Source organism: Choloepus didactylus, chromosome 18 (genome assembly GCF_015220235.1).
Source record: "Choloepus didactylus isolate mChoDid1 chromosome 18, mChoDid1.pri, whole genome shotgun sequence".
In the NCBI taxonomy this organism is placed as follows: domain Eukaryota; kingdom Metazoa; phylum Chordata; class Mammalia; order Pilosa; family Megalonychidae; genus Choloepus; species Choloepus didactylus.
This window is the reverse complement of record NC_051324.1, coordinates 26938445-28088906: the sequence shown is the minus strand read 5'-3', so window position 1 is coordinate 28088906 and position 1150462 is coordinate 26938445. Positions and strand designations below refer to the sequence as shown.

At 40.7% G+C, this 1150462-nt stretch overlaps 20 protein-coding genes, 3 long non-coding RNA genes, 3 other non-coding genes and 7 pseudogenes across 39 annotated transcripts; 14 read left to right on the top strand and 19 right to left on the bottom strand.

The window, feature by feature from the left end:
• Positions 1-12022: 12022 nt before the first annotated feature.
• LOC119513059 lies at positions 12023-14257 on the bottom strand (annotated as a pseudogene).
• On the top strand, positions 14022-36286 carry TEFM (transcription elongation factor, mitochondrial). Its single transcript, XM_037807902.1, has 4 exons — positions 14022-15432; positions 29645-30108; positions 34338-34487; positions 35010-36286. The coding sequence occupies exons 1-4, from the start codon at positions 15402-15404 to the stop codon at positions 35445-35447; spliced, it is 1083 nt and encodes a 360-aa protein (XP_037663830.1). The 5' UTR covers positions 14022-15401; the 3' UTR covers positions 35448-36286.
• A 17073-nt stretch (positions 36287-53359) lies between these two features.
• Positions 53360-108625, bottom strand: ATAD5 (ATPase family AAA domain containing 5). Of its 5 annotated transcripts, none has more exons than XM_037807891.1 (23): positions 108118-108625; positions 103870-105794; positions 103119-103227; positions 96848-97012; positions 95652-95778; positions 94114-94195; positions 82340-82524; positions 80554-80711; positions 79928-80087; positions 79145-79474; positions 78131-78227; positions 76128-76207; positions 73123-73262; positions 72879-73029; positions 71296-71472; positions 70906-71039; positions 70351-70444; positions 68069-68133; positions 62792-62972; positions 56836-56990; positions 55531-56390; positions 54940-55098; positions 53360-54834 (listed from the first exon to the last, which is right to left on the bottom strand). In XM_037807891.1, the coding sequence occupies exons 1-23, from the start codon at positions 108181-108183 to the stop codon at positions 54756-54758; spliced, it is 5679 nt and encodes a 1892-aa protein (XP_037663819.1). In that variant the 5' UTR covers positions 108184-108625; the 3' UTR covers positions 53360-54755. The 5 variants fall into 5 exon arrangements, with proteins under 5 accessions (XP_037663819.1, XP_037663823.1, XP_037663820.1 ...); XM_037807895.1 differs by having other exon boundaries at positions 71296-71352; XM_037807892.1 differs by having other exon boundaries at positions 79145-79471.
• Positions 73583-75948, bottom strand: LOC119513057 (cyclin-G2). Its single transcript, XM_037807905.1, has one exon. The coding sequence runs from the start codon at positions 75724-75726 to the stop codon at positions 74692-74694; it is 1035 nt and encodes a 344-aa protein (XP_037663833.1). The 5' UTR covers positions 75727-75948; the 3' UTR covers positions 73583-74691.
• On the bottom strand, positions 77412-78023 carry LOC119513058 (rRNA-processing protein FCF1 homolog). Its single transcript, XM_037807906.1, has one exon. The coding sequence runs from the start codon at positions 78021-78023 to the stop codon at positions 77427-77429; it is 597 nt and encodes a 198-aa protein (XP_037663834.1). The 3' UTR covers positions 77412-77426.
• Positions 108626-117304: 8679 nt separating the features above from the next.
• CRLF3 (cytokine receptor like factor 3) lies at positions 117305-158237 on the top strand. 3 transcript variants are annotated; one of them, XM_037809155.1, is made up of 8 exons: positions 117305-117503; positions 128136-128343; positions 129898-129985; positions 130492-130669; positions 132174-132396; positions 133053-133185; positions 155889-156001; positions 156845-158237. In XM_037809155.1, exons 1-8 carry the CDS (start codon positions 117387-117389, stop codon positions 157093-157095), a joined length of 1311 nt encoding a protein of 436 aa, XP_037665083.1. In that variant the 5' UTR covers positions 117305-117386; the 3' UTR covers positions 157096-158237. The 3 variants fall into 3 exon arrangements, with proteins under 3 accessions (XP_037665083.1, XP_037665085.1, XP_037665084.1); XM_037809157.1 differs by lacking the exon at positions 155889-156001 and having other exon boundaries at positions 156845-157020; XM_037809156.1 differs by lacking the exons at positions 155889-156001; positions 156845-158237 and adding an exon at positions 138002-139854.
• A 33673-nt stretch (positions 158238-191910) lies between these two features.
• On the bottom strand, positions 191911-238443 carry SUZ12 (SUZ12 polycomb repressive complex 2 subunit). 2 transcript variants are annotated; one of them, XM_037809368.1, is made up of 16 exons: positions 237952-238443; positions 235653-235699; positions 235504-235568; positions 229482-229550; positions 221408-221457; positions 218265-218350; positions 216375-216606; positions 214593-214686; positions 210151-210256; positions 207076-207253; positions 198293-198384; positions 197947-198090; positions 197296-197453; positions 196075-196273; positions 195563-195642; positions 191911-193861 (listed from the first exon to the last, which is right to left on the bottom strand). In XM_037809368.1, the coding sequence occupies exons 1-16, from the start codon at positions 238226-238228 to the stop codon at positions 193519-193521; spliced, it is 2220 nt and encodes a 739-aa protein (XP_037665296.1). In that variant the 5' UTR covers positions 238229-238443; the 3' UTR covers positions 191911-193518. The 2 variants fall into 2 exon arrangements, with proteins under 2 accessions (XP_037665296.1, XP_037665297.1); XM_037809369.1 differs by lacking the exon at positions 229482-229550.
• A 20263-nt stretch (positions 238444-258706) lies between these two features.
• On the bottom strand, positions 258707-263550 carry LOC119514218. The gene is made up of 3 exons (XR_005212766.1): positions 263497-263550; positions 261510-261632; positions 258707-260514 (listed from the first exon to the last, which is right to left on the bottom strand). It is a non-coding gene; the product is annotated as an uncharacterized LOC119514218 (long non-coding RNA).
• A 1333-nt stretch (positions 263551-264883) lies between these two features.
• Positions 264884-311171, top strand: UTP6 (UTP6 small subunit processome component). The gene is made up of 19 exons (XM_037809309.1): positions 264884-265049; positions 267421-267505; positions 270518-270559; positions 271463-271555; positions 272270-272317; positions 274607-274670; positions 275999-276117; positions 277095-277172; positions 277943-278024; positions 278512-278593; positions 292664-292848; positions 293466-293545; positions 293938-294015; positions 296987-297166; positions 298946-299026; positions 299227-299336; positions 300112-300178; positions 308727-308799; positions 309751-311171. Exons 1-19 carry the CDS (start codon positions 264958-264960, stop codon positions 309906-309908), a joined length of 1797 nt encoding a protein of 598 aa, XP_037665237.1. The 5' UTR covers positions 264884-264957; the 3' UTR covers positions 309909-311171.
• LOC119513753 (frataxin, mitochondrial-like) lies at positions 285467-286427 on the bottom strand. The gene is made up of 2 exons (XM_037809189.1): positions 286275-286427; positions 285467-286009 (listed from the first exon to the last, which is right to left on the bottom strand). The coding sequence occupies exons 1-2, from the start codon at positions 286425-286427 to the stop codon at positions 285527-285529; spliced, it is 636 nt and encodes a 211-aa protein (XP_037665117.1). The 3' UTR covers positions 285467-285526.
• LOC119513859 (calmodulin-1) lies at positions 289215-290315 on the bottom strand. The gene has a single exon (XM_037809310.1). The coding sequence runs from the start codon at positions 290253-290255 to the stop codon at positions 289806-289808; it is 450 nt and encodes a 149-aa protein (XP_037665238.1). The 5' UTR covers positions 290256-290315; the 3' UTR covers positions 289215-289805.
• A 1155-nt stretch (positions 311172-312326) lies between the features above and the next one.
• Positions 312327-317968, top strand: COPRS (coordinator of PRMT5 and differentiation stimulator). The gene is made up of 4 exons (XM_037810179.1): positions 312327-312520; positions 314872-314941; positions 316584-316805; positions 317317-317968. Exons 1-4 carry the CDS (start codon positions 312422-312424, stop codon positions 317484-317486), a joined length of 561 nt encoding a protein of 186 aa, XP_037666107.1. The 5' UTR covers positions 312327-312421; the 3' UTR covers positions 317487-317968.
• A 4683-nt stretch (positions 317969-322651) lies between these two features.
• LOC119514433 lies at positions 322652-323294 on the bottom strand (annotated as a pseudogene).
• Positions 323295-357976: 34682 nt separating this feature from the next.
• On the top strand, positions 357977-360212 carry LOC119514148 (heat shock cognate 71 kDa protein-like). Its single transcript, XM_037809758.1, has one exon. It carries the CDS (start codon positions 358029-358031, stop codon positions 359979-359981), a length of 1953 nt encoding a protein of 650 aa, XP_037665686.1. The 5' UTR covers positions 357977-358028; the 3' UTR covers positions 359982-360212.
• A 100990-nt stretch (positions 360213-461202) lies between these two features.
• LOC119513926 (arylamine N-acetyltransferase 1-like) lies at positions 461203-462417 on the bottom strand. The gene has a single exon (XM_037809394.1). The coding sequence runs from the start codon at positions 462242-462244 to the stop codon at positions 461372-461374; it is 873 nt and encodes a 290-aa protein (XP_037665322.1). The 5' UTR covers positions 462245-462417; the 3' UTR covers positions 461203-461371.
• Positions 462418-465884: 3467 nt separating this feature from the next.
• LOC119514710 lies at positions 465885-485568 on the bottom strand (annotated as a pseudogene).
• Positions 485569-513932: 28364 nt separating this feature from the next.
• Positions 513933-514038, bottom strand: LOC119515062. The gene has a single exon (XR_005212958.1). It is a non-coding gene; the product is annotated as a U6 spliceosomal RNA (small nuclear RNA).
• A 22059-nt stretch (positions 514039-536097) lies between these two features.
• Positions 536098-538182, bottom strand: LOC119513828. The gene is made up of 3 exons (XR_005212696.1): positions 537937-538182; positions 537506-537733; positions 536098-536677 (listed from the first exon to the last, which is right to left on the bottom strand). It is a non-coding gene; the product is annotated as an uncharacterized LOC119513828 (long non-coding RNA).
• A 127-nt stretch (positions 538183-538309) lies between these two features.
• LOC119514709 (translation initiation factor IF-2-like) lies at positions 538310-557485 on the bottom strand. The gene is made up of 4 exons (XM_037810483.1): positions 557478-557485; positions 556803-556993; positions 555383-556675; positions 538310-538395 (listed from the first exon to the last, which is right to left on the bottom strand). The coding sequence occupies exons 1-4, from the start codon at positions 557483-557485 to the stop codon at positions 538310-538312; spliced, it is 1578 nt and encodes a 525-aa protein (XP_037666411.1).
• A 51-nt stretch (positions 557486-557536) lies between these two features.
• On the top strand, positions 557537-571019 carry LOC119514708 (collagen alpha-1(I) chain-like). The gene is made up of 5 exons (XM_037810481.1): positions 557537-557578; positions 559248-559300; positions 564960-565075; positions 565181-566052; positions 570902-571019. The coding sequence occupies exons 1-5, from the start codon at positions 557537-557539 to the stop codon at positions 570941-570943; spliced, it is 1125 nt and encodes a 374-aa protein (XP_037666409.1). The 3' UTR covers positions 570944-571019.
• TRNAT-CGU lies at positions 565275-565346 on the bottom strand. Its single transcript has one exon. It is a non-coding gene; the product is annotated as a tRNA-Thr (tRNA).
• A 7311-nt stretch (positions 571020-578330) lies between the features above and the next one.
• RAB11FIP4 (RAB11 family interacting protein 4) lies at positions 578331-703401 on the bottom strand. Of its 3 annotated transcripts, XM_037808866.1 has the most exons (15): positions 703238-703401; positions 666979-667066; positions 665396-665484; positions 595788-596020; positions 593570-593764; positions 592875-593009; positions 592525-592560; positions 591205-591304; positions 590843-590946; positions 589527-589667; positions 587514-587595; positions 586910-587047; positions 586664-586822; positions 585363-585506; positions 578331-584150 (listed from the first exon to the last, which is right to left on the bottom strand). In XM_037808866.1, the coding sequence occupies exons 1-15, from the start codon at positions 703394-703396 to the stop codon at positions 584034-584036; spliced, it is 1920 nt and encodes a 639-aa protein (XP_037664794.1). In that variant the 5' UTR covers positions 703397-703401; the 3' UTR covers positions 578331-584033. The 3 variants fall into 3 exon arrangements, with proteins under 3 accessions (XP_037664794.1, XP_037664796.1, XP_037664795.1); XM_037808868.1 differs by lacking the exons at positions 665396-665484; positions 666979-667066; positions 703238-703401 and adding exons at positions 615955-616129; positions 616688-616938; XM_037808867.1 differs by lacking the exons at positions 665396-665484; positions 666979-667066; positions 703238-703401 and adding an exon at positions 616688-616938.
• Positions 703402-717247: 13846 nt separating this feature from the next.
• Positions 717248-1074768, bottom strand: NF1 (neurofibromin 1). Of its 5 annotated transcripts, none has more exons than XM_037809846.1 (58): positions 1074354-1074413; positions 997597-997740; positions 996622-996705; positions 993111-993301; positions 985871-985977; positions 975739-975806; positions 975413-975488; positions 974524-974681; positions 928631-928804; positions 928079-928201; positions 927765-927839; positions 921743-921874; positions 912756-912890; positions 909512-909625; positions 895224-895303; positions 893115-893238; positions 891600-891758; positions 890211-890460; positions 889610-889683; positions 889295-889378; positions 887932-888372; positions 887395-887534; positions 886982-887104; positions 878907-878990; positions 878070-878186; positions 877292-877473; positions 876960-877171; positions 874057-874218; positions 873800-873903; positions 860047-860182; positions 856230-856292; positions 851491-851649; positions 850828-850925; positions 845574-845720; positions 843432-843578; positions 839540-839650; positions 777725-778157; positions 776367-776707; positions 773932-774134; positions 765171-765364; positions 764185-764325; positions 763740-764019; positions 763067-763281; positions 762807-762868; positions 762549-762663; positions 761933-762034; positions 757900-758040; positions 756155-756281; positions 753868-753999; positions 752783-752918; positions 751534-751691; positions 747628-747750; positions 747124-747254; positions 746840-746940; positions 745599-745741; positions 745153-745199; positions 743775-743991; positions 717248-720931 (listed from the first exon to the last, which is right to left on the bottom strand). In XM_037809846.1, exons 1-58 carry the CDS (start codon positions 1074411-1074413, stop codon positions 720789-720791), a joined length of 8523 nt encoding a protein of 2840 aa, XP_037665774.1. In that variant the 3' UTR covers positions 717248-720788. The 5 variants fall into 5 exon arrangements, with proteins under 5 accessions (XP_037665774.1, XP_037665776.1, XP_037665772.1 ...); XM_037809844.1 differs by lacking the exon at positions 717248-720931 and adding an exon at positions 740380-742521 and having other exon boundaries at positions 1074354-1074768; XM_037809845.1 differs by lacking the exon at positions 717248-720931 and adding an exon at positions 740380-742521 and having other exon boundaries at positions 891600-891755; positions 1074354-1074768.
• LOC119515071 lies at positions 770688-770792 on the bottom strand. Its single transcript, XR_005212966.1, has one exon. It is a non-coding gene; the product is annotated as a U6 spliceosomal RNA (small nuclear RNA).
• EVI2A (ecotropic viral integration site 2A) lies at positions 791323-795557 on the top strand. Its single transcript, XM_037809851.1, has 2 exons — positions 791323-791478; positions 793933-795557. The coding sequence occupies exon 2, from the start codon at positions 793954-793956 to the stop codon at positions 794695-794697; it is 744 nt and encodes a 247-aa protein (XP_037665779.1). The 5' UTR covers positions 791323-791478; positions 793933-793953; the 3' UTR covers positions 794698-795557.
• Positions 797370-806952, top strand: EVI2B (ecotropic viral integration site 2B). Its single transcript, XM_037809850.1, has 2 exons — positions 797370-797975; positions 804372-806952. Exon 2 carries the CDS (start codon positions 804387-804389, stop codon positions 805650-805652), a length of 1266 nt encoding a protein of 421 aa, XP_037665778.1. The 5' UTR covers positions 797370-797975; positions 804372-804386; the 3' UTR covers positions 805653-806952.
• Positions 815153-817808, top strand: OMG (oligodendrocyte myelin glycoprotein). Its single transcript, XM_037809849.1, has 2 exons — positions 815153-815446; positions 816305-817808. The coding sequence occupies exons 1-2, from the start codon at positions 815444-815446 to the stop codon at positions 817631-817633; spliced, it is 1332 nt and encodes a 443-aa protein (XP_037665777.1). The 5' UTR covers positions 815153-815443; the 3' UTR covers positions 817634-817808.
• On the top strand, positions 832580-834387 carry LOC119514201 (anti-sigma-I factor RsgI2-like). Its single transcript, XM_037809852.1, has 2 exons — positions 832580-832679; positions 833640-834387. Exon 2 carries the CDS (start codon positions 833647-833649, stop codon positions 834148-834150), a length of 504 nt encoding a protein of 167 aa, XP_037665780.1. The 5' UTR covers positions 832580-832679; positions 833640-833646; the 3' UTR covers positions 834151-834387.
• LOC119514199 lies at positions 846446-849329 on the top strand (annotated as a pseudogene).
• Positions 949353-949895, top strand: LOC119514200 (annotated as a pseudogene).
• Positions 1052825-1053200, top strand: LOC119514202 (annotated as a pseudogene).
• A 25305-nt stretch (positions 1074769-1100073) lies between the features above and the next one.
• On the top strand, positions 1100074-1108580 carry LOC119513474. The gene is made up of 4 exons (XR_005212639.1): positions 1100074-1100170; positions 1105159-1105293; positions 1107663-1107716; positions 1108441-1108580. It is a non-coding gene; the product is annotated as an uncharacterized LOC119513474 (long non-coding RNA).
• A 14487-nt stretch (positions 1108581-1123067) lies between these two features.
• On the bottom strand, positions 1123068-1124075 carry LOC119514067 (annotated as a pseudogene).
• Positions 1124076-1150462: the final 26387 nt, after the last annotated feature.

Sequence of the window (1150462 nt, the reverse complement as noted above, 5' to 3'; positions counted from 1 at the left end):
AACTGTTAAAGGATCTGTCCATCACGTTGGGCCCTGGACACTTTTTAACTACATTGCATCACAGTTATTTATATATTTGTGTGAATCCTCCTCAAAACACACACATGCCCACAACACTGGAGAGTTTGATGTCAGTGGTTTCAGTTTTGCATCCTCCACAGCTCCTAGAAACAGCACCTGCACAGTTTTAGAAGTTCAGTAAATAGTTGCATGGCTGTGTGCACCATGAAGTGTGCCTTCTCCCACGTGGACGTCGCTGGGCAGTTTTATCTGTAAATTTCCATCACTGTGAGGTGTGGGCAGGCAGGACCTAGGTGGTCTGGAATCTGGGCATTTCATCAATCCCGCTCTCCTCTGCCCCTCTCCCATCCCTATCACTCCTTAACACCTATCTTAGTTACTTGAAGGGCTCCTGGTAAAGTAGGCACTATACCCTCTTGCCAGACCCTCTGTGGGTAAACTCCCATCTATTTGTATGCATGTGGCTTAATGTATAAGGACATGTTTACATTTGGATGGATTTCAGCTGATGTTCTAAGTGGCCGGCCAGTATCCACAATTCAAAACATATACACACACACACACACACACACACACACACACACAGAGAGACACACACACACACACACACACAGAGCAGCAGCAGCAACATAGTGTAATCGAATGAATCCAGGTACTGGCTTTGAATCTTGGCTCCATCACTTCCTAGCTGTGTGGCCTTGGGCAAGTTCCTTCACTTCCCTGAGCTTTGGCATTCTCATCTGTAAAATGGGCAGGCAAGACCCACCTAAAAGGGTCATGAGATGTGCCAGTCACAGCACATGGCACATAAAGCCCTCAACAACCAGAGGCTTCCTTGCTTCCCCTGCTCTGAACATTTCATTGGACTGTCATTTGGAATGCTGTGTGTCATTTTCCATTTCCCCCAGGATGGAGGAGGTCAGGCCTCCAGGCTGGGGGTGGGGGTGGGGGGCATTACCAAGAATAACCAGGCATGGGGGGTCTGGACTGTGGGGGTTGAGGCCGAGCCAGGAGCAGCCACAGAGGAACAGTGAGAGTGCAGCTGGGATCAGAGGACAGGGGCTGTTTACCAAACAGGCCGAAAGATGATTCATTTCTACTGCTTTAGATGAAAAAAGGGACAGAAATAAATCTCCCAGGAGAAAGATGGGAAAGGCAACCTAAGGCATGAAGGGGGCAGGGTAGGGGAAAGAGGAGAGGACAGGCTAAAGATGTAATTTCTTCTCTGCCCAATGCAAGGGGGAATTGTGCTGTCAGGGGTGGTTCCTGGGCACCCTAACCTGCCCCATTCTGGGCTCCTTGGTTCTTCTGAGCTGTTGTCCTCTAGCTCTGTAACTCTCTGTCCCCTCCCTGGAGGTCCCACAAAAACTGACACAAGGGAAAACAGTATCTCAGTCACGCTAAGGAGCCAGAGATTAAGATTTTCTCTTACTTTCCCCTCTTCTCTCACTTTCTCCTGGAAGTTTTCTACTTCAACAGGAAATCAAGCCTTAAGGGGCAATTTCAGGCAACGTCAGAGCGGGGGAAAAAAAAAAAAAAGGGAATTTTGTTTGTCATGAGTTCCTTTTTTTGGTCTTGGTCTTGGGGAGTAATACTAATTAACAATTATTGAGTGTTTTATAGCGGGCTTTCACACATTTCATCACATTTTGAGTTTCTTGACAGTCCTCGGAAGGCAGCCACTTACCATGCCATCTGCAGAAGAGAAAGCTAAGCCTCAGGACAGGTGAGTTACCCAAGGTCATGGAGGCAAATAAGCAGCACAACAGGGACCTAAATCCTACCGTCATGTTGGGCCATCTCAGCTGATTTGATGAGAACCCACATGGCAGTGTCCCCCTCCAGCCACATCACGCCTGCTCTCCTTTCGGCCTCCCTTTCCTGAGTACGTGAAGTGATGATGTTACGGGTCAAAAGTGAGTCCTCACCAGGTGCACACAAAATTAATCAGTGGACACTGGGATTTTGAAAAAAGAAAGTTTTTTTAGCAAAGGCTAGCCTTGTGGAGACTGGAAGATAAATAATTCCCCAGATCAGTCTCCCCGAGCTGGTAAGGTGAGGGATATTTATTGGATTAAACAAAGGGAAGTGCGGCTAGAGATGTTAGGGCTATTGGCATATTGGGATTGGCTAGTAAACATTCAAATTTAGGATTGCAAGTTGGCTATTATCATTGGCTGTGTCTACATTTAAATTAGGGATTGCAAGCTGGTTATTATCATTGGCTGATGGATTCTGTTATTTTGAGGAGTGGGCTTGTGATGTTGCTAGAATTTGTTATGGTTGGATCTCTTGCTTTCTTTCAGGTCTGTTATTCCTTTTTCCTGTTGTCTCTGCTCATTTTGATTTCAGGGCTGGATATTTTATGTCCTGGGGTCATTTTAAGTTCAGGTCACCATTAAAGCTAATTAAGTCTGGTCTGGCTAGAGCTGTTAAAACAAGAACTTATCTATGGGGCGTGTAGGCAGGAATTTTGGAAAAAATCTTGCTACCTAGTTAGGAAGGAAGCTGCTTCGGCAGGGGGGACAGTTATGAAAAACGGGTCAGGGTCTGCTACAGTTCCCTCCTCTTGAAGTTCTTTTTTCTCAGTCTTGAGGAAATGGGGCGATGACTGCTCATGCAATTTCCTGCAGGATGTAGTAGGGGATGGAAGAGGCATGGAACATTTTGGCTTGCTGTCGAAGGAACGTCTCAGTTCTGGGAGTTGCTGGCTTTAGTGGTGACAACATTAGGTCCGGTATACGTTGGTATTTGCATTCTGAGGAATAAAAGAATAGCTCTGCAGCTTTAAGCTTTTGAGAAACTTATATGGTTTGGGCTGAGGAGTTGCTAATGTTCTGTAGCTAGGGGTCTTGTTTATAGGGTTTGGATGTCCCCTGAATCCTCAGGAGCACTTTTACTTGAGGTTTTGCATTTGCAAATATTTGGTTGAGACCTGCATAAGAAAACCTTTAGAATGACCTCTCAACTCTGCTTGAAATCTCTCAGCTATAGAAACTTTATTTGGTTTTATTTCTTCCCCCCTTTTTTATCAAGGTATTTTTCTGAAAGCATTGCTGATTAACATTTGGTATTAGTCCCATGGTACCACATGTCTCACGTAGTGGGGGTGACGGTGAGTTTATTTGTAGAGTTTGGCTTAGAGAGAGGCCACATTGAGTAACAAGGAGGTTTCCTGGGGGTGACTCTTAGGCATTAATGCTAATCAGGTTTAGTTTTTTTATTACAGAAATAAAGTCTATAAGTGTCAGCTTTAAGATCAAGGGCTTGGTTCATTAGCATATTTCTTTTCATTAGGCAAGACTCATATAGATCTTAAAAAGTTCTTTGAGTACAGTTTCAGTAAATCAGGAGTCTTTATTGCTCAAGAAAATAGCAGGATGGGGAAGGTTTTAATTCTGTTTTTCTTCCCTAGTCTCTCAAGGGACTTCATAGGTTTTTATTTTATTTTTTTTCCATTTCATGTTTAAAACATTCTGAAAGTATTAGTATATTCCATTAACTTGTATAGAATACTAAGATCTCATTTCTTATTTTAGTTTTTTGTTAAATAAAACTGTTAGGTATTATAAATAAACTAACCAGACAGGTTAAATCAGAGAACATGACACAGAAAAGTCAGATTTTGGATAAAATAAATCTCTTTGGTTTCACATAGAAATTAAAGTTCTAAAATACAGATAATATTACCTTTTATCTTGTATTCTGATTGCTTTAGTCTTAATCAGATTAATATCATTCATATTTTTAATTGAAGTTTGATTCTTTCTCCCCTTCTTTAATAGTGGCTGCAGGGAGTCATTTTTTTTTTTTTTTTTTTTTTTTTTTAGAATTAATGCTGCTTTTTCAGCACTTCCAGAGCTGGAGAACTCCAACTCTGAGTTTCAGGTGTCACACAGACACCCAAAGTTCCAGGGACTACCAGGTTACACACAAAGAGCAAAACATCTCAGAATTTAGAAATAACAACTAAAGCCCAAGAAAAAAAAATGTATTTAGGTCCCAGTTCTTTTTTTTGCCCCCGTTTTTCTACTGATCCACTGGACAAAGGGGAGTGTGATCCACATGGCTTTCTCAATCACATTGTCACCCCTCATAAGCTATATTTTTTACAATCAACTTAAAGATTCAAGGGTTCTGGGTTGTAGTTTGATAGTTCTAGGTATTTACTGCTAGCTATTCCAATTCATTAGAACCTAAAGAGGGTTGTCTATATTGTGTGTAAGAGTGCCCACCAGAGTGACCTCTTGGCTCCTTTTGGAATCTCTCAGCCACTGAAACTTATTTCATTTCACATCCCCCAGGTCCCAATTCTTTTATGAGTATTTTTTAAATGAAGCAATTTCTAGAAATAAAAATATTTGACAATTAACTTATATTGAGGTTACTAACCATATACCATAGCAGAAGTTTTGTTCTGTTTTACCTTTTCATTTTTACTAGGGTTGCATTAATTAACAGATAGAACATAATTTATAGACTTGCATTGCTTTTTTTTTCTAATAGTCCTTTTTTGTTGAAGATGAAGCTTTGACCTGTAGCTGACTGGAAGCACTTTCAGAGAAGCCTCAGAGTAAAACAATGTAACTGACAAGGAAATTTGGTTGTTTTTGTTTTTTTTTGTTTTGTTTTGTGACATATAAAATCTTTAAAATAACTAAAACTATCACTAACAATACTATACTGTTGTCTAACTTCATGTATATCAGTATCAAGACATAACATGAACAGTAAGAACATTGTTAAGCTTCTAGGAATTTTATATAACCTTTAAATATTTATATGAACAATATTTCATCAATACAAATCCAACTATCAGAAGTTTAGAAAATCCTTTTTAATTTGACAACATTTCTTATACAATTCATAATATATTAAATGAACTTAACTATTTTTAGCACTTCTTTTTTACAAGGTAAAAGAATAAATCCTTTGTGATCTTTTTAGGGGCTCCCTGGAAAATCTCAAAGACAGTTTGAAATAAAAAGATCTTCTTTAGGGTTTGACTTAACCAGGAAAGGGTCACTATGAAACAATTTTTTTTCTTTATTTAACTAAAGTTAAGAAAAGACTTAGTTCTTTTAAAAGTGAGAATACTTGTGCCAGTTTGGATGTATTATGTCCCCCAAAACTCCATGTTCTTTGATACAATCTTGTAGGGGCAGAAGTATTAGTGTTGATTAGGCTGGAACTTATTGATTGAGTGTTTCCATGGAAATGTGACTCAATCAACTGTGGACAAGACCTTGATTGGATAATTTCCATGGAGGTGTTACCCCACCCATTCAGAGTGGGTCTGAATTAAATCACTGGAGCCATATAAAAAGCTCAGACAGAAGGCGCTCACTGCTTGGTGGACGTAATAGATTGTAACTGATGTTTTGTCATTATATATAAAGCTATAATGAGTGTCTTTAGTCCAAAGCTTTTCCCTTCTTTAACACTGTATTTTTAAGTGTCACACTCTACCATAATTGCTTACTGGCTTGTCATTTTCCCTAAGCTTCATGAGGACTGTGGTCAAGTAAGTCACATGCTTTACTGTATCCCAGCACCTTGCCACATAAGCCATGTAAGCAGGGAGTCAATAAATAGTTGCTAAATAAAGAAGAAATGAGTACTGGTTAAAAGGAATAGATGATGAAGTGAGAAAACTTGGATTATAAACATGGTTTCCTTTTTGGAGGAAAGAAATAACAGGGAGGCAAGTGAAATAGCTGAAAATCAAGCCCACACAGATCAGACACCCAGGGTAGTGAATCTCCCTGGCAACGTGGTATATGACTCCCGGGGAGGAATGTAGACCTGGCATCGTGGGACGGAGAACATCTTCTTGACCAAAAGGGGGATGTGAAAGGAAATGAAATAAGCTTCAGTGGCAGAGGGATTCCAAAAGGAGCCGAGAGGTCACTCTGGTGGGCACTCTTACGCACAATTTAGACAACCCTTTTTAGGTTCTAAAGAATTGGGGTAGCTGGTGGTGGATACCTGAAACTATCAAACTACAACCCAGAACCCATGAATCTCGAAGACAATTGTATAAAAATGTAGCTTATGAGGGGTGACAATGGGATTGGGAAAGCCATAAGGACCACACTCCACTTTGTCTAGTTTATGGATGGATGAGTAGAAAAATAGGGGAAGGAAACAAACAGACAAAGGTACCCAGTGTTCTTTTTTACTTCAATTGCTCTTTTTCACTCTAATTATTATTCTTGTTATTTTTGTGTGTGTGCTAAGGAAGGTGTCAGGGATTGATTTAGGTGATGAATGTACAACTATGTAATGGTACTGTGAACAATCGAAAGTGCGATTTGTTTTGTATGACTGCGTGGTATGTGAATATATCTCAATAAAATGATTAAAAAAAAAATCAAGCCCACACAGAAGAAACTGATGAAGTTTACCATATATTTTATGTTGAATATCACTTTGTGTTCAACAACAGGAAGCAGCTCAGAACCCAAAGGGACTACCTACCACAATACTGCCAAAGTGTTCATTCTTCATTCATTCAATAAATATTTATGGGGCACCTACTGGGTGCCAGGCTCTGCTATGGGTGCTAGAGACACAGCTATAAATAAAGTTCCTGCCATCATGGAGTTTACCTCCAAGTGGGGGAGACAGAAAATAACAGAGAAACAAATATATATAGTATATACATACTCTATGGTACTAGATAGTGAGCAGTACTCTAAAGAAAACTAAACAGAGAGGATAGAAGATGCTATTTTAGATAGGGAGGTCCTCTCTGAGGAAGTGACATTTAGGCAAAGATCTGACTAAAGGGGTTGAGCCAACCCGGCACCCACCCGAGAGGAGTGTCCAGGTCAAGGGAACAGCACGTGCAAAGGCCCTGGGATGGTACCATGTTTGGTGTGTGCTCTGTTCACCGCCTTTGAGCACAGAGCCACCCAGCTCCAGGCCATTGCACCTTGCTCACTCCCGCTGCTCCCTCTCCTACTCCACCTTCCCTCCTCCTCCTGCCCAGGCCCCACCAGTCTAGCAAACTCCTGCCTCTGCACCTAAACTCAAATCTCCTTTCTTAAGGCTTGCCCTTACCTCCCTCATCTATGTTCCCACAATGCTCCTATTTCTATTACAATAATGATCGCATTGTTTAATAGCTGTCTATTTATCTCTGTTTCGCCCCAGTTGGCAACAGGCAGTGAGCACATTGAGAGCAGATTGTCACATTCATCTTTGTACCTTTGGTGCCTGGCAAGTGCTGGGCCTGACATATAGCAGTTGCTTAAAAAAATGTTGGTTGAATTGAATGGAGTTGAGAGTCCAGACACAGGCCATCTGGTTTCTGGGAGTTTGCATTCTGAAAAAAAAAAAAAAACAAAAAAAAAAAACAGAACAACTCAACAGAGGGTCAGAGACTTGAAAACCCCAGTCATGAAATCTGAAGAGCTGCAAAATATAGACACAAGATAGTTGAGAGTATTTATATTTTCTACCATTACCTGAAGCTGTGAAGGAGAAGTTGGTCATGGAGGTTTAGACACAACCACAAGTGAAGGGATTAGGGTGACATCTGTTGGAAATTCGATTTCAACATCTGTTGAAATTCCAATAGAACTACAATTTTAAAATTCGGTTCAGAAATCCAAAACTGACCAAGAATAGTAGAATCAATTATCTTTCCTTCTATCACTGAGGGTGGTGGGTGGGGCAGTCAAAGAGCTATGTAAATAGGCTCCCTGTCTTGAATGATTTATCCAAGGGTCAGTGGCCCCTCCTTGGAAGTTCTGACTACATTTGAAGAGGTGAATGATTGGGAACTAAATAAAGGAGATTATATCACTGAATAAATATTCAAACCTTATAGGATACACATCTAATTCAAAACAATTTGGAGAATTAAACTTTTCAGTAAACTTTTGTTGAAGTATAACATACCTACAGAAAAGTGCACGTAAGTGTACCACCTGATGAATTTTTACAAAGTACATACATGTGCTTACCCAGCACCCAGATTAGAAAAAAAAAAGACTCTAAATAGCATCCCAGAAGACTCCTCATTCCCCTTTAGTTACTGCCCCCAAAGATAACACTATCCTTATTGATTTTGCACTTTATATAAGTGCTGACTTCTTTCACTCAACATTATGTTTGTGATATTCAGCCACAAACTTGTATATTTCATATATCCACAGTCCTTTCAAGGGGCATTTGAGATATTCCAGGTTTGGCTAATACAAATAGTCCTGCTACAAACATTCTTATATTAGTTTGAACCATATGAAATTGCCATTTTTGAAAATTAGCCACAGTCAAATTTTGGCAATTTCATACATATAGTTTAACCTATGATATGGTTTTTAGTAAGCATTTGCTTGCATTTCTGTTGGATAGAAACCAGGAGTGGGATTGCTGGGTCATAAGATGTACATAGTGTTCAGTGTTCGTAGATACTGCAAAACAGTTTTCCAAAGTGATTCTACCAATTCACACTTCCATTAGCATCTGTGAAAACTCCAGTTGTTCCCATCCTTGCCAATACTCCAATTTACTGATCTATCAGTGTCTGACTCTTCCATTTTCGCTATTCTTATGGGTGTGTAGCGTTATCACAATGTGATTTTAATTTGCATTTCCCTGATGACTAATAAAGGTGAGTATCTATTAATATATTCATTGGCTATTTGTATATCCTCTTTCTGTTAAGTACTTATTCAAGTCTAACCATATTTCAGTTGGGTTGCCTGCCTTTTTCTGATTGATTTATAGGAGGTTTTCTTTTTTTTTTTTTTAACATATTTTGGATCCAAGATCCTTGACTCTTACATGTATTGCAAATATCTTCTTTCACTCTGTAGCTGGCTTTCACTTTCTCAGTGGTGTCTTTCAATGAACAGATGTTCTTAATTTTAATGAGTTCCAGCTTATTTATTTTTTCCTTTATGGTTAGATCTCTTTATGCCCTATTTAAGAAATGTATGCCTACCCCAAGGTCATGAAGTTATGGAGAATTAATTTTAATGTTTCTCCAAACAAAATTAACTTTTTGGGTTTATTATGTGCTCATTCATTTTTTTTCAATAAACACCTAATGAATCTCTGTATGTGCCAGGCAATGTGCTGGGTATTGTAGGGGATACAATTATGGCCCACTTCCCTCTTCCACTCCAGAGGGATCTGAGAGGCTTGGGAAGGTAACACAACATGCCCAGAAACACTGTTACTAAGATTGGATTGGAACAAAGGGTTGAAACACAGGATTGACTATTTCCAGAGTTTGAGCTTCGCCACTCAGCTCTTCTCTTTCCAAGGGGAACACTGAGACACCAGGAATTGTTTTTGTTTTTGTTTTTTTCCATGTTGGATTTTAGTTTTCATTTTTGTTTGTTTTTATAGTAAAAATTTTTATTAGAGTACTTGTAGGTTTACAGAAAAATGATGCAGAAAGTAGTGTTCCGATATACTGGCCCCCACCCCAGTTTTCCCTATTATTAACATTTTGCATTAGTGTAGTACCTTTGTTACAGTTGGGGAAACACTATTTTTATAATTATACTATTAACTATAGTCCATAGTTTACATTAGGGTTCACTCTTTGCATTGTAAAGTTCTATTCTGGTCACATATATACAACCTAAAATTAATCATTTTTAGCCACTTTCAAGTATATGATTCAGTTGTTAAATACACACGAATGGATTTTTTTTAATTCACTTATATTGAGATATATTCACATACCATGCAGTCATACAAAGTATACATTCAATTGTTCACAGTACCATTATATAGTTGTGCATTCATCACCAAAATTAATTTTTGGACATTTTCATGACCACACACACAAAAATAATAAGAAAAAAAATTAAAGTGAAAAAGAACAATTAAAGTAAAAAAGAACACTGGGTGCCTTTTTTTTCTTTTTTTTTTTGGCCCCCGTTTATCTACTCATCTGTCCATACACTGGACAAAGGGGAGTCTGGTCCATATGGTTTTTCCAATCACATTTTCACCCCTCATAAGCTACATTTTTATACAATCATCTCCAAGATTCAAGGGTTCTGGGTTATAGTTTGATAGTTTCAGGTATTTACTGCTAGCTATTCCAATTCAGTAGAACCTAAAAAGGGTTGTCTATATTGTGCATTAGAGTGCCCACCAGAGTAACCTCTCAGCTCCTTTTGGAATCTCTCAGCCACTGAAACTTATTTCATTTCCTTTCACATCCCCCTTTTGGTCAAGAAGAAGTTCTCCATCCCACGATGTCAGGTCTAGATTCCTCCCTGGGAGTCATATTCCACGTTGCCAGGGAGATTTACTCCCCTGAGTGTCAGATCCCATGTAGTGGGGAGGGCAGTGAGTTCACCTGCCAAGTTGGCTTAGCTAGAGAGAGAGGACCACATCTAAGCAACAAAGAGGCATTCAGGAGGAGGCTCTCAGGCACAATTATAGGCAGGCCTAGCCTCTTCTTTGCAGCAACAACACAGGAATGGATTTTGATATATTTTGGTAGTTAACTTCCAGATCACCATGGAAAAATGGGGAGAGTCAAATAAAAGGGAAAACACATGGTAATTGTGGTGGTTTGAAGCTGTATATAGCCCAGAAAAACATGTTCTTAAGTGTAATCCATTCCTGTGGGTAGGGACCTTTTGTAGGCAGGACCTTTTGATAAGGCAGCTTCAGTTAAGGTGTGACCCACCTCAATCACGATTAATCTTGATCCTTTTACTGGAGTCCTTTACAAGAGAAAGAAATTCAGACAAAGATAGAGAAAGCAAGAAGCTGAAAGCAACAAAACCCGGAAGAGAAGGGAGAGACCAGCAGATGCCACCTTGTGTCTTGCCATGTGGCAGAGGAGCCAAGGATCACCAGCAATCAGTCTTCAGGAAGAAAGCGTCACCTTGGTGATGCCTTGATTTGGACATTTTCTTGGCCTCAAAACTGTACGCTAATAAATTCCTGTTATTCAAGCTGAACCACTTCATGGTATTTGCCTTATGCAGCCTAGGAAACTAAAATAGTAATCAAAAGCAAAATAAGATGGTACATATTACAAGGAAGATACAAGTTGAGTGTTGAGAGGAGGGAAAGTTGCTTCTGGCTTGGGAGACAGGGAGACTTCTAGAGCCAGGGGGCACCTTGTCAGTCCTTACAAGGTGAACAGAATCTGGACCTTTTGGAGAGAGAGCATTCCAGGGAAATGGACTGGCAGGCAAAGGTGCAGAGGTAAGACAGCATGGAATGTGTGTGGGGAAGTTCAAGTTGCCTGGCTCCTCTCCTGAGGGGGTGTATTAATTAGGAAGTTAACAACTCCAAGGAAAGGAATACTGACAGTTATTTTCTCACTGAACCAAAAGTTGAAGGTGGGTGGACCCAGGGTCAGTCTAGCAGCTTGACAATGTCTTCAAGGCCCAGGCACTGTCCCTCTTTAAGCTCTTCATCCCTGTGTTAGCATTGTCTGTCAGTTGACAGATGGCTCCTTCTCTCAGCTCATCCTCACACAGACAGAGTCACAAGCAGAATCAGTTTCTCTTCCTACATCTCTCTCTCACTTTGTATCAGGTTTTTTTTTTTTTTTCCCCTGTGTCTGTCACTACTAATAACTTCTTTATTCTGGAAAAGCAAATGAAAGTTGTATTCATATAAACACTGACATTACAGAGTAAAAGGAAAAGGGTAAGAGAGAAGGAAACAAAACCTCTACAAATCCTGCTAATACTGTTTCACCAAACAAGACTGTAATGTTTTGTCCCATATTCAACCACTTATGTAATATACCACAAATAAAGTCTTCTCTGGAAGATACTTTTCTCCTCTTTGAGACGGCAGGGAAAGGGACTGGAAGTTGGGGTAGGTGGCTTTTATTCTTTTGACAGATCTTTTCAGTCATTATAGATATTGCTGCAGTGTTAATAAAAAATATATGCTTCTCTGTAAAGCATTAAAAAAAAATTCCATGGATGAGATGGCTGAGGCCTCAGCTCAAGTATCTTCAAATGCATTGTTGTCCATTCCCTAACCTTTCTGTGTGTTACTTCTTGGTTGTTTACCGGATCAATGCCATTCTCTGTTTGTGAGCTTCTGTGATGTAAGCTTTTTTTGTAGGGTCGGATTTCTTCAGAGCCAAATCCTGGGATTCACATGTTCCACTGGCGCTCTAGATGCAGTTGGACATCTTTCACCTCCAGGGTGCTGGACTTGTGACGCCAAGCAAACTGGCAGGCTGCGGTCACCACCCTTTAGATACAATCATCAGCAATCTGCAGCAGCATTTCCTCCACATCTTCATCCAACTGCTCATTAGGATCCACTTCTCTTACTAAATCCTGCAATTTCTTCTTGGTCAATACCTGATTGTTTTCAGGGCTGAGATGACCTCCTGTTGCAGGAGTGCCTTGTATCTGTACTACTGTCATGCTATTGGCCATGGAGCCTTGTGGAGGAGTGCTGGCTGGTTCTGGTTTTATGGATGAGAAATTGGAAAGGTTGATTAGGGCTAAGGGGCCAAACTGGTTCATAGTCTACCGAGCTTTGGATTTCAGCTCATAGAGCTTATCAAGATCCTGTTTCCTTTGAGAGCTGTGAAGACCAAGGCCAATCAAAGGCAGCAGTGTCTATCTCCCCATGATATGCAGAGACTGCCCCAGTGAAGCGTTGGTCTCAGCAGCCAGTGAGACCATGGAAAAGTTTTTTCCTGACATGCCCCTAAAAGAATCACATCCACTCTTATTTCAATTGTTAGCAAAGGGAAATGGGACCACCGCAATTGATCCACCTTTCCTGAGGACATTGTCCCTTCTTACAACCAGGGATTTAGCAGGAGGAAGGAAAGCCAGCACTGTGTCCACTGGGAGCCACTCGGGCTGGTGGTGAGCTGGAAAGAGAGCTCAGAGGTTAATCTGAGGCTGTACCGCTGGAGGAGTTGGAGATTTAGTCAGCACTGGGACTAGAGTTTATGTGAAGGACAGACAGAGGCTGGGAAACCAGTAGAGTATGGAGGTTTATTGCAAGTGCCCAGGTAAGAGACAATAAGCCCCAATTAGACTGGCCATGGTGAAGATGTGAAGAAGACATTTACAAGTAAGACTGATAGAACGTCATGTTTTTTAAACTGCAAGAAGCCACCCAATAGTGAGTCATAAAAATCAGTATAAATTTTGTGGTTCAGACCAACCCAGCTTTTTGGTTTTTTGTTTTATCTCTTCCCTTCTCAAAACCCTTTATGTCCTTAGTTTCTTTGACTTCACTTTGTTATTTCCTTTTAACTCTCTCTGAACATTGCTTCTCTTTTTGGTAACCTGAATCCTCTGCTCACCCCCAATACTGATGCTCTGAGTTCTCTCCCTGACTTGCTGTGTTTTTCTCATACCTCCTCCTCACCTTGGCTCATCCCATCTATGCTCATGGGATAAACTGCCATCACTCTATGCTGATGGCCTCCAATCTATACCATAGCACAGTCCTCTCCCTTGAGCTTCAGATGCTAGATACGTAGACAGACATCTCCATTTGATGTCCTGTAGGTTTAAAAGCAGACCAGCATTAAAAAAGAGAATTCGTTTTTTAAAAAAGAAAATACAAGGATGCATCACACGTACAAATACAGATACTGTTTTATGACACTTATGCTCATACATATATATCTATGTCCTGGGTCACAGTCAAAAAAAGTTTTAAAAACCCAGAAACTAGATGACAGGCTTGTCACAGAGATGAAAAGAGTAAGAGGAGCCAGGGACAACTCCATCTGGGCAATAAAAACAGGGAAGTCAGAAGCAGCTGGTTTCTGGAGGAAGATGAAGACTTTCATTTTGAATGCACTGATTCTGGTTTATAGTAAATCACGCAGAGTGGTTGCTCCTTTCCCTACCTCATCCAGCTTCTGGGCAAAGTATATTTCTGAATGAATGTTCTGAGGAATGAGGGAGTCTCCCTTCAAGGTCATTTATAACTAGCTCCCAAGAAGAGGTGAAGCATTAATGAGGGGCTAATGTTCACTGAACCCTTATTATGTGCTGGGTTCTGTTCATCCAGTGTCTTGCCTTCCAGTAGCTCTTTGAGGCAGGTACCACTATCTCCATTTTACAAACAAGGAAGCTGAGGTTCAGAGAGGATGAGAAACCTGGCACTTAGTGATACCTTGAGTTGTGCTTGCAAACCATACCACCTCTGAGGCTCTTATAAGGCTCCTGTGACCTCATAAGTTGAATAAGCACTGGCTTTCAGGAAATTATTTCCTTCTGATTTGGAAGGTTCTGTGCAAAAAGTTGACTTTATTTCTTGTTAAATTCCTAAATTCCCCAGGAGCTGCCCAGATTCCTAGAATCTGTAGTTGATTCCCTACATCCATCATTGCCTCCTGGACAATATGCATACAAATCAATCCATTGCTGCCTCATCAAAACACAAGCTCATCGTCTCTCCCTTCAGAAACCTTCTGTTCAAACTTCTCCGTTCCTCACAAAACTAGTCTTCCCATCTTCCAGAAAGAATTATTTTTACTCTCCTTACATCTTCTAGTTTCAATTCCTTACCATTGTTTCTCCCTTGGAAAGCTTCCTGAATCCTCTCCTTGCTTCCAGGCTCTTCACCTCCAACGCAGCCTCACATTGCTTTTTGGCTAAATTTTCTAGAAGTGGCATCTCCAGCCCGACTCCACAACTTAAGTTACTTGGTGGCTTCCGGCGACCTAGTGAAACTATACAACGGCTCCATCCTGTATTCAAGGTCCAACCTAAATTTGGCTTCAGCCTCATCTTCCTCCACCCCTTCCAAAGAAATGCTGCTCTGACAGTCCAAGCCCAGAGCCAATGCCACCTCCTTCTACGCTACCCTTCCCTGATCCACTACCTGCACGCGGTTTCCCTGCTAATCTCCTGAAACACTTCGCAACGCTTTTATTCCTTTCTACCCAGATATGGCTATTTGTGTGCTTTCCTACGCCCCCCCAAACTTCGCTCCTTTTTCCCAAGCCTGGGACCCAAGTGGCGCGCGTCAATCTATGTGCATGGAATAAACTCAGGGAGTATGCGGACGTCTTGAACTAAGGACTAAAACTGGCCTATACGTTTCCTTTCCGGAGACTCGGACCAGCGGCCTCCAACCCCTCCCGCCCAGCCGCTATCAGGGGCCAGTCGGGACGAAGGCATTTCCCCAATGGAATGAGTCTGCGGGCCATCCAGGGGCTCGGGATTCGGGCTCAAGAGCTCGACAAGCGCCCATCAGGAAGCCCGCAAACAGACAGCGACTCACACCACTGCTCATCTGGCTGCACCACGGGCAGGATCCGGAACACCGCTTGGGACGGAACCTTTCCTTCGAAACCAGCCCGGGCACTTTTGAGCGAAGCACGCAGGAACCGGAAGTCGGCGATGACGAGAGGCCATCAGAGCCACTTGACTTAATGGGAGATGAACGTTCCTAGTTTTCTCGTGGCGGGAGGTAGGATTGCTGGACTACTCGGTTAATTTCCCGTCTGCCTTGAGACCCGGGTTCTGTAGTATTTCTCCGCTCTAGTCTGAATCCTGAAGATGCCCACTTGGAGGCCCTGCCGAGCTGCCCCGAGGGTTGGAGCATTTGTGCTTGCTGGGGCAAGGAGTCCACGGACGGCTCCCTCCCGGCCTGGGCCGCGCGAGAGGCTTCAGATTCTAACAGTGGCCTCTCTAACTTCTGACTGTATCATTGTCCCATAGTTGGGGTGTCAGTGATTGGTTGGCTTTACAAAATTATTTCTTGTGTAGTTCTTCTGCTTGCAAAAACATTCATGGTAGAAACTTTGAGAAGTATACAGATGAAAATGAAAACCGCCTTAAGTCTACCACAAAAAAATTGCTAATAAATGTATAAAATTTTCCTTTATTTGATTCCCCCATGTAAGAAAGAAATGTGAAAATGGAACTGAATGTATATATTCTAAACGAGATATTAATTACAAAAAGATCTCTGAAGTTTAAAATACTATCAAAAACATTGAGCAGTTGAAATCGTTTTAACTATGTGTTTCTTGATGGGCATAAAATAAACTTTCTAGTCAACAAAACTTAGGTCTCATCTATAAGAATCAGAAGACAATTCTAGTGACTAAATAAACAAAAACTCTATTTAAAATATATATAGCTTAGTTACTCTATTTTAAAGGTGGTTCTCCAGGAGAATTTAATATGGTACATACTAAATTTGTTCTTAAATTAAATTAGTTCTCAGAATATATGCTATGTGAAATTAGGAACCTCCTACTTCTAATAAGTCAGGCCCTGAATCTTGAGGCTTGCTGTAGTGAAACTTATGCCTGTAAAGGGGGCATAATTACATCCAGGAGTCACCTCCAGAGAATCTTTTGTTGCTCAGATGTGGCCTTTAAGCCCAACTCTGCAAATAAATTCATTAACCTCCCCCCTACGTGGGACACGACACTCCTAGGGGAGTCAGTCTTCCTCACAATGTGGGACACAGCTCCCGGGAATGAGCCTGGCTGTCTGGCAAAGAAGGATTGAGAATGCCTTTTTGACCAAAAGGGATTTAAAAAAGGTAATAAAATAAGGTTTCAGTGGCTAGGAGATTTCAAATCCGGTCGGGAGGCTATCCTGGAGGGTACTCTTATGCAGATATTCCAAATGCCCACAGTATGCCAAGCCCTAACCAATAGTAGTCGCAAATATACTAAAGAATACCTAGGTCCCTATCACAGCCTATAAAAGTTTCAGTCAATAAGTTTACTTTTCAGAAACTTAAATCCCTGGAGTGTTCCCATGCCAGATAAGTTCCCAAACCCAGAGGCAATAGCCTCTCCAAAAATATCAACCAGGTGCATCCCCCTTCCCCATAATGTCATCACCCCTTTCCAATATGAACAAGTTAGGGTGGTCACTGCCCAGATATCCCTAAAGGTTGAGACAGTGATCAAATGAAAGAGAAGGATAGGAACTGACAAGATTTAACAAAGGATAATGAATATTGAATCTACCTATCTATATATCTATATGTATATGTATATCTATATCTATATATTAGTTTCCAGGGTATGAGAATAGCTAGAAGAAAATAACTGAGATGGTGGAACTGTAACATATAACATGCTTTGAGATTTGCTCTAGAGCTACTTGTTAAATTATGCTTTGAAAGTTATCACATCTCTGTATATACGTTATATTTCACAATAAGGAAACAACTGAAATTGTGGAACTGTAACCCATAACATTCTTTGAAATTTGCTAACTAGTTAAATCATACTTTGAAAGTTATCATCTTTCTGTATGTATGTTATACTTCACGAAAAGGAAATGACTGAAATGGTGGAACTGTAACCCACAACATTCTTTGAAATTTGCTCGCTACTTGTTAAATCATATTTTTTTTTGTTTTTTTTTTTAATCATCATTTTATTGAGATATATTCACATACCATGCAGTCATACAAAACAAATTGTACTTTCGATTGTTTACAGTACCATTACATAGTTGTACATTAATCACCTAAATCAATCCCTGACACCTTCATTAGCACACACACAAAAATAACAAGAATAATAATTAGAGTTAAAAAGAGCAATTGAAGTAAAAAAGAACACTAGGTACCTTTGTCTGTTTGTTTGCTTCCCCTACTTTTCTACACATCCATCCATAAACTAGACAAAGTGGAGTTTGGTCCTTATGGCATTCCCAATCCCACTGTCACCCCTCATAAGCTACATTTTTATACAACTGTCTTCGAGATTCATGGGTTCTGGGTTGTAGTTTAATAGTTTCAGGTATCCACCACCAGCTACCCCAATTCTTTAGAACCTAAAAAAGGTTGTCTAAAGTGTGCGTAAGAGTGCCCACCAGAGTGATCTCTCGGCTCGTTTTGGAATCTCTCTGCCACTGAAGCTTATTTCATTTCCTTTCACATCCCCCTTTTGGTCAAGAAGATGTTCTCCATCCCACGATGCCGGGTCTACATTCCTCCCCGGGAGTCATATTCCACGTTGCCAGGGAGATTCACTTCCCTGGGTGTCTGATCCCACATAGGGGGGAGGGCAGTGATTTCACCTTTCAAGTTGGCTTAGCCAGAGAGAGAGGGCCACATCTGAGCAACAAAGAGGCATTCAGGAGGAGACTCTTAGGCACAAATACAGGGAGGCCTAGCCTCTCCTTTGCAGCAACCGTCTTCCCAAGGGTAAAACTTATGGTAGAGGGCTCAACCCATCAAACCACCAGTCCCCTATGTCTGTGGTCATGTTAGCAACCATGGAGGTGGGGTAGGCGAATACCCCTGCATTCTCCACAGGCTCCTCAAGGGAGCACTACATCTTTTTTTTTTTTTTTTTACTTGTTTGTCTTTTTTTTTTTTTTTTTTTTTTTTTAACTTTCCCTTCTTTTTTCAAATCAACTGTATGAAAAAAAAAGTTAAAAAGAAAACAAACATACAATAAAAGAACATTTCAAAGAGACCATAACAAGGGAGTAAGAAAAAGACAACTAACCTAAGATAACTGCTTAACTTCCAACATGTTCCTACTTTACCCCAAGAAAGTTACATAATATAGCAACATTTCTGTGAACTTGTTCCTACTATATCCATCAGAATTTAACAGACCATAGTCATTTCTGGGCATCCCCAGAACGTTCAATAGCTTATCTGTTCTTCTTGGATTATTGTTTCCCCTTCCTTAATTGCTCTCTACTGCTAGTTCCCCTACATTCTACATTATAAACCATTTGTTTTACATTTTTCAAAGTTCACATTAGTGGTAGCATATAATATTTCTCTTTTGTGCCTGGCTTATTTCACTCAGCATTATGTCTTCAAGGTTCATCCATGTTGTCATATGTTTCACCAGATCGTTCCTTCTTACTGCCGCGTAGTATTCCATCGTGTGTATATACCACATTTTATTTATCCACTCATCTGTTGAAGGACATTTGGGTTGTTTCCATCTCTTGGCAATTGTGAATAATGCTGCTATGAACATTGGCGTGCAGATATCTGTTCGTGTCACTGCTTTCCGATCTTCCGGGTATATACCGAGAAGTGCAATCGCTGGATCGAATGGTAGCTCTATATCTAGTTTTCTAAGGAACTGCCAGACTGACTTCCAGAGTGGCTGAACCATTATACAGTCCCACCAACAATGAATAAGAGTTCCAATTTCTCCACATCCCCTCCAGCATTTGTAGTTTCCTGTTTGTTTAATGGCAGCCATTCTAACCGGTGTTAGATGGTATCTCATTGTGGTCTTAATTTGCATCTCTCTAATAGCTAGTGAAGCTGAACATTTTTTCATGTGTTTCTTGGCCATTTGCGGTCGCGGTTACTGCTTCTAGGGGGAGGGGCGGCCGGTAGCCGAGCCCTCAGCTCTCGGGGCTGCTCAAGGGGTACCGGCGGCGGGGGCTCTTTCCCGGAGGCGAGGGCGAGGCGGAGGACGTGGCCAGGGTCCTCGGCGAGAGGCGTGCAAGGAGGGCGGCGATAGGGACAAGACACTCTTCATCCAGTAGGAGTATGCGCCAAAGAGAGTTATTCAGGGGTGATTACAGGTTATATAGGCTGGTAAGAAGGGCAGGGCTGGAAAGGAGGTGAAGTAGCCTTAAATGGCAATATTGAAGGGATAGGGGCTAGGATTGGTTCTGAGAGAACGCCGGAACCGTTGCAGCGGGGCGGGGGTAGTTCTGGCCACGGGCATGCGCGCTGGCGGTGGCAGGAGTGGCCTTGGCACCAGGGAGTGAGTGGGTAAGGTAAGGAAGTGGGGAAAGGGCAGTTGGGAGAAAGGCGGTTTCCTCCGGCAAGCCTCCCCTGCCAGTGACATTTTGGGTGAGGAAAAGGGAGCTGCCCTGACCTCGCTCCCCAGGCTCGGGGGGGCTGCAGAGGGCACTCACGCCCGTACCTACTACCCTCCCCAGGGGGTGATATCAGGTCCCCTGGCCCAGGCCTGGCAAGCCGAGGTACAAGCTCAGACACCCGCAATTCCCCTTTCTTTTCTAATTAGAGGAAGAGGCTTTACCGGAGAGGCCCGCTAAGGGTGAGGGAAGGGGGAGGTTAGGGAAGGGAAAAAGGGGTTGATGGTGGCTCAGCGAGGCTGGAGCTCAGTGTTGGTGTGGTGCCCGGGCGCTTGACAATGGCTTCGCTGCAGCGGGCTGGGTGAAGGTGAGGGGTTTAAAGTTCAGGGGTTCAGAGAAGCTGGAACTCGAGGTGAGAGCGATGTTCAGGTGATTGAGAAGGGCCTCGCGGTTGGCGAGTCGACCGGTGGCGTTGAGGTCGCGGAGGGTTGGTTGTCATCTTGGAGTGGGGGGCGTCAGAGGTGGCGAGTCGCTGATACTTTTGAGCGCAGGTTTCTTCGACTCTGGAGACAAAGGTGGCGAAAGGCTTACTCGGCTCCTGGAAGAGCTTGGTGAATTTATTAGGCCGACAGGCAGAGCAATTGGCAAACGCGCGCAAGGCGATGCCTCTGAGGATAGTCCAGAAGGTGGCAGGGACATTAATATAAGCAGACGCATTTAGAAATGCTCCAGTGCCCAAATAGGCTTTAGGGGGATGATAGACTCCAAGGGCTGCGTCTTGCTCACTTTGCTGAGCTGCTTCTGCCTGGAAGTGAGCACGCCAGTCAACAAACTGACCGGGGTTAAGAATGGAACGGGCAAGCGAGGCCCAGTCTTGGGGGATGCAATAGTCCATGCCGAGATCCTGCAGTATTTGGGAAGCGTATGGGCTACCTAACCCGTCCTCCCTGACGGCCCTGCGAAGCTGCTTGATAGTATCTGAGTCAATGGGATACCAGTCATACGGTTTCTGTGGGGTGGGCGCAAGGTTAAGAGGAAAGCAACGAAAAGCATGAGAGAAAGGAGGACGCGCTTGCAAAGGGCTTGGCGCGGAAGTGAGGGTAGGGGGAGCGTTGCCCCAAGGGTTGCCTTGAGGTGTAGAAGGCAGCCAGGGGTTGTTAGTCGGTGGGGTGGAAGGAGCGGCGGCAGCTGCCGGTAGCGGCTCCGAGGGGGAGCTCGCCAAAGGGGGAGGTGGGAGTGGGAGGCCCCAAGCGTCGCAAGATGGCGGCGCGGTGGGCGTGGCTAAGACACAAGATGGTGGATCAGCCCCGCCCTGTGAAAGGGTGGGGCCCAAGGCATAAGATGGCAGACTAGCTCCGCCCTGTGGAAGGGCGGGGTAAAGCATCTGTGGTTTCCGGCCCAGCTTAGGGCTGATGTCATCGCCGGATCATTTCCTCCCCTCGATGGAAGAAGAAGGAGGAAGTTCGCCATCTTGGCGTGGCGCAGTGTTATTTTGCTTTTTGGGAGTCACCTCGAGCGCGTTGTTAATCTGCTCGACTAAGGACTCCGTGTCTGAGTCATGATTTGAATTAGTATCGCTATCTGAATCTGTTGGCTGGGTTGATAGGGCCTCCTTGGATTTAACGGGGCCTCGATCAGGGGGGAGGGAGCCTTGAAGGCAGGAGCGGATGGTTATTAAGGTGGGGAGCAAGCCGGGAGGGAAGCGCTTGCTCTCATGTTCCATGGCATTAGTGACTCGATCAATAAGACGGTCATAAGTAACAGGGTCCCAAAGATGGCAAGTGGTGAGCCATGGGTTAAAAGGCAGCAGGAGGTCCCAGTACACCTGCAGCTGCCGGACAGACACTTTACAGCGATGCGTGTCTAGGAGACCCGCTAGAGCACGAACTTGAGGTGCCTGACATGTAGATATACGATTACCCATAGCTGAGGGGGGAGGAGGGGGGGTTGCTCCCGAGCCGGGCCGGCCGGCTGGCGGGGAGGAGGAGGAGGAGTTGATTACCGAGCAGAGAGAATGAGATAAGCTGTGGCCGCAAGGCCGAAGGAGACGGCGAGAGCAGAAAGCAGTGTCCTTTGGCAACAAGAGCAGTCAGGGGGGGCGGTTGCAAAGAGGCACACGGCACCAAATGAGGAAATAAAAATACAAAGAACTACAGCAAAGTAATGGAGGGGAAGAGGGAGAGTGTTAGGAGGAACAGGGGTCATAGAAGTGCGCATACAAAAGGACGAAGAGAGCGTGGGGGAAGGGAGGAGTTCCTACTGGATGAAGAGAGCGTGGGGGAAGGGATGAGCGGCTTCGGAGCAGGGAACCTCCCACGGCTCCAGAAGCGGCGAAGGAGAGGCGGCCCTACCTTGCAGGCGAGGAAACGGGAAGCTGGAGAGGCGTCCGGGCGAGCGATTGACCCGCTGAACTGTTGTGTGGAGACGTTCCTCACACGGGGCACCAGTTGCGGTCGCGGTTACTACTTCTAGGGGGAGAGGCGGCCGGTAGCCGAGCCCTCAGCTCTCGGGGCTGCTCAAGGGGTACCGGCGGCGGGGGCTCTTTCCCGGAGGCGAGGGCGAGGCGGAGGACGTGGCCGGGGTCCTCGGCGAGAGGCGTGCAAGGAGGGCGGCGATAGGGACAAGACACTCTTCATCCAGTAGGAGTATGCGCCAAAGAGATTTATTCAGGGGTGATTACAGGTTATATAGGCTGGTAAGAAGGGCAGGGCTGGAAAGGAGGTGAAGTAGCCTTAAATGGCAATATTGAAGGGATAGGGGCTAGGATTGGTTCTGAGAGAACGCCGGAACCGTTGCAGCGGGGCGGGGGTAGTTCTGGCCACGGGCATGCGCGCTGGCGGTGGCAGGAGTGGCCTTGGCACCAGGGAGTGAGTGGGTAAGGTAAGGAAGTGGGGAAAGGGCAGTTGGGAGAAAGGCGGTTTCCTCCGGCAAGCCTCCCCTGCCAGTGACATTTTGGGTGAGGAAAAGGGAGCTGCCCTGACCTCGCTCCCCAGGCTCGGGGGGGCTGCAGAGGGCACTCACGCCCGTACCTACTACCCTCCCCAGGGGGTGATATCAGGTCCCCTGGCCCAGGCCTGGCAAGCCGAGGTACAAGCTCAGACACCCGCAGCCATTTGTATTTCCTCTTCAGAGAACTGTCTTTTCATATCTTTTGCCCATTTTATAATTGGGCTGTCTGTACTATTGTCATTGAGTTGTAGGATTTCTTTGTATATGCAAGATATCAGTCTTTTGTCAGATACATGGTTTCCAAAAATTTTTTCCCATTGAGTTGGCTGCCTCTTTACCTTTTTGAGAAATTCCTTTGAGGTGCAGAAACTTCTAAGCTTGAGGAGTTCCCATTTATCTATTTTCTCTTTTGTTGCTTGTGCTTTGGGTGTAAAGTCTAGGAAGTGGCCTCCTAATACAAGGTCTTGAAGATGTTTTCCTACATTATCTTCTAGGAGTTTTATGGTACTTTCTTTTATATTGAGATCTTTGGTCCATTTTGAGTTAATTTTTGTGTAGGGGGTGAGGTAGGGGTCCTCTTTCATTCTTTTGGATATGGATATCCAACTCTTCCAGCCCCATTTGTTGAAAAGACCATTATGGCTCAGTTCGGTGACTTTGGGGGCCTTATCAAAGATCAGTCGGCCATAGATCTGAGGGTCTATCTCTGAATTCTCAATTCGATTCCATTGATCTATATGTCTATCTTTGTGCCAGTACCATGCTGTTTTGGCTACTGTGGCTTTATAATAAGCTTCAAAGTCAGGGAGTGTAAGTCCTCCCACTTCGTTTTTCTTTTTTAGAGTGTCTTTAGCAATTCGAGGCATCTTTCCTTTCCAAATAAATTTGATAACTAGCTTTTCCAATTCTGCAAAGTAGGTTGTTGGAATTTTGATTGGGATTGCATTGAATCTGTAGATGAGTTTGGGTAGAATTGACATCTTAATGACATTTAGCCTTCCTATCCATGAACATGGAATATTTTTCCATCTTTTAAGGTCCCCTTCTATTTCTTTTAGTAGAGTTATGTAGTTTTCTTTGTATAGGTCTTTTACATCTTTGGTTAAGTTTATTCCTAGGTACTTGATTTTTTTAGTTGCTATTGAAAATGGTATCTTTTTCTTGAGTGTCTCTTCAGTTTGTTCATTTCTAGCATATAGAAACATTACTGACTTATGTGCATTAATCTTGTATCCCGCTACTTTGCTAAATTTGTTTATTAGCTCTAGTAGCTGTATCGTTGATTTCCCAGGGTTTTCTAGATATAAGATCATATCATCTGCAAACAATGACAGCTTTACTTCTTCTTTTCCAATTTGGATGCCTTTTATTTCTTTGTCTTGCCGGATTGCCCTGGCTAGCACTTCCAGCACAATGTTGAATAACAGTGGTGACAGCGGGCATCCTTGTCTTGTTCCTGATCTTAGAGGGAAGGCTTTCAGTCTCTCACCATTGAGTACTATGCTGGCTGTGGGTTTTTTCATATATGCTCTTTATCATGTTGAGGAAGTTTCCTTCAATTCCTACCTTTTGAAGTGTTTTTATCAAAAACGGATGTTGGATTTTGTCAAATGCTTTTTCAGCATCTATTGAGATGATCAATTGATTTTTCCCTTTCGAGTTTTTAATGTGTTGTAATACATTGATTGTTTTTCTTATGTTGAACCATCCTTGCATGCCTGGAATGAACCCCACTTGGTCATGGTGTATGATTTTTTTAATGTGTCTTTGGATTCGATTTGCAAGTATTTTGTTGAGGATTTTTGCATCTATATTCATTAGGGAGATTGGCCGGTAGTTTTCCTTTTTTGTAGCATCTTTGCCTGGTTTTGGTATTAGATTGATGTTAGCTTCATAAAATGAGTTAGGTAGTGTTCCATTTTCTTCAATGTTTTGAAAGAGTTTGAGTAAGATTGGTGTCAGTTCTTTCTGGAAAGTTTGGTAGAATTCCCCTGTGAAGCCATCTGGCCCTGGGCATTTATTTGTGGGAAGATTTTTGATGACTGATTGGATCTCTTTACTTGTGTTGGGTTGGTTGAGGTCTTCTATTTCTTCTCTGGTTAGTCTAGGTTGTTCATATGTTTCCAGGAAATTGTCCATTTCTTCTACATTACCCAGTTTGTTGCCATACAGTTGTTCATAATATCCTCTTATAATTTTTTTAATTTCTTCAGGATCTGCAGTTATGTCACCTTTTTCATTCATTATTTTGTTTATATGGGTCTTCTCTCTTTTTGATTTTGTCAGTCTAGCTAGGGGCTTGTCAGTCTTGTTGATCTTCTCAAAGAACCAACTTTTGGTGATATTTATCCTCTCTATTGTTTTTTTTGTTCTCTATGTCATTTATTTCTGCTTTAATCCTTGTTATTTCTTTTCTTGTACTTGGTTTAGGATTGGTTTGCTGTTCATTTTCTAGCTTCTTCAGTTGATCCATTAGTTCTTTGATTTTGGCTCTTTCTTCCTTTTTAATATATGCGTTTAGTGCTATAAATTTCCCCCTTAGCACTGCTTTTGCTGCATCCCATAGGTTTTGGTATGTTGTGTTCTCATTGTCATTCGTCTCTATATATTTAGCAATTTCTCTTGCTATTTCTTCTTTAACCCACTGATTGTTTAGGAGTGTGTTGTTTAACCTCCAGGTATTTGTGAATTTTCTAAGTCTCTGATGGTTATTGACTTCTAATTGTATTCCATTGTGGTCAGAGAATGTGCTTTGAATAATTTCAATCTTTTTAAATTTATTGAGGCTTGTTTTATGTCCCAGCATATGATCTATTCTGGAGAAAGTTCCGTGAGCACTAGAAAAGTATGTGTATCCTGGTGATTTGGGATGTAATGTCCTGTAGATGTCTGTTAAATCTAATTCATTTATCAGATTGTTTAGGTTTTCAATTTCCTTATTGGTCTTCTGTCTAGTTGATCTATCTATAGGAGAGAGTGATGTGTTGAAGTCTCCCACAATTATTGTGGAAACATCAATTGCTTCCTTTAGTTTTGCCAGTGTTTCTCTCATGTATTTTGTGGCACCTTGATTGGGTGCATAGACATTTACGATTGTTATTTCTTCTTGCTGAATTGCCCCTTTTATTAGTATGTAGTGGCCTTCTTTGTCTCTCAAAACATCCCTGCATTTGAAGTCTATTTTATCTGAGATTAATATTGCTACACCTGCTTTCTTTTGGCTGTAGCTTGCATGAAATATTTTTTTCCATCCTTTCACTTTCAGTTTCTTTGTGTCCCTGTGTCTAAGATGAGTCTCTTGTATGCAACATATTGATGGTTCATTTTTTCTGATCCATTCTGCGAATCTATATCTTTTAATTGGGGAGTTTAATCCATTTACATTCAACGTTAAAACCGTGAAGGCATTTCTTGCATCGGCCATCTTATCCTTTGGTTTATGTTTGCCATATTTTTCCCTCTCTCTATTAATATCCTTTATTGTACCCATACCGAATCTCTTTAGTACTGAACCTTTCTCCAAGTCTCTCTGTCCTGTCTTTGTTTCTCTGTCTGTAGGGCTCCCTTTAGTATCTCCAGTAGGGCAGGTCTCTTGTTAGCAAATTCTCTCAGCATTTCTTTGTCTGTGAAAAATTTAAGCTCTCCCTCAAATTTGAAGGAGAGCTTTGCTGGATAAAGTATTCTTGGCTGGAAATTCCTCTCACTCAGAATTTTAAATATATCGTGCCACTGCCTTCTCCCCTCCATGGTGGCTGCTGAGTAGTCACTACTTAGTCTTATGCTGTTTCCTTTGTATGTGGTGAATTGCTTTTCTCTTGCTGCTTTCAGAACTTGCTCCTTCTCTTCTATGTTTGACAGTGTGATTAGTATATGTCTCGGAGTGGGTTTTTTTGGATTTATTCTATTTGGAGTTCGCTGAGCATTTATGATTTGTGTATTTATGTTGTTTAGAAGATTTGGGAAGTTTTCCCCAACAATTTCTTTGAATACTCTTCCTAGACCTTTACCCTTTTCTTCCCCTTCTGGGACACCAATGAGTCTTATATTTGGACGTTTCATATTATCTATCATATCCCTGAGGTCCATTTCGAGTTTTTCAATTTTTTTCCCCATTCTTTCTTTTATGCTTTCATTTTCCATTCTGTCATCTTCCAGGTCACTGATTCGTTGTTCAACTTCCTCTAGTCTTGTACTATGAGTGTCCAGAATCTTTTTAATTTGGTCAACAGTTTCTTTAATTTCCATAAGATCATCCATTTTTTTATTTAGTCTTGCAATGTCTTCTTTATGCTCTTCTAGGGTCTTCTTGATTTCCTTTGTCTCCCGTACTATGGTCTCATTGTTCATCTTTAGTTCTTTGAGTAGCTGCTCTAGGTGCTGTGTCTCTTCTGGTCTTTTGATTTGGGTGCTTGGGCTTGGGTTATCCATATCGTCTGGTTTTTTCATATGCTTTATAATTTTCTGTTGTTTTTGGCCTCGTGGCATTTGCTGAACTTGATAGGGTTCTTTTAGGGTTTGTAGACCTATTGAAGTCCTTATCTCTAATTTACCAGATCTACAGCTTTGTGGAGTACACTTTCTCTAACTAACCAGCAGGTGGCGTCCACAAGCCACCTGTTCTCCACAAGCCAGTTCTCCCCTGCTTAGCCTTTTTGGTGAGTGGGGGAGTGAGTCTTGTGGGGTCCAATTGGTGTACCAAGCTTGCGTGTGTAGTTGGTGTTGCCTGCCCTGTATGTGGGGCGTGTTTCTGGGCAGTCGGGGAGGGGGGGTGGCCCTAACAATCAAATCTCCCTGATGATCCTAGAGTTTTAAAGCTGCTGCAATAGTCTAATCCTTCAGTTCAGTCCTGCCACAGTTTGTCTCTGCCACTGACCCACAAGTCTTTGGTATTGGCGTATGGCTCCTGAGACTTGCAAGTGGGCCCCTCTTCCAGGCTGTGCACCCCGGGTCCTCTGTTGAGGGATGACTGTGCTATGTCACAGGTGAGTGCCGTCCCCCCAGGGCAGTTCTGGGCTGCTGGGCTGTGTAGGGAGGCTCCCAGTCTGCTCAAATGATGGCTGAATGGGGCTTTGTTAATTCACACTGCTCCACCTTCCCAGCTCTGGGACATTCAGCTGAGGTTGCAGGGAAGGCTAATGTCCACGCCCAGTTTTGTGGTGTGTGCCTGTTATTTGAAGCACTTCCGTCACACTGGGTTGTCTGGGGCAGCTCTGGGCTATGGGGCTGGTGATGGGCAGGAGTGTTTCCTGTCCACCAGGATGGTGGCTGTGAGCGGACACCCCCCTTTTCTTGGGAAGTTGTGTTGTTTAGTGAATTTTCTCAGCCACTGGATTATTGCCTTTTGTCTCAGAGCTCTCTTAGTTCTGCTCTTGACTTGACGTGCCCAAATTGCAATTCTTTGAAGCTTTCTGTATTGGGCTTCTTAGAGTAATTGTTTTAGAAAAAGAAAAAAGGATTTAAAAAAAAAAAAACAAAAACCAAAAAACAAAAAAAAAAAACGGCCCTCCTCAGAGATCTAATGGGTTATTGAAATGCTAATAGACGAAGCAACCAGGGCCATTAAGGAAAGGTCCACAGGGCAGAGAGATCAGCTTTGCTTCGGGATTTGCATATGCGCCTCAAGGCCTAAGCTCCGCCCTTCCCCTTTCTGTGATCACCAGAACTCCAAAAATCCTCTGCTTTTATTTTGGAGTTTTTCGTGTTGTTTTTTTTCTATGCCTGTCTCCTCTCTGCTGGGCTGGCTGTTCTCAGAGTCTCTGGTGTCTGGTCTCAGTCTATCTATGGTTGGAGTTTGAATCAGTAGAATGAGTTTCCGATAAGAGCAGCCACTGCAGTTCTCCCTTCTCCTTCCCGGAGCTGACAGCCCCTCCTCCCCCGGGACTGAGCCTGGCAGGGAGGGGCGCGGGTCCCCTGGCCGCAAAAACTTACAGATTTCGCTGATCTCAGCAGTTCCACGTTTTCATGAGTGTTGTATGAGGTATGCCCAAAGACAGATTGCTCTGTGGTGTCCAGTGCACGCAGTTCCTGGCTTTTTACCTACTTTCCTGGAGGAGTAACTAAAACTTACAGCTCACCAGTCTGCCATCTTGCCCCGCCTCCCACAAGCTGGTTTTTCTAAATCATATTTTGAAAATTATTACTTTCCTATATTTGTTACATTTTACAATAAATGTTTTAAAAAACTAGGTTTTTTTAAAAATACACTTTAACAGGTAGTTATAGAGTAAATTTCAAAGTATAGTATGGGTTACAATTCCACAATTTCAGGTATTTCCTTCTGGCTGTTCTAATACACTACAAACTAAAAAGAAATATCTGTATAATGATTCAGTAGATTCAGTAGGATTTAATAATTTGTTAAATCCTAACTTCTCTGTTACAGGCCCTCCCTCTAGTTTGATCATTTTCTTAGTCTTAAGGTATATTTGGGCAATGACCATTCTAACTTCTTCATATTGAAAAGGGGTGTTGACATTATGGGGTAATGGAATGCAACTGGTTGATGTTCTGGGAGAGACTGGTACTTCTAAGTTTTAGGGCTTACCTGGCATAGGAACAATCTGGAGGTTTTAAGTTTCTGGAAAATAGACTTAATAAGTAAAACTTTTATAGAGTCTTAGAGCCCTGAGTTTTCTCTAGGGTTTTCAGAAATACTGTTGGTTTGTGCTTAACATGTTGTGGCAATTTGTAATATCTGGCTGAAGCTTGCATAAGGGTAACCTCCAGAATGAACTCTTGACTATATTTGAAATGTCTTAGCCACTGAAACCTTATTTTATTACCTTTCTTTTCCCCCTTTTGGTCAAGAAGGCACTAAATTAGTTCTTAAACATGTTAGTTCTTAAGCTGTGGGAAAGTCTGTATCCCTTTGCAAAAGTTGCTGATCAAGCCTGCAATAAATGCTGAAAGGAAGTAAGACACCCCAATACTTGTGTTTTGCTATTTTCTTTTAGGGAGATGGAGATGCTTTCCAATTCCACTGAGGTCACTGCTGTTTCAGACACTACATAATTCCTGCTGTCGGGAAAAATCCACTGCAACTAAGAAAATTACTCCCAACATTGCTTTTTGTGATGGAAATACAAAGGAGTGTGGAAATGCATTTGACAAACTCTTCTCTTTGGAACAGCAGGCTTCCATCTTGCATGTGTTGAATACAGCATCTAATAAAGAACTTGAAGCCTTCAAATTGCTACGTGGAAGAAAGTCCATCAATATTGTACAGTACAGAGAAAAGTTTGGGCCATTTCAGAATTTGGAGAGTTTAATGAATGTGCCCTTTTTTCAGTATAAGACTACCATTCAAGTTTGTAACTCCATTCTCTGTCCAGATACAAGGGGGAAAAAAAGAAAATCACAGGAAAATCGGCTCTTGGGAAAGCTCCTCAAACCAGATATAGGAAGAGAGAGACTAAAGGTATCATTTTTCTTAGTGTCTCTTACCCTGGCTGAATATTTGAAGACCTGCTCTGCAAAGTAGTATTCTGGGCTTTGGGCTGGGGAGTTACTGAGACAGGGTCCTCAAAGCAGCTTTTAGTTTGGTTGGTGGGTCAGACATATCCATATAAAGAGGTAACTTGTAAAGTATCATGTGATCACTACCAAATAATGAGATGTATAGATAGTAAATTGGCAATTTAGAGAAGAGAACTGTGGGCTGTGCTGGTAAGGGAAAGTTCACTAGAAGAACTCAACTTGAATCTCAAAAGAGAATTGAGCTGGATGGAAGAGGAGGGCATTCTGGGTAGAAAAAACAGTTGCCAGAAGTAGTTATGTACGTGGTTCATTTAAGAGGAATATTGGAGAGATACCTAGCTGTGTCTGAGGATTATATTGGGGGGTAATGAGAGATTAAGATGCAAAGATAGGTTATTGACAAGGAGTTTGGGTTTTATCTATATTTAGATAATATATCATGATTGTGAATAATTTATGACAAACGATTTTTTAAAGATACTTAAACTTTAGAACATTATAATGAGCCTTTCCAGCAGGATTTAAAATTTGCTGATCCTGTCTCTAGAAATCATTTTAAAAGCAATTCTTTTTCAGTGTTGTCTTAAAAAATTAAATGTAAGAATTATTTGACTCATCAACCATGAAATCTTGGTGGCCCTTTGGTTCCATGAGCATTATTTGATAAAAGGTTCTCTTATACTGTAACAACAATAAGCACCATTTTTTGTGGACCAGTGGTTATTTGGGGTGGGGGTGGGGGGCAGGTATGGTTACTTTTTTTAAAAAAATATTTTTAATTGTGGTAAAATACATAGACCATAAAAATCATCTTAACCATTTTAAGTGAACAATTCTTTGACTTGAAGCATGTTAACCATCCTGTGTAACTTTTACCACTATTTATTTCCAGACTATTTTCACCACCCAAAACCAAAATTCATACTCATTTAGCAATAACTACCCATTCCTCCCTCCCTCCACTTCTAGTAACCACTGTTCTGCTTTCTGTCTCTATGAATTTGCTTATTCTAAGTATTTCCTATAAGAGAAGTCATGTAACATTTACCCTTTTGTGCCTGGCTTATTTCACTCAACATGTCTTCAGGATGCATCTATGTTGTAGCATCTACTAGCACTTCATTTATTTTCATGGCTGGATAATATTCCATTGCATGAATATACCACACTTTGTTTAGCCATTCATCTGAAAATGGACAGTTGGGTTGCTTCCACCTTTTGGCTGTTGTGAATAATGCTGCAGTGAACATTGGTGTACAAATATCTGCCTGAGTCCTTGCTTTCAAATTCTTTGGATATACACCTAGAAGTCAAATTGCTGGGTCATATAATTTTATATTTAGTTGTCTGAGGAACCACCAAACATCAACATTTTACATTCCTACCAACAATATTAGGGTTCCTATGTCTCTGCATCCTCACTAACCCTTGTTATTTTCAGTATTTTCAAAATAATAGCCACCCTAGTGGGTGTTAAATGTTATCTTATAGTTTTAATTTGTATTTCTCTTTGTCTAATGTTGAGGATATTTTCTTGTGCTTATTGTCCATTTGTATATCTTCTTTGGAGAAATGTCTGTTCAAATCTGTGACCCATTTTTCAATTGGGTTCTTTTTGTTTTGTTTTGTTTTCAATTGGGTTCTGTTGTTGAGTTCTAAGGGTCCCTTATATATTCTGGATGTTAATCCCATACATGGTTTCCAAATTTTTTTTCCCATTTTGTAGGTTGTCTTTTCACTTTCTTCATAATGTCCTTTGATGCTTAAAAAGTTTTAATTTTGATGAAGTCTATTTTATCTATTTTTTCTTTTGCTGCTGGTGCTTTTGGTGTAAAATCTAAAAATCCATTGCATATTACAAGGTACTGAAGATATTTCCCTATATTTTCTTATAAGTTTTATAGTATTAGCTCTTATATTTAAGTCCTTGATCCATTTTGAATTAATTTTTGTATACAGTGAGAGGTAGGGGTTCATGTTCATTCTTTTGCATGTTGATTTTCAGTTGTCCCAACAACATTTGTTGAAGAGACTATTCTTTCCCCATTGAATGGACTTGGCAACCTTGTAAAAAATCAAGTGGCCATAGATGTGTGGATTTATCCCTGGACTCTCAATTCTGTTCCGTTGGTCTATGTCTATTCTATGCGAGTACCACCATTTTAATCACTGTAGCATTGAAGTACGTTTTGAAGACAGGAAGTGTGAGTCCTCTGTCTTTGTTCTTCTTCAAGATCGTTTGGCTATTCAGGCCCCTTGCAGTTCCATATGAATTTGAGGATCAGCTTTTCCATTTCTGCGAAAAGGCTGCTGGAATTTGGGATTGCATTGGATTTGTAGATGGCTTTAGGTGGTATTGACATCTTAACAATATTAAAGTCTTCCAATCCATGAACATGGGATGTCTTTTCATTTATTTAGGTCTTTGATTTCTTTCAGCAATGTTTTGTAGTTTTCAGTGTACAAGTCTTTCATCTCCTTCGTTAAATTTATTCCTAAGTATTTTATTCTTTTAGATGTTACTGTAATGGAACTGTTTTTTAATTTCCTTTTCAGATTGTCCATTACTGGTATATGGAAAATCCAATTGACTTCTGTGTATTTATCTTGTATCTTGCAACTTTGCGGAATGAATATGGGTACTTTTTAAAAACCTGATGAAAGCTATGGACCCTCTTCCCAGGAGGGAGGAAAAGATATGTGTGTGTATAGCACATACACACAGAATTTTGCATACACTTTTAGAGAGGACTTGCAGATTCCACTAAGTCCATCCATGAGCTTGCAGTAGAACTCCTGCTATAGTTGATCTGGAACATATTTGAACAAAATTTTTTGGAAATGAATTTCATCCAAAGTCATGGCTAACTACTTATACTCAGATTATAGTGGAGCTGCATCTTTTTTAGTGAGCTAGATTCTAAAGTCAGTTTGTGAAGAAAATTAGGCAGTCAAAATCCTTGAAAACAATTTCCTGTTGCCTATGAAGTACTGTGTACAACCAAGTGCAGTAATTACTATGCACACTAAAGCTTGAGAATCATTGAGCTAAAGAAAAGATCCAAAAAAAGTTATGTATTTTTTAGATTCCTGAGCATCTAAATTATTCTGCCTTTAAAATATATTTCTAATCTTTTGCAGTGAAAGAGAGATGGTTATATAATTTTTAAATGTTCCTGCTTATATATTTATAGAACATATTAGTAATTTATTTCTCGATATAACTAAATGAGACGTGTGGGAGTGAGGTGATGCCATTGTACCTGGACTTCACACCAAGCTAAATCCACATATCCAATTATCTGTAATACATCTCCCCTTAGAAGCCCTATAGGCAACCCAAACTCATTAAAAATATATATATATCCTCCCACCTCCCAACTTGATCTGCCTTCTAGCATGATAATCTTGATTAGTGATGCCATTCAATCACTGAAGTCAGAGTGCAGTTACCTAGGTGACTCCCTCATCCTGCGTATCAATCTACCCTTTATTAGACTCTAATCTGTTATTTTTCTTTCCTTCTCACTGTCACTGTCTTAAATTAGATTCTTATTACTTTGTCATATGTTACAACAGGTACCTAACACAGATCCCCACCTCTAGTCTGGCCCTCTCCAATCCATCTTCCTGAAATGTAAATCTTATGTTGCTCCCTAACTCGATATGCTTTGTTGTCTCCCTGTAGCTCTCAGAATAAAGCAAGTTACTTAAGTTTTCAGAAATCTGTCTACCTTTCTGCCCTTGTTTCCACTTGCAGTCTTTACTCCACATCATATCTTTGCGGACATCTGAATGAAATAACTTCCTGTTTTCTGTTTTACTCCTCCCAAGTCCTCTAGTAAGTCTTTCCTGACCACTTCTCTAAAGTAATTGTTGAATGATAGCATTTCTTATAGTTTACTGCTCTGTTTCTTGTTTCCTGGTATCTGGCACCATCCATGGCAACAAATATTTGAATGACTACTTTGGACTGGGTGCTGAGAATGAGTAAAGGTTCTTTGCCCATAAACTGACTGCTACCTTTATTCCTAAATTCTTTAGTAATTCTGAGTTTATGAACTGCAAATATATTTATATTATAGAAACTGATTAGGCATTGAGTTTGTAGCTTAAACTTTGTATGTTAAAATGTTTACTGTTGTAATTAAACCAGCCTTTTTGTTTTAGGCAGTTAATAGTATCGTATCAATTGTTTTTGGTACTCGAAGAATTGCCTGGGCTCACCTTGATCGCAAATTGACAGTACTGGACTGGCAACAAGATGAATGTTGTAGATTATTGAAAGGAACATACCCATCATCTGTCTATTTAGAAGAGGTAAGGCAGTTGCACCTCCAAATTCCTATGTCCCGGAGCAACCTGTGTAGTTTAATATTCTGATCCCAAAAGGAATGTAATAAATCAGTAAGGTTGGATTTTCTTTTGGTACTTTACAAGATCAGCAGGAATTATCATTTTGATTATACATTAGAAATTGGCTCAATCAAGTATCTGCTATAAAGCTAATTGATTCTAGGCTAGTTATTCTAACCCTGTGCTCTACCCTAGACATTTTTAAAAGGTCAATAAAACAGTTTTAAGTTGTCTAATCTTAAAGCACACTTGAAGTTTAAGAAACTGGTGCTGAACAACTTACCTTAGCTCAGCTTGTTCCTCACAGACTGGAACTTGACTCTCCTAACTCCCCCATCCAGTGCTTTTCCAATTATTCCAAAATTGTTATGAGCAGTATGTTACATAATTATAATATTTTAAATTAGATGGGATAGAAAGGGGACTCAAACAGTAAAACTTCATTAATTATTTCTGTGCATTTATTTTCTTTTGTTTTGTTTAAAGATTTCTTCAGTCATTTCAAAGATGCCTAAAGCTGATTTCTATATTCTGGAAAAAACAGGACTTTCAACTCAGAACTCGTCTCTGTTTCCTATACTGTTGCATTTTCATATCATAGAAGCCATGCTGTACGCTTTATTAAATAAAACATTTGCCCAGGATGGCCAGCATCAGGTGCTGAGCATGAACAGAAATGCAGTAGGGAAGCACTTTGAACTGATGATCAGTGACACGCGGACTAGTGGAAAAGAACTAGTGAAGCAGTTTCTCTCAGAGTCTGTACTGAAGGCAGAGCCTAGGGTATTCTTCCCATTGGATAAAGTAGTCCGCTACAGACAGATGTTTTCATCTACTGAACAAAACAGAGTAGAAGAGTTATATGATTCATTATTACAAGCTATTGCATTCTATGAGTTAGCAGTTTTTGACGCTGAGCCTTAAAATTCTGAGGTTAATGCATCACCAGTTCTAATGTTATATTAATTTTATATTTATTAGCCCTAAAATTGTAAAATCAACTGTTTTTGAACTTCCATGTTGATGCAGGAGAAAACACATTTGAGTGTTGTGATTTGAAGCTATATATGCCCCAGAATAACATGTTCTTAAACCTAATCCATTTCTGTGGGTATGAACCCATTTTAGGTAGAATCTTTTTGATGAGGTTACTTCAGGAAAGGTGTGGCCTGGCCCACCTCAATCTGATGGGTCTTAATCCTATTACTCGAGTTCCTTATAAGCAGAATGAAATTCAGACAGACAGAAAGCCACAGGAAGCATGAAGCTGAACATCATAACCGGGAAGTGAAGGGAGACCAGGAGATGCTGTTCCTTGCCATCTGACAAACTAAGGACCAAAGATCATCAGCGGCAAGCCCCAGAACACCACGGTCTTCAGGAAGAATGCATCACCTTGATGATGCCTTGATTTGGACTTTTACCTAGCCCAAACCATAAGTGAATAAGTTCCCATTGATTAACCCAACACATTTCATGGTATTTGCTTGAGCAGCCCAGGAAACTAATGCAAGTGTATTTTAGATGTTCTTAAGTCAGACTTCAGATGGTTGAATAGCCAAAGCTGTTGTGAGACGCTGTGCCTTTTAGGTTTAAGTGTATACAATAAATGCCCCCCAAACAAAAAAATTATATCCCCTTAAAAGCAAATACCATATATACTAAGGATTTGCATCGTTATCATATTGTGTAAATAGGGAGTAATGATTTTTCTGGATGGCACTCCTTGTAGGAATAAAAGCTAAAGATAATTGTTAACACAACTTGTGGAATCATCTCTTATTCCATAGGTAGAATGTGGTTTGATGCCCTGCTCCCAAAATGTGATTTTCATCAGCTCAATCTTATCAAACCCAGAACAAACAAGCTCTGTCTAATAGGTTCATTTTTTTTTTTTTACTTTGAAATATCTCACTTGAAAGACTATCTTTTGATAAAAGAGCACTTATTTTTTTTCCCCATACCTCTCCATTTTTCATTCTGTCTACCTTAGTTCAGAACCTCATTGTATCTCACCCGTACTATTGGAATAGACTTCTAAGTGGTCTCTCAGCCTCTGCATTCACACTTCCAATCAATATTTTACACTGCTGTGAGAATACACTTCAAGTGACTCCATTGTTCAAAACCCTTCTAAGGCTTTGAACATTACGTTTTGTTGTTGTTTTGTGTACTTTTATTTTAATAAAGCATAATGATTTGCAGTTTTCATAAATAAGGTTCCATTATTTACTTTTATTTTTTCCTAAATATATTTTTGTTGTATGCAGAGATAGCATCACAGTTTAAGCAGAAATGGGATAAAATGAGGTGCTTAAAAATTGAGGAAAAAAATAAATTATAAATATCTTACCAAATAAAACCTCATATCATATATTTTCTTTAATTAGAAGAATTAATAAAAAGAGATATGCAGTCTTTCCTGATAATTATTAACTGAACTTGAAATCTATCAGCTATCTTAAATGTTCAGAAGGAAGCAGATATCTTAGGCAGACTACCCTGTTTGCACTGTCTCTAAATGGTTGTTACATTTTAGTAATAGTATTTTAAAATGTCACTAGCCTTGGGGAAATGATCCCTGGGACATTAGAAGGTACTAGTGGTAATTAAAAAACTGTTTTTATCTCATAGGGATAATAAAGAACTTTCACGGAATTGTCTATATTTTCTATAAATCAAAATGACTGCAATTCAATATATATTTCTCAATAGTAGATATATGGGAGGCAAGATTCTTGGGTTCACTGCTCATATCCCTTGGGATTACAAATATTAACGTATCAAGAGTATGTCAGGCATCCTCACCTGGACTGGTGTTGATGTTGTCATAAACATTGGGACTGGCGGTTTGATGTGCTGAGCCCTCGAGCAAGGGACTTGCCCTTATGAAGCTCATTACCACAAAGGAGAGTCTAAAGTTGTATGTAATGGTGCCTAAGAGTCTCCCCCTGAGTACCTCTTTGTTGCTCAGATGTGGCCCTCTCTCTCTCTAACTGAGCCATCTCGACAGGTGAACTCGCTGCCCTCCCCACTACGTGGGACCCGACTCCCAGGGGTGTAAATCTCCCTGGCAACGCAGAGTATGACTCCTGGGATGAATGTGGACCCGGCATCGTGGGACTGAGAGTATCTTCTTGACCAAAAGGGGGATGCAAAATGAGACGAAATAGTTTCAGTGGCTGAGAGATTCCAAATGGAGTCGAGAGGTCACTCTGGTGGACATTCTTATGCACTATATAGATAACACCTCTTAGGCTTTAATGTATTGGAATAGCTAGAAGTAAATACCTGAAACTACCAAACTCCAACCCAGCAGTCTGGACTCCTGAAGACAATTATATAATAATGTAGATTACAAGGGGTGACTGTAATTGTGAAGACCTTGTGGATCACACCCCCTTTATCTAGTGTATGGATGAGTGGAGGAATTGGGGATAAAAACGAAAGGACAAATGGGGTGGGGTGGGGGGATGATTTGGGTGTTCTTTTTTCACTTTTATTTTTTATTTTTGTTCTGGTTCTTTCTGATGTAAGGAAAATGTTCAGAAATAGATTGTGGTGATGAACGCGTAACTATGTTATACTGTGACAGTGGATTGTATATCATGGATGATTGTATGGTGTGTGAATGTATTTCAATAAAACTGAATTTAAAAAAAAAAAAAAAAAGAATATGTCAGGAACATAGATTTTAATTAATTTGCCCTGTAGATTTTTGTATTTTCTGTGGGGTAGATTTTGGTCCAATTATTGCAAGAGAAATTTGTACCATGCCCTTTAAACCTTACAGGATATATATATATATATATATTTTTTTTTTTAATTGAGATTTTTCACATACCATGCAACTGTCCAAAGATCCAAAGTGTACAATCAATTGCCCATGGTACCATCATACAGCTGTGCATCCATCACCACAATTTTTTTTTCAATTTTTAGAACATTTTCATTACTCCAGAAAAGAAATAAAGACAAAAAAAGGAAAGTCAGATCCTCCCATACCCCTAACCATGCCCCCCCTCCATTATTGATTCATAGTTTTGGTATAGTAAATTTGTTACTGTTCATGAAAGAATTTAAAATACCACTAACTGTAGTATATAGTTTGCAATAGGTATATATTTTTTCCCTCTATGCCTTTCTATTATTAACTTCTAGTTATAGTGTCATACATTTGTTCTAGTTCATGAGGGAGATTTCTAATATTTGTATAGTTAATCATGGGCATTGTCCACCACAAGATTCACTGTTTTATACATTCCCAACTTTTAACCTCCAGCTTTCCTTCTGGTGACATGTGTGACTCTAAGCTTACCCTTTCCACCACCTTCATACACCTTTCAGCATTGTTAGTTATTCTCACAACATGCTACCATCATGCCTGTCCATTTCCAAACATTTAAGTTCACCCTAGTTGAACATTCTGCTCATAATAAGCAACTGCTTCCCATTCTTTAGCCCTGTTCTATATCCTGGTAACTTATATTTCCTGTCTATGAGTTTACATATTGTATTTAGTTCATGTCAGTGAGACCCTGCAATATTTGCCTTTGTGTGTCTGTCGTATTTCACTCAATATAGTGCTCTCAGGGCTTCTTCATCAACCCATTCTTTTAAGATGGTTTTGTTCACACACCATACATTTTGTCCTAAGTAATCATTGGTTCCTTGTATAGTCATGTATTTATGTATTCAGCACCATCACCACACTCTATATAAAGACATCTCCATTTCTTCCACAAAGACCGAGGAAGAGTCAAAGAAGGCAGAGAGGCAAAAGAAAAAGAAAAAGAGAGAAAAACAAACAAACAAAAAAACCACAAAACTTGATAGCTAGGAAGCGACAAAAGGAAAGACAGCATTAACCTAAACTAGAATAAAGAGTCAGACATCACCAATGCCAGGAGTCCCATACCCTTCCCCTATTCTGCCACCCCCCATATGCATTTAGCTTTGGTATATTGCCTTTGTTATATTGAAGCATAATACAATGTTTCCATTAATTATAGTCTCTAGTTTGCATTGATTGTATTTTCCCCCCAATCCCACCCTATTTTTTTTATTTTGAAAAAGAAAATTTTATTCTATTTTATATGAATCAAATATACAGTTTCTCATCCTGCTAGTCTTCCTGCTGATTTTTTTCTTTATAAGAAAAGATGAACTTGCTTTATCTATCTATCTGTCTACATGCAATTTTATTGAGATCTATTCACACAGCATGGAATCCATCGAAATATACAATCAATGGCTCACAGTGTCATCACATGGCCATGCATTCACCACCATGATCAATTTAGAACATTTTCAGTACTCCAAGAAAATAAAAACAAAAAAACAAAAAAAGAGAAAACCCAACATTCCATACCCCCTACCCGCCCCCCCATCATTGATCCCTAGCATTGGTGAGATACATGGGTTACTGTTGATGAAGGAAAAATAAGATATTACTGTTAACTATGGTCCGTGGTTTACAACAGGTGCCTTTTTCCCCAAATACCACTTGATTACTAATTCCCTGTAATGATTTCTTACATTTACTCTAGCTCATCAAGAAATTTTTTTATATTTGTACTGTTAATCACCGTCATCATCCACCACAAGATTTACTGAGTTATACAGTCCTCCCATGTTTGAACCTCTGGCTTTCCTTCTGGTGACATATGGTTCTAAACTTCCCCTATCAACCACATTCACAAACCATTCAGCACTGTTGATTATACTCACAATAATGTGTTACCATCACCTCTATCCATTTCCACTCATTTAAATTCAACCTAGTTATAAATTCTGCACATCTTAAGCCACTGCTTCCCATTCTCTAGCCTCATTTTATCTCCTGTTAACCTCTATTCTAGGTTTCTACATCTATGAGTTTGCATAGGATAATTAGTCCCTATCAGTAATATGATACACTATCTGTCCATTGTCTCACAAATTTCACTCAACCTAATGTCCTCAAGGTTCATCCATGTTGTCACATGCTTCAGAACTTCATTTCTTCTTCCTGTTGAATAACATTCCATCACATGTATTTACCACATTTTGTTTACCGATTCTTCGGTTGATGGACACTTAGACAGTTTCCATCTTCGGCAATTGTCAATAATGCTGCTGTGAACATCAGTGTGAAAATGTCTGTTTGCATCCCTCCTTTCAGTTGTTCTGGGTATATACCAAGTAGCAGGATTGCCAGATCACAGGGTAAATCTAGACTTAGCTTTCTGAGGAACTGCCAAAGTATCTTCCACAGCAGCTGTACCATTTTATATTCCCACCAGCAGTGAATAAGTATTACTATTTCTGATGGTCTCCAGCACTTGCAGTTTCCTGTTTGTTTAATAGTGGCCATTGTAGTGGGTGTGAAATGATATCTCATTGTGGTTTTGATTTGCATTTCCCTAATATTAGTGAAGATGAGGATCTTTTCATATGTTTTTTACCCATTTGTGTTTCCTCTTTGGAAAAATATCTATTCATGGCTTTGTACATTTTTTAATTGGGTTGTTTGTCTTTTTATTGTTGAGTTGTAGGATTTCTTTTACTACTCTGAATCTCAAACCCTTATCAGATATGTGGTTTCCAAATACTTTCTCACATGAAGCGAGGAGCCTTTTCAACCTTTTTGCAAAGTCCTCTGAAGCACACAGATATTCAAATTTGAGGAGGTCCCATATACCTACTTTTTCTTTCATTGCTTGTGTTTTGGGTGTAAGGTCTATGAAACTACCGTCTATCACTAGATCTTTAAGATGTTTCCCTAAATTTTCTTCTATGAGTTTAATTGGCAGTATCTCTCATATTTAGGTCTTTGATCCATTTTGATCAGTTCTGTATAGGAACTGAGTTAGGGTTCTTTTTTCATTTCTTTGACTGTGGATATCCATTCCTCCCAGCACCCTTAATGAAAAAGACTGTTCTGTCCCAGTTGAGTGGACGTGGCCACCTTGTCAAAAATCAGTTGGCTACAGATTTTAGGGTCCAAGATCTGAACTCTCAATTCAATTCTTTGATCAACATGTCAATCTTTTTTAGTTAGGAAGCATGATACGTCCCACTTTATTCTTCTAATTCAAGATATTTTTAGCTATTTGAGGACCCTTTCCCTTGCACAGAAATTTGATAATTACCTTTTCCATTTCAGCAAATTAGGCCGTTGGAATTGCATTGAATCTGTATTACCTTCTCACATAGATCATTACTACTGTATAAAAATACTACTTATTTTGCATGTTGATCTTGTATTATGCCACTTTGCTGACTTTGTTTCTTAGTTCTAGTAGTTTTGTCATAGTCTTTTCAGGGCTTTCTAAATAAATGGTCTTGTTGTCTGCAAATAGTGAAAGTTTTACTTCTTCCTTTCTGATTTGGATGCCTTTTATTTCTTTTTCTTGCCAGTTACTGTGGCTAGAATTTCTAGCACGATATTGAATAACAGTGGTGATGGTGGGCATCCCTGTCTTGTTCCTGATATTAGATGGAATGCTGTCCTTGGTTAAGTTTATTCCTAGATATTTGATTCTTTTAGTTGTTATTGTGAATGGAATTTTCTTCTTGATTACCTACTCAGGTAGCTCAATACTAGTATATAAAAATACTACTGATTTTTCCATGTTGATCTTGTATCCTGCCACTTTGCTGACCTTATTTATTATCTCTAGTTGCTTTGTTGTAGATTTTTCAGGACCTTTTAAACATATGGTCACATCATCTGCAAACAGTGAAGTGTTTTACTTCTTTCTTTCTGATTTGGATGCCTTTTATTTCTTTTTTCACCAACATAAGTCATTTTAATTTAATCAGATACAACAGAAGAAAAAAAATTCATTTTTACATTCATAGATTTCTGTAGTTAAGAAAAATTTGATTTACAGCTCATATTCCAATGTTATTTGCCTCTGTTTTCGAATTTTGAGAAACAGTATTATAAAGGACTGTTTTGCCAAGTGTCTATCACAAATATATTACCAAGGTGAATTTTCAGGCACTTAACATAACAATATATGAGGCATAACAAACCTGCTGGTCACAGTACTACAGAACTCCCAAAAGAGTGAAGGAAATGGCATTTCCAACCTCCCTGCATATTAATAAAATTTCCAGAGTCTCAAATACATCATTTACTTTCCTGTGCCTCAAGACAGTATTAGCCAAAGACAATCCTACACCCAGCTCCTGCTGTAAAATGTTTATAAAAATCATTAAATGTGACATGTTTGTATAATCATAGCAAGCATTTTTTTAAGGAGAGTAAGGGTAAATCTGTATACCAAACTATTTACCTGAGGAAAATTCAGATTTTTAAACTCAGCTATTACCTTGAAAATAATAAGCTTTCCTCTACATTAAGAAACAAAGAAACCCTCCACAATTTCCAGGTTCTAAAAAAAAATGGGAATTTGTGTTTTAACACCACTTTAAAACATGCCCCTCTTTCAAGGCTTTATCAAGTACACTTCTTGTTCTATTAAAAATATATATATATATATTTACTTATATACTATGTTGTCCAACAATGTGTTCCACCACTAGGCATGTTCAGATATTCCAAAGAAATGTTAAATAGAACAGTCACTTAAATGAAACAACACAAAAATGCACAATGAACACTTTGAAGACAGCGTGTTTTGTTTTTGTTTTTGTTTTAATATGAGGGGAAACCACAGTGTAACTGGAGGTTTTTTGTTTTGTTTTTAACAACAACAAGAAATACACAAACACACACTTTTACCCAAGATAGATATTTGTACTGCCTGCTTGATAAGAGCCATACTGCTAGACACATTACTTGTATACCTGATACAGAGGATCAAAGACAATTAGCAAGTCTATAGACAACTTCAATCTGTATGAGAGAGAGACGGAGAGAGAGAGAGAGAGAAATAATTCCACAGTCATGTTTTCAAACTAACCATAAATTACTCCTGTGGGGGGAAATACACACTTTCTTACAGATGTAACATCAATCGCAATAAGTATCTCATTTTGTAAAACCAAAATCCTGGGTATAATAGAAAAGAGACACTTCCAGTATTTTATATACAGTTTGAACTCTACGGTGAGCAAGTTAATGCTTTCCAAACAAAATTAAGAGCAACAAGTTACTAAAATTTATCCACACTTTATAGCATTCTTTTATTAACCTGTAAACAAAAAAGGAGAACACATTTTTAGGAGAAAATAAAGATTAATATTTTAAAGTTCAGGAGAAATAAAAGTAAAATCTCAGAACAAGAGCCACCATTACCTCTGCAATGTGTACACTAGAAGCTATGATTCCCTAGGCAAAGTGAATATGCTTTTTAAAACTGAATATAGAGGCGGGGCAAGATGGCGGACTGGTGAGCTGTATGTTTTAGTTACTCCTCCAGGAAAGTAGGTAGAAAGCCAGGAAATGCGTGGACTGGACACCACAGAGCAATCTGACTTTGGGCATACTTCATACAACACTCATGAAAACGTGGAACTGCTGAGATCAGCGATATCTGTAAATTTTTGTGGCCAGGGGACCCGCACCCCTCCCTGCCAGGCTCAGTCCTGTGGGAGGAGGGGCTGTCAGCTCCAGGAAGGAGAAGGGAGAACTGCAGTGGCAGCCCTTATGGGAAACTCATTCTACTGATCCAAACTCCAACCACAGGTAGACTGAGACCAGACACCAGAGAATCTGAGAGCAGCCAGCCCAGCAGAGAGGAGACAGGCATAGAAAAAAACAACACGAAAAACTCCAAAATAAAAGCGGAGGATTTTTGGCGTTCTGGTGAACATAGAAAGGGGAAGGGCAGAGCTCAGGCCCTGAGGCTCATATGCAAATCCCGAAGAAAAGCTGATCTCTCTGCCCTGTGGACCTTAACTTAATGGCCCTAATTGCTTTGTCTCTTAGCATTTCAATAACCCATTAGATCTCTGAGGAGGGCCTTTTTTTTAAATCCTTTTTTCTTTTTCTAAAACAATTACTCTAAGAAGCCCAATACAGAAAGCTTCAAAGACTTGCAATTTGGGCAGGTCAAGACAAGAGCAGAACTAAGAGAGCTCTGAAACAAAAGGCAATAATCCAGTGGCTGAGAAAATTCACTAAACACCACAACTTCCCAAGAAAAGGGGGGTATCTGCTCACAGCCATCATCCTGGTGGACAGGAAACACTCCTGCCCGTCGCCAGCCCCATAGCCCAGAGCTGCCCCAGACAACCCAGTGTGACGGAAGTGCTTCAAATAACAGGCACACACCACAAAACCGGGTGTGGACAATAGCCTTCCCAGCAAGCTCAGCTGATTGTCCCAGAGTTGGGAAGGTGGAGCAGTGTGAATTAACAAAGCCCCATTCAGCCATCATTTCAGCAGACTGGGAGCCTCCCTACACAGCCCAGCAGCCCAGAACTGCCCTGGGGGGACGGCACTCACCTGTGACATAGCACAGTCATCCCTCAACAGAGGACCCGGGGTACACAGCCTGGAAGAGGGGCCCACTTGCAAGTCTCAGGAGCCATACGCCAATACCAAGGACTTGTGGGTCAGTGGCAGAGACAAACTGTGGCAGGACTGAACTGAAGGATTAGACTATTGCAGCAGCTTTAAAACTCTAGGATCACCAGGGAGATTTGATTGTTAGAGCCACCCCCCCTCCCTGACTGCCCAGAAACATGCCCCATATACAGGGCAGGCAACACCAACTACACACGCAAGCTTGGTACACCAATTGAGCCCCACAAGACTCACTCCCCCACTCACCAAAAAGGCTAAGCAGGGGAGAACTGGCTTGTGGAGAACAGGTGGCTCGTGGACGCCACCTGCTGGTTAGTTAGAGAAAGTGTACTCTATGGAGCTTTAGATCTGATAAATTAGAGATAAGGACTTCAATTGGTCTACAAATCCTAAAAGAACCCTATCAAGTTCAGCAAATGCCAAGAGGCCAAAAGCAACAGAAAATTATAAAGCATATGAAAAAACCAGACGATATGGATAACCCAAGCCCAAGCACCCAAATCAAAATATCAGAAGAGACACAGCACCTAGAGCAGCTACTCAAAGAACTAAAGATGAACAATGAGACCATAGTACGGGAGACAAAGGAAATCAAGAAGACCCTAGAAGAGCATAAAGAAGACATTGCAAGACTAAATAAAAAAATGGATGATCTTATGGAAATTAAAGAAACTGTTGACCAAATTAAAAAGATTCTGGACACTCATAGTACAAGACTAGAGGAAGTTGAACAACGAATCAGTGACCTGGAAGATGACAGAATGGAAAATGAAAGCATAAAAGAAAGAATGGGGAAAAAAAATTGAAAAAATCGAAATGGACCTCAGGGATATGATAGATAATATGAAACGTCCAAATATAAGACTCATTGGTGTCCCAGAAGGGGAAGAAAAGGGTAAAGGTCTAGGAAGAGTATTCAAAGAAATTGTTGGGGAAAACTTCCCAAATCTTCTAAACAACATAAATACACAAATCATAAATGCTCAGCGAATCCCAAATACAATAAATCCAAATAAACCCACTCCGAGACATATACTGATCACACTGTCAAACACAGAAGAGAAGGAGCAAGTTCTGAAAGCAGCAAGAGAAAAGCAATTCACCACATACAAAGGAAACAGCATAAGACTAAGTAGTGACTACTCAGCAGCCACCATGGAGGCGAGAAGGCAGTGGCACAATATATTTAAAATTCTGAGTGAGAAAAATTTCCAGCCAAGAATACTTTATCCAGCAAAGCTCTCCTTCAAATTTGAGGGAGAGCTTAAATTTTTCACAGACAAACAAATGCTGAGAGAATTTGCTAACAAGAGACCTGCCCTACTGGAGATACTAAAGGGAGCCCTACAGACAGAGAAACAAAGACAGGACAGAGAGACTTGGAGAAAGGTTCAGTACTAAAGAGATTCGGTATGGGTACAATAAAGGATATTAATAGACAGAGGGGAAAAATATGACAAACATAAACCAAAGGATAAGATGGCTGATTCAAGAAATGCCTTCACGGTTATAACGTTGAATGTAAATGGATTAAACTCCCCAATTAAAAGATATAGATTCGCAGAATGGATCAAAAAAAATGAACCATCAATATGTTGCATACAAGAGACTCATCTTAGACACAGGGACACAAAGAAACTGAAAGTGAAAGGATGGAAAAAAATATTTCATGCAAGCTACAGCCAAAAGAAAGCAGGTGTAGCAATATTAATCTCAGATAAAATAGACTTCAAATGCAGGGATGTTTTGAGAGACAAAGAAGGCCACTACATACTAATAAAAGGGGCAATTCAGCAAGAAGAAATAACAATCGTAAATGTCTATGCACCCAATCAAGGTGCCACAAAATACATGAGAGAAACACTGGCAAAACTAAAGGAAGCAATTGATGTTTCCACAATAATTGTGGGAGACTTCAACACATCACTCTCTCCTATAGATAGATCAACCAGACAGAAGACCAATAAGGAAATTGAAAACCTAAACAATCTGATAAATGAATTAGATTTAACAGACATATACAGGATATTACATCCCAAATCACCAGGATACACATACTTTTCTAGTGCTCATGGAACTTTCTCCAGAATAGATCATATGCTGGGACATAAAACAAGCCTCAATAAATTTAAAAAGATTGAAATTATTCAAAGCACATTCTCTGACCACAATGGAATACAATTAGAAGTCAATAACCATCAGAGACTTAGAAAATTCACAAATACCTGGAGGTTAAAAAACACACTCCTAAACAATCAGTGGGTTAAAGAAGAAATAGCAAGAGAAATTGCTAAATATATAGAGACGAATGAAAATGAGAACACAACATACCAAAACCTATGGGATGCAGCAAAAGCAGTGCTAAGGGGGAAATTTATAGCACTGAACGCATATATTAAAAAGGAAGAAAGAGCCAAAATCAAAGAACTAATGGATCAACTGAAGAAGCTAGAAAATGAACAGCAAACCAATCCTAAACCAAGTAGAAGAAAAGAAATAACAAGGATTAAAGCAGAAATAAATGACATAGAGAACAAAAAAACAATAGAGAGGATAAATATCACCAAAAGTTGGTTCTTTGAGAAGATCAACAGGATTGACAACCCCCTGGCTAGACTGACAAAATCAAAAAGAGAGAAGACCCATATAAACAAAATAATGAATGAAAAAGGTGACATAACTGCAGATCCTGAAGAAATTAAAAAAATTATAAGAGGATACTATGAACAACTGTATGGCAACAAACTGGATAATGTAGAGGAAATGGACAATTTCCTGGAAACATATGAACAACTTAGACTGACCAGGGAAGAAATAGAAGACCTCAACCAACCCATCACAAGCAAAGAGATCCAATCAGTCATCAAAAATCTTCCCACAAATAAATGCCCAGGGCCAGATGGCTTCACAGGGGAATTCTACCAAACTTTCCAGAAAGAACTGACACCAATCTTACTCAAACTCTTTCAAAACATTGAAGAAAATGGAACACTACCTAACTCATTTTATGAAGCTAACATCAATCTAATACCAAAACCAGGCAAAGATGCTACAAAAAAGGAAAACTACCGGCCAATCTCCCTAATGAATATAGATGCAAAAATCCTCAACAAAATACTTGCAAATCGAATCCAAAGACACATTAAAAAAAATCATACACCATGACCAAGTGGGGTTTATTCCAGGCATGCAAGGATGGTTCAACATAAGAAAATCAATCAATGTATTACAACACATTAACAAGTCAAAAGGGAAAAATCAATTGATCATCTCAATAGATGCTGAAAAAGCATTTGACAAAATCCAACATCCCTTTTTGATAAAAACACTTCAAAAGGTAGGAATTGAAGGAAACTTCCTCAACATGATAAAGAGCATATATGAAAAACCCACAGCCAGCATAGTACTCAATGGTGAGAGACTGAAAGCCTTCCCTCTAAGATCAGGAACAAGACAAGGATGCCCGCTGTCACCACTGTTATTCAACATTGTGCTGGAAGTGCTAGCCAGGGCAATCCGGCAAGACAAAGAAATAAAAGGCATCCAAATTGGAAAAGAAGAAGTAAAACTGTCATTGTTTGCAGATGATATGATCTTATATCTAGAAAACCCTGAGAAATCGACGATACAGCTACTAGAGCTAATAAACAAATTTAGCAAAGTAGCGGGATACAAGGTTAATGCACATAAGTCGGTAATGTTTCTATATGCTAGAAATGAACAAACTGAAGAGACACTCAAGAAAAAGATACCATTTTCAATAGCAACTAAAAAAATCAAGTACCTAGGAATAAACTTAACCAAAGATGTAAAAGACCTATACAAAGAAAACTACATAACTCTACTAAAAGAAATAGAAGGGGACCTTAAAAGATGGAAAAATATTCCATGTTCATGGATAGGAAGACTAAATGTCATTAAGATGTCAATTCTACCCAAACTCATCTACAGATTCAATGCAATCCCAATCAAAATTCCAACAACCTACTTTGCAGACTTGGAAAAGCTAGTTATCAAATTTATTTGGAAAGGGAAGATGCCTCGAATTGCTAAAGACACTCTAAAAAAGAAAAACGAAGTGGGAGGACTTACACTCCCTGACTTTGAAGCTTATTATAAAGCCACAGTTGCCAAAACAGCATGGTACTGGCACAAAGATTGACATATAGATCAATGGAATCGAATTGAGAATTCAGAGATAGACCCTCAGATCTATGGCCGACTGATCTTTGATAAGGCCCCTAAAGTCACTGAACTGAGTCATAATGGTCTTTTCAACAAATGGGGCTGGGAGAGTTGGATATCCAAAAAAAAAAAAAAAGAAAAAAAAAAAAAAAGAAAAAAAGTGCTACTGGGACAAATATTAGTGAGAAGTGGTCCAGTTTGAAGCTCAGAGTGAGTTTTATAGTTTGCATTGTTATTCAATGTCAGTTTTAAATGGTTGCTTCTTGCCCCGATCAGATGAATATGGTAGTTGGGACTATGCTGGTCAGTGGGGCATATACAATAGATGTTTTTACATAGTTTGGGTATTGGTAGGTGTAAATTTTTGAGGTGGATAGGATGGCAGGCATAATGAGGATAAAAAAGGTGATTAGGATGAAGGCAGAGAATAAGTTAATTACTTTTATCTGGAGTTGCACCAGTTTTTTGGTTCCTATGACCAATGGATTGCTTCTATCCTACAAAAGTAAGAAAGCCATATTTTTTTTATGTGTGGGAACAAGTTAGCAGTTCTTGTGTAGCTATCTTGGTTGGCAAGGATCTTTAGGGTCCTGTCTCTACGTTCACAATCTAGTGTTTTTAGTAAACTATGCCTACAATAGGGTAGCCCTAAGATGAGTTTGGTATTGATTGATAGAAGGGCTAGTGGTAATAAGTGTATAAGTATTAGTGTGTTTTCTCGTGTGAAGGTTGGTTTAATTGTATGGATGTGGTTGGTTGGGTTGCCGTACTAATTCACACTGCTCCACCTTCCCAACTCTGGGACAACCAGCTGAGGATGCCGGGAAGGCTAATGTCCACGCCCAATTTTATGGTGTGTGCGTGTGTTGTTGGAAACACTTCCTGTCACACTGGGTTGTCTGGGGCAGCGCTGGGCTGTGGGGCTGGCTACTGGCAGGAGTGTTCCCTGCCCACCAGGAAGATTGCTGAGGGGATGCCCCGCCTTTTTTGGGAAGTTGTGGTGTTAAGTGAATTTTCTCAGTCACTGGACTTATTGCCTTGTCTCAGAGCTCTCTTAATTCTGCTCTTGTCTTAACTTGCCCAAATTGTAAGTCTTTGAGGCTTTCTGTATTTGGCTTCTTAGAGTGTTTTAGAAAAAAAGATTTTAAAAAAAAAAAGGGAAGGGAAGGGCCCTCCTTGCATATCTAATAGGTTATTGAAATGCTAAGAGACAAGGCAATTAGGGCCATTAAGTAATGATCCAGGGAGCAGAGAAACTGGTTTTTCAGACAAAGAAACTCGTCTTCTGGATTTGCATATGAGCCTGACACTGCCTGGGCTCTGCCCTTCCCTGTTCTATGTTCACCAGAACTCCAAAAAGTCTCCGCTTTTTTGGGGGGAGGTTTCCTTGCTATTTTTGCTATCCCTATCTCCTCTCCACCGGGCTGGCTGCTCCCAGATTCTCTGGTGTCTGGTCTCAGTCTGTCTGTGCTTGGAGTTTGGATCAGTAGAATGAGTTTCTGGTAAGGGCCACAACTGCACTTCTCCCTTCTCGTTCCCAGTGCTGATGGCCCCTCTTCCCACAGGACTGAGCCTGGCAGGGAGGGGCAGTTCCCCAGGCCACAAAAACTTACAGATTTCACTGAACTCAGCAGTTCCATGTATTCATGAGTGTTGTATGAAGTATGCCCAAAGTCAAATTGCTCAGTGGTGTCCGGTCCACGCAGTTCCTGGCTTTCTACCTACTGCCCTGGAGGAGTAACTAAAACGTACACCTCACCACTCCGCCATCTTGCCCTCTGTCCCCCTAAACTTTTCGAATTGACTTATTAGTTGTTTCAATTCCTGTGTCTCAGTTGAAGTGTAAGTTTGTTCCTTTGACTGGGCCATAACTTAATTTTTTAGTGTAGGTTCTAGTTTTCTGTTGTCTAGGCATGGTTTCCTTAGTTATCCCAATCAGGTTTTCCCAGACCAGAACAGGCTTAGGTCCCAGAAGGAAGAAATGGTCAGTATCGTTTCCCTGGGAGTGTGTTTTAGAAAATTGGTACACCCTGTGAGGCCTCAGGTCACTGTGCTTTTCTGCCCAGCAGGTGGTGCCTGTCAGCCTGTAATTCCAGATTGGCGTAAGGAGTGTGGCCCGTGGCTATTTTCCCCCAGGCTCTGGGGCCTGGTTCTGAATGGAAGGCAGGTAGTAGAGCTGGGCCCCACCCCTTTCCCCTTAGAGAAGTCAGACCCCCTAGGGAGAGGTCATTAGCATTTGACTGGTCTCTCTCTGCCTGTGCTATCTCCACCCTTGTCTGGGTCAGAGCACTGGGAAATGAAAATGGCTGAGGCTTTTTCCACTGAGCAGAAATAGGGACAGAAAGTTCCCTTCAGGGCTAGTCCGTAGCAACCCTCCGACTCTGCAAGGTCGTCAACCAAAGCCTCTGTCTGCTTGTTGGAGATTCGTACTTGTAGGAGCAGTTCACACTTGCTAATTAAAACCCCAGTTGGAGCTCAGCTGAGCAATATTCGCTTGCTGGGAGAGAGCCTCTCTCTAGCACCACAAGGCTTTGCAGCTCGGGCTGTGGGGGGAGGGGTCTCCCGGCTTGGATCCGCAGTTTTTACTTACAGATTTCATGCTGTGATCTTGGGCATTCCTCTCAATTCAGGTTGGTGTATGATGAGTGGATGGTCACGTTTGTCCCCCTGCTGTTGTCCTGGATTATTTACTAGTTGTACCTGGTTTTTTTTTTAAGTTGTTCCAGGGGGTCTAACTAGCTTCCACTCCTCTCTATGCCACCATCTTAGATCCTCTCCCCTGAACATTATGTTTTACAGCATAAAGCTGGGGCCAGGTTATTTCCTTCTGGTAATAATAAAAATTCTAATAGTTAATATAGTTAATTATGGCCCGGTACTTCCATATATTATATAAACTCTTTTTTAACATCCGAGATTTTATAGCAGCTTAGAAATTATAGTTGATAATCAGCACAGCAGGGCTAGGAATTGAACTCATGTCTCTTTGATGCCAAAGCACAAAATCTTTTTTTTTTTTAATACCAAAGTGAAATATGCTTGTAGAGAAAATCTAAATAATCATAAATATATAAAGTAAGAAGTGGAAATCCTCCCTTCGCTATCACCTCCACCTCTGTGGAGTTTGGTATATAACTTAGACTTATTGCCATGCACATGTAAATCTCTGGATACACATATGTACATAAATATACATAAATATCTCCACCTTAGATATGTTGTAGTTATCTCAAACTTTGCATGTCTAAAAGAAATCATTCTCTTTCCTTCCAAAACTATCCCCTTTGCCAATGTTTTCTATTTTAGTAAATAACTTCACCAACCATCCAGTTGTTTCTGCCAGAAATTTGGCATTCTACCTCCCATATCCCTCTGGAAATAGCTGTAAGTGAAAAAGTATTGGTTTTAGACATTTATAGAGTAAGGTGTGAAGTACTGAAAAGTCATCAAAATTTGGTTATTTTTATCACAAAAATCTCTTACAGGAATTTGTTGCCTTTAAGAATGATAAATTTTCCCCCAAAATTATACTAAAAGTACTTCTGTACTTTTAGAAAGCCAGAGTAGAGTTCTATTCAGACTCATATCTACAATTTGCTTCACATTATACTTTGTATCTTTAGTCACCTAAGAGATAGATACCTGAAATGAAAAACAAAACAAAACAAAAAAATCTTAATTGAGTTTGGGAATTTGGGGGCGGGGGGGCTGGTTAGTGTTGGAGGAGGAAATAAAGTTGTCACTCAATTATTTCTGTTCAAGAAGGTCAGATCAATTCTGTATTAGATCCATGATAGCCTGTTTTTCTGGAACGGTCAAAGACAGGATTCCATAAAACTAACAGCAAAACAAATGCCTATCTGCTTTATATCCCCAAATACTGTATTTATAGCAGGATACTTTTGACCTTCTAAATAAGGTCTTTCATAATAAAACTCTCTGCCTTCATGACCTAAGTGAAACACATTTTAGAAATTTGGCCAGAAGGAGGGTTGTGTTGAACCAAGACTGATGACTACAAGGGTATTTGTGGATTAACTAGAGACAAAACTACCCCCAGAACTAAAGAAAAAGAAGATATTAAACGTTTCTCCTGTTAGAGGAAAATACCTCCATTATTTCTCGATTTTTGATAGTTTAAATACCATTCTGTGGAATTATTTTATTTTGGTTCTTCAGTTATTGAGGATTATCAGAACTATTAGACCAAATTTACAAGTCGTCTATATAGGTGGAGGAACCCTAGTATTCATTAGAAAAAAGTAAATCAGTATATTTTAAAAGTATGCTTCAAAAGATCTTAGTCTCTCTTCTGTACAGGGATGAAACCTATATCCAAAGCCATATAATATACATAATTTGCCAAGATGATTAGATCAGAACTTTGATTTAAATATCATATAAAGCCTTTTGGCTTTAACCTTTAATTAAATCAATGTACTAATCAATACACGAAAAGGTAGGTTGAACAAATAAGAAGTAAAAACAAGTATCTTTATACAATTTGTACACAGGTATGCATTTATATTTTTCAAAACTGTACAAAATTAGGATCCTTACTTTAGAGTTAAAAATATAATTCACCAGATAATGTATCTGAATATTAAGCTACTATATAATATAAACACTTGAAAAAGGAAAGTATTTTAGGATACACCTGATTATCTGATTGCAAAATAATTTTAAGTGAAATGTGATACTTTAAAATACAGTTAAAAAATATATTTTTTCCAAAAACATTCTTAAGGTAGAAATGGCTATTATGTAGGAATCATATAGTAGAGACATCTTTTGTTACAGTTTTAATGGAGAGCAGTTTGTCCAAAATAGATATATTAACATCATTAATAACTTTATGAAATAAAACATAAATGAAATTAAAATACAAGAAAAATGTACAAGGCAAATGATTTGAGTTGGCAGTATATACAAGATATCACATATGTATGATTGCTAAAAAATATTTATAATCAAGATTCATAATCTTGTTTTCACTTTGTTGACATTCAATGATTCAATGGTAAAATATGCTGGAGGAGTATAGTATCACCAAGATCTTACTTTTTTAAAAAATGAAGCACGATTTCCTTCAGTTAGTATACTTAAGTTTTACATATCTAATTTTGTATTTTGCATTATGTAAACTTATTTTTAAAAAGATTACCATCTAGGTGATTTGTATTTACAATTCAACAGAGCACTGATAGTTTGGAGAAGGGTGAATTAAGGGAATAGGAAATGGAAAAATTACAGATTAGTCTAGTAGTAAAACAGTTAAAAAAACATTAGTGAACTCTACCTTCTAAATACAGCTTTCTCACATACAAAAATACTCCAACAAAGCTACATCAGACAATTTAAAAAATTAAAAAAAACCACAATCATATTTACAATTTGTAACTCAATATTTTTCATTTTAAATATTTGCACACTAATAAAAAATATACCAAGTCTATTTTAAATATACATTAAAGAGAAATAGATTCTTTCATGAAAATCAACATAATATAAAAATGTATATTAAGGACCACATAATCTGTACAAATAATTGTTAATGTGGCATATTAAGGGAAGTCAGCTGCCAGTGTATTCACGGTCTCTTTGGGAATATCAAGGTGAATTCCTTCAAAATAGTGCAGGAACCTAGCAAAATAACAAGGAAAAATATAACTTAATGTTTTCATCTGGTGAAAATATTTACTAATCTTGAAATATGTATCTAAAATATTATTTTTATGGAAACCTTACCTTCTTTTACTTTTTCCTTGTTCTTTTAGCTTCTCAGTCCTACAAATGTTTCGAAGAGTTGGCAAGTATTCAATTATGCTAGCTTGTCTATTATTCAGGTTCAGAAGAGATCGACTAGAAAATACACTTTTAACAAATGATATCCTCTTCCGTGCATTACTGTAATTTAAAAGAAATGTGTTACTTTTTATTTTTAATGCTCAATAAAAAGGCAACAATCCAAAATATAACCAGTCTCCCTGCCTCTTTTCAACTGCACAGAACTTCTGGATTAATCTCCTTTATCATTCCAACACATTATTCAGTCCCATGGTCAAAAATCTTCAATGGCTACCCACTATCTGCCTCAGCAAGTCCAAACCCCTCTCCCTCCAAAATCTAACCCACCCTGATCTTTCATTTTCTCTCTTCTGAGCAATCAGGCTGGTCTCCTTACCGTCTCATTAGAAATTGTATTACTCACATTCATATTAAGGGCATATCAAGATCAATAACGCCCAGTTTCCAAAATTAGCAAGGAATGAAAAAACTGTAACCATTTCCCTTTTACCATATATTATTAAAAATAAAGTAAAAAGAAATAAGACTTACTCTAAATTAGCTGCTGATTGACTAAAGTATACATTGTTGCATTGTGAAACATGAAAAGTGAGATCTTTGGTTGGATCTCTTCCTAATTTCTTGCAGGAATTCAAGGTTTCCAATGCTTTTGAAATAGTAGAAGAACATTTAGTAAAGCTGAGAGCTTCTACAACTGCCTTTAATTCTCCAGAGCTCTGATAATGCCATCTGTCACTACTCTCAAGACTAAATTCATCACAAAGTCCATTTTTAACCTTTCCATTTGCCCAGTTAAAGTCATTTTTACCAAATTCCTTTTGTTCGCTTACATCAGGTATAAGAGCATCTAAGAAGGACATGTTGTCCATGAACTCAGTGAGGGAATTTAAACAATGAGAAACAAGGGCAGAACATTTTTTTTCTGCTAGCGTTTTAGGAGGAGGAGGAGCAACAGAATCAATGTTAGCCTCTAAACATTTGTTTGGTTTCTTCGTCTCTGGTTTGCTTTCTTTGTCTTTGACTTTGCTTTCTTCTGAACTTGAAGAGGTTGGGGTTAGACTAATAAATTCATCCGCGAAGTCCAATCTGGTGTCAAATAAGTCACTATCATCTAGTATTACCATCTTTTTCTTGCGTTTCTTTTTTGATGACTTTTTCAATGGCTGCTTTCCTTCAGAATGGTTCCTAGGAAGATATTTCATACTTTTCATTGTTGGACGGGCACTCACAGTTACTGATAAGCTACAAAGGTCATTTGTTTCTTGAATGATATCAACTGGTAATGGCAGAATGAACTCAAGATTACTATATAAGAAATCTACATTCCGTGTTTGGAATTGTGTAAGAAGCTGGATGAGTTTATGCCATTCTTCCTTTGTTGTGATTTTATGCTGAAAAACAATTTTGAATAAAGAGATGTTATAACAGTACATAGTTTGAACATTTTTCAACCAATTGGAATGTAATAGTATCCCTTATTCTATCTTCAAAATACTGAATCACCACAACTCATAATTTTACTAACATACATCAAAATAGCACTACGATTCTAAAAATTCCGTTAGACTATTTGGAAAATTAAATTCTCTAATATTCAGTATATACCATAATTCAATTTAGAAGCTCACTTATTTCTAAATTCTATTCTAAATCTGATAATGCGCATTTAGAGCAATGCCTATGTCCCATTTTCCAAGGGTTGGAACCAGAAATCTAAAGCCTATAAAAATTATAGGTAAATTTAAGTAAACTTTAAACTCCTAAAGACAAGAGTGACTGTTGGGAAGATTAAAAAGAACATAAATTTAACATTCCAAACTAGACACTGCAAATTACCTTTAAGAATGAAAATAAGTCTTCAGATGGGAAAAATATGTTCTTAAGTCCAAAGAAGGTCTCAACACAGCCAGTGTCACATTTGGGAAGGACTGCAGAATTCTTTTTAATATTTTTTGTATTAGGGCAATCTTGATCATTCCTGCTATTTCCTCCTACGAAATTAATTCAGGAAAATCTTAGCTATACATATTTTTAAACAAATTATAGCAAACAGTAATTTAAAATCTGAAATCCTTTGACATCTTGCTGACCTATACCCCCATTTTGTTCTTCTCCACATATGTATATAATTCATGAAGAATATAATACAAACATTATTTCTAAAGTACATAAAAAATTCTTTAAGTAGGCTAAGTGGAGTGGGCTTTCAAAACAATTCAACAGAAAAAAGTCCAAGGATTATGAACTGGCAAGTGACAAAAGAAATACAAATATCTAATAAATTCATGAAAAGATGTGCAATTTCACTGGTTGATTATGGAAACAAATAAGATACTGTTCATTTTTCACCTATTAAATTGGCAAAATTAAAAAGACTGATAATCCAATTCCATCAAAGAAAAGAACCATCATATACTATTTGTGGAAGTATAAATTGGCACAATTATCTTTGGAGGGCAATCTTGCAATATCTATTGAAATGTAAAATGTACACAGGCTTTGACCCAGCAACACTACACTTGTAGAATTTTCTCTGACACAGCTACTCACAGACACATTCAAGGATATATGTGTAAAGATATTCATTGTATTTTTCTTTATTATGATGAAAAATTGAAGATAATTTAATGAATAAGTAATGGTTAATTAAATTGTGGTATATCCATTCTATACTATGAAACAACATGCAATTATGAAAAAGAATGGGGAAGATCTTTATGTGCTGACAATAAACTGCCAAGTTAAAAAAAAAAAGGAAACAGTCAAATAATATATATATTATAGGTTAATTTTTATAAATAACTTTGTAGCAATAGTTTTATGTGCATAGGAAAAAATCTAGTAGTGGCTACTCTTAAAAAGTGGGGAAGATCTTTCAGTTTTTCCTTTATATACATCTATATTGTTTAAATTTTTAGTGAGTGTGTACTCTGAGTTTTAAAAAAATGTGGGAAAGAAATGTATATAAAATTATAAGATCTTCAAGAAGTGAAACTATATGCTATATTTAGTTTGTGTCTTCTAAAGTTCCTGGTATAGTATTTAATATCCAACAGTATGGCAATCAATAGCTATTAACTAATTTCTTTGCATTTTATACTAAGATACACACATATTATTATCACATTTATTTCTAAAAAATAGTTGAGGCTGCCACCAGCCTACAAGGAATTAAATATATACACGTGCCTACTTCAAAAAATAACATTAAAAATTTGAAGTAATCAAGGAAAAAAACTGATAGGAGGTTCACATTACAGAACTTCACCTTGGGGGGTTATTTAAATATTTGTGTATTTCCCAGAGGAGGATCTATAACTACACAACTGTGCCTATGGAGCATGAAAACCACAAACTATGGACTTTTTCAGGGAAGGAACCACATCTTACTCATGTAAACACAGGACCTGGCATGGAGAAAGTGCTCAATAAATGTCTGTGACTTGAATTTGGTAACAATGATGACCGAAGATCAATAAGAAATAAAGCATCTCTGATATAAAGTTCTGAGAAAAATAGTTACAGACTATTGAAGAAGCTAAAAGGGACCTTAATTACAGCACTGTCAAAGAAAAAGAATGAGAAATATCTAATATTACTGACAGGGAAAAATCACCAATAATTTTTTTTTTTAATTTTATTTTGAAATAAATTCAACAGTTGCAAAAAACAATACAAACCCCATACACAGAACTCCAGCATAACCCGACCCCCCTCCCCGGATACCCCAGTCCACCAACTTTAACATCCTGTCACACCACCATTTCTTTCTTTCCCTCCCTCCCTCCCTATCATCCATCATCTATTGCTCTGTCTTCTGAACATACGAGAGCAGGCTGCACACATCCTTGAACAAACTATATAATTCACATATACATTTCCCATAAACAAGAACATTCTTTTATGCATTCCCATTAAGCGCAGCTAAGAAGTTCAAGAAATTCAACATTGATACAAAGCTTAATTCTATATCTCCTTTTTTTTTCTCTTATGTCCCAACTGTGTCCCTGTGAGCCTCCTCTCCTCCATCCTCAGATCCCATCCAGGATCATCCTTGGCATTTAATTGTCATTGTCTATTTAGGCTGTCTTTTTTTTTTTTTTTCCACTTGTGGAAACATCTATACAGCCTAAATCTTCCCATTCCAACCCCTCCCTAGCATTCCATTAGTGGGATTCATCACATTTAGAGTATTGCAATGCTATCACCTTCCCACCATCCATTACTAGAAATTTCCCTTCATGCCAAACAGACACCCTACACTCCTTTCTTAACTCCCCATTGCCCCTTCCCCCACTTCTCGTAACCCATATTCCACTTTTCATCTCTATGGTCATATTCTCTGATACGTTCTTTGTGTTTACTGTGGAGCTTAAATTTAACCTCTTAAGTCTATAACAACCTTGTTTTTCTTTGATACCAACTTAACTTCAATAGGACACATAAACTATGCTCCTTGACTCCTCCATTCCCCCACTTTTATGTAGTTCTTGTCAAAAATTACATATTTTACACTGAGTCCAAAACCACTGATTTGTCATTACAGTTTATGTATTTTAGATCATGTAGGAAGTAAACAGTGGAGTAACAAATCAAAAATACAGTAGTATTGGTATTTATATTTACCATGTGATCGTTACTGGAAATCTTTATTTCTTCATGTAGTTTCAGTCAATTGTTTAGTGTTCCTTCCTTTCAGCCTGCTCGATTCCCTTTAGCATTTCTTATAGGACTGATCTACTGCTGATGAAGTCCCTCAGCTTTTGATTATCTGGGAATGTTTTCATCTCCCCCCCATTTTTACCCTCCAGGTGTTTGTGAATTTTCTAAGTCTCTGATGGTTATTGACTTCTATTTGTATTCCACTATGGTCAGAGAATGTGCTTTGAATAAATTCAATTTTTTAAAAAATGTATTGAGGCTTGTTTTATGTCCCAGCATATGGTCTATTCTGGAGAAAGATCCATGATCACTAGAGACGAATGTGTGTCCTGGTGATTCGGGATGTAATGTTCTATATATATCTGTTAAATTTCTCTGCATCTCTCTCTCCTTTCTTTGTTTCTCTGTTGGTAGGGATCCCTTTAGTATCTGAAGTAGGGCAGGTCTCTTATTAGCAAAATCTCTCAGCATTTGTTTGTGAAAAATTGAAGCTCTTCCTCAAATTTGAAGGAGAGTTTTGCTGGATAAAGTATTCTTGGTTGGAAATTTTTCTCTCTCAGAATTTTAAATACGTCATGCCACTGCCTTCTCGCCTCCATGGTGGCCGCTGAGTAGTCACTATTTAGTCTTATGTTGTTTCCTTTGTATGTGGTGAATTGCTTTTCTTTTGCTGCTTTCAGAACTTGCTCCTTCTCTTCAGTATTTGAGAGTCTGATCAGAATATGTCTTGGAGTGTTTATTTGGATTTATTGTATTTGGAGTTCGCTGGGCACTTACGCTTTGTGTATTTATATTGTGTAGAAGGTTTGGGAAGTTTTCCCCAACAATTTCTTTGACTACTCTTTCTAGACCTTTACCCCTCTCTTCCCCTTCTGGGACACCACTAAGTCTTAAATTTGGACGTTTTATTTTATCTATCGTATCCCTGAGATCCATTTCAATTTTTTCCCCCATTCTTTCTTTTGTTCTTTCCTTTTCTATTCTGGTCCTTGAGGGTGCTGAGTCACTGCTCAGCTTCCTCTAATCTTGTATTATGAATATCCATTGTCTTTTTAATTTGGGCAACAGTTTCTTTTATTTCCATAAGACCTTCTATTTTTTAATTTACTCTTGCAATTTCTTCTTTATGCTCCTCTAGGGTCTTCTTTATGTCTTTTATATCCTGTGCCATGCTCTTCTTCATGTCCTTTATATCCTGTGCCATGCTCTCATTGTTTGATTTTAGTTCTTTGATTAATTGCACCAAGTACTGTGTCTCTTCTGATCTTTTGATCTGGGTGTTTAGGTTTGGGTTCTCTATATCATCTGGTTTTATCGTATGCTTTAACATTTTCTGTTGTTTTTGGCCTCTTGGCATTTGCTTTACTTGATAGGGTTCTTTCAGGGTCTATAAAATACCAATCTCTAATTTGTCAGATCTACAGCTTGGTGGCATACACTTTCTCTAACTAACCAGCAGATGGCGTCCGCGAGTCACCTATTCCCCTCAAGTCAGTTCTCCCCAACTTTGTCTTTGTGGTGTGTGGGCTTCTGATTCTTGTGGGGTTCAATTGGTGCACCAAGTTTGGGTGTGTTGTTGGTGCTGTCCGCCCTGAATGTGGGGCATGTGTCTGAGTGGTTAGGGAGGCAGGGCAGCCTTAATAATCAAACCTCCTAGGTGTTCCCAGAGATTTAAGGATGTTGCAAGATTCCAAGCCTTCACCTCAGTCCCGCCACAGATCGTCTCTGCCGCTGACCCACAAGTCCCTGGCACTGGCGTAGGGGCCCTAAGATTTCCAAGCGGGTTCCCCTTGTCAGCCATGCTCTTCCAGAACCCCTACCAAGGGAAGGCTGCACCACATCACAAGTGCCTCCAGGGAAGCCTGGGCTGTAGGGCCGTGCAGGGGCATTCCCAGCCTGCTGTAAAGATGGTTGAATGGGGCTTGTTAATTTCCCCCTCTTTGCATAGCTCCACCTTCCCAGCTCTGGGACAATTAGCTGTGGGTGCCCTAAAGGCCACTGTCCACGGCCGATATTGTGGCGTGTGCGCGGTGCTGCGGGAAAACACTCCCCGTCACACTGGAACCCTTGGCGCGGCTCTGGGCTATGGGTCCAGCTGCACGCAGGAGTGTCCCCAGCCAGCTGGGGAGATGGTTGCAAGGGGTGCGGTTTGTTTCTCCTTTTGACTCCCCTCTGCTCCCCTGGCCCCGAGACAATCAGCAGTGGGTGTGGGAAGGGCTGTCCTCCACGCCAGACACCGACGTGCTGGGACAGCCTGCTCCTCCGTGCTTCACTGCGCAGTTCTCACTGTTGAATCCGCAGTTGGTCCCAGGTTTTCTTTTTTTTAAAAAACAACTAGTCTGTCTCCAAATGCCAACTCACGGTTTCCCCACACCGCAGCGTGGCCGCCGGACTGTCAGCTGGCTCACTCATTTCAGAATGCAGTCTCCCGGTTTCACCAAATGCACAGTCCCTGTGGATTTAGCAGACCTTGTCTGGCTGGTGCATCACTGGAACTGGTGTTCTGGGTCACTTTCTGGCTTTTATCTAGTATTTTTCACGGAGGTATTTTTTTGCCCTGTCTTACCTAGCCACCATCTTGGGTTCTCACCAAGATGTTTTTAACAAATGAAAAACTGAAGATGAATAATATATATAATATTATTCTATTGGTTTTATAAGAAACTATATGTTTATAAATGTATAAGTTTTAACAGTTTAGAAAATTTTAACAGCCATACCTTTGGAGAGGTAAGGGAATGGGGTAGGAGGTTAATTTTTTTACAAGGCCATACTACCTTATAATCCTAAAAGAACAACTATAAAATAAAGGGTAACTTATACATTATTTAGTTCAGCCCTATCTCTTTTGAAGTAAAGAAACAGACTCAAAGAGGTAAACTGAATGTTAGAGGCTGCAAGGTATTCAGTAGCATAGCCATACTTCCAGGCTCAATTTGACTAGTTCTATTTACCCACATTTAAGATTTATAAAATTTTTCATGAACATATCTCTACCCAAAGTTGGCAAACGTACATTTATTTTGAAGATTAATGTGACAACTGGATGTTCAAAATTTGTATAATCTCTCAAATATTTTGGTACAGGATATATTTTAGAATAGGGTCCTATTATAGAAAATCAGCTTACCACAAAGGGATAATGGCCTTTCTTCTAAAAAGCCACCTCCACTTCTAATCCAGAATTGTAAATAAAGGATGCTTCTTCTGATATCACAAGTATTTGCAGTTAACAAGGTGACAAAGTCTTTTAGATCAGTTCTAAAATTTTCTGTCAAGCAGATCATCTGTAGGTAGCTGGCAACATTTAGCTTAGAGAGAATACAAACATGGTCAGTTGTAAAGTTAACAGAAACACATCAATAAAAGATATGGACAATATCCTACAAGTGAAACAGATTTTGATAAATTTCACAATATTTTAAAGGGCTTCTCGAAAATGAAACTGCTCTAAAAATATATAGGAATATGCTACCAAATTAAAAGCATTTATATATATTTCTTTTGTTAACTGTATATATTCTAAGACAGCAAAGGAACTTTTATAGGAGATTCTCCAACTTGAATAATGGAGACAAATGTATAAACCTTGGGGAAAACCCCTTATGATTAAATTGTGGTATAGCTTGATGGAATATTTTACAGCCATTAAAATTATGAATATGTATATTATATCAATACTGAAAATATTTACCATATGATTGTTTTTAAAGTAAAGTTAAAAATTGTATCATTATATGCATAAGATCTCATATGTATGTAAACAAGAAATAGTGGGGGGAAATTTGATTTGTTGAAGGTAATGGAGTAAGTGAATTCTTTGATTTTATTTAGAAGTCCATTAACACTGTTGTAATTTTTATGAATAAAGACTAAACATTAAATCCCTACATAAATTGTAAATATGCTTAAGTGTACAATTTTCTTCCCATTGTTGTTCTTAGAGAAAGATTATCTCAAAAAGCTAAAACATAAATAAAATTGTATTACATTCCACAGATTTTACAAGACCACTATCATTTTCACTTTATAGTAAAAAGGCAATTTAAAAAAATTTTCCCATGAAATATTTTATTTATCCCATAGATACACATTAGTCCTGCATACTCAAACTGAAAATTCTGCTTCTGATAATGAATGAGTTGCTCCTATCAGAAAAATCCTCCTGCCAATAATAACTATAAACTCTATAATCAATGACAAATAAAGAAAAACAACTTGATAGCACTAGAGAATGACCTAAAGCAGACAAAAACTGGTGGGAAAACACCACTTGGACAAAGGGAATAGTACTAAGTAAATGTCCTTTCTGGCTGCGGGCAGGCTGCAGCAAGGGTGGGTAAAACTCAGACAGTGTTACTGGCTTAAAGAACCAGAGGACAGAGTTTGAGATGAGTACAGCAGATGCAAAGTGACAGGAGAGGCTGCAGAAAGCAGAGACAGAAATTCAGCCTATAAAGGAAGATCAAAATCTCTGGCTGACCCCAGAACGTTGCAGACATGGGCCTGCCTCAAAGCAGCCCAGCTACAGCTAAAACTACAGAGATTTTAGCTGCTAACCATTGCAGGTGAATACTGTTTGAGAGAAACATAAAATCCAGAGTCTACAAAGTATCATTTACAATGCCCATGATAAAAATCTAAAATTACTACACATACAAAGAAATAGCAAAAGTAACCTATACTTCAGAGATAAGAGAATCAATGGAGACGGATCACAAGATAACCAAGATGTTGGAACTAGCAAACAAGGAATTTTAAAGCAGCTAGTAAAATTATGCTTAATAAGGAAAATATGTTCATCATGAAAGAACAGGAAATCTTAGCAGAGAAATATAAATTATAAATAAGAAGGAATGGAAATTGTGAAACTAGAAACCATAATATCAGAAATAAAAATTTACTGGATGGGCTTAACAGAAGATTGGAGATGGCAGAAAAAAATGTGTCAGTAACTTGAAGATTGATAAAAATGATCGACTCAGAAGCACAGACAGAAAAAAGGTTGAAAAGAAAAAAACCAGTACCTCAGTGACCTGGGAAACAACATAAAATGTCTAACCTAGTTGTATTTAAATCCTGGGAGGAAAAATGAGAATAGGCATAAAATAAATCAAAAGAAATAATGTCAAGGAGCTTGGGCAAGATGGCAGCATAGAGAGGAGTGGAAGCTAAGTAGTCCCCCTGGAACAAGTAAAAACAACCAGAAACAACTAGTAAATAATCCAAAATAGCTGCGGGGGGACAAACGAGACCATTCACTCATCATACACCAACCTGAATTGGGAGGAATGCCCAAGATCACAGCATAAAATCTGTAAGTAAAACCTGCGGATCCAAGTCGCGAGACCCCCTCCCCCATAGCCAGAGCTGCAAAGCCTCGTGGTGCCAGAGAGAAGCTCTCTCCCAGCAAGTGAATATAGCTCAGCTGAGATCCAACTGGGGTTTTAAGTAGAGAGTGTGAACTGCTCACTACAGGTACAAATCCCCAAAAAACAGACAGAGGCTTTCGGTGACGAATGACCTTGGAGAGCCGGAGGGTTGCCTTGGACTAGGTCTGAAGGGGACTATCTGTTTCTTTTTCGGCTCAGTGGAGAAAGCCCCAGTTATTTTCAGTTTCCAGGGCTGTGACTCAGAAAAGGGTGGAGACAGCACAAGCAGAGAGAGAGAGAGAGAGAGAGAGAGAGAGAGAGACCATTGAAATACTAATGACCTCCCCCCAGGGGGTCTATCTTCTCTAAGAGCAAAGGGGTGGGGCCCTTTCCATTCAGAACCAGACCCCAGAGCCTGGGGGAATACGGCCATACCTCCTCACACCAGTCACCTGCTGCCTCACCCGCTGGGCAGAAAAGCACAGTGACCTGAGGCATCACAGGGTGGAGCAATTTTCTAAGACATACCCTCAGGGAAACCAGATACTGACTATTTCTTCTCTCTGGGACCTGAGCCTGTTCTGGTCTGGGAAATCTGATTTGGATAACCAAGGAAACCATGCCTAGACAACAGAAAATTACAACCTACACTAAGAAAAACAAAGTTATGGCCCAGTCAAAGGAACAAACGTACACTTCAACTGAGATACAGGAATTTAAACAATTAATGCTAAATCAATTCAAAAAGTTTAGAGAAGATACTGCAAAAGAGATAAGAGGCTGTAAAGAAAACACTGGGCATACATAAGGCAGAAATTGAAGGTTCAAAAAAACAACTAGTAGAATCTATGGAAATGAAAGGCACAACACAAGAGATGAAAGACACAATGGAAACATACAACAGCAGATCTCAAGAGGCAGAAGAAAACACTCAGGAACTGGAAAACAAAACACCTGAAAGCCTACATGCAAAGGAGCAGATGGAGAAAAGAATGAAAAAATATGAGCAACGTCTCCAGGAACTTAAGGATGAAACAAAGTACAATAATGTACGTATCATTGGTGTCCCAGAAGGAGAAGAGAAGGGAAAAGGGGCAGAAGCAATAATAGAGGAAATAATTAATGAAAACTTTCCATCTCTTATGAAAGACATAAAATTACAGATCCAAGAAGCGCAGCATACTCCAAACAGAAGAGATCTGAATAGGCCTATGCCAAGACACTTAATAATCAGATTATCAAATGTCAAAAACAAAGAGAGAATCCTGAAAGCAGCAAGAGAAAGCGATTCATTACATACAAAGGAAGCTTCATAAGACAATGTGCGGATATCTCAGCAGAAACCATGGAGGCAAGAAGGAAGTGGTGTGATATATTTAAGATACTGAAAAACTGTCAACCAACCAAGAATCCTATATCCAGCAAAGCTGTCCTTCAAATATGAGGGAGAGCTCAAAATATTTTCTGACAAACAGAAACGAGAGACTTTGTGAACAAGACACCCACCCTACAGGAAATACTAAAGGGAGCAGTACAGAGTGATAGAAGACAGGAGTGCGTGGTTTGGAACACAATTTTGGGAGACGGTAGCACAACAATGGCAGTACACTGAACAAAGATAACTATGAATACGGTTGAGAGAGGAAGGTTGGGAGCATATGAGACACCAGAAGAAAGGAGGAAAGATAAAGACTGGGACTGTGTAACTTGGTGAAATCTAGAGTGTTCAACAATTGTGATAAAATGTACAAATATGTTCTTTTACGAGGGAGAACAAGCAAATGTCAACCTTGCATAGTGTTAAAAATGGGGAGGCACTGGGGGAGGGATGCAATCAACATAAACTAGAGACTGTAACTAATAAAAAAAAAAATTAATAATGTCAGAAAATTTCCCTAATTGGAGAAATGACATTATCTTAAGGCTTGCACACGCCCAAGGAACCTCAAGTAGGAAACGGAGAAACAGGAACTCTTGTGCATTGGTGGTGAGAATGTAAAATGGTGTAGCCACTTTGGAAAACAATTTGGCAGTTCCTCAAAAAGTAATTCCACTCTTAGGCATATACCCCAAATAACTGAAAGCAGGGACTCAAACAGATACATGTACATCAATCAATGTTCATCACTGCATTATTCACAATAGCCAAAAGGTGGAAACAAACCAAGTGTATATGAAGATATAAATAGATAAATTATCGTATATGCCTACAATGGAATACCATTTAGCCATAAATAAGAGCTATTAAAAAAAAGGAACAAAATTCTATTACATGCTACAACCTGAACCTTGAAGACATTATGCTTAATACTTCCATATACATTTCCTAAGAACACAAATATTCACTAATGTAACTTCATTAAGTATAGTTACCAAGTTCAAGAAGTTTAACAATAATAAGGAGCATATACTCTATATTCCATTTTTTTCAATTGTCCCAATAATGTCCCTTTGGGCATTTTCTTCCCCGTTGTTAGATCATGTTTTGCACTTAACTGTCATTGATCCTTTAGTGTCTCTCTTTTTTTAAGATTGTGGAAACATATATAACATTAAATTTCCCTTCTATTAAAAGATAAAACAAATATTTAATGCATATGACCCAACAATTCCACTGATAGAGCAGTGTGGACAAAATTTAAAAAAGCATTATGCTGTACAACAGAAGCCGGACACAAAATGGCACACATTGGCTTCCTATTACTTGAAATTTCAGAACAGACAAAACCAATTTATGTTGATGTTCATCAGAATAGTGATTACCTGGGAGTGGAGGGTGGGGTGGGGGAAGTTGCTGACTAAAAAAGGATCCAAGGCAACTTGGAAATATTCTATATTTTGATCTGGATGATAGTTACATGGCTATTTACATATGTTAAATATTTGCTGAGTTGTATGCTTAAGATTAAAACTCAAAACTTTTAACATATCACTTCACAAAAACAGTTTTAAATTATGATAGCTAAATATCATAATAAACCAACTTTTATATAATTGTGATATGTAATTTATAACCATAAAAATTCAAAACTTACCAGGGAAGGAGTATTAAATTTGATTTCTTCAAAGCAGCCATCAAACATTAAACTAAATGTTGGGTCTTTAGAAATAAAACATTTTTATTACATTAAGATCACTAAATCACTTTTTTCAGTTATACTTTTCTCTGGATATTCTATATTTCATCATTAATGAAAATAACAATATCATGAAAATTATAACACCTTTAAAAATTGAGTTTCTATCTTAACCTAAAGTAACTATGATCTTTTAATTAAGCTACCAACTAACTCGTGATTAATAAGGTTTTTATCAATATTTTTAGAGTACAATCACCATCAAATGGGCTAATAATTTGTAAACAGAGACTAACACAAAACATATTCAGAAAAATACAAATCCATTGCAGAGATATCCTACTGAATATTTGTAATGAAAAATATTAGACAAGGATACAATATAATATTTGTAATGAAAAAATTACATTGTATGAGTTTTTTTTTTTTAATTCAGTTTTATTGAAATCTATTCACATACCATACAATCATCCATGGTATAGAATCAACTGTTCACAGTACGATCATATACTTATGCATTCATCACCACAATCTATTTCTGAACATTTTCCGTACATCAGAAAGAATCAGAATAAGAGTAAAAAAATAAGAGTAAAAAAAGAATACCCAAACCATCCCCCCCATCCCACCCTATTTGTCATTCAGTTTTTATCCCCATTTTTCTATCATCCATCCATATACTAGATAAAGGGAATGTGATCCACAAGGTTTTCACAATCACACTGTCACCCCTTGTAATCTACATTATTATATAATCATCCTCAGGAGTCCAGACTACTGGGTTGGAGTTTGGTCGTTTCAGGTATTTACTTCTAGCTATTCCGATACATTAAAACCTAAGAGGTGTTATCTATATAGTGCATAAGAATGTCCATCAGAGTGACCTCTCGACTCCATTTGAAATCTCTCAGCCACTGAAAACTATTTCGTCTCATTTTGCATCCCCCTTTTGGGCAAGAAGATATTCTCAATCCCACGATGCCGGGTCCAGATTCATCCCCAGGAGTCATATCCTGCGTTGCCAGGGAGCTTTACACCCCTGGGACTCGGGTCCCATGTAGAGGGGAGGGCAGTGAGTTCACCTGCTGAGGTGGCTCAGTTAGAGAGAGAGAGGGCCACATTTGAGCAACAAAGAGGTACTCAGGGGGAGACTCTTAGGCACAATTATATGCAAGTTTAGCGTCTCCTTTGCAGTAAGGAGCTTCATAAGGGTAAGTCCCACGATCAAGGGCTTGGCACATCAAACCGCCAGTCCCAATGTTTGTGACAACATCGACACCAGTCCAGGTGAGGAAGTCCAACACTTCTGCACCTTCCCCCAGCTCCTTGGGGCGGGGGGAGTAGGCAGTAAATATATTTTTTATTCTCTGCCCAAATTACTTTGGGATGTATCACTATTTCACTCTAACCTATACCAACCTACCATATCTCACTTCCTATTCAAAGTTCTATGTAATTGTGGTGTTTGAACAAACCAACTGTAGAGTTATGCTGTTTAGAAAATATAGATCCTGCACCAAATAGACATCTCTTCCTTTGGTCTCACATGGAAGTTGAAGTTTTAAAACACAGTCAGTTTCGACCTTTACCCTTTGGCCCAGTTTGCCCTAGTCTTAACTAGATCTTACATTGTATGAGTTTTTAAAATTAAACATTGAATGCTAATTTGGGTGAAGGGATCAATTCTGTTAAGGCTCTTGATGGTTTATATTGGCTAATATATGCAATAATCCATATGGAAATGCTATCAGGGGCAAAGGAATGGCTAAGAAGAAAGTTCAATATTAAGGAACTGCAGAAAGGTTGAGCTCCGTAAGAAAATTTTGAACAAGCTTGATATGGTGGCGTGGTAGTAAATGAGGCTTGGTGATCTAATTTTAGGTATAAGAAAAAGTAAAGGAAGGATCTGGTATGTTCCTCACCAAAATCCCTTTAATGAATAGTCCATAAGTTTCTCTATGTGCTATTCTCAGCTTCCTAAATGTCTAACACCCAACATAATGATCCACTATAATACTAATTTTTAATTTGTTAATTTAATTTTATAAGTACTCAAGCTGCAAGTCAATGGCAAATTAAATAATTCTTAGTTTAAAAAATGATCTAGGAGCCTCCTCATTTTAGGAAAAAAAGAAAAAAAAGATTTTGTTTCCTGACTTCTAAAGGAACATTTCTAACTAAAAAACTTTCACAAAATATTTTAAACAAATGTAATTAATTTTATAAAAATTGTTACCTACCACTTGTAGTAAGGATTACAGGTCTTTTAGTTGTTGCCATGAACGTTTTGATTGCATTTAAAAACCCAGCATCTTCATCGAAAATTACATCAACCTACAATCCATTTATAAGAATATAAATGTACTGTGTAATAATATACTTCCTAGATATCAATTAGGTTTACATATTAGATAGCCTATATGTCTGTTAGAGACAAAATTTATGAACAGTATGAATTCAGCCCATGCTGAAATCTTGGAATGTCTTAACACTATAAAAAAAGTATATAAATTATCAAACATTTAAACCAAGGAAATGCAGTCACCTGTAACTGGGTAGGTATAGATCAGACTAATTTCTACAATTCCTGAACAATAGTTAGTAACCTCAAATTGCATTTGTCTTCCTGAAGAAATTTTTCTATGGCTGACAGTTTTGTTTGCATTAATCTCAAATAGATACAAATATTCTTGACTTTCTTAGCTATTTTACAATCCTTTATGGAAAAACATTACTGGTAACTCTTAAAAGAAGTTTTTATCATGAGATACCATGATATACCTCTATAAGCCTACCTCCTCAAAAAGAATGAGAGATGTTGCATTTTTCCTGGTGGATTCCTCTGCTCCAAAGTCTCTGATGTTTGAATTAGCTGTCTTTGTCGGTTTAGCCTGAGTAATCTGTTTCTGTTCTAAAGAATTTTTTATTCCTACGTAAACAGAATATTAATATTTTAGGTTAAATCAACTGTTTATTAGAACACTGGATATTTTGGCAGAATAAGCTCAAACTGAAATCACTAATCTAAACTGAAACAAAATACCAAAATTCCTATACAGAAGACCTTCTGTGTAGCTGAGGTTCAATAAATAGCAATAGGAACTAATGAAATATGTTCACATTTTTATGTATTAATCATTAATATTTAAAAATATCAAATTTATTTTGTCAATGTAATATCTTACCTTTATTCTTTTCATGAAGTGCTCCTATTTCTTCATTATTTTTTAATCTGGAAGACACTTTAAAATAATTTGCCAAAGTCTTAGGGGGGAGTGCTCGCTTTGGTCCACTACTTTTTGGTGAAGGTGGAGGGAGCTTCCTTGGCGATGTAACAACTTTCTTAGGGGAGCTTAATTTTTCTGCCAAAAACGAATTACATTTGAAGACAAACATTCTAAAAATTAAACAGAAGTAATATATGCCTTGTTTCCAAGTTCAAGTGTCTAAAATATGTATAATTAGCATCACCAGAGGAGGTAGAGAGAACAGAAAAGACATTTAAAGAAGTAAGAGCTGAAAAATTTTCAAATCTGATGAAAACTATAAACCCACATATCCAAGAGGCTCAGCAAACCCCAAGTGCAAGAAACATGCAGAAAACTACAAGGGAAATCATAATCAAATTGCTGTAAAACCAGCAATAAAAAAGAAAATCTTAAAAGCAGTAAAGAATAATAATCACAAAAGATTGAAACACATTAACTATATAAAAATCCACGAGTCCCTAATGATACCAAAAACCAAAACAAAGAAACAAAAAAATTCATTGGTCAGCTTTGGAGGTTGGGAGGGCACCACTAAGAACTGATAAATAAAAGGACAGAATAAAGCATATTTAGTGACTTTTCTGTACAAACTGTATTTCAAAGTATCCAAATAGCTGATGAATCATAATGCTTATTCTTAGAATTCCAGTTAGTAAATGCAAAATGGCTGAGAGAACTTTTTTTAAATTGCCAGTTTTAATTTCTAATGAAACGAGTCTAGACAAAGATCATTAATGCTGTCAAGAAACTATTAGATAAGAGATTGATAGGGAACTTTATAATGGAAGGATCAGACTGAAAGTACTTGAACCCATCAGTCAATTTTAATATCACTAAAAGTGGGATAATTATGTGTCCCCTGCTACGATGCCATAGGAATGCCTTGGTCCTACCTATGCACATATACTAGCCTTCCAAAACTGAACCTGAATCTAATCAAGCCCACAGATCTAACTACCACTTTACTGGAAATACAGGGAAGAAAATATTAACCAAAACCATGAGGATACAACCAGCCAAGTTCAGAATGTGAGAAATTCTATGATATATGACCCAGGTCCTTCAACAAATAAATGACACGAAAAGAAAGGCTGAAGGAATTGTTACAGTGAAGAAAAGAAACTTAAGAGAAATTAATCAAATGTAAGATGTGACCTTCTTTGGATACTGATTTGAACCATTTGAAACACAAAAAAAAAACTGAAATCAACTGTGTATTAGATGATATTAAGGAAATTTTCTTAGGTCTGATAATATTGTATTTGTTATTATTATTTTTTAATGTCCTTATTAGTTAGAGATACCTATTGAAGTATTTATGGGTAAAATGATATAATGGTCTTCAGATTTGCTTTAAAATAGTCCAGAAAACACACACACAGAGCATGTGTATGTGTGTTGGAAAAGAAAAAAATATGAATGGCAACATGCTAAGATTTTTTCCTTAGATTTCTTTTTCTCCTCAAAAACATATGGCTTAAGTAGAATAATGTACTTACTTGGTGACTTGCCTATGTTGTAGCTATTAAAAAAACAAGGTTTTTGTGAGTTTACACCTTGCTTATCTACTTGATGGGACTGAGTAGCTTCCTTTAGTTGAGACAGAATTTGTCTACCACTGCGTTGGGAAGAGGCATTCACTTCAAATATCTAAAAGAACAAATATGAAAAAAGGTAGAATGTCTTATGGTTTATTTTAATTCATGGGTGATTATACATTAGCATTCTTTCACTATTACTAACCTTAAATCCAAGCTCCTGAGCACAGGCATAAACTGCAGCAGTTTTTCCCACTCCTGTTGGCCCTGTTATAAGAACAGTATTGCAAAGACGACTCTCTTCATCATCTGAACTTCCTTTAAAATCTATGCTGTCCAACAGATCTGAAAAATTATTCAAATGCACATAAAAGGATAATTGCTTAAGCTGCAACTCTATCTCACAAACCCAATTATCAAATCACACAAACTTCTTGCCAATAAAAGCTAGAAGTCTTATTTTTTTTTTTTTTTTTTTTTTTTTGTATAATTCATTAATATGTTTATTCTGAGTTGTAATCCATTATCACTTCAAAATGATCCACTTCAGAAAAAGTGTCCAGTGGATGCTGACCTACCAGTAAAAAAAGTCAGTCATTGATGTATAATACAAAATACACAATAAATTATACTTACATGCAATGACTAGACTATCACACACAAGGTAAAAAAATACAGAATTTTATGTACATCTTAAGATTTACATTTTCATATACATTTTATAAAGTTAAAAAAACAAATTCTCTGTGCAAAATCTTGTGTACAGAGTTTATATAATCCCATTCTTATGGCTATCCCACCACAAAGATATGCTTAAAACTATTAATACTATACTATAAACACTTTTATACTTCATATTCAATCTTGGCACCCATATACTAATACCATTATTTTTGAAATGATACTACAAAGGAATTAAAACACAATCATGCAGATGTTTCTTTTAATATAAGAAACATTTTAATATGTAAAATGTACTACTAATCGACATTTATCAATTCCATAGTTACCTAGTTCTGTTTAACTTCCTGTACCGCTTTCATACAGGTGCATGCAAAACTAGCAGATCATGGATTGTTTTAATAACACATTAAAAGAATACTATGAACTGACAATACTTAGGCATTAGGAATGCAACAGCCCTAACCTGTCTATTATTTCTGCTTTAGCAGAAACCTCAATTTAGACATTAGTTACTAAAATCCACAGATACGCTGATACTATAATTCCTAAGTGTATAGGATCTGCATCAGATAGTACATCAATCACTTAAAAAAACAAAACTAAGATGGTGTTTGACATTTACGAGTATATTCTCTGTTCTGAGACTGGAGGAGAAAGATCTAAGATAAGCCATTATCTTATCCCTGTTAAAAAGCACTTCACACTCCCAATCTGTTTAAATAAAGACACCCGAAGGCTTTATAAAAAGTTTAGGATATGCTACACTATTCCTCTTTAAAAATCTTAGACAGTAATAAATTGAAGGTAACAGCCGCTTCCCTCCTCTCCCAAGTAGCTAAAGATCCAGAAGGAAAATAAAGTGCCAATGTCTAAAGTATTTTCAATTGTTTAAGAAGCACTAACTCATTTGATGGCTTAAGATGAAAAATGAAAAATAGGCCAGTTCTGATCTGAATAAATAGAAGGTAGGTAATTCCAGTCTATGCAATTCCTGCCTATACGGGGGCTGGACCAGAAAACTACCTACTCCCCCATTTATTGCTTTGAAACCTGTGCACACACTGAATTCTGACACAGAACAATTCTATTTCTAAGATGGAAAGCACAGGGTCTTTGCCACTTTGAAGTTGAAAAAGAAGGTGCTCTCTTGATCACTGGATGGAGAAATGCTGAGACCCTCTTCTCCACAACTCATATCTTCACAAGAGTCTTCACTTTCGCTTTCATCAAAACAACCCCCCTCTGGTATTGTGGGCAATTCTGGAACACTATAGTAGCTGTTGTGGAGGTTCTGGGCTGTGCGCCTTGAAACAATCCAAACTAACTTTTTGTGATCAGGTTTGCAACATTCAGGAGAAGAATACTCGGCTAGGCATTTAGAAACTAACTCCCTCCAGTAAAAGAACTCGGTGTCATTAATCTTGGAATGTTTCTTAACAAGCAGGAGAATTTCCAATAATTCCATGGATTTCAATGTTTCTACTTCCAGATTGAGAAGGCACAAAGCTAATACTGATGGTTTTGCTTTTGAAAAGACAAGTCGGCAGTTGCAAGCTTTCAGCTGAGCTTCTAGTTTATCAAGGCTCAATATTTCTTTCCTTTCTGAAGTATGACAAAGTACAATAGTGTGGTATAAGTGCAAAAAGTTTAAGGCAGTAGTAGCTTCCAATTCATAGTGCAATTTTTCTGAAATTATTTTTTCCATCCGTTTTATGTCAGAAGAAGTACATTTACACTGACTAATCCGGATTACATCATGAGTAGATGGAATGTTGCATTCTTCTTCAACTATTCTAGCAGCCAGCAAAAAACAACAGACTCCAATGCAAGACAAATGTTTAGGCTTCACCTTCATAAAAGCCAAGAATCTATCCAAAATATTGACAGCCAGGACAAAAGTTTCAGTGCAAGATCCAAAAAAGTTGGTTAAACTCCTCAAATCTTCTACTTTGGCATTTCTCAATCGTGGACACAAAGTGTTATCATTCTCCGGAGTAGCCTCGATCAAGCTCAGTCCTTTTTCTCGAGGTTGGAATCTCTGTTCCTGTTCTAGGTAGAGGTTCAACAATCCGAAGAGCTGGACCCCTTCACGACCTGCCAGCTTCTCTGAACCCAAATCCTTCATCGTGCCGAATGCGCGCCTCCGCCAGCGGACCGGAGGGGGCTGGGCGCGGCGGGGGTGTCCGGACCAGTCTCCGAGGTCGGGGACCCGCCGCCTCAGCGGTACCCCAAGACCGGCATCCGACCCTTTCCCCCAGCCACCGCCGCCTCGGCCTTACAGCCCCGGCTCCATCCTGCTGACCGCGCGCCCACCCTCCCGCTGCAACGCAGCGCGGGCCCCTCCAGACCCGCCGCTCCAGGAGCAACTCCCACACCGTCGCCACTGCTGCGGCCGCCGCGAAGAAGCTAGAAGTCTTATTTACAAAAACTAGAAAACCAAATATCAAATACTAATTTTATAAAAATTCTTAGCTATTCTAACTCTAGAAATGTTCAGCAAAACAAAAAAAAAATGACTCAAAATACCTTCTTGTTTTTCATCTCTTTTTCCCTTCAAATTTTGTCCTTCTTCCAATTCAGCTCTTCTTTTCCAGTCTTTCAACCAACTGCCATAAGAAAATGTAGGTTAACAAAAATAATTCAAAAAATATAGACATCTCTTAGACCATATATTAAAAGGATTGTAGGGGGAAGTTATATTGTTTATTTTTAAGCACTCCACCCTGCTTCTGAATCAACTAAACAGTAAAATATTCTTATACAGGCACAAATATTGTTAAATGAAGTAATTTTTGCCTAAATACATATGACTATAAGTACATGGATATTCATCACACCACTGTTTATATTAGCCCTTAAAAGGAAAACCCTAAAAGAAATCTGGTGGGGGAAAAGATACATTATGATACATTCATGTAAGAAAACAGCTAACAGCAATCAAAAAGAATTGAGGTACATTGTATGATGACATGAAAGATATCTAAAGTATAATGCTAAGTATAATTGAAAGGGTTAAGTTCTAGTCTGGAGCTAGACTGCCTGTGTTTAACTCCCAGTTCCAGCACTTTCTAGCTGTGTGACACTGGACAAATAACCTCTCTGGGCCTCAGTTATGAGATAAGATGAGGACAACAGTATTCATCTTTATGGGATTATTCTAAGGATTAAATGAGCTAAGAACAGTTCAAACACTTAAAATAGTGCCAAGTTTATGACATTAGCTATCATTTCAGGTCTACTACAATTTCTTATCTGAAATCCTTTAGTTCATGTGAGTTTTAGAGTACAGAATTGTTCAGATATTAGAAAGGTAATTTGAGATGAACACCACATATTACATAATACCCCTAATGGGGTCTGGGGCAGGACATCTATAATCACTTAAATGATACCTTTTTAAAAAAAGTATGAATTCCTACTGAGAGAGACAGATAAAGACCATAATAAGCTTTATGTAATAAAATTTAAAAACTCAATTTTCAGAACTTTTTGGATTTGGGAATTGTAAACAGGGAATTATGGGCCTTATTAGAAGTAATACAAACCCATTTGTTAGGAAGAAAGAACTAATATATATATTAACTTATTTCTAGACGGTTTTATAAGAAATCTTTTAGTAGGAATTATCTCTGGAGAATAGATATCGGAGAAAAGAAAGACACTCCCTTTTCACTTAAAATTCTGCATTTTCATAAAAGATTTTGCCATGTAATGTATTACTTATAATTTTTTTTTTTTTTTTTGGCTCATAATAGAAAATGTTTAATGAACTAGTAACAGAAAAAGTCAGTTGAAGGAAGGCAGAGAAACTTTGTCTTGTAAGGACTAGAACCGAGGGACTCCATAATCATCTGGCATCCGTTCAATGTTGTACCTATGGTTAGAAATGTACATGATAGGAACTCCAGGGATCTTTCGAATTCTTCTCTTAAGGTCCCGGTCAACCATGGCCACAATATAACACTTATGCTGAGTTACTCTCTGTACCAAACAGTCATCTGCATAGGTTCCTTTGTGTGTGCATGGTAATCGTTCAAATCTTGGATCCTTGGCGATCCTTAGAGCCACTCGATACTTCTGTCCCAATTTCTCAATTTCAGCCATCACACAGTCAGTTATACAAGGGATACACTTGGCATACAAACAGTCCATCATTGACTGCACTAAATCCAGTTTGGCTTTAATGGAAAAGTTGATAAAGTTGGTATCTACCAGGATGTGGTAAGGTGGGCCCAGCTGTGTATTATATTGGAAAAATAAGCAGGAAGGATGTTGAGGCAACTCTCTTTCCTTGAGTGTGCTGGGATCTTTCTTTTCTTTCTTTTTAGGCTTTAATCTATCCTTTTCTTTAAGCCTCTGGTCTCTGAGACTAAGCATTCGCTTCATGGTCGCATACTTCCTTGTTTTCTTTTGTTTCCCCATGTTCACGCCACACTCTCTACTTATAATTTTAAAATTTCAATATAAATAAAATAAAATCAATAATAAATCATTAACTATTTCTCAATTTCTTTACAAATTTTACCAACCTATGTAACTTTTTTATGGCCACCTCATTGCCTATGAGTTCACTGGAGTTCTGAGGTTGATACTTCTCTGTCCAAAGCGTGTCTTCAATTCCAGAATCTAAAGCGAGAAACATATATGAAGGTATTCATTCCTGATATAAACACATATTATTAACTTACATTTGCATTACTGTTACAATGTAAGAATAATTGTGCAATTATTTATATTTACAAAATGCCAAAAAGGCAAATTTAGAACTTAACAACAAAACCCTTCTCCCTTAAAAAACTAACCATCATAAAGTCTCAAGAAAGTGAAGTTTAAAAGTGAACATTTAAATTTTTAATAACCTCTCAAGAAACATGAAACGTGAAATAATTTGTAGGATTGAAAAAGCAATAGTCTAAAGAAAACAAAAGCAGCATAAACTTTACTGGAGCCTACTTCTGACTACTGGAAAGAACCTAGTTAACGTGGAAAAATATGTTACGCTCCTAATTGAAAAGACTGAATATATAAAGGTGCCAATTCACTCCAAATCAATCTATAAACCATTGCAAAATCAAAATGCAATGGGATTTAAGCAGGTAGGGGAGCCTGAGAGTTCATTTAGTATAGTAAATGCAGAAGATAATAAAAAAATAATGATTGGAGACTTGTCTTACCAAGTATCAAAACATATTATAAAGCTACATAAATGGATGAATAAATCAAATCAATGGAAATACTTCGGAAAAACTATATAAACTAAATGGAAACATGTCAGAGATATGTGAAACAGGTTACAAGATAATGTGTATAGCATGATCCCAGTTTTTTAAAAAGCATATATGTACTCATAGAAGCATAAAAGAATCAAAGACTGTTAAGTATGGTTATTAGAGATAACCATAATTAGTGAGGCTTCTACTTATTTTATACACATATAAATAGTTTGAATGTTTCAATGAGCATATATTAAAAGAGAGAGGAAAAAAAAAGAGAGGTTAAAAAATGAAAGAGTTTCAGGACTCAAAGGAGAAAATCTTATTTACCAGGAATAGAAGATATTTTTGATGTAGATTCTTTGTCATCATCAATTATCACAATATCAAAATCTTCTGTTTCTGTTTTCACTTTACATGTTACATTCAAAGCAGTTTGTTTCTTCCTGGATGTTTTAGAAAATATACTTTTGCAAGAATCTAGCTTTATCCCAGAGGAGTTATTTCTTCTGTCAAGTTCTTCTGGCTTCTCACTTATATTTTTTGAACTTACTGAACATTCATTTGGTTTCTTTCTTTTTGACTTATGATTTTCAGTTTCCACTCGTTTCCTTTTGATTTCTTTTTGATTGACATCGGGTTCTAGTTGTGGACTTCCTACTTTGGGAATTATAGATATGTACGTGCTCACTAATCAGCAAAAACATTTTTTTTAATTCCTAATAATCTTAATATTTCAAAATATCCAATAGTCTTATTACTAAAAAATGAAAAGATAAAATTTAATGTGGCATATGAAATCAAGCTGGAAATCTTGTTACTTAGACTACCTTTAGTAAAAATTACATAAGTTAAAATGATCTCATCTAGGGCTTTCCTTAAATGAATAATTAATATTTTAACAGAATTAAAGCTGTCTGTGGGTTGGCATCTCTGGAAGCTGGCAGGAGCTAACACTGTATTGTACAAGAAGCTTTTACTTCAGCTGCACAATTCTCCCCGCCAGCTGTAAATAACATTCTGTCTACAGTGACCACTTCCAAGAATTAATGGTTAGCTCATCTTAGTGTTTTGGAAACTGAAATTTTAACATAAATAATAATTATCACTAACCTTGCTTACCATGACATTCAGAAAGTACCTGGTGCTCAGTTCGTTTTTTTAGAAGCAAAGGGAAATACTTTCTTAAGGGAAATTCAGGATTTGACCACCTGATCTCCTCCAGCAAAAGATTCCTTACTTCGTCAGTAAACTCCTTCCTTGTTCTCATAAGCTGCAATTAAGAATAAAATGCTTTTTAAAATGCCTTAATATTAATTATAACATACGTGGTTTCTGTCTAATGTCAACATCAATGTAGAATGAACTTTAATCACTAAATATAACTTTGCCAGCAAAGCTGTTATCTGCATAGCTTTTGAAGGATGAGCTCGTATTTTTCTTACTCTCCCTTTCAACCAATTTACTTTATACATTTATTTATTGTACACTGCTGACTTATAAATTATCTAAATGTGCTAAATAACCTAATATTTTGAAACTGGCTATCATTAATTTTTAAAATGTTTTTAAAGCTCTATGAGTATTTAAAAGATGTGTGCTACAATTAGTATTTATTTCTTAAAATTAGACTCTGGGAAAAATGAGCTCTAGACTACGACAGTAGATATCCAATTCTTTTTCCCTCTGAATGATGTGAAAGAAATACCACTACAATAACTGAGCCCTCTAACACTTACCACAACAGGAGAATTAATGCTTTTCAAATTTAAACTCAATGTTGAAAATTCACCAAGCGCAATACTGCATTTTGAGACATCTATTACTTTAGTATTCAGTTCTTTTAATTTAGTTAACAGAGCACAAGTGGGTGGTGTCAAGTGCCACAAATGGCACCCTAAAGAAAAGAGAAAAAATTATCTTAATAAATTTCCTTTATATACTGTCTATTTATTGAATGCTTAGTATATAAACATGGAAAGACTTGACAACTACATAATTACACAAAAGTACCAAAAACCCAAATGAGTACTCAGGGAACAAAATCCTTAATTCTAACAAATACAATTGGCAAAAAATTACATTACCTTCTTTCCCAACTATTAAAAGTGACCAAATATTAGCAAACTTTCTTTTCATTTTAACTCAACCTTAATAATCAAGGTAAAAAATTTAAGGTCAGTTAGCATCCTTTCAAAGTTTGAACTTTGAGTCAGACCTGGACTCAAATCTCTACTCTTCTATTTACTAATTACATGACCATGGGCAAGATCCTAAACCTTACTTTTCTCATCTGTAAAGTGGAGGTGACAATTATAATTCTCAACCTCCTAAAGTTTTTATGGTGATTAAACTAGACATGTACATGAAGTGCTTAGCAAATGCCAGACAATAACAAGTGTTCAATAACTCTTTTGGTACTAAGGACCTCTGTGCTTACCTCATCTGCTAAATTTTACAGTGGCACTCCCATGAAAACAGGTTTAACAAATTCATGTAAGAAAAGCATAACTAATTTTTGTAGTTGAACATACTATTAGAAAATGCTATATAAAACTGGACTAATAAATATAACAAAAAAGCGTCTGTCAATCAAGTGCCCAATGGCAGAGATGGAGGAAAAATGAAAAGGGATTACGAGAAAAACTCGATGGGAAATTCCCCATCCCAAAGAGAGGCTGAACAAAACTGATCAAGTATCAAGGTCAGAAATTCAAAAGGAAAAGAAAGGAGAACAGAGCACATTGTGGAATTTCATCGGCAAAAGGAGCACACTAAAACATACTGCAAAGCCAGCTGAGGAGAATGTAACTATTTTTGTGCTGAAAAAAAAGGGCTCTAGGTAAGAGCAATGACCAACTATAGATATAATATTTTGTACATGATCAGTAATTATAAGCTATAAGTAAAGTAAGATTGTGATTGCTATAGGTTTGTAACCAAAGGACTTAGATTATGTCTAGGCTAATATCACTGTAAAAGAGACTTGTACAAACAGTTCACTCTTGCATGCGGTTGTATATGAGAAAGAGGAAACTGGAGCAATGAAGCACTAGTACCCGTTACCCATACACTGGAGAAAATATTCATGGTACTAAACTGCAAAAGCTGTTCCGGAAGGGAGACAAACAGACTTCCCCTGGCCACCTAGTAGTAGACAGGAGAAGGACAGGGCTGGGGCTCCTCTGTGATAACACAGGCTATGATTTCAGAAGGGAACTGTCTTCATTCTAGAACACATGCCTCTCTAGGGAACAACATTCACTCAAGATCTCTCACATTTGCCTGTTCTCATGGAATAAGGGGTAAAGATGCCTTTGGCTTCCTTGGACCGCCCCCCCTCACATACATACCCATCCTCAGTAAACTGAGTCATAGGCTGAGGAAGAGATGATGAAACATACACTTAAAATTCCCACTAAAATCACCATAATTATACTTAAAACTCAGCCTCATCTTTAACCAACTTACATACATTTATATTACTTCTAACATTTAAGGAGTATTCTATAATAATAAACTTACCATCATCTTTTTGTTGTACATGAACAACTCTCTGAAAACTGGTACTCATAGCATTGTGCATATCCAATGCAACTGCTTTCTTTGCAATCTGTCGTTTCAACAAATCTGGCAAACCGCTCATTAGAAATTCACGCTTTGCTTTAAATTGCACATCACAATTCTGAGGTTTTTCAGATGTATCTTGACTTTTAAGAAAATGATTTGAAAAAGTTTAAGTTTATAAAACACTTAAAATATTACATTATCTAGAAAAAAATACATTTTAATTTAATTTGAAAAACTTTTATTCAGCATCCTAAAATGTTAAATCCTATTGGTAATCACAAAAATAAAAGTCTTTCAGTGTTAAGAAATTAAATAAAAATAAATATATATTTTAAAAAGACTGGAAGAACATCCACCAAAATGTTAACTGTGGCTATCTTTGAGTGGTAGGTAGGTGAGTTTTTATACTCTTCCTTTTCAGTTTTTAACATTTTTAAAATATATATTTAAATTATCATCAGAAATAAAATAAGTGCCATATTTTAAAAATTTTAATACAAGAGTGTCTAAAGTAATATTGCTTCTAATATAATAGCAGAGAAATCAGAACCCTTATTATCGGTGTCCTATTTTCACCTGACTTTAGTTTTACCTGGCTTACCTTCAGTTGCTAGTCATAGGAATCTCGACTGTAGGGGCAGGGGGTGGGAGAGAAGTAGAGGGAGGTGGAAGTGGGGTGGAAGGGAATGGAAGGGCGGGCAAAGACAGGGAATTGGAGTGTGTTTGTGGGGGAAGATATGTGATGATGTTATGTGAATACTGTGAATACTGAAATATTTTCTACAGATGGAAATTTGGGTTGGTGATTAAACAAGAGGCTACAAAAACTTTTATTTCTGTTTTCCTTTCCTATATGGGAGAAATGCGAGGAAATGAGGAGAAATGAGATCCAAAGCCAGATTGGAGGGACTGGTCTTAGAAAAGGGGAGGTACAGCTACTTTACTGTTAATAGGAGGGAAGGAAGAGACAATGGGTAAAGGGCTAAATTATCATGTATCTATAGCAGATGGTAATCTTAAAGGAGAGGAGTACAAGATATTAAAGCAGGTGGAGAGATACAATAGTTAAAAAAAACTTGGGAAACTGGATACATTGAGCAAATAAATAAACTGATTGAACAAATAAAATATATTGAGGATAAATGAGAGCCAAGTTTCTCACTGATGGAGAAGGTACTTATAAACATGAAAAGGGAGTGGGTGGGTGAAATAATCCTGAGTTGCTGGATGGAAACTAGAGATATAGGAATGAACTCAGGGCTTTATATCACACAGTAAGATATAGAAATAGTTTTGAATGTGTATGTGTATGCATTCGATACATGTATTTCCTAGCTTTATCTGCTGAGAAGGTATAGAAGAAATGACACTTCAAGAGCAATGAGCACCTAGATCCTGATTTCTAAATACCATCCTCCACTAAAAAGAACCAGGAAAAATGGCTGATTCCAACACTAGGGCAGGCGAAGTATAAAATGAGCCTGAAACATCTTACTTACCAAAAAGTAATGTTAAATGAATCATGGGGACAACCACAGGGATATAGAAGCCATCCTAAAGAGCTCCTATTGGCCAAGTTGATAACAATTTGAATGTCAAAATAAATGTTGATGATAATGGCTTACAACCCACTGAATAAAAGAGGAATCTATGAGTCCATATTGAGATAAGAAAATGAATAAATAGATAAATAAGAGAAGTGAAAGTTCTAATAGAAGCCAATTAACAAATATGGAAGGAATGATTGCAATAGAGAATCACCTTTAGGCAACCATATTGTGGTGGGTGACTGAGGTAGACACATCAGTCAATGTTAAGGTTAATAACTGGAGCAGGATATTGGTGTTATCTCAGAATATCTTCCCACAAAAAACTAATCAATTTCAAAGGGAAAAGGGTGGATTTAAAGTACAGAAACCAGGTAGATAGAAACACGTCTGGCTGATCAAGTTAAACATCCCAGTTGGTGGGACTGGTCACCATCGTATGTCTCCTTATGTGATGCACTGCGAAGAGCAGACCATTTCTATGATAATCCTGACAAGAATGTATGACCTGTAGGTTTGTACAGGTTAGTGAGAAATCCCAATACATCCCAAAGTAATTTGGGCAGAGAATAAAAATAAATTTGCAGGGCCACCCTGAGGAATTGGGGGAAAATGAGGACATGTTGGACTTCCCCATCTGAATATATTCAGAAAATATTACTGATATTCTCACAAACATTGAGGACTGCCAAATTAGTGGGCCTAGCCCTCGATCTTGGGCTTGCCCTTATGAAGCTTGTTACTGCAAAGGAGAGGCTAAGCCTACTTATAATTGTGCCTAAGAGTCTACCCCAGAGAACCTCTTTATTGCTCAGATGTGGCCTCACTCTCTGTAACCCCACTTGGTAGGTACACTCACTGCCCTCCTCACTACGTGGGACATGACTCCCAGGAGTGTAAATCTCCCTGGCAATGCAGAACATGACTCTTGGGGATAAGCCTGGACCCAGCATCATGGGACTGAGAAAATCTTCTTGACCAAAGGGGAAAGAGAGATGAAACAAAATAAACTTTCAGTGACTGAGAGATTTTAAATGAAGCTAAGAGATCACTCTAGAAGGCATTCTTATGCGCTATATAGATACCCTTTTTTAGATTTTAGTGTATTGGAATAGCTAGAAGGAAATACCTGAAACTGTAGAAATGCAACCCAGGAGTCTTGATTCTTGAAGACGACTGCATAACTATGTAGCTTACATGGTGCAACTGTGTGATTGCAAAAACCTTTTGGCTCACACTCCCTTTCTCCAGTGTATGGACAGATGAATAGAAAAATTGGGACAAAAACTAAATGAAAAATAGTGTGGGATGGGGGATGGAATGCTGTGGGTGTTCCTGTTTACTTTTATTTTTATTCTTTTTAGAGTAAGGAAAATGTTCAAAAATTAATTGGGATGATGAATGCATAATGATATGATGGTACTATGAACAGTTGGACTGTGGATGATTGTATGGTATGTGATTATATCTTAACAAAACTGAATTAAAAAAAAAAGTCATGATGCAATTAAAAAAAAAAAAAAAAGAATGTATGACCTGAGTGTGGTCATGAGGAAATATCAACAGACACATACAGCACATAATAACCCTTGACAATCTACTCAGCTACCTTAGATTCACTTTTTGTGGCACCTGCCTGTCAAAATCACCAGCATTCTACTTTATCTGCTCATGCATGTGAGCACCTAAAGTCACAAAACTGAGTACACTGATTCTACCATAAATTCACAATATCAGTTCAAATGGACCCTCGACACTGCAATCTTGCATTTTTCTGTTCAACTCGTTTTCTCTCCCACTCTTCATGAAGACGATCTCAAACATCTTTCATTCTTTTTAAACTCAGACCCTGTCCATTCCTACCTCCTCACCTTCAACAGATGTTCCCATGTCCCACATTACTGAGATAAGAGATATCAGATAGGAATTTCCTCATCTTCCTTACAAGGAACATGCAAATCTATCTATAACTCTACCCATTCTATCCTCCTTTCTCTCCTCTTAAAATAAAGAAGGTCCAATACAAGACTAACTCCTTCAAAACGGTTTGGAACTAATTCCATGCAACCTTCCCATAAACCTTAATGCCATCAATCATTCTTTCTCTCACATATTCAGTTTCTCAACTTTTCTGTGACTTGTAAACATGATCCAGTCTCTCTCATTAAATATATCAAAAAAAAAAAAAAAATCCTGATTCAATGTTTATGCCTCTCTAACTGACACCTTCTCTTCACAGCTAAAATTCTCAAAGTTGTCTATACTGGCTGTGATGGTAAGGTTCATGTCAACTTGGCCAGGTGATGGTGCCCAGTTGTCTGGTCAAGCAAACACTGGCCTAATCATTACTGCAAGGACATTTCATGGCTGGTTAATAAACCAGAAGGCTGTTTTATTAAATCATCAGTTGATTGACTGCATCTGTGGCAGATTACATCTACCATCAACTAAGGGAGTGTCTTCCGCAACGAGAATACAATCAGTTAGATTTAATCCAATCAGCTGAAGAATTTTAAGGGAGAAGAGAGAATTCCCACTTCTTCGGCCAGCCAGCCTCTCCTGGGGAGTTCATCAAAAACCTTCATCGGAGTCGCCAGCTCGCGGTCTGCCGTATGGAATTTGGACTCATACATCTCCACGGCTGTGTGAGACACTTTTATAAATCTCACATTTACAGTATCTCCTGTTGGTTCTGTTCCCCAAGAGAACCCTGACTAATACATTGGCTCTCTGCCATATGGAATTTGGACTCATACATCTCCATGGCTGCGTGAGACACTTTTATAAATCTCACATTTACAGATATCTCCTGTTGGTTCTGTTTCCCTAGAGAACCCTGACTAATACATTGGCTCTCTATTTCCTCACATCTCACTCACCCTTGAACTCGTTTCATCATGGCTTCCAGGCACACACTTGAATTATATCAAACATTTCAGAAAAAAGTAAGGCTAATTCTACACAAAGTATTTCAGAAAAGAGAAGAAAACACGTACCAATTCACAAAGACCAGCATAAAAATGATATCAAAACAAGACAAAGACATTGCAAGAAAACTACACACTAAAATCTCTCATAACTAGAGACATAAAAATCCTTTAAAAAGATTAGCAAATTGAATTCAGCAATATACAGAAAGACTAATAAATCACTATCCAATAAAGTTTATCCTAGAAATGCATGGTTGGTTTAACAATGGAAAAATCAATCAACTATAATTCACCACACTAACAAAGTAAAGGAGAAAAACTATATGACCATCTTGACAGATGCAAAAAAGCATCTGACAAAATTCAACAATCACTCATGATAAAAATTTGCAGGTATAAAAGGAGCTATGAAAATACTATAGGTGACATCATACTTAATGCTACAACGGTGAATGATTACCCCCTAAGGGCAGGAACAAGGCAAAGATGCTCAAATTTAACACTTCTATTCAGTCAACATTGTGCTGAAGTCCTAGTCAGTACAATTAGTTAAGAAAAATAAATAAAAAGAAAAAGATTGGAAAGGAAGAAGTAAAACTGTCCTTATTTGCAGACCATATAATTGTGTACATTTAAAAATCCTAGGGAATCTTTAAAAAGAGAGAGATTAAGTAAACTGGCACAACGTCAGACCCATAGGCAAAGAAAAAAAAAAAATCAACCGTGTTTCTGTATACTAGAAACAAACAGATGGAAAATAAAAATTTTTAAATACCATAAAGTAGCATAAAAAACAAAATACTTAGAGGTAAACTTAACAAAAATTTACAAAACCTCTACAACAAAAACTACAAAACACTGCTAAAAGAAATTAAAGACTTAAACAGACATACCATGTTCTTGAATCAGACTCATTATTAAGACGTCAATTTTCTCCAAATCAATTTATAAACTCAACACAATCACCTTCAAAATCCCAGGAGGATTTTGTGGAAATTGACATGCTAATTCTAACATTTATAAAAAATGCAAAGAACCTAGGATAGATAAAACAATCTTGAAAAAGAATATACCTGAAGGCCTATACACTACCTGATTTTAAGACTTAGTACAAAACTATAGTAATTAAAACTGTGTGGTAATGGTGTAAAAACAGAGAAATAAACCAATGAAATAAACTTCCCTTTATACAACTGTTTTACGAATCGAAACTATAAATTTTAAAAACTGATAAACTGGACTTCAATAAACGTCTGCTCTTTAAAAACCACCATTAAAAAATGAAAAGGCAAGCCAAGAGAGTGAGATACTACATTTGCAAAACATACATCTGACCAAGGCCTTGTATCCAGAATATATAAAGAATTCTCACAGCTCAATAAGAACAGAGACCACCCAAACAAAATTGGGTAAAAGATTTTTTAAGGAGGATGGACAAATAGCCAATAAGCATATGAAAAAAATGCTCATATCATTAGCTATCAGAGAAATTAAAATTAAAAATACTATGAGATATCACTATCTGCCTATTAGAACAGATAAAATTACAAACACTAACAATACCAACTGCTGACAAAGATGTGAAGCAACTAAAAATCTCATATAGTGCTGGTGGAAATGTAACATGGTGTAACTACTTTGGATAAGTATTTTTAAAAACTGCAAAAAATAAGTGTACACTTACCATACAACCCAGCCATTCCACTTCTGGGTATTTAACCCAAGAAAAAATGAAAATGTTATATCCGCACATCATTATGAACATCATATACGAATATTCATAACAGTTTCACTCACAAATGGCTTAATATTGGAAACAACCCAAATGCCCATCACCAAATGATAGACAAAATGTGGCACATCATACAGTGGAATACTACTCAGCAAAAATAAAGAATGAACATGAATAAATCTCAAAAATTATCATGCTGAGTGAAAGAAGCCAGACATAAAATAATAATACTGTATTGATTTCATTAATACAAAATTCTAGAAAATGCAAATCAATATACTAAAAAGAGATCCGTGTTTGTTTAGGGCTGGGGGCAGAGGGAGAAATCGGCTGCAAAAGAGCATGAGGTTCTTTTTTGGGGTGATGGAAACAATTCAGTATCATGATTGTGGTGGTGGTTTCACAGGTGTATACAATTGTCAAAGCTCACTAATGTACACTTTAAATGGATTCAGTTAATTGTACATAAATTATACCTCATAAAGGTTAAAATTAATTTAAACATTAAATTAAATGATTAAAAACAACAAAAAATCCACAATGAAAGACCACTATAAACCCAATAGAATGGCTAAAATTAAAAAGCCTGACAATGTCAAGCGTTGATGAGGATGTGGTGTAACTGGAGCTCTCATATATTGCTGGTGGGAGTATAAAATGGAAAAACTGCTTTGGAAGTTTGGTAATTTCTAAAAATGGTATACATGCACCTACTTAATAGAGCAAGACCCAAGAGAAATGAGAACACTTGTCTACACATGTGCACAAGAATGTTCATAGCAGCCTAATTCAAAAGAAACAATCAAAATGTCCACCAAAAAAGAATGGATAGATAAATTGTGGCATATTCATACAAGGAACACTATTCAGCAATGACATAGATCAAACTACGATACATTCAACACTATGGATAAATCTCAAAAATATTACCTTGACTGAAAGAAGCCAAATACAAAACTGTACTACCATATGATTTCATTTATATAAAATTCCAGAAAAGATTAATTAATCTATAGTGACAAGAAGCAGATCTGTGGTTGCATGGGACTAGGAATGGGGGACAAAGATTAACTGCAAAGAAGCACAAGGGAACATTTTTGGGGTGATAGAAATGTTCTATATCTTTATTGTGGTGGTGATTACACAAGTGTGTACATTTATTAAAATTCAAATTTTAATTCAAAATTTACTTAAAACAGATGCATATAATTATATGTATATTATACCTGAAAGAAACATTAAAAATATATATATATACATATATATGCTGACCAAGAAGCTAGATACAAAAGAGTATATACTGTATATTTCATTTATGTGAAGTTATAGAATAGACAAGCAAATCTTTGATAATAGAAATCAGAATAGTGGTAACCTCTTGGTGTGGTGGTGGTGGAGGTAATAATAGAAAAGGAGTAAGAGTAAACTTTACGGGGAAAAATATATTTTATATCTTGATATGGGTGTACTTGTCAAAATTGTACACTTAAGATCTATGCAGTTATCAATATGCAATTATACCTCAATAAAATGAAAACAGGGTAAAAACCTGAACTCAAGATGTCCCTACCTGGCCTTCTTCTACTGTACCATCCACTTGCAAATGCCAGAAACTTAGGTTTCATCCTTACATGTCCCTATCCCTCAGCTTCCCACACCCACGGATTTAATCATCAAGAGTTTTAAAATTTATCTCCTAAATACCTTTTCACACATCATCTCCAATACCGTTGCCCACAGCTCCATCATCTCATGACTGCATTCCTGCATCCACTCTAATCCCTACTCCAATCTACTCTTTAGACAATAACCAGATTAATTCAGCAGCTACATAAAACTTTAAACTCCAAATCTGTTTATATTCACACCCATGCTTAAAATTCTTTGACAGCTTCTCATTGCTCTTAGAGTAATGACAAAATTCTTTAACATGGCTTACAAGGTCCCTCATCGACTAACATCTACCTCACCAGCTTAATCTCACATTCTATTCACTTTTGCTCTCTCTACTCATGTTCACAGGCATCCTTTCAATCTCTTGTGTTTACCATGCTCCTTCCAATTATATACAGTCTTTGCATAGACCATTGGGAAGGAACAATTTTCCTCCCCCTGGTTAACTTGTCCCTATCACTTCAGATTTCAGTTCAAGTTTCAGGAAAGCCTTCCTTGATCAATTCTCTTAAAAACTGATACAGAACTTTGTACCTTTCCTTAGCATGACAATAATTTTTCTTCTGTTGGTTTGATCAAGTTTCCTCTCTAGAAGATAAGCCCTATGAAGTCAGGGAATGAATCTTGTTTTATTCCCCATAATATTCCTATACCAAGACAGTGCCTGGCATATAGTAGTTAATTAAATGTGTACTGCATGAATACAATTCATAGTAGGCACTTTGTTTTTTTGTTGGTTTATTATTTTGCTATTTTGCCAAGAGATGGGCACAAAGCTTTTACAGAAAAACAAGATCTTCAAACAGAGTTGTAGTAGTTTGTCCCAAAAAAGATGGCAGAGCAAGAAGCTTCGGGGCTCCATCCCTGAACAGAAGTTTTAAACAACTAGTAAGAACTGGCAGAAACATCTTTCACAAAGCTCCAGGAAACAGCTAAAAGATTGCCATTAACAGGATAACTGCCAAATCAAGACAAAGGCTACTTACAAGCAGAAGGATCTCGTGGTGCCCTGGCTGGCCCCTATCCCACTCCTTACTAGCTCAACATGGAACCAGCCCACACTCCCAGTGCAGATTCCTGGTCCAAGTTCAGAAGGAACAGAGTAATCCTTGTGCACATACTGGGAGCACATATGTCTGGCCCAATTTATCTGGTGGTGGCCTGAGGGACTCGCTGTTGCAGAACTTGCCCCTAGAAAGCAGCTCACATAGCTATCCTACAGAATGCTATCAGAAAGCAGTCAAGTGGCTGCCTGGGGCAAGGGATTGTTGGTTATAGGATATACAGTGCAGTGCCCAGACCATGAGGTAACTGTTTTCTAGGGAAGAAGAGACATCCAGAATCTTGTAAACAGGGGAATTCCTCAGGCCAAACATGCATACCCTAGACAAGACACATAAGGACAAAGGACCAGTAAAGCCCCTGCACTTTGGCCTGGAGCTGTTCTCTAAACTCATTGCATTGGGATAAGCTCTGAAGGAGAGCACTTACACAGGTCAATCTATAAAAACTGGGAATGGTGTTTTCTTTTTTTCCTTCTCTCTCTTCTCTTTCTCTCTCTCTCTCTTTGTTAAAAGGTCCTGGGATTCAAGGCAAGTTCTGTCATACACTAACTGGATACAAGCTTAAGGAACAGATGACTCAGAATCTAAATTCCAGAGACAATACATTAAAACATCAAAATGTCCACGTTTCAACAAAAGATTACAAAAACATACGGAGAAACAGGATGTGATAGCCCAGGCAAAGGAGAAGATTAAAGCTTTAGAAACTATCAATGAGGGGGATCAGACTTGGGACAGTTCAGAAAAACGTTAAGAAATGGTCCTAAATATGCTCAAAAAGCTAAAGGAAAACATGGACAAAGTACTAAAGGAAATCAGGGAAAACAATACAGGAACACAAAGAGATTATGAAGAGAGAGATAAAAATTATGAAAAGGAACCAAATAGAGCTAAAGAACCACAGTAACAGAAATTTTGAATTCCCTAGTGGGGTTCAATAACAGATTGGAGCTGACAAAAGAAAGTATCAATGAGTTTGAAGACAGACAATTGAAATCATCCAGTCTCAGGAGCAGAAAGAAGAATGAAGAAAAGTGAGAGCCTGAGGAACCTGGGGACATCATCAAGTATACCAATATACACATTGTGGCAATTCTAGAAGAGATGAAAGAGAGAAAGGAGCAGAGAGAATATTCAAAGAAATAATGGTTGAAAACTTGACAAATTTAACAAAAGTCATGTATATAGACAAGACTCTCAAACCCCAAACAAGATAAACCCAAATAGACCCACACTAATCAAACTGCTGAATGTCAAAGATAAAGGGAGAATTCTGAAAGCCGCCAGAGAAGCTAGGTGTTGCATACATGGTAACCCCAATAAAATTGTGTCTACAGCTCATTAGAAACCATGAAGGCAAGAAGGCAGTGGGAAGAAATATTTAAAGTGCTGAAAGCAAAAAAAAATCCAACCAAGAATTCTATATCTGGCAAAACTGTCTTTCAAAAATGAAGGAGGGATTATGACACTCCCAGATAAACATAAGATGAGGGACTTCGTTACTATTAGACCAGCCCTACAAGAAATGCTAAAGGGAGTTCTACAGGTTGAAAGGAAAGGACAATAGATAATTGACTGAAGCCAGAAAAATAATGACATGGGTAAATATAAATATCAGTACTATTGTATTTTTTATTTGTAACTTGACTTTTTACTTCCTACAGGATCTAAAAGGTAAATGCATAAAATGTAACAATAAATCAATGGTATTGAACTCATATAAATATGTAACTTGTGACAAGAACTGAAGTTGGGGGCCAGAGGGGTATAGGAACATGGTTTATGTATGCTATTGAAGTTGGTATCAAAGGAAATGAGATTGTTTGGGATTTAGGATGTTAAATTTAAAACCCATGGTAACCACACACACACACACACACACACACACACACACACACACACACACACACACACAAAACAGAGAATATACAAACTCACAAAGACAGAAAGTAGAGTACACGTTATCAGGGATGGAGGGCAGGGGCAAAGGGGAGTTAATGCAAAATGAGTGGAGAGTTCATGTTTGGGGTAAAGAAAAAGTTCTAGTAATGGATGCTGTTGAGGATACAACATTCAACGTGATTAATCCCACTGAACGGTATACTTAGGAAGGGTTGGGATGGGAAGATTTATGTTGTATATATGTTTCCACAATTAAAAAAGGAAGAAAGAAAGAAACTAAAGAGATTATGACAATTACATGCAATACATGATACTGGATGGGATCTAAAAATGGAGGAGAAAAGGCTCAAAAGGACATTATTGGGACATAAGAAAAAAATTGGTACATAGAAAGTAAGGTTTATATCAATGTTAAATTTCTTGACCTTGATAACTCCACTTAAGATTATTACATAAGGGAATATCCTTGTTCTTGGAAAGATACATGGAAGTATTAAGTATTCAAGGAGTATGACGTGCAACCTGTTCTTAAATATTCAGAAGACAGACAGGTAGGTAGTTAGGTAAAGAGACAGATGGACAGACAGAGAAATAATAGAATATTATGGCAAAGTGGCAAAATGCTAAAATTGGACACAGGTTTCTTGAGGATGGAGATATGTGGATTAATATTATTTTTGCAACCATCTTGTTAAATATGAAATTATTTCAAAATAAAAAGTTTAAAAAAATAGTAGTAGCATTGTCAATATTGTCATCTTTTAAAATGGACTTAAGGTTTCAAATGATAATTTACTTGCTTTCTCATCAAAGTAAAGAAATAAATACAAAATATATCCCATAAAATATTCTGATATTATAAAATATGTATTAGACTGACCTGCTTTCATCAAAACCAAGGACAGGAGCAGCTGTCTTTTGAGCTTTTCTGGCAAGAAATAAAGGAGCAACTTTCATTTTTCCTTAGAAAAATGAAAACTTGATTAGTATAAATGTTTACCACCACGCTATCTAAGTTTAACACTACAAATATAAATAAGTTCTTTCATGAACTAGTACAAATGTATGACACTTCAACAAAGAGTTAATAATAGAGTGGTATATAGGGAAAAAGAACCTATTGTAAGCTATGGTCTATGGTTAACAGTAATATTTTAATATTTCTTTCATCAACAGTAACAAGTATTTCTTTCATGCCACTACTAGGGGTCAATAATAGGGGGGAAAGGGGTATGGGTTGTTTTGGATTTTTTTTATGTGTTATTTTTCTTTTTGGAGCAATGAAAATTGTCTAAAATTGAGTGTGATGATGTTGGCACAACTAGGTGATGATACTATGAAACACTGCATACTTTGGATGGATTATGTGGTATGTGAATATACGTCAATAAAATTTGCAGCTAAAAAAATATTTACCACCTCCAGTTACTTTCAAAATTATATCTCTTGGACAACAATTTTATGATCTCACTGAGATGAAATAGATAGAATATGCAAATTTATAGTCAGAAACTACAATACAGGTTACCAGGGGCTGCGATGGGGTGGGAAATGAGAAGTTAATGCTTAACTGGTATAATTTCTGTTTGGGGTAAAGGAGATTTTGGTAATGGATACTGGCTAGGTAGCACAACATTATAAATGTAATTAACACCACTGAACTGTATATTTGAAAGTGGTTAAAATGAGAAATTTTAGCTTGTATGTATGTTACCAGAATAAAAACAAACAAACAAACAAACAAAACACACAAAGAACTGTACAAGACAAAGAGTGAACCCTAATGTAAATTATGGCCTATAGTTAATAGCATAATTATAATAACATTGTTTCATCATGTAATAAAGCTAAAACACACTAAAACAAAATATTAATAATAGGCAAACTGTATGTGTATGTGTAGGGTTTATACGGGATCTGTACTTTCTGCATGATTTTTCTGTAAACCTACAACAGCTATGATAGAAAAAATTTACAATAATAGCTCTCCTTTTTTAGTTTTTTAAATTAACTTTTTTTTTTAATTAAAAAAATTTCTATATAATGGTCTGGTCCTTCAACCTGGCAACCCACCTTTGGAGATTCTTACTCAATATGTCTATGGAAGGACCTAAAGATATAAAATATACAAAATTGACCCAGATGATTTTGATAATCAGACAGATTTGGGAGTCATCAATTTAAATGATGATAAATAGATACAAAGAATTGCAATAAATTAAAATACAGTGTTTTCCCTTTCTAAACTCTTCACCATACCATAACTTTACTTATTAAAATAGAAATAATATATAATACAACTAAAATTTTTGGTTTATAAAATGAGAGACTAAATTTGTGTCATGAGAGCATTCAGAACAATAAACCCCGCCCCCCCCAACACATTCACATTTCATCATAAATGTTAAGTCTATTTACCAGGTACATTTTTGGGAGACTTGTTCAGGCTTTTTCTTAGTACATTATTCAAACACTGAAGTTTCTTTTGATTTTTATCAGGATGCTTTAAAGAAGTAGGACTTGAATCTATTATTATTACAGAGTCCTAAATAAAATAAAAGTTTAAAAAGTATAAAATAATTTAAAGCCATAAAAAAATTTCAAAAGTATTACAGCGATAGAAGCCACAGACAATACAATTAGTAACTCCATACCACTTCACTGAGACACGATCTTATAGAAATAGAAAACACATGATGTGAATGGTAGTCTATGCTTGCATCATACAAATTGACATCATATCAAAAAGTGAGTTTATTATAAACATGAGCTGTTTTAAAGGTGAAACTAGTAGACTGCATTCCAGATAAAATAATCAATATAACCAAGATACAGAAATTCTGGCTATCTTCCTTTTAGAACTATACATCCTTGAAAATGTATTAGATGAAGTATACCATTTTCATATGGTTAGAATACATTTATTGAGCATCTACCATTAATCAGGCATTAGAGCAACCATAAATCAGGCAATATAGCAGGTGCTGGGACAAAACTCAGGATTGACTTCCAGATGACTCCAGGTTTTAGGGACAGAGAAAGGGCTAGCGCACGGGTAGACAGGTTAACTAGTTATAATATAGTATGGTGAGGGTAATATTGACTAAAGTACAAAAAAACCATGCAAGTACATTTAGGGAAAGAAACTATTTGACCTGAAGGCATTAGAACAGCTTCTAAGAGGAGGTGGTGACACTTGGTAGGAATTTAAAGGTTGAGTAACAATTCCTCATTAAAGAAGAGTACACAGAATAGTTATTTCAAGTGGAGACTACAAAATGAAAAGGTGAAAACTACACCACTTGTGTGGGGAGAAATGAATAATTCAGTGTTACTAGAGCAAAGAGTATGTGTATGGGGTATGGGGTTGTTCAGAGGAGAGGAAAAGCTAATTTGGCCTATGAAGGATTCTAAATAACTTGACAAGGATTCAGACTGTCTTCTGAAGGCAAAAAGGCACCAAAGGCTTTCAAAGCAAAACTGTAAATGATATTCCTTTCTACCATCTCAAGGCTATCTTACAATGCTAGCTTGTATAATTTTACAATGGTTTCCTTCTCTCTGAGCAGCAGAATAGGACAGAATTTATATCAATAAATATTTGTAATACTTACTTCTGTTTCTGACAATTTCTTCCTTTCAGGAAGCGTCTGATGTCTAGAGGAACGCCTTAAAGGTACTGATATTTCCTCAGTAGCCTTAGACCTACTAATGTGTAAAGCTTTTGCTTTTTCAATTAATTGTTTTGCTTTTGATATATTTTTTGAAGCATTATTTGCCTAGACAAAGATTAAAAATATTAAATTAGATCACTAATAAACATTTTATATGTAACAACAGAAAAAAACATATAATCACAAATCATATTACATAAAAGACAAACGGTTAGTCAAATCTTACCAGGGAACTTTAATTGAATTGTATCGTTGTATTTGTTTTGCCTTTACTTCTTACTTGAAATTTAGCAAGACAAATATAATTACATGCATTAAAAACACCCAGAAGGATGTCTATAGAGGCAGTATACATTAGAATTGATGGCTTCTTTCCCACTATCTTCATGGCATCTATCCTCTGATTTTATTCACCAAACTTAAGCAAAGTACTTTACATATAGGAACGTGTACAATTTTTTTTAACTTTGTCTTTTATTTAGTTGCAGTTTTTAAATTTCAGAAGGCAGTAAAACAACGATTCTAAGCATGTCTTTATGATACAAAGTTTAAAAACTGCATTATTGGAACAAATATATTTTTCCTCTTTTTATGTTTACCTACAAGCTCATAGAAAGGATAAATACCCAAAGATGGCAAACCAGGTAGGTCTGTCTCGTTACTTTTCACAAAAAAGTAGAAATACTTTGAGAAAATTATTTATTATAGCACAATGAAATATACTACTAAGGATGATGGACTCTACTAAGAAACTCATGGTGAAGTTTTAAAAATTGATAATAGTCAGTACTATCTACCAGTCTAAAATCAATGCTTGAAATTTTACATGTATTAAACCAAAATGTGTGGAGTCTTTGCTTGTTAGGGGTAGAAGGGCTGAAATAGCAGGCAATGGCTCTTCAGAGACCATGATGTCAAAGGCTGAAGGTGTTAAAATCTTTTGAATTATTCTTGCCAAATAGCATAAGATAGAAAATTAAGCAGTATATGATTTTTTACAATACCCCCCTCCCTAACATACATCAGAGCATAAGGCAGCATGAGGTAATAGTGTAAATGTATAACCTCTGCTCTCCTGAAGTTTACAGTCCAATAAAAAAGGAACTACTGGTAACCAGTCTGGCTAGAGGTAATTAGGGAAGGTTTCATGGAGACAGTGAAGATGAAGCTTAGTAACTAATGAATAGATTTTGGTAGTAGTAATGAGGACATTCTAAAAACTAAAGGTACAGTTGTGTAGCAGTCCAAACATTATGAAGAAAGGGTACATCATTATGAAGAAAGATTGTGATGGGATATATCAGCAATTCTTAACCTACAGATTGGTGATAGGCTTTAAGGGAACTGATGAACCAATGGAATCTGCTGGTAAATTTTGTGCATAAAATTTTCTAGGGAGAGGGTCAACAGCATTCACATATTCAAAGAAGTCTATGTTGTAGGAGATATCTTAAAAGTTTATGTTGGGAACTGGAGCAAAGGTGCATTATTGTCCACTTAGCATGAGATGCTGTGGGCCCCCTTCTCCCTTAATTCTTAACTTTGTGTCTGTGTCTCATTCCTGTGCCACCCTGTGCAACAAGTGGTGCCCAAACAGGGGCTCAAAGAACCAGATCTGCTTCCTGACAGAAGAATCGCTTGAACAACTGAGCTACAGTGGCGCTGGAACTTGGGTGGAGTTTACAAAGGTTGAATGCTATGGGAAGTAGAAATAACACAAATGTTCCTGACTTCATCCTTATGGGATTGACAGACTCTGAAGAGAGCCGGGAAAAGAAAGGCAACAAAAGAAGGTTTCAGTGGCTAACAGAATTCAGAGTAAAGAGGCTGTCCTGGAGGTTACTCTTATGAAATCTTCACCCAGATATTCCAAATGACCACAGTATTACAAGCCCAAGTCAACAGCAGTCCCCCAAATCCTAAAGAATACCCAGATCCTATCAGAGAATTTATAAAAGTTTCACTCACTAAGTTTGTTCTAAAGAACTTAAATCCTTCAGAGAACTCCTATGACAGCTTAGTACCAAAACCTGGAGGCAATAGCCTCTTCAACAACATCAACCAGATATGTCCACTTTTCTCATAAAGTTGGCACCTCTTTTCAACATGAACAAGTTAAGGTGGTCACTGCCTAGACATTCCCAAAGTTCAGGAAGGTTATTAAACTAGAGGAAGGTGTAGGGACAGAAAAGATGGTATTTAACAAAGGATGATGAATACTGAATCTCTAGATAAATGTTTGTATTTTTAAAGGCAACTAATGTGAAAAAAAATGGTGTTATCTTTCAAATTGTACCATATAAATCACGATGCATATTCCAATTTCAGAGAATTTTCTTATGGAAAGCACAATCAGATGTTACTTATTCTATAGAGAGGAAGTATAGCATTGCTTTAAGGTGTGATGACTTGGAGTTAAAAATTCAGAGTTTGGATTCTAGATCTGCCAGCTCTTTAGCTGTATATTGCTTAGTAAGTCACTGAAAGTATAAAAATAACAAGAATTTAATGCAATATGAAAAAATTTTGACAGTGATCATCAGAATGCTTACAGTCTTGCAAAATTTAACATAAACAATACTTTGGCTATGAAAATATTCGCTCATGTTCTATAAATATTTTGCTAATCTTTTTTGTGAACAAGCAGCTAAAAAGGATAAACAGAACTTCAAATTTTGGTATTAGAACAAAGTAAAATGTGTTAGAATTAAGTTATAGCAAAAAGTATATGTAAACATTGAAGAAAATTTTGAAAATATTTTAAATTGTAAAAAAGTAGAAATATCCCACCGATTTTTGAGGGTTTTGTTCATGGTCTTCTAGACTAATCTTATGGATATGGGTATGGATATATTACATATATATACATGTATATACTTTTTGTTATTATCAGTTTCTATTTTGCAGCTTTTGTTTTCCTCATCAGTCATCACTATAAATTTTGGTAATTCCTTTGTCATTTCAACTTGGGAGATGAATGTTTTCTTGGTACCTGAATGAAATCAAGAACCTCATCTTGCAATGCTTTAAGCCCTGAAGTTTTGTAAATTCATGCAGTTAAATATGTGCGTGCAGTTACTGTGTATCTGTTTTGGGTCTATCTGCTAACTATTTGAAAACACTACTATTCTGTGATGCAGCAACAAGCTTCATTGATTAATATTTCTTTAATTTTGATGTGATTCATCACTTATTTAATTTTTCCTGATTTCTATAAGTTCATGTTTTTTAAAAAGATATAATTTTTTGAGTTAAATTCTTGGTCCATTTGTCTCAAGAATTTTAATGGAGAAAAGTTACAAAGCTAAGAATTTATAATGAATCCAAATTTTGTGACACACCATAAATTTTGTTCAGATAGATTGCTAATATTTCCTTTTAAAAATGTCTGTATGCAATCCAGGAATGCAGTTTTAATTTTCTCTACCATTCAATGTATAATTAAGAAAGTATGCTTTCTTCATTTTCCTATATTTGATTATTTGCATTCAAGTCTAAGCAATGGTTACTAGATATATTTGTTCCTTCAAGTGATTTCTATTATTTTAATATATATGTAGGTTTCCTTGGTAGAATTATATTTCTTCATATTCTTAAATGATTTTTGAAAGGTTAAAATAAGTTTTAACCTCTGTTTTATGATTAAAATATTTATGAATTATCAAAAGTTCATCACTGTTCATTACTTTATTCAAATAATTAAAATTTGCTTTATTTGCTTCTACATTCTGAATTTAAATAAACATTAACTTAAATATAATATCCATAAAAAAAAAAAAAAAAAAAAAAAAAAAAAAGTTTATGTTGGAAGTCCTTGGACAATCAACTTGAAAAATTAGGGTAGGCTGGGAATGAGGACCTTCTAGATGAATGTGACCATTTAATTAAATTTGACTCTCACTTGAAACTTTATACAGAGAGGATGGAATTGTATCCCCCAAAAAGACATGTTCAAGTCCTAACCTCTGGTTCTCTGAATGTGAAGTTATTTGTAACCAGAATCTTTGAAGATATTATTAATTAAGATGAGGTCAAACTGAGAGAAAGAGAGGAAGATTATGTGATGGAGGCAGAAACAGAGTTACAAGCCAAGCCAAGGGACATCATGGACTGCCAGGCATTGCCAGAACTCTAGAGACTTCGAAAGAAGCATGACCCTGCTGACACCTTGATTTCAGACTTCTAGACTCCAGAACTCTAAGACAAATAAATTTGCTTTTTGAGTCAAATAATCTGTGGTACTTTGCTACAAAAGCTCTGGCAAACTAAGACAATGCATAAAAGAATGAACCCAAAGTCATTTTGAAAGTTGTTCTGTAAGTATCTCTGTTGCAAGAACTGTTATGAATATGAAGTACTTAGGATAACCAGCTTATTTCCTCATTCTTAAGGAACCTTGAAAAATGCCTCCCAGAAAATTACTACTCTAAGAGCTAGTAAACAAGCCTGGATAAGGCTTCAAATAACAATGTCCTGTGGAAAGAGGTTCATGGACTAATAGTATAAGACAAAATGACTGATCTAAGTAAATTTGGATAAGGGGCCCAATTTGGACACATTTAATTTTGACATTTGTCTCGCTGGAAAACTTATTATTGAATCACAATTCTAAGCAGTACATGCAGCAAACCAAGGCCCAGTATACCTGATACTGAAGTCAAAGTTATCCTCTGGAATGAAATTAGGAAGAATAAAATGTATGGGATACAGCTCATCTCAGAGACCTTAACCTTTAGTTTTTGTATGAGCCTCTGGATCCCAGAGTGCTTTCCAACAGGCTAAGAACCATCTAACAACTTATAGTTGTGTGACTATGGGAAAGTCACTTCCAACAATCTCACATAATCTGCATGCTTTCTCAACCCATGAACTGCAGTTTTTTCATCTATAAAACAGGACTAAATAATATCTACTTTATGAGATTAATGATTTAAGTACTAAGCACAGTGCCTGGAACATATACACAGTTAAAAAAAAATAATAGCTGTTAAACAAAAATGAAAGATAACTTTCTGTAGCAGTAGTTTTTGCCCAAGGATTATATCAGAATAACCTTGATAGCTTTTTAAAAACATATGTATGTGTACCTATACACCCCGGAAAGCATCTGATTCTGTCATGGTGGGGACAAGCAGCTATTTTGTAAAAGCAACTAAATTCTTTTTATATATCCCACCTTTACCTTTAGAGCAGTGGTTTTCAACCAGGGGTAATTTTGCCCCCCAAGGAGATATTTGACAATGTCTGGAGACATTTTTGGTCTAGGGAGTGTGGGTACTCCTGGTATCTCATTGGTAGAGGCCAAGGATATGGCTAAACATCCTAATATGCACAGGGCAGCCCCCCACAACAAAGAATTTTCCAGCCCAATATGTTAACAGTTTTGAGGTTGAGAAGTCCTGCTTCTGAGCCTCTGATCTTTAAAAATGAACCAATATCTCTAAAAAAAAAAAAAAAATTAGTATTGTTGATATTCTACCTTTGCATCATGCTCTTAAATGGCTTGGCATGGCACCATTACCAATGTTATCTGTATTTGAAATTTTGATATTTTGTTCACCATGGACTTTTTGCATTACTTTTGATTTTTTAAAACCTTGCATTCAAATACTATTTCCTGAGTTTTTTGGTGCCCCTTAAATTTGGGGCCCAAGGTAAATGCCCCACTATCCTTCCCTGCTTTAAAACCTGAAGCACACTTTTTCACTTTAATTATTATTCTGGTTATTTTTGTGCGTGTGGTAATGACGATGTTGGGGATTGATTTTGGTGATGAATGTACAACTATGTAACAGTACTGTGAACAATCGAATGTATGATTTGTTTTATATGACTGTGTGGTATGTGAATATATCTCAATAAAATGAATATTAAAAAAAAAAAAAAAAAATGAACCAAAATCTAATGATAACCTATAGGCAGTCTTAGGGAAAAATTACCAGAATGTAACTCTCACTAAGAAAGCTGTTTCCAAGTAAATTCTACTATGTCCTTGTCAACTGTTTTCATTTCACAATAACATATCTTGATAATCTTAATAAACTAACCAAAGGAATGGAATAATAGTGAAAAATAACTTAGGATTGTGGTTAACATAATCAAACTATGAAATATATACAACTTTTAGCTTATTATTTCTAATAGGTTTTTTGTTCTGTTTTATTTTTAACGATAGAGAATACTACTTCTAGGAGTCAAATATTTCAATTACCTTTCTCGTCTGAGAAGTAAAATCTCCATCAGGCACTTCAGATTTCTCAGGTCTTTTCTTAGATTTTTTCTTACATTTTTTGGGAGTACTAATTCTGGTGAATTTCATTCTGAAAAAAGAAAAGGTGTTAAGGAACATTTCATGATTATAATGTGCAAGAATCTCAATTAAATATGGAAAAGAACCAACTAGGGATCCAATTTTAAGACTACTCTAAAACAGAAAAAGGAAAAAAAAAACCTCCCATCAGTTTCAAACTACTGATTCAAAAGTAAGCCAAATTCAATGTTAAACTCTTTGAAAATATAAATTTTTTATTTAAAACTAATAAGCTTTACATATATTTAACTCCTAAGGTCACTCTTCTATTAGCCAGAACCAGCATGTAAGTATATAACTCATAGTGTCATGGCTTATTTAACCCATGAAATAAAGTGCTATAATTTATTTTTAATCTCATGCTCATTAAATATATATTCAAATTCACATTCAAAGGATATTTCTCCAGAGATTAGCAACAGTGATGAATAAGGATATAGACTTCATCTAAAACACATGTAGAAATCTTCTGAAATTATGTCTGACTAAATTAAATGGGGAAAATAAGGAGCATTTTTGAAGTCCCATTCTCTATTTCTTACTAAATAAATCAGTGATGTTCTAGAAAAAATAATACGCTCTGATGTTCAAAGTATTTTCCTTCGCCACTACCATTACATGCAGAATACTAGAGAACAAAACAAAACTTTACCTAATAGGGCTTTCTGAATCAGAGGGTACTGTTATTAATTCTGCTGTATATAAGCTATGCTCTCCTGATAAATTGGCTGCGTTGGGAGTGGAAGCCTTTACTGGAGTATTATCCTGTACATCTTCAGAATCAGAATCTCTAATGATCACTGTAGTAGGTGTGCTGCTACTCCTTACAGATCTTCTTGTTGTTTTGGGTGTGGAAACATTTACCAAGCTGTCTTCAGGTTCAGCTTTAAAATGTATAACTTTGACATCCTTAACTGGTGTGCTGGTTTTTCTTGATGATTTACTATTGTTACAGTGAGAGGATATCTTTAAAGGGTCAGCATTTGCTATCTCTTCACAAACAAGACTTTCACTCTTAAATAAAGTGCTGCTTTTAAAAACTCCTGTTTTCTTTTGTCTTAAACTCCTTCTAACCCTATTTTGATTTTGCTTAGCTTTTAAGGAAAAGATTGTTTCTTTCTTTTGAGTTTTTCCCTTCCTATTTTCAACTGAAGTAGCCTCAGCATCTAATGTTTCCTTACCCTTTTTCTTTAGCTTTTTACTTTTCTCCTTAGGAAAACTTCTTTTAGCAGGGTGTGGCTGTGAACTGCCATTATTTGAAACAATTTGAATGTTAGAATTTTCCATGACTTTTTTAGAAATACTGTCTCTTCCTTCCTCATTTAAAGATTTTTCATTAAGATCTTTCTGCTTATCCGAAGATTTTTTAGTTGCATTTTTAGGTGCATCAGATGCTGGCTGCCTAAACGCTTTCATAAATTGCTGTCTTTCTTCTAGAGTGCATTTTGGCTTTACAGCGTCAAAATTTCCAGCTTCCAACACTGCCAATTCTAATTCTTCCTCCTGTATAACAACATTTGATTTTCTTTTCTGAATTGTCTGTTCACTCTCAGGATCAGATAGACTGTTTTCCATTTCAATTTGCTTTTGTTTCAAGAAAATTGGATGTATTTTCACTTTCTTTTTGGGGGGTACAGGATGAACTTGTGCAAGAACAGTTACTGTCTTAAAGAGTACTTGCTGGGAACTTTCACAGGTTTCTGTATCACAAATATTATCACTTTTGACTATTTCTTCAACAGTTTCAGACGGAACACAAATTGACATTGTAGAGGCCGGTATCTGTTCCACTTTGTTTTCCTTGTGACTTTTTAAAAATTCTTCATATGAGACAGTTATTATACTATCATTTAGCTGGGCTGCTTCAGTTACATTATCTCCAGGATCTCCATCATTTGCCATACTCTCAATTTCATTAGTTAGGGAAGACATCTGTTTATCATCTTTACCATCATTTTTAAGGAGATTTGGTTCCTTTGCCAAGGAATAACTTTCAGATATTTCTATTACATCTCTGCGCTTCCTTTTTCTCAATTTTTTGCAATCATTTTTTGTGGTGCCTTGTTTAGGATTTATTTTCTCAGAATTTTTTTTTGAGGTCATAGTGTTTGACTGGCTTTTGGTATCTTGAATACTTTCTTCAAGTATAGCTACATGTTTCTGGTAGAGGAAAACAGAAGTACTGCTTTCCACAAAATCATTATTTAAACTAGAGTCTTCTTTGCTATCATCATTATTAATTTCAACTGGAGATTCATTTTCAGGTTTAATATTATTTAGTTTATGAGATAAATTAACTCTCTTTCCTCTCTTCTTAAACTCTGCATTTGGGAAAATTTCTAAAGGTGTTTTACAGTCTTTGCCACTGTCAGCAGGCAACAGTTCAGATGACATTATCTTACACTGTTTCACTGATTCTGTCTTCTCATTTGTTGGTGAGGTCTTTCTAAAATAATCCAGAATATTACTGGATTTTGGTGGAGAGAAAACCCTATCTCCAGTCTTCCCTATTGGTGGCAAATATTTTGTAATTGTTTTGCAAGAAGATCTGCCATCTTTCCTTCGTTTTTTACATGGCTGTAGATATAAAAGAAGAAAAAAAGACACTTATTTCAAGCAAAATAATACAAAATATAAATTTTAAACATCAATCTATATTTTAAGTAATTGAATAAAGAAATAAAGGATCCTTAGATGACAAACCTGATAAATAGGAAAGAACACAAGATTTGAAGTTAAACTTATATTCAAATCCCAGTGTCACAATGAGCTGTACCCTTATAATTATAACTGTGTATTTTTCATTGTATATAATGTTCACATTTTAAAAAACAATCCCCCAAACCACTATATTTATGAGTAAATTTATTAATCTCTCTTAGCTTCTTTTTACTATATGAACTGTGAATAGCACCACCAATTTTACAGAACTTGAAATGAAGGCATTGGATAAAATACGTCAAGTCTGACACATGGTAGGAACAATACAAATGTTTTATATACATATATAACATAATGAGCAAGCCTAGGATTCCAATATTTACAAATCAAATAGAAAACATGGTGAAAGATCGCCAGAAGAACACTTATCACAAAGTCTGTTTTAATTTGCTATTAAAACAACTACTATCTTCCTCTTACATTAGGTGATTACACTCAGTATTAAGACGACTAAAATGTTAGGCATGACTACCTTTTTATTGGTCATAAATTAGTAATTTATTTAATAGAAAACAGATATCACCTTATTGGTTACAAAAAGCACAATAGGTTTTCTCTTTAATTTTCTCTTCTCTGTTTTTAGAATAAACCTGCCAGAATAACAAGGAAATTTCTAAGATAAATAATAAATAGGGGAATTATACTTCTAGAAAACTGAATTGTATTATAAAGCTATCAAGATTAAAAGTAGTACTGATACAGGCAGGCAGCTTAATGGAATGGGTTAGAAAACTCATTAACAGACACAAGTAAATATTTAAGAACTTAGTATCAGGACAAATTTCTAACCTGAAGAAAAATAAATTCAGACAGATTAAAACTGTACTTGTTACAAAGAAGTCATAAATGCACTTAGAAAATGCTGATGAGTACTGATATAATCCTGAGATGGTATTAGAGGCACTATACCATAAGCTTTGGAGTCAAAGCTACATTCAAGTGTTACCTCTGACATCTACTGGGTGTGACCTTAATCAAATTAAACTCTTTTTTTCAAGATTTTCTTTTTTTTTCCCTTAAACTTTTAAAATTTGAAATAATTTCAAACTTATAGGACAGTTGCAAAAATAATACAAAACCCATAAAAGAACTCCAACATATTCCCCACCCCAAGATACCCATATCAATCAATTTTAACACTGTACCAAATTAAACTTTTTAACCTTTTCTTGTTTGTGGACTTCACAGGGTTGATACTAAAGAATTTTAAGCAATAGTGTTTATAAAGCCCTTACCCTTACCTTACAAAAGAGTGTCATAATGAAACAGGTTCTCTAAGTAGGCCAACAAAGGAAACTACAGGAAAAGATTGATAAAACTGACCACACAAATCAAGAACTGTAATTCAAATATCAAAAGTCTTTCTTCACACCTACAAGTTGAGAACTGCCTTCAATTAGCAAATAAGTATCATAACAACTACTATCAAGCATACAAAAGCCACTCAACTCCAAAAAATAAGAAAGGGTCACGGTTAAAGGAACATACATCTTGGCTCACTTCGAGGACCCCAGGATACATACTTCAGTTAGAATGCTAGCCTGAGGTGAAAACGGGTAAAAATACAGCAACTATCTATCTTAAGATGCTAGTCCACTACTTCATGGCATGAGAATCTCCTTATAATAATTGCTTAGTGCATTTCACTGAAACTTGACAGACACATGAAAACATCAGTATGCCACACTGGATTTCTAAATGCAGTATATTAAGATCTAGGGCCAGGAGAAACTGATTTCTTCATTAAGTATCTTGTTTAATTCCAGTAGTGACATTTAAGAGGCATTCATAGCACAGGGAAAAGGATAGGCTAGTTGAACTTTAAAGATCCTTTTCAATGCTCAAGTTCGATGATTCCGTATCACGAAACCAGAACTTGACCCTCGGATCCTCCATGACATGTCAAAAGTCCAAAACATCGTGTTCCACTAACATTTCAGGATCTGGTAACTGGCCATACCATTCTAAATCCTGATGTACCCTACCGTAAACATCTCACAATCCCAGTGTTTGTCAGGACTACTCTAAAAAGAGGGTCCAGCAATTTTTCACACAATGTCGTAACTTTGGGGTCTCACCATGTCCTTCCCTTCCCCTCAGAGATACGAAGTCGGGATCACCTTCCACCCATTCACCCCCATCAGCCGGAGAAAGGAACTCGACAGACACTCGACCGCACCTCAATCTCGTAGTCCTTCACTGGAGGGGGAGCAGCCGCCGCCGCCATGGCGAGGACCCCTACCATGCTCCCTGTTTCCCGGAATCCCAGCTCCTAGGACTTTTCGTAGACCGGACCGGCCCGCCTGGAGGCCATGGAGGCGGCCCGCTCCAGAAGGAGAGCGGAGCTGGCTGCCGGGTCCGTCTCGGATTCCCCCGCGCCCACCGGCCCGGAGAGGGCGCGGAGCCCGGGCCGAGATCAGCCGAGTCGAACGAGGGAAGAGGCAATGAGAAAGCGCGGGCGGCAAGACTCCTGGGGCGCGGCGAGCACCAGGTGTTCCCGAAGCGGGCGGTCGAGGCTGAGCCTTCAGGACTACTCGGTTCCGGGCGGGGAAAGCAGGCCGAACTCAGATCAGTCCAAAGGGCTTCAGAACGAATTCTTGTCAATTGGGTTTTCGCGCCGTCCGGAGCGCGGGGGGCGGAGCTTACTGTTGCTTCCTGAGGCTTGAGCGGACGGTGAGCGGAAGGGGCCAAAACTTCTCTTGGCGAACTTGCCCCAAACGGGATCATATTATTGTGGAATTTAACGCCGGCCGGGACTTTAGAGATTCGAATTTCTCGTATCTTGTAGCCCAGTTTCACATATGAGGACCTGATTTGACTTGGATCACCTAGTCAGTGATAAAATTAAAACCCTAGACTCTTGACGCCCCAGATTGGCCCCTTTTTTAAAGTGGAAATTTGAAAAAAGAAGTAACAGTTGCTATATTCCTGTCATCCCGAATAAAATGTTAATTTTTTGGTGTGAGTCCTACCTCGAGATAGGCCCATTTGGGGTCCCGGCGTTACATTTATACCCCTAATTTGGCTAAGAAGACTTTTTTTTTCCCTTCGCGAGCAGCTGAGGGGCCCAAGGTCGTCGCCTCATCTGATTGGCTCGTGTTGGGTCCTAGCAGGATCCCGATAATTTACTGGCTTGTAGTAATGATAGCCTCGGGCATTATTTCCATTGTTTTCATGGATTTGTTTAGTCTTGTTTTCTTTTACGTGAAAGTTGCAATTACATAAACATAATGAATGTTAGTTTGAAAGCATAGTTTTTAACTGAAGGGTATGTAAGAAGTGAATCAAGTGTGTAAGAGCTGAAACAGATAAAAAGACAAGCAAGTAAAGTTGGAAAGCTACCTTGTTAGGTGTTATGCAAACTGCTTTTAACTACTGAAGAATTTGTGTATCTTGTCATAAGGGGGGTTAATTTGGATGCTAAGAGCACACAGAAATTTTTTCCTAATGAAATCAGTGGTAATTACTTTTTCTTTGAAAATGAGTCCTGAATAAGATTTTTCAGGAGGGGGAACACTGTAACTGCTTTTAGTCTTCTTCTAAATATATACTTTTTTGTTGCTTTGTTATATATGTTATAAATTCAGGCAGTATATGAACATTGTTCCAAAAAAAGGAAGAAGAAACATAAATGAGAAAATTAGAGAAAGATAAAAAATTTCCTTTGACTTCCACTCCTAAACCTCTTCTCCGAGAGGTGGCCACTATTATTTATTTGGTGTGTACCACTGCAGTCTTTTTTATACCTTTACATACATATATGTATCAATTGGAAATCATTAGTTTTGTATTTATTTACAAAAAAAATTATAAATAAATCATATCACTGTAAATATCATTCAATAACTTGCTTTTTTTGCTTAACATCATTTTCCAGAGCTATTCATGACGCATGTAGATCTCATTCCTGAGTTTTCTGTCCAACCGTGCACCACATTTTAATTATCCATTTCCTCAGAGATGGACACTTTCTATTATTCAGTGAGTCAGTGAATATTTTTGCCCAGGTCCCCTTACACATGTGTAACGTTTCTCTAATAGAGACATCTAAAAGTGAGTTATAGGGTATGTCTCCAGTGCTTTTTATCCTTCTTGATTATTAGGCATTTGCACTACATTGAGTTGTTAAGCATATGCACTAAGTTTATTTCTAGATATGTAGCCAGTATTTTACACAACTCTTATTTAGGAGCTGATGGTATTTATCAATTTTAAATTAAATGGCTCTAATGTTTATATAGCAGCTTAGAGTTTATAGTGTGCCAGTAACATTTTAGAATATCTTCCCCATTTTTTTTCATTACCCCTACTTATTTTATTATTTTTTAAAATTTTTATCAGAGTAATGCCTACACTTTGTTAAAAACATCAAAGAGCATTGCAAAAAAAAGCATAAAAAAAAAAAGCTGATCCCTGTTTCACAACCCAGGTCTCTTTCCCATAGACAACCCCTTTCAACTCTTAGCAGTATAAATATCTCCTCATTTTAAAATATACAATATGTTTGTATAGCTATTTCTTGATTTAACTATATTAAACAGTATTCATTAATTTCCTAATTTCCTGTTATGGTGATTGAGGATTTAATTCTCTTATAGTACCACTCTTCACCCTTTCTCTCCTTCCAACCTCCCAATACAGTTATATGGCAATTTTTATTAAATCAGTCATCAATGTTTGCATTTTTATGACTATGTAAATATTGTTGAGCCAAATGGTTTTCTTTCTCTTCCATGTATTTGCTTTTCCTGGGATTAATAATTACCTCTCTTTTTTTTTTCCTATTATGCTTTGTTTCTATGTTTCTATTATCAAATGCCGAGGATGATAGTAAAAATAATCAACAAAAGGTAGGCCAAAGTACCAGAGAATCCAGAACAGATTCTGGCTCTCAGGGCTAGAGGAGGGGCCAGAGGCTCCCTGCTGTGCCAGACCTTCACTTGTTAGTTTCTAGGTCCTGGGGAGGTTGTGGGTCTGGGGAGTCTGCTGTCTCTTCACAGGGGGCTCCCAACGATCCGTATGAGGTGGTCTTTTCTCTGGGACATTCAGTTTATATTCCAGTTTGGAAGAGTTGTATATCTTGAAGTTGGGTAGGGACTGTTGGGAAAGGTCACCTAACTGCATGTAATAGAACCCTGGACCTGGAACATCTAACTCTGATTTTAACTAATACCCCTCCCCCCCATTTCAATCACATATCTGACTGTCACCTTCTGTGGTATTCATTCCATAAATACCATGGAGTCCTACTATGTGCCAGGCACTGTTTTAGGCACTAGGAAGCAGCATGAACAAAACAGACAAAAATCCCTAGCCTCCTGGAATTTACATTCTAGTTGGAAGGGACATATAGTAAAATCCATAAGTAAGTAAAATATATGGCATGATAATGATAAATGCTGAGGAGAAAATAGAGCAGGAAGTGGGATAAGGAAAGGAATGTCAGGCGAAGGGTTGCAATTTTAGAAAGTAGTCAGGAAAGTATAGGGGGCCTCCTAATGAGCTTCTCAAGTGTCTGTAGGGGAGTTGGGCCAATTCTGAATAGTTCTTTCTCTGAAGTTTGGGATGTAACTTCTTTCAGTCATCTGGGCAATTACTACGCCCCCATACAATTTCTATTTTCCAAAAATTTGTGAAACTCTCTTGTGCTCCTTTGTGACCGATCTTGTTCTGGTTGTCCTTAATCAGGTTTTAATTCCTTTACTGTTATTTTGATGAAGTTTGGAAGGGAACAGAGAGAATCCCATGTGGCCAACCCAAGAAAAATCTTAACACTCAACTTTCTTAAGAGTCCTAAGGCTCACCCTATGCACGGAAACTTCCCTGACTCCTTCTACCACTAACTTTGTCCCAGGCTGGATTAGGTGGCAGGTCTGTGTACTTCTATAATACTCTCACTGTACACAGTGCATTATATTATACATTCCTGTTTATTTGTGTTTTCCCCTACTGGACTAGGAAGATGAGTTCTAGAGCTCATTCCTGTTTTTATTCTCAGCACCTAGCCCAGGGTCAGACACATACCTTGTACTCTTTAAACATTTTGTAAATGAATGTGTGCTTTCATATGACCCTATTATTCAGACTTTACACCAGACCTACAAAGACAGTTTTATTATTGACAGTTTATAAAAGTAGAAACTACAGCACAGAGATATTTCCAAGATATTTCCAAAGTTAAAGTGTATAGGTGCATCACCTAACTTCAACTTCAGTGCTTTTTTGCAATAACACATTGTAGTCAGCACATGGAGAAAAGGTGGAAGATGTCATTTTTTCCCCAATATCACATCCCCTTCTCTTAATAACCATCCCTGTTGTCATTCTGGTATCCATACTTCCTCCACGTGACCCTGTACTTAGGAGAAGCTAACTCCACCCCTGGCTCTGGATCTACTTACACTAATCAGCATAATCCAATCCCTGGTCTCACTTATTGGTTAAAGGTAAGCTTGTGACCACGACTGTGCCAATGAGACATGCAAGGAGATCTTCAGGGTGCCTCTGGGAGATAAGTGTGTGTGTACTACTGAGATAGGTGGAGGAAGGAGTCTTCCCACTCCTTCCAGATGGTGTGTAAGAACAAATAGCCTAAAAATAAGGTGTCACAAATGACAGAGAAGAGATTGGGAAACCTGACCTTTGAATCAAACAAGCCTGAAGCCCTTTCAGTTGTATTAGTCAATGAATCCCCTTTACTGTATAAGACAGTTGGAGTTAGGTTTTCTGTAACTTGCAACTAAAAGTATCCAAACTGATACAAAATGAAAAGTAGGCACAGATGGGAAAGACAAGAAGAACCAAAGTTTAATTCACCTATGAAAAAGATGTAAATATATACTGAAGACATTTAGGAACATTCTGAATCAATCAAGAGGTCATTGAGGTAGACTCAAGAAACACGGACACAAAATATATTAACATAGATGTGTTATCATCCAACCTATCAATCAAGGGGAATTTTGTCTTTACCTTCTCACCCTCGGGTTGTCTTACCAACCTGGCTGTCAAGCTGTTGTACTGAACTGAGAGATAGGAATGGAGGCAGGTAGGGGGAAGCTGAGCATCAGAGGTTTGTATTGAGCAGAGTAAGGGGTTGAGGAAAAGAGAAACTTCAGCACTAATCAGGAATGAGAGAACAGGATTGGAGAAGAGGATATTAAAAAAGAGTTTCTATGGGTTATGAATTGAGACCATTTAAAATTCTGTAAAGAGAGATATGACATAAATGCAACATGTGATTCTGGACCAGATCCATTTGCTATAAAAGATGTCATTGGCAGTTGTATAAAAATGTAGCTTATGAGGGGTGACAATGGGATTGGGAAAGCCATAAGGACCACACTCCACTTTGTCTAGTTTATGGATGGATGAGTAGAAAAATAGGGGAAGGAAACAAACAGACAAAGGTACCCAGTGTTCTTTTTTACTTCAATTGCTCTTTTTCACTCTAATTATTATTCTTGTTATTTTTGTGTGTGTGCTAATGAAGGTGTCAGGGATTGATTTGGGTGATGAATGTACCACTATGTAATGGTACTGTAAACAATCGAAAGTACGATTTGTTTTGTATGACTGCATGATATGTGAATATATCTCAATAAAATGAAGATTAAAAAAAAAAAAAGATGTCATTGGGACAAGTGATTAAACTTGAAAAGAGTCTGAGGATTAGATGGCAGTAAAGTGTCAGTGTTAATTTCCTGTTTCTGATGGTTCCATTGTAGGTGGTAGGAGAATGTCCTTGTTTGTAAGAGAATGTCCTTGTTTGTAGGATGTTGGGAATTTACTCTCAAATGGCTCAGGAAAAAAAAATTCACTCTACTTGCAACTTTTCTGTAAGTTTGAGGTTTTAAAATTTAAAATATATAGCACAAATAAAAGTTTTCAAGTGACATAAATTGAGATCTGAATTACCTCAATTATTTTTGGCTGCTTGACTGTGTTTCTTTGTATGAGTTGCTATTCAAAAACTGGGCCCAAGATTTACTTAATTATAGCCAGTTGATTCTAAAGAATATGTTAATAGTATTAAGTGTGCAAACAGGAGTCAGAGTGCAAAAATATGTCAGTATGCCTAGTACAATTAGAAGCTTCCTGGGAGGAGGTTGAAAAGAAAAGACGGGAAAACTTTGTTGACCAGATGACCAAAATATTCTGGCCTGAATCTACATTTATCAATCAACTCTCTAGTTAAAACTTGATTTTCCAGTTGTTATGATTTGTGCAGCAATTATATTCTCATTGTAAATAAATGAATTGGCAAGTTTCTTATATCTTTGTTTCTTGTAAGTCTTACTAGCATGAGTCTGTCTGCCTGAATCTGCTCACCTCTGGGTATACTTGAAAAGCCAACTACAGAGCAATGCGATGCCACAGAGATTATAACTCTGTAAAACCTTGCCTGATGACCAGCTGGTTTTTGTCATTGCCACCTCTAGATCATCTTTCTCTCATTACCAACAAGGGCATTTATTCTTTAGGAATTTATGCTCTTAAGTTAAAAACAAGGTCTCCAACAATTTCAAATGTGGGGATTTTTCACAAGATTTCCTTTAGTTTTCTTTGGTTTGGTTTGGTATAATGTAGATATGTTAGATACACATTTCCTGACTCCCATCAATTAGTAGGTTAAGGATATAAAGCTGAATGAAACTAAGGATTGTATTTTGGCTTTATGGAAGTTTTAATTTTTAAAATTTCCATAGTGAAGCTCTCAAGGCTAGGGTCCACTTCTGTTCAACTGCTTTATAAAGTACACAGTACATAGTATGTACATATTATGACATTTAATCATATCTTGCACTGATTCAATCTGCGCCTAAGCCCTCCAATAAACCTGAGCCATTTGACTATCTTTTCCCCTCCTTTCATTGTCAAACCTCTGTAAAGAAGGCCGTGATCCTAATTCAAGCCTCTTTCATATACCACCTGGACTAATGCCACATTATTTTTCCTTGTTTTCAGCCCCCCCCCATATCTATCCTAGGAATATTTATTTCACTGAACAAACATTTATTGAGAATTTACTAGGCATAATCCCTACCTTATCTTAAGACAGACCCAAGTCCCACCTTTACATCATTTCTCTCTAAAACATTGTTTCGTAATGTCACTGCACAAGCAGAAACTTCTACTGCCTAAAGTCAAAATGTCTTAACCTGAACTCCATGGCCCTTACGCTTCTCTTAACTTCATCTCCCAATGTATTGTTCAGTTCTGCCTCTCCAGCCAACTGGCCTGCTCCTTTCTCAAACAATCCACTTATATTCCCATCTTCAAGACCTTATTGCCCACGTGGAATATGACTCCCGGGTAGGAATGTAGACCTGGCATCGTGGGACGGAGAACATCTTCTTGACCAAAAGGGGGATGTGAAAGGAAATGAAATAAGCTTCAGTGGCAGAGAGATTCCAAAAGGAGCTGAGAGGTCACTCTGGTGGGCACTCTTACGCACAATTTAGACAACCCTTTTTAGGTTCTAAAGAATTGGGGTAGCTGGTGGTGGATACCTGAAACTATCAAACTACAACCCAGAACCCATGAATCTCGAAGACAGTTGTATAAAAATGTAGCTTATGAGGGGTGACAATGGGATTGGGAAAGCCATAAGGACCACACTCCACTTTGTCTAGTTTATGGATGGATGAGTAGAAAAATAGAGGAAGGAAACAAACAAACAGACAAAGGTACCCAGTGTTCTTTTTTACTTTAATTGTTTTCATTTTAATTATTACTATTGTTATTTTTGTGTGTGTGCTAATGAAGGTGTCAGGGATTGATTTAGGTGATGAATGTACAACTATGTAATGGTACTGTGAACAATTGAATGTACAATTTGTTTTGTATGACTGCATGGTATGTGAATATATCTCAATAAAATGAAGATTTAAAAAAAAAAAAAAAGACCTTATTGCCCTCCCACTTCATTATGCCCTACCTGAGTTACCTTTCCCCAGTCCTTTTTTTTTTTTTTTTTTTTTTTTTTTAAATATGTAATTTTCTCAACATAGCTTTATCATTACACTACAAAAATATTAAAACTATAGGCAGGATGGTGTAGCAGATGCTGTCAGAGCCCTGCTCTGTCTCCTGGGCCTTTACCATGTCTGAGTATACTTACCAACTTCAGCTCTTAGCCTGTCCACTTTCCCTGCCTCCAGACTCTCTCTGCCCACTCACAAGGCACTGGAAGTACAAGGAAATCACCACTGCCTCCCCAGTCCTTTTTGTTTAGTTAAGACCTTCATTCATTCAACCAATATTTGTTTTTGTTACCTATATTTTACCTAAGCGCCAGGTTACCTTTACCTTCAGGATAAAGCTGATTTCCTGTTTTCTCCAGAGGGACTTCGCTTTTCGCTTTTCTAAACTTCTCTGGTTCCGTGCATCGGGGTCATTTACTAAGCATAAAACAATGTGATAGAAAGAGACTTAGTGGGCCCAGGAAAACTGAGATCTAGCCTCTAGTTCCTTGCATAAGCTTGAGCAAATGGCATCCTGCCTCCAGCTCTGGCTGAAGCAACTTTCAGCTTTGATTTCCTAGGCCACAGGAACAAGCCGACTTACCAGTTGTTTTTGTATGACTCGTGACCTAAGAGTGGTTTTTACCTTTTTAAATGGTTGGGAAAAAATGAAAAGATTATTTCCTGACATGTGAATATTCTATTAAATTCACATATCAGCGTCCATAAAGTCTTATTTGCACAGGCCATTTGTTTGCTATGGCTGCTTTCCTGCTAAACAGAATTGAGTAGCAGTGACAGAGACCATTTGGCCCTTTACAAAAAAATTTTGCTTAGTTTCTGCCAGGATTTCTATCTCGTTGGTCACAGCTTAGACCTTTGTCTTGGCTCCCTCATTGGACTATAAGTTTCTGAGTACTGGGACCGTTGTTTGATCCCTCCGAGCATGGTGTCTGGTGCATGGTACCCTCCAAAAATGCTTGCCGCTGGTGGGATGCTCATTTACCAGAGAGGCAGTAAAATGACGATTTAAGAACCAGGGCACTGGAGTCAGATCTGGGTTGAAATATCCAACGTCTTGAAACATCCAACAGTTGATTCACCTCTCCGTCCCTCATCTTCCTCCTCTCAGAACTGGTGATGCAAGTAGGATTGATAGTGAGGCAAGATGTGGAGATCACTTAGCGAAGCGTCAGTTATTAATCTTTTCATGCCTCCAAGTCTTTCCTGAGGAAGCACCGCGGACGCTGTGCAGGCGCCGGCCGAGCCGGGTCGCCTGCAGGACCCGTGGCGCTGCGACGAGGATGCCGGCACGCGGAGCGCCGCCGCGCGGACGTCAATCAAGGCCGTCGCGGGGCGTGTCGGGGCGTGTCGTGGCGGCGCTTCCGCCTGAGCGAGGCCGCACCGGGTGGCTCCGCTGTGCAGTGAGTTGTGTAGCGCTCGCTGCCGCAGCTGGCGGCCGCGGGGCCGCACGGGGGTTGAGATGGAGCTGGAGCCCGAGCTGCTGCTGCAGGAGGCCCGCGAGAACGTAGTGGCGGCGCAGAGCTACCGGCGGGAGCTGGGCCAGAGGCTGCAGGGCTTGCGGGAGGCGCGGAGGCAGGTCGGAGGGCCGCGCCCGAAGGGGCGCTGTGGGTCCCGGGGAGGGCGCCGGGTGCGGGGAGGTGGGAGTGTCCGAAGACACTGAAGGGAGAAGGGAGGGAGTTCTGAAGTTGAAGCCTAGTAGGGTCTGGGAGTGTGGGGGTCGGAGGAGAGGAGCGAATGTGGGTACTGGGACGTCTTAAGAGGAAGGAATAAGTTTGGGGATTGAAGTGGAGTGAGGGGCGTTCCCTAAACTGATTGGGGCGGTGATGGGGCTAGGAGTGGGGTCCGAGGTTGGGCAGAGTGAGGGGTGAGGGACTTGAGCGAACTCCGAAGGGATCAAAGTGAGTAGTGATGGCTGAAGAGAATTGGGGAGGGCGGGGATTATTGGGGAAAACCTGCCTTGGGGATGGGGATTGATTTGGGGGAGCTAAGGAAAATGTGGGGCCAGTGACTCGGGGCGAGTTGAAGGTAGAGACTGGATATTGGCAGCGGAAGGCCAGGAGAGGGAGAAATAGAGATTGAGAAAAGAGTTAACACTAAGTGAATGGCCGAAAGTAGTACTTAGTAATATCTCTTATCATCTTGAATGCATTAAAAAATTTTTTTTAGTAATCCCGTTCTAGATGGCTTGGAATTCAAGGTGAAGGTGAAGCTGTGTTGGAAGGGCAGAAGAAGGAAAATGAAATGCTTGGTGTAGGGATATGGTAAAACGGATTTAAAGAGCCTAGTCCTGAACTGAGAAGCTAAATATACTTTCAAGTGGCACAGTTTATCTGTTCCAGTAGGAAGAGGGTTATCAAAGATATAGGAACGCCACATGGTTCCTCTACACCCTTTAACATTTACAGAAAAAGATTATAACCCACTGCAAATGTGTAATAGGACAGATAACCCTCAGTCTACTATTAACCTAGGTGCTTAATAGATTATTTTTGAGTGAGTGGGATTCCATCTGTATTTCTGTAGATCACACTTGATGTTAATCTATATTATCATGTCAGTAACTCACATGCTGCTTAGAATCTGAAAATGTACACCTTGTAGAATATGCTGTAGTAACAGTGGCTTTGGATACTCTCATTATTAGAGATATTTAACATGCTTTGAGTCTTAGATATTTCAAAATTCTTCCTTCCAGCATCCTTGAAAAGTTTTTGTAGGACAAACATCATTCATATTTTACTAACAAAACTGGGAACAGTATCTAGGTATGGCTATCCTGATTTGGTGAATGCTTTTCACAGCCTTACAATGGACTCATCCCAACTTCTGTTTGAAAACATCTGCATTATTCCATCTGCTCTTTTGGAAGAAATCTAAATCTAGGGCATTGTTTAAAAAGAGAGAAATTAAAATGCCTCTTACTATATGACTAATGTTTAAACCAGTTAAGATATACCTGAGTGTGACTATTGTTTAACTTTGTGTCAGCAATTAAGAAGCAGTAGAGTTGACAATAAATGGATGAGGCTAATACCTGGGAGTAGTACTTATTAATTTCTCACATAATAGTGAATGAATTTTTAAAAATTTAGTGTGATCCCATCCTAGATGGTTTAGTATTCAATTTTCAAAACTATATCCTTTTGAATTTTATGTTCATAATTTAAATACAGAACATGCTTTTCTGTAATTTAGCATAGATTTTGTTTTGTTTTGTTTTGTTTTGTTTTGTTTTAGGCCCTTTGTCTTTTGAGCTTGAGATAGAAAATGCTAAGAGAACATCCATCACAGTTAGGTTCATGATGACAGTGCCTTCTGACTGACTAATAATGTAGTTCTCTTTTGTGTCCTGGCATGTGTTTTACGCCAGTGCCAGTTACAACAGCATCTCTCCTCAAAGCTGATTCTAGTGGATTGTACATGTTTTGGTTTGTAGAGTAAGTCCTTTGTTAATTTGCATTTCAAAGAAGATCTGTGTTACAAAAATGTTATCAAGATAAGCAGCTGCTTTTGTGTAGTGGTTACGATATTTTTATGGTTCCAGTCACTTGCAGAATAACTATATAAAATTTATGGCCTTTTGGTCAAAGATTTTTTCTGGGAGAAGGATGAGAAGAGCAGAGAGGAAAAGATGCTCCCTATTTGTGTATATGTTTTACTAGCTGATTTTATTTCCTTTTAGCATATTTTTTAAAAATTGAGATATAATTTACATACCATAAAATTCATGCTTTAAGGTGTACAATTCAGTGGTGTTTAGTATATTCACAAAGCTGTACAACCATCAACTATGATCGAATTCCAGAACATATTCATCACCCCAAAAAGAAGCCTCTTACCCATTAGCGGTCACTCCTCCCAGCCCCTGACAATTACCAGTCTACTTTCTGTCTCTATGGATTTGCCTATTTTGGACATTTCGAAAAAGGGAATTATACAATATGTGATCTTTTGCATCTGGCTTCTTTCACTTAGCATAATATTTTCAAGGTTCATCCTCGTTATAGTGCATATCAGTACTTCATTCCTTTTATCCCTGAATATTTTTCTAGTATATGTATATATATCACTTATTTCATTCATCCGTTGATGGACATTTGGGTTGTTTTCACTTTTTGACCATTATGAATAAAGCTGTTATGAACGTTCATATAGAAGTGTTTGTGTAGACAGATGTTTTCAGTTCTCTTGGGTATATGCCTAGGAGTGGACTTTGCTGGGGCATATGATAACTATAACCTTTTGCAGAATGCTCAGGATACTTTTTTTGGGGGGGTGAGTACTTTTTATCTTTGCTTTTGTTTCTCACTCTTTAAAAATCTCTCATAAATTTGTCTTGTGTTAAGAAATCATGTCTGTGAAAGTTTAGAAGGAAGAATAAAATCTTTTAAGTTATTCTGTCAAAACAACTGCCTATATGTAGCAGTTTCATCTCTTGTGGTTAAGCTTAGGCCCTACCCTCTGTTCTCAGAGAAAAGGAAGTTCTGTGTAGGAATGTAAGGGTTGTCTGTAACACTTACTGTTTAAATGAGTTAAAAGGCTAGAGAGATGTTCCTTGTCTTCAGGAAATCAGATAATGTTTACAGCGAGCCTGGCCTAACTGATGTTGAAATCCTTAAGAGCAGTTTTCTATAGCTCCCTGGAATCCTTGGGATAAAGATGTAAATACCCAAAGAAATTAACTGTCTCTCTCTCCTCAAATACTCATTTGTTCTTTCACTCAATGAATCTTTATTGGGTGCCTATTTTGGGTCGGGTACTTCTGGGTCTTAAGGATACTATGGTAAGGAAAATAGATGCCTACTCCAATGGATTTACCCTTTATTTTTGTGGCTGATCATTAGATTATTGTCTGCAAAAACAAAACAAATAAGAAAGGCCTCTTAGTTCTTGTGTATTCATTTTTAGATTTCACTTCCATTGTTTTTCAACACTTGCTTTACTTCTACAAGGTTGGCTTTTGCTTGCTGCAGTAGAGAGCTGATCAAAATGCCTTGTAATGAATGATGTTAGCTGGCCACGCATACCTCACAGTGTGGTATTCAGTACGGTAATGGCCCTGCCACAGTCTAGGGCCTGGCCCTTAAGCTTTGCAAGTTGAGAAACTCCATCTTTGTATGTTATTAATGGAAGATTAGCTTGAGGTCCTGGGGGACGCCTTCAGGGAAAAAGGCCTTCATGTGCCCTTTAATGTGATTTAGTGTCTCTCAGAGCATTGGGAAGAGCACTTACTTTCAGAGTAAGTGGCCAGATCCTAATCCCTAATTGTTACTATTTGATGAGGCCCTGCCCAGCTCTGGTCAGTGGTGTCCCTTAGACCCTTGCCTACTACAAGTTTCTGTAACCAGCAGCATCACCTAGGAGCTTGTCAGAAATGCAGAATCTTGGGCCCCACCCCAGACTACTGAATCAGAATCTGCACTTTAATAAGATCCTCAGGTGTTAAGGTGCATGTTAAAGGTTGAGACACACTGTCTTAGACTACACCATTATCACTTCATCTCTCTACTGCTTTTTATGGTTAAATCTCAACAAAAGGCCTGTCTTCTTAAAATGCCATGGTTTATCCTCAAGATTAAAAAGTTGTTTGAAATGTCACATACTTGTTTGTTAGATAGTTACACAAAGATATACAAATGAATAATCAGCAATCTTAAGCTGAACGTTTAATTACAGCTTGTCCTTGCATGTCTTAGCATCTATAAGGTGGCCATTTGATGAATAAATCTTTTGTAGTATTTTGTTTTCATTTTTTAACAGCTGATTTCAAACAACTTTTTGAAGATTTAACTAGTAATCTTGCTATTCCTAATGTGCAATGTCAGGTTTTCTTTAGGTCATTATTTCCACAGAATTTGAAAACACAGAGCATACTAGTTAAAGACTAGGACAGATATAGAACTCAGTGAAAAAAAAAAAGTAAGTTATTTCAGTAAAACAGGACAGGAAGTCTTAGTAGCTTAGCAAAGAAAAGAAAGCTATTATTGCTCCTTTTATCTCCCACTTCCCCTTCTGTTACCAGTTTTCAAAACAGTACAAAAATCTGTTTGAATGTTATTTGTTACTACAGGAGTGCTTAAAATGTCCCTATTATAGTATCCTAAGAAAAGATTAAATCTAGAGCTAGGGAAAATCACAAACATACGAAGTAATTTAAAAATAAACCCCATAATTCTGCCACTTAGAGACAATTACTGTTAGCATTGTGGTGTATCCTTCCACACATATTGTTTTACAGAGTTGAAAGTCTGGTATAAATGCAACTTTGTATCCATTTTTTTCTTTTGGTAAGCATTATATCATAAGCATTTATTGTGAGCATTTTTCCATGAGCACCCTAATTTTTCATGCGGAGGTGAATGGAGTCTATTACATAGATACCTATGGAACATTTATTGGTGTTGATTGGGTCAAGTCCCCCAAAATATTGGGAGCAAGGCTCCGGAAGTGGAACTTATTAGTTGGCAACCATAAAAATAAGTCACATATTATTTGTGTCCAAAAGACCACATGTTTACATTGGTTTTCCAATCATATTTTTATTTTATTTTTTGTTTTTTTTCCCAATCATATTTTTACAAATAAGTTATCTAATTTTCTTTAAACATGATCCTCAAAGCTGCTTGTTAAGTCCATAATTCACTTGAAATCTAAGAGGAGATAGAGGATGCATTCTGCATCAGTGATATTGAAATCTATGATGTTAGCTAAAAAATGTGAGTGTATGTCACAGAGTCACCTAGTTTTCCTCTATGTAGATATATTTTTTAAAATGTACATTGTAATGTATATGCAATTTTGGTAGAGAAGAACTATTCTTACTACTATAAATCTGGTAAATAATGTGACTAATTTGTGATCTGTAAAGCCAAGCAAATATAGGACTGCCTATTATTGAGGTATATGAAATAATTATTTATATTTGCTGTTATTTTACTTCGTTAGCATTTAACCCTACTCTGAAACATTCCTTGGCCCTCAGGCCTTGAGGAATTTAACTTCCATCAACCTGTTTCCATATCTGTAAAATGGGGATGATAGTACCTACTTCACTTGGCCAAGGTGAGACTTAAAACGAGAAAAATACTTAAAATACTCAGCACAATTCCTGGGACATAGAATTGCTTAATAAATATTAGCTATAATAATAATACCAGTAAATGTTAGTTTTTCAAGGTGATATCCCTACTTCTGCAACTGGCTACTTATTCTTTAAATGTCTCATGCTCTCTCTCCCAGCAGAATATCCCCTTTGTTCTCTGATGGCAGTTTGTGACTGTTTCACTTGTATAAGAACTAATTACCTTTATTATAGTTACATGTGCATGCAAATGTCTGTCTCCGTTACCAGAAGGTGAGTTTTTTGAGGTCAGGACTATGTCTTATTCATCTTTATGATCCCAGTTTCTGGCACATACTAGACTTCAAAAACTTGAATTAGTGCTTTTATGGATGTTGTAGGTGTAATTTTACAGACATTGTTTTTAGAATGTCTGGTCTTGATTGTATGCAACCTATTCATTAATGCAGGTAATCAAGAATTAAACCTTTGTTTTATCATATGGTTTGGTTATCTGTTACTATGTAGTAAACTACACCAAAGTTTAGCAGCTTAAAAAGCAACCATTATATTTGCTTAAAATTCTGGGGGTTGATTGAAGCTCAGTTGGGCAGTTCTTCTGCTGGTTTTGTTTGACAACTCAAGTGGTTGCAGTCAGATGGCAGCTGAGGCTGGAAAGTCCAAGATGGTAGAACATTCCCTCACATGTCTGGAGCCTTGGTGGTAGCAGGACTCACTGGAATGCGGGCATGGCTGGGCCAGTCCCTCCTCTCCCTCTCTCCCTCTCTCCCTCTCTCTCTCTCTCTCTCTCTCTCTCTCTCTCTCTCTCTCTCTCTTTCTTTCTCTCTCACTTTCTCTCTCTTTCCATTTGACCTCTCCAGCAGGATAGCCATGTTTTTTACATGGAGGCTTTGGTCCACAAGACTACAAAAGCAGAAGTTGCTGGGCATTTTGATGGCTGAAGCCTGGAACTGGCACAGAATCAATTCCACTGTGTCGCTATGGGTTATAGCTAGTCACAGGGCCAGCCCAGATTCAAAGGGAGAGGACTGCACAAGGACAATAAATACTGGGAGATGTGAATCGTGGTTCACTGGGGTCCACTAATGGAAGAGACTACCAAATCATATACCGTAATACAAATTTTCATTTTGAAAGTTTTCACAAAGCCTACCTATAAGAGAGACAAGAGGAACAATGTAGCAGTACTTACAAGTACATACTTGAGTCAGACTAAATTTGAATTCCAGCACTGCTGCTTTACTAGCTTTGTGACATGGGTATGTTTTACACATCAACAGATGTTTCCTTCCCAAGGTGGTGTTAGGGTTTAAGTAAGATCATGGTTGTAAGTACCTCGCACACAGTAGTTGCTCAATGGATGATACCACTGCTGTATTGTCATTACTATTACCTTTATTATTAATCACTGACATCTTGGTGTCAATGCAAAGACAAATAGCTAATGTAATACCTTTCAGATGAACCAAAAAAATATTTTGGTTAGGTTCTTCAATTTCAGTTGACTATTTTATATCTTTACTTTGCCTTTTATCTTTGATTAGTATGTTCTTGTTAGCTGATAAGTTTTTAAAACTAGTCTCTAATTTTAAATTAGTTTTAATTTCCTATTAGCAAAACAATTGGGAAAATAAATTCTTCAATTAAACTTGGAGGATGAAAATTCTTTTCTGCTTCTATAAAGTCATGAAAATGCATGTTTTAGTGGAAATACTGGTATATTCCAGTTACTTAATTTCCTTAAATACACACAGTACTATATTATACATATTATACTATATTATATATTGCCTTTTAGAGCAGAGATGTCTTAAATCAGGTTCTACATTGGTTTTATGACTTCTTAGTGGCTAAACTCAGGAGGAAAATTTGTCAGTTGCTGCTGTCTTAGAGGGTTGTTAAATATATATTCCTCAGGCTTTTGGGTAAATTAGTATTGAAGTATAAACTTGATGATTTTTGGCCTTTTGTGAGCTCCTCCTCATGATAAAATTTTTAAAATATTTGCACTGGGATTAGATTCAGCTACAGTGGAAACTTTGTAAATGAGTTTTAATGTTCTGTTACAGTAGAGGTTTTTGTGGAAAATTGGTTCAGGATATTATCAACATAAACAGTATCTATTACAGTTTACTTTTTGAGACCTTGAGTTGCCTGTGGTTTGTATGCTTCTTAAATCTTTGTTACAAACCACTGCTTTTTTTGTTTTTTTTTTTCCTCTTGGATAGATAGCATTTGGGGTTGATTCAGTCCTCTACCACACATCTCTTTATGGAAGGGCAAGAAATACGTATTATACAGGAAGTGCTTTCAGCCAATATATAATTTACAGGTTTACCTGGTAACTCTTTAAAACGAGATCTGTAAGTACTAACTAGGTTGGTGTAGTGGAAAGAACACGGTCTTTTGAGTCAGACTGTTAGGGCCAAATAACTTGGGTAAGTTATTTGACTTCTTTGAGCCTCACTTTCTTCAGCTGTAAACAATATAGACCCACCTCTCAGAGTTGTTGCAAATATGTAATGAGTTCATTGAACACATTGGAACATGGTACCCCATGAAATATGAAGAAATTCACTCAGCAGTGAAGTCCACATTTTTAAATGAGTTTCATAAAGCCAAATAAATGCATTTGCTTTGTAACATGATTTGAATTAAAGGTGACTGAGTCCTCATGAAGTATTTCATGGAGGAGAAAACAATTTCAAGGTAGTATCAAATTTGAAACAGCATTGGTTGACATTCTGTGAACAAAAGGAGCAATTTACAGTGAGAGCACAGGAGGTGAGTTTGGAAATGGATGCCCCCTTCCCTAGTCCTCTTGATGCTTTGTGTTCATATACTTCCTTTTTTCTGAATATCTGGAACAGAAACAAATCATAGGCTGTGCAACTGCTAAAGGAGCTTTTGAATTCTTTCTAAAGAGGAAACTGGCTTTACCTAACCAGTGCACTTCCTGCGTGTGCCGCATCCGTTAAAAAGTGAAACATGGGTGGTGGGATAGTGCTCAACTGCAGAATTTCCCCTTAGTGGTAGGGTACTAAATGCATTTCAGTCTCTGACAGGATGTCCTCATCTGTGCTGAGCTCTTAAGGCAGTGCTACTCATGGATTCAAATCACCTGAGGATCTTGTTAAAATGCAGATTCTGATTCAGTGGTTCTGGGTGGGGCCTAAGAGCCTTCATTTTGAACAACATCCCTGGTGATATATCAAAATTATAAGGAATTCTTTCCCTGATTCCTTTAAAATAAGTTCTTAAAAACATGAAAAAAACACATGATTAATTTCATTTTTGTATAGCAAACATTTATTTGTTGGGTGCTATGTTAGGTTTGGGGCCATTTCTCAAGAATTTCACAGTTGGATGATGAACTAAATTAAGTACATTTTCAGTTGGTGGCCATTTTTTTAACTTTTATTTGGATTCATGTCATGAAATTTTCTAATAACTTTACAGAGATTACTTAATAAATTTAAATTAGGAATTTAATGATTTCTTTATTATTTAAGGAATTCTTTTATTTATTGCATAAATACCATTAATGCCAAGTGGAGAAAAAGATGTTTCCTTAATCTGCCCACAGCAAATCACACACTCTTCTTTTTTTTTTTTTTCCTATGTTTCTTTTTAATCCTTGCCCATGGACATCTTTGGTTTTCACATGTGAAGATTATTGGAAAACAATTTTGTATTCTGCTTTTTAATGTAATGTTAGAAAATAAATAGAAAGCTTTTTCAATTTCTCTATTAACTGATGAAATATTGTCCTTCATCCATATTTTGATATGTTGTTTCTTGGTGGATTTTTCTTGGTCTTCAGACTCTTGCTAAGATAAAGTTAGTAAAAGGTTTAGGGTGATAAACATAATATGTTATATGATGCTTATATGATAATATCTGCAAAGACAAGTATATGTTTGCTTTAATTCAATTGAGTGTTTGGCTTATAGTTAGGATTTCCCTATTAAGTGAGAGAAAGAGAATTGTATGTTGACTGTACTCTTAAAAAAAAAACAAAAAACAAAAAACCTGGTGTCTGTATAAACAACCAATTTATTTTCAAAATGTGTATGAGAGGTAAAGATTCTCCTGTCGTACCACCTAGAATGGGAATTCTTAATTGGGGTCTGTGGACCTACAGCAGTATTTCTCATGGGGTGGACCGTTGATTCACAGGTGCACTTGTGAAAAATGAGAACCCCATTCATACACTCTTCTAGTCCCACCTCTTAAGATTCTTCTTCATTGGGTCTGGGATGGAGTCCTACAATCTGCATTTTATTCTTCTGCAAATCAAGTTTCAAAACTACTGCTCTAAGTTAGTCATATTTGGGATCTGAGGAAATTTGTAAACCCTCTAAAACTGAACAAATTTCTTTAGGGCACGGATTATTCATTTTTCTTGGAAGAGGTCAGTAAACCTCTCATCAATATTCTCAAAGAGGACCTTGAATCAAAAAGTATTAAGTCATTGTTCCAGAGGTTTTTTTTTCACAAACATTCTCTGCCTCCTATGAGTGCCATTGGATTTTAAATAAATTCTTAATTTTTCTTTAGCACAATAAGGGCATTTTATCCATGAAGTGATTTTTTTTTTTAGTATCATGTCTTTCTAATCTACTATTTCTTGACTTCTCTTTCAGTAAAGTGAATTTTAATCCCCTCCTAATTAAAAAAAAAAAATTTGTACTGAAACATACTATTGCCAAGAACTACTTTGTGCAGATAACAATACTTTCTGACATTTATTAACTGAGAACAATGTGCCAGGCATTGTACCAAGTGTAGTACATAGATTGTTTAATGTAATCCTCACAGTGACTCTGTAAGGTAAACATTGTTATGCCCATTTTACAAATAAAGAAACTGAGCCATGGAGTGCTTAATTAACTTGACTCAAGTGTCATGATTCGTGGATGATGATAGAACTGGATATGAGCCCATTGTCTGACCTAAAGGCCAATCCTATGCAATTCTGCCAGTTTGTACAAATGATCATATTTGGTTTACCAGTGAATGGAAGATGATGGTTGTATATTAGCCTTGAGATAGTTATGGGTGATGCCTGTGGATTAGCCTTTTCTGGAGATTCTGATTCTGAATTTTTATGCTATTTCTTCTCAGATTAAAGAGAGTGCATCACAGACAAGAGATGTCCTCAAACAGCATTTTAATGATTTAAAGGGAACCCTTGGGAAGCTCCTGGATGAGCGATTGGTGACCCTTTTGCAAGAAGTGGACACCATTGAGCAGGAGACCATTAAGCCTCTGGATGACTGCCAGAAGCTCATAGAGCATGGAGTTAACACTGCAGAGGACTTAGTCCGAGAAGGTGGGAGTCCAAGGAGTTTATTAAGTTCTTTCAGATCAACACTTTGCTGATTTCTCAGGATACCAGTAGGCTTTTTTTTTTTTTTTTTTTCCTGTTTTTCTTTCCATCTGAGGGTTTCTTGGGGTGTTGCTACCTTGGGACAGTTTGTAATATATGATAGCAGATAAACACTGAGGTATCCCAGAGTAAGTGAAATTAAAGTGTTACTCATAAGCATTTACAAAACAAGGTGGAGTAAATTATTTTTCTCAAATGGTTCTTTGATAATAGTATCTCATTCACTGTTAACAGTTAGTTTAAAGATCATTTTGAGTCATTAAATATTTTTCAAAGTGCTCGTGGTTAATAGAATTTAATTCATTTATTCTTTCAGAAGGTTAGAACAAGTGATTGGTGTTTACTCCTGAAATTGTAGTTGTTTTGAATTATAGTTGTTATGTTCCTATCTTTAGCCAATTATTTTGTTTGTCGTATCCAGACCTTGCCTTGATGCCTACCTCCCTCCATGTGGAAGGGTCACAAGTGTATCACTCCAACTGAAAATTAATCCTTTTTTTTTTTTTTTCATCTCACTTAGAGTATGGTACTATTTATCTTTACATGATAATTACAGTTTTGTCTTCTCTTCAGTGAGAAGTGTTTATTTGCCACTGACTGTAACATTGCCTCTGAGAATACTTTTTTTTCAGCAGGGCCACAGAATATGTCCCCCTGGAGGCTTTGCATTTAGAAACAAACACAAACAGATCAGTACAGGTCAGCAGTGTCCACCCATCTCCCTGAGGACTGAGAAATATTTTCATTTTAGAAAATAAACCTTTTAGGCACATATATGTTTGTCATAGCATTTGATACTTGAATTACTTTATACTTAAGAAATATTTTTAATTTCAAATTCTTTTAGTGCCTGAGGGACAAAACTTATTTTTGGAATTTTGAGAATTTTGAGGCAGTGTATGTCTCTGTTTTCCTTTTGGTGAGGGAGAAAGTCATATGATCTCAAAAAATTTGTAACTCCAGGGTATTTTCAGATGGAAAAGAGTTCTGGCAGTATTCTTCAGAGCTGGGGAAGGGCATAGAAGTTGGTTGTTTCCCTGTAGCATTTCCTTTTATTGTCTGTTTTGAGTCATTTCTAATCTGATGTATGAGACTTTCAGGAAAACAAAACTGCATCATTTGGCTTAGTATGACCCTCTGCCCTATTGTTCCTGCCTATTTGAGTTGATAAAGATTCTGCGGAAGGAATGAGAAAAACTCCCTGAGGCTTCTGTTTTGCATAAAATTGGTTGATCAACCAGATTTCACCTGTCTAGAACAGAATCTTTCATCTCTAGCAAAGTGTTTCCTTTGTATGCATACGTCTTTTCTTCTTGGGTTTAACCTTAGACTCACTTTCTAAAGTAGTTTCTACTTTTCCTTTTTGGGAATTTGATTGTGGCATCATTTAAGAACTATTTGCAAGAAAATTAGAGCCCCACCTAGACTTGGGGTGTGTTGATTACATTATAATCTGACCATTTCTCACCATGCTAGCTCTCTTAATCCTGATTATAGGTGAGGTTGCCATTCTTGGTGGTGTAGGAGAACAGAATGACAAATTGTGGAGTTTTACCAAAAAGGCCTCTCACATTCAGTTGGACAGGTAAGTGTTAGTGCTCTTGGGCTTACTTTTAAGCATTAACAGTATCTGCCCCACCAAGCCCCTGTCCCCTTAAAGGTTCTGAGTAAGAGAGATAATGAATATGATTTTCAGGTTTCACAACCCATCACCAATATAACTAGTATGAAATAGTTGTGATTATAATCTTTCATATAGTATTAATGCAGATTTTCTTCAATGCCAGTGTGTAAGAAAATTTTGAAATCTTAAAAAATTTGGAACATGATTATTGAAACGAGTCATATCTCAGTAAACCTGAGCCTTTGGTATAAACCCGACAATTGTGATCCTACCAGTTTTCTTTCTGTTCATTTATACTTGTTTGGCAAGAGAATCTTTATGTAACATTTTGCAAAGACCCCACTGCCATGAGCATTATTTACTGGAGGCTTCAACATCCTTATAGCATGTGACTTTCTATAATATTCCTTGTATTTTTAATTCTCAGTTAAAAGACTCACAAACACATGAGCTTTTTGTTTCCTTAGCTTACCAGAAGTGCCTTTATTGGTTGATGTGCCTTGTTTATCTGCTCAGTTGGATGACTCAGTTCTTAACATAGTTAAAGATCACATTTTTAACCATGGAACGGTAGCATCTCGCCCACCCGTTCAGATAGAAGAACTAATAGAAAAACCTGGAGGCATCATAGTACGATGGTGTAAGGTATGTAACTCAGAATTTTAGAAGTAGCTTTGACGTTATGGATTTGAGAACATTAGGGCCTTTAAAATTTTTGTTATTAACTACCTTTAAATATTTTATTCTTTTCCTAAAGCAAAAATCGCTTTGCTCTACAATTAAAATAAAGTCACAGGGAAATTGAACTGAGGTAGTGTTTCCAGTTTGAGATAAACAGTTTTGAAGGTACTTTTAAAAAATCTCTGTAAAATAACATTGATTCACATCTCATATTTCCCAGACTTAACTCTAGTGAGTTGAGGATCTCTATTTCTGTTTATTAGAAAAGTCAAAAGGTTAACAGTGAATATTGACTGTGTAACACTTTGTGTTCAACATTGAACTAATACCTCTGAAATGAGATTCCTAAAGTATGGTTTCTTTACACTCTTAGCCCTGCCAAGAATTTTGAGTATTAAATCATTTTAATATATATATTTATAATATATATATTTATAATATATATTATGTATGTTTAAATATTTATAAATGAGTTACCATATTTTAGATAGAAGCCATATCCAAATGAGTCATGTTTCAGATGTTGACAAATACATCATTCTGAAGTGGGTGCTTAGCTTCTGGAAACTATAATGTTGTGTGATTTTTTTAAAAAAATGAAGCCTTGGTATAGAAGAAAAAAGTAGAGATGCTTTTTTTTTGATTCAAAATAAGGACTCATTTTTATTCTTTTGTCTGCTAGTGGACTTTGGGGAGTTTCCAGTATTTTCCTGTAAGCTTTCTTAGTCATGTTTCATTGTACAAGTATGTAAAGTTTTTTCCTGAAGTATATACCAAGCCATAGAATTATGAAGTCGTCTTCGAGTATTGGGTCTATATTCTACTACATAATAACCTCTTTTTCAAAAGTGATTGTACCAGTTTAGCCATCCACCAGCAGTATATGAGTTCCTATTACTCCACATCCTGGCCAATATTTGGCCTTGTCAGACTTTATATTTTTGCCACTGTAGTATTTCATTCTGGTTTGAGAACTGCATTTCTCAATTTAGGTTGAGTATTTTTACATGTAGTTTTGGCTGTTTATATTTCTTATTCTATAGAATGCTTATTCCCAAAATGTTTTTGCTCATTTTTCTGCTGAGTGGTTTATCTTTTATTAATTTTTAGGAAACCTTTATAGAGTCTGGATAGTAATTCTTTCTTAGTTGTATGAGTGATGTAGTTGTGTGCAATACTTATCCTTGAATTTTGAATATTTTGTCTTCAGCATTATTATGTAGAAAGGTTGTTTATTCAAAGGAAGCAGAATTTTTCATTTTAAACTGGGAAATATAAAATACATGGTTCAATAAAGAAAAGAAGGGAAATAATGGTAGCGTATTTCCTAGCTCTCTTAATAATGACTCATATTCAACACGTGGGTCTGAATGCTGGGCCCAAAGTGCCCCCCATTCAAAGTTCTTAAGTAGTATATTGAAAGATGTTATCCTTGGTTGATTAGCTAACATAAAGCCTTTCTCCTTAGGTTGATGACGACTTTGCAGCCCAAGATTACAGGCTCCAGTTCCGTAAATGTACTTCAAATCATTTTGAGGATGTATATGTAGGCTCTGAAACTGAATTTATAGTATTACACATAGACCCCAATGTTGATTATCAGTTCAGAGTCTGTGCCCGAGGAGATGGCCGACAGGAGTGGAGTCCTTGGAGTGTCCCCCAGATAGGTCACTCCACGTTGGTACCTCATGGTATGCTCTTGTCTTCTCACTCCTGAAGCTTAACTATAGAAAAGAACACTTGTATTCTTTGCTAAGGGCAGCACACTGACAACCCTTCTTTCTAAGAACAAATTCTGAATTGTTGAGAACAACATGAAAATGTTTTCTTACTTCCTGCTCAAATTCATGCAAATTTTGAGAAATTTTCGTGAGTTCTCTTGTCCAGAGTTAAAAAATAATGCTCAACCAGGAGTATTAACATCACCTTAAGTCAAAGTTTTAAACATTGCATAGGACACTGATTTTCCACACCCTCAATCAATATTTTGACAGTCTTTTTCTTAAAAGTCTTATGATTTGAAATTGGTCTCTCTCCTGCATTATAATTTTAAAAGACTTAGACTCATTGTTAATTAGTTCTTAATTAGGTTGGAATAAGTACAAACAATTTTGCTTTAACCATGATTTTATTAGATAGGAGATAATACTTATGTGATTTTCCATGTCAAAATTGTGCAGTAATGGACTAAAATCTCTTATAATGACAACCTATCACTGAATCTTTTATTTTGTTGAACTTGTTCATGATTTCTAAGAATAGTCTTCTACTTCCAAGCTTTATTTTTTGTGTCTGTATTGAAGATATTCCTCAAGATTCTAATTCTTAATATCTCTGCATTAAAAAGAATGGACAGCTGGCTTTGAGGGATACAGTCTCAGCAGTCGAAGAAATATAGCACTCCGGAATGATTCTGAATCGTCAGGTGTTCTCTACTCCAGCGCTCCAACTTATTTTTGTGGACAGACATTAACATTCAGGCAAGTAGATATTAAAATATCCATCTTTCATGCATTAGGCAGTAGAGTGAAGTGCTTACAGCATACCTGAGCTTAGGACTTAAAATAGTCCTGAGTTTCTAGGTTTATACCTTCATTTGAAGGCAGTGTTAGTTTGGGGACGTTTCTTTATTTCTCTGCACTTCAGTTTTCTCATCTGTATTCATGGGATTATTATGAAGATTAACTGAACTAATGTATATAAAATGCTTTGCTTTTCCTTGATACATAGAAGACACTCAATATGTTTCTCTTTTTCTCTAGTAAATAGAATATGTCTCCTACAAAAGTCAATTTTAAAAATTCAGAGGCCAAGAGACTTTTTTTCTCCTTTTGTGAATCAATAAAAGCAGTTCTCTGTGAGAGATAACGTATCAATGCAAACACACTATGTATATAATTCTGTGTGAAATCAAACTGAAAGCAAGTCTGTCTTACCACCAATTAATTTTCTATTTCTTTACCCATTTTTCTTGTATTAGAAAATTTTCCTTTCTCTTGTTTTCATGTTTTCTGAGATGTACACTCTATGGTCATGTTTCTAAATAGCTCCCCCTAGAAACCAAAGCCCAGTTTTGATATGTACAAGTAAGGCTTGCTTGATTTTCACCGTCCTCAGCTGGTAAAGTAGCAAACTTTCCTCTAACATTTAAGTCTTGAGGTGATGGGATTTTATTCTGAATGCTTGCCTCACATTCCTCTCATTCTCTGTCCTTGTTATATAAGGCATGGAGAGTATTTGAAAGTTTTATCTAAGCCAGTGTTGCCCTGTTCCTTTCCAGCCAAGTCATTTGAATGTCAGCCCTGTTACCATAATGCACTGGTTTATGCTTTGTCTCATTTTGACACCTCCTCTCACCCCTTATGTTATGATGAAAGAATGACTTAATAACCAGAAAAATACTTACAATGAGAGAGAAATAAGAAATCTACTATCTAAGGTTTATTTAATTATTCCCTAAGTAATCATGAGTTTTTCTATACTAACATACCTCTTCTCTGTCTACATCCCTTATTGGTGGAAATTCTTTCGTTAGTGAATCTCTTAGGAGCTAGGTCTTTTGTGCAACCTGAGTTGGTGGATTCAAAACATATCTCAGAATATCAACATTATCATCATAGTAATAATAATTGTAGTTGATATTTAAATAGCATTTACTATGTGCCAGATATCTTTCTAAGCACATTACTTGCATTAACTCATTTGATTGTCACAATAGCCCAATGATACAGGTGTAGTTACCCATTTTAGGGATAAGGGAAATGAGGCAAAGAGAAGTCGCTAACCCAGTGTCACAGAACTAGTAAATGATGGAGCTAGAATTTAAACCAGGCAGTCTGGCTTCAGAGTCGGTGTTCCTAACCACTCATCTAAATTACTTCTTGTTTGTCTTTTTCATGTGAGAGGAACATGATTCTAGTTAGTGTGAAAATCTAGAGTTTTTCCACTACTGTACCCTCAGCCCTTCTCCTTTTCTCTCTTTATGTGACTTTTTTATCCTCTGGTGATGGTGATGCTTGTCAGTTGATCCTGGCACTCTTGCTTTTTAAATTCTTCCTCTTATGAACACAGAGAAAGGTCTAACAGGCTACATGCTTTGATTTATTTCTTAAATAATTCAATAAATATTTATTAAATAAGACATTGGAATTTATACTAATTGATTTGAATCCACTTTTTACCATCTGTGGACTGACCCTTAGTAAGCCTCACTAAGCTGTTAGCACACACCCCTCCACACACACACAACTCACCTAGGTTTTAAGAATTCAACAAAGATGCATGACTGGGTCCCACTTGGCAGAGTGATTAACTGAAACTCAGGTAAATGCAGTATTATCTTAGCCAGACCTTTGCATTTTTGTCATTTTTTTTCTTTGTGGAATGAAAATATTTTCTCCCCTTGTTTAAAGGAATTTCAGGCGTCAGCAATTAAGTCAGAATAAAGGGAGTGGGGGGACACACCCATGCATGAGAGCGGGGCAGATGGGCCTCTTAAATAAAGGTAAACTTTATTACCTTTTTTGAGGGTACCTGAGGGTCTAGTAATTAAAAGGGGGACTATACTCCTTAGGCACTACCTGGTTGTTCAGCCCACTCTGCCTCTGCTGAAGTTTCTGGAAAGCTTAGAGCTACTGAGACCAGAGAAACTACTGGCTGGCTCTTAGGCTCTTAACAGTCTCTAGAGCCTATGCTCATTTAGTACTAGCATATCCGTCCTCTCAGGGAGAGCCCTGATTTCCTGTCTGAGCATTCCTGCTTTCCCTTTCCTGCTTTTAAGATTTCTTAATCTTATTATTACTTTTTAAACCATATTATTACTTTCTCTTTGCCACCACCTCCTTTCTTTAAAGCAGCCTCCTGTCCTCTTGGTGCTAGCAGCCTCCCTTATCCTAGGAGATAGGCTGTTATTGTCTTTCTTTTACAGGTGAAGAAACAGAAGCACAGAGAGACTAATTAACTAGCTAGAGACTAATTAACCAGCCTAATTAATTAATTAGTCTAGCTTTAAAGTCTGTGCTCATAACCTCCCTCTCACAAATTAACACAAGATGGTGAATCATGGGGAGCATAGGCTAGCTATTCTTTTATAACTAATGTGTTTCCTTCAGAGAACATTTAAAAAAAATGATGTTGCAGTTACTATTGCTGTGTAACAAACCACTCCAAAACTTAGAGGTTTAAAACAACAATAATAATTTATTTTGCTAATGAAACTGCAATTTGAGCAGTAGGTGAGGTCAGTTTCTGTTCCATGTGTTGTCAGCTGGGGTGATTATATACCCCAAAATGTTCACTCATATGTCTAGAAAATTGATTCTAGTTCTTGGTTCCTTTCCATGTGGGCTCCTCCATGGGCTGTTTGGACTTCCTCACAGTATGGTGGCTGGATTCCAAGAATGAACAAACTGAGAGATAGGAGAAGCAGTCTGTTTCTGAAGGTCTTGGTCTATAGTATTACTTCTTCTACCTTATGTTGGTCAACAGTCACAGAACCCAGATCCAAGGGTAGGAACAAAGACCCTACTTCTTTTTTTTTTTTTTTTTTTTTTTTTTTTAAATAACAAGCATGTATTGTCTCACAATTTCAGATGTTAGAAGTCCAAAATCAAGGCATTGGCAAGGACATTCTTTCTCTCCAAAATCTGTAGCATTTTGGTGCTGGCTTGCCAAAATCCTTGGGGATCCTTGGATTGCATTTTTGTTCCCATCACATGGTGAAAAGACCCTACTTCTTTATGGGAGGAGTCAAAGAATTTGAGGGTTATATCTTAGAACCACCATTTTTGCTATCTTTTAGAAAGGAATCCCTTGGAATATGTGAATTTGGTTTAATGCTTGTCTTTGTTTTAAACATTAGCGTTACCTTTCTAAATGAATTTAAGCTTGAGGAGGTCTTTCTTTCTCGGTACAAGGCTGATGTCTACCATTACCAGCTGTATCTTTAATACTAATTGTTAGCACCTCACATTAAAAGAACTCCAGTCTAATTTATCTATTCCTGGAAAATCCCAAAGGGCCGTGGTCAGACTCTCCTTGGAGTCTATCAGGATTAAGAAGTTAATTTGTTTTTAACTGGGGTCTTTGAAATCTTGCTGTGCCTCTGTATATTAAGATAGAATGTACAGTCCCCAGGAGAATACAGCTTTGCTGGGGTTTTATATTTTGCCATAGTGATCCCCTATAGAGATATGGTGTGTAGTCCTTTCAGGTTGAAGCTTGGCTCTTATTACAGACATGGGGAATGTAGGACAGAAGAGTTTTCCCCACAGACCCTTTAATAAAGACTTTCATGTGATAAGTCAGCTGGTTTCTAAGTAAATCTCCTTTAGGTTTTTATACGGTGGCTTTTAGTTTGTTTGTGAAAGGGGATTACGTGAAATCTTGAAGGCACCTCAGCTTTGGGGAGTTTATATGTAAGAACTATTCTTCCCAGATAGTCTGTAAGGAATATTTCTTAGACTTTTTCCTGTTTGTATTCTCCCTAACTTAAACTATTTTTCTAAAATGTAAGGGCAGTTCTCCTGATTAGTTCATGAAACTGCACTATACAAACAGATGTTCCACACCAATACAAGGTGTTGGTGGCAGGGTGGTGTATAGTAATCCTGTATTTTATGCATGATTGCTCTATAAACCTACAACTTCTCTAATAAAGGAAAAAAGGAAAGGTCCAGACTCCATGTGGAACATAGAGGAAGGAGAGATGACTTCTAGATGAGGGGTTGGCGAAGGCTTTATCTCAAGTAGAACTGGAAAAGGGCGGTTCAGGTGGAGCAAACAAAGCAAGAACCAAAGGTATGAAGATAAAAAAAAAAAGTACAAAGAATAGCAAGTGATGAATCTGGGGGAATATGGTCAGAAAAATTCCAGAAAGGGAGCATGTTGTTTTGGATAGGATGTGTATATTTCTTCTTTAATTCTTAAAAGAAATGCCCCTTTTAGAGCTCACTTATACCCATGTACAAGGAAGATACTTGATACTGCATACAGAGATCATTTTTCCCTGACAAGAAGCTCAATAGCCTCACTAAGTAAAACCACACTGAGTTTAGGTTTCATAATCTTTGCATTTGACTCATGAATCCACAAATTGAACTCGACTATACAAAATAATAGCCAGGTAGCATTTGTTGAGCCCTACTGTGTGTTAGTTCCAAGCGCTTGAATGAGTTAACGTTTGTAAATCCTCATTACATCCTTATGAGGTAGACATGCTTTAGAGATGAGGAAACTGAGACATAAAAAGATTAAGCAACACCGTTTAATAATGGAGCTGACTACTTTCTGTTTTAGGGCCTTGGCTCTTCCGCTTGGTATCACCCCAGATCTTTTCCCTCTGCTCACCTTTCACATCTCAGGTAAAGTGTCATTCCCTCAGAGAGGTCTTACGTATTAGGAAAGGCAACCTCCTATCTCTACTTATGCTCTACCACGTTATCCTATTTTATCTGCTTCATATCACTCAAGACATTATCTTATATATTTATGTATGCTTATTGTTCATCTCCACTTTTAGAATGTGAGCTCTCTCAAGTTTATTTTTTTACTGCTCATATGCCTGGAAACCCAGAACTTTGCCAGGCATAATGTTAATAAGGCATTAAAAAATGTTGACTATTATCAATTCAATGTTCTGTAACCATAATTAAGGCTTCTGTGCTTTGGCTAAGATTATTTTTAAAATTTGGAAATTAAGCAGTGTCATATTACTGTGACCATGTAATTATTATTCTCTACTTAAATAAAATCCCAAAATATGTTCCAAAAAAATAAATAAATAAATAATGGAGCTGAGATTCAAATCCTGACAGACTAGCTGCCGAGTCGATACCCTTTCCCATCATGCTATACTTAATTGATCATGTTGAACCTTGTAGGACTCTGCTTTTGCTCTGAGTGAGAGGGGAGGCCTTTGAAAGAACTGAGTAAATGAATTACATGATCTGGCTTATGTTTTAAAGGCCACTTTGGCTGTTGTTTGGAAAATAGCCTTTAAAGAAGTAAGAGTACAGGCAGGGAGACCATTTAAGAGGCCATTATAATAATCTTGGTGACGGCTGATGGTGGCTTAGAACAGGATAGGGCAGTGGAGGTAATCATAAGTGGTCAGAATCTAGATATATTCTGAGCATGAATTGACAGGATTTCTGACTGATTGGTTGTGGAATGTGAAAAAGGAGTTAAAGATGACCCCAGGATTTTTGGACTAAGAAACTGGAAGAATAGAACTGCCGTTTAACAGAGGTACAGTAGGCTGTAGGAGGAGCAGATTTCTGGGGGAATATCAGTTTGTTCTTTGACAAACTAAATACAAGTTCCTTACTAGACATATAAGTGAAGATGGGGAGTATGCAGTTGGATATGTAAGTCTGGAGTTCACTGGGGAGGACAAAGCTGGAGATAATAATTTGGGAGTTATCAGAGTATGGATAGTGTTCAAAGTAATAAGCCTGGATGAGATCAGCCAGGGAGTAAATGTAGATAGAGGGTGTTGGAGGACTCCAATGTTCAGAGTTTGTGGAGAAAAGAAAGAACCAGCAAAGGATTCTGATGGGGAGTAGCAACTGAGGTAAGAGAAAAAGCAGGAGAACATGTTCTTGAAGCCAAGTGAAGGAAGTATTTCAAAGAGGAGGTAGTGATTGATTGGGTCAAATGCTGTTGATAGATCAGGTAAGAAAAGGACTGAGAATTTGAGTTTGCAATGTGGAATTTCAGTGGAGAAATGGGGGAGGGGTGAAAGCTTGATTGGAGCGGGTTCAAATAAGAAAATGGGAACTTCTGAAACCAGTAGGTACATGGTAGCATTTTAGGTCTGAATTTTTCCACTTCTATAAGTCTTATGGAGTAGTAAGGAGAATAAGGTTGGGGAGGACCCATCAGCACTTTTTCAACAAAACTAAGGGGCAGAAAAATCTCTCAAATTCCAGATTAAATGCTTCCTAAACCACAGCTAGGCAGTAAACCTATCAAGGAAATTCTGATGGTTTTCTGCGGGAAAAATGATGAATGTAGAAGAGCCAATCTAAGTGTGCTGGTTTGAATGTATTATGTCCCCCAGAAAAAGCCATATTCGTTGATGCAGTCTTGTGGGACAGACGTTTTGGTGCTGATTAGATTTGCATGGAAATGCGCCTCCTCCAACTGTAGGTGATAACTCTGATGAGATATTTCCATGGAGGTCTGGCCCCACCCATTCAGGGTGGGCCTTGATCAGTGGAGCCATATAAATGGGCTGACAAACAGAAGGAACTTGGTGAAGCTGAGAGTGACGTTTTGAAGAGGAGCTACAGCCAAGAGGGACACTTTGAAGAAAGCACAGGAGCTGCAGATGAGAGACAGTTTGAAAACGGCCATTGAAAGCAGACTCTTGCTCCGGAGAAGCTGAGAGAGGACAGATATCCCAAGTGCAACTAAGAGTGACATTTTTGAGGAACTGCAGCCTATAGAGGACCGTCCTGGGAGAAAGCCACTTTGAAACCAGAAATTTGGAGCAGACGCCAGCCGCGTGCCTTCCCAGCTAAGAGAGGTTTTCCAGACACCATTGGCCATCCTCCAGTGAAGGTACCCAATTGCTGATGTGTTACCTTGGACACTTTATGGCCTTAAGACTATAACTGTGTAACCAAGTAAACCCCCTTTTATAAAAGTCAATCCATTTCTGGTGTTTTGCATTCCGGCAGCATTAGCAAACTAAAACACTAAGATATCTCCAAATATTCAGTCCCAGAAGGAGAAGACTCCACTCTAAAAGGTGAATACAATAAAGGCTAGGACTGTACAGTCCTTGAGCATTGGGAAGCAGAGAGAAGAGGTATAGAAATTGTCCAGGGTAATCCAGAGTGTATCACTTTAGAAAGCAAGGACTATGTCCCTTGGCTAGAGTGGTGTGTGAAGCAGTCATTAAAGAAACTTGAGAAGCTCAGGTCTGGCAATAGAAGCTATCTTGAACCAGAATAGGTTTTGGATATCAGAGAAGGCTTGCGCTTCACAGAGTGCCATATCATAAGACAGTACATTCCTATAGCAACAGGGGACAGGTCTTAACAGCTGTAAAGCCTGAAAGTTACCTGGGTGGCCCATTCACCCCTTGAAACCCTCCTATTAGTATTTGAAAACCCAGTCTATTGATATGAATAACACAATATGAATGTTTGTAGTATCTAGACAAAGATAGGATAAGAGAAAAAAAATGAAAAAGGATAGCAAAGCTTTTCTACAGATGATGAAAACTACCAGAAAAATGGTTGCCACAAATGAGGACAAAATTGTATTCAGCATTCCAATATGATTTTTTTCTTACAAAAAAAAAAGCTTAATTGCACTTACGGAGGATTAAAAAAAAAAACAAAAAAACCCCACAAGAATTTAGGGAAGAGATGACCAGACAGTGGAGGTGGTAAACAGAAACAGAAACACATGAAAGAGCAATTGCCAGAATTTAGGAAAGAAGTAGAAGAGAAAGAAACTGTTTCAAAGATCAGTACCAAATTACAAAGAGCACGAAGGAGACTGATACCATGGGAAGTAGGAATACAAAGAAAAGTGAATAAAATATAACAAAAATAGAGATAAAAGGGATTCAAGAGAAAATGATAGAAAAAGATAGGCAAAAGAGAACCAACACAGGTATAGAGGCCCTAAAGTAGAAAACCAGAACAGGGAGACATAACATCTGTCAAAATACAATTTGAGAAACATTTCTGAAATAAAAGCTTCTATCTCTAAGTCTATCATGATTTTTAAAAAATCATTAATGGCTGTTGAATTTTGTGATATATCTTTTCTGCATCTCCATGCCCCCCCCCCCAGTCTCTTAATGCAGTGATTTAGATGTATAGATATTCTAATGTTAAGTCTTTGCGTTCATGAGATAAATTCTACTTGGTTGTATTGCTTTATGTTATATCTACATTGCTGGTTTGAATTTGCTAATTTATTTATTTCTTTATGGTTTTGTGTTTGTTTATATGTATCTATATTGATGAATGAAATTGCCCCATAATTTTCTTTTTTCAGACTATCCTTTTCTGGTTTGTGTGTCAAGGTTACGATAGCCTCATAAGATAATTGGGTGATCTTTTCCTGTTTTATATTTAAAAAAAAAATAAATAAATTACGGCAGAGATTGTCTCTTCCTTGAAGATTTTTATAAAATAGTCTGGGTTAAGTGGCTTTTTTTTTTTTTTTTTTTTTAATTTACATAAGTAAAATTCAGTCTTTTTTGTTGTACAGCTCTGTGAATTTTGACAAATACATTCAATCATGTAACTACTGATACAATCACGATGCAGAACATCTCCATGACTCCATCACACTAAAATATTTTCTCACGCTGCCTGTCTGTATTAACCCTTCTCTGGCAGCTACTGATATGCTGGGTTTTTAAATTGAGATTGCATTGAATTTATAGATCAATTTGGGAGTAATGGACATCTTCATAATCTTGAATGTTCCAGTGTATGATATGGTATATTTCTCCATTTATTTAGTTTTTTTTAAAAAAAGTCTTTGATCAGTGTTTTGTAGTTTTTGGCATGCAGATCTCAAACATATTTTGTTAGATTTATATCCTGCAGTATTGCTAAATTTATTTATTACTCTAGTAGCTCTTACCTTTCAGGTTGTCTGTAGACAATCTTTTCATCTGTGAAAAGAGACTGTTTTGTTTATTTTTTTTCTCTCATTACTCTGCCTTGGACCACTACTATGATTCCAAATAGGTATATTGAAAACAGACATTCTTGCCTTGTTCCATATCTTAGTAGGAAGGCATTCAGTCTCTCACCATTAAGTGTTATGCTAGCTGTAGGTTTTTCGTAGATTCCCTATATCAGATTAAGGAAGTCCACTTCTTGTCCTAGTTTGCTGATAGTTTTTATCATAAGTTGATGTTTAATTTTGTCAAATTCTTTTTCTGCCTCTGTGAAGATAATCATATGGTTTTTAATCTATGGATATGATGAAGTACAGTGATAGGTTTTCAAATGGTAGACCAGCTTGGTATTCCCTCGAGCAACCACAATTGGTCATATACTATTTTTAATATATATTTCTAAATGTGATTTTTAATATTTTGTTGAGGATTTTTATATCTCTTCACAAGAGGGATATTTGTTTTCTTACAATGTCTTTATCTGGTTTTGGTATCCGGGTAATGCTGATCTCATAAAATGAATTTGGAAGTGTTTCTCCCTCTTTTATTTTCCAGAAGAATTTGTGTAAAATTGGTATTATTTCTTCCTTAAGTGTTTGGAAGTATTCACCAATGAATTTGCCATTCTAGAGAGTTCTTTGTTGGAAAAATTTTAGCTTCTGTATTATATACAGGACTATTCAAGTTGTCTATCTTGTTATGAGAGAGGATAAATTCTATTTTAGGATCAACGTATAAGTAAAGGGACATATTCCTATATCAAAAATCCTTTGCCAGGACTTGTAAGGTATTCCTTCTCTTTCATCATTATTCTCGACAAGTTAAGCTGTGCCATGTCCCTGTTTGTTGATATAAGGCTTATTCCTTCTTCCTTAGGATAGTTTCCTGTTAGTGACACATAGACTGTCTGCATTCCCGGAAGCATTTACAATCTTTCCAGCAGTGTATGAGGATACTGATGTCACCGCATCCTTGTCAGCATTAAGTATTGCTGCTGCTTCTCAATCTGTAACTGATAGATTAAAATAAAATTCTCATTTTAATTTTTATTTCTTATACTGATTACATTTTTCATATGTTTATTAGCAATGCAGCTGAACTTTTTGGATCTTTGCTCCAGATGTTCACTGTGAGAAGAAGGAAGTTTGAGATTGTATGATAGTGAGGCCATGTCACTTAAATCTAATAAAAGTTAACCAGGGCGGGGCAAGATGGCAGACTGGTGAGCTGTATGTTTTAGTTACTCCTCCAGGAAAGTAGGTAAAAAGCCAGGAACTGCGTGGACTGGACACCACAGAGCAATCTGTCTTTGGGCATACTTCATACAACACTCATGAAAACGTGGAACTGCTGAGATCAGCGAAATCTGTAAGTTTTTGCGGCCAGGGGACCCGCGCCCCTCCCTGCCAGGCTCAGTCCCGGGGGAGGAGGGGCTGTCAGCTCCAGGAAGGAGAAGGGAGAATTGCAGTGGCTGCTCTCATCGGAAACTCATTCTACTGATTCAAACTCCAACCATAGATAGACTGAGGCCAGACACCAGAGACTCTGAGAGCAGCCAGCCCAGCAGAGAGGAGACGGGCATAGAAGGAAAACAACACAAGAAGCTCCAAAGTAAAAGCAGAGGATTTTTGGAGTTCTGGTGAACACAGAAAGGGGAAGGGCGGAGATCAGGCCTTGAGGCGCATATGCAAATCCCGAAGCAAGGCTGATCTCTCTGCCCAGGGCACCTTTCCTTAATGGCCCTGGTTGCTTTGTCTATTAGCATTTCAATAACCCATTAGATCTCTGAGGAGGGCCGTTTTTTTTTTTTGTTTTTTTTTTTGTTTTTTTTTTTTTTTAAATCCTTTTTGCTTTTTCTAAAACAATTACTCTAAGAAGCTCAATACAGAAAGCTTCAAAGAATTGAAATTTGGGCACGTCAAGTCAAGAGCAGAAATAAGAGAGCTCTGAGACAAAAGGCAATAATCCAGTGGCTGAGAAAATTCACTAAACAACACAACTTCCCAAGAAAAGGGGGGTGTCCGCTCACAGCCACCATCCTGGTGGACAGGAAACACTCCTGCCCATCGCCAGCCCCATAGCCCAGAGCTGCCCCAGACAACCCAGTGTGACGGAAGTGCTTCAAATAACAGGCACACACCACAAAACTGGGCGTGGACATTAGCCTTCCCTGCAACCTCAGCTGAATGTCCCAGAGCTGGGAAGGGGGAGCAGTGTGAATTAACAGAGCCCCATTCAGCCATCATTTGAGCAGACTGGGAGCCTCCCAACACAGCCCAGCAGCCCAGAACTGCCCTGGGGGGACGGCACTCACCTGTGACATAGCACAGTCATCCCTCAACAGAGGACCCGGGGTGCACAGCCTGGAAGAGGGGCCCACTTGCAAGTCTCAGGAGCCATACGCCAATACCAAAGACTTGTGGGTCAGTGGCAGAGACAAACTGTGGCAGGACTGAACTGAAGGATTAGACTATTGCAGTAGCTTTAAAACTCTAGGATCATCAGGGAGATTTGATTGTTAGGGCCACCCCCCCTCCCCGACTGCCCAGAAACACGCCCCACATACAGGGCAGGCAACACCAACTACACACGCAAGCTTGGGACACCAATTGGGCCCCACAAGACTCACTCCCCCACTCACCAAAAAGGCTAAGCAGGGGAGATCTGGCTTGTGGAGAACAGGTGGCTCGTGGACGCCACCTGCTGGTTAGTTAGAGAAAGTGTACTCCACGAAGCTGTAGATCTGATAAATTAGAGATAAGGACTTCAACTGGTCTACAAACCCTAAAAGAACCCTATCAAGGACAGCAAATGCCACGAGGCCAAAAACAACAGAAAATTATAAAGCATATGAAAAAACCAGACGATATGGATAACCCAAGCCCAAGCACCCAAATCAAAAGACCAGAAGAGACACACCTAGAGCAGCTACTCAAAGAACTAAAGATGAACAATGAGACCCTAGTACGGGATATGAAGGAAATCAAGAAGACCCTAGAAGAGCATAAAGAAGACATTGCAAGACTAAATAAAAAAATGGATGATCTTATGGAAATTAAAGAAACTGTTGACCAAATTAAAAAGATTCTGGACACTCATAGTACAAGACTAGAGGAAGTTGAACAACGAATCAGTGACCTGGAAGATGACAGAATGGAAAATGAAAGCATAAAAGAAAGAATGGGGAAAAAAATTGAAAAACTCGAAATGGACCTCAGGGATATGATAGATAATATGAAGCGTCCGAATATAAGACTCATTGGTGTCCCAGAAGGGGAAGAAAAGGGTAAAGGTCTAGGAAGAGTATTCAAAGAAATTGTTGGGGAAAACTTCCCAAATCTTCTAAACAACATAAATACACAAATCATAAATGCTCAGCGAACTCCAAATAGAATAAATCCAAAAAAACCCACTCCGAGACATATACTGATCACACTGTCAAACATAGAAGAGAAGGAGCAAGTTCTGAAAGCAGCAAGAGAAAAGCAATTCACCACATACAAAGGAAACAGCATAAGAGTAAGTAGTGACTACTCAGCAGCCACCATGGAGGCGAGAAGGCAATGGCACGATATATTTAAAATTCTGAGAGAGAGGAATTTCCAGCCAAGAATACTTTATCCAGCAAAGCTCTCCTTCAAATTTGAGGGAGAGCTTAAATTTTTCACAGACAAAGAAATGCTGAGAGAATTTGCTAACAAGAGACCTGCCCTACTGGAGATACTAAAGGGAGCCCTACAGACAGAGAAACAAAGACAGGACAGAGAGACTTGGAGAAAGGTTCAGTACTAAAGAGATTCGGTATGGGTACAATAAAGGATACTAATAGAGAGAGGGAAAAATATGGCAAACATAATCCAAAGGATAAGATGGCCGATTCAAGAAATGCCTTCACGGTTTTAACGTTGAATGTAAATGGATTAAACTCCCCAATTAAAAGATATAGATTCGCAGAATGGATCAAAAAAAATGAACCATCAATATGTTGCATACAAGAGACTCATCTTAGACACAGGGACACAAAGAAATTGAAAGTGAAAGGATGGAAAAAAATATTTCATGCAAGCTACAGCCAAAAGAAAGCAGGTGTAGCAATATTAATCTCAGATAAAATAGACTTCAAATGCAGGGATGTTTTGAGAGACAAAGAAGGCCACTACATACTAATAAAAGGGGCAATTCAGCAAGAAGAAATAACAATCGTAAATGTCTATGCACCCAATCAAGGTGCCACAAAATACATGAGAGAAACATTGGCAAAACTAAAGGAAGCAATTGATGTTTCCACAATAATTGTGAGAGACTTCAACACATCACTCTCTCCTATAGATAGATCAACCAGACAGAAGACCAATAAGGAAATTGAAAACCTAAACAATCTGATAAATGAATTAGATTTAACAGACATCTACAGGACATTACATCCCAAATCACCAGGATACACATACTTTTCTAGTGCTCACGGAACTTTCTCCAGAATAGATCATATGCTGGGACATAAAACAAGCCTCAATAAATTTAAAAAGATTGAAATTATTCAAAGCACATTCTCTGACCGCAATGGAATACAATTAGAAGTCAATAACCATCAGAGACTTAGAAAATTCACAAATACCTGGAGGTTAAACAACACACTCCTAAACAATCAGTGGGTTAAAGAAGAAATAGCAAGAGAAATTGCTAAATATATAGAGACGAATGAAAATGAGAACACAACATACCAAAACCTATGGGATGCAGCAAAAGCAGTGCTAAGGGGGAAATTTATAGCACTAAACGCATATATTAAAAAGGAAGAAAGAGCCAAAATCAAAGAACTAATGGATCAACTGAAGAAGCTAGAAAATGAACAGCAAACCAATCCTAAACCAAGTAGAAGAAAAGAAATAACAAGGATTAAAGCAGAAATAAATGACATAGAGAACAAAAAAACAATAGAAAGGATAAATATCACCAAAAGTTGGTTCTTTGAGAAGATCAACAAGATTGACAAGCCCCTAGCTAGACTGACAAAATCAAAAAGAGAGAAGACCCATATAAACAAAATAATGAATGAAAAAGGTGACATAACTGCAGATCCTGAAGAAATTAAAAAAATTATAAGAGGATATTATGAACAACTGTATGGCAACAAACTGGATAATGTAGAAGAAATGGACAATTTCCTGGAAACATATGAACAACCTAGACTGACCAGAGAAGAAATAGAAGACCTCAACCAACCCATCACAAGCAAAGAGATCCAATCAGTCATCAAAAATCTTCCCACAAATAAATGCCCAGGGCCAGATGGCTTCACAGGGGAATTCTACCAAACTTTCCAGAAAGAACTGACACCAATCTTACTCAAACTCTTTCAAAACATTGAAAAAAATGGAACACTACCTAACTCATTTTATGAAGCTAACATCAATCTAATACCAAAACCAGGCAAAGATGCTACAAAAAGGAAAACTACCGGCCAATCTCCCTAATGAATATAGATGCAAAAATCCTCAACAAAATACTTGCAAATCGAATCCAAAGACACATTAAAAAAATCATACACCATGACCAAGTGGGGTTCATTCCAGGCATGCAAGGATGGTTCAACATCAGAAAAACAATCAATGTATTACAACACATTAAAAACTCGAAAGGGAAAAATCAATTGATCATCTCAATAGATGCTGAAAAAGCATTTGACAAAATCCAACATCCCTTTTGATAAAAACACTTCAAAAGGTAGGAATTGAAGGAAACTTCCTCAACATGATAAAGAGCATATATGAAAACCCACAGCCAGCATAGTACTCAATGGTGAGAGACTGAAAGCCTTCCCTCTAAGATCAGGAACAAGACAAGGATGCCCGCTGTCACCACTGTTATTCAACATTGTGCTGGAAGTGCTAGCCAGGGCAATCCGGCAAGACAAAGAAATAAAAGGCATCCAAATTGGAAAAGAAGAAGTAAAACTGTCATTGTTTGCAGATGATATGATCTTATATCTAGAAAACCCTGAGAAATCAACGATACACCTACTAGAGCTAATAAACAAATTTAGCAAAGTAGCGGGATACAAGATTAATGCACATAAGTCAGTAATGTTTCTATATGCTAGAAATGAACAAACTGAAGAGACACTCAAGAAAAAGATAACATTTTCAATAGCAACTAAAAAAATCAAGTACCTAGGAATCAACTTAACCAAAGATGTAAAAGACCTATACAAAGAAAACTACATAACTCTACTAAAAGAAATAGAAGGGGACCTTAAAAGATGGAAAAATATTCCATGTTCATGGATAGGAAGGCTAAATGTCATTAAGATGTCAATTCTACCCAAACTCATCTACAGATTCAATGCAATCCCAATCAAAATTCCAACAACCTACTTTGCAGACTTGGAAAAGCTAGTTATCAAATTTATTTGGAAAGGGAAGATGCCTCGAATTGCTAAAGACACTCTAAAAAAGAAAAACGAAGTGGGAGGACTTACACTCCCTGACTTTGAAGCTTATTATAAAGCCACAGTTGCCAAGACAGCATGGTACTGGCACAAAGATAGACATATAGATCAATGGAATCGAATTGAGAATTCAGAGATAGACCCTCAGATCTATGGCCGACTGATCTTTGATAAGGCCCCCAAAGTCACCGAACTGAGCCATAATGGTCTTTTCAACAAATGGGGCTGGGAGAGTTGGATATCCATATCCAAAAGAATGAAAGAGGACCCCTACCTCACCCCCTACACAAAAATTAACTCAAAATGGACCAAAGATCTCAATATAAAAGAAAGTACCATAAAACTCCTAGAAGATAATGTAGGAAAACATCTTCAAGACCTTGTATTAGGAGGCCACTTCCTAGACTTTACACCCAAAGCACAAGCAACAAAAGAGAAAATAGATAAATGGGAACTCCTCAAGCTTAGAAGTTTCTGCACCTCAAAGGAATTTCTCAAAAAGGTAAAGAGGCAGCCAACTCAATGGGAAAAAATTTTTGGAAACCATGTATCTGACAAAAGACTGATATCTTGCATATACAAAGAAATCCTACAACTCAATGACAATAGTACAGACAGCCCAATTATAAAATGGGCAAAAGATATGAAAAGACAGTTCTCTGAAGAGGAAATACAAATGACCAAGAAACACATGAAAAAATGTTCAGCTTCACTAGCTATTAGAGAGATGCAAATTAAGACCACAATGAGATACCATCTAACACCGGTTAGAATGGCTGCCATTAAACAAACAGGAAACTACAAATGCTGGAGGGGATGTGGAGAAATTGGAACTCTTATTCATTGTTGGTGGGACTGTATAATGGTTCAGCCACTCTGGAAGTCAGTCTGGCAGTTCCTTAGAAAACTAGATATAGAGCTACCATTCGATCCAGCGATTGCACTCCTCGGTATATACCCGGAAGATCGGAAAGCAGTGACACGAACAGATATCTGCACGCCAATGTTCATAGCAGCATTATTCACAATTGCCAAGAGATGGAAACAACCCAAATGTCCTTCAACAGAGGAGTGGATAAATAAAATGTGGTATATACACACGATGGAATACTACGCGGCAGTAAGAAGGAACGATCTGGTGAAACATATGACAACATGGATGAACCTTGAAGACATAATGCTGAGCGAAATAAGCCAGGCACAAAAAGAGAAATATTATATGCTACCACTAATGTGAACTTTGAAAAATGTAAAACAAATGGTTTATAATGTAGAATGTAGGGGAACTAGCAGTAGAGAGCAATTAAGGAAGGGGGAACAATAATCCAGGAAGAACAGATAAGCTATTTAACGTTCTGGGGATGCCCAGAAATGACTATGGTCTGTTAATTTCCGATGGTTGTAGTAGGAACAAGTTCACTGAAATGTTGCTATATTATGTAACTTTCTTGGGGTAAAGTAGGAACATGTTGGAAGTTAAGCAGTTATCTTAGGTTAGTTGTCTTTTTCTTACTCCCTTGCTATGGTCTCTTTGAAATGCTCTTTTATTGTATGTTTGTTTTCTTTTTAACTTTTTTTTTCATACAGGTGATTTGAAAAAAGAAGGGAAAGTTAAAAAAAAAAAAAAAAAAAAAAAAAAAAAGACAAACAAGGGGAAAAAAAAAAAAAAAAAAGATGTAGTGCCCCCTTGAGGAGCCTGTGGAGAATGCAGGGGTATTCGCCTACCCCACCTCCATGGTTGCTAACATGACCACAGACATAGGGGACTGGTGGTTTGATGGGTTGAGCCCTCTACCATAAGTTTTACCCTTGGGAAGACGGTTGCTGCAAAGGAGAGGCTAGGCCTCCCTGTATTTGTGCCTAAGAGTCTCCTCCTGAATGCCTCTTTGTTGCTCAGATGTGGCCCTCTCTCTCTGGCTAAGCCAACTTGAAAGGTGAAATCACTGCCCTCCCCCCTACGTGGGATCAGACACCCAGGGAAGTGAATCTCCCTGGCAACGTGGAATATGACTCCCAGGGAGGAATGTAGACCTGGCACCGTGGGACGGAGAACATCTTCTTGACCAAAAGGGGGATGTGAAAGGAAATGAAATAAGCTTCAGTGGCAGAGAGATTCCAAAAGGAGCCGAGAGGTCACTCTGGTGGGCACTCTTATGCACACTTTAGACAACCCTTTTTAGGTTCTAAAGAATTGGGGTAGCTGGTGGTGGATACCTGAAACTATCAAACTACAACCCAGAACCCATGAATCTCGAAGACAGTTGTATAAAAATGTAGCTTATGAGGGGTGACAATGGGATTGGGAAAGCCATAAGGACCAAACACCACTTTGTCTAGTTTATGGATGGATGTGTAGAAAAGTAGGGGAAGGAAACAAACAGACAAAGGTACCCAGTGTTCTTTTTTACTTCAATTGCTCTTTTTCACTCTAATTATTATTCTTGTTATTTTTGTGTGTGTGCTAATGAAGGTGTCAGGGATTGATTTAGGTGATGAATGTACAACTATGTAATGGTACTGTAAACAATCGAAAGTACAATTTGTTTTGTATGACTGCGTGGTATGTGAATATATCTCAATAAAATGATGATTTAAAAAAAAAAAAAAAGTTAACCAACTTGCAGAGTAATAGGAGTAAAGTAGTTTTCTTATTGCCATCAAACTCTCTCTTTTAATTCACCAATGTTCTTTCTCAGAATATTTTTACCTCTAAGAAAATTATCAGTCAGAGCTTTCAACTTTGATATATGCAATAGATGCATTCCTACCAATTTATATATAAATTGACTTATTAATTGTATCTCGTTTAGATACATTAGGGAAGGTCACAGTATTCTAGCATTAATTATTCTGTGTTTTTAATACAGTTCTTGTATTTGTAAGATTTATACCAGGTGTCTTATAGGACTTGACTTGTTTGTATGAGAGAAAAACTACAGTTGGTTTTTAGGAATTTCCTGACAACTTGTCTTGCAATGTTAAAAATTCAGAGATTTTATGCTTTGATTCTATTTCTTAGAAGTTCTTATTAGTGAACTAGGAAAACAATTCTGTGTTTCAGACATATTAGCTATTTATTTTCCTGGTTCATTCTGTGTTCAGAGCAATTTTTGTAACCTTTTTATGCCATGCTTGTCTTGTTTTTCAAATGCTATTTTGGTGACAGGACGTTTTTATGTACTATTTTGTGATTTATTCCAATAAGGACTTTTTCCCCCTTCCTCCCCTATTTTTTTCTCACTGTTTTGAAGGACCTTTTTAATTTCAAGCAGTTTTATTTGAATTAATTATTCAATTAAAAAGTTGAATTACTGAAAAAATGTATTCTGTAACATATCTGCTATCCTCTAACCAGAAGTAATAAATATTAATGTTTTTACTTTTTAGAGAAACAAAATACTGGGGATATTAGAGATGAAATTCAAGTCCCTTGTGTTCTTTACATTCCTCTATACATCTATATTAATCCATATAGTATTTTTAGTGTTTTTTTTTTAACTTTTTAAACATCATTTCAGACTTACAGTAAAATTGCAAGAATAGTACAAAGAATTCCCAAATATCCTTCACCGAGATTCCCCAATACTATATTTGCTTTATCATTTTCTCTTTTGCAGAATCGTTTTCAGTGTTTCCTAAAAACAAAGAGATTACCAAAGTTAGAAAATTAACATTAATAGAATACTATTATCTAACCTACATACCTCATCAGATTCAATTGTTCCAAATAATGTTCTTTCTCGAAAACAAATCTTGGGTCATTCATTATATTTAGTTGTCATGTCTCTTTGGTCTCTTTTAATGTATACTAGTTCCTCTGTCTTTTGACTTTCATGACATTGACATTTTTTGAAGAATACAGTTCAGTTATTTTATAGACTGTCCCTCAATTTGGATTTGTCTCAAGTTTCCTTATGATTGGATTCAAGTTATATATCTTTGGTAGGAATATTATAGAAGTGATATTGTTTTATTTTCTGTGCATCATATCAGAAGCCGCTTGATGTCAGTTTGTCATGTGGCTGATGCTAGGATCAATGTATAAGTAAAGGAATCACTTGGTTAAGGTGGTATCTGCAAGGTTTCTCCATTTTACATTTATAGTAATTAATAAGTATCTTGTGAAGAAATAGTTTGAGTCCATATAAATGTCGTCTTACTCATCAGTTAGCCACTAGTTTACCATCTATTGATGATTCTTGCTTGAATTGATTATTAGGAATGGCAATTTATCTTATTCCATTATTCCTTCTACATTTACTAGTTTGTATTCTACTCTAAGAAAGAGTTGTTTCTTCACCAGCATATATGTATGTATTTATAGAGCAGTATGGATTCATGGATTCTTATTTTATTCAAAGGGTTGTAATCTGTAACTGTCATTTGCTTGATTCTCAAATTAGCCCAGGTTTTTTGTTATGTTTTAAAATTTACATTAATTTAATTACTGAACTTATTGTTTTTATAGCTTACTTTTTTTCACACAAAGTTATGTTTTTGAAATTTGTCCACAGTAATCTAGTTAATTTACTTATTTATAATTGCTAGATAAATATTTTTTTCATTTCTCTACTGATGGATGTTTGGACAATTTTGAGTGTCTGCAATTATAAACAGTATTGTAGTGCTGCAGTGAATACCTTGTACATATTTCCTTGTGTACAGATGTTAGAATTTTTCTAGGTAGCATGTGCAGAAGAGAAATTGCTGGGTCATTGTCTATGAACATTTTCAGCTTCTCCAGATATTGTCAAATTAATTGCTTTCTTCAGAAACCATACCAAATGATACTCCCAACGGTAGTATATGAGAATTCCTATCTATTTATGTCCCCTCCAGAAGTTAGTGTGGCCCTGTTTTTAAAGTTTTGTGGGAAAATGGCATCTCATTTTATTTTGTATTTTCCCTAATTTCTAATCAGGTCAGATATCTTTTCATGGATTTATTGGCCATTCTGGTTTTTATGTGTGTGGATTGCCTAACTGGATACTTTGCCTATTTTTCTTTTGGATTATTTTTCTTTTTCTGATTGATTTTTGTGAGTTTAAGGGGTTTTAAAAATTCTTCACTTACTGATAATTGCTATATTCTTCTATAATCTGTATTCATTTTTTCCCCTGGTGAAATATCTTTTAATTGGGAAGAGTGGATAAGATATAATACTGAAGTGAGAGTTCATTTTTGATAGAACTATAATAACAAGAGAGAAGCCAGAGCATAAAAGTACAAATACAGTAATTATATTAGATGTAATGGACAAAACATCACAATTCAAAGGTAGAAAATGTCAGATAGGATGAAAAACCAAGACCCAACTATATGCTGTTAGCAAAAATATTATTTTCAATAAAGGTATGCAAGTAAGTTAAATTAAATGATGGAAAAAGATATACTATGCTAACAATAATTAAAAAAAACTGGAGTTGCCATATCAATATTAAACAAAGTATATTTTAGAGTAAATAATATGACCATGGATTAAATTTGGTCATTTCACAATGATAATGAGGTTATAAAAATCCTAATCTTTATAGACCAATGAAAGAGCTTGAAAATAAACAGAAATTATAGAACTTCAAGGAGAAACAGATTAATCCAAAATTATAGTAAGGTGTTCAATACTTGATAGAACAAGTAGACAGAAATTCAATAAGAACACAAAAGACTTAAACAGCACTAACAATCAAATTGACCTATTTGACATTTGTAGAACCCTATACCCAATAACAGTAGATACAGTTCTTTTCAAATACATATTCTGGGCCATGAAAGACAGACCATATTCCAGGCTACAAAGCAGATTTCAATAAATTTAAAAGAATTCAAGTCATACACATGATGTTTTATGGTGAAAATGGAATTAAGATAGAAATCAAAAACTGAAAGATACCTGGAAAATCCTCAAATATTTGGAAAACAAATAACACACTTCTAAATAGTCTGTGATTCAATTATGAAATTAAAAAAAAATATTTTAACTAAGTAAAAATGAAGATAACATGTAAAATTATTTGGGATGCAACTGAAACAGTTTTTAGAAATTTATGTCCCAAAATGTTCTATATTCATTTTTGCTCCAGATTTCTTCTCAGAATAATTGTTCAGAAATATAAAGTAAAAATATAATTCCTCTCATATTTCTTTGGCCTGCTGGCTCAGATGTTAATTTACTTCAGAAACCTGCCCACATATTAATTATGATCTGCATGTTTGCCACTTGACAATGAAAGACATTTTGAGGCCACATTGAATATAAGTAATCAAATCTACCCTTGGAAAGTCACATTCCACGCCACACTAATTTTTCTTTCTCTTTGCCAAGACTGGCTTTCTGGAATGGAAGGAAGGATGTAGCAATAGAGATATATGTTTACCTTTGTACTTAAGTTTCTCATTTCTAGAGTACATGATGAATGATGTGTTGGCAGATTTTGAAACTAAAACGTAAAAAAAAGCCTTAAACTTTCCAAATATGAAATTCTCGAAGCAAAATAGTGTGCTCATAACTATAACATCTTTTTTTGAGATTATAATATCTGGTATTAAAGGCTTTAAATACTTTGATAAACTGTATATATAAACAGTAATCAGCTCATTGCATAGTCTTTCATGTTGAAGGTTTAGGTGACAGCAGTATTCTAATGGTAAACATGAGAAATTTTCTACCTGTTTGGAGCCAGAATATATAATGCAGATGTGCCATTACAGTTACTGGTGGTGACTTTGCGGTCAAAATTCCTAGATTCAGATACTGGATCTACCTTCAGCTAGGTGATCATGGTCAAGTTATTTAAACTTTAAGAATTTTTTTTTTCCTTTTCTGCCTATTTCCTCATCTTTAAAATGGGTATGATAATAACAATACCTACCTCATAGGTTGTTATGAGATTATTTTGATACATAGAGAGAGGACAGAAAAAACTTTTAGAATGGTGCTGTTATATAGTAGGTGCTCAATCATTGCTACTCTTATTTAGAAAAGAACAATTGTAATAAGATTGCCTTTTGTATGCTTAGTAGCTATTAGATACCATGTTTAAAAAAATAAAGATCAAGTGACTTGTCCACCTTATTTACAGAGTTGAAACTGTAGGACAGCCAGACAGAAGAGACAGTATAGGAGTGTGTGCAGAAAAACAGAACGGATATGACTCTTTGCAGCGGGATCAAGCAGTGTGCGTTAGTACAAATGGTAAGAGTTAAATAACTGTCATTCTTCTTGAAATATATGAATTACTATAGTAAAATATGCATCTATCCCAAAATTATACATTTATTGTAGGACATAAGAAGTTTTAGGTCTTGGTGACATATGGCTACTACATACAAAGTATTGTTTGAAACCCTTTACAAATAAATCATCTAATCATTCTAACAACTCTTTGAGGTGGGTGGTAGTGTTATACCCATTTTATAGATGATGAAAACTGAGGTACAGAGAATTTAAGTAACTGGCTTAAATTCGCAGAGCTAGGAAGTGACTACTGGGATTTGAATCAGGCAGGCTGTCTCTGAATTCTGTGTATAGGTCAACATACTCATTTTATAGATTAGGATACTGGGGAGGGTTTACTTAATTTGTGCTCTAATATCTCTAGTGCTCTTTCGTATCTTATTCCACAGTTATCATTTTTAAAAATCACTGCCCAGACATGTTAATGAGGTCAGGTATTAGGTAGAACAAGATTATCATTTATTTCATACAAAATAGTCTTGCTGTTTTACAGGATGTACATTTGTGATGGAATTAAGTTTCTTTTGATGCTCTCCATGTGGGAAACCCAGTTTCTGTTGGATAAGAGTAGAGCTCTGGACCAGAACTCTAAAGTGTGATTGATGTTTTAACTTTTTCTCCTGTAAAGAGGATGAGAGGTTAATTTTGACATATTTAAATGCATTATCTATGATCTGTTGACATTCCAAAATGTTTTCTTTATCTGAATTAGGAAATTAGCAGTGTTACCAATAATCTAGAACCTGTTTCAGTTCTCTTAGAATTATTGCTCATTATGTAAATGATTCTTTACCTTTTTAGGTGCAGTTTTTGTAAACGGAAAAGAAATGACTAATCAGTTGCCTGCAGTTACTTCTGGGTCCACTGTCACATTTGACATTGAAGCTGTGACTCTAGGAACCACCAATGAAGGGGGAAACTTCAAGCTTCGAGTAACTATTAGCTCAAATAACAGAGAAGTGGTTTTTGATTGGTTACTTGATCAATCATGTGGTTCTCTTTACTTTGGATGCTCATTTTTCTATCCTGGATGGAAAGTGTTAGTCTTTTAGATTTTTGGATGAGTGGCTTTGGTTTGCAGGGTTTTAACATAGCTCTTCTTGGCTCAGTTTAGTTGTAATTGATAAAAATAGTTGGATTCATCTCTCAGTCAATTGGAAATGAAAAATGTTTACGGAATTCATTTCGGAATATTTTAGCAATAAGATACTTGAATTTTGTGGACAAAATCATATTGCAGCTAATTTAATTTTTAGCATAGTAGCAGTTGAAATAATACATCATAAAAATCTAATTGTTTTAAAAGTTGGCTACTAAAATAGAAAAAAGTCAATATAATATTATTTTATTAAATCTTTATGTTTTAAGAATCCAAGACCATGTAAAACTAGAATAAAACAACAGAAATAGACCAGATAGAAGCCAGAGTTCTGTAATATACATTCACTCATGTGCTCTCCACATGAGTATGTTGAATATTCTCTTCATGTCAGGTGTTTAATAAGCAGTGTTGACTTTAATCTTATGCTCAATAATCTTTAAGTCCCAAAAGCTTTATAATGTTTGCATTTTTAAAAATTCTGAGCAGATGTCTATAATAGTCAAAGTATTTTCTTTTGTTCTCTTTGCAGTTTGATTCAAGGTAGGCTAGTGGATTTTTGCAGGGTAAAACTATTTATGGAAGTAGCATATGCAACAGTGTTAGCCATTTCACAGGTGTGTAATATGCACATGTGCATATCCAGCCTCGGTGATATGCATGCATCCTTTATAGCATATGATCTGCTGTTTAATGTCAGTTTGATAAATGGTCTTTGAGTGGACCAAACATAGCTTAAATACTTGACCTATTTTTTGAAAACTTAAATTTGTGTAAAATATTTATTTGACAAACTTAGTATGTAAAAACGATGGTCTTAACTTGCTATACCAGCCTACGGAATTTTTATTAATGTGAATTTTTTTTGTACTTTTTACCAGTAGAAAAACATTTAGAAAAGCAAGTTTGATATTTTTGTAAGATAATTTATTTGCAGATTCAAATTCCCTGTTAGGCAATCATGACCTTTTTCCCCTGCCTTTTATATATAAGTAAGTAGCCTTTCACTTTGGTTAGTGATTACTAAGAAAATTGTGCTAGAATGTAGATTCCTTGTCCAGATGCCTGAAACAAAATAAAAAAAACTAAAAGTTACATATGTGTATTTTTTTCTATGAGATTTGATTAATTCACTTTTAATCTGTTTTCTGTATTAACCACGTAGTGTTCAGTAGAAGGGAGAGGGGGCTTCTTGTGCTCCAGTCATTTTAATTCAGGCTTCACTATAACTTATGAATGGATAACTTGTTCTTTTTTATATTCTGCATATTTGATACCAGGCATCATGCCTGATACATAACATGTGCACAATAAATGTTGGTTGGAATGAAAGTAGATGAGTTATTTTCTCTAGAACTTCATGTGATTCCCTTCCTTCAGCAAACATTGACTGAGTATCTTTGTTTCTAATCCTCTGTAAGAGAATGGTGTCTTAAATTTATGCCTGTAGAAACCAATCTGTCTTTTCACAAAAGTGACTTAAACCTAACTTAATTCTAGACAGAAGTGGATTGTAATATTTTTAATTCTGAAAATAATTTAAATATTGATTTTCCTTTTTTTTTTTTTGAACTGTGAACTGAAGATTTTTCTAAAGCTAATTCATTTCTGCTCAGAGAGATAAGCCTAGTATTCCAAAACTATTTGTGTGCAAATAGTAAAATGCCTACTCTCTAGTAGACCTTACGCTTGGAGAGAAGAGAGAGTTTGGGTGATGATAAGAAGAGTTGACATTTATTGAGCCTTACTATGTGTGAGACACAGTGCTGAATTTTTTAAATACATTGACTATCATATTGACTCTATATGCATATTTATGATATTGGTATTACTATTATTTTTACTTTGCAGAGGAGGAAACAGGCTCAAGAGATGTGAACGTACTTGTTTAAAGTCATGGCTAGTAGCTAGTCTAGCCACACTTCTCGCCCCAAACTGTTTTACTACGGAGTCCCAGCTCTGAACCATTACGGTCTTGGCAGGAGTGGACATGAAGGGGAAAGCCCCAGTTGTAGATAAGAACGATAAAATTAAAGAATTGGTATCTAATTAATCCTGTAGGTAAAAAGGTTTATTTTCAAAAAAATGAGTTGGAATGAGAAAGACCAGTCAATAGGCTGTCATCCTTGAGAGAAACATAACTGTAAAATGAGCCAGTCAGTGCTGGTAGGGATATATATCCAATGGATATTTGAATTAGGACCTAAAGCACTTGATTGATATGAGGGTAGAAAAACGAGTTAAATTGGATTTGTAGCCTGATTGGTTGGGGATATCCATAATTAGAGAAGTAATTTTCATTGAATTAGAACTTTATGTTTAGTTAGGAGTTGTGCTCTTTAAGGAGTACATTATCAAAACGCAGTTTGTTTAAAGAAGAGCCCAGAAGGTCTGATAAATTCTCTTTGTGCCATAGTAGGCTTGCTACTGTAATGAACAGAATTCTACTGTGCTCCATGTTTTTCTCTCTGTTCCTTAAACATTCTGGATAAACTGCAAAAAGTTTATTATAATTGATTATGCTAAGAGTTGGCCATGGTAGGATAGTCTGAAGGGACAGGAGTGGTCTGGCCCTGATGAACTCTTAAAATGACCTGCTGAACTCTGTTTCAGTATAGGACCACACTGAGGGAGAACTTCTGGAACTAGAATTAAAACTGAGCAGGATAGATTCAAAGAGATTAAAGGAAATCTTGGTTTATTCTAAACCAAAGTGGGGAAAGGGAATATCCCAGATAGAAAATCCAAGAAAGCAAGCTACTGTATTTCTGAACCCTACAGAACTGAAAAGGAAGCTCTGTGAAGTTAGCAAAGCTTTCCAGAATCTCATGACATTCAAGTTTTGAAAAATTTATGTCACATGAAAACAATCTACGGAAAAATATCAAGGAAAAATCCCATAGAGTCATTATAAGAAAAAAGATTAAGTAGCAGAATAACATCTTTACAGACAATGAAGACATGCTGGAAAGATACCCACACAACAAATTGTTTACTATCTATTTCAAAGTGAATTCAGGGAACAATGTTACTTTGATCCCTTACTGAGGAATTTACTAGAAAATGAGTTTCAGATATCGATATGACTAGAGAGACATCAACGTAAGGACTGGTGGTGAACATTAAATATATAGTTACGTGTAGAATTAAGACTAAATGATAGCTATGAGAGAATAGCATGTAATGGTTATGTCTCTGATAATGTAGATTTAGTACAACTCAAAAAATGGGGAAAGCAGATGCAAAACACATCTTTTATGTTTTCAGTAATCACATTGATAGTATTGTTGACTGTTGTATGTGTAATGAGATAAAACAACTGAAGAGTTATGGGATATTCTAATTTTTCCCTTCCTTGTGTCCTAGAATCAGGATTCTCTGTATGGACTAAAGGATATAAATGAAAATTATATTAATATTCATTCATACATATTCTAGCTTTGTCCACTGAAAAACTAGAAACAGTGACAACTCAGTAGCAGAAAGCATTCGTAGTGACCAGTTTGTATTCCTGACTTACCATTTCTCACTAAAAGAAACCAGGGCTTCTTGGAGGAATAGCTGATTCCACATGTGGGACAAGAAATACACAAGATGAACCTGGAACAGAAATACCAGATTCAAGGAATACCAGGTCTCACAGGGGTAGGTGAAAAGGTCTCAAGCCAACTTGAAGTGATTCCTACTAGCCAAAGATGGGCCAATTTGATCTTCAGTAATGACAATAATTGTAATGAATTGAAACCCATCATATATGTTTACATTCATGGGCTTAATGAAAAAATTTGGTCACCTTCAGAGGATGACAGGGAACCAACGCATGGTCTTGTAAACTAAAAATAAAGAGAAAGGATCAACCATTTATCCTGACTTTCTTATAAGAACTGTACCACTAGATAACCAAAGAATAGATGAGTGAAGTGTCTCTTTATAAAAGTATTCTATCTAATAAATGTCATTTTCAAATCCCAAAGAGTAGATATAGACATTAAGTATTAACAGCTGCTAAGATCACAAAGTGACAGCCAGATATTGTGTATCTCCTGTAGTCTTGCCAAACTCTTACAGTACTACCAAAGAAATCACACCTGATTCTAATCCAATCCCTAGACCCAGCTGCTAATTTGCAGGAAATAGCAAGGACAGAGGAGAAACTCTACAGGTCAAATGGCCTGCGTTTGTCAACAGATAAATTTTAAGGATATAGAAGGGAAGCCTTAAATGAAAAGAGATGTAAAAGACATTAAATTTTTAGCAAAACTAAACTATTGTGACTAAGGATACTCATTTAGGTGATAAAACCATAAAAAGAAAAATGCAAGGAAGAAATTACTGTAAAAGTCACATAATGCTTCCTTTTGACAGGAAGGAGGGGTTTGTGATTGGGAAGGGACACACTGAAGAAGTTTCTGAATGGTCAGGCAAAGTTTTATTTCTTGATCTGGATAGTGGTCTTGTGATAATTCATTAAGCTATACATTTGAACTGTGGTTTTCTGAGTCTGTTTTATTTTACGATAAAAAGAATGTTTTTTAAAATGTACTAGAGAGGCGGGGCAAGATGGCAGACTGGTGAGCTGTATGTTTTAGTTACTCCTCCAGGAAAGGAGGTAGAAAGCCAGGAACTGCGTGGACTGGGCACCACAGAGCAATCTGACTTTGGGCATACTTCATACAACACTCGTGAAAACGTGGAACTCCTGAGATCAGCGAAATCTGTAAGTTTTTGCGGCCAGGGGACTCGCGCCCCTCCCTGCCAGGCTCAGTCCCGTGGGAGGAGGGGCTGTCAGCTCCGGGAAGGAGAAGGGAGAACTGCAGTGGCAGCCCTTATGGGAAACTCATTCTACTGATCCAAACTCCAACCATAGATAGACTGAGACCAGACACCAGAGAATCTGAGAGCAGCCAGCCCAGCAGAGAGGAGACAGGCATAGAAAAAAAACAACACGAAAAACTCCAAAATAAAAGCGGAGGATTTTTGGAGTTCTGGTGAACATAGAAGGGGGAAGGGCAGAGCTCAGGCTGGAGCTCAGGCCCTGAGGCGCATATGCAAATCCCAAAGAAAAGCTGACCTCTCTGCCCTGTGGACCTTTCCTTAATGGCCCTGGTTGCTTTGTCTCTTAGCATTTCAATAACCCATTAGATCTCTGAGGAGGGCCCTTTTTTTTTTTTTTTTTTTAAATCCTTTTTTCTTTTTCTAAAACAATTACTCTAAGAAGCCCAATACAGAAAGCTTGAAAGACCTGCAATTTGGGCAGGTCAAGTCAAGAGCAGAACTAGGAGAGCTCTGAGACAAAAGGCAATAATCCAGTGGCTGAGAAAATTCACTAAACACCACAACTTCCCAAGAAAAGGGGGGTGTCCGCTCACAGCCATCATCCTGGTGGACAGGAAACACTCCTGCCCATCGCCAGCCCCATAGCCCAGAACTGCCCCAGACAACCCAGTGTGACGGAAGTGCTTCAAATAACAGGCACACACCACAAAACTGGGCATGGACATTAGCCTTCCCTGCAACCTCAGCTGATTGTCCCAGAGTTGGGAAGGTAGAGCAGTGTGAATTAACAAAGCCCCAATCAGCCATCATTTCAGCAGACTGGGAGCCTCCCTACACAGCCCAGCAGCCCAGAACTGCTCTGGGGGAACGGCACTCACCTGTGACATAGCACAGTCATCCCTCAACAGAGGACCAGGGGGTGCACGGCCTGGAAGAGGGGCCCACTTGCAAGTCTCAGGAGCCATACGCCAATACCAAGGACTTGTGGGTCAGTGGCAGAGACAAACTGTGGCAAGACTGAACTGAAGGATTAGACTATTGCAGCAGCCTTAAAACTATAGGATCACCAGGGAGATTTGATTGTTAGAGCCACCCCCCCCACTCCCTGGCTGCCCAGAAACACGCCCCATATACAGGGCAGGCAACACCAACTACACACGCAAGCTTGGTACACCAATTGGACCCCACAAGACTCACTCCCCCACTCACCAAAAAGGCTAAGCAGGGGAGAACTGGCTTGTGGAGAACAGGTGGCTCGTGGACGCCACCTGCTGGTTAGTTAGAGAAAGTGTACTCCACGAAGCTGTAGATCTGATAAATTAGAGATAAGGACTTCAATTGGTCTACAAATCCTAAAAGAACCCTATCAAGTTCAGCAAATGCCACGAGGCCAAAAACAACAGAAAATTATAAAGCATTTGAAAAAAACAGACGATATGGATAACCCAAGCCCAAGCACCCAAATCAAAAGATCAGAAGAGACACAGCACCTAGAGCAGCTACTCAAAGAACTAAAGATGAACAATGAGACCATAGTACAGGAGACAAAGGAAATCAAGAAGACCCTAGAAGAGCATAAAGAAGACATTGCAAGACTAAATAAAAAAATGGATGATCTTATGGAAATTAAAGAAACTGTTGACCAAATTAAAAAGATTCTGGACACTCATAGTACAAGACTAGAGGAAGTTGAACAACGAATCAGTGACCTGGAAGATGACAGAATGGAAAATGAAAGCATAAAAGAAAGAATGGGGAAAAAAATTGAAAAACTCGAAATGGACCTCAGGGATATGATAGATAATATGAAACGTCCAAATATAAGACTCATTGGTGTCCCAGAAGGGGAAGCAAAGGGTAAAGGTCTAGGAAGAGTATTCAAAGAAATTGTTGGGGAAAACTTCCCAAATCTTCTAAACAACATAAATACACAAATCATAAATGCTCAGTGAACCCCAAATAGAATAAATCCAAATAAACCCACTCCGAGACATATACTGATCACACTGTCAAACACAGAAGAGAAGGAGCAAGTTCTGAAAGCAGCAAGAGAAAAGCAATTCACCACATACAAAGGAAACAGCATAAGACTAAGTAGTGACTACTCAGTAGCCACCATGGAGGCGAGAAGGCAGTGGCACGATATATTTAAAATTCTGAGTGAGAAAAATTTCCAGCCAAGAATACTTTATCCAGGAAAGCTCTCCTTCAAATTTGAGGGAGAGCTTAAATTTTTCACAGACAAACAAATGCTGAGAGAATTTGCTAACAAGAGACCTGGCCTACTGGAGATACTAAAGGGAGTCCTACAGACAGAGAAACAAAGAAAGGACAGAGAGACTTGGAGAAAGGTTCAGTACTAAAGAGATTCGGTATGGGTACAATAAAGGATATTAATAGAGAGAGGGGAAAAATATGACAAACATAAACCAAAGGATAAGATGGCTGATTCAAGAAATGACTTCACGGTTATAACGTTGAATGTAAATGGATTAAACTCCCCAATTAAAAGATACAGATTTGCAGAATGGATAAAAAAAAAAATGAACCATCAATATGTTGCATACAAGAGACTCATCTTAGACACAGGGACACAAAGAAACTGAAAGTGAAAAGATGGAAAAAAATATTTCATGCAAGCTACAGCCAAAAGAAAGCAGGTGTAGCAATATTAATCTCAAATAAAATAGACTTCAAATGCAGGGATGTTTTGAGAGACAAAGAAGGCCACTACATACTAATAAAAGGGGCAATTCAGCAAGAAGAAATAACAATCGTAAATGTCTATGCACCCAATCAAGGTGCCACAAAATACATGAGAGAAACACTGGCAAAACTAAAGGAAGCAATTGATGTTTCCACAATAATTGTGGGAGACTTCAACACATCACTCTCTCCTATAGATACATCAACCAGACAGAAGACCAATAAGGAAATTGAAAACCTAAACAATCTGATAAATGAATTAGATTTAACAGACATTTACAGGACATTACATCCCAAATCACCAGGATACACATACTTTTCTAGTGCTCACGGAACTTTCTCCAGAATAGATCATATGCTGGGACATAAAACAAGCCTCAATAAATTTAAAAAGATTGAAATTATTCAAAGCATATTCTCTGACCACAATGGAATACAATTAGAAGTCAATAACCATCAGAGACTTAGAAAATTCACAAATACCTGGAGGTTAAACAACACACTCCTAAACAATCAGTGGGTTAAAGAAGAAATAGCAAGAGAAATTGCTAAATATATAGAGACGAATGAAAATGAGAACACAACATACCAAAACCTATGGGATGCAGCAAAAGCAGTGCTAAGGGGGAAATTTATAGCACTAAACGCATATATTAAAAAGGAAGAAAGAGCCAAAATCAAAGAACTAATGGATCAACTGAAGAAGCTAGGAAATGAACAGCAAACCAATCCTAAACCAAGTAGAAGAAAAGAAATAACAAGGATTAAAGCAGAAATAAATGACATAGAGAACAAAAAAACAATAGAGAGGATAAATATCACCAAAAGTTGGTTCTTTGAGAAGATCAACAAGATTGACAAGCCCCTAGCTAGACTGACAAAATCAAAAAGAGAGAAGACCCATATAAACAAAATAATGAATGAAAAAGGTGACATAACTGCAGATCCTGAAGAAATTAAAAAAATTATAAGAGGATACTATGAACAACTGTATGGCAACAAACTGGATAATCTAGAGGAAATGGACAATTTCCTGGAAACATATGAACAACCTAGACTGACCAGGGAAGAAATAGAAGACCTCAACCAACCCATCACAAGCAAAGAGATCCAATCAGTCATCAAAAATCTTCCCACAAATAAATGCCCAGGGCCAGATGGCTTCACAGGGGAATTCTACCAAACTTTCCAGAAAGAACTGACACCAATCTTACTCAAACTCTTTCAAAACATTGAAGAAAATGGAACACTAACTAACTCATTCTATGAAGCTAACATCATTCTAATACCAAAACCAGGCAAAGATGCTACAAAAAAGGAAAACTACCGGCCAATCTCCCTAATGAATATAGATGCAAAAATCCTCAACAAAATACTTGCAAATCGAATCCAAAGACACATTAAAAAAATCATACACCATGACCAAGTGGGGTTCATTCCAGGCATGCAAGGATGGTTCAACATAAGAAAATCAATCAATGTATTACAACACATTAACAAGTCAAAAGGGAAAAATCAATTGATCATCTCAGTAGATGCTGAAAAAGCATTTGACAAAATCCAACATCCGTTTTTGATAAAAACACTTCAAAAGGTAGGAATTGAAGCTAACTTCCTCAACTTGATAAAGAGCATATATGAAAAACCCACAGCCAGCATAGTACTCAATGGTGAGAGACTGAAAGCCTTCCCTCTAAGATCAGGAACAAGACAAGGATGCCCGCTGTCACCACTGTTATTCAACATTGTGCTGGAAGTGCTAGCCAGGGCAATCCGGCAAGACAAAGAAATAAAAGGCATCCAAATTGGAAAAGAAGAAGTAAAACTGTCATTGTTTGCAGATGATATGATCTTATATCTAGAAAACCCTGAGAAATCGACGATACAGCTACTAGAGCTAATAAACAAATTTAGCAAAGTAGCGGGATACAAGGTTAATGCACATAAGTCAGTAATGTTTCTATATGCTAGAAATGAACAAACTGAAGAGACACTCAAGAAGAAGATACCATTTTCAATAGCAACTAAAAAAATCAAGTACCTAGGAATAAACTTAACCAAAGATGTAAAAGACCCATACAAAGAAAACTACATAACTCTACTAAAAGAAATAGAAGGGGACCTTAAAAGATGGAAAAATATTCCATGTTCATGGATAGGAAGGCTAAATGTCATTAAGATGTCAATTCTACCCAAACTCATCTACAGATTCAATGCAATCCCAATCAAAACTCCAACAACCTACTTTGCAGACTTGGAAAAGCTAGTTATCAAATTTAATTGGAAAGGGAAGATGCCTCGAATTGCTAAAGACACTCTAAAAAAGAAAAACGAAGTGGGAGGACTTACACTCCCTGACTTTGAAGCTTATTATAAAGCCACAGTTGCCAAAACAGCATGGTACTGGCACAAAGATAGATATATAGATCAATGGAATCGAACTGAGAATTCGGAGATAGACCCTCAGATCTATGGCCGACTGATCTTTGATAAGGCCCCCAAAGTCACTGAACTGAGTCATAATGGTCTTTTCAACAAATGGGGCTGGGAGAGTTGGATATCCATATCCAAAAGAATGAAAGAGGACCCCTACCTCACCCCCTACACAAAAATTAACTCAAAATGGATGAAAGATCTCAATATAAAAGAAAGTACCATAAAACTCCTAGAAGATAATGTAGGAAAACACCTTCAAGACCTTGTATTAGGCGGCCACTTCCTAGACTTTACACCCAAAGCACAAGCAACAAAAGAAAAAATAGATAAATGGGAACTCCTCAAGCTTAGAAGTTTCTGCACCTCAAAGGAATTTCTCAAAAAGGTAAAGAGGCAGCCAACTTAATGGGAAAAAATTTTTGGAAACCATGTATCTGACAAAAGACTGATATCTTGCATATATAAAGAAATCCTACAACTCAATGACAATAGTACAGTCGGCCCAATTATAAAATGGGCAAAAGATATGAAAAGACAGTTCTCTGAAGAGGAAATACAAATGGCCAAGAAACACATGAAAAAATGTTCAGCTTCACTAGCTATTAGAGAGATGCAAATCAAGACCACAATGAGATACCATCTAACACCGGTTAGAATGGCTGCCATTAAACAAACAGGAAACTACAAATGCTGGAGGGGATGTGGAGAAATTGGAACTCTTATTCATTGTTGGTGGGACTGTATAATGGTTCAGCCACTCTGGAAGTCAGTCTGGCAGTTCCTTAGAAAACTAGATATAGAGGTACCATTCGATCCAGCGATTGCACTTCTCGGTATATACCCGGAAGATCGGAAAGCAGTGACACGAACAGATATCTGCACGCCAATGTTCATAGCAGCATTATTCACAATTGCCAAGAGATGGAAACAACCCAAATGTCCTTCAACAGATGAGTAGATAAATAAAATGTGGTATATACACACGATGGAATACTACGCGGCAGTAAGAAGGAACGATCTCGTGAAACATATGACAACATGGATGAACCTTGAAGACATAATGCTGAGCGAAATAAGCCAGGCACAAAAAGAGAAATATTATATGCTACCACTAATGTGAACTTTGAAAAATGTAAAACAAATGGTTTATAATATAAAATGTAGGGGAACTAGCAATAGAGAGCAATTAAGGAAGGGGGAACAATAATCCAAGAAGAACAGATAAGCTATTTAACGTTCTGGGGATGCCCAGGAATGACTATGGTCTGTTAATTTCTGATGGTTATAGTAGGAACAAGTTCACAGAAATGTTGCTATATTAGGTAACTTTCTTGGGGTAAAGTAGGAACATGTTGGAAGTTAAGCAGTTATCTTAGGTTAGTTGTCTTTTTCTTACTCCCTTGTTATGGTCTCTTTGAAATGTTCTTTTATTGTATGTTTGTTTTCTTTTTACCTTTTTTTTTCATACAGTTGATTTAAAAAAGAAGGGAAAGTTAAAAAAAAAAAGAAAAAAAAAAAAAGAAAAACAAGGAAAAAAAAAAAAAAAGATGTAGTGCTCCCTTGAGGAGCCTGTGGAGAATGCAGGGGTATTCACCTACCCCACCTCCATGGTTGCTAACATGACCACAGACATAGGGGACTGGTGGTTTGATGGGTTGAGCCCTCTACCACAGGTTTTACCCTTGGGAAGACGGTTGCTGCAAAGTAGAGGCTAGGCCTCCCTATGGTTCTGCCTAAGAACCTCCTCCCGAATGCCTCTTTGTTGCTCAGATGTGGCCCTGTCTCTCTAGCTAAGCCAACTTGAAAGGTGAAATCACTGCCCTCCCCCCTACGTGGGATCAGACACCTAGGGGATTGAATCCCCCTGGCAACTTGGAATACGACTCCCGGGGAGGAATGTAGACCTGGCATCGTGGGACGGAGAACATCTTCTTGACCAAAAGGGGGATGTGAAAGGAAATGAAATAAGCTTCAGTGGCAGAGAGATTCCAAAAGGAGCCGAGAGGTCACTCTGGTGGGCACTCTTATGCACACTTTAGACAACCCTTTTTAGGTTCTAAAGAATTGGGGTAGCTGGTGGTGGATACCTGAAACTATCAAACTACAACCCAGAACCCATGAATCTCGAAGACAGTTGTATAAAAATGTAGTTTATGAGGGGTGACAATGGGATTGGGAAAGCCATAAGGACCACACTCCACTTTGTCTAGTTTATGGATGGATGAGTAGAAAAATAGGGGAAGGAAACAAACAGACAAAGGTACCCAGTGTTCTTTTTTACTTCAGTTGCTCTTTTTCACTCTAATTATTGTTCTTGTTATTTTTGTGTGTGTGCTAATGAAGGTGCCAGGGATTAATTTGGGTGATGAATGTACCACTATGTAATGGTACTGTAAACAATCGAAAAATGGGGATAAAAACTAAATGACAAATAGGGTGGGATGGGGGGAATGGTTTGGGTGTTCTTTTTTTACTTTTATTTTTTATTCTTATTCTGATTCTTTCTGGCGTAAGGAAAATGTTCAGAAACAGATTGTGGTGATGAATGCATAACTATATGATCGTACTGTGAACAGCTGATTGTACACCACCATGGATGATTGTATGGTATGTGAATATATTTCAATAAAACTGAATTTAAAAAAAAAAAATGTACTAGAAGCCTACATGTACCAGACTATCTTTGACCCTGAATATTTAAAAATAAAGAAGACTTATGTCCCTTGCCTATGTCTCAATAGCTACTAGATTTTTGGAAGAGGAGAAACTGAAGTCTCTTCATGTTCTAGAGTTCCTGGATATCCACATTAGGAAGTAAAAAGAGGAGGCAGGGCAAGATGGCAGCATAGAGAAGTGTGGAATTTAGTTACTCCTCTAAAACAACTAGTAAATAGCCAGGAACAACTAGTAAATAGTCTGGAACAACTGTTGGGGTTATTCGTGACTGGAACGGCTGAGATCTCAGCATAGAACTGTAAATAAAGCTCCCCAAACTATGGAGCTAGCACCCCTCCCCCACTGGCATGGCAGGCTGAGTTGGAAAACTTCACCATGGGAAAAAAGAATGCTACCTGCAGCGAGGGAAAGTATCTCAACCAACTTCCAATGCAGTTTTTTTTTTTTTTTTTACATTTACAAAGTTTCATTTAATATAAAATGAGTAAACATAGTTTTATTTATTGGCTAAACAAGGCTGTTAAAGGGACTGTGTTAGTGTTACAGGTTTGTTTATTACACTTTTTTTTTTCATTTTTATTGAGATTGTTCAGATACCATACAATTATCTAAAGATCCAAAGTGTAAAATCACTTGCCCCTGGGTACCCTCATACAGCTGTGCATCCATCACACTTAATTTTTGTTCAATTTTTAGAAACTTTTCATTACTCCAGACAAGAAATAAAGTGAAAGATGAAAAGAGAAAAAAAGACAAGGAAACTCTAAACCTCCCCTATCCCTAACCAACCCCCTGAATTGTTGACTCGTAGTATTGATATAGTACGTTTGTTACTGTTTATGAAAAAATGTTGAAATACTACCAACTGTAGTATATAGTTTGTAATAGGTATATAGTTCTTCCCTATATGCCCCTCTATTATTAACTTCTAATTGTATTGTCATACATTTGTTCTGGTTCATGAAGTGATTTCTAGTATTTGTACAGTTGATCATGGACATTGCCCACCATAGGATTCAGTTTTATACATTCCCATCTTTTGACCTCCAGCTTTCTTTCTGGTGACATATATGACACTGAGCTTCCCCTTTCCACCTCATTCACACACCATTCGGCACTGTTAGTTATTCTCACATCTTGCTACCAACACCCCTGTTCATTTCCAAACATTTAAGTTCATCCTAATTGAACATTCTGCTCATACTAAGCAAGAGCATCTACATTTCTTCCACAAGGCAGGAGGGAGAGTCATAGAAGGTAGAGAGGCAAAAGAAAGAGGAAACAAAAAAATGACAGCTAGGAAGCAGCAAAAGGAAAAATAACCTTAAATCAAAGTAGAATAAAGAATCAGACAATACCACCAATGTCAAGTGTCTAACATGCCTCCCCTATCCCCTCCTCTTATCTGCATTCACCTTGGTATGTCACCTTTGTTACATTAAAGGAAGCATAATACAATGATTCTATTAGTTACAGTCTCTAGTTTATGCTGATTGCATCCCTCCCCCAATGGCTCCCCATTTTTAACACCTTGCAAGATTGACATTTGCTTGCTCTCCCTCGTAAAAGAACATATTTGTACATTTTATCACAATTGTTGAATACTCTAGATTTCACCAAGTTACACAGTCCGTCGTTATCTTTCCTCCTTTCTTGTAGTGTCTCACATGCTCCCCATCTTCCTCTCTCAACCGTATTCATAGTTACCTTTGTTCAGTGTACTTACATTGTTGTGCTACCATCTCCCAAAATTGTGTTCCAAACCACACACTCCTGTCTTCTATCACCCTGTAGTGCTCCCTTTAGTATTTCCTGTAGGGCAGGTGTCTTGTTCACAAAGTCTCTCATTGTCTGTTTGTCAGAAAATATTTTGAGCTCTCCCTCATATTTGAAGGACAGCTTTGCTGGCTACAGGATTCTTGGTTGGTGGGTTTTCTCTTTCAGTATCTTAAATATATCACACCACTTCCTTCTTGCCTCCATGGTTTCTGCTGAGAGATCTGCACATAGTCTTATTAAGCTTCCTTTGTATGTAATGGATTGCTTTTCTCTTGCTGCTTTCAGGATTCTCTCTTTGTCTTTGACATTTCATAATCTGATTATTAAGTGTCTTGGCGTAGGTCTATTCATATCTCTTCTGTTTGGAGTATGCTGCGCTTCTTGGATCTGTAATTTTATGTCTTTCATGAGAGATGGGAAATTTTCATTAATTATTTCCTCTATTATTGCTTCTGCCCCCTTTTCCTTCTCTTCTCCTTCTGGGACACCAATGATACATACATTATTGTACTTTGTTTCATCCTTGAGTTCCCGGAGACGTTGCTCATATTTTTTCATTCTTTTCTCCATCTGCTCCTTTGCGTGTAGGCTTTCAGGTGTTTTGTTTTCCAGTTCCTGGGTGTTTTCTTCTGCCTCTTGAGATCTGCTGTTGTATGTTTTCATTGTGTCTTTCATCTCTTGTGTTGTGCCTTTCATTTCCATAGATTCTACTGGTAGGTTTTTTGAACTTTTGATTTCTGCCGTATACATGTCCAGTGCTTCCTTTACAGCCTCTATCTCTTTTGCAATATCTTCTCTAAACTTTTTGAATTGATTTAGCATTAGTTGTTTAAATTGCTGTAACTCAGTTGAAGTGTACTTTTGTTCCTTTGACTGGGCCATAACTTTGTTTTTCTTAGTGTAGGTTGTAATTTTCTGTTGTCTAGGCATGGTTTCCTTGGTTATCCAAATCAGGTTTTCCCAGACCAGAACAGGCTCAGGTCCCAGAGAGAAGAAATATTCAGTATCTGGTTTCCCTGAGGGTGTGTCTTAGAAAATTGCTCCACCCTTTGATGCCTTGGGTCACTGTGCTTTTCTGCCCAGCAGGTGACACCTGTTAGCCTATAATTCTTGACTGGTGTGAGGAGGTATGGCCATGTTCCCCCAGGCTCTGGGGTCTGGTTCTGAATGGAAAGGGCCCCACCCCTTTCCTCCTAGAGAAGACAGACCCCTCAGGTGGAGGTCATTAGCATTTCAATGGTCTCGCTCTCTGCTTGTGGTGTCTCCACCCTTCTCAGAGTCACAACCCTGGAAACTGAAAATGACTGGGGCTTTCTCCACTGAGCCAAAAAAGAAACAGATAGTCCCCTTCAGACCCAGTCCAAGGCAACCCTCCAGCTCTCCCAGGTCAGTCGTCACCCAAAGCCTCTGTCTGTTTTTTTGGGGCTGCGTACCTGTAGTGAGCAGTTCACACTCGCTACTTAAAACCCCAGTTGGAGCTCAGCTGAGCTGTATTTGCTTGCTGGGAGAGAGCTTCTCTGTGACACCACGCGGCTCTGCAGCTCGGGCTGTGGGGGAGGTGGTCTCCCGACCTGGTTCCGCAGGTTTTACTTACAGATTTTATGCTGTGTTCTCGGGCATTCCTCCCAATTCAGGTTGGTGTATGATGAATGGATGGTCTCGTTTGTCCCCCCGCAGTTATTCTGGATTATTTACTAGTTGTTTCTGGTTTTTTGTAGTTGTTCCAGGGGGACTACTTAGTTTCCACTCCTCTCTATGCCGCCATCTTGCCCGAGTCCTCCCAATGCAGTTTTAATTAACAAATTTGGGCTACTGAATACAAGCTTTAAGCACAGATAAACCCGGAACAAGCAGTAAGGAACCTGAGGTTCCTTCTGGCAGAGAGAAGGCAGGGCTGACAGAAAAATAAATAAATAAATAAATAAATAAATAAATAAATAAATAAAAACAGGCTTTTGGAGCCTCTTTTTGGCTGAGCTCAGAATACTGGAAAACAGCTGTGTCCCAAGAAAAGGGGCACAGAGAACTGGGAACCAACATCAGTCAACTGGCAAAACAGGAGCTGTGGACTGTCTCTGAAAAGGACTTTCTCTCTTTTTCCTTTTTTTTTTTTTTCTCTCTCATTCTAAGTAACTCATTAGAGAAAGCCTTGGGCATTTTCAATTATCAGCCCTGACCCAGGCAGGGGTGGAGTTAACAGAGCCAGAGAGACACAGGAGGAACTCAAGTGTAGAAGATTAACTTCCTAAAGGGTGTGTCTTCCCTAAGGGAAGTGGGACTGAGCTCAAGTGGCTGCTCTCCCTCAGAGAATGCAGACCCCAGGGTCTGGGGGGAAAAAAACAACAGAAACAACTTAAGCTTGATTTCTGACAACCTCGGCCCCTGGCCAGGACAGAGTCCTCTGAGAATTAAAGGCATCATACCTCTTTACACTACTGGAGTGCTGCAAGCTGACAAGTGCCACCTGCTGGGCAGGATAGGAAAAGCACCTTCTAGAGGCCTCACAGGTAAGTCTGACAACTTTCTGGGTCTCACACTCAGGGAAACCTGATACTGAATACAGTCTCCTCCTGAGACCTGAGCCCATCTGGTCTGGGAAAATCTGATTGGGATCGTTAAGGAAACAAGATACCTGGACAACAAAAAATTACACATCACACTAGGAAAAACAAAGATATGGCCCAGTCAAAGGAACAAACTTGCATTTCAACTGACACACAGGAACTGAAACAACTAATTATTAATCAAACAAATCTAAATCAATTCAAAAATCAAATCAATGAGTTGAGGGTAGATACGGGAAAAGAGATGAAGGATATAAAGAATACATTAGGTGAACATAAGTTAAGAACTTGAAAGTTTGAAAGAACATTTGGCAGAATTTATGGGAATGAAAGGCACCATACAAGAGAGAAAAAACACAGTGGAGACATACAACAACAGATTTGAAGAGGCAGGAGAAAAGATTCATGAACTGGAGGACAGGATATCTGAGATCCTACACACAAAAGAACAAATAGGGAAAAGAATGGAAAAATATGAACAGCATCTCAGGGAATTGAATGACAACATGAAGCACAATATGAACGACATGAATGTACATGTCATGGGTGTCCCAGAAGGAGAAGAGAAGGGTAAAGTGTCAGGAACAATACTGGAGGAAATAATCACTGAAAATTTCCCATTTCTTATGAAAGACATAAAATTACAGATCCAAGAAGCACAGCATATCCCAAAACAGAATAGATCTGAATAGGCCTATGCCAAGACACATAACAATCAGATTATAAAATGTCGAAGGCAAAGAGAATTCTGAAACTAGCAAGAGAAAGCGTTCCATCACGTACAAGGGAAGCTCGATAATAAGACTGTGCAATATTCTCAGTAGAAACCATGGAAGTGAGAAGTCAGTGGTATGATAAATTTAAGACACTGAAGGAGAAAAACTGCCAACCAAGAATTCTATATCCATTAAAACTGTCCTTCAAAAATGAGAGAGAGTTTAAAATATTCTCAGACAAACAAACACAGAGAATTTGTGAACAAGATACCTCCTCTACAGTAAATACTAAAGGGAGCACTACAGACAGATAGGAAAAGACAGGAGAGGGAGTTTGGAGCACAATACTGGATGATGGTATCATAATAATGTAGGTACAGTGACCAAAGATGACTGTGAGTACAGTTGAAAGAGGAAGATGAGGGGTACGTAGAATACCAGAAGGAAAGACAGAAGGTAAAAACTGGGTGGTATAACTTAATGAAAACTGGAGTGGTCAAAGAATGTGATTAAATGTACAAATATGTTTTTACATGAGGGAGAACAAATGAATGTCAGCTTTGCAAGGTGTTAAAAATGGGGTGGTACTGGGGAAAAAATACAATCAATGCAAACTAGAGTCTATATCTAACAGTAACATTGTAATACACTTCCATTATTTGTAACAAGGGCAATATACCAAAGCTAAATGTCTCTAAGGGGGATATAAGGGAGGGGTATAGGATTCTTGGCATTGGTGTTGTCTTTTTTATTGTATTTTAATTTTATTTTTTCTTTTGTTGCTTTTAGTTTTAATTTTTTTCTTTCTTTTTTCTTTTTACTTCATCTCTTCTTTTGTGTGTGTGTGTGGAAGAAATGGAAATGTCCTTATATAGATATTGGTGGTGAATGCATGACTATGTGATTATACTGGGAATCATTGATTGTTTACTTAGGATGGAATGGATGGTGTGTGAATAAAACCTAAAAACCAACAGAGGGATACAAGTGCTGAGAGAATGTGGAGAAAGAGATATACTAATCACCGTTGGTGGGTAAGTAGAATGGTGCAGCCCATCTGGTGGGCAGTGTGGTGGTTCCACAGGATGCTAAGCTTGGGGTTACCATATGATCCTGCAACTCGGTTATTGGGTATATACTTGGAAGAACTGAAAAGAGGGCATGAATGGAGATTTGCACAGAGGAGTTTATGGTGTCAGTATTCACGATTTGCAGTGGACGGAGGTGGCCTAAGGTTACATTGACTGATGAATGGAATGGCAAACTGTGGTGTATACATACAATGAAATATTCAGCTGCTACAACGAGGAGTAAAGTTGTGAGGTGAATGGACATTGAGAACAGTAAGTTGAGTGAAATAAACCCAAAATGAAAACCATTATAATGCCTCACTAATGTGGACTAACTGTATTGTGCAAACTCTGAGAATTGAGTCTGAGAGCATAGGTTATCAGGGAAAGGCTTATTGTAAAGTTTCCTAGATTGTAAGCTCTTACAGCAGTTACATCTATTCCTGACTTATAATGGCTATTCTTTTTTATGTAAATAAAATATCAGTATATATTTTTATTAATTATGTATTTTCCAATATACCAAATTAATTCTGTTTACTACTTGACCAGTTTTCTTCAGAAGATTTTCTATGATGAGGTTTATACATATTTATTTCAGAGGAATAAATCCTTGATCAGGTACTATTTCTTTTCTCAGGTAAAAATTTCCTTCAATAGTTGTGCCAGTTTGAATGTATTGTGTCCCCCAGATGCCATTATCTTTGTGGTCTTGTGGGACAGACGTTTTGGTGCTGGTTAGATTTGCTTGGAATGTGCCCCACCCAGCTGTGAGTGAGTGGTGACTTTGGTGCGATACTCCCATGGAGGTGTGACCCCACCCATTCAGGGTGGGCCTAGATCAGTGGAGCCATATAAATATGCTGACTCAGAGATGGAACTCAGTGCAGCTGTGAGTGACGTTTTGAAGAGGAGCAAGCTTGCTAGAGAGGAACGTCCTGGGAGAAAGCCATTTTGAAACCAGAACTTTGGAGCAGACGCCAGCCACGTGCCTTCCCAGCTAACAGAGGTTTTCCAGACGCCATTTGCCATCCTCCAGTGAAGGTACCTGATTACTGATGTGTTACCTTGGACACTTTATGGCCTTAAGACTGTAACTGTATAGCCAAATAAACCCCCTTTTTATAAAAGCCAATCCATCTCTGGTGTTTTGCATTCTGCAGCATTAGCAAACTAGAACAGTAGTTGAAGCTAATTTTTTTTTAATAAGAAATTTTGTTTTGAGATAAATTCAAACTTACAGGAACAGTTGCAAAAACAGTACAAACCCCATACATAGAACTCCAGCATACCCCGACCCCCCTCCCCTGATACCCCGATCCACCACCTTTAACACCCTGTCACACCACCATTTCTTTCTTTCTTTCCCTCCCTCCCTCCCTCCTTCTCTCCCTCCCTATCATCCATCATCTATTGCTCTGTCTTCTGAACATATGAGAGCAAGCTGCACACATCCTTGAAAAAACAATATAATTCACATTTACATTTCCCATGAACAAGAACATTCTTTTATGCAATCCCATTAAACACAGCTAAGAAGTTGAAGAAATTCAACCTTGATACAAAGCTTACATTCTATATTTCCTTTTTTTTTTTTCCCTTATGTCCCATCTGTGTCCCTTTGAGCCTCCTCTCCTCCATCCTCAGATCCCATCCAGGATCATCTTTGGTATTTAATTGTTATCTATTTAGACTGTCTTTTTTTTTTTTCCAATTGTGGAAACATATATACAGCCTAAATTTTCCCATTCCACCCCTTCCCTAGCATTCCATTAGTGGGATTAATCACATTTAGAATGTTGCAATGCTATCACCTTCCCACCATCCCTTTCTAGAAGTTTCCCTCACCCCAAACAAACCGTACACTCATTTCTTAACTCCCCATTGCCCCTTCCCCCACTTCTCAGAACCCCTACTCTACTTTTCATCTCTATGGTCATATTCTCTGATACTTTCTTTGTGTTTACCATAGGGCTTAAATTTAACCTCTTAAATCTATAACACTCTTGTTTTTCTTTGATACCAATTTAACTTCAATACGACACATAAACTATGTTCCTATATTCCCTCATTCCCCCACTTGTATGTAGTTCTTGTCAAAAATTACATATTTTACATTGAGTCCAAAACCACAGATTTATCATTACAGTTCATGTATTTTAGATCCTGTAGGAAGTAAATAGTGGAGTTACAAATCAAAAATACAGTAGTATTGGTATTTATATTTACCATGTGATCTTTAGTGGTACCCTTTATTTCTTCCTGTGGTTTCAGTCAATTGTTTAGTGTCCCTTCCTTTCAGCCTGCTCAACTCCCTTTTGCATTTCTTATAGGACTGATCCACTGGTGGTGAAGTCCCTCAGCTTTTTTCTCTGTCAGTAGGGCTCCCTTTAGTATCTGAACTAGGGCAGGTCTTTTATTAGCAAAATCTCTCAGCATTTGTTTGTCTGTGAAAAATTTAAGCTCTCCCTCAAATTTGAAGGAGAGTTGTGCTGGATAAAGTATTCTTAGTTGGAAATTTTTCTCTTTCAGAGTTTTAAATCTGTCATGCCACTGCCTTCTCGCCTCCATGGTGGCCGCTGAGTAGTCACAACTTATTCTTATGTTGTTTCCTTTGTATGTGGTGAATTGCTTTTCTCTTGCTGCTTTCAGAACTTGCTCCTTTTCTTCAGTATTTGACAGTCTGATCAGAATATGTCTTGGAGTGGGTTTATTTGGATTTATTCTATTTGGAGTTCGCTGAGAATTTATGCTTTGTGTATTTATATTGTGTTAGAAGGTTGGGGAAGTTTTCCCCAACAATTTCTTTGAATACTCTTTCTAGACCATTACCCTTCTCTTCCCCTTCTGGGACAAACCAATGATCTTAAATTTGGATGTTTTATTTTATCTATCGTATCCCTGAGATCCGTTTCAATTTTTTTATGTTTTTCCCCATTCTTTCTTTTGTTCTTTCATTTTCTGTTCTGTGTCCTCAAGGAGGCTGAGTTGTTGTTCATCTTCCTCTAATCTTGTATTATGAGTATCCAGAGTCTTTTAATATGGCCAACAGTTCTTTAATTTCCATAAGATCTTCTATTTTTTTATTTACTCTTGCAATTTCTTCTTTATGCTCTTCTAGGGTCTTCTTTATGTCCTTTATATCCTGTGCATGCTCTTCTTCATGTCCTTTATATCCTGTGCCATGCTCTCTTTGTTTGTCTTTAGTTCTTTGATTAATTGCTCCAAGTACTGTGTGTCTTCTGATCTTTTGATTTGGGTGTTTTGGTTTGGGTTCTCCGTATTGTCTGTTTTTTATCATATGCTTTAAGATTTTCTGTTGTTTTTGGCCTCTTGGCATTTGCTTTACTTGATCCCTAATTTGACGAACTGCAGCTTGGTATCGTACTACTTTCTCTAACTAACCAGCAGATGGTGTCCGTGAGTCACCTATTCCCCTCAAGTCAGTTCTCCCCCACTTTGTCTTTGTGGTGTGTGTGGGTCTGATTCTTGTGGGGTCCAATTGGTGCACTAAGTTAGCTGTGTTGCTGGGTGCTGTCTGCCCTGAATGTGGGGCGTGTGTCTGGGTGGTTAGGCAGGCAGGGGAGCTTTAAAAATCAAACCTCCCAGGTGTTCTCAGAGATTGAAGGCTATTGCAGCAGCCTAAGCCTTCATTTCAGTCTTTCCACTGATTGTCTCTGCTGCTGACCCACAAGTCCTTGGTATTTGCGTAGGGTCCCTGGGATTTCCGAGCAGTTCCCCCTTACCAGTTGTGCCCTTCCAGGGCCTCTGATGAGGGAGGGCCACGCCATGTCAACTAGTGCACGCCAGCCCGCTAGGGAAAGCCCTGGGTTGCTGGGCCATGCAGGGGCGCTCCCAGCCCGCTTCAAAGTTGGTTGAATGGGACACGTTAACTGCCCCCTTTTCACACAGTTCCACTCTCCCCAGCTCCGGGACAATCAGCCATGGGTGTATTAAAGGCCACTGTCCACGGCCGATATTGTGGCTTGTGTGTAGTGCTGTGGGAAAGATTCCCCATCACACTGGGTTTCTTGGCACGGCTCTGGGCTGTGGGTCTGGCCCCGGGCAGGAGCGTCCCCCGCCCACTGGGGAGATGGCTGCAAGGAATGCGGTTTTTTTTCTCCTTTTGGCTCCCCTCTGCTCCTCTGGTCTCAAGACAATCAGCAGTGGGTGTGGGTAGGGGTATCCTCCACGCTAGACACCGAGGCATTAGCCCAGCCCACTCCCACCATGCTTCACTGCGTGGCTCTTCCCATTATATCTGCAGGCTACTACTCCTCCTGGGTTGTTTTTTTTTTTAAAGAACTAGTCCATCTCCAAACACCAGCCCACCGTTTCCCCACACCGCAGCATGGCTGTGGGACTTTCAGCTGGCTCACTCACTCGTTTCAGAATACAGGCTCCTGGTTTCACCAAATGCATGTTCCCTGTGGATTTAACAGACCTTCTCTGGCTGCTGTATCGCTGGAAGTCATAATGGCTATTTTAAAATTCTGAGATGCTGAGCTCTTTGCATGTAACCTGGTCGGTCTCTGGAACTTTGGGTATCTGTGTGACACCTGAGACTCAGAGCCAGAGTCCAGCAGTTATGAATGTCAGCATTACCCCATGCAACAAATATTAAGGAGTCTGAAAAAAAGAGATCAGACTTCAATTAGAGATATTAACAAAATGGATTGGTTAGGACTAAGGTAAATCAGACTAAAGGGTAAAGGATGATATTGACAGTGTTTTTGAAATTTCAACTTCTGTGTGAGACCAAAGGAGATGTTTACTAGGTACAAAATCTATATTTTTTGTAACACACTATACAATTCAACTTGTATGGTTAGTGTGCTGGTTTGGATGTATTATGTCCCCCAAAATGCCATGTTCTTTGATGCAATCTTGTAGGGGCAGATGTATTAGTGTTGATTATGTTGGAATCCTTTTATTGAGTGTTTCCATGGAGATGTGAGTCAATCATCCGTAGGCAAGACCTTTGATTGGATAATTTCCATGGAGGTGTTACCCACCCATTTAGGGTGGGTCTTAATTGAATCACTGGAGTCCTATAAAAAGGTCCACAGAGGAGGTGCTACAGCCAAAAGATACACTTTGAAGAATGCACAGGAGCTGAGAGTGGAGCTAGAATACAACCTGGGATCAGCAGATGCCAGCCACGTGCCTTCACAGCTAGCAGAGGTTTTCCAGATGCCATTAGCCTTCCTTCGGTGAAGGTAACTTGTGTTGATGCCTTCATTTGGATATTTTCATGGCCCTCAGACTAGCTTTGTAACCAAATAAACCTCCTTTATAAAAGCCAATCCATTCCTGGTATTTTGTATAACAAACAGCAGCATTAGCAAACTGGAACAGTCTGTTTATTCAAACAACATAATTACATGGAAAGTTGTATAGAGAGGGAAATCTTGTTGGTTTGTACAGTTTAGTGTGAAGCCCCAATACATCCCAGAGTAACGTGGGCAGAGAATAAAAATGTATTTGTGTTTCCCCCATGAGAAACTGGGGGAAAATGTGGAAATACTTAATTTCCCCACTTGGGGAATTAGTGACATCCTCACAAGTATTGGAGACTACCAGTTTAGTAGGCCGAGCCCTCAATCTTGGGGCTTGCCCTTATGAAGTTTGTTACTGCAAAGGAGAGGCTAAGCCTACTTATATTTGTGCCTAAGAGTCAGCCCCAGAAAACCTCATTTTTTTGCTCAGATGTGGCCTCTCTCTATAAGCAAAACTCTGCAGGTAAACTCACTGCCTTCTTCCCCTATTTGGAACATGACACCCAGTGGTGTAAATCTCCCTGGCAACATGGGACATGACCTGTGGGGATGACTTGGCCCTGGCATCATGGGATTGAGAAAACCTTCTTGGACCACAAGGGGAAGAGAAATGAAACAAAATAAAATTTCAGTGGCTGAGAGATCTCAAATAGTGTTGAGTGGTGATTCTGGAGGTTATTCTTATACATTATATAGATATCCTTTTTTAGTTTTTAGTGTATTGGAATAGTTAGAAGGAAATACCTGAAACTGTTGAACTGCAACCCAGTAGCCTTTATTCTTAAAGACAATTGTATAACTATGTAGCTTACATTGTGTGACCATGTGATTGCAAAAACTTTATGGTTCCCAGTCCTTTTATCCAGTGTATGGACAGATGAATAGAAACATGAGGATAAAAAGTAAATGAACAATAGGAAGGGAAGGGATGTATGGGATGTTCTGTGTGTTCTTTCTAACTTTGACTTGTATTCTTACTGTTTTTTGTGTGTTGTAATGAAAATTTTCAAAAATTGAGTGTGGTGATGAGTGTACATTTATATAATGGTACTGTGAACAATGGATTGTACACTGTGGATGATTTTATGGTTTGTGAATATATCTCATTAAAATTGAATAATAAAAAAAAAAGAACTAAAAAGAGAGTGAAAAGACAGTAAAACAATTCACAGCCCTAAAGCAGTCTTTAAAAAAAATCACAACCTTGGAAATAAAAATTAACAGTTACTGTCATCTGAAGTAGCAGCCCTTTATTTGTACATTAGCAAATAAAAAAGATGCTTCACACTAAAGTAGTTGTGAAGATCTCTGAAAAATTGATACTTCTCTTAGGCATTTTTACTGCACTGTTTTATTTAAAGGACTTCTTCTAGCAGTAACTTGAAAGAATAAACCATTTGCTAGATATTTTTTTCATGTTATTATTATGATAAAGTGATACTTTGTTTTGCTGACTTAGATGTAACTATCTGTTTACTAATTAAAGATTTTATGATACATGTTGAAAATACAGTAACTGGAGACCACCTATAAGGGAAGTATGTAGCAGAAAGTGGGGAAGAAATGAAGAAGACAAGCAAGCCTTCAAGCAAAGAGTGTGTAACCTTTAGGATCAACTTTTTCATTCGGCATAGTTTTCTATGGATTCATACAGGTTGTTGTATATTATTAATAGTTTGTTCCTTTTTATTGCTGAGTAGTATTCCATGATACGGATGTATCACAGAAGGTTTAACAATTCACCCACTGATGAACATCTGGGTTGTTTCCAGTTTGGGGCTATTATGAATAAAGCTGCTATGAACATTTCTGCATAGATTTGGCATGAACATAACTCTTGTATCTCTGGGATACATGTCAAGGAAGGCAATTGCTGGGGCTCATAATAGTTGCATGTTTTTTTGTTGTTGTTGTTTTTTCTTTTTAAATTGCCAGTACTGTTTTCCAGAGTGGCTGCACCATTTTACATTTCCACCAGGAAGGTATGAGTGATTCAGTTTCTCTGAATTCTTGTCAGCATTTGGTATTAGCATTACTTTCAATCTTCACCATTCTGATAGATGAATAGTGATATCTCATTTTTATTTTCATTTCCTTAATGGCTAACGATGCTGAACATCGTTTCATGTGCATATTTGCTATCTATAAATCCTCTTCCATGAAATGTCTTTTACCCATTATCTAATTGGATTGTTTATTTACTGTTGAGTTTTTTTTTTTAATCATCATTTTATTGAGATATATTCACATACCACGCAGTCATACAAAACAAATTGTACTTTCGATTGTTTACAGTACCATTACATAGTTGTACATTCATCACCTAAATCAATCCCTGACACCTTCATTAGCACACACACAAAAATAACAAGAATAATAATTAGAGTGAAAAAGAGCAATTGAAGTAAAAAAGAACACTGGGTACCTTTGTCTGTTTTTTTGCTTCCCCTGCTTTTCTACACATCCATCCATAAACTAGACAAAGTGGAGTGTGGTCCTTATGGCATTCCCAATCCCACTGTCACCCCTCATAAGCTACATTTTTATACAACTGTCTTCGAGATTCATGGGTTCTGGGTTGTAGTTTAATAGTTTCAGGTATCCACCACCAGCTACCCCAGTTCTTTAGAACCTAAAAAAGGTTGTCTAAAGTGTGCGTAAGAGTGCCCACCAGAGTGATCTCTCGGCTCGTTTTGGAATCTCTCTGCCACTGAAGCTTATTTCATTTCCTTTCACATCCCCCCTTTTGGTCAAGAAGATGTTCTCCATCCCACGATGCCGGGTCTACATTCCTCCCCGGGAGTCATATTCCACGTTGCCAGGGAGATTCACTTCCCTGGGTGTCTGATCCCACGTAGTGGGGAGGGCAGTGATTTCACCTTTCAAGTTGGCTTAGCCAGAGAGAGAGGGCCACATCTGAGCAACAAAGAGGCATTCATACTGTTGAGTTTTGAGAGTGCTTTATTTATTCTAGGTACTAGTCCTTTGTTGGATATAGGGTACACAAAAATCTTGTCTGTAGCTTGTCTTCTCATCCTTTAAACGGAACCTTTCACAGAGCAAAAAAAAATTAATTTTAATGACGTCTCATTTATCAATTTTTTTTCTTTTATGGATTATGTTTTGGTGTCAAGTCTAAGAACTATGCCTAGACCTAGATATTAAAGATATTTTCATATTTTTTTCCTAAAAGTTTTATGCTTCTACCTTTTACATGTAAGTTCATGATAAATTTTGAGTCATTTTTTGTATAAGGTAAAGGCTTGGTTTAAGGTTCGTTTGGACAACATATAAATGCTCCAACACCATTTGTTGGTAAGTCTGTATATTTCCTCCATTGAATTGCTTTTGCACCTTCGTCAGGAATCTGTTTGGCATATCGTGTGGGTCTATTTTGGGGTTACTTATTCTGTTACCTGTTGGTATTGATTTCATTTCATTCCATTGTGATTGGAGAACACTGTATGATTTCAATTCTTTTAAAATTAAGGTTCATTTTATGGCCCAGCATTTGTTCTCTTGCTATTGTACCATGGGCACTTGTAAAGAATGTGTGTTCCACTATCCTATAAATACTGATTAGATCCTGTTGCTTCATAATGTTGATTTCTTCTGTATCCTTGCTAATTTCCTCTCTAGTTGTTCTTTCAACAAGAAGGATGTTTACATCTCCAACTATAATTGTGGAATTGTCTATTTCTCCTTTTAGTTCTATCAGTTTTGCGTCACATGTTTTGCGGCTTTGAAGTTTGGCACATACACATTTAGGATTGCTCTATCTTCCTGTTGGATTGACTCTTTTATCATTATAATTTCTGTCTCTGGTAATTTCTTTGCTCCAAAATCTACTTTACCTAATATTAATATAGCCTCTCCTGCTTTTTTTTGTTTGCATTATATATATACATATATATATATATACACACACACATACACACACACACACACATATATATATACACACACACACATACTTTTCATACTTTTTCTTTCAACCTGTATGTTGTGAAGTTAGTTTCTTATAGACAGCATATAGTTGGGTCATTTTTATTTTAAATCCATTTTTTCTATCACCATCTTTTAACTGGCATATTTAGATCCTTTACATTTAATGTAGTTATTGATATGTTAGGGCTTAAATCTGCCATTTTATTTTCTGCTTTTCATTTGTTATCTCTGTTTTTCATTGTTTGTTTACTTTTTTCTCCTTCCTTTGGGTTACTTGAACATTTTTTAGAATTCCATTTTGATTTAGCTACAGTATTTTTTAGTGTAACTTGGTATCGCTTTTTAGCATTTTCTCTGGTTATTATATTATATATACATAACTTTTCAGTGTATTGGTGTCATCATTTTACTAGTTCAAGTGAGATATGGAATCCCTACCTCCATTTCCCCTTCCCCATTTATAACTGTCTTAAATATTTTTTCTACTTATTTAGAACCACGTGAGCGACTGTTATAATTTTTGCTTCGACTGTCAAACATAATTTAGAAAACTCAAGAGAAAGAAAGCCAATTGTGTTTACCCATATTTTTGTTTCCTCTATTCTTTGTGACATTACGAATTTCCTTCTTTTATCGTTTCCTTTCTGAAGTTTAGAGAACTTCCTTTAGTCATTCTTTTAGGTTAGGTCTTTGGCAATGCATTCTCTTAGTTTTCCTTCATCTGAGAATGCCTTGATTTTCTCTTCATTCTTGAAGGATATTTTCACTGGATATGGGATTCTGGGTTAACAGTTTTCTTCTTTCAGTACTTGAAAAATATTTGATACTTCCTTCTCGCTTCCATGGTTTCTGATGAGAAATCTGCTGTCAGTTTTTGAAAATGTATATGCCACTTCCTTGTAGCTTCCACGGTTTCTGATGAGAAATCTGTTTGTATTTTTTTCCCCTCTGGAGTTATTTTTTCCCAGTTGCTTTCCAAATGTCTTTAGTTTTCAGAAGTTTAATTATAAGGTGTCTTGGCATGGATTTCTTGAGTTTTTCCTGTTTGGAGTTTTCAGCATCTTAAATCTGTAGATTTATGTCTCTTGCAAAATTTGGGAAGTTTTTAGCCATATTTCATTAAGTATATTTCCCACACTTAGTTCTATTTCTTTGCTGAGGCTGTCTGTATTTTCACTTGTTTTAAATGTATGTGTAATTGCTTATTGAAATGTTTTTATCATGGCTGCTTTAGCATTTAGAATTATCTTTTCAGATAATTCTAACATCTCTATCATCTCGGTGTTGGCATCCATTAATTGTCTTTTTTCATTCATTTTGAGGTCTTCCTCATTCTTGGTATAAATGATTTTTCTATTCAAACCTGAACATTTTCATGTTATGTTATGAGACTCTGGATCTCTTATATTTTACTTGGCTTTTTTTGACAACACTTTAGCAGGGGAGGTTGGGTTAAGGGTGCAGCCTTATTACTGCCAGCTGGAGGTAGAATTATAGGCGCCCAACTCAGCTCCCATGGACAGCTAAGGGGACCACTCATTAATGTTGGATGGGGATGGGGAGTTCTCTGGCTCACCACATGGTCTCCACTGATAACTGTAGTGGTGGTAGTGGTAAGAACTTATTACTGCTAGGCAATAGTGAAAGTCTTGACTCTCCACTAGACCATCTGCTGAACCACCGCAGCTGGGATGGGAACAGGGATCATCTTTATTGTTGGGAGGGGGATGTGTGGGAAATCCAGGGTCCCCACGGTCCTTTACTGACACTTTGGGGCTGGGAGGACTTTGTTACTACCTGGTAGGGATGAAAGTCCCACTCTCTCTACCTGACATTCTGACATCACTCTGGCAAAGGGGTAACCCCCCAGGCTCATGAGTTTGGAAGTTTAGGCTCCCCATTTGGCCTTTGCTGGTATGGGTGGGAGTGAGGATAGGTTTTTTTGTAGCCGTCTGGGTTTCCCAAGGTTTCTGTTACAAATTACCACAAACTTGATTGATTAAAGCAATAGAAATTTATCATCTCACCGTTGTGAGTGCCATAAGTCCAAAGTCAAGGTGTTGTCAGGTCCGTGCTCCCTCCAAAGGCTCTGGGAGAGAATTCTTCTTTACCTTTTCCAGCTTCTGGTGGCTCCAGTCATTCCTTGGCTTGTGATGCCTAACTCCAATCTCTGCCTCCATCTTCACATGGCTTTTTTCCTCTCACAAAGACATTTATCATTGGATTTGGGGCCCATCCAGATAATCCAGGATGATCTTATCTCAAGATCCTCAGCATGATCACAACTGGGGAGACCTTTTATCCAAATAAGGTTACATTCACAGGATGAGAGTGGACATGTCTTTTTGGGGTCTATCATTCAACTCACTAAAGTAGTACTTGGCTGGAATACAGTAGTTGTTGGCTAAAGTTCTGTCTTGCTGGGCTGCTCCTTTCCTGGCCCTGTGGCTAGAGAGAACAGGCTTTTGATAGGCATTATTTTGTCTGTGCCTGTTGGCATTTCTAGGTTGCCAGGTTTTTCAGCCCCATGTCTGGGATATACAAGGCAAAAAGAAAACATACAGAGCGCACTGTCCTGTCATTCGTTGGGATCCAAGATCTGTAGCTGGTCAGGCATCTTCTCTACACCTTTCAGAGTTTTTTCATGTCTCTTTCATATATTATATCCAAGGATTTCAGATATACTTAGCAGGAGGAATAGGGAAAAGTACTTCTGAAGCTATGTAATATATTAAAAAAGAAAAAAAAAAGCAGTAAATGGAGAAAAAATTAATATAACACTTATGAGGGGTTTCCCTTTAGAGTGAGTAGAATAAAGATTTAGTAGAATAAGGTCTTCTATAAAATATGAAGGATATAGTCCAAGATCAAGAAGTGAGATTTAGTCAGTTATTGTTTCTTGAGGTGAAATTTACATAACACAAACCATTTTAAAATGAACAGTTTAGTGACATTTAGTAAATTCAGAATGTTGGGCAACCACCATCTCTATCTAGTTCAAAAACATTTTCATCATCCCTAAATGAAACCCTATACTGATTAAGCAATTACGCCCAATTTCCTCACCCTTCTGCCCTAGCAACTACCAAACTGCTCTATCTATGGATTTACCTATTTTGGATATTTCATATAAATGGAATTATACAGTATGACATTTCGAGTCTGGCTTTCACTTGTCATGTTTTCAAGTTTCATCCATGTTGTAGCATTTTTTTTTTGGTTTTTGATGTTTATTGTGGTAACATATACAACCACAAAATTTCCCATTTTAACCTTCAAATGTAAACTTAAGTGATAGTAATTTCATTTGCATTACATTTATCACCAACCATTACCAAAACTTTTACATCATCCCAAACTCTGTACCCATTAAGCAATAATTATCCATTCTTCCTTCAGACCCACTCCCCTCTAGCCACTTCATTCCTTTTTAGAACTGAATAACATTCCATTGTATGTATATACAATTTGTTTATTCATTCATTTGTTGATGAACATTTGGGGTGTTCTCATTTTTGGCCATTGTAAATAGAGATGCTGTATGCGTGTATTCACAAGTGTTTGAGTACCTGTTTTTAATACTTTTGGATGTATATTGTGCTGGTTTGTGTATATTATGTCCCCCAGAAAAAGCCATGTTCTTTGATGCAATCTTGTGAGGGCAGACATATTAGTGTTGATTAGGTTGGAACCTATTGATTGTTTCCATGGAGCTGTGACTCAATTAACTGTGGGCAAAATCTTTGGATCATTTCCATAAAGCTGACAAACAAGGAACTCAGTAGTGCTGCAGCTTAGAGAGTCATTTTGAAGATGGCCGTTGAAAGCTGATGCTGACATTTTGGGGAACGCCATTTTGAAACACAACCTGAGAACAAGCAGACACCAGCCACGTGCCTTCCCAACTAACAGAGGTTTTCCAGATGCCAATGGCCTTTCTCCAGTGAAGGTACCCTATTGTTGATGCCTTACCTTGGACACTTTATGGTCTTGACTGTAACTTTGTAACCAAATAAACCCCCTTTATAGAAGTCAATCCATTAATCTATTTCTGGTATTTTGAGTAATGGCAGCATTAGCAAACTGGAAAATGTATCTAGGAATGTAATTGTCAAATCATATGCTAAGTCTATATTTAACTTTTTGAGAAAATGCTAAACTGTTTTCCAGTGGTGGAACCGTTTTACATTCCCATTAAGATGGTACAAGTATTTCCATTTCTACATGTTCTTGCTAACACTTGTTTTCTGCTTTGTTGTCGATGAGATTTAAAATCATATACCCATTCTAGGGGGTATAAGTGGTATCTCATGGTTTTGATTTGCATTTCCCTTAGGGCTAATGATGTGTATCTTTCCAGGTGCTTATTTGCCATCTGTCTAACTTCTTTGTAGAAATGTCTGTCCTAGTCCCTTGTTACTTTTTGACTGGGTTCACTCTGTTGTTGAGCTTTTGGAGTTCTTTATATATTCTGGATTCTAGACCCTTATCAGATGTACTATTTTCAAATATTTGAGGTTGCCTTTCCACTTTCTTGACGCAGAAGTTATAAATTTTGATGAAGTACAATTTATCTGTTTTTTCTTTTGTTGCTTGTGTTTTTGGTGTTATTTCTAAGAATCCACTGCCAAATCAGATGTTATAAAGATTTAGCCCTATATTTTCTAAGATTTTTATTGTTTTAGCTCTTATAGTCATTCATCATCTTTGAGTTAATTATGGTAGTTGAGTGATATATGGTAGGAGTCCAACTTCATTGTTTCCATGTGACTATCCAGTTGTCCCAACACCCTTTATTGAAGAGACTATCCCCCCCTCCCCTTGTGAACAGTCTTTTGTTCCCCATTAGAAAAAAAAAGAGAGAAAAAGCTTCCTGGTCCTTTTTTCTTACGATTACATAGTATTTCACTATATTTAAGTACCATAATTTATTCAACAATCAGTCCCCTACCAAACTTTAACCATTTGCTATTTTCAACAGTTGGTAACAGTCTGTCATTTTACACATTCCAGTTTATCTATAAATTCCTAAAAGTGGAATTGCTAGGGCAGAAGTTATATGCATTGGTGACTTTTAACAGAAAACTATCAGACTGCCCTCTCTAGAGGGTGTACACCAATTTGTTTTCCCACCAAAAGTGTCTGAGTGCCTGTTTCCTTATTTCTTGTCAATGTTATTTTAGCGAACTTGGTTCTTTACCAGAGTCCATCCTTGCTTTTGACCCCATCCCTTCTTGCTTTTTTCTGGTACATTGTATCTTTAGTCTTCTCCTTTCTCTTCTTCCCCTCTATCAGCCCATAATCATGTTCAAGCTTTCCACCCAACCTCCCTAAAATTCTTCCTTTGGCCCTATCTTTCACATACTATTCATGATAAACTCCAACTCCTCAGTTTCCCTTTACTAAACTCATTAAAACGGTTTTCTATCACTTAACTTCCTTGGTCACCTTATCCTCTATGCTTTATAGAACTTTCTGAAACTCTCCTCTCTTGGGTCCATCACACTGGTTAATAGTTCATTCTTTCCTTTATACTCCAATTTTACAATTAGGTCTTGAGCACTTACTTCATGAAAGGCAGTATTCTAGGTACTTAGGATACTTCACCTGGGACTACTGCCATACCATTTTAGGGATTCTTAATGATGTGTCTCCCCTGTCCAATTCTGATAGCCAGGGGCTCACCTGAAACAAATCAGATGCGCCATATCTCTGCAGTAAACCTCCAAATACTTCTTACTGCCTAAAATCCAAACCCTTAGCAGTTTGTGTCACCAAATATCTGAGCACCTACTAAGAACGGGCAGTACTAAGGTCAGTACTTGGCTTTTAAGAAAAACGTGTGTAGTGTGCTTTGGAAGCAGAGGGGCACTCAGTTCAAAGAAGAAATGACATGTCCAGAAAACACTCCATTACTGGAATATAAAGCAAGAAGCACTTAATTGCCACTTCTTCTGTAAAGTTTTCCCAAACTCTTCTACAGTTACTTTCAACTCCCACGGACCTCTTATAGTATGTAGTATATATTTTATTATACAAGATATCAGTTTTACTTTATCATTGTTCATTTGTATTCCAATCTAGTCCATGAACTTTTTGAAGGCCAAGATAAATTCTTTTTCATTAAAAATTAAAAGAAAACAATCCAAAACCAAAGATGGATAGTGTTTTGCATGATACTGTTTGGCTATTATTGACATTACTTTCATCTATAAATTTTTAAATCTTTTTAAAAACTTATTTGCAGAATCACATAAAATACTAGTTGCAACTGATATTACTAGAACTGAACCTAAGATTTCAGATTAAGTTTTTTTCTTAATTTCTAATTAGTTATGAGCCATTGTTTGGCATACTTTTTTTGGATCTTAATTCTGCTAGCCAAGACAAAATTTTAACGCACACAGTAACAATGCATAATAAAAACCCAAAACAAAACAATACAGATTTTATATTATTGAACTTTATGTACAAAATCATTTGATTTCAAATAAACATTTAATGTAAAAACAAACATTCTTTTAAACTGATTTTTTTTTTTTACATCTACTGTACCATTCAAATGCTTTATCATCTTACATGATTTCTTCAAAATCTCTTATCAAGGGTACATATAGAAAAGCATTTTTTTATAAATAGAAACAAAGGGATTTTTTTCAGCTTTTATTATAAGATGACATAAAAAGTTTACTCAACAGAAGTAATTTCATTACTATTTGGGGGAGGGAATCACCAACTTTTTGTGCAAACAATGCTAGCCTTCTTTTAAGCATTAAGAGCATAACTGCTTAAGAAATGACATAAGCAAGAACTCTACACCTACAACTCCCCTAAAATAATCTATTTTTTTTTTTTTTTTACATATGTGCACAGCTTTAGCAAATTAAAGCCCGAGAGAAATGCTTGAGATCCACTATCCAGAGGCATAACCAGAGTTTACTGTAACTCATCATTTGGAGAGCTTACCAATCAAGAAGTCTGTAATGAAAGCTGCAGTTTCCCTCTCTGCTAATTTTTAACACAAAAATCAATGACTAAGAACTTAATACTGGATGACAAATCACATCCACATTATTAGTTAAATAGTCTCACAGTTAAACACATTTTAAAGACCAATCAAATCAGTATTTACATTTTATAAATTTCTGAAGACACCATTAGAAAGCTTATATATCCCTTCTTAAACAAAACAGGGAACTGCATCTGATGGTGGTGGAATGAAATAAAAAACTAAAAATACCTGTATTTACAGCAGCATTGATCCTTTATAAATAAAGAATATGAAAATGCAATCTTTAAGGATAATAAAAAATTGAGGTGATGTTACTCAACCACAGTGCTTGGAGTTGGAATAAAAAAACCTATTGGTGCTCATTAATGTGCCAGTAGTGAAACCACTTTCTGTTGGAAAAAATCCAACTGCAAATATGTGCATAAAGCACATATAACATAACACAGGGCAAAATTGCTCAAAATGATTCAAGTCAGCTTATCTGTATTGGATATTCTAATAATGAAATACATTACAAAGACAACCTTACAAAAAACAACAACAAAAAAGTTATAACATTTTCTGGTTCATTTTTATAGAACATTTCCCTTGAAAGGGCATCTTAAAAATCTCAAACTCATTCTTTCCTTGGTTTACAATCGTAATGAAAAAATGTGGACAGCTGAATTTTCCACGTGATTAACTGAAAAAGAACCAGAAACTGCAAAATTTTCAAGTTTAAAATATACTGGGTGAGCAATGCACTAAAATTATCCATATAAAAACAAATGGTCAGTAACGTTATAAACCAACATGACATTTCACTGTCAATAATGTGAAAATTAACATCTTCTCAAACAGGCATAAGACAAAGAAGTGCTATTTTAAAATTGTAAAATGATCTTAACGAAAAATGTCTTATGTTGTAATGTTTCATTCTGAACTGATAAATGATTTCAAAGGATGAAGGTTTGCTTGCAAATAATGCAACATAATCTCACAAAAATCTTCAATTTTTAAAAAAGGGGATCACATTCCAATTTTCCCTCCCCAAGAAAATATCTCACAATTACAAGTAGAAAAAGAGCTAGTCACAAATGCAAAAAACCTTATAATTTAAATATATGGGATAATTATCAATTCAATATATTTCATAAGACAATTGTTGGAGTTAAAAAAACTTTCTTTGAAGTATTGCTTTTCATGCTCAAACTAAGAGAATGTTTTAATGACATTAATAAAATTGGTACATATGTAATGCTTGCAAAATGAAGAACCCTGATACAAATATCCTTGTTGAAATCATTTACTTCATCTAACAGTGCCTGTTTGAAACCTATGAGTAAAATAAAAAACAAAAATGTAACTCTTCTTAGAGGCTGAATTCCCTAGAATATAATTTCAGTGTTTGTCCATAACATGGGGTCAGGTCTTTTCAGAGTTTTTGTTTTTTGCTCTGTTTTGAAACCCCTGAGACACCATCTGTTTCCAAAGCTTTCTCTTTTGAATTAATTTCACTATATCCATTTGCTGTCCCATTTTGTTCAGTGATTTCTTCATTTGCAGGGGAAGCAGATTCTCCTTTTTCTAATTTTTGCTGCATTTCACGGAGCTTGGTAACAGCTTTATCTATTGACATTATGCTAATAAGATTAAAGTCATGCATGCTGACTAGATGAAGCATGAAGTTTCGACATAAATTCTTCTTAATTATTTTCTGTCCATAATTTTCTACAAACAGCATACAGGCATGATTCATTTGATTGTCAGCAATAAACCTATTTAATAAAAACAACACAAAACATCAACAGTGATACAAAGTATGTTTGTCAAATGCAATAGTGATATATCTTTATAGAATAGTAAGATTGTATTCAAACCCAATAAATGGTGATTTAACAAGTAGTAAAACTATAGTGAAACTGAGATTCAACACCTAAATAAGCTTAGCATTTTAGAAATTTAAAGAGATTTAATCTAACCAGAGCTTACAGGACGCCATTAGGAGAGTAGACAGTATTTTTGTTTTTTTCTGATGAATTTACAAAGCATTGTTAAAAGTATAAAATATTTTCTCCTGCTAACACAACTTCTGTTAATTTTGTAAATACGCTCTAACAATTCCCCTTTATTCTCTCCTTTGATCTTGCCATCCTATTAAAGGAGCTGTACTTCTTTACATTTTCAATTCATAGCAAATCTTTGAAAAAATGAGGTGTCACACCAAGCGATAGTACAGTGTGGAAAATGAATGAGGAGTGCGGTACATGCACAATGAATAAACTTTGAGAAAACCAAATGAAACCAAGTAAGAGAATGATTGCTAAGATAGCAATGAAACCGAGAGTTCAACATAGACTACATAAGGATTGCCTGCAGATTCTTAAAAATCTAATTAGTTTACCCAACTAACACCGTTCTTATAAAATCAATGTCAATAGTTGTTATGCTGACAGATCTGGATCAAGGAATTGAAGTGGAACCAAATATAGTGATGTGACTAAAATTACATCTTGAAACTGGCCTATCAGGATAAGGAGAAAAAGAGATATAACCCAAGGCTCCATATATATACTTTACTTACAACTCAGTTTTAATGACCTGAACAGAGTCCAGACAAACTTTTAGTGTAAAGAGCCAGACAGAATATTTTAGGCAAGACATATATAATTATTGTTTTTTTCTTCAAAACTCTTTAAAACTGTAAATGCTCTTCTTAGCTCAAGGGCAATAAAAAATAAAAGAGGTTAGGCGCTAGGTTTCTAGATACTTGAACTAGAACTGAGGCATCAAGTTCCTTTTCACTCTACAAGAATAAAGAAATAAAAGCAACCCCTCCCATTTACTACAATAATCTATAAATGTAAAAGCCTTGGATGCTTGTGCTATAGAAAAAAGTATTAAGTGAGGTTCTAAACAAAAAGATAGAGAAGAAAAATGTGTATTGACAGATAAACAGTTCACACAGGAAAGGGGGTGGATCTGAAGGAAAAACAGTGCTTGGAAACATAATTTTAGCCAGTAAGAAGAGGTAAGAACTGTTTCTATCTTGACCTCTATATATGAAATGACAACAAACAAGAAATCAGAAAGAACATTTATGTTTTCAGGATTCCTAGGCCTATACCACATGGCAAATTATTTTTGTATTCCCTGATAATAAAAGAACTAAAAATTGGGTAATTAAAAAAAAAAAAGGATATACTAATCTAATAAGCTTTCAGCTGTTATTCTCCCTGTAAATACTGAAAGAAAGGAAGAAACCTGAGGCCTGATTTAGAAAAACTAAAAACAAAAATCTCTGAGCAGCTCCATTTCTCAAAAGTTATATTTTAGACTAGGGTATGATTTGGGAATTACTATATCTAAATTAATGAAACTTTTGGTATGATTCTAACATAGTTAGATTTACAGAAGTTGAAGCAGCAAATAGAACATAAGGCAAGTGGAAGAGTTTAATTAATTTGGAAATACCCTACCCATGCTTCATGACATGGAGATTCCATAATTTCATCACTTCTTTCTCTCCTTCATTAACATCAGAAAATTCTTCAATTTGCTTAAAACAAAAAAACAAAGAAAACAAAAAAACAAAAATAAACCCCTATTAAATGCAGAATATAACTGGTTTTTCTAAGAAAATATTGTGATGTTAAAAATAGTGTTTTGCAATTAAAAATACCATTTGTTTAGGCAGCAAAATGTCAACATTTCTCAAAATCAATTTGTACGTAAGTAGTAATTTTAAAAGGGGGAACCATAAGTTATGAAAAATTACCTATAAATATAGAAACAAAAATACACATAAATTCACACTAAGAAAATCTGTATTCCCTTTAGTTGGTAACCTTCTAAATGGCACAATAAAACTGAATTCTTCAATTTCTTAATTTACATAAAGCTTTAAGTCAAACTTCTAGCCAACTATTTTTTCAAGCAAAATCATTTAATAATAAAATTATAAGATCATTGATATGATAATAGTAATTACTGTAATCGTTTTTTCTCTTAGCCATTCGGGATCTTTTTCATCTTCGCTATCTACTTCCATTTCTTGTGGACGGAGAGGTAAGCAGGTATCACTATGAAAATACAGACGATTGTGTCCACTACTGTATGTTCGTTGCTGTTCCACTTCTCCATCTTCAGATTCAAGAAATTCAGACATGCTTGCTTTTGTTCGTTTTGGCCTAATGAAAATAAATGTTGATATAATATGGCACCTACCTAGCTAATTATATGACTACGAGTAGATTGCAATAATTTTACAATATTACCACATTATAAAACTGGCCCACAAAAATTAATTACAAAATCGTCCTTATATAATTTTACAAAATTTTATAAAATAAATATAAAATTTCATAAAATTGTTTTACAAAATTATAAAGTTAAAGATTATATGTGAAATGGAGCTCTTACATATCAATTTAAATGCAAAGTATTAAAGGTAAAATTATCTTTCTGGGTTTGAAAAATAAACATTAATAAAAAAAGAGCAACTGGGTAAAAGGAAAAATGGGAATAAGAGCTAGACAGGTTACAGAAAAATATGATGGGAATATGCATATAGTCCTATATCAAAATTAATGTATCCTAACACATTTGTATGTATTCACAACGCAAAAACTGTAACATTGACTACACATACACATAACTATGCAGGAATTTTTTTTTCCTACAGTTTTATAAAAGTAAAAAATTTCATTTTATAATTTTTATCTCAGCAGTCATCCTACTAGTATAAACACACTATTGTGACTATTAAGCCTGATGGAAGGAAAACCAGTCCCAGGACTTATCCAGCTGGATACTATCATGTGGAATATTAAGTGACAGGGATAGGGTTCTTTCTATTTCCTACTACCCAAGTAGTGAGTTCATCCCTTTCTGGCAGGTCCCTAACCTACGTATGCACACAGGAACTTCTATCAGCACAATTCTTTAATCCCACTTACCACAGCAGCAGCAGTGACATTAAAAGCTGAAACATAAAAAAAACTAACAGGAAGTGAGAACGACCCCATGGAAATAAGAGCTGGAGAGAGTTACAAAACATTACACCACCAGACAGATTTAGCAAATACTGAAATAATGCCACACTGATGATTTCTACTTCAACAGTAGTACTGTCTAGCTCCCCTTTGGTTCCTCTACCATCATCAGTAAGGAGTAAGAGAATGAACTTCTGTGGTATGACTTTTTTACCCACCTGCACACAAGAATGTGCGTAATAGGTGTTCTCTTTACTGGTCCATTGCGACTAAAGGCAAATCCAGGTTGGCGATGAATATCCTGAGGATTTCCTGCATAGGAGCCATCATAACACTCATTGATAGAAACATCTATCCTAGCACCTTTTGGATGATACTGTAACAAAAAAAAGGCAAATTGTTTAGGAAAAGAAAATATTAATTTATCCTACCCTAAATGACTATCCAACAACTTAATTAAAAAGTATCTGTTGGTTCTTATGTTTTGATACCTAAAACAGGCCCTGCACAGCAGCATGGTGAACAGTGTCAAAAGACCTAAAGCCAAAAGACAAACGATGGCTATGCCATTTATTAGCTAATTAGGCATCTTTTCACAAATTATTTCTTGCCTGAACAAGAATGAGGAAAATATCACTTAATTCAAAGGGTTGGTGTGATGATTACAGAAGTGAATATATGTGCTTACACAAATTATTTTGAATATATGTAAATTCTGAATCATTCACTGTAATCCATAAATAAACCAATCTTCTGAACGCAAAATTTTTTTTATTTTTATACAAAGGACAATTTAAATTTAAAGTCAAGTGTCTTATAGTTAATATATAATATTTTACTGGTAAGAAAAAATATGAAAAATTACTTACAACATAATTGAAGATAAATCTGCTATGGCAGAGTTTAAGATGCTTCAGTAAACTATAAAGTTTGCGGCAGTTCAGAGTGCACCAAGGACAATGCAGATCATCTCTTGCTTCAGTTTGTTGTCTTGTATTGTTGTTATAAAGGAACTAAAAAAACAAAAACCCAGCAAATTCCCAACTTACACATTTCAAAATATTTTGTTCAGTTTCACCTCTAAAAATACATTAAAAGCAAAGACAATTTAAAAGGAAAATTAAAAGTCTTTTCACTTAAATATGCTGAAATATTTCAGAATGAACATATAGAACACATGCATTTTTATGATTACTTAAAAAGAAGGGTCCTTACCTGATAAAATATTCTTAATTTTTGCCGGTTTTCATTTGAAGTATCTTTTTCTTTTCTTGTTTGTAGATCTGGAGCCAATGATTCTTTAACAGCTAAAAACAAGTAATTTTAAATTTAATAAAAACATTTGCTTCTATAAAGCTAAGTATCTCAAAAAAAAATGATTAAACCATTAAAGTTTCCACATAACTCTCAGAGTATTTACCCAATTTCTGTTCTCACATTCAGTGGATGATCAGAGGAACAATTTCAGCAGTACTCCTAATTAGGTTTTAAGGTCTTTATGGGCAGGAACCATATATTCCTTTAAAAACCACCTCCTTTGTCCTAAACCATGATGAATGTAACTTCATGTAATCTGTGGTCACTATACTAAGTTTTAACCACCCTGAAGGTCAGAGTGTGGTTTTGATTGGTCTTTGTACTCCCAATGTCCGGCAGTGAGTAGGTACCCACTAAGTACTGATTTAACAGAAATTAAATAGCAAGTGATTGTATTAAATTACTCTAAAACCTAAAAATAATCACTGTTAACAATTTTGGTATATTTCTTTTCAGACTTGAAAAAATTATTTTTCATAACATAACGAACTATTCCATTTATACAGTTTTGTATAACTTTATATTGTACCAATTATTTGCAACTCTTTTATCTGAGTGGCTACAGAGTATTTTGAAGTGCTCCTACCATAATTAACTTGGGAACTCTTTCCCCAGCTATGTTCCATTTTTTATATCTCTTTAATCTCACCATTACAGTGACCTGTACACATTGAGTGGACATGAGTGGTTAATGTCAAAGACAGCTGTCTTAAACCTTCTCCCTTCCTGAAACAGACTTTGATAAAAACCGTTTAAATGCTCTCAGGTAAAGGGCAGTGTCCCTATCAGACAGATAAAAAGTGACAGAATACTGCAAGTTTGACCTCAATTCAGCAGAGAGCATCCACTTGTCTCTTTCCTCTTAAACATATCCCTTGTACATTGTTGGTGGGCATGTAAAACAGTGCATCCTCTGTGGAAAACAGTGATTCTTTAGAAAACTGAATTAAAAATTACCAAATGACCCAGAAATTCCACTTCTAGGTATATATCCAAAATAATTGAAAGCAGGAACTCAACAGTATTTGTATGATGTTCATATGAACACTTTCACAATAGCCAAAAGGTGGAAGCAACCGAAATGTCTATCAACAGACTAATGGATAAACAAAATGTGGTATACAAACACAATGGAATACTGTTCGGCTGTAAAAAGAAATTAAGTTCTGATGTATGCTACAACATGGATGAACCTTGGAAACATCATGCTGAGTGAAATAAGCCAGAAACAAAGGACAAATATGTATGAATTCTCCTATATGAAATAGCTAGAATAATCAAATTCACAACAGAAAGTAGATTTACAGGGTACCAGGAGCTGAGAAGGTAGGGAAAATGAGGAATTATTGCTTAATGGGTTCAGAAATTCTGCCTGGGACTCAGGAAGTTTTGGCAATGCGTTATGGTGATGGAGACACAACTTTGTAATGTGTGAACACCACTGAATTGTATATTTGTAAGTGGATAAAATGGGAAATTTTAGGTTGTACGTAAGTTACCCAGAAAAAAAAATGAACAGAACTCTACAACACAAACATGAACCCTAATGTTAACTATAGGCTGCAGTTAAAGAGTATAATTATATTAATATTGTTACATGAATTGTAATAAAGATATCACACTAATGCAAATGTTAATAATATGGAAACTGTACATGAGATGGCAGTATATGGAAACTATCTTTTCTACATGGTTTTTCTGTAAACTTACAACTGCTCTAATAAAAGAGTGAGAGAGAACTAAATAATTTGAAAAGCTTGCATGAATTTCTCTATTATCTGGAAGTGGGGAAAATTCTTCCTTGTTAACATAAAAAATGCAGAAGCATAAGGAAAAAGTCTGATAAATTTAAATACATAAAAATAAAAAATATTACCATGACAGAAAAAAAATAACCTAAGCAAATAAATAGCCAAATGACAAAGTAGAATAAAATATTTGTGACTTATGTCCCACACGATGGGTTACTATATCTAAAATTAAACAGTTTTCTAAAATGGTGGTTGGTGGTGGAAGGGATTGGGAGCCAAATACCCTATAATAGGCTGGAAATATGAACACATAGTTCAGAGAAAAATAATTGCAAACAACTTTCAAAATATAAAGAGATTCAATCTAACTCATAATTTTTAAAAGGCAAATTAAAAGTATACTCCAAGACTATAGTTAATAATATAATAATAATATTCTTTCATTAATTGTTAACAAATATACCACAAACATGGCACGGTGTTAATAATAGGGAGGTATACGGGAACTCTATTTTCTTTATCATTTTTCTGTAAACCTACAACTTCTCTAATTAAAAACAAAACAACAACAAAAAAAAAAAACAAAAAGGGTCTCCACATTGTACTTATTTTCAAGCTCCAGGGTTAAAAATGTACTCTTGTCCCTCTAAAAATTCCAATCCAGGAGATTCAAGATAGGACCAAAGAATCTGTATTTTAAAAATAAGCACCACAGGAAGAAGCTTCAAAAACCTCTCCCATAATTCTGTAGTCATGGAGAATACACCTGTCCCTGATCCTGAGGGGAGAAGCTGTCAACCAGAGCACAGTGCTGAAGCAGTACCCAAGCACTTCCAGAGCAATGGCTAAGAATTTCCTGTGACAGTTAATAAGATCCCAAGAGCAAGAACATTCCTGCATCAACAAGACCAAGTGAAACGAAGTATGGTCTTCCCCAAGGAGTAATCCTGACTGGCTCAAAAAAGTCTACGTAGAAACAGTAGATCCTCCTCAGTGTGGACTTCTATCTCATTAATAGGTTGTTGTGTGCAAGTATAGGAGGAAATGTGTACTTCAATGGCCAACTATGCACAGTCTATATAGCACACCCATTCACATTATCTGATTCTGAATCTATAGGAGCTATTTTACAACAGTAATGCAAAATATTCTTGTCAGTAGATGAACAAATGCTGTCCTATTCAATAGATTCAACTAACTTCCCTCCTCCACTGTGGAAGAAGTCAGTTTTGTATCCATGAGTACATTCATTTCAATATTCCTGCTGTATAATTAATGTGTCTGTTCTTTGAATTTTCCTTTGCACCAGTTTTAACATCTGCCTGATTACCTAATCTTGAGTAAAACAAATTCTTTATCATGTTCAAAAAGAAACAAAGTGCACTGACTTTTCTTACTTGACAGATAATAAATCTAGAATTTGATGACATACTCCACTAGTGATTCCGTGGGAAGTAGGCACAACTGACAGTGCCAAGTGCAATATAGCACAACCCAATGGAGGAAAATTTGGCAATATATAGCAAAAACATTTATGCATTTATCCTTTGACTCTCAGAAATCCCACTTCCAGAGATCTAACCCAACAATGTACTGGCAAAGGCACTATAAGCCATATTAAAAGGCTACTCAAAAGGTGGTATCATCAAAGTCATGGTGTAGGATATCCCCAGCAATGTTTCCTGTTAGGCACAGCTAAATAAAGGAGCAAATTTAACTTGCTTGGAACTCTGAAAGATGATAGAGACTGGAGAAAAACTCCAAAAACACTGAACTGAAGACCCCACCTCCTACCCCAACACACATACCCACAAAAAGGTAGGAGAGCAGAGGTAGGACTGCAGTATGGACCTGCCAGTCTGAACCCCATTCCCACGCTTGAACCCAAGTGGTTCAAAAGATACACTGCAGCAGTGCTCTGGCCCAGGCACCTGCTGCCATGGTCACTGAGCAGAGCCAACCATGGCAGCACCTGTCAAGTCCCACACACATTCAGGCATCCCCAAGCCACACAGTCCCACAGCAGGGCCCTAGCAGTCAGCATACATAAGCATACAAAGCAGTGCCCTGGAAATCAGTGACCTGCAGGGGAACTACTGGCAAGCTGTGTACACTCCCAGTCCCATGTGCTGGTGTGCATAAATGAAAAAAATTGGGTGTTTTTGAACACTGACCCCATCTGCCTCACTGGGTCAAGATCCCCTAACGGGAACTTCCTAAAGGTAGAAAAGCTACATGAAAAGGGGAGACTCAAACGCTGTAAGGCAGGGCGGACCAGGCACTGAAAAGCTGGAGTGAAAAGGCAGCCGAAAGAGAGTAGCTGAGGAAATCATAGGCACTAGGGAGAAAATTTTGTATAAAAACAAAGAGGACAGCCCAGAACTCCCAGAGAAAGACCAGAGGAAAGGAAATCCTTTTCTGGAAGAGAAACAGTCACATATAATAAGGTAATCTTAATAGTTACTACACATGCCAAAGACAAGAGGCAGGTGCATAAAGACTTGATAAAACCCAAACTGTTAAACACAGGCTGCTCTAAAAGTTCAGTATAATTTGGACATAGCACTGAAAGAAAGCCCTAACACACAGCCAATCTACAATAAAACCATAGGCAAGAGAGAGAAACTGACTTCCAGAGTTAGTGAATCAAAACAATCAAATGCCCAGATTTCAACAAAAGATCACAAGACATACAAGGAACAGGAAAAGATGGCTTAGTCAAGAGAACAAATTAAAACTTCAGAGGAAACACAAACAGTAGAACAACTAATCAAAGATGTTCAGTAAAATCTCCTAAATCAACTCAAGGAACTAAAGGAAAATATGGACATAAGTAAACTAAATTTGGATATAAACTAAAGGATATAAGAAAGATGATGTGTGTGAACAAAAGGAAGAATTGGAGAATTTAAAAGGAATATAACAGAAATTAAGGAGGAAAAAAACACAATAATGGAGATAAAAAATACACTAGAGGTATTCAATAATAGATACAGCAGGTAAAAATAAGAACCAACAAATTAGATTACAGGACAACTGAAATCATAGTTATAAGAACACATAAAGAAAAGGAACGAAAAAAGTGAGCAGAGCCTAAGGGATCTGTCGGACAACGTGAAGTACACAAACATATACGTAATAGGAATTCCAGAAGGAAAGGAGAAAGATGGGGGCAGAAAGAATATTTGAGGAAATAATGGATTTTAAAACTTATTACAAAAGCTGTAATAATTAAAACAACATGGTACTGACAATTTGCCAGAACCAAATTGAGAGTTCAGAAATAAACTCTCATACTTTTGGCCATTTGTTCTCTGACAAGGGTGCTAAGTCCACTCAGTGGGAAAAGAATAGTGTTTTCAACAAATGGTGCTAAGAGAAATGGATAGCCATATGCAAAAGAATGAATGTGGATCCAACCTCACACCTTATATAAAATTAAACTCAAAATGGATCAAACAAGTAAGTATATAAAGAATTAAACTACAAAACTCCTAGAAGAAAACGTAAGAAAACATTTTCAGGATCCTGCGTTACGCAGGGTTTCTTAAGACTTTACACCAGAAGCATGCACAATAAAAGAAAAAAAATAGATAAATGGGACTTAAAATTAAAAACTTTTGTACACCAAAGGACTTTATCAAGGAGGTAAAAAGATAACCTATGGAGGACAGTGTGGTGGTTCCACAAGAATCTAAATATGTGGGTGCCCTAAGGTACTGTAACCTCATTATAGGGTATATACTTGGGAAGATCTGAGAGCAAGGACACGAATGGACATTTGCACACTGGTGTTTATGGTGACAGTATTCACGATTGGCAATGGATGAAGGTGGCCTAAGGGTACATCGACTGATAAACAAAATGGTGAACTGTGGTGTATACCTAAAATGGAATATTGAGCAGCTGCAAGAAGGAATGAAGCTGTGAGACATGCAACTAGGTGAATGGATCTTGAGGACAGCATTTTGAGTAAAGTATGCCAGAAATGAAAAGACAAACATTATAATGCTTCATTAATATGGACTAACTATAATGTTTAAACTCTGAGAATTGCTGGAGCACAGCTTATCAAAAGAATGCTTAGTGCAATTGTAAGCTCTTACAGCAGTCACATCCATTCCTGAGTTGTAATGGTTGTCTCCAAATTCTGAGATGCTGAACTCTTTGTGTATAACCTGGTCGGTCTCTGGAACTTTGGGTATCTGTGTGACATATGAAACTCAGAGCTAGAGCTCGGCAGCTCTGAATGTCAGTATTAGCTCATAGAGCAACTGTTAAAAAAGCTGAAAAAGAGTTCAGACTTCAATCAGAGATATGAATGAAGCATATCTGGTTAGGACTAAGGCAAATCAAGCCAAAGTGTAAAGGACGATATTGACTGCGTTGTAAAACTTCAACTTCTGTGTAAGCCAAGGGAAGAGATGTTTATTTGGTGCAGGATCTATACTTTCTGCAGCACATTAAATAATTTAACTTGTACAGTTTATTCAAACACCATCATTACATGGAACTTTGAATAGCAAGTGGGATCTGGTAGGTTTCTACAGATTAGTGTGAAATCCTGATACAACCCAAAGTAATTCGGGCAGAGAATAAAAATATATTTGCAGGGCCACCCTGAGGAACTGGGGAAAAACACAGAAATGTTGGACTTCCCCACCGGGTTATGACTGTGTGACTGTGAAAACTTTGTGGCTCTCACTCCCTTTATCCAGTGTATGGACAGAAGAGTAAAAAAATTGGGACAAAACTTAATGAAAAATAGGGTGGGATTGGGGGGATGATTTGGGTGTTCTTTTTACTTTTTATTTTTTATTCTTATCCTGATTCTTTCTGGTATAAGGAAAATATTCAAAAATAGATTGGGATGATGAATGCACAACTATATGATGGTACTGTGAACAGTTGATTGTACACCATGGATGATTGTATGGTATGTGAATACATCCAATAAAACTGAATTAGAAAAAAAAGATAACCCACAGAATGGGAAAAAATATCTGGAATCTATTATATGGGTTTAATAACCAGCATATAAACAACTCCTACAATTCAACAACAAAGAGACAAAGAACCCAATTAAAAAGTGAGTTGCATCTCCAAACAGGATATACAAATGGCAATAAATACATGAAAAAATGTTCAATGTCATTAGACATCAGGAAAATGCAAATCAAAATCACAATGAGATACCATCTCACATACACCAGAATGGGTACTACTAAACATAGAATTACCATAACTTGGCAATCCCACTTCTAGCTATATACTCAAAAGAAATGAAAGCAGGGACTTGAACAGGTATTTGTACACTGATGTTCACAGTGCTATTTCACAACTGTCAATGTTGGAAGCAACCAAATGTCTATCAGCAGATGAATGGATAAACAAAACATGGCATATCCATACATTCACCCATTAAAAAGAAGTGAAATGCTGGTACATGCCACAATATGGATGAACCTTGAAGACACCATGTTGAGTGAAATAGGCCAGACAAAAAAGGAAAAATAGAGTATGAACTCACTTTATGAAATAAGCAAAATATTAAAGTCAGAAACTAGAATACAGGTTACCAGGGGATGGTGGGCAAGGGGAATGAGGAGATAATGTTTAATTGGTACTGAATTTCTATTTGGAGATGGGAAAGTTTTGGCACTGGATGGTGTTGACAGAGGCACAACTTTCTGAATGTATTTAATCCCAATGAACTGTATATTTGAAAAGAAAAAGGAATAAAAATGGAAATTTTAGGTTGTATATAAGTTAAAAGATACAAACACAAAGAGTGAAACCTAATGTAAACAATGGGCTAAAGTTAACAGCATAATTATAATATTGTTTCTTCATTGTAACAAAAATACCTCACTAAAGCAAAATGTTAATAATACCTCATTGTGGGACCCGGGCTGGAGGACAGGACTACCAGAAGCATGTTCTTCCTCATGGAAGAGGAAGCACCTAGAGAGGTTACAAAAAGCATGCAACACTTCCTAAAGGCTAGGCTTAGACCACACACACAGTCAGTCCATTATGCCCACATTCCATTCTTCTAAGTAAGCTTAAAATAATTACTATCTGACTCTTTACAGAAAAAAGTTGATGAGTCCAGGTAAAACCAAACACAGAGAAATTATTCTAAGTACCATTAAAACATAGCCATGTAGTTAAAAAAAATAAAATTAAATTAAACGGCTTTTAGTAATCTTATTTCTGCTGTTAGCAATGGTATTATTATTCTGAGACTACTATATACGTAATGCGGATACACCAAATGATCAGTCATGTTGGTGTTGTTGGGAAGGGCATTTTTATAATGGGAGAAAAAATATAGATAAGAACAATGAGGTAAAATAAAACAATATAATATAATCTTATACTTAAAAAAAACCCACATATCTATTATTTACTACCAAATTTAACCTGGTACAACCCAGGTTATGATTCTCTTCCATTTCCAAAATTCAAAAGACTCTAATATTGCATTTAGCTCTAAAACGTAAAACTACACTTGCAATTTCAAAATCGAAAAACTCTGAAAAACAATAGATTTTTAGTGAGTTTGTGGCAAATTTTCTTAGCGGACAAACTTCTCTGAAATTGACATGAGTCTGTCGACTTGGAGGTTTTATATAATGTATAGTATATATACCATAAACCATATTATGTTAAAATACTTAAAAAAATAGAAATTCCCAAACACATCTGATACAAGGGTCTATGATAAGGAACTGTTAAACAGCACTTAAACACAAAACTTTACTTTTAATACAGGATAATGTATTATATTAATATATTATCGTGGCTCATAATTTTTCAAATAATATTTCCCAAAGAATAATTATATGGAGCAAAAGACAGATGAATTGATTCAAAATGTAAGTCAGAACTCTGCAAACCTTTACTTTGATAGAGATGCTTTCTTACCAATAGTTTGAGTAGGCTTAACTGAACCAGGCTTGTTTTCTTGATGGAGACTCTCTGAATTTCTAGTGGCAAGAGGCTTGGCAATAGGAGCTGTAGATTTATCATTGGCCTCTCCTGTCCAACGAAGAGTGAACTGTAACGTAGGTCCCTGAGAAAATGTTTCAAATGGAGGCAGCCTCTAAAAAAGAAAAAACAGGAAGAGTGAAGATTCATATAATAATTGAAAGAAATTTAGGAACAAAACCCAATGTTCATTGTAAGTCAGTGTGGACTTGATTTAAATTAACAGACTTCTGCTGAAAACCCAAATGCCTAAAGAGATGACCAGGAAACTAAAGTAAATTTACGGAGCAGTACAGACTGCAGAACTGGAGTGCTCAAGACTGTCTAAAAGAGTATCCTCTTGTCAGGAATCATGGACTGGTGCCATGTACAAATGTTGGCCCAGCACAGCTAGATTCTCAGATTTTTCAAAAGAAGTCAGAAATCCAAGCTTTCATGGGAAATCCTTCCATTTTTAAATATTGGTAATCAATTCAAAATGTCTTGAGAAAAAAAAAACAAAACTGTGGTACCCAAAGCCTGCCAACTTACAACTCCACTCTTAGGTGACTAATTACTTTCTTAGTGCAAAATAACTTTGGCAATTAGTAATTTTCCTTGACTTCTCTCAACTGCATTGACAACAATTGCCCTTGCTTCTCTTCTTTCATTCTGGGATACTGAACTCTCTTGACTTTCCTCTTCCATTTCTAATCATTTGTAAGATGATTCTTCTCTTGGTCTCCTTAATTCCTAGCTAATCTTTAACTATACTTCATTCTCCTCAATCTCTCATCGAGGTTTTACTTATCAGGGTGGGGACTCCAAATTGGTTCTCTAACAACTTTATACTTGAGCCCCAAACCCATAATTCCAATTGTCTACTGGACCCTGCCACCTGGATTATCTCAATGTCACCTTGAACTCAAATATGTTTATAAAGTGTTTACTGCTTAGAAGTGTTTAGACAGTTACTGCCATACAAACTTAAACTGCTTCATCTTTATTAGAAAGACTTCTCTTAAAACTGTAATTATAGACTGAAACAAGGTAAAGATGTGATCATATAAACTGATTTTGACACAGCAAGTCCATATCCAGGAACTCATTATATAATCCTTATTTTTTCATGGAAAAACTTTACTTAAACATACTTTAAGAAATCTCAAAGATTGAGGTTAACTAGTATCTTCAGAAAACCCAAATGCTGTACATAATAAAGAAATAAAATTAAAAAAAAGAAAAAATTATGTGAAATTACATTGACTAGAGGCAACAATTATTGTAATATTAATTTTATAAAATGAGATTATATAACTATTGTGTAAAAAATAAACATCTTAGATATGTTCTTGTCAAAATATCATCCTTTCGATGGCTATCTACTTAGATTTAGGTTAACTATCTTTCACTATTTTCACAACTCTAATTAAAAAAAAAAGCTGAGAACTGTTACTTACACTTTTTCACTCTAAAACAGCAACTACCTTGTGACAAAATTCTAGAAGTGGAATTATTAAAGACTACATGTACAATTTTAATTTTAATACATATTTTCAGTTTACCTGGCCAATATGATTATACTAACTTATTCTTACATATCAAAGCATTATTTTAGAGTATATGTCCTCACATCCCCACTATCACTAGAAACTATGAAACTTTCCAATTTTTGTCAAACCAATAGTCAAAAACAGTACCTCTGATTTTATTTGCAGGTCTTTGAATGCTAATAAGGTTGAGCATCTTTTTTTAAAAGTTTACTGGCCATATATATTTTCTCTTGTGAGAACTGCCTGAATGTTTATCAATTTTTCCTATTACACTGCTTCTGTTTTTCTTTACAATTTATAAAATTCTATGTATTTGTGATATTAGCCTTCTGCATGTTGCAAATATTCCTCCCCCCAGTCCATCATTTGTTTTTAACTTTAGGTTTTCACAGTATAGAAATGATCTATTTTAAGTAGTCTATTTTTTTTACTTGATGCTTTCTGGCTTTTGTTATCATATTCAGAAAGGCCTTCCTCACTGTAAGAGTATATTAATTTTCACATAGTATTTTCCTGAAGTTATACTATGTTAATTTTTACATTTATGCTTCTTGGCCTTCTGGAATTTTTTAGGTCTAAGTTTATTTCCAGATGGCTATACACCACTTATGTCAAAACCACAAATGAATTCTACAGTAGTCTACCTTTCCCACACAGATCTATACCGTTACCTTTTTGCCAAACTAAACTCCAATTATGCACAAAACTATTTCAGGACTATGCATCAGTGATCTGCTTGTCTAGCCTATGCTCATACCATTCAGCTCTTAAGTTCTTTTAGTTTATATATAGTATGTTCTACTATCTGGTAAGTCAAGGTTTTCCTCAGTATACTTTTCTAAAATTTCCCTTAGTATTATTACATACTTATTCTTCTAGATTAACTTGAGAAAGCATACAAATCCTTTTGAAATTCTGCTTATGAGTTCATTGACCTGATATATTTAGAAATAAGTGACATCTTTCTTCTGTTGAGTCTTCCTAGCCAAGAAAAGGTATGTATGTATGTCTCTAGAAGAGTTATTTTAAGTATGCTTCAGTTAAATCCTGTAAATTTCTTAATAAATTTATTACTAGACATCACATGTTACCTCCTACTGTGGATGGGATTTAAATAGCAGTTAACATTTATTGAGCACTTATTTTATGCCAGGAATAATGCTAAGCATATTTTATTAATTAGCTCATGTAATCCATCAACCCAATGCCTCATTTTATAGATGACAAAAATGAGACAAGTAATTTGCCAAATGCCATATAGCCAGTAAGTGAACGAGCCAAAATTTGAACTCAGGCAGTCTGGCTCCAAGGACAATGCCTTCCATTACATGTTATGAAGATCATTTTTACTTCTGTTTTTCAAAGTGTAAAAATGAAGGACTCTTTACTTCCAACATGAATTTGCATTTGAGGAAGAAAACATCAATAAAAAATGGGAGTTCATAACTATAACGTGCTCAACCTTCTAAGTAGTCCATACCTTCCCATCAAGAATAGTTTCCCATGTTGCTCTTTTCTTGCTTATTGGACATTCTTCCATTTCCTGCATGGCTACTTCATATTCCCCATCTAAAAGCTGTAAGCGCCTGTTAGACAAACACACACACTTTAAAGTAACCTGTGTATTATTATAAGTACACAAATTCTACATCTTTAGATTTATACTAAAAAGCATTTATTATATCGATAAACTGGCTTACATACCCAGAAGATTTAAAAATATACCTACACTTCAGTCCTAATAAAATAATTTTAATGATTTGCACTAGTAACTATATAACTAGGGAATTATTTCAGATATAACTGTAAACATTTTAATATAATATGCCTAAGGTTTCAAAACCTGGTAAGTTTTAAACATTAAGTATAAAGCATGTATGCAGGCTTTACACTTAAAAAAATTAGGTAAGTGCTACAATACTTTCCTTAGGAAACCACTAAGAATTAGGCTTGTTATTTTGACTACTGTAAATGTTTGAACTAAACTTTTTACTAGTAACACTTTACACTTGACCAGTAAACTGATTGATGATTATAAAGACTCTGATAACCATAAGACCCTAGGGGCACCTGGCACATATAGGTGCTCAATAAATATTTTAGAAACGAATGAATAAATGAAATACTAAAAGAATCTATTAAATCATACCCATACTCACAGTATAGTTTCAATGTGTGTGATTTGTGTGTGTGTATGTCATTTATATATTTTTTTATATGCCTTTAAACACTGGTAACCATTATAACCCAAAACACCATTCTCCAACCACAATCAATAATTGTATATAGCAAGAATCTGGCTTATTTTCATCAGTCTTAGAGAAATTCTGTTAGGTGATAATCTAATAGCTAACATTTATTGAGTGCTTACTATGTGCCAGGCACTATTCTAAAGACTTTACATGGTTCATTTAACCTTCCCAACAATTCCATGAAGTAGGTGCTATATTTTAGAGCTGAGAAAACTGATACACACAGAGATGTTACAAATGGTTATGATAGTTAAGAATTTTTATATTTTTTTCTGTGCTGCACTACTTGAACTTGGTCTATTTCAGTAGCATATAAGCAAAGCTATTCAACTTTCCATTTTAAAAAGTGAATTTTTATTTTATTTTATTGAATGGGTAAAACATGCATATGCATCAAAACTGAGGCGAGTCCCTCCATCTTTTACATGAGTACATAATATTCCATCTCATGTCTGTACATTTGATAGCTACAATCCAATTTACTCTCCTACCTGTAATGTATGAGGAGGCCTTTTTCCCCACAGCCTCATCAACAGTGCTTTATCAAGCTTTTTGATCTCTGCCAATCTGATAAGTGAAAAAATGGTATCTCAGTGTACTTTTAATTCAGATGTCTTGATTACTTTTTAATTGTTTAAAAACCATATATATTTTCTTTTCTTGTTAACTTTCTATTTATACCCTTTGCCATCCTTCTTCATGTGGTCTTTTTCTTTTTAATCAGTATGATCTCTCCATTTATGAGAAATGAGACATCTATGAGTTGAAAATAATTTTCCCCTGACTTATCATTTAAAATTTTTACTTTGCTAAATATTTCCTAATTTTTCCTATAGGGTTTTTGAATTTTAGTCATTCTTTAGGGAGTCTATAACCTCTCTGGGAAATTGTTTAAAAAAATTTTCACACATCTAGCCCTGAGAGCTTGGCTTATAAATACCATTCCCCTACCAAAAGGAACTGGGATTCCTCAAAGAAATAGCTAATTCCAAAGCTGAGGTAGGAAAAAGAAAAGGCAAGTCTGGAATATCTCACTATTCCAGGAAATAAAGAAATATGTTTTTTAAGAAGATAAAGTCAAAAGGACACAGAAACCTGCTTGGAGGGGCTCTTCCTGGTCAAATTTGAGACAATGTGATTATTAAAATGAGTAACACAAATGCATTTTAACAGATATAATAAAAACAATTAATTAATCCACAGTGATACTAAAAATAAAAATCAAAGTTGAGAGAGGGAAAGCTCTTCTTTATATAAAAATGAGAATAATTGTGGAAGAAATGATAGGAAGTCACCAGTTAGCAATTGCCATAGTAACAGTTTACTCAAGTAAGACTCATCAATGGATGCTAAAACCAACAGGGTGAAAGACTATTGAGGAAAAAAGAACATTTACCCAGTTTTAGTTATTACCACAGATTACATATTAATTGCAAAGGGGAAAAGAAGAAATACCACCCTAACGAAACTTAATATTAACTTGTGTCTGTAAAATGGTGCAGAAAGAACACATTACCAATTAGTATTCCTAATTAGTTTCAAGAAGAAACAATCAGAGAAGCCCAAATTGAGACGTATTCTGCAAAACTACGGGCCTATGCTTAAAAAAAATCAATCAGCATAATGAAAGGCAAAAAAGGTAGGATACTCCAAATTGAATGAGACTTTACAGATATGACAACTAGCTACAGTTCACAATCCTTAATTTACAAGGAGGGTCAGTTTTATAAAAGACATAATTGGGGTCAGATGGGAAGACAGTATTGTATTTTTTGTATTATGTTAAGTTTTCTGAACATGAAGAATGTACTGGGGTTATGCAAAGCAATCTCCTTGTGCATAGAAAATGCATGCTGAAGTGTTTAGGAGGAGTGAAGTATTACAATCTCTTTTATTTTCAAATGGTTCCACAAAAAAAAAAAGCAAATGTGGCAAAGTGTTAACAACTGATTAATCTAGGTGAAGGTTCTAAGGGTGTTCACAGTATTCTTCTTTCAACTTCCTATTAGATTGGAAATTTTTAAAATAAAAAAAGGCAATCTCCCATGATTTCTTAATAGTGTTCATTAAACAAAAAGCGGAATTTCATATGTACAAGGAAAATGTTTATACGTAAAACAGGAAGAATTTTAAAAAGTAAGAACACAGTGTATCCCAACCTGCCTAAAAAAAGCAGACTATTTTCCAGTATCATTGAAGCCCAATGTGCCACATCCTAATCGTTCCCCTCTACATCACTCACAGACAATCACTATCTTCTAGTACATTTATGATTCTGTTGCTTTACGTTAAAATCTTTGATCCACATTCAAATTTCTGGCTTTGAAAGACAAATATATTGATTTCTTCCAGTAACATTAAGTGATATATTCCAAGACAATGTGGTAGCTGAATTCTATTTCTAATTATCTTTGCTTTCCTGTTAAAAGCCTTGCACTTGCAAAAAGGAATGAAGTTCTGAAACATGCTACAATATGGATGAACTGTGAAACATCATATTGAGTGAAATAAGCCAGATACTAAGGACAAACACTGTATGATCTAACTTCAATGAAATAACTAAAATATGCAAATGCACAGTCAGAGAGTAGATTACAAAGTACTGGGGGTGGGGAGTAGGGAGTAAATGCTTAATTCGTACAGAATTTGTTTGGGGTGATGGGAAAGTTTTGGTAATGGATGGTGGTGTTAGTAGCATAACACTGTGAATGCAATTATTATCAATGAATTGCATACTTTAAAGAGGCTAAAATGGGAAATATGGCACATATATATGTTACAAGATAATATTTCATTTAAAAAAGGAACCCTGCACATTTCTTCACCTGGTGGCTAACAAGTGATTTACATTAAAGCAACAATCTAATAGTTTTTAAAGAATAAGGATGAACAATCTAGGTTGCTTTTCTTGGCACTTTCTCCTATACCTGGCTGACAGTGAACTAAGTTAACAGTCAGTGAGCAACCTATAACAAGAAACCATTCATGCTGTACTTTTTAATCCTTCAATTCTGCCAAAAAATAATGGTGCAGTTGTTACCCAGATCTTCTTTCACTGGCCTTTCATTAGCAAAGAAAACTGCAGAGTGATTCTAAACACAAATGTTCTCTGCCACCCTGTGCAAAATGCACATTTAATAGCCACACAATGACAATACACAGTATCCTTCCTCAAATTTCAAAAAATAACAAGATGTGCACAGGACACACTCCATTCAGGTCTCTGCTCAAAAAGTGCCTTCTTGGAGGTTTTCTCTACATAAACAGCAACCATTTGACTGTTTTTCTTTATATACACTCCCCAAGTGAAATTAGTTGATATAATTTGTGTGTTTCTGTGTGTGCGGCAGGGAGTTGGGTTACCATCTCTTTCCTCTACAATTTAGGTGCCTCAAAGCAGAGACTGTCTCCTTCTCCCGGCCTAGAACACTGTCTAGCAAAGAAAAATACTTACCATCTTAACTGAGCCACTTAAATATTTCCTTGTCTCTGTTTACCGCTCTTTACGTGATAAAAAGAAACATTCAAGATTTACAAATTAGTTTTTTTAATCCGTAAGAATAAAGAGAAACAAAGGCAAAGAAATATTCAATATCACCACTACATTCTGCTTCAGAATTAAAATATTTCTAAAACATTATGGGGATCCTTGCATATCTATCAACATTACCTGTTTTTATCAAATACCGTCATTTGTGCAACAAAAGTCTTTTCTCCATCTTCACGACTTCGTTTTCTTCTAGCTGGAAGTTCTTCATTGACATCTGAATTTGACAAACATGTCTCATAAATCATATATTCAAGCAAAAATTTGGTATTTACAATATACGGTCCTTTAATGTAAAACACATTATTTATTCCAAATGAGAAACAGATTACACTAGTGTTGTAATGTAATATTCAGACTACACTCAATTTTGCATTTTTACCATGTTTATGTCCTTACTTTTTGATATTCAATGATATTAATGCTGCATTTGTGCAAATACAATTTTTTATATGGAATGATCTTCCTTGCTAGGCGAACCCTTCTTCACTTACAGTTCTTTTTCAAGAACTTCAAAGGATACTCCAAGGCTCAAAAGATTATTTCTTCCATGATAGCTTTCAGGCAATTAAGTGCTTCTCCACTGAACTTCAAATACATCTTTATTATAACACTTATTATTCTGTGGCAATTACTAATTCCACATCTATCTCCCTAACCTAGGTTGTAAATTTTTGAAGGCCAGGTCCCTATGTGGGACCTGACTCCCAGGGGTGTAACTCTCCCTGGCAATGCAGGATATGACTCCCAGGGATAATCTGGACCCAGCATCGTGGGATTGCAAACATCTTCTTGACCAAAGGGAGATGTGAAATGAAACGAAATAAAGCTTCACTGGCTGAGAGATTTCAAATGGAGCCGAGAGGTCACTCTGATGGACATTCTTATGCACTATATAGATAACCCTTTTTAGGTTTTCATGTATTGGAATAGCTAGAAGTAAATACCTGAAACTATCAAACTGCAACCTAATAGCCTTGACTCTTGAAGATGACTGTATAACAATGGAGCTTACAAGAGGTGACAGTGTGATTGTGAAAACCTTGTGGATTGCACTCCCTTTATCCAGTGTATGGATGGATGAGTAGAAAAATGAGGACAAAAACTAAAATTAGGGTGGGATGGGGGGGATGATTTGGGTGTTCTTTTTTTCGTTTATTTCTTATTCTTATTCTTTCTGGTGTAAGGAAAATGTTCAAAAATAGATTGGGGTGATGAATGCACAAATATATGATGGTACTATGAACAGCTGATTGTACACCACAGATGACTGGTATGTGAATATATCTCAATAAAGCTGAATTTAATTTAAAGAAAAAAAAGATGAATTGAATAGAGGGATAGAGAGATAGATATGTGATAAACAAGTATAATGTTAATTGTAGAATCTAAGTAGTGAGTATATAGGTGCTCACTAAAAAAATTTTTCAACTTTCCTGTATGTTTTGAAATATTTGACAATAAGATGTTGGCATAGGGGGAAAATTCATTACCTAGTGAGATAATACCTTGAAATACCAGTCTTTTTCATTCAAGTATTAGAAAACAATTTCACTACACGAAAACATGAGTTTCCTGATGCAATAAAGAGAACCTTTTAGATGACATACCCAGCCCAACATAATATCCAATTTTAAGGACAAGGGCAATCTACTATAAAATTAATATCTCACTAGACTACAAGAGATTTGAAAAATGAAGGCCATGCTACTAGAATATAGGCAGTGTTATTTCTAGTACTTCATTTTCTTCCTTGGAAAGGCAAGATTTAAAATAACTTGCAAAATGAAATACATGATACATGATTATGAACACTATTGAAGGAATACTGGTTCAACACATTTTCACTGACCACCTTAATCTCCAGTGACAAAATCTGGTAAGAATTATTAAAATAAAAATTACCAATATTTTCATTGGTTTCTCCATTAATCATTCCATTAAACTCTCTTCTTCCCGGACGAGTCACTCTAAATAGCAATGAGTAAGACTTCACCATATGGCTGTTACTAGGTTCAAATTCATTACTGGAAACTGCAAGGGACGGGAAATTTCCAGGTTTTGTTTGATTGAGGTCAGGATTCAAAGGCACCTGCTTTTTACCTGTGGGAACTTGCCTTATTGGACAACTTACATCCTGCAAAGGCAAAGATTAATTAAGTTTTATTTAAATTATTTATGTATATGCAATTATAAGAATTATAATAAAACTTGCAATCATAGCTACAGAAAACATGGCATAGATCAGGATTACCAAGTGACATGCTAAAATTCTAACCGCAGTTCTGAAAACTGTGATACTATATTAAAATAACTGAGGATTTCCCTATATAATGAAATGACATCAAATCATATAATAAAAATGATGACACAGTATACCCAACATTTACCTTTTGGTGATCTGAAATAGTTTTATAGAAATATGGAATCAAAACCATGCTTAAAATGTTAAACTCAGGTAAATTTATCTTTTCCCTTAAGTTTTCTATTTTAACATACAGTAACTCTTACGACAATTAAAAATGAAAAAAAATGGTTATAACAACTTCACTGTCAACATCATTAAACAGTAAATCCATATTCATAAATATTACTTAATAGAAGGGATATGGATCATCTTATGAGTAATGTTCTGTTACCAAAAACTAGAGTCATGCTGAAAGAACATAGTAGAAAAATTGGAAGATGCAGAAGATCTTTATATCAAAAGAATATAGTGCATTATCTTATGGTGGCTTCTTTTAAAAAATAAACAGAAAAGAATATATGCTTATGGCTTAAAAAAAATTCTTCCTTCTATAAAAGAATATAAAATGAGAAGTGTGAGTCTCACTCATCCCACTAAAGAGATGACTACTAATGTTTGTGTATATATTTCCAAGAAAATGTTTACACCTATATATTATTTCTTTTAACACAGAAAGAATCATGCTTTTTGGTAAAACGTCTTACTTCACTTTTTAACCTAAATTTTTAATATCACTGCTTGCCATAACATGTAGGGATTGGAGTGGGAGTGGGAGTGAAGAGTGCTGTTTCTTAACTTTACATCAACTTTTTTTTAAGTGTGTAGCTAAACTGCTGATACCTACCACCTTAGCCCACTCCCTATCAATGCTCTAGAGCAGTTTTCAAGCTCCATATCACCTTACCATTATCTTGGAAGAACATAAGCAGTAAGATCCTCCATAAAGGTCAGTTCTTACTCCTCTGAAAAGACCCAAGGACTTGGGGTTACTGAACATTTTACTACTGTTAGCTTTGGTGAGTAGCCTGGGAAATTTAACAACCATAACACTTGTTCCTTTGGTTAAATGATTTCATCTTATAAATAAAATTTTGAAGCAGTGTGTTAATAAGTTAACGGCTGATAATGCTGACAACAGAATTTCTTTGCCTAAGAGTAGTTATAAAAGATAATCCTTTTGGGAAAAACTCTCTTAGCCTTATCTAAAAATCTAATGGGTACAAATAGCTAAGCAATAAGCTAAGAGACTGAAGTGGTAGGGAAGCAAATTAATTCATGGCATTAAGATGCTAAAAGACAGTTTCTTGTCTTCATTGTCATACTGCTGTAAGGAAAAAGTTTTATGCAAAGATTAGCCAGACTAGAAAAAACATGAAGAAAGATCTGGGAGGTTGACAACAGAGGTCTATCAGTTTTACAACTGAACCATCAACATACTATTTAAGCTTTTAAAGTTTTAAACATTGGCTTTGAAATATACTAAATACATGTGCACTGACATTAAGAAAATTATTCTACTTAGTAACCACGATTATTTTATACATTACCTTTCTTTTTTTGTGGCAAACTTTAACAAGCAGAACTTCCAGGGTAACAGAATTTTGTTCATTTTCTGAGTTATGTGGTGGCTTATCTAAATAGAAATTCAATACTTTAAAATACAAATTTTCTAAACTATAAATGCAGTACTCACTTCCCCCAAGAAGACTGAGGATTTCAATCAATAACGGCTTCCTAGATTGAAGCTTTCTCAAAAATTTACCGATTCTTTTTTCCCCAAAACAGTTCCAATCTTTCAGCAAACTTTTTAAAATAAAAGTCTTTATAATAAAGTCATTTAAATAAAGCTTTTACAAGCCAAATACAATTATCTTCCTATTTACTGTGATTTTTTTACTCAAATAAGATGTTTCAATTTTATTTATAGCCCCAAAATATTTACTGATTACTTCTGATTTGAAGATTCAACATTTATGATAAAAATAACATTATAAACTGCTAGTCAAGAGTAATTCTGACAAATACAGTTAAAGCTTTTTGGTGGAAAGCACCAATAAAACAGTTTGGGAGAGACAACCAAACACACAAAGTAAGCACTTTTATTTTTTCCTTCTCTTGAAATCAATTAGAAAAATTATTCAGTTTAAGATATACTTAAATATAAATACTTATTATTATATATGCTTCATTTTGAATGCATAAAGACATTAAACTAAAAAAAAGAAAATTTTATTTGACTAGCACTTGTGACCATAGGGATAAAAAACAGGTTTCAAAGAACATTAAATACTATAAAGGGGAGAAAGACAGTAGGTTTTATCTCTTCTCCAGAATTTCTCTAAAATCTTAATAGGATAGCAAAAATCAAGATCTTATTTACTACCTAAAGGAAGTTTATGACTTTTAAGTTTAAGGATTTAAATTTTGAATACTAGATTCTACATACTTGATATCAATTAACTAACAAAGGCTTTATAAATTAAGGTTCCAGAGTACTCCTCTATAATTTACTTGTTGTTAAAATCCAAAGGTGTAAGCTTCATTAGAAAACTTGATTAGTGCATAAACATCTACATTCCCCAAAAAATAATTTTTGTTTTGTGAGATTTTGGACACTTTTTTTCCTACTTAAAAAATTCTTCTTAGCAGTGTATACACACAAAACACGTTTCAGTTTCTTTTTAAGTTGAATCCAGAATAAAAATACTTTTATATAGCAAAAAATAATCCAATGTCTAAAATGCGACAACAAAAATGCTCTCGGAATAATAGTGACCATGAAAATAGTACCTTTCTAATCTCTGTCTAATCTTTATCTAATCTTTGTCATTCTAAGTGGTTTCAAGTAGAAATTGTTAAAAGTCTTCATTTAAAAACAAAAGAAAGAATAATTTTAGGGATCTTGATATTGATTTTCTATCCTGGTTTCTTAAAAATATTATTTCTTTTAAAAAAAAACAAAAGAAAACTAAAAATAGTATCTTGAATGGCCTCTTCTCACAGAAGAAACAGGAGTGGCAACAAAGTTTACCTTCTTATTTACTTAAAAATCATCAAGGAAAAAACAAAAATAGTTAATTTGAGCAAATTCTGAAATTTACATATTTTGACATGTAGACAGGAAAAAAGTTTAATCAGATTACTTTCCATGGTATTGCAGAAAACATAAAGATTAACCATCAGTGAAACAAGTCCCTAGGGAACAAAAGACAAACCCACAGAATTCAATGTAAGCTTCTAAGGTGGTCGAGTCCATGTACTATATTAAGTACAATAAATAACATCAAACAAACATGATGAACTGATTAGAAATAAGGATTCTATAAGATAATTTTAAATAATTTTTGTAAAAAACCATAAAACTGTTACTCAGGTTACTTCTATATAAGAAGTGTACCAGGTCTAAAGAAAAACTAGAAATAAAGTAGTACTAGCTGCTAATATAGACATGATCAGATTTCAATTTTCTTATTTAAAACCTGACCAATGAGTGATTAAACTGTGCTAATATAATCATTTTGTTTATTGAACTGTGTTTCTCACTAAACAATAACAAAAATGACCAACATGACATGTTCCTTTTAAAAAGGTTTTCTTCCACTGCATGATAATTAAAGGATACATGCACAAATTTAAGATGGACAAGCTGAAAGGGATTTTATTCATTTTGAAACCAATTAAAATTTTCACCAGCAAGCTTTAAACTTTGATATAAAACATATAAAACACTGTAATTTTCTTTGTAGAATACCTAACATGTTGATAGTAGTAGTGATTGATTCAGCTGATTTACTACTCTTTTAAAAAGTATGATACAATAACATAACTCACAACGCTTATGCAGAAAGGGTTCTATTTAGGAGACTCTTCATCTATTCTAGATTCCAACACAATTAATTAAAATTTTCATCATTAGTCTTTGTAACTTAAAGTTGAAAAAATAATAGGAAACCAAAAATGCTAAAGTCTGAGAAATTTAATTTTATGAAAAGATTGTCCATTATTTTCTACTTATTTATGATCTCTGGAGATAACAGCTATGAGCCAGGTAAGGTAATGTTTGTTACAGAGCTTTTTCTCTACTAATACAGCACTAGAAAAAGTATGGTTTAGGGATAAGAACTAGAATCTGATCCTTAGATATGAGCCAGATAAAGCTAACATTTATTTTCAAGAATGACCACAGATAACACTGATAACTATCCTTGATATAACAGTTTCTAAATCTACTTAAAATAGATAGCAGAGAAGCAATAAGGAAGCCTGGCTACAAACAAGATCATTTTACAAACAAGATATATAAGGACTACCTACAATTTTTACAAGCTTTTAAAGCAGAATTTCTTAAAAGTTGTCCCTTTGTGGACTTCAAAGTTCTATCAAAAACCTACTAAATCTGTGTCTTTGTAGAGATCAAGAATAAGTATTTTAAACAACTTGTCAAAATGTTTCTATACACACTAAAATTTAACACGTACTTTTAAAGTTTATAGAGTTGCAAGTTATATCCCCTCATTAACCACATAAAGTAGTAACTGAAATTTTTGAAATCAACTAAAGAGAAATAAAGTTATCAGAACAAACATCTTTTCCAATGAATATAATTTTATAAATTTACACACAAAATTTTTACATTCACAAAGGCATTTTGCAGTGAGCATGCCAACTTATTTACTTTTAAAGTACATACCATTTTTATGGAAGAAACCAGTAAATGTAAGCTGCAGATGAGCTGACAAGCTAAACAAAGCAAACAAAAAATTTTATCATTTTCATGTTTCATAATAAAACCTTGACTTTAAAATATAACCCTGGAATAAAGCTACTTCAGTTAGTTAATAAATGTTTGATTTTCTCATTCTTAACTACAATTCAGGCCCCTGCTTTCCCTGTTAATTTTGACATCCAAAACAGACTGTCTGCTAAAAAAAAAAAAGACAAAAAAATTCAATCCACAAAATTAAAACAAAACCACAATAACACCTAAGGAATAAGGTAGAAAAAGACAGACCACCAAAAAATGAGGAAACAGATACAGGTTTCCTTTCCCACCTCTCAAAAGACAACCTTTAGAAGGGTGGCTGAATCCATTCAAGTATTTGAATGTCCTAACAAATGATGCAGAACCATCACATTCTACTTCAATTAGAGGTGAAATACACAATTAAATACGTAATTTAAAAAGAGCTGTAGATTCCTAAATTATCTACTCTGTTCAACACGTCGTTTTCACTTTCAATGTTAGAAGCAATGGGAAAGGAAAAGGTAAGCACGAACTATATGATCCTTTTGTTTTGAAATATAGCTACAGACACCAGAAAAGCTATTAAGATGGAATAAACTAAACAGAAACATCAATATCAACAGGCTTTTTTAGTACCTTTAAGCTTCAAAAGAGAACAATATATTTGATCTGGAGTCTTTCTTAACTTTCTAGAGCATAGTTTCTGTGGTATGAGACAGTCAGATACCAGATTACAGAGAGCTCTACAGAGAACAGATTGTGGGGAAATGGAAGCATTACTCAATGAACCGCTTACTCAAGAAATTTACTAGTGAGAAGAAGGAAATAGAGGTTAAAGGGCAATAAGGATAATAAAGGGTGAATATTTGTGTTTCTTTTCAAATGAAAGTGACAATTTAGGCATTTTTATAATCAGAGAGGGGAAGAGTCATAGAAAGATATTTAGGCAAGAGCGTTAAGGAGCAAGAAATGCCTAGAAATGAGGGTATATTATAAACAGTTTGGTCTTGTAACTTTGCCCAGGACTCCTCTTTTTCTAACATAAGAGAACTAAGAGGTAGCGAGTGAGATATTTCAAAGGAAGATACAGGGATGTCTCTATCTTCTTAGTGAAGTAAGCCATGGAACTGTCTGCTAAAAGCCTACAGGTTGGGAGTAGTGAAGGGCATTTCTAGAACAGTACTTAGTATACTAGGATATCAGTCAAGGACAAAAATAGAGCAGTAAAAGGGTTGAAGCAAAATTAGAAAGCATAAATATGAGGGGAAAACTAAGAATAACAACCATAACTTAAAAATCAACAAAAATAAGAATATTAAACAATGGGATTACTGAAAACAGGAAATTTATATATAATAATAATTTTACATTACTCACTTTCCAGTATGTGCTTTAAAAGCACATCCCAAGTAGGAGTTGGGGGAGAGGGGGAAGAGCTGACTATAAAAGGGACATGATGGAAATTTGGAATTCTTTATCTTGATTGTTGTGGTGGTTACCTGACTGTATGAGTTTCTTAAAACTCAGAACTCTATGCCAAAATACGTGAATTTAACTACATAAATCATGCCCCAATTTATAGTACATTAGGGGGACTGAATACAAAGGAATTTTTCAAGTTGATGGAAATGTTATATATCTTGATGCTAATAGTTACCCAAGTACATACATTTATCAAAACTCAAACTATATACTTAAGACAGGTATATTATTTATTAATTAATAATTATTAATTAATTTTACTCAGAGTTGATTTTTAAAAAGCATATCAGCTATCTGAAAAATCTACATGCCATTTTAATAAAAAGATAGCATTTTCCTATGAAAACACTTCTGAAACTGTCACTTTACTTATGTTTAGCAGAATTAGCTAAAATCCAAAGCATAACTGAAAGTCAAAGAGGAATATTCTACAATTCCCACAGGTTAGAAGATAACCTTTTAGTCACCATCAATCTATCCTATTCACAGTTGCTTCAATTAAACCTACATACTAAGGTCACATTTTCTTAAAACAAGTCCCCACTGCCAAATGTTTTGGCTAGCTTATATGCTTTCCATGGTATGGCGCCCACTTCTTTTCTCCACTAAAGGCTTCCACAGAGAAAAAGCATGGTAAAATACCGACAGAAAACCTGGGTTTGAATTCTGGCTTTGGTCATTAGCTGTGACCTTGTATCTATAATATGAGGATACAACCGCTCTCAAGATTGTGACGCTTGCATAAAATAATAAAGTATGCAGCAAAGTACTCTCTCCCTCTTCTACAAAGACCCCACCCCCAACCATCCCAGAGATTAATGATCACTTCTTTATAAGCCCTTGTTATTTACCACTTGTCACAATTTTTTCATACACATAGTCTGTTGACAACTGAGATATAAACCCACACTGAACTGAGACTATCTATTATATTGGTGTCCCTAGCACCTAATCACGTCTTACCAAAAAAGGCACAACAAATGTTTTTCTTATCCACCCAGAGTAATAAGCTTTTTAAGGTCAGGGATCATGGCCCATTAAACTGTAGTTGTAATATTATTTACAGTGTTTTTATGGGAAACTTGATTCTAAATTCCAACTTTGAAATGCCAGAAACATTATCTATCCCAGAAAACATTAAATCAGTTACTCAAAATGCGGTCTGTAGATCAACGTCATTAGGCAAACTGTTTACATTCACAAGATAGGAAATTAAGAATAAGACTTCAGAAACTTTTATAACGATTTAAGTGTCACACATCCAATAGTGCAATCAGTATATTTTTCAAAAATATCAATCTACAAAAGAATGGAAATTAAAAACAAACACAACATGGTCCTTCACCACAGATGGTTTGAGACAGACTGGTTTAAATGGCACATTGTGGGATATCCTACATACCCAGTTGTCACTGTTTCTTTGAGAAAAGGAATTCCAAATTTCAATTAATCAACTAAAAAATTAACTTCGGAAAAAAAAAAAAAGGTAACTTTGGGAACGTGGTTTGCTATGCACAAATCACCACTCCCACCTAAAAGTAAACATTCTGATATGTACTTAGAATAAAGGGTAATAATGAGGCCTAACTGATCCCTTCTATAGGTGGCTTCAACCAAAGAAAATGGGTAACATTTTCTTTCCCTTCCTGATTCACCTTCTTCCTTCTTTTTTGACTACTGTGTCCACATCTTAATTGGTTAACTGCATCAGACAAAGGAAGGAAAAAAAAAAAACCCAGTAAGACTGGTCAGGCCCAGTTGAGGCTGCCAGAATCCACCTCAGATGACCAGGTTATCAGATAAAGATTTGGTTCATCTACCTGATGTGTTCCCTGTTCCTGTGTTCTTAGGAAGCAAGTAATAATGGCAATAGGAAACTAGATGAGGAATTTGAAATTTTGAGATTCCAAGCACAAACATCAATTTAGAAGCAGAGTGAGGTTGAGTAAATTTGTGGCTAACATTTTAGAACAAGATTCATGTAGGAACCTCAAATTTTAAGAATAAACAGATTCCAAAGAGGTACCATAGTTTTCCTGATGGAAAGAGACTAAGAGCACTGCCTCTAATTTGTACACATTATTTTCATTTATAGCAGGTATAAGGTTTTATTTCTAGGGTCATGACTTTATTATCTCAAAACAGGACAAGTTTAATGATAAGCTATTTGGCATCTACAATAGTAGATGTTAACTACCCAACTTTTCTTATATGTTTTATCTTCTGATATATAAAGCTGAAGAATCAGTGACTACATGAAGCCCATTATTGTAGAATCCAGGGACTCCACATGGAACTCAGACACAGGGATGCGGACACTTTGTAGTGAGAAGATAAAGATGAAGGGGGAGGGGTGTCCATTACATATAAATGAATCACCTTCCAGAAGTATGGTAGAGGAAACAAAGGAATTATTACAAATCCAAATTACCTAAAAAGGAAATTTCCAAAAAAAATTGTTCTTGAACACCCTGATCTTAAAGATCAGATATATTAAGTGGCAACTGATGAGGCAGCTTCAGGAACAGGTTTTTAAAAAGAAGTTTATGGCCCAGGTTCTGAGAAAAGAACTAAACACAAGATACCAGTTGGAAAATAACTTCAAAACTTACATTCAAAACTGGATAGATGAAAAAGAGAAAAGAGGGGACGACAATCAGATCTTACTAATGGTAGAAAAGACATATGACCAACTTAACAAGCAGCCTATAGTTTAAAAGAATGCAGCTGAGTCTACAAAAGTAGGAGGACAGGGAAACACCATTAATGTAATACTTCTACTTAAAATAATTTAATGGCTTTCTTAGGATAAAGACTAATATCCTTTAACAGTCTACAAGGCCCTGCATAATCCAGCCGTGTCTTCTGCTCCAGCCTCATCCCATGACACTCTTCCCAGAATCTCTCTTTAGCTACGCTGGCCTCTTTTGAGTCCCTCAAATGACAATATCTTTTCTTTACCTAGAACTATCAGCCTGCTCACACCATTTTATTCCTATATTCATTTTTCAGATCTCAGCTTTCCCTGACCTATCCCTATTCCCAAATACAATGCCTCAAATAAGAGCTAGCTCTGCTTTATAAACACTCATAGTTTCCCTATACTTTTCTTTCACAGCACTTATTTTATAATTATATGATCATGTCTTTCTCAACCTAAAACTAAGCTTTATGAAGGCAGAGTCTTCATCTGGTTTGCCCACTATTATATATCCTAGGGCTTGGTATAGTGCCTGGGACATGGTAAACCAGAAAAATGGGAATATCACCCCCCAACCCCCACCACCCCACCCACCCACCCCCAGCCCCCCCCCCAAAAAAAAAACAGATCCAGATCTTGTATTGCACAAAAGATATTTATAATGTAGGGGGGATATCACGCAAGGTACTTTGCCCCGTCAACCAGCTAAGAACACAGGCTTGAAATATCCCTAACAAGAGTTCTGGTTTAGGTATTGAGAGGCAACTCCCAATTTGGAAAGCTTTTCATGATGCATTTCAACCAGTGGAGATACACTAAGAAGTCAGGAGTTATGACTAGAGAATTCTAAAATTGGTAGAATTGATAGCACAAGAAACCCTTGGGATACTGTTAGGTTGAAAAGCTACAGAAAGGCAAGAGATTTATTTTATAAGTCATAGTCCTCGGACAGAATGCACAATAAATTCAAAACGGAATACCGGGAACAAGAATTTGAAAGGATTTAAGGCATTATATCAGACATTCTAGAAAGAAAATAAAGATGTTTTAAATACATATAATCACACCAAAAAGGCAAGGACAGATATCAGGAAAAATCTGGGACAAGTGGTGCTATCACTATACATTTCCAAAATTTGCTAACTGCTTTGGAACTTTCAGAAGCCACTCTTCAAGAAAAGAAACAATGTGCATAGATGATAGGTTTTATTCTTGACTTTAAAGTTACAAATGACAATTATGGTCATAAATCATCTTATCTTAGGGAAATAAAAACTCATGAACTGTCTCATTTTTCCTATCAGTTCCTTCCCCTAATTTCCTACAATTATTTGTGACTAGTAAAACAACTGCAGACCTAGATTATAAAATACATAAAAGATCCTAGAATACCAACTTCTTTTGCACAGGATAATATTATGAATTTGGCTTAGTTTGTAGTCACTAAAAATGTTGTAATTATTTCTGACATTCAGTTGTTCTAATTTTTAGGGTGTAACACTGTGCTATTTCTGTCTATCTAGGTATTCCCCAGAACTCTGAGGAAAGAAATACATTGGGCTCGGGAGCTGCGATACTACAACTTTGGAAGTGCTGAAAGAACATGAATTATAGTAGAAGACTCTCAGAATACAGCTGTTGAACAGATCCAGGTTCCAATGAAACTGAGTGAGATCCCTATGTCTGAGATGACACAGAATAAGAATGTAGGAAAAGTGATACCTTTGTATATGACTTAAGATTTTAATTGTCTACTGGTTAATTTGTTGGAACAACAAAGATTTACTTTTTACTCTCTTAAGAAAGAACTTAATAGATTTTACATGCAAAGTTTTATACCACTGGCAATATATATATTGTGTCTAGGGTACTTACAACCCTGTGTGATATGTTTAGTAGAATATGATTATGCCTAATTTGGGATGAGAAATATACTGAAGTATCTTAATAATATAGAGTCTTGGGGTAAACCTAAAATGAACCAATTTCTCAACTCATTTTAGTGCCTCTGGGAGCAACACTGAGATATCCACAAAAGATCTTGCAGGCTTGAAATGGCCAACTCACTAGTTCCAGGTGGACCCTAAGGATTGAAAAAGTTGCCTTCTAAAATTACCAGAAGGAATTTTGCATAGCCCTCTGATGTTTCTGTGAGTTGTTTAACAACACTAGTACTAGCCTGGCTGATGGCACTGGATTAAAGGAACAAAATATACCGGGGGAGTAATTATCCAGAAGGAATTGACTATTTCTACAGCCAATTGGTATAGAAATTGGTATAACCTATTTCTCTCACAACATATACTATACGAAAAAAGCTCTATAAAATTATCAAAGCCAATGTCACAATGAGATAGTAGTAGGGTTTAGTAGAACCGTGTTAAGGAAGATGAAAAACAGAGTGAAACGTTTCTTTTTCTTTTTGCTTCATTCATTGTTCTCATTTGGACCTGGAATGTCCTGGAGGGCAAACTGGTAAGATGGTCAGTAGAAAAGAAGCAGGATAGTCAGATCTGGCTCTCTTTATAGTCTATACCTTTAGTAAAAAGTTCTGAGGGTCCCATGAGCTCTGTTTAGGATAGGTGACCAGACAAGAATCTGAAATAGAAATTCAACCAAAGAATAGAGTGTATATCCACTGAGGGTATTCTCAGTCATATCTTGTAAGGTTCTTCTTGGGCAGTAATAGATAAGACTAGATAAAGATTTGGGATCTCAGCTTCTAAAATGAAGTAACACAGCTTACTTATAAGGTGGGAACCACCTAGACATAGAAATACAAATTACACTTTGGTCTTACAAGATTGCAAGATAGAAAATAAGAAGTGAGATCTTCCAATTCAAATGACAAAATCCCCTAATGCAAAAGCCAAACTTAAATTATAAGGACTGCAAAAGTGATGTTTCACTAAAAGTCACAAAGTCACTAAAACAATCAGAAACCATAAACGAGACAGTATTAGACCAGTATATATCCTAATCAAAACTGGGAACCTGTTTAAAAGCTTCAAGAGAAAGAAAAATACATTTTGGCAAATTTTCCAACTCCATTTTAAAAAATCTAGTATTTTGGGTTCTGTATTTTTCATAAAAGTAGTCAATGAATGAACAAATACCACCCAAGCTCCTGTTTTTCCTTTAGAATACCATTCAACTTTCTTTAGTATACATATCAAAAAATAAATGGAAACATAGTGTCTAGAGTAGGCAGACATTTGGCTAGTCAGAAAACTTAGGAATTAGTTTTGGGTATCACATTTGAAAACAGGTATTAAGGAGATTCTGTCCAAAAGGGTCAAGTTTCTAAGATTAACATGTAAGGAAACATTCTTCAAATATAAAAGTTGGGAACACCTTGCTTCAAAGATTCAAATGAGGGAAGGGACAAGACTGATAAAAGAGAGCTTCTTTCACATTTAAGGATGACTACTTAGAAGAGATGTGATGCAGTGAAGCACCTATGACAACACCTAGCACATAGCTGAGTCTCCTTTCCTCCTTAGATGAGGTTGTAGGATTAAGACTGACTGCAGAAGTTATAAAGAGTGACTATGAGTCAAAATGCAAAAAACTGGTAATAGAGATAAACAATAATGAAAACCGCCTTACAAAACAGCGAGTTACCCAACATTGGAGGCTTCAAGCTGAGGCTTCAAGACTCTCTGCCAGTGATGCTGTAGAAGGAATTCCTGATTTGTGTATGAATTTGGACCAACTGACCTCTAAGTTTCCTTCTAACTCCTTATGACATCAAGGTGATCACTAGGGAAATGATCACTACCATTTTTCCTCTTTCCTCAAGTTTATCACTTAATGTAAACTGATAGGTTATCTTACCTATGAGATTCTTGCTCTCCTTTCATTTTCTCTACTTTTGATAACATATCATCAACTTTAAATGTTTTCCTGGAAGAAACAGATAAACAAAATAATCACTTCTCAACTGGGAAAAACAAACAAATTATACTTTATTTAAACTATAATAAAGCAAGATGGAAATCTGATTTTGATTTTTAGTGAGATATATTACGGATTGTTAGCCACAGCAATGAGTACTTTTAAGAAAGTGTATGTTATACTACAGCAGCTAAACTTTCAAGGCCCATCTGAAATGCTAACTTTTCCATAAAACCTTTTGTAATTATTTCCAACCCAGATGACTTCTCCTTACCCATACCACTTGGTTTACATTTTGACATTCAGTTCCCTGCATAAGAAACATGTTTAAATATTTTATTTTTCTTACTGGATTATAAGCTCCTGAAGGCCAGATACTGCTTTTCTTAATCAAACAAACAAACAAACAACAACAACAAAAAAAAACAAGGAGTGTTTGGCATAGAACATTATGCTTGGTAGGTATTCAAAGCATCTGTTGAACAAAGCCAAACAAATGCAAATTTGTCCTGAAACATTCATATTTCTATAAGCAACCTGACAAACATGTATTAGAACCATCACATAAGAATGGATATTCTACAAAACATATCAGAAGCTCACAAGACAACCTCAAAAAAATTATTAACAAAGCCTAATGTCATATTAAAGAAATGGCTGTCACCATCATGAAAAGACTTGGAAGTTTAGGGGACATGGTCATAAAATAATAATAAAATTATTAGCATTTAACGTGACAAGTTTAAGAAAAAAAAGTAAAATTTTCCACAAAATAGAAACTGAAATTAAAAGTAGCCTCCCAAAATAATTAAAAAATGAATGGATTCTAAAGCAAGCCTCATTTTGCTTCTAAAAGTGGTCTACTGTATGTCCTAGAGATAGAGGGCAAAAATCTAGACCCTGATATAATTTGTTATCAGAAATAAATGTTTCTCTTTATACTAACATGTTCTCTTCAAATTTAGGAATTTAAAAACTTAATTTATTCCACATGAATTTATTACTTTACAAAGCTTAAATGCAGATACCAGAAATTACCATTATGCTCATTCCTCAAAAACAATTACTCAACTACTACAGTAAAAAATTGTCAGCAGAGAAATGTTAATGTAAATAAACCACAGTAAAATACCAATAGGAAGAGCAGAATCGATATAATCTATGTTTTAGATGAATAGTCTTACAAAAAAAACAGGCTTCTCTCTGTACCTTTAGAGTTACTGAAAACTTCAATATTAAAATTTCATCCAATAGAGCAAAGTAAGAACTACTTTAGGAAGGATGGCAATACATTTTCAATCTCCACAGATAAGAGAGAAGAAAGAAGAAAAATGCAGGACTCTTCTAGGCTAATTACGATGAACTTTACAGTATAAATATGAAAGGTCCTTTTAAGGGGGTCTGTGAAGTTACTAGAATCTTTTAAGAATAACATGTTTATCTTTAAGTAATGATTAAGAAGGAAGAAAGGCAAGACTATAAATCCCTATTATTAAAAAGTTGTGCATAGAAGTGCATAGGAGAACTGAATAATTAACAACCATTAAAAACAGATAAGATCATAAAGGCAACCCAGCCTTCCTTAGGAAGAAACAAAACAAACCAACCACATAAGCAACTACACAAAAATAGCCTCTCCTCAACACCAAGTTATTTCTTTTCTCTAGAAATGTACTGCTACTCTGAGATTTAACAAGGGAAATAGTTATCATCAGCAGTATTCACCAGAAAGGAGAAATAGTATTCACCAGAAAGGAGACTATTTTTAAAATTCAAGCGATTTCAGGAAATCTTCTGCAGAAGGTTCAAAAACAGCTCACAAAAATATAGTAAAATGGATTCAATAAAAGTTGCCCTTCTCTTCACCTATATTTCTATTGTCAATATAGTATGAGCCTACAGAATTTGAATGAAGTGAGACTGAAGTACAAAGCCAGTTTAACAAATATACCAGAGTATGTACAACTGAGTGTATGATTTCAAAGGGACATGCTTATTCCAACAATGAATATTATACTGTTCTAAAACTGAAAAAAGAATTCCAAAAACATTTTGGGCATGGTACAGTACTGAAGGCAATTTTATAAAAGGAGTTCCAAAAACATTTTAAACAAAGACCACAATCACTGGGTAAATGCCACCTTCCAAAGTCACCAAATACTTTGAAAAGGCAGCACCTAATTTGAAAATACTTGTTGTGGAATAATTTGTTAAAAATTAGTCTTATCTTGTATAGGCCAGGCATATAACAGGACAATTAAGTGATTACTATGCACTTTTGTATGGAAATAAACTAAGCAGTATTTATATATTTCTTGGCTGGCAAACTGCTTCAAAACTCCACAAAGTCATTTTTTCAACCAAAGGATAATAAGTAAGAAAATCAGCTTCTACTACTAAGCTTTTTAAATTGCCACTACCCATTGGCAGACAACAGAAATATACCCCACAATGAAATATTCAAATAGTCTAATAAATATGACAGAAAAATGAATTTAAGATTTAAATGTGTATTTTTTATCCAGTTATGGATTAATTAAAACTTATTTTTAAATAACTTAATCACTTTTAAGATTGAAATCAGACAGCATCCTATATACAGATCAACTGATCTTCCATATTAAAAACTGTTAAATCAAAGAAACAAGTTTACTACTACTTAATCAAATTCTTCTAGTTCTATAGAATAGGAGTCAGCAAACTATGGCCTGTGGGACAAATCTGGCTTACCAACTGTTTTTGTATAACCCATAGGTAAGAATGATTTTTACAGATAAACATTTGCAATCAATTTGATGACAGGGAACACAATCTCTGAACCCAATTAAATAAAACATTATCTCTGTCCCACACTTACCAAAAAAAAAAGAAAAAAAACTTCCACCCTTACCAGTGGCCTTTATTATATATAGTTGTACCCAATTATAATCCTTCTAATTTCATCAATAAAAATTTGTGAATTTTTGTTTGCTCACTTTTTATAGAAGCAGCTGCATAATATCTCCAATATTCCCTTCTGGCCCACAAAGTCTAAAATATTTATTATCTGGTCCTTTACAGAAAAAAATTGCTGTGCCCCAACATAGACAAAATAATGGAGTACACAGGTAGAGCTGACAAATCTAATTCCGTTGCCTAATTCATTACTTCTTTCCTACTTATTCAGGTACTTGGCAAGTTTCACCTATTAAATGCAATACCTTTTTCAGATTCAGAAAGAATGCCGAATACACATAGTTTTAAAATACCAATCCTTGAAAATATACCTAGATACAACCACAAAGCTCATCTATGTCTAGCTACAGAAAAAGTGGTACTTACTTAGCAATAAGAGTCTTCAAAGGAGTTTAGTTTCAAAGTCTATTCAGATAGCTTAATGGTTTTTCTAACTCAAGACTATAATATCAAAACTGACTGCTTAAAAGAAAGTGTCCTCCATTATGTTGAGTGAAGTTAGCCAGAAACAAAAGGACAGATTCTGTATGGTCTCACTAATATGAACAGACATTAATGAACAAACTTTGGGAGTTAAAAGCTGACAACACAGGCGACCAGGAGATAGAAAGAGGGCAGAGATCAGCCATTTGACGCTGAAGGACTACAGAAAGTTTAGGATTGATTGCATAGATCCAGAAATAGATAGGATAATACTGTGTGATGGTAGCACGGTATTGTAAGTACACTGAACAAAGATGTCTGTGAGTAAAGCTGAAAGAGGTGGGATAGGAGAATGTATGACACCAGAGGTAAAGATAGATGATAAAGACTGGGACTGTATAATGTGGCAAAAACTGGAGTGGCCAATGACTGTTACTAAATACACAAATATAAAAATGTTTTTGCATGTGGGAAAGCAAATGAATGTCAACCATGTAGAAATTTGAAAAAGGGATGGTATTCAGGAAAAAACATAATCAAAGCAAACTCGAGTCTATGGTCAACAGTAACATTGTAATATACCTCCATTAAATGTAACAAAGGCAATACCCCAATGCTAAATGTATATGAGAAGGGGATATAGGGGAGTAATATGGGATTCTTGGTAGTGGTGTTATTTGCTGTCCTTAGTAGTATATTGTATTGTATGACATGTTATTTTTCTTTTTATCATTTTTTCTTATTGCAAAAAAAAAGAAAAAACAATTTTTCTTGTAGTAATCAGTATGTTCAAATGCTGATTGTGGTGATAAACGTACAACTTTATGATGATACCATGAACAACTGATTGTACACTGTGGATAAATGTATGGTATGTGAATATAACTCTATAAAATTGTAGGAAAATATATATATATAGGAGTAAAAGTGTTGGAGAAAACATGGTGAGAGGGATGATGCCTCACCAATATGGACTAACTACAATGTGTAAACTCAGAACTGAATCTTAGAACATAGCCTAACGTGGACACAATAATTGTAATAGTCCCTAGATTGTAAGCTCTTACAGCAGTTAACTCTATCCCTGAATTGTAAGGCCTATCTCCAAACTTTGAGATGCTGATCCCCTAGCGTATGTTGTCACAAACATTGGGACTGGCGGTTTGATGTGCTGAGCCCTCAAGCATGGGACTTGCCCTTATGAGGCTCATTACCACAAAGAAGAGTCTAGGGTTGTATGTAATGGTGCCTAAGAGTCTCCCCCTGAGTACCTCTTTGTTGCTCAAATGTGGCCCTCTCTCTCTCTAACTGAGCCATCTCGACAGGTGAACTCGCTGCCCTCCCCACTACGTGGGACCCGACTCCCAGGGGTGTAAATCTCCCTGGCAACGCAGAGTATGACTCCCGGGGATGAATGTGGACCCGGCATCGTGGGACTGAGAGTATCTTCTTGACCAAAAGGGGGATGCAAAATGAGACGAAATAGTTTCAGTGGCTGAGAGATTCCAAATGGAGTCAAGAGGTCACTCTGGTGGACATTCTTATGCACTATATAGATAACACCTCTTAGGCTTTAATGTATTGGAATAGCTAGAAGTAAATACCTGAAACTACCAAACTCCAACCCAGCAGTCTGGACTCCTGAAGACAATTATAGAATAATGTAGATTACAAGGGGTGACAGTGTGATTGTGAAGACCTTGTGGATCACACCCCCTTTATCTAGTGTATGGATGAGTGGAGGAATGGGGATAAAAACTAAAGGACAAATGGGGTGGGATGGGGGGATGATTTGGGTGTTTTTTTTTCACTTTTATTTTTTATTCTTGTTCTGGTTCTTTCTGATGTAAGGAAAACGTTCAGAAATAGATTGTGGTGATGAACGCATAACTATGTTATCATACTGTGGACAATGGATTGTATATCATGGATGATTGTATGGTGTATGAATGTATTTCAATAAAACTGAATTAAATTAAAAAAAAAAAAGAAAGTGTCCTCCAATATTTAAATGTCATCACTTGATATCCTCAATAAACATTATCTCCAATCTATTACAAGAATTTGGCGCTCCACTTTATTACATGTGGTTAAGTGGTAAATGTCACAAAGCAAAAATAAGCTCTGTCCCAAACCCCTAGACTCTACTCTAAGACCAGATGATTAAGACCTCTTGTTTTTACAAGAATACTCATTCTACTGACTTCAAAAGTATTTACCCTTCAGTAAAACCATCACCTAAGATATAAAATAAGACTTTGTGAACCTATCATTACAGGAGCTTATTATTGTCCGACATTCAATAAATATTCAAAAATTAACTGTTAAATAATCGGTGGCATAGAGTAAAAACGTGAGTAATTTTTTTTATATCATTTACTTCATTACTAAAGCATTTCTATTAGGAAAAAACTTTGCTAATAAACTGGAATTTACAAAACTGGTACTATTAAAAATCACTTTCTGACTAATTCTACCACTCTTTCACCTCAGCTTTCATATTTAATCCTTTATTAGAAATAGTACTTTAAAACAAAACTTTAACATGCATTGATTAGCTTGAAATAAGATTCAAAAAATGTACCTTTTGATGTTTGTTCGGGAGTTTCGATGAGACATATAAGTAAGAGTTCTGTGCAAAAATATTGGCTATAAAAAAAGTTGAAAATATTAAAATTAAATATAGATGAAAACTAACAAAAAATATATTGATTAATTTGCTTGATTACTTACTGCTATGAGATTCCGAGTTCGAAGAAATCTATAGATCTGCGTTGGTTCTAGAAACATGAAACAAAATCCAAACATTACAGAAATTTACTTATCATTTGTAAGAAATACACCAACCCAGACCATGTTATAACCAATATAACTCGATCATCTGTTATGGAAATTATGTACTAAATATTTACATCCAAAAAATTAGAATGCACATTAAGATCAACATACATCCACAATCCATGGCATACAATCACAAAATTTATCTATGTTGATTGTAAATTTACAATTCTCTACTATCTTGTTTCTAAACCTGACATTTCTAAGGTGGTAGTTGTTTAAACTAGTCTGTGTGCAGAATGTAAGAGTGACAATTAAATTAAACTAATTTATTTATAACCCATCTCCTTCCATAAATGTACATGAAATGAGGCAGCTGAATTCAGCAAAAGAACTACATTTTTAATGCTGAACACAAGATGAAATTTTAACTTTTTAACTGGTTATTTAAAAAATGTATATAGCAGTCAACCAAAATGGAATGAAATGGTTTCCTAGATATGCTAATACAGGTATGTTGAAAGTTAGTCAATATTAAAGAGATTTCTTAGACATTAGATTGTAGCTACAATTCCCAATGAATATTTCTAATTAAAGTCATATCTATTTGCTCAATGTAAATATTACCCCAATATGCAAATGTTACCACATATCTTTTTAGCAATCAATAGATCCCAAGTTTTTTTAATGCTGAGTTTAGTTAAAATTTAATTTGCTATGAAGGACTTAGGGTATAGATGAAAATATTTTAATATACCATAGTATACAAATGAACTACTAGTATCATGTTCTTTAAACAAAGCAGTATCAAAAGGAACTAAATAGGAATAGCTGTTATTAGTAATTACATTAAAGCATTTAAACTTTCCAGAAACTAAGACTCAGATTAGAGAAGAATCAAGTTGTTTGTGACCAGAAATGACAGTTGACTTCTAGCTGAACTCATCAGAAAGCAAACAGTTCAAACTTTATCAGAGGACTTGTCTTCTCATAATATTTAGAAATAATTCTTTAAATTTCCACTTAGTCTTCAATTAGTTTAATCTCAAATGTGTGAAATTTTAGAAAGGGGTACAAACAGGTTTACTGTCATCACTGCCCTTTAGTTCACCATATTTTCATTTAATCTCTCTAGATTTTTGAAAATAAATTAAATAAAAACAAAAATAATGTCAATCTCTCAAGCAGGTTCAATATTCGTTTCAATAAAAACTGAAATTCCTTGTATTAAATTCCAATTAGAATTCATGAAACACTAATGAGAGAGAATGAAGGAACAATGTAATACCTCTTTCCAAGCACAGCTGATACCATGCCCTTAACATATGCCACGGTAAAACTGTAAATAAAGCCATTCGGCTATAGAACCGAGTTTATTCAAGTTTCTGTAAGATACTTATATTAAAGATCACCCCAATTATAACATCTACCCAAAGGTAAGAAGGAAAACAATCAGGATATGATATTAAAGACCAGTTAAGATTATTCAGTCATGATTTTTTGCAAATAAATTCTATTGTTTGTTTCACAGGCACCAGGCTCCCCTTTTCCAAGTCAGTCACAGTTTCGCCCTGGAAAAAAACCTTAAAAACCGAAATTGCCCACATAAATGTTCCGGAATTAAAACAAGCACAAGGAGAATCCCGGGGTTGTCTTCAGAGACATAAAATGTTTAAACACTACCTGTCTCAGTCTACGTATCCATAAAATGGGTTGATAGATTTGAAAGGATTAAAGACTCAGAAAGGTGCCATGTTAATATGCAGCACCAAGTTAGTGCGAAGGCATTTCAGACTAATGACAATTTGGTCGGTTTTACTGCACTGATCTCTTCACAGGCTTAATTTTGCTCCTCAAAACCTGCAACCGAAACCCCTGTACTTCTAGAGTACGAAAGACATGAAAGAAAACAAGAACTAGTCCTGGGATCTGACTGCATCCTTAATTCAACCGTAATCTCATTTAAAAGAAATCTGCTCGTAACGCGGGGCCCCACTGCCTAACCTCTTGTGGAAACCTTCGCAGAGTCCAGAACCTACCCCGGACCCCCTCTTCCCCCTTCCCAAAAGGCCCCAGACTTCGGGTCACCTTAAGCCGTAATTTCTGAAGGCAGAATATTCCCCCCTGAATTTCTCCCTCCACTCCCAAATCAAGTCGACTCCCGGAGAGGAAAGGGGGCTCAGAAAGAGTGTCCCATCTCCCTAATGCTGAAATAGGTACATATCCCTACCCTCAAAGCCTCATACACACTCACTCTCAAAGGCCTGGAGGAAAAGCTCGTGGTCAGCCTGGACGTGCTCCATTTTCGGCTTCTTCACCGGTAACACCGCGGCCCCCGCCGCTGCAGCCGCGGATGAGGAGGAGGAGGAGGCCGAGTAACTGCCGCCGCCTCCACAGCCCCCGCCGCTGGATTTGCCGCCCGAAGCCGTCGCCGCCGCCACCGCCGCGGAACCCCCGAAGCTGCCTCCCCCGGACCCCGCGCTGGGCCCCGAACCGCCCCCTCCCCCACCGCCGTGCTTCTGAGGCGCCATCGCGGTTCCTGCCTCCTCCCCCCGCCAGCTACCCGCCGGGCGGCCCCGGAGAGTAAGCGCCTGCAATACCAACCGCTCGCCCCAGCAGGCTCCGGCGGACCGAGGGGGGAAGGAGGAGTGAGGGGAGGAGAGGGGAAGGGAAGGGAGGAGGAGAGGAGGGAAGGAGGGAGGAAAAAAAAAGTGTCTCCTCCTCAGAGCCCCGCTCCACTCGGGAGGCCGCTCACCCTACCCTGGCCTGGCTCCGCCCACTTCCCCGCCCGGAGCTCTGATTGGCCGACGGGAGCGCGCGCCGCCCGGCCGCCCAGCCTGTTGGCCCAAGCATTCCCCCGTCAGTCACGCGGAGGCGCTTCTCGCAGAGGCCTGGCTTGGTTGGCCCGTGCGCGCTGCCGATCGCGGGCCCTGCCGCTTCTTTGAACTGAATTCGCGGGAAAATTAGGGGTCGGAGCGGCCTTCCTGCTGGCCCCGGTGCATTGTGGGGAGAGAGGGACCCAGCGAGCTGTTTAGGGAGCCGTTTCTCGCCCTCCTAGCTTCGTCAGTCGCCGCCCCCAGGGGGGTACAAGACTCCTGAAGAGAGGCAGGCCTCTGAGGGACTGGGAGCGAGGCGCCTGTTAAATGAACTGAGATCTATTACGGCTCCTCGAGTCTCTAACTTCACAGGAAGGGGCCTGCCGGGGGGCTGGTGTGCCTACCGTCGGGGTCGCTTGTCATCCGAGGGGCCCCCAGGGCGGGGGTCGCGTTCCCTGCCCCCTCGCCACGACGTGCCTAAAACCACCCATGGCCGAATCCTACCCAGCAAAACCCTTGAGAGGATTAGGGGCAGCCAGAGGGTTGAGGCTGTTGCTCCTGCACGAGACTGGGCTCCATCAAACGGAGCGATTTATGTTGTAGTAGGAATTTCCTATAAAAATGAGGAAAACGATTTTCTGTAGGTGCTGTGAAGCTTCTGGATAGTTATTGAGAAAAGTTGTGACTTCTCCACGTGATGGAAGCAAAGTCTAGATAATTTGACACCCCCCACCCCAACCCAAGACACCCTAGGAGTGGTCAGAGGGAAAGACTGGGTGATTTCTTAGATAAAAGTTACTCATTTTGCTCTGAATCCAGAAGTTGAAGCTTTAAAACAGTCAATAGCATCCTTTCCCTTTAGTCTGGTTTACCTTAGTCCTAACCAAGTCCATTTTGTTCATGTCTCTAATTGAAGTCTGAACCCTTTTTCAGCTTTTTTATCTGTTGCGTATGAGGTAATACTGACATTCATAGCTGCCAAGCTCTAGCTCTTGAGTTTCAGGTGTCCCGAAGTTCCAGGGGCTGACCAGGTTATACATAAAGAGCTCAGCATCTCAGAATTTAGAGATCACCATTACAACTCAGAAACAGATGTGACTGCTGTAAGAGCATACAATCTAGGGACCATTACAGGGAGCCTTCCCCTGATAGGCTGTGCTCTAGGATTCGATTCTGAGTTTACATGTTCTAGTTAGTCCGTATTAGTGAAGCATTATAATGTTTCTCTTTTCATTTCTGGCGTACTTCACTCAAAATGCTGTCCTCAAGATCCATTCACCTAGTTGCGGGTCTCACAGCATCATTCCTTCTTGCAGCTGCTTAATATTCTATTGTATGCATACACCACAGTTCACCATTCTGTTCCTCAGTCGATGTACCCTCAGGCCACCTCCATACATTGCAAATCATGAATACTGCCGCCATAAACACCAGTGTGCAAATGTCCATTTGTGTCCCTGCTCTCAGATCTTCCAAGAACACACCCCATAATAAGGTTGGAGGACCTTATGGGATTGAGAAAATCTTCTTGGCCAAAAGGGGGAAGAGAAATGAAACAAAATAAAGTTTCAGTGGCTGAGGGATTTCAAATGCAGTTGAAAGGTAATTCTGGAGGGCATTCTTATGTGCTATATAGATATCCCTGTTTAGTTTTTAGTGTATTGGAATAGCTAGAAGGAAATACCTGAAACTGTCGAACTGCAACCCAGTAACCTTGATTCTTAAAGACGATTGCATAACTATGTAGCTTACATGGTGTGACTGTGTGATTGTGAAAACTTTGTGGCTCATGCTCCCTTTGTCCAGTGTATGGACAGATGAGTAGAGAAATGAGGACAAAAACTAAATGAAAAATAGGGTGGGATGGGGGTGGTAGAATGTTTTAGGTGTTCTTTTTTACTTTTATTATTATTATTATTATTATTTGGAGTAAGGAAAATGTTCAAAAATTGATTCTGGTGGTGAATGCACAACTCTGTAATGGTGCTGTGAATAATTGATTGTACACCATAGATGATTTTGTGGTACAGATGGTTTTGGAGTTGTGCTAATACTCTTAAAAGATTTAAATTTCAGGTTAGACAAGATGATTTCTAAGGGTGTCCTTCCAATACAAATCCTGTGATCTTATATTACTTTAAAATGAAACACTGTCTTCAAAAATCCCAATCTATAAACACAGAAGCATTTCAAACTTTCAGTCACACCTTTCATATGTTTACTCTGAGTCCTTTATAAGTTAACTGAAAAGCACTGTTTACAAAACAAATAGCTGTGGGAAGGTTATTCAAATAACTAAAGTACTGACTTTATCAAAGCATTTGCTGCCTAAGATAGTGAGATCTGCAAATGTTGCATTTAATATAAAATTTGGCAATTCAGGAACACATCTTTTATTTGAAATTAGATATGCCTGTTGCTGATTTTTAAGTACAGTCTATATTTTATATTCAGATAAATTATTAGACAGACAAAAAGTTCAAAGTGCTTTCTTGTCTACTATTCTCTGTACTGTGTATTTTTAAAAAACTTCCCTCCACAAAATGAAATTTTGTTTTCTTTTTTAGATTACTGAAATAAGCCTGCTCGGATTAATGCCACCCCACCCCAGGCTTGCAGTGTTTAGATCTTGGTAAACTGGTCTTCTGCTTTACAGGGTTAGAAAATGAGGCTTTATCAAGTCAGTCAGGTCTGGAGAATTAAATGGTACTAAGCAAATCACAAAATATCAGCTTATAAATCAGAATGCTAATTCATTAATTAACAATATATATAAATGGCAAAATAACCAATTTTTAGCATTTGTACAGGGTTTTTCCTTTTTGGGGATGGAAGGGTAGGGACAGGTAGACTCAAAGAAAAAGATCAAGTCGTCTATTAGATCATTGATGAACAGAGAAATGAGCTAAGGGAGTTGTGACGTATTTCCTTTAAGAGTGCCATGATAATGTTCTTAGCTCGGGCACGGGCGTACGGACAGTAACTAACTAGTACTGATCGTAAGAATCAGAACTGTAGGAAAGGCATAGTTACAAATTCTCAGTTTTTTTATTCTCTTTTCTCAAGAATGTATGTAAACCATTAAAAAATCTTATTACCTTAGATAAGTTGGAATTAGTTAGATGAGAGGCTATTAAATTCTTAATCAGATTTTGTTCTGAAAACATTTACGGATTATCACAGAGTTAGCCACTTCTGTGACTAGCTTATTTATTTTGTGTTGTTATTTCTAAATTTGGGAGTGGCAACTGTTTTTGTGACTTGTGGTACCAATTCACTGACACTGACCGTTGTATATTTGTTCCCCTACATTGCATGAATTTGAATTGCTTTCTAGGGGTTTTGTTTGCTTTTGCCTTCATGCTATATCTGAAATTAAGCTGTAAACTCCTAGAAAGCAAAGGCCATAATCCATTTCTTTTGTATTTCCTAGCCCAGGGCTAGATATGTGTACAAGGAACAAGAATAGCGTTGTTTTAAAACTTCACTGTTATCAGTATGCTTTTATGTATATTATTACCCTTTTTCAGAATGACTCTATCAAGCTGATATTCCCATTTCACAGCTGAGAAAATAGACTCACAGGGGTTAAGTGACTTGTTCATTTTAGTGGCAGAGCTGAAACTTGAACCCAGGTTTTTTCTAACTCCAATTTCTATGCTCTTTTGCAATCTGAATAAAGTTATATTTAGTAGAGTACCTCAAGCTGATTGTTCTTAAGTTTGTTTATTTTTTAAAATGGGGGCTACTTAACTTCCTTCACCTGCCCCCCAAAAATCATTTTTTACTCTTCCATCTTTCCCACTATTATCCACTCTGATTAGTATTCTTACTTCGCCTTACACAGACTTCTGTGCTTTTTTTTTTTTTTTTTAACCTTTTTTGGCAGTCTGGTGAAGACTTTGGACCCTTTCTTTTAAAAGCAGAAATACAAAATATATCGGATTATAAAGGAGATCAATTATAATAAAATATCATTATCAAAATAATAAAAATATACTTGTGATATAGTAATATAGGTGCTTCTTCATAAAGGTACATTCACAGTTTCAGGTCAGTGTAATAACCATCATAATTTCAAAGTAGTGATGAGGTCAAATGATATTTTGAGATACCTGCTAGAACTGTAATGTGATATGAAAATATCTGTGATTTCTCTTGGTAACAAAGCCACAGGCACTACTACTTTGGTTTATTGCCAAAATTAGTAGTTGAAAAAATGCTAAATTTCAGTTAGTTAGAAGTTAGTGAAAATAAAGATGGAATTTTTTTTTTCTCATTCAAGTTCGTGGACCAACCTCATGAATCCTATTCAAGTTAAGAACTCCTGTGTTACAGCAGCAAGTCTTTTTCGTTTTACTCCTCTGTAAGCGCTTGGGGAACAGGGATGATGGATGATTTGTCTTAGTAACTGTGGTGTCTATCACTGTGCTTGGCAAATAATATGATTCCTGCAGTAAGTCTGGATGAATGAGGATGGACACCAGGGCACCAATATAAATTATTGTGATAATGATTGGGTGCTTACTATGTGTCAGGCAATAGTATAATATTTCAACATTTTTAACTCATCCAGTCTTCAGACAAACCCTTCGAGGTATGTTTATCCCCATTTCATAGATGAGGAAACAACAGCAAGACTTGTTAGGTAACTAGCACAAGGTATGTGGTGGAGCCAGGATTCCAACCCAAACAGTCTATCTCCAAAGCCCTTTTACTCTTAACCATCATGCCACAAAGTTAGATAGTTTTCCAGTTAGAAGATATTGCACATGTCATTTCTAGGTCAGGAAAGATAAGTATTTGTAAATACTGCCTCTTATTTGCTGGAATTAATAATCATTAGCATTGAATGCAAAAAATAACCCATGTATCAATTCTTTTATTTATTTGTACTGAGTCTTTCTATTTTCTCTCCACTCCCATCATTTTAAGATTGAGGGCTAACTATCTCTAAACTTTGAGATGCTGATCCCTTAGTGTATGACCTGATTGGTCTCTGGAACAATGCTTATCTCTGAGACACCTGAAACTCTGAGCTAGAGCTTGGCAGAAATAAATGTCAGTATTAGTGCATGCAGCAACTGTTAAAAAAAGGCTGAAAAAGAGCCCAGACTTCGATTAGTGATATGAATGAAGCAGATCTGGTTAAGACTAGGGCAAACTGGGCCAAAGGGTAAAGGTCGAAACCGTGTTTTAAAACTTCAACTTCCATGTGAGACCAAGGGAAGAGATGTCTATTTGGTGCAGGAACTACATTTTGTAAACAGTATAACTCTACAGTCGGTTTGTTCAAACACCATGATTGCATGGAGCTTTGAATAGGAATTGAGATACAGTGGGTTGGTATAGGGTAGAGTGAAGTAGTGACACATTCCAGAGTAATTTGGGCAGAGAATAAAAAATATATTTACAGCCCCCCCACCCCAAGTTGCTGGGGGAAGGTGCAGAAGTTTTGGACTTCCTCACTTGGACTGGTGTTGATGTTGTCACAAACATTAGGACTGGCGGTTTCATGTGGCGAGCCCTGTATCATGGGACTTGCCCTTGTGGGGCTTGTTACTGCAAAGGAGAGGCTAAACTTGCATATAATTGTGCCTAAGAGTCTCCCCCTGGGTACATCTTTGTTGCTCAGATGTGGCCCTCTCTCTCTCTAACTGAACCACCTTGGCAGGTGAACTCACAGCCCTCCCCCCTATGTGGGACCCACTCCCAGGGGTGTAGATCTGCTTGGCAATGCAGAATGTGACTCCTGGGGATGAATCTGGACCCGGCATCGTGGGATTGAGAATATCGTCCTGACCAAAAGGGGGATGCAAAATGAGATGAAATACTTTCAGTGGCATAGAGATTTCAAGTGGAGTCAAGAGGTCACTCTGGTGGACATTCTTATGCACTACATAGATAACACCTCGTAGGTTTTAATGTATTGGAATAGCTAGAAGTAAATACCTGAAACTACCAAACTCCAACCCAGTAGTCTGGACTCCTGAAGATGACTGTATAATAATGTAGATTACAAGGGGTGACAGTGTGATTGTGAAGGCCTTGTGGATCACACTCCCTTTGTCTAGTATGTGGATGGATGGGTAGAAAAGTGGGGACAAAAACTAAATGACAAATAGGGTGGGATGGGGGGGGTACGGTTTGGGTGTCCTTTTTTTACTTTTATTTTTTATTCTTACTCTGATTCTTTCTGATGTAAGGAAAATGTTCAGAAATAGATTGTGGTGATGAATGCATAACTATATGATCATAGTCTTAATAGTTGATTGTATACCATGGATGATTGTATGGTATGTGAATATATTTCAATTAAACTGAATTTAAAAGGAAAAAAAAAGATTGAAGGCTAAGACTATTCAAAAAAAACCAATGACTGATACATCAGAAAAAAAATGTGTTTATTGGAAATTAATTATAATTTCATCAGGACATAGGCTTTTTCTATAGTATTTTTTTTAAAGTCTTGCTGTGAAGAAATTAGTAAGTTCCACTGGCTGACAAGATCTGGAAGAAATATATTTGATTTTTAAAAACAGAAAGGCCTCCAAATTAAAAATAGCAATGATCTTCCTAATGAAAGATAGTGTGAAGGAAGGGTTTCAACAGTCTTATTTGAAACTTAAAACCAAAAGTTTACGCATTTTCATTTCCTTTGTCTAGGAAAGAAAAACATGAGAACCGTGCGACCATTCACTATCTATTATTGCGTTTTCATAATAAACCACAGATTTGTATGTGTGTTTATCTAGAGTTAACTAGATATAATAAGGATGGTAGTAAGCCATTGTTAGAACCCCTGGGACAAGAAGAAACTTGACACTAATAACCTAAGGGAGGAAAAAAAACACCTGAGCCAAGTTGGAAATACCTAAATCTGAACCTTGGGAGGCCTACATCTGGAGATAGCTATTATGCCCATTTTTAAACTACTGGACAGGTTGTTTTATGTTTAATTTTAAATAAAAGGGTAAGTGAACGTATATTTATATAAATATGTATAATATATATTTATTGAGCATCCTATCCATACAGCAATCATTAACCCCTCTTACACACGTGTAAACTGAAGCACAAAAGAAATTAAGTAAAAAAAAAAAAAAAAAAAAAGCACAGAAAAACCCAAGCTTATCTTACATTGATGTGATAATGATTACTGTCCAAATATTAGTCTCTGATGTATACCAGTCTGCTCTACTGGGCCTTAGAAGGCTTAAGCCTGGTCTCAAAAACTCCCCACTTAATAAATTGTATTATAAAACAAAAAATAAAAAAAATTTAAAAAAAGAGAGATTAAGTAACTCTCCCACCATCCCAGTTTATAAGGGTGGGATTTGAACCTAGTTACAGGGAACACAAAACCCCATGTGTTTTCCAACACAACAGAGATATTCAAGCTATCATCTGAAAGTCCCAGAGTCCCAGGAAGCTTACTTCAGGGAGAAGCTGAGGCTGGGATATGGTGGGCTCTGTCTCCCCCATTCTTCTTCAGTTTGACCTGTTCTGCCCTTATCTGTTTTGTAATTCGTTTGGAAATAATGGTTCTACTTGCTAAAAAAATTTTTTTTGAAGATCACCACACATATTATGCAACCTTCACAAATCTGGTAATGAGAAGCAATAAACTAAAAATGGCAATAAAAATGTATTCTGAGCTATACTCACTTCAAAATTTGGCAGCATTAAAAACAAACCTATAATAGGAGTAATTAAGATCACTTTGTTTCATAGTAATGAAATAAAGATGAAAAAAATCGGTGTGTGTATATCTCATGAATGCCCTTCTCGGAAAAAAATATTGTCTTGCTATTTGAAGTAATTAGCCATGATCACATAGGAGGTTAAGTATGTGTTGAAGGAGAATCTGTAGGGATGAAAGTTTATGGAAGGGTTATCACTTAGCTTGCAAATTCAGTGTTCTTTAGGATATTTCATGTATTTCATACAAAAAAAAATCCTCACTTACCTTACTCAACTCAAGATTTTATTTCTGCTCGTACACTATTCGGTAGAATTAGTTCATGAGGACACACTGATATTAACTTACTCCATACAGAATTTTTTTCCTTCATTCATCTTTCTGTCTCTTAATCTGTAATATGTTCCCTCTGACTATATAGTGGCTTGAAGACTTGATATTTGTATGGATCCATTGAACGCTATTTTCATTTTATTTTCTCCGCAAATATTAATACTCCAACTAAATTTTTGACATGGAAAATTGTAACAATAACCTATTCATGTGACTATTTTGAGAAAGTTGGCACCTTCATAGTTGAGCTGAATAAGAGAGGTGTCCTGAAGAGACCACAGAATGATTTAGCAGCTGTTTTTGATTGAACTACACAGGATTTATATGTTGCCATTGGGATGTCTTGTACTCTATGAGCCTGGAAAAAATTCTTTGAGATTATAAAAACATACAACAACAGACTTTCAGAATTCTGTAACCATTTTCTGTCACAGAAGCACTACAAAAAGATGGAAGGATTGGAGGAGTAGGACTTCTATATTTTATAGCAAGATAAATTAAGTTTCTGTACTTTTAGTAGATCAGAATCAAATTAACACACAGAGGCCAAGAAATATTAATTTGGTTGGGCTTTCTTCAGAGGGCATTTTTTGAAGAGACTACTCTTAATAGGAGAGAAATGCTTCTGACTCTATTTCTGTTTTAAAAATCTATTTTTTTTCTCTCAAGTTCCACTTTGTAACAAACTCAGGGGAAAGAAATTGGACTATGAATCAGGAATTGACTTGGACATTAATTCAGAGTGATTTTGAGAAAGTTACTTGACTTCTCTGTCTCAGTTTTTTCACATATAAAATGAAGGACTGATTTTATTCAATGCTTTTTTTGAAAAAAAATCCTGTAATTTTTACATTACAATCACTGAAAAGAAAGTTCTTCATTGATAGAAGATTGCTCCTCCTGACAGTGTTCTTAAGGCACATCTCCCTAGAGAGACAGACATGGAGTAGTAAGAGTAAGAAATTTTAAAATCAAAATAAGAAATGGAGGAAAATAAAGATCAAGAGACACTGATCTAGGCTATTGTTAAAATTATCACAGTTGTTTAATTCTAAGAAAAATCACAAAAATCACCTTCTAGGGTCCTAAAGTTAAATTTATACCAATGTTATTTTTTAAATAAAATTATATAAAACTTGGATTCCATTTTTGGTTCCTGAGTGATCAAGAAAATGAAAGGCAAATGGTATTATCTTTCTTGCTACGGGGCCAAAAGGGGTTTTTACAAATTCATTTAAAAAGGAAAGTTTATAGTGCATCTACAAAGGACCCAAAAATTCTCTTTCACTCTGACAAAAATATCTTTAAAAATGTTTAGAGTAAAAAAAGATCTGAGCACTCCAAGTTATCCACAGACAGGCTCTTCAAAAAATAAAGTTGTTGGGCCCTTTTAAAATGTTACATCATTTTCAATCAGTATCCTATTAATTCTGTATTGCACTACGGTAAAGGGGAAAAAGGGCCTGTACAATTTCTGGTATTGAGTTGTGTTTTTTTTTTTTTCAGGACCTAAAACTGGTCAATTAATTTTAATTCTCCATGGGTGTTTAAATAATATCTGTATTTCCTGATGAGTACTATGTTAACTGTCTGTATCTGTCTACCTATCAATCCATTTATCATCCACAGGATAATAAACACCATATTACATTTAGTCCTTATGTCTCCTTAGCCTTCTCTGGTCTGTGACAATTTCTCTTACTTTCCTTGTTTTTTATATCCTTGACAGTTTTAAGGAGTACTGGTCAGATATTTTGTAGAATGTTCCTCAATTTGGGTTTGTCTGATGTTTCTCTCAGGGCTAGGGTGGGGTTATGGGTAGATCACAGAGGTGAAGGGCCACTCTCATTGCATCAAATCTCATCCTTGGTGAGGGAAATAGGTGATTGTGCTAGCAAATAAAGATCTACTTATCAGTTATGCCTCTTGACAATTGGCAGTGCTCATTCTCCAGACTGGGAACTCCCTCTTTACTGTACTTAAGTGTGAATCCCCAAAGGGCATATTTCAAGTTTCTCACTTTAAGGGTTCCTGGAAATTTGTAATATAATTTTTTTTTTAATCATCATTTTATTGAGATATATTCACATACCACGCAGTCATACAAAACAAATTGTACTTTCGATTGTTTACAGTACCATTACATAGTTGTACATTCATCACCTAAATCAATCCCTGACACCTTCATTAGCACACACACAAAAATAACAAGAATAATAATTAGAGTGAAAAAGAGCAATTGAAGTAAAAAAGAACACTGGGTACCTTTGTCTGTTTGTTTCCTTCCCCTACTTTTCTACACATCCATCCATAAACTAGACAAAGGGGAGTGTGGTCCTTATGGCTTTCCCAATCCCATTGTCACCCCTCATAAGCTACATTTTTATACAACTGTCTTCGAGATTCATGGGTTCTGGGTTGTAGTTTAATAGTTTCAGGTATCCACCACCAGCTACCCCAATTCTTTAGAACCTAAAAAAGGTTGTCTAAAGTGTGCGTAAGAGTGCCCACCAGAGTGATCTCTCGGCTCGTTTTGGAATCTCTCTGCCACTGAAGCTTATTTCATGTAATATAATTTTTTTAGGGTAAAATATTTTCCTTTAATTTATCTTTGTATTTTAAGATACCAGAACTGACATTGTCACAAAATAGGTGTTCAATAGTTGTCTAAATATAACCCATATATTGGCATGGATTTTTTTCTTTTTTGCTACATGGGACTTACTCTTTTTTTTTTTTTTTTTTTGTGGATGTTAACATATATACATAACAGTGATAACTTTCAATGTACAATGTCACAAGTAGTTAGCAAATCTCAAAGAATGTCATGGGTCACAGTTCCACAACTTCAGCCATTTCCATTATTGTAAAATATAACATATATACAGAAAGGTGTCATCTCTTGATGTACAGCTGAACAAGCAGTCATGTACGTAATTTCAAAAATTGTTATGGGTTACAGTTCCACAATTTCAGTTCTTTCTTTATTATGCAATACAAGGTACATACAGAAAGGTGAAGACCTTCAGGGCACAATTCAATGAGCAGCTATTGAGCAAATCCCAAGGGATACTAGAGGCTACAGTTCCATCATGTCATTTACCTCCTTCCAGTCATTCCAACATGCCAGCTTCCAAAATATATATATAATTATATAAAATTTCTGTATTCATAGACCTTTGTTCAACCTTATCTTGTTTGTTGCCACTCCTTCCTCTCACTTACTCTCTTTCTCCATCTTCAGGGGTGTCTAGGCAGTGAGCACCCTAACTTGTTCCCATTAAAAGGGGGGTGTTGACAGCATGGGGAAGGGGGCCGCATCTGAAGTTGATCTTAAAGAGGATGTTGCCTCTGGATTTTAGGTTGTCTGGTCTAGGAACACTCTGGTGGATTTAAGTTTCTGAAAGATAAAACTTAGTGAGTGCATCTTTTAGAGAATATCATGTAGGGACCTAGGTATTTGGGGACTACTTTGGTAGAACGCATGTCATGCTGTGGCCAATCGGGATGTTTAACTGGAGCTTGCAAAATTACATTTTTATAGTTTCCAATTATGTTGTTTATATACTCAAAGCAAGTTCTTTTTTTTTTAAATTAGAAGCTACTTTTCATTTCTTAAAAATTTTGAAATTTTATTAAAGTGTCAGGCAAGAGAAGGGAGAACAGAATGTATCAAAAACAGAGAGAGTTTACCATAAAACCCCCAAACAGAATTGGGGAACAGGTCTCAATTTGGCTAAACATTTCCTGACACTGTGAATTCAGGAGAATTTCAGAGAGAGAAATATGGCATATAATAAGTAGTTCAGAGAGCCATGAGTTTTGCAGACTTTCTCAAAAGCCCAAGCTCCTGACTCCTGCTTTAAAGAATACTGTGATAGGGCCTTTTACAAAATTAATAAATATCCCCAGTTTCTCTTCTGCCAACAAGGTAAATGCCTTACAAAATCAGAGGGCTTCCTACCTTCTTATCTCATTTCTTTCTATTCCTGACCATATTTCCTGTTCTCCAGTCACAGAAATTTCAGCATTATTCTATAAATATTTTCTACACTTGCTTAATATGCCTGGAATGCTCAGCTTCCATTCACTCATCAAAGTTATACGCAGTCAACACTTTAACTCAGATGTCATCTTTGACATGAAAATATCCCCAATCTTCCCAGATAGAATGAACGACAATGCACAGTACTACAGTTCACAGTATATGTGCTTGTCTCTCCTATGAGGTATTGAAGGGTGGAAATGTGTCTAATTCATCTACAGCCTATTATAGAATAGGTTTTCAATAAATGTTTATTGAACTAATTGGTAAAGGAATAAGCATATCAACATAAAGATGCTTCAAATGCTGCTTGGTGGACATCAGAGCTTGTTCCTAGGTAAGTATTTAAAAGTATTTAGAGTAGAAGGCACTCTGAAGTGGGAGCCAGACACCCAGGTTCTCTAATGCAACTCATCCACCATCTACATGGCCTTAGAAAAGTCACTTCAACTTTCTGAGCCTGTTTTGTTGCACAATTAAAAGGTTGTATGTATCAATTATTCTCAGTTTGGAATGGGATCATAGCCTCAAATATGATGGGTCAAAAAAAAAAAAAATCTTTGTGATCCCCTGATAAAATGTTTGCTACTCCTATGAAGTCCTATATGTTTGTTTTCTGGGAAGCTTATGGCTCAGATTAAAATTTCAAATATATTCACTGTCATATACCTCATTACTTCCATTTATGTTTCACATTATTTCTATGACATTCCTTCTATTTGTGCTTGCAAATGCACTCCAGGAACGTAGCAGCACACTTTAATATACCTACCTTTCCCATGCATTCATAGCTTTAAAAAATCCTATTAGTTCAGTCTAAAATTTTTGCTATTGACTGAATAAATCAGTAATTTATTCTGAAGACATCTCTTGTGGATAAAAAGATAAAAAAAAAGAGTAGCTGTATTCAAAACGAACGTTTCACTTCACCTTTAGGGCTTGTGATGAGAAAGTATATAATGCTTAATAAAAGAAAAAACCCAACCCATTAGTAAAAGACAAGGAAGGACATGCCGAGTTTTTCTTTGGCAGATCCCCCAGGCTGAATTAGTCATTTACTAGGCATTCCCATAGAACCTTGTATATATCTTTTTGGGGGTACTTATTATATCTCATATCCAATAGTAACTATTTAAGTTTCTGTTTCTCCTACTACACTGTGAGTGCCTCAAAAAAAGGGAAGTGTATTTTTTTCATCCTTGTATCCTCAGAACCTTGCATAAGATCTTGCCCTTAGCAGATATTTAATCAATATTTGTTTGATAAATAAATAAGAAAGGTGGAATGTTAATTGAGCTTTGACTGCTGAGTAGGGTTTCAGTAGACAGAGAAGCAATAAAAAGTTTCATTCAGGGGCAGGACATGATCACACTGCAATGGAAGGTAACTCTGATATATTTTTATTATGCTAGAGATCATGATTATTTGTTTTAAAGCAATAGTTTGCAGGAGTTGGCTCATACCAGTTTGCAGGAGCCAACTGTTGAATGTTGAAAAATTTTTGCAAGCCAGTTTTTAAATACCACCATTATTAAAAATTAGATTATATAAAATAAAGTTGAATAAATTATATTTAAAAAAAAGGTAATGGACACTTGAAACTCATCAATTCTCAATTATTTTCATACATTTTATTATTATCCAGGCTTTTAAGGTTATTTTGGTTTATTGTATCCATATGGTAGAAATACTACATAATGATGTGCTATCTCTTCCCAACTCTGACCTTGTGTTGGTAGCCTGAAGTTGGCATGGTGAAAATATGTACAATATGGAAGTGGGTAACCGCTAAAATTTAGGGCTTTCTTTTTTCTTCATGGATTGGCTGTAATACATTTACTAGCATAACACTGTTTACAGGGCCAGATTGACAAAAGGGCAATGAAAGAGTTGGAAAACAGAATTGAGGAAATTCTTGGACTGTAGAAAAATTTTTAAAAAGAATATGAAAAGTGGGAGGAAAAATATGACAGGATTAGAGAATAATTTGGAGGTTCCAATGTATGAATAAAAGGAATTTGAGAAAGAAAGAACAGAGAAATGGATGGGGTGGGGTAGGATGGGGTGATGTACTTGTGTGTGTGTGTAGAGGGGAATATCTAAAAAATAATGCAAGAAATTTTTCAGAACTGAAGGGCAACAGTATCTAAATTGAAAGGGCCCTCTGAGGAACTAACACAATGAATGAAAAAGATGTACTTCAAGACATATCACTGTGCATTTTCAAAACATCAAAGATAGAAGGATCTTCAAAGATTCCAGAAATAGTAATAAAAATAGGGTTATATACAAAGGTATATGACCATTATACAAAAGTCAGAATGTCTTTAGAACTTTCAGCAATAACACTGGAAGCCAGAAGAGAATTCACAATCCAAAGGAAAAATGAATTCCAATCTAGAATTTTATATCCAGACAAATTATCACATCAATCAATGAGGAGCTCAAAAAAGTTATTTTCAGATATACAAGATCTCAAAAATTTTCATCTCCTTTACACCCTTTCTCAGGAAGTAACTGGCAGATGTGCTCTACCGAAATCAAGGAGAAAACCAAGAAAGACATGGAATTCAGGACACAAGGGTCTTATGCAAAGAAAAAATAAAATTCCCAGGATGATGATGAAGGGAAATCCCAGAACAATAGCTGCATATTGGCCTAGTGAACAAGCTTGAATTGGGAGGTATATTTCCAAGAAAAATATAAAATATGTATTACCTGATGAATTTGAAGGAATCTAGAGAGTTATAATTCTGGCAGAGCATTTGGGAAAATAATTCATGATGGGTACATAGAAACTTTAAAAAAATTGAAATACTGATTACCAATAAACCCCAAGGAAAAGAAAAATTGTCTGATAAGAAAGGAAATATAATCATAGATAATTAACTGAGTTATAATAATGAAAATTTAAAAACTGATTTAATCCACACTTGGGGTAACAGTATTGAGAGGATGGGGGAGGATGAGTGTGCTTGTGGAAAGGGTGACAGAGTAGGGGACAGTGTTGGTGAAAGGCCAATAAGATACCACAGTTAGTGGGAAACACACCCCCCGCCCCCCATATGATGATATGCAAAGCAAATTTCTCTCAGAAGCTGCTCAACACATCTTGGACCCCTCAGCTGGATAAAAGATATAAAAAGGGGGTCAGAAGGCAGTGCAGTGGTTTCTTTGGAGCACGGTTGCCATGTTGAGTTCCTCCAACCCCCGCATTGGAGAAGAGGTCGGGCGTGCTACCCTCAACCCCAAGCCTCGGTGGGGGTGGGGGGCGCTTTGAATCTTGTTGCTTGAACTGGGGAACCTGAAACTCTGGCCCCGGCCCCGCGCTGCAGCCTAGGGAAAGCTAGAGGCCGCCTGTGACCTGGGCCTGCCTCCCACGGAATCCGAGGCCAGCGAGAGGCCGACTTCTTGCTTGCGGGAGGAAGAAGGCTGTAGAATTCGGCTGCAGCCAGGGTGCCTAGTTGCTGCAGAAAGGGCGGCCAGCTTGGGTGGCCCAGCGGGCCGGGCAGGGGCGCGGAGACCAGACCGGAGGGGAGGTCGGCTCCTTTTTGCACCGAGCTGCTGTTTCCCCGTACAGAGGCCCGCAGAAATCTCCAAAGGGCCCCGGCTGGCCCCGAAAGGGGAGCATCCTCTTCTACCCTCTGCCGCCCCAGAGCCCCGGCCCGTCAGCCACGGAGGACGGGCCGGACATCGTCACAGCCGCTCTGTCTCCTTGCTCGCCGCCCTGGCGCTGGCACCGACCTCCAGCGGGCAAGGGTCCCGGGTTCTGACCGTACTCAGCCCTGACCACGCTGTTACTCCAACTCTACTGTGCTGAGCAAAGGCCTGTTCTATACCTAAAGAAAGGGGTTGCGACAGAGTTTTCAACCTGGGCAGGGAAGTCGAGTCCTGTGAGTGAAATATAAAGTAACAAGGGGAATTAACAGTAAAGTAGTGTTTTGGTTACATCGTATGTTAAGACTGTGCAACACAATTGCTATATGTGTTATTTAGAAATATGACGTTAAACTAATAGAAACAGCTTAAAAATTACACGTGGTTGATTTGAATAGGAGAGTTATTATTCCAAAGAGGGGATGGGATAGGTGGGGTAAGGAATGATATTTTTCTTTACAAGTCTTCCAGTTCTATTTGCCTTTTAAAACTAGTTAATTAAAATTAAAGAAAGAAAATCCAGCACCCCTTTGTGATCAAAACACTCAGAAAAGTAGGAATACAAGGAAATTCCTCATATGAAAATGGGTATATATGAAAAACCCACAGCTGACATTATACCCAGCCTTGTAAGACAAGGGTGCCCACTTTCACTATCTCTATTCGACATTGTACTAGGAGCTGCAATTAGGCAAGAAAAATATATAAAAAGCATCCAATTTGGAAATGAAGAAGCAAAACTTTTCCTATTTGTAGATAGAATAATCTTATACATAGAAAATCCTGAGGAACCTACAAGAAAGCTACTAGAGTTAATAAATGAATTCAGTGAAGAGGCAGGATATAAGAGCAACACAAAATCAGTGGTGTTTCTATACACCAGCAATGAACAATCTGAAAAGGAAATTAAGAAAACAATTTCATTTACAATAGCAACCAAAAGAATCAAATATCTAGGCATAAATTTAACTGAGGATATAAAGGATTTGTAACCATAAAACTATAAAACGTCGCTGAAAGAAGTTAAAGAAGACCTAAATAAATGGAAAGACATTCTGTGTTCATGGATTGGAAGACTAGATATCCTCAGAAAATTAAGTAGAGAATTATCATGTGATCCAGCAACCCTACTTCCAGGTATGTTCCCTAAAGAATTGAAAGCAGGGACTGGGACAGATATCTGTACACCAAGGTTTATGGCAGCATTATTCACAATAGGCATGTGAAGCAACCCATGTGTCCATCATTGGGTGAATGGATAAACAAATATGGTATAACCATACAATGGAATATTATTCAGCTGCAAAGAGGAACAAAGTTCTAACACATGCTACAATATGAATGAATCTTGAAGATACCATGGTGAATGAAATAAGCCAGACACAAAGAACAAATATTATACGACCTCATTTACATGAACTAACTAGATATGCAAACTCATACAGAGAGAGAAAGTAGATTACAGGGTACACGGGGCGAGGGTAGGGGTGGGCAATGGATCATTAATGCTTAATGGGTACAGGCTTTCTGTTTGGGGTGATGGGGAAAAGTTTTGATAATGGATGGTGGTGATGGTAGCACAACATTGTGAATGTAATTAACCCCACATGGCTGAAATGTATACTTGAAAATGGTTAAAATGGGAAATATTATGTTGTATATATGTTATCATGATAAAAATTTTAAAGAAAAAAAAAAAAGAAAAACAACAACAACAACAACAAAAACATTAGTGATCTCTAGTAACCCCAATGCCTAAATTTCCCAGCAGGCGCCACCACTTACCAGCTGTGTGATCTTGGGCAAGCCACTTCACCCTCTGGAGCTTTGATTTGCTCAACGACTAAATAGAGCTAGTAACACCCACCCACGGGGTTGCTGTGAGGATTAATGAAAAGGTAGGCAAAAGTGCTTTGTCAGAGCTTGTGATGGGCACAGACTATTTGTCCAATGAACCTTATGAATGGAGTTATTTTTAATTAATAAAGGAGTTTGTAGCCTCTAGCCCACAATACCTGTGTGCTGAAGGACGGGAGTGGATGAAGTCCAATTTGAATGTGGGTTTTTGAGCAGACCAAGGCTGTAAAGGAGAGAGCAATATAATAGAGCTGCTTGTGTGAACAACTTGAGGTCTTTTTAAATGTTAATTTGTACCTGGACAGCTCCCAGGTTGGGGAGGGTTGGGGTGAGATGGGGAAAAAGGGGGCAGGATTTGTGAGAGAACAGAATATGCTGTGTTTATTATGGGTATTTTATTAGCAAACAAATAAGTTAGGGAGTGAAATTATTCATTTTACAAAAAGTGTTCCTCACATGAAAAACAGATTACAAGTCCCTTAAGGGAGAATCTTTTCTGGTGTTGTTTACTAACAATACTGTAGAAAATAAAAGAAGAGGTATTTCAAGCAATTGCTGTGAAGTTATCAATCAGAAGTTAAGGTAGAGCAAATTTTCATCTTAATATTGGATATCTACTAATCCTTAAAAGATGTTGGAGATGAGATTTGAACCAGAATTTGATTCTGAAGTCTCTTCTGTTTTTCTTTTCTATTAAAATGTCTTATATAAATAAAAATTACAACAGTAATATGCCTTCGTTGCATTACTCAATAATATAGCAAGTTCCCATTCCAATTCCCAGAGGTAGCCAATGTGAATGGTTTGGTGGGCAATCCTCCAAGCTTTTTCTTTACTCATACATACACCACATTACAATAACTACTGTTCTGCAATTGCCTTTTTTGTTTTTTTCATTTAACAATGTATAATAGACCTATTCTCATTTCATTATATACTATAATTTATTTAACCCTTCTCTGATAGACAATTTAGGATCTTTCCAATTTTTTGCTATTACAAGTATTACTTCAGTGACCATACTTGCACATATGTATTTGTGGACTTTTGTTAGTATTTCTGTTGGACAGATTTGTAAATGTGGGAATTGCTGAGCCTTAGGGCATGCATGTTTAAAATTTGGTAGATGCTGCAAAATTGTACTTTAAAATTAAAGCTTGAGGTCTTAACTGTTATGCCCCATTGCTCTCCAGCAAAGTAGGAAATTCATTTTAAGATAGCTGGCATCTTCTGCAATAGTGGCAGCTGTGTGGACCCATAAGGGAGCGCTACTGATGGAGAAGGAAAAAGAGATTGTGACTAAATCTTTGAAGCAGAAAGCCTGTTTCCTCAGGTGCTTTGTGTTTAACCCACACTAATGGTATTCATTGAAACTTAGCAGGGGAACCTGGCAACTGAGCAGTGTCTCTCTTGTGGTTCATAAATCCTATTTAAGAGAATATGGCACTTGAATTTTTAACAAAGAGTATATTACTTTCGTAATAAAAAAGTATAAAGATTGTTAAAAGTGACTTAATAATTATCTGTTGTTGTAAATCCAGTTTCAATTTTGTTTACATAATGGCACGTTCGCACTGTAAGTGGATTCCACCTTGCCATAGGAGTGTGATCTTAAAGAGAAACCAAATGGCTCCAAAGAGAACATTCCTCCTTTGTGCTTCCTAATAAACGTTCAAAGAAACAAGGGTCAACTGCCCAAAGCTTTGAAGAACACCTCAAATGTATCATTTGGCAGAACATATGAAAATGAAATACACCCACTCTTCCACATGTGACAGCAACTATATAAACCAAGAATAGTATTTTAGTTAGGATTTGAGGGTTTTACTGTAAAGTGCAGAGGCAGTCCTTTAAGGCACCTCAAGCAGTTGGGTATTATTGTAAGTTGATGATACAGAGACCAACAATGGGTGCAAAGCTTCAAGAGAACTGGATTCAAACCAGGGACCTCAGTTGCAGGAGTTGGTGGATCCTCATTCCAGGGTGCTTTTATTAATGTGATTCAGGGACTCTTCATTTGCTCTTAGGTTCCGTGTTCCTTTTTCTCTCCCTTTACTCTATATAGCTTTTCTATACTTCATGGTTTCTACTTACTCATAGTTTCTGCTTCCTTACAACTTTGGCTTGCCAAACTTCTCAAACTCCTACAGATTCTCTTTGGTTTTAGTTCAGAGATTCTCTCTCGTTTTAACTTCTATGTACTGACCAGATTCTCTCTCTCTCTTTTTAATCATCCAATAAAAATTTCTTAGACATGAGAAAAAGGAAAATGTGACACATAATCAGGAGAAAAGCTAATCAATCAATAGGAAAAGATAAAGCAATGACAGACAGGATAAAATTAGCAGACAAGAACTTTAAAATAGAATTTATGAATGTGCTCAAGAATATAAATGAATATATGAATATAATGAGGAGAGAAATGGAATATATAAAGAAAGTCAATGGAATTTCTAAAGTTGAAAAAATATAATATTTGAAATGAAAAATTGAATCTTAAAGCAGACTAGTCTCTACATAAAAACTAGTAAACTTGAAGACATAGAAATATAAGACATCTATTACTGAGGGCAATCTCCTTTGTTGATTGTAGATGCAATCAACTAACTATAGATGCAAATCCATCCATGAAATACCCTTACAGTAACAATCAGGCCAGTGTTTGCTTGACCAAATAACTGGACAGCATAAGCTAGCCAAGTTGACACATGAATTTAACCATTACAACCCACTCCTTGTCAACTAGATAGCCTACTTTTCTTTTACTTCTTAGTTCAGAGTCCAAAGAGAGAGAATGAGATTAGTTTAGTTCATCTTTTCATGGCAGGGCACATTATAGGTTTTGGACCAGCCAATAGATTGGTTGCCCTTGAGTCAGGAGCTCAGCTGAGGTTCAGTCAGTGGTGGGGTGTGTCCAGAGTCAAGTGGTAAAAAAAAAGTAGTTTTAGGCAGATGAGTTTCCTTTGGAAGGGGTTTTGGCATATTAGACACAGTGAGTGAGTTGTAGAACAGGTGCATGCATAATCTAGTATAGTTTCTTGTCAGTGAATATTGAGTAGCTAATGTTTCAAAGCACTGTGCAAGGTCCAGGGGAATTCTGAGACAAATAAAATTCTAGCTTGCGCTCTCTCACAGAAGTCACGGTATTTTGTGAGGTAAACACAGATTAAAGAAACACATTAAAATACAAACTGAGAAGTAGTACAACTACAAATCTTCATTCATTCAACAACTATGTAACAGGTATTTACTATGTGCTTAGCTTTGGAGATTGAGCAATGAACAAAATATTAAAAAATTTCATCTCTCCTGGAGGTTACATTTTAGTGCATGGGTGACAAGGGCCAAATAATAAATACTATACAGTATGTTAGATGATGACCAGTGATACAGAATTAAAAAAAAAAAAAAAAGAATGGAATAAGGAGTATTGAGGATAGAGATTGCAATTTTAAATAGGAAAGGCTTCCTTGAAAGAGTGACACCTGAGAAAGATCTGAAGGCGGTGAGAGAATGAGCCATGAATTTATGAGCATTCCATGCAGAGAGAACAGCCAATGCAAAGGCCCTGCATTGCCACATTGCAGGAATAGCAAAGAGGCTAGAATTCTAGGGTACAGCAGACGAGGGAAAAAGCACGGCAAATAAGGTTAGAGAGGAAAAGGAGGGGCAAGGGACCAGATCATATGGGGCCTTGTGGACAAGTGAAAAGATTTTAGCTTTTGGTCTGAGTGAGATGAGAAGCCACTACAGTTTTAAACAGAGATGTGACGTGGTCTGACATATTTCAACAAAATAACATTGGCTGCTGTGTTAAGAATAGATAGATTCAAGGGGGTCAGGGGAAAGCAGGGAGCCTGGTTGGAGGCTACTGCACCAATCCAGGCGAGAGATAATGGTGGCTTTGACTAAGGTGATAGCAGTAGCAGTAATGAGATGCTATCATATTCTAGATTTACTTTGTAGAGCAGATAGGATGCTGAAAAATTAGATGTAGAGTTTGGGGACAAGGAGTTGCCTTAAACCAGATAGGGAAGATTATGGTAAGAATAGGTATGTGGGGAGAATATCAGGAGCTTGGCTTTGGACATACTAATTTTGAAATGCCTACAAGATATCCAGGTAGAGATGTTCAGTAGGCTGTTGTATATATTGGCATGAGTCTGAAGCCTACAGTTCAGGTATAATTATGGATGGACTTTGTGCTACGGATTTGGGAGATCTGCACTATTTATTATGGTAGTCAATGGCTACATGTGGCAATTTAAATTTAAGCTAATTAAACACATTTCAATTACTCCATTCTGTATCAGATAGCGTAGATATGGAACATTTCCATCACAGAAAGTTGTTTTGGACAACGCTGATGTAGATGATATTTGAAACCACGGGCCTGGATGAAATCACCTACAGAATTAATGAGAGAGAGAGAAAAAAAGAGATTCAAGGACTGATTCATTTACATATATGTATATAAGTATACAAATTGGTGGTGATGGTGGGGTGTTTAGGGCAGGCTTCCTTTATTTTATTTTATTTTACGTTTTTATGAACTAAGTTTGCTAACTGGGTAAGTTTGCCAAAGACATTCCAGGCACAGGGAATAACGTGTTAATGAAGGTATAAAATAGTATGGTATGGTTGGGGAAATACAAGAAACCTGGCATTTCTGGAGCAAGACTATATAAATTTAGTCTTGTCATTTAACAAATGACAACAAAAAAACCTTCCAAACCTCTTCTTTGCTTAAACAATTTTGGACTGATCATGTGGTGCTGAGGTTCCTCAGTCCATGTCTAATTGGAGGGCAGAATGAGAAGCAGCAAAAGAATTTTCCTTGCCATAGTAAACTATGAATGGGAATAGATGTAAGAATTAAGTTTAGAGAAATGGATGTTACCTCCCAGCAAATTTCTTTCAATGATAAATATTAAATATGATACTCATTTCCAATTATTTGTAGCTCTGTTAAAAAAAGACTTGAAAGTTACTTAAGCTGAAACTGGGTTTCTCTATGGATTGGGACAAACTGAAAAAAATTGATGTAGCTAATCAACCCTATCTTGAAAGCCAATCATTTCAGAACATGTCTTTTTTTCAAAATGTCAGTTCGTTTTAATAATAGGTTGTTATCCCCAAACTACCATATTCTTGGTTTTCTTTTTGTGCTTTTTTGAGTTTGCAAAAAGCAATAACTTGAGCCATAGAGAAAGCCCACAAAATTGCTTTTAACCAATTAAAAGAAACCCTTCCCATTTACATGTTCTGAACTAGAATAACCTAAATTAAAAAAAAATTCCATTAGAATAAAAAACTTTAAAAAGTAGAATCTATTAGAATTCCACGTTGTCATTCCATGCTCCCACAGTTAAAGACTCTGCCATTATTTCCATTATACTTACCTCCTAATTTTCAGGGCTTATTAGCTCGCTGTAAAAACTTGCTCCAGTTGAAATTTGGCAAGCTGACAAGGCTGCGTGCCAGAAGTAATTTACTATCCAGTGCGTTTCGCAAAGTAAAAGAAGCTATAAATAATAGAAAAAGAAATGAAAAGTTACTGGTTCCAAATATTTTAACGTGTGTACTGTGCGTCACTTCAAACTTTTCAGCTTTTGTTGTCAGAAATGTGAGATAACATGAAAGGTTTGAAAAGTCCACATGCTTTGCATTCACATCAAACCGAAGGCTCCGATGTTCTTAGGCATCAAAGACCAGTCAGTGTCTATCACTTTTGCTCTGACTTTGAAGTCTATGAGAGCAATCTGTGTGGGAGAGGCAGACAGGGGACTCCAAAAGAGGTAGGGGAATGGGATTCCAGGTGCCTTGCCTTTCGTTATCACTGAAATTAGGTACTTTCTTTCAGCAAATAATAATAATAATGAAAAAAAAAAAGTCTGGTGTTTCTTCCTCTGCTGTTTTTAACCACTGAATTGTCTGTGAATTCAGAATCATCAGGCAGTGTATATTCCAAGGAAAAGTTCAAGTTTATTTTGAAGCTTATGTTCAAGTACGCTGAAGGCAAGAATTAGAAGCTTTAACTTGATTTGCAAACACCTGGCTACTGTTCACCTCCTTAACAGATTGTTTTGGGACCCTAAGTGAAACCTTTCTATTCCACCCCACCCCAGCCCCACCCTGTTCCTTCCTTGTTTTCCAAACTTGCTCATGAACATGGCAATGAAAGTCAAGGTTTTCTCAAAGCCATGGAGTGAGCAGGGCACATCTTTCTGGGATCAATCTTACTTGACAATCTGGAAAAAACACAACAATTTATACTAAAACAAATACTAATATATCACTGTTTAGAATGCAAAATTTGCATGAACTTTTTTGGAGAGGGAGCTGGCTTTATTGTGTTTCGGTATTTCTGACTCTGCCACCCATGTAAAATTACTAGTTGAAGCTCTTAATGACTTTTTTTTTTTTTTTAATTAAAATATAGCTTACATTAGTGCACAACTCTTAGGTGTAGTCCTCTAAGGATTTTTAGATATGTTTACATTCATGTAAGGACTACCCAGATCAAGTACAAGAACATTTCCAGTACCTAGAAGACTCCTTTATGCCCCTAACTGGTCAGTACCTTCTTACTAATCTGACCTCTATGGTGAATTTTCAAGAAAAAAATACAAGATTTTTTAAAATGTTAGCTTCCCAAGGAGCACTTTTTCTCTACTTCTAGGAGGTCAGCTAAGGTTTTTAAGACCTAGTGGGTACTATGCAAACACAGTTTCTTCTGCTGTGTTGGGCTTTCTCTTGTAGGTGCTTGTCATTTACTGAAGAGTTCCTTCAGTAGTATTTAAATATACTTATGTGATGGTGATCAAATGAGATAATACATAGAGCACTTAGAACAAGGCACGTAACAGCAGGACACAGTAGGCATTAGCTAAGTGATAGCTATTATTGTGAGATGCAGAAGTGACAAAAGAAGGCTTTTACCATTTCCTTTTGGATAATTTTTAGAGCAAGATAAAGACAGAATTTAAATTTCAAAATGAGAGAGGAGAATATTTACAGTTAGGTTGATTTTTTAAATTGTAATTGTCTTGGCAAGATGTTTGTTAAATCTGCCTTGAAATGAAATAATCCAATCTGTCAGTTTGCTGACTTCCTTAACCTAAAGAAGTTTAGCAAGTACCTTTTCCTATTCTGTGATGTATTTTTAGAGCACTTAACATATGCTAGGTACTGTTCTTACTTGCAGGTATTTAGTGATAAAAACAGAAAAAAAATCTTTGTCCATTTGGAACTTACTATCTAGTGTCATTCACACTCTAACTTTTAACATAGTCCACAGATTTTCCTATTACAAAGAAATTTCATCGTTGTTTAACATCCACGATTTTTTTTAATTAAATTCAGTTTTACTGAAATATATTCACATACCGTACAATCATCCATAGTGTACAATCGACTCTTCACAGTACCATCATATAGTTGTGCATTCATCACCCCAATTTGTTTTTGAACATTTTCCTTACATCAGAAAGAATCAGAATAAGAATAAAAAATACCAGTTAAAAAAAACACCCAACTCATCCCCCCCATCCCACCCTATTTTTCATTTAGTTTTTGTCCCCATTTTTCTACTCATCCATCCATCCACTAGTAAAAGGGAGTACATCCATGATTTTGTTTCACTTCCCTCATACCTTACAGCTGAGAGAATGAAGAAATGATGGAAATTCAAGTTAACCTTTGTCTCAGTTTTGAGACCAGCAGATAAAACGTGAAAGGAAAAAAAGAAAGAAAAAGCACAGAGAAGGTGGAAAACCCTATTCTCTTTTCATAAATCAAACAGAGAATCAAGGTGCTAATACAAATGTTGAAATAAACAGGTCTAGCAAGAACTCCTGCTTTGGCTTTTTATCATCTTCCAGAACTTAGAAAGAACTGAGCCATGTATATTAGTTATTATTTTAGGTTTAGTAATTACACCAGCAATACTGCCTCCAAGTTGGGTTCCTGATGGTTTTCTTAGAAATGCTAAGTTGCTTGGGCAATAGTTTAAGGAAGGTTTATACTTTACCGATTGTTTTATTTCAGTAACTTACAAACTTTTCAATACTAGGAACCCCTTTTCCAAAAAAATTATATTCCTGCTACCCAGCCAAGATCACGTGTTTTGGAATATCTTGTCTACAAAGTCATGTAAATTATTTAAATAATAAATATTTCTCCCCATTTACAAAATCAATCGGTAAGAAAAGAAAAAAGAAAAAAAATTAGTCAAGCAGAGATTCTAAGCAGCAGGTGAAAACTAGTTACTACACTTGTTTATTAAATCTAGCCTAATGCAAAGAAATACTGTTTGGGTAGCCTGGTCAGTCTTAGCACCACCCACCATTTTCATTACTGACTTATTGAAATGTTTACTATAATTATACGATATCCCTCCCTTTTATCTTTCTGTTTTTCTCCTTAGTGTTGGAAAGTGAAGACGGGAGATGGGAGCAAGAAGAAAAGGAAACGATATACTTCATAAAACGCATTCCATACCCCCTTCAGGTAATTCCTCTAGAACCTAAAGCGCTTTTCCCGATCCCCGCCCACGGTCCAGCCTTGCGCGCTTCCAGCCCTGCTCCATTCTAGCCCCGCCCCTCTATTCGCGTTGGGGTGAATCTTCCTCCGTGGCTCGGCGGGTTCCCGCTGCAACCTCACACTCAGCCACAAGGAGGTGACCGTAGCCACAAAGCCGAAGACCACCCCCACCACTAGAGACAGCGGAAGCGGAAGAGGTGGGACCTAGTGCACACGTTACGTCGTACGTGCGAACGTAAAAGCTGGCTCTTCCTGCGCGTGTTGAACGCTGTGGATATCTCTAACAGGTTGTGGAGTTCGGACCTCATGGCGGAGATAATTCAGGAACGCATAGAAGATCGACTCCCTGAATTGGAACAGCTGGAGCGCATTGGACTGTTTAGTCATGCGGAAATTAAGTGAGAGAGGCTGGGGAAGAGCAAGAGCTGGGGCAGGGTGGGGGAGGTTGGGGGCGTGTGTATAGCAGGGGCAGGGGTGGAAGCCCATTCCTGATGATGCCCAGAATTTGTCATACACCGCAAGGTGATCCATCCGTCCCGTCTGTCTATTTACCCACCAAACATGCTGATGGTTTTTCAGGGAGCCAGGACTTGGTATAAAGGTTATAGAATCAGGGTCCCTGCCCATCAGGAATTCGCAGGGCCATTGTGTTTGTGGAGACAGACAAATATTTTGATTATAGTGCAGTGTGTTGTAAGTTGATTGCAATAGAGTGAACTGCTGTAGGGATGTGAAGAGAGTGCCGTGGCAGCTCAGAGGAGTAAGAAAGTCTTCCTGGATCTGGAGACCATTTAATTCAATTTTGTATTCTACCTCAGTGTCTGGCACATGGTTGGCATTCCGTAATTTATTTGTTAAAACCAATTATTTTAATAGTGTTTTTTTTTTTTTTTTGGCTGTGATTTTCTTCGTTTTACAATGATTTTGAGTTTAGCAGTGTGACGGTAAGCTGTAAAGTAAACTTGATAAGGAAACATAGAACAAAGCCGTGTGGACTCTTAGTGCTCAGTAAATGTTAGTCATTGTTATAATTAATAAAGGCAGTAAATTCTCCTAATATACACGTGTTTCTCGGCTTAGCTAAAGACATTGAATCTTCTCTTTTAAGTACTTTGTGGGACCATATAAGCCCTTTACCTTTTTAGGTAAAGACAATCTATAGTTTCTTTATTTCTTTTTATTTTTTTTTTTTTAATTAGAGAGGTTGTGGGTTTACAGAACAATCATGCATAAAATACAGGATTCCCATATACTACCCTATTATTAACATCTTACATTGGTGTGGTACATTTGTTACAATTGATGAAAGCACATTATTATAATTGTACTATTAACTGTAGTCCATGGTTTAACTCAGGGTTCACTGTGTTGTGCAGTTCCATGGATTTTTAAAAAAATTTTATTCTAGAAAAAATATAAAACTTAAAATTTACCCTTTTAATCACATTCAAATATATAATTCAGTGCTGTTAATTATGTTCACAATGTTGTGCTGCCATCACCACCATCCATTATCAGAAATTTTCCGTGTTCTCAAATAGAAACTGTACATTTTAAGCCTTAACTCTCTAATTCCTAATCCTACCCTGTCCCCTGGTAACCTATATTCTAGATTCTGACTTTATGAGTTTCATTATTCTAATTATTTCATATCAATGAGATCATAAACACTTCTCCTTTTGCTTCTGGCTTATTTCATTCAGCCTGATGTCTTCGAGGTTCATCTGTATATCCTTTTTAGTTCTGAATAATATTCCTTTGTGCATGTATGGCACATTTGTTTATCCATTCATCTGGGTTGCTTCTATCTTGGGGGAATTTTGAGTAATGCTTCTGTGAACATCAGTGTGCAAATATCTGTTTGAGTCCCTACTTTCGATTCTTTTGAGTGTATATCTTTAAGTGGGAATGCTGGGTCATCTGTAATTCTGTACTTAACTTTCCTGAAGAATTGTCAAACTGTCTTCCACAGTGGCTATACCATTTAACATTCCCACCAGCAATGAATGAGTGTCCCTATTTCTCCACATCCTCTCCAACACTTGTAATTTTCTGTTTTTAAAATAGTAGCCACGTTAGTGGATATGAAATGGTATCTCATTGTGGTTTTGGTTTGCATTTCCCTAGTGGCTAATGATGTTGAGCATCTATTCATGTGCTTTTTGGCCATTTATATATCTTCTTTGAGGAAATATCTAGTCAAGTCTTTTGCCTGTTTTTAAATTGGGTTGTCTTTTTTGTTGTTGAGTTGAAGGATTTCTTGAGATATTCTGGATATTAAACCCTTATTAGATATGTGGTTTCCAAATATTTTCTCCCATTGTGTAGGTTATCATTTTATTTTCATGATAAAGTGCTTTGATGCACAAAAGTTTTTAATTCTGCTGAGGTCCCATTTATCTGTATTTTTGTTACTTGTGCTTTGAGTGTAAAGTCTAAGAAACCATTGCCTAACACCAGGTCCTGAAGATGTTGCCCTGCATTTTCTTCTAGGAGTTTTATAGTTTTGGTTTTTAGATTTAGGTGTTTGATCCATTTGAAGTTGATTTGGAACCAGATGTGGTAGTTGCACAACTTTGTGAATGTGCTAAATGCCACAGAAATGTTCATTTAAAAAAAAAAAGAATGCTTGCTTACTGTAGATAATTATATTAATTATGTGTTTTAGTAAATATATGTTTTAAAATATATTCAAACTAAAGAAACTTAAAGCCAAAGAAAGATATTTAACTTTTGCTCTTCTTGTATTTTAAATGGCTTTCTCTTCAGGGCTATTATTAAGAAGGCTTCGGATCTGGAATACAGAATACAGCGAAGAGCCCTCTTTAAAGAAGACTTTATCAATTATGTTCAAGTAAGTGAATAATTTCATTACTATTTATCCCCTCACGTTTTAAATCATTATAGAATGATGAGCTTGACCACAATTTTCTACAAAATTCTACAACCAATTATTTAACAGGTAATTTTTGAACAAGTAAGAAGTAGAGGTGATTGTTGGGAGAAGCATTGCTCCCTTAAGGCTTAAGTCCTTGCTAAACTGAGCTCCCTTGTTTTTTTTCCTGAGAGGTTAGTTGACGAGAGACTGCCAGAGACACAGTGTATCAGGATTTTAGCAAGAGATTTGATAGACTGCCTCTTGTGCAGTAAGATAGAGGAGCATGAGTTCACTTACAGTCAATGATTTTAAAATTAATAATTTTGTGTTAGTAGGTCAACCTGGATAAAGGTATGTTGCAGAGTTCTTCCATTCTGTAAACGAATGGATGATTTTGAGTGAAGGGAAACATACATGTCAGCAATTTTCATATAGGGGAAGAATAATAAGTTGGATGACAGAATCAGGATTCAGAAAAAAACCAGTAACAAGAAGAAATATTATAAAACTGAAGATTCTCAGCTTAGAATAATAAAAATCAAGTGAACAAATGATACATGAGACCTGGCTGAGAATCGGTGTTTTTGGAAGAAGTTCTAGAGCTAATAGTTGGATTGCAAACTCAAAATGAGCTAAGAGCATGTTGTCATTTGGCTACATTAACTAAATTATAGTATTGAGTAAGTGAGCTAAGCAGAGGACATTGGAAACAGCACTCAGAAAATACTGGCTTTAAAAAAGTGTTTTGTATTTATAAGACCATGTCTAGAGCTTTGTGTTAAGCCCAAGGTTACATTTTAAGAAGGGCTTTGAGAGATTGGAAGGCAGCCAAGATGGAAACCTTGTTTGGGGAGGAATCACTGAAGAAAGTAGGGATATTTAACCTTAAGAAGTGGCATATACTTTCACTCTTCATATATTTGAAGAGCTACTTGTGGATTAGATTGATTTATATAGTTTTAGAGAGCAGAACTGAAATAAGTAAGTAGATTTAAAAAAGTATAGATACACACACTTACATACACACACACAGTTAATATTTATCTTCCTACCCACGCATAACCATGTAAACCTGCTCTAGACAGAAGTGTCTTTTGAAATCAGTGGGCTTCTGAGGGATACTGATTATCCAGATTGAAAAAATAAAATTAGATCCCTTCCTCATGTAATATACAAAAATGAATTCCCAGTAAATCAAAGGGCTCTGTGTTGGGGAAATAACTTTAAATCTTCTAGACAAAAATATGAAAGAATGACTTCAGGTAGAGAAAGGTTTCCTGAAATAAATGAGACTCTTAAGCACAAACCGTGAAAGAAAAGCTTGATTTATTTGATTATGTTAAAAGTAAAAATTTCTGTGCAAAAAAATGACACCATAAATAACATAAAAACACAAACTACAAAGTGGGAGAAGATATTTGCAACAAATATAATTGGAATCTGGAATATATAAAGAACTGTGAATCAAGAAAATGCCAAGCAATCAGAAACAAAAATGGGCAAATTAAACATGCACTGTACAAAAAGGGAACATGAATTGCAGTCATGCTTGTGAAAAGATAGTGTCCTTAGTAATAGGATAAATTAAAGATTAAAACCAAAGTGCAGTAGCATTTTATAGCTATGGTATTGAGAAGTGTTTTCAAGATTGATATTATATGGAGATTTTAGAGCTGTGGAAACTCATGACTGCTGGTAGATAATTTAACAACCACTTTGGATAGCAGTTTGTAATATCACATAAAGTTGAAAATGTGTATACCATATGACCCAACAATTTTGTTCATACATTCATACAGTAAATATTGAGCATCCACTATGTACATGTCACTGACCTAGGTGATGGGTACAGTAATAAATAAGCAGACAAAAATCATTGCCTTGTGGAGTTAAATGTTAGAAGTGGAAGTGGTATATACCCTACAGAAGTTACGACATTTTTCAAAAGAAGATATGTACAAGAATATTAATTGCGGAATTTTGCAGTAGAGAAAAACTGGAAACAAATACGCATCAGCAGGAGAAAGAATAAGTAAATTGCACATTCATACAATGGATTACTATACAACAATTAAAAAGAAGAAATTCAGATGCCATGTGTCAGCAGGGATATGCATAAAATTAATGTAGAGTGATAATATGGAATGATGTGTACAGTATGATACCATTTATATGAACTTCAAAAACATTAAAGATAACATTATAATAAAGTATAAGGTCATACTTGAAAATGATAAACACCAAAGTAAAAATAGTCCTTACCTCTGTAGTGGGATGGAGTCAGAAATAGGTACATAAAGGGCTTCACCTTTATTTGAAATGTTTTATTTCTGTAAAAGATTTGAAGCAAATATAGTAAAATGTAGGCTTTCAAGTAGTTGTGTGGTAGGTGCATGGGTGTTCAGTGTGCTTGAAATATTCTATTAAGGTTTAAAAATGAAGCATACAGTCTTGTGAGATCCCGAGCTTTTTGTCTCTAGTCTTCAAGTAGAGGCTAAAAGAGGAATTTAATAGCTATGGTTTTTTGATGGCCTTAAGGGTTATAAGTGGCAGGAGGTGAGGGGAGGGATAGCCAACCAGGCTTGTCACTTCTGTTTCAGCTAGAGCAACTCTATCTGCTTTGTTGATTTATCAGCTAAGATTTTGTTTGAAGAATGCTGTTTTTTTTTTTTTTTAACTGAAGGTTTGAACACACTGTTGTAGACCAGACTGTTGTTTGGAAAGTTAGATTAATATTATATATCTTGTAAGTCTTATGATTTTCAGTATCATACTTCTTTACATCTGAGGTGATTATAAGCTTGCTAATTATTGTATGTATTTGTGAATTTTCAGTGAATGCTAAACAGTTACTGTATATTACACATTATGCTTTTCAATAGCAAAGTACTGTTTATTTTATGTTCTTGATTTGCAGTTTGGAATTTAAATATTTAAAAGGTTATAATTTTTCTTGTTTTTCTTTATTTGTATGTTTTTCTTCCATAGTATGAAATTAATCTTTTGGAGCTGATCCAGAGAAGAAGAACAGTAAGTAGTAGTTGGGAAAAAAATAACAGATAAGCAGCATTGCTCTATATTTAGAACTTGGGTTTGGGAGACAGTTGGTGTTCTAGTTTGCCAATGCTGCCAGGATGCAAAACACCAGAAATGGATTGGCTTTTATGAAGGGGGTTTATTTGGTTACAAAGTTACAGTCTTAAGGCCATAAAGTGTCCAAGGTAACACATCAACAATTGGGTGCCTTCACTGGAAGATGGCCAATGGCATCCAGAAAACCTCTTTTAGCTGGGAAGGCATGTGGTTGGTGTCTGCTCTAAGTTCTGGTTTCAAAATGGCTTTCTCCAAGGACATTCCTCTCTAGGCCACAGCTTGTTTTCAGAATATCACTCTCAGTTGCTCTTGGGGCATTTGTCCTCTCTTAGCTTCTTCGGAGCAAGATTCTGCTTTCAGTGGCCATCTTCAAATTCTCTATCCTCTGCAGCTACTGTGCATTCTTCAAAGTGTCCCTCTTGGCTGTAGCAAGCTCGCTCCTTCTGTCTGAGTTTATATAGTGCTCCAGTAAACTAAACAAGGCCCATGCTGAATGGGCGGGGCCACACCTTCATGGAAATTATCCAATTAAATATCTCACCCACTGTTGAGTGATCACATCTCCACGGAAACATCCAATCAAAAGTCTCCAACCCAATCAACACCAATACTTTTCCTGCCCACACAAGACTGCTTCAAAGATAATGGCATTTTGGGGGACATGATACGTTCAGACTGATACATGTGCCTTTGATAAATTGTGTGTTAACATGCCTATAATTTGTTTCATAATTATTTGCTATTTGTAATTACTTGCTTTTTCTATCAGCTTAACAATCAAATAGGAATTTGGATAAATGTGATTAAATTGAGGCTTTGTTGTTTCATGTTCCCTTTTAGCGTATTGGGTATTCATTTAAAAAGGATGAGATTGAGAATTCTATTGTACATCGGGTGCAAGGTGTCTTCCGACGTGCTTCAGCAAAGTGGAAAGTAAGCGATCAGAGCACCTTTAACTGTAACAGATGTGACGATGTGTATTGTACATATTATGATTTGGATATTCAATTGCATTGTTCTCTATTATCTTGGGCATCTCACTATGCATTCTAATGGTGACATCATAGCTTCAAACATTTTTTGAGCCAATTAACAAACCACTAAAGATAATCGATCCCTGTACTTTAGTTATTCTGTGAGGATAGTGCTGAAAACAGTGTAATTTGGTAGATAATTCAGGATCAGAAAATTGTCTGGGAGATACTTGGCTATATCATTAAGTAAAGTACACTAAAGACTAGAGCAGGTTGTCCCTTGAGAAATAAATGGCTAGAATAGGGACAGAATCTCAGTAACTTGATTTCCTTCGAGTTTGGCTCTGAGGCTGGATGTTATGAAAAGTGCTTTGGATTCCTGAAAATGGCAGATTTTCTGAGTTGCTGCCCCTGATTGAGACCACTTAAGAACTGCGTTTAAACAATTGGATAGGTGTTTGTTTTGAGTGTGGTGGGTGGGCATGAGAGGGGATGGATTGAATTATCATGGCTAAGAGATCCAAGAACTCAGAACAGACCTGATAAGCTGAGGGAGGTGGTAAAACTGAATCTTCTGAAATCCGCCTCTGTTTCTAACAAAATCAATTAATGCAAAGGTGTTTTATATGTACAGATCAAATTAAGTCGGCTTACTACATTGCTTTTTTTGCAGGATGATGTTCAACTTTGGCTGTCCTATGTAGTCTTTTGTAAGAAATGGGTGAGTATTGGGAAACTATGTCTTGCTCCCTCTTCCTTGCTTTTGGTTAGTCTGCCTTTTAAGCCTCATACTTATATTTGATTCCTGAAACTCCTTGTTTTCTCCAAAGGTGTAGGGATAATAAATGGGAAAAGAATTCAAGTTCAGAAGGCTGAACTTGAATGTAATGACATTTATATATCTGAATGACTATTTAAGTAAATGATTTCCATGTTAGTTGAAAAAGAAAATGATATGTATTTGTATTTGTTCAATAAAGTTGAGTTATATTTAGAATGTTTATGTTTAGGGGTTTAGGAGAAGGAAACTAAGTGTGTCTATTTGTTGATAAGGCCCTAGGAATAGCGGATCTTGCCCCTTTGGATTTTTTTTTTAGCTGTTTATTCTGGTATTGTCTCTTTATTGCTAAATAACATTCTGCTATTTCTTTTCTTTTTTTTTTTAAATTAAATTCAGTTTCATTGAAATACATTCACATACCATACAATCATCCATGGTGTACAATCAGCTTTTCACAGCACCATCACATAGTTATGCACTCATCACCCCAATCCACCCTTGAACACCTTCCCCACACCAGAAAGAATTGGAACAAGAACAAAAAATAAAAGCAAAAAAGAACACCCAAACCACCCCCCCACCCTATTTTTCATTCAGTTTTTGTCCCCATTTTTCTACTCTTCCATATATACACTAGATAATGGGAGTGTGATCCACAGGGTTTTCACAATCACACTGTCACCCCTTGTAATCTAAATTGTTATACAGTCATCTTCAGGAGTCCAGACTACTGGGATGGAGTTTGATAGTTTCAGGTATTTACTTCTAGCTATTCCAATATATTAAAACCTAAGAGGTGTTATCTATATAGTGCATAAGAATGTCTACCAGATTGACCTCTCGACTCCATTTGAAATCTCTCAGCCACTGAAGCTTTATTTCATTTCATTTTGCATCCCCTTTTGGTCAAGAAGATATTCTCAGTCCTGTGATGCCGGGTCCAGATTCATCCCTGGGAGTCATATCCTGCATTGCCAGGGAGATTTGTACCCCTGGGAATCAGGTCCCATGTACGGGGGGTGGGGGGTGGGGGTGGGGGCAGGCAGTGAGTTCACCTGCCAGGGTGGCTGAGAGAGAGAGAGAGAGAGATAGAGAGAGAGAGAGGGCCATACCTGAGCAACAAAGACGTACTCGGGGAGACTCTTAGGCACAATTATATGCAAGTTTAGCCTCTCCTTTGCAGTACCGAGCTTCATAAGCCCATTGGATTTTTTTTTTTAATTAAATTCAGTTTTATTGAAATATGTTCACATACCATACAATCATCCATGGTGTACAATCAGCTGTTCACAGTATGATCATGTAGTTATGCATTCATCACCACAATCTATTTCTGAACATTTTCCTTGCATCAGGAAGAATCAGAATAAGAATAAAAAATAAAAGTAAAAAAGAACTCCCAAACCATCCCCCCCATCCCACCCTATTTTTCATTTAGTTTTTGTCCCCATTTTTCTACTTATCCATCCATTCACTAGATAAAGGTAGTGTGATCCACAAGGTTTTCACATCACACTGTCACCCCTTGTAATCTACATTGTTATATAGTCGTCTTCAGGAGTCCAGATTACTGGGTTGGAGTTTGGTAGTTTCAGGTATTTACTTGTAGCTATTCCAATACATTAAAACCTAAGAGGTGTTATCTATATAGTGCATAAGAATGTCCACCAGAGTGACCTCTTGACTCCATTTGAAATCTCTCACCACTGAAACTATTTCGTTTCATTTTGCATCCCCCTTTTGGTTAAGAAGATATTCTCAGTCCCACGATGCCAGGTCCAGATTCATCCCTGGGAGCCATATCCTGCATTGCCAGGGAGATTTATACCTCTGGGAGTCAGGTCCCACATAGGGGGGAGGGCAGTGAGTTCACCTGCCAAGGTGGCTCAGTTAGAGAGAGAGAGGGCTACATCTGAGCAACAAAGAGGTTCTCGGGGAGAGTCTTAGGCACGATCATAAGCAGGTTTAGCCTCTTATTTGTAGTAACGAGCTTCATAAGGGCAAGTCCCTTGATAGAGGGCTCAGCACATCAAACCACCAGTCACAATGTTTGTGACAACATCAGCGTTAGTCCAGGTGAGGAAGTCCAACACCTCTGCACCTTCCCCCAGCTCCTCAGGGGAAGCCCATTGAATTTTACAGTGGGTTGAGGGTATAGGACAGATCAGTTAGAGTAGTAGTGGTGATTTCATTGTGCAGAAAGTAGAAATTTTTCTTCCTCTTTAACAGGCTACCAAAGCTCAACTTAGCAAAGTATTCTCCAGTATGTTGGCCATTCATTCCAACAAGCCAGGTATTGTGAAATCCTTGTCATTTTTATTTTTATTTTATTAACATTTTATTTAGATTATAGCCCTTTTGGAATTTATTTTGCTTTATAAACCTAAGTCTCAGTGGTTTTTGTTCCTGAATAGCTGATTCTTAATTCATTCCTCCCTATTGTGTGCTAGTCACTGTGGCAGGTATTGTAACTGTGGGCAAGAAAGACTACCTTTCTTTTTAGTTTGTGGTTAAAAAAAAAACTCTTTGGTCCTTGAAGGACATTCTATTTGCAGACAGACAAATTCTGAGGGATTTCAAAAACTTAAAGAAGAAAATGTTAATACAGATTTTTAAACAGTTGCTGGCACAGAGTAGATGCTCATGTTTTATAAGGAAAAGACCTCTTTCATGAATAATGCATGAATGGTACATTATTTTATAGTGGAATAGGAAATAATATCCCTATTCTCGGGATATTAGACATTTTACATTACGCAAGACTCACATAGGCTGTATTTGGCAACAGTTTACTCAGAAGGATACAGCAGAACAGCATCATGTGTGCTTCTTCAGCAGAGCCCTCTTAGTTGTTCCAGGAATAGTCTGTGGCCCCCACCGTCATGTGGGAGGGATGAGATCACATGAGTCGGTAGGAAAGCCACTCTAGCTTAGCTTCCAGTAGTCCTAGCAAGGGCCATGCTCAGTTTCAGGAGTCATATGCTAATGCTCAAGAAAGCCCAAAGCACTGGCTCTCCATCCAGTCCAGACGTGGTTACCAACCATGCGTCATTTTTACCATAAGCAGTCTTGCCTAATAACATAGTTGACCTTTATTAAGTTACTAGGGAGACAACTAGATGGTTAATTCAAGGTTGATTTCCCATGTAGAAGGACAAAAGATTTTTGTTTTTGTTTTTAAGCCTTTATTACCAAAAAGTATGATTAAAAATTTACTTTTTAGATTATGAACTATTTCAAATAAAGAGAAAAGAACAAAAATAATAGATTTCATTGATTCTAAGACATCCATATTTTTCCTCTCATTTTAACAACTTAGAAATTTGTACAGGACTTACAATGATGGCGTCCTTAGAATTGATGAAATATAGTAACAGGTACCTATGTACCCATTATGCGGGTTGAACAGATGGTAATATTTACCTGTTTGCTTCAGAATGCTTTAATTTTGGCTAAAGCAACAAAACTTTACAGATAGCTGTTAGAAGCCCCTTCTGTCCATCCTCTTTCTCCTTTGGTAAGATTTTAAAACAATTTCTTTGAGTATTAAAATTGGAACATTAGTCTTTTCTTGTCTGACTGGATTATGTTGATTAAAAGATATTTTTCCTCTGTTCATAGCTTTGTGGATTATGGCAGCCAAATGGGAAATGGAAGATCGCTTGTCTTCAGAAAGCGCTAGACAGTTGTTTCTTCGGGCTCTGCGCTTTCATCCAGAGTGTCCAAAACTTTATCAAGAAGTGAGTATGTGTGCTAACTCCTGACAGAATGAGATTGAAAAAGGCAAATAACATGTTAATATTATTATGAAAATAATTTTGACCTTGGATCCCAACCCTGGAAGAGTGTTGGGGTCCCTTAGATATCCCCGACCACATTTTGAAAACCTTTGATTTTCATGATCTGTTCTAATAGCTGCATTTCTTTTAGTTTTTTTATAATTAACTTTATTTATCAAAAAATAAAAAAATAAAAACACACCCAAAAAACAAACATTTCCAGATAAGATAAAACAAAGGAACAGGAAAAACAAACATTTCTGCATTTCTTTAAAGACTAAAGATCATTTTGTATTTTACACTAAAAAATAATATTTACTTGTTGAAAATCTGAAGAACAAAATCAGAAAAGCATGAGCACAGAAGGAAAAATGTATGACTGAAGACAACAGTATTAACAATACTGTGCACATTTTTTGTGCACATTTTTTACATAGTGTTAATTGTGTTATAGATACAATTTTGTAGCCAACTTTTAAAAACAAATTAGAATAACATTAGAATTGTGGTGGACCATTACTAAATCATTGTAACTATTTTATGACTGCATTGATAGTCTGTTTCTTTTATAAACTATTTGACTTTCCCTGTTGGTCATTTAGATTGTTTCAAATATTTGCTCTGACCTTTGTGCATTAAACTTTTAGGTATTTAGGATTATTTCCTTATGATAGATTCCTGGAAGCAGAATTACTGCTTTAAAGGGTAGAAACCTTTTTAAGGTTTTTGATTCATATCTCCAAATTGCTTACCAAAAGAGCATAAAATATCTTTTTCATCACACCTTTTTAATGTCAGTTTCATAGCAAAATAAAATGGAACACTTCTCCCAAACTCCCCTAGATCTAATATGGGTTAAACAAATGGCATTTTATATATTTCTAATTAAAAAAGAAATATGCTCCAAAAATTGACAGTTCATTATTTCTCTTCTCTAGTACTTTAGGATGGAGCTGATGCATACTGAGAAACTGAGGAAAGAAAAGCAAGAATTTGAAAAAGCCAAGATGGATGTGGTAAGATGCTAATGTACTGTCACTTGTTAATAATATGTCGTGTTTTGAATCTGTTTAGGAGAAAGAAAAAAATCATTGGTATGTATTTTTCTTTCCAATATAATGTTGTCATTTTTTGAAACTTTTAAGATGAGTCCAAAGTTAATTTAATTAAATGGGCCTAGTAATAAAACTGAAGTTAATGTGCTTTATGTATAGACATTTGAACTAATTGAAGTGGCCCTTAGATGCTCTTCTTTTAATACTGTATGAAAATCACTATAGGTAAGTTATATATTAATGGGTTGAAGGAGTTCGAGGAAGGGTGTGAAGTGTGTGGTTCTCTAGATTTCTTTCTTTTCCCTTTCATACTATTTTCTACAATAGAGAATAATTTATAAAAAAGAAGTTTTAGAATGTTGGAGGTGAAAAGAAACTTTGATATCATCTTTTAGAGTGGTTTTCAGCTCAGAACTTTTTTTTCCAAAATAAAGTCTTAAATAGAAGGGTAAACAAGGCACATAACTTTGACCTATTCTGGTCTAAATGAGGAGTAAGGCCTTAAAGGTTGTCATCTTGCCACCACTCCAGGAGCCTTGGAAAAAACAGTTTAAAAATCAATGATCTTGTTCATGCTGCACATTTTATAAGTGAGGAGACTGACCCCAAAGAGAAGTGATTTGCCAGAGGTCATATGGTACATGTAGTCCAGGGCTGTTAATTATCATGCTAGTGCTTTCTACTTAATGGTATATCCCATTAGCAGTTATGTTTAATGTGTTGCTCTTAAGGGGAATCTTGATTATCCTGAAGAAATCCTTCAGGGTGAGTTGGCACGGATCATCTACAAAAACTCTGTGAGCAAAATTAAAGGTAGGTATATCCTTTGATATTTATATGTGGTAGGAAAGTGAAATATTTTCTTTATAATGAGGAAGACTTAATAGTCAATTTTATAATTTTCCATTAGAATGAGTATAAAATTCTGAATGTAGGAATAGCATCCTATTTCTTTTACAAAAGGCTTATTTCCCATTAGGATATAGTGGGACATTTCAGTAGGGTTTTATTGAGTATTTAACTCATGTAGGGAGTTGAAAAGAAGTAGATGATTCAGTCAATGCCCTTATGCCCTTCAGAAGTTTAGTATAAAGAAAGTTAGAAACAGTTATGAATATGCCAAAATATTAATGTCTTTGTTTGCATGTGGGACTGTGGGTGACTTTTTTCTATTTTATTCTAGTTACTAATTTAAAAGATTCAAAATCAAACTCCAGTACATAAAATGCTTATTGAGTCAAGTAATTCTTTAGCATTTTACTGGCAATGAACCTGCTCTCCCCTGCTTGTTAAATTTTAGGTGCAGAATTTCATGTGTCATTGCTTTCAATCGCCCAGCTATTTGACTTTGCCAAAGATCTGCAAAAAGAAATTTATGATGAGTAAGTAATATAGTGGAAAGGTGAACATGTTTATTTCTGATCTTCTGATTGATTTTTAAAAATAGTTTCTTTATAATTGTGATAAAATATACATAACATAAAATCATTTTAACCATTTTAAGTGTATAATTCTTTGACATTAAGTACATTGACAATACTGTGTGACTTTTACCACTATTTTCAGACTGTTTGCAATGTCCCAAACCAAAACTACCAATTCACCTCCACCCCTGGTAACGACTATTCTCTATGAATTTGCTTACTTTAAATATTTCCTATAAGAGAATTTGTACAGTATTTGTCCTTTTGAGCCAGGCTTATTTCACTCAACATGATGTCTTCAAGGTTTTTCATGTTGTTGCTTCTTTTTATGGCTTAATAAAATGGATATACTACATGTTGTTTATCCATACATCTGTTGATGGACACTTGGGTTGCTTCCACCTTTTGGCTATTGTGAATAATGCTGTGGTAAACATTTGTGTACAAATATCTGTTTGAGTCCCTGCTTTCACTTCTTCTGGGTATAAACCTAGGTGTGTAATTGCCAGGTCGTATGGTAACTTGATGTTTAACTTTCTGAGGAACTGCCAAATTGTTTTCCACAGCAGTTGCAATATTTTATATTCCCACCAACAGTGTCTGTGAGTTTCCTATTTCTCCACATCCTTGCCAACATTTGTTATTTTCAGTTTTTTTTTAATAATAGTCATTCTAGTGGGTGTGAAGTGGTATCATAGTTTAATTTGCATTTATCTAATTGCTAATGATGTTGAGCATGCTTTCATGTTCGTATTGGCCATTTGAATATCTTTGGAGAAATGTCTATTCAAATCATTGGCCCATTTTTTAATTGAGTTTGTTGTCTTTATCTTGTTGAGTTGTAGGAGTTCTTTATGTATTCTGGATATTAAACCCTTATCAGATATATGGTTTCCAAATCTTTTCTGCTGTTCCGTAGGTTGTCTTTTTACTTTCTGGATACTGTCCCTTTGATGCACAAAAGTTTTTAATTTTGAAGACGTCCATTTTATATATTTTTGTTGTTGTTGCTTATGCTTTTGGTATAAAGATCTGTTGCCTACTACAAGGTCCTGAACATATTTCCCTATGTTTTCTTGTAAGAGGTTTGTAGTATTAACTCTTATATTTAGGTGTTTGCTCCATTTTGAATTATTTTTGTGTATGGTGAGAGGTAGGGGTCCATCTTCATTCTTTGCATGTGGATTTTCAGTTGTCCCAGCACTATTTATCGAAGAGATTATTCTTTCCCCATTGAATGGATTTGGCACCCTTGTCGAAAATTAACTGGCTATAGATGTGTGGATTTATCTCTGTACTCTCAGTTCCGTTGCATTGGTCTATATGTCTTTCCTTTTGCCAGAACCACACTGTTTTAATTGCTGTAGCTTTATATAAGTTTTGAAATCAGAAAGTGTGATTTCACCACCTTTGTTCTTTTTCAAGATTGTTTTGGCCATTTGGGGGCCCCATGGAATTCCATATGAATTTTTTTAATGCAATTTTATTGAGATATAGTCACATACCATACAATCATCCAAAGTGTACAGTTGTTCACAGTATCGAAATACAGTTGTGCATTCATCACCACAATTTTTGAACATATTCATTACTCCAAAAAAAAAAAGAAGAAGAAAAATATGAGTGAAAAAGAACACCCAGAATATCCCATGGCCCTCATACCCCCTATTAGTCATTTAATTTTTGTTCCCATTATTCTACTTACCTGTCCGTACACTGGATAAAGGGAGTGGGAGCCACAAAGTTTTCACAATCACACAGTCATATCATGTATGCTATATAGTTATACAATAGTCTTCAGGAATCAAGGCTACTGGGTCACAGTTCAACAGTTTCAGGTATTTCCTTCTAGCTGTTCCAATACACTAAAAACTAAAAAGGGATATCTATATAATGCGTAAGAATAACCTCCAGAATGACCTCTTGACTCCATTTGAAATCTCAGCCACTGAAACTTTGTTTTGTTTCATTTCTCTTTCCCCTTTTGGTCAAGAAGGCTTTCTCAATTCCATGATGCCAGGTCCAGGCTTATCCCTGGGAGTCATGTCACGTATGGGGGGAGGGCAGTGAGTTTACCTGCAGTGTTGGCTTAGAGAGGGAGGCCACATCTGAGCAATGAAAGAGGTTCTCTGGGGGTGACTCGTAGGCACAATTATGAGTAGGGTTAGCCTCTTCTTTGCAGTAACAAGCTTCATAAGGGCAAGCCCCAAGTTTGAGGGCTTGGCCTACAACAATGGTGGTCCCCAGTGCTTGCAAGAATATCAGGAATTCCCCAGGTGAAGGAATTTTATATTTCCGATTTTTCCCCAGTCCCTCAAGGGAACTTTGCAAATATATTTTTTATTCTCTGCCCAAATTACTCTTGGGATGTATCAGGGCTTCATGCTATCCTGTATAAACCAACCAGATATCACCCTGTATTCAAGGTTCCATGTAATCATGATGTTTGAATAAACTGACCATACAAATTAAATTATATAATGTGCTACAGAAAATAATAGATTTTTCCAGCAAATAAACATCTCTTCCTTTGGTCTCACATAGAAGTTGAAGTTTTAAAACACAGTCAATATCTGTTCCAGTTTGCTAATGCTGCTGGGATGCAAAATACCAGAAGTGCTTTGGCTTTTATAAAAAGGGGTTTATCTGGTTACAAAGTTACAGTCTTAAGGCCATAAAGTGGCCAAAGTAATGCATAAGCAATCGGGTACCTTCCCTGGAGGATGGGCAATGGCGTCTGCTCTGGAGTTTTGGTTTCAAAATGGCTTTCTCCCAGGACGTTCCTCTCTAGGCTGCAGCTTCTCTTCAAAATGTCACTCTCAGTTGCTTTAGGGGTGTTTGTCCTCTCTTAGCTTCTCCAGAGCAAAAGTCTGCTTTCAAAGGCTGTCTCCAAAATGTCTCTGTAAACTGCAGTTCCTCTCTCAGCTCATGTGCATTCTTCAAAGTGTTCCTCTTGGCTCTGGCAACCGCGCTCCTCCTGTCTGAGCTTAGGTAGTGCCCTGGTAAACTAATCAAGGCCCATGCTGAATGGGCGGGGCCACACCTCCATGGAAATCCAATCAGAGTTATCACCTACAGTTTGGTGGGTCACATCACCATGGAAACACTCAATGAATTACAATCTAATCAACACTAATATGTCTACCCACACAAGATTACATCAAAGATAATGGTGTTTTGGGGGACACAATACATTCAAACTGGCACAATATCCTTTTCCCTTTAGTCTGGTTTACCTTAGTCCTAACCAAGTCCACTGTTCATATCTCTCATTAAAGTCTGATCTCTTTTTCAGCTTTAACGTTTGTTGTATGGGGTAATGCTGACATTCATAGCTGCCAAACTCTGGCTCTGAGTCTCAGGTGTCACACAGATCAGGGACTGAGCAGGTTATACACAAACAGCTCATCATCTCAGAATTTAGAAATAACCGTTACAACTTATGAGTAGATGTGACTGCTGTTAAGAGCTTACGATCTAGGAACCTTTACCATAAGCCTTCCCCTGATAACCTGTGCTCTCAGATTCAATTTTCAGAGTTTGTACATTATAGTTAGTCCATGTTAGCGAGGCATTATAATGTTTATCTTTTCAATTCTGGCTTATTTCGCTCAACATACTGTCCTCAAGGTCCATTCACCTCATTGCATACCTCACAACTTCATTTCTTCTTGCTGCTGCTCAACATTCCATTGAATGTATATACTACAGTTCACCATTCTGTTTATTGGATGATGTACCCTTAGGTCACCTCCTATCCATTGCAAATCGTGAATACTGCCACCATAAACACCAGTGTGCAATGTCCATTCATGTCCTTGCTCTCAGTTCTTCCAAGTATATACCCAATAATGGGGTTGCAGGACCATGTGTCAACCCGATAGTTAGCTTCCTGTGGAATCACCACACTGTCCTCCAGATGGGGTGCACCATTGTACTTTCTTACCAACAGTGAATAGGTACATCCCTGTCTCCACATTTTCTCTGGCACTTGTATCCCTTTGCTTATTTTTTAAACAGTTTTATTCACACACCATACAATCCATTCTACATAAACAAACAGTGATTCCCAGTATAGTCACATAGTTATGCATTCACCTCCACAAACTATGTGAGGGAATTTCCATTTCTTCTTCAAAGAAAGAGGAAAAGGAGAAAAAAAAATGAAGAATGAAAGTATAAAAGATAGAAGAAAAATAAAGTAAAATACAATGAAGAGGTCAGACAACAACTCTACCACCAAGAATCCCATATCATTCCCTTATAATCCCCTCTTATAGACATTTAACTTCGGTATATTGCCTTTGTTACAATTAATGGAAGCATCTTACAATGTTACCAAGGACTATAGACTCTGGTTTGCATTGATTGTATTTTTTTCCCTTGTACCATTCAATTTTCAACAACTTGCAATGTTGACATTCATTTGTTCTCCCTCTTTTAAAAACATTATTATATTTGTACATTTAATCACCATCATTGACCACTCTAGGTTTCACTAAGTTATAAAATTCCAATCCTTATCTTCTATCTTTTCTTCTGGTGTCATACATGCCTCTAGCCTTCCTCTTTCAACCGTATTCACATTCAGGTTCAGAGTACTTACAATATTGTGCTACCATCACACAGTATTATGCTTTCTATTTCTGGATCTATACAGTCAGTCCTGTTTATCCTTCTGTACTCCTTCAGCATCAAATGCCCGATTTCTAACCTCTTTCTTTCTCCTGATAACCTATGTTCTCAACTTTGACTTTCAAATTTCGCTCATCAATGTTAGTTCATATTAGTGAGTCCATAGAGTACCTGTCCTTTTGTTTCTGGCTAATTTCACTCTATGTAATGTCTCCTATCTACCATTTTGACTTTAGGAATTTATACATCATATTTTAATTTAATTTAATTTAATTTAATTTAATTTAATTTAATTTAATTTTATTTTATTTCCCCCCTCTCTTTTTACTCTCACTGATAGTCTTCATTTTTACTCTCTTCTCCAAACCTCCCTCTCCTGTCTTTTCCTGTCTTCCTGTAGTGTTCCCTTTAGTATTTCTTGTAGAGCAGATCTCTTGTTCTGAAACCCTCCCAATGGCTGTTTGAAAATATTTTAAACTCTCCCTTATTTTTTTTATTTTTTTATTTTTTTAACTTTGGATAAGTTGTTTTAATGTTCCTGAGCCTTCATGTGTGAAATGCAGGACAGTAAATATTACAATGAGGTAATAAGGTATAACAGGCTTAACACAGTAAGGGCACAATAAAGGATGGTTATTTTAACATGAATTCAAGTGACATTCCAACCAAGTAACACAAGTAATAATATATTTACCATATAGCTTTAAAAAGTTGTTCAGGTCACTCTGGTGGGCACTCCCACGCACAATCCAGACAACCCCTTCCAGGCTCCAAAGAATCGGGACAGCCGGTGGCGGACACCCGAAACCACCAAACCACAACCCAGAACCCACGAATCCCGAAGACAACTGCACAAAAATGCAGCTTATGAGGGGCGACAATGGGATCGGGAAAGCAACAAGGACCACACCCCCCCGTGTCCAGTCCATGGACGGACGAGCACAAAAATATGGGAAGGAAACAAACAAACAAACAGACAAAGGCACCCAGTGCTCTCCCCCACCCCAACCGCTCCCCTTCACTTTAACCATCATTCTTGCTATTCCTGTGTGCACGCCAATGAAGGTGCCAGGGACCGACCCAGGTGACGAATGCACAACCACGCGACGGCACCGCGAACAACCGAATGCACGACCTGCCCCGCATGACTGCGTGGTACGCGAACACATCCCAACAAAATGAAGATTTAAAAGAAAAAAAAAAAAAAAGTTGTTCAATGTCATCCTCTCATTTACCCAGAAGAGAATTAAAGCCAACCTGTTTAACTGAGTGACAGGACTGTTGAATGTCTGAATTGGAAATCAATTATATACTATTCAGTCCAACCCTCTCATTTAACAAATGGGAAAATGGAGGTCTAGGGAGTTTATAAAAACTTCCTACAGAGATTCAACTTCTTTGGGGCTGAGTCAAGTCTAGGACCAGGTTTTTTTTCACTAAAATGAACATCTCTTTCATTTACGTGGCTCCGTGACCTGCCCTCATTTATTACATATCACTCAGCTTATGGAGATGGCATTTTGTTTCCTTCTTGTCTTTGGGAGGCAGATAGTCTGGGAGACTTTTTGCATTCTTCGATCCTAGTATTTCAGCAGCTAATCCTACATTGACCCTTCAATTAAAACACAAAACATCTCTGTGTGTACATATATAATTTATATATGGGAAAAGCAGCACCCTGTCTCCCAGGGTCACCCCGGCAGCCACACCCTGGTGGTCACTGAGCATGAGCAGGAGATGGACTCTGGTTTGAGAATTCCTAAGTTGCCTTTGACATGTCTACACTAACGGGCTCAGAAGTATGTATGGTTTCAAAGAGGTGTGGGGACACTTAAGGCTACCCTTTAATGAGTCTCACTTTGGGAAAGAGAGTGGGGATGGCCAGCTACTCTTCATGTAATTTTGCAGTAAGAATAAAGAATGAGGCCAGTTCACTCTTCCTTCCAGAATTTTTCCTTCTTAATATTTTACTTTGTTAGAGGGTAATTATGTTAACATATGGGTATGTCCTCATGACAAAAGGGAGATCATATGAAGGAGGAAATCAGACAATAAATAGAAAAAAACGCTTTAGGAATTAAAAGTCAGAACTTGGCAGTGGGGTGGGAGGCAGCTCATTCTTTGCACAGAGCCCTTACACACAATGCAAATGTCCTTGAAAGCAGGAATGGAAAAGAACAGACACTCACGCAGCTGTAGAACAAAGCTGGGGTCTTGGCTTTATAGCTTTTAATGTCCTTAAAAATGGGCTGGGCATCAAGTGTCTTTTCCAGAATAGGCCAAGGAAGATAAGTCCAATTTGGTTTTCAAAGCTGCAGTCAGCTCTGCAGTCAGCAGCTCATGGAGGGAAACGCCGTCATGGGAGTACACCCAGTTTTTTCCAGTCCAATCATAGCGCTTGGGCCCACTGGATGGAGAAGATAACCAGATTTGCTTGTTTGGGGTTTGCTTATTGATCACGTAGGTTCCCAGATCTCCACCCAGTTTAATTGTTAAAACACCACTCCCAAATGAGACATCATAATCCTCAAATGTGTAAGATTTATCTGCAAGGTCTTCAAAAAACTCTGCTAAGGAATCCAGAGTTTCCTCTGCCAGTCTTTCATAGGTGGTCTCATCTAGAGAGCCTGGATCACCCAAAGTTCCCGTTTTCCTCAAATTCATCAAATGGGCACTCTGCTTTTTGGTATTCAGAATCTGGTTGAGGCAGCGGAAGTTCAAGCTCTCCTTCCTGTCATCCTAACACTCCTTGGGCAAAATGATTAATCTTTTGGAACCTTGGTTTCCTCATCTGAAGGCAGGGTATCACAGTACCCTCCTTGTAGACTTTCCTCTCCTCCTTACGAAAAAGATAATCTCGCTTCAGAGAGGTTTAGGTGGTCTTCAGAGGAGGGGTCAGAATGTGGAAGCAAGACCCGGCCATTTCTCAAATGCCTGAGCCCTGGTGCTACAGCTGCTCACCACCGTAGCCCTGACCTTGTCATCTCGCGTCTTGGCCAGGCACCCAGTTCGCGGCAGTCCCGGTGCGCAGGTCCCGGCGGCCGCAGAGCAGGGTGTGTTCCGCCAGCGGCCGGGCCGTAGTACAGGCCTGTACCGGGCCCTGGGGCGCCGCCCGGGGCAGAAAGCCGGCGGCTGCGCGGCGCCCGAGCGTCCACATGCTCTCTCCCTTATTTTTGAAGGACAGTTTTGTCAGATACAGAATTCTTGGTTGGCAGTTTTCCTCTTTCAGTATCTTAAATATATCATGCCACTGCCTTCTAGACTCCATGGTTTCTGCGCTGAAATCTGCACATAGTCTTATCAGGTTTCCTTTTTATGTAATGATGTGCTCTTGCTGCTTTCAGAATTCTTTCTTTGTTTTTGACATTTGATAATCTGATTATTAAATGTCTTGGAGTAAGTCTATTCAGATCTCTTCTGCTTTGGGGTATGCTGCTCTTCTTGGATCTGTAATTTTATGTCCTTCATGAGAAATGGAAAATTTTCAGTGATTATTTTCTCCATTTTCTTTCTGCCCCTTTTCCCTTCTCTTGTCCTTCTGGGATACCCGCGATACATACATTCCTGCTCTTCCAGTCGTCATTCAGTTCCCCGAGACCCTGCTCATATTTTTCCATTCCTTTCCCTATCTGTTTTTTTGTGTAGGATTTCAGATGTCCTGTTCTGAATCCTTTCTTCTGCCTCTTGAAATCTGCTGTTGTATGCTCCATTGTATTTTTCATCTCTTCTATTGTGCTTTTCATTCTCTTAAGTTCTACCAATTGTTTTTTCAAACTTTCAGGTTCTTCCTTATGTTCGCCCAGTGTCTTCTTTATGTCCTTCATCTCTTTTGCTATATCTTCCCTCAATTCATTGATTTGAATTTTGAATTGATTTAGCATATTTGTTTGAATATCTTTAATTAGTTGTTTCAACTCCTGTATCTCATTTGAAGTGTAAGTTTGTTCCTTTGACTGGGCCATATCTTCATTTTTTCTAGTGTGATTCATATATTTTTTGTTGTCTAGGCATCTGGTTTCCTTGATTATCCCAGTCGGATTTTCCTAGACCAGATGGGCCCAGGTCTCAGGAAGAAGGTATAATCAGTATCAAGTTTCTCTGAGGATGAGGCCCAGCAAATTGTCAGACTTTCCTGTGAGGCCTCTAGATGCTGTGCTTTTTCTGTCCTGCCCAGAAGGTGGCACTTGTCAGCCTGCACTCCCCACTGGCATAAAGAGGTGCTTTGCCTTTCTCAGTAGAACCTGTCCCTGCCAGGGGCTGAGAGTGTCAGAAGCCAAACTTAAGTTTCTGTTTTGTTTTTTTTCCCCTCAAGCCCTAGGGTCCAAGTTCTCTGAGGGGGGCAGCCACTTGCTCTGGATCCTGACTCCCCCTTTTCTTAGGGAAGATAAGGCCTTTAGGGTTTATCGTCTCATTTGACTTCTTCCTTTGTCTCTCTATCTTATCTCCACCCTTTCCTGGGTCAGCACTGATGAACTGAAAATGCCTGAGGCTTTCTCTAAGAGCTACTTAGAATGAGAGAAAAAAAAAAGGAAAAAAGAAAGAAATCCCCTTTTCAGAGCCAGTCTCCAGGACCCCAGTTACCAGTCAAGAACAGAGTTGGTTCCCGGTTCTATGTGCCACTTTTCTTGGCACACAGCTCTTTTTCAGTATTCTGAGCTCAATCAACTCCAAAAGCCTGTGTTTTTACTTGTTTATGTATTTTTTTTCCATCAGCCCTGCCTCCTGTCTGCTGAGAAAACCCACTGGGTTCCTTTCCTGCTTGTTCCACATTTATCTGTGCTTGTAGCTTCTATTCAGTACTCCAGATTTGTTAACTAAAACCGCAGTTGGAGCTTGGTTGAACTACCTTCCCTTCCTCCTAGTACACCGCTTCTTTTTTCTACAGGGAAGTGTTTCAGCTTAGCCTGCTGTGCTGCCAGGGGGCGCCAGCTCTGCTATTTGGGAGCTTTACTTACAGTTCTTATGCTGTGATCTCAGCTGTTACACCCATTCCAAACTGTTGTAAGAAGTGTGTCATATGCCCCCCAACAGTTGTTCCAGACTGTTTACTAGTTGTTCCTGGCTATAAGCTAGTTTTTCCAGAGGACTAACTAAATTGTATACCTCCCTATGCCGCCATCTTGCCCTGTTTCCCCTCCATATCAATTTGAGGATCAGCTTTTCTGTTTCTGCAAAACAGTCTGCTGGAATTTTGATAGGGATTGCATTGAGTTTAAATCACTTTTGACACTATTGAAATCTTAACAATATTGAGTCTTCCAATCCATGAACCTGGGATGTCTTTTCATTTAATTAGGTCTTTAATTTCTTTCAGCATTGTTTTGTAGTTTTCAGTGTACTGGTCTTTTACCTGTTTGCTTAAATTTATTCCTAGGTATTTTATTCTTTTAGATGGTATTGTAAATGGAATTGTTTTCTTGATTTCTTTTTCAGATTGTTCATTACTGGTATTTAGAAACCCAGCTAACTGCTTTGTATTTATCTTGGCTGAAATCGTTTATTAGTTCTAGTAGCTTTCTTGTGGTTTCTTTGGAATTTTCTCCATGTAGGATCATGCATCTGCAAACAGAAAGTTTTCTTTCTTCCTTTCCAATTTGGATGCCTTTTATTCCTTTCTCTTCCTTGATTGCTCTGGCTAGAACTTCCAGTACAATGTTGAATAACAGTGGTAATGGCGGGCAGCCTTTTTTTATTCGTGATCCTAAGGAGAAAACTTTCGGTCTTTCACCATTGAGTTTTATATTTGCTGTGGGTTTTTCATAAATGGCTTTTGAGAAATACCCATGTTGAGAAAGTTCCCTCTATTCCTAGTTTTCTGAGTGTTTTTATCATGAGAGGATATTAAATTTTGTCAAATGCCTTTTCTGCATCAATTTAGATGATCATGTTTTTTTTTTTTTTTTTTTTTTTTTTTTTTTTTTTTTTAAATTGTAATTTTTTTTTATTGGAAAACAAATATACAACTTGGAATGGATTTGAGGCAAATTGTGCCATAAGCAGATTTTCTTTAAGTGGCTAAACAAAGTTTAAAAAGCAAGTAACAATAAAAGAAAATGTTTCTGGTACAGGACCAGCAGTACAAAAAAATAGTGTACGAGTACCTGGATAATACACCCGTTTTGCAATAGTGCAACTTTAAGTACATATTGTTGACTGTCCATAGTCCACGCAGAGTTACAACTCCACACTTCAACAACAACATGCTGACAGTTTCTAAAGAAAACTACTTAAAAAAAGGCATAACCCAGATGTTCCCTCATTTGACCAACTCCATCTAAGTTTAGATGTGCAGAAGGGCTTAGATATATCCAGAGTAAGCCACATGCAACATGTTACTTGATCAATTTTCTAAAATAAGGTTTCAAGACAATGACAGTAAGATAAGGGAAGAAAACATGGAGGAATGAAATCCTAATTACTATACATGCATATTCTTTTGACAGTAAGGGGAAACCTTTTACAGATAAGTTACAAACAAAGAAAAGGCAAATAAACAATTTTGTACAAGAAATTTAACACATTCTGTACAATGTCTTCACTTTGCTGTCATCATTTGTACAAACTCTTCATAGTTTACTTGACCATCACCATCAATATCTGCTTCCCTAATCATTTCATCAACCTCTTCATCTGTTAACTTCTCTCCAAGGTTTGTCATCACATGGCGAAGCTCTGCTGCACTAATGTAGCCATTGCCATCTTTATCAAACACACGGAATGCTTCTCTAATTTCTTCTTCACTGTCTGTGTCTTTCATTTTCCTTGCCATCATTGTCAGAAATTCCGGAAAGTCAATTGTACCATTACCATCAGCATCTACTTCATTAATCATGTCCTGTAACTCTGCTTCTGTGGGATTTTGCCCAAGAGACCTCATTACAGTTCCCAGTTCCTTTGTTGTTATAGTTCCATCACCATCCTTGTCAAATAGTGAAAAAGCTTCTTTGAATTCTGCAATCTGCTCTTCAGTCAGTTGGTCAGCCATGCTGCAAGCGCTACCGGTCTCCGAGAAGCGATCACACAACCGTTCCACTCGCTAGCTCCACTCGGACTAATCCATGTTTTTTTTTTTAACTTCATTCTGATTGGTTTTCTTATGTTAAACCACCCTTGTACTCATGGTGTAAATCCCACTTGATCATGGTATATAATTCTTTTAATATACTATTGAATTCGATTTCCCAGTATTGATGAAGATTTTTGCATCTATGTTCATCAGGGATATTGGTCTGTAACTTTCTTTCCTAGTGCTGTCTTTAGCTGGCTTTGGTATCAAGGTAATGCTGGCTTCATAGAATGTGTTAGGAAGTAATCTCTCCTAGTTTCTGGAAGAGTTTGAGAGAGGTCGGTGTTAAATCTTTAAATGTTTAGTAGAATTCAGCAGTGAAACCAGCTGGTCCTGGAGTTTTCTTTCTTGGAAGGTTTTTATTACTGATTCAATTTCTTTACTTGTTATAGGTCTGTTGAGATTTTCTGTTTCTTTTTGTACTAGATTAGGTAATTTGTATGTTTCAAGGAATTTGTCCATTTTATCCAGTTTTTCTAATTTGTTGGCATATAATTGTTTAGAGAATCCTCTTAAAATCTTTTTTATTTCAGTGGGATCAGTAGTAATGTCCTCATTATTATTTCTGATTTTAGTCATTTGTGTCTTCTTTTTTTCTTCATCAGTCTAGCTAAACATTTTTCAGTTTTATTGATCATTTCAAAGAACATACTTTTGGTTTTGTTGATTTTCTCTAACATTTTTCTATATTTCATTTATCTCCATTCTCATCTTTGTTATTTCCTTCCTTGTGCTCACTTTGGGTTTAGTTTCCTTTTCTTTTTGTATTTCTTCTAGTTTTGATGTTAGATCTCTGATTTGAAATCATCTTTTTTAATGAAAGCATTTATAGCTATAAATTTCTCTTTCAGCGTTGCTTTTGTTATTTCTCATAAGTTTTGATATGTTGCATTTTCATTTTTATTTGCCTGGCATCAGCAAGCCAGACTAGGAGCCTGGGCTGAAGGCTCCTCTGCTGTCTGACATGTGGCTCCTCTGCAGGGAGTTTACCAGCTTCTTCCTCCAGCAATTCCATGGATGCTGCACATTGTTCCACTAGACCTCAGAGTTTTCAAATACCTCGGCAATATTGTGGGTTTGGTTCCAGACCACCACAGTAAAGTGCATATTGCAGTAAAGCGAGTCAAGCATATTTTTTGGTTTCCTAGTACATATAAAGTTATGTTTATGCTATACTGTAGTCTATGAAGTGTGCAATAACATTATCCCTAAAAAAATAATGTATATACCTGGATTGAAATGTGACACAGAGACATGAATTGCATACATGCTGTTGGAAAAATGGAGCTGATAGACTTGTGTGACATAGGGTTGCCACAAATGTTCAATTTTTTAAAAACACAGTATCTGCAAAGCACAGTAAAGTGAAGGGCAATAAAATCAGGTATGCCTGAATTTGATTCAGACAGTTTCTGCTAATTAAATTGTTGTTTTGGTGGAGGGACTGATTTCTGGAGCTTCCTACTTCGCCATTTTCCCACAATCCTCCTCCCTTTTGGTAGATTTTCTTTAAAGGTTTGAAGTTGAATATTTAGAAGGGGAAAAATAAGGTACCACACAAAGAACTTGGAAGAAAGATTAAATTTTAGTTCCATTGTATCATATTACCTAAGAGGAGAATGTCCCTGAGAAGTTGTTTGACTCACTCTTTGGCTTCCATTGGAATATAGTTTGTCTCTTATTCAATAACTAATGTATTCCAAGACTAATAGAAAAGCTACATCCTATTTATGGATATATATAGTTGATTGCTACAGGTTGTTGTATTCTTTAAGATCTGAGTTACATGGCTTGGGAATTATTTACAGCCTTCCTTGTACATACTTCTACTCCTGGGTAGCATCTCTAGCTTTCATGAGAGATGAACACAACTTGGATCAGTTTTCGCTTTGTTTATCTTCAGGGTTTAAGTAGAGGATTATGTTGTTGCTTGTGCTTTATCTTTGTGTCTATTGTAGAAAATGTAGAGTCTGGATATTATAATAAGGTTCTCCAGTGTTTATGGAGGCTTGTCTTGTCATAGATACGTGCTGATTTGACTTTGATCACTTGAAAGTTAATATTTGTTAACGATGTCTGAAACATTCTGAAACTCAATAAATGTTTGATGACTCTGACCCATTGACAAAATTCATACAAAAAGCATGAAAGTATCTGTAAGGACTGAGAACACAAAATTATTTGGAAGGCCTTTTGGCAAATAAATCTGATGGTAGTTAGAGGATTGTCCCATGTACATTTTTAGAGCACAGAGGAATGTCTCTTTGTTTGATATTTTGAGTTAGTCTCTTATCATAGGGATGGTGCCAGTAAGCCCTGTGTTTCAGCCTTCAGGCTCTACACACAGATGACCCTCTCACTTGGGATTATGTGGCACGGCGAGAATTAGAGATCGAGACCCAGCCCAGAGAAGAGCAACCTACTACAAAACAAGCGAAAGCAGCAGAGATGGACCGGAAGGAGGAGAGGTGCTATGCTGTATATGAAGAGGCAGTGAAGATTCTGCCCACAGGTGAACTTCACCAAGTCATGGTGTGGTTAAAAGTAATTATATTCATGAGTGTGAAACCGATGCTCCCATTCCCAATAGCAACATCGATATCAGGAATCTCTCTGTAGTGTAGATTGCAATGTGTCATACTCTCCAAATTGTTCTTTCTTTCTCTGATAGTGAAAGATGGCGCTTTTATGACTTTCCTTGATAGTAATGGTCTTTATGTTCAATTATTTGGGGAAATGATACCTAGGAAATAACTATTAAGACAATTCCTTAATTATCTTTTTTTATTTTTTGCCAAATGGCTTCTATTTGGTTAATAAATAAACCATTTTCTTTTCACCACTTAATTATCTTTTGATATAGATGTGCTTTTTATTTTGTAGTAGTGAAAACTAAAGGCAAAGTGGATATATAACATGGATAAGGCTTTAATTTTTATATTATGTCATTTCTCAGTTGTTTTTCCTTAATATTTTAGATGTTTGATTGGCTGTAATCAGAATAATTGATTTTCATGAGGCTAATTTAAACTCTCCCTTAGATTTATTTTTTCCTTTGAAGAAAAGATGTATGATTGTTGAAAAAACAAATTGATAATCTGATCAATATAATCTTTCTGACCTTTCCAGAAGCTATGTGGAAGTGTTACATCAACTTTTGCTTGGAAAGATTTACTAAGAAGACGAATAGTGAGTTTCTCAAAGGGAAGGTGAGGAGTTGTGGTACATTGATACAGGGGCTGACTAGAGAGTGACCGTTTTCTGAAGGAAGAACTGAAACACAGCTCTTTTGGGGTGTGGGACAACTTCCAAGAACTTCATGCTAACCATGAAGTGGATGACCTGTCATTCAGAATTTCTGTGTCTGTGTTTGTGTTATACTGGCAACTAAATTAGGAGGTGCTTTCCTCTTTACTTGGTTGTGCTTGGTATAGCTGTTCAACTTATCTGCTCCTAAGGCAAACCTCCATGGAGGGGCACCTAACTCAGCAATCCCTTCTGAATTCTCAGAAATATGTAAAACTGCTTTTGTTCATTGTCAGAGCCCAGAGGTCCCTACTACGGGTCTTTGTAATGAACAGTGGTATTTTTCTAATTTCAGAGGCTGGAAAGAACCATGATTGCATTCAGGAAGGCAAAGGAACTCAAACTTCTGCCTGAGTTTCAGTACAAGCAGTGGGTAAGAGCACAGAGAACACATTCACTACCATTTAAATACATTTTATTCCAGTTGTTCCATTCTGGTGTCATGTATATTAAATATATATTGTTATACGACTAAGCCTGTTTGGAAGTTTGAAATGGCAGATGTAGAGTGTATTTACATTTGTCTGTTAGTATTTGGTATATGCCAGAAACAAAATGTGTACCAGTAGAGGGAAGAATATAATAAAATGGGGAATAGTCAGAACAAATAGTGTTTCATCTTTTACTGACTGTCCAGTTAACCATTGGTACAATAAAGACAAATTAGACGTGTTCCTGTGTTTCAGAAGCTGACATTCCATAGTAAGAGACATATTAAACTATCATTACCCTGTGCTGTGGGTAAGGACTGTTATAGAGAACAGAATAATGTTGTGGGAATACATAGTTCTGAATTAGGTTTTACCACTTGATAGACAGGTGACGTGGGCAAACCACTTAACTTTTCTGAGTTTGTGTACTTGATTCTGAATAGTGGTAATGATCCTTGTCTTTGCTGCCTCACAAAGTTGTTGAGAGATTACATGAGATAATGAATGTGTTAATGTATTTAAATAGCTTTATGGTAGAGAAAGGGCAAAAATCTTTACATTTGTTGAGTGCCATCTATTTGTGTTAGTCTTACCTCTTTTGAGCCACACGTCATTACATAATTTTTGCATAATTGCAATGTCATGCTATTTTATGTTGTATTCTACTATTTTCACATTTTTTCCACACTTTCATTTGTTTCTGCATAATGCATATGCTTTATAGTAACCTGTTGTATTATTATACCAAGACCGAGGCACATTTCTCCTATTATTGTGGCATCTGTCTGGGAAAATTCTGGCCTTGGATGAGTTCAGAGGACTTCACTTGAACTATTGAATGCTGGCAAGACAGTTACACCCTGTAAAGTCATCTGGGTTTTGGGTGTTGCTTGGCAGTCCTGCCATTTTTCTATTATCTTTTTTCTTTTGCCATTCATCGCTCTGGCTATTTCGAACATCCTGCTTTCCTCACATCTCTGATACTTACCTTCCTAACTTGACCACCACGTCACTCATTTGGTGACTTTGCTTTTAATTAGAGTCCCTAAACATGCTGCCTGTAAACTTGAAATGCTTAGCTGATTCTCTACCATCCTTTCTCCAGATTATTTTCCACAGAATGCTCTTTTAAAAAATTGATTATTTTGTGGATTCCAGTTGTCCTTTGGATAAAGCCCAAACTTAAATTTGCCCCTTTCTATACATCCAGTTTCATATCTTCCTAATCTCTTGTCTATATCCTTACCTCCAGCCATTCTGAACTTGTATTTTCTTTTCATATCCATGCTGTCACATCTTTAGCCTCTTATAGTTTTTGGTTTGGAGAGCTTCTGTGTTTCTGGAGGTATCTGCTTTCACCTGGCTAGTGTCTGCTCCTTCTTCTTCCTTTTTTTAAAAATCCAGTTTTATTGAGATATATTCACATACCTTATAATTATCTACAGTGTACAATCAGTTGTTCACAGTACCATCATATAGTTGTGCATTCATCACCACAGTTTTTGAACATTTTCATTACTCCCCCCCCCCAAAAAAAAAGAATAAAAATATGAGTAAAAAAGATACCTAGAATATCTCATGCCTCTCATCCCCCCTATTAGTCATTTAATTTTTGTTCCCGTATTTCTACTCTTCTGTCCGTACACTGGATAAAGGGAGTGGGAGCCACAAGGTTTTCATAATCCCACAGTCACATCATGTGAGCTATATAGTTATACAGTAGTCTTCAAGAATCAAGGCTACTGGGTCACAGTTCAACAGTTTCAGGTATTTCCTTCTAGCCGTTCCAATATACTAAAAACTATAACGGGATATCCATATAATGCATAAGAATAATCTCCAGAATGACCTCTCAACTCCATTTGAGATCCCTCAGCCACTGAAACTTTATTTTGTTTAATTTCTCTTTCCCCTTTTGGTCAAGAAGGCTTTCTCAATTCCACCACGCCAGGTCCAGACTCATCCCTGGGAGTCATGTCCCATGTGGTGGGGAGGGCAGTGAGTTCACCTGCAGAGATGGCTTAGAGAGAGAGGCCACATCTGAGCCTGCTCCTTCTTAAGTCTTAGCTTAAATGGTGCTTCCTTTCTGGGAGTCCTTTTTTAGCACTTGCACAGACACTCTTGGGTTCTCCTGTTTTGTACTCTCCCATAGCATATAATTCCTTTTCTGTCATGATGCTTTTCAAACTTGGTCTCTCCTGCTGAACTGGAGGCTCTATGGGTGATAGGAACCTGATTTGCTTGTTATTGAATTTAGTGTCTAGCATATATGGTGTGTAAAAAAAAAGTTTGTTGAATGAATGGATGATATACTGCCATTTACTTGCTTTTTCACAATTTTGTAAAATTGGATTGATTTTATCCCCATCCCCTGGTTACAGTAGTATGGATAGTAGTGTTTTTGAACAGATAAGATTGCCTTACATTCATTTATTTCTTGGCTTATTGATTAAAGTAAATTTCCCAAGTTTAAGATATGAACACTCTTGTTACATAGTTTCAAATTACATTTCAGAAAAGTTATGCCAGTTTATAGTGTTTCCAACTCTGTTTGAATGCATGTACCTGTTTCCTTACCATCCCATAAATACTGGTTTTATCTTTGCTGATTTTTGTACTCTGGTCTAGTAGATGTGGGGTCTGGCATAATGAACTGTTTTAATTAATAATAACTTAACTTCCAGCCTAAATTATTTAGGCCTTCTGCTTTTCATATCTTCCCTGTTTTGATAGCTCTTGGAAATAGGAGCAGGGAAAGAAGGAGATTTCCAGACTTTGTGCCTAGCAGCCACAGTAAAAAGTTTAGTGGAAAGGCAGTTGAAATTATTGCCTAAAATGAGGTCTTTGTCCCATTTACATAGATAATTTGAGGTTTCAGTAATTAAATATCCAATGATCTTTTGTCTTATCTAGATTGACTTGTTGTTGCATCGTGACTACTATAAGGAGGCTCTGGAGGTGGCAGTAGCTGGAACTGAATTGTTTAGAGACTCTGTGACCATGTGGCAGATGAGGCTGCAGGTGCTAATTGAATCAAAGAGCACTGACATAGCCATGGCTGTTGAAGAAGCCTTTGTGTACCTGAAACCCCAGGTCTGTGAGTTGGGTCTTTTTATATTGCATTCTATTTAGGGAACCTTTTAAGACTTCAGCCAAAGCTGATTTGGAGTGTGTTTGTCTGATAAGAGCTCAAGCTAGAGTAGCATTTGTTCTCAAGTGGTGAAGGTTGAAGGATGAGGAGTAGAAGAATTTACTTCCATTTAATAACCTATTTCTAATCTTTTATTTGAAAATTGACTATATTCTATAAAATTTCCTATTCTTAGATATTTTATTTAATTTCTTTAATTAGAGAAGTTGTAGGTTTACAGAAAAATCATGTAAAAAATAACAGCATTCCTGTATCCCCCCATTACAAACACTTTGCATTAGCGTGGTACTTTTGTTACAATTGATGAACGAATAATTGTACAATTGTACTATTATACAATATCATATATAATTATAGTACCATTTTACTGTTAACTATTAATATTAATAGAATATTCTTAACTTGCCTCCAAAGTTGAATGTAGCCCAACTTTTTTTTTATTTAATTCAGTTTTATTGAGATATATTCCCATACCATACAGTCACCCATGGTGTACAATCAGCTGTTCATAGTACCTTCATATAGTGTGCATTCATCACCCCAATCTATTTTTTTTTTAAATTCAGTTTTAATGAGAGACATTCACATACCATACAATCATCCATGGTGTACAATCAACTGTTGACAATACCATCATATAGTTGTGCATTCATGACCCCAGTCTAATTTTGAACATTTTCCTTACACCAGAGAAAATAAGAATAAAAAATAAAAGTAAAAAAGAATACCCAAATCACCCCCACGTGCTATTTTCCATTTAGTATTTTTTCCCCATTTTTCTACTCATCTGTCCATACGCTAGATAAAAGGACTGCAATCCACAAGGCTTTCACAATCACATTGTCACCCCTTGTAAGCTGCACTGCTATACAATTGTCTTCAAGAGTCACGGCTACTGGGTTGCAGTTTGATAGTTTCAGGTATTTACTTCTAGCTACTCCAATACATTAAAACCTAAGAAGGGTCTTCTATATAGTGTGTAGGAATGTCCACCAGAGTGACCTCTCAACTCCATTTGAAATCTCTCAGCCAGTGAAACTTTATTTTGTTTCATTTCGCATCCCCCTTTTGGTCAAGAAGATGTTCTCAATCCCACGATGCTGGGTCCAGATTCATCCTTGCGAGTCACAGCCTGTGTTGCCAGGGAGATGTACACCTCTGGGAGAGTCAGATCCCACGTAGAGGGAGTGTAGCTCAACTTTTAAAGATACATTTATTTCTAAACCTTAAAGTTATAGCTTTGCAATTAAACTTTTTATTGGTAGGAAAAAAGTATACCAGAAGGTAAAGTGGGAAAAAATCTTAATTATTTTACTTCTCATTTGTTTGTGCCTCTGGGACATGAGTGAAGATCAGATAGACATTTTGGCCTAGATTAGTTAGTACTTTTATTGTGAGTTCTAGATAACAGAAGTTATAGCTGTGGGTCTGCTAGCTGTGGGCTGTTAATTCCTTAATTAACTAAAAGATAATTGATGATAATAACTATAGGCAGTATTTCGCAACAGAAGGGAACTAGAATTAACAGGAAAGTATTGTTCTGAGTGACTTGGCAGGAAGGGTGTCTCCTGTTGGGCAAGGGGAATTCTGGGTTGCCCAGAGGATAGACTGGGAATGAATCCATAAATTACATATTGATTATCTTAGGAAGAACCTGTAGTGATTAGTGTTCAGAGCATAGTGCTAAGTTGTCGTTTTCTAACACTTACTATTTTGAGCAGATTTGTCTGCCATTGTGGATCTCTTGGGCAGAGTGGAGTGAAGGTGCTAAAAGCCAAGAAGATACTGAAGCAATCTTTAAGGTATGGGCTTCATGCTAAGTCTGGTGGTGTTTGGGGTATGAATAGATAGGTTCACTAATTAACTAGGTTTGGGGTTATTTCTTCAGCAGGTGCTCCTAAAGTACTATTACTTGAGTGGCCTGGAGGGATTCTGTGAAAATTTGTTTTGATGTCTATACATTTCCTCATGCAGCTTATTTCTTTTCTCTTTTAAATTGTAGAAAGCTATCCTAGCTGTTACAGGTGCTGATTCGGTAACTCTGAAGGATAAGTACCTCAATTGGGCATATCGGAGTGGTGGCTACAAAAAGGCCAGGGCAGTGTTTAGAAGGTACTCACAAACTTTTATAGCTGTTGCTAGTCTCCCGCCCCAAACTCAGCCCCTCATATCCAGGTTATATGTGCTACAAATAGTAATGTTTTTTTTTCTTTTTTTGAACAATAAAAACAATTCATACCCATTGGGAAGATACTCCAAAAAAATAAAGATAACTGTAATCATTCATTGTAATCCTATCATCAAGAGAAAAAAACAGTGTTAATCTGTCATTTTTAAATCTATTTTTTTATATTGTTGACATTGTACTACAATCACAGTTTTGTATACCACTTTTATTGATAAACATTGGACTGGGCATTTTGCCCATTAACAAAAATTTCATAAATATCATTTATTAAAAATAGTTGTGTAGCATACCACCCTGTGGATGTACCCAAATTTATTTAGGCACAGTAATACTGCTTTGATAAACATATCTGTGCAACTACTATTTGTTCACATTAGGAATCATTTCCTTAGAATATATTCTTAGGAACTGAATTATTTTTTCTTTTTCCAGAAGACTTTGAGATGTAGTAGAGAGAACTTAAAACTCTGAAAGTGAGAAAGAAGAAAACAGAAAGAAAACTGGATAGGAGAAAGAGTTTAGTAATAGTTAAGAGTAACTCATTACAGATTTAAAGCATTGAGAGTGACTTGGAGTCAGGTCAAGTCCCTGCACTGAATTTTAACCACTGTTATGGAGGTATTGGCCTAGGTATTTTATATTTACGAGATATGAGGTCTTCTGTCATTGCGGAAGGTGACATTTCCCCCCTCTTTTTAGTTTACAGGAAAGCCGCCCATTTTCAGTTGATTTTTTTAGGAAAATGATCCAGTTTGAAAAGGAACAAGTAAGTATTCTGTCTGTGCATTTCTTGTTTGTGAAAGTGGGTTACTGGCTACTGATCTCTGGCAGCATTTTGTTATTTCAAAAGCTATTATTACAACACTGTAAATTTTTAGTCCCCTGGCTCAACCCTTATTTCATAAGTAGGGTTTAGGAATGATTAGAAGAGAAAGTATGTGTTTGGAAAATAGAAAACTCAGATGTCACCTCTTATAGAAAGCCGTTCCTGCCAGCCTGGGTGAGGTGCTGTTTCTTTGCTTCCACAGTGCCCTGTTTGTCTCTTGTATTGAGTTGTGAGGTGGATAGCAGGCACTCAATAACTGTTTTTTTGTGTTGTGAGTGAGGAGAAATACAGGAAAGTCTCAGTTAAAAAAAAGACAGAAATCCAAATGTACATAATAATACATCATGTTAGCACAACCAGTCACATTTATTTTTATTTTTGTTGTTTTCTTCAATTTTTATTTATATGTGGACATAATTTTGTACTGTTGTATTAATGGGCCTATGTGCCATGGGCCCATAGGTCCATTGGTTGTATTAATGGGCCTATGTGCCATGTAGGGGTGGAGGTTCTCTCTTTTTTTTAATTTAATATTATTTTGTAAGCATGTTACTATGTTTCTACATGGTTATGTATTTTAATGATTGTAGTATTATTCTTAAACTATAGTTTTCTTTCTTTTTTTTTAATTCAATTTTATTGAGATGTTTTCACATACTGTACAGTCATTCACAGAGTACAATCAGTTGTTCACAGTACCATTATATAGTTGTGCATTCATCACCACAATGTTTGAACATTTTCATTACCACACACAAAAAATAATTAGAATAAGAGTTAAAGTAAAACAGAACACCAAAACATCCCATACGCCCCATCCGTATTATTCATTTACCTTTTTTTTTAATTCATTTACTTTTTGTCCTCATTTTTCTATTCATCTGTCCATACACTGGATAAAGGAAGTGGGATCCACAAAGTTTTCACAATCACGTGGTCACACTGTGTAAGCTATGTAGTTAAACAATTGTCTTCAAGAATAAGGGCTACTGGGTAGCAGTTCAACAGTTTCAGGTATTTCCTTCAATACACTAAAAACTAAAAAGGGATATCTATAAAATGTGTAAGAATAACTTCCAGAATGACCTCTCAACTCCATTTGAGATCTCTCAGCCACCGAAACTTTATTTTGTTTCATTTCTCTTCCCCCTTTTGCTCAAGAAGACTTTCACAATCCCCTGGTGCCAGGTCCAGGCTCATCCCTGCGAGTCGTGTCCCACGTTGCCAAGGAGATTTACAACTCTGGGAGTCGTGTCCCACATAGGGAGGAGGGCAGTGAGTTTACCTGCAGAGATGGCTTAGAGAGATAGGCCACATTTGAGGAACAAAAGAGGTTCTCTGGGGGTGACTGTTGGGCAGAATTACAAGTAGGCTTAGCCTTTCCTTTGCAGTAACAAGCTTCATAAGGGCAAGCCCCAAGATCGAGGGCTTGGCCTTCTAAATTGGTAGCCCTCAATCCTTGTGAGAATATCATTAATTCCCCAAGTGGGGATATTTAGTATTTCTAAATTTTCTCCCAATCCCTCAAGGGCGCTTTGCAAATACATTTTTATTCTCTATCCACATTACTCTGGGATGTACTGGGGCTTCACACTAACCTGTACAAACCAACCAGATTTCCCTCCCTATTCAACATTCCATGTAATTATGTTGTTTGAATAAACTGACCATACAAGTTAAATTATATAGTGTGTTTAAAAATATAGATTTTGCCCCTAATAAACATCTCTTTCTTTGGTCTCACACAGAAGTTGAAGTTTTAGAAACACTGTCAATATTGTCTTTTACTCTTTAGTCTAATTTACCTTAGTCCTAACCAAGTCTATTTCATTCATATCTCTAACTGTAGTCTGATCTCTTTTCAGTCTCTTTAACATTTGCTGCATGGGGTAATGCTGACATTCATAGCCTCTAAACTCTGGCTCTGAGTCTCAGGTGTCACACAGATACCCAAGTTCCAGGGGCTGACCTGGTTATACACAAAGAGCTCAGCATCTCAGAATTTAGAAATAGCCATTACAACTCAGAAATAAATGTAACTGCTATTAAGAGCTTACAATCTAGGAACCTTTATGATAAGCCTTCCCCTGATAACCTGTGCTCTCAGACTCAATTCTCAGAGTTTGCACATTATAGTTAGTCCATATTAGTGAGGCATTATAATGTTTTTCTTTTCATTTCTGGTTTATTTCACCCAACATACTGTCCTCAATGTCCATTTACCTCATAACTTCACTCCTTCTTGTAGCAGGTCAGCATTGCACTGTGTGTGTACACCACAATTTGCCATTCTGCTCATCAGTTGATGTACCCTTAGGCCACCTCCATCCACTGCAAACCATGAATACTGACACCATAAACCCCACTGTGCAAATGTCCATTTGTGTCCCTCTTTTCAGTTTTTCCAAGTATATACCCAATAACCGAGTTGCAGGACCATATGGCAACCCCATTCTTAGCTTGCTGTGGAACCATCACACTGCCCTCCAGATGGGCTGCACCATTCTGCTTTCCTTAACTATTCCATTAACTATAAGTTGTTAGTTTTTTTGACAGACTGTTATAAGCATTTCTTTTACATGGTTTTATTTTTTTTTTCTTTTGAATTATTTTCTTGAGATAAATTTCTAAGATGAGGGATACTCATTCACTTTTTTTTAATCATACTTTTTTATTGTAGAATAACATGTATACATCAAAGTAGTAACTTTCCAAGTATAATTTAACAAGTAGTTAGCAAATTTCAAAGAAATGTTATGGGTTACAGTTCAATATATTTCAAAGTATGATTTAACAACTGGTTATATAGGAAATTTCCAAAAATTTATATAACATATACAAAAAGGTGATAACTTTCAAATTATAATTTAACAAGTAGTATAGAGCAAATTTCAAAGAATGCTATGGGTTACAGTTCTACCATTTCAATTCTTTCCTTCTAGCTATTTTAATACCCTAGCAACTAAGAAGAAGAAAATTATATAGACATTCAGTATTCATAATCCTTTGTTAAATTCCGTCTTGTCTGCTACCACTTCCTCTAGTTTAATCACTTTCCTGATCTTCAGGGATGTCTAGGCAGTGACAACCCTAACTTATTCTTGTTGAAAAGGGGTGTCAGCATTATGGGAAAAGGGGACACATCTGGTTGATGTTCTTGAAGGGGCTATTGACTCTGGGTTTTGGGACTTAGCTGGCATGGGAGTTCTCTGGAGGATTTAAGTTTCTGAAGAATAAACTTAGTGATGAAACTTTATAGAGTTTCAGTTAGGTATCTGGGTATTCTTTAGGGTTTTTGGGACTACTGTTGACTTGGGCTCATCATACTGTGGTCATTTGGCATATCTAGGTGAAGCTTGCTTAGGAGTAACCTCCAGAAGAGCCTCTTGACTCTATTTGAATTATCTTAGCCACTGAAACCTTATTTTGTTGCCTTTCTTTTCCCCCTTTTGGTCAAAAAGCATGCTCATTCCCAGAATCCGTGTCCCATGTCGCCAGGGAGACTCACTCATCTGGGGGGGTCTTGTCCCACATCAGGGGGAGGGTGATGAATTTATTTACTGAGTTGGGCTTAGAGAGAGAAAGTCCGCATTTGAGCCTCAAAAGAGGTTCTCTGTAGGTGACTTCTAGGCATAAATATAGATGGGCTTAGCTCAGTTTCACCAGAGCAAGCCTTAATATCGAGGGCTTCACTTATAAATTAGGGGTTCCTAAGTTCACATAGCATATGTTATGTCCAGAATGATCCGTCCATATCTCACATTATCATCACTTAGTTGTACAGTCTTCATCACTCTCCATTTTAAGTAATTCTCATGTCCCAAAACACCTCATAGCTCTTTTCAGCCCTTTATAATTTGTCCCTAGTATTTGCGTGGTATTAGTAGGATATTCCTATTAATTTATTCCTTAGTATGCAATAGGTAGATTTTTCCCAATTACCATTCTTTTGTCAACTCTCTGTTCTAGTGTCATACCTTAGAAGTGTATCATGCAAGCACCTTTCTATATTTGTGGTGCCAATCTGTGGGATACATGCCTTTAAACAACCCCTTTCAATCCTATTCACCTTCAATACAGCTCTGAATCCCATTAACAAACAATCACCACCTGTATCTATTCCCATACCTTTGAATTCACCATCATTAACATATTAGATTATCATTCCCCCTCACTATCTTCTATCACTAGGTCCACAATATTCTACATTATAAGTCATTGATTTTACGTTGTTCAGGGAGTTCATAGAAATGGTAACATACAATAGCTCTCCTTTTGCGTCTGATTATTTCACTCAGCATTATATCTTCAAGATTCGTCTATGTTGCCATATGTTTCAGGACCTTATTCCTTCTTACTGCTGCGTAGTATTCCATTGTATGTGTATACCACATTTTGTTTATCCACTTGTATGTTGAAGGACACTTGGATTGTTTTCATCTCTTGGCGATTGTGAACAGTGCTGCTATGAACATCCCTGTACAAATGTCTGTGTCAGTGCTTTCAAAGTAAAATTGCCAGATTGTAGGGTAATGCAATATCTAGTTTTCTGAGAAACTGCTAAACTGTCTTCCACAGTGGCTGTACCATTATACCTTCCCACCAGCAATGAATAAGAATTCTAATTTCTCCACATCCTCTCCAGCATTTATTGTTTCCTGTTTGTTTAAAGGTAGCCATTCTTACTGGTGTGAGATGGTATCTCATTGTGGTTTTGATTTGCATTTTCCTAATAGCTAGTGAAGATGAACATTTTTTTCCTGTGTTTTTTAGCCATTTGTATTTCCACTTTGGAAAAATACCTTTTTATATCTTTTGCCATTTTATAATTGGGCTGTTTATACTATTGTTGCTGAGTTATAGGATTTCTTTATATGTGCAGGTTATCAGTCTCTTATCAGATACATGGTTTCCAATATTTTCTCCCATTGGGTTGGCTGCCTTTTCACATTTTTGACAGTTTTTTGAGGCACAGAAGCTTTTGATTTTGAGGTGTTTTCATTTATCTATTTTTTCTTTTTTTGCTTGTGCTTTGGGTGTAAGGTCTAAGAAGCTACCTGCTATTACTAGATCCTGAAGATGTTTCCCTGTATTATCTGCTAAGAGTTTTATTGTGCTGTCTCTTATATTGAGGTCTTTGATCCACTTTGAATTAATTTTTGTATGTGGTGTAAAGTAGGGGTCCTCTTTCACTCCTTTGGTTATGGATATCTAGTTCTCCCAGCCCCATTTGCTGAAAAGACTGTTCTGTCCCAGTTCAGTGGATTTGGGGGTCTTATCAAAAATCAGTCAACCATATATGTGGGGGTCTATTTCTGAACTCTCAATTTGATTCCATTGATCAATATCTTTATCTTTGTGCCAATACCATGCTGTTTTCACTACTGTGGCTTTATAGTAGGCTTCAAAGTCAGGAAGTGTAAGTCCTTACTTCATTCTTCTTTTTTAGGATGTTGTTGGCAATTCGAGGCCCCTTTCCCTTCCAAATAAATTTGATAACTTGCTTTTCCAACTCTGCAAAGTAGGCTGTTGGAATTTTGATTGGAATCGCTTTGAATCTATAGATCAGATTGGGTAGAATTGATATCTTAATGACGTTTAGTCTTCCTATCCATGAGCAGGAATAGTTTTCTACCTATTTAGGCCCTTCTTTATTTCTTTTAGTAAGGTTTTGTAATTTTCTGAGTAGGGGTCTTTTCTGTTTTTGGTTAAGTTTATTCCTAGGTACTTGATTTTTTTAATTGCTATTGGAAATGGAATTTTTTTTTTGATTGTTCAGTTAGGTCATTACTCATGTATAGGAACATTATGAGTTATGTGCATTAATCTCATATCCCACCACTCTGCTGATTTTTTTTAGTTGCTCAAGTAGCTTTGTCATTGAATTCTCAGGATTTTCTAAATATAAGATCATATCATATGCAAATATTGAGACAGTTTTACTTCTTCCTTTCCAATTTGTATACCTTTTATTTCTTTGTCTTGGCAAATTGCTCTGGCTAGAAGTTCTTGCACAATGTTGAGTAATAGAGGTGAGAGTGGGCATCCTTGTCTCATTCCCCAGCTTAGAGGGAAGGCTTTCAGTCTCTCACAATTGAATACTGTGCTGGCTGTGGGTTTTTCATATATGCTCTTTATCATATTGAGGAATGTTCCCTCAGTTCCTACCTTTTGAAGTGTTTTTATCAAAAAGGGATGTTGAATTTTGTCAAATGCTTTTTCAGCCTCTATTGCAATGATCATTTGATTTTTCCCTTTCAATTTATTAATGTGTTGTATCACATTAATTGATTTTCTTATGTTGAGTCACCCTTGCATGTCAGGAATGAACCCCACTTGGTCGTGGTGTATAATTCTTTTCATGTTCCTTTGGATTTGATTTGCAAGTATTTTGTTTAGGATTTTTGCATCTATATTCCTTGGGGAGATTGGCTTATAGTTTTCCTTTTTTTGTAGTATCTTTATCTGGTTTCGGTATCAGAGTGATATTAGCGTCATAAAATGAGTTAGGTGTTGTTCCTTTTTCTTTAATTTTTTTTAAAGAGTTTGAGCAGGAATGTTGTCAATTCTTTTTGGAAAATTTGGTAAAATTCCCCTGTGAAGCCATCTGGCGCTGGGCTTTTATTTGTAAGTAGATTTTTGATGACTGATTGAATCTCTTTGCTTGTTACTGGTTTGTTGAGGTCTTTTCTTCTTGGGTCAGTCTACATTGTTGATGTGTTTCCAGGAAATTGTCTATTTCCTGAAAATTATCTAGCTTGTTGGCATACAATTGTTCATAGTATCCTCTTATGATTTTATTTTATTTTATTTCTTTGGGATCCATAGTAATTATCCCTTTTTCATTTCTGATTTTGTTTATTTGGGTCCTCTCTCTTTTTGACTTTGTTAGTCTAGCTAAGGCTCTATCTTCTTGATCTTCTCAAAGAAACCAAATTTCATTTTTTTTAATTCTTTCTATTTTTTTTTTTTTTCCAATGCATTTATTTCTGCTTTAATCTTTGTTATTTCTTTTCTTCTACTTGCTTTAGGGTTAGACTGCTGATCATTCTCTAGCCTCTTCAGTTCAGTTAGGTCTTTGGTTTTAATCTTGTTTTTTTTTTTTTTTTTTTTGGTTCTTGTCTTTTTTTTTTTTTTTAAATAAATTCAAAGTTATAGGAACAGTTGCAAAAACAATACTAACCCCATACACAGAACTCCATCATACCCTGACCCCCCTCCCCCGATAGCCCAATCCACCAACTTTAACATGCTGTCACATCGCTATTTCTTTCCCTCCCTCCCTCCCTATCTATCATCCATCATCTATTGCTCTGTCTTCTGAACATATGAGAGCTAGTTGCACACATCCTTGAACAAACACTATAATTCACATATATGCTTCCCATGAACAAGAACATTCTTTTATGCAATCCCATTAAGCACAGCTAAGAAGTACAAGAGATTCAACAATGATACAAAGCTTACATTCTATGTTTCCTTTTCCTTATGTCTCAACTGTGTCCCTTTGAGCCTCCTGTTCTCCATCCTCCAGTTCCATCCAGGTTCATCCTTGGCATTCAATTGTCATCTATTTAGACTGTCTTTTTTTTTTTCAGTTGTGGAAACATATATACAGCCTAAATCTTCCCATTCCACCCCCTCCCTAGCATCCCATTAGTGGGATTAATCATGTTTGGAATGTTGTAATGCTCTTTCCCACCATCCATTACTAGAAATTTCCCTTCACCTCAAACAGCAACCCTACACTCATTTCTTAACTCCCCATTGCCCCTTCCCCCATTTCTCTTAACCCATACTCTACTTTTCATCTCTATGGTCATATTCTCTGATAATTTCTTTGTGTTTACTGTGGGGCTTAAAATTAACCTCTTAAGTCCATAACAATCTTGTTTTTTTTAATCCCCATAGTTGCTCAAAGAGGTATTCTCCCTGTTTTACATGTGAGGAAACTGTCAAGGCCAGAGGGTTTAACAAACTTGCTGAAGATCGCTGAAGACCTTATAACTAGTATTTCTTGATACTTTGCCTAGATAAAAAAAAGTTTTAAGGTAGAAATAACTAGTATGTTTCAGAGCTCAGATACTCGAAGAAATCCTTGGCCATGGGAAGTAGAATCATCCCCATTTTAAATCTTTATTTAGATCCCGCTCATCCCTCAAGGCTCTCAAATTTTCTGTTGTCTGTGAAGCTGCCCATGTTCTCCCACTGAGGACTAAATAGGCTTTTCTTCATGCCACCATACCAAAGTGTTTTTATCATTGCTTAGCATTTACTTTGCTCTGGCGAGTAGTAGTACTAGTCGTTTGCATTAGACTTTTCTCAGGGTAAGTTGAGAGCCAAGCTTTGTTCATCTGAACCTCCTTTCCCCAACCCTCCTTCATGTACCTAACATGTGGTAGCAACATAATAATGTTGTTGAAATGAATCTGAGACATTATAAATTAGGCTTTTGAGACAAGATCATCTGATTATTATTTTTTTTTAGGAATCCTGCAAGATGGTGAATTTAAGAGAATATTATGAAAGGGCTTTGAGAGAGTTTGGATCTGTAGATTCTGGTAAGTAAACTTCAGTTATAGACACATGGGTCTGTTTGCATGTGCTGTCTTTTACGTATCAGTACCATTAGAACAATGTTTATTAACCTCTTTTGGGTCACAGTCCTCGTTAAGAATAAAATTATGTATCCTTTTCCTGCCTCCTCCCTCACTTTGTGCATAAATATTTGCATGCATAATTTTGCTTATAATTTTTGTGAGTTCACAAGCCTGAGGTTCCCTAGGTCTTCTATTTGGAACCAAGATTTGCTTGGTTTGGTTCTCTAAAAAAATGTAATATTTGTAAGGGAAAGGTTAATAATGTAGGTTAGAACCAAAAGGAGTGGGAATTATAGCAAAAGGGTAACTGTGGGATGCACATTGGCATTAGTTGTCATTCGCTGTCACCACATTACCCTCATTTGTGGGACTTGTGAAACAGACGCCTGGGCAAAGATAGTTCATATAAAGACTGGTGCTGTATTTATAAACTCTTTAAAAAAACAGTGACATATATTGTTATTAAACTCATATTAAAAAAATACTTTAATTCCTTCATGGTTTCAGCAGACTTTCCTGGCGAAAGGAATGAAAGCTGCATTTTTACTAACCTGAGCAAGTTTTATTGGGTTACAGTGAACTCATTGAGGTCAGCGTCACCTTGAAACAGACTCTGCAAAATCTCTCTAAAATATTTAGTATTTTTTATTTCACAAAATAACATAGACTTTCATGATTGAAGTAAAGTTTTTCTACTTTTAAAGGATTTGTTTTGATATACCTTAGTGTTAAGGAATACAAGTGAATGAAGTATTGTTTCACATAGAGTCCTCAGGAATTAATAGCCAGAAGTTACATTTCTTAGAAATCTTGGGTTGAATTGATATTAAATAATTACATTTACCTAATAAAGCCATGCCAATTTTCTAATTATATGTTTACAGTATTTTTGTGTGTGTGTGTCTTTTAAAGATCTTTGGATGGATTACCTCAAAGAAGAATTGAACCACCCCCTTGGTAGGCCTGAGAACTGTGGACAGATCTATTGGCGAGCCATGAAGATGTTGCAGGGAGAGTTAGCAGAAGCGTTTGTAGCTAAACATGCTATGCACCAGGCTGGCCATTTGTGAAAAGAAGAACAACAAAGACAACTTTGTGAAATAGTATTGTAAGCCCTCTGGGCAGATATGTATTATGAATCAGTCTGTAATTTGCTCAGAGATGGCTAACAAGATGGCTGTCTGATTTTGAGACATGCTTTAATTTTGCGTTAATGTATTAATCTTTAATTTTAGAAAAGAGAACTGTTATTTAGTGGCAAAAGCTACTTGTTGAGTCTGGACCTGCCTTGGGTCCTAAGTGTTTTCCAAAATACCTGGAAATCCTATAATTGAGTTTCATTTATTATCCTGGTCTAATCTAGACCTAGGGGCCAGTTAAAATGGTGGAGAAAGTACAGTTCTTTTTGTTTATTCTCTCTTTATTATAAAAGTATGTGGTATGCATTTGTAGAAAATATGGAGGAAATAGGGCAGTGTGAAGAAAGGCATCCTCTCTAATCCCATCATCTGAAGCAGCAAAGAAGGAGGTGCTGAGTATTGAGGGAAAGGTTATCCTTTAAGAGGGTTAAGACAATATAAAAGTGTACTTTCTCTTTGGGACTGATCAGCAGACAAGTGTTTGCATTGGGGAGCCCCGGAAATAAAAAGAAGGAACGTGTAGGAAGTAGATTAGAGTAGTAGAGAAGTGCTTCAGTGGGGCGGCATGTAAGCATGGCTTGGAGCAGAGAAGGGCAATTGTGGGAGCAGCGGAGGCAATTGTTAGAATTTTATGCCTTTTAACTTAATCTTGTGTTACTGGGTGAAGCATTCAGTGCACTTGTATATCTGTATTTCTCCTAAAATGTTACTTTCCCATGTTATTAAATAGTCTTAAAAACATTTAATGGATTCATAGCATTCCATTGTATAAATGAGACATTACTTATTTTACTAATCCTCTATGGTTGGATCTTGTCATTTGTAATTTTTTATAATAATATTTATTATAGATGTTAATGAAGAGCCTTGTAAATTTTTGTTTATAACCTGGTTATTTCCTTAGGAGATTAATATCCAGTGACAGTGGAGTTACTAGATCAAGGATATAACTATTTTAAAGAATATTGCTTTGTATTGCCAATTTGCTCCTTCACTAAAGCAGTGTATGAGAGTGCCAACATCCTTACTTGTATGGGTATTTTGTTATTTTTTACCACTTTAATAGGTGAAAAGTGATATGTCATTGTTTTACTCTGCATTTCTTTGATATTAGTGAAGAAGTTAATGTCTTTTTTTTCCCCCATGTTTCTTTGGTCTTTTCATGCTTTCACCATTTTTTTAACTGTTCTTTTTTTCTTACTAATTTATATTTCTTTATATATTAAGAACATTAATCTTTAGGTATTTTTCATTTTTGCCTCCAGCTTTTTTGTGTGTGTGTTTTTTTTTTGTTTTGTTTTTTTTTTAAATATCCAGAGGGTTTTATGTGATTTTTGCTTCAAAAGCCCTTCCTCTTCCTGAGGACAACTCAGTGTTTTCCCCAAGCGGTTTTTCCAGCACCATTTACGGCCAATCATGTGTCTCTCTGTTTTGTGATGCCAGCTTTATTATGTATTAAATTCCTAAGAATATTAGAGTCTGTTTGGGGCATTTTTATTTTGAGTTTTCATACTGTGACTTTGTTTGCTTGTCATGTTTTAAAATCAAGAAAAATTTCCTCTTCCCTCTCCTCTAAGTCCTGGGAAGTTTAACATCTAAATCCTACCAGGTGTTTTTATTTTAGGAAATAGGTGCTTGTTGCCCATAAGAGAAGAGAGCAAAGAGGGTAATGCTTGGCTCCTTTAGGCAAGGCTAAGAAGGTGGGTCATCACAACCCTGTATCTGGTTCTCACCATTGCGGTTTATGAAAAATGCATCCTAAGTATGTCACCTCGAGCTGAGCTGTGCTGTTAGATACAGTAGACCCTAGCCATCCTTGGCAATTCAAATTTTATTTTATTAAAATTAAAAAATAAAAATTTAGTTTCTCGGTTACATTGGCCAAATTTCAATTGCTCAATAGCCACATGTGGCTGATTACCATATTTAACAGCATAGCTAACAGAACATTTATTTCCACCATTACAGAAGGTTATATTGGACAGCACTGACATAGAGCCAATCCGACCTATTGAGACGCATTAATTGGTCACATTTTCCCTGTAGGAAAGCCTTCCTAGAGAAAAGAAACTAACATTGACTATTATGTCATCTGCTATGCTAAACTTTTTCGAATACCTTATTTTTTTGAGGGAGATGAAAGAATAGGCCCTAACTTAATGTCCCAAAAAGCTGTCATAAGGTTGCTGGATGGTGCAAAATCATACCCTAGTTTGCTTGGGATTCCCGGACCCGATGGGTATGGATCTTTCGCTGCCTCGGCGCGCCCCGCCCCTCCTGCGCCGCTCCGCCCCGGCTTCCTCGTGACCCCGGTGTCCCGCCCCCCTCGGTCGGGAGTACCCCCGGTTGATTGGCCCCTCTGCGGCGTCTTCTCCGGCTGGTCGCCAGGCCAGTGCGTCACGTGGCCGAGAAGCGTCCAGGCGCCGAGCCGCGGGCCTCCTAGCATGGACTCTCAGGCCGCCCGGGCCCAGGCGCCTGGGGCCGCGGAGCCGCCTCGGGGCCCGCCGCTGCGGAGCGCGCGGGAGGCGCCCCCCAGCCTGGGGGTGAGCGCTGCGCCGGGGCCGGTGGCAGCCACTACCTGCAACCCGGGCGGGAAGTTGCGGGGCTCGCTGGGCGGGGCTGGGCAAGGGGCCATGGAGCCGGGGAAACGCCTTTGGCCGCTCCGCTAATGCGAAGCGCCGTTTGGGCGCGCGCTCGAGCTGCAAACTGCCGGGCCGAGGGGCGATGGGGCCGCGCGATTGCGCGATTGCGCGGCTGGACCTCCCGAGGGCGTTGGGAGGGAAGGCTGTCGGCTCACGGCTGTACGTACTTGGTAAATGGGAGATGATACGGATAACCGAGCGCTGCGGAAACCGGCTGGTGCTGGGGGTTTGGGCAGGTTGGGCAGGGGCCAGGTGAGGGCGGCGAGGAAAGGAAATTTAACTTAACGATACCTGTTCATTGGTGGGGAGACCCATCATCAAATCAGATAATGTCACCTGCACGCTCTCCTTTTATACTTACTGAGACCAAAAGGCCCTGTTTGACGCAGGGTTTCCAGAAACTTGTTTCCCTTTGCGCGCCAGACAGCTCCTGTTTTTTCAAAGGCCGTTGTTACAGTCATCACCTACCCTTGTTTATGATCTATAATCCCTGGTAGACGATGAGCTTGAGCTCTTTAAGGGTGGGAACCCTCGTTTAGTGCTGTTTACGCCTAGCATAGTGTGTGCCTGGTACGTAATTGACCCTGAAATAGCTGGACAGATGAATGGAATGTTTAGCAAACAAACGTAGGATGTGAAAAATGCAGTGATAGCCTTATAAAGAAGGTTACTTGGGAACGCAGACTAGGATGAGACTAATTTTGACGGGACATAACAGGAAGGGATGTGCACTTCCTCTCCAGAGTAAGAGGGTGATTCCTGCAAAGGATGGAGATGTGAACTGCGGGGCACATGGCTTGGAGCTCGGGCCAGGGAGAGGGAAGAGAAGAGGATGTTCAACATGTTAATGGGAACTGGCTTGGGGGGGAGGCTTGAATACCATGACTAACTGCGCTCAGGCAATGAAGAGCTGTTGTAGGTTTTTTGACCAGAGTGGTGATTAACACTGAGGCTGGGCAAGAAGGAGGTAGTTAGCAGGCTGTTGCATATTGCAGTGGCCCAGGTGAGAGGCCCCGCCTGTGGCAGCACTGACCAGAGGCTGTCCTTGACCACAGGAGGCGGAATTGACTCATTAAACGGAGGTGCAGCAGGGCTGGATCACAATGGTAATACTTTTCATGCTTAAGTCCTGGGCAGGTGCCAAGTGCAGTTTAGATGTAGGAGAAAAGAAAAACAGATTTACATTCAACAAGTGTTACATTCTTGCTGCATGTTAGGTGTTTTCATAAGTGTTATCTCATCATAAGCCCTCTGCGAGGATGGAACAATTAATTATTCCTGGTGTGCAGAGAAGGAAACCCAGGCACCGTTGTTAAAATGTGTTGCAATGATGCGATCAAGGTCACTCTAAATGACAGAGCTGGGATTGAAATCTGGCAGGCTGCATTTCTTGTTCCATCAGGAAAGAGGTCTTGGAGCTGATCTGCTTTCAGGAACGTTTGAGTGAGAGGAGCAGAGATGTGTCTGGTTGGCTGTAAGGGAAGATACCTATTTATTGGGATTCTCTTAAACAGTTCTGCTTTAGGTTACAGAGATTCCCTTCAGTGTTCAGCAGTGCAGAGGAACCAAAGCTCCCTCTTGCCCCCCCAAATATTGGCCAGGAGACAGAAACCACACCATTATTTAAACAGAGAACTTGACAGAAACACTTGTTAACTAGATATAAAGTTGTTATCTAAGTAACTGAAAGGGTAAGAAGTGAACATGGAAGTAGCAACTGCAAGAAACAGCTACCAGCCCTACAGCTGAGGGAACAAAGGCATGAGGCTGGAATTATTAAAGTTTAACAGCTTAGAGGAAAGGCCTTGCAGAATTGAAATTCTGATCTCTGAGAAGGGGGCACTGCCCCATCTGGTCTTGGGGGTTCCAGAGCTTGGAGGGGAGGTGTTGAGGTTCTGAGACCCCATCCTCTAAAGAGGCCCCTCTGCCCCCCACCCCCCACCCCAGGATAAGGCTACTTCTGTGACTGTTGGAAAGCTAAACTGGATTCAGCTGCTGCTATAGGAACTCTTTCTGCTGGGGGTGAAGAAGTATTGCTGAGGTGATAATATAGAGATACGAAGGAGCAAGTCCCTTCTTCCAACCTTGCCAGGTCTAAACTGGGCAAAGTCAAAATATGGGTTGCAGTGTCCCAGCCTCTGTTTCACAAAGAGGAGGATAGAAGGATGGGTTTGGAGTTGAGAGACAATAGCTGTATAATGGGCATGCCCCAGATATCCAGATCCCCAAGTAATTGTTTCTTCTTCTTGCAGGTTGACTTTGCCATACCTGACCATTCCCATCTGAAGGAGACAGAGACTGAGAAGGCCATGGATAGACTAGGCAAGTAGGTGGCAGAGACTGGGTTGGAGACTAAGGAAGTGGCAAGAACGGCTGTCTCTACACATCTGTTAACATCTCTTTCTAGCCAGTCCTTCCCTCTACTGCCAAGTTGCTTTCCCTGGCTAGTGTTTCAACAGTGCCTTGGTCTGGAAGCCCTTCCGGAGCTTCCTTAAGGAAAACCTTGGACTTTCTTTATGTCCAAACCCCTCCCTTCCACTGAGGAAAACAGCATGGGACACTGGAATGAATATAAGCTTTAGAACCAGGCAAGATGGTGTTAAATTTCAGCTCTGGGTCAGAGCATCCTGGGCTCGAGCTTTGTGGACTTAGGTTAAACACTTACCCTTTCTGCATCTTGAAAATGGGAGTAATAATACCTACCTCAGATGGTTGTTCTGAAGACTGAGGGAGAGGGTCTTGAACTGCACTGCCCAATACCATATTAATGGCAACTGGTGCTACTTAAATTAAAAGTAATTAAAATCAAATAAAATGAAAAGTTCACTTCCTCAGTTGCACTAGCCACATTTCAAGTGCTCATGTGTGGCTGGCGCTGCCCTGTAGGACAGCAGATTATAGAATATTCCCATCATCACTGAAAATTCTGTTGGAAAATGTTCTACACAAAGCACCAAGTATATAGTAGTTATACTCACAGCAGCTAACACTTATTGAGTATTAATTGTGTGCCAGTTCTAAGTTGAGAGACAATAGCTTTATAATGGGCATTTTGTTCTTTTTGTTCTTTGTCTTGCTCTTTTTTCTTTTTCGTTTTCTTTAATTCTCATAATAACCTTATGTCCATTTTACAGATGAGGAAACTGAGGTATAGAATAGTTAAGTAATTTTAGCTTAATCACACGTTAAATAATGGTCAGATCTGGGATTTGAACTCATGCCCTGAACTGTTAACTTTGTTGCTTATAGCTGTTCTTATTACACTGAAGCATGAAGTATGTATAGTATGACTGTTCTTAGACTGATTCTTTTCTCACTGGAAACTGCCATCCCCATACCACCATATGCTTGGAGGTCCATTATCCTTCCCCAAACTTTCTTCTGCTATTTTGAAAGCTTTTGCAAATAAGCCTTTCCGACATCAGGTGGAGATGTGGTGGCTGCCCACTGTGACTGGACAGCTTCTGCTCTTCACCTGCATTCCTGCCGTCTCCCCTTGTGTCCGTGCTCACCTCCAACAGGAGGAAGAAGGGAGGAACAGGAGGGCAAAAATTAATTTCACACTTGTTTTGTGAAAGCTTTTTTACCAGAGGCCTTTTGCCTCCATGACACATAAACTATCTGAAAATATAAACCGTGCCTGGCTCCCTGCTGTGAATTACAAGACTTGGCAATTTGTGGCATATTATTTAAAATAAATGATCAACCCTACTTCTAAGAATGTAAACAGAACAAAAACATGATTTTTAGTGCTCAGGTGGCTGAGAACTCTGTACACTTGTTTTATGACCCTCTGAGTAAGTCTGCCAAAAAATTTTCCAAATGCATTACCAAGCTAGATATGAATGATTTTTAATACCTGCCCACCCCCAATTATTGTCCTTTCCCCACTCCATCCAAGCATGTGAGTACGTCTCTCTGGCTTGTCAGTTCTTTGAAGACTTTCCTTTTATCGATTTTGTAGCCAGTGGAGCACAGAGTATCACAAATGATTCTCCTTCCCATGGTGAAGGCACCCATTCTGAAGAGGAAGGCTTTACTTTGGATGATGAAGATTCTGATGGGGAGCCAAATCCCTGGGAGCTGCCAGAAGGGGTGTCTGATGGCATGTCCAAGGCACAGACTGCCGATCTTTTTAATGAGGATTGGGACTTGGAGTTGAAAGCAGATCAAGAGAATCCATATGGTAAGTGCAAGGTTTCTGAGGTTCTAGGCCATGGCTTCTCAGATCTTCTTACCAAAATTACCCTTAAAGACAGTTTGGAAGAGGGTTGCGCATCTCTAAGGTTAGCCTGATATCTGGTGAAACTGACTTTTTTTGGCAGCTGAGATTCATATGGCCAAAAGTGCATGCCAAGTTTGCATTTGACTGCATAATATAGCAGTTTGTTTTAACATCAAAACAGTGTTACTCTCTTCAAAATCTTTGCATGAATTGAGCTGTCGCAGCAGCAGGAAGTGCTTTATTATCCAGTTGCTTCCTCTGTACTGCTAAGAACTCTTGTCTAGAAGCTCCCTGTGGGATGCTTCAGAAGGAACATGTTTGCAGTTCATCAGAAAGGGAGAACAGAGTTTACAAGTGTGTGTGTGTGTTTTAAACAAAGAAAATAAGTGCCAGTGTCTGTTGCAAAACATATATGTTTCTCTGTTTCCACCTCCCCTCCTTCCTTCAACCTGTATTTTAAAACTGCCTGCAGATGCTGATGACATCCAGGAGAGCATTTTTCAAGAGGTCAAACCTTGGGTGTGCTGTGCCCCACAAGGAGACATGATCTATGACCCCAGCTGGCACCATCCACCTCCACTGATACCCCATTATTCCAAGATGGTCTTTGAAACGGGACAGTTTGATGATGCTGAAGACTGAGTTCTGTGGGTGGGGTGGGAGTGGCCAGGTTAAGGCTGCTCTTCCTTTTTAAGGTGAGATGTCCTATCTGGGAAAACATTCCTGGACAGCCCTAGGTCTGGGGTACATAGACTGGTGTTAAATAAGGTCCCACTGTTCTCCCCAGTTTTTTCTCTCTTTCCCTCTCCATTTTTTATTATTTTATTTTATTTTAAAATTTTGTGGGCTCCTCCTTGGAATGTGTCAGTGTTTGTGTCTGTATTAGGAGGAGGAGTTGTGTTCTTTTTAAATAAAGGTAGAAAGTATCAATATGCTTTGTCTGCTTTTCCCCCCACCTTTTTAACTGGATGCTTCTGAGCAAGGCCTTACTCCACCATTTAAAGTCTCTGAATTATATTTTAAAGACTGAAGTACTTGGAGGCATATGAAAGAAAATACCTTTTCAGTTTTGCTTCTGTAGGTGTGGCATTATTGGCCCGGAATAAAAATCCAAGAGAAATTGATGACTTTGTGGCTGATTTCTATTCCTATTGATGGAGAAAACTGAACATTTACTTAGTTGACAAGGGCTTTCTGTAGGCTGGAAAATAAATGGGAAATAAATTACAGCAGCATTCGTATAACCCTGAATTAATATGAAAGCATTTTAAACCCTACTCTCCATTTAATCTTTTAGCCCTTACAATTACTTATATGAAGTCACTTTATTTTTTTAAATTTACCTCATTTTAGAGATGAGGAAAGCAAGACTGAAAATGTTTTCACCTCTTCAAGATCACACAGCCAGTCAGTGGCAGAACTGGTACCTGAACCCACAGCTTGAAAGTTGGCCCTCTTTGTTGCCCTTGGCAAGTGTGAGAGCATAGCTGTGGTGTCTGGGGGCTGTGCCTCGGCAGGTCTGTGATCTATCAGAGTAAATTGCCTTCCCCTCTTTGGCAGGCTGACAGAATGTCTCTTACTTCCCTCCCTCCTTATTGAAGGAAATCAAGGAAATGACTCACATCTGAAATCCTAGTAAACGTCATGGCAGTTAATTGACCATCTAAACTACTTTTCAAAGGCTCACAAAAGTATATCGACAAAGCCATTCACCAAGGCAGGGCTCTGTGAGGGAAAGCTGTCAGGGGGCTCTTGGCCACGGCTGTCCTGCAGAGGAAAAATGTCCCTCCTCGCCCCCCGCTGCCCTTGCTGAAGAGGCAGCTCATGAACCATGTCATCAAACCCCACTTTCTCTCCTCCTCCTCCTAAGGCCACAGCTGATTAAAGCACGAGTGGGCTTGGCATGAAAAGGTGAACTTGAGAAACAACCAAGAAATATTGGGGGTTTGTGGATGATGGCAGAAGAGGTTATGTTGGCCCCTCTGTAAGCTGGAGGGAGCAGAGATTATGAGTAAAAGCAGAAGCCATGGGGTAGGAAGGCAAGAAAAAACAGTATGAAAAGCACATGTACATGAGTAGCAGAGCAAAGAAAATTTGCCGGCTTCTGTGATCCATGGGACACTTGGGATTTTAGGAGTCTCTCTTGCTTTTTAGAGTGTAATCTTTGCAGTTTCTCCTTCTGGTTATTTCAAGCAAAGCAGGTAGGACGAAAGTAGGGTCTTATCTGTGACTTCTGACTGACAGCAAGAACCAGCCCATCCCTCACGCCACATGGGCTGCCGGGATGGGGGGCAGGCTGGCAGGGGCCTGACCTCCATCAGAAAGTACAGGCTGAGCCCCAAGTCCGGCAAGGGGGAGCTCTGCTCCCACTCACTGACAGGCTTGTTTTTGTTCCCCTCCACAAAGAACTCAGAAAACAAGTCAACTATCAGGTAAGAAAGGAGTTTCTGGAAAAGGAAACACCATATACATGTGTAATACACAGCGTAATGTGAACAGGAGTATTTACAGGCAGGTTGTTTGCATATTGGCACAAAAAACAGGACGTGAGTTAGCTGCTCCATAGTATGTTATTGCTGTTGTTTTTCCCTTTGTTAAAAATCTCCTTTCCATTTAGAAATAGTGAATGATTAAATGGAATACACAGTGATTTAGATAATGGGTTTTACATTCAGGGAGAGTCAACAGCTTACAGGATGGAAACCTCTTCTCCCTTTTTTCTGGAAATAAACTAATCGCAGCTGCAGGAATGGGGAAATTGGGGTGCGAGGCAGGAAGCGGGGTGCGGGCAGCTTGTGCGGTGGTGCGTGCATGGTCCGGTGCAGCCCCCGGCCAGACTCGGCCCTGGGGCAGGGGACCAAGCTTTTTGGGGCAATTGCCACAGCAAGTTCAGCTCTTCTCTTAATTTAAAATGAAGACATTAGAATGGTTTTTATGGCTGGAAGTTGGGTGTGTCAGGAGAACAAGAAAAGGGAGGGTGGTCAATGGTTCTGATCTCAGTATTGCTCTGGTGCCCCCAGAGGAGTCAAGCATAGAGAAAGGTGTAGAAGGGTGACGATGACCCCCCAGGCTGAGGGCATCGGTTCTGTCAACAGAGTGAGGTGGGAAGTAAAAACAGTAGCAAAATGGAAACATACTAATGATATAATATGTGAAAACTACACGATTTGAAACTACTCTGATAAAATTGTATGTATGAAAAAAATTGCATATGCAAATGATAAGGATTAGCAGGAAGTATGGACAAATGGAAACAATCATTTGAGTTCAGGAGATGGAATTATAGGCAATTTTGATTTCATAATTTTTTTTTTTTTTTTTTTGACATTTGTAAACCAATGTTTATTGCAGCATTATTCACAATTGCCAAGAGATGGAAGCAGCCCAAATGTTATGCAGCTGTAAGACAGAACAAAGACATGAAACAGATAATAACATGGATGAACCTTGAGGACATCATATTGAGCGAGATTAACCAGAAATAAAAGGACAAATACCATATGGTCTCTCTAATACGAACTAACATTAATGAGCAAACTTTGAGAGTTAGAAGCTGATAACACAGGCTACCAGGAGATAGAAAGAGGGTAGAGATCAGGAATTTGATGCTGCAAGACTACAGAAAGTTCAGCAGGATTGATTGTATAGATCTAGAAATAGATAACACAATACTGTGTGATGGTAGCACAATATTGTAAGTGCACTGAACAAAGATGTCTGTGAGTAAAGCTGAAAGAGGTGGGACAGGGGAATGTATGACACCAGGGGTAAAGATAAATGATGAAGACTGGGACTGTATAATGTTGCAAAAACTGGAGTGGCCAATGACTGTTACTAAATGTACAAATACAAAAATGTTCTCAAATGTGGGAGAACAAATGAACGTCAACCATGCAGAGTGTTGAAAAAGATAATCAAAGCAAACTGGAGTCTATAGTTACCAGTAACATTGTAATATGCTTCCATTAGATGTAACAAAGGCAATATACCAAAGTTAAATGTGTATGAGAGGGGGATATAAGGGAGGGATACGGGATTCTTGGTAGTGGCGTTATTTTCTGTCCTTACTATTATATTGTATTCTATGGCATTTTCTTTTTCTTTTAATTATCTTTTATTATTTGCAAAAAAAAAAAAAAATACTTTTTCATAGTAATCAATATGTTCAAGTGCTAACTATGGTGATAAACGTACAACTATATGATGATACCGTGAATACTGATTGTACACTGTGGATACTTGTATGTTATGTGAATATATCTCTATAAAATTGTAGGAAAAAATATAAATAGGGGTAAAAGTGCTGGAGAAAACATGGAGAGAGGGATGTACCTACTTACTGTTGATGAGGAGGCAGAATGGTGTAGCCTTTCTGGAGGTCAGTGTGGTGGTTCCACAAGAAGCTAAGTATGTGGGGCCCTAAGGTCCTGCAACCTCACTGTGGGGTATGTACTTGGAAGATCTGAGAACAGAGACATGAATGGACATTTGCACACTGGTGTTTATGGAGGCAGTATTCATGATTAGCAATGGCTGGAGGTGGCCTAAGGGTACACTGACTGAGGAACAGGATGGTGAACTGTGGTGTATGCATGCAATGGAATATTGAGCAACTACGAGAAGGAGTGAAGTTGTGAGACATGCAACAAGCTGAATGGATCCTGTAGACAGCATTTTGAGTGAAGTACGCCAGAAACAAAGGCAAACACTATAATGCCTCACAATATGAACTAACTACAATGTGTAAACTCTGAATTGAATCTTAGCACACAGCTAGTAGGGAAATGATTACTGTAATGGTCCCTAGATTGTAAGCTCTTACAGCAGTCAAATCTATTCCTGAATTGTAATGGCTGTCTCCAAACTCTGAGATATTGATCCCTTTCTGTATAACCTGAATGTGGACCCGGCATCATGGGATTGAGAACATCTTCTGGACCAAAAGGGGGATGCAAAAGGAAACGAAACAAAGCTTCAGTGGCTGAGAGATTTCAAATGGAGTTGAGAAGTCAATCTGGTGGACACTCTTATACACACCATAAAGATAACACTTTTTAGGTTTTATTGAATTGGAATAGCTAGACGTAAACACCTGAAACTATCAAACTCCAACCCAGTAGCCTTGACTCTTGAAGATGACTGTATAACAATGTAGCTTACAAGGGGTGACAGTGTAATTGCAAAAACCTTGTGGTTCGCACTCCCTTTATCCAGTGTATGGATGGATGAGTAGAACAATGGGGACAAAAAGTAAATGAAAAATAGGGTGGGATGGGGGAGTTGATTTGGGTGTTCATTTTTACTTTTATTTTTATTCTTATTCTGATTCTTTCTGGCGTAAGGAAAATGTTAAAAAATCGACTGGGGTGATGAATGCATAACTGTATGATGGTACTGTGAACAGTTGATTGTACACCATAGAAGATTGTATGGTATATGAATATATCTCAATAAAACTGAATTTATAACAAAAAAAGCTAAGTGTTGTAATTGCTTAAATATCTAATTTTTGTAATGTATATATGTGAGGGAGAGCAGAAGTAACTAGGAGAGTTTGCAATAAGTCATCGCATTGCTGGAAACGGTTACCAACCAATACCTCCCATCTGACTGAACTGAGAGGCTTGTTCACTCAGCCTACAAGGATTGCACTTTCCATGGGTGCAAGGGCATTTTTGGGAAATACATGCTGAATTACAGAAAGAAAGGGTTCTGGCCATGCTCAGGTGAGGACATTTTAAAGATGACAGTCTATAAACATTGAAGTGTGACTAATGGTCGAGTGGTCAGTTCATCAGAAACACAAATGCCAGTGGAAATTAATTTATTCAGCTGGGTGGAGAGGCCATTTGAATAGCAACAAGGCCTTGGTTCTTCCCGAGGGGGGTTTGGTCTTCTGATTTGGAGCCTGGCGGGCAGGAGAAGGGGCTGGTGCCCTCGGGCCCGCGGGGCCTAGCACTGCAGCTCTGGGGCCCCCTCGGCCCGCCGGGGGCCCCCAGCCGAGCTCTGGGCACTGGCGTGGGCCGTGGAGCTGAGGACCTCTTCAAAACTGCCTCCGCTGTGATTCGTTCCGCCTACTTTCGTCTCTTGTCTCCAAACTTCTTGCTGATGGCTGTCCCAACGTTGCTGAAAGCCGCAGTTGCCTTCTGCCCCGCGTGACTCAGGGTTTCCTGTGTTTTCTTGTAGGCAGTTGTAGTCTGCATGTCATGCCAGCTTTTGCTGAAGTTCTGTTTTAACTCATTCATTAGGTTCATGCCGAGTTTCTGTTTTATCTCAACCAGATGCCTCTCTTTTGCTGATAAAACTTGCCGTAAAGTTGTAATTTCGTCTTCCAGCTGAACTAATTCAGTCTTTAACTCTTCTTTTTCCTCCTCTGATAGCATGTTAGAGAAGTCAGCACTGGCTACAGCATCTTCATCTCTTCCTTGCAATGGCTCAGTCTCCAGCAAACGTTGTTTTATTGCACTTCATAGATATTTCGTTTTTTACAATTTGAAGGTTTGTGGCAACCCTGTGTTGAGCAAGTCTGTCGGCGCCATTTTTCCAATCCATAATTTTGTTTTAATATAGATTTTGCAATTAGGTATTTTAAAAAGATGTTATTCTACAAAATAAGGTAACAGTGGCTAAGAGATCTCAAATAGAGTCAAGAAGCAATCCTGGAGGTTTCTCTTATACAAGCTCCAGCTAGACATCCCAAATGGCCACAGTAAGCTGTTCCTTTACCAACGGTAGTTCTGAAATACATAGGTCCCTATCTGAGATTCTATAAAAGATTCTCTCACTAAGAGTTTTATCTCTCAGAAACTTAAATCCATCAGAGCGTTCCTATGCCAGACAAATCCTAAAACCCAGAGGCAACAGCCTCTTCAAGAACAACAATCAGATGCCCGTGCCCATAGTGTCAATACCCCCTTTTCAATATGAACAGGTTAGAGTGGTCACTGTCTAGGATGCCCCTTAAGATCAAGAAAGTGATTAAACAAGAGGAAGGGGTAGCAACAGACAAGATTTAACAAAGGATTATGAATATTGAAACTATATAAACGTGTATATATATTTTAGATGCTAGGGTATTAGAATAGCTAGAAGGAAATAACTGAAATGGTGGAACTGTAACCTATTACATTCTTTGAAATTTGCTCTATAGCTATTCGTTGAATTGTGCTTTGAAAGTTAGCACCTTTCTGAATACATCCTATATTTCACAATAAGGAAAGAATGGAAACTGTGGAATTGTAACCCATTTTTTTTTTAAATTACCTATATAACTGCTTGTTGAGCTGTACTTTGAAAGTTATCACCTTTTTGTATATATGTTATATTTTACAATAATGGAAATAACTGAAATTGCGGAACTGTAATCCATAGGATTCTTTGAAATTTGCTCTCTACTTGTTGGATTGTACTTTGAAAATTATCACTGTTATGTATATATGTTAAAGTTCACAATAAAAAAAATGCATTAAAAAAAAAAAGACTGAGCCAAGATTCAAACACAGGTCAAAATGAGTCCATCCCCCATCATCTGAACACCTTGCTGTATTTTCTCCCCCTAAACAGTTAGTAGCTCCTCCTTATCTCTATAATCTGAGCGCTCTAGTAACCATTAAACTCTTCCATCTCTGCCTTTAAATCTGAGAGAATTTTTCTCTGTCTTACACATATTTGTGGTCAATATATTAGGGAATTTTCTTACTACGTGTAGCCTTTTCATTTGAATAAAAGTGGCACGTCCTTACAAAAAAAAAGATGTTATTCTAAAGTGGAGTTGCATCCTCTGAGAAGCCTTCCCTCTTCTCTTTGACAAATATCTTAGCACTCAGCTTGTGCTGCTGCAATTTTTGGTTTACAGACCTGCCTCCTCCTTCCGGCTGAGAGCTTCCTGAGGTCAGGCCCATGTCTTACTCCTCAACATTCCTCAACATGTTTCATAGCATGGAGCCTAGCATGAAAATAGTCAGTAAATATTGGCCCAGATTTGGTCAATATTCAATAATGGTGCAGTGTTTGCCTTGGCTGTATTTAGGATTCACTGGTAATAATATCTGAGGTGGTGGTGAAAAGAGAACAAGGTACTTGATGAACTTCTAAAAAGTCTTTGTGTTAAATCAGATTAGGACTTAATTAGGATTCCTTATCTCCTCATTTACTGGTTTTTAAAACAGTGTGTGGCAATAGATCAGAGAGAAATGTCCAGAAGCTGTGAACTTGGCAAACTTGCTTTAATCTGAAAGCTTCCAATCAATGGCCAACTAAATTTTGTTTCCTAAAACCCTGGGTGTGTGATAAGACAAATGAGTTTGTTATACAAATGATTTATTTGATAAGCAAAAAATCATAGTCATTAAAAAAATAATCAGATAACAAGGAAATATTATGACAGTTTCTAACCAATGTCCTATAATGCAGAATTGTAATTTCAGGTACTTAAAAAAAGGAAGAAGAAAAAAAAACTATATTTCTGAATCTCTGAATGCTGAGCTGAGAAGTATTAATCTCAGAATAGGAGAACATAGATGTTGCTTAGTTTGGCCTTGTACTAGCTGCAGGAATCCTCTCTGCCTGCTTTTGGTTGTTTGGCGCTCAATACTTCAAAAAGAGCTGGCTAGTGCTAATTGTTAGAAAATTCTTTATTATATTGAGCTGAAATCTATCATTTGGTCTGGTCTGCCCTGTGGTCCTGACATTCTTTCAAACAATGGAAATTAGCAACCTTATCTCTCTGGCTGTTTTCTAGGCTAAGCAGTTGACAGTTTCACATGTGTCTGGAATTGAGGGAGAAGCGAGTGGGAGATAATCTGTGCTGGAGAAGCAAATTTGGGAATTTTTGAGGTTTTGGTAGGAGTTACAGCATAGAGAGAAGTTGAGATTGCTCAATGAGGGCATGTCAAGTGAGAAGGAAGCCAAGGGCAGAACTTTGGGGAGCATCAGCAAACAAAAAACACGTGAAAGGACTGGACATCCCAAGGATGTGTTGCAGCAGTGAGGAGGAAAACCAGGTGAGTGTAGGTGCCACTTGCACCAAATCTAATGAAGAAGAGCAAGTTTTAAGGAAGAGGAAGTGGCCGTCTTTTATACACAGAGGCTAAGTAAGATAAAGGTTAAAAAGGAAATTTTTCGGATGTGGGAATTAGGAAGTGCTCACATGATACAACTATTTGGAGCAGGTGCAGGTGTTGGGCTCGTGGACATTGCCAGCCTTGGGTGGGGGCAGCTGGCCACCTGAGCTGCTGCTTTTGGTAACTTGTTTCTCTTGACCCTGGGGCAATGATGACTTCTGGCCGGCTTCTTAGAGTGTGTGAACCAGATGTGAACCAGGCTGGGATGAGGCAGTGGTGGGAGAGAAAGAAGGAATGGAGAGAGGAGGAACAGAAGTGGGCAGAGGCTGCTGGAGAGACAGAGAGACTGAGGGATTGTTAGGAGGGAAAACAGAGAAACTTCTATTTTGACATTGCTTTCAATAAATATTGTTTACCAGTTAAGAAACCACAACTGACCACAGCCGAAATCTTGGCTGATGGAAGGGAGAGCATATGTATGTTTATCCAGTGTGGCTGGCTAACATTTGAGATACGAGTTTGTTTGTCTTCTCTCACTCCCTGGCCCCTTGCAAGCAGGTGGTTGGCCTTGTGCTCATTACTTAAGAAGAGGGTTGAAAACAGCCAACAAATCTGACTTTTGTTTTACAAAAGGGATTTTTTTTTTTTTTTTTTTTTTTTTTGTAAGGAGGCAAGGGAATTTGGGATCAATGGAATGGATATCTTGAAGAAATTTGAGGGGAAAGAATTTCTCCCAGTACCTCCTCCACCCCCGACCCCTAAAAAAAATTCCCCTGGGTTGTATGAGAGGAGTTGGTGGAGGAGAGAGAGCTCTAGGGATGCTAAGAGCAGACACATGTATGCTGCTTCCAGAAGTGTCCCTGGGGGAATTGGGTCTTTGTGAAGTGATGGGTGTAAGTGCTTCTGAGCTGTCAGGATCATCTTGGAAAAGATGCCATGTCCTAAGCATGAAAGAGGGCCTGATGGGCCTGGAGGGGCCCTTGGACAGGGAGGACCGTTGTAGATGGATAACTCGATGACTTGCTGCCCAGCCACCCCCCCACCTTTGCCTTGGCATTGCATGAGGAATATTTTCCATGATGCAATTCTGAGGATATGCGGAAAACCCCAGAATACTCTAATGGAAGCTCAGCATTGGAATTTAGGATGGTTAGAGAAAATGACAGCTTTTCTCTAACCCCCAAGATGCAAAGTTTTGGAAGCCTGGGTGTGAATGAGTTACTGCTGGAGGCTTATGGACTGATCATCAGCTGGGTAGATGTGGTATGTTTAAAGTATCATCACCAGTTGATTAATACCAGAGTGTTGATAATTTTTCTTTGTTTTCATTTTCTATCTTGATGAGAGACAATCAATTTTTGTACTGTAGTGGAAAAAATAGAATTGTGCCACTCACAATTTATATAGGTGATTTCATGTATTTTTGATGGCTGCAGCATGTTTCTGCCCGTTATGGTTTTGGGAAATTCTGGGAGAATGTACCCCTTTACTTACTCCACCCCCTAACTCAGCACTCAGTTTGGTGCTGTGTTTACAGTGGGGGACATTTGACTTGTCATGAGACCCCAGGGAGGGTATGGGGAGCAGTACTTCCCCAAGCTTTACTGTCAAATGTCTGTATGCCTGGGCCCAGCAGAGGCCCTTCACCAGAGCTCTTCTACCCCCCTCAGACTGTAGAGGCTCCAGAGACCACCCTCTTTATGTACAGAAAGACTGACTGGGTTCAGCAAAGCCCTGCTGCCCCGAGGAAATCTGAGACTGCCTCCCAGGGAGACGGAAGCACACATCCTAAGTAAATATCTTGGAGCTGGAACTGCACTTGGATTTCTGGAGCTTGCATTCCTGGGCCCAACTTTTCATAGGATGGTTGGAATATGGAGAAAGAGAAAAAAATATTCCTGGCTGAAGCTCACCTGGATTCTGTCTGCCCATGCTTCCACAACAGATTCCTTGTGCAAAGGACCCTGATCACTAGGAATGATGCACCTGGAGGAGTGTATGTGTGTGTGTGTGTGTGTGTGTGTGTGAGAGTGAGCATGGCAGTCCAGGGAGAAGAAACACCGAGTTGGACGGAGGAAAAGTTGGAGGGTGTAACAGGAAGGCAAGAGGCAGGTCTGGCTCTCACTTTGTTGACTTTAGCAAGTCTGGCTGCAAAGCCAAGGCCTCTGGAAAGAATGGCCTCCCTGCTTCCGGCAGCTTCTATTGAGCTGGTTCCGGGATTGAGCTGGAGACTGCAGGTGTTTATGGGCAGGAGTTCAGTTGAGTTCCAGGGCACTGAGGCTTAGAGAATTCCACCAGAATTCGTACTTGAATATGGCCTGGGGAGCAAAACACGGCCAAAGTTTTTGAAGAAAATATTCCTTTCTATCTCACAGGGTTTCCTGGTCCTTCTCTTTGAGTCAAAGGGGTAGAACCAGGAGGCATCCCTCCCCTTTCTGACTGTGGCAAGGTGCAGTTGGTTTTCCTTTTTGTCCCTCATTCCTGGCAATGTGGTTTTGATTTCAAAAGCAATTTCCTCTGACAACTTCTCATTAGCTGTTCAACAAATGTGATGGATAGAAGTTAGAGCCACATGTTTGAAAATTCCAGGCAGGCACCTGAATTTCCTCTGGCTGCTGCCTGCGGCCTTATTCCATTGGTCCAGTAGGTGGCACTAAAGACTCATGGACTGTGCTGTCTCCAGCGGGAACCATGGGGAGATGGAGGGATTCTGGAGATGCCGAGGCTGTGCAGCCTTCCTTTCCAGCTAGTTGGCTTCCTGCAGTTGGCAAAGCCACCCGTGAATTCATGGGCAGGACTTTTTTTTTTTTTTTTTTTAATTGGTGGCTTAAAACAATGCAAATTTGTTCTTTCATAGCTGTGGAGTCCAGAATTCTACAATCAGTTTCTTGGGGCTGAAAGCAAGGTATCTGCAGGGCAGCACTCTTGGGCTCTAAGGGAAAATCTATTTCTTTGCCTTTTCCAGAACTGCTAATGGGCAGGATTTGCTCCTGATTTTATAGATGAGTTTTCTCAGGAAAAGTTACTCTGAAATCATCATGGTTAACCCCAATACCCACCACATTGTCTGGCACATTGTAAGTGATTAATAAATGCTTGTTGACTTCAACCAAAGTCTGTGTGCATGCAAAGGAAAGTAGAATTTATTGTGCTAGTCCCTCTGCCAGATTATTTGCTAAGTAAAATTTTCTTATGAATAATGATTTTATTCATCCCATTTTACAGAAAGAGAAACTGAGGCTCAGGGAGGTGAAATAACTGGCCAAAGAACAGAGATAGGATGTGACCCAAGTTACCTGACTCCAGGTTCTTGAGCTTGTATGTTTGCTCTACTGAGATGGAAAACGTTTTGATTTAGCAAAGGGCTAAGAGGAATTTTGTTTGAAAAACAGCAACAATAAGGGAACAGTGTAGGTTTGATAGTGATTCATTCATTTATTTCTGAACACCTATATGCCATGCTATATAGTAGGCACTCAGGAGAGGTAGGAGACCCAGTCCCTGCTTTCAGGGAGCTCAGAGTCTAGGGGAGATGATTACACACAAAGAGACCTTGACAATATAGCAGAAGGAACCCAGCAGAAGGAGTGTGGGAGACCTCTCGAAGGAGACGGTCTCTAAGCTGAGTGCTTGAGAGTTTGGCCAGGCAAGCAGGGGAGGTATATTGTCCAGGTAGAGCGGCCATGTGTGCAGGGCTGTGCTCCCTCCAGAGGCTCTAGGGTTGATTCTATCCCTGGCCTCTTCCAGCTTCCAGTGGCTGCTGGCTTTCCTTGACTTGTGGCCGCATCACTCCAATCTTTGTCTCGCCTTCACATGGACTTCTCCTCCATGTCTTCTCTTCTGTCTCTTAAACAGGCACTTGTCATTGGATTTAGGGTCCATCTGGGTGATCTAGGATGATCTCATCTCAAGATCCTTAACTTAGAGAGGACATCGCCGTGCAATACAAGCCGAGGAACCCCAAGGATTGCGAGTGGCTGAAACAGCAAGAGAATGTTACAGACCTTGGAAGGAGAGTGTTGCTTTCCTGATGCCTCGATTTTGGACTTCTACCTCAAAATCGTTCCAGCTGCCATCTGTGGTTAACACAGTCTAAGTTTGGATTATGAAGATACCTGCGATTTATGGAGAAGTTTTGAAATGAATATTATGAAACATTGTGAAACTGATTTTAAAATGAGAATCATACCAGAATTCTAAAGACCAAGAAGGATGACCTCTGAGTTCCAGATAGTAGCCTCTGTCCTTTCTGGAGATTTCCTTAGTTCAGTATTCCAGTTTTGGAAAAACTCTTTATCTCGAGTAATTAAATAGTTTTGTGCCTGCCAAACATGCCTTTACAAATCTTTTGAACTGAAGGATGTGGCCCTCCCTCCAAATTATATGACTCTTTTTTGCTTTTTCCTTGCACCCACATCTCCTATTAGACACAATCTGAGAACTGGGTATACTTAATAAACTTAATAAATCCCCCCCAAAAAAAAGATCCTTAATTACACCTGCAAAGACTTTTTTTCCAGAGAAGGATGTATTCACAGGTTCCAGGGGTTAGAAGGTGACATATCTTTTGGGGATTCATCATCCAACCTACTATATGTATGAATGAAATTGGAACCATGATGATATTGTTGAGCCCTGTCAACCAACCTGGAACCCCTTGTTGCTTGAGGCCAATTTGACATGGACTGTTTCCTTGTCACTTGCTGCTGAATGCACCCTGACTGATGCACAGGCCCAGCTGGGGTCCTGCACTCAGGCAGTGGGGTATGGTGGAAACATCATGGAAATTGTAATTCTTCTCATTTAGGCTCCATGTGTGACACTGTGTGTGACCTTGAGCAAGCCGCAGCTTCACTGACCATCGGTTTGAATATATAAATGGGGCCCTTGTCACTGAAACACTGCCAAAGTCTCTTCAAAATGGAAGTCACTGTGGTTTCTGTTGTTATGGCCTCTGCATTCCAAGAAAGACGTAATAGAATTGGAAAGGGGCCAGATGATGGAGTGAGGAGGGTGTTCAGTATGCGGGCAAGTTCCGCAATTAGAATTCTTCAGCCTTGAGAGACAGGGGCTGGGGAGGGAAGGTCATTAAAGCCCTTTATGTGAGGAGGCATACAGACAAGGTGGAACAGACCCATTCTCCAAAGCCCTGGAAGTCTCAGAAGCTGTTTCAGGGCAGACAATGGAAAGGGTCATTTCTCACGTTGGTGCAGTGCACCTGAGGCTGGGCGGTTTGGTGTTGTGGCTGTGGAGTCAGAGACCTGGGTTCTGCCCCTGGCTCCAGTGGTGTGATATGAGCAAACCCCTTTTATTCCTGGGTCTGAGATTCCTCAACAGTATACTGGGGGTAAAACCCTGCCTCCATCACCGGTTCTTCATGCACTGTAAAGATATAGATAAGCATCAGTTTCTTTTATCCTTATTATTACGGCACTTCCCTCTCAGGAGATATGTAATAGTCTAGGAGTCGAGTGGAGATAATTAGCATGGTTTGAGATTTTACTCTGCCTGGTCCTCCTCATGCTATGAGCCAGTGTATACGAAAGTGATCTACGAACACTTTAAGTGCCTCCTAGTTAATGATGTTTATTCGGTTCCTCCTGTATGTCAAGCATTATAATAGGGCTTTAGATGCATTACCTTTATCAGCTATTAAAGCCTTTAGCTGCTGGTATGAACAGAATACCCAGCTCAAGTGGGCTTATAAACCAATAGGAAAATGTATTCATTCACGTAAGAGGAAGTCTAGGCGTTAGAACTTCGAGGGTGTTGCAGCAGCTCAGCCACATCATCAAGGACTGAGGTTCTTTCTGTCCCTCTGTTCTGCCATCCAGCAATAGTGCATCCTAAGGCTGGGTCGCTGCCCGAGGCAAGCAAACCATGTGGTCCTTACTCTTGGACAAAGAGAAGACCTTGGGCTCTGTGGTTCCTTCTTTTTTGAAACCTCCACCAAATCTTTCGTTGAGATTGGGCCAAACAGGCCTAGGCCTGCCTATTTTTGAACTCGTCAGTGGCTAGGGGAATCAGACAGTCAGCTAGAGTGAGAATATAATTTGGGATGTCAGACCTGGTGTCCACCACTGCACTGCGGTTATTTCTTACAGAAGCTTTGCAAGACAGGCCTTGCGAGCCCCATTTTACAGAGTCACAGACCTGAGTGAGGGAAGTGGCAGGGTCCACGTCTTCCTGGCTTTTCCATTATATCAAGCTGCTGCCCTTATTGAAGTGCAAGGAACTGTCATTTACCCTAACAGGTGGGGCAGTCTGAAAATATAGCCAGATTCCAGAAGGCCTGAAATAATTTGTGGATGCCAAATAATAGGTTGGGCTCATGATAGGGTTTTGATCATTGCAGGGCATTGCCGGGTGTGACCTTAGTAGGTCTCCCACCTCCTTCCCCTGCCTGTCATTCTCATCCCGCCCAGCCCTAGTCCTCCTGGCTGAGCTGCTAAATGAAACAATGATCCACAACACATCTGTGGCACCTCTCCTGCAGCTGGCCCTGTTCTGTGTGAATCCTCGCTTCACCCAATGGGGTAGGTGTTACGATCCTCCCCACTTCAGGAAACCGAGGCACAGAGAAAGTACGTTACTTGTCCAAGGTCATACAGCTAATATATGGCAGGACCACATGTCAAACCCCTCAGTCTGCCTCTGGAATCTGTACTCTGAACTTTGAGTTCTCTGACCCTCTTCATTTACTGATTGTACCTTAATGCATGATTTTTGCGTCGCATCATCCCCACATTCCTACCCTTATTCCCCTCTTTTCTCAGTTTCCTTACCTGAACATCTTTTGTCTTATGTTTTTCTGTCAGCTACCACAAATCCTTTTTAGAAACAAAGCAATGTATATATAAATAAAATAAAATTTAAATTGTTTATAGTTTCCCAAACATTCTATTTCATATACCTCCCTGCTTTTTTCACGTACTTCCCCCTCTGCCTGGTCTGGCCCTCCCTAAGTGCTTAATGAACTCCTCCTTATTCTTCAAAATCTGATTCAAATGTCTCTTCCTCCAGGAAGTCTTCCCTGGCCCTCTCTACCTGGGCACAGCTAATCACTTCTTCATCTTTGGTATCACTGTTTTCAGGACACTAATCAATTGGAGCACTTATTAGAAAGCACTGTAATTTATTTGTCTGCTATTGGATGTAACCCCTTTATTATATAACTTTGTATCCTCATTACCTAATCCATTTACTCACTCTTCCTCATGACTAATTTCACCCTTGTCCTCTAGACCCCAAAATTCCCCTGCCCCACTCTCACCCTCGGATGATGACCTTGCTTCTTGCTTCATTAAGAAAGCTGAAGCCAGTGCTTTACTCACCCACCAGCATCGATCGCCATGTGACTCAGCTTCCTGTTTGCTAGAGGTGGGTTAACTGCAGCTTTCCTCAACTCATATATTAGATCACATCTCCTCTCCCTTATTCAAGGACGGCTTAAGCAATTCTCCCCTATCTTTCCAAAATTATCTATTTTCTCCTCTCTACTAGATCATTCTCACACGGACAAAAGTTACTATCATTTCCTCCACTTCAAAACAACCCTCCCTTGATCCCATTTTCTTGTCTAGCTATCGCCTACTCTCTTAGCTCCACTTTGTAGCAAATCTCCTTTGAAGAATCTCTAGCTCCCCAGAAGCCCTGCTTGTGCCTCTCTCCCAATCAATTAGTCCTGTCTACATCCCAGGGTGATCACTCTCCTGGCTTCTAATACCATAGATTAGTTTTATCTGTTTTTGAACTTTATACAAATAAGTCACATGATTTATATTCATTTTTTGGTCTGACTTTATACACTACCCAATGTTTATGAGAGTCATCCATATTATTGCATAGCAGCAGTCTGCTCATTTTTATTACTGGGTAATATGTCATTATGTGAATATGTCTCCATTATTCTACTCTATTGTTGATGGATATTTGGGTTATTTCCAGTTTGGAGGTTATGATGAAGAATGCTGCTGAGAATGTTCTCATTTAGGTCTTTTGGCGAACATGTACACTGATTGCTATTGCATGTATACCAAGGAAAGAAATCACTGGGTCATAGATCGTGCATATGCTCAGCTTTAGTGGATACTACTGAAGCACTTTCCAAGGTGGTGTACCAATTTTCACTCCCACTAGGAATGTGTGAAAATTCCAGGTGCTCTGCATTTTTGCCAGCATGTGGCATTTCAGTCTTTTATTTTATTTTAGCCTTTTTGGTGCATGGTAATTTTCTCTTAAGTTGACTTCAGTCAAGCTATCCCCTCTTCCACTCCACAGAACTGATCTTGCCAGTAGTCAGTGCTCAGTTCTTGTCTCACTTGACTAAGCAGACACTGACAGATTTGCACACCTCCTCTTTGATACATTTCCATCAGCTAGCATTCCAGGGTTCTGCACTCTCCTGGTTTTCCTTCCACCACACTGGCTGTCCTTCTCAGCTTTCCCTGTCTGGTTTCCTGTCTTTTCTCTGATCTCTCACTGTAGGGTGTGCTTCAGAGCTCAGTTCTTGATTCTCTTCTCTCTATCTACTCACTCCTTTACTGATCTCATCCAGCCTTGAGCCTTAAAATACCATCTATATGCTGACAGCTCCCAAATTTCTATTAGTAGCCTGGAATTTTCTCCTGAATTCCATATGTCTAACTGCCTACTTGACATTTCCACTTGAATGTTTAATAGACATTTCAAGTTCAGCACGTCCAAGACTTAATTTATTTTTCCCTCCAAACCTCCTCCCTATCTCAGTTGATAGCAACTTTCTCTTCCCAGTTGTTCAGGCGAAAAACCGTGGAGTCACCATGATCTTCCCTTTTTTCATACCTTATACCCAGTGTCAGGAGCCTATTTGGCTCTACTTTCAAACCCATCCAAAATATGGCCTCATCCTTTCTCCTGCTGTCATCCTTGCTTGAGCCACCATAATTTTTCATCTGGATTACTAGAGTACCTTCTTACTGTTCTTCCTGCATCCTTTCCACATATTCTTAGCTCAGCAGCCAGAGTGATCCTTTTAATATTTGTTAGATCATCTTACTCCTCTGCGTGAATCTTCCAGTGGCCCTTCATTTCAGAGGAAGAGTCTGAGTCTTTACGGTGACCTTTGCAGTGACACCCAGACCTTGTAAAACTGATCCCCTGGCTCCTCTCTGACTTTACCACCTGCTATGTCTCCTTGGCTTTCCACATTCCAGCCACTTTGGCCTTCTGGATTTTTCCTGGAACAAACCAGGCACTCTCATGCTTAGGGCCTTCACATAGGCTATTGCCTCTGCCTGTCTGGAATGTTCTTCTCCCAGATATTCTTGTGGCCATTTATCTTACTCCCTTAAAGCCTTGTTCAACTGGCTTGAGGATTTTTCCCCAGGAAGTATGAATCTGGATATACAGTCTGGCTTGCAGTGAAAGAATTCTCAGGGAGAATTTTTTTTAATTTCCATCCACTTTAAAGTTTGACATGGGTAATTTTTCTTGCTGCTCTGTGGGGCATGAGTTTATTTTAAGCCCACCTTTACACTGAAGTTGTGGCCCGGTTAATTGGGGGGTGCGCCTATTAGATTCTTCACTTTGGTGGGTTAGGGTTTATCTCTTCTATTATGCACCCTATGAGGCATTGAAAATTAAAGCTCAAGATCACTTGAATTTGGCTCTTTCCTCAGGGAGAAAGCCAACTCCACATTCTCTCTGGGTTCCTGAGTCCCCCCCCCTTTCCCCCCCCAGACTATGACTGTTCTTAACCCTTTTACCGTTTGGTGCATTTAAAGGATTTTACATTTTTTTATCCTGCATTTTTAACGTTTTCTACAGGAAGTAGTTCAGAGTGTCCAGTCTGCTCTACTGCCAGGAACTGAAGTTTATTAAATATCGGCTTTAGGAAGGTAGCACGTTATAGGAGAAAAGACCACTATGCAGGAATCCTTGGTGCAAATCCCAGCTCTGCCTTTAACTAGCTGTGATCTTAGACAAGTCATGTGTACACTCTCGCCTTGCTTCCTTATTTGGTAAAATGAGAGCTTGGGGACAGGGTGACCTTGAAGATTCTGATTGCACATTACTGCAAGACTCTGTTTCTCGGTGTCGATGGAGCTCATAACTTGTGTGAGGCAAAAGCCTCTGGTTCCAATGACCTTTCTGTCTTCAGTCGGTGACCAGCAGAGTCTGAGTCTGGTTCAGGAGAACAGATGGCAGATGTAGTGTGTCAATGGTAAGAAATGTGAAATAAAGAAACAAGTAATCAATTCCTCAAAGATCTCGTGGGAAGAGAGTGACATCCCAGTGGAGACAAAGTCCTCTGTTTCTGGGTCCCTGTACACTTGGGGACAAGAATATGGACGTGTTAAGTCTGTGAATGAGAATCTGCCATGGGGTAGGGATCTTTGTAACCTGGAGTCTTCTGAAAATAAATCCTAAAGACAAGATGCTTAGGGTCTGGCCACAGAGCGTGGCTGATGTCCCGCAGCCTTCTTTTCTCTTTCCCTCCTTCCCTCCTTCCCTCAGTCTCTTTTATCCTTCTCTCTCTCTCTCTCTATATATATATATATGTATATCTATACATATACATAGAGTTTATTTTTCAGAAAAGTTTTAGATTTTCAGAAAAATTAAGAAGCTAGTACAAAGAGTTCCCATATACCCTGCACCACTTCCCCTATTATTAGCATCTTACTTTAGTATGGTACATTTGTTACTATTAATGGACCAATATTAATACATTATTATTAAATAAAGTTCATAGTTTATTTAGATTTCCTTAGTTTTACCTAATGTCCTTTTTCTCTTTTCCAGGATCTCATCCAGGACACCTCATTACGTTTAGTTGTTGTATCTCCTTAGGCTCCTCTTGCCTGTGACAGTTTCTCAGATTTTCCTTGTTTCTCATGACCTTGACAGTTTTGAGAAGTTTTTACCTGGTCAGATATTTTGTAGGATTTTGTATGATCCCCCTCTATTGGAATTTGTGTGATGTTTTTCTCATGATAAGAATAAGGCATTCATTACATTTATGATGTTAAACAACCATCGCCATCATCCATTACCAAAACTTTTTCTTCACCCCAAAGAGAAACTCTGCACCCATTAAGCAATAACTCGCCATTTCCAGACCACCTCTCCTACCCCTCCAGCCCCTGGTAACCACTGTTCTACTTTCTGTCTCTTTGAACTTGCTTATTATAGATATTTCTTATAAGGAAAACTATACAATATTTGTCCTTTTATGTATGGCTTATTTCTCTCAACACAATGTCTTTGAAGTCCATCTATGTTGTAGCAAGCATTGGAACTTCATTCCTGTACTGGCTTTGATATATTATGTCCCCTCAAAAGCCATGTTTTAATCCAATCTTGTGGGATATTTGGATTTGATTGTTTCCGTGGAGATGTGACTCACCCAACTGTGGGTGAAACATTTTGATTAGATGTTTCCTTGGAGATTTGACCCTGCCCATTCAGGGTAGGTCTTGATTAGTTTACTGGAGTCCTTTAAAGGGAGCTCTCACTGAGAGCAGAGAGAGGAAAATGCCCCAGGGTATACTAAGCCAGGACACACAGGATGCTTGGAAGCCAGCAGAGTTGCTTGCTGATGCTTGGAGATGCCAGCCCAGAGTTTGCTCTGGAGAAGCTAAGAGAGGAAAAAATGCCCCAAGAGATGCTTGCTGATGCTTAGAGATTCTTGGAGATGCAGACAGAAGAATGTTTGGAGATGCTAAGCTATGAGAAACCCAGACACATTTTGGAGAAAGCCATTTTGAAATCAGAACCCCAGAGCAAAGAGTCAACAGATGCCAGCCACATGCCTTCCCAGCTAACAGAGATTTTCCGGACTCCATCGGCCATTCTTCAGAGAAGGTATTCTCTTGTTGATGCCTTAGTTTGGGCATTTTATGGCCTTGGGACTGTAAATTTGTAACCTAATAAACCCCCTTTATAAACGCAAATCCTCTTCTGTTATTTTGCATAAAAGCAGCATTAGCAAACCAGAACAATTCCTTTTGATGGCTGAATAATATTCCATTGTATGGATATACCACATTTTGTTTATCCATTCATCAGTTGATGGACACTTGGGTTCTTTCCACTTCTTGGCTATTGTGAATAATGCTGCTATGAACATTGGTATGCAAATATCTGCTGGAGTCTCAGAGTTTTGATTTCTTGCCTAGGGTCATGAAGCCATTTAGTGGCAGAGATGGGATATAACTCATCCTTTTGACTTCAGCTCCTGTGCTTTCTCCTCCACAGCTAACCAGAGCCTGTGCCCACACCCTTTTCTACGTGTACTCACAAGCTGTGGGGCCTGGTCAGGGCCAAGAAGGCTGCGAGGGGCTAGACCCCCTCCATGTAACAAGCAACAACTCCCACACTACGATTTCTCTTATGTGTTTTTTAATATTTGAAACATTTTATACATACAAATGAGTGTATGTAGTGCATGGAGTCAGTTTAAATAATAGTAATAAAAATAAATACCTAGCTTAAACAAAAAGAATGCTTCCAATTACTTTTTTGTTTTTTATTTTTATTTTTTATTCTGGTAACTATATACAACCTAAAATTTCCCATTTTATCCACTTTTAGGTATACAGTTCACTCTTGTTAATTACATTCACAATGTTGTGTCACCATCACCACCATATTACCAAAACTTTTCCATCACCCCAAACAGATACTCTGTACCAGTTAAGCATCGACTCCCCCATTCCCCAACCCCACCTGACCCCTGGTATCCTGCATTTTAGATTCTGACTTTATGAATTGTATATTATAATCATTTCATATAAGTGCGATCATACAATATTTGTCTTTTTGTGTCTGGCTGATAACCCTCAACATGCTGTCTTCCAGGCCCATCCATGTTGTAGCATGTATCAGAACTTCATTCATTTATATGGACAAATAATACTCCACTGTATGTATATACCACATTTGTTTACCCATTCATCTTTTTTGGCTATTGTGAATAATGCCACTATAAACATTGGTGGGCAAATATTTGTTCAAGTCCCTACTTTCAATTTTTTTGGGTATATACCTAGAAGTGGGATTGCTGGGTCATATATATTTAACAATCGGAGGAAACATGAAACTGTTTTCCAGAGCAGTGACCCATTTTACATTGCCACTAACAATGTACAAAGGTTCTTAACTTCACATCCTATCCAACACTTGTTATTTTGAATAGTAACGGTTCTAGTGGATGTGAAATGGTATCTCATTGTGGTTTTGATTTGCATTTCCTTAATGGCTAATCATATGGAGCATCTTTTCATGTGCTTTTTGGCCATCTTATATCTTCTTTGGAGAAATGTCTCTGCAAGTCTTTTGCCAATTTTTAAATTGAATTGTTTATCTTTTGTCAATATATAGGTGTTCTTTATATGTTCTAGATATTAAACCCTTATCATATATGTGGTTTCTGATATGTATATCTCTGCTATTCCATAGGTTGTCTTTACTTCCTTGATAAAAAGCCTTTGATGCACAGAAGTTTTTAATTCTGATGAAGTCCCATTTTTCTGTTTTTTCTTTTGTTGCTCATGCTTTTGGTATAAAGTCTAAGAAACCATTGCTTAACACAAGGTCCTGAAGATGTTTCCTTATGTTTTCTTCTAGGAGTGTTTAGTTTTGTTTCTTATATTTAGGTGATTGATCCATTTTGAGTTAATTTTTGTATATGGTATGAAGTAGGGGTCTTCCTTCATTCTTTTGCATCTAGGTATATTACTAAGAGTAGAATTACTGGGTCCTAGAGCATTTGCCTACCGGATATTGCCAAACAGTTTTCCAAAGGCTCAGGTCAATTTATACTCCTATCTGCAACGCATACTGCTTCTCAACACTCCATAATCTTGGAGCTCTCTTTGGCATTGCCCCTGGTGCTGGTCCATCACCTCAGCTGTGTTCACATCTCAGAGGCCACACTTGGGTCTCTTGGCCTCTGGCCTGGCACCTCTGATTTGGCCACCCCTGGGCTGACCTGGATTCCTTCTGCCTGAGAGGCTGAGCTCTTGCCTGTGTTGTTGACTCGTCATGCTCAGTCTTTGGGTCCAGGCACAGAGCTTTGGTCTTGGACCTGGATGCTGGGTCCCCGTAGGGCTGTGGTTCCCAGGGGTCAAGGATGGTAGACATCACCAACAGGGTGGTACTGGACTTTTCTACCCCCCTCCACCTGAGCTTTAAGGGCTTTTCTTGAGGCCTTTTAGCAGCTTAGCCTCAGCACTGTCAGCACCGGCGGGAGACCTGACATCTGTGCTGGCCCCACACCAGGCCTCACGGATGTCTCGGTGCCCTCTGTCAGTTGGCCAGGCCTGTGGGCTCAGGTGGGTGTGAGTGTGCAGAGAGCCAGGCCCTCCCAGCCCAGGACAGCCCCAAGAGCCTCCTCTTGTGGCCATCCCCTTTCTGCCAGATGCCCCTGTTTTGACGATGGCTATGTCCGTGACAATGCCGTGTCCTAGGCTGAATTTCTGGGTTTTCCTTGTCATGGGGAGGTACAACAATGTAATGGTTAGAAACACAAACCAACCTGGGTTAGAATCCGAGTTCTACCTCTTACCAACTGTGGTACCTTGTGCTGGTGACTTAACCTCCTCTGGCCGCTATGTCCCCCTTTTGCAAAAGGAGGGCACTGTCAACATCTGCAGGGTTACTCAATGAGAAAATGTGTGTAGAGTGTAAGTGCTCTCCCTGGCACATCCTGGACAAGAAACACTTTTGGGTAGTCGGTGCGACATGGTGGAAAGAGCTAGGATTTGGGGGTCAGTGTACTTGGGGTTGAAGCCTTTTATTTGTGTCCTTCAGCCTGTCTGAGCCTCCTTTCCCCCACATGCAAATGGGAATAAGAATTTCTACTTCATTGAATTCATTGAACTAAAATAGGCAAAGGGTTTGACATGAAGTGGTTGTTCAATAAATATCAGTGACTGTTATTATTATATGAGGTGAAGGGGATTTATTTTCTTTAAAGGGGAATAGGGACAGTGGCATAGAGACAGTGGCATAGAGACTATTCATTTCCTGTGGAACAGCCCAGATTTCAAATTTTCAATTTTTAAAAAATATGTTATTTTTAAAAAAGAGGACATTACAAACATTTTGGAAAAGAGAAAAGAAGAGCAACCCACCCCCAACCCCACCCCCAACAAAGCCACCACCTGAACACAAACACTCTGAACATGATGGTGTACTTCCTTCCAAGGCATCTTCACATTCATTTTTATTAAATGATGATAATTATAGAATATACACAGTTTTGTATTCTTTTTCTTAAAGCTGTATTATACGCATTTTCCCATGTTGCTACATGTCATACTTCATTGCAATTTTTTTATGGCTGCTGTGTGCCGTTCTTAAATAAGAACTTTATACATTAAGTTCTCCAATACTTCAGTTTTTTTGCTTAGGATAGATTCCAGAAGTCAAATTACTGGGTCACAGAGTGTAAACACATTTTATAGCTTCAGATTCATATGGGCAAATTGCTTTCCAAAAAGGTGGTATCAATTTACAGTGCAGTGTCTGATAATGCTTATCCAACTGTACGTTCGTTCATTGGTATTGGGTTTTGTAAATACAGTTTTCTTTTGGCTGATTTATGAGCAATGTCTCGGTCTTATTGGCACTAGTTGCCAAGCTGGAAAAAGTAAAAAGGAATTAAGAAACCATAACAAACATAGTTTTATGTGTGCTATTGAAGTTAAGTTGGTATCAAAGTAAACGAGATTGTTACAGATTTAGGATGTTAAATTTAAGCCCCATGGTAACCACAAAGAAAATATCAGAGAATATGTAAACTCACAGAGACAGAAAGTAGAGTACAGGTTACCAGGGGTGGGGGCAGGGATGATGGGAAATTAATGCAGAAAGAGTGTAGGGTTTCTGTTTGGGGTGAAGGAAAGTTCTAGTAATGGAGAGAGGTGGGAGTACGCAACACGGTGGATGTGATTAATCCCACTAAATGGTATGCTTGGAAGGCGTTAGGATGGGGAGATTTATGTCGCACATGTGTTGTGCAAGAGGTCATTCTGGAGGTTATTCTTATGCATTATATAGATGTTCCTTTTTAGTTTTTAGTGTGTTGGAATAGCTAGAAGGAAATTCCTGAAACTGTTGAACTGTGACCCAGTAGCCTTGATTCTTGAAGACAATTGTATAACTATATAGCTTATGGGGTATGGCTGTGTCATTGTGAAAACCTTGTGGCTCCCTCTGCCTTTATCCAGTGTATGGACAGATGAGTAGAAAAAATGGGGACAAAAAGTAAATGAATAATAGGGGGAGATGGGATGTTTTGGGTGTTCTTTTTACTCATATTTTTATTCTTATTTTTAATTTTTTTGGAGTAATGAAAATGTTGAAAAATTGATTGGGGTGCTGAATGCACAACTATATGATTGTACTGTGAACAATTAATTGCACACTTTGGATGATTTTGTGGTATGTGAATATATCTCAATAAAATTGAATAAAAAAGAGAAAAAAAGAATGGAGGAGAAAGCTCAAAGGACATTTTGGGACAAGAAAAAATTGGAATATAGAATATAAGGTTTATAGCAGTGTTAAATTTCTTGAACTTGACAACTGCAGATAAGATGATTACATAAGTGAATAACCTTGTTTGTAGGAAATGTACATGGAAGAATTACGTGTTCAAGGAGTACGATGTGCAACCTGCTCTCAAATTTTTGGAAAATGGATGGATGGATGGATGAATAGATAGATAGACAGATACAGCAAAGGTAGCAAAATATTAAAATTGGTAGATCTGAGTATCTGAGAAGCTGGGAGTATGTTGAAGTTCTCTGTATGGCATTTGTGTTATTTTTGCAGCTGTCCTGTACATTTGAATTATTTCAAAATAAAAAGTTAAAAAAAAGAAACATGATGATCTTCTTCATTAATGAAGAATCAGGGAGTTGAAAAGGCTGAGCAGTATATTAACTTCTTGACTCCTCTGATTTTACCTGCTGCGTTTGGACCATAAAGATGGATGGATATTATATTTTAATTTAACATAATTTTGAGAAGTTTATTTTTTCTATTATTAGAGTAAAATGTGATAATTAAGGACATTTTGTAAACTATACAAAAAGTTGAAAGATAAGAAATCACCCATAGTCCTAAGGTTAACAATTTGGTATATTTCCTCATTTCTTTCCAGTCTTTTTTTCTTCTCAATACTTTTTCTCCTTCCATGTAACTGTGACTATAGTACATGAACAATTTTAAAGTTCTTTTCTGTCATTTAACATTATAATATAGGTATTTATATATAATTATTAACATTTATAGACATCCTTTTTATTACCATGTGTTCTAGTTTGCTAATGCTGCCAGAATGCAAAACACCAGAAATGGACTGGCTTTTATAAAAGGGGGTTTATTTGGTTACACAGTCACTGTCTTAAGGCCATAAGGTGTCAAAAGTAACACATCAGCAATTGGGTACCTTCACTGGAGGATGGCCAATAGTGTCTGGAAAACCTCTGTTAGCTGGGAAGGCACGTGGCTGGCATCTGCTCCAAAGTTCTGGTTTCAAAATGGCTTTCTCCCAGGACGTTCCTCTGTAGGTTGCAGTTCCTCAAAAATGCTCTTGGGGTGTTTGTCCCCTTTTAGCTTCTCCAGAGCAAAAGTCTGCTTTCAACGGCCGTCTTCAAACTGTCTCTCATCTGCAGCTCCTGTGCTTTCTTCAAAGTGTCCCTCTTGGCTGTAGCTCCTCTTCAAAATGTTACTCACAGCTGCATTGGGTTCCCTCTGCCCATCAGCTCATTTATATAGCTCCACTGATCAAGGCCAACCCTGAATGGGTGGGGCCATGCCTCCATGGAAATATCTCATTAGAGTTATCACCTACAGTTGGGTGGGGCTAATTTCCATGCAAACAACCTAATCCAAACGTTCCAACTTAATCCTCACTAATATGTCTGCTCCACAAGATTGCATCAAAGAATATGGCTTTTTCTGGGGGACATAATACATTCAAACCAGCACACCATGTATTTTATTTCTAATGCCTTTTTCTTTTTTAGAAAGTAAATACATGCCGGGACTCGGGCAAGATGGCGGCATAGAGAGGAGTGAAAGCTAAGCAGTCCCCCTGGAACAACTACAAAAAAACAGAAACAACTAGTAAATAATCCAGAATAACTGCGGGGGGACAAACGAGACCATCCACTCATCATACACCAACCTGAATTGGGAGGAATGCCCGAGAACACAGCATAAAATCTGTAAGTAAAACCTGCGGAACCAAGTCGTGAGACCCCCTCCCCCATAGCCCGAGCTGCAAAGCCTCGTGGTGCCAGAGAGAAGCTCTCTCCCAGCAAGCGAATATAGCTCAGCTGAGCTCCAACTGGGGTTTTAAGTAGCGAGTGTGAACTGCTCACTACAGGTACGCATCCCCAAAAACAGACAGAGGCTTTGGGTGACGACTGACCTGGGAGAGCTGGAGGGTCACCTTGGACTGGGTCTGAAGGGGACTGTTTCTTTTTTGGCTCAGTGGAGAAAGCCCCAGTCATTTTCAGTTTCCAGTGCTGTGACTTGGGGAAGGGTGGAGACAGCACAAGCAGAGAGCGAGACCATTGAAATGCTAATGACCTCCACCTGGGGGGTCTGTCTTCTCTAGGAGGAAAGGGGTGGGGCCCTTTCTATTCAGAACCAGACCCCAGAGCCTGGGGGAGCACGGCCATACCTCCTCACACCAGTCAAGAATTATAGGCTAACAGGCGCCACTTGCTGGGCAGGAAAGCACAGTGACCTGAGGCATCAAAGGGTGGAGCAGTTTTCTAAGACACACCCGCAGGGAAACCAGATACTGAATATTTCTTCCCTCTGGGACCTGAGCCTGTTCTGGTCTGGGAAAACCTGATTTGGATAACCAAGGAAACCATGCCTAGACAACAGAAAATTACAACCTACACTAAAAAAAACAAAGTTATGGCCCAGTCAAAGGAACAAACGTACACTTCAACTGAGATACAGGAATTTAAACAACTAATGCTAAATCAATTTAAAAAGTTTAGAGAAGATATTGCAAAAGAGATAGAGGCTGTAAAGGAAGCACTGGACATGTATACGGCAGAAATCAAAAGTTCAAAAAAACAACTAGAAGAATCTATGGAAATGAAAGGCACAACACAAGAGATGAAAGACACAATGGAAACATACAACAGCAGATCTCAAGAGGCAGAAGAAAACACCCAGGAACTGGAAAACAAAACACCTGAAAGCCTACACGCAAAGGAGCAGATGGAGAAAAGAATGAAAAAATATGAGCAACGTCTCCGGGAACTCAAGGATGAAACAAAGTACAATAATGTACGTATCATTGGTGTCCCAGAAGGAGAAGAGAAGGGAAAGGGGGCAGAAGCAATAATAGAGGAAATAATTAATGAAAATTTCCCATCTCTTATGAAAGACATAAAGTTACGGATCCAAGAAGCGCAGCATATGCCAAACAGAATACATCTGAATAGACCTACGCCAAGACACTTAATAATCAGATTATCAAATGTCAAAGACAAAGAGAGAATCCTGAAAGCAGCAAGAGAAAAGCGATCCATTACATACAAAGGAAGCTTCATAAGACTATGTGCGGATCTCTCAGCAGAAACCATGGAGGCAAGAAGGAAGTGGTGTGATGTATTTAAGATACTGAAAGAGAAAAACCGCCAACCAAGAATCCTGTATCCAGCAAAGCTGTCCTTCAAATATGAGGGAGAGCTCAAAATATTTTCTGACAAACAGACAATGAGAGACTTTGTGAACAAGACACCTGTCCTACAGGAAATACTAAAGGGAGCACTACAGGGTGATAGAAGACAGGAGTGCGTGGTTTGGAACACAATTTTGGGAGATGGTAGCACAACAATGTAAGTACACTGAACAAAGGTAACTATGAATACGGTTGAGAGAGGAAGGTGGGGAGCATGTGAGACACCACAAGAAAGGAGGAAAGATAATGACTGGGACTGTGTAACTTGGTGAAATCCAGAGTATTCAACAATTGTGATAAAATATACAAATATGTTCTTTTACGAGGGAGAACAAGCAAATGTCAACCTTGCAAGGTGTTAAAAATGGGGAGGCATTGGGGGAGGGATACAATCAGCATAAACTAGAGACTGTAACTAATAGAATCATTGTATTATGCTTCGTTTAATGTAACAAAGGTGATATACCAAGGTGAATGCAGATAAGAGGAGGGGATAGGGGAGGCATGTTAGACACTTGACATTGGTGGTATTGTCTTATTCTTTATTCTACTTTGATTTAAGGTTATTTTTCCTTTTGCTGCTTCCTAGCTGTCATTTTTTTTTTGTTTCCTCTTTCTTTTGCCTCTCTACCTTCTTTGACTCTCCCTCCTGCCTTGTGGAAGAAATGTAGATGCTCTTATATAGATAGTGGTGAAGGTGGTGAACACATAAATGTATGACCATGCAGAAAACCATCGATTATTTACTTGGGATGGAATGTATGGTGGGTGAACAAAACCATATTAAAAAAAAAATGGGTTGATGACAAAACCTCAAGGGCAATATAGTGAGTGAAATAAGCCAGACACATTAGGACAATTATTACAGGGTCTCACTGACAGGAACTAATTATAATATGTAAACTCATAGACATGAAATATAAGGTACCAAGATATAGGACGAGGCTTAAGAATGGGGAGTGGTTGCTTAATATGAGGAGAATGTTGAATTAGGATGAACTCAAATGTTTGGAAATGAACAGGGGTGTTGGTAACAAGATGTGAGAGTAACTAACAGCACCGAATGGTGTGTGAATGAGGTGGAAAGGGGAAGCTCAGAGTCATATATGTCACCAGAAGGAAAGTTGGAGGTCAAAAGATGGGAATGTATAAAACTGAATCCTATGGTGGGCAATGTCCATGATCAACTGTACAAATACTAGAAATCGCTTCCATGAACCAGAACAAATGTATGACAATACAATTAGAAGTTAATAATAGAGGGGCACATAGGGAAGAACTATATACCTATTACAAACTATATACTACACTTAGTAGTATTTCAACATTTTTTCATGAACAGTAACAAATGTACTGTATCAATACTATGAGTCAACAATTGAGGGGGGTTGGTTAGGGATAGTGGAGGATTAGAGTTTCCTTTTCTTTTTTTATCTTTCACTTTATTTCTTGTCTGGAGTAATGAAAAGTTTCTAAAAATTGAACAAAAATTAAGTGTGATGGATGCACAGCTGTATGAGGGTACCCAGGGGCAAGTGATTGTACACTTTGGATCTTTGGATAATTGTATGGTATCTGAACAATCTCAATAAAAATGAAAAAAAAAAAGTAAATACATGCCTATGATTAAAAAATTTAAAATACTATGGGGTCTGTAATGAAAATTCATGAAAATTCTCTTTTTAAACCTTGACCTGAGTCATCCTTTGCAGAGGAGCCATTATTTGCTTGTGTACCCAGAGATACTTAAAGTTTGAAAGGTATTACCAGCTTGCCTCTCATAGGAGTTTGGCCGATTTAAGTGCTACCCAATAATGCATAAAAAGTACCATCACCAACACAGTGCATTAACAAAGTGTTTGATCTTTGCCAATCTGAAAATGATATTGCATCTTGGTTTTAATTTAATTTTTTCTTGTAAGAAAGGCTGAAATATATTTCAAAGCCACTTATATTTTGTTTTCTGTGAACAGAATAGATATCATTTTTAATGGCTAAAAAATATCCTATGGAGAGAATTTACTATAATACATCTAACCATTCTCCTATGCTGTTTCCAAGTGTTCACTGTTATAAGTAATACCACAGTGAACATCTTTTTTGCATAAAGCTTCTTCAGTATTTTGGGTTGTGTTCTTAGAATAGATTCTTGGAAATGAGATATGTGGCTCAAAGGATATTGGCATTTTAAAGACATGATTGCCAAATTGCTCTTGGAAAGGCTTACACCAGTTTATAACCCCACCAACAATGTACAAATGTGGCCACTTTTCTTTCCCATGGCCAGCACTGGCTTACTGTATTTTAAAAATCTCCCTGGATGCAGATTCTGTAGGTTTATTTTCTGCTCTAATCCGGCATTAACCTGACCTCTAAAGCCAGGAGATGTCCCCCCTCTGTATCGTTAACCAAATCCTTCCTGTCAAGTCGAGGCCCAACTTTGTTCTGGAAGGACTTAGAATTCCTGCATCAGAGACGTCAATGTCCGTTTTCCTTTCTTTGTAGAACCCCATAGCCAAGTGTGTATGAATCATTATAGAAGAAAAACAATGTTGTTGTTCCAAGAAATGTCAAATGCCTCTCTCCTGGATTACGGATTGGAGCGGATTCCCATGGCCATGCGGATGTGAGGCTGTCAGGCTCTGCCGAGGGGGCTGCTGGCAGGGTCGCTGATGCTGGGATGTGGCAAATTCTGAGGGTGACCATGCAGATGGTGGCCTGTGGGCTGGGCTGCATTAGAGCAGGTGCTCCTGGAAGAACAGACATTTGTTTTTTATCTGCCCAACATTGCATTCCTTTTCTGGAACGGGGGCTACCTTCTTCCTTGCAAACTACTGTATCATGCCCTTATTTTGGTCAGATAGAATCCTCTCTCTTCTTAGCTCATGAGTGGGCACTTGACCCAAGAAAGACAATCACAGCCTTTTCCAATATTTCCTGTGGATGATGGGGGAAAGAAATTTTGTTTTTCCACAAAGCTTGCAAAGTTAGGGTGATTTAGGCTTAAGGCTGCTAATGATCCTTTTTTCCTCCACGTGGAAAAAGCCTGGGAATAGGGAGCTGAGGAAGGTCACGTAGAAATAAGGCGGGGGGTGGGGGGAGGTGGAAAGAGACAATCCCCAAGATGGTCATTTGAGTGCTTGTCAGTACTGGGTTTCTGTCACCTAAAATGGGAAAAAAATCTAGCTCACCTGGGGAGGCCAGGGAACTTGTGTCTGGGAGATAAGCACAGAGTTGTAGAAAGTGGGAGCCATGGGTTGGTACCAGAAGAAAATAATGTTGTCACATTCAAACATCTCAGATGTTTGAGATGACAGTCAGGACGAGGCAAAGTCAGAATTAGCTGCTGGGAATAGGTGAAGCAAGTCAGGAAGTGAAGTACAAAGCCACAGAAGATGACAGGTTCTATTGCATCCATTTGGGCATAAGATGATTTGGGCAGATTGACTGCAGGCAGGTGAGGAAGCAATGGTTGTGAGGAGCATTGAAATGGAAGAATCGATAGGACTTGGTGATTGATTGGCTAATCAAGTGGAAATAAGTTTTGGGCGTAGGATGATTGATTTGATTTGTTTGAATTTATTTTTATTTGTAATCATGGGTCTATGTGGTTTTAAAATTTTGTTCTTTTCACTTATTATATCATAAGCATTTGCCTGAATTGCTACATAGTCTTCATAACCATTGTTTTAAAAGGCTACTTTGAATTCCTGCAGGTGCCCTAGTATTGTTCCCAGCCTTTGCCTTAACTAGCTTCTCTTGGCTAGCCAGCCAGTTGCAAGTCAAATCAATTCCTCCTTTGAAAAGCTTTCTTGTAACCATTCATTTCTCCCCCTGACTGCCAGTCTCCTGGATTAAGGCTGGATCACCACACACCAGGGGCCTCCTCACTGGTCGTCCGGTTGCCCTGCCATCGTTGCCCCCACACCATTCACCCTACACAGAGGTGGCAAATCAATCTTAAGGCTGTGTTTTCCACATCATTCCTCTACCTTAAGGTTAACTGGGTGATAAAATCCAAACTTGTCAGCTAGGTGTTAGAAATCTTCCACAATCCAGTATTAACCCAATATAACTTAACTTGTTACCCATCCCCTCCCCGTCCACACACACTGTCTCACTCTTTGTGTACGAACCCCAACTCGTTAACTTTCCTTCATCTAGATGCCCTTCTTGATTATGTAGTTTTATCCAGGTTGGGTTATCAAAACATATTTATGCGCATATTTGACTTTCCTACTAGGCTGTGAGGCCCTTGAAGGTAGTGACCATGACTGTGTCACTTCTATAACTTAGGTTCTGGCACACCGTCAACATGTGGGCTCAGGCACAGCCAGGTTTGCCCAGGTTCAAATATTGGCTCTGTCATGTAGGAAGTATATGACTCTGGACAAGTCGTTGATAACAAGCCTCAGTTTCATCATCTGTAAAATGGGAATACCAATATACTAGAACCTACTTCATATTGCATATAGCATGTGCGTGGGTCTATGTAAAGTCACCTCTCCAGAGCCCAGGACATGGGTGCTTAATAAATCTTAGCTCTTTTTATGATGATGACCATGATGAGTGCTCTGGGAGTACTGGTTGAATCGATTTCAGACTTTGCTCATGCACAGCCCCAAAGAGGCAACAGCTTTTCTTTCTCCTCTGTTGATCCACAGCCTCCTCTGGAGAAACTCCTGCCAAACATGCCCGTCTTCCGTCCCTGACTCAACATAGCCACGGTGCGAGAGGCCTCGGAGGGTTAAGGTTTCCTTTTGGCAGTTTGTGTAGATCTGCCCTTGGGGCCCAGCGCCTTTCTCCTGGGAACCAGTGTCATGTGGGGTTTGATCGACGTTTACAAATAGGACATCCTGACTCACCTGGGCGGGTGCCCTCTGAGGGAGTCTGCAGGAGCCAGAAAGAAGTTTCCTGGCCACCCCGGGACCCAGGCCCTCATCAGGCCTGTCCCTAAAACCTGAGGAGCCCAGGACAAGGGCACAGAAGAGGTCACATACTCTATGTCCAAATATTTGAAAGTCATGAATCAAGCTAACCAAAGCACTAAGTAAAATATGTTCTAGCCTCCTACCTTGACAAATCTACCCTCATAATGACAGAATTAAAGAAAATGCAATAATGCTATGTAATTAATACCATTGAAATTTGACAAAATAGTAAATATGACTGAACTGAACTTATTTTTTAATGTGGTAACATATAAATATAACAAAAAAATTTGCCATTTTAACCATTTTAAAGTGCACAATTTATTACATTTTTGGTGTTGTGCTACCATCGCCACCATCCATTACCAATACTTTTTCATCGCCCCAAAAACTCTGTAGCCATTAAGCAGTAACTCCACATTACCTCTCATGTACTATCTTTGCTTATTCTAGATATTTCATATAAGTGGAGTCGTACAATGTTTGTCACTTAGCTTAATGCTTTCAAGGATCATCCATGTTGTAGCATGTATCAGAACTTCATTCCTTTTTATGGCTGAATAATGTCCCATTATACGTATAATCCACATTTATTTCTCCATTCATCTGTTGAGGGACGCTTGGGTTGTTTCCACTTTTTGGCTATTGTGCATAATGCTGCTGTGAAGATTGATGTCTAAGTATCTGTTCAAGAAATATGACTGAAATAAATCATAGTTGTGTCTGTCTGGATGCTATTCATGGGCCAAACATTTTTGAAAGACTACAACAAAAACAAAAAATTAAAATTATTTTATATATGTTTTCAAAAAGTTAGTTCTGAATATTTTAGAAGAAAAATATATTAAAATTAAAAGATATCCACGAAACTTCCCATTTATTGAGATCTCTAATGTTTTCCAAAAGACTTTCACAAATTTCTCCACAAAACACTTACATATCTTTTGTTAGATTTATTCATCTCAGTTTATATTTTTGGCATAATTATCTTTTCAAAAATTACTTCTTAAATTTGTGGCTGATTGTAATAATTCATTGATTTTTATATATTGACTTTTTTATTAGCAATCTTGCTAAACTTTTTTATTAAATAATAATTGCTCTATAAATTTTTGTGTTTTCCATGTAGTCAATAATATATATAAATAGTAAGTGTTTAATTTCTTTTTTTCAGTCCTTATACCTTTATTTTTCTTCTCTTCTTTTAAAACAATGTTAAAAGGAAATACTACCAGCAGGCATTCTTTTTTTTTTTTTTTTTTTGGTTTCAAAGGTAAAGCGTTTAATGTTTCGCCATTAAATAGGATTTTCACTGTTTATTTGGAAAATTAAGAAGTTCTACTTCTAGCTTTCTAAGAATTTATTTTTATATATTTTTAATCATGAATGCATATTAAAATTTATCAAAAGTTTTGCATTTATTGGGATGATCATATGAATTTTCTCCTTTAATCTGTCAAAGTGTTGAATTACATTAATTGTTTTTCTAATATGAAAATAATCTTGTATTCCTGAGATAAACCCAACTTGGTCATGATTCTTTTATACATTGATACAATTAGTTTGCAAATTTTAAAAAGATTTTTGCATCTGTATTTATTAATGAAATTGACTTACAATATTTCTTTCGTGTATTGTCCTTGTCAGTTTGTTGTTAATTTTATGCTAGCCTCATAAAATAAACTGGGAAGTTTTTACTCCTTTCCTATAATTTGAAGGTGTTTGCGTAATATTGGAGTTATTTGTTCCTTGAATGATTGGTAGAACTTACTAGTAAGCCATAAGGACCTGGTGTTTTCTTTGTGGCAAGTTTCTAAACTACTGATTCAATTTTTTAATGGTTATAGGACTATTCAGATTTTTAATTTCTTCTTATTAAAGAAGTCAGCGTCTAGGAATTTGTACAAGATTTTCTATTTTCAATTTGTTAGCATAAAGTTGTTCAAAATTGTCTCTTTTTCTTTTCAATCTATGTGACTTCTGAAGTTGTATTCCATTTTTAATTCCTAATATTGTGTCTTTTGGTTTTTTTTTCTTAATCAGTCTTGCCAGAGGTTTGTTAGTATTTTTAATTTTCTAACAGAACCAAGTTTTGGTTTTGTCGAGCCTTTCTAATGTATGTTTGTTTTCTATTTCATTATTCTGTGCTCTTATTTTTTTTTCCTTTTCTAAATACAGTTTTACTGAGATGTATTCACATACCCTACAATCATCCACAGTGTACAGTTATTCACAGTACCATCATATAGTTGTACATTCATCACCAGAATCAATTTTTGAAACTTTTCCTTACTCCAAAAAAAAAAAAGTTAAAAAGAACAACTAAACATTCCATCCCCACCCCCAGCCCACCCTATTTTTCATTTAATTTTTGTCCCCATTTTTCTACTCATCTATCCATACAATGGATAAAGGGAGGGTATATGCTCTTATTTTTTATTACTCCCTTTCTTATAGCTTTCTTGGGGTTTGTTCTATGTAAGTTTTTCTACCTAATTTTTTTTTATTGCTAATAGAAGCATGTAAGAATATAGTTTTCCCACTAGTTCAGTAGTGCTTTAGGTAAACTCCATAAGTTTTAATATATAGTATGTTTGTTATTGTGAAATTCTGGATGTTTTCTAATTCCCACTTAAGATTTTGTATTTAACCCATGACATTTAAAAATGTTTCCTATTTTCCAAACACATGGTTTTCTTCTGGTATTCTGTTTGCAGTTGATTTCTAATTTAATTGTATGAGGTCAGAGAAAGTGGTTTATAGGATAACAATCTTTTGAAATTTGTTGAGATCTGATAGGAATCAAACTTCTGAGATGTTCCATGTATTCTGAAAAGTTTATGCTAAAATTGTTGCGTGCAGTGGTGTATATACATGTCAAAATGTATTTTATTTTTTATTTAATTTTATATATTAAGGTATAATTGACATATAATAAATTGCATATATTTAAAGTTTGCAGTGTGACAAATTTTGATGTATGTTTTATGTCCTGTGAAACCATCACCACAATCAAGATGATGAATGTAAGTATTACCTCCCAAAGTTTCTTCATGTTTCTTTTAAGTCCCTCCCTCCTATTCCTCCCCATTCCCACTTCTGTCCCCAGATAACTACTCTATTCGTTTCTGTCACTATAGATTAGATTGGATTTTTTAGAATTGTATATAAATAGAATCATACAATATGTACTTGCTTTTGTCTGGCTTCTTTTACTCAGCATAATTATTTTGAGATTCATCCATGTTGTTAGTTACATCATTAGTTCATTGTTTTTTATTGTTGAGAAGTATTGCATTGAATGTATGTAACACAATTTGTTTATCTGTTCACCTGTTGATGGACATTTGGATTACTTCCAGTTTTGAGTTATTACACATAAATCTGCTATGAGCGTTTCCTTACATTCGTTGTATGGACATATGCTTTCATTTCTCTTGGATGAATACATACGTGTGGAATGGTTAGGTTGTATTTTAGGAGTATGTTTAACTCCTTAAGAAACTGTCAAACTGTCTTCAAAAGAGGTTGTACCCTCTTACATTCCCACCAGCATTGAATGAGAGATCTAGGCTTCACATCCTTGTCAACACTTGGGATGGTCAGTCTTTTATATGTTAACAATGCTAGTGGGCATGTAATAATATCTCATCGTGTTTTAAATTTGAATTTCCCTAATGACCAATGATCATAAGATTAAACATCTTTTCATATGCTGATTTACCATCTGTATATCTACTTTGGTGAAGTATCTGTTCGGATTTTTGCCTATTTTAAAATTTGGTTGTTCATCTGATTGAGTCATGAGAGTCCTTTATAGATTTTAGGTACAAGAATTTTGTCTAATATATGTTTTGCAAATATTTTCTCTCAGTCTTGCCTCCACTGTGGGCTTGTGATTAGTTATCATCAATGACATGTGAATGGAAGTGATGTGTGCCATTTGTGATTTGACTTTTTTTTTTAATTCATTTTATTGAGATATATTCACATACCATGCAGTCATTCAAAACAAATCGTACATTCGATTGTTCACAGCATCATTACATAATTGTGCATTCATCACCAAAATCAATCCCTGACACCTTCATTACCACACACACACACAAAACAAGAATAATAATTAAAGAGAAAAAGAGCAATTAAAGTAAAAAAGAACAGTGGGTGCCTTTGTCTGTTTGTTTGTTTCCTTCCCCCATTTTTCTACTCATCCATCCATAAACTAGACAAAGGGGAATGTGGTCTTATGGCTTTCCCAATCCCATTGTCGCTCCTCATAAGCTACATTTTTATACAATCGTCTTCAAGATTCATGGGTTCTGGGTTGTAGTTTGATAGTTTCAGATATCTCCCACCAGCTACCCCAATTCATTAGAACCTAAAAAGGGTTGTCTAAATTGTGCGTAAGAGTGTCCACCCGAGTGACCTCTCGGCTCCTTTTGGAATCTCTCTTCCACTGAAGCTTGTTTCATTTCCTTTCATTTCCCCCTTTTGGTCAAGAAGATGTTCTCCATCCCACAATGCCGGGTCTACATTCCTCCCTGGGAGTCATATTCCATGTTGCCAGGGAGATTCACTCCCCTGGGTGTCTGATCTGTGGGTTGACTTTTAAAAAGCAGTGAGGCTTCTCCACTTTTTCATTATCTTTCCACTGGCTGTAAAGAGTCCCAAAGGGATGACAGAGCCACGAGACGGAAGGAGCCTGGATCCCTGAGCCATTGCACGGAGAAAAGCTTCTGGTCCTTCAGGAACACTCAAATTAAGCATGTGAGCAAGAAATAAGTTTCTACTGTGTTAGAATAGTCTCTTGTTGTTAAAGCAACAAGCGTTCTCTTAACTAATACACCTTTCTTTCATAGGGTTGGAAACTAAAAGCAAATTTCTAATCAGAATGATATGTGTGACTTCCGAGCAATAAATTTTTGTTTCAAGAGGTCCGCTGAAGCAATTTCCAGAATCTGTTTTCCTAACCAGGTCAATTTATTTGTTAAGGAATGAAATGTCAATCTGGTTTGTTTGTGAAAATACTTAGGTAAACCTTTTATTTAATTTTTCAAGTGTCTCTTCCTAATGTTAAATTTCTTTTGATGAGTTCTTCATGTGGTTTACAACCGTGTCCACAGTGGAAATATTTCCAGTATTTCTTTGGATCAATGAAGTTGCTTCTGGGGCCTCAGGGGGCTGTGTCTGATAGAGCCTTCATTAGTGACCATGTACCCTGTGCCAGGGACTCTGCTGGTTCCTTTACACAGATTCTCTCTAGGGCCTTGTTTACACCATTCGGAGGTAGGAAATATTACTATTCTCATTTTTAAAGCTAAGAGCTTGAGGCTCAGAGAAATGAAGTCACTTGCTTAAGGCTGCACCAAGACTTATACCTGGTATGTCTGTCCCCAGACTTGTGCTCTGCTCCCAGTGGGAGCCAAGCAGGACAGGAGGTCACAGTTCCACAGCTTTTCTCCCAGAGTACCTGGTCCTGGGCTCCCTGCAGAGGGTCTCAGACAGATTGATCTCAGGGTCCAAGGCTGCTTCATCAACCAGTCCCCTTGGCTTGGGGAGGATCATGTGTTTGTGTGCATGTGTGTGTGCGTGTGTCTGTGCATGCACCAGTGACTTGGCACCGATATACAGGAAACCCAAGAGGACCTTGGTCTTTGGGCTTCTTACTCTCCTTACCCTTCACCACCACGGCCCCTTTGCAACCACCAGAGGAATGGTTGCTCCCCACCCTGGAGGAGGCACTACTGAGTGTCAAGGAGAGAAATCATAGGGTCCACCTTGCCCCTGTGCATTGCCAAGGAGGTTTCTGGAACTCACTTTTGGGACTTGGATTCAGAGCCCCATACGTAGTATTCATACATTGTAGTTACAACTGGGTTGACAAAAAAATACTCATTTGAAAGAGACTAAGAGAGAAACAGGGTTGTAGGTTTTATTCCCCTTAATTTTCAAAATTTTCTGTAATATGTTTTTTTTTAATTTTATAATTAAAATTTATGAAAAATGCAATGAACTGCATAAGTTGCATGTTGCTTCTCTATGTGACAAATAGCTGCTGGTGGCTCAGCTTTGCTTCTTGCATGGTTTTCATGTAGTAACACTACATTGTCAAGGAGGTTTTTAGAAGTTTTTTGGGACTTGCCCAGGACAATACTTTGAATTTTCTCAGCTATGGCCACTCTCTATCCTTTCAATGTGGATTTGAGTTTTAGTAACTTCCAACAAATTTTTTGGAGGGGAGGGAAGGGGCAAAATCAATTGATTTCTTACTATATGTCAGCATGGTGCTTGAGCAATGCTGAGAAGTAAGGACACATGTCCCTTTCCAGACCAGGGAACTGGGGCTGACAGGGGTTATGGCCTGTCCAGTGTACAGAGCGGTGGTCACAAGGCCAGGATCCAAACGCAGGTCTGTCTGAACTCAAAGCCTCTGGTCAGTCTATTACCTTCTTCTCTCACTTGCAAGCAAACTGGTGGGTCACCAAATTGAGGAGTACCATTTTGGGTCAAAAAGGTGTGACTATGGAGATTGATTTTACAATATTCATTATATATTTTTCTAATCAAAAAGAAAATAAATGACCATTGCCTAAAATTTGGGATTTAGAGAAAAGCAGAAAGAAAATAAGTTACCCGTGGCTCTACCACTCACTGTCGATCAATTATATCCCTCAGTAAAAAGTTCATTGCATTTCCCACAGTTCAGGGGACCTGGTGTTTGCTTATCACTCCAGGCCAAGAACAGACCAGCATCCAGGAGCCTTAGGAACCTGTGCCTTTTGATTTATAAAGGTTCTTGTCTGCAGGAGTAGGAGGGGGCATGGAAGAGTGTTGCTCAGATCTTCCTTCTAGAAAGAACTTGCTGTTAGTTAGTAGCCTCCAGCTGAAGGGCCTTGGGGAGCCTTGGAAGAGTTTGAGCTGAGGTCACGCTCTTTCCAGGCAAATGCCAAGCCAGTGACTGAGCATGGTGGAGGCATGAGAGCCTGCCCATTTCTGCCCAATCTGGGAGTCCTCTAATGGGCAATCTTCACTCCACTCCCCATTGGGTTGCCCAAGACTTTGCAAGAGCTACGCTGTGGTCTGAGAAGTCCCCTACCCTGGTTTTTGTCCTCCCCTCCTTCCTTTCACAGGACCAGAGCCCCATCTCACTCCAAAGGCTTTCCCTAGCCAGCCCTGCTTCCTGCCCCTTTATCTTTCACAGTTACCATGTCCCCTCTCCAATAAATCTTTTGCTCCTAACTCATCTCAGCATCTGCTTCCTGAAGGCCCCAAACTGACATAGGTAGTGCATGTTTATGAGTTTTCATTTAATCTTTGAAAAGCTAAGCTTAGAATTTCTACATCAGGTAATGTCAACACACCACCAAGTTTGAACTTGATACAAAGCATTAAAGTATTTATAAGAATTGTGTGCTCATTGAACGTGGCGCTAGCTTTCGGGTACTGTGTTTTATTTTACGAGGCAGGCCAACGATAAGCAACCATGTCTAAGGGACCTGCGGTTGGCATTGATCTTGGCACCACCTACTCGTGTGTGGGCGTTTTCCAGCATGGAAAAGTGGAGATAATTGCCAACGATCAGGGGAACCGAACAACTCCAAGCTATGTCGCCTTTACTGATACCGAACGTTTGATAGGTGATGCCGCGAAGAACCAAGTTGCAATGAATCCCACCAACACGGTTTTTGATGCCAAGCGTCTGATTGGACGTAGATTTGATGATGCCATTGTTCAGTCTGATATGAAGCATTGGCCCTTCGTGGTGGTGAATGATGCGGGGAAGCCCAAGGTCCAAGTAGAATACAAGGGAGAGACCAAGAGTTTTTATCCAGAGGAGGTATCCTCTATGGTTCTGACGAAAATGAAGGAAATTGCAGAAGCCTACCTTGGGAAGACTGTTACCAATGCTGTTGTCACAGTACCAGCTTATTTCAATGACTCTCAACGTCAGGCCACCAAAGATGCTGGTACCATTGCTGGCCTCAACGTACTCAGAATCATCAATGAGCCAACTGCTGCTGCTATTGCTTATGGCTTAGATAAAAAGGTTGGTGCTGAAAGAAATGTGCTGATCTTTGACTTAGGAGGTGGCACTTTCGATGTGTCAATCCTCACTATTGAAGATGGAATCTTTGAGGTCAAATCGACAGCTGGAGACACCCACTTAGGTGGAGAAGACTTTGACAACCGAATGGTGAACCATTTTATTGCTGAGTTCAAGCGCAAGCATAAGAAGGACATCAGTGAGAACAAGAGAGCTGTCCGCCGTCTCCGTACTGCTTGTGAACGAGCTAAGCGCACTCTCTCTTCCAGCACCCAGGCCAGTATTGAGATCGATTCTCTCTATGAAGGAATCGACTTCTATACCTCCATTACCCGTGCCCGGTTTGAAGAACTGAATGCTGACCTGTTCCGTGGCACTTTGGACCCTGTGGAGAAAGCCCTCAGGGATGCCAAGCTGGACAAGTCACAGATCCATGATATTGTCCTGGTGGGTGGTTCTACTCGTATCCCCAAGATTCAAAAACTCCTCCAGGACTTCTTCAATGGAAAAGAACTGAACAAAAGCATCAACCCTGATGAGGCTGTTGCTTATGGTGCAGCTGTCCAGGCAGCCATCCTGTCTGGAGACAAATCTGAAAATGTTCAAGATTTGCTGCTCTTAGATGTCACTCCTCTTTCCCTTGGTATTGAAACTGCTGGTGGAGTCATGACTGTCCTCATTAAGCGCAATACCACAATTCCCACCAAGCAGACACAGACCTTCACTACCTACTCTGACAACCAGCCGGGTGTGCTCATTCAGGTTTATGAAGGTGAGCGTGCTATGACCAAGGATAACAACCTGCTTGGCAAGTTTGAATTCACTGGGATACCTCCTGCCCCCCATGGTGTTCCTCAGATCGAAGTCACTTTTGACATTGATGCCAATGGCATCCTCAACGTTTCTGCTGTGGATAAGAGCACAGGAAAAGAGAACAAGATCACCATCACTAATGACAAGGGTCGTTTGAGCAAAGAAGACATTGAGCGCATGGTCCAGGAAGCTGAGAAGTACAAAGCTGAAGATGAGAAGCAGAGGGACAAGGTATCCTCCAAGAATTCACTTGAATCCTATGCATTTAACATGAAAGCAACAGTTGAAGATGAGAAACTTCAAGGCAAGATCAATGATGAGGACAAGCAGAAGATTCTTGACAAATGCAATGAAATCATCAACTGGCTGGATAAGAATCAGACTGCAGAAAAGGAAGAATTTGAGCATCAGCAGAAGGAGCTGGAGAAAGTCTGCAACCCCATCATTACTAACCTGTACCAGAGTGCAGGAGGCATGCCGGGAGGGATGCCAGGAGGGATGCCTGGGGGCTTCCCTGGTGGTGGAGCACCTCCTTCTGGCGGTGCCTCTTCTGGACCCACTATTGAAGAGGTTGATTAAATCCATCAGCATACATACCTTAGCATTGTTCCACGGTAAAAAATTGAAGGACCCTAAATTTGTAGCACATTCTGTGGCAGTTCAGCTGCTATTCAAAATTCCTGGGCATTCTCAATACTTGACTATGGAATATGTGCACAGGGAAAGGACATAACATTGCACTTTATATTAGCACTGTATTGTAAGTGGAAAATGCAATGTCTTAAATAAAGCTATTTAAAATTGGCATCATAAAAAAAAAAGAATTGTGTATTTTCACAGTAGTATTTCATGTAATCAAATAATTTTATATCTTTCGAGTGTTTATTTAATTGAAAGTGTAAAATGTTTTAAGAAGTACAAAAAAAGGTAGAACAGGATGTAAGAACTCTGAGAAACCATAGAAGAGACACTAATAAAAGACTGGAGATGAAAGAGAATGCAAATTGGAAACCAAACTCAACAATGACAAAGATGGACAGAGAATGCTGAAAAGGGAGAGGAATTATTGGGAACACAACTGCTCTCTAGAAGTACAAAAAATCTGATTAAAGTGGGAGAACATAACATAGAAAAATGTGTTACAGCTGATTGTCTTGCAATGCAAGCTAGTGTGAAGTAAGTGCTAAATACATAAAATAAATATATGAAGCTAGGTGGCTGCTGTGACTTATACCACCGCAGGAGCTTTTATCGTTGCTAATAAAACAATAGTGCATTTTGTATATCCGGTCTCATGTTTGAAAATGCAACAGACCATTTCCAGGTGGCCATGCATCTTGCCTCCCACGGTCAGGAAGGCTGGTCTTTAGCTGTTCTCAGGTGTGTGGTTCACTGGAGTCTTTTCCTTTCCATGTAGCCTGGTGAGCAGTTCTTGCAATGAAGACTGTGTCAGAGGCTGAGGGAAGCATTTTCATCCTGACAGTAACCTGCGTGTTGAGGTCTTGCCTAAGAAGCTGCCCCCTGGGAGGCAGGAGCTCCATCTGCTCTGACTGTGAGTGCCAGATCTTGTGTCTTGGGCCACCAAGACTACAGCCCTGAGCATTTGCCCCATTGGTCCATATACTTCCCTGACACAGAAAATCCCCCTCACACTCCCTCCTCCTCCCATGTCCCAACTAGTCACAGAACTTCATCTTTGCCCAGCTTGGGTTTCTCAATCCTGGCTGCCCATCACTAAGGCTCAGGCTGTACTACAGACAGCCTAACTCAGAATCCATGGACATGAGCCTTTTTAAAACTCCTAGGTAACCTCAATGTCCAGCTAAGGTTGAGAATCACTGGCTTGACTAAACCCAGTTCCCTGGTGGAAGGAGAAAGGAAGGGAGCTCTTGGCCTCAGGACCATTGTCCTGGCTCCACCAGTGCCCTTGAGGACAGACATGGGTTATCGCATCTTGTTCTACTCTGCTGTGCCTGCTATAGTTCTTTATACATCACAGATGCACATAGTATCATTTTAAATAAAACAGAGTTGAATTTCTTATGAGGGCCCTTAGATTTAGCCCTCCCCACACTCCCAACCAAACTCTCCAGTGAGCTTGGAGCATGGAATTTGGGATCAAAAGCTCAGGATCAAGATCTGGCTTTGATAGCAAATGGCCATGGAATGCAGTCATGTTCCATAACTCCCACGAGTCTGAGTTTCTCCATCTGAAAATGTAGGAATAGTACTTTTATTCCTTGAACCTCCTTTATTGTGAGCCTGGTACTGTACTAAAGACTTGACATACATCATTTCCAATCTCTCGGTGATCTTAGGTAGACCATTTTTGGTACCTTTTTACCAACAGGAAAGCAGACTCAATGAACTAAGCTAACCTGTTAGACTCACACAGCTAGTAACTGAACAGACGTCTGCAGCTGCACTTGGAGGTTAAGGGGGTGGCCTTGGAACAGGGCAGATTAGGTTCAAATCCCAGCTCCGCCTCTCTCTAGTTGGGTAATGTTGGGCAATGTTAAACCTTTCCACGCCTCAATATCCTTAGTTATAAAATGGGGGTTACAATAGTGTCTACTGTTGATTCTCCATTCTACTCCCTTCTTCTGGGTCAGCTCCTGCTGGGTACTAGGTGGTGTCAGGGGAGCAGTGTAAGCAGCGGCTACCTGATTCCAAGGTAGGAGAGTGAACTTCTGCCCTTTTCTGGTCTGGGGTCTCCTCCAGGCAGAGACGGAGGACAGGAGAACAGGTGAGACAATTTGGATAAACAACTCCATGACTAGTCATGCAGACTTTGATCAACCTCAGTGGAAGAAGCAACAGGTATGGGCTGAACCCAGACATTCCCCGCAATGAACAGGTTCAAGTTAATCCTTTATTAGACCTAATTCCGATGACTTCTCTCATGACCTCAATTTACATTGTGGCACAAACATCTCTCAAACTCCTCCCCAGAACTTTCCCTGAGGTGGCACTAACTGGACTCTCTGTGGCTCTTCTCCAATGAATGTTTATTTGCATGTGGTTTTTCTCATCATAACATCACACCATATGGTGGAAAGATTTGTGCCGGTTTCACTTTTACCGAGTCCTGACCCTATTTGGTTCCACTTCCCCTAGGTTCCAGGCTGTTCTGGGCTCACCTCACTTGTGGTCACAAAAATGAGCATGCCAAAGTTTCTCTCTTCTTATTTTCTCTGTTTTTCCTAGGATTCTTCTGGATCTTTACCTTACTTTGAATTCACTGACTTTTCTTTCTATTTCTGCTAATGTGTTCTGATACTCTCCACTTCCCTAGTATAACAAACTGCCCTTCTGAGCAATACAGTCACCCAACACCTACCTCATAAGTTATTGTAAGGAGTAATTGAGATAATGTGTGAAAGCAACAGACACACTGTAAATACGTCTACAAATTAGCTATAATTATGTAAACAAGTAACAGTCATCCTGTGTGGTATGAGCTATAATGGCAGGAAGTACGAAGTACATTGAAAATGCTTGGTAAACTGAAAATGCTTGGTAAACTGAACTGCTAAACAGTTACTGGTAACTACCACTGTGTGTTTGGGCATCTAGCACCCCCACCTAGTACCTTTATTTGCTTATCCATCAAACATTGAGATCACTGGTGGCCATTTGTCATAGTCATAGCTTCTCAATGTCTTTTGAATTGTCTTTCTGTATCTGGAAAAATTCCTCCCATGTCTTCCCAATGAGGAAATCAGAACTCAAACTCTCAGCCTCCCCTGTGACAGGGACACAGGCCTGTGACCCTGGTGCCATCACTCAAATACACCTGTACAGGACAGTGTGAGACACACAAAGAAACAGCCTCTGAGAGAAGCTGCTATGTCTGCTGGCATGGATGGCAGCAGAGGTGTCCGGCTTTTGGTGGTTCTCAGTGGTAGCACGGTCAAGTTCCTGATGTAGGAGTGAAATCGTAGCGACTGCAGTAGGGTTGGGTTTTGGTATCTAGAGCTTGTCTTTGTTGCAGTTTCCCTATCAGGCCATGGTTGTGGGTGTTATTTCTGGACGTTTCATCTCAAGTCTGCATAAATAAACTTATTTATTGAATAAATTCCTTGTTTGCTTACACCAGCTAGCACGAGAACCATGCCAGTTCTTTTGGTCTGAAGGACTGCAGAGAATGGAGAGACCAAGGTTTCCCCAGATCCCTTTGCTGTTCAATGCTGTTGGCAGAGCCGCCTATTGTTTGTTTTCCTTCTACTGAGTTGAGTGAGCCCAGCCCTTCTTTCCTCATGGTCTCCCTGTCCAGGCAGCAAGGGCTCTGGGAGGCAATTATTGAGTCCCTGGGAGAGAAACCATTTCATAAAGGGTGTCTGATCACCACCAGGAAAGGGAAGCCCTGGCACTCTGTCCTGTGCTGGGTTTTTGCTCCGGATTATTTTTCTTTTTCTTCCATAGCTTGTTTGCCTGGACACAGAGACTCACTGCTAACCACTCCCTTTATTTTCTGTTAAACATTTCTACTGGCTTTTCTGTGTTGATTCTCTGGGAAGCAAGTTCTGTTGAGAGGCGTATTTGAGGACGGGAAGCAGGCTGCCTCTCTCTTTTGGGAAGTACAGAAAGAAAACATCATCCAAGATTCCCAGGGTTCCTCTATGACTTGTGGTGGCCTGATCACCCTCCTGCCTCAGCTTTCCCCTCTGTCTGTTCATCTGCTCTGTCCTGGTCGTCGCTTGCTATCCCAGACATCCTGGACAAAACACTGAACTGTGGGCGCATAACAGAGCCCAACTGACTTCCATCTGACTGGCCCATCCCCTGCTCCTGCAGATTCATGGAGAAGAGTGAGTTTCTTTAGCTTTTAGGGGAATGCCTGCAAACCCAGGCTTTATTTCCATTCCAGGATGACCTCTTTCCAGTATGATTGACAGTGAAAATGTCTAGAAGGGGGACATTCCCCACCCACTCCTCGATATGTTTCTGCATCAAGAGCACAACCTGGCTACTCCTCAAAACTCAATGATCCACCCTCAGCCACAACCAACCTCAGTCCCAAATAGATGCCAGGTGGGACATTCACAGTCTGGTGCAGGAAGCTCTCCATCAAAGTCTGACCCCTGTTCTTTTTTACAATGTCTCCTCCAGCTCTAGTTGAAGACCGGACTACTGCTTCTAGAGCCTCAGCTCTCGCCTACTGTGAGTGGTGCTTGCATAAGACCATGCAACTTCCGAAGCATAAGAAATGGCTTCTCTGGCACAGGACAGTCCAAATTCATGCTTAGCAAAAGAAATATTTCTCTAAAGGACACAGTCTGCAGAGAACTGCTCTACTTACACAGATACCTTTCCCGGCCACTCGTGGATGCCTTTCGTTCCCAGAGCCACAGCTGTCTCCACTGTCTCCTTAGCTACAGGAGCATTTGCTTTACTTCCTTACAACTAGAGACTCACTGGGTGGATTTTTCCAAAAGTGAAAGGCTTATCTTCTCCCAGAGGTGAACTAAACTCTTTTGTAAAATAGAGACTGTCATGAAGCCCTGAAAATACAGGCTACCTCCCACTTCCAGCTTCTGCCTTTCTTGTTGAGGTTTCAAGGATCTTGGGAAGAATTTTTAGTTCATGTTTAATCTCAGCATGTTTTGTGTTTCCCCTCCCCTTCAGCAGCCTTTGCAAGAAGGCTTTCCCCTATCAAATACCATGCAAGTCCTGGGACTTACCTGCTGTATGCTCTCCTGCAAATAGGCCTCGAGGACCTGTTTGGAGAATCTAGAAGGGAGCACAGCTACCTTGGCACCTATTGTCTGTCTGGGGAAGGTGTCTTTGTCAAGTGTGTAGCTTCAGGAGTGACATGAAGCACTGAGAAGAGAGGGGGACATCATTCGAGCTGACCATAAAAATTTCTTCCACTCAGGCTAGAGATGAATAGAGCACATATATCTCTTTTACATCTGCAGGACACATCACCAATTCAGAGAGTCTGAAGCTGAATTACCCAAGATGGTAGCCACTAGCCATACATGGTGACTGAGTCCTTGAAATGTGGCTTGTCCAAGTTGAGAAGTGTTGTGTAAAATATGTACTAAATTGAAAGACTTAGGTTAAAAAAGTGTGTGAAAATCATATTAATTTTCATGTCAAATATGTATGGAAATGATATTTTGGATTTATTGGGTTAAATGAAATTTGTCTTTAAAATTAATTTCACTTATTTGCCCTTTTTTAATGTGGTGGCTCACAGTGTATTTCTGTTGGACACTGCTGCTATACAGAGAGCTTGAACCCAGCCGCCCCACTACTAGCCGGCCCTCCTGTGTTTCACAGGCAGTGAAAATATGCTTAGGCATAGGGTAAAGATGGGACTCAGCCCCTGCCCTTGAGGGGAATCTAAGTCTCCAGACCCTGTTGAAGGGTCTCACCACTGTACCTTGTCCTCATTTAATGATAGCTCCTGACTTTGTAGTTTTGACTTCTTGTTGCTGTAACCATTAGCTCCTCTCAAGAGTTCTGACCCCCATTCCATGGTCTGGCTATTGCTCTTGTCTCTTGTCTCTTTCTCCCTTGGCTTGGGGATTCTAAAGAACAGACTTCTGGTTCCTTCTCCCCAGGCTGTCTTGGGCCCAGTGCTGCCCAACATGCCCCTGACCCTCCCATTCTGCCTCTACTGAACTTTGCCCAGGTCTCTGGGGTCTGGACCCAAGTAACCTGGTGCTCACTGAGCTCTAGTCTAGGACACACGAAGTTGGCCTCAAATCTTGTGACTGGGAGGAAAGACCAGGATAAGAAGAAGCCTCCTTCCTTGAAGGAACCTGGGATCTATTTTGAACTAATCACATAAACAAACAGGCCCAGCTCCCCAACCAGGCTCTATTTAGCCTCCTCTTGACTTTGCATATGTAGCTTTGCCAAGCTGACATTTAACTCAGATAACTCAGTTTTCACATGGTATATTTCTGAGGCCTGGGGGAAAGATTGCAAGTACTGGTAGCCTGTGAATTGAGGAAACAGAATTAGTTTTAAAATATAAAGCTAGAAAATGTGGAAATAGACAAAGGGAGTCCAAACTCTTCTGATGGCCATTCTAGGGAGCCATGAAGATGAAGGAGGTCCGGGTTTCCTGCAGATTCCTGCTTGCAATTTTCTAGCCCCCAAGACCCTTTACTCTTAGGCCCTGGCCATGCTCTCCCCCTGCTAGATTCTCCCTGTTGTGGGCAGAAAAAAAAAGATGCATTGAAGTCCTGACCCCAGGTCCCTGTAGCCTTATTTGGAAATAGGGTCTTTGCAGATATAATTAGTCAAGATGAGGTCATCATGGATTAGGGTGGGCCCTAACCCAATATGACTGGTGTCCTTATAAGAAGAGAGAAATTTGGAGACAGAGACTGACAGACAGACACAGAGGGACGACGGCCAGGAGATGCCGGAGGTGAGAGTGGAGTGATGCTGCCGCAAGCCAAGGAATGCCAAGGATTGCCGGGAACCACCAGAGGCCGGGAAGAGGCACGGAAGGATCCTCTCCCAGGGTCTTCAGAGAGATTCTGGCCTTGACGACACCTTGACTTCTGATTCTGAGCCTCCAGAACTGCGAGAGGACACACTACTGCTGTTTGAAGCCACTCAGTGTGAGTGGCTTATTTTGTTACAGCAGCCCTAGAAAACTAAGACAATTGCCCAAAAGGCATTTTGTTTTCCTACCTCCATCCCTTTGCTCACAGTGTTCTCTCTTCCCAGGATATCTTTACATCCCATGTCTACTCACTCAAATACACAAGTCCTCCCTTTAAGGTCAAGTTCAAATACCATGTCTTCTTGAAGCATTCCCTGATTAATAACCAGAAAGTCTGTGTCCCCCCTGAGATACCTTGTTTTTGCTTACCTAGTGTCCCCCACCCCCACCCTTGGCCTTTGTATAATAGCTGTTGCTCTCCACCTTTCCTAGACCTGGGGACTCCTGGGGACAGGATTGAGCTTCATTCGTCTCTCTGTCTCCCATAGAGTCAAGCGCAGTGTCTGGCTCTGAAGCCTGTAATTCCTTTGTAAATATTTACCTCTATCATTGCACTTCTTGCTATGTGTGTCTGTTTACCTGTCTTCCTGCCATGACATACTGTGAGCCTCTCTTGAGTGCCTAGACAGGCTACTGGGGTTACAAAGACAAACTAGCCACAGTCCCAGTCCTTCAGGAGAGCTCAGTCTAGAGGTACAAATAAGTGCCAACGTTAATTGTAAATGGCTGGTAGAGATGCCCAGGGATGGTGGGTGGAATGAAAGGGGAGAAGTCAGCTCTGCTTCTTGGTAGAGTCAGCTTACTGAGGAGACTTAGAGCAGGGTCTTGAAGGATGAGGGGAGTTGTGGGCTCAAGGGTTCTTGGGGTGGAAGCAGAGATGTCTGCAGGTGAAGTGGAGCAGCCCACATAGTCAGAGAAAAGGCAGGGGCTTGTATCTCATCAATCTCTATCCCAGACATTAGCAATCCTCTCAGAGCAGATGTGCAGCACAGGTTTGATGACTGACCAACTGACTGAGCAACTGAATAAATGAATTTGGAGCTCTTTGAGGGTGGCGAACCATTGTCGACTCATTTACCTCTTGGTTAATTTTGCACAATTGCTCAGTGTTCACACTATCTTAGCTCAATTTTTCCATTTTTCCATATAGAATCCATATAGAGTGTTCCATTCCAGAACCACCTGGGAAGCTTTTTACACATGAGGTTCTTGGGTCCCTCTCCTAGAGATTCAGTTTCAGTGGTTCTCTATGTTTAACAAGTATCCTAGGGGAGCCTTAGGATCAGGTAAGATTGGGAGACTGCAGCTAGCAGGAAGGTAAGAAAGACCTAGAGTACCTATTAAAAATGCAGATTCCTGGACCCCACCCAGGGGCAGGTATTTCTAACCAGTTTCCCAGAGGAGGTTCACCATCAAGCAAGTTAGGGAGCACATCGAGTTAACCTGGAGGGTCTCAACCTGGCTGCTATTAGAATCACCGGAGCATCTTTAAAATGATCTGGGGTGGGAGGCTCCAGAATTCATTTTTTAAAAAGCTGCCCAGATAATCCAGGTATGTATTTTGAGCAGAGAACCATTGCGAGGGCCCCTGATGGTGGCTCTTCTGGCAGCCTCATGGGGATTTTAGCCCGGGTGGGATTTTCAGCACCCCTCGAGTTACAGCCTTGTGGATCAGTGGTTCTCAAACCTGGCTGTACATTAGCATCACCAAGGGGAGCTTTAACAACCCCAGTAAGGAATCCCCCACCCAGACCAGTCAAGGGGAGCTTACATGGGGAGGGGGAGTGGGGAGGCTGGTCCACACTATTTTTAAAAACCTTCCTAGGTGTTTCTAATAGGAAGCCAGGGGTGAAGGTTTATGTATTTATAAACCTCCAATGACACCTTGAAGAACAGCTTTTTTCCCAGTCGCAGTTTTAAGAGTGAAGATTGAGCACACCTGCCAGGTTCAATAAACCTGTGCTTCTGCTTTTAAAAACAGCTGCAGGAGCCCTCCTTTTCAGAGGCTCTCTCTAGACCATCATTTCATTATTTATTCAGTATTTCCATAGCAGATCCATCAGCCCAACTGTAAAAGTGCCAAGGAGAAAACTTTGTTTAATGAGCATGCATCTCTTTGGCTTTGTTACTATAATTTCTGGAGGCACAACAATTACTTTTTATCTCGGTGTCCTTCCTCTGAGTGCACCATCCTTCCCGTTGGTTTAAAGGGAACATTATTCTCCCTTTTTCTCTCTACAGGTCTGTTGCTTCCTGCATGCTAATGTTCAGCCTTGGCCTGGAACGTGGGATCTCAGCCAGAATGTCAGGCTTAGGAATCTACTCGCTCACACTTTTGTTCACTCCACGGATCTCTGCTGAGCCCCTTTTAGGTGCTGGGCACTGTGCTGGGGGTTGGAGATCACTTGTGATAAGTGCCACTCTGGAGATATGTACAAAACACTAAAGGAGAAGCAATCTAGCAATTGCTTCTGGAGGGAAGGGTGGCTTGGAAAGCCTTTTGCGAGGAAGGGACACTTGCCCTGGGTTTTGAAGTGTGAATAGGAGCCATGCTGAGAAGGGAAGAGAGGGATACTCACCATGGCATGGAAGTAAGAATGTGTGTGATGCTGAGGGCAGTGGTTCTCAACCTTGATGGCTCATGGGAATCACCTGGTGAGGACAGGGTGGAGGGGCAAGGCCATACCCCAGACCATTAAATGAGACCCTCTAGGGGTGAGGCCCAGGCCTTGGTATTTTTTTTTAAAGCTCCTCAGGTGATTCCAAAGTGCAGCCTAGGTTGGAAACCATGTATTAGGGGAACGGTAGTAGAAGCCTCCTAGTAAAATAAAAAAATTTTTTTTTTTAAATTAACACAGCTTTGAAGGTAACCTTCTAAATGTTGTCAGTCCATTTTAAATTCTCTCTAGCCCTTTCCAGGTGTTCTGGACAAATGAAAAGATGAGAGCTTTGGAAAGGCTGATCTAGGCCCAGGAGCTGACTCTGCTGTAAGATTGCTATGTGGCCGCTGTTCATTTATTCAGGCAGTTGAGAATGCAACAAGTATTGATTAAATGCCTACTATGTACTAGGTTTTGGGAACCCGAAAGTGAATAAGATCAACTCCTTGCTCTTAGGGAGCTCCTTGCCTAAGGGGGAAGGAGTGCTGCAGGAATCCTCTGAAGAGATTATGGTGGCCTGAGATCAGGCAGTAGCAAGGGGGATGGGGAGAGGCAGATGGAGTCAAGAGAGAGGCTCTCCGGAGTTCTTTCTATACAGAGCTTTCTCCTCTCTGCTACTCTGTCCTGTGAAATCCAGCTGCCTTGGTCTCCCCAGATGCTTAGCTCTGTCTCCTCAACTCAAGGAGCTTTCCTGGGTTGGCCTGAGGTTCCACTTTCCTGGGCTGCAGCTGAGAACTCTCTCCAGCAGTAAGAGGGGCAACCGTGGGGCTCACCTTGTTTTCCACCCGTCAGCGGTCACTGTCCTTTATTAATGACGTCCAGTGTCTCGAAAACTCTTGTTTCATGATTTCATCTGGTTTTTTGTTTGCTTTAGATGGGAGTGTAAATCTGGTCTCTATTATTCCATCTTGACTGGAAGCAAAAGTCTTTCTATTTCATTTTTTATCCAGGAATTATTTAAGAAAGAATTTTAAAGTTTCTATATGACACAGCCCTTTTGTTTTCTATTTTTAATTTTTATTTTGTTTATTATTATTTTTGCATTATGGCTACAGAATGTTGTCTATTCTATTTCTACTTTTTGAAATTTAAAAAGGCCTAATATGTGGCCACTTTTTGGGGATTGAATTTTTTTTTTTTTTTTTTTCACCAGAGTTTAGGACTTTTAATTTGTCCCAAAGTTGATGAAGATAAAGTCATGGTAGAACATTCTGCTTTCCTTTATAACCCTCAATGTAAAAAACTATTCATAGAGAAAAAATAGTTTTGCACATGGATGAAACAATATAAATTCAAAACTTACAGATAAGGGTTAGCTCTATCACTCATTTCTTTAAAAAGTTTATATGAATATCCAGTCAAAACCAACAGGGCATCTCCCTTGAAATGTCTTCTGTACGGATTTCCAAGTATACCACAGGATTGTGTACTGTCTTGGAATGTCCTCAGAAGGCTCTGTCACTGATCAGGTAACACAGTAAAAACCGCAGAGTCCTTTGAATTTGGAGATAGCCATTACAGTTCAGGAATAGATGTGACTGCTGTAAGAGCTTACGACCCAGAAACCTTTACAGTGAGTGCTTCACTCCTTCTCATAGTTGCTCAGTATTCCATTGTATGCACACACCACAGTTCACCATTCTGTTCCTCAGTCAATGTACCCTTAGGCCACCTCCACCCATTGCAAATCATGTATACCCTCTCCATAAACACCAGTGTGCAAATGTCCATTCATGTCCCTGCTGTCAGATCTTCCAAGTATATACCCCAAAATGAGGTTGCAAGACCTTATGGCGCCCACATACTTATTTTCTTGTGGAATCACCACACTGTCCTCCAGATAGTCTACACCGTTCTACCTCCCTACCAACAGTAAATAGGTACATCCCTCTCTCCATGTTTTCTCCAGTACTTTTATCCCTATTTATATTTTTTCCTTCAGTTTTATAGAGATATGGGAATTGAATTTTAAAAAGTATGTTTTCTTTTTAGAATATGGGGTTTGAAGTATATATACTTTATTAATTATGTCATTTGACTCTTCTTTGTCCTTATTTTCCTTTTATTCACTTGCTCTGTCATGGACTGAGAGAGGTCATTTAAATGTCACCACAAATGTGTTTCTGTTTTTCTCCTTGTAGTTCCATTGTGGGAAACTGAGCCTTCCATGCTGCCTGAGGCATATCTGGGGTGGTGGCTTAGAATGCTGAGCCGCAGGCCTGCATAGAATGCCATGCAGGCCCGCCCTGTAACGATGTGTGTCTTGTGACCATTGTCTCAAACCTAGATTGTATACACCTGATGTAAGTCCTGTGACTATGATGACGCTTCTGTAAACACCTGATGTAACTTGTGACTATGACGTTCCTGATGTAAACAAGATGTACACACCTGATGTAAATGCACCTGATGTAAACATAGGTATCTGGTGGGCTCTCCCGAGCCCGAGGATCTTTAGAATATGCACGTGATCTGCTCTAATAAATGGCTGGAGCAACTCGGCATTATCTTGCATTTAGCCCAAGAGGCAAGTGGGCCTCCTGCTCCCAGGATACTTAGCTTTGTGTCCGTGTCTCATTCCTGCGTCGCCCTGTCAGCAATAGTTCCATGAGTTTTTTATTTATATTCATGTTGCAGATGACTGGTGCACAAATATCTTTTTGTGATTGTACCCCTAGTTATTATAAAATGCCCTTATTTGCACTCATTTATTTATTTTATCCTAAATCCTAATTTGTTTGATATTATGATCTCAGTTTCTACTTTCTTTTCCTTTGCATTTGTCTAGTAATCTTTTTGCTTCCTTGTTATTTTAGTTCAGTAACAGCCTCTAATTTTGATAATTGTGATTCTCTTTCAGATATTAAAAAGCCCCATCTAACTTCCCACATGGCGCACAGTACTGTCTTCCTTCCCCTCTGTACTTTACCACTGTGTTTTTCCCTACTTCAATGAATGACCTTGCATTTCTAGTTCCTGCTAATTTCTGCTGCTGGGGTGATGGCTGCTAGATTGGTCTCGGTATCTGAAAATAAATTGTTTAACACCATTCTTTCAAATGCGGGGACATATGTTGCCTCTTGTTTCCAACTTTGAGTCTTTGAAAATCTGAGACAATGGGACATGTCTCATCCCATATCCTGTTATAGGTATAGGGCAAGGCAAGTTGTCCAAGGTGAGGGAAATTAGCTACCAATGACTAGCTCCAATCACCTAGACAGAAATAACCCTGGAATGTAGAAAGGAAGCAGTAATTTCATGTAACAAGCACTAATCATGCACCTGATGTGTGCTAAGCACTGTCCTATGTGCTGTGGGAGACAAATGGCATGGTCCCTGTCTACAGGGCAAAGTGACATGCATTTATAAGACCAGGCACCTTTCCATGCTACAGCCTAAGTACGAGTGAGACACAATAGGAACCCGGAAAAGGGAGCGATGACTGGGATGGGGGCGGTGGTGGTGGTAGTGTTGTTGGGTAGGGTGGTACAGGTAAGGTATGGCAGAGATGGCTAAGTGTCCGTGAGACATGTGTGCTCCCCATTCCACAGGTAAAGCCAGGGATGACATTTCCTCCTTGCATCCAAATTTTGCCATGTGATTGCTCTTTCCAATGGGAATGTGAGCAAGAGTGATGTGAGTCACTTTCAAGAAGTGACTTTGTTGGAAGCAGAGGATGCAGTGGCTGCTGAGGCAGAGCCACCAGGCGACAGGAGCTGGGTGCCTGAAGTCAACCCAAGGAGGAAAGCTGCTTGCTAACCAGAAGCACCTACATTGGATTGTTACTTGAGGGAGAAATAAACTTCTCCTATAGAAGCCCCTGAGAGTTTGGGACTAATAAGAGTTAAAATAACCCCAATTCATGCAGAATATTTCATGGAGGAAGTAGCATTTGAACTGCGTCTTGAAGAGCATGTAGAATTTTGACAAACAGAAAGGAGAGAGAAATTCCAGATGTAGGAGCAGGGTTAGCAAAGGCTCAGAGATAGGACAATGCAGGAATTTTCCAGGGAACCCTATGCTGTTTGGTATTTTAGGTGGGACCATGTGGAGAAAGTTGGAGAGTTGAACTGGGGCTAGTCATGGCAGGTCTTGAAGGAGAGGCAAAGGAGCTTGTCTGTGTTGTGAAGGTAATGGGGAGCCACAGAAGGTTTTGTCTGCCAGGGAGAGAGTTTTGACAGAGTAAGAGCCAGTGTTGGTACAACTTCAAGATCCAGTTTTAAGGCTGGCTTGAGATTGAGAGGTTTTCAATGCCTTAAAACAATTGACTTTAAAAAACTTTTTAATTATGGAAAATGTCAAAAATAAAATTAGACAGACTTGTACAATGCACCCTCATCCAGCTTTAATAAGTATCACTCAGGGCCAGTTTTTTTTTCATCTATAATCCCACCTACTTAACTCCTCCTGTATGATTATTATTTTAATTTTTACTGTGGTAACATATAGTCACCACAAAATTTCCCATTTTAACCACTTTCATGTGTACAATTCAGTGACACTAATTGCATTCACAATATTGTGCAAGCAACACCACAATCCATTACTAACTTCTTTTCCATCACCCCAAACAGAAACTCTGTACCCATTAAGCAATAACTCCGCATTGCCCCTGTCCCTCAGTTCCTGGTACCCTGTAATTTACTTTCCATCTCTATGAATTTGATTATTGTTTCATATAAGAGAATTCATACGATGTTTGTCTTTTGTGTCTGGCTTATTTCACACAACATGACATCTCCAAGGTTCATCCATATTGTAGCAGGTATCAGAACTTAATTCCTTTTTTGTGTGAATGAATACTATCCCATTATATGTATATACCACATTTTGTTTAATCATTCAACTATGGATAGGCATTTGGGTTGCTCCCCCCTTTTGGCTATTGTGAATAATGCTGCTATGAACATTGTTGTACAAATATATGCTTGAGTCTCTACTTTCAACTCTTTTGAATATAGGATTGCTGGGTAATATGGCAATTCTGTGTTCAACTTTTTTTCTTTTTTTTTTTTGAGTTTGGTAGTTTCAGGTATTTACTTCTAGCTATTCCAATACATTAAAACCTAAGAGGTGTTATCTATATAGTGCATAAGAATGTCCACCAGAGTGACCTCTCGACTCCATTTGAAATCTCTCAGCCACTGAAGCTTTATTTTGTTTCATTTCGCATCCACCTTGTGGTCAAGAAGATGTTCTCAATCCCACGATGCCGGGTCCGGATTCATCCCCGGGAGTCAGATCCTGTGTTACCAGGGAGATTTACACCCCTGGGAGTCAGGTCCCACGTAGGGGGAAGGCAGTGAGTTCACCTGTCGAGGTGGCTTAGTTTGAGAGAGAGAGAGAGGGCCACGTCTGAGCAACAATGAGGTACTCAGGGGGAGACTCTTAGGCACAATTATATACAAGTCTAGCCTTTCCCTTGTAGTAACAAGCTTCATAAGAGCAAGTCCCATGATAGAGGGCTCAGCACATCAAACCACCAGTCCTCAATGTTTGTGACAACATCAGCATCAGCCCAGGTGAGGACGTCCAATTCTTCTGCGTTTTCCTCCAGTTCCTCAGGGGGGCCTGCAAATATATTTTATTCTCTGCCCAAATTACTTTGGGATGTGTCACTGTTTCACTCTAACCTATACTAACCTACCATATCTCACTTCCTATTCAAACTTCCATGTAATTGTGGTGTTTGAACAAACTGGCTGTAGAGCTATACTGTTTAGACAATATAGATCCTGCACCAAATAGACATCTTTTCCTTTGGTCTCACGTGGAAGTTGCAGTTTTAAAACACAATCAGTTTCAACCTTTACCCTTTGGACTGGTTTGCCCTAGTCTTAACCAGATCTGCTTCATTCATATCATTAATTGAAGTCTGGGCTCTTTTTCAGCCTTTATTTCTTTTCTTTTTTTTTTTTTTTAACAGTTGCTGTATGTTCTAATACTGACTTTCATATCTGCCGAGATCTAGCTCTGAGTTTCAGGTGTCACACAGATACCCAATGTTCCAGAGTATGTTCAACTTTTTGATGAACTTCTGAATTGCCTTCTACAATGGCTGAGCCATCTCCCACCATGCATTATTTTGAAGCAAATGCCAACATCCTATCAGTTTATCTATAAATATTTTGATAATTTTTGCCAAAATATAAGAACTTTTTTTAACATAACCACAGTACTGTTATCATACCTAGAGAAATCAAACATAATTTAGTATCATCAATTCTCTAGTAAACATTTTTAATGATTTTTTAACAAATTGTTTCAAAACTTTAAAAATATTCCTCTTCCATCTCTCATATCATCACACCCATGTAAATACCAGTCAAGTTCAGCTTAGAGATTATTTAGGTGTTCCCAGTTTTCATCAGTTTCCTCAGTTTGGAAATTTCACTGATGATGGTGAAGGGAAGCACTTGTAGCACTGGTCCCATCTTGCACATGGATGGGGTTCAGACGTGTCTGGTGAACTGGTGGAGGAGCCTCCAGGCAGAGAGCTCACCCAGAAGAAGAAGGAACGAGCCTTGACAGCTCGACCCTGTCATCCCGCCTCTCAGTGACTGGAGGGAGGCTGATTCTGAGAACAGTGTGGCTACGTCTCTCTGACTTGTCTCCTGGCTTTGGTCCATTTTGAGTGAAAACTGGGCCCCCAAACTCCTTAAGATGTTGGGGCACAAGCCGAATGGATGTGATAGTCCCTGCTCATGGGAGAAGGGGACAGGGGTGTGGCTGGAGGGGCAGGGTTTATGCAGGTGCAGCATTGCCAAGGGGTCCTGTGGAGTGGGAGGAGGGGAACAGGCCCTTCACCACCACCCAGACCCTGAGCACACGTGTCTATGCACACAGCTGCGACAGCCGCTGGGGACGGCGAGAAGAGTTAAGGAGGGTGGGCAAGTATAGAACACGAGTGAGTTCGTTCTCACAAGCACCCTCTGAGGAATTTTTTTTTATTATCCCTGCCTGACAAGTGAGAGAACAGCTAGTGAGGCAGGCTTCTTTAAATCCAAAGCCATGTCCTTCTCATTCCAACACATAAAAAAGGAATGCTCTGGGGGAGGAACACTCAATCACTGGCCCACCAGGGACTATAATGATGTTCATTTTAACCTTCACCACCTCCTGATGTCCTTTGTCCTTTGTATCTGGCTTATTTCACGCAATGTGATGTCACCAAGGTTCATCCATGTTGTAGCAAGTATCATCCCAAGAAACTATTCTACAGATAGGGAAATTGAGGCTCAGTTTTACTGATCCCAAGTTTCATAATCTAGGTTAGAGTAGTTCATGGGATATTTCTTGAGAAAAGTTTGTTTTGATTCATGGTTCAGGAAAAAAAATCTTTGGATTTTCATTTCAGGATTCTCATTTGGGGTTCAAAATTCAGTTTGAGTCCTTGGAGGTGGGAGTCTCTGGTTCTTCATAAATACTGAATGAGTTAAAAGCCATAAAGGCGAAGTGACGTACTCAAGCATCTGAAAGCAGCAAGCTTTGGCTCTGGCCCTTGGCTTTGGAAGGCGATGGCTGAGCTCCATTAAGATAGATGACGGCTATGGGGTGTGAAAGCTGAGCGATGACTAATAATGAAGTGGACGTGGGTAAATAAAAATGAATTTTGTTGGAACAGTGTTTATCAGGCAGCTTCCAGCCAGGGTGATGTTCTGCAGACGCAGGCAGACCTGGGCCCGAGCTGGCGTTGGGCGGCGGCAAACAGCTGTGTCTTCTCTGCCTTCTCCAGTTCCAGGGCGAGGGCCGTGCCAGGAGGCGGTTCTCGACCAATCATGCTTGGGCGCCACTGAAAGAGCCTTTCCCCACCCTGGACTGACTCAGAAAATGGGGAGGAGTGCCAGAGGCAGAGCCAGGCACAGGCCCGGGCAGGACGAGTGAGGCCAAGTATTTATAATAGTGAGAAACTGGAAATGACCCAAATACCCACCAGTCAAAGTGGAGAGAAGACAAGAGCATTCTAGCACCTACTCTGTGCCCCAAGCTGGCCTAGGGTCTGTCTGTGCTTTATCTTGTGATCATCACAACAGCACCGATCTCTGTTTTATGGATGAAAAACGAGGGAGAGAGGCTGTCCAAAAGGAGAGCAGAACTTTTGTTCAGGGCAGCGTGGGCTAGAACATATTCTGAGAGGGGACTTGCCCTGCTGCTGGGGCTTCCGGCATGTCCACACCCTCCAGCTTTGGCAAGACAAAACCCACCAACAAATCAATCAACCAACCAATGAACCCAATAAAGCAACACAGTGCCACTTACTGTCTTGGTGCACATACCAGTACTTGGTAAATTTCATGTATCTTCTGCAAACAGCGGAGGTCCTTTCCAAGGTTCCAGGAGCTTACAATCACCCCTCCCTAGCCTTGGACCTTCACTTCCTAGATCCACACAGGGGAAAGTGAAGCTACTAACACTCATTGAGGCCCACTATTTGCCAGGCTCTGTATGGAGGAATTTACAGAGAGAATTCCACCGAATCCTCAACAACACTAGAAGTGGGCATTACTATCCCTATTTTAGAAAGGGAGAAACTGAGGCTCACAGAGGTGAAATGATTTTCCCAAGGTCATGTGAAGTGACAAAGCCAGGATTTGAACTTAAGTTTTGTAAAAGACTTCCAACCCTGGGCTCCAGTGCCTGACTGCTTGGGTTCACACCCTGGCTCATCCACTTACTAGTTGTAGGTACTTTGCAAAATCACTAAATCTTTCGTTGCTTTTCTTTCATCCTTGGTAAAATGGAGCTGATAATTCTTTTTTCTCTGGACTGCTATGAGGATCAAAGTGGTTGAAACGAGTAAAACACTGTGCTTGACTCATTCAATAAATGTTGGCTAGAATCGTTGTCATCGTCTTTGTTGTCATCATCATCGTCATCGTCATCATCATCATCATCATTACCATCATCCCTACGTCTCTAAGGTGACTCTAGAGGACATGACTAGCTCTCTACATGACTATAGGGCTAATCTTTACATCGAGGGAAACCAACCCCAGATTGATTGCCTCCTTGTCTTAGAAGCTTTGGGCCAATTTGATAATAGCAGCCCTTGTGTATTCAACACGGAGAAACATCTAGAATAAAATCTCCAAACAGAACAGTGGGGACTGTTTATCCAGGTACATGTTGACATCTGGAGCAGCCCAAAGGTGAGATGAAATATTTTCTGAGGTTGTGATGGGGTCACATAGGTGACATATCATCTCTGAAAGAAATGAAAAGGAAATTGGACTTGAAAGGACCTGGTCTGTCTTGAGAAGGAACTCTGCCAAATTTTCACTTATCCATTGACTTGTGTTCTTTATAGTTGGTTTGATGAGGTCCTCCCTGGAGGCAGGAGAATAGATCAGATGCTTGATCCCTGTGATCTTTCTCCTCCATTTTTCTCAGGCTTTGAAATAATAACCCTCCTCATCTTATGGTGGGACCAGATGGCAGGTTACAAACTCAGATGAATCAGTGCTCCACTGATCAACCCTGATGTAAGGCGGTGACCTTGATTCCAGCCCAGTCAGGAGGTCCCTGCCTTATCCCACCTTCCCTAAAATTTCCCCAGTGACAGGAAATCAGGATCAGTGTAGACAAGTATGCACCAAATTCCAATGTCCCTCTCCTCTGGGCACCCCATTGGGTGCAGCCGTGTGGTTCTGGGCAGTGGGGAGTGACCTGCGTCACTCCTGGGCTCAAATGTTCAAGAGTCGGTGCACTGCCCTCCAGCTGTCTCTTCCCCAGCTGCGGTAGCTGGGGAGACTGTGTTAGGGGCTCTGCCACTATGAGACAGGGCAGCCTCCTTCAGCCCTCAGGGGCAGGAAGACGAATGAGAAAGAAACTTGTCTTGTGTTAAATCACTGAGATTTGGGGGTGGCTTCCACAGCAGAACTCAACCCACCCTGAGTGATACAGGGTCCCTCACCTGGAATACAACCTAAGGTGTGTCCAGCTGTGCCTGGCCCAAGCAAGCCTCTCCAAGGGGGTGGCAAGAGTCCGAGGGACCGTGTGCGTTTTCCTAGACCTGTGCCGCTGGGTTTCTGCTTTGGGCCTCCACCATGTGTCATATCTGGAGTTTGTTCTTGCCATTTGCTTGATAGGGAAATAATAAAATTTCCTTTCTTTGTTTTTCCCTTAAAAAAAAAAGTACATGGTTCAAAAATTAAAGTACAGTACAGTACAGTGTAGTACAGTATTACACTCCACTTGTGTTTTCAACTCCCTAGAGCTGTACACCTTAAACTCCTTTAAAGCCTCCTTCTGGCATTTTCCACCAGTGTATGCTACTATTTCTTGATTTAAAAATTTTCAGCATTATTTACTGACCTCCTATTAAGAAAGATTTAGCTGTCTTACCCGTATTGAATTCAATTCTGCTCTCTTCATCCTCCTTCCGCAGCTACGGTATGATTTTGAGTTGAGTCAATATCCAGTGGTTACCTGATTTTGTCTATGTAAATATTGTTCATGGCTGAATCGCATCATGGGCCATGATTACATTTTATGTATTTTATAATATGGTAGAAACAATGTTATGTGTTCACCCCACTGTTTTCTATTCCTGGACACATACACGAAGACTACATTTCCCAGCCTTCTTTGCAATTCAGGTGCGCCCGTGTGTCTAAGTTCTGGCCTGTGGAAATGTGAGTGGACATGATATGACGCTTTTCAGTCCAAGGCAGACAAAGGCCTTCTCCACACTTTGGTTCTCGTACCTAGGTGGGTGGGTGCAGGACTCTGAGAAGGTCGAGTTGCAAGAGGGAAGCAGCTGTGGTTCCTGAGTCACCACTTGGAGGAGAGCTGCCAACCAGCGTCAGCCTGTGATGTGGATGAGATATAAATCTTTCTTGTGCTAAGCCACTGAGATTTTGAGATACATCTGTTGTGGCAGCTGGTGTTAATTGCTTAATAATTTCAACATTTTTAAATGTTGTTTTCCCCTTTGCTTGATATTCTTCTAGTCATCCTAATTCCTCTTCACATTCTCCCACAAAATTATAAACCTCCTCTCAGTAAGGTCATATCCCAGCCTCTTCAGTTGTGCTCTCCATCCTTCACCCCTAGAAACTAATTCCTGTGTCTGGTGATGAGACCTCAGGCGTTTCTCTGCTTGAGAGACACAAGGCTGGTTGGACGGAGAATTAGGTTATATTTAAGGGGAGGCAGTATAATTTAGTGGTTAAAAAGCTCAAGGTCTTCAAATTTAGAAGCTGTGTGCTTTGGGGCACTTTCTTAAGCTATCTAAGCCTTAGTATCTTCATCTGAAAAATGGGGATTATAATAGTGCCAACTTCATAGGACTGTTGTCAAAATTAAACAAGATGGTACTTGTAAAGTGCTTAGCACAATTTCTGGCATAGAGAATGTGCTGATAAATGTTAGTTATTATGAAGATGAAAAAGATGCCCCAGGGAATACCCAGGCTCCCCAAGCAACAGAGAGTTTAACCTGAGAGTGAGCTCTGCTTTGTTTCCAACTGTAGGCAGCAGCTCCCAATTCTAGACACCAGCCGAAGAGGGGCGTACACAGTCCATCCAGGGAGTGATAAAGGATCCTCCTCAGGGGCTGGGTCCTTGTGCCAGAAATCTTGCTTTATCTCTGCATGGCCGAGCTGGCTTGAGCTGGGATTCCCCACAGGTCCTTGGGAACCCCCACCTCAACTCTCCCTTCCCACCATCCTCCAGGTAGCAGTACTGCTGCTTGATCCCCTTTCTTCCCTTAGAGTGGAGGGGGGTGTCTTAGTTTGCCATGGCCGCTGTACAAATACCACCCACTGATTCGCTTCAACAACAGGAATTTATTGTCTCATGGTTTTGGAGGTTTGAAGTCCAATATCAAGGTATTGCCAAGCCATGCTTTCTTCTCGAGTCCGTAGCAATCTGGTGATGGCTTTCTGGCAATCCTCTGTCACATGTCAATCAGTCTCTTCCTGTCTCCACCTCTGGCTCCTTTTTCCATGTCCAATTTCCTTTGCTTATAAGGACTTCAGCTTTATTAGATTAAAACCCACCTTCATTCAGTTTGGCCATAATTTAGCTGACAACATCTTCATAGGTTGTATTTACAAATGGATTCCCACCCACAGGACTGGGATTAGGACTTGAGCAGTCTTTTGTGAGGGACCTGATTCAGTTCCCAACAGTGGGGATGCCAATTAATTCCATAACAAATATTTATTTGCCAGCCAATGTGCTAGGTAATGGGTTATCAGAGTTAACCAACAGACACTTTTGCCCTTGAGGATTTCACAACTAAATGGCAGAGGCAGAAGATGAACAAATAAATGTATAATTATACACTGCAGTGAGTGCTAAAAAGAAAAATAACAGTGCTGGGAGGGAGTAACTCAGGGTGATCTACTTCAGAGAGGTGGTCAGGTGGCCTCTCCCAGGAGGTGACAAGCTAATTAGGAGATGACAAATTAAGATACTGAGGAATAGCAGGCACCTGGCAAACAGCAAATGCCAAGGTCCTGAGGAGGGAAAGGGTTGGCTTGTTGATGCCTCTGACAGAGGCCAGGGGAAGTGACTTGCCATGGGCAGCAGGACCAGATCATACAGGGCCTTGCAGGCCGCAGGGTGATGGGATTTGTTTATAAAATGTCACTTTGACTGCCATCCACACCCTCTTCTCTCTGTTCCTCAGTTATTAAGGGGAACCAAGGTTGGGGGGTGGGGACAAGGGAAGGACTATGAGGGAAGATGAAACCTTAGCAACCTGGCTGTGGCCTATTTCAGCGGCTAAATTTTGTGGTCCCATCCCGGATGGTGGTGTCGCCATGGCCTACAATATAACAGGCCAAGTGTTTCAGGCTTACCAAAAAAAGGGACATCTATCTATGTATCACCTGTCATCCATGCAGATCTGTGTCTGTTAACAGTGACTTTTAAAATATAATCTTAAACTGTAAGCAAGCAAGAAATTGTAAAGTGTAACTTTCAAAGCTAGAGACAGGATACAATAGAAGCTCCTATTCTCACAAAGGAGCAATTTGTAAATATGAAGTCTGCAAACATGTAAACGTAAAGTTTGTACCTTGCCAGCTGGCTCCTGAAGAAAATGGGAAAACAGGAAATAACTAAATTCACTCCCTTTGTCTCTAATGGTTTTAGCCAATTTCTAAAGAATCTCTGGGATATTGCCCCAAACCTCCCAGATAGATGGGCCTTTTGTCTATGTTAATTAAATAATTATCTCTCTTTGTCTCTGAACCTGAGGATAAAACCGAATTGGGGAATCACTTCTGGGGAGGCAGATTTGGGAAAGTTTCCGCTGCTTTCTGCCGGTATAATAAAAACCATCTTTTCCTCTTCAGCTGGGTTTGATGTGACTTCTTATTAGCCGTGCCAAGCAACGGACCCATATCTGGGAAGTGCCCCTTCTTCATGTCGATGCACATATAAATGTCTTCCCCATTAAACTCCTTCTGAGGCATTTCTGATTTTGAAGCTTAGCTGGTTTCTATTCAGAGAAGAAATATGTTGTGTGATGAATCACAAGCAATAAACAGGTCCCCAAATTCCTTTCCCACCTAATGCCCAGGAGAATGTCTGCATCAGACTGAGCCAAATTGCACATGGTCCTTGGATAAACACAGCTAGAAAGTGCAGAGCTGAAGGCCCCTTTTATGCTCACCTGGTTCCTGTCCTCTTTTATGAGGAGCACACAAACACTGTTGCTGAGAAAAACCTTCCCAGGCCACCTTGCCATCCCTGCTGAACTAATGCTCCCTTCTTTGTTTCCATTACACCTTGTACATACTTCTACTGTAGCATTTAAAACACTTTAGTCATTTTGTTTGTTCATTAATCAATCATTAAACATCCAGTAGTCAGGGAGAGCCCTCTCTCACCACCCTAACCAAAGTGGCCTTTATTTTTTCATTTAACTGTTTATCATCTGCCTCGGCCCACTAGAAATACAAGCTCTAGGAGGACAGGGACTTTGCTTTGTGGATTGTTGGTTTCAGTCATGGTTTGGTTAAGAAAACAGAAACCTCTCTGTGAACACCAAGTATTAAGGGTTTTAACCCATGGAAGTAGAGGCTTCCACAATTGTTGGAAGGTCCAGCAGAGTGAGGTCAGGAGAGCCATTGGTGTAAAAGTAGGTGGTTTCCAAACGCTTACCTGAAGGTTACTGTAAATTTTGAGACACTTTGGAATTTGTCATCAATTCTCTTGGTCTGAAGCAACAAGAAAAACAATTCTCAAGAGCCTGCCCAGAAACCGCTACGAATCTTAAAGAATTTCCAGGAAACTGCTGCCAGCTGGCTCACTTGCCTGTGAAACTGAAGTGATAATTTGCAGCCATTTACCTGGAAGCGGCTGCAAAGGTCACGCCCACCACCTGCCTATGAATGGGCCTGCAACCACTCCAGAGAAAAACGGCTTCTCCTCTTCTGTCTTCCAGACATCGTTTGAATGCCTTTTGTTGACAGCCCCTGGCCCTGTGCCGTCCAGGGAAGGAGGTTCTGGGAAATGTGGTCCTTGACTTTCCCTCTGCAGAGGAGAAGACAGATAGAAGGTGGTGGCAACGATGCTGAGTTAAATCACCTACTCCTGCGAGCCGTTGTGTCAACAGTGTCTAGAAGGGGCTTGCATGTAGCAGATACTCAAGGGGTAGTTGAATGATTGACAGACTCTGCCCCTAGTCCTTGGTGGCCAAGATTGGAACCCTCAACCCTCTGTCTCTAAAGCTCATGAACTTCCATTCAAGCACTAGCTGAAGAAGTTACAACCTTGACCCCAGGGCCCAGGTTGGAACTTGCTGACACATGGGGCTGTGCCACAAAGTTGCTGAGGGAGCCACGGACATTTATGGGGACAGAACAGTGAGTGAGGCAGGGGAGCTCAGGAAGTTTTCTATCTAGAGAGAATGGACTGAAGTGGGGCCACTGATCCTCTGAGATCAATCCCCAGAAGCTTCCTAGAGGTGGTGGCCTGGTTGAGAGCTCAAGAGCCAACACAGATGCTGACGCTTGGAGATGCTTGGAGATGCAGACAGAAGGTTTGGAGATGCTAAGCTAAGAGATGAAGCCCAGAGTTTGTCCCGGAGAAGCTAAGAGAGGACCCCCAGATGCTTAGAGAGAAATGCCCTGGGAGAAGGAAGCAAGGATGCATAGGAGCTGAGAGAGAGGAGCGAAGACAGAAGCCCAGAGACATTTTGGAGAAAGCCATTTTGAAACACAACCTGGGAGCAAAGGACCAGCAGACACCAGCAACATGCCTTCCCAGCTGACAGGTGTTCCGGACACCACTGGCCATTCTTCAGTGAAGGTTTCCTCTTGTTGATGCCTTAGTTTAGATGCTTCTATGGCTGTAGGACTGTAAATTTCTAACCAAATAAAGCCCCTTTATAAAAGCCAATCCAATTCTGGTGTTTTGCATTCCGGTAGCATTAGCAAACCGAAACAGTATGTTTTCTATAATATTAAGTTAAGGGATTTATGCCCCAATTTTTGAGCAGTACTGATGCTCTAGGTGATGTGTTGGATGGTAGGTGGGGGTGGTAGTCTGTAGGTCTACCAGGGCTCCAAGACCAGCTACTGTAGGGTCCAATGCAAAATGAAAACCCAAGGGCCCCTTGTTCAAAAAGGATTAAGAATTTCAAGACAGCACTGGCAGAACATTAATTAAACCAAGCCTGGAGCCCTTCTAAGCACAGGGCCCTGTGCAAATGCACAGGTTCATGCTGTATCAGTTTCCTGTTGCTGCTGTAACAAATTACCACAAAGTGGCTTAACACAGCACAAACTTATTATCTTACAGTTCTCGAGGCCTGAAGTAAAAAATGGGTTTCACTGAGCTGAAATCAAGGTGTTGGCAGGGAATTCCTGGCTTGTGACTCCTTCCTCGTATCACTCCAGACTTTTGTTTCCGCTGTCACATCTCCTACTACTGTAGTCAAAGCTGCCTCTGCTTCCCTCTTATAAGGACATGTGATTACATTTAGGGCTCACATTGGACAATCCAGGATAGCCTCAAGATCCTCAACTTAATCATATCTGCAAAGCTCCTTTCGACAGATAAGAAAACATTCACAGGCTCCAGGGATTAGGACCTGGATATCTTTGGGGACTGTTGGTTTGCTCACTACACATGCCCAAGATACTGGCTCTGCCAGGGACATAGCTCAATACCCTGGTTTGAGGGAAGCAGGCTTTGAGGCTCATAGCCAAAGGGCAAATGGCCTGCAGGGATGTGGGTCCCGGGGGTGTGACAGAGTGAGGGCAAATGCTGCCTCCCTCCACAAACACCAGAACTGGAGCCTCCATGCTGGCCCTGGTGGGAAGGGGGGCCTGCGTCCAAAGGCTGCAGGACTAGGAGATGCACGGTCTTTTGTTTGCTCCCTGGCTAGGGTTGCTGGATGTAGCAAATAAAAACACAGGGCAGTTTAAAACAATTTTTCTTTCTCTCTCTTTTTTTCTTTATTAGAGAAGTTGTGGGTTTACAGAGCAGTCATGCATCAAATACAGGACTCCCATACACCACCCCACCACCAACATCTTGCATTGGTGTGGAACATCTGTTACAATTGATGAATTGATGATAGTACATTTTTATAATTGTACTATTAAACAGAATGGTTGTTTTAAATTTTTATTTAAAAATTAAAAAAAATTCTTGTAACATATACAGCACAAAATTTCCCAATTTAACCACTATTCTATGTACTGTATAGTGATATTAATTATTTTCCCGATACTGTGCTGCCATCACCACCATCCATTAACAAAACTTTTTCATCATCCCAACTCTACTCATAAGGGAGTAACTCATCCCCATCCCCACCCCCACAATCTCTGGTAACCTGTAATCTACCTTCTGTCTCTATGAATTTGCTTATTCTAGGCATTTCATTTTTTTAATTAAATTCAGTTTTATTGAAATACATTCGCACACCATACAATCATCCATGGTATACAATCCACTGTCCATAGTATGATAACATAGTTATGCGTTCATCACCACAATCTATCTCTGAACATTTTCTCTAGGCATTTCATTTTAAGTAAAATCATACAATATTTGTCCTTTTGTGTCTGGCTTATTTCACTCAACATGAGGACTTCAAGGTTTATCCATGTTGTAACGTGTATCAGAACTTCATTCCTTTTTGTGGCTGAATGATATTCCACTGTACGGATATTCCACCTCATGTTTATCCATTTATTTGCTGATGGACACTTGGGCTGCTTCCACCTTCTAGGCTGTTGTGAACAGTGTTGCTAAGAACATTGGTGTAAATATATCAGTTTGAATTGAAAGTTCTTTGGGGTATATACTTAAAAGTGGGATTGCCAGGTCATATGGAGATGCTATGTTTAACTTTCTGAGGAGCCACCGATCTGTTTCCCACACGGGCGGCACCATTTTACCTTCCCACCAGCAATGAATGAGAGTTCCTCTTTCTCTGCATCCTTATCAACACTTGCTATTTTCCGTTTTTAAAATAATAGTCATCCTGGTGGGTGTGAAGAACACCCAGTTATTTCTCCTGGCTGCCCTGTCCCGGGCTCCTGCTGGCTCGGAGGGGCGCTGCTCAGCCTGTAGCTGGACTCCGGGTCCTGGGTGTGACACCCAGTCACCGCTCTCCCATTGTGCCTCAGGTGTGCAGCCGGAACCCTAAGAGAAGCTGGGCCCCAGGGTTAAACAGCGTCAGGGAGGGACATCCACGGGGACTGGGGAGAAGCCTGGGTTGGCTGTTCTTAAGGAAAACAGCACTTCCTTACAGGGTGTGCACCGCGTTTCCTAGGGAACTGCTAAATGTCCTCCCAGCCCTGGGGGGTGGGGGCCTTGAGTCACTGTGTGCCCCCCTCCCCCCAAGGGTCGAAGGCAACACTTAAGCGCAGGATGCAGAGTTCATGGAATAAACACCATCTTTCACCTCCTCTGCAAACATCGCACATCTGAAAAACTAATTTCCTTTTCCAGAGACATCTTTCCCAGCTGTGCCTGGGCCTTGGGGGGTGGGGGTGGACTTAAAATCAAGGCGGCCAGGGCAGGGGCTTTCGGTGGTGTTCACGCCCGCCATTGCGGCACTCCCCAGCCAGAATCTCCCCGAGCCCTGCACGGATGCGGAGCTGAGGGCATGCCCAAGTTTACTTTCCTGAGGCCGGCCACAGAGAAACAGCCCAAATTGTTCTTGTTCTCCTATTTGTACTATTTCATAGAATTCAAGATGCTACGGCCATAGTTGTAAGAAGCAGCATTATTTTATGTACTGACAAAGAAGAAAAGTGTGGCCACTCTGTCATTCTATCGATTGGAAGATTCACCCCCGATCTCAGAATTGTTAAATTGTATAAAGACGGGCATTTTAGAATTCATGAAATATGGTATTAGGTTTATCGTCAACTCTGCCAATGAAATGGAGCCATGCAATAAATAATAACAGTGACAATGGTAATTCACTCATTTATCTGTAATGTGACACTGGCCCCGTGGTGACAACCCTTCCCTTAACGTTTAAGAAAAAAATAGTGGCAAGTCTGGTGTCCGTAGAGGGGTAATCTACTGAGTCCACCCCTCCTGTGTCTGGGGGTTCTTGGGGCTCAGGTTTCTGTTACCTCTTGCTTTGATTTGCTGCTTCCGCTGGATTCCTGATCTCACTCCGTCTTTCCTTCTGTTGGCTTCTCTCTGCTCTGTGGGGACTCTAAAGAGGAACCTAACATTTTCTCAATTCCTCAAATCAGCCTTGAACACCGGGCTGTTGTGTGTAGCCAACAGTGCTGAATGTTTGAGGGGATCAGAAGGGTGCAGCCCTCCCAGCCCAGCCTAGCCATCGCTACCTTCAATACCCCCTCCTCTTCCCACCTCTGCAAAACCCACTGGCTGCCTCTTCTCAAACCTGCCTCCCAGGCTTTCTGCAGACTCCATGTTGTGCTGCTGACGTCATCACGAAGCGCCAGTCAGCTCCTTGTCTCTCTTGTTCATTCTCACCCCACCCTGGAGTCTTCACCTTTCACAGGTATTCTCTGTACAAAGAACCACTTTGTCTTGAGAGACTAACTGAGGTGGAAACCTGCCGGCAGTTAGGGTTTGTGATCTGCTGGCTTTAGACTCATCCAGGGGCACCCGTCTGTAGGCAGTGTCAGATGTGTATGAAGCAGAACGAGTCACACTGAGAAAGGGGAGCTCCAAGCCCTGTGGAGCAGAGAGGAGGGCCCTAACCCTGCTGGGACGGATCCTGCATGTTGCCTTTGCTGAGTCCCCATCCCCCCACCTCATAATTGCTCCTTAACTTCCCTTTGGGAATCACACCTCCTCTACTCCCACTCTGTTTGGTTTTGGGGGCTGACCCCATCCCCAGGCCTGTCTGGCCCATCCAAGCACTCCTGACAACAGTGACTGGGTTAGGTGTGAGCATGTGACCAATCTAGGCCAGTGAAAATAGGCTCTGGGCTTCTTACTGGAACTATTGGATCAGATGTGCTCACTCTGCTGGATGGATGTAAGCCAGCCTGTAGATGCCGGCAGTCATCCGGCCATTGGTCATTACCAATGGAGTGGGCCTGCTGGAGAAGGAGGGCAATGAGTAGGAGACCAGAACCAAAAGCAGGAGAGAGGCAGATCCTGGATGACTGAAGACCAGGCATCAAGCCCGCGTGTGGTTTTGAAAGATAAAAGAAAACGTTATTTTTTGGCCTATATCACCTTGAGTTAGGCTTTTGTGGATTACAACCTTAAGATCCCTGACAGTCATGGAAAGCTGCAAAGAGGAGGTGACAACTGAGTAGGGCCTTGAAGGGTAAATAAGAGTTTGCAGGCAGAGAAAGTGAGAAGCATGTTCTAAGAATGGGTAGTGTGTGTGCAGTGAGAACGTGAGTGTATTGGGAAGGCAGGAGGCAAGAGCTGAGATTGGAAATATGGGTGACAGTGGGACAACAGAAGACTTAGAATGTCATCTGCAGTTATTTAGATATGATCCTGGAGCTTGGCTGCTTGGTGGGCTTTTCTTCCATGAATTTATAGTCCCCACATTACAGATGAAGGAACCGAGGCTTAGTGAGGTGTTGGGGAGTCTGGCCATCTCCAGTGTTGGGGAGAAGGTTTGCATTTCAGTGACCCCACAGAGAGCACCACACAAGTCTCTCTCCAGGAATGCAGAAGGGAGGTTTGCTAGGTGGCCACAGAGTCCATTGATAGGGCAATGAAGGGACAAGGCACTGTGTGGGCACTTGCTTGGTTCTGGGCCTCCTTAGGTGTCCTTCCAATACAGTTTTATGCAGAGCATGGAGGGTGGGAAATTCAGGTATGTGGGTTTAGCCTGGTGGTTCTCATCTTGGCTGCCTGGGGTACTGTATTTTAAAAATATAGCTGTCTGGTCCATTGGAGGCCAATGAAATTAGAACTTCTGAGGGAGGTACCCTGGCACTGGCTTGTTATAAAGTCTCCCCAGGTGATTTTGATGGGCATCAGGATTAAGACCCATTGGCTTAGGGCAGAGGTTCTCAAGCTCTAATGAGGGTGAGAAAACACAGCTGCTGGGGCCTATCCCAGCCTTTCTGAATCAGTGGGTCTGGAGTGTGGTCTGAGAATTTGTGTTTCTAATAAGTTCTCAGGTGATAAGAATACTGCTGGTCCTGGGGAGCACACTTTGAGAATCACTAGCTTAGGTCAACTCTCCTTAAAAAACCAGTTCAACTGAGTCCAGGTGTTGGGTCCTTCCCAGACCCAGATCCTGGACTTGTGGCCTGGAAACCTGGGGTCCATTTCTGGCTCAGCCACCATCTGATCCTGGACTGGTCCCATCCTTCTCTGAGCCTCAGGGTGCTGGAACCGGACATGATCCCTCAGGTGCCTTTGAAGCTCTGTGAGTCTGTGGTCTTTAAACATTTTCAGTTTAGTAAAATACCAAGAGCTGGAGTAGTTTTGGGTTTGTGGTGTGGGGGTGAGTGGGCTCAGTCCCTTCTGATATGGACTAGACTAGGCTCTAGGCTAGTGGGCACTGAGGGGTAAACAAGAGAGGCCTTGCTGGCTGTTTGAGGACTTTGGAGTTGAGGGAAAGAAGGGAGTGGGATGGACACCCCTGGAGATCCATGGGCTGGCTGTACGTGGCCAAGTGGGGCCTGCCTACCCTGGCACCAGTTTTCCATTGGAAGCAGAAAGTTGAAAGAGTGGGGGGAGACAAGTAATACTCTCTGAACCTCTTGATATACTAGGCCCAGTGTCTTGTTGAATCCTCCATCGATTCTGTGGCACTATCATCCCATTTTACAGAGGAGCTCACTGAGGCTCAGAGAGGTTAAGAGAACTGCCAAGGCCAACCCCAAGGCCAGCCCCAAGTTTGGAGGAGCTGGATTTTGACCCAGGCCTCTGGGACTTTGCATCACACAAACACTCTCCTGCACATTGATTACTGGCCTGGCACCCTGAGTGTTCGCGCATCCCATTTGGGTGGGCCCCACCTTTACTGAAGCCGCTGTGAGATGTGATTGCAAGCGAGGGTCCTGGCCCTGTGGGCTGGGAAATAAGAGGAGGCAGCCGTGCTTGGAATCTGGGTCCCTGCGACCTCACCCTGGCTAGGCTAAGGGACCTGGGCCAAGCCACTGCCTCCTTCTGGGCCTCTTGGTGAAAAGAAGGGGTGGGGGGTAAGCCAACTGCAAGTCAGTGTTTGGGTGGGGGTTGATGTGGGTGCTTCACCTCTCCCAGCCTGGCTCCGGGCTGTCCTGGGAGGAGAGTGGGACAGTTGTTTTTTCACAGCCGTGACCACTTGCCCTTCTTGCTGGCTGTGCTGTCCTTACCAGCCTCCTAACCGCCTCGCCACCCCGGGGCTCTGCTTGGCCTCTTCTCTTGTGGCCTCAGGTCAGGAGTGAAACTAGGCCCAGGACAGCTCTCCAACTTACCAGGGACATAAGGGACAGTCTCCTCTTGGTCCCAGCCCCTGTTCCCGAGTGAGTGTGGTGGCGGGACAGCCTGGGAGCTGGAGGGGAGCCTACCTTCAGAGCTTCCTGGACAGACAGGCGCTCACTCTGCGGGAACAGTGGGCTGCAGTCCAGTGTCCGGACAACTGAGGATGAGGGGGAGGCCAGACACTGCCCGGGCATCGTCTGGAAGGTGACCTCTGTTGTCCTGGATGGTTGGGGTGGGGAATGGGGGACACACAGTATCAAAGTGCACAGGACCCCTCTGGTGCTTCCGTGTAGCTTGTCCCAACTTGCTGACCACTGCCCAGTCATTCCCCACCCTAAGCCCACTTAGTCTTTTCTTCACTTTCCCACCCTTCACTTTATCCAACACCAATAATTTCTAATCGATCGGAGAGTTTTAGTTGTGCCTTTAATTTTTAAATAATTACTTTATTTATTTTTAATTGTGGTTAAATACACAAAACCTAAAAATCATTTTAACCATTCTAAGTGGACAATTCTTTGATGTTAAGTACATTGACAATACTGTGTAATTTTCACCACTATTTCCCAACTATTTTCATCATCCTAAACCAAAACTCATACTCATTTAGCAATAACTCCTCATTCCCCCACCCCACCCCCACCCCTGGGAACCACTATTCTGCTTTCTATCTCTATGAGTTGCTTATTCTAAGTGTTTCCTGTAAGAGAAATCATACAGTATTTGTCCTTTTGTCTCTGGCTTATTCACTCGGCATGATGTCTTTAAGGTTCATCCATGTTGTAGCATATACCAACACCTCACTTCTTTTTTATGGTTGAATAATGTTCTGTTTTATGGTCGTACCACATTTTGTTTATCCGTTCATGTGATGATGGACACTTGGGCTGCTTCCGCCTTTGGCTGTTGTGAATAATGCTGCGATGAACATGGTTGTACAGGTATCAGTCTGAATCTCTGCTTTCGATCTTTTGGTTCTATACCTAGGAGTGGAATTGCTGGGTCATGTGGTAACTGCGTCTTTAACTTTCTGAGGAACCACCAAACTTTTCTGTAGTGGCTGCACCATTTTACATTGTCACCAATGACTTACGAGGGTTCCTATTTCTCTACATCTTAACACTTGTTATTTTCCATTTAAAAAATAAAAGCCAGCAAAGGAGAGGCTAGGCTTCCCTATAATTGTGCCTAAGAGCCTCCTCCCGAATGCCTCTTTTTTGCTCAGATGTGGCCCTCTCTCTCTAGCTAAGCCAACTTGAAAGGTGAAATCACTGCTTCCCCCTTACGTGGGATCAGACACCCAGGGGAGTGAATCTCCCTGGCAACGTGGAATATGACTCCCGGGGAGGAATGTAGACCCGGCATCGTGGGACGGAGAACATCTTCTTGACCAAAAGGGGGATGTGAAAGGAAATGAAATAAGCTTCAGTGGCAGAGAGATTCCAAAAGGAGCCGAGAGGTCACTCTGGTGGACACTCTTACGCACAGTATAGACAACCCTTTTTAGGTTCTAATGAATTGGGGTAGCTGGTGGTAGATACCTGAACTATCAAACTACAACCCAGAACCCATGAATCTTGAAGACGATTGTATAAAAATGTAGCTTCTGAGGGGTGACAATGGGATCGGGAAAGCCATAAGGACCACACTTCCTTTGTCTACTTTATGGATGGATGAGTAGAAAAATGGGGGAAGGAAACAAACAAACAGACAAAGGCACCCAGTGTTCTCTTTTACTTTAATTGTTCTTTTTCACTTTAATTATTATTCTTGTTGTTTTTGTGTGTGTGGTAATGAAGGTGTCAGGGATTGATTTTGTTGATGAATATACAACTATGTAGTGGTACTGTGAACAATCGAATGTACGATTTGTTTTGTATGACTGCGTGGTATGTGAATACATCTCAATAAAACGAATATTAAAAAAAAAACTATGCAAAAAAAAAATAGCCATCCCACTGGGTGTGAAGTGGTATCACATAGTTTTAGTTTGCATTTCTTTAACAGCTAATAATGTTGAGCATGTTTTCATATACTTATTGGTCATTTGAATATCTTCTTTGGAGAAATGTCTATTCGAATCCTTGACCCATTTTTAATTGGATTGTTCATCTTTTTTTGTTGCATTGTAGAAATTGTTTATATGTTCTGAATATTAAAGTCTTAGCAGGTATATGGTTTCCAAATATTTTCTCCCATTCTGTAGGTTGTCTTTTCATTTTCTTGATAATGTCCTTTGCAGAAAAGCTTTTAATTTTGATAAAGTACATTTTATCTATTTTTTCTTTTGTTACTCATGCTTTTGGTGTAAAATCTAAAAGCCCATTGCCCACTACAAGGTCCTAAAGATATTTCTGTGTTATCTTGTAAGAATTTTATAGTATTAGCTCTTATATGTAGGTCGTTGATCCATATTGAATTAATTTTTGTATATGGTGAGAGGTAAGGGTCCACCTTCATTCTTTTGCATATGGATTTCCAGTTGTCCTAGCACTATTTATTGAAGAGACTATTCTTCGAATGGTCTTGGCACCCTTGTCAAAAATCACTGGCCGTAGATGTGTGGATTCATTCTAGCCTGTCAATTCTGTTCCATTGGCCTATATGTCTATCTTTATGTCAGTACCACACTATTTTAATTATTGTAGCTTTGTAATAAGTCTCAAAATTGGAAAGTGAGAATTCTCCAACTTTGTTCTTATTTTTCAAGATGGCTTTGGCTGTTCGGGGACCCCATGAAATTCAAAATGAATTTGAGGATCAGCTTTTCCATTTCTGCAAAAACAGGCTGCTGGAAACTTGACAGGGATTGCATGGAATTTGTAACCACTTTAGGTAGTAGTGGCATCTTAATAATATTAAGTTTACCAATACATGAACACAGGATAGCTTTCCATTTATTTAGACCTTCTTTAATTTCTTTCAGCAAAGTTTTGTAGTTTATTAGTAAAGAAGTCTTTTACCTCTTTGCTTAAATTTATTCCTAGTATTTTATTCTTTTAGACACTATTGCAAATGGAACTGTTTTTTTTTTTTTTTTTTTTTTTTTTAAATTTCCTTTTCAGGTTATTACTTGTGTAGGAACCCAACTGACTTCTGTGTGTTAATTTTGTTTCCTATAACTTTGCTGAATTTATTATTATTAGTTCTAGTTGCTTTCTTGTGGTTTCTTTGGGATTTTCTATAGATAGGATCATGTTACCTGCCAACAGGGATATTTTGACCTCTTCCTTTCCAATTTGGATGCCTTTTATATTTTTTCCCTTGCCTGATTGCTCTGGCTAGCACTTCCAGTACAATGTTGAATAATGGTGGTGGCATCAGGCATCCTTGTCTTGTTCCTGGTCTTAAAGGGAAAGCTTTCAGTCTTTTGCCATTATGATATTTCCTGTGGATTTTTCATGAATGCCCTTTACTATGTTGAGAAACTTCCCTTCTGTTTCTAGCTTTCTGAGCATTTTTATCATGAAAGGATGTTGGATTTTGTCAAATGCCTTTTCTGCATCAATTGAGATCATATGAAGGGCCTTTAACTTCTAATATTTTTTTTTTCTGGCAAAGCCAGACACAAAAAGACAAATCCTGTATGATCTCACTTATATGAAATACCTGGAAGAAGCAAATTTCTAGAGACAAAGAGTCGATCAGAGGTTATCAGGGGCTGAGGGTTAGGGGCAAGGAGGGAGTTATTACTAAATGGGTGTAGAGTTTCTATTTGAGATGATTAAAAAAAAGATGGGACAATGGATGTTGGTAATGGTAGCACAATATTATTAATGTAATTAATGCTACTGAATTGTACCCTTGAAAGTGGTTTAAATGGGAAATTCTGTGTTGTACATGTTACTATAATAAAAAGTAAAAAAAAAAAATGTAATGGTGAGATAGGTAAATTTTAGCAGTGGTCAATGTTTCTATGATCCCATTGTTAAAGTTTATTAAAGTCTTGACAGGTGCCACATCCTGTGCTAAAGTATCACCTCATCTACTCCTCATAAGAACTCTACCATGACCATCCTCATTTCAGAGGGGAAGAATCTGAGGCAAGAGAGGCTGAGGAATTTGCACAAGGTCACACCAGCTCATAGATGGTAGACGTGGGGTTTTCATGCTGGCAGTATGACTCCAGACCTGCTGTGTCTTGCTTCTTGCTGCTCCCATCTCCCTCGGGCTTCCTGCTCATCCCAAAGTGACACCTTGACATGCAAACCTTCTAGGAAAAAAGCTCCTGCTGTCAAAGCAGGCTGGAGTGTCTTTCATGCTTGATCCCACACTCTCTCTCACTGGACTTGTGACAGTAGTTTGTTCTCTTTAGTTTGTTCTCTTTAGTGCTGGGTCTATGAGGAGGAGGAGAAGGAGGAGGGGTGGTTTGTGGGGTTTCTCCTTTAGACAGAAGATGCTCCTGTGGCAGAAGAGCCATGAAAGGCCTCAGGGTCCCTGGAGGGGGCCTGCCAGCTTCTAGAGGGGCAGAAGGGAGCTTGGAAGAGCCACATGCCTGGAAGCTACAGCCTTGGGCAGGGGTGGGCGCTGGAAGGAAGATGGAGAGACAAGGAGGTCCCGCGGTGGGGAGAGGCCGCTTACACTAACAGCTTTCCTAAGCCCGCTGGGGAAATTTGTGGCAACCACGTGAGACATTTTTCTCAGGAAGGCAGGTGTTATATCTTAAATTGTTTTTACATTTAAAAAAAGAAAACAACAACAACAAAAAAGGAAAACGTAGGAAATGATAATATATAGAGAACTTTTGCAGGGATATTGGTATGCCTGGTGGCTGAGGAGGTGGCTGTGTGTGTGTGTGTGTGTGTGTGTGTGTGTGTGTTTCTGTTTGAGATGATAAAAAAAAGTTGGGGTAATGGATATTGGTGGCCTGTAAGGGTAGTGGGCAGAGAAGGCAGCTGGTTTGTTTGAGTCTGGTTACATTGAGCAAATATGTAAAAAGTTGAGCATAATGGGAGCCAGGTTTTTCACTGTTAGAGAAGTAATTTGCAAATGTGGAAAGGGGAAAGGCTACAGGAGATTTTCAAGTGCTGGATAGGTATGAACTCATTGAAATATGTATTAAAGTCATGAATTCAATGTATGTCTATATGCACACATACATAAATAGAGAGAGGGTTATAGGTCACGTGCGTTTGTACTTGTCTTTGTTCATTCATTTCCCAGCTCTGTCTCTGAGAAGGCCTAGAAGCAATAGCATTCTAGTATCGATGAGTACACCAAGCCCCCAGATCTTGGTTTCTGAAAACCATTATCCACTAAAAGGAACCAGGGCTTCTGGGGTAAGTGGCTGTTTCCAGAGATGGAGCAAGGACAGTATAAGATGAGCCTGGATACATTTTCCTGTACCAGAAAGTAAGAAAATACTCAAAGAATGTTGAGGACATATAACAGGGATATAGGAGCTGGCTTGAAAGGGTTTTCTATTGACCAAATCTGTGACAATTCAAGTCTCAAAATAAATAATGATAGTAATGGATAAAACCCATTAAATAAAATAGGAATCCATGAGTCCATAATGATGTAATTAAATAAATCGGAGAGAAAGGAAAGCTCTTTTCTTGCAATAGGTTGCCAACTAATAAATGCAGAAAGAATGGTGGGAATATGAAAACTCACCATTAGGCAACCATCATAGTGGTGGTTGATTCGGGCCAGAGCTTGGTGGGAGAAGGTTCGAAGGACAGGATAGTGGCATAGTAATGGGACATCTCCCCAGAATATATTTATCAGTTATAAAGGGAAAGATGGTAATTTTCTGGTAGATAAACCTGGCAGGCACCAACTTGACCAGGTGATCAGTGTTAACCTCTCCAGCGGTGGGAGGGTTGACATCACGTGCTGCCACGCGTCAAGCACTGAGAAGCCCATGGCGTCATTTCTGTGCTATTCCTGCCAAGCAGGCAAGGCCTGAGTCTCGTCAAAAGGAAACGACAGTCAGCTCCAGGTTCTGAATTATCCTGTAAAGTAAAAGGCCTGTGCTCTTTTAAAAAAAAGAAAAAAACAGAAATAAAAAATAAAATTAAGGGAGGACATGTAAGACGAGGGACAAGAGGGAGGAACTGTTCCAGCTTGGAGGAGACTGGAGAGACATGACAACTAGATGCAGTGTGTTCCTGGATTAGATCCTGGAGCGGAAAGGAGAAAGGGGGTGTTGCTGGGATGGGTGGTGAAATGTGAATGGGGTCTGTGGATTGGATGGTGATGGTTGATTTCCTTATTTGGAAGGTTATGTGGTGGTTATGTAGGAGAGTGTCCTTGTTTTTAGGAAATATATTCTTGAGCATTTAGGGGGTAATGGAGCATCATATCCACAGCTTGCTTTCAAATGGTCCAGAAAAAGACTGATGCATATAAAATGTGTGCATGTGGAGACAGCGGGAGAGAGCACGCAGGGCATGCACAGTGGAGCAAAAGTGTTGGAATGTTAACAGCCTGCAAAACCTGGATGCGAGGCATAGGACAGTTGTGTTGACTGTTCTTACAATGTTTCAGACTTACAATCTGAGCTTATTTCAAAATAAATTATTTTTTAAAAGATAAAGGAAAAAACTTCACTCAATGCCTCACCAATCCACAGGGAACTGTGTAACATTTGAGAGCATTTCTTTCCAGTTTTTGAATGTGAATTTTTATGTAGTTTAAATCGTGCTCTATATACAATTTGATATCCTACTGTATCATTTAACATGGTAACATGAACATTTCCCTGTGTGTTATTACAAATCTCCATAAACATTGTTTTTAATGGCCCTGTAACACTTCACTGTAGGTTGTATTGAAACCTGTCATGCCAGCTCGTGTTGGACAGTATTTGGGCAATTTCCTTTCGCAAAAATTGTAACTCATACCTCAAAGAACATTTTTGATAAAAAAGCACTTTGTGTTTATTTTTCCTAAAGTAGATTTCTAGAAATGGAATGGAAAGGATATGAGTATCCCAAAGTGATTGGTATATGCTACCACATTGCATTTCAAAAGCATTTCACGATGTAATTCCCACCAGCAGTGAACCAAGCGCTAGTTTCAACACACCCTCCCCAGCATGGGGTGCTTTCACTTCTTGAAATTTCGCTTTTGGTGGTTGAAGAATGATGACTTCTTGTGTATTCCTTTGATTTCCAGGGAAGCTGACGATTTTACCAGAGGTTTGTGAAGCCAGTTATGATTCTTTGTTGGTGACACCATGTTTTTCTTTGGCTTTGTCCCGTGTCCCGCTGAGTCTGGATGCTTCTCTGCAGCCTGAGGTCACGTGACCTTCGTGTCCATCTAGAGCCTTTCTTTTGGCTCTTTCTGGAACCATCTGACCTCAGGGTTGCTCATGTGCCTGGCTGGCTTCCCTCTCCGCGGGGACTGTTTAGGGAGCTGACTGGCCAGCTCAGCCTGGGCCATTTCCTAATCAGCCTGTCTGGCCACTTCTAGTCCCTGACCTGTGAGCAGCTCGAACCCATTTTCGTTTTACTAAACTTTTTTCCTTTTATCACTTTTGAAAAATAAAAATAGGACTATTGACTTTTCCCCCTGACCGTATAAAAGCAATATATACTCACTGTAAAAATTCAGATGTTGCAGAATGGTGTAAAAAAGAAAACGGATCTCCCTATAATCATATTATCCAGAGCTATCTGGTATTAGTCTTTTGGAATATTTTCTTCTGGATTTTTTCTGTCCCCATAGGTATAGATTAATTTTTACAAAATTGGGCTCACGTTTTTGAATTTGACAGGAACTTTTTCAAAGTTCATTTTTAAAAGTTGGCAATAGATCTCACATTTGCATCCAAAGTTTGCATCCAGTATTTTTTGGGGTAACACAAACACTAATATGGCCTAGTGTAGGTCTCACTCCACTTCTGTGTCAAATACAAGTTTCTGTTTGCAACGCACAGCATTCCTGAATGGCTGTAAAATCTTTTCTTGGAATCTGTGCATGTTTGTTTTTAAAGAAAACATTGTCTAACAGATAATATCATAGCCCTAAAGGACATATTCTAAAAAGGGAAGAAAGTTGGAGGGGGGCGGATCTTAAGGTCATATTATTCCTTAAAACTTTTAAGAATCAAGCCCCTGATTGCTACTATGCCACAATGTATTTATCTCTTCATCTAACCAAGCATTTCCCTTTGACTTGGCTGTCCTCCATTTGTTAAATTATTATTCTTCCTGTAATGGTAAGGTTTTATTAGTTTTCATGTGGCAACATATTAACAAATTAGTCGTGATACAGGCTTTTCAATTTGTCCAAGATTATGAATTCTAAGTGGAATAAAGCAGCAAGCCCAGCTGACAAATGGATCCACAGGTCATACGCTATCTTTGAAAGCGAGCCTTTGACACTTAACCAGGAAACTGAAGCAATGAGGAAACTATTGGCAAAGGTCAACCAGGGAATGTTCATCTCAGTACAGGCTGCAGTCTGTACGTTAAGTAAATGGATGATTATTTGAAACAGGGAGGAATATTTTCTCAGAGCTCACAGTATAATTAGAGTCAGAGTCAGATGTTAAGGAAAGCATAGAGTTACCTCGCCCACATAGGAAGTTATCAAATAACCTGTACGAAGATAGCGACTTCTGACCGAAGGATTTTAAGTCACATTAGTCAGTGATGCATAATGTCAACATAGGACATTGATATGGAAAAAGTACTGTGTGTTCAGGCTTTGAATAGCTGGATCTCCAAGCTATAAGCAAGAACTGAACCAAATTAATATTACAATAAATTAAAAAAAAAGATATTTTACATGTATGGAAGCTTAGGGTTTTAGAGAAACTCAGGCAATAATTTAAACAAGCTCATCATGAAGACAGGTAATAGAAAAAGAACCTGTAAATAAAGGAAATAATTTGAGTAAATAGTCATGTAATATTTATTAAATCCAAAGCCTAAAAATTCAAAATCCTCTGAACAAGATCAAATGGATATGTTTATCAAAAGTAAAAGATTGATGAGTGCAAGTGAAGTGCAAAAATATTCCATAAAACCCAGTATGAGTTTTTTCATCCACTTCCTTGTATGAAGATATTTAATAATCTTTTCCCAAGTAGACTCCAGAGCAGCAGACAGCTACCATTTGGGGGCCAGTTTGTTTGAGGTAACCTACTACAGAGAGCAATTCGCCAAAGGAAGAACAGGGATATTCCGTAGTTAAATTTCAGAAGATTGGCCAAGTACATATGATAAGACCCTGCTTCATTTGATATTCTATCCCCTGTGTTCTCCAGCTTGGCTGATTATCTTCTTGTTATTTTATTTTGTTTTACCACCTCCAACAATCTTCCTTTCTATCCTTTGCATTTCACTTTGCTCTACCAGAATGCTGTGTGCATAAGCTCTGAGACTTTGGCACAAGTGTGTGAGCCAAACCTGGACTGTATCTTACCTGCAGGATCTTCCTCTGCAGACTGGACAGTGCTGTTGCCTCCAAATTGAAGGGGATAGTCTGGCCACCACTGCCCAAGGTCACTGGAGGAACTGCAGCTCGGCTTGTGCTTGGCCATCCTGGTGGGGCCAAGAGGGCCACTGGGCTCGTTTTGCAGCTTGAGTGTATATGTGGGTCCTCCCTTCCCCCCAAGAAATGTATTGTTCCATCCACTAGTAGTAAGTAGCACAAAGCAATGCAAGTCAACATTTGTTAGACCCAAGCATTGTGCTGAGTGCCTCAGCTGCACTATCTCCATTTACTCCTATGAAGCAGGTGCTATCATTATCCCCACTCTACAAACAGAGACTGAGCCTCAGAGTGGTTGATTTCCCCAGTGTTTGTGCATTCTTAAGTGGCAGAACTGGGACTTGAGCCCAGGTCTGTCTGAGCTCCTAAAACCTGAGCTGGGTGGCTTTTGCATCTGCCTTGCAGATAACCAAAAGCAGCATTTTTTACACTACGATAATCATATCATATATGCTGTTTTGTAGCATTTTCCACTTACCATCTTTAAGATGGGGCAAGAAATCAAAATAGATGATCTCCCAGCCTGAGGCCCTACTGGGCCAAGGCTCCCCAACACTCCCCCAACTCTGCCTCCCCTCCCCTCTCCCCACCCCACACCCCATCCTCCCTGAGCCTGAAGCATGAGTCATGATGGAAAGGTCTAGGGAGTAGCTTCCTCGGGACAGTCTCCATGGTGCCCCTGCAGGCCAGAGGCTGGGCCCTGTGTATGACTCCAGATCTTGCAGCTGGGAGCCCCCAGGGTGGTACTGGGGACCCCCAATATTGACTGAGGCTCAAATGGCAGAGTGAGGAGAGAACCCACGTTTTTCCTTACCGGGGTTCCCTTCCCTTTAGTTTCTTCATTTGCACAGGAAAGGATTTCAACCACGAACTTCATGGCTTTTTTTTGTTTTTCCTTTCCATGGAGTTTATTTCCCCCCCAATTATTTATCATATGAATGCAAACCATTATCGAAAATATGAGCGGCAATGAGAGAAAAAAACACCACCACCAAAGCATTCATGCCCCACAACAGCTGCCCACATTTTCTGTTGATGGTTACTTCTTAGCCCTCTGAGAGACTGTACTGTAATTTACTTAACCATTTCCCTATTGTTGCGCCTGTCATTAGCTCCACCATTATACATAATGCTTTCTGTGTACAAAGATTTTAATGGCTATTAGGACTGTTTACTTACATGGATTCTTAGAAGTGGAATTCTTGGAAGAATATTCTTCTTAGGAGCGGAATTACTGGGTCAAGCTCTTGAAACACTTGACCAAGAAGCATATGAAAGCGTCATGACTTCCTGACAGGTGAGACAATGAGGTGGTGACAGCAGGTCCTGTGGAGGTAGCAAATTTCTTGCCGCTGAAGGTATTCAAGCAGAAGTTACTGGATCAGCAGTTCTCAGTGGGGACAGTAACCGCCCTTCCAGTGGTCATTTTGGAATTGTGTATGGAGGATTATTTTTGGTTTTCATAATGGTTTGGGGGTGCACTACTTCCATTTAGAGGACAAGGGGCAGGGATGCTACAAAAGTCCTGCAGTGGGATTGTCCCACGCAGCAAGAAACTTTCCTACTTCTTCTCAAGTTTCAAATGTCCTGTGAGAAATTCACGAAATGAAACATCTGTCTGTAATTATCTGAGCTTGGAACCCAAGGCTGCTTTACATATAAATGCAAAGTTTTATTTTTGTATCTTAAAATATAAATTGAATTTATACCATGAGATTGTGGAGGAAGGCACACTTTGGGCCACGTTTTCTCATTCGTGAATTGGGGGACTGAACTAAAACCATCTCAAAAGGGTCAGGAAATAGTTATTGAGTTCTCACTTTGTGCCAGGCACTGTTCTGAGCTCTTGGGATACATCAATGAACAAAACTGATGCAGTTCCCTGTCCTCGTGGAGCCTCCATTCTGATGGGGGGAGACAGACAATAAATAACAGACAATAAACAAGAAGTAAAACTACCAGCCACCATTTGTTCCACACCTACTGTGGGTCAGGCTCGGTGCTGGGTATTTTACCAGCATAGGTTCTTCTGCTATTCCTTTGCTCCCTATCCTACATCCAGGTTGGTGTGTTTTCGCTGGCAGGGGTGGGCCAGAGTTTGTGGGGCTGAAGTTCCTCTTTAAGAAAAAGTATGTAATATTACTAGGGCCCTTCCCAGGATCTTGGAAGGAGCCTGTACAAGTGAGGGGGCCCTGAAGCTTAAGTTTCAATGGCTTCACAGGAAATATGGCTCTGGGCTCAGTCAGTGATTGTTGAATGAACCTTGTAAGATCATTTCCCTATTTTACAACTGTGGATATTGAGGTTCAGGGAGGTGAAGGGACTTGTCTGAGTTCACGTGGCCAATGTTCCAGTTTGCTAATGCTGCCGTTTTGCAAAATACCAGAAATGGATTTGGCTTTTATAAAGAGGGTTTATTTGGTTACAAAGTTACAGTCTTAAGGCCATTAAGTGTCCAAGGTAAGGCATCAACAATAGGGTACCTTCACTGGAGAAAGGACATTGGCATCCGGAAAATCTGTTAGCTGGGAAGGCACGTGGCTGGTATCTGCTTGCTCCCAGGTTGTGTTTCAAAATGGAGTTCTCCAAAATGTCAGTGTCAGCTTCTAACAGCTGTTTTCAAAATGTGTTCCTCAGCTGCAGCACTTCCTTCTGTCTGTGAACACTTTTATAGGTTTCCAGTGATTCAATTAAGACCCACCCTGAATGGGTTGGGTAACACTTCCATGGAAATTATCCAATCAAAGGTCTCACCCAGTTGATTGAGTCACATTTCCAGGAAACACTCAATCAAAGGATTCCAACCTAATCAACACTAATACGACTGGCTCCACAAGTTTGCATCACAGAACATGGCATTTTGGGGGACATAATACATCCAAACTGGCACAGCCAGTAAGTGGCAGATGGTAATGAGGGTCAATAGGGAGAGAACATGACTGTTGGAAAGCTCTTGAGGTTTGGCTCAAGAAAGGCTTGGATTTAAATGCCACACTTGCATTGACTTGCTGGGTAACTTTGACCAACTGTCTTAACCTCTCTGAGCCATTGTGTCCTTATCAGTTAAATGGGGGAGGCAATATGGCTTCCATGGCTGGAGATGAACAAGTGATGCTCATCTGGAATAAGAGTCTCTGCTCGCAACCCGAGGAAGCCCTGAGGCTCCTCTGGCTCAGGGCTGGCTCAGGACCTTGGGACACATGGGGTAGGGTTGGCACAGGCAGCAAAGAAGCAGCACATTTTGGGAATGACTCTGCTTTAGTCTCCTTTCTGGGAGGATGTGGTGCAAAGGGCTTCCTTTTCCCTCCTGGGAGCTCCAGTTGGTTTTGGGTGGTGGTGGGGTGGGGCTGGGTGGGCAGGAGACTCCTGACTACACTGGCTGTGTCCAACCTGCTTATTAAGGGAAAAATCCAGGACAAGTTTCTCTGAGTCTACTACAGGAGGGACTTGAAGGAAGAAGAAAGGGGAACTACCATCTGTGAGCACCCTGCCATGTGCTGGGGTTTTCTATACATTTCATGACAGTTAATATGTATTGCATAGTTTTTGTGTGCCAGGCACTGTGCTCAGCATGTCACCTATATCAACTCATTTAATCCTTACAGCAGCCCATTGGGATAGTAACTATCCCCATTTTACAGATGAGGAAAGCTGAAGCACAGAGAGGTTAAATAACATATTCACGTTCACACAGCTAAGTGGTGGGGAAACAGGGTTTAAATCCAGGGAGTTTGGCTCCAGAGCCCACAGAGGACTGACCCTTGTAAAGCAGGCACTACTGCGCCCATTTGACAGATGAGGAAATCAAGGCTGACTTGAGACCACACAGAGGTCACACAGTGATTGGATTAGAACCCAGGGCCATCTGACAGCAAAGCTCTTGAATCTACTACTCCACCAGCTGCTTTCCAGCCTGTCGTGGGATTTGAACCCATGTCCTTCTGATTGTCAGAGACCGTGTCCCCTTTGTCACAGTCTCTGCTGTTCAGTCCAGAGGAGGTGCCCAATGATGCTGAGTGAACATGCAATGGTGGGGGAACCAGGCCCTTCCAACACGTCCTGTCTGTGAAAATATTTGAGGGGCTGTGGGATTGGGGCTGGTGCCCTGGAGGCCAGCAAACTGGGTTTCAGCCCCTGTTTCCCACTCTCTGGCTTGTTGTCTTGGGCAAGCTGCTCTTGGAGCCTCAGTTTCATAACAATACTACCTACTTCAAAGGGTTCTCTTGAGGATAAAATGAAATGACACATATGAACAACCTGAAGACTTTCATCTAGTAGCTGCCCAATGAATATCCCCTTCTCTTCCTAGGGCCTAAATGTCTCTCCTTTCCCTTTTGTGCCCCTCTCTTCTTAGACACACACACACACATGTTTACCTGGCTCTTATGATTTCATCTTTGTGCTAGTAAGTCCTCTTGGTGTTTTATTTCTTCTTGATCCAGTTCAGCTTTTGTTAGTGGTGACTTGGGAGGCTTTGGGATGCCGTTAGCAGCTGAGGCCCACCTCCCACCCCTCCTTGCCCCTCTTTGGACCAGAGTTGCTCAGCCACTCTATAAACTGGAGCCCACCTGGCTCCACGAGAGCAGCCACAAGGGCCCTGAGAAGCCCTTCTCTGAGGTTGGGGGAAGTGGGCCATTGCTTGTCTCAGGACAGGCACGGGCGACAGGACATCTCCAAGCAGAGCCACTAGAACCTGACAAGATTCCTTAGCAGGCTCCCGGTCCAGAAGACAGCCTTGTGTCTGGGAAGAAACTCACCCTTGGGGGTCATACACACCTGGAGTTGAATCCCAGTCCAGGCCCTGACTTTTGCCACCCCTTGGCAAGCTGTCAACTTCCCTGAGCCTCAGTTTCCTCATCTCTCAAATGGGGATAACAATAGTCCCCATCTCAAAAGGTTGTCGTGTGGCTACAGGGCAATGATGTATTAGGGTGTTTGGCCTCATCGAAGGCTCATTCCTGATAAATCAGATGGCTGGTGGGGACTGATGTAGGCCAAAGACTCCACAGAGCCTGGCCGGGTCACACTTCTTGCTCTCCATCTCTCTGCCCTCTTGCTCTTATGTCTGATCTTTCAAGGTTTGAAATAGCTCTTCAGGATATTTTCACAAGAAATAAAATCTCTTCTGGGAATTTGGCGTAAGGGTTGCCTTCAGTTCCCCCAGCATGGCACACACTCTCAGTCTTGACCCAAGCATAAGAGCTGGTGGCTCGCAGAGCCTCTCCGAGCTTCTGGAAGGTCCTTCTGCTGCCCTTCAGTGTTTTCCAGCCCTTGAAGCTCACTTGAGCCAGACCTCTGCAACTGCGTGTGTGTGTGCACATGCACGTGCAGGGACTGGTAGTGGTGGCAGCTTTCCCATCTGTTTTTCTCTTCAAGTCTCACTTTCATCCCGTGAGAGAGGCATGCGTCTCTCTTAAATAAAGGCATTTTAATTGTAGCAAGTGCAACCAAAGAGGCTCGAGGGCAAGGATGGTAGCTGGAGGAAGGATAACAACTTCAGATGGTGTCCCATAGGAGTCAGTGCTGTTCAAATGTTAATGCACTTACGTGTCATCTGGGGATCCTTAGAAATTGGGTTCTGATTCAGTAGTCTGGGCTGGGGCCCGAGATTCTGCATTTCTGACAAGCTCCCAGGGGGTGCTGGTGCTCTGGGTCCGGAATCCGCACTTGAGGCAGCCATGCTGGGTTTCCCTGTTCTTTGTAGTCCACGGCCACTCTGCCCCTGGGTTTTCCCGCAGCCTGCTCCGCCCTGCGTGGTCTTATATCCTCTCACACCATCCTTCTGGCTCCTTTCTCCAAATTGCCTTTCTTTGGCTCACCCTTTCCCTCACACTATCGTGCTGTCCGATTCAGATTTCTGCAGCACCTCCTCCCAAACCCTGGCCCTGGCTCTCCTCTTGGTTTCCACACTCAATTATTTCTCAGAAGAGAATTATGACTTTAATTTAATTATTATAAGAGTAATATTCACTCATTGCGGGAAATTTGGAAATTACTGAAAAGTGTATGAGAGAAAATGGAAATCATCCAGAATCCTATTACCCAAAGATTTTAATTCATTCCTTCCAGTCCTCTTTTTTCTTGCATATCCATAAAATTTAAAAACATAATTGAAATAATACAAAGTAACGGATATGGATATTGTTTTTTTTCTATTTAACACTACAGCCTGTTTTCCTGTTTTATTACTGGGTCTTTGAAACATTTAAAAATGCCTGAATAATGCTGCATAGACACTAATAATGGCTAAAATTTTATTGAGTCCTTAGGATGGGAGGCCCTGGGGTAAATGCATGTGTCTTATCTCAGTCAAGTAATGTTCCATCAATTGTTTAACTGGTCTTTTATATAAACAAGGCTGCAATAAATCTCTTTGTGCACACATTTTTATCTTTCTGTTGGCAAACTTTTTCCGTAAAGGGCCAGATGGTAAGTATTTCATGCTTTGCAGCCCCTATAGTGTCACAACTACTCAACTCTGACGTTAGAGCACAAAAGCTGCCATACACTACGGAAAGAAATGTGTTCCAGTAAAACTTTCAATTTATAAAAACAGGCAGCTAATTGGATTTGCTCAGTGGGCAATAGTTTGTGATCCCTGCTTTAGAGACATACAAGGATTGGCAAACTTTTTTTCAGTAAGAGGCAGACAGAAAATATTTCTAGTCTGTTCCAAATATATATAGTCTCTATTGCTGCTGCTGCTTTCTTTCTCCTTTTTTCCTCTTCCTCCTCCTCCTCCTCCTCTTTCTCCTTCTTCTTCCAACCCTTAAAAAACCATTCTTAGCTTGTAGTCCGTACAAAAAACAGGCCTTTGCTGACCTCTGGACTAGAAAAATAGAAGTTGAATTCCTGAATCAGACAGTATGAACATTTTTTAGTTTCTTGATACATGTGGCCTGTTTGCTTTCCAGAACGGCAGCAGTTCCAATTTATACCCCCACTGGCCCTGCAGGAGAGTACCCGTCCTACCCTATCCTTTCTGCATTGGCAAGTTTCTTTTATTCAATTTTTGCTAATTCAATAAGTGAAAAATGTCTCATTTTAATTCATGTTTCTTTGATTACTAATAGGTTGAACTTTTTTTTTTACTTAATTACCCATTTAGAGTTCCCATTCTGTAAATTTTGTTGTGCTTTTGTCTTTTCCTTTGGGATTTTATTGTTTTTCTTGTTGCTTTTGCATGACCTTTTTATAAAGAAAGGATTTTAAGTGTTAACCAGATTTGTTGCAATTATTTTTCCTAGTCTTCTATTTTGCCTTTTATGATTATTTAAGTATTAGTCAGATTTGTTGCGATTATTTTTCCCAGACTTCTCTTGCCTATTTATGATTATTTTATTGGACAGAGGTGCTTAACTTTTATTCATCTTTTCTTTCGTGAGTTCCATTTCCTCCTTGAAACTGTCCCTTTTGGCTTTGGGGACAATATGCTATCCCACTTTTCTCTCAGCCTCTTGGGATCTGATAGACAGTTCAGGGATGCTGTGTAGCAATATATAAATTAGGAATGCTTTCAGCTGCACCTCACAGAAAATCTGATACACAGCGGCTTAACCTCGAGACCCTCAAACTTCAGAATCACCTAGGGGACTTGGTAAAACTCAAATTGTAGGGTCTCAGCCACTGAGTTTCAGATCTTATGGGCCTGAGAATTTGCATTTCTAACAAGTACCCAGGTGCTGCTACTGGGAGTCTGGGGACCACACTTTGAGAACAATTGGCTTAAACACTTAAGACATTAAATTACCTCATAAAACAATAAGTTCAGAGGAGGGTGGTCTCAGGGTTGGTTTCACAGTTCCTTGATACCAGGCTCTAGGTCATGTCTTCTGTTCCCTTAGCCTTTTTCTCAGGGTCATAAAACAGCTGCCACAGCTCCAGCCAATTCTGACACCAGCATTCCAAGCAGGAAGAACAGGGAGGGTGGAAAAAGACTTTCTTTTTAAAAGGGTTGGACACACTGCTCTTTGACCAAAGCTTGTAAGCCGACACGGGCCCAGAAGGAAGAGTGAATTTGGGGTGGCAGACAGTACCTTCCCGAATGGCTTTTCTGCACTGGGCAGAAAGTTGGATGGTTTAGGCCCTTAGATTGTAGGTCCAGTGACCTGGCCTCTCTCGGGATGTTTTTAAGGACCCAGCATCAAGTCAGCTTGGCCACCAGTCTGGTTCTGATCTTGGCTCCACTGTAGTAATTGGATTTCTGCCTTGTTTCTGATACAAAGCCTGGCCTGATTCCTTGTTCTGGTATTTGGACACTTTTTTGCTTGAATTCCTTCCTAAATAATTGGCCTGAGTCTCTCTAAGTTGGGAGCCCTGTTGGCTTTTGCCTGTTCTTCTAGGCAGGAGCCCTATCCCCCAAATCTGGTCTGTTGCTGTGGAGCACTGCTACTTGTTACCAGGTATTCTGAACATCACCTGCCTGGATTCTTGAAGACTTCTCTTAGCCCAGCTTTCAAAGCCTCCTGAGAATGGAGGACCCAAGGCTATGAGGTTTGCTTAGATGGCCTGGGTGCTGCATTTTTGCCTGGTGGACCTGACTTTCCCTCATTATTTATAGCTACTGTCTGAATTATTTCCAACCTTCCTTGGAGGGCCAGAGTTCGCTCAACTGGACACCATCTGGAGTGGGCACTAGAAGCAGGAATTTCCTACTTCAGACAACAGGAATTGCCATAGGCCCAGAGGAGTGGGTTAAGACAGTATCTGCCAAGAAAATACAGAGATACCAGTGCAAAGGAGAATGAAGTACCTCTGACTCCAGAGGGCCCAGAGGTGGCTTATCTGATAGGATTCGAACAGTTGCAAGTGAAGAACACTGGACCAAAACTGCTTTAAATAAAAAGCTAACTGAACTCCAGAAGTGAAGCTGGCTTCAGGTATGGCTCACAGCATGAGTTCAGACGGTATTGCTAGAATCCAGTCCTTCCAGCTCTCATTTGGTTTCCTCAGGGTTGACTTCTCTTTCAAACTGGCTCTGCCGTTGTGGTCACAGTTTGGCTGCCAGCAGCTCTAGGGGCTACATCCTTTCCACTTTCTTTTCAGAGGAGAAAGAGAAAATCCACTTCCCTGATAGTTCAAACAAAAGTCCCAGAATTGAGCTTGATTTCGTCTGACCGCCCTGATTTGGGTGATTGTCCCTCCCTGAAACCAACCACGAAAATCAGGGAAATGTGATGCACTGATTGGGTAAGGGTTGGATCACAAGATTCAACCCCAGAATAGGAAGTGGACTCAATCCCACCCAAGCCACATGGCTAAACATGGGGCAAGAGAGCTTCTGAAGAATATTCAGGGGGCACTGTTGGTGGGAGAAGGTGGGAGTGGATATATTAACCCTAACTGGAGACTGAACTTGGAGGTCACAGACAAAGGATCTCAAAATTGGGAGAAAGCATGCAAGGCTTGGAGAGAAAGGGATGCTCGCGATTGCCTTGAACACCAGGGCTGGGATGTGTGATTGGGTCAGGCTGGCTCATAGGGCCAGGAACCAGGCGATCATCTCCTCTCATAGGGTCTGCCCCAGCTCAGTTTGCAGGTCTAGTTCTGGATCATTTACTTCCAGGTCTCAGTACCTCCCAGGCTGCCCACCTGCTGCAGTTAACCCTTCCAGGCCTGAAGCTGGGATGAGATTGGCACCTCCCTGCTCAAACACAGGATTCAATCAACCAGTGTATTTATCTTTTTGGCAATAGAAGTGCTGTTTAAACCATTTGTTGCCATTCAGGGCAATGCTTCCTTCAAGTCACTTACTTGGGCTTACTGCCCTTGTTACTCTCTGTAACTCAGATCTAATTCGTCAGCTCCATGTGATATAGTTCAGCTTGAGTTGAGTCCCAGAAAAAAGTTTGTGGCCAAAATGCATCCGAATGATTTCTGTCATCAGAAAACAAAACCAATATAAATCTAGTATTTTCCCACATGGAGCCAAATACAGCATCCAACTTATAAATCAGCATCCTCAGGTGCCTGCTGATATGTACTCTCTCTGCTCCCTTAGGGCCTTCGTCTATTTTTTTTTTGTCCCTAATGATCACAGTCACCATTGTGTTTAGTCTTGTCAACCTCCTAAATCCTTTTGGAATCAGTCAGAGAAAATTCGAGGCAAGTAAATCAATAACATGTGATTTGTTGATTTGTTTTCCCTTATGCATTGGCTTTCTTAGCATGGAAGAGAAAATGTATAATTCAGACATAAACTTTGTTTGATTAAGATCAAATGAGGTTCTTTTATTTCTTCCCCTTTTCTCTCTCCACTCCCCCTTCCTCCCTTCCTCTTGTCCTTTCATTGTGAAAAAAAAAAAAGCGTTTGATCCTTTTTCTGAAGGGAAGAAGAAATGTCGGGAGCTCAGAAGTGGCTGGTGGAACAAGTCTGCTTCTCAACTTCCTCTGGGGTGGAAATTCATTTATAACTTGCAGTTTCCAAAGTGCCTGCCAAAGCCACAGCATAGGGGAAGGGGAGGATTCAGAATCTCCCAGGACAGGCTGGAGCCAGGCAGTGGGAGTGGGAGAGAGCAGCCCTTGCAGAGCCCATCCCTGGAAAATATCCTCAGTGCATACAAGGGAGTGTCTGTCTGAACTGATAAGAGTCTAGACCACACACTGCACACACACCCCACCCCACCCCCCCCGCCAAACTGGAGCATTAAGTGGGTCATCTTAGCTTCCATCCTGTCATTTCCTTCTATCAAACCCACAGAAGTCCCCAATTCTTCATTAAGCTCAACTTCTTCTTCCTGGCATTCAAAACTCTGTAATCTTGGCTCATCCTACCAAGAATATTTTCATCACTATGACCACCCAATGCAACCTTTAGCTTTTGTTCTCCTCTTACCCTCCCGAGACACATTCTCTGCTTCATTGGCTTTGAGAAGATCTGAACTTTGAGAAGTTCTCAGTCTACCTCATAGAGCACTGATCCTGGCCAGTCACTCAACCATCCTGGACCTCAGGAGCTCTTTAGGCAAATGGGACTGCTGAATACTTACTGATTTCTGCAAGTCCTGCTTCCATTTCCATCCTCACCATCTCTTTGGAAACTGGCAGGGATTGAATTGGGTCTCCCAAAAAGACCTGTTCAAGTCCTAACCTCAATCCCATAAATTGGATCTTTGAAGGTGTTATTAGTTAAGATGAGGCAAAACAGGATTAGGGCGGCTTCTAATCCAATATGACGGGTATGCTTATGAGGAGAAGAAATTTGGACACAGAGTTAGAGATAGAGAGGCAGAGACTGAGGGAAAGCCGTGGCTCGCTGGCCACCCACCGGAAGCTGGGGGAGAGGTCATGGAACGGACTCTCCCCTTCAAGAGGAAGCCTGGCCCTGCTGATTCCTTGATTTTGGGCTTCTCACCTCTAGAAATGTGAGATAACTTCCTGTTGTTTAAGCCTACGGATCTGGGTACTAGTACAGCAGCCCTGGCTAACCAAGATGGTAGCTGTACCCTCATTTTCCTCTGGGAACATCCCCACCCCCACTTCTGGTCCAGGGGTCTCTGGGTGGAACTCGTTCTGTTCCCGGCTTCAGGAATGGAACACCTGCTCCATCACAGGTCTCCGGTCACCCTGATTAGTTCGTGAGTGGGCAGGTGACCTAGGCTTATTCAATCAGAGTGACTCTCAGGTCTCCTGTGGAAATGCTGGGACACAGACGCTTGCTCTTTTCTGCCGGATTTGTTTCTGGAAGGATGTGGTTGTAGAAGCCTGAGCTTGAGGATCAGACCTGAAAATGATCCACCCTGAGAGAGTAGAGCTGAGGCAGGAAACAAAGAAACTGGGTCCCCATCAGTGTTGGAGTGTGTTTCTCCTCCCTGGAGTGACTACCCCCAGCTTCCTTCTCTCCTCCCTCTGTCCTACTCCTTCCCGACCTCACAGGCCATTGCAAGGTCACCTCCTCTGGGACGTGACCACTGACCCTCCAGTCTCCATTGGCACCCACTGCCCAGAACATCAGCGACACCACGCAGTTCAGCTCTTGGCTATACGTGGGCTTTTGTGGCTCCATGTAGGATTTTTAGGTCTTTCCAAGTAGAGTGAGAGTTTTCTCGGGGTTAGGCTTTGGTGAACCCCTGCTGTCTGGCATGGGTCTGAGCACAGTGGTGCAGAATCAGTATTTCCTGTCTGACGTCCTTATGGGACTGTTCTTTGCAGAGATTTTGTTTATGAACCATCTAAGAGTGTCTGGCATGCAGGAAGCATCCTAAAAAGAGTATAGGCTTTAGATTCCAATCCTGGTGCTACCTCTATAGCTGTGTGACCCTAGGCAAGTCCCCTTAATTCTGTCAGCTTCTGTTTCTTCAGCTCTAAAATGAGGCTAAAAGACTTTCTATGCAGGCTTGTGATTTATTAAAATAACTAGCACAAAGGTGCTAGGCATATGTGCGTTCCTTCCCTGCCTTCCCCAATATTTTGACCCTGGACCCTCCCCTCCAAAGGGACCCAAGTTGCCAGTAAATGACTAAATAATTTAGCCCAGTTTTACCTTGATGTGACATTTGATATGTTCAAATCCAACTCGTCTGACTTCAAATATCACCTCCTCCAGGAAGCCTTCCTTAATCCCACACCACTTGGACACAACTAGATTTTTGTTTGTTTGGCTTCTCTCCCTGATGGGAGTGTCAGCCAGGACACTCTATAGGCTCTGAGTCAGCACCTAGATTCTTATTAAGCTTTTGTTGACTATGACTGAAGCATAAGTTCAGTCATGACTGAATGCATAAATTTCCATCTGATACAGTGATGCTAAAGAAGCAGTGTTGCCCGGAAGAATACAGCCGGAGAGAGAGCCAGAAGGGAGCCTAGAGATCCACAGCAGACCCAGGTGGTCACTAGATAACTGAAGGGGACCCTGATTTCTCCATTCATCTTCCAGCTCCTAAAGTTACATGGTATAGCCAGTGAGCAGATGGGCTTGAACTCAGATCAGGGTTCAGTTCCTGACTCTGCCACCTACTAGATGAAGGATGTTAAGCAAATTACTTGACCATTGAGCACTCAGCATGCAGTCCAGTGGCTCTCATTTTGGCTTTGCTCAGAGACAGCCTTCTCAGAGCGTCCACCTTCCCCGCTTGCCCCTTTGGGGCCAGCTCTTCTCTCTAGGCTGCCTGCCATTTACACATCTGAGAAATATGCAGGCCAGCGAAAACACACAGCCTCCAATCTGCCTTCTCTTCACGCAGGGGATTAAATTCTGTCTCATCTTCCCAGTTTGGAATGCTGAGTATTCGGTCAAGGATTCAACGTCGTTTTTTTTATAAGGCTTTACGAAAACCTAAATTAAACCCTGATTTGTTTTTAAAGATCAGAATTCTTAATCTTTCAGCATTTGGCTTACTTTCCTTGTAGGCTTAGAAAGCAACATTAAACAGATACTGTTTCATAGCACACTCTGCTCTTTCTCTGGTGTGTGATGGGTGGCTGGTGCGGGTGGAGGCTCGTGGACAACATTCTGTTTCGTGAGAAACCTCTAGAGACTGCCGCGTGTCCTGCTGTACTACATTAGCTTGCCGTGTGACCTTGGTCAAGCCTCTGTACCTTTCTTGACCTTCATGTCGTCATCTGTAGAATGAGGGGACTGGAAAGCAAGGACTGTGTGCTCCTTGAGGGGAGGAGATCATTCCAAACTCCCATATTTCAAACTGGGGCTCAGAGAGGGTAAGGGACTTACCCCAGGTCACACAGCTATTGAAGGCACAGAACCATAACAGCTCAGGGATTCTGGTTTCTAGGAGAGCACCTCTACTTCCCTAGAAACCACTTTCTCTGAGAAGATAATAAAGGGCCATCAACAAGTCCTGTATAATTTTCAAGCCCTCTTCCTTCATGGGTCAAGTTCAACGGAGTTCGGGTTGAAGTTTGGGTTTTAAGAGCCATTAAAAAAACGAAGAAGTGGGAATTAGGATATGTTGACCCTATTATATGCTTTATTATTCTGTATTTCCAAAAAACAAAAACAAAAACAAAAACTTCTACTCAAACCAAAAGGGTATGAAACCCAGCAGCCCTTATGACATTCCCCAGTGTCTCACAGCCGCCTGCAGGGTGACAAATAGTCCCAGGACTGAGGGGATTCCCAGGATGTGGGGCTTTCGGTGCGAAAACCTGGAAAGTCCCAGGTGAACCAGGGTGAGTTGGTTTCTCAGTGGCTGGCTGGTATCAGAGAGACAGGACATCTAACTCTAAGAGAGGCCATGGCTGGTCTGAGTACCTGCTCTGCCACCTGCCTGCCATGCGGCTTTGAGGGCACTGAGTCCCTCAAGCCTTGGCGTGCTCCTCCAGTCGGATTTCAGTAAGACGTTTCCTTAAAAATGCCTACTCGATGCCTGGCACCGAGTGATCGCTCAAGGGATGTTAGGTCTCTTTCCTTCTGGAAAAAGTAAGAGTTCAGGTGGGTTTTGTTGTTGCTGTTTTAATTCTAAGCATGTAGAAGAAGAGGTAGATGATTTTCTTTTTATTTGTTTTTATTCATTCTTTGTAGTTAAGGTTTTTGTCCCCTAATAAAAATAAAATGCTCACAGGGGAGATGACACATTGAATGACTAGTAGCCATTTACTATCAACTGTCATAATTAAAAAATTTTAATGTTTATTAACTTTTATTATAAAAGGAATATATATATATATATATATTTAAATTCAGTTTTATTGAGCTATATTCCCATACCATACAATCATTCATGGTGTGCAATCAGCTGTTCACAGTACCATCATATAGTTGTGCATTCATCACCCCAATCTAGTTTAGAACATTGTCCTTACACCAAAAAGAATCAGAATAAGAATAAAAAATAAAAATAAAAAAGAACACCCAAATCGCCCCTTCAATTCCACCCTATTTTTCATTTAGTTTTTGTCCCCATTTTTCTACTCATCCATCCATACACTGGATAAAGGGAACGCGATCCACAGGGTTTTCACAATCACACTGTCACCCCTTGTAATCTACATTGTTATACAATTGTCTTCAAGAGTCAAGGCTACTGGGCTGGAGTTTGGTAGGTTCAGGTATTTACTTCTAGCTATTTCAATACATTAAAACCTAAAAAGTGTTATCTATATAGTGCGTAAGAATGTCCACCAAAGTGACCTCTCGACTCCATTTGAAATCTCTCAGCCACTGAAGCTTTATTTCATTTCATTTCATTTCGCATCCCCCTTTTGGTCAAGAAGATGTTCTCAATCCCACGATGCCGGGTCCAGGCTCATTCTCGAGAGTCATATCCTGCTTTGCCAGAGAGATTTACACCCCTGGGAGTCAGGTCCCATGTAGTGGGGAGGGCAGTGAGTTCACCTTCCGAGTCAGCTTAGCTAGAGAGAGAGAGGGCCACATCTGAGCAACAAAGAGGCACCCAGGGGGAGACTCTTAGGTACAAGTATAAGCAGGTTGAGCCTCTCCTTTGCAGTAACACGCTTCATAGGGCTCAGCCTATGAAGCCGTCGTCAGTCCCCAATGCTTTTGAGAACATCAGCGACAATCCAGGTGAGGAAGTTCAACACCTCCGCATCCTCCCCCAGCTCCTCAGGGGGGCTAGATGATGTTTTTAGGAAAGGATGTTATAAAAGCATGCAGCATTTTCCTTGGGATTGGGAATTTTGGGGGTCGGCAATCACACCTTTCTTGTTGAATTCTTGGACAAGGCAACCATGCTGTCACTTCTTTCTCCCTTTCTTAAAACATTTAGAAAAGTCTCATGGAGCAAGTTGGACGTAAGAGGGAGCGGTGGGGTCCCTTGCTCAGTGGCATTGCTAGTACAGTGAGAAGAGGAGGGTTGGCTAGCATGAGACTGAGTTTAAAATCCCAGCTCCACCACGTTCTGGCTGCCACGTTCTCTCTCACCTGTAATAGGTGAGTGACAGTAAACACTTGGCAAGGTTTCTATGTGGCCTAGGAGCCAATGCTTGATATCTCGTGGGCGGTCGTGGGATATTTCAGTCCTTCCTGTTGGGGTTTGAGTCTCAGAGGTCTTGGGAGGGTTTTGAGTTCTTCCCTTTGACATTTGAGGCTGGATTCAAACAGGTTAGGAAAGTGTTTATAGGCTAGAATGAGAAACCTGCTCCCTTGATAGTGAACAGATGATTTCCCCTTGGAGACCCAGGAATACAGCCCCAAACATTTGGCTCCAGAGCCTCAGAAATACCAGGCCACTTTGCTGGCAGCCAAGTTCTGAGTTTCCACCCCGCCCTCCATCAGTAAGGAAAAGGTCAGAAACCTTGAGCAGCCAAACCAGCCACCTCTCAGCCCTCCCTCGGGTCTTTGCCCTTGGCAATGGTTTCACATGGTAGAGCCTTTATCTTCATTTCTTCTCAAGCCTGCAATTGGGAGCTGGAGTGGAAGCAGTGGGTCTCTGAAGGCTGTGTGGAAGGCCCCAGGGTTGAAACTCAGACTTCTTCTTTTCTTCCTGGTTTGAGCAATGGCCGTGCCACCCTCATTTATTGAGCAATTACTACATACCCAGTGCTCTGCTAATCTTGCCTTTGGTGCCTTATCTCATTTAACCCTCACGTCGATTCTGCAAGGAAATTGGAGCACTTGTCACCAACTGATGCACTATATATTTATGTGGTTGTGTATTTTTGTCTGTCTCCCCACGCTAGTTTGTAAACTTCATGAGGTCAGTAACTTTGTTTTATTTAAGGCTCTATCCCTGGCACTTGGATGCCTGGCCCAGTTTGTTGACTGACTGACTGACTGACTGGAGTTCCAAGAGGTTGAGGGGCCTAATTTCACACAGCTAGTGAGTGGCGGAGGCAAAATCCTGTTGTGTTTCACACCAAAATCTTAATTTCTGTGCTGTACTCATCAAGATGAACTCAGAAATAAAGTTGAGGTGAGCTGAGTTATAGTTGTTTCTTAAAAAATTTTTTTTTTTTAATTAAAAAACCAATCTAGGAGGGTGTATATGGGAATGCTCTATTTTTTACATGACTTTTCTATAAACCTACAACTTTTCCAATTAAAGATATTTTTAAAAAACAGTCTAAAAACACAGAACATTCTAAGTTATGTGGCAACATGGAAGAACTTTGAAAACATGCTCAGTGAAATAAGCAAGACATATGAGGACAAATATTGTATGATGTCCCTTACAAGAGATGTCGAGAAATAGCAAATCTGCTATTAGAGGTTACTGGGGGGTGGGGGAAGGGGAAGTATATGGTGGATATGGAGTCTGTGTAAATAAAAAAATTAAAAAAACAAAAAACATGTGAAATGGTAAAAGGGAAAAATCACTTATATGACACCATCACCCCAACAAACTACACATATAATTGTGATGCATTATTTTTATTTTTTCTAGATATAGTTAAAAAAACTCATTAGTAATCCTAATACATACAAATTCAATTTCTACTCTTCACTTAATATTTTACCACGTTGATGCCTTGTCTTCATTATTCTCTTTCTAAATGACTGCGTAATAAATAGTTCATTAGTGGCGATGTCCTTCTTAACACAGACTTCTCGATATGGCTGGACACTTAGGTGGCTTCCATTTTAAGTAACAATGCGATGAATGTCTTTGGAAATAAACTTCATCCTGTATTTTATTATTATTATTATTATTATTATTATTATTTTACCATTTGTTAATTTTCCAGAAGTGCAACTACTAGGTTAAAACGAATCTCTTTCCTGGAGAACAATCACTCGGCAACCTGGAATTTCTTGGGAGGGTCTTTCAGTTCTTGGGAATTTATTCTCAAATAAATGTACATGTCTTTAAACAGCCCCAGTGGGACTCTCACCCACAGCCAGCAATGTCACTGCGATAACGGGGGCCCTGGGTTTCGCTGACAGCAGGCCCAAGTAACCCTTCGGGGAATCCGGCAAGGAGAGAGGCTGTGCTCACCCAACAGGAGAGATTTCCCGAGCAGGAAAGCTGAGCAATTTAAAAGCATATTTGAAAACATTTTGAAGGACATCTTTCTAAAATATAACTGACTCTTCCCTGCCTTCGCAGACAGAGCTTGCTGATGAGGCCCTTTCTAAACATCATGGCTTATGTTAGAGCTGTCAGTTATTGCCCATGGGTGCTGTAATTGCTGCCACCGTTGATGTCAAAACTACTTCTGGAGCCGGGGCTGCTGGCTGAAGAGCAAACAGCGAGGCAAAGGGGGTGGCTGGGGTGGTGGCATGCCTCGTGTGCTTCAACGGGAGCCAGAAATACATTCCAGCTCTGGCTGGGTGTCAGCTTCCCTACAAAGACCAGGTGAGGAAGAGTCCGGCTGCAGGGCTGGCAGCTTCTTTGTAAATTTGACTATTGTATTTGGTTCTTTTTCAGATCTGCTATGTCACCATTTATAGTATCTAGCTTTTGCCAATTTTTGCAAGTTTAGCTTGTACCTCTTTGAACATAGTAGGCACACTTGTTTTTCAGTCCTCTGCTAAGGCCAGAATCTGGAGTCCCCAGTGGTTTGTAGCTCTCTTGTCTGTTCTTTCTCTTGGTTTTCACCCATGGGGTCTTGTCCTTGGGTATTTGTCTGTCTTTCAGTACAGAATATTGAGTTTGAAAAATTACTTGCAGAAATAATTTGAGGCCTAGGATGATGCTGTCTTCCTCCGAAGAGGATCTTAAAAATTTCTTTGTCTGGGGATCTTGGGGCTCTCGAATCTGAGATAAACTTGATCTCAGTTCAGGGCTTGAGATCCCTAGGCTTCTCAAATGTCTTGAAGCAGGGCGGTAGAGCTTGCAAGAGCTGCTTTACTTCTGGTTCCCCCTTGATCCTGGGATGCAGCCCATCGGGGTCTCAATCCAAGGCGATAGGTAGTTTGCCAGGGTCCTTGATGGGCTCTGGACTAGGACAAAAGTGGCCTGGAGTGCTGGGCTAATCTGCTGGACTCTACCCCCTCACAGCCACCACAATTTGGCCCACTAATCGTCATTCTCTTGTTAGTTCTTTGATGTTTTCATGGTTTTTGTACATTCAGCTTTTAAACTGTCTTCGGTGGAACAATTGGTCCAAATCACCTTGTCCACACTTGCCTGAAGTGGAAGTTGCTCTCTCTCTTGAGAGTAATCATGGTTTTGTGCTTCATCCAGGTTTGAAATTCAAATTTATACAACCTGTATGGTTTGGGTATCAATTCCCAAGTCCATCAGGGCTTCAGTGGAGAAAGAGGGAGAATGGAACGGGTAAGCCCATCTGCTACTTTTCCTATTGTCCTCGGCTTCTTTCCACCTGCCTTGTTTTCACCAGTTAGTCTATCATCATTTATCGAGATCTATCATGTACCTGGCTCTGTTGTAGAGTGATCGAGAAGACAGAGTTCCCGCTTTCAAGCAATTTACATTCTAGTGGCGAGAGATAAACCATAAATATTTAAACAAATACATAAAGGAAGAGGCTAAAATAGGGTGATGTGATACAGAGAGATGAAAGGAGAAGGTTTAGCAAGGTGTTGGGACATGTGCCAGGAAACCCATGTCCAGGAGGAGGCCCTTTTATGTCATTTGTTCTTGACCTTGTCATGGCACCATTTGCCTCTGCTTCCATAGACTCTGCACACTCTTTCTGTGCCTTTAGACTGGTGATGGCAAATAGGTTTTGTTTTCCCAGCCAATTCTGATGGACTTTTTGTGGCTTCTTGGGAGCTCTGTTTTGATGAGCATTCTCACCAGGCTCAGTGGGGAAAAGTGCTGTGATTGAATAGTGATGCCTGCTAAGCGTGGGACTGTGGGGAGGACTGGGGCCATTTATACAGGTAATTGGGTGGGGTGGGTTGGGGGGCTTGAGGTCCAAGTGAGGGCAGGTAGCTACAGCCTCGGCGGTTCCTGTTCTTGGCTCTAGCAGAGATGGGCCTCCTTTTGCACCTGTGCCTTTTTCAAGCAAGTGCGATCCCCATGTCTCTCTACTGACCCTCAGATAACTGGGATGGCCTCTTCTATTAGGCTCTTTCATCGTAAAAACCCAGAGACTGAACCATCTCTCTCTTAAAAATATTTTTTGTTTGCACGATTATTTGTTCTAATTTAATATGGAAGGTGCAGAAAAGTTTAAAAAAAAAAAAAAGGTAGGAAAAAAATCACAAAGCCCAGAGATGAACACGGTTAACATTTTGGCTTATTTCCTACCACTGTGTTTTTCCTTTTCCCTTTGGATTTTTACATTTACAATTTTATGTCCTAATCTTCTCCATGTTAGAAAAAAACTTTTAAAAAATCATTTTTATTGGCCAGATAATATGCAATACTTTGGACCATGATTTATTTGGTCATCTTCCTAATGTTGGATATTTAGGCTATTTGAATTTTCTCCCCTATTATCAAAAATTTACAATGAATATCTTTATGCCTAACTCTTTGTCTGCATTTTGAATTATTTCTTTGGGGTAGATTCCTAACAGTGGATCAAAGGATATGAACATTTGTCAGGCTTTTGATGTATTTTGCCAAATTACCTTTTAGAAAGTGCATTCTAATTAGCACACATACCAGGTACATACAAGAGAGCCTGCTATTTCACTACTTCCTTATCACCACCAGGTATATACTTAAAATTATTTTTTCGGCTAATTTGGTAAGTAAAAAATGGTATCCCTTTGTTGTTTTAATTTGTATTTTGCACTGTCTCCTTAATGCAGTTCTCTCTATGAAATTGCTGTTTATGCGGACAGAACCTCTTTGATAGAGGCAATCTTTAAAATGGGGCAATTACTCCAGTGTCTAAGAGCTCTGTTTTTCCAGTATTTATTGACAAATATGTATATCGCATAACACACAACTTTACAGTAGTCTCTGTCAAGTCATTTGCAGTGTCTTCCTTGCGTACCACTTCTTGTCTGTCCAGGAGCAAGGGGTGGAGTCCACGGCAAGGAGGGTAGTCAGGTGTACTTAAGACCACAAGGGTGATATTGTAAGTGGAGAAAAGCAGAACACAGATCAGCATATTATGATACCATTTATGTTTTAAAAATTCACATGTGCATTTTAAAAAGAATCTGGAAGGAAGGACACGGGTCATACCACTGATCCGCTGATAGTGGTTATCTCTGTGGATTGGAATTACGCAGGAACTTGACTCTTACTGTATAGCTTTCTGTAATGTGTGATTTTTTGTTACAATGAAAAAAGTGTTACTTTTTAAAAAGGTATTTCCAACTTGAAAAAATAAGCCTGTTTTAGCAACTAATTATGGATTAAAATGTACCATCCTGTCTCAACATTCCTGTGCTCTTCTCCTTCCCTCCCCCATGTGTGTGTGTGTGCATGCGTGTGTGTGTGTGTGTGTGTGTGTGTGTGTGTGTGTATCTTCCAGGTCTCTATGGCAAAAGAACCACCAGAGGAACCATCAGAGGAATCGATGTACCTGCTCCATGTAGCTCCTGGGGATGACAATGCTATCTGTTACTACATCTTCTGAACAGGACAAATTCAGAGCTGTTGCATATACCCAACCTGCGTCTCTGATTTTGAAAATAGCTTGTAGATGGAAAGTGGGGGAGAAAGCCAGCATAGATGGAAAATGATTACCCTCCATGACAACTGGGCAGGTATTCTTGGCCCCTAGGCTTTGAGGAGAAACTGAGGCTCCAGGGGGTGAATTAACTTGCCCAACAGGGCCCAGAGGCAAGCTGTGGAGTTAGGATTCAGATCCAGGCATGTCTGGCTCCAACATCTAGCCTCTTAACCACTACACAAGGTGACTCCATTAGGCAGGTGAGAAGCTCTAGGATCCTTCTCCCTGAAGCCATGAGGCACAGAGGAGAAGGGGAGCCTGGGTCCTGGCAGGGCCCTTTTGATGACGAAGCACAGAGACCCATTCCAGTCGCTCCCTGTAGTTGTGTGGGGTTGAGTATGGGTGGAGGGGACACTGTGGGATACACATGCAGGCAGGTCCTCAAACTCCCAACAACCAGGCCCAGGGGGAGCAGGGGCTGCAGGGGGTTTCCTGACCAAGGGGCTCTAGGGACTGCACCTGTAGGATTTCCTGGTTTTATGGCCACCAGCTATCTCCAAGCATCCTCTCCTTCATGCCTTACTATCACCTGGCCTCCTTGCCCTCTAGTCCAGTGGGTTTGAAGTGTGCTCACTGAGTTACCTGCATCAGTGTCTTCTGGGGTGCTGGTTAAAGACCCAGATTCCTGGCCACTCCTCTGAACTGGATTTTCTAGGGGTGTGGCCCAGGAAGCTGCATTTTAAACACGTGCCCCTGACGTTTCTGACATTCACTATAGTTTAAAAATCATTGTTCTTCTTTAAACCTTTTCTTTATCTCAATGTTTCCCTCTCCTCTGAACTTGCCCCGGGCCTGGCATCTCTACAGTGTGATTTTCAGCCCTAGATTCCACTGTTCTTCATCTTGGTCCTTCCAAAAATGTTAGTTCAAATTTTCAGAGAGAGAGTCTGATTGGCTCAGCTCATTTTTTTTTTTTTTTAATCCCAGGTAATAGTGCTTGCCAATCTATGAGTCCACTGACCTTGGGTCATGTGCCAGTCTCAGCCAATTAGCTGTGGCAAGGGGCGGGGTAGGGTCACATGGCATAAAGCTCCCCCGTTCATTGGGGCAGATACCGTGATTGACATCTGGATGTCAGTCTGTAGACTTCAGGTGTGTGCTGGGGATAGAACTGTCCCCCACAAAACATGTTCAAGTTGTAGCTCTTGGTCCTATGGGTATGAACTCATTTGTAACTGGTATCTTCCAAGATCCTATGAAGATGAAGCCAAAATGAATCAGGGTGGGCCCTACTCTGATATTACAGGAGTTCTTATAAGGAGAGGAAATTTGGACACCATCATAGAAGGAACTGGAAGAGTCAGGAGATGTATGGCCAAGTGACAGGCAGAGACAGGCTGCCAGCAAGCCACCATCAGAATGCTGCAGACCTCGGAAAAAGCAGGGCCTACTGAAACCTGGATTTTGGACTTCTAGCCTCCCAAACAGTGAGACAATACATTATTGTTGTTTGAGCCAACCAATTTGTGGCATTTGTTACAGCAGCCTGGCAAACTAAGAAGGTTTGTAAGAAAAGTAACTTAATTTTTTTATCGTGTGACTTAATTTCTGGGTGGACCCCCACTCCTCAGGTACAGAGAGGGCTCCAGATCCTAGAGGATGCACTGAGGCAGGTGGAGATTGCAGGGGAAATCAGAAGCCTGCTGTCCCCAGGGCTTTGGGCGCAGGTCAACTGGCCAAATCTTCTTTGGTCCAGCCCCACCCTGCCAGCCCATTCAGCTGGTTCCACTTCCTTGGTGGGTGTAAATGAGAACTTCTTGAGGGCAGTGTCAGGGCCAGTCAAAGAGTGCTGCTTTGTCATGTTTCCCTTGAATTGTCTTTCACCCTTCTACTTATGCCAGGGTGCAGGGGGTGGCACGGTCTGCCCGGCCCCTGAGCCTACCCACCTGGCAGGTGGTTGTTTGGCAGCTGCTTTGGAAGCAAACAAGTTCTGGAAACCACCAAGAGTCCAGGCTGGGATTGGCCCCATCCAGGCTTCAGATGGAAAGCTTTTTAGAAGAGCCAGCCATGGCAGACAGGCCTCTCTGCCCCATCACTGAGTTGGGCATATGATGTTGCTATCATGTGAGGACAGATGAGGGACACAGGCAGAGCCTGGACCCTTGATGACAACCTGGAACAGCGGCATCAGGCCTCAGATGTCTCTCTGGATGTCTTATGTGAGAAAAAGAAATTCTTATGTGTCAAAGCCCATGTTAAATGGGTTTGTTGCCACTTGCAGCCAGTGAATGGTATCCTGACGGACACAAGGACACTGTCCTCCGCAGTCATCAATCTTTAAGGAGCAGGTTGGGTCAGAACCGGTTGTGATGTTTGTCTTGCCTTAGACACAGAAGAACCTCAGCTTCCACCACATCCCTGGGAGCCAACAGTGCTTAGGGGTGGGGAAGCTTTGAGCTTTTTAGCTTTTAGCTCCTTGCTGCCTCCATGAAGCCCGTGGCTAAAGGGAGCAGTGGAGGCAGCCAGGGAAGTGGTTTGGCAGTCAGACAATTTGGGCTTGAGCTCCAGCTCTGTTCATTCCTGCCCCAGGTAAAAATCGGCTCTAGAGCTTAGGGCAGGGTAGACCCTGCAGGCTGGGTCCAGGGGGCTCAGCTTTCAGGGAGGGGAGGGCAAGGAAGGGTCACAGACCACGGAAGTCAGAGGAGAGAGAGAGCAATGTGTGTCAGAGAAGGCTTCCTGGAGGAGGGGGCCTTGGCTGGGAAGGACAGGGCAGCGGTGGGGAAATCTCCAAGCCTCCCTGGGTGCCCTCTCCTTTCTTGGGTGGGTGGGAGTCCCTGCTGGACCATCTGCCCACCACCTGCCTCCTGTCTGTCTGCAGAGTGACCCTGACTAAGGCTCCAGGGCCTAGTGAGACTGCTTCCACCTTTGTGAAGCCTTCCCCCAGTCCCTGCGCTGTGCTTACCCCTCTGCAACATGGCACACACCCGCTGTGGGTGCTTCTCAGGGCCAGCCATGAGTTCTGGGAGGGTAGAATGGTATCTTCATCTCTGAAGCTTGGTGCCAGCACAGGACCGGCCTGCAGCAGGTGTGTGACAGGGAAAGTCGAGGCTGTGGATGTTGTGAGATCCACAGTGCAAGGATGGGAGTCTGCAAACCGGCAGGAGGCAGTGAGCTGATGGGTCTGGGGGTGCAGCCCATGTAGAGGCACTGGGAAGGGCAGTGTTCTGGTTTGCTAATGCTGTTATTTTGCAAAACACCAGAAATGGATTGGCTTTTATAAAGGGGGTTTAGTTGGTTACACAGTTACAGTCTTAAGGCCATAAAGTGTCCAAAGTAAGGCATCAACAATAGGGTACCTTCACTGGAAAGAGGCCATTGGCATCCAGAAAAACTGTTAGCCGGGAAGGCAAGTGGCTGGTATCTGCTGATCCCGGATTGTGTTCCAGCTTCTCTCTAAGCTGCTGTGCATTCTTCAAAATGTTGCTCTTAGGGTGTTTTATCCTCTCTGAGCTTCTCTAGAGCAAAAGTCTGCTTTCAACAGCCGTCTTCAAACTGTCTCCCTAAGTTGCAGCTACTCTGAGCTCCTTCTGTTTGTGAGCTTTTTTTATAGGGCTCCAGTGATTAAATCAAGACCCACCCTGAATGGGCAGGGCCACAATTCCATGGAAATAATCCAATCAGAGTCATCACCTATAGTTGGGTGGGTCACATCTCCACAGAAGCAACCCAATCCAAAGGTTCCAACCTGATCAAGACTAAATACATCTGCCCCCAGAAGATTGCATCGAAGAACATGGCATTTTAGGGGACAGAACACATCCAAACCGGCACAGGCAGGCTGGTAAGGGAGGTGCCTTGAGCTGTGCTTTCTGACAACTTTGAGGTCAAGGTCTCACCTGAGGCTGGGCCCCTGAAGACTTAGGGTATTTTCTTTTCCTTCTGGCATGGACACTGACATGCAGGTGTGGGGTGTCCATGGGCCACCAGCCCCAGGTGCTTGACCTAAGCTAGAGAGTTTTGGAATGAATTAGGTGAGTGCCCAGTGCTTCCCATTTCCCAGGAGCTCATCTCCCCTGACGACAGAGGCCTGTAAGCTTCCTCTTTGGCCTGGACCTCTGGTTCTCTGAGGGGGCACATAAGCTGGAGTGGAGGGAGAAATGGCCTGGACACGGGAGACCTGGGTTTGTGTCCTGACCCTGCTGCTGACCAACTGGGTGGCCTTGGGCTGGCCTGTACCAGGCTCCCTATTGGTGCTGGATGATCCTCCAGCTCTGACACGCTAACTATCTGCTCCTTAGGATCCCTCAAACGGACTGCCAGAATGGGGGACCCTGAGGTTGTATGAGGCTGCCATCTCACCCGAGAGCTCCTGACACATGAGTCACCCAAGATGTTGAGGAGGAAGGTGGTATTTATTAACACCTGGCATCCAGTGAACACAGGCATGTGCAAAGGGCCTTGCGTGTACCATCTCATTTAATTGTCACAAAGCCTCCCTAAGGAAGTGGCTATTATTGTGCCATGTTACAGCTGAGGAAAGAGAAGCCAAGGGTGGTTAGTCAACTCTAGACAGTCTGTCCATATAAGGGACTATTCCATTTGCAGTATTATGAATCAAACACTCCCCATGTTTTGTTAGGAAGAATAAAGTTTGGCTCCTTTAAGAAGCCCGGAGGTAAAAGGAGAATGAGTTCAAACGGGCAGGAGGGGCCCTGAGTGAGAGGGATGGAGCCAGGATGGAGAGGGGGATAGTGGGTGGGGATGGGATGGGGAGTGGAGCTCTGGCATTGCTGGGTTGCTGGTCACAGGGTTCCTATTCCCCACCCTGGGTCCCCAATGGGATGACCAAGGGCCGGAGCCACCGTTTCAGGTTTGAGTTCTTCTCCTGGCTGGTATCAGTTGCCCCGGGCTCTGCTGGAGAAACCACCAGATTCTGAAATCAGACTTTAGCACTGATTTTGGGTCCAGCTTGTGGGTGAGCTGTAATTATGCCCATTATACCTGTCTTGAATGATTCACAGATGGCAGGCCTTACGTAGGAGCAATGTTCCTCTTAATTTCTTTTTTTTAATTTGCACTTTCCGGTGACTCACTGGCATGGAGGGTATTGTCTCATTGAGTGGAGAAGAAAGAGCAGGGAGAGGGAAAAAAAAAAAAAAAAAGGAAAATGTCATCAGGTACATTGAAGACACATAAAGTTGCCCAAAACATGTTGTGGTGATTCTGAGTCAATGGTCTTTGGGTTCAGAACTGCCTCCTAATCTCTGAGCCTCTTGACTCCCCCAGCAGACACCTGCTTCCTGGAGGTGGAAGGCAGCCCTGTAGCTCCATGAAGGCAGTGGAGGTACAATCTGATGCTGGAGAGTTCATACTTTAGGTCAGAAGATCTGAGTTCAAATTCATGCCCTGACCCTAATGCTTGCTGTGTGTCCCTGAGCAATTTTGTTAACTTCTCTGAACCTCAGTTTTCTCATCTGCAAATTGGGAAAAACAATGCCTACTTTGAAAGTTTGTAGGAGGATTAAATGAGGTTACATATGTTAAGCATTTGGCATATTGTAATGAGAATAACAGCAAATATTTATTAGTGCTCACAAAGCATTGAGCACTCTATATGCAGTATCTTATTTAGTCCTTATAAAAACCTTGTGCAATGAGCCCTATACTTATCCTCAGTTTATAGCTGAGGTTCTAATTTGGCTTCAGCCACACAGCTATTGAATGGCAGAGCTTGGGGGACTGGAGCACAGCTCTGTCCAACTTCAAAGCCCAGGATAGAAAAGTACTCTTATCCCTGTCTTAGTTTGCTAGAGCTGCTATGACAAATACCATCCAGTGGGTTGGCTGAAACAACATGAATTTATTGTCTCACGGTTTTGGAGACTAGAAGCCTAAAACCAAGGTCCTGGCAGGGCTTGCTTTCCCCTGGAAGTTTCCTCCATCAAGTAGCAATGTCCTTGGTCTCCTCCTGTGTCTTCCTCTGACTTCTGGCTTCTCCTTATAAGTCCTACAGTAACAGATTAAGAGCCACCCTGATTCAATCTGGTCACACCTTAACTAACAATAACATCTTCAGAAGGTCCTCCTTACAAGTGGGTTCACACCCATGGGAATGCAGATTAAGAATCTATCTTTGGTGAGATCCATGATTCAATCTCCAACTCCAACTCTATTTATTCCCATAGGAAATGGCCTTGTCCTTCTCATTCCTTAAAGTGAACCTGCCTGCCTCTGCCCGCCCCCCCCCCCAACTTCTCTATTCATAGTAATGGCCCCACCAACCTCCCAGGCACTCTTATTAGAAACTTGGAGTCATCTTTGGCCCCTCCACTCACCTGACCACAGCCTTCCTTGGTGACACTGTGGGCACCATCGAAGCAGCCGCCAAGACCCAGCTTTACACCTGCAAGTTCAGTGCAGATCTGTTACCTCCTCTCCTTCCTCCCAGCCAACCCCTGAGTTCTTGTCACATCCTCCTCTAGCTGATTTCACCAGCCCAGTCGCTCCCTTCACTGCCTGCCTTGGGCCTGTCACTCCCTGCCTAAAACCATCAGTGGCTCCCCATGCCTGCCACATTTAGTGCCAACTCCACAGCCCAGCACAAACTGCCTCTGCCATCTTGGGCAAGTCCTTTTCCATATCTCTAGGTTCCAGTTTCCTTGGTTGTGAAATGACACTTTACCGTCATAATCTCCCTTTCATGCTGCTTTTCTCACATGAAAAACAGATCAAAGTTAAGTGCTGCAGCCGAGGGAGGAGGGGCCTGGCTAGGCTGCCCCCATCCTGTGTCCTGAGCTCCCCGAAGCTCTGTGAAGACCTTTGAGGCCTTCCTGGCCTGAGACCTTCCCTGGGGTGCCCTGAGTCAGGAGCGGGTGCTGGGTCTCCGGCCCCTGCTGGCTGGGCTGCTGCAGAAGCTGGTGGCTCAGGAACACCCTCACTTCATCCCCGTCCCTCTGAGGCTGCATTAGAAGGAAGGACAGCAGGGGCTGCGAGTCCTCTGGGGAAGCCCTAGGTGTCAGTGTGTCAGCCAACAGTCTGCCTGAGCCCCGGCCTCTTAGTTATCCCATCAAGGTGCGGGCTGTCCACTCGCAGGGGCTGCCACCTGCTCCTTCCTCCTTCTGCCTAAAAAGACGCGCCTGGGCGTGGGCTTCGCCTGGACTGTGGGGAGGGAGGTGTTCCCCCTCTGGCTCATCTAGAGCCTTTGGCCACTTCCTGTTGACCTCTGTCCCGTGGGCTTTAAGGGGGGCTCCCTTCCCTCCCCTTCAGGAGGAAATCTGGAATGTCCCCTCCAAGAAGCCCAGCCAAGTGCTGTGGGCTCTCGACCTCATACGAGATGGGAAAAGCAGGGCGAGCCCAAAGTGAATCCAGAAGCTCCAGGACAAGCCGCGGAGCCTCCCAAGCAGCGAGTTTTGCTGGGAGGCCCCCAGCAAGGTCCCCGGGAAGGGGAGGACCCTGAGCGGTGGGTGCCTGGTGAAAGACGAGGCTGCTTCTGGTTCTTAGGGGTTCGCTGGTCCAACAGACAGGAAGTACAGCGTGAGGGGCCAAGGCCACCCCCACACTGAGAACAGAGGGGCCTGGGCTGGGTTCCGCCCAGCAAGCATCACCGTGCCTGAGCTGCTGTGGGCGCTCGGGATGAAAGAGATGGCCTCTCTGTCCTCAAGGAGGGCTCAGTCCCAGTTGTGGAAACACATATAATATCCTGTGATTTGTGGTTAATTGAGGAATGTCAACTCACGGGAGTCTAAACAGGAAATGTTTTTATTTTTCCACATTGCTTTCCATTATGCTCTGTTGAATCCCCCCTTTCCTGTCCTTTCACACATTTTGGGTGGATTCCATACCTTACTGGTCCCTTTTGGGGGTGGTGGTGGTTTAGGATGTTGGGCAGGCCCAGCCTTCTCTTTGGGGTGTGAAGGTGGCAGGTTCTTAGCCCCTATTGTTTTTCACTTCGGGCCTGAGCTCAGTCCTAGGACAGTTAAATCCTTTACGTGATAAGAGGAAGCACAGGGACCTGTGGGAGCCAAGTGGGCAGCCTCTCCCCACTCATATTCCCTCAGGGGATGATGTTTTTCCTTTCTAGAAGTTTCCTGAGAGCTCTGGGCACCTGCTTCAGGGTTATCGTCGACTCTGTGTCCCCATTGCCCACAGGGCCTGGCACATCGATGGTGGGTGAATGAATGAGCTGATGCCCACTGAGGAATTTTGTTGTTTTTCTCCAGAACCCACGGGTGTGCCTTGCTTGATGGTGTGTCTTGGGATCCTAGAAGGGCTGGAATTCTTTGGTCGAATTTCTAGAAATTGAGATGGCCTAGCCCGATCCGGCGGCTGGCGGGCTGTGAGCTGGACTCTGCTCCGTCATGCAGGGGGCTTGTTCCTGGCCAGTCCCCTGCCCCATCTTCTTTCTACTGGAGCTGGAGCCCCCTCTCAGTGTCGGCTTCCTCCTCCACCACAGTCCTCTAAAGCTCTCCCTCTACACTCCCCTCGGAAACGAACTCGCAATCCACACAGCTCCATTCTGCTCCCTCCAAGGTTATGCTTGTGGGACTGTGTCCTTTCCAATGACATTCCAATCCCTGGTCTGTTTATAACAATGACTCAACCCACCATCTACACTTCTGCAGGAAGAGTTTGGCCTCAGAACCGACTCCCCTGGAATATAAAACAATTTGTGCTGTAAATTATCACTATTTCATTTCCATAAGTTTGCTCATCTTTGGCCTCTTGACCCAGTTGCCAGATCACTCCATGAAATCCCCTCACCCCAGTGCCACCCTCCTCCCTTGTTTATCAAGAATCTTGCTGATCCCAAAACCTGCACAGCTGAGCAAGTTCCTTTTCATCATTAACCTTGAGACCAAGACTTCCTCACTCTGCAGATGGGAAGGTCTCTGCTGGACGACTTCCCTTTGTTTTGGTATTATTTATTTGTAAATGAGCTCAAGATGAGAGGGGGACAGGGAGTGGATTAATCTGGAAGAGAACCTGAGCCCCCACCCTTGGCCTGAGGCTGCCTTCCCCAACCTTCCCTCTTGGGACTTAAACGGCCTCCCTGCGCTCCTTCAGGGCAGCCTTTCTCCATCTCATCCAGCAGCTGGACTTGAGGGACCGGGGATGGGCAAGGCGTTTGCCATCTAGTTGGGGAGATGAGACATCTCCCTTACCCCACGTTGTCAGCCAACAACCTTGTTGCCTACTTCATAGATAACCTAGGGTACAGGGTCTCAATGGGGTCCCTTGGCTTCCTCTCCATGTTCCCACCCATAAGCTTTCCACACCCCGACACCTCCTGGCCTCCACCCCTTTCATCTTAATGGTCAAGGTGCCTCTATCCTGTAAGAAAGGGTTAAGTTAACTTTCACATAAAGGCAACATGGAATAGGGAAAATGGAGACTCGGAGGCAGAACTGGCTTGAAACTGTCTCCGTGGTAAAGGGAAGGAAAGAGAGAGAGCCATGAAGTAAGCCTAGAATCAGCGCCAGCTCCTTATACGGGAAAAATAACCAGGGCTACTGGAATGTAAAGGAATATGGGGTATAATCAAAGGCGGGAACTCTCAGCAGGAAATTTAAACTAGTTAACTTTCTGTGATGGGCTGTACAATTCAAAATCGCAAAGGCGGGCTAGTTAGCTCTCTCGGATAGGCTGTAACCTCTGGAGCACCCAGCCAATGGGGAAACAGGGGAGGGACCTGCGTATTAGGGGTAGGGTATAACTACTGCCATGTTCTTTTGTGCCGTGTACCTGCCACGTTTCTGGCTGTGCGTCCGTTCTTGAAAGATAGTGAATAAATTCTTTCCTTCTCCACAATCGGGTGAGTGTTTATTCCTTTTTGCTTGTTTCTCACATACTCTTCTCGATCCCATGGCCCATGCTCTGGAATCCTTCCTCCAACCCCAACAACAGCTCATTGATTATTGCCACTCAGTCTGGAATTCAGCCTCTTGCTGGCTCTTTCTCATCTGTCTCACCACACGCTCAAGCCCTGTTCATCCTATTCTCTCTGCACTCCCTGTCCGCCAACATCTCCTGGAGCTAGTCCATATCTACACTCTCTCTCATCACTCCTCCAGCTCATTGCAGGCAGATTCTGTTCCACACTCCACCTCATTCCACTCTTACTGTTCTCATCTCCTAATTGACACATCCAGGGCAGTCCTTTTATTCCCAAGCTTCATTGGTCTTTTTTGTGACTTTCGACCCCCTTGAGCCATGTCCTCCCGGGCTTCAGAAATGCCACTCTCTCCTGGTTTTGAAACACTCTTAGACCCCATCCACTTCTATATCTTTCAGGCTTTCCGTCTCTTCTCCCTCTACATCATTGCCACAGCCACTAACTGGTTGCCCTGCCTTCAGGCTCTCCTCCTTCAACTCATTCTCTGTTAACCAGATGATGTCACTCCCCTGCTTTCATCCCTTCCGTGGCCCCTCACTTTGCTCCCATACAAGCCCTCCCATGACTAGTCCTTGCCTGTCTCTTTCCCCACGCTCCTGCCACATCTTCACACCTACCCACCCCTCAAACCCTATTTTCCAGTCATCCTGAACTACTTGAAGCCTGTGTCCTAGTTTGCTAATGCTGCAGAATGCAAAACACCAGAGATGGATAGGCTTTTATAAAACGGGGGTTTATTTCACTACACAATTACAGTCTTAAGGCCACAAAGCATCAGCAATCGGGTACCCTCACCGGAGGATGGCCAATGGCCTCCGGAAAACCTCTGTTAGCTAGGAAGGCAGCTGGCATCTGCTCCAAAGCTCTGGCCTCAAAACGGCTTTCTCCCAGGATGTTCCTCTCTAGCAAGCTTGCTCCTCTTCAAAACATCACTCCCAGCTGCACTCTCTTTCCTCTTTGAGTCAGCTCATTTATATAGCTCCACCGATCAAGGCCCACCCCGAATGGGTGGGGCCACGCCTCCATGGGAACATCTCATCAAAATTATCACCGACAGCTGGGTGGGGCACACTCCAAGCAAATCCAACCAGCACTCAAGGGTCTGCCCCACACAAGACCACAAAGATAATGGCATTTGGGGGACACAATACATTCAAACCGGCACAGCCTGGATTAATTTTCTTCTCTCACCCATCTTTGCTATGACTGCACAGCACACTCTTACTGCCTTCTTCCTTTGGCTAAGTCCTGTTCCTCATTCAGAACCCAGCTAGGTTGTCCCCTCCACCTGGCAGTCTTCTCAGATCTGCCCTTCCTCTCCCCATTGGGTCGGTGTCTTCCTCGTTGCTTGTGTTGTGTTGCATGGCTCACCACTACCCTGACCTGTTGTCTGTCTGTCTGCCTCCTTGTTTCAGTTTTCCAGGGCTGCTATAACAAAATACCATGGACTAGTTGGCTTAAACAACAGAAATTTAATGCCTCACAGTTCTGGAAGCTAGAAGTCCATCAAGGTGTCTGCAGGGCAAAGCTTACTCTGCACTGTAGGGTTTTGGTGGTGGCTTGCCGGAAATCCATGATGTTCCTTGGCTCGTGGTATAACACAATCCCTGCCTCCTTCACACAGCCGTAACTCTCTCTCTCACTCTCTCTCTGTGTCTCTCTCTTATTGACTATGTCAAATGTCCTCTGTGTGTAAGGACACCAGTCATATTGGATTAAGGGCCCACGCTAATCCAGTTTGGCCTCACCTTAACTAATAACATCTTCAAAGACCCTATTTCCAAATAGGATCATAGTCATGGGACCAGGGGTTATGAATTGGACATATCTTTTGGGGAGACACAATTAATTCTTAACAATTCCTCTGGGCTAGTCTGGGTCCAAATTCCGGTCTAATTTACATTCCCCTACAGAAATCCCTTTTGCTTTAGAGCACTTTGCTAAGTTAGTAGTTATATATAACCATATATTAATTCTAATAATTTATCTGTAGACTCTTTGGAGATTTTTTTAATGTTTACAATTATATAATTGGCATATACTGAGTTTTTGTTTTTGTTTTTTTTTTTTTCACTTTTCCTATCCTTATGCCTTTTATTTCTTTTCATGTCTTCCTTCATTGATTATACCCTCCACTGCCATGTTGAACAGGAGTATTTATAGTGAGCATCCTTAAAGAGAATTCTTTCAGCATTTCAGCATTATATATATTTCCTCTAAGATATTGAGTATATCCTTAACAGATTAAGGAAATTTCTTGCTATTCCTTTTCTGCTAAGTTTTTGTATTTTTTAAAATAATGCTTGGATGTTGAATATTATTGAACTCTTTTCTACATTTTGAGAAGATCTTTTTTCCTTCTTCTTTAGTCTGTTAGTGTGGTAAATTACATTAAATGATTTTCCAATAATAAACCAACCTTTCATTCCTGCGACCAATTTTGGTCATGATGTATGTCTTTTTTATGCATTCATTTACTAGTATTTTGTTTAGAATTTTCACATTTCTAGCCCTAAGCAAGAATGTCCTGAAAATTCCCTTTCTCTTATGATTATGGGTTATGCTAGCCTCATGGAATTAGTTGAGAGTATGTCCTCTTTTCCTGTTCCCTGGAAGACTGGAATTATCTGTCCCTCGGATGTTTGCTTGATTTACCTTGAATTTGTGGGAAGTTTGATTCTGTTTCTTTTCCCCTTTTTCTCCCTTTTAAAATTCATCTTGTATGTTGTATTTTTCTTGGATTTCTTACAGGCATAAGCTTTTCTTACTATCCTTCGTTTTCTGCTTTACCTATGTAATATCTAAAGTGATGTCCTATTTTCACTTCTATTATTCTTTGTTTTTGCCATCTCTTTATTTCTTGACTAATCCATACACAGAGTAAACAACTATTGAAATGAAAGCAGAGTGCTATCTCTTTTATGATGGAATTGGTTTAATGTCATCGACCTTCCACCAAATGGCTTGGCTGTGGCTGGTCTCTGGGAAAAGGTCATTTAGTCTTTGTGGTTGGCAAGTTGGACACTCAGCAGGGGCTAGAGCCAGATCAAGCTTGCTGAATGGAAGCCCTGCTGCTGAGCCCACGCATAACCTCCATCCTTTCTGCCATGGGCATTTTATTGAGCAAGCACACCTTGGAAAAGGATGGGGGTGGGGGGTGCTGGGGAAAAAAGCTGACTGACATGCATAGAAGGGGTCAGGTTCTCCACTTGACTGTTGGAACCCTCTTCTGCTGAGAAACCCCACACAAATACGCTCATTAGGAGAGGTCTAGCCTCATATCTTTTATCTCTTTGTCAGCATTTTTCCAATCTTATTCTTTCAAAGTCTTTGTCCATCTGACCAAACCATTAGCTTCTGTCCATGAATCAGTGTAATACCCATACCTCTATTCTTGGGGTGAGGGAAAAGGTCTGGGGGAGCCAATGGTTGTGGGACAGTATACCATGTCTTACCATTATGACTGTGCAGAAATGATTTATGGAAAGGTTATGAACTTTTTGAACTGCATCTGTACAACCTCAAAATGGTAGCTTGTGGAGAAATTGTGAAGCCATGTATGACTGCCACAACCTTTTGAAAAGATGGCTATTACTTCACCTTACTTCACTTACCTTCTGATCTTGTTCAAGTTTCTCTTAGTGGCGAATGTAACCTGGAGCCGTTTGGGGAAAAGTAATTCTCTGACTTAAAAGGAAGTGATGGTGGTGCCAACTTGACAATAGACCCTCCAGCACAATGGGATATATTTATGTGGTTTGCAGTCATTTCCATGTATAGATGAGTAATGGCTAGCCATCTCGGTTTGGGAATGACTTCCAGAAATAATACCACTGCTCACTGTCAGTTCACCTGGGATTGTGGCTTAAAGTGCAGGGGTCAGAGGTTGTACTATGATAACATGTCTTACTATGTCCAGCACTGGAGATGTGTGGCTATTGAAGGAGGAATAAGGTTTTCTGAAGTTTGTAATGTTTGTGGGTTATTGTTAGATTTTAAAAATTTATAATTTCTTTTCTTTCTCTTTTTAAATGAATGCTCACTTCTGTACCTAATTTTATGTTTATAATCTCGTATTCTTTTTCCTAAAGATGTCCTATCAAATTATATAAGCTTCAGAACTCACAAACCTGTATTTGCCCTGATTCCATAGTATTTTCATTGCTATTTAGAGAAATTAAATTCTAATTTCTCTAATGATTTTTCTTAGATTGTTTAAAAGTGTATTGAATATATATTTTTTCCAGTTATCTTTTGGTTATTGGTTTCTAACCTAATTTCATGGGTAAGAGAATGTGATCTGTTATACCAATCTTTGTTGAGGTGATTGTATGGCCTAGTATGCCATCAATTTTCATAAATATTCCATATATGCTTGAAAATAATGTATAATCTCCAACATGGGGACTCAATGTTCTACAAATGTCACTTAAATCTAGCCTGTTAATTGTACTTTTCAAACTTTTGTATCCTAACTGATGTATGTATGTATGTGTGTGTTTGTGTGTGTGTGTGTGTGTGTAAGACAGAGAGAGAGGTTTATTACTTACTTAGAGAGTTGTGTTAAAATCTCCCATTATGGTGGTAGATTTTGCCATTTCTCCATATAGGGCTGTAAATTTTTACTTTACACATTTTCAGCCTGGGTGTTAGGAATGTGCAATTTAAAAAATGTTTTATTTGACTTGTGAATAAACCTTTCATCATTATATAATGATCCTTTTTACCTTTAGTAATGCTTTTTTAGCATTTAAGGACTCTTGTCTGATATTAATAGAGCTGGTAGCATTTTTTAAAAAAATTAATGCTTGGTTGGTAGTACTTTTTTCATTGTTGAGTTTCAGTCTTTCTGTATCTTTGTTTTGAGGTGTGTCTTTTGCAAATGAGTGTATAGTTGGATATTGTGTGTGCAAGTGTCTAGGTGTGTGTCTGTGGGAAGAGTGTGTAGATGTGTGTATTTGTATATGTGTGTGTGTGTCAATCTTTGTCTTAGCTGGAAAGTTTAGTCTACTTACGCTTTTTATGAAGACTCATAATTTTGAATGTCTTTCCATCAGCTGTTTGTTCCATTTTTTCTCTGTTTCTTCCCTACCTGCTGATCTTTCTTGCTTTTTTTTTCAAACTGATTGAATTTTTAAAAAAATTCTATCTCCCCTCTATTTGTTTTAAGCTACACACTCCATTTCTATTTTCAGTAGTTATGCTATTTAAATATGTACTCTCAACTTTAAAAAGTCTAAAATTAATAAATACATTTACTCTCTTTCTGAACAATTAAAAGGATTTAGGATGTTTAGTTCTGATAACTATCTCTCAATTTATATGCTATTTTTGTCTGGTATATTATTTCCAGCCTGTTTTCTCCCTACAAATTAGAGTAGTAATATTGCTTTGGAAACTCAATATTTGCCTAGATTTTTACCCACACATTTACTCAATATCTTTGCTCACCATTCCTTTTTGCAACTCAGACTTTCTGTCTTTCTCCTGAAGTATGTTCTTCAGAATTTCCCTTGGTGAGTTTTTTTGGTGATAACTCAGTTTTGTTTGTGTGATAGTGTTTTTGTTGGGGGGAAGGGGAAGTGTTTGTAAAAATAAAAGAGATGTTTTTATTTAGCCTTTATTTTTGAAAAATTGCTTTGTGGGCTAGAGAACTCTAGGGCAATCTCTTAGCACATTGAAGATATTATTCCTTTGTTTTCTGGCTTTCACCATTGCTGTTAAGAAGTCATTACCAGATTAATTGCAATTTGTTTGATTTTCTCTCTGATTTTAATATCTTCTCTCTTTTTTTGGTTTTCTGCAGTTTCACTATGATGACTATAATTGTAGATTTCTTTTACTATATCCTGTCTGTGACTTGATGTGATTTCTGGATCTCAGATTCGAGGTCTTTCAAAGATTCTGCAAAAGCCCTTTTTTAAAAAAATTCAGTTTTATCGAGATATATTCACATACCATACAGTCATCCATGGTGCACAATCAGTTGTTCACAGTACCATTATATCGTGCATTCATCACCCCAATCAATTTTTGAACATTTTCCTTACTCCAAAAAAAATAAAAATGAGTAAAAATAAAAGTAAAAAAGAACACCCAAAGCATTCCATCCCTCCCCCTCATCCCACTCTCTTTTTCATTTGGTTTTTGACCCATTTTTCTACTCATCTGTCCATATACTGGTTAAAGAGAGTGTGAGCCAAAAGGTTTTTACAATTACAGAGTCACACCACGTAAGCTACATAGTTATACAATTGTCTTCAATAATCAAAGGCTGCTGTTCAACAGTGTGCTGGTTTGAAGGTATTATGTCCCTCAAAATGCCATTATCTTTGATGCAATCTTATGTGGGCAGAATTAGTGTTGATTGGATTGGAATTCTTTGAGTGTTTCCATGGAGATGTGACCCACCCAACTGTAGGTGGTAACTCTGATTGGATAATTTTCATGGAGGCGTGGTCCTGCCCATTCAGCATGGGCTTTGATTAGTTCACTGGAGCCCTACATAATCTCAGATAGAAGGAGCAAGCTTGCTACAGCCAAGATGGACACTTTAAGAAGGCACAGGAGCTGAGAAAGTAGCTGCAGCTGAGAGACAGTTTGAAGATGGCCGTTGAAAGCAGACTTTTGCTCCAGAAAAGCCAAGAGAGGAAAAACACCCCAAAAGCAACTAAGAGTGACTTTTTGAGGAACTGCAGCCTAGAGAGGAATGTTCTGGGAGAAAGCCATTTTGAAATCAGAACTCTGGAGCAGACGCCAGCCATGTGCCTTCCCAGCTAACAGAGGTTTTCCGGACACCATTGGCCATCCTCCAGTGAAGGTACCTGATTGTTGATGACTTACCTTGGACACTTTATTGCCTTAAGACTTTGTAACCAAATAAACCTCTTTTATAAAAGCCAATCAATTTCTGGTGTTTTGCATTCCAGCAGCATTAGCAAACTAGAACAGAGAGTTTCAGGCATTTCCTTCTAGCTATTCCAATACACTAAAAACTGAAAAGGGATATCTATATGGGGCCTAAGAATGCCCTCCAGAGTGACCTCTTGACTGCATTTCAAATCTCTCAGCCACTGAAATTTTATTTTGTTTCATTGTGCTTCCCCCTTTTGGTAGAGATTTTCTCAGTCCCACAATGCTGAGTCCAGGCTCATTCCCAGGAGTCATGTCCCACATTGCCAGGGAGATTTACACCCCTGATTTGCCTTAGTCCTAATCAGATCTGCTTCATTCGTATCTCTAATTGAAATCTGAACTCTTTTTCAACTTTTTTAACAGTTGCCACATGAGGTAATACTGACATTCACAGCTGCCGAGCTCTAGCTCTGAGTTTCAGGTGTCACACAGATACCTAAAGTTCTGGAAAATTCTTAGTTATTACTAGTTTACTACTGCCTTTTCCCCATTTTCACTGTCTCCTTCTGGAATTTGGACATATGTTTGACCTTGCTTTATCCTTTGTGCTTCTTAGTCTTTTTTTTTTTTTTTTTTTTTTTTTTTTGTATTTTCCAACTTTTGGTCACTCTGGACTACATTCTGAATAGTTTACTTGGATCTATCTCTTAGTTCACTAATTCTCTCTTAATCCTTCCATTAAGTTTTAAATTTCAACTTAATATATATTTTGTCATTTTCAGTAGTTCTATATTACTTATCAAATCTGATTATTCATTGTTATTCTCTTCTTGACTTTCCAAACTTTTATTTCTTTAAACATATTGAAGGTAGTTATTTTATATTCTGTGACTAGTGATCTAATATATGATACCTTTGAAGATCTGTTTCTACTTTCTGTTGTTTCTGCTGGTTCTCAACCAAGGTCCCTTTTTCTCCTTCTGTGTTTTATGCTTTTTCTCTGAGAACTGCTCATTTTTCCTGAAACTTTTATCTGTAAAAAAAAATTGTTTTGGTCTTGGTTGAAGATAAAGCCTTCCAGGGAGTATTTAAGCTCTAAAGAGCTTATATTATATTATATCCTTTATGTCAGAAGTGAGAGAGCACAAATTCAACCTATAAACCAGTATGAGGATTGCTTATAGTTAGAAATTTTCAGGGGAGATTCTTAGAACCAAGGTTTCTTTATGTATTTTTTCTGTGGCAGAGTTTACTTTTCATTCACCTTTATGCTAAGAGCAAAGTTTTTGGGGTCCAGTTCTTTTGTGGAAGTATCCTATTAGATTCTTCACCTCAGGTGGGTCCTAGGCTTTATCTCTGACCCTTTATGACTCAAAGAGTTCTTAAAGATGAAGCTCAAGTTTTCTAGGGTTTGGCCAAAACTTTCAGGGTGAAAGCTAACTTCAATGCTTGTTAATTAATTTAAACATTCAGCAAATATTTATCAAGTACCTACAATGTGCTAGATACACTGTTTTGGGTGCTTGCAATGCATCAGTACCCAAAATAGGCAAATGTTCCTGCCTTTGTGGAGCTTACATTCTAGTGGGGCATAAGTGTAATTAAGGAAACTATATAATTTAACAGCAATTCTCAAACATTTTAGTCTCAGGATACTTTTATGCCCTTAAAATTATTGAGAGTTTTTGTTTGTGTGGACTGTATCTATCAATATATACTGTATTAGAAACTTTAAAATATTTATTTACTAGTTCATTAAAAGCCATTAAAAATAATCCATTAAAATTTAAAAACCCACTACATATTAACTTAAATAACATATTTTATGGAAAATGTTTACATTCTCCAACTCCTCCAAAATGAAGAAACTGTCATTGTTTTACATTTTTGCAAATCTCTTTAATATCTGTCTTAATAGAAGGCAGCTGGATTCTCGCATCTGTTTCTGAATGCACTCTGTGCAACATATTCTTTTGGTAGAAGTATATGAAGAATATCCAGCTTCACAAAGATATGTAATTGGAAAAGGGTGGAGTATTTTAACAGCTTTTTCAAGTAATTGTAATTTGAATTGTAATGTGTTTTTTTTTTTTTTTTTGGTATTGTAGTCTGGATTTATTAAGTAACATATCTTGGATGACAAAATGAATTGAATTGTAATTTGATAATATACTGTTCTAGTTTGCTAATGCTGCCAGAATGCAAAACACCAGAGACAGATTGGCTTTTATAAAAGGGGGTTTATTTGGTTACACAGTTACAGTCTTAAGGCCATAAGTGTCCAAGGTAACACATCAGCAATCAGGTACCTTCAATGGAGAATGGCCAATGGTGTCTGGAAAACCTCTGTTAGCTGGGAAGGCACGTGGCTGGCATCTCCTCCAAAGTTCTGGTTTCAAAATGGCTTTCTCCCAGGACATTCCTCTCTAGGCTGCAGTTCCTCAAAAATGTCACTCTTAGTTGCACTTGGGATATTTGTCCTCTCTCAGCTTCTCCAGAGCAAGAGTCTGCTTTCAACGGCTGTTTCAAACTGTCTCTCATCTGTAGCTCCTGTGCTTTCTTCAAAGTGTCCCTCTTGGCTGTAGCGCCTCTTCAAAACATCACTCACAGCTGCACTGAGTTCCTTCTGTTATGTCAGCTCATTTATATGACTCCACTGATCAATTCAGACCCACCCCAAATGTGTGGACCAACACCTCCATGGAAATTATCCAATCAGAGTCATCACCCACAGCTGGGTGGGGCGCATTCCAAAGAAACACTCAACGAATTACAATCTAATCAACACTGATAATGTCTGTCCACATAAAATTACACCAAAGGATATGGCTTTTTCCGGGGGACATAATACATTCAAACCGGCACACATATACCAAGCTTGTGTTAATTTCTTAAAGATAAGTTGAGATGTAAAATCTGAAACTATATGAATGAAATTTTTGAACCCTTGAATCTTTGGTTTACCTCACACTTTGAATGGATCTTTTACTCTGGTGTGATTTTGTAACATCAGGCATTGATCATTTGGAAAATACTGGCTCCTTGCGTTATGCAAACTTTCCAATGTTCATACATTTTATTACGCAATGTCCAAAAAATTATTTAATTAATTTCACCACTGATTTAATCAGAAAAGTTTTGAAGTATTGAGAAGCTATCAAGCTTTTTGGTGGCCAAGAGAAGTTTTACAAAATTCTACTTTTCCCTTGCTCAAATGTTATCATTGGCAACAAATACTGTCAGTTGTTTCCCTTGTAGTAGACAGTCTAATCTTGTTTTATAATATTTTTTGAAAAAATGCCTGCCTAATATCCAAATATGAATAATCATAATTTTCCATCAGTCTTTCAAATAAAAATGGTCTTCCGTGAAAAAAGTGGCTAGTTTAGCTCACAACTCAAAAATCATACAAGTGCTTTTCCTCAAGACATCCATTGTACTTTGGAAGGCATAAGAAGTGCTTTATATGCACTTCTCATTTCGTTACACAGGATATTAAGACATGGTGTAAAGAGACAAATTTTATTAAAATTGATAATATTTACTGCTTCGTTAAGGACACACAAATGAAATACATGTATTTTTTTATTCCAACAAGTGCTTGGTAGGGAAGAACCCAATGACCACCTGTACAGTTTGGTGCCACTGCCTGGATTCACCAGCAGTTTTACCCAACATTGCTTTTTGTACCGTCAGGGAAAATTTCAAGACAGTTGTTTCAGTACAAACCATGAGACTTAAAAAAAGTTATTCACAACTTGGAAGATTTCATTGCCACTTTTATTTGTTGTCAAGTATTCACGTAAAACAAGATCTTTTTGATGACCATTTGGTGTTGATATCAGAGAATACAAGCAAAAAAGCAAGTCTAGCCACATCTGTAGATTTATGCAGTTATAAGGCAAAAGTATAACTCTGTAAATGAGATATTAACTCAGTCTTCATGTTTGCACTTTAATGCTTAATTTCACAAGCTATTGTTTTGTTGGAAATTGGCAGTGCCATGATTTCTTTCACTGATTTTTTCATCCTGCAGGCATTCAGCAATGTCAAATGTATAAGACTTTATTAGTCTTTCAGCTGTTGTGTGCACTTCTCCAGTCAATACAATACAATAACTTACCCCATAAGATGTTTCAGTGTTTCTTTTTATTCATTTCTATTTTGAAAATCTGTAACAATTTTTGGCTTTTAAAAAGCTTGACACATCTCTGTTTAAAATAATCAGTTTCTTCTTTAACTTTTTAATGGTTAGTCTCAAAGTGACCCTGCAACTTACAACATAATATTATTCACAAATATTCTGTTGCATAAAAAGCAATGGATTAAGTTATTACCAGAGCTATCTTCTAGTTCACATGTTATCTCTTCAGCTGCATTGAATCTGCTATTTACCTCATCCATTGGGTTTTTTGTTGTTGTTGTTGTTAATTTCTTTTTTTTTAATTAAATTCAGTTTTATTGAAATACATTCACACACCATACAATCATCCATGATATATAATCCACTGTCCACAGTATGATAACATAGTTATGTGTTCATCACCACAATCTGTCTCTGAACATTTTCCTTACATCAGAAAGAACCAGAACAAGAATAAAAAATAAAAGTGAAAAAAAACACCTAAATCATCCCCCCATCCCACCCCACTTGTCCTTTAGTTTTTATCCCCATTCCTCCACTCATCCATACACTAGATAAAGGGGGTGTGATCCACAAGGTCTTCACAATCACACTGTCACCCCTTGTAATCTACATTATTCTATAATTGTCTTCAGGAGTCCAGACTGCTGGGTTGGAGTTTGGTAGTTTCAGGTATTTACTTCTAGCTATTCCAATACATTAAAGCCTAAGAGGTGTTATCGATATAGTACATAAGAATGTCCACCAGAGTGACCTCTCGACTCCATTTGGAATCTCTCAGCCACTGAAACTATTTCGTCTCATTTTGCATCCCCCTTTTGGTCAAGAAGATACTCTCAGTCCCACGATGCCAGGTCCACATTCATCCCCGGGAGTCATACTCTGCATTGCCAGGGAGATTTACACCCCTGGGAGTCGGGTCCCACGTAGTGGGGAGGGCAGCGAGTTCACCTGTCGAGATGGCTCAGTTAGAGAGAGAGAGGGCCACATCTGAGCAACAAAGAGGTACTCAGGGGGAGACTCTTAGGCACCATTACATACAAGTTTAGACTCTCCTTTGTGGTAATGAGCTTCATAAGGGCAAGTCCCATGCTCGAGGGCTCAGCACATCAAACCACCAGTCCCAATGTTTGTGACAACATATGCTAGGGGATCAGCATCTCAAAGTTTAGAGATAGGCCTTACACTTCAGGGATAGAGTTAACTGCTGTAAGAGCTTACAATCTAGGGACTATTACAATTATTGTGTCCATGTTAGGCTATGTTCTAAGATTCAATTCTGAGTTTAGACATTGTAGTTAGTCCATATTGGTGAGGCATCATCCCTCTCACCATGTTTTCTCCAACACTTTTACTCCTATATATATATTTTCCTACAATTTTATAGAGTTATATTCACATACCATACATTTATCCACAGTGTACAATCAGTTGTTCATGGTATCATCATAAAGTTGTACACTTATCACCACAATCAGCATTTGAACATACTTATTACTACAAGAAAAATTGTTTTTTTTTGTTTTTTGTTTTTTTTTTAACAATAAGAAAAAATGATAAAAAGAAAAATAACATGTCATACAATACAATATACTACTAAGGACAGCAAATAACACCACTACCAAGAATCCCATATTACTCCCCCATATCCCCTTCTCATATACATTTAGCATTGGCGTATTGCCTTTGTTACATTTAATGGAGGTATATTACAATGTTACTGTTGACCATAGACTCCAGTTTGCTTTGATTATGTTTTTTCCTGAATACCATCCCTTTTTCAAATTTCTACATGGTTGACATTCATTTGCTTTCCCACATGCAAAAACATTTTTATATTTGTATATTTAGTAACAGTCATTGGCCACTCCAGTTTTTGCCACGTTATACAGTCCCAGTCGTTATCATCTATCTTTACCTCTGGTGTCATACATTCTCCTATCCCACCTCTTTCAGCTTTACTCACAGACATCTTTGTTCAGTGTACTTACAATACTGTGCTACCATCACACAGTATTATCCTGTCTATTTCTGGATCTATGCAATCAATCCTAAACATTCTGTAGTCCTTCAGCATCAAATGGCTGATCTCTGCCCTCTTTCTATCTCCTGGTCGCCTGTGTTGTCAGCTTTTAACTCCCAAAGTTTGTTCATTAATGTCTGTTCATATTAGTGAGACCATACAGAATCTGTCCTTTTGTTTCTGGCCAACTTCACTCAACATAATGTCCTCAAGGTTCATCCACATTATTACATGATCCAATCCATTGGGTTTTTTTTTTTTTTTTTTTTTTTTTTTTTTTTTTTTAATCATCATTTTATTGAGATATATTCACATACCACGCAGTCATACAAAACAAATTGTAGTTTCGATTGTTTACAGTACCATTACATAGTTGTACATTCATCACCTAAATCAATCCCTGACACCTTCATTAGCACACACACAAAAATAACAAGAATAATAATTAGAGTGAAAAAGAGCAATTGAAGTAAAAAAGAACACTGGGTACCTTTGTCTGTTTGTTTCCTTCCCCTACTTTTCTACACATCCATCCATAAACTAGACAAAGTGGTGTTTGGTCCTTATGGCTTTCCCAATCCCATTGTCACCCCTCATAAGCTACATTTTTATACAACTGTCTTCGAGATTCATGGGTTCTGGGTTGTAGTTTGATAGTTTCAGGTATCCACCACCAGCTACCCCAATTCTTTAGAACCTAAAAAGGGTTGTCTAAAGTGTGCATAAGCGTGCCCACCAGAGTGACCTCTCGGCTCCTTTTGGAATATCTCTGCCACTGAAGCTTATTTCATTTCCTTTCACATCCCCCTTTTGGTCAAGAAGATGTTCTCCGTCCCACGGTGCCAGGTCTACATTCCTCCCTGGGAGTCATATTCCACGTTGCCAGGGAGATTCACTTCCCTGGGTGTCTGATCCCACGTAGGGGGGAGGGCAGTGATTTCACCTTTCAAGTTGGCTTAGCCAGAGAGAGAGGGCCACATCTGAGCAACAAAGAGGCATTCAGGAGGAGACTCTTAGGCACAAATACAGGGAGGCCTAGCTTCTCCTTTGCAGCAACCGTCTTCCCAAGGGTAAAACTTATGGTAGAGGGCTCAACCCATCAAACCACCAGTCCCCCATGTCTGTGGTCATGTTAGCAACCATGGAGGTGGGGTAGGCGAATACCCCTGCATTCTCCACAGGCTCCTCAAGGGGGCACTACATCTTTTTTTTTTTTTTTTTTTTTTTTTTTTTAACTTTCCCTTCTTTTTTCAAATCACCTGTATGAAAAAAAAAGTTAAAAAGAAAACAAACATACAATAAAAGAGCATTTCAAAGAGACCATAGCAAGGGAGTAAGAAAAAGACAACTAACCTAAGATAACTGCTTAACTTCCAACATGTTCCTACTTTACCCCAAGAAAGTTACATAATATAGCAACATTTCAGTGAACTTGTTCCTACTACAACCATCAGAAATTAACAGACAATAGTCATTTCTGGGCATCCCCAGAACGTTAAATAGCTTATCTGTTCTTCCTGGATTATTGTTCCCCCTTCCTTAATTGCTCTCTACTGCTAGTTCCCCTACATTCTACATTATAAACCATTTGTTTTACATTTTTCAAAGTTCACATTAGTGGTAGCATATAATATTTCTCTTTTTGTGCCTGGCTTATTTCGCTCAGCATTATGTCTTCAAGGTTCATCCATGTTGTCATATGTTTCACCAGATCGTTCCTTCTTACTGCCGCGTAGTATTCCATCGTGTGTATATACCACATTTTATTTATCCACTCATCTGTTGAAGGACATTTGGGTTGTTTCCATCTCTTGGCAATTGTGAATAATGCTGCTATGAACATTGGCGTGCAGATATCTGTTCGTGTCACTGCTTTCCGATCTTCCGGGTATATACCGAGGAGTGCAATCGCTGGATCGAATGGTAGCTCTATATCTAGTTTTCTAAGGAACTGCCAGACTGACTTCCAGAGTGGCTGAACCATTATACAGTCCCACCAACAATGAATAAGAGTTCCAATTTCTCCACATCCCCTCCAGCATTTGTAGTTTCCTGTTTGTTTAATGGCAGCCATTCTAACCGGTGTTAGATGGTATCTCATTGTGGTCTTAATTTGCATCTCTCTAATAGCTAGTGAAGCTGAACATTTTTTCATGTGTTTCTTGGTCATTTGTATTTCCTCTTCAGAGAACTGTCTTTTCATATCTTTTGCCCATTTTATAATTGGGCTGTCTGTACTATTGTCATTGAGTTGTAGGATTTCTTTGTATATGCAAGATATCAGTCTTTTGTCAGATACATGGTTTCCAAAAATTTTTTCCCATTGAGTTGGCTGCCTCTTTACCTTTTTGAGAAATTCCTTTGAGGTGCAGAAACTTCTAAGCTTGAGGAGTTCCCATTTATCTATTTTCTCTTTTGTTGCTTGTGCTTTGGGTGTAAAGTCTAGGAAGTGGCCTCCTAATACAAGGTCTTGAAGATGTTTTCCTACATTATCTTCTAGGAGTTTTATGGTACTTTCTTTTATATTGAGATCTTTGGTCCATTTTGAGTTAATTTTTGTGTAGGGGGTGAGGTAGGGGTCCTCTTTCATTCTTTTGGATATGGATATCCAACTCTCCCAGCCCCATTTGTTGAAAAGACCATTATGGCTCAGTTCGGTGACTTTGGGGGCCTTATCAAAGATCAGTCGGCCATAGATCTGAGGGTCTATCTCTGAATTCTCAATTCGATTCCATTGATCTATATGTCTATCTTTGTGCCAGTACCATGCTGTCTTGGCAACTGTGGCTTTATAATAAGCTTCAAAGTCAGGGAGTGTAAGTCCTCCCACTTCGTTTTTCTTTTTTAGAGTGTCTTTAGCAATTCGAGGCATCTTCCCTTTCCAAATAAATTTGATAACTAGCTTTTCCAAGTCTGCAAAGTAGGTTGTTGGAATTTTGATTGGGATTGCATTGAATCTGTAGATGAGTTTGGGTAGAATTGACATCTTAATGACATTTAGCCTTCCTATCCATGAACATGGAATATTTTTCCATCTTTTAAGGTCCCCTTCTATTTCTTTTAGTAGAGTTATGTAGTTTTCTTTGTATAGGTCTTTTACATCTTTGGTTAAGTTGATTCCTAGGTACTTGATTTTTTTAGTTGCTATTGAAAATGGTATCTTTTTCTTGAGTGTCTCTTCAGTTTGTTCATTTCTAGCATATAGAAACATTACTGACTTATGTGCATTAATCTTGTATCCCGCTACTTTGCTAAATTTGTTTATTAGCTCTAGTAGGTGTATCGTTGATTTCTCAGGGTTTTCTAGATATAAGATCATATCATCTGCAAACAATGACAGTTTTACTTCTTCTTTTCCAATTTGGATGCCTTTTATTTCTTTGTCTTGCCGGATTTCCCTGGCTAGCACTTCCAGCACAATGTTGAATAACAGTGGTGACAGCGGGCATCCTTGTCTTGTTCCTGATCTTAGAGGGAGGGCTTTCAGTCTCTCACCATTGAGTACTATGCTGGCTGTGGGTTTTTCATATATGCTCTTTATCATGTTGAGGAAGTTTCCTTCAATTCCTACCTTTTGAAGTGTTTTTATCAAAAAGGGATGTTGGATTTTGTCAAATGCTTTTTCAGCATCTATTGAGATGATCAATTGATTTTTTCCTTTCGAGTTTTTAATGTGTTGTAATACATTGATTGTTTTTCTGATGTTGAACCATCCTTGCATGCCTGGAATGAACCCCACTTGGTCATGGTGTATGATTTTTTTAATGTGTCTTTGGATTCGATTTGCAAGTATTTTGTTGAGGATTTTTGCATCTATATTCATTAGGGAGATTGGCCGGTAGTTTTCCTTTTTTGTAGCATCTTTGCCTGGTTTTGGTATTAGATTGATGTTAGCGTCATAAAATGAGTTAGGTAGTGTTCCATTTTTTTCAATGTTTTGAAAGAGTTTGAGTAAGATTGGTGTCAGTTCTTTCTGGAAAGTTTGGTAGAATTCCCCTGTGAAGCCATCTGGCCCTGGGCATTTATTTGTGGGAAGATTTTTGATGACTGATTGGATCTCTTTGCTTGTGATGGGTTGGTTGAGGTCTTCTATTTCTTCTCTGGTCAGTCTAGGTTGTTCATATGTTTCCAGGAAATTGTCCATTTCTTCTACATTATCCAGTTTGTTGCCATACAGTTGTTCATAATATCCTCTTATAATTTTTTTAATTTCTTCAGGATCTGCAGTTATGTCACCTTTTTCATTCATTATTTTGTTTATATGGGTCTTCTCTCTTTTTGATTTTGTCAGTCTAGCTAGGGGCTTGTCAATCTTGTTGATCTTCTCAAAGAACCAACTTTTGGTGATATTTATCCTTTCTATTGTTTTTTTGTTCTCTATGTCATTTATTTCTGCTTTAATCCTTGTTATTTCTTTTCTTGTACTTGGTTTAGGATTGGTTTGCTGTTCATTTTCTAGCTTCTTCAGTTGATCCATTAGTTCTTTGATTTTGGCTCTTTCTTCCTTTTTAATATATGCGTTTAGTGCTATAAATTTCCCCCTTAGCACTGCTTTTGCTGCATCCCATAGGTTTTGGTATGTTGTGTTCTCATTTTCATTCGTCTCTATATATTTAGCAATTTCTCTTGCTATTTCTTCTTTAACCCACTGATTGTTTAGGAGTGTGTTGTTTAACCTCCAGGTATTTGTGAATTTTCTAAGTCTCTGATGGTTATTGACTTCTAATTGTATTCCATTGTGGTCAGAGAATGTGCTTTGAATAATTTCAATCTTTTTAAATTTATTGAGGCTTGTTTTATGTCCCAGCATATGATCTATTCTGGAGAAAGTTCCGTGAGCACTAGAAAAGTATGTGTATCCGGGTGATTTGGGATGTAATGTCCTGTAGATGTCTGTTAAATCTAATTCATTTATCAGATTGTTTAGGTTTTCAATTTCCTTATTGGTCTTCTGTCTGGTTGATCTATCTATAGGAGAGAGTGATGTGTTGAAGTCTCCCACAATTATTGTGGAAACATCAATTGCTTCCTTTAGTTTTGCCAATGTTTCTCTCATGTATTTTGTGGCACCTTGATTGGGTGCATAGACATTTACGATTGTTATTTCTTCTTGCTGAATTGCCCCTTTTATTAGTATGTAGTGGCCTTCTTTGTCTCTCAAAACATCCCTGCATTTGAAGTCTATTTTATCTGAGATTAATATTGCTACACCTGCTTTCTTTTGGCTGTAGCTTGCATGAAATATTTTTTTCCATCCTTTCACTTTCAATTTCTTTGTGTCCCTGTGTCTAAGATGAGTCTCTTGTATGCAACATATTGATGGTTCATTTTTTTTGATCCATTCTGCGAATCTATATCTTTTAATTGGGGAGTTAATCCATTTACATTCAACGTTAAAACCGTGAAGGCATTTCTTGAATCGGCCATCTTATCCTTTGGATTATGTTTGCCATATTTTTCCCTCTCTCTATTAATATCCTTTATTGTACCCATACCGAATCTCTTTAGTACTGAACCTTTCTCCAAGTCTCTCTGTCCTGTCTTTGTTTCTCTGTCTGTAGGGCTCCCTTTAGTATCTCCAGTAGGGCAGGTCTCTTGTTAGCAAATTCTCTCAGCATTTCTTTGTCTGTGAAAAATTTAAGCTCTCCCTCAAATTTGAAGGAGAGCTTTGCTGGATAAAGTATTCTTGGCTGGAAATTCCTCTCTCTCAGAATTTTAAATATATCGTGCCATTGCCTTCTCGCCTCCATGGTGGCTGCTGAGTAGTCACTACTTAGTCTTATGCTGTTTCCTTTGTATGTGGTGAATTGCTTTTCTCTTGCTGCTTTCAGAACTTGCTCCTTCTCTTCTATGTTTGACAGTGTGATCAGTATATGTCTCGGAGTGGGTTTTTTTGGATTTATTCTATTTGGAGTTCGCTGAGCATTTATGATTTGTGTATTTATGTTGTTTAGAAGATTTGGGAAGTTTTCCCCAACAATTTCTTTGAATACTCTTCCTAGACCTTTACCCTTTTCTTCCCCTTCTGGGACACCAATGAGTCTTATATTCGGACGCTTCATATTATCTATCATATCCCTGAGGTCCATTTCGAGTTTTTTCAATTTTTTTCCCCATTCTTTCTTTTATGCTTTCATTTTCCATTCTGTCATCTTCCAGGTCACTGATTCGTTGTTCAACTTCCTCTAGTCTTGTACTATGAGTGTCCAGAATCTTTTTAATTTGGTCAACAGTTTCTTTAATTTCCATAAGATCATCCATTTTTTTATTTAGTCTTGCAATGTCTTCTTTATGCTCTTCTAGGGTCTTCTTGATTTCCTTCATATCCCGTACTAGGGTCTCATTGTTCATCTTTAGTTCTTTGAGTAGCTGCTCTAGGTGTGTCTCTTCTGGTCTTTTGATTTGGGTGCTTGGGCTTGGGTTATCCATATCGTCTGGTTTTTTCATATGCTTTATAATTTTCTGTTGTTTTTGGCCTCGTGGCATTTGCTGTCCTTGATAGGGTTCTTTTAGGGTTTGTAGACCAGTTGAAGTCCTTATCTCTAATTTATCAGATCTACAGCTTCGTGGAGTACACTTTCTCTAACTAACCAGCAGGTGGCGTCCACGAGCCACCTGTTCTCCACAAGCCAGATCTCCCCTGCTTAGCCTTTTTGGTGAGTGGGGGAGTGAGTCTTGTGGGGCCCAATTGGTGTCCCAAGCTTGCGTGTGTAGTTGGTGTTGCCTGCCCTGTATGTGGGGCGTGTTTCTGGGCAGTCGGGGAGGGGGGGTGGCCCTAACAATCAAATCTCCCTGATGATCCTAGAGTTTTAAAGCTACTGCAATAGTCTAATCCTTCAGTTCAGTCCTGCCACAGTTTGTCTCTGCCACTGACCCACAAGTCTTTGGTATTGGCGTATGGCTCCTGAGACTTGCAAGTGGGCCCCTCTTCCAGGCTGTGCACCCCGGGTCCTCTGTTGAGGGATGACTGTGCTATGTCACAGGTGAGTGCCGTCCCCCCAGGGCAGTTCTGGGCTGCTGGGCTGTGTTGGGAGGCTCCCAGTCTGCTCAAATGATGGCTGAATGGGGCTCTGTTAATTCACACTGCTCCCCCTTCCCAGCTCTGGGACATTCAGCTGAGGTTGCAGGGAAGGCTAATGTCCACGCCCAGTTTTGTGGTGTGTGCCTGTTATTTGAAGCACTTCCGTCACACTGGGTTGTCTGGGGCAGCTCTGGGCTATGGGGCTGGCGATGGGCAGGAGTGTTTCCTGTCCACCAGGATGGTGGCTGTGAGCGGACACCCCCCTTTTCTTGGGAAGTTGTGTTGTTTAGTGAATTTTCTCAGCCACTGGATTATTGCCTTTTGTCTCAGAGCTCTCTTATTTCTGCTCTTGACTTGACGTGCCCAAATTTCAATTCTTTGAAGCTTTCTGTATTGAGCTTCTTAGAGTAATTGTTTTAGAATAAGCAAAAAGGATTTTAAAAAAAAAAAAAAAAAAAAAAAAAAAAAAAAAACGGCCCTCCTCAGAGATCTAATGGGTTATTGAAATGCTAATAGATCCATTGGGTTTTTAAGTGCAGTGACCGTCTATATTTTTCTAATAGTTTGTGATTCGGATATTTTCTAAATATGCTTGTTCTTTGTAATGGTATCTTTCTTTTTCTTCTTTTATGTTGTGAACTATTTAAGACATACTTATTTTATAGTCCATATGTTGTTTGTTCTCATAGTTGAAATCTGGGGTTGAAGATCAAACCTTGAGCTCTTGGCCTTCCGTCAGCACCCAGCACAGAGCCTGGCACACAGAAGACACTCAAGAAATGTTTGTGGAATGAATTGGGACAATAAATTTTACAGATGAGGAATCTGAGACCAGGGCAGTGAAGTGACTTAATTCTCTGCAAGTTCAGTGCTGGTAAAGGTGATTTGTAGCTGGTTTCATTTGTTCACTTAAGCCTGTTCTGTATTCATATGAAAACTCTTTTTCTCTAGCTTTCTGGATCTTATCTTATTGGAAAGTATGGTTCTGCCCTTCCATCCCCTTCTCCAGGGTCAAAGTATTTTTCCCCACATAAACACCCGAGACCAATATCTCACACCCAAGAGCTGAAAATCTGAAGATCCCAGAGGGCTTCTTGGTGGTGGTGGCTGAGATTGTGGCAAGAGGAAGAGAGGAGGCTGGACAGAGGAGGTGGCCAGTAAGGAAAACAGAAATGCCCCGTGTGTTCCCAAATCCTCTCAGCTGTAGCTTACTGTGCCATTCTTGGCTTCCATTGCCTCTTTTTTTATTTTTATTTTTATTTTTTTGGTTAAGTTCAACTCTTGGTAGGAGGCCAGTTGCTTTAGCTAAAAATGACTTGTTTGATTTATTCCCCTTAGTGTCAAAGAATAACAAACCCTGTGCTAACTTGAGCCCTGCCAGGCTGTCTGGGAGCTGCACTCACCCCAGGCAGTGTGGTGGTGGCAGTGGAGAGAGCCCTGACCTGGGAGCCAGGAGCCCCCCAGCTCCCAGCCTGGCACTGCCACATGTTGACCTTGGGCAACTCACTTGTCCTCTCTGGACTCAGTTTCACCACCTGTAACTTGAAAGGATGAATTCTAAGGACCTCTCCAGCTGTGACATCATGTGGTTCTAAAATCAAGCAAGGTGCTGGAAAGGGCATGGAGTGGAATGCTGGCCTGTGCACCCGGGGCACCCTCCAACCAGGCCTGAAAACAAGGGAGGGGGTGAGAGAGGAAGGAGGCAAACACCGGGCTGGGGCACGGGGTTAATATCACAATGAGTTTAGAAACAAGGGTCCTATCCCCCAGCACGTAGGTGACATCTTGTGGAGACCTCGAATAAAACTGGGGTTCTGTAGTAAGGACAAACTGGAGACATGGATTTATAGCAATCCCCCAAATGAGAGAAATAGCTAAGTAAGTCTGTTCACTTCACAGAATGTTATATGGCCATTACAGATGACATCTTCAAAGATGTTCTAATAACACACCAAACTGCTATGTTATGTTGGTAAGTGAAAAAAGCAGGATACAAATTTGAAGATACAGAATAAATGACACCAGGTAAAAAATAAGCAAAGCAAAGAAGGCTAGAGATGGAACAATGGGTGACTTTTCCCTCTCTGGGGTGTCAGCTTTGTTCAGTTCACTGCATTTTCTATATTTCCTACACTAGGAATGTATCATTTTTATACTGGCAAATAAACTGTATTAAAATAATATTTTAAAGAATATTCCATTTTGTGCTGCAGGAAGACGGGAGTGCTGGTTGACCTCCGTGCCCCTGTCTGGACCTCCCAGGGACCCGGGTGGGCTGGAAGGTGTCCAGGGAAGGATGCTGGTGAAATTGTGAGAGCTGCACAGCTGACTGTTCAAGAAGCAGCTGCTCAAACAGAGGCTGTGTGGCTTAAAAAAATGGAGATGGGGGCCCTGTCCATATTGGAAGCCACAGGGAAAAGGAATTAGACATTTTCTGAGGGAATCCAGAGGGCAGAAGCAGCCTGGCTCGGGAAAGCTCCCGGCTTGCAGGGACACAACTTTTGAATCAAGAGAAGGGAGCCTGGCCACCCATGCTTAGAGCCAACAGCCTTGAGAGGTGATGAGCCCCTCGTCAGTGGGAAGATTTGACCGAGGCTGCTGACCACTCTCAGGGACCTGCAGTACTGTGAGACTGGAGTAGAAGAGCTCAAAGTTTCCCTTTCGTATGTTAAGGGAGAAGGAAAGTGTTGGTGAGAAGAGGGGCCTTGGAAATCAAATAGCTGGGTTCAAGTCCTGGATCCACCACTTACTAGCTGTGCAATCTTGGCTAAGTTATGGAACCTCTCTGGGCCTCAGTTTTCTCAACTGCAAAACAAGGTGGTGTATAAATGTCTGGGCCCAGGACCCAGGACACAGTAAGAGCTCAGTAAATGAGGTTGGTGGGGGCAGTGGGGTTAGTTTTCAAGGCACCAGAGCTGCAAATCACTCAGCTCCCCAATCACACTCACTTCCTTACGCGCTGGCCGTGTCACATTTGGAATTTCAGCATCTGTTGGTCAAAAGTCATAGTCTGTATTTGGCTGGACTAATTTTATCCCAGATTATTTCTGACAGAGTCAACATTTTCCCCTCTCCCCGCCTCTGAGTCCCTTCAAAGGTCCGCATTCTCCAGGCAGGCCACTCTCTTTGCTTGGTTTCCTTGGCCTCCCTCCCTGCCTTGGTGCCCAGAATGTAATAATGAACCCGGTTTCCCAGCCAGGAGCTGGGTGCCCAGGAATTCCGGCCCGCTCGGCCAGGTCTGTCCGCCAGCCCATCTGTTTCTAATCAGCGCATTCTTCCCGACGCTGCGTGCAGGCCCGGAGCCTGGGGACCACAGTAATTGATTGCTAAATAGATCCTGTCCTTTCCAAAAGAGGCCTCCGGCCTGCCCTTTGCTCTGCCTCTGCTCCCCAAGGGCTCAAGAGCTTAAGATTGAACTTGTCCCCTGTCTTTGGAGCGAGATGAGGAGAACTGGCTCCACCCTCAATTGTGGGAATCCACCAGGAGCCTTAGAAAAGCTCCTGTTCGGTGTGAAGAGATTACAGCATTGAAGCGCTTCCAGGGACACGATCACACTTAATTTTCCAGCAGCTTTGCGGCGTGGGGATGAGGAAATCACGGTTCACATGGAGCTGGTGGCGGGAACGAGACTTTGACCCCTACTCATGCTGGGTCTGGTTTCTGTCCCCATAGTCAGTGCACTGGCAGTGTCAGTGGCTGAGGCTTGTTGAGGTTGCTGGGGAGAAGGGAGACGGCACAGGGCATGCTGACCTAGGGTGCCTGGGTGATCGGGACACCCGCAGCATCTGGGTGTCGGGCTGCCCTGTCACAATGACAGCAGCAGGGTGGGGAAGATGCCACTCAAGTTCAGGGGCAAAGGGCAGCACCCCAGAGAGCAGCCTTCCTTCCCATCCTCCCCTCCCATCCCACTGTCCTTGCTCTGAGGGCTTGCCGGGCACTTACAGGGATATTGAGTCATTGTCTGTTTCCTCATCTGTCTCCCCAGCTTGAAGGCAGGGATTGTTGTGATCTTTCTGACTCTGAATCTCTGCCTGGAATAGGGTCTGCTCATACTAGGCGGTCAAAACATAAATGCAGAATGACTGAGTGAATGAATGAATGAATGCCTCCTTCTGAACTTTTCCCTCTGATTTTATTCTCCTTGGTTCCTTGGCAGAGTTGATCGGTGAGAACGGGATTAAAACCCTTTCTCAGCAGAGCAGTTCAGCACTCAGATACCCCAGAACCTGACAAAGTCTCTGAGCCTCAGTTTCCACATCTGTCAAATGTGGATGATCTGATGTGTGTCCATCCCAAGCTGGTTGGAGGGCCGGCTGGGATAATGGAAGTTTGAACAGTACTTACGTGAGGGATTTTGTCTGTGTGTGTGTCAATATGTGTTGTTGCTTGTTTGTTTTCATGTTTAATGGATTCTGGGCCCTACATTTTCCAGAAGCTTCTTCAATGGTCCACCCTGCAGAAGGGTTTATTGTAGAATCAGGGGTGCAAAGAAGTTCCTTCCACCCATAAAACAATGTATGGGCACTCAGAGGACCCCTGGTCCAGAGGAGTCTTCAGCCTCTGGGTCCTGGGCTCCCACCAGCTCTGGCTCCTCTCCTCCATGCTCACACTCTTCCCTGGACCTTGGATGAGAAACCACAGAGAGCTGGGCTCAACTCCTGGATCTACTCTTTCCTAGCTGTGTGACGTTGGGGAAATTATTTGAGCTCTCTGACCTTGCCATGTGTAAGATGGGAAAAAGAGCACACACCTTGCAGAGTTATTGAGAGGGTGGCACACGTTAACTGCTCAGTAAATGGTGGCCATTCCTGTTGTGCTGGAAGGATCTCCCCACTCCCTGTCTCCTCTTCCTCAGCCACTCGGACCTCTGCCATCTGATCACCCCACTGACACTGATCTCCCAGAGGCCTCCCTGCCTCTCGATTGCAAAATCCAAAGGTCTTTTCATTCTTACCCTGTGTGGCCAACCGGCAGCCTTTGACACCTGGCCTACTCCTTCCCCAAACCCTCTCCTTCCCTAATTTCCAGGCTACAGCACCCCCTTGGCTCTCCTCCTGCTTCGCTGACCATTTCTGCTGTCTCTTTCATGCATTCTTTTTTCTTGGCCACAGTCCCAAAGGCTGCTGTTCCCCAGACTCCTGTCTCTGCTTGTTTTCCAGTCTGCAGTCTCCAGAGCTATAGGTATGCGAAACACAGCCTCTGCCCCCAAGAGCTTGCAGCCTGGTGATACTCCTGCTAGCTGCCACTATTAAGGACTGATGCGAGTCGTGCACTACTGTTAGTACTTTCTATGTATCATCTCATTTGGCACTCACAGAGAATTCAGACCAACCAGGGCTCAAACCCCAGCCCCACCGTGTCAGTCCCTGTGTGACAAGCAGCAGACATTCCCTGGGTCCCCTCACCAGTGGGGAAGTAACTGACTGGTAAGCAGGGCCAGGCCTGGCTCTCCATGCCAGGCCTGGGGGTGATGTGGGGGCGAGTTGCTCATCAGGCTTTAAAGCCCCAAGCTCTAAGGCAGGAAGGCATGAGAGAAGGGGCCAGAATTAGGAGACGCCAAACTAGTGTCTGATCTCTTGCTTTGCTGCTTATTTGCTGTGTGACCGTGGGCAAATCGCTTCATCTATTTGAGCCTCAGAAGTTTCAGTGAGGCCAAGTACGAGCACTTAGCAAATAATAGGATGGTTGGCAAATGACTGTCACTATTAAAGAGCTTTCAGACATGTTATCCAGTTGGATGCTGGCAGAGAAGTGGCTTACCTGAGGTTCCGGGAGCTAAGCTGGAAATCTGACTAGATCTTCTAACTTCAATTGGGATGTCATTCACTCAATTCCACAAAGCTGGAGGGGTGCTTCCTCATGCCAGGCTCTTTGCTTTTTCTGGCAGGGGGCAGTGCCAATGCAGCCTGCCGCCTTTCCCTGGGAGACACGTACACCCTGTGCTCATGACCAAGAGTGTTGGCCTGGCGGGATAAAGCACAGACCCCTAGTAGATGAGGGGAATTTCTAAACATTCTCCGGAGGCAGTCTGACTCTGGTGGGCATGTGTTAGGACATCCAGCTCACACCCCTGTGGTATATCCGTCCCTGGCAGGGAGGGAGTGGGGTTCCTCCACTGTGGCAGCCCCTGAACACAGGAGAGGGTGCTGTGTGTAGAGCGTCTCCCTGCATTGGCCAGGGGACCCTCTGGCTGCCGAGAACCTACACCCACTAGTGAGGCTGACCCTGCTGTGTCTCTTCTCGACGTGAGTAAATGTCTTTTCACTAGAATCTGTGTGAGTTGCGCTTTTGCTGGTGACCCCAAACCTGTATTAGAGTGGGTTGACATCTCTTTAGGTGTCACTCTCTCTGACCAACACATTTGATCTCTCTCTCTTTTTTTTTTTTGATGTTTCACTATAGAGCTAAACTTTATTTTCATGTTTATTACATGTTGACCTTTGATGTTGGGTACATATTAGAATTGATTTAACATATAAGACTTGGGGGAAAAACTGACATTCTCCAATGAGTGGATTAAAAAGGAATGTAAAACTGCAAAAATCTTATTTAGGTGTGAGTTCTAAATTATGGCGATCAAAACAATAAATACCTTGCCATTTTCCTCTAATTTTATAAGATGGATTTCACTATGACAAAATTTTTATATAGCAATTTATTTCAAGTAAAGAAGGGAAAATCAATAGAAGCCATTTTATTTTAAGTATAGGGAACAAATAAGATTCTTAACACAGAACTCTTAATTAGATCAGGGAGATTAATTAATATGTCAACTATAAATCTAATGACAATGCAAACCCATAAATGCCATTTGCTTTTGTTTGGAAGATTTAGGCTGATTTAAGGATGACACACTGCAGAGACCTATTTGACATCCATTTTACTTTTATTTTTATTTTTTTTTATACATGCAAAAAATTATTTTATTTTAAAAGTGCACATTCTTTTCCAGGTCCCAAATCTCCCAACCAGCTTAGAAAAAATAGCTTTTATTTTTCTGTTAATATAATTCCAATGCTGTTGAAAACATAGTAACTTCCAATGATTTTAAATAAACAGATTTCTTTATGGAAACCTAACTCACTCTCTCAGATAAATATTGGGTTAAAACCAAGTGTTAGTTGGTCTGCCATGGTTTATAGCTTCAATTCTCTCTTTAGAATAAAACTGGGAGACAGGAAAGAGAATGAGCAGAAGACTCCTGGAGAAAAATCACCTAGTCTCATAATACCTTAACTTTTACTATCATAAACTTTGTGATTCACATAGTATTAGCTAGAAAAATTTTTAAATATATTCTTAGAGATTAAGTTTCTAGAGATGGTATACATTTTATCATTCATAAGTATTATTTCTTTTGGGCAAAAATGACATTCTAAAAGCTGGAAACTCTAAATATCAGCTTCCCCATATTAAGAAAAATGGTACATGAATAACTGTGGCTGCAAAAAGAACTGTCAAAGAAATCATTAGGTGTGTACTTGGCCCCTAGCCACCTGCTGCCCTATATTAAGTCTCGTTACAGGAACTCTTAGGCTATTTGGAAGTAAATATCATGTCACATTCTTTTTGTTGGATTCCAATCTAAAATTATACTTTAGTATTTTGTGAGAAATAACATTAGATAAATGATTGAATTTAATGGAAATTATTTCCTCAATATTCTAAACCCAACCATGGGTAAACATTTTCTTAACACTCCCCCTCCCATTATTATCACTTTGCATTACCCTACTGTTAACACCTTGCCTTAGTGTGTACATTTGCTGTAATTCATGAAAGATCATTTTTATAATTGTACTCTTAACTATAGGCCATCATTTACAACAGGGTTCACTGTGTTGTGGTCCCATGTTTTATCTTTTAATTTTTATTCTAGTAACAAAAATATGACCTTAAATGTCCCCTTTTAGCTTCATTCACATACATAATTCAGTGCTGTTAATTACACTCACAATATTGTGCTACTATTACCACCATTGATTTCAAAACTTTACAATCAACCCACATAGAAATTTTGTACAAATTAAGCATTAATTCCCCATTCCCTACCCCCAACCCAGGCCCTGCTAACCTATATTCTAACTCTATGAGTTTGTTTATTCTAATTGTTTCATATCAGTGAGATTTCACTCAACATAATGCCTTTAAGGTTCATCCATGTTGTCGCATGAACCAGAATTTCAATCCTTTTTAATGCTGAATAATATCTCATTGAATGGATACTACATGTTGTTTATCTATCCATCTGTTCAGGGACACTTGGGTTGCTTCCATCTTTTTGGCAGTTGTGAGTAATACTGGTATGACCATTGGTGTGCAAATATCTGTTTGATTCTCTGCTTTCAATTCTTTTGGGTTATACCTACTAGGGCGATTGCCAGGTTATACAGTATTTCTATACTTAGTTTTCAGAGGAACTGCCAAATTATCTCCTACAGCGGCTGCAATGTTTTACATTGCCACCAGCAATGAATGAGTGTTCGTCTTTCTCTATATCCTCTCTAAGACTTGTAGTTTTCTGTTTGTTTAATAGTGGCCATACTAGTAGGTGTGAAATGATATCTCATTGTGTTTTTGATTTGCATTTCCCTAATAGCCAGTGATGTTGAACATCTTCTCATGTGCTTTTTAGCCATTTGCATTTCCTCTTTGGAAAAACGCTTATTCAAGTCTTTTGTCCATTTTAAAATTAGGTTGTTTGTCTTTTTATTGTTGAGTTGTAGGATGTCTTTATATATTCTGGATATTAAGCCCTTATCGAATATGTGGTTTCCAAATATTTTCTCCCATTGAGTAGGTTGTCTTTTCACTTTTGCTATAAAGTCTTTTGATACACAAAAGTTTTTAATTTTGAAAGGGTTCCATTTATCTATTTTTTCTTTTGTTGCTTGTGCTTTGGGTATGAAGTCTATGAAAACCTTGCCTAACACAAGATCCTGAAGATGCATCCCTACATTTTCTTCTAGGATTTTTGTAGTCCTGGTTTTTATAATTAGGTCTTTGATCCATTTCGAGTTCATTTTTGTGTATAGTGTGAGATAGGGGTTCTCCTTCATTCTTTTGCATATGGATATCCAGTTCTCCTAGCACCATTTGTTGAAGAGACTATTCTTTCCCAATTGAGTGGACTTGGCAGCCTTGTCAAAAATTAATTGGCCATAAATGCAGAGGTCTATTTTTGAACTGAATACTAATCTTTGCTTTTTACCCTAAATGGTAAAAAATCGGTCACCATGTTTGGGGACAAGCTTTCCTTCCAAGTAAATATTAAAGAGGTTTCTCAGCACCTCTTCTACTTCTTCCTCATTCAGGGTCTTAAACTCTACCAGATCCATATTTTCCTTATAATTGAATTTTCTATAGGTGAGAGTGAAGCCCACTAAACAGTGAACTCCTTCTGGTGTCTGCAAAGAACAAAAGGATTTGCTTGTAAACACAGAGGCTGGAGATGTCTGAAGGAATGTATTCACAGACTCAAAATCTGCAATTGTTTGAGGCTCAAGAGTGAAGGAGTAGATTTTTCGGTATTTATTTTTCTCCAGGAGATCAGAATTAAGAAACTCTTGGTTTGGAAGATACTGCTCTCTCCTGAATTGATCCAGGGACCACATTTCTTCCTCCTGTGTCAGGCGGAAGATACAAGGGACCTGAGGCTGATCTTTCCCAGAAATAAGCTCCAGAGGCTGCCAAATCTGGTAGGATCTTCCAAACCTAGCATCCACAATGTAGTTTCTGCCACCGATGGTCACCTGCAGCAAGAGGTGAATCATCCTGCTGCTATATTTATCGACTAGACTGTTGTAAACATAACCTCCCAAAATTGTGGTCTCAAATCCCGTTGTGGTCAGAGCCCAGTACAGAAGGTGATTGACCTGGAGACACCACCCCCCTCGGTTCTTTCTCGCAACTTGATAAAAAATGGCCTCTATGCCCAGCTCCATGGCTCCCCCACAATGGATGTTAAGATTCTCAAAGGGGACGGCTCGGATCTGGTACTGAAGGATGTCAGTTAACATTTCCAAATCCAATTTCTTCCTAGAGTTTTTATAACCAATTCTTTCAAAATATGCTTCAATATCCATGGTCTCCAACAGAAACCTGGGTCCACCAGGGAAATGACAGAGTACAAGGGGCTCTAGCAGGTGCTGCGCTCAAATCCAATGGCAGCTCCAGAGTTGAGGAGGCAGTCACGTTGGATCCGTCTTCTGACACCAAGTAATGTCAACCGAGAAATGGTACAGTGAGCCAGCTCCCTCACGCCTGCAACCAGGAAGACTGTCTTGACATCCATTTTAACTGTTTGGTACTCAGAAGGACTATAGTCAAATACTAAGTACTTGGGGACAGAAATTCAGGATTAATCAGTTCTAAGTGGCTAAGAGCTAATAGGAATAATCATTCCACTGCCCCCTGCTTCCAACCTATGGCCTTGTACAAATGTACAGCTTTTAGCATTCACCAAAAGTTTCAAAATAAAACTCTAGATAGTCTGAAACTCTGGAAACTCACAGAACACAAAAAGCACTGTCTGTGGTAAAATTTTAATGTTTAAACAAAAAAAAAATTATGAGTGATTATCAAAATTGTTATTGGTAATAAATATAGTTTAATTTTCTGTGAGCCCCTTAGCACATTTTTATGAGGAAAGATATGCTCTTAATATTAATTTTTACTTAGATACATTAAAAAATTAGCTTAAATTACTTTCCATCTGGGGATTATAGGATAAACACTCATTAAAAGTGAATAATGCTTATTGTTCTCACTAAGTATGTATTTGGCATCATCTGCAAAAACCTATTTTTCTAATGCCTCTTACAAAAGACATTTAATAAAGATAATTCACTTCTAATTATTCTAGTGATGTAACATTTTCTCATGTAACTTTAAGAAAGATGATTTATGGCTTTTCCAATTTTCAAAATTTCATGTTTAATGTTATATTGTTCAAGCTTCTCTTCTTTCTTCAATCTTTCTTCTAATATGAGATTCCTAAATGAGTAAAGAAAGAACAAAGAGAGACAAACTCCATAGCCTCTTCCCCACCATTTCATAAATCCAAAGCAAATTCCATCCCTTAGAACAGGGCTCAGTAAACTCTTTCTGCAATGGGCCAGACAATAAATATGTTAGGCTTTGCCTCTGTCGCAACCACTCAAGTCTGCCACTGTCGTGGGAAAGCAGACACGGACAATGTGTTCTTACAAAGGCAGCAGGTTGAATTTGGCCTATGGGCACTGGTTTGTCAACCTCTGCCTCAGAAGAACAGACCTAAAGATCAAATAATCATCTGAAAAAAACTGGTTTCTAGTTGGATGTGATGACTGTCTCAGAATCTAGCAATCACAGTAGCATATTCTGATGCTGAATTTAAGTTTAGCCAACTCTCTGTCTTCAGTTAAGATTCTTCTATTGTTATCATGCCTTTTTTTGGGATAATATATCTTCATGAGAACTTGCTTAAGTATTTACCTATTCAGGGAGTTTTTGATAAATGATGTCCATACAATTTGATATTCAATTTACTATTTTAAAAACGTAGTGAAAAATATAACAGAATCAAAACATTTAAAGTAATGTTACTTTATTACTACCCACTCTAGTAATTCATTTAAGTCATATCAACTATAGAATATGAAAAATAAATTTAAATTATGCCACTTCCACTTTTGTGAATATTTTGCATTTATGTATAGATTCTATAGTGGAAGCAGAGATTCTCTCTAAAAACATTATCTTCTTAAAAACTTGAGGTGCATATAAGAGCCACAGGCAGTATCTGACATATAAAATTGCAGCTCAGGCCTTTCAAATTTGGCATTTTACTGGTGCAATACAATGATCCAGGTATATAATAACTGTACAGTGCCTAAACATTCCAGTAAGAACCATTATTTTCTTAATATAGAATGATTTATACATATTCTACAAGGGGCAGTGAGACTAGTCATTCTACAGGGTATGTCTGCATTATTTTCAAATTATACAATAGCACAAACAACTTTGTTAAGGCCATGTTTTATTTGCTAATTAATGGACAAAAAGCAATGTATTTTCAAGTATTTTCTTGAAAGTCTGTGCCCATAAAAATCATGAAAAGTTTGAAAGACTGTTAAATCATGGAAACTTTATATCTTACACAATTTGTTTGTACAAAAATACAAGTTAAATAGAAACATAAAGCAATCATGATAATTTTATGCAGATCTATTGTATATGCTCTTTAGTTATATATAAAAGTTTCTTGGTTATTTGTGAAAAGATCAATACCAGATTGAATTACTACCTATTGGCAAAGGGCCCTAAAAAGCTTACTTTAGCATTAATCTTTTACATGGGTGACTTTACTAATTTGAGATCACAAAAAAAAAATAAAAAATTAAAGGGCAGTATGTCCATAAACCAATAAATAATTTGGCTGTAATGTATCATAAAACACAAAGAAACCCCACATATCTGTTCAATAAACATTATCTGTGTATACAACACACACACAGTCATAAAACAAAGCCTAATGAAGGGCTGCCTCCAGTTCAATATTCAGCTTTGCGTTTTTTCTTACTTCATCAAATGAATAGCTTTTTGTCACTTTCCCAGTCTTGAAGACAGTACGTGGAAGATCATGACCATATTCCTCAAGGTCTCCTTTTCCTTCCTCAAGTGTAACAAAGTTTCCTCCTGGTGTCCTATGAAAAGACCGTTGGCCTTTTTTGGACCTTTGGTTGGGCTCAGAAACTGGGTCCTTGCAAATGTTAACCCCAAGGCCATTGGTTACAGCATAACTACCCTTGAAGGAACAATTTAAGAGATCTCTTGTTACTTCTGTAGCAAAGCTCCACCAGAACCGAAAGAAACATTTTCAATACTCCTCTTTTTTTGCTTCATGTCTTCTACAATCTCTTGTAAGTTCTTAACATCTACTACATCCCCTTGAATGAATAACTCTTAAGATAAGGTGTCATCCCTCTCTCTCTAGCTAAGCCAACTTGGCAGGTGAAATCACTGCCCTCCCCCCATGTGGAATCAGACACCCAGGGGAGTGAATCTCCCTGGTAACGGAGAATATGACTCCCGGGAGGAATGTAGACCCAGCATCGTGGGATGGAGAACATCTTCTTGACCAAAGAGGGGATTTGAAAGGAAATGAAATAAGCTTCAGTGGCAGAGAGATTCCAAAAGGAGCCAAGAGGTCACTCTGGTGGGCACTCTTATGCACAATTTAGACAACCCTTTTTAGGTTCTAAAGAATTGGGGTAGCTGGTAGTGGATACCTGAAACTATCAAACTACAACCCAGAACCCCTGAATCTTGAAGATGATTGTATAAAAATGTAGCTTATGAGGGGTGACAATGGGATTGGGAAAGCCATAAGGACCACACTCCCCTTTGTCCAGTTTATGGATGGATGAGTAGAAAAATGGGGGAAGGAAAAAAACAAACAAACAAACAAAGGCACCCAGTGTTCTTTTTTACTTTAATTGCTCTTTTTCACTTTAATTATTATTTTTGTTACTCTTGTGTGTGTGGTAATGAAGGTGTCAGGGATTGATTTTGGTGATGAATGTACAAGTATGTAATGGTACTGTGAGCATCGAATGCACGATTTGTTTCCTATGACTGCGTGGTATGTGAATATATCTCAATAAAATGAATTTAAAAAAAAAAGATAAGGTGGCATCATCCTGTAGCCCTTTGAGTTCTCAGTAACCGGGAACTTCTTACCTAAAATATCCAAAACCTTTAATACAGTGTCAAGAGGATTTCCAGAATCAGGTCTGATTATTAGCAGTGCCTCCATACTTCTCAACACTATTGAATGTCTTAGATCTTCACCCCATATTTTTCACATGCATTATAAATGTCACAGCTATCGCTGACAAACAGATATAGGCACTGATGAAAACTGTGTTATTATATGTTCAAAAGCATCTTTTTCATGGTCTCTACCCCAAGCTGGTATGGTACTGTGTTCTGCTGCTGGAACAGAATAGCCTAGGACAGGATCTTTTGTTCCATAGTATTTTTAAATTAAAGCAATTCCTGTACTGTGTCTGCTCCGGGAGTCTCCTGGAAAGAGGCTCCCCTGTAGCCAAAATCATGTAACTTGTATTCCAGACCATCTAAGTTACCAGAGGTTTCTAACAAATATTTGGCCAATATTTCCTTCTGCTCTCTAGAATCTGTGGCCACTGTGATTGGATACCAGGACCGAACAAGAATAGTCTCAATCCGATTCGTAAGCCAGTAACACTCTTGGATCTGTGTTTTCCACTATGAGAGAACATTTCCTCTCGGGATGACAGAGCCCTCAGGAACAACTTTTACTTCTATTGGAAGATGCCCATCATACGTTTCAAGAATGTAGTTCCATCCCTTTTCATTAAAGACATTGTCTTCGAAGTGCCCTGTTCTAGTTTGCTAACGCTGCAGAATGCAAAACACCAGAGATGGACTGGCTTTTATAAAAAGGGGGTTTATTTGGCTATACAGTTAAAGTCTTAAGGCCATAAAGTGTCCAAGGTAACACATCAGTAATCAGGTACCTTCACTGGAGGATGGCAAATGGCCTCCGGAAAACCTCTGTTAGCTGGGAAGGCACGTGGCTGGCGTCTGCTCCAAAGTTCTGGTTTCAAAATGGCTTTCTCCCAGGACATTCCTCTCTAGCAAGCTTGCTCTTCTTCAAAATGTCACTCACAGCTGCACTCCGTTTCATCTCTGAGTCAGCATGCTTATATGGCTTCACTGATCAAGGCCCACCCTGAATGGGTGGGGCCACGCCTTCATGGAAATATCCCATCAGTTATCATCCACAGTTGGGTGGGGCGCATCTCCATGCAAACAACCTAATTCAAAGGTTCCAACTTAATCCCCACTATTCTGTCTGCCCCACAAGATTGCCTCAAAGAATATGGCTTTTTCTGGGGGACATAATACATTCAAACTGGCACATGCCCTTTGTAGACCTCTTTGGCTTTCTGGATTTTCTCTTTGGTCACTACTTTACCTTTTAAGTACTTATTAAGAATATACTGCAATCCATAAAATACTGCTTCCTCATATTTCACCTTCCTTTCTTTGGAGTTTTCTGAATTCTTTTCATGGCATTCAAAGTAGGAATAAACTTTGCTTGTGTTGGGTGGATATTGTGTATCGTGAGTAACTCGTAGGAATTGGTGGCCAGAAGGATGCAGAACTTGGCTTCCACGGCAGCATTTGACTCGGGCCAGGGTATGGGGGCCGTGAGGCTGCGAGGAAAGAGACAAATGTGCTTTACTGCATTCTGTTGCTTAAGTCACTGCTCAGGTCGGAGGGGGAGCTGGAGAGGAGGGAACTGATAGCTCTTTTTGCTTTTCCCAGTAATCCTGGTGACTGTAGGCTCATGTCTATTTAATGAATGAGAAAATCAAGACCCCAAAATGTTAAGTGACATGTCCAGGGCCCATAGCAAGCAGTGGTGGGCACAAGGTTCTGTCCCCTGAACTTGTGCTCCTTCTGCTACAGGACACTGTTGCATGGTCCCCACATTCCCCAGCCACCACCTGACCACCAGTTTGATTTCCTGAATGCACCTGCCTCCCAGAAGCAGCACCAACCACCAGGCATGGGTCCTTCGTCTTAAGCAAGAAACTGCTTTAAACAAAATAATGTTTTGTGACAACCTGTTTCATGGAACTTGATCATCCCTAGGAGAACTGGGGAAAAAAGAAAGGAATTTGGGATCAAAGAGGAATGTCAGGATAAGAGAGACTGGACTATGGGATCAAGGTATGGGGGCTTTTCAGAGCCCAGAGCCCCATTCGTAAAATCCCCTGTGCTAAATGACTTTATGTATGTGGATTGCCCCATTTAATGCTGACATGGGCCCTAGGTGACCCAAGTTACAGATAAGAAGTCGAGGCTGAGGGCACCCAGCTAGTAAGCAGAGGAGCCGGGATTTGAACCCTGGGAGTCGGGCCCCTCAACCTCTGCACTTTGGCGGCACATGACAGTGGGGGAGGACCACAGGGTCTCTGAGGTTTCCCCAGTGATTGGCTGGGCCAAGTTCTGGAAGCTTCCTTCCCTCTCTGCTCAGCAGTGCTGCTGGAGTTGCCTCAGCCCAAGTTGGCCGGGAGCTTCTGTTAGCATTTCAAAGATTGATTCTGCTCTCTGAATCTTCTTTTCCTTTGCCTTTTGCTGCTTGCCGAAATAGTCCAGAGGATCCTGTTGAAGACTAAAACAAAAGCCAACAGAAAACCATTTATGGGCACTGGTGGGCTCGCTGCCGCATGATCGTGTTTGAAAATGGTCCTGTTAGGTCCACGTTGCGCTTCAGAATGTAGGAGAGGAGACACCCACTTCTTGGCTAAGTCCTAAGTTATACTCTTACTTCCCAAGGATCCAAATTAATTCTTTACCACCACGGCCGCCACCACCAACCCTTCTGGGAGCTGCCCAGGAGAGGGGGCTTGTGGCTGGTCCCGAAGGTTCTTCTCTAGTCCAGGCCTGTGTGCTCTGAAGTTGACATAACCTCCTCCTCGGTGCCCTCATGCAGATGACTCTCGCCCTGCTTCCAAGGTTTTCCTATATTAGCTACATCTCCCTGGTTGTTTCTGTCACATGCTGTGCAAACGGGATCCATGGGGTGTCCCGAAACTCCAGATGGCTGACTTCTCAAAGGCACTGACTGCACTTGCTATTAATTTCCTTCAGAACATGCCAGAGAGAGGCCTGAATGGGCGTGAGCAGGCTGCGGAGCACAGGCTGGCCAGCCAGGGTCGGAACTCAGAAGCCCTCTGCAGTCAGGGGCTAAGGCTGGAGCAGGGTCTGGGCTGCTGGCTGGGGCGTCCGAGGTGGAGCCTGGGACAGGAGGAGGCCTTGGGCAGCTTTACAGATCCTGCGTGAGCGGGGAAGCAGGTCCTTAGAGTGGTAGTGGAGGGCAGCAGAGCCAGAATCGTGGGCCCACAGGTGCTTTCACAAAGTCCTAACAGGTAAGTCCAGCTGGGGTGGGAGTGCTGCCCCGAGGTCAGGCAGGAGCGTGTCCTGTGCCTCGCCTTTGGGCAGCCTCCCTGGTGGGAGCGAGGTGTCCACTGAGGGCCAGGCTGAGGACCACACAGAGTCTGACGAGCGGAAACCCAGGCATGAACTGTGCTGCACAATGAAAAACCAGTTGACACCCTCTCGGGGTGCATTAATAGCTGCAGGGCCTCCAGATCAAGGAAGGGGAGAAAACTGTTCTACCCTGATTTGGCCACAGTGTTGCTTTCAGTTCCAAACAACACATATTTAAGATTAAATGAAAGCTAGAATTTAGTTTCAGGAGTAAGAATTATAGTCACATGGTTTGAATATAAAAATAAAACACATAAATAGGTGACAGTGAGAAGTTGTCCCTTCTTTCCCCTCTCCCCTGCCCTCACCTAGTCCCCTACGTAGTTATTATTACTTTCTTGACTAGCCTCTCAAATTGTTTTAAGCTTATATAAGAAGCTATAAATATATGGATTTTTATCCTCCACCCCCTTTATACACTAAAGGTGGTCTACTCTAAGTTGTTCTGCAACTTGCTTCCTTATTCCTTTTCACACTTGGACATGTGTGTTTTTTTGTTTGTTTCTTTTTAAAAATTCTATTTTTTTGATATATATTCACATATCATATAATCATCCATGGTGTATAATCAATTGTTCACAGCACCATCATACAGTTGTGCATTCATCAACCCAATCTATTTTTTGAACATTTTCCTTATACCAGAAAAAGTAAAAATAAGAATAAAAAATAAAAGTAAAAAAGTACACCCAAATCATCCCCCCCACCCTATTTTTCATTTAGTTTTTGTCCCCATTTTTCTACTCACCCATCCATACACTGGATAAAGGGAGTGTGATCCACAAGGCTTTCACAATCACACTGTCACCCCTTGTAAGCGACATTATTAGACAATCATGTTCAAGAGTCAAGGCAACTGGGTTGCAGTTTGATAGTTTCAGGTATTTATTTTTAGCTATTCCAATACATTAAAACCTAAAAAGTGTCATCTATATAGTGTGTTAGAGTGCCCACCTGAGTGACCTCTCAATTCCATTTGGAATCTCTCAGCCAGTGAAACTTTATTTTGTTTCATTTCGCATCCCCCCCTTTTAATCAAGCAGATGTTCTCAATCCCACTATGCCGGGTCCAGATTCATCCTTGGGAGTCATATCCCGCGTTGCCAGGGAGATTTGCACCCCTGGGAGTCAGATCCCATGTAGCAGGGAGGGCAGTGAGTTCACCTGCTGAACTGGGTTAGCTGGAGAGAGAGGAGCCACGTGCTTTAGTAACATCATCACCCACAGCACCGACTAACATTTAGTATATGGCACAGGAACTCTAATAAGTCCCTTCCTTGCAGTAGCTCAATTCCATAACAAACTTACATGGTAGGTCCTATTTTTATCCCTATTTTGTAAATGAATTAACCAAGGTGAGGAGAAGTTAAAGGATTTGCCTAAGGTTTCACAGCCAGGGAATGGCAGAACCAGGAATTGGACCCAGGTAATTGGATTCCAAAGCACACAGCCTTAACCACTACCCACAGCCGTGACCATGACTGGGCCCTACGCTGGGTGACAGGTCTGTCCCTAATGTTGTGGCACCCAGAGCAAGAGTGCATTAGAGGCCCATAGGTTGAAATACTTAAAAAAATTATTGTATGGAAAAGAGTTATCATACCAGGCTGGGGGTAGCTCCTTAGACAGGCCTGCTTGCATGTTGGCCCTTGACGGGTGCCCGGGAACTGGAGTCCAGGAGGATTCCCTCCAGAGCTGCTCAGAGCAGCTCACTGTGCCTAAACTGTTTGTGCAAACCACCTGCTTTCCTTCTGGAAGTCTGCAAGTGTGGTATGGGCTAGACAGAGGGTACCTACCTGACACCCCCAGTCAAAACCTTAGGTGCAGTGTCTGCGTCGCTACTGAGCTTCCCTGGTGGACATTTCACACGTGTTGTCACAACTCATTGCACAACAATTAAGCATGTCCTGTGTGGCTGCACTGGCAGAGGACTCTGGGAAGCTTGCACCTAGATTCCTTCTGACTTTGCCCTACGCACCTTTCCCCTTGGCTGGTTTTCCTTTAATCCTTAAGTTGTATTAAAGCAGAGCTGTGAGTTTGACTATATGGTGTGTCCTGTAAATTCTCCTAGAGAATCACCGAACCTGGGAATGGTCTTGGGAACCCCCAACAGTTATAAATCAATAATTTGTTATTTATAAACTACTTACAAATAACATAAATAGTTAACTATAATGAAGTTAACAAACTGCCATATAAAATACAATCTATCCTCCTATAATTCAAACATACCTCCATAACAGTGAGTTCAAAATATAATTGACAAAATTAAAAATCAACAGAAAGGTGGCAGACTATTTTTGATGACTAAATGTAAATACTCTGTGATGGGCCAGTGGTATTTGGATGAGTAATGAAATAAAAAAATACGTAACTCACTAAGTTATGTATCTATTCCACGCAACTTATTTTTCTTGCTTTCTTTTTAGTAAAATCACTAATTATGTTGACAAAGATTTTCACATAATTTACATTGTCTTGACAGTAGTGATCCTTTTAAAAAAATTGTATTCAAAATGTAAACATATTTTCATCAAATATGTAAATTATAATTAATGTAAAATATTTAAAAATTTAGAACAATTCCTTTTGTTTTCAGAAAAGTTCTATTCTTTAAGTTAGGGGTCAGCAAACTAAGGCCTGGGGGATGGATGCTTTCCCCCAGGAAAGTTTTACTGCAACATAGCCACACTTACTCATTTATGTATGTAACTCTTTTGTTAGAACAGCAGAATTAAGTAGTTATCACAGAGACTGTATGGCCTGCAAAGCCAAAATATTTATTCTCTGGCCTTTGGAGAAAAAGTTTGCCAGCACCTTGTTCTAAGTCATTCAAAATTATCTATTAAAATTAAAGACAAAATACAAATTATAATTAATATTGAATTGTTGAATAAAATATTTAAGGCTAAATGAATTTTATTTTTTGAAAATTTTATTGACTTTTTATTAACAAGCTATTTGCAGTTCTGAAGTTCAATGTCTATCTAAATGACAATGTAAAGAACTGGTATCATGTCTCATGCATGATATATTCAAATTTAAGATTAATATGAATTTTTAATATTGCAGAATATGCCTCAGTCCCCGTGTGCAACTCTTGCAAAATTAATTCATTAATAGCTCTAGAATCAACCGTAGGAACCCAAAAAGTTGCAAGAGAACTACTGGACACTCCAAGAAAATGATGTACTGAATGCAAGAATTGGATGCATACCTGCCATTGGAGAGGAAAGATTCCATAACTTACTCAATTTGTCTCTTCTAAGTTTTTGCTTCTTCTATCCTCTCTGCACAGTGTCCAGCTTTGGCAATGGCACACCCCACAAACTCTCGTGGTATTTAGGGGTAAGACATAGGGCAATGGCAGGATGCCTGGGTCCTGGAAGGTGCTGGTCATGAGAGCAGATGTTTAGGCTGCGGCTGTGCTGTGCTGGGGCTGAAAGCCAGTTCCCGAGCATTGGAGGCACTCAAGTGTTTGTTAAATTTATTTATTTTGTGTGTTTGTGATATGCAAGGCCCTCTAAGGCCCAAGTCAGGGGTCTTCTTGCTCCTTCTAAGGTTGACACTGCTAAGGGGAGTGGCTTTCGGGCAACGGTGGGCAGAACTGGAAATGTTTACCCTGGGGAAGAAGATATCCCTTTTTTTCTTTTCCCTGTCCTTGCCCCTTTCTTTCTCTCCTCCCTTTCTTCTTTTTTCTCCTTTCCCCTCTTCCCCCTGAAGGGCTTATCCCATGCTGTTGCAGACGGCTGGACCTGAACCATTACACGGTGAGGTTTTGATCCATGGACATCCAGAAGATGTACCAGTGAGGCCTGCTGACCTAGGATTGGGCAGCTGGCAGAGGAGTGGGCTCCCTGCCCCTGGAGGTGCTCAATCATGGGTCAGACAGCGCGACAGAAGGATTTCTGCATTGGGTAGGGGGTTTGGCTAGAGAAAGATTCTTTGATTCTGATGCCCCTAGAAAGTCCTCATTCCAATCTCTAGGATGTCATCCCATCCTAGAGTTTTTACCTGGGTTGTGGGTGGAGGTGGGGATGCTGGCTGTGGATGCATTGGTACTTGTTGGTTAGCCAACTACAGGACCAAAATACCCAACCATAACCTCAGTGTTACCAGCCTTGTAAGGATTGAGGTTTCCAGAAAAGTCCCGGGTTGCATTTGCCCCAGCCTCCCCAACCTCCCATCTCTGCACCTTTTCCTGAAAAGCTACTTGCTCTCCCACTCAAAAGTGTTCCCAATATTAATGACCTAAAGCTAAAATAAGAGGCACGCTGAGGCTGTGGGAAGAGGATTGGCTTCAGAGGCTGGGATATGTGGATGCAAATCCCAGATCTGTCACTTCTTAGCCATCCTTGAGGGGTGGGCTACTTAAATTGTTTGTGACTCAGTTTCTACATCTGCCAATGGAAATAGTAGCAGCCTTGCCTACCATACAGGTTGTCAGCAGGATCAAGGAAGGAAGGTGTTATTAGTTAGGGTTCTCTAGGGAAACAGAATCAATGAGAGATATCTATAAAATATAAGATTTATAAAAGTGTCTCACACAACTGTGGGTATGTATGAATCCAAATTCTGTAGGGCAGGCAGCAAACTAGCAACTCCAATGAAGATGTTCGATGAACTCCTCAGGAAACGCTTTGCTGGTCAGCCAAAGAAGAAGTGAAGGTCCATCTGTCTCGCTTAAAAGTCTTCAACTGATTGGATTAAATCCAGCTGACTGCATTCTCTCATTGTAGAAGACATGACAATTGACTGATGATTTAATAAACCAGCCTATTGGTTTATTAACCAGCCACAAACGTCCTCGCAGCAACGGTGAGGCCAGTGCTTGCTTGACCAGACAGCTGGGTACCATCACCTGGCCAAGTTGACACATGAACCTAAGCATCACAGAAGGGATTTGAGTATGGTTCATACAACACTGCCCCCACCACCCACCCCTGCCCCAGCTACCCCAAACCTGAACCCCTCTCCTATTTTATGGGAATCCAAGAATAGGTGGGAGGTAGGGCTCCCTCCCACTAAGAGAGCTGAAGAGTGGAAGAAGTTCCTCTGCTCCACTCCCTGGTACGTGGGGAATGTCCAGTCACCTAGACTCAATTGTTCACTCTTGCCTGCATCCTTGAATCTTGAGGAAGTGATACAAAGAGCCCTTGCCCTGCCAGGGAGAGTTAGATTTCTAAGGCAGTGATGGTGGCAGAGGGGTCTGAAGTCCAGTGTTGGTGGTCCCAGGATTGGCAACTGCAAATGTTTAATCACAGCAGCCCCAGTGATGGTTGCAGTGGACATGGTTGGGTGCCTTCTTGACATTTGTTTCCTCTTACTTCCTTCTTAAAAGAACCATGATTATATTCAGATCTATTCCTTCCCCAAGTAGTCCGTGTGCCTTGGTGAGCTGACCTCACCCCAGCTTTAGGGGTGGACCTGATTGGCCTACATTTAAGTAATCTCATCTTTCTTGACAGGAATTTCTTCAGCAGTCCAAGTCCAGGCTTAGCCAATCAGCTCAAGGCATTGCCCTGAAGGAGTTAGAGGTCAGGGCTCAGAGCATGACTTAGGGTGAACTGATCCGGCTAAATGGAAGGACCAGGATTCTAATTCCACAATGGGTGAAGATGCTCTTGGACCTGGATGCCTGGATTATCGCCAGCACTCCAGAAGTCCTTGTGTGTACACTTTTCAGTGACAACTCCCTCCTCCCTCCCACAATTAACTACTATCCTGACTTTCATGATAATCATTTCTTTACTTTTAATTTGGTTGTAACACCTATGTATTCATTTGTAAACAATATAAATATATTTTGCCTCTTTTAAAAATAAATATATAGGTGAGGGAAGAAAAAGGCAGCATAGAGAGGAGTGGAAGCTAGTTTGTCCCCCCAGAACAACTAACAAACAACCAGGACCACCAAGTAAATAATCTGGAATAACTGCAGGGGGACAAACATGACTGTCCACTCATCATACATCAGCCTGAATAGGGAGGAATACCTGAGATCGTAGCTTAAAGTCTGTAAGTAAAAACTGCAGATCCGAGCTGGGAGCCCCTCCCCCCACAGCCCAAACTACAAAGCCTCATGATGGTAGAGAGCAGCACTCTCCCAGTAAGCAAATATAGCTCAGCTGAGCTCCAGCTGGGGTTTTAATTAAGAAGCATGGACTGCTCAATACAAGCTACGAATCCCCAACAAGCAGACAGAGGCTTTTGGTGATGACTGACCTTGGAGAGCCAGAGGGTGGCCATGGACTGGCCCTGAAGGGGCTTTCTGTCCCTTTTTCAGCTGAATGGAGAAAGCCTCAGCCATTTTCAATTCTTAGCTCTCTGACCCAGACAAGGGTGGAGGTAGCACAGGCAGAGAGAGTCCATTCAAATGCTAATGACCTCTCCCTGAGGGGGGGGGTGTATCTTCCCTAAGAGGAAAGAGGTGGGGCCCAGCTCTACTACCTGCCCTCCATTCAGAACCAGACCCCAGAGCCTGGGGGAAAACAGCCACGGGTCACACCTCCTTACACCAGTCTGGAGCTACAGGCTGACAGGTGCCACCTGCTGGGCAGAAAAGCACAGTGACTTGAGGCATCACAGGGTGCACCAATCTTCTAAGACACACCCTCAAGAGGACATGATACTATTGCCTTCTTCTAAGACCTGAGCCAGTTCTGGTCCGGGAAAACCTGATTGGGGTAACCAAGGAAACTAGACGCCTAGACAACAGAAAACTACAACCTACACTAAGAAAAACAAGGTTATGGCCCAGTGAAAGGAACAAGCTTACACTTCAACTGAGATACAGGAATTTAAACAACTAATACTAAATCAATTAAAAAAGTTTAGGGAAGATATGGCAAAAGAGATGAAGCATATAATGAAAACATTGGGCATACATAAGGTAGAAATTGAAAGTTCATAAAACAACTGGCAGAATCTATGGAAATGAAAGGCACAACACAAGGGATGAAAGACACAATGGAAACATACAACAGCAGATCTCAAAAGGCAGAATAAAACACTCAGGAACTGGATAATAAGATACCTGAAAGCCTAAACACAAAAGAACAGATAGAGAAAAGAATGGAAAAATATGAGCAATGTCTCCAGGAACTTAAGGACAAAATGAAATGCAGGAATGTTCATGTCATTGGTGTGCCAGAAGGAGAAGAGAAGGGGAAAGGGTCAGAAGCAATAAGAGAGGAAATAATCAATGAAAACTTCCCATCTCTTATAAAAGACATAAAGTTACGGATCCAAGAAGCGCAGCATATGCCAAACAGAATACATCTGAATAGGCCTATGCCAAGACACTTCATAATCAGATTATCAAACATCAAAGATAAAGAGAGAATCCTGAAAGCAGCAAGAGAAAAGCGATCCGTCACATACAAAGGAAGCTTGATAAGACTATGTGCAGATTTCTGAATAGAAACCATGGAGGCAAGAAGGAAGTTGTGTAATATATTTAAGATACTGAAAGAGAAAAACCACCAACCAAGAATCATATATCCAGCAAAACTGTCCTTAAAATATGAGAGAGAGCTTAAAATATTCTCTGACAAACAGAAAAGGACAGAGTTTGTGAACAAGATACCTGCTTTACAGGAAACACTAAAGGAAGCACAAATGTATGACAGAAAGGAAAAGACAGGAGTGAAAGGCTTAGAAAACAATTTGGGGAAATAGTAGCACAATAATGTAACTACAGTGAACAAAGATGACTGTGAGCATGGTTGATAGAGGAAGGTTAGAACCATGTGGGGCACCAGAAGAAAAGAGGAAAGATAAAGACTGGACTGTATAACTCGGTGAAACCTAGGGTGCTCAACGATTGTAATAAAAGGTACAAATATGTTTTTACATAAGGTAGAACAAATGAATGTCATCATTGCAAGGTGTTAAAAATAGGGTGAGATTGGGGGGAAAATACAATCAATGCAAACTAGAGACTATAATTAACAGAAACTTTGTATTATGCTTCCTTTAATATAACAGAGGCAATATACCAAAGCTAAATGCATGTGGGGTGGGGTGGGGTGGTAGCGGAAGGGTATGGGACTCCTGGCATTGGGGATGTTGTCTGACTCTTTATTCTACTTTAGTTTAATGCTCTTTTCTTTTGTTGCTTTCCAGCTGTCATGTTTTTGTGTTTTTTTCTCTCATTCTTTTTCTTTTACTTTTGTCCCTCTACCTTCTTTGACTCTTCCTCCTTCTTTGTGGAAGAAATGGAGATGTCCTTATATAGTCAGTGGCGATGGTTCTGAATACAAAATACGTGACTATACAGGGAACCAACGATTGTTTACTTAGGACAGAAGGTATGGTGTGTGAATGAAACCATCTTTAAAAAAATGGGTTGATGAAGAAATCTTGAGGGCACTATATTGAGTGAAACAAGACAGAACATAAGGACAAAGATTGCAGGGTCTCACTGATATGAACTGATTATAATATATAAACTTATAGACATGAAATATAAGTTACCAGGATATAGAACAAGGCTAAAGAATGGGGAGCGGTTGCTTATTATGAGCAGAATGTTCAACTAGGGTGAACTTAAACGTTTGCAAATGGACAGGGGTGATGGTAGCATGTTGTGAGAATAACTAACAGTGCCGAATGGTGTGTGAAGGTGGTGGAAAGGGTAAGCTCAGGGTCACGTGTGTCACCAGAAGGAAAGTTGGAGGTTAAAAGATGGGACTGTATAAAACAGTGAATCTTGTGGTGGACAATGTCTGTGATTAACTGTACAAATATTAGAAATCTCTCTCATGAACTAGAGCAAATGTATGACAATATAACTAGAAGTTAATAATAGAGGGGGCATATAGGAAAAAACATATACCTATTGCAAACTATATACTACAGTTAGTAGTATTTTAACATTCTTTCATCAACAGTAACAAATGTACTATACCAAAATAATGAATCAATAATGGAGGGGTGGTGGTAAGGGCTATGGGAGGATTTGAGTTTCCTTTTTTATTTATTTTCTGGAGTAATGGAAATGTTCTAAAAATTGAAAAAAAAATTAATTGTGGTAATGGATGTACAGCTGTATGATGGTACCATGGGCAATTGATTGTAAACTTTGGATAATTGTATGGTTTTTGAACAATCTCAATAAAAAAATAAAAGAAAAACTTAATTGTGGTAAAGAAAAAATATATATAAGTGTGTGTGTTTAAAGAAATTGAATTATACTAATGTTTTATTTTGAATTCAATGTTTGCTCAATATTACATTTGGAAGATTCATTTATGTTGTTGCATATAGCTGTAGTTTGTTCATTTTCATTGCTGTATAGCATTCCATTTATGAAAGTATTACAATTTATTTATCCAGTCTGGTATTTATAGAGATCTGGGCTGTTTCTAATATTCTGGTTTAATGACAAAACTGCTCTGAACTCATTCACTGTTCGTAACTCTTGGTGCAGATATGCCTGAATTTCTCTGGGCTAAAGGGTATGTTTATTATCAACTTTATCAGAAAATGTCAAGCTATTTACTTAAGTGGTTGTCTGTTATTTATATAGTTTTAATACTACTTTTTTTTATGTCTATGAGTTGCAAATATCTTCTCTCACTCTGTGAACTTTCTTTTCACTCTCTTAAGAAGCTCTTCAACTTATTGTAATTGATTTGTGCTCTTTATGTGTGTGTGTTTAATAATTTCTTCTCTACCCTGACATCTTGAAGGTATTATCCTATATTATCTTCTAAAAATATTGTCTCTGACATCTTGGCTTTTAATCCATCTGGAATTGATTTTTTGTGCATAGTATGAGATAGGGGTCCAATTTTCATCCCTGCAGCCCATATGAATGCACAGTTGTCCCAGCACCATTTATTGAAAAGTCTGCCCTGTTCCTCCTGTCCTGCAGTTTCACTTCTGTCATATGTTGTGTGTCGTTAATAAACACAAGTCTTGTTTCTGGGTTGTTTCTTCGGTTGCATTCTATTTGTCTATCCCTGAGCCAATACCACACAGTTTTAATTTTAATGAAGTCTAATTTATCAATTTGTTATTTTATGGGTTGTTCTTTTGTTGTCATATCTAAGAAATCTTTGCCTACTCCAAGGTCACAAAAGTTTTCTCCTATGGTTTGTTTTAGTCGTTTTAGGATTTACATTTGAGTTAATTTTTGTATATGCTGTAAGGTATGGCTCAAACATGGTATATTTCTGCTTTTATTGAAATCTTTTTAAATGTCTCTTGGTACAGATTTATAATTATACCCACAAAGAGGCTGTACACCTTTTGTACTTTATTCCCAGCAATTTAATATTTCTTTGATGCTGTTGTAAATGGTTTGTTTAAAAACATTTTTTTCTGTATTTTTGGTTGCTGATATTCAGAAACATGAATGATCTTACACATACTGATTTTGTATCATCTAGCAATATTGTTAAACTTTTTATTAATGCAGTAATTTATCTTTGGATTTTCTGTGTATCAAATTCTTATCATCTGCAAATAATAAGTTTTTTTTTTTCCTTTTCCAATCCCTTTTCTTCGTTTTATTTTTTTGCATAAAATTTATAATTTGTAGTTTCCAGGTGAATTGAATCTTTCAGTATTATGATGTGACCCTTTTTATCTTTTGTAATGTCTTTTAACCTAATCTCTACTTTGTCTGAGATTAATGAAATGAATAAATAATAAAGAATAATAAATGAATATATGTAAGGTGAATGTATAATAATTTATGTAATACACATAAGTGCATGCATGGTTTAATTTTTTCTATCCTTCTACATTCACCCTTTTCTGAATTCTTATGTTTCATGTGTCTTTTATAAATAGCATACGATTGGATTTTTTTTATTTCTTTAAATTAGAGCAATTGTAGGTTTACAGAAAAATCATGCAGAAAGTACATAGTACCCAAAACCCTAACCCCCCCCCCCCACAGCTTTTCCTGTTAACACTTTGCATTACTGTGGTAACTTTTTTACAACTGATGAAACAACATTATTATAATTACACTATTTACTACAGTCCATAGTTTACACCAGGGTTCATTCTTTGTATTGTACTGTTCTATGGTTTTTTTTTAAAAAAGCTTATTCTGGTAACATATGATTTCCCATTTTAACCACTTTCAAATATGCAATTCAGTGGTGTTAATTACATTCAGAATGTTGTGCTACCATTACCACCCTCATGTATCAAAACTTTTCCATCACCCCCAGCAGAAAGGACAATATTTGTCCTTTGTGTCTAGCTTATTTCATTCATGATGTCTTTCAAGTTTCATCCATGATGTTGTATGTATCAGCACTTCATTCCTTTTAATGGCCGAATAATATTCCATTGTATGTATGTATGTACCACATTTTGTTTTTCCATTTATCGGTTGATAGACACTTGGGTTGTTTCTACCTTTTGGCAATTGTGAATAATGCCATTAAGAACATTGGTGTGCAAATATCTGGTTGAGTCCCTGCTTTCTATTCTTTGGGGTATATACTTAGAAGTGAAACTGCTGGGTCATATGGTAATTCTATACTTAACTTTCTGAGGAACCACCAAACTATTTTATACCATTTTATATTCCACCAACAAAGTACAAATGTTCCTATTTCTCCACATCCTCTCCAGCACTGGTTATTTTCCATTTTTTAAATAGTAGCCATTCTAGTGAATATGAAATATTATTTCATTGTGGTTTTGGTTTGTATTCCTTAATGGCTAATGATGTTGAGCATCTTTTCATGTGCTTATTGGCGATCAGTATATCATCTTTGGAGAAATGTCTATTCTGGATATTTATTTTTATTTCATGTTGATAATCTTTATCTTTTAATTGGAGTAATTACATAACCAGAATAAAATGTATCTTTGGGTTTAAATTTACCATCTTAGTTTTTGCTGTCTATTAGGTCTACCTGTTCCATATATATTGCTTTGTCTCTCCTTTCATTCTTGCCTTCTTTTGGAATAATTGTACCTTTAAAAAACTCATTTCAGTTTTTTAAAACCTCTTTCTCTGTTATTTTAGTAGTTACCATAGAAGATACAATACGCATCTCTAACTTACCAAAATTAAAAGTGAATCAAAATCTTTTCCTTCCACCCACACAATACAAGAATCTTAAAACAGTTGGACTCATTAATCCCTCCCCAATATAGACATTAATGTTGCCATGTATTTTAATTCTATATTAATGTATATTATATCTATTTTCAGAGTTTAGTCAGTAAAACAAAAATTAGTATGTCAAGCAAAAAGATGTACTATGGGGAGTTTGGTTAAAAAATTGTTGGAAGGCCTAGAGGAGCAAAATTGGGGGTAGAGGAGTGTTCCCCAGAGGTCAGAAACTGCCAGAAGCTGCTGGGCTCCTTGGCCCTTACACTTATGTTCCAGTCTGTTGCTGCCTTTACTGCGAGAGCCAGAAGAATGGTTCCCACGTCTCTGCCATCTTCTAATCTCATCTGAATGCTTCTCGTCAGAACCTAATAGAAATCCTGCTGGTATAAGAGTCTGAAAGATGTGGCTTCTAGTCTTCTAACCCTGCAATACAAGGCAAGAATAAAGCTAATAACTGGCCGGTAGCATCCAACAATGCAATTATTGTTTTATGCAGTCCATGTTCTATTAGAATTATCCCATATTTACTACTTTATTTTCTCTTTATTCTTTTCTCAGACCTTCCAGTCAGGATCAGTCCCTTCTATTCATATATATCATACAATTTCCTTCAGTGAGAATCTGCTGGTAGTAAACTCTCAGTTTTTATTTATCTAGAGTGCTTTATGTTACTGTCATCTGCTGGATATAGAATTCTAGACTGATGGTTACTGTCTCTAAGCTCATGAAAGATACTATTCCTCTGTCTTCTAGCATGTGTTGCAGCTGTTGGAAAATCAGCTCTCAGGTAAATGTCTTTTCTCTTTTAAGATCTTCCTTTTGCCTTTTGTGTTCTGCATTTTATTGAATGCATCTAGGTGTGGATTCCCTTTTAACTGCTGTTCTTGGGATTCACTGGGATTATTGGAAATGTGTACTGACATTTTACAACAGTTCTGAAATGTTCTCAGCCATTGTTTCTTGGAATACTACCTCCTCCCCATTCTCTCCGTTATCTCCTTCTGGAACTCTGATTAGATGCACGTTAGACCTGTTTACTCTATCCCCCCCGTGTTTTTTAACCTTTCTTTCATGGTTTCTATCTCTTCATCTTTCTGGACTGCATTTTTCGGCTCTTACTTTCTCTTCAACTACATTAAATTGCCCACTGAAAGTTTTATTTCAGTGACGATATTTTTTATTCATATAAATTCTGCATGGCTTTTCCCTCAAATCTGTTTTGTCATTTTTTTACAGTCTGTGGTTTCCTGCTCATAATTTTAGTATTCTTTTTAATTTATTTAAACATATTAACCTAGTTATTTTCTATTTTGTGCCTGACAATTACAAGATCTGAAGTCTTTGACTATTTATTTCTACTATTGTTGTTTTTGCGTTTTCTTAATCATGGAGGCTTGTTTCTTTGGATATTGTGTGTGTGTGTGTGTGTGTCTGTGTGTGTGTGTGTGTGTGTTCCCTCTGAGTTGCTCATATGGGAAATCTTGAGGCCTGAGTTGAAGGTTCCCGCAGAGATGAGTTGCTCTGCAGAAAGGGGTGCTACAAAACTAGGATGACTTTAAACAAAATTCTCCTCTTGAGGTTTTTGTTTGTTTGTTTGTTGATCTCTCAGGTACGTGAATTAGGACTGCAAACCTGTGTGCAGGCCAGCTCCTGGTTCTGAATTCCCAGGGGATTTTCTCCCCATTACCTCTACCCAGAGGCAGGGCCTCAGGCGGCAGAACTTGTTTCCTCACTAACCCTTACCCTCTTATGTTCCAGCTTAGTGTGGGGTGTCCTGTTAGATTCCCTACCTTGCTGGACTCGAGGCTTTATCTCCTGCCTCCTGCATTCTATGCAGTTGTCAGAGTGGAAGGCCAGGGTCCCCACAGTTCAGCAGAGTCCCACAGCCAGCTCTGATGCCTTCTTATTTGTTGACATTCCTAGTCATTGTTGAGATCTACAGATTCTTCCCTTTCATGCTTTAAATGATGGTCCAAAAACTTAGTTTGCCATTGCTGGAAACCGGATACCTCAGGTAGAGATTTTTCAATCTCTGGTCCTGAGTTCTTACACCCCTCAGTTCCAGCCCCCCACATTACCAGGGAAGACTGGCTTTGACCCCCACTATGAGGGAGGGGGCAAATGAGGGCCCTGTTGTCCCATGGAAGTTGAAATCTAGGCCTCCACAGTTGTTAGCAGTCCCAGCACTCAAAAACCTCACAGCTTCAGCCCCAGACCCCCTGCCCACAGCTGTGAGTTTCCTTACTGGGGTGTGGGAGTGGGGACTGGGAGGGGTAAACGATGCCTCCAAGTGATTATCCCTTTCTCCTGAGAGTTTCCATCTCTCATTGCACTAGAAATGCGAGGCTACAAAACATGATGGTCACTTTGATTTTCATTCTCCTCTCCCATGAACCCCTTCCTACTTCCTGCTCCCAGAGTATAATACCAAAAGGCAGGGGCAAGCTGACTCCCACAGAGTCTGGCTAAGGCACCCTCCACTCCCTGTTACATAGGAACTCAGGGACCTAAAGGGGTACCTCATGCAAGAACTCAAAGCAGCTCAGTGTGTCTCACAGAGGCCTTGGGTAATGTCCCCAAACTCTTCGAGCCTCAGTTTCCACATCTGTAAAAGGAGAGTAACACCTATTCCAAAGGATTAATGGGAGGAACAAATGAGGTCACTTATGTCCAAAAATAAAAAAGCCTACCACAGTGCCCATTATATAATTGAACTGGAATCAAATCCATGTGGAACTCAGCCAACATGAGGTAATGCTGGAAAGATGGGCACACCAGGGCACTGGTGAGAAACACTGACGAAGGAGCGTTAGAGAGAACTTGTCCAGGGGAGGGAAGGGCCCTGGGTCCAGAACTTGGGTGAAACAGCCCTGGGATCATCCCATTCCCTTTGTCCTGATTAACAGCTCACCAGGCAGCTTTCTGGTTGCTACTTTTTCCCCACTGACCTTGATTCTGGGCCTGAGGACCGGTGCCACCCTACTGTGTGTTAGGCAAGTTCATCTTAACTGCACGGAGGTATCCTTAGCCTCCTCAAACAGAATCTCAAGGATGCTAGGGGACATGCTCAAGGTCACTCTGCTGGGCAGAGGAGACCTCAGCATCCCATCCCTTTCCACCACACGATGTTTCTTCCCAGCAACACACCCTGGGCCCCCAAAACGAGTGTCCTTGACCCTGGAGAGGCATGCCCCATTGTAGGTTTCTGAATGAATATTCAGCTTTGGCAGTGGAGTCTTAACATTTGGGATTTAGTACCTCACTCCCCTCCTTCCAGCCCAAGCCCACTCCATGCTCTGGGACTTGAGAAAACTCAAGGCCCTGCATCACCCAGAAATGGTGTGACCAAGTATGGTACGGGGGCAGGCCTGCTGCCTTTCCCTGGGACCCACAAATACATCCTGCACTCAGGACCAGGATAAAACCCAAACCCCTAGTTGATGAGGGGTCTGTGGGTACATTCCTTCCCCTCTTGTCCCAAGCACATGTAAACATTCACTGGAGAGAGTATGCCTCTGGTGGGCATGTTCTACAACATCCAGCTCACACCTAGTGGTCCATCTGTCCCTGGCAGGGAGAAAGGGGGTTTCCTCCATTGCACAGCCCATGAACACAAGAGAGGGCTTCTGTGCACAGTACATCTCCCTGCAACAGCCAGGGATCGAGACCGCTGGCTACGGGGAACTGACACTCACTAGTGAAGCTGACCTTGCTCTGTCTCTTCTCGATGTGAATGAAACATCTTTCCATCAAAGCACGTGAGTAGCTGGAGAACCCGACACTGCACTGGAGTGAGCTGACATCTCTTTAGGTGTTTCTCCTTCTGCCGGAGACTGAGCAGGCCCAAGTGAGAAGGCTCTCCTCCTTAACAGCCCCTTAGCTTCAACTATCACCTACAGACCCTGCGTCACATGGGTAGTCTTTCTTAACGGCCTTACACATGACTAGCTGAGGGGTTAGGGCCCCTGGTTAGGCTGGGACTGGAGGTTGGACAGCAGCCAAGCACACTGCTGGGGTTTGTGTAGCTGCCCTGTAAGTAGGGTGACCAATGTTTCCCACTTTACCCAGGACACCCCTCAGTTCCAGGAAATCTGGGGGTTTGTCACCCTACCTGCAAGCCCACCGCACAGTCTTTGCCTTGATGGAGATGGTGGGCAGGCTCAAGGGGTTCCGCTTGCCCTGTGGGCCCACCCTCTGACCTGACACCTGGTAGGAATGGGCACCCATCCCTCAGCTGGCCCTGAGGAGCCATTAATGGGCTCAAAACAGGTGAGCCTCAGAACAGGTGAGCCTCAGAACAGGTGAGCCAGGCTTCGCTCACACCAGTGTGGCAGGTCCATGGGGCCAAGGGAAGAGCTCTGCTTATGTTAGGAAAAAGTGGGTCTGGACTCTTTTCAGCTTCCTTTTCCTTTCAAATGACTCTCCACGCTGCCTCCATGGCCAGTGCGATGTTCTGTCCAACTTCTTTCTGGCCTGCTTGTCAATTTTCTCCCTACAAGAGGCCTCTTTTCGCCACTCTTATGAGCTGTGTGTGTTAGGGTAAGCAGGTGCCTGGGGCTCAGGGAAGTGGCATGACCTTGGCCCTGCTCCTTCCACCTGGCACACAGGGAATTGAGGCATGGAGCTAGGGAATGGCCAGTGGCAGAAGTCACTCTCACGGCCCCCACTGGCAGCTCAGAGCCTGCACTTGGAAGGGACCTCAATAGGAGTTTTGACCCCTGGGAATGATGGGTCTGCTGCTCGTGTCTGGTTCAGGAGGTTCTGGTAAATACCTTGACAGTTTCTGTTGCTGAATAGTGGTCCCCAAAGATGTCTACATCCTAACACTGAATATATCATGTTACATGGGGAAAATGGACTTTGCAGATACGATTAAATTAGTGATTGTGAGATGTGGAGATTATCCTGGATTATCTGGGTGGCCTCAATGCTATTACAAGGGCCCTTACAAGAGGAGGACAGGAGGTCAGAGAGAGGAGAACACTATTTGATAGACAATGGAAGACAGAGATTGGAGCAGTGTGACCACAAGCCAAGGAATGCTGGCAACCTCTAAAAGCTGGAAGAGGCAAGGAATGGATTCCCCCTGGAGCCCTCGGAAGGAACCAGCCCTGCCGACACCTTGAGCTTAGCCTCGTTGGACTCATCTCAGACTTGTGGCCTCCAGAACTGTAAGAGAACACGTTTGTGTTGTTTTAAGCCACGAAGTCAGAGGTAATTTGTTATAGCAGCAACAGGAAACTAATACAGCAGTGGTTCAAGCTCTGCAAGGTCACTGTTGCTCAAGCTCTGAGAAAACAGGGGTCTCCTTTTTCTCAGTGAAGTGAGGCATGGGGCTGGGGCCCAGCACGGAGCCTGGCACATGCAGAATGCTCAGTAAAGGGGCACTCCTCACATCATGCCCATCCTATTGCAGAGAAACAGACAAGTGCCCAGAAAGAGAAGGTGCCCGACTCTGATCTGTATCCTCAAAAAGTGGTCCACATGCCCGTGGCACCAACATCACCTGGAAGGTTGTTTGAAATGCAGAATCTCAGACTCTGGCCCAGACGTACTTAGTCAAACCTCCATTTTCCCAGGCTGCCCCAGGTGACTGGCACAGGCAAGAATGCTTGGGAAGCGCTGACTCATAAGAGCTCACTGCATCCTCAGGACAGTGCTGGGCGGCAGGTACAGTTGTTACCGCCAATAGGCAGAGCAAACAGAGAGGGTGATGATTTGTCAAGGCACACAGTGCATCCCAGCAATTTGCACACCTGGCTGCATCTATTTAAGCACCTGGGGCATCTATTTAAACATCTATTATCTGGTCCCCACCCCAGACTTCCTGAGTCAGACTCTCCCAGGGTGGGGCCTGGGCTTAAATATTTTGAAATCTCTCCTGAGGTGATTCTAAAGCAACAGATCCACCAATGGGGGTTGAGAACCACAGCTTTCTTGCGGGGAGTGTTAGGTATGCTGCAGGTTGGGGTTGTGGTGCGTAATGTACCTAAAGAGTGGTTGTCAATGCCGGTGAATGGAGCAGGAGGGGTCCACTGCTTAGAAATGGGAGGACTTCCCAGAGGAAATGACCTTGAAATGAATGTTGAGAGTTGTGTAGATTTCTAGGGCAAGGATTTGGATGGAAAGAGGGAAGGTGTTTTAAGCAGAGGAAGCTATTTTTGCAAAGGCAAGGAGACAGGAAATAGGAACATATTCAGGAAACTAAGTAATTAGTATTTTAATGTGGCTAAAAAGTTGGGGAGAGGTAAGGCTGGAGAAGCCAGAGGGACAGATCCCCAGAGGGAGGGGCTGGAACTTGATCCCTAGAGGTGGGGTGTCAAGGCTGAGATGGTCTCTTGGGGGTCTGCCCTTTCCTCTCTGGGCCAGTGGGGCTTACCTGGTTTACGGATCCTGACACTTTTCTATTACTGTGATTTCCGCCTTTTTCTCAGCATAAATCAGCCCCAACCTCTGCTGGCAGCACTAGTTTCTTCATCTGGGGTAAACCTGAGCTGTTCATTCCTCTTATTTGCACGATGCCACCTGGATTTTAGAGTCTGTCTTCATTTCCACCTTTTATTCTCACAATCAGGGAGCTAGTATATTCACTTGACAGGTGAGAAAACCAGCACCCAGAAGGGGGTAGTGACTGAAGAGTGTCCTTCGGAAAACCTGGGGTGGATCCTGGAATGGAGCCAGGCTGGTTACTATTGACCGACAATGACCTTGGGAATGGCCTTTCAACACTGGTCTTCCATGTCTAGGTCAAAGGAATCAATGGGGTAGCAACTTTGGGCCTGATTGGTGGGTGGGACAGGTGGCTTTCTCCACCCCCTGGATCTCACAAACTAAAGGTGACTTCTTGGTTTGTGGGCCTGTGGGTGGGGGCACCTGCTCCCAGCTGGGCTGCCTGGAGGGCTCAGCCCTCCCCATTCAGAAGTCACCAAGAGAGGTCACCATAGCTGTGTCAGTTGTGTGGGAGGCTGGCAGGTGTTGGGGAAGGCTGCCCAGGGGCAGCCAGCTGGACCCTCAGGGGCCTTACAGCTGACAGTGCCAACCTTTGCCACTGAGCTTTACGTCAGCGACCCTCTCTCAGAGCCTTCCCTCTTAGCAACTCATGGCCCCATTTGTCTTTACTTTTCCTAGGAGGCCCCTTTTTGCCCTTTGACCATTGTTTGTAATTTCTCAGTCCCCCTTCCCTCATTTTCTCAAATATCATGATCCCCTGCCAGGGTCTAAGACCAGAGGAAGCAGGCCAGGGAAGATCGCCCGATCCTGAGCCTGCCTCAGTAGCAAGGCATTTTCCTGGGGGGTATTGGGCACAGAGATCCTGTGACTGGTGACACGGAGAACCACAAGACCCAGACCTGCCACTAAGCTGTGGGACCTAAGATTGGCTGCAGAACCTCTCTGAGCTCTTGTTTTCTTCTCTTTTTCAAAACACCACCGCCTGCCCTCCTGGAGGAGGCTGGGGCTCTCCCTTGTTGATCTGCTCACCCTCATCCAGTGCCTGGCAGGTTAGAGGCATAAAGTAAATGGGGGCTCCTTTCCTCATCGCCTGCTGAACTACACTCAACCACCTCCATCTGCTTTTCCTCCGAGCCTGCAGATCTTCTAATAACCTGGTTTTTAATGACATAGCGTCCTGTGTTGTTACTGGCCTGTATTGTTATATGGCCACAGATAAAAGCCATATGACTGTGGTCAGGCCCCACCCTCTCCGAGCTTTAGTTTGCTTGTCTATAAAATGGGGATGGTCATTGCAGAAACTGCTGACTTTTTATGAGACTAGATATGTTGCAGTTGACTGACAGATGTCATCCCTTATGCAGCCCTGCTCCCAGACCATTGCGAAGTGTGCAGTGCTGGGTGTGTGAGCCGCCCTGGCCAATGAGCGCTTTCCCTGGGAATTACTGTACTGGTTCTAGCCAGGAGGAGCCTTTTCTTTGCCGGGCAAAGCTGTAAGGGTGAACATCTGGAAGCTACCGGGGCCATTTCCCTCCACCACGTGGAGAAGGCAGGTCTGTGGTAAGACAGACTCAGGGCCACACGTTGAAATAAGCAGAGTTGAGAAGTAGCGAAAGACCCTGAAGGCATTTGAGGAGCTGGTTCCAATCTTATCTGAGGCAATCTCTACCTCTGCTTCATCAGTCTTTGCACTTGATAGTTTTTGTTTTATTGGAAGTTTTCCAGAATCATTCTCCTTTTTTGCCTAATCTAGTTCAAATTAAAATTTTGTCTCTTATACCCTAAGAGAACTGACTAAGCAGGTTTGGGTTATCAGACCTCTTTGCAGGTGAGAAAATTGAAGCTCTGAGGAATTAAGTAACTTGTTCAAAGTCCCTCAGAGAGTAAAAGCAGAGCTGGGATTTGGGCTTAGGATGGCTTTAGCCCAAAGTTTGTGCCCCTTCCTCTGTCCCACTGTCTCTTGTTCACCATGGAGAAGCACCTGCGTTTCTTTCTGTATCAGCAGGAGCCTGTCAGGACCACAGAAATCATGCCAGGATCTCAATAGAGTAAATTTAAGGGTGAAAAAAGAAAAAAGGGAATACTGAAGAAAACCCAGGGAAAGTATCTATAGCAACTGGTTACCACCTCTAGGGCTCAGAGAGGTTGGGGTTACCAGAATCCAGGGGCTCAGAGGAGGCCCAGGGAGCTGGAGCTCACACACTGAGTAGGGGTGCCACCCGGCCCTGTGGGTACTTCTGAGCAAGCTCAGTAAGGCACCTCGATGCTGAAGGACGCCAGAGACTGGGCCAGCTGCCACCGCTGGGGCTCCGCTAACAGGAACAGCCAACAAACAGGAGGAAGGAAATGCCCTTTCCCCTCTCCCGCCCTCCAGCGCCCTTCCAGTGCCTCCTGTGGATAGCAACAAATGAAAGCCAGCTGGCAAAGGAGTCTGGGAAATATGGTTGCAGAGATCCAGCCCGAAATGCACTATAGAACCAAGTGGAGAAGGGTAGGTATGGAGCTGAGAGACAATAGGTAAATAAGCGGCACACCTTCCATCCTTCCCTGTAAAGGACTGGGAATCCTGAACCAAGACCCAAGTCCATCCCATGCCTCCTTGTCTGGTCTCTTTCATGAGCTGTAGTGCTGAACACACAGCCGGGCCAGAATCTAGGTGCATGGCTCCATGTGGGTCCATTGCATGAAGTGGCATGAGAACAGGCTTCCCACCACCTGCTAACCAGGCTCTGGGGTGCTGGAGAAATGCCCTTGCTGGCCCCTGTTCCCTCCCTGACAGTTTGGATCTGCTTTGTCCAGACCCTTCTGCAGAGGCCTCGGTGAGCCTGGGCAGCTCACGAGGTAGTGGCCATGGAGACCTGGCTGTTTGTTGGCCAGGAGGCAGGGGCAGGATTCACTGTGGCAATAGGCACTTTCCCAACCTCTCTGGAGGTCACCTTTTTACAGTCCTTGTGTCTCCTCAGACACAAGGACTGACTTCAAGGCTTGAAGAGAGGGTGTGTCTTCGTTTTAGCCTCTCCCTAATGCCCCTGGCGCATCAGGCCTGTCATCTGCTGGCTCAGACTCCCAGACCCGGGAATCCCCTGTGTTCAGCAGCTGATAGGCCCCGGAGGCTACCTGAAGCTCTTAGACTCTCATCCCTATCTGGCGTTCTCCTCCTGCCCACTCACTTTTCTTGTCTGATGGAGAAGAAAGAGGATGGGATTTGGAATTAGTCATACTTTGCTCCACCACTTCCCGACTGTGAGACACCAGCCGGTTACTTGTATGACACATAAGATTTAAGAACCTTGCAACTTTATAGGCCCATTAACCACCCCCTCCATCCTTTATGATATAATTATCATATATATATATTATATCTATATACAATACAAACCCCACAATACAATGTTTTAAATTTTGCTTTAAACAGTCGTATGCATTTTAAAGAAATTAAAAAGAGAAAACAGTCTTTTCTAATTACCCCTATGTTTACCTGTTCTGTGCTCTTTATTCTTTCCTGAGAATATAAATTTACATTTGGTATCATTTTCCTTCCATCTAAAGAACTTTCTCTAGCATTTCTTCTGTGATGAATTCTCTTGGTTTTGTTCATCTGAAAATGTCTTTATTTCACTTCTATTCTTTTTTTCTTTTACAGTTTTATTGAAATATAGTTCACATACCATGCAATTCACTCATTTAATGGTACAATTCAGTAGTTTTGAGATATTCACAGATAGATGCAAACATCACCAGTCAATTTTATAACATTTTCATCACCCCAGGAGGAAATCCTGAACCCAATAATGGTCAATCCCTATTTCTCCCTCAACACCCCAGCCCTAGGCAACCACAACCACAGATCTACTTTCTGTCTCTAAAGATTTTCCTATTCTGGACATTTCATATGCATGGATTCATATAATATGTGGTCTTTGTGAGTGGCTTCTTTAACTTAGAGTAAGATTTTCAAGATTCATCCATGTTGTAGAATGTCAGTCCTTCGTTTCTTTTTATGGTCAAATAATATCCCATCTTGTGGATATACCACATTTTGTTAATCTCTTCATCAGGTGATGATCATTTGGGTTATTGCCACCATTTAGCTATTATGAATGAAGCTACTATGAACATTTGTGTACAAGTCTTTGTGTGAACATAGGTTTTCATTTCTCTTGGGTACATAGTTAGGAGTGGAATTGCTAGATCACATGATAACTCTTTGTTTAATCATTTGAGGAACTACCAGTCTTTTTCCCAAAGTGGTAGAAACATTTTACATTCTCACCAGCAGTATATGAGAGTTTCAATTTTTTCGCATTCTTACCAACACTTGTTATTATCTGACTTTTTTATTCTAGCCATCCCAGAGGGTATTTACTGGCTTTAATTTTCATTTCCCTGATGACTAATGATGCCAAGCATCTTTTCATGTGCTCCTTGGCCATTCATATATGTTCCTTGGAGAAATGCCTATTCAGATCCTTTGTCCATTTTTAAGTTGGGCTATTTGCTTTTTTATTGTTGAATTTTAGAGTTCTTTAATATATTCTGGATACAAATCCTTTATAAGATACAGATTTGCAAATATTTTCTCCCATTCTGTGGGTTGTCTTTTCACTTTTTTGATGGTGTCTGTTCTGGTTTGCTAATGCTGCTGTTTTGCAAATGGATTTTTTGGCTTTTATGAAGGGGTTTATTTGGTTACAAGGTTACCGTCTTAAGGCCATAAATTGTCCAAGGTAAGGCATCAACAATAGGGTACCTTCACTGAATGATGACCAATGGCATCCAGAAAACCTCGGTAAGCTGGAAGGCAAGTGGCTGGCATCTGCTCTGGAGTTCTGGTTTCAAAATGGCTTTCTCCCAGGACATTTCTCCCAAGTGTCTGGGGGTGTTCTCTTAGTTTCTCCCTGGCAAACTCTGGACTAGTGAAAGTCTAGTTTCAACAGCTGTCTCCAAAGTAAGTCTCAGCTGCAGCAGCAAGGTCTTTCTGTCTGAGCTCTTACATGGGGCTTTAGTAAACTAATCAAGGCCTACACTGAATGGGCAGGACCACACCTCAATGGAAATTATCTAATTAGAGTTATCACCTACGGTTGGGTGGGTCACATCTCCGTGGAAACAACCTAATCCAAAGGTTCCAACCTAATCAACACTAATACATCTGCTCCCACAAAGAACATGGCTTTTTCTGGGGGACATAATACATACAAACCAGCACAGTGTCCTTTGAAGCTCACAAGTTTTAAATTTTGATGAAGTCCAAATTATCTATCTTCTGTTGTGTGCTTTTGGTGTCATATATAAGAATTCTTTGCCAAGTCCAACATCATGAAGGTTTACTTGTATGTTTTCTGCTGAGAGTTTTATAGTCTTAGCTCTTATATTTAGGTATTTGATCCCATAGTTTTTTGTTGTTTTTTTTTCAAATATGCTACGAGATAAGAGTCCAACTTCATTCTTCTGCAAGTGACAATCCAATTGTCTTTCTAGTAATCTACCCATTTCAAAGTTATCTAATTTATCTAAGTTATCTAATCTATCTTGATTATTGAATTTATTGGCATAAAAGTGTTCATTCCTTTATAATTTTTTTATTTCTATAGGGTCAGTAGTAATATTCCCTCTTTCTGATTCTAGTAATTTGGGTTGTCTCTCTTTTTTTCTTAGTCAATCTAGCTAAAGTTTTACCAATTTTGATGATTCTTTCAAAGAACTAGCTTTTGGTTTCATTGATATTCTCTATTGTTTTTCTACTTTGTATTGAGTTTATTTCCACTATTTCCTCATTTCTGCATGCTTTAGGTTTAGTTTGCTCTTATTTTTCTAGTTCCTTAAGGTGGAAGATTATGTTATTGGTTTGATATCTTTCTTCTTTCTTAATACAAGCATTTATAACTATCACTTTTCTTCTAAGTACTGCTTTAGCTGCATCCCAGAAGTTTTTGTATGCTATGTATTTGTTTTCATGCATCTCAAAGTATTTTCTGATTTCCCTTTTGATTTCTTCTATGACCCATTGATTATTTAGGAATGTGTTATGTAATTTCCACATATTTTTGTTTTCTTTTTCTTTTTTGTTATATATTTCTAATTTCATTCCCTGTGGTTGGAGGTTATACTTTATATTATTTCTATCCTTTTCAGTTTTTTGAGTTTTGTTTCATGGCTCTGTTATTAGGTTTGTATACGTTTATAATTGCTATATCTTCCTGATCAAGTGACCCTTCTTTTTTCATTATAAAATGCCCTCTTTATCTCTAGTAACATTTTTTGTTTGTTTGTTTTAAAGTCTTTTTTGCCTGATATTATTGTATAACCACCCCTGCTTTCTTCTGATTGCTGTTTACATGATATATCTTTTCCTACCCTTTTACTTTCGATCTATAAGTATTCTGGATCTCAAGTATCTTCTGTGGATAGCATATAGTTGGATCTTGCTTCTTTTTAATAATCTCTACCTTTTGATTGTATTGTTTAATTCCTTCAAGTTAATATTATTATTGATATAATTTATATATTTGGGTTTATTTCTGCCATTTCACTTTTTGTTTTCTATGTGTCTTATGTCTTTTATTTTTTCTCTCCCCTAGTCCTCCATTACTGATTTCTTTTGCATTATGTGAATATTTTCGAATGAAACTATGAGCCTCTCAGATCAACATAGTCCTGAGCCATAGATTCAATCTTGGGCCCTTGTGTATGAAATATATGAATACAAAAGAAAGTCCTGAAAACCCAGAGAGATGGGAAACCATTATAAATAATGCTGCTATGAATTGTTAGGGTCAGGGGCAGGATTGAATAGGAGAAGCACAGGGGAATCTTTAGGGTAGTAAAACTATTCAGTTTGATATTGTGATGGTAGATACCTTACACTATGCATTTGTCAAAACTCCTAGAACTTTACAAAACAAAGAGTGAACCTTAATGCATGCAAATTTTAAAACATCATTTAGACATCAGAGGATCTCAGGATGAAATGCAGAATGTGAAAAAAGAATCTAACTGTATTATCTGGCCAACTACATATATAAATAAATGTATGCAACAACCTCACTGAAAAGAATGGAGAAAACGGTACTGACCTTGGTAAAATAAGTGGAGTCTGCAAGACTAAAGGCAAAAGGAACAAGGAAACTGTTCATAAGCACTGCACTTTAGTTGATAAAGTAGTTTGCCTTGGTGGTATGGATTAACAGTTCTGAAACCACATACACATGCACTAGAATGAAACAATTAAGTAAATGGATATTGGATGATGGGAGCCGGCTTCTCACTGTTGGAGTTGGGGTTACAGATAAGTAAAGGGTGGGGGGGAAGGCTAGAATGATCCATATGGTAAAGGATTAGAGTTGGGGGCATCAGGATGAACTCACAATTAGCTTGACATGGATATAGATGGTTACATATAGAAATATTTATAAATATATGAATATACATGGGTTAGTATGCACACATCTATTTCCAAGTCCTAGCTGAGAGAGGAGTAGCAATGGGCACAACACGCAGATCTTGGTTTCTAATACCATTCTCCAATAAAAGGAACCAGGGCTCCTTGGAGAAGTAGCTGATTCTAGAACCAGGATAGAAGCCATGCAAGATGAGCCTGGTGCATCTTGTGGTACCAGAAATTAAGGCATTGATAAAAACAAGCAAGCAAACAAACAAAACAAAAACTCACAGTGATGGGGTACCTCAAAAGGACACAGGAACCAACTGAAAGAGCTCCCAATGGCCACAGCTGGAACAATTTGAACAAAATAAAGTAGTATTGTATTATAATTTAAAGCATAAAATAAATATCCTTAAATCCATACTGGTGTAAATAAATGATTGAATGAATGCATAAATGGGGAGAATAGAAAAATCTCCTGTGCAGAAAAATCCCAAATAATTTATGTTTATACTCCCTCCTCAAGAAGGTGGAGCATAACTCTCCACTATTGAAGTGTAAGCTGTGGGTAGTGACTTCCCTCCAAATAGTACAGTATGGAAATGAGGGGTAGGGGGAAAGAGTAACTTTATAGTAGAGAAACCTGACAAACACTACCTCAGTCAGGTGATCTAGGTCAGCATCAATATTGATAAGCCACATTGACCATTTGTAGCCTTGATAGGATGTGATGAGAATGGCACTTTATGTCTATTGTCTTGCTCCCCCAAACCCATAACTCAAGCCTACTCATGAGAAAAATAAACCAACCCAATGGAGCAACAGCCTACAAAATACCTAACCAGGACTCCTTGAAACTGTCTTGTTCATTAAAAAGAAGGAAAGTCAGAGACAATGTCACAGCCAAGAGGAGGCTAAGGAGACATGCCTAGTAAATGTAATGTGGTGTCCTGGATGGGATCCTGGAACAGAAAAAGGACAATTAGGTATAAACTAAGGAAATTTGAACAAAGTATGGACATTAGTTAATAATAATGTATCAATGTTTGTTCATTATTTGTGACAAATGTAGCATACAAATGTAAGACATTAATAATAGGGGAAGCTGGGTGAGGGATCCATGGGAACACTCCGTACTATCTTCACAATTTTTCTGTAAAGCTAACACTATTCTAAAATAGGACATTTAGAAAAAATTTTAAAAACACCAGAACTTATCCAAACAGGGAAAGATTTCAGAAAGCTTTGAGATCCCCTCTAGTGTGGAGGATCAAGGAAAAATATAGAAGTTATATTTGAGCTGAGAACTGAAGGCTGGGCAAGCACAAAATAGACAAAACCGGGTAGGGTCGGGAAGGAAGAGCCTTCCAGGTTAGAGAAAGAGTCAGAAGGCCAGAGTGGCAGGAGACAGAAGCAGGGGAGATGACCCTGGGATTATACATGCTATGAAGGATCTAAGCCCTTGTCTTCTAAACTTTGGGAAGCCATGGTTTAGGCAGAAGAGTGACATGATCAGATTTGCATGTCTTAAAGATCCTTCTTGCTATGGAGGGAGTATGGAGTGGAGAGACACAAGAGTGGATGTGGAGAGGCCACTGCAGGGCTCCAGGTGAGTGACGACTGTGTTGTAACTAGGGGTGTGCCAGGGGAGAAGGAAAGGCAGGGAGGGCTCCTCCACAATGAGACCTGCTCACCTGGGTGCTCTCCTTACCTGCCTCTCAGCTGCTCCAGAACAAGTGATTGGGTGGGGGAGACTTGGGGCACTTCTGTCTTCCCCTTTCTGTACAACCAACCATCTGCCTTGATGCCCATGAACGACATTCACATAGGCCTCATTATGAGGACATAGTGATAATCTCTCCCCCCACAGAGACAGTGGATCCAAAACCACTAAGCCAACGTGTGGTCCCCAGACCTGCAGCTTCAGTATCACCTGGGTTAGAAATGAAAACACTTGCCCCACTCCAGACCTACTGAATCAGAAACTCTGAGGGTGGGGCCCAGCAATCTGTGTTTCAACAAGCCCTCTGTGTTTTAACAAGCATTTTAGCAAGCTCTCCAGGTGATTTTAGTGCACACTCAAGTTTAAGAAGCGCTGCACTAAACTAGCTGCAGTGGACGTGTGAACTGATTCTTGTCTGCAGGTGAGAGCTCTCCCTCTCCCACCCAGCAAAATCAGGGCCTGTTTCCTTTGCTTGGATTTGTTGATGTCCCAGTTCATAACAGCAAGGATCCCACGAACACTTAACCTCTCTCAGTTTCTGGAAGACCGCTGGTTGTCTTTGTCCTACCTAGTGGCTCAGTGGCTCAGTGACCCTTCGGTGACTTGGTGCTCAGCAGGGTGATGGGGCAATGCAGTAGGGATAACTGGTCTCCAAAGTCAGGCGAGACCTCTAGGACACAATTACCTGCTCTAGCCAGAACTTCTCAGTGGAAGTTAATGGTATCTTCTTACAAATTTTTTTTCACCTCCCTATTTTAAGAAATGGGGTCTCAAAGAGTATATAAGCTCAGACAGAAGGAGTGAGACTGCTACAGCCAAGAGGGACACTTTGAAGAATGCACAGAAGCTGAAAGAGTAGCTGCAGATGAGAGACAGTTTGAAGACGGCCATTGAAAGCAGACTCTTGCTCTGGAGAAGCTAAGAGAGGACAAATGCCCCAAGAGCAACTGAGAGTGACATTTCTGAGGAACTGCAGCCTAGAGAGGAACATCCTGGGAGAAAGCCATTTTGAAACCAGAACTTGGAGCTGACGCCAGCCACGTGTCTTCCCAGCTAACAGGTTTTCCGGACACCATTGGCCATTCTCCAGTGAAGGTACCTTCACATTTATGGCCTAAGACTGTAACTGTGTAACCATATAAACCCCCTTTTATAAAAGCCAATCCATCTCTGGTGTTTTGCATTCTGGCAGCATTAGCAAACTAGAACAGAGAGGTAATGGTGCCTTACCCGAAGTCCCACAGCAGGAGTGGCACAGTAGCCCTTGGACCCAGGCCTACTGGCTTCTAGGCTGGCATTCTTTGTATCACACCAGAACTTCTGGAACTTCAATGTGCACATTAATTTCTGGGGATCTTGCTATAATGCAGATTTAATTCAGTAAGTCTGGGATGGGACCCGAGACTGAATTTCTAACAAGCTCCTAGATGATACTGAGGCTGCTGGTCCGAGGACCACACTTTGAGTAGCGAGGCACTTCAACTCGCTGTTCACCTCTCCTCGCTCCGGGATTGATTCTCCATAAACTTCCAGCCTAGGAGAGCCTGCTCTTGTGGAAAAGAAATGATCCCCTACTGTGGCTCTTGCCAGGGAAAAAAAGGCACACGTAGAAAGCAATGGAGTTGGTGGGGTTTGATGAACTGCAAAATCCATTTATCTGTTTGCCCAACTTCCAACTTCCGCCAATTCGGCTAGAAAATCTGTTGATTCTGGGCCTTTCCCCGATTTGAAACTTGACGTCCCTCCCTACCTCCTGCTCCTAGCAGCCCCCACCCCACCCCCCAGGATGCTGCGGGCCTTGCAGCCGGCCTCCCAGCCCAGAACCACCGGGAGTGCTCACCATGGCAACAGACAGTCCCTGTGCCAAAGGCATTCATTAGAGGAGCTGGGAGAGAAAACAGCCAAGCGCTTCCTGACCTCAGCCAAGCGCTTCCTGAGCTGACCTTTCCCGGGGGCTCTGCAGACTAGGGGGAATGTCGCCCCGCCCCCCTCTCCCCAACTACAAACCCTGGGACGCTCATAGAATCCTAGTGAGAGAAGGACTTTTTAAAGGCTTAACAGGAGCGTCTCATTTTCTACCTAATGCCAGAGAGGCCTAAAGCCATGCTGCCAGGTGAGAGAGCAGGCTGGGGTGAGAGCTCAGGCCCATCCCACTGAAGGAAGCTCCTTTCGGGTCAGCCTGTGCATCAGGCAGCTTTCTCCTTCGGGAGCTCTGGAGGATGCTGGATCGGGTGTTCTCAGCTGGCACGTCCATAACCTGTCATAATAAACACCTATGCTCCTTGGACTGCTGAGAAGTGAAGTGGCTTTTTTCACCCTCAAGAATGAATCTCTTCCACTTGCTTCTGCGCATGTTAGGTTGATCTGGGGCCGGTTAAAGCCGATGGCGCTGGTCGTGAATAAGAGAGAATGATCAAGGATGTCAGAAGGATTCCAGGAAGAGCATGGGAGCCAGGGTTCACGCTCTCTGCCCGGCACCTGCTGTCAACTATTGTCACTACCCCACACATGTGTCCACATGCCTGGAACATCCCTGGAAAACTCTTAGCCGTAAGCCCCAGACCCAATGGTCCCCTTGTCTGTGAAGTCTCCTAACCAACCCTCCTTGACCCCCATTGGCTCATCCACCAAAATCCCAAGGGATTTGGTTAAGCATGAGGGTCCCCTGTTTGGGATAAAAAAATGCACCAGTAGGGGATGTGGACCCCAAAAGCACCAGGATTGTGGCCACCTATCCAGTGTTTAAACCGGAGGATTGAATAGCTAATCAGCAGATCTAAACTGGATCCCTGGGAGGCTTAGGAAGAAATGCACATCAGTCATGAAGAAAGAATTTAGCTTCTCTTCACAAATTGTGTATAGTGTAAGTACATTTCCAATTCTGCTGCATGTTACTCCAACAAATATTTGGCGAGTTGAGCACCTGCTCCACACCAAGCACTGTGCTAGGTGCTGGAGATAATTCAGTCAGTGAAGTGGTAGAGGAGAGATTTGAATCTTGTGCTTAAAAGAGCCTTCCGCCTTGGCCAGCTGGCAGGGTGGTGGTGAAGTCAAGGTGAGGGGAACTGCAACCTGACTCCTTTGGTTATTCACTTGTGGGAAACACTGTGTACTGAAGCCATGGGGCTAGACGAGTACAATCCCTACCCCTTGAGAGCTCATTGTTATGGGGGGAGGAGGGGAATGGGTCGGACAGCAGAGTGAACTACCATGGGATTTCAGGGCACAGACTGCCCCCTGGCAGTTGGGGATCAGGTGGAGTGTGGGTCAGGCAGACTTCCTGGAGGAGGCATCAAGGTGGGCGTTGGGGCCAGTGGATTGTACAAACCGCATCAGTCAAAACCATTCTGCTTTTGGCTACGGATTCTCTTTAATAGAGTTGGAGGGACGGACGACTCTGGTATGAAATCCCCTTGTATCTGAAGAATCCCCACCCTCTGGCATCTAGGCAAGAAGTGACTCAGAGAGGGGCAGGCTCAAGGGGGTGGGACCACTGGGCCACCAGGTCAGCGGGCTTTACTGTGTTTTCCAAGGTGTGTCTGAGATTTGTTTGACTTGGAGATTTGTTTCTAATTATTAAGTGAATTGAAAACAGCCTTCTCTTTCCTGGTTGCAGAGATGTGGCTGGACCCTTCTTTACCAATAGTAGCGGTTTCCGCCCCAGGGCTCCTGTTCGCCCCGCTGTCTCAGACTTGGCTCGCCAGGGGCGGGACCCCGGGGCCAACAGGGACGCACTCCCTGGGCACTAGCCCCGGCGCGGCCCGCGCCCTTCCTGGGCCTGGGGAGGAGGGAACTCGGCGGGGGGGGTTACAGGTTCAAGACCAGCACTCGCTGTGCTGGGGGGGGGGGGCGAGGGGGGTGGTGTCTCCATCCTCAGGAACGGAAAACACGTAAAATGAGAAAATTGCCACCCAGGACAAAGTGAAAGAAAAAAAAAATGAATTTTTGTGTAGCCAAGAGAAGACTTTTGTCGAAGATAGGTTGTTGAATAAACGGATGAATAAATGCGCATGCCCAAGTGCGTGAGCCTGGCAGCCAGTGCGCTGTCTCCGCGGAGGGCTGACCTGGGGCGGAGAGGCAAGGAGCGCAGTCTGCGGTCTCCCTCCCAGCGACTGCGCGGGTCGGCCGTCAGTTCCTGCTGCTGGGTGGCAGCATCGGCTGGTTTCCTGCTTCCCCTCTCACCCCACAATCCACTGACAACCCCCTGCCGCGGGCGTCCTTCTTAGAGCCCCGCCAATCACGCTATTCTCTCCTCCAAAACGCTCCCAGGCTCCCCACGGCCTAAGGTTATGCAGCACGCCTTCACCACAGAGGGCGAGACCATCGGGGAGGGCCCTGAGGACCGGCAGCGGCACTGCCGTGGTCAGGCTGGCGACTGTAGGGGGAACGGAGCCCGGGCAGGGGAGAGAAGAGGGCCTGGAAGAGCAGGGGCCGCGTTTGCAGCCGGCCTTGGGGTCCCCCCGAGCTCAGCAGCTTGGAGGCCCTGGGCAAGGGAGCGAGCAGCGTTCCGCACAGATGGGCATCCCTTCTGGTATTTCAGTCATATTTATAACTCACAGTCTACAGTTAGCAAAAGTACTTCCATAGCCATTAGTTCATTTGGTTGTCACAACAGCTTCTGGATGGTAGGAAGGTGAGCAACAAGCATTCTGTGTATTTGATAATTAAACTCATGCTCAAAGAGCTTAAATGATTCACCCATAGTCCCCTGTTGGTAAATGACAGAGCTAGGACCCTTCTCCTAAGCTAGGGCTTTTTCTGTTGGTAGGAAAGGAGGGGTGGGGGGTGACACAGTCTCGGCATTCCCAGCTCTTTGGATATGTTGTGTGGTTTCAGTATGAGTTGATGCCTGAATTACAGATGAGGAAAGAGAATTTCTAGAAGCTGGCTTGGTGCCTACGGAGGCCAAGGGCCATGGGTGGACATGTCCGTCTCTGGGCAGGACAGGTTATTTGGGTCTGGAGACAGGCAGGTCTAACTGGAAGTGTCATGTCACTGCCCACCAAGGGCTCTGTGGTGTCACCCTGGGTTCTGGCACCCACCCCCTGACACTGCACCCCACTGCAAGCTCCATCTGCCAGGTCCTGCTGAGCTGAGCTCGGGATCTGATAAGCTGGTGACAGTCTGCCTGCCCTGGTTATCGCCGTGCCCAACCTCTCTCCTCGGCCACAGCCCACAGCAGCATGGGCCGGGTTGGGGTGCTGTGCACAGAGCTGCCGCAGACGTAATTCTTTTTGTTGTTAAAAACAAATTCCACCATGCTTGCATTGCTTTGGCTTGGTGGTCTCAATGTGACTAAAGGAGCAAACCCATATTGAGCCCCAAATGGTCCTTGCCTTCAAGGAATTTAGCGTCTCCCAACTGGTGGTGCGACTGCCTGCTTAGGGGGCACTTGGAAATGCTTGGCACAGCTGGGTTGCACTGGGGGCACTACTGATGCTTACTCAGCCGGGGCCAGGGATGTTAAATATCCCATCACAGGTAGCAAAGTCGTTCGTGCCAGGGCAAGTCCTGTCCTGAGCCCCAGTAGCACTCACGCTGAGAAATGCTGCAGGGGATCAATTTGGGCCTCCTGATCAGCCTGTCAGGGAGGTTTGCTGTTACTCCCCCATTTTGCAGAGGTAGACTCCGGGGCTTAGGGGAGGATAAGGGGCTAGAATCAAATCCGGTCATATCAGACTCTGGAGTCTGTGCTCTTTCCATGGCCTCTGAAGGCCGCATCCTCCAGCCTACAAGGGCCAATCCCCAAACAACAGACTTGGGGAGACCCTGGGAGGTGTAGGTGGGCTGAGGGTGGCTGTGGGTGAGAGTAGAGGGGGGAAATTAAGAAAATGAGTCTTTTTGGATATTTCCATGTTTCTTAAAGCAACAGCTCACAAGCAAGTCTTGACAGAGGCCCTTCTAAAGTGAATATAAGCCCCCGTACCCACCCACCCCGCCCTGTCCTTAGTCCTCATCCCAGCTCAGATAGAATAGAAAGGATCAGAATTCATTCCTAGTTGACCCCTCCCCCGATGGGCCTTGCCCAATCACTGCCTTAAGGTTTGCCTCTGGCCGCAACTGGGTTCGGACCGGATTCCTAAACTCCAGGCTGTCAGGTGTGCAGGTAGGAAGGTGGGCAGGGAGCGGGGAGAGAGGGCGCGGGGAGGACGGGCTGCCCCAGCCTCTCCTCTCTCCGCTGAGCTGCCCTGTCCTGGGAGGATGTTCCTTATTATCCTTTGACCCCAGGAGCCTAAATTTGTGAAAGTACTTAAAGACCTTGAACCTAACCAGACCCAGGGTGGGCCCTGGGTGGGGCTGCTTTCTGGTGGGGCTGACTGAGCTGCAGGATGTGGGGGACGTCACTGTGCTGACAGCAAAGACAGGGACCTGGTGTTGTGAACTGCGTGTGCTTGGGCAGAGAGCTTAACCTCCCTGTAATTAAGGGAGGGTGGCAATGTATTCACTCAGCTGTTTCTCTTTTTTAAAAGTATTTTTCTAATGAGGTATTTTTAGCAATCAGAATAACCAACACCCCTTACCCACTTGCCCACTTTGCCAAGTTTTAACATTTTGCCATATTTGCGTCCAATTTTTTTTTTTATTTTTTTAAAGAATGTAACCACATAGATACCCTCGCAGCTCCCTGGGAGCCTTGCCTGATGTCATTTCCCTCCCTACCACCCTCCTGCCCTGTCCAGAGGAAACTGGTAACCTGAATTTGTTGTGGCTCATTCCACACGTTTTGTGCTTTAAATACATGTGTGCATCCAGAAATAATGCATGAAGTTGTTTTGCAGGATTTTAAATACATGTGTGCATCCAGAAACAATGCATGAAGTTGTTTTGCAGGATTTTAATCTTCACATTAAGAGGTATCATGCGTCCTTCTGCAACTTGCTTTTGTCTTGCATTATTTTGTTATTTAGATATATCCCTGGTGACATATGTAGCTCTGATTCATTAATTTTAAGAGCTATGTAGCATTCCATTGCATGATTCTTCCACAATTGATTTACCCATATGCCTGTTGATGGGTATTTAATTGTTTCTAATTTTTCGCTATCACAGACAATATGGCAGTAGCATATTTATATGCGTCTTTTTGTGCTTGAGTGAGAGAATTTCTATAGGGTATATACCTAGGCGTAGAGTTGCTGTGTTTCAACTATATTGCTATAATATGCCCGCCCCCCCCCCCGTCCAAATTAAAGCACAAAATTTACAGCTTAAAACAGCAGTAATTTGTTATTTCTCATGTGTTGGTGGATTAGGCGGTTCTTTCGTTCCAGGTGTATCAGCTGGAGCACTGGGACAGGTAAAGGGTCCACAGTGGTCTCACACACATGGTTAGTGCCTCAGTGCACCCGTGTGGCCTCTCTCTTCACATAGCTAACTTGGGCTTCCCTACAGCCTGGCACTGAGCTCCCAGGAAGTTCCGAACACAAATGTGGAGGCTGCAGACACAGCATCACTCCTGTTGCATTTTTTTGACCAAAACAAATTGTGGGTCAGACCAGATTCAAGAGGAGGGGAGACAGACCCTATCCTTTGATGGAAAGAGAGAATAGGAATTCACGTTCACCTTTAATCTACCACAGTTGGGTCATCACCTATGCAGATTTTAAACTTTCCTAGATAATGCCAAATTGTTCTCCAAAACAGTTGTTCCAATTTATACTCCCAACATCTGTGTTTGAAAGTTCCCTGATCATCCCACGACACATAGTGTTGTTATATTTAAAATTTTTTACCAATCTTATAGGTGTGAAATAGTGTCTTGGTGATATTTAAATTTTCATTTCCCTGATTACTTGTGAGGTTAAGTATCCTTTCATATGCTTGTTGACCTTTATTGGGTTTTCTCTTCTATGGCCTGCTTTTCATACTGTTAGCCCATTTTAAAATTAGTTTGTCCCTCTCTTATTGATTTGTAGGAGTTCTTTGTATATTCTGATGTTTCAGTTTGGTAAAGCTGCCAAAATGCAACATTCCAGAAATGGGTTGACTTTTAAAATGGGGATTTATTTACTTACAATTCACAGTTCTCAGGCCATGAAAATGTCCAACTCAAGGCATCAACAGGACCATACCTGGACTCTGAAGACAGGCTGCTGGCATCTGGGGCTCCTCTGTCACATGGTGTGCTGTTTTGAAGCTGTTATGTATCCCGGAGAAGTCTGTGTTCTTTTAATCCTTTCCTGTGGCTGCAGATCTATTGTGGGTGGGACATTTTGATTAGGTTGTTTCAATTGAGATGTGACCCACCCAGTTCAAGGTGGGTCTTAATCCTTTACTGAAGTCTTTTATGAGAGGATAAAGGACAGATAAAAGCTCAGAGAGCTGAGAGAGAAGCACCAGAGAGAGCTCTCAGAGAAACACCCAGAGAGAGCTAAAAAAGAAAAGCCCAGAGAAGCAAGCAAGGACACACGGAAGCTGAAAGGAATGGAACCTGGAGAGAAGGACCACTAGCTGCCAGTCATGTGACTTCCCAGCTGACAGAGGAACCCCGGATGCCAGCAGCCTGTCTTCAGAGAAGGTATCATCTTGTTGATGCCTTAATTGGGACATTTTTATGGCCTTGGAAGTGTGAATTGTAAAAGCCAACCCATTTCTGGTATATTGCACTTCGACAGCTTTAGCAAACCGAAACACAGGGCAGGGCACACGGTGATGTCTGCTAGTCCTTCTTTCCTGGATTTCATTGCTTCCAGCTTTTGGCTTCAGTGGCTTCCTCTCTGAGCTTCTGTGGGTATGTCCTTGTCTCTCAGCTTCTCTGGGGCTTCTTTGAATTTCATCTCAGCTTCTGTGTCTTTTAGCTTCTGCCTTTTATCCTCATATAAAGGACTCCAGTAAGGGAATTAAGACCCACTTTGAATGAGGTGCGTCACATTTCAGTTGAAATAACCTGATCAAAAGGTCCCACCCACAATAGGTCTGCACCCACAGGAATGGATTAAAAGAACATGGCCTTTTCTGGGGACATAACAGCTCCAAACTACCACGTCTGGATACTCCTCCTTTGTCAAGTACATGTACGGCAAATACCAAAGTCCCTGGAGGAAGCTGGGGTAGAAGCTGGAATATAGAATAAGTGGAGTCGGCAAAGGGCTGGGAAGCAACCAGCAGGGAGTGGGCGGTCAGTGTTGCTCAGCCAAGCAGGCACCAGAGTGTTGCTGGGGGGAATTCCCGGGAAGGAGTGCAGATTTCTAAAAAGGCTTTTGATGTGGTGGGGTGAGCTCAGGGGGCAAGGCACTCAGGGAGCCCTCGCAGCCTCTGGGATTGCCACGTGAGAACAGGAAAGGCAGAAAGAACCTGTGAGAATGGTTCTCCTGGCTCAGGAAGCCCCAGGGGCCCCGTGGAGCGGACGAGGGCCATTGTGCAACGTGCAGTGCAGCTGAGCCACCCAAATCCGCCCCATAGGGGAGGCTGGGCTGACAGCTGGGGAGAAGGGTACCCGTGTAAACAGGTGGCTTCTTTTCTTCTGGCTCTCCAAATGCCAATGCGACTTTTGGAGAGCAGTAATTTAAGATGCTCCAGCCTATAATTCAGAGGCTCTGCTCCTGGGGGATGGCTGGCCCACGGGCCGAGGATGCCCGGCCTGTGCTGCTGGCCATGGAGGCAGAGAGAGTGGGCAGCCCTGACTGGGAACAAGACCGGCACCCAGGATCCCTTATCCAGGTCGTTTCCTGGGACACCAGGTTTTCCGCCTGGGAAGAGATCACTGTGGATCCATAGAATAAAGATCTTCGACATCTAAATTGGCAGTATGTATCAAAGGGCGTAAAATGGATTGAAATGCAGATTCAGATTCAGTGACCCAGCAGGAGCGTCTCCATGTCCCCCAGAGATCACTCTTTTTCTAATAATTCCATTTTAAGATGAACAGAAAGTTTTATATACAAAGATTTTCATCTGTGTCATTTATAATGTTTAAAAAAACTAAATATCCAATAATAAGGGATTTGTTTAAGAAATTATGACACACCTATAAAGTGATATTTCATGGAGCCTTTTTTTTTTTAATTTTATTTTGAAATAAATTCAAACTTACAGGAACAGTTGCAAAAGCAATACAAACCCCATACACAGAACTCCAGCATACCCCGACCCCCCTCACCCGATACCCCGATCCACCAACTTTAACATCCTGTCACACCACCATTTCTTTCTTTCCCTTCATGGAGCCTTTTGACATATTGTCATAAATGACTGTTTAATGACTCAGGGACCTGCAGCCATTGCTGAATTCCTCTCCATAAAGTAATGCTCTGCCTTCCCACTCTCACCAATGTTTCATTTCATCACTTTAAGCTATTTGCAAATGGCATCTTAGTGCCATTATTATTTTCATTAGCTTGATAACAGTGAGACTGAACATCTTTTCATATGTTTATTAGTTACTTCTATTCCTTTGTGATTTGCCTATTCAAACTTTCATCTATTCTATCAGAATGTTCATCTTTTTTAAAATTGAATTTAAAAGTATTTTTATTTATAAAAGTATTTATAAATAAATATTATTTGTTTACATATCAGACTTAAAAAAAGTTGCAAATACAGTATAAAGAACTTTTTATTTCCTGACCCATTTGAGACCTCATGTCCTGAACCCCAAAATACTTCAGAGTGTTATTTCCTGCATAGCCACAAAATCAGGAAATTAACATCGATATTTGTGGCAGACTGTATTTTCCAAAGATGGCCACAAGAGTGTCTTCTGTCCCTTGCATTCTTCTACAAGGTGGGGTCTCTGTTTCCTTCCCTGTGAATCTGGGCAGGTTTGTGACTTGCTTGTAAGCAAGAGAATGTAGCAGAAATGACACCATGTGACATTTCTGTCACAGCCTTGGAAGCTTCTGCCTCATTCGCCAGAACGTTTGCTCTTGGATCCCAGAGCTGTTGTGAAAGAACTGACTACCCCGAGGCTGCCACGCTGTGAGGAAGCCAAGTTGCATGGAGAGGGCTTGAGACTGCTCCTGTTAGCATCCTGGACATGTGTGAGTGACCAAGAGCACCTGCAGACTCCAGCCTGTGGCCTCTGAGTTGCCCCCAGACTGTAAGTCTTCCCAGCCGAGGCTCTAGGCTCAAAGCAGAGACAAGTTGTCCTCATTCTGCCCTTTGCAAATGGTTACTATTCAATGCCACCATGTAGTCTGTTACTTGGCCATGTAACTTGAACAACATGTCGTTACCCTCTGAACCTCAGACCTACCATCCAAGTCTGACTGTTCCAGTTTGCTAATGCTGCCATTTTGCAAAACACCAGAAATGGATTTGGTTTTATAAAAGGGATTTATCTGGTTACAAAGTTACAGTCTTAAGGCCATAAAGTGTCCAACGTAAGGCATCAGCAAAGGGTAACTTCACTGGAGAAAGGCCATGGCATCTGGAAAACTGTTAGCTCGGAAGGCATGGGACTGGCATCTGCTCTGGAGTTCTGGTTTCAAAATGGCTTTTTCCCACAACATTCCTCTCTAAGTGTCTGCTTGCTCCTGGGTTGTGTTCTCCAAAATGTCAGTATCAGCTTCCAATGGCCATCTTCAAAATGTGCCTCTCAGATGCAGCTCCTCCAGAATGTCACTCTCGGTTACTCTTGGGGTGCTTGTCCTCTCTTAGCTTCTCTGGAGCTAAAGTCTGCTTTCAAAGGCCGTCTCCAAAATGTCTCTGTAAACTGCACTTCCTCTCTCAGCTCCTGTGCATTCTTCAAAGTGTCCCTCTTGGCTGTAGCAAGCTCGCTCCTGTCTGTGCTTATACAGTGCTCCAGTAAACTAATCAAGGCCCATGCTGAATGGGTGGGGACACACCTCCATGGAAATTATCTAATCAGAGTTATCACCTACAGTTGGGTGGGTTGCATCTCCATGGGAACCCTCAAAGAATTACAATCTAATCAACACAAATATGTCTGCCCCCACAAGATTGCATCAAAGATAATGGCATTTTGGGGAACATAATACATTCAAACCGGCACAGTGACCTACTGTCCCCGTAGTGTCCTTTATAGTAGGAGGATCCACTTCAGTTTCACCTTGTCTCCTTCGGTATGGATGGTTCCTCAGCCTTGCCTCAACTTTTTTATCATTAAACTTTTGAGGTTATAGACCAGTTATTTTGTAGAATGTTCTTTACTTTTGTTTGTGTGATATTTCTTCATGATTGGATTTGCTTATGTCTTTGGCAAGAATATCACAAAAGGAATATTGCAATTTCAATTTGACCCACTCTTGATGATGTTCAGTTTGATCAACTGATAAAAGTGGTGTCTGCCAGGACTCTCTCCAATAATGTTACTCTTTTCCATTTTGATTAATATTTTGTGTGCAAAACTATGTAAATATCCCTTTCTTCATCAAGTTTTCAATGTATTCAATTGTTTATTTACATTAAAAGGGATACCTGGTTTCCCATTTTATCTAATGAGTTATAATCTATTACTATAATTATTTATTTAGATGCATAAATTGCCCTAGAATTCACCAGAGGAAGTCCTCTGAAGGTGACTTCTATGTCCTTTTGACATATCTCTGTAATTCTTTGAATACTTTTTTACTTTCTGCTAACTTCCTTAATTTCAGGCTCTTCTCATACTTTTCCCACTACAGTCTTAGAAACAGTCATTTCTGCAAGGAACCCTGGTACCTTTTAGTGGAGAATGATATTTAGAAGCTACAATCTAGGCATTAGGTGTGCTCTTTGCTATTGGGCGTTTCTGCCCCCAGGCCCTCTCAGTGGGCGGAGCTGGGAATACACATACACACATAAATATATACATATTATATATACATATATGTTTTCATATGTATATATGAAAGTATGTATAATTTACATAAATACATTTACATCTATATTTCTATATCTTTCAATAAGTATACTGAAAAGCATGACTTCACACGTGTACTGCTGTGGTCGGTTGAATTATGTACCCTAAAAACGCATGCGCTTAATCTTAATCTGTGTCTCTGTGGGTGTGAATCCACTGTAAATAGGACCTTCGGAAAATGTTATTTTTAGTTAAGAGGTGGCCAGCTGAAGCAGGCTGGGCCTAAATCTGGATTACTGGAGGCCTTGTAAAGAGAACTTAAAAGTCGTAGACGTCATAAAGGGGAAGACATGGCCTTGTGACAGGAGCCAGAGATACAAGACAAGGAATTGCAGAGATTGCCAGTGGTCAGCACCAGAATACTACAGATTTGGGGGAGAAAAAACCCTTGCCAAGATCTTGATTTTTTACTTCTTCTGGCTTCAAAACTAAGAGCCAACAAACTCCTGTTGCTAAACCCAAACCCGCTGTGTGGTATTTGTGGTAGTAGCTCAGACAAACCAAGACAACCTCCAGTTCCAATGCAGCACCCCTGGGCTCCTTCATGCATCATCTCCCTTCCCTTGTTGGTCACTCCCTTCCTCACGGAGAGAAGCCTGGCTCCTGTTGGCCTTCTGCGATCAGCCCTCCTGTTTGTAGCCAATCTCCCATCACCAGCACTGCCTCTGCCCCCATGTGGACCACACCTCATGCCTCTCGGGCTCTAAAACCTTGCATCAGGCGCCGATGCTGCCCTCCCCCCAACCCCCATCATGGATACTTTCCTCTCCTCACCCGTGCTTTGACACCCAGATCAGCCCACCCTTCTGGGCTGAAGCTCTCCTCATGCTCCACCGGCTCTGATTCCCCCATGTGGAGCCATGCCTCCCAGGCCTGGGCATCCTTCTTCCCTCACACAGGCACTGCACCCCCATGCCAGCCTTGCCCCTCCCACCCTGCATGGACGCCCTCCTCACCCCATTTGGGCTCTGACCCCTGTGCCATGCCACCACCTGGGTGCCCCCCCACCCTGCTAGGCTGTGCTCCTATGGGAATGCCCCCTCCCAGCTCTTGGGTTCTGACTCCTACACCCTCTTAGTGGTCCTCCTCCTCATTTCTCATTAGCTTCCACACCCGTAAGGCACTGCTCCCCAGCTTCCCACCGCTGAGGACCCCTCCTCACCCTGCTCCTCCTCTCACACCCCATGCAAGGCAGCCCTCCTCACTCTGTTCAGGGTCAGAGCTCTAGGCCCTTGTGGCTCCCCCACCACAGGAGGGGCACCTGCCTTGCCCCATCCAAGGACTTTAGGACCAAATTGTTCAGAAGGAAGGGAAAGAGAAAGAAAAGGAAGGAAAAGGGAAGAGGAAGAGGGCAGTGAAAAGAAGACTTTCTTATTGATTTTTAAGAACTCTTTATATAGTATGGGCATTGGCTCTTTTTCATTTTTATATGTTGCATTTATTTTTCCTAGTTTGTTTACCTTTTTATTTTGTTAATGTTTTTAGTTAAAAAATAACTTCTTATTTCTTGTTCAATTTGTACATATCATTGTAGAAAAATGATAAAGTACAGAGAAACGAAAGAAAAAACGATATTTGAATCATCCAGAGACAAGCCCATCTTATGTTTTCTTCCCAGACACTTTTCTATATATTTTTGAACAAACATTGGCCTATCATGCACAATTTAGAACCTGTCCTTTTCACTCATATCACAAAACTTCATAATGACAGTACATATTAACTTACAACATCAATTTAAATAGCTGAAGATGTCCCATTGTATGGATATAGTCATTTATTTATTGATTTGCTATAGGTCAGACACTTCATTTGTTTCTATTTTGTGATTGTGATTCAGAAATTTTATATTCCTATGTGGGCAAACCTATCAATGTATTCCTTTGTGTTTTTTTTTTCTTTGTATTAAGCTTAGAAAGCCTTCCCCCACCTGAGATGTGTTAATTTAACAAATATTAATAGAGTGACAACCAGGTGTCAGGGTCTGATCTGGGTGCTTTGGATCCGTCAATGAACAAAACAGATAAAATTCCCAGTTCTTGTGGAACTTACAGTTTTGTACGTGGATGTGTTTGTAGGGGGTGGGGGCAGATGGTAATCAATAAACCTAATAAATAATAAATCTTATAGTATGCTAGAAAATAATGAGTGATATTGAGAAAAACAAAAGAGAAGAACAAGGTCCTTAGAGTGGCAGAAGATGGGACGCGTGGGGAGACAAGCCAGGCAGAGGAGCCCATCTTTTAGGCTTTGCAGCTGGCGGGAAGCTGGGGGCCATGGGTGGAAGGAGCTACTGCTACTGGACACAATATCCTTCACTTCGTACAACAGTTTTCCCTCCCCTCCTGGAGGAGATCTTGGTGTCTTGGGTTAAGCTCTGGTGGAGGTGGTTGGCTTCTCACGGTAGAGGCCGCCCTGAGAGACACTTATCTTCTTTAATGCTAGAATCACACTCAGCTCAACGAGATGCAGTCAGTCGGGTCTGAGAGACCCTGAGGGGACAGCGGCTGTTCCTGACCCCCCACACCCACCCCGCACCCCCCAGTGCACTGAGTGGAAGAGTGAGCCCCAGGGCTGGCACTCCTCAAAATCGCCTCTCCCACAGGTGTGAGGGGACTGGGCCTTTATCTTTTTATGGATCTCTATCCTATATTTCATGCCTCAATCTGTCAGGATTTAATTTTGGAATGTGATACTATGGTGAGGTTCTAACTTAACTTTCTTTCCCAAGGAGGTAATGAAATTGAAGAATTCTTTCTTTCCCTATTGATCTGAAGCATCGCTGTATTGGGTCCTGGGTTGAGTGTCGACAGGCATAGCACTACACACCTGCTTTAATGGCAACATTGGTCCTTTAATCATTCCCCTCTGGACTTGCTCAGCCTCCCTCGACTTCCCCTGATTTTACTCTTAATAAGGCATCCCACCTGTTGCAGTCTTGTGGCAGGAGGGGAAGTTTAGGGGAGCAGGGAGATAAAACAGTTATGTCTAGAAAATTCTCACATTCCTGTGGTCTTCGCATATAGTCATGGTAGGTGCGTGCTCTGCACATCCAGGCACGTGCTGGCCCCGGGCAGCAAGCCGCTTCCTTGGCCTCGAGAAACAGGCGGTGCTGGCCCTCCCGCCGGCCAGCCCCCAGGGTGCCCTCCTTGGGCTCCTTTACTCCACACGTGTCAGTAGCTCTGGGTGAAATACTGGTCCCCTCCTTGACGGCCTTGTATGTGTTTCCCTGTGCCCGGTCCTGGATATCTCCCACTTCTCTGGGTTCCAGGGTGTCGAGCCCCTAATAGCTGAACCAGCCTGAACAGCCACCTGCCGTCTGGGAGCGCAGCTGCAAACACCACCAAGAGCCCCCTGTCTGCTTAGCATTGCTCCGTCATCCCCTGACCTGCTTTTTTTTTTTTAATATTAAAACAGCATTTTATTTGTTAATGTCACATAAGAAATTTAAGCAAGTTACACTATCTTGAAAAACACAACTAACGATTTTAATAAAAACCCCTCCCTCCCGCCACTTCCCCTCCCACCATTCCCTTATAAATTAAGGATCTAAGAGAGGAAGTAACCATAATATAAAGTTTTGTGGAATCCTTCATTCAGCGTGCTTACAAGGCGATTAGGTCAATATTGCCTTCTTACAAAATTTCTCTTTTCTATTAAAAAAAATTTATAACTTTGAACAGCTTATTACAAAAAAAAACTCAGTACAAGAGTTCAATATTGAAAAATGCTTTCCCCTTCCCTAACAGCACCATTATACACAGCAGAGAATAATCAAGGGCAGATTGCTAATCTAGGTGGAGCAATCTTCAGATCACACCCAGACACACAGTGGTTTCCTTATGCCCCCTTCTCATAAGAATTTTTTTAAAAACACACACATACAAAAAATGTCAAAAAATTTGAGGGACTCTTTCCAAATAGTACTGTTAGTTCAGTGTCAGTAATTCACATCTTGCAACAAAGTATATGGATATGATTTCTTTTACAAAATCTTCAGTGTCAAAAAAGGAAATTAAGGCCATCAGATTTGCAGCTTAAAAATTCATGTAAAGGAAATACAAAAATATTCTGTGCTTCATGAAGACTGTATGTGAGTAAGGATTACCATACTTCTTTATTTTGAGGATGACAGTTGACCAGAGAAGTTTACATAATTGCACGGGTTCTATTGGATGCTCTTGGGGCTCCCTGCTGATGGAAAAGCTCCTCTTCTACAACCACTTCAGCTGAAAAATTTGGAATGCGTCACAAATTTGCATGTCATCCTTGGACAGGGGCATGCTAATCTTCTCTGTATCATTCCAATTTTAGTATATGTACTGTCAAAGTGAGCACCTAACCTGTTTAAAAACAATATGTCACGATGCATTGCATTGTCAAAAAATGTTCACTTCCCATGTTATTTTAAATGGTTATATATTCCATTTATATGGTTATTTGGGCACATATTTAAATGACTCTAGTATTGAATATTTGTTAGTGTCTGTGTATGATGTTTTTGAGGCGTAGAAGCTGATAAAGGCAAGACTGAGTAGAAATAGGCATATGCCATTTCAGAGCCTTAAGTCCAAGAAAGCTGGGAAAGAGAAGATCCAGAGGTGAAGAGAAGCATGGGCTGTGGAGAAGACCACGGACAGGTGGATGAGGGTGGAGCCAGGAAATACTGCTCTCATCAGCCATCTTCTTCCCATGCTTTTTATCCCCAGCCATGGGCTAGTCTGGCCCATATCCTTGACTTGCTCCTAGTCCTGGGACCCCAATCAGGAGGGAAGGACAAACCTTCAGGCTTCCAGGTGCCAACATGTCTGCGTCAAGAGGCCCTCTGAATCTCTACTAAGCTAATGATGCCTCCATCTTGTGCAAAGCCTGCTGTGGACAGGCTTACGTTACCATGCAAGAGGGGTGGCAGATACAACTATGGAGGTCAGTAGTGCTAATCACCATATATGGCCACTGTGGAAAATTGAATTAGTGGCTTGGGAGATTAAGGAGCAGAAACAGCTCACACCACAGGAGAAAAATGCAAAGGCATAGAATCTCCCACAGCTCTTTCCTGAGTGCCATCTGGGAATATGCCTGCCCTCCCAGCTTTTGTCTGATCCTTAAAATATCTGAGTTCATTGAAAAATTCCCAATATGGCCACATTGGATGCTTTAAATGCCTCTCTCTTTTCTTTGGATTGTGTGTAGAGACATTTCACACGTTTCACCGCACGTGCTACTACTCTCCCTGAAGTTAGAGCCGAGTTATACTTCTTAGTCTCTACTGCAGTAATAAATTTTGGTATCTCCCTTGGGCCTCAAAAGTGGGGAAAAGGAAACAGACAGGGTTAGAAGCCAAGTTCTAACTGCTATCCCTAAGAAAAGAGAAGGAAAAGAATGTCACAGAAACAGGGACCTAGAGTGTGAGCATTCCAAATTACACATTCCTTTTAAAGTGAGTGAGTATAATGGAAAGAACATGAGAGCTGGAATCTAAGGATTGGCCTGTGGGATTGCAAGCAAGTCTTTTTGCTTCTCTGATCCTCAGTTTTTCACCTGTTCTGGTGGATTATATTATTGTATAATCCTCCTTTTGAAAGGATTATACATTCCCACCCCATTGCCATCAGATTTGGTCATGGTACTTGCTTTGGTCAATGAAACCTGAACAGAATTGATGTGCATTACTTCTGGGCAGAAGCTTTAAGAGCTAGCACACTTCATAATGACCAGCAATGTTCCAGACAGAGGTTGCTTTGTCAGCCTGGCTCCTGGAATGATGAAGATGTGAAGCAGAGCCACAGCTGAACTTCTCTGAGTATGGAGCAAGACGTAAACCCTTGTTGCAGCATACCACTAACACTGTGGAGTCGTGTGTTACTGCAGCATAACCTGACCTGTCCTGACTGTTATGACCAGAAAATGGGTGAGTTACAACTTTACAGTCTCTATGATCTCCTCCAGTTCTAAAAGTCATGAATCAGTCCTTCCTGGAGTGTCAGAATTGAATCCTGGTAAGAATGCTTTGTCTTGTGGACTATTTCATTTCACAGAAGGTGGAAAGAACAAAGGTAGAAAGAAAGAGGGGGAGGGGTAATAGGATACAACCTGGGGTCCTGGGGAAATTTGCACTCTCATCTTGATCCAGGTAGCCAAGGAAATATAGAAAGAAGGAAATTGTTCACTCTGGAATCATACTTTGTGGAGGTGGCTGTTTGTCAGAGTTTAGAGATGATGTTGATGCCAAATGATAGGAAGAGAAATGTTCTTGCTACTCCAGAAACCACAGGTAATACTCTCTAGAGACAGAGATGAGCTGAACTGAAGGTCCAGCTTGTTTTCTCTTGGCCAGAGTGGTGATCTCTGTACTCTGGGGTCCTGAATAGGAGCTTCTGAGCTGCTGTTGGGTGGTGAGGACATATAGATTAGGATTAAACTGTGTTTAAAGAAAATCACAAAATAGCAAATGGTTGAAGTAAGATAGAAGTTTGTCTTTCTCACACTTGTACTTCATTTATGAAGTTCAGAGGTAGGCAGTGTGGTGATATCACAAAATAATCAGGGACCCAGGTACTTCCAGTTTTCTGGTCTACCGTTCCTAGGATGTGGCTCTTGTCCTTATGGCCCAAGATAGCGATTGGAGCCCCAGCTGTTGCATCTGTGGTTCAGGCAGTGGGAGGGAGTGGAGGAGAAGAAAATTCCCCCTCCCTTTTAAGGAGACGTACCAGAAGTCACATGCATCATTTCCCTCTACTTCTGCATGGCCAGAACTTGGTCATATGACCATACCTAGTTGTAAGGGAGGCTGGAAAATAGTCTTTAATTTCATATGTCCAGCTAAAAAAAGGTATTCTCTTAACTAAGGAGGAAGGGGGGAAAGGATGATGAGTTAGACAATTGGTAGGCTCTGCTGCAGAGGGAACTGAGAGCTTGGGACTCTGAAGTCTCTCTGTTTTAACCAGAGCAGCTCACTTTTATCTGCTTAAATATTGGAGTTTAATATAAGATGTGAACACAAGAACTCTATATTAAAAGAAAGAGGAAGAGGAGGAGGAGGAGGAGGAAAAAGAGGGGATGAAGAAGAATCGAAGCTCCTGGGCCAAAGCAGGAGCCCCTTAGAATACTGACCAACCAGTTAACAGCAACAATATAGAGCTGCCAAAGTATCTCCACCTCCTTTGTGGGCCTGGGCTGGAGCAGGGAGGAGGCAGGGCACAGGCCCGTCCGGCTTCCGGCTTCTGGGCTGCCCAGAGAACAGGCTATAGGTGAAGAGGCTGGTCACTGCGAGGTGAGTCCAGGCCTGTCAAGCCAGGAAGGAAAAGCCAACCTGAGACCTGGAAGATAAATGGCGGGACTGTGTAGTGGTTAGGGTGGGCCAAGCTGCTGAGGAAATGGATGCAAACATTCAGTCCCTTAAACATAAAAGTCCAGGGTAAGGCTTTAGGTTGGTAGTGACTCACTTCCACACCGACGGGTCCATTGCCTGGGATGAGATCTTAAAGGAACAAGAATTTTTGAAAAATGTTTTGTTAGGGAAGATTTCACACACATACAAAACTAGAGAGAATGGTATTAGGAACCACTTTCAGAGAAATCTAGACTCTACCTTGTCCTTCCACCCTATTCTTCACCTCTCCTTACAGGTTACAATGAAAAAAATTTTTGGTTTATTCTCCCAATTGAAATACACACACACACACACACACACACACACACACACACACGTACGTGTGTATGTTTTCTACCCCTCTTTCTTGGACAAACGGCAGTATTCTAAACACACCTGTCTTTACCTTACTTTTTTCCCTCAACAATATGTCCTAGAGATCAATCCAGAGCAATATTGGAAATATTCTTCATTCCTGTTAGCAGCTGTGTAGTGCTCTGTAAGATGAATGGACCACAGTTTAGTCAACCAGTCCCAATGATGGACATTTGGGTTGTTTCCAGACTTTTCCTATTATAAGTAGTGCTGCAACAAATAACCTTGTGTGTACTTCTTTTGTGGTTTTGCCATTGTGGTATGGGGATAGATTCCTAGAAGCGGAATTGCTGAGTCAAAGGTTAACTGCATAGGAAATTTTACCAGATATTGCCAAATTCCCCTCAATAGGAGGTATTGAGCCAGCAACATAAGAGAGCACCTGGCAGACACATTACTGCCCCGAATTTCTGCTCTCTAGATGAAAGAACAGAAGTACAAGGGCATCAAATAACTTGCCCGGATTGTAGAGCCACTAAGTAGCAGAGCCGGACCTTGGACCCAACCAGAAGTGCTGCCCTGGTGGACAATGGCGCACATGGCAGTGTCCTGGCAGGACCTCACTGTCCGCCCTTCTGGGAGATGAGTGGGGGGTGTCCTGTCCTCCAGGGGCTGCCTCAGCCTGTCCACAGTCAGTGCATTCCAGGTCTGGAAAGGCTCTGTGTTGCCCACCTTTGGGGCTGTGCCTCAGGAACTTCTTGGGATGGGGTTTCCGTCCTGGCTGGGGTGACCCTGTGTTAGAAGCAGCCCTTCCTCCCTGTCCCAAATGAGTCATCACTTAGCAGCCACCAGACTGCAGCTGGTGTTCCTTTGTCTGCTAATTAGAGCACCTATTTTCATGATAAAATGTGATAGATGCGTGGAAAGGAGGGTCAAATGGACCTGGTTGTCAGTTGCTTCTCTGGAGGCAAGGTCATTTGGGGGAGGGCTTAAAATGCTTAGTTTTATAATAAAATGACTCAGTCACTCATAATGCTTTGAGAGACTGGTTTATGGCTAAGGAGAAGGCAAGAGGGAGGCCCCTGCACCTTCACACAATACCGATGTGGGTATCAGAACCTCCCTTTTCCAGGTAAGGGAACTGAGACTCAGAGAGTCTTCAATGAGTTGCCAGAAGTCTCACAGCTAGCAAATGGCAGTGGATCCTCAAATCTAGCTGGTCTGGCACAAAGACCTATGTTTTTTCCAGCACATTCCCTTCCTCCCCAGCAGAAGACATCCAGGCTATACACAGAGAAATTTCCAGGATTGCTACATTCAGGGATCACAGCCCCTGCTGGTTTGGAAAACTTTTAGTAGCCTTCCTTCTGGTTTACCCACTTGTACCCAGCTACTCTCTCTCCCTGGAGATGACATTTGGCCCCATGGCTATTATTGGTTGGCTTTGTTCAACTGCAAGTAACAGAGATCTCAACCCAAACTGGTTTAAACAACTGAGAGAATTTCATGTGTCACAAAACTGTGAAGCAGGCTGGGCTTCAGTGACACAACATCAGACCTTTCACCTTTTCTTCTCCTCCCCCTCCTTTCCTCCACTTCTTCTTCTTTCTCCTTCTCCTTCTTCTCTTTCTCCTTCTCTGTCTTCTTTTTCTTTGTCCCTTTGCTCTACCTTCCATTGTGTCCATTTTACTGTAATCCTGGCTGCTGCTCATGGTTGCAAGGAGGCTGCCAAAACCTTCCAGCACTCAATAATTCTTCATGTTCAGGGGGAAAGAGGGCTCTCTTGAATGAGCCAGAAAATCATAACACTTGTCTTCTTTAATTTTATGGCCCCAATTTGGGTCACATGCCCACTCCAGGATCAGTCACCTGGCCAGAGGATGCACTGGATTGATTGGCTTAGGTTTCAGCTCTATGTTCCACCTCCAGCGCTGGGAGGAGTTATCCCCCCACCCCTACCTACCCCCACAGGAACGTGAATTAGGATAGGTATCATGAGAAGGGGTACGGACATGGGGCAACCCCAATGTCCACCAACTCTTAAATTTACACTTCCAAACTTACCTAAGAGTTCCAGTCTGCTAAGCTGAATTGCCTACCTGGTATCATCACCGGATGTCTAACATGCATCTCAAGAGAAACATGGCTCAAACACATCCCTTCATTCACTCCCCCGCCCATCTGTTTCTCCCTCAGAGTTCCCCATCTCTGGAAATACCACCAACCATTCACCCAGTTGCTTAAGCCAAAATCCACTCATCTCTTACCACTCTCCCTTCCACACACCAAGCTCTAGGCACATGGGCATCCTTTTGGTTCCTAGAATTGTTCCTAACTCGGGACCTTTGCACTGGCTTTCCCTCCACCTGATGTGCCGTAGCCTCAGAACTTCACATGTAAACTCTTTCTTGTATTTCAGGCCTTTGCTCAAATATTACCTTCACTGGTCACCCTAACCAAGTTAGGGACCCATCCTGTCCCCAGCCTGTCACTATCACATTGCCCTGTTTTGGTTTCTTCTTGGAGTGTAGCACTATGTGAAATGATCTTTTCCATTCATTTTCTATGCTTGCTTGTTTTCTGGCTCCCACTTCAGAATGAAAGATCCATGTAAGCTAAGTCCTTGTCGGTCTTGCTTACCTCTGTGTCCAGTGTATTTACGCTTAGACCACAATAGGAATGCTGCTCCCTGGAGATGGGCAACATAGCGGCCCTAATTGTATCTCAGCATCTAAAATATGCCTGGCACATAGTAAATGCTCAATAAATGTAGATAGACGAATGGGCGAGTAGGTGGATGAATAAAGGGACAGGTGGAGAGATGGGTGGGTGAGTGAATGGGTGGGTGGATGGATGGATGCCTGAATGCTGTCCTTTAAATATAAGCCTGACTAAGAGGAGAAAGACTACATGGAGTCTGTAGGCTCTGTTGGAGTATAGATGAACTTTGGAATCCAGAACCCTATTTTTTGCTTCCCCTCCACCATTTCATGCCTCAGTTATGTAGAAAACAAATATTTTTAGCTTTGTAACTTCTAATAACTTCAATTATCTGATCTCATAATCCCATATGAATCCCAATAGTGTATTCTGACCTAGACACTCCCTCTCCGCAGCCCCCCTGCCCGCCCACCACCTGGCCCAGACAGGCCACTTGCTGTTCATGTCTCTGTCTTAAAAAGTATTGAAGAAAAAAAAGGCAATGACGGCTACAGGGAGAAATAGGGAAACTGAAGGTTTTGCAATCATGTGAACATACTTGGGCAACATTCACAATTCTCGGCATTTTACTTTTGGTTTACTGGGAGTAATTCCAGTCATTCCCCAATCACAGGGTTTAGACTGGCTCTCCTGACCTCTTCCCCTAAAAGAACCACGGATATGAAACAATGTTCTGACAGAAACTTTCTTATGTGGCTCCATTTAGAAAATTAATATACATATATTTCTGTGATCTAGTTTATTCTTTGCTGAAACAGCTGTTTTTGATTACCTAGAATTGGATTTGTTTTCTGAATTTGGAGATTAGCTCTAAAGTCTATGAATTTTTTTTTATGAGCGTGGCTCTAAAGTAAATTATTTTTTCCTGCCAAAATGTATTTGCAGTTAAGTCTTATATTTGTTCAATTAATAAGGTAAAATACAACATTTCACAATTTTAAAAAAGTTTTTCCACTTGGAAATTACGTTAGAGCAGATAATGTAGTTGTTGATTTTGCAATTTAGTTAGCAATTTCTATATAAATTTAAAATTTAAATGTTTTTTATAAGTGTAAAATGCATCAGGAGTCAAAATTCGTTTGAGAAGGTGAAAACTTGTCTCCACTTAATTTCAGATGTTAAAAAGCTCTACAAGGTAGTGTCAGTTTTTCCCCACAGAGAAAGGAGCTGCTCATACCCTACCTGACTGGTGTGGTGTGTAAACAGGTTTGTCTGTATGAACGAAGAGAAATCCATTGTCATAGGCAATTGGCATTTTTTTAAATTCTGAAAAATGCTTTGATCCAATGTCCAAATATGCATATGAAACTGGATTTTGTCCTCCAGACAATTGTTTAGGTTGTATCTGTGAAAGAAAATGTTGAAGAAAAAGAATATAGGCATTAAAAAAAATAAAAGTATTGAAGAAGTAGCATCCTAGAACTAAAATTACGAGTCTAACTAACATCTGTATAGCACGTAACAGGTTGCAAGGAGCTATTTGCATAGAATGTCTCAATTATTCATCACAACAAATCTGGTGCCATTATCATCACATCACCTGACCATTGAGGGAGCTGAGGCTTGGAGGGGAGCTGGAACACAATCTACTCTAGGGATAGTAAACCCTTGGCCTGAGAGCCAACACCCTCCTATTTGCATGCAGGCAGACATCATGGCTCCATTGTGCAGCCTGTCCTGTTTAGCACAGTCAGCCTCTGCATCCTTCTCAATATTGTCACCAGAGGGCCACTACCCATGGGCCCGACCGTCACACAGGACAGAGAGCACTCTCCAGCAGAGCTAGTCCGTGGCTCTCATTGTGCACGTGCAGGGACCCTGTGAATTTTAGTGGCAGAGCCAGGGCTAGAACCCTGGACTCTTGGCTGCTGCTTGAAGATCTTTCCTCTGGCCCCTGCCCATGGCTCAAGATGACAGCGATTCTGATTCAACCGCTATTAGGATTTTAAAGGTCCCCAGGAAATTCTGATACGCAGCCAAGCTTGAAAACTACCAAGTTAACCATATTTTCCTAATGTTAAAACTATCTGGGGCCACTTGTTAAATATTCGAGTTACCTCCCCCCTGGAAAATCTGATTCAGAAGGGCTGGCCTGGGACCTGGGAATCTGCATTTTAATAAGCATCCCAGGTGACTCTTATCATCAGGGAAGGTGGGTAAAACAGGCTCACTGGGACACTCTTTGGACAGCCCAAGAATGCGACTAGTCCCCTCCTGAGTGCTGGAGGGAGGGGTGATCTGGGCTTTGTCTCTTTAAGCAGTTGCAAGGACTTCTGTCCATTTACCAGGCAGTCTGCCTTTTCTTTTTCAGGTCTCCATTCTACCTTATTACGTAATCCATCTTGAGAATTTATAAGAATAATATCGCCCTCGTGCCTGGCTTATGTAGGAAAAGGGACAGCAAGGAGACAGATAAAGTGGAACACAGAGGGAGGGATGAAATGAAAATTATTTGTCTATTTTAGACATGCAATTTTCTCTAATGTTCTGTTCTCTTGTTTGGTTGTCCTTCTAAGAGCTCAAGGACTCTTTAAGTTGGAGCAGAATCGGGGGATTGTTCTTGGGGGAGATGATCAGTCTTGGGAGGCTGGAAATGTGGGTAGGGATCTCTGGGAGCAGGCCAGGGTCCGGCACCGACATTTGGGCCAGGAGGCCCATCCCACACCACCGGGCCCAGGGGGTGGGAGGAAACTAAAGTGCTGAGATTTCACCATTGGTCAGACATGGGGCTCAGTTCTTTTCACCCACGTGAAAATCCTGCAAAGTACTGTTGATATCTCCATTTTCCAGATCAGTAGACTGAGGCTCAGAAAAATTACACTCTTTGGCCTAATCCAGGAACTTCCTGCTGTAGAAGGGAAAAGCAGCATTTAGTTCAATGTACAAAACTACCAGGAAGAGCCAGGTGCACTGGAACACAGGGGTGAAGATGTGTTTGGCATTTTAAAAATGGAAACTGGAGTCTTGATTTTTTTCTTCCAATCATACATATTAATGGAGCGAAGTATCCCAGAGAATTACAAATGGCATTCACCATCCAAGTTTCTTTGTCCTCAGGCTGATGCTGAAGTGGGTGACAAATCCAGAGCATGAAAAAACTGGGTCTAGAATTAAATGCCAGCCACAGATATGCAACAAAAGCCTTAAAAAATGTGCACACCCTCTGATCCAGCAACTCCATATCTGGGAATTCATCCTCTCAAAATAGCTGGGTAGGTGGGCAAAGAAGTATTTACAAAGCAACATTGTTTACAGTTTTGAAAAACTGGAAATGACATAATTGTCTAACAACTGATTTAATAAAATACAGCACATTCACAGAGGCAAATACCATATATTCGTGAAAATGGTGACGTAGAACTATGTCTGTTGACATGGAAAGCAGTCATCACACATTTGCTAAGTGAGAAAAGCCTGTATTGGAGTACCTTGTTGTGAATGCAGTTGTGTTAAAAACAAGTTAATATTCTGGCAATATATAATTTATAGTATTGTGAGTGTGTGTGCGTCTATTAGATATACACCAAAACTTTGGCAGCAGATTATTATCTATGTATAGTGGGGTTAGACATCATTTTTATTTGCTGCTTTTTTCTTAACTGGGTTTTTCTCTTAATTTTTTTCTTCAAGAAACGTGCATCACTTGTGTAATTAAATGAAAGTTTGAACAGTCCTTTCAAAGGAAAGTTCTCCCAAGACCCTGCATAACTGACTGTTGTCAGTGGTTTCCCCAGAAGAAACTGCTGAACCAGGCCCAGGGAAGGGAGCTTGCTGATGCCACAGATTAAGGGGAGACCAGAGGCCAGGAGCTGGGGCGGCCTGGGGGGCTCCAGTGTCAAAACAACCGTGAACCCACCTTCACTGATGCACCTGCTCCCCAGTCTGCACTATGCATGGGCAGATTCCACACGCCTTTTAGGGGGTCCCTGGCAGGACATTGCGTTTGGCCTCTGCCCTGCCCACTGTCCCCCACTGTGTATCTCTGGGTCAGCGCCTGAGAGGCTGAGAGGCCTCTTGGGAAGAAATACATAAACTTGGAAGCACCTCCCCGTGGGGGTCGCCCACACTAAGGCTGTCCTTGCAGAGGGAGGGATGGGTGGAGAATGGGGTCTTCAAGAAGAATTCATGACGAGATCAGGGGTGTCCAGCACAAGTGGCCCTGCTCAAAACGGGTCTGGGTGTTGCCAGCGATGGTGTCCAGGGCATAGTGTGGCGGCTGGCTCTTCCCCGGGGAGGGTCTGTGCTCAGAGGAGGGAGTGTGCATTGCTGGGACAAACAGACCCTGCAGACTCCAGGGCTCCCCGAGGAAGCCCATATGGAGGGGGAATGGAGGTGGAAAGAGCAAGGGAGGCCCGGCAGGGTGGCCCGGGGTGAGTGTGAGCAGCAGGCTATCCTGACCTGCATTTGTTTCCTATTGCTGCTGTAACAAATTGCCACAAATTTAGCAGCTTGAACAATGCAGATTTATCATCTTACAGTTCTGGAAGTCAAGGTGTCGGCAGGACTGTGTTCTTTCTAGAGACCTTTGGGGAGAATCTGTTTCCTCGTTTTTTCCAGCTTCTGGAGGATGCCTGCATTCCTTGGCCAGTGGCCCCTTCCTCACACCACACTGACCCCCACCTTCCCTCCCTCTGCTTCTGTCTTCACAAGGTCTCCTCTGACACTGACACTTTGATAAGGGCTCTGCGATTTCATCCAGCCCACCCAGCTAATCCAAAACCATCTCCCCATGTCAAAATCCTTAATCATACCTGTGAAGTTCCTTTTGCCGTGTGAGGTAACATATTCACAGGTTCTGGGGATTAGAACAGAGTTGGGAAACCACTGTTGAGCTTGACATTTATCTCAAGAGGGCAAGCAGGACATCTCCTTGGGAGCTCTCGGAAAGACGGAAGGGGTTAGAACTCCGGGAGGTAGAACTAGGGGCTTGGCGTTAGCAGGCGTTGGGCGTGAGTATTAGCATTCAAACCCACAGGTTAGTGAAGCTTGAAGACACTTAGGGTTCAGTACAGGTGGAGAAACTGAGGCCCACAGGAACTAAGGATCTGTCCAAATTCACAGGGCTGGTTCTCCCACCCCAAGTCCTGTCTTTTCTCCATGCTGCCTATCTGTTTTACTCAACTGACATTAGAGAGAGAGAGAAAAAAAAGTGGGGGGTGTCCACTCTTGGTTGGTGTTTAAATTACAAAATAAATTCTAACATATTATTCTTTGAGGGTTTGCTTTGGAAGGGAAGCCCCAGGGCCCCCTGAGAGTGAGTAGCTGACAGGGACTTGCTGGGCCTCTGGGCTCTCTGAAAAGTCCTTCCTTCGCTGGGGCTTCCAGGGAAGGAGGATGAGTCCCACAGCGAGGGGAGAGAGGGGGCCAGATGCTCCCAGCCGCCGCCACCAAGATCAGCAGCCAACGATGGTTTCTCCCAAGCCTGCCTGGCAGCTGCTGGTCGTCCTTGGGCTATTTTCAGAAAGAGGCTCTTCCTCTCCTCCTGGCTTTGGATTGAGAGTGGCTTCTGGGGGTGAAGGGAAAGCACTGGGGACCCACCCAGCAAGAAGAAATTTCCGCCTAAATCTTTGACCTTCTGGAGAATCCAGATGTGTGCATGCCTGGGTGGTGAGTGGAAGCTGGGAGGCAGGACTTTATGCCTCAAATATTTTTTCTTTCTATTATTGCATCACCCAGTTTCTCAGTGGATTTGTCAGAAAAAGCCACTGATGTGGGAACACCTGGGTTGTCTTGAGGACAACCTTTTTTGGAGTCTTGGTGAAGCAGCTGTTATGCCTTTGCTAAACATTTCAGGCAGTTGCCCCAAAGCCAGACAGAAAGGAGGCAGGGTATATGTCTCTGCATAGGTCATTTGACTTGCTTGGCCTCAGTTTACCCATCTGTTCAATCAAGGGGTCAGACCAGATGGTCTCCAAGGTGCCTCCTAGGATCCTGGGATTCATCCAGCTCATGCTTATAAATGCTATGACCACCTCCCCACTGGTCTCGCGGCTTCCTTCCTTTAGTCCTGGGGTCTCAAGCCCACCTGGTCTCCAGAACCAACCCCCTCAATGAGCCTGTAAGCTCAGGGCAGGGGCCACAGGTTCTTCACTGTGCCCTGGGGTCTAGTCCGGTGCTGGCCCACAGCAGGGCAAGCTCCATGAGGGCTCCGTGGATCTTAAGGAACGACTTGCAGCCTCCACGGAGGAAGAAGCCAGTGTGGCCCAGGCAGCTCATTCACCGTACAGCAGGTCATCCCTCCATCCTGGGCTGCAGCCAGTCTTCAGGTGGGGACTGCAGAATCCCAGGGAACAGGTTGTTAAGCAGTCAGCAATCGGCCTCCAAGTTAGATAACAAGGACTTGCGTTTTTCTGCCCGTTTGCCTTGTGTGACCTACACGAAATTGGTCTTTTCTGCACCGTCCAGCTGACATAGCTGGTGGGATATCTCTGGGTCCAGACTCTGGCCTCATCAGGGGCTCCCTTCTCTCTCCACGCTGGTGACTCCAACCCTCGTCAGCGTGGGGCAGGCCTTGGGAGGGTGTCAAGACCAGAGTCACATCACAGCTCTGTCCCAGCCATGAATATCTCCACTGTCCCCCCACCAAGCTCGTCCACTGTGGTCCCTCACCAGGAAGAGCCTGTCCCCCTGCCTACTGCCCGCCTTCTCCAGCAGCCAGATGGGGATTTTGAAATGGCATTCTGCTTGAAACCCTGGACAGCTTCCAGCTTTTGTTTGTTTGTTTGTTTGTTTTTGTTGTGGTAAAATACACATGACATGAAATTTACCCTTTTAACCATTTTAAAGCGTACAACCCAGGGACATCAAGTACATTCGTGATGTTGTGAAATCCCTGCCACCCTCTAGTTCCAGAACTTTTTCATCACCCCAAACTGAAACCCTTTACCCAGTAAGCAGTCATTTCCCCTTCCCCTTGGCCTTGCCAACCCCTAATCCACTTTCTGTCTCTATAGATTTACCTGTTCTGGACATTTCACGTAAATGGAGTCATGCAATATGTGGCTTTTTGTCTGGCTTCTTTCATTTAGCTTTTGAAGGTTCATGCATGCTCTTGCATGTATTAATAATTCATTCTTTTTTATGGTGAAATAATAGTCTATTGTATAGATATAACACATTTTGTTTATCCATTCATCAGCTGATGGACATTTGGGTTGTTTCCATATTTGGGCTGTTGTGAATAGAGTTGCTATGAGCATTCGTGTACAAGTTTTTGTGTGGATGTATGTTTTCAGTGATCTTGGGTATACACCTAGGAGTGGAATTGCTGGGCCATATGGTAACTCTGTTTAACTTATTGAGAAACAGCCAAACTGTTTTCCAAAGTGTCTGCACCATTTTACATTCCCAGCAGCAATGCACGAGAGTTCCAATTTCTCCACACCCTCCCCAACGTTTATTTTGCTTTTATTATTATTATAGCCATCTTAGGGGGTGTGAGTGGTACCTCATTGTGGTTTTGATTTGCATTTCCCTAATGACTAAGGATGTTGAGCATTTTTTCATGGCTCTAGTTTTGTTCTCAGAAGAAAACTTAGTCCCACCCCAGGCCCTGGAGATCTGCCCACCTCTCCGGCCTCGCCTCACCCGACTTCCCCACCCCGCCCCAGGACCCCACGCTTCAACCCTTAATGCCTTCTGCATTCTTGAAGGTTTACCCCCCCCCTCACCCTCCACCAAGACCTTCACCCCAAGGTGCCCCTTTTCCCTTCACACTAACTCCTACTCAGCCTCCAGGCTCAGCCTCACTTCCTGGCTTTGGAGCAATTGCCTGAACCCTTCAGCAAAGCAGTAGCAACTGCTTCCCCCTGGGTCCGTGCAGTGTGCCTTGGGTCACGGTGGGGGCGGGGGGAGGACAGAGCAGAGAAGGGGGAGGGCTGCCCCTTGGTCAGCTGGTGTGTCTGGTTGAACAGCACGTGGCAGAGAGGGAGCCCCCACCAGTCACAACACCCATGCCAGAGAGAAACAAAAGACTGGGGCGGCGGCCAGGGAAACGACAAAGGAAGGAGTGAGGCCTCTGCCTCCTTCTCCCAACAGTGAGGGCAGGTTCGCAGTCTCCACTTGCGGCTCTTGGCTGGTTTCCTCTGAACCAGCCCTGGTGGGCTCAACCAGAAAGGTCACCTGTTTAGGAAACTGGTTCCCAGCAGAAGGACATGGGGGCGGAGGGCCTGGCCCTTGAGACTCACACGTGCCCTCTCTGGAGGCAGCGTTTCTCCTCATTCTGAGGATCTGCCAGTGTGAAGCGGAGGGAGCCCGGGGGCTGCCACAGCAGAGGCTGAGGCTGAGGCTAAGGGTGGGGGCACTCCTGAGAGCCGCTGGGAGTGGGAACCGGGTGGGATCCAGGGCAACAGGCTCTCTGAGTGCCTGCTCTCTGCTGGGCCCTACGCTAGGTGCTGGGGCTTCAGGGGGGCAACACTCCCTCCCTGATCTCAGGGGGCACCTTGTCCAGCACAGAGATGATCACACACAGAAAACACGAGAATCCTTCAATTCAACCAGACATGCAAGCTCAGCCACGTGGACCGGTGCTCCTACAAAGAGACAGGGCTCAGTTAATCAAGACTAATGGAATCTCATGAGCTCTTCACAACACCCCTATGAAAGGACACTGGCCCACATTTTACATGTGAGGAACCCAAGGCTCAGAGAAGGCAGGTAACTTACCTGAGGTCGCCCGGAAGTAGCAAAATGACTACAAAGCCTCTCCCGCAACTGGCTCGGCTGGGCCTGGGGGCTGCTCAGCAGCCTTTGGGGTTGTCTTTGGCCATTCCTCTGAAGAGCTGCCTCCCACCTTCAGCAGCCACTCCCTCCCCTACTGCTTGCTCTCTCAACATCAGTGAATCAGGAAGAGCACAGGAGTTGGAGTCAGGCGTCCAAGGCAAGGGCCTTACCCACGCTTACCCTCAGTTTTGCCTTCTGTTAAATGGGCTAACATTACCCATGTTACGAGGCTTTTGTGAGACTTAATGAGGGAATCTACATGACAGGGCTCAGCCCATCGTAGGTGCTCGATCAAATCTCAGCTTCCTAAGAACAAGCACCACCCTGCCATGGGGAAAGGTGGTAGGTGGGAGCAGGGGTCTTTGCCCAGACAAAGCAAGTTGGGATCCCAATACTGGAAGAGCAGGGTGATATCCTGGAACTAACCTCGGGGACACTGGACCTCTGAGCCCTGCCTTGACTTAACCCTTCCCTCCACAGGGCTGGACCCTTCTAGGCCCATGACAGCCCAAGCCACCCTGCACCTGCCACTTCCAGTGGCTCAGTTATTGGGTCCAGTGGCCATGCGGGCTCCTTGTCCTGTCCTGTCCCAGCCTTCACCATTCTGGAGTGGAAGAGCTAATCTGGTTCCCTCCTGACCTGGAAATCCCCCAGCAGGCAGAGGCGGCAGCAGCGAGGCCCCACTTTATCCTGGATCCCGACTCCCTGCTCCCATTCCCCTGACTCACTGGCAGGGCGGCCACTTCCTCCCGCCAGGCCGGGCCAGCAGTTGTGCTGCCTATAAATAGACACGTGCGATTCCGCAAGGCCCCGAGCTCGCTGCCGGCATCCTGCCTCCGCCCGGCTGAGCCCTGAGTCACAGGCCCCGCCGCAGGCCCTCCCGGCGGACAGGCCTGCGCCACTGCCCGGTCTCGGAGGAAGCCGTAGGGCGTCCAGAGAGTCCCTGGGGATGCTGAATGGAGCGTAAAGAAACGCGGCTGGCATTTCCTCCCCGGGAGGCCTGCCAGGCTGCGTGCTCCGGCTGGCTTTTGAGTGACCGTGCTGAGGGACGTGTGCATGTGCACACGTGTGTGCGTGTGCATGTGTGTGTATTCATGCACATGCGCGTGCATGCATGTGTGAACGTGTCCCCACAAATAAATCAAAGATCTAATAGGAAAGGGGAACAGTTTTGGGGCGCCCAGCCCAACAAACACCCACTGTAAATTCTCAGCTTGAGCGTGGCCTCTACCGAGATGTCTGCCCATCCACCCCATGCAGCGGGTCCACCCCTCGGTTACTCTCCATCCCTCCCCAGTTGTCTCCTTTAGAGCCTGGGCCACCATCTAATTGATGGACTGTGTTTGGTTTTGGTTTTGTGTCTATTTCTTTGTCCTCCGCTGGATCCACTCGACTACATGCTCCACGAAGGCAAGGGCCATGTCCATGTTTGTTCACCATGGTGTGCCCGCACAATGCACAGCGCACACTTGCTAAGTAAACAAATAAATGAATGGCCTGTGCGCGCACACACACACATATCCACTCGCCCTACTCATGCACACACTCACGTGCACTTACACAATCCTGCTCGCTCAGATACACATCCACACTCACACACTTGCTCACATACACTCACACATCAGGGCCTCTTTAGTGATTCGAGAAGCTCGGGCAGCCCACTTCTTCACTGCCTCCTCCATCTCCAGGGAAAGAAATCCCAGCTACAGAGGTGCAGTCTCTGTGGTTCTTACCACTCTTCCTACGAAGAGTGGGATATTCTGATTCACACATAGGAATTGGTGATTTCTCAACCTGGAGGAACTGGTGTGGACACTTGAAAATCCTTGCTGGCTCCCTGTTGTCCACCCCATCGAAGTCCTGCCTCCATCATGTGGGTTTTCAGCACAGGCCGATCCTCAGGGCCACAGGGAATTTCTGCATTTCTCCAAACACTCCAGACTCATTCATACCTCCATGCCATGCAGAAGCTGATCCGCCCACTGAGAAGTGTTCTGCTCCCTTCACCTGTCCCCATCCATCGCTCCTTGCAAACTCCTATTTGCACTTCCAAGACTCATCCAAATCTCCCCTCCCTTAAGACTGTGAGCCACATCAACACATTCTCTGCTCTTCCCTCCCCGAAATAATCCTGAATTCTCAAGAAACACAAATGCACAGAACTATGGGCTTGGCAAGGCCCTTAGAGACCCACAGAAGTTCGCAACCGTGGGTGGTTGGAAATGTGCAGGGCATTTTTTGGTTGCCACAGTGACAGGGCACTTTGGCCTTTAATGGGCAGGGGGGCGGGAATGCTATGGGGTCAGTTGCACCTCATTGAGAAACACTAACCTGCCTCCTCTTGGATGGGCAACCCAAGACCCAGGGAGGGGAAGAGTCGCCTCAAGGTCATGTAGCAAGTTGGACACCAAGGTGGTGGGACCTAGGTAGAATACCCCCGCCTTTGTTGAGGCCCTCCTGGGTGGAAGGCCTGACCATGGCCCTCTGACCTTTCAGGTCCTCAGGCCTGGGCCCGGCCACACTATCAGCACCAGGGATGTTGTGGGAAATGTGTCTGACCATGCCCCCTAGCTCCCACCAGCTGCCGCACCTTCTCCTGCCCGCGCTGGCTGCCAAATGCCTGACGTGGCCGAGGATGTGCCTGGAATGTGGAGCCAGTGTCCCCTGGGAGGGGAGAGCTGGGCTTGCGGGCTGGGGCTGCAGTTCTACAATTACAGTGTCCACTTCCATGAGCTCATCCAAACACAAATAAGCCACCCTTTTGATCTGAGCCTGGGTGCTAGTGACCACAAGACTCCAGGGCCCAGCCTGGCCATGGGGAGGGTGAGGAGCTAAGGGGTGGGGGTAAGGAGAAGAAAGGCCTCGTGTCCCCTAAATCAGGCCCTGCTGCAAGAAGGCGTGGCTATCCTTCTCCCAATGTCCCACCCTTTGTCGGGGTCAGCACAGACCCCTACCGTAGGCTGAAAGGGACTTCTTGAAAACAGAAAATTATGCACAAAAATAGAACAGCACAACAAAACTCTATTTCCCCATCACTCAGCTGTGACAGTCATCAACCCATGGCCCATCCTGCCTCATTCAGGAACCCCCCCCCCCATCTGCATCCCTCCTCCGGTATTATTTTGAAGCAAATGACATCATTTATCCATAAACATTTCAGTGTGCTTCTCGAAAAGGACATTTCCTTTAAAAAAAAAAAGAGAGACAGAGAACATAACCACAACACCATTATCACACCTAAAAATGAATAATTCTAATGTTATCAATGAGCCAGTTGGTGTTCAAATTTCCAATTGCCTCATAATTTTTATTATAGTTTTTTAAAACATTTGGATGCAAATAAGGTCTACACATTGCAGTTGGACAGTGTGTTTTTTGAGTCTGTTTAGTCTAGAGTCCCCCCACTCACCCACCCTTTATTTTCACTTGTTATTTTTCAATTGGAAAAAACGGTTGTTTGCCCTGTGGCATTTCACTCTGCTTGGATTTTGATTTTGCTGATTGCTGCCCTGGGGTGTAGCTTAACATGTTCTTCTGTTCTCTATTTTCCCCATAAATCTGTAGTGAGAAGTAGAGGCTTGATCAGATTCAAGTTTAATTTTTTAATTTTTTTTGGTAAGATGTCATTAGGTGGTGTTGAGTACATGATGCCCAATTCTTTCTTTCTTCCTCTCTTTTTCTCTTGCTCTTGCTCTCTCTTCCCCTCCTTTCCTCCCTCCCTCCCTTCCTTTCTTTTTTATTTTCTTCTTTCTTGTGATGTTAGCAACCACTGGTACTTCAAGCCTACATCTATTAATTCATTAGGGACTTGGAAAAGGTATTATTCTAGCGTTCCTTCTGCATTTACTAGCTGGAATCCATCTATAAGACAGACTTCCTCTCCACTGTTATTTGGTTACATAGTGATTGCATTTGAAAAGGGCTTTTCTAGTATATCAGCTTCTTCAATTGACACTGTGGTAAGTAGCCCAGAGAGGGCAAGTCCCTCACTAAAGGACACACAGCAAGTTGGGAGCAGATCTAGGACTCAAACCCAACTCTGCTGCATCTTGCACAGCACAGGTCTGAGGCAGGATGGGGAGCAGCGAGGGCTGAGACCTGGGGATCAGAGGCCTGGGCTTGAATCAAGAACCTGCCAGTCTTAAGCAGTGAGACCCTGGGCAGTTCATTCAACCCCAACACCCTCTGTAATGCAGGGAAAATCCCACCTTCCTGATGCAACCCAAGGTTCACGAATATTATTGCCCCTTTGAAAATAGGAACTTGGAGAAGCCCAGCCTCACCTCATAAAATGAGGTTCATTTACAAAGCCATGCTGGGCTCCCCACAGCTTCTCATGTTAATGGTCCGCAGCTGGTTCAGGACCCTCTGAGTGCCTGGGCTGCCGCAAGAAGAGAGAATGTTTCTCAGAAAGCTCAGCCCTCTCCTGGCAATGCAGCAAGCTCAGAACCAGCTACATAATTTGGGAAACCCCTTGATCAAAAATTATTAAGAATTTCCCAATGGCAAGAGCACAGCCTGAAACCAAGCTCAGGGTCCAGTGTGACTGCAGGGTGTCACGTCCACAAAGCCGGCCTGGGTGATCTCTGTCCCAGCCTGTACTTGAAGTCATGTGGACGTGTCTCAGTCCGAGTCAACAAAACACTGAGTGCGTAAGTCTGGACACACTGGCTGCCACCAACAAAAACGCAAATCAAACTAGCTCTCAGTAAAGGGGGGTTTACAGTGAACAGTGTGTAACAATCAGAGTCAGGTAAATGAAGTTTCTTGGCTTTTAATCTTTTGAATCAACCTATGAACAAAGCAGGAAAGGCTTGATTGTGGTGCAGAAGAAAATGTGTCAATAAGCCAGACAATGTAAAAAAGAAAAAATTTTAGCTGACAAAGGTGAAGCGTGAACAGACAGAGGAGACGGTAGGGACATTCATATTTATTCTCATCTGAAAAAGAGTGGGAGGAGTCAGGAAATATAGTGTGATGTTGATGAACAAAAGAAAGAGGCATCAAAGTACAGACAGCAGACGCATACTACCTAGGCTATAAATTTCAAAGCTGAGAAGAAGGAAGTAGGAGTATGAGCTAAATTCTCATACACTTTACCTGGAAATCAATGGATATTGTCTAAAGTTATAAGTCAAGAAATAAATATATGAGCATATTACCTAGAGTTATGGAGGTGACCACAAGAAAAAAATTAAAAAGGAAATATGCAGTCCCCAATTCCCGGGGGTGTAAATCTCCCTGGCAACACAGGATATGACTCCTGGGGATGAATGTGGACCCGGCATCGTGGGATTGAGAATATCTTCTTGACCAAAAGGGGGAAGAAAAATGAGACAAAATAGTTTCAGTGGCTGAGAGATTCCAAATGGAGTCGAGAGGTCACTCTGGTGGACATTCTTATGCACTATATAGATAACACCTCTTAGGTTTTAATGTATTGGAATAGCTAGAAGTAAATACCTGAAACTACCAAACTCCAACCCAGTAGTCTGGATTCCTGAAGACGACTGTATAACAATGTAGATTACAAGGGGTGACAGTGTGATTGTGAAAACCTTGTGGATCACACCCCCTTTATCTAGCGTATGGATGAGTAGAAAAATGGGGATAAAAACTAAATGACAAATAGGGTGGGATGGGGGGGATGGTTTGGGTGTTCTTTTTTTTACTTTTATTTTTTATTCTTATTCTGATTCTTTCTGATGTAAGGAAAATGTTCAGAAATAGATTGTGGTGATGAATGCATAACTATACGATCGTACTGTGAACAGCTGATTGTACACCATGGATGATTGTATGGTACGTGAATATATTTCAATAAAACTGAGTTAAAAAAAAAAAGGAAATATGCAAAATAGTTTGCTTCAAGAAAGAAGCTGGGATTAAAAAAAAAAAGAATTAAACTGGGGTAAAGAGGGAAGAATAGGGCAGGAGCCTGTTGCTTTCCTATATAAGCTCTTTTGTAGTATTTGATTTGTTGCCATGTTCATGTAATACTTTGATAATAATTAAAAAGTAAAAAGGGGGTGGGAATCTATTGCCCCATATAAGCCAGACACTGAAAAGCTGGGAGAAGCTGATCCCAGCTGCCTGCTTCAGAGCCTCATCCTCGCCGGCTCTACCACACAGCTACGGGTAGCTCTTGGGTCACACACTTAAAGCTCGTGATCCAACGGGGATCTTCAGAATATTCCAGAACAGGACCCTGATTGGATCACATGCCCATCCCTTGGACCAATCCAGGGAGTGCAGAACTATGACTGGCCTCACCAAGGTCATGTGACCACCTGGTTGCCAGGAAGGTTAAACTACCCTGGGACCACACAGAGTGGGTGAGGAGCAGTTCCCCAAAGAAGCAGGAAGGAGAGAGGGATGCTGGGGACAAAACCGACAAATGCCCGTGACACCGAGATTCTACCAGGGGCCAGACCCTGGTTCAAGGCCTGGAAGGAGATGACTGCAGCATGGAGTCAGGGTAGGAGATGTAGGAAAGAAAAAGAATCTCTGCCATCCAAGGGAGCATGGAGAGAGCCACAATCATATTCACACAAGGTTCTGCTACAGCACTGATCAGGGGCCGGGCCCCAGACAGACCTGGGTTCAGATCCCAGTTCTGCTCAGGGAAGTTACTTCACCTCCCTGCACCTGCTTCTCCATCAGTAGGATGGGACAAGGATCCAACTTAGCCATCGGATGGGATCTGGGAAGCTGAGTACAGAGCTCAGCACAGAGTAGCACTTCCCCTTCCTCCCAGAGCCCCACAGCCACTCACCTGCATTTCCAACTTGTCTTTGAAGACAGACAAACTGCATTAGTTCCAACTTAGTTTAAGACCTAAATATACTCCTTAGAGGAGTTTCATTCTCTGGTCTGTAGAAGGGTAACAGAAACTTATCCAAATGTCTAAAATAACCTAATTGTATCAACATTGTCAACATACATCCTCACTAGAACAGAAGCTCCCAGAAAGCAGGTAAAGCCTTATTCGCTTTTGTCTCTTTCCCCTGGCACTAGTATAGTGAACACTTTTAATAAACATTTCTAAATTGAATAAATGAATGGATAAAGGAATGAATGAGGCCCTAGAAAGGGCACTATGAAAACAAGAGATAAGTTTGCCAAGACAGACCTCTGGCAGATACCCCCGTGGGGTTGTTGGCCAGCCAAGGACAAGCAGAAGGCAAAATGTGTACCCAGGCATGGGGGCTGGAAGGAAAGGCACATTGTTTGAGACAATGAACATTTATTCATTCAACACTTGTTTATCAATCACCTAGTATGTGCCCGATACCAGGCACCTATCAGCACAAACAGATGAATCCCCCCATCCCTGGGGAGCTGCTAACGGGCTGTGATGAAGGGTGGCAGTGGCCCCTGGTGAAACCTGCCCCCATCTCCATGGCTGCCTCTTCCGGGTAAGGTGTTTATAACTGCAATCGCAGCCGTGACTATTGATAGAGAACCTAGGAGCATTTCAGTCTTAATAAGAGAAACTCAACTCAAACTAGCTTAAACAAATATTTAGGAAAAAATTTGGCTCCTGTATTAATTCCTAAAAATCATGAGTACTTAACCGGCTTCTGGCATGGCTGGATCCAGGATCTCCAAAGACACCACCAGGACTCCTGGTCCTACTCCAGCTTTCAGCTCTGCTTTCTTCTGTACTGACTCCATTCCCAACAGCCAAATGGTAAAAGTGATCTCCAGAAGCTCCAGGCCAACGATCCCGGCAAAGAGCAAGTAGAGACTGTGACTGAATGTGGAGGAGCTGGTGGTTCCCCAAGGAGTGCAGGGCTGCCACTGGAGCGGTTATGCTGGACAGGCGGCCTCAACAGTGTCCCCCACCTACAGTGCACCAGGCACAAAACTAAGTGTCAGTTAATTCCCCAACAGCCCTATGTGGTGCAACCATTCTTAGCTTCAGTTTATAGATGGGGAAACCAGCTCAGAGAAGCCAAGTAACTTGCCAGAGTCAGAGACCTGCTCAGTGGTGGATCTGGAGTATGGGTTCCTTTGGTACCAGATGGAGACCTGCAGGAGTGGGGGGTGGTGGTGGGCAGCCTCTGAGCTACACTGGGAGGTCAGAGGATTTGACTGATTAGACCTGGTAAATAGACACAAGGGAATCATCCGATGGTTTGGCCTTACCCTTGTCCCCTGCCCACGCCCCCATGGCAACAACACATAAATCACTAATAGCCATTCGTTTCTTCATACCATCAAGCTCGTGTTCGACATTTCCTGAAGCAATACAGTATAGACTCTGAAGCCAGACTGCCTGAGTCCCCTAGAAACAGCCTTTATGTCGGGTGCCTTATTTTGAAGTTGGCATCCCAGGGCAGCAAGAGTGAGGGAAAACGGAAGAGATGTGGGGAAGGATGGGAAGCAATGCAAGAGAGTGTATGGCCGCATCACCACTGCTTTGCAACAAACCATGGATAGACCCAGCTGGTTTCTGGGCAGGTCTACCACCCACTGGGCCTCTAGGGACGTCTCCAGACAAGCAGTAGGAAGAATGTGCCCTCAACAGTCCATGCGGGCAAGGAAGACGGAATTTATCCTATCTCCTGGCTCCCAGTGCTCAAGTTTCAATCTGGAGAATTAACTCCCCCTGTGCTTTGGGTTGTGATCTCCAGCCCCTTTGGCAGCCATTTGGGAAGCCAAGTCTCTTACCCTGGGATGTGGTGTCTTGTCCGGACCTGGGAGGAGCCAAATGCTCTGGGAAAGCTGCTGGTCAGCTGCAATGGCAGAACCATGTGGACCCCACAGAGTGTATCAGTCACAGCAGCAACTGAGGCAGAGTCCGCTGGGCAGGGGTAGCTGAGAACCCAGGAGGCAAAGATGTGTCGCACATCCACATTCCAGTCGTGTCTTCACTGCTCTGTGCCTCCATTTCCCTTCCTGTGAAATGAGGATAACTGCCCTGTAGGTTTGAGAGGATTTGAGATAATGCACATAAAACACTCAGTACAGCGTCTGGCATCTAGGTCGTCTGGAGGGGAGTGGTTCCCCTGGGGACACTTGGGGGAGTTTTTTGAAGGCTGATGTCATGGCCATGCTATGTCAGTTGCAAACTGGCTCAAACAAACAACGCATTGACTCACAGAACTGGAAGGTCCAGAGGTGCAAGGGTGCTTCCGGGTCCCAAGCAGGGTGACCCTCATGGATTCACAAGAAAACCTGGGAAAGACTCTTCTTGACCTCCAAGAGCTGACTGGGTAGCAAGAAGGCCAAGAGGGAGATCCGAACTGAAACCATCTGTGAAATGGGAGGCTGGACTAAATTGGGGGTTATGAACTTGACATCCTCCAGACATCTGGGATGGGTTCATGATTGTTCCAAGACCACCCCCAACCCCCTACCCACCTTAAAGCAGGTCTATTTGTCTCTGGCTGGCATGATGTCAACTCTTTGTCTTCATAATGACTTGCTCAGCGATTGAACAGTTAGCTCAGACAGGTAGTTTGGGATACATCTTCACGTGTTTGAGGAATACATTTGGAAGTGGAAGTGGATTCTGGCTTGATGAATGCAGTCTGTTTGGTAGATATAATCTTTCAAACCTTGGGAAACACAGAGAGGAAATAAATTAACGTAAGTCCACACAGAGATATGTATTGGATGTTCAAAATAGCTTTATTCTTAATAGCCAAAATCTGGAATAACCCAAATGTCCATCACCAGATGAATGGATAAACAATTGTGATACATCCATACAATGGCATACTACCCAGCAATAAAAAGGAATGACTGATTGACAAACACAACAACATGGATGGATCGCACAAACATTATGTTGAATGAGAGGCCAGACATAAGAGTAACACTATGTGAAAATTCTAGAAAAGGCAAAAATGAATCTATTGGACAGAAAACAGATGAGTGGTTTTTGGGGTTTAGAGGATCAGCCATAAAGGGGCACAAGGGAACTTTTTAGGGAGACGGAAATGTTCTACCTCTTGATTATAGTGGTAATTACAATGGTGTATACATTCTATAAAATTTACAAACTGCGCACTTAAAATGGGTGGATTTTATTGTATGTAAAGTATAATTCAGTCAAGTTGATTTTTTAAAAGTATGACCAAAGAAAAACCCTTTCTGTGACTGAAACCCAACTCAGGCTGGTTTTAGAAAAAAAGAAATGCATTGGTTCATATAATCAGGTTAATCCAGGGATGCTGTCGGCTTCAGGCATGGCTGGATCCAGGGGCTTACTGATGTCGGGACAGAGCACTCTCTCCATCTCTCAGCTCTTCCCTCTTTGTTGGCTTTTTCCTCAGGCAGGGTGTGCCCAAATGGACACCAGGATGGCTACCAGCAGTTTCAAGCTTTGTCAGTTGCTATTAAGTTAGCAACTCCCACAGAAAAAGAATGCTACTTTCCCCAAAGCTCCTGCAAAAGTCCCAGGAGGAGAATCTCACTGTCCAGGTCTGGGTCATATGCCTGCTCCTAGAGCCTGGATGTGGGGGCTGGTCCCATCTGAACCCCAGGGATAAAGATTGGGGGAAGGGTGGTCCACTGAAGGACGAGGGGCATTATCAGGAGGGCTGGGGATGCTGGGCAGGAGAAGCCGATCAATGCCGCACCGCTCCGCACACCCATGTGGGCAGTGTCATCACCCATTCCTACCTCCAGACAACTCTGCAGTGGCCAGGCCATCAGGGCCAGGCCCTAAATGCATTCGAGGCCCAAGACTGCTTTTCTGTGCTGTTACAGGCTCTGCCTGTTGGTTAGATATAAGAGGCAAAACAGAAAGTGAGCTCTCATTGCACCCTGGCCAGCCAAGCCAAACAGAAAGGCCTTCCTGCCTGGGCTGGGCCATCTGCACCCCAAGGAGGCTGGCGGGGGAGGGAGGGGCTCGGTAGCAGCCCCTCTGGCCCAGAACCAGTGGGAACGCCTTGGAGCTGGCAGCATCTGGACTTGCTGGACAAGCACTGTGGAGGGGAAGGACACCTCCATGGGCACAGGGCCTGGGCTGCCGGATGAGAGGAAGCCAGGGCAAAGCAGTGACCAGCAGGGCATGTCCAGGGCCTGAAGACTGCAGCTTCCCATCCAGAGCCACCGTCCCAAGAGGGAGGGTCAGAGAGGAGAGTGACGGGAAGTCATCCTTGTAGCATCGAGAAGTGAAGGCACTGCCCACCACGTTGAGACCCAAACTTCATTTCCTGAACAGTGCAACTACCATTAACTGAGCATCTTCTCCATTGCCAGGCTTCATACAGCATTCTATCCTGGAAAAGAAGCAACAACTTTTTAATCTATCTTCATAGTAAGTCTAGAAGGTAGATGCATTCCTAGGGGACACTATTATACCCATCAACCAAGTGAGGCAACAAGCTTTCCCCAAGGTCCCCAGCTAAGTGGCTGCCCTTGATCAGACTCCTGGGTGCAGGCCTGTCTCACCCCAGCTCCAGGAGCCCAAAGCTCTTGTCCCACCTGACTGCTCTAGGCTGCTAGTTGAGCTGAGATTATTTTGGACCCAAGTAAGCAGAGGCAGCTTAGGGCTATCTCCCAACCCTGCTCCCCAAGGAACATGGGCAAGAAAAGCCCAAGGCGATGCCCACTTCCTGCAGCCTCTCTCCCATCAAGATGCCTGGCTGAGTCTACCCCGCTGCCCATCCTGCTTTCTGGGAAGCAGGTACAATGGATGGTGTCACCAAGAGTGCGCACTCTGCTGCAAAGTGCCGGGTGGGGAGAAAGGTGGGAGCCAGACAGAGGAGGGAAAGGGCCAATGCCAAGCCAGGAAGGAGCACTGGGCGCTCAGGACCCTCCCTTCTGCAGGAAGTCACAGGCCTGGCCCAGAACCATGGACTCCAGGAAAGCAGTGTTCTCGGCTCCCTGCTCCCATCTCCGCCCACCACGTCCGAGGCAGGCTGGCTCTCTGGCTCTGCAGACTGGCCCGGAGAATAGCCACCGCTTCCTGGAACCAACAGTGTGCCCGCCTGCCCGTGAGCTCACTGCCTGGCAGCCTGCCCAGTTGGCCCTCAGGCCAGGCCTCCTGGAGGCGGGTGCTGTAGGAATGAGGGAGGGGCAGGGGCAGCCTTCTGCGGACCTAGGCACCCCACTGGGGGTCCTGACCTCAGGGCAGGGCATGGACAAGCAAGTCACAAGCAGGATTGTGCTCCTTCCTAGAGGCCTCTGTCCAAGCAAGGGGCAGGAAGCCAGCGGACGAAGTCTTGCCTCTGCCACCCACCAGCTGGGTGACCCTAAACAAGATTCTTGAGTGTTGAGCCTGTTCCTCATCCTTAAGAAGGGCCCAAACCCTGCCCTGCCCCAAGCTGGGATCCGTGGCAGCAGGGAGGCTGGGTAGCAGGGGTGGTGGGCAGACTGTGGATCCCAGCTGTCTGGGTGCACAATAGGCCTTGGGGAGACTAAGGGGAGATAACCCACCTGCTCTGAGGCCCTGTGCAACGGGGACATCCTCTGTGAGAGAGGAGCCCCCCCCCACTCCACTCACCTCAGGATGCCGTCATGACCAAATGCTTAATTTGGCAGCTATCATTAACATTGTTGTTATTGTTGTTGAAAAAGCACCGACCTTGGGGTCAGAAGCTGTGGATTAAACCCCAGCTCTGCCATATCCTAGCTGTGTGTCTCAGATAAGTCCCTTGACCTCCTTAGCCTCAGTTTCCCTGCCTGTAAAATGAGGAAGAGAAGAACCTCAAAAGATGACTGAGCAGCAGAGAAAAGAAAAGGCTGCCACTGCAAATGGTCACATCTCTCAGATCAGGCTCTGAAGGCACAGCTGCAGGGAATCTCTTCCATCTCTAACTAACAGGCTGCCTCCCACTACTTATTAGAATCACCTGAGGAACTTAAAAAAACAGAAAACAAGAAACAAAGACACCTATCAATCCCTGAGTGTCTCTCCCCAGCAATTCAGACCCAGCTGATCTTGGGTGGGGTCCAGGCATTGGTACGTTTTTAACACTCCCCGAGTGAGTCTCATGTGCAACCAGGGCGGAGGACAAGGAGGCAGGCCACCTGGAAATCGGTCAGGATACAGCCCACAATTTGGGCTTCATCAGTCCCAGTCTGGAGAGAGACCTAGTGGAGCCCTCTGGGCTTCCTGCTGGAGGCGGGCAGCAGCCGCAGCACATCCCGCTGGGCCGAAGGGAAAAAGCTTTCTGGTTCCCAAGAGCACCCGGCTATCACCCAAATGGGTTATGAGCCTCGCCCCTTCTAAAAGCTCCAACCCTGCTAACTGGGTGGGGGTGTATCTGCACGGGGGGTGGTGCTGGAAAGATTTATTTCATTAGCAGACATTTTTTCTAGGTATGGGAATTTATGAGCCTCTTTTTCATCCTTTTGTACTTCCTGAATTCTCTGGAGTGGAAGGTAATCCTTTTATAGTTGGGGGAAAACAGGAATCTGTTTAATTTTTGTAAAGGTTTTGGGGGTGAAGAATGAGGAACCACACTCGGGCCAAGGAGGAAAATTTGGGGGACAGAGGGGTGGGGCAAAGGGGGTTCAGAGGAGGGGGGAGTTGATCTGACGTGAGCAAATGCCAGCGAAGCCAATGCCGGCTGAAACGTATCCTCACCCATGGTAGGTTGTGAGCATCTCTCTCGTTGCATGACAGCCCCACCCACCCTTTGCCAAGAAAATACCATCCAAGTTTTAACTTTACCTGGGAGTTGTTGCTTCCCCTCGGCAGAATACTGAGGCTCCTGAGCAAACTAGCCCCTTAAAAACTGCTTCGGAGAGCTGGCATCGAGGCACAGCCCCAACAGCCAAGATCACGGCGGTCGGGGTCTCACAAACACCCAGCTCATGGAGGCCATCTTCTTGGGGGATGAGAGCCTGTGAGTTGGCACCTGGGAATCTTAGAAATGCCTGGGAGATGAACTGTCCCTGCTCACTTGTGAGACTGGTGAGCCCCAGGGCGGGCAGCTGGAGGACACAGGGCCCTGCCCGCTCACCTCCCCGCCTGTCAGCCTCAGCTGGAGACGGAGGTTCCGCTGCTTTGGGATTTGGTGACATTCTTACGGACTTGCATTCTTGGGTAAGGAGAGCATGGCACAAATTGGTGCCCTTCCAAAAAGGTATTTTTGCTTTCTGACAGTTCCTCAAGAACCCCAAATCCACCCTCCAAGTGGAGACCTTGGCTCAGCCCAAATATCTGTGGGGTGGGGCTGGGGGCACCTGCTGAGAATGGAGGGGACCCATGAAGTGAAATAGGGACAGAGAACATCAGCTGAGAGAAGGCGAACTCCAAGGACACCACGGAGAGGAAGACCCTAAATCCACTGCAATCATAGTTTCAGAATGGCTGGGTCACTGGGGGATTTCTCCGAGTGTGAATTCTGGGGCTCCCTCTATTTAAAATAAAGAGCAAGTTCCCGTCCCGGTGCCTTCTCCCCTTCTTCCTCTAAAAGGTTCCAATTTCTCAGGGAAGGCAGGCCACCTCATCCAGCCTAACACCACCGCCTTAAGATAACTGACCCCAAATCCGACCTTCCTCAGCACTGTCCATGCATGTAACTGGGGTCTTCCTAACTTTTACCACTCACAATCCAAGAGACCCTGTACTCTCCTGGGCAGGAATATCTGGATGCCCAGCCCTGCCCCACCCCAATCCTCCACCAAAAAAAAAACCACGTTATAAAACCATATGCAAAGCAATGCACTGACCAAGCAAAATTGTTTTAATAACCAGCAAATCCCCATTTGCTCACACTCTTAGGGGTACACCCCAATCCGACCCCAGGGAGTCTTTCCTCTCTCAGAGGGGCCAGGTAGGGGAGGGTTGGGTGGGTGCCCGATGCACACTGCAAGAACAATAAGGATTTTTAGGGGCATTATGACTGAGTCAGAAAACACAGCTGCCCCTGAAAGTCCCTCATTTTTCTTGCTGTCCTTGAATGCTCTCCAGGCGGTTAAGTGGTCGACCAGCTGTCCCGGAGTGAGCCGAAGTGGAGATGACACCCCCTCACCCTACTCTGGCGCATGCCCCACAGCCCAGGGGAAACTCCACACTGGCACACTGCTCCCTGATGCTCAGCCTGGCCAGGGGTCAGCTCGCTACCTCCTGCGGCGCCCAGGAAGGACCAGCCTTTGTTCCACCTGAAGCCAACTCAGAGCCTAGTGCCTTCTGCCTGCAGGGGGCCGTGGATTCGAATCCTGGCAGAATTCCAAGCGGATGAGGGCAGCAGCTCCAAGAACTGGGAGAAGGGTCACCAGGCCCTGGGCCTCTCAGGGAGTGTGTGGACCCCTCCTGGAGAGGCTGAGCTCCCAGGAGGCCTGGGGGTGGTCTCAGGCTGATGTGGCGGGTGCCCCCCAGACTCGCTACAACCAGGACCTCTGCTAGGCCGAGGCTGGCTTCAGGCAGGGAGGAAAAAACCCTGGAAGGTACCAGGAGACCTGGGGGAGCCGCTGTCTCTAGGCGCCCCAACGTCTCTTAAAGGGCAACTCACCCTCGACAGGGCAGCTGCCCCTGGAAGTCCCTCATTTTTCAGACGGACCTTCCCTCAGAGGAATGGGCCCCTGTGAAGCCCCACGTGGAGGAAGTGGGAACCTGAGCTCTGGCCCTGCTTCTCTCCAACAGTCACCGTGGCTGTTTAATGGGCCCGGAAGGAGCTATGCACCCACCACTGTCTTTCCCAGTTCAAAGAGAAAGCAAACGCAGAAACGAGAGCATTTCAGCCCCATCGTATACAGCAAAGGGGCCGTTCCTGCAAAGTATGAGGCCAAGACCCTCTGTCCCTGGTGGGAGGCAAGGGGCTGCAATCCCTCTGAAACGGCACGCTCCGGGGAAGCTGCTGCCCAGGACCCTCTTCTCCACCTTCAGCAAAGATGTCTGAGAAGAGATGTCAGTGTCAGCTTCACATCGGCCTGAGGAGGCGAGTCCCCTCACCCCCTTCCACAAAAACAGCCTATCATGTGCCAAAGGGACGAGTGCAAACACTTGTGAAGTCCTGGAACGATTTTCGGATTCCAGTCAACACACTGACAGGCTCTGCTGGAAAGCACAGGCTGGGGGAAATGGGGTGTCGGGGTTGTGGGATGGTCAGAAAGTAGCCAGGAGGAAGAAAGTGAGGGGGCCGGTGACTGATTCCCCCCCCCCTTAGTTCACTCCTTTCCTAGAAGTTTCCAGCAGTCATAAAAAGGGCTTCCAGAATCTGAGCCTGGTCCTCAACAGGATGATCCCTTCTGATCCCAGGGACAGCAGCACAGTCTGGGTGAGCTGACCAGCCCCTGGTAGACACACAGCCCTCCTCCGAACGCCAGGGCGTGGAATGTAACCCATCTGTGGAATGCCACCCATTACCGGGAAACTCCTCCCCAGAAGCCAGGCCACTCAGCCCAGCACCCTGGCACGGCTGGAATCTGCCCAGCTGGCCGCTGGAGCTTGCCACCCCCAGCCTGGCACCGCACCCACTCTGCAGTGACCTGGTCACCAGCCCCACTGTCTGTGCAGGAAACGCAGCCTCTCAGAACACGGGTGGCCCCTGGTGTGTCTCCATGGAAGACAGACCTGGCTCTACTCTTTGCTTACTCGCTGTGTGACCGTGTATAAATTCCTTTGCCTCTCTGTGCCTCAGTGTTCACATCTGTAAATAGGAATAAGGAGACCTCCTTCACAGGGTGATGTGATGATTAAAGGAAAGAAAGTTACACCAAATGCTCAGCACAGAGCCCACTAAGGGCCTGCTGGTAGGCTCCTAATAAAAGTATATTCACCTCTCCAAGGAGCTTCTCTCCCTTCCCCCCAGATCCCAAAGGCAGGGGCTGGGCAGGCTCCCTGGGAGTCTCCAAAGACTCAGGCCACGGAGAATTCTTTCCCTCTCAGAAAAGGGACGGGGACAGGGTTTCGGGGCATACACCTCACTGCTCCCCCAACCTCACAGCACAAACGCCTTCTCCCCCACAGCTCAGGTTCCTTCCTTGCTCGGACCTCAGAGCAAGCACGCCCGGAACCCCTGCTGCCCAGCTCCAGCACTGGACCCCTCAAACTGCTAGGACAGTATGAGTCATCTCACCAGAGCTTTCTGCCCCAACCAAGATCACGGCCAACAACTCCACCAACAAAATAAAACCCAGGCTGACCCATCACCAGGATTCCATTCATCTGCACCATTACGCAGAATAACATTGGTCTTTGCCTACCAAGACGCCCCAGCCCTCCCAGGAGCGGAGTCTTTGCACACGTAGCTCCTCCCGCCTGGCGTGCCCTCACCCCGGTGCAGTGGGGTGCAGTGGTGAGAGGGAGCCCCCCATGGTGTGCAGTGTAAGTGAAGGTGCCCCCCGGGGCTTGGCTTTGACAACAGAGCTAACGGCTGATCCCCAAGCACGCCAGCCCCCCTGTCCAGTTCCACGAGCCTAGCCTGAGCTCTGTGCCAGGCTCACCAAAGAGCTGCAAAGAGCGGAGGTTCCACTGTGAAAACTCAAGTTCCTAAAATAGCCAGCAACCCACAACCATGACAGAAGGAAAGGAAAAGCCAACCAGATCTGGGCCCTTGTTTGGAATTTCTTTTAGAAAGAAAACTATGTGCCTGCCCCACCCTGATCAGGGAAGAGGGTGAGCTGGTGGAGGGCAATGGTCCCACAATGTCTTAGGGGAAACCCCTTTTAGAGAAAGAAGTCGCTGGGCACAGACGGGGACCCTCTGGCTTTCTGGAAAGCTGGGGCCTGGCAGCAGGGGCTGGCTGAGAGGGTCTGGCTCCGGAGCCTGGAGAGGCCAAGGCTGCTCTGAGTCAGGGGCCAAGCTTTCCTGGCAGAGATCTAGGTGAGGGCCAGCACACGATTTGGGGGATTGGGAGCTGCAGGGTCCTGCCCTCCTTCCAGCCACCACCCAGCAGTCTGCCCCAGGCCAGCCCACCATGGAAGTGGGAGCCAAGGGGGCTCAGCTGAATTTGAGCCTCTGCCACAGTAAAAAGCCTTCTTGGACCCTCTGGCCCATCCACTCTGGCTGGATGTCTGGAGCTGGGATGAACCACAGCTAAGACCTGAAACTCATCCATCAGAGCCCCTGGGTTTATGATAACCAAACTGCCTCTGCCAGAAATTCTTTTGCTAAGAACATATCAGCTCCTAAACTTTCACTCTCAGCCCCTTAGCTGCTCCCACGCCCCGTCAAACTCTCCCAAAGTCTCTGGAGACACAGCTCACCAGGCAGCCCGGCCTGGCCCGATTCTGAGGCCAACAGGGCCTTGGGGTTTGGTTCTGCTCCTGCAACTCAATCAGCGGGTGGGAGCCCAGGTGCCCTCTGCAAGGCTGGACCTAAGCCCGAATGGATTTGTCCCCAAAAATATGCATTCCCTTAAAGAGGCCAGTCCAGGGGAATGCAGTGCCTTCCTTTCATCCATGTTTTTAGACCATCCGGAGAAGCCAAAGCAAGGGATGGGTGCTGGCATAGGAGCTACAGCCTGATCTCTGTAAAGGAGACCCCACTAGGAGAAGGGAAACAAGACAGGCAGACAAGTCAAGCAGGCAGAGAGCTAAAAGTATGCTGAGGAAGAGAGTCTGTGTTCAGGAATACATGTAGCCTTTTGACAAGGGGTTAGCAAACTAAAGCTTGTGGGCCAAATGTGGCCCATTGTCTGTTTTTGTAAATAAAGTTTTATTAGAACACAAGGCTCATTCATTTACATCTCATCCATGGCTGCTTTCATGCTATAATGGCAGAGCAAATAATTGCAACTGAGACCCCGTGGTCCAGAGAGCCTAAAATATTTACTATTTGGCCCTTTACAGAAAAATTTGCCTGACCTCTGCCCTTGACCAATATTTACTCAGCACTTAGTAACAACAGTGACCAAAACCTGCTGAGCCTTCATGGAGTTTAAGGCCTGGTGAGGGGAGGGTTCCGAGAGCCGTGGGGCAGCAGCTATCTGAGCATCTTGTCCACCTGTCAGCTGGACCCTCAGTCAACCCCTTGGATCCTCTTGTAGCTGACGGAGAAATGAGCTCAGGAAAAGCTGGGACTTGGCTCCCATATCTTGGCATGTAGCTGCTGTCGTCTTTATCAAGCCAACGCTACTAAAGGCCCGCAATCACTCACCCCAAACCTTCTGGCCACATCTCTCAGAATTCAGAATTTTTCAGGTTTTAGAAAGGCAACGTGGTGCATACACTGTGTATTATGCAACATCGCAGTGGGGCAGCACCCGTAATCAGACACGTTAATAACTATATTAATATCTCTGCAGTGAAAACCATGAATATTCATATTCTCCAGGATAAATATAGACTAGAATAGTCTCAAGTCAGTTTGGGTCCAGTTTTCCCACTAAATTAGTTACAAAAACAACTTTAGGTTTTCGGTTTCTTGCAATTCGGATAAAGGATCACGGGGCCTGTCCTCCAACAGTTACAAAGTGGAAGAGCTGGGTCCTCCTGACATTCCCCGGTTCTTGGCTGGATGTCACCCCTGTCCCTCGCCTGACTGTCCTCCCTGCCACTGGGCACAGAGAAAGCACATACAAGCATGCAGTACTGAAGCGCTGAATGAACTTCTATCACCAGCATTGTTTTTTCCTTCAAAGAACAATGATTGTCATTACTGCTGGAAAAAAACAGAAAGGTAGCATTTAAATCCTAATCTTCCATTGTGGGGAGCAGAGAGAAGCAGACATGAATAAATAACTTTTCTACCTCCATTTACTTGGGACAAGGAAAATAAACTGTTTTTCATGGGCAGGCACTTTGAGTTTGGGGGTGGGGAACAGGTGAGGGGGCAGAAGCCAAAACTTAAAAGTGCATTATTTTCTCCCTCGTACACTTCCTTGGAGCCTCCCTGTGGCCAAACTTACACTTAGAAATCTAAAATAATTTATCTCATCACAAATCCTTAACAGCTAATGAGAAAAATGTACTAATTGGATATTCTGGTTTCAGATGTTCTAATTATACTCCGTTGGGGAAAAAAAGACCAAAAAAAGTTATATAATTTAATAGTGCTTCTTCCCCAAAGTATAAAATACCCAGAAAGCCTAGAGTATAAGGTTCAAAAATAAATCATCTCAAATCTTTGGGAGTGATACTGAAAGACTATTTTACTATGTATTATCTATAAACAGACAAACCATCCCCTATAAAATGCATAGCTCTTCTGCATTAATCGATGACATAGATCTGAGATGGTATTTCAGAGATGTCCTGGAATTAAAATGGATTTTCCCCCCTTTTTAATGCAACACAATTTCAGCATTCTGAAATGTGTTACCCTTTATTTCTTAATAGAGTTCTCCTGCGAATGACTACTAAAAATTTCCTCACCGCCTGAGATTTCTAAACCTCAAATTGGGAAAGAGGTTCTGGGCTCTTTTGGTGATCTCTACCTGACCCCAGCCCTGAGCAGATTCCTGGGAGGGATTTTACTACGCGATTGGTAAATGCTTTTTAGCATGCCTTGACAGTCAGGAAAGAAGGGATCGTGCAGAACCGTCTCAGGGCGAGAAGGCAAGAGGACCGCACGTGAGGGGGGTGTGGGTCGGTACCCCCCAACTCCGGACGCCTGGAAGAAGGGTCGTCAACCGGGGTCGGGCCTGCTGGCGGGCCAGGCAAACCCTCCCAAGGCGCGGAAAGCTGTTGATGAGCTCCAGGACTATATTTAGCTGGGGTTTTGGCAGCCCCAGGGAGGGAGGGGATGTGGAGGAGAAGAGAACTGCTGCCAGTGAACTTGGGCCCTGCTGGCTGGGCGGGGACGTGTCAGGACACCGTGACTCCGGATGGAGAGGACACAGGCATCCTCAGGCATTTTCCCCGGCCCTCTGAAGGACACGTGCTACCCCTCTGACAGTTACCGTACCCCTCGGCACCCCACTCCCCCAAGGAAGGGACGTGCTGGGCCCGCGTGGCAGAGAGCGCCCAGGGCCCGGGACCGACGCTGGCGAGTCAAGTTAGTTTCACTTTCTGGTTTTTCCCTGGGTCACGGGCGGCTCACTCTGAAGGGAGAAAATGTCTCTTAAAGGCCGAGAGAAAAATCCTCAAAAATGTTCCTTGTCGTTTTCTTTTTTTCTTTGGATCCTGTTTTTCTCAGAAGACTGGGGGAACAGGCTTTGGTGAAAACCCCAAATACGTAACTCGCGTCCCCTGGGCTGCTTGGCTCTAATGTGATTATACATCCAAATGCAATAAACGGAGCAAAGTGGTATTGTTTTTCTGGGAAAAACCAACATCATAAAAGGGTCTTTATTGAATCAAAGGCCCGTGAACCGTTCTCTTAACATTACAGCTCCCAAGTGAATGAGGCTGGGTTTCCAGGCAAGATACCTCGCAACTCTCCAGGCCAAAGAGCAATGGGATATTTGTCACGACCTGTCTAATTACAACAAAATCCACCAAACGGACGAGAGGCTAATGCCAAGATAGGGTGGCAGCAGCTCCCTCTCCAACTCCGGAATAGGGGGTGCTGCCCCGGGCTGCATCCCCACCCCTTATACTCAAAGTCAGGATCCCAGACTCTGCCCCTCTCCACTGTCAGTGCTGAAGTGGTTTCCCAGCATCCCAGGGCTGCCCCCTCGAGCCCCTTCCATATAGAAAAGACTCATTGCCGAAATGTGACATTTTGCTAGACGTTTTGACATTCAGCGATTTGCCAAGGTTAGGTGCGCAACCTTAAACCTGAGCAACAATGAACACTTGCTCTCACTAGACACAGGAGGAGGAGAGAGTGTGAGTGCGCCATGCGTGTGTCTATGTGTGCATGTGTCTCAAAGCCAGGCAAACCCCCCACACCAACCAGCTGGGAGCAAGTGGTTGGGTTGACTTCCCAGCTACACAGTGGTCTGGCCAAGCAATTAGGAGACCCACATTTTGCTTACCCATGAGTCCTAGTTCCAAGTATCTGTTAAATCTCGCACAAAGTTCCAATTGCAAAGAGGTGCGCTTTTTTGGCATATCTTTTTTTCACTTTCTTAATCCTACAGCAGCAAGCCAGGTGGGAAGGGATTCAAGACTCTCACCCTGACTCTCCCGCTAATCTGCCTTCAGGTGGGCTCCAATAGTGACGGTGTGAACCCACTCTGGAAAAGACAGCGATGTCTGGTCCCTACCTCCACCCCTTGTCGTTACCAAGTTGTACAAGCCGTGTCTCCCTGAAGAAGCAAGAACCCCCCTTCCTGTTCCCAGCAAGAACGTGCCTTTCTTAGAGAGTTTTTCTCCCTAAATATTAACGAGCCCACGCGATTCTTCCTTGATTTCACCGGAGTGTGCTGACTGGCCCCAAAGATCCTGGGATGATAACTATGGAGTCATTGAGAACAGCTACCATAGACTGTCCCTCTACCCGCCCCTGACCACGTGCCTGGCATTTCACACAAGCATTTTCAGTCAATTCTCCTAACATCCAGAGTGGGCATGCATAATTGCAAGTGGGGAAACTGAGTCTCAGGAAGGCATGTCACTTGCCCTGAGAGCTAATTCATGGTAGAACCAAGTTTCCGACTCCAACACCAACGCCCTTTCCACACCGCCTGCCTTAAGCAGGAAGGCATTTTCTGACAAACACCAGTCTCTTGGAAAGTGAGGTGCCATCAGTACATAAGTGCCAAGGCAATTTAATACCTTTCAGAAGGGTGGGCGGGTAGGTCTACTTTACGATGGACTTGGAGTAAAACACAGAGTGTTTCTTGAGTGTTTGCTTGGAAGACCAGAATTTAAGCCCCAGTCCCCAAGAAGGCCAAACTGGTGTTTTCTCTTGACCTACACACACCCCAGGGCAGAAATCCAGTGAGAGGAAGCGAGTTTCATGAGAATGAACCACAAAGTCTAATGGATGCATCCAAATTTCCCAGCTGCACATCTGAATCCTCCACTCCTCCGGCCCCTCCAAACCACAGCCCCAGATTCCAACCGTGTGCCCTCCTCTGCTTCTTTTAGCTCAGAACCTTGCAAGAATGTTAAGGCTGCAAGGGGTTGTGTGGTTTATTCGGCCCGATCCCCTCTTGACAGAGAAGGGGGCTCTGTGGCCCAGAGGGGGCAGAGTTGAGATTAGAGAGGCAACCGTTCTTCCCCAGCACCTCCCTCCCCAGTTTTCCTGGGCAGCTAACGCATGGGATCTGGCTAAAAGGTGATTTCAAAATTCCCAGACCGTGCCAAAGGGAGGAGGGAGGGAGCACCCACGGCGGTGAGAAGTCACCTGCTCTGTGTCCTGCAGAAACCCTGGGAAGCTGTACCCACTGCCCAGGGCCAGGCGGGAGCACTAAAGGCTCTGAAGGACTGAAAAGACTGTGGACTATCCCCACCTCCAGTTTGAAATTCAAACTAAAAAAATTACTGAGCTATAAAAAAAAAAGTGTAAGGAAGGCCAATGAAATTGTTTTCCTCCATGGTGATTACTTTGCAGCATTTTTTGAAAATCAAATTATTTCTGATTTTTTCCCCCTTCGAGTGTGTACCCTGCTTGGCTGGTCCCACCGGGGTGCGTTTAGCTTGCCCATTGGGGCTGTGGACGAGCAAGCCTAGAGCAGCTGTAGCAATTTGCTTTTCTTGGGGACCTTTCAGGAAATGTGCTCAGGGGGTCAGAACCAGAGCCTGTGGGCTGTTCAGGCGGGAAGCGCTGCAGAGCAGATGTGCAAAGTGGCCACATCTGCACACTCAGGGTTCCTTTAAGGACTCTGCACTGGTTAATCCACCTCCTGTTCTACAGCTTGGGTTTGCTGGCCTTGCTGCCTAGGGAACCACACCAAGCAGGCACGGGGTCCCGTCCCCACTGCAGCATAAGGCCAGCTGTGAGATCCCAGGAATTATAACCCCAGCATCTGCCTAGCCCAATCACTGGCACATAGTTGGTAGGCAGTAAAAAGTGAGAAGACTGAGACTCAGACAGGAGAAGGAGCTCCCAGGCATTATCCCCACCTTATGATTATGAAGCTGTGATTCCCAGCGGGTTAAGTAACTTGCCCAAGGCTATACGACTAGCAGGCAATGGCGCTGGCATTCACACCTGCCAGACCCACGAGCCTGATCTCCGAGCCACTGACCCTCACAAGCTTACATACAGACTTCAAAATAAGGAACAGGGGGTGGGGAGTGCTAGTAGAAGATCTACCAGTTTGTGCCCAGCACTGTACAGTTTTTCATTTAAACCTCACCACAACCTTACCAGGTGGGTATAATAATCCCCATTTCACAAGGGAAGAAGCTGGGGCACCTACAGGTCGCTTGTCAAGTGATAGTTAGGACTCAGACCCAAGTGCTTCTGGATCCACAATCCACCTTCGTGGCTCTCAACACTGAGCAGCCTCAAGAGAGACGTCCCCCATGGAAACCAACCCGGCTCCTCGCTTCTGAGACAACTCTCTTTCAGGGATTCATCACAGATTAGGAGCGCTGTTCCTTTATGTAAAAGAGCTAAGACTGGCCAAATATTTACCAGCTTGTGCAGAGAGTCATGGACAAGTCTGACAGCAAAATCAACTCCTCACTGCCGCGGCAGGGCTCGGGCAGCCCAACTTCGGGCAAAGAGACACTGGAGGAGAGTTGGGGAAGCAGCCCAGAGGCCCCCTGAGGGGGTCACCAACAAAACTCTGGAGAGCTTTCTAAGTATCAGAACTTTCAGCCTTGCTAGGACTGGGGGTGGAGATGAGCGAGGCAAAGCTTCTCCCGAGACTGACTTGGCCATCCAAATCCTAATGGGCAAAAATTGATCTCGAATCTTTCACAAGTTGAGATTTTATTTTTCTTTAAAATAAAAAAAAAAAGTTGGAAGGAGAGGTTAATTATTCACCAGGTTGCAATTTACTTAAGCCTTGAGGGAATGCAAGTTTCCTCCCAACAGACAGAACCTGGAGTCCAGCTGGATTTTAGGAGTATTTGCCGTCTCCCTGGGGGTCTGACTAAAATCCTTCCTGCCCACCAGGCTTTCCACCTTGCATTTAGCTGCTTCCTGAAGAAGGCTCCAGGGCAAGCAAGTATGACTTTAAAGCCACATTCCCACAAAGCCTCGAGGTACCTGGCTTACAAGGATGGATGGGGCTCGTGAGACAGGAGCAGGAAAGAAGAATCTGCTCCAGGAAACTATGAGAATTCAAAAGGGACCGCAAAATCAAAAAGCCTTCAACACTCGAAATTCCTCATCACAGCGGCTTAAATCAAAGCACAAAAGCGCCCGTGGAGGCCAGGCCCAGTGCACTGCATAACTGATTCAATCATATTTAGCAAAGGAAAAACCCAAGAAGGAAAAACCTAATCACTCACTCAGTTTCCCCAAAGTCATCTGAAATGAAGTGCCATGTCATTTTCTAAACTTCCCTAAAACTCTGGCCAGCCTGTGGGAAACCTGCGGGCCACCTGGACCGGTCTGGGGCACTGGGGAGGGAGATGACTCGCCTCCTTATTCCCGGTGATTTAGGCTCCGCTGGCCAAGCGCCTGCAGTGCCCTCCGGGGTGGGCACGAAGCCACGAAGTCATCCGACCTGCTTTTCCGCATCTCCTTGCTCCAGCCCACTTCCGCAGATGTTTTATGAACACACTATATTCTGGAGATTTCCACTTCATTTACTTTATGCTACCGATCCCCAGAGCCAGAAGAGGCATTGGCTCAAAGGGAGAACTTTGTTTCCCAATCTGATCCAATACTCCAAAGCGCTCCTCTTTTCTTAGTTAGGGACAAAACCTGCAGCTGACACTCCACCATTTCTATTCCTAGACAGTTTTGCCTCAAAACTGGGAATTTGTCAAAATGCTTGGAAATCCACTCTATGGTCTTTTCTCCCATAATTTTTCTTTGCCCAGTCCTCGGCTCCCACGGCCGATTCGGCCCCAAGACTCCACGGCTCCTTCTGGGCTCTGCAACACCCGGGCTCCCCTCTGTTCCCGGGTCCCACGTGGCCACAAAGCAGGGACAGTGGCGTACCCACAAATTCTGCAGTTTACTCCACACACGGCCCACAGAAAAGTCCTCCTGAATGGGTCTTTGCACAACTTTGAGAAAGGTGGCCACCTGGTAGGCTGATTTCACCCTCTCCCTTGCTTCTAGAAACCTCTCCAAAGCCAGGAAGAAGGGGTCCACAGGTGCCCTATTTTGCCAAGTTGCCCTTCACACAGTTCAGATCATGTCACTGCACGTTCCCAAATATTTTCCAAGGTCCCCCACCACAAAGACAGCCAACACACGACACAAACAAACAGAAAATAACAAAAAGTTCCAACACCATGCAAACTCGAGGTTTCAGAGATTGGTAGGGTTTTTCTCCTGGGATGTAGAAACAAAGATATTAAGAGGAATGGGTAGAGAGTTTAAGGAAGAAGGGAATTTCAACATAAAACTTCAAGAGGACTCAGAGTTGGTCAGCATTATGTTGCATATGTCAGGAAACAAAAGACCAACCATTAGGAACACACCCACAGAGAAGAACCTTCAAAGAAATGGTGTGTTTCAGGAGGTAAAGGGGCTTCCCGCTCCCCAGGGGCAGCTCAGGTAGTCAGTCCCCCGCGCCCCACCCACGCTCAAGGTAGCCGCCCAGGAATGCGAAGCAGGGCAGGCCCAGGTGGAAGCCTGGACTCCGACCGTCAGGGTTGGTGGCGCCTGTCCACTCACCCGGGGTCTGCCGGGGGATCGGGATCCGGCTCCGTACCGGCCGCACGCGAAGACCCACTCACATTTTCGAGCGCGTTGCCATTTCTCCGCTGAGTGCGGGGAGACCCCTGAATCACCGCACAGAGCCCGCAGCGAGCGCGCTTTGCCACCCCTCTCTCCAGTGTGGACCCGGGGGGTGGCGGCCCCGCCAGAGTCCAAGCCCCCGCGTCGGCGCTGGTGGGCTCGGGAGGAAGCCGGCCTGGGGCGAGGAGCGCCGAGGCACCGCCGGTCCTGGGGGCCGAGGACTGGGACTTTGTAGGCCAGTTGAACCGACACCCTCATCTCGCCCGCAAAGACCCAGCCCTCAGCTCCCATCCTCAGAGTTCGGGTGCGGGCCACCCCGCGACGGGCTTTCTCCAGCTGGGTCCAGCCGCCCGCCCTTCGCACAGCGCTCTGCCCCGCCGAGGCTTTCCCCCAAGCGGCGCGCACCGGAGAAGCCACTCGCCCCGCCCGATCTCCAGCCACGGACTCAGAATCCAGCCCACAAAGGGTTACACGAAGCTTGGCGCGCCCGGCGGCTTCCAGGCCACCCCGGGCCCGCCCCAGGCGAGGCCGAGGGGCATTGCTGGGGGTGGGGGAGGTGCAGGGACCTAACCTCCCCCCACCCCCACTCCAAGCCGAACCCCAGAGTTTCACGCCTTGAAACTTCGCCATGATCCCACGCCGCGTACGCGAGGCCCAGCTCCGCGCGCCGTCTCGGTTACCTGCGCTCAACTCTGCGTGGCGCCGGGCCGGGGCACAGCAGCGGGTCCCGCGCCAGAGCCACTGGCCGCGCCCCTCGCACGGTGGACCCCGCGCCGCCGCCATGGGTCGGGGAGCAACAGCTGCGAGCTGGGGCCGGACACCAGTCCGCGGCGGGCCCTGCGCCCCGACGTTCCGGACGCCCTGCGCGCGCCTGGCTGGGGACCGTGTCCTCGCTGAACCTGCCGGGGACCTGGGGGCCGTCGCCGACCCCTTCCCCTTAGGAGGGCGAGCCCGGAGCAGCGGCGAGACAAGCGGGAAGGCGAGACCCCTCGAAAGTTGAGGGGTGGGGTATCCACTCGCTCTCGCGGCCCGAGCTGGCTCCACGTGCTGGTGACACATCAGGAAGGCTGCGCGCCCCGCGGCTCCCGGCAAGCGGACGCGGCCAGCGCCCGCCCGCAACGCCTCCCGGAGTCGAGCGGACGGCGCCACGCCCCGGCCCGCCTTCCGCCCGCCCCTCGGCGGCACCGCCCCCGGCCGCTGAGCCCGCTCCAGCCAGCGGCACCAGCGGGAAGAGATCCGGGCGGGGCGGCCTGGTTGGCCCCCGGGACCCGGCGCTCCCTCTTTGGGGCTGCCTGAGCCGCCCGGGAGATCTGCCCTGGGCTCAGGGTCCTTGACTCGACAGTCTCTATTATCTTCTCCCCAGTCCCGCAGCCCTTCCCGCCCCTGAGCCCCAGTAATTTTCCCTTTTCCTCCCCTGACCCGTCCGAGCCGCTGCCAGCGCTTGCTCCCGCGAAGACCGGCGCGGAGAGCCCTCTGCCGGCCGCGGGCATCGCGGGCCTTTGCTCTTCGGCCGCGCCCCAGCCCCGGCCGGCCTCAACCTCTCCATCTGGAACCCGGAGGCCATCTCCAGGTTTTGCGCTTTCTGCTCCCGGTTCCTGTTGCCGGAGCTCCTTTAAAGGGGACTTGTGGGGAGTGGCGATGAAGATTAGAGAAGCTCCAAGGCTGAGATTTCCTAAGACTGGAGACAGGCCGAAGGTCCGTGGATTCCCCTCTGGTGGAGACCGATGCCCCACTCTCGTTCTCTCTCTGGAGCGCCAGACACCCGGGAGTAACTGCACCGGGCATCTAGGACTAGCTGCCTCTGCCAAGATTCCCAGCCTCTAGAAGGGCCAGGACTCCAGGGACCATTGAAGAGGGAGTAATGAAAGAGCCCAAATCAAGGCTAAGATTGAGTTTCCCTGCCAGCCTCTCTTCCGGTGTGAGCCTTGGAGCCAGATTTAATTTCAAGAAAATAATGTGGCCTGACACAGATATTGACTATGTTCCCGTCTTCTCTTTCCTCGCTTTGCCAACTCAAATCATGCCTTAAAACTTCACTAGGGTGGTAGTTGAGTGGTTTAGCTGCTCCGTTTCCCACTCCTCCCGTACCCCTACATCGGCATCCTTGGGCAGGACAGGTGTGTAGGAGCAGGTGCTCCTGGGAGACAGCAGCTATGGGGAGGCCCAGGCACCTGCAGAGGCATCCGGTGTTCGGGGTAGGGCAGCCACTAGCCCCAGGCCTCTGTAATCCTTGTGTTGTGAGAGCCCAGGATTAGACGGGAAGAAAGAGGAAGATGCCCTGACACTGCTGGTGATGCTGCGGGTGCTGGGGGTGGGATCTGGAGTTTGTGCTCTGCTATTTCTTCCCCTTTTATTGCTTGCTCCGAATCTGACAAACCCTTAGGATCCCTGAGACTGGAGGAGCCTGGCGGAGCTAGTGTCCTGGGGTGATGAAAGGGCTGGGATGTAATGGGTTTACCCAGATCTGATTCTAGAGAAGCCCCACAGAAGATTAAGATTTGCTCCCTGAGCCTGAAATCTCCCTGCTACCCCCTAACCACATCAAAGGACATGGCCGTGGGGGGCTGCCTAATCCCATCAATGGAATCAAAGCTCAACAAGAAAGGAAAGTCTGCAAACTTGAGGCAGCAGCAGGACAATGCAGCTCACAGGGGAAAAAGAGATTACTTGGGGCCCTGGTCTCCTCCACTGGCAGTTACATCCCAAGAAAGCTCTGGAGCCAGTCCACCAGTGGGCACGCCTGTCCTTTGCTTCTTGAGATGGCCACTGGGGGGAAGGTCGCAGGAAGCTAGGGCAGTGGAACTAGGTCTGCCACTAGAAACAGAAAGGGACCAGAGAGGGGATGGGACTCATTCGACACCAAACAGCTCTGCCGGCTCCCAGCTTTAGTTTGGGAAAGAGCTCTCACAACTCCGCTCCTTACCACGAGCATTTCCCAAAGTGCGGTGCTGGAATGTGAGATGGCTTTAGGTGGGAAACGAAATTCCTTTAAAAATTCAATATATATTTTTATAAAGTATAAATTTAATGAATACTGTTGTTTATGATGAGGCTAAAACGATTAAAGTGAGCCAACCCAAAGACAAATACTTAATAAATAATAGTAATTAGTATTTTGATATGCCAAAAATTGTGACAGTGGAGAAAAACACTCCTGACAACCACCTTTACAGAAACCCTGTCTTAGAACTGTGGCTTTCAAACTCTTTCATGCCCCATGGTAGGAAATAGAGTTTATACTGACACACCTGCACATACACACATACACTGACACACACATATTTGTAATATATGTGTGTATGTATGTTTATGTGTATATGTATATATACATATATAACAAATGTTTTATGAAACCATTTATATGCACTTAGAGATATTCTATGTCATCCTATTCTGTTCTTTTAAAAAAATGCTGCTTGCAACCTGTTAAGGTTGATTTCATGATCCATTCAAGGGTTACCTTCTGCAGTTTGAAAAATACTGCCCTGGAGAACATGGCATGTTAATGATGGTATCAGTAGCTCTCAGATGGTAAGAAATTTCTTGGTGCCAGGACCTTATGCTAAGAGCTGCTTCTTACACTCTCACAATGACCCTAAGAGGTAGGTGTTATTGTTATCCACATTTCACAGATAAAATTACTTGCCCAGGGCCCCTCGGCCAGTAAGTGTGGACCTAAGACCAGCCCCGTCTCTGCCCAACTCCTCCCTGGTCTAGGGCTCTTTTCCCCCACCCTGATCCTCTGCTTTCAGCCAGTATCTCAGAAATGCCAGTCTCCAGAGCACCCATGCCACTTTTGCCCTTCCTAAAATATGTTCTGCCTTTCCAGGTCTGTTCTGTGGCTTCTGCCATTCTTTCCCCCAGAAACGATCCCCAGGAATTGGGCTCCTTGGCAAGCCATCCCCAGAGCCCGAGAGGTAAGGGGTGGTATGGTGGGGCGTGGGGAATCTAATGTCCCTGCCACCTTGCCAGACTGGTGCACACACCTCTCTCCGTGGCTGAAATAGATGAACAATCTTGGGGACTAAACCCCCGAGTCCATGGGGCAGGCCTTCCGCCCAGGGAGAGCTGGAAGCACCAACCTTGTTCCCCGCCTCCCCTCACTTGAGGGTCTTCCCTAGGCCTTAACTGGCCACTTTATTTTAAAACACAGCCCCCTGCCCCATCACCGCTTATCACCCATGCCAGTCTTTTTTTTTTTCCTTCCATAGCCCTTGACATCTCTAATGTGCCATCATATTTTACTCATGTATCTTGAGTAATCTGTCTTCCTACTGGCCATCTCTAACCCCAAACCCCATATGTAAGCTCCAAGAGAGGAGGCACTTTTGTCTCTTTTATACATGCTGCATTCCAGGGCTTGGCACGTCATACAATCTCTATTTGGTGAATGCATTTCTGTCCTGCATACACTGCCCCGAGAACCCAGCTCTGCCAGTGAATGGGCTCGGCTGCTCCAAGCCTTCCCCAGAGGCCAGGCTGGGGCTGAGCCAGGTAGACAGAGGCCATCACCCCTTTGACACGTGTTGATTTCACCAGTTTCTTCTCAGAGGGCAACCATGTCCCCTCAAGGGCAGGAGAACAGACCACCGTGGCCTCCAATGCCCAAACCCACGCAAGCTATTTAATATCAACACCATGTTACAATATATTGATTTTCTGCTACCGATGAACAGCTAACTTCTCTTTAGCAGTGCATGATGTGCTGAGGCCTGTCGGACAGGGACAAGAGTCTTTATTTTACAGATGGGGAGATTGGGCATGGGGAGATGAAATGATTGACCCAAGGTCACTCTGTACAGAGCTCTTTCCATTCAACGTCCTCTTCTGGACTGTCCAGCCCATCAGGTTCCACATCTACGGTCACGATCACGCTGGGTTCTTGTTACTTTCTGCCGCCAGTCGGAAGACATGAGGAGGATCCTGGTGACTGGAGGGAGGAAAAAGGCTGCAAATAATCTGAAGTATTTTGCATGTGACTATGGAATTCATGGGTCTTATTTTCTCAGCATATTTTGCTCAGATGGTAATTTACATGGATTTTGTTTCTCTGAGCCCATATGGTTTGGGCAGAGGGAGAGGCCCAGGGCTCAGGGGGGAAAGATGGGCTGGGATTGAAAAAGCCACCCAAGGGATAACAAGGCCTGATACAGCCCCTCACCTCCTGTGCAACCCTCGATCAATTACTCCCTGCCTCTGGGCCTCAGTGTCCTCACGGCAAAATTAGGAGATGATTCTCTCAGTGACTTCTCCCAGCTTGATTATTCTATAATTGTGGGAACAGAAGGTGCTGATATTTTTATTTCCTTCATTTGTTCAGCCAGTATTTAAAGAGCCTCTTTATCTACTAGGTGCCTTGAGAGGAAAAGGCACAACCCCTGCCCCACAAAGGAGTCAGTTCTCTCCAGGTGTAGTAACATCTCAGCAATGCCAAGGCTATGCTTCCAGCTGGATCCAGGTTTCCTGGACCATGGCAGGTGGGGAGGAGGCAGGTGGTCTGCTCGGGCTGTCCTTGAACATGGCCTTAGGAGTAAGGCTGAGGGTGGCAGGCAGCAAATGGGAATTGAGGTCACACAGTGACCCGTACTGGCCCAGGGTTCCAGCCGTCTCCCTCATCCCCCTGCGCTGGATTCCCTGAGAGAACTTCAGTGGTACCCCAGAGGGCAGGACAAGTGTCTGGAAAACATTTCAGCCCTCCATCCAGGGGTTAAGCCTTTGGCTGCAGCCATCTGAGCCTTCTCTTGACCTTCGCCTTCTGTAACCAAATTAATTCCTGTCATTAAGTTCCGTGTGTGTGTGTGTGTGTGTGTGTGTGTGTGTGTGTGTGTGTGTGTGTGTGTATGTGTGTGTGTGTGGCAGTCACTGTAACATGTGACTCCTTCAAGGACACACTTGTCACCTGGTGCCGGGACCACCTTCTGCTCTCAGTCCCTCAGGGATTGCTGCAGTGGGCACTTAGCCCAAGGTCAGGCCCCTTCCTGGGCAGCCCACATCCAATGACTAGAGGGGCCAGGGGGACTCTCCTTCTGCTCACTCCTGCTTCCCACCCTTCCACGGGTGGAATAAACATCCTGCATGCTACCCTCTGCCTAGGAGTCTGCCTCCTGGGGACTCCAGCCTGTGACCATGTGTGTCTGTTTCCCTCCACGTCCCCAAAGCCTGAATAGTGTGGTCAAGGCCAGTGATTTTGGTCACTATTTCCTTTTCCTAATGGCCAGGGTGACTATTAGACAGGTGACATGCCCACTTGGCCCTAAGATAGCAAAGTGCATGCCAAGGTCATACTGTAGACGTCTTTTCCAAACAGGTTTGTGCTCATCCTGTGAAAGAGTTTAATCTGTACAGTAAAGGCAGAGCTTTCAGGGTGATCTTGAGCAAATCAGTTTTCTTCTCTTTGCTTGGTTCTGTGTCTGTAAAATGAGAGGGTTGGATGGTTGCCTTTGTTCCTATCATTCCGTGATTTCAAATTAGTAGCTTTTGTCCCCAAGGATGGGGTTGCACCTTTAGGGTTTGCTAATAAAACCATCTAAAGAGAAAGAGTATTTGTTTCTTAATTCAAAATCCCACTTTACCTGTAGGTCAGAGGGGCCACAGGGGAAAGAAAAGCAGCCCTGCCTACTTAGCTGCAACCCAGGTCATGACCTTTTGGGTGTCAGGGATGATTGAATCAGGGTACAAATACCCAAGATCTTGGGCCCTGTTGAATTCCTATTCATCCTCCAGAATGAAGTGCAAACTGGTGAGGGCTGCAGTCATTGCAACTCTAGCCCTGCCCATTAGGGAGGACTGATTAGAACTCTGTAGATGCAGAAGCCAGGGTCATATAGATCCCACAACAAGGTCGCAATGACCAGGCCTGGCTATGAACAGGGCCACTATGATTCACCATCTTGGAAGCCATGAGGGAAATGGGTGGGGTGGCTTGAGGTCCCCTTGCCAGCCAAGAGGTCACCTCCTCAGGGAAGACTTCCCTGGTCCTCCCAGAAGGAACTTATCTTGCTCCAGGGTTCTGTACTGGGTGCTGGGAACACAGATATGAATGAGACACTATCCCAGCCCTAAGGGGCTTCCCAGCTGTGGTGAGAGACAGAGGAGGCCCAGATGAAACTGGGTGACTGGTTTCATGAGAGAATCAGAGAAGGCTTCTCAGAGGAGGTGATATCTGGGTCTTGCCAAAGGCATTGAACCTGACTCTGATCCAGTCTCTGGATATACCTGCTAATTTGAAGGAAATACTGAAGACAGAGGAACTTGTTGAATTGCACCAAGAGTTTGCAGTCAGCAAAACCTAGACAGGTCAAACAGCCCAGGTTCCTCGATGTGTAACCAAGCAAGGAAATGGAAGGGAAGGAAGAGAATCCAATTGATTGAAAAAAAAGACAACAATTTTAGAAAATGAGCCAAACTTAACTATCAGGTATAAAGGTGCACAATTACATAATAAATAAAAATGAAAGGGAGTAATTAATTACCATAAAAGTCAGGGGTACGCTTACTTTTGGCAGGAAGGAGGGGTTTGTGGTTGGGAGGGGCACATGGAAGGGGCTTCTGGGGTATCTGGAAAAGTTCTCTAATCTGGGTGGTGCTCCCCTTATAATTCAGTAAGCCATTCATTTGATTTGTGTGGTTTTTGAACCCCTGTTTTATTTTACAATGAAAGAGTAAAAAATACCTATTTCCAGGCTGGAATATTGACAGCATGAGGCATAGGATATATACTTGCCAAATTCTGCTTTTAAGTTAAATAGTATTCACTCACTGAAAGGAAGAGGACTGACTTAAAGTAGTTTATATTTTTAAAAACATCCTGGAAGTTTTAGCTGCCCACAAATGACTGTGTCTGCCTTTGTGGCTCCCAAACAGCCAGACGCCCTGTGTTATGTTCTAGACCCTGGGAGGAGCAAAGGGGAAGAGGTCTGGGTGAGTGCAAACTGGTGACGGCTGCGGCCATTGCAACTCCAGCCCTACCCATCAGGGAGGAGTGACTACAACTCTCCGGATGCGGAAGCCAGGGTCATATAGATCCCATCATGAAGTCACAATGACCGAGCCTGGCTATGAACAGGGACACTATGATTCACCATCTTAGAAGCCATGAGGGAAATGGGTGGGGTGGCTTGAGGTCCCCTTGTTTCTTCCCTGGTCCAGGTTCCAAGGTATAAACTTAGAATTTCAGGCCACAGTGTATTTAGGAAACATCTCTTTCAACTTTCGAATTTTGCAACTAAGGCAGTTGAAGTCCAGGGAATATAAGCAAATTAGTGGAAGTCATGCAACAAACTCCACGTAGATGTCCAGACCAGATGCCCCTCCTGCCTCTGCCACTTTACTTCCGTGCTCACCCTTTACGTCCGTGATCTACCTCCAGCCCCATGGGAGTCAGTGTAGATACCCAGTGGCCTTCAAGCAACTGCACAAGCTCTCTGCTCCCAGGCTCACCCTGGAGCTTTCGTGTCTGACCTGCCTTCACTTCCATCTCCTCTCCCTAACCTTGAACTAGTTTCCATACTTGACCCTTGCCTCTCTCTGGCCCTTCACCTTTGGGGGCCCATGTTTCCCCAACATCTGTATGCTGACCTCTTCTGTACCTTGACCCTCTTTTATTGACTTTATCTTGGCTCCCTGGCTACTCTCCACTCAAGTGGAATTCTCTGCTCTAGTTGCTCCAGGAAACTCAACATCCAGCCTCTGAGCTCTTTCTCATCAGGAATTCACATTAAGGGATGGGAGTCAAGGCAACATCCAGTCGTCCAGGACCTTCCCCCTTCTATCTCTGACAATTTAGAATCTGTCTTGGCTAAGGCACTTGTCAGAAAAGGGCCTTGATTGCTTTTCAGTAACAAATTCATGAATACTGACACCTCAGCTCAGCATTTCCTTCAGAGGCCAAGAAGCATCTCTTTCATTTATTGGGATCTTAGGGACAAGGTCAATATTTCCCTGCTCCGTGAGCTCCACATCCTGTCTTCTGACAACCCCACTGACATTCAATCCCCCACTGACAGTCAACGGTGCAATGACCTCGGGAAAGAGAATGTGACTTTTGGCTGCATTAACAGAAGTATGGGATGTAGACTAAGGGACCTGAAGTTCCAACTTACGATATCTGGAGCAGAATGTTCAGTGCTGAGTGTCACAATTTAAGAGGGGGACAGAACAGACTGGAGTGTATCAAAAGAGGATCCAGGGATGGGAGGCACTCAACATCATGTTATATTAAATTGGGCTGTTTATCCTCGAGAGGACGTGAACACAGTCATAACTGCTGAAAAGGCCAGTGGGTTTTACAAGCAGGGGCCAGACTGAAAGGGTCAGTTCACCAGGGATGGGAAAGGAATTAAGCACCTACCAGCTGAACGCATGATGCAGTTGGCTTTGTAGACAAGAAAACAGGTGGACAGCATAGCCTGGATAACTCACTTCCTCCAAATCGAACAAGGAACAAACAGAAACCATCGTTCCAGAAACTCAAGCGCCCTCTCTGGAAGGTTCCGCAACACTCGCAAAACGAAAGGAAAACGAGTGCTCGCTGGCGACATCACTGCCTAAGTCCAGGCCCTTCTCCTTGGACTGCAGTGTCCACTTGGATAACACCGGGAAGTCGACCTCTGCCTGGAGCAAAGAGGCTGGGGGAGGGAGGCTGCGGGGACTGCAGAGGCGGGGCCAGGCGCGAGTGGTCGCGCGGCTCGCCAGTAAGGGGGCCCCGGACGACTCCTGGGCACTGGCCGTGGGGAGGGCGCCTGGAGGAGGAGAGAGGAGGAAGGCAAGGATTGCGGGGTGTCCGTCTTCCTGAGCAGAATCCGAAAAGCAAAAATCGCCATTGGGAGGAGAGAAGGAACAGCACACGTGGGGGATCACGGCCACGCGACCGGAACCCCAACCTCCAGCCTCAGGCACGGACGGGGTTCGAACCCGCGATCTTCGGTTTACGAGACCGACGCCTTACCACTTGGCCACCGCGCCTGACAGCCGAGCGAGTGGTAGAAGCTCTCAGTGGAGGGGAGGTGGCCGTTGGCGCGTGGAGGGGGCGACGCCCCGCCCCCGGCCCCGCGCGTCTCCCCAGAGCCCCGCCGGGACCCCGAGTTCTGAGGACTGGTCCCACCCAGCTCAGGATCGAAACATCGCGCCCGCCCCGGGCCTACGGCGAGACCCGAAACAGCGGCCGCGCAAGCTCCGGGTCCCGCGCGCTCCCGCCTCAAGCGCCCCCCAGGGGCCCGGCGGCCGCGCAGCCACCAGGGCCGGGCGTCCGGGGAGGCGGGGGATTCGAAAGGCGCGGCGACAAGATCCGAGTTTGCTGCGGCGGAGGAGCCGAGAGCCTGAAGATGGAGAAAGGGCACTGCCAGCGCCTCTGAGGACGCAAGTGGAAGCAGAGACCGCGGCCGCCGAGGGAGCCGGGGCCGGGCGTCGGGGGCCGGCGCCTAGCGGGTCTCTGCGCGCGGGCCGTGCAACCTTGGCAGGGCCACTTCGGTCCGAGCCGGCGGGACACACGGGTAGCGCCGGGAGCCCGGGCCGAGTCGATGGGGCCCCAGGGGACAAGAGGAAGGCGATGCAGGGATGGACGGGGCTGGCGCTCGGAGAAGGATTCCGGGAGAAGAGAGGGATGGGGCTCGGGTACCGGGGCAAGAGAAGTGACCTCCTCTCACTGATCCCTTACGGAGCGGCCAGCTGTGTAAGTAAAATCTTCTCCAGTTTCCTCCTCCTCGCCTCTCCAGCTCCTGACTCTGGGCGGAGTAGACTCTGAGTCCACTTTTAGACAAGATGACCTCGCCCCGGGGAACCAATGTGGGTGCATAAGGCGATAACCCCGGAATGTTCGTGGCCACAGTGCTAGTGCGAGAGAGCAATTGGAGGCAAACTCAAAGCACATCGAAGAGCAATGGATAAATCTGACTGTCTACACCATGAAACAATAGGTCGCTATTAAAGGGAATGATCCAGGCTCAGAAGGAATGGTTAGCAACATGGATAGAGAGCATGAGCACGTGATTTTTTAAAAAATCAAGAGGTGGGGCAATAATACCAATTATTAAAGCAAAGAGAAAGACACACAGCATGTCAAAGTGGAAACATTTATTGGAAAAACAAAGGAGAGGGAGATGGGGGACAAAGGAGACTTTACATTTATTGGGAATGTTTTTTTCTAGTCTCTAAAAGAGGCAAAGCTGAGGGGGTGGTGACATGAGTGCTTGTTATGTTACCTCATTCTTTTTTTGTAGATCTTATATTTTCTCAAAATTAAAATTAAAAAAAAAAAAAAAGGAAAGGAGCTCCCTTTGTCCTTGTTTGATCTGTGGCCACAGCCTCTGTTCCAGAAGAGACAGAGTGGGGATGGGTGGTAGAGGAGGGGCTCTCTCAGGGCAGGGCTCTAACCCCACTGGGGACAGGCGCGGGGATGACCACCTGCAGCCTCTCGTGTGCCCTGTCCTCCAGTGCACAGCGACCCCAGGAGGCAGCGCGAAGAACTGCATTTATGCTATTCTACCACTGCCAGATTCATCCTTACCTATTTGTCAAACTTTTAAAAAAGTATACATTGTGGAGATTTTGGAGAAACCAGGATAGGTTTTTTTTTTTACATTTTTTATTGTGAAATATAACATATATACAGAACAGTAATAACTTTCATAGCATGATTTAACAAGTACTTAGCAAATTTCAAAGAATGTTATGGTTTACAGTTCCACAATTTCAGTTATTTCCTCATTGTGAAATATAACATATATACAGAGAGGTGATAACTTTCAACATACAATTTAACGAGTAGCTATAGAGCAAATTTCAAAGAATGTTATGGGTTACTGTTCCACTATTTCCATTTTTTTTTTAGCTATTCTAATACCCTAACATCTTAAAATATACATATTTATATAAAGATTCAGTATCCATAATCCTTTGTTAAATCCTGTCTTGTCTGTTGCTACCCTTTCCTCTCGTTTAATCACTTTCCAGATCTTCAGGGATGTCTAAGCAGTGACCACCCTAACTTACTCATATTGAAAAGGGGTGTCAACATTATGGGAAAGGGGGCTGTATCTGGTTGATGTTCTTGAAGAGGCTGTTGCTTCTGGGTTTGGAGACTTATCTGGCATAGGAACACTTTGGAGGATTTAAGTTTCTGAAAAAATAAACCTAATGAGTGAAACTTTAATAGAGTCAGATAGGGACCTACGTATTTTGGGACTACTGTTGGTTAGGGCGTGGCATTCTGTGGCCATTTGGGATATCTAGCTGGAGTGTGCATAAGAGTAACCTCCAGGATAGCCTCTCAACTCTATGTGAAACCTCTTAGCCACCATAACCCTATTTTGTTACCTTTCTTTTCCCCCATTTTGGTCAGAAAGGCATTTTCAATCCCTCACTGCCAGGACCAGGTTCATTCCTGGGAGCTGTGTCCCATGTCACCAGGGAGATTCACTCCTCTGGAAATTGTGTCCCATGAAGGCGGGGAGGTTAATGAATTTATTTACAGAGTTGGGCTTAGAGATAGAAAAGCCACATCTGAGCAACAAAAGAGGTTCTCTGGAGGTGCTTCTTAGGCATAATTACAAGTAGGCTCAGCCTCCCTTTTACAGCCATAAGTTTCACAAGTGTAAGCCTCAGGATCAAGGGCCTAACTTATTAACTAGGGGGTTCCTAATTTCACATAGCATATATTCTGTCCAAGATAAACAATGAGTGTCTCACATTATCTTCACTTAGTTGGGCAATCATCATCACTCTCCAATTTTAAAAAATTATCATAACACAAAACACCCCAAAGCTCTTGTCAGCCCCTAATTATCCATCCCTAGTATTAGTGTAGTACTGGTAAGGTATTCCTATTAAATATAGTCTATAATGTGCAATGGGTAGTTTTCCCCCATATACCACTCTGTTATTAACGCTTTGTATCAGTGTCATAACTTAGAGGTATATAATGCAAATACTTATATATATTTGTAGTGCTAGTCTACGGGATACATACCTTTAAACAACAATTTTCAATCATGTTTGCCTTCAATGCGGCACTGATACTTATAATCCCATTAATGAAGTGTCATCACCCCTGAGCATCCCTGTTCCTTTAAGTTCACTCTCATTAACATGTCTGTACATATTAGGTAATCATTCCCCCTTCTCTAGCTTCTGACTATCTCTAGGTCCCCTAAATTCTATATTGTACAACATTGATTTTACATTGTACAGGAAGTTCATAGAAGTGGTAACATACAATATCTCCTTTTGTGTCTGACTTATTTCACTCAGCATTATGTCTTCAAGGTTCATCCATGTTGTCCTATGTTTCACAACCTCGTTCCTTCTTACTGCCATGTAGTATTCCATCGTGTGTATATTCCACATTTTGTTTATTCACTCATCTGTTGAAGTATTGTTTCCATCTCTTGGCAATTGTGAACAGTGCCACTATGAATATCGTTATGAAAATGTCTGTTCATGTCACTGCTTTCAGATCTTCTGGGTATATATTAAGAAGTAAAATTGCCAGATCGTAGATAACTTGATATTGAGTTTTCCAAGGAACCACCAAACTATCTTCCTCTGCGGCCGTACCGTTATATGTTTCCACAAGCAATGAATAAGAGTTACCAGGATAGTTTTTTTCAAATGCATCTTTTTATTGTGAACTTTAATATATATACATAACAGTGATAGCCTTCAAAGTATGATTTAACGAGTAGTTAGCTAATTTCAAAGACTGTCATGGGTCACAACTTCAGCTATTTCCATTATTGTAAAATATAACATATATACAGAAAAGTGTTAACTTTCGACATACAGCTCAACAAGCAGTTATACAGGTAATTTCAAAAATTGTTATGGCTTACAGTTCCACAGTTTCAGTTCTTTCCTCATTATGAAATGTGTTATACACAGAAAAGTGAAGACTTTCAAAGCACAATTCAATGAGTACTATAGAGCAAATTACAGAGAATGTTATAGGCTACAGTTCCACCATGTCATTTACCTCCTTCCAGCCCTTCCAACACCCCACCATCCAAATATATATATATATATATATGTATATATGTATATATTTAAATATTTATATAAAGTTCCACTATTCATAGAGCTTTGTTAAATCTTATCTTGTTTGTTGCTACCCCTTCCTCTCACTTAAATCTCTGTCTCCATTTTCAGGGGTGTCTAGGCGGTGACCACTCTAACTTGTTCATACTGATTGGGGGTATCGACAGTATGGGGAAGGAGGCTGCATCTAATTGTTGTTCTTAAAGAGGCTGTTGCTTCTAGATTTTAGGACTTGTCTAGCATAGGATCACTCTGGTGGATTTAAGTTTCTGAGAGATAAAACTTAGTGAGTGAGGTAGGGACCTAGGTATTTGGGAACTACTTTTTGTAAGGGCATGTCATACTGTGGCCATTTGGAATATCTGCTTGGAGCTTGCATAAGAGAAACCTCCAGAATAGCCTCTCAACTCTATTTGGAATCTCTCAGCCGTTGTAACCTCAGTTTGTTACCTTTTTCCCACCTTTTGGTCAAGTAGGCATTTTCAACAGGATAGTTTTTAAAGGCATTAGAAGAATTCAGAAGACTTGCAGTCTTGCCACCAGAGAGAAGCACAGTGTGTGTTGTGTGTGTGTGTGTGTGTGTGTTTGTGTGTGTATAAAACATGCTGTGATCCATTTATTCTGAGATGCATGTTTTTTACACATTTTAACAAATTAGAAATCAGGATGGCAACTGATGATAATTGATGGAGTCTTAAAATTAATTGGCAATGTTTTTGTTTCTTTCTTCAGAAACAAAATAATAGTATTTTATTCATTAGATAAAATGGAGCTAGGAGAATGGGGAGAATACAGTTTGGAGAATCAGGCTCATATTTGCACACGGGGACATCTTATGGTGTGCTCATCTTTCTCCCCATTGTAGGATGAGTATTTCCCAGGTCCTTAAAAGTGGATTTTTCTTGAACCCTCTCCTCTTTCCCCCCTCCTGTGAGTCACCATCAATTCTGGGCCACAGTGGGGGTGTTCTGTAGTTGGATCACCATGGGCCCGTCCGGGTCTACTTCTCAGCTGGGCAGGCCCAGGATTTTGTCCTTTGGGAGTGAGCAGCCTTACGTAGTGGTCTAACTTCTGTTTTCTAAACTTAACATTTACTGTTTTTAACATAGAGCTTTTGCACTAGCAAAGAAGCTCTGAAACTTGATCAAAAGGTACCAGCTGCTTCTGGAACACAAAGCTCCTGGACAGCAAGGGTCAGCCATACTCACCTCCATGTGCGGTAGTGGTTAGAGCACCCAGTCATTCATTCCTTCAACCAATCCTCGCTGACACTATTCTATGATGCTGGGGCCATGGCAGGGAACTGAACAGCATAGAGCCCTGCCCTCAGGGAGCTTCCTTTCTTAAATAAATCAATAGAAGATAGACGATAAGTACTGAGGCGAAAAATAAAGCAGGGAAGAAGGATGGGGAGTTCTGAGTGTGGGGAGGGAGGGTTGCCATTTTAAATAAAGTGTTATAGAGTAAGCACAACCACGAATTCTTTGCAGCTTTCCCCACCCAGAGATGGAGTCTGCGGACTGGCCATATGACTCACTTTGACCAGTAGGATGTGGTAGCAGACGGGATGCTGAGGAAGTGCTAAAGCTTAGACCCAAGAGTCTCACTGCCCTGAGACCATCGTGCAAGGAAGACAGACTGGCTACTGAAGCATGAGAGGCCATGGTGAGGAAAACTGAGTTATTCCAGCCAACAGCCAGCACCGCCTGCCAGACATGCCAGGGCAGCCATCTTGGACCTTCCAGCCCAGCCGACCCTGCAGCTGAATGCGGCCGCATGAATGTACCCAGGCAAAGGCAGCGGACGAACTGCTCAGCCTAGCCACAGCACAGTGACAATAATACAGCGTTTGTGTTGTACTCCCCCACATTTGATGGTGCTTTTCGACACAGTAATAACAGTTCATTGAAACAGGAGGTCACACATGGCTCATACACCTTTGGGTTCTAGGTTTGTGGGCTGGTGGTTATTTGCATAGAGTAGTTAAAACGCATGTGATGCTGGGTGAATGGGGCAGGGACTGGGCCCCGTCTTCCCTCAGCTGCCATTTAGTCTCAGTTGCCTCATCTACAAAATGGGAGAGTTAGCTGTTAGCCACAGTCTTGGCATTTGTTAAAAAGCGGGCCAGCGTCTTCATTACTCACTGCTAAAGTTAACCTGCCTCCTTTCCCTTTGGTGCAGTACAACCTGACACTTTTCCCTTCTGTCAAGTTTCGTGGTGTCCTTCGCAGTGTGAAAGCTCTAAATTAAGGCTGCTGTTAGTAGGGGGAGAAAGCCAGGGCAACCTGAATCCTTTTGGAGGGGGTGTGGCCACAGTGGTAGAATTTAGGGTAGCTTGCTTTTCATACTTAGGGTCGGTGCAGTTTATTTTTTCTCTCTTCTCTTTCTAAGTATTTAGACCAGTGGCTTTTTTTCTCATTCTTACACTTGTCAGTAGAGTATTTACTCATAACAAAATGCCTAAGTGTTGCTGTGTCACTTGGGACAGGGTGAGCTCATAGGTGCATCACAGGATAAAAAAATCAGGCCTCAGAAGCCCCAGAATAAGGCAGGAGCCTTGGGGAGCATTACTCCCATGCAGCCGCAACCCCTGGGATCTGTCTTTCTCAGAACATGATCCTGCTGTGTAGACAGTCAGGATTTTTCCATGTGGCCCAGGGCAGTGAGAGACCCACTTGGTTGAGGTCAGGGGCCTGAAGGACTGAGCCAGTCCCCAGGATCAGGCCTGCCTGTGGGTTCCTTTTGCAAAAGGTTGTTCTTCTGTGAGGAGGCCTGGTAGAGAGGAAACCACAGAAGACCTCTTTCAAGTATCTATTGCTGTGGAACCAACTCCCCAAAACCTAGTGGCTTAAATCAACAACTTTTTATTTCTCCTGGTTCTGTAGGTTGAGCTGGCAGTTCTTCTACACCCAGTGTTGGCTGGGGTGCTGGGATGGACAGAGGCCAAAGTGGCCTGGCTCACACGGCTGGCACTGGCTGGGGGCCTCTGGTCACCTCCCTGGCTTGCCTGGGCTCCCGCACAGCATGGCATTTGGCATCCAAGCTGGTGCATTACAAGAGGAAGGAGACAGCAGCCACTAGGCCTCTGAAGGCCACAGCTGAGATGTTGCTTCTGCCACATCAATTGGTCAAAGCAGTCATGAAGCCAGCCCAGATTTAGGGCTGGTGGAAGGAATAAACTCTACCTCTCTTGGGGTGTGGCCTCTGTATACAGGGAGGAATAAATTAATGGTGGCTGTCTTTGGGGATTCTCCACTTGTCATTCTCTAACTTTTTGACTTTGGACAAGTCACTGTCTGTCCTTGAGTACAGACACAGGCTGGTAAGCTTGACTGGTACTCAGCCCTGGGCTGGGTCCTACAAAGGATGAGAAGAGATATGAGCTGGGTCTCCTTTGTTTCCACTCCCGTCTCAAAAGAACAGACTCCTTTGAGGGCATCTCTTGTGGACAGGTTGGACCAGACACCCCCTAGGCTCCTTCCAGCCCTGACAGCCTCTGGAGTCCATATTCATAGCACCCCCCACTGCAGGCCGGAGGATGGAGGGCCTGGCCCAGGTGTAGCCAGCCCCTGGTAGAGTCCAGCCGTTGGTCCAATGGTGGCCTGCTGAGCTGTTTAAGCTGGGAAAGCCAGCCCTGAAATCACGGCAAATTGGATCTGAGCCTGAGAAGTTTTGTTCTCCCCAGAGGAACAGAGGAAGTCAGCTGGGCTAGAAAGCAAGGGAACAGGGTGCCAAGGGCTCCCTGGGGCTTGGTGCCATCAAATAGGCTAGAGGAAGTGGGCCCGGACCTCAGCATCTTTACCTTCTTGGTTTGAAGCTTTCAGGAGCGGTAGCACTTTTTTCTTTTTGAACCCAGAAGCCATGCCAATGTCATGGAATCCACGTCAGAGCCTGACCTCCAAGTCAGAACTGGGAGCTTGGGGCCTGGACTGAGAGCTGGGGCGAAGCCAGGCAGGAGAGTGAGGGGAACTTCCTGCAGCCCCATCCCCAGCTGCCTCATGAGTTCCACTAAGGACTGGCTTGGAAGCTGGTTCCCGAGTTCTGGCCCAGAGATCCTCGCCTCGCCCCAGCCCACCTTGAGGCACAGCCCCGAAAACCAGGCCTGCCCCACAGTGGGGGTCACCCTGGGCCTCTCCTCCGCTCCTTCGGGCGTGAATGGAGTCAGGGTGGGGGCCACTTTTGCAAGTTCCCCACCTACTTGCTCCCACTGTGCCCCTCACCCACCCCCAACCCCTCTGCTCCTGGAGACCTGACCCAGGCCCCAGGGCTCGCTGCCTGCCCTACCTCCTCCCCGGAGCCACCCCAGCCTGCAGTGCCCCCTCCCCACCCTGAGCAGCCCACTCCTTGGGCAAGTCAACTGAGTCTTGCTCTGAGCAGACTCTTCTCCTTACAGCTGTGCCTTTGACGTGTGGCCACTTAAGTCCCCTGTGGCTCAGTTTCCTCATCTGTAAAATGGAGGATAATAACACCACTCACCACATAGGTGTCGTGAAGATTAAATGACCCAATGCATGCAAAGCATTTACAACCCTGCCTGGCACACAGTGTGCCCCAAATCAAGGTTAGCACCTGCCAGCTGCCTCGTTAGTGCCTCCTGCTGGCCAACCACTGCGTTAGGCACAGGGTCAGGGGTAGGGGGGACAGGTAGGTGGGAGAACAATGCCAAATCCCACTTCTCCAGGTCCCGGAAGGCAGAGGGTAGACAGCCAGATGGACTGACCACAAGGGAACCTGCCGTATCCCTCCAGGACACCCCAGCTGCTGACCATAGCCGAGCTTGGGCCTAGGGTTGGTGGCACTGCCACCTGCTTATCCTGAGGGCCCTGGCCCGGAGCCTTGTTTTGATAGTGGTGGCTGCAGAGATGGCTTTTTCCACCCTTGGGCATAGTTCCGTCATTTTCTGGAGAGATAGGTTGCCAGGGTTGAGGCTTCCCACAAGGCTGTGGAAGCATGTCCCTTACTTGGCTGCCCTGCCCAAGTGATCTCCAAAGCCTGGCGAGTGGAACTTCTCATTCGCATTCAGCTCCAGCCACGTCCTGTCCAAGCCCAGGCTGCCTTTGCCTCGCACTGCACCTCAGCAACAGCTCCCTGCCTGGTCTCACTGTCCCCTGCTAACATGCAGATCTGAGGAGGCCACTCCCTGACTTTAAATCCTGGCTTAAAGTCAGTGGTCCGTGGCCCTGAGCTCTGCCATTCTGGCTGCCTTTCCATCCCTTCCCACCTCAGGGCCTTTGCACCCGCCGTGCTGCTCTTTCCCCTCCCTTGACCCCTGAAACAATTTCAGTTTCCCTTGTTATACACCAAGGCCTCTGACCCCTGGCTACACACTGGAATCGCCGTGGAGCTATTAAAGACTCTGAGTGCCCAAGCCCTGCCCTGGGCAAGCCTAATCAGAATCCCTGGGGTGGGGTCCTGCCATCCATGTGGTTTCCAAACCACAGTGATTCTAACCTGCAGCCAGGGTTGAAACCTCTCTTCTGTTCTTGGGTAACTCCCTGGGCCCCGAGGGAAGGGAGTGAGTCTGTTTTGATCACTGTGGCTAAGCCCAGAACCCAGCTCTGCCCCTGGCATGTATTAGGCACCACTGGAATGTTTGCTCAATGAGATGAATGAAATCCCCCTTGGCCCACAGGCTCTGCACTGCCCTCCCCAGCCCCACCTCTCCCCCTACCTCCCAGCCACAGTGCCCAAAACAGGCTGTGCTTTCTACAAGTCCACCCATGGGCAGTTCTTAGATTCTACAATGCTTTGGGCTCCCTATGTCCCTTCCTCAGGAAGCCAACCTTGACCCAGGACTGGGCTTGGTCCCCTTGCCCCCAGCTCCTGTGGCCCTCCGGACCTTCCCCTTGGTGCCACTCATCTCCCTGGCAATCAGCTGCATCTCTGCCCTGCCCCAGGAGGAGACAGACCTCAGCCATCTTTTCTGTGCCAATCCCCAGGGCCCAGCACAGAGCCTGGCACATATGGTTGGTGCTCAGTAGATGATGTTGGTTGCTTGAGTGATTTCCATGCCCAGATAATTTTGACCCATTCAGGAGGCCTTGGCCTGGGCGCAGCAGATGACGCTAAAAGGCCCTAATGTTGCAGGCCTGTGAGGTTGACGGGAGCCCTTGGTGAAACCCCTTTGCAGGAGCTGTAACCTCTAGAGGGTGGAGGGGAGATGTCATTTGTAATAAAAAAATTGTCTCCGAGATTGGTGAGTGGGGAACATATACACACGGCAGTGCTTGCTCCCACCTCTCTCCAGAATGGTAGACTGAGACAGTTCCATGGATCGCCTTAAATAGGGGAGACACTGTCATCAGGAACCTTTGATGGGGCCTCAGTAAGCGCTGGCCGGGTCCCTGCCTGGTTCCTGACATACGCCCCTCAGTTACTCCTCACAGGGACTGTTATCTCCCTTGATTTGCAGATGAGAATCTGAAACTCAGAGATGTGACAAAACTCGCTCAAGGTGCAGGCCTCTACTTTCAAGTCCTGGACTCTTTTCTTGAGCACAGCCAGAGTTCAGTGCTTAGAACATGTTTGGTGGCTTGATTGTTGTAAAGCTTCAACAGATCAGAAGTTTAATAGAGGCGTTCTTTAGCAATCGTCCTGCCCCCATCTCCCAAGACCCACCCACCCCCCGACTTCCTGGTCTGTGAGTTCCTCTGCATGTCAAGTCATTTTGAGCTTGTCCAGGGCTCCAGATCTCCATACACACCCCGAGTCTGGGGGTGGGGGGCTGGGAGGGTGGGAAAAGGTTACAGCTTCAGGAAAGGCCAGCGGGAGCTCTGGGGCAGGCCACTTGCTTCTGGATGGCTGGGGTGGGGAAGGCAGGACCATAGTCTCAAAGAAAGTAGTGGCAAACTAAGAGGAGGAATAAGTTTCTGAAACTGGAGTGCAAGCCTAGAGCTCAGGAACTGGTGACAAGTGACATGTGACTGGTGGTGGGCAGGGCAGGATGGGACCCGGCAGTCAAGTTCTGAGACACTGAGAAGCTGCACGGAAGGAGCATCTGGGAAGATCTGAGAGCTCCTGCCACAGAGTGTGCAGGCCGGAGGGGTGAGCACTTGTTAGGGTGCTGTGGGGCTCTTCCTCCCAGCGCGGGAGCTTTGACTTGATTCCCTAATTTTCTCCCAATCCTGAGGCTCTGAACCCTGACTTCCCACCTCAAACCTGGAGCCACAGCTTACTGCTAGGCCGGAGCAAGCGCTGGTCTGACAGGCCGTGGCCTCCCCATCTATAAACGAGGACCCTACTGTGCAAACGTTAGCCGGCAGCCTTAGCTGCTCTCAGCTAGAGAATCAAGTTTTTTTTCTTATCCTAAACATGTGCCCACATTTTCCAGGGGCTGAGTTTGGCTTTTCTAGCCCCGATACCCTCACTCCCTTTTGGTCCCAGCACTGCGCCTGATGCACAACCCTGCCCGGTGCTCAGGGCTGTCTTCTGCAGCCACCCCCTCCAGCACCCCACCACCACCGCCCCCTCCAATGAGGGTGATGTTCATGAAAGGAGTTTGCAGCCCTTGGCAGGGAGATCCCTTTCCTTCCATAGTTAGACTGCAATTCCCAGGCTGCTGGGATGCCGGCTGACTCTGGGCCGGACACCGCACTGCTAAGGGCCTTATGTTCCCTCTGCAGAACGGGGAGAAAAGGCCCTAACTGGGCAGGGTGGCTGTTCAAACAGGTCCTCAGGGTATGTTAGCCCTCTTCTCCCAAGAGGACAGAACCCTGTGGCCCGCTCCTACCCAAGGGCCACTGAGAAAACTGCAGCTTGGCTTCTAAACCGAGCTGGAGACAGAACTTCCTGTCCACCCTGTGGCCCTGCTGTGTGCCTCCCGCTTTCCTCACAGCGTATTAGGTGGGTTCCGGCCTTCCCTGTGCCTGCCCTATCTCAGCCCCTTCACTGGGCCCCAGAGAGCGAGGGGGCACTCAACCAGAAGCCCACCCCTCATCCCGCTGCTGCCCTGGGAGACCTCCTTTCCGACCTGAGAGATCCAAGCAGGCCCAGGGCTGAGCGCCAGGTGTCGGGGAGATGGTGTGAGGAAAGCGGTAGACGAAAGCATCAGAGAGAGGCTCCAGGGGCTCCGAGGATTGGGCAGTCCCCACCAGAGGGGCCCAGGGAAGGGTTGGAAATAGGGTTACCAGATAGAATACAGGACGCCCAGTTAAAGAATTTCAGATATACAATGAATAACCTTTTTGTATTGCGATGGATATACTTAAACTAAAAATTTGCTGTTTTTCTGAAGTTCAAGTTGAATTGGGTGTCCTGTATTTATACTTGCTGAAACTAGCTGTCCTAGCCGGTAAGGGGAAAAGGGGGGAAATGAAGGTCCAGGAGAACACACAGTTCTCAGTATCAGAAGATGACCCTCCTGGGCCCCAGCAGCTCTGTAAGTCCAGCGAGGAGCCCGTGGCACAGGGGGCTGCGCTGGGAGGTGTGGCCTGGCCGGGTCCATCCTGAGCCTGAGCCGAGAGACAGGGTGGATATCAGATGCTGGGCCTGGGGGACTTGAGAAGCCCCTTCGACACCTGGAATCCCTAAGAGGAGGGGAATGGAAATCTGGGGGTCTGGGCCACTTTGGGGCAGGTCAGAGACTGGGCTGGGACAAGAGCCTGTGGCCCAGGGGCGTCCTGATGTCTGCCCTGGAGGGAGGCCCTCACTGGAAAAGAGAAAATGGCTGTGGTGAGGCAATTTCAAACATCACAGCCCCGAGACCAGAACGGCAGCATTACAGGGCTTCTGGGGGCCACATCTCCCCTCCAGGGGCAGCAGGCTCCACCAGGGTCCAGAGGGGACTCCCTGTCCTGGCTGACAGCACCTGCCACCCCAGGCATCGCACGCTGGACGGGCCACTCTTCCTAAGGGAAGCTGTCCCGAGCCAGGCCTCACCCCTCCACCATCCCTCCCCACATCACAGAAACTCACGGCAAGTCAGACAAGAAAAGCAAACTGTTTATTTACACCTTGGTCTGTACGTTACAGTTCCCTGGAAGGAGCCTTGCCTTTGAGAGCCCAGTCCTTTCTGGATGGAAGCAGGCTGGAAGCAAAGAGCTCGGGACCTGGGGTGCAGCCTGTGTCCTCACACCTCACTCTCTCCACCCCAACCCCAAAGCCAAGCCCTGTTTCAGATGGAGGCTCCTGGGGCGAAAAACAAGGTGAAGCCAACACAAAGCCAGAAACCTAACGAGCCCTGTGGCATGAGGCATACCTATAGTTTATTCTGCCCGGGTCCCAGGAGGCCTGGACAAGAGAGCGGGAGGAGCTGGGGGGGTGCCAGCAGGCGCTGAGCTGAGGAGCACTGCTTGGTTTGATGGAGGCCCTGCCATCCGCACAGTATTTAACGGCACCCTGTTTGAGCACCTTTGGCAGGAGGACAAGCTCAGTAGCTGCAGGCAGGGCCACTGGCAGAAAGCCTCTTCCTTCTGGGACCTGGGTCCCAGCTGCTCTGGGCCCAAAGCCAAGCACTGGGGGCCACACTGGGGGCCTTCCTCTGGGGACGGAGGGGGCACATCCTCTGAGCGGCCCGCGTAGCTGCAGCGGACCCCATGACGTCCCTGCCATGGCCGAAGCCCAGCTTAAAAAGGCGTGCACTGCCTTCTATAAATATTGACACTGGCACAGGAAGAGGTTCATGGGAGAAGTTGCTTTACAAAAAGTTACCCTTTTCTGGTATATGCAAGGTTTCTAAACTAGCTACAGGCCGGATGCGGGAACGAGTGAGTTCTAGCCCCGAGTCGTAAAGACAGTAGTGAAAACTTCTGTACAAAGTTACCAAGTCTACAGGGCTGAGGGACCAAAAGAAAAGCAGAGCCAGGTTCTTGAGGAGGCACGTGCCCGGTGGACCCGGCCCGGGAGAGGCCTCAGGATGGCTTCACGTACATGGGGGAGGCCCGTGGCTCCCAAGGACGCCGTATGTACACGCTCACAGGTCTCAGGAAAGGTCAGGGTGAATGAGAAGATGTAGAAAAAGGGGCAGTGGTAACACGGAGAATCCTGTACAGTGGTGACAGGGAAGAAAAAGGCACAGGACAAAGACCCCAAAGACCCCAAGTCATGCAGACAAAAACAGCCTGTGCAGCACAACGAAGCGGACGGGTCCCCGTGGGAGGAGGGCCACCCCGGGACAGCTGCACTTAGATCCGGCAAGAGGGGACCCTGGATGCTAGGGCCCCTGCTGACAGCTCCCGGGCAGACACTCCTACATTACAGTCAGTGGAAAGAGCCAGAGCACCAACGCCACGTGGGACACCAGCACGTGGTAATGGCGGCCTCATGTTTCACCAGGGTCTACACCTTTACATACAGACCTTTCTAGAAAGCAGCCTGTTTTCCTGATAGGCAGCAGAGAGTGTGCAGAAAGGCCCTGGCGTTGCCCTGCCTCTTCTGCCCCCTTCACGCATGCACTCGGCCAGAGCAGGATGCCAGGACCTGGGAGGCCCCGAAGGTCAGTGGGGACAAGTGACTTGCTCAAAGCTGTCCAGTGAGGCCAGGGCCAAGGACACAGTCACCCACCAGAACAATCACTCTATGGGGACAGGCTCTGGGTTCCTGAGCGGATGCCCCAGGTCCCAAAGGGAGAGCCACAGTCCAGAAGTGGAGTCCTAAATGCCTCCCTCCTCAGTCTGGAACCCACCCCAGCCCCTTAAAAGGGGCACCATGGATCTCCCAGGGGACCAAAGTCATGTCCTTGGCACAGCAGTCAGTGAAAGCCTTGCGCTGTTCCAACCACACTTAGAGTTCAGCTTTAGGTTGGAATTTGCTCATGCATTAAATATACACAAACACACAGAGCACGGAAAGAGGGCTTAATGCCTCACAGCTCCACCAGGCTCCACTAGGCCTTTGACAGTTCTTAAGTCCCTCACTGGGACACAGGAGCCCACTCTGTGCCCTCCTGTACCTGGAGGACCAAGCAGGGCCCAGAATCAGCCTGGCCAGTGGAGCTGAGCACCTGCGGCCTCCAGGGCATGAGCCGGGTGCAGGTCTGCTGGTTTGGCTACTAGCGGGGCAGGAGCTGGGGTTTCCCTCACCCACCCATCCTAAAAAAGGATCAGAGGCAAACTCACAAAGCCAAGTGTTCCCTCCTGCTCAGCTGTACAAGTGGGTGGCAGCCCCCTTGTCAGCTCCCAGCTCACTCTGTTCTACCCCTATTCTGGGATGGGGCCTGTGGCTAATATATCCCAATAGCTGTCACCTACTGACTCCACAGATTTGCTAACCTCCAAGCTGGTGAGAGCAGCTGGATCCAACAGCTCCTGAAGACACTTGGCCTCCCATCCTTGAGGGCAGAGGAACCTGGTGACTTCTCACTATTCAACATCCCAACAGGAAAAGCCACCAATCCATCAGTCAAACTTGCTGCTATTTGGCACCTGGCTTACCGAGCCCAGCAGCCTTTAGGACAAGGGATCTCAATTTTGGACTGCATATTAAACTCACCTGGGGGGCTCTTGTAAAAAAAACCCAATGCCTAGGCCACACCCCACACAATTAAATCACAACCTCTGGGTTTTGGGGGTTCAGCCCGGTCCTTAGAGCGTTTATAATCTTCCCAGATGATTCCAATGCACAGCGAAGATTGAGAACCAAGTAAAAGGAATTTTCCTCTGATAATTCTCAAAGAAATCTACAAACTTACAATACTAAAATAAAATAACCTAGGTCTAACTCTGACCAATTCACAGTTTGGGGATAAAAAAAAAAGGAAAGAAAGAAAGAAAACATCTGATCTTCCCTATAACTGTATTTTTTTATACTATCCCACAGAATAGGCCCTAGCTGAAACAGAAGGTGCTTCCTTCTCTACTAGATACATAAAATTGAATCCAAGGACAGTTCAGTATCACGTAAAATGTGAGCCTACTGCAGAATGCCACCGCCCCCCCCCCCCAAAAAAAATTCCTCTAAAGTTCAGACAAGTTATTAATTCCTACTTGGTAAAGTTGCCAGGTTTAGCCAAAAAAACCAAACAAACAATAAAAACTAAATGCAGGGCACCCAGTTAAATTAGAATCACCTGGGGAGCCTCTTAAACTCCCAATGCCTGGGTCACCCCACACACCAATTAAATCGGAACCTCTGTGGGATTTTAAAAAGCTCCCCATTCTAAATACGTCCTAAATATTGCACAGTACATACTTTAAAAAATTCACAGTTTATCTGAAATTCAAATTTACCTGGCATCCCATACAATATCTGGCAGCCCCTCTACTGAGAGGGAAGGCAGAATTCCCAGCTGGAAAAAGAGCAGAGGCAGGAAGCACTGTGCAGAGGGACAGCTCTGGAACCTGCCCGAGGTCTGTGGGGCTGTCCCCCTGGGGCACCTGCCCCTCAGAAGAGCATTTAAAAGCAAACAGGATCTTAAAAAGCCAATTCAAGACACGGTTTCCTAAGAAATGTATTCTGGCTGAAGAAAGTTAAGGAGGTTCCATTTAACTTTCTGTTTGTGTTACCGGGAATTCAATCCCTCATTTCGAGGTCACCCCAACACCGCCTGCCTCTTCCCGAGCCCGGGCGGCCCTGCACCAGACAGGGAGTCCGTTCCCGCGGCGCCCCCTGGAGGCGGCAGCCGGCAGAACGCCGCCGGTGGGCAGTTTCCCCGCAGCTCCCTGACACTGGTGAGTTAGGGGTTAGCCAGCACCAGGCAGAAGTTTCTTCCGATGGTGTGACTCTCTATAACTCAGGCCCTCTGCTGCCTTCTCTAAATTCCACATCAAAGCAACTATGGAGCCCATAAAATTTTACCTATAAAATGCTCATCGAAAACTTCCTCCCCCTGGGATGAGCCCCCCAACCCCCCTCTTGACCTTGGCCTCTCTGTGGGATTCCTGACCTAAAACCCAGATCCCAGCCATGTCCTTTCCTTCCACCTGTGGCCACTCCTTCCTATAAGCAAATTCTGAAGACCCACTCCTCATGCCTCCTTTCCACTTCCGCGGCCTTCTCAGACCCCCGGGGGAACCCTGAGACCAGTGTCCTAAGGGTTGAGAAGACAACTGACATGGGGGGGCCAGTCCTTCTGGGTGGGTGGTCCCAAAGCCCTGGATCAGACCAATGCAACACAGTTATTTGTAGCATGAGACAAATCCCATTATACACAAGAAGAAATCATGGAAACCCAACAAAAGCAAAAGTCGATTGGGATGGAACACAAATTGGCCTAGGCCACCCCCTGCCTCTGTGAGTAGGAAACACACCACACATCCCAATTCCCCTCTTCACCTGTTCAACCTCGACTGCCCTCTCTTCTCCGTGGACACCCTCCCACGCCCTCCCCAACATGCCCAAACCTTCCTTTTTACGTCATAAGTGCCAAAGAAAACAAGCACTGCAGAGGAAAAGACCATACATGTTTTTCTCTACATTTGGATTAAGGAAAAGAATCACAAGCATTCAAAAATGAGGCAAATTAGAAAACTCACAGGAAAGTAGTACATTTACTCCCAGCTGCCTAGAATAAAAGATCAAAAGATGTGCACACCCACGTCTCAGGAGGATGGAAGACTAAGGCTTCCCTGCACCTGCCCCGCATGTGGCTCCCCATCAGCCCAGCACTCGTTCCCCGGCTGAGAGCCTGGCCCCGAGCTCTGAGCTGGAAAACCCAAACGCAAGGCCTGGCATCGCCACACTGCACGGAGAATGAGGACTGGTGAGTGAGGCCCACTCATGGCCCGCAGGAGCTGCCAGGCAGATGGTCCACATGTGCTGCTCTTAAAATGCCGCCGTGGGGAAGGAAACTAGCAGGGACGTCAGAAATGCTCCTCCCGAGAAAGTCACTTCTTTGGTTACCCGAATGCCAACATCTGCTTCAGGCGCCCCCGCCCTCCAACCCCCTCTCCTTCCTCTCTACCTCTTTTCAGTTTACAGCCAAGTGAATGTTGCTTGCATTTTATTGTCTTAAGAACAAAAGCAGAAAGGATGATGTAGCTAAGCAGGGCTGGGAAGTGCATGGAGAACATAAGAAATGCCCAGAACTCTGCAGAACGAAGATGGCCCAATGCTGGCTTCTCCGCAAACCATGTCCCTTCGACACACAGAGCACGTGCATCGCCGAGGGCCCCTCCTTACACGCACCCCCTCCCCACGCTCCTTATTCCCCTCTGAGCTTGAACACTTGGGCTTGAGAGGTGACCTGGTCCAGGCTAAAGAGGCTGGCAAGGACACTGCTGTTGAGCATTCAAACTCCTGGAAAAGAGGACAATTTTGCTTTCCCTGCCAGGGGGAACAGGGGTGGGGTAAAAGGGCCTCTCTTACTAGAGTATTTCTTAATCCTTATCCCCAGAGGTAGAATCATTTTACCCAGTACCTAAAACACAAACATCCAGTTCTTCTGGTCACAGTAACGCATGACAGCAGACCTTGCCTCTCCTGTCTGCTTGCAAAAGTACTACAAAGTGCAGGAACAGCTAACTGTGCGGCTGTTGTCCACGGGCCATAAGTGGGACCACAGCCACACACACACTCACCCCACTAGTGCGCACAGCCTCCCCACATGCACACCAGGACACGTGATGCATGGTAGCCAGTGATACATTTTCAGTGTGACTGTGGGCCCGGAGCCCGGCCCACGTTCTCAGCCAGGGTCGGCCCCTTGGTCCCAGGGTCCCCAGGCTGCTCTGCAGCCAGCCCCCTTGTTCAGTGTTTGATCTCGAGGATGGAGGGATTGTGGTCCAGGATGGCGAGGATTATCTTGTCCATGTATTGCCTCAGCCGGAAGTTGATCTCCTCCTGCTCCTTTAGGGCTTCCATGAGCTGAAGGGAATGGAAACAACCAGTCAGAGGCCAGGCCTGGGCTGCGGAGGGCAGGGTCCCAGATTTCCGGGGCTCGCAGGAGAGCCAGTGCCTGCTGCCAGAGGGGCTCAGCAGACGGGGACAAGGCAGGTCTGAAGACTGACCTCGGCATTTGGAAGCCAGAACAAGAATTTAAAGCAGTGGCTTGGCTCACGCCAAGGGAGCATTTAATATACAGATGCCCTGGCCCCGCCCCCAGAGGTTCTGATTCAAGTGGTCTGTGAGGGACCTGGGCCTGGGTAATTTTTTTAAGGGCTGAGAATGCCAGCCTGAGGAATTTACATTCAAGACTGACATATGAAGTTCCAGGGCCCCTAAGACACCTGTGGCCGCCAGCTGGGTCCTCTGCCTAGAAGGGCCCCCACCCCACCCCAGCCCTGCCATGGCTCTTCTCCAGTCAACTCCCAGCCTGACCTTCAGGAAGTAACTGTAATGCTGCCTCTGCCCCGGGATGGGGTGGGGTGGGCACCCCACTCACCTATCTAGCATGCTGGACTGTGAGCTCCTCGAGGCTGGAGGGGGCTCAGCTCTTAGTCGTGTCCCATGCCCGGGCAACGGGTTCAGTTGGTGTGTTTTATGACTCATGTTAACATGCAGCCAGGGTATGTGAGAGGCCTCATCTTTTATAATCACATGGCAGTATGAGTGGGCCTTGGAGCTAGAGACACCTGAGTCCACCTCTGCCACCTGTGGGGTGACCCTGGACCCTACTTTCCTATAAAATGAGAATGTTCAGGAAGCTTCAGAGTTGTCAAGGTTAAATGAGAACATAATGCACGTGGATGCTCAAGAAATGCTAGTTTCCTTCCCTTCTTGGCTTGGGGGAAGGGAATTACAGCCTAACCTGGATATATATGCTAATGAAATCAATGGGCCATTTTGGCGCTGTTCTGGCAGCAGTAAGACTCACACTGCTCTGATCCTAAACCCATGCTCCTTCCACCACACACCTTCACTTTGCTGAGTGTCCTCCAACAGGGCCTGCAGCCACCGGGGCCTGGCTTTGCCTCTGTCACTTGGGTAGCTGTCAATGGGGCCTCTCGGGCCAGGCCCTGGTCCGGGCAGCCTGGGTCTCAGCACCACAACGGGTAGGGGTCAGCACCACAACGGGTAGGGGTAGGACACATGAGGAGGGGGCCTGGCTCCAAAGCAAGGGCACATGGACATGGCTACCTCATCGCGCGAGGCGGTGTCTATTTCTGCAGCCAGAGACTGAGCTTTGGTCTGGGTGGCAAAGAGATTCTTTGCTTCGTAGAGGCTGAGGCTTAAGATCTGTCCATTCAAGTCGTCATTCTGATCCCGCAACTTGTGATTCTCCTGTTGAGAATGGGAGGAAGGCAACATCAATTCCCAGAAGCATCCGGACTCCTTCTCTGCATCCACTGACTCCCGACTCCCACCAGCACCACACTCAGGTGCACGTCACGGCTAGTTCAGGTGGCCTGTGGATGCTGTGGCCCTGGCCAGGTGTGGGCAGAGGTGGGGGGCTGGGTCTAGCGGCCTGGAGTCCCGGGAGCCCATGTGGGTGAGGTGTTTTAACTCTGCTCAGGGGAGCCGTGCTCCTGAACAGGAGCAGGGCTCCAGGCAGCCCTTTCTTCCCCGGGGCAGGTGAGCCAGAGTAGGAGCCTCGGAGGACCATGGTGGGGGCACCGCCCACTAACAGCCCATTCTCCTCCACTGGCCCTGGGTGAGGAAAGTGCCCCCTGGGGCTCTGGGCAGCTCAGCTCATCCTGCTGGAGGCCCTTTGCCAGGGGCACCCTCCCCCCAGACCCTGAAGTGCCCTGCCCAGTTTCATGCTCCAGCTTTTACCCAAAGGCTCCTAACTGCTCACACTTGAGACCTTTAGACCCCTCCTGGGTGGGAAGAAATGCTGGGAGCTTTAGGACTGCTGTGGGAGCACAACCACAGAGCACGGCTGCCTGAGACACAGAGGGACTTCATAACGCAGAGTCGCCCACTGCAGACAGCTCGGGCTGAGCGTGGGACTTCATGCAGCCTTGCTCCCTCTCTTGGCCTCTGCCCCTTCCTGATCCTGCTCCCCCCTCCCCTTACTGTTCTCCAATTAAGGAAGTTCTCCCAGGAACCACTTGAAATAGAAATCTTGGGCTCAGGGTCCACTTCTGGGAGAAGCCAACACAGCAAAGCACTAATTTGCACCTGGGTTTTAGTCAAGGTCGAGAGAATGGTGCTGACTTCTTTTTATGGACACAAAGAAGGATCCCAGGACTTCCCAACAGACAGACCTGGACTGTAATCCATTTCCTAGAGGTAAGTCACTTTACACAAGCCTCAGTTCCCTCAGCTGTAAAATGGGGTTGCCAGGAGGAACACATGGGAGAATGTGTGTGGGAAGGTGTGTGCTCAGCCCCTCACCCCCAACCCTGCACAGGAGCCCACGGGGCAGGGACACAGCTAGCCAGGTGGGTCTTACCACCTGTCCCCTCATCTTCCCAGACAGAGGCTCCAGGGCCCACCTGCTTGAGCCGCTTGATCTCATGCTCGAGCTCCACTTCGCGGGCCCTGGCGTTGAACTCGCCCAGGCTGGATGATGTGCTGCGGCCCCTGCCTGGCCGCTCGCAGTCAAGCTTGTACATCTGCAGGTGCTCCAGCTCCTTCCGCAAGTCCTCAATGAGCTGCGGGGGAGAGAGGCTGGTTTGCAGGAGCAGGGTAGCTAGGGTGGGGGTGGGGGGTGTCCCTGATGCTCTCGGCCAGGGACCCACCTCCTGTGTTGCCTCCCGCTCCTTCTGGAACTCGAGGCGGTTCTGCCGCAGCTTGTCCATCATGCGTTTGTACAGGTCCATCTCATCCTTGAGCCGCAGGCTGGTGTCCTCCAGCCGGTCGGACATGCGCTGCCGCTCCTGGGACCAGGGAGACGCTGGTCAGAGGAGCAGGGGCCCGGGGGCCCAAAGCCAGTTCCTAGAGGGCGACTTCCCAATGGCACTGCCACCTCAACATGGCAAATGGACCATCAGACCCAGCTCCCCAGACTCACAGCTTAAGGAAACGGCCAGACCCTCTATGATTCTAGAACACAGCAAGAAAATCTCAGCCCTCTGAAGTCCTTCAGTGTCATCAGATGGGGCTTGAATAAACAGGAGGCAGTGGCCCAAATAGCAGCTAATCTCTTTCTCTCTTAAGACTATTATTTTCCCCCATTATATGTAAAAAGACTTGGAACATCAGAAATATGGAAAGACAAATTATTCACATTTTGTTGCATTTCTTTGCTGGTTTTTTAGAAACTAAAGGCCCTGCTGCCCGACGCTGCCTTTCTGAGGACTTGGTTCATGATCCAAGCCCGAGACACCCGCACCTGCTGCTTACCTCGTCCAGTCTCTCCGTTTGCGCTTTGAGCCGAGTCACTGTTGTCCTAAGCTCTGTATTTTCCTCCTCTAACTGCTGTACCCTGGGGAAGGAGAAGGACAAAAATCTCAGAAATCTCAAGTGCAGATGATCTCACAGTGGCTTGACAAGCTGCACTGATTCTCTGCTTCCTAGAGGAAGGACGATATCAGAAACCAATAGTGAGAAGGAATTGTTCCAACTGACAATACAGCTGCCCTGAGCTTCCTGACAGCCAAGACAAAATGGTAAAGACACTGAGTTGTCATCCTTCTTATTTTTTATTAATGAAAGGAAATGTGAATTTGTGAACAAGAACACTAGAATCTTTGCACACATCCTCATAAGGGGCCTGAAAAGAGGCAGGGGATGATGTTTCTCTGCAAGATGGAGAAATCATCTTCCTGTGGCTGGGCTGAGGACCACCCCCACCCCCCCACTCCCCCACCATTCGGATACACACTTTAAAGGCTCAGACCCTGTTTGCTTTCATTCTGTCCCCAGCCTCTTGCTGGGGGTTTTCCCTGAGTGCTCAGCACAGCTGCCCCTGACATCCACAGGCATCGGTACTGGGAGCAAAAGCCCCACATGTGAGCATTCACAAAGGACCGTCCTAAAGTGATTTTGCAAGAAGCAAGACAGAGCCCGGATGCCGAGGATGGCCTTCAATGACCTGAGCAGAGCTGCAGGTGGTGTGGGCGGCCAGTGGCATAAGGAGAGCACAGGCACGTCAGGTCACTGCCTGCACAGCATCCCCTGCTCCCTCCACCTTCCCTTCCTCCTTCCTGGAGAGAAGGGGTCCCAGCCTCCCCTGCCCTCTGAGCTCCCCAAGAGAGGCCCCAGGCCAGGGCCAGGGAGGAATTCAGACCCACCCACCCACACTCTGACGAGGCCACCTTATAGGGGCCCCAGCTGGCAGGAGGCAGTGAGGAACAAGAAATACTGCATGGCTCTGGGAATACCATTTGCAGGATATTCAGTGTGAACAGCACTTTCTGGGGTTGTGCAAGGGGGGCCCAGATTAGCAGTGGCAAGAGGGCTGGGTTTCTGTGCTTTGACCTCTGGCCCTTGCTCACATGGTCTCCTTCCACCACCCACGTCCCGGCCACCTCTCTCAGGCCAGCTGACTGGACCAGCCACCAGAAGCAGGCAGGGAGCAGTCACACTTAATGAGACACCACCCTCCACAAACAGATGCAAAGCAGGAGCTTCTGGAACGCACCAATGATAAAGTTAAAGTGGGTCTCAGGCAAACCAGACATGCCACATGTCCCACACAGGGGAGGGGGTGAGCCTCCTCACCAAACTTGGGCCCGCTTCATCTCAGCAGGCAGGGAGGCACCTGCCTGAGTCACCCAGCAGCCTGCTGCAGCCCCTGGTTGGGGCTTGGCAGATGCCCAGAAGGCTCAGCTCAGAGACGGATGTCTCTGGGACTGGGCTGTGGGGGGAGCCGGAGCAGTGGTCCTCTCTGCCAGGGCCTAGGTAGCCTCCTCGCCTTGGTCAGCATCATTACAATCCTCCCCTGTGTGCTGTGCTCTGATGTTTGAGTTCATCCCAACTCATGGCAGATGGGGAAACAGGCCCAAGGAAGTGACATCATCTATCCAAGGTCACAGAGCTAGGGGTGACCAACACGGCTGGCCATGGTCTAGGGCTCCTGATTCCTGGGCCAAGGCTCCTTGTCTGCCTGCCTCAATGTTCCAACAATGAGCTCACAGCTCCATCCGAGGCACAGGAACCCAAAGACACTGGGGGCCAGTTTTCCATTTACCCATTTACCTTGGCCCTGGGGTGCCGAGGGTCAGGGGAGAAGTGGACAGCAGGGGGCGCTCCAAGCCTGGACACTGGGTGTGGCCCTGGACTGAGCACAAGACCAGGTTTCCCTCGGGCCTCAGTGTCTCCATCTATAAAATGGGGACAGTGTCGGCCCCCTAGGGCTGGACCAGGACTGTGAGGGTGGGTCAGAGGGCAGCAGGCTGGCAGGCAGGGACCCACCTGGTGTTGAGCAGCTCGATCTCGGTGCTCTTCTCCCTCTCCAGCTTGCAGTAGGCCTCGCGGTGCCGCCGTGCCTCCTCCTCCAGGGCCTGGGCAGCTGTGGCCTCCTGATCCTTCACCATCTCCTCCAGCTCGTGCACCCTGTGGAGAGGGGCTCCGGTCTGCGGCAAGCTCGGTAGCCTGCTCTTTCTCACCCCCAGCCAGGATGTGGCCACGGGGGGCCCCAGACTCTGAGACCCCAAGTCACAAACACCCCTGTTGTGGGGGGTGGCAGTGTGGGTGCCAGCAGCTCTGCGGCACGTGAATTAGGGACCCCTGAAAGCATCTAAAGAGAAGTGTGTTGGCCATGCATGCACGGCGAGGCGACCCAGCAGTGCCAGCCTGGGGGAGAGGGGCTGCACTTGAGAAGGCAGGACTCAGTGGGGATGGGGGGACAGCAGGCCTCGCCACAACCTGGACAAAACAGTCCTAGGGCCATACCTCATCTTTTCAGATCCATCCCTGATGGCCAGTACTCCTCTGATCAAAAACTCAGCTTACTGGGCACCTAAACTCCAAAAATGGGCATGTCCTGGCTAGCGGCTCTGAGCATGCCAGACTGGGGAAGGGCCAGTCCCTGGTGGATGAACCAACCGGCCCCCTCCCTGGTACATCAGCTTGGGGTGTCCTGCATGGGCGACAGTCCCTCCACAAGGCTGATCTTTGTGAGTGTACAGAAGGATCCAGATTTGTTCCCCATGTGGTTGAGGACCAGAGACCCTGGGCCAGGAGACCTTTACCAAGTTTCGTGCCACCCAGTGGGGGCAATTAAACTCGACATCCACTACGCATGGGCAGTCAGCATCAGGGAATGTTATGTTCGGGGCCTCTGCCAGCTGGAGGACAGAGCAATGCCAGTGCCTTTCCCCCAGGGCACACTAGCCTCTTCCTCTGAAGATCTTGTACCCCAGAAAGGAGGTCAGGCCCTCGTCATTGTATGACTGAGAGAAAGGAGAGTGGATCCCAACTCCTGCCTTAGACCAGCCCTGGGGCTGCAGAATTGTGGGGTGGAGCCCAAAGGCTTAGGTTCAAAGTCAAGCTCCAACCTGTCTCCCCGTCCCTCAAAGACCTGTCTTCCTCAGTACCCTGCAAGGGCAAGGTCATGTGACAAGGGGCTGATGGGTCACAGACCCTCAGAGCTGTAAGGGACATGGAGATTACCTCCTCCAGCTTCTCCTGGAGCCTTAGAACAGGGCCAGCCCTCCTGTTCCCCAGAGTCACAGCCAAAGGCTGACCAAGGCCCCAAAGCGCCCTGTGCTGGGAGAGGTGGCCCTGACCTGTGCACCAGCTGTGTGTTCTCCTGCTTCAGCTTGTTCTTCAGGTCCCCATTGGTCAGGCTGTCGTTCTCCAGCTCTGTCACCTTTTTTTCCAGGAAGCTCACCTGCAGAGGGGAGCATGGGGTGGGGTGGAGAAGACCTTTGAGTCTAGAGGACTAAGAAACCAAAGATTGTGAGACTGATGGCCAGGACCTCCAAATGCACACGTATGAAGATAATAAGTCATGCTGGGTGACAGTGGGGATGGGGGGGGGATTTGCCCATGTGATCAGGAACAAGGGTCTCCCAAGAGCTGGAGCACCACCCACAAGCCCCAGGGAGTACACACACATCAGACCCTTTTCCACACACGCAGGGCCCACCTTCTCTGTGATGTCATTGTCACAGGAATCAATGCTATCCCGGAAGAGGTCCTCAGTGCTGCCATTGCTGCTGCTGAAGTTGCTGTTGTGCATGAGCTGCCTGCAGGGAAGGAGGGCAGGGGCACCCGGCTGTAGAAGCCTCTGGAGGCTGAGGGTCCCGACGCAGGATACGGGCTGGACGAGCATCCAGGCAGTGGGGAAGCTGCCAGGAACCCCCTCAAAGAAGGCTGCCCTCACCCAGCCTGACCTCTGAACCCCACAGATCATCCAAGCTCAGGGGACAGCAGAGCAGCCACTATGCTCCTTCCTGAGCCCCTGGCAGTCACACCCAACCAACCACAGCTCTCTTCCCGGCTGCCTCAGAACTCTTTGCAAAGCCTAGTCAGCCGCTCCCAAGTGAGCAGAGCTGGCATGTGAGAGCCCTCCACCACCCACCCCCAGCTGAAAAACTGCCCAGTGAAGACACCTGGCTCAGAGTCCAGCAGAGGGTCTGGGCATTCCCAGGCAACCCTCCAAACCCCACCAGAGCAGCAGGACTCAATCCCTCCCACCACACCAGCTCCTGCTACAGCTCTGGGGACTCTGGGGGAGGGTGAACAGGACGGAGATGCATCCAAAACCTTGCAGGGCACTGGGCTGGTGGGTGAGCCTGGAAACAGGTAACTCTTACCTGAAGCAAAATCTAGTTACCCCTCTCCCCAGAAGCACCCACAGCCCCTACTCCCTGACAGACAGCAGCCAGGATTTCTGCCAAGAGGCCCAGCTTCCAGGCCAGAGCCTGGGCACTCACTGGCATCTCCAAAGCCAGAGGTGTGAACCTGTGGTCAGTATGCAGGTGAGCGGAGGGGGAAATCCCCATTAAGTCCCAGGAGGCAGCTGCTGCAGGATTCAACCTGGCAGATGATGGGCTCCAGTGGGGCACACTCATGCCCAGATCTCTGCCAGCAGGAGACTCAGTTGATACAGCTGCCAGCTCCAGAGCAGAGGGCAGGGGACTGACAGCTGGGAGTGGGCTGGGTCTCTCAGGGCATCCCTGGTGAGCCTGCCTGAGGTGGGGACAGCCAAGGGTTTGGAGATAATGGCTGTGCCAGAAGGGACAAAGGGTGGGGGAGGAGGCTGGCCCTTCCTTTTCAGAGGTGGAGCCCCCCACGCCCACCCCCAGCTGCTCTGCCTGGGATGGCCTCAGTCCCCCTGGTCATTCAGTCACACGCAGGGCACCGGCTGGGTCTGGGCAGCTGGTCCAGAGCCTCAGCCACTCTACCGGCAGGAGCACAGCTAAGGGGAATGCACCCACCTTTCCTTCCCAAGCAGGAACCTTACCTTCCGAAGGCCGTGCTAGAGATCTTTCGGTTGGGGCTAGAGAGAGACAGGAAACAGTCATTGAACGGAGATGATTTCTACTCAACTCCCTTACTCTGTCCTTGCTGCAAGATCCCGAAGTATGGGACGGGGCTTTTTCCCTCTGGCTGAAGGAAACTCACTATCAGCTTGGTCCTCAGATGAAACACCTGCTTTTCCCATTGCAGGGAAAGTCAAGCCAGAGTCTCTGACCCCAACCCCACTGCGAGACCACACTCATCTGCCAGGACAGAGTGGGCTGCCCCGCCTGCTGCTTCTCACCCGGGTCCCCACCTTGGCCCCTGCCGCTCCGCCGGGCCCTGGGGCCTCACCTGTTGGCCTTCAGGTTTCTCAGCCGGGCTTCCAAGTCATTCAGCAGGTTGATTTTCTTGCAGCACTGAGAGCAGTAAACATCCAGCAACTCGCTGTTGTACACATGCCGCGTTTTCCTAGGCGTCTGCCCCGCACTGAGCCACAGAAGGGAGAGAAATCACCTGCTTAGGTGCCGAACCCCACCCCTCTGGGCTTACTTTATACCTTTACCTGATGCCCCAATGCTTCTGAACCTCGGAAGTGGGGTGGGTAGAAATACAGCAACAGCTCACCCCTTCTCAGGACTCTCAAAGAGAAGAGCCAGCGAGCTGGACCCATTTAACAGATAAGGTGAATGAGAGCTAATGTTGGAGTAAGTCAGTAATGACTCAAGTGGGTGGGAAGGTATCACAGTGGGTGACCCGGAAGGACCCTTCAACACTGAGGTTGCAGAAAGCAAGACAACAAAGACGGACCCCAGCACCAGCACCACCAGCACCAGAACCAGCCTGCACCCTTCCATTTCCTTCCCAAGACAGAAGGAGGGAGGAGGAACTCCAGGCCCCCAATCAGGGTGCAAAGGCAGCACCCCAAAACCCCAGGAGCAGAACCTACAGCAGCTCAGGACTCTGCCCGCCTGGTACCCCTGGAATGGCTTGAATTGGTTCTGCCACTTTTCCCAGACCCCAAACACCATTCCAGACTAAGGAACGACCTGGAAGACACTGAAGACCCCAGGTCCGAGTAGACATTGGTCCTGGTCTCGTCGTCGGGGCAGGGGCTGCTGGGAGCACAGTCCACATCGTCCCCCTCCCCGTAGTCCTCAAACTGCTCCTCGTTGCTGATGAGCGAGGCGGTGGAGTGAGTAGACAGGTCTGACGCCGTCATGGATGGGGTGTGCACCAAGGACCTGAGGCCAGAAAGGGTTATGGACTAGGTTACTGAGCTGACCGGTCAGTGTCAGCTTCTGACCTGCTGATCTGACTTTGGGGACCCTAAACTAAAGGAAAAATCTTACCACAGAAGATGTTTCTGCACAAGAGATATTCAAAGCAATGCTACTCTAGAGTAGCAAAGCATTGCATATAACCTAAAGGTTTAGCTGCAGGGCTAAATTAAATTATAGTGATTAAGTTTATTAATAAATTATAATAATTATAATTATTATAGAATAGCAAACTATTGTTGAAAGGTTTGCAAAAATCACTGGCAATAGAGTAACATTACTGTAAGTAAAAAGTTAGATACCAAATTTTTAGATAAAGACAACTGGGTACATAAAAGATCTACAGAGAAGAAAAAATAACAGGGCTCGTGTTTGGAACGTAGGACTGTGAGTAAAGTAAGTTATTTCTCCTATTCTTCCCAGGTTTCCTACACTTTTCAAGTTCTTTAATTGGCAGGTGCTCTTTCAAATGAAATGGTTGTAAAATTAATAACAAATGTCTCCCAGTTTATAGAGGAGATTTCGGTCCCAAAGAACAGTCAGAGACCCCACGTGACAGTGTCAGGGGCCTGGCTGAGCCCTAACTACAATTTAACAACAGAGAAAGGACAACTCAGCATCTGCCAGAATATATTTTATATTTAGTCATTACACAGTAATCTCTGTGTATCATTGCTCTTAAATTGGAGCTTCCCCAACCTCACTTCCATGCTTAAAAATGGGAACCCTGGAATAGTGGATAATAGGTTAAAGCAGTAGTTCTCAAACTGAGCCCTTGAGGAACGCCAGTTTCTACCGAAGGATCGAGGTCTTAATGACGGAATCAAAGATCAAGACTCCCTGGTACCCCAACCACACTTTATTTACTTATCCGCCCCAGGTTCCTGAACACTGTAAGCTTAACTTATCATACTTCTCAGTTATTTCTACTGTAAGTTCTACTACAACATCTGGCATGCACTACCAGCTTGCCTCCTGGTGACTGGTCCCAGAAAACAACGGGAAAGACCAAGTGCCGAATGATTAGCCAAGAGGTCAACGGGTCTGCCCTCCGTGACCACCTGTCCTGGGGTGCTCAGTCACAGGTACAGGCAAACTGCTCACAGGAAGCCCTGTGGAACTCCCTCCATCTATAAACTCCAAGGGGCCCCACCGAGAGCACCGTGACTTCCAGAACCACTTGAGTTTGGAAATCCCTGTACTGAAAAAAATGTATTAAGTCGAACCACATGTAACTGCCCTTTTTTCTATGTCAAAAATGACTGAAAGTCAGTGATTCCATATGGTCCAACTGGTACCGAAACCCCTCTCCTCCCTCTCCCGATCTCTATGGGTCACCTGTAGCTATGACACCCAATCTCCAGGCTTCCTGAGCTGTGCTGACGGCTGCCCCCCAACACCTACAGGCACCACAGCCCTCCAGTGCTTTAGTGGGGGGCGTCGAGGGAAGGAACTTCCTTCTGCTGACACACAACTAAAAGAAGAAGATATTGCTCCACTGGGAAGTCAGTAGGTCTTGATATTGTTTGTAAATAACATTTCTGATTAGGAGAGTAAAAGATCAATACAGAAGTTATGGGATATATAGCAGAGTAGATGTGAGACCATTAAAATGATCAATAATCCAGAAATAACCACTTAAATTTTCTTGAATTATTTTTTCTAAACATTTCCCAATATGCAGGTATTTGTTTTTAACAAAAATAAGATCTTATCTCCTGGACATCTTTGTAACTCGACTTTCATTAACTAGTTGAGATCATCTATCCCTTAACATTAAATAAATAACTGAAACTTGGCTTTGCAGAGCTGCCTAAAGTTCCAGAAATATCCCTGTTAAGCACTTAGGTTGCTTAGAACTTTAAAACCACCATGATGCCTGTGATGCAAATCTTGAGCGGGTCTCATGCTTACTTCCTGGAGACACATTCTAAGAGCTGCTTTCCTTAGCCCAGAGACCACATATCAGGCTTCAGTTTCAACTCACTTGTCCTCTGGCAGAAACAGGCCTCCGAGGCCCCTGTCCTTCTCCTCAGCAGGACTCCCGACTGGCCCCTCCAGGCTCTGGGTACTCTCCAGGGGGCTGTCCATGTCAAACTCCTGGGGACCCTCAGGTAGGGCCAGGGTCATAGCCTCCTCATCATCATCCTCAGTAAAGAAGCTGGGCTCCCTGGCAACAAGCTCGCCATCAGCAAAGGTGGGGCCTGGGACCTCGCTGCCCTGGGGAAAACAGAGAGGGACGGAATGAATGAGGTCAGCTCCCTGGGGCTTGGTGTTCCCCCCTTCAGACTGCGAGGATGTCAGCAGAATCAAGGACAGTGGAGACTGGGGTGGGGGAGACCCCGACTCCAAGGGAGTTAGTCCCAGGGAGCTTCTCACACTGGCCAGCAAATGAGAGACCAATGAGGAGCAGAAGGCCCACTGACGGCATCCGTGAAGAAATGCCACCGCCAGCCCAGCCGCGTCATTCAGGGCACTGGGTTAGGATGTCCATGCCCCCTTCACAGTCTGCACATGAAACCAAATGACTCTAAGAAGGTTGTCTGGTGATTTAAGATGTGGGACACAGCCACGTTGAACAGCGTCTGACCTAGTAGTGTTTGGTGCAGTGTGGCCCAGGGAAGTCTGCACAAGTTGGGATCTGCCTTCCATGACTCCAGGCAAGGTGCAGAACCTCCCTGAACCTCAGTTTTCTCCTCTGTAAGTTGGTAGCAGCAATGGAATTGTACAGCATCATCGTGTCAATTAAGACATGTCACCTAAATAACTGGTCCACACTGGGACCTCAAGGAATAAATGCTGGCTACAGGATGTCGAGGCCAGCCTGGGAGGCAACAGTCTGCCTTGGACACTGCTGTGGTCCTCCTCCTGGGGAGGGCAACACCACCGGGTCAGAACCTTGGGCCAGGCTTGTACGTGCTGGATCTCCAGGGCCCAGCATGCTGCCTGGTACAATAAAGACTTGCCTGAGCCCTTTGCTACAATTATCTTACAGGAGAAAAACTCTGGCTTTATTCAGTTTACCCTCATTTGAGGGGCAGCTCTTTGCAAACCCATTTCTTGGGCAGACCTGCCTCTGTGGAGGTGGGTACCTCCCTGGTGGCACTGCTTCTACCTGCTCCCATCCGAGACGCCAACCCGGTCCCAAGGTTCTCTGCCGGGGCTGGCAGGGCCCCAAGAGAGCTGCTTTCCCTACCCCGAGACACAAGACGGGTAATAGGAACAAGGGCTGTGAAAAGCCTCCGGAGCTGCAGACCAGCAAGGAGAAGGGATATGTGCACTTGGCCCCCAGCTGCCAGAGACAGGCCACCTCTCCGTGCAAGCCAAGGTCACCCTGAAGACGTCTTTTCCAAACAGATTTGTGCTCATCCTGTGAAAGAGCTTAATCTGTACAGTAAAGGCGGAGCTTTTAAATTAAAACTTCAAAACCATTTCTCGGAGACTTCCCCTAAATTCAAATGGCATAAAGACAGCTGTAAGTAAAGTACTGCACATCTTGGTCTGTCCAGGGCAGTGCCAGTCTGTGCCTGTCCTGGTGACCCATCCGGTTTGCCATTCTGGACAAAAGCGGCCCTGGTCACCCTCACTCTTCCCCAAGGATCTCACTCCTGAACCACTCCCCTCATTCCTCCTGGGCCCTCTGGGTTAGGGTCTGTACTGAACCACCTGCTCCATCTCCCACAGGCCCTGGGAGGGGTGCTGCCAGGGGTTGGGAAGGGAGTCGGGGCAGGCAGCTCCTCAGGGTGCTGGGAAGGCAACCTCCTCTCAATCACTGGCTGGCAGGTCTCAGTCACACTGGAAACTCTTCACAGTTTATTTTTTTTTGTTGTTTTTGTTGTTCAATTTTTTAGACAAAGTCATGAGAAATGGAAGAACATGTATATAATAAAAATATCAACCTCCCAGGTTTCTATCATATGGCATAAGCTGTAACGTTCATTTTGAAGATATGGTTTTAGGTGATGTGTACAACTGCCAAGTTGACAAGGGGTGGACTGTGATGGTTGGGTTCATGTGTCAACTTGGCTAGGTGGCCTAGCTGTCTGGTCAAGCGGGCACTGGCCTGAAGATTGCTGTGAGGATATTTGAGGCTGGTTAATAAACCAACGGGCTGGTTTGTCGGATCATCAGTCAATTGACTGCAGCTGACTGATGACTCATCAAGGGGTGTGCTTCCACAGTGAGAGAATGCAATTGGCTGGATTTGGTCCGGGTGATCAGTTGGAGGCTTATAAGCCGGACGGTTAGAGAACCTTCACTTCTTCTTCAGCTGCTCAGTGAAGCATTTCCTAGGGAGCTCATTGAAGTTGCCGGTTTGTTTCCTGAGGAGTTCGTCGGACGTCTTCCTTGGAGTTGACAGCTTGTTGACGACTCTGCAGAATTTGGACTCATGTGCTCCCACAGTTGCGTGAGTCAGTTTTACAATTTGGTAATAAGAGACATCTCTCATTGATTCTGTTTCCAAGGAGAACCCTAACTAATACACCTGGAGAGAAGCTTATTCTTCAAAACCTGAGTCCTGAGGCTGCGGTTACCCTCCAGCATGCAGAACCCCTTGCTGTGGAAGCTTCCAGAAGAGGCTGCCTTGCTCACCTGGGAGGCTCTTTGGGGAATGTGGTGGAGCTAAAGATTAATCCACCTCAGGGGTGGTTAGGCAACTTCTGCTGCTGCTGCTCCAAGATTCCTGCTCCTGGACAAGCCCAGAGCTGATTCCCGGCAGTGGGGACTTCCCCAAGAGCAAAGGCAGGAGGCGGGAGGCGGCTCCTCTTGGCCTCGGCAGCCTGCTTTCCTTCCCAAGGTGTGGGACGAGCTCCTGGACCTGGGACCTGCCAAGCAGGCAGCAGGGGCAGGGGAGCAGAGAAGGCACCTCCTGAGAGAGCCCGCGTTTGCAGGCGGTCCAGGAGTCAGCGGAGCAGCTTCCGTAGCTCTGCCGCTCAGAGCTCCTCTCCAGCGCCTGCTCCCCTGGTCCCAAGGTTCTCTACTGGGGCTGAGACAGTACAGCTGCCACTAGTGACCCCAGTATCCGGGGCACACCCAGGCCCAGAGCTAATCCAGCTTCCACAGGATCTTTATACAAAGGGTGTGTCTGACCTCCGGGAGCACCATAGGGAGAGTCAGTGTCCTGGGCAGGCAGTGCGGGGCATTGTCTGTGGGGCGATCCAATCCATGTCCACAGGGCTCCTGACCCTCCAGACCTGGAGCCAGCCCTGAGCAAAGAGATCCCCGTCCCCCCAGGCCATCCTGTCCCCATCATGTCCCCTGCCCTGCCCCTGATGAGGCTCCCAGGAGCAAAAGTAGATAAAGCAGACAAGGCTTCCTCTACAAGTCCCAGGAGACCCCATGAGTGGGGCTGCATGGGGGCTCAGCTCTGCAGTCTGGCTGGAACCCCCAACTGCTCGTCTGTAGAACAGGGGCAATCACCACCACCTCCAAGGGCTGACCCATGGGCCATGTGTGGTAAATAACACAAGGGTCGGCAGCTGTGGGAGCGTTAAATCTTGACCAGCATCGTGAGGCCTCACATGCTGCAGGAACTGAGCTGTTCTTACAGCCGGTGGGTCCCTGGATCGTCAGCCAACAAGGCCCTTGCCAGACAGGAGGCCAGGAGGGATCCCTCCACAAAGAGGCTGGGCCTGGGGAATTCTCCGAGCCAGGGGTTTCTGGAGATTTGAGGCCCAAGGCTGGGGAAGGTGGCTCTGTCAGCCTCTCCAGCAGGGCCAGCTCAGCGCCCTCCACCTTCTAACCCTGCCTCTGGCTGGGGCTGGCTGGAGCTGGGCACGGGAGCCCAGGTGTGCAGCCTGCCCGTGACACCTGCCTCTAGTCTTGAGGGCGTGCACCCGCCAGCAGGCCCCAGAGTCGCACCTTTCTCTGCAGGAACCTGGCACGGGCGGACTTCAGCTGCAGTTGAAGAGGCCAAGTGTCAACACCAGTGGGGGAGCCATCCAAGGGCAGAATGCCCAACAACACCCCACTGTCCACACTCCAAGAGGGGCCGCAGGGGGCCACAATGCTACGGCAGCACTTGGTCCTCTTCACTGGCTCTGGTGGGAAGCCAGGGTTGCCACAGAGAAGGTAGAATGAAGCCCTCCACCTCGCAGCGGCTGAAAGCATGGCAGAGATTGGAGAGAGTGGCCTGGTGCTAGGGGCAGGCTCTGGAGGGGGTGACTGCCTGGCTTCAAGTCCAGGCTCCCTGACTTGCTAGCTCTGTGACCTTAGCTGGGTTGCCGCACCTCTCAGGGCTTCAGTTTCCACATCTGTAAATTGGAGTTAACGGTTAAGATTAAATGAGTTGGCTCATGTTCTAAGCACAGTCTTGCACAGGCAGGAGGTGCTAATGATTCTGAGATGCTACCATCACCAATGTGTAAAGAGAAGGCAGACCTGGGGTGCCTCCTGTCCTACAGGCTTGATCCAGTGGCGTGCTGGGCTGGAGGTAAGGCTGGGTTTGGCTTCCAGAAGCCAGGCTTTTGCAAGTTCCAAAGCCTGCCCTTCAAACGCTGGGTGTTGATGTTCTCCCCCGCAGAGACCTCTCCTGCCCACTCCCTTGGAAGGTCTCTCTGCACTTTAATTACAGCCTTTCCTAAGTGTTAAGTGAGCTGCTGCCTGGGGAAGGGAGTCCAGAAGACTGAGGCTCTGGCACATCCACCCCCAGCCCTGGCAACAGCTCCGCTCCCCAGGCAGCAACTTGGAGCCAAAGAACAGCCCTGTGGGGACAAGGCTAGGTAAAAATAGCCTGGGCGGGCACATCCCAGCGTCCCTCGCAGCAAGGCACTGAGGGTACACGTGGAACCCTGCTGTGCGGGTGGGGGGATTGGGCACAGACCAAGCCTGGTGTGGGCCAGGCGGGTGATGAAATCCCTCACCCCACCTCAGCCACCAACAGCCCAGGGATGCAGAAGGGACCAGGGCCAGGGTCTTGCTGGGTCTTCCCCAAGGGTGGCAGAAAACTTGGTTTACGGAGACAACTCATGGGTGCCATTGCCCCCAGGTTGGCGGGGAGGGGGAGGGGTTATACCTGGGCCGGGATCCACCCCCATCCACTGTGATTATGCTACAAAGGAGCTGGCAGCAGAGATCAGAAAGCAATCCAGGCCGTAACTTACTCCTGTTTGTGGCTGCCAACCCGTACCCTGAAGCCGGGCCCACTCTGCAGGCAGCTGGGATGGTTGGCAGCCCTCATAAGTGGCTGATAAAGAGATTTTGGTTCAACAAAAGGTTGCCCAGGTGCCAGTCCAGGGCAAGGCCTGGGGATGGGACTGAAGGGGGATTTAAGCATCTGCCCAGGGAAGCCGGTGCCTCAGCCTTGCCTCTGAACAAGAGTAACCTCGGCTCAGACCCCAGGCCTTGGCACGTCCCTCCATAAGGCTGAGGGCAAAGCTGGGAGCACTGGGTCACCAAGCACCGGGGTTCATCCTACATCTCGGCTGGCCCTGGGGACTGACCTTGGACTATGAGATTGAAGCCCTGCAGCGCCAAGAGCCCACTGGATGGGGGGTCTAGGTCGGGATAACAGGAAGACTGCCATGTTGCCACCCCTGAGGACCAGACCAGAGGCCCCAGAGCACCGGAGAGAGGGGTCAGGACAGCCCTCCCCCAGCTACTCTCCTCCAAGTGGGGAGGGGGGATGGCCATCACGGCAACTTTCAGGCTCTCTCCTCCCAGGGGCCCCAAGACCCACCCCTGAGCTTTACCAGAGGGAGGGATTCCCTAGTGGCTCAAGGCCTCCCCTTCCCTGGGCTCACTGCTCCTGCCCCAGGAGCCACTAGGAGCAGCTCAGGGTGGACTCCCCAGCTACTCTAGTCTACTTTCATCTTAAGGTGGGCCTACAGATCCCTGGAGAGGGGCCTTAGTGCCGACTGGTGCTCCCTCGGGGCTCATTAGCCTCAGAGAGCTTTAATCCCCACAGCATGCCCTGGAGGGAGGTAATAAATGACCCCATTTTACAGACGGGGTGACCAAAGCTCTCAGGCACACTTGATTCAGTACTGGATCTGGCACCCACCAGCTGCAGAACCCAGGTTGGTACTGAACCAGAAAGAATGCTTGTGGTTCTCAAGAACTCCCATGCTATTTACAGAAAGCAAAAGCAGTCGGTAACAAGCTCTGTTTTACTGAACCCAACACCACAAAAGTGGTGGTGGAGCCACGTTCACATGTTTTCTTCGGGGTTTTAATCACAACCTTTGAGCTGTCTCCCTTCCCTGCTTTTAGGACCCGCCCCCAACCCAAACACCCACACAGCTGACAAAGTAGTATCATAAGCAGAACAAGGGGAAGGGGGTGCATGACATAGCTCCCCAAAAAGAAATGAGGAATGCTAGTCCCTGGGAATTAAACTTAAGTCAACACCTAATGGAGCAGAGATGAGCAAATTTCCTGAAGAGTAGCAGAGCAGCAGGATTGCAAGGTTTAGGACAGAACACACGTCCTTAGCAAGGAGTTGAGAGGAAATGGTTTTCTGGGAAGCATCCACCCAGGCACTGGATCAGGGGTACAGTTTCCGGCTGACCCCAGAGGCTATGGGGTCTGGCTCAGCTGGCACCCGAGTTTGAGACCATTCTACATCCATTCACACCACACCCCTCTGGTGAGGGCAAGCTTCCCAGGAGCCTGCCGACAACGGGGAAGGAGAGAAGAGACACCCAAGCTCCCTGCCTGAATGCGATTCTCACCGAAAATGAACTGGCAGGCATTTTGGCTCTGTGCATACACCTGGGGAATCTACATGGTGTGACTAGCAGGGGTATGGGGAGTGCCAATGAGATCTGTTTCCAAGCCGATCAGGCTGTGGGCCAGACCCTGGACCATGGGGAGTCCCTGACAGAAACGCCCTCATGGCCAAGCCAGCCACCTGCCCCCACTATCCCCACTTCCATTCCAATAACTCATTTGAGCATTGCAAAGTCAGTGATTAGAAAGTTTAAAATGTAACACTAAAAATCTAACAGAGGAGAGAATAATAAGAGTAAAAAATGGCTGAGTAATCCACAAGAATACAAGAAAGGAAGTGTGCCAGTTTGAATATATTGTGTCCCCCAAATGCCATTATCTTTGATGTAATCTTGTGTGGGCGGACATTATCAGTTTTGAATAGGTTTCTTTGAGTGTTTCTTTGGAATGCACCCCACCCAGCTGTGGGTGATGACTCTGATTGGATATTCCCATGGAGGCATGGCCCCACCCATTTGGGGTGGGCCTTGATCAGTGGAGCCATATAAATGAGCTGACAAACAGAAGGAACTCAGTGCAGCGCAGCTGAGAGTGATGTTTTGAAGAGGAGCTACAGCCAAGAGGGACACTTTGAAGAAAGCACAGGAGCTGCAGATGAGAGACAGTTTGAAAACAGCTGTTGAAAGCAGACTCTTGCTCTGGACAAGCTGAGAGAGGACAAATATCCCAAGTGCAACTAAGAGTGACATTTTTGAGGAACTGCAGCCTAGAGAGGAACGTCCTGGGAGAAAGCCATTTTGAAACCAGAACTTTGGAGCAGACGCCAGCCACGTGCCTTCCCAGCTAACAGAGGTTTTCCGGACACCATTGGCCATCCTCCAGTGAAGGTACCCAATTGCTGATGTGTTACCTTGGACACTTTATGGCCTTAAGACTGTAACTGTCTAACCAAATAAACCCCCTTTTATAAAAGCCAGTCCATCTCTGGTGTTTTGCATTCCAGCAGCATTAGCAAACTAGAAGAGGAAGATTAAAGGATCAAAGATCAGACGGGACAAATAGAAAACAAACAGCAAGACAGTGGACAAACTCAACTATATCAGTAATATACTACATGAAAATGGACCAAACGATACTATTAAAAGACAGATGTCTGACTAGATAAAAAAAAAACATGACCCAATTAAATGTCATTTACAAGAGACATAATTTAAACATGAGAACACAGATAGGTCAAAAGTAAAAGGATGAAAAACACACACCATGTGAACACTGACGAACAGAAAGCTGGTCGGGCCTTATTAGTTTCAGACCTAACAGACTGTAAGGCAAGAGACAGGGGGCTGTTAAAAATGGCAAAGGGGCAATTTTACAAGAAGATTTAACACTCCTAAATGTTTGTGTGTGTAATAACATTTCAAAATATGTAAAGCAAAATTTAGAACTAAAAAGCTGGAGATTTAAATTCACCTCTTGGTAACTGATGAAATAAGAAGTCAAGCTAATTAGAATATAAAAGATGTGAATGATGCAATTAACCAACCTTCTCTAACCGTACAGATAGAACACTATACCCAACAACTGTAGAATAAAACCATAAAGTTAAAGGTGATGGGAACTGGATACTTGCATGGTACCAAAGAATTACTGGAAAACCCAAAAGGAAACACCTGCCTCCACCGTGAAGAAAACAGGCTGTTGTCACTGCAATGCAGTGAACAAACTTAGCATCACTACTTGCAAACAAAACCAGACATTGGCATTCTGATGTGATATAATATGGAGTACACCACATCACCTATGACGTAGTCTTAAAATATTTAGTTTTAATCTCTAACTTCTAGTTATCAGGAGAACAGGAGATAGAGGAACAAGTTACACATCACCACAGGAAAGTAATCAGACAAAAAGAGACACGGGACCTTCTTCAAGACAGCCGGCCTGGTCTTTTCCATAAGAGAATTCATAAAAAGAGGGAGAAGGTATTTTTCTAGACCACTGGTTCTCAAACTTTAACATGCATCTGAATCATCTAGGGGGACCGTTAAAACTCAGACTGAATTGCATTTCTGATTCAGCAGTTCTGTCCAAGAATTTGCATTTCTAATGAGTTCCCAGGTGATGCTGACGCTGCTTCTCCTTTGAAAGCCACTGTTCTAGATTAATCGAAAGACATAAAAACTGAATGTCATCCTTGATTAGATCCCAACTGAAACCACCAACCAACCACCAACACCCAACTGTAAAAGACATTTTAAGGATAAAGAGGGAGAATGGAATATGGACCGGATGTCAGATGATATTAGGGAATTATGCTTAATGTTGTTGGGTGTGTTGATGGCATATGATTATGATGGAGACTGATAATGAATGCATTGTCTAATTTCCTTTGAAGTGATTCAGAAGGAAAAAAAAGGCTATATACAGAGATAAAATACAGAAAAATGTTAATTGTTGAATCACGTTAATGGGTATATTAGCAATTCATTTTTCTATTTTTTTAAATTAAATTTTCATGAAAAAATTTTTTAAAAAAGAAAGTAGCACTGGTGAGCAAAGGGGGCTTGCATCCTTGATTTTGCTGTTTTCCCCTTTGACGAGCTCCATGAATGGTATGTCCGGCTGCAGGCACTGGTTGGGGTGCAGATGAAACATCCTGGGATATTCTCTGTGGCTTCTTGGGCTAGCGGAGCCACGGCTCTGGCAGGGCCTGTTTGGTGGGCTTTGGAGCCATGAGAGGCACAGGTTGGTGGCTGGAAACCAAAAACCGGTGGCTGAGCCCCACCCATTCCCAGGGGCGACAGTGGCATCTGCAGCCATAAACAGTTTTATCACAGGTTTGTTTTTTTTTTTTAAGTCAGTTTAAAGTAAACTTTATAGAAGACATGAAAGATAGCTTTCCCCAAACTTGCTAAATGGATAAGGAAATGTGTAAAATCCTTGTCATGGGTAGCTCGGTTTAAAAGGAATATGACAAATTTAAGTCATCCTCTAAGAATACTATCCTAGAGGTAGAGTCAACAGAAATTTGGAGCCTGGGGGGTGGGGGGAGGGAGATTTAGAAAACAAATCAAGAGTTATCAGCTTCCCAAATGGGACATTTGGCTACAGCCATCCCCAGGAGGTCCCTCACCAATGGGTGGTCTTTTTCTGAAAGCAGAGCTGCCTCCTCTCTACCCAGGTTTCCCAGGACTCTAGGCTCTGTTCACCCTCCTCTTCCTCCATGATTCATGAGAGAGAATCTTTCCTTATCCTTCACTCTGCCTTGCCTCAGGTCTGGACTTTCCAGCTACCTCCACACCATGATGATAAAGGGGATTCCTTTAAGGTCAATTTAATCCCCAAAGAGAACTCCTGGCTCTCCAGAACCTCATATCAACAGACAGGACTTTGATGTGTGTATTTTTTTTTTTTTTTTTTTTTTTTTGCTTTTGTCAAAAAAACATTACATTCTCTTTCATGATCAGTTTAAGATCCTACTGCTACTTAAGAGACTATACTTTGCTCAAATTCATGCATGGTGGATCTATGATTACTGAGATGATATCCCATAAATACTATTTTTATGTGAATCTAGGTGAATTATTTCCATTTTCTTGTGTTTTCTGAGTAGTATAAACGTTGGATTTTAACTTGAAAGATGTGTACGTGCAGTTCAGCTACAGGCATTTAGAATTGCAAAGGCAATTTTTGTTTGCCCGAAACTGCATTCATTGTACTTACAAGACAAATGTAAAAGTCATTTTACCTAAATAGTGACTGTTTACACGAAAAAAGACCAGCAGTTAGCCCTGGCAGCGTAAGGTCCTCGCAGACAGAGCCTCTAATCCCGCGTGGTCAGGTGGCCTCTGCGGCCAGCAGTGCTCAGTAATTGAGCAAGATACTGCCAGCCTCTCCATGCCAGGCAGCACTTCCGGCAACCTGAAATCCAGAGCAGATTTCTTCCTTCTTCTGTGTGGTCAGTTCGGGACTGACCGCTCACAGGATATGTGAGTACCCTGCTCGGCTACGAGGCCAGCCTCCCTCTGACATGGCCAGAACCTGGGCCATCCCCAGGCTGGCTGTCCGGGGGTGGTAACGTGACTGAGCAGAGGCCAGGCAGCCGCTGCAGCTGATTGCTGCTAAATGACTCAGTTTCAAGGCAAACCCATGGAGGGGGTGGGGTGGGGGATAGCCCACGGTCACCCTGGGACCAAGGCACACTTACCTTCCCCTCCAGCCGGGGACAACCCCTTGCTGGGGGTGTGACTGTCCCAAAAAAGCCCTAAGTCCCAGATCTCACTGCCCCAGTGAACCTGCCCTCTAAATAAAAAGTCTTCCAGTCTAGCTCCTGCCTCCCAAGTAGAGCCAACGGCCTGTTTTCAAACGAGAACGTGGACTTCAGAGACAAACTGTTGGGGATTATGGAAACAGAAATTAAATTATTTCCACATCTGGAGACCAAACCCAGCAGCCTGCCGCAAGCATTCCAGGCATGTCAGCGACGGAGAAGCTGCAGGTCAAGGGAGGCGTTTCCGGTTAGCTTTGAGGCCCCCATCCGCCAACCCCAGGGTCCACACAAGAGCCTCCTACCTCCTGTCTACTTGGAGCCCAGCGGAGCCACACCCCAGGGAACAGAATGGCCGGCAGCTGCCGTGTGCTTTCGGAGTGGTCTCATTTTCCTCCCATAAAAACCCTGCAAGTAAATGTGGTCTCCTTGCAGATGAAGAAATGGCGTCCAGAGGGTTTAACCCGCTTTCCCCGAAGTTACAGTGCAATTTCTCTCTCCACTCCTTGTTGTAATCACACAAAAAGGCGGGGCCATACACACCTGAATGAAGAACCCCCTAACCTCAATGATGTCATCTAAGTTCTCAAAAGAGATTTCCCAGGTACCTGCACTGGAAAGTTCCAGTCTCCATCTAACCACTGCATCTCCGGCTTTCCTGAGAAAACCACATGGATGAGTGTCAGGGCAACTCAAATGTCAAAAGCGGAATTAGCAGGCTGCCAGTTGAAGGGGGTGTATATCAAGGGGCTCTCCTGGCTCTTTGAACAAGCAGTTATTTTGGGCTACAAATTATAGCTTTTGAAAATGTGGCTGTTTGAAGTGAGGGCTTAATTACTCACACAGTCAAGAGTTTGCGGGGCTGGCTTTGGGGGCTCCATATTTTATCATCACAATAAGAGGAGCTCAAGGTAAAGTGAGGACCTGGGACTGGAAAGCCATCTCACCACGGCCAGCTCTGCCCACTCTGGGGAGCCTGACAGATGGTCAAGCAGCCTCCCTCCAGTGGGGGGCCCTCAAAACAGGTGCCATGGTGTTTCCCAGGGAGAGGGCACTACCTGTATTGGGGGAACACACCTGGGGTAGCAGATCAACAGCCAGGGAGGGACAACACCCTGGGAGAGACAACACCCTAAAGCCAGGTGCATTATTTACCACACCCCTTCTTTGCCACAGAAACTGTCAGGCCCTGGGAAGCTAAACAGAGTCCCAGCACTTCCCCAGAGCCCAAAGCCTCGGGCTGCACCTGACCCAGCCCTTGTAGACAGGTGGATGGGAATGCGGTGGTGATGACAAGGTGACTCTCCTCCTCCCACTTGGCCCAGCCCCCTGTCAGGGCCCTCTGTTTTCACAGCCCTCTCCTGCCCCATCTTCCCGCACCTCCCATCAGTCTTCCTGGCGGGCTCAGTTCAGGTGTCCCTCTCTGTCCTGTGACTTTTGCCAGGCCTGGCTGCCCAGGCTGCCTGTTCCAGGAGCTTTCCCACATGTTCTAGCATCACCAGAGCCCAGTTTGGTGGCCGGGTGGGCGAGGCAGGCTGAGGCAGCTCAGGGCGCTTCCAGGGCTCTCCCACAGTGGGACAGGTCTGGCCACAGCTGGGCAGGTAGCCCCCCTGGGAGAAGGTTATGACAGGTCATCGAGGCCCCCTCGGAGAGCTGTGAGCGGCTCCCGACCCACAGCACCAGCTTCTGGCTCCTCAGACCGGCACCCACAGTCCTTTCCAGATGGGTCTCAGCCTCGGGATATGATATTGCCACACCCCCTCCCCCAAACTCGAAGCCTGTCTGACTTTCCTGCCACCCCTGGTAACACCCCCTACCCCTCCCACACCACCCCCTTCCCTGTTCCTTGGCGCAGGCTGCTCCTTATATCTGAAACAATTCCTCCAGCTCTGCAAATGCCTGCCCCAAGCAGTGTAGCATCACTGCACCTGGAGGGCACCCCCACCCCCACCCCAGCCCCAGGTGAGCACCCAGAGCTCTTTGTCATTTCTGGGGCACACTCATCTCGGTGCAGCCCTTTCTTTTCTCACATGACTCTCTCCCTGGGACCCTGGGTGGGCAGCCACCACAAGCCCACATGGCCCCAGTGGTGGGCTACCTGTGCCCCGGCTGCCTCAGCCTCACCTCAAGGCTCTTCTTCCCCATCTCCCCCCACCTCCACCCTAACCTTGGGACGGTGAACCCACTGGCTCTCTGTCCCAGCCAGGAGCTGTGTGGTAGCCTTCCTGCCAGGGTTCCTTTAGGGCTGGCCTAATTCCTTAGACCCCTTGGTACATGCAAGGGACTGAGGGACACCCACGTGCTACAGGCTCATCAAGGAGGCCATTGTACGCATAGTTTAGAATCTTAAGCAGGAGAGAGGGCAAGGGGCAGAGAGGAGGCCTATGAGGAAAACAAGGTTCAGAACCACTGCCTGCTCCGGAAGTCCCTCCAGCCAGCATCTGGCTTCCGAGCCCGTGCTCGGTGGGGCCCACCGTCAGCTGGACATTCCCACCGGCTGCCTCCTGGTGCCTCCAACTCGGGCCACTCCTCCCCAGTCCTGCTCCCACTGCACCAAGCAGCCCACATCCAAGCCCCACACTGCTGCACCAGGCCCCGGCAGCCTGGCTCCCTCACCCCCACGGGCGGCCCACCTCATCCCCCTGCTGCCCGTCTCCCTGCAGCCCAGCCATCCTGAGAGACGGCTTCCCCGACATTCTGCTCACACACACACCTGTGCCTTCCCAGGACCCCTCCATCTGTGCCAGGGCATTTGTTTACCTGGAGCAACGCCGTCGACTGTGCTCCCCGAGCCCTCAGCGCCCAGCTACAGGAACACAAGGTGGAATTAAGCACTTGAAGACCGGGAAAGGACACATCATCTATTAAGCACCTATTTTGTGCCAGATGTTTTTGTGCATCAGCCACTGAGAAAACTGAGGTTCAGAGATGTTGAATAACTTGCAAAAGATCACAGAGCTAGCAGGCCTGGAATCTGAACCAGGACTGATTGTAATGCAGCAGGGAGGGTACAGAAAAGACCAAGGGCTCCTGGCCATGGCAGTTCCACCACCACGTGGACAGTGCTCAGGACTGGGGGGCGTTGCAGGGAGCAGCTCCTACAGTCTACAGGAACAGGAGTTGGCAAGGCAGGGGGCACCAGAACTGGGACCCAAGCCGAAGGCTGCAGGGTCCCCAGCACACTGGGCTCCTGAGACCTGTGCCATCCCAGCTGCTGGCATAAACCTCCCCCTTTCTCACCACAGAGCACAAAGAGGCTACATGTGGGAAGACTTTACAGAAAGGGAGGAGAGAGGTTTGAAAGAAAATTGCTAAAAGGAAACACATGTGAAAATGAAAACTCAGGCAAAGTGGGAGGAAGTAGAGGGAACAGGATGATGTTCAAGGATTATAAACGAGTCAAGAAGCCCTCGTAACACCACAGTTTCCCTCTAGTACCTTGGTTTTGGGGATCAAACCATGTCCCCCACAAAAGGCATGTCCAGGTCCCAACCTCTGGTCCTGTGGGACCTCGGGAGATGTTATCGGTTAAGGTGAGCCAACACTGAATGAGGCCGGGCTTTAATGGAAGATGGCTAAGGTCCTTATAAGCAAAGGAAACTGGACACAGAAGAAGCCACTGGGAACAGCCAGAAGCCAAAAGCCAGCAGAACCCAGGAGAGAAAGGAGGAGAAGACGCTGCCATATGCATTGCCATATGACAAAAAAGCCAAGGACCAAGGATCACTGGGAGGCAGCCATCCCCAGGAAGCCGCAGTCTTCAGGGAGAAAGCAGCACCTTGCTGACACTTCGATTTTGAACTTCTCCTAGCCTCGAGACTGTGAGCCAATAAATTCCTGCCATTTAAGCCGATGCACTGTAGGGTATTTGTTTAAGCAGCTGGGAAACTAAAATATTTGGGAAAGCCAGTGACCCCCTTGGTCCCTGTCCTCACTTCCCATCTTAACCCAGGTGGAATGGGGCAAGTGACCTTAGATTAAACCTAGCAAGGGAAAAAAGCAGGGAAAGGTGCCCCGCCCATCATGATCCACAAGGCCACAGAGCCGGTGAGCCACAGAGCTGGCACCTGAGCCCAGGTCCTCCCAATGTCCACACTTGAACCACATCACATAATCCTGCCACCACTTCAAGGTAGCTCTACCCACTTCCTTGAAGAAATTAGGCAAATTATGTAAGCTCTCAATAAGTTACCTGATTTCTGTGTTTCATTAAATCCCTTCACTTTAAGTACCAATGAGAGAAAAGATACTGTCAAATTATAACACAGCAGTGAATGTACAATACATATCAATTTGAGACGCTGAGATGTGAAGAAAATAAACGTGTCTTAGAATCTATGAAATGTAGCACAAGTTTGAGTAGGGAAGGCGGACTGGGTCACAGTTCCTTAGACTTTGCACGTATTGAAGGGGAGACACTGACTCCAACGCATGCACTTGTACGTGTACACACACATATCTGTGGCTACAAGACTGTTCTTTGCTAAGTAGGGTGCAGTCTTGCAGACAATCACACAAAAGTGTGCCAGCCAGACCTGCCTTGTCAGCAAGAGCCCTCTTTTGGCAGGAGGCTATCAGTTCAAGGTTATTTACAGTCATGGGGCCAGGCAGAGGCCACCCTGACCACCACCCAGCAAGCCTGGATAGCCCTGCCTCAGTCGAGCTGCAGACCTCTGAGCTGCCAAGCTGGACAGGCTGGTAGATGTTTGCTCCTTGGAAAACTATCCAGGGCAGTCACCCAATGCAGCTGGGTGGCTGCACAGTCCATGCTTCTGTCTAGTCCCACTCCAGATCTCTGGAGTCATGGCGTTTTAATAAGGTAGAAACCTGTGGGCTAGCAATGGCAGACAGCACTGCTCTGAGCTGGCCTTTCCAGTTGGGGACAGGCAGATAGGTAGGACTGAGCTGGAGGTGAAGGGTTGGTAGACAAAGGTGCAGAAGACCCCCAGTGAACTGGGAGGAAGGGCCAGAGGCAGCCCACGCCAAGCCCAGGGGGGAGATGGCTACCCACCTTGGAATACACTTTGCATCTAATTCACAAGTTGCCTACCAGTCACTTAATTCTGGCCCCAGGTTCTGCTGCTGCGGTGGCCAAGTGGATTTATTTAAAAACACAGAAGCTGGAGGAAGTGAAGTTTTGCTCCACCTGTAGAGGCCCTCAAGTAATAGACTTTTTCTCCTGTCACCAACTTGTTCCAACACTGACATGCCCTATGCAAGAAATTCTGTTAGGAGCTAAGGTTATCAGTCACGGGGATCAAAGCAGTAGAAGCTTGCAGAACTAGAAACAGCTTTCTCAGGTGCCAGGCGCTGCTCTGAGTGCTTTACATACATTTACATATTTAATCCAAAACTACTCCCTGAAGGGCCTAGCCTCATCCTCATTTTACTGAGGAGGAAACTGAGTCACTGGGAGGCAAAATAACTTGCTTAAGATTCCACATATACCAAGTGGCAGAGCCAGAATTTGAACCTGGGCTGCCTGACTCAAGAGTCCAGGCTTCTGGCCTGCTCCCGAGCTACCTTACCAGGTATCGGGTGCCAGCTCAGTGAGGGTCAAGCCTCATTCCGAGCATTTAAAAATCACAGTGGACCATGGATGATTGTATGGTATGTGAATATATATCAATAAAACACTGAATTTAATTTATAAAAATAACAAGAAAAATCACAGTGAATCATTTTATCTTCCCCATCACCCAAGGATGTAGATGCCCTAATCCACCCCGTTTTACAGATGGTGAAACTGAGGCTCAGAAAGGAGAGGGAGCCTGCCCAAAGTCTCTGCAAGCAGCAGAGCCAGGATCTAGAGACTCAGCTATTTTCTGGCCCCCAAACATTTTCTACTTAAAAAAAAAAAAAAATAGGCATTGGGTGACTGGGCAGAAGACAAGGCTGTGTTTTGAGGTGGATATTTTCCCCAGGAAAACAAGCGAGCAGGAAGGAAATGGTTAGGTGTTAAGATTATCAGTTACCAATCAATAGAAGCTTGCAGGAACTTGCTCCTCTTCTCTCCCGCATCCTAAGAGGGAGACTTCAGTCTGCTGCAAAGAGCAGACACCCCTCGGCTCTCCGGCCCCCAGCTCACTGCAGAAAGCCCCAGCTACTTGGACAGAGGGTTCCTTTTTATGGTATCAGGCTTGTAGAGCAGGAGGGGGGAGTGACAAAAGACGCTTAGGAGCGACCCAGCTTCCTCCTACCCTCCACCCCACACCGCACCTCACTGTTTAGCCCTTCCTCTTTAAGAGAAAGGCTCCTGTGAATTCAGCCACAGGTATTAACAAGAACTTACACAAAGCTTTGTTTCCATTTGAATAATGCTTACATTGTTGGGAAGGAACCCACTTATCTAGGAGAATGAAGAAGTTGAATCAATTACAAATATGCCCAACAATTGGAAGACTTCTCTTTTCTTAAAGGAAGTCAAGAAGCGGGATGAGAACACTGGTGTGACAATTAGCACCCTGACAACCGGATCTGGGGGTGAGAGCCACCCAGACCCCACAGTTCTGGACCACTGTCACCTCCCCCTCCACCCTCCTCCACGTGACCCTGGAGGAGACACATATTTCTGGTTGTCTACTCCCTTCTCCCTCGCTCATTGCCCCTTCCCGCAAAAAAGTGAGGAAAAAGTGAAGAAGTAACCATTGGGCCCCTCTGGGGCTCAGAAAGGCAGGTTCTCATAACTCGAGCTCTTGGATGTAAGGGCTCTGGGGACAGGCTCGGCCAAGCCCCACAGGACAGTTCCAAGCAAGGCCAGCCTGGTTCCCTGAGGGTCGTCCACTGAACCATGAACGGAGCCCATGTGGACTGGCCAGTGCCAAACTCCATTTGATGAGACCCCCAATACTGGCAGGGACTGTCACCTGTGGTCAGATGCATAGCATGTTAAAACGACAGCTCCAAATGAAAACCCATGACAAAAGGGCTGCTCTGGAGAAGAGGGGCCCTGCCCAGAGCCTGACAGGCTTTCTGACACACTCTACAGCCCACCACCCAATGTGGGGACCCCATATCACACCATGCAGAACTGTGGTCAGGCTCAAGGCTGGTCAGTCCTCCCTAGGGAGCACCTGCTAGCCAGAAGAGGAGGCCACACACACACCTCACTGACACTCCACCCACTGCTCAGGATGCTCCCTGGGTGGGTGCAGGCCTGACAACACCAGGAACAGACAAGGCACCCCAACCCTCAGCCAGCACCCCACAGTGGGAGGGTAGATGGACGAGTGAAGCCCTTACTTCTCTTCAATCACAGTGGCCTTCTGCAGTTCCTTGCACACACTGCACCGGCCCCATTCCCACCTCAGGCTCTTTGCAGCTGCTGTCCCCTCTGCCTGCACCTCTTCCATCAAGATGCCACCTTCTCAGCAAGGACTTTCCAGCCACCCTGTTTAAAGAACATAGCCCACTACCCCCATCACTTCCCCACCCTGATTTTTCTCGCTGTGTCTCATGTACTGCATGTTTTACTCCTCGGCCTGTCTCACTGATTTCAGGTGAGCTCCTGGGGGCCAGGGATCTTTGCTTTGATCCCCGCTGCATCTCCAGCACCCAGCACAGAACCTAGCACCAGACCAAAGTGCCCAGCTGGCCATGGGGCAGGACCAGGTGCTAATGCAGCTGTGAGGCTGGGCAGCAGCAGGCCCCGAGGGGCCCCCCTCCACTGTATGGCCTCATCTCCAGGCCAGTGATTTGACACCAACTTCCAGTTACCGAGTCAAAAGACAGGAGAGTCGACAAAGGAAAACAGAGCCAACCCGAGTCCAGCACACCTGGGAAAGCCAGGTCCCCATAACACCGGGCAACAGGCGTACCAGATCAAGACGCCTCCTTTTTAAAAGGCAGGAAAGCAGAGCAAAGTGCCAGAGGGTAGATACCCTCTGCCCAAACTGTCCCTCCACTGTCTCATGCCCTGGGTCTGTGATGCCCAGATTCCAGAAACTGCCCAGGTTCTATTTCCCTGGGAAGCTCCCACCCCCTCCACCTCCTTACCCACACCTAAAATATACAAAGTGAAGTGACATTCTGAAGCCTCTTCAAAGCAAGGACAGTTGTGAAATATCCCTTGGCATAACCGAGACCGCCCCAGTAGAGGGACTGCCAGCTCAGGAAATAATGTTTTTAGCCACCCTGTGGGGTGAGGATCTCGAGGGTTTGAGGGTGGTGCAGGAGGATAGGCTGTGAGGGCCGCAGGTGAACAGCTGAAGAGAAAGCCCTGGATTTGGGGGGCAGCCCTGGTCCTAGTGGGAGGGGCCTGGGAGGCCAAGAAGGGGCTAGTATGCTTTAGGCACAAATGCTCTGGAGGAGAGTGGAGCCAGTGCAACACCCACCAGAAAGCCCTTGGGGTGCAGTCCAGAGCCTCCCCTGGGACCCTGAGGGACGGGTCTTAGAAGTCTCTGGGCTCCCTAATCTCTTCTTTTTTTCCCTTAATTGGCTAAAAGTTCTCTCCAGGAACAGGCTCCAGGCAGTCCCTCCTATACAATTGTCCTTGGGGCAAAGGTCACATCTCCTGCCCAGCGGGTAACCTGGCCGGGCTAGTCAGGTCCTGCCCCCGGGCCCTGTCTTATCTCTCAGGCTGACCTTAGTCACCCACCCCACCCCACCCCTGCCAAAGCCCACAGTCCCCAAACTCCCAAAGCCAGTCTCCACTAATCATCTGTGCAAGCTGTGCTGCCGGCCTGGTGCACATTCCCCTTTCTCCTGCCCAGCTCAAATCCAAAATTCTCTGGCTTCTCTCCCTCCTCCGGGTCAGAGATCTGACCCTCCAAGCCACACCGTCCACCGTTACTTCAGAGCAACCTGCTGAAGAGCTCACCACCAGGAGCTGGGTGAAGACCCAAGTCTTCAAAGTGTCCCCAAAGCATGCAGACACCTTGAGGGCAGGGAAGATCTCCCCTGTTCTGCAGGAGACATCCCCTGGGCACATAATCAGTATATCAGAAAGGCCGCTTGCCCCAGGGAACATGTCCACCCACCCCTTCCCAGGAGCCCAAGCATCACCACTTGCCTCCAGGGCAGAGCTCGCTGGGTGACTGGAAACAGCCCCCAGGCTACCCAAGCCAGCCCCCCCCATCACTGCTTTAGGAAGGAGTTTTACAAATAAGTCAGTCAAGGAACACTCTCCTGTTCCTCAGGGCCAGGTGATGTGTCATTTTCAACCACCTATGGGAGAGCACAGAGAGGGTGGGAGAAGGAAAATGGGCTAAGAACTGACCGTTGGAAGGCTGCAGGGATGACAAGAAATCGGGTCGGGGGCTGAAAAGGAGAGAGTTCCTCACAGCGGTAACAAGTTCTCCAGAAACTGCTCCGTCAGGACCTCGGAGACACTTGTCGCCAGCAGAGAAGAGACCGTGACAACAGCAACTACTCCCGGGGCAGACGTGTCGGCTCTGGGGAAGCGAAGCGCGAAGGGCTGGGAGCGCCAAGAGCCAAGGAAAAACTTCGCCTCGCAAATTCCCCTTCCGGACCCGGCCGAGCCCCGGGCAGGTCGCTGGAGCGACACCGGTCCCGGGGGCAGGCGCGCTGGGGGCGGACGTGGGACGCGGGGCGGACGCTTCCCCGTGCTGGGAGGAAGGCCTTAAGGGAGGCATCCTGAGCAAACGAGCCACCTCCCCAGATCACTGAGCCCACCTAAACACTTTAAAACTCTGCAACGAGAGCGGTTACCCTTCCTGGCTCCTCCTCGGAGCTGGTCCGGCCCACCCTCGCACCTGTGTGCAGGCGGAAAGCCGGGAAAAGACGGCGAGGCGATAGCAGCTTCTCCCGGGCCGAGCGAGCCCGGACGCAGGTAACCCGACCTCCCAGCCATGGCCGAGAGGGCGGACTCTGCCGCGGCGGGAGGGGGCGCTGGGCTGCGGGCGAAGCTCCGCGCTCCGGCAACTTCCCTGGGGCCGCGGGCCGGGCCAGGTGCGCGTCGCCGGAGCCTAAGTCCCTCGGCTGCCGCTTACCTGGTTCCCGGGAGCCGGCGGGGTGCGCATCCCCTGTCCCGCCGCGGGTCGGTCCGCTGCACAGGCGAGAAGCCGCGAGTACCGGTCTGCGGGAAGGGCAGGGCAGCAGCGAGCAGAGCAGCGCAGCGAGCGCAGCGAACAGTCCCGAGTGTGCACCGCTGCCGCCGCCGCCGCTCACTGAGTTCTGCACCAGTTGAAGGCGCCGGCCCGCCCCGCCCCCACCCGCGCCCGTTGCCGGGAGACCCGCGTGGTCCAAACGGCTCTTTGTATCAAAGCTGCCGTGACATCACGCGGCGCCGGGGCTCGAGGACTCGAAGGGGGCGGAGCCTTTGCTGGGGGCGTGGCCGGAGGTGGAGGAAACTGCTGCCTGAGAACCCGAGCCGCCGGGGGCGGGGCCCAGGTAACCCCGCCCACCCAAGGTAGGGGCGGAGGCAGGTGGCTGAGGCGGTGCCGACCAATGGACGCGCGGCTGCGGGGCGTGGCTTAGGCGACCCAGGGCGCGCCTCCGGAGGCGGAGCTCGCTCGGGCCCGCTGGAGCCCGCGGCGAGAAGTTAGCGCTGCCGGAGTTCGTGCGGCCGGCTCCTCGGGAGTAAGGGTAGACGGAGTTGGTAAGTTCACTGTCCTGCCATGCAGGCGCTGTGCTCCAATGCCCGTTCCAAGCCACTCTAACTTCCACTGCGAGCTCCTGGCCTGCGTGCCAAGGCTTATATTTGCGGACCCCAAGGAAGACTTGGCCCCACTCCCCCATCCTCATCCCCGCCAGCCTGAGTCTGATTTCCATCATGAATTCCACCCACAATGTTTCCAGTCTTTTCATGTAAAGTCAAAGCTATCTTTATAACCAGCCCCCAGAACAAACTAGCAGCTACAAAAAAGAACTAAAAACAAAACAAACGGGAGGAAGGGGACCCTGAACTCCTTCTGTTGGATCCTAGTAAATATAATTTAAGTCAAGGGAAAACATGGCTCACTCAACTCTTCTCCATAATTCTGATCAAAAGAAGGCAAAAAGATGATTGTAAAGCAGGAAATGTTGCAAATGTGGTTTCCTTCTGATTTGCTATGGCACTGTGTAGCTTTGAGGGACCAGCAGATTTATCTTACTTGTCTGGCTGACATGAAGTCACTTTTGCCTTTCCTGAGCCCTCACTGGTCAACAAGGTGGCACTTTGGTACTGGCCCAGCTGCCAGGCGGCCAGAGAAAGCTTTAGTCCAGCACCTCCCTCCACACACACATGCACATGTGCACACACACTGCTTCTCTACCCTCCTCCTCTCTGGCTCTTCTCAACTTCCTTCTCCCCAGTATCTCTTGCAAATAAATTCCCAGCTGCCCCTCTTTTTACCAGGGACTGTCTCTGAGCAAAGCAGCCACTGGGACTCCCAGGCCTGCTGGGGACTCTCCAAAAGGGGCAGCATTAGCTCTAGGGGTCCTGGCAGGAGCTACATGAGAGGGGAGGCTGAAGGGGAAGTGGGGAGGGAGGAAACCCCCCCCGGCCCTCTCCTCTCTGCTTCTGCCTTGCAGTTCAGAGATCTAAGTGTGGAAGGCATAGACTGTTTCTCACAGTGTCCATCCCTGCAGTAACTACCCATAGGAGCAGGAACAGGGCGGTATATCATACAGAGCACTGGCTCTGGAGTCGGACAGACCTGGGTTTGAAACCCATTTGCCAGCTGTGTGTCCCTAGCAGGCTGTTTACCTTCTCTAACGAATCTGTAATATGGGACTGGTGCAGTGCTTCCCCATGGGTTGGTGTGCACCTGGCACGGTGGGTGCACTTAATTTTAGGCACTCATCAAAGGTGTAGTGTGAGAATGAGCCCAAGCACCCTGGGCTTGCTCTACCTGCTCCACCCTGCGGCCTCAGCTCAGGAGCACCCACAGGGTTTTAGGGTTGTGGCTGAGTCCAGGGGTTCTGTCTCAGTTTCTTCTCTTCCCTTCTGAGTTCCCTGTTGCCCCTAAGGACTGCTGGGCTCCACAGGGCAGAGCACATGATGGGGTGGTTCAGAACTGGGGAAGAGAAGCAGAAATCAAGGAGAGGTTGCTTCTCTGGGCCCTGGCTTTCTCCCGCCTGGGGCAGCCTGAAGGGGCATTTGCAGAACCCTGAGGGGGCAGAGGGGCTGGTGGGGGCCTCTTTATTCTTCTTAAAGAGAGTGGAGAGGGGACACCTCTAGGTTTTTCTCCTGAAAAGCAGAGTATCAGAGAGGAAGGTCACAAACACTAGCATCGGACACTCTTGAGTCTGGAGCCTGCCTGGTTCTACAACTCACCATGGGGAAGTCATTCAATAGTTCTGAGTCTCAACTTCTTCCGCTATAAAATGAGAGTAAAACATTTCCTCTTTCAGTTGTGATGTTTAAAGGAAATGATAAAATGAGTGTCTAGTGCCATGCCGGCAGTGCTGCAGGCTCTCATTAAACGATTGCTCCTAATTACTTCCAGCAGCGTTAGCGGGCCCCAGCCTAACTCAGCAGTTACGTGCGTGGGGTCCCAAGCTGGAGGGCCAGGGTCTCATCTTGGCTCCATCACCTTGTAACTGGACCCCAGGCCAAGTTTAATTAAATCCCCAGTGCCTCAGTTGCCTCATCTGTTAGTATGTATTTTAGGGTTATTATGAAGATCAAAATTCTCAGGACACATAAAATACTTAGAACAGAGCCTGGTGCATAGCAGGTATGCAATAAATAGTAGCCATCATTACCCTTATGGCCGAGAGGCTGGGTGGAACTGGAGTGAGGATTAGAACCTAAAGCATCTTGTGGAAGAATGTGGGAAAGTGATTGCAGTGGAGGTTTGACGCTTTCTGGCAGGGCCTGGGGCAGCAGTGATAGTTGGGGGGTGAGGGGCTGTGTTTGAGGGGTGGGACTGGATAGCATGTGGGAAATGAGGGCTCCAGTCCAGCCTAGGGCTCCTGGAGGACTTGGCATCCTTGGTTCCAAAGGGGGCTAAGAGAGGGTTACTAGGAAATGCAGTCCTCCCTCCTGGGCACAGCCCCACTCATGAGGCTGGGGGAAAGGGGACTTTTGAGTTGACCTCCCTGGTGCCTTAGCACAGTTGTTTCAGATGTTATGGAATCACACCATTTTAAGCTAGGAAGATTCTCTGGATAAGCATCTAATGTCCTCTCTTCCCTATTTTATGGGTGAGAAGACTAAGAACCAGACTGGGCTGGGAAAGTGCCCAAGGCCACACAGTGAGATGTCAGCAGAGCAGGGACAGAAACTTAGGCTCCTGGCTGCTATTGAAGTTTGACTGGTATACTTACTGATGGGGTAAGACAGGAAGGGGATGGGAGTGGCAGAGGGCTGACTTCCTTGTCATTGAGTGTCCTAAGGGGTCTGACATGCAGAGATAAACATTAGTCCTTTATCAGGATTGCCAACATCAGTAAAACCTGGCCAACATTAGCACTGAACATTCTTTCTGCCCAACCACAGGATCACCAGCTACCCCCACCACAGCCCTTTTTATAGGTTCCTTGACTCCACACTTGGTATGTGTCAGCCCTGGCTGTTAAATCTCAGCTTTCAATTCCAGGGGACAAATTTAACCTTCAATGACTTAGGAAAGAGAAACAGGTACTAAGCAAGTAGGCAAGACTTTGGGTTTCCAGAGGCCTCTTGACCTTGACGAGATTCTGGGAAAGTCAAACCCAATCTGCCCCTGAATCCCAGAGCCCCAGCCTTCCTCCCCAGGCTGGGAAGCCCTCACTGGACAGAAGGGATTGGTCTGGAGAACCTGCTGTGGGCAGAGGAGACACCCGTGACCACTCCCTCCTCTGCCTCCTCCTCACCAAACTCTGTGAAGATACAGGAGGCCGGGGTTCTGGGCTCTCCCCAGATTTGTGAGCCTTAGATTCCTCCCTTGGAAAATCTGTGGGTGGAAGGGACATCTTTAGAGTCCCTTCTAATTTTACGAGCCCTCAATAGCCCAGATTTCGGACCCAGGTGTGCATCCTGGAATGTGAGCCACTTCCCACTAGCAAATGCCTTGGTCTTGCTGACCGTCCTTTGGCCAGGATGCCTTCAGCAGCCTGCCCCTGAGACTGGGTTTCCCTGTAAGGTCTGGATGGATGCTGTGCAGACAGGGAGCGGCCGGGTCTTATTGACTCTGGAACCCAGGCTGTCTTCAGAGGTGCCAAGCACTATTTTTGTCGACCTGTGCACACATATACAATGGGTTTTCTTACTCATTCAAACCCAAAGGGAGGGAAAATGGTGAGAAAACCTGCATTTCCTCCTCCACAAACATCTCTGACTCACTCGATCTTCAAAGAGGAGGAGGGGCGGGGGGTGGGGAGGAGGAAGGCTAGCAAGGTCTTCTTTTGACTTGGATTGGGTGAGAGCAAGCAGGAAAAAAACTTCCTTTTCCTTCATTCTGGGTAACAGGTGACTGCAAACCCAGGAGAGCATACAACTCTCCTCTCCCTCAAACCCCTTATCTTACCCTCCATCTTCTGCTACACCCAGGCAGCCTGGAAAGCCCACCGTAGGTGCCAGAGCCCAGGCCTCAGGTTCCCCTGTAATTCAGCCAGATCTTTAGGAGCGGATGGTGAAGCAGAGGCTCCCAAACTCTGCCACCCATTAGAATCACTTGGGGAACTTCAAAAACATCAGTGTCCAGGTTGTACCCCATGGCGATTGAACCCAAATGTCTGGGGTGGGAGCCAGGTGTTAGCAGCTTTGAAAGCTTCCCAGGTGATTCCAGTCGGCAACAAAGTCTGGGAACCACTGTGCTAAAGGCTTGCTGACTAGGGAGTTGGACTGCAATCACTGGTGAAGGCATTGTTCATTCATTCATTCATTCATTCATGCACTCATTCAACAGGTATTTCATGAGGGTCTCCTGTGTGCCAAACCCTGTTCTAGGTGCTGGAGATACAGCTGTGACCAATACAAAGTCTCAGTTCTCAGGGAGTTTACATTCCAGCAGGGGAAGTCAGACAACTAACAAATAAATGAATATATGTGATATTTGCTTTGAAGAAGGCCAGAGCTGGGTAAGGGAAATAGACACAGTGGGTCAAAGAGGACTTTTTCACCCTGGATGTAGGCACCAATTGGTACTTCAGGAAAGGGTAGATGTGCCCTGCTCATTGTTGCCAGCCAACCTTGAGGTTCTTGCTTCTTGCTCACACAGGGCCCTCCTGCTGGCTTCTTTCCAGTAGGTGATTTCTCCAGGTGAGGGGCCTGACGTCCCCTGTACACCATGCTCTCAACCCACCCTCTTCCCTGTCCATCAGCAACATCTGAATATAAGGTCTGGTTACGAAAGAGCAGTGCTGCAGCAACCTGCCCATGGATTTTAGGCTCAGGGAGTGAGATGTTGTGTTGAACAGAACTCCAAACTTAGGCTCAGAAGACCTGGATTCGAGATCTGGTTCTGCTGCTTACTTGCAAAAGACAAGTGGCTTTGCCTCAGTGAGCCTCAGTTTTCTCAGCAGGCAAGTGGAGAGAGTATGACTAACTTTATAAGATTGGAATGTATGTTAAAAGAGAGAATGTCAAAGACTTTTGGAAAATGTTTTGCAAATATAAGGACTTATAAAAAATTATCATTATCTATCCAATGTAGACATGAAACCACAGTGCATTAAAGCTGGGAGGATCCCATTTTACAGATGAGAAACTGAGGTCCAAAGAGAGGAATTGACTTGCCCACTATCACAAAGCTTGTAATTGGCAGAAGGATCCATGCTGACTTGGGAAAAGGGAGGTGGTTGGGAGTAGACTGGGAATGCTGTTTTTAGTATCAAACATTTTGACTTTGAGTCCCTCCCCCTTACCTACTAGACAAACTCCTATTCATCCTTCAAAACCCTGCTTAGGTATGACCTAAAGGAATGGTTCCCTGCCAGACCCTCTTCCACACTGCAATTCCTGAGGACAGGGTCCATGCCCCTAATGTCTTGGGACTCCAGCTCCTAACACAGTGTCTTGGGCACTTGGGGAATGTTCCCTGGATGGGACTGAGAATCACTCACACAGACAGCAGAGAGTTGAGGGCATGACTGGTTGGGAATTAGCAGGAGCCCTTCCTGAAATCTGGAGATGTGCATTTGAAAGGAGAGAAACAAGGGTATGAGAAAGGACTTTTTCAAGAGCAGCTGCCCTCTTCCCAGGATATATCAGATCTGAGCTCTGAAGAGACATCCTCTGCCTAACAGGACCCTCCGATAGGGGCCCTGAACCAAAAGGGAGATTTCCTGCAGCTTATTATTAGTAACAGCTGCCAATTATTAAAAATCTACTACACACTTGGTACTTCATTTCTTCTTATTTTAACTCCGCAATCCTGTAGGGTAGATGTTACTGCACCTGTTTTATAGACAAGGAAACAGGCTCAGGAGGCTTACGTGACATGCCCAAGCTGGCAGAGTAAGATTTGCACCCACATTTGTTAAGTTCATGTTCACGTCTCCCTGCTGCCTCTCTCACTGCATCACCAGCTTAATGACAGCAACTAGAATTGTCTGGGAAGCAGCAGAAATGAATTAATAAAGATGTTAAAAGACCTTGTGCTTGTAAGCTCCTCCTGCACCTCTCCATCATCCCCAGGGGAGCACGTGTCCCTGTGTAGCTCTGCAGTGTTTTAATCAGCTGCAGCCACACCAGCACGCTGAGATTGCCCACGTCCACCTTTGTGAGGCCACCTGGGGAGTGACCTGCCCAGCGGATGTGATTACAGCCTGCTCTGCTGGGTGGTCCATGGTCTGGGTAAGAGCCAAGGGCTAGACACCCTCCTGCAGTTGACGTGGCCACCACCTCCTGCCTTGCATTTCCCTGGGTGCCACTGGATGAGATAAGCAGGATGGAGCCAAGGCTCCAGGGAGAGCAAGAGGGAAGAAATATTTGTTGCTTCCCAAAATGTTTTGTGGAGCCCCAGACTCACTCAGAAAGCAAGAAAGAGAGACTTGGTGTTCAGATCATGGGATGAAATTCTTCACTCCTCCTTGGAGATGTCACAGAGCACCTCAGCAGGAAAGAAACCAGTTTAGCTTTGTTTTAACCCAGGATTTCTCAAGGCTATCAGGCTTTGGACAGGTCCCTTTGCATTGAACATTTAACAACCCAAGGACTCAGTGTCCTGTGAGGAATACACTTTGGAAAACAATGTTGTAGGCACTCTCTATGCATTAGCCCATTTTATCCTCCCAGATATTACTGTCTTCATTTTAAATATACCCTATTAAAGATAGTTAAAGGCAGTAATAGCAAGTGCCTACCTAGCACTGACTATGTACCAGGCTCTGTTCTAAGTGCCTCACATGTTATTAATTCACTTAATCTTCACAACAACTCTAGGAGGCAGATATTATGCCCCTTCTACAGATAAGGAAACTAAGGTTCAGAGAGGCTACCCAAGGACATGAAACCAGTAAGCGGAGAGCCAGGATTAGAACCCAGACAGCATGGTTCCAGAGACGGTGCACCATGAAGAAAGGGAGGCACTCGGGCCACGATCTCGGCTGCCTCATCCTAGAATTCCCCTGAGCTGCTCTGGACCGCGGCCTGCCATCTGCTGCTGCCCAGAAGGGTGTGGTCCACTCCCCCGAGCCACCCTCACTGCTTCCCCCCACCCCACAGTCATGTGGGTGCCCCTGGGTCCCCAGTGCTCATCCAGACAAGGGACCCTCCAGGGTGGGGCTCATCAATCTCCAGGATTTAAGCTCCCCAAAAGGAGAAGGGTACTTTAGACAAGGATGGTAGTGGGTGACAAAGACTTGACTTTTCTTTTCAGGTCAGAAGGGCTTGTAATTCCACTTTGAAAGCAAACACGCTTCCCACAATTGTCTCTGAAATTATTTTAGTGATGCTGGAAGGAAAAAATACACCAAACCAACAACAAATGAGCCCCCCCCCCACCTCCACCCCGGCCACAGAAGCAGGGCTGCGGGCTCTGCACGATGGCCGAGGCCGTGGGGCCAGCAGACGGGGCGGCCCCAGCGGCAGACGGGGAAAGACAGGCTCCTGGGGAGGCAGGCGCTGGCCTCGTGTTGCAGGCACACAGGGCTCCTTTATGGCTCTCCTTCCTGGGCTGGGCTCGGCAAAGGGAAACCAAAAGTGGCCTGGCCCCAGGACACTGAGCCAGTGTTCCTCCCACTTAGGGGGAAAACCACAACCTGGAACAGCCCCGTGGGCGCGGCCCGGGCAGGCTGAAGGAGCTGCTTGTGTTCAGGTAGAAACCGGAGAGGCCCCGAGGAGGCCAGGGCACGGACAGGAAGGAAGAGGCTGCTTGGGGGTGCCCTAAAAAAGCAGCCTTTCTTCCAGGCCGGGTCCCCAGCCATCCCCACTGGACCAGAAGGTCGCCTTCTCAGGGCTGAGGAGCTCTGGTGGCCCTCAGCCCAGGTTCAAGCCCCAGCTCTGCTACTTACCACCCATCAGCTTGCCTAGCCTCGCAGCCTCAGTTTCTCACTTGAACATCAGGGATGATGATAATAATACTCGTGTCTGTATTACAGGGTTGTTGAGGGGAAGGGGTTGTTCCATGAAATAATATGCACAAGTACTCAGCAGAGCGGAAAGTCAATAAATATTTTTATTGTCACTACTTCTAGCACCTGCTGGTGTCTGAATGTACCACATCTTGACATCTTTGCTGTTCCCTGTGCCTGCAATGCCTTTCCCTGCCCTTCTTCTATCTAGTGACTCCCAGGGCCCAGGGTTTTAAGTTAGCCACGGGGCTGGGTTTGAATAACACTGCCATTAGCCGGGAGACCTCAGGGTGAGTTGGTTCTACACTCTCCTCCCCAATCTCCCCCACCACATCCCCACTGCTCACTCACTACTGATAATTGTGCTTAATAGAAGTGACCAGGAGAGAGCTGCCTCCGCTGCCCAGCCGAGGTCTGCCCCGAGCCTTGTCCTCTGCCTCCCTCTGATATGAAGCTTCGTTCAAGGATGAAATTTTCTCCTTGGGTCCCGGATCCCACCCCCTGGCAAGTCCTTTGCTCCTGCAATCCCCCCATGCCACCTTCTGCATCATCATTTCTCCTTTTCTACTAGGTCATCACACCAGATTTTCTCCTGGCTTTAAAAATCCCTCAAATTCAACAGCAGTTGAAATGAATTAACTAGAGCAACATAAGTCCTCTTATGGTCACTGCAGCCCTTGACCGGATTGATCTTTCCTTTAACTACTTCTTAGCTCGGCTTCTAGGACACCCCACCCTTCTGCAACTCTCAGTGTCAGCAGCCCCAGGCTTCTGTCTTCTTTCCTTCCCTTCTTTCCTGGGGGGTCTCATCTAGCCCCGCCATAGCTTTAAATTCCACCACATGCCTCCCAAAGGTATATGTCCAGCCTGGATCACTTCTCTGAGCTCCAGTCTATTATGTTCAATTGCCTGTGGAGGAAGGTTATTGATCTTAGAGATCAATACCAGGGCATGAGGGAAGCAGGATGGGGGGAGGGAGGAGTTGGGCTGCCAGGCAGTTGCAACCAAGACCTTGGCCAATCCCACAGGAGCTCTCCAGCTTGAAAGGTGCTTCAAAGTTGTCCCCAAACCAGGCAAGAGGGCAAAACCCTTTTTACTGCCCAATGGACAACTCTTGGGATACAGGCTATCCCCAGGAAGGGTCTATAATCGTGGGCAAAGGAGCCCCTTTCCTGGGAAGGGACTGCTGCAGCCACCATTCCCAGCAGGTGGGGGAATGCGTGCCCCAGACCCAAAGGGGATCCGCGTGCTAACATCCTCCACTGAATGGCATCTCATAGGCGTCCCAAAGTTAACATGTTCACAACTGAACCGTTAAATTTTCCTCCTAATCTGCTGCCTCCCTCAGCCCTCAACCACAACCACTCCCATCAGCTCAGTAAATGGCACCCATCTTCACCCAGAAACTCAGTCGGAGACCTCGGAATCCTCCTTGGTTACTCTCTTTTCTCCATCCTACATCAGCAAGTCCTGTCAGCTCTACCCAAATCCAAATGCTTCCCAGCACCTGTCCATCACTATCCTGGACCAAGCAGCCACCTTCTCTTCCCTGGCGACTGCACCGGCTCCCTAACTGGTCTCCCTGATTCCAGTGCTGTCTCCACAAAAGAGTCCCAGGGATCTCTTTAAAACACCAAGCACATCTGGTCACTTTCAACTGAAACCCCTCCCCTGGCCTTCCCGGACACCCACAACAAAGCCAAACTCCTCACCTGTGCTCTCAGGCCTCTCTGCCGGCTCCTCCTTCCATTCTCCCCGTTGCCCACCACACACTCAGCCGTGCGGACCTCCCTGCGGATTCTCAGACCAATCAAGCTCTCCCACCTCAGCCTTTACCCCCCTCCATCCTCACAGGGTTCCTCTCTCACTTCCATCAGGCTTGGCTCACGTCAGCTCCTGAAGGATGTCTTCTGTGGAGAACACCCTCTTCCCCCATCACTCTGCTTTGTTTCCTTCAAAGCACTTATCTCTATCTGCAGTGACATTATTTAGTTATTTTCATTTTTCTTGTCTTGCCTTCTCCCCTTAGAATATATGTTTTCGGAGGGAAGGGACCTTGTCTTTTCCTTGCCATTGGGTCCTTGGGGCTCACATGCATATGTTGAATAATTCATAAGCCTGGGCAGTAAAATGGGACTTGTGGGGTTGTCCAGAGGACTTAAGATGATGAGAGTTAAATGCACACAATGCAGGCTTTGGTGAGTGAAGCTTTTATGGTGGTCACCCTGCAGCTCCCTGCAGCCGGCCCTGACCCCCCAGGGCAGACTTCGCTGCTCTCTCACCATGTTCCCTGGCCCCCCGTACAGCTGGAATGTCAGGCGGCAGGAAGGCTCTTCGCTGGGCAGGGCACAGACTCCCGTCAGGCCGAGCTCCCCCACAGCGGACCCTGGGCTCACCTCACACCCTCCTGTCCCAGCTGAGGTTTGGGGAGTTGGCCTGAGATGAATGGTTTCTTCCCTGCTTTGTGACATGGCATTTGAGGGCTTATCCTGAGCTCCCTCTGCCAACTTTGATTCCAGACAAGGGGCTTACCAACTGGACAGTAGCACAGTTGGGGATTCTCATCTTCGTACCTGGCTCTGAGAGCTCAGGCATCCGTATCTGCCAGCTCCCAGCCCGGTGCCCAGCGCCTCCACCTGGCTCAGTGGCTCACCTGCTCCTGTCAAAGCCTGGCTCAGTGCGTGCCTTGGGCAAGGTTGGGGTCTGTCCCAGGCTCCTCTCTCCTCTCCTAGGAAGCTGCCTTTGAATTTGGGCTCCCTCACTTACCAGCTGGGTGACCTCAGGCAACCTGTTCACAGCTGAGCCTGTTCGCTCATCTGTGAAATGGGGATAATAATACTCTCACCCTCACGAGACTGCTGAAGGGCATGAATGGGGTCACATCTGTAAAGAATTTGGTCCTTATGCCCTCCATATATATACACAGCTACTACTATTTTGGCACTGAGTTATGTGAGAAAATATTACCATCCTGGACACTCTTTACAAATCCATGTCTCCCACAGACATACTTTTATCACACCATGAGTTTAGCACATTTGCGTCAGCTTTTATTTAACAAGGCTAATAGAAATATTAAAAGTTTCTGCATTTAAAAAAATTAAGTGGTTAAAAAAATAAGACATCTATAGAATGCCCCATCCACTCTGTGGCCCACTGTCTGTTCTAGGATAACCCACCCCATAAACTCCTGTCAGATTCAGGGGTGAGTCCTAACAAGTTCCTCTGCCTCTCTGGGCCTCAGGTAAATGAGGATAGAAGTAGCTATCACAAGTTGTTAAGAGGACCACACGACAACATTTAAAGCTAGCAGAGTGAGTGGCACACAGTAAGTGCTCAGGAAGTGCTGGTCCCCACGCTACCCCCACCCCACCCATCTGCCATGTAGCTGCTGCCCCCTTGGCTCATGAGCACTATGAATCACCCCCTCCCCCTCCTGCCACAGCTGCCAGAAAGCCCAGGATAAGCTTGTTCCCCAACTGTGGTTTTCTGGGCCAGACACTTGGGCTCCCTTTCTTCTCTACTTTGAACTCTGACCTCTGTGCTAATAGTTTAGGTGCCTCTTGTATCTCTCATGGGGAGCCTCTCCAGGCCCCTAAGGCCCCATATGCAGGGCATTGTTCACCCACCTAGGAATAAACAAGCCAGGCGGGTAGACCAGAAAGCCAGGAGAGGGCTGGGGTTTGTGCCATGGAGGGTTGGGCAAGGCAGTTGCCCGCAAATGTGTGTACATGAGGAGTCAGAGGGCTTCCCAAGGCCCTGGGGCCTCACTGCCCCTCAACTCTGTAATGCTCTTGGACCAGGAGACCACAACCACTTTGGTAGTGACGAAGGGAAAATGCAAGGATGGGTCCAGGTAACAGTGATGTTCAACGCTCAGGTTCTAGCTTCCCTCCTGTAGTGACCTCTGTGGAGGTGACATGAGCCCGCGAGGGCATCCCTGCAGCCGTCAGCTGCGGGCTATAGTTGAAGGAGCTTTGTAAGCAGTTGGGGTTTGCATCCCAGCTCCACCATTTACTTACCATGTGTGTCAGCCCAGGAAAAAGCACCTCTCCCCCCACCCCCCAGGTCTCCATTTTCTCATCTCTAAAATGGAGATAATGATACCCCACTCTCAGGGTTGCCGAGGGGATCAAAAGAGATAACGTAGGCAAGTGTCTGCTTAGCTTGTAGTTGGACCTCAAAGGCCAGACTGCCATAATGGACACACACAAACCACAAATGAAGCAGAAATCAGAATAATAAGGATTCTTTCCTACCTTTTTTAATGCCTCAGAAAAGCCTTTCCTTGCATCCCAAATCAAAATTATTTCCTCATTTTCTTTGCCCTAGATATCATCTAGCTTTCTCAAAGCACCTGCCACCATTCCATTTGAAATCACCTATTTGCATGATTGACTGCTTAACTGTTTATCCCTCCCAGGCTCAAAGCTTTGTGCCTTTGGGCTCAGAACTGCACCTGACCCATCAGGAGCACTAAATATTAAGTGAATTAATGAATGAATGTATTAAGTGCATGGCATCTGCCCAGCACCGTGATTGGTGCAATACACACAACTCCATATACATTTAACACTTCCAAAGCCCTGGAAGGTCATCAAAACAAAAGCGAACACTTACCAGGGGTTACTCTGTGCCAGGCACTGTTTCGGGAGCTCTCAGCTCATTTACTCTTTCACTGTCCTGCAAGGCGAGTGTATACACAGCTGGATTTACTCTCACCCTCATGAGATTGCTAAAGAAGCTAATGAAGCTTGAGCTTCTAGGACCCTCATGCTCTGTCCCGTCCTAGACCTTGGAAGGGCCTTGCCAGTGTTTTCACATGGTCATAAGTTTTGTAAAATTTGCAAAAACAAGATATGTTGAGATTATTTACTTGAAAGAAGGCCCCGCATATTTAAGAGCTTCAGGCCTCATAAAACCTGGATCTATCCAGATCATGCACTACTATTCCCATTTCCCAGAAGAGAAAGCTGAGGCTCAAAAATGATGAAATCACCTGCCCAAGGATGTGCAGAACCAGGATGTGGATGCCGGCCTGCCCGTTTTCAAAGCCCTTTCCACTCTGCCACAGGCCTCCCAGGTCTGGGAAAGAAGCCTGGGCATTGGTGATGTGTCTGCCCAAGGGCAGCTTGGCAGCTGCTTGGGGTTCTGAGCAGAGGGAGGGGGAGACAAGCAGGGAAGGAAAGGTTCTGACCAGAAGGATTTTGTGTCCAGCATCCAGAGCCTGAAGCACCAGCCACTTGGCATGAGAATGCTGATTAATCTAACCATTTCCTCACTTTCACCCCAGCCCCACCCCCTTGTGACCTGAAACTACCGTTTGCCTTTCCAGCTCCCCTGACAGCAGTGAGTGCAAACTGCAACGGACCAGCCCCGCTCACCCCAAATAAACCTGCTCGGCCCCTCCTTCAGGGGCTGCAGCGCCCAGCCAGCCTCTAATGCCAGGCTCGGGCAAACAAGAGCTGGCACGCTCATCCTCCAGGGCGGGCACTCCACTTGCTGTTCTGCAAAGGGCCGGCTTCTTGCCCGGGTATTCAGTTACCTTCATTAGAATGGGCCCCGGAGAGCCGGCCACCGGGCACTGACCACTGAGGGCAGATTCTATCACAGCAGGGATGAAAGAAGAGAAAAAGAGGGGTAATGAAGCTGCCTTTCCCTGGCCACTGCGATGGAGAGGGGCGGGAGGCGGGAAGAGACCCCGGCCCGGCCCCCCCCACGGGAACAAAGGGCCTCACTCAGTGCCTCAGTCCTCACCGTGACCCAGAAAGAGAGGTGTTATGGATTATTGTAGTGTGTGTGGTTCCTGGACCAAACTTAGCATCTGAACCTCTCAGACGAAACAGAACTAAATCAGAGAGAGAAAGATTAGGTGGGGAGGAGGGAAAGGGGTACTGAGAAGCAGCAGCCTTCTGGAATTCGAGAAAACTAGAGACAGAGATAGTGGTCGAGGACACCTGCGCGTAACTCTGCTTCCTTCTCCGGTTCTCCGGACAAGGAAGGGGACTTGTTGGCACCAGGAGCCAGGAGAGCCAGATGTCTGCAAGCATTCCCTTGGACCAAAATGCAGCACTTCTAAGCGTACATTCTTCCAGAAAACGAACATACACAGTGGGCACAAATGGACATCGGCATAATAAAAGTTGAGCTTTCAAGATGGGGTTGGCAGTGCCCCCAACAGCCTCATGTCCCCAGGAGGGCCTCTTGGGGCAAGGCCACCCATCTTCCATGGATTCCACCTCCCTGGCTAATGTAATTAGGACCTCATCCTAACCCTAGAGTCATGAGTGTGTGCGTGGGGGCAGGTGGAGGTATTCTGTCATTGATGTGTAATCCATCAGCAGGGGCTGTGGGTTGGCTGGCAGAAGTGGGAAGGCTGCAGTCACCTGGGCAAGTGTTACATGGGACAAGGGTAGGAGCCCCAACCACTCATGGGCTGGGTGTGACCTTGGAAAAGTCTCTTAACCTCTTAACCTGTCTCAGCCTGTAAAATGGGGATCTTAACAACTAACATTTACACAGCACTTACCATGGGCCAGATACTAACGTGTATAGCCTATAATAACATATATTTCTATACTACTGCATTTAATCCTCCCAACACTTTAGGAGGGAGGCCTCACCATCCTCATCCTGCAGGTGAGCAAACAAAGGCACCGAGGGGTGAAGAAACTCATTAAGGTCACACAACCACGAAGCGGCCGGTATGGGATGCCACGGCCAGCAAGCTGCCGGGGTCCACGGTTGGTGAGCTGAACTGCGACATGACACTGCCTCTGTTGGCCACACTGGGGACTCAGTGTTGTCAGGCGAGTCTGATAGATGATGTTACAGATTAAAGTAAATTAATCAGTGCCCCTTTTCCCCATAGCCCAGAAGAAAGCAAATCCTGGGGGGGGCTGCAGTTACCAAATTCCAATTCCAATGCAGGAGACGAGAGGAGAGGCCCAGAACGTAGGCCTGGGGCTCTGGGACCAATTAGGAAGAGCCCATAGCAGTGATTCTAGAACTTTGATTAAGGTGAGTTTGCCAGTGGTGCAGATTCCCAGGCTCACCCTGATACTCTGAGGCAGTCAATGGGGCCCAGGAATCTGCATTTAACATGGAAACACTGATAAGGGGTGAGACTCTGGAGCACTGACTTTGACCCCTTCCCACCTGTGGCAGTCCCAAAAGGGCAGCAGAAAGACTTCAGACCAGGACAGCCAGGGGAGCCAGGTCCTAGTCTGGTTCCAAGTCACCGTGGGAGAAGTCCCTGGCCCTCTGCACCCTCAGTTTCCCTCCCATCTGTAAGATGAAAATGCTATATCAGATAGTCTGGCCCATACTCTGCCCTCAGACATGCTATGATTTCTGAGTCTGGCCAGGCCTGGCTAAGACTATCCAGCCCCCCCTTCCCCCCCCAGTTTTCTCTGCTTTCTGTAATGAGGCAGTGCTGATGTTTCCCTTTGATTCTGGGCTCCCAGAGGGAGGAATAAAAATAAAATAACCATGGAAATAACAGCTGCTCTGTCATGAGTGGGCCCACGCGGTGGGAAGAGTGCCACCGATCGTGGCTGGCATGGCCAATTTCTGCTGTTTGATGACCCCAAGAGGGCGGGGAGCTCCCCACACTGACAGCACATCCAAACACAGGGAAAATCATCGGGCCTGCGGGTCTGGCAGCAGAAGAGAAACAAGCGGGGAGAGGAGAAAGGTGCATGCCGGTTGCCCCTGGCTATGTGGAGGGTTCAGGATGTCCTTGCTGCACAGGGGCCTGAGATGCCACGGCCAGCTGGGACTCCCACTCCACCCTGCAAGACACACATGCTCCTGTGTCTGCGACCTCAGTGGCTCCAACCAACTGGTCAAGTGCCCAGCACACATCAGGTACTCTTTGGGGCTCTGTTACCTTCATCTTATTCAACCCACACACAGGGGAGTACCATTATGCCCAGTTTACAGATAAGACAACTGAGGCTCAGAGAGGCTAAAGGACCAGTGTGAGGCAGCACTGCAACAAGTGGCAGGGCCAGGGCTCAAACCCAGGCCAGCCTGGGGTCCCAAAGTCTCCATTTAGCTGAGCTGCTCATTACATAGCAGGATGATGCTTGGGTGGTTCAATGTGTTCAGTCCCCTGGCTTTGGTGGATTAAGCTTTACTGCCTTCAGGAACTGTCTGCTTGAGTCCTGTGCCAGCAGCCAGCAAAATAATAGAGCAAAGGTGGCCCAGTTATTAGAACCCAAGCGTCAAGGCCAAGGCCTAGGTTCAGGAAGGAGAACTTTAAGAGACGGCGTGTGGAGTGGAGGTAACACCTCTAAGACCCTGGTTGATGTTAGGAACTGAGTCCTGGTGCAGGCTTGGCAGCAAGGGGGCTTTGGGAGAGACCCTTGTTCTCCCTGTGCCTCACTGGGGCTGTTCCAAGGCTTTAAATGCGTCCCTGCAAATTTCCAAGCTGAAGCTTCTAACCTTATGGGGTGACTTGGAGTTATGCATCCTAGAAAAACATAATCTTAATCTTAATCCATTTCTGTGGGTATGAACCCATTGTCAACAGGACCTTCTGATGAGGTTACTTTAGTTAAGATGTGGCCCAACTGAATCAGGATGGTTCTTAATCCTATTACTGGAGGTCTTATAGAGAAGGCCACAGACAGAGAATCCATGGGAAGCTGCCAGAAGCTGGAAGTCAACAGAACCTGGAAGACAATGTGATGGAAAAGCCAAAGATCTAGGACTGCTGGCAGCCCCGCCTCAGAATGCCACGTCTTTGGGGAGAAAGCCTTGCCTTGCTGATGCCTGAATTTTGGACTTCTTCTAGCCTCAAAACCGTGAGTCAAAAAATTCCTGTGTTTAAGCCAACCAACTGTATTGTAGGGTATTTATTTAAGCAGCTGGGAAACTAAAGCACCCTGTCTACCTGTTCCTCTATCCATGCAGCCAGCCGTCTTCACCTGACCACCTTCATCAAGTCTTCCTTACAAACACAAGCAATGAAATAGCTTATCTGCCCAGCAATAAGACCAACCTTGATGATCCTCAAACTTCTCTGCACATTAGAATCACCTGGGAGCCTTTAAAACTCCCAATGCCCAGGCCACCCTCCAGACCAATTAAATTAGAATCTGGGGATGGGGGACCCAGGCATTGGTATTTTTTAAAGTTCCCCAGGTAATTCCAAGATTCAGCCAAGGTTGAAAATCAGTGACCTGCATGAGTGCACCTCAAACTTTAAACAGCATATGAATGAATCACCTGGCATCTCATTAAAATGCAAATTCTGACTCAGTAGGTCTGCTTGCAGCTTGAGAGTCTGCATTTCTAACAAAATCCCAGGTGATACACAACAGACCACACTTTGAATAGCAAGAACTTAGAATGTAGAGAACAGTAGTTCCCAAAGTGTGCTCCAGAGGGGAAGAACAGTTCCCAGGCTGAGTCAATTTAGAAATACTGTCTATCGCCCTCTTTAAGGATCATGAGGGACACTAGCATATTAAGGCTCCGATAAGTCCTACAATGAGGAAACCTGTTATTTTGGTTTGATTCAGTGTCAAAGGATTAAATGTGTTAACTCCAGTCAAGGTGAGAGCAGTGGCTGGTGCATCGTCGTTAAGAGCTGGTGGTTCTCTGTGAGCTCTGGGGATTGGCTGAGGAGTCTGTGGTGAGGACAGAGGTGTGGACAGGGGATGTTGTCTGAAATAAACGAGTCCCAGGCTCCTGTGTGTGTGTGTGTGGGGGGGTGCTCTTCGCTCACCTGCATTCCTGCACCTGTGTGCAAATGGCCTTAAGGTCTTTTATCAGGCAGACAGGTGGGGCCCGAGAGGCTGGAGGGGGCTTAGCAAGCACAGGGTTGTGTGCTAACTCCTGTGAAGTGATCACACACACACACACACACACACACACACACACACACACACACACGGTTTTGTTCCTGTGGAAAAAACAGTCCCAGAGAGAAAGCCACCTGCTACCCCCAGTCATAGAAGGCGAGATAAAATGAAGAGGTCCAAGAAACACATGGTTGTTTGCCAGAAAATAGAAGCAAAGTGGTAATATTTATAGCCCCCGATGTTTACAGCGCTCCGACTCGCTGTCAGGCTGCCACACACGCTCTTGCCCACCATGTGCTTTGCCCATTTCATCTCCTTTCATCCTCACGACAAGCCTGAGGAACCACCGCGCTCATGGCCTCTTCACAGACAAGGACACTGAGGTAAGGAGAGGTGAAGCAATTCATGCAAAGTGCCAACAGGAAGGGGCCGAGCCGTGATCCAGACTCTGAAATCCATGCTCTCAGTTGGGACTTTGGGAAGCTGTGCTGCCTCCATCCCTTGAGCAGGTAACATTTACTGACCACTCACTCTGGGCCAGGTCCTGAGTTAAGCATTTTATATGCACTTTTTCCCCTCTCTTAAACAACAGAGAGAACAGCAAGCCAAGGCATCAAACATGGGTCTCCAAAGTTGTGCTTCCTTCACCAGACCCAAAGACTAATTTTCAACAAACTCCAAAATCTGAACTTGAAGTGCCCACTCCCAACTCCCAAGTCAGGCCTTAGCAAACTGGTTCTGTGCCAGCCCAGCGGAGGCCCGTGCCCAGGGAGGTGGCACAGTGACCGTCCTGCCCTGGCTGGCACTGTTGGCGCCTGGTTTTCTTCCCTTTGTGGAAGGGGCACTTGAGGGCTGGCAGTGGCCTGGAAGCAGGGAAGGGCACCGTGGCTATCACTAGTTTCCAGGCCACTCTGTACCTCTGTCCCAAGCCCTGCCCTGCTCCAGGCTCTGTGCAGGCTCTGGGGACACCAAGAGGCACAGAAAGGTTCCAACTCACCCCTCTGCCTGGAACAACAGAGGAGCCCCACTGTTGCAACAAATAAGCCCACTGCCAGGCTGAAGCGTCCAGGGCCATGGGTGGTGGGCATTGATATGGGAGGGGAGCCTGCTTCTGATGGAGGTTGGGGGCTAGGAAAGGCTTCTGGGATGGCAGCTGAGCTGTCCCAAAATGATCAGTGCTCCGGGGATGGAGCCAAGGAGAATTCTAGGAGAGGGAGCAGCATGGGCAAAGGCCTGGAAGCGGGAAGGGCAGACAGTGTTTAGGAATCATGGGTAAACCAATAGAGCACATGTGAGGAAGCTGCAGAAGGGTTTTTGTCACAGAGGTGACATATATTCACTTACTCAACAAACATTTACCAGGACCTAGTGCATGTCAGACACTGAGGTAAAGAGATGAATGAGAGAGAGTCTCTAGCCTCCAGAAGCTCAGAATCTAGTGATAGAGAGAACTATAACCTGATAAGTATCTTATCCCCATTTTAGAAATAAGGACTTGGCCCAGAGAGGTTAAAGTGATTTGCCCAAGACCACTCAGCCTGCCCATCTCAGATGCAGGATTCACACTTTAGGCACGTAGGAGCCCCTGGCCTGAGCAAAACAGTAGTCTGTGTGACCTGGGCAGCTAATGTTTAACCTATCATCTTTGCAAACCAGTAGAGCAGAAAATTGTAAATTAACCTTAAAATGTAACTTTAAAACAGGAAATAAGCAGGAGGGAAAACTCTTGTTCTCACAAAGGAGCAAGATGTAAATGTCAAGCCTGAAGAAGTCTGTAAACCTAAAGCCTTGCACCCAGATTTGAATAGGCACTCATCTATGGTCCCCAGACCTCAAGTGTTAATCTACAGTTGACGTCCTTCCTGACACTCTTGCGGTTATATATTGATCAGCAACCTCCCACCTACCCACCCACCCCCACCCCATGTCACAAGACCCTGTTCCTGGGCTTGTAACCTTAGGAATGTCTTTGTGTCAAATCCTTATAACTGGCTCAGCTGGCCTCTTTAATTGCACGGTTTGCCTGCCAGCCGAACGCTGCACCCGCTGATGAGACAGAGCTGTTATGATCTCTACACCGCCCCCCCCCCCCTTTAAGTAAACCCTGAATAAAGGTTCATGTATCAGAAAATGTCCGGTGTCTTCTTTGGCCTCTGGACTGGCAAAGCCCTCATGGACTGTGACAGCAGCATTCCTCCTCTACTCCCAGGGCTCCTGCACAGCCGGGGCGGGTGGTGGTGGTGGTACTTGTAGATTACTCTGGCAGCAGCTGAGGGCAGAAAGGAGAAGGGCAAGCCTGGGGAGGTGACACAGAGGACGGTTGTGGGAGGCAGCAGACTAGAGACAGGAAGTCAGCAGAGAGGCTGTTGAAACAATCAGACAGTGATAATGAGGGCTGGGACCAGACCGCTGCATTCAGCTGCACAGGTTGTGCACTGCGTCACTCCTGGAGGTGTCATTTCCATGCACTACAAGAATGGTGCCCTTTGGAGCCGTGCAACACAGTGGTCCTGGCTAGTAGATAGAGGGACAAACTCATCCACACATGACTGTGTGTAGGTACAAGCCTGTCAGCCCCTGGGTCATAACTGCCAACCAAACCCCACACTGTCATCACATGGCCACCTTCTGCTTCCTCCCGGGGAGGAAGTGGCGGCTACACCCTAAACTTGTTTCACACCACACCCTGGGCTGCCCTCAGGGTCAGTTAGTTCCCCGTTTCTGTGACAAAGATGCTGGTGCATAAAGGGCTCCAAGGGCAAAGAAGGCTGGCAAACTCTGCCTCCTCCTCTCAATTGGAGTTCCAGAGGCACCACGGACTTTACAATTTATAAATTGTAAAGGTTCCCAGAAGTCCTGCAGCCAAAAAGCAGTCATTTTAGCTTGATGCAGCATTTCCAGGCTCCCTTGCAGAGAAGGCCCTTTCTGAGGAACTCCTTTCAATAACCTTGGCATGGGTCCACACTGGGAGAAACCACTCTGTGCCACCTGCCTCCTTATGCCACCAAGAGGCTTTGGGTTTAGTACCCTGTATGCCCAGATCAGAGACATCTTCAGGGCTCCGGAAGCTGGTCGGAATGGGGTGGGGGCATTCTTCTGCCCCCTCTTCTCCATGCCTCCCCCAGGCTCCTGTGATAATTGGTCTCATTCCTTTGGGTAGAAGATCGTGCTTCAGCAATGCGGGCATTCCCAAAGAGGAGCCTCTGAAGCTATGCATCCTCTGGGGGTTCAGGGCCTCTCTTGCAGGTGGGGGCGAGGAGGAGTGAAGACAGGCCTGGGAAACCGGAAACTGGAGAAGCCTCAGGAAAAGTGGACACAGAGGCAACTTCCTGAGGTCTTTAGGGACAGACAGGTGCAGATTAAAATCCCTGCTCTCCCCACTGTAGCCCTAAGACTTTAGGCCTCAGTCTCCTTTTCTGTAAAAGAGGTACAGCAGTACCTACTTGGCAGAGTTAGTCTGACAAGACAGGATGAGAGAAGGCAAGTACAGTGCCCGTGTCCACGTCCATGCATTCACAGTTGACACTCACACACGTCGGAGACCCTCCCACCCCCACTGGGCACTTGTCCCTGTCTCCTGCCGAGACTCCAGTCCAACTGGAAGGTCCCCCTCCTGCTGCAACTGGAGCTGTCAGAATGACAGAGAAAGTGGTATAGACAAGAACAGAGAGAGACAGAGAGAGGGAGAGAGAAGTTAGATGGAGAAAGAGATGCAAAGCCAGAGACAGAGCCAGGCTCCAGGCAGCAGGAGGGGCCAGGGCACCTGCACCTGTGAGCCCTGGGGAAAGGGGGACAGGGCCAGTGGTCCCTAGGGCTGGGGTGGGAGCGAGAATGGGTAGTGCAGCTTGGAGCTGGGGGCCCTCTGGGGGAGAGGACCCGAGGCCAGGGAATTAGGACTCCCTCAGGGGTAGGGACTTGCAGCCAGGAGCTGGGGCCACCCAGAGGGAGGAGAAAGGGTCAGTGAGGACCCCTGAGGGAAAGGGTCGGGGTGCAGCCTGGAGCCGGGGAACCCTGGCGGGGGGGGGGGGGTAGCTAGGGTGTGTCCCACTTGCCCCTGGACCTCTATGGGGCAGGGAGCTCCTGTCTTCAGAAAGGGCCTCATTCAGCCGGACATCAAACCCTGACCGAGTAACGCTGACGGAGTGACCCAGGCTGGGCAGAGTAGTCGAGGAGACTGTCCCTGCCCCTGGGGAAAGCACAGCCAAGACCCGGCAGGTACCTGGAAACCAATGCGTACAGGCTGGATGGACAGAGGGAGGCCCAACCACGGTTTAGATGGGGTGGGGTGCCACGTGGACTCTTAGCCAGGGTCAGGGTCGAGGACCTGGGGCCATGGACCTGAATTCTCTCCCATCCACAGTTCCTGAAGGTGTGTGTGTGTGTAGAGGGGAGTTACCCCATGTGATAAGAGCTGGTCCTACAGGACAAATCACAGGCTATGCCCCTACCTCCCCCAGACGCATGTTCTGTTTTAAATGATTTTACAAATAATTGTAATATTGAAAAATGAGACATACTTACATATACATCTAGAGTAAATTAGGATATAACCAGGAAATGTTAGCAAGTCATTAAAAATAATGTCAACAAAAGGTTCATGTGGCTATAAAATGCTTAAGAAATATAAACTCAGCTAAACAGTATGACCTGGCCATTTTCTTTCTTTCTTTTTTTTTTTTTTTTTGATGCATAGAACTACTGGAAAGAAATATGCCAAATTAAATTTAACAAGGGTTTGCCACTGAGGAGTAGGATTATGAAACATATTTTCATTTATTTTCTGAATGAGCATGTACATTTTTCTAATAGCCACAACTCCCATTTCATTCTCCAAAGATAACTACTGTTCAAAATATGCTGTTTCCTTCTAGATCATTTATATAGTTATAAACAGTATATATTTTAATATATAATATAAATGGGATCATACTATGATATTGTTCTGTAATGATCATGTGTGAATTTTATAATCAGAAAAGCAAGTAATAAAGTTTCTCCATGAATATTTAAAAATGACATGAGAGCAGTCTGAAAAAGGGCAAGAAGTGAGGAGGGTAAGATTGCAGATAGGGGCTAGGCCCACCAGCTTCAGGACAGAAATGAAGGCAGGCAGGTTTCTGGGTGAACTGGGTGTATATGAGCCCTAAGCCCTTTTCTTTTTCATTGATCTGCTGGTGGAGGCATCTGTTCCAACCTAACCCCACTCTCACCCCCCAAAACAGGCTTCCGTTCAAAGTCAATCACTCAACAATATTGCCTGAGCACCTACTAGGTGCCAGCCCTGTGGGCCCAGGTGCCCTCCAACTCTCCCCTGCGACTCCCAGTCAAAAGGCAAGCATGGGAGGGCCACTGACTCGGGCTTCCTGAGGACACACCTGTTAAGTAATATAAAATGACCGCCTGCATTGGGCTTGCCCAGAGAAGACCTCTTTCCAAGAAGGACTTTCCCAGTGGACAAAAACAACTGACCCCAGGGTTACTGATCAGCAACACCTGGTGTTAAAACCAGTTTTTGTCCAGTAGAGAGAGCTTATCAGAATGGACAAGCATACCGTACTAATCAATGCATACCTGCTCCTCGCTTTTAAGACACCCTTCTGTAAAGTGGAAACTTAATGTTAGCCAATCAGAGCAGTTCCTCACTTGTTCACCCTCTATGAGCATCCCCTTTCCACCCCCTCGCTGGAGCTCCCTTCTATTTTCCAAATGGGATGTGCCCAATTCATGTTGTGGCTCAATAAAGGTGTGAGATCTTAAATTTGTATGAAAAGTTTTTCTTTCATCACAAATATTTCAAATCCTGGATAAACCCTTTTCCTAAAATAAAACCATTACCTCTGCCATCTCCTAACCCTGGGTCCTGATGGAAAGTGAGCTCTCCCTGTCCTGCATGAGGAGGACAAGGGGTCTGCGGTGGGCCCCCTGTCTCCCAGACCTGTTTTCCCTCAAAGGGTCTGGGAAATTGAGTGGAAAGGGGAAGGATGGGAGCTGGGGGCCTTGGACAAGCAGCTTCCTTGCCCTGTTCACTTTCTGCCCCTGGATGGTCTATTTCAGAGGGTGGACTGAAAAAGAGACCAGATATATAAAGGGAGATTATACATTACACACATGTAAATATATTCATATATATACATACATTTATTTATTTCGGGGATTGTGCCAGTTTGAATGTATTGTGTCCCCCAAAAGCCATTATCTTTGATGTAGTCTTGTGGGGCAGACGTTTGGTGCTGATTAGATTTGCTTGGAATGTGCCCCAACCAGCTGTGGGTGATGACTCTGATGAGATATTCCCATGGAGACATGGCCCCACCCATTCAGGGTGGGCCTTGATCAGTGGTGCCATATAAATGAGCTGACTCAAAGAGAAGGAACTCAGTGCAGCTGTGAGTGACGTTTTGAAGAGGAGCAAGCTTGTTAGAGAGGAACGTCCTGGGAGAAAGCCATTTTGAAACCAGAACTTTGGAGCAGATGCCAGCCACGTGCCTTCCCAGCTAACAGAGGTTTTCCAGACACCATTGGCCATCCTCCAGCGAAGGTACCCGATTACTGATGTGTGACCTTGGACACTTCATGGCCTTAAGACTGTGTAGCCAAATAAACCCCCTTTTTATAAAAGCCAATCCATCTCTGGTGTTTTGCATTCCACAGCATTAGCAAACTAGAACAGGGATATATCTATAATATTTCATTATTGTTTTCCTTAGCATCTTTTCATTAGAAAGTGTGAACACTAGATTATTATTATATTACATTATTGTGTTTGTTGCTCATTATGGTTGTGACAGTTTGGATGGATTATGTCCCCCAAAATGCCATGTTATTTAATGCAGACTTTTAGTCTGGATTCGGTTGGAATCTGTGGATTAGGTTGTTTCCATGGAGATGTGACCCACCCAACTGTGGGTAATACCTTTGATTAGATTATTTCCATGGAGGCGTGGCCCCACCCATTCAGTGTGGGTCTTGATTAGTTTTACCTGAGCCCTGCAAGAGCGCAGACAAAAGGAGCTCAGTGCAGCTGCAGCTTAGAGAGACATTTTGGAAAACGCCATTTTGAAACGCAACCTAGGAGGAAGGAGACACCAGCCACGTGCCTTCCCAGCTCTCAGAGGCTTTCCAGATGCCATTAGTGTTCTTTAGTAAAGGTACCCTACTGCTGATGCCTTTGTTTGGACAGTTGCATGGCCATATGACTAACTTTGCAACCAAATAAAACCCCTTTATAAAAGCCAATCCACATCTAGTATTTTGCATAATGGCAGCATTAGCAAACCGGAACAATGGTAAATGTCCATAAGTGATCAGAACCTGTGCAGATTATATACACAACTTCTATTTCCAAGCAAGTCACGGATTTACTTGGAGCATGGATACTATGACATTAGCTTTCTAGGTGTTTCAACAGTTCACCTTGGGAAGTAGGATGAATATAAGGCATTAACGGAGGATATCCCCTGTTGGGTTCAGCAAACCCCAGTGAGAAGAGCAGCCATCAGTTAAATTTATGAACCAAAAAACTGGGCTGAGGACAGAAGGGTCAATGTGGACACTGCTAATTAATTTTGCTATTCTCTGATGGATAGTAACTACAAATGTATTCCTTTATTTTTAACAATTTGTAATCCTCAATTCCAAGATATGTGAAATTATTTACAACAAAAGACATTCAAGGTAAAATAAAAATAAATGATAAAATAAATACAAAATAAATATACCATAAGGAAAAAAGAGGTAAATAATTAAAGTGAAAAATATTTTTTTCATTCCCCAATCTCATTAATTCTAACTTTTCTAACTGCCAAAACATAAAAGGGAAAGCAAGAAGTTATATTATAATTCTTATCATCTGATGGAAGAAGTATATCATTTCATCGGAGGACTTTTTTTTCCTGCTGTAAAATTCTGAAAAGAAAGTACTGGATCAGAGAACAAAGGATGACAGATTGTATAAAATTTTCAGTAGCAATTTTAAGGAAGTTGAAGAAATATTCTTTTTAGGGTTGTTTTACACTGAGCCAAGGAAATAAAAACAAAATATATGTCAGTGAAGATGTTCTTGCAAGGAGGTAAGATTAAACAGTGTGTAGGAGCCCCTGGCCTGAACAGAGCAGGCCTGCGGAGGCTGGTCGCACAGCAGTCTGCGCAACCTGGGCAGCTAATGTTTAACCTATCATCGTTGTAAACCAGTAGAGCAGAAAACTATAAATTAACCTTAAAATGTAACTTTAAAATGGGAAGTGGGCAGGAGGTGAGAAACGCTTGGTCTTACAAAGGAGCAAGACGTAAATGTAAAGTCTTACACCCAGATTTGAATAAGCATTCATCTACCTTCCTGGCTCAAATGTTAATCTAGTTTATCTGCTTCCTGAATCCCTAAAATGTTGTCGCTGTTGTGGCCCCATCCTATGATCCTCCCCTCCTCCCTGCACCAACCCCCTCCCCTCCATGTCACAAGACCCTGTTCCTGCACTTAGGCTCTCGTACCCTTAGGAATGTCTTTGTCTTGAACCCTTTTAACTGGCTCGGCCGCCCTCTTTAAGTGCACAGTTTGTCTGCCTGCGGATGCTGCACCCACCCGGTGAGAGAGAGCCGTCATGATCTCTCCACAGCAACCCCCTGTAAGCAAGTCCTGAATAAAGGTTCATGTATCAGAAAATGCCGGTGTCTTCTTTGGCCTCTGGACTGGCAAAGCCCTCACGGGCTGCAACACAGCGCTTTCTGACATGGAACTTGATACCAGGAGAGAGAATGGAAAATCTAAGGGAGTGAGGGGTTAGCATGTCTCCAATATCACTCATGGGACTGGGCTTTCCGTGGGTGCTGGCATACACGCATACCTTTGGAGAGGAAGCTCAACTCCCCGCTCCGTGAGGTCAAAAGGGGTCTGAGGGGACCTCTCGGTTTTAGTGTCTATAGCAAGGGTGATGGGTGTGCAAGGCAGGGCGCTGGGGAAGGGCATCCTCACATGGCAAAACAGCTCAGTTCTCCTCTTGCTCTTTCATGGTGTGGTGCTAATAAAGAGGCCTGGGGCAAATCGCCAACTAGCCTGGGACCTCCACTGTGTTCTCCGTGCGGTGAGTTTCCGGCTGGGCTCAGGAACCAAACTTTATGCTGTGTTTATACCATTTTAGGCCATTGTCATTTTCCCAGTCAGGTGAATCAGAGTGTAGCATGGTTCAGCATGGGAAGGGCTGTTTATCTCACTAAAAAAAATGCTTGCACCTTTTCCCCCAGGCTCAGGAAGGTGTAGTTTTCTTGTGAGAAAGACCTGATGAGGGCCTGGGCCTGGTTCTCGGTAATGCCCTGGGGGCTGAATGTTCTAGCTCCCTTTGCTCCAGTCCTCTGCTGGGAGGTTGGAGGATCCCGGTGTGGGAGGGGCCAGGGGTCACAGGCCTCACTTGTCAGCACCCCTGGGGCAAAAGGCTGATTCTTTTTCAACTGATCAAGACATATTTTTACAATCTATGCATTCCAAACGGAGGAATTCCATGATTTTCTAGGCACTGTGCTAGGTGCTTTTCGTCCATTCTCATGTTTCATTTTTATCATAACCCTGTAAGACAAACACCAGCTATAATCTCCATTTAGCAAATAAAGTGAGGCTTAGAGAGGTTAAGTAACTTGCTCTGGGTTTTCAGCTAGTGTCAGAGGCAGGATTCAAACCCAGGACCCTCAGCTCCCAAGGCCCATGCTTTCCCCAAGTCTAAATGAACCCTTGGTCTCCAGGACCCCTCAGGTTTGTGCCCATGTGCCGACTGACTCCCCAGATTCCCCAGACTGAACGCATGGAGACCTCTCTGCAATGCCACCAAACGGCAGCGGCTCTAATTTCCAACCAGGTCAGCGAGACGGGCCTGACTCCTGCTAGCTGCAGCTCCCCAAAGAGCCTGCTTTAAATAATCAAGGGCGAAGAGAAAAACGAAAGGAGACAGAAGCACGTGGCGAGTACAACTGCTGGCAGAGATTCTGTCTTGTCTGTCTCGGTAGAGAAAATGTGAAGACAGATACCGAGTGGGGCTCACCACGTGCGGAGGTGACAGCAACTGTTAGAAACAACACTTGCTGGTGGGTGGAGGGGGAGGGAGAGACGGAGCAAAGAAGGGACCCTGCAGGGCCCTTCCAGGAAAACCCTCATCCCAGGATATTTAAGGGGCAGGGTGGGATGGGGGAGGACCTGAGCGTCAGGGACAGAATCGGCTCCAGCAGCGCCCCTCACTGGGTGGTCCCTGGCCCACAGTGGCCTCAGCATCCCCCAGTGGGGGGTGGGGCTCATTAGCAATGCAGAGCCTCAGGCTTGCCCCAGAACTGCTGAATCAGAATTTGCATTTCAATAAGATCCCCCAAACATTAAAGTGTGAGCGGCCACGTGTAGAGTCTCAAAGCATCAGGTCACCTCCCTTTCAGCAACTTTCTAAGCGCCCCCAGGCTACTGGGGCAGGTGGTTTTCATGGCCTTTGAGCTGGCGCCAGGAGGGCCCCGTCTGCCCCTGTGAGGCCGGAGCCCAGCCCAACCCTTGCTAACAGAGTCGACCCTCCCCATTTCCACATCTGAAATCCACTCTCCACTTCCACAACAAACCCGTACTGGCAGCTCCTCTGTGCCAGGCATGGTGCTAGGAATCAGGGACCCAGCAGAGGGTGAGCCAGGCAAAGTCCTTGGCCTCACAGAGCTGACAGTCTGCTGGGAGAGACAGACTGACACACACGGACGATGAGGACTGCAGCAAACAGTGGACCGTACCCTGCAGAAAAAGAAGCGGGGTGTTGGGGGGGGCAGACAGAGGGGCTCCTTGAGATGGGTGGTCAGGGAGGGCTTCTTGGAGGAGGTGACACTCATGTGGAACCTGAAGGCTGTGAGAGCAGCTGTGCAAACACTTGAGGTGTGAGGTTTCCGGGTAGAGGGAACAGCAAGCAAGGCAGAGAGAGGGTCTGGGTCAGAAACTAGTTTGGGGGTGGGGGGCAGGGGTGGGGACTGAGCAACAGAAAAAGGCCAGTGTGGCTGGAAAGTGAGACTCATGGGGATGGCATGACAGATCACTGGAGGGTCTCAAGCAAAGGAGTTACAGGACCTGATTTAAGAGTTTAAAGAATACTGGCTGTTGTATGGAGGATGGAACACAGAAGGGCAAGACAGAAGGCCGGGCGTAGAGGGGAGGAGATCCGCAGGCTTTAGGGGTTGGCCATGTAACCCGGGAGATCGACAGGAGTGGATGGCTCAGGACATATCTTGGAAGTGAGTGAAACCAACGGGCCTTGCTGACGGGATGAATGTGGAAGGAAGGAGAGAGACTAAGGCTGACTTCTAAGTCTGAGCTGCCTGCAGGATGGAGTATCACTCACTGCGGTGGGGGAGCCTGGGAGAAACAGCATGTTTGGGGCGGAGAGCATGAAGTGGGATCAAAGGGTTTAGGTTTTTTCTTTTTGTTATTACAGTAACATATATACAACATAATAGTTCCCATCTCAACCACTCCCAAGCATACAATTCAGTACTGTTTGTTACATTCAGTGCTGTGCTACCATCACCACCACCCATTAGGGACCTCTTCCATCACCCCAAATGGAAACCCTGTACCCATTAAGCGTCAGTGCTCCATTCCCCAACCTCGCCCCCTTCCCTGGGACCCTGTGATGGGTTTTGTTTTGGACGTGTGTGAAACGCCCACCAGGCATCAGTGCAGAGGGAGTGTGGTGTGGGTGGTTGGAGTCTGGAGCCAAAGGCAAGGACGGGGGTAGATCTTACGGGCGGGAGCCCCTCCATGTGACAGTGTGTTTGGAGCTCATGCGGGAGTGCGTGCAGGTGAGGAGGGCTGAGGAGGGGACGTGGGACCCTCCGCCAGGTAAAGGGAGTGGAGGAGGGAGGAGTCAGCAAAGGTGACTGAGGGGAGCTGCCAGAGATGGCAGAGGGGAGCCAGTGGGGCTACGGGGAACACAAGTCCCCCGGAGGGAGGGGTGGCTGCCAGCACCTGCTGAGAGCTCCCATAAAATGAGAACCCGGAACTGATCTTTGGATTTGGCAAGACGGAAGCCCCTGGTGACCATGAGAAGTGTTTCAGAGGAACTGAGGAGCTGATTTGTGATTGGGATGGAGAAGCGAGCAAGGAAGGTGAGAAAGGGAATCAGGCAATTCTTTGGAGGAAATATATGCTAAAGGGGATATGAGGTCAAGTGAGGTTCTGCCTGTCCCGAGATAACCATTATTATATCAGATCCGTAGGCGAAGGGACATGGCCCAGCAGGTGACGCGGCCTGGGGTAGGAATTGGGGCTGGGGTCCAGCACTCGGGAGCAGATGAGTGTCTTCCACCATCCCAGGAGGGACATCGGGCGGGTGTGTGGGTGGGAACGGGAATGGGAGGTGAGGGAATTTGTCCTCTATGTCACCTGAGGTTTTGACAATTCCCCTCTGCGCTTTCAGTGGTGGTGAGAAGACAATGACCTTGGCTGCCATGTGCTGGGGGATCCATTCTCTTCGGGACCCTTCAGAGACATTATCCTAGGTCCTCCTCACCACAGACAACCCCAAAAGGCAGGCAGTTCACACGCACAGACATGCAGACGTCTGATGTGCTGTGTCAGCTCAGAGAGGTGAAGCAACCGGCTCCAGGACACACAGAGGGAGAATTTCAGCAGACCCTGCCCTCAGTCCGCCTGAGCCGGTTCCAGGACCCCGAGCAGCCAGGGGGGAGGATTAGCAGTGTCTGGTGAGGACCTGGAAGAACTTCTTGTGGGCTCAAGGCAGCTCCAGACAAAGGGGCTTGAATTCAGCCTCTGTGAGGCCAGCGCGAGAGGAGGCAAATCCACGTCACACGCAGAGCCTACCCATGGAACACGTCCCAGTCGGGCTGGCCAGGGTGGGTTTCTCTGTCTTCCCCTCACATCCCCCTCCTGTGCCAAGGCCAGTTTGTTATTAAAATGGACATTGCTCTCATTTTATTACAATAAAACAGCAATAATAGAAATACTTTACATAAAGTGAAAGCGAAAGGGCCCATGGTAGAAGCCAGAAGTGGGACACAGCGCAAGCAGGAAGTAAAGCATTTTTAAAAGTCTTCTTTCTTGTCTTTAAAATTGTATGCCTTCTTGACCAAAAAAGAGAAAGGAAAGGTAACAAAATAAGGTTACAGTGGCTAAGACATTTCAAACAGAGTCGAGAGGCTATCCTGGAGGGTACACTTAACTAGAACCCCAAATGGCCACAACATGCCAAGCCCTAACCAACAGTGGTCCCCAAATACCTAGGTCCCTATCTGAGACTAAAAAAGTTTCACTCACCAAGTTTATTTTTCAGAAACTTAAATCCAACTGAGTGTTCCTATACCAGACAAGTCCCAAAACTCAGAGGCAACAGCCTCTTTAAGAACATCAACCAGATGCAGCCCCCTTCCCCATAATGTCAACACCATTTTTCAATATGAATAAGTTAGGGTGATCACTGCCTAGACACCCCTGAAGATGGAGAAGGTAGGTGAGCAGAGGGGAAGCGACAGGATAGAATTTGACAGGGGATTGCGAATACTGACTCTATGTGTAAATATATATATACATTTTAAGATGTTGGGTGTTGGAATGGCTAGAGGGAAATGGGTGAAGTGGCAGAACTATGACCCATGGTGTTCTTTGAGATTTGCTCTATAGCTGTTTGTTGGGTTGTACTTTGGAAGTTGTCACCTTTCTGTATGTATGTCGTTTATCACAGTGGGGAAGTGGCTGGGATTGTGGAGCTGTGGCCCGTGGCATTCTTTGAAAGTTTGCTCTCTGGCTACTTGTTGAATCGTGCTTTGATGGTTGTCACTGTTCTGTATGTATGTTAGATTTCACGATAAAAAAAAGTATTTTAAAATAAATAAATAAAATGTATGTGAATTACATTCCATGTTTGTTCTAAGGTTAGAAAATGTTTCCCCCAATTCTTCAAGTGAAATTGACGCCTGGGAAGAGCTTTTCAGTGCCCCTTGCGCACAGCTGTCCCCTACCACCCTCCCTGAAGACCCAACCATGGCATTTTATTTCATATCCATAGTTTATTTTAAAAAATTATTAAAAACTAATCATACAGGAATATTATCCTTAAAAAGTTTGTTCCCCAGGTTGAAGGAAAATACATTAGCAACATCCAAGAATGCTCCCGCCCTGAGCCTGGGAATCCAGGCAGTCTCATCCCATGGGGAATGGCTGCCTGGGGCCAGGACCCTGCAATTCCAACCCGCTCTCTCCTAAGGATGATTACAGGGGCATGAAAGAAAGCAGCCAAATACTAGGGACTATAATTAATAGGAACACCATGCTAGTATTGGACAAATAATTAAGGGCTGACAAGAGCTACGGGATGTTTTGGGTCATGAGAATTGTTTAAAATGCAGAGTGATGAGGATTGTACAACTAAGTGATGAAATGTGAGATATGGATGGATTAGCATGGATATAACATATGGTATGTGAACTTAGGAACCCCTTAGTTTATAAGTCAACCCTCGATATTGACTTAGTTTATAAGACAACCATCAAAGCACGATTCAACAAGTAGCCGGAGAGCAAACTTTCAAAGAATGCCACGGGCCACAGCTCCACAATCCCAGCCACTTCCCCACTGTGATAAACGACATACATACAGAAAGGTGACAACTTCCAAAGTACAACCCAACAAACAGCTATAGAGCAAATCTCAAAGAACACCATGGGTCATAGTTCTGCCACTTCACCCATTTCCCTCTAGCCATTCCAACACCCAACATCTTAAAATGTATATATATATTTACACATAGATTCAGTATTCGCAATCCCCTGTCAAATTCTTGCTCAGGTGAAACTTATGGCTGTAAAGAGGGGGCTGAGCCCACCTGTAATTATGCCTCGGAGACACCTCCAGAGAACCTCTTTTTGTTGCTCAAATGTGGACTCTCTCTCTCTAAGCCTAACTCTGCAAATAAATTCAACACCCTCCCCTCTCCCCCCAGATGAATCTTCCTGGCGATGTGGGACATGGATTCCGGGAATGAGCCTGACCTGCATCGAAGGATTGAGAATGCCTTTTGACCAAAAAGGGGAAAAGAAAGGCAACAAAATAAGGTTTTATGGCTAAGAGAATTCAAATAGAGACAGGAGGTTGTCCTGGAGGTTACTCCTACGCAAGTTTCACCTAGATATGCCAAATGACCACAGTATGATAAGCTCAAGCCAACAGTAGTCCTGAAAACCTTAAAGAATAACTGGATCCCTATCTGAGACTGTATAAAAGTTTCACTCACTAACTTTGTCAGAAACTTAAATCCTTCAGAGTGCTCCCATATCAGCTGAGTCCCAAAACCCAGAGGCAATAGCCTCTTCAAGAACATCAAGTAGATGCTCATAAAGTTGACACCCCTTTTCAACATGAACAGGTTAGGGTGGTCACTGCCTAGACATCTCTAAAGATGAGGAAAATGATTAAACTGAGGAAGGGGTAGCAACAGACAAGATGGAATTTAACAAAAGATTATGAATACTAAATCTTTATATAATTTTCTTTTTTCTTAGTTGCTAGGGTATTAGAATAGTTAGAAGGAAAAAAATTGAAATGGTGGAACTGTAACCCATAGCATGCTTTGAAATTAGTTCTATAGCTACTTGTTAAATTGTAATTTGAAAGCTATACCTTTTTGTATATATGTCATATATATACAAAATTACCTGAGAGTTTTTAAGATTTGTTTGTGTGTATATATACATATATACATATATATATGTGTATCTACACACACACACAAAGATTTATATTTTAAGATTTGTATATACATTTAAGATTTGTATATATATGTTATATATTCCTTTTTGTATATACATTATATTTCAATAAGGAAATAACTGAAACTATTGTACTATAACTCATAACTTTGGAAATTTCCTATATATCTACTTGTTAAATAATACTTTGAAGGACACTACCTTTTGGTATATGTGTTCTTGTTCCGATTTGCTAATGCTGCTGTTATGCAAAATACCAGAAATGGATTGGCTTTTATAAAGGGGATTTATTTGGTTACAAATTTACAGTCTGAAGGCCATGAAAATGTCCACATTAAGTCATCAACACAAGTTACCTTCACTGCAGGAAGGCCAATGACATCTGGAAAACTTAGTTAGGTGGGAAGGCACGTGGCTGGCGTCTGCTCTGGAATTCTGGTTTGAAGACGGCTTTCTCCCAGGATGCTTCTCTCTAGGCATCTGGGGGTGTTTTCTTAATTTCTCCCAGGCAAACTCTGGATGAGCAAAAGTCTACTTTCAATGGCCATCTCCAAAATGTCTCTCTTGGCTGCAACATTGAGTTCCATCTATCTGAGCTCTAATATAGGAGTCCAGTGATCAAATCAAGACCCACTCTGAATGGGCAGGGGCCATATCTCCATGGAAATAGTTCAAACATTTCACCCACGGTTGATTGAGTCACATCTCCATGGAAACACTCAGTCAAAGGATTCCAACCCAACCAACACCAATACATCTGCTCCCACAAGACTGCATCAAAGAACACGGTGTTTTGGGGGACATAATACTTCCAAACCGGCACAGTTATATTTCATAATAAGGAAATAACTGAAACTGTGGAATTGTAACCTATAACATTCTTTGAAATTTGCTCTCTAACTATTTGTTAAATTGCACTTGGAAAGCTATCATTTTTATGTATATATGCTATATTCTACGATAAAAAAAATATGATTAAAGAAAAAAGAATCCCAGAGAGGATCAAACCACTTCCAAGTAACTTAACCACATTCCAGACAAAAAAGCTCAATGATATATTTTATAAATGGATAAGCGTAACCTGGCCATATAAAACTTTTAAGAGGGGGGCTACATGTATAAAGTTAAAAAGCAATGAGTAGGTTGGGAAGGGAGATGGAATGTTTTGGGTGTTCTTTGATACTTTTATTTTTATCTTTTTTGGAGCAATGAAAATGTTTAGGAATTGATTGTGGTGATGAATGCACAAGTATATGATGGAATTGTGAACAACTGATTGTATACTGTGGATGAAAGTATGGTATGTGAATATATCTCAATAAAACGGAATTTAAAAACAAAAAAAAAGAAGAAGGCGGCAGCCAACCTTTGTTGAGCTCCAACGCTCTGCCAGGCCTTTGGCATTTCATCCTGGAAGTGCTGTCAGCTGGCCGGAGCCCAGGGCATTGCAGGGGTCATGGCTTCATGAAGTAACCTGGGAAGCTTAAAGAAATACTGTCGCCTGGGTCCTACTTCTGGGGGTCCTGATTTAATTGGTCTAAGGGGTGGCCCGGCATTAAGAGACTTAAAAACTCCCAGGTAATTCTAACATGCAGCAAAGTTTGAGAACCCCTGTTTTAGACAATAGGTTTTCAACCTTGGCTGTGCGTTAGAATTACCTGGGGAGCTTTTAAAAATAGATGACTGCCCTCTCCCCAGCCCAATTAAATCAGAATCTCTGGAAGGTGGGACTCTGGCATCAGTATTTTTTTAGAGCTCCCCAGGTGATTCCAAAGTGCAGCCAGGGCTGAGAACTGGTAGTTTAGATTCTGCTGTTTCTGAGAACTAACATCGGTCCTTAGGTGATTGTGTGTCCGTGTGTGTTTTCCCACAGTTGCCTGTGTCAAAAATTTAACTCATTAGTGAGGGATCCAGTGGGTTAAAATAGCTGGTTCAAAGAAGAATAGAATAAATCAAAGTAAATACAGCCAGTGAAAGAAAGAATGCTGGAAAAAGATTACAAAGTCAGATGCAAAACTGGTTAATATCCTACAGGGTAATAAAACCCAAACTATTCCCTCTTGTTCACCTTTAACATATAAGAAGCCACTCTCTAAAGGTTCATCAAGCTCTAACTTTGGGAGTCTAACTTCTAAAGACCTGTGTGAACTGAGCCCAGGTCGGGCTAGGCAGGAGGTAGAGCACAGGGCTGTCCTAGGAACCAGGTGGCAAGAGGCAGAGGTGGGGAACAGATGGCCCAGGGCAGACCAGGTGGGGGAATCAAACAACAAGGGCTTCTACTTCTGTCTTGCCCTGTCCCATCCACCCTTGAAGTAATCAGGGACCAGCCACTGCCAAAGATGCCCTATTTATTCTCACAGAAACCCTTAGGCTTGCAGTCTATAAATTACTTTTTTATTTTGGGGGGAGGGCTGTTGGAAGACACACATACGCACACACACACACACACACACAATAGTGGGGCCACAGATAAGTAGAAAGATCAAGTGAGGCCACCCCCGCTCTGAGCTGTGAAACACCCTCCCAGGCTTTCCACCCACACCTCCGCCCGCACAGCTCAATCTGAGCTCTGTTTGTCAGAAGTACTTTTAGAACTTAAAAGTGCTGTTGTTGTAAGTGATTTTAGAAATGCTTGCTTTGGGATGGATGAAATTAAGCAATGGGGGGCCTGGACCTTCAAGGCTGGAAGCTACCCCCGGCTGGTTCTAGAGAAGAAACACAGGGTGGGTTGTCCCAAAGCCATTCCGGTAAGTTTGGGGTTTGGCAAAGCTCCTTCTGAGTATGAGCAGAAGAGCCAGTTTGGGTTCAGGCTGAAGTTCGGGCTCCCAGCGAACCCCATTAGTTTTGTCTTAGGGACCTGCTTAAGCACAGCCTTGCAAATACCTACTGGTTCTAGAGCTGGTGAGGTGGGTGGGAGGGAGGGTCAGAGGAGCTGGCGGGAAAAGACTAAAGCTGGATCTTTACTTCCTTCTGGACATCAAAATTAATACCATGGATTAAAGCTTTAAATATAAAAATCGAACACATAAAATACAATAAAATAATAGTCTATGGTCTTGGATGAGAAGGCCTTTCTAAGCATTACTAAAGGCAGAAAACATGAAGGGAAAAATTGATAAATTAACTACAAAAAATTAAAATTTTGCAGTCATAAAATTAAAAGACAAATGACAAGATGAAAAAATATTTGTAACATACATCAAAGAGTTAACACTTCCAGTTCTTATAAATTAATAAAAATGGACACATCAATAGAAACAAGGGGAAAGAATGTGGGTAGGTAATTCATGAAGAAAGAACTCCTAATGGCCAAAAAAATGTAATTTAAGAAGTTGAACTATATTATAACCCAAGAAAGGAATTCTAGTTGTTGCTTTTGAAATTGGAAAAAATCAGTAACACCCAGTATCAAAAGGACAGTAGGACTCTGACACAATCCTGAGGGGAGAGTAATTGATACAACTTTCCTGGAGAAGAATTTGGTAAGTGTATTGGAAGTGTTAAGATTTTGTATCCTTTTGATGCAATGGTTTCCAGCTATAGTAATTTATCCCAGAGGTCAGCAAATTTCCGTGAAGGGCTAGATAATAACTACTTTAGGCTCTGCAGGCCATACATTCTCTGTCCCATTTAGTGCTAAAGCAGCCAGTCTATAGGCAAACAAATGCACGTAGCTGTGTTTCAATAAAACTTTATTTACGAAAACAGGAGCCAGGATTTGGCCCATGGGCTATAATTTGCCAACCACTAATTTATCCTAAGCAGTGATCATTGCTGTAGGAAAAGAATTAGCTACAAAGGTGATCACTACACTGCTTTTGTAAATACCCCAAATTAGGTTAAGAAAATATGTGCCCAAAAATAAGGAACTGGTAAATAAAAAATGGTTATCTTCATATGATGAAATATTATGTAGCCATTAAAAATTATGCGGAAATGAGGTGTTGTAGTTTGCTAACGCTGCCCATTACACAAAACACCAGAAACGAATCGGCTTTTAAAAAGGGGGTTTATTTGGTTACACAGTTACAGCCTTAAGGCCATACAGTGTCCAAGGTAACACATCAATAATCGGGTACCTTCACTGGTGGATGGCCAATGGTGTCCGGAAAACCTCTGTTAGCTGGGAAGGCACATGGCTGGCGTCTGCTCCAGAGTTCTGGTTTCAAAATAGCTTTCTCCCAGGGCATTCCTCTCTAGGCTTCAAGTACTCAAAAATGTCACTCATAGTTGCTCTTGGGGCATTTGTCCTCTGTTAAGTTCTTCAGAGCAAAAGTCTGCTTCCCAAGGCCATCTCCAAAATGTCTATGTAAGGTGAAGCTCCTCTCTCAGCTCCTGTGTGTTCTTCAAAGTGTCCCTCTTAGCTATAGCAAGCTCACTCCTTCTGTCTGAGCTTATACAGTGTGCCAGTAATCAAGGCCCATGCTGAATGAGTGGGGCCACGCCTCCATGGAAATTATCTAATCAGAGTTATCACCTACAGTTGGGTGGGTCACATCTCCATAGAAACACTCAAAGGATTCCAAGATAATAAACACTAATATGTCTGCCCCCACAAGATTGCATCAAAGAATATGGTTTTTTCTAGGGGACATAATACATTCAAACTGGCACATGAGAGGAAGAAAATGGCAGCATAAAGAGGAGTGGAAGTAAATTAGTACCCCTGGAACAACTAATAAACAACCAGGAAGAACTAGTAAATAATCTGGAATAACTACTGACAGACAAATGTGACTGTCCACACATCATACACCAACCTGGATTGGGAGGAATAACCGAGACCACAGCATAAAATCTGTAAATAAAAACAGCGGATCCAAGCTGAGAGCCCCTTCCCCACATGGCAGCCCAAACTGCAAAACCTCGGTGTGGCATAAAGCAGCATTCCCAGAGCGAGTGAATATAGTTCAGTCCAGCCCCAACTGGGGTTTTCATTAACAAATGTGGACTGCTCAATTCAAGCTATGAATCCCCAACAAGCAGACAGAGGCTTTTAGTATCGACTGACCTTGGAGAGCCCGAGGACCTCTCGTGGAAGAAGGGGGAGCCCAGAGGACCAGGTGCTGTCTCTGGCCAACGGGTGAAACTGAGGGCAGCTGCAGACTGGCCCTGAAGGGGGAATTTCTCTCCCTTTTTCAGCTCAGTGGAGAAAGCCGCAGCCAATTTCAGTTCCCATTTCTCTGACCCAGACAAGGATGGAGGTAGCAGAGTCAGAGAGACTATTAAAATGCAAATGATATCTCCCTAGGGGGTGTATCTTCTCTAAGAGGAAAGGGGTGGGGCCCAGCTTTACTACCCGCCTTCCATTCAGAACCAGACCTCAGAGCCTGGGGGAAAACAGCAATGGGCCACACCTCCTTACACCAGCCAGGAGTGACAGGCTGACAGGCACCACCTGCTGGGCAGAAAAGCACAGTGGCTTGAGGCCTCACAGGGTGTGTCAATCTTCTAAGACACACCTTCAGGGAAACCGGATACTACTGCACCCTTCTGAGACCTGAGCTCATTCTGGTCTGGGAAAACTTGAGTAGGGTAACCAAGGAATCCAGATGCATAGACAACAGAAAACTACAACCTATACTAAGAAAAACGAAGTTATGGCCCAGTTGAAGGAACAAATTTACACTTCAACTGAGATACAGGAATTTAAACAACTAATGCTAAACCAATTCAGAAGTTTAGGGAAGATATGGCAAAAGAGATGAAGCGTATAATGAAATTGAAAGTTCGAGAAAACAACTGGCAGAATCTATGAAAATGAAAGGCACAACACTAGAGATGAAAGACACAATGGAGGCATAGAACAGCAGATCTCAAGAGGCAGAAGAAAACACTCAGGAACTGGAGAATGAAACACCTGAAAACCTACACACAAAACAACAGATAGGAAAAAGAATGGAAAAATATGAGCAATGTCTCAGGGAACTGAATGACAACATGAAACTCATGTATGTGTCATGAGTGTCCCAGAAGGAGAAGAGAAGGGAAAAGGGGCAGAAGCAATAATGGAAGAAATAATCAATGAAAATTTACCATCTCTTATGAAAGACATAAAATTACAGATCCAAGAAGCTCAGCATACCCCAAACAGAAAAGATCTGAATAGGCCTACGCCAAGACACTTAACAATCAGATTATCAAACATCAAAGATAAAGAGAGAATCCTGAAAGCAGCAAGAGAAAAGCAATCCATCACATACAAAGGAAGCTTGATAAGACTATGTGTGGATTTCTCAGCAGAAACCATGGAGGCAAGAAGGAAGTGGGGTGATATATTTAAGATATTGAAAGAGAAAAACCACCAACCAAGATTCCTATATCCAGCAAAACAGTCCTTCAAATACGAGGGAGAGCTTAAAATATTCTCTGACAAACAGACAATGATAGTGTTTGTGAACAAGACACCTGCTCTACAGGAAACACTAAAGGGAGCACTGCACTCAGATAGGAAAAGACAGCATTTAGAAGTTTGGAACACAATTTTGGGTGATGGTAGCACAGCAATGTAAGTACACTGAACAAAGATGACTGTGAGTATGGTTGAAAGAGGAAAGTTGGGACCATGTGGGACACCAGAACAAAAGAAGAAGGATAAAGACCGGGACTGTGTAATTCAGGGAAACCTAGGGTGCTCAACAATTGTGATAAAAGGCACAATATGTTTTTACATGAGGGAGAACAAATGAATGTCAACATTGCAAGGTATTAAAAATAGGGCGAGATTGGGGAGAAAATACAATCAATGCAAACTAGAGACTATAATTAACAGAAACATTGTATTATGCTTCCTTTAATGTAACCAAAGCAATATACCAAAGCTTAAATGCATATAAGAGGGGGACATAGGGGAAGAGTAAGGGACTCCTGGCATTGGTGGTGATGTCTGACTTTTTATTCTACTTTAGTTTAATGCTATCTTTCCTTTTGTTGCTTCCTAGCTGTCATGTTTTGTTTTGTTTTGTTTTGTTTCTTTCTTTTTTCATTTGTCTCTCTACCTTCTTTGACTCTTCCTCCTTTGTGGAAGAAATGGAGATGTCCTTATATAGATAGTGGTGATGGTGGTAAATACATAAATACATGACTATGCAGGGAACCATCGATTGTTTACTTTGGATGGAATGTATGGTATGTGAACAAAACCATCTTTAAAAAAAATGAGTTGATGAAACCTTGAGGGCACTATACTGAGGTGAAATAAGACAGAAAAATAAGGACAAATATTGCAGGGTCTCACTAATATGAACTAATTATAATATGCAAACTCATAGACATGAAATATAAGTTACCAGGATATAGAATGAGGCTAAAGAATGGGGAGTGGTTGCTTATTATGGGCAGAATGTTCATCTAGGGTGTACTTAACGTTTGGAAATGGACAGAGGTGATGGTAGCACATTGTGAGAATAACTAACCGTGATGAATGGTGTGTGAAGGTGGTGGAAAGGGTAAGCTCAGAGTCACGCATGTCACCAGAAGGAAAGTTGGAAGTTAAAAGATGGGAATGTATAAAACAGTGAATCTTGAACTAGAACAAATGTATGACACTATAACTAGAAGTTAATAATAGAGGGGCATATATGAAAAAATACATAGCTATTGCAAACTATATACTACAGTTAGTAGTATTTTAACATTCTGTCATCAACAGTAACAAATGTACTATACCAAAACTATGAGTCAACAATGGAGGGGGATTGTTAGGGGTATGGGAGGACTTGAGTTTCCTTTTTTTTGTGTTTATTTCTTTTCTGGAGTAATGAAAATGTTCTAAAAATTGAAAAAAAAAATAATTGTGGTGATGGATGCACAGCTGTATGATGGTACTGTGGTCAATTGATTGTACACTTTGGATCTCTGGATAATTGTATGGTATGTGAACAATCTCAATAAAAAAAGATTAAAAAATTATCCAGAAATGTAGTATGGCTATATTGTTAAATAGAACTAAGCAGGTTAGGAAACAGTATGCAAATAAACTATTAAAACTAATAAAGGAGTTTAGTAAGGCTATCATTGTAAGACCAACATATAAAAATCAAAAGCTGTCCTATACAATAGCCATAACCAATTAGAAAATGTAATAGCAAAATTATCATATTCATAATAGCAGTAGAAACTCTCAAATATAAATTAATCTACCTGAGAAGAAATGTGCAGGGCATATTTGAGAAAATCATAAAACTTTCGCGAAGGGCATAAAAGAAAGCCAGAATTAATGAAGAGATGTACTGCATTCTTGCATGAAAGCATACAACAGTGTAAAGAAGCCAATTCCCTTCATTTGATCTACAAATCCAATTTCAAACACAATCTCTAACAGGATTTTTAAAATAGATTTGAGAAAATGACTATTTTACAAGAGAAAAATATGTAAGAATAACAAAAATGTCTTTTTTTTTTAAAGGAAAAACCATAAAAGGGTGTCCCCGATCAGATATCAAACTATAAAGCAAGAGTAACTGAAACTGTGGATTTGGCTTAGAAATAGGTAGACAAATAGATAAATATAACAGACCAGAGACTAGAAAGAGACCCATGGTTACATGGCATTTTAGCATATAAGGTGAAATTTCAAAAGAGTAGGGAAAGAACTATTCAACAGCAGCATTTGGGACAGACGGAGATCCATGTGGAAAATAACAAAGGCAGGTAGCTACCCCCACCAAAAAAACAAAAATAAATTCCAGGTGGATCAAAGAGCTAAACATAAACAGTTTTTAAAAAGTATTTGGGGAAAAAAAGAATATGTTTTGATCTTGAGGTAGTCAAGACAGAAATAATACACAAAATATAAATCACATATAATAACTATGATTACATCAGAATTTAAAAGTTCTGTACAATAAAAAGACACCAAAAAACAAGATTAAAATACAAGCAAAATGTATAAAGGTTGAGAGAATATATAAAGATTTTTGATAAATCAATAAGAAAAATACAAACAACCCAACTGACAATGGGCAAAGAATAGGAACATGCAATTCATAAAAGAAGAAACCCAAATGGTCAGTGAACAAAAGAAAAGAGAGTCTACCTTGGTGGTGAACAGGAAGGCACAAATGAAAGCAATAATGAATTTTGCTCCATCAGACAGTCAAGGGGAGAGAAAAGGAGGGGAGGGGAGGGAATGTCAGTAGGTGGATGATCACTTCCAGGGTTGGTAAGAGGGATGAGAAAATGGGCACCCTCATATACTATTGAATGATACAATGGGTACGGTCTTTTTGGAAGAAAATTTTGGCAGCATCTAATAAAAAATAAAACCCAGCGATTCCGTTTCTGCTATCTAATCCTGGAAATACTTAGAGAGGCTCTAAGGAGCGCGGAGGAGGGCGCCGTGCCCATCTACGTGTGAAGGGGGTGAGCTTGCCTCAATCTCGGCCACCCCAAGGTGAGCATGGAGCCACGGGGGAGCAAACATGGAGCCATCCTAGAGGGGGAGGCTAAGGCCATGACCGAGGGCTCAGGGCTGCAAAGGAGCTCAGCTGCAGGTTCCTGCTCCCGGCTGGGGAGACAGGCAGCAGAGCAGAGGGAGCTAGGGGAGGCTTCCTGGAGGAAGTGGTAACTAAGCAAGTCGTAAAAGATAAGTAGACATTAGCCCAGTGTCAGTGGGTGGGAGGACATCCTGGGACAAAGAAAACATTTGTGCAAAGGCTCAGAGGCAAGAGGAAACATGGTATTTTCAGAAATGAGTTGCAGTTAGGTGTTTGCAGTTTGGGGGTATGAGATGTGCAGTGGTGAGAAAGAGGGCAGAGAAGTGGGTAGGAGCCAGTTGGGGATTTTATCCCATTGGTGAGGAGGGGTCCCAGAAGGGCTCTAGAGGGGAGTGACAGCACCCTCCCAGGCAACTCGGGGTAGACAGTTGGAGAGAGAAGGCTGGGGATGAAGAGGAGGCCCTGGAGAAAGGCTGTGATGAGGGGTTGAGGAGGTGAGTGGGGTAGGGAGGATTCCGAGGCTGGCAGGATGTGGGGGCGTCAAGGATAACTGACCTTCTGGCTTAGGGGGGTTCCCTGAGATGGCATCCACAGAGGAGGGGCAGGCAGCCTGGCGCACTTACTGTTCTATGGCCCCCTGTTAATCAGCCCACGTGGGAGAATAACCACGGGCCAGGATCTCACAGAGTTTGTGGGGCCAGGTTTGATCTCCTCACCGCCTCGGCCTCTGAGGGACCCCAAGCTCCTAGCATCTCTCCCCTGACCCGTGCACCTGAGGGAGGGGCTCCCCACACCTCTGATACCCCTCCCCATGGAGACCCTGCATCAGATAGTCTGGGGGTTGCCAAAGGTGGGGACAATTGGCAGCCCTTTGAACAAATCCCATCTTACAAGGGACTCATAGGGTATTTCCTGAGACCACGGCCCAGGGGTGCCACCCAGGGGCCCAGACCCAGGACACCGGGGGGTGCAGTGGGAGGGTGGGGAAGTGTGTGTCCAATTCCCCTGGATCTGGGAGCTTGGTCACCAGCCTGCTCAAAATTTGAGTTTCCCAAGCCTTCAATGAAACTTCTGCCATGCCAGGCCACACAGGCTCTGAAGACCCAACAGGGTGATACCCAGAAAGTTCAAGAAAAAGGGGGCAGGGCAGTTCTGTCCAAATGATTTTGCATCGGCCCGCAGGTCTGGACAGCAGGGGGCTCACGGAGCCTGGGAGGGGGCGAGGGGGGCAGGGAGCTTGCTGTTTACCAGCCAACACTAACACGCTTCCCTCTTAGCTAGGACCCACCATGGAGTCCGAGGTCTCTGTCCACACCCTGAGGGGAGGGTCTGGTGGGGGAGGGGATGTCAAGGCTTCATCTCCCTCCACCAGGGCCTTGCACGGTCCCCAAGTTACTGTACAGATTTGCGTCCCTGGAGCCACCTGGCAAGCCCGGGTAGTGTGCCAGGCTCCTGCCGGCTCCCTCGGTCCTGAGCTGACCCCTAGGGGATGGCTGCAGCACAGCAAGGAGCCAGGCCAGGCCCACCGGAAGAGGGCCCCTCTGCCCAGGGAGCTGACACCTTGCCCCTCCAGAGGCCAAACGGAGCCTGGGGCAGCACATTCCAGGAGCCTGAGCCATGGCGGGGCGCGTTCACATCACCAAGGCCTGGGGTCTCCACAGTGTCAGCAGGCTGGCCTTTGAACTGCCCCCCTCCACCCCACCCCAGTCTCAGGAGCAGAGCTGGGGTCAGCCCCACTGCCCCGTGGGCACTGACGGGCCAATGGCCCACCGCATCGCTGTGCTCCAGCCACCTGATGCACAGGGAAGGAAAACCCATATGCTTAAAAACCCCAGAGAGAAAACGAGATCTGGGGCTGCTGAGATAGACTGATAGGGTCTCTTTGCTTTTCTATAAACTCCAGATTTCTAAAAAAAATTAATAATACTTTATTAACTTGTGCTGGTTTGAATGTATTATGTCCCCCAAAACACCATTATCTTTGATGTAATCTTGTGTGGGCAGACATATCAGTGTTGATTACATTGTAATTCTTTGAGTGCTCCTGTGGAGATGCGCCCCACTCAATGGTGGGTGATGACTTTGATTGTATAATTTCCATGGAGGTGTTACCCCACCCATTCAGGGTGGGTCTAAAGTAAATCACTGGAGCCATATAAATGAGCTGACAAACAGAAGGAACTCAGCGCAGCTGAGAGTGACATTTTGAAGAGGAGCTACAGCCAAGAGAGACACTTTTAAGAAAGCACAGGAGCTGCAGATGAGAGACAGTTTGAAGACAGCCGTTGAAAGCAGACTCTTGCTCCAGAGAAGCTAAGAGAGGACAAATACCCAAAGTGCAATTAAGAGTGACATTTTTGAGGAACTGCAGCCTAGAGAGGAATGTCCTGGGAGAAAGCCATTTTGAAACCAGAACTTTGGAGCAGACGCCAGCCACGTGCTTTCCCAGCTAACAGAGGTTTTCCGGACACCGTTGGCCAACCTCCAGTGAAAGTACCCGATTGCTGATGTGTTACCTTGGACACTTTATGGCTTTAAGACTGTAATTGTGCAACCAAATAAACCCCCTTTTATAAAAGCCAATCCATTTCTGGTGTTTTGTATTCTGGCAGCATTAGTAAATCAGAACAAACTCATTATATCCAAATTTTTTTCATTTCAGTACGCAATTAATACTTTTAAATTATTGAGATGTTTTACATTCTTTTTTTCACCCTAAGTCTTTGAAATCTAGTGTGTATTTTATTTTATTTATTTATTTTTTTAATTCAGTTTTATTGAAATACATTCACACACCATACAATCATCCATGGTAGACAATCCACTGTCCACAGTATGATAACATAGTTATGCGTTCATCACCTCTAGTGTGTATTTTATACTGACAAAATTTCTTAATTCATACTAGCACATTTTAAAAGCTGAATGGCAACCATGGGACAGCGAAGCTCTAAGAGATGCAAGTAAAGTTGTCTGATGCAAACTTGTACCAATTCTGTGTTTGAACAGAAGATTTTCAAGTCTCTATGGATAACTTAAATTACATGAATGCATAAGCTACCATGATCTCTCCACTACTTTTTAGTCTATTTCTCATCGTTTTGCTGAGATTTGTTTCTAAGATCTCCTTTGTTTTTATTTGTTTGTTTGTTTTAAAGAAGTTGTAGGTTTACAGAAAAATAATGCATAAGATACAGAGTTCCCATATACCACCCTATTATCAACACCTTGCATGAATATGGTATAGTTGTTACAATTACACTTGTTTTAAAATTGTACTATAATTATACTATTAACTATAGTCCATTGTTTACATTAGGGTTCACGTTTTGTGTTGTAAATTCCCATTTGTTTGTTTTTAAAATTTTTGTTTCTAGTAACATATATACAATCTAAAATTTCCCCTTTTAACTGCATTCAAATAATTGAGTGCTGTTAATTGCATGCATAATGTTGTGCAACCATCACCACCATCTGTTACCAAAACTTTTCCATCAACCCAAATCGAAACTATAATTTAAGCATTAAGTCCCCCTTCTCTACCTCCTCCCCAGTCCCTGGTAAACTGTGTTCTAGTTTGTGACTCTATGAATTTGCTTATTCATATTACTTCATTCCAGGGAGATCATGAACCTTGAAGACATCATGTTGCGTGAAATAAGCCGGACATAAAAGAACAAATATAACCTCCAGATTTTGTAGCCAGGAGAAAAAAAACTGCTTTCAAAAGAAGAGTACCCGCTTGGAAGCCAGCTCTTCACACCTGTTCCTCCCCATTCCTCCACACAGCGTCTGTTCTGGAAGTGTGAGGGCACAACATGGGGGGGGCACAGCGTGGGGGCACAGTGTGGGGGCCACGGAGGCAGCCCCCGGCCACAGGGAGCACAACCCCCCTCCCAGGCACCGCCCTGCCCTCCGGCACTCAGAGGCCAGGCTTTACTTTGACACCAGTATCCAAGAATAAAACGAAAGATGCGAACTTGCGATTTCAGCATCACTTTCTTACACTCATCACCCAGATAATGGCAGGCAGAGGAAGGGAATTATTAAAGGCCTGTTTCCTCCTTCAATTTTCACAACAAACCTGTGAGATTGGTATGAAAAGCCCTGTTCTACAGTTGGGGAAACTGAGGCCTACCAGGGGGTGAAAGTAACTTGCCCAAAGTTGTACAGCCAGCCCTTGGCTAAGTGGTTCTGGACCCAGCTCCCCGTGAATGACTCCACTGCCCACCTCCCCGCACTGCCTCCTGATTGACATCCCATGAAGGGCCCACTCCGGAAACCTCCTGGGCACTCAGGGCTTGTCCCACTTTGGGGGTCCTCAGCCCTGGTCTAGTCCCATAGGTTGGCTCCAAACACTCACCCCCCAGGAGCTGGGCCCATCCAGCCTGGAGCCGGCTCCCTCACATCCCTGAGCCTCTCATTTGGAGCCTGGCTCCCTGCGGTTTGCCCACCTCACCTTGAGGCCTGTACCTGGTGCCCCACTTTGGTCTCTGCCACCTCTGGGTCCTGTCCTTCTCCAATGTCAGTTTGCTTGGCGCCTGCAGCACCTAGGGCCCTCTTTACAGACCTCCCTTCACCCAGCGCTGCCCAGAGACCCCAACCCTGACCCCACTCCCCAGCCGGCTCCCGAAAAGGGTGTCATTGTCTCTGGGGATCTGGCCTCCTTCGGCAATGGAAAATACTTATGTTTCGGGGATCCGGATGAAGCACCAACCAGAGATGGAGAACAGGTTTTGCAGCTGGCCTTGAGGAGAAACCAAGAAAATAGCCCTGGGGTACCTCTGTCGTAGAGGACCTTAGACATTGTCAGCACACGCATGCTTCTCAAGCAGTGTTCCTCTGCAGGTACAAAGCTGCAAGTGTTTGGAAAAACTGTTCCAAATTTTATAATAAACACACTATTAGGTGATGATAAGAGTCAAACAGAGCCATTGGGGCCTGCCAGCTCTGGCTTATGGCACAACGAAACGGGAAATTTTCTAGTCCTGCCTGCTGCTGACCTCAAGCCTGTCCCCGTCCCTCTCTGGGACTCAGTGTCCCACCAAGGGGGAGTAAAGATGCTCTGTGAGGACCCCCAGCTCTAACACTCTCGACTGTGGCTTCCCAAGGAGCCTCTTGGATCCTGTTCCCAAAATGACTTCTTGAGTTCAAAGCTAGAAGACACTGGGAAGGAAGCGCTGGGCCCTCCCAGACACTGACCGGGAAAAGCAAAGGAAAGACCGAGAAGGCAAGGCCGAGGCGCGGGAGGCTCTCTCACCTCTTCCGGAAGCGAGGTGTCCGAGGCCGCCCCACCTCTTACCTGCTCCACGCAGTCTGGGATCTCCGGTGCACAAGGCAGCGTCCCTGCGCTCTCCACGGACAGCACGTCCTTCAGCAGCTCCTCACACCCTGCGGACAGACAGCAAAGAGTCACATCCTTAGCCTGACATGGTAGCTTTGCTTCTGACTTATGAGCCTTGGGTGAGAAAGGCTGAGGGGACGAGGGGGCCCTGAGTCTCTGAGAGATCGGTTGATCATTCAAAGGCAGGAATGAAGCCCCCAGGCAATAGAGAAGCTGGTTCAGGGCACGCTGGAGGAAGCTGACACAGGCCTTTGCAAGGAGAGAAACTCCCAAATGTGCAGGGCAGGCTGGGGGCAGAGGAAATCAGGGAAGGCTTCCTGTAGGAAGAGATATAATGCAAGTCTGCCCTGCTTGGTTCGCAGGGACTCTGAACACATGCCTTGACCTGGGGCTGAGGCCCCTGCAGTCTGCAAACTCCAGAACATCTAGGTAGGATAGGATAGGGCCAGTCTTGGGAAGGCTCACCTCCTGTTGACTCGGCCACACAGGGGGCCTCTCTCCCCGGTTCCTGAAGTTATATCGGACAATGGAGGTAAAACCTGCTAAGTGTCTAGGATACGGCCAGTCTGTGACAGATGCACAGTCAGTGGGGGCTCTATAGAAGCAAATAAATCCATTCAGAAGGCCTTCATCAGGGGCCTGCTGTGTGCCACCTCCCCAGCCTCTCACCTCACTTCCCTTTGCTCCTCACTTCTACGTAATTCCTGCTTCCTTCCCACCCTCCCAGGACTTGGAGGTACTCCACAGAGAAGGATCCAACCCACACAGACAGGAAAGCGTGGCTTCCTTCATAAACAACTGGAAAGCCCCAGGTCTCTGAGAAGTAAACGTGTTTTCTCTTTGCAGCCGGGGGAGGGCTTAGCAAGCCCACCTGGCCGGTGGCCTAAGCCACCTTCTCCAGACAAACAGCTAAGTGTGGAGAGCGGCTGTGTTCTGACTCCTGGGCTCTCTCACCACTGGCATTTGAATTTGGGCGGAAAGAGAGACGTTTCACAGATCCTTCAAAAGGGAGGCAAGGAAGGAATGATGAGGGGTGAGAAGGACCAGAGAAGGGGGAGGGAACAAATAAAGGAAACTAAGAAGCGGGGAGGGAGGGCGGATATAGGGTGACCAGCCTGTTCCGGTTTGCCCAGAACTATTCTGGTTTTAAAACTGGAAATCCTGCATTCTGGGAAACCCCTCAATCCTGGGACAACTGGGAAAACCCTAAAGGGAGATGGGGGAGGGAGAGAGAAAAAGGAAGAGGAAAGAAAAGCAAGGAGGCAGGCTTTCTCCCCCAGGGAACAGTGTGGGCAGGGCCAGGCCCCCGACGCCAACTGTGGGCTCTGGGGCACAGGTTCAGGGAAACACACAGCCCCTCCCCGGCTGGGGCATCTGTGGGGGTCCAAGACCCTTCCTCTGAGCCCCCCCACCTCCACCCCAAGAGTAACTTCTGGAACAGCTCCTAGGCCCCCAGGACCCCCGTGGGGAGGAATTGGGGCTCGCACCGAAGCCGCCCCAGCCTGCTCCCTGGACCCCCAGCCCCTCCCAGGAGACCTCACCTTTCATGGCGAACACCCCTCGGCAAAAGTCCTTGAAGTTGATTCTCCCCAGGTCGTTGGGATCCAGGTATTTCACAAGCTTTTCCACCTGCGGGAAGGAAGGAGGGACAGGTGTGAAGCCCCCAAAGACGTCTGAGGACCGAAGGAGCTGGGGGAGGCTGGGGTGGAGGGAGGGCTGGCGACCAAGCCCGGGACACTGGTGGCCCCCCGAGCCCCTCTCCTCCCTCAACCTGGGGGTCAGCACCAAGCCCCGGACGGTTGGGGGTTCACTTTATTCTCCTCAGGTTGTTGGACGACCAAGTGAGGAAAAGCACAACCGACCCCGATCTGTTTGGGCCGAGCCTCCTCACCTCCCTCCCTCCGCAAGCCCTTTCCCCCAGAGGCGCTCGCACAGGGAACGTGAACCATCTGCTGACTTTTAAAAATAGTGGTTTCCTTCATACAAAAATAATACAAACATATTGCAGAAAATCTAGAAAAGAGAAGGAAGCAAAACCCGTTTCCCACTCCTTAATTTTCTTTTAAAAGACATAGTTTTCACCATATAGCTTTTTTTTAATGCAATTTATTGAGATATAGTTACACACCCTAAAATCCATCAAAAGACCACGTTGCTTTTTATTTTGTAATCTGTAAGTCTCAGAGACCCTTGGTCAAATTCTCCTTTGTCGACAAGGAAAAAATACTGATGTGACTCTGTGTCAATTATTTGAAATGACAAATTAAGTAAGATTTAAGGCAAAACCAATGAGAGTCTTTGACATCAAGGCGGTGGCCGTATTTGTGGCACGGTACAGGAGGGAGGTGGTTCTAGGGGTGCTTCTGGGGGTGGATGAAGTTCTAGTTCTTGATCCATGTGCTGGCTACTCGGTGAGAGCTCATTGGGCTGTGCGTGTATGGCCGGTGCATGTTTCTGTTCTTCAATAAGAGGTATTAAAAAAACAAATTACTAGGGGCTGGGGTGGGGGCTAGAAGATGAGGAGCTAAAGCTTAATTGGTTCAGAATTTCTGTTTGAGGTGACAGAAGAGTTTTGGTAACGGACGGCGGTGATGGTGGCACAACATTGTGTACATAATTAACAGCAATTATGCATTTGAATGCTTTGGTTAAAAAGGGATATTTTAGGTTGTATATATATGTTAATAGAATAAAAATTCAAAACAAACAAACAAACATGGGGATGTAGAACACAAACAGGGAACCCTACTATAAACTACGGACTATAGTTACTAGAATAGTACAATTATAATATTCTCTCATCAATTGTTACAAAGGTACCACACTAATGCAAGGGGTTAATAATAAGGGTGCAATATGGGAACTCTATTCTCTGCATTTTTTTTTCCTTCTGTAAATCCATTTTTAAATTGGGTTGGTTGTCTTTTTGTTGTTGAGTTGTAGGATTTCTTTATAAATTCTGGATATTAAACCTTTAACAGATACCAGTTATGTGGTTTCCAAATATTTTCTCCCATTCTGTAGGTTGTCTTTTTACTTTCATGATGAAGGCCTTTGATGCACAAAAGTTTTTAATTTTGATGAGGTCCCGTTTATCTATTTTTTCTGTTGTTGCTCATGCATTTGGTGTAGTCTAAGAAACCACTGACTAACACAAGGTCCCAAAGATGTGTCCCTACATTTTCTTCTAGTTTCATAGTCCTGGTTCTTATATTTAGGTCTTTGATGCATCTTGAGTTAATTTTTGCATAGGTGTGATACGGGTCACTGTTCATTCTTTTCCAAATGGAGATCCAGTTTTCCCAGCGCCATTTGTTGAAGAGACTATTCTTTGCCAATTGAGTGGACTTGGCAGACTTGTCATAAATCAACTGGCCACACCCTCTCTCTCCAGCTAAGCCAACTCAGCAGGTGAACTCACTGCCTTCCCCACTACGTGGAACCCAACTCCCAGGGGTATAAATCTCCCTGGCAACGCAGGATATGACTCCCAGGGAGGAATCTGGACCTGGCACCGTGGGATTGAGAACATCTTCTTGACCAAAAGGGTGATGTGAAATTAAGCAAAACAAAGTTTCAGAGGCTGAGAGATTTCAAATGGAGTCAAGAGATCACTCTGGTGGACATTCCTACGCACAATATAGATAACCCTTTTTAGGTTTTAATGTATTGGAATAGCTAGAAGTAAATACCTGAAACTATCAAAACTGCAACCCAGTAGCCGTGACTCTTGAAGATGACTGTATAGCAATGTAGCTTACAAGGGGTGACAGTGTGATTGTGAAAACCTTATAGATCACACTCCCTTTATCCAGTGTATGGATGGATGAGTAGAAAAATGGGGACAAAAACTAAATGAAAAATAGGGTGGGGGGGTATGATTTGGGTGTTCTTTTTTACTTTTATTTTTTATTCTTATTTTTACTTTTTCTGGTACAAGGAAAATGTTCAAAAAATAGATTGGGGTGATAAATGCACAACTATATGATGGCACTGTGAACAGGTGATTTACACCACAGATGACTGTATGATATGTGAATGTATCTCAATAAAACTGAATTTAAAAAATAAAAAAAATCAATTGGCCATAGGTGTGAGGGTCTATTTCTGAACTCTCGATTAGATTCTGTTGGTCTGTATGTCTGTCCTTGTTGCCAGTACCACACTGCACCATCGGGACTGCCCCCTCTCACTCATCCACTCCACTCCCAAACCACATCCCAATGCTCCCTTCGTTTCACATCCCCCTGGGACCCAGCCTGGGCACAGCAGCGTCATCTCCCTCTTGGACTATGCACGTCTCCCAGTTCAACTCCCCTCTTTCTCATCCAGCCCCTTCCAATTCAGCCTCCACTCCAACTGGATCACGTCCCCCACTCCCTGCTTAAAAACCTTCCAGTGACTTTCCATTGTACCTAGGATGAAATTCAAACTCCACAACATGGCCTGTAAGGCCCTTCGTGATCTGACCCCACCAGCCCCATCTCCTGGCTGCTCTCTCTGTCCTCCCTGCACTCCAGCCACCCCGGCTGCAGCCAGCTCCTCAAGCAAACCAAGCTCCTTGTAGTCCCAGGGCCGTTGCACATGCTGCCCTCACTCTCTCAAATGCTTGTCCACACCTGCTTGGCATCTGGAAGGTCTGCTCATCCTTCAGGCCTCTGCTTGCACCTTTACTAACTTTCCCTCCTACAGTGTGGCCTGTCCTGACACCCCCCATCTAATCAGTGTCCCCTACCTACTCTTAGCCTTTCTTGTAGCAGCCTGTATTTCCTTCAAAATTGCTGCAATTTGAAATTATATGTTTATGTGATTATTTGATTAACTGGTATCTTCCCTTCTAGAATATGAGCTTCCTGGGAGCAAGAACCATGTCTGTTTTTTGTTTGTTTGTTTGTTTTTCTATGAAATATAAAGCTGATTTTTTTTTTTTGGTGTTTTGTTTTGTTTTTAATTTTTTTTAATTGAAATTGTTCACATACCATACAATTATCCAACGATCCAAAGTGTACAATCAGTTGCCCATGGTACCATCATACAGCTGTGCCTCCATCACCACAATTTTTTTTTTCAATTTTTAGAACATTTTCATTACCCCAGAAAAGGAATAAAGACAAAAAAAAGAAAACTCATATCCTCCAATACCCCTAACCACCCTCCCTCCATTATTGATTCATAGTTTTGGTATAGTACATTTGTTACTGTTGAGGAAAGAATGTTAAAATACTACTAACTATAGTATATAGTTTGCAATAGGTATATATTTTTTTCCTACATGCCCCTCTATTAACTTCTAGTTATACTGTCATACAGTGTTCTAGTTCATCGAAGAGATTTCCAATATTTGTACAGTTAATCATGGACACTGTGCACCACAAGATTCACTGTTTTACACACTCCTATCTTTTAGCCTCCAACATTCCTTCTGGTGACATACGTGACTCTGAGCTTACCCTTTCTACCACCTTCACACACCATTCAGCACTGTTAGTTATTCTCACAACATGCTACCATCACCTCTGTCCATTTCCAAACATTTAAGTTCATCCTTGTTGAACATTCTGCTCATAACAAGCAACCGCTCCCCGTTCTTTAGCCTTGTTCTATATCCTGGTAACTTATATTTCATATCTATGAGTTTACATATTATAATTAGTTCATATCAGTGAGACTCTGCAATATTTGTCCTTATGTGTCTGTCTTATTTCACTCAATATAGTGCCCTCAAGGTTTCTTCATCAACTCATTTTTTTTTAAGATGGTTTTGTTTACATACCATACATTCCGTTCTAAGTAAACAATTGCTGGTTCCCTGTATAGTCATGTATTTATGCATTCACCACCATCACCTCTGTCTATATAAGGGCATCTCCATTTCTTCCACAAAGAAGGAGGAAGAGTCAAAGAAGGTAGGGAGGTAAAAGAAAAAGAAAAAAGAAAGAGAGAAGAAAAACAAAACAAAACAAAACATGACAGCTAGGAAGCAACAAAAGGAAAGACAGCATTAAACTAAAGTAGAATAAAGAGTCTGACAACATCACCAATGCCAAGAGTCCCATACCCTTCCCATATGCCCCCCCCCCCCATATGCATTTAGCTTTGGTATATTGTCTTGGTTACATTAAAGGAAGCATAATACAATGTTTCTGTTAACTATAGTCTCTAGTTTGCACTGATTATATTTTCTCCCCAATCCCACCCTATTTTTAACACCTTGCAAGGTTGACATTCGTTCTACTTCATGTAAAAACATATTTGTACATTTTATCACAATTGTTGATCACTCTAGGTTTCACTGAGTTATACAGTACCAGTTTCTATCTTTCCTCTTTCCTTCTGGTATCCCACATGATCCTAACCTTCCTCTTTCAACCACACTCACAGTCATCTTTGTTCAGTATACTTACATTGCTGTGCTACACTCTCCCAAAACTGTGTTCCAAACCTCTCACTCCTGTCTTTTCCATTCTGTCTGCAGAGCTCCTTTTAGTGCTTCCTGTAGAGCAGGTATCTTGTTCTTAAACTCTGTCATTGTCTGTTTGTCAGAGAATATTTTAAGCTCTCCCTCATACTTGAAGAACAGTTTTGCTGGATATAGGATTCTTGGTTGGTGGTTTTTCTCTTTCAGTATCTTAAATATATCACCCCACTTCCTTCTTGCCTCCATGGTTTCTATTGAGAAATCTGCACATAGTCTTATCAAGTTTCCTTTGTATGTAATGGATCACTTTTCTCTTGCTGCTTTCAGGATTCTCTCCTTATCTTTGACATTTGATAATCTGATTATTAAGTGTCTTGGCGTAGGCCTATTCAGATCTATTCTATTTGGGGTATGTTGAGCTTCTTGGATCCAAAATTTTATGTCTTTCATAAGAGACGGTAAATTTTCATTGATTATTTCCTCTATTATTGCTTCTGCCCCTTTCCCTTCTCTTCTCCTTCTGGGACACTGATGACACATACATGTCTGTGTTTTGTATTGTCATTTAATTCCCTGAGACGTTGCTCATATTTTTCCATTCTTTTCTCTATCTGTTATTTTGTGTGTAGGCTTTCAGGTGTCTTGTTCTCCAGTTCCTGAGTGTTTTCTTCTGCCTCTTGAGATCTGCTATTGTATGTCTCCATTGTGTTTTTCATCTCTTGTGTTGTGTCTTTCATTTCCATAGATTCTGCCAGTTGTTTTTTTGAACTTTCAATTTCTACCTTATATACACCCAATGCTTTCATTATATGCTTCATCTCTTTTGCAATATCTTCCCTAAACTTTTTAAATTGATTTAGCATTAGTTGTTTAAATTCCTGTATCCTAGTTGAAGTGTAAGTTTGTTCCTTTGATTGGGCCATTAACTTCGTGTTTCTTAGTGTAGGTTGTAGTTTTCTGTTGTCTAGGCACCTTGTTTCCTTGGTTATCCCAATCAGGTTTTCCCAGACAGGAATGGGCTCAGGTCTCGGAAGGAGGCAATAGTATCACATCTCCCTGAGGGTGTGTCTTAGAAGACTGATGCACCCTGTGAGGCCTCAAGTCACTGTGCTTTTCTGCCCAGCAGGTGGCACCTGTCAGCCTGTAGTTCCAGACTGGTGTCAGGAGGTGTGGCCCGTGGCTATTTTCCCCCAGGCTCTGAGGTCTTGTTCTGAATGGAAGGAGGGTAGTAGAGCTGGGCCCCACCTCTTTCCTCTTAAGGAAGATACGCCCCCTAGGGAGAGGGTATTAGCATTTGAATAGACTCTCTGCCTGTGCTATCTCTTCCTTTGTCTGGGTCAGAGTGCTGGGAACTGAAAATGGCTGAAGCTTTCTCCACTGAGCCAAAAAAGGTACAGAAATCCCCCCTTGGGAGCCAGTTTGCAGCCACCCTTGGTTTCACCTGTTGGCCTGACACAGCACCCGGTCCTCTGGGCTCCCCTAACCTCCCAAAGAAGTCTTCCAGCTCTACAAGGTCAGTCATTACCAAAAGCCTTTGTCTGCTTGTTGGGGATTCACAGCTTGTATCAAAATTAAAACCCCAGTTGGAGTTCAGCTGAGTTATATTTGCTTGCTGGAAGAATGCTGCTCTCTAGCACTGTGAGGCTTTGTAGTTCAAACTGTGGGGGGAGGGGTCTCCCGGTTTGGATCCACAGTTTTTACTTACAGAATTTATGCTGTGGTCTCAGGCATTCCTCCCAATTCAGGTTGGTGTATGATGAGTGGACAGTCACATTTTTCTCCCCGCAGTTATCCTGGATTATTTACTAGTTATTCCTGGTTGTTTATTAGCTGTTCCAGGGGGACTAACTAGCTTCTACTCCTCTCTATGCTGCCATCTTAGAGTCCCACCATGTCTGTTTTGATCACCACTGTATACCTGGCAGCCAGTGTCTGACACAGAGTAGACGCTTCATAAACATTTGCTGGATAAATGAATATATATGATTCTACAAAACATGTAAGTTTTTAAGGCTTTTGACACCAGTTGCCAAATTGTTCTCTGTGAAGATGTGTTAGACTTCAGTCAGAGCAACTTACTTTGAACTTCCCAGCCCTGGCTGTTTTTCCCCTAGTTTTTGGCCATAGTCAATTGTGTAAGAAGTATCCTTTCCAATTAATTGGAGCTATTTTCCAGTCAACATCTGAAATTCAACTTTTTGGTATTTCTTCCTGAAGTCTATACCTTATTGGCAGCCTTTCCACAACACACTTGCAAACTTTCATTCATTCATTCGCTCATTCATCCAATACTTGGTGACTGGGCACCTCCTGCATGCCGGGCACCCTGGTGGGAGCTGATGGTGGCAGCTGCCTCCATCACATATGGTCACACTGACACACACATGCACAGTCACGCGCACACACACGCACACCCTCATCATCGGGCCTTTTCCCTCCCCTTCTCCCCGGTAATCACCATCTGCAGCATCAGTAGCTGCGGCACAGCCAGGCAAGGATGAGCTCACTCTTGGAACCTGATAGGGCTGGGATGCAGATGATGGACACTAAAGCACTCCGGAGGCCACAGAGCACACCATGGAGGGAAAGAACCACTGTTGCTGTCACTATTGTTGATGTTACAGGCAGAATTTCCCTCCAGCCCACACCCACCACAGTGCGCCCAAGCCCAAGCCATGGTGGGGGACTCATGTATTCTTAAGGACCATGTTTGCTGCAGGCTTTGGAAGATGAGCAGTAGGCAAGCATGGACCCTATCACAACCATCTCTTCCTCCCCTGGGCCCTGTGGCTCTGTTCTACCATCTCTATCCCAGCCAACCCCGTGTTTCCACTCCAGTCTGAGTCTGGGGTGGTTAGAGGCCATGCATCATCCTAAACCCCTGAACCTGGTAACCAGAGGGCTGTCAGGAAAAGCCTGTAACTTTCAATGAAATAGGAAGGTGGCTTTCTGCCAGCTCCTACCCTGGCTGGAGCTTCCTTGGCATCAAGGCTGCCTCCTTTTACCCGCCCCCCAGCCCCGGCAGCCTCTGACACTGCCAAACAATGACGTGGCTTCTGAAAATAGAAATGCCCAGGTGCCACCTGCAGGGCTGGGTGGGGGGTCGCCCACCCACCACCCCAGCTGGCATCCCGCCTCCTCTCCCCCTGCCTCTTGTCACTGGTATCGTAGGGCTCTAAGAATGGAGGAATGGGCTACGGGCATCCTGCTCCCCAGCCTCCCAGCGCTCACTGCGACAGTGCTCTCCAAGGTTGGGGACCATGCCTTCATCATCTCCGATGCAGCCCCCACCCCTCTTAAAGTCAAGGACAGAGTCTGCCACTGAATCCTAAAAGACTGACAAGGAGCCCCAACCTCAAATCCACTTAACGAGGCTGCAGAGTCTCGATTCAGATTCTGTAATTCCTTGGAGCAAGGAGGACCTATTGGCACCAGGGTGTCCATCTCCTGCTTTCAGGAAAACCCAGCCTGGAGCAGTGGAGAGTGGTGGTTGTTTGATGACAGGCAGAGAGATGGGGTCCTGAGGACCCACTGCGTGGACACCTGGCACCCCTGAGCTGTAGGGCACAGCCTGGAGCTGTGTGTGACCCTCCTTCTCTACAGCCGCTCCCACAGAGCTCCTCAAAGCATCCTGAGGCTGCTGTACAGCCTTTTAGAAACATTCAGCATTATTGCAAAATTATTAGAACAAACACCAGTTATGATCAACAAACTGTAAGTATAGGCTCAAGGATTATTTCCAATAAACAGGAGCGTGGTTATGTAGGGGGCTGTCACTCCTACTTGCTGGGTGCGTGAGGGCTCTCCTCGGGCCTCGGCATGGTGCTGAGCCCTGGGCACGTGGCCTCAGTTCATCCTCACAACAACCTTAACAGTAATTACTGTCATGATCCCCCACCTGACAATGGAGGAAACGGAGGCGCAGAGAGGTTAAGACATTCAGGCAAAATCACCCCAGTGGTAACTGTTTCCTGAACCCGGGTTTCACTGACCCCAGAGCATTAGCCCTGCCTTCCTGCCCCCTGCACTGTGGGGGGCCTCACTGTAAGCCGGGGGGCTGGCTCTTGCTGCATGGTCCGTGCTGAAGTGTTGGTTCAACCCCCCTTTCCCTGTGGCTCGTGTTTCAAAGGGGTACACCCCATGGCTTGGACCTTTCACCTTGATCCCACAACGTCCCAACCTTGCAGACCTAATTGGGCTTTAGGTAACCTTCTGGCAGTGCACCTCAGGGGATGCTTCAGAGACCCACAGGCTCCAGCTGACTCAGCCTTCGTTTTAGAGACAGAGAAGCCAAGTCCCAGAGATGGGAGGGGTTTGTTCAAGGTCACACTGCCCGTGAGTGTTCGGTACAGCAAAGAATCACCCTCAGGTGTCTTCGTGGTGAACCTGGCACTCAGCAGAAGGAGCTGGGGGCCTGCCAGTTGGTGCACACCCCATGCATGACTGGCTGTTCCCCTGGGGGCTCCAGCTGTGGCCCCCCAGGCAAGGAGAGAATGGGGTGCTGGGCCTGCCAGGGACTCCAGGAGCAGCTGCTGTCGCTGAAGCACACGCAGCTAGGCCGCTGTGCTTGCTGCCAAGGAAACTGGTTGTTTCCCTGGCAGTAAAATATTGATCTTTCCTTTTCTGGGCCACTCAATTACCAGGCTTTCCCTTCTATTTCTGTTGCCTTTCTCTTCAGGCTGCTTTCCCCCCATTCATTCCCGCAGGGTCACATCTCTTCTAATTCAGACCAGATGATGTTAAAAGCTTAGTTGCAACTGCCCTGGGTTTGCCAGCCAGACCTTTCCTGAGCCTGTGCCAGCCGCCCACGCCTCCCTAATTTCAAGATCTGCAAGCCACACGAACTCCATCAAGCTATGCAAATTTCTGAGGTCTCAGCTGCCTTATCTCCTCCACCGATTGCAACTAACAACCCTGAAAAAAATACACAAAGCAAACATGAGGACACTGAAAAGTGAGTAACAGGAGAACTGGGGAGGAAGTTGAAACCTTGAAGTAAGACAAACAGAGCAGTAAGTTTCATGATTTATTTTTTCTTTGTATTATCTTCTGGCCTTGATTCAGTAGCCCAAATTCCAGAACTGTGCAGCAGGTGCAAACAGGAAAAGCTCCAAAAGAAACTCACTTTCTGATAGTGGCGGGGGAAGAGGAGTGGGGAGCTTTGGGGCAGACAGAGTGAAAAAAAAATACTCTGTTTATTTCTCTCCCAACCTTGCCCCCGGGCAAGCCCTAGTTCCAAAGTTAAGGGGTGGCTGTGGCACCAGCAGCCGTGCAACACCCAAAACTCTGAGAGATGAAAATAATCCTCCGGAAAGGAAAAACTAGGGAAAGGGGTCCTTGTGGTCTAAAGAGCGTGGGGGAAATTCCTGTTACTCTTTTCTCTCTTTTTCCTCTTGCCACTTCTCCCTGGAGGTGGATCCAGTCACAGGAGGAGAGCAACAACACCAGGAGGCCAAAGCCTCAGATTTCTAACCAAATGACCAGGAAAGAGGGCCTCGGCCTCAGAGATCTGGAGAGTGGGGTATGCGTGGATCCGAGAGGATGGAGCTCAAGGATGGGATCCCAGGAAGTTCTAGGTCCACTTCTGAGTTGCACATACCTGGCACTCACCTGAAGTCGCAAACCAAAGGCCTCGAGAGCTTTGCAGTGTGGACCATAAGGTCCGAAAGCAGCCCCTAGAGTGCACACCCACGGGGTGGATCTGAATAGCACTGCAGAGGTTTTGAAAACTGCACTGACATTGAAACTACAGCTCACAGAAGACCTGAGGCTTCTACCTAACCAGGTTGATTTTCTGTTAAAATGAACAAACCAACAAAACATTAACATTTTTCCAGAGGATTTTAACAGGACCTAGTGTCTCATAATATAATATTTAAAATGTCTAGGACACAACCCAAAATTTCTTGACATACAAAGAAACAGGAAAATCTCAACGCACAAGAGAAAAGACAATAAATAGATACTAACCCCGAGAAGACCCAGATGTTGTCGTTATCAAAGACCTAAAGCAGTTATCATAACCATGCTCCATGAAGTAAGGATGAACACTCTTGAAACATGGAAAAATAGAAATTCCCAGCAGAAAAACAGAAGCCATTAAAAAATAACTAAATAAAAATTTTAGAACTGAAAAAATTGGGTGAATTCACCAACAAGATAAAAATAATCCAATTGTGTATGCACCTGACATCTAAACTTCAAAATACATGAAGCAAAAACTAATGGAATTGAAAGTGGGAAATAAATAAATCAACAATTATAGTGGGCGATGCTAACCCTACTCTCAGTAAGCAACAGAACTAATTAGATATAAAATCAACAAGGATATGAAAGCCCTGAGCAACACCATCAAATGGCCTAACTAATTGACAGTTATAGAACACTCCACCCAAAAGAAGCAGAAACATTCACCAGTGTTTCACGTGAATGCTGATGAAACATGAAACATTCACCAACATAAACCATATCCCGGGCCATAATATGAACCTTAATAAAATACGAAAGAATTAAAATCACAAAAAGTATGTTCTCTGACCATAATGAATAAAAATTAATAGAACGACAGCTGAAAAATTCCCAAAATACTCGGAAATCAAACAACATATTGTCTAAATAATCCATGGGTCACAGAGGAAGTCTCAAGGGAGATTAAAAATATTCTGAACTAAATGAAATAAAAATACAACATAAAATTTGTGACATGCAGCTAAAGCAGTGCTTATAGGGATTTTGCAGCATAAATGCATCTTTCAGGAGAGAAGAGAGTTCTCAAATCAATAATATAAGCTTCCATCTTAAAAAAACTAAAAAGAGAAGGGAAAAAACAAACCTGAAGCAGGAAGAAGGAAGGCAATAATAAAGATATGATCATAAATAAATAAAATTGAAAAAGGAAACAGTAAAGAAAAATCAATGAAACCAAAATCTGGTTCTTTGAAAAAATTTTTAAAAATTGGTGCATCTTTAGCTAGATTGACCAAAAAAAAAAAAAAAAAGAGAGAGAAGATACAAACTGCCAATATCAGAAATGAAAGCAGGGATTTCACCACAGTCTTACAGACTATGAACAACTCTTTATATATCATTTCTACAATTTAGGTGAAATGAAACAATCCTTAAAAGACACAAATTACAAACTCACACAAGAAGAAACAGATAATCTGAATAGTCCTTTAGATATTAAAGAAATCAATTTCATAGTTTAAATTCTTCCAAAAAAGAAAACTTCAGGCCAGACAGTTTCACCAGACATTTAAGGAAGAAGTAAACCAATTTGTGATTTCTTCCAGAAAATGGAAGGGGAGCAATCACTTTCTGACTCATTTTATGACACCAGCATTACCATGTGCCAAAACCAGACAAAAGTAGTAAAACAAAAGAAAACTACATACCAATATCTCTCATGGACATAGATGCCATGATCCTCAACAACATATCAGCAAATTGAATCCAGCAATCCATACATACATATAGTTATATAAAATACATATATATGTAAATCAAGACCACAACCAAATGGGGTTTATCCAGCAAGGCTGATCCAAGTTGTGAAAATCAATCCATATAATCTAAAGATGACTAAGGAAGAAAAACCACATGATCTTATCAATAAATGCAGACAAAGCGACTGACAAAATTCAACATCCATTCACGATTAAAAACTCAGTAACCTAGGGACAGAAGGGAACGTCCTTATCCTAGAGAAATGGAAACTTCTGTTCATACAAAAAACTGTACACAAATGTCTATAGCAGCATTATATATAATAGCCCAAAACTGGAAACATCCCCAATACCCTCCAACAGGCGAGTGGATAAGCAAACTGTTCTGTAATAAAAAGGAACAAATTACTGACATGCCGCAGCATGGGTGAATCGCTAACACATTATGTTGAGTGAAAAGAGCCCATCTCAAAAGGTTCAACTGTATGATTTCATATATATGGAAAAGGCAAAACTACAGTGACAGAGAAGAGATCAGTGGTCACCAAGGGCTAGGAGGAGGGGAAGGGTTTGAATACAAAGGGGCAGCAGGAAGGAATATTTGGGGGTGAACTGTTTTGTATCTGACTTGTAGTAGGGGTTACAGGAGTCTAGTGTACTGAAACTCATGGAACTCTGCATTCCCCACTTCCCCCCAAAAGTGACTTTTTTTTCAAATCATATTTTTTTGTTGTCAAATATAACATACATACATAGAAGTGATAACTTTCCTAGTGCAATTTAGCAAGTAGTTAGAGAGTAAATTTCAAAAAATATTATAGGTTACAATTCCATAGTTTCACTTATGAAATATAAAATATATACACAAAGGTAATATCTTTCAAAGTATGATTTAACAAGTAGATACATAGGAAATTTCCAAAGTTGTTATGAGTTATAGTACCATAGTTTCAGTTACTTCCTTACTGTGAAATATAACATATACACAAAAAGTTGTAGCTTTCAAATTACAATTTAACAAGTAGCTATAGAACAAATTTCAAAGGATGCTATGTGTTATAGTTCGACCATTTCAATTCTTTCCATCTAGCTATTCTAATACCCTCACAACTAAGAAAAAGAAAATTATATAAAGATTCAGTATTCATCATCCTTTGTTAAATTCCATCTTGTCTGTTGCTACCCCTTCTTCTAGTTCAATCACTTTCTTGATCTTCAGGGATGTCTAGGCAGTGACCACCCTAACGTGTTCAAGTCAACTTTATGAGCAAAGGGGACACATCTTGTTGATGTTCTTGAAGAGGCTATTGCCTCTGGGTTTGGGGATTTAGCTGGCTAGGAGTCCTCTGGAAGTTTCTGAAGAATAAACTTGCTGAGTGAAATTTTATAGAGTCCCAGATAGGGATCCGGGTATTGTTTTCGGGACTACTGTTGACTTGGGCTTATCATACTGTGGTCATTTGGCATATCTAGGTGGAGCTCGCATAGGAGTAACCTCCAGGACAGCCTCTTGACTCTATTTGAACTTTCTTAGCCGCTAAAACCTTATTTTGCCAAAAGTGATTTTTACTATATATAAATTTAAATTTCTTTTTAAATCAAGGAAATTTAAAAATGCAGCTATCTGGCTTTAAAAAAAAATCAGATTTGGCAGCACTAGGCCCATATTTCCCTACAGCAATAAAAGGCAGCAGCTAGTGCCAACATACTCTTTAGACAGTGTGTGCTCTGCTCCCCAGTCTGCCAGGTAATCCCCTGAACCCCAGTCCCCCACCTCCAGCCACCCCACGCAGACTGCTTTGCCTCTGCCCCCACCAGCCTCTGACCTACAAGCCTTGCAGCCCTGGGCAGAGCCTGGAGCCCCACTGGGAACCTGAAATCTCCTGCACCTGCACAAGGCTGGTTCCAGGCCTAGACTTGGGGTAGCAGCGGAGTGCTGAACTCTCTAGCATAAAAAAGGAGCCACAGTGGAAAGCAAGCAGGTAAAGAGGGGAAGGGCAGGGGGAGGGGGTCCTTCTAGGATAGTGATACTTCGGGGCTCTCTGAGTCTCCCTGGGCAGGTGGGGAAGGGCTCTCCAGGACAGTGTGGCTGCCACGTGGGACTAAGTGGACAGCTGCTCATGGAAGCCGTGATTGCCTTCTAAGTGCTTCTGTGGAGGACGCCTTTAGGAGGCTCCAAACTCGAGGTACACCTGTGGGAACCCCAGGGCACAGAGCATGGAATGGGGGCTTTCCCCCAGGAACCCCTGGACCAGGAGCAGTGAAGCAGGCTCCCCTGGGACTGTCCAGGTGAGGGAGCAGACTGTGGGCATGAACTGGGGTGGCTGGAGGGGAAGGTGGGGAGATCATGTGAAAAGAGGGGCGTTACAAGAGTTAGGTTGAGAGGTTCAACATTTGAAAATCAATCAGCTTGAGCTACAGGAGACCCGAGGACTAGGGTCTGGTAGAGACTGGGCTTGTGAGCCACACTGCAGCAGGTTCACGAACAATGGCAACTGCGTTGAAAAGGACAGTAGCTCCTCTTGGGGAACATTTGGGTTTCAGGCACTTTTACGCTCTTTGCATGTAACACTGCTTGCAATCCTCTCAACAGCCCTGTGAAAGAGCTGCTGTCATTCCTATCTTACCGTGGGAGGCCCCCGGCCAGCACCTGGCTGCATTCCCCAGCAGGTAAGGTTGGAATCCAAACTCCTTCCAGCTGGTTTCTCCAGTGAGACCCTCCTCCCCCGACCCCAGGGTGCTCCTGCCCTCCCCTTGGGTCCATGGGCCGCAGGGCGGGATGCTCAGCTGCTCCCTTATCTACTTTCCCAGGCGGCCCAGCTGCCTGACATCAGGGCACACAATGGGGCCCTGTATTCTGGGCACAAAAGGGGACAAAGGGTATAAAGGGGGGAGGGGGAGGCAGCCACTGCCCTTCCCTGTTAATTCTCAGGAGGGAAGCCAAGCAACAAGGGATGAGGGAGGGCTTTCCGAAGTGGGTCCTGCAGATCCCTGCACCTCAGGCCTGGGGGTTGGAGGGTGCACAACCCTGGGCCCAGGCCTGTGTGGGCCTGTCCTTCCTCAATTGCTGGACCTCTTCTTTCCAAAGCCTGCTCTCCTCCACGTGAAGGGCTTCCCCTGTGCAGGCCACAGGTGGATGGGGAAGAGCATGTTCTTGTGCAGAGGGGCCCTGAGAAGTCAGGAGGCCTGGGCTCAGGATTGCCTATAATTGTAGGGCTCAGTGCAAAGTGAAAAGGCGGGGCTCCTTGCTCAAAAATTATTAAGATAGCGACTGCAGAGCGTTAAACCCTGTGCGACTGCAGACGTCACCTGCTGAAGAAGCCGGTCCTGCCTGAGCTTCCACACATACTTGCTACGTGGCATCTAGCAAGCCATGTTACCTCTCCGGGGCTCGGTTTTCCTCATCTCTAATGTGCCTCCAACCAGCTAGTAGGGCTACTGCAAGGGTCAAATGAGACTCTGAGTGAGGAACGGGCATTGTAGGCTGTAGGTGCCATGGAAGTGTCAGGTGCAAAGGGTGCATAAAGAGAAGACCCAAGAGTGAGCCTCCACCCTGGGAGGGTGACTAGCCCACAGGGAGGCAATGGGGGCTGCAGTGATAAAGTAGGGTGGTCTCCAAGACCCTTTGCTAGTCTCAGGGATGCTGAGTCAAGTCCCCGCTTGATAATCCGTTACCTCCCTGTGGTCTTGTGAGTCCCTTCCCCTCTCTGGGCCTCAGTTTGCCCACCTGTAAAATGAGAGAGTTGAATGCCATTAATGTGGCAGATCTCTTGCAGCTCCACAGTCTATATGACTGTAATGTTTTCTCAGGGATGTTGGGGTGGGTGTGGAGAGAAGATAACAAGAGTGGAGAAACAGATGGGAGTAAAGGGCTGGGAGACAAACGCCTCCACCCTACCAGGCTTCACCAGACACCAAGCAAATGGCTCAGAAACCCTGGAGTGCGACCCTGGGGAATCACTCAACCTCTCTGAGACTTTTACTTTCTCATTTTCCATAAAATCAGATCCTGCTGGATGCCTCCGTGCCAGCCTCTACCCTCTCCTCCTTCCTTGCTGGGCAGCCCTGATGTGGCTGAGGAACCCCCTACCTGCTCGAGCAGGTGCCTCAGGTGCCTTACCCCATGGCGTGTATCCTGATTGGACCACGCCGGTCACGTGGGCTCATCCCCCTTGCCAGTGATTGGTTTAAGCAAAGGCATGTTATGCATTTCTGGCCAATGAGACCTGAAGAGACATCTACAGGGGCTTCTGGGAGAGATTTTCTTTGGGGATAGGGATGAAAAAGATGATTCCCAGGAAGTGCTCCCCTTCTTTCTACCCCTCCAGGAGAGCAGACACCACCTTGGGCCTACATGGGGGGAGGAAGCCGAACAGAAGACCTGGGTCCTCAATGACATCTCAGAGCCCCTGAATTAAGCAACCCTGGAGCTCCTGTTACTGGAAAGTATATATCCTCCTCAGCCTTTAAGCCATCTTTCATTGGTTCCTGGTTCTGCAATCTGGAGGGGCTAAGTGATGCAAGACCCCTCAGCTGGCCTCCTCCAGGGCCTGCTGGGTAGATGCTCACTGCACGTGGAAGAGGGGCCGTGCAGCATCAGGGAGCCTCTGGCCAGCGTGGCCGCATCCAAGCCACTGCCCCCTGGGAAGCACTGCCTCAGCCTGGCCACAGCTGGAAACTCATTCCTTTATGAGACCCCCAGCATGTCAGGGTGTCGGGTGGGCCCCTCACTCAACACTGAGCCTGCTGCTGACCCAAATCCTGCAGGCCACCCACGAGAGCTTGTTTGGTTCTGAAAAGAAATGAAAGCTGTAAGAGCCTGGGTGGTCTGTGAGCTAGACTGGCCTACGTGTCTGTCTGTCCATCTGTCCATTCCTTCAGCTCCTCAGTCAGACTGCCCATGTGGCAAGACAGACATGCTCCCAGGAAGTTCCCAGGGAAGGGACAGGTAGCCCGATGTTCCTTTTCTTTTTCAGTTGAGGTGAAATTCACATAACATCAAGTCTACCATTTTAAAGTGAACAATTCAGTGGCATTTAGTACAATCACATGGCTGTGCAACCATCATCACTATTTCCAGAACACTGTCATCATCCCAAAGGGAACCTGTGCCCATTAAGCAGTTGCTCTCCGTTCCCCCCTCCACACAGCCCTGGCAGCCTCCAATCTGCTTTCTGTCTCTCTGGAGTTACTATTCTGGATATTTCATATAAATAGCATCATGCAATATGTGGCATTTGTAACTGGCTTCTTTCACTTAGCGTATTTTTGAGGTTCATCCACACTGTAGCATGTATCAGTACTGCATTCCTCTATGCAGCCAAATAATAATATCCCATTGTATGGATTCTGACATATTTTTGAGTGAAGCAAAAGCCTGGGGACAGCATAAGGCGTGTGTAGATGACTGCTGACACTGCCACATGCTCAGGTCACTCCCAGCCTCTGGAAGTAGACAGAGCTGGGTTCAAATCCTACGTTCTCCACTTACTAGCTATGTGACCCAGGGTGATTGACTCGACCTCTCTGGACAATAGCAGCTGCCTCCTCGAGTGTTAAAAGGGAAAGACATGTCAAGATTTAGCCTTGGACTTGACCAAGAGTAAGCTCCCCATGAATGAGCACAGTGATGGGCAGAGATGCCAGGAAGGCTGCGCGGAGCTGTTAACACAGGTTGTCTGTGCTGGGACTGCCCGTGGTTTTGACTTCTTCTCTATACATTTTTTTTTAATTAATTGAATTCTAAAAATGAACTAGATTTTTAAACAGGAAAAAAACCCACTTTTTATTCTTTAAAAAATTTTAACTCATATGAGGAGGAAGGGGTGTTGGATAAGACAGAATCCACCTTCACGTGAACCCCTAGAAAGTGCTACCCCAAAACCCTGCAGTGGGAGCAGAGGAGGCAGAGAGTCCCACGGGCATGGGAGGTGGTCCCTATAAAGCACGGAATACTCGAACAGGGCCCTGGGGAGAAAGGCGTTTCAGGGGGTCCACCTAGCGGGAGCAAAGGCAGGGAGAAGGGTGGAGAGAGCTGAGGCCAGGCCCCGGAGGAGCCCGATGCCTTTGGGGAACCACCAGCTGCTGCCCCTGGGTGAATGGCAGGGGGAAGCTCAACATGGGGCATGAACGGGGAGGAAACCTATTGGTCTCTCCCCTCTGGTGAGTGGGGGTTTTAGCCAGGGCTGGTGAAGCAGGTTTGCAGTTTGGGAAGGTGCCGGAAACTCACGGTGCAGAGCAGAGGGAGGCAGGGAGACAGGAGAGGAGGCCGCAGAGACCCAGAGGGGCGTGGTGGTGGGGACCCGGGGGTGACCTAAAGGCCCCCCTGGTGGCGGGGCTGGGGGCTGGGAGGGAGGCGGAGCTGATGCTCAGCTCTCGGTCTCAGAGTCTGGGTGGATGACGGGACAGTCACTGAGGACAGACCTTGGGAGGAGGCGGGGTGGGGTGAGGGGTGATGAGGCAGCTGGAGAGGACACTCCTGACCATAAATCCAGGTCCCCAAGGCATCCCCGGGCTCTCACACACAGGGCCCTCCCCGGCCAGGCCTGGTGGCTGCCAAGAAAAGTCCCCTCGCTTTATTCTGGCTGAAGACATCCAGCCAGTCTCCAAGGGTGGCAGTGGCCGCTCTGGGCCTCCCCAGGGTGGCAGAGGCAGGGACCTCATCTGGGACAGGCGGGATGGGAGAGCCACACGGCTGAGCACGAGGGAGAAGGTTCTGGCTTCATGGCTTCAGTGATGGGACTCAGAGAAGGAAAAAGATGCCGCATGTCTGGAGGGAATCCCCAGGCACACCCTGTCACCCAGCAAACACCGGGGTCCCCGGGGCCTGCTGTGGGCAGATCCAGGTCCCTGGTGTTGTGCTGTGGGGTCTGTACATGAGCTGGCAGCTGGGTCACAGAGTGACAGGGGAGGGAAGGAGGAAACAGACCAGGAATTATGCCCTGTTCACCCCATGGGGCAGGGATGACACGAAAAATACCCTCTTAGACTACACCAGAGCTTCTCCAACTCCAGCATGCCTACGAATCACTAGGGATCTTGTTTAAATGCAGATTTTGATTCTGTAGGTCTCGGCGGGGTCTGAGATCCTGCATTTCTGAGCAGCTCCTGGAGGTTGCCCCTGCTGCTGGTCCCAGACCCACGTGGAACAGCGAGGTTCTCGGTGAACTCCTAGGACCCTCCCAGGAGGCTAAAGGAGGGGTCTGAAAGGAAGTCCATCTGTGAAGGCCCCTGGGAACTTGAGGGTGTCAGGTCAAGGGTGGGCCACAGAGGCTCAGGCTAATCCATCCTAACGAAGGTGGGTGGTGAGGCCAAGGCCTGGGGGAGGTTTCCGGGCACTGGGGGAAGGGAGTTCACCTGTGAGAGGAGGGCCACCCGCTCCTAGGACCCGTCCTTGGACACAGATGGGGCAGGGGAGGTCCGATGCCCCCAGCACCTCGGGAGGGTGGCACCCCAGCACCCACCACTGGCTCTAGCCTCAGGGTTAAGCCTCTGCACATATCTGTGATCCTCAGAGCAGTATGAAAGGTGCCCCTCGAGCAAAGGCTTTGGTTCACTTTAACCCCATTGTTGAATGGTATGTGGGATTGTCAGGTCTTTGCTCAGTAAAGGGGAGAGCTGGTCTACCAGCCAACAGTGGCCACAGCGGCCCCTCCTCCCGGCTGTGCTCCTGGACACTGCCTTTCCCACTCTCCCAGTCCCTCCTGTCCCACCCCCTTCCTGCCAAATCTGGTCCACTTCGTGGTTCTAATCACCCCCCAGAACTCAGCCCCACTCTGCCCTCAGTGTGGCACTGCCACTTCAGCTCAACTCAGAAATACTTCCCCACCAGCTCTCCACCACCCAGGAAATGGACTTAACCAAAACATCCCCCAGGCTTCCAGGTAACTGAGGATTAGCTACTGAAACAAACAAAAATATGGTGTTTCCAGCCAGAAATTTCCAATGTAGCTGTTGTCACCACAACAAAAGGTGGCAAGTGAGAAAGGTCACTTGCTCTAGGGGTGGAATTTCTAAACCGGGAAAAGGAGAAAAGCAGTCTCACCACTCGCCATGAGACCCTGGGCAAATCCCCACATCTCTGAGCCTCGGTGTTTGCACCTGTGAAATGGGTCCAGCAATGTACCCCACCTCACACCTTGACTGTAGGGCTCAAATGAGATCATGAAGGATCTTGGGGAGCAGCACAGCCTGCAGCCCTGGCAGAGGACCCAAAACCCACATGCACCTGGGGCCCGAAAGACCATTTCCGGGATCCTGTCTGTTCCCAGGGGACTCACGGGGGCTTACCCCACACGTGCTGGGGTCAGGCCACCTGGGGGCTGGGGACATTGCGAGGACCAACCAAGGCCCCTGTGCCCAGCAGCCTCTCAGGCCAGTGGAGACAGCAGAGACTAACCCGGCCCAGCCCCTTCCCATCCATCGTTCCCACAAGGCGGGCAGGATAGGGTTATGGTCCCGTGTCACTGAAGAGACACACTGTACCCAGACGCTGAGACCCTTGCCCAAGGTCACCAGGAGGGCCTTTCTCAGGGAGCACTGAGGAGTCACAGGAAGAAAGGGTTTGAGGTCAAATAAATTTGACACACTGGGCCAAAGTTGAATAGTCTAATAAAGGACGTTTCAGGGCCTTTATTAGACTAATGTAAGAGATAAATATGTGACATTCCCAAATGTACTCAACTGTTACACCTTTTCTTGGCAAGACTAGGGCTCCTCGAACACAGGGTGGGGGCCCCTGCTCTGCTGCAACCCTCCCTTTTCCTCAGGGGGAGCCCCCAGCTGCGGGTGGCTTGCCCCATGCGAAGCACCCCCGGAGCAGCCAGGGGAATTCCTCAGGGCCCACCCAGCAGGGTGGCCTGGGGTTGGGGTGGGGCCTTCTAGTCCATCCATTCCCAGCAAGCTCTTTGCAGAGGCAAATTTCTTTTCCACCAGCACAGCAGCAAAAAGCAGAGGTGAGAGGCCGCATACATGATTTATGTTCTTATTTATAATTTATCTCTATCCCCAAAAGAGAGTGGATTGGAGCCCTGGGGCAGAGGGGAAAGGGGCATGTGAGAGCTGCACACCCTTCACCCCATGTGTCCTCACGACACCATCGAAGGGAGAGTTAACAGAGTTAACGGCCTCGTTTAATAGATCAGAGAACCGAGGCTCTGGGAGAGTGAGGGACTGGGTGGAGAGAGGCAGAGCCAGACCTGAGCACAGCTTTCTGACCAGAGCCTGTGCTTCCGCCATTAAACCAGGATGAGGGAGACCCCCAGCCCGGCTGGTCACCCCAACACAGACTGGCTGAGTCTGGTAGCCAGGGCAGGACCCTGGAATTTGCATTTTCAAAGGCCTCCCCCAGAAATTCCGATGTTGAGACCCTGCAGGGGAATCAATAATTGACCTGTTGGTGGGCCTCCCCGGGGCAGGGAGGGGCTGGGGCAGGTCCTCCCCAGGGCTCTGGGCTCTGGGCCTCACACATGTCCTCTGAGGCTGGCATGAGGGCGATTAGGTGGCAGTGGTGGAGATATTCCCAGCAGCAGCTAAGACCAGAGGGGCTGCACCATCACCCCCTCCCTGGCAGACTCAGCCCCCAGCCATCACAGCCCCTCAGGAGTGGGAGCAGCCCCCCTTCTGGGCTGGGACCTCCTTGGTGTAATAGTAAATAATAACAATGATGACAATGATAACGATAATTGGTAACACTTACTGAGCATTTACTGTGAGCCTGCAATATTCTAGGAGTTTTACACATCTCATAAACCTACCAAGTACTCTCTTTTATCATCCCCGTATTACAGATGAGGAAACAGGCACAGAGAAGTTAAAGCTGTGCCAAAGCTACAGAGAACCCATAATGATAACTCCCCTGAATAAAGTGCTTATGATGCACCAGGCGCTGTCCCCTGTACTTTGCCCTCATTCTTTCATCCGACACCCACAATAACCCCTTGGGGGGAGTGTTACTGCACCCCCATTTCACAGATGTGGCTCAGGGAGGTAAAGAAACCTGCTGGAGGCCACCGAGCCAGCAAGTTGGAAAGCTGGGAGTTGACCTGACACATCCAGCCCCAGAACCTGAGTCCAGAGCAGAGACCAGGGAGTGGCCTCCACTCCACCAGCTGCTTCTGGCTGCTCGAGGCCAGCTCTGTGGTCATCTGTGCCCAGCATGTTTCAGCCTGTCCATCCCTCTTGCTCGGCAGCTTCTGCCTTGGTTTTCCTGCTTTTCAAGGCTGGAGTCCTTCCCCGAACTGCACTCAACTCCTTCTTGCCAGCCTCCTTTCTACATCAGGCTGCCTCCCATAGAAACAGCCTGAAGCTCCACTTCCTTCCGGATGCTGCCTATAAGGTTGCCCAGCAGCTGTGGCCCAGGCATCTACCCCAGCCTGTTCTCCTTAACTCACTATTGGACCTCATGGTTGATGCCCCAGAATACCTCCTAAGTTATGGTGGGATCGCCTGTGCCCACCCTGTTTAACTGGTTCTAGAAATTCTGTGGATGCCCGTCTCAGGAAAAAAAAAGAAAAAGAAGAGTAATCAGACTCATAAACATAGGAAAGGAAGACATACTAGAACTATTGCTTTTTGTAGAAGACACGACTGCTTACCTAGAAAATCCAAAGAAATAAACCAGAAAACCACTGGAAGTAATAAATGAGTTCACACTAGTGGTGAGACATGAGATAAATTTACAAAAATCAATTACATTTCTATAAGCTAGTGACATACAGCTAGAAAAATCAATGGGAAAAAAGGTATTTCATTCTTACTAGTAACAAAATACATCAAATATTAAACATTAATTTAGCCCAATGTAGGACATTTATTTTAAATGTTAATATTCTGCTCCTACTGAGAAGACTAAATATATAGCAAAAATGGCAATGCTTTATAATTTAGTAGATTTAATACAATACCAATTAAAGACTGTGAAAATGTGTTACACATTTAAAAATCTATTAAAAAATTAAGAGCTTTATTTTTAAGGTAAAGATAGTTGATTTGTCTCAATTTTAAAATATATTATTAAATTTTTCTTTAAAATGTTATATACAATGATCAATATTTTATAATGTTAAAAACAACTAAAAATAACTTAGAGCAACAAAAAGAATAATTATGGTAATGGATTGTGACACATTGAAAAGAATCCATGAGTCAACAGTGATATGCAAAAAAAGGTGACGGAAAGTTCCTCCTTACAGAACAATACTCTATCTGTAGGTGGAATAACAGAAAAGTCACCATTTTGTAACCACCAATTTAATTTATGCAGGCAAAGTGCATCAATAGATGCTAAAACCATTGTGTGAAAAGCTGTTATGGAACCAGATTTTTATACAGTCTTAAAATACGACCCTACAGATTACTCGTTAATATAAAGGGGGAAAAGTTAACATTGGGTTGAAGAGATCACCTTCACCAAGCGATCACACTCAGCTTCACCAGCAGTGGGGCAAACGTGGTTCCCACTGTGAAGCTCTGAGAAAGCACACGCTGCCAATACTCTTGACAAAAATGTTTACTCTGGGTCTAATCTTGAGGAAACAATCAGACATACCCTGATTATGGGGCAGTCTACAGGAATATTGGTGTGAATTTGTCAGAAAATGCCAATGATACGAAAGCAAAAAAAAAAGAAAAGGAAAAAAGAAAAGGAGAAAAGAAAAAAGGCAGAGACAGTTCTAGTTTCAAGATGAAAGAGGCATGACAACCAAATGCAATGTGTGATCCCTGATCAAGAGAAAACAAAATAAAACAAAACAAAAGAAAAACAGCTTTAAAGGACATTTGGAGGACAACTGGAGAAAGCTGAATATGGACTGAGGAGTAGGGATGTTCCCGAATTTATGTTAAAGCCTGGGGTGAGAACTGGTATGCAGTTCTGCAGGGGCCTGTCTGCCTGGGTTCTGATATGCTGCAGTGTTGCAGGTGAAATATTGAGATGTCTGCCACTTACACGTGATTCAGCAAAACAAAAGTTAGGAGAGGAGAGAGACTGGATGGGAGGATGGCTGGATGGATAGACAAGATGATGGATGGATGGACCGACAGGTAGGAAGAAGTAACAAGCAAATGTTGCCTAGTGTTAGCAATTGGTGAATCTATGGGTGTTCATTACACCTATTTCAACTTCTCTGTTTGAACACTTTCAAAAGAGTGAGAAAAAAACAGAAAAGACTGATGGAATTAAGCTCTAGTTTAGAAATAGATTCAAATCATTAATAGAACTGAATGTCAAATGAATCATGATAAATTCAAAGTGGGTAAAAGACACATTTTTACAAGTTGGAGGTTGAAAACAAAATAGATTATTCTGACTGAGAAGGGAAATAAATTTCTCATTACTAAAGAAATGAGCAATATCAGAAATAAGACATACACGATATATTTGAAAAAGAATTATTCAACTATAGGACAACTTTTGAGTAATAGCATGCTATAAATACAAAAAGGAAAGCAAAGGAGCAAGAAAAAATGGCAAACTGTAGTGAAAAAATGTAGAACTGATTTAAAAATATTAAGGTCAAAATCAACATTCCACTTGTTAAGTGCTTCAAAGAGGATACAGCAGTTTATACAAAAGGAAATACCGAGAGTATATAACAACATGGGAAAATGCAAAGTCTATCAGTAATGAAAATGAAAATTTAAGCAAATACGATGTACTATTATGCACCTATTGAACAGGCAGACAAATGTAAAATAATGCACAGTGGTGAAGGGGATGCAGAGAAACGAGAGCACCATCGTCGCAAGGAGGTAAATGAGGCCCGAGGCGGCAGGACGCGAAAAGGGAGGAGACAGACCCGGGTGGGGGAAACAAACGACGGGCAGGAAAGGGTGCCCAGAAGCCCCGACGCAGGCGAGAGGGGCAAACAGCTCCTTGATTCCGCCTGCTCGGCGCCCAGGAACAACCACCCAGGGGCGAAACATCAGGTGTCTCCCGGCAGGGGCCAGTGGAGTCGGGGGTCTGAGAAGCCCACTCCAGGGGCCAGGATTCCGCGGGTCGCCGGACGCGCGGGCTGGAAGCAGAGCCCGACGGGCTCGCACCCAGGGGACAGTCGGTGGTGCCGAGGGGCGGCCGGCCTGGCGCGGGGTCCCGGCGGAAGCTTGGGGGCCCCACGGTGCCCAGGACCCTCCTCAAGCCCTCGGCAGTATGCGGGGTCCAGACACTCCCGCCCCTCCACTGAGCGCCTCCGGAGCGCACCCGGCCCTCGCTCCGCCCTGCCCACACCTGCAGGGGGAGCGGCAGAGGCCGCTGGGGAGCCAGGGCGGGACGCGTGGGCTCAGCGAGCTGTGCAGACATGCCTGGTCCCCGGGGCAAGGCGACGCCCCTGCGGGGACACAGGCACGGGGAATACCACTAGGCGGAACCGGCCCCAAATAGCTCAGACGCACCGATTGCAACGGTAAGTGGGTCACTGCCAAGGACAGGATGTGGATTTTAAGGTCTAGAAATACAGTTTGGTGCTATTTATAGAAAAAGAAATTAGATTTGTTTAAACGTATAAATCGACAATAATTGGGATTTAAAAAAAAAAAAAAAAAAGAGAGCAGCTACCCTTGGAAGGATTCCTGAGTGAGGGGAGGCCCCTTGAGCCAGGCAAGGTGTGAGAGGGTGTGTGTGTGTGTGTGTGTTGTATATGTCCTCAAGCTGGCAGTCACCTCTACATGGGCCTCTGACTCCCCGCCCAGTCACTCAAGTGGAAATCAAAAGCGCACAGCTTGTGAAGTCCTGGAGGAAGCCACCCTCCAAGCCTCCCTGGGACCCTCTCTCCATCCTTTGGGGCCCCTGTCCCACCCTGAGCCCAGCCCCACGCTACGGCCTGTGTAAAACGCAACAGAGCCACGTCGCCCCTCTGCTTAAACCGAAGTCTGCGGGGTAAAATCCAGCCCCGCCCTCTGGATCTGGCCTCCGCCGACCCCATCAGCCCCTTCCCCTCCCCTCTGCCCTGCCTCCTGCCAGGTGGGTCTCTCCATTCCGCGCCTGCCCTTCTGCCTTTGTGGACCCCGTTCAAGACGCAGCTCCAGCATCACCTCTGGGAAGGCATCCGATCGCCTGGGCTGAGGAACCGCACCTGACCGGCCTCCAGCCCCACCCTCCCGCGGGTGTTACCAAGATATTTATTTTATTCTGCCACCCCCCCAAGTGAACTCCCTCAGGGAGGGAGTCCTAAATTGTCTGTATGTCCCTTATCTGCAAACATAACATACAACAGGCACTCAAAATGCATCTGTGAAAAATGAGCATGGAAACAGTGCACCCGAACGTATATCATGGACTAGCATTAACAGTACAATTATAAAAATGTTTTTTCAGAAGTTGTAACGAATATACCACACCAATGCAGGGTGTTAACAACAGGGTGGCATATGAGAACTATGTATTTTATGCATGATTTTTCTGTGAACCTACAACGCCACTAAATAAATAAATAAATAACATTAAAAAAAAAAAAAACAAGAATGGACAGTTTCTCCAAAAAACCCAGAGTTAGTGGTAATAGTCATATTAGCAAATATTTATGGTATTGAGTATAAATCAGGCATGGTGTTAACAAACATTGCTCTTATTATCCCCATTTTACAAATAAGGATACTGAGGCACAAAGGGTTTAGTAACTTCTCAGGGTCACACAGCCAGTAAGTGGCAGAGCGGGGTCTCAAACACAGGTGCGCCTGACACCAGAGGGAGAGAACAGAGAGAAAGGTAAAGCTGCTTGGCCTAAAAGGTTGAACTGAGACACTTAAAGGAGTGGGAGGGAAGGGAAGGATAGGAAAGCAAGAGGGGGCTAAGGCCAGCTGGGGTGGCAGAGCCTCTGTGGCTGGGCAGAGTCTGCAGAACCGGCCAAGAAAGATGGAGGAGCCAGGAGAACGTGGACTAGGCAGGGGCAGAGCGTCCAGTTTGAGATACAGACAAATCACCCCAACCAGCCCCTGAGCAAGAGCAGGCTCCAGGACAGCCCCATGCGCCTTAGGCCTGGGTGAGCTCAGCAAAGCCACCAGCAGGAAAGGGGGAAAACCCGAGTGGTGGGAGCCTGCCTCCCCGGGCTATTTAATCACCAGTTGAACAGGAAGTGATGGAGGTGCATAATTCAGGGCGAGGTTTGCTGGCAGCCTCCTCCTGCTCTTAAACCTCAGCTCCTGCTGGCACATGCCATCTTCCATCCCAGCCAGCTTTCTGGCGCGGGGTCGGCACAGCCCAGCCTCCAGGGCCCACCGGAGGCTCCTGGCAGGGCAGGCCCACCTGGCAGAGCACAAACCTCCTTCTAATTACAGCTCCCACCAGGCGCTGCTCTGCCCCCACACCCAGACCTCTCAGATACAGAAAAACTGATACAGCATTAGATTTGATCAGATTTCTGAAACTCAGATCTGATCATTCCCGTTCTTCTCTGACTCCCTGGGGACCTGGGACCCCAAACTGCAGGCAGCCAAGGAGGCAGCTCTAGAACCAAACAGATCTGGGTTCAAATCCTAGGTCTTATTGTGGAATCCTGGGCCAGTCACTTCACCTCTGAGATCCTCGCGGTTGTTGCAAGGTTTAAAGGAAATAAATAAAAAAGCCCTTTGCACGTACCCTGCCCTCATTCCCTCCGTCCGTGGAAAAAATCACTAGTGGCTGCAAGGGAAATTTTGGCCACTGCCAAGTACTAGGTAGAGGAAAGGGGTCAGAGATGCACTCCTAGGATGGAGGGCAGGTGTTTAGCCGGGGAGGGGCTGCCTGAACACCACGGATGGGGAGGACTGGGTGGCTGCAGCCTCCCCACAACTGAAGTGACAAAGGCGAGCTCAGAGGTAGATTTCACACAAAAAAGTGAAGGAACTGGAAGCCCCTCCGAGCTGACCCAGCGACAGAGAGGACCACAGTGCAGAGAGGACAGGCAGGAAATGCTGGCTGGGTGGATGAATGAATGGCCAGGTGGGCAGGCTGGTGGAAGTGAGTGAACAGGTGCGCAGACAAATGGATGGGTGGATGGAGGAAGGGATGAGTGGATGGGTCCATGGACAGATGGATCAGTAGGTAGATGGTTAACAGACAGTTGCATAATCGAGCACTAACAACTATAACTAGAGTTACTGAATCCTTATCTAAATGCTTTCTAACTTTCTGATAAATTGTAACATAGCCAGAAGCAAATATCTCTAACTCACTGAACTGTAACCCAGATGCCTTGTTTCTTTAGGGCTGATGCTATGTTTTGAAACTGCATAATCGTCACTCTGTATCCGGACAGTAACAAGATGACTCATGACCGTCCCCTGAATCCCCTTGTTTTGCAACCCTGAAATCTGGTGCCTTTGTATGTAGCCCCCTTAATGATTATTAATGAAGCAACATGAGTCAGCCCAGAACTGACCACCTTGTTCATTATCCTAATCCTGCCTGCCTTTGTTTGAATGCTATAAACCACTGAAAGTTTCTCCAGGTCAGGGAGACAGTTTAAGGCCCACAAGCCTTCTGATCTCCTTGCTTTGTGCTTAGCAATAAACACTTTCTCCTCTAAAAGATCCCGGTGACTACTGACTTACTGCACATTGGTTGAGGACTCACTTTTTAGCCATAACATTTGGATGGGTGGAGGGGAGAATGGATGAGCCGATGGATGGAAAAATGGTTAGGTTGGGGGGTGGCAGGTAGACGGCTGGATGGATGGGTGGAGGAGAAGATGAGAAGGTGGAGCTCCGGGAGACAGACCATAGTTCCTGATGTCAGATGGGCCTGCCTTGGGAGGCAGTGAGTCCCCATCTCTTCTAGAGCCACACGAGCAGTGAATGGTCACACCTCAAAGGTCCCACGCATGACCTCTACTCCCCTTTCAGTTTTGTTTCAGTGCACATCAGCATCAGCCCTCTGTCCACCCTATCCAGGAGTTGGCCTTAGGTTGGGATCTTCCGGGGGATAGTGCCCTGTCAGGCCCTCCTGCACTCAATAAATGCTTTGGAGAAAGCTGGCAGTTTACTCTGAGTTTTGCGCTGTTTTGAGCCACGGCAAGTGAGATGTAGGTTAGGTGTGGGACAGCTATTAATCCAGGCCTGACGTTTACAGTTTCCAGGCCGGCAGGCATCTTTCCCTCCATCCCAGCCCTGTTCTGGTTCACCTGGCACTGACTGTCCATGCCAGCCAGCTGCCAGCCTCCCTGCTGCACGTGACCTGCTCAGGGCCAGGGGTGGGGAGGACTCCTGGGTGGGCTTAAGGGGTGGATGCAGCAGGAGGCTGAGGAGCACCCCCTCCCTCCAGAGCAGGGGCAGAACCCCCTACCCCGCCACAGCCCTGTAAAACTTCCCACCAGCACCAAATGGCACCAGGTGGGACATCTGGGCACGGCCATGTCCAGGAGTCTGGCACCTGCCAGGCCCTCGGTGGCTACACGGGACCCAAATGTGCATTTCCTTCCAAGGCAAGGCTGACCAGCGCAGACCTTCTAGGTGGAGCATCCACGACCCCCACTCCCCCAACCCTACCCCTGCTCCAGCTTCCTGGTTTCACCCTCCCCACCCACCAGCTCTAGGAGGCCTGCAGGAATCATTTGGGCCTCTAGGCTCGGCTCTGCCTCCCCAGCAGGCTAAGTGCCCCTCCCTGTGCCCAGCTACCACCCCTCATCCCTCGACCCCATCTCCTTTTCCTTCTTTGGCTCCTTGGTTCTCTTCCCCACAGTGGGGAAAGATCCCAGCCTCAGAGTTGAGGGCAGATCTGAAAGTCACTCGGCTTTCAGAGCCACCCAGCCTGGTGACTCTGAGCCCTCTGGCATCCATTTGTAAAGGGCGTGAGTGCAGCTTAACAAGGTAATGCCCTCAGTCAATGCTTGGGGGTTTTCCAACCACTGAACCCCCTCCAAGGGTACGCCTTGCTGTTAAGAAGGCCTGGTTCTTACCCCAACACAGATGCAGAGGTCCCCATTCAGATCTCAACAAAGGAGCCCCTATAAACTCCTGCAACCCCTGGCACTCCCTGCCCCTCTAGGCCAGTCCCCTGGGAAAAGTACTATAACCCAAGGAGGTTTTGCAAAACGGGTTCAGGCTGCGTAAAGAACGCCCTACAAGATGGACAATTCTGTTTCCTTTCTTTACCCATGCCTCCTCCCAGCACAGCCCAACTGTGGCTCAGGCATGCCAGAGGCCTCAGGGTGCTGGGTGTACCCAGCTAGGGCTTGCTCCCACCCTACCCCATCCCCAGGGCTTGTCCCCTCCCCCAGTGACCGCAGCCTCAGCCCCAACTCCTTCAACGACCTCCCAACCCAGGGGCACAGGAAGCACCTAGCTGGGGCAGAAACACAGGAAAGGGAAGTTCTCTGCTGCCCACTCCTGTAACGGGAACCCACCTTGCCCGCTGGCTCGGGGGACCTGCACCCTTCCTTGTCTTGCCAGCTCTGTCGTTCTGTACTATGGCCCCATCAGGGGATGATGAACCCGGGATCAGGGTGGGAGTGGGACACATGGAGGGGGCCTGTGCTCCAAAGGGGCTCCCTTAAACCCCAGCATTCAGGAGTGATTTGTTGGGGCCTGGCAAGCCTTCCGGGCCCCTGTCAGTTCTCCAGCCCTGCCAATGTCCAAGTTGGGAGACTTTGTCTCTTACTCTATTTGTCACAGTCCCCTGAGGGATCCTCCTGTCCCCACTCTCACTCCAGGGCCTCTGTTCTCATGCACACATCTGATCTTGGCTGCCTTGGTCTTCCCGCTGCCCACAGGGAATTGTTAGCTGCTCCGGCTCCTGCCTTCTCCTCATACTTGTCCAACTGTCACTTCCCCATCTCCCAAGCTCCAGCCACAAATGCCCCTCCTTTTGAGCAGAAACTCAGAGCTTTTTTGTCCTAGAAATGCACAGAGCTGGTTCCTGATTCGTCTCAGCCCATTGGAGCACCCCAATCCCTTGGCCCATTCTAACACCCAGGCTTAAGCCAAGCAGCACCTGCACGTGGACTAAGGGAGCCCATTTGGGACCTCTATTTCATCTCCACTCAGCACAGAGGAGGAGACACATTCCCCAGGTCCTCTGGCCACATCCAGAGGAAGTTGCAAAGAAGGGGGAAATTATAGCCTCTTTTCAGGCTGGACAAAGCTGAGTTACCTCCCTCAAATGATCAACAACATTCTCTGGGATGCTGGAGAAGAGCTTCCTTCTAAGCAGGAGGGACAGGCCCACCACTCAGAGGAAACAGTGCACGCTAACTGGAGACCAAGACTACTCTTTTTTTTGTTTTGTTTTGTTTTACAAGACGTGTGGTCTTTAAATTGGGAAAGGGAGAATGTAACAGGCAACTGTTTCCCAAGATGTGTCTGGGCTGCTTTCAATGTCTCCCATTCTCTAACATCTGACAGAGGATGCAAGAAGGCCTGGGAGATCCGAGCTGGACAAGGAGGGGGCTAAGCAAACCAGAGACTGATTCCAGACATTGACCTCAATCCCAGCCCACAACCACCTCTCTTCTGAGAAAACCACAGCAGCAGCAGCAGCTCTAGGATTGTACTGGTTCTGTGCAGACACTAGACTGAGCACCTCACATGTATTAACCCATTCAAGCCACACAAGGGTCCTATGGAACGGGGACTTTTATCATCCCCAGTTTATGCATGAGTAAAAGGAGGCCTAGAGAGAAAGGTAACACGGGTTCAGGACACAGGGCATCATTTTACATACTTGTCATAGTCCTGTTCTCACTGTATTATAGACTTTTGGGGTGGGGACAGACTCCCCTTCCGCACTCAACCTGGTAAAGCTGCTGTGGGTGGGCCAGAGGGGCTGTTGGAGGGGGAGGCTGGGAAGCCACGGCCCCCTAGAGCCAGGGTAGAACATCCCCCTACAACCCTGCACAGACGGACCCGAGAACACCCTGTATTTAGTGTTCCCTCCATCTTTGTATTCATTAAAAGATCAGGGTCTCACACATTACAGGTACTTACGTGTTCATCAAATTTCATTGTCATCTCTTTTCTGTTATGATTCGATTCCTACATTGATAAAATCAGGTGAACATCAGAGACCAACCTAATATGTTAACTAATACATGAACTAAAGTTCGTATTTTATTCAGATTTCCTTAGTTTTAACCTAATGTCCTTTTTCTGTTCCAGGATCCCATCCAGGACGCGACATTACATTTAGGCCTCGTGTCAATTCAGGCTTCTCTTGGCTGAGACAGTTTCTCAGACTCTCTGTGTTTTAGATAACCTTGCCAATTTTAAGAAATACTGGTCAGGTATTTTGTAGAATGTCCCTCAGCTGGGATTTGACTGATGTTTTTCTCAAGATTAGACTGGGGTAAAGGATTTGGGGGAGGAAGATCTTAGAGGTAAAGTGCCACTCTCATCCACTCCTATCAAGGCTACATACTGTCAACATGATTCATCAGTGTTGATGGTGACCTTGATCACCTGGCTGAGGTGTGTGTCAGGTTTCTCCAGTGTAAATTACACTTTTCATTCTTTAGGAGGAAGTCGCTATGTACAGCTCACACTTAAGGGGGAAGGGAGTTATATGCTCCACCTCCTTGAGGGGATGGTGTCTACAAAAATTATGTTATTTTTTCTATTTGGGAGATTTTCCTATTCTCTCCCATTTATTTATTTATCCAGTCATTTATGCATATCAGTATAGCCTCAAGGACACTTATTTTATATGTTGCAATCTGGTATATTTTGATTTTTACAAAGCATTTGATCCTGGAGGTAGTTGGTAAAATGTGGATAATCAGCTATGGGAACATTACAGAAGCCCGTAGCTAATGAAAAATTATACACCCTAAAGCACTAGTGGGTTGGAAAATCAATGTTGCCACCAGATTTTTAAACAAATTAATTAAAAACCGTTAGAGTACATAGCATATTGTAAGGAAGTATTACATAGTGACACTTTTTATATTCTGTAATGCACGTGCGAATTTGATGTGTACTGAGCAGGGATGTAAGATGTATTTCCGTGAGTGGTGGTCAGTGCAGTGAGAGCCGAACGGCCCGGGGCGGCGCCCAGGGCCCTGTCCGTGGTCCTGCCCTGCGTTTTCACTCAGCCTTGCAGACTGAGACACATGAAGCACTCCCTTCTCCAACCTGCAGGCAGCCCAGCATCTGAGACTGACAGAGGCAGGATTTTAAATTCTCTCTATTGACTGATACAGAAGGATGAAATGAACAAGATGAAATTTAATAGGAATAAGGGTCAAGTAACAGGCTTAGATTTAAGAAATTATTGACACATTATTGACACAGACAACAGACTTGATCTCTTCAACAAATCAGAGCTAATAAAAGAAAAGGAAAAAGGAATTACATTAAAGTAAGAAAGACATAAAGGGTCACAACAACCAGATGCAATGCACAGTCCCACCGAGGAAATGGATTTAAACAAAACAGCATAAATGGACATTTTGAGTCAGATGGGGAAATCGGAATAAGGTCTGAATATTAAATAAAATGAAAATTTATAAAGCAGAAGAGGTAAGATTGTTCACTGGGAACAAAATGAGGTTATAAAACAGTACGCACCATATGATCTCATTTTATGAAGAAAAACTACGTATAAGCATAGAAAGAGCTCTGGAAAGATGTGACCAAGGCATCACAGCAGTGCTCCCTGTGAGATGGGAATGCAACACTTCTATTTTTGCTTGTATGTATTTGCATATAAACTGTTTCTGTAATTATATAAGATTATGATTTAAAAAGAAAAGAATCACTGACCCTCTCCCAGGGTGGGAAATCCCCAGCGTGGCAGAAGCTCCTGAGAAAGATCCCAGGGGGTTTCCGTGGCCAGAAACTTAAAATGAATGGACAGTGTGATGCACCATTCAAAAGGCAGCCCCCCTGAGCCACACTGGGCAGGAATGGTCCTGGGGTCACCTGGCCCAGCTCATCCATGCTATCACTAGGAAACCTGAGTTACACAATTAGCTCCAGGGCCAGAAGCCAGAAGTTTGGCCCCTGCTGGTGCTAGGGAAATGGCTTGGGGCTTCAGGAACTGGTGAGACAGGAGTGAGTGGGTGGGCAGGAGTGAAGGGGACATGAGCACTGTTTTCAAATATTTAAAGGCTGCCATGTAGAAGAGAGAACCACGTGAGCTGCTGTGCAGAACTGCGATGACTAAGTGACAAGCAGGGTTGGGCTCTAGGGCGGATGAGGGAGAATGGTATCACAGCAGGAGCTGTCCAGCCTCGGGATAGGGTGGCCAGGCTTGCTGGGGACATGTCAGCTGAGGCTGGGTGGCCTCCTGCCAGAGGTTGCTGGTCATTCTCTCCCACCACTGTGGTTCTGGGATTCTGGAACTCAGGGTGTCAGCCAGACCAGGGTGGCTTCTTCTCCCCAAGGGCAGCTCGTGTACTGAGGGGAAGAGGCAGGGCACTCCCGTGCTGGGGGGCTGCTGAGCCTGCTTCAGCCGGGAGCCACTAGCAAAGGGGAGGGATGTGAGGTGGGGCTTGGATGACCTCTGGGGAAGGAGAAGGATTGTGGAGGCTGCAGGGAACGCCCCTCAGTGGAGCCCTGCAGAGGGGAAGGATGGGCCACAGCCCCTAAAAAGACTCTGTAGGCTCTAATGGGTACTGCAGCAGTGAGCTTCCTGCATCGGGGCACCTGAGTTCTCACACCTGACACCTGCCTCGTTCCCTTCCACTGTCTGCTCTCAGGGACTCCCAGGTCCTGGCCCATGGCCTGGTGGCGGTGGCATCATCAGAGATGATTATCTATCACCTCCCATTTGCCAGGTGACAGGGATGCACACACCCAACCTGGCCATCCTCTGGCTTCTCCCATGTTCTGGAATGCCAAGTCCAGCTGTCCTTGAAACAGAATACCAACTAGTGCCCATTTGACTAGTGCCCAACTAGTGCTCATGCAGGGCCTGAGGCAGCCTTGGAAACCCACCACTTCTGGCTGTGTAAACCCTGAGCTCTGCCCTTAGGAGAGAACCCTGGCCATTTTTAGAAGGGACAGTGGGATGAGACGGGGATACTCTCCAGCCAGGTGGATCCCCTACCCTCTCCCCCCAGACACAGTCACCAGTTCCTATGCCCATTGCAGTTAGAAGACATTGTCTATTGGGGCATTTATTGATGTTACTTTGTCCACCCCACTGGCGGTGCTGACCCTCGGATTCCAGTCCACGAAACAGCACAATTCTTGCTTCTTCCATATAGACGTGGCCCCACCCGCCGGGAAATACTCTGCTCAACTCCCCCTCCCCAAGCTTGGCCAGACTGCCCTGCTGTAGCCAATAGAGCCAGGTTCCAGCCAGGCCTGCCCATCAGAGCCTGAACGGAGGGTCACCAGGCACCGGGCCGAAAATCCAGGATGGCCCTTCTGTGTTTTGGACAGGGTGGGTGCAGTCAAGGAGCCAGGGCCCCTGGTTGTCTCCTCCACCCCTTGGCTAGGCCCCGCGGGACTCACACCTCCCCACCCCACCCCTGGAATTCCACACACAGCCCTCTGCGGCTGGGCCCCCCAGCAGGGTGGGAATGGGGGAAGGGGCAGGTCCTGAGGCCAGATTCTGACGGCGCCTTGCCCCCGAACATGACTGGGTCTGCAGGCCAGTCAGGGGGACCGCGCCGCCGCTGCCGGGGAGGGAAGCTGGGCCGGGCGGCCACCCTGGGCGTGACGCGTGGCGCCCGCAGCACAGCGGGCGCTGATGGTGGAAAGCGGGGCACTGGGGGCCTCAGTCCAACTGGAGAGGGGATACCCCCGGGGTCTGAGGCCCTCAGCTCCGGCGGAAGAAAGGGGCTGGCCCAGGCAGTCCGAGAGGGCAGAAAGAGGCAGGATTTCTCCAGGGAAGAAAGCCACCGCCGTGGGCTTGCGTAGGGGTGAGGCTTGTCCCGGGCGGGGGAAAAGACAGGGAAGCTGTGAGGGGAGGACGGCGGGGGGCGCGGCCCGCCCGGGGTGGGAGGTCCATCGGGAGGCGCCGAGAGTCCCGGGGATCCGGGGCGCGGGTGCCGGCCGCCCGCCCGCCCGCCGCGGCCCCCTTACCTCCTCGCCCTGGCCGAAGCGCAGTCCGAGCGCCGCGACGCGCTCCACGCGCAGGAAGCCGTCGGGGTCGCGGCCGCACACCTCGAACACCTCGCGCAGGCGGCGCACGGAGCGCAGCAGAGCCGCGGGGGCGCCCGCCCAGCCCGCGCCGCCCGCCATCCGGGCCTGCCCGCGCGGCTAGCCCGAGCCCCCGCGCCGCCCGCCGCGCCCGCCGCAGCTCGCCTGGCGCCGCCGCCGCCATCGCCGCGCGCCCTCCCGGGGCCGCCCGGCCGCCGCGTGGGTCCGCGCCGCGCAGCCTCCGCCCCGGGGCGGCGGCTTGCCGATCCGTGTCAGCTGCGGCGCCGCAGCCCCCGCCGCGCCGGGCGGGAGGGGGACGAGGGCGGGGGCGGCGCGCGCGAGGGGAGGGGGAGAGGCTGCTGCAGACAAAAGGAGCCGCGCGCTGCCTCCCCGCGCGGGCCGCCGCCTCCGCTGACTCAGTTTCCCTCGGCTTAACCGAGCGTGGTGGGCGCCCGCTCCCGACACCGAGCACGCGAAGTGCGGGGAAATTCAGAGCTGCCCCAGGGCCCCGCCCGGCCCTGCGCGGACAATGCAGTTAGGAGGCCCGGGCCCTAGGACCACCCGCGCCGGCGACCCACACGCTCTCACCCGCCCTGAGTCCTGCCAACCCATCCTCACCTCGTTCTTTGCTGGGACGCAGCATTTACCGAGCCCTTGGTTCCAGTGCTGCCCACTTTACCTCATTCGGCCCTCACGACTCTCCTTTGTGTGTTTGATTGTTACGCTCATCTCACGGGTGAGGAAGCGGAGACCCAGAGAGGCTGAACTATTTACCCTAGGCCACACAGCGCGTGAGAAGCAGGGCCGGGATCATGCCGAGACCCGGGTGACTCTACACTCCCTAGTTTGTTTTAACCTTCTTTGTGTTGCCTGGGAAAGAACAGTCTGCAGGCTCCCCTGGACCTGCTTAGGACCACGCAGTAACCCTAATAGCACTTCTGGGGCCGTCTGCGCTAAGGAAGGGCACAGGGAGGAGTAGGGAACCAGGGCAGAGCCTGGGACAGGGACCCTCGGACAGGGGAGGTAAAGAGATGACCAGGGGCAGGCACCCCAATCCCTCACCCCCTTGGATCCTCGGAGGGGGAGGGAAACGAGGCCCTTCCATTGGGCTGCCCCTTACAGCGCTCAGGGGCGTACACTGCCTTGGGGAGGTTCCCTTTCTTCCCGCACTGGCTGCAGGAGGCCAGTTGGCAGACAGAGCAGGCTGCATAACCTCCCAGCCAGGACCTCGAGGCATCTAGCTCCTCCCAGCAGTGGTCAGCCGGGCTTCTGCCCCAGCTCCCCATGGCTGGGCTTTCTTTCTGTGTGTTACCTCCCTCCATCTTATCTCTCAGCAAACCAGGCTCTTATGGCACTCAAGACTCGAATGCAGGCCTCAGCTGGGCCTTCTCCCATGTATGCTTTCCGGCTCAGCTCAGAGGCTTCCTCCTCCGAGAAGCCTTCCGGATGGCATTCCATCTGAGTGCTGGGCCCTTCCTCCAGATTCCCACTTAGTTCTGTAACTCCCTGGTGGGGTGTCCCATGCTGGGAACCCCCCTAGGGCAGGATCTCTCAATCACCTTCCTGTCCCTTGTCTCCAGCCAAGGGCCTGCCCAGAAGAGTAGTCCATCCCCATGGCCTGCAGGAGCCAAGAACAGAAAGTAGTGTGGAGATCCAGACAGGGGGTCTGTGGGTGGGCTGCAGGCGGGGGTGTGGCTCATTTCTGCCACACTGGCTGTGTGGCCTCCCCTCTCTGAGCCGCAATTTCCACGTCTGTGGTCTTTCTGCCCAGCCCCAAATATATCCTGTGCAGGGGCCAACACAGGCTGATAGTGGACCACACCCCCTTCTCTCCAGTCTCCGCTCCAGGGGCAAACCTGGCCTTTAGCTGTCCTTCTCCCCTTGAGACCTTAATTCCTTGGGGGCCTTTCCTCCCAAGACCTCATCCCCTGGGATGAGAGACTTGTGGGTCTGAGGATCAGATAGTCCAAGATGTGGGAAATCAGGAAAGGGGGGCCGGGGTGGGAGTGGGGGGGGTGGAGGGAGAGGGGCCAGGAGGACCACGGGCTTCTCTGCGAGCTGGTGACCTTCAGCAAGCCACTAACAGTTTTGAGTCTCGATTTCCTCATCTGTGCAATGGAGATAATAACAGTAACTCCCTTATGGGGCGACTGAAATGAGAGCTAATGCATGCAGAGTCTGGATATTGCTTCCCTGTCCAGCTGCCTGGTGAAGTGGAGGAGGAAGCAGTGGGGAGGGGAAGAGGCTGGCTGCTGGGGGTCCAGCCACTCTCTGGCAGCTGTGGCAAGTGAAAGTGGGGCAGGGGGCTGCCACCTGCCCCTGGGATCTTGCTGCTAGTTCCTCCAAAGTCAGCTGATGCCCATTTTCTCACCGAGAGGCTCAGCCTGGAAAGCGACAGACAGGAGCTCAGCTCCTGGTGGGAGCTGTCAGAAATGATTCTGACCTGTCCCTGGCATCAGATCCCCCAAGATGGGGGACTTGGGCTGCCGGAAAATCTCATCCAGCTCGGCTGGCAGAGGTGGGGTCTCATACCTGAGCGTGAACCAAACCAGGAGCCCACAACCAGGTTAGCAGTTCTCCCCAAAGACAATACAGCACACCCAAAAGTCCCTTCCTCAGGGGAGCCCTCGCTGACATCCTGACTCATTGCCAGGCCCCTCTCCTCTATTTTACTGTTCCTGGGTGATGGTTTGATGGCCGTCTGCCTCCCCCTCCAGACCTGGGCTTGGGGCTGTGTCCCTTTTGTGCCACCAGGGCCTGGTGGGGCACATCGTAGGCACTCCCTGGGTTGCCACATTCTTGGCATTGAGCGCCTGTGTGATGCAGGGCATGCTGGGGGACAGAGAGAGAGAGGGGGGAATGGCCCCAGCCCCTGCCCTGGCCAAACTGTTCCCCAGGCCAGCAGGCCACAGGGTGATTTGCACTCAGGTCCCAGGCTCTGGGGGCCCAGAAGAGCCGCTGAGCACTTGCAGGATCCTTGAGATGGTCCAGCTTACAAGGTTCTCAGGTTGTTGGACGTGGACCTGGGACCAAAACTCTGGGGCTCCCAACTCCTTGGTCCCAGAGCAAGTGCAGCCCCAAGCAGATGAAGGAAGAGAATGGCCCATGCCAGGGCCCAGGGAGTAGGGGTGCCTTGGAGCAGCCTGAGACCCCCAGTGGGGGCAGCAAACGAGAAGGCTGGAGTTTCCCTGTGCTCCTTCTCTTCTTTCAGGTGACAGCTGGTCCTCCAGGTGATTTTCAACAGCTGCTGCAGCCTCTGCAGGAAGATTTGGGAAATACAGCTGGAAGAGGCAGTGTGGGAGTCTCTAGGGAGGAGACCCTTCAGTGGCCCAGTGACTTCCCGCTCTCCTGCCTCTCCTTGATCCTGTCCAGCTCCCTCCTGCTTCCTCTGCCTGGAGGGTCCTCACTCCTACCCCTCCCCCATTCCACTTCTTCTGGCCAACTCTTGTCCTTCAGATTCTGTGGAAGTGGCACCTCCTGCAGGAAGCTTTCCCTGACCACACCCTTCCCACCACCTTGACTGCCTTTCCCCTGTGCACACACTTGGAGCCAGGCTGCCTGGATTAAATTCCTGCTCTGCCACTTCCTCACTGTGTGACCTCAGGCAAGTTACTTAACCTCTCCATGTCTGTTTCTCCACCTGGAAGTCAGCAACAATAATAGTCCCTACCAGGTAAGGTGTTGTAAGGGTTGAATGAGTTACTTAATGTAAATGTCAGAACAGTGCCTGCAGGTAGTGAGGGCTGGCTTAGTTTTATCACCTCTTTTTCCTGTTATTTATCAAGAGTGCTTCTGGGAAACAGGTGTGGAAGGTACAGTCACACCTCTTTGCACTGTCACAGTTGTCCCTTGGATAAGAGCGACCATGTGCTCCCTGGGGATGGGGACTGTGTCATTTCTCTCTACTTCTCCAGCTCCCGATTTCCAGCACAATGTTTGACACACAAAGTTGTGAAGAAATAAATTAAGGAACAGGCAAACATGATGTGGCAGGCTGCAAAAAATTGGCCCTCAAAAGATACCCATATCCGAATCCCCAGAACCTGTAAACATTACCTTGTTTGGGTCTTTGCAGGTGTGTTTAAGTTCAGGCTTTTGAAATGGGAGATCATCCTGGATTTTCTGGGTGGACCTAGATGCCTTGACGAGTGTCCTTATAAGAGTGAGGCAGAAGGAGCTGTTACCTTCACGGAAGAGAAGGTGGTGTGAAGATTGTGGTGGAGAGTGGAGTGGTGCGGCCACAAGCCAAGGGGTGCCGGCAGCTACCAAAAGCTGGAAGAGGCCAGGAACAGATTGTCCCCTAGAGCCTCCGGAGAGAGTGTGGCCCTGCCAACACCTTCTTCTTGGCCTAGAGAACCTGATTTTAGACTTTGGCCTCCAGAACCATGAGAGAATATACTTCTGTTTTAAGCCACCGAGTTTGTGGTCGTTTGTTAGCAGCCATGGGAAATAAATATAGATAGCATAAATATAACATGGAAGTTATTAAAGATTATTAAGAGCCAGGCTTTGCAATCTAAAACAGCTGCACTGGGCTCCAAGGTCTGCTGCTTTCGGCCCTATGACTGCACCAGTTAACTTCTCTGAGCCTCAGTCTTCCCATCTGTAAAGTGGGGGTAGCTGTTTCTACCTTGCCAAGTTCCTGCCAGTTTTTAATGAGAAACTGTAAAATCCCTTGCCCAGTGCTGGCATGTCATGTGGTAGTTATTCCGTGGGTCAGTGTGGAGAGGTTCAGGAGCAGTTTGAAAGGAGGAAGCATCTCTGTATTTTAATCTATGGGTCTTGAATTCATCCATGTTATTTAGAAATGGGACAGGTTTCACAGTTTTTTTTTTCTGCTCACAACCTGCTAAGGTTTTTTTTTTAAAACCATGAATAATTATCACTTTGGAGGGGAGGGAAGTCACGTGAACTTCTTTTCCTTTTTCACCTGTCTTAAAATATACCTCCTGCAGCAGGCCCAGTGGCCGCCTGCTTGGAGAAGGTACAGCTGCCAGGACACAGCTGGCTCTGCCGGGGGCGTGTGGAAGGCCCTGGTTGGACCCATGCATCTGGGGTGCGGTGGGGTGTCTCGAGGCCTCGTCCTTTCTCTTTGCTGTGTGAGCCCTTGTCTGGAGGGATGCCTAGGAAACAGGCAGTTTCACTCACTGTCTGTGCCCTTCCAGAACCTTCTCTGACCCTCAGAAGGGACCAGGCTCAGCTGATTGCTAAAGTTCCTTCTAGGAGGCTAAGAAGAAAGGCCTAACTGGGTTCCACATCCTTCTGTTGGCCTCAGAAACGGCTCCTTGGGTGGCTTCCAGCATCCTGGTCCCTCCTGGGTTCTCAGGGTTTGGGAAGTGGGCTCCTTATCACGGGTCTCCCCTCCTACCAGCCCCCCTTGCACTGATCCGGCACAACACCCTGCTTCCAGCCTTCTTTGCTGCCCCCTTCTGCCGGAAAGAAAGATCGCTAAGTCCCTCGTGTGGGCGGCAAGGAGGAAGGCCCTTCGCAGCCTCTCCACCTGTCCCCTCCCACCCCATGTAATCTCGAGCACTTTCTGTATCCCAGGTGCCCTGCGGTGTGGCTCTCGACTCCAGGTGACTCCACTGGGAGTTGATTAATGGGATGCCCTGTGTGCCTTGCACATGCTGTTCCCACTGCCTGGAACAGACGTCATGTGGACTCTCCTAGGGCCCTGCCCCCTGCTGCCCCTCCTCTGCCAGGAGCCCAGGCCCTCTGTGACTCTGCTGCTCGGGGCCTCAGGGCTGAAGGGAAGGCTGCCCTGCCTGTCATCCGCTGCCCCCAGCATGATTCCGTGCATGGTCATGCAGGTGTCTCCCACACACAGATTCCCACGCACACACACACAGGCACACACACTCAGATGTCACCATGTGGGACCCCCTTCCTGGGTGACTCAGCTGAAGGGGGACCTTTGGCTCTTGGCAGCTTCATCACTGCATCCTTCCTCTCCATTTTCTTCTTCTTTAGGGGAGACCCCTTCCTTCAGCCTCTGCAATGCTGCTAGCTAATCCATTTCCAGGGCTCACCATGTGCCAAGCCCTGTGCTAAGGGCTTTCCCCATGTCTATTTTAAGATGAGGGAAATGAGGCACAGAGAAGTTACATAACTTACCCAAGGTCACACAGCCAGTACACGTGGGAGCCAGGGTTGGAATCCAGGCTGTCTGCCCTCTGACAGCACCAGGGCCTCTCTGTCGTCACAGAATGCAAACTGCCCTCCCCCCAGGCCTGATCAGGGCATCTTTGTGTCTTTACTGGGGAGTGTGAGCAAGGCCTTATAAGTCCCAAAGGGCTTTTTCAGTCTTGCACTTCTCAGAACCCACACAGGCTCCTTGGTCCTGTCAGGTCAGGAACCACAGCCCAGTTAGAGCGAGCCAGATGCCACACCCTGACTTCCTGACCCCCAGCAGGCTGGCATTTACTCCCGTGTTCTCAAGCACCTGGTTGGCTCACCCCAGGCCTTTGCTGCCTCTCTTGAGAGGTGGTATAATGGAAAGGTTAAGAGCACAGGTTTTGGGGTCAGAGGGTTTGGGGTCCACATCCTGGTTCTGCCACTTACAAGCTGTGTGACGTTGGGCAAGTGACTTCATCTTTTGAGCCTCAATTTTCTCATCTGTAAAATGGGATAACCATGTCTAACTCACAGAGCTGTAAAGACAAAATAAGATCTTGTATAGTTAAGCTTCCTATAATGCTCCATTCATTTCCTTTGATGTCTATTATTGTCACATAAACAATGGTATAAATAGAGTAGCATTTGCTTTTTATTGGTTGACTCCATAGTTAGTCATTACCTTGGAGTCCAGACCCACGACACATGGTGCCTGGGACACAGCAAGTGCTCAGTACGTGTGTAAATGGCAGGTGGTTATTACTGTGCTGCCAGTGACTACAGTTTCCCTCCCAGGAGCCCCGTCCCTCTGGGGAATCGTACAGCCCCACCCTATGGAACGGACAAGCAGCTGGTGACTTGCTTTGGCCAGTGAAACATGGGGAAAGTGTCACTTCTGGGCAGAAGATTTATAAGCCAGCACTTGGTTTCCTATGTCTCCTTGTCCTCTGCCATGAGACTAGCAACGTCCCAGAGAGATGCAGAGAGACGCTGCCTGGGTCACAGAATAAAAGTGATACGCAGCAGAGCTGTGCCCACCTGTGACAGACTACTATGAGCGAGACACAAACCTTTGCTTATGTCCGAGCTGCTGAGATTTGTGGAGATGTTTGTTCCCCGGCCCACCCTGACTGATGCAGGAGGAAGGAGCCTGGTTTCCCCGGAGGCTCGATGATCAGAGAGCCAGAGGCTCTCAGGGTGGGGGAGACCCTTCCCGGTCTGTCCAGCCCAAACTCACTCCTGGACCATCAGGAAATGCAAGGTCCAGAGAGGGGAAGCGAGTGCCCAGGATCACAAGGCGTTGTGGAGGCAGGGACAGTGCTATGACCCATGTGGCCTCCAGAGCTCCAGAAGTGCTCCTTTGCCCACAGAAGTCTCGGCTGGAGGTGTAGCCGGCAGTCTTGGGGTGACTGGTGTAGAATCTCAGGGTAGATCAGGGCCCTGGTTCCCAGTTCTGCCACCTGCACCTGAGAAGCTGAAAAACAAAAGACGATAAATCCGGGGAGGGTCCCACTGCAGGCTTGCTGAGCACACATCTCGGAGATGGGTGGGGATGGGGTCTTGAGTCCCAGGCAAGCCATGCTCACTGAGATTTAGAAGCAGAGATTTAGAAGCAGGGGTTTCAGACCCGACCCGGGATGGTGAGCTTGGGGTGGAGACTTCCAGAGCTGACGTTTGCTGAGTACTCTTGGAACAGACTGGGCTGCAGGGTATACAGAAGGCCTGGCCGGGCGCCAGGCGAGGGTGGCCCACCCAGGCAGGGCAGCGGAGGGGTGGGCCGAGGGCTGCAGCCAGAGCCCCTCCTGGGGACAGACCCAATTCTCCAGTGCCCCCTGCTGGTCAAGGGAGATTTTAAAATTTACGCTCACTCCTTAGGAACAGCATTTCTTTCCTAGATTCCTTCACGTGACAGATGCGTATTGAGTGTCTATTATGTGCTCGGCCAGTTCTAGGTTTTGGGGATATATCAGTGGACAAAACAGAAAAATTTCCTGCTCTCACTGAGCTCATAGTGGGCTCTGGGGATGCCCTAGGACATTTTAGGCCTCTTGCAAGCGCCATCCCAGATGTAAAAGGCAGTGAGATTCTTTTTCTATAGAGGAGTTATCAATGAATTCCACATGGATTTGGTGACTATTAGGAGCCAGGCCAAGGCACCAGGTGTAGAAGTTGTTGCACGTACTCCTGACCCCTGAATGGCTCCTGGTTGGGGGCTGGGGTGAGATGGAGCAGGAGTCAACCAAGGAACCGACAGTGCTTGAGTCGTCCAGGAGCGATGTGAGCTGCTGAGCGAGCTGCTTCTCCACTAGGAAACCTTCTTGGGCATGGCCTTTGAGACGGGTATCACGGGATGAGGAGGGGTCTCCCGCGGGCCAAGGGAGGCTTCCCAGGGGAGAAACCCAGGTACCCGCACAAGCATTGTGAGGTTCAAGGAGGAGCATCCCATTCTGCAGAACTCGGGTTGGGGGAAGAAGTTGGGATAGATCTGAATTTCTCTGCATGAGAGAATCATTTAGGCTAGGACCACGCGTGCGTGTGCGGCGATGGTGGGCGCTGAAGGTGACAGTTCTCTGGGAGGGATTTATAAGGTGCTGGCTGTGAGTAGTAAAGCTCCTTCTGAACCTCCTGCAAAGCCTTTGGTGAAGTTTGTGCCAGTGGATTCTTCAGCGGGGAGGGGATGCCAGGGCATGTGTGCTTGGGTGGAAAATAAGAGGTGGGGAATGAGGGATGGGCAAAATCTAGGCTCTACCAGAATAGTGGTCCCAGCAGGCTGACCCTCCTGGCTGAGGAGCTCAGCGTGGCTGCAGACGGGGTTGGGAAGGTAGGCAGGGGTCCTCTGATGATATATCTTTCTAGGCTGAGGGAAATGGTGTGGACATTTTTAAGGCTAGTGATACAGAAAGACGAGGCCAAATGCACGAGGGAGTCCATCTCACCAGTCTTAGCACCAAGCATTAAATATATCTTTGCTAATTTGACAGATGGAAATACATGTTTCAGTTTGCAATTTTCTTCCTCCCTTCCTCCCTACTCCTTCCTCCCTCCTTCCCTCCCTTCCTTCTTCTCTCTCTTTTCTATTTTTTACTGAATGTGAGAAACTTCTCCATGGTATAGTAATTACCAGATGGTACAGTCTTTCCTTTATTTGGATTAGCCGTTCATGTCCTTTGCTCATTGTTTTGTTTTTTCTGTTTTTGGTTGTTGATTTTTAGGAACTTTTCATAGTAGGCACAGTTTTTCCAATTGGTTGGACTTTTAAATTTGGTGTGGGACTTTTTGGACACAGGGACATTTTAATCTGTTAGGTGGTCAAAGCATAACTTTTAGGGTTTCTTCCATTGCTTTTCAGCTTACAAAGCCCTTCCCCACTGTGGGAGTCATTAGTTTTCCACCATTTCAGCTCTTCTCCTTCTGGGTGGAGTGGGATTGCACTTCCTGCACCTTGTGACTTTGTGGGGCTGCATGACAGGTGCTGGCAATGCTCAAGCACACCTGGCCCAGGGCCTTTAACTGCCGATGAGACCCTCTGGGTGCTGCGCGGGCCACTCTGGTAGCCACTCGCCACGTGTGACTATTTAAATTAATTAAAATGTTATAAAATACAAAATTCAGATCCTTCATGGCAGTAACCACACTTCAAGGGTTCAGCAGCTGCACATGGCCAGTGGCCACCAGACCTGACAACGTGGATGTGAACATTTCCGTGGTGGCAGGCTCTGGCAGCGTCGCCTGTGCTCTCACTGTCCCTGCCTCTGGCAGGACGAGCAGCCACCTGCAGGGACGCCTCCTCAGTCACTCTGGGTCCCTGGGAGTCCAGGGTGAGCAGAGCTCCCGGTAGACCCAGGATGGACACGGAGCAGGAATGAGAAATAAGCTCTGTGGTTTTTAAACCCAAGTTGTTTGAGCATAATCTGTCTTTCAATTGACATGGTACACTGCTTCAGAGACTGGGCAGTTTCTTATTTCATTTTTATCTTTTACTCTTTATGCCATCTGGAACTTATTTTGACATATGATCTTCTGAGGTAAGAGCCAAATTGGTTTCTTTTATTAAACAACCTATCCCCTCACAGGGACTCATGATTCTTCCTTTATCATGTATTCTCTTCTCACACAGACACTATGTGTCACTTTTTGGGCCTAGAGCCTATTCCACTGATGTATTCATCTAGTCTAATCACCATTATCACGGTTTTAAATATTTAAATTCTTCTGTTTTACTATTTAGTCAGGAAAGTTTCTAACTACTCTCTTAGTTGATTTTTTTTTTCTTTCTTATCCATGCTTTCTTGTTTATTCTAGGTGAACTCGAGGATTATTTTGTCGGGATCTTCTCTCTTCCTGTTGGGATCTTGGCTGGAATTGTTACCCCAGTACACTCACCTGGGAAGCCGGGGCGACTTGTAACTCCCAGCTTTCCTGGCTGGGGCCACAGTGGCGCCTCCAGCCCGCCTGCCCCAGGCCTGTCCAAGCAGCCTGCACACTGCAGTGTTCCCCCCAGCAGCCCCCGGGCAACAAGGGCCCCACAGCAAGATTCAGTCCTTCTCAAGAACTGTCCTTTATCCTGCGATTCTCCCCCTATTCTTTTGGGAAAAGTGGCCTTTCTTTTATAAAAGAAATGTTACATATTTGTTTTGCTTGTTTCTAAATGCACAAGTTGACAAAATAGTTTGGAAAGGTTTCCGATCAGAGCTCTTGGCAGGTCTTTATTATACAGGTCGGCTCCATTTTATTAGGAATTTTCATATGGGAGTTGCTGTTGTGGAAGGGTCTGTTTTCTATTACATCTATTTATCCAGTTCCCAGAAAAACCGTTAACACTGAGCTTTAAGTGTTATTCCACACCCACCTACGGAGCAGCCTGAACTAGCATGGTCCCTACATCCAGACGCCCAGAATCTAACGGGGTGGAGACAGGGGGACTGTGGCTGATCACAACCTTGTAACCTAACGAGAAGCTGTTACCGGAGCAAGGAAGGTGCCCAAGGCAGCCCACGGGAGATCAGAAAGCAGTAAATATTTGCTGAATGAATGACTGCTGCAAACTCAGAAAGGCCTGGCATTTTGGTACTGACTTGTGTTTTGGTCTCCCACAGAATTGTCGAGGGTGGTGGTGGGATTTTTGCTTACGGCACAGATCAATTCCTTCTATTTGCTGGCCACAAACTGCCAAGTCTGGACGGGAGCAGCCCTCACTGTCAAATTCCCATCCTACTTTGGCTTTGGGCCTGACTCGAGGGATTGAGTGGAAAGACTCCCCTATTTTTGCCTGTCTGGGTACTGAGACAGCTCTTGATGTACTTTTCTAATATAGACAATAAGGCTGCGTTTCCCAAGGAGAACAAGAGGAGGAGGGAAAAAGGACATCATAAACCAGTCTTTTCTATACTGTGTTGCCTTCTGCCTACACTCTTCTCCCTGCCCCTTGTGCTCCCTGGGCCAGTCTGTCCTGTCTCCTATCACGTAAGGACCCCAAAATCCTCTTTTCAGCTGCTTACTGGACACATCTCCACCCAGACAAACTTCATAGTCATTTGTCAAGACCCAACTCCTCAGTCACTGACTCTGCTGGTTGCCGTGACCCTCCACAGACCCCACCCACACCTCGGGACACTGGTCATCGCTCCTGCGGCTGCTGCCCCTGCACAGTGAGCCTCCAGAGGGCAGAGGCCACGCACCCTTCTTGGTATCCACAAATCTTGGCGCATAGCGATAATCAACTAAAAATGTTTCTTTGAATAGCTGAGGTTACATCTGTTGACATTTTCTTCCCTTGAAAATATCTGAGTTGGACAAATATTTCTCTGAACTTCTGAGCAGAAAAGGGCCCTAATAGGATTCCAGTGTGACTTTCCTATTTTAAATGGAAGAAGTGGACCCTCTGGGGAGAAGTTCTGAACCCCTATATCCCCAGAGGCTTAATTTTCTTTATCACCACTAGCTCATTTGACTCCCAGCATAAACTCATGGTAAAGGACCTAGAAAAGTCTTGAAGTACAACCTTTTGGGGATGATACAAAAAGGATAATGGTAATTTGACCCAATATAGGTAAAACTGTATGAAGCTGCTTTGGAAACTTTAAATATAAATACATATATGTATGTATACATGTATTGTACACACAGATACATGAACATAAAAACATAATTGGATTTTAAAAGGTGCTTTTCAAAAAAAAGAAGCCAAACCTATTAAAATACAACTCCACATTACATTATGAAATTTCCACTTATGATTAACCAGCAGTTATAAAAGAACAAAATGAAAGATGCAACCCAACAATGACACTGCTGTAGTATGTCCTAATTGTTATAGAAACACAATCAATATTGCAAAAGGGCTTCTTTTAAACTGGCAGCTAAAAGGGAACTCACTTCAGTCTGAAGACTGATTTTCTAATGAAGACAGGCCTGGCAGATTACTTGGAGCAACAGATTACTCTTGATAATTTGTATGCAGCTGCGTCAGAGCTGTTCTGACAGCCAGCGGGCAGGTGAAGCAGTTTTACTGTTTGAAACCAAGGAGAGCCAGGGGTGAGTGCAGTAAACACCACAGGATGCTCACCACCCACTAGGGGCTTGCCTCGGTGGTAGAGATGGGCTACTTTCTGGTAAGAGAGGAACACTGAGATGCTACCGCTTGGTTGCAGGTTAAGTTTTTACTCTTCTTTTAGCACTTCCTTCCCTTCTCCAACCCTCAATATGAATCAACTCCTCTGGCCAATCCGTTCAGAAACACCAAACTACCTGAGGGTGTCCCAGAAAGCAAAACCCTGTGTAGGGAAAAAATGAGCACAGGAGTTCATAAAAAATACCAAGATATGGTTTATGTCCTCAAGGAACTGATAATTCAGGGATGGAGAGGGTTAGTATCTCCCAAGACATCTCTAGTTTTGACTAAGAAGTTTCATGCCACAGGGAAAAGACAGCGATTTGCATAGTCCTCTGCCCAGTGGTTTTAAAAACTGGATGCCCAGTGAATTCACCTGACACACACATCTCAGTACTCCATCCCTGGACTGTGCCTCAGAGGATGGGACCCTGGAGTATTAGCCAGCTCTCCAGGTGAGGTGTCCCTGTTTTCCCCAGCCACCCACAAACAGACCAGGGTCCTTTCAGTACTTTGTTTAAGGCTGGATGCCATTACCTTCACCAGCTGCCCACCCTGAGGGTCAGCCATCCTGCGCACAGTCTAGGCTCCATCTTCCCTGCATCTGGTATAACTCACGTAATGGGGGTAAACACAATTGTAAAGCTCTCAGCAGTCTAGCCAGGGAAGGTATATTACAGTGTTCACACAGGTAATAGTGGCAGAAGATTCTGTGGAGGAGAGCTGAAAAAACTGGAGAGAACTGTGGGTCCTAACATGTCCTCTTGACAGGCCCATCTCAGGGTATCCTGGCACTTCTGACTGACTGCTCATTTTAAAAGAAGCCAGCCTATCCCCGAGAGTAGAGTTGCCCCTAAGTTTAGCAGGCCCTAAAAAGCATTTCACAAAAATTATTTTATGGAAGTTTTGGAAATAGGAGGGTCTTTCTTATGGTTGGGGAGGGGAGGAGTAGGAAGGGACCCAAACGCATCCTTATAGGTAAGGAAGTGGCCTTTATAAACCAAAAGATCATGTGTGTATGAGAGAAAGAGAGAGAGAGAGGGGGAGAGAGAGAGAGAGAGAGAGAGAGAGAGAGAGAGAGAGGGAGGGAGGGAGAGAGAGAGGGAGGGAGGGAGGGAGGTAGGGAGAGAGAGAGAGAGAGAGAGAGAGAGAGAGAGAGAGAGAGAGAGAGGGAGAGAAAACAGAGCTTGGTGCATGTGAAGAAATTAAATAACTCCCCACATCTTATGGCAGATTGAATTTACATTTTACTTAAAAAAGGGGGTGGGGATGGGGAGGACATACACAGGAAGGAAAATTGGGTGGGAAACAACAACGATCTGAGATGGATTCTACAATTTCCCCTACATGATCCGTTTTGTCTGCTGGGCAGTATTTCTCCGGCTGGCATACAATCGTTGATAATATTAACAAGGTTGTAGACGAGGGAACTGTCAAAGCGTAGGCCTGAATGGAAAGGAGGGTAAGTTATCATATACAATGTAAGTTTACAATACACAACATTTTCTTTAAATGATGTAACACAGTCGCAGGAAGAAGTTAATAATACTAACATGAGAATAATCAAATTTTTGTTTGTTATCCATGTACAGCAACTAACTGCTTTACAAAAAAGCAAAATAATACAATATATCATCACATGTATTTACAGTGTAGTAAATATACTTTTCTGTCAAATTTTACACAAACTATTTACAGGTGAATATACTGCATTAAAAAAAAAATTGTGTGGCTGACACTAAGAGTGAATTTTTGTTTAAGTCCATTGCATAACCTTGAGTAAGACAATGCCTCATTATGCCTGGGGGGAAAATGTAAAAAAAACAAAAACAAAAAACCACCCCCAAAACAAACTGAAAAACCCACAAACCACAGAGGGTGGCAGGCTTACACTGTCCCTCCCACTAGAACATGAGTTCCATGAGGGTGGAAGATGTCGGACTCTACTGTGGTGTCCTCAGCGCCTGGCTCAGGGGCCGGCAGAGCCGGGCGTCCGGGAGGGAACAGGTGTGAGCTGAGCGGCAGCAAGACAGCCAGCCACGTTCCCCGGAGCCAGTGAAATGCGTCTCAGTGTTGCTGAACGAGGGCACACACCTGGGGCAGAGCACTGGCTTAACAGCTTGACTATGCACAACGAAAACAGCCAAAACCAAAAACAAGTACTTATGTTCTTTACAGAACTGACATCAAATTATGCAAACTGAGCAACCTGCTCTGAGCTTCAGAATTTGTTATAGATACAGTACAAGACTTAAAAAGTGTTATCTTTTCTCAGGGGAAGCATATTGGTGAGAGATTTATTTCATGTTCATTTTGGTTACTTGGAAAGCTAGATTTTTCTCAAAAGTTAGATGTTCTTTAACAAAGCAAATTTTAATAAGTTTTGAAATTCCTGGGATGTACTGGTCAAAAGTTGTTTTGGTTTTTTTTTTTTTGCAGTTCAAAGGCGGCTCAATTTTGATTTGTGCAACGCTGATCATTTCATGAGGTACTTCAAGTGAATTCATTCCATTCATTACACTAGAGGGAAATAATGAATAAAATTTAAAATATACCTTGAAAAACTTGTTTATGGAAAGACCAGTATTTTCAACAATAAATCTCTGGGAGTTTCTCTATTTTGATGGAAGAAGTAAAATAGCATAACGTTATCCACTGTCATACGCACCAAACCAACAGATAAAGAGAGAAAAATATTGAGCCAAAATTATCAAAGGCACACACTGCCTGATATTTCAGGAGCCGACAAGTTTTGATACCAACACCAGAAGCAGGGGGTTGTGGGGGAACCAAGACTGCTGTGGCAGCTCGGCCCACTTGGCACAGGATTCATGATCTAATTCTAGACTCAGTTCTAGTCTTAGCTTCTTTATAGTCTCAGTTGCTCTGGTATTATACACATTCTATCCTACTGCAGCCTCCACAACAGTTAAAAAAAAAAAAGTTTGGTTAATTGCACCTGTCTTCAATATTTCCAATAATTCTATGTTAAAATCTCTATTAACACTAAGGTGTTTTTTTTTTTCCCTTTTATTTTGGCAAATGGTTCTTACTTTTCCCAGGACTGTAAACAAATTAAAAAAATTAAATTCTTGTTATTTCTGAATATCAAAAGCAATTTATTTACATTAGCATATTACATTGTTATTGAGTGGATAAACGTGAAATGTGTTATATTATTAAAATCAGATCACTTAAATGTACCATTATTTATTGATTTAGCTGTGGAATTTAATTTACTGAAATCCACTAATGAAATAGCACTATAGGAAACAGGAAACTCCCCTCTCCCCTAGTGCCCACCCCCACCCCCCAAGCCATTACATCTTAATATATATAAAGGGGACCTGGGATTAGAGGGATAATATCTCTTTTTAATAAATATGGTTTTGTCCTAAATTAGTATGTGAAACATCCAGATGCAAATATGCCCACTGAAGTCAAATTATTTTGCACACTGCAGGTACTACAAGGAAATTGGATCTGCATTACTTTGGAAGTTCCAATGCCATGATAAACCATACCGTTATAGCAGCAACTCTTACCATCTCCTACCGTCACACTAATGCAGGCTGACCAGTCTTTTCACAGTGATTAAATGCAATTCTATCATATATAACCCAAATGTTTTGCTAAATAGATTCCTGATTTTTTGGAGGGGAGGGAGAAGAATCCAAGACATTTAAAATACATCTTATCAAATAAATTTATGGCAATATACACAATACTCTATGTTTCTTGGAGAAATATTTAACAAAATAAAAGTATCAGCTACCTAAAAGTCACGTACCATTCCATTTTGCTATGGAACTAATGCAGAAATCTATGAAAATTACCTGCTGGGAACAATTTTCAATACTTTGTTCACCAATTACCCTGCTCAGAATTACTTAGCAAAGAAGAGGAAAAAGTATAAGTACTATACTTAGTATAGTTGTGGCTTACAAGGAAAAAAAAAAAAACTTTTAGCATTTTAAAAGATTAAAAGATTAAAAGAGAATCAACTGAAGAAAAACAATAAACTAGTTTGGATGACTGATTTTGTATAAGGCCTCAGAACCATAGCTTTGATTCAGTAATATTAAGATATATGTGGTCACTCTTATTTACTGGTAATTATTGCTAATACTCAAGTGTTAATATTTCATAAGAACCCGCTACAAAATACTAAGCCCCCCACCCCCCAAAGTGTCTTGTCTGTGGCTTTATGGTATGAAGACGTCGAGGCTTGACTCCTATGATTCCTTCCATTTGGTAAGGTAAAAAAAAGTCCACAGCTAAAAGTCAGATTAAGCATACTGGGGTTATAAGATTATCTTTCCCATAAATTTCTATCTTGAAAAGTATGTAAGAAGACTAACACTTTACTTTGTATGATGAAGTGAAAAACAGAGAAGGCAGAGCTCTGTGCAAATGGCTTTCATGTCTGGCCAGTAGTAGCAGTATCCAAGAATTCATACTCTCTCATAAATGAAATGTTCTCAGTTCAAGATTCCTGACCTCCCACTTCCTCTGCAGTTGTTCTGAAAGCTTGCTCAAACCAGACATATGCCAAAGGTAGAAGAAAACAATTAAAGAAAAAGCAGCATTAATTTTAGGCAATGCTTCCAAGAGTTGATCATCTGGCAACACAGCAGACTGGATGGGTTCAGCATAAAACATGTAGTGCAGCATCACAACCTGGTGGTGAGGGGGCAAGGCTAGGGAGGGGGTCACTAGTGAAGAGCCCATGAATGTTAAGTCTGTTTGAAAAAAGAAAGAAAGAAAGCTTCACACGATCTTCTTAATGCTATTACGTTTGAAACTGCCAGCGCTTCTTTGCTTCTGTACTTGGCTTGCGGATCCATGGCGAGTGCGTCCACTGTTACAGTGGCCAGCGGTAGGGGAGAGTTCAACGTTCTCCTTGTCAATTCCTAGACAGAAACAGAGCAGCCAGTTACTCCCTCTCTTCTGGTGTTAAGCTCCAGAATTCAATCCCATTATTCTTATAAGAGATACAACCTGGCAAACTTTTTTACATATTTCATTGTAATAATCAAATGCTACAATGTTTGTAAAGGCCTCATCACACAGAAAACCTCAAATTTTGTTAAGATGTGCAGAAAAACAGCGTAAGAAAAAAGAAAAGAGAAGCTGCAAGGAAAAGCTAGAGGCAGGCAGGCTTTAGCTGAATGAAAGGCTAGCAGCCACGAAGACTAGAATGCCGCCTTCCAAATAGTACCAGAAGCTTCCAGTAGAGGTCAGCTTCTAGTCACATATCCTGACGCATGTTTATCCACAGAAGCTACTCTCCAGTTGCAGAAAGTACTGATCTTTCAGCAAATTCATCATTTCAAAGTTAGACTTTAAAATTTTTTAAAAATCACAATGCTTATCTCAAAGGAAATCAAATATTTACTGAGAAAATAATATGCCACGAAGGTCATACTGCAGAATCTTTGCTTTCACCTTCTTTTCAAGTATGGCAAAGCATTTCATTTCATGTTCTGCACCTAAACAGATGCCATTTATTTCTCTCATGGAGGAGATTCAGTCTCCAAAAGCTGGGCCCAACCATTAATTTTATAAACAATCTAAGTAGTAACTCCAGAAAAGTAACAAGAAACAAATACAAGATATTTTTCACCCACCAGATTAGTAAAGATTACAAATTAGACAGGAAACAGAAGAGCAGTTGTCCTTGGGAAAGCAGTGATTGCAAGGGTACATGATGGGGGTTCCCAGGGTGCTGGCAATATTCTGTTTCTTGGTCTGGTGCTGGATTTTCAAGCATGTTTGCTTCCTAAAAATCCATTAAGCTGTAAACTTGTGATTTGTAGACTATGTGGGTTACACTTCAATACTCACCCCATCCCCATATTAGACTTACTATACCTACTTTTGGCATGACTACTTGTGGGAGAGCAAATAGTTGAAGAACATTTTGTATTGAATGATACTTAATGATACAGAAAGATGACCATAATTTTGGAGTAGGAAAAAAAATCAAGTTACAAAACAGCACGTATGGTATGAGCCCACTTTTAGGGAAGGAAGAAAAAGGAAAAAATACCCACATACAGAAAAGAAAAGCTGGAAAAACATTTGCCAAAATATGTTATCTTTGGAGAGTGCGATTTCAGGTAATTTTCATTTTCTTATTTTTATCTGTATCATTTGAACTTTTTTAACAATCATGAAAAAAAGTAGCTATTTCCATTTCTGTACTTACATAGATCCAACTGTCTATTTGGTCTTGTGAACAGGGAAGAAATGGTTTCGCGATGTCTACCCTCTAGAAGCTGCACACGCTTCATTTGGGTTCAGCCCTGAATTCAATCCAGAGGGTAAGGCATCTCGAGCATGGGTAACAGAGGTTTGCTGTCTTGAACTTATCAAAGGAACATAGGTATTTGTCAGTGTTTATTCATGAAAAAATACACTGGGCTAGGAGTATGAGTGAAGAATTACAAATGCCAGCAACACCTCTCCGAAAGCCAGCACCCTGATTCTCTTCTATTACAATCTAATCATATGTATAGAAACATGAATAGAAGAAAACACACCACAATATTCACGCCATATTTTTCTCTGGGTAACAAATTCTGGATGATTTTTATTTTCTTCTGCACACTTATTTGCATCTTCTCTAGGACTAATAAAGTGTAACAAAATTGAAAGAGGGCTGCTCTTCTCTTCAAGGTGCCTTGGACTTCCTTGTTCCAGGCTCTTCTAACTGCCTTGCCCCTCTCTGTAAGATAAAATTCCACCCATATTTTCTCTCATCTCTATTTTCTTTAGGATGTTTCTTCTGTCTCCTGCCAGAAATACTTTCTCCCTTTTTTCCTTCCCTGCTTTATTTAACACCTATTACATTTTGTCTATAGCATGACAACTTACACATACTATATCTTATTTCTTCTACTAACTGGAAGCATCTTGAACAGCAAAGATAATTCATCATTCACTTTTGTTTTACTATAAGATCTAGTGATGCCTTTTCCAATAAATATTGGTTAAACTGAATGCTTTCATTTTTTAATGTGATGGTTGGATCCTGGTAATTCATAACCAAAAGCATGCAAGCCCTAATCTCCTAAGGGTGATGCCATAATTTTAGTAGAAAAGACAATTTTTTCCCCCTTTGGCTTCCTTTAGGTGAAGTTATCATGGAAGTTGGTGTATTTGACCTTCATTTCCTATCATTTGCATGTGGCCTACAAGTTCAAGTCCAACAGTTCCTTATCTGGGGCCATTTCCTTAACAGGAAGTAAGAGTCAAGGCAAAACTAGGACTTCAAAAAGGTGAGGCTTTGAAACAACCCAGGAGCTGGCCACCAGGAAGGACACAGAGCTTGGACAAGCAAGAGGAGGGTCCTGGGATTCTCTGCTAGAATCTGCCACTCTGGGGTTTTTCTTGGGTGTCCTCCTTCAGTGTAGCCTTGGTACAGCAAGACTATGGCTCCCTCTGAGAGGAAAGCAGAGGTTATGCTGCAAGGTGGCCATGCTTCTGTCTGAGGACAAGGGCATGATACGTGGTATTAAGAATTAAAACAACATCAATTGTAGTCAAAGATGAACTTACTAGGGTTAAAAGTTTCATAAGGAAGTACTAAGAATATTCCACTTTGTTTTGTTAAGCCAAAAACCTCAAACCTCAAAATAATTTTTAGAAGTCTTATTCATCTTCTGTTAAAAGTTTTAAGGGTAAACTTTTTAGGTTTTAATGCATTGGAATAGCTAGAAGTAAATACCGGAAACTACCAACTGCAACCTAGTAGCCTTGACTCTTAAAACACAATTATATAACAACGTAGCTTACAAGGGGTGATAGTGTGATTGTGAAAACCCTGTGGAACCACACTCCCTTTATCTAGTGTACAGATGGATGAGTAGAAAAATGGAGACAAAAAACTAGGTGAAAAATAGGGAGGTGGTGGGGAGAATGATATGGGTGTTCTTTTATTTCTTACTCTTATTTTCACTTTTTCTGGTACGAGGAAAATGTTCAAGAAATGGATTGGGTGATGAATGCACAGCTATATGATGATACTGTGAACAACTGATTGTACACTTTGGATGACTGTATGGTATGTGAATATATCTCAATAAAACTGAATTAAAAAAGACTTGGGGTGGGGGTGGGTGATGAACAAGCAAAATAAACATTTCTAGATTACAATTCTTATTTTTTTTTTTTTTTAATCATCATTTTATTGAGATATATTCACATACCATGCAGTCATACAAAACAAATTGTACTTTCGATTGTTTACAGTACCATTACATAGTTGTATATTCATCACCTAAATCAATCCCTGACACCTTCATTAGCACACACACAAAAATAACAAGAATAATAATTAGAGTGAAAAAGAGCAATTGAAGTAAAAAAGAACACTAGGTACCTTTGTCTGTTTGTTTGCTTCCCCTACTTTTCTACACATCCATCCATAAACTAGACAAAGTGGAGTTTGGTCCTTATGGCATTCCCAATCCCACTGTCACCCCTCATAAGCTACATTTTTATACAACTATCTTCGAGATTCATGGGTTCTGGGTTGTAGTTTAATAGTTTCAGGTATCCACCACCAGCTACCCCAATTCTTTAGAACCTAAAAAAGGTTGTCTAAAGTGTGCGTAAGAGTGCCCACCAGAGTGATCTCTCGGCTCGTTTTGGAATCTCTCTGCCACTGAAGCTTATTTCATTTCCTTTCACATCCCCCTTTTGTTCAAGAAGATGTTCTCCGTCCCACGATGCCGGGTCTACATTCCTCCCCGGGAGTCATATTCCACGTTGCCAGGGAGATTCACTTCCCTGGGTGTCTGATCCCACGTAGGGGGGAGGGCAGTGATTTCACCTTTCAAGTAGGCTTAGCCAGAGAGAGAGGGCCACATCTGAGCAACAAAGAGGCATTCAGGAGGAGACTCTTAGGCACAAATACAGGGAGGCCTAGCCTCTCCTTTGCAGCAACCGTCTTCCCAAGGGTAAAACTTATGGTAGAGGGCTCAACCCATCAAACCACCAGTCCCCTATGTCTGTGGTCATGTTAGCAACCATGGAGGTGGGGTAGGCGAATACCCCTGCATTCTCCACAGGCTCCTCAAGGGGGCACTACATCTTTTTTTTTTTTCCTTGTTTGTCTTTTTTCTTTTTTTTAACTTTCCCTTCTTTTTTCAAATCAACTGTATGAAAAAAAAAGTTAAAAAGAAAACAAACATACAATAAAAGAACATTTCAAAGAGACCATAGCAAGGGAGTAAGAAAAAGACAACTAACCTAAGATAACTGCTTAACTTCCAACATGTTCCTACTTTACCCCAAGAAAGTTACATAATATAGCAACATTTCAGTGAACTTGTTCCTACTACATCCATCAGAAATTAACAGACCATAGTCATTTCTGGGCATCCCCAGAACGTTAAATAGCTTATCTGTTCTTCTTGGATTATTGTTCCCCCTTCCTTAATTGCTCTCTACTGCTAGTTCCCCTACATTCTACATTATAAACCATTTGTTTTACATTTTTCAAAGTTCACATTAGTGGTAGCATATAATATTTCTCTTTTTGTGCCTGGCTTATTTCGCTCAGCATTATGTCTTCAAGGTTCATCCATGTTGTCATATGTTTCACCAGATCGTTCCTTCTTACTGCCGTGTAGTATTCCATCGTGTGTATATACCACATTTTATTTATCCACTCATCTGTTGAAGGACATTTGGGTTGTTTCCATCTCTTGGCAATTGTGAATAATGCTGCTATGAACATTGGCGTGCAGATATCTGTTCGTGTCACTGCTTTCCGATCTTCCGGGTATATACCGAGAAGTGCAATCGCTGGATCGAATGGTAGCTCTATATCTAGTTTTCTAAGGAACTGCCAGACTGACTTCCAGAGTGGCTGAACCATTATACAGTCCCACCAACAATGAATAAGAGTTCCAATTTCTCCACATCCCCTCCAGCATTTGTAGTTTCCTGTTTGTTTAATGGCAGCCATTCTAACCGGTGTTAGATGGTATCTCATTGTGGTCTTAATTTGCATCTCTCTAATAGCTAGTGAAGCTGAACATTTTTTCATGTGTTTCTTGGCCATTTGTATTTCCTCTTCAGAGAACTGTCTTTTCATATCTTTTGCCCATTTTATAATTGGGCTGTCTGTACTATTGTCACTGAGTTGTAGGATTTCTTTGTATATGCAAGATATCAGTCTTTTGTCAGATACATGGTTTCCAAAAATTTTTTCCCATTGAGTTGGCTGCCTCTTTACCTTTTTGAGAAATTCCTTTGAGGTGCAGAAACTTCTAAGCTTGAGGAGTTCCCATTTATCTATTTTCTCTTTTGTTGCTTGTGCTTTGGGTGTAAAGTCTAGGAAGTGGCCTCCTAATACAAGGTCTTGAAGATGTTTTCCTACATTATCTTCTAGGAGTTTTATGGTACTTTCTTTTATATTGAGATCTTTGGTCCATTTTGAGTTAATTTTTGTGTAGGGGGTGAGGTAGGGGTCCTCTTTCATTCTTTTGGATATGGATATCCAACTCTCCCAGCCCCATTTGTTGAAAAGACCATTATGGCTCAGTTCAGTGACTTTGGGGGCCTTATCAAAGATCAGTCGGCCATAGATCTGAGGGTCTATCTCTGAATTCTCAATTCGATTCCATTGATCTATATGTCTATCTTTGTGCCAGTACCATGCTGTTTTGGCAACTGTGGCTTTATAATAAGCTTCAAAGTCAGGGAGTGTAAGTCCTCCCACTTCGTTTTTCTTTTTTAGAGTGACTTTAGCAATTCGAGGCATCTTCCCTTTCCAAATAAATTTGATAACTAGCTTTTCCAAGTCTGCAAAGTAGGATGTTGGAATTTTGATTGGGATTGCATTGAATCTGTAGATGAGTTTGGGTAGAATTGACATCTTAATGACATTTAGCCTTCCTATCCATGAAAAGGAATATTTTTCCATCTTTTAAGGTCCCCTTCTATTTCTTTTAGTAGAGTTATGTAGTTTTCTTTGTATAGGTCTTTTACATCTTTGGTTAAGTTTATTCCTAGGTACTTGATTTTTTTAGTTGCTATTGAAAATGGTATCTTTTTCTTGAGTGTCTCTTCAGTTTGTTCATTTCTAGCATATAGAAACATTACTGACTTATGTGCATTAATCTTGTATCCCGCTACTTTGCTAAATTTGTTTATTAGCTCTAGTAGGTGTATCGTTGATTTCTCAGGGTTTTCTAGATATAAGATCATATCATCTGCAAACAATGACAGTTTTACTTCTTCTTTTCCAATTTGGATGCCTTTTATTTCTTTGTCTTGCCGGATTGCCCTGGCTAGCACTTCCAGCACAATGTTGAATAACAGTGGTGACAGCGGGCATCCTTGTCTTGTTCCTGATCTTAGAGGGAAGGCTTTCAGTCTCTCACCATTGAGTACTATGCTGGCTGTGGGTTTTTCATATATGCTCTTTATCATGTTGAGGAAGTTTCCTTCAATTCCTACCTTTTGAAGTGTTTTTATCAAAAACGGATGTTGGATTTTGTCAAATGCTTTTTCAGCATCTATTGAGATGATCAATTGATTTTTCCCTTTCGAGTTTTTAATGTGTTGTAATACATTGATTGTTTTTCTTATGTTGAACCATCCTTGCATGCCTGGAATGAACCCCACTTGGTCATGGTGTATGATTTTTTTAATGTGTCTTTGGATTCGATTTGCAAGTATTTTGTTGAGGATTTTTGCATCTATATTCATTAGGGAGATTGGCCGGTAGTTTTCCTTTTTTGTAGCATCTTTGCCTGGTTTTGGTATTAGATTGATGTTAGCTTCATAAAATGAGTTAGGTAGTGTTCCATTTTCTTCAATGTTTTGAAAGAGTTTGAGTAAGATTGGTGTCAGTTCTTTCTGGAAAGTTTGGTAGAATTCCCCTGTGAAGCCATCTGGCCCTGGGCATTTATTTGTGGGAAGATTTTTGATGACTGATTGGATCTCTTTGCTTGTGATGGGTTGGTTGAGGTCTTCTATTTCTTCTCTGGTCAGTCTAGGTTGTTCATATGTTTCCAGGAAATTGTCCATTTCTTCTACATTATCCAGTTTGTTGCCATACAGTTGTTCATAATATCCTCTTATAATTTTTTTTAATTTCTTCAGGATCTGCAGTTATGTCACCTTTTTCATTCATTATTTTGTTTATATGGGTCTTCTCTCTTTTTGATTTTGTCAGTCTAGCTAGGGGCTTGTCAATCTTGTTGATCTTCTCAAAGAACCAACTTTTGGTGATATTTATCCTTTCTATTGTTTTTTTGTTCTCTATGTCATTTATTTCTGCTTTAATCCTTGTTATTTCTTTTCTTGTACTTGGTTTAGGATTGGTTTGCTGTTCATTTTCTAGCTTCTTCAGTTGATCCATTAGTTCTTTGATTTTGGCTCTTTCTTCCTTTTTAATATATGCGTTCAGTGCTATAAATTTCCCCCTTAGCACTGCTTTTGCTGCATCCCATAGGTTTTGGTATGTTGTGTTCTCATTTTCATTCGTCTCTATATATTTAGCAATTTCTCTTGCTATTTCTTCTTTAACCCACTGATTGTTTAGGAGTGCGTTGTTTAACCTCCAGGTATTTGTGAATTTTCTAAGTCTCTGATGGTTATTGACTTCTAATTGTATTCCATTGTGGTCAGAGAATGTGCTTTGAATAATTTCAATCTTTTTAAATTATTGAGGCTTGTTTTATGTCCCAGCATATGATCTATTCTGGAGAAAGTTCCGTGAGCACTAGAAAAGTATGTGTATCCTGGTGATTTGGGATGTAATGTCCTGTAGATGTCTGTTAAATCTAATTCATTTATCAGATTGTTTAGGTTTTCAATTTCCTTATTGGTCTTCTGTCTGGTTGATCTATCTATAGGAGAGAGTGATGTGTTGAAGTCTCCCACAATTATTGTGGAAACATCAATTGCTTCCTTTAGTTTTGCCAATGTTTCTCTCATGTATTTTGTGGCACCTTGATTGGGTGCATAGACATTTACGATTGTTATTTCTTCTTGCTGAATTGCCCCTTTTATTAGTATGTAGTGGCCTTCTTTGTCTCTCAAAACATCCCTGCATTTGAAGTCTATTTTATCTGAGATTAATATTGCTACACCTGCTTTCTTTTGGCTGTAGCTTGCATGAAATATTTTTTTCCATCCTTTCACTTTCAGTTTCTTTGTGTCCCTGTGTCTAAGATGAGTCTCTTGTATGCAACATATTGATGGTTCATTTTTTTTGATCCATTCTGCGAATCTATATCTTTTAATTGGGGAGTTTAATCCATTTACATTCAATGTTAAAACCGTGAAGGCATTTCTTGAATCGGCCATCTTATCCTTTGGATTATGTTTGCCATATTTTTCCCTCTCTCTATTAATATCCTTTATTGTACCCATACCGAATCTCTTTAGTACTGAACCTTTCTCCAAGTCTCTCTGTCCTGTCTTTGTTTCTCTGTCTGTAGGGCTCCCTTTAGTATCTCCAGTAGGGCAGGTCTCTTGTTAGCAAATTCTCTCAGCATTTCTTTGTCTGTGAAAAATTTAAGCTCTCCCTCAAATTTGAAGGAGAGCTTTGCTGGATAAAGTATTCTTGGCTGGAAATTCCTCTCACTCAGAATTTTAAATATATCGTGCCACTGCCTTCTCGCCTCCATGGTGGCTGCTGAGTAGTCACTACTTAGTCTTATGCTGTTTCCTTTGTATGTGGTGAATTGCTTTTCTCTTGCTGCTTTCAGAACTTGCTCCTTCTCTTCTATGTTTGACAGTGTGATCAGTATATGTCTCGGAGTGGGTTTTTTTGGATTTATTCTATTTGGAGTTCGCTGAGCATTTATGATTTGTGTATTTATGTTGTTTAGAAGATTTGGGAAGTTTTCCCCAACAATTTCTTTGAATACTCTTCCTAGACCTTTACCCTTTTCTTCCCCTTCTGGGACACCAATGAGTCTTATATTCGGACGTTTCATATTATCTATCATATCCCTGAGGTCCATTTCGAGTTTTTCAATTTTTTTCCCCATTCTTTCTTTTATGCTTTCATTTCCATTCTGTCATCTTCCAGGTCACTGATTCGTTGTTCAACTTCCTCTAGTCTTGTACTATGAGTGTCCAGAATCTTTTTAATTTGGTCAACAGTTTCTTTAATTTCCATAAGATCATCCATTTTTTTATTTAGTCTTGCAATGTCTTCTTTATGCTCTTCTAGGGTCTTCTTGATTTCCTTCATATCCCGTACTATGGTCTCATTGTTCATCTTTAGTTCTTTGAGTAGCTGCTCTAGGTGTGTCTCTTCTGGTCTTTTGATTTGGGTGCTTGGGTTTGGGTTATCCATATCGTCTGGTTTTTTCATATGCTTTATAATTTTCTGTTGTTTTTGGCCTCGTGGCATTTGCTGAACTTGATAGGGTTCTTTTAGGGTTTGTAGACCAGTTGAAGTCCTTATCTCTAATTTATCAGATCTACAGCTTCGTGGAGTACACTTTCTCTAACTAACCAGCAGGTGGCGTCCACGAGCCACCTGTTCTCCACAAGCCAGATCTCCCCTGCTTAGCCTTTTTGGTGAGTGGGGGAGTGAGTCTTGTGGGGCCCAATTGGTGTACCAAGCTTGCGTGTGTAGTTGGTGTTGCCTGCCCTGTATGTGGGGCGTGTTTCTGGGCAGTCGGGGAGGGGGGGTGGCCCTAACAATCAAATCTCCCTGATGATCCTAGAGTTTTAAAGCTACTGCAATAGTCTAATCCTTCAGTTCAGTCCTGCCACAGTTTGTCTCTGCCACTGACCCACAAATCTTTGGTATTGGCGTATGGCTCCTGAGCCTTGCAAGTGGGCCCCTCTTCCAGGCTGTGCACCCCGGGTCCTCTGTTGAGGGATGACTGTGCTATGTCACAGGTGAGTGCCGTCCCCCCAGGGCAGTTCTGGGCTGCTGGGCTGTGTTGGGAGGCTCCCAGTCTGCTCAAATGATGGCTGAATGGGGCTCTGTTAATTCACACTGCTCCCCCTTCCCAGCCCTGGGACATTCAGCTGAGGTTGCAGGGAAGGCTAATGTCCACGCCCAGTTTTGTGGTGTGTGCCTGTTATTTGAAGCACTTCCGTCACACTGGGTTGTCTGGGGCAGCTCTGGGCTATGGGGCTGGCGATGGGCAGGAGTGTTTCCTGTCCACCAGGATGGTGGCTGTGAGCGGACACCCCCCTTTTCTTGGGAAGTTGTGTTGTTTAGTGAATTTTCTCAGCCACTGGATTATTGCCTTTTGTCTCAGAGCTCTCTTAGTTCTGCTCTTGACTTGACGTGCCCAAATTTCAATTCTTTGAAGCTTTCTGTATTGAGCTTCTTAGAGTAATTGTTTTAGAAAAAGCAAAAAGGATTTAAAAAAAAACAAACAAACAAAAAAAAAAAACGGCCCTCCTCAGAGATCTAATGGGTTATTGAAATGCTAATAGACAAAGCAACCAGGGCCATTAAGGAAAGGTCCACAGGGCAGAGAGATCAGCCTTGCTTCGGGATTTGCATATGCGCCTCAAGGCCTGATCTCCGCCCTTCCCCTTTCTGTGTTCACCAGAACTCCAAAAATCCTCTGCTTTTATTTTGGAGTTTTTCGTGTTGTTTTTTTTCTATGCCTGTCTCCTCTCTGCTGGGCTGGCTGCTCTCAGAGTCTCTGGTGTCTGGTCTCAGTCTATCTATGGTTGGAGTTTGAATCAGTAGAATGAGTTTCCGATAAGAGCAGCCACTGCACTTCTCCCTTCTCCTTCCTGGAGCTGACAGCCCCTCCTCCCCCGGGACTGAGCCTGGCAGGGAGGGGCGCGGGTCCCCTGGCCGCAAAAACTTACAGATTTCGCTGATCTCAGCAGTTCCACGTTTTCATGAGTGTTGTATGAAGTATGCCCAAAGACAGATTGCTCTGTGGTGTCCAGTGCACGCAGTTCCTGGCTTTTTACCTACTTTCCTGGAGGAGTAACTAAAACATACAGCTCACCAGTCTGCCATCTTGCCCCGCCTCCGCCAATTCTTATTTTTATTTCAAAATACTCTTACATTTTATTTCATAAATACTCTTACAATTTCTTAGTTTCCTATATTTTCAAATGTATTTTACTACAGCCATAATCCCTAGAGAAGAATTTTAATAAACTCTGTGAACTGAGGAACTGTCTCAAATTGGAGACTGAGGAGACATGATGACTAAAAGCACTGTAGGATCCTGGATTGGATCCTGGAACACGAAAAGGACATTAGCGGAAAAACTGGTGAAGTCTGAATAAAGTCTGGAGTTTAGTTAATAGTTTTGTACCAATGTTAATTTTCTGGTTTTGATAAGTGTACCTGGTTGATGCGAAACGTTAACAGAGCAAGCCAGGTAAAAGGTCTATGGTAACTATCTGCATGATTTTTACACTTTTCTGTAAATGCAAAATTACTTCAAAATAAAAAGTTAAAAAAATAAACTCTTTGAGAAAGAAAAAAAAAAGTTAAGGGTAAAAAGCAAGCTGTAAAATTGTATACATATGACCGCAACTATGTAAAGAAAAGAAATGGGAAGGAAATGCATCTAAATGGTAATTATCATGTGGTAGAATTATGGGTGATTATTTTCTTCTATTTTTATGAATTTTCCAATTATTCTCCTAACTAGCATGCATTCCTTTTAATTAAAAATGTTTAAGTACGGCTCATTTGTTAGCTTCATGACTCAACAAAGTGCTATGTGAGAGGTTTGGTTGATGTCCTACTTCTGCTTTCAAATTCAATTTTCACATCAATTCAATTCTTGTTTTTGCATGTGTAGTTTTCTTCCTACTTAGAAGTCACATGCTACAAGGTAAATGAGACATGACTGTGATTCCTAAGTTCAATTTTGCAGCAAAGACGTTTTACTTTAAGGATCAAAAGGAGAAACTAACAGAAAAAGCCTGGAGGGTGCTTTTTTAACAAAATTAAAGTTGCATTATATTTACACCAAAATATAGCTTCTTGAAAAAGCTAAGTTAGTATGAAACAAAATGATCAAAGTATCTAGTCCTTGAATTTAAGTTTCTAAAGCATAATTCTGAATTCTCAGAATTTCTGTAGCATTCTTTCTTTTTACCCTCAAAAATTAAATCTTGAAACCTCTCTGGAAGCTGGCGAAGGACTTGGTCTTAGCATTCTACAGGAAAAACTCTAAGATCATTACTCAGATACCTCAAATGGATACAGAACCCACACTGCTTTGATATAAGATGTATTTTAAATTATTGAGAAACTTTGTTTCATTGAGACCCCTCTGAGGATTTGTGTCTGGCTACTCTCAGGCCCAAAGCCCTGGATCTCCCTTCTGGCCCTTAGTGGGCACAAAAACAAAAATCTATGAGGTGACAGAACCCCAGAGGCCCCTACACAAATGATATAAAGTTAAAGACTTCTGCAGTCCTGATCTACTAGTTTAAACTTCCCCACAGATCTGCTGTGGTCAAACATGCAGCCAGGTATCAACATGCAGAAGAAGCTGAAAATTCTCTACATCAGTATATGAACAGCACTGGACTTCAACAAACTGGTGGTTCCAAACAAAGATAAGATCCTAAATAAAAGGTGTTATTAATCAAAATTTAGTGAATTGAGGAAGCGGGGAAAAGAATTATTAGATTAGTTACTTAAGTTACATGTCTATTTCCCTTACTAGAACGTGAGTTCCTTGAAGGCAGGTATCAGGACTTGTTTATTTTGACAACTAGTGATATAGCTCTAGCCTGACAAATAGTAAAACAGTTTTAAAAATTGATGTATTTTTTAAACACCAAAACAATTTCCCAAACTGGAGCCTAATAGCAACATGAAATAATAAAAGGATGAATCTCTTTTAGTTCTTGAGAAGCTGAGGAAAAATGGTTTAAGTAATCTGTGACAAGTTTTACAATAAAAATGAAAGACTAACAATAACCTCAAACTCCCATTATTTGCACAGGAGTGCTAGCTGGTTATCTGACTACGCATTGCTTAGTTTATTATGTGTATCTATGGCAAACATGTCAGAAGACTCATTTATTACATATGTAAGGCAAACATCTCAAAAGACTTGGTTATTACATATATAAGAAACCAAATGCACTGGAAGGCTTGTTTGTTATTTATACAATAAGGCAAACCTGTCAGAAGATGCAGGTTTGTGTCCTGGTTGGATCATAACGCTTATTTGGTTCCATTTCTTAATCTGGTAATTAGGGATAATAGCAGACATGCCTTTTTCAAAGGATTGTTAGAAGAATCAGATAAGATAATCTATGTGAAGACTTTCTGAACAGATAAAATAATTACTACACAAATAAAAAGGTTCCTAATTCTTGAAATAGAAAGACCAAGTGAAAAACTGAAAGCATTAGAACAAATGCATAGGATCTGAATTTTATGTTAGAATTTGTATAATTATTGAACCTAATGTAAATTAGACAAGTATAATAAATCTTAGCAGAAAAGGTAATTGTAGCTTGTTTTTATGCTATAGTAAACACATTTATGGAGATGTGTCAAATATATATTTAGAAATATATACACACAACAGCATATTTTGAGCTAGATACACATATCAGTAAATATAAGAATTTAAAACATTATAAAAACGGATTTTTGCCAATTATCAACATGTCTTTTTCTGCTTAGATCTAATCTTTCTGTATAATAATTATAGAATAAGAGAAAGAAAAAGGTATCTTATAAATTAGACATAGTGTGTCACAATTTTTCCTTATTTCTTAGAGCTAACTGATGATCACCGCCCCCCTCCTTTTTTTTTTAACACAGGTGACAGAGTAGAGGGCCAGATTTAATACCTTAAAAAACACTGGGGTTAGTTTTGTATTTGGGGGAAACAAATATTTTCTATGTTAAAAAATATTTCCTCAAAACCACACACCTGTTCTCTAACAACTTTTTTTTTTGTTGTTTGTTTTTGTTTTTGTAAATAAAGTTTTATTGGAACAAAGTCATGCCCATTTGTTTACAATTTGTCTATGGCTGCTTTCAACCACCACAACAGCATCAACAGATTACCTCAGAGCCCATCTGGACTGCATAACCTAAAGTATTTACTATCAACAATTACGTGTAATAATCTCTAACAACTCTTGAGCTTTTAGTTAACCTGCATTGTGTTAGTCCAGGGCTGGGACTGCAAATTCAGGGCTTGGGGGAGTCAGAGCAGCTCCCTAACAGAGACAGACACACACTGGCCCCACAGTTCTGGGGAGCAACCAGATCTTACGAAACGGTGACTTTACAAGTTCCTCAGGAGCTGCAGCCAGACTGTGTGTACACGGGGCGGTGAATGAAGTCTCATGCTCTGTGCCCAGGACGAGCGTGGGGTAAGCCGTATTTCGTGCAAATATGACAGTAAAGCATAGACCTTGATGAGGGAACAGCTGCATGAAAACTGCTGATTCAGAGCAAGGCAGAGAAGCTTCACAAACACAGAATGGAAGAAAATAAAAGTGAGTGATATCCATAAGATTAAAAAAAAAAACAGTAAAATACAATTAGATACTGGGTAAATATTATACTCCCTGGCTTTTAGAAGGATTCTGGGTTTAGTTATTGAACTCTGACTATTAATTTCCTAAACATTACAATCTGAAAACAAATGGTAGAACTTTTAACTTTACAGAGCAATGTGTTTTTACCACCTTTCTTAGAATCAAGAATTTCCGTTTAAATCAAGAATTAAACTAAAAAATGAGACGGCAAATTAGCAGAAATTATAATAAACAACTGCCAGCTTAAAAGGACTTTTCTCCCTTAAATACAGGGTAAAAACAGACAAAGAGAAGGAAACCAAGTCAAGAAAACACCAAATAAAGGTCTAGTTAAGTCATAAATAGTTCTTTAAAGTATTAAAATCATTTCAGAGATTTTAAGCAGGGACCTTCATATTTCTTCTAAAAGGGAGATATTTTAATCCCAATAAACATATTACGAGTATTACTGACTCAGAGCTAGGTCTAAGTTTAGAGGAGCGGTTTTGATGAAATATCATTCTATGCACACAGTTGTCAGCACTGTTGGTTTAGGAATGCTTCTGATTACTAGCTGATCCACCCAACTTCCCAGGAGGGAGGTTTGCATTACAGAAGCAAAGTGAGTGAATGACTGACAGACTTGGACAAAAATAAAGTGGAAGAAGTTAATTTTAAATAAGGAATAACTAAATAGGTCTTTGCTCTAAAAAAATTCATGCTCCAATACTAACTGTAAAATAGGCTGACCAAAGAAAAAAAGTAAAGGCTTTTTTCTAGAAAAAAAAAAACAGTAAAAATAGACCTTGGGGAGGATCTAAGATGGCGACATAGAGCGGAGTGGAAGCTAAGTAGTCCCCCTGGAACAACTAAGAAAAACCAGAAACAACTAGCAAATAAACCAAAATAACTGCAGGGGGACAAACATGACCGTCCACTCATCATACACCAACCTGAATTGGGAGGATTGCTCGAGATCACAGCATAAAATCTGTAAGTAAAAACTGCGGATCCAAATCAGGAGACCCCTCCCCCACAGCCCGAGCTACAAAGCCTTGTGGTGCTAGAGAGAAGCTTTCTCCCAGCAAGCAAATACAGCTCAGCTGAGCTCCAACTGGGGTTTTAATTAGCGAGTGTGAACTGCTCACTATGAGGTATGAATCCCCAACAAGTAGACAGAGGCTTTGGGTGACGATTGACCTCGGAGAGCTGGAGGGTTGCCTCGGACTAGCTCTGTTCCTTTTTCGACTCAGTGGAGAAAGCCTCAGCCATTTTCAGTTCCCAGTTCTGTGACTCAGACAAGGGTATAGCACAGGCAGAGAGAGACCACTGAAATGCTAATGACCTCTCTCTAGGGCAACTATCTTCTCTAAGAGGAAAGGGGTGGGACCCAGCTCTACTACCTGCCTTTCATTCAGAACTTACACCAGTCAAGAATTATAGGCTAACAGGTGCCACCTGCTGGGCAGAAAAGCACAGTGACCGGAAGCAACACAGGGTGTACCAATTTTCTAAGATGCACCCTCAGGGAAACCAGATACTGAATATTTCTTCCTTCTGGGACCTTAGCCCATTCTGGTCTAGGGAGGCCTGATTAGGGTAACCAAGGAAACCATGCCTAGACAACAGAAAACTACAATCTATACCAAGAAAAATGAAGTTATGGCCAGGTCAGGGGAACAAACTTGCACTTCAACTGTGATGCAGGAATTGAAACAACTAATAATAACTGAATTCAAAAAGTTTAGGGAATATATGGCAAAAGAGATGAACTGTATAATGAAAACACAGGACGTACATAAGGTAGAAACTGAAAGTTCAAAAAACCCACTGGCGAATCTATGGAAATGAAAGGCACAACACAAGAGATGTAAGACACACTGGAAACATACAACAGCAGATCTCAAAAGGCAGAAGAAAACACTCAGGAACTGGAGAACAAGGTACCTGAAAGTCTACACACAAAAGAACAGATAGAGAAAAGAACGGAAAAATACGAGAATTGCCTCTGGGAAATTAAAGACAAAATGAAAAGCAAGAATTTACGTGTCATTGGTGTCCCAGAAGGAGAAGAGAAGGGAAAAGGGGCAGAAGCAATAATAGAGGAAATAATCAATGAAAATTTCCCATCTCTTATGAAAGACATAAAATTATGGATCCAAGAAGCGCAGCACACCCCAAACAGAATAGATCTAAATAGGCCTACGCAAGACATTTAATAATCAGATTATCAAACATCAAAGATAAAGAGAGAATCCTGAAGGCAGCAAGAGAGAAAGGATCTATCACATACAACGGAAGCTTGATAAGACTTTGTGTGGATTTCTCAGCAGAAACTATGGAGGCAAGAAGGAAGCGGGGTGATATATTTAAGATACTGAAAGGAAAACCCACCAATCAAGAATCCTATATCCGGCAAAATTGTCCTTCAGGTATGAGGGAAAGCTTAAAATATTCTCTGACAAACAGACAATGACCAAGTTTGTGAACAAGAAACCTGTTCTACAGGAAACACTGCAGACAGAATGGAAAAGACAGGAGTGAGAGGTTTGGAAAACAATTTTGGGAGATAGTAGCACAGCAATGTAAGTACACTGAACAAAGATGACTGTGAATACGGTTGAAAGAGGAAGGCTGGGATCATGTGGGAAACCAGAACAAAAGACAAACGATAAAGACTGGGACTGTGTAACTCAGGGAAAACTAGGATGCTTAGTGACTGTAATAAAAGGTACAAATATGTTTCTACATGAGGTAGAACAAATGAATGTCAACATTGCAAGGTGTTAAAAATAGGGTGGGAATGGGGGGAAAATACAATCAATGCAAACTAGAGGCTAGAATTAACAGAAACATTGTATTATGCTTCCTTTAATGTAACAAAAGCAATACACCAAAGCTAAATGCATACAGGGTGGCGTGGGGGTGGGGAATAGGGGAAGGCTATGGGACTCCAGGCATTGGTGATGTTGTCTGACTCTTTATTCTACTTTAGGTTAATGCTATCTTTCCTTTGTCACCTTCTAGCTATCAAGTTTGTTTGTTTGTTTTTCTTTCTCTTGCCTTTTTCTTTTGCCTCTCTGCCTTCTTTGACTCTTCCTCTGTCTTTGTGGAAGAAATGTCCTTATATAGAGAGTGGCAGTGGTGCTCAATACATAAATACATGACTAGATGGGGAACCAACGATTGTTTACTTAGGACGGAATGTATAGTGTTTGAACAAAATCATCTTAAAAGAAATGGGTTGATGAAGAAACCTTGAGGGCACTATATTGAGTGAAATAAGACAGAAACATAAAGGCAAATATTGCAGGGCCTCACTGATATGAACTAATTATAATATGTAAACTCATAGACATGAAATATAAGTTACCAGGATATAGAATGAGGCTAAAGAATGGGGAGTGGTTGCTTATTATGAGCAGAAGGTTCAACTAGGGTGAACTTAAATATTTGGAAATGGACAAGGGTGATGGTAGCATGTAATGAGAATAACTAACAGTGCTAAAAGGTGTGTGAAGGTGGTGGAAAGGGTAAGCTCAGAGTCACACATGTCACCAGAAGGAAAGTTGGAGGTTAAAAGATAGAAATGTATAAAATGGTGAATCTTGTGGTGGACAATGTCCATGATTAACTATACAAATATTAGAAATCTCTCTCACAATCTAGAACAAATGTATGACATTATAACTAAAGGGTAAATTAGAGAGGCATATGGGAAAAAATATATACCTATTGCAAACTATATACTACAGTTAGTAGTATTTTAACATTCTTTCATCAACAGTGACAAATACATTATACCAAAATTATGAATCAATAATGGAGGGGGAGCATGGTTAGGTGTATGGGGGAATGTGAGTTTCCTTTTTTTTTGTCTTTGTTTCTTTTCTGGAGTAGTGAAAATGTTCTAAAAATTGAAAAAAAAATAATTGTGTTGATGGATGCACAGCTGTATGGTGATGCCATGGGCAACTGATTGTACACTTTGGATCTCTGAATAGTTGTATGGTATCTGAACAATCTCAAAAAAAAAAAATAGGTCTCGGGCTTATTTGTTCATGAAAAAATTATAACACATACCTCACATTTTTTAAGGTCAAAAATGTATTATAAAACATTTGCCATAATTATCACCTGATTCTTCCAAACCAATGTCCCTATGAAACATCAGAATACTTTATAGTACAATGTATAATATAACAAGTATCACAAAAGAAGTAAAGCTAGTTATCTGTGTGCAGTTTACCTCTCTTACTATTCTGAAATCTATTTGAGGGCAGATGTCATGTTCTACTAGCTTCCCTGCTATCCTGGGTCTAATAAAATCCCTTGCATACAGTAAACAACGAACTCTGTAGAATAATATCCAAAATTCTGGTTATTCTCCATAACCTCTGTTACAATTACTTTTATAGCTCAAACCAAAGAACTTGTGTACACTTAGAATTTGTTGAACAACATGGATTAAAAGGAAGTAGCTTGAGCCTAAACCTAATACTGAGATCTGTGGGCATAAAACTGTCAAGTCCCTGCTGGCTAGGGTTTCTTTTACCCTTGAAGGCCCCGGCGTGTATAGCACACATTTACATAACAAGTGTTCCAAAGCTACTGAATTAAATTACAGTATTAAAAACACAGGAGACCCTGATAGAGTATAAATTAAACGCCAATACCCTGGAAATGGATCCATTTTATTTCTTTCTAGTAAGTACCAAGTCTATGGTCCACCTGGATCTTTATTTCTAGTATACTTGTTCTTCAAAATCTAAAGAGGATGCAGGGAGACTTCATGGGATGCTGTTGGTGGGATCTGGGAAAAATCTAAAGAGGCAAAGCTCTATGTCTATTTGGCTAAAAGGGCCAAAGTTAACACAATTTTATATTCACTGAACTCTGAGTACAGTTCTTTGGCTCCTCTGAGGCTAAGTTCAGTTTCTACTAGGGAAGAATTCAGAAGGCAATCATTTATACATTTTAAATGCGGAGTTATAAAATAATCCCCCTTGTGCTAAGGGTATGAGATGAACAAATGGGCCATGATAACTTGTCAAGAAGAATGCATTTTCAAAGACAATTTCTTTAGATAAGTGACCACCACATCTTCAAAAGCTGGTGACTGATAAATTATCAACAAAATTTTTAGGTAAAGTTTAATGCTGGAGGGTTCATGATTCCCTTGTCTGGGTGATTTGACAGCAGAGAATGTTAGTGACAAAAGAAAATGCAGCTTAGTGGCCCATCCTGCTTTAAAAGCACCAAAGATCTAGAAAGCAGTCAGAGCCGAATGGAAAGTATGCAGCAGAGTTGAACTGTGTGCAGATCAGCAACCTGTGCCTTTTGACAAAGGGCAACAGAGCATTCAGTTCTTAACTCCATGTCGGGGTGTGAAGCAGAACTCCTTTAAATACTGCTGCTTGGGATTTGGTTAATGGAGATAAGATATGTCTATACAGCTAAATGGCAAAGCTGAAATGCTGGAATGAGTTAGGAATCTGGATAAGATTTATCACTTCTGTTATCCCTTTGATATCAGCAAACTCAGCTCCATAAAGAAATGAGTAGACAAGGAATATAAAATTAGATGGAGCCAAAGATAAGAAACAGTACATTTAATTACCAAGAAAGTATCAACTCTTACCATCAAGAGGTATTCCATAAGAGCAAACGAGAAAAACACAGTAATTATGCACATGGATAATCAGGATCCTGTCATGGAGATGAACCCACAATTTACAGATACAAATGGGTGTCATGGGAGAGAAATGTTACTAGTGAAAAGATAAACTCTTTTCCCCAAAACATGTAGTAAAATAATCTAGCAAGCCAAAGGACACACAACTTAAGAGACAAGAATAACCGAACACAGTGATTCTACTTAATTAATAATATTAATTTTGAAGCTCCAGTTTCTTTTGCAAATAATCAGAGGTTTCCAGGGTGTAGTAGTCTATTCAAGCAGCCGTCTTTGGAGAATTACTAGGGGCGACACTAGTGGTTTCAACTGTAAGCAAAACCATACTTGCTATTCTCTGATTCTTATAAACAATTCTTCTAAATAAGAGGTTGTAGAGTAGACTTTTTCTAAAGCAAATGATGTGGCTAATGTTCAATCAACAGTGGACACAAGCGATCAAACAACTAGCAGGGGAACCTGCACCGGTACCTTAATTCTCAACCTAATTATTTTATTGTTTTCATTAGTGGGCAAAGATTGGCAGAAATCTCTCTAACAATTAGATTAGTCTGGGTGGAAAAAAATACATAAAAACAGCTAATTATTTTCATAGGTTTAACATTGCGTTAGCAGCCCAAGAGGCCAAGTTTGGTCAAAATGAACCAAACTTTAAAAACAGGAAGACCAATAAAAACAGTCTACTAATTTTCTAATTGCAGTCAACTTAGTGTTTGAATATTACAAATAACAACCCAGAAATAGAGAGCTCTATGGAGGAAAAGGACTGACGGATCTAAGGTAAGGCAGATTAGAAGTAATGAGATAGACAAGCAGCAGGGAGAGCAGGAGATGATAGACAGACGCATGGTAGGTAATGAATGTGGTAGAAAGAGCAGACCTTGGTTCTATGTAAGACCTGTGTGATGGAACAATTCACTTAGCTCTTCTAAACCTCAGGCTCCTCATCTCATACGATAATGTGAGCCTAGAACTAAATAACATCTATGGTTCCTCTTAGCTCCAACATACTAAGATTTATGAGGGGAGAAAAAGAATCCAGTCACTGCAATATCTAGAAGGAAGTAAATTTTAAGTTTTTTCATGGCCTTAATGGTTGAAAAACTGATAATGGGGCAGGATTGCAGGTATACCCTAGGCAGTGATTCTCAAACTCTAATGTGCATAAGAATCACCTAGAGGGTTTATTAAAACACAGTGCTGGCTGGGCCCTAACCTCAGAGCTTCTCAATGCAGGAGGTTTGGGATGGGTCTCTAGTATTTGCATTTCTAACGAGGTCCCAGATGAAGCTGATTTGCTGTTTTGGGGACCACACTTGGAGAACCACCATCCTAGAGAGGGCAAACGGAAAAAAAGTTGGCTATTTTTTCTTATTTCTTGGGGGAAAAAAAAGTATTACCTGACTAGACACATAGAAATTGATAAATAAATGCTGAATTGTTTCCTCTGCTGACCAAAGTTTTGTTGTTGCCCAAGGCTTACTGTTTGCATCTAGTTATTTTACACAATGGTTTATAACATGTATTAGATATTATTCTTGCCAAATTCTTCATAATCTTGAAAACTAAATATTTTTAATGTTCACACAAAAGTGGGACTATAAACTGGGGATTCTATTTATGGATCCCGAACATCACAAAATAGTTACACTATTTCATTTGGCTTTTTTAAAGAAGATCCATGTGAACACTTAAAAGAACAATGTATAGTAACTTCTTATAGAATGAGGTGTTTCATAAATGAACTTTTCAGATAATGAAACTTTAAACAAAAAATCGTTTTTTATTATAACCATTTCAGAAAGATACCTTTCTAAACCATAACTGAAGCTTTCCTTCATTACTCACTGTCATCATGATACACACAATGCATCAGTTCTGTAAAGAATAACACCTCCAGGGTTGACTGAGTTATGTGAAGCCATTCAGCTTGACACTGAATGAGCCAAGACTTCTGTAAGTTTCCCATTTCTTTTTTTAACTCAGCCTCACCCTAGTTACATGTTGAATTGGTATACTTTTCCCACTTGGACCTAACAGTAACTCCACAGTATGGAATATGTTTATGGGCTTTAAGATGTTATTTTCTTGAGATGACTTTTTTGTGTGGTTGTTTATTCCCAGATTTTCAGGTCGGTCTATGGAAGGCTGAGTTGCTGCTGGCAGTAGGAAAGTGGGGTATTACCGTAATTTGTGTATTTTTTTTTGGAAGCAGTATGGTGTATTGGAGACAGAGAAGCCCTAAAGGCAATGTTAATATATCTAATAAAGAAATTATAGTTCTGCTCACTTACAGGGTAATGTAGCTTCAGATTGCTCTCACTGCCCAAACTCTAAAAATTTATCAATCTTGGATTGCTAGGTGAACACTCTGAACATGTCACTGTCTTATTTATAACTTGTTTAAAAGTAGAAAGCTTTATAGAATAACAAAATTCAAATCAGCCACAAGGTAAAGAAGAAACGCAAAGTGAATCTCATGACAAAAAGGAGCAAAATCTGCTATAAACTGGTAACAAGGGAATTCCTGATGTTGGTATAATCATATTATAGCTCAAATTTACATAAAGATTACATTTACTGACCTGGGGAATGCTGGGAAGTTGCAAGTGAGGTCATGGAATTAGAAAGATTAAGGTTAGCAGTAATACTAAGCTGGCTCTGCACTGCAGGAGGATAAGGAGATGTGGGTGTCAGGAGGGACTCCTCACTGGTTTCTTCATCAATTCCCGGCAAATACGTGTCAATCAAGGCATCAAGAAACTTAACAATAAGCTCAGCATAGTCTGGGATTTGTGTTTGCTGTAATGGAAAATAGGAAAATATTTTAGCTCCCTTCTTCTTCTTTTTTTTTTTGTAAATCCCCTTTGAAGCCAAAAAAGATTAATTTGGTTTTTGTTTGGGGCTTAATTTACTGTTTTTTTTCCTTTGTTTGTATCACTAAAAAAAAAAGGAGGTAGAGTAATATTTACAGACTATGTTGGGACTTATAAGTGGGAATTTTATTCAGCTCATACTTCAAGCTTCCAGTTGAACCTGCAATTACTGAAAGCCAAGCACAGACAAAGATGGAATTTGATCCTGAGAAAATACAATAATGAGAAATGACGTCTAGCCAATTTTGCAAAACAGAGCAAATTAGCATAGCATCATCATTCCAGCTGCCATTTAGGGATTCAACTAACTAGACACCATGAAGGTCTCAGAAGGATACTGGTTAATCAAGCTACAAAACTCCTGCATGACATTTCTATTTCTGTGACTTCAAGTCCACATTTTAGGGACAGCCTTTGCGTGCCAAGAGATATTCAGTCATTTTGTGTCCGAACAAAATTACAAACTAAATGCCCAATTTTTAAAAACTGGAACAAGATTAAGCTAATTCATATTGATTTAGCACGTCCTGTATCCAGAACTCTGTGCTAGGAACTGTGGGGGAAGATACAGAAGTCCTGCCTTCAAGGAACCTCTATCAATTTAGAGGGAAACCATATACAGAGAAAAGAATTAAATACATATTTATGCAGCACTCTATCAACTAATACAAATCAAAGAACAAACCGAATAGAAGCAAATGAGGATATATCCAGAGAGAAACGGATCTAACCCAACATGTTGGAAGGAAAAAGTTTACATGAGGTAGATTTTAAACCATTATCAAATACATGAGGTATGGCAGGCAGAAAAGTTTTAAAGAGGTTTATTATTAGAGATTTATTATTGTTCCCTTCTGGGATAATCAAGCACAATTTGAGTTATTTTTGGTAAAAACTAATATATACTTTGAAAATTAAAGGTGCTACCTTTTTGAAAGAATGTTGTAAATTTTTTTTTATAAAATAATGTGTTTATTGTGAATCATTATTCTGGTTTTCCATATTGTGTTTTCTTAAACCAGGCACACTTATGTGGATAAAAATTTTTGTTTTATCAGTAGTAACAGAGCAAAATGTATTTTTTTACCTTTGAAAAGGGTCCTGCAAAGCGCCACAAGCCATTAAAACCAAAACCTGCAAGAAATCAAATGTTACTCTTACAATAAGCATGACATTGTTTAATAGTAACAGAAATTAAATAAATGTATAGCTTATGATATCTAAAATCTATGCATATACTGAAAACATTTTCACTGAAAACACTCTTAGAATGAATGACAAAGCAGACTAAAACTCACGTAAAATATCAATATAAAACTATATTTTAATTAAAAATAGTTGTCAATCAGATATCAGAACACTGATAATATTTTATTATCAGTTATCTGATAATTAAATTAACCAGAAAACAGCATATGAAGAGAGAAGTATGAAGACCCCTCTCCCTGGAGGAATTCTAGAGTCAATGCATTCTAAAACAGTGCAAACATTAGCAAGTTCGTCAACCATCCTTCTCCCATTATGGTTATTTACTTTGCAGGTAAGATGTTTGGTATTGTGGTGGGGATTCTTCATGGTAGACCACACTCTGCACAATTCCATGGATCGGATTTAATAAATTTGGATCTTGGCACAATGACAACAGGGTGTTAATCTTAGAGTCCAACAAATTGTGCCTAAAAAATAAAAGCCAACAAAGGAACATTTTAGGGAAAATTAAATGAAAATATACACTTAAAAGCATTTTATAATATTCCTTAGAACAATCGGACAAAATTAAGGGGATGAATGCTTTTTATTTTCTGAGGCTTTTCTCTGTTTTCCAAATTTCCTATAACGAATGTGTGTGTGTGTATTTGCTTTTTCAGCTTGTCTTTTGTTTTGCTTTTGGTCATCAGGGGAAAAATGGTAAAAAGAAAAAAATAACTAGTACTGTCATATAACCATATTTAACTACATAGGATGAAATTTCGCTCAAGACAAGTTTGGCTTCTGACTGGCACATAACATGCTGTAGGATGTCTTTCAACTATCTGTTGATGTGTACCCAGGGAGTTAAAACTAAATTTAATCAGTGCTTAATAAATGCTGAATCAGATTGAATAAGGAAAGCAAAATTTGTTTGCAGGGAATGGAATATATAATGCAATTCAACTTAAGAAGAAAAATTAATCATTTCTAACCCAGTTACACTCCCACTTATAAAAGTAACTGAGAGCTAACTACATAAAATTCTGAAATTTTAAAATGAGAATAACCCAAAATAAGAAATAATGGCATTACAAAGAAAGCCTAGATCAGGAATAGAATTTCCCAAGTATTTTCAGGTTATTTAGGTTTTAACATTTTGAGGCTGATATTATTTTAGCCCTTAATAAAGAATAAAATTCACCTCCCAAGTAGGAGATCAATTTTTCTTTCACTTAGCTGTGGATAAAGAGGAAAGCTCCACTGAAAAAGAAACCAAAATGGGTATGCTGGTTTAAATATAGCAGTCTAACAATTTGCTCCTAAGTGAAGAAATGAACAATGCCCATCAAGATACACCACTTAAAAAATATCAACAAGATAAAAAAGTGTTTTGCCTAATAGGTCCAAACTAGTCTTAGCTACTACTAACTCACTGTCTCTAAGCTAAAATCACCATCACACCATCTCACTTTCTCCTCTCAAAAACAGTGAACATACCGGGTAATATTTTTCCTAAGCCTTTACAAAGCATATGATTTCAAGACAGGTACAAAGGTTAATTAAAAGCAAAAGGAGATACTTACACAACAGGAAAAACTTTGGGGAAAACAACACTGGCTTCTGCTAAGTATTCATAAAGAATTCGTTGATCAAATTCATCCGTGGTATATTTTACCAAGGTAGCCTGCCAAGACACAAAAAAGTAAGCAAACAACATTTTTACTTTGTGGTTGAATCGTTTTCTGTTTTGGTGACAAGAAGACTGGCTTCTTTTCATATTTTTAATAGGTAAGGGCCTCCTAAGAGTAGATTGGAATAAAAAGTTAGAAGGGGAAAAAATAAAACTTCAAAAAGCAAAAAACCTTACTAGAACAGTAAGAAGAAGGGCTTGAGTTTTTGGATCCGTAAGTACTTCTTCATCCAAGAGAACATTTGATTCAGACACTGAAACTTTACGTAAATGCGGGTGCTGTTGTGATGAGGAAATCCTTTGAGTTTCTGCAGTTAAGAGATGGATTACACAGTTAGCTGTATCAACTGAATACACACACTGGATACTACTTTATCATACTTTAGTGTTACCGCTAAAAAAAGCAAGTTTTTCAGTAGACACAAACATCAACATAAATGTCATAAAGAGTTACTATTCACCTATACAAAAGTTTTGGCTAGCTGTTTACATTGTTGTATAATTTATATTTGTGATTATTTTTTATACAGGGTGTCAAGGATAACTGTCACTTTAAGGACTGTACAGCTTATCTTTCAAAAAAGAGCAAATTTCTATATTCACCCAAGAGTAAACATGGCTTAATGTAATCTCCCACCTTATTTTCAATGGTCTAGATCAATTATTAACTTTGTTTCTCACCCATATCATAATCAGTTTCTGCTACTCTTCTCATTTTGGGGGGTGTTGTGATCCCCGATTCCACTTCTTGCCTTTTAGGAGCCTTTGTATCTGAAATCAAGTGATCAAAACTTTTCCTTGTTCCTATAAACAAAAGTTACAGAATACAGAGGTTAATTAACTACAGTGTCTATGAGTAAGAATATATTAAAAGAAAATGCTTGGACATAAAGTATTTAAGCTTTCACTTAAGGACCCAAAGAAAGCTCAAACATATTCCTGGAACAGATTTTCCTTCCCTTATTCACTATCTTCTCAAAGAAGTGTGGCCACACAGTTTTCCTTTTTGGGTAGGGATGTACCTTACTGATCCTTATTAAACTGAGATTAAAATCACTAAACTGGAGGTAAACCAAACTCCACCGAAAGCAAATTGTTGATAATAAATACGGAGGTCTGCACTGTTGCGTAGCGAAGATTAACTATGTCTGAATGACATTTTCAATTTAAGAAATTCTGCTGGTGCCATGAATTAGTCATTAACATATGAGGAATTTCCAAATTGTGACAAAATCAAAGGTTGATTTTAATTTCTTCAAGCTTTGAAAAAATATTTGTGGGCTTTGAAGTACTAAAGAATAGATAGGTGAAAGATGCTTCAAAAATAGCAAGTAGTGCTATCTCTCACTTAGCTTTGAGTTTCTATAATTGTGCATTACAGTAATTTTAAATAACTTCCTCTTATTTAAGGTAAAAGTATTGAAATTGGATTATTTGGAACTTAATATTACTGCTTTTTATATTCAAAGATGATAACTTCTTGGTACAACATTTAGAACTTGGAATACTTTTGACTATATTATTTTTTAAAAGCCAGAATTGAAGCCAAAATAATGAAATCTGACAATTATACACCTGAGAAATATAATGTTTTACTAACCTCAAGTATTAATACTAATAAGTATCAATAACAAAACCAAAACTATCAAGGCCCAATAATTTAACAACCCAAAGGGATCTAGTCCAACCTCTTCATTTCATGCACTTGTAACTAAGGAAGCAATTAAGTGATTGGCCTGAGGTCACGTAGCTCAGTACTCGTTAATGAATAGATTAAAAACTCAGGTTTTCTAACAACCAATTTATGCTTTCCATATTGCACAAGATCTGTACATTTAGTTTTCCTAACTTTCTTATGCTTCCTTTTTCTTTTACTCTATATATTCTTCCTGGGAGATATCCTTCTACTCCCATAGTGTCAACTACCCAAGTGCTAACGAATTCTAAATGTACCACTTGTTTACATCTCTCTTCCTGAACTCCAGACACATCTTCCCATTTACCTCTTAGATGTCCTGATAGGATCTCAACAATAAATTTATCTTATACTACAAATATATTAGTTCTGATATTTATGAATGGAATCACATTCCAGCTGGTCTTTGAAGCTAGAAACTTTTAACATCTTTCATAGCTTTTTCCCTCCCCACTTCCCCATACTACTTTAGAAATCTATCCCAAACCTGCTTCCTCTTCTCCAATACTTTTCCTGCTTGGCTTAGTGCAGACCTCTGCCGTTTTTTGCCTGGACTGCTGTAACAATCTCTTAATTGGTTTTCTTTGCCAAAAATCTCTTCCTATTTCTTCACATTGCTGCCAGAAAAACTTTCCTAAAAATAAAATTTGGTTATGTCCCTCCCCTGCTTAAAGATCTCTGCTGGAAAATGATGAGGCTAAATCTGTTAACATGACACATAGGGTCTTGAACAATCTATTTCTAATCCTTCATTTCCTACCCCATTCCCCATGATCTAGTTGGAATTAATGTTTTACTATATGTGCCAATTGCTTTTCTTGACTTTTTTTCTTTATTCCTGCTCTTCACCCTCTCTTGAATGCCCTTCCTTATCCTGTGTGTACCTGGTGACCTATCTACTAAATCTTCAAGACCCAGTTCAAACCTCCTCTCTGTTTCCCCAGATTTCCCCTGATCCTCAGTTGCCTCCCATCCCTGCCTACAGAAGACTATCCATATTACTTTAATATTCAGTTGTAATAATAGCCACCAAACTATGAGCTCTTCCAGGGCAGGGACTATATCTCTTTTATCTAGTACATGGGTTGAATGAAATCAATACCGCATTTTCTCTGAAGTTAAGTTTTCCATTTACAACTTCCTTAACACGAAAACACAGTTACGAAACACAAAGCAGGCATGAAACTCCCAGAAGATTATTTATGTCAAAAGTATTAAAGGAAGGGAACTCAAACAAAAGGTAATGGACTTATGCTACCAGTAACAGTGATTAAACATTTGTGGTTTCTATTTCTTTCATGGTTAATTGGCAGGTCACTTATTTTACAGTTCAGTGACCGTTTGTTCATTGCTTTCCTTATGAACACAATATTTTCTCAATACCTAAACATATTCAAATATGCGTGCATGGATATAACTGAAATGCCCTGAGCCAGTGTGGGTCACTGAAATACTGATCCATTATATTCCAGTAACAACTAAAACTTTAGCAAAGGAGCAGAAGAGCACCTTTGCATTTCCTGTGTGGTGAGGTGGGAACATTGGGCATTTTCATTAGTTTACTTACAGTTACTGAAAAGGAAAAAGGTCTCACAACATGTAGGTGTATTCGCATTGACAAACGAGCAACGTTGACTTTTAAGAATCGTATTCTCTTATACTAACCTAAAAATATATTATCTTACCTTTTTGTCTTATCAGAGTAAAGATGACAAACAGTACTATTAGTTTCATACCATTTTGATGTATTCTGTTCTGACATGATTACTTTGGGAAATATTGTATCATTAAAGGCCCTGCATCTGGGTGCAGCCAAGACTCTTCCTTTCTTGTAGGTGTCTGTTGTCTCCCCCCACTCCCATTTGTCTGTGGCCTGACTGAGAGGCATAGCATTTAGTCTAAGAATTGAGAAAAGACTTTCAAGAGCCCAGTGCTATTCCTCTATGTTAACTGACACAGATTAATTAATCTATCAAACTCTCTTATAATTTGCATCAAAGACTGCTAGTTTTACTTCTGAAGTATCTTTTCTCCTCCTGATTCTATTCCCCAGTATTGTCTGCTATTAATGAGGTATGTTCATAAACAATATGCAAGCAGGGTTTTGGGGGATCATAATTTATTTTCCCTTTTAACACCTTCTTGAGCCTCTTGTTCTAATTTGGTTACATAGATTTACTTCTCTTGGTAAAAGAGAGGTAAATTTATTGATTACATATTCTTCTTTAATAGATCTTTATATTTGCTACAAATTTTCTCTGTAATGAACATGGCTTTATGTACATTATTTTGACTTTGTTCCACAACTTTGTTGGAATAATTTCTGTGACTTGAAACTGCTGGGGCAAAAGAAAAGGAAAATATGCATTTTGAGTGAAAATTCAGAATTTCTTCTAAATGTAAGGCAATGCTCATCAGTTCACTTCCAGTGTTCGTGAATGAGTGTTCCCTCTTTCCTACAACCATAGAAATATTATATTTCGGTATTTTTAATCTTTGATGTAAGATTACAAAGAATGGTCAAGCTTGATCATCATCACATTAATAGTCATTTATATTTCACTTCCCTCTATGTTCTCATTTTTCTTGGAATGTTTTCATTTCTCTCAAAATTAGTTACTTTGTACAGATTTCTAAGGGCTCAATTATGAACAACGTCAGTCTTCTGATTTTCATGTACTGCACATGAATTCTGCTGTCTTATTTTTGGTTGTACAGAAGTTATATATTCAAATATAATAATTTTATTTGAAAAAAAAACTTTGCTAGATCAAAACAGAAAATTTTGATAATCTTGAACAATTTGATATAATTTTCCAGGAATGAAAGAAACTAACCCTTTTCCAAAAAAAAAAAAGAATAAAAAATCTATATAACTTAGATAAACTAACCAAGCAATTTCTTGGTGTTAGCCTGGGAAGGCTGCCCCATGTCCAAGCTCATAGATTTCCTTGCTCGGGGACTGGTCTGACCCACAGTTGGATAGGTGGCTGCAAGGTACCCTTCGGAACCTTTGGGAGAGGACCATGGCTGATTCTCCTTTAGTGTCCTGGGAGATTTAAACAATTGAGAAGAATTAATTAACATGGTGACAAATACAACCAATGTCTGACCCTCCCAAATGGCTGTTCCATTTCCCAATGAGAGCAATCAACTAATTTTAAAACAGCACTTAAAGGGTTTTAGGGTACAAAGTCTTAATGGATCCCTAGCAAGTATCAACAATCTTGCCATGGAATATTATACATAGTGAGTACGCACTGAATGCTGAACAGAATTGTACTGCAATAATTTTTTAATTAGGACAAATCAAGTCTAAACAGGCAACTGTATTCTCGTGAAAAGGGAACACAGGTGAACTTGTTTTTTCTCAAACAAACATAATGACGGTAAAGACAAAAGAATAAGATCATCCAAAAATCAAGCACACCTGGAAACACTTTTGCAAATACTGTTAAAATCTCAGTGAGAAATTGTTGAAGGCTTTATATCAAAAAGTGGGATGTTGATAAATTGAATGATATAAGCTCTATAAACAGAAGATTACTTTTCTATGTTTAATAATGTATCTTAACCTTAAAAATACTTTTATTTAATTGCAAATACAAAAAATACTCATAAAGTGCCATCATTAGGGAGCTTTTCACATAAATTCTCTATGTTATGGTGAAAAACATACAACCTAAAACCATGTATGATAGCAGACATAATTTGATTATCTTATCCAAATCCGTCCCACAGAGAATTTTTTCATAACTTCAGTGCAGTATGAGTAAATATGACAAATGTCTTGGCATGGATATGTAGATTATATTTCATGTTAGTTTTTTAAGACCCTTTCCTGCAACTCAATATTTTTAAGATCATCTCATATTATTCAACTGATATTTGCTTAAGAGGCAAACTGATGTTAACATTAGCCCAATTAAGACTATAGCAAGAATGACAACTTTCCTATTATTAACCCACATGAAGTACTGCAAGTTTGTAAAATGAGATTTGATTTACATATTCTTCCTAGATTATCTCTAGAATCTTCTCTACATTACTTTCTAGATTACTCTACAGCTTTCCTCCATTAGCATGGAAACTTCAAACCTGACTATAATTACATAATTATGGGAGAACAAGTCTGTTTACCTATAGCTTGGGTCACCATGATGAATGGGATATGTATCCATAGGAACATTTTCCATTGAAATATCAGTAAGAAGCAGAGACTTCCTATGTTTTAGGCTGCAGCGACTTCGAACCTCCTCAGACACTGTGAGTAAGGCTAAAATAAAAAAGGCGGCAGATTTAAAAATTTAACAAATCACAAGTGTGATCTAAAACAGGATACAAAGTCTTCTAAGGAGGATAATAGCAGCTAACAGCACATGTGGAGAGATCTAGAGACTATGAGGTTTAAGATATAAAACACATAAGTCAGACTTGCTTACATTAAAGAGTTTAACAGTCTATTCTGGAAAAATCTTCAGAAATATGAAGTACACAAAGAGATTTAATAACTACTTTATATTTGCCAAGTGCTTTAATATGCATCTGATCTCAACAAACACAAGTAGGCAGGGCAGGTATTACTAAGTCTATTTCATCAGGAGAGGAAATATGGTTCAAATAAAAAAGTTGCCACAAACTGAAGTTTGCTAAACTGGGAATCAGCACTTTCCATCAAATGACTATATTAGAGAAATGTATTATACATAAATCTTCCTAAGTGTTGCTTAGTAGAGAAACACGAGCAAAAAAGGAAAGTTTAACGAAAGGGGGGGTTGGGGCCGACATTCCAGGTAGAACAAATAGCATAAGAAATGAATATTAAAGAGGCAGAAAGTCACTTCTGGGAGATGGTTAAGTAGATTGGCTTAAAACAGTCCATCCGTTTGGAGCAGTAATAAAAAAAAAAAAATGAGGCTTACAAAGCTTAGAGAAAGAGGACAGAATCAGGAGAGTTGCTACTGGCCCAGGGTTCTAGGCTGAGACTGTCAGATTTTGACAGATAACAGGGAGTCACTGTAGTTTCTTAAACCAAAGGGAACACATTTCAGATTTTAATGTAAATTCTTTCATAAAGAAAAATATTTTGGCAAAACTTTCCAAAAATTTAAACACTACCACAGGATTGAGCTGTGTGCTCTACCCTGCTAAGGTATTTGTACGCTTTTGGGGACTCCTTAGATATATATGTGGTAAGATTAATTTTATCTGTTTTGTATTTTTACCTGCTAAATAAGCCACGCTCTGGGTATTCACTTCAAATTTGTCACAATTTCTATGTTTGTTAACCAGAGTTAGCAGTGTATGCAAAATTCTGACTGTTCTTGCAACAATGGCAGGTGAAGGATGCCTGTAACCTACAAAAAGAAAAAATAAAAACAAACAAGAAGTTAATTCATTCTTTTAACAATAATTTGTTGAGTTCTTATTCTGTGACTAATAACTTTGCAAGGCACTGAAAGGACATATAAAGGAAGTATAAGCCTTCCAAGAATTACCATTTGAGAAGATAAAACATATATGTGTGAATAATAAACTGTTTACATATATGATTAAGTACCAACAATGGGTAGGGTAGAATAATGTTCCCTGGAATCCTAAGGTGCCTCAGGGAGAAGGAAATTAGGAAAGAAAATGGTGTTTCAGATTTTCCATTTCCAAAGCAGCACAGGGAGACTTTTTTTAAAAGAAAATCTTTGTATTGGAGTTTACCTAAAGATTTCTTTTAAAAATATCTTAAAATTTTTAAAATTAAAAGCAGGAAAAAAAAATCAAACCCCACAAAACTAATGACATAGGAAGTACATTCTCTAAGAGCTCAAAAAACAGGGCTGATAAGAATGTAAGTCTGATCTTTGGCTGGCTTTTAATTAATAATGCTGCTTTATTTTAAAATAGGGTATCTGAACACTGAAAATAACTAGCATTCTTTTCAAAGTACAGAATAACCAAGCACATTATCAGTCAGTTATAATTCCTATTCTTGGTATGCTGTAGTAAGTGTAATATCTTTTGAGTAACCCCTATTCACCTCAGAGATTTTTTTTAATTTTTAAACTTTTTATTGTAGTAACATATATACAAAGCAAAATTTGCCATTTTAACCACTTTCAAGTGTATATTTCAGTGGTATTGATTACATTCACGATATTGTGCTACCATCACCAACACCCATTACCCCCAACTTTTCATCTCCTCCAACAGAAACTCTGCACTATTAAGCAGTAATGCCCTCTTCTCCCTTCACCCCCGGCCCTGGTAACCTGTAATCTATTATCTGTCTCTATTAATTTGCTTATTCTAGGTATTTCATATAAGCAAGATCATACAATATTTGTCTTTTTGTGTCTGGCTTATTTCATTTAACATGATGTCTTCAAAGTTCATCCACGTTGTACCATGCATCACAACTTCATTCCATTTTGCAGCTGAAAAATATTCCATTGTATAGCTACAAACACATTTTGTTTATCCATTCTTCTGTTGATGGACACTGTTGGCTATTGTGAATAATGATGCTAAGAACATTGATGTACAGGTTTCTGTTCAAGTCTCTGCTTTCAATTCTTTTGGGTATATACTAAAAGCACCTTAGAGATTTAAACTGATAACATTCTTGGTAGAAATTTTATGGATTTATGAGGGGGTAAAATAAAATATTTACATTCATTATAGTGGCTTTGTGTGTGTATGTACATATATACCGGGTAAAAACCAAGATTTAAATTGATACAAAACTGTAGACGCAAGCTTTTGCTTGAGTTTCCACTGTGCCCAGATCCAGTACTGTTTAAGACAATTGGTTCATAATACCCCCTTATCCCAAGGCCTTTCTGCCCTTGCCCATAACGCAGCACTACACTGCTGTCCTTATCAACTGCAGTCTGTCTATGGCTGCCCCACATTAATATACCAAAACTAACATGCAGTGAAGTCAGCATGAGGATTAACGCCAGGCTAGGAAGCGAAGGAGCTGGCCTTGAGCAATAGCTGGAGATCAACTGGCTGTAAACAATATAGTGATTTGGAGAGGTGTGTGTGCTTGGTGGGTAGGGGGATGGTGGTAGGGATAACAGAAAGGTAAGGCTCTATAGCATATAATAATAGGATTGATCAACAAAAAACTAGAAACAAGTTGAAGAAAGTCTGTGATCAAATATCTAAGAAAACATTTGCTAAAACATTACTCAAATAACAATGAGATTTTCAGTCTGCCTTATTTCTGATAACTAACAAGATACTTCAGTACTGTCACTAATAATGTAGCTATTAGTTTAGTACTTAGAAATTTTACTGAAAATCAACTCCTGCTTTTCTTCCTCAAAGGAAATCTGACATGTGATATGGAAACCAGGCTTTATTAAAATACACACTGAACAAAACAACTCAATAAGAGACATAATTTGCATTTAAAGTAAGATATGGGTCAAATTATTTCAAAAGAGATTCCTTTTAATTACTTCTGGCTTCTTGATATCATTTCTAAAAAATATTCAAACACAATGCTGCTACCTTTTAGGAGGTGTCCAACCAGTGCAAAGTTAAAGTTAGAGTTGAAATTGAGTCCAACAAAATGATCCATTTGCTTGCAGTGCCATTCCAGAGGATTCCGTATTGCCATAAATACTTCCTCAGGACTCTATGAAACATAATCATGAAATGGTTGATGGGGTTCACACAGGAACTATCTTTAAAGGATCAATTACTGGCTTTCATTTGTGTTAGTTCAACAAACTGATGAGCTAAGTAATTCTTTCAAGTTGAGACACTGTTTCCAGATGATTACAGAAAACCATAGAAGAACATTTAAGGCACTACAAATTAATTAATAAAAGACAGTCAGGCATATAAATAGCTTAAATGATAGGTCATAGATGAGATAGCTTTGATTTACAATGCAAAATAAACCACTGTCAATTTACATCCTGGCAACTCTGAACAAAGTTTTGTTACATCTGATTCCTAGTATTCTGGGGGCACTGGAGTCAGTATTAGTTCCTGCCACTGGGCGGTTCTGGCAAAGAAAATGCTAATAGTCTGTAGCCAGATATCTCCCTAACCACCCTTGTCCTGAGACAGTGCCAGAAGAGGAAGGGGATTTAGATGTACAAACATGGACAAGTAACTTAATTTCTTTTTTCCCCTCCATTTTATAAAGTAGAGGCCTGAGGGAAAAAAATCAAATAGAGGAACCACAAGGTTCCTCCCACCAAAATTTTATTTCCACATTTCTCAGATCCCCAGTTGTTCCGGGTCCACCCATCTGACAGGCTGAATGAGTAAAGGTTAGATCTAGCACCTTCAGTCTAAAGGCCATGTCCCTGTACTTCCTTTGTTTCTTTCTACTCAGAGCTCAGTTAATATCACTTCAGGCAAATCTCTGTTTACATGCACATATCTGTCTTAAAGAAAATTCCTCTTTTCTCCTAGACAAGTCCCATTCTTCCCCAAAGACAAAAGGAACATAATTTCATATTGTTTTACCTCCTCCTCTTTACTCTGTGAACTAAAATCCAACCTTAATCAAGGTTGATAAATGTTAAGAGGAGTGCTAATTATGTTTTCTTTGCCAAGTATTTTTTTTTCTTTATTAGAGAAGTTGTGAGTTTATGGAACAATCATGCATAAAACACAGGATTCTAAAATACCAGCCTTACATTAGTGTGGAATATTTGTTATGATTGATAGCACAGTTTTATAATTTTACTATTAACTATAGTCCATGGTTTCACTGCTAATTAAAGTAAAATTTGACAAAACAAAAAACTAGTAAAATTAACTGTCCCAAAGTTAGCTTTAGCCTCTCCTTCCTCTTTATCTGCTTCCAATTATACCTGCTTTTCATTAAGTACCATTATTCAATAAAAATAAGTTTATTTTAGACTGTTTATTCATATTTGAAATGGGGAGTGGAAAGTGCTCATCTTTCTTAGTGTTATGATATATAAAAAATAATGAATGTACAGTGCCCAGCATAAGGCCTGGCATGGTAGCTATTACTACTATTCAGCATTATTTGTCCCTATTCTTTTCACTAGTATTGGGCCAATACCATTTTCTGCTATTTTAACACACAAACTATTCATTGAAGTTTAAATAGTTTTTTTATGCTGGTAAGGAACTATATTAACAATAAGTGGTGTACTTACAGAAATTCATATTTAAGTTATGAACCTCTTTTGATAAAAAACAACAATACAAGGGGGAGGGGTTCTAAATGTAAATAATCTAGGATTCTCACAGGAAAGCTGATTCACCTTGTCATTGAATATCCGGAGACTGTCCAAGGTGTGCAGGTTTTGTTCAAGAAGTGCAGTGCCTGCTGAATATAAGTTAACTTCATCAAGCTGCAGCACAGCCACGGCTACCCAAAAGAGGGCTTTGTGCAGAGGGGAGTCCTGGCAAAGGAGACATGTTCCAGGTTAATAAGATAAATAATGAAAAAGTCTCATTCAAAGTACATTGTAGTATCAAATGAAGTATGGCTTCCCCCCAAATTATCCCTGTGTTCTCTCTCTTTTTTCTTTCTTCTGTTAATTATAGTCTCTAGTTTGCATTGATTGTATTTTCCCGTCAATCCCACCCTATTTTTAACACCTTGCAATATTGACATTCATTTGTTCTACCTCACGTAAAAACATATTTGTACCTTTTATTACAATCACTGAGCACTCTAGGTTTCCCTGAGTTACACAGTCCCACTCTGTATCCTTCATCTTTTGTTCTGGTGTCCCATATGGTCCCAACCTTCCTCTTTCAACCATACTCACAGTCATCTTTGTTCAGTGTACTTACATTGCTGTGCTACTGTCTCCCAAAATTGTTTTCCAAACCTCTCACTCCTGTCTTTTCCTTTCTGTTTGCAGTGCTTCCTTTAGTGTTTCCTGCAGAGTAAGTATCTTGTTCACAAACTCTGTCACTGTTTGAGAATATTTTACGCTCTCCCTCATATGTGAAGGACAGTTTTGCTGGATATAGGATTCTTGGTTGGTGGTTTTTCTCTTTCAGTATGTTAAATGTATCACCCCACTTCCTTCTTGCCTCCATGGTTTCTATTGAGATATCTGCATGTAGTCTTATCAAGCTTCCTTTGTATGCGATGTATCGCTTTTCTCTTGCTGCTTTTAGGATTCTCTCTTTGTCTTTGACGTTTGATAATCTGATTGTTAAGTGTCTTAGCATGGGCCTATTCAGATTTATTCTGTTTGGGGTACACTGCACTTCTTGGATCCGTAATTTTATGTCTTTCATAAGAGATGGGGAATTTTCATTGATTATTTCCTCTATTATTGTTTCTGCCCCTTTTTCCCTTCTCTTCTCCTTCGGGGACACCAATGACATGTACATTCCGGACTTTCGTTTTGTCCTTAAGTTCCTGGAGATGTTGCTTGTATTTTTCCATTCTTTTTTCTATCTGTTCTTTTGTGTGTAGGCTTTCAGGTGCCTTGTTCTCCAGTTCCTGAGTGTTTTCTTCTGCCTCTTGAGATCTGCTGTTGTGTTTCCATGTGTCTTCCATCTCTTGTGTTGTGCCTTTCATTTCCATAGATTCTGACAATTGGTTTCTCAAACTTTCAATTTCTACCTTATCTACACCTGGTGTTTTCATTATCCGGTCCATCTCTTTTGCCATATCCTCCCTAAACTTTTTGAATTGACTTAGTATTAGTTGTTTAAGTTCCTGTATCTCAGTTGAAATGTAAGTTTGTTCCTTTCACTGGGCCATAACTTCATTTTTCTTAGTGTAGGTTGTAGTTTTCTGTTGTCTAGGCATGGTTTCCTGGGTTACCCCATCAGATTTTCCCAGACCAAAATGGGCTCCGGACCCAGAAGGAAGAACTATTCAGCATCCAGTTTCCCTGAGGGTGTGTCTTAGAAAATTTGTACACCCTGTGAGGCCCCGGGGCACTGTGTTTTTCTCCCCAGCAGATGGCGCCTGTCAGCCTGTCACTCCACACTGGTGTAAGGAGGTGTGGCCTGTGGCTGTTTTCCCCCAGGCTCTGGGGTCTGGTTCTGAATGGAAGGCAGGTAGTAGGACTGGGTCCCACCCCTTTCCTCTTAGGGAAGATAGATCACCTAGGGAGAGGTCATTATCATTTTAGTGGTCTCTCTCTGCCTGTGCTATCTCTACCCTTGTCTGGGTCAGAGAGCTGGAAACTGAAAATGGCTGAGGCTTTCTCCACTGAGCCGAAACAGGAACAGAAAGCCCCTTCAGGGCCAGTCTGGGTCTCCATGGTCAGTCTTTACCCAAAGCCTCCGTCTGCTTGTTGGGGATTCATATGGAGCAGTCCACACTTGTTAATTAAAACCCCAGTTGGAGCTCAGCCTTGCTATATTCGCTCACTTGGAGAGAGCTTCTTTCTGGCTCCACGAGGCTTCGCAGCTCGGGCTGTGTGGGGAGGGGGCTCCCAGTTTGGATCCGCAGTTTTTACTTACAGATTTTATGCTGCCATCTTGGGCATTCCTCCCAGTTCAGGTTGGTGTATGATGAGTGGACAGTCACATTTGTCCCCCTGCAGTTATTCCGGATTATTTACTAGCTGTTCCTGGCTGCTTATCAGTAGTTCCAGGGGGACTAATTAGGTTCCACTCCTCTCTATGCCGCCATCTTAGATCTCCCCATGTATTCTCTTTTGGGGAATAAAAGAGCATCTGCTATCGTGTTTGGGGTTGGGTATATAATAAAAAGAGTAAGTAAAATACATATGGGTAAGTGCTTCAAGTTTCCATAACTATAACTAAAAATCCTGTTAGCCAGGCTGAGAATCTCAAGCATCTCTTTTGATTTCTCCCTATTCTTTGATTCTCAAATCTAGTTACCAAATTTTGTTGATTGTTCCAGAGTGGTCTCTTGTGCCTGCCATATCTTTCTGATTGTTAATGACACTATTTCATGCCAAACTTCTTTATAACATGGATTATTTTTGCCTGCAATTTCTTCCTACTCTAATCCACTGTTTACACTATCATCAGAATGATCTCTTTAAGTCCTGATTTTGAAATTATTACTTGTCTGCTTAAAAATTTATAGGTATGTTTCTAAACTCCTTTCTGAAGAAAGTTAATGTTGTATGTTAGATTAATTATATCCAATCTTTACAATCTTCTCTCCCATTACTCTCCTGAAAAGTTCCTCTATTCCAATTAGCATGGTCTATTCACCATCTCTCCACTGTCCCAGCATTCCTGTACAATCTACTGCCAAATCTTTGTTAATCAAGGCTTCCCCTGCTCTCTCTCTTCTTAACACAAATCCAACCTATTTCTTTAACTTTAGTTTAAACCCTCCCTTTCAATTTTCTTAGCACCCTTACCAGTATAGTAACCTTTTGCTAGCCTGAATTAAAAGTATTTATTTTCAGCAACCTTCATTTAGTAGTGTGGTATATGGGAAAATACATGGATTTTAGTTAGACAGCCTTGGATTGGAATCATGGTTTGTCTTTTATTAGGTATGCAACCTTGGGCAAGTTACTTAGCCTTTCTAAGCCTGATTTTTACTTATGAAACGGGGATGAGGAGACCATTTTGTACAGTTTAGGATTAGGATGTTTGTAGAACATTCAATACCAGGAACATAATAGGTATTTGTTTCTCTGTCATTTCTTTCAAGTCTGACATATTTTTGTACTCAGTTCATAGAATTATACAATTGTAAAATCATTGTCTAGCTAGTCTAGTTTATTCACTTCATCAATGTGGAAATACGATGTCCAAATACGTTAAATGATCCACCTAATGTAACACAGATGAGATGAGCGCAGACCATCCTAGAACAGAGGCTGCATAATTTTATTCTTTTTGAATATCATCTTCATTTAGTACCCAAACTCTTTTGAGGATCAGTATATTTTTCCCTGCTTTATATTTCTCTATAGTAATGATCACTAACAAGCTATGTATTTTACTTACTCTGTTTATTATATACCTACCCCCAAACCCCACACCCATTCCAAAATGTAAGCTCCATGAGTGCAGGGAATTTTATTAGCTTTACTCAGTACTATAACTGTAGCACCTAAAACAGTAGCTGACATTATAGCAGATGCTCAATTAATATTAACTGGATAAAAGAATTAAAAATATGTTCCTATCTTTCTTTTGCACCAATGAAACAAAAACATATGATCACTTGAGAACATTTTCCCCCTACTTATTCTTCCTTTAATGTAAATACTTCAAATAGCAATAACTTTTTCTTAATTCATCTTATTTTCTTAAACTCTTTGAAATAAAATAACATTTAAAACTGATATCCAAAATAAATGAACTTGTTTTCTCTACAGTAATTACCTTATTAAGAAGTGGCTGCAATTTGGTTAATGCTATTACTGTAGCTTCTATTAGAACTTGACTGTTGTAAGTATCGGGTCCTTTTAAACAACTCTCAAGTGCCTGTTTGGGGGAAACAGAATTCTTTATTTTACTTTCACTAAAATCAAACATTAACCGTAAACTGTAGTTAACTGAATCTCAGAATAAGTTCAGGAACATTTACTTATTTAATAAGTACTAGAATTATTTCCAACACTATGGTGATCTTAGTGGCTAGCTCAATGCACATTTTGTTTCTTATTTTTAAACATTTCTATAAGTCAGCTATTATTATAATAATTACAAGTCATAATTTTATATAACCCTAGTCTCACAATATACTTAAATCCTTGAAAACTGATAAAATATTAATGTTACCTGCTTAGCAAAATAAACAATACTTATTTTCTTTTTAGAAATTCTTCTTCAAAGAATTCAATAAGGAAAATAATCAAAACCTATTATTCAAAGGTTCAAATAAGCAACATACCAGGCATTTTATTGAATTCAAATTTAAATGTCCTTTGGAAAAATGGAAGATGTGCTTCACAACTTGGGAATTACAAATATCAAGTAGAGGGAAGGGGGGAGGTACCTTGCTAAGAATACGGATAATCTGTTTTATCTGCCCATGAGATACTCGTTTGCTAATACAGCCAAAGACCACAAGAGCTCTTGGTTGTAGGGATGGATTATACTGGAATGCAAATCTGCAATGAAAAGATCCAAACAGCTTATGAAAACTTTTGTGTTTATACATACTAAATAATAAATCAAAATACTGATTATGCAGTAATATGTCTTTTTCAATAATATAGGTACTTTTACAATTTAAATTTAATTTGGGACATACCTTTGTGCTAGTTCTGTCCACTGGTCCAGCCACTTGCAAGTTGGAATATCTCTCATACATGCCTAAAACAAAATATTCTGAATATATTTATGCACATAAATGCTTTTAGAAACAACTATAAACGACATACATGTTACCAATAAACACATTTCATGAAAGTATTTTTTAAGCATTAAGAGCAAAAAATGAAGCAGTATTTCTTTGTACAAGTGGAATAAAAAAATGATTTTACTTAGTTTCTATCATTTTGCCATATATACCTCCATGATTTCCAACAAAGCTTCTGTGACTGTTTCCAAGGATGTCAAAGCAAAAGTCTCCCTCTCATAGGAGCCAGGAGAGAATGACCTGTCCCGGTAACTGGAACGGAAGGCAATGACAGCAGCTGACTTGACTTTGCTAATGCCAAACAGCAAGTAAAATTTGGGTAATGAGAACTCTGTCAAACTCAGCCTTAAAACTTGCTTAGTCTCTTCTGCAAAAGAAAAAAAGGAACAAGTAACGACTTTGAAGATATTCATTTTTAATTCTAAAGTGTTTCATTCTGAATTTAGAAAATATGAATATCAGATTAGAATTACATAACCATGCTCCCTAAATAAAACCCTTAGATACATTATATTAATGCTCATTGCCATAGTTCCATTTAGCTACAAATTAGTGCTAGTGATGCAACACTCTACTGATGCTGAGTTTTTAGGTTGTGACAACTGTGAGAATCTATAAGACAAATATGCACTGAAAATCTATGCTACCTCCAAGTAAGTTATTCTTTTTCATTTTGATTATATTTCATGGCATTATGTAGACTTAAATTAGCACCTTGGAGCTAAAGCTCTGTAATAAATAATAACACAACTAATGCCAATCAGGTGATACAAAATACATGGAGAAAGGAGCTGGTGAAACCTTAATTATTTTCCTAGAACTTACCACTAAAATGAAGCTGTGAACAAGTACACAGAGAGTGAATGATATTAATGACCAATCCATGTGTGGAAGCTCTAAGAGAAAGTGGACCTGTGGCTACTAAGAAAGTAACAACGTGGAAGAGGTAGGGAAGATGAGCTGCCACATCGAGGGAATTGTTGAACGACAGCATCAGCATGTAGCGTGCTAAAATAGCAATATCATCCCACATAAGATGCTGTTCTAAAGTAGGAGTTGGAGATAAGCATGTCTTGTCAATTATTTTGCACATCCTTCCAATAACCTGGAAAGAAGCAGATTTTTTGTTTTTAAACAAATATGGGAATAAAACAAGTTTTATCATTGAAAATTCCAACTTAACTTTAAAAACGACAAGTTACAAAACAAGACAAAAAACCTCCTGTTAGTTGATAAAAACTGATATAAAAGACAAAGGAAAAGAGATTACCTTGCTTGAAACCAATTTCACATTTCCAGAAGCCAAAGCTACAGCAGTATCTGCCATCACCTCAGCTTTTATCGATCCCAAGCCACCTGTTGCACTGGTTTTGATGAAACTGTCTAATACAACATCAAGCAGATCTGTAATCTAGTGGAAAAGGAAAATAATACTCAAGAAGCAGCCCCATCAAGGCTTCCAAAGTATTAGGTTTTATTACCAGATTAGTCAGCAAATATAATTTATCATAAACTACTGAGATAAAGATGAGGATATTCATTTGTTTCCTTCAGAGCTTAAGAGATTTGTATTCAAAATTTAAAATTCTCTCTCTACATCCTTTCTTCATTCACTTGCAAAGCATCTCTGTGCTCTTCAAAGACAGTGAAGTATGATTAATATAAAATACAGTTATTTAAAATATAGGGAATGACTTCAAGTACTAAGATGTTTTCTAGGAATATAAAACTGGCTCCAAAGTCATTTAAAAATTATTTGGAGGATTCACAGCATTGTAGGAGTAAGTACACTGCTTCCTTAAATGGTTACTTTGAAGAAATGAAATGTCTAATTCTTGTCAGATAAGAAATTAAATGTGAGATTATAACTTATATTTTAATATTGACATTCTTACGCTAGAATTACAAATGAAAGCAGGTGTCCAAACATCATTAATAAGAAACATTTATTGGCACCTATAGTGTGTAGGGTACTAGGATACATTACAAAGCATTCTTTATTAGAAACAACATCAGAGTTCTATGGTTAAATTCTATATAATCATGTAGTGGAGGAGAATGCTAAAATAACTAGTTTTTCTCTGGGTTTGAGCTATGTATTAGACATTTACAATTTTGAACCAAATCAAGAGTCAGGTGGGTGTTTACATGTTTTTGGAAGAAGGGGACTGCCTTTTCCACAGTTATATCCTTAATGCCTAGCATAGTGCTTTGTACAAAATGGGTACCAGATAAATAGCTCAACAAATTCAATACCTGTCCAAGGCTTCCCCATATTTTAGCTTGAATTGATGGGTACATTTGTTTCTCATTTATAGTCATTGTTATCAGCTTATCAAGAATAGCAGTAACTCGTTGTCGTTTGGCATCATCATTGTGCTTACAAAAACGGACCAGATTCGACAGCCATGGAGTCATGTATTCTAAACAAAGATGCTTCAATTCAATACCTGGAAAAAAAACAACACCACACTATTAGCATTAGAGGGTCAATGAAAATTATATCAAGTATTTTAAAATAAAGGAATGAGAAAAAAAAGGTGAAAGGTAAACACCATTACCTAGAATCAGGCTTGGAGAAAAGACACCTGGCAAACATATTATTCAAGACAGAGATGGAGAAGAAGGGTAACAAGCCTTGAAGCAAGTAATTTTAAAAGCCAGTAAGCCAATTTAAAAAAAGTTTTTATCTTATATACCCTTTTAATCATTTCTCCACTTGTAAAAGAAGTATGTGGTAATCTGAGAAAACTTGACAAAAAAGGTATTTTACCAACTGAAACTGATATTAATATACAGGTGTATCGCTCCACTTTTCTCAGGCTTTCAAATCTATGTAGAGATAATAGCCATTTTTGTGTACATAAACACACGTATAACCTGCCAACCCCCTCCCCCAAATTAGAACTATGCTATATTTGCGGTTTTGCACTGAATATATTTTAAAAATTTTTGTTTTAGTAGCATATATACAACTTAAAATTCCCCCCTTTAACCTCATTCAGATACGTAATTCAGTGATGTTAATTATACTCACAACGTTGTGCTACCATCACCGTCATCCATTACTACAACTTTTCCATTACCCCCAATATAAATTCTGTACCAATTAAGCTTTAACTCCCCATTTCCTACCTCTCCTCAGCCCCTGGTAATCTGTATTCCATTGTCTGACTTTATGAATTTGCTTATTCTAATTTTTTATATCAGTGAGATTACATAATATTTGTACTTTTGTGCTTTGCTTATTTCATTCAACATTGTATCTTCAATGTTCATCCACAATGTCACATGTATCAGAACCTCATTCCCTTTCATGGCTGTGTAATATTGCATTGTATGTGTATATACCACATTTTGCTTATCCATTCATCGGTTGATCAACACTTGGGTTGCTTCCATCTTTTGTGATTGTGAATAAGCCACTATGAACATCGGTGGGGAAGTATCTGTTTGAATCCCTGCTTCCAATTCCTTTTGATATATGCCTAGAAGTGGGATTGTCAGGTCATATGGTAACTCTATACTTAACTTTCTGAGGAACCATCAAACTATTGTGCATTCCATATTCTTTCCAACACTTGTTTTCTTGAATTTTTTTAAAAGTAGCCCTTCCAGTGTGTATGAAATAGTAATTTACTGTGGTTTGATGTTGAGCTTCTTTTCATGTGCTTATTAGCCATGAAATTTGTTTGAAGAAATGTCTATTCAAGTCTTTAAACCATTTTTAAAATTGGGTTGTTTGTCTTTTTGTTATTGAGTTGTAGGATTTATTTATGAATTCTGGATATTAGACCCTTATCAGATATGTGGTTTCCATTTCCATTTTGTAGGTTGTCTTTTACTTTCTTGATGAAGTCCTTTGATGAGCAAAAATGTTAGATTTTGATGAGGTCTTATTTATCTATTTTTTCTTTTGCTGTAGGATCTAAGGAACCACTGACTTAACATAGGTCCTGAAGATGCTTCCCTATGTTTTTCCTAGAAGACTTATAGTCTTGGTTCTTATATTTAGGTCTTTGATAGATTTTGATTTAATTTTTATATACGATGTCAGGCAGAGGTCCTCCTTCATGCTTTTGTGTATGGTTATCCAGTTTTCCCAGTACCATCTGTTGAAGAGACTATTCTTTCCTGACTGACTGGACCTGGCACCCTTGTCAAAAGCCAATTGGCCATAGGTGTGAGGGTCTATTGTTGAACTCTCAATTTATTCCATTGGTCTATATATCTGTCTTTGTGCAAGGATCATGATGTTTTGACCACTGTAGCTCTGTAATAAAATTGGGAAGTGTGGTTCCTCTTTGTTCTTTTTTAAGATAGTTTCATCTATTTGGGGCTCCGTAGTGAATATTTTTACATTAAACATTACTCTGAGATTTTGCATGCCTCATTAAGAATCTTTAAAGTTAAAACTTTAACTTTTTGTTTTGAAACTATTTCAGACTTACAAAAAAGATACAAAAATACACTTCACATAGAGTCCCCCATTTTTAATGGCTTCATACTATGCTAATTATATGGATATCCTATGACTTAATCAGTCCATTATTATTTCAGTTTCAGACTACCCCCTCCTTTTGCTATTATAAATAATGCTATGTGAAGTTCAAAAATAGGCAAAACAAATCTATAGCAATGGAGGTGGTGCATGCTACTGATTGAAAGAGGTGCCTTTCAGATGTTAGAACTGTTCTATATCTTGATTTGAATGATGGTTACAAGATATATTCACACTTAAAAAAAAAAAGTGAACACTACACTGTTCACTTAAGATTTGGGCACTTTACAGATAAGATATCCCTTAATTAAAAATCTAAATAAAAATAATGTTATCATAAATATCTTAATATTAATTCCTTAGGATAAATTCCAAAAATAGAATTATGAGGCCAAAAGGTATGAACATTCTTAAGGGTCTTGATATCTACTTCTGAACTGCTTTCTAGTAAAACTTCCCGTTTGCTATTCCACAGGCAATCAGCACTGAGTTTCGTTTGTTTTTTTTTTTTTTAAACAAATCTTTGCCAGTTTGATAGTTGAATATCATCATATTCGTCTTTCAACTTGCATTTCTTTTTTTTTTTTTAACATTTTTTATTGGAAATATAACATATATACAGAACAGTGTAACTTTCAAAGTACGATTTCACAAGTAGAGAACAAATTTCAAAGAATGTTATGGGTCACAGCTCCACAATTTCAGTTATTTCCCTATTGTGAAATATATATACAGAAGGGTGATAACTTTCAAAGTACTATTTAACAAGTAGTTATATAGGTAATTTCAAGGGATGTTATGGATTATAGTTCCACAGTTTCGGTTATTTCCTTATTGTAAAATATAACATATATACAGAACAGTGTAACTTTCAAAGTACAATTTCACAAGTAGGGAGCAGATTTCAAAGAATGCTATGGGTTACAGTTCCACCATTTCCATTATTTCCTCCTAGCTATTCTAACACCCTAGCATCTAAAAAAAAAGTATTACTATAAAGATTCTGTATTTATAAACCTTTGTTAAATCCTATCCTGTCTGTTGCGACCCCTTCCTCACATTTAATCACTTTCTTGGTCTTCAGGGATGTCTTGGCAGCAATCACCCTAACTTGTTCATATTGAAAAGGAGTGTCGACCTTATGGGGAAAGGGGACACATCTGGTTGATGTTCTAGAAGAGACTGTTACCTCTGGGTCTGGGATAGAACACTGGAGGATTTAAGTGTTTGAAAAATAAACTTAGTGAGTGAAACTTTATTTTAGAGTCTCAGATAGGGACCTAGGTTATTTCGGGACTACTGTTTGTAAGGGCATGGCACACTGTGGCAATCCGGGACATTGAGCTGGAACTTGCTTAAGAGTAAGCTCCAGGATAGCTTCTCAAACTCTATTTGAAATCTCTTAGCCACTATAACCTTATTTTGTTACCCTTTTTTCCCTCCTTTTGGTCAAGAAGTCATTTTCAATCCCTTGACAACTTGCATTTCTTTTGATTTTATTAGTGAACTTCTTAAAATATAAATATTTTTAAGCAAGATCTAAATATTACTGTTGATCCATTTAAAAAGTTAATCTGTAAGAACTCTTTATGATTAAAAATATTAATCTTTTCTTATATTTGTATAACGATATTTTCTATTCTTCATTTCTTTTACTTTTCTTTTTGAAGTATAGATGCTTTGAAGTTTTATGTAGTCAAAGCTGCTCACCATTTCCTTTGTTTCCTCATAAGACTTTTTTGTTTCATGAGTCTTTTCTCACTAAGTAACTGAATATTCACTTGTTTTTAAAAAATGGTTCCAGTTTTTACATTCAACTAAATATAGCTAGAACTTATTTTGGTACCATGTGGTGAAGATAAGGTCCAACTTAATTTATTTTCCAAGTTCATTTGTTAAACGATTTAATCTTCCCCTCATCAGTTTGAAATGTTTATCAATGTTTCTCTTCCACTGACATGACTGCTGATTCTGGAACCCTTATATTTTAATTATTGTACCATTATAATGTGTTCAGATATCTGTTAGAACAAGTCGCTCATTTTTCTTTCCTTTCAATATTTCCTTATCTATTGCTACACTTTCAAGTGAAATTTAGAATAATTTTAAGTTCTACCTCCATTCTCAATTCTCAAATCCTAGCTATTCTAATGGGATTAGTTTAATTTGTAATTAAACAGGGAAGAATTGGTCATTCAGGAACACAATATCCCTACCCATTCACTCAAAACATTTTTATATTAGTATCTCTCAATCAAGCTTCAAACGTTTCCTTTTTTTTAAATCAGTCTTACATTTTTCTTGTTAGGTTTATAGCCTACATCTTCTTATGAAAAAATATAATAACCTGGTTTCAAAGAATTGTCAAAACTTTCAATCAGCTAATACATAAAAATAAAAAAATATGTGCTTGAATGCAGAAAAGATAATGTTTTATGTATTGTGGGGAAACAGAGGGAAGAGAAGAAAATAACAGGAAATGAGCTGTGAGAAGAGCAACATGTACACTTCTATAGGGTATGAAGATGAACAAATGCAAGAGTACATGTTAAATTTTTGAGATTTATTAAAACCAAGTTCAGAGGCTGACTCTTGGACCTGGTATTACATGCTACTTCATTCTCCCTGAACCACGAGTGCACAATGAAATCACAATTCAAACCTGAAGAAAAGAGAAAAAACACTATTTCTCTAAAATGAAGGAGACAAGGAAACTACTTGCTACTCATCGGGAATTTTCTGCTAGGAGAAATGCTGAACTAATCAAACTGAAATATGGTTAAGAGAAATACTTAGAGAAACACTTTGTAAGTGGTCCATAGTCAGGCAAGGTACCAAAACCTTACCACTTTGCTTTTTTTTTTTAATTATTTTTATTAGGGAAGTTGTAGGTTTACAGAACAATCATGTATAAAATACAGGATTCCCACAGACCACCCCAACACCACCTTGCATTGGTGTGGAACATTTGTTACAATTGATAATAGCACATTTTTATAATTGCACTATTATTTAAAGTCCATGGTTTAACTTAAGGTTCACTGGTTGATAGTGTAGTTCCATGGATTTTTAAAAAAATTTTATTAGGTTACCATATATACAATCTAACATTCCTCCTTTTAACCACTTTCAGATACATACTTCAGTGCTTTTAACTGCATTCAGAATGTGCTACCATCACCACAATCCATTACCAAAACATCTCCATTACCCCAAAAAGGAACCCTGTACATTTTTCTTTTAATTAAAAGAATTCTTCTTATTAGAGAAGTAAAAATATGGAATGCTTCATAAATTTGCATGTCATCCTTGAGCAGGGGCCAGGTTAATCTTCTCCATATCATTCCAATTTTAGTATAGTGCTGCTGAAGCGAGCATCCCTGTACATTTTAAGTCTTAAGTTCCCATTCCTTATCCCCACCCTGTCCTGGGGTAACCTATATTCTAGATTCTGAGTCTATGAGTTCGCTTATTCTAATAGTTTCAAATCAGTGACATCATACAATATTCGTCCTTTTGTGTTTGGCTTATTTCATTCAACACGATGTCTTCAAGGTTCATCCACGTTGTTGCATTTATCAGGACTTCATTCATTTTATGGTTGAATAATGTTCCATCATATGTATATATCACATTTATTCATTCATCAGTTGATGGACACTTGGGTTGCTCCCATCTTTTGGCAATTGTGAATAATGCCGCAATGAACATAGGTGTGCAAATATCTGTTTGAGTTCCTGCTTTCAATTCTTTTGGGTATATACCCGGTAAATTGGATTGCCAGGTCACATGGTAGGTCTATGCTTAGCTTTCTGAGGAACTGCCAAGTTGCTTTCCACAGTGGCTGCATCTTTTTACATTGACACCAGCAATGAATGAATGTTCCTATTTCTCCACATCTTCTCCAACACTTGTTATTTTTTGTTTTCTTAAAAGCAGCCATTCTAATGGGTGCAAAATGGTATCTCATTGTGGCTTTGATTTGCAATTTCTTGGTGGCTAATGATATTGAGCATCTTTTTATGTGCTTTCTGGCCATTTGTATATTTTCTCTGGAGAGATGTCTACTCAAGTCTTTTTGCCCATTTCTAATTGGGTTGTCTTTTTGTTGTTAAGTTGAAGGATTTCTTTATATATTCTGGTCATTAATCCTTTATCAGGTGTGTGGTTTCCAAATATTTTCTCCCATTGTGTAGGCTGTCATTTTACTTTCATGATAAAGTCCTTCAAGGAACAAAAGTTTTAAATTTTGATGAGGTTCCACTTATCTGTTTTTTCTTTCATTGCTTGTGCTTTGGGTGTAAAGTCTAAGAAACCATTGCCTAACATAACGTCCTGAAGATGCTTCTCCATGTTTTCCTCTAGGAGCTTGATAGTTCTAGCTCTTATATTAAGTCTTTGATCTTTTTTTGAGTTGATTTATGTATATGGTGTGAGACAGAGGTACAAAAAGGAGTACCTTTTTGTTTTTGCAAATGGAGAGTCGGTTTTTCCAGCACTATTTGTTGAAGAGACTATTCTTTCCCATTAGGTGGTCTTTGCCACCTTCTCAAAAATCAGTTGGCCATAAATGTGAGGGTTGATTTCTGAGCTCTCAATTTGATTCCACTGGTCTAAATGACTGTTCTTGTGCCAATACCATAGTGTTTTGAAATCAGTGGCTTTGTAAGAAGTTTTAAGATCGGGAAGTGTTGAGTCCTCCAACTTCACTCTTCTTTTACAAGACGGCTTTAGCTATTTGGGGCCCCTAACTCTTCCATATAAATTTGATGATTGGCTTTTCCATTTCTGCATAGAAGATTGTTGGAATTTTGATGGGATTGCATTGAATCTCTAAATAGCTATAGGTAGTATTGACATCTTAATGATATTTAGTCTTCCAATCTCTGAACACAGAATGTCCTTCCATTTACTTAGGTCTTCTTTGATTTCTTTTTGCAATGTTTTGTAGTTTTCTGTGTACAAGTCTTTAACATACTTGGTTAGATTTATTCCTAGATATTTGATTCTTTTAGTTATTATTGTGAGTGGAATTTTTTTTCATGATTTCTTCTTCTGGTTGTTCACTGCTTCTGCATAGAAATACTACTGATTTTTGGATGTTGATCTTGTGCCCTGCCACTCTGCTGAATTCATTTTATTAGCTTTAGGAGCTTTGTTATGGATTTTCAGGATTTTCCGTATATTGAATCATATCACCTGCAAATAGGGAAAGTTTTACTTCTTCTTTTCCAAGAAAGCCTTTTATTTCCTTTTCTTGCCTAATTGCTCTCCTTGGCAAGAACTTCCTAAACAATGCTGAATAACAGTGGTGACAGTGGGCATCCTTGTCTCATTCCCAATCTTAGAGAGGCTTTTAGTCTTTCACCATCACATAAGATGTTGGCCATGGGCTTTTCAGAAATGCCCTTTATTGTGTTGAGGAACTTTCCTTCTATTCCTAGTATTCTGAGTGTTTTTATCAAGAAGCAGTGCTGTATTTTGTCAAATGCCTTTTCTGCATCAATTGAGATGATCACGTGGATTTTTTCCTTCATATTGTTAAGGTGGTGTACTATACTGACTGATTTTCTTATGCTGAACCTCGCATACCAGGGATAAACCTCACTTGATCACAGTGTATAATTCTTTTAATATGTTGTTAGATTCAGTTTGCTGGTATTTTGTTGAGGATTTGTACATCTATATTGATAAGAGATATTGGTCTGTAGTTTTCTTTTCTTGTGGTGTCTTTATCTCTTTGATAGGAGGTTGATGTTTGCTTTGTAAAATGAGTTAGGGAGTGATCCTCCCTGTTTTAATTTTTTGTTAAGAGTTTGAGCAGAATGGGAGTTAAGTCTTCTTAGAATGTTTGGTAGAATTCCCCTGTGAAGCCATCTGATCCTGGGCCTTTCTTTGCTGGGAGGTGTTTGATTACTGACTCAATTTCTTAAGTCAATGTAGGTAGTCTTAAGTCAAGGTAGGTAGTTTGCGTGTTTCTAAGAATTGGTCTATTTTCATCTAGGTTATCTAATTTATTGGCATACAGTTGTTCATACTATCCTCTTACAGTCCTTTTTATTTCAGTGGGGTCAGTAGTAATGTCCTCCTTTTCATTTCTGATTTTATTATTTGTATCCTCTTTTTTCTTTTGTCAGTCTAGCTAAAGGTTTGCCAATTTCATTGATCTTTTCAAAGAATCAACTTTTGGTTTTGTTGATTCTATTGCTTTTTTTGTTGTCTATTTCATTTCTCTCCACTCTAATCTTTCTTTCTGGCCACTTTGGGTTTAGTTTGTTCTTTTTCTCACTCTACTTTTATTACCATATTTTTGGTGGATTTCTCATTGTGGTCTACCAGCAAGTTCCTACAAAATTCCTTCAGTTACAGAGTACCACAGATGAACAAATTAGAAGAGGCAAAAAAGTGAAAAAGAAAATAAACGAAAGACTTCACTGGCAAATTCTGAAATGAAACGGCTTTCTTTGGATCTTTTAAGAATTATTGTTAGTATTAAAGAAAATTATCATTACTTACTAGATTTGCTAAATCCAGAAATACACTCTTCCAAAAATTCTAAGGTAAGGTGTGGCTCATTGGCTGCCAATGTCTTACTAATTGAGACAATAAAGAGGGTGTTGTTGGCAGGGATACATAAACCTGATGTCTCTAGTAACTGGCCCTCGATTTTTAAATTAAAGGTACAAGTTAAGGCACACAGAAGATTATAGGCAGCTGACCTAGGAGAAAACACAAATGAAGTTGTTTTAAAACTTATTTTCCCTTATCATTCTAGAAAGTTTTCATAGCATGCAACTTATGATTCTATTACAAAGTATAATCAACTATTTTTAAATTTCATGATCAATGAGAGATAAGATATTACAATTCTATGGTAAACCTAAATGCTCCTGGATCATTTAGGGATTTTTAAGTGGACATTCTTGACATAACCAGAAGAGTGCTGGGCAGCTCCTAAGCCAGCTGGGCACAGGCCTTCCTAGGAGACATTTCACTGGGACATAAAATATGAGAGGTTTATGGTCCTAAGGTAGATCAACAGAAGGTAGGTTAGAATAAGATATATCTTGTTTTTAGTGAAGACAAAACTCAAATTGTGGTTCCCCTTCCCACTAGATAAAGTTATAAAGGAGATCATAAGCATCAGAAAATTAGAATGTCAAAATCTTTAACCAGCATCACCTGAATTTCTTCCTGGATATTCTACAAATTACACAGCAAACTGGAGGACAAAAACAAAATTTCCTTTTCTGACCTCCTTCCATTACAAATAATCATTGAAGACAAAAAGCAAACAAAAAGTTGTAATGTCTGGGTTCCATAAGAACCAAAATTCCTTTATAAATTCCTGAAAATATATTTAAACAATTTAGGAGACAGCTCTAAAAACTCAGATTGAATTTTTAAAATTAAAAGTTTTCTCCCTTTCCAATAAAAAAAAAAATGGTTTAACTGCTCAGTAAATTTCAGGTTTTCTTCACCTCTGAACTTTTGTCATGCTCATGTATTTATGCCACAACCATATAGGAAATAAAAAGCTACTGAAATTTAACTCGGCTTAAAGCCTTTTTCCCTCAGAATGACATGCTTCACCAAAAAACCAGAAGCTCTCAGCTTGCTTTACTTCCCTAGAGAAGAATGTAGGTTCACTCAAGCTAATAATTCTTAGGAGAATGTTAGCATTCTTCTGTGAGGAACCTAGAATTGGAAATTAAAGGCAAGTTTATAGCTCTGCTTCCTAAAATGAGAATATGAATGTTATTGTTTCTAAGTTTATGTGTCTCATACTAATTTCTAGGAATTCTGAATTATACCATTTTGACATTGAGTTTTACTCTGTATATTTCAAAAAGCTATAATGAGATAATGAAAGCTAAGCATAGACAAAATTTTGCATACAATTTCTGGGAGTTCATGGACCCCATGAGGCCTGCCCAGGTAAAGAATTCTTGTGGAAGATTTTTTTTCTTTCTTTCTTTTAAATACAGGAGAATCTGGAATCCTAGAAGGTCCACTATAAAACTGGGGCTATGTAATATCCTAGGACAGGTTTTCTAAAGCTACGATGGTCCAAGGTACTTGGGACAAGGAATTATCCTAACATAAAAAGGAGAGGGAGAAAGAGGGGAAAGGGTGTGACAAGATGTAAGCAGGGAAGGAAAAGGGCTGGGGGAAGAAATAATATTTTTTGAGAACAAATTATTTGCTAGGTGATACACTGTACTACCCCACATACATGATTTATTAAACCTTTGTAGTTATATAAGGAAGGTGTTCTTATCTTCATTTTATAAATGTGGAAACCACTGCTCAGCGAACTTTAGTACCTTGCCCAAAGTCATACACAGATAGAAAGCAGATCTAGATTTAAAGCAAATCTATCGACTCCATGGGCCATGCTCTTTCCACATCCACATTCAAATTATTAATCTAAATAGAACCAATTATATTATGCTTGGATGACATCTATATTCTTTCAAGAATTCTGTTACAGTGACATAAGTGGAAAGTATATAATAAAAGTACTGTTTGAGTTATTGAACATTAGATATTCCTTTATCAAAGATAATCTAATTTGATTGTTAGGAATCTTAATAGTGATAAACTTTTGAACACGGGGAAACTTAATTAGAGGACTCTGAGAAGGAGAAATTCAATTTAGGGATAGACTTAAATTTTTTTTTTTTCTTTTTAAAAAGCTGCCACGTTGCCTGTTTCATATGAAAGTTTCCTGGAGAAAGAATATATATTGGTTTAGTGTGAGTCACTCCAGAGTTCCATAGTTTATGTGAATACCCCACAATGTGATGAAGTCATTCTGGTTAACCAACATAGCATACCTTCCCATTTACAGCATTAAGGTAGAGGCTGCTTTAAAAGCTTATTAAATGGCCTCATTTAAAAAGTGACAAACCCTGAATAAAGTTGAAGTGAATTTTTAAAAGACCTACCGTAAACTGGGGTCTGAGCTGCCTAAATTCAGTAATGCGATATTGAGCAGTGTTCCAGGGACATCTTTTGGCCGAATCTTGGTGTGCTGGGGGATGGAGTCGGGCTGTGACAGCTCCCAGCGGGTCCGGATGTGAATGATGGACTGGACAATGGCGTCACACTCCTGGTGCATGAAGGTGAGTGGTGTACCCTGGTTTGCAATGGTTAAGGTGAACTGGTTCTCATCCACTAGGCAGATCTCTTCAATTTCCGAGGCATAATAGATATCGTTTAGAAAGACCGACTGTCCCAGGACTTTTGTTCGCTCTGCTGAAGTTACCTGAACAGCTGTAGAACCAACCTGCAAAGTGGTGGTGAGGGGGTGGGGTGTAGAAGAATTAAATCCTATTACACAGAATTCTAAGAGGCTCTGAAAACCAAATAAACAAAACACCATGTTTGCCATTCAAGGAAGAGTTACCACCATTATATATTTAATTGGATTCAATAATTATTGTGATAAATGCTCTCAAAAAGAGACTGCAAAAATAAAAAAAATTTCTTTTCCATTTTGCTTTTAAAAACAGTCAAAATGCACTGGAATAGCTAGAAGTAAATACCTGAAACTATCAAACTGCAACCCAGTAGCCTTGACTCTTGAAGATGATTGTACAGCAATGTAGCTTACAAGGGGTGACAGTGTAATTGTGAAAGCCTTGTGGATCACACTCCATTTATCCAGTGTATGGATGGATGAGTAGAAAAACGGGGACAAAAAACTAAATGAAAAATAAGGTGGGAAAGGGGGATGATTTGGGTGTTCTTTTTTACTTTAATTTTTTATTCTTATTTTCTCTTTTTCTGGTACAAGGAAAATGTTCAAAAAACAGATTGGGGTGATGAATGCCCAACTATATGATGGTACTGTGAACAACTGATTGTACACTTTGGATGACTGTATGGATGTGAATATATCTCAATAAAACTGAATGAAAAAAAACAATCAAGAATCCTATAGACAATTACTGATTTTATCCTGAAAGTTCATGTTCCTCATTCTGCAAAAAGCACATAATAATCAGAAGAACTCTGACCAGGTAATTTCCACTCTCCACCTTCTTACCATTGACTGACTGATACATGGAAAACTGCCCTCCCTACAAAACTCTTTTGCCTGCAAACCAACCTAGAATATAAATAAGAGTACACCTCTCACAACTTCCATGGATTTCCCCAAGGATAGAAATCTTGGTCTTTCTATATCTGGAATTACTTTACATTAGACTCACTACTATGGGCACACCTAGAAAGGCTACGATGTAGTATGGCCTGTGAGGATAGGCAATAAAGCATTTACAAAACACAGCATGAAACTTACTTTAATAGAAACTTTGGTGTCTTTGTGAGCTAGCTTGAGAGCATTGTGGAATACCTTCAGGTCCTCTTCTAAAGCCAAGGTGGCAGCGGGTAGTTTTTGCTGTTCATGTTCTATGTGCTCAGCCAGTTTCCCAGGGCAGTCTATGAAAATAAGTCTTTTGCTGCCTTTGAGGCCAGTCAGGAGCCGCTCATGATACTTGGTGTACTCCCTGACCCAGGAGTTACAATTATAGATGTAGACTGCAGAGACATTGTCATAAGCAAAGCCAGGAAAAACAACAAACCACTTGGAGAGAAAATCTGTTTTAAAGCGATTGCTAGGCCCAGTATGAGTAAGGTCCACTACAATTTCATATGGCTTTGCATAATATGGCTTTAAAGTCAACAAGACGTGATATATCAGCAAGTCGCCATTGATTTGACCAGTTTTAAACCTAAGGAAATGACAAGAATGACAAAGATTATTAACAGAGTTCTGAATAAATATACAGATACTATCAATTTGTTTTATTCCTTTATTTTCTGATTAGTTCTTTCTAGAAAGCTGCCAATATTATAACAATTATACAGAGTCTGGATCCATTTTTAAATTAGTTATTTTTTAGACATTGAAAAGTAAAAGGGGTAGGCGGGGCAAGATGGCAGACTGGTGAGCTGTATGTTTTAGTTACTCCTCCAGGAAAGGAGGTAGAAAGCCAGGAACTGCGTGGACTGGACACCACAGAGCAATCTGACTTTGGGCATACTTCATACAACACTCATGAAAACGTGGAACTGCTGAGATCAGCGAAATCTGTAAGTTTTTGCGGCCAGGGGACCCGCGCCCTTCCCTGCCAGGCTCAGTCCCGGGGGAGGAGGGGCTGTCAGCTCCGGGAAGGAGAAGGGAGAAATGCAGTGGCAGCCCTTATCAGAAACTCATTCTACTGATCCAAACTCCAACCATAGATAGACTGAGACCAGACACCAGAGAATCTGAGAGCAGCCAGCCCAGCAGAGAGGAGACAGGCATAGAAAAAAAACAACACGAAAAACTCCAAAATAAAAGCAGAGGATTTTTGGAGTTCTGGTGAACATAGAACGGGGAAGGGCCCTGAGGCGCATATGCAAATCCCGAAGAAAAGCTGATCTCTCTGCCCTGTGGACCTTTCCTTAATGGCCCTGGTTGCTTTGTCTATTAGCATTTCAATAACCCATTAGATCTCTGAGGAGGGCCTGTTTTTGTTTTTGTTTTTTTTTTTTTAAACCTTTTTTCTTTTTCTAAAACAATTACTCTAAGAAGCCCAATACAGAAAGCTTCAAAGACTTGATATTTGGGCAGGTCAAGTCAAGAGCAGAACTAGGAGAGCTCTGAGACAAAACGCAATAATCCAGTGGCTGAGAAAATTCACTAAACACCACAACTTCCCAAGAAAAGGGGGGTGTCCGCTCACAGCCATCATCCTGGTGGACAGGAAACACTCCTGCCCATCGCCAGCCCCATAGCCCAGAACTGCACCAGACAACCCAGTGTGACGGAAGTGCTTCAAATAACAGGCACACACCACAAAACTGGGCGTGGACATTAGCCTTCCCTGCAGCCTCAGCTGATTGTCCCAGAGTTGGGAAGGTAGAGCAGTGTGAATTAACAAAGCCCCATTCAGCCATTATTTCAGCAGACTGGGAGCCTCCCTACACAGCCCAGCAGCCCAGAACTGCCCTGGGGGGACGGCACGCACCTGTGACATAGCACAGTCATCCCTCAACAGAGGACCCGGGGTGCACGGCCTGGAAGAGGGGCCCACTTGCAAGTCTCAGGAGCCATACGCCAATACCAAGGACTTGTGGGTCAGTGGCAGAGACAAACTGTGGCGGGACTGAACTGAAGGATTAGACTATTGCAGCAGCTTTAAAACTCTAGGATCACCAGGGAGATTTGATTGTTAGAACCATCACCCCCTCCCTGACTGCCCAGAAACACGCCCCATATACAGGGCAGGCAACACCAACTACACACGCAAGCTTGGTACACCAATTGGACCCCACAAGACTCACTCCCCCACTCACCAAAAAAGGCTAAGGAGGGGAGAACTGGCTTGTGGAGAACAGGTGGCTCGTGGACGCCACCTGCTGGTTAGTTAGAGAAAGTGTATGCCACGAAGCTGTAGATCTGATAAATTAGAGATAAGGACTTCAATTGGTCTACAAATCCTAAAAGAACCCTATCAAGTTCAGCAAATGCCATGAGGCCAAAAACAACAGAAAATTATAAAGCATATGAAAAAACCAGACGATATGGATAACCCAAGCCCAAGCACCCAAATCAAAAGACCAGAAGAGACACAGCACCTAGAGCAGCTACTCAAAGAACTAAAGATGAACAATGAGACCATAGTACGGGAGATAAAGGAAATCAAGAAGACCCTAGAAGAGCATAAAGAAGACATTGCAAGACTAAATAAAAAAATGGATGATCTTATGGAAATTAAAGAAACTGTTGACCAAATTAAAAAGATTCTGGACACTCATAGTACAAGACTAGAGGAAGTTGAACAATGAATCAGTGACCTCGAAGACGACAGAATGGAACATGAAAGCATAAAAGAAAGAATGGGGAAAAAAATTGAAAAAATCGAAATGGACCTCAGGGATATGATAGATGATATGAAACGTCCAAATATAAGACTCATTGGTGTCCCAGAAGGGGAAGAAAAGGGTAAAGGTCTAGGAAGAGTATTCAAAGAAATTGTTGGGGAAAACTTCCCAAATCTTCTAAACAACATAAATACACAAATCATAAATGCTCAGCGAACTCCAAATAGAATAAATCCAAATAAACCCACTCCGAGACATATACTGATCACACTATCAAACACAGAAGAGAAGGAGCAAGTTCTGAAAGCAGCAAGAGAAAAGCAATTCACCACATACAAAGGAAACAGCATAAGACTAAGTAGTGACTACTCAGCAGCCACCATGGAGGCAAGAAGGCAGTGGCACGATATATTTAAAATTCTGAGTGAGAAAAATTTCCAGCCAAGAATACTTTATCCAGGAAAGCTCTCCTTCAAATTTGAGGGAGAGCTTAAATTTTTCACAGACAAACAGATGCTGAGAGAATTTGCTAACATGAGACCTGCCCTACTGGAGATACTAAAGGGAGCCCTACAGACAGAGAAACAAAGAAAGGACAGAGAGACTTGGAGAAAGGTTCAGTACTAAAGAGATTCAGTATGGGTACAATAAAGGATATTAATAGACAGAGGGGAAAAATATGACAAACATAAACCAAAGGATAAGATGGCTGATTCAAGAAATGCCTTCACGGTTATAACGTTGAATGTAAATGGATTAAACTCCCCAATTAAAAGATATAGATTCGCAGAATGGATCAAAAAAAATGAACCATCAATATGTTGCAAACAAGAGACTCATCTTAGACACAGGGACACAAAGAAACTGAAAGTGAAAGGATGGAAAAAAATATTTCATGCAAGCTACAGCCAAAAGAAAGCAGGTGTAGCAATATTAATCTCAGATAAAATAGACTTCAAATGCAGGGATGTTTTGAGAGACAAAGAAGGCCACTATGTACTAATAAAGGGGGCAATTCAGCAAGAAGAAATAACAATCGTAAATGTCTATGCACCCAATCAAGGTGCCACAAAATACATGAGAGAAACACTGGCAAAACTAAAGGAAGCAATTGATGTTTCCACAATAATTGTGGAAGACTTCAACACATCACTCTCTCCTATAGATAGATCAACCAGACAGAAGACCAATAAGGAAATTGAAAACCTAAACAATCTGATAAATGAATTAGATTTAACAGACATATACAGGACATTACATCCCAAATCACCAGGATACACATACTTTTCTAGTGCTCACGGAACTTTCTCCAGAATAGATCATATGCTGGGACATAAAACAAGCCTCAATAAATTTAAAAAGATTGAAATTATTCAAAGCACATTCTCTGACCACAATGGAATACAATTAGAAGTCAATAACCATCAGAGACTTAGAAAATTCACAAATACCTGGAGGTTAAACAACAGCCTCCTAAACAATCAGTGGGTTAAAGAAGAAATAGCAAGAGAAATTGCTAAATATATAGAGATGAATGAAAATGAGAACACAACATACCAAAACCTATGGGATGCAGCAAAAGCAGTGCTAAGGGGGAAATTTATAGCACTAAACGCATATATTAAAAAGGAAGAAAGAGCCAAAATCAAAGAACTAATGGATCAACTGAAGAAGCTAGAAAATGAACAGCAAACCAATCCTAAACCAAGTACAAGAAAAGAAATAACAAGGATTAAAGCAGAAGTAAATGACATAGAGAACAAAAAAACAATAGAGAGGATAAATATCACCAAAAGTTGGTTCTTTGAGAAGATCAACAAGATTGACAAGCCCCTAGCTAGACTGACAAAATCAAAAAGAGAGAAGACCCATATAAACAAAATAATGAATGAAAAAGGTGACATAACTGCAGATCCTGAAGAAATTAAAAAAATTATAAGAGGATACTATGAACAACTGTATGGCAACAAACTGGATAATGTAGAGGAAATGGACAATTTCCTGGAAACATATGAACAACCTAGACTGACCAGAGAAGAAATAGAAGACCTCAACCAACCCATCACAAGCAAAGAGATCCAATCAGTCATCCAAAATCTTCCCACAAATAAATGCCCAGGGCCAGATGGCTTCACAGGGGAATTCTACCAAACTTTCCAGAAAGAACTGACACCAATCTTACTCAAACTCTTTTAAAACATTGAAGAAAATGGAACACTACCTAACTCATTTTATGAAGCTAACATCAATCTAATACCAAAACCAGGCAAAGATGCTCCAAAAAAGAAAACTACCGGCCAATCTCCCTAATGAATATAGATGCAAAAATCCTCAACAAAATACTTGCAAATCGAATCCAAAGACACATTAAAAAAATCATACACCATGACCAAGTGGGGTTCATTCCAGGCATGCAAGGATGGTTCAACATAAGAAAAACAATCAATGTATTACAACACATTAAAAACTCGAAAGGGAAAAATCAATTGATCATCTCAATAGATGCTGAAAAAGCATTTGACAAAATCCAACATCCCTTTTTGATAAAAACACTTCAAAAGGTAGGAATTGAAGGAAACTTCCTCAACATGATAAAGAGCATATATGAAAAACCCACAGCCAGCATAGTACTCAATGGTGAGAGACTGAAAGCCTTCCCTCTAAGATCAGGAACAAGACAAGGATGCCCGCTATCACCACTGTTATTCAACATTGTGCTGGAAGTGCCAGCCAGGGCAATCCGGCAAGACAAAGAAATAAAAGGCATCCAAATTGGAAAAGAAGAAGTAAAACTGTCATTGTTTGCAGATGATATAATCTTATATCTAGAAAACCCTGAGAAATTGATGATACAGCTACTAGAGCTAATAAACAAATTTAGCAAAGTAGCGGGATGCAAGGTTAATGCACATAAGTCAGTAATGTTTCTATATGCTTGAAATGAACAAACTGAAGAGACACTCAAGAAAAAGATACCATTTTCAATAGCAACTAAAAAAATCAAGTACCTAGGAATAAACTTAACCAAAGATGTAAAAGACCTGTACAAAGAAAACTACATAACTCTACTAAAAGAAATAGAAGTGGACCTTAAAAGATGGAAAAATATTCCATGTTCATGGATAGGAAGACTAAATGTCATTAACATGTCAATTCTACCCAAACTCATCTACAGATTCAATGCAATCCCAATCAAAATTCCAACAACCTACTTTGCAGACTTGGAAAAGCTAGTTATCAAATTTATTTGGAAAGGGAAGATGCCTCGAATTGCTAAAGACACTCTAAAAAAGAAAAACGAAGTGGGAGGACTTACACTCCGACTTTGAAGCTTATTATAAAGCCACAGTTGCCAAAACAGCATGGTACTGGCACAAAGATAGACATATAGATCAATGGAATCGAATTGAGAATTCGGAGATAGACGCTCAGATCTATGGCCGACTGATCTTTGATAAGGCCCCCAAAGTCACTGAACTGAGTCATAATGGTCTTTTCAACAAATGGGGCTGGGAGAGTTGGATATCCACATCCAAAAAAATGAAAGAGGACCCCTACCTCACCCCCTACACAAAAATTAACTCAAAATGGACCAAAGATCTCAATATAAAAGAAAGTACCATAAAACTCCTAGAAGATAATGTAGGAAAACATCTTCAAGACCTTGTATTAGGCGGCCACTTCCTAGACTTTACACCCAAAGCACAAGCAACAAAAGAGAAAATAGATAAATGGGAACTCCTCAAGCTTAGAAGTTTCTGCACCTCAAAGGAATTTCTCAAAAAGGTAAAGAGGCAGCCAACTCAATGGGAAAAAATTTTTGGAAACCATGTATCTGATAAAAGACTGATATCTTGCATATATAAAGAAATCCTACAACTCAATGACAATAGTACAGTCGGCCCAATTATAAAATGGGCAAAAGATATGAAAAGACAGTTCTCTGAAGAGGAAATACAAATGGCCAAGAAACACATGAAAAAATGTTCAGCTTCACTAGCTATTAGAGAGATGCAAATTAAGACCACAATGAGATACCATCTAACACCGGTTAGAATGGCTGCCATTAAACAAACAGGAAACTACAAATGCTGGAGGGGATGTGGAGAAATTGGAACTCTTATTCACTGTTGGTGGGACTGTATAATGGTTCAGCCACTCTGGAAGTCAGTCTGGCAGTTCCTTAGAAAACTAGATATAGAGTTACCATTCGATCCAGCGATTGCACTTCTCGGTATATACCCGGAAGATCGGAAAGCAGTGACACGAACAGATATCTGCACGCCAATGTTCATAGCAGCATTATTCACAATTGCCAAAAGATGGAAACAACCCAAATGTCCTTCAACAGATGAGTGGATAAATAAAATGTGGTATATACACACGATGGAATACTACGCGGCAGTAAGAAGGAACGATCTTGTGAAACATATGACAACATGGATGAACCTTGAAGACATAATGCTGAGCAAAATAAGCCAGGCACAAAAAGAGAAATATTATATGCTACCACTAATGTGAACTTTGAAAAATGTAAAACAAATGGCTTATAATGTAGAATGTAGGGGAACTAGCAATAGAGAGCAATTAAGGAAGGGGGAATAATAATCCAAGAAGAACAGATAAGCTATTTAACGTTCTGTGGATGCCCAGGAATGACTATGGTCTGTGAATTTCTGATGGATATAGTAGGAGCAAGTTCACAGAAATGTTGCTATATTAGGTAACTTTCTTGGGGTAAAGTAGGAACATGTTGGAAGTTAAGCAGTTATCTTAGGTTAGTTGTCTTTTTCTTACTCCCTTGTTATGGTCTCTTTGAAATGTTCTTTTATTGTATGTTTGTTTTCTTTTTAACTTTTTTTTCATACAGTTGATTTAAAAAAGAAGGGAAAGTTAAAAAAAAAAAAAAACAAGGAAAAAAAAATATGCAGTGCCCCCTTGAGGAGCCTGTGGAGAATGCAGGGGTATTCGCCTACCCCACCTCCATGGTTGCTAACATGACCACAGACATAGGGGACTGGTGGTTTGATGGGTTGAGCCCTCTACCACAGGTTTTACCCTTGGGAAGACGGTTGCTGCAAAGGGGAGGCTAGGCCTCCCTATGGTTGTGCCTAAGAGCCTCCTCCCGAATGCCTCTTTGTTGCTCAGATGTGGCCCTGTCTCTCTAGCTAAGCCAACTTGAAAGGTGAAATCACTGCCCTCCCCCCTACGTGGGATCAGACACCCAGGGGAGTGAATCTCCCTGGCAACGTGGAATGTGACTCCCGGGGAGGAATGTGGACCTGGCATTGTGGGACGGAGAACATCTTCTTGACCAAAAGGGGGATGTGAAAGGAAATGAAATAAGCTTCAGTGGCAGAGAGAGTACAAAGGGAGCTGAGAGGTCACTCTGGTGGGCACTCTTACGCACACTTTAGACAACCCTTTTTAGGTTCTAAAGAATTGGGGTAGCTGGTGGTGGATACCTGAAACTATCAAACTACAACCCAGAACCGATGAATCTCGAAGACAGTTGTATAAAAATGTAGCTTATGAGGGGTGACAAGGGGATTGGGAAAGCCATAAGGACCACACTCCACTTTGTCTAGTTTATGGATGGATGAGTAGAAAAATAGGGGAAGGAAACAAACAGACAAAGGTACCCAGTGTTCTTTTTTACCTCAATTGCTCTTTTTCACTTTAATTATTATTCTTGTTATTCTTGTGTGTGTGCTAATGAAGGTGTCAGGGATTGATTTGGGTGATGAATGTACAACTATGTAATGGTACTGTGAACAATCGAAAGTACGATTTGTTTTGTATGACTGCGTGGTATATGAATATATCTCAATAAAATGAAGATTTAAAAAAAAAAAAAAAAAAAAAAAGACATAATGCTGAGCAAAATAAGCCAGGCACAAAAAGAGAGATATTGTATGTTACCACTAATGTGAATTCTGTGAAAAATGTACAATGTTTTATACTGTAGAATGTAGGGGACCTAGAGATACCAATTAGTGGAGGGGGAATGATAATCTAATAAGAACAGATAAACTATGGAGGGTAATCTCAATGTTATGGGAATGCTCAGGAATGATTATGGTTTGTAAACTTTCTTGGATATAGTAAGATCATGTTGGAAGCAATAGAGTTATTTTAGGTTTTTTTTTTCTCTTATTCCTTTGTTTTCTTAGGGGTTGTTAATTTTCTTGGGGTATGGTAGGAACATGTTGGAAGCAATGTAGTTATTTTCGATTATTTGTTTTTCTTACTCCTCTGTTTGGACATGGTTTATTAATTTTCTTGGGGTATGGTAGGAACATATTGGAAACAAAGTAGTTATTTTAGGTTATTTGTTTTCCTTAATCCATTGCTTTGTTTGAAATGTTGTGGGGTTTTTTTGGTTGTTGTTTGCCTGTTTGTTTTTAATTTTTTGATAAACAAAGTTAAAAAATTGAAAAAAAATCAGTAGAAAAATGGGAGTAAAAACTAAATGACAAATAGGGTGGGATAGGGGGATGGTTTGGGTATTCTCTTCTCACTTTTATTTTTTATTCTTATTCTGATTCTTTCTGATGTAAGGAAAATGTTCAGAAATAGATTGTGGTGATGAACGCATAACTATATGATCATACTGTGAACAGTTGATTGTATACCATGGATGACTGTATGGTTTGTGAATATATTTCAATAAAACTGAATTAAAAAAAAAAAAAAAAAAAGTAAAAGGGGACTACTTCTGAGCAAAAAGGTAGAGTATGGAGCTCCAAGACTCACTCCTCCTCCAAAAGCAGGTAGTGGACAGGCAGAAACAGTCTGAAACACCTGTTCCGGGACTCCGGAGGCCAGGGGAGCACTGTACAGCATCCAGGGAAGAGTGGGAAGAAGAGGATGAGAAACTGCAGTTAACAACTGTAACTTGCTCCACGGCACCTGTCGGCGCCCCCCCCCCCCCCCACTCTAGAGGTGAGCCCCTCAGGTTGGGTCCCTGCTTGGCTGCTGTGGACACAGACAGACAGGGAAGCCTCTCCCCCAAGAATGGGGAGGGGGTATCAGCTGAGCACTGATCATAGCTTTTGATAGGTGAATTTGGATTGCTGGGTCCCAACTCTGAGTTGCTGTTTTAGCTCACCCCAGACAGGGATGGCCATGGCCACTGTTTCAACCCCGCCCCAGACAGGGGTGGGGGCAGTGGAGGTTTTAAGTCTCAGGGCCTCCTTAGGGCAGCAGAGAACAGTTTGCTGAAAAGCACCATCTGCTGGGCGAAAGCACAGCTTCTGGGAGCCACCAAAAAGGGTTTTTAGTATCTCTCCAGGTCTTCTCCCCAGGGCTCCAAGGAACCGGTCTGTGGCCCCTTCATGGGTCCCTGGCTCTGTTTGGCTGGGAAATTCTGAACTTGGGAAAGTCCTCTCCAGGGTGACCCTTCTCCCAGAATCTGCTCTCCAGGCAAAAGCACCTAGAGGCAACAAAAGGAGAGTAAAAAAAACTACAGAGGCAAAACAAAAACAAATGGAACAGACAAAGATTCTTGGAGTAGAAACAGGAAAGGACGCTTTCTCCTGGGGGTGAAACAACTGCACAATAGTACAATCTTAAAAATTATACCGCATACCCAAGGCAAGAATCAGATGAAACATAACCTGAAAAAATCTGATCAGTTAAACACGGGTAATTTAAAGGTCTAGGATAAATTGAACTAAGTGTCAAAAAAGAGCCTTACCACAAAGCCAATCAACAATAAAACCCAAGGCAAGAGAAACTGACCTCAGAGTAAACTCATCAAGATAATCAGATGCCTAGACATCAGCAAAAAATTATAAGCCATACTAAGAAACAGGAAGATAAGTCTCAGTCAAAGGAACAAATTAAAACTCTAAAGGAGACACAGAATTTGGAATGACTAATCAAAGATGTTCAAACAAATATCCTAAATCAATTCAAGGAGATTAAGGAAAGTATGGCTAAAGAGATAAAAGATATTTAGAAGACAATGGGTAAGCACAAAGGAAAACTTGAAAGTATAAAAAGAAACAAGAGAACTTATGAGAATGAAAGGCACAACAGAAGAGGTTTAAAATAACACTGGAGGGAAGCGCTGCACCCACAAGGTGTGGTCAATTTATTTTTTTGAAAAAAATTTTATTATATAAGTTGTAGGTTTACAGAGGACAATCATATATAAAATACAGGATTCCGATATATCTCCCCACCACCAACACTTGCACTGGTGTGGAAAATTTGTTACAACCGATGGTAGCACTTTTGTTGTTGTTCTGTTTTTTTTTTTTACAGTAGTTACATTTGTTACAATTGAAGAAAGATTATTAAAGTGGTACTATTAACTACTGTCCATATTTTATGGAGGGGTATTTATTTTTTCCCCATCTTCCCAACCTATTATTTTTTTTATGCAGATTTTTATTACTTATCTATCTATACACTGGATAAAGGGGATACAAATAAATAAAGTCAGAAATGAGAGGGGGGACATTGTCGCTGACCACACAGAAATAAAAAAAGAGAAGTAAAAGGGAAAAGACAAACCTCCAATTCTAAATTTTTGAACACCAACAACAAAACTTGCCCATCAAAATTAAGAAAGGAGGAAAACAGTGGACATTGGTTGGTTGCCTTCAGGCCCACCAAATTTTCCAGCTGAACAGTTTATATGGGAATGACTCATTGGGAACTCCAGAATGAGCAAGAATGGCTTTAACCAATCCATTTATCCAACTTTGACTAAAAAGAGTGGCTCAGGAATGAACGCATGACTCAAATCACGACAATCAGAGCCAGAGGCCCAATTCAGGACTTTGGTTTAAACTGTTGGAACCGAGACTTTTTCCCCCTAATGTTTCATAAACAAGGAAATGCACAGTCTTCGGAGCTTCTAGCTCATATCTTGGAATATGAGGGGAAAGCCTGCTAAAAACTGAAGGGGGGAACTGAGAAATGAACAGAGAAACCAGGGCCTATGCTATATCATTTGAGTCCTGGATAAAGTCTTTCATGGTACCTATTTATCCCCAGACTATTTAGTTGTAAGAACAAATAATTTACATTTTTTGGTTAAGCCATGTTAGGTCATCCATTGCTTATAACCCAAAGAGCCTAATAGATACGAGTAGCTATGGTGAGGACCATCAAAGCCCAAAAGAATATGGCTAAAGAATTTCAAATCAAAACAACTCCCATATTAACTTAGCCCTAATATTCTATACTTGATGACTCTGGTGATAGTATCACAAAGTAAAGTAAGATAAATATCATCACCTCAGAGTTTTTAATCTTGTTGGGAGGAACAAGAAAAAAACATGACAAATTAAATGATTTTAAATATTCCACAAAAAGAAAAGAAATGAGGTAGTATATAATCAAAGAAATGGCAGAGAAAAATACTGCTACTGAGTTCAGGAGAGGAAATGATCACGCATCAAGCAGTCAGTGAAAGCAGTGGCTGACTCAGGCAGGGAGGACTTTAGAACTCAAGAGGAGGTAGCGGGTGGGCCTCATGAAGAGAGGTAAAGAAAAGAAATGGACAACTAGATGTGAGGAAACAGAGGTAACCAGTTTAGCAGAAACGGAGGATTCCTGTAGAGAAGTTTTGAGAGATAAAGCTGGAAAAATAGATAATAGCCAAATCATGAAGGGACCTTAACTGTTCAATTAAGGGGCTTAGATTTTCTCCTGGGGGCTCAGTATTTCTCAGAGTATTTTCTGTGGATTACCAGCATCAGAAACAACTGTGGTACCTGATAAAAAATGCAGTTTCTTGGTGTAGCCCAGACCTAGTAAACATGAATCTATGGAATGGGGTCTGACATTTTTCATTGTTTCTATTTTATTTTTATTTTTCATTGTTTTTACACAATCTTGTCATCTAACCTTTATGTGCACAAACATTTCTGAGTCAACTGCGGTGGGTATTTGAGAATTATTCAACTTTCTTTTAAAAGGAAGGGGTGACAGGTCAAGGAAAGTGACATACACAGAAAGAGAGAGAGAGAGAGAAGGAGGTGTGTGTGTGTGTGTGTATACACACTACACCACACAAAAACATTTTCTTTCTTGTATAATCTAAGTTTATTAGATAGTTTCTCAAATCGTCGTATTTCCACAATTTGAGATGTCAGTTAATATATACAAATCACTGCTTCTATTATCTGGTGAATATACTCTAAAGTCTAAAAAATCATCAAATCAGTCTGTGATATATAAATAAAATTTTTAGAGAACATTTTAATGCTGTAGGAGAGTTGCCATTACATGATGTCTTTTTTTAAAAACATTTTTTATTGTGAAGTATAACATAATATACAGAAAAGTACTATGGTTTAACAAGTGGTTACGGAACAAATTTCCAAGTATAGTGTGGGTTTCAGTTCCACAATTTCAGTTGTTTCCTTCTAGCTATTCTAATACATTAGAGGCTAAAAAACTATATAATGATTCAGTTGTCATAATCTGTTGTTAAATCCTGTTGTCTGTTATTACTCCTTCCTCTTATTTGATCACTGTCTCAATCTTCAGGGATATCTGGGCCAGGACCACTTTAACTTGTTTATATTCAAAAGGGGTGTCGACAGTAAGGGGGCTACATCTGGTTGATGTTCTTGAAGAGACCAGTGTCTCTGGGTTTTGGGACTTATCTGGCATAGAAACAAACTAGAGGTTTTAAGTTTCTTAAAAATAAACTTAGTGAGTGAAACTTTTTATAGAGTCTGAGGTAGGAACCTGGGTATTCTTTAGGGTTTTCAGGAATACTGTTGGCTTGGGCTTGGCTAACTGCGGCATGATCTCTTTTGAATGATACTAATTCAAGCACATAAATGAACATAAGGTCAAAAGGCGTTTAGTGGAAAACCCTCCCTGCTCTGGAGGCGGGGATTTGTTTTACAAAGCCTCCTGTCATGCCAGTTGGCCAACTAGACAAGTTAGAGGTCCCCCCTGCCCCCCCCTCCCACCAGCCCCGACATGTGCCTTAGTTGCAGTGGAAAGGAAATGTGTCATCTGTGGTTTGGTTTTAAAAGTGGAAAGCTAGCTGCATATCCTTTTTTTTTTTTTTTTACTGCAGATTTACTTTAAGGTTCATAATCTCCAAGTCTATTCTGCCTTAAATTACCTGGAAGCTGTGCTTCAAGACAAGAAAAGGAGTGATTTATTAAAATTAATTTATAATCAGATTTTGACCAAGCATTTTGTAAGGTAGGTCATATACATGGCTTTTCTTATGCCTTTTCACTTATAACTTTGTATAGATTAGTGTTGAAAGAAGTGCTTTTAAATAGTACCTAAGACTCTCACTAACAAAGTAGAATTGTAAGTGATTGAAAATGTATACTGTTTCTTTTATTCCGTGCTAGCAAGTAAAACTTAAGTTAGAAATGGAAAAATTTACAACAACATGGAGTTTTAATTAGGATTAGGAAAGATCAGAATTTGGACTTCACAAGTAGATTGGAAAATTTTATTTGGGAAAAAAAGTTTTAAAAATAAATTTCTCAGAACTAATGCTTAAGGCATTACAAATTTCACTGAAAATCACCACAGATAAAGAAAACTTTTGATAAAATAACCTGGCCTCCATGGTATAAATGAGAAACATAAAGACAGTCCTCAAGTCTCACATATTTGTAAGGGTAAGAGAAAGTCTCATTTTGTTAACTGTTTGTTTATTTGGATGATGACGGTACATCTGGCTGAAGACAATCAACAGCGGGCCTATTATGTGTCCCGTGGTGAGCATTGTTAAAATGTGTATGAATGCCATGATGTATACTACATTGTTAATGAACTAATGTGACAAGAATAACCCACTTTAAATCATTTCAGCATCTAATGCAGAAGTCCAGTCTATCACAGAAAAATGGAAATTACTTGCTAGCCCAAAGTAAAGTATTTCTTTTTGTGAGAGAATTACTCCAAAGACTCATGTAATTCAATTTAATAGTTGAAGGTAGACACATTATATAAAACTCAGTGTACTATATCTTTAATTGTCTATTAAAGATCATAGCCCGAAAGTACTCTTAATTCCAGAACATTTAATAAGGGATTTCCCCTCCCTACCATTAATATAAAATGCTACTTCAGAGGTTAGTTTCCAGTTAGCATTGTTTATTATATACTACTTTTGTTTATATAACTAACATAATACACCTGTTATTCTCAATCTCTGTATATCAATATATACAAATATTATCTGGTGACATACAACAACTATTTCTTACAAAATCTCAACACTCAAAGCATGGTTCCTAGACTAGCAATAGCATCTGCGTCACTTGGAAATGGGTCAGAAATGCAGAATCTTAGGCCACATCTCAGACCTACTGAATCAGAAACTTCATTTGAAAAAACAAAAAACAAAATAGGATGAGTCCCATGCATGTCCAAGTTTGAGAAAGGCTTTTGTAAATACACTGGGTTCTTAAACAGGCAATTTCATTTAGTAACACTTAGGAAAACAATCTAGTTTTTTGCTTCTAGTTCCTTTAAACAAATGCTAACAATAAAATACTCTTACAAAAGTAGCTCATACAAATTGGAATAAAACAAATGTCTCAATGGCAGTGATAAATCTTTCCTGCTAGATTATCAGTTGCTTGAACAGACATGTCAGTTCTACTTAAATCTTGAATCATGTGGTGGATAATAAGCATTATGAACAGAACTTGTCCCCTATTTGTACTGGCTCAGAACCCAAACTAAAACCTAACTTTTTCAATTCTATGTTGAGATTGTTACAGTTTGTCTTGACTTTCCACATTAATCTAAATCCCCAAGATTCTGATGCTCTATTTCTTTCTAATTATTTTATTGTACAATTTCTTTGAAAAAAGAAATTCTTAGGCTAGGTATAAATATGGATAAAAAAATCAATAGCTTCTTTTGAAATTGAGATTATTCAAAGAAATCTACTTCTTTTACTTTGTAATGTCACAATTTTAGTTTGAGAAAATTGGTATGCCTTTGCCTTCAGAAAGTCACAGTGTGTCAGGGAAAACAGAGAACAATGATCACAGAATTGCTTTTACAAATATTGGGAATATATTTCTATATTGAATATATTATTCTAAGCTTGAAGATAAACACCCCAGAAGAAGAAGAAAAAAAGAAACCCTAAATTCCTATTCAAAGATCAACTGCTTTTAGTTGCTCCCATCCACCATTCCACCCAAAACCCATTTGCACTTTTTTTCATATATGAAACAAAACTTTTCATGGTCACATCTCTCCTTTACTGTGAATATTAGTGACACATTTGTTAAAGGGTGGGGAATTTCTGCAAATGGTTTTTTAAAAAAAAGGAGGAATCAAAAACATAAAAGCAGAAGTATCTGACTCTAAGCTGAAGTTTAACAATGCTTGAAAGGGAGAAAACGATAGAAAAGCATGGCATTCAGTTTTAAAAGATTAATATTTATTTGTAATGCTACCTTCTAGCATCTAGAAATATACTGGAAATTAAAATGTTTGTTTATACTAGCCTAAAAGAATAAGAGAAAAAAATTCAGTTGAGCAGGAATTCAAACAGGATAGCAAATGAGTTTGCAGTTACTTTTTGTAACATCAGCTGTCTGTCTTGCAAGTATAATTACTAAAACCAGTAAACTTTATTCTTTCACAAATTAACAAATTATATTATTATCCCAACAGATTACCAGTACACTTAAAGACATGGAACTCACAGGATATTACCTGCATCTTACCTTTCTGATGACAACAGTTTTTACTTTGTCTCCTGGAACAAAAACAAACTATAGCTACCTCTGGGTTAACAACACTACCGCCTGGGATCTAGCTATTCTAAACAAGACAGGCAGAAACCAACATGAAAACACTAATACAAACCCTACAACTACTGAAGTAAATTATAAAAGTAATTCTACAAACATGCCTGAAATAGCAAAATCCTCTCAGATCGTATCTTTAACTCCTAAATCTGAACAGGAGCTTTATAAACCTTCTGTTTTCAGGGACAGTTCTCCAACAGTAAAGAGCAACACAAGCAAAAATCACAGTGAAATTTTCAAAAAGGACGCTTGTGCAGAAGACAACAACAAAATGGCTATGCTAGTTTGCTTAATTACAATTGCAGTGCTTTTTCTTATCTGTACTCTTTTATTTCTATCAACTGTGATTCTGGCAAACAAAGTTTCAACTCTCAGACGATCAAAACAAGTAGGCAAGCGTCAGCCTAGAAGCAATGGTGATTTTTTGGCAAGCAGTGGTTTATGGCCTGCTGAATCAGACACTTGGAAAAGAGCAAAACAGCTTACAGGACCCAACTTAATGATGCAATCCACAGGAGTGCTCACGACTACAAGGGAAAGCAAAGATGAAGAAGGAACTGAAAAACTTACTAACAGATGCTTTAATGATGAAAAAAGCAAAGTAGCAACGAGTAAGGTTATGGAGTAAAAATGAAGTCAGTTTCGTATTTAATGCCAAATTGTGGGCCTAATAGTCTAAAATTTGTTGTGGTGGGCCTTGCAGTTTAGACTCAAGCAGGTGGGAAGAGGAGAAGTATAACTGTTTACCTAATTACTTAAACTGCACATTTTTGTCTTGACACTGAATATTTTAAAAAGCAAATAATAAGGCAACCAAACATTTGGGGCACGTTTTAAAGATGAGGTGAGAGAGCTGGATAACAGGTAGAAAGGGATAATAAGTATTTCCTCTGCAGCAACAGTAGTTTGATCATCTTTGTCTGAATATAATTAATTGAACTTGGATAAGTTTTAGTGCATCCTGAGAGCAAGCATATGATCAACATCTAATAGAACTCCAATTCATAACCCATCATGTTGAACTGAATAGTTTAATGGAACTTTTTTTGCTGCATGAGGCAGAATCCATACCAGTTCATATTTCAACACTGCTAATTTTAGGCTAGATGTTTTCATCTTTATATATAGCACGCATAAGAAAGTGTTTTCCTACTATAAATATGAAATTAAAACATAATTTTGTAGAATAAATTAAGACTAGTTAAAATAAAACTGTGATTCTGTATACTTGCATTCAAGTTATTATCTTAGGAAACACAATGTAAAGATCAATAAGAAATAGGGCACAACTAAAACAGATGATATTTATAGCCATACACTTAGAAAGCTAAGTATAAATGTAAAGTCTGCCTTACTGTTTAAGTGTAAAATACATCTCTTCTATAAATATAGCTTATTGGATTATTGTAGCAAACACTCAAAGTCTAATTAATTTTTGGACTTCAAGGATACAAAAGTGGCCTAATAAATGACCGATTTTACTTTGTACATCTACTACTTACATTGTCAGAACCATCCAATGTGACATAAGAAAGGAAGATATGTGTGTGTGTGTGTGTGTGTGTGTGTGTGTGTGTGTGTGTGTGTGTTGGTCCACTTTGGAAGACAGGATACCCATTAAAAATGTTAGCTTCAAGTAAAATATTGACTTACATTTAAGGTGACTTCCATTTTCAATTAAACACATTACAAGAAAGTTGATTTGACAGACTTTCCAACTATTGACTGAAACTGACACATACTAAAGACTAGGTGACATTTAACTCTCATTGAGCATCTATTTTGGGGAATATGTCAGCCATTTAAGAAAATATCTTCCATATTTTTTTCCATATATGACCACAATCTTACTTTCCCTTCTAGTTAACTGATTCTCACTCTTGTTGCATATTAGACTCATATGAAGAGCTTTCAAAAACCCCAAAGTCTAATTCCTCCCCTTTTCCCACTTCTGATATCCCTAGGTGATACTACTCTTGATCATCAAATTTACCTCTTACAAATTCTGTGGCTCCAAAGACCTAGGTTATTATCTCAAAATGAGAGGAAAAAATAAAGCACCAAGTTTATTATTAATTTATTATCAATTTGTCCCTAAAACCATTCTCCAAACAATAAACCATATGCATGTTAATCCAGATAAAGTTAAATGTCCATAAAGTAAAAAGGGAATTGAGAGAACACTCGGGGAGCCGGACCTCAGGAGTTCAGGGCTCCTGGACTAAGCCAATCACGGTGACCACAGGTTATCTCTTAAGGGGTAAAGTGGCCCAAGCCAGAAATGAAACTGGGCAAAGTTCCCATTTTGTGCAAATTAAAAATTTGAGACTCTATACCAGAACAAATGGTGATAACTTTAGTGTCATAAATAAATACTTGTCAGGGGAAATTAAAACAAATTAGTATAGTTTTAAAAATAAATTCTAGACAACTACTTTTATATTCATATACAGGTCAAATATTTTCTTCCAACACAGAAAGCTTCCACTATCAGATATATTTAAAATTTATCACTTGCTATCTTGGTTGTTAAACACTCACTCTCAAAAAGACACCATCCAATGATAGCTCATGAACATAATAGCAAGTGGATTCTTTCCAAACTTGACAGGTATTTTTAAATGACAGGTAAGAAGATATCTTTGAGTTCAAATTACAGAAGTTATTATTGAACAAAAACAATTTTAATTTATATTCTATCTCTGGATATTAGGGTCCACCAGCTTAACTCAGGAATTTTTAAACAAAAGCTTTATAGCACATTGATTATGTTCTGCTCTATATTATGTGCCATTACCAAAAAAGAAAGAGAGAGAGAGAGAGAGAGAGAGAGAGAGAGAAAGAGAAAGAAAGAGAAAGAAAGAAAAAAAGAAAGAAAGATTCCTTGTGTACTAAGTTGTAAGTATTCTGAAGTTAAGAATGAAGTTTTAATAATCTCCACGTTCCTGAGGAAAGAAGGGCATGGATTAATATTTATTATACCTACTATAACAGACACTGTGGTAGGCACTTTACATTTATTTAGTCCCCATAATAAGACTGTAAATTAGGATTTATGATCTCCATTTTCCAGATGAGGAAAGAGGCTAGAAGGTTAAGAGACTTGCCCGAAGAAATATTTACTCCAATTGACTCACACGCTTTTCAATACGCTTTGCTTAGTTAACTTCTTATTTAATAAATGATTTCCAATTTATTTTAATTTCCACTGAGAAGTACCTATTTTGTGGGTACATCAAACAAACAGTTGTGGGCTTGAACTCAAGAATCATTTAGTAAGGTATTTGTCTAAATTATGTAATAAGGAAACAACATTAATGTTTCCTGACTACCTACCATGTGTGAAGCATTTACACATTATGTTATGTTAGCTTATTTAATCCACATAACAACCCAATAAGGGAAATATTCCTCCAGGGGAGGAAATGGTGATTCAGAAGTGCAGCGACTTGCCTAAGGTCATACAAGTAAACAGAACACATCATTCACTTCCCAGGAAAAGAAATCTCACTGCAGGTAATAACCCAACTGGCAAGCTTCTCCTCAGAACACACAATTTTCTCTCCAGGGCTCCATTCTAAATATTTAACTTATACAATCACATTATTAGTGTCTCAAATTTTTATTTACAAACATTAATTAAAAGCACTCAAATCATGTAGTACCAAATTGTGTTTCAAAATAAGTTCTGTTAAAGTAGTACATTTCTTAATCATTTTGTGGGTTATTGCACTTCCGGAACCAACTATTGATACACTTCCTCTTTTTCTACAGAAACTATTTCAGTTTGCTAGAGGATCATTTTAAATCTGAATCGAACCACCCCTTTTACTTTCTTAGCCAAATCACCAAAATGTCCAGTTAGAACAAGAATTTAGCATTCTACAAAAGAAGTTAACAGCTGAGGTAAGAAAATTTTCACACAGACAATCTGGTTTGATCTTTGCTTTATGTAAAATTTATTTTACAAACTAAAATGTCAGTAGTGTTTTTAAAAACTTAAGTTAACCAACTCTGACAGTCTAAAGATGTCTATTAACAGGTTTTGTGGTATTCTTGCATGGAATGAAAAAGTATTCAGTGTTCAGCTTGCCTAAGAGATAGGTTTATAAGCCCTTTGAAATTTATTCAATCACAATGTTTGCTAACCTGAATTCTGTAATTAAAAGAATATAAACTATAACCATGGCAGATAAAGCTTCAAGGGTAAGAAATAAAACTATAATCCATGCCATATGATTGAATTTAAAGCCTGCAAATTGCTAAGTTTTAAAAGTTCTGATTTGCTTTCTATAAAATTTTCCTGTACATAATAAAATCTATAGATTAAAATTATTTTTTTAATTCCCTTTAGTTTCCATAGTAGGAAGGGTCACATCACCTTAACCATCACTTTTAAAAAGAAATCAAAGGATATCAGATAATGTACTCAATTATCATTATATGTTTTACTTTTTTACACAAACAGAATTTTATATTTAATTGGCAATGGTGACATGAAATATTACAGCTCATTTTTAAAGCTAAGGCAAAATGTTATAAAATGTACATATATTCATATCTACATAATTATGTTGCCTATTATCTGAGCCTTAGTAAACAGCATAAGAAAGGCCTCGGGAAAAAAAAAACCTTTGTTACCCACAGAATAAACAATTGAAAATTGCTAATATGCATAAAAGATTCTACAATGTGAGTAAACTATGCAATTACAAAATAAATATCTTCCAAAATAAAAACTGCAGAGTCTACATAGCACTCTTTCTTTAAGGAACAGTAAATTCATGTGTGGGTGATATATTTAGCTTTACCAAAAAAGACATGCCTGACTTCCCCTCATACAAATTCATTTTGGATTTATTAAAAGTAACTATTACAGAATTTAGAAAGTAAATTTTTTACCTTCTTTTTAGATAGGACTTCTCTATCTTTCAAAGAGCCAGTCTCAAATTTAAAGTTATATTAATAGTGCCTGTTTTTTTTTCACCTAATTCCTACATAATTCTACTCAGAAGAAATTTATAAATTCTAAGTAAACTTGAATTTGCTAAATATAAACCTGATGCCTTTCAATGTCCAATCTTTTAAAAATCACCTCAAATACTTCAGTAACTTACTAAATATGACAACTTTTAGGCTAGCCATTCAAAACTCCTAAAATTGTTTTCATGGAATCACAGGACTAAAATGGGTTTTCTGGCAGTTCTTGTCCTACCCTTCATGCAAGACTACCTTTAGCTCCGAAAGCTACTTAGCTATTCCCAGAGAGCTCACATCTCCTTCCTTCAAAAAGCATACTTTTTCATAACCTTAACTATGAAAGCAGTGCAGCACATATAGTGAAGTGTAACAGAAGGAAGGGGCTTTGGTATCTGATTGACATGGTTTTTGTACCAGTGCCACTACTTAAAACTATGACACTGGCAAGTTATCCATTTCTCTGTGTTTTAGTTTCCTCTTCCGTAAGATGAAAAAACCATCACTTAGCTCATTAAATACGATAGTGCCTAACATTTAGTGAGTGCTCAGTGAATGGTAGCTATTATTATTGATAAAAGGTGGGTATCAAATACTTTCTTTTGTATGTAGTTCAAGGTCAATTTCCCACTGCCTCCTTCCTCAAGATACAGAATTGCTGTTTTCTTCCTTTTATAATTTCACAATTCTGCTAATTGGATAAAATAGACTACTAAATTTGATCTATTATATCTGTATTGTAGCTTACTTTTATTATATCAAAGTAAATGGAATACAGTATTTTTGACATTGCTATCTACTCTTGCCTTTTTGTTTTGTCTCTTCAAATCTCCTTGATACCTTTTAAGACAATGACATATTTCTTATCATATCCAACTTAGCATCAATTTTAAATGCTGGATCCTTTATGTACTTATGCACTATATTTATTTAATACACAGGAACTCTTGCTTCACTGTAACAGTCTTTAAAATGCTTAGTTAAAGGTTAACTTTTTTCTTCTTTTTAACAAAATTTAAATATTCAGAAAAAGCCAAGGACCAAAATCACAGATTTACACCTCAAAGTGCCAACCTAAAATAATAAGTAAAATACTGCCATAGGAAGGTTGACAAATTTGAGATTTGCCTAAGCAGCGAACTTAAGAGATTTTTAGAAAAATCCAACATAGAATGTGCACAGGTTCTTTGAAGGAATTGGGGGGGGGGGGTGGCAGGAGGGAGAGAGGGAAAGTCTTGAGAACTTACAGCAGATAGGAGAACCTGAAATGAAAGACAAATGACTTTGAGAATATGGATCATGCAAGTACTCCATCTTGGAAAGACAGCTCCTCTTCATTGGTGCCTGCACTCAGAAATACAGGCCAGTGACAGAAAATGTGATTGCTTCTTTCATCCACTTCGATCTTCTCCCCCAACTTCTTTCTAATTACATAACCATTACCTTTTCTCATCTCTATATTATCTTCTCATTTCAATACCTTCTCTAGTCAGCTGACTTTCCCTTCCCCTTTTCCATACAGTGGTTGCTTACTATAATTTTTGTTTTATTTTTTTCTCTTGTATTAGTTTGTATTTGTTATGCATTCTTTTCATTTCATCTTATCCTAAATTATCTTCTCATTTTTACTTCCCTGCCACATATTGTTCTTTCTTTCTACCTTCTTTCCTTGCAAAAACAATGTAGGTACTCCACGTATACACCATTTAAATATTTGTTAAATAACTTTTTAGCCTTACTACCTCTGAGCTGGAAAAAGTTAGTTTCTTCCCTATTATACTCCCTATTTATCCTTCATTTAAAACTTGCTCCTTCTTTTCTGGATTATTCTGAATTGCCACAGCAGGATTCTAATATAAAATCTAGCATTCTGAAGCAGATTTTTAACCTAGGAGGGTAGACAGCTAACAGAACAGAGAGAGAGAGAGAGAGAGAGAGAGAGAGAGAGACAGAGAGACAGAGAGAGAAAGGGGTAGGATAGGTCAAAAATAGAATTTCGTTTTAACATTGCTGTAACTTTGAAATGACAAGCGGAAATCGCATACACTGAAGGTCTGGGTTTATAATTATGTTCCTGTTTGGGTTCTTTTCCATCTCCAATATATTCTTCAGCTAACCGAAAAGAGGAACAGTACGGTTTCTTTATTTTAAACAGTCACAAAAGAGGAAACGTTTTTTGGCTAAAGACAATTTGTGGCCTACATTTTATGTAGCTTTGGAGAGATTGGGTTTTTCTGTTTTGTTGTTGTTTTTTAACTAAAATGAAACTGTGAAGAATAACATTTTCTAGTGAATGCATTTTTTTGTTTGTTTGTTTGTTTTTGTAGTCGTAAGAACAGTGGGTAGGAATTGCATGGAAGATTAATATCTAGAGATGACCCAGGTCCCCACATCTATGCCAAGTGTTTTGCAAAATGGATAAAAAGCAGAATTTATTGACTTAGGTTTCATCTTTTCTGCTTACATTCTGGTAAAACTATTAATAAACAGTGAAAAGGTGAAATAGAAAGGAACCAAGAAGCCCAATATAGGCTAAATGTTTACTACGCCCCTATTATTAAGGCACTATGCTGTGCCTTAATATAAAAACATGAGGAATTGTAGGGTAGGAGAAACAGCATATGCTTTGGAATCAGATGGTTTGGGGTACACATTCTCAATTTGTCACTAATAGAGATCTAACCTTGGGCAAACCATCCAATTCATTTGAGTTTGTCTACTTATAATTCAAGGAATCTCCTACCTTTCTCATAGAGTCATTAAAGGTTAAATGAATAAAGTATATAAAACACCTGGGATAATCAAACACATATTATGTTCTAGATAGTTATGTTTTCTTCTACTCTTCCTGCCTTCTTCAAGGTTCTTATAATTTTATTTGAAGGGGTGGGAGTAAATAAAATGTTAAAAGTAATTAAAAAAAAGTAAACACAATTATACACATAATAAATTCTCTAAAGAATCATAAAGATAATAAGAACTACGGGGATTCTGAGAAGGGCTGATCTCTTTGTGCTGCAGTCAGTCACAGAGAACATGGTTTAGGAAGGGGAATTTAAGCTGAGGCCTGAAAGATGAAGACTGGTTCAGATAAGTGGTAAGAAGAAGGAAGAGACTGGGTTTGGAAAAGGAACTGATTCTAGGTGGGTAAAAAAATATAATTAAAAGTGTGTGTTTTAGAAAGTAAGTAAGGTGGGGAAGGGGTGCAATTTAGCTGGACAAGAAGTTTCAATCATGAGACTTAAGTCTTTAACTGGTAAACTCAAGCTGGATGGAAGAAAACTAGGAAAGTAACCACTTAAAGAATTTAAGATTTTATCTTCAGAGCAATGGGGAACCCTCAAGAAGGAAGTAGTAACCTCATCATACATGCATTTAAGAAAATTAATTCATCAGCGTGTGCAAGAGAATTTAAAGGAGAACTATTTTAAGTTTAGATTTGAAGTATTAGAGGGAAAATACAATGGAAGAAACAAGATAGAAAAAAAATCTTTTCTTCTATAAAAATAAGGTCATTTATCATTACTGTATATCAGGTAGTCAAGGGGTAAACAATTAAATATCAAATATGCTGAAAAGTCTATTGTACCTTTCAAGTACCTTGCAATAGGACATTAAATCTCTCTCAGATTGGCCTACAAACCTTTGAAAAACAAAGTTTCTAATCATGCTTCACATACCATGTACACCAGGATCTAATACCCTGAGAGTTTCCTTTTCATAATGTTAAGAAATACTGAATAGTTAGCATTGTGTTTGAGGATGTGCAAGATGATTATATTACCCTCAGAGCTGAAAATCTAGAGATGAGTCCACTGAGAACAGGAGAGATCAAGTGACTAGTTCTCATGGTTATTTAGGTTGAGTGGTAGAAGTAGAACTGGATTTTAAGTCTTCAAGCTTTAGTACCTTACCACATGCCACAAACGGCCCTACCTGCCAGACTGATATATATGCCTGCTTTTCCTAGGCCCATGTTATTCCCTCTGGCTAGAATATTTTGTTTGCTTAATTAATTCATACAGATCTTTTAAGGTTCAGTTGAAGTTTTACTTTCTCTAGGAAACCTTCCCTGAAGCCCTCCCAAACTACGTTAGTTCCTCTGTGCATCTCCTGCATACTTATATGAGACACTTATCAAATTATTATAATTATATACCTATTTGTTTTTATCACTAGAACCTGGAAAGTCTGAAGGCAGCAACTATCTTTTATTTCTTTTTGTATGATACAAAGATGCTGTGTTCATCAATAAATCAATAAAAGCAGCAGTAGGACTACTTGACTAACTGGATAGGATAGGCTCAACTGATTCAAAGAACACAGTAGGATTTTGAGACCAGAACTTCTGAGTTGAACCGAATCTTTTAAAAATATGAGATCTTAACATAGGAAACTAAGAATGATACAAAGACTAAGTAATGCAACAGACACCGTGCATAAGAAACTTCCAAAGGTGGTACCATTAACAGAAACAAAGAAGTTGAGAGAGGAGACAGTTTTGAGGTGAATATGAATTCAGTTTTAAATACAATGAATTTATTTATGGTGGGATAAATACCTGGAAATGTCCACCAAGAATTGTACAAATGAACTAAAACTAGCGAAAAGATATGGGCTGGATGTATGGGTTTGGGAATTACGGCATAAAGGTGATAGGTGAAATGATATGAACTGAGAACAAAGAAAAATAGATAAAAGATTGAGGATAGATATTCAAGTACCCATGTTTAAGAGACAGGTAGAAAAAGAGGAGCTAGTGAGAGTAACATGAAAGGAAGATGGTATTACAAAGAGCTATTCAAATAGTAGTGAAGAAATAGTCCATAGTGTCAAATGTGACCAAAAGAGGCAAAGAAAAGGAGAAGAAAGAAAAGACCATTGGATTGGGTAATCGATAATCACCGGTGTCCTTCAATGCAATATAATTGAATATATTTCTAGTAGTTAAGGGCAAAAACAGTAGAGAGCAAACAGAGCCAATGTACAGAGTCTATGTATTTGAGAAGTATGACTATGAAGTGAAGGACCGCAATGTTATAAAGTTAGAGGGGCAGCAGGGTGAAGTACAGATTTTATAAGAGAATTAAGAGAGATCACTGCCTATGCTAAAGTTCAAATGCTGTATGATCAGTTAGAGGCTATTCAAGAGTTGTTTACACCAGCTTACAGCTTATCAATTCTAAATTTAGGAATATTAAGTACTTTTCAAGTATACACCTACTCTGTGCCAGGCACTGCAACGAAAAGTCAAATATAACTAGATGCCAAACGATACCTAATTATCTCTTTCTTTCTTTCTTCCATTTTAAAACCAATGGTAAGGGGAAACATTCTGAAATGGATTCCAAATATTTCATTTTAATTTTCTTTTGTGGACACCTGAATGATACATTCTTCTCCGAGACAGAAGCAACCACAACAGAGAAGCAGCCACAGACTACCTTACTTAGATCAAAATCATACACTTCGGCTATTTCTCAAAATACAACAGGGAATCGTTTGGGCCAACCAACACAATTCAACAACACTTCTTCTGGACAACCAATACCACCTGCTGAAGTCACTGCTGGACACGCATTTGCCTATAACATCACCAGCCAACCAACAGCAACAGCCAACACCTCCTCCCAACAAACAGCAATACCAGGGTTCACCTCTGCCAGAAAACTACCACCATCTGCCCAAACTTCCACTAGACAACCACTACCACCATCTGTCTACATCTCCACTCAACAACCATCATTATCTTCCCACACCTCTTCTGGAAAATCAATACCACCACCAACTGTCAAAATTTCAGCCAGGATTACACCAGGTTTCATTCCAGAAACTACCAGTAACAAAAAAACTAATTCCAATTCAATAGCTGCCATATTAATTGGTGTAATTCTCACTTCTATGTTGGTAGCTATAATCATGATTGTATTATGGAAATGCTTGAGAAAACCAGTCTTAAATGATCAAAATTGGGCGGGTAGATCTCCATTTGCTGATGGAGAAACCCCTGATATTTGTATGGATAACATCAGAGAAAATGAAGTACCTGTAAAACGTACATCAATTGTCTCACTTATGGCCTGGAAACCAAGCAAAAGCACACTTTTAGCAGATGACTTAGAAATTAAGTTGTTTGAATCAAGGGAAAACATTGAAGAGCCCAATAACCCCAAGACAGAGAAAATAAAAGATCAAGTAAATGGTACATCAGAGGAGAGTGCTGATGGATCAACAATTGGCACCGCTGTTTCTTCTTCAGATGATGCAGATCTGCCTCCGCCACCTCCCCTTCTTGATTTGGAAGAGCAGGAAAGCAAGCAATCTGACAAACCCACAATGACAATTCTATCTCCTCTTCAAAGTGATTCTACTGATCTCCCACCATCTATGGACTATCTCAATCAAGCCTGTGAAGATCATAATTCTGAGACCAAACAGTCATTCCTGCCTCCCCCTGACTTAGTTAACTTGACCCCGCCACCACTAGATTTTATGAAAAATCAGGAAGATTCCAACAATGAGATCCAGTGCCTCGAGTTCTCTATTCCTGACTCTGCTCAAGATCTCAATGAATCCCTGCCACCCCCACCTGCAGAACTGTTATAAATATCACAACTTGCTTTTTAGTCCTTAAAGAACGCCATCTTTTGTTCTTTATATGATGAAATGTATAAATGGCAACTGGTAGCTTACTTTGATTTTCATTCAGGAACTACCTGAAATCTGCTCAAAGCCATGTGTATAGGCAGAACTTGTTTTAAAAAAATTATAATAGTGATCTATTTACTGACTGTCATACCTATCTTTAAAGTATAGTACATTTTACACGTGTATGGTGTATAAATTAATAACATTTTTGGGAACAAGCAGTCTACATATATTTAATATTACTCCTTTTTTTTTTCCCGAAAAGCTATGTATAAACTTACCTTGAATAAACAAAATTTTATTTTTCCACTTCAATTGGGGAGGGAAAAGAATGAAAGATTAAATAAATCTCCAAATTTTAAATTAATACTCCAAGTTTGTCAGAATAAGAGATTAAAATGCATGCTGAGAATAGAGAAATTTTCTTTTTGATCTCATCAGAAACAGTAAATAAAATATAATAAAATGCCAAATTAGGTGGTTTGGTTGGGGACATGTACCCTGAAAAAAATAAGAGCAAGCACCATAAAATGTAAGCACCTTCCTTTCTTGTTAGGGGAGGACAAATTTTAAAACTAACCTCTTAAAAAGTTTTGTCTTTATTTGCCTTAAGCACCCAAACAAAATCAAGCCTTATAAAGGGAAGTAACATTCTACAGCTTCATTCTAAATATGGATCTTTGTCAGAGTCGAGGTGGAGATAGCAGCCTGTGCCTCGAGAAGTGCTCCTTTGTCCAACAAGCACAAATTTCTCCACATTACCTCCACCCCCACTCCAGGAGGAAACACAGTCACTTAGAATGAAATGTGCTAGGGCCTTGGAGAAATCTCACATGGTTTTGGAACTGTCAGAATAGAATATACTATTTATTTGTACCCCATCTTTCAAGAAACTAACCAAGTTCTATCTTTAATAAAAACTAGCAGGATTTTGGACATTGAAATTTTATATACAATGTTTCTCTTAAAAGTCTTTTAAACACTCCCTGCTGAACATTAAAACTTTTTATCTGCAGAAACACTTCTTTGCATTTTTTACTTATCCTGAATAAGCATGTTGTTTATTGTCATAGTATACTGATTCTCTTCTGTTATCCACATTAAACAGTTTCCTTCATTTGTTTTTCAAACTTAGCACTTTTAAGGTTAATCTACCCAATCAGCAGCAATCAGGAGTTTGAGAATTTCCTATTATTGTTTTGAAATTTAAGTATTTTAGTTAGGGTAAATAAAATATAATGTTTTTATATTTGGTCAAGTTTTGACTTTTTCAATTTATATCTCCGATGACTATCTAATGGGCTCTTTTCATACTTTTGCTTTTATTTTCACCACCTTCACTGCTTTCTTGAAGGATGAGGCCTGGGAAATATAGGGAAATATCAACTCTCTTAGATAAATCAGGGGCTGACGTTCTGCTCATAGTCTTGTCTGATTTCTTCAAACACTAGAGGCAGCTTTTCTCCTGGTCTTTGTTAAAAACAAGAACAGACTACTGGTAGCGGATAATTTTTTTTTTTAATTCTCTGCCAGAGGGAAAAATAATTTGCATTTACTGAAGGTGATGTTCCCCCCATTGAGGTCAGTGGCAAAACTTGCTTAATCAGCAGAAAGAAACGCAAGATTTAAAAAAAAAAAAATACAGGAGAGAAGAAAATACTGGAACAAAATAAAACCTCCAGAAATGATTAAAGAACCAGAATGCAGGAGAGAAAGTTTATTTTATGACTATGGCAAAAGAACAAGGAACAGGAGAATAAAAGGAGGACTGAAATATGCACCAGCGGTACTCTTACTAGATTAGCACTAACCACATTAACCAGATTCAGAAACAAACCTGAAGACCACTGTTGAGAAAACAAGACAAGAGAAGGTGACTTGCTCAGTTGGCACTAAAAGCTGAGTCTGTCCTGGACTCCTGGTTGAGTGAGTCCTCTTCTCACTAACACAGGACTGAAGAACACCTACTTAAGGCACTGAAACATACATGATTTCACATATGTATTCTATCTGATGGGGAAGATGGAGCAATAAATTAGACGAGGGTGACCTGTAATTGTCATTACCTATACTGATCAAAAAGTAATGGCAAAATATTTGGATACCTATATGTTCTAGTTTGCTAATGCTGCTGGAATGCAAAACACCAGAAATGGATTGGCTTTTATAAAAGGGGTTCATTTGGTTACACAGTTACAGTCTTAAGTCTGTAAAGTATCCAAGGTAACACATCAGCGATCGGATACCTTCACTGGAGGATGGCCAATGGTGTCAGGAAAACCTCTGATGCTGGGAAGGCATGTGACTCGCGTCTGCTCCCAAGTTCTGGTTTCAAAATGGCTTTCTCCCAGGATGTTTCTCTCTAGGCTGCAGATCCTCAAAAATGTCACTCTTAGTTGTACTTGGGGGTATTTGTCTCTCTTAGCTTCTCCAGAACTAGAGTCTGCTTTCAATGGCGGTCTTCAAACTGTCTCTCATCTGCTTTCTTCAAAGTGTCCCTCTTGGCTGTAGCTCCTCTTCAAAACATCACTCACAGCTGCACTGAGTTTCCTCTGCCTGTCAGCTCATTTATACAGCTCCACTGATCAAGGGGTGGGGCCATGCCTCCATGGAAATATCTCATCAGAGTTATCACCTACAGTTGGGTGGGGCGCATCTCCATGGAAACACTCCAAGAATTCCAATCTAATTAACACTGATAGGTCCACCCACACAAAATTACATCACAGATAATGGCGTTTGGGGGACATAATACTGTCAAACCAGCACACTATAATTAAAACACAGTAGCACTGCTGCATGATTAGACAAAACAGATCATTGGAACAGAATGGAAAGTGCAGAAATAGACTCAAATCTTAAATCAGTGGGAAAAAGCATTGGGGCAATTGGATAGACATTTAGAAAAAGATAAAATTGGATCCACATCTCATTTACACTATATTAGGATAAGCACCAAATAGACCAGAGTCTAAATATAAACCATGAAATAATGCAAGCAACAGAAGAAAACATGGGTGAATTCTTTTATAACCTACAAGTGGGAAAAACCTTCATAGCTGAGTCTCAAAATAAAATCCAGAAGCAGGGAAAAAAAAAGTAAATTCAACTCATGAAATGTTTGAATGTCAAAACAAACAAACAAATAAAAACCCACAACAGACAAAGTCCAAAGACAAAGGTCAAAATGGAAAAAAAGCATTTGCAACTTAAGTCAAGACAAAGTGCTAACATCTCTAAAATTCAAAAAGCCCCTAAATACAGAGGGAGGAAAAAGACCCACAACACAACAGGAAAATGTATAAAACACATAGGCAGTCAAAGAAGAAAAAATTAAAATGGCCCTGAAAAAAATATAAGGATATACAACTGTCCTCAGAATAAGAGGGAAGTGTTTTAAAATTACACGAAGATATTACTTACCTATGAGATTAACACAAGCCCAACGTTCAATAGCAAAGTCATTGATGAGGCTACACAGAACTAGATATACTCATACGTAGCTGATGGTGTTGCAAAATGGTATAGTTTATAGAGAAGAATTTAGTAAAAATAGCCAGAAATATTCCAAAATGCCTTTTTACCCAGAAATCCTACTTCTAGGAATCTTTCTTAAAGACTTACTGGAAAAAATATGAAATTACTTGGTGCAAGATTATTCACTGAGGCACTATTTGTAATAGCAAAATACTGGAAACAACCCAGATGCCCATCAGTATGGGACTGGCTGAATAAACCATGGTACATTCCCAACTGGAGTACTATGCATCATGAAATGAATGAGAAAGATCTCTATGTACTAATATGGAGCGATCGTCAAGATATATTATTAAGGAAAAAAAACAAAACAAAAACCAAGATGTAGAGCTGTATATTGAGTATGCCACCTTTTACATAAGAAGGAGGAGATAAGAACATATAATGCATATATATACATATTTTTGTTCTTTTGCAAAAAGAAATACTGTTAAGATACAACCAGAAGCTAATAAAAATAATCACCAGTGGGGGAGGAAGGAAACAGAGTGGAGGGGACAGAGAAGGAGATTTCTCTGAATACACCTTGTTACATAATTTTGACTTAAGCAATCCCTGAAAAATGAAATCTACAAACTGAAACAAATGAACTTAACTTTATGTCAAGTAGGTGACACAAGAATATAGAGAAAAGAATTATTTCAAGTTGCATTAGAACCGAGAATTGACTATACACGTTCTTAGTGAAATACAGTCTAAGAACAAATGGAGCCGCAAAGAAATCTTAAACTTTATTCAGTAGACTGTATTATAATTGTTTGTCTAATACCAGTATCACTTTGAAACTGTTGTGGGATGATGCAAGTAAGCAATTATGTTAATGTTGTTAGGAAGCATTTATAGGAAATATGTGGGATAGAACAAATTAACTTTTAAGGAAGCAAATCCAGACTGAGGGACATTCTACAGACCAACTGACTCAGTTTTGGTAACAAGTGAGTGGCATAGAATAAAAGTGGGGTGGGGGTTGGAGAAGAGACTAATTCACTGGGATTTTGATCTGATAATTCCTATCTTGTCAGTTCTTCCATGCATTTAAAAAGATTTTAAAATATTTTATTCAATATTCTTAGTTGTTTTCAGCAAAAAATTCACTCTGAAGAGCCAATAATATTACCAAAAATGGACAAATAATACTTTTGCCTGCAAATAAGCAGAACAAATGTTATCAACTTAAGAAATAAAGGTAAACTAGTCAGGTTTCCAAACTGTTGATGAACATGCAATAGCTGTTCCTGGCAGGTAGTTTGTTATGTCTTTCACAATGTTGGGGTAATATAAAATATGTAAATTAATTTATTGCTTAGTCTAGAATATAATAGTTGCCCAAATAGCTGTAATTCCTGACCTGGCAGACTTAGTTAAAGAGAAAAAACATTTTATGTGTCTAAACAATATCTAAAATAAGTTATTACAAACATGGAAGCCTATGAAAACACTGTTCTTTTTTGGGGGAAAAAATACTATTATTTTATTTCATGATAACTTGTAAAAAAAAATAAGGACAAAAAAGAAAAAGAAAAAAAAGAAAAAATAAGGACAGATTGTTAAAATCCAAATATATTAAAATGTTTCCTCCTTTTCTTTTTGAGAATTTAAAAATAATTTTTGAATAAAAGGAAGCAACCTGGTACTTCCTCACAATTGAACTCAGAAACATTGCCACTACTACAATATTGGAATTTTCTATTATTTGCAGCAGAATCTAATTTTGATGATTCAACCTGGACCCAAATTCATTTGAATCCATTAGTTAATGAAATAACATGTTCTTTCTTTAAAACAAAAGTACTAGTAAGTGTAATGGAACTGGAAAACTTTACTTCCACACTGATGTAGTAAGGCTTCCTGGAATTAAAAGGAGAGATTAGGTGTTCAGTAAATTGATCCTCAGTCACATCCCTTGAAGTGGAACTGTGTATACCAGCTGAAATAGAAGAAATCTAAATGTCAGAGCAATCATTCCCTATTTCCAAAAAAGGACCATATTGCTGAATGTAGTATTTTTTTTTTAACAATTTACTTTTAAGCACTATGAATGACGACTGGTTTCTAAATCCATAGAAAGAATCTTATTAAGAGCCCAAGGCTAAACTCTCAAAGTAAAGTGGGAATAAAGTACCTAATCAATAATAAATTTCTAATATTGCAGACTTTTAAAATGTAGATAATTCTTCAAGGAACATTAATTGTATACAAAAGGTGGTTCCCAGAATATAGTTTCTTTTCTAAGAAAATAAAACTTGCAATATTTTTACATTTTTTATTGCGAAATATAACATACAGAAAAAAATAACGTTCAAAGTACGATTTAACAAGCAGTTAGAGAACAAATTTCAAAAACTTTGCATTTTAATACATAAATTTTATTTGGGGTAAAATTCAAATAATGGTAAATGTATTTTAGAGAAAAACAAAGGATTTAGTACTCAGGCTTAAAGGGATTTTCCCTACATATAAGGTACTAATAACTGCTGGTTTTTAAATGGTTAAGACTTTGGTACTAAAAATACTATAACTTTATTTGCTTTCTTTTCTAACACAAACTGGCTGATCTGGAAATTTGTGGATTTTAGTTTTAACAATTATTTATACACTCAATCCACTACAGGGTGGAGCAGAAGATATAAATCTGATCTCATTTTATAAAACTCCTGACCAAAGTTTTCCTTTTGATATTATTTCATGCAATGTTAAAACCATAAATAGCCTTTTCAGAAAGATAAAATATGAAACACTGTGACAAAAATCACCCAAAATCTATAGCCTTTCTGGAGGACAGTGGGGTGGTTTCACACGAAGCTAAGTGTGTGGGTGCCATAAGGTCATGCAACCTCACAAGAGGGGAATTTACTTGGAGGATCTGAGAGCAGGAACATGAATGGACATTTGCAAACTGGCGTTTATGGACAGAGTACACATGATGTGCAATGGGTGGAGGTGGCCTAAGGGTACACCGACTGAGGAACAGAATGGTGAACTGTTGTGTGTGCATACAATGGAATATCGAGCAACTGCGAGGAGTGAAGCTGTGAGACACGCAATAAGGTGAATGGAACCTGTAGACAGCATTTTGAGTGACCTATGCCAGAAACAAAGGCAAACACTATAATGCCTCACCAATATGGACTAACTAAAATGTGTCAATTCAGAACTGAACCTTAGAGCACAGCTTATCAGGGGAACGCTTATCGTAACGGTCCCTAGATTGTAAACTCTTGCAGCAGTTACATCTATTCCTGAATTGTAATGGCTATCTCTAGATTCCGAGATGCAGATCCCTTTGTGTATAACCTGATTGATCCATGGAACTTTGGGTATCTGTGTGATACCTGAAACTCAGAGTTAGAACTTGGCAAATCTGAATGTCAGTATTAGCACATATAGCAACTGTTAAAAAAGCTGAAAAAGAATCCAGACTTCAACTAGAGATATGAATGAAGCAGATGTGGTTAGGACTAGGGCAAATCAGGCCAAAGGGTAAAGGACAATACTGACTGTGTTTTAAAACTTCAAATTCCATGTGAGACCAAAGGAAGAGATGTTTAGTTGGTGCAAGATCTATATTTCCTAAACAGTTTAACTTGTACAGTTTGTTCAAATACCATAATTATGTGGAACCTTTAATAGGAAGTGAGACCTGGTAGGTTTGCATAGATTAGTGTGAAATAGTGACACATCCCAAAGTAATTTTGAAAGAATACACACACACACACACACACACACACACACACACACAGCCTCCCTGAGGAGCTGGGGGAAAATGCAGAGGTGTTGGGCTTCCTCACCTGGATTGTTGCTAATGTTCTCACAAACATTGAGGACCAGTGGTTTGATGTGCCGAGACCTCTGTCATGGGACTTGCCCTTATGAAGCATGTTACTGCAAAGGAGAGGCTAAACTTGCTTAAAATTGTGCCTAAGAGTCTCCCCGAGTACCTCTTTGTTGCTCAGATGCGGTCCTCTCTCTCTAGCTAAGCCAACTTGGCAGGTGAACTCACTGCCCTCCCCCCTACATGGAATCTGACTCCCACGGGTGTAAATCTCCCTGGCAACGCAGGATCTGACTCCCAGGGATGAAACTGGACCCGAAATCATGGGATTGAGAACATGTTCTTGACCAAAAGGGTGATGTGAAATGAAACGAAATAAAATTTCAGTGGCTGAGAGATTCCAAATGGAGTTGAGAGGTCACTCTGGTGGACATTCTTATGCACTATATAGATAACCCTTTTTAGGTTTTAATGCATTGAAATAGCTAGAAGTGAATAACTGAAACTATCAAACTGCAACCTAGTAACCTTGACTCTTGAAGACGACTGTATAGCAACATGTAGCTTACAAGAGGTGACAGTGTGATTGTGAAAGCCTTGTGGATCACACTCCTTTATCCAGTGTACAGATGGATGAGTAGAAAAATGGGGACAAAAAACTAAATGAAAAATGGGGGAGAGGGATGATTTGGGTATTTATTTTTTATTCTTATTTTCACTTTTTCTGGTACAAGGAAAATGTTAAAAAAATAGACTGGGGTGATGAATACACAACTATATGATGGTACTGTGAACAACTGATTGTACACTTTGGATGACTGTATGGTATGTGAATATATCTCAATAAAATTGAATTTAAAAACAAAACAAAACGAACAAACAAAATCACCCAAAATTGATGCTGCTACTTCTAAAACAAAAAATCAGTCAAAAACATACCTATTGTAAACCATGAACTATATAGTGAACAGTTAATATCTTAATATTCTTTCATCACCAGTAACAAAGGTACCACACCAATGTTAGAGATCAATGATGGGGGTGGGTGGGTAAGGGATATGGGATGTTTTGATTTGTTTTCTTTTGTTGAGTAATGAAAATGTTCTAAAATTGATCGTGGATGAATGTACAACTATGTGATGATACTGTGAGCCACTGATTGTATACTGTAGATGTATGGTATGTGAATATATCTCAATAAAATTGCATTAAAAAGGAAAGAAAATCAAATGGTCAGATATTAAATGTTCAAAGAGCAAGATATATGCAACTGTCAAATGTTCAGAAAATGGACAGATAGGTGATAGGACAGAAAGAGAGAGAGAGAGAAAGAGAGAGGAAGGGAGGGAGGGAGAGGAAGGGAGGAAGGAATATGGCAAAATGTTAAAAATTGGTAAATCTGGGTAAGGAGTATATTGGAATTCTCTGTATTGGTTTTGTCTTATTTTAGCAATTGCTGTGTAAGTTTCAAACTATTTCAAAATAAAAAGTTTTAAAAAATCAAACGGTCATTTACATAGTACTAAAAATAATGGTGGAGAAAACACTACTCATACCCATGCACCATCCAAAATACGTTTCATGGAAAATAATCTTTGACCCAAAAGACACAAAATAAGATGTGTTCATTATAACACATGAATTGATAAAAACTACTTTTAAATGTAGCCTAGCTTGTGTATGGCCTGGGCCAAATGGTCCTTTGTATCAAAAAGATGAGGACAAAATAATCATATTTAAGTACTTCTGTACCTCCTAAAAGGGAAGATGAAACATTTAAGTGGTTGATAAATTTGAAAAGTTTTTTAAATATAATAATCACCCTGTTGGAAGAGTACATAAAAATCAGACTGCATTATGATATTTAAAAAATAAAGTGACATGATAACTATACCATTTTAGAAAAGAACATAAAAAGGCAGAGATTAAAAATAATTAAACTAGTATCTTGGAAAACATCCATGAGGAACGTCAAATTCATTTTCAACATTTTTCAATAAATAAAAAGATTGAAGAGTAGAGGCATTAAAAAGAACCAACAAATTTTAATGAGGCAAATGTTAAAATGTGAAATCCAAGCTCAGACAAATACATAGAAACGAGTTAAGGGCCAGGTCTAATGTGCATGAGGTATTCCAAACTATAGCAAATCTGAGATATACAGGTATGTTCAATGCTGTAAATTAAAAAAAAAAAAGTTGTCCATTTTGTTGCGTGTGCACCCCTTGCAATAAATTTGAGTCAGCACCAATGACAGCTCTGCAGTCCTCCTATGTGGTACTGATCAGGTGGTTGCAGAGCTTCAGCTCACAGCAACACAATGCAGCTGAGCAGGCAAGCAAAGCCCACAGCCAGAAACGGTTTCTACTCTCCAGAACAAGACGACCTTTAAGCTTAAGTTTTTTAGGAGAAATGAGATGCTGATGTTGAAGACGACACTATGGTAAGCTGTTCTTTAAAATCAGTTAACAGACAGAATTCAGAATTATTTTTTCTTTTTTTCTTTCTTAAGAAAAAATCACCGATAGGATTGAATATATACTCAATAGGAAGTGCATGCACCAGAAATTTGCTGCAGTGTGAGTTGAGGGATTTCTTTTTAATATTCATTCACTTTGTAAATATACACATGGTGTTCCTTTAGAATCGGCACTGAAATACTTCACAAAACGTGAGGTTTAAAGGTATGGTGTTGGTTTGGATTTTTCAAATGCCTTAAAATGTTTTAAAGGGATATATTTATCCTAAAAAGACAAAGATGAAATTTCAAAGTATTGCCTTAACATCTAAATAAAATCCCAAGCTACACACACATGGACTGTTACATTACTGCAGAGATTTAAAAAAAAAACAAAAAAAAAACAAAAAAAAAAAAAAACAAAACAACTAACCAAAACAGAGACACGACAGCCATTTTTTTTTCCCATCTGACTAAGAAAGGGTAATATCAAAATACTAATAGCTTAAGATTCTGCTCTTTATTTGCACAGAATGCCATTTTATAATATTAAGACTATGGGATGATGAATAAGAAAGACTATGGTAAAAGAAGGGAGAGAAAAGGGGGAAAATGCAGGAGAGAGGGGGGAGAGAGTCTCTTTTTACTACATAGCCCCAATTGAAGGATTAAGCATTTGGACTATAAATGAAGGGGAGCTTTGTTAGTTTAATCACTGGAACAATTATAAATGGACTCAACAACAAGAGGTTTATTGAAAATTTTGCCTAATGCTAATCGACCTATGCAGATGCCTAAATTGTATTTGCATATTAAAAGAAGGGTGTATCTGTTTATTTCCAGGCTTTGATGGAATATCAGATATTGAAAATGTCTCCCTGCCTGTTCATCCTTCTGTCTCTCACACCTGGTATTTTATGCATTTGTCCTCTCCAATGTATATGCACAGAGAGGCACAGGCATGTGGACTGTTCAGGCAGAAACTTGACTACATTACCATCTGGACTGCAAGAGAATATTGTATATTTAAACCTGTCTTATAACCATTTTACTGATCTGCATAACCAGTTAACCCAATATACCAATCTGAGGACCCTGGACATTTCAAACAACAGGCTTGAAAGCCTGCCTGCTCAGTTACCCCGGTCACTCTGGAACATGTCTGCTGCTAACAACAACATTAAACTTCTTGACAAATCTGATACTGCTTATCAGTGGAACCTTAAATATCTGGATGTATCTAAGAATATGCTGGAAAAGGTTGTCCTCATTAAAAACACACTAAGAAGTCTTGAGGTTCTCAACCTCAGCAGTAACAAACTTTGGACTGTTCCAACCAACATGCCCTCCAAACTACATATTGTGGACCTGTCTAACAATTCCTTGACACAGATCCTTCCAGGAACACTAATAAACCTGACAAATCTTACACATCTCTACCTGCACAACAATAAGTTCATGTTCATTCCAGATCAAGCTTTTGACCAACTCTTTCAGGTGCAAGAGATAACCCTCTACAATAATAGGTGGTCATGTGACCACAGAGAAAATATTACTTACTTAATAAAATGGATGATGGAAACAAAAGCCCATGTGATAGGGACCCCCTGTTCTAACCAAATATCATCTCTGAAGGAACATTACATATATCCCACACCTTCTGGAGTTACTTCAAGCCTATTCACTGTTAGTGGGATGCAGACAGTGGACACAATTAACTCTCTGAGTATGGTAACGCAACCCAAAGTGACCAAAATACCCAAACAATATCGATCAAAGGAAACAACGTTTGGTGCCACTCTAAGCAAAGACACCGCCTTTACTAGCACCGATAAGGCTTTCATGCCCTATCCAGAAGATGCATCCACAGAAACGATCAATTCACATGAAGCAGCAGCTGCAACTCTAACTATTCATCTCCAAGATGGAATGGTTACAAATACAAGCCTCACCAGCTCAACAAAATCATCCTCGACACCCATGACCCTAAGTATCACGAGTGGCATGCCAAACAATTTCTCTGAAATGCCTCAACAAAGCACAACCCTTACCTTACGTAGGGACGAGACAACCACAAGTGTAAAGACTCGCTTACCTTCTGTAGCAAGTGTTTGGAAAGTAAATACTTCATTTCTCTTAATGCTCAATGCTGTGGTCATGCTGGCTGTCTGAGGGTCTGCATCTTCTGAAACTAATGAAAGAACTCCTCTCTGACGTATAGTTGGGAAAATATGTCCCTATCTAACCAGTGATTCAACCTATCTTAAATATTCAAGAAAGCCAGTCTTACATTTCTGACTCTGATCTAAATGAAGTAACTTGTCTTAAATAAAAGAAGTGCACAATGTCTTGGTACTTGCTGCTATTTTACTGTCTTAAGTAAAACTAATGAGTTTCCTTTCCTTTTTTTTTTTTTTTTTTAATGAAATGCTTTCTTTTTAAGGCTTCAATTTATTGAACAAAATATAAAGCATCTAAACTTTAATATGACTTTTACGTATGTTTACACTGTCAAACATCTGGGAAAAAAATAAAAGGTCTGTGCTCATAACTGTGTCCATTTGGTTTTCTAGTCATACCAATTTAATCTTCTTAAGAAGAATCAAAATGACCTACCCATTTTTATTCTAGAGTACCTGCTGGTAAAGTCTTTAACGTGGATGAAATGTTGGAAGCATTGAAGGATTTTGCCACTAAAGTAAAACTGTGGTTGCCACCCACTCAATGGTTATGCCACATTATTATTTTAACACAAGCCATAATTGTTTTAAATCTAAATGATGTCCTGCTTCTGAGGAACTCTTTGGCTACTTTACAGATTAAATAATGGACAAAAGCGCTTCAAATGCTAGAAGACACTAGGCGTTGCATTTTAATGAGGAAAGTTTAATGGCTTTATTTTTGCATTTAAGAAAAGTATAAGAAAACACAACATAATAAAAAGTATTCATTTAAAGAAATGTAAAGGAACAGTTTTAGTGCATATTTATCAGATCACTGATTAATGGATAACTTAAATATTAATGCTATTAAAAGCCAAGGTGCAGGAAGGAAAAATTAACTTTTACACAGCAGAGGTTAGAATCTAACTTACCTGAATTAAAAATGAGATTCATTTAAGGATAAAATTGTGGGGTCTAACAAACACAGGCAGTACTGAGAGAGGGAATGGGAGAGGAATGGAGATGGGGAGGGAGGGAGAGGATTCGTCCGGTGTTCAAAGCAGGTGATGAATCCAATAAAGCAGACAAGAGGACTACGGCAGGACATGGGACAGATTTGGACACTCCAAATCAAACTGCACTGAACTCCAACCAAAAAAAAATCATTAGAATTTTCTACAAATATAAAAGCCACTTCATAATCAGTGACAAACATCAGTAACAGCCAAGAGTTAGAAATAGAAGCCTTGAAAAAAGGCTAGATTAAAATGTGACATTTGTGGGAGAGCCACAAATGAGGTATTTAATTTGTGAGACATAAGGAAGAACCTAATTTTGAACATTCCTAGAATTGGGAAGAATACAGAAAGAAATTTTATATGTTTCTTCTTAAGAAATTTTAAAATTAAGATACCTTACTTTTCCATGTTTGGGAAAAACATTTCTATTCAGAGAAAGAAAAGTAACAAGTAACAAGTAACAAAAGAGTTAACACGCTCTTTTTTTCCTCTTTAAGGACCAGGCTTATGGAATAATCACAATTAAGGTTTGATGAAACAGTTTATCTCTTATGCTATTTAGCACAGTGGTTCTTCAATATTTTTTGGTCTTAGCAAACCAAACTGACTCATTATGTCAGGAAATTTCACCAAGAAGAAAAGAGGTTGTTGCAAAAAGTTACCTAAATGATTTTAAAATGGATTCTATTTTCAAATGGGCAAGCTATCCCCATTGCTTCCCAATCACTAATTTAGTACCTTCACCATCAACAACAGAGGCTAATTGCTTAACTATTCCCTACCCTACCATGCCCTTGCACTTTATTTAAAAATAAACAAACATATATCCTGAGTTCCACAGGAAACAGTGCCAAAATTCAATGCTGTCTTAGAAATCCTATGGGCAAAAACAACACGAGAGTGAAATTACAGCTTGTGGTATTAGCAGCACCTAAGGATTATGCCAATCCTGACATGCCTGCAAAATTCTGAGGAAAAACTCATTAAATTTATAAGTTCCAACCTATGCCAATTACTCAGACTCTAAGTCCCAGAAAGAAGTATTATCTGCCTTAAAGTATCAGATAATAATTCCTTCTAAGGAAACTGTGTTCTTATCAGTATTAATGGAGGAGTGTTCATTGTTTGCCACTAAGACAAATACTACCGTTATCATTGGACTCCACAAACAAACATTTCAGAATGCGTTAGTCCCCAGCATCTATCTATCAAATTTATCAGAAGTAGCTTAAAAACCATGTTATTTAATTAGTGTGTCCTGGTGAATAAAAACAAGTAGCGTGCTTGACATATAGTGGTAAGCCACATTCTGTTGTTGAGTAAATGTTTAGGGTACCGTGCAGATTTAAACAAACAAACAAGAGCACCTATAATATGCTTTCTAAAATAAGGTCATCAATGAATGAGCAACCTGCAACACAATTAACGTGATTGCATATGCAATTTATAATGTCAATAGTTTTTTTCCAAAACTGTTTTATTCACACACAATGTCAATGGTTTTTAACATCACAGTCAAATCAATCTACTTATTTCAGAAAAGTAGTAATCAATGCTTGCTTATGAAGTCCCAGAAGAGATGGTAGTAATTATTATATTATTAAAAAATAATACATCTCCCCTCCTCATATCTCTAAGGCTTGGTTCTATGTTTTAAATAACATTTGTTTCTTGGTGAACAGGCTACTCAACAGTCAGGAAGATCCCAATAGGAATACAAACACAAAAGCAACACAATGAAGCACAGGGTAGTGGTGGAGAGTGAGCTCTGGTGTCAGAGGATCTAGGCTAAATTCTGTCTTTGCTACTTTAAAGTTGTACGAACCGGGCAAGTTACTTCACTGCTCTAAATTACAACCTCCTCATCTATAGAATGGGCACAGCAGAACTTATCTCATAGTGATTTTCTTTCTCAGGATTAAATGACAAAATTTGCATAAAGCCTTATCAGTGTCTTTGTCCACACACATTCCTATGTGTGGTAAATGCTGCTACTGCTGTTAGGATTATTATTATAACATCTGTACATCCAAGCCTGAAGCTAAAAGAAATTCTCATACATGGAAACATCCAAGCTCTACACCCTAAGAAAAGCAAGGGAATTAAAGGATGTGTTTGCTTTAGTCCCTGACTCTCCAGATTATTAATGACTAGGAAGAAAGTCAAAGCAACATTAGCTTATCACAGCAAAATAAGAAGATGTCTCCTATGGCTAAATTAAAAGATCACAAATACGTACTTCAATAATCTTACATAATAATGCTCAGAAGCAATAGCAAATTACTTGAACTGACACCAAAAATGTCAGACAAAAGTCAACCTAAAATCATTTATAAGATAACTCCTTATAAAGTACATTTTAAGAACTAGGTAAGAAGTGGTATCATGTATTGAAAACCAGTATCCAACATCATACTTAACAGTGAGAAGTTATATTTCTATTAAAAACAGAATGCAAACAAGGATGGATGTCCATGATCACCAATCTTTTTAACTTATTGGGAAGTTCCACAATGAGAAAGAAAAATAACACATAAAATTATAGGGAAAAAAAGGAATATTAACAGTATTAACAGGTGAAATAATTGTGTAACCCAAGGATTCCCCAGGAATACTGTCAGAAGAATAGCTAACTTTAAATAACTAACAACAAATTAAAAATTGAAATGTCACTGGCTTTCTTGTATACTAATAACAAATAAGTAGAAAATAAGGGGGAAAAGATACCATTCATAACAGCAACAACCACCCAAAATATACAATGTCAAGAAATAACATTCACATAAAATGTGAAGGACCAAATGGGGAAAAGCTAAAAAACATAAATGAAATAATACAGGATGAAACAAGGAAAAGCTAAAAAACAATATATAGAAGTATAAACCAGGATTTGATGGAGAGAATAAATGAAGGTCTCTCCAGTCACTCATTCGCTTGCTCACTCACTCACTCACAAGTATTTATTCAGCACCTGGAAAGTACCAGGCACCAGGTTAAGTACAGGAGACACACTGTGATTGGACATTGTAAAGATGCGATTATTTCCAATAAAATTATGGATCAAACCAACTCTGATAAACATTCCAATGAGATTCTTTTTGGAAATTGACATAAAATATTTAAGTTCATTTCGAAAAATAAACAGGCAGGAACAGAAAAAAGAAGGAGTAGAGGTATCCTAGCCTTGGTTGAAAGGGAAACATTGCATCACCTATAATAATTAAGACAGAATGGTAGTAACATCAAAATAAAAAATAATAAAAAAACAAATGACATCACAATTAGATTACAGTACATAGAATTCAATATATGACAAAGCTCTGCTCATTAGCTGTGTGACCTTGAGCAAACTGACTCTTTGTGCCACAATTTCCTCACAGTTGTAAAGGGAACATAAGATTGTATGTGTAAAGTGCTTAGAACAGTGCCTACCACATAGAAAGTTTGTAAACGTAGTTAGTGTTAGAAGGAAAATCAAAAATAAAAAGGGAAGGGAAAGACTCAATAAATAAATAGTTCTGGGAAAATTCAAAATAGTCAATTTAACATTTCATGTGATTTTATTAAAGTAAACAAAATAATTTAAAAATATTTCTATATCTCTGGGGCAGAAAGCTTTTTTTTTTTTTCATTAGAAGGAAAAAAATCACAAAGAAATAATCAATAGACTTGTCTATACAAAACCCCAAATTTCTTTATGCTGAAATAACTAACCTGATAAAAATATTCAGAGACTATCATAAAGAATATTGTTAAGCAGGAGTTCATAAAATTGATAAGAAAAACACTAAGATGCCAAATGGATAAACGGATAAAAGGCACAAACAAAGTTTACAAGATAGGAAACATGGTGATTAATAAATACATGGGAATAAGGCCAAACATTTACTAATGTAGAAATGCAATTTTAAAAAGCGATACATACAATTTCTCACTTTTAAATCAGCAAACCAGATTTTTTTTTTTTTTAAAGTAATCAATGCTAGGGAAGATATAATGAAAAGGCCACATTCATATAGTGGTACAACTCTTTTGGACAGCAATTTGGCAATGATCAAAAACTTAAAATATTTTAACCTTTAACCTAGTAATTCTAGGTAAATTTCAGAATTAAGATTCTTAATCATTGAGAAAAATGGAAACAATACTAAATATCCACCATTAGATAACTGCGTAAGGAAACGATGAACTTTGACCAGAATATTATATGCCATTAAAAATATTTGGGTTTGCTAAAAAAAGGGAGGGGGAGAGGGGGGTAACAAGAATATGAAAAATAAACAAATAAACAAAAAGAACGTTTAGAAGGAACATAATGAAAAATATTTATAAAGCTTTTTTAAAAAATTTGAAATGTAGAAAAATGCAACTGTTAGAAAGATAAGCAAAAATTACAGGATATATATATATCCATAATTGTATAGAATTATGTACAGAAACAACAACTAAAAGAAATATACCAAAATGCTAATACTGTATACCAAATATGTTTTATTATCTACCTTGATCTTGAAAGATGCAAGGGCTCTAAGAAAAGAACTATTGAAATAGCTGTCCAAAGGGTCTAGATTAAGTAGGAAAAGAAGAGAAATGAGAAGACAAAAGATGAACAGGGACTAGGCAGGGCTGGTCAAGAAACTAGAGGCTGTGATGAAGGTAAAGGTCAGAGATAGAGAAGCACAATCAAAATTCTTGGAAGCATGTATATATTGCATTAACTTATTTTAGCTCTACATGGTCAACTGCAACAGGACTGTTCCCTAACAAGTCTAACCAGACCAGCTGTTTTTCTCTCTTTAAAAAAAAAAACTTCAATAATTTCTCATGTCTTAGAATAAAGTACACATTTTTAATATACTTAATATCATAATACTGGATGATCTGGCTCTTGCTTCCCTTTACAGTATCATCTTAAAACTTTCCAGCCCCATCATATAGTATAGTCAAAACTTGTTCTGTCCCTCTAATTCACCATGCTCACTTTTGCCACCAGGCTTTCACAGATGCAGTATGTCCTCCTCTACCTCTGCTTCCCCTGGTCATCCCTCTGATTTCAGCTTAGATATCACTTCCCCCTAGAAGTTTGTTTGTTTGTTTAATCATCCTTAACCAACTTTATAAATAAAAGAACAAATAACACAGATCAAAGGTATAATTGGTAGGCTAACAGTGACCCATGAAAGAAAGACAAAGTCCATCTTCTACTGGTCTTAATCTAGAGTCTAAGTTACTTCCATTTAGATCAAAGTCACAGCTTCATAGTCCAGAGGAAAAAAAAAGATCAAAGAAAAGTATGAGAATGAAGGAGGATTTGGCTAGGCTGCTACTTGTCATATAAGAAACTAGTTCTGGGTAGTGGGGAGTTTGAACAATTTCAGAGAAGTTAGTTCTGATACCTGTGTACAGTTCTGTCCAAGAGAAAACAATCAGGGAAATTGAAACAATGACACCTCTACATGTTAATAATGTGTTAAGCAGATGACTTAGCTTCACATTTTGAAAACTGTGGTGCAAACTGAGGTCTTTAAGAAGCTTGATTTTAAGAAATGCCATTTTGTTTAACAGCCCTACCTCCATTAAACATATTTAGGAACCAATTGGGACATATGTGCAATTCATTCACTTATCTTTCTCTCCAAATCCTGGCCTGATATTTTAAATGTGTTGAAGTTGTCACACATTTAGGTAAAAGCACAGAAATTAAACATGCACACACGCAATAAAAAGAGCAAAATTGGTTCTTATCTGATCAAAATAATTCTATTCAGAGCACACTGTGGTTTAATTGAAAGAGTATGAGATAAGGTTTTGTCACCTACAGCCTGTGTTATCTTGGGCAAGTTAATAAATATGTCCTATGGTTAAAATATAGTTAATAACAAGTATTCTGTGAGAATGTTTCAAAGGACTAGATTAAATTATGTTATTAAAGTACTTTATAAGTGCTATGTAAATATTTTAAGGTTACTACTGTTCTGTTATAAGAGATTCTTGGCTCAAAATGGAAATGACTGAACCCATAACAGCACATAAACCCTCACGTATCTGCCCTCTTCAGTTTGCTTCAAATAATTGGTTTATAAGGTTTGCTATTTATCTCATGGGAAATATGATTTAGCAGTAATAATGAGATATCTGAATATTTTTAAATGGGTTTCACTAAGTCAATATCAATAAATAAATCTGATGAAAGGATAAACATTAGGAAATGAAGTCTGCCACTGTGTTATTTTGTCGCCCACAGTCACAGTTCAAACAAACAAACTAAACACTCTGGAAGGCTGAGGGAGTTCAAATGTCTGTCAAATGCTTGCCTCAACAGAAAATAAACCAAGATTTAATGGCTTTTCATTGAGAAAGAAACAAAACAGCAGTAAGGTAAAACAAGGATGCCATACAACCACAATAACCACTAGGAAGGCCCTCATTTGCCAATCGAAGCCTCAGTGACCATTATTGTTTCTGAGATACTTATGGAGTATAAGTGTAAATGGCACACAGCCACATACATTTACCAGCTCTATCACTAAGCTGTAGGACACTCAGCTGTATTTCCTCATACCAGCTATAAATAACTAAAAAAAGCAAATAACTGTTGAAAAATAACTTCACCTATTCACAGGCTCTAATATTTCCGCATGGTATGGCTTTTCTGTGTTGTTCACATGCATTCTTTCTTGCTTTAACAAAGTATGCTTGGATGAAGTATTATAAGTCTCTTGCCCTGACTCTACATTTTCCGAAAAAAGCTGCAGGTGATTAAGTATGAACTTAGAGACATCCTATAAAAGCCAAAGTTTCTTTAAAACATGTTAAAATCAATAAAAAATCAAGGAGTCACCTAAAACCAATAAAAGATCTTCATATATTAACTATGTATTTACTATAAACTGATTTTAATTTTAATCACAAATATCACAGATGATGCATCTAAATTTCTGTATTCCACTTCAAAATAGTCATCTTGAGTCACCATATTCCTGTTTCAAAGATGCTGTCATTACTAAAAACATCTTTGGGCCCCCTCCTTTCAAATATGATTAAGAGTCAGTTTATAAATCAAAGAAGAAAACCTCATTTTAGACAAAAAACTATTACTAAACTTGATCTTTCATCTTGTTCATCCAAACTTTTACAGTATGAAGATTTTCCTACTATATTCTAAAAGAAGGTACTCTAGACTTTGACAGCACTTCCAAAAAACCACTGCCCTCAAACACTGTACTTAAAGGCAACATGCTTTGAAGTACATATACCACCCCCAACAGTGACTCTCTTGAAGGGAACAACACTCACTGGATATATATTTCCTTAGATGCTTTAGAATTTTACCGTGTTGTTTTACATAATCAAACCTCATACATACATCTCAGGATTATTTCCTTTCGAGGATTACATGCTTACTTAAAGAGTTAAACAATAATTGATTCAAAAACCCAATTGCATAGCAACAAATGGACTGCAGCCACTAAACTTGATCTTTTTTGTGTGCATGTCACATGTCAAGTCATAACCACCAGATTATTCAGTATGTACCAATTACTAAATCTTCATTGTTGAGTAAAGCAAAGCCTTGTTTCACTAACATCCAAGACCACTATACTTCTACAAACCAAGTATAAGGTAAATAAATCTCTCAGGAAATCTTCTGGATGAATCCAAAACTCTTAATTCTAATCACTATTACTAGATCAAGTCTGCGTCCCTCAGACTATAGTCATGTGTGTATATAATTAAAATTGGTGATTAGTTTTGACACTATCATTGAATGCTACAATAAGGAAAAGGTAGGTTCATTTATTAAATGTTCTATGAAATGCCACATACTCTGCTAGATTCTTTGTATACCCAGAAGAAGACATCTATCTAAGACCTAAGAGCTAAAAGTCCAACATGTAACCGTGCCAGTTGGAATGTATTATGTCCCCCAAAATGCCATGTTCTTTGATGCAATCTTGTAGGCGCAGATATATTTAATGTTGATTAGACTGGAATTCTTTGATTGAGTGTTTCTATGGAGAAGCGACCCACCCAACTGTAGGTGATAACTCTGATTAGATAATTTCCATGGAGGTATAGCCCTGCCTATTCAGCGTGGGCCTTGATTAGTTTACTAGAGCACTATATAAGCTCAGACACATGTTTAACAGGCATATGTTTTGCCTAACAATACTTAACTGCCCTGCATACAAACGGAAACACACTAAATCTCTCCAGAATAGGGTGCAAGTCCTTGGGTAATATTCATTCTAAAACTTGCATTTTGGCAGCTTTAACAAACAGAAACATGCATGATTCCAGTTACATGAAATGTCTGGAATAGGCAAATCCATAGAAATTGAAGGTAGATTAGTGGTTGCCAGTGGCTGGAAGGAAGGAGGAAGGGGAAAGACTGATAACAGGTAGGGGGTTTCTTTGATGGTAGTGATGATTGTACAAGTCTGTGAATACAATAAAAATTACTTAACTGTATAAGTTAAAAGGGTAAATTTTACAATATGTGAATTATCTCTGTCTCTCTCTCTCTCTCTCTATATATATACATATATATATATTTTTTAAGTCCGAGGACAGGTTATTGATATGGGTCTCAAATCAAAAGTAGGAGTTTGCCCTGTGTTAATGGAAGAGTACTCCAGGCAGAGATTAAGCCTATGCAAAAGCACAGAGGCATACCAAGGAGCCACGGTATCACAGAATAGGGCAATGGTAAGATGGTTAGGGTAGCTGAAACATAAGGTGAGGCATACAGTATAAAGTCTGGAGCACCGTTTTATAGATGTTACCACATGCTGTGGTCATTAATCAGCCTTCTATTTTTAAACTTAAATGACTAATTGAGACAAACGGTTTTAAGACTTTTTCCACTACTATAGAGGAGGTGCTATAGAGACTACTCATTTGATATTCTGAGCTCTAGGGCAGACTTTGTGGGCTTGCCAGCAACTACAGTCTTCTTGACAAGTGCCCCAATGACAACCTCAGCAACATATCATAAACACGCTTTCCTGAGGATAGGCCAGAAGTACACATAGACTTACTTGAAACTACATCGCTGATGGTAGCATCGTCAGATTTCCAAAACACAGGGCCAGCATCTAGCCTCTTACTAAAATGACTTTCAATTTTCTGCTTCAGTTCTGCAATCTTGAGAGTAATATGAGCAATATAACAGATTACAGAGAGACTTGTATGAAATGCTAAGGAAAGGCTTTATCTTCTAAGCCATGGATTTTTTGAAGTGTGGTACATATACAATCGGATGGGATGATATAGGAATTCAATAGTTCTATACATCCTTTTACTGCTATCTTTCATTTACGGATCAATACTGATTTTCCGTTTATGATATAACATAAAATTTCCTTTATTTAAGAAAAAAGTAGATAAACATATGGAGTAAATAGTAGTATAGAAGGTATGAAAATATGGCAAAAATACCAAAGATAGTGTGTGAATAACTTAAGTATGGAAAATTTAGCTAACAGGAGTCAGTAGAGGGGTTCTCACCTGGAAATGACATGGTCATATTTTACAAAGATCATTCTGGCAGTAATGTGGAAGATGGAGGAGATGGAGTAAAATACTGGTGGCAAGTAATCCAACTAGGAAGCTACTGCAATAGCCTAGACCAGAGGTTGGCAAACTATGGCCTACTGGCAATATCCTGCCTGTGGGCAGCTTGTGGCCTATTTCTGTATGGCCTATGAGCTAAAGGTTTGTTAAAAAAATAACAACAAAAAACTGTTATATTTAAAAGGGACATAATACATAATGCACAGGTGCAGTGTCAAAGATACAGCTGTAATACCCGATAGGGTTTGCTAAAAAGCAAAAAGGGCTTCCACATCCTTTTCACGACATAAAACCCACAAAAAGACCAAAGAGAAAAGTTACAAAAAGGAAAAGGGGAACTAATTGTTTCTAGAGTAACATATTAAAATGGCTATTTGAAATTCTCAAGAAATAGCAGTTAGGAAATTTATAATCTTTCAGGTAATTTTATAAATTAAATCACTTTTCTCCATTTTCACCTTAAGAGTTTTGAAACAATCTACATGTGAACAGTTAGACAAGATACTGCTCTTATAATTGTCCCAAAGTTCTGGCTCTAAATATGAGAAATTTAGATTTATCAGACAGAAAATTAGTAACATATCTGTTATTCTTACACCAATAGGGGCTACCATTTATCAAATGCTTACCATGACCATGTGTTGGGTACTCTACTAAATGCCATACAAGTGCTATCACAATTAATACTCCCAATAAACCAATAAACTTGGTATCTAAAACCTTTATCTGAAACTCTTGGGGCAAAATGCATTTCTCAATTCAGAACTGCTCAAATTTTAGGAGACAAAATAGTGCATATATTATTTGTAGCAGTTCTAGTTCCAGCAGGAAACCAGTTGAGACTCAGATTAGAATAATTAGAGATTCCTTATAAAGGAGAGGGCAGGGTTTAGGGAAACCATAAGAGATAGTGAAATATTGAACCTGAAGGGGTGAGGGAAGGGAGGTTACCAGAAACTAGACACAGAGAGGCCTGTGTGAAGAAGGTCGTCTAACAAATCTGTAATTTTTGTGGAGCAATGCAACCAACCCACAGTGGCTCCACAGGGAGGGGACCAATAGAATACGGACCCTGACCTTCCTCTCTTTCTTCCCTCCACCCTCCTGCTTGTATTCCCCATGGTACAAACTGGAAGCCAGAGAGGAGAGAAGCCCAGTGATCCACCCCACACATGCCAGCCTCTCAGGGTACAGAGCAGGGTGGGGAAGAACAAAAAGTGGATTTGAAGAAGCAAAGGCGAGCTAACCAGCATGCAGTTGTATTAGTCAGTACAGACTAACTTCTGTCACAAACAACTCCGAAACATCAGTGGCACAAATAACCAAAAGTTTATTTCTCACTTAGCTCATGTCATCTTGTGGCTCTATCATCTTATAAAGACTTGGCAATCCCCCACTGAACCCTCTACTTCAGGTGTTGACGGAACAGAACAAGAGTAGAAGACTGGTGAGAAGTTAGAGACCAGACCTGACAATGACATATATCACTGGAACCTATATTTTACTGATCAGAACTCAGTCACATGGTGTCACCTAGAAACAATGGTGTTAGGCATGGTATAGTGATGTACCCAGAAGGAAGTGGAAAAACATAATATGCTGAGTACTAGTCTAATTGTGTATAACCCAGTGGCACCTGAAACAGTACCCTAAAATCAATTCTACTAATACTTCTTGTGCTGGTTTGAATGTATTGTGTCCCCCAAATGCCATTGTCTTTGTGGTCTTGTGTGGGGCAGAAGTTTTGGTGCTGGTTGGATTTGCTTGGAATGTGCCCCACCCAGCTGTGGGTAATGATTCTGATGAGATGTTCCCATGGAGGCGTGGCCCCACCCATTCAGGGTGGGCCTTGATCGGTGGAGCTATATAAATGAGCTGACTAGGGGGGAAGGAACTGAGTGCAGCTGGGAGTGATGTTTTGAAGAGGAGCAAGCTTGCTAGAGAGGAACGTCCTGGGAGAAAGCCATTTTGAGGCCGGAGCTTTGGAGCAGATGCCGGCTGCCTTCCCAGCTAACGGAGGTTTTCCGGACGCCATTGGCCATCCTCCGGTGAAGGTACCCGATTGCTGAGGTGTTACCTTGGACGCTTTGTGGCCTTAAGACCAACTGTGTAGTGAAATAAACCTCCGTTTTATAAAAGCCTATCCATCTCTGGTGTTTTGCATTCTGCAGCATTAGCAAACTAGGACACTTCTGCAGTGAAACATGAATATCCACATTAAGTAGGAGAAATAAAGATCATAATAACAAAGTTAGCAAAAGCCTCTACCAATGCAGATCAGGTATTTCCACCAAATAAGCTGTGGTACCAAATATTTTTGACAAAACTTTAGGTTTTTTAGAGGGTCTTGGTTTTCAGAATTGCAGATAAGGGATTACAAATATGCACCATGATCCATATTATTCAAATGAAGAAATCCTCTCAAAATAGCAGCCAGAAAATAGGGAGGGACTTAAACTCAGGCCTGTGACTTCAAGTTTATGCTCATGATACAGAGGAAACAGTAACTGGACAAATGTCTCATTTATTATTTTAGAAATCATTAGTAGCATTAGCCCTCAGGCATGGAGAAACAAACATGAGGCATTTCAATGAATTCCAATGTTTCTTGTGTCCTCAAATACCCTATTCTGTATAAGCACTCACTATGCTAGGAGGTAGGGGGAATACAAAGAGTAAGAGGTGGTATCTGACCACAAGAAAGCCAGAATATGGTGGAATAAAGATTTAGAATACATCTGTAGTAAAAAGCAGACTCTGACAGGTGCCCTAGAAGTATAAAGCCCAATAATGATTGATTCTGGAGGATAGAACTAGAAAAGGGTCACATAAAAGGTGCTGTCATCAGAGAAGGAAGAACAGAATTTTGAAAAAGGAAGGAAAGGATTTTGAGCAAATAGGGAGCCTGCACAAAGAAACAAAGGTGGGAAGTATTTAAAGGCTTGGATAATGGCAAATGACTTTCGTTTGGGAGTATTTGAGTGCTGGACTGCTCAGAATTTTAAATCTTACTTTATCATCAGTAAGAGGCCTGGGCAGTTTAAAACCAATAAGAAAGAGTAGTGAGAAAGAAAAGGTTGGGGAACCATTTGGCTAGGTGATGATATAATTAACTGAGAGAGCTATTATGAGAATATATTTGGGTACAAAAATAGGAAGGGAAAAATGTTTACTGTTGAATATGTTGTGATTGAGGGCTTTGAACCATTAATAAAGAGTTGCCTAGTACTCGAAAGGTCAGGATTGGAAAACCAAAATGAGAAGTCATGCAGAGTCTGCTCAATGACAAAATATTACTATTATTATCTATTAGATATCGCCCAAGGAAAATCTGCAGAATGAGAAAATAGGTAGAGAATGGACAGTACCAAACCCTTTTGCATTACCTTTAATTTATAATATATACTTTAGTTGCCAAGAGGCTTTTCTGTTTACTTCTTGGATTTGTCCATGCAGTTAAGTGAGGTTTATATTACATGTTAAAATCAGTTAAACAACGTTTGGCAAGTACTGAGTCTATTCATGTCTTCAGAGCAAAGAAAAACAAGTAGGGAACATGTACTGACTTGTAGTTCTGCCATTTATGTACCAGTTCCTTGTATGCCAACACCATTGTTCACGGCCCTGCAACTTTTTTTTGTTGTTTTTCTGTTTGTTTTGTTTTTTGTTTTTTTTTTTCCTGCAACTTTTAAATAGCACTGGCCAAAGTGATGAAAACATTAGCACATAAAACCCAACTTCCCGTATGCTGATTACCAAGGAAAAGGACTGATCAAAATACAAAAATCCGTTAAAGAATTTACTTTATGTGTTTCAACGTGGGTGGGTTAATACATTAAAAAAACAAACCTCAGTATGAAATATTGCTTTCATATGCAATCCTTTCCTTTTTAAATTAGTTTTACACTAATAAAGTTTAACTTCTTTTCTGATAGGTTTCTTTAATTATTATTAATTAAATTCCTGGAATAGTCATTTCTGAATTATTTTTAAAACTTCAAAATAACATGGCCAGAAACTACATTAGAAGGATATATACTAATGCTTAAAAAAAATATAGAGACATCTATCTCTGATAAACTTACTTGCTTTTTTTTAAATCCACAGTAGGCAAAATAGCATATTCACTTACAGTCAATCCAGTGAAGAAATTCATTAATGTATACATGGATATGAGGAATAACAAAGTTGGTATTCACTGGGTTCTTTAAATCAGCGTGTAGATTTTTGAAAGATTTTATTTGGATTCCTTGACTGCTGCCAAAAGCCAGCTGTTTATATTAATTGTTGGTAAAACACTCTCTAGGATATTTCCAAAGAACAAATAGCAGGTCAAGTCTAGAACATGTGACTTCCTCGCAAATTGTATTTAAAGAGCACTCAGTGAGTGAGAAATCAGATTTCCCAAAGGACACTGGAGAAGATTTGAATTTTTAATCTTCAAAGAAAGAATATCAAAAGGTAATATTAATTTGAAATCTTCTTTATTATACATTAGAGCCAAATGTAACTTTTGGTATACATTGTTTCTAAAATTAAAGTTTGAGTTTTAGGTTAAAAAGGAAAAAAAGAGGACTATTTAATCATGTCCAACATAGGCTGGTTGTATTACCTCAAACGTGGCAAGCTATTAGATTTGTATAGGAGATAAAAGAAAACCAGTCTTACTATACAATGGATTATCATAAAACCTTTGATATATATATATATATATACACATCCTTACAGTCTACTATCCACTAAAGAACATTGGGCTAACACTCAGATTCAAGTTCTAGTTCTGGTTATTACTAGATATGCATTCTCAGACAAGTCAAGCTCTTTGAGCCCATTTGTGAAATGAAGATTTTGATCACTTCTAAATTTCCTTCTATTCTAAAAACTATGAAGTTCTCTGAGAACCAGCTTTTTTAAAGGGGGGAAAAAATGAAGGAAACCTCATTCTAGCACCAGAGAAACTCCAATCTTGGTTTACCTCTTTTAGTCTTTGGGCTAAACATTTATAATGTAAAATTCTAATTTGTGACCTAAGCTTAATTTTGTCATTCTTTTTTCCGAGATTGCCTTTTATCCTTTACTCCTGCCTCACCTTATATTGACCTTGAGCTCCCATATTTATTGTATTGAATATCAAGTGTTTTATTTTTTGCCTTTTTTTTAATTTTTTAAATAGAAAGACCAAATTAAGCTCCTTTTTAGTCTTTGGCTTTTTCTCCCTCTAAGTTGGTGGCCCTAGACAGAAAATAGGTCCTATGTCAGCAGACACTGAGAACAAAAGAAAGGGGAGTTTTTTATTCTTTCACTAATAGCCATGAAAAAGAACATAACAAATTTACTAAATAAACATGATCAAGGGTATTTGCTTGCTATCTGTTTGTGATCCAAGTGTTAGATTAAATTCATATAATTATTTCATAACAGAAGGAAAATGATGTTCAAGCTAACACTGATCAGCCTGCTCCTCATGTTTGCTGGTAACACTTTGGGAACAACAATCCCACCATCAGCAACCTTGAATCCCACGACGACCCCGAGTCCCGAGACAACACTGAATCCCACAACGACCCCGAGTACTGAGACAACCCTGAATCCCACGACGACCCCGAGTCCCGAGACCACCCTGAATCCGACGACGACCCCGAGTACTGAGACAACCTTGAATCCCACGATGACACTGAGTCCCAATACAACCATGAACTCCAAGATTAGTCTGACTTCCAAAATGACACCAAATCCCAAGATGACCCCAAATCCCAAGACAATTCTGAAGATAGCAGGGGCTCCAAAGACAGCAGTGACCCCAAAGACAGCAACAACCATGAAAACTATGAATATGACAAGTGGCAGTGGTAGCACCAAACTCAATCCAATGGACAACATTCAGTTTCTTTTCTATGTAACATCTTTGCTGTTTTGCTTGCATTCAGGCTAAAGTGACCTTGAATTGCCAGCATTCTTATCTCAGTTTGTTATTATCTGCTGAATGACAATAAGCACGCTAAGAAAATCAAATCTATTTCAACTTACTACCTAAGAAATTAACACTATTCAAGCTTAATTTGGATGTTTACAAATTTTAATTATGGAAGTTTAATTATTACTTAAATATGATGGTTTCCTTCCTTATAAAAATTATTCACTACCCTATTAAATGCTAAAACAAGAAAAATACCACATTTGCCTTTTAAATTTTTGTAAAACTGAATTGGAATCAGATGTTTACATTAACAGTATAGGAGACGAAATTATGTCAATGGAGTTTAACCTAAGTATGCCTGTGTGTGTGTGTGTGTGTGCGTGTGTGTCAGGGATGGGGGGATGAGAAGTGGTGTGGGGAAGTTGTTTTTGTATTATTTTACATTTTATGAAATACATTAAAAAAAAAAAAAGCAGCAATCCAGTAAGGAGAAACTATAATGCTCTACGAAGCACTCTCATCTATGTTACCATATTTCATGAATGCGTAATTGTAATATGGTGTTAGTTTAAAAAAAAAAAAGTGTCCATTCTGCTAACCTTTGTAATACAAAATACTGCTGCTCCAATGACAAGATTATTTTGCTCTGCGCAAACCCTTATAGGAAGTCTCCTACACGGGAAGATACTGTGTATCAAAAGATCATTTATAAATCAGATGCCTAGGAATTCAGAACTCATTTTCCCCACAGAAATGTACCTCATAATTGCTGGTTATATTTTCATGCTAGTCTAAAAAGGTTGATTTAACCCCCAAACCTAGTATAACAGTGATAATCATGTTATTAATGGGGCAGTTTTTAAGTGTATGCCTATTGGAGTTTTACAGACCTAGGTTTGAAACCCAACTCTGATACTACTAGTTGTGCTACCAAGTGTTAATTACATGACCCAATGGGACTGATTCCCAAACTTCAGTATTAAATTGGCTAAAAATGATTCACTAGCTTGTTGAATATACAAGATTCGGCCCTAACCCTGTGTTTGGCAGCCCAGGGTGGGTTCTGGAGATATATCTGTTTGTTTTAGTTCTCCAGATCATTCTGATAAATAGGTTGAGGAATGACTGACAACCTCTCTAAATTACAATTTTTACATGTGAATCACTACTACTACTATTACTACTACTACTACCTCAGAAGGATACGGCGATGATTAAATGAGATATTATATAATGTGTACAGTTTGCCTCAGTAAATGTTAGCTATTACCATTACTACTACCAGCCAGAAAGTAATTGCCAGTTCTCACAATGTTCCTCAGAGGAAAACTTTTAATTGTAACTTTTAGGTTTTATATTTTAAATTATTCTTACAAAATAATATAGGCTCCTGGTAACAAGTCAAACAATAGAGAAATGTGTAACAGAAATATCATTGGTCTTCTCCCTCTTCCAATCAAATTGCTGAGATAAGCAATGTAAACAGTTTAATATATATATACTTTCACACATTCCTTAGGGCATAAATGCACAGCATGTGCATGCAAAAATACATACAAACACACAAAAACATATTACTCTGCAAATGATATGGTAAGTATCAGCCATCCTTCAGGTCTTTTTAAAGCCGCATGCAGACAACTTCAATTATTTTGCCTACCCATATCTATTTTTCCTCATTCTGGTAACAGCAGTCCAGTTTTCCATTGGGAAACTCTGCTCCTGTATCCTCCTTTCCATGTACTCAACGTAGAACTGATCTTATTATTGAGCTCTGGGGTTGGGCACATGATACAGACCTAGACAATCAAGACACTACACCCACCCACCCCCGCCATAATGATTGGCTCAAGAGTTGGCACATGACTCAAGACAGGCCAATTAGACAAGTACTTTTGCTTGAACCACTGGAAAATAAGTGTTTTCTTCCACCGGGGTTATTAAGCTGGAAGAACACAAGCTTAGAACTGCTAGCCACAGCTTGGGAAGAGCTACCTGGGAATAAAACCAACACAAAGAAAGTAGAGTCAGGAAACAGAGAAGAATGATGTTCTACAGATGACACTGTTCAAAGCTCTGCATCTGATCACACAAGAAGCTATTCCATCTCTTCCTAGTAATGTGCCAAATTCCCTTTCTGGTTTACACATGTTTGAATTGGATTACTGGCATTTTAATAAGCAAAATAAACTTAACACATTGTACATTATTACATGACATAGATGCATCATTTATTCAACCATTCCCCCTTTGAAGCACAGTTATGTTGTTTTCTTTCTTTTTTATGTTTACCATCATAAACAATGCTATACCAATTATGCTTGTATTTATGATACTTTACTACAGGGCAGGAGCATAAGCACATGGGAGGGAATGGCAGGAAAAGATCAGAAAAGTAAATTGGGCCCAAGTTATTGAGCACTTTGCATGCCCAACTACAGAGCCTGAACTTTATATGAAGAGCCAACAGTGCTGTTTAAGACACTGGGAAAGGCAAGATTACATTTGTAACCCAGAAGCAATGTGAAGACAGCCGGGAAGCAGTCATTGTGGGGTTGGGGGGGGGCGGGGGGAAGGAATGCTGCATTAGTACAGGGAAGTGCAGACTCTCTTTCTGGAATTTAAACCGTGCAGCAGTGAGATAATGAGTTACTAGCTGGGGCTAAAGTGCAAAGGATACAGAAAGAGGAAAATCCTGAGATAGTCAAGATCATGAAGCCACAAGAGAGAGTTAGAGTCCAAACCAGCTCCAGACTAGTTCAGTATACACCTGTGCAGGCTTTGCTCTGATTTATACTTGTCTTGATATCTAACTTCTTAAGAAATTAAGGACGACTTCTTTGCAATAACAAAGGCTTAACCACCAAAACTTAACTGATTTTCCAGGATTTCATAGGTAAAATCAAGACTTGGTGTTTGACAATGAGGAGGATAATAGCAAGAGTGAAAAATTTTAAATGATTACGGTTTCTAGAGAGGAGTGCTGAAAGGGATGACAATGGTATTGAGAAAGAGAATATGATATGTGTTTTGTGTGTGTGTAGCACATGTATGAAGAAGGGGTTTGTAATATATGCTGAATTAAGTTTTGGACGTGTCAAGTTTGAAACGTCTGTGAACTACCTGTGAGGAGACTGGAATTTACATCTCAGAAGACGTTAACTAGTACATGGTTGTCTAAACTACAGAAACATAGGGGTATCAAAAGAGAAGTCAAATTCAAATGCTCTTGGACAAAATTGACTGTTACAAATAAGGCCTTCACTGTTTTCTTCTGGACTTGTATAATGAAGAATTGTTACCTCTCTCTGCTGTCATTTACTAAATGTTACTTCATCTGTCCTGGAGTTAAGGCTTCACACCAGGTGAAAACCAAAGCCAGAAGAAGCTCTAGTAAATCTCAGTAAGAAACTGAGAGGATCAATATCTTTTGAAATTGGCAGGGTCATATCCAAAAGAAAATCTCAAACATTTTCTATACAGAACTTTTAAGTCACAAAACACTTTATGGGAGAAGTAAACAGGACAGTTTTTATAAGCATCCCCCCCGATCCTTTTTTTAACACACGAAGAAACAGAATCAGAAAAATTATCTATATATATAGATAATATATATATTATCTAAATATAATACAGCTAACGAGCAGCAGTACTGGGAATCCTTAGCTCTTTCAAGCCACTATACTATACAGATTTCCTGGAAATTCCATTGACTTAAATTGAGGTCACCTGCAACAGGCCCATCCTACCTCCCTTTGACCTTTTCTAGTCCACTGTAGAGAAGGAACACAATCCTACAGCTTCTGATCCTGAAGAAAAACCCCAGCTTTGAAGTTTTCCAGAAATCTTTGCTAACTATAAACTAATAGGAATTAAAAGGGAGGCGGGAGCACTCATTTATCTACCTCTTTGACCAATATTTCATTTTTTTTATTACTTAGAAAAGATAGAGAAAGTAAAAATATCCTCCTGGTTGTGTTAAAGGCTGGGATTGAAATACAAATATGGTTCATCTCAACTGGAAAAGAAAATTAAAACTCTCTTAGGTAATTTAGAAGCAGCAACTGAGATGAAAGTTGGAGGGAGGATTCTTTATGGGAAGATGAGGAGACGTGACTCAGAGTTAAAGGAGAAGAGGAAGAACAAATTCAAATTTCTACACTTTCAATTCTTCAACACACACAGTTCTTGGGACTTCTTGGTTTTAAGGCCATCTGAATTACCTGATTAAATGAATTCATAATGAAGCACGGATGAAGAACAGATATAACATGCCTAAATGAAGGCATATTTTAAGGGAAGATTTAATAATTTAAGTGAGCCTGTATTTCATGCATTATATCAAAATAGGTATTTTTGAGTAGGGGCTCACTGTCTAAGCTAGTCAAATGAACTTCCTAGGGCAGTTCTAGAAGGCAGGGGAAGTTTTAGTTTCCCAACATCCAGCTTTCTTTCTTCATCCCCTTTCCCTAACTTTTTCATCTCAATTTGTTTCCTATAAACTGCCAAGTTTTTGCTTCCCATGACCATTAATTGGCCATTAAGTTTTGCCACCCATGACCATAATTCCACAGTTTATGTTTAATTCAGGAAACTCAGAAAGTTTAAGTCCTACAGCTAATGAACAGCAGAACTAAGACTAAACACACCCCTTGAGATCCCAGAGCAGTGCCCTCTCTATCATGTCACATTGTCATATGTCATGCTAAGTGGGAAGAAGTAAAAAATGACCAAATAATATCACATCTGAGTTCTCAAAAGGAAGGCAGAACAAGGTAAGACAGAAAAGAATGGCAGGGAAAGCAATGCAAGCATTGGACCTACCATTTAGGAGGTATGCACAGTATTTCCAGAAAGGCTTTCTAGGAATTAGTCTTTGACTAGCCTTGTGGACAGCATGAATTAACACAATTTTCAAGGCTGTCACTTGTGCCATCTTTATAGGGATTTCCCATAGCTCCTTAAATTATTTTCCAAATCACCCTGATGCTAGCTTACATGGCATATTATTAAAATTTCTCAGAGATAAGGCTCTTAAATTTTTCTTTCTGCTTTTTTTTTTAAAAAAAGTTCCTGATTATGTTGTAGAATTCTATCTAATCATAATACACCTGGAAACAAAAGATTCTTTGTGAATTGTTTACTCTTGGTAATCCATTGGAGATAATATTTAGACACTTGATGTAGGAAAGAGAAGCCAATAAAAAATGGGCAGTTAGAAAAATATTTTCTAATATACCAAACATCATTTTAGGGGAAGGATGGCTATTTACCCTGGAATATAGTCCAGGTAAACTTGTCTTTAATTCCTGTTAAGTCAAATGGAAAAATCAAACTTGCTGTCTCTCTATATTTGCTATCAATTTAAAAACTGTTAAGAAAAACAAATCAGAGCATTTCTTACCTCCGTGCAACATAATAAAAAATAGGATTCCCAGCTTTGGAAGTCCCAGCTTGGTAGAAAATACTTAATGTTTTCAAAGCCTTGAACTCTTCTTTTTCATGTACCTGGTGCCTGAAAGAAAAAAGAACAGAGCAACTCATAAGTTTAATACTGCCCTTTTGAGTATTTACAAAAATCTATGATGGACCAATGATAAAATAAAAAATAAATAAAATATTTAAAAAGCAATGGTTTTCTGAAGGGCAATATGGCAACATGCACCAAAAATTTTAAGGTGTTTTGTTTTGTTTTTCACTCATGGTATTTTTTTTTTTTTCAGACAGAAGTTTCTGAGTTTCCACTTATTTGTTTTATTTGCTTGTAAGAGTTTAGTTTTGTTGCAGGATAATATCACTACAGAGGAATCTGATAATGAGGATGCTGACTCCTCTCTACACTGCTCTCATATGCCACCTGATGCTTTTTGTTCTGACAGTGAAGAACCAGTTATTCCTTCCGAAATAGAAACATATTTAACAGAACTTTTACCTAAAACAGTCAATACAATTTCCAAATGACAAAAAGTGGAAAGGCCTTACTATAATAAGTGGGGCAGATGAGTCATACCCTTCAAGTCCTATATTAGAAGATTATACTGAGGAAGAAGCTAAACAATTAAAAGCTGTGAATATTTTCAAGAAAGCAGAAAGCCCCTCTCAACCTTCTTAGACAGATATAGATAATAAGTAACCATCTGATCCTCTGTGTAAAAAAAAAAAATAGGATAGGGCTGTAGCTGTTACTTCAATCATAGATAAGCCATAAGTAATGTAGCAAGGTTGAATGAATATAGTTTTAATCAAATGTATGCTTATCTGCATAATACAATGGATAAACTAACCATAGAATGAAATATGAGAACAATATTAATAAGTTAGAGATAAATAATCTCTTTTCTAATTTTTAGATTACATATAAGTAAAAAGTATGTTATATTGCTCTTACAGAAATCATAGTTAATTAGTAGAAATATTTTCAGTGGAGTTTTGTAGCCTATTCAAGGCTAAGTAAGTCCCTGATAAAGCTGTGGATACCTTCCCTTGATCTTGATTCACTTGTGGTTCAAATGTAAAAATAGAATATCACTTAATTAAATGTACTCTAAATAAAAAAATGCTATAAATATTCTGTAACTTAGACAAGGAGGAGCTCTCTGATCTCATGTCTAGCTGCATCTGAAGGAGCAGGGACTCCCAAGCTTGGTAACGTATCAATTAACTTGTAAATCGTAAACTTGTACCTTTTACTTCAAGTACTCGTTTAGTAAAAACATGTTGAAGTTGAATTCTCATCTTGAGTGCTCTTTACTTTTAAACTATTATCTGTCCCTATACTCTTAACTGAGTGGGAGGTTACCTGATGAAGCCCAAAATGACTGAAACACAACCTGATATGGCTCAGGCTTTTTCTAACGGAGATCACAGGTTTGAGGTATAAAGAGACGAACCTGTGACAGTTTATCAACCTTTTCTTCTCTGGCTATGGTTTTGAATCAGTGACAAAGACCTTCCTTACTAATTAAAAAGGAATTTGCCTGTATTTTCTTTTTTGATTCATGGGAAGTTTTTCCTCCTGCTGGCATGAGCATCTTTTTTCCGGCTACTCAGTTGCCCCAACACTATTTATTAAAAGTCCATCCTAGGAATTGGGAAGATGGCAGATTAGGAGAGAAAGGGCAAAATGAAAAATACTAAATAAAAGACAGAAAGTGATCCAAAACACCAGTTCCAGTGAGGCGCCACCTGGACAAGGTCTGCTAGATCTGTGGGGAACCTGCACTTGGTGAAACTGGGAGTCTGTGATCTGAAACGAGTGAGGGAGCCTGCTCAGTGGCAGAGACTAACTGTGGTGAGTCTGAACTTAAGATTTAGACTCCTGTAAGAGCTTTAAATCTCTAGGAACACCTGGGAGATTTGATTATTAAAGCCGCCCTCCCTTCTTAACTGCTCAGACACACCCCCTGCATTCAGGGAAGGCAGCACCAATTACACACAGAAACTTGGTGCACCAATTGGACCCCCACAAGACTCAGACCCCCACTCACCACAAAGACAAAGTTGGGGAAAACTGGCTTGAGGGGAATAGGTGGCTCGCGAACGCCACTTGATGGTTAGTTAGAGAAAGTGTACCCCACCAAGCTGTAGATCTGACAAATTAGAGATAATTGTTCTAATAAGCCTGCATATCCTAAAAGAACCCTATCAAGTTAAGCAAATGCCAAGAGGCCAAAAACAACAGAAAATTTTAAAGCATATGAAGAAACCAAACAATATGGATAACCCAAACCCAAACACCCAAATCAAAAGATCAGAGGAGACACAGTACTTGGAGCAATTAATCAAAGAACTAAAGACAAACAACGAGAGCATGGCACAGGATATAAAGGACATGAAGAAGACCCTAGAAGAGCATAAAGAAGAAACTGCAAGAGTAAAGAAAAAATAGACAATCTTATGGAAATAAAAGAAACTGTCGACCAAATTAAAAAGATTCTGGATACTCACAGTACTAGATTAGAGGAAGCTGAACAGTGAATCACAGACTCTAAGAGGGCATAATGGAAAGTGAAAGAACAAAAGAAAAGAATGGGGAAAAAAATAAAAAAAATCAAAATGGACCTCATAGAACATCTAATATTAAACGCTTTACATGTACCAGACACTGCTCTAACTATTTTACACATATCAGTTCACTTACTTTTCACAAGCACAGAAGATTGCTTTATTAGGAAAGGTAGGGTCTGAGGTAAAAAAGGAGTATTCAAGAGGTTTTCTTGCAAAAATGGCTAGGATATCCTTAGTAAAGTTGAACAAAAATTAGTTTTATCTTTTTATATTATGTAATTTTCTATTAGGTAACATGAAAATTTCATATGGGAATTATTCCCTGAATTATATAGGAATAAACATTTGTTACACTGAGAAAAATCTAATAGAGCTAAAGGTAAAAATTATGTTGGAAAAGAGACATATTTTCATACATTCTTCTAATAAGATCATAGAATTGGAGTCATGTATACAAAACTATGATTTATAATTAATATGACTAATAACACATACTTATATGTAGATCTTTAATGTAAATTAACTTCTGAATGTCAGATGCTGTTTTTTTTTTTCTTTCTGCCTCCGACATACTATGAACAAAACACCAAGAGCCACTTATGGAACACTTACTAAGTTTAAAGTACATGAAAAGTACTTGAAAGATAAACAGACCCAGCAAACTACAATCACTGTAACGTCATACAGGTGAATGTCTATCAATGAGGGCCTATTGGTTCACACACTAAATCCCTCTAAATGAAATTCAAAACAAATGTCCAAATAAATTTTATAACAAGAGTAGCATACTATATTTTCTAAGCCTTAAACTGAAAGAAATCAATACCATTAACTTTTAGGAGGATTCTGAAAATGTTACAGTGTAGTAGAAACAGTCTAGCACTTAGAATCAAAGTTTATACATAACAGATGTAGAATCTTAGGCAAATCAGTTATTCGCATTGAGTTGTATTTTCCTTAACTACAATATGAAAATAATGTTGTCTGCCCTCCCTTATAAGTAGTAGATGAGAAAATATATCAAAGAAATATGATAAAGCACTATTCAATAGGCTACTATTATATTTATAAGAAAATCATCTTATAAAACAAAGCATACTTAAATAATGTTGAGTAGGAGAATTGAGTAGGAGGAAATTGGGATCCCAAAACACAGCAATGCGGTTATTAGTTACATCTTTCCTCATAATCTTCTCTAAAAGATACAAACGTATCTAGCAAGTGGCTGGTGGTAAACTCTGCACCTCAACCAAAAAGAAAGCAATTATCAATTCCATGTTGTACTTTACCTGGTCATAAATTCCTCAAACTTTGAACTGGTAAGGTTAAGGCTGGACCAGTGTGTATCTGCCACAGGTTTGTGTTCTGGAGGACCCAGGTATGCAAGAAGTGTTGCCATCTTATCAAAAGGTCGCCTTCCAACAGCTTTATGATCCCTAAATAAAGCAAACCACTTAGTTCACATTTAGCAGTACACATTCATTTAGATTGTCATTGGTTGCTTTTCTTTTTCCTGTCAACCGGTAGTCACTCCTGAGTTGTAAATGGCACCAATAAGATCTCAGGGGTTCTAAGTACATAACAAAACATCTTAGAAATATGAACACCCCTTCACACTATAAAATTTACATAAATATACTTTTTTTTTTTCCCTAGAAGTCTTAACCCATTACTACTAAATGGGCAATCAGTAAGTAAAAATAACAATCTGATCCATCTTTTCTCCAGTATGAAAGAACCATCTTGAGAAACCACTATTTGAGAACTGGTCATATTGATCCCTGGCTTAGCCAGGTAAATAAGGATTTTCAGTACTTAATAAACATTTAAAACTTAAATTGGCACACACACTCTGAAAAGCAATTTGGCAATACTGCATAAAGTTAAGGCGATGCATACCTCAAGATACAACAATTCCAAATTTAGGTAATACATGAGGAGACAGGTACAAAGATATTTACTATATCACTATTTGCAATAGCAAAAAACTGGAAACAAACATAAATGTTCATCAATTCAGAAAGGCAAAAATAAACTGTGATATAGTCGTTCAATGGAATACTATTGTAAATTAAATAAATAATAAAGTTCAAATATAATATTCAGTGAAGAGGCTATATTCAGCATAATACCATTTCTATAGTAATTTAAAATGGACAAAACTATGTTATACATACATAAGTTTCCTTATGTTATCAGATACATATATACATAGACATAGAATAAAAATACATCAAGGAAGTGTAGCCACCAACTTTAAAAAGTGGATATCTCTGGAGAAAGAGGTATAGAAATGGGGCTGTGGAGAAGAAGCCTTTAAATTATCATTTTTTCCCCCAAGTAATAAAATGTTACAAAGATCTGCAGTAATATGCAAAATAAATAATGTCAAAGCTAGTGAAAGACATGGGTCTCTGTTATATCATTTTCTATATCTTTTGGATGTTTAGAATGTGTACAATTTTTTAAAAGCCAATTTAAAAAATCTAATATTAAACTATAAATACTTGTGAATTACATAAGAAAAAAAAAGTTTGTATTTAAAAGGTCCAGTCTATTTTAGCTTCACATAAAGCATCTTCATTTTTTGTTTTAGGGGCATGCATAAGTCATGTCCATGTCTACTTCAATCCTTTAACCATTCATAAATGATTAAAATGCCATCTCTTTGAACTCCTATCTCCTAACTGCTTAGCCTTAGTTTCATGATCTCCTACCTTTCCCATGAATGAGCAAACTGTTTGCATTGGCATTTAAAAATAATCTGGATTCACTCTACTTTTGTAAGGGAACTCCTCATACCTTGAAATTTGGGCTTTTTACAAGCATATGTAACTAGAAAGCATAGCAAGCAGGTGCTTTAGGGTATAAGAGATTTCAACTAAAAACAGCTAATGAAAGAATTCCAAATAATAATTTTCAATTATTGAGTACTTTCTATGCAAAATGTTTTATTTGCATATATTTAGAAGACCACAAATGGGTTTGTTATAGAATTAAAACACTGGCAACACTTTAATTATTAAAATTCTAAGAATTAAGCTGCACTTCAGATTACTGCCAATAATCATTTAATTTTCTAGTAAATGTAAACTTCTCTGTGCCTTGTTGCACATTATATTTAACAGTCTGTAAACCAGAAAAAAACAAAGGGCTAACTTGTGACTTCTTAGATTGACATTAAAAAAAAAAAAATCAGTACCCCCCAAACATATTGGTAGGTTAGGCTTGTTGAACTTTCTGCTCATATTAAAAAACAACAAAAACAACAAAAACCCCACTCATAATAAAGAGAAGTCTATGTTTCTCTTTCCAAAGCGTAATTCTTATGGTTTGGATACAAAGTAAAAAGCAACATTTGAGACAAATAATTTAACTAACATAGTTTTAAACTGAAAGTGTTCAATACCCCCATAACTGGGAAATCTCACCTGTTGCTAGAGAGATACTGGCCAATTTTCTCTTGATTGTTCCAGAGCAGACGATGTAAAGCAAGCACGTTGCCATCACTGATGAAGGATAGACTGTGATTTACTGCATCACTTGTAGGACAATCAGATGCTATATCAAGGAAAAACCTTCAAAAATTCAAAAGTCATTAGAATTCTCAAAACCAGATATACTCTATGTTTGAATTAAATTTACATGAAGTAACTTTGTGAAGTAACAGAGATTACTAATATGGAGAGCTTATTAACCTTATGTGACTGTCATTAAACAAAACAAGAAGAGAAAAGAAGAAAGTTGGCTTTCCATTTCTGATACCTGTGTTTGGTTTCAGAGCAGATTTTTAAGTCATAGAACAATAAAATATAGATGGATAAAACTATGGAGAGAAACTGGTATTTTACAGATAAGGAAATGGAGGCCTGGACCAGATAAAATACCCTCCCAAAGTTACACAGCCTGTTAGGTCACAACCAGGAAAAGAAACTTTGTTCTGTTAACTTTCCATGGACAGTCAATCTGCTATAATATGATTCCTAGATTGCCATTCACTTTTCACTCCAATATGGCTTGCAATCCAATGATGTTCCTTTTAAACTCTAATTTCCCTGACAGAAAGAAGTAGATATGATGAAGATAAACTGGAAGAGCTGTACAAGTCTAGCTTAGACTGAGTAAGACCAATTAGATTCCAGCTGCATCAAAAGCAGAATTCTGAACATAACATCACATTTACAAAGCACCTTCTCATGAATTATCTCATTTATTTCTTTAAAAACAACTCTAAGAGCGGCAGGCAGCGGGCAGCTTGAAGAGGCACTGGAGATATCTGCTTGTGAGTTTTGTCTACAAAACTATGAATGAGACAAGAACATTACTTGAAATTGCAGAGTACCCCAGTAATGAGGTACGAACTCTGGAAGAATGGCAAGAAAAGCGGGTAAGCCACAACACTGCATTTCATCAAAAACAAGGACATCAGTTATTAAAGAAGCATTTGGATATTTTCTTAATGGCAAGAGAGGACTCAGGATATTTTTTCCTCTTTGTGGATAAGCAGTTGAGATGAGATGGTCTGCAGACCTGGGTCACAGCATAGTTGGGATGGAGATCAGTGCTAACTCGGGAGTCGAGAATTTTTTACAGAGCAGCATCTTTCTTACTGAGAACCAATTGCTGAAATTCCTGAATCCACAGTATTTAAGAGTTCTTCAGGGAACATTTCACTTTACTGTTCCTCTTTCTTTGTGGAAGAAATGGAAATGTCCTTATATAGATAGTGGTGGTGAACGCATAACTACGTGATTACACAGGGAACCACTGATTGTTCACTTAGGATGGAATGTATGGTGCATGAATAAAACTGTCTAAAAAATAAACAGAGGGTTACAAGTCCTGGAGGAATGTGGAGAAAGGATGTACCTAACTACAGTGGGTGGGGAAGTAGAATGGTGCAGCCCATCTGGAAGGCACTATGATGGTTCCATAGGAAACTAAGAATGGGGTTGCCATATGGTCCTGCAACCAGATTATTGGGTACATATTTGGAAGAACTGAGAAGAGGGACACGAATGGACATTTGCACAGTGGATTTATGGTGTCAATATTCACGATTTGCAGTGGATGGAGGTGGTCTAAGGGTACACGAACTGATGAACGGAATGGCGAACTGTGGTGTGAACATACAACGGAGTGTTGACCTGCTTCAAGGAGTGAAGTTGTGAGGGGAATGGACATTAGGGACAGTATGTTGGGTGAAGTAAACCAGAAATGAAAAGGAAAACATTATAATGTCTCACTAATATGGACTAACTATAATGTGTAAACTCTGAGACCTGAGCCTAAGAGCACAGGTTATCAGGGAAAGGTTTATTGTAAAGGTTCCTAGAGTATAAGGTCTTATAGCAGTTACATCTATTCATGAGTTGTAATGGTTATTTCTAAATTCTGAGATGCTGAGCTCTTTGTGTATAACCTGGATGGTTCCTGGAACTTTGGGTATCTGTGTGACACCCCAGACCCAGAGCCAGAGTCTGGCAGCTAGGAATGTCAGCATTACCCCATACAGCAAATGTTAAGAGTCTGGAAAAAGAGATCAGACTTCAGTTAGAGATAGGAACAAAATGGACTTGGTTAAGACTAAGGTAAATCTGACTAAACAGTAAAGGATGATATTGATGGTGTTTTTAATACTTCAACTTCTGTGTGAGACCAAAGGAAGAGACTTTTATTAGGTGCAAAATCTATATTGTTTGTAACACACTATATGATCTAACTTGTACAGTCAGTTTATTCAAACAACATAATTACATGGAACGTTGAATAGGGAATGAAATCTGGTTGGCTTATACAGGCTAGTGTGAAGTTCCAATACATCCCAGAGTAATATGAGCAGAGAATAAAAATGTATTTGCAAAGTGCCCTTGAGGGACTGGGGGAAAATGTGGAAATATTAAATTTCCCCATCTGGGGAACTGATGAAATTCTCATAAGCATTGGGGACTACCAGTTTGGAAGGCCGAGCCTCGATCTTGGGGCTTGCATTTATTAAGTTTGTTGCTACAAAGGAGAAGCTAAGCCTACTTAAAATGGTGCCTAAGAGTCACCCCCAAGGAACCTCTTTGTTGCTCAGATGTGGCCTCTGTCTCTCTAAGCCAACTCTGCAGGTAAACTCACTGCACTCCCCTCTACATGAGACATGACTCCCAGAGGTGCAGGTCTCCCTGGCAACATGGGATATGATTCATGGGGATGAGCTTGGCCCTGGCATCGTGGGATTGAGAAAGCCTTCTTGGACCAAAACGGGGAAGACATGAAACAAAATAAAGTTTCAGTGGCTAAGAGATTTCAAATGGAGGTGAGAGGTCATTCTGAAGGTTATTCTTATGCATTATATAGATATCCCTTTTTAGTTTTTAGTACATCGAAATAGCTGGAGGGAATTACCTGCAACTCCTGAACCCAGTAGCCTTTATTCTTGAAGACGATTGTATAACTATATAGCTTACATTGTGTGACTGTGTGATTGTGAAAATTTTGTGGCTCCCACTCCCTTTATACAGTGTATAGACAGATGATTAGAAAAATGAGGACAAAAAGTAAATGAATAATAGGGAGGGATGGGGGATATGGGATGTTTTGGGTGTTCTTTTTTTGCTTTAATTTTAATTCTTATTCTTTTGTGTGTGTGGTAATGAAAATGTTCAAAAATTGATTGTGGTGATGAATGCACAACTACATAACAGTCCTGTGAACAAATGATTGTACACTGTGGATGACTGTACAGTATGTGAATATATCTCAATAAAATTGAATTAAAAATTAATAAATAAACAGAAAACCACAAGTGCTGGAGGAGGAAAAAAAAAGAATTCTTCAAGGAACATTTCATTGTACTGTTGCAGCATTTTTGATCTTTCCAGAGTAAATATTGGCAAATTTGACAGGATATGGGATAGAGGAGCCTTGGTCACTGTTATTCCAGTGATTGAGAACACTATGCTGACATAATGTTGTCCCTAACAAGAAAAGGGCTCTACTACCTTGCATCTATTGTTTCTTATGATCCAACTAAGCATATAGGCCCACCATTTTATATTCCAGACACTGAAATTAACAGGTTGTTTGGCACAAAATGCAATATTAATTGCCTTGAGAAGGCTGATGCTTTTATAGAATGACATAAAAGTTGGGGACCTGATTACACATTTGAAAAGTTATATCTCTTTACAGACAAATAAAATCAAGCATATCAACATGTTTTTGGGCAATTGAAAATGATGCTTAGGCATGAAAATATAATGAATGATTAAAAAAAATCATTTACCAATCACATCACAGATCTTTTTCTGTTCATCACAGATCTTTTTAGAGAAAAGCACATTCTAAAATGTTAAACTGACTACCTTTGGAGAGGTGAGTGTAGTTAGAGGTTAAAGCAGATGATCTGTCTGTTTTATTTACAGATTGTAAAAAATTTTTACCATCAGCATGCATTACTTATATAATTAATATTTAAAAGAAAAATGCAATGCATAAAGAAATATAAGAGACATAGAAAAATTGACATTGAGTGTAATACTTTAATAAGGTACAAGGTAAAAAGAAAGTAATCTAAGAAATTATATAAAATAATATTTTTTACTATAAACACCCCTTATGCAAACCTTCTCACATTTTGTCTCTTATATAATAATTTGATATGTAAGAGAATTAAGAAACAAATTTAAAAGTTTAGCTAAATGAACTAACTTATATGGAACCAAATGTTTTTCCTAAACTGTAAAAATTTTACAAACTTTAAAATTAAGTTTTTTCCTGAGTTTGGAAGGTTTTTTTTTGTTTCCTTTAGGTTGATCTTGTTTAAATGATAGTCATTTGAAGTATAGTCCAGATTCATGATTTTTCACTATGAAAGTTTAGATTAAAATCTGTTTTTCATTAACACTCACATTTTATTGAATCAAATATTCCCCTCTAACTGTACTACCTAATGTCTAACTGTTTAGAATGTTTAGCTCATGTTAACTATGACATATTTTATTAAAAATAAAAACAAGTTATTTAATTGTGGAAAAAAAAAAAAACACAAAAAACAAAAAACTCCAAGACAGGGAAACGTAGTATTGTCCCTAGTTTACAGATAAACCAACAACTCAAAGAGATTAAGTGAAGTAACTAGTTGGTTTTGGAAACTTAGCAGAACTTGAGTTTTTTAAAATCATAAAACTTTAATAGTTTGTCTACTCATCAATAAAATCTTAAGAGTTTCCAATACTTGGTTTAAAGTGTAACTTTTAAAGTCAGATACACTTCCAAATTGACCTATAGTATTAAAAATATTGTGACATCAAAAAAATTCTGAATATACAATATTATGCATTATCTGTACCATTTTGACTCTAGGTTCTTCTAGAAAGAATCCTTCCCTTCTTCCAGTTCCCTGTATTACAGCAATCTCAAACCCTGTATTTTGGTAGCTATGTCGAAAATAATATCTGGTTTTCAAATAACACAAAAGGGAAATCACTAACAAACTATAAAGAATATGGATTTGTTCCATCACTATCTCCTCTTACAGTAAAATAAATTAAGGCAAACTATGTTTTTGATCTGGAGAAGAAAGAAGAATAAGAAAACTACACAGAAGCTTCTTGTAGACTAGGTACACGGACTTAAGTGAAACTGAAAATAGATGATTAAAACAGAGCAATGGATTAAGTGTGTCAGGCTGCTTACCTTCGTGCTGCATCAAAGTTGCTTTTCACAAAATCATTAAAAGGCCGCATATGCTCTTCTTTTGTGAAGAGAACATGATTGGCAATACTCTGAAGTATCTAAACAATAAAATAGGGTTATAAGGAATCAGATTATTTATCTGATCAAGTCAACAAACATATATTCTTTAAATAATATGAATTTTCTCATTCATATAATTTCTACTGGAAGGTAAAATTATTCCTCATTCTATAAATTTTATTATCTAGATGTTGTTTCTATTCTTTCCCAAACATACAAAAATGTACAAATATAATTATTATATAAACACACACATATTTGCATGTATATGGATATATATTTAAAATTTTAAATGCCTTTTTCAATCAAAAATCCTACAGTGTACATTTCAGTCATCAGTTCAGAATTACCAGGATAATCACACAGAAAACTATCTTCAGAAGACAAACATCTGCTAAAAAAATTTTCCCATGATATTAAGGCCCATGATTTTCCCATGATATTAAGGTATCAGTCCAATGAATTCCTCTGTGACATAAACAAAATAAAACAAAAGTATATAACTGAAAACCAAGAGCAAAAGGAAGTACTTTAAATATGAAAAACTAAAATTTACTTGGAAGGGAAATTTAAGATAGCCAGATTGTCAAAATAATTCTTCACCTTTGACATTAACTTCAAGCCCCTTTCGATTCTAGGTGGTGGCTTTTTATCTAAAATCCCTGCTTCATACGGTGAGACAATGGCAGGATTGATAAATCTGAGGAACATGGCACTTCCTACTGCACCGATGCTGTTCTGAGGAAAACGCTGGCTAACCACCTAAAAATAAGGAGTTGAGAAGTGAGTATGTGGTTTAAATTAAAACAAGGAAATGGGAAGAAAATGCTCAATGGTCAGACTTGGCATAAAAACTCTGAATTGGCACATTTTTATTTTCTTCCTACTCCCAAAACATCAATAAGGTTTGTCCTCAGTTTTAGTTCTACATCACTTTAAAGCATAATGAAGGAAAGAAAAACCTAATGGATGGATTAGGTAGAAGAGATCTAAAGAAAGTTCTTAATATCATCATTATTGTTTATACTGCAGGTTTGATGAGTAACAAAAACAGATCAAATTTTCACACAAAGATTTTTGTGTTTTACTAAAATTACGAGACATGAGAGTGTGGTCAACTCTTATAAGGCGCAACTAAGTTTTCAACAGTATATCCCTGAAATATCATATACCTAAATAGTAAACATTTACGTTTTGTCATGTACCAGGTACAACTGTATTTCTTTAGCAAAATGCTTACCATACACAGAACAAAATTTAGTTTTCTTAGTTTTCCATTGAGAGAAAAAAATTACTTACAAGTATCATTGCCAGTTTCTTTTCTTCACCAGCATGCTTTTTAATATAAGGATCTACCTATTATTTAAACCAGAGAAGAAGAGGAATTCTTGGGGACCTAAAAGAAAAAAAGGATCCCACGAGCAGGAGATAAAACTTGTGTCTATCTCAATTTATAATTCTGTCAAATAAAGTTAAGGACTCAAGAAATGGTTGCCTACACTGAAAAGCAATGTGAACTCAGTATTTCAAAAAAGATTTATTTTCTCTTTAGAAAATATTATACTCTGAGGGCAAAGTAATAGGCTAATTAGATTGGGAAAATCATCATAAAACCAGGCCAGTTCCCATCTCTCAGTGCTCCCTATTTTAAGTAAAGTTAACATGAAAATGATATTATTATGGAATTTATGTTTTTTCAAAGGCTCCACAAACACATACTAATTTCAAAGAATACTTAGGTAACATTTTAATCTCCACATCTGTTCTCGCTTGGTGTGCTTAACTATTGTTTAAAGTAGCAATAGCAGTGACTACAATAGCAGAGCCACAGCACGCACTCAATATTTTGTGGTTCTAAGGATAAATCTGAATTCCAGGTATATTATTGGGGGAGAAATGAGAAAATAGGACTTATGTGCAGAATCTCACATATTCCTGTTCTTCTTCATGATGCCTCAAGCAGTATTTCTTGTCATGAATTCTCAAGGCTTATTGATTCCAGATCAACTCTGGGAAGAATAAGAATTGTTTCATTTCATTCTACTCCATTTAATGCTTCATCTGGTCCACAGTTTAAATGTGTTCTTATCCCTTGCCCAAGATATCAAAATAATTTTCTATCATCTCTGATATGGAATTAGTAAAAAGAAGACTTTAGAGAATCATTTTTTTTAAGCCAAAGAAAATCTTTGTAGGAGATGGTAACAGAGATGAGTAATAACTAATTTATTTTCACCTGCATTTATACTATAGGTCAGGAACTTTTGTTTGCACTTTAGGTACTTACTGCATGGAGAATAACTTTACACTTAAATAAGGAAAAACTAGTGAAGAGGACAAAATATAGTGGCCTTAGTAGAACAGCTTTAAAACCTAAATACTGTTTCAGAGTTATTTTAAGCTGAAATGCATATTTAGAAATGGAGTCGAGAAGAAAACTCAAGTGTTTTTACCATTCAAGAACAATGTTTAACCCTTTGGGAACTAGGAACCCCTTTGAAAATCTGATTTACAAAAATTAGAAAAATGAACTTACTCACTTACAGGGAAAAAATTCTCACTATAACTTCAGAATGTTTGTAGACCCTAATACTATAGAGCAGTTCTTCAAAACACCCAAATTTTAATCTTAAAACAGAAGAAACAACATATCTAAAAGATTTTAAAGCTTTTAAGGAATGAGTTATCAAGAGGAGAGAGGGTTAAAAACTGCTTTATATTTAATTTTAAATAGGTTATTTTAAAAGAATTAGCATGTATTCAATTTAACCCATTAAAATAATGAAATAGTTTCTAAAAAGCTGAAAAGAACCAGGTAATTTATAAAATACTAACCTACTGTGAAGGTCTGTCTCAAAAATCAATAACTTGTATGCACACGGAGAGCTCTTTTAAAAGACATGTTTGAAAGTAATTTACTACTTTTCTCAAAGGCAAAAAAAAAATTTTAAAGTGTGACTCACAATTGTACCTGATTTATATTCAACACTACTCAGCTTCAGAATTAAAGAAAATCTGAGTGAATTATTCCCCGGAAGGAAAATATTGTAAAATTTAGGAAAAGTGCTACACCTTCATTATCATCTACATTTTCAAAAATAAGTCAAAACCCAAAGTATCCATATCTCAGGAAAACACGTTGTTTCATGTATCTATAAACATGTAACCTTACTGATATTAGGTAATATCAAAAGTCAATATTAATAAAAATGCTACATAGCAAGTTTCATGAACAAGTCAATTTATAAAAGTACTGCTTTCTTTTACCACTAATTAATATCAATGTAATTTTATCTCAGAAATATACACATACTCAAAAATTTTTTTAATTCATAAATATCTAATTTGGATCCAAAAGATACTCTGCATAAAATGTCAAAGTTGAGCCAGTTAGTGTTTTGAAACCAGCCAAACACCTCTTTATTCCCCTTGGTAAAAAGTGAACTATATGATACAAACAAATACGGTCATAAACTATACATTAGGAACAGGATCACTACCCATACATGTTCAGTTACTGCAAATTCTCCCTTAGTTAGACTGACAATTAACTTCTCCAAGGAAATCTAATTATATATTATGTGTTTGAGTGCAAAAACAGAATCATCTTTAATATGACTAAACAGCCATATACCAGAAGTCAGATCCTTCTTTATGTATTTTCCTTATTTCAATCCATGACACATATGGCCCCAGAGAAAGCTCGCTTTTCAAAGAAAAGATCATTAGTTTCTGTTAAGCAAACAATTCCATAAAATGATATTCTAAATTTATAGTGACCATAATGTCTTTATACTTTGGAACATGTTCTAAAATGTCTCAAATTACTAATTAGATTCCCCTTGTTTTCATAAGAACCTCATGTTACCTGTACTGAGAAATACATTACAAAACTTAGTGTTATTTAGAAATTAAAAAAAAAAAAAAAAATTCTGAAAATAACTAGTAGAAAACATTTCAAGGAACAATTTTAGACAAAATCTTAATAAATAAAGCAATGTTAGAAAGGCTAGAAAACATGCTCTAGAGAAATACAAAAAGCCTAAACTTTAATTTAAGTGATACACTACACAATGGCATTAGTATAACACTGAATGAGTGTTAGAAACAGCAAATTAATTTCAACAGTGATGGTGTATATTATGTTAAATCCACATAGGCTGAGCATTAGAAGGCTAAAGCATTAGCAAGAAATGTTTTTATCAAGCAAGCAGGCCATCTAATCCAATCCATTTGGTCATTGCTGAACCAAATTTACTTAATATACTCAAAAAGAAAATCTTGAAAGGACATAAAAGTATATATATATCTCTCTCTCACTCTAATTTTCAATTTAATTCTGGATTTAAACAAAAATTATTATATGTAAAACTAAAATCAAGGAATGAAAGGTGAAATAAGATAAATACTGTATTCTAAACTATAGCTTTTTAAGAAAAATTACCACCTGAATCCTAAAGGGTTTCTTTATACCTTTCTTTAAGCTCATTTGGATTATATGAACAAATATAGAACTCGGTTTAATAAAGATAAATCATACTGACAGATAATGAAAAATTTAAAATGAATGCAGGTTATATTTTGGACCAATTTCATTCAATATAAGAAAATAATTATGACTGTCATTTTAAATTAGGGCAAGTTCATAGAAATAGGCAGTATATTTATATCATGCTTGCAAAATGAAGTGTTTCTCTACAAATACGGACTCACTAAATTTTCCTTTATTTCAAAAGTACCATGTTTGCAATCCTAATAACTTAATACTGATTTTTTAAAAGGTAAAATGTTTTTACCATTAGAAATTTTACAATGTAAGCACGAATAGCTAAATTCTACCTGAGACAGTCTAGATAAAAACATAAGGGGTAAAAAATAAAATTTAGCAACCTTTAGTTAATATTTAGAAAGCAACATTTTCCCTCTGTATACTTCGAACAATTAAGAAAAATTTTCACTTCTATGAAAAGAAACCACTCACATTACCTGCAAATAAGAAGCAAGAATGAAGAGTCAGCATTTCCTAAGGCCTTGAAATTAAGTTTCTTTTGCATTCATTTATAATTTAAATATTACAATAATAAAATTAGACCAGGCATATTCAATGCAACAAATGCCCCCAAAATGCCTTTGGGATAAATCAAACCAAAGGAACACAGAGAATGTTTCAATGTAACTTAATTCCAGGGTTAATTGAAATGAAAGCTATTTTGTGCCAGAATTAGTAGAATGATTTTACAGTGAAGGTCAAATAGGCTGAAGTGAAGATGTTCTTAACAAACAGCAAAAGATTTTTGTTTTGCTTTGAAAGAAACAGCTAATAAAAAGTTCTCCAAACTTACTGATTTTTTGTTTTCCTTTTTTTCTTTTACTGTAGCTTTATTCAGTAGGGAGTGGCAAGTTGCCTACAGAACAGAGATGAGCACAAACAAGTCACAGCACCAACTACATACAGCAACAAAAACAATGTTGGCTTGTACATAAAATTACACAATAAAATGTAACACAAATGGAATCAACAAAAAATTAGAAATCAACTGAAGTTTGAGGGATGAATTTTAATTCTGGATTTTAATTTTTATTACATTTTAAGCCAAAGCACTAAATAAACGGCAAGAAATGTTGAGACTCAATCATATCTACTATTTCTGGCTAAAAATCACAGAAAAGCTCTCACCAAGTGGATTTGAGGATAAATTGAATATTTACATTCTGTTTAATTCCTAGCTTTTAATAAAATTTTAAGTAAAATTTTCATTACATGTAGATCACACACGAAAACACTTCTACGTGTCTATATAAATTTTTTGGTATGTAAAATACTTCTCTGTGTATCCTTCAATTGACTTAAAATTCTTTTTCTAATATCTGACATTTAATTAAGATCCTACAGACTAAAAAAATTACAAATTAAATAGCTAATTATAATAAAAAATTTACTTTGGAGATTCTGAATTAAAAGTGTCTCTCTCTCTCTTTTAAGAAAGATTACTCTTAAAATTTCACATATTTTTCAATGTTTGCAGGCCACTCCTGAAATGGTTCTAATCAGAGGAGGTTAAAAGCTCCACAACATTTGGGAGAAGAATGTGATCAGCTCAACTAGAAATAAGCTTTAATTAATATTAAAGTGAAAAAATTACAGAGAAAATTAAAGAATAAAACTGTAAGCTTGCTTAAAACTTTTCACATATTACAGTTTAACCATTTATCAGAATGTCTCAAAACACACACACACATACACACAAACCCCACAGAAACATATTGGTTTCATCTCTCAGAACTCCTTCTAGACTAAAGAACTCTTTTAAAATTAAAAGACTCCAGATTGGACTAGACTAGACATAATTACCTTTAAAATATATTTCAATACAAATTAAAATTCTTTAACCCACTGATACATGGCCTTTTATTCTAGGAATTCTGTGCATCCACCACCATAATCCATAATAATTTGGGTTTAAAATTAGTTCAAAATTCCCATCCATCCATCCATCCAAATAGTTAGTGTGCACCTACATACCAGATTCTTTTCTAGGCATTGTGACAAGGCAGTAAACCAAAAAGACAGTTTCTTACCTCACGGCATTTCTTATCTCAAGGAGTTCTTACTTCATAGAACTGTATGAGATAACTTTAGGCTATATACAATAGCACTAGTAACCAAATACATCACAAAAATGTAGTTTCATAACTTTTTTTTCAAAGTATACTACCAACCTTTGTAGTCTTAAAAAAATTTTGTGCAAACTACTTCTGTTTGGGGAAGCAAAGTTACTTGAGAAAAGAATGACATTTATTTAAATCTTAATATTTAGCTGTTTCACAGAATTTCCTCACCATAACTTAAGAGAATTTCCACTCCAAGAATTATTTTCCCATTATGGAAAGTGGAGAAAAATACATGAGAAAATGGCTCAATTTAAGCTAATACGTGTGCACAGTTGGCTATTTCTATATAACCTTAACCTAAAGTCTACTAAGCAGGAAAGACGTATAAAGTAAAAGAGCTAGTGAAAATATGATTGAAAAAGGCTTAATAGTCAAAATATGAACTCAAGTAAAAAGAGCTCAAGCTCAGGAAAAAAAAAGATTATTAGCTAGCGATATACTCACTTAGCTTTCAAAATCTCCCCAGTGAGCCCCAAAGCAGGAGCCATGTCTACTAGAAAAAGAAAACAACAATCCACTACTGTCCCTCCCAGCAAAACATAAAAGTACAAAGGTACCATTATGTTACGGCCAAAGTCAAAATCGCAAGAAAAAGCCAGAAGAGGAAAGATGAATAAAAACAAAAAAGCAAACCAAAGAGAAAAAATACATTTGGAGGGAGACTCAAAAATATCTTGAGATCAAATTCTGTTTGTTTGTTTCTATTCTTCTTTTTAAATTCCCTGTTATGAGTCACTTTTTAAAAAACAAAACCTTATTTATAAATATCAACATAAGATACCTTTGCTCCAGTTTTCTACATTCTAACAATGTTAAGGTTACCCAATAATTAAAAAAAAATGTACTGAAACAACAATATAATAATGTTCTTAAAGAGAATAATTTCATATGAAATTATTGAGATATTACAGGATATTTTATTATGGTGTGCTTCAAAAAGTACAACACAGTGTTTCATAAGCCACCAATTATCATTTGGATCTATTTTCTGAATTATTTTCACTATTTCTCTCCCTTCGCAACTATGAAGGGTGTCAAGAATCGTGATCACTTGCTTGGGTGGGAGGGATTGGGAAATTCATTCCTTCTTGAAATATTTCCTAAGTACTTACTAAGTGCCAAGCTTGGGCTTCTATTACCATATCAGAATCATAGTCTCAAATTGGTATACAACTTTACTGATGATACAAAAGGATTCTTCTTTTAGGATGACAACCACATGAAGAGTTTCTATCCAAATCTACCTCTAATCAGGGAGTCAGTTCCAATTTACTTTTAAACAGCTGACATCAAAGCCATTGTCATTTTAGAAATCAATTTCCTCTCTAGAAATAGTTACTAATAGGTCAAACAAGAAATTCACCCATACTATCCTAAATACGTACTATTTTGTGACTGCCCAATTTTATATAAGCAGAAAAATTACTGAATTAGATTTAAAGAGAAATCGGAATAAGGCCCAAACTTACATTGTTCACTGCTTTAAAGTTTCTTAAAATAGATACATCAGATACATCTTTATAAATAGCAATGGAGGAAAAATTCGCACAGAGCAGCCTGAAACAGCTTTTGCAAATGGTGATTTCACCGATGCTGCTAGTGTTTCTAAGCAACTGAAGCCCTGTGCTAAAAACAAATGGCTGGGGATGACTCTGCAAAGAACGAGGGACAAAAGCATGGGTTTTGGTAAACGCATAAAATTCTTTCCCTATACCCACCCTGTCCCTAACTCTAGATCCACAAATGTTTCTTCCAGAATTACAGTTTACACAAGCCAATGCTGATTTATATTAACCTCCCTTGGAATGAATAAGTAATTCTAAAAATGCATACGCAATTCAAAAACACAGTGGAAGCCATAAAAGGACACAGACCAAATTTCCTCAACAAGAGGAGATAAATGTGGATATCTGAACTTAGAAGCATTACTTGCAGGGCTAGGGTTGGGAAAGTAATAATTTAGTCTGAATGACAATGCAATATATATTATAAGTAGCATCCCACATAAAATAAACAGAACAATGAGTTCTGGAAAACTTCACAAAAACACATTTTAATATCTTATTAAGGAAATCAAAAACATAGATTAAGCATGTCACAAAGCAAAAAAACCACAAGGAGTTTACCTGCCTCATGTGAAAGATGCTATAATTAATTTAGGCAAAAGATACAAAAATTTCTGTAATATATCTCATTTCAGTCACATCCATCATACCAAGAGACCTGCTGCATTTTAAACTTATTCCCAATGCAAGTCACACTAATTATTTTTAAAGTATCCCTTCAAAGTATTTCAAACTGTCACCTGAGCAATATTTAAGGTTCTTTCAAAACCAATTCCAACAACAATTCTTAATGAATTACTGTCTAAATTGACTCAGTAAGGTAGTCAACCACCCACTATCAACAGCTAAATCCCTCTTTGTTAAAGCATTCTTCTTCATTTCGTTTTGCATTAATAATGGTAATCTCTAACCTTAAGCATACCTGATATAAACAGTGGCAAACACTTCGAAGCTGAGGGGGGAACTCTGAGGAGGAACTGATGATGGCATGGAAGAATTTCTCAGTCATCTGAAGGAGATTCCGCTGATTTTCTTCAAGGCTCTCTGACTGTTCTAACCTACAAAAAAAAAAAGTAAAAAAAAGAAAAAGAGAAGGTAAAAATCAAAATACTTCTGTTAAAAGCAAAATCATTCCTCAAAAGAGACTTCTTAAGTCAAACACAATGTGTGGACCTTTCTGGGATCTTGAATTGAACAAACCAAACAGCAAAAAAGACAATTTTAAGACAACGGGGGAAAATGTAATGCAAAATTGGCCTTACATATCATTAGGCAGTATTTTTCATTTTTTAGGGAGTGTGATAATACTTGTTTATGTTTTTTTTAAATGTTTTTATCTGTTGTAAATATGATTTCTGGGCAGAAAACCAGGGGAATAGATTAAACAAGAAAGCACACATATATATGAATGATGTGGGCTTTTAAATTTTTAATAAACAATAACTCACTGCCACTTGCAGTTTTCACTCAATTTGTTTCCGAGATTTACCTATGTTGACACATGAAGATCTAGTTCATTCATTTTAACTATTGCATAATAGTCTGTTGTGCTGCATAGCATGATTTCTCTGTTGCCCTATTAGTGAACATAAAAATTATTTTTAATTTTTCACTTTTACATACACCATTGAAGTTAACATTCTTATGCATATACAAGAGCTTCTCTAAGGAAGTTACTTAAAAAATGAGATTGCTGAGTCACTGAGTATATGCAAATTTAATTTTATTAGATAATGCCAAATAGCTCTATGACCAGTAGTATATAAAAATTCTTAATCTTCTACATTCTCACAAATACAGCATATGATTTTAAAATTTTTTTGCCAATCTATTAGGTAGGAAAGGGTATCGTATGTTTTAAACTTTTATTTCCATGATTTCTACTAAGATTAAACATGTTTTCCCATATTGATAGCCATTCAGGTTTCTTCTCTTTTGAACTGCCTTTCATATCCAGTCTAACATTTCTAACTGTTAGATGTCCCACCAGAACCTAAAATTCAGTATACCCAAAATTAATTGATTTTTCCTTCTACTGCTATGCTTTACCTTATGCTCCCCACGTTGTCAATGGCATAAACAGTATCAAGCACACCATTCCGGCTGCCTCTGATGGCACCTTTTCCTGCTGTGCTCCATACTTCCCACATCCAGTCAGTACTGTCAATTCTAATCAGTATGGCCTCTAAAGGCTTGGTGGTGTAATTAAGGGCAGAGATTCTGGAAACAGACTTACTGGATTTAAATTTTAGCTCTATCACTTATTGGTCATTGTGACTTTGGTCAAGATACTTAACTTTTCTAGGCTTCAAATTTTTCTCACCAATAAGACAGGAATAATACTAGTGTCTACTTTATGGTGTTTAATTTTTACCAAATGGCAGTCAAATCCACAAGGCTTTACTTGAGCTCCGCAACTGACCCAACGTGAACTCTTGAAATACATCCTTTATGACACTCACTTGAAACTTCTTGAAGGAAGCATTCATTTTTGATTCCTTACCAATACTGACCAAAAAAGAACTCAGTAAATACTTGTTTTCAATCTCTCAACCAGCATTTTTAAATTTCTATACTAATTATGTATACATTTATATTACATAAATTCTAGGGACACTAAAGTCAGATATATACTTTCACTCTAGATTCCTGGCAGCTCACTGTGTGGTTCAGCATATACAGTAAGAGTTCAGAAGTTAACGCAGATTACAAGGAAGGAAAGATTTCCTAGAACAGGTGGGTTCTGCACAGGCAAAAAGAAGTAAGGGTATTTCAGAAAGGGAATGTAGACAGGGCAGGTACTGAATTTAACCTAATTAACATTTATCACATGTCTACTATTTGCCATCCTAGTGCCAGGTGCTGAGAATTCAACTATAACTGCCCATTTCTCTTTTCAAAGAGGGGAAAGACGTACACCAAACATTACACACCAAGTAATAAAACAATAATTCAAGGATATATAAGGTAAAATACCACAGACAGGATTAATTCACCATGGTTGGTAGTTACTGGTAAGCAAAAATCAAGAAAATAACTAAATGTTGGAGAATAATTCAAATAAGATCAGAAACAAGAGCACTAAACAGCATCAGAAAAGCAGCGATTTAAGCATAATCTGTAGATGTTCTGTAGGATAAACTGTGCTGGGGAGAACTATATCCAAGGAAAACAGTTAATAGGCTACTGTTTAATAGCAATTTAAATCTCAGATATGGATGCCTAGGAGTTTTATGGTATGAAAGAAAAGTTTATTTAACAAGGTCAGAAGAGATCCTAGAAATATTGACCATTCTTGTCTACTTTGTGGGAACTAACTTGTTTTTCATGAGTTAGCATAGCAGGCTGGAAAATAAGACAGGTTGGCATTCAAATGGCAAAGAAGTAGTTGCAGTCCATATCAGGTGTTCCTTGAATATACCTCCCAGCCACAATGCTCTCTTGTCTCCAACACACCAATGGTAACTTGTTGACTACTCCAGTGACTCTGATCTATTATGTATCTTTGTGTTCAATTAGTGCTCATATGTATAAAACTTTTCCCTCAGTTTGATTTTCAAAGAACCAGCTTTTGGTTTTGCTGATTTTCTCTGTTGATTTCCTGTTTTCAATTTCACTGATCTCTGCTCTAATTTCTATTTCTTTCTTCTGCTTGTTTTAGATTTATATTACTCTTCTTTCTCTAAATTCTTAAGGTGGAAGCTTCAATGACTGATTTTAGATCTTCTGTCTTTTCTAATACTCACATTTAATGGCATAAATCTCCCTGTAACTACTACTTTTACTGCATTCCACAAATGCTAAGTTGTATTTTAATTTTCATCTAGTTCAATATATTTTTGAAATTCTCTTGAAATCACTTCATTGACCCGGTGTTATGTAGAAGTGTGCTGTTTAATCTCTAAATATTTTGGGATTTTCCAGGTCTTTCAGTTATTATTTTCTAGTTTAATTCCATTGCAATCTAAGAGCATACATTGTATGATTTCTGTTCTTCCAAATTTGTTATGGTGTGTTTTATGGTACAGAATGTGGCTGATCTTGGTGAATGTCCTATATGAACTTGAGAAGAATGCTTCTTTTGCTGTTATTGGATGAAGTATTCTAGGAATGTCAAACAAATACAGTTGATTGATAGTGTGTTCAGATCAACTATATCCTTATTCTTTTCTGTCTGCTGGATTTGTCAATTACTGACAGAGGTGTGTTGAGGTTTCCAACTTATAATAGTGGTTTTTGTCTGTTTCTCTTTGCAGTTCTATCAGCTTTTGCCTCAAAAAATTTTGATAATCAGTTGTTAGGCACATACACATTAAGGACTATTATGTATTCTTGGAAAACTGACCCCCTTATCATTATGTAGTGTTCTCCTCTACCTCTGATAATTTTCTTGTTCTTAAGTCTGCTTGTCTGTAATTAACATAGCTACTCCAGCTTTATTTTGGTTAGCGTTACCACAGTATATCTTTCTCTATCTTTTTTTTTAATTGAGATTGTTCACAAACCATACATTATCCAAAGATCCAAAGTGTACAATCAATTGCTCATGCTACCATCATACAGCTGTGCATCCATCACAATTATTTTTTTCAATTTTTAGAACATTTTCATTACTTCAGAAAAGAAATAAAGACAAAAAAAAGGAAACTCAAATACTGCCATGCCCCCAACTGCCCCCCCTCCATTACTGACTCATAGTATTGGTATAGTACATTTGTTACTGTTGATGAAAGAATGTTAAAATACTAACTGTAGTACATAATTTGCAACAGGTTTATATTTTTTCCTATATGCCCCTCTATTATTAACTTCTAGTTACAGAGTCATACATTTGCTCTAGTTCATGAGAGAGATTTCTAATATTTGGGTAGTTAATCATGGACACTGTCCACCACAAGATTCACTGTTTTATACATTCCCATCTTTTAACCTCCAACTTTCCTTCTGGTGACATATGTGACTCTGAGCTTACCCTTTCTACCAAATTCACACACCATTCAGCACTGTTAGTCATTCTCACAACATGCTACCATCACCTCTGTCCATTTCTGCTCATAATAAGCAACCGCTCCGCATTCTTTAGCACCGTTCTATATCCTGGTAACTTACATTTCATGCCTATGAATTTACATACTATAACTATTTCATAACAGTGAGACCCTGCAATATTTGTCCTTATGTGTCTGTCTTATTTCACTCAATATAGTGCCCTCAAGGTTTCTTCATTAACCAATTTTTTTAAGATGGTTTTGTTCACACACTGTACATTCCGTCCTAAGTAAACAATCGATGGTTCCCTGTATAGTCATGTATTTATGTATTCACCACCATGTGTATAAGGACATCTCCATTTCTTCCACAAAGAAGGAGGAAGAGTCAAAGAAGGTAGAGAGACAAAAAAAAAAAAAAAAAGAGAGAAAAAAAAACAAAACAAACACAACAGCTAGGAAGCGAAAAAAGGAAAGATAGCATTAAACAAAAGTAGAATAAAGAGTCAGACATCACCAATGCCAAGAGTTCCTGAATGTTTTCTTCTGCCTCTTGAGATCTGCTGTTGTATGTCTCCATTGTGTCTTTCATCTCTTGTGTTGTGCCTTTCATTTCCATAGATTCTGCCAGTTGTTTTCTTGAACTTTCGATTTCTACCTTATGTACGTCCAGTATTTTCATTATACACTTCATCTCTTTTATTATATCTTCCCTAAACTTTTTTGAATTGATTTAGCATTAGTTGTTTCAATTGCTGTATCTCAGCTGAAGTGTAAGTTTGTTCCTTTGACTGGGCCATAACTTTTTCTTAGTGTAGGTTGCAGTTTTCTGTTGTCTAGGTATCGGATTTCCTTGGTTACCCCAGTCAGTTTTTCCCAGACCTGAACGAGCTCAGCTCTCAGAAGGAGGCAATATTCAGTATCAGGTCTCCCTGAGGGTGCGTCTTAGAATACTGATGCACCACAGTGTTTTTCTGCCCAGCAGGTGGCAACTGTCAGCCTGTCACTCCAGACTGATTTAAGGACGTGTGGCCCATGGCTGGGGTCTGGTTCTGAATGGAAGGGGGGTAATAGAGCTTGGCACCACCTCCTTCCTCTTAGGGAAGATACACCCCCTAGGAAGATACCAACTGCATTCGAATAGTCGCTTTGACTGTGCTATCTCCATCCTTGTCTGTGCTATCTCCCAGGGAAGATACACCCTGGGAGAGAATAGTCTCTCTGCCTGTGCTGGGACTGAAAATGGCTGAGGCTTTCTCCACTGAGCTGAAAAAGGGACAGAAAGCCCTCCTTCAGGCCAGTCCGTGGCCACCCTCAGTTTCATCTGTCGGCTAGAGATAGCATCTAGTCCTCTGGGCTCCCCCTCCCTCCCAGAGAGGTCCTCCGGCTCTCCAAGGTCAGTTGTCACCAAAAGCCTCTGTCTGCTTGTTGGGATTCATAGCTTGTATTGAGCAGTCAACATATGTTAATTAAAACCTCAGTTGGAGCTGGGCTGAGTTATATTCGCTTGTTCAGAGAGTGCTGCTTTCTAGCACAGTGAGGCTTTGCAGTTTGGGTTACCATGGGGGAGGGGCTCTCAGCTTGGGTCCACAGTTTTTACCTACAGATTTTATAGCGATCTTGGGCATTCCTCCCAATCCAGGTTGGTGTATGATGTGTGGACAGTCACAGTTGTCCCCCAGCAGTTATTCCAGATTATTTACTAGTTGTTCCCGGTTGTTCTTTAGTTGTTCCAGGGGGGCTAACTAGCTTCGACTCCTCTCTATGCCACCATCTTCTTCCCTACATCTTTACTTCTAATTTCTCTGTGTCTTCATAATTACAGTGGATTTCCTTTAGAAAACATATAGTTGGGTTTTGAATTTTTATCTTATCAGTCTTTTAACAGGTATATTTAGACCATCTACATTTAAAGTAATGATTGATATAGTTGGATTAATAACTACCATATTTGTAAATGTTTGCTATTCTTTGCATTTGTTTCATGTTTCTTTTTTCTTTTTTTTTTATCTCTCCCCGTGCCAGTTTGGATGTATTATGTCCCCCAAAATGCCATGTTTTTGATGCAATCTTCTGGGAGTAGACATATTAGTTTTGATTAGGTTGGAACCTATTGGTTGAGTGTTTCCATGGAGATTTGACTCAATCAACTGTGGGTGAGAACTTTGATAGGATAATTTCCATGGAGGCATTAGCCCACGCACTCAGGGTGTGTCTTAATTGAATCACTGGAGTCCTGTAAAAGTGTTCAGACAGAAGGAGCAGCTTCATCCAAGAGAGACATTTTGAAGATGGCTGTTGAAAGCTGACACTGACATTTTGGAGAATGTCATTTTGAAACGCAACCTGGGAGCAAGCAGATGCCAGCCATGTGCCTTCCAAGCTAGCAGAGGTTTTCTGGACGCCATTGGCCTTCCTTTGGTGAAGGTATCCCTGGGTCAATGCCTTAACTTGGACATTTTCATGGCCTCCAGACTGTAAATTTTAATCAAATAAATCCCCTTTATAAAAGCCGATCCATTTCTGGTATTTTGCAAAATGGCAGCATTAGCAAACCGGAACACCCCCTTTTCCTGCCTACTCTGGTTTTAATTGAACATTTTATACGATTCCATTTTGCCTCTCTTAGCACATCAGTTATACATATTTTTAAAATCTTTTTAGTGGTTGTCCTATAGCTTGCAGTGTACATTTACAAGTTATCTAAGTCCACTTTCAAATAACACTATAAGGGTAGTACAGGCATTCCCAGTTCCCTCTTCTATCCCTGATAACAGTGCTATCATTCATTTCACTTACCCATAGGTGATAATCACCCAATACATTGTTGCTATTATTTACCTACAACTGTTTCCTTCTCTCCGAAGAACTTCTTTTAACATTTCTTGTAAGGCAGGTCTATTGGCGACAAATTCCATCAGTTTTTCTATGTCTGATAAAAGCTCTATTCCTCCTTCAGATATGAAGGATAACATCACTGGATACAGAATTCTAGGTTAATGCTTTTCTTCTTCCAATGCTTTAAATGTTTCACTACACTCTCTTCTTGCTTGCATGGTTTCTAAAGAGAAGTCTGCTATAGTTCTTACCCTTATTCTTCTTTAAATAAGGTGGGTAATTTCTCTGGCATCTTTAAAAACATTCTCTTTATCTTTAGATTTCTGCAGTTTGAATATGATATGTGCTGTTATGGATCTTTGGTGTTTACTCTTCTTAATGTCTGTCATTAATTTTGGAAAATTCTCAGCCACTATTATCACAAATATTTCTTCTCCTTTTTCTTTTTCTTCTCCTTCTGTTATTTCCATTACCCATATGTTACACCTTTTGTAATTGTCACATAGTTCTCAAATATTCTGTTCCGCTTTGTCCTTTTTTTTTTCCTCTGTGTCACAGTTTGGTAATCTTCTATTGACAGATCTTCAAGCTCAATGATTCTTTCCTTGGTCATTGTATAGTTTACTGATGAGCCCAAGGACATTTTTTATTTCTGTTACAATAATTTTTATTCCTAGCACTTCCTTTTGATTCTTTCTTAGGGGTTCTATCTCTCTGCTTTCATTACGCATCTGTTCTTGCATGGTTGCCCACTTTTTCGATTAGATCCCTCAGCACAGTAATCATAGTTACTTTAAATTCTTGGTCTGATAATACCACAATCACTGCCATATCAGAGTCTGATTCTGATTCTTGCTTTCTCTTTCCATATTGTGTTTTTTCTTGCCTTTTAGCATGCCTTTTAGTTTTTTATTGAATGACTGACATGATGTATTGGGTAATAGGAACTGAGGTAAAAAGGCCTTTAGTGTGAGGTTTTATTTTAATCTCATTAAGATTTAGGCTATATTTAATGTTTGCTGTAGTGGTAGGTACCAACTTCCTTTCCTCTACTGTCCTTTTTTGGTCTTCCTTATGCCTTTGGGTTTCCCTGGAAAATCCTTCTTAAAAAGAGTCTGTGTCTTCCAGCTCTTTCAGTTGTATTCTACTATTATACTAGAGCTCTGTTAATGAGATGGTGAGGTATTAGGGAGAGGAAGTATTTTACAATCTTATGATTAAATTTCTATTATTTGTTTGTGTCATTTTCAGAGTCCCTGGGCTGTGCCTTGCGGAAGCGTTTTTTTTGTTTGTTTGTTTGTTTCATTTTTCTTTCCCTCATCTCCCCTCCCTGTGTGACAGGAAGATTCGGGCAGGCTGGAGTTGGCCAATTGCCCTTCCCCAAATGTCACATAGGCTCTGGAAATTAGTTTCCCTTGAGGTCAGGTCTTTATTACAAAGAACAGAATGCAATGGGTTTATTTCAAAATGTTTTCTTTTCCCCTAGTCATATTTCCAAATGGTTATTGTCCTCCTCCCCTAAACTCAAGGGGATTTTTCTACAGTCTTTACATGAGAATGTGGTAGGGCTCATGGAGGAAATCTCACAAAAGTGTAACAGTCTTCCAAAGACCCCAAGAGTTCTAACTCTCAAGTTAGTCCACACTCGGCCTCCAACAATTTGTCAGTTACTGTTTAAGTGTTCCTACCAGTCAGTGGCTCTAGTGGCTTCTGCTCCCAGTAAGCTGTGATTTTCTGTATTCACCTATCTCTCCCTTTTGGAGGTGATGGTTTGCCCTGTGACCACAATTCTCTCATGGATCTAATTAGAGTTGTTGACTTTCAGTTTTCTGCTTCTCGTTGTAAGAACAGTAGTGATGACAGAAGTGATGACTTCCCAGCTCTTTACATGTCAGAGCAGCCCTCAGATTGATTTTAAGGAACCTCAATAAGTTTGTCAACTAGTTCTCTTATCTGTGCCATAGAACTTAGTATAGTAGATTTCTTTTAGGTGGCGCACTCTCTCACTTTTGAAAGTGAAATTGCTTAATGGTAGCAAAATAAAAATGGCTTTCAAAGAACATTGTCTTTAAGTTTTAAAGACTATAACTAAGTATTAACTATTATAGCAATTTCATGCTACAGTTCTGATTTTAAATTACAGTTGATACTGCAGAAAAGGCACAGCCAAAATTACCAGCTGATACAAAGTTGCTAAACAATTATTTGGGAAGAGTAACCATCATGAAGTTCTGAATTTGAAAGTAAAAAATAAAATAACCTTAAAGGGCATAACTGAAAGACAGACATGAGAATGTTACCACGTGTCTTAGGAAAAGTAAGCATATGATAATCGGTTAAAATTCATTCACTGAACAAGTACTTACGAAGTGTAAACTACAAGCAAGACACCATGCTAGACACTCATGGAAGGATATAAAGATGCATAAGGTGTAAGAGCTCATAGTCCAGAGGCAGATAAATTCATAAAATAAATTATTACAATTAAGTGTTACAATGATGGTGTGTTTGAAAACCACAGTAGAGTACAGAATAAAGGTTATTTGTTTGTGTGAAGTGTGAGGGTTATCTGGTGACAGAAAAGATTTATAAACTGCATCTTGAATTACCCTTGGCCTTTTCCCCTTTTCCTAAGTCATTCCTCAATATAGGAGAAGGAGTGAGATAATAACTAATGAGAAAGTTACTGCTAAAGTCAAGGGGATCAACAGGGTATTGGCGAAATAAATTACAATGCAACCAAATACGAAATATTCTGCAGCCGTTAAAAAGAATGCCTCAACTCAGTGCCATCCTCTTCAATCTGGGATATGTCTGCCTGCAGAGAAGATGTATTCTCCAGTTGTACGGTAAAGAGGTTGCCAGTCCCTGTGAGGGAAGCCTGTATTATCCAGTTGTGCTTGGGATGGGACAGATGAGCCTAATTTAAGGTGAAGTATTAGCAAGCACCTTTGTCCACAGGATCTAAAGCCACTGCTCTAGTTTGCTAATGCTGCCGGAATGCAAAACACCAGAGATGGATTGGCTTTTATAAAAGGGGGTTTATTGGGTTACACAGTTACAGTCGTAACGCCATAAAGTGTCGGGTACCTTCACTGGAGAATGGCTAGTGGTGTCTGGAAAACCTCTGTTAGCTGGGAAGGCACATGGCTGGCATCTGCTCCAACGTTCTCGGTTCAAAATGGCTTTCTCTCAGGACGTTCCTCTCTAGGCTGCAGTTCCTCAAAAATGTCACTCTCAGTTGCTCTTGGGGCGTTTGTCCTCTCTTAGCTTCTCCGGAGCAAAAGTCTGCTTTCAACGGCCGTCTTCAAACTGTCTCTTACTGCAGCTACTCTCTCAGCTTCTGTACATTCTTCAAAGTGTCCCTCTTGGCTGTAGCAATCTTCTGTCTGAGCTTATATAGTACTCTAGCAAACTAACCAAGGCTCAGGCTGAATGGGTGGGGCCACACCTCCATGGAAACTGTCCAGAGTTAACACCCACAGTTCGGTGGGGCATATTTCCATGGAAACAACCCAATCCAAAAGTTCCAACTTAACCCCACTAATATGATTGCCCCCACAAGATTGCATCAAAGAACATGGCTTTTTCTGGGGGACAGAATACACACAAACCAGCACATTCAACCCACAGGACCCCAGGAAAACATGATCTTTCCATATACAAAATACATTCATCCCATCACAATATCACAGAAACTTAAATCATTTCAGAAACAATAGTTAAGTACAAGATCCCATCAGAATCAGTTACAGGTGTCATCAGTCCTAAGGTATAATTCTTCTTTAGCTGTGGATCTGTGAAACTTAGAACAAGTTACATGTTTCCAATATACAAAGGAGCGCCATTCATAGGATAAACATTCGCATTGCCATAAAGAGAAACTGAAAGGAAAACAGGGTTCACAGGACCAAAACAGTTCCTAAAACCAACAGGGCAAACTCCATTAGATTTCAAAGTCTGAGAGTCTTTACAGAACATTTTATCCTTGGGGCTTGAGAGAGTGGGGTCTAACCCTTCCTAAGGGCCTTTGCGGCAGCCCTTTCCTCTCCAAACACTGGGGTGAGTGCTCTAACATATCCACACATTGGGGAGACCACCTTCTCGCCCCATCCTCTTCAAACATCAGGGCAGCACCTGGATTCTCTTCCATCCCTGGGGCACAAATTCACCCCCTTCAGAACAGTGGGGTGGTGGCCAGGCCTTCCCCGTTCCCCTGGGAATGTGCTCCACCCTCTTTGGGGCTTGGGGTGGCAGAACTTTTCCTGAGCACTGAGGCAGAAGGCCCACCCTTGACCTCTGGGGCAAACTCACCCTTTCCATGCATGTGGGCCACTCCATTCTCCCAGCCCAAGACCTTTTGACTCCAGACCTCAATCTCCATGGCTCTGTCTTTGAAGAAATTTTTCCTTCAATTTGTTCCTTTTCTGTCTCCTCTAGTCCAGACCAGAAGCAGCTCCATCTATAAAGATCTCACAAAAATTCTGTTGGCTTTGCATGAAGCACACAGGGGTCAAAGCCGTCAGACAATAGGACTTTCCACAAACCCTTTCTGGATAACTCCATCTCCAATCCTGGCTTGTACTGAAATGGTGGTTGGATTCCATGTTTGGTTAAATCCTCATGTTGGGCTGTAGCTTCTAGGGTTCTACCCCCTGGAAGCCCGGAATTTTCCAAGCCATCAGCTTCTGGTTTCTTTGAACCCAAGAGTTCAGTTCTAAGTTTATCTCTCTCCGCTCGCATTTTACTATAAGCTGCAAGTAGAAGTCAGGCTACTTCTTCTATATTTTGCTTGGAGATCTCATCAGCTAAATATTTCAGGTTGTCATCTTCAAATTCTTCCTTCCGTCTGACATCAGGACTCAATTTTGCCAAATTCTCTGCCACTTTAAAACAAGGATCGCCTTTCATCCAGTTCACAACACATTCATCATTTCTGCTCAAGGCCTCATCAAAAGTATCTTTAGTCATATTTCCATAAACAGTCTCTTCAAAGCAGTTTAGGCCTTTTCTATCAAGCTCCTCACAATTCTTCCAGAATGGTCCCCTTAGCTATTTAAAAAGCTGTTCCAAAAAAAAAAAAAAAAAAAAAAGCTGTTCCAACATGTTTGTTATTTGCAAGCTCAGCAGCACCCCACTCCTGGTATCAAAATCTTTTCTAGTTTCCTAATGCTGCCAGAATGCAAAACACCAGAGATGGATTGGCTTTTATAAAAGGGGGTTTATTTGGTTACACAGTTACAGCCTTAAGGCCATAAAGTGTCCAAGGTTACACATCAGCAATTGGGTACCTTCATTGGAGAATGGCCAATGGTGTCCAGAAAGCCTCTGTTAGCTGGGAAGGCATGTGGCTGGCATCTGCTCCAAAGCTCTCGGTTCAAAATGGCTTTCTCCCAAGACATTCCTCTCTAGGCTGCAGTTCCTCAAAAATGTCACTCTCAGTTGCTCTTGCGGCATTTGTCTTCTCTTAGCTTCTCCGGAGCAAAAGTCTGCTTTCAACGGCAGTCTTCAAACTGTCTCTCATCTGCAGCAACTCTCTCAGCTTCTGTGCATTCTTCAAAGTGTCCGTCTTGGCTGTAGCAAGCTTGCTCCTTCTGTCTGAGCTTATATAGTGCTCCAGCAAACTAACCAAGGCTCAGGCTGAATGGGTGGGGCCACACCTCCATGGAAACTATCCAATCAGAGTTATCACCCACAGTTCGGTGGGGCACATTTCCATGGAAACAACCTAATCCAAAAGTTCCAACTTAATCCCCACTAATATGTCTGCCCCCACAAGACTGCATCAAAGAACATGGTTTTTTCTGGGGGACACCAGCACAGCCACATTCTCCAATCAGTTTAATCAGACGTAAAATTGATATTTATCTGATTCCTGGAGTCTCCCCCCCCCTTCCTACTTTCCCTTTACTTCTTGGTTTTGAACTTGGAAGGGAAAAGAGATGTTATTTAGAAGGCTTCTTCAAATCCAACAAATCCTATGTGTCAAGCCACTTAAAAATATATATATAACATATACATATCTCACTGGAGCTAAAGTAGAGTATATATATAAGAATGACAAGAGGTAAAGCTGGATTACTATAGTCAGATTACAAGAAAAAAAAGACTATATTTTTTTCTTTCAAGCAAGGGGGAACTATCAATAGTTTCTAAGAAAGAAAGTGACAAAAAGGTTTATGCTTTAGAAGAATAATTCCTATAGCAAATGGCCTAAAAATGAAAAAGACTGAATACTGGGACACTAATGAGAAAATTACTGCTAAAGTCAAGGGGATCAACAGGGTATTGGCTAAATAAATTATAATGCAACCAAACATGAAATATTATGCAGCAGTTAAAAACAGTAAGATTGATCTTCATATACTGATATAGAAAGATCTAAAACATATGGGTAAAAGAAAATCAGGTTGTAAAACCATGTTTACAATATATCCTTTACATTAAGCTCACAAACATTATAATATATATTTCCTACAACTACATATATATATGTATATATATGTATATATACACACACACACTTGTTTGTATGTGTATATATATATGTGTATATATATACATATATACACGCACACACAGACACACACACATACACAAATGAATGGAAAAAGGGCAGAACAACAACTGAACCGTAACAGTGCTATATCTCTGGAGGGATTGGAGGTGGTAGTCAAAGAGACCTTTAATGTTATAAGTAATGCTTTATTTTTTCAAGAGAAATGTATTTGTGTATAATTTTTATAATTAAAAACTAATTTGAAGAAACAAGGGAGAAATTATGAGGGCCTTGCCTCAAGCAGTGGTGGTGAACAACAGAGAGCAGTTATATATGCGAGGATGACAAACCTGGTAGGATCCACTTCAAAGCTAACATGTTGCCAATCAGAGGATGTAATAACAATTCGTAATAAAGGATCCAGGAGCTTTTGTAGGTAGGTAGCACCATATACCTAAAGAAAAGCAGAAGTAGAAATTTATTACACCTGCTTCAAATACCCTACGTAAAGAAGACATTCTGTTCTGTACATGCTGCACATAATCATTGTTTGGCATATCTCCATCCAAAAAAACAAAAAGACAAATGACGAGGAACAGATACAAACCTTGAAACAGAATGTCATTATTTTACTGGCCAAGCTGTTGCCTCGGAAGAGAGTTTGCATGGAGTCTGCCAATTCTACTTCCTTGGAAAACATGTTCCACAGCAGTTGGTAGAGTAAATGCCGAGAATCAAACAGAGTGACCAAAACTCGAGCTAGTTCATCCTGAGAACAGAAGAAAATTAGGTTAATGTGACCAATCCCATTTTTTAAAAGCTGGAAGCTGAAGAGTAGCAGAAAGGCAAATCCAAGGTTGAGTGATTAATTTCCCCCCTGAGATGTATTTGTGTACATCTGTCTATGATAAATGATTATTTATATATGCCCATAATAGCTGTTAAGTCTAAGGATTGACTGGTAAAAGGTAAGTTAGCGAGGCCTAGGCTTTACCAGGAGTCAGGAAAACTCCAGGACTCAGTTCAAATTAAACAACAATGAAATAAAAGAGAGTAGAAATAAAAGATGATAAAGAGATCAGTTCAGATCATATCTTTAGAAAATCAATGAGCAGGAATAAGACTTGGGTGACCAGACGACCTCTACTTTCTTCTCATATGGCTGGGGGAACTCAGTGAACACTTAACATGGACTAGGCAGAGAAACAATAAAAGCAGAAAGACTACTACAGGATTTTCAAGAAATCAGGAAGAAAAGGACCTGTGCTACAACAAAACATCATCAAGTTTTACATGGAAAGCTGGAGGAGAAAAAAGCTGAAATTTCCATCTGTTGCCTAAATAACTCTTTTAATTTTCTATAGTAACATAGTTTTGGATACACATAAGAGAAATGATCTGATAATAAGTCAGTTTATCCACATGCTGAGAGGAGATCTATAGAAAAAAGATGCTCCAACCCTCAAGCAGTGACAATGAAGGCCAAGAACTGGCCCCTAACCCCTTTAACTCTTGCCTGGTCTCAGGACTATAATTATCTAATATTTGTAAAAAGGAAACATCAAACAATTCTAACCACAAAGAATCCAGAAGCCAAAGAATTATGAAGACCCAATACTGTGCTCTACTCACTATAGTTACATAATAAATATTCAACTAGATATAAAATATTTTATCCTCCATTATAAACTCAAAGTATAATCATGAGAAAGAATGCAGTTATGAAATAGAAACTATTTTTAGACTACTGTAGTAAATATTTTTTTCCACTCCAATCACTATCTAACCAAAATTTGAAAACCAGTGAAACTTTAAAAAGAATTTTAAAACATATTTACAAAATAGAATTAAAATTTTTAAAACGTTCTTATATTTCATTCTCCTATAAATATAAGACCTAACAGGTCTGGCCTAAAATAAAACTCCTTCTCAAAATAAAGCTATTTAATATAAAATAATAGAAATGATTTACTGTAAGAAAACAAAACAAATTAAGCTTCTTAGACTTAACTGATTTTTTTTTTTATTAAGAAAATTACTTAGTTTTTAGTGCTAATTACAGGAAGGTATTAAAAAGATAATTCAGAGTATCCAATTTTAAAACATTTGAAGATTCCTGAACTAATCTTAGACCTCAAGGGGATTTCAAAAATTTGCTTCTTTTGACTCCCTAACTGCAAGGAGGATTCCATTTGCATTCATTAAGCAGTTATTTACTGAGTCCCTGCTAGGTGCAGGCTCAATTCCAAGAAAAGGAACTACAGAAATGAACAAGATAGACTAGGTCTCTGCTGTCATGGAGCTCGTATTTTGGTGGAATAAGAAGAAAAATAAATCAAATAAACATGATAATTTCACATAGTGAATTAATGCTGCAAAGAACATAAAACAAGGTAATATGATAGAATTACTGAGGGACTTGTTTTTACTACATGGTCCGAAAAAGCTTCACTAGAGAGATGAATTTGAATAGAAATATGAATAACAAGAAGTTGGCCAGTTAAAAGACAGAGGAGAGGCATTCCAGGCAGCAGCAAGTAGCAAGACTGCTCTAAGGGGGAAAAAAGTGTAATATGTTTGAGGATCAGAAAGTTGGCCAGTGTGGCTTAAGTTCAGTGAACAAGAAGGAAAACAGCACATGATGTCAGAGGTGAGGCAGGGCCCAGATCAAGTAGAGCCTCGTATGCCAGGGCAAGGAATTTGAATTCTACTGGAAGTAGAAGGAGAAGCCTTTTGGAAGATGTGGTAATCTGAAGGATTCTATTCATAAAGTCTACAAGGAATAAGATCATACAGCTTTTAAGCAGAAACAAATCTATAGGCAATGACAGATTACCTTATTATAATTTGCTACCTTGAAATAATTTTTGGTACAATACACAATTTAGTAATGGCTTTTTAACACGGAAAGGGGACAACTCTTCTTCAAGTTTAAGCATGCATTACTTATGAACAGTGTGGTTTTAGGAAAAATTTTCATTAAATTAAAAGGGAGATCAAACAGCCATACTATGTCTTCTGTGTTTAAAATAAGCAACATCATAATTTCAAATGCAAATATAGTGTTCAAATAAAAAATATTTGTAAAATGCATGACAGAAAAAGTAGCGAACAGGAGGTAATAAACAGGCACAAATCTTGGATCCCAGTTCCAGTGTTACTAAGAGCTAATTATGAGATTTAACCCTAATTACCTCATCTAATATATGAAGGTACCAGAGCAGATCAGTGATTTTAATTTTCTTTTTGATCAGTGTTCTAATGGAATTTTTCAGTGGGGTAGAATGAGGCAGAATACTAGAGAAAGGGCTAAGAGTGCCAACCACTTCCTCCACCTTTTCTTAATTAAGGCCCTAAAAAACATAGCTGACTATCACGCAAATAATATCTGAAGTTTCTTCCAGCTCTAAAATTTTATCAATTCATTCAGTAAACATGTATTGAACAAATATATTTTCAAGTATTGCATACATGCCATGTATTCTTCTTCCCCACCATGAATGAACTTACCCACTGAGAGCAAGGGACCACATTGGCCAGAGCCATAGCAATAGGGAGCTCTCCCTGATCACCCATCATGGTAACCAACTCCACCAGTCTCTCAAACCGATCTGCCAATACCGTCTCTGCAAGTGTGTCAAATTCTGTGCCTTGCTGGAGGATTTTTGTCAGAACTTCCATAAATGTAGCTCTTGTCTGGAGATCTTTGTGATAACCTAAGCCTGTTATAGACACAGGTAGATGCAAATTTACTAACATAGTCTTGTTGAAACTATTTTCATTTCTTATATGCCAAATCTCCAGGTTTTATATTTCTAAAGGAAGCTTTCAATTTATCTCACCTATAGAGTGCATGAGGCCACTGTCCACGTTAGCATTGAGTAAGTTTGACATTGCAAGTACCGTACAGTGCCTCAGTGATGCCAGCCTCCGAGACATGCCACGTTTCCTTCCACCTGTTTGTGCATTTTCATCTTCAACTTCACTACAGTCATTCAAAAGGTTCATAAATAACGTGAAATACCTGAGAAATAACATGATTGACCTTTACAAAGAGGAGGCCACATCAACCAGAAAGCTAAACAGACATTCTGAAAAAATCACGTGAATCACAAGAGTGGCCCTGTGTATCTGCTTCTCTTCAGTCTTGGGGTGATCACTCAGGGTGGCTCATTATGAAGTGTGCTGTGTTGAACATTTTATCCTGATAAAGCCCAGTACATGTTTCACAACATAAGCATTAAAAAGATGCCCTGTTTTCTAGTAAATGTGTCACTTTTTCTGTTCCACATATAAAATGAGTAGCCTAAACTTTTTAGACCATGCCATTTTAAATGACTTAAAAAGGCAATCTCGCTTGGTTTTATTGCTATTAAAAATTCACTGATTCGATTATCTTCTTTAAAAACCACAAAACACAGCTATTTTTCTATCTGATCCCTGCCAGGGGGAATATTTCTTCATGCATATGGTAAATTTTAGGAGACAGCGAGGGTAATCCCAAAGCAATTAGTTCTTTTCTCAATACAATACTTTGTCCTTTGGTTACACCTGCTTTATTATGCTGGGTGTGGGGCTTAATTTACTTTTTGCTTTGTGTTTTTGGTGACTGAAATTTACTTAAGAAATAACTGTGATTTGGCTTCCATCAGTTCCACACCATCTCCTTCCTCTGGCTGCAGTGGAAGACCAGCCAGGAGTGACACTACTGCTTCCATGCTTGCCTGGTCCAAATCCCTGAGGAATAAAAAATTTAGAGACCTTAACTCTTTTAGGTTCTTCCACACCACCTTTCACTTAAGTAAACCTCTTACCAGGAGACACAAAATTGAGGAACTACCTACTTTATGAAACAAATTATTAGGACAGCCTACATAATTTGAGTTAATATGTAGACCACAGAATGCAAAGAATTTTCAAATTGGAAAGAGGGCAGTAATAACTGTCAACAAAGTAAACTTGGCAAAAGACTACCTTAAATCATAAGTATGCATTATATAACCAGGCTTAAGTGAAGAAATATATGTGAATGGTTATTATGTAGTCACAGTATTTGGTAATTTTTTCATCTTTTGTAATAAGTACTTATTACAGCAAACTTAAGCCTTTTTTTTTTAAAGGAAAACTCAATACAATTAAATTCCTTAACTAATTCCTCAATTAAATTCCTTTATCCAACTAATTATAAATAAATACAATTTAAGGCTTTATGTTTCTTCCTTTCCAATAACTGTAGAATATCATTCCAAAACAGACAATCATTAACTTTCTAAGTATTAACACTCTCACAATTGTTTTCAAACTCTTCCAGTTTAAGAAAAAAAGTAAAGATTAATATCTTTCTTATAATTCAAATATAAAAGACATAATATTAATGTAAAAAAGCTAAAATGAAGCAGTACTAATATCTAGAGTAAACTTGCTAATACTTAATAAAAGGTTACTCTCTTTCTTTACCTTGTAAGACACTTTACATCATCATCTGCTGCTTGGTTTGATGTTCCCATCACCCAGTCTGTCAGGTATTCTACCATCTTATTCCTATAGAATGGTAAAGAAAACGAAAGCAGCAATTTTTTTTTAGGACACACTCACACACCTTCAATCATATAAGACTCTTTTTTTTAATCAAATTTTTTGTTGTGGACTATAACATATACATAGAAGTAATAACTTTCCAAATGCAATTTAACAAGTAGTTAGCAAATTTTAAAGAATGCCATGGGTCACAGTTCCACAGTTTCAGTTATTTTCGTATTATGAAATATAACATATACGCAAAAAGTATAATTTAACAAGAGGTTATATAGGAAATTTCCAAAAATGTTACGAGTTACAGTACCATAGTTTTAGTTATTTCCTTATTGGAAAATATAACAAATACACAAAAAGGTGATAACTTTTAAATTACAGTTTAACAAGTAGTATAGAGCAAATATCAAAGAATGCTATGGGTTATAGTTCCACCATTTCAATTCTTTCCTTCTAGCTATTCTAATACCCTAGGCAACTAAGAAAAAGAAAATATATAAAGATTCGGTATTCGTAATCCTTTGTTAAATTCCATCTTATCTGTTGCTACCCCCTCATCTAGTTTAATCACTTTCCCAATCTTCAGGAATGTCTAGGCAGTGACCACCCTAACTTGTTCATGTTGAAAAGGGGTGTCGACATTATGGGAAAAAGGACACATCTAGTTGATGTTCTTGAAGAGGCTATTGCCTCTGGGTTTGGGGACTTAGCTGGCACAGGAGTCCTCTGGAGGATTTAAGTTTCTGAAGAAAAACCTAGTGAGTGAAATTTTTACAGAGTCTCAGATAGGAATCTGGGTATTCTTTAGAGTTTTAGGGACTAGTAATGACTTGGGCTTATCATACTGTAGCCATTTGGCATATCTAGGTGAAGCTTGCAGGACAACCTCCTATCTCTATTTGAATTCTCTTAGTCATAAAATCTTATTTTGTTGCCTTCCTTTCCCCCTTTTGGTTAAAAAGGCATTGTTAACCCCTTGATGCCAGGGGTCAGATCATTCCTGGAACCTGTGTCCCACATGCCAGGGAAACTCATTCCCCTGGGGGTCCTGTCCCACATTGGGGGTGGGTGATGAATTTATTTGCAGAGTTGGGCTTAGCAAGAGAAAGTCCACATTTGAGCAACAAAAGATGTTTTAGAACTAGAGATGACTCTTAGGCATAATTATAGGTATGCTTAGCCTTTCCTTTACAACCATATATTTCATAGGAGCAAACCTCAAGATTGAGGGCTTGACTTATAAAGTAGGGGGTTCCTAAGTTCACATAGCACACATTATGCCCACAATAACCCATCCATAATTCACATTATCATCACTTAGTTGTACAATCCTCATCACTCTCCATTTTAAACAATTCTCATGATCCAAAACACCCCGTAGCTCTTTTCAGCCCTTAATTATTTGTCCCTGGTATTTGTGTGGTACTAGTATGGTATTCCTATTAATTATAGTTCCTAGTATGCAATAGGTCAATTTGCCACATTTACCATTCTGTTGTCAACTCTCTGAACTAGTGTCATACCTTAGAAGTATATCATGCAAATATCTATATTTGTAGTGCTGATCAGTAGGATATATGCCTTTAAACACCCCCTTTCAATCCTATTCACCTTCAATAGAGCACTGATACTTATAATCCCATGAAAAAACAATTATCACCCCATCCATTCCCATACATTTTAATTCACCCTCATTAACATATCTGAACATATTAGATTATCATTCTCCTTCCACTAGCTTCTGTCTACCACTAGGTTCCCAATATTCTACATTACAAGATACTGATTATACATTGTTCAAGGAGTTCATAGTAGTGGTAACATACAATATCTCTTCTTTTGTGTCTGACTTATTTCACCTGGCATTTTATCTTCAAGGTTCATCCATGTTGCCATATGTTTCAGAACCTTGTTCCTTCTTACTGCTGCATAGTATCCCATCGTGTGTATATACCACATTTTGTTTATTCACTCATCTGTTGAAGGACACTTGGATTGTTTCCATCTCTGGGCAACTGTGAACAATACTGCTATGAACTTTGGTGTACAAATGTCTGTTCGTGTGACTGCTTTCAGATCTTCTGGGTATATACCAAGAAGTGGAATTGCCAGATCATAGGGTAATTCAATATCCAATTTTCTGAGAAACTGCCAAACTGTCTTCCACAGTGGCTATATCATTTTACATTCCCACCAGCAATGAATAAAAGTTCCAATTTCTCCACATCCTCTCCAGCATTTACTGTTTCCTGTTTGTTTAATGGCAGCCATTCTTATTGGTGTGAGATGGGTTTTCATTGTTGTTTTGATTTGCATTTCCCTAATAGCTAGTGAAGATGAACATTTTTCATGTGTTTTTTAGTCATTTGTATTTCTTCTTTGGAAAAATGTCTTTTCATATCTTTTGCCTATTTTATAATTGGGATGTTTATACAACTGTTGTTGAGTTGCAGGATTTCTTTATGTAAGCAGATATCAGTCTCTTATCAGACAAATGGTTTCCAGATGTGTTCTCACATTGAGTTGGCTGCCTCTTCACCTTTTTGGCAAACTCTTTTGATGCACAGAAGCTTTTGATTTTGAAGAGTTCCCACTTATCTATTTTTTCTTTTGTTGCTTGTGCTTTGGGTGTAAGGCCTAAGAAGCTACCTCCCATTACCAGGTCCTGAAGATGTTTCCCTGTATTATCTTCTAAGAGTTGTGTTGTGCTGTCTCCTATATTGAGGTCTTTGATCCACTTTGAGTTAGTTTTTGCATAGGGTGTGAGGTAGTGGTCCTCTTTCATTCTTTTGGATATGGCTATCCAGTTCTCCCAGCCCCAGCTGTTGAAGAGACTGTCATGTCCCAGTTCAGCGGATTTGGGGGCTTTATCAAAAATCAGTTGACTATAGATCTGGGGGTCTATTTCTGAACTCTCAATTTGATTCCATTGATCAATAGGTCTACCATTGTGCCAATACGATGCTGTTTTGAACACTGAGGCTTTATATGTAGGTTTCAGAGTCTTGAATGTAAGTTCTCTTACTTTGTTCCTCTTTTTAAAGATGTTTTTGGCAATTCAAGGCCACTTTCCCTTCCAAATAAATTTGCTAGCTAGCTTTTCCAAGTCTGCAAAGTAGGTTGTTGGACTTTTGATTGGAATTGTATTGAATCTGTAGATCAGTTTGGGTAGAATTGACATCTTAACAATGTTTAATCTTCCTATCCATGAGCACAGAATACCTATCTACCTATTAGGTCCTTTTTTCTTTCTTATATTAAAGTCTTGAAATTCTCTGTGTAGAGGTCTTTTATGTCCTTGTTTAAGTTTATTCCTAGGTACCTGACTTTTTAGCTGCTATTGTGAATGGAATTTTTTTTTTTTTTTTAATTGCCTCTTCAGTTAGGTCATTACTAGTCTATAGGAACATAACTGACTTGGGTGCATTAATCTTGTATCCTGCCACTCTGCTGAATTTGTTTACTACCTCAAGTAGTTGTGTCTTCAATTTCTCAGGATTTCCAAATATAAGATCAAATAATGCAAATAATGACAGTTTTACTTCTTCCTTTCAAATTTGGATATCTTTTATTTCCTTGTCTTGGTGAATGGCTCTGGCCACAACTTCCAGGACAATGTAGAATAACAGAGGTGACAGAGGGCATCCTTGTCTCATTCCTGCTCTTAGGGGGAAGGATTTCAGCCTCTCACCTTTTAGTACTATGCTGGCTGGGGGGTTTTCATATATGCCCTTTATCATATTGAGGAAGTTTCCTTCAATTCCTACCTTTTGAAGTGTTTTTATCAAAAAGGGATGCTGAATTTTGTCAATTGCTTTTTCAGCATCTTTCAAGATGATAATTTGATTTTTCCCTTTCAATTTTTTACTGTGTTGTATTATATTAATTGACTTTCTTACTTTGATCCACCCTTGCATGACAGGGTGGTTTGGGTGTATAATTTGGTGTATGTATAATTCTTTTAACGTGCTTTTTGATTCAATTTCCAAGTATTTTGTTGAGAATTTTTGCATCTATAATCCTTAGGGAGGTTGGCCTATAGTTTGCCTTTTTTGTAGTATCTTTATCTGGCTTTGGTATCAGAATGATATCAGCTGCACAAAATGAGTTAGGCAGTATTTCTTCCTCATCAATTTTTTTTTAAAGAATTTGAGCAGGTATCATGTGAATTCTTTCTGGAAAGTTTGGTAAAATTCCCTTGTGAAGCCATCTGGCCCTGGGCTTTTATTTGTAGGTAGATTTTCAATGACTGATTGGATCTCTCTGCTTGTGATTGGTTTGTTGAGCTCTTCTATTTCTTCCCTGGTCAGTCTAGGTTGCTCATGTGTTTCTAGGAAATTGCCCATTTCCTCTAAATTGTCTAGCTTGTTGGCATACAGTTGTTCATAGTACCCTCCCATGATTTTTTTTATTTCTTCAGGATCCATAGTAATTATCATGCTTTTATTTCTGATACTGTTTATTTGGGTCTTCTTTCTTTTTGATTTTGTCAGTCTAGCTAAGGGTCTGTCAATCTTGTTGATCTTCTCAAAGAACCAATTTTTGGTTTCATTTATTATCTCTATTGTTTTTTTGTTCTCCAGCTTATTTATTTATGTTTTAATCTTTATTATTTCTTTTCTTCTACTTGACTTAGGGTTAGTGTGCTGATCATTCTCTAGCCTCTTCAGTTCAGTTAGGTCTTTGGTTTTAGCTCTTATTTGTTTTTTGATATATGTATTTAGAGCTATAAATTTCCCACTCAGCACCACCCTCGCTGCATCCCATAGGTTTTGATATGTTGTATTCTCATTTTCATCCATCTTTATATATATACTTTTTCTCTTGCAATTTCTTCTCTGACCCACTGGTTGTTTAAGAGTGTGTTGTTTAACCTCCATATATTTGTGAAAGATCTGGTCCTTGGTGGTTATTGATTTCTAGCTGCATTCCATTATGATCAGAGAACATGCTTTGAATAATTTCAATCTTTTAAAATTTATTAAGACTTGTTTTGTGCCCCAGCATATGATCTATCCTACAGCATGTTCCATGAGTGCTAGAGAAGAATGTATATCCTTGTACTTTGGGATGTAATGATCTATGTATGTCTGTGAAGTCTAATTCATTTATCATATTGTTTAGGTTCTTGATTTCTTTATTGGTCCTCTGTCTAGTTGTTCTCTCTATATGAGAGAGTGGTATATTGAAGTCTCCCACTATTATTGTAGATGTGTCTATTGCTCCCTTCAGTTTAGCCAATGTTTGTCTCATGTATTTTGGAGCCCCTTGATTGGGTACACAAACATTTATGACTGTAATTTCTTCTTGGTGAATTTTCCCTTTTATTAATATACAATGTCCTTCTCTGTATCTTATGACACCTTTGCATTTAAAGTCTATTTTGTCCGATATTAGTATAACCTCCCCTGCTTTCATTTGGTTGCAGCTTGCGTAGAATATTTTTTTCCATCCTTTCATTTTCAGTCTTTTTTTTTTTTTTTTTTTTTTGTAAAAGGCGAAAGATTTATTCGATCTGAAAAGAAACCAGAGTATTTTTTTCAGTCTCTTTTTATCACAGGGTCTAAGATGAGTCTCTTGTAAACAGCATATCAATGGGTCATACTTTTTAATCCATTCTACCAACCTGTGTCTTTTAATTTGAGAGTTGAATACATTCACATTTAAACTTATTACTGAGAAATGAGTTCTTAAACCATCCATCTTATCCTTTAGATTTCAGTTGGCGGACCTATTTTTTCCCTCTCTCTCTCTCTTTTTTTTCCCCTTTAAGTTACTCTTACTAATACTCTTCAGTTCTGTGCCGTTTTCCAGACTTCTCTCTCCTTCCTTTCTTTCTCATCTGGTAGAGCTCCATTTAGTATTTCTTGCAGGGCAGGTCTCATGTTAACAAATTCTCTCAGCATTTGTTTGTGAAAATTTTAAACTCTACCTCAGATTTGAAGAAGAGCTTGCTGGATAAAGAATTCTTGGCTGGCAATTTTTCTCTTTTGAATCTTAAATATGTCATACCACTGCCTTCTTGCCTCCATGGTGCCCACTGAATAGTCAGTACTTAGTCTTCTGTGGTTTCCCTTGCATATGTTTAATCGCTTCTCTCTTGCTGCTTTCAGAACTTTCTCCTTCTCTTCAGCATTTGACAATCTGATGAGACTGACTCAGAGTGGGTTTATTTGGATTTATTCTATTTTGAGTTTGTTGGGCATCTTTGATTTGCATATTTATGTCATTTAGAAGGGTTGGGAAGTTTTCCCCAACTATGTCTTATAACACTCTTCCTAACCCATTACTCTTCTCTTCTCCTTCTGGGACACCAATGATTCTTATAATTGTTCATTTCATGTTGTCCATCATTTCCCTGAGCCCTGTTTCAAATTTTTCTATTTCTTTTTATCATTTGTTCTTTTGTACATTTGCATTCAATTGTGTGACCTCTAGTTCACATATTCTTTCTTCTGCCTCTTCAAATCTGCTGTTGTATGTCTCTAGTATATTTTTAATTTGATCCACTGTGTCTTTAATTTCCAGAAGACCTGCTATTTTTTTTAATTTACTTTCTCAAATTCTTCTTTATGCTTTTCTAGAGTCTTCTTGATGTCCTTTATGTCTTTAGTCATCTTGTTGAAATTTTTTTGGAGATTTGTTTGTACTTCTCTAATTAATTGTTTGAAATTTTGCGTCTCTTCCGGATTTTTTTAATTTGTTCATTTGGCTTGTTCATATCTTCTAGATTCTTCAAGTGCTTTATGATTTTCTGTTGGTTTTGGGGCATTTGCTTGCCTTGATATTATTTTGGGAAATGCAGAATTATTTTTATTACGAGCATTTATATATAATTTGGCAGAACTACAGCTTGATGGAGTGCAGTTTCTGTATCCTACCAGCAGGTGGTACTTGATCTGCCTTTTACTCTGAAGCCAGTCTTCCAAAATTTCTCCTATGTACTGGGTGGAGTCCAAACTGGGTGGGGAACCAATCAGTGCACCAGTTTGTGTGCACTGGGGGACTGCTGCCCTGGAACTGCGATGTGGGCCCTGTGCAGTTCAGCAGGGAGTCCTCTTGAGGGTACCCTCCAGAGCAGTTGTGCCCTGCTCCCTGCCTGCCATGCTCCTGCAAGCCTCTGGGATACGGGAGGAGCTCCTGTTGTGTCCGTATGGCATCCTTTCCTATCCCCGTTCCTTGCCAGTAACCTTCTGGACTTCTGTTGGGGGACAGTAAATGCTGCCTCCTGGGTTCCCTCATGGGAGCTTGCAGCCATATGGCTGTGGAGGATCACCTCCCCAGCTAACTGCGAAGATGGGTGCATGGGAGTGGAAAGCTGCTGCTCACTCCTGTGCCCAGTGGCCATCTCTCCACTGCAAGCCCCAGGAGGCAGTGCCGGCCAAACAAACTCACTCCATCCCTCTAGGAGCTGTCTCTCCAGTTTTTTTCAATGTCCCCACCACATACTGCAGGGGTTCCTCTATGGCTGGTCACAACCCGAAACTGCAGTCTCAGGCATCCTCCAGCCCCTCTTTAGTTTCTTTCACAGAGGAGAAGCCTGCTCTGCCTCACCCACTCTGCCATCTCTCAGAAAGTGTCCGTCATGTGAGACTTTTAATAGTGCAAATAATTTGCCAAGTAACCCAAGTGACTTGATAAGTTTATTAAGAAGTATTGCTATCATAAATCTAACAATCTGAAAGGCACAATAGGGAGCAACTTGAATAATGATCCTCCACATTGGCCCTTAGCTACAGTATCAGTTTGGAAAGAATCAAACTCTTAACTCACAATATAGTATAATTTTTGAAAAGGGGAGTATTGTCATGGGTACAAAGCTTTGGGAAATTTGAAAAGACATGCAGAGTTCTTCTCTTAAAATGTAACTTTTCTATCCACTTCCCCCCCCCCCACACACACACCCCAACATACACATAGGTAACCAAGTATCTACAATTTTTCTGTACTCTGTTTAATGTAAGATTTACAGGACCCTGCTTTGCCCTTTGACAACTCACCTAAATTTCATCTCCTGACAAAATGAGAGGTCGTCTCTCCTTGCCATCATTACCTCAACCAACTGACACAGTTTCGTTTTTATTTGAATTGCATGAACCATATTCCCAAGCACACGAACGTATCTATTTAGACACAGAAACATACAAAAATTATCATTCACAGAAAACGAGAAGTTATTCTAAATGCTTTGATCTCTAAATAAAAACTCAATGTAACTAAAAAAACTACAAGATTTTAATTTTATTTACATGAAAACATATTAAATTTCTGGTAACCTTATTGATATACTCTATCTTGGATACAGTGAAGAAAAGGATTGCAAATCATTCCATCAATAACTACCATTTCAAAGCACAGAGGTTTATCTTACCTCTTAAAATATGTTTCTGCTACCTTTCAATAGAGTGCTTACCTGACCAGATTTAACATCATTGTTTCAATGCTGGCTTGCCCCAGATGTTCAGAGCTGCCTTCAGTATGATTATCTAGTAAGTTCTTCATTATAGCTATGGTTTGCTCTACAAATTGAGTATTAGTGTCAGTCAATAAAACCTGTAAAGAGAACGAAATACATCATGCCGTCAGTGCACAGAAGACAGACCGTAAGGAGATCAAGCTGCCTAACCTAAATATGACACACATGTAAAGAAATGTACTCACAGGCATATACCCAAGCAGGCACATAGGTACACACAGACATTCATACCACCACCCAAGATGTTCTCTCCCCCACACACACCCATGCAGTAAAGTTCCTAAGAAGCAAACATTAGATGACTCTTCTTTCTGAATTCCCTTTCTATAATTTTTTGCCTGTTTTTTTTTAAATTGTGAGTGAATGTTCATACGAGTGCCTAATTTAAATAATCTGAAAGATCAAGCCCTAATTCTTTCAAACAAGTCAGTCTATTCATAAGAAAGGGTAAAAATAAAGCAGAGAACACATTACCTGTCCTTGGGAGTCAAAAAACTTGCTGATGGTGTTCTTCAATTTGTTAAACAGCATTGGATAAAGAGCAGGACTCAATTCTAGACCCACCAGATCCTTAACATTGGTCCGTATTTGAAGTCCCACTTTCTCATGATTACACACCATTAGGGACAGCAGCCGATCCATAAATTTGCTGACAGGTGCATCTGCGTTCCCCTCTGAGGACATCACTGAAATCATGGAACCCTTACGTTCACTGACTGGGCCCATGGGTGGGCTATAGGTTGCTAGGCCCGAACTGCTTCTCTGCTGCAAGCATACTCCCCCAAGAGCACAAAGGAAGCCAGTCATGTTGATCCATTCCTGTAGGGAGTCTGTGTCAGACAAATCTATAGATCCTCCTCCACTTACATGAGACATTCGCCTTTTAACAATAGTCTTGTGAAGGCTTTCAGCAGCCTAAACACAAAATTTTGTGGAAAGCATTAATTCAACCTAAAATGGTTGAGAGACCTGACAAATTACTCTTTATTCAATGTTTCTTCCATGACAAAAGTATGTATTTCACATTCTAAATATCAAAACTTGGTATTACTACATACCTTTTTAAAAAGAGACCCTAATATATTTTGTCATAGCTAGATTCACACAATCAACCCAGAATAAAAATTTATCTTAAAAAACTTTGTCACATGGATGAAACTTGAAAACATTATGCTAAGTGAAAGAAGCCAGAAACAAAACACTACGTATTCTATGATGCCATTTACATGAATTGCCCAGAACAGGCAAATCTACAGAGACAAAGTATACACAAATAGCAATTAATTGTTAATTTCTGGAGTAAGAGTGCATGTTGATGAATGAAATGTCCAAATTTTAAAATTTTATTCAACATATGATTTCAATCTTCTGCCCACCAGATCTCTTAATTAGAATACCTTAAAAACAGCAAAATGAATTGTTTTAGTTTAATTTAATTTAATTTTTTACCTCTGTCACCCCTTCCCTGAAAATGCTACCAGGGAGAAAGATAAGGAAAGATCTCTAGCTCAGTGCTGTCCAGTATTTATGGGATGATGGGAATGTTTTACATCTGTGCTGCCCAATATAATTGCCACTAGCCAGATGTGGCTATTGAGTACTTGAAATGTGGTTACTGTATGAGGAACTGAATTTTAATTGAATATAATTTAAATTTAAATAGCTACATGTGCCTTGTGGCTACCATATTAGCGCAGGTCTAGAGGAACAAAAACTAAATATCAGTTTTTAAACTACAAATTTATTATACTAAAAGTGACTCATAAAAGATTACTGGAGTGAAGTAGATATGTTTAGCAAATCAATTAATAGACAAAAATCAACTTTACAAACTCACCTGGCCATCTTCCATTTTGGCTTTTGGATAGTTGAGGATTAGTTTTGTAGCTTGTTCCCATTTTGCATGTGTATCTTCCCAAGCCTAAAGTGAAAGCAATTACCATTTGAAAGCAACTTTAAGCCGAGAACTAAAATCAATCTGTTAGACCCAGGTTTCAAAACTTGATGGATATTACAAGTAGATTATCTTACTTGTACATGCACGTATTTTAGGTTTCTTTCAAAAGCTATTTCCGGTCACAAGCACATAAAAAAGGGCTTGCAAAACTGAGGGTGGGGCCTGGGAGGGGTGTTTCTGTCGCTAAGGGCATACCTCAGTGTTTCCTGCAGTGGGATGCTCAATGCGCCTTAGCAGTGCCATCACTCTTTTCTGAAGTGCTGCTCTTCCTAAGCAAAGACAACAGCAAATCAAGACATTGTACTTAGAGCCCTGCTTGTTAATGGAGAACTTGACAAGACCAATCTAAAAGGCAGAGTAGGAGGAGTGGAAGATATGCTTCAAATGAATAGAGCTGAAAACTTCCTTTCACCAACCCCATGGGAAAGGCATTTATCTTGGACTCCACAATGCCCAAAGCTTAAAACAGCTATTTCCATAGCTTTTACTCAAAAACATGTGTGAATGTGTTTAAAATCTCACTATGAACAGTTCAAGCAGAGTAAATTATACGATCTATATCGCCAGTTATTTAACAAATGTATGACATATTTAAAACTTAGTGAGGAGCTAAGAATTGATTTCAAATGCTATTTGTTTTCTCACACTACCTTGTACAGGAAAAGATTTCAAGTAAGCTATTCGAATTACCCCCGTAAACTTACAAAGTAATAACTTTAAATACATTCCTACATTCCTAGCACAATCAATATGTGATTTAAGGCAGACTGAGTGAAAAAAACGTTTTCACATTTACCTGTTGACATCATATTGCTGACAGAGGCAAACTCCATGAATGTATTATAGTTGGGCAAAAAGTTGTGCACCGAGACTTCATCCACCCCACATCGGATATCCGCTTCCTCACAGAGGTGGCGAAAACAGGACATGGCAACCAGAACAGCTTCAGTGTCAGGACTCCACAGAAACATGTACAGGGCCACTTCTAGCTTGGTCTGGGCTTGTCGGCATATCGGTGGGGTTCCACTGCACCCTGCTGCACCATCCTGGGAATCAGCAGGTGAGGGGCATATATTTGCAACTTTGGGGTATTTACAAAACCCAACAATCCAATAAACTGTGTGCCATATATATATATACAAACAATAACTCCCAAAGCTTTCCCTTTTTATATGATAGGAATTTTAAACCCCAAAAATATCTTGTCTGAAAAAGAGATGAAATTATCTGTCTGATTTCAAATCAAATATGTATTATCCTACCCTAGATTTCAGTAAATTAGGTCTAATATTGACACAAATAAAATATCATCAATATAAATCTACTACATGAAAAATATAATGAACTTTGCAGTTAATTATCAATGACAAAGGAAGAGGAAATAGGAAATTTTATCTACATACTGGGGGGAAGAAATAAAGTAAGTACAATGCAGCACTGACTGAAGTGAAGGCACAAACAGGAAGTAAAACTTTCTGTAGAAGGTGCACTCAATTCCGGATTACATATCCCCAACACATGAAATGAAAAGTTCCTCATTTATAAAACAAATGCAAATTCTGCAGGCAAATTAGACAATAGTAAATACCATGCGGCTTAGCTATTATTTTTGTTTTTCTTCCTCAAAAGAAGGTGATATTAAAAATCAAGGATTAAAAAAAAGGCTTTGGCTTTGAAAAGAAACTCGTTTGTAATGATTTTAAATTTTCATTTTGCTGTGGTTTATTTTTAAAAGGAATTATTAAACAAAAATCACAGAAATATTCATCTATAACAACAAGCAAAATGCTTTGTTTTTGTCCCAGTAAAATTGTACCTTTGTTAATTGGTACAATTTTTAAACTTCTAGGGTATGAATGGTCTTTTTATAGCGTGGAGGTTTATAATAATTATACTCATCAGTCATCACTTATGTCAAATATTTGATCAAGTGCTATTTATATTTCTCATTTATTCCTCACAACTTTGAGGCAGGAATTATTAACTTATTTAAAGTTGAGGAAGGTGAGATACAGAGATGTTAAAGAACTTGTGCAAGGTTCTATAAACAGCAGTGATAGAACTAAAATCTAAACTTCTCTTAACTACTACACTATATTATCTAGTTGAAATTTACCAAATTTCATTCAGAAAAAATACAGAGCACAGATAATGATTCAGGAAAACTACAAAAGAAATTGTTTACCATGGAAGAGTTTCCTTTTCCCTTCCGGAGAGAGGCTCCGGGAGTCCAGGTACGTAGTAACTCTTCATGATCCATGGACATTTGACTGGGATTTCCAGAAGGACCATCACATCCTATCCCACAAAGGAAGAGGAAGTGGCAGGAACTTCTGTCTGCCTGCTACAAAGAAGAAATAAATAAACTCTACTGAAACGACAACCAAGAGAAATAAATATTAATATGAGTTATCTTCCTGTTTGACATTACCCTGGAAAACCTCTCTCCTCCCACTCCCTACCTTAAGGAATATTCAAGAAAATTCCACTGGGACAAATAAAATCTGTTCAATGTCTTTGAACAGCTTTCCACCCTCCAAATAATCAGAATCATCAGATTCCAGAAATGTAAATTAAGTCTAACTTGGACACAAGTAAAACACCAACATAAATCTACTGTATAAAAACAATACACTTCCCAGTCAATTATAAATGTTAAAGGTTTTCTCCCATTTAGCTTCTCTATGTCATGTCAGAATAACTGGAAATTGACTTTTGAAATTAAGTTCCTCGGGACCAGCAATGAACATTGGTATATATGCCAAGCATGTTAAATGAGTGACTCTGCTGACCAAGGTCCTACTGATTCATTACTGGATTATTAACGTTTGTACCCTGGAAAATTATACCATGGTCAAGGGCATAAAACTCTGCAGTCTTACCTCTTTCCTTATCTTTGGAATAACACCAAAGTTTCAGTATATTAATAAATTAAGATAGGCCAGATGTGAATAAAACCACCATTAGTGCATTTCTAAATAAGGAGAAAATTTAACAAGCTGTGTGGTACACTAAAAAGCATGAGTTTGCTACATTTTAAAGTCTCTCACAGCTATGATTCCACAAATAGATAAAAACTCATTAAATCAAGTACCCCCCCTAAACTATTTCTTAATTTGCTGATTAATTATAGAAACAATATGTTAAAAGAAACTTAAGGCTCTTTTCTATCTCCCACAACCTCTTCACTGTTTCAACAGTTCAAGAAGAAGAAATTTCTCTCCACCCCAAAGAAGAAGACCCTGATATTTTCAAGAAGTGGAACCTTTAAGGGAGGAATAGAAATAAACCTAGATTGAGGACCCTCAACCTCTTCCTTTCAGCTTCCTGATAGATAATGTTCTCTGAACTAGCCTAGCCATAAGATCCAAAGTCTTATGTGTGAACTTGAGAGGAAAGATGGAATATGCTCCTCAATCTACTTTCATTATAGTGGTCCCCACTTCTCTTAAGGCTACCCCCACAGAGTCCTGCTTGACTTGCTAGAACTCATCAGTATTGTAGTTTTAGGACCAAAGCCTCAGAATAAGTTTTTATCACATGTCGATTTTTCTGCCACTGTCCTCTGTATATTTCTCTTGAGGACCCTGTAGTAGAGAGGGGCTGGAGGAGGACCTGATTTGGGTAATAAACATTTCTTAGCCACTTCCAATACCATTCCAAATATTCTTCCATTTTTAAAAAATGTCATTTTGTTTACCTTATTTTTCAGAAGAAATTTATTCCTGCAGATCAGAATTTCCCGCAACCATTTGAGAATTTCTGTGCTACTAAGCATCTGATGGCTAGTTAATTTCTTGCAGATGTAAAAAAGCATTTGTGAGCTGCAGGAACACAAAGTTCAGTGTATTAGCATTGTCAATATATAAGCTAATACAGATAGAATCAGTACATTCGAATGGCATTCTCACATAATATATACTTGCTTAGAGCAGCTTATTTTCCCTTCTAGGCTTATTTTAGAAAAATGTTTATCAAAGTGTAACAGCAACATCAAAGGAAATAAAAGAAACAATTCTACTCCCCAAAAACTGTTTCATTCATACATCCCATCCTTGCAGAGAACTTAAAAAGAAATGACAGACCACGAGCATAGTTTAGACTGTGTATAAACCAGGGCAGGGATCAGCAAACGATGACTTTGTTTCTATGGACCCCAGAAAACATCATGTTCTTAATGTTAAACCATTCCTGTGAGTGTAGACCTATTGTGGGTACGACCTCTTGGTTAGATTATTTCAGTTTAAGGCCTGCCCCAGGTGGGTCTTAATCCTCTTACTGGAGTCTTTTAAAAGAGAACCGGAGAGAGTAGCAGACAAAAGCTAAGAGAGACAGAAGACAGAGAAAGGAAACAGAAACAGAGAGAAAGCCATGGAAGCAAGAAGCTGAAAGCAATGAAGCCTGAAAGAGTAGGGAAAGACTAGCAAACATCCGCCATGTGTCTTGTCATGTGATAGAGGAGTTCAAGACCACCAGTAGCCAGTCTTCAGGGAGAAAACATCACCTATTGATGCTTTGATTTGGACATTTTCATGGCCTCAGAACTGTGAGCTTGTTACTTAATAAATCCCTATTGTAAAAGCCAACCCATTTCTGGTATATTGCATTTCGGCAACATTATCTAACTAAAACAAGCCTGCACACAAAACCCAGTCCACTGTCTGCTTTTGTAAATAAAATTTTATTGGAACACAGCCATGCCTATTCATTTACATATTGCCTATGTCTGCTTTCCTGTTCCAACAGCAGAACTCAATACTTTCAGCAGAGACCACATGGCTCACAAAGCCTAAAATATTTACCATCTGGCCCATTAAAGAAAGTTTGCTGATCACTGCTCTGGAGCTACACTAATTCAGCAGCCACTAACCATGCGTTGCCACTGAACACTTCAAATGTGTTAGCACAAATTGAGATGAGCTATAAGTGTAAAACACACACCAAATATTGAAGACTTTATGAAAATAAAAAAGAATGTAAAATACCTCATTAATAACTTTTATATGGATTACATGTTGAAGTAATATTTTAGATACACTGGGTTAAATAAAATGTATTATTAAAATTAATTTAATCTTTCTTTCCACTTGTTAATGTGGCAACTAGAAAATTTTAAATTACATATATAGGTCACAGTACATTACTCTCAGAGAGCACTGCTTTAGAGTCTGGGATTTTAACTCAGCTCCCAAATGACTTTGTGCATCCAGGCCATGATAAGACAAAGGCAAAACTTGAGGCTCACTCATTTACATTTTCCTCAAGGTATTGCTTTTGCACTCATTAAAAGGTAATAATTTACATAATCTAGGAAATATATTATAAAATTCCGCATATATTTTTTACTTCTAAGCAGATATCCTTTAATTCGTTCATCAAAATATTAGTGTTACCAAAAATTTATGAAAGGTCATGGTTTAAAGAACTGAAATATTGTATACTATTAAAGTTACAAAATTTTAACACTATATTTACAATTGTGAAACTGTATTAAAAACACAATTGCAACTATGTAGAAATCTGAAATAGAAGAGACTACACCAAAAGACAGTACTTATGGTTGGGTGATAAAATGTAGCATGATTTTCAAAATTTATTTTCTAAGCTGCAGTGATACTGTTCTTACAGTTAAAACAAAGAAAAATTCTAATTATTAATAAATAATATCAAAGTTAAATAAAATATCAAATCATAAAACCTCTCAAGATATGAATCAAGTTTCACAAAATAGTTAAAATTTAAAAATAAAGATTAAAATTAATACAAAGCAAATATTTATAACTGAATTTAAAAATAAGAGTACATATACCTAATCTCCCAAAATGTTTCTACAGGAGCATCAGGATTCCACAAATCAATGCTATCTAACTGATGAAGAACCAGCAAAGCCTGAATTTTAAGAAAGAGAGAGAAGAGAAAAGACTTTCACTCAAAGTCTTTAGCAACCATAACACTGGGTACATATTTGACAAATACTAACAAATTAAGCTATTTTAATTGTAGCCTTAACTATGGTAAAAGGCGAAAGAAAAGAACTCTGGAAAATCCAGTATCTGGGTAAATAATGGCTGAAAGATCAAAACTGTATACAGAATGAAATCACATTATTTCTATCATTCTCACATTAAATGACACATACAAAGTTAAATGACGAATTCAGAATAAAACTATATTCATGTAAAAAATGCTTTAAGAAACAAACAAAATGACTTCAATAAACATCAAAGAACTGTATGGAACATAAAGCTAACTCTCAAGAAAGGAAGGCTTCAAAATTAACACACACAGCATTATTTTACTTCTTGGCCAAAATGTAAAGGGAAGTACTTTGCTTGCCAAAAATTCTTTTAGGACAGGACAGATAAATAATTATTTTTCAAAACTGAGGGAGAACCAAATCTCTACATTCTTCCAAAACAGCAGGCTGATAGATGCACTTTTGTACCCCCAAAGTGCCTGTCACATGGTTGGCAGTAGTCATGGTGTACTACACGTGATTTTGTTGAATTTTAAATAAAATGAAAGCCATAAATTACACGATGCTTTTATTGATACTTCACAACTGGCCTAAATAAAAAGACTTGGATTTCAGTACAAAAAAAAAAAAAAAAAAGAGGGAGAGGGAAGCAAAATAGATCTTCCATTTCATGGCAGATTATTCATCCTAAGAGATTATAATTTACCATATAATTGAAATTGGAGTTTGGCTCAAAGAATGTTAACAAAAATTAAGTAAATTCATTTCAAATATCAATTAAATATATTACTGCTACATAAATTAAAACAGAGGTATAAAGGGTAAAACTTACTCTTCCTTCAAACCAATCCTACCCCAACCCCAATTTCACAATGCTCCCCACAAGAAGCAAACACTATTAAGTTTTGCACATTCCTTTCAGTCCTTGGTCCGTGAATTTGGTGACTCTTTAATCCTCTTTAAAGCCTTTCATGAAAACTCCAACAACACACTGTTTGTGACTAATAAAAAGAATTTATTTCTTTTTTCTTAAAACCAAATCAAATGTTGTATTAGGCAGCCACTTCCTAGACCTTACACCCAAAGCACAAGCAACAAAAGAAAGAATAGATAAATGGGAACTCCTCAAGCTTACAAGTTTCTGTACCTCAAAGGAATTTGCCAAAAAAGTGAAGAGGCAGCCAACTCAATGGGAAAAAATTTTTGGAAACCATGTATCTGACAAAAGACTGATTATCTTGCATATACAAAGAAATCCTACAATGACAATAGTACAGACAGCCCAATTACAAGATGGGTAAAAATATGAAAAGACAGTTCTCTGAAGAGGAAATACAAATGGCCAATAAACACATGAAAAAATGTTCAGTTTCACTAGCTATTAGATGCAAATTAAGACCACAACGAGATACCATCTCATACCAATTAGAATAGCTGCCATTAAACAAACAGGAAACTACAAATGCTGGAGAAGATGTGGAGAAATTGGAACTCTTATGCATTGTTGGTGGGACTGTATAATGGTTCAGCCACTCTGGAAGTCAGTCTGGCAGTTCCTTAGAAACTAGATATAGAGTTACCCTTCGATCCAGCAATTGCACTTCTCGGTATATACCCAGAAGATCTGAAAGCAGTGACGTGAACAGATATCTGCACTCCAATGTTCACAGCAGCATTATTCACAATTGCCAAGAGATGGAAACAACCCAAATGTCCTTCAACAGATGAGTGGATAAATAAAATGTGGTATATACACACGATGGAATACCAGGTGGCAGTAAGAAGAAATGATGTCGTGAAACATGAAAACATGAATGAACCCTGAAAACATAATGCTGAGCAAAATAAGCCAGGCACAGAAAGAGAAATATTACATGCTACCACTAATGTGAACATTGAAAAATGTAAAATAAATGGTTTATAATGTAGAATGTAGAGGAACTAGTGATAGAGAGCAATTAATGAAGGGGGAAAGATAACCCAATAAGAACAGATAAGCTATCATGGGTAAATTTAACGTCCTGGGAATGCCCAGGAATTACTATGGTTTGTTAATTTCTGGTGGGTATGGTAGGAACAAGTTCACAGAAATGTTGCTATATTAGATTATTTTCTTGGGGTAGAGTAGGAACATGTTGGAAGTAAAGTAGTTGTTTTAGGTTAATTGTCTTTTTCTTACTCTCTTGTTATGGTTTGTTTGAAATGTTTTTTTATTATATGTTTTTAAAAAACAAATTTTTTTATATAGTTAATTAAAAAAAAAAGAGTTTATTAAAAAAAAACACAATTAAAAAAATATGCAGAGCCCCCTTGAGGAGCTGGTGGAGAATGCAGGGGTGTTGGGCTTCCCCATCTCAATGGTTGCTGATGTGCTCACAGACATAGGGTATTGGTGGTTTGATGGGCTCAGCCCTCTACCATGGAACTTGCCCTTGGGAAGACTGTGGCTGCAAAGGAGAGGCTAGGCCTGCCTATAATTGTGCCTAAGAGCCTCCTCCTGAATGCCTCTCTGCTGCTCAGATGTAGCCCTCTCTCTCTAGCTAAGCCAACTTGAAAGGTGAAATCACTGCCCTCCCCGCTACATGGGATCAGACACCCAGGAGAGTGAATCTCCCTGGCAACGTGGAATATGACTCTCGGGGAGCAATCTAGACCTGGCATCATGGGACGGAGAACATCTTCTTGACCAAAAGGGGGATGTGAAAGGAAATGAAATAAGCTTCAGTGGCAGAGAGATTCCAAAAGGAGCCGAGAGGTCACTCTGGTGGGCACTCTTACGCACAATATAGACAATCCTTTTTAGGTTCTAATGAATTGGAATAGCTAGCAGTAAATACCTGAAACTATCAAACTACAACCCAGAACCCATGAATCTTCAAGACGATTGCATAAAAACGTAGCTTAATGAGGGGTGACTATGTGATTGGTAAGCTATATGGACCACACTCCCCTTTGTCCAGTGTATGGATGGATGAGTAGAAAAATGGGGGCAAAAAAAAAAAAAAAAAAAAAAAAAGGGCACCCAATGTTCTTTTTACTTTAATTGTTCTTTTTCACTTTAATTTTTATTCTTATTATTTTTATTTGTGGTAATGAAAATGTTCAAAAATTAATTTTGGTGATGAACGCACAACTACATAATGGTACTGTGAACAAATGAATGTATGCTTTGTTTGACTGCATGGTATGTGAATATCTCTCAACAAAAATGAATTAAAAAAAAAAAAGGAAAAACCAAACCAAATGCATAAACTGCAAAGAGCTACACTGATAACCTGCCTCACACTAGGAAAAGACAAAAATAAACATCTAACCTTGGACCACTTTATAACTTTAAAAGTTATAAATTATATAAGGACCAGAATGGCATTATCTTATTTTAAAATGTTTTCTTGCAGTTACGTTTAGTTATCTATAGAAAACTGCAATTTTTTGCGAGAATCTTCAAAAGCTATAAAGTTTACATCAAGAAAAATGAGCACAAATTAAAATTCATTTCTCACTACTGTGCAAAATCTTAGTACAATTTACTAGCACTTCACATGTTTTCTAAAGTGGCAAATTTTTCATTTACATTTTTGTTTGATAAAACATTTTTTTAAATATTGAAAGGAAAAGTGTTACCCTTCTCCTCACCATAATATGATCGTTTTAGTTTTCCTTTTGCCTTCCATTTTTTTTCCACATATATTTTAACAAAGCTGTAAACATAGTAAACTCATTTGACATTTTATAATTTTTTTTCCATTTGGCCATGTGATCTTCATGTTTTGATGGATGCTTAATAGTTCACCAAGAAGAAATATCACTCCCTAGCCACTGAATATTTTATTTTTATTTTAATTACAAAATATTACACTCAGGTCTTTCACACCATGCTTTAAAAAGGACCACCATTTCATCACTTGACTAGTGTGGTCAAAGGGATTCCCTGCATCACACTAGTGCTGACTTCACTATGACCCTTGAACAATTAATGCTCTCAGGTTTAGATGGTGGCCTGTGGCTCATTAAACATGAACATTTAAAATTTTTATTGTGCTAAGTTAGAATATAAAAATCATTTTAACCATTTTTAAGTTTACAATTCTGTGACATTAAATACTCTGACAATTTTGTGTAACCTTTACCACTATTTCCAGAACATTTCATCTTCCCAAACATAAACTCGTATCCATTAAAGAATAACACTCCATTACCCCTACTCTCCTGCCCACGGTAAAAACTCTGTCATGCTTTCTGTCTCTAGGAATTTGCTTAAAATATTTTATATTAGAGAAATCATACAATATTTGTCCTTTTGATTCTGGCTTATTTCACTGAACATGCTATCTTCAAGGTTCATCCATGTTGTAGCATGTATCAGCATTTCATCTTTTATCACAGCTGAATAACTGTATATGAACATTGTTTCATCTATTCATTTGTTAATGGACACTTGGGTTGCTGCCACCTTTTGGAGATAGGGAATAATGCTGCTATGAACACTGGTGTCTATCTGTTTAAGTGCCTGTTTTTAATTCTTTGGTACATACACCTAGCGGTGGGATTGCCAGGTTATATGGCAATCGTGTATGTGACTTTCTGAGGAGTAAACTGTTTTCCACAGAGGCTGCACCATTTTATATTCCCACCACATCGTATGCGGGTTCCGACTGCTCCACATCCTCACCAATACCTGTTATTCTCCGTTTCTTTTGTCTGTTTGTTTCATTAGTAACACCCACTTGGTGAAATGGCATCTCGTAGTTTTGATTTGCCTTTCTCTAATGGCCAATGATGTTGAGCATCTTTTCTTGTGCTTATTGGCCATTTGTATTTCTTCTTTGGAGAAATGACTATTCAAATCCTTAGCCCATTTTTAAACTGAGTTGTTTTTCTTTTTGTTGCTGAGTTACACGAGTTCTTTGTATTTTCTGGATATTAAACCTTTTTCAGAGATATGATTTCCAGACATTTTCACCCATTCTGTAAGTTTTTTCACTTCCTTGGTAGTGTCCTTTGATGCACTAAAGTTTTAAATTTTGACGAAGTCCAATTTATCTATTTTTTCTTTTGCTGCTCATGCTTCCGTTTTAAAATCAAAGAATCCGTTGCCTAATACAAGCTCCTGAAATTTCCCTGTGTTTTCTTACAGAGCATTACCTCTCCTATTTAGGTTCTTGGTCCATTTTGAATTAATTTTTGTATGGTGAGAGGTAGGGGACTAAATTCATTCTTTTCCTTATATAATTCCAGTTGTTCTGGCACCATTTGCTGAAGAGAAAATTCTTTCCTCATTAGACGTACTTGGCACTCTTGTCAAAAATCAACTGGCCATAGATGCATATGTTTTTTCTGGACTCTCAAACCTATTCCACTAGTCTATGTGTCTAGATCTGTACCACACTCTTTTTAAATGCAATTTTATTGAGATATATTCACACACCATATAATCCATCCACAGTATACAATCAATGGCTCACAGTGTAATTATGTAGTTCTGTATTCATCACCACAATCAATTTTAGAACATTTTCATTATCCCCCCTAAAAAATAATAAAAATTAAAAAATTAAAAAAAATAAAAAGAAAAAAGAAAACCCAAAACATCCCATAACCGTTATCCCCTCATATATATACATATTTCGTCTTTATTTGATTACTCATCTGCCCATACACTGGATCCAGATAGTGTCAGTCACAAGGTTTTCACAATTGCACATATATCACACTGTTTTAATTACTGTCACTTTGCAGTAAGTTTTGAAATCAGGAAGTATGAGTCCTCCAATTTTGGTCTTTTTCAAGACTTTTAAGCCATTTGAGGACCCTTGCAATTCCATATTAATTTGAGGATGGGCTTTTCAATTTTTGCAAAATTTCAATAGAGACTGCATTAAATTTGTAGACTGCGTTAGGTAGTATTGATATTAAGTCTCCCAATCCACAAAATAGATGTCTTTCCATTTATTTGGGTCTTCCTTAGTTTCTTCCAGCCATATTTTGTGGTTTTTAGTATACAAGTCTTTCATTTCCTTGGTAAAAAATTATTCCTAAGTATTTTATTCTTTTAGATTCTACCGCAAATACAATTGTTTCCTTAATTTCCTTTTCCAATTGTTCATTCCTGGTATGTAGAAATACAACTGATTTTGGGGTGTTTGTCTTGTATCCTGCAACTTTGCTGAATTTGATTATTAGTTCTAGTAACTTTCTTGTGGATTCTTTGGGATTTTCTAAACATAGAATCATGCCATCTGTGAACAGGGATAGTTTTAACTCTTCCTTTCCAATTTGGATGTCTTTTATTTCTTTTTCTTGCCTGATTGCTCTGGTAAGAACTTCCAATATAATGTTGAATAACAGTGGTGCCAGTAGGCATCCTCATCTTGTTCTTGATCTTAGGAAGAAAGGTTTCAGTCTTTCACCATTGAGTTGTTGCAGGGCAGTACTTCTACCAAGGAATCTGAAAATGAAGACACTGGCTCCTTCCCTCAGACAGCTGTGGAGCCTTGCTGCTCTCATATACCACCTAATGCCTTCTGTTCTAATAGTGGAGAGCCAGTTATTCCTTCCAATATTGAGGTTTACTTAACAGAACTTTTGCCACAAAATACTCAAGTACAATTTCCAAACAAAAGAAAGTGGAAAGGCCTTGCTATAATAACTGGGACAGATGATTCATATCCTTCAAGTCCTATATTAGAAGATCGTACTGAAGAAGAAGCTAAACAGGCCCAAGCAAGATGGAGAAGTGAGAGACACGATATAGTGGCCAGTTAAGCATAAAAATAGAGTATGACTCAATGATTAAGGTTGAAGTCTTAATAAAAAATTCTGGATTGAGGATGCAACCTCCATCAAAGGCTCCCCTGATTGAGGATGCAACCTCAATCAAAAGCTTTATATATACTCTGTGACTCAGACTGGAAGGAACGCTTATCTCACATCCATCTGCAACTGCAGAAGCTGGAGTTTCCAGGCTTGGTAATGTATCCATTTATTATTACTTTGTAAGCCTGCTCCTTATACCTTAAATACCCCTTTGGTAAATATATGTAACAATTCAATTCTTGTCTTGAGTGCTCTTTACTTTTAAACTATTGTCTGTCCTATACTCATATTTGAGTGGAAGCTTCCTTGAAGCCCAAAATGACTGAATTGTGATCTGATGAGGCTTAGGCCTATTACAACTGCGATCACAAGTCTGAGGTGTAAAGAAGACAAACCTGTGACAGAGTATGATGTTTGCTATGGGTTTTTCATAAATACCCTTTATCATGCTGAGGAAATTTCCTTCTATTCCTAGTTTTCTGAGTGCTTTTCTATGAAAGAATGTTGAATTTTGTAAAACATCTTTTCTGCATCAGTTGAGATGATTGTGTTTTTTTTTTCCCTTCATTCTCTTAATATGGTGCTTACATTGATTCTTATGTTGAATGAGCCCTGCATTCCTGGGATAAATCCCACTTGATCATGCTTAATAAATCCTTCTGTTTGGTTGAGGGTTTTGCATCTATGTTCATAAGGGATACTGGTCTGTAATTTTCTTTTCTTGTGTTATCTTTATCTGACTCTGGTATCAGGGTAATGCTGGCCTCCAAGAATGAATTTGGAAGTATTCCCTCCTGTTCTAATTTTTGGAAGAATTTGAGAAGGACTGGAGTTAATTCTTCTTTAAATGCTTGCTAGAATTCAGCAATGAAGCCATCCATTTCTGGAATTCCCTTTTCAAACCCCCCCCCCCCCCCATTACTGATTCATCCTCTTTACCCGTGATAGGTGTGTTGAGATTTTCTATCTCCCTTTGAGTCAGTTTAGGTAATTTGTACATTTCTAGGAATTTATCCATTCCACCTAGGTTATCTAATTTGTTGGTAAACTATTATTCATAGTACCCTCTTATAAGCTTTTATATTTCAATAAGGCTGGTAGTAATGTCCCTAATTTCATTACTGATTTTAGTTATTCGAGTCCTTTTCTTTTTCTCTTTGTCATTCTGGCTAAATATTTGTTGATTTTATTGACTTTTTCAAAAACCCAACTTTGGTTTCACTGATTCTCTCTATTGTTTTTCTATTCCTATTTCATTTCATTTATCTCCACTCTAGTATTACTATTTCCTTCCTTCTGCTAATTTGGGTTTAGCTTGCTCTTCTTTTTCTAATTCCTTTAGGTATGAAATATAATCTTCTTTTTCAATGTAGGCATTTACAGCTATAAATTTCCCTCTGAACACTGCCTTCACTGCATCCCACAAGTTTTGGTATGATATGTTTTTGTTTTCACGTATCTCTAAGTATTTTCTAATTTCCCTTGTGATTTCTTCTTTGTCCCATTGGTTGTTTAAGAGTATGTTTAATTTCTACATATTTATACATTTTCCAGCTTTCCTTTTGTTAGTTATTTCTAGCTTCATTCCATTGTGATCAGAAGATACTTCATATAATTTCAATCTTTAAATATTTGTTAAGATTTAAAATGTAGCCTAATATATGGTCTATCCAACAGAATGATCCACATGCACTTGAAAAGAGTGTGTATTCTGCTGTTGCTGTTGTTGGGTGGTATGCTCTTATCTACGTCTATTAGGTGTAATAGGTTTATATTGCTCAAGTCCTCTATTTCCTTACTGACCTTTGTCTAGATATTCTATCAATTATTTAAAATGGTGTACAAAGTCTCCAATTATTATGGTAAAACTATTTATTTCTCCCTTCAATTCTGTCATATGTTTTGGGGCTCTGTTATTAGGTATGTATATGTTTATAATTGTTATACCTTCTTGTGAATTGAACCCTTTTTCAATATATAGTGCCTTTCTCTGTCTCTTACAACCTTTTTTGATGTAAAGTCTATTTTGTCTCACAATGATATAGCCACTCCAGCCCTCTTTTGTTTACTATTTGCATGGAATATCTTTTTCTATCCTTTTACTTTCAACCTCTTTATGTCTTTGTATCTAAATCAAGTCTCCTATAGACAGCATATAGGTAGATCATGATTTTTCATTCAATGTGCCAATATTTGCCTTTTAATAGAAATTTAATCCATTTTACCTGTAAAATAGTAACTAATAAGGAAGAATTTACTTTTGCCCTTAGCTGTTTTCTGTTTCTAATTACTCCATTACTGTCTTCTTTTGGTATTCATTTGACTTTTTGTAGTATACTATGGTAGATTACACGTTCTTAACCTTAATCTATATTCCTGTGGATGTGAATCCACTATAAACAGGACCTCTTCAAGATGTTATTTTTAGTTAAGGTGTGGTCAACTGAAGTAGGGTAAGCCATAAACCAGAGTACTGGAGGCCTTATAAAGAGAAGAAACCAGAAGCCAGGGTCAAAGAAGTCCACAGAGAGAAGCAGGAAGTCAGCAGGAAACCAGAAGCAAAAGGGGAGGATATCATCATGTGACAGGAAAGCCAAGGAACTCGAAGGATCCCCAGCAAGCCAGCACAAGAACACTACTGACTCTGGGAGGAAGCAGCATCCTATCCTCCAGAAACATGAGACAATAAGTTCCCACTGCTTATGCTAACTCGTATGGTATTTGTCATAGTATGCTGGCAAACTAAGACATGGTACCTTTCTGATTCCCTTCTTCTTTCCTTTCCTCTATATTTTAAAAATTATTTTCTTAGTGCTTACCTTTGTGATTACAATGAACCTCTTAAATTAATAAAAATTAAAATTAATACCAACTTAGTAGTATACAAATGCTCTACTCCTATACATCTCTGCCTCTTCCTCTTTATAATGGTATTGGGTTAGATTATTACCTCTGTATATATAGTATGTCCATTAACATAGATTTTAATCACTGTTTTACACATTTGCCATTTAAGTAATTTGAGGAGAAAAAGCATTTACAAACCAAAAGTACAATAATACAGAATGTTACATTTACCGTGTAGTTACCCTTACCAATGTTCTTTTGTTTCTTCTTATGGCTTCAAGATGCTGCCTGTTGTGCTGCTGAATATTAACCCATTCTCTTACTAGTGAATATTTAAAGTTTTTGTAATATTCTCCTATTATAAATAAGAGCAATAAGCATCTGTGTGTGTAATTTTTTCCTTTTGAATTGTATTCATAGGGTTTAAATCACAGGAATGGAATTATTGAGCAAAAAATATGGATTGTCATTCAGTTCCTGGCAATACTATCAAGTGGTCTTCCAAAAAGAATGTAAGAAATGTACCAATGTATAGGGCCAATAGCAATGTACACAAATATACACGAGTGCTTATACTTGGTTAATATTTTTAGAAGATACAGAATATACAGTAAAGTACCAAATCTTAATTATATAACTCAATGAATTTTCATAAATGTATACACCACCAAGTAACCATCACCTATATCAATATTAACAACATCCCATAAGCCTCTTTCACACCCCCTCCTAGTCATTAGCCCTTCACAAAGGTAGCCACTATTGTGAATTCTATCACCACGGATTCCTTTTCCCTATTTTAAAATTTTATATAAATGGAATCATACAGCAAGTTCTTTTGTGTTAACTTTCACTCAACATTATGTCTGCAAGATTCTGCAGCAGGTCATTCTTTTGTATTATTGTATGGTATTCAACTGAATGAATATAACCAAAATTATTTATCCATTCCACTGTTGACGGATTTGGATTGTTTTCAGGTTTTTGTCTTTTTGTATTTCAAATTCCTCTATTAATATTTTTGTATGTGTCTTTTGATAAACATACCTATGCATTTCTATTGGATATATACCTAGGTTTAGAATTTATCAGTCATATGTCTAGCTATAGCAGACACTACAAAACAACTTTAAATGGTGGTTGTACCAATTTGCATTCCTACTAGCAGAGTATGGATGAAATCACAGTGGAGTCATTTGACGTTTCATAAATATTTTTAAGTTATCTTTTTGTTATTGATTTCTAGCTTAATTCCACTGTGGTCATAACACATATTCTGAATGATTTTAATCTTTTGGAATTTGTTGAGACTTGTTTCATGTTTAGATATGGTAAATATACCATGTACACTTGAAAAGAAAATCCATTTATTGAGTGTAGAGCTCTATATTTGGCAAACAGGCCAAATTTGATAATCGTATTGTTGAAATCTTCTATTCCTTACTGACTTAAATTTGCTGTTTATCAGCTATTGAGAAAAGTATGTTCAAGTATCTTACTATGACTATAGATTTGTCTATTTCTCCTTTTACATCTGTCAATAGTTGCTTTACATATTTTGATATTAAGTTCAAATATTTTAATTTTCTGGATGGTTTAAACCCCTTTGTAATAATAAAATATCCATCTTTATCTTCAGAAATGCTTTTCGCTTTACACTCTATATCTCCATATTACACCAGTTTTCTTGGGTTAGTATTTACATAGCATATTTTTCCATCCTTGTACTTTCTACTTTCTAGTGTCCTTGTATTTAAGACGTCTCTCTCATAAAGACCACATAGCTAGATTTCTGCACTCCTAGAGAAATGAAAGCATATGTTCACACACAAGATTTGTACATAAAAGTTCCTAGAAGTATAGGAACACAGTTTATATGTCATATTGAAGTTAAGTTGGTATCCAAGAAAAACAAGATTGTTATAGATTTAAGAAGTTAAATTTAAGCCCCACAGTAAACACAAAAAAAGTATCAGAGAATATGACCATAGAGATGAAAAGCATACTATGGGTTACGAGAAGTGGGAAAAGGGGAAATGGGGAGTTAAGAAATGAGAGTAGGGTTTCTGTTTGGGGTGAAGGGAAACTCCTAGAAATGGATGGTGGGAAGGTGACAGCATTGCAACATTCTAAATGTGATTAATCCCACTAATGGAATGCTAGGGAGGGGGTAGAATGGGAAGATTTAGGCTGTATATATGTTTCCACAATTGAAAAAAAAAAAAAAGACAGTCTAAATAGATGACAATTAAATGCCAAGGATGATCCTAGATGGGATCTGAGGATGGAGGAGAGGAGACTCAAAGGGCTACAGAAGGGACGTAAGAAAAAAAAAAGGAAACATAGAATGTAAGCTTTGTATCAATGTTGAATTTCTTGAACTTCTTAGCTGTGCTTAATGGGATTGCATAAAAGTATGCTCTTGTCCGTGGGAAAGGTATATGTGAATTATATTGTTTGTTCAAAGATATGCGCAGCTTGCTCTCATATGTTCAGAGGACAGAGCAATAGATGATGGATGATAGATAGCGAAGGAGGGAGGGAGCGAGGGAGGGAAAGAAAGAAATGGTGGTGTGACAGGATGTTAAAGGTGGTGGATCGGGGTATTGGGGGAGGGGGGTCGGGGTATGCTGGAGTTCTACATATGGGGTTTGTACTGTTTTTGCAACTGTTCCTGTAAGTTTGAATTTATTTCAAAATAAAATTTATTTTAAAAAAAAAGTCCCTAGAGCTTTATTAGTAATAGCCAAAAATGAGAAACAACACAAATGTCCATCAACAGGTGAGTGGATAAACAAGTTGTGGTATATCCACATAATGGAACATTATTCAGTAATAAAAAGGAATGATTCTTTTTAAAGAAAAGAATAAATTAATAAATTATTGATACATGCAACATGGATGAATGTTTCAATAATCATGCTGAGTTAACAGACAAGAATCAGTATATTTTATGATTCCATTTACGTAAAATATAAACTAATCTACAATAAGAGAAAGCAGATTAATGATTGCTGAGGAGGCAGTAGAGCAAGCAGAGACCAAAAAAGGGGAAGGAGGAACTACACAGGGGTACAAGGTTATTTTTAGCAGTGATGAATATGGTCACAGAAATGCCCATCACAGATGAACAGATAAATTGCAGTATAATCATCAAATGGTTATTTATCATCAACAAAAACAAGAAGGAACTAATACATGCAACAACATTAATGAATCTTAAAAATTTGCTGAGTGAAAGAAGCTGGACACAAAAGAGTATATACTCTAAGATTCTATTCATATGAACTTCTAGAACTGGCAAAACTGACCTCTATAATGAAAGAACTCAGACCAGGGTTGGTGTTGGGGGAATGGGGCAGAGACTGATATAAAAGGATACAAGGGAACATTTTGGGGTGATATAAATATTCTAAACCTTTTATGATTTTACTGCATGCAAATTAAACTTCAATAAAGTTGATTTAAACTAAAACAGTGTTTGTAAAATAACTCCAATAAAAATAATTTTTTAAAAGTCAGCTGCATTCATACCTACTAGGATCGTTATAATAAAAAAGACAGACAATAACAAGTGTTGACAAGGATGTGGAGATACTGGAATCCTCATATACAGTTGATGGGAATATAAAATGATGCAGTGCTTTAGAAAATAGTTTGGTACTTCCTGAAAAGTTAAACATAGAGTTACCAGATGACCGAGCAATTCTATTCCTAGGTGTATACCCAAGAGATAAGTCTACCCAAAAAGTTATATACGAATCTTTGTAGCAGCATTTTCATAACAGTCCAGAAGTAGAAACAACCCAAATGTCCATTAATTGATGAATGGAGAGACAAAATGTGGTATATCCATATGATGATACATATACTATTAAACCATAAAATGAAATGAAATACTAACTCATGCTACAACATGGATGAACCTTGAAAACTTATGCTAAGTTAAAGAAACCAGACACAAAAGTTCACATGTATATCATTAATAAGAAATGTCCAGATTAGGCAAATCTATAGAGATAAAAAGTAAATTAGTGGTTCCCAAAGGCTGGAGGATTGTCACCTCAATCATAGTGGTGATGAGTGCACAACCTTGTAAATATACCAAAAAACACTGAATTATACACTTTACAATGGTGACCTTTATGGTGTGTGATTATACATCAATTTAAAGATCAATACATATTTAAATTTCAAAAAAATTGAGTGCAATTAGAAAATTTTGAATGTTTTAATTAAGCATCAGAATTTGCACAATGCTGTGGCTACATGTAATATAAAACAACTAAAACATTTCTTTCTCCCATGGCGTTTATAAAACAGTGTATAGATACCAACATACCATTTCAAGAAATGACATCTATCTATCAGTTACACAAGCCACACGTCAAAGAAACATCAAAAATGTACAGAGTTATGACATTTCCTCAAGAGCCCAGAATTCATTTTCCCCTTACCTCCATTGCTTCCTGAGCGATCTCTGGCATGTGTGACTGCGGGACCAGTTGAACAAGCCCTGTAATTAATTCCGCTGTACTGCCTTGGGTTTCAGGCCCCTGTTTTCTTGGATTCTGCAGGGGGGAAAAAGAAAACTTTAATTAAAAAAAAATTCAATTTCCGGGGGCTGGAGGGCAGGGGGAATGGAGAGTGACTGCTAACAGATATGAAGTTTCTTTTTGGGTTGACAAAAATGTTCCAGAATTAGAGGTGGTGATGGTCACACAGTTTTGTGAATCTACTAAAAACCAATGAATTGCATACTTAAAAATAGTGAATTTTATGTAGGTGAATATATCTCAATAAAAAAGTGATAATTGTGAAATTTAAAAGAAATCAAAACTGCTTTTGTTAAGGATTTCCCATCTATGATTGTAAATAAGGCCCAGGGAAAGGTCTTATTAAAAGAAAAACAAAAACTAGGTATTTCCTTTACAGTTAGGAAAAGGTATCAGTAATATGAGGGGTAAATAATTTTTTTTTCTAACACCACCGGCTAATCCATATGCCTTTGGCTTGGAACTCACTGGTTTTGATGTTACAAATTTTATATATATATAAATCGGAAGGCAGAGAACATGCACGTTGGATGAGGACTGTATGATCACCCTGTGCAGCTCTCTTGTCCAGTACAAAGGATGTGCCCAAATCCATAGAGCTGGAATATATGGTTCATTTAAATGAGGCCAATGCAACTAGTATCCATATCTTATTTTGATAACTACAGACTTTTTCCCACTATAATGATTTAAGGTATGCCCTCACCCCAGGATATCTGTAATCCAAAACTGCTAGCCTATTTTCTGACAATTATATTCACTCATTCATAAGCCAGTATACTTATTGAACATCATAGAAACAACAATGAAAAAAACATGTGTTTCCTGCCCTCTGGGAGCATGCAGTCTGATGGCGAAGACAAACATTAATGAAATAATCAGACCAATAACTGTAAAATTGCAACTGAGATGAGACCTATGAAGGTACATGCTGCTATGAGAGCCTGTAACAGGAAAATGTGGCCCAATCAGGAAGGCTTCCTTAGGACACTGATAACAGCTTAGAATTAGCAGGAATTACTATGTCAATAGGCAGAGGTATAGTGAGTATAAGGGCAGGTCTGGGAATGGGATAAGAAAGAGGGACTGTAAGGAAGGCCATTGTGACTAGAGAAGATAAGAAACTACAATGCAAGATGGAACAGAAGCAATAGACTTACACAACCTTGTAAATCCATTTGGAGTTTAGTCTGTATCCCTAGAGCAATGTCAATTAAAGGACTTTAAGCTGGGCAGGGAGAATAATCAGGTCTGCTTTGAGAAAAGACCACCATAACTTCCCCACAGAGAAATGATTAGAGGGAGATAAGAAAGGATATAAACTGAGTAGTTAGGAGGCTTGAAAAAAATAAGAGTAATATGGTTTAGGACAGGGATGGTAAAGATGAAGACAAATCATATTACTTTAAAAATACCATGATTGAGACCATCTAATAATCATTCCTATAGTCCTATTTACCAAGATTTAGAATTTGTATTTATAAAATATGAAATAAATATTTACAACAAATTTTTCAACATATTAAATGTTACCTATGGTTACTTTGAGAAAAGCTGCTTAACCACTAGATGGCGGCAAAGAAAATAATTTCACTTTTAAGTGTCCCTTTTCTGCTTGCTAAATTTCAAACCTGAAAAACAGTAAGTTCTGCTTAAGCTCTTGCTCTTCAAAGAAAATATTTAACACAATAACACCAGTGAGCTTGGTGCATTCTCTCAACATGAACTATGGTCATGAAAACAGAGTGATACTAACATATAAGTGACATGCATGATGAAATACCACCACAAAAAAACTTGGGCTATATAACAAAGAAATAAGAAGAAAAGGTATTTCATTACTTTTTTAAACTTTCACTGATCGATTTTACAGAATTTTTCCAGGCCAAAGTTCTGACTAATTTATTCTGTTAGACTCACAAATTTGGATGGGCTTTTCAAGGAGTTCAGAATATCATAGGCCTTCTTTTGGGGTCACTGTTCCTTCTGGGAATATTCTCTCTTTGTCTCCCTCCATCCACATCCCTCTCCAGGAAATAAACACACACACATTTTTATAACTTCAGAACATCAAGTTATGAATCCCCAACATTATAGTAATTTGAAAGTATGCCATCAAAACTGAAAGCACCTTAGCACTCAAGAAGCCTGTTGTTGAATAAAGCAATACAGAATCTTTTCTGATGATGCTATCCAGGGACTGGAGAGACTCCACAGAGTTAAACATGCTATACTATAAACTTGACAATATATCAATGTCATATTTGGGGCATAATAAAAATAATGTTAATGTTAACTGTAATTTATCAACAGTAATAATAGCTAATATTTATTTACTGCTTATTTTGAGCCAGGATTTGCTCCTAAAAGCATTACATGTATTATTTCCATCTTAACAATGGCACAGAGAGAAAACAAAGGCACAGAGAGGTCAAGCAAGTTTGAGAAAACAAAGGCACAGAGAGGTCAAGTAAGTAAACCAAATCACAGTGCTAGAAAGTATCTGTCTCCAGAACAAAGCTTTTAATCATTTCATGTAACTATTACTCATTTACATCTATTAGTTCCTAATTACTCTGTGTACTAGAGTGATGTTCCCAGAATTTTACTACTATCTGAGGCAGTAAGAACAGAGTTATGACAATAATTGACTACTAACCACGTCCATTTTCATCTCCTTCTCCTTTCAGTACAGTATTTGTAGGCAGAGCCAATGATAATAAATCTGATCACAGGAAAGAGGATAGAAACACTAAATTATAGCATTCGAAGATTTAAAAAAAGAGTATAGATGTGAAAGGCACTGTGATTTATGGTTGCTTCACTGCCTCATTGACTGTCACTCTTACCACCCATCCCAGGACCATGTCTAGATAATATATCACTTGTTAACAGGGTGAGGACAGAAGATTCCACCAAAGTATGTTGTTTTAATGGAAAGTGAAATTAAGAAGATAAGATAAAAAAATCTAATCTAATTATATTAGTATTCTCTATAATTCAGTTTTCTTAGGGATGTTTGAGGTTTCAGGTATAATCAAAAGGGTCAGCAAGCACTTTTTAGTGCTTAAAGGTCTTGGCATTTCAGTCAACCCAAATTAAGTTAGTGTAATAATTTCAAAGCATTTTAATAAAGAATACTTACACAAAGCAAGAGCTTTGGATCTGCATGAATTAGTTTCACCATGGACAACAGAAGGTATTTATAACTTCTTGTCTCCAGGTCTGTAGGTTTTTCTTTAAATTTAAGGCTCGTTACTTTTTCTTTGAATGTAAGACTCTAAAAACAAAAACAGGATATCAAGTTGTAAGAATCAGACATGAGATTCAGGAGAGAAGCTATATAACTTTTTAAAAGAAATTTATTTTAAAAGGTTTGAAAAAACAAAAACTATTTTATTTCACCAAAAGTGTGGTATTCATAGAAACACTAATAAGTATTAAGGTTCAATATTAAGCTTAAAACAAGGAAAGTTATTTTTGCACCATTTATATTATTCTTATATAATTTATCTAATAAAGTTAAACTGAAAATCTATTAAAATACTAAAAGCATTAATGTCAGGTTGACTCCTACATTAAAAATAAATTTTTTTTTCCAAAATGTGAAAAATTAGGGACAAAAATATTTGACCTATACCTGTCATAAATGCAAACACTGAGCAACTCATTTAATAACACTTATCTCACACACATTAATACAAATATTTCATAGAATCTAAGGCATTACTGATTTTAAAATGCATTATTATTTTACGTATCACAAGAAACGAAAAGCCACTGTCAATTACAGTTGTAAGATATCATAAAAAGATGACCTCCAATTTCAGAGACGTTTAAAAGTAAAAATAAGTGCTTCTTAGAATTGATGAAATATGCTAAATAGGCAATCACTGTATTTAACAGTTTAATTGCAGGCTTGCTCTTTCCTTCAATGGTATTCTACCTCTCGCTAGTTCTTTGTTTTGTCTGAGGAACTCTCATAAAAATAAAGACCTTTTGAGAAAGATTAAATCACTGAAAATTTCAACCAGAGATGCTACAATGAACTAAAATAATTGATTACAGATGTTATTTAACTGAAAATCCAACAATTATATTCTGGATCCAATAGCACCTTTTCTCATTCTTATAAAACATTTCCCTTTTTCCTTTAAAAGGACAAAAAATATCTCTTTTTGATAGGTACACCTTTATTAAACATATATGTAAGTATCTAGGCAATAGACTATCAAGCATCTATGAACCCATAATAGAAATGTCTAACAAGTATGTCTTTCAAAGATAAAAAGTGGAGATTCATTTCTGTAATACACAGCAGCTATTCTCAATGTTTAAAAATGTGAGAAATGCATTTGTTATTACATTCAAGAACACTGAAGGTTTTGGGTCCTCAGAAGAAAAGAATAGCCATCTAATATATACATTTATACTCAAGAATGCTCCTGCAGAGGAGAAACAGCAAAAATTTCAAATATGTTAGTTTTTATATTTATAACCTCAAGGCAAATGTTTCACCAAACGTATTTAATAAAATTCTGGTTTTACTATTTCTTCTTTTAAACTTTTTTTTTTTAACTTTCTAAGTCAAGGTAACACCTTAGATCAAGGTGAAACTTCACTGAACAAATTTATTTACTAAGTAAGGTATAACTAAGTATAACTATCAAACTGCTCTTCCCAGATGTGGCCACTGAACAGGAAAACCAGATCACACAAAAATTAACAGATATAAGAATTACAGTATATCAAGTAATCATTTCCAAAAAGTCAGTATTAGTTTAATTATGTTAGCACTTAATCATAGGCATCAGCAAGCAAATTTTGTTGCAGCATGGCTGCCTAGTAGGAAATGTAAAACTTGAGAAATGCAAATAAATTTATTCAATTTAAACATCTTTCAATTTAATGACCATTAATGAGTTACAAGTCAGGAACAACTTACTTAAAAAAAAAACCACACATTTCTTAATTAGAAACATTTAAGAAAAGATAATTCAATCATAATTTATTAGTTGATACTCCATAATGCAGATATTAGTAGGAATCCAAACTGGTATATATACTCTAGCCAAAGAAGAGAGACAGACATGCCCAGTAAGAAATTCATGAATCAGAGGTGTGTTCAGGTTATCTATTAAGGGTCAAAACTGTTTGTAGACTTAAGTAAGACCACACGACTAAATTATAAGCATGTAAGAAGTATTTGCTGAGCCAGGATCCTCTTTGTAAGACACAAAATGTGCAGAAATTCTATATATTTGTGAAAACATCTATTAATGGCAGACTCAAATTTCAATAAAGGTACGAGATAATAGTTTTAAAATAATATGTTTGCTGAGACAAATATCTCAATTTTTTTAAAAAAATACTACATAAGGATAAAACAGAGAAACCATGACTCAGTAGCTCATATGAAAAAGGCTAGAAAGTTTTAATGACTAAAAGCTCAATATAAGATAATGCAATCTGAGACTGTACTAATAGAAACGTGGTATTGAGACAGCAGGTCTCATCACTTATTAAACCAGCTTTAATCACTTATTAAACTACATCTGACACAGCAAAATCAAGTATTAACATATAATTTTAATAAAAAATTCCTTTTTTTAATAAAAAGATTCTTTCCAGAAGAGACGCAAACCAGATGGAGGAGGGTTTTGAAATCAAGTCAAACAAGGAATTTATTCACTCATTCAACAAATATATACTAAATGCCTACTATGTGCCACATACTATCCTGTTGGGGGGGGGGCACTGGACCGTAAGCCATTTACTTCTCAAACTATAAATAAATCTGCTTTCCAAGCAAAGATGCTTTCCAGGTGATGAGGTCCCAGCCTCTCCATCTCCCTTTCCCAAGTGCTGTGCAGTCCAAATCCCGTCCCCTTAGAAACCCATTATGCCTCTGAGATTCCAATCTTGGTTATCAAAGTTGGCCACAGAGTCTCCTGCTGTGGCTCCATCAAGCTAACAAGCTAGTGAAGGAAGACAGCTGAAGAACCTTATAAAGAAAATGGACTTAATGTCAAGAAATTTAGAACTAACACTAATTGACTATGGACTAACCACGTGACTATTAATAATTCATTTCAACATTTCAGCCTTAGTTTCCTAACCCATAAAAATGAATCAAACACCACATACACATACACACTGTTAAAGAAAGCTGTAATAGAGGAGTCAGGCAAGATGGCGGCATAGAGAGGAGTGGAAGCTAAGTAGTCCCCCTGGAACGACTACAAAAAACTAGAAACAACTAGTAAATAATCCAGAATAACTGCGGGGGGACAAACGAGACCATCCATTCATCATACACCAACCCGAATTGGGAGGAATGCCCGAGAACACAGCATAAAATCTGTAAGTAAAACCTGTGGAACCAGGTCGGGAGACCCCCTCCCCCATAGCCTGAGCTGCGGAGCCGCGTGGTGCCACAGAGAAGCTCTCTCCCAGCAAGCGAATACAGCTCAGCTGAGCTCCAACTGGGGTTTTAAGTAGCGAGTGTGAACTGCTCGCTACAGGTACGCAGCCCCAAAAAACAGACAGAGGCTTTGGGTGACGACTGACCTGGGAGAGCCGGAGGGTTGCCTTGGACTGGGTCTGAAGGGGACTATCTGTTTCTTTTTCGGCTCAGTGGAGAAAGCCCCAGTCATTTTCAGTTTCCAGGGCTGTGACTCTGGGAAGGGTGGAGACACCACAAGCAGAGAGCGAGACCATTGAAATGCTAATGACCTCCACCTGAGGGGTCTGTCTTCTCTAGGAGGAAAGGGGTGGGGCCCTTTCCATTCAGAACCAGACCCCAGAGCCTGGGGGAACATGGCCATACCTCCTCATACCAGTCAAGAATTATAGGCTAACAGGCATCACCTGCTGGGCAGAAAAGCACAGTGACCTGAGGCATCACAGGGTGGAGCAATTTTCTAAGACACACCCTCAGGGAAACCAGATACTGAATATTTCTTCCCTCTGGGACCTGAGCCTGTTCTGGTCTGAGAAAACCCGATTTGGATAACCAAGGAAACCATGCCTAGACAACAGAAAATTACAACCTACACTAAGAAAAACAAAGTTATGGCCCAGTCAAAGGAACAAAAGTACACTTCAACTGAGATACAGGTATTTAAACAACTAATGCTAAATCAAATCAAAAAGTTTAGAGAAGATATTGCAAAAGAGATAGAGGCTGTAAAGGGAGAACTGGACATGTATACGGCAGAAATCAAAAGTTCAAAAAACCTACTAGTAGAATCTATGGAAATGAAAGGCACAACACAAGAGATGAAAGACACAATGGAAACATACAACAGCAGATCTCAAGAGGCAGAAGAAAACACTCAGGAACTGGAGAACAAAACACCTGAAAGCCTACACGCAAAGGAGCAGATGGAGACAAGAATGAAAAAATATGAGCAACGTCTCTGGGAACTCAAGGATGAAACAAAGTACAATAATGTATGTATCATTGGTGTCCCAGAAGGAGAAGAGAAGGGAAAGGGGGCAGAAGCAATAATAGAGGAAATAATTAATGAAAATTTCCCATCTCTTATGAAAGACATAAAATTACAGATCCAAGAAGCTCAGCGTACTCCAAACAGAAGAGATATGAAGAGGCCTACGCCAAGACACTTAATAATCAGATTATCAAATGTCAAAGACAAAGAGAGAACCCTGAAAGTAGCAAGAGAAAAGCAATCCATTACATACAGAGGAAGCTTAATAAGACTATGTGCGGATCTCTCAGCAGAAACCATGGAGGCAAGAAGGAAGTGGTGTGATATATTTAAGATACTGAAAGAGAAAAACCACCAACCAAGAATCCTGTATCCAGCAAAGCTGTCCTTCAAATATGAGGGAGAGCTCAAAATATTTTCTGACAAACAGACAATGAGACTTTGTGAACAAGACACCTGCCCTACAGGAAATACTAAAGGGACCACTACAGGGTGATAGAAGACAGGAGTGTGTGGTTTGGAACACAATTTGGGGAGATGGTAGCACAACAATGTAAGTACACTGAACAAAGGTAACTATGAATATGGTTGAGAGAGAAAGGTGGGGAGCATGTGAGACACCACAAGAAAGGAGGAAAGATAATGACTGGGACTGTGTAACTTGGTGAAATCTAGAGTATTCAACAATTGTGATAAAATGTACAAATATGTTCTTTTACAAGGGAGAACAAGCAACACCTTGCAAGGTGTTAAAAATGGGGAGGCATTGGGGGAGGGATGCAATCAGCATAAACTAGAGACTGTAACTAATAGAATCATTGTATTATGCTTCCTTTAATGTAATAAAGGTGATATACCAAGGTGAATGCAGATAAGAGGGGGGGATAGGGGAGGCATGTTAGACACTTGACATTGGTGGTATTGTCTGATTCTTTATTCTACTTTGATTTAAGGTTATTTTTCCTTTTGCTGCTTCCTAGCTGTCATTTTTTTTTGTTTCCTCTTTCTTTTGCCTCTCTACTTTCTTTGACTCTCCCTCCTGCCTTGTGGAAGAAATGTAGATGCTCTTGCTTAGTATGAGCAGAATGTTCAATTAGGATGAACTTAAATGTCTGGAAATGAACAGGGGTGTTGGTAGCAAGATGTGAGAATAACTAACAGCGCCGAATGGTGTGTGAATGAGGTGGAAAGGGGAAACTCAGAGTCATATATGTCACCAGAAGGAAAGTTGGAGGTCAAAAGATGGAAATGTATAAAACTGAATCCTATGGTGGGCAATGTCCATGATCAACTGTACAAATACTAGAAATCACTTCATGAACCAGAACACATGTATGACAACACAATTAGAAGTTAATAATAGAGGGGCATATAGGGAAGAACTATATACCTATTACAAACTATATACTACAGTTAGTAGTATTTCAACATTTTTTCATGAACAGTAACAAACGTACTATATCAATACTAGGAGTCAACAATTGAGGGGGGTTGGTTAGGGATAGGGGAGGTTTAGAGTTTCCTTTTCTTTTTTTCTTTTTTCATCTTTCACTTTATTTCTTGTCTGGAGTAATTAAAAGTTTCTAAAAATTGAACAAAAATTAAGTGATGGATGCACAGCTGTATGAGGGTACCCAGGGGCAAGTGATTGTACACTTTGGATCTTTGGATAATTGTATGGTATCTGAACAATCTCAATAAAAACGGGAAAAAAAAAAAAAAAAAAAAAAAAAAAGGAAAGCTGTAATAATAAAACCCCTTCCAATTCTAAAATTATATACATAAAAGAACTCTTAGGGTTAACAGGATAACTTTTTTCAATTATCAGCACTGTTGCCTTATGGAAGAATCAAAAGTGTTCTATAGAGCTCTAGAAAAAAAGAGATCAATGATGGGTAGCAGTGATATGGACACGATACTAACTTGGTTGGAGAAAAAATTTTCAAACACCTCTCCCCAACAAGTAACTTGTTTCCAAAATACAGGGTGGTTGTAAAGCCTGGAAACATAGATACTATTTTACTTTTTCACAGATTGAACTCCTTGATTGCTACTTCTGCAGCAAACTACAGGCTTAGGTTTATTCAGTGAAAATCAAAGCCCCGAATCATTTGTGATAATGCTGAGGGACAACCCATTGAGCATATCCTATAATGCAGTGGTTCTCAACTGAGGGCAATTTTATCCCCCAGAGGATATTTGGAAATGTATGGTAACATTTCTGGTTGTCATGGTGGGGTGGGGTAGGGGTGGGCGTAACTGACATCTAGTGGGTAGAGGCCAGAGATACTGCTAAACATCCACAAAGCACAACACAGCTCCCTACACGGAAGAATTATCCGCTTCAAAATGTCAATAGTGTTGAGGTTGAGAAACCTTAGTGCAACATCTCTAAACCATTTATTATGTATCGTTGCCTGTGTTTCAAGATTTTATGACCACTATAAATAAGCTCATCATTAGGACTCTTCAAGCAAAAGGTACAAGACTGGAATGTCTATGGGAAAATGCTGTGTCAGTTAGTTCATCAGCTTCCCTGGCAATAGCGTTCTGCCTGGCACACAGAGCGCAAAACTTCCATATTTATTGTCTGACCATTTGCTCACCAGGTTTAGGACAGGTGAGAGTCGCCCAAAGGATCATTCAAATTCTAAAATTTTCTTATTCAAAAAAGCTTTATATTAATTTGTTAATTATTTTCCCTGGTGTCCTTTAGCCACAATGTACAAATATACATACATACAAAATGTCATACATACAAATAAATACACAAACAGCTTTAGAATGGTTTTGAAGATAAACATGTATACTAATGCTTTTGGAAAATAGTTAGAAATAAATCATAAATAAAATTTATCACAGGTATCCTTGCATTGAAAGAGGAATTTCTCTCTACTAATGGTTTTTATGAAATAATAATCAGTAGTACAGTATCATAGCTCCTAGAATCAGTTAAGTAAAGCTAAGAAGTAAAATGAATTCTAAATGTAGAGAATATTTTTAGGCTGTTTATCAGATTTTGTCTTTGTTTAAAAGAATAATTTAGTCTCATTTTCTTTCAGTCCTCATGTACAGAAAATTAAATTATGGATAGCTGGTAAACTGGATATTGAAGATAAATAGGAAGTGAATATTAAACTTTCCACCAACTCCTGTTACTAGAGGCCATTAATTTTCTACCAGAAGAGGTTGTAAACTAAAACAAAAAATCAAAGTTATAACTACTCAGAAGCTATCTGGAAAAATTAAATAAGTCAATAAATAATTGTAAATGATTTCTTACTAGTAATTTTCTAAAACTATTAAAAAAAACCAATGACTAGTTAAAGTACATATTTTTACATAGGTATTATTTATGTTCACTTCCAATTAATATATACCAGGATTAAAAGTTTTTCAACTTTTTAAAAAATTAAGTACTTGGCATTACAAAAAATCAACTAAAAAATAACCTTGCATTTTAAAGTTTATTCATTAAAACATGCTCTTTTGGCTATAATTTTTAGGATAAATAATCCCAAAATATATGGGTTAGCAAATTTCTCTATTTGAACAATTAAGATAAACATCCTCAGAAACAATCACTGACAACTGGATAAGAGTGAACCACACAACTGTATAAAATCAAAATATTTTATTCACTAAGGGAAGTTTGAAAAAGAAACATGCCAGAGAGGAAGCTGCATTAAATCACCTTATAAATGTGAAATGACCAATTTACCAAATAAAATTGGAGGGTGAAGACATGCTACATTTTCATTTGAAATGACAGGATGGAACTATAATGGTAACTATACACAGAAAAGTCAAAGAAACTAGGACTTTTCTGAGGTAGTTACAATGGGTAATACTTACAGCCAAAGAAGCCCACTGCCATGCAAAACAGTGACTGGTTGGCATCTGATCATGTGAGCGACAGCAGCCAATAAGAATAGAAAATAAGAAGCAGAAGACAAAGCACCACCAATCAATGTCAAGAGTTGCCATGTATAATACTCTTGCTATAAATAAATACCAAGAAATGACCTACACAATCCTATAACTGTCTGTTTAAACTGGCTCAATGAGTTTTAAATTCTATATTAGGAGAAATTATGTTAGAATACCTAATTTGAAAAGAGTCTGCTTTTAGTTAAGTTTAAACAAACTTTAATGTCAAAGCAACTATCATTTTTAAATGCTCAGCACACATTTGCTGAAATATGAAATACTTAAATAAATTTTTTTAAATTTTATTCTTACTTTCCTATGTGTAATATTCAGCATCCAATGAGCAAAACTGTGCTTTAGTAGGAACATTCACTCTAAACCAGGAGTCAGCTTCCCTTACTCATTCCCAAAAAAAGAGGAACTAATCAAAATATTTTTGTTCATAGAGAAGAGTTAAAGAAAAAAGAACCTAAACTAAAAAAGAAAAAAAAAAGTGGAATTCATTAAGATTTTAACAGCTCTGTGTGAAAAGTTTCCCTAAGAGAAGTAAGTTCAATTCACTGAAATAGTGGAAAACGAACATCTTCTAGAATTGCAACAATATTTCAATATATAGCAAATGACAAGATTTATAGAAAAGGAGAGAGTCATTCAATTTTCTAAAATAATCAGAACTGCAGGAATGGGATGAAGACACTGAAAATGCAACAGGAAGAAGGTGGGATTCAAAGCTAATGATTAATCTTACCGGTGCCATTCGTATTGCTGGGTGTGCTCCGCAACCCTGTACTGCTTTATGAAGTGTTTCACCAAACATATTTCGAAGTTCAACTGAGTGACAGTATACAGCATCAATCTTAGGCCACCAATCCAATGCAGACTGAAGAAAAGCAGAAGGATCATAAGGAAGGAAAAATACAAATCTGCATGAGTTATATATTCTCGTTATCACTGTAGTTTTAAATTTTATCCTTTTGTCAAAAACTCTCTGAGAACATGCAAACACATACTATCATTTAAAAGTCTTCAAATACTGTTTTTAATTCAAACATTAAACCACACATTTATTTTCAAATACAATAACGAGCATGAGACAAACTGCCCACTTCATGAGCACAGACATATAAGACTGTCTTTTCTCACTGACAAGCCAGTGAATCTGAGTCTTCTAGAGAGCTAACTCAGCAGCCAATCTTTACTCTTTAAAAAAAAAAAAATTAAGGTATTACACGTTTCAGATACGTGTGTATATATTATATATTTTACCAGTTAAGAATGTTATTATCTCTTTTATAATCACTTTAAAAGAGATTAGTGGTTCAACACAACATTCAAAGAACACGTGGCAAACCATTAGTTACATGTTTACAAACAACAATAATTACAACATGAAATTAGTAAATGAGATAAAGCTATTAGTTAACCTATAATCTTAAATTGATATGCAATGATGGCACAACACATGAAAGACTAATGATCACCATAAATGACAAACTGATTTCTAAATATTTTTAAAATGTAATTATTTTAAAGTAAATATTTTTCTATTTCATTTAAATCTGTTTAGCTTTGATGTCGAGTTTTTAGTGCCCACTTTATTTGAAATGTAGCTTTAACTTTTACTTTAAAATGAAACAATTAACATATGAAAATGGCAATCACAAAAATCACTAAATCTATAGTTTGTCTATCTATTAATGCAAAAGTGATTGGAAGAATTTTCCCTAAATATGGAGAGTATGCTTGGAATGGGATGACTTAAAATACAGGCTTCCAATTTACAACTCTCCTGCTTTAAGAAACTTCCAGAAGAACAATAATATATTCAAATAGTAGATGAAAGTTAAGAGGGGATTTAATAGCTTCACACATCCTAATCTCAGATTCCTCCTGATTCAATAATATACTAAATTCTCAACATTTAATTTCTTCACCCGTAATTCTCAGAATATTCTGAGTAGTGTTAAGTTATACTGTTGTAACTTTTGTATCAAAAAACTTAACTACTGGATAGTAAACTATAAAACCAATTTACTATACACAATTTGAAGACTGAACCCCAGTCAGGAAAGGCCCCCAAAGTTATGAGGGAGCACAATTATTTATGATTTTCCCTCAACTCTTTATTTATCCCTTTAATTCCTAAAAAGTGATCAATTTTTAGTTTTGTTATTGAAGTGGGTTGGAACTGTGTCCCTCAAAAATACATGTTCAAGTCCTAACCTCTGACATCTGTGAATAGAAATAAGGTCTCTGCAGATGTAATCAAGGTAAAATGAGGTCATGCTGGATGAGAGTGGGCCCTAAATCCAATGACTGGTGTCTTTGTAAGAGAAAGGTAAAGCATGTTTATATACAGACACACAGAAGAGACAGGAAAGAAGGCATGTAATGACAGAAGTAGAGATTGGAGTGATGCAGCTACAAGCCAAGGAATGCCAAGCATTGCCGGGCACCACCAGAAGTTAGAAAAAGGCAAGGAAGGATTCTTCCCTAGAGCTTTCAGAGGGAGCATGGCCCTGATGATACACTGATTTTGGACTTCTAGCCTCCACAACTCTGAGAATAAATTTCTTTTAAGTTACCTAGTTCGTGGCAATTTGTTAATGGCAGCCCTAGAAAACTAACAGTTACATAATGGAGGAGTCAAACTCTGGGCAATTTGGTTATCTGACTTGTCCAAAGCAATCAATACCACTTGACTTCTATTTATTTACTATTTTTATACATCTTGGATTAATCCTTATAATAACAAAGAACTGATTGATCACAAGTGCATCGAGCAGAGAGTCCTCTTCATCCTGCCAACCCCATAATAACTTGTCAGAAGCTGATTAACTGAAGAGATCATCCCATATAACATCTTATTCAAATTTCCATCGCTGTTGAAACTGTACTGTGGTACCAGGTACACCCTATAAAATAACTTTTAGATTTTGCATCATGTAGTTGGTAAAAATTTTAGTATATTTTTAGTACATATTTTAGTATACACTTTAGTTCCTTTGAGCAAATGTGTCCTTTCTGAAACCAGTAAATTAAAGTAGACATTCTTTTTCCTTGAAAACACTAAGTTTATTGCCAAACAAATGGGAGTATTTACACAAAATGAGCAAAATATATGGCAATTCTTCAAGAGATTATTTAAATAAATTTTCAAATACCTCAGAAATAAGGCCTTCAATTAAAACTGCTAGGCAGGAAGAGATCATCTCATTTTTGATATGTGAACTATTCATAAGTAAACTACAATGAACAACCACAAAGAAAAAATAGAATACTAAGTACTATACCAGCTATAGCATGTATTAGTGATGGCTAAGATACCTAGTTCTTAAAAGTATTATTTTTTAACCCCCCAATTACTACAACATATCTAATTTAACCTAAAGGAAGTCTAGCAAGATTAAATTCATAATATAGATATTATAACTGTACTTCAACACTTATTCATGCCATAATGAAAAACGTGACAATATTATTATAAGTGCCATTTTAGAAACTGCTAGCTAACAACTTGCACTATAATATTCAAATACTGAAGAGATTTTAAGATTTCCTAAGAGGAAACAATGGAATATTTTAGAACTAAACATAGTACTTATGAACTGAGCATGAGTATGTTTCAGGAAAGCAAAAGAAAGGTTCAAATACCATCACTGCTTCTACATAAATCCTCAAAAACACACAGGAAACCTTTTACTTTAATTGAAAATGTGGTAATTTAAAAAATCTGTAAACTGGCTAAAGAACAATGGAAAAAGATAATTTATGCGGTGTATTGAACCAAGAATCATTTAAAAAGAAATCTTACACTATGAATGAATTCAACGTGAGGAGTCCAAATATCAAAGGAAAATTTCACGTGATTTTAAGATGTAAAATATTTTCATAATAACTATCTTCAGTGAGATTCTACAATAGTCAATTCTGCAAATTTGCATATTTATTTTATAATCTTTTTCAGTCGGGAAGTGCTTCACATAAAGTTTTCAATTAACCTCAAATCAAAGAGAAAAAACCCTAACAAGAAACAATTTTACTAAACAATAACTAAAAGATACTTTACAGACTCAGTAAATATATGTTCTTTTCAAACTATTTCATTGAAAGATTACTAATGCTTGATATTTTAAAAATTAGTCAATACAGTTTTTTCTTTATAAAAATAGACTTTCCTATTGTCTTGACCTCTGGTACAGACAACCTACACCTTCACACATGCAGAATTCGCTGTAGTATAGAAGGATGCACAATCACTTTCACCGTGTACACTGACGCATGCACGAAGTAGCACTCCAGGCATGCTTTAAACCCATAAAGGAGCAGCTCAGCCACTTACAGCAGTGCCAAGTCCATGCTTGAAAGTGCTCTATATATTTAATTGTAGACAAAAATATTTCACAATTAAAGCAACTAGCCACAAGCTATCAAAAAGTACATACTTGGGTTTATTAAATACAAATTTTAAGCATTTATGTGCAATTATCCATTCTAATAAATGGAATATTTTTAGATGATCAAAAAGGAGAAAGCAAGCAATAATTTATTTTATTGTTGAATTACACATAAACCTGGGGGGAAATCAACTTTTTTTTTTTTTTAAGTAACCTTGAAAATAAATCTCAGAAGTACAATGCTCTGGCTCACTACACTGGCAAAAGCGCAGTAATTTTTTAAAAAAATGTATCTTACCTACAATCAGATTCACTAAATTTGCCCTTCTGGAACAAAGAGTATTTATTGTTATTTCTACCTGTGATGTAATTCAGTGGTACTCAACTGAGGGAGATATCGTTTCTAACAGGGAGTGTTTGGAAATCCGTATCGCATTTTTGGTTGTTTGTAGTGACTGGGGGCGGGGGGGGGTGGGGTGGTGGTGAGGGTGTAGCCACAACCATCATTTAAATGAAATGGGGTCTAGGTATGCTAAATGCCCTGCGATGTACAAGGCAGCCCTGCACAATAAAGACTTGTCCTACCCAAAATGCAACTAGCACCCCATTTAGAAAAACCAAATATGTTTTTAATGATTTGTTCTACAGTTATTTTTCCCTTTCAAGAATGGATAAAAGAAAATGTGGGTAGAGAAAGGGGAGCTGGCGCTTAATTTGTGCAGAATTTCTATTTAAGTTGATTGTGAATGTTTGGAAATGGATGGTGGTGATGGTAGCAAATCACTGTGAAATTAACAGTGCTGTATTATGTTGGTGACTGTGGTTGAAAGAGAAAGTTTTGGGTCGTGTATGTTACTAGAAGGAAAGTCAGAAGATAAAACATGGGACTGTATAATACAGTGACCCCTGCTGTGGACAATGGACTGTGGTTACAGTACAAATATGAGAATATTCTTTCATGAATTATAACAAATGTATGACACTATTACAAGGTGTTAATATTAGGGTGGTATATGGGAAAAAATACACCTAATGTAAACTATGGACTATAGTTAACTGCATTATTTTAATAATCTTTCATCAATTGTAGTAAAGGTACTACACTAACACAAAGGGTAAACAATAGGGGGATATATGGGAACTTGTATTTTTTACATGTCTTTTCTATAAACCTACTTCTCTAATTTAAAAAGTAACATTAATTTTTAAAAAAATTATGCTAAGAGAAAGAAACCAGACACAAACTGCTACATATTATAAGATCCCATTTATATAAAATGTAAGTAACAAAAAAATTTATAGAGACAGAATTAGATTCTTGGTTACATAGGGCTGGGGAAGGATAGAGGGATTGAGAGGTGACTGTTAAGGTTTTTGGGGTTTTTCTTTATGGAGTATTGAAAATGTTCTAAAATTTCTTGTGGTGATGACTACACAACTCTGATTATAATAAAAACCATTGAGAGTACACTTTAGATAGATTGTATGGTATGTGACTATATCTCAATAAAACTGCTTTGAAAAAAAGCACTTGGTTTAATTTGGTACATCCAAGGCAAATCTAGGTGGGGTGTTATTTTTAAATCATCAGAGGCACACTTTTAAAATTGAATTTGATTATACACAGACCCAGGAACACGCAAAATATGACTGTTCATAATCAGAAGAACAAGAATTTTAAAATTCTACAGTGCAATCTCATAAGGTTTTGCTATCTTTCTACTTAATGTATCAATGTCCGAGTCAAAGTTTTCCCAAATGCTTTCCAACAAGTTTACTAATTTTGTCCGATATGCTTTTCCAACATTTAAACACCTCTTTTTAAAGTGTGTTACTATTTCATTTTGTTTAAAGAGGAATGAAAAGTACAATCAAATATAGTTTCACAATTTTGTAAATGTACCATACTGGACTACAACATAAAATACTACTACTTCTAATTTAAATGGTAAGATGACAAGTAAGAATGTATTGAATGCTGGGAAAAGATTAAGATTATAAAAATCTGTGAAGAGATTTGGAATGAAAATGTTAAATTATTTTTAGTGGCATTGTTCTCAGCGGCTTTTGGTCTAAATAAAATGTTTCAGGTTTAATCTTTCCAAAGGATTCTATTAACTCCACCTTCATACAATAAGGGCCCTCAGATCACATTTGAATATGATCTCAAATTATATATCAGATATAATATAATTGAATCTGAATTCAACTGCGTATCAGATTACTAGATATAACCACTTCTGAAAAAGTTTCCTAAACCATATAACTAAGTTCAGAAGCTTTTTGTAAACCTTTTTCTTTAAAAAAAAAAAAAACAGAAAGAATAAAAGAAATAATTTTTAAAAACAATTTAGCAATACCTTTTAGACTTACATTGGTGATGATTCGATGAAGTGAATTTACCAACACATAGTGAAATGTAGAAGGGGAATTCTGAGCCAGGCAGATCTACAGAAGGAAGAAAAAAATAGTAGACTATTTCTCTAAGAAATATTCAGTCACACAACTGAGGAAAAAGGCAAACCAAAATGCAAACTTTTAAAACACAGAATAATTTTCAAGGTCTTGAAATTAACATCTTTGAAAAATACTGATAAAGGTGTAACTATACATCTTTCTAGACTTTTCACATTTATAAAGGATAACAGCGTTAGTAAACATACTTTGGTATAAAGCAATGCTCTTACCTTAAAGTGTTGGTTGTTGTGAGGACTTATTCGAAAGCAAGAAACAAGGCAGTCAATCATTAGATCCACATCTGCAGGCTGACTGCCTCTTGAAAATGGTTTACTTGGATTAAAAAGCAAGTTCTATAAAAATTCCAACAGAAAACAAAAGCCTTTAAACAGTCATGCAGTACTTTTTTACTAGTATTTAATAATATCAACACATCATCCACATAGATGGCATCAATATTTAGCTGCCATAAGAAGTACCATGTCAATATTGTGGTCCATCAGCCTGACATAATTCTTACTCTACCACATACGGTTCCTTTCACGCCCTAATTTCTATATTATTTAAACCCAAGTCTGTAAATTTATGCTAATTTAAGAAAACTGGCTAATTCTGTGTTTTCTTCATATTTAGTCACTTTGTTTAGGCTGATGTAACAACAAAAGCATGTTCTAAGAACTTATCAAAGAAGATTCATAACTTTGTTAGCAATGATCTTAAACATAATAATTTTTCATTTAATTTTCTTGAAGTTTTTAGTAGAGAAATAATAAGCATCTTACCTTAAGATCAACCACCATGGACTGAACTAGTAAGAAAATGACAGAGTTATCTTCCCAATTGATGTAAGTACTTGCTTTACACAATTTGACACAAGCAATTGCAGCACTTTCTGTCAGCTGCCTACTTCCTCCATGGCCAGCAAGTGCTTTCCGTAAACTATCCAGAAACAACTTCTGCAGAATTCAAACAAAGCAATAAGATAGAATAAGCAGTTTCTCTGATTTAAGATTTACCTAATAAATAAGCAAATTATCAGCCTCTATAAATTTTACTATAAAGAATAGACAATTGATATTTGTGGTTTTCACTTCCATAATTCAAATAGATGTCACATTTGAATCTTTCTCAAACCACTCCCCCCCAAAATAAAACATAATCTGTTCTCCATTGTCCTTTTGAATTATTACAGAATTTATTCATTTTAGCTAATTGATATGCCCTTTTTAAAAGTTAACTTTCATTCTTAAATATTGTACTGTCCCAGATCTGGTCTATGTCAAACCATTCCATCCTTATCTAACTCCCCAGGCTATAATAACCCCTCAGTCTTCTAAATAAGGATGTATTCAAAGCTGTGTTGTTGCTCTAAATTCTGTTCCTCAAAAAAATTTATCCATTCTCGTGATCTCAACCCTTCTTTGCAGCTCACTAACAAACCTGTAAATTTCTCCTCTTGGCTTTTCTCCTGAATTAAAATCTCACATCTCCATCTATATGCATCCTCAAATGTACCATGTCAAAAGCTAAACTTGAACTTCTGGGGAAGAAGGCAGAGTAGAGAGCTCCAGGACTCAGTCTTCCCACCAAAACAACTATTAAACAGCAGGAACTGCCTGAAACAACTATTTTGAAACTCCAGAGGCAGAAGAAAACTGTACAACATCCAGGGAAGAACTGAGGGGAGAGGCAGAAAAATTACAGTAAAGAACTGTAATTTACTCTCTGCACACAGCTACTGGTGCCATCCCCTACTCTTGTGGCAGGCAGTCACAGTCTGGTTCCTAGCTAGCTTGTTGGTGACAGAAAGGGACATAAAATCCTCTTCCCCAAGAACAGGGTGGCCACTGCCAATTGCTGATCACAGGTTTTAATTAGCGAATTTGGATGGCTGGGTCCCAGCTCTGAGGGCTGCTATTGTTTCAACCCTCCCTGAACAAATGCTGTGACCGCCATTGTTTCAACCCTCCCGAGACATGGGCAGAGGCAGTGGAGATGTAAAGATGCAGCACTTCCGCAGAGTTGTAGGGGACAGTTAGCTGAAGGGCTGCATTTGCTGGGAAGGCCAGGAAAGCTCAGCTGTAGGAGAAGCTTCTGGAGCCCTTTCTGATGCCCTACTGAGGGCACTTTGGAGCTGGTCTGTACCCCATTCATGGGTCCCTGGCCTTGTTTTGGCTGGAAAAGACCAATTAGCAAAGACCTTTCTGAGTCACCCTTCTCCGATAATTTACCCTTCAGGCAAAAGCAGCATGAGATAATGAAAGGTGTATTAAAAAACTATACAAGCAAATAGTTTGGGACAAAGGTCTGTTGGCCACAAATACCCGGGAGAGGGATGTCTATCTTTTGGGAAACAGAGTAGACAACTAAACCCCTGTAAAAAGGGGAACTCCAAAACAACTAACAATCAAAATCCCAGGACAAGACAGAGGTGCAGAAGGACAGGGAAAACTCTGCACACCACATTCACCTTGGACAGACATTCCTGATAGGATGGAATAAAGCTCAAGAAAATCTCTATCTTATCACCAGCTGGTTCAAAACGAAGAAACAGACATTGTAGGGAGTAAGTTTCAGAGTTAAAGTTTAAAAATATTAAAATGTATGGTGTGCAACAAGAGTACAAGACAAACAAAAAGGAGGTGAAGGCCCATCCAAAGGAAGAGGATAAAAATACAGAAAACGCAAACAAAGAAGACAAGAATGCAGACATAACAACAACAACAAAAAAGCCTCTGAAAAAATGATCTTAAAAATGCTCAAGGAGATGAAGGAAACTACAGAGAAAGAACCACAGGGAATCAGGAAAACAATAAATGAACATGAGGGTCTAAGTAAAAAGACAGAAATTTTAAAAAGGAAGCAAACAGAACTACTTGGGTTGAAGACCACACATAACCGAAATGAAAAATGCTCAAGAGGGTTTCAAGAGCAGAATGGAGTTGGCAGAAGAAAGAATTGGTGAACATGAAGAAAAGACATTTGAAATGAGTCAGGCTGAGGAGCAGAAAGAAAAAAGAAAAAATAGCCTAAGACAGCTATCAAGCACACCAATATACATAGCATGGAAGTCCCAGAAGGAGAGGAAAGAGAGAAAGGGGCAGAAGGAACAGACAAAGAAATAATGACGAAGAACTACCCAAACTTAACAAAAGACATGAATATGCACATACAAGAAGCTCAGAGAACACCAAACAGGATAAACATAAAGAAAAATACACCCCATCATATACTGATCACACTATTACATGCAAAGGATGAGAGAGTTTTGAGAACTGAAAGAGAGAAGCAACACATACAAGGGAGTCCCAGTTACATTGAGTGCCAATTTCTCAGAAGAAACCTCGGAGACAAGAAGACAGTGCACTGAAATAAAGTGCTGAAAGGAAACAAATGGCAGCCAATAATCGTATATCCAGTGAGACTCTCTTTAAAAAATGAGGCAGAGATTAAGACTCTCAGATAAGCAAAAGTTGAGAGAGCTCATCACCACTATACCTGCCATAAAAATGAAGCTAAATGTAGTTCTTCAGACTGGAAGGAAAATAAACTAGACAGTGGCTTGATCAAGGCAGCATAAAGAAATGAAGAACTATAGTAAAGGTCACCATTTGGGTAACTATAAATGCCAGTATTATTGTATTGTATTGTTTGGTAACTCCAATGCTTAATTCCTACAGGTGCTAAAATGCAAACGCATAAAAAGTAATGATAAACCTAGGTTTTTGGAAATACAATGTACAAAGATATAAGTGATAAGTACAAAAAAAATGATAGGAGAACAGAGGGGTATAGGAAAAGTTTATATGCATGCTATCGAAATTAAGTTGGTGTCAAACCAAATATGATTATTATATATTTAGGGTGCGAAATTTTAACCCCATGGTAACCACAAGGAAAGAGATGAAAAATACATCCAGATATAGTGAGAAGGGACTCAATAGGGTATAACACATAAAAGCAAATAAACATAAAAGTAGGCTTTAACAGAAGTGAGGAACAAAAAAAGTATAAGACTCACAAAGGCTAAAGAGCAAAATGGCAGAAGAAAGACCTGTGTTATCATAGTGACTTTAAATGTAAATGATTAAACTCTCTAGTCAAAAGGAAGAGACTGGCAGAATGGATAAAAAAGCATGACCCAACTATGTGCTATCTGCAGGAGACTCACCTTAAAGTCAAAGACACAAGTAAATTGAGGGTGAAAAGATAGAAAAAATAAATAAACCATACAAGTAGCAACCAAAGCAAAAGTGCGGTGGCTATACTAATATTGGATAAAGTAGACCTTAAGTCAAAAACAGTTATGAATGACAAAGGTATCATTATATACTGATAAAAGGGAAAATTCATCAGGAAGATGTAACAATTTTAAATACATATGCACCTAACAGTAGAGCCATAAAACATATGAAGCATATAATGCCAGATTTGAGGAGAGAAACTGATGGTTCCAAAATAGTAGTGGGAGACTCTAACACACCACTCTCAATAATGGATAGAACACCTAGTCACAAGATCAGTAAGAAACTACAGAACTTGAATGATGTACTAAACCAACTAGACCTAACAGACATATATAGAACTGTACCTGGAGAACCTAAGATGGCGGCTAGGTGAGACAGGGCAAAAAAACACCTCCGTGAAAAATAAGAAATAAAAACCAGAAAGTGACCCAGAACACCACTTCCAGAGTAGCACCAGCCAGACTAAATCTACAGGGACCGTGCATTTGGTGAAACCAGGAGTCTGCATTCTGAAACGAGTGAGTGAGGTGGCTGAAAGTCCCTCAGGCATGCTGCGGTGTGAGGAAATGGTGGGTTGGTGTTTGGAGACAGACTAGTTCTTTAAAAAAAAAAAAAAAAGAAGCCCGGGAGCAGCTGCAGATACGACGGGAGCAGGCTGGGCTAACGCCTCAGTGTCTGGCGTGGAGGATACCCCTTCCCATGTCCACTACTGATTGTCTCAGGCCCAGGGGAGCAAAGGCGAGCCAAAAGGAGAAAAAAACGCACGACCTGCGGCCATCTCCCCGGCGGGCGGGGGCACTCCTGCCTGCGGCTGAACCCACAGCACAGAGCCACACCAAGAAACCCAGTGTGACAGGGAGTCTTTCCTGCAGCACTGTGCACACGCCACAATATCTGCCGTGGACAGTGGCCTTTAATAAACCCACAGCAGATTGTACCAGAGCTGGGAGGGCGGAGCTGTGTAGAAAGGGGGAAGTTAACTCATCCAATTCAACCATCTTTGAAGCGGGCTGGGAACGCCCCTGCATGACCTGGCATCCCAGGGCTTCCCTGGAGGCTGGCACGCACTTGTGACACGGCACGGCCCTCCCTCCCTCAGCAGAGGTCCTGGAAGAGCACAGCAGGGAAGGGAGAACCACTCGGAAATCCCAGGGAACCTACGCCAATACCAAGGACTTCTGGCTCAGAGGCAGAGAGCAGCCTTAAATCTCTGGGAACACCTGGGAGGTTTGATTATTAAAGCTGCCCTTCCTCCCTAACCGCTCAGACACACGCCCCTCATTCAGGGCGGACAGCACTGACAACACACCCAAATTAAGTGCACCAATTGGACCCCACAAGAATCAGATCCCCACACACCACAAAGACAAAGCCGGGGAGACCTGACTTGAGGGGAATAGGTGACTCACGGACACCATCTGCTGGCTAGTTAGAGAAAGTGTACACCACCAAGCTACAATTATGACAAATTAAAGATCAAGTAAAGCAAATGCCAAGAGGCCAAAAACAACAGAAAATCTTAAAGCATATGATAAAGCCAGATGATATGGAGAACCCAAACCCAAACACCCAAATCAAAAGATCAGAAGACACACAATACTTGGAGCAATTAATCGAAGAACTACAGACAGGCAACAAGAGCATGGCACAGGATATAAAGGACATGAAGAAAAGCATGGCACAGGATATAAAGAAATAAAGGAGACCCTAGAAGAGCATAAAGAAGATATTGCAAGAGTAAATGAAAAAATAGATGATCTTATGAAAATTAAAGAAACTACTGGCAAAATTAAAAAGACTATGGATACTCGTAACACAAGATTAGAGGAAGCTGAACAACAACTCAACCTCCTTGAGGACTACAGAACAGAAACTGAAAGAACAAAAGAAAGAATGGGGAAAAAAATAAAAAAAATAGAAAAGGATGTCAGGGATATGATAGACAAAACAAAACGTCCAAATTTAAGATTCATTGGTGTCCCAGAAGGGGAAGAGAAGGGTAAAGGTCTAGAAAGAGTATTCAAAGAAATTGTTGGCAAAAACTTCCCCAATCTTCTACACAATATAAATACACAAAGCATAAATGCCCAGCAAACTCCAAATAGAATAAATCCAAATAAATCCACTCCGAGATATATTCTGATCAGACTCTCAAATACTGAAGAGAAGGAGCAAGTTCTGAAAGCAGCAAGAGAAAAGCAATTCACCACATACAAAGGAAACAACATAAGACTAAGTAGTGACTACTCAGCAGCCACCATGGAGGCAAGAAGTCAGTGGCATGGCATATTTAAAATTCTGAGAGAGAAAAATTTCCAACCAAGAATACTTTATCCAGGCGGGGCAAGATGGCAGACTAGTGAGCTGTAAGTTTTAGTTACTCCTCCAGGAAAGTAGGTAAAAAGCCAGGAACTGCGTGGACTGGACACCACAGAGCAATCTGTCTTTGGGCATACTTCATACAACACTCATGAAAATGTCGAACTGCTGAGATCAGCGAAATCTGTAAGTTTTTGCGGCCAGGGGACCCGCGCCCCTCCCTGCCAGGCTCAGTCCCGTGGGAGGAGGGGCTGCCAGCTCCGGGAAGGAGAAGGGAGAACTGTAGTGGTAGCCCTTCTCGGAAACTCATTCTACTGATTCAAACTCCAACCATAGATAGACTGAGACCAGACACCAGAGAATCTGAGAGCTGCCGGCCCAGCAGAGAGGAGACAGGCATAGAAAAAAAAGAAATAACACGAAAAACTCCAAAATAAAAGCAGAGGATTTTTGGAGTTCTGGTGAACACAGAAAGGGGAAGGGCGGAGCTCAGGCCTTGAGGCGCATATGCAAATCCCGAAGAAAAGCTGATCTCTCTGCCCTGTGGACCTTTGCTTAATGGCCCTGGTTGCTATGTCTATTAGCATTTCAATAACCCATTAGATCTCTGAGGAGGGCCCTTTTTTTTTTTTTTTTTTAATCCTTTTTTCTTTTTCTAAAACAATTACTCTAAGAAGCCCAATACAGAAAGCTTCAAAGACTTGCAATTTGGGCACCTCAAGTCAAGAGCAGAACTAAGAGAGCTCTGAGACAAAAGGCAATAATCCAGTGGCTGAGAAAATTCACTAAACACCACAACTTCCCAAGAAAAGGGGGGTGTCCGCTCACAGCCACCATCCTGGTGGACAGGAAACACTCCTGCCCATCGCCAGCCCCATAGCCCAGAGCTGCCCCAGACAACCCAGTGTGACGGAAGTGCTTCAAATAACAGGCACACACCACAAAACTGGGCGTGGACATTAGCCTTCCCTGCAACCTCAGCTGATTGTCCCAGAGCTGGGAAGGTGGAGCAGTGTGAATTAACAAAGCCCCATTCAGCCATCATTTGAGCAGACTGGGAGCCTCCCTACACAGCCCAGCAGCCCAGAACTGCCCTGGGGGGACGGCACTCACTTGTGACATAGCACAGTCATCCCTCAACAGAGGACCTGGGGTGCACGGCCTGGAAGAGGGGCCCACTTGCAAGTCTCAGGAGCCATACGCCAATACCAAAGACTTGTGGGTCAGTGGCAGAGACAAACTGTGGCAGGACTGAACTGAAGGATTAGACTATTGCAGCAGCTTTAAAACTCTAGGATCATCAGGGAGATTTGATTGTTAGGGCCACCCCCCCTCCCCGACTGCCCAGAAACACGCCCCACATACAGGGCAGGCAACACCAACTACACACGCAAGCTTGGTACACCAACTGGGCCCCACAAGACTCACTCCCCCACTCACCAAAAAAAAGGCTAAGCAGGGGAGAACTGGCTTGTGGAGATCAGGTGGCTCGTGGACGCCACCTGCTGGTTAGTTAGAGAAAGTGTACTCCACGAAGCTGTAGATATGATAAATTAGAGATAAGGACTTCAATAGGTCTACAAACCCTAAAAGAACCCTATCAAGTTCAGCAAATGCCACGAGGCCAAAAACAACAGAAAATTATAAAGCGTATGAAAAAACCAGACGATATGGATAACCCAAGCCCAAGCACCCAAATCAAAAGACCAGAAGAGACACAGCACCTAGAGCAGCTACTCAAAGAACTAAAGATGAACAATGAGACCATAGTACGGGATATGAAGGAAATCAAGAAGACTCTAGAAGAGCATAAAGAAGACATTGCAAGACTAAATAAAAAAATGGATGATCTTGTGGAAATTAAAGAAACTGTTGACCAAATTAAAAAGATTCTGGACACTCATAGTACAAGACTAGAGGAAGTTGAACAACGAATCAGTGACCTGGAAGATGACAGAATGGAAAATGAAAGCATAAAAGAAAGAATGGGGAAAAAAATTGAAAAACTCAAAATGGACCTCAGGGATATGATAGATAATATGAAACGTCCAAATATAAGACTCATTGGTGTCCCCAGAAGGGGAAGAAAAGGGTAAAGGTCTAGGAAGAGTATTCAAAGAAATTGTTGGGGAAAACTTCCCAAATCTTCAAAACAACATAAATACACAAATCATAAATGCTCAGCGAACTCCAAATAGAATAAATCCAAATAAACCCACTCCGAGACATATACTGATCACACTGTCAAACACAGATGAGAAGGAGCAAGTTCTGAAAGCAGCAAGAGAAAAGCAATTCACCACATACAAAGGAAACAGCATAAGACTAAGTAGTGACTACTCAGCAGCCACCATGGAGGCGAGAAGGCAGTGGCACGATATATTTAAAATTCTGAGTGAGAAAAATTTCCAGCCAAGAATACTTTATCCAGCAAAGCTCTCCTTCAAATTTGAGGGAGAGCTTAAATTTTTCACAGACAAACAAATTAAAAAAATTATGAGAGGATACTATGAACAACTGTATGGCAACAAACTGGATAATGTAGAGGAAACGGACAATTTCCTGGAAACATATGAACAACCTAGACTGACCAGAGAAGAAATAGAAGACCTCAACCAACCCATCACAAGCAAAGAGATCCAATCAGTCATCAAAAATCTTCCCACAAATAAATGCCCAGGGCCAGATGGCTTCACAGGGGAATTCTACCAAACTTTCCAGAAAGAACTGACACCAATCTTACTCAAACTCTTTCAAAACATTGAAGAAAATGGAACACTACCTAACTCATTTTATGAAGCTAACATCAATCTAATACCAAAACCAGGCAAAGATGCTACAAAAAAGGAAAACTACCGGCCAATCTCCCTAATGAATATAGATGCAAAAATCCTCAACAAAATACTTGCAAATCGAATCCAAAGACACATTAAAAAAATCATACACCATGACCAAGTGGGGTTTATTCCAGGCATGCAAGGATGGTTCAACATAAGAAAATCAATCAATGTATTACAACACATTAACAAGTCAAAAGGGAAAAATCAATTGATCATCTCAATAGATGCTGAAAAAGCATTTGACAAAATCCAACATCCCTTTTTGATAAAAACACTTCAAAAGGTAGGAATTGAAGGAAACTTCCTCAACATGATAAAGAGCATATATGAAAAACCCACAGCCAGCATAGTACTCAATGGTGAGAGACTGAAAGCCTTCCCTCTAAGATCAAGAACAAGACAAGGATGCCCGCTGTCACCACTGTTATTCAACATTGTGCTGGAAGTGCTAGCCAGGGCAATCCGGCAAGACAAAGAAATAAAAGGCATCCAAATTGGAAAAGAAGAAGTAAAACTGTCATTGTTTGCAGATGATATGATCTTATATCTAGAAAACCCTGAGAAATCGACGATACAGCTACTAGAGCTAATAAACAAATTTAGCAAAGTAGCAGGATACAAGGTTAATGCGCGGAAGTCAGTAATGTTTCTATATGCTAGAAATGAACAAACTGAAGAGACACTCAAGAAAAAGATACCATTTTCAATAGCAACTAAAAAAATCAAGTACCTAGGAATAAACTTAACCAAAGATGTAAAAGACCTATACAAAGAAAACTACATAACTCTACTAAAAGAAATAGAAGGGGACCTTAAAAGATGGAAAAATATTCCATGTTCATGGATAGGAAGGCTAAATGTCATTAAGATGTCAATTCTACCCAAACTCATCTACAGATTCAATGCAATCCCAATCAAAATTCCAACAACCTACTTTGCAGACTTGGAAAAGCTAGTTATCAAATTTATTTGGAAAGGGAAGATGCCTCGAATTGCTAAAGACACTCTAAAAAAGAAAAACAAAGTGGGAGGACTTACACTCCCTGACTTTGAAGCTTATTATAAAGCCACAGTTGCCAAAACAGCATGGTACTGGCACAAAGATAGACATATAGATCAATGGAATCGAATTGAGAATTCAGAGATAGACCCTCAGATCTATGGCCGACTGATCTTTGATAAGGCCCCCAAAGTCACTGAACTGAGTCATAATGGTCTTTTCAACAAATGGGGCTGGGAGAGTTGGATATCCACATCCAAAAGAATGAAAGAGGACCCCTACCTCACCCCCTACACAAAAATTAACTCAAAATGGACCAAAGATCTCAATATAAAAGAAAGTACCATAAAACTCCTAGAAGATAATGTAGGAAAACATCTTCAAGACCTTGTATTAGGCGGCCACTTCCTAGACTTTACACCCAAAGCACAAGCAACAAAAGAGAAAATAGATAAATGGGAACTCCTCAAGCTTAGAAGTTTCTGCACCTCAAAGGAATTTCTCAAAAAGGTAAAGAGGCAGCCAACTCAATGGGAAAAAATTTTTGGAATCCATGTATCTGACAAAAGACTGATATCTTGCATATATAAAGAAATCCTACAACTCAATGACAATAGTACAGTTGGCTCAATTATAAAATGGGCTAAAGATATGAAAAGACAGTTCTCTGAAGAGGAAATACAAATGGCCAAGAAACACATGAAAAAATGTTCAGCTTCACTAGCTATTAGAGAGATGCAAATTAAGACCACAATGAGATACCATCTAACACCGGTTAGAATGGCTGCCATTAAACAAACAGGAAACTACAAATGCTGGAGGGGATGTGGAGAAATTGGAACTCTTATTCATTGTTGGTGGGAATGTATAATGGTTCAGCCACTCTGGAAGTCAGTCTGGTAGTTCCTTAGAAAACTAGATATAGAGTTACCATTCGATCCAGCGATTGCACTTCTCGGTATATACCCGGAAGATCGGAAAGCAGTGACACGAACAGATATCTGCACGCCAATGTTCATAGCAGCATTATTCACAATTGCCAAGAGATGGAAACAACCCAAATGTCCTTCAACAGATGAGTGGATAAATAAAATGTGGTATATACACACGATGGAATACTACGCGGCAGTAAGAAGGAACGATCTCGTGACACATATGACAACATGGATGAACCTTGAAGACATAATGCTGAGCGAAATAAGCCAGGCACAAAAAGAGAAATATTATATGCTACCACTAATGTGAACTTTGAAAAATGTAAAACAAATGGTTTATAATGTAGAATGTAGGGGAACTAGCAATAGAAAGCAATTAAGGAAGGGGGAACAATAATCCAAGAAGAATAGATAAGCTATTTAATGTTCTGGGGATGCCCAGGAATGACTATGGTCTGTTAATTTCTGATGGATATAGTAGGAGCAAGTTCACAGAAATGTTGCTATATTAGGTAACTTTCTTGGGGTAAAGTAGGAACATGTTGGAAGTTAAGCAGTTATCTTAGGTTAGTTGTCTTTTACTTACTCCCTTGTTATGGTCTCTTTGAAATGTTCTTTTATTGTATGTTTGTTTTCTTTTTAACTTTTTTTTCATACAGTTGATTTAAAAAGGAAGGGAAAGTTAAAAAAAAAAAAAAAGAAAAGAAAAACAAGGAAAAAAAAAAGATGTAGTGCCCCCTTGAGCAGCCTGTGGAGAATGCAGGGGTATTCGCCTACCCCACCTCCATGGTTGCTAACATGACCACAGACATAGGGGTCTGGTGGTTTGATGGGTTGAGCCCTCTACCACAGGTTTTACCCTTGGGAAGACGGTTGCTGCAAAGGAGAGGCTAGGCCTCCCTATGGTTGTGCCTAAGAGCCTCCTCCCGAATGCCTCTTTGTTGCTCAGATGTGACCCTGTCTCTCTAGCTAAGCCAACTTGAAAGGTGAAATCACTGCACCCCCCCCCCCCCACATGGGATCAGACACCCAGGGGAGTGAATCTCCCTGGCAACGTGGAATATGACTCCCGGGGAGGAATGTAGACCTGGCATCGTGGGACGGAGAACATCTTCTTGACCAAAAGGGGGATGTGAAAGGAAATGAAATAAGCTTCAGTGGCAGAGAGATTCCAAAAGGAGCCGAGAGGTCACTCTGGTGGGCACTCTTATGCACACTTTAGACAACCCTTTTTAGGTTCTAAAGAATTGGGGTAGCTGGTGGTGGATACCTGAAACTATCAAACTACAACCCAGAACCCATGAATCTCGAAGACAGTTGTATAAAAATGTAGCTTATGAGGGGTGACAATGGGATTGGGAAAGCCATAAGGACCACACTCCACTTTGTCTAGTTTATGGATGGATGAGTAGAAAAATAGGGGAAGGAAACAAACAGACAAAGGTACCCAGTGTTCTTTTTTACTTCAATTGCTCTTTTTCACTCTAATTATTATTCTTGTTATTTTTGTGTGTGTGCTAATGAAGGTGTCAGGGATTGATTTGGGTGATGAATGTACCACTATGTAATGGTACTGTAAACAATCGAAAGTACGATTTGTTTTGTATGACTGCGTGGTATGTGAATATATCTCAATAAAATGAAGATTAAAAAAAAAAAAAAAGATACTAAAGGGAGCCCTACCGACAGAGAAACAAAGAAACGATAAAGAGACACAGAGAATTTTTACAGACATATATAGACTATTACATCCCAGGTCACCAGGACACACATTCTTCTCTAGTGATCACGGATCTTTCTCCAGAATGGACCATATGCTGGGACATAAAAACAAGCCTCAATTAAAAAAAAAAAAAAAATGAATTTGTCCAAAGCACATTCTCCGACCACAATGGAATACAAATAGAAGTCAATACCATCATAGACTTGGAGAATTCACAAACACCTGGAGGATAAAAATGAGGAGGAGATGAAAATATTCCCAGATAACCAAAAGATGAGGGACTTCATCACCCGTAATCAGTCCTATAAGAACTGCTAAAGGAAGTTGAGCAGGCAGAAAGGAAGGGACACTAAACAATTGACTGAAACCATATGAAGAAATAAAGATTTCCTGTAAAGATCACATGGTAAATATAAATACCAATAGTACTGTATTCCTGACTTATAACTCCACTATTTACTTCCTACAGGATCTAAAATACATAAATTGTAATGATAAATCAGTGGTTTTTGGACTCCAATGTAAAATATGTAATTTTTTACAAGGAGTACATAAAGATGGGGGAATGATGGAGTATAGGAACATAGTTTATGTCATATTGAAGTTAAGTTGGTATCAAAGAAAAACAAGATTGTTATAGATTTAAGATGTTAAATTTAACCCCCACGGTAAACACAAAGAAAGTATCAGAGAATATGACCATAGAGATGAAAAGTAGAGTAGGGGTTCCGAGAAGTGGGGGAAGGGGCAATGGGGAGTTAAGAAATGAGAGTAGGGTTTCTGTTTGGGGTGAAGGGAAAGTTCTAAAATGGATGGAGGGAAGGTGATAGCATTGCAACATTCTAAATGTGATTAATCCCACTAATGGAATGCTAGGGAGGGGGTGGAATGGGAAGATTTAGGCTGTATATATGTTTCCACAATTGAAAAAAAAAAAAAAAAGACAGTCTAAATAGATGACAATTAAATGGCAAGGATGATCCTGGATGGGATCTGAGGATGGAGGAGAAGAGGCTCAAAGGGACACAGATGAGACACAAGGAAAAAGAAAAAGGAAATATAGAATGTAAGCTTTAGCTCAATGTGGAATTTCTTGAACTTCTTAGCTGTGCTTAATGAGATTACATAAAAGAATGTTCTTGTCTATGGGAAAGGTATATATGAATTATATTGTTTGTTCAAAGATATGTGCAGCTTGCTCTCATATGTTCAGAGGACAGAGCAATAGATGATGGATGATAGGGAGGGAGGGAGGGAGAGAGGGAAGGAAAGAAAGAAACCGTGGTGTGACAGGGTGTCAAAGGTGGTGGATCGGGGTATCAGGGGAGGGGGGTCAGGGTATGATGGAGTTCTGTGTGTGGGGTTTGTACTGTTTGTGCAACTGTTCCTGTAAGATTGAATTTATTTCAAAATAAAATTTATTAAATTTAAAAAAAAAAAAACTGCACCTAACAAAAACAGAATACACATTCTTCTCAAGTGCGCATGGATCATTCTCAAGGACAGACCATATGTTGGATCACAAAAGAAGTCTCAATAAATTCAAAAATATTCAAATCATAAAATGTATATTCTCTGACCACAGTGGCATGAAAGTAGAAATCAATAACAGAAGGAGAAATAGAAAATTCACAAATATGTGGAAATTAAAAAACATATTCTTAAACAACAAATGAATTAAAGGGGATACCAAAAGTGAAATTAGGAAATATCTTGAAGCAAACAAAAATGAAAACACAATTATACCAAAACTTATGGGTTGCAGCAAAGGCAGAGCTGAGAAAGAAAGTTATAGTTCTACATGCTTACATTAAAAAAAGAAGACAGACTTCAAATCAGAGATCTAATCTCAAAACTGGAAGAACTAGAAAAGGAAGAGCAAACAAAACAACAAAAAGAGAATCAACAAAACCAGAAGTTGGTTCATTGAAGACATCAATAAAATTGACAGTTACCTAGACTGACAAGAAAAAGAGCATACAAATAACAAAAAATCAGAAAAGGGGGAAATTACTACCAACATCACTGAAATAAAAAGGATGGTAAGAAGAAGCTATGAAGAACTATCTTCCAATCTATTAGATAACCTAGATGAAAAGAACCAAATCTTAGAAACATACAAATCACCTACATTGACTCAAGAAGAAATAGAAGATCTCAACTAACCAATTACTAATAAAGAGATAAAATCAGTAATAAAAAACCTCCCAACAGAGGAGGGGCAAGAGGGTGGCACAGAGAGGAGTAGAATTTAGTCAGTCCCCTGGAACAACTAATAAACAACAAGGAACAACTAGTAAATAATCTGGAATAATTGCTGGGGGACAACCTGAGTGTCCACACATCATACACCAACCTGGATTGGGAGGAATGCCTGAGATCGCAGCATAGAATCTGTAAGTAAAAGCTGTGGAACTGCGCTGAGAGCCCCCTCCCACCATCGCAGGCTTTGCTGCAAAGTCTCGCTGTGCTAGAAACTAGCAGCGCTCTCCAAGCAAACAAGCGAATACAGATCAGCTGAATTCCAAGTAGGGTTTTAATTAACAAATAACTGTTTAATACAAGCTACAACCCCCCAACAAGTAGACAGAGGCTTTCAGTGACAACTGACCTTAAAAGAACCAGAAGACTCATCCGTACTAGGAGGGGAAGCCCAGAAGACCGGGTGTTACCTCTGGTTGACGAGTGAAACTGGGAGGCAGTGTACTGGCTCCAAAAGGGGGCTTTCTGTCCCCTTTTAGCTCTCTCAACCTGAGGGGCTCAGAAGAGAGAGCTGCAGCCCTCTGACCCAGACAGGGTTGGAGATAACAGTCATGTAGACTATTCAAATGCAGATGATAAATCCTAGGGGATGTATCTTCCCTAAGAGTAAGGAGGTGTGGCCCAACTTTCACTTCAAACCAGACCCCAGAGCCTGGGACAAAATAGCCAAAAGAGAAACTAAGGAGGCCACACCTCCTTACACCAGTCAGGAGCAACAGGCTGACAGGCATGAACTACTGGGCACGTAAGGAAAAGCACAGTGACTGGAAACCTCACAGGAAAGTCTGTCATTCCTCTAAGATACACCCTGAATATAACCTCATTCTGACACCTGAATCCATTCTGGTCTGGGAAAATCTGACTGGGGTAACCAAGGATACCAGATGCTGAGACAACAGAAAGCTACAATCTATACTAAGAAAAACGAGGATATGGCCCAGTCAAAGGAACAGATTTACACTTCAATCAAGGTACAGTTGAGATATTGTTTCACTCTAATGCAACAAACTATTAAAGATTTTCAAAGAGATACGCTAAATCAAATAAAAAACCAAATCAACAAGTTCAGGGAAGATACAACAAAAGAGACAAAGGCTATAAAGAAAACACTAGGCAAACATAAGGTAGAAATCGAAAGTCTGAAAAAACACAACTGGCAGAATCTATGTAAATGAAAGGCACAACACAAGAGATGAAAGACACAATGGAGACATACAACAGCAGATCTCAAGAGGCAGAAGAAAACACTCAGGAACTGGAGAATAAGACACCTAAAACCCTACACACAAAAGAACAGATAGGGAAAAGAATGGAAAAATACGAGCAGCATCTCAGGGAATTGAATGACAACATGAAACACATGAATATACGTGTCATTGGAGTCCCACAAGGATAAGAGAAGGGAAAAGGAATAGAAGCAATAACAGAGGAAATAATCAATGAAAATTTCCCATCTCTTATGAAAGACATAAAATTACAGATCCAAGAAGCGCAGCATACCCCAAACAGAATAGATCTGAATAGGCCTACCCCAAGAGACTTAATAATCAGATTATCAAATGTCAAAGATAAAGAGAGAATCCTGAAAGCAGCAAGAAAAAAGTGATCCATCACATACAACGGAAGCTTATAAGACTATGTGCGGATTTCTCAGTAGAAACCATGGAGGCAAAACGGAAGTGGTGTAATATATTTAAGATACTGAAAGATAAAAACCGCCAACCAAGAATCATATATCTGGCAAAACTGTCCTTCAAATATGAGGGAGAGTTTAAAATATTCTCTGACAGACAATGAGAGAATTTGTGAACAAGACACTAAAGGGAGCACTAGAGAAGATAGAAAAACACAGGAGTGAGAGGTTTGAAACACAGGTGATGGTAGCACAGCTATGTAAGTACACTGAACAAAGACAATTATGAGTATGTTTGAAAGAGGAAGGTTAGGGGCATGTGGAATACTGGAAGAAACAAGGAAAGATAAAGACTGGGACTGTGTAACTCAGTGAAACCTACAGTGCTCAACAACAATTGTGATAAAATGTGCAAATACGTTTTTACATGTGGGAGAACAAATGAATGTCAACACTGCAAGGTGTTAAAAATAGGGTGGTATTAAGGGAAAAAATACAATCAATGCAAACTAGAGACTATAGTCAACAGAAACTTTGTATTATGCTTCCTTTAATGTAACAAAGGCAATATACCAAAGCTAAATGTTTATAAGATGGGGACATAATGAAGGATTATGGGACTCTTGGCATTGGTGATGTTCTTTAACTCTTTTATTCTACTTCAGTTTAATTCTATCTTTCCTTTCATTGCTTTTTAGCTGCTGTGCCGGTTTGAATGTATTATGTCCCCCAAAACGCCACTGTCTTTGATATAATCTTGTATGGGCAGACATATTAGTGGGTATTAAGTTAGAATGTTTGGATTAGGTTATTTGCATGGAAATGCACCCCACCCAACTGTGGGTGATGACTCTAATTGGATAATTTCCATGGAGCTGTTACCCCACCCATTCAGGGTGGGTTTAAATTAAATCACTCAAGCCATACAAATGAGCTGACAAACAGAAGGAACTCAGTGCAGCCGAGAGTGACATTCTGAAGAGGAGCTACAGCCAAGAGGGACACTTTAAAGAATGCACAGAAGCTGAGAGAGTAGCTGCAGATGAGACAGTTTGAAGACGGCCGTTGAAAGCAGACTCTTGCTCCGGAGAAGCTAAGAGAGGACAAACACCCCAAGAGCAACTAAGAGTGACATTTTGAGGAACTGCAGACTAGAGAGGAACATCCTGGAAGAAAGCCATTGTGAAACCAGAACTTGAGGACAGATGCCAGCCATGTGCCTTCCCAGCTAACAGAAGCTTTCCAGACACCATTGGCCATCCTCTGGTGAAGGTACCCAATTGCTGATGACTTACCTTGAACACTTTATGGCCTTAAGACTGTAACTTTGTAACCACATAAACCCCCTTTATCAAAGCCAATCCATTTCTGGTGTTCTGCATCCCCGCAGCATTAGCAAACTAGAACAGCTGCCTTTTTTTTGTTTTCTTTCCTTCTTTTTCTTTTTCTTTTGTCTCTCTACCTTCTTTGACTCTTCCTCCTTCTTTGTGGAAGAAATGGAGAGATCCTTATATAGATAGTGGTGATGGTGGTGAATGCATAAATACATGATTATACAGGGAACCATCGATTGTTTACTTAGGACAGAAAGTATGGTGGATGAACAAAACCATCTTAAAAAAAATGGGTTGATGAAGAAACCTTGAAGGCACTACATTGAGTGAAATAAGACAGACACATAAGGACAAATATTGCATGGTCTCACTGATATGAAATAATTACAACATGTAAACAAATAGACATGAAATATAAGTTACTAGTATATAAAACAAGCTAAAGAATGGGGAGTGGTTGCTTATTATGAGAAGAATGTTCAACTAGGTTGAATCTAAGTGTTTGGAAGTGGACAGAGGAGATGGTAGCATGATATTGTGAGAATAACTAACAGTGCTGAATGCTTTGAATGTGGTGTAAAGGGGAAGCTTACAGACATGTATGTCACCAGAAGGAAAGTTGGAGGTTAAAAGATAGGAATGTACAAAACAGTAAATCTTGTTGTGGACAATGTCTGTGATTAACTGTACAAATATTAGAAATCTCTTTCATGAACAAGAACAAATGTATGACACTATAACTAGAAGCTAATAATAGAGGGGTATATAGGGAAAAAATACACCTATGGCATACTATGTACTACAAGTTAACAGTATTTTAACATTCTTTCATCAACAGTAACAAATGTACTATACCAATACTATGAGTCAATAATGGAGAGGGGGTGGTTAGGAGTAGGGGAGGATGTGAGTTAGGTTTCTTTTTTGTCTTTATTTCTTTTCTGGAGTAATGAAAATGTTCTAAAAATTGGAGAAAAATTAATTGTGCTGATGGATGCACAGCTTTATGATGGTATGTGGGCAATTGATTGTGCACTTTGGATTTCTGGACAATTGTATGGTATGTGAACAATCTCAATAAAATTAAAACAAGCAAACAAACAAACAAAAAAACACCTCCCAACAAAGAAAAGCCCAGGACACTAGGAATACAAGGAAACTTGCTCGACATGATAAATGGCATACGTAAAAATCCCATGGCTAACATTCTACATACTGGTGAAAGACCGAAAGCTCCGTCTCAGTTTGGGAACAAGACAAGGATGCCCACTGTCACCACTATTATTCAACACTGTACAGGAAGTTCTTGCCAGAGCAATTAGGCAAGAAAAAGAAATAAAATTCATCCAAATTGGAAAGGAACAAATAAAACTTCCCTATTTGCAGATTATATGATCCAATATCCATAATATCTGAAAACCCCATTACAAAGCTAATGCAGTTAATAAACAACTTCAGCAAAGCGTCAGGGAACAAGATCAACACCCAAAAATCAGAAATGTTTCTATACACTAGAAATTAACAATCTAAAGAAGAAATCAAGAAAAAAAAATTCCATTTAAAATAGCAATGAAAAGAACAAAATTATCTAGGAATAGGGGGATCCAACATGGCTGACTAGGAGCAAGAGAGAAACATTCTCCTCCATGAAAAACACTAGATAAAGGAGAGAAAGTGCTCTAGAACAGTGGCTCCAAGGTTCCACCGGCTGAGCAGGGACTTCTACACCCATAGGGACTATGTACTTGGAGAAACTGAGAGGCTGCATTCAGAGATGGGTCAGTATTTGCCCTGGAAAGCCACTGGGGAACAGACAGCTAGAGCCACAGTCAAGCATGGAAGGGAATACCCTCCCTCGCCCCGGTCACCCTCCTCAGTACCTGGCACAGGTGATAACCCTTCGCAGACCCACAGCCAAGAGCCCCCATGCCAGGGACTGGCTTTGGAGTAGGCAGATGATCACGGAAGGGGGTAGTTTCCATGCCCCGAGCCATCTTTGCAGCTAGCTGGGAGATACCCCTTCACAGAACTGTGGCCAAGAGCTTCACTGAAAAAAATCGGGATTCAGTGGGCTTGATTGAAGCCTGCGGTATGCACAGCCTAGAGGCAGGGGTGCCACACTGAAGTGCCAGGAACCATCCCCCAATCCCAGGGACTCATGGGCCCACAGCAGAGAGTGACTGGGGGGAATCTGAGCTGGAGAATGAGACACACAGATCAGCAGCCCCTGAGTACTCCACCCACAGCACCGGAATGGCTGGGACCACTGTGTGCTGGAGCAGACTCCCTGCCAAACTGTACAGGGCACGCCCCCCACCCACGGGGCTGGCATTCTTCACTGCACACAGAAAATTGGTGCACTGATTGGACCTCCACATTGTTTGGACCCCCACTCAATGCACAGACGAAGTTGGGGAGAACTCCCTTGAGGGTAAGAGGTGGTTCAGGAGTGGCATCTGCTGGTAGGTCAAGGAAAATGTAATCCACCAAGCTATAGCTCTGTCAAATTATAAATCAATGTTCAAATAAGCCTGTATATCCTATCAAGATAAGCAAATGCCAAGAGGCCAAAAACAACAGAAAATTATAAAGCATATAAAGAAACCAGAAGATATGGATAACCCCAATGCTCAAATTAAAAAACCAGAGACACAGAACTTGGAGCAATTAATCAAAGAAGTACTCACAAACAGCAATATCATGGTTCAGAATATAAAGGACATGAAGAAGACACCAAAAGAGCATAAAGAAGAATTTGCAAGAATAAAGACAAAACAAAACAAAAAAAACAGATCTTCTGGAAATAAAAGATACAGATGATCAAATTAAAAAGATTCTTGAGACACATAACACAAGATTTGAAGAAGTAGAGGAATGATTAGCAAACTCAAAGATAGTGTGATGGAAAATGAAAGCACAAAAGAACGTATGGTGAAAAAAATCAAGAAACTGGAAATGGAACTCAGGAAAATGATAGACAACAAGAAGTGCACAAATATAAGAATCATTGGTCACTCTCCCGGAGCTAATATGGCTGAGCCCACCAGCCAACGGCACAGGCAGCAGCTGGGGCTGGGGGCAGTTGGAGCTGCAGTGGGCAGCAGGGGCCGAGCGCAGGAGGCATAAACCCTGAGCATCCACCCAATTGCCAGCACCCAGCCAAGGAGAGGGAGAAGACAGATGCCAATGCACAGAGACCCCGACCCGGAGCATGTGGAAGCTGAGGAGGAGCAAAGTGCTCTGGATGACTCCCGTGAGAAGGAGGAAGGCCTGCAGGAGGGGAAGCTGCTGCCAACACCCCCACCCACCGCCAGGAAGGTTTAGGGAGCAAGTTTCCGAGATCTGAAGGAAGTGACTTCTCTGTTTAATAAGGATGATGAACAACATCTACTTGAAAGATGTAAATCTCCCAAGTCTAAAGGAACTAATTTACGATTAAAGGAAGAGCTGAAGACAGAAGAAATCTTGATTTTGAGATGATTTTGTTTTAACACAGTCTAAAAAACCAGATGAGATTGAAGATTGGGGGCCTCCAAAAATTGGTCCTGAAGATGTAGCAACTCATTCAAGTGACACCTCAAGTGACCATATGTCCTGGCCAGCCTGGGAAGATAATACTAAAGTTACTAAAATACACTACCCGGCCAGCTCAGGAGATAGCTCCCGGTGCAGCATCAAGTCAGCTGGAAAGCTGGTCAGTATTAGATGACAAAGCAAAGGTAATCTCACTGATAACTGGGAAGAATTAGAATGAGAGTGGAAGAGGAAATACTACATAAAAGAAAAAGTCCACAATTCCCATATATTTTTAAACCAAAATTGGCCTAATACTGCACCTTTGCATTTCATTTTACTAAGAATCAGAATTTGCTGTATCATAGTATTTTTTAATTAGTATATCATTAAGCTGTTTAGTCTGTTTTCCACATTAAAAAGAGCAGAGAATCTTATTTTGTGCCTATGTTTCACATTCGGAATTTTATTTTCATATGTTGAATTTTGAAATTCCCAAACATACTGTGATTCCTTACTGAATATATACAGGGGTTGCACATTTGATTGCCTTATTGTACTACTTACAATCCAGGTTTTGCTGAAACTGGGATGTGAATTTTTTGCTAAAACTGGGGTAGTGTTTCCTAAGATAGCAGGTATGATTTGCTGTTTGCCACAAAAATCTTTTCATGCCAGTCTTAGTTATATTTCTTTGTTTCAGAATTTACATACTTTATTCTTGTGTGCAACATATATGTCCAGTCTGTGAAACACAAGAATGTAGCAGTTGTGCAATTCTTTCTGTTGCCAGAAAATTGCAATCCAGGTGGCAAAATCAATTTTCCAAAGGTTATGCTAAATGTATAGCAAATTAAAATTTCTTTTCATTAAATTTAAAAATCTGTAAACAAATTAAATACTGGAATAGCAAAGGTTATATTTGAGTATATATTCAGTTTTAAAAAGCATATCCCCTATAGCCTAGGGAAGCAAAGTTTCTAGTGTGCACATTGCAGAGGTAATGGTGGTTCTTGTTCTGAGATTTTACTTTTGTTTCTCCGGAACTTTAAAATATTAATCTTTATTTTCTTCTACATTGTGGTCTCCTTTTTTGTTTACAGATTAATTAAAGAATGCTATAGAGTGTGGATAAATTTTAGTAACTTGATGCTCTTAATTTTGTTTGGAAAGCATTAACTTGCTCACTATAGAGTTCAAACTGTATATATAATACTGGAAGTGCCTCTTTTCTATTATACCCAAGATTTTAGTTTTACAAAATGAGATACTTATTGTGATTGATGTTACATCTGTAAGAAAATGTATTTCCCCCCAACAAGAATAATTTATGGTTAATTTGAGAACATGACTGTGGAAGTATTTCTCTCCATTTCTCTCTCATACAGATTCAAGTTGTCTATAGACTTGCTTAAAAAAAAACAAACAAACATTGGTGTTCCAGAAGGGGAAAGAAGGGTAAAGGACTAGGAACAGTATTCAAAGAAATTGTTGGGGAAAACTTCCCAACTATGCTAAATGACATAGATATGCAAATCAAAGATGCCCAGTGAACTCCAAATAGAATAAACTCACTCCGAGACATATTCTGATCATATTGTCAAACGCTGAAGAGAAGGAGAAAGTTGTGAAAGCAGCAAGAGAGAAGCAATTGACCAGATTTACTGACACTAAGTAGTGACTACTCAGCAGGCACCATGGAGGCAAGAAGGCAGTGGTATGACATATTTAAATTTCTGAAAGAGAAAAACTGCCAGCCAAGAATTCTTTATCCAGCAAAGCTCTCCTTCAAAATTGAGGGAAAGCTTAAAATTTTCACAGACAGACAAATGCTGAGAGAATTTATTAACAAGAGACCTGCCCTACAAGAAATAGTAAAGGAACTCTACCAGCTGAGAAAAAAAGACAGGAGAGAGAGGCCTGGAGAAGGCCACAGAACTGAAGCGTATTCCTAAGGGTAACTTAAAGGAAATAAAGAGAGAGAGGGAAAAAATAGATCTGACAAATAAAAACCAAAGGATAAGATGGCTGACTCAACAACTACCTTCACGGTAACAACAACGAATGTAAATGGATTAAACTCCCCAATTAAAAGATATAGATTGGCAGAATGGATTTAAAAATATGAACCATCAATATGTTGCTTACAAGAGACTCATCTTAGACCCAGCAATGAAAAGAAATTGAAAGTAAAAGGAAGGAAAAACATATTCCATGCAAGCCATAGCCAAAAGAAAGCAGGGGTAGCAATACTAATTTCAGATAAAATAAACTTTAAATGCAAGGATGTCACAAGAGATAAAAAAGGACATTATATACTAATAAAAGGGAAAATTCACCAAGAAGAAATAACAATCATAAATGTTTATGCACCCAATGAAGGTGCTCCAAAGTCCATGAAACCAACATGGGCAAAACTGAAGAAAGCAATAGATATTTCCAAAATAATTGTGGAAGATTTCAACATTTCACTATCTCCTATAGACAGATCAACCAGACAGAGGACCAATAAGGAAACTGAGAACTTAAACACTGTGATAAATGAATTAGAGTTAACAGACATATAAAAAGCATTACATCCCAAATCACCAGGATACACATTCTTCTCTAGTGCTCATGGAACTTTCTCCAGGATGGATCATATGCTAGGGCACAAAACAAGTCTCAGTAAATTTAAAAAGACTGAAATTATTCAAGCACATTCTCTTATCATAGTGGAATACAATGAGAAGTCAATAACCATCAAAGATCTAGAACATTCACAAATATCCGGAGGTTAAACAACACACTTCTAAACAATCAGTGGGTCAAAGAAGAAATTGCAAGAGAAATTGCTAAATATCTAGAGAGAAATGCAAATCAGAGCACAATACATCAAAACATATGGGATGCAGGGAATGCGGTATTGTGGGGGAAATTTACAGCTCTAAATGCATACATCAAAAAGGAAGAAAGAGCCAAAATCAAAGAACTAACGGAACAGCTGAAGAAAATAGAAAATGAACAACAGATTAATCCCAAAGCAAGCAGAAGAAAAGAAATAACAAAGATTAAAACAGAAATAAATGATATGGAGGAAAAAAACAACAGAGAATAAATAAAACCAAAAGTTGGTTTCTTTAGAAGACCAACAAGATTGACAAGCACTTAGCTAGAGTGACAAAGTCAAAAAGAAAGAAGATCCAAATATACAAAATAATAAATGAGGGGACATTACTGAAGATACCAAAGAAATTTAAAAAATCATAAGCAGATATTATGAACAACTGTATGCCAACAAAATAGATAACTTAGAGGAAATGGATAATTTCCTGGAAATATATGAAGAACCCACACTGACCAGAGAAGAAATAGAAGACCTCAACCAACCAATCACAAGCAAAGAGATGCAATCAGTTATCAAAAAGCTTCCTACAAATAAAAGCCCAGGGCCACCTGGCTTCACAAGGGAATTCTACCAAACTTCCCAAAAAGAACTAACACCAATTCTACTTAAACTCTTTCAAAAAAATTGAAGATAATGTAACACTATTAACTCATTTTATGAAGTCAACATCACTCTAATACCAAAACCAGATAAAGATGCTACAAGAAAGGAAAACTACAGGCCAATTTCCCTAATGAATATAGATGCAAAAATTCTCAACCAAATACTTGCACATCAAATCCAAACACACTTAAAAAAAAATCATACACCATGACCAAGTGAGGTTCATTCCAGGCATACAAGGATGGTTCAATATAAGAAAAAAAAAATCAATGTAATACAACACATTAACAAATCAAAAGGGAAAAATCAAATAATCATCTCAATAGATGCTGAAAAAACATCCAACAAAATTCAGCATTCTTTGAAAGGTAGGAATCAAAGGAAACTTCCTCAGTGTGATAAAGGGCATACATGAAAAACCCATTGCCAGCATATTACTCAATGGCCAGAGACTGAAAACCTTACCTCTAAGATCAGGAATGAGAAAAGGATGCCTGCTGTCACCACTCTTATTCAACATTGTGCTAGAAGTGCTAGCCAGAGCAATCTGGCAAGACAAAGAAATAAAAGGCATCCAAACTGGAAAGGAAGAAGTAAAACTGTCATTATTTGTAGATGATTTGATCTTATATTTGGAAAACCCTGAGAAATTGATGAAACAGCTACTTGAGCTAATAAACAAATTTAGCAAAGTGGCGGGATAACCAGATTAATGCACAGAAGTCAGTAATGTTCCTATACACTAGAAATGACCTAACTGAAGAGTCACTCAAGAAAAAGATTCCATTCTCAATGGCAACTAAAAAAATCAAGTACTCAGGAATAAACTTAACCAAGCATGTAAAAGATCTCTAGACAGAAAATCACATAACTTTACTAAAGGAAACAGAAGGGTACCTAAAGAGATGGAAAAATATTCTGGGTTCATGGACAGGAATGCTAAACATTGTTAAAATGTTGTTCCAGTTTGCTAATGCTGCTGCCATGCAAAATACCAGAAACGGACTGGCTCTCATAAAGGGGGTCTACTTGGCTATAAGTTTAAAGTTCAAAGGCCATAAAAGTATCCAAATCAAGGTATCAACACAAGTACACCTTCATTGAAGGAAGGCCAATGGCATCTGGAAAACCTCTGTTAGCTGGGAAGGCACATGGCTAGCATCTACTGAACCCAGGCTGTGCTCCAGCTCCACTCCAAGCTCCTGTGCACCCTTCAAAATGTTGTTCTCGGGGCTCTCTGTCCTCTCCTAGCTTCTCCGGAGAGCAAACACTGGGCCAGCATTCCCAAAGTTTCAGCAAAAGTCTGTTTTCAGTGGCCAATTTCAAAATGTCTCCCTAAGCTGCAGCTGTGAGCTCCTTCTATCTGAGCTCTTATAGGGCTCGTGATTTAATTAAGACCCAGGCTGAATGAGCAGTGCCACACCTCAATGGAAATAATCTAAGCAAAGGTGTTACCCATAGTTGGGTGGGTCACATCTCCATGGAAACAGCCTAACCCAAAGAATCCAACCTAATCAGCACTAATACATCTGCCCCCACAAGACTGCATCAAGAACATGGCATTTGGGGGGACACAATACATCCAAGAAGGCACAGGTGTCAATCGTACCCAAACAGATCTACAGATTCAATGCAATTCTAATCAAAATTCCAACAATTGGGGGAGGGGGGTCAGGGTATGCTGTGTATGGGGTTTGCATTGTTTTTGCAACTGTTCCTGTAACTTTGAATTTATTTCAAAATAAAATTAAAAAAAAAAAAAGATCAAGATTGGATCTGTGCAAACACTGAGCGGTGAGAGCTTCAAACCTTCTATAAGTGCTCCTTAGCAATACAGAAAAGAAGACTAGAAGTAGGGAAGATAGCGGCCTAAAGATAGGTTTTTAAATTGTTGTGAATGCAGCTACATGAGGGACCCCAGCTACATTACATTCCAGCCAGCCCGCATCCCTACTTGGGGAGTAGGGTGAGAAAACTATGTAGAAGTTGAAATGACTGAAAATTAAGCATATAAAAATACACTGGATCCAGGAAAATTATTGGACAAGTCAACACACAGGGAAAACAACAGCAACAACAAATATACAAATGACTTTCTACTTGTCTGGAGATTTGTTTATAGCCATTTTTTGTTTGTTCTTCTTAAAACAGGGAATTTCAACCAATGATGGCTTTCATAAGCATGCCACATTACAGAGAAGACAGTGTGTTGAGAGGCAAAATGACAAAATGGAAAGGAACATGGAAAGAATTCCAGTAGTAAGCCTCAATAATTAAATGTGAGTATACCTATTCAGAAGAAAATTAGGAACAATGGTTGGGTAGACTGTTACATTGGTGGCCTCCAGTGAAACACATCTCATGGCATTTATGTTCCTGTGTAGTCCTTTCAAAAACTGACTCCTGACTTGGCCTTCCGGATGGCTTTGGCCAATGGAACATCAGCAAGCAAGATGTAATCAGAGGCTTGATAAACCCTTTCTATTGGGGATTATTATCTTGGAACACTCCCTCTTGGAAGCACTGTGTAAAGACTCTTGGTCTAGACAATGGAATGATGAGAAGATACAAAGGTACAAACCCTGGAGGACCAGAGGTCATCTTGCATGTTCTGGCTGCAGTCAAACTTCCAGTTGAATGCAGCTACATGAGTGATCCCAGCTACATTACATTACAGCCAGCCAGCAGAATCATGAGGAATAATAAATTGTTACTTAAAAAAAAAAAAAAAAAAAAAAATTCCAACAACCTACTTTGCAGACTTGGAAAAGCAAGTTATTAAATTTATTTGGAAGGCAAAGATGCCTCAACTTGCTAAAAACATTCTAGAAAAGAAAAATGAAGTGGGAGGACTTACAGTTCCTGACTTTGAAGCTTACTATAAAGCCACAGGTAGTCAAAACAGTATGGTATTGGCACAAAGATAGACATATTGATCAATGGAATCGAATTGAGAATTTGGAAACAGACCCCCAAATCTATGGTCAACTGATCTTTGAAAAGGTTGCCAAATCCACTGAACTAGGATATAACAGTCTCTTCAGCAACTGGGGCTGAGAGAACTGCATACCCATATCCAAAAGAATCAAAGAGCACCCCTACTTCACACCCTACACAAAAATTAACTCAAAGTGGATCAAAGACCTCAGTATAAGAGATAGTACCATAAAACTCCTGGAAGATAACATAGGGAAACATCTTCAAGACTTAGTATTAGGAGGACATTTCTTAGATCTTACACCCCAATGAATAATTAGCAACTGATAAGAGCGCTGGGTTGCATTACGTTATGATAATTGTTTAAAGTTGAGAGTGATGATGATTACACAATTAAGTGAAGATAATGTAAGAAACTGACCATTTATGTTGGGACAGAATACATATTGGGTCAAGTTAGGAACCCACTACTTAATAAATCAAGCCCTTGACTTGAGATTTGCTCTTCTGAAATTTAGAGTTGTAAATAGGAGGCTGAGCCCTCTTATAATTATGCTTAAAGGCACCTCCAGGCAATGTCTTTGTTGCTCAGATGAGGCCTTTCTCTCTCTAAACCCAACTCGGCAAATAAAGTCATTAATCTCCTCCCAATGAGGGACATGACTCCCAGGGGAATGAATCTCCCTGGCGATGTGGGACACAACTCCCAGGAATGAATCTGGCCCTGGCAGTGAAGGATTGAAAATGCCTACTTGACCAAAAGGAAAAAAAAAAAGGTAACAAGCTGAAGTCACAGTGGCTGAGAGATCCCAAATAGAGTCAAGAGGCTATTCTGGAGGTTTCTCTTACGCAAGCTCCAGCTAGACATCCCAATTGGCCACAGCATGCCATGCCTTTACCAAAAGTAGTCCCCAAACACCTAGGTCCCTACTTGAGATTCTATAAAAGATGCACTCACTAAGTTTTATCTTTCAGAAACTTAAATCCACTAGACTGTTCCTATACCAGACAAGTCCTAAAACCCAGAGGCAACAGCCTCTTTAAGATCAACTATCAGATGTGGCCCCCTTTCCCATACTGATAACACCCACTTTTAGTATGAACAAGTTAGGGTGCTCACTGCCTAGACACCCCTGAAGATAAAGAGATTAAGTGAGAGGACAGAGTAGCAACAAACAAGGTAAGACTGAACAAAGGTCTATGAATACCGAAACTTTATATAACTATACATACATATTTTTTGGATGCTGGGGTGTTGGAATGGCTGGAAGGAGGTGAAAGACATGGTGCAACCACAGCCTATACCATCCCTTGGGATTTGCTCTGTAACTGCTCCTTGAATTGTGCCTCGAATGTCTTCACCTTTCTGTATATACCTTGAATTGCATAATAAGGAAAGAACTGAAATTGTGGAACTGTAACCCAAAACAATTTTTGAAATTACCTATATAACTGCTTCTTGAGCTGTACGAGAGATGATACCTTTCTGTATGTATGTTATATCACAATAATGAAAATGGCTGAAGTTGTGGAACTGTGACTTCTGACATTCTTTGAGATTTGCTCTCTAACTACTTGTGAAATTGTACATTGAAAGTTATCACTGTTATGTATATATGTCAAAGTTCACAATAAAAAAAATTATCCAGGAATAAATTTAAAGATGTAAAGGACTATACACAGAAAACTACAAAATACTGCGGTAAGAAGTAAAGAAGACCTAAATAAATGGAAGGACATTCCATGCTCAGAGATTGGAAGGATAAATATCATTAAGACATCCAATCTACCCAAAGCGATTTACAGACTGAATACAATCCCAATCAAAATTCCAACAGCCCTCTTCGCAGAAATGAAGAAGCCAATCATCAAATTTATATGGAAGATTAAGGGGCCCAAAATAGCTAAAACCATCTTTAAAAAGAACAAAGCTGGAGGATTCACATTTCCCAATTTTAAAACATATGCAAGAGGGTGACATCATCAGCACGGTGACATAAACAGCTACTTAAGACTTCTCTCCAGAGACTCAATGAAAAAAAAAAAGGACAATTCTGAATTGTTTGAAACTCTGGAGGATATAAACTGGAAAAAGACGCTGCAAATGCCGAACTGAAGAAACAGACGAAATATCAGGCAGAAACCCTCCGTCCCAGACCAGCCAGTCGTCTCTCCTCCCCCTCACTCGGTCTCTGTGTAGGAAAGGCACAGAAACAGCAGACTGGAACCCTCCCACGAAGGACAAAGATTTTAAAATCTCACAGTACTGAAAAATACCCTCATTGTTTAAGACCCAGTCAACAGGGGAGGACATTTCAAGGCCCAGATCAGTGAGGGACAAAGAGACAGAAAACATGGACAGAAATGCATTTCTACCCTGGGTCAGAAAGCCCTTCCCTCAACCTCGAGGGAAGCAGCAGCCGGCGGCTGTTTCCTTGCCTTGGAGACAGCTGGAGTGCTGGGTCAGATGAGGGAGTACTTTGCCACAGCTCAAGTCCCGCATCAAGCCAGATTTTGGCCCACAAAGTGAGGGCATAGGAATCCTGCAGTGCCAGCCCGGCTGGGTCATACAACACCTGGGGTCTGAGGTAAAGTAGCCTCTGAGGATGATTATGTTACCAAACAGTGCCATCTGGTGGACAATCTGGAAAGTGCTAAGGGAAGAAAACAGTTTTTAAAAGAGGCTTCAGATCCTTTCTTCTGAGCCCAGGAGCTGGTCTACCTACCCTGTAAGGAAAACTGGCCCTTTTTTGGCTGAGAAATAGGGAAGACCCAAGTGTTAAAGTAGGGCACCAAACTAAACCCAGGCCTTGCTAGCCAGTGGAAAATAGACCACCACTGGAAGCCAGCAGATTTGTATGACCACAAACAGTGAACTTTCTTGGGTGCCCAGTGCCTACCTTCCATTCCCAGTGGGTGACTGATTTTGTGGAGAAGACTGGGGGGCAGAGCCAATCTGAAAACTGGCCAGGGAGAGATAAAAGAAAAGACATAGATCAAAGTCAACCAACAAAATGTTAGTCAAAAGAGGGAAAACAAACTCCAGAATAAACCAATCAAGAAAATCAGATGCCTAGACATCAGCAAAAAATCATGAGCCACGTCATGAAATGGGAAGATATGGCACAAAGGAAGAAACTAACATTTCAACTGAGATTCAGGAGTTGAAACAACTAATTATAGGTGTTCAAACAAATCTTTTAAATCAAATCAACGAGGTAAGAGAGAAGTGACAAAAGAGATGAAAGATATAAAGAAGACACTGGGTGATCATAAGGAAGAATTCGTAAGCCCAAAAAAGCAAATGGCAGAACTTATGGTAATGAAAGGCACAATAGAACAGATTAAAAACACAATGCAGACATACAACAGCAGACTTGGAGAGGCAGAAGAAAGGATCAGTGAGATGGAGGACAGGACATCTGAAATACCACACACAAAGGAACAGATAGGGAAAAGAATGGGAAAATATGAATGAGCAGGGTCTCAGGGAACTGAATGGCAACATGAAGCGCACGAATATATGTGTTATACAAGTCTCAGAAGGAGAAGAGAAAAGTGGTAGAAGGAATAATAGAGAAAATAATCGATGAAAATTTCCCAACTCTTAAGAGAGACATAAAATTACAGGTCCAAGAGGAACAGCATAGCCCAAACAGAACTGATCCAAATAGACCTACTCCAAGACACTTACTAATCAGATTTTCAAATGTCAAAGATACAGAGAATTCTAAAAGCAGCAAGAGAAAAGCAATCCAACATAAATGAGGGAAGCTTGCAAAGACTAAATGTGGATCTCTCAGCAGAAACCATGGAGGCGAGAAGGCAGTGATATGACATATTCAAGACACTGAAAGAGAAAAACTGCCAACCAAGTATCCTATGTCTGGCAAAACTGTCCTTCAAAAATGAGGGAGAATTTAAAATATTAACAGATAAACAGACACTGAGAGAGTCTGTGAACAAGAGACCTCCTCTACAGAAATACTAAAGGAAGTGCTACTGACAGATAGGAAAATAATGGAGAGAGAGGTTTGGAGAAGAGTGTAGAAATGAAGATATCAGGAGATAGAAAGAGGGTAGAGATTGGGCATTTGATGTTGAAGGCATATAGAATACTGTAGAAGATTGGTTGTGTAGATCTAGAAATAGATAGCACAATACTGTGTTAACAGCACAATATTCTAAGTACACTGAAAAAAGATGACTGTAAATATGGTTGAAAGAAGAAAGTTAGGGGCCTGTATGACACCAGAAGGAAAGACAGACGATGAAGACTGGGACTGTATAACTTAGTGAAACCTAGAGTGGTCAATGAGTGCAATTAAATGTACAAACATAAGAATGTTTTTGGAGAGAACCTAAGATGGTGGCTAGGTGAGACAGGGCAAAACAAACACCTCCGTGAAAAATACTAGCTAAAAACCAGAAGGTGACCCAGGATACAGGTTTCAGCGATGCACCAGCTGGACAAGGTACGCTAGAACCACAGGGGCTGTACACTTGGTGAAACTGGGTGTCTGCATTCTGAAACGAGTGAGTAAGCAGCTGAAAGACCCAAGACCCACGGCCACGCTGCAGTGTGGGGAAGCCGGCGGTTGGCATTTGGAGATGGACTGGCTCTTTTTAAAAAAAAAAAAAGAGAGAGAAAAACCCAGGAGCGGCTGCAGTTGCGATGGTGGGAACACGGCAAAAGCGGGCTGAGCCGGCCTCTCGGTATCTGGCATGGAGGATAGCCCATGGCAGATTCCCTCAGGGCCAAGGGAGCAGAGGGGAGAGCCAGATGCAGAAAGAAACCCCGCTGCTTGCAGCTGGCCCCCCAGAGGGCTGGAGACACTCCTGCCCAGGGCCGTGCCCACAGCCCAGAGCCACGCCAGCTGTCCCAGAGCTGGGAAGGAGGAACTGTGCAAGGAAGGGGTAGGGGCTGAGATGCCCTGTTCAGCCATCTTTGCATCAGGCTGGGAGAGCCCCTGCAAGGCCCGGTGGCCTGGGGCTTCCCTTGAGGGACAGCGCACACTTGTGACATAGCACAGCATTCCCTCGGCAGAGGTCCTGGAAGATCACAGCTGAGAAGGGGGACCTGCTTGGAAAACCCAGGGACACTACATCAATGCTGGTGGTGTGTGGGTCAGAGACAGAGAGAGTCTGGGGCAGAACTGAAATGAAGGCTTAGACTCTTGCTGCGGCCTTGCATCTCCGGGAACACCTTGGGGGTTTGAATATTAAAGCTGCCCTGCCTCACTAGCCACCCGGACACACACCACACATTCAGGGCGGACGGCTCCAGCAACACACCCAAACTGAGTTCACCAACTGAACCCCACAAGAATCATTTCCCCACACACCACAAGGATGAAGTTGAGGAGAACTGACTTGAGGGGTATAGGTGACTCACAGACGCCATCTGCTGGTTAGTTAGAGAAAGTTTACGCCACCAACTTGTATTTCTGAAAAATCAGACTGGTATTTTTTTTTACAATTTGAAAGAACCCTATCAAGCAAAGCAAATGCCAAGAGGCCAAAAACAACAGAAAATCTTAATGCATATGATAAAACCAGATGACATGGAGAACCCAATTCCAAACACCCAAATCAAAATATCAGAAGAGACACAGTACTTGGCACAATTAATCAAAGAACTACAATCGAGGAACGAAAACATGGCAAAGGATATAAAGGACATGAAGAAGACCATGGCCCAGGATATAAGCAACATAAAGAAGACCCTACAAGAGCATAAAGAAGACACTGCAAGAGTAAATTAAAAAATAGAAGATCTTATGGAAATAAAAGAAACTGTTGGTGAAATTAAAAAGACTCTGGATACTCATAATACAAGATTAGAGGAAGCTGAACAATGACTCAGTGTCCTAGAAGTCCACAGAACAGAAAATGAAAGAAAAAAAGAAAGAATGGAGAAAAAAATTGAAAAAATCGAAATGGATCTCAGGGATATGATAGATAAAATAAAACGTCCAAACTTAAGACTCATTGGTGTCCTAGAAAGGGAAGAAAAGGGTAAAGGTCTACAAAGAGTATTCAAAGAAATTGTTGGGGAAAACTTCCCAAACCTTCTACACAATATAAATACACAAAGTATAAATGCCCAGCGAACTCCAAATAGAATAAATCCAAATAAACCCACTCCAAGACAGATCTGATCAGACTCTCAAATACTGAAGAGAAGGAGCAAATTCTGAAAGCAGCAAGAGAAAAGCAATTTGCCACATACAAAAGGAAACATAAGACTAAGTTGTGACTATTCAGCGGCCACCATGGAGGCGAGAAGGGAGTGGCATGACATATTTAAAATTCTGAGAGAGAAAAATTTCCAACCAAGAACACTTTATCCAGCAAAACTCTCCTTCAAATTTGAGGGAGAGCTTAAATTTTTCACAGACAAACAAATGCTGAGAGAGTTTGCCAATAAAATACCTGCCGTACCTCAGATACTAAAGGGAGCCCTACCAACAAAGAAACAAAGAAAGGAGAAAGAGATATAGAGAATTTTAACAGACATATATAGAACCTTACATCCCAAATCACCAGGAAACTCATCTTTTTCTAGTGATCATGGATCTTTCCCCAGAATGGACCATATGCTGGGACATAAAACAAGCCTCAATAAATTAAAAAAAAAAAAATTGAATATATTCAAAGCACATTCTCTGATCACAATGGAATACAAATAGCAGTCAATAATTTTTGAATTGTAACTCCTCTATTTACTTCCTACATGATATAAAATATACAAACTCTAATGACAAATCAGTGGTTTTGAACTCAATGTAAAATATGTAATTTTTGACAAGAACTATATAAAGGTGGGGGAATGGAGGAGTATAGGAACATAGTTTATGTGTCCTATTGAAGTTAAGTTGGTATCAAAGAAAAACAAGAGTGTTATGGATTTAAGAGGTTACTTTTAAGCCCCACAGTAAACACAAAGAAATTATCAGAGAATATGACCATAGAGATGAAAAGTAGAGTATGGGTTAAGAGAAATGGGGGAAGGGGCAATGGGGAGTTAAGAAATGAGTGTAGGGTTGCTGTTTGAGGTGAAGGGAAATTTCTAGTAATAGAGGGTGGGAAGGTCATCACATTACAACGCTCTAAATATGATTAATCCCACTAATGGAATGCCAGGGAGGGGGTGGAATGGGAAGATTTAGGCTGTATATATGTTTCCACAATTGAAAAAAAAAAAAAAAAAAAGACAGTCTAAATAGATGACAATTGAATGCCAAGGATGATCCTAGATGGTATCTGAGGATGGAGGAGAGGAGGCTCAAAGGGACACAGTTGAGACATAAGAAAAAGAAAAAGGAAATATAGAATGTAAGCTTTGTATCAATGTTGAATCTCTTGTACTTCTTAGCTGCGTTTAATGGGATTGCATAAAAGTGTGTTCTTGTTCATGGGAATTGTATATGTGAATTATAGTGTTTGTTCAAGGATGTGTGCAGCTAGGTCTCATATGTTCAGAAGACAGAGCAATAGATGATGGACGATAGGGCGGGAGGCAGGGAGGGAGGGAGGGAAAGAAATAGCGGTGTGACAGCATGTTAAAGCTGGTGGAGTGGGGTATCAGGGGAGGGGGCCAGGGTATGCTGGACTACTGTGTATGGGGTTTGTATTGTTTTTGCAACTGTTCCTATAACTTTGAATTTATTTGAAAATTAAAAAAAAATGTTTTTGCATGAGGGAGCAGCGAAAGAATGAAGGTATAAGGTATGCAACGAAGTGAATGGATCATGTGGACAGTAGGTTGAGTGAAATAAGCCAGAAATGAAAAGACAAACATTACAATACCTCACTAAAATGGACTAATAACAATTTGTAAACTCTGAGAATTGAATCTGGGAACATGGGCTATAAGGGTAAGGCTAACGTTTCCTAGATTGCAAGCTCTTACAGCAGTCACATTTATTCATGAGTTTTAACAGTTATTTCTAAATTTTGAGATTCTGAGCCTTTTGTGTGTAACGTGGTCAGTCCCTGGAGCCTGTGTGGCACCTGGGACTCAGATTCCAAGTTCGGCAGCTGTGAGTGTCACCACTGCCCCATGAATCAACTGTTAAAGAGGCTGAAATGGGGATCAGACTTCGATTGGAGACATAAACAAAATGGACTTGGTTGAGATTGGACTAGATCAGACTAAAGGATAGAGGATGATATTAATTGTGTTTTAAAACTTTGGCTTCTGTGCGGGACCAAAGGAAGAGATGGTTATATGGTACAAAATCTATATTTTCTGTCACACACTATATAATTTAACTTGCATGGTCAATTTACTTAAATGCCATAATTACATGGAACCTTGACTAGGGAGTGAAACCTTGTTGGTTTATACAGGTTAGCATGAAGCCCCAATACAACCCAAAGTAATTTGGGCAGAGAATAAAAAGTATTTGCAAAGCCCCCTTGAGGGACTGTGGAAAATGTGGAAATATTAAACTTCCACAGCTGGGGAATTTCTGATGTTTTTGCAAGCATTGGGGATCATGAGCTTAGTAGGCTGAGCCCTCAATCTTGGGGCTGGTCCTTATGAAGCTTATTACTGCAAAGTAGAGGCTAAGCCTACTCATAATTGTGCCTAAGAGTCACCGCCACAGGGCCTCTTTTTTTACTCAGATGTGGCCTCTCTCTCTCTAAGCCAACCTGGCAGATAAAATCACTGCCCTCCCCACTACGTGGGACATGACTTCCAGGGGTATAAATCTCCCTGGCAATGTGGGACATGACTCCCGGGGATGAGCCTGGACCCTGCACTGTACGACTGAGAAAGCCTTCTGGACCAAAAAGGGGAAGAGAATTGAAGCAAAATAAAGTTTCAAGGGCTGAGAGATTTCAGTTGGAGTCGGGAGGTCATTCTGGAGGTAACTCTTATGCATTACACAGATATCCCTTTTTAGTTTCGTATAACTATATAGCTTACATGGTGTGACTGTGTGAGTGTGAAAACCTTAAGGCTCACACTCCCTTTACCCAGTGTATGGACAAATGAGTAGAAAAATGGGGACTAAAAAGAAATGAATAATATGGAAGAGGGGGGTATGGGATGTTGAGGGTGTTCTTTTTACTTTTATTTTTATTCTCATTTTTATTTTTTGGAGTAATGAAAATGTTCAAAAATTGTGGTGATGAATGCACACTATATGATGATACTGTGAACAATTGTTTTACACTTTGGATGACTGAATTGTATGTGAATATATTTCAATTAAAAAATAAAATAAAAACTTATGCAAGGGCACAGTAATCAAAGCAGCATGGTACTAACATACGGACAAACATATAGACCAATGGACTCAAATCAAGAGTTCAAAACTAAATTCTCCCACCTATGGCCAACTGATTTTTCACAAGGGTACCAAGTTACTCAATGGAGAAATAGTCTTTCTAGCAAATGATACTGGGAAAACTGGATAACCATGTGCAAAAAATTAAAGGGGAATCCCAACCTCATGCTATATAAAAATTAACTCAAAATGGATCAATGACCAAAATAAAACTATAAAACTGCTAGAAGAAAACACAGGGAAGCATCTTTGGCAGGACCTTGTGTTAGGCAATAGTTTCTTAGAAAACATAGATGGATATGACTTAATCAAAATTAAAAACTTTTGTGCAAAGGACTTAATCATGAAAGTAAGAAGACAATGTACAGAATGGAAGAAAATATTTGGAAACTACGTAGCCTACATGCAATTCCTTTTATAAAGAATTCTACAACTCAACAACAAAGAGATAAAGAACCCAATTAAAAAAATGAGAAAAATACTTGAACAGACATTTCTCCAAAGAAGATATACAAATGGCCAAAAAGCACATGAAAAGATGCCAAACATCATTGGCCATCAGCGAAATGCAATCAAAACCACAATAAGATACCATTTCACACCCATTAGAATAGCTGTGTAGAAATATGAACACTCATTCATTGCTGGTGGCAATGTACAACGGTGCAGCTGCTGTGGAAGACAGTTTGGAGGTTCCTCAGCTAAGTATAGAATTACCATATGACCTGGCAACCCCATTAGTAAGTGGGATTCAATACAAAAGCATTAGAAGCAGGGACTCAAACAGATACTTGCACATCAACGTTCAGAATGCCATAATTCACAATTGCCAAAAGATGGAAGCAACCCAAATGTCCATCAACTGCTGAATGGATAAATAAAATGTGGTACATACATAAAATGGAATATTATTCAGCCGTCAAAAAGAATGAAGTCCTGATACATGTGACAACATGGATAAACCCTGAAGATATCACATTAAGTGATAGAAACCAGACACAAAAAGGCAAATATTGTATCATCTCACGATTTTGAAACAATTAGAATAAACAAATTCACAGAGCCAAAATCTAGAATATACGTTACTAGCGGACAGGGTAGGGATAAGGAATGGGATGTTAAGGCTGAAAATGTACAGGGCTGCTGTTTGGAATGATGGAAATGTTTTGGTAATAGAAGATGGTGATGATAGCACAACATTGTGAACTCAATTAACGGCACTGAAATAGATAACCAAACGTGACTAAAAGGGAAAATATTAGTTGTATAAAACTACGGTAACAAAATAAAAACTAAAAATCCATGGATGAGTGGAGGAATGGGGATAAAAACTAAAGGACAAATGGGGTGGGATGGGGGGATGATTTGGGTGTTTTTTTTTTCACTTTTATTTTTTATTCTTGTTCTGGTTCTTTCTGATGTAAGGAAAATGTTCAGAGATAGATTGTGGCGATGAATGCATAACTATGTTATCATACTGTGGACAGTGGATTGCATATCATGGATGATTGTATGGTGTGTGAATGTATTTCAATAAAACTGAATTTAATAAAAAAAAAAAAAAGGCAAAAAAAAAAAAAAATCCATGGAAGATCACTACACAATGAACCATAAGTTAAACCATAGAATTTAACTAATAGTAGAATTATATAAAGGTGCTATCATCAATTGTAAAAAATGTTCCATACCTTTAATGTAAGGTGCTGGGGTGATATATGACGATCCTGTATTTTATGCATGATTGTTCCATAAACCCATAACTTCTCTAATAAAATAAATAGATTTAAAATAAGGAAAATTATCCAAACAATATAATGTCTAATGGAGATTATCCATTGCATTTCAGGTTAGAATTGACGTCCATTCTATCAGTTTGTAGGTCTGTAATGTTTCAAAATCCCTTTTATGCTAAGCAATTCCTCATGTTCTAGAATGCTGAGAGTTTTTACATATTTATCATACATAATTTCAATAAGAAGGACTTCATTCTTCATGTTTCAAATAAACATTTACAGTTAGATTTTTTAAAAAGCTAAACTTATATTTCCTCTGATTCAGCTTCCATTTGGACTTTCCTTTCATCAGCCAAAAACACCACTTCACCTCAAACTTTCGATCCTTCCTCAATAACCAAAGGATAAAGTTTAAGCTCAGACTGACTGCCAGTGTCTTCCAGATTACTTACAACTGCATCCTCCTCTTCATTTCTTATTATTTTCAGGACTCGAACTTTCTAGCTAACTTCTCTGAACATAATTTCAAAACGGCCACCTCTGTGTCCTTGATAACCCTGCCTTGAACAACTCTCTCTCTTTACCTAAATCCTATTCTTATTTCAAGCTCAACTAAGGTTCTATATCTCTTCCATAAAATTTTTCTCACCACCCAACTTCTTCTGAATTCTTTTAATTCACATATCCTGTGTTATTCTCCCAGTAAACATGTATTCTTGGTATGTAACTTTTCATCCAAAAAAAAATAACTGGAATTCTAGGGAGACAGCAGCCTAAACCATCCTTGACTCTCTCTCATCACTCCCTCATTCCTTGACTCCCATGTTCACCTTTTGTTCCTGGAAACATACCTATACTATATTTCCCAGTCTCTCTTGAAATTAGACATGGCCATATGACAGCGTCCTAACCAACAGAATGAGAGTGAGAGCGATATAGACCATTTCCAGACCTGGCCCATTAACACCTGCAACATGCTTTCCTATGTGATATTTTTTCCCACCTGGCTGACAGAATAGAGACAACTGCTATAGAAACCATGTGTTGAAGACAGCAGAGCCTTTGCCAGCCTGGACCTAAGAAACTATAAAGAGGAGGGCTGTCCTGCAGACTTGTTCAGTATAACTGCTCAGTATTTTTACATAAGCATAAAAAAGTACTACTGTGTTAGAGCCAATATATGACCTACCCTAGTTAATGCAATAAACAACTGTAGGGATAAAAATTAGTTCCAACTGCAGAAGAGAAACTACTTTCCACATACGGTCTGAACTCTGGGATAATGTAAATAAAAGCCTTATGTGCTCTGCTCAGGGTTCTATTTGTTTGTTGTGTATTGTTTCCTTGCTTCCTTTATAATAAGGAGTAAAGTCTGATAACCCAAGCCTAGTAGAAGATCTGACGTTGCCAGAACTTGGGGCTGTCCAGCCAGCAAAACCAAGCATTTCCCCAGAGCATACCAATAAAGGGACCGTCTCAAGCTACCTAAAAGGTAGTACTGACAACAGCTTTAAATATTTATGTAAAATTATGTGTTCTACAAAACAGATATACATGATACTCTCATGATAAATTGAACACTTTTTTTTCTAACAAATATGTACCACAATTTTCTACCCACAATTAAATTAAAATATAACCAAAAGTTTGGAAACTTAAACACTTCTCTAAATCAAGTGTATCATTCATCAAGATAAATTAGAGATTCTAAATTAATAAAAATGAAAACACTTCATGTGAAAACCTATGACTGCAGCTAGAAAAATGCAAACCATGAAAGTTACTTTTATAATTTTTTTAAACTGAAAATGGAAGAACTAAGCCATTACCTCAAGAAACAAAAATTAAATAAAAGAGGCTAAAATTAATGAAACAGAAAATTTTAATGCCAGAAAACATAAATAAAACTAAAAAGCTAGTTTTTAAAGACCAATAAAATAGATAAACCCTAGTAAGAATGAAGAAAAAAGAGAAATATTAGAAATGAGTTAAGAGCTATAAACATGGATATTGAAGAAAATAAGTGAATATAGAAATATTATTAAGAAAACATATTCTCGATATATGTTTCTATATGATAAGTAAAATACATACACACACAACTCTGTGGTGATAATTGAAAAGTATATCTCCCAGCAAAGAATAAAATAGCAAAAGTGACTTTTAAAAAGACAGGAAAAACTATATAGACTGATAAGCATAAAAGAGCTCAAAAAAAGATGATCAATCATTTATCATTTTTAAAAGACAACAGATACATACGCTGGTATTGGAAATAGCCATAAGAAACCAGTAACAGCATTTGACTCTGGGAGGGAAAATATAAGACTGGAGATCAGAGGTAAGAAGGCAGTTTATTTTCCACTGAATGCCCTTAAGTTTTGAACAGTGAATACTTCCATCATGTTAATTTATTATTTTCTTTTAAAATTAAGGAAAATAAGCAAAGGTCAAAGAGAAACTTAAGAAAGGGCTGCAAACACTGATAATTTTACAATTGAATTCTGTGTAATTAGATAAGTCTTATTATTTAAATTATTCCGGATCATAGAAAAGACTGACAGCTCTCAGATTCATATTAAGTTAGTATAAATAAGAGTGCTTGAATAATCAGCTACTTTCAACAGTGATTATGCATATTATGTTAGATTCACATTCCATGAATTGGAAGACTGAAATGCTAGAAGGAAATGCTTTATTAAGTAGCCACCCAATCCATTTGCCAAGAACTAAATTTGTTTCATACACTCAAGAATGAACATAATTAAAGCACAAGTCTCTAAATATAATTTGGTTCTGAATTTCACGTAAATATCACAGAAAGTTTCTGAATATAATTCAGTTCTTAAACATCAGAGTTCAGAACCCTTAAGTCTTTTTTTTTCTTTTACTCATTATTAATTTTTTTAATGTAATTTAAATGCTCAACAATAGGGGATTAAAAATATAGTATGTTCAAATAAGGGAACACTATATAGCAGTTAAAGACAATGACCTAGATAAACAATGGTTCTCAAACTTTACTGTGCATCACAATCACTTGAAGGGCTTGCTAAAAACATTGCTGCAAGAGGGGCTAAACTTGCATATAATTGTGCCTAAGAGTCTCCCCCTGAGTACCTCTTTGTTGCTCAGATGTGGCCCTCTCTCTCTCTAACTGAGCCACCCCGGCAGGTGAACCCACTGCCCTCCCCCCTACGTGGGACCTGACTCCCAGGGGTGTAAATCTCCCTGGCAATGCAGGATATGACTCCCGGGAATGAATCTGGACCCGGCATAGTGGGATTGAGAGTATCTTCTTGACCAAAAGGGGGATGCAAAATGAGACGAAATACTTTCAGTGGCTGAGAGATTTCAAATGGAGTCAAGAGGTCACTCTGGTGGACATTCTTATGCACTATATAGATAACACCTCTTAGGTTTTAATGTATTGGAATAGCTAGAAGTAAATACCTGAAACTACCAAACTCCAGTCCAGTAGTCTGGACTCCTGAAGATGACTGTATAATAACGTAGCTTACAAGGGATGACAGTGATTGTGAAAACCTTGTGGCTCACACTCCCTTTACTTAGTGTATGGATGGATGAGTAGAAAAATGGGGACAAAAACTAAACGACAAATAGGGTGGGATGGGGGGATGGTTTGGCTGTTCTTTTATTACTTTTATTTTTTATTCTTATTCTGATTCTTTCTGATGTAAGGAAAATGTTCAGAAATAGATTGTGGTGATGAATACATAACTATATGATTATACTGTGAACAGATGATTGTATACCATGGATGACTGTATGGTATGTGAATATATTTCAATAAAACTGAATTAAAAAAAAAAACAAAAAACAAAAACAGATTGCTGGCTGTGCTCCAACCATAGAGCTTTTGATTCAGCAGTTCTCGGGTGGGGCCCAAGAATATGCATTTCTACAGTTTCCAGGTGAACCTGAGGACCTGGAACTCTATTATCTATCCATTTATCTATCCATCCATCCATCTAGCTACCTACCTGTCTTCTACTCTTTCTCTCACAAAAATATAAAAACTAGAATGGAAGAATACACAGCTAACTCTTGACAGTGATTGTCCCTGGGGAAGAAGGAAGGAAAATGATACTAGTGAAGTCAAAGGGGACTTCAGGTTTATCTACAATTTTTTTAAAGAGAATACATGCAAATACTATATATGCAATTTTTAAAACCATATATAAAGAGGAAAAAGACAGCCAATACATCAAAATGTTAATAGGAGTATGGGCAATTGTTATATTCTTTGTATGTTTCAAACATTTATGCTAAAAAAGACACTACAGTCAAAAGAAACAATGGACTGGAAAATAGTTACAACAAGCTAAAAATATGGGACTATTGCTGCTAATGTACAAAAAGTCCCACAAATTACTAAGAGACTAGAAAACAACATAATTGGTTAAGGATATAGACATCTTATACAAAAGAAAACACGCAAATGGCTAAGAAATATGAAATGAACCTAAACCCAAGGAAAATAAAAATTTAAATGAGCTACTGTTTTCACCTCATCTGTCTGTCAAAAATTAGAAAGACTGAAAAACACATAGCCTTGGTGAGGATGCAAGAAATATGACCTGCTACAAACATTGGGAAATGTAATCTAGGAATAATAACTATTTACATTTTTAAATACAAATGCCCTTAACACAGGGCCAGGCTATAGAGTTAGAGCAAAAGTTAACAAAAATACATGTTCAAAGTCACTTATTTAAGATTAATTGTAATGTCAAAAAAAAAAACAAAAAAAAAAAACTGAAAACGATCTGAATAGCCATCCATTCGGAAGGAAATGGTGAATAAATGAGGATCATTAATGTAACAGAATATTATGAAATAATAAAAATGAATGTATTAGATCTCTACTATTTTGAGGAACAGTTAAGATATACTCTTAGGTAAATAAAGCAAGATGCAAATAAGGTATATAAAATAAAATGATTTCATTATAAAATATAACACTCTATGTGTGTATTGTATGGTCATCTGAATGTTTATATAAGCAAATAGATATGAGTGGAAGGATACATACCAGCCATTAAAACTGGTTATCTCAGAAGACGTGACTAAAAAAGGGTGAAAATACATTAAAACAAGACACTTTCCAAAATCCAGAAAGATTTAACGATCTAAATGTTTTAACCTAGAAAAGTAATAGAGAAAATTATAAAAGCATATTTCAAAAATCTTGGAGAGTGCCAGGCACAAAGGTCATATACCACATGATTTCACTATATGAAATGTCCAGAATAGGTAAATTCACAGAAACTGAAAGTAGATTAGTGATTGCCAGGGACTTGGGGGAGGAGAAACTGTTATGGGGTTTCTTTGGGGGATGATAAAAATGTTCTGGAATATAGATACTGATGATGGTTTAACAACTTTGTGAATATATTAAAAAATCTGAATTGTACACTTTAAAGGGTGGATTTTACAGTATGTGAATTATGTGTCAAAAAATTAATAAAATTTTGAGGAGAGCTCTGACCAAAAAAGCTAACAGCCAAAAAGTACAAGACTGAGGTGACTATCTACAAATTTTAAACATCTAAATAGCACAAACAACCTATAAAGTTTAAAAAGAGAAACCAAGTAAAAAGTGTACACACACACACCCTACAATCAATAAAAGACAATACAATAGAAAAATGAACAATTCACACAAGATATACAAATGGTGAATTAACGTTTGAAAAGATACTGTTGTGATAATTAAAATATAAATTCACTTACGGGTACTACTGAATTTACAGTAGCCACCCAACTGTATCTATTTTCCCAATAAACAGAAACTAATAAAACAACCACTATTTTGAAGGGCTCCAAAAATAAATCTAACATGAAAAAAGATACCTTCATAATGGAAAAGTTGAGACACAGACCTATGAGGAATACCATGAATTCAGACTCTCAAAGATTACCTAATTCCTTCATTTACCCATTGTGTCAGTCTGAAGCTGTTACAGACCCCAGAAGAGCCATGATCTTTTAATCTAATCTTGTGGGGCACGACCTTTTGACTGAATGTTTCCATGGAGATGCAATATACCCAACTGTGGGTGAGACCTTTTGATTAAATTATTTCCATGGAGGTGGAATCCATCCATTCAGGGTGAGTCTTAATTAGATCACTGGATTCCTTTAAGAGAGCTCATGGAGAGAAGGAGCTCAGAGAAGCAGAGAGAGACATTTTGGAGAGAAGCTAAGATATATAATCCAGAGTTTTCCCCCAGGAGAAGCAAGGAGGACTCACAAGTGCCAACACAGAGAGAGATGCTTAGAGAGAAAACTCCAGAGACATTTTGGAGACAGCCACTGAAACCAGATGTTTGGAGATGCTAAGCTTAGAGGTAAAGCCCAAAGTTTGCCCCAGAGAAACTAAGTGAGAACCCACAGATACTTAAAGAGAAGGTCACTGGAATCAGAAGCTGAAAGCAACACAACCCGGGAGCAAAGGATGCCGATGCCAGTCATGCATGTGCTTTCCCAGCTAACAGATGTGTTCCGGACACCCCTGGCCTTTTCTCAGTGAAGGTATCCTCTTGTTGATGCCTTAGTTGGACACTTTTATGGCCTTAGGACTTTTAATTTGTACCTAATAAATCCCCTTTATAAAAGTCAATCCATTTCTGGTATTTTGGATAATGGCAGCTTTAGCAAACTGCATAAATTGCATAAAATCAATGCATAAATTCTTCATAAGATAATTCTACAAAATACTGAAAAATCAACAGACTTTGAATATCTCCATCCCAAGGCAAGTCATGCAGGAGCCCATTTTATATTAGCTATCTAAGAATACTTCTCCCAAAGTGCCAAAAAAAAGTATTAGCAAAATGAACTGCATATTGAAATTCAAATAAAAAATAAGATTAATACTCAGCTCTCCTTTCTTAAAAGTTACTAGAGCTCTTTAGAACTACCAGTTGTTATAGCTCCAATTTCACTGCAAATGGCACATGGGATAGCTTACCTTCATTATAAAATATTATGAAAAGTGCTCCAAATACCTAAAGTGAGTTACTAGACAATTTCAGTAGTACCAAGCAGACACACAAATAACACACTACACAAATAATGAAGTTGTGGGGCAACCCTTGCAGTGATTATTAGACAAACTAGTTAATACTAACAAAAGTATCACCTAGTCTTCTCTTGCAAAATAATGAAACTAGGGGATTGTTTCAAATCTTTAATCAATGGGTATTATTCTTCCGCCAAAAAAAATCATGTACAAGTAGGTCCCTGTAAGGTCAGCAGACCAAGAGACCTAAAGTGATTATAATTAGAAATGGAATATTGTGCTTAAAGAATGCTAAGCCTAAAATAATATTCTCCTGAAGTAAAACAATCTGATTACGGAAATAATTTTGCCCTCCTCACCTTGTTCATGTTGTTTTCATCAACTACATCCTTGGATATATCCTGAATTATTTCTGGACATAAGATAAGAAGAATGATTTGTAGTGGCCAAACCGCTGCTTTACGTTTGGTGCTTTCAGCAAAACCATCCACCAAGTCAAAAAGCTTTTCTGCACACTCTACATGAAAAATATAAATATTAAGTGACTTTATTAGATGAGAAAAAAATCCCTCACATTATATTAATAGCTGGCACTATCCAAAACCCAAAGTCCACATTATTAAAAGATAAACCTGGAAATTCACTTAGACAACTTCACAAATTCAGTAAGTAGATAAGCAATGGTATATTGTTTACATGTTAGAAGAGCAGCCCAGATCCATGGGGAAAGTCCACATCTTAGAATGGCCATTCTTGTGTTTAGTCTCGATGAGCAAGGCATTACACGAACTGCAATGTACCCAAGCAACAAAGAAGGAACAGATTCCCAAAGGGGATTATCAAAGCTCCCAGGTATCTGTAATCTCTGCTTTGCAGTTGTGTCTCAAGAATCCTTACATCACCAGTAAGACTATTACTGCTCTATACACGTCTCCCTAAATACAAAATAGAGCCTCAGAGCATAAAAGAATTGCTTCTCTACAAGAAGCCATCAAATATTTCATCCACAATTCTAACTAAAGATTAGAACTTCACTTCAAACTTCTTTATCTATTTTCTCAAAGAAACAGGTTGTGGTAATTCAGAAAAATGAGAAAAAAAATAGCATTGCCTTTTTTATATTAATTGACAATTGAAGAGCTAAAATCACCTTAATAATAAAACAAACAAACAAAAAATCTTGGAAAATGATAGAGGTTTTTCCACATAAGTAAGAGGTCAAAAGACAAAACTCAGTCTTATCCTTACCAGCCATATCTGTCTGTGGAATCTGGTACAGCTTTGTAAATTCATCTGGATAATTTTCTACCCAGTTCCAAAATGCCTACGAATAACAAAACATGTCTTTATATGAAAGCAGTGATCTTCTCCCAACATAGTAAATAAAATGTCATAAGGTTCCAATTAAATTACAAACTTTTAAGGTTTTTCACAAGAATATTTTGATGCATTCTTCCTAAAAACTAATGTGAAATTATCACTCAGGTCATAGCTTTTTGTTTCAAAATACTAAAGATGGAAAAATTATAACCAAACATTAACAAAATTTTAATACCAAAGAGATTGTAACTTACCTTCTCCAGGCTATTTATAACTGCTAACTGTGCAACCTTCTTAAGGGCTTTAAATTTAAATGCTGTTTCTGGGAAAAAACATTTTTAAAAAATTAGCTCTAAATTAATTACTTAACACAAAGACAGTTCAGAGCCACTAGCAAAAATAACTTTCTTCTTACATACAAACTTTTATTCCAGTGTTATTTGGAATTGATGTAAAGGTAATATAAACCATGAAACTCACTAGAATTATGCTTGCTAAAGACAGGTAAAAATCAAATATGCCCCAAACCTCAAACAAAGGCAATGGTAAAGTTTTCTCCTTTTATTTAAATAATAGTAACAACTTGCTTTTTAGTATTACAAAATACATGGTCGTTGCAGAATTCCAAAAATACCTAATAGCCTAACAAAAATTTGAAACATCATCTATGATTCTACCATTCAGAGACAATCATAGTCAATAGTTTGGAGAATTGTCTTCCATCCCTTTTCCTAAGCATATATAACACAGATATATTCAATATAATGAAATCATACAGGCTACACCAAACTTACTCTTTTCACGTCACATAGTATCTCAAATTTTTTCCATATCATTTAAAATCCTTCATCTATATATTTGATGACCGCACTTACAACAGTAACTACTACCTGAACAATTACAACATGCCAGGTATTTCAATACAATATATTTAATTCCTTCAAAAATTCTGAATATTGTAAAGCTTTGACAATATTATAGATGAACAAACTGCTTGTCGGAGGTTACAGATCTAATAAACACTTGAACTGGGCTTCAAAGCCACAGCTTTCAGTATGTTCTGATGGCTCTCATAACATTTAAGTCACTGCATGGATGTACGACTGGTTGTTTAATATCTTCCAACTGTACATTTATTTCCAATATCACTATTATAAATAACACTAATAAATAATTTTATATCCAAATCTTTGTCCACATTACTGATTATTTCTTTAAGGTAAATAAATACCGAGAAGTAAAATTATCTGGTCAAAGAGATAAATATTTTCTTAAGGCTCTTAATAAACTTCGTCAAATTGTTTTTCAGAACGGTTGGGCTAAATGCCACTCCCATTAAACAACAAATGAAACTATCCTAATCCCACCAAATCCTTGCCAGCATTAAACATGTTCATTTGTTTTATTTTGGTATTATGGTAAAAACAGTAAATAGTATTTTTAATGAAACTAAACATTTCCCCAGATAAATACATTGGATATTTTAATTTCCTCTGCTATAAATTTGTTGTCCATGACATAAAGAGATTTAGGCCTGGAAAAGATGGCCCTTCTTATAAAACTATTTTACTGGTAACACTCTCTAGGCATGGACATCTCTCTATGGACTTTTAAAGAAGGGTACAGGTATTTACTACATTGATATAAATTATCTTTCTAAGATAGAAATGAGTACTTGAGCAATAAAAGAAATCATCTCAAGAATCTTTTAAGGATAATTTTCTTTTTCTGGACTCACAAAACTTGCTTTCCAAATCAGTTTTAAAATGTACCTCTCCAACTTTGTTCTTGCTCTTCTCAGATTTCCAAATAATGGCATTATATTTTACAGTGCTCTGTAACCTTTGTGCCTTCCTACTTCATCAACTTTACCTTTATGAAATCTTAAATGTGCATAATGTGTTATACACAGTAATCTATTCTCAATTCCAATGTATGCATCTTTTATTCCTCCAGTTTTATATAAGTTTCTGAATGGACATCTTACCAATATCTCAAACTCAGTAGATTTAAAACTGAATCTGTTTACTGGACACCTCTTTCTTTGCCATCAGCCTCCTTCCCTTTCCTGTTTTAACTACTCTGTAATACTTTGTGACACTTCTCTTTAACCTCATATATCTAAACTAATCACCAGATGCTATGCATTCTACTCCAATGCCACGTATTCTACCTGCTAATTACCTATGAAACTGGTCCCCTCATGCCATCTGATCTCCAGTACCCTCATTATTTCTCACTTATGTAACTACAAAACCAAGTCTCAGGTGCCTCTACCATGCCATCCTGCATAATTCAAGCAAAACGGTATTAACCAAAATAAAATACTGGTCAAGGTACTTCCCACCGTTAATACCCTCCCATTGCCTCCCATGGCCACTGAAATAAACACTCATAACACATAAGCACAATAGTGCAGCCTTAAGTACTATGACTCTAGAGACAGGCCGATGTCAACTGAATCTTTACTCTGCCACTCACTCACTGCATTTTAAAACTTCAAATTCCATGTGAGACCAAGGGAAAAGATGTTTAGATGGTGCAAGATCTGTATTTCCTAAATAATTTAACTTGCACAGTTTGTTCAAATACCATAATTACATGGAATTTTTAATAGGAAGTGAAACCTGGTAGGTTTGCATATGTTAATGTGAAATAGAGACATAACCCAAAGTAATTTGGACTGAGAATAAAAATATACACGCAGGGCCTCCCTGAGAAGCTGGGGGAAAATGCAGAAGTGTTGGGCTTCCTCACCTGGATTGTTGCTGATGTTCTCACAAACATTGAGGACTGGCAGTTTGCTGAGCCAAGCCCCCTATAACGGAACGTGCCCTTACAAAGCTTGTTACTGCAAAGGAGAGGCTAAACCTGCTTATAATTGTGCCTAGGAGCCTCCCCCTGAGTACCTCTTGTTCCTCAGATGTGGCCCTCTCTCTCTCTAGCTAAGCCAACTCAGCAGGTGAACTCACCACCGTCCCCGCTACATGGGATCTGACTCCCACGGGTGTAAATCTCCTGGGCAACATGGGATATGATTCCTGAGGATGAATCTGGACCCGACATCATGGGATTGAGGACATCTTCTTGACCAAAAGGGGAATGTGAAATGAAACAAAATAAACTTTCAGTGGCTCAGAGATTCCAAATGGAGTCGAGCAGTCACTCTGGTGGGCATTCTTATGCACTATATTATACAGATATCCCTTTTTAGGTCTTAATGCACTGGAATAGCTAGAAGTAAATACCTGAAACTATCAAACTGCAACCCACTAGCCTTGACTCTTGAAGATGACTGTATAGCAATGCAGCTTAGAAGAGGTGACAGTGTGATTGTGAAACCCTTATGGACCACACTCCCTTTATCCAGTGTACAGATGGATGAGTAGAAAAATCAGGACAAAAAACTAAATGAAAAATAGGGTGGGGGGGGATGATTTGGGTATTCTTCTTTACTTTTATTTTTTATTCTTATTTTCACTTTTTCTGGTACAAGGAAAATGTTCTAAAAATAGATTGGGGTGATGAATGATGGTACTGTGAACAATTTTGATTGTACACGTCGTATGATTGTATGGTATGTGACTATATTTCAGTAAAATTGAATTTAAAATAAAACATTATTGTCTGACAATCCTTAATTAAGATACAAAGTAAAAAGAAGATGGCAGCATAGAGAGGAGTGGAAGTTAGTTAGTCCCCTTGAACAACTAATAAACAACCAGGAACAACTAGAAAATAATCTGGAATAACTGCAGGGGGACAAACACAACCATCCACTCATCATACACCAACCTGAATTGGGAGGAATGCCGAGATCACAGCACAAAATCTGTAAGTAAAAACTGCAGACCTGAGCCAGTAGCCCCCTGCCTCCATGGCCCGAACTGCAAACCCTTGCAGCGCTAGAGAGCAGCACTCTCCAAGCAAGCCAACATAGCTCTGCTGAGCTCCAACTGGGGTTTTAATTAGCACACACTCAATACAAGCTACAAATCCCCAACAAGAAGACAGAGTCTTTAGAAGACTGACCTTGGAGAGAAGGAGGACCTCTCTGGGAAGGAGAGGACCGGGTGCTATCTCTGGCCGACGGGTGAAACTGAGGGGGGCTGCAGACTGACCCTGAAAGGGGTCTTTTGGTCCCTTTTTCCGCTCAGTGGAGAAAGCCTCAGCCATTTTCAATTCCCAGCACTCTGACCCAGACAAGGGTGGAGACAGTGGAGTCAGAGTCTACTCAAATGCTAATGACCTCTCCCCAGGGGGTATATCTTCCCTAAGAGGAAAGAGGCAGTGCCAAGCTCTACTACTTGCATTCCATTCAGAACCAGACCCCACAGGTGGAGGAAAACAGCCACAGACCACATCTCCTTACACCAGTCTGGAGCTCAAGGCTGACAGGCACCACCTGCTGGGCAGAAAAGCACAGTAACTTGAGGCCTCACAGGGTACAGACACACCCTCAGGGAGACCTGAAACTATTGCCTCCTTCCAAGACCTGAACCCGTTCTGGTCTGGGAAAACCTAATTGGGGTAACTAAGGAGGCCAGATGCCTAGACAACAGAAAACTACAACCTACACTAAGAAAAACTAAGTTATGGCCCAGTCAAACGAACAAACTTACACTTCAACTGAGATAAAGGAATTGAAACAACTAATGCTAAATCAATTCAAAAACATAGGGAAGATATGGCAAAAGAGACAAAGCATATAATGAAAACACTGGGCATACATAAGGTAGAAACTGAAAGTTCTAAAAAACAACTGACAGAATCTACGGAAATGAAAAGTACAACACATGAGTTAAAGGACAGAATGGAGACATACAATAGCAGATCTCAAGAGGCAGAGGAAAACACTCAGGAACTGGAGAATAAAGCACCTGAAAGCCTACACACAAAAGAACGGATAGAGAAAACAATGGAAAAATATAACGCAGGAATGTACATGTCACTGCTGTCCCAGAAGGAGAAGAGAAGGGAAAAGGGGCAGAAGCAATAATAGAGGAAATAATGAAAATTTCCCATCTCTTGTGAAAGGCATAAAATTACGCATCCAAGAAGCGCAGCATACCCCAAACAGAACAGATTTGAATAGGCCCATGCCAAGATACTTAATAATCAGATTACCAAATGTCAAAGATAAAAAGAGAATCCTGAAAGCAGCAAGAGAAAAACAATCCATCACATACAAAGGAAGCTTGATAAGACTATATGCGGATTTCTCAATAGAAACCATGGAGGCAAGAAGGAAGTGGAGTGATATACTTAAGATACTTAAGGAGAAAAACTATCAACCAAGAATCCTATTTCTGGCAAAACTGTTCTTAAAATATGAGGGAGAGTTTAAAATATTGACAGACAGACAATGACAGAGTTTGTGAACAAGATAACTGCTCATATGAAATACTAAAGGGAGCACTACAGACAGAAAGGAAAAGACAGCTAAGAGGTTTGGAACACAATTTTGGGAGATAGTAGCACAGCAATGTAAGTGCACTGAACAAAGATAACTGTGAGTATGGTTGAAAGAGGAAGGTTAGGAGCATGTGGGACACCAGATGGAAAGAGGAAAGACAGAGACTGGGACTGTACAACTCAGTGAAACCTAGGGTGCTCAACGACTGTGATAAAAGGTACAAATACGTTTTTACATGAGGGAGAATAAATGAATGTCAACATTGCAAGGTGTTAAAAATAGGGTGGGATTGGGGGGAAAATACAATCAATGCAAACTAGAGACTACAGTTGAAGCATAACATTCTATTATGCTTCATTTAATACAACATAGGCAATATACCAAAGCTAAATGCATATGGGGGGGTGGGACATAGGGGAAGGGTATGGGACTCTTGGCATTCGTGATGTTGTCTGACCCTTTTTTCTACTTTAGTTTAATTCTATCTTTCCTTTTGTTGTTTCCTAACTGTCATATTTTGGGTTTTTTTTTTTTCAGTTTTTTCTTTTCTTTTTCTTTTTTCCTCTCTTTCTTCTTTTCTATTTCTCCTGTCTCTCTACCTTCTTTGACTCTTCTTCCTCCTCTGTGGAAGAAATGGAGATGTCCTTATACAGATAGTGGCAATGGTGGTGAATGCATAAATACGTGACTATACAGAGAACCATCGATTATTTATTTAGGATGGAATGTATGGTATGTAAACAAAACTGTCTTAAGAAAAATGGGTTGATGATGAAACCTTGAGTGCACTATATTGAGTGAAATAAGACAGACACGTAAGGACAAATATTGCAGGGTCTCACGGATATGAACTAATTATAATATATAAACTCATAGACATGAAATGTAAGTTATCAGGATATAGAATGGGGCTAAAGAATGGGGAGTAGTTGCTTATTATGAGCAGAATGTTCAACTAGGGTGAACTTAAACGTTTGGAAGTGGACAGAGGTGATGGTAGCACATTGTGAGAATAACTAACAGTGATGAATGGTGTGTGAAGGTGGTGGAAAGGGGAAGCTTAGAGTCATGTATGTCACCAGAAGGAAAGCTGGAGGTTAAAAGATGGGAATGTATAAAACAGTGAATCTTGTGGTGGACAATGTCCATGATTAACTGTACAAACATTAGAAATCTCTCTCACGAACTAGAACAAATGTATGACACTATAACTAGAAGTTAATAATAGAGAGGTATATAGGAAAAAAGATATACCTATTGCAAATTATGTACTACAGTTAGTAGTATTTTAACATTCATCAACAGTAACAAATGTACTATACCAATACTATGAATCAATAATGGAGGAGAGGTGGTTAGGGATATGGAAGGATTTGAGTTTCCTTTTTGTGTGTGTCTTTATTTCTTTTCTGGAGTAATGAAAATGTTCTAAAAATTGAAAAAAAAAAACGAACTGTGGTGATGGATGCACAGCTGCATGTGGGAACGTAGGCAAGTGATTGTACATTTGGGACCTTTGGATAATTGTATGGTGTGCCGGTTTGAATGTATTGTGTCCCCCAAATGCCATTATCTTTGTGGTCTTGTGGGACAGACGTTTTGGTGCTGGTTAGATTTGCTTGGAATGTGCCCCACCCAGCTGTGGGTGGTGACTTCGGTGGGATACTCTTATGGAGGTGTGACCCCACCCATTCAGGGTGGGCCTTGATCAGTGGAGCCATATAAAACATGCTGACTCAAAGAGACTGAACAGAGTGCAGCTGTGAGTGACGTTTTGAAGAAGAACAAGCTTGCTAGAGAGGAATGTCCTGGGAGAAAGCCATTTTGAAACCAGAACTTTGGAGCAGACGCCAGCCACATGCCTTCCCAGCTGACAGAGGTTTTCCGGACGCCATTTGCCATCCTCCAGTGAAGGTACCTGATTACTGATGTGTTACCTTGGACGCTTTATGGCCTTAAGACTGTAACTGTATAGCCAAATAAACCCCCTTTTTATAAAAGCCAGTCCATCTCTGGTGTTTTGCATTCTGCAGCATTAGCAAACTAGAACAGATTTTGGTACCGAGAGTGGGGTGCTTTTGCTGCTGAGTTTGCAAATACCAAACATGTTGGAATGGCTTTTTAAATGGATAATGGGGAGTTTCTGGAAGAACTGGGAGGAGCTTGATAGAAAAGGCCAAAACTGCTTTAAAGAGACTGTTTGTGGAAATATGGACTCTAAAGATACTGCTGATGAGGTCTTGAACAGAAATGATGAATGTGTTGTTGCAAACTGGAAGAAAGGCGAACCTTGTTTTAAACTGGCAGAGAATTTGGCAAAATTGAGTCCTGGTGTCAGATGGAAGGAAGAATTTAAAAGTGACAAACTGGAATACTTAGCCGAGGAGATCTCCAGACTACATGTGAAGGAGGTACCCTGGCTTCTCCTTGCAACTTATAGTAAAATGCGAGCGGAGAGAGATAAACTTAGAACTGAACTCTTGGGTTCAAAGAAACCAGAAGCTGATGGCTTGGAAAATTATGAGCTTCCAGGGGGTGGAATCCCAGAAGCTACAGCCCAACGTGAGGATGTTACCAAACATGGAACCCAGCTGCAATTTCAGTACAAGCCAAGATTGGAGATGGAATTATCCAGAAAGGATTTGTGGAAACTCTTATTGTCTGATGGCTTTGACCCCTGCATGCTTCATGCAAAGCCAACAGAATTTTTGCGAGATCTTTATAGACAGAGCCATTGCCGGTCTGGACTGGAGGAAACAGACAAGGAAAAAATTAAAGGAAAAATTTCTTCAAAGACAGAGCCATGGAGGTTGAGATCTGGAGTCAAGAGGTTTAGGGCTGGGAGAGAGGAGCAGCCCACATGCATGGAAAGGGTGAGTTTGCACTGGAGGTCGAGGGCAGGTTTTCTGCCTCGATGCTCTGGAAGAGTTTTGCCACCCCAAGCCCCAAAGAGGGTGGAGCACATTCCCAGGGAATTGGGGAGAGCCTGGCTGCCACCACACTGTTCTGAAGGGGTTGAGCGTGTGCCCCGGAGATGGAAGGGAATCCGGGAGCTGCCCCGATGTTTGAGGAGGGTGGGGCCGAGAAGGTGGTCTCCCCAATGTGTGGGTATGTTGGAGCACTCACCTAAGCATTTGGAGAGGAAAGGGCTGCCGAAAAGGCCCTTAGGAAGGGTTAGGCTCCCGCTCTCTCAAGCCCCAAGGATGCAACGTCATTCTGTTAATGACTCTCAGACTTTGAAATCTAATGGAGTTTGTCCTGCAGGTTTTAGGAACTGTTTTGGTCCTGTTAACCCTGTTTTCCTTACTCTTTCTCCTTATGGCAATGGAAATGTTTATCCTATGAATGTCCCTCCTTTGTATATTGGAAGCATATAACTTGTTCTAAGTCCACAGATCCAAAGCTAAAGGAAAAGTATGCCTTAGGACTGACCATGCCTATATTTGATTTTATGGGATTTTGTACTTCACTTTTGTTACTGAAATGGTTTAAGTTTTTGTGATATTGTGATGAAATGAATGTATTTTGTATTTGGAAAGATAATGTCATTTTGGGTTCCAGGGGGTGGAATATGCCGGTTTGAATGTACTGTGTCCCCCAAATGCCATTATCTTTGTAGTCTTGTGGGACAGACGTTTTGGTGCTGGTTAGATTTGCTTGGAATGTGCCCCACCCAGCTGTGGGTGGTGACTTCGGTGGGATACTCTTATGGAGGTGTGACCCCACCCATTCAGGGTGGGCCTTGATCAGTGGAGCCATATAAAACATGCTGACTCAAAGAGACTGAACGGAGTGCAGCTGTGAGTGACGTTTTGAAGAAGAACAAGCTTGCTAGAGAGGAATGTCCTGGGAGAAAGCCATTTTGAAACCAGAACTTTGGAGCAGACGCCAGCCACGTGCCTTCCCAGCTGACAGAGGTTTTCCGGACGCCATTTGCCATCCTCCAGTGAAAGTACCTGATTACTGATGTGTTACCTTGGACACTTTATGGCCATAAGACTGTAACTGTGTAGCCAAATAAACCCCCTTTTTATAAAAGCCAGTCCATCTCTGGTGTTTTGCATTCCGCAGCATTAGCAAACTAGAACATACGGTATGTGAACAATCTCAATTTTTAAAAAAAGGGAAAAAAAAGATACAAAGTAAAATAAAAATAAGTGTGAATTGTAAGATTTCACTTTTACATTAGACAACAGCCAATATTACATAAAACTAAAACAATTTTTGTGAAATAAAATTTAGTTGTTCATACTCAGTTTATGAGTAATGCTTATTGATGTTTGATTTATATTAACATCATACTGCTTACCACAGCAATTCTTTCGATTTCTTCTGATAGTTTATTTTAATAGACATAATCATGTAAAACACTTTCCAAAGCTTTAAAATTACTTATTAGGCTTGATAATATCCCCATGTGGGACTACTATTGATATGTTCTACAGGGAAGCAAAACCAAGCACTAAAAAGTTAAAAGACTTTCCAGTGCTTTAAATTCAGTAAATAATCTGTAATGGAACCAAAAAGAGAAACATCAGAAAAGAGTCCTAACTCAAATCCTCCTCTTGCCATAAAATTACAACCTGCCATGAAATTTTTATATCCTGGTAAAGACTATCTTCTTTAAGCGCCACAAAAGCTAAACAGATAACATCTATAATCTATAACCAGCATCAAGAGATCAAAATCCAGAAAAATTAAATAACCACACCCTTACATTCTCTTTATTAAAGGGAAAAATTGTAGCTGAACAAAACTTTCTATTCTCTAGATTTAAGATACTTATTTTGTCTATTATATTTTCTTCAAAGTTTCAAAAAATACTGAACCAGGACCAAAAGTAAGATCAGTCATTTCACAAAATCCATTTTGATGTTCTAGCTCAACACAATTAACAGTTAATATATTCATAAACTAGTTTTATGACTCAGAGTGACTAATTTCAGATATATCATACATTTAAAACTTACCCTTCAGGAGTCGTTTTAATTTTGCACAATCCACATTGATATACTGTAGTAATTCTATATCATGAACATCAACATTGTCTTCTGAACAAACAGTCAATTCTTGCAACCTGAAAAGTAAAAACCAAAAATAATTCATCAACTTAAGTTTTAGGATACTCCAAAATTGCAAATTCAATATATTCTTCTTATACAAATGATGAGTTTCATGGTAAATATACATGTAAAACATATGGGTATAAATTTTTTTATACATAAGGGTATAAATATTTCTTACAAAAATCTAAATGAACATAATCATTATAAAGGGATGATGAAACAAACAATGATAATCCAGTAAACCTAGTATCCCTATCTCCCAGATTGATATATCTAAATAATATTTCCCACTAAAAGGAGCCACGGTTCATTGAAAATTAATTAAGGCCAGGAATGGAGCAGAAGATGCACAAGATTAGCCTAACCACCTTGAGCTTGAACACAAAACTATCAACAACTACTGGAGTCACAGCAAAATCCCACAGGTGCCCATCTAAAGGGGTTCCCACTGTCAAAAGATGAAATAATTTGAACACCAAAAAGTATGTCTACCATAACTGAAAACAAAAGTAAAAATCCATGAGTCTGTAGTAATACAAGGAAGGAAGGTAGGAAGGAAGGAAGGAAGGAAGGAAGGGAGGGAGGGAGGGAGGGAAACTCAGTGGTCACCTTTGGGAGTTCTTAGGGTACCAATTCATTCTGAAAACTGATATACAAAGAGAAAGAATCAAGCTTCTATCTGCCTTCCCTTAATGGACTATATTGCAAGATAACAATAAATAATGAGGAAAAAAATCCTTTTACAAGAATCACAATGTAAAAATAATCAGTGACAGAATAGAGGTGTATCAAGTTGTGGATCCCAGTGAAACAATGGATGCAGGCAATGATCATCAATGGCTGCTAAAAACATTAGGTAAGAAACTTAAGTGAATGGGAAAAGAAAAAAAACAAAACTTATGGGAATGGACAAGGCTGATACACCTAAACCCAACAATCGATCATAACACTAAGAGTGGGACAATTTTGTAATGTTTCCTGATGCAGTACAATAGAAACTATACAACACCATACATGAAGTTTCTTGCCCCCAAACTTGAATGAACCTGAATCCAATCAAACTCAGCCACATATGAAATGTAGAAAATTCTGTAAGACATACAACCCAGTTCCTCAACAAAAAAAACAGCATGAAAATAAATGAAAAGGAAGCAGGAAAAGAGGAAATGATACAGATTAAGAGACGAGAAAAATATCAAACAGTTGCAAGGTATGGACTTGTTGAATCTTGATTTGAACAAGCCAAAAGAAAAAGCCAATTTTTGAGAAATTAAACACAAACCTGGTAATAGATATTAAGGAATTACGATTTTTTTTAGGTGTAACAATTGTATTGTAGTTAACCAAAAAAATCTATTAGATATACATACTGAATATTTACAAGTGAAATGATATGATGTCTGGGTTTGCTTTAAAATATTGAAAAAAAGGGGGGAAAGAGGAGTTAAATCAAGAATCACAGCATGTTGATAAGCGTTAAAGCAGAGTGAAAGATGCATGGTATTTGAAATACTATTCTCTCTTCTTTGTGTATGCTTGAAATTTTTCCATAATAAAAATTGGAGAACAAAGGATGGGAATGCCACTTTTATATTTTTCAAATTATAAGTAAAATAAAGCTTATGTTTATTAACTTCTATTTACATCAACTAGACTTCAGAAAAATGAACAATACATTCACAGGATATATTTACATTGTATTCAAAACAGTAACTCTTTCTTTATTGCACTTTTCACTATCTGTATACATTTATGTTATTATTTGATTAATGTCCCCTTTTCCCAGAAGGACATAAACTTACAAGGATAAGAATCTTTCTAAATCCAAAATTTCCCTTACTTTGAGTAGAAAGTTATAACAGGTATAAAAAATGTAATACTTGACAAAAACATAGATATTTGTATAACCCTTAATAGCAGGTGTGTAACTTTTCTTCCATGCTTCACAAACAACTATAGGAATCAGCTTCTCAAAAGTTGGGATTACTAATCTATTGAATTGTGCTTCCTAATGACTCAATAATATTTCAATTAATAGACATCAAAAAGTATAAGCAGCACATTAGTAACAAAAGAATTACTAATTTTCATAAATCAAAAAGAGATGGTGAGAAAACACAAACTCTACATGGACATACTCACAATGTTAACTTGAATTTTAACCATTTTAGTGCAGTTTAAAACTGACTTACTAATCATCACACTGAACATTCAACTGTTAAGACTGAAGCCCTATGTCTTCCTTTTCGAATTCTTCTTTCATTCTTTTTCGCCTACCAATGTGTAGCTTACATTAAATTATTCAGAGCACTTACATCATCATGTGAGAAAAGCCTAGCAGTTCATGCTGGGAATGAGAAGATCCTCAATACTGATTTATATCTCACAGCTGCTACAAAGAGGCTAGAAATTTGGAGTATGGCTTCTTAGAAAGCACAAACTTTGAAAAGCTGACTCCTGTAGTTGTTTGCAGAAAATGGAAGAAAAGTTTAACCCCTTTTATAGATCAGTTATTTCTACAGGGAAGGGATATTTGTAAAGCATAAAAATTATTTCTGAAACTGAAATAAAATAACAGGTAGTCCAAGCAAAAGAACTGAAAAACCTACAACTAAAACATTTAGAAATACCAGGTAAACTGAACAACAAAAAATATTGCAAATTTATAGAAAGAAAAGGAAAGCTCCCCTTTCCTAAGTCCTGAAATGAAGAGGAAACTGAAAACAAGAGAGTTAAGCGCATGAGCTGGCCTTGCAGCAAGGGAAGGGTAGAGGTATGGAGGGTTTTGATCTTTTTAACCTAAGGCTTGGGGTTCAGTATCTACATAGGCACTGAATATAAGGCTTTGTACCCTAATAATGCAGGGATTAGAACTGGGACCTTTCATAAAACAAGAACACAAGACAACTAAGCACTCACTAATAAAGAAAGAAGCGGGGTGGCGGGGGGGGGGGATCTACCAGCACCAAGAAGTTGGTCTACTCTGCCTAAATTTTGGTAGAGGAAAAAGTCACTTAGGGCTGAACCTTATAAAGATTTGGGGTCCAAATTTATACTACCCATGCAATCTGGGGCTAAACTAAAAAGTTAACCAAAAAAAATGGGTCCAGATTTGGGCACCTGGCAAAGCAAAAGGAAAACCATCACCAGGACACCCCCACAGCTCAAGGTTTTAAGAGACTCCCAAAGAAAATACAGCCTTCACTAAAGATAAGCTCGCAATGAAAGATTACAAAAAGGAGAGGAACAATTCACTATGAATGAGTCAGCAAACACAAACATAAGGATTATGGAATCAAGAACACAGGAACATTTAACAACCTTAAGGAGAATACAAAGTATGTTTTAAATAACTAAACACATAAAATAAGGAACTGAAAACTATTAAAAAAAAAAAAAAAAAAAAGTAGCAGATTTGTAAAAGAACCAAATAGAATTTTTCAAGTCATTGAGTCCTCTGCTTCTGGTGGTTCGTCAAATTAGATGTTTTCAAGGGCCCTCCCACTACAAAACAATCTAGTGCAGTTGTGCAATAGTTCTGAAGAGAAATCAACTAATCCTCTCAGCAAAAGAATTATAAAAGCCATAGAACACAGTATGCTCCAACAGAATAAAACTACCTTACAATCTGTAGCCAATCTTTCCATCAAAAAAAAAAAAAAAAAAAATAGCAAAAGAGAAAAATGAAAAAGCAACTCAATCTTAAACGAGAAACATTTGTAGACAGGTAGAATTAGCACAAAAAAATTGCATGATATTGACTCATCTATTATACATGAAATTAGTTTTCAGAAAGAACTATCATTCAAGTCACTTGCAGATTTTACTGCTGACAACAATATCATAAAATGTTCCCATCAAAATTAAAGCATTATAATGGTCTTTTAGGTGAGTAGTCCTCTAATAAGATAAGAGGGTGAGTCTATTTCTGGCACAAGATAAGTGAAAATGCAAATATAGCTGTCTGAAACATGTTTTTAACAAAATCCATTCCTAAGCAATCTTACTTCTGAAAGCTAAAGAAACTAGTTTATTCTGGACACTCTTAACTTCTACTCTGGGAACAGATAGTGAACTAGATTCAGGAAAATAAAGATTGTTTATTTTTATAGACAAATTCCCATAAAGTAAAACTTTGGAGACTAGAAAATTTAAGTCTTGTAGACTTTTCAAACGTGGCACATTTGCTATGTTTTGTAAAGTAACTCACACATAGACAGACTAAAATCCATTTTATTCTTTTGATACTTTCTACCTTCAGTGTAAAATTATCACAGCCATAACCTTACAAATGGTAAAGCTGGTCTAGTGGTCACCCTTACAAAGAAGGTGTGGCAGCTCAATGCTCAGGCCCCTCCTAAAGCCAGTAACAAACCAAAGACAAAGGTCAAGAAAGTAAACAATCTCCCCAAAGGGGGAAGAATGTAACTATGGATGCCCAAAATGGCATTGATTGCATCTTGGTCTTTTTCTTAAACATTTTTTATAGTGTAATATAACATATATACAGAAAAGTGATAACTTTCAAAGTATGATTTAACAGGTAGTTATAGAGCAAATTTCAAAGAATGTTATGAGTTACAGTTCCACAATTTCAGTTATTTCCTTACTGTGAAATACAACATATATATAGAAAGGTGATAACTTTCAAAGTACAAGTTAACAAGCAGTTATAGAGCAAATTTCAAAGAATGTTAGGGGTTACAGTTCCACAATTTCAATTATTTCTTTCTAGCTGTTCTAATACACTAAAGACTAAAAAAAAAATTTATATAAAGATTCAGTATTCATAATCCTCTGTTAAATCCTATATTGTCTATTGCTACTCCTCCCTCGCTATTGATCACTGTCTCAATTTTCAGGGAAATCTGGGCAATGACCACCCCAACTTGTTCATACTGAAAGGGGTTGTCGATATTTTGGGGAAGGGGGATGCATCTGGTTGACGTTCTTGAAGAGGCTGTTGCCCTGGGTTTTGGGACTTCTCCAACAGAGGAACACTGGAGTATTTAAGTTTCTGAAAAATAAACTTAGTGAGAGAAACATTATTTAGAGTCTCAAGGGACCTAGGTATTCTTTAGGATTTTCAGGACTGCTGTTGATTTGGGCTTGGCATACTGTGGCCATATGGAATATCTAGCTGAAGCTTGCATAAGAGTAACCTCCAGAATAGCTCTTGACTATATTTGAATTCCCTTAGCCACTGCAACCTTATTTTGTTACCTTTCTTTTTCCCTTTTTGTCAAGAAGGCATTCTCAATCCCTCGATGTCAGGGCCAGGCTCATTTCTGGGAGTCATGGCCCACATCGCCAGGGAGACTCATTCACTGATTGCATCTTAGTCTTAAATGCTAACTTTAGTAATAAACATCAGATCTTAGGCCCTTAGAACATCTCCTGTTCTTAAGTCCCAATAAACCCATGTCCACTCCTGTGTCTGTGTGTTTTTCGGTCCCTAGCAGCCACACCCTCCCATGCTCTGTACGACCTCGGTCTGGGCCCGAACAGAAGGGTTTAGTTTTTGTTTTTTATTTTTTAATAATTTTCCAGCTTTCTATTCCCTATGTGTTTGTCATACTGCTGATGCAACCAGGGAACTGTTTCTCAGAATACGAAAGTTATTACTGAAGATTTTTCATGAAAATGCTATTCTATCATATAAATATTACCCAAGACTATCAATCATATCACACCATTAAATAAATTTTTAATTTTCTTTGCACCAGAAATTCTATTGAGAGACTGAAGAATATTCTGCCTAACAATATGAATTTAGAAGTGCCATTTTCGGTTAAAAGTCTGTAGGATTCTGAAGTCAGCCACCTACCCAAAACATCATAGCACAAATTCTCAAATTATGACATATACTCTCATCTACAACTCCTGGAAAAACAATAAAAGAGTGAGTGAATCTGACTACTGGAAGTCAATTGCCCACACAATGCAGACAAGTCAAAAGATGCAGGCATCAATAGCAAAAAGGATAGTTTTCTTCAATTCTGTTTCAGTCTTTGATTCACTAAATGATTTGGCAGAAAAGTATTCCATGTCATACTTCCCACTTGGTTATAACTAAGGACCCATTTGACTCTACTTGCACAACAAAGATGCATCATTTGCATGAAAGCAAGTTCCAGAGATACTTGCTACTGTCAGTTCTAATACCATCCCACTGAACACCATATATACCAATTTCACCATCTGCAGCTTAATATAACTAATGCTCACAATGATGATTTTAAATCATCAATAAAAGCTTACAGTTATGATACATTTTTAAATCACAGAAGTATATATTATATAAAAGATTTCATCAAAATATGGCTAAATTAGAAGTATATGGAAGCAGCCTGGCATAACAAAACTAAAATAAGACTCTAAAGCCAGCCTGACAGACTGAAGTTCTGGTTCCTCCATTATTTGGCATGTCACGGCAATAATTTCTTTGGGTATTAGTTTGCTTATCTGTAAATTGAGGGAAGTATCACCTACCTTTCCGGATTGCTTTGAAGGTAAGATAAAGAACAGCATATACTGCAAATGTTCCAAAAATAGGAGATTTACAGTTTATAAACATAAAAAAAAAATCCAATTTCTGGAAAATTCTGCTTTGCAAATTACTCCCTAGCGCTTCTATATTGTTGAGGGTCTTTTTTGTTGTTGATGTTTGGTTTTTGTTACTCAGTATCTTGTGATAAGGAGCACAGCTGTGAGAACATCAGAATTCTGAATACTCTTATCAATTATTCCATCTGGTTGGCTGATTTCATTTAAGGAATATGTTAAAAAGCCAAACTAAAACCTCATAACTAATTATTGTATGTTTGTTTGTTTATTTAAGTAAAAAAAAAAAAGCCTTAAGACTCTAATTTATGAATGTACTGGTTATGGGTGATATTTTTTCCTAAAATTTAGACTTTCAAGTTTATAACAGTATATTCATATTTAATTGCACATATCAATATCACAATATCACACAATAAAAAGTTCAAAGAAATTAATGCATAAAATTTCTTTAAAGATCCAAGAAAAATTCATTTCTACCTACTTTTTATATTTATATAGATACAAGAAAGCCTTCAATGATAGCACTTTAAAGTTCACATTACTTACAACAGGATCCTGTGTAGATTTACACACTAACCTGGTAGAAATGCGACTAAAGACTGCATTGAAGTTGTTGCAACTGAGAGAAAATAAAACCCCAGAGGCAGAATTCCGAAGTTCAGCTGCATGTTGATTTCCTTCACGACAGGTATGGAGAAAATGGCAGATTTCTGGCAGCAACTGTTTGACCAACATTGTTTCGTCTAATCTCATTGTGTCCTTGGGTTGCTAAAATAAAAAGAATTACATATTTCTAAAACTTTCTTAATTTTACATGTAAATGTGGTTCATACACTTTTTTCAACTTCGCTTTGGAAACTTTCAAACATACAGAAAAGTTGAACTAGTATAATGTACACCCATATACCTATTACCTAGATTCAACAATTAGTAACATTTTATATTTGCTACATCTATTTATAGATAGTCCAATAAAGAGGATGATTCCATCTACCACACTCTAATCATAATAAAAATCCAACTCCCCCACCACCTTCCCCCACTCCACCCACTTTGCTTGCTAGCCTGTTCACCGAATCTCTGTGTGAGCCTATCTCCTCCTGGAAATCCCCAGTTTGTTGCGAGTTCTAAATAAACTTTATTCATATTCATCAGTGAGTGCATTGTGTCATCTGTCTCAACATCCACAGAAATTCCATCTACTGCTGGGCAGAGTGACCACAACAGATAGTTACTGTTTATTACAAATAAGTTTGTTTGTTGAACCATTTCAAGGTAAGTTACAAACATCATTAACACTTCTCTCCTAAGTATTTCAGCAAGTATCTATTAAAAATAAGGACATTCTCCAATATAATTTCAATACAATTATCATACCAAGGAAAAATAAACAATTCCCATATATCATCTAATGCCCAACCTATATTCAAATTTTTCCAATGGCCCAAAAATGTCTTTCATAGCTTTTTAAATGGTCCATAGATTACAGCAATTGTTATGTTCCTTTAGTCTCTTTATTCTAGAACAATCTCACACATACACATCCCATATATATCACCTTTATTTTTCCATGACATTGACTTTTTAAAGAAACTGGGCCGGTTGTCTTTCAGAATAATTCATATTCTGGATTTGATTATTTCCTGTGGTATAACTTAACTTTTTACTAGTTTCTGTATTTTTTGTAAACTGAAACTTAAATCTAATGATCTGATTAGATTCAGGTTAAACCTTTTAGAAAATGCAATACACTTCTTATTACCTCACATCAGGACCACATGTCAGATGGCCCCCTTGTTCTGATACCAAGTTTGATCACTTGGTATTACCACACTGAACTCCTATTTTTTAAAGATAAACATCCACCTTTATAATTAACAAACAACCAATGGGTAAGCTATCTGGAATGTATTCTGTTCCACATCAGTATTTCACCTAATTTAGTATCCACATATGTATAAAAAATTTTTAATACCAAGAATGATGACAAGAACAAAAATTTGAATAATTTGTGTGCTATGCCAGATCCTGTCATTGCCATCCAAGTGCTTTCAGATGCAAATACCTTGAAATATACGAACAGAAATAAACAGATATCCAAAACATCTGCAAAATTCAAGTCACAATATCTATTTCTTATTTATAGGTTAACCAAACAATATAAATATTGAAACTAGCTCCAATTAATAAACAAATAAAAATTGTAGGAGTGTTAAATCTTTTAAACGGTCATACACATGCACACAAAAAACTTAAGATTCTTCCAATTCTACAAAATTTTACTCATAATATGATATTGGTAAGGATTAGTTCATTTTCGTTTAGCTATTCCAACTATTTATATGATAAACATGTAGACTAAGTTATATGACACACTTAGGCTCAGTTCTTAGTAATCTGCCTCAACTGACTTTGATCTAAAAAAAAAAAAATCAAAAGATATACATAAAATCATTGAAGGAAATCCAAGAAAACACAATTATGTGTAAAGTGTAAATTTAATTAAAAACCTTATAAATTTTCAATAGTACCCATAACAGTAGGACACAGCAAGGTTATAGAAATGCATTGTACAAGCTACACCATACCCACTTATTAGCATTTCAATTACGTTATGTCCAAAGAGTATCAAATCAAACACTGGCCAATAATACCAGTGATCATTCTCCACAATACCAGTTACCACTACTTCTCAATTACAAATGCTAATGAAGAAGAGCTGTGGAACTGAAAGAAGCAATAAAATACCCTATCCCCATTCAAGCATGTGTGTGGCTGATAAACTGCTCACAATCAAAGTAATAAAACCACTACAAGGAATTGATTCAGGAGTTTAAAAACTGCCCACTTTCCCAACTCCATCATCCTATTTAAAAGCACTTTGGCTTTTTTACTGCATTTCACAAATGAACAATATATCACCAACTAGTAGAAAGCATCAAGCTAACACAGAACTAGCCCAATCTCAATTTAAATAGAAAACTTATAAACATTGGAATACGGCCAAGGGTCAAAAAAAGAGTTTAAAACATAATGCTAAGATTTTGTGGTCTACAACTTGAATACTTCCTTCCCTAAGGACACACAGTTGTATGAATATAATTATTTTTTCCAATTCCTATTCTACTCCTTCCCCAAACACTTTTGACCCTTCCTTCTACTCCCTCCCCTAACACTTTTGACCGTGCCCTCTCAACCATACGATCACTCCACATACATTAAAGACCCTTTCACTTAGGTTTACTGTAAAGAACAACTGTAACTTTTGTAAAAGAGAGAGGCAAACCTGAATAAAAGATGTACCAAAGTAAAGGAGAATATGAGAAATAAGCTAACTCCAATACAGATTAAATAGAACTTTAAAGAAGTATTTAATTTATATATTTATATAAACTCCTACCACGTTCCAGAAAGAAATAAGGCTACTGAAGTTTAGAAACTCTGTGCTTCATATAACAGAAATATTCTTGAAAAAGTTCGAATTAAGTCATGGGTGAAATATACTAATGGAGATAGCTATTTAGAGGAAAACGAAGAGAGAATTGTTTTGTACTCAACTACTCCACATACCTATTTCATAAGTTCATATCTGCCCATAAGAAATGTTCTTACGGTAAGAGCTATTGTAATAATGGGGTTTCAATTTTTTTAAGTCCTCTCTTACACAGACTTGAAAAGCAGAATATTAAAATCAGATTCATATGGAGGAAGGGGAGAAACAAGATTACTCTTGGTCTTCCACGTTACATTCTTTCACAGCTAAGCAATGCCACAGACCTAACATTATTGGAGAAATTAAATATTGATTTATTCATAAAATCATTTTCATAAAAACCTGAAAGAGACGTGTAGCTCAAACAAAGACTTCATAAGTAAGCTTAGTATCTATTTATAAAAGATGAGAGAACAATTTTCTCTTGAAAGACTGTCTGTGCCATCAGGTCAGCTCTTTTAAGAAAATTCACAGTCATGTCCTAGAGAAAAAGTCCATATGATTGTTCTTGTCCACACCTATAATTTGGTACACCAGCTCATTCTTAAGGTAATTCACAAAAACTACCTTCTTACATAAGGATGGATCTACTTACCCCAGCAAGACATTTTTCCAGTGTATCCAATATAATCAACTGAGAGAGATACAAATTTTTTTCAGCAGCTTCTCCAAATATTCTCTAAAAGAAAAGATATTCAGAACACTATAAGTTGATTATAAAAGAGAGGATTGAGGAACAAGGAAACAGTCTTCCTTTGTAACTTCCAGACTACCCTATATCTGAATTTATTATTTCTGATTTCCTCTTAATCCTCATGCAAAATAAATTCTCAGGTAAACAGAAATGCAGGCATTTATTAGAGTCTGCCATTAGCCTTCTAATAGTAAAAGATGTTGCTTTTGGAGTATGCTTTAAAAACATTTAGGATTTAGACACACATAAATCTGTTCCAGAATCTTGAAGTCAACATTTAACCACTTTTATGCCACAAAATAATTGAGGTCTTAATTCTTACAGCAACAAAATGCTCCAGCATTTTAAGTATTCACTATCTTCAAACTGCATATACACTTTCTAACTGATAAGACAGTACAGTTTCCACAACTGGACTTATTCAATAAGCACTAAATGAGTGCCAATGTCACAATACTGTTTTTGTTTTGTAAAGTGGCTTCCAAATTTTAAAATATTTTCATTCTAACCGGGAACATGGCCACATATTCATATGTGAAGAATCCTATCACTGTACCCCACACACTGTACAACAGAAGAACTCCATGAAATAGTAAACATATTTCTGTAAATCACTTTATATATTTATAAAAGATCCTGCTTCTTTCAGAAAATCTTTTCATAAAGAGAAAATACCTTTACAAGGTAAATAAAATACCTTTACAAGGTACCTGCAATTTACCAGTTTTATACTCATACAACCTAAATGGTCATATCCAGAGTCCACAAAAAAATTACTTTCTCTAATTCAAAATATGTTGCTCCAAACTTATAAATCAAATAAACAAAACAAAACAAAACAACCCCTCCCCCCCAAAAGGTAACCCAAATACCTACCATATTGTTAACATTCTTCAAAATAGTGGTGAGGCCACTTATAACCAAAGAAAACTTGTATTTGGAAATATTGATTAGACATTCCTTGTTGTGTTCAGTACTGACTTTGGTATGTGTATTTTGCTGTCCTGTTTTTATTGGAAGCTAAGAAAAACAATAACAACACATTAAGAGATTATACTTGAAAATAACTAAAAAGAACTTTTTTTATTAAAATAATGACATCCCACTTAGGAAAACTTTATCAACCACAGTTACCTACATTTGTATCTCAAACTCCAATTTTCAAAATATAGCATTCATATCAAATTTTAAATTCTTTGGAAATGTCTATATTTACAGTTTTCTTTCTGGAAATCATAAATTTCTATTTATAAAATTAAATCATTTACCCAGCACTCTACAAGGGGGAATGATGATGATGCACAGAAATAGAGCTATTTTCTTACAGCTAAAAATTATTTCAGAGAAGGTCTGGAATAAAATGCATGCAATCCCATCCCTGATACATTGGACTCTAGCATTAAAAGAACAACAGAAAAGAAGAAAATCTATGCCCCAGACTCCTAGCCAATAACAGCAAATAACAGGAGATTGTTGAGAAATGAGAACAACTGTATAACCTGGAACACAGTAAGACTGACTCAGGTAAGATAACCACTCTCAGTTACATAGTTGAAGGTATAAAACAACAAACAGATAAATCCTGTGGAAATAATATCCTTTGAGGGGACCACATTTACATTTATCTGAGAATGAGTTAAGTCACACTGCTGAAAATTTCATCTCGATTCTCTTCAAAGGCAGCATTTTGTATTTAAAGCATAATGAATATAATTACCATGTTAAGTTTTAGACCCACTAATGCTAATTATGATGAGGTTCCTATGTGAAAAACAAATTCTAATCCAAACTTCTCATTTTTAAAATGGCACAACCAAAGGTAAAAAGAGTCTAAGTGGCATGCTCAGGTTTTCTTACTCAGTTAATGACAGCTAACTAATTTGACAGTAAAGAAAAACTAAATAAAAAGGGGAGGGGGCATTTTTAGGGTTCGGGGAAAGGTAGAGAACAGAAGCTACAAAATTACATGATTATGGAGGAAAAAAATCAAGATCATGGAGGAAAACATATGGAAAAAGGCCAAAAAGGGGAATTTTAGAAGATGGCAGTGACTTCAACGTAGCTTTCATATCTCCCAAATCCCCCCATAAAAACAGCAGAGAAACTAGAATAGCAAAACCACAAACTCACAAATATCCACATCAGAACTAGGGGACAAGGCACTCCACAAACCCCAGAATATGAGCAAGTAGGAAAAACTCATTGAGAGCTACAAAATTGATGTCATATCAACATCTATACCAGAGAAAGCAGAGAAAAGAAAAATGTCTGATAGTTCTTACAAGAAGAGAACCTCAGAAATTGGATTATGTACTCATCGAAAAGCACAGCAGTTCAATTTAGAACATTAACCTAAACAAAGGCGTTTTGTACACACCAATCTGCAGACAAGTGCAAAAGGTCTACTACAAAGTCTGAAGGGGATGGAGCACACTCTAAACCATCACTGTCTAATAAAATTTACTGCAGTGATGACATTATTCTATATCAGTAAGTTCCAATATAATAGACACTAGCCCCAAGTGGCTTTTAAGGACTTGTGGCTAGTGCAGATGAGGTATCAAATTTTAATTCTGTTTAATTTATTTAAATTTAAGTTTTAATAGCCACACATAGCTAGTGGCTAGACTACTGGAGAACACAGTTCCAAACTAACCAGCTGAAGAAGCACTCTTCCAGGATGAAGACTATATTGTAAAGAAATTGCTGGGATTAAACCCCAAATTAAACAAGAGAGGGACAACAGGAACAATGGAAAAACATACAGATAAAGGTGGAGAAGAGGATATGAGACAAGAGAACTCACAAAGGATGAGACTATCTTTTAATTTCAAGAAAACAATAGAAGAGTGAGCTCTAGAGCTATGAAGCTAGAAAGCTATCCTGGCCCACATTTCCTTCCTACCAGTCCAGCAAAACTAATTTTTACATAAAAGTGAGCAACAGGAAAAAAGTGTGATCAAATCATATATAAGAAAAAAGAATAAAAGATAGAACAACATTGCAACAGAAAACAAAAGCATGCCAAAAGGACATGTCCACAAGCAGATGAAAACCATAAACTATTATTTCAAAATAAGTCAAAAGAAATTAAGAAAATTACAAGATGTAATGAAATAATATATATTGGAATTACAAATATAAATGCATGGATTGAACTCAGGAAAGAAAAAGAAAAATCATTTCAGACACAAGACTAAACAGAATATATACAAGAGTGAATGAACACAAAAGATAATGCTTTAAGAGAAAAAGAAGGAAAATTGTAAAAATGAAAGGGAAATGAAAAATGAGATAAGGAGTATTTGAGATAAACTGACAGAGAAGACAGGCAAAGAAGATCTAACAGATACATAACAGGAGTCTCCAAAGAAAGAACACAAACCAATAAAACAGAATGAGTATTAGAAACTAGAATTTAAGAAAACTTTGAATTTAAGAAAACTTTGCTGAAATATATATCTATATATATATATAAAGGGCAACAACCTAAGTAGGAGGCTGAGCCCTCCTATAATTATGCTTAAGAGGCACCTCCAGTCAACCTCTTTGTTGTTCAGATGTGGCCTTTCTCTCTGTAAGCCTAACTTGGCAAATACGTTCATTAACCTCCTCCCCTCCCCATGAAGGACATGACTCCCAAAGGAAGGAATCTCCCTGGTGATGTGCGACATGATTCCCAGGAATGAGCCTGGCCCTGGCAGCAAAGGATCGAAAATGCCTACTTGACCAAAAGGAGGGGGTGGGCAAGGGGGAGGAAGAAAGGTAACAAAGCTGAGGTCACAATGGCTGAGAGATCCCAAATAAGAGTTGAGACGCTATCCTGAAGGTTTCTCTTATGCAAGCTCCAGCTAGACATCCCAACTGGCCACAGCATGCCATGCCCATAACAAAAGTAGTCCCCAAATACCTAGGTCCCTACTAGATAGTCTATAAAAGATGCACTCACTAAGTTTTATCTTTCAGAAACTTAAATCCACCAGAGTATTCCTATACCAGACAAGTTCTAAAACTCAGAGGCAACAGCCTCTTCAAGATCAACTATCAGATGCAGCCCCCTTCCCCATACTGTCAACACCCCCCTTCAATATGAACAAGTTAGGGTTCTCACTGCCTAGACACCCCTGAAGATGGAGAAAGAGATTAAGTGAGAAGGAGGAGCACAACAAGATAAAGTTGAACAAAGGTCTATGACTACTGAAACGTTATATAATTATATGTATTTTTTTGGATGCTAGGGTGTTGGAATGGCTGGAAGGAGGTAAATGACATGGCGGAACAGAAGCCTATAGCATCCCTTGGGATTTGCTCTATAGCTGCTCGTTGAAGTGTGTCTTGAAGGACTTCACCTTTCTGTATATACCTTGTACTGCATAATAAGGAAAGAACTGAAATTGTGGAACTGTAACCCGTAACAATTTTTGAAACTACCAATATGACTGATTGTCATCAAGAGATGACACCTTTCTCTATGTATGTTATATTTTACAATAATGGAGGTGGCTAAGTCGTGGAACTGTGACCCATGATATTCTTTGTGATTTGCTCTCTGACTACTTGTGAAATCGTACATTGGAAGCTATCACTGTTATGTATATCTGTTAAAGTTTACAATTTAAAAAAATGGAAAAAAAATAAAGGGCAACAAAGTAAATGTCCTTCATCAGATAAGTGGATAAACAAAATGTGGTATTTACACACAATGGAACACTACGCAGCAGTAAGAAGAAACGAGGTTGTGAAACATACGACAACATGGAGAAATCTTGAAGACAAGGCTGAGTGAAATAAGCCAGACACAAAAGGCAAGATATTGTATATTACCACTCATGTGAACCCTGTGAAAAATGTAAAATAAAGTGTCTTATATTGTAAAATATAGGGGACCTAGAGATAGACAGCAACTAGTGAAGGGGGAACGATAATCTAATAAGAACAGACAAGATATCGAGGGTGATTTTAATGATACGGGAATGCTCAGGTGTGACTATGGTTCATTAATTTTCTTTTGGTATGGCAGGAGTATATTGGAAGGAATGAAGTTACTTCAGGGTATTTGTTTTTCCCATTGCTTTGCTTTGTTTTATTTGGGAATGGTTGTTGTTGTTGTTGTTGTTTTTTCTGATAAAGTAATTTTTTTAAAAAAAGGGTATAATGCACACTTGGAAAAACTGACCCAGAATCACCACTACCAAGACATTTTCTAGCAAAACTATTTAACTTTTGTGAGCAAGAAAAAAAACTCTTTGAATATCCAGGCAAAAAAGAGGAAGTCACTTATTAAAGAAATAAAAATTAGGTTGTTAACAGACTGACAAAACTTTATGTCGTAAGACAATGGAGTAACATATTTAACATACTAAAGGAAGAAAAGAAAAACGTAAACCAAGTATTTTATATCCAGCCAAACTGACTTCCAACTGACAATCAAAGTGTTTTGAACTGCAAGAAACCAGGAAATATTGTTCCCTTGAGCCTTTCCTAAAAGATCTACTAGAGAACTGGCTTCAGACAACCAAAATAACTGGAGGGTCAGTCACACTAATAGGGATTGTTAAATATATATTTACTAATAGAACTGAGAATAAATGATGGTAATACAGAAGAAACCATACAATGTAACTGCTATATATACTGATAATACAGATACAATACAATTATCAAAAATGGAGGAAGAGGGGAAGAAAGAACATATGAAAAGTAGAATATGCTTCCTCGCTGCCTTATGGTTATTAACGGAGAGTAACAGGGTACTCTTTCAAACTAAATACTGAAAGAGAAGGAAATGATGAGAAGAGGTTGTTAGGTAATTTCAATATTGCCCTCTCCCTCCCAAAAGATAAAAGGAAATTAGAATACTGTATAAAGGTTTCAGGATAAAGATAAACAATATAACAAAAATACAAACTGCTCTGGCTTGTGCTTTGTCAACTTTGTTAAGCTAGGAACCATACTTTCCCGGATCCTATTTGCTGTATGGTTCCAGGTCAAAGGTAGCCAAAAAAGAACTGTACAAGACTTGTTTGAAATATGGAAGTGAAGTAGCAGCCATTCCTCTCTGACAGGTTTCATGGTCAGATATAGTGAAAGACAGACGCAGAGGGGCCCAGAAGGTTCCAGCTATTACTCACTCTTTTCTATGTTCTATGTTCATCTATGTTCAGCTCCTTCTTCTGACTCCCACTGGCCTTGCTGACCAACAGTGCCTAAACCCACCACCAAAAGCTTAGCTACAAATATACAGAGGTGACAGTTATGCAAAGACAAGAACTTCCCATAGGACTCTTCAAGCTCTTCCTTCACAATCAGACTTCAGTGGCTAGGCACACTTGGCTTCATTTCCACAGAAGCTCCAACTTGCTACTAATTTAGGTGATCGGATCGGTGACTTTCTCTAATCCACCAATTCCCCTAATCAGTCCTTTCAAAATTTTACACAGTTTAATTCCTTAATAATCTCTGATGCCATTATACACAGTTGGCATCCCTGACTGAAACTGACCAACAGACGCTTTTTTAAATACCTAATTATATGCTGAGAGAGAAAATAAAATAGACCACACGATGAAAGATTACTTAAAAGATATGTATATGAGAGCAGACACATGAACTTACATTTGCACACTGGTGTTTATAGAGCTAGTGTTCATGATTTGCAACGGGTGGAGGTGGCCTAAGGATACATCGACTGAGGAACAAGAATGGTGAACTGCGGTGTATGTACACAATGGAATACTGACCAACTATGAGAAGGAGTGAAAGTGTGAGACACGCAACAAGGTGAATGGATCCTGTACACACAGCATTTTGAGTGAAGTACACCAGAAACAAAGGCAAACACTATAATGCCTCACCAATAAGGAATAACTACAAGTAAACTCAGAATTGAATCTTAGAGCACAGCTTATCAGGGGAATGCTTATTGTAATGGTCCCTAGATTGTAAGCTCTTAAGCAGTCATATTTATTCCTAAATTGTAATGGTTATCTCCAAATTCTGAGATGCTGATCCCGTTGTGTATAACCTGATCAGTCTCTGGAACTTTGGGTATCTGTGCGACACCTGAAACTCAGAACTAGAGCTCTGCAGATATGAATGTCAGTATTAGCACATGCAGCAAAAAAGAGCCCAGATTTCAATTGGAGATATGAATGAAGCAGATCTGCTTAGGATTAGGGCAAATAGGGCCAAAGGGTAAAGGTCTATACTGACTGTGTTTTAAAACTTCAACTTCCATGTGAGACCAAGGGAAGAGATGTTTATTTGGTACAGGATCTATATTTTCTAAACAATTTAACTTGTACAGTCAGTTTGTTCAAACACCATAATTACATGGAACTTTGATTAGGAAGTGAGATCTGGTAGGTTTGCACAGGTTAGTGTGAAATAGCGACACATCCCAAAGTAAATAGGACAGAAAATAGAAATACATATGCCGGCCCCCCTCCCCCCCCCCACCCAGGAGCTGTGGGAAAATGTGGAAGTATTGGACTTCCTCACCTGGATTGCTGCTGATGTTCTCACAAACAGAGGACTGACAATTTGGTATGCTGAGCCCTCTATCACGGGACTTCTCTTATGAAGATTGTTACTGCAAAGGAAAGGCTAAACCTGCTTATATTTGTGCCTAAGAGTCTCCCCCTAAGTACCTCTTTGTTGCTCAGATGTGGCCCTCTCTCTTTAGTTAAGCCAACTCAGCACGTGAGCTTATTGCCCTCCCCACTATGTGGAACCTGACTCCCAGAGGTGTAAATCTCCCTGGCAATGCAGGGTATGACTTCTGGGGATGAATCTGGACCCGGCATCATGGGATTGAGAACATCTTCTTGACCAAAATGGGGATGCAAAATGAAACTATTTTGTTTCAGTGGCTGAGAGATTTCAAATGGAGTCGAGAGGTCACTCTGGTGGACATTATTATGCACTATACAAAGAAGCCTTTTTAGGTTTTAAAAAAATGCATTGGAATAGCTAGAAGTAAATACCTGAAACTATGAAACTCCAACACAATAGCTTTGACTCTGGAAGACGATTATGTAACAATATAGCTTACAACGATTGACAGTGTGATTGTGAAAACCTTGTGGATCACAGTCCCTTTATCCAGTGTATCGATGGATGAGTAGAAAAATGGGGACAAAAACTAAATGAAAAATAGGGTGCGATGGGAAGAATGATTTGGGTGTTCTTTTTTACTTTTATTTTTTATTCTTATTCTTTCTGGTGTAAGGAAAATGTTCAAAAATATATTGGGGTGATGAATGCACAAGTACATGATGGTGCTGTGAACAGCTGACTGTACACCATGGATGACTGCATGGTATGTGAATACATCTCAATAAAACTGAATTTAAATAAAAAAAAGATATGTGTACATATGCTTACCAAAAAACATATACAACAATTTTTATAGCAGCCCTTTTCATAATTTCCAAAAATTGGGGGAAAAAGTCCATATGCCCACCAACAGCAGAGTGGGTGAAAAACAAAAGTGGTATGTTCATACAAAAGAAAACTATGCAGCAATGAGAATAAATGACTTCTGGAAGAAGCCAGAACAAAAGATCACATACTATATAATTACATTACATAAATTTCAAAAAATGTTAAATCCATTCTATCATTTTAGAAACCAGGATAGAAGAGACCATTGGAAAGCACAGGTAGTGACTGGAAAGAAACACAGTGGGGAGGGGGACTTCTAGATTGCTGGTATTATTTTATTTCTTGAGATGGGCACTAGTTACACTGGTATGTTTACATTGTGAAAATTTATATACAATTTGTGCACTTTTCTGTAAGGATAAGTCAAAAGAAAGTTTGCTAAATATTTATATTTATATATATGTTTAAATCCATGAGTTCATAATGATACTGAAAAACAAAAACAAATTGGTCACTCTTGGAGGATTCAGAGAACTGTTGTGGACACTGAAATGCTACCCACCTCCAACTTCAAGGGAAGAACTTGCTGCCCTAACTGTTGAGAGTACACTGTCTCTCAGAACCTTTAGGGACTCCTCACCTGCAGAGAACCACTATTCCCAAAGTCACACCTTTCCTGGGGCCACCCACATCCAATGCTGATCCATGTGACAATATAAAGGCCTTGCCACCTCAGCCTAGTTCCAGACAACTCAGAAGGGCCATTCTACCTCCAGGTTATATGAATTATAATTCATAATTCATAGTCCACCCCATTTCCCATGTCTGAAATCTGAGAGTCATCTCTGACACTACTCTCTTTTCTTAATCCCCCTTTAGTCAATCAGATTGATAGAAATGAGAATAACTAACTAGGCATGGATGTCTCAGCTTAGCGCTTCTATACTCAGCATCAAGCTTGCATACAGAGTATAAGAATTTTCTTCTACTTTGTAAGTTAATCATGAACCAAGCCGTGCAATGAGGAGTGGTCCAACCTAGTCCAATACTGTCTGGGCTGGGTTGGTAAGTGTGACTAATTCTGTTAGGCTCAATGTGACTCCAACTTAGCATTGAACAGTTTTGTTTTGTTTTTTAAAAACGTATTTTTGGCCTCTATCTTTAATCTTTTATTTCTCAACTTGTTCAGAAACCAGGCAGAGAACAAGAGTGGTATTCAGGTCCCCCAGGCTCCCATACATAGTACTGAAATCTATGAAGCAGAAAAAGCATGACTAAAGGATCATAAGTGACCAATTCTTAATCAGAAATGGTGGCCAGAGAAAGCTCTCTGGAGATGACAACTGAGCAGAAACCTCAAGGAAGTAAGAGAATGCAAAGACTCGTGCAAACATCTGAAGAAAGGCATTCAGGGCAGAAGTGCCAGACATAATGGGCTTGGCATGTTCAAAGCCTGGCAAAAAGGCCAGTGTGGCTAAACTGAAGAGAACAAAAGAAAAAAAATGTAGGAGAAGAGGTCAGAAAGAGAAGCAGGGGTCAGATCATGAAATGCCTTTTAGGCCCTTACAAAAGTTCTTGATTTATACAGCTTGATGATATAGAAGACTATATTTTCCAAATCTGGTCACTCTATCTCTCATCTCACATGCTCTTCTGCATAAGACATTCCCACTTCCCCCTCGAGAAGTGGAGTCTCTTTTTCCATCTCTTTACATTTGGGCAGGCCCTTGTGACCATTTGACCAATAAACTATGGCAGAAGTAACACTGTGCCAGTTCTAGTCATAATCCATAATTAGTCTGACAACTTTTATTTCCCACCTCCTGGAATCCAGCTGCCATGTGGGTAACTACCCTGATACCCCCAGGCTGTGAGAAGCCCAGGCCACATGGAAAGATGCTGAAGGATGAGACACCATGAGGAGAGAGAGGCCAAGGGTCACTGAGTTGCCAGACGTGACCGAAGAAGCCATACTGAAGGGATTCTCCAGACCCAGCTACCCTAGCCAATGCCATGTGGAACAGAAATGAACTGCCCAACTGAACTTTTCATGGATTCTGGATCCATAAAATTATGAGCAAAATAAAAGGGTTGTTTTAAGCTACAAAGTTTTGGAATAGTTTATTATGCAGCAATAGATTAAAGCAGAGGGGAAGAAGATATGGAAGGAAGAAGAAAGCAAAGGAGTGACAAGATCTGAGTTACATTTTTAAAAAAGATTCCTCTTGTTGCTGTATGTTAGAAGACAGTTGAAGCAAGAGAGTATGGTAGCTTAAATTAGGCTAAAAAGAATAGAGAAGTAATGAGAAGATATGACAGATTTGGAAGATTGGGGAGTGGCTTATTATTTAAAATGGCAGACTGATTTTGAAATTCATTTGGAAAATAAATTTGTGAGAATACCCAAAAAATTTTCTGAAAAACAAGAATGAAAGAAGACTTGCAATAGGCATGTAAACATATTAGAAAGTTATTGTAACAAAGCCAATATACTATAAGAATAAAGTATAAACTAATTACAGTGGAAATTTAATATGATGAAGGCAGGGATCAAATCAGGGATAAACGAATGGGTTAATTTACAAAACAGTACCAAATCAACTAACTGGTTATCCATCAGAAAAAAATAACTCATACCAAATTTTCAAAAGCATGTACACATATGATTAACAACCCATTATAAAGAGCAAAGACATAAAATTATTAGGAAAAATACTAAAGAAAAGTTTCCTAACATTGGGGTGGGGAAGTCTTTCCTAAGCAAGACAAAACCCAGAAGCTATAAAGAAAAAATGTTGACCTATTTGCCAATATGAAAAATGTTTAATTCTGTAAGACAAAGACACTGAAACAGACAAGTAATAGAAGTAAAAATGTGCAACAAATAGGTGACAAAGGGTTTATATAACTTATTAGGTGTCATATCTCAATAAGACTACTCAAAGAAAAACTGGAAGGAATATGAAGCAATTCACAAAAGATGAGTGGACAGCAAACATATGAAAATACGTTCAATCTGATCCATAATTTTTAATGTACAAAATTAAAAAAATAATAAGTACATTGGATCATACAATAATTCTGCCTGGAGAGGAAGGAAGGGGGGGAGGGAGAGCAGAATTCTATTTATGAGGTGGGAGCAGATTTTTTTTTTCCTTTACTTCTATGAGTTTCTCTTATTTTCAATTGGGATGTATTACTTTCACATTTGGAGGGAAAAGTGAATTAAGCCCATTTTCAAACACTCCATGCTACTGAACATAAATCTTTAGATAATATGGCAGAAATGTAGAGTCTAAAACTACATGAAGAAAAATAATTATCTTTTAATTGTAATCTGCATAATAAACTGTTAGCTACTTAAGATACAAGATTTCAACAAATAAGAGGATTTAGCAAGAGAAGGCACAGAATTAAGCAAAATGCTATGAACAATGGATAATTTGTTTCTAGTTGCACTCAGAAAATTCTTCAAAAGGTCACAGGGTAAAATTTTTGCCTGAGTACATTCTAAAAAGTGTCATTAAAGGTCCCTCAGACCATGATGGAGGTGGGAATTACATTAAAACTCAATGTAAGTTTTCACTGAAATAAGAAAAAAAAAGGTAAAGAAAAAAATTACACTAGGAAGGGAAAAAAAAAAAAAAAACTCCTAGCCATCAACTCTAAATACCAAGTAACAAATATAAATCAGAAAAATGTATGAAATATTAACACTGATTATATATATTAACATGTGTCCCAGAATGGACTCTGTACCATTGCTATGCAACATGACTTTACATGGAACCTAATAAACTTTCAAACTTTATAAGTTTTATATTCATTTTTAAGGAAAAAAATTAATATAATTAGCACATTAAATCTGTGATTACAAAGATATTACTCCTTCAACAAGGCTAAGTGAAAAAGGCAAGCCAGCTTAACGTTGTTAAACTAAGTAAATAATATAGACTATGGCTGAACTCACAGTACATGTATGGATAAAACAAAGGCAACACTGCAATTACAGTCTGCAATTTAACACTGAGCTTGTAAAACAGATATTAAATAATTATTGTATTAACATGGATGCTGTGAGGGCATTTGGGGGCAAAGAGATTGGCAGGGAGCCAAAAAAGTTTTGTAAAGAAGTGAATTCTGACATCATCCTTCCCTAAACACTTCTTGTTTCCCTCCCTTCCTAATATTCTGAACTAACAAACACCCAAGTTTTTCATACAGAGAAGCCTCCAATTCACAAATAAAGAATTTATACCAGTAATCCCAACCACTACTTAAGGCCCAAAAAGCAGATTCCTTTCCAGATTCTCCATGTATCTGCTATCAAGGCAGGGAAGATTTGTTTCTGTCAAACACAAACTTGGATCACACTGTTCCCATTAAAAAAAAAAAAAAAAAAAAAAAAAAAAAAAATTGCTAGCTGTTCCCCTTCCCCTCCTCTCCCTTCCCTTCAGCTCAATAATTCAGTACAAAACCCATCAGATGGCGCAGAACAAGATAGGCATCTGTGTGACAGTACAGGGGGGATACAGGAGCCTGCACAGGATGAAGCAGGCATTTATATGGAGGAAATGGAGCATAAGCAGGGTAAGAGGGTATCTAAATGTGGAAGACAGCCTAGTGAAGGGTGTCAGAGCATGAATGGGGTGAGGGGAGACCAGGCACTGAATAATGTAGCCCAACAGGCCACATGGGTGTCAGAGCCTAAAAGAAATAAAATGGAGTTCATGAGGAGGTTGGCCCAGAGTGGACTGTTAAAGCCTGGGTGGGATGAGGAGAGCACCAGAAGAGGGTGGGGCCAACAAGGGGTAGTGGACCATGGGCAGGGTGACAAGAGCTTCCTCATGGTTGGAGAGGTTTAGCACTAACAGATCAGACTGAGGAGAACAGACACAAAACGGGACAGCACAGAGAGCAGCACAGGGGGACAGCATAGGGTAGGTGTCTGATTCTGAGCAGGGAAAGGAGGGAGCGTGCCCTGGGTACGGGGTGGCAAGGGGTGCTGGCGCCCAGCATAGTGAGCAGGGTATGTGGATGGGGAATAACAGTGGAGAGAGACTGGCTACATAAAAGAAGAATTAGCAAATAAGTAAATATATTGTGGATAATTACAGCCAGTTTCTGTCAGAGAAAGAAGTTACAATTAAAAAAAAAAAAAAAAAAAGGCAAAGAATCCTCTCTGGTGTTGGACTAATATTAGAGATTAATATATACACAAAATCTTAAATATATAGATTCAAACATAAATGTTGATGTAAATATATAGACCTATACACACACAGACATACATGTATACACACAGAAACACACACACACATAAACATACTTACATTCCCTAGCTCTGTAGTAATGAACACAACTAGCCCCAGATCTTGGTTTCTGAACACCATTCTACAGTAAAAGGAACTTGGGCTCCTTAGATAAATGGCTGATTCCAGCACTGAGATAGGGAAAGTTATAAAAGCAGCCAGCAAGGAAGGAGTTGCTCAAAGAATGATGGAGCTATGTCAAAAGGACACAGAGGCAGACTGAAGGGCCTCTTAATGGCTAAATCTGGAATAATTTGAGCATGAAAATACAAAATGATAAAACAGATTATCATCCACTGAATAAAAAAGAAAAACACTAGTCCATTCTGACAGGAATAAATACCTGAATAAATTTAAATTTGATCAGGAATGGGATATTCACATAGTCTCTAAGTAGCACACCCCACCCCACATACATCCAAAGGAGTAACTTTACATTAGAGAAGATTGGCGCACCATCCTAATCAAGAAATCAAAGTTAGCATCATCAATGATGGGGCAATGTAAATCATGCTACTTGATAACATGCAATGAGAAGAACACAGGATTGCTTTTGGGTTGTTCCTATCAAATACATAAAACATAAATCTAATCATGAGGGAATGTAAGACAAACCCAAATTTAGGGACAATTAACAAAATAACTGGACTATATTCTTCAAAAGTATCAAGATCATTAAAGTGAAGGAAATACTGAGACAGCTGTTTCAGGATAAAGGAGACATGAAGAGCAAATGTAATACGTGATTCCAGACTTTATCCTTTTGCTGTAAAGGACATTATTGGAATAATTGTTAAAAAATGTCAGTGGGACCAGAGAATTAGATGGTAGTAGTAATGCACATCGATGTTAATTTCCTGATTTGATGGCTGTATCACAGATTATGTAGTAAACTGTTTTAATCTGTAGATAACAGACACTGAACTATTCAGGGGTGATGGGGCATCATATCAGCAACTTATATTCAAGCAGTTCAGGAAAAAAATTATTTGCAGTATATGTGCAACTTTTCTGTACATTTATGATTGCTTCAATATAAAAAAGGTAATTAAAAATTTCTGATTCAGTTCTAATTCTAAATAGGTTAAAAAAGCTTTGGGGAGGGTAGCGGTGGGAGGAGAACTTAATTACTATTTACAAATGCATTTCTATAGGGAAAACGTGCCTGAGTACCACAAAAATTTACAAATGAAGTTTTGGCATATAATCCATTCCCAGGCTGGGGGGTTGTACTGCCCTTAGTTATAATTCAGCTTTCAAAAAAATGACACTTTTCCTTCCTGAATTCTGAGATTGAGCATCTCCCAAAGCTACAAAATAACTTTGCTGCTAAACTCAAAATTTGGCAGACTCTTGATTAATTTATAGAAAGGCCTATGTTCTCTGTACATAATATAAAATCCAGCATTTATTTTTAATACAACAAATAAGTAATGACAACTACTTACGAGTAGAATTAAATATGCCTACAAATAACACATTTATTTTTTCCTTGCGGGCATAAAAACACTGATGGCATCACAATAAAATATAGCAACATTATTATAAGTATTGTAGGACTATGAGACTGATATTTATAATCTCACAGAATCTACAATCTAGTATTCCCAAGTTGAAACTGAAAGCTCCTATTTTCCAGATAAATCTGAGAAATATAAGGAATCATAAATCTGAGGAAGAGAAAGTGGGAAAGGCAAAAAACAAGTAACAAAAATGTCAAACAATAAGATCTGAAACATGGGAAATGACTTACAACAGGAACAAGATACAAATACTGTAATCAAGTACTAGTTTAATTAGCCTATACTTCTAAACATAATTGATACACTGTGCTGAAGAAGTTGAATGGGTCAGCCAGCTCCAAGATGGTCTCCAATGAGCTCTGCCTCCTGGTATTCACACCTCCCACATTATACTAGAGGTGGTCATTGTAACTAATGCTTTCTCACCAGTCACTCTAGAAGCCAGTAGTCACGTTATGAGGACCCTCAGGAGAATCCACACGGCTAGGAAATGAGTGAGGCTGTAAGCGCACTCCTGCCAGTCAAGCTTTGAGATGACTGCAGCCCCAGTTGACAACTTGACTGCAACTTCATGAGAGACCCTGAACCAGAGGCACCCAGCTAAGCCTCTTCTAGATTCCCAATCCACAGAAACTGTGAGATAAGTGTCTGTTGTTTTAAGACACTACATTTTGGAGTAATTTGTTTCACATCAATGGATAACTAATACTCTGTGAGTCTAAGTGCTAGCGGGTCTGATTACAGATCCCCAAGAGAAGAAAAATAAGACTTTGTCCCACCAGATCCTTGCTGGCTATAGAAAAGTATATAAAAAGATATTTACATTCTTATTCAAAAGACCACTTACAATTTCATTGGAGGAACATGATCAAATACCTTATTAAGGGTAAAAAGTAAGAGTATTTCTTGTATCTGAAATCACATGTCCTTCCTGAATACCTCTAGGTTACCTGGAATTTCTGGTAAACATTTCAAATATAGATTTTTTAATTTTAACAAAAAACTGAGCACCTTCTAGGTGTTAGGCTGGAGGCTGTAGATAGGGCTGTGAAAAAGTTAACCATGATCTCTGCCCCAGCAATACTTTTCAATACCAAAATGTCTATATCATAAGATATTTTAGTGATAAATGATTCGATGGATATTGTGCTGGTTTGAATGTATTATGTCCCCTGAAACACCATTATCTTTGATGTAATCTTGTGTGGGCAAATGTATCAGTGTTGATTAGATTGTAACTCTTTGAATGTTTCCATGGAGATGTGCCCCACCCAACTGTGGGTGATGACTCTGACTGGATAATTTCCATGGAGGTGTTACCCCGCCCATTCAGACTGGGTCTAAATTAAATCACTCAAGCCATATAAATGAGCTGACAAACAGAAGGAACTCAGTGCAGCTGAAAGCAACATTGTGAAAAGGAGCTACAGCCAAGAGGGACACTTTGAAGAATGCACAGGAGCTGAGAGAGGAACTGCAGTTTACAGAGACATTTTGGAGACGGCCTTTGAAAGCAGACTTTTGCTCCGGAGAAGCTAAGAAAGGAAAAACGCCCCAAGAGCAACTGAGAGTGTCATTCTGGAGAGAAGCTGAAGCCTAGAGAGGAATGTCCTGGGAGAAAGCCATTTTGAAACCAGAATTCCAGAGCAGATGCCAGCCACGTGCCTTCCAGCTAACAGAGGTTTTCCAGACACCATTGGTCATCCTCCAGTGACGGTACCGATTGTTGATGCGTTACCTTGGACACTTTATGGCCTTAAGACTGTAACTGTGTAACCAAATAAACCCCCGTTTACAAAAGCCAATGTATTTCTGGTGTTTGGCATTCCAGCAGCATTAGCAAAATAGAACAGATATTGTTGGGGACTGAATCATGTCCCCTATAAAAGGCTTGTTCAGGACCCAACCTCTGGTCCTGTGGGTGTGGATCCATTGTAAATAAAATCTCTTTAATGTGTTACTTCAGTTAAGGGGTGGCCCACCCAACTGTTCAGGCTGGGCTTTAATCCAAATTACTGGAGCCCTTTATATAGAAAGTGAAAGTCAGACAGAGAGAAACCACTGGGAGGGAGCAGCCAGAAGCTGGAAATTAATGGAACCCTGAAGTGAAAGAAGACACAGCCATGTGCATTGCCAGGAGATGGAAAAGCCAAGATTCAAGCATTTCCGGCAGCCAGCCTGGTAATGCCACTGTCTTGAAGGATAAAACATTGCATTGCTTATGCCTCAATTTTGGACTTCCAGTCTCAAAACCATGAACCAGTAATTTCCAGTTGTTTAAGCCAACCACTCTACAGTATTTGTTTTAGCATCTAGGAAACTAAAACAGACACACTTTTATTTTACAGTCTACAAAACTTTTGTCTTTATAAATGGCTGGAGGTCTGTTTGATCATACAGTATAACAATATTACTATACATAACTACTAGTTAACATTTATTGAACACAAGTACGAGACACTAAATACCTTATACAGCTCATTTAACCTCACAATTGTTATCCCTGTTAATCTCATTTTTCCTTCCTCATACTTTCAAAGATGCCATTCCTAAATCCCAGAGCAAGTCTCCCATATATGCTCTGCGAGCCTCTCATGTATAGCTCTTAACAACTGCAATTAAATAACCAGATAATAAGTTGTTTAATATCCACCTCTCATGCTAGAGCATAAGTTCCATGGGAGCAGGGAAGCTATCTTTCTTGTAACCTGTTTTACCCCCTGCAATTAGTATGGGGAAAGGCAATTAATAAACGATTGATGAATAAAAAAATGAACCAGAGGAGGCGGGGCAAGATGGCAGACTGGTGAGCTGTAAGTTTTAGTTACTCCTCCAGGAAAGTAGGTAAAAAGCCAGGAACTGCGTGGACTGGACACCACAGAGCAATCTGACTTTGGGCATATTCATACAACATTCATGAAAACGTGGAACTGCTGAGATCAGTGAAATCTGTAAGTTTTTGCGGCCAGGGGACCCGCGCCCCTCCCTGCCAGGCTCAGTCCCGTGGGAGGAGGGGCTGTCAGCTCCGGGAAGGAGAAGGGAGAAGTGCAGTGGCTGCTCTTATCGGAAACTCATTCTACTGATTCAAACTCCAACCATAGATAGACTGAGACCAGACACCAGAGAATCTGAGAGCAGCCAGCCCAGCAGAGAGGAGACAGGCATAGAAAAAAAACAACACGAAAAACTCCAAAATAAAAGCGGAAGATTTTGGAGTTCTGGTGAACATAGAAGGGGGAAGGGCAGAGCTCAAGCCCGAGCTCAGGCCCTGAGGCGCATATGCAAATCCCGAAGAAAAGCTGATCTCTCTGCCCTGTGGACCTTTCCTTAATGACCCTGGTTGCTTCGTCTATTAGCATTTCAATAACCCATTAGATCTCTGAGGAAGGCCGTTTTTTTTTTTTTTTTTTTTTTTTAAATCCTTTTTTCTTTTTCTAAAACAATTACTCTAAGAAGCCCAATACAGAAAGCTTCAAAGAATTGCAATTTGGGCACGTCAAGTCAAGAGCAGAACTAAGAGAGCTCTGAGACAAAAGGCAATAATCCAGTGGCTGAGAAAATTCAATAAACAACACAACTTCCCAAGAAAAGGGGGGTGTCCGCTCACAGCCACCATCCTGGTGGACAGGAAACACTCCTGCCCATCGCCAGCCCCATAGCCCAGAGCTGCCCCAGACAACCCAGTGTGACGGAAGTGCTTCAAATAACAGGCACACACCACAAAACTGGGCGTGGACATTAGCCTTCCCTGCAACCTCAGCTGAATGTCCCAGAACTGGGAAGGTGGAGCAGTGTGAATTAACAAAGCCCCATTCAGCCATCATTTGAGCAGACTGGGAGCCTCCCTACACAGCCCAGCAGCCCAGAACTGCCCTGGGGGGACGGCACTCACCTGTGACATAGCACAGTCATCCCTCAACAGAGGACCCGGGGTGCACGGCCTGGAAGAGGGGCCCACTTGCAAGTCTCAGGAGCCATACGCCAATACCAAGGACTTGTGGGTCAGTGGCAGAGACAAACTGTGGCAGGACTGAACTGAAGGATTAGACTATTGCAGCACCTTTAAAACTCTAGGATCATCAGGGAGATTTGATTGTTAGGGCCACCCCCCCTCCCCGACTGCCCAGAAACACGCCCCACATACAGGGCAGGCAACACCAACTACACACGCAAGCTTGGTACACCAATTGGGCCCCACAAGACTCACTCCCCCACTCACCAAAAAGGCTAAGCAGGGGAGAACTGGCTTGTGGAGAACAGGTGGCTCGTGGACGCCACCTGCTGGTTAGTTAGAGAAAGTGTACTCCACGAAGCTGTAGATCTGATAAATTAGAGATAAGGACTTCAATAGGTCTACAAACCCTAAAAGAACCCTATCAAGTTCAACAAATGCCACGAGGCCAAAAACAACAGAAAATTATAAAGCATATGAAAAAACCAGACGATATGGATAACCCAAGCCCAAGCACCCAAATCAAAAGACCAGAAGAGACACAGCACCTAGAGCAGCTACTCAAAGAACTAAAGATGAACAATGAGACCCTAGTACGGGATATGAAGGAAATCAAGAAGACCCTAGAAGAGCATAAAGAAGACACTGCAAGACTAAATAAAAAAATGGATGATCTTATGGAAATTAAAGAAACTGTTGACCAAATTAAAAAGATTCTGGACACTCATAGTACAAGACTAGAGGAAGTTGAACAACGAATCAGTGACCTGGAAGATGACAGAATGGAAAATGAAAGCATAAAAGAAAGAATGGGGAAAAAAATTGAAAAACTCGAAATGGACCTCAGGGATATGATAGATAATATGAAACGTCCGAATATAAGACTCATTGGTGTCCCAGAAGGGGAAGAAAAGGGTAAAGGTCTAGGAAGAGTATTCAAAGAAATTGTTGGGGAAAACTTCCCAAATCTTCTAAACAACATAAATACACAAATCATAAATACTCAGCGAACTCCAAATAGAATAAATCCAAAAAAACCCACTCCGAGACATATACTGATCACACTGTCAAACATAGAAGAGAAGGAGCAAGTTCTGAAAGCAGCAAGAGAAAAGCAATTCACCACATACAAAGGAACAGCATAAGACTAAGTAGTGACTACTCAGCAGCCACCATGGAGGCAAGAAGGCAGTGGCACGATATATTTAAAATTCTGAGTGAGAGGAATTTCCAGCCAAGAATACTTTATCCAGCAAAGCTCTCCTTCAAATTTGAGGGAGAGCTTAAATTTTTCACAGACAAAGAAATGCTGAGAGAATTTGCTAACAAGAGACCTGCCCTACTGGAGATACTAAAGAGAGCCCTACAGACAGAGAAACAAAGACAGGACAGAGAGACTTGGAGAAAGGTTCAGTACTAAAGAGATTCGGTATGGGTACAATAAAGGATATTAATAGAGAGAGGGAAAAATATGGCAAACATAAACCAAAGGATAAGATGGCCGATTCAAGAAATGCCTTCACGGTTTTAACCTTGAATGTAAATGGATTAAACTCCCCAATTAAAAGATATAGATTCGCAGAATGGATCAAAAAAAATGAACCATCAATATGTTGCATACAAGAGACTCATCTTAGACACAGGGACACAAAGAAACTGAAAGTGAAAGGATGGAAAAAAAATATTTCATGCAAGCTACAGCCAAAAGAAAGCAGGTGTAGCAATATTAATCTCAGATAAAATAGACTTCAAATGCAGGGATGTTTTGAGAGACAAAGAAGGCCACTACATACTAATAAAAAGGGGCAATTCAGCAAGAAGAAATAACAATCGTAAATGTCTATGCACCCAATCAAGGTGCCACAAAATACATGAGAGAAACACTGGCAAAACTAAAGGAAGCAATTGATGTTTCCACAATAATTGTGGGAGACTTCAACACATCACTCTCTCCTATAGATAGATCAACCAGACAGAAGACCAATAAGGAAATTGAAAACCTAAACAATCTGATAAATGAATTAGATTTAACAGACATCTACAGGACATTACATCCCAAATCAACAGGATACACATACTTTTCTAGTGCTCACGGAACTTTCTCCAGAATAGATCATATGCTGGGACATAAAACAAGCCTCAATAAATTTAAAAAGATTGAAATTATTCAAAGCACATTCTCTGACCACAATGGAATACAATTAGAAGTCAATAACCATCAGAGACTTAGAAAATTCACAAATACCTGGAGGTTAAACAACACACTCCTAAACAATCAGTGGGTTAAAGAAGAAATAGCAAGAGAAATTGCTAAATATATAGAGACGAATGAAAATGAGAACACAACATACCAAAACCTATGGGATGCAGCAAAAGCAGTGCTAAGGGGGAAATTTATAGCACTAAACGCATATATTAAAAAGGAAGAAAGAGCCAAAATCAAAGAACTAATGGATCAACTGAAGAAGCTAGAAAATGAACAGCAAACCAATCCCAAACCAAGTAGAAAAGAAATAACAAGGATTAAAGCAGAAATAAATGACATAGAGAACAAAAAAACAATAGAGAGGATAAATATCACCAAAAGTTGGTTCTTTGAGAAGATCAACAAGATTGACAAGCCCCTAGCTAGACTGACAAAAACAAAAAGAGAGAAGACCCATATAAACAAAATAATGAATGAAAAAGGTGACATAACTGCAGATCCTGAAGAAATTAAAAAAATTATAAGAGGATATTATGAACAACTGTATGGCAACAAACTGGATAACATAGAAGAAATGGACAATTTCCTGGAAACATATGAACAACCTAGACTGACCAGAGAAGAAATAGAAGACCTCAACCAACCCATCACAAGCAAAGAGATCCAATCAGTCATCAAAAATCTTCCCACAAATAAATGCCCAGGGCCAGATGGCTTCACAGGGGAATTCTACCAAACTTTCCAGAAAGAACTGACACCAATCTTACTCAAACTCTTTCAAAACATTGAAAAAAATGGAACACTACCTAACTCATTTTATGAAGCTAACATCAATCTAATACCAAAACCAGGCAAAGATGCTACAAAAAAGGAAAACTACCGGCCAATCTCCCTAATGAATATAGATGCAAAAATCCTCAACAAAATACTTGCAAATCGAATCCAAAGACACATTAAAAAAATCATACACCATGACCAAGTGGGGTTCATTCCAGGCATGCAAGGATGGTTCAACATAAGAAAAACAATCAATGTATTACAACACATTAACAAGTCAAAAGGGAAAAATCAATTGATCATCGCAATAGATGCTGAAAAAGCATTTGACAAAATCCAACATCCCTTTTTGATAAAAACACTTCAAAAGGTAGGAATTGAAGGAAACTTCCTCAACATGATAAAGAGCATATATGAAAAACCCACAGCCAGCATAGTACTCAATGGTGAGAGACTGAAAGCCTCCCCTCTAAGATCAGGAACAAGACAAGGATGCCCGCTGTCACCACTGTTATTCAACATTGTGCTGGAAGTGCTAGCCAGGGCAATCCGGCAAGACAAAGAAATAAAAGGCATCCAAATTGGAAAAGAAGAAGTAAAACTGTCATTGTTTGCAGATGATATGATCTTATATCTAGAAAACCCTGAGAAATCAACGATACACCTACTAGAGCTAATAAACAAATTTAGCAAAGTAGCGGGATACAAGATTAATGCACATAAGTCAGTAATGTTTCTATATGCTAGAAATGAACAAACGGAAGTGACACTCAAGAAAAAGATACCATTTTCAATAGCAACTAAAAAAATCAAGTACCTAGGAATAAACTTAACCAAAGATGTAAAAGACCTATACAAAGAAAACTACATAACTCTACTAAAAGAAATAGAAGGGGACCTTAAAAGATGGAAAAATATTCCATGTTCATGGATAGGAAGGCTAAATGTCATTAAGATGTCAATTCTACCCAAACTCATCTACAGATTCAATGCAATCCCAATCAAAATCCCAACAACCTACTTTGCAGACTTGGAAAAGCTAGTTATCAAATTTATTTGGAAAGGGAAGATGCCTCGAATTGCTAAAGACACTCTAAAAAGAAAAACGAAGTGGGAGGACTTACACTCCCTGACTTTGAAGCTTATTATAAAGCCACAGTTGCCAAAACAGCATGGTACTGGCACAAAGATAGACATATAGATCAATGGAATCGAATTGAGAATTCAGAGATAGACCCTCAGATCTATGGCCGACTGATCTTTGATAAGGCCCCCAAAGCCACCGAACTGAGCCATAATGGTCTTTTCAACAAATGGGGCTGGGAGAGTTGGATATCCATATCCAAAAGAATGAAAGAGGACCCCTACCTCACCCCCTACACAAAAATTAACTCAAATGGACCAAAGATCTCAATATAAAAGAAAGTACCATAAAACTCCTAGAAGATAATGTAGGAAAACATCTTCAAGACCTTGTATTAGGAGGCCACTTCCTAGACTTTACACCCAAAGCACAAGCAACAAAGAGAAAATAGATAAATGGGAACTCCTCAAGCTTAGAAGTTTCTGCACCTCAAAGGAATTTCTCAAAAAGGTAAAGAGGCAGCCAACTCAATGGGAAAAAATTTTTGGAAACCATGTATCTGACAAAAGACTGATATCTTGCATATACAAAGAAATCCTACAACTCAATGACAATAGTACAGACGGCCCCAATTATAAAATGGGCAAAAGATATGAAAAGACAGTTCTCTGAAGAGGAAATACAAATGGCCAAGAAACACATGAAAAAATGTTCAGCTTCACTAGCTATTAGAGAGATGCAAATTAAGACCACAATGAGATACCATCTAACACCGGTTAGAATGGCTGCCATTAAACAAACAGGAAACTACAAATGCTGGAGGGGATGTGGAGAAATTGGAACACTTATTCATTGTTGGTGGGACTGTATAATGGTTCAGCCACTCTGGAAGTCAGTCTGGCAGTTCCTTAGAAAACTAGATATAGAGCTACCATTCGATCCAGCGATTGCACTTCTCGGTATATACCCGGAAGATCGGAAAGCAGTGACACGAACAGATATCTGCACGCCAATGTTCATAGCAGCATTATTCACAATTGCCAAGAGATGGAAACAACCCAAATGTCCTTCAACAGATGAGTGGATAAATAAAATGTGGTATATACACACGATGGAATACTACGCGGCAGTAAGAAGGAACGATCTCGTGACACATATGACAACATGGATGAACCTTGAAGACATAATGCTGAGCGAAATAAGCCAGGCACAAAAAGAGAAATATTATATGCTACCACTAATGTGAACTTTGAAAAATGTAAAACAAATGGTTTATAATGTAGAATGTAGGGGAACTAGCAGTAGAGAGCAATTAAGGAAGGGGGAACAATAATCCAAGAAGAACAGATAAGCTATTTAACGTTCTGGGGATGCCCAGAAATGACTATGGTCTGTTAATTTCTGATGGATGTAGTAGGAACAAGTTCACTGAAATGTTGCTATATTATGTAACTTTCTTGGGGTAAAGTAGGAACATGTTGGAAGTTAAGCAGTTATCTTAGGTTAGTTGTCTTTTTCTTACTCCCTTGTTATGGTCTCTTTGAAATGTTCTTTTATTGTATGTTTGTTTTCTTTTTAACTTTTTTTTTCATACAGTTGATTTAAAAAAGAAGGGAAAGTTAAAAAAAAAAAGAAAAAAGAAAAAAAGAAAAAAGACAAACAAGGAAAAAAAAAAAAAAAAGATGTAGTGCCCCCTTGAGGAGCCTGTGGAGAATGCAGGGGTATTCGCCTACCCCACCTCCATGGTTGCTAACAAGACCACAGACATAGGGGACTGGTGGTTTGATGGGTTGAGCCCTCTACCATAAGTTTTACCCTTGGGAAGACGGTTGCTGCAAAGGAGAGGCTAGGCCTCCCTATATTTGTGCCTAAGAGTCTCCTCCTGAATGCCTCTTTGTTGCTCAGATGTGGCCCTCTCTCTCTGGCTAAGCCAACTTGAAAGGTGAAATCACTGCCCTCCCCCCTACGTGGGACCAGACACCCAGGGGAGTGAATCTCCCTGGCAACGTGGAATATGACTCCCGGAGAGGAATGTAGACCCGGCATCGTGGGACGGAGAACATCTTCTTGACCAAAAGGGGGATGTGAAAGGAAATGAAATAAGCTTCAGTGGCAGAGAGATTCCAAAACGAGCCGAGAGATCACTCTGGTGGGCACTCTTACGCACACTTTAGACAACCCTTTTTAGGTTCTAAAGAATTGGGGTAGCTGGTGGTGGATACCTGAAACTATTAAACTACAACCCAGAACCCATGAATCTCGAAGACAGTTGCATAAAAATGTAGCTTATGAGGGGTGACAATGGGATTGGGAATGCCATAAGGACCAAACTCCACTTTGTCTAGTTTATGGATGGATGTGTAGAAAAGTAGGGGAAGGAAACAAACAGAGAAAGGTACCCAGTGTTCTTTTTTACTTCAATTGCTCTTTTTCACTCTAATTATTATTCTTGTTATTTTTGTGTGTGGGCTAATGAAGGTGTCAGGGATTGATTTAGGTGATGAATGTACAACTATGTAATGGTACTGTAAACAATCGAAAGTACAATTTGTTTTGTATGACTGCGTGGTATGTGAATATATCTCAATAAAATGATGATTAAAAAAAAAAAAAAAAATGAACCAGTATGCTACACTGCCTCTACTAGCTCCCTTAACAACTACTTCTTTATTACCTAATGCAGTGTGCCTCAAAATGTGGCCCAAAAACAGCTGGTTCTGCTGGTCTATCAACTAGTCTGCAGATAGTCTGGTGATTTCAGATGGAAAAAACATCAACCATTTCCTCCATCTATATTTTACAAACTTGAACAGTAAAATAATGTTTCCATAATAAGCCTATTACATCTGAATAAGTGAAAAATTCGATACTCTTCCCTCCATCTAGCTCTCAGAATTGTGGAACCAGACATGTATTCTCCCAGGTAAGAACCTAGGCAATTTTCCTAGAGAAACTGAATGCCCCAAAGAAAAGATCTGCACTCAGAAAGTCTCTAACAATCCAATGCTAGCTCTCCACCAACTCACCCAACAGTAAAGCCCATGCAAATGAGCTTCCAACAACTCATATTTAAAGCAGATATATAAAGTGAGAACAGTCTAGAATGACCAAGAATAAGGAAAGCCTGTAACTTGAAAGAAGGGAACCAACTAAAAATACACACAAACAAACTAATTTTGAGAAAAAACACAAGGCAGGAATGAAAAGAAAATGTCAAAAAAAGCAAAGCAATTATTAATATGCTCAAAGACATATGAAAAAATTTTATAGGATGCTATTTTTAAAATAAACAGAAAGTGGCAATAAAAAACAAATAACATATAGAAAGTTAAATATGACAGTGTTTCAGGAGTCCCCAAGACCACCGCAGGTTAGGCAGTTCACTAGGAAGATTCACTGGACTCAGTCAGCAGTCGTGCTCATAGCTATGCTGTATTACAGTAAAAAATACAAAGCAAAATCAGCAAAGGGAAAAGGTTCATGGGGCAAAGTTCAGATGAAACCAGGTACAAGTTTCCCAGAGTCTCCACCCAGGGGAGTCACAGGACATGCTTAATTCTTCCGGCAATGAGTTGTAACAACACGTGTGAAATGTTTGTCAGGGAAGCTCATTAGAGACTCAGTGCCTAGGCTTTTTACTGGGGGCTGATCACAGTTTCCCTCTGCCTAGCACATACCAAAATTCCAGGCTCCCAGAAGAAAAGCAAGTGTTTGGCATAAACCACACTGTTTGCACAAACAGTTTAGGCCAGTAAGCCACTCTTATCAGGAAACAGTGAGAACTCTTCCAAAATCCAAGTTCCCAGCCAAGGGCCAATCCTCAAGAAGACCTTTCAAAGGACACAAGTCTCAGGCCTGCTATGTTAACTCTGCACAACTAGATAAAATAAAACATTGAAGAGGTGGAAGATAAAGTCAAGACCTCTTAGGGAAAACAGACAAAAGACACAATGACTGAAAAAAAGTTAAAAACAATAATAATAATTACATGACCCATCAATTCCAATATCTAATTAAAAAGCATGGGGGGGGCATGAAAAGAAGAAATTATCAAAGAAATAATATAAAGCATGAAGAGCATGACTCTCCAAACTGAAAAGAAAAGCCCATCAGGTGCCCAAGTATGTTATTATTGAACTGTAGAATACTGAAGACAAAGAAAAAAATTCCAAATCTAGAAAATTAAAGAAATAAATAAGTTGCTTACAGAGTAGCAGAGCACCTAGCAGTGATAAACTAAAAGACAAAGAAGAAATGTTTCCAAAATTCTGAGCACTTTGTACAAAGAACATTATCAAGAAAGTAAGGACTTTCTACAGAATGAGAAAAAACATTTGAAAGCCATATATCTGATAAGAGTTTATTATACAGAATATATAAAGAACTCCTACAACTCAACAACAAAAACACAACTCAATTAAAAAACGGACACAGGATTTGAATACACATTTGTCCAAAGAAGACATACAAATGGCCAATAAGCACATGAGAAGATGCTCAATATCACTAGCCATTAGGGAAGTGCAATTCAAAACCACAATGAGATGTCCACTAGGATGGCTATTATTTAAAAAGCGAAAAATAACAAGTAGGAACCCCCATACATTGTTGGTAGGAATGTAAAATGGTACAGCTGCTATAGAAAACAGTTTGGTGGTTTCTCAAAAAAGTTAAACATACAATTACCATATGACCCAGCAATCCCACTTCCAGTTATATACCCAAAATAATTTAAAGCAGGAACTCAAAGAAATTTGTACACCAATGTTCACAGCACTATTCACAATCACCAAAAGGTGGAAGCAACTCAAGTGTCCATCAGCAGAGGAAGAGATAAACAAAATATGGTATATATGCATAACGGAACATTATTCAGCTATAAAGAAGAATGAAGTTCCAATTCATGCTACAAGATGGATGAACCTTGAAGACATAGAAATGAGTGAAGTAAGCCAACACAAAAGGATGGATATTGTAGGATTTCACTTATATGAAATAACTAAAATATGCAAATTCATAAAGACAGAAAGTAGACTGAAAGTTACCAGGGGTTTGGGGGAACAGGGAATTATGATACAAAGCTTAATGGGTACAGAGTTTTTGACTGGGGTGATAGAAGTTTGTTAATGGATGGTAGTGATAGTAGCACAACATTGTGAATGTAATTAATAACACAGAATTGTATGCTTGAAAATAGTTAAAATGGGAAATTTTATGTTGCATATATGTACAATAAAAATTTTTTTAATCCTGAGGAAAAGTTATTTTCTTCCTAGATAGCAATACTCAAATTATCAAACAATAAAAATGGTAGAATAAAAACATTCTCAAATACATAGAATTTGTCTCTTCTGCATCCTATCTATTTCAGCAAGCTAGCAGAAGAAGTGGTCCAAACTAACAGAATCCGGAAAACAGGAAATCAAAACAGGAGAGAAGCAAAGAGAATCTCCAAAATGCCAATGAAGGGAGAACCCAGGATGACAGCTGCACACCTGGCCTAGCAAGCAACCAAAAGAAGAATGGCAGGAAATCCTCAGGGGGAAAAAAAAATGCAGTGGATAAATTAACAGGCTTCATCCTGTGTGAAAAACAGTACTAAGGGCATCTTGGTGAGATGTGAAGAATTAACAAGTATATGAAAAACAAAGCAAACGATAAAATGAGGCAGTAAATTTTAGAAGCACAAAAAGTTGTACAAGGCAGGATCTATATTTTCTAACCAATTTAACGTGGACAGTTTGTTCAAACACTATAGTTATACGGAACTTTGAACAGGAAGTGAGATCTGACAGATCTGTATAGGTTAGTGTGAAATAGTGAACCATACATGCAGGGCCCCCTGAGGAGCTGGGGGAAAATGTGTTAAGTTTTAGGACTTCCTCACCTGGATTGTTGGTGATGTTCTCACAAACACTGAGGACTGAGGGTTTGGTATGTTGAGCCCTCTATCACGGGACTTGCCCTTAGGAAGCTCATTACTGCAAAGGAGAGGCTAAACCTGCTTATAATTGTGCCTAAGAGACTCCCCCTGAGTACCTCTTTGTTGCTCAGATGTGGCCCTCTCTCTCTAGCTAAGCCAACTCGGCGGGTGAATTCACTGCCCTCCCCCCTACCTGACTCCCAGGGGTGTAAATCTCCCTGGCAACGCAGGATATAACTCGCAGCGATGAATCTGGACCCAGCATCACAGGATTGAGAACATCTTCCTGACCAAAAGGAGGATGCGAAATGAAACAAAATAAAGTTTCAGTTGGCTGAGAGATTTCAAATGGAGTCGAGAGGTCACTCAGGTGGGTATTCTTATGCAATATGTAGATATCCCTTTTTAGGTTTGAATGTATTGGAATAGCTAGAAGTAAACACCTGAAACTATCAAACTCGAACCCAGTAGCTTTGACTCTTGAAGATGATTGTATAATTATGTAGCATACAAGGGGTGACAGTGTGATTGTGAAAACCTTGTGGATCACACTCCTTTATCCAATGTATGGATAGATGAGTAGAAAAATGGGGACAAAAACTAAACGAAAAATAAGGTGGGATGGGGGAGATTTGGTTGTTCTGTTTTACTTTTTTTTTATTCTTATTTTTATACTTTCTGGTATAGGGAAAATGTTCAAAAATAGATTGGGGTGATGAATGCACGACTCTATGACAGTGCTGTGAACAGTTGATTGTACACCATGGATGACTGTATGGTATGTGAACATATCTCAATAAAACTGAATTTTTAAAAAAGTTGTACAAGAAAGTAAACTTAATCATGGTACAGTACTTGCTCATCCTTGAATAATATTTACATATATGTAAGAATAAAAATTGACTTAACGGTTAACAGATAATATAATTATGTTGGAAGGTACAAAGGGTGCTAAGCTTGGAAATGGTAGAGGAAGGCTAATCTTCATGGATTATAGTATCAAGGCAATAATGTCAAATTGATACATCAAGAAATAGCACTTTCAAATATATTTGAAATATTATTTTGAAATATAGAGGTAAATGACAGAACAAACATCTAAAATTGCTCAACATGATCACCTCTGTGGAATAACACTGCTGACTAAGGTAGGGTGAGGACAAAGGACTACTATTTTTTATTACAAGTCTTCCAGTACTATTTGGTTTTCTTAGTAAGCATGTGCATACTTTGATTTTTTTTTTAACTTTATTCTGAAATAAATTCAAACTAACAGAAACAGCTGCAAAAACAATACAAACCCCATACACAAAACTCCAGCATACCCTGACCCCCCACCCCCGATACCCCAATCCACCAACTTTAACATCCTGTCACACCACCGTTTCTTTCTTTCCCTCCCTATCTATCATCCATCATCTATTGCTCTGTCCTCTGAATATATGAGAGCAAGCTGCACACATCTGTGAACAAACACTATAATTCACATATACATTTGCCATGAACAAGAACATTCTTTTATGCATTCCCATTAAGCACAGCTAAGAAGTTCAAGAAATTCAACATTGATACAAAGCTTACGTTCAATATTTCCTTTTTGCTTTTCTTATGTCTCAACTGTGTCCCTTTGAGCCTCCTCTCCTCCATCCTCAGATCCCATCTAGGATCATCCTTGGCATTTAACTGTCATTATCTATTTATACTTTCTTTTTTCCCCACTTGTGGAAACATATACAGCCTAAATCTTCCCATTCCACCCCTCCCTAGCATTCCATTAGTGGGATTAATCACATTTAGAATGTTGCAATGCTATCACCTTCCCACCATCCATTACTAGAAATTTCCATTCACCCCAAACAGAAACCCTACACTCATTTCTTAACTCCCCATTGCCCCTTCCCGCACTTCTCATAACCCATACTCTACTTTTCATCTCTATGATCATATTCTCTGATACTTTCTTTGTGTGTACCATGGGGCTTAAATTTAACATCTTAAATCTATAACAATCTTGTTTTCCTTTGATACCAACTTAACTTCAATATGACACATGAACTATGTTCCTATACTCCATCATTCCCCCATCTTTATGTACTTCTTGTAAAAAATTACATATTTTACATTGGAGTCCAAAACCATTGATTTATCATTACAGTTTATGTATTTTAGATCCTGTAGCAATAGTGGAGTTACAAATCAAAAATACAGTAGTATTGGTATTTATATTTACCGTGTGATCTTTACAGGAAATCTTTATTTCTTCGTGTGGTTTCAGTCAATTGTTTAGTGTCCCTTCCTTTCAACCTGCTCAATTCCCTTTAGCATTTCTTATAGGACTGATCTACTGGTGATGAAGTCCCTCAGCTTTTGATTATCTGGGAATGTTTTCATCTCCCCCTCATTTTTACCCTCCAGTTGTTTGTGAATTTTCTGTCTCTGATGGTTATTGACTTCTATTTGTATTCCATTGTTGTCAGAGAATGTGCTTTGAATAAATACAATTTTTTTTTTAATTTATTGAGGCTTGTTTATGTCCCAGCATATGGTCTATTCTGGAGAAAGATCTGTGATCACTAGAGAAGAACGTGTGTCCTGGTGATCTGGGGTGCAATGTTCTACATATGTCTGTTAAATTTCTCTCTCTCTCTCTCCTTTCTTTGTTTCTCTGTCAGTAGGACTCCCTTTAGTATCTGAAGTAGGGCAGGTCTTTTATTAGCAAAATCTCTTAGCATTTGTTTGTCTGTGAAAAATTTAAGCTCTCCCTCAAATCTGAAGGAGAGTTTTGCTGGATAAAGTATTCTTGGTTGGAAATTTTTCTCTCTCACAATTTTAAATATGTCATGCCACTGCCTTCTCACCTCCACGGTGGCCACTGAGTAGTCACTACTTAGTCTTATGTTGTTTCCTTTGTATGTGGTGAATTGCTTTTCTTTTGCTGCTTTCAGAACTTGCTCCTTCTCTTCAGTATTTGACAGTCTGATCAGAATATGTCTTGGAGTGGGTTTATTTGGATTTATTCTATTTGGAGTTGGCTGGGCATTTATGCTTTGTGTATTTATATTGTGTATAAGGTTTGGGAAGTTTTCCCCAACAATTTCTTTGAATACTCTTTCTAGACCTTTACCCTTCTCTTCCCCTTCTGGTACACCAATGAGTCTTAAATTTGGACGTTTTATTTTATCTATGACATCCCTGAGATCCATTTCAATTTTTTCGATTTTTTCCTCATTCTTCATTTTGTTCTTTCATTTTCCATTCTGTGGTCCTCAAGGATGCTCAGTCATTGTTCAACTTCCTCTAATCTTGTATTATGAGTATCCAGAGTCTTTTCAATTTTGCCAAGTTTCTTTTATTTCCATAATATCTTCTATTTTTTTATTCACTCTTGCAATTTCTTCTTTATGCTCTTCTAGGGTCTTCTTTATGTCCTTTATTTCCTGTGCCATGCTCTTCTTCATGTCCTTTATATCCTGTGCCATGCTCTTTTTGTTTGTCTTTAGTTCTTTGATTAATTGCACTAAGTACTGTGTCTCTCCTGATCTTCTGATTTAGGTGTTTGGGTTGGGGTTCCCCATATCATCTGGTTTTATCATATGCTTGAAGATTTTCTGTCATTTTTGGCCTCTCGTCATTTGCTTTACTTGATAGGGTTCTTTCAGGGTCTAGAAAATACCAATCTCTAATTCTTCAGATCTACAGCTTGGTGGCGTACACTTTCTCTAACTAACCAGCAGATGGTATCCGCGAGTCACCTATTTCCCTCAAGTCAGTTCACCCCAACTTTGTCTTTGTGGTGTGTGGGAATCTGCTTCTTGCGGGATTCAACTGGTGCACTAAGTTTGGGTGTGTTGTTGGTGCTTCCCGCCCTGAATGTGGGGCTTGTGTCTGAGCGGTTAGGGAGGCAGGGCAGCTTTAATAATCAAACCTCCTAGGTGTTCCCGGAGATCTAAGGCTGTTGCAAGAGTCCAAGCCTTCACCTCAGTCTTGCCACAGATCATCTCTGTCGCTGACCTACAAGTCCCTTGCACTGGCATAGGGTCCTGGGAATTCTGAGCAGGTCCCCCTTCTCAGCTGTGCCCTTCCAGGACCCCGATGAGGGAAGGCTGCACCACGTCACAAGTGCGCGCCGGCCCTCCAGGGAAGCCCTGGGTCACCGGGCCGTGCAGGGGCGTTCCCAGCCTGCTGTAAAGATGGCTGAATGGGGTGTGTCAATTTCCACCTCTTCGCACAGTTCCACCTTCCCAGCTCCAGGATGATTAGCTGTGGATGCACTAAAGGCCACTGTCCACGGCCTATATTGTGGCATGTGCGCAGTGCTGCGGGAATCACTCCCTGTCACACTGGGACCCTTGGCACAGCTCTGGGCTATGGCTCTGGCCCTGAGCAGGAGCGTCCCCAGCCCACCGGGGAAATGGTTGCAAGGGGTGCAGTTTCTTTCACCTTCTGGCTCCCCTCTGCCCCTCTGGCCCCGAGACAATCAGCAGCGGGTGTGGGAAGAGCTATCCTCCATGCCAGACACCAAGGCGTTGGGACAGCCCGCTCCTGCTGTACTTCACTGCATGGTTCTCACCGTTGTATCTGAAGTCAGTCCCAGGTTTTTTTTTTTTTTTAAAGAACTAGTCCATCTCCAAACACTGACCCATGGTTTCCCCACACCGCAGCGTGGCCGCCGGACTTTCAGCCAGCTCACTCATTCGTTTCAGAATGCAGACTCCCAGTTTCACCAAATACACAGTCCCTGTGGATTTAGCAGACCTTGTCCAGCTGGTGCATCGCTGGGTCACTTTCTGGCTTTTATCTAGTATTTTTTACAGAGGTGTTTTTTGCCCTGTCTTACCTAGCCGCCATCTTGGGTTCTCCCCCATACTTTGATTTTAAAAATTTAATTAGGCTTCAATTTCTGACAATATGGTACAACTAAAGCACGGAACAAAACATTAAAAACATCATTTTAATGTATTACTAAACTTACAGAATTTAAACGAGCCACGAATGCCAAAAATAAAATGAAACCAGAAAACTGGAAGGTAAGCAAATGTTCATCTGAGATTTGAACCGGGAGTTTATGCTGAACAATGGAAAGTGACCTTCTGATCTGATCACCACAAAGAGGTAGAGGGTCAGTCTAAGGTAAACAATCAAAGAAGAAACCACTGCACATGCTAGGACACCAAAGAGCCATAGAACATAAGTGTTAATGGAAAAGAAAGCTCACCACACAGTAGGAAGCAGCAAGAAACTTGCCTATCTTGATCAGAGCAATGACAGGAAGGAAAAAGAAAATATCCACAAGCTGGCCCTAATGTATATGTGTGGCCTGAACTCACACTACCTATATGATCTGAATACAGTTAACAGAATTTGATTTGAAATGGTCCCCAGTTGGTAGTGTTCCCTGTTGATGGCAGAAAAGCAAACATAAATCCTCTCTAAAAGACAACAATTACAACAAATGACTTGAAAAAAAGTATCACTAAGTTCAAGAAAATAATCAGCTAACAAGCAAAAAGAATAAACACCCAAGGAAACAAAGTATCAAAAAGAGGCACTCATCAGAATCAAGACATCACAGATTCATAAATAAGTTAGATATTAGAATTACCTGATAAGAAAAAAAAATAACTGTTTCACATATTTAAAGAAACAATAGAGAACCTTAAAATATGAGCTAGGAACAAGCAAATTTTTAAAAAGTTAAACTTCAAGAAATGAAAAATTAAAACAAAAAACTCAAAGGTCAGCTTAAATAAAAGATTAAACACATTTGAAGAACATGTTAAAGAACTAGAAAAAGACCAGACAAAGTATCCTGAATGCAGTCTAGAGAGAAAGATGGAAAATATCAAAGAGAGGTTAAGAGGAGAACCTAAAATGGCGGCTAGGTGAGACAGGGCAAAAAAACACCTCTGTGAAAAACACTAGATAAAAACCAGAAAGTGACCCAGAATACCAGTTTCAGCAATGCACCAGCTGGACAAGGTCTGCTAAAACCACAGGGACCGTGCACTTGATGAAACCAGGAGCCTGCATTCTGAAACGAGCAAGTAAGCCAGCTGAAAGTTCCGCAGCCGTGCTGCAGTGTGGGGAAACCGTGGGTTGGTGTTTGGAGACAGACTAGTTCTTTAAAAAAAAAAAAAAAAAAAAAAAAAAACAACCCAGGACCAGCTGCAGTTACGATGGTGAGAACCACACAGTGAAGCACGGCAGGAGTGGGCTGTGTCTGGTGTGGAGGACAGACCGCTGCTGATTCCCTCAGGGCCGGGGGGCAGAGGGGAGAGCCAAAAGGAGAAAGAAATCGCAATGCTTGCAGCTGGCTCCCCAGCAGGCTGGAGACACTCCTGCCCGGGGCCGTACCCACAGCCCAGAGCCGCGCCAGGAAACCCAGTGTGACGGGGAGTGTAACCCACGACACCACACACACGCCACAATATCAGCCATGGACAGTGGCCTTGGGTGCATCCACAGCTAGTTGTCCTAGAGCTGGGAAGGCGGAGCTATACGAAAAGGTGGGGGGGGTTGAGAGGCCCCATTCAGCCATCTTTGCATCAGGCAGGGAGCGCCCCTGCACGGCCTGGAGGCCCGGGGCTTCCCTTGAAGGACGGTGTGCACTTGTGACGTAGCACAGACTTCCTTCAGCAGAGGTCCTGGAAGATCACAGCTGAGAAGGGGGGCCTGCTCAGAAAACCCAGGGACGCTACGTCAATGCCAGCGATTTGTGCATCAGTGGCAGAGAAAATCTAGGGCAAAATTGAAATGAAGGCTTAGACTCTTGCAACAGCCTTGAATCTCCAGGAATACCTGGGAGGTTTGAATATTAAAGCGGCCCTGCCTCCCTAACCACCCAGACACAAGCCCCACATTCAGGGCGGACAACACCAACTACACACCCAAACTGAGTTCACCAATTGAACCCCAGAAGAAGCATTTCCCCACACACCACAAAGACAAAGTTGAGAGCTGACTTGAAGGGAATAGGTGACTCGCAGACACCATCTGCTGGTTAGTTAGAGAAAGTGTACGCCACCAAGTTGTAGTTCTGAAAAATTAGATTGGTATTTTTTACAACTTGAAAGAACCCTATCAAGCAAAGCAAATGACAAGAGGCCAAAAACAACAGAAAATCTTAAAGCATATGATAAAACCAGACAATATGGAGAACCCAATCCCAAACACCCAAATCAAAATATCAGAAGAGACACAGTACTTGGTGCAATTAATCAAAGGACTAGAATCAAAGAATGAGAGCATGGCACAGGATACAAAGGACATGAAGAAGAACATGGCACAGGATATACAGGACATAAAGAAGACCCTAGAAGAGCATAAAGAAGAAATTGCAAGAGTAAATAAAAAAATAGAAGATCGTATGGAAATAAAAGAAACTGTTGGCAAAATTAAAAAGACTCTGGATACTCATAACACAAGATTAGAGGAAGTTGAACAATGACTCAGTGTCCTCGAAGACCACAGAACAGAGAATGAAAGAACAAAAGAAGGAATGGAGAAAAAAATTGAAAAAATCGAAAAGGATCTTAGGGATACGATAGATAAAATAAAACATCCAAATTTAAGACTCATTGGCGTACCAGAAGGGGAAGAGAAGGGTAAAGGTCTAGAAAGAGTATTCAAAGAAATTGTTGGGGAAAACTTCCCAAACCTTCTACACAATATAAATACACAAAACATAAATGCCCAGCGAACTCCAAATAGAATAAATCCAAATAAACCCACTCCAAGACATATTCTGATCAGACTGTCAAATACTGAAGAGAAGGAGCAAGTTCTGAAAGCAACAAGAGAAAAGCAATTCACCACATACAAAGGAAACAACATAAGACTAAGTAGTGACTACTCAGTGGCCACCATGGAGGTGAGAAGGCAGTGGCATGACATATTTAAAATTGTGAGAGAGAAAAATTTCCAACCAAGAATACTATATCCAGCAAAACTCTCCTTCAAATTTGAGGGAGAGCTTAAATTTTCACAGACAAACAAATGCTGAGAGATTTTGCCAATAAAAGACCTGCCCTACTTCAAATACTAAAGGGAGCCCTACCGACAAACAGAAAGGAGAGAGAGATATAGAGAATTTTATCAGACATATATAGAACCTTACATCCCAAATCACCAGGACACACATTTTTCTCTAGTGATCACAGATCTTTCTCCAGAATTGACCATATGCTGGGACATAAAACAAGCCTCAATAAATTAAAAAAAAAAAAAAGAAAGAAAACAATTGAATATATTCAAAGCACATTCTCTGACCACAATGGAATACAAATAGAAGTCAATAATTTTTGATTTGTAACTCCACTGTTTACTTCCTACATGATATAAAATACACAAACTCTAATGACAAATCAGTGGTTTTGGACTCAATGTAAAATATGTAATTTTTGACAAGAACTATATTAAAGGTGGGGGAATGGAGGAGCGTAGGAACATAGTTTACATGTCCTATTGAAATTAAGCTGGTATCAAAGAAAAACAAGATTGTTATGGATTTAAGAGGCTAATTTTTTTATGTTCATTTTATTGAGATATATTCACATACCACGCAGTCATACAAAACAAATTGTACATTCGATTGTTCACAGTACCATCACATAGTTGTACATTCATCACCAAAATCAATCCCTGACACCTTCATTACCACACACACAAATAACAAGAATAATAATTAAAGTGAAAAAGAGCAATTAAAGTAAAAAAGAACACTGGATGCCTTTGTCTGTTTGTTTGTTTCTTTCTTTCTTTCCCCTATTTTTCTACTCATCCATCCACAAACTAGACAAAGGGGAGTGTGGTCCTTATGGCTTTCCCAATCCCATTGTCACCCTTCATAAGCTACATTTTTTTTTTAATCATTTTATTGAGATATATTCACATACCACGCAGTCATACAAAACAAATCGTACTTTCGACTGTTTACAGTACCATTACATAGTTGTACATTCATCACCTAAATCAATCCCTGACACCTTCATTAGCACACACACAAAAATAACAAGAATAATAATTAGAGTGAAAAAGAGCAATTGAAGTAAAAAAGAACACTGGGTACCTTTGTCTGTTTGTTTCCTTCCCCTATTTTTCTACTCATCCATCCATAAACTAGACAAAGTGGAGTGTGGTCCTTATGGCTTTCCCAATCCCATTGTCACCCCTCATAAGCTACATTTTTATACATCTGTCTTCGAGATTCATGGGTTCTGGGTTGTAGTTTGATAGTTTCAGGTATCCACCACCAGCTACCCCAATTCTTTAGAACCTAAAAAGGGTTGTCTAAAGTGTGCGTAAGAGTGCCCACCAGAGTGACCTCTCGGCTCCTTTTGGAATCTCTCTGCCACTGAAGCTTATTTCATTTCCTTTCACATCCCCCTTTTGGTCAAGAAGATGTTCTCCGTCCCACGATGCCGGGTCTACATTCCTCCCTGGGAGTCATATTCCACGTTGCCAGGGAGGTTCACTCCCCTGGGTGTCTGATCCCACGTAGTGGGGAGGGCAGTGATTTCACCTTTCAAGTTGGCTTAGCTAGAGAGAGAGGGCCACATCTGAGCAGCAGAGAGGCATTCAGGAGGAGGCTCTTAGGCACAATTATAGGGAGGCCTAGCCTCTCCTTTGCAGCAACAGTCTTCCCAGGGGCTAATACTGTGGTAGAGGTCTCAACCCATCAGACCACCAGTCCCCTATGTCTGTGGGCATGTTAGCAACCATCGCGGTGGGGCAGGCCAATACCCCTGCATTCTCCACCAGCTCAAGAGGCTAATTTTAAGCCCCACAATAAACACAAAGAAATTATCAGAGAATATGACCATAGAGATGAAAAGTCGAGTATGGGTTATGAGAAGTGGGGGAAGGGGCAAGGGGGAGTTAAGAAATGAGTGTAGGGTTGCTGTTTGAGGTGAAGGGAAATTTCTAGTAATGGATGGTGGGAAGGTGATAGCATTAGAACATTCTAAATGTGATTAATTCCACGAATGGAATGCTAGGGAGGGGTCAGAATGGGAAGATTTAGGCTGTATATATGTTTCCACAATTAAAAAAAGAAAAAAAAAGGCAGTCTAAATAGATGACAATTGAATGCCAAGGACAATTCTGAATGGGATCTGAGGATGGAGGACAGCTAGCTCAAAGGGACACAGAAGAGACATAAGGGAAAAAAAAAGGGAAATACAGAATGAAAGCTTTGTATCAATGTTGAATGTCTTGAACTTCTTAGTTGCGCTTAATGGGATTGCATAAAAGAATGTTCTTGTTCATGGGAATTGTATATGTGAATTATAGTGTTTGTTCAAGGATGTGTGCAGCTTGCTCTCATATGTTTAGAAGACAGAGCAATAGATGATGGATGACAGATAGGGAGGGAAAGAGAAATGGCGGTGTGACAGCATGTTAAAGTTGGTGGATCAGGGTATCGGGAGGGGGATCAGGGTATGCGGGAGTTCTGTGTATGGGCTTTGTATTGTTTTTGCAACCGTTCCTATAACTTTGAATGTATTTCAAAATAAAATTTAAAAAAAAAAAAAAAGAGAGGTTAAGAGACTTGTAGTGCAAAGTGAGAAAGTCTAATATACATTTAATTGTAGTCCCAGAAGGGGATTAATAGAGATAGTAGGGAAGAGGTAGTATTTGAAAAGACAATGACCCATTAAAAAAAAAAAAAAAAAAAAAGTCCAAAAATCCCAAGCAGGATATACAGAAAGAAATCCATACCCACAAACACCTCAATGAAACTACAGATCAACAAAGAACAAAGGGAAGACCTCAAAAACAGCCAAGAGAGAATATATTGCCTATAAAGTAACAGCAAGTCGAATGACAACTGAATTCTTAGTAGCAATAGTGTAGCTCAAGAAAGCAGTGAATTGGTATTATTAAAGTACTTAGGGGAAAAAAATTATCTAGAATTCTATTGTTCTGGTTTGATAAAGCTTCACTGAAGAAATGTCAATGGCATATGGGGTTCCTCTGTCACATGGGAAGGCCCATGGCGATGTCTGCTGGTCCTTCTCTCCTGGGCTCTGGTTTCAAAATGTTTTTCTCCAAAATGTCTCTGGGCTGTCTCTCTTAGCTTCTCTCTCTCAGCTCCTATGCATCCTTGCTTGTTCTCCCAGGGCATTTCTCTCTAAGTGTCTAGGGGTCCTCTCTTAGCTTCTCCGGGGCAAACTCTGGTCTTCATCTCTTAACTTAGCATCTCCAAACAACTGTCTGCATCTCCAAGCATCTGGGTCTGTGTCAGCCCCTGAGGTCTCTTAAGGGCTCCAGTAAACTAACCAAGAAACACCCTGAAAAGGTGGGGTCATGCCTCCATGGAAATAATTTAATCAAAAGGTTTCACCCACAGTTGGGTGTTCACATCTCCTTGGAAACAACCTAATCAAAAGATCCTACCCACAATAGGTCTGCCCCCACAAGATGCACTGAAGAACAAGGCTTTTTATGGGGTACATAACAGAGTCAAACCAACAAAACTATGGTTGAAGAACAATAAGGAAATAAAGACACACTCAAAGAAAGGAAAATAAGAGTGATTACCACAAGAGACCCTCACCAAAAGAAATTCTAAAAAATATACGTGAAGCAGAAGAAAATTGAACCCAAAAGAAAGTTTGAGATTCAAGATAAAGAAAACTGGAAAAAGTTGGACAATTAGAGGCACATCATAAAATGGTAGAAAAGAATCCAAATAGATAAGTAATCTCAACGAATATAAGTGAACTAAACTCTCCAGTTAGAAAACAAGAATCATCAGACTGGTTATATATGTGCTGTTTAAGAGACAGACTTAAAAAGCATAAGGACACAGAAAGATTAACGGTCTTAGAATAGAAAAAGATCTATTAGGCACATACAAAAGAAAAGAAAATTGGAACAGACTGAAGCAAAAAGCATTACTAGAAATAAAGATCACTACCTAATGACACAAGATTCAAATCACCATGAAGCTAACATTCTAAAACTCAATGCACTTAACACACACATCAAAGACGGACAGATCCACAAGGAAAAGTTATAAATCTAAGAGATTTTAACTCTAAAGAGAGATTTTACCTCTCTCAGTAATGAATAAATCTAGCAGACAAAGAAAAAAAATCAATAAGAATTTAAAAGAGTGGTACTGCTTAATTAGTAAGCTTGATCAAACTGACATACATAAAAATCAAACCTAAGAACTAGGGATTATATATTATTTTCAAGAGCACATTATAAAAACTGACTGCATGCTTGTGGTAACCAGACTCAAAGTTGTTCCCCAATAATCACTGCCTTTTCATATCCATGACTGTATAATCCCATCCCACATTCTATCAGTGTTGTTCTGTAGGACCAATATAATATGGCAGAAGTTAAGTGATGTGTCACTTCCAAGGGTCATAAAAGACTGTGGCTTCTACTTCTCTCCCTTGGATCACTCACACAAGGGGGTGCCAGTTGCCACAGTATAAGCAGCCCTACAGAGAGGCCTACGTGAAGAGGAACTGAGGAACTGAGGCCTTTTGCAAACAACTGAGCTCCCCTGCCAATAGCCACATAAGTGAGTCAGCTTAGAAGTGAATCCTCCTGCCCCAGTCAAACCTTCAGATACCTGCAGCCCTGGCCAAAAGCTTAACTGAAACCTCATAAACCCATGCCAGAAATACCCAGCTAAGCAGCTCCCAGATTTCTGACACTCACAAACTGTAAAAGATAATAAATGTTTGTTGTCTGAAGCTGCTATATTTGGGGGTAATTTGTTATACAGCAATAGATAACTAATATAATGCTCAAGACCATGAACCTAAAAGTACTAGTAACCATAAAGACCATATTCACTGACCATAATACAATTAGGTTAGAAATCAGTAACTAAAAGATAATTAGGGAAACATGAAAATCAACAGAAAATGCAATTTTAATCAATCAGAAAACAAAATTTTAAAAGATGCCATATTCTAATAGCAAAAAAAAGAAAAAGAAAAAGAAAAAGAAAAAAAAAAAAAAAACCCTCAGAGAAATTCTGATATTTGATGTACAAGTTCTTTATGGAGAAAATTACAAAACATATTGGAATGAATTTTTAAAAGACAAAATAAATAGAAAGGTATACTATGGTCTTAGATAGAAAGCCTCAATATCATAATGATGTCAATCAATTCTCCCAAATTGATCCAAAGACTCATTGCAGTACCATCCAAAATCCCTCCACCATTCTTCCATGTAAATCAATAAGCTGATTCTAAAGTAAATATGGAAAAGCATTACCATGACTTTTCCTGACAAAAAAAGGTTGAGGGGTTTGCCATAGCTAATATATTAAGACTTATTATATATGGAAAGAGAGAGTGAATAATAAAACAAATGGAGCAACATATAAACAGTTGGTGACTCTGGGTAAAGGGTATATGGGACTGTTTAATACTATTGTTGTGACTTTTCTGTGTTAAACTATTCAAAATCTTAAAAGTATATGAGTAGCTGGCCCTCTCTCTCTCTCTAAGCCCACTCAGCAGGTGAACTCACTGCCCTCCCCCCCTATGTGGGACATGACTCCCAGAGGTGTAAATCTCCCTGGCAACGTGGGCCATGACCCCTGACAACAAGCCTGGACCCAGCACTGTGGTATTGAGAAAACGTTCTTGACCAAAAGGAGGAAGTGAAATGAAAAATAAAGTTTCAGTGGCTGAGAGATTTCAAATGGAGTTGAGAGGTCACTCTGGAGGGCATTCTTATGTGCTATATAGATATCCCTTTCTAGATTTCAGTGTATTGCTACAAGGAAATAGCAATGCATATTTTAGTGTATTGCTAGAAGGAAATACCTGAAACTGCCGAACAGCAACCTAGTAACTCTGACTCTTCAAGACAACTGCATAATTATGTAGCTTACATGGTGTGACTGCGTGATTGTGAAAACCTTGTGGCTCACACTCCCTTTATCCGGTGTATGGATGGATGAGTAGAAAAATGGGGACAAAAACTAAATGAAAAATAGGGTGGGATGGAGGGATGAAATGCTTTGGGTTTCTTTTTTACTTTCAGTTTTATTCTTATTCTTATTCCTTTCGGATTAAGGAAAATGTTCAAAAATTGACTGGGGTGATGAATGCACAACTATGTGATGGTACTGTGAACAGTTGATTGTACACCATGAATGGCTGTATGGTATGTGAATATATCTCAATAAAACTGAATTTTTTAAAAAAAGTATAAGAGTAGCACTGGTAGCCCCAGAACCTCCAAGGCATACTTACTTAACCAAAAGAAGTTGCTGCCAGGTCATTTTAGCTAATACTTAAATTGTCTTTCACTTCTGAGAATTATTTTCCTAATAATAATCTTTAAAAAGCATCACCCAAATTTCTGAATTATCCCTTTTTCTAGTTATGAAAAATAACTATATAAATTGTTAAATGTTCATAGTTTAAGTCTCAGTTTTTAAAAATCCCTACCTTATTTTCCATTTTCATTTTTAACATCAACTGCATTATTTCTTCCCCATGCCAAAATAATTCAATTATAGTCGATCAGAAAAAAAAAACTTCAGTTAATATTATAAAATATTTACTTTACATAATCTTCTCACCTTGAATATATCTGAAAACTAGTATGTAAATAAAATCATGGAGGTGAAAATGCTCTTTTGGTCCATATGTATGCAACAATTAAAGAACACAAGGCAGATGGAATTGATGAGAACAAAATTCTAAGATTTATATTTGAGCCAATAACAACAACAAAAAAAAAGGTGAATGTGATGCCCATTTCAACGGCGAGACTGCATCTAAAGAATCTGAGGGGATTTGTTTTGATGGAGTGGGGAGGTAGAGTATCTCCAAAGTTGTTTTCAAAATAACTCACCATTTGAAACTCTATTACTAGTAACTCAAAACAATTTTTCCCTGAAGAAACAAGAAACCTGTCCTTTATAACTTCTCTCTCTTTTCAACCAACTCTCACCTGCTTTTAGCCTCTTTCTGTCTTCCTTACCCTTATCATCAACTGAAGCCTTCCAATTTCATCTCCTAAGCATATCTCAGGGCCAGTTCTCCCCCTGCATTCCTATCATTACTGCCCTAGGATGGATAAATAAATTGCAGTACATTCAAATAATGAAATACTTTATAGCAGTAAAACTGAATGAATTACAGTCACCATCATAGATGACACACAAAAAACAACGCTTATTAAAGAAATCAGAATACTTAACAGTATGATTCCATCATATAAAGAACTCATTTCATAGCAAAAGAAGTATAGGAGTGGGTCCATGGACCTTGGAATTCACATACCCCACTAGGCAGAAGCACCTAACCTAATAGAATGATAGAATGGCCTACTGAAGACTCAGTTACAGTGCCAGTGGGGAGACTACACCATCAAGGATGGGGGTTCTATCTTAAAGGATGCATTTTCAATCAGAAACCAACATTAAATGTTGTTTTTCCTATAGACAGAATACATGAGTCTGGGAATCAGGGGTGTACCTGGAAGCACCTCCTCTCACTATTATCCCTAAAATCCCCTTTAGCATAATTTTTGCTTCCAGTCTGCACAACTTTGATCTCTGTTGGTTTGGAAGCCTTGGTTCCCAAGAAAGGAATGCTTCTACCAGGTTTTATTAAAATAGAAGTTGAAACTGCCTCCTGGTCACATGGACTCCATGCCACTAAATGAGGACATGGACTGGATATTCTTTGCTGCAGGGAGCTATCCCGTAACTTGTAGAATCTGTAACAGCCTCCCTGACCTCTACCTACTAGATGTCAGTAGCTCATACACACACACACACACACACAAAGTCAAGAAAAATAAAAATGTCTAAAGACACTGTCAAATGTCCCATGGGAAGCAAAATCATCCCCAGTTGAGAACCACTGCACTAAATCAACAGGCAAAGAAGAGGGGCATTCTACTAGCTGGGGTAATTCATCTTGATTACCAAGAAGATATTGGATTCCTACTACAGAAGGGGCACAGGGAGGACTATATCTGGAACCACAAGGATTCTCTGAAGCATCTCTTAAATCTACATATATAACAGCAAAAGAGAATGGAAAACTACAGACATGTAGACACAAACAAAGCTGAACCAATGAGGACTCAGATTCTTCACTAATGAAGGTGTGTGTTACCCCACTGGCTGAGGTTCGAAATGAAGACAAAGGAAACATGGAATAGGCAGCAGAAGAAAGATAAATATGAACTACAATCTCACAACCATTTACAGAAGCAATGTCTACAGTAGCTATATATATTTTCTTCTTTGTTTATTCCAGGGATGTATGGGTATGAGTGTATAAATCAATTTCCTCTTCTGGCTCTTCATTCTAAACATGTCATACAGACTTTATTAGTGCAGGTTAATTTTACAATTTAGTCTTTAGTTAACAGGATATTCAGATGGGACTATGAATTTGAGCAGTAATTAGCCTAAAAAAGGACAGAGAGTAAGAACATCATCATTTTTACAAAGAATACATCCATCTTCTTAGTTGAAAGTATAGTTATTTTTCTTCTTGTACAGAAGATAAAATATCTGTGTGACACAAGTATGGTGGTGAGTAATTTAAAAGCACAAATCTGTATGAAGACACGTATAGCTGCTGAATAGAGAAAGGGGTGGACTGTCCCAACTGCTAACTCTCATTTGCAAACCCATCCTTCTACGCTTTATTTTCTGATGGTGGGGCTAGAACTGTGCAAAATACATTTTTCCTTTACTAGCTGGATATGCCAAGGGGGCACTAGAGAGATACTGGAAAACTGGAGGAGGCACAAAGGACTTGACTCTTACAGTTTTTCTTCTTATTCCTCTATCAACCCAGCTGAATTTTTCTCCTTACATTCCCAGTTGCTAGAGGTCAAGCAGAGATGTAGACTGCTAAAAAGCTAAATATATACCACGCGACCCAGACATTCTACTCCTTCATATTTATTCAAGAGAAATGAAAATAAATCTCCATACAACACATTTACATGAATCTTCAAGACAGCTTTATTTGTAATAGTTAAAAATTCAGACAACCCAAATATCCACCAACAGGTGAATGGCTAAGCCATTTGTGATATAAAGAGTGAATCAAAACCAGCTAAGTGGTTGCCTGGGGATGGAATGAATTATGAGGATGCAGAAGAAAATTTCCGTGGATGATACACAACTTCATTATCTTGATTGTGGAATGGGATCATAGGTATATAGGTCTATTAAAACTCAGAGTACACTTTAAATAGGTGCAGTTTATTGCATGGTAATTTTACCCTAATAAAGCTGTAAAAAAGAACTTCTATTATTCTAGAATAGTAATAAGTAATTAAGTTCCTAAAAACAGCATCAAAAAAAGGCAATATTCTTGTATGTTTACTTATATTTACCCACCTGGGTGCTTTGAATAATTTCCTACAATTTTGTACTTCCGTTTTAGAACTTTTCCTTCTGCCTAAATAACTTTCTTTAGTATTTCTTATAATGCAGGTTTGCTGGTAATGAACTCTTTCAGTTTTTGTTTGTCTAAAACTCTTAATTTCACCTTCATTTCTGAGGGATATTTCTGCTGGGAACAGAATTCTAGCTTGGGAGTTTTTTCTTTCAATACTTTAGAAATATCTTTCCTTTATTTCCCAGTTTCCCCAGCTGTGTTTAAAAGTCAGCCATCAGTTATATCATTGTTCCTTTGAAAGTAACATGTCTCTTTCCTTTCTGGCTGCTTTTAAGAGTTTTTCTTAAAAGAGATTCTTGTTTTCAGCAGTTCAATTAAGATATGCCTAGGTGGAGTTTTCTTTGTGTTTATCCTGCTTGGGTTTGCTAAGCATCTTGAATGTATGAGTTGATGTCGCTCATCAGTTTTGAAACATTATCTCTGCAATTACTGCTTCTGCTTTAATTTCTCTCCACTACTACTGGGTCTCTAATTACACATGTATTAGACTTTTTACCAGTGTCCCTCATGTCTCTTAAGCTGTTATGTTTTTTCCATTCTTTATTCTTCAATTTGAATATTTTCTTTTGACCTGTCTACAAGTTTTCTAATCCTATCTTCTGCTTAAGTCTGCTATTAAACCTATCCAATGTACAACTAATTTCAAGTATTGTGATTTTCATTCCTAGAATGTCCATTTGATTCTTTTTTAGATTTTCCAATACTCCAAGTAAGTTATCCAACTTTTCATTCATTTTGTCCATCTTTTCCCCTATTTTCTTCAACATATTATAGTTATTTTAAAGTCCTTGTCTCCTAACTCCAATTATCTGTGGGTCTGTTTGTATAAGTTATATTTCCTCTTAATTATAAATCATATTTTCCCATCTTCTCACATCCCTAGAAATGGTTAGCTATATATGGGACACTGTAAATGAAAGAACCTTAGAAACTCCAGAAAATATCTTCCCAGTGAAAGTTCTCCATTTCTTCTATTAGGAAGGGGAAAAAAAAAAAAAAGGATGCAAAAGGCTGATCATCTAAATTCAATAAAGAATTGGGGTGGTCCAGGGCTATGTGACTGTTTTGGTAAGACTTAATTCACCTCTGGTTTGTCTTTTTTTCTTCAAAAATAGCAACCCCTGGGCTTCTGATTGAGAAAAAGTTCTGAAATTTCAGAAGATCTAAGCTTAACACTTTAGTCTCCTCCCTTACACAGATTCAAAATCTGAAAAACGTCTTTGAGGGTTGGACTCTTCATGTGTTTCTTGCAGTCTCTACACTCTAGTAGAAAATTGTCTCCTGGCACCGCAAGACTGCAGGAGACTTCACTCTGCCTTTTAAGCATACTTCTTAGCTTCTCATACCAATACAGAATTCAATAAATGCTCCATGAGTAATACCAGCCTTGCATTTGAGGTTCCTCCAGCTTCCAATAAGTCATGCCAGCATTTAGTGACCACCAAAAACTTTACTGGTTCCTCTTTCCCCAAGTAGAGAGACTCTACTTACTCTAAACCCTAGTCTCAGTCCATGTCTAGAATCAGCAAATGGCCAGCAATCCTCTGCTCACCTACAAAGGGCTCTACTGTCCCCGGAATTTTAAATCATCTATTCCTTATTAATTCCATAGCCCTTAAATTTTTTTAAATATAATTTTTAGGTCAACCAAGATGGTGAATAAGATGCTTCAGAGTGCCAATATTCCACAGAATATTTGAACTACTAGCAAAAACTGGCAGAGCTATTTTCCTAAAAACTTGAGAATACAGTTAAGGGGCTGCAATAACAAGGTGAGTGTCAAATCAAGAAACTGCAATCTTATAAAAAACAGAAGAAGCTTATAGCACCCTTGCTGGCCCCTCATCCAACCCCTCCCTGGCACAGTGGGGAGCCAACCTGCCCTCCATTGTAGCCCTGTTCCAGAAGGAACAGTGTGCCAGTTTGGATCTATTATGTTCCCCCAAAAGCCATGTTTTAATCCAATCTTGTGGGGTATTTGGATTAGTTTGTTTCCATGGAGATGTGACTCACCGAAATGTAGGTGAAACATTTTGATTAAATTATTTCCATGGAGATGTGGACCCCGCCCATTTTGGGTGGGTTTCAATTAAATCACTGGAGTCTGATAAAAGAGCTCACAAACAGGAGAGCAGAGCAGCTGAGAGATACTTTTGGAGAGACGCCTGCTGATGTTTTGAGATGCTTGGAGCCATTTGGAGATGCTAGCCCCAAGTTTGCTCCAAAGAAGTTAAGAGAGAACCCCCAATGCTTAGACACAGGAAATGAAGAAGTTAAGAGAGATAAGCCCAGAGACATTTTGGAGAAACCCATTTTGAAACACATCCCGGGAGCAAAAGACCAGCAGACACAAACCACGTGCCATCCCAGCTGACAGGTTTTCCAGACCCCATCGGCCATTCTTCAGTGAAGGTATTCTCTTGTTGATGCCTTAGTTTGGACACTTTTATGGCCTCAGAACTGTAAATTTGTGACCTAATAAATCCCCTTTATAAAAGCCAGTCCATTTCTGGTGTTCTGCATAATGGCAGCATAAGCAAACCAGAACACAGAGTAACCACTATGCACATACTGGGGTGCCTGTATGTCAGTACCAATCTCTCCAGGGGCAGCCTGAAAAACTGAACCAGGAAATTCATCTCTGGTTCACCCTTCCAAACTTGCCCTGAAGGCAGAAAAAATTTTGCAGACAGCTAATGCAGTGTAAGCAACAATTAACTCAAAAAGGCCTGAGACAAAGGATTAAGTCCTTTAAGTCACATGATAGAGCAATGACCAGTAGAGAAACAGACTAAAAACAAGAGATTGAATCAGTAATCAAAAAGCTCCCAACAAAGTCCAGAACAGATGGCTTCACAGTGAAATGTTACCAAACATTCCAAGAAGAATTAACATCAATCCTGCTCAAACTCTTCCAAAAACTTGAAGAGGAGGGAACATTTCCTAATTCTTTCTATGAGGTAAACATCACCCTTGTATCAAAGCGAGATAAAGATACTAAAAGAAAAGAAAATTACAGACCAACATTCCTTCTGAATATAGATGTAAAAATCCTCAAGAAAATACAAACAAACCAAATCCAACAACACGTTAAAGAATTAAACACCATGATCAAGTGGGATTTATCCCAGGAATGCAAGTGTGGTTCACTATAAGAAAATCAATTAATATAATACACCACATTAACAGAATGAAGGAAAAAAACAAAACACGATCATCTCAACTGATGCAGAAGAGGCATGTGACAATTCAGCAACCCTTCTTGATAAAAATAACTGAGGAAACCATGAATAAAAGGAAACTTTCTCAACATGAAAGGGCATATATGAAAAACACACAGCCAATATCATACTCAATGGTGAAAGACTGAAAGCGTTCCCTCTGCCATCAGGAAGAAGGCAAGGCTGCCCACTGTTGCCACTGTTATGCAACATTTTACAGAAAGTTCTAGCCAGAGCATTTAGGCAAGAAAAAGAAATAAAAGGCATCCATATTGGAAAGAAAAGAAACAAAACTTTCCCTGTTTTGCAGATGACATGATCCTATATCCAGAATATCCTGAAAAATCCATTACAACTCTACTAGAGTTAATCAACAAATTCAGCAAGGTTGTGGGGAACAAGATCAACACTCAAAAATCAGTAGTGTTTCCATACACTAGAATTTAACAATCTGAAGAGGAAATCAAGAAAAAATTCCATTTATTATAGCAACTAAAAGAATCAAATTACCTAGGAATAAAATTAAATATGTAAAGGGCTATACACAGAGTGACATCATCAACAAGGCAACTTAAACAGCTGAAAACCTCTCCTCAGAGAGTCAGCCAAAAAAAGGACAATTCTCACTTTTTCAAAACTCTGGAGAAAGGTATAGACTGGAGGAGGATCCCACAAACACTGAATCAAAGAAAAAGCAAAATATCAGGTAGGAAACTTCAGTCCCAGATTGGCTGATGTTTTCTCCTGACCTCACTCAGACCTGCCCAGCTTGGGAAGTTCCCAGAGGCAGCAGCTGGGATTCTTCTCAACTCCCACCAGGGACACAGACTACAAAATCTCTCACAGCAGTGAGACAGAACCCCACCTATATCCAGACACAGAGACCCAAGCCCACAGGGACCCATGCAGGACTTAAGTCACAGGCGAATGCAGAATACAAAATGGCAGCAAGGAAGAGGTTCCAAACTGGAGGATCAGGGAGGAAACCACAAAATCTTCCCTAAAAGCAGTGAGCACCGAAGCAGAAACTACCCAAATCAACTGTGTGGGGTCCTGGGGGACAAGGGAGTACATCTCAAGGCCCAGGTCAATGAGAGACGAAGAGTCTGAGAAAATGTGGACAGAGACTGTGTTTCCAGCCCTGGATCCTGGTGCCCATCCCCGACCCTGAGGAAAACAGCAACTGGAGGCCCGATCCTTGCCTGGGGAATGGCTGCAGACTGGGGCAGCTGGGGAATGCTCCACCACAAGGCAAATGGAGGACACAGCCCCACATTGAGCCAGATTTTGGCCAGTAGAGTGAGGGCACAGGAACCCGGAAGTTTCAGCCCCACCCACTCAGGCACTTCCAGGGCTTCAGGAGGTAAACAGCTTCTGAAGACAATTAAGTCATGGAGCCGCACCATCAGCTGGGCAGGCCAGAAACTGCAGGGCTTTTCAGAGCCTCTCCAGATCCTATCCCAGGCCCGATGAAGCTGATCTACAAACCCTGCATCGGTACTTGGCCCTGTTTTGGGTGAGAAATACAGATGACCCAACTGTCAAAGCAATGCCCTAATACAAACCCAGGCAACAGCTAAACTATGCACAAGAGATTGAAATCAACCTTCAGAATAGAACCATCAAGATAATCAGATGCATGTTTAGCAGCAAAAAAACCACAAAGCATACAAAAACTCAAGAAGAAATGGCCCAGCCAAAGGAACACATCAAAAAGTAGGAGGAGATACAGAATCTGGAACACTAACCAACAATGTGCAAGCAAATCTCCTGAATCAATTCAAAGAAATTAAGGGAAATGTGTATTAAGACATAAAGGATATTAAGAAGACACTAGCAGAGCATAAAGAAGAATTTCAAAGAATACATGGAAAAATAATAGATATTATAGAAATAAAAGATACTGTGGATGAAATTAAAAATATACTGGAGACCTGCAACTGAAGATTTGAAGAGGCAGAAGAAAGAATCAGTGAGCAAGAAGACAGATCAACTGAATTTGAACAGACCAAAGAACAAATGGAGAAAAAAATGGAAAAACTTGAACACAAGGTCTCAGGAAAATGATTGACAAAACAAAGTGCACAAACCTACGAATCATGGGTGTCCCAGAAGGAAAAGAGAAGGGAAAAGGGCCAGGAAGAATATGCAAAGAAATAATGGCTGAAAATAAACAAAATCATAAATAAGAGGGGGAACATTACTGTGGATCCCACAGAAACTTAAGAAATCATAAGAGGATACTATGAACAACTGTACACCAACAAACCAGACAATTGAGAGGAAATGGATAATCTCCTGGAAACACATGAACAACGTAGACTGACCTGAAATGAAATAGAAGACCTCAACAAACCAATCACAAGCAAAGAGATCCAATCAGTCATCAAAAAGCTTCCTACAAATAAAAGCCCACGGCCAGATGGCTTCAGAGGGGAATTTTACCAAACTTTCCAAAAAAAAACTGACATCATTCCTCCTCAAACTCTTTCAAAGAAAATGGAACACTGTCTAACTCATTTTATGAAGCCAACATCACTCTAATACCAAAACCAGATAAAGATGCTGCAAGAAAGAAAAACAACAGGCCAATCTCCCTAATGAATATAAATGCAAAAATACTCAGCAAAATACTTGCCAATCGAATCCAAAGACACATTAAAAAAATCATAAACTACAATCAAGTTGGGTTCATCCCAGGCATGCAAGGGTGGTTCAACATAAGAAAATCAATCAATGTAATACAACACATTAACAAATCAAAAGGGAAAAATCAAATGATCATCTCAAAAGATGCTGAAAAAGCATTCAACAAAATTCAGCATCCTTTTTTGATAAAAATATTTCAAAAGGTAGGAGTTGAAGGAAACATCCTCGATATGACAAAGGGCATATATGAAAAACCCACAGCTAGCATAGTACTCAATGATGAGAGATTGAAAGCCTTCTCCCTAATATCAGGAACGAGACAAGGATGCCTGCTGTCACCACCAGTATTAAACACTGTGCTAGAAGTTCTAGCCAGAGCAATCCAGAAAGACAGAGAAGTAAAAGGAATCCAAATTGGAAAGCAAGAAATAAAACTGTCATTATTTGTAGATGATATGACCATATATTTGGAAAATCCTAAGAAATCGACAACACAGCTACTTGAGCTAATAAACAAATTCAGCAAAGTGGCAGGATACAAGATCAACATGCAAAAGTCAGTAATGTTCCCATACACTAGAAATGACCTAACTGAAGAGACACTCAAGAAAAAAATTCCATTCACAATAGCAACTAAAAAAATCAAGTACCTAGGAATAAACTTAACAAAGTATGTAAAAGACCTCTACACAGAAAATTACAAAACTTTACTAAAAGAAATAAAAGGGGACCTAAAGAAATGGAAAGATACTCCGTGTTCATGGGTAGGAAGGCTAAATATCATTAAGATGTCAATCCTACCCAAACTATCTACAGATTCAATGCAATTCCAATCAAAATTCCAACAACCTACTTTGCAGACTTGGAAAAGCTAGATTTCAAATTTATTTGGAAGGGAAAGGGGACCTGAATTGTTGAAAACATTTTAAAAAAGAAAAACAAAGTGGGGAGACTTCCAATTCCTGACTTTGAAGCCTACTATAAAGCCAAAGTAATCAAAACAGCTTGGTATTGGTACAAAGATAGATATATCGATCAACAGAATCAAACTGAGAATTCGGAAATAGGCCCTCAAGTCTATGGTTGATTGATTTTTGATAAGGCCCCCAAATCCAATGAACTGGGACAGAAGAGTCTCTTTAACAAATGGGAATGGGAGAACTCGATAGTCATATCCAAGAGAATTAAAGAGGACCCCTACCTCACACCCTATACAAAAATTAACTCAAAGTGGATCCAAGACCACAATATAAGAGACAGTACCATAAAACTCCTAAAAGATTACACAGGGAAACATCTTCAAGACCTAGTTTTAGGAGATCGCTTTTTAAACCTTACTCCCAAAGCACAAGCAATGAAAGAAAAAGTAGATAAATAGGAACTCCTCAAAATCAAAAGCTTCTGTACATCAAAGGAATTTGTCAAAAAGGTGAAGAGGCAGCCAACACAATAGGAGAAAATATTTAGAAACCATGTATCTGATAAGAGACTGATATCTTGCACATATACAGAAATCCTACTCAACAACAATAGTACAAACAGCCCAATTATAAAATGGGCAAAAGATATGAAAAGTCATTTCTTCAAAGAGGAAATATAAATGGCTAAAAACACATGAAAAAAATTCATATTCACTAGCTATTAGGGAAATGCAAATCAAGACCACAATGAGATATCATCTCACACCAATAAGAATGGATGCCATTAAACAAACAGGAAACAATAAATGCTGGAGAGGATGTGAAGAAATTGGAATTCATTGCTGGTGGTACTGTATAACAGTACAGCCACTGTGGAAGACAGTCAGGCGGTTCCTCAGAAAACTAGATATCAAGTTACCCTACAATCTGGCTGTTTCACTTCTTGATATATACCCATAAGATCTCAAAGCAGTGACACAAAACAGACATCTGCATGCCAATGTTCATAGTGGCACTGTTCACAATTGCCAAAGGATGGAAAGAATCCAACTGTCCTTCAACAGATGAGTGGATAAACAAAAGGTGGTATATACACACGATGGAATACTATGAAGCAGGAAGAAGGAATGAGGTTTTAAAACACATGACAACATTGATGAACCTTGAAGACACAATGCTCAGTGAAATAAGCCAGACACAAAAGGAGAGATATTGTATGTTACCACTAACATGAACTTCAAGAAAAATGTAAAATAAGTGTATTATAATGTAGAATATAGGGGACCTAGAGATAGACAGAAGCTAGTGAAGGGGGAATCATAATCTAACATGTACAGATATGATAATGAGGGTGAACATAATGGTAAAGGAATGAACAGGTGTGATTATGGTTCATTAATGGGATTATAAGTATCAGTAATGCATTGAAGGCAAACATGCTTGTAAATGATAGTTTAAAGGCATGTGTGCCAGTTTGAATGTATTATGTTCCCCCAAACGCCATTATCTTTGATGTAATCTTGTGTGGGCAGACCTATCAGTGTTAATTAGATTGTAATTCTTTGAGTGTTTCCATGGAGATGTGCCCCACCCAACTGTGGGTGACAACTCTGATTGGATAATTTTCATGGAGGTGTTACCCTGCCCATTCAGGGTGGGTCTGAATTAAATTAGTGGAGCACTATATAAGAGCAGACAGAAGGAGCAAGCTTGCTACAGCCAAGAGGGACACTTTAAAGAATGCACTGGACAATCACAAAATATGATGTGCGCTTTGATTCCAAGTAGGCAATAATTTTGCTGGGAGGATCTGAAAACCTAGGAGAGTAGTGGCAGGGAGTGTTATATTGCTGGAGGTATTTGTATATTTTGCTGTTAGTTTGACATTTCTGTTTATCTTGCACTAGAACATTGGATAAATATTCTTTACAGAACATGAAAATGTTATTAAAAAATTAATTTTGGTGATGAACACACAACTATATAATGGTACCGTGAACAACTGAATGTACGTTTTGTATGACTGCATGGTATGTGAATATATCTGAATAAAATTATTTAACTTGACGAAGATCTGTAGTTACAATTAGTTTTAGTCCTGATCCACTTGAAGGTAGTTAGACATGCCACTTAATAAAAAAATAAGAAAGACAGTTGTGTGCATACTGGTTTTATAACAACTCAATATAAAAATTAAAAAAAAAAAATAAATATAAAAATAAAAAAGAACGCACTGGAACTGAGAGAGGAGCTTCAACTTACAGAGACAGTTTGAAGATGGCCGTTGAAAGCAGACTCTTGCTCCGGAGAACCTGAGAGAGGACAAATACCCCAAGTGCAACTAAGAGTGACATTTTTGGGGAACTGCAGCCTAGAGAAGAACATCCTGGGAGAAAGCCATTTTGAAACCAGAACTTTGGAGTAGATGCCAGCCACATGCCTTCCCAGCTAACAGAGGTTTTCCGGATGCCACTGGCCATCCTCCAGTGAAGGTACCCGATTACTGATGTGCTACCTTGGACACTTTATGGCCTTAAGACTGTAACTGTGGCCCCACTGGCTGCTCGGAAAAGCCTTCTTTGCATTGTTCCCCGGGCCGGCTCGCCGCTCGCCGCAGCCACCTCCACTGTGCGCGCCGCCGCCACGGACACCCGCAGCTTTATCGCCAGAGTCCCCGAACTCTCGCTTTCTTTTTAATCCGTTGCATCGGCCCACTGGCGTGCCCCACCATGTCAGACACGGCCGTGGATACCAGCTCCGAAATCACCACCAAGGACTTAAAGGAGAAGAAGTTGTGGAGGAGGCGGAGAAAGGAAGAGACGCACCTGCTAATGGGAACGCTACGAAGAAAATGGGGAACAGAAGGCTGACAACGAGGTAGACGAAGAAGAGGAAGAAGGTGGGGAGGAAGCGGAGGAGGAAGAGGAGGAGGAAGGAGATGGTGAGGAGGAGGATGGAGATGAAGATGAGGAGGCTGAGGCAGCTACGGGGAAACGGGCAGCTGAAGATGATGAGGATGATGACGTGGACACCAAGAAGCAGAAGACCGATGAGGGTGACTAGACAGCAAAAAAGGAAACATTAAACTTAAAAAAAAAAAAAAAAGGCCGCCGTGACCTATTCACCCTCCACTTCCGGTCTCAGAATCTAAACGTGGTCACCTTCGAGTAGAGGGGCCGCCCCACCCACCGCGGGCAGCGCCACCCGCAGATGACACGCGCTCCCACCACCCAACCAAAACCACAACGTGAATTTGCAACAGGGGAGGAAAAAAGAACCAAAACTTCCAAGGCCTTGCTTTTTTTCTTAAAAGTACTTTAAAAAGGAAAATTTGTTTGTATTTTTTATTTACATTTTATATTTTTGTACGTATTGTTAGGGGTCAGCCATTTTTAATGATCTCGGATGACCAAACCAGCCTTCGGAGCGTTCTCTGTCCTACTTCTGACTTTACTTGTGGTGTGACCATGTTCATTATAATCTCAAAGGGGAAAAAAAACCTTGTAAAAAAAGCAAAAACAACAAAAAAATACAATCTTATTCTGAGCATTCCAGTAACTTTTTTTGTGTATGTACTTAGCTGTACTATAAGTAGTTGGTTTGTATGAGATGGTTAAAAAGGCCAAAGATAAAGGTTTCTTTTTTTTCCTTCTTTTTTTTTTTGTCTATGAAGTTGCTGTTTATTTATTTATTTATTTGGCCTGTTTGATGTATGTGTGAAACAATGTTGTCCAACAATAAACCAGAATTTTATTTTGCTGAGTTGTTCTAACAAAAAAAAAAAAAAAAAAAGACTGTAACTGTGTAACCAAATAAACCCCCTTTTATAAAAGCCAATCCATTTCTAGTATTTTGCGTTCCAGGAGCATTAGCAAACTAGAACAGCATGTAACCCACAGAGTAGCACTACAAGCACAAATAAGTGTTGGCATGATATACTTAAAAGGTATGACATTGGTACAGAGTTAACAACAGAGTGGTAGACAGAAAAACTACTCATTACATATTATAGACTATATTTAATAGGAATAATTTGCCAGCACTACACTAACACTAAGGATGAATTATTAGTGGCTGATAAGAGCTCTGGGATGTTTTATGTTATGATAATTGGTTAAAGTTGAGAGTGATGATGACTGTACAACTAAGTGAAGATAATGTGAGAAACTGACCGCTTATCTTGGGATAGAATATATTTTACATGAAATTAGGAATCCACTACTTAATAATTCAGGCCCTCCACTTGAGGCTTGCTCTTGTGAAACAGGATTGTAAACAGGAGGCCAGGCCTTCCTATAATTATGCCTAAAAGGCACCTCCAGAGGACCTCTTCTGTTGTTATTTCTCTCTCTAAGACCAATTTGGCAATAAATTAATTAACCTCCCCGGCACATGGGACTCCCACAGGGAATGAATCTCCCTGGCGACATGGCACACAACTCCCAGGAATGAGCCTGGCCCTGGCAGCAAGGGATTAAAAATGCCTACTTGACCAAAAGGGGGAAAAGAAAGGTAACAAAATAAGGTTACAGTGGCTAAGAGATCTCAAATGGAGTCTTATGCAAGACATCCCATATGGCCACGGTAAGCCATGCCCTTACCAACAGTAGTCCCAAAGCACACAGGCCCCTATATGAGATTCTATAAAAGACTCACTCACTGAGTTTTATCTCGCAGAAACTTAAATCCACCAGAGGGTTCCTATGCCAGACAAGTCCTAAAACCCAGAGGCAACAGCCTCTTCAAGAACAACAATCAAACGCAGCCCCCTTCCCCACAATGTCGACATCCCCTTTCAACATAAACAAGTTAAGGTGGTCACTGCCTAGACACCCCTGAAGACTGAGAAAGAGATTAAACAAGAGGAAGGGGTAGCAACAGACAAGATAGGATTTAACAAATGATTACAAATACTAAAACTATATATTTATATATATATATACACACACACACATATATATATGGATCTACAACCTATAACATTGTTTGAAATGTGCTCTATAGCTATTCATTGAATTGTGCTTTGAAAGTTTTCACCTTTCTGTATATACCCTATATTTCACAATAAGGAAAGAACTGAAACTGTGGAACTGTAACCAATAACAATTTTTGAAATTACTTATATAACTGCCTGTTGAGCTGTACACAGAAAGTTAATACCTTCCTGTATACATATTTTACAATAATGGAAATAACTGAAATTGTGGAACTGTAACCCATAACATTCTTTGAAATTTGAGTATCTACTTGTTAAATCGTACTTTCAAAGTTATCACTGTTATGTATATATGTTAAAGTTCAAAATTAAAAAAATGCATTTAAAAAAAAAATGAAGGGGAATCCCAACCTCATGCCATATACAAAATTAACTCAAAATGGATCAATGACCTAAATTTAAGAACCAAAACTATAAAACTCCAAGAAGAAAATGTTAGGGAAGCATCTTCAGCGGGACCTTGTGTTAGGCATTAGTTTCTTAAATTTTATAGCAAAAGCACAAGTAACAAAAGAAAAAATAGATAAATATGACTTCATCAAAATTAAAAAACTTTTGGACTTCATCATGAAAGTAAGAAGACAATCTATAGAATGGGAGAAAATATTTGGAAACTACATATCCTATAAGGGTTTAATATCCAGAATTTTTAAAGCACTCCAACAACTCAACAACAAAAAGACAAATACACCAATTTAAAAAGTTAGAAAAACACTCGAATAGACATCTCTCCAAAGAAAATACACAACTGCCCAGAAGTGCATGAAAAGATGCTCAACATCATTAGCCATCAAAGAAAGGCAAATCAAAACCACAAAGAGCTATCATTTCACACTCAGTAGACTGACTACTACTTTAAAAATGGAAAATAAGTGTTGGAGAAGATGTGGAGAAACAGGAACACTCATTCATTGTTGGTGGAAATGTAAAATGGTGCAGCTGTGTGGTAGACGGTTTGGCAGTTCCTCAGAAAGTTAAGTACAGAATTACCACATGCCCCAGCAATTCCACTGCTAGGTATACACTCAGAAGAATTAAAAGCAGGAACTCAAACAGATATTTGCACACCAATGTCAACAGGAGTGTTATTCACGACTGGCAAAAGATGGAAGCAACCCAAGTGCCCATCAATAGACGAATGAATACACAAAATATGGTATATACATACAATGGAATATTACTGTATACAGCCATTAAGAGGAATGAAGTTCTGATGCATGCGACAACATGCAAGAACCCTGAAGACATCAGGTGGCATGAAATAAGCAAGACACAAAAGGACAAGTATTGTATGAACTCACTGATATGAAATAACTAGAGTAAGCAAATTCATAGAGTCAGAAACCAGAATACAGGTTACCAGGGGCTGGGGTAAGGATAGAGAATGGGGAGATAATGCTTCATTGGTACAGGGTTTCTGTTTCGGTTGATGGAAAAGTTTTGGTAACGGTTGCTGGTGATGGTAGCACAACATTGTAAATCTAATTAACATCAACGAATTATATATTTGAATGTGATTAAAAGAGGAAATTTTAAATATGTATATGTTACTAGAATAAAAATTAATATATGTATGTACAAATAATTCTAAAAATTCAGCCATTTTTTTCCTACTTGCTGCAGTGATAAAGATCACTGCACTGTGACCTACTACCTAATATCCAGATGCTCTGCATATCATATCCAGTCTGCATATCCAGTCTCTCTGCATATCATACAACCATCATTCACAAACCCAGCCTTATATCAAAATGATTTGGGAAGATTTTTAAAACTACAACCCACTGTTCCCACATCTAGAACTCATTCAGTAGATGTTGAGTGGGACCAGCAAATCTGTACTTTTAACAGGGGTCTTAAGTGATCTTAAGAAACTAATGTCTCTCCATCAGTTGTTCCTCCTTGCATCTCCCCCAAAGTTCAGTTTTTAAAAGAAATTGAAAGACGAGTACAAAATAGTTGAAAGTTAGAAATAACTAGAAACTTTAAAGATGGAATATTAAAATAAATTTTAAAAAGCTTTTTAAAATATATTAGGAACAAGAAGATGAGGAAGAAGACCACTAGTTAGAGTAGATGGTATAATACCAATAGGTGACAAAAGCAGACTATTCAATTCAATTTAAATTCTAATTGTTCTAGCAGGAAAAATTATCTTCAAATTTGAAAAACAACATTGTTGAGAGCAAAGAGAACTCCTAGATACATGGAGCATAAAGAGTCTATTCCTGCTCTATTTGAATTCAAGTCCACAAGAATCAATTCAAAGGTACAGATGGAAATGTGATAAGGGAAATGCTGTCAGTGAACTCTGAGAAGTCATGAAAAAATAGAAAGGTGCCAGACTGGAATGAGAAAATGTTGCCCCAATTGTCAAAATGCAAGGGTGAACAAAGGAGAGTCTAAACTTGCATGTAATGGTGCCTAAGAGTCTCCCCCTGAGGACCTCTTTGTTGCTCAGACGTGGCTCTCTCTCTCTCTAACTGAGCCATCTCGACAGGTGGACTTGCTGCCCTCCCCTCTACGTGGGACCCGACTCCCAGGGGTGTAAATCTCCCTGGCAATGCAGAATATGACTCCCAAGGATGAATGTGGACCCGGCATCATGGGACTGAGAGTATCTTCTTGACCAAAAGGGGGATGCAAAATGAGACAAAATAGTTTCAGTGGCTGAGAGATTTCAAATGGAGTTGAGAGGTCACTCTGGTGGACATTCTTATGCACCATATAGATAACACCTCTTAGGTTTTAATGTATCGGAATAGCTAGAAGTAAATACCTGAAACTACCAAACTCCAACCCAGCAGTCTGGACTCCTGAAGACAATTATAGAATAATGTAGATTACAAGGGGTGACAGTGTGATTGTGAAGACCTTGTGGATCACACCCCCTTTATCTAGTGTATGGATGAGTAGAAAAATGGGGATAAAAACTAAAGGACAAATGGGGTGGGATGGGGGGATGATTTGGGTGTTCTTTTTTCACTTTTATTTTTTATTCTTGTTCTGGTTCTTTCTGATGTAAGGAAAATGTTCAGAGAGAGATTGTGGTGATGAACGCATAACTATGTTATCATACTGTGGACAGTGGATTGTATACCATGGATGATTGTATGGTGTGTGAATGTATTTCAATAAAACTGAATTTAATAAAAAAAAAAAAAATGCAAGGGTGAGTAAAGGCAGAAAGTTGATTTCAGGACTAAGGACTCAATTTTATGTCAACATCCGATAACTCTACGACTATTACGCAGATGACTTGTTAGCACTTATACAGGAAGCAGTACTTACAATAATGAAACCCTACCTGTGTAAATCACTTTAGAGTTTACAAAGTACCTTCACATATATTACCTCCTATCTTTGATTCTCACAGAGCCCTATGAAAAAGGGCAGGTACTATTATGTCCCCTCCCACACCCCTACCCACACCCTTCAACATATTAAGAATCTAGGACTCAAAAAGCTTGACTTGCCCAGGTTAATTCACTCTTCAGCAGAAAATCAGAACTCAAAATCAAGTCTTCTGAATCTTAATTCAGTACTTTGGCTTTTATATCACACCATTCTTAAAGTCAGCATGTGTGAAGAATAAGTCATGCTGAAGTGATACATGTGAGATCTGCTTCAAAATAATGGAAAGGTACTGAGCAGGAAATGGGTAGGAATATGGATGAAATAAAACAGGCTGTGAGTAGAAGCTGGGTAATGGTTACATGGGGATTGTGCTGGTTTGAAACTGTTACGGTCCCCTCAATAACCATGATCTTTTAATCCAATCTTGATGGATGGAACCTTTTGATTGTTTCCATGGGGATGTGACTTATCCAGCTGTAAGTAAGACCTTTGATTAAATTACTTCCATAGAGATGTGATCCCACCCATTCAGGGTGGTCTTGATTAGATCACTGGAGTTCTTTAAGAGAGCGCACAGAGACAATGAGCTCAGAGAAGCTGAGAGCGACATTTTTGGAGCGAACCTAAGATATACAATCCAGAGTTTGCTCCCAAGAGAAGCTAAGAGCCAACACAGACTGAGACGCTTGGAGATGCAGATAGAAAGACATTTGGAGATGCTAAGCTAAGAGATGAAGCCCAGAGTTTGTTGTGGAGAAGCTAAAAAAAGGACCTCCAAACACTTAGAGAAAAATGCCCTGGGAGAACAAGAAAGGATACACAGAGGCTGACAGAGAGAAACTAAGAGAAACAGAAGCCCAGAGACATTCTGGAGAAAGCCATTTTGAAACCAGAACCCGGGAGCAAAGGACCAGCAGACACCAACCACATGCCTTCCCAGCTGAGAGAGGTGTTCCAGACCCCATCAGCCTTTCTTCAGTGTTGGTATCCTCTTGTTGATGCCTTAGTTTGGACACTTTTATGGCCCTGGAATTGTAAATTTGCGACCTAATAAATCCCCATTGTAAAAGCCAATCCATTTCTGGTATTTTGCTTAATGGCAGCTTTAGCAAACCAGAACAGGGATTCATTCATAATAGTCTCTACTTTTGTTTGAAACTTTTCATAATAAAACAAACAAAAAAGAACCACATGTGCCAATTACTTATTGCACTGGTAATCAGAATACCAAAAATACTTTTAAGTCATTTTTTTAAGTGTCACATATACCCTAAGACACAAGATATTGAGAAAGAGGATGAAAAATGTTATACCTGAGTTTTGACCACCTTTGTACCAAGAGGAAAATAGCCAGAATGGAGAGATCCCTTGAAAATATATCCTATTTGTAGAACATGATACATTATGAATACATGAAAAGTTAATGATAATTTTTCTGAAAAAGATCTGGGGAATACTCAAGATCCGTCTTCAACTTCTACACCAATGTTCATAGCAGCACTATTCATAATAGCCAAAAGGTGGAAACAACCGAAATGTCCATCAACAGATGAATGGAAAAACAAAATGTGAATATATATACAATGAAATATTATTCAGCCAAAAAAAGTAATGAAGTTCTGATAAATGCTACAATATAGATGAACCTTGAAAATATCGAGTGAAAAAAGCCAGACACAAAACGACAATTATCATGTGATTCCACTTATAGGTTACCGGGATTCGGGGGAGGGGGTAATGGGAAGTTAGTCATTGCTTACTGGGTGAAGAATTTCTGTTTTGGGTGATTAAAAGGTTTTGGTAATGGATGGTAGCCATGGTGGCACAACTTTGTGAACGTAATTAATACCATTTAACTCAAAAATGGTTAAAATGGGGGAAAAAAGATGTCTTCAATTTTTTTTCAATTGTTATGGTAACATATATACAACACCAAATTTCCCATTTTAACCTCTTTTATGTATACAATTCAGTGATATTAACTACATTCACTATATTGTGCTACCATCAACACCATCCATTACCAAAACCTTTTCATCATCCCAAAACGGAAACTCTGTACCCATTAAAGGCAATAAACACCCATTCCCCCATCTCCCACCACGACCCTGCCCCAACAACCTCCAGCCTCTGGTAACCTGTACTCAACTTTCTGTCTGTATGTCTTCAAATATTTTTAAGGTAAAGAGACAAACATTATGGAGAGTTACAGAGGGTAAGAATTAGAAACAGTGAATAGAAGACTTGAGGAAACCAAATTCCACACTTTCCTACCCTTCTATAAAAAGGACTCCTCCTTTTAAAGTTCATGACTCACGTACTTCCTGCTCACAAGCCTTGTCACAATCAAACAATTTTCTGATATGATCTCCCATCATCAAAAAAAAAAAAAAAAATGGCTCCTGGTTCAGCTTTCCCTCTATGCCACATCCACCATTATCTAGGCATCATCTAAGTTACTGCTGCCTGATAAAATACAGGACTCCCAGCTAACTCTGAATTTCAGATAAACAATACAGAATATTTTAGTATATCCCATCAGGTATTTGGAACATACTTATACTAAAAATTATTCTTTGTTTATCTGAAATTCAAATACAACTGGGCATCGTATATGTCTATTTGCTAAACCTTGCAACCTTAGGTGACTTCAGTATCTAGATGGCCCACGTTTCCCAACATCTGGTCTTCAACTTTCCTTGATCTCCTCTATTCCAGTGATCATGGCCATGACAAAGATATGCTCTCCATATTCATCTGAGTTTTTAATAGTGCCCAATATTGCTAAGTGCCCTTAGTCTGCTCTCTCTCGTTTACCCCAACAGTTATTATGAATCAAGGAAACTCATCATTTCCTTCTCTACCATCTCAGTTTCTAATCCAACTACCTGAATTTGGGTCCCTATTTTCTTTTACCTCCTACAGAACCTCATTCCATCATTTCCTTCTTGCATATTCTTCAAATTTTCCCACTAAAATATAATCCATAAATTAAATTATTTTTTCCCAAAGACTTCAAAAGAGAGTTTAAACTTCTTAGTATCGCATGCAAGACCCTACAAGATTCACAATTTGGTTCAGGCATCACCTTCTCTATTCCCTGACCGCAGTCTGAATTATCCTCTTATATACTCCCACTGCATTACACACCTCATGGCATTTACCATAAATTATTATAATTTTCTTGTTGTCCTTCTCCCCTACTAGACTTCAGCCTCCCTGAAACCAAAAGCAATGTCTTCTCTTTTTTCCCTAGAATATACCACAATGCTCCAGCATCTATCACAAACAGTAAGCACTTAAACTTTGTTCGCTAATCAGGTAAGTCAGATGCAGCTCAATTTAAGGGAAGTATTTCTAACAATTATAACAGTACGAATGAAATGGGTTACCTTGAAATGTAACCAAGAAGGCAAAGTAAGATCACAAATCATAGCTTTTAACTTAAAAATCATTTAAAGGGACTGGTTAATTTTTGTATGATACAACCATACCACCATCCCTGAAAATTCTAAAAACAAAAGATTTGTCTTGGGAAGACTGTTAGTGCAAACGAGAGGCTAGGCCTCCCTATAATTGTGCCCAAGTGTCTCCTCCTGAATTCCTCGTTGTTGCTCAGATGTGGCCCTCTCTCTCTAGCCAAGCCAACTTGGCAGGTGAAATCACTGCCCTCCCCACTACGTGGGATCTGACACCCAGGGGCGTAAATACCCCTGGCAACATGGAATATGACTCCCAGGGAGGAATCTGGACCCGGCATCATGGGATGGAGAACATCCTGACCCAAAGGGGGATGTGAAAGGAAATGAAATAAGTTTCAGTGACTGAGAGATTCCAAAAGGAGCCGAGAGGTCACTCTGGTGGGCACTCTTATGCATAACATAGATAACCATTTTTAAGTTCTAATGAATTGGAATAGCTAGCAGTAAATAGCTGAAACTATCAAACTACAATGCAGAACCCTTGAATCTTGAAGACAATTGTATAAAAATGTAGCTTATGAGGAGTGACAATGTGATTGGGAAAGCCATGTGGATCACACTCCCCTTTGTCCAGTGTATGGATGGATGAGTAGAAAAATGGGGACAAAAAAAAAAAAAAGCACCCAGTGACCTTTATTACTTTAATTGTTCTTTTTCACTTTAATTTTTATTCTTATTACTTTAGTGTGTGTGGTAATGAAAATGTTCAAAAAGTAATTTTAGTAATGGACACACAACTATATGGTGGTACTATGAACAACTGATTGTACGCTTTGTATGACTGTATGGTATGTGACTAGATCTCAATAAAATTGAATTAAAAAAAAAAAAAACTTGTCAAGGACACTGTTCATCTAAGCTGATCATGGTCCCATCTCACCTAGACAGTGCTGAAGGCACCACAACATCCTGTATTTTAATCATCTTATATTCACCTCATTCAGCTCCTACTCTTGTATATTAGCACTTTGCATCTGGAAATTAAGATTACAGTATCTTACATTGATGCATTCTAGGCACATTTAATATCTTACATTGATGCATTCTAGGCACATTTAATATTTTTAAAATAGCATTTAGGTTCTGTTTTTCTGATTACAAAAATGCATGTTCATTGTAGAAAATTCAAAATTTATTTTAAAAATATGATGAAAATAATAATGAATACACTCCCAATCATTTAAAAATAAAAAAATTTTAATCATATGAGAAAGTGTTCAAATCATATTGTTAAACTTAAAAGAACAGGTTATAAAATAATATATCTCATTCAATTCTCACAACCTAACAATAATAGTAGCTAACATTTACTGAGCATATTGCAAGAAACTGTGCAATATGCTTTACACATATTTTCTTATTTAAATCTCACATCCACCTCTATGAAGTGGGTAATATTATTGACCGTATTTTACAAATGAAGAAACTGAAGCTTGAAGAGGTTAAGTAATGTGCCAAGAGCTTGTAAGTAGTGGAAGAGAGCAGAAATTCAAGCCCAAGCATTCTGATTTCAGGATTAGCACTCTCTGAGTCATGGTATTATAAATGACTTTTATTTACTTTTTGTGGTTTTGCTGCAGTTTCCCTAACTCTACAATTAACATTAATTACTACCGTAATTTAAAAAAAAAAAATAAATGTCCAAGCTGAGGTTGGACAATCAGCCATCAGGGCTATTGCAGAAGTAGAATTTAAATAATCTCAGATTCCTTCTAAGGATCTATGACTCATCAATTACTGACTAGAATTACTTTGCTTTTCAGTTAGAAGACTGGCTCCAAAAATGAAACAAATTAATCCATTTTAAAAATTGTAAGTCTTGAACTATCACATCATACTTCTACTTTACAGATGATGAAACAAGCTCAGAATTTAGGAGATTTATGCAATGTAACAAAGGGAGTTTGTTTAAGAGCAGAAACCAGAGCTCAGGTCTTCTTGCCAACATCTGACCAAAACAAAACCATTTGCTACTGAAAATTGACTTATCAGACGCCAAAAACTGAAAAATGATAAGAAATACAAATACTTCTCCTACCCACCCACCCCACCCATAGTCAACTACCCAAAAGCAAGAAGACCTTACTGGAATGAGGCACAACATTTTCCCAGTACTGAGCTGGGACAGAAGTAAAAGACATTGGTAAAGACGGGACATTAGAAAAGATATTTCAAAAGACAAGATGAAAGATTTGAGAGTTAATACAATAAAAAAAGAAAAGCTGAAAAAGTAGAGTTAACATGGACAAGAACAGAAGTAAAGACACCTAGGAAACTAATAGGTCAAGGCACTCACTACCAAAGTTAAAAAGGTTATCTCATGCTCTCTCTGGACTCAAAGGTAGTTTGAGGCAACATGACTCAATGCACCAGGAACAAGGAATCATCAGAAAATTCGGGACCTGTTATGGAGCCTCCATTAGTAAAATGGTGAAGAAAACTGAAGTCAGTCAGATACCAAGTACACCTGCTCCTTCTGTGGCAAAACAAAAATGAAGAGATAAACTGTGGAGAACTGGCTCTGTGGTTCCTGCATGAAAACAGTATCTGCTAGTGCCTGGACCTACTCAGACATCTCTGCAATCACAGTAAAATCTACCATCAGGAGATGGGAGGAATTGAAAGACCAGTAGAAGCTCTACAATTTGCAACAGCTCTGGCCTATAATAAATGGGCTATTTATGTTTAAAAAAAAAAAAATAGGTCATCTCAAATTTAATCAAATTCTAAGTTGATGTTCTTTTTCAGACTTGAAAACCAACTTTACAAAACTGGACTGTGCAATGCCAAGATTTTTTTTTAATGTAGTAAATATATAAATTGGGATTCTCACAAATTATTGTTATCCTCTCAAATTCTACACTGTTACCTTTGGAATCCAACTCTCCTCACCTAAAAATCTACAGTGAATACAATGAAATGTTATAAAACTAAATAAAAGGGGAACAATGTTACAACTTCTCCTAGCATCTAGAGAAGCTTTGATAAGATGACAAAGAGAGTGATAAATAAAGAAATCAAGGATATAATGCTTAAAATTTATATCTATTCCTGAAATATGACCAACCAAAAAAGATTTCCAGATACTCTCATGTGAACATAAAAGGTAAAATGTAACTCATCAGTTTTTGAGTGAAGAAGGCATAACACATCTCTCATTTTACATATTTGTGCTCTCTGTTCATATAATTCAGACCCTTTGTAAAGTTCTATTTATTGAAAAGTTACTGCCCAAAAGATCAAGACACCCACATTCTGGTTTCAACTTGGTTAATTACAAGTCATATGATTGTGAACAAGCTGCTTTGTCTCTCTGATTTTATTTTTTCTCATGAAACAATAAAGCAAGAGGGAATAGAAAAATATCATGCAAATGATAATTATGATAATACATTTTTATGACTATTTACAGCTCCCTTTGATACAAAACATTCACATCCAAGACACTAGACAAACACATGATGCCAGTAGATGACATGTTATCCCCATTTTACAGATGAAAACATAGAAAACTCAAGTTTAGAGAGGTTAAATGACTTGCCCAAGACCACACTACAAGTTGCACAGTCAAGAGTTCTTTCTCTTACTACTCAATATGCTGTCCTCACAAATTTGGGTTGGTAAAAGTTGTTTTCTCACAAATTACTAAGAGGACTACACAAGAAATTAGCTGTTAGCAATTAAGCAGAAAAGGTCATATGTGATTGCTGTTAGCCATAATTACCCAAAAGGCCATTATGTGGACATAAAATTATGATTAAAAGTGTGTTAAATAAAAGTCCTTTACTTGAAAGGTGAAATCACTGCCCTCCCCCCTACGTGGGATCAGACACCCAGGGAAGTGAATCTCCCTGGCAACGTGGAATATGACTCCCGGGGAGGAATGTAGACCCGGCATCGTGGGATGGAGAACATCTTCTTGACCAAAAGGGGGATGTGAAAGGAAATGAAATAAGCTTCAGTGGCAGAGAGATTCCAAAACGAGCCGAGAGATCACTCTGGTGGGCACTCTTACGCACACTTTAGACAACCTTTTTTAGGTTCTAAAGAATTGGGGTAGCTGGTGGTGGATACCTGAAACTATTAAACTACAACCCAGAACCCATGAATCTCGAAGACAGTTGTATAAAAATGTAGCTTATGAGGGGTGACAGTGGGATTGGGAATGCCATAAGGACCAAACTCCACTTTGTCTAGTTTATGGATGGATGTGTAGAAAAGTAGGGGAAGGAAACAAACAGACAAAGGTACCCAGTGTTCTTTTTTACTTCAATTGCTCTTTTTCACTCTAATTATTATTCTTGTTATTTTTGTGTGTGTGCTAATGAAGGTGTCAGGGATTGATTTAGGTGATGAATGTACAACTATGTAATGGTACTGTAAACAATCGAAAGTACAATTTGTTTTGTATGACTGCGTGGTATGTGAATATATCTCAATAAAATGATGATTAAAAAAAAAAAAAAAAGTCCTTTGAAGTAAGTTTCTAAAGGTCCTGTTATTTATTAAATTAACCTATGCTTCTTAGACTAAATATGCCACCCTTATTGGGGAGGGGAGAAATGGGGAAAGGATTTCATCAGGAAAAGCTAAGTAAGTTCCCTAAAATTCAACAGAACAAGACACTTAAAGCTGTAAAATATGAATAAGGGCAGGCAACAGCTTGTATGCTTTAGTGGCAATCCTAAGCTGAACCAAAAGAGTGCCAGACTGTGGTTTAAAGAAAATATGCAACCTGGAAGTTTGTACCTCAAGTTATTGCTACTGCAAAATATTTGGTACCATTTATAGTAAAAATACATGAAGTTTTAGAAGATAATTCCAATCCACCATTATAATATGACAGAATTCCATATTAGCTTGGGGGTTTTCTTGTCTCAGCAGAAGCTCTTTTGATAACATGATCAATGGCTCAATAGCCACTCACGGAGAAGTAAAGAATATAACCATATGTCACAGGCACATAACTTCTGAGGTAGTCAAATATGCAGTCTACTGCAGGCACTTTAGGAAACTTTAATTAGGGCACTATCAACATAAGCTATTATTTATATTCTATAACGTTAAAATGTTCTTCAGCACAGCCTCTAAGAGTGCTCTGTTCACTGAAGGCGCCATCAAATGGTATATTACAGAAATTAACAAATTGCTGAAACCTTAAATTTAATTAAGTTACTACAATGTAAAACTTTTTTTCTTCTTCAAGGTCAAAACAAACTTTGTCTCATCTTTCTCCACCCCCAAGAAAATGGGGTACTCTAAAAGATATCAGGTGAAATAGTCAATGCTTTTATAAATACAAGTCAATCTTCTGCAAAGAAATAGCTTAAAATGCCCACATCCTATTTCAGTATTGATTCTAAGCCTTTTAAGAGTTTAAGCTGACCACAAATCTCCCCCTGTACTTCTTTCTATAGAACATTCTCCTTCTTAAACTTTGTTTAGAAAATGAGCCTTTCTACATGTCCCAAGCCTTCTCTTGTATACACAGACACCCACAAAACTCCCAATGAAGAACAGATTGGGGTCTCAGGAACACATATGTAAACCACATGTTTCTAATCAATACATAATCTCACCCTTACAAGCATGTTATTATAATGCAATAATATAGTCCATATAGAACCCCAGAACACTAAATTTGAAGGCTAAAACAAAAATGCACCACAACAACCTGAGAAATTTAAAGAACAAAGATGCAAAAATAAGGCATGCTTACCACTGTGTTCTATCACTAAACTTTTGTTTAAGAACAAAATTGTCTATGTTTAAACACACACACACACACACACACACACGCACACACAAGATTTCAAAAAATAAAATCTAATTTCCTGTTGGTTAAAAAAAGTCAAATAAAAAGAGAAGTATAAAAAACTGGAATATTTAAAATCAAATGTAACGATTTTGTTGGCCCAATTCACACAGCATCTTATGACATTTCTCTATTATATTTCCCAAGCTTAAAGAGCCATATTATAAGTATGCCACAAACTACATGATAAAGAAAGAAAGCAGATCAATTACAGACACCCATGATACATTACAGAAGGGTGCTATCAGTACCCTGAGTATTTTCCAGTGAGTGTTAAAATAAGGTACTTAGTGGCCAAGCTACATAACCAGGGAATATCCTACTCAATCTTCTTTAGATACTAGTCCATCTCTCTCACTTAGTGAAAACACACTAATCAATAAGTTATAGAGAAAATATATAAATATCAATCACATTTGAATAATTTTAGACTCTTCAAAGCACTTCACATTCATTATCCTATCAAACCATTGCAAAAATTTCCTTAGATAGCGACTTACCACTAAAAGTAAGATCACAAAGGTAGTTAATACTAGATCACAGAGGCAGTTAATCAGATCTGAAACCCAAGTCAAAAAACATTTTTACTCTATGGGAGAAAATATAAACATATGCCCAAGTTCCTCCTTTAAGCTCACTTTTTACCAATTCCTAATTAAAAGTTCCCTTAATTTGCAATACCTAGTTATTATAAACACTGAATTAAAAATGAGTCATTTAAATTTAAAACAAAGCCAAAAATTATCACTCCTTTTACCCAATCTACCCTTCAACCAGGACATACCATCAATGACACACTGTGTGCTCATAAAAGTACTCGGCACTGGAGTGACTACAAGAGAATCCTAACAGGGTCTTCTTGCTTTTCACAAAGTATACACTCTATTTAAAGATAAAGAGATAAAAAGAAAACAATGCTAAGCTGTGTTCAAACAACCCTCCTAAGGACAGCAACTTCACAGTATGGTTTTGTAGAACCCTAGATGACAAGGACAAGAAGTAAGATAGCAGTTAAGTATAAAAAGACTTTGGGGGTGGGGGATGAAGTTGGAGCTGGACCTTGAAGGATGGACAGGAATTAGAAAAGCACAAAGGAGGAATAAAAGCATTCAGGCAGGGGCAGGCATAAACAAAGACCAGGAGGCAGGAATAAGCATGCTACATGCAGAAGAGACTGAGCTGACCTGCCCAGAAAGGAAGTGCATGCTGAGGTATAATGAGAAATAGTTTGGTAAATTGAGTGGGGTCAGCTCCCATAAAGTGCCACAATGGACTGTTGTCCCACAGAGAGATGCTGTGAAAATCTTAAAATCATTGAATATTTGAACTAGAAAGCGAATGTCAGAGATTCTCTAGTCAAGCATTTTCCAATAGATAAGGAAACCCAGGATCCACAGGCATCCAAAAGCTGGGATAAGGACAGAGGCAATGAATAGCAGAATAAACCCAGACCCCCATTAGGACCTTCAGTTCAGTATGGGCAGCATGGGATGACTGAGAAAACACATCTGTAAAATAAGAATGACACCTGCACTGTCCACTGTACAAGGATCAATGAGAACATCAGTATAAAAGGATCTGGCATTCCTGAGTAATTTGGGCAGAAGATAAAAAAGTATTTGAAAAGCCCCTTAAGGAAATGGGAAAAGATGTGGAAATATTAAATTTACCCACCTGGGGAATTCCTTATATTCTTGCAAACATTGGGGACTACCAATTTAGTAGGCTGAGCCCTCAATCTTGGGGCTTGCCCTTATGAAGCTTGTTACTGCAAAGAAGAGGCCAAGCCTACTTATAATTGTGCCTAAGAATCACCCCCAGAGAACCTCTTCTGTTGCTAAGATGCAGCCTCTCTCTCTAAGCCAACTTGGCAGGTAGACTCACTGCCCTCCCCCCTACATGGGACATGACTCCCGGGGATGAGTCTGGACCCCACATCTTGAGATTGAGAAAGCCTTCTTGACCAAAAGGGGAAAGAGAAATGAAACATAATAAAGTTTCAGGGGCTGAGAAATTTCAAATGGATTCAAGAGATCATTCTGGAGATTATACTTATGTGTTATGTAGATATCCCTTTTTAGTTTTTAGTGTATTGGAATAGCTAGAAGGAAATACCTGAAACTGTTGAACTGCAACTCAGTAGCCTTGATTCTTGAAGACAATTGTATAACTATGTAGCTTATACTGTGTGACCTTGTGATTGTGAAAACCTTGTGGCTCACACTCACTTTATCCAGTCTATGGACAGATGAGTAGAAAATGGGGATAAAAAAATAAATGAATAATGGGGGGGAGGAAGGTTATGGGATGTTTTGGGTGTTCTTTTTTCTGTTTATTCCTATTTTTATCTTCATTTTTTGGAGTTTTGAAAATGTTCAAAAATTGTGGTGATGAATGCACATATGATGATACTGTGAACAACAGATTACACACTTTGGATGACTGTATGGTATGTGAATATATCTCAATAAAATTGCAAGGAAAAAATAGATATATAAGGATCTGGTCAATGCATATACTCAAAAAAGTACCATGTCTTGGGAACTAGAAGAGACTGGTTTCAAAGAGTAGTGGAACACCAGAGTGGCATTATAACTGAGGAAAGGCCACTATGTTTTGCCATAAGGAATCACTTTCAAGAAAGCAGTTCAGAAGGAAAGCAAAGGTAAAAACTAGTTACAGGGGAAATTCGTAGAGGCAGCACATATCTGGCAACAAAAGGAAGAAAAGCATTAGTCCATAGAGAGAAAGTTGTAAGACTAAGTAAATGCTCAAAAGAAAGGAAATCTTAGTAAGTCTGAAAGTGAAAAGGAAGAAACTCATATAAAGAAGGACTAAAGATGCTAGATAAGGGGAGGCAGGGGAAACAAGGGAGGGGTGGAACTGATGCAGAGAGCTAACTGAGGACCAGACGGAGGAAATAAGAAAAAAGGAGCTCCAGAATAATAAATAAACACTATTTCTCACTCACCAAAGAATTATCCCTCACCATAAAAGAGTATTCATTTTCTATTTATTATAAAGCTTTATAAAAATGGTAGACCAGGCTTTAAGAGCAAGGCTAGGAGATTTTTTCTTAAACCCAAAACAGTTTCAAAGTTAACATGTGGTTCATAAATTCAAAGAGACATGTCAGTCATTTTATACTGTGAGTTTTACACCACATATTCAACGGACATTCAGATTAACATTCAATTTACAAGAATAACCAATAATTGGCACAAGCTACTACAAATCAAAAATCAGAATTTATTCTACAACATATTCCTTAAAATGTTATCTTTTGGCTTTTTATATGCTGTTTTTACTTGATCCGATATAGAAAATATAAGTGCTTTTAATATAAGTGCTTTTCTAGTATTTCCCAAATATCCACAATAGATCATTTTTAATCCTTTTTAATTTCTTAAAAAAAAACCTTCAAATACTCACATTTTTTCCTTTACTCCCTTTCAGAAATAAAGCCCTACAGGGACTGATGGGTTATACAGAACTAGGACGGCCATGTGGGCAGACATGGCATGCCCAGATAGATTCTCCCAGCTAATACGAGAAAGGTTCTCTCCAATTTGCCAAGAAACCAGCTAATAAGCCACAATTTAAAGCTGCACACCTAAAGTTTGCCAATTTCAATTTAGAAACTTATCATTCAGCACCATAAAGACAGGTTAAGGAACGGCAGAAGATATGACTGACACATTCAACTTTCTGGCTGCCCACATTTATAATTGTCATTTCCCTAATCAAGGAAGTAATTTTTTTTTTAAGTGTTCAACTTAGGTCACAAATACTAAGTCTAGGTGCAAAACATCAGCAGGTTACAGGAATTTTATTTTACCCACTTGGAAACAAGTACTTGAGCTCATAACATCAAGTGTTAGCTGGATCTACTGCACCCAGTTGCTGAGCAGAGTGCAATGTCTGTAATCGGCAGTGGCTAGTAATGCATTTCTGTTTTAATCACCAAAACTATTACAAGTCCAACCAAAACATCAATTCAATCATAAACAGAGCTGCCATCTTTAGACATGCACATGCTGTCTGGGGACTGAAATGGTTCAACATGCACATGTCTTAAGCTATCATAAAAAGAAGTTTGATTCCCCCTCGGCCCATTGAAACAAAGTACAGAAAAAATTTCCAAAATTCAAAATTCTAGTATTTCCATAATTCAGAAGTACTAGAAACATTTAGAGTTCTTATACAGATATCCCTCATTACATGCAAGGCTTTTTCTCCCCCCAGTAAAAATGTAAACCCTTCTCTTCTAATTATATTTAATGGATTATTAAAACAAATCCAATGGTATACTTATCAGAAAGAATATCCCCCTGATATTCCAGCATTCAATACATTTAATACTTAGGCTCTTGTTATTAGGTCTGCATGTGGCCTTGGGAGTCACAACCTCTCTGGGCATCAGTTTTTTCTCCAAAAAATATACAGTTCAACTTTAAGATGAACTCTTATTTGAATCAAACATTTATTACTTCTATAATAAATTAACGCATATAAGTTCCCTTATGTTTATCACTGAAAATGCTTATACTTTTGCATCTCAGAATCAATGGGCTTTAACCTTGTAGAAGAAAAATTTGAGGACTAATTTGTCCTATGTATTATGCATACCTCCCTTAATTAGAACATAAGGAATATAGAAAAATGCTTCTGCTAAAAAAACTTATGTCCTTAGTTTTTAAAACAGATGCTGGTGAATTTGATTCTACAATATACATAACAAAGCAAAAACAAAGCCGAAGGTCTTTTAACACTGGGGGCAGACAGAGAAAAAACATTTTCTTGAAAACAATGGGCATGTAATCAAACTCATTCCTCTTTTCATGTTTAGAGAACTATCTTTTTCTTATGATAGCAACTATACTTATGATAGGCCTGGAGTTCAACAAGTAAGATGTACAATAATTGAGAACAATTGTGGTGTGAATCCTTTAAACCCTGCATCCAAACTATGCTGTCCATAAGGTTCAGCTTTGGGGTTCATCTATGTGCTTTTACATACTTTTTTTTTAATTACACAGAGAAAGTCTTTTCTATCAAGTTTTAAACCTAATGCCATGTCAATAATGCAATCCATTATATGCAGTAACTGTGTATTCCAGCAGATAGATTAATAGTATAGTTGATTTATTTGTGGCTTTTTTGGCCTTTTCAACCTTTGAAGTCTCAGACAGCTTCATAATTCTATTTATGTAGGTTTTTTCTCAGCATCCTGTACCTATTGCCAAATACTCTCAGGTAGGTCATAACACAATGAGTACTGTAAGGAAATGCTTATGGATCAAATAAAAGAGGAGCCCTCTCCACTCCCTTCAGCAACCCATAATCAGTTAACCAGTTAACAAAACAGATTGACTCAACCTTAAACAATTCCCTCATCAAAGGAAGCCCATGCTGTCAGCTGCAAAGTGCAACCTTTTAAACCATCCCCAACCACCTACAGCAAGCAACACAAAGTTAAACCAGCTCCCACTGACAAAAGGCTGTGTGGCATTCATTTCTGATCAGCCCCAGGATTCAGTGTGGAAAGCTTAGGAAATGAAAAGTCACCTCCCCATGCTATGAAACTTTTTTCCATCCCAAATATTCTCAATGAAAGTTCCCTTGTCAACCAAGAGGCGAGAGTTAAAAACAACAAAACACTAGCAGAATTATCGGTTCCAGGACCACATCCCAGCTGTCTGTGCTCTCTGTTCTCATTGGCTCAGATACAGTTTCCCACTTTCCTTTCACCCTTTTCCCTTTATTCCCCAAGATTCTCAAGCGAAAAAGCAATTATCATATTCTCGGACCGCTGGCAAAATACAAGGGGAAACTGCAAATATCCTGTAAGGGTAAAAGGGAAAAATATTTCTTAAGCAGGGGAGAAAAGAACCACGGTTTCCACTGCAAGCGGCAATGTAAAAACCAGTCTTGTCTCATCGGGAAATGGGGGGACGCCCGAGGAGGACATTAAAAAGATGTGCAGTTTGTGTGTACTTGGAACTCTCAGGGGAGGCTGAGATGAAGAAGCAGAAAGTCAGTAAGAAAACCTGCGCTTTCCCTGCTTTCTTCTACTCTTCCCCCTCCAAGAGAGGAAGCTGAAGAAACTGGGGGAGGGGAGGGGAGATTATCATTCTCCTATTGGGGGTACACAAGACAGGCCTTAGGGTTCCTTCAGTTACTCATCCCCAGTTAGAAGGTCCACAGAAGGAAAAGAAAAAGGGAACCCCTAATCGTTATCCATCTTGGTTCCAAATAAAAAAAAAAGTGCAGGGGGATGATTAAATCCAGATGGAGAGCCCCTGAAAGCACCCCCGGGTCACTCATCCCTAATGGCAAGCGGAAGGGCTGTGGATGAAGGGGATGGAGGGTCCGAGGGGTGGTCAGGGAAAAGGCCCCACCCCCGATTTAAGAGGAAAGGGGAGCCCAAGCAACCAGCCATCCCCTCGGTCCCCGCACCTCCCCCCTTGGCCACCCCCACTCATTCCCCTTCCTTTCCTCCAGAGCCAGAGGCAGCCGCGGGGGAGGCGGCTGCTCCTTCCTCCCCTCACCCTTTCCTTCCCCACCCCCACTCTGCACCCACCTCCCACCCACAACTGGCCCGTTACCTGCTCGTCGAAGCGGTTGACCACGGCCTGGACCCATTCCACTGGCCTGTGCGCAGCCATGTCCTCCCCGCGGGCGGGGGGCGGCGGAGGGACGCGTCGGCCGGCGCCCAGGGCCGGGAAGAGGGCGGGGAGCAGGGGCCGAGGTGAGGAAAGAGGAGAGGGTCTGTGGAGTGCAGACTCCGAACGTTCCCACGGGGGTGGGGATGGGGGATCCGAGCCGGGAGGGGGAGAAGGGAAGGGGGCGTTGGCAAGAAGGCTGGGGGAAGGGACGGGGGAAGGGGACCCGGGGAGGGGAGGGGACCTCTTGGTCGCTCTCCCCACTAGCGCCGTCTCCCCACAGCTATCACAGTTCGAGACGCCGCCATGACACCCCACCGGAAGTGGGATCCTTTCCACGGCCCGGGGAGAGGGAGAGCTAGCGAGCTAGAGATTGAGAGCGCGGCTGGGAAAGGGAGGGAGAAGCGAGAGGGAAAGGGGCCTGCCGCGCATGCGCCCGCGCCGGCCGGATTCATTAATGAAAAAGCGAGTCCTCCTGGAGGTGACGTCACCTCACTCCTCAGGGCCGGGAGGCGCGCGTCCCTTAATGCCGCCGGGCTCACCTAGACTCGGGCTTTGGGCTGTGCCGGCGAGAGTCCGAGCTGACCTGGGAGCATCCGCTCCCATCCCCACCGCCACTTCAGGTTCCCCCTTCCCCCTCCGGCCTTCGGATTTGGATTGCTCCCCGGGTTGGAAGTGAGGGCGCCCTGAGGCTAGCATTTCTCCTAACGCACAGATCTCGGGCGCTCCTGCCCTGTGGAGGCTGTGCTAAGCCAGTCTCTTCCTTAACCTCTCACAAGAGATAAAGCACACAACCTCCGCTTACCAGGTCCTTCGTAGTTATTATAAACCGCTGAGAAACAGGGAAAAGTAAGACCAAAGGAGAGTGATTTTTTTTAAAAGGTCGCTTAAATCCCAATGCTAGATTCAGACTCGGGAATCTCAGTACAGACTTTCTTTGCTTCCACCCAAGTTAATAGAACTTTTGCATCGTTGATGATAGATTCAAGTTTCACCGTCCTCAAAAAGCCTTTACGTGTTTCAGATACGTTATTAATTCAACAGCTTCATCATCTCATTTAAATCTGTCAACAAGCCTTTCCAATAGGTATCATTGTCGTCATCTAACAGATGAGGATAAGTCACAAGAAATTCAGTAATTGGCCCAAGGTCACAGAGTTGGTGGGTCGCAGAGACAGGATGTAGAGCCAGGTGCTTTGACCCCAAAGGCAATACAGACAGACTGTGGGTCTCCTGAAACAAAGACATTCCCTACGCCCCCAGAATTGAAAGGATTTATGTGGAATTGGTTTTGACAGTTTCCTAGGAAGAGGATTCATCCAAAACAATGAATGATCCCGCTATATCCAACTTTGAGTTTTGGAATGAATTATTTTTAAGTCTTATCTTCCTCCTTATATTTTACTTAGGCTAATGTTAAAATGAGTTTACACATCCTGAGCACATGCCAACAACCAGTTAGACAACACAGAAGGATACTAACTGGGCAATGAGGCAGAGCAAAACTAAAATTTTAACTTTACCCCAGAAAATCCACGAAGCCCGTGTAAAGAGAGATAGATCTGTGACAGGAGTTTCCAATCTACAGACTGGTGGCTGTCCAAAATATATATTTAATTAATTAATGTTTCTTTCCCCTAGAACAAAGGACAGAGTCTGGATAGTTCTTTGGTCCATTCTTCTTTAAAGATGCAACATCAATACTGAATATCTTCTTTTATTTTTTTTTTATCTTCTTTTTATTGAGATATATTCACATACCACGCAGTCATACAAAACAAATTGTACATTCGATTGTTCACAGTACCGTTACATAGCTGTACATTCATCACCTAAATCAATCCCTGACACCTTCATTAGCACACACACAAAAATAATAAGAATAATAATTAAAGTGAAAAAGAGCAATTGAAGTAAAAAAGAACACTGGGTACCTTTGTCTGTTTGTTTGTTTGTTTCCTTCCCCTATTTTTCTACTCATCCATCCATGAACTAGACAAAGTGGAGTGTGGTCCTTATGGTTTTCCCAATCCTGAATATCTTCTTTTAGATGATGTCAATTTGATGAAGACAAAGTCATAAAAGGATGAATATTAAATGAAGGTCCATATATGCTTTCCCCAGCTAGCACCCGTAAAAGCTCTCACTTACACCCCCAATGCCCCTACTTCACTATTAAATTTCAGACTCACAGCCTTCCTTTCCTTTTTCATACCTCCTCTGAAAATCCCTAATGGCTTTCTTGTTGCCATGGCTTTTTGCCTGTCCATTCCCTCATCCTCTTCACACTGCAACGTTGGACACAACTACTCAAAACCTTGGCTGCCTTGCTTCCAGTGGAATTCCGTTGCTGAGGTCCCTCCATGCCTCTCTTTCCTTTTCTCTGGTTTCCTCTCCATTTCCCCATTCGTCTAAATCTGAGGTGAGATACCCAAACTTCAGGCCTTGGCTCTCTGCTCTTATTCCTTTCCTCGGTCTGCAGCCAGCCTGTCACCAGTTCATCCTAATAAGCCCCTCCTGGTCAGTTGCCTCATCTGAGTGCCAAGTCTCTCTTTACACTCAGAGGCCTAGATTTCACCCCAACTTCCTCTCCAACTAAATTCATTAATTCCAAAAAACCCATATTAACTGTCCAAAATGTCTCTTGCATACCATGTGCTGTGTCAGGCAGCACATCGTGTGGCAGGAATCCTACACTAAAATGCCAAAGAAGGTAATGCATAGAGACTATGGTGAACTGGGAAACCCATAACCCATTTAAAGGGTGAATGTCCCTCACCTCCAGTCAATTATTAACACGCAGGAATGTAGATCCAGTGTTGCTAGATCTTCTGGTTATACAAGAGAAGCTGGAAATCTGAACTTTTATTTAAAGTCCGATTTTTAAGTAGTGGCACCCAATTCACGTTTTTTAAAATACCGTGCAGCCAAACAAAATATATCTGCAGTCTGAATTTATCCCATGGAGCACTGGTCTAGTGAAAAGGCCCGGGCTTCAGAGTGAAATAGAACTGGATTTGTATCCTAACTTGCCCCTTTCTGCACTGGCCAGTACAAGTGTCCAAGGGAACTGCTAGTGTTTGGTATAGTTTTGTTTTGTTTTGTTTTGTTTTTTGGTACTCTTAAACATTTATTGAATGAATAAATAATTGAACATGATTTGCAATCTTACCCAAAAAGCTTAGGCATCAAGTTCGACATTGTGAACCTAAGTACTGGAATTTTCCAAATCACTAGGACTGGGCTTCTAATTAAAGGGATGGGGGCTCTAGGGTTAGCAAAGGTATTCTAAAACAATGGCTTTGATATAGTTTTAAAGGCATCTCTCTCATTCATTCTCCGTCTTTTGGTCAGGTGACAATCTTTGCCAATTTTTTCATTGAGTCTTGTTCCAGTAGCCTTTCTTCCATTCCACCCTCCCCTTAATTCCACTGGCACCACCAACCACCCCAGCATTCCAAAGAGCACAGGGCTTTGTGTCGGACCTGGTCCCGCTTCACAATTGAACTGCTGGGAGTGTTAATGGCCAATAGTTCTCAGCTGAGTCCTTTCCCAGGACTTGCCCTCTGATGAAGAGGACCACCTGGTGCCAGGTCACACCACTCCCCAGGGGAGCCTATGTCACTAACTAGTGGATGCAGGCCTCAAGGTGGGAACACTCCGAAGGACTATCCCTGCACCAGAGGCCCCTAAGGGATCGCAGGCCTTGGTTTTGCCTCCATTTAGTTCAACTTCTCCTTCTGCTCAATCCTACTCCTTTCACTCCTGCACAGTATCGATCCCAAGGGCAGTCCCTAAAAAATTTCCTGCTTGCAAATTTCCATCTCTGAGTTGGTTTTCCAGAGAATCTGAAATAAACCAATTACTCCCACGGCTGTGGCCTGATCCAGTGGAGCAGATACACCCACCGGCCAGGTGACAGCGAGGACCTCAGCAAAGCCCTGATATGCCTGGCAGGCTGAAGCACTGCAACTGTGAAAACATCCACCTGTGGTGCTGGGGTGTTATACCAGTGCAAGAATGCACTGGTAGGTGCAGTCTCTCAGACAGCCTTTAAATATGAGAAAAATAATAATTATAAGAGCTGTAGAATTGGATAACTATCGATGGAGTAAATCTAAGCTTTGGCGAAAGACCATGAAAGATTGAGGGTGATTAATCACAAATTAAAGGCTAAAGAGCCAAAGTGCCTCATTAGCAGCAGATAAAGGGGAGAGGCAAGCAGAAAAAGCTGAGGCTCAGGCCCAGTACTTAATTATAGGATAGTAGAACTCCAAAAAAGGTTGATTCTCAGCCCTGGCAAGTTTGCCACACCAAGTTCAGGGCCGAAGTTGGAAAGGAGGAGGACCCTGACACCTCAGGTGGGGCATCTGGGTTGATGCACTTGAAAACCTTAAAACTCCACATCCCCCTGAACTCTCTGGATTTGTAGAAGTAGCCTACCCCACTTTGCAAGGCAACATACACCCTCCTCGGGATCTACCTACATCTTTTCTCCTGTCCACCAGACCAATAGCTAAGGTCAAGTTACAATATAACCCCACTTGGCAAATGTTGGACCTCCTAAATCCTGAAAGAGCTGCAGGACCTAGCCAACACATATATACCTGTAGGCCGCAGGAGTATATGTGGGGAATTGGGTTCCAAGGGTGCTGAATTGGGTGGGGAGGGAGGAGGAGGAGAATATAAAGCTAGACACAGGAGAGTGTATTTATGTGAATATCCTCTGTAAACAGCATTTATATCCTGGCAAAGACCCCAGGAGATGGTGCTAACAGGATGCTAGGACAAATCTAGGAAGCTTGGAGAATGTGAGGGCCCACATTAGGCAAAAGAAAAATGTCAGAGCCTTGTGGCAGACAATTGAAGGGAGCAAAAGACTCAGAAGTGGGCATGCTAGAGTGGATATACCATGTATATCCTACCAGCTGACTATGTTCTGCTGTTTATTGGGAGCAATAAGAACTATACTACTGAGAGGGACAGCATCCCTGAAATGCTCATTGGTGGCCCTCTCGGCAGGCCAGAGCTGATGGTAGGAGATGCTGTTACAGAGCTAGGCTCCCTGATTGCAAACAGCCTGATAGGATGTTGAAGAAATACAGATCAGGTGACAGGAGTTAACCATCAGAAGCAAGATTAAGCGGCATCATTATGAGTGGTGTTCCAGTTTGCTAATACTGCCAAATGCAAAACACCAGAAATGGATTGGCTTTTATAAAAGGGGGTGTATTTGGTTACACCATTACAGTCTTAAGGCCATAAAGTGTCCAAGGTAAGTCATCAACAATCAGGTACCTTCACTGGAGGATGGCCAATGGTGTCCAGAAAACCTCTGTTAGCTGGGAAGGCACGTGGCTGGCGTCTGCTTGCTCCCAGGTTGCATTTCAAAATGGCATTCTCCAAAATGTCTGCATCAGCTTCCAACGGCCATCTTCAAAATGTCTGTCTCAGCTACCACTCCTCTCTCAGCTCCTGTGCGTTCTTCAAAGTGTCCCTCTTGGCTGTAGCAAGCTCACTCCTTCTGTCTGAGTTTATATAGTGCTCTAGTAAACTAATCAAGGCCCATGCTGAATGGGTGGGGCCACACTTCTATGGAAATCATCCAAGCGGAGTTATCACCTACAGTTGGGCAGGTCACATCTCCATGGAAACACCCAAAGAATTACAATCTAATCAACACTAATATGTCTGCCCATACAAGATTGCATCAAAGATAATGGCATTTTGGGGGACACAATACATTCAAACTGGCACAAGTGGCAAGATTAGAGTGGCAACCAAGGGGACCTAATTCATAGAAACCTATGGAGATAGTTAATAGAAGACTATATATATGGAGGAAAGATAGATGGGCAGCCAAAAAGGTTTCAATCTGTACAGTTTTTTAAAAAATCAAGGATGGATTTTGAGGAGGCTGAGGGAAAATACCCCGATAAAAAGTCATAATCCTTTGCCCAGGGACCTGAGCCAGTTTTTAGACCCAGAATCCACTGACTGAAGAAGACTGGGTTCCCAGCAAGTGTACATAATAATATGAGTCCTCTGGTCCTCCCTGAATATATAATTAGAATGGACATACTCGGTGTTCCGGTTTGCTAAAGGTGCCGTTATGCAAAACACCAGAAATGGATCGGCTTTTACAAAGGGGATTTATTAGGTTACAAAGTTATAGTTGTAAGGCCATAAAAGTGTCCAAATTGAGGCATCAATAAGAGGATAGCTTCACTGAAGGAAGGCCAATGGCATCTGGAACACCTTTGTCAGCTGGGAAGACAACGTGGCCAGAGTCTGCTGGTCTTTTGCTCCCAGACTGCATTTCAAAATGGCGTTCTCCAAAATGTCTCTGGCCTTCTGTCTCTCTCAGCTTCTCTAAGCTCTCTGCTTGGTTCTCCTGGGGTGAGTTTCTCTAAACATCTGGGAGTCCTTTCTCAGCTTCTCCGGGGCAAATTCTGGACTTCATCTCTTGGCTTAGCATCTCCAAACCACCTTCTGTCTGCATCTCCAAGCATCTCCAAGTGTCAGCATCTGTGTCCCAGCTCCTGAGCTCTCTTAAGCACTCTAGTGAACTAATCAAGACCTACCTGGAGTTGGGGGGGTCACATCTCCATGGAAATAATTTAATCGAAGATCTCACCCACAGTTGGATGAGTCACATCTCCAAGGAAACACTCAATCAAAGGTTCCACCCTAATCAAAAGACTAATAAGTCTGCCCCCACAAGATTGCATTAAAGAACATGGCTTTTCTGGGGGACATAATATATACAAACCGGCACTCTTGGTAATTGGCAGAACCCCATTGGGGTAAGGGCTATCACAGTGAGAAGGTCAGGGGAAAGCTTTTGAAACTGCACTCCCTACTCCAGCCAAGATTCTTTTTTTTTTTTTTTTTTTAATTGCAACCCCTGGGAGAATGGCAGAGATTAGAGGCATGTTCAGAGAAGTCATGGTGGCAGGGATGAGACTATGCATGGGCCCAGCAGTATGCGCTCCCACTCACCAAAGCTTATCTAGCTACCAGTGCTGCCAAATGCTCAATCTGCCAGCAACAGAGACCAAAACTCAGTCCCCAATGTAGTACTATCCCTCAAAGAAACGAACCTGTCACTTGATGGCAAATTGACTTCTTTCCCCCTGGAAGAGACAGTAATTTATCTTGGCTAGAATAGGCACATGTTCTGGGTATGGGTTTCCTTTCCCTGCCCACCAGGCTTTAGCCAGCACCACTATCTGAGAGGCTACAGAATATTTGATCCACTGACAAGATCCTATGTAACACCAAATTGGATCATAGAAACCACTTTTCACCAAAAAAAAGGTGCAGGATATGACCAGGGGATCTCTTGGTCTTAGAATACACCACACTAGCCAGAAACAGGTATCCCAACAGGATAGTGGAATGGCCTTTTGAAGGTACAACTGAGGCCCAGTTTGGAGATGATACCCTGAGAGTTTGTGTCACTATCCTCCCGGACAAAGAATACAGCCTGAATCAGTGTCCATTATGTGGTTTTGTGTCCCTAGTAGGTAAAGAGCATGGATCAGGAGCTGAGGGGTAGAGGCCAGAGTGGCCCTGCTTAACATAGTTCCCAGTGTTGGACAACTTGAGCTTGAAGCCCTCGTTCCCCACCCTGCCCACAGTAGCTGATGGCTCTCTGAGACCTTCTACAGGAATTGCCATCAGTTGAAGACAGCCGCTCCACCCAAGGTCATACTCCCTCCCCATGAGGGCCCACTTGCCTTGACTGGGTGACACCAGTTATAAAGATCTGGCCCTCTTGCCTCAAGGTACCAACTCAAGGCCCAACTCAGCTCCAAAGCTCCTTGTGGGATTGACTAAAGCCTTTGGTCCAACTATGTCTTGGTTTAACTTCTCCATCTGGCCAATCCTGCATTCTTGCTCCTGCACATGTTAATTCCGAGGACAATCCACAGTGAACTTCCTGGATGCAAATTGCCATGGGACCACCTGAGACATCTGGGTTCAAATGACTGCCCTGCGTCTTACTAACTGTGCAGCTCTAGAGGGTTAATTCAGCACTCTAAGCCTCACTTATCACATCTCTAAGTGAGGATGATAGTATTAGTGGATGCTTCATAAGCTGTCATGAGAGTTAAAGGGGCCTGGCATCCAGTAAGTATTTGGTAATAGGAGAACCCAAAAAAAGTGGGAATAAAAAGGATCCAGTTCTACTCATGTAAGAAAAAAAAAAAAAAGCAGTTGTGCTGGTTTGGATGTGTTATGTCCCCCAAAATACCATGTTATTTGATGCAATCTTGTAGGGGTAGACGTATTAGTGTTGATTAGGTTGGAACATTTTGATTGAATGTTTCCATGGAGATGTGACCCACCCAACTGTGAGTGACACCTTTGATTAGGGTCTGACCACTTGATTGAATGTTTCCATGGAAATGTAGCCCTGCCCATTCAGCATGGGTCTTTGATTTAATCACTAGAGTCCTATATAACAGCTCAGACAGAAGGAGCGTGCTGCTGCAGCCTAGAGAGACATTTCAGAGATGGCCATTGAGAGCAGACTTTGCTCTGGAGAAGCTAAGAGGGGACAAAATGCCCCAAGAGCAACATTTTGAAGAACTCACAGGAGCTGAGAGAGGAGCTAGAACACAACCCAGGATCCGCAGCCACCAGCCACATGCCTTCCAAGCTAACAGAGGTTTTCCAGATGCCATTGGCCTTCCTTCACTGAAGGTATACTTCTGTTGCTGCCTTAATTTGGACATTTTCATGGCCTTCAGACTGTAAATTTATAACCATATAAACCCACTTTATAAAAGCCAATTCATTTCTGGTATTTTGCATAATGGCAGCCTTAAGAAACTGGAACATCAGTGGAAAAAGAGGGAAGGAAAGAGAAGAGTTTACATGTGTGTATACGTGTCTCTAACTGCTAGAGAACATTTTAGAGGAGAGAGAAACAGCATACACTTCCAGTTGCCTACTCGTCATTCTTTCCTATCTCCCCCAGTTTTGTTCCGAGGAAACAATCTGCCCGGTTTACAAAAACAAACCAAAAAACCGTTACCTTTCCAGGCTCCCTTTTTGTGAAAGGTGGCCTGCCAATAAGATGTAAGCAGAACTCTACTGGTTGGGGTTTCCAAAAAACTGTTGTTTTCCTGACTGAAAAAAAATTTAAATAAAAAGACAGACTCAGCTGCCATGCAGCTTTCATCACTTGCCTTTTGTTCTCCTCCTTCCTGCTGAGAGCATAGGCTCCAAGCCTGGAGGTGACCAGCCATTTTGCTGGAGATGGCAGAGTAGGAAGCTAAAAGAAACCCAGGGCCTTGATATGCCTTCATACAAGTTACACCAGTCCTGAAGTGCCTACCTCTGGAGTTCTGGTTACATAAGAAAATCAAAACCTCCCTTTTGTTAAGCATGTGCATCTAGGTTTCAGTTACACACAGCTGAATGCAACCCTAACTGATACCAGTGGATAGGAAGAAATGGAAAGAGAGAGGGGCTTTAAGCAGCTGCTGAACAGAGTCCTAGTGTGCGGGTAGCTGAGCTTGTACCTCGGCTTGCCAGGCCTGGGCCAGGGGACCTGATCACCCCCTGGGGAGGGTAGTAGGTACGGGCGTGAGTGCCCTCTGCAGCCCCCCCGAGCCTGGGGAGCGAGGTCAAGGCAGCTCCCTTTTCCTCACCCAAAATGCCACTGGCAGGGGAGGCTTGCCGGAGGAAACCGCCTTTCTCCCAACTGCCCTTTCCCCACTACCTTATCTTACCCACTCACTCCCTGGTGCCAAGGCCACTCCTGCCACCACCAGCGCGCATGCCCCGTGGCCAGAACAACCCCCGCCCGCTGCAACGGCTCCTGCGTCCTCTCAGAACCAATCCTAGCCCCTCTCCCTTCAATATTGCCATTTAAGGCTACTTCACCTCCTTTCCAGCCCTGCCCTTCTTACCAACCTATATAACCTGTAATCACCCCTGAATAAATCTCTTTGGCGCTTACTCCTACTGGATGAAGAGTGTTTTTGTCCTTATCGCCGCCCTCCACACCTTGCACGCCTCTCGCCGAGGACCCTGGCCACGTCCTCCGCCTCGCCCTCGCCTCCGGGAAAGAGCCCCCCGCCGCCGGTACCCTTTAAGCAGCCCCGAGAGCTGAGGGCTCGGCTACCGGCCGCCACTCCCCCTAGAAGCAGTAACCCCGACCGCAACTGGTGCCCCGTGTGAGGAACGTCTCCACACGACAGTTTGGCAGGTCACCCGCTCGCCCGGACGCCCCTCCAGCTTCCCATTTCCTCGCCTGCAAGGTAAGGGCCGCCTCTCCCTCGCCGCTTCCGGAGCCGTGGGAGGTTCCTTGCTCCGAAGCCGCTCCTCCCTTCCCCCACGCTCTCTTCATCCAGTAGGAACTCCTCCCTTCCCCCACGCTCTCTTCGTCCTCTTGTATGCGCACTTCTATGACCCCCGTTCCTCCTAACACTCTCCCTCTTCCCCTCCATTACTTTGCTGTAGTTCTTTGTATCTTTATTTCCTCATTTGGCGCCGTGTGCCTCTTTGCAACCGCCCCCCCTGACTGCTCTCGTTGCCAAAGGGCACTGCTTTCCGCTCTCGCCGTCTCCTTCGGCCTTGAAGCCACAGTTTATCTCATTCTCTCTGCTCAGTAAACTACTCCTCCTTCTCCTCCCTGCCAGCCGGGCCGGCCCGGCTCGGGAACAACTCCCCCTCCTCTCCCTTCAGCTATGGGTAATCGTATATCTACATGTCAGGCACCTCAAGTTCGTGCTCTGGCTGGTCTCCTAGACACGCATCGCTGTAAAGTGTCTGTCCGGCAGCTGCAGATATACTGGGATCTCCTGCTGCCCTTTAACCCATGGCTCACCACTTGCCATCTTTGGGACCCTGTTACTTATGATCGTCTTATTGATCGAGTCACTAACGCCATGGAACATGAGAGCAAGCGTTTCCCTCCCGGCTTGCTCCCCACCTTAATAACCATCCGCTCCTGCCTTCAAGGCTCCCTCCCCCCTGATCGAGGCCCCGTTAAATCCAAAGAGGCCCTATCAACCCAGCCAACAGACTCAGATAGCGATACTAATTCAAATCATGACTCGGACACGGAGTCCTTAGTCGAGCAGATTAACAACGCGCTCGAGGTGACTCCCAAAAAGCAAAATAACACTGCGCCACGCCAAGATGGCGAACTTCCTCCTTCTTCTTCCATCGAGGGAAGGAAGTGCTCTAGTGATGACATCAGCCCTAAGCTGGGCCGGAAACCGCATATGCTTTACCCCGCCCTTCCACAGGGCGGAGCTAGTCTGCCATCTTATGCCTTGGGCCCCGCCCTTTCACAGGGCGGGACTGATCCACCATCTTGTGTCTTAGCCACGCCCACCGCACCGCCATCTTGCGACGCTTGGGGCCTCCCACTCCCGCCTCTCCCTTCGGCGAGCTCCCCCTCGGAGCCGCTACCGGCAGCTGCCGCCACTCCTTCCACCCTGCCAACTAACAACCCCTGGCTGCCTTCTGCACCTCAAGGCAACCCTTGGGGCAACGCTCCCCCTACCCCCACTCCCGCGCCAAGTCCTCTGCAAGCGTGTCCTCCTTTCTCTCGTGCTTTTCGCTGCTTTCCTCTTAACCTTGCCCCCACCCCACAGAGGCCGCATGACTGGTATCCCATTGACTTAGATACTATCAAGCAGCTTCGCAAGGCCGTCAAGGAGGACGGGTTAGGTAGCCCATATGCTTCCCAAATACTACAGGATCTCGCCATGAACTATTGCCTCCCACAAGACTGGGCCTCGCTTGCCCGTTCAATTTTTAACCCCGGTCAGTTTGTTGACTGGCGTGCTCACTTCCAGGCAGAAGCAGCTAAGCAAAGTGAGCAAGACGCAGCCCTTGGAGTCTATCATCCCCCCGAAGCCTATTTGGGCACTGGAGCGTTTCTAAATGCGTCTGCTTATATTAATGTCCCTGCCACCTTCTGGACTGTCCTCAGAGGCATCGCCTTACGCGCGTTTGCCAATTGCTCTGCCTGTCGGCCTAATAAATTCACCAAGCTCTTCCAGGAGCCGAGTAAGCCTTTCGCCACCTTGGTCTCCAGAGTCGAAGAAACCTGCGCTCAAAAGGTAAGTAATCCCCAGGCCCAATATTACATGTGCCCATCCTCAAATCCTGGAAAATCGTGCTGTAATTCCCCCAACGAGTACTACTGTGCATACTGGGGGTGTGAAACATTAGCCACTAATTGGAAGCCTCCTGTTCCTAATCATTACCTTACCTTAAAGTGGGCCCCTACAGGGTGCAAACTCCCTACTGTTAACTGGCTCGGCCAAGAAAGTAAAGGATCCTGCACACATCTTAATCTTACAGTGCAGCTCCCCACTGATCCCTCCTGGTTACTCAGTCAAACTTGGGGCTTCAGAATCTATGAGAAAGGAGGCAACCGAGAATCACTTATTCTTATAAAAAAGGAGGCTGTAAACCAACCAGACCAAAATACTGCATTAAGAACACCCTCTGGCATAGGTCCCAACCAAGTCCTTAACCCCCTTTTTCCACAGCCCTCCAGCCGCACTTCAAGTACAAGCAGCGCATCCGGAAACCGCACCTCAGCTACAAACAACGCATCGCCAACCCCACCACCCCAGCTTCCTCTGCCCCCTTCTCGTTATTCCTCTCCCCTCCTCAGCCTCATCCAAGCCGCCTTTGCCTCAGTGAACTCCTCTAACCCCAATTTTACCTCCTCCTGCTGGCTCTGCCTCTCCACCTCTTCCTCACTGTACGAGCCCGTTGCCTCCAACCTCTCCTTTTCAGAAAGCACAGAAGACAGCCCCTTGGAATGCAATTGGAATACCTCTGCCGTCCCCCTAACCTTTCATTCAGTCTCCTATACGGGAAAGTGCGTCCGCCCTCGCTCCAGTAACTCTCCCGACCTCACTGCCTGTGCCAGCTACTCATCTCCCAGCAGCTCGGCAAAGTTTCTCATTCCTCATAACTCCTCCCAATGGCTCTGCTCCTCTACAGGACTTACCCCCTGTCTCAGCACGAATATCATCAGTGAATATAAAGAAACTTGCCTCCTAATTGTCCTTATCCCTAGGGTCTTATACCACAGCGAAGAAGACTTCTTCCTCCGTCTGGAAAAAACTGCAGCTCCTGCCCTTCTACAAAAGCGAGAGCCCATCACCGTCCTTACAATTGCCTCCCTCCTAGGTCTTGCCGGCACTGGCACCGGAATCGCTGCACTAGCCAGTCAAGGCTCCGCCCTAACTCACCTCAGGGCGGCTGTTGACGAGGACATTCGTCACTTACAAAACGCTATTTACCATCTAAAAAATTCTGTCAATTCCCTCTCTGAGGTCGTGCTCCAAAACCGCCGAGGTCTTGACCTTCTCCTCCTCAAAGAAGGAGGCCTCTGCGCCGCCCTAGGAGAAGAGTGCTATGTATATGCCAATTCCACAGGTCTCGTCGAGGACAGCCTGAAAAGGGTCCGAGAGGGACTGGAAAAGCGTAAAAGAGATCGTGAAGCCACCAATTATTGGTCCAGTTTTTTCACTCCCATCCTCCCATACATCCTTCCTTTTCTTGGCCCCCTATTAATAATTATTCTAGCTCTCATCTTAGGACCCTGCATCATACGCAAAATTGTCCAGCTTGTAAGAAAACAAACGGATGCCATTTTTTCCTCGTTCGTGCAAATCCAGTATCAGCGACTCGCCACCTCTGACGCCCCCCACTCCAAGATGACAGCCAACCCTCCGCGACCTCAACGCCACCGGTCAACCCGCCGACCGCGAGGCCCTTCTCAATCACCTGAACATCGCTCTCACCTCGAGTTCCAGCTTCTCTGAACCCCTGAACTTTAAACCCCTCACCTTCGCCCAGCCCGCTGCAGCGAAGCCATTGTCAAGCGCCCGGGCACCACACCAACACTGAGCTCCAGCCTCACCGAGCCACCGTCAACTCCTTTTTCCCTTCCCTGACCTCCCCCTTCCCTCACCCTTAGTGGGCCTCTCCGGTAAAGCCTCTTCCTCTAATTAGAAAAGAAAGGGGAATTGCGGGTAGCTGAGCTTGTACCTCGGCTTGCCAGGCCTGGGCCAGGGGACCTGATCACCCCCTGGGGAGGGTAGTAGGTACGGGCGTGAGTGCCCTCTGCAGCCCCCCCGAGCCTGGGGAGCGAGGTCAAGGCAGCTCCCTTTTCCTCACCCAAAATGCCACTGGCAGGGGAGGCTTGCCGGAGGAAACCGCCTTTCTCCCAACTGCCCTTTCCCCACTACCTTATCTTACCCACTCACTCCCTGGTGCCAAGGCCACTCCTGCCACCGCCAGCGCGCATGCCCCGTGGCCAGAACAACCCCCGCCCGCTGCAACGGCTCCTGCGTCCTCTCAGAACCAATCCTAGCCCCTCTCCCTTCAATATTGCCATTTAAGGCTACTTCACCTCCTTTCCAGCCCTGCCCTTCTTACCAACCTATATAACCTGTAATCACCCCTGAATAAATCTCTTTGGCGCTTACTCCTACTGGATGAAGAGTGTTTTTGTCCTTATCGCCGCCCTCCACACCTTGCACGCCTCTCGCCGAGGACCCTGGCCACGTCCTCCGCCTCGCCCTCGCCTCCGGGAAAGAGCCCCCGCCGCCGGTACCCTTTAAGCAGCCCCGAGAGCTGAGGGCTCGGCTACTGGCCGCCACTCCCCCTAGAAGCAGTAACCCCGACCGCACTAGTGGAACAGAGGAAGAGGTAATTTCCAGAAGTCCTACTGTGGGTTCTAATTTGAATAATATAGATGGGAATTACCTTCATGTTTGGTTGCTAAGTTCTTTCTCTGAATGCAATACAATCCCAAAACTGGGCCATGTGGGACCTGCACTTATTTGGGGTATTTATCATTAAATTCATATTTATATCACTATTAAGTAGTAGTAGTATCATTACTACTAACAAAATACTGGAATAAAAATATTGGGAAATGCAAAGAGGAATAAGACCCAGAAATTAACCCTATCATGGCTTCCCTGTTTCAATTTTTCCTCCATCTATCCCCTAAAATCCACTATATCCTCCCATGGCTGAACTTGCACAACCACTCATCCTCTTGTCTTCTCCTCAGGTGTGGTGTGCTAGACCTCTAGCTCCTGGAAGCCCCTAGTAAATTTGTTTTGATTGAGTAAGCAAAGGGATGCAGCTGGAAACAATTAGTTACTCACTAATTGTTACCAACTGCCTAAGTAACAAAAGCTACTGTGAGGACTCATCTATGTAAGTGTTTAATAGTCTAGCCATTAAAAAGGAGAATTATAAATAGCTGAGAAAGAAATATTTTCCCTTCAGTTTTTGGTGATATATTAAATTTCCCAAACTTTAGTTTCAGAGAACTCTGATTATATCATTTCTTCATTCGTTTATGAATGCCTATCATGTGCTACACACTATGCTAAGTGTAGTTATGAAAGGTAAGGCAGATCTCTAAAGAAGCATAATGTATGGCAGAAAAATAGAAGGTTCTTTTCAAGGAGTGTTTATGCACTTTATATGCACTATCTTTTTAAAAGTACATACAGCCATATGAGGTGGATATTACTAACCCCATTTTACAGATAAGGAAACAGGCTCAAAGAGGTCTAGTAGTTTGCTCAGGTCACCTAGCTAGTAAGAGGTGAGGCTGGTATTTAAGCCCAGCTCTGTCTGACTTCAGGTCCATGCTCTTGACCATCACACAGCATTGCCCAAAGAGGCTTCAGGGAACACTCATGCCTCCAGCTGTGCCTTGAAAAAAGCAGTCCATGATCAGATGAGTTTGAGAATGCTGTGCACTATAGCTTCTTATGGCAATTCACAGTGTCATTTGTATCATAATGTAAAGGTTTAGACCAGCAGTCCTCAAACTTGTTAGAAGGCATATTCCCATCAGTAAAAACACTTAAAGCATCCATGCCCACCATAGGTTTATTTATTTATTTATACATTCTATAAATACTTTAAACTATTTTAAATTTCATTTTATTTAATAATATATTACCTTTGGTTCTCACTAAAATTTCTAATGTTAGTAATGTAATCAATATTATATTAAAAATATATAAAATATAAACTATTGTTGATAATATTGTTTATAATCACATTTTTACTAAAAGCATTGTGATTGGATTTGTTTCACTATTTTTCAGCATCTTGATTTATTGATCTTTTCAAAGTTCTAGTTCTAATGTTCATTTTATTTTGTTATTTGGTTAATGACTACCATTAAAGATCCCTAAAAAGATATGCACAGACAAATGGGTGAAGCTCACCATCAGCTGTGCTTACTATGTAATTATGATAGTTTTCAACCCTATTCACTAATTCTGCAAGGGTACTACTGCTCTTGTTGAAATGCAATTAGTGTATTTCCATTTTCCCTGATGCCCATCAGTTGTTTCTCCAAACTAACAGATGGGTTAAAAATCCAATGAAACATCTCACTCGGAATTTTTCAAATGGGTAGAAATATTCATTTCCATGTTTTAAAAGTGTGTTGCCAACTGCTGCACATTCTCTCTGCACATCACACCTTTGCACACACACACCCAGCACCTACAACAAGAACCAGTGCATACTAGGCCCATGAGAAGTGTTGTGGAATGAATGAGATAGCACCCTGCCCTCACAGGGTTGGGGAAACAGAGAATAGCAAATTCAGAACATGCACAGGAACTCATTGTTTCTGATAAGTACTATGAAGGGAGGAAACCAAGTGAGGTGACAAAGAGTAAATGCAGCAAGGAGGGGCTCCTTCAGATGGATGAGTAGTGGTAGGTAGGTGGGAGGTGGTAGGCCTGGACTAGGGTGGAGAAGTACAGAGAAGTGCTGGACCTTTGGTGGTAGAATTAGTGATTAAGGAATAGGGTTTGGGGGAGGAGGGAGAGGAATAAATAAAGACTCCTAAATTTTGATCTGAGTAATTTGGTAGATGTGTTATTTACTGAGATGGGGAGGACAGGGAGGGCATGAATCAAAACTCCCTTTTGAAAAAAAATAAAAGCTCCCTTTTGAACAAAAAAAAAAAAAAAAAGTGTGTTGCTATGAGAGTTTTAATGGGTGCATGCACATGTTTTTAGCAGCAAAACCAGATAAATATGGAAATATTTCCAAGCATGTGTTTCAAAATGCTTTCTCCATAGCATGTTTCTTTAAGAAAGGAGTTCGCCCCTCTCTCATTCACTGCTAAATGACACCTTTTTCTTAAAGGTCATTGTGTGTGTGTATGTGTGTGTTTTAATATGTAGGGTACTACTAACAGCCTCTGGCCTTCACAGAAAAGGTCAGCAAGTAGCTGTAACATTTTATATAAACATATAATCCATAGAGCTACTTAATTAGACACAGGTAAACTTCAGTGCCTCACAATACACTGAGAAATGATAAATGAATGAGGAAGTCACTGACAATCCCTCCATGCTGTGAACTCCCAGTCTTGGAGAAGTGAGAGCAGCACAAGAAAAGACAGACACAACAATGAATCGACCACCTGCTCTCCTTTCTTTGCCTACACCCTTCCCCTCTCCAAGATTAATTTGATAACAAGATAATAGTCAACCAGAAGCCCCTCCTGGGGTGAAAAACAGAGCAACCATGATTAAAAGATAACTCCTGGTACTGGTATAAGGCCAGATATATTGAGCAATGGAATGAGAGAGTCTGGAAATAAAGTTCCCTCTACATTTATGGTCAATTGATTGTCAGCAAGGATGCCAAGATGATTCAGTGAAGGAAAGAATACTCTTTTCAACAAATGGTGGTGGGAAGACTGGACATGCACATACAAAAGAATAAATTTGAATCCCTACCTTACACCATAAACAACAATTAACTCAAAATGTATCAAAGATCTAACTGTCAGAGCTAAAACTATAAAAAGCTTTACAGGAAAACATAGGAGTAAACTTTTGTGACCTTGGGACTTGGCAATGGTTTCTTAGATATAACAACAAAAACGCAAGCAATTAAGAAAAAATAGATAAATTGGACTTCATCTAAATGAAAACTTTTGTGCTTCAAAGTACCCTATCAAGAAAATGAAAAGACAACTCAAAGGGTGGGATAAAATATTTGCAAGTCATTTATCTGATAAGAAACTTGTATCTAGAATATTTAAAGGACTCTTATGACTCAATAATAAAAAGAAAATAACCCAATTAAAAATGGGCAAAGGATCTGAACAGACATTTCTCCAAAGAAGATACAAAAATGGCCACTAAGCACTAGAAATGATGTTATCAGCCATCAGGGAAAGGCAAATCAAAACCACAGTGAGGTACCACCTCATATACTCTAGGATGGCTGTAATCAAAAAGACAGATGAAAATGTTGGGGAGGATGTAGAGAAATTGGAATCCTTAAATACTGCTGGTGGGAAGATAAAATAATATAGCCACTTTGGAAAACAGTCTGGGAGTCCTCAAAACATTAACCATAGAGTTGCCATATGACCCAGCCATATCACAACTAGGGATATGACAATATCCAAAGCACCATTATTCGTAACAGCCCCAAAGTGGAAGTGACCCAAATACCCAACAACTGAAAATGGATAAATAAATGTGGTGTATTCATACAATGGAAGGAGATTCAGTCATACAAAGGAATGAAGTACTAATTCATGCTACCTGTATTCCATACAATAGAATATTATTCAGCAATGAAAATAAATGAAATACTGATGTATGCTACAACGTGGATGAACCTTGAAAACATTATGCTAAGTGAAAGAAGCCAGTCCCTAAAGATCACATATTCTATGATTCCATTCACATGAATTGTCAAGAATAGGCAAATCTACGAAACAGAAAGTAGATTAGTGGTTGTCTAGAGCTGGGACATTTGAGGGGGAAATGAGGAATGACTAGTAATGGGAATGGGGTTTCATATGGAAGGGATGACAATCTTCTAAAATTGATTGTGGTGATAGTTGCACAACTCTGTGGGTATAGTAAAAACCATTGAACTGTTAACTTTAAATGTGTGAATTGTATGGTATGTGAATTATCTCTCTGCAAAGGTGTTATTAAACAAAAAGCTAACTAAACCCTACCCTGCATTATGATAGGACCTAGGGACTTCAAGAATAAGGGGTGGCACTTTGTCAATTAAGGAAAAAGTTGGGAGAAGGTCATGCATTTGATATAACAAGTTCAAATATTTCCTGACACAGCCATATCTGCAGCTCACCTTGAGGGAAATAGCAAGAAGAAAATCTGCCATCGATGACCCACACCCATCCTAAGCCCCAGGCCCTGGAGAGCCACAGTACCTCTTTCACTTCTCCTACCACTGATGGGTCTGCAGGACTTGGCAGTTCAACCAAGGCCAAGGGTCCTGCTGAGGTTCCCAGTCTAAATGGGGAATTGTGTGGAGAGAGAAGGGGGGTGGAGCAGATCATCCCAGAGGATGGGGCTGGAGTTTACCATGAAGGAAAGAGGTTTTTTCATGAGTCTTGTAGTAGAAGATGCTTGGAAGAGGTGGACCCTTAGGGCTGGACCTTAGGAGAACACCCACCCCCACTCCGTGAAGGCCCAACCCCATGCTGCTTTCCTTTGTGACTCCGGGAGAATCAAATTCCCCAAGAGCTTTAACCTTTCCTCTGCTAAATTTCAATTTCCTTTCCAATTGTCCCAACGCATCAGTAAAGTATGTTGTTAATATCTGTACAGTCAGGGGTGGTTGTGGTCAAGAGGGAGACACGCCCTCTCTCCTGGCTCCCTGGTAAGGCCTGTAAAGAGAGAACTAGACTCCTTTTAAGGGGATTAAATCAGCACTGGAGTTGTAGTTAGCCAGGGGAGTGAGTCGACATCCTCAGCAGAGCTGGGAGCAGTAGGAAACAAGCCCATGACCACGGAAGTGCTTACAAGTGGACAACTCAAGATGCAAAAGACCATAACACATATGCATAAGACACAGAACACATATGCATAAGACACAGAACACATATGCATAAGAACATAACACGTATGCATAAGAAGATAACACATATTCCTATGTTTAGGGGAAGCAGAGGACCTCTGAAGGGCAGGTGAAGTTTTGAGTAAGAAAATGCAAAACATAGCTAAACAGCAGCCTGGAGGCCAGGCTGGCTGGAGTACAAGCCTAGTCCAAGAGAGCATGGGAGAGGGAGCCATGGATAGGGCCACACCGGGAAAAGCCCTGGATGTCTGGGTGAGAAATTGGAACTCACTGCTTATAGCCTCAATGAACAAAAAGCCCCAATGTATTTGGTTGTTATCCAAGTACAAAGCCACAGCTAAGTGCTTAGTCTTAGATCTCAGAAAACAATACATTTCCTATCATCTGTGGAGGTCTAACACAAAGGTTTATCTTGGGGCCCAATGATATCATTTCAAATGTGTGGGTATTTTTGTACATGTCAAGTTCTTGGTTGCACACAATAGAAGCCAACTGCAGTTTACCGAAACAAAAAAGGAGTGTGTTGGGAGGATGTTGGGGGTCACAGAATGGATGGGGAGGCTGGGTTACAGGCCCCAGGAAACGGGCAGAAACCAATGGAGGTGAGTCAGCAGAAACCCAGCCAAAAACATGACACAGGACTACTGCCCAGGGCCAGGGCCACTGCTGCATTGCTCTCTAGGGATGCCCGTGTCCGTGCATCTTTGCTCCTCCGCCGTCATCCTTCCAGATGGGGTTCGGGACAGGGTAAGTCTGGCCCCCTTTGGCTTCCTCAGGCAGAGCCCTCTCCCGTCAAAACCTTCCAGAAGTAGAATTCTCACTAAATAGGAAGGAGATTTAGGTTCTATATAGCCAATAAATAAATAAATAAATAAATAAATAAATAAATAAATAAATAAAATCTAGTGAAAAGTCCACAGTTTGGAAATACCTGAAAGAAGGACTGATATTTTTTTGTTTTCTTCTAGTTTTTACTTCAGAGGCATGGTACATTTTTAAAGGATATATTTAAGATCCAGAGTATTTGATTTGGTTTATACAATGTTTTTGTTTTGTTGGGGGAGGGGCACTGTACCGGTTTGTATGTATTATGTCCCCCAGAAAAAGCCATGTTCTTTGACGCAGTCTTGTGGAGGCAGACATATTAGTGTTGATTAGTGTTACAGTACCTGCCTCATAGCTTCGGGCTTTGAGGTTTCAGTGAGTAATGCTTGTGAAGATGTTAGCAGCGCTTGGCACCTGGGAATTACTCAGTAAATATCAGCTACTATCACTGAGTGACCTGTCCCGAGGTGTGAGAAATTAGTGGGGTCACTGGGCCCCACACCACTGACCTGACTTAAAGTACAGGCAGCCAGAGCTGCACAGGGTAGAGGGGTGCCCAGACGCCCACTTGTACAGATACAGACTTGTGTTTCCCCTTCATTCCTTGCTTTTTCTCCTTTTATTGTTTAAGGTCATAGGCTTTGGTGCTAGAGATTTGGATTTCGATCCAGCCCTGCCAGATATTGCTGGATGCCTCCAGTGACGTCACTTCTCTAACCCTCAGTTTTGTCGTGTGTAAAACGGGGATAGTGGTGCTTGCCACATGGCCATGCCGCGAGAATTACATGAGATAACTTATGTGAGATGTTTAGTACAGTGCTTCACAGATGGGAAGAACCATCATTATTACTCTTGGTCCACCTGGCCAGGGAGAGAAGTGGCATCTCCCCAAAAGATTCACTTCCTTCTATAACACGCGTCACATGTACATTTCTCTCTTTGATGTTTACGTCATTTGGCAGGGATTCTTTGGGCTTTTACAAAAAAAAAAAAAAAACTTTAAAAAAATCATCTTGACAGTAGGAAGTCACAGTGGTGGAAAATGCTAGTGTTCACATGACAAACTAGACCAGATCATTGTGAAAGTGCAGGTTTGAAGGGTAAAGGGACTAGCATTTCTCAGCGTGGGTTCCACTGAACCCTCACTAAAGAGCTACTCCTCAGGAAAGGGTGCTGTGGTCAAATAAGTTTAAGAAACAAGACTCTTGTCCCCTTAGGGAATTTCAACACACATCAGCATGTCAAAGGCTCTGGGAAGTGCTGCAGACAGCCACCACCACAAAAAAGACAATGAAGAACCTGTGTAACAATTTAACACATTATTATCCCTACACAGCATTAACTAACAAAAACCCGCCTCATGAAATACTAATAACACACTTTGGGAAATGTGAGGTAGCCATTTCTGAAGATACATAGAATGTTTATGTCCCCTGTGCCGGTTTATATATATTATGTCCCCCAGAAAAAGCCATGTTCTTTGTGGGAGCAGACGTATTAGTGTTGATTAGGTTGGAACCTTTGGATTAGGTTGTTTCCGTGGAGATGTGACCCACCCAACTGTAGGTGATAACTCTGATTAGATTATTTCCATGGAGGTGTGGCCCCACCCATTCAGTGTGGGTCTTGATTAGTTTACTAGAGCCCTATAAAAGCTCAGAAAGAAGGAGCTGCAGCTGAGACAGACGTTTTGAAGACAGCTGTTGGAAGCTGACACTGACATTTTGGAGAATGCCATTTTGAAACGCAACTTGGAAGCAAGCAGACGCTAGCCACGTGCCTTCCCAGCTAATGGAGGTTTTCTGGATGCCAATGGCCTTTCTCCAGTGAAGGTATACTCATGTTTATGCCTTGGTTTGGATACTTATGACTGTAGAACTGGAACTTTGTAATCAAATAACCCCCCTTTATAAAAGCCAATCCATTTCTGGTATTTTGCAAAACGGCAGCATTAGCAAACTGGAACAGCTCCCATATAGCAAACTTTCCTATGCTGTGGGGTCCCAAAGTGGTAAGAACAAGTTCATGATCCTTATGTATTTCTAAGCAAAGCAAAGTTCTCATAGGTATGGTAGCTATATTTTAGAACTAGAAATTGGGACATTTTTGAAGCAGTGATAACTTAGAAAATTCAGTACATACGATGATCCAGCACAGTCTTGGCACACAGTTGGGGATCAATAATTGAATTGAAGTGAATATTCCAGGAAAAACAGGATCAATGTTTATTTTACACCCCCACCCCCCACCCCCATTTCATACCAGTTGTACTTACATGGGCACTCTAAGTCTATCAGGCAAAAAAACTTTGCATCATTAACTTATTAAATAAATTATTCTCAAACAGTCCATAATTATACACAGTGATTATGAGTGATATAATCAAACTACTAAAAAAAGTACAAAATGAAATCCTCAAAGAGAAAAGAGGAAAGGTGTGAGTCACATGTAGTGGAAAGAGTTAAAAATGAGAAGGGAAAATAGGAATTGAGGGATTCTTATCAACATCAGTGTCAATATCATCATCCCACTCACTGTGTGCTGCTAGGCACAAGGCTAGACGTTTACAAGCAATGTGACAATTCCATGAGTTAATTATTATTATTATCTCTATTTTATTGGTCAGGAGAGTGAGGTTACAGACAGAAAGTTCATGGTTATAAATTAGGACCAAGATTTGAACCCAAACTCTCTTACTCTAAAGCCTGTTCATTTAACTACTATGCCAAAATGTCATAAGGTGAATTAATATTCTTCCACGTAAATAGTGTAATACTTAGAAGTAATGTTTTGACTCAAGACTATGGAAGCTAATAGATTTTCAGTATGATAAACAATATGTCAGAAAAACAGCTACAGGAACTATAAACTTGTATCTTTTAAAATGTAAAATTATGCTCCATGACATAAATATACATTCCTGGGACTTCAATGTGTTTTAAAATGTACACACAACATAGTATAAATATGGCTGTATTCAGAGTCCGCCGTATTATAAGTATGACCTAAAATAAATATGTAAGCTATAGTACACATGTAATTTAAAATAATTGTGTATGCCTCCTTAGATTTCAGAAAAACTTTTGGAAACATTGAACAAGCTGGTTGTGTTTAAAAGCTGCCCAAAGCAATTTTACAACTTGACTTCTTTTCCCTCAGTGTCTTCTAATTTTCTCATTATATTAAAAATTATGAAATTTGGTTCAATCCCACATTTGACACTCTGTTGACAGCCATCAGGGTCCTTGCTGGGGAACTACACATTTTAAAAGAAAGATCAGGAAATTCCCCAGAGAACTGCATACGCAGCCAGGCAGAAGACCATATCCTAATTATAGCACATGTGTGTGCACACATGTGTGAATGAATATGTGGTGTGTGTGCATGTGTGTATGTGGAAGTGATGTAAGTACATATATGTACAGGTGTATACAGTGTGTACATACATGTGTCCATATATGCACATAGAGTGTGTATATATATATATATATATATATTCATATAGTGTGTGAACAAACCATATTATCTGCTATTATATAGCCACACCCTACCTTTGGATATAATTCCTAAAGCAAGCCTCTCTCCTGCTGACCTTATTTAAATATCACTGGCTTTTTGGTTAGTTATGGTTTTTGTTTTCAAGCTGAGAGGAATAATTTCAGACTTTAAATTGGCGAAACTCTGTTTTCAAACAAACTTCTATCAGAGCCTAATTTGTAAAAGCATTGAAAGTTGCTCCAGCTAAGGCTGGGGTCGGCAGGAGCCAAAACAGCTGGCATCACCCTCCCCCCTGAGCCTGCACCCCTCTCATTTCACCATCTGAAGTGCATCGGGGGGAAGTGACATGTTCAAGATCAATCCAGCTTGACAGTGGCAGGGTAAACACGGGAACTCAGGCACCACTCTCTTTGCCAGTTTCCCACACTGGCATCACTCAAGGCCCGCCTCAGCAATTTTTGTTTTTATTAATTAAAGGGCCATTTTATTTATTTAATATTCATTTGGTTAATCTAGTTTCCTTGCCGTGATTTCCCTCTCTTTAAATTTTAACCTTGCTGTAAGCAATAATATCCATGAATCTCACGTCTGACATGTTATGTGTTTTCCTTAATTCTCATTTAAACTAACAAATAAGTATTTAGATTAAAAAAAAATTGTTCATAGACCATTTCAAGTCCATTTATACACCCTCAGTGAGCAAAAGAAAAGAAAATACTTTGCTCACAAAAGCCAGTCCAGGGCATTGTATTTATACCAAATGCAGCAGAAAGTCCGGGGATTTGCTGGGCCCTCATCCCTATGGGCCTCGAGGCAACAGGATGACACAAGTTTGTAATTATAATTAAATTAAAGCACAACTACAGTGCAGTTGGTCTGATTTTTAGTTGGTTTTTTGTTTTGTTTTGTTTTGTTTTGTTTTTGTATTTAGGGTGTTTTTGTTTGTTTGTTTGTTTGTTTTTAACCTTAGAAACAAGGGTACAGACGGTGACCCAGATGATATTGGGAAACCCTTGCCCGTTCTATAAGTCAGCAGGTTCCACACACTACACAGTGTTTGAATTTATAACTTTAAAGAACTTTTCTATGTATCTTTAACATTTACACTTTACATTAAGAAAGTGCCAGTTAGTCCAGCCTTTGTAATCACAAAAAGATGCCGCAGGGCTCATAATGTGGGGAAATAATTTGCACCTTGGAATGTTAATTGCACTTGCTCCTCAGCCCAGAGGCTGAAAATGCAGCAAGCTCATTGTGCAACAACACATGCCCTGACTTGTCTGGCTGGCTGTAGTTTTAGAAATTAAAAAAGAGAAGAAAATCATTTACATATTACACAGCATTAAGGTTCATCTTTTTAAGTAACTCCCTGGATGAAATAACCTATATAGGTTGCACCGGATATAGAAATTTAATGCTTTTTCCATCCTCTTCAAAGGTAAATTCTTTTGATTGACTTTTTCCATTTGGTGCATCTTCTTCCTATCAATGGCTGGTCACCTGAGATCTGACACAGAGGTAATATAATCCAGGTAGGTCAGATATACTTCCTCCTTTGTATTCCACTTTCTGAATATCTTTTTTCTCGTTTGTCTCAGTTACGCAAGTAGCAGAGTGCCGGAAACTTGGGAAACACATATGAGCTAGTCAAGCTGGCCCCCACAGATAGACTAATAATAATAACATTAATAATAAAGTATTATCAATACCCCAGCTGGAAGCACAGAATTTGATTTCAGGCTTACCTGAGTTCGAATGCTGACTCTACTTACCATGAGATTTGGGGCAACTTTATTAACATCTCTGTGCTTCATCAATATCTTCACTCATAATGTAGGGATACAAATAGTCCCTGCCCCAAGGATAGGTTTAAATGATTTAATGCACAAAAGATATTTAGCACAGAACTGGGCACATAATAAGCACCTAAAAAATACTAGCTGGTACTCTCCTCAACTCATTATTACCACCATTCTGTGACACAGATTGCCTGAACTGGAAATGGTCCTGACAGTGGATTCTACACCTTGGCCCCCACAACATCTACCCCAGCCCTTTCTAAAACCCATAGAGCCTGCACTCCTTTGTAGCTGGGGTTCTGCATACCACCCATGCTCTGCCAAGCAGATGCACACAGGCCACAGGAAGGTGGGAGTGAGCCAAGCAAAGTGGCAGCTGCATCAGGGTGAATCCATCTTTTTGCAAGCGTGATGGTGGAGAAGCTCTGGTAGAAGTTCCAGTGTCTGACCCTGAGCATCACTGCAGCCACAGTGGAGTTTCCATGAGACCAGCCCTGTTTATGGTTGGGCATTTCTTCTGGGATTGTTCCTGGTTGTGTTGTATCCCAGCCTCTTTCCCTGGCTCTGCTGGAAATTCTGTCAACTACCTAATACCCTAGTGTAATCCCTTTCTGCTAAAACTAACTAGGGTTGTTTCTGTTGTCTGCAACTAAGAACACAGTAATTATCAAAATGTGCAATACAGTAATTATCTAAATAATCATTAATACTACAGTAATAAAGTTTTTCCATGGAGGATATTCGGGCTATTTAGGGATAAAGAACAGCATGTATGAAAACCCTGTCCTTGCCTTCAAAATGCATTCATCCTAGAAGATACCACATGAAGGGAAACTTTTTTTTTAAGGCTTAATTCTCTTTGGCTGCAGAAAGACTTTTGTGAGGAACTAGCGGAACGAACTGATTAAACTTCGCGGATGAAAGGTGAGCCTACCTGGGCGCATGTTCTCTATAATGTTAATGAGAGAGGTGAAAGGTGCGCTGGAAAAGCAGTTTATGAGTGAAAGTACTTGGCTCAGTTTGTATATATAGTCATTAATGAACTCACTTCTCGGATGGCACCCAGGGGCATGCTCAATTACAATGGTGAGAATGCCTTGAAAGGAGTAATTAACAAGAACATTGAGATGTATCTTGAGACAGATTTTGAATTAATGAAAAATGACTGTGTGATGGGTATAGGCCTGGGTAAATTGTGGTTTCGGTTTTAACAGAGTCCTCCTCTGTTTTTGTTGTTGTTGTTGTTAGTTTTGTTTTGTTTTGCTTTTTATCATAACTCCAAATTCTTTCTCCCTACAAAACATCTTTTATGGCATGTTCTCTGAGAGATGCAGTCTCGTCGACAATTCTCTTGTCATTTTTACTTAATCCCTAGGTTCCTATTGTTTTTTCTTTTATCCTCCTGTCAAATGAAATGCCCTCTTCAAAGCAGATCAGGGAAATTCTCACAATACTACATTTAAGTCACTTGTTTTCTGTCTTCCTCAAGAAAAGAGCAGAAAGTGCTGGAACCTGGGTTAGTCAGGCGGTGTATTCGTTTCCTATTGCTGCTGTAACAAATTACTGCAAATGTAGTGGCAAACAACACAAGTTATTCCCTATAGTTCTGAAGATCAGAAGTCTGAAATCAGTTTCACCGGGCTAAGGTTAAGGTGTTAGCAGGGCTGGCTCCTTCTGGAGGCTCTGAGGGGAGAATCTGTTTCCTTGCCTTTTTCAGCTTCTTGAGGCTGTCTGCATTCCTTGGCTTGTGGTCTCCTCCTCACGTCACTTCAGCCTCTTGCTTCTGTGGTCACATTTCCTACTCCTGACTCTGATCCTCCTGCCTCCTTCTTATCACACTGGGCCCACCTGTATAATCCAGGATAATCTCCTGATCTCAGGATCCTTAATTTAATCACATCTTCAAAGTCCCTTTTGCCATACTAAGCAGCACTCACAGGTGCCAGGGATTAGGATGTGGCCCTATTCTGGAAGCCAGTATTCAGCCTGCCATAGATGGCAAAAAAATAGAGTCTTAGTCATGTTTCCTCAATCAGTGAAGGCTTAGAAGATTAGTTATATAAGGCTAAGTGGCAATAGGAAATCAAGAAAACCAACCAGCATTTAGGATACAACACAACTTCAGATTCCTTGTTATCTTGCTGTCCTCTCAGCAGCAGGTGACTTTTGCTCAAGACTCTAGACATCCACTTTAACATGACTCTGCCTCTACTTCCTCTTTTTTCTGCCTATCTTGGTACCTCTTGAATTCAAACTGAGTCAGCCAGAGACCATCCTGCAGATGGTGCCCCTTTCTGCAAAGCTCTTGTCCCAGGATGTCTCATTGGCTATATTCTTTAGCCTATAGATGACAGCTTTTGAATCAGGCACCAATCCTGGGTCCAATCAGCTGCGGCCAGGGAAGCGGGGCCACGGTGCACAAAACTTGGCTACCAATGCACAGGAACCATGAGCATTTTTCTGCAAAAGGAGCTGGGAGGTGTCAGCCATTCCTCTCCAAAGCAACATCAGTGACATCAGAGTATGGGCAATAATTTTTCACTTCCGGGTTTTTAAAACTGGGATGTTTATAGGTACTAGTTACCAATGAGTTTGGGTTACCATTTACAAAGTACTCTTAAGAGAAAAGAAGTTACAAAATGTAAAAATAAAAAAATAAACTAAAAAAAGGAGAGTGCTTCAGGAAGCTACAGGCTTGTCAGAGTGGTCTTTGTCTAATCATAGACTGTAATTACAGGAAAGTATATGCAAATTGCCCAAGGGAAGTCTTCAAAGTCAAGGCATCTATGTTTTATGGCACTTCAAATTATGTAAAGCAACACAGTGGGATTTCCAAGCCCTGAGCCATGCGTGTAAAACCACCCATATTTCTTCCAGGACACTGAGTTTAATTCAGAAGCCATTTGGCCAGGTTTTTACTCTCTTTTATGGCAGAGGAGATCTAAGGAAAGGGAGGAGTCTCCCCTACTGTAACACAGACACAAACTAACTTCTAGTGGAAAGTGTAGAGCCTGTTACACTGTATATTCTTGGATTATGTCAGATAATCACAGGTTTAGCCACTGGATTAGTCATATCATAAATTTCATAATCACCATATAATTGACACAGACCTTTAAACAGTCCTTTTTTCCGGGAAGCCAGTTTATTGCTGGAATTAAATGATCGGTCACTCTCTGGGGAAAATGGAACCAGCTCTTCACTTGGCTTACCTTGACTGGCAGTAGGAGCTTTCCAGGAGTTAACACTCTTCCCACCAACCCGTGGAAGTGGGGAAAAACAGATCGTGCTTAAGAAGGCAAAGATTCTCTTTCCAAGCGGAAGTCCAGCGCAAGAGAAAGGATGAAGTATTTAATGCCCAGACCAAGAAGTTATTAACTAATTGCTCTGTGGGTTTCCACTGCATAACTAGCAACATTTAATTAAGCTTTCTTGCAGCCCAGGCTCATCTACTCTAGCTTGGACTGGAAGGGCAGAAAGATCTGCTTTCAAATGCCAGTTTGATCACTAATTGGCACTGTGACCTTTGGCACTTGGGGCCAACCAAGGGGCCTGTTCTGTGGGATAATTGTGGTGATTAAAAGCAAGTAAAATGCTTATCGCAGTCTATATGAATGGAAACCCTGAATGAGCCTTACCTACTGTTGTTCATTATCTACACTCACCACTCCAAATCTCCAACCCCCATCTAAGAGTAGTGCCGTGCTCCAAAGTCTTCTCCAACCAACAAGCTTTCTCTCTGTTTGTGCTTATTTGGGTTCTCTAACCTCCCAGTAATGCTTTCTGACACCTAAACATAAATCTGGGGGGCTGCCTGCAAACATTCCATTTTGGCTTTTAATGATTTCTTCTCTTCCCCTCTGTTATGAGCAATTTTCTATTATTTAATGCTCCTTTCTCTCTTTTCCTCCAATTCTTCACACCTGGTTTTCTCTTTCACTGATCTCATCTCTCCAAAGGCCAAAGTCTGGATTGGAGAGGAGAGTCCCTTCAGGTTTAGAAAATGTGAAATACGGTCAGTTCAGGAAAAGAAGGAAGGGAAGGAATCATTTCTGTTCCTTTATTTCTTTATCATGTAATTCAGCCCCTTTAAATAACTCCCTACCCTTTCCTGGTCTGCAGTTTCTCAAACTCCTTTTATCCTCTTTAAGCAACACCAATATCTCCTTCCCCACCCCGACTCCAATTTTTTTTTTTTAAACTTCAAAATAAATGGAACAGCATGACCAAAAACATATTAAAACATTGGTCATTTTAGACATGCTTATTTAAACTTCATGGGCACCCTCAGAGATTGGAAACTTCTTCCCTTGCCCCCTCTCCACTCATAGGAATTGACAATCACTGTTTAGGTTTAATGTTCTTCTTCAACAGGAAGTGCTGTCTTGGAGAGTTTTCTGGCCAGAGCTGACTCTTTGAAGTGTAAGCTCCTAAACATGAAGACCACTCCTATCTAATTATGTTAGTGATTCATCCAGAATAGGACCTTGTGCAAACAAGCAATTGAGTTTGCTTCTTGATAAAGGTTTATTAGAAAATATTGGGTATGGTTAAGAGAACAGTTTCTAGAGTTACACTGCACACAGCAAAACTACATTTCCTGGCCTCTGTAGCAGTCAGGTTGCAGCTATGGGACTGGTTTCTGGCCAGTTGAATGAGGGTGGATATAATGTATGCCACTTCCACATGCCTAAAATGTCCACACTTTCTTTCTTCACTAGCTGGACTGCCAGACAGAAACAATCCAGGGGAGGACTCCCAAGAGGCCCTGGGAGGTTATGGGGCTACAGAATAGGAGGAGCCACAGCTTGGAGGGGACTGCCCAGGAGAGCTGCCCAATCCACATTCACTGTGAGGTGAGGAAGCAATGAATCTTTGCTGCATTAAGCCATGAAGATCTGGGGATGGTTTTTTACAGCACATAGTGTTAATTAACCTAATACATGTTAAAAGTTCCTAGAACATAATAAGTGCTTAATAAACGTTAGCTTTTTTTTTTGTTGTTGTTAATTTCTTTTTTTTTATTAAATTCAGTTTTATTGAAATACATTCACACACCATACAATCATCCATGATATATAATCCACTGTCCACAGTATGATAACATAGTTATGTGTTCCTCACCACAATCTGTCTCTGAACATTTTCCTTACATCAGAAAGAACCAGAACAAGAATAAAAAATAAAAGTGAAAAAAAACACCCAAATCATCCCCCCATCCCACCCCATTTGTCCTTTAGTTTTTATCCCCATTCCTCCACTCATCCATACACTAGATAAAGGGGGTGTGATCCACAAGGTCTTCACAATCACACTGTCACCCCTTGTAATCTACATTATTCTATAATTGTCTTCAGGAGTCCAGACTGCTGGGTTGGAGTTTGGTAGTTTCAGGTATTTACTTCTAGCTATTCCAATACATTAAAGCCTAAGAGGTGTTATCTATATAGTGCATAAAAATGTCCACCAGAGTGACCTCTCGACTCCATTTGGAATCTCTCAGCCACTGAAACTATTTCGTCTCATTTTGCATCCCCCTTTTGGTCAAGAAGATACTCTCAGTCCCACGATGCCAGGTCCACATTCATCCCCGGGAGTCATACTCTGCGTTGCCAGGGAGATTTACACCCCTGGGAGTTGGGTCCCACGTAGGCGGGTGGGCAGCGAGTTCACCTGTCGAGATGGCTCAGTTAGAGAGAGAGAGGGCCACATCTGAGCAACAAAGAGGTACTCAGGGGGAGACTCTTAGGCACCATTACATACAAGTTTAGACTCTCCTTTGTGGTAATGAGCTTCATAAGGGCAAGTCCCATGCTCGAGGGCTCAGCACATCAAACCGCCAGTCCCAATGTTTGTGACAACATATGCTAGGGGATCAGCATCTCAAAGTTTAGAGATAGGCCTTACACTTCAAGGATAGAGTTAACTGCTGTAAGAGCTTACAATCTAGGGACTATTACAATTATTGTGTCCACGTTAGGCTATGTTCTAAGATTCAATTCTGAGTTTACACATTGTAGTTAGTCCATATTGGTGAGGCATCATCCCTCTCACCATAAACATTAGCTTTTATTGACAATATTATTTGTTCAATCAGCAAATATTTATTGACTATTGCAGGCATTATCTCATATGTTTCTCACAACACTTCTGAAGGTAGGTCCCCAGGGCTTGCTCCCTCCCACCAAAGGGCCTTGATCTACGTATTTCTCTGCGTGGCCTGCTCCTTCCTTCTCTCGTCACGTAGTCAACCCCTACTCATCTTTAAGGTCTCAGCTCAAATGTCACTCACTAAAACCTTTCCTAACTCCCTAGATGAGGTTAGTGCCCCCTCTTACATGGTCTCATAGATTCCTAAACTTGTCCTACAGATTGCTTATCACAATTTGTCATCCCATGATTATTTATGTGATTCTTTGGTGAAAGTCCCTCTTCCCTGCCATCGAGTAGCACAGAGTAAGCACCCAGAGAACAGTAATCATCCACCCTGACTCACTGCCATCTCCCCTGTGCCTGGCCCGGTGCCTGACACAAAGTGTATGCTAAATAAACAAACAAAGAAACAAACCCATTTGCATGTGTGTGTGTGTATACCTGTGTATCTGTGCAGGGTAGGTCTCATAGGCTGCTGACCTCTTAGTGGGGTCAAAAATCACTGTTGGATACTGTCTTTATCTTTGCAAGTTTAGCAACTTAATTTTTCTCCTTCATTCACAGAAGCCCAGAATCTGGGAAATGATTCACAATCACCACACTTACAGGATATCTCCTTCCTAGCCTTAAGTTTCCTGCTAAAGTGAATTAGCATCCAGAAGATCATTTGATGAACAAAGAAAGAAGATGGTTTTCAGAGGAATTTATGTCTTCTAAGGCTGGAGAATTCACTTTCCTCTCTTAAATATTGTATGTTTCTTCCAGATACAGCATGTACTTATGCCTTGGATCTCTGTTTTCTGGACTCCATGCAGATTATTACTTTTGTTATGACCTTACTGGTCCCTGTATCCCTACCAGGGCAGTTTGGGAAGAGCTAGTGCATGTGAGCCACACCCCTGAGACTACAAGTTCCTCAGAGTTAAGAATCATCATCATCATCATCATCATCATCATCATGGCCGACATTCATCATACACTTAACCGTACCAGGCACTATTCTGAGCCCTTTACAGCTATTATCTCATTTAGTCCTCATAACAACCTTATGAGCATAATCTCCATTTTATAGATGCAGAAATCACACCCAGAGAAGAGAAGATACATATGGAAGGTGACCCAGCTGGTAAGTGGCAGAGCCTGAATTCTTAGGCACCATGTACAGTGCATCCCGGACTGGATTCATCTCTGTACCTGGAAGTCAACTTGAGATTATGCATTCCAAACATGTGTAGATAGTTCCTGACTATGAGCAGCAGAAAATAACTCTGATTACTGTAAACAGAAAAGAGATTATAAGACTACCAAGAGTTTACCAGAAGTTGGAAACAAAAACTGAGATAGGGACAAGGGCCCAAGGAGCAGAACACAGGATAATCATCTTTTAGCAGGAACAATCCAACTCAGATACCTCAGCCAGATGCTTCTGATGCATGTGGATCTAACTTTCCATTCATCTTTGCTTCATTTATTCAAACTTTAAAATCCAGGGTGAAAGCATCTGATTGGCCATCCTAAGTCAATATATCCTTGCCCTAACTGAGAGCAGGTGGGGAGAGATTTTTCTCTGGACCTTTCTACTTCCCTAGTGAGAGGCAAGGCTTGCCGTGACTCACACAATGGGAGGTTTCCCCCAAATAGAGGGGGTTCTTGGATGCTAGTCAGCCACAGACATTTCCAAATGTCCACCACAACATGGGTGAATTAATTCAGGCCTGTTTCAATGATCAAATCACAATTTAGGTTATATTTTATTCCCCTTGCTGATATTAGAGAAACCTCAGAAATCTACTTACAAGCCATCTTTTCACATAGATTATACATGTGATTCATTTTAACTTTGGTTTTAGAAGATGACATTTTCCAACTGACATTGGGAATGCTCCCTAATCGGGAGTCTGCTGCCTCATGGCCCTATTGAAAATGCCCAGACTGTTCCTGAAGGAGCCCACTCACAAGACCACCCCTGGTTGAAGGAGCTCACTCACCCTTCTGCTTGAAAGAGCCCATTCACAAGACTGCCCCAGGCTCCAAGTTGGGAGAACCATCTTTGTCTGAGTAGGTAAATAATTACCTTTTGGTTGTTGTTAGGTAAACTATCATCATAGCATAACATAGCAGAGACATTTCTGCCTCTTTGGAATCTCACTGCACCTGTCCTTCCTGCGCTCACCTGCCAGATCTGTGTTTACCTCCCGCCTAACTCATGTGAAGGCCACACAGGGGATATGAGGACTCTGGGCTGGCTGGGGCTGGGGACTATAGTGGTCTGGAGAGACAAGGGGGACTGATGGCAGCTGTGGGTCTCCTTGGTAGGGCCAAAAATAGAAGCAAGGCCAACCAGGAGCCCCTTGTGATGAAGAAGTGCTCTACCCCATACCAAAGCCTGCACCCAATATCTTCATTGAGATCTCTCTGTTTCTTTGTGTTTCTTTTTTTATAAATTATTTCGGGGCCTCAGAAAAACTTGAAAATGTCTATAATAAGACACCTAAATGACAGCTATCCACAGTCTCTGGGAAACACACGACCAAGCTTAAAAAGACACTCAAGGTCAGAAGGCATCACAGATTTGGGAGCAGCACCTTGGCCTCACCTGTCCTCAGAGTGGCTCCTTAAAGCGACACTGGCACTTTTCTGAAGCAACTTGCCTTCAGGTTCTTGTGCAAAAGCAGTGCTATTTGGGGGGAAATGTGCCAGAATGCTGTAATGGAACCTCTTTCTCAGAATTATGCACACCAGAATGTCATTCTAGAACTGCTTTTATTGGCTATCCATCACTTGAATAATACAACACAGACTCTAAATTTATAAAATGTAATAACCAAATTAAACAATAAATTTGTTTATATGTGTTTTTGCATCTTTTTTGTGTCAGTAGTTTTCAAATGTTCGTGCACATCAGAACCACCTGGGGGACTTATTAAAACACAGGTCGCTGGACCCCACCTCTAGAATTTTGGATTCAGTAGGTCTGTGGTTGCAAGTTCCCAGGTGAGCCTGCCACTGCTGCTGGCCAGGGGCTCTCTTTTGTCAACTTCTATCCTGCGCAATAAAAGGGATCACACTTACCTTTTGTCCTGGGTCTGATGTGAGGCTGGCCTGTTTTGCATTTGACACCCTGAGAAAATACCAGGAAAAGAAAGGCAAAGCAGAAGTGGCTGAAATGGCATTTATTAATTTGAAATTCTGTGTAGCTAAAGAAACTTTATTGTGCCTTTACTCCCAACTCTTCAGGGCCAGAGTAAGGACAGGGAACATCTGAGATAAAGAAGGAGGCTCGGGAAGGAATAGAATGGGGTGAGCTCTAGGGCAAGTGAGGTGCCTATCCCCACTCCCCCTACTATGTGGCAACCAATTAGCCTCTTCTAGATGGTCTACATTCTATGATATTATTATAAATGTTTGGCTTGTATAGGTATTTTAAAAAACTTTTTATTACTAGCATTTTCAAACATATAGAACAGTAGAAAATGTAATCATTGCCTATTTGTTTCATTTACATACACGATATATATAAATATCTACTTTTTGCTAAACCTTTTTAAAATAAATTATGGGCAATATGATACTTCACCCCTAAATACTTCAGCAGGCATTTCCAAAAAAAATAAGGGTATCTACAGAAATACAATACCATTATCATCTAAAAATTAACAATATTCCTCAATATCGTCTTATACCATTTCTTCAGATTATCCCTAAAAGGTTTTTTTATAGATACTGGGTTTTCCGAACCAGGATCCAATCAAGGTTCCCACATAACATTTTACTATTGTGTCTCTTATGCAGAGATGGGGCTTAAAGGGGCACCAAAAAAACTCAGTAATCAAGGGAAATTTTTTTTGATGCAATGTTAAAAAAAAAAAAAGGAAAACACAAAACAAAACAAAAAAAAACCCCAGCAAACTACAGCCTGCAGGAGAGTTGCCTGTTTTTGTAAACAAAGCTTTATTGAAACCAGGGCCAGGATTAAAGTGAGGTTGGTGCAATAGGACTGTGCAAATACAGGAAATTTTTGTTTTCTTCATCATGGATGTTTTGCATTAATTTTGATTTTTTAAAATATAATTTATTTTGATCACTGAATTTTTTGGCACCCCGTTAGATTTTGCATTCAAAGCAAATGCCCCACCATCCTTATGCTGGACCCAGGCCTGCTATTAAATCTCTTTTAATCCAGAACAGCATGCCCCTCATTTTGTTCACAGTATTGTCTTTTTTTATTCTTCCAGTAAACATATATGGAGCATACAGGCAGCCAGACAAAATTCTCTGCAGATAAAAGTAAAACCCTTGATATAGGAAGAAACATTCTAATATTGGACTTGAAACATAGTATACGAAAGAAACAACAAATGACACAGAACCAGGACAAGGAAAGAAGACTGACATTTCCCTCAGCCACAGCTGGCTGAAGATTTTTCTGATCCCCTGTTGAGGAAAGACTGAAAGTTTAAGATTAACAAAATCTTCCCTTGACTCCTTTAGCTCCTACTTCCTCATTTTTCTGCTCCCCTGCATGGTCAAACTTCTCAAAAGAACACTGTATATCTCGGACTTTTTGAAGAGGTGACACCAGGTATCTTCTATAATGCTTCAGGTTCTGGACTGCTCTTTCCCCCTGGTTTTATATACCTTGTTCCTCTATCTCCTGTATTGCCCAGAAGTTGGATCTAAAGGTGTATCTAGATTCAGGTCACACATTTTGGGCAAGATTCCTTCAGTCATCATGTGGTATACATCATAGTGCATCACATCAGGGGCACATAATGTCTGGATGCTCCATGTTTGGAGATTTTTTAACTTTATCAATTCTGAGTCAGTACCTGGATTCTGAGCAGGACAGATCTGTTGACTGCACTGACAAGGCAGGGGAACTAGAAACTCAGATTGTACGAGAGCATGACTCAGCTGTGGAATTTCCAGGAGGTAATTCATTTCTTATTCACTTTATGAAACAAATGCACAAAGTTAGCATATGTGTTGTAAACCTTCATGAACAGAATGTTATTTATTAACATGTTAATAACAATTTCTTTTTAAAAATAGACTTTCTATTTGGAAATAACTTTAGATTTACAGAAAAGTTACAAAGATAATACAAAGAGTTCCTTTATACACTTCACCCAGCCTCCCCTAATGTTAACACCTTATACAACCAAGGTACGTTTGTCAAAACTAAGAAATTAACGTCGGTATAATAATATTTACTCAACTACAGACTTTATTCAGTTTTCACCAGATTTTTCATCAATGTCCTCTTTCTGTCCCAGAATCCAATCAGTCCAGAATACATTTCGTAAAATTTTAGTAAAATTACAATAATAGATTTTTAGTAAAATCACATTTAGTACAATTCTTTTTAAATATTAGTTTTCAAACCTCCAATACATTAAATTTAAATAATTCAGTCTAACATTCCTGGAGAAAGATTATTCATGGGGTGCACTGGGTCCTGCAGACAGCAATCATTTTTGCTTGTCTAGGTTTTTTTCCTCTTTCTCCAGGTAGCAGCACCTGGATTGTGCTCTGGGGAACCACCCCTGGTCGTTTGCCTGAAGTCTTGGTGGGACTGTCAGGTGTGATGCTTTGTTCTCCCTGTGCCAAGGTGTGGCAGGTAACTCAAGCTGGGACAACCACACCCTCTCTCCTGGGGCCTTGAATAAAGGCAGAAAGGAGTAGGAGCTGATGTATTCTGATAGCAATATCCTGAAGAACCAGCCTTGAGCTCCTGCTGCTCCCTTCCCCAGTGCTGCCCAAGCTCTTGTCCCAATTATTACAGCATTTTTTAGATTCTCTTACAGGCCCCACGTCTTTCCAATAAATTCTTGCCCCCACACCCAGGCCAAACTTAAGTAAGTCAGAGGCACAACCAAGAACCCTATTTGATATAGGAAATTATTTTAACAAAAAAGACCCCCGGTGGTGAGTCAATTCCAGGAAAACATTTAACAATGCATTCACCCTCCATCAACACCAGATTGTTGTGCATAGGGTAAAGGTCCCAGTGGATTATGTCTAGAAACAGCCTCTCCATCTGAAAGAGGTCCCTGAGCTCTGAGAATGATGACTCAGGTTCTAGGAAAATACGTGAAAAAAAATTGGAGAGAGACCCCACCAAATAAATGCTCTCAGATGCTTCAGGAACCACTCAAGCGGCTCCTTGACCTCTTCTGTGTACCTTTTGAGGTCTAATGTTAGGAGAGACATGTAGGGACTAGAGCACCAGGCAGATTTCTGTAAGACTCGCAGGTGCTTACTACACGTGTAAACTCAAGTGAGTTACTCAACATTTCTGAACCTCAGTTTCCTCATCAGCAAAGTGTGGGGTGAAGATGATTTCTCCCTCATAAAGTTGTCAGAATTGAAGGAATCATGCTCGCAGAGTGCTTGGCTTGTCGTGGGCATTCACTCAGGATGTGCCCAGTTCCTCGGGCTGCTCATTGCTACTTAAACTACTTCTACAGACTTGAGGTGGTGTGAGTATCTAAATGATTTGTTCATCAGATTATATTTGGTGCCCAAGCATCAGAAGCTAGTTGACTGTTTCTAGGACACTGGGCAATTCAGGACCTCTTGCACTCTTATCTCCTTGAATGTTTGTGTGGCCAACAGGTCCGAAGAGAACTGTTCACATTCACAGCGCAAACTGCTGAGAGCTCCACAGCTCTGTAAGAGGAAGAACTGGGTCTCTGCTACAAATGCAAAGCCCCATGAGCTCTCCCAAGATGCTGGCAGCCAGTATCATAAGCAATCACAGGAGGTGTGGAGGAGCTGTGTGTCTTCAAGGGGTTCCTTAGCCCCTGACTTGGCTTCACTTTGCTGAACTGGTTCCTGGAAAAGAAGTGGTTTTCTCATATTCATGCAAAGGAGGCTTCTTCTTCCTGGATACCCTTCCCTCATATAGAACATCATTAAGAGCAAGACCACCATGGAGTTGTGCAGTGTACAACCTGCACAACCATGTGCAACAGCCCTGGGTACAAGAATGGGCTCCAGGGTCAGGGAACTCTGAGTCCAAATCTCACGTCTGTCATTTATTCTCCGTGCATGTTGACTTTTCTAAGTCTCACTTTCCTCATCTGTGAAGTTAGAATAATTACAATTCCTACCTCTTTGTATTGTTGTGAGGATTAAGTGAAATAATATATGCATAAAAATTTTAGCATAGTTCCTGGCACATAGAAAGTGCTTTTAAAAAGCTATACTATTATTATTCTCCATTTCTAACTCTTGCTCTAGCTTTAAGATCTGCTTAGATGTCTCCTTTCCTGGTCCGATTTCTGCCCACACTGGGTCAGATGCCTCTTGATGTACTCCAGCCCTCTGTGGGCTGCCTCTGTCTCTATTGGGTTCCATCTCTGACCTGTGACTTCTTCACGTCAGGGCTTGTGTCATCCACATTAGGGTCGCCAGCACCCAGAACAATGCCTAGCACATAGTAAGTACTCAGCAAAGGCTCACTGAATGAATGAATGGATGGATGGATGACTATGTGCTGCCTTTGACAGGACCAAGGGGAAAGCTGGCTCTTAGAAGTCAGTGAAAAGGGAAAGAGGCAGAGAAGTGGGGAGGGAGAGCATGTAGCACAGAAACAAACTAGACACCTTCCAAAGGCAGGTCAACCCCTTCCTGTGGTCATTTTTTAGGTAGAGGAAAAAAAACGAGTTAAAACTGTGTACCAAGCTGGGCCTGAGAAGATAAACAAGCCAGCGATTCCCCTAGACACTGGCTCAATTCTCCCTGGTCAAGAAGGCGCTGTGGGGAACTCAGACAAACATCCCCTTCCGATTTCCTTCTACCTGTGCTCAGCTTCTGCAGAGCATCACCCACCCACCCCTACCCCGCACCTACCCAAGCCCTTCCTTCATAGAAGGCATCTACAAATCTGAGATGGGCTCTTATCTGGCGAGATCTCTGAAGGCTGACTCGCGCTGCACTGAGTCTGAATCATTCCTTACCACAGTGGCCTTAGCATGACGGACGGCTTGTGTTTCCAGGGTGTGTTCTAAACTGGGTTTTTGTGGCACTGTTTGCTTCTATGTGGCTTCTGCCAACCGGGAGTTGAGATTCACAGTTTGTGCAGATTAAATTATTGAACTTGGAAACACCTGTGAAACTTGTAAAACCAAAGCAACAACAGAAGTACAAAGTTGTGGAAGATGTGGTTTAACAGGTGCACATGTGAAAAATGACTTAGCAATCCAGCCGCCTGTAGACCCGACGTGAGTCAGTTGAGGATGTGGGTGCCGAGAAACCTCATGCAGGCCTGGGTGAAGTGAAGGTGCCAGAAGCAAGGGGACGGCTGACCCTGTGATGGTCGGACCACCCTGGAGGAGGTTTGGCTCCTTAAAGATGCCTCCCAGTGGGAGAGGAAAGGGTGTGTCTCAAGTGGAGTTACCAAGATTGATGGGTAGGGAGACAGAAGGGCAGACTCAAAACTGTATCAACAAGAGGATAAGAGGATAAGAGTACATGAGTCACCAGGAGAAGAAAGGGCTTGGGGTGGGGTGAGGGGTGGGGTGGGGGTCTCCTGCCTGCAACTTCTGCTTAAAAGGCCTTCCCCTCCTGTCTGCCTGGTGAACTCCTATTCATCCCTTAGGCTCACGCCCCTCTTCTGAGAACCCTTCCCTCACCCTTCTAAGTAGAACCAGCCACTCTCCGTTGGGGCACCCCCTGCATCTATGGGTCATTCTGCTTTATTACAGCACCTCTCACATGGAGCCATGTCTTGAGCGTGTAACTGAGCAGGGACTTTGCCCTGTTTATATTTGCATCCCTAGTCCTGGCACACGACTGTTTCCACTGATGTCTGATGAATTAAATTGTTGGCGTGAAAACTGTCACCAAACATTTTGACTATGAGGAAGCGAGTTACAGTCTTTCTATGTGGCGCAAAAAGACGGAACTGGAAGGAGGGTGGGGGTTGCAAGAAGGCGGATTTCAGCTCAAAATTGGGAAGTGCTTTATAATATTAATGACAGCCAGCATTTATTTCAGTGTTTTCATCATCTATTACTGTGTAACAAATTGTCCCAAAACTTAGCAGCCCAGGAGAACAATAAACATTTGCTATGTGACTCAGTGTGGAGAAAAGGAATTCAGGCGTGGCTTGCTGAGTGGTTCCGGTTTGAGATCTCTCACGAGGGTGTCGTCATCTGAAGGCTTGACTAGAGCTGGAGGCGCCGCTTCTCTGCCATATGGTGTCAGAGTGACCGCCTGACATGGCAAGAAGTGATCCAAAATCAAGGAGGAGGCTGCAATGTCTTTTATGACCCAGCCTTGGAAGTCACACTCTGTCATCTCTGCAATACCCCTGGGGGAGAGGACAACGTGTAGGTATGCATGCTAGGTGGAGGTCATCTTGGAGGTTGGTCATCGCATCAAGTATTATCCGTGCACTGGACATTACAATAAGTGTTTAACACTGACTCTCTCATGAAATCCTCACAGCAACCTCAAGAGGTTGGTGTTTTCATTATTCCCATTTTATAGATAAGGAAACTGAAGCTCAGAGATGTTAATTAACTTGCCCACTGTCACACACCTGGAAAGTCTTTGGTTTGAACCTAAAACCCTGAAGTCATTACACAACACACAATATTATACAACACTATCCTGCCTCTTGGATAGCCACTTGTCAGGGATGCCAGAGCAGTGAATCTTGATCCTAAATATACATAAATATCATCTGGGAAGTGTTTACAGATCACTGATGCCTGAACCCAACCTCCAGGAATTCTGATTTAATTGGTCTGGGGTTCGACCAATTATTATGCAGCCAGGGTTGAGGATCACTGCTATCAAGAACTGGCAGCACAGGTTGGGGATCAGGGCATGCCTTCCCTGGGCCTCTCTTCCAAATATTCCATGTTATCAAATGGGGCAAATGGAACATATTTTTATTATCTGAGAAGAGAGGGACTCAATGTAATGCTCAGATGAGATCCTAATTGTTATCTTAGGCTGCCGAAATGCAATATATCAGGAATGGGCTGGCTTTTAACAGTAAATTTATTAGTTTACAAGCTTACAGTTCCAAGGCTGTGAAAATGTCCAAATCAAGGCATCATTGAGATGATACCTTCTTCCTGAAGACAGGCTGCCGGCGATCCTGGGCTCCTCTTGTTACACGGCAGTGTCTGCTGGTCTCTCCCTTCTCTTTGGGGTTTCACTGCTTCCAGCTTCTGGCTTCAGTGGCTTCCTCTCCATTTCTGTGGCTTTCTTTCTCAGCTTCTGTGTTTTTCTCTCTGTCTATTCATTATTTTTATAAAGGACTCCAGTAAAATGATTACGACCCACCCTGAATGAGGTGGGTCACATCTTAAAATCTTACTCGCCATACCTCTTTGTTGCTCATATGTGGCCCGCTCTCTCTCTCTCTCTCTCTCTCTCTCTCTCTCTCTCTCTCTCTCTAACTAAGCCAATTCGGCAGGTGAACTCACTGCCCTCCCCCTATGTGGGACCTGACTCTCAGGGGTGTAAATCTCCCTGGCAATGCAGGATATGTCTCCCAGGGAGGAATCTAGACCTGGCATCATGGGACTGAGAACATCTTCTTGATTGAAAGGGGGATGCAAAATGAAATGAAATGAAGTTTCACTGGCTGAGTGATTTCAAATGGAGTTGAGAGGTCACTCTGGTGGGCATTCTTATGCACTGTATAGATAACAATTTTAGGTTGTAATATATTGGAATAGTTAGAAGTAAATACCTGAAACTACCAAACTCCAACCCAGTAGCCTTGACTCTTGAAGATGATTGTATAACAATGTAGCTTACAAGGGGTGACAGCGTGATTGTGAAAACCCTGTGGATCACATTCCCTTTATCCAGTGTATGGATGGAGGAGTAGAAAAATGGGGACAAAAACTGAATGGAAAATAGGGTGGGATGGGGGGGATGATTTGGGTGTTCCTTTTTACTTTTATTTTATTCTTATTTTTATTCTTTCTGCTATAAGGAAAATGTTCAAAAAACAGATTGGGGTGATGAATGCACAACTATATGATGGTGCTATGAACAGTTGATTGTATGGTATGTGAATATATCTCAGTAAAACCAAATTTAATTTAAAAAAAAAAGAAGAAGATCCTACTCACCAAAAGATCATATTTCCAGGAGGTCCCCACCCGTAGGAATGGATTAACTTTAAGAACATACTTTTTTGGAGGTCCATAAAGCCTCCACACCACCACACACTGCTATTGAGAAACGGGCAGCACTGCTTGGGGGGGGTTGGGGATCAGATCATACCTTCTCTGGTTTCTCTTCCAAATAATACATGTTATCACATGGTGGAAATGGAACATATTTTTATTATCTGAGAAGATACAGACTCAATATAATGCGCAGATGAGATCCTAATTGTTATCTTAGGACCCACGGAGATCATATCTGAGCTGCATTTTGAAAGGCAAGTAGGTGTTGAGGAGGCCACTTAGGAAGTGTGTTCCAGCTAGAGTGAAATACTTAGGAGAGACCTAAAGACAGGGTAAAATTAACCACAAGAGAGTTTTTACAGAAGTTCTCCTTCAGACTCTTTAACAATTGGCAGGTAGAGAATTATCCCCACCTCCCTCGTCCACCTCCCCAGCTCCTATGCACCGTCCACTTTAGTGGGAGACCCCTTTTTAATGTAGATACAGAGAATAAAGTAGAAAGGATATGAGGGAAGGGAGTTGCTGGGACAACAAGTCCCTGAGGAGGAGGGAGGGACTTTAATTAATTTAATTAATTCTTGGTGATGTCCTCTGTTTCTTGAACATGACATTGCCCTGAGACAAAATCACGTGGCCATGCTCTCAATCAGTCATTACAGGCATAGGGAGACTAGTTGAGGCTTAGAGGAGGCTCTCCTTTCAGATCACACCACAACTGCCTACCCTGCTCATCAGGGTGAGCCAACAACTAATCTTGGTGGCAGAGCGGTATAGCTGTCATTTATCCAGCAAGTGCTGATTGAGGGACTTCTGTGGGCCAGGCACTGATCTAGGCATTAGAGATGAAGCCATAAGCAAAGGAAAAACCTTATTTTCATGGAGCTCTGCAGAGAGAAAAGCAGCTAATCTCTAATAGGACAAGAATTAGGCTGACATTAGAATCCTGAATATGGTGCAAGAAAACATTGGAGAAATGGTCTCAAATTGTTCAAAGAAAGGAATTCTAATTCTAGAATTTTATATCCAGCAATTCTTTGAAAAGACTGGTCATGAAAAGGAGAGTGAGCGAGCGAGAAAACTCAAAGCACTACAACACAGAATGAAAAAGGGAAAGTATCTACAGACAAAACAGAGATTTAAAAATGAACAAAACGGAGAACCTAAGATGGCGGCTAGGTGAGACAGGGCAAAAAAGCACCTCTGTGAAATATACTTGATAAAAACCAAAAAGTGACCCAGAACACCACTTCCAGCAATGCACCAGCCAGACAAGGTCTGCTAAATCCACAGGGAATGTGCATTTGGTGAAGCCAGGAGCCTGCATTCTGAAACAAGTGAGTGAGTCAGCTGAAAGTCCCGCGGCCATGCTGCGGTGTGGGGAAACGGTAGGCTGGTGTTTGGAGACGGACTGGTTCTTTAAAAAAAAAAGCCCGGGAGTGGCTGCAGATATGATGGGGAGAGCTGGTGGTGAAGCACGGCAGGAGCAGGCTGGGCTAATGCCTCAGTGTCTGGCGTGAAGGATACCCCTTCCCACACCCACTGCTGATTGTCTCAAGACCAGAGGAGCAGAGGGGAGCCAAAAGGAGAAAAAAACCCACATTCCTTGCAGCCATCTCCCCAGCAGGTGGAGGACGCTCCTGCCTGGGGCCAGACCCACAGCCTAGAGCTGCGCCAAGAAACCTAGTGTGATGGGGAATCTTTCCCACAGCACTACACTTAAGCCGCAATATCAGCTGTGGACAGTGGCCTTTAATATACCCACGGCTGATTGTCCCGGAGCTGGGAGGGCGGAGCTGTGTGAAAAGGGGGAAGTTAATGCACCCCATTCAACCATCTTTGAAGCAGGCTGGGAACGCCCCTGCACGGCCCAGCAACCCAGGGCTTCCCTGGCAGGCCGGCGCACACTTGTGACGTGGCACGGCCCTCCCTCAGCAGAGGTCCTGGAAGAGCGCAGTTGGGAAGGGAGAACTGCTTGGAAATCCCAGGGACCCTACACGAATACCAAGGACTTGTGGATCAGTGGCAGAGATAATCAGTGGAAAGACTGAAATGAAGGCTTAGGCTCCTGCTACAGCCTTAAATCTCCGGGAACACCTGGGAGGTTTGATTATTAAAGCTGCCCTACCTGCCTAACCACCCAGACACACGCCCCACATTCAGGGTGGACAGCACCAGCAACACACCCAAACTTGGTGCACCAATTGGACCCCACAAGAATCAGACCCCCACACACCACAAAGACAAAGTGGGGGAGAACTGACTTGAGGGGAATAGGTGACTCACGGACGCCATCTGCTGGTTAGTTAGAGAAAGTGTACGCCACCAAGCTGCAGTTCTGTCAAATTAGGGATCAAGTAAAGCAAATGCCAAGAGGCCAAAAACAACAGAAAATCTTAAAGCATATGATAAAACCAGATGATATAGAGAACCCAAACAAAAACACCCAAATCAAAAGATCAGAAGACACCCAGTACTTGGCACAATTAATCAAAGAATTACAGACAGGCAACAAGAGCATGGCTCAGGATATAAAGAACAGGAAGAAGAGCATGGCACAGGATATAAAGGACATAAAGAAGACCCTAGAAGAGCATAAAGAAGATATTGCAAGAGTAAATTAAAAAACAGAAGATCTTATGGAAATAAAAGAAACTGTTGGCCAAATTAAAAAGACTCTGGATACTCATAATACAAGATTAGAGGAAGTTGAATAACAATTCAGCCTCCTCGAGGACCACAGAACAGAAAATGAAAGAACAAAAGAAAGAATGGGGTAAAAAATCGAAAAAATCGAAACGGATCTCAGGGATATGATAGATAAAATAAAACATCCAAATTTAAGACTCATTGGTGTCCCAGAAGGGGAAGAGAAGGGTAAAGGCCTAGAAAGAGTATTCAAAGAAATTGTTGGAGAAAGTTTCCCAAATCTTCTACACAATATAAATACACAAAGCATAAATGCCCAGGGAACTCCAAATAGAATAAATTCAAATAAACCCACTCCAAGACATATTCCAATCAGACTGTCAAATACTGAAGAAAAGGAGCAAATTCTGAAAGCAACAAGAGAAAAGCAATTCACCACATACAAAGGAAACAACATAAGACTAAGTAGTGACTACTCAGCAACCACCATGGAGGCGAGAAGGCAGTGGCATGACATATTTAAAATTCTGACAGAGAAAAATTTCCAACCAAGAATACTTTATGCAGCAAAACTCTCCTTCAAATTTGAGGGAGAGCTTAAATTTTTCACCAACAAACAAATACTGAGAGATTTTGCTAATAAAAGACCTGCCCTACTTCAGATGCTAAAGGGAACCCTACTGACAGAGAAAAAAGCTGAGGGACTTCATCCTATAAGAAGTGCTAAAGGGAGTTGAGCAGGCTGAAAGGAAGGGACACTAAACAATTGACTGAAACTACACAAAGAAATAAAGGGTACCACTAAAGATCACATGGTAAATATAAATACCAATATTACTGTATTTTTGATTTGTAACTCCATTGTTTACTTCCTACAGGATCTAAAATACATAAACTGAAATGATAAATGATTTCATGTACTCAGTGTAAAATATGTAATTTTTGACAAGAACTACATAAAAGTGGGGGAATGAGGGAGTATAGGAACATAGTTTATGTGTCATATTGAAGTTAAGTTGGTATCAAAGAAAAATAAGATTGTTATAGATTTAAGATGTTAAATTTAAGTCCCACAGTAAACACAAAGAAAGTATCAGAGAATATGACCATAGAGATGAAAAGTAGAGTATGGGTTCCGAGAAGTGGGGGAAGGGGCAATGGGGAGTTAAGAAATGAGTGTAGGGTTTCTGTTTGGGGTGAAGGGAAACTTCTAGAAAGGGATGGTGGGAAGGTGATAGCATTGCAACATTCTAAATATGATTAATCCCACTAATGGAATGCTAGGGAGGGGGAATGGGAAGATTTAGGCTGTATATATGTTTCCACAATTGAAAAAAAAAAATCTAAATAGATGACAATTAAATGCCAAGGATGATCCTGGATGGGATCTGAGGATGGGGGAGAGGAGGCTCAAAGGGACACAGATGGGACATAAGGAAAAAAAAAAAGGAAATATAGAATGTAAGCTTTGTATCAATGTTGAATTTCTTGAACTTCTTAGCTGCACTTAATGGGATTGCATAAAAGAATGTTCTTGTTCATGGGAAATGTATATGTGCATTACATTGTTTTTTCAAGGATGTGTGCAGCTTGCTCTCATATGTTCAGAAGACAGAGCAATAGATGATGAATGATAGGGAGGGAGGGAGGGAGGGAGGGAAAGAAAGAAAGAAATGGTGGTGTGACAGGATGTTAAAGTTGGTGGATCGGGGTATCAGGGGAGGGGGGTTGGGGTATTCTGGAGTTCTATGTATGGGGTTTGTACTGTTTTTGCAACTGTTCCTGTAAGTTTGAATTTATCTCAAAATAAAATTTATTATAAAAAAAAATGAACAAAACATACTACAAACTATAGCCCACAAAAGTTTAAAATCTAGATGAAATGATAAATTGCTAGCAGAGTATAAAATGCCAATATTGGCAGAAGAAGAAATAGAAAACTTGCATCAATAAAATGAAAGATAGTGAAGTGGTACTCAAGATGCCCATCTCCACCCCCAAATTTACAGGCCCTGATTATTTCATAGATAAGTTTTATCATTCTCTGAAGGAATAGAATCCCTATCTTACACAAAATTTTTTCAGGTAATTGAAATAGAAAGTTACCCAAAACATTTTATGAAACTGGTATAAATGTGATTCTAAAATCATATAGGACAGTGAAAGAAAATACAACTATAGGCTTATTTTACTTAAAAACAAAGATAGGGAAATTCTACATAAAACATTATTAGTAAAACAAATACAAAAGAGGGCAAAAAGTAAGGTCTATCAAAGTTATACAGGACAGTTTGATATCAGATAATCAATATGAAAGGAGAACATAGAACTATATATATTCAGGAAAAGCTTTTGGCAAAGCAATAGCTATTTTTTTTTATTTTTTTTTCACATAGGAAGCATTTATTTGAGGTTCAACATGAAATCATACAAATGAAATTTGTATAAACACAAATCCACACCAAGGCATAACACAGATAGCAAAGGACAAAGTAAAAACAAAGAAAACTAATTGGCAGCTATATACAGTTGGACAGTTATGTCTTGTACACTAGAAAGTCTTTTACAAAATAATCCTCTTAGATCAACAGAAGACCAATCTTCAACATCGTCCTGCAAGATGGGTTACTTTAGCATTTCCTCCTCTTTTTCTCCAAGGTCCTCTTTTAGTATGGCTGGTAATTGTTTTGCTGATTGCAGCCCCCTCAAGATGCCTTGCCACATGTGCTCTGTTGGCCACTGTAGTCTGCATATCCCTGTCCATATCCATAGTTCCCATATTATACCCAGTATAATCATATCCGCCATAGCCACTATAGTTCTGATCACCACCATAGGCACTATTGTAATTTCCGTATCCTTGATCATAATAGTTATTAAATCCTTGGTTCCAGTTTTGGCCCTGACCTCGTCCTCGACCCCTTGTACCACCTCGTCCAGCAGTTTCAGCTCCTCTTCCTCCCTTCTATTGTTGCTGTTGCTGCCTATATACTTCTTTGGGTTGTGCAACTTTGACTTCACACTTCCCAGAACCAATTTGATGGTGTCTGCTTTCCAATAATTTCTTTACTGGCTCTTCATCTGTATATGTGATAAAACAAAATCCTCTTCTTTCATCTGTTTTTGTATCCATGGGAAGTTCAATATTTTCGATCTCTCCAAATGCTCCAAAATATTCTTTTATTTGCTCTTCAGAATTCTCTGGGCTCAATCCACCCACAAAAACTTTTTTAGGGTGTTCTTTCCCTTTTAAAGCCTTTGCCCTTTTGGGGTCTATCAATTTGCCATCCGGTTTGTGTTCTTTCAGTTCCAAAACCTTATCAACACTAGCAGCATCTTTGAAAAGCACAAATCCAAATCCTCTTGATCTTCCAGTGACTGAATCTGTTTTAATTGTGCAGTCTACAACCTCTCCAAATCAAGACACATATTCAATCAGAACTTTCTTGCTTGTATCCCAGCTCAAGCCTCCAATGAACATTTTACCGTCATCCTGATGATTCTTGCTCGTGTTAGTCTTGGAACCCTCTGGGAATTCCTCTATGTTGCTGTACTTGTTTATGTCCTCCATGGTGGCCAGAATTGTCAGCAGGGGGGTGCTGGCGTGCAGACTGAGTTCCAATAGCAGCTGCAGTGGAGCGTTGCATGGAGCTGAATTTAAAATGGTGGCAGAAGAGCTCAATAGCTATTTATGACTGTAAAAAACTATCAGAAGATTAGGAACAGAACACTTAACTTGACATCTTTTGAAAACCAACAGAAAGACATCATATGTAGTTGAGAAATTTCAGATTCGTTTGCTTTAAGATGGGGAAAAAGACAAGCAGGTCCACTGTTAAAGCTACCCTTAAGCATAGTGTTGGAGGTCTTTGCCATCATTACAAGACAAGAAAAATGAATGAGGCATAAATATTGGAAGGGAAGAGAAAATTTTTCATTGCCATGTTAAATGGTCACTGAAAACAATAGTGTTCCTTTTCACTAGTGTGGTAAAATATTTAAAAGAATCCCCAGTGAATCATGCCTCCCTATGTCCATACCCCTTTCCAATGTGGCTTTGCCTCCCCTGCCACCACCCAGTCCTCAGACATGTGATGGAAGCCATCTTGAATCCTACAAGCCTGTCAAATCCCCCACAGCTGACATCATGTAGAGCAGTTAAACAGTGCCCATTGGGTGCTGGGTGAAACCCTGACTCCCATAGTCATGAGCAGTAAAATGGATGTACTTATTCACTAAGTTTTGGACTGGTTTATTATTCATCCATAGATAACTGATAAAACCAATACAGTAAATAAGGAAAATATGAACTAAGATATGTCACAATAGCAACAGAAAATATATATGTCTTGGAATTAACCTAGCAAAATGCACAAGATCTTTATGAAGAAAAATGTTAAAATTTTAAAAGGACACTTTAAAAAAAGACCTGGACAATGAGAGATATGCCATTTTTAAAAAACAGTTTAATTGTGGTATAAATCACATAAAAACTGCACATTTTGAAAGTATACTGTTTGATAAGTTTTGACATGTATTCACCCATAAAACCAATGCCATAAAAAGAGTGAAAATATCCACACCCAAAAACTTTCCTGTGTCTCTTTATAATCCTTCTCTCTCACCCCTCCCTGCACTCTTGTCCTGCATCACTGGTCTTCTTTTTGTCATTATAGATTAATTTGTATTTCTAGAATTTTATATAGATAGAATCATACAGTGTGTACTCTTTGCTTTAACTCAGCATAATATTTTTAGTTTCATCCATGATGTATCATGTATCAATAGTTTATTTCTTTTTATTGCTGGTAGTATTCCATTATATAGATATACCATAATTTGTTTATCCACTCACATATTGATGGACATTTGGGCTGTCTCCAGTTTTTGCCTATTACAAATAAAGCTATTATATACAAGACTTTGTAAGGACATATATTTTCATTTCTCTTGGATAAATATCTAGGAGGAGCATGGCTGGGTCATATAGTAGGTGTATGTTTAACTTTTTAAGAAACTGTCAAATTATTTTCTAAAGTGGTTATACCATATTACATTCCCATCAACAATGCATGATAGTTCCATTTGCTCCAGTGCCTCATCAACACTTGGTATGATTGGTCTTTTTAATTTTAGCCATTCTAGTAGGTGTATAGCTATATCTCATTGTGTTTCTAATTTGCATTTCCCTTATGACTAAGAATGTTGAGCATCTTTTTACATGCCTATTGGCCATCCACATATCTTCTTTGGTGAAGTGTCCAAATTTTTTGCCCATTTAAAAATTGTGTTTGTTAGTTTTCTTATTATTGAGTTTTAAGAGTTCTGGATATATTCTGGAATCAAGTCCTTTATCAAATATATGATTTGAAAATATTTTCTCCTAGTTTCTGGCTTGTCTTTTTATTCTCTTAACAATGTCTTTCAAAGAGTGTAAGTGTTTTATTCTTCTGAAGTCAAATTTATCAATTTTTTCCTTTTGCAGATCATGCTTTTGATGTTGTAAATACAAGATCTTTGCCTAATACAAATTCACAGAGATTTTCTCCCATGTTTTCTTCTAGAAATTTTATTGTTTTAGGTTTTAGATTTATGTCTATGATATATTTTGAGTTATTTTTGTATATGGTGTGAAATATGCATCAAAGGTCATTTCTTCACACATGGATATCCAATTGTTCTAGTGCCATCTGTTGAAAAGAATCCTTTCTCCACTTTTGTCAAAAATCAGTTGTCCATACATATATGAGTCTATTTCTGGGCTTCGTTTTATTCCATTGATCTATTTGTCTCATATCAGTGCTATCAGCTTCTACCTTAAGATACTAAGAAAGGAGAGCAAATTATACCAAAGTAAGCAGAAGAAGGGAAATAATAAAGATCAAAGTGTAAATCAATAAACCAGAAGGCAGAAAAACAATAGAGAAAAACATCAATGAAACCTAAAGCTGGTTCTTTCAGAAGATCAATAAAATTGAAAACCTCCAGCCACACTGATCAGAAAATCAGGGGAAGACACAAATTAGCAATATCAGGAATGAGAGAGGTGACATCCCTACAGATTCTCAGATATTTAAAGGGTAATAAAGTCATTCTATAACCAGATGTTTGCCAATAAATCTGACACCTTAGATGAAATGGACAAATTTCTTGAAAGACACAAACTACCAAACTTCACTCAGATAACCTGAATAGACTTATAATGTTTAAAAAATTGAATCTGAAGTTAAAATCCTTCTCACAGAGAAAATTCCAGATCCAGATGGCTTCACTGGTGAATTCTACAACATTTAAGGAAGAAAGAATACCAAAGTCTACCAAACTCTTCCTGAGAATTGAAGAGGAGGGAATACTCCCCAGATTGTTCTATGACCCCTGACACCAAAACCAGGCAAAAACATAGCAAGGAAAAAAAACTCCTGCAGGCCAATATCTCTTATGACAAGTATCCCTCTTAACAAAATTTTTAACATGTTCATGAATAAGATGACTTTACAATTTTAAGATGTCAGTTCTCTTCCAAATCAATGTACAAATTTATGCAATTCCTTTCAAAATTCTAGTATGAATTTTTAAAGTAAAATTTTTGCTGAAGTGTGGCATACATACAGAGAGTATACTAATCATGAGTGCAACAAAATGAATTTTTTGCAAAGTAAACAACTCTGTATGAACATGATCCAGATCTAAAAATAAAACATTGCCACGACCATACGACCCTCCCTGCTGCCATCACCCTGGTATAATTAGAGAATCGCTTTGTCTGTTTTGAAATTCATATAAATGGAAATGGGGATAGGGTATAAAAGGAAAGAATATAATTGAATAAAATAAGCATAGTGCCTTGATGAGGGCAATGTGCCATGAACTGAGGGGCATGATTAACTCAACTCTCTCTACACATGGGGTCTCCAAAAATCTATGAATCAAAGTAACAAAAAAACAACGACTTTTGGTGACCTGGCTTACCAAGAAGACATGCCTGAGTTCCAGTGGTAGACACAATTTAGGGTCAAACTGTGTCCATCTCCTCACCTCTACCAGCTCAGCCCTTTGGAGACTAGTAATATCCTAGACTGGGTGCTAGAGACTTCCAATTCTTCCCCTTTGGCTCTTCTCTTCAGTTTCTTCCTCAGCTAAATGGGTATAATTGCCCTATCTAATTCACAAGAATTTGAGAAGGAAAATCAAACTATAGTAAGCCATGTGCAAACAAATAGGAAATTATTATTAAAATATAAGCCATGACAATTATTTTAAAAGAAAAATTTCCAAGAGATTCTAGCCTGTATTAAAAACAATTTTAGATTATTTTATTATTTTTAATGTGAAATATTTAATAAGAGGTAAGAAGCATTTTGATTTGTGGGGAAAGCTGAGCTCCAAAGTGTACTCTTAAGTGCCATGGTTTGTATATATTACTTATTTATTTATGTGTTAAACTTCAAATTATGTGTAATAAACTGTCTGTGGTGCAATGCTATTGATTTCCCTACATTAGCAGCTGAATTAAATGTGCATTGCTCTGGGGTTGGTCACTGTGGGCGAAGCTTAAAAAGTTTTGAAGGAGACGAAGGGAAGACCATTAAGGCTTTCTAAGCCCCTTTTCCCATTGAGCCCTCTCACCCTGGGGGGAAGTTTTAGTGCAATTTGGTCCCATGTACATCCTTGTCTTAATACTTCCTCTAATGGTAGGTACCATTAAAAATACTGCAATAAAGCGACATCATTTCCTCTATAAAGAAGCAGCTGCATTCCTCAACGTTGTCTCGGTATGTTCTAGAAAAGAGTGATGCTTTGAGTATATCCCGTGTAAAATTGCAAAATTCCTTGATGAGTCTTTTTTGTTTCATTTGTTCCCTCCTTCCTTCCTTCATTCATTTAACTAGCATTTATTGAGTATTTACATTACTCCAGGCATCTAGCCAGTTGTAGTCTTTATCATCAAATTACACTTGTCTCTAGGATCAGTACTTAGAAGTGAATAGTGGGATTGTCCTTGGAGAATATTAGGATATCAGAAGAATTAAGCCCTGGATTGGAATCTCACTTCCACTACCTCCTAGCTGGGTGACCTTAGTCAAGTTATTTTTTCAGAATTTATTGAGCTTTTCTGTGTGGCCTAGTATATGATAAATTTTTATAAATGTAGTATATATGTTAGAGGAGAATGATATTTACTGGGTATAGGGTACAAAGTTTGGTTTAGACACATATTAAATCAACATAATAAACTACTTATTAGGCCTCTTTGTATTTTTATAGAATTTTTTCTTTATCTTTCAAATTCAAAATGTTACCAGGTTGCATTTAGAACTTGTTTTAATTAATTTTGCCTGACACTCTGTGACTTTTTGAGCTTCAAATTTATACTGTTTTCGGCTCTTGGATGTTTTCTCCCCTCAATTATTTGATTATTGCTCCCATATTATCAATTTTCTACTCTCCTTCTGGGATTCTTATTAAAGACCTCTTTAGCCACAATTGCAAAATCCTCAAATCTCTGTAAACCAAAAATGTTCTCTGAGTTTGCAGTATTCATTTGGCAGAAAACTTTGACCTGAAGTGATGTCAGACTATTTACAATATATATTTATCTCACGTAGTATTTCACTGCAAAAATGTGAACATTTGGGATTGCAATTTACTGCCCCAAGCCCCCGCTGCGGATGTATGTTAAATTCAGTGTATGTACCACACTATCTCAGTTCCCTCAAATGCTGAATCCTGAAGCACATCTGACTGCAAGGGTTTTGAAGAAAGGACTGTTGGCCTGTATGTGTAGCTTGGTTCTCCTGAATAAGCCCTCCACATCATTCTTGGTTTTATAGTTGTTCATGTTTCTCCCTGAGTTCTAGGAGAATTTATCAAGTTTTTCCTCTTCATTAAATTAATTTTTTGCAGCTCTGCTCCCATGTGGTTTTTCATTTGGTATTTGTAGTATCCTTCTCCACGAAAATCTTTCCTGATCTCAGAGTGATCCCTCCTAATGAAGTTTTGCTCAATACTGGGGCAATTCTCCTTGAATTTGGCTGGATGAGAACATGAAGCAGAGGCTCTAGTTGCCAGAGCACTTTCAGATGCAAGAAACAAAACCTAGCTGGAATTAGCTAAAGGAAAAAGGGGATTTTATTGGAAGACCCTGGGGAAGGTGACAAATGGAAGGAAGAGTTTCAGGAACTAGGATGTTTCCAGGGACCTCGGAGTTTGGAACCAGGGGTTTGATGCTGCCAGGCCATGTTCTCATATTCTTTCTCTCTGCTTGGCTTCACTGACTTCGTTTTCTCCTACTAGAGAGGAATTTTGTCCCTTGGTGAGAAACATGAACACGAGTAACACTGAATTCATATGCTTTCAGCTCTGTAACCCAAGAGGCAATGGAATGTCTCTCTTCTGGCCTCAGGGGAAAATCTGAGGGAAGGACTTACTGTCCTAGCCTGGGTCTCATTCCTGACCTGTGTCCCTGGGATGAGGCCAATTATCTGAAGAGGTGCGGAGGGGAGCTGAGCAGACTATAACAATGCTATCCACCTCATAAATTTTCTAAAATGTTGCATAAATCTGTTTCAAGTTGAAGAATTCCTCCTGATTCTCCAGGGTGGTCCTCTCCTTTTGCTTTGCAGTATCTCTTCATAGATATAGTGATGTTTCCCTGGTTGCTCATTTGGAAGAAAGCTCTGCTGGATGGAGGTACTGCCTAATGCAGCTGTCTGCTTGGAGAGAAAACCCTGTTGTGCAACTTCCTGCTTGTGTCTGCTTGCTCACACCCTTCCAAGATAGGAGAGGAGAAGGAGCTGTCAGGTTCTCACCTAACGCCAATCCCAGAAGCATTAGGTTTCCGTTTGCTACAAGTAACAGAAACCCCACTCAATCTGGCTTTAAAAATAAAGAGGATCTACTGGATCCTGTAACTTAAAAAGTCCATCATTAAATGGGAGATTGGATGTAGCATACTCAGGGTTCCAGTCTGACTCTTAAGAGTTGGATTCATCTCAGGCTGGTAGCAAGATGGCTGTTACAATTCTAGTCCTCACCTGACAAAATCCAGGGGAAGACAGTTTCTTCTGGCAGCTATCTCTTAAGCATGAGGGTGTATCTTTTACAGAAACTTTCAGCAAACTTCTTACATCTCATTGGCTCCCCTTGGTTATTACCCTTTTCCCTCTGTCCAGGGAAATGCTTAGGCCTGGGTTCCTGAACCAATCAATGGCCAAAACTCTGGGCTGCGGATGAACTCAGCTCTTCGTGAAGCACAAGGGCTGTGTTGGGGAAGGCGGGAGTCTGAATAAAAGCTTGGGATACTGCTAGGAGAGCAGAAATGGGCTATGGTTAGGAAACCCATAAAGACCACCTTACCTGGTTTCCATGTCTGACATTTTAAAGTCTGTTGGAAATTCCCCATGAGAATCAGGGAAGGGGGAGTTAGGTGCTTATTCTCACCTTGCTATCTTTACCTCTTTGTTCTGTTCTGAGGATTATAGAAGGCCCTTAGAGACCACCCGACTCAAACTTCTCATTTTACAAATAAGGAAACTGAGGCCCAGATTGGGAAACAACTGTCCAGGGTCACTGTGGCTACAGTTGGCTGTGAAATCATTTAAACCTTCCCAGCTCTTTTTTATTCTGCAGACCCATCAGAACTTCCCTGGTGACCCAATCTGCTCTTTATCCTGGCCTGGGACTCTGACCTCCATGTTAAGGAATACTGTTCTAAAAGAGTAGCTATTCATCCTCTTGACCAAAAGGGATGTGAAAGGAAATGAAATAAGCTTCAGTGGCTCAGAGATTCCAAAAGGAGCCAAGAGGTCACTCTGGTGGGCACTCTTACGCACAATATAGACAACCCTGTTTAGGTTCTAATGAATTGGAATAGCTAGCAGTAAATACCTGAAACTATCAAACTACAACCTAGAACCCATGAATCTTGAAGATGATTGTATAAAAATGTAGCTTATGAGGGGTGACAATGTGATTGGGAAAGCCATGTGGATCACACTCCCCTTTGTCTAGTTTATGGATGGATGAGTAGAATAACGGGTGAAGAAAAAAAAAAAGGTAACCAGGGTTCTTTTTTACTTTAATTGTTCTTTTTCACTTTAATTTTTCTTCTTATTATTTCTGTGTGTGTGGTAATGAAAATGTCAAAAATTAATTTTGGTGATGAATACACAACTATATAATGGTACTGTAAACAACTGAATGTATGCTTTGTTTTGTATGACTGCATGGTATATGAATATAACTCAATAAAAATGAATTAAAAAAAGAGTAGTTATTTAGCAATGGTTATAGGATTTATTAAAAAACTAATTTCAAGTTTTTTATGGGCTGATGGGGTTTACAGAGAATATCGTCAGGGTTTTTCCCATCAATACCAAAGATGTAACAGCAGAAAAGGGGCTTATGCTGTGAAGATCAGAGTAAAATTAAACATCGACAAGAATCCTTTGTCCTTGCTGTCTCTCTCTCTCTGTTTGGGACCATTTCTCCTTGTGGTCAGGACCTGCTACACACCACCAGGCTTCCTGTTGTTGCCTCACAGGCTGCCCAGCTTCCAATCCCCCCTTAATAGTTTCCCAATTTCCTTTTGGAGCGGTCGCCCTCCCCATGGATACTTGTGGGTGAGGTCTTCCACCACCCGGGCCCACAGGGCCAGACCTTTCTCTCATGGCTCCAATTCATCCAGGAAGTGAGCATGTGACTTCAGCTCAGCCAATCAGGGGCTCTTGGGCAGGTGACTCGAGAATAAGAGGGAAAGGTGGCCGCCACCCCCTCATCAGGCAGTAGAGGCCTCAATGATTCAAATAGTCTATTCTGGTCTTGAGACAGTTTCTGGACTTTCTGTGGACTCTGTCCAGCTTCTTGACTCCTGTCATTTCCAAGATGGGGTCTATTTAATACCACGTGGAAAATTAAACAATATCCTTCCTCTTGGCCCTTTGTATCAGATACTTTGCTAAGGATTTTCACACGCACAGTCTCATTTTTCTCAAACAATTCTTTGAGAAGGTAACATTCATGATTCCTATTTTATAGCCAAGGGCACTGGGGCTCAGAGAGGTTAAGTAACTTACTAAACTCACACAGCTGGTAAGCAGTCACTGTCTGGCTCCAAAGTTTATCATTTTTTCAAATATGATCTGGTCGCCTAGATACTGCTAGATATTTGGGTATTTCAAAATGTGGAATAAATGGACAACATATTTCAGTGGTCATTCAACTTTCCTGTCTGGAAACTACTGCAAAGGGGAGACTTGGGACTCCTTGCTGAAGAAGTACCAGAGACCTCTGGACACCTCCCTTGGGTCACCCATGCTTTGGCAGGGACACTAGTAGAGTCAGTTCTTAAAACAAGCAGTCCTTGGTCAACTGACCTCTCTTAATGATCAATTGAAGTTTCTTCTGGGAATACAAATCATTTTAACAAACCACAATCAGGAAAACGGCTTTGCAACTAAAAAAGAGCTTTTGTGAAAATTCTCTGAATCTCTTCTCTGCTTTTCTACATATATCATCAAATGGTGACTGAAGATAATTATGAGATGAACTTGCTCAAATAATTCTAATTTTGAGTATTGCTTACCACTTTAGCTGTATCAGCTATTATATTTCTAATAATGATGGTTCTTTATAGATAATCCAAAGAGTATATGTCCCAACAGAGTTAATCAGTATCTGTGTATCTGTATTTTATCAGGAGATTATACATTTCTAGGTACTGATTCTGAATTTGCCACTATGTAAATGTGTGACTTTGGACAAGTCACATAAACTCGTTGAACCTTACTTTCTGCATCTCTGAAATGAGGGACTCAGATGAGACATTCTGTAAACTTCCCACTCTAAAATTCTGTTTTGCTGAGGATCATGCAATCCCAAATGTGTTCAGCAGGGGTCAGAAGAAGTCACTAAAAGCCTGAGGTCTACATTTATCCCAGAGAGTTTTATAGGTGTTCCTATTTTCCAAGTTACTTAACTGGTATTAAAGATTGGACAAGGCAAAAAGGGAGGTATTTTTCTTGACTGATTCAAGCAGAGAGCGCTTTGGGTCTCTTTGTCAAATATAAAGCATGTCACCCCTGGCTATTGCCTACCCCGGCAGAAATCGATATGTGTGGGTGTTTTAATTCTTAGGGTAAATGTAAACAAGTAAACTTGCTAAAACCAGCAATCTCCGTTTCATGAAAACTCTCCCTTTTTAACAAAGGGATCCTAAACCCTACCTAATGACCTATTTATTTTGCATAATTACCTCAGCAAAATTCTTGTCACGATGGGGTTTGACCAATATTTCTCACTCCCTTCTAATTTCATCAGAAAAATTATTGGAGAAACATACCATCACAGATATAGAGACTTCTAATTAATATTTAAACAGGATAAACATTGTTTTCTTCAGATGAAAACTGGAGGATTGGTTTCAATGTGGATTAAGTTGAAGGAATTGGGAATTGGAGGGAGCCCTGCAGCCACGTCAAATTTACCCCCCAAAATAGTTTAAAGAAAATGGAATGTAGGTGGAGTGGTGGCTAAAAGTTCTGGGGCAAGACAGACTCTGCTCGAACACTGGTAGTTATCTCCCTGAAATAAAGTCTTAGTTCTTTATCTATAAAATGGAGATAGCGATGATGCCTCCTAAGATTGGTGAGGAGGAAATACCATAACACAGGTAAAGAGCTTAGCAAAGTGCCTGCCACATACTACATGATCAAAGAGAGTGCTTGTGGTCATGCATAAATGTGAGAGGCATAAGGGGTTTTTAGAAAGAACAAACAGGGAAAACAATCACATGCCTTTCTCTACACCCTTTTCTTGACTATCTCAGACTAGGTTCAATGTCCCCGCTACGTGCTTCAGCCATCACAGCTGATGGACCCCAACCTGGCCACGTGGCCTGCTGACAGCCGTTCAGATCTGACTGGCACCACTGCCCCCGTCTCGGACACCTCACAGGCGCCACAGAGGCAGCCGGAGGCCCAATCCCCATCAGAACTCTTACCAGCCCAGGGCTTATCCAACAACCAGCCCATCAGCCACACCCAGAGACTTTGCTTGGTCTGTGGCCATTTTCCCTTTCTGGAACCTCACGCACAGAGCCTAAGCTTGTGCTGAGTCACAGGCTCCTAACTTGGCGGTAAAATGTTCCTCCCACTGCTCCATCTTTGGTGTTTTGGTCTTTGGTTTTTCTTTAATACAGCCCTGTGATAAATTCACTTCACTGATTGTCATAGCTGTTTGTTTCTCCTGCTAAGGCCTGAGCCCATCTCACCTGCCACTCATGGCCCACCCACTTAGGATGGACTGGGTTGTGAGGAGAGCCAAGACCAGGGACCGGAAAGAGAAGGGACACCTATGTACATCCTACAAGAGAGATAAGCTGTTTTGGCTGTGTTTCTGCAATAAGGCAATGCACGCACTGTGCAAGAGTGGGCAGGCCCAGAGGGCTCCCGGTAAGGTCAGAAAGGGGGCTGTCTGGCGCTTTGATTGAACAGAACCCTCCAGACTGGAAATGGCCTCCACTGCCTGGCTGGGGCTGTCAGGCAGGTTGTGTGGGGTGGGGGTAGGGGTGGCAGGCAGCAGCAGGATCTCCAACAGCCTGCTCACACTCCAGAGACCAGGCAGGTTACTGAGAGAACTCCCAGTGGCTCATGTTCAAAACCAGAGATTAATAACAAGACGTCTGTTTCCTCACACTGACCGTAGCTTAGAACTCCCTGGAAAAGATTTCAATTCTTGAGGCCTCAAATGAATTGAAAAGAAAGTGGAAAGAAGTGTTGCTGGAAAAAGAAACTTCCTGCTTCCTTCTGAACATGACTAGGTCCTAATTCTGACTCTGGAGGCCACCTTGCCTGGACCCAGCCTGGCTTGTCCCTCCTCTGGGTGTTGCTTTTGGTGCTGAGAACAGAGCTCTGGAGAATTGGTGGCCATCCCCACCTTTGAGGAGTGGAGGGAAACACCAACTGTGATTTGTGATTGCTGGTGCCCAATGCTCACGTACTCTAAACCCAGCACAGGAGACCTGTTGCTTGCAAGGTAATTGAAGATATTTTCATAAAACCAAAAGAAGAAAAAAAATCTAATTGTATTTTACTGGACATCCTCTTTGGGAAAATGTTAATACTAAATATTGAACATTTACATACTGTATTTCTAATAATAATAATAGCTGCCATTTATTTAGAGAAAGAATGTAGAGCACCATAAGCATTATCTTTCCCATTTTACAGACAAGGAAACTGAGCCTTAGGGAGATTAAGCAATTGGCCTAAATGTAGACAGCAAGCACATAGTGCATCCTTCCCATTTTACAGACAAGGAAACTGAGCCTTAAAAGGGAGATTAAGCAATTGGCCTAAATATAGACAGCAAGTACAAGTGCAGACATGCTTGACTGCAGAACTGGTGCTCTTCTCCACCTGGGTCTCTTCTTGAGCAATCCCCCACTTTGCCCACCCTATCCCAGCCACACTGTCGGCTTCTGAGTTCCCCAGGCTGTCCTGACTCTGCTCTCTTTCCCTGGAATGCAATTCCTGCAGATATGGGCACAGTCCCTCCCCTGCTTCTTTCAGCTCTCTCACCAACTGCACCTTCTTAGTTGAGACCTTCCCCCACCACTACATAAACTAGTGATTCCTTCTCCTCACTTCCTTTTCCCTGCTTTCTTGTTCTTACATTTACTAGTTTCATTATTCTTTGTCTGTCTCTCCAACCAGAATGGAAGTCCCCTGAGGTCAAGGGACTTTGTTTTGTCCTCCCCTGTATCTCCAGCACCTTCAGTTGTAGAAACACAGCTCAACAGCCACAAATACTCCGGAGCCCAGAGCTCTGTTACTGGCACCAAAAGAAACGCCCAGACGAGTGCCCCTCCCTCCCTCTCTCCTTCCCTCCCTCCCTCTCTCTTCCCAATTCCACTCTTATCAGCAGATGGACTTGCGCCAACCCCCACCCGCTTTGGGCCTTTTCCGTTCATTCTCAGATCATGAGGTACTAAAGGTTAGTCTAACTAGGGATGAGAGTGAGGGTTGATGAGGGGATGGGAAATGCCCCCCACCACCACCACCATTCTGGGTCAGTGCCTCTCCTGGTGGCCCCAGTGTAGACACAGCCCTCTTAGTCACTGTCTTTGTTTACTTCTCTACACCTCCCTGGACTGCACTCATGGTCTGGGCTTGTGTCTTTCTTCCTGGGGCCCCAGTGCCAGCACAGCCTCTGGCAGGGAGTAGGCCCACAAAGAAATGTTTGTTGAGGAAATGAAAGGGGGGATGAGAAGGCATTCAAAGACAAATGCAACCTGTTTCACATTTTGAGGGCAAGCACTAGCACTACACATCACAAATTAGCATTACTTTTTTTGGTATGTCTTCTCTAGCTACAAATGCCTATGCCAGCCTGAAGTCCCAGAGGTCACAAAGCTTTATTAGGATATATGTCTGACTCAAAACAAATGACCCTTTGCTCTGTAAAACCAGTGTTGCTGGTAACAGGCTGCCCTGTAATTGGACACAGAGTAAAGACACCAGCACCACAGGGCTCCTCCAACCACACATCCTTCCCCCCAGTTCCATCAGCTTCTCCAGGGCTCCCCTTTTCCTCGGGCTAACTCTGCAGTGGTTTATAGGGGGAAGGAAGTCCTTGCATTTGTGGGGGTGAGGGATGAGCAGTAGGGGAAGCCCTGAGGGTTGGAAGAGAACAACCAGAAGACCAGAGACCTTGTGACCTTTAGTTCTGACTCATCTTTCTTCTAGTACTTTCTAGCATCCTGGGAGGGGCAGGGCCCAAGCTGGGAGGACTTCAGGAATGGCCAGAAGGCCAAGAAAGTGCAACCTCAGTCTAACCCAGAAGGAACTTAGAGAACTCTTGTTGCTTTTCCAGTTTTTGGTTTCACCCTGAAGGTAGAACTGGTCCACTCATTCCCGGCCCTACCAAACTGCCTGGTCAAGCAGTGACCTGCTCAGCTTGCTCGGCTCCAATTCCAATCCCATGGTCTGGGTGGGCCCCTGGATGAGGCTTTAGCCAGCACCCCTGCTCCTTCTACTGCAGCTGGTCCCTGGACCACACTTTGAGAACCACTGTTCTAGACTAAGGCCAAATTTCCCAAACTTGCCAGGTCAAAGGCATCACCAGGCCACTCCCCTGGAGGTTTTGATGGGGTAGGTCTGGAGATGCCCTGAAACCTATTTCTGAATTGCTCCAGATGACTTTTAAAATAGCCGATAAAAACCAAACTCATTAGCATCTGGCCCCTGCCTACCTTTAGGGCCTAATTTCTTGGGCAGGGACCCTGGTGCTTCCTGTTGTCAGCTCTGCCTAGAACATCCTCCCAGCCCTGTCTGTTGTAGGGAGTTCCCCAAGTGTCAAGTCAGCTAAGGCTGGATTTTCAGCCTGGGAAGCCTTTTCCACCCCTGCCTTCCACACAGATAGTAAGGTGTGTCCTCTTCTCCCATCTCTGGGCGTGCTCCTGTGGCAACATTCAGCAGGCTGGTCGACCCAATGCCCTTGGAACCCTCTTGGCCCTTGCCTTGCTCCTCTTTTGAAAATTCATCTTCTCTCCTCCCTCGCTACTGAGGGTTTCAGGGACGCAGCTGTGAGCAGTGTTGAGTAGGCAGAATTGTGCTGAGGATTTCTGGAAACACTTAGCTTTCCTGGTAAGGGGCTGCCCCTTTTCTTCTTTCTGTGTGGATGCAATGATTGGAACTGCCCTCTTGGCACTCTGAGGGGCAGGTCAGGGGAACCTGGGACCTCCACCTGGCACGCTGGATTAGCTGAACCACCACGAGCAGCAACCCATCCCCAGACTTCTTAGGGGGGACAGCGTGTGGGGCTAAAATATCAACGCTTGGTTGTGAACAAACTTTTTTCTTTTATGCTACGGGGGATGAGGTCCCTAACTGATACACAGCTAAGGGAACAGTTAAGTCTGGTTTCCCAAAACAGTCCTAGTTTATACATGTTTTCAGGGTGAAATTACTAATAGCACCCCTTTTCGCTCTTGAAAGTGTTCTGGTTTGAATAATAAATTATCCCCTTGTATTTTACTAGACTGTGACCTCTTCTAGGACAAGGACTCTTTACTTGTCAGGTTTCATGCTGGTGCAGACTCCATGCTCAAGAACCTTTGTAGAATGGACTGAATTCCTTTGGGATTTCTCAGGGATTCTAAGTGTCAAAGATTATATAGGACCAGATTATTTCAAGGCATTTCAGGATGGGAAAAAGGATTTCTTATGATAAAAAAAAGTCTCCAGAAGGCTCAACTCTCCTTAGAAATACTTGAATTTGGAACTGAGCTGGATTCCTAAGTGTCTGGTGGCTCGCCATTGTGCCTGGGCTAAAGACCAAGATTCAAGTTCTCTGTCTGGTGCAGGAACCCCAAATGATCTGTCCCCTTCTCCAGTCTGCTCCCCGCCATCCCACCTCCATCCTCTTTCCATTTCCTCTCAAAGGCCATGCCTCTGCTTTAATTCATGGTGTCCCCTCCACTTGGCACACCTTTCCTCTCGTCCCACCATGCCTTACCTGATTAACTCCTACTCATCCGTCAGAAGTCACCTCCTCTAGGAGGCCATCTCAGGTTCAAGAGAGGCCAGGCAGCTTGCTCTAACAAGATGGAGAAATGAAAATGCCCCCAAATAGGGGATGGATTCAATACGTTATTGTGTAAACATAAGATGAAATTTAAATGGAGATGTGAATTTTCTTATTTATTACATTGAAAAAAAATATGTACTGGTGAAAAATTTGAAAGAGTGTATAGTGAAGAGTAAGTCTCCTTGCTCTACCAGCTCCAGACTTCCAGAGATGTATATATCCATACATACACATACACGCACACACACATTCATATACATATGCATTACAGAATGGGAGAGGGGTAAGGAGGGGAGTTGTGAAACATAGTTAAGACATGGCCCCTCTCCTGAAAAACATGTGGCCTTCTTGGGAAGGCAAGTCACCCTGAAACCATCAGTCAGCAGAATTAAGCAGTATGTGGGAACCTGTATGAAGTTAATCTGACTCAAGGCTACCTGAAGACATTCATAGCCAGGATTCAAGCCCCCAAGCCTGGGCTCATTCTACAAACCATCCACCTAAGTACAGGGGATACCATCCATAAGTAAAGTGGAATCAAGATGTAACCCAGTCCCTATATATAGCTTGAATGTACATATTTTAATCCTTGTAATGCAGAGTTCTGGTTCCTGGGCTTTTAAAGCTGGGACATATCTGAGTCTGGGGTTGGAAACCAGGAGCTGCAGGGTGGAATATAAGTAACAGTCCATCAAGCTTTAGTGCTTGAACTATAGTTACCACAAGTTATGACAGGGAAAACAAACAGAAACACTCCATTAAAATGAATCACTGTAATGAAATGCAGGCTCAGAGAGCAGGAACGGTGTTAAAATTATGGCATCTTCTGATTGCAGACTTACAGGCCAGCTAGTCTGTTGACACATGAGGAAACCCAAAGAGGTAAGGTGACTTGTCTACGGTTACCTGGTTAGTTTCAATAAAACGAAGGTGGAAGCACAATACACGGCCTCTGTTTAGCGAAACTTCCACTGCCTTGCCCAACACAAAGTGGGGGAAATGCTGCAAAACGATTCTGTGTCTCATTTGTCTTACCCAAGGGGAGAACTGATAAGAACATCAGGCTTGGGAGAACAAGTCAGGGACTCCATTACTGCAAAACTGTCCTAGTTCCCAGCTATAAGCCAATAGAAACTGACCAAATTAAGCAGAAAATGTATCCAAAGGTTAGTGGGCAGCCCACAGTGCCTCCAGGGGACTTGAGAGCCAGGCTGAAAGCTACACAGCCAATGACATGCCCCAAAACAGGACTTGTGAGGAAAACTGGACGTGTGCCACAGCTAGTTCTGCTGCCTCTGCCCTGCCAGGAATTCCATTCTGCTTCCCCCTCCACCACTGACTGAACCTTCTCTGGGGTCCCAGCTTCCTTGAGCCACCACCATCTAGGTCTGACATGAGTGCCCCTGAGTGGTGAGCCTGGGTCACATGTCTAAGTCCTAAGTTGCAAAGGGGAGGCTGGAAAAGGGGAAATCTAGCATTTAGGTTTCTCTAGTGGGAAGTGGGTACCTCCTCATGATAAAACCATAAAGAGGGGGAGTCCCCCAATTATAAGAAGGAGGGTACAAATGTTGGGTGGAAAACAAAAAGATAAATGTCCTCCATATATTGTAAGTGGGGCATGACGAAGATGGGATGGGTCCTGGACCTTGGCAGAGAGAGGAGGGAGACCCCTCAACAGGGGCAGAGACCACTTCTAGCCACTAAGCACATTTTGACTTTGTGGTGCAGGAATGTGATGTGTGAAGCATAACTCCACTGGCCCCACTGCCACAGGGTGAGAGTTGCTAAATGAAAGTCACATGCTTGGGGAAATTGCAACACAGGAAGGGATATTGAGAAATAGCAATCCCAAGGAGAAATGAAGTCTAAATTATTTAGGGAGGAAGGGAAGGCTAATCTCTTCCTGCCTTGCTTAAGAAGTAAAATTTGAGTGGAGAGGAGGAGGAAAAGAGGAAAAGCTTCTACTATCTTTGAGTCCCAAGCTCCGGACTGTGGCTGACACCATCTCATTTAAGATGGAGAAAGGAACCAATCTGGAACAAGAAAGGGGAAAGAAGATGATCTTGCTAATATGGAGCGTGGGGAAGAGACTTCTCGTCATTAGATTCACCCTTTAGCAACAAACCCTAGAAGGCCTCTCTCTCCGGCTGTCAGGCCACTTCCGAGGGGAGGAGGTGGGCTGAGGAGGACTGCGCATGCCTGGCGCAGCCCCGCCTCCTGCGTGCTGTGGGGTGGGTGGGGGGTGTCTCCGGGGCCTTAAGCGCTGTTTGTGAACCGAGGGGCGGGGGAGAGAGAGAGTGTGTGTGTGTCTCCAATTCTGGGGCGGTATTAATTGCCTCCTTTACCTAAGCCACACCCTCGATCCTGCTCTTTGGCAGCGATCATTCTCATCCACGCCAGCTGCTCTTCAGTGTGTCTCAGTGGTTCAGGACTCAGACCCAGAAAAAGGGCTGCTCTTCACTGACTCCCACCCCCATATCCCATCAGTAATCTTTGATAGTGTTAGCGTAGCATTTGTCAAATCTTAAATGATTGATTCTGAATCCTCCTAGGAGGCAGGGCTGTTGATTTCGGGCCCCAGGATGGGCTTCAGAGCATCACTGGCTCATTTATTCATTCGATGTTTACTGAACTCCTTCCACGGCTTTGCGCTGCTCTAGGAACTGAGGAGAACTCTGCGGTGAAAGTTCCCGCCCTTGTGAAGTTCATATTTTAGTGAGGAAAGACCGACAATAAAAAACAAATAAATAAATAAGATACTTCCATTTTAGACTTTTTTGGGTCTCTGAAATTGAAATTATATGCAGAGTCCGGAGATTACTGGACCACACTGACAGCAGAGGCACTTTAATTTTTTAAAATATAAATTTCTAATTACCTCCTGAGTGGCACAATTACAGCTCATTTCCTATATATCTCTATCAATATATGGTATTGAAATAATTTGTTAAATGAAAACATTAAAAATTTGCCACCATTTTTGTAAGCCAGTGTGGGCCGGACCCTGCAGATTTTCTAATCCAATATCACTTTCCATTTCCCTTCTCCTTTGCTCCCTCCACTAAAGAGCCTGGAAAAAAAAAAAAAAGTACTCCGGATCGCAGCCTTCCTTGTCGCTAAGAGTGCCACGTGATACAGTTTTGGCCAATGGAGGAGAAGCTGAAGAATTCTGAGAGATTCTGGGAAAACTTTGATAATTATCAAAGAAACCAAAGGTGCTGCCCCCATTCACTCTCTCTCCTGCCTTGAATGGCCATGGCTTAGAGCTGTGATGACGGTCTTGGGAGCAGGTGGCAGTACATAGGCCTGAAAGCTAACTTATTAAAGACAGTGCAGGAGAAAGAAATTGCCTGGATTCCTGGCAGCATTGCTGAGCAGATGAACCAATACCGGCATTAAGGATCTCCAGACTTACTATGTGAGGAACACGAACTCACTTCCCTAACAATAGTTAGTTAGGTTTTAGGTGATTTGTATACCCAAAAGCATTTCAGCCTGACACTTCCTGTTTTGGCACTCCTTTATTTTTGAATGTACCAGGAGTATCAAAACAGGGAAGTGGGTTAAAGTTCTCAAACTTTGAGAGTTCTTGGTGTCACCTAGATTTTTCCATGATGCTAAGTGGTGGAAGGAATCCTGATAGCCCTGCAATGTTTCTGATTTTATTCACTTCTGGGATGGATTTCCCCCAGTATGGCCTGGCTCACCATCTCTCCTCCATCTGTCCCTTCAGGCTCACTCAAAGCCCTGTAGCTGATACCCTGGTGTGACGGGACCATGGGTTGCCAGGGAACCTTCACAAAAATGATAGACTGGCACTAGAGAAGAGAAGACGTTGTGCAACATAATTAAATATTTGTACATTTCCACTGATAATTTACACACATTGTGTAGCTTTTATTAAATTTTTCATTTGTTGGTAATAGCTATTCTTCTTTGGAACAATTCTACTGAATATTGAAGAACCATAAAATGTTACTTTTGAATTTTTAAAATTGCTTTCCTATTTTCTGCATTGTCTCTGTTTTCTCAGGGCTCTTTTTCTATCTATTTTTTCATGTTGTTTGGTTTTTGCTTGGTGTTCAAGCACTTGGTGTTCCATGTGTTTGTCCTCACATCATTTCATCAAAAATTCCTTCTGTGCCTTTCCTGGAGAGTGGAATCACTTGATGATTCTAAAATAGGTTCAACTAATGAAATAAGCTTCAGTGGCAGAGAGATTCCAAAACGAGCCGAGAGATCACTCTGGTGGGCACTCTTACGCACACTTTAGACAACCTTTTTTAGGTTCTAAAGAATTGGGGTAGCTGGTGGTGGATACCTGAAACTATTAAACTACAACCCAGAACCCATGAATCTCGAAGACAGTTGTATAAAAATGTAGCTTATGGGGGGTGACAGTGGGATTGGGAATGCCATAAGGACCAAACTCCACTTTGTCTAGTTTATGGATGGATGTGTAGAAAAGTAGGGGAAGCAAACAAACAGACAAAGGTACCTAGTGTTCTTTTTTACTTCAATTGCTCTTTTTCACTCTAATTATTATTCTTGTTATTTTTGTGTGTGTGCTAATGAAGGTGTCAGGGATTGATTTAGGTGATGAATGTACAACTATGTAATGGTACTGTAAACAATCGAAAGTACAATTTGTTTTGTAAAAAAAAAAAAAAAAAAAAAAGTAAATGAATAATATGGGGGAGGAGGGGTATGGGATGTTTTGGGTGTTATTTTTACTTTTATTTTTAGTCTCATTTTTGTTTTTTGGAGTAATGAAAATGTTCAAAAATTGATGCGGTGATGAATGCACAACTATGTGATGATACTGTGAACAATTGTTTTATACTTTGGATGATTGTATGGTATGTAAACATATTTCAATAAAAAATAAATAAACACATAAAAAAAAAAATAAAAATAAAATAGGTTCAACTAATGTCCAAACAATATACCTTGTGAAAGGTATACTCTTCCTGGGTATTCCCATCTGTGCTTATTATAAAGGAAACTTCTTTTCTACACAGAACTAATATTACCGTATCTACCAAATTGCCATGTTTACCATTGATACTTTTCCAATCAAGAATTATGCTTTTATCATTAAGAATTATGCTTAATGAAAAAAGAAAGAGCATTTGCATGCTTCAGTTAAATATTTATCTAACTAGATAAGAAGCTAAAAAAAACAGACTGTCCTGGTCAAGTCAGTATCAGAGGCCAGATAATCCTAATTAGACAGCAATTGCCATATCCTTGTTTGAATTTAATATTCAACTAATGGCTCTTTTAGTTGCACTGCCTCAGGGTTTTCCCAAATCCAAGTGTGTAGCTTTGACCCACTTATTGGAGCCAACACTGGCATCTTGGTTGAGACTAGCAGTCTAGATCCTGAATCCTGCCCACACATGTGTTTTGGTGAAGCTGTGGAGTACTTAAGGGAGATTCGAGCTGCTTCTAGGTAAACATACCAAATTGATTACGGGAGTTTATCTTCCCTCCTCACAGAGCTACAACTACAATGATAGTAAAGGAAATAAAAATCAAACAGAACAAAAAACACCAAAGCCTAAGCAATGAAAACAGCAAAGGAGACAGCTAGATAAGAAATTTCAAGAGATTTTTAGAAGGCAGAGGAGTGGTAACTGGTTTAGCAGCACAGAGGAAGGTGGAAACTAAAGTGCTTTCCTAGGGGGAGAAACCCAGAGCATCAGGTGATATTTTTCCCACAGAACCACTGAGGGGGGTTCAGGTACACGTCTGGTTGGGACTGTAAACAGGGGAGTTAGTTGAAAGTCTCTGTCTCTCCCCAGCCCTAATTCCCAGGCAGGGTCCTGGAGAATTATTCTAAATTGAAGAGCTTCAGGAATAGTAGAGGGTAATGATGGAAACACAGAACCAACATCAGGGGGATTAAATACCTGACAAATGGGTGGAATCTTATCTTTTTCCTTCTTCTCTGCTCCCAGAAAGCAGGTAGCCAGGTCATTACCTCCCAGGTAGTATGTTAGGGGTTTTCCTCAGGGAAACCAAAACGCCCCAGAGGAAAGCCCTTTATATATGATATTAGTCAGCTCCTTCCCAATCAGGCATTGGAGACACCTCCAGTCAACAAGGTCTGTTCTCTCACAGTCGCCACCAAGCCTTTTACATCCCACTCTCAAATACCAGCAGAGAACCACTGAACGCTGGACATTTTTGAGACACCTCAAGCAAGAAAGCAAAACCCAAACAACATGAACAAATAGGTAGAAAAAGAACCCTGAGAAAACAGAGACAATGCAGAAAACAGGAAAGCAATTTTAAAAATTCATAAAGATCTCAGAGACAGAAGGGAAGATCTTGCATTCATAAAATGAGATTAGGATGCTCCAGAAAAGGAACAATCAGAGAACAAATAATGTCTCTTGGGAATTAAACATACGATAGAAGAAATAAAAAATCAAAAGAATAGTTGGAAGTAAAGTAAAACAAACAAAACAAAACAAAACTTCCAGAAAGCAAAACAAAAAGAAAAAGAGATGAAAAAGAGGAAAGAAAAGAGGTTTAAGGGACCAGAACTCTCTCTGTCCCCCTGCAATACACTGGAGAATCCTGACCATGGCCTCTGGGATGGGGGCCACGTGGTCCTTTCTAGCCTCCCCGAAAATGAGGGCCATTGGGAGCAATCCTGGCCTGCTATGTTGTAGTGGTGAGGGAGGGGAGGAGCAGTGAACAAGGCCCTCAAAGAAAGATTGAATTATGGAGGCCACACCTCCTGCACCTGGCTTTAAGCCTCACTTAAAAAATTATTTGTGTATTATCAATTTTTTTTTAATATAGGTAGTACATTAAAAATTCAAAAGTTTCAAAGTGAAAAGTCTCCTTTTTATCCCCAACCCCTGCCCTCCTGTTCCCTGGACAAGGATCCCTTTTTTTTTGCCCAGTTTCCAGTAACATTTTCCTATAAGTCCACTTATAGGAAACCTCTTCAGATGTCATCAGAATTCTACAGTCTGTTCAAGGCCTCTTAGTCTTTCACTAATAGTCTCCTCAAAGTCCTTCCAGTTTTTGCCCACTGTGCATTCTGAAGTCACTGCTACATTTTTAGATGTTAGAGCAGCACCCAAGTCTTGGTACCAAAATCTGTATTAGTTATCCATTGCTGCACAAAAAATTAACCTAAAATTTAGTGGCTTAAAAGATACATATATATTTATTGACTCACTTTCTGGGGGTCAGGAATTTAAGAGGGTCTTAACTGGGTAATTCTGTTTCTGGGTCTCTCACAGTTACAGGCAAGCTTTCCGAAGACCTGCCTGGGGCTGGAAGGTCTGCTTCCAAGACACCTCACCTGGCTGTCGGCAGGAGGCCACAGTCCCCACTACTCAGCCCCACAGGGCAGCTTGTATCCTCATGACATGTCAGGGAGTGATCCAAGAGTAAGCAAAAGCCGCAATGTCATATGAACTAGCCTTGGAAATCACACCCCATCATTTCGGCAGGATCCTCTGGGTGTCACAAGTCAGCTCAGTTCAGCTTATGCAAGGGCATGAATATCAGCAGGCTAGAATCCAAGGGTACTGGTTTCTTACGTGTCCTCTCAGAGATATTTTAATCAGACACACACAATGTCAAATTTATTTATTCTTTCCTTCCCTCTTTTAAACAAATGGTGGCACACTATACACACTGTCCTTTACCTTGTTTTTTTTTCATTTAAAATATGTCTTGGAGATCATTCCATTTCAGTACTTACAGTGTGCCTAATTCCTTTTAGCAGCTGTATAGTATTCCACAGCATGAATGAAGCATAATGAATTTAACCAGTCCTCTCTTGTAGGCTGTTTTGAATCTTTTTTTTTTTAGTTAGAAACTTGGCTCAAGCATTTCTAGCCATGCAACTTTTTAAGCAGGTTACTTTGAACGTCTTTGAACTTCAGTTTCATTGTTAATAAAAGTAGAATAATAACGCTCCCTTGCTGGCACCTCACAGGGTCATTGGGAGCATCAAATGAGATTGGCTTGGAAAGTGACTACCTTCTTGCACAGGGCAGGGCTCATTCCCTGTTTGCTCTCTTCCTTCCCATTCTCCTGGCTCCCCAGAGCCTGTCAGTGCCCAGGAGCAGTGCTTTCCTACTCCCAGGCCCACGCAGGCGCCTCCGGCTCTGCCTCCCGGGTCAGGAATGGGAGGTTTTAACCAGGATAAAGGGCTCCGGTGTCCTGTCCAAGAGAGCCTCGAGGACCGGCTACTTCTCACGCCCTGGCGTTGTCACACTTGCTGTCAGCCGGGGCTCGCCGGGCTGTGGCCTTCTCTGACACTGACCTAGTTGGCAAGGAGGGCGGGGAGCAACGTCAGTCCTCGGGATGTCACAGCGGAGCAAACATGAGATTACAGGCTGCGAAGATTCTAGTCAACGAGAAGATAAACGGATTAAACGCAAACAGGAGAGAACCACCCCTCACCCCTCTCCCACCCCCCTCCAAGGCAACAGGGAGAGGGCTGGCTCTGCTTGAGGGGTGAGGGGGCATTTTAATCAATTTACTTTACATTTCACAACTCTATTAAAAGATAACACATACCATACAGTCCACCCACTTAAAGTGTGCAAGTCAAGGGTTTTTACTGTATTCAGAGTTGCACAATCTGTATTAGATCACCACAATCTGTATTAGAACACTTTCATCATCCCAAAAAGAAACCCTATGCCCCTTAGTAGTGACATCCTTCCGCAGCCCCTTGGCAACCGGGAAGCTACTTTCTGCCTCTTTGGATTTGCCTATTCTGGACATTTCATATAAATGGAATCATACATTATGTGGTCTTTTGTAACTAGCTACTTTCACTAAGCATAATGTGTTCAAGGTTTATCCATGTTGTAGCATGAGTCAATACTTCATTCCTTTTTATTGCCTAATGTTCCATTGTATTTTATATATCCCATTTTGTTTATCTGTTCATCAGCTGATAAATATTTGGGTTGTTTCCACCTTTTGATTAGCATGAATAATGCTGCTATGAATAGTCGTGTACAAGTTCCTGTGTGGACATATGTTTTCATTTCTCTTTGGTGTAAATCTAGGATTGGAATTGCTGGGTCATATGGAAACAGTATGTGTAATCATTTGAGGAACTACCAGACTGTTTTCCAAAGTGACTGCCCTATTTTACATTCCTATCAGCAGTATGTGAGGGTCCCAATTTCTCCACACCTTTAGCCAACACTTATCATCAAACTTCTTGATTATAGCCATCTTAGTGGGTGTGAAGCAGTATCTCTTTTTGGTTTTGACTTACATTTCCCTGATGACTGATGATGTTGAACATGTTGGCCATTTGTATATCTTCTTTGAAGAAGTTTCTCGTCAGATACTTCGTCCATTTTTAAATTGGATTGTCTTTTTTTTTTTAGTTGTTTAAGTTCTTTTATATTCTAGTAGTTGTCTTATCTAATCTTTTCAGAAATTTCTATTTTCTTTGTCATACTTATAGTCACATTTTAGAAGCAGTGTTTTTTTTAATGCAATTTTATTGAGATGTAATCACATAACATACAGTCATTCCAAGCATACAATCAGTTGTTCACCGTATTATCATATAGTTGTGCATTCATCACCACAATCAATCTTTGAACATTTTCATTACTCCAAAAAGTAAAATTAAAATTAAAATAGAAAAGAACATTCAAAATATCCCATTCCCTTCTTCCCCCCATTGTACATTTACTTTTTCTTTTTTTTAAATAAAAGAAAATATTTTTCATTAATGAATAATTCAAGTGACATAATTTTACCATTACAATCAGTTGCCCCTGGGTACCCTCATACAGCTGTGCATCCATCACCACACTTAATTTTTGTTCAATTTTTAGAAACTTTTCATTACTCCATACAAGAAATAAAGTGAAAGATGAAAAAAGAAAAAAAGAAAAGGAAACTTGAATCCTCCCCTATCCCTAACCAACCCCCCCTCAATTGTTGACTCGTAGTGTTGGTATAATACATTTGTTACTGTTTATGAAAAAATATTGAAATACTACTAACTGTAGTATATAGTTTGCAATAGGTATATATTTCTTCCCTATATATCCCTCTATTATTAACTTCTAATTGTATTGTCATACACTTATTCTGGTTCATGGAAGCGATTTCTAATATTTGTACAGTTAATCATGGACATTGCTCACCACAGGATTGAGTTTTATACATTCCCATCTTTTGACCTCCAACTTTCTTTCTGGTTACATATATGACTCTGAGCTTCCCCTTTCCACCTCATTCACATGCCATTCGCCACTGTTAGTTATTAGAGCAGTGTTTTTTAATCCAAATAATTCAAATAGATGGATAAGTTTATAGGGAGGAAAAAGAGTTTGCAAGCATACATAACACTGTGGGATCCTAAAGACCCCTGGAATTCAGGAGGTCCAACTAGCAACTTTACAAGAATTTCTTCGATTGACTTGCTCGTTTCTATGCCTTCCTTCGGCAAAAGGAAACAGAACTATTTCACCACCTCAACTTCACACCCCAGGAAAATTGACTCTGCAGGCCACAGCAGAATAGAAGCTAGGGACATTCCATGGTGCAGTGGACACCAGGGCCCCAGAAAGGGTTTTGTTATTTCACTTCTTCTCATATGATTCCAATAAATATTTAATGAGAGCTACCTGTCTGTCATGTATAGGGATTCAAAGATGAATAAGTTATGGGAGGGAGAAAGAGATACACAAACAAATGATTTTCAATATCATGTGAGCAGTGATGTGTCCAAAGCCTCCTGGGAGTGTGGAGAAAGAGGCAATCCATCTCTTCAGGAATAGGGCAATGGTAAGAAGAGAGATTGGGAATTATGCTCAGCTTTGAAGAGGCAATGATATTTAAGCTGCTCTTGAAGAGTGAATATGAGCTTGCTAGGTAGACAAGAAGAGTAAATAGCATGTGCAAAATCATAGAGGTTTAAACAGTATGGTTTTGAATGAATGAATGAATGAATGAATGAACTTCTCTTGTCCACCTTTACCTTCAGAGCTGGTGTGTTGAGTAGAAGAAAAGATCTAGGGAATAAAGTTCATCCCACAGCAGAAAGGCCTTGACAGAGTGTTCAGTCTGATTCCTAAATTCTCAAGGTCCACACTGGGCAAACTCTCAGGTGATGCCATAATTCTACCTCCTGATGAAAAGTCAGCAAGAGGAACTGGGTACCTTTGGAGAGGAGTGGGGATAGCCCTAAAAAGGGGATTGGTGAACATAGGAGGGAGGGAACCCAGAAGACACACTCTGTTAATTGTACACCTCTGTTTGTCCTCACACCCTATCTAGTGTCTACAGACTTGTAATGAGTAACTAAATGAATGACGTCAAAAGTTGAACCCTTGTTGTAAAACAGGTACTCTTCTTTAGTCCCCAAGTGTCAAAACACATCCCATTGCCCCTGGACCTTTGTCCTCTGAAAGTTGGACGAAGGCCAATCATGGTTTTCCTAGAAACTGCAGGAGAG

Coding starts and splice junctions, on each gene's coding strand:
- LOC119514201 (XM_037809852.1), top strand. CDS start 833,647: ATGATGTTCAAGCTAACACTGATCAGCCTGCTCCTCATGTTTGCTGGT.
- EVI2B (XM_037809850.1), top strand. CDS start 804,387: ATGGATTCCAAATATTTCATTTTAATTTTCTTTTGTGGACACCTGAAT.
- COPRS (XM_037810179.1), top strand. CDS start 312,422: ATGGACTCTCAGGCCGCCCGGGCCCAGGCGCCTGGGGCCGCGGAGCCG. Junction 314,942..316,583: donor GAAGGCCATGGATAGACTAG/GCAAGTAGGTGG, acceptor TCGATTTTGTAG/CCAGTGGAGCACAGAGTATC. Junction 316,806..317,316: donor AGATCAAGAGAATCCATATG/GTAAGTGCAAGG, acceptor AACTGCCTGCAG/ATGCTGATGACATCCAGGAG.
- LOC119514708 (XM_037810481.1), top strand. CDS start 557,537: ATGGGGAGGCCCAGGCACCTGCAGAGGCATCCGGTGTTCGGG. Junction 557,579..559,247: donor AGAGGCATCCGGTGTTCGGG/GTAGGGCAGCCA, acceptor TCTTTCCCCCAG/AAACGATCCCCAGGAATTGG. Junction 566,053..570,901: donor CTTACGGAGCGGCCAGCTGT/GTAAGTAAAATC, acceptor AATTCTTTGCAG/CTTTCCCCACCCAGAGATGG.
- NF1 (XM_037809844.1), bottom strand. CDS start 1,074,413: ATGGCTGCGCACAGGCCAGTGGAATGGGTCCAGGCCGTGGTCAACCGC. Junction 856,293..860,046: donor TTTGCCACTGTTTATATCAG/GTATGCTTAAGG, acceptor TCTGTTCTGTAG/GCAACTTGCCACTCCCTACT. Junction 763,282..763,739: donor TTCACAGCTTCATTTTAGTG/GTAAGTTCTAGG, acceptor TTTCTTTTGCAG/AAGAGACTAAGCAAGTTTTA.
- SUZ12 (XM_037809368.1), bottom strand. CDS start 238,228: ATGGCGCCTCAGAAGCACGGCGGTGGGGGAGGGGGCGGTTCGGGGCCC. Junction 207,254..210,150: donor AAACTATTCTTGATGGGAAG/GTATGGACTACT, acceptor TTTCTTTTTTAG/AGGCTGCCTCCATTTGAAAC. Junction 198,385..207,075: donor TAAGCCTACTCAAACTATTG/GTAAGAAAGCAT, acceptor ACTTGTTTTTAG/CTGTTAAAGAATCATTGGCT.
- LOC119513926 (XM_037809394.1), bottom strand. CDS start 462,244: ATGGATATTGAAGCATATTTTGAAAGAATTGGTTATAAAAACTCTAGG.
- CRLF3 (XM_037809155.1), top strand. CDS start 117,387: ATGGAGCTGGAGCCCGAGCTGCTGCTGCAGGAGGCCCGCGAGAACGTA. Junction 130,670..132,173: donor TCATAGTACGATGGTGTAAG/GTATGTAACTCA, acceptor CTTTCTCCTTAG/GTTGATGACGACTTTGCAGC. Junction 132,397..133,052: donor CTCCACGTTGGTACCTCATG/GTATGCTCTTGT, acceptor TGCATTAAAAAG/AATGGACAGCTGGCTTTGAG.
- UTP6 (XM_037809309.1), top strand. CDS start 264,958: ATGGCGGAGATAATTCAGGAACGCATAGAAGATCGACTCCCTGAATTG. Junction 277,173..277,942: donor AAAAAGCCAAGATGGATGTG/GTAAGATGCTAA, acceptor GTTGCTCTTAAG/GGGAATCTTGATTATCCTGA. Junction 300,179..308,726: donor TCCAGTTTGAAAAGGAACAA/GTAAGTATTCTG, acceptor ATTTTTTTTTAG/GAATCCTGCAAGATGGTGAA.
- LOC119514148 (XM_037809758.1), top strand. CDS start 358,029: ATGTCTAAGGGACCTGCGGTTGGCATTGATCTTGGCACCACCTACTCG.
- LOC119513753 (XM_037809189.1), bottom strand. CDS start 286,427: ATGTGGACGCTCGGGCGCCGCGCAGCCGCCGGCTTTCTGCCCCGGGCG. Junction 286,010..286,274: donor CCGGGACTGCCGCGAACTGG/GTGCCTGGCCAA, acceptor AAGGAGTGTTAG/GATGACAGGAAGGAGAGCTT.
- LOC119513057 (XM_037807905.1), bottom strand. CDS start 75,726: ATGAAGGATTTGGGTTCAGAGAAGCTGGCAGGTCGTGAAGGGGTCCAG.
- TEFM (XM_037807902.1), top strand. CDS start 15,402: ATGAACGTTCCTAGTTTTCTCGTGGCGGGAG. Junction 15,433..29,644: donor TAGTTTTCTCGTGGCGGGAG/GTAGGATTGCTG, acceptor ATTTTCTTTTAG/GGAGATGGAGATGCTTTCCA. Junction 30,109..34,337: donor TAGGAAGAGAGAGACTAAAG/GTATCATTTTTC, acceptor TTTTTGTTTTAG/GCAGTTAATAGTATCGTATC.
- LOC119513859 (XM_037809310.1), bottom strand. CDS start 290,255: ATGGCTGACCAACTGACTGAAGAGCAGATTGCAGAATTCAAAGAAGCT.
- LOC119513058 (XM_037807906.1), bottom strand. CDS start 78,023: ATGGGGAAACAAAAGAAAACAAGGAAGTATGCGACCATGAAGCGAATG.
- LOC119514709 (XM_037810483.1), bottom strand. Junction 556,676..556,802: donor GCTGGCAGCGGCTCGGACGG/GTCAGGGGAGGA, acceptor CGGGCGGCTCAG/GCAGCCCCAAAGAGGGAGCG. Junction 538,396..555,382: donor ATGGCAACGCGCTCGAAAAT/GTGAGTGGGTCT, acceptor GTGTTTCCCAAG/GTTTGAAAGATTATATCTAC.
- EVI2A (XM_037809851.1), top strand. CDS start 793,954: ATGGAACTCACAGGATATTACCTGCATCTTACCTTTCTGATGACAACA.
- RAB11FIP4 (XM_037808866.1), bottom strand. CDS start 703,396: ATGGCGGGCGGCGCGGGCTGGGCGGGCGCCCCCGCGGCTCTGCTGCGC. Junction 596,021..665,395: donor TCCCAGACTGCGTGGAGCAG/GTAAGAGGTGGG, acceptor TGTTTTCCCCAG/GGCAGCGAGGTCCCAGGCCC. Junction 592,561..592,874: donor AGAAACCTGAAGGCCAACAG/GTGAGGCCCCAG, acceptor GTCTCTCTCTAG/CCCCAACCGAAAGATCTCTA.
- ATAD5 (XM_037807891.1), bottom strand. CDS start 108,183: ATGGTAGGGGTCCTCGCCATGGCGGCGGCGGCTGCTCCCCCTCCAGTG. Junction 73,263..76,127: donor AAGAGATGAAAAACAAGAAG/GTATTTTGAGTC, acceptor ATAATTTTTCAG/ATCTGTTGGACAGCATAGAT. Junction 70,445..70,905: donor CTCTCATTCTTTTTGAGGAG/GTAGGCTTATAG, acceptor AATGGATTGTAG/GTTGATGTAATTTTCGATGA.